Raw genomic sequence first — 930,341 nt, forward strand, 5'->3', positions numbered from 1 at the left:
CAAACGAAATACGTATCGCTACGTCAAAGGTTGTTAAGCTCCGTAACGTTTTATCCGGACGATTACATTTATCCTCGTGACCGTGTATCGACCGTGTAACTTTACGATTGTCCGTACCGAAGTTCATACATTTTTCATCGGTCAGCTAAATTTTAAATATCGTCGATATATTGCGATATATAGCTTGTCTCTCGAACTCAGTAGAAATAAAGTCCTTTCCTGCTGTTCCGTTGCGTTTTCCTGGAACTAGATCCTGGCTTTATCGTCAAGCTGCGACTGTGTACGATGCGACACCTATAGAAACGACAATTCTACGTAGACAGGTAAATTATTTTTCGATGCCGTCTCTGCGAGTACGAAAGTCTTCTCGCGTGAACGGGATCCAATCGTATAGAAACATATAAATCTCGATTCGATTTATCCTCAACTTCGTATCTTCGTAAACTCGAGAAAATATGTTGAAAACAGCTGAAACAGAGATCTCCATTTTGATAAAGTGAAAAGTACGATAAACCGGATGGTGTATTGGCAAAGATGTTTCCTCGAAAGGTTGAAAAATCTTCTAATTGTTTGAACCGATGAAACATTCCTCAAAACAATAGTCGTACAATAAAAATGGTATCTACGCAGAGGCAAAAGCATTTGAGGAGACGAGATGAGTGATCGAAGCGGCGCGAAACGAAGCAACGGAGGAAAAGGAAAACGAAAGCGAGGACTTCCGGTGGGGAGAGAAAGAACGAGGGAGAAGAGAGCAAAGAGAAGGAAGTGTTTGCGAGGCGTGGGAGAGGGCGTCTCCTTTGACGGAGCGAGGCCACGCAGTGGAGAGAGGATTTTACGAAGCAGCCTGTTCGTGCTTCTATCCTCACCGAAAACCCACCCCAACTTTCACCCTCGCAGCACGCCCGGACGACTCGATGCTCAAAGATGGCCGCCTAGCTGGCTAGGAGGTCACCGGGTGCCTCGCTAGACCACGCCCTACACTCGCCAAACCCGACGGCTTTCCATCGGCCGATTTAGCTTCCACAGCCAGTATCAAGGGCGCTTCAAGGACGAATGCCATTCTGCTCCTTGAAGAAAAATCGTAGCTCCCTCGCTGCGATTGTTTCTTCCCGGAAATTGCGCAATCACGCCGTTCGTTAGCGTCTTGGTGTAGTCTTTCTTAATCGGCCTTCCTCGTTTTCCGTTATGTGGCACGTTATTGTCGGGAAACGATGGAAAGTACCACCTTCTATCCATCTTCGTTAAATCTACGAAATTCTCCTTTCCGTCTAGACTTCGTTTCCAAGTTTTCAATTCGAAGCGTTCGCGATTTCTTATCTTTCTTCGATGTTACTTTTGTTTGGAATACGTAGCCTGTGATGTCCGATGTTCGTTATATTTATTAGAATGGAAGAAGATGTTTATCAGCGGTATCGATCTCTCGCCTTTTTTTCACGAGATCCTGTTACAAATATGGGATATGGCAGCCGTTGAAGGAACTCAACGGCCAAACGGATACGTGTGTTACGCGCAACAAACAATTACGGAATTCAAAGGAACACGACTGGCTATGGAAAGAAATACGTGTGCGCAGAGAAGCGGGCTGAGTCACCGAGACGTATCGCGAGCCCCTCCTCCCCCTCCTCTTGTCTAGAACTAAATAGGTTTTTGGAGCGTGAGCTTTTTCGGGACAAAATCGATCGACCTGTTTCACTGGCCTAATTACTGGCCGACGTTCTACCGCCGGAGTTCTCGTTCTCGTACGTGTAAACTTGCCGCCTCTGTACATTTTGATACGCTCTGCAAACTCCACCACAACGGCAAACGTGAGTGTGTCTGTGTGTACCAAGTTCTCCACTCTGACAAAAGAGAACAGGATTTACGTTCGCTAATACTCGAAAGATAAGTAATTGGCAAAGTGTATCGCCAAGTCCGAGTACGAAGATAGTGGCGCCAAACGGAAAGATGCAACGCTCGCGTAATCGATGGTCGGACGAATAATGCTCACGCGATCTAGTGGAACGTAGCCTTGTAAAATTTCACGGCGACTATCTCTCTAAACATCATACGAGGAAATTTCTCGCAGATACGTCTAATTTTAGACAACGTTATTTCCTCTACTAGGTTGCTGGTTCCGCGAAAATGAGACAATAAATGTCAAGCAACTTGATTTCGCGGAATAACGGCACAATTTACTCGCTATAGCCACTAAAATGTTTCCCGATAAACAGTCCCTCCATCTACCATCACGATATGTTAACTGGCTTACAGCGCTATCCGGTATACGCACTACGAGTCGAACGATAAATAATATGTATGGATTCATTCATTCAACTGCAACTAACCGGTGTCCTTTTTTTTTTAATGAACGGCAAAAGAAATTACTGTTTCTGCCTCGCGTAAGTAACAGGTTACAACCATGTTTAATAGCAAGTGTATTTCCACACGTGCAAGTTGCACGTGTACATTCGACGTAGATGATACATTCGTTTCTCTTCTCCTTTTTCAATATCGTCCGAGTTTTTTTCGATATTGCTCCCATGGTACGAGGCGAATATACACGCGCGATATTTTCCAAGTACGATAGTACCCGCGTCATTTATTTCGCAAACAACTTCCCCCGAGCGACGCCGCCGAGATATCCCCTCATTAGCACCCCTACGAGCTGTGCGTCTTCACCTGTCTTTCAATTACATCTCTGGCTTCCCTCGCTGGGATTGCTCGTTATCCTCGGAAACCGAGGCGGGTTACGTAATGCGTGCTATAATGGCGCGATTATCGTGCGTGTGAGATAGAATTTTTAAGAACCGAGAAGTTGGAATAGGAAGAAAAGAAAAATAGCGCTGAACTAACGAGCGGCGCTGCTTCATCGTCGGTAAGCAGAATTTTCAAGGATACTTGAACGCTGTTTTCTAAGATTTTATGAAAAGAAAAGAAAAAAAAAAGTCATTCGCTGATCGATGTAACTAATGAAATAACCGACCGTTTTGGGATCGACGACGCACGAGTATAATATAGTCTTGAATCGAGCGAAAGGAGGTGGAGCAGGAAACGTAAAAGATAGTAAAGGAGAGGGCGCACTAGTGTCGGAGGAGGGACAGAGGTATTTCCGTTGTTGCAGAGTCTATCCATTTGGCAGGTTTATCAAAGGGTATGTGGACGCGCACGCGCGCTCGCATGTGCCCACCTACCTACTTACTTACTTACCTACCTGCATCTTAGTTTGCCTGCTTGCCAGCCAGCCTCTTCTCTAGCTGCTCTCTGGTTGCTCGATTCTCCTGGCCTGCCTGGCTGCTTGCCTGCTAAGCTGCCGGCCTACCGGTTTGCCTTGATCCCTTGAATAGCCAGGAGGTGGGTTGGAAGGTAGGTACGGCTTTCTTACGTAAGCGCTCCACTAGAGAGCGAGTTATCGTGGCAGGGTCGAACAGATGAATCGACACAGAGAAACAGATTTCCAGAGATCCATCGACCGAATTCTTTCTCACCGAGTTTAGACGCTCTTCCGAAAGATCGAAGCGAATCGTTTCGCTGTATCATCTGTGATATTCCAGGCGATCGATTTAACTTTGAAAATTCGAGTCGACTTGATAGATCTGTTTCGAAGGGAAAGCTTGAATTTGTTCATCTACTACGCGTCGGTAGGCAATCCGGTTGATTAGCAGGTCTACCAACGATGAAATGTAACGATGTCTAGTTATTTATTGATCAGCGGCGTGGACGATGAGGCAAACCTAGGGCGATTCATCGTGTACTGTCAAGGCCGAGAACTTCCTCCTTTCGTTCTTCGACTCGATTAATCTTGCGAAGGAAACGCTCAATCCGGAAGAATCGAGGCAGGGACAGCAATATCGAGACGAACGACGCGTATCGTCGATGGTGGAGCATTCCGCCGATGGTCGCGCGGTTCCTAAGCGGGCCAACAACATCGCTATGAATCGTACTCGGCCGGAGTACGGCGCTTGTGCCGTGACACAGATATCACGCCCTCTCTCCAACCCCCTTCGCAATATCCCTTGCTTTCATAGCCGCTGCAAACTGGGCCAGTGCATCTATGAAACGGACGCGTAAATTTACTGGATCAACTTTAACGTTCATCTCCGCAGAGCTAAATATTAGGGTCGCGTTCCTCGCTCCTCGCTAGCCGCGGCGTTTTCTCCGCTACCTTTTTCCTCCTTCTTCTCCTCTCAATGTTCCCATCTGCCGTGCTCTGTATTTTCGAGGCCAAATTCTTCCTTCCACGCGTATTTCTTTACCTTTGACTCTCACGTAATGCACGTAACGAATCTACAAAATACGAAACGAACGAGCATCTCGATGCACGGAAACGCGAGTAATAAAAGAGGAAGAGATCGCCAAGCGTCCCGAAGATCGTTTCGAAGACGAACAGACACATTCATCTGGCCGATCGAGCCATGAAAATTTCAGGGTATGCGGATAGACCTGTTGGGTGTCCGTTGTGGCTAGTGCAGCGTTGCAGCCGTATTTTTCCATAACGAGAGTGCCGTCGCGTCGGATCAGGAGGCGCAATTGTGGAGGTTAGAATCACGCGTGCGCGACCGCTCGCGTTCTCTCGCGTATCCATAATTGCGCCGCTTCCTGCGCGTGAATACCGTTGTCCTACATTTCGGTAAGTACGCCTCCGTCGCGTTATTTTACGAACTAGGTCGAACAACTCGGCCGTCATACCGCGCAAGCCTAATCGTCGCGAGTCTGCTGGCCTACTGCTCGCTTCTTTCTTTTCACCGATCGACCGCCCGCTATTTTATCGCACCCTTATCACCGTGCCTCGCCAATCATAAATGGTACACCGATCTAGCTAGAATATTCTTTCGTTCAACGATGCCACGGCAGTTGGTGCCTGTCATCGAAACTCTTTCTTTTTCTTCTGTTTCTTCTTTCGTTTCTCCTGTGTGTGCGTATCTCTACACAGCTTAAAGGAAACTTCGTCAGAACGCCTGAAACGATACCGTCTGTGGAGATTAGGGTTAGGTTGAGGTTAGGTTTGAGATTCGCTTCGAGCATTGATATCTGACAAAACACCTGCGAGAAATTGGGCGATTACGTTATTGCGTCGAAAACACTTTTAGACCCGCTTGACACGGGACTTGAAATCGTAACGTAGGAAACCTCTCATCGTTATTGCTATCCGGTGTAATTACGGCTCACTCGTACTTCCGAGATCTTCCTCGCAGAAATTGCTGGAAACATTTATTGTTCTCCGCGTTCTGTTGCTAAGACCAGTGTCTTCGGTCTCGATAGAATCTCGTAGCAAAAAACGTAACAACGATTTCTATCTTCTCCAAGATGAAACACATCGGATCGCGTTGAAAGACGTGTCGTTACTTCTGAGTTTCCTAACCTATATAACTGACAGTTTTCATAAAGGCACGGGTTTGCAAGGTAAAAAAGATGCATTGCGTCATCGACTGTGAAAACATTCGCGTGTTCTCCGAGAGAATGGCAGGTGCAGGGATAGGCCGACCCGCGAGCGTTCGTAACGAACGTTCTAAGCTGCGAATCTGCCGCTACACGGAAGCGCGGACCCTTTCAGAGGAAGCGGACTTTCGCCCTAGTGAATCCGCGCACCGGTGGATCATCGTTAATTTTAGAGGGCAGCAGCGGCCTTCGAGCAACGCAGCTCGGTCTCTCTTTTAACGAGCATCGATGGGAACGAATTTCTCTCGCTGCCTATTCCTCGTAATTATTCCACCTTTCGGTTTTTCTTCCTCCGTCCTTCGACCAACTTCCTAGTCGATATTAAACGCGCATCGACTTCGTTAACCCTGCCTCCCCATTACCGCGGCAATTCCGCTAAAAACGCTTATTTCTTGAAACACGCCTGATTCTAGCCGTCTCTTAAATACCGTGTATACGTCGGCATTTCGCTGTTTCACGCGAGGAGGTCTGGTCTTTGGTTTCGCATATTATTCGGCCTGTCTGGGAGGAATCTTCGCCTCGAGTACTCGTCCTTGGTGAAAACTCGTTAAACGATGATTATTCTTGAAAATCTATACTTATCGATAAGGATATTTTGTTTTCTTACAGCAAACAAATATGATACACGTACGTTAGGAACCTGTATCACGCGTTAGCAAAATGACGTGACTCTTAAGTTTTTTAATTTTCAATTTCAATATTTGGAATTCTAAATGTTTCAATAATACGACGCACGTCGTTCATTTGGTTTTTAAAGGTAGGAATTGCGGCGGAGTGACGATGAGCATATCTACGGTGAGTATGTTTACGCAACGAAGATATTTCAACGACCGAGACGCGGTGAAATTTTTGTACGATTTTGCTCCGGCCACGCCGGACCTTTTCGGACTAATTCTCTGCCTGAATGTGAATGCGCACACACATATACACTCGCGTAAATATACACAGGCGGTACTCTCTGGCGATTCTTACGTAATCGCAAGATAGACTTAGCGATATTTCGTTCTTTTAACGCCGCTGTACGCTCGAGCTGTTTTTACGTCGTGATCGGACAAGCGATTCTCAAAATGTTGCGTGTAGCATATAGGTAAGTATACGTGTGTTCGGACGAACTTCCCGTGCGATGAATCGAAAATAACGATGAAATATTACTTACTTGTATAGGTATATTGTCGCTAAATAAATCCAAGTGTATAATTTTACCAGATAAATTTCGCTGTGCTGAGTTGCTAGTTTGTTTTTGAATCGTTCGTCCGATTAGAACTTGCTTAAGCCACTACCTTACTTCGAGCACGATAAGCAAAAAAGATTCTTATCGCGTTGTAACAGGATGCGCGAAGAACATAAGATCAAGATCACCACCGGTTTCTGCTATAAAAAATTTTCCATTCGATCTTCCTGCCGTTTGGGAAGAAAAATTCTAATTTTCTATATTTGTTACTTGTCTCGGCTTACGTATGGGTAATAAATATATCTCGAAACCAAGGAACAAATTATCGACAGAAGAAATTGTTCGCTATTGAAAACGACGGGTGACCCTGGACAGAAAAATAGTCAAATTGTTCGCACAAAGATGTCTTGACGTAGCGCTGCAGCCATGATGCAAGTACATACTTACTACATACCTACTACAAGCACATACCTACATACGCATTAAGTAGATACGAGTTCGTGCGTAAGTACATACATTGGAACGACGAGACCACGCTTACAATTACGTTTGCTGATTTTGTGATCATAAATTAATACGATTCCAAATAGATGCGACACGACTACGCGCGCCGTATTCCATGGGAATATATGTATGTATGTATATTGAATTCGCGTGTATACACCCGCCTCTGAAGGTAGCGTAACACAGTGGTACTCACCGCGAAAATTATCCGTTGCTACTCTACGTCTTAATCCGTCGCGTTAGTAACAGTCAGCGTTTTCTGTGAAATGAGAGACTCGTTGATATTAAAATACGATTTGGCGTTCATGGAAGCGGAACGCAAAGACTTTCACGGTGTGCAATTTCCATTGTCTTCGTATTCAAAATTAGACAGTAAACGTACCGAATAAATAATTAAGTATAACATTTTGAATATTCGTTCGACTAACGACCGTCATTTGAAGTATATACGTAATTTAAAATTCAAGTATGCACATCGGGAAGGCATTGGTTTCGTAGGAAGAATCGACTGAGCGAGAAGGCGTCGTTGCGGAAAGCAATTGGTCGAGCAAGTGGAAATATCCAAGATCCAGCGAGAAAGGCGCGCGCGTACGTTGTCTCGAACGACACCGATTTCCAAGTGGAAAAACCAACTGTTACCAACTGCGGTTAACGCATATTGCGTGCACATTCCATGATCGTTCGTTCGTGCGATCTACACACGGAGGAGAAACGATATTCGAAGAATCCCTTTGACCGTGGCACGAGCAAACTTTCGAGAATTTGATCGGCATGGCAGCGAAAGAGTGAGCATAGCTCGGTGAGTACCACTGTTGTAGGGCGATCATGCGCGCTCTTCCAGCTCTACGGCAACCAACCCCCGCGGCTTGCGTCGCCTATCTAGCCTTCTGTTAGTTGCGTAACGCTGCAGAGTCATGCGATAGGATAGTACTGTCGTGGCGCGACTCACGAACACGGACGAACATGGTCGAACGTGCACGAACGTGGACGGAGAGGAACGAGGAAAAACGAACGGCACAGAGGAAACGAACCGAGCAAGACGAACGGACGTGCGGACGTACCGATAGATCCAGAGAGAGGAAGAAGGAGAGAGAGATGGTGAGCGCGCGAGGTTAGGGGAAAGGAGAAGATGCTTCGTCTTTGGCGAGGACGAAAAGAGTGTAGAACGTAGAACGTAGAGTGTAGGTAGAGTGCAGAGAAGAGATGGTTCAGCCTTGAAACGCGCCGCAAGCGGCTTCGTCGCGAGTTCCGTGCACGAACGCCGACTCGCGGATCGTGTCGAATCGTTTTTTCCGATTTTTTTCCCACGTCTCGGCAGCTCGCCGTTGTTCGTGCCACCTGGTACCGTTACTATTGCCCGTCCTATCAGGATTTTCGTGTTCCCTTGATCGAGCAGCGTTACCTTCTATTTTACACACGTTTTATCTTTTCCCTCGCGCGCCGTTCGACACTTTCGCGACTACGTGAATCGATTTTTAATTCGTATATACCGTGAATTCTATCGTCTGCGATAGTTGCACGAACGAAAGCTATTGGATAAACGGTATTGCTCGGTTTTCGTTTCGATGCGAAACGCGTACGAATTAGAGAGCAAGTTAAAAATTAAACGTGACGTTCCGCTATCCTCGATCAAGTCTTAGATCAAACCGAAAGCAACTTTCTGACAACGGTAACCGTACCCATTAACGTACCTGAAATAACGTAATTTATCGTTGCAGACAGTTTTATCTGGTCCATGGTATCGGGAATGAATAGCCCGCCGGTAAATTTATCGAGGAAACCATGAATCGGCTGAATGCGTATATCATCAATGCGATAAGGAACGTATCGCTTGGGAATCCTCTATAAGCGATCTCTTTCGAGTTTTTCGATTGTCGCGTGCGTTTCGCAATCTTCCAACCTGACTTGTAAGATATTCGCGGTCGCGACTAGGTTTTCTCTGTAGAGCATCGGATGCAAAGTTCCTAGAAGTACCGCGATAGATAAAAATAGATAAAAGCGACGGCATCGGTGGCCCGTTGGCGTTCTGGGAACGCTTTCGTCAATCAGGGTCACGAGTGCACCCATGCGCCTCGTTATGTCTAAAAGCAGTTTCGTGTAACTCCGAGGAAACGAAGGTTTCGTTCAACGAGTGTACGTCTACCGTACTGACCTAAACACGTTCTAGATGACAATGCTTTGATGGAAACGCATTAACCAACCGAATTATCGTGTCAGTTACGTGGTTTCCGCATTGTTCTTTGCTATCTCTACCTTGGTATAATGTTACCGAAGTTAAGGGTATTTCCCATTTGCAATCGATAGGTATATATTTAATCATTTCTGTCCCAGGGAGCGTGTCGCATATTTAATTCGTCGAAATAAGAAAGCTGAACTATCATTTTTAAACGAAAAGAAGAATTCGTAGGTCGCTTGCAAAAGCCTCAATAACCGTCTCTCTTTCTCGCGTATACGTCGATCGAACGAGCTCGACTATCTTTCGTAATGATGAGGTGAAAAGAAAAGACAGAGTGGTCGCGTTGCGTTGGTGGAAAGATAACAGAGCGCGAGTGTGAAAGAAAACAGTGTGCGATCAACGGTATGCATATACGACACTTTTCGCATAAAGTTGCGAAATCGTGCCGCGCGCAAGCAAAAGCAAAAACTAAGCGACTTTTTTTCAATGCTTCGATAGCAGTTTGCTTTGTCGAACGTGCACGACTTATTTCTTAATCCACGATCGAGGGAACCGATGTTGAAACCAAGCTTTGCTAAGGACGTGCCCTATATTGCTGTATGTACGTACAAGTACGTTGTTGTATATCTGCAAATACGGTTCGTCCCGATATTACACCTGGAAAGATAACAAAAAACGATTTGGTATAAATAAAGTGGTCAATCGTCGAACAGTCTTTTCGAAGAAAAAGATTGTAGTGAAAAAGCAAAAGAAAATAGAAAACACTCGTCGAGTAAGATGAGCATGAGCGTAAAGAGGTTAGGTCGAAGAAGTCTGGGAAAGTAGAGCACAGGGAAATTGGAGGAAATGCAGTGAGAGGGAGAAAATAGGAGAAAAAAATTGCGGGAAGAAGGGCTGGGACGACGACAAAGTGGAATGAAAGCGAGCGCGAGGGAGGCGGAAGTCGAAAGGTGAAGGAAGGGGAGAGGAAAAACGCGGGCGTAAAGAAAAGGAAAGGAAACGAAGGGAAACAGAAAGAAACGCATGGCACGAGAAGGGTAGCTGGTTTCGACTTTGTAGTAGGCCTCGATCGATGCTGTTACCATGGTTACAGGGCAGTACCGCGGTGCTCTACTACTGATTATTTATGTCAAGGATCCCTCCCTGCTTCGAAGCTCGGAGCGCAAACTGAAACGCGAATCACCCTAACCGGAGTGGCGATGGTCTTTCGAGTCTCCCTCTCGCAAGATTTCCAACAATTTTTTCACACCGAGTTTACACGTTGCGAACGTTACTCAATTTTCGTTCTAGAAACCCGAATTCGCTTTGTCGAATCAATCTTATTTTCAATTTCATCTTCGAAAATTTCTTACCGACAAATCAGGCGAACGATAAAGTCTCGCACTCAAACTCCAAACTGAATCGAGTACGATGTTATCGAAAACGCAGAATTATTCGTTTAGATGGATCGGTAGCTTAGTGATACTACAACTAAATTAAATGCGAATTCTTATACTATTTATACAATTATTTAGCGTTGCTAACTTTGTGATCTATGTATGTAACTACATATGTATACATGTAGATAGAAAAACGTCTCGCGAAATCTAGCTCGTGAAGCAGAACGGGGTTTCTTCGAGCGATTCAACAGCCACGGGAAACCAATAAAAGTTAATGACTCGATTTAAGTGGTTTCACAGAACTTTTCCTTTCTTTCGTTTTTTTTTTCTTACAGTGAAAAAGCTCTAAGAAAGATGTGAACTAAAACGAACATATGTACTTTATATGGTCTCCAAGATCGATACCTATCAGTTATCAAGCAATTTGTTTCTTTTACGAAATCCCTAAGTTTCCTAAACTTTTGGTAAATCAATTTTCAGTGTTTTAATCGTCCAGATAAATAAAAGGTATACGAGTTTGTACGTCGTAACCCAAGTGATAGGTTATGTCTATTCAGCCATAATTTAAAAGAACTTTAACGTTACAAAAAGTAAAAAAAGACAACATAAAGGAATAGGGGTTCTTGTAAGAAATGAGATAATAAGATTATCGGATCAGAGGATCATAAGCCACCGGTAAATTTTTTAATGAATTGTCTTAAATGCGTTGAAGCGAAGATTAGTTGGCATTTAAATGATGGCTATTATTAATGGCAAGTGACGACTGGAGATGGAGCTTCGGTGCTCTTTTTAGAGCGAGCAGGACGGAGTAGAATACGCAGAGGGAAGTATTCCCGCTGGGAAGGATGCTTTCGACCCAGTTTCACCCTTCCATGGTGGTGGAACCGTCATGAGCAATCGATACTGCGTCAAGAGCCACGACGTCGTGCTCTATCATTATGAAAGATATTGCTCTACCTTGCGCAGAAACGACAATTAAACGCGAGTAAAATGATGTCATCTTTCTCTTTCAACTTCTCTCTGTTCCTTTTTCGACAAGTTCTTTTTCTAACTCCACGGTTGCCAATATAACCTAATTTTTAGAGTGTAATATTCGACTATTAGTTTTAAAAAATAATTTAACTCTAAAATACTGCCTCTTTCTCTTGCGCTCTGTCTTTTCCTTGTCAAGTTGATATACAGTTTATTAAAATTAATTATTCGTTACAATCAGTGATATACTTGTTACCTATAACAAGCATCTTTGCCATTACCGTATAGTTTCTTGGAAGTCGGGTAATTTATAATTTTAGCGTATTAATAAACGTATGATTGGAGAATAATGTAAAAATTTTGTTACTGCTACTTTGAATATGCTGTACCTTCACATGAAAATAATTATTTGGTACATTATATATGTACATTCACAATGTATCTTTTACGTATTCGTCACGGAGTGTTTATAATGTACCACCGTTTGCATTCATTTGAATGCAAAATAACCATATTTTTAAGAATTACGATAAAACCGTCAAAATAGTGCGTCATGAGTTACGACATAAAGACGAATCCGAAGACAGTTTGTTACAAAAAATAATAAAGAAATCGACTTTCCTATGAGTTTGCAATCGTTCTAAATTAAATACGTAATTATATAATCAATGGTATGTAAGGTAAGTATAGTCGTACAATTTCAAAATTATAGTTAAATTATTTCAACTATGATTCAATAATAATGAGATAATTTAATAATTTATTGACTTTGGTAAATTTATTTCAATATTCTTCAAATCTTGAATTAATGTAAATCTACACAAATATGCTATTACCGTCTACAGAAATGAAAGTTTGATATTTGAATTTTACGTTTCACTCTACCGCTGCTATTTCTTGTGCGACGTATTTGTTCGAGCTACATCCGGAATAGTAATTAAGAAACAGAGATTTTTAATGGTTACTTTTACATCTGTATGTTCGATGTAAATTGTGCGTAATGGGGACAATTATTCATTATCGAGAATGTGCAATGTTGATAATACACATAGTGGGCGGATGAGGTCATACATACAATAAATTTAACGAGACGCTACAAGCTGTTCTTCCTATTTATCTTAATTTCTCGAGTTTTGAACAAAATTTATTTCAACTTAAAAATGCACTTTCTTTCCCATTTTATTATAAATTGCATAGAATAATCATGTTTTGAATAAAGAGAAAAAAATTCAAGCAAGTTCTTCGTTCAAGCATTACCTGTATTTTTCTGTGTGAAACTGGTATATTAAACGACCGAGTAAAGAATTTCACAAAGAAAAAATCAATCTTACTAATCGCATATTCATCAGAACACACTCACAACGTAACAGCCACTTTCTTTCGAATTATATTTTTAATCATTTTTTTTTTATTCTATAGGCGTACATCTCAAAGTTTGCTACAGTCAACGTCTTTCGCTACCTCACACATTTCTTTAATCTTAACTTACGCGCTATCAAACTAAAGCAATAACTAACAATTATCTTTTTAATATTTACATGTTTATCTCATTAACCAATTGTATATAATACAACTTGCACTCTTTGCTATCAGCGATTTCTAGCAATAACAGCTTGGTGTGAGTAATTCGCTCCTGAACTTTTTTTTTGTGTTTCAATCTTCTTTTACGAGCCAATCGTATTCGAAGTAAACGACGAATATTACTACAATAGCATAAAAAATAATCAAGGGAACATCTTCGTATCCTCTTAACATTGTCAACAATTCACGTGTCAAAAACCTTCGAAATAAAGAAAACCGAATAAAAATACTAATACCGACTGCATATTTCACGTTAATGATACAAACGTTCATCAGTATACATACAATTGTGTACTTTATACAATGAAAAAAAAAAATTAGTCTTGTACATAATCCCACTCCAATTCAGGCTATATACGATATTACCAGAAAGATGAACAAAAGGTATAAACACCTGACTATAAGAATTATATTATATATATATAAATAAGGTGAAAGATACGATGGCATAACGTAATTATTTTTTATGACTCGTATGATACAATCCACAATTTTTTTTCTTTTTCTGGGACATCAAATGTTTAATTGAACGTACGCGCATAACGTTATCCTATGTAATCTAAGCTCGATGATTTATCATACAAAACAGTAAATACCAGAATAAACGGAATCTATATGAAAATTATATTTTTGTGAAATAGATTATCGACCATCTATTTCAAATGCTATGTTTTCGAAAAAAGGGGGAGAGAAAAACAGATGTGGAATTGAAGTTGTATAGATAAAAACATTCGAGAACAATTCTTAAGATGCAGCTGCTAGTAATTTTTGCATTTCGGTTTTGTCTACTGCTGACACATGATCAGGTTTTTCGCCCCTCGCGAAACGTTCCCACATTTTTTTGTACAGCATTTCCATGCCTACTGCATATAGCTTGCAATTGAATAAAGGACTTTCAGATCTTGCTTTCCATACTTTGGCTCGCGTTGCTTTCAAGCTTAAAAAGAAACAGTTGGTTAATTCATATCAATACTAATGATAATAAAAACTAAAAACAAGGGATAGAAAGAAACAATTTACTTACTATTCCCTGTCAGTACCCAAACGAATTGCAATATCCTGGTATTCTTGTCGTGTTCGTGCAATCAATTCAGGGCATCCCAAAGTATTCAATTGACTAGCAGCAACGCGAGACGCTAACGTTTCACCTGGTAGTGTAACCACCGGAGTTCCGGTCCATAAAACATCCATGCTAGTAGTGTGACCATTGCAAAGCGGTGTGTCCAAGCATACGTCGGCTAACTGTCCTCGTCTAACATGCTCTTCCTTCGCAGCAACATTACTAAACAGGATCCTACCGGGGGCTAAGCCCAACTGTTGAGCTGTTGCTTGTAAGTTTGGTTCACCAACAGCCGGAAAGCGTAGCAGCCATAATACAGAGTTTGGCACATGTTTTAGGATCTGAAATTTAGTATCGGTATATAAATATAAAATATGTAATAATTTTAATGAAATAAGTTCGTTACGAAAAAACGAATGAACTTACATGTGCCCACATATGAAGCGTGAGCGGATCAATTTTATATAACTGATTGAAATTGCAATAAACGACTGCATCTTCTGGTAGACCATACTGTTGCCTCGTTGTGATCATAATATTTTGAGGCACTTCTTCACCCGTAGCTGTTTTATTGTTCACTTGCGTAGTAGCCATACCATTTTGAACTACGACACCATTTACGGACATTTGGCATTGTCCAGAAGCAATCATTGTTTCGATAGGAGTAGTGGTTGGCAGTTCTGCAACTTTCAGCGAAATTTCTACTGGTTTGTTTTCAGCGTCCGGTACAACTACTTCGCGAATTTCTTTGACACATGTATTTTCAATCATTGGAGAAAGATCGGTGGCATTTATTACAGCTACGTTATCTGCTACCTTGCCCTTCATATTCAGTTTGTCCGTTAAGATGAGACGTTCCTTTAAATGTGGGAACATTTGCCTGGAGAAAAAAATATATAAGAGAAAAAAAGATGTTAATTAAATTTCATGTATAGTACGTATTTTCTCCATAATTGATCGAAAGTCGGGACTACTCGGCTGTCCTCAGATGACTTTTCATGTATAGGAGACGATTGAATGTAACAGATACGATCCAGCATTTTACCCAACTTATAAAAAAAGGGCGAATGAAAGAGGAAGAAGTCCGCGAATGGACTTGATAAAAAAAACATATTAGTTGGATAATCGTAACGTAGCAATAACAACGGAACTATTTTATAATTCATTTCATATTGAATAATAAAGCTTTAACCAATGTAATTGTGAGGCTTTCCTGATTAAAACAAAACTAAGCTCGAAATAATTTGAAATATATTTACTTATTTAGTGACATTAACTTATTTTCTTTCTATTATATATACATGTAAATATGATTTGAACTACATCGTGTTTGGTCTTATTTTAATCAAAAAACTCTCACAAATACGTTAGTAAAATTTTAATTAAAAACAAATTAGAGATAAGAATGTTTCATCATTGAATAATTAGTATTGTTTTATAGAACTGGAATTGAATTCGATTAAGTTGCATTACTCAGCTGTCGAACTTTGCGGTATGTTAAACGGAACACTATAGTTTCTTTGAGAGAATTCACTTAGTAGTAGAGATGACGATTGATCAATTATGAGAAACATAGTGGCGATCAATTATAGAGAAAATACTATATATAATCGTATATCTTGTAGACTTACTTATGATCTCCAATAAAATAAGTGTGTGGCATGTAAGCAAGTTTTTCGCTGTATTGATTAGCAAGTTCCAATGGTGATGTAACTTCATCTGTAATTAAATAATCCATGAAACTAGCTCCTGATGTTCCTGGATATCCAAGCCACATCACTTGAACAGGTGCTGGTCTCAGAGCGAATATTTCATTTCTCGCTCCTTTCGTGTATCCATTCATATTTACTAAAATATGAATTCCATCCGCGTTAATACGATCAGCTGCTTTTCCATTGCACGGAATCTGTGATAGATCTACAAAGTGTTCGGCTTCTCTGGCAATCTTTGCTCGGAACGTGGTTCCGTCATCTGCGCTGAGAGCGTAGCAAAAGATTTCAACATTCTGTCTCTCGTGCAGTCCTGGGATTGATTGCATAAGATGACTAGTAGGATGATTTCCAAAATCTGACGAGACATAGCCAATCTTTAAGCGAGCACCAATCTCACGTGGATACTTGTATGGTTGTTTATGTAGAACATGAATCTGTAACAGATATAAAACCGTCGTGAAACAAACGTATTTGCATTTTTATTGCTTCAGATAAACCGTGTACTTAAAAAATATCATTTACCTTCTCGATGCAAAGATTTGCATGCCTAGCAGCAATAGCCTTTCTAAATTCATGAGACAACGGATAGAGCATGGAATGGTGTGGATGTACGCTAGGCAACCTATTCTTGTCCAGTTGTTCAGCAACGATCGAAACTAATTTCTTCATTCGAGCTTCATAATCAGTCCAATCGCAAACGATTTGAAGGCAATGCGCTAAGTTACAATATGCATCAGGGAAGTCAGGCTTTAGCTTTAACGCAGTTCGGTATGATTGAATAGCCTCAGGAATGTTTCCAGAATCCTTATGAATCGAAGCTAAATTGGAATGGGCGTCAGCGAAAGCGGGATTAATTTGAATAGCTCTTGTATAGCATTGAAGAGCTCCTTGTATATCTTGCATTTCTTTCAGAGTATTGCCCATGTTCGAGTACGCATCCGCGAAAGTTGGCTGAATACGAATAGCCTCCTTGTAATGCATTAGTGCTTCATTTAATTTTCCTTGTTGCTGTAATACGGAAGCCAGATTGCTATGAGCTGCGGCAAACTCAGGGAATACTTCAAGCGCTTTCAGATATAATCGAGTTGCTTCTTCGATGTATCCTTGTTCACGTTTTATGTTGGCCTAGAATGCGGAATACATCGAATAACAAAGAGAAGAAATGTAATAATAATAAAAAGTGAAGACAGAAACGCGTTATACATTATTGTCTTGTTCATTAAACTTTCCCACGGAATTTGAATACAAATATAAGTACCAGATTATTAAGGGAATCGGCATGTGAGGGGCAGAGGCGGAGAGCCGTATTATAGCAATCCTCAGCCTCGACCACTTGTCCCTTTTCCTTGAGCGCGTTCGCCAAATTGCAGTAAGCATCTGGGAAATTTGGTTGTAATTCAATAGCACGACGATATGTATCAATCGCCAAATCGATAAGCCTGTAAAACAAAATAAGTTAACGCACGATAAAAAATGAACAAAGTAAATTCCCTCTGATGCTTACCCTTGTTCATAGTAGACACACGCCAGATTTCCATGTACGACTGCATTGTTAGGACTGAGATTCAAAGCACGCAGATAAGCAGCTACAGCTCTGTTACAAACAGAAAATTCGTATGTCGTTAAAATTCATCACACAACGAAAGAAAACATTTAGGTCGTTTTCTGAACGAACGGACGATGAATCACAATTTAATCGATTCCAATTGAATCAATAGAGCCGCATCAAAGTATACGTGGAATTGCGTAGAAAGTTCTTTGTTGGTTTCGGTTTGGTAACGATGGTTGGTGATACCACACCCGACGACACACGGTCTTTGGATAAATTGCACACGTGCCGCGCACACCGCTATACGGTGACGTGTCACGCCGGTAACGCTATACAGAAAATAGTCATAAATTAACCTTTTCACGTTATATTTAATCCACGAGATACATCCACGGGTTGAGGATCGTGAGAGAGCTCGTTCTAATTGCACGCGTAACGAGGGTGCGATCGTGGTCGAAGGCGAGATCACTGTATACACGACAACACACTGGTAGTCCATTCCTTCTCCATTTCCATATCTCAATAAATTAATTTGTCTGCGTGTGTGTGTGTGTGTATATGTGTGCGTGTATGTATCTTTTAAATATCAATAAACAAAATCAACAACTTCCTCGACAGATCGTAGACACGATACCACGAGCAGCTTTCCGCCGTGAAACTCGCCACGAGCTACGCGTTTTTGGCATATCCGTTAAGAACTTATACACCCTCCCACGGAGAATAAAAGGGGTTCTCTCTCTCTCGTGGGGGCGGAGCGATCCTTGAAATCGATAGTTGCCCTCCAGTTTCTCCCGCTATTGTGCGTAACTGGAATTTAGATTCCAAGGATTCCGAACACTCGTAAATAAGAAAATCCAGCTCGTATTCCGGTGGTAATTTCGCATCTGTTGCCAAGCAAGCCCCATTCTCTCTCCGTTAAAAGGCTGTGTGGATATGTACGTATGACAAGAAGGTCGAGATTCTTGGAAGACGAACAGGACATGAATTCGCGACATGTGTAAATTACCTTTATGCTTGTTTATACATCGATTTTACGTATTATCGTTATTTGTTTGTAATTAAATTTTTAAATGTAAATATCTTTCGGTAAGAACCGATGATATCTCAAATATCGTAATAAATACCGAAAATCCAGAATAAATGGATCGTTTTCAAATTTACACATGCTGCATAACATTACCAAAATAATAGAAAATAATGAAAGCCGCTAACACACCTAAGAAATTAGGAATTCACGTAATGCGCGAGTGAAGGTTGCCAGCGGGCATCGCTCTGGAGAAACAAAGGACGATGAACTTCAAAGGACGCTGTATGAATATCGATTCGGTGTTTACACGTCGGCTCATGCGCTTTGCTCGTGAATTCTTGGTAAACGTGTTTGAGAAACGGAAAACGTGTGAAATCTTCCGACCTCGTTCGTCTCTTTTAGCGCGTCAAACGTAAAAATAGAGCACATTTCGTTCGAACACGAAACATTTCCGTACCGAAAATACAGCAAAGAACTTTCGTAAAAACAGCGCCATTATATTGGCAGGAAAATATATTTGTTCGACTTGTGACTCTCCAATTAATGTAACAGTATTGAACATTAAAGGAATAACTATAAGTCAGATTTTTTTAGCACAGACTTTATAAACCGTCGTCTATGAGAAATTGAAGAGACGACGATCGATCATACTGTGCATTTTAAATTATTGTAGGAGCTGATGAAAAACGAAAAGAAGGTTTCATGAGAATCGAACTTAGGGCCTCCGGCCGGTAAGCCGGGACTCTATCCCTGTCGCTAAAACGTATTCTCAGGTTTCTTTTTATCATTATGCATCTTACTGTGAAGTTTTGTATTATTTTGTCATATTATAACAATAAAAGAAAAAAATTTTTATATAATTTTTATATAAATCTACTCGCATATCGAACGATTTTTATTTTCTTGTTGAACATCGGCCGTTTCAAGTACTATCGACCGAGAAGTTAAACGTTTGAATTGCGTGTTTTGAAAATACTAGTATCTTAAAGCAATATCACAAATTATAAAATTATTGTTACTAACGCAGAATTATGAATAAATATACCTTCTCTATGTATTGCCAACAGTTGTTGCATTATTTTGCCGTTTAAACAAGTTCTGTCTAGCATCACGCGCTAGTTCTAAATTCGATCTAATCAACGAATTGTTGTGAAAAATGTCACGTATGTTAATATTCTACTTGAACATGCAAGTATCTACGTTGTTTCAAATAAAATGCCAATTCAAACGTTCTGACGAAATGTACAAATATAGAGCCGTTAGAAATCAATGATTTAATCTCACCTATCAAAGATTCTAGCCTCTTTGAGTACATTGCCAAGATTGATGTAGGCATCCAGGAAATTTGGGTCCAAAGCTACGGCCTTCTCAAAGTGATGGATCGCCAACCAAATCTCGCCTTGAGCGTTGAATACACAGCCAAGATTGCTCCATGCGACTGCAAAGTCTGGACGCGTTTCAATCGCCTTTAGATAGCAAGCCTATAGACATAAACAGAGGATCAGAGAAGATGTTCCCATACTGTCAGAGACGCGCCGCGCGCTTTGCCCGGCCTCTCCTCGCCGCGCCGCAGCTTTCACACATTTCACCACCTTCGAGAAATTTCAGAGAATAAAATTATCTCTTCATACCTTCGTCCTCTCTGTCTTGTTTCATTGCCTCCTTTTTCCTTCTTCTACATCCCTTTACTTCGAACAATTCTTAATGCAAATCATCCGCGCCAAGTATTTTGTTCGTAACGGAGTTGATATAAATATCTTTAAGAATCAATTGTATTCAATTTTACGTGACAAATTTTATCGATTGCGCGATTATTTCTTTATTACATTCTCAATATTCATTATTAGCGATCGATATTCGATGAAAGAATAGAAACTTCGTACGTGATAGAGAAAGATTTGATAAATGCTTGGACGTTCGATAATTTTAAGCGATTTTGTATCTTGGTGCATTTAATGACATGTAAAATGCATAAGCTGACGCTAACGCGAGAGCGATCGATCGATCGAAAGTTAATTAAAAAGAACCTTTCGATTTGTAAGATTTGCTTTAGCTTGGAATATGACTTCTTTCGAAGAAAAACGAGAAAGAATCAGGAACAGAGAGAACGAGACCCATTTTGCAAATCATACAATGTGTAGTGGATTGGAATCTAGTGTGAAAACAGGAGAAAAGGATTTAGGTGCGCGCTAGAAACGTCATCGTAGAAAATAAGCGATACGGGTGTCCTGTCTCGTGTCTATCGATTCTCCGGAATGCGTCCGGTGGACTCGACAGCACGTAGTACGCCCCTCGCCATTGTTACTTCAGTTCTGCTCAATTCACTTGGCCAATTCACCTCCAACATTGTCCATTCTCAGTCGACGAGCTTAAACAAACATTGTTCTTCATTACCCATATGTTCCCTTGATCAACATTTACCATCAATTAAATTTATATTATCGTTTATCCCTAGGAAAATATTTGTCGAAAATCTTCTTTATATGACGACGCTCCTAAGGGTCAAGCAGGGATGTGCATCGCGCGTGCCGAGAGGCGGGCTGCATTGTTATAAAAAACAGAGTAATCCGTACCTAAACAATAAGTAAAAAGGGCATTTACAGTCGGCCGATCTCTATGGGAAGCGGTAAAGAGAGGCTGGATGATAGAAACGAATAGGATTCGTAGCATCGGGATAACTGGATATGGATAGAAACGTTGAAGTTGGATGAGCTTTAACAGAGGATTCTCGTTTCAATGGAGAAACAGAAATGAGTCGTTCATAAGATCTTCATCCGTATTTCCGTGCTTCCGTATCTGCAATCGCATACGAACGTCGTAAACACAGATGCTGCTAAACCTTTCTATCCCGAGTTAAAATGATCCAACTTTCAATCTCTTTCGAAACAGCGGAGCCAATTGGTCTGATGGAATATTCAGAGATCGGCCTTGGGAATTACTTTACCTGCAGTGTACCCTTTGGTAGGTTGACGGTAGGTACGGCTCGCAAGTTCTCATAATAAACTTAGACCGAGAGACAGTGTGTTACTGAATAACCAGATTCAGATTCACCCTTTGACGAAGGAACCCATGGTAACCGACCAATCACATTGCTCCGACTTCCCCTCCTAGAGTTGATCATCCCATCCACAACAACAATACAGCTGCGTTAATGTCTCTTCACTGATACTCTTCGCCTCAACTTTGTCTTTTTAATTTTATCTTTTTTTTATATTTTCTTTTCTTTTTTAAGTACGTATACAGAGGTACCTAGTTATGCGTGCCGCTGAAAGACACGCTTCGCTGAGCTCGTCAGCCACCATATTATAATCGTGCAAATCGTATTCCAGTTCCTTAATATCGATCGTTAACAATTACATGGAAAATAGATTCCCCAATTAGCAAGAAAGAAAGAACAAATTAAATCACCTTATATAAAGTACAACAAACGACTCAATCTCGATCCCAATACATTAACGATGTTTTAAAAAATTATAAAGACCACGAATGAATGTGTACGTCGCTTTTTATAGGTATGAACAAGAAAGATAAATTTGAAAAACCATTTTCCTGTTAAAATCAACTTTCATCTTATAGTCCCATAGACCAGTATTTCGAACCGATATCATTCTGTAAATGTAACATTATTGGTGGCAAAACGTACTAAGCGAAAAACGAACAAGTGAACTAGAGAGCGCTTAAGAACGACAGGAAATTCAACGGAAGGCTTTTCTCTTTGCTGCAGTAAGTTCTGTCGATGAGTTTGATTGCAGAAAGTACAAAATATTAAATAAAGACACCAATGGGTAAACAATGTAGATAAAGCAAAATTGTCAGCAATTTATACTGTCTGCAATTATTTCTACTCGTCGACTATCGCCGCGCCGCGCTGCTATTATGAAGTAGACCACTTGACTTGTTTGTTTTTCTATGTATCATTGGAACGAATGAAACTTGTGGGAGTCGAAAAAGTCCCGTGAGTTTCTAAATTAAAAAATATTTTGATGCACAAATGGCTCACATAGATTCATAAAAAATTATCAATTTTTTATATTAGACATTACGAGATAGGTTTAGAACTGGTCAAGTGACCTCGCGCAATTATCATTGTACACACAACTTGTTTACTTTTAAAATTGGAAAGAGTAGAGATAGTGGAAAAGAAAGGTCGCATTTGTCCACGTATATGTAACGGATCAGTATACCTAAAGTAAATACACATTCAGAATGAGCTGAATCAAATGAGATGAGCTTAAATGCTACATTCGCGCGCTGCTGATCCTATTGTAGCTTGTAAGAAAAAAAATTAATATCTTTTACTTAATCAATAATAAAAAAATATATTGCTGTAATAGGATCGGCAAGTTAAACTTTGCAATAACACCAAGTAAAGAAATTTTGTTGTTACTCTTATCAGTGTTATTCCAAAACGCGCAATGCGAAGAGGGATTCTATATAGTTTTCAGCTAATTTTAAACTTAAACCCTCATACTGCGTTTGATGTCTTGAAAAGAACATTACTTTGCTCCGAGCATCTTTGTTGATTCTCAATAAAAAGGCAAGTAGAAACAAAGACACCAAACGCAGTGATTAGTTAATTAAATGGAAAAACACGCACAATGGGCAATCTACTACCAAAACTTAAATTTTCTGTTCATGTCTTTTTAAAAGCTAATTCTGATAGTAGGCCACCATGCGTCGCGCACATATCTTTTTTTTACCGCAAAGAGAAAGAGCTTTTCGCCTCTAGTATATGGATACCAGTTGTTCCTGGTTATTCTATAAAGCTGCCAACTAGTACTTGTGCACATTTTACGAAATGCATCTGTACCTTGTCAAAAAAAATTGTCAAAATGAGACTGCAAAAGTCAACATCCTAGTATTTGATTGTGGTATTGATGCATCCGAATATGTGCATGTCACGTTAAATTAAATTAATTTACAACAATGTGTAGCAAATAAAGAAAACCTACCTTGGCTTCATCAAGTCTTGCTAATGCTTTCAAAAGATTACCAAGATCGCTTCTCACACAGTAAAGATCCTGTAACATATAAAAACGTAAAATGTATATTGAATAACCCTATAAACAAGCAATAAACAAGCAATCTTTAGAAAATAAGTCAAAATTTGACATAATGTAGTAGCGTTTAAACTATATGTAAAGGACTAGAAAGAAATATGTATTAATAACAGAGTGGATTTCTCACAGGGTTATATTGTAGAGCAGTTACATATGCTTGAACTGCTTGTTCCATATCTCCTGCAGCTACTAATGCAGCTGCTAGATTGATGTAACCATCAATGAAATCTGGTTTCAATCTAACAGCATGTCGATAGTTTTCCAAAGCTTCCTGTAGTTGGCCACGTTCCTTGTAAACATTTCCAAGATTGCTGTAAGCCTCTGCCAATAAAGGATTTTGCTTTATTGCTAAGCTACTGTAATGTGCAGATCTGAAATGCAAGAACAGAAATTTATTAGTGCTGTATTTTATTTAAAAGTTACATAATAAATGGAACAGGTCCCTTACTTTTCTAGCCTTCTACATTGAAAATGAATAGAAGACAATAATAGAAGAACTCCTGTGTTATTTGTTTCTTGCCTCCAGAGTTGCATACAATGTCTTTCCGCATTTTCATAATCTCCTGCCTGATACTCTCTATGAGCAAGTTCCAGTAGCCCTGAAAAAAATTAACTTATGGATATCTAAGCAATCTTAAAAAATATATAAAAATAAAATTTGTCAATATTCACGTAAATATAAAATGTAATAATGTGTAAAATAATACTTTTTACAAAATATAATATTTATCAATTTTTCATGTAAATTTAGTTATTTTTGCACACATTTAAATATACATATATATATATATATATGTATGTATATATCGAACTACAAGTGCTGCTAGTATATCACTACACCAATAAGAAATATGCATATTGTAGATGAATTACATGAAATATTCCTGTTTGAAAAACGTCTGGGTACTTAATACGATCTACTGTATATAAAAAAAATAAACTAATCCCTATTAATTTAATTGTTTTTATGACACTATCTTAACTTCAAAGTGCTTACTTCATATTCTTTTATTTATGTAAACTTCACAAAAGTTTACATAAATAAAATATACCTATATACACGCGCGCAGAATAACATATATCAATTTGTTTAGCCGATTTTTTGGAAACTTAAAATAACATGAGAAAAGAAAGTAGGAATTAAAAAATACGAACAATAGGAGTCAACTGCAACGTTAATGGTTTGATTATCAGTGATTGCAATTAGTTCTTTGCCTTGCGTATCTTGTGTAACAACTAGAAGATTCTGTCCATTTTGCCACTCGACGGTTCCATTACAAACGTCATCCGAACTATTGACTACGTTTCCAATTATGCCGGTCGAATTTTTTATTACGTTTTCTTTCTTCTCTGCCAGTCTTATACTCATTTTGTCCACGAAATTGTTCCAAACGCGTTATTCTCTTCTTCCCAATTCCGATACGCACGCTGTTTTCACACAATCACCTCTGATTCAATTTCGAGACTTTTCCACGTTTCAATATTGGTAATTCAATTTTTTTCTTCGATAGTGTCTGCTAGCTGATTCTAAATTAATTTTATTCTTCAGATTCACTTTCTTTATGCGTACTACTCCTTCGTTATTTCAAACCGTATAATGGTGTCAATTATTTCCTCATTTCTGTACACACCGTGGCCTCTGTGTTTCTATACAAGTTACGCTTTGGCCAGGTTATCCCCGGTCCCCGATAGACCAAGAAGCAACCTGATTGGTCAACTCGTTGACTATGGCGGACTCCTGCATCGCTGGGTAAAATCAGGAGATGGGGGTAAGGAAGACACCCGGCTCAACACCGTAGATATTATGCTCGGTGCCCCACGATTGCCATCTTCTACATTTTGTCTCTTGTGTTTGGTAATTTTGCTTTTTTATCATTACTGATATAACTAATAGACGTTTATAGAGTCAATGTTAAATTAGTTTTAGTAATAAAAACGTAAACTATCTGAACTAACTAATAAATCTATGTTATCGTTATTTTGCTAATTTTATCCTTGTTACAATCTTTCTATTAATGAAAAAATGTATCGAATATATATGAAAATATGGTTACATATAATATACAAAACCTAATAAAAAAAACATGTAATACGTTTCAACTTAAAACATTTTACTTATCAATAATAACAACTAATAATCAGAAAATCAATGTAAAATCTAATAAAGAGCAGAAAATTTGTATTTTCAATTTATGAACGAAGCCAAACATTTTCTTCACATGCAATCAACTTTTATTAAAAATTAATTTCAAAGTGAAAATTATTTTTATAATGACATGGATATAGCCGAATATAAAAACGTAAAAAATTCGGTAACTCCTAAGGCGCGTGTACATAGTACGTGGCTGGGGGCATACAAAGAAATTACAATAGTGGTTCTCAATCTGTATAAATAAAACTGACTTTTGAAGTCGGTTGCCTATTTTTAATATCAAAATTTACATCTCAAAGATCAAAGTAACTATTGTAGTATTGCAATATCGATTCTTAAAACTTCATACAGAAAATTCAACAAAAAGTATAACATATGTTTGTTGAAGTCGAAACATATTATCGCCTAATTTAAGATTTAACATAATATTGATTCTAGAGAGAGGAAGAGAATAGAGATATCATGGAATTTTGATATATGAATTGATACTGCAATCAAACGTTTAATTGCAAAATTATTATACTAACTAGCAAAAAAGAACCACTGGCGCTATACGAAGGGACGGTCATCCCCACTCTTTCGAACGGAAAGCAGATGGTATAGGTACCGATACCGAGTGGAATATTCCACCGTCACTTTGATGAAGCGGAAACAGCGACTAAAGAGTAAGAGGGAAGAGTAGGTAGCTTAAGAAAGAATAAGCTTCTAAACGGGAGAAAACCACACACAAACAACGACAGAATAATAATGCTTCGATTCATAAAGAAAGTAAAATGAATTCTAAAATTACCGAATAATGTTAAATGTAGCAATAATATATACATACATATATCGTAATAAATTTCTGATAGATTTGTAGAAAAGGAGAATATATACCTGCCATAGATTTATTAGGTTCCCACTTATATGACGTTTTCTATTTTTTATTATATACCTATAAATATCATCTGCACATAGTTATGTATATACCTCTGTTTTATGTTATTACGGCACATTGCGATAAATTAAATGATGTATAAAATACATATATCATGCACATAAATTAAACGAAATATTGATGATAATTATGTTTCTCTACTAATATACAATTTTATTCGATAATATCTTTTTTAAATTAAAATTTAATTCCGGTCAGATTATTAAGATTAACCAAATCACGGACATATCGTGGAAAAGCTTACAAATCATATCAATACATTAAATAAATGAATAAATAAAATACATATCAATAAATAAATCTGTATAATCTTTACTTGCCGATATTAATATTTAGCAGAAATTTGTATGATATACTTTTAGTAACACGAATCAGAACATTTCAAAATCAATATCTGCAAACTCATTATCCATCTGATCGGACACCTCGTGAATACAATTTTGATTGTGAAAATGGAATGGTACGTAGTTAAAATCATTTGACTACGTACCAACTGTCGAAAGCTGTTGTATCTCGTTCATCTTGAGAATGACACTGGTGCCTGCGATTTGTTGATGATTCTGCTGCTGTTGCTGCTGTGGCTGCTGCTGTGCTTGCATGATGACGACCACCATAAAAAATGATACATGAACAAGAACGGCGTAAGAAGTTAATAATCAAGGGCCACTGTTCTTGCCAAAATCCAGTATCAAAATCGAAAGTTGTATGTAAATCAAATCTGAAAAGGACTTTTTACTTTCCGAAAAACGGAAATAAAAACAGGTACGTGCGGCACTTACATTGGTATACACTAGCGCGATCTTGTAGCGTGCGCCATTATGGATTTTCAAGCACTTCACTTAAACCGAGAATTACTAGACAATATGCAAATCACATAAGACACAAATTATATAATGGTCAATTATTTTGTCATTCAAAAGTATTTTTTCTATAAGTTTTTATCACGATAGCCGAGTTCTTCACAAACAACGGCTTGTCAATGCTGTAATAACTTGAACCACGAACGTACTACAGTCTGATACGAAAAACCAATCGATGACCGTATTCCGAGTTAGAGTCTCGTTGCGTTCTATGCGCGGGAAATACGTCATATTAATATAACCGATAATCAACTTATGCACACGCGGCTATTGTATTTCACGAACCCTGTAAATTCTTAATGTAAAAATCATTTTTGATTGATAGAACTATTATAATATATGCCTTAAATGTCATACAACGTAAGAAAATTTGATGTATAGCTTAAATTAGGATTAATTAATAATCGCGTGAAATTTTTTAGCATAATAACAGTTCAAATTAAAAATTCTTGTTCGAAAATATAATCAATGAAACAAAATATCGAATATATTTCTTGATTGCATCGATTCTTTTTTCTATCTTTGTGTAACTATTACAATATTTAATCATATTATCGTTTTAAATTACATCCTATTTCACTAATTATAGTATAGTTTAAAATAAAAATATTTGAAGCTAGAAATAATATGTTTATTTTACAGAAATATTATAAAAGATTAAGGGGAACTAAAACATTGAGCAGAAATTACTGTTACCACTCCTGAATGATGATACACGAGCGCCGTACGGTAAGAGTTCGAGAATGGCTTCCCCACCACATTGAAAGAATTCGAATAACCGAAGACCTGATTCTCTCCTTCGTTCTCATTCTTCCGGTGCTGGTGCCGGCGTTATATGGTTTTGTGCTCTGTATTAGTTTTACTTCGTTTATTTTGTAGATTAATAATGGCAGGAAATAAGGAACGTACCTTCCTTATGGTTAAACCCGATGGTGTTCAACGTGGACTCATTGGTAAAATAATTCAACGCTTTGAAGACAGAGGTTTTAAACTTGTAGCGATGAAAATGATACAGGTAAGTTTCTCTACATATGCTTACGTATCCGATTCACTCCAGAAAAATATGCATTTTTTAGTTTCTAACAACCACGTGATTAAAAATTTTCATTTCGTAAGTACCGTATTTTATCGTATCGTATTTTATCGATTGTACAATAAATGATAATTGTCGTGACCTTCATTACTAATCTCTATGACATTATATTATCTTGTGTCAAGATAATTGGTAGAAATACTAGTTTACGAGTCTTGTATTATATTTGTTTTATATACCATTGATGTGCAATAGATTTCGTTATTCGTATTAAAATTATGTTATTATTAAAGTTTCTTCTTTTTCTTTAGGCAAATGAGGATTTATTAAAGAAACATTATGCAGATTTGGCATCCAAACCATTTTTCCCAGGTTTAATTAAATACATGAGCTCAGGACCAGTTGTGCCAATGGTATATAGTTGTTTTTTGTATAATACAATTAAAAGATATTATTTGTATGTTAATTAAATTTAACAATTGTTTTTCAGGTATGGGAAGGTTTAAACATAGTAAAAACTGGCCGTGTTATGTTAGGACAAACAAATCCAGCGGATTCTTCACCTGGAACAATTCGTGGTGATTATTGTATCCACGTTGGACGCAATGTTATTCATGGCTCCGACTCTGTTGAATCTGCCAATAAAGAGATCAAACTCTGGTTTGGAGAAGAAAAGGAAGTTATTGATTGGGCATCTTGGTCAGAAAGCTTGGTATATGAATAAAACATGTGAAATCTTCAATAAAAATATTTATTGCAATACCTATTCTTTCATGTGCTTCAATCTGACTATAACATCAAAGATTTTTTATACATAAGATTGATTGAGAAGCAATAAATCAGACTTATACATAAATGTATGTAATTAAATAATAAAAAGATTTCAGTACATTAATACAAAACTTATTATTGATGGTAGTAGTATAGTCATTTTTAATTTACAATTCTAGATCTTACATTTAAAAAAATTTTCATAAAAATTTATAATATAGATTTTAGTATATTAGTTTATATATATAATATATATAGTATATTTATAATATTAAAATGAACATCTATACTTGTTTAGCAGTCATATTTAAAATAGTGTCTAAATTTACAATTGTGTGCTAAGAAGTATAAAACGAGATATTAATACAATTACAAAATTGATTTAAAGGTTACCTTTCTATAAATTATATTGACAACTTTAAATTTTTAATCATTAAAATTAAATTAAGTTAATTAACCAATTAACTTAAGTTAGAATAAGCATCTACAACCTTATGTAAAATATCTATGTTTTTTGGTCATATTTTCAAGATAATGAACACTTTAAAAAAAAAGTAATTGTATAAAATAAATACGCAAAATATTGTTTATGCCTTATAAAATGTCAGAATAATATATATTATATTTCATATATATATATATATGAAATATTATATATATGTATATATATAAGGAAATGGTTTTGATAATATTACCATAGAATTAATTATTACTTTGTCCTAAATATGATCTACAATTAGGACAATAATGTTTCGTTACCAAACAACTATCCATGCAGTAAGGGCAAGGAACACAACACCAGAACCTAGATATAATTATAAATATAATTAAATCTTGTTCTTTTGAAAAATCAATGGTAAATCATAATTTATAATTACCCTATAACACATAGTCCTAATGCGAAGAGGTGAGTTTTCATGTTTGCTTCCTTTTCAGTTATTGTGAGCACATTTGCGTGACAAGAAGGACATATTATGTGCTGTTGTTCAGGACCAAAATTTAAATTCCTTATGACAATAGGACCTGTAAAATTATATTCTTGAAAAACAATATTCTTTTCAAACAATATTCAATAATCACAAATATTTATATAACAATCAAGATTTATTTTATAATAACATAAAACGTATATAGGTGGAAAATATTAATAAATATTAGAACAACTTTTTATATATCTTAATATTTAATAAATGCTTCAAGAAGCAAACAGCATGGTCTGTAGTACTTTGTATGTATTAGAAATCTATTATATATGGTTAGGGTTTAACTGTCTGCATACCAAGCTTTTACTTTAGGTTGACTTTGTTTATGAAGACATTCTCTCTAGATTCCATTTTCAGAGCAGATGTGCATCACAATTTGCAATGCACACAACATATTGTTCTGAAATTGTTACAAATTGCAACTACTATTTGGAAAGCAGTTTGCTTAGCAGTCTCCAAGTTGTAAAGCAACTAGCAAATTGTCCTAACAAATTTTAGTACATTTTGTTACTGGTAAACCGCAATTTCCATATCAGAGTGGTAGTTGCAGCGGTATTAACGTATACATAAATAGTCAAACACTTCTAAATTTTAGTCATTAAATCACTTTATGCATATTTTTATTTTCTTGGCTTTCAGACTACCTGCTGATGCTATCTAATAATGAAAGTTATTGCATGATCTTATCATTTCAGTACTTATATATTTTTACGTACTTGTCTGTGGTTGCTCATATGACGGTGGTGGGACAGAATGAGATGGCGGTGGTGGTGGGACAAAACCAGGCGGTGGTGGTGGTGGTGGTGGCGACATTGTTATACCTTTTTCCATGACAATATTTTAATTCTTATCTGAAAAACATTGCATTAATCATAAAAATCCATTTTCTTTTAGTTGTTATTCAGGAAATTGATGTGAATTAACTAGAACTGATTCTTTAATAGAATATATTAGAGTTAACTTTATCAATTATAAAAAAACACTATCAGTTGTCCTCGTAGCCAATCAGATTAAAAACTTTTATAAGAAATTAGATATGTCAAATGAGATATTTTGATATTTTAACATTTCGTATATATCTGACCGTATTGATGTTGAAGGAACTAATATAATATAATATAATTTAAAATTAGTTATATAATATAAAATTAAATATATACTTAATATAATATAACGTGCCTGATAAACAGAAAAATATTTACTATATAGTGGCTTTTTATTTTCTCGTTAGAATTATTTAAAATTTCTAAGAATTGTTTAATGACACAACAATTTATATTGTAATAGTTATACAGCAAATACAAAAAGTTTTGTAACCATAATCTAATGTTGCGCAAGTTATTACCGAATGAGTTGCAGTGACTAGAATGCGAGTATTCAAGTCACTTTATTTCATTGTATACGTGTCATATTACAAACAAAAAAAAAAAAAAAAAAAAAAAAAGATTGGATTATCAAACTTGAAGAAATTTCTAAATACCGAAATCGATTAAATTAACTGGGAAAATATATTAAACACGATTTCTAGCAATTTATTTGTAGAACTGCTATACAAATTACATGCCATAAGGCACTGATAAAATAATTAGTTATGAAAACGAGTTTCTATATAAACATCCTCACTATATGTTACAAAGAATGTAATAAAATTGAACCAATGTATTGGTTGATTAAATCACCAAAGAATTAAACTACCGACCGATCGATATTATATATTTACTGTAATAAAAATACACTAAATCATACATAACGATAAAACGACCACTCCAATGTTTTGTAAATATTCATACTCTTAAGATATTGATTTTTTCGTGACGAAATGTTTTATTTCTCGCTAAACTAAGAGCGTGTAGTTACGCTAATTCATTTCTAATTATGTACACACTTACTTACCTCTTGCAACTATTGATATACGCCCAATTTATCACTGATCGATGATCGATATATAACGTTGACACCCAACTACTGAGGTTCAAGTTGGCATTCATAGTCATTAAATTCACATATATATTACCTACCAGAACAGTAAAGGTGGGAGATTCTACGAAAAACGTCAAGAGATACGTAACTTATCTATAGTTTTATCAGAATGATAAGTAAGATACTTTAATTAAAAGTATGTGGTAAAAAAAGATATACTGTTTTCCGGTTTACTAATTTATATTTTTATTTTGTAAAAAACCAAAAAGATTGTAGAAAAAATCGGGTAGTGAAAAAATACACAAGAAAATATATCTTTGCAGTCAATTCATTAAACAGATAATCCTTAAAATTTTTCTATTTTTGTTTCTTATTTATTTAACATATAATTGTTTTTGGTTAACAAACAATTTTATCTATCATTGGTAAAAATTTAAACATGATCAAATCAATTAAAATCATTGATTTGTTAGTTGATGCAAAAATTTTAAGAATTTGAGTGATAAACTGTAAAACTTTAAATTGGCTATAAATATCCTCCTAAAAAGCACTGATTCATCTATCGTTCTTCCATTGAATTAGCATTTTTTAATTTGTCATAAACTTCAACGATTTTTGCATTAACGTAACAATGAATCAAATAACTAATCTTACTTAGTCCGTGAATTTATAAAAAAACTATTAATTGAAATTCATAAATAGCATATAGAAAATATATACAGAATATATGATAACTTCATACAAGCAAAATTTAGAAAGAAATTCAGTAATAGTTGCTATTGAATTATTCGTTTAATAACTAAAATGAAATTTCTAAGAGAAATTTGTTGTTACCCTGAATACGAAGTTGTTACGTGTTTGATAATCGATTATTAATGATATATTATCGGATGTATTTACGTATTATCGATTCCAATCTAATTCATTCAAATGTTGCTATCATGTATACGTTACACAATAGTCTGTAAAAGAAACTCGTTATCCAAGCGAACATTTTTTTGGATTTGATGTATTATTGTATACAAAAACATATTTAATTTCACAAGTGATGTTTTGCTACAAACATCTTGAAAATTTCATTGGTTACTAAAGTGAGTTGCAGATTTAAACATCTGTAATTCTACGAACTAACAAATAAAATTGCGACCGATCGATTTGGATATACGTATGTTATGCATACATATATTTCTATACATATATGTCTACGATATATACGTTCTTTGACTAGCAGAACAACAATCGCCCTAACAATAACAATGTAAGGATGATACAACGCGTCATAAACAATAACATTATTTTACTCGCAATCCAATAAAAAGCAAAATGTCTAGAAATTTCAGACCCAACTCCAATAATCGTAAACAGAGTTCTTTTGTCTAATATCATACGCTTTAGTCGAATTTGATCGATCGTTCGCAATAATAACCGTTGAAATTTCAATTCCTACATAGTGTGACGAGTATTAACAGCCGAAACTTCGGCCAAGGTATATTAGATATGAGAAAGTGAACTACTAGTAAAATGACCGTAACGATCACTTGCGAGGATAAGTTTCTATATCGATATAACTCGAAATTTGTGGTCTTTAATTCGATGTTATTACTAGGAAGAAATCCAGAATTGCATTACTATCAATATGCTGGCAGTATCGAATTGTTTCTTTAATAGTAAACAAATTCGTTTGGAATGTTTTACCGATCAAGCGAACAATCTCGATAGATCAATGACGGAGCTGAAAAAGGGAGGGAGCACTAAATTTCACGGTGATTTCGCACTACGTGTTCGAAGCACGATAACGTGCTTCTCAGTCTTGGCCTTTTCACGAGGAGCGGTCAGGCGTGGCCTTGGTCTTTGGTTTTCGTCCAAGTAACTTGCGAAACGAGGAGGTCCACCTCGATCGACTAAATCCTGTCGTGCTCTGTTCGTCCGGTTCGCTGCAACTAAGCGACTCGCTAATTTTCCTGCTTTTGCCACTGCTACTGCTGGTGCTACTACCCCCATTTTCATAACATCGTGATCTTCGATCTCCGATTTCCGAAGAAAACCTGAACAACGTGAAAATTTATTGCGAATAATGTTTCGCTATTTCTTACGTAACTAGAAGGTACACGAACTTGGTGAAATATCAAGACGAACCCTGAATCGGATGAAAAGGCTCTAGCCGTAGCTGGAGCGCTCGAGTTAGCCGATGAAAGCGATATTTCAGCAACAGGAGTACTCGGATATGCTTCATCGTCGGACGCGCTGTTACTACTTGTGGTACTGCTGCTGCTAGCATTGCTTCCACCGGGGCTACTGTCGACGCTGGAATCGTCGATGAAACTTATTTCTCGATCGGCCAACGGTGAACTGGTCCTCTGTCCACGCGACATCGATGTCGTGGACGTTGTGCTAGGTCGCAACCAGGTACGTAGATCCTGCAGCGGCGCTTGAAGGCACTTGAAAAGATTTCCACTGAAACATTTGGAAATTTGATAAATGTAAAGATAAAAGCCCTTACTTCGTTATCGACTATCGGGGCTGGTCTGTTCGGTCCACTTACTCGTCGCGATAATCATCGATCTCGGCAAAAGTGCGCCTCGCGTATAAACAAACGGAACACCGTCGTCGACGGCGGCAAGACGTAGCGTGTAGAGTCGCTGCACGAAGATGTCTCGCGGCGTGTCTCAACGTAATCGTTTCTCGAGTCAGCGCTGCGACACCTTCCTCTCGTCTTCGCTTTTCCTCTCCCAATTCTCCCTGTTCTATACGCAGCTTCTCTTTTAAAACTTCATTCTAGAGACACAGAACATACACAATATGACATTATAGCATCGATCGTCTTCATCGGAAGAGACGCTGTTGCTCGAATTATCATCACCTCTCTTTCAAGAGCATCACGTTCAGCACGAATAACAGTAGCCTGTTTGACAACGTCCTGGCGAGCTCGTTCAAGAGTTTGCCTAGTAATCTCGTTTTGCGCCAGTTGCATCTGTAGACGGCGCAAAGCTACTTCCCGTTGCCTCTCCAGCCGATCCTTGGCAGCTATGCAACTGTCGCGTTCGGTTTTAGCTCTCTCCACCTCTTCCTCCAGACGAAGGCTTCGTTCCAGTTGCAAAAACAGCTCGTCCTCCTTGCCTCGGAGTTCTGCTTCGCAACCCTCCAGTCGCTTCTCCAACGACCGTCGAGTCTCCTCTAACTTGTCCCTTTCAGCCTGCAATAACCGGACAATTTTGTATTACACGAGTTTCTATCGTAATTCCATCTTTCCAATTCGTTTCAACAGCAATTCGAATTCAACTTCTTTTGATTAAGAACTCGTTCATGAAATCATTCGTTCATATTTACACGATAAGACATCTCGGTAACTCTTATCTTTCGAGTTACATCTTTTTATCGACTGAGTCACGATTGTTTTCGAGTTTGTACAACTAACGTAGATAGATCGGAGAACAATACCAACGAGGTACATTCGTGTAGCAGTGGTTGTCAACCGATAAGGCGAACGAGTCCGCAGGCAAGCGTTAACGGAGATAATAATTCTAATTAAAAAAGAGAATGCAACCGAATGCTTCCAGCACTGCATCTGATTTCACGGTCGCCGCTTTTGGATGCCTCCGTTGCGCCTGCAAACGGCTACATGCAAACATCATCGGTATTTATTACGGAACCAATTTTGCAGCTCCAGATTCGAATCTACCGTGCTCGGAGTAGGATGTACAGATATCGAAAGCGTACATTAGTTCGATAAGACGTGTTTACCGCTAAAATACGACCGAAATGACGTTCGTGTATCAAGGGTACCATCCAGAGAAACGCTATTTATAGATCGAACACCGTACTTAGACTATGCGTTACGTTGCGTTGCTACGCGTGGCAAATCTATTCTCGCCGTTTGGCCGATTGCGTAAGTGCGACTAAATCGTAAATCATCGATCCCCGTGTTGTTTCGCATACGAACGACCAGTTCGTCATTGAACGTTTCGACGTTGCTGGTCGAGCAGAGTGGAAGATCGGTAATTGAGCCGGCGGTATGACGTGATCCGGCCGATAACGCCGCCTCGGCTGCACCTCCCTCCTTCGGTTGAGTCGCATCTAGCATCGCGCTAGATGCCACATTGTAGGTCAGCTTAGGCGGCCAAACTAGACTGTCGATGGTACGAGGTTGATGAACGGTAGTACGAGCCAGCTCAGCTCGGGGCAGGCCGTTTCGCGGCTTCCACTGCAACGAAACTAAACGAGGAAAGGTACGAAAAGAGAGGCTACGGAAAAAACTGGCTGGGAAGAAAGCGAAGAAAGTCAAGAGGAAGGAAGACGAGGGGCGCTGCAGGAACGAGTTGAAAGACAAGATACGAAACCGCAAAGGGAAAAGCGGAGTAACGAAATGTAACCGTTTCTTCTCCACGGCGAACTTTTTGCCATTCGCTCGTCGTTGCTCGGCTTTGTCTCTGCGGTTTTGCCACCGTACGGTTCACCACGGTCAATTTTCTCTGGCGGCCAGTGCATAAGCAGACGTACAAGTTGACGCGCATCCACTGGAAGGCCAAGGGGAAACCAGTGCCCACGGGTGAAATCGACCTAAGTACTACTTACACGGCCTTCCTCCGGCTATCCTGCTCTGCGTCTATATACACGCGACACGACGCCTCCGCTCTTTCCTAGACCTCTTTTCTCCAAAGGCTTCGCGGATTCGTCTCTTCCTTTTACTTTCTTTCCTATCTTTGTTTCCTGCCCGATATTACGGACTGGTTGGATTCTACAGCCGGTCACGGAAAAATCACGCTACGCTGGTTCAGTTTATCGTTTCTTCGCAACTTCTTCTAGAAACGATTTAATCGCAGGTACATATTTAGTCGGACGAAGCCTACATTCCGCTTATTTTTCCTTCGATCGAGGTCAAATCTCGACAGTCAAATTAAACCTTGGCGTGCCAGTTAAGGTTGTAGGCGACGGTTAATTGCAAGTCGATATTTCGAGGAACGCGAATCCGAAGCACGTGATTAGATAAAACGCTGTACGCACGAAAATGGAACGTCCCCCTTCCGTTTCCCGATTGTTCCCGCGAGAAGGTTTCGTCGCAGAGCTGTCGTCAAATTTCTTTGAAAAAACCAAAGAGCGTGCGAGAGCCATAAACGAACGCCAAACGGACACTCGACATGGGAAATCCTGTCTGTCAAGGTCTACGGTTACAGTGACTGACTGACTGGCGTCGGCTATTCAAACAGGATTGAGAACGTGTAAAGAATGGAACGCGTCGAGCTGTACCGCGTACGGTTTTTTCAGATCACGACAATCATACACAAGAACTTTGAAACGGTCGAATATTCCTGAAAAGACACACAGAAAAAAGAAGAAAAAAGAGAAAGAAAAGGAGTTTGAACAGTCATCGCGGACCAAGATATTCGTTGGGAAGTAGAATTTTTATGAACGCAGGAACTCGCGAGAAGAACAGGAAACGAGTCGTTTCTCATTCGAGATGTTTCTCATCCGGCGAACGACGGCAGTGACATCTATCGATACATTTTTGCAAACACTAAATAAGCTGCGTAGTGCAAGAAGACCGTTTTCTCTCGCGCATTTTTAAGCATAATATTGCAACAGGCGAGAGCAAGTTGATTTCACTCGCGGTACAAGCTGCCTGGGGCCACAGATACCATCAAGCACAGACTAACAAGATCGCGGAAGGACTCTGATCTTTGTTGCAACCGTCTCGAGAATTAATTATACGTACGCGTTGCTTATGCCAGAGGCTCTCAAAGCTTACGTCGCGATAGCAGCCCGCTATCGTGCGAAACCATTTTTATTCTCATCGAGATATAGATTGCTACAGAATTAGGAGAAAACGAAGGTTACAGTAAATTTTTCTAGAGTTCCATAATTGTCGAGATTAAGATAAGTAGCGCGAACTCGAATCGAATCTACGAAACTCTGACGTATATTATGCTACGTACGTTCTTTACGCGACAGGGAAAACGATCGATAGCGTTTCTTTGGCTTCGTTACGTTTCATCGGTTACCAGTTCCGCGTATCCGATATTTAATGTGCTACGCGTTAGATTTTAGCGATAAACCGACCTATATATATATACCGTTTTTCGTTACACCCATCTACGATCGTACCGTGTGGAACAACAAATTTGTCTATTGTTCGAATTACAATAACACTAACGATTCCTATCGTTTATCATCAGCTGAATCTGCATTTGACAAGGTTCAATTAATTAAAAATGCTTATCCGACGTACCTTCACCTCGTGATAACGTTCTTCCAAGTAGTAGGCGATACCTTTGGCTTCCTCATATTTCGCCGCCAAAGCAACATATTTATCATAGTGACGCTTGAACAGCACGAACCTGAAAGCAGATAATATATTAAATATTTACTATCTCGAGTACGTTATTTTTCATCATGTTTCGAGGATAATGACGCAAGTGAAAGTAAGTTTAAACAAATAGAAGAAGACAGAAAAATCTCGTGGAAAAATGCTAGCCGTATGATACAATCGCGTGACATCTGCCCGCGATTTTATTCCCATTTATTCGTATCAAACGAAACTCTACATTTCAGACGTTTCACCCAGCTAGTCTGATTCTATCGTCGTCGTGGACGAAGATTCGAATGGCGATTAAGAGCCGACATAATTCACAGGCAGAACAACGATTCTGAGACAAACAGCCTCGTTTCAGTATCACCGAATGCGCGACAATCTTATTGGCCTATCAACCGCAGCGGATTGAGTTCGTCGTCGACGAGATCTCTCGTTAGAGATCTGCCGTTTGGAAACCGGAAGCGTGCTTGGGTCCCACGCGATGGCTGCACGTGTAACGAGCGATACTCGCGGCGACATCGAGAAGCTAGCGAGCAGGAAGCCGACCTTTCGGTCATGGCGTGGCCCGGTCGGGTCTGATGTGACCCGATGCGCTCGTCAGCTGCAAGTTGCCTGCAGTTGCTTCGCTAATCGATTTCTCTCTCTTTCTCTCTCTCTCTCGTTCTCTCTTCTTATTGATCGCTGCGAATCTGTTGCCTTCCACCGAAACTTCCTCTCTCCGGTTCTTTTTATCTTCGACTGGTTCACTCACTGACACTCGCACTGCCGTGTAACGGCTCGTCCATTCTCTCCGAGACTTTCGCTTTCACGATTGCTCGAGACGCGCGGTGCTCCCGCTTCGAGATCCAACAACGATCTTTGCCTATCTTCCGGGTTGCCTGCCTACCAGCCTGCAGCCAGCCTCTACTCTGCTCTTCAAGAGTCCGCCCGTCACGCCTTTCCAGACCGAATCTCCAGCGTCGTGTGAAACTGAAATATCGCAATGTAATTCTAGCCAGGTGTCGAAGGTATCGATCGCAATACGAGCCACCGATTATCTTCGGTTCTGCCTTTCAAACTCACACAGCTTCGAAGGATACCAAGCGGAGGACAAAAGTTCATATTCAGCTGCTGAACTATACGTCAGCTTCCAGAATATTCGGCAAAACGACCACAGTCGCCCATTCGGTCGAAAGTCCGAATATCAAATATCAAAGATAACACACACTGAGGGAACATTGTTTTCGATGATTCTTGGTTTCGTTGGTAGAATCGTGGAACGGCAGTTCGTTTCTCTTTGCTAAACCAGAACCAACAAAATTCGCGGATGTGGCTAAGTAACAACAAGTAACAGTTAAGCTACTGTAAGAGAATTCTGAAAAATGTTAGCGGTAGAAATGATTTTAGAGAAAGTGACTACTGGTGGACCTTTGTCCGACCACAAAATAATCCACGATGGCCGCAGAAATAGAGTAGTAGTAGTAGTAGTAGTAGTAGTAAATAGTAGTCTAGTCGAATGCATATTTTTTCAGAGACAAATTGATAGTAGAAATGTTTTTGTATCATATGATTCTGAATGATGCGCAGTGCAAAATAAGCGACATTTTTCATAAACATTTCATAAACATACATTTCGTTTTATGTCTTGGAAACTATTTGTCATAGGTGAAAAAGTTTCGGTGGAAAATTAATAAAATTTATTATCTGTAAAATGCGACTTGCTACGTTATTATAAGCTCAATCGTTAGGTTGCAAATTAGTAAAACGCGCAAAGAAATCCATTTTTTCTCAGTCGTAAAGCTCCGGTTAGAATTGTGGTACAATGATGCAATCGTACAGTCGCACAAATTGTCGAGGCTCTGTGACAAACGAGTACTACTCATACTAAGACAAACGGAAAATTTTTTATTCGCAATAAAAAGCTTATTTCTCTTATTCAGACGCTAAAATACAACTTTTGCATTTTTCCCTATATCGTAATGGAACTTGTTCTACCGATTTCTGCAGTCATTTTACGTAATTTAAAAAAAAAGCGTTTCTCTAAACTATTAAACATCAAGAAATGAAATAGGTCTGTTTACAGTTTATTGTTTGCGTTACATGTGAGTCTTCTTCGATCGGATGCCCATAAAGGGCAGAAAAACATTTACGAAACTGAAAATTGTAACTTATGGAAAAAGCAGCATTATCTCGGCAACTATAACGCTTAGAAAGACGTTCTTTTTTTTAATTTGGATTACTAAAAACAAAAAAGGAAACGATTGGTAACATCTGTTTTATCGTCGAACATTATTTAAAGTGCGAGTCGATATCATTGTATCGACAATTTTGATTACAGTTGTAAACGATTGAGGAAAAAAGGATTTCTTCGCGTTTGTTACTAATTTACAAGCTAACGATTATGCTTATCATAACGTAACAGGTCTCATTTTACAGATAATAAACTTTATTAGCCATAACTTTCTACTGAAACTTCTGAGATCTTACAGATAGTTTCTGGGACGTAAAACGAAATATAAGAAAAAGTTGTGTTTTTTCGTCTAATCGATATTTTGTTTATGGAACATCGAAGGAAAATTGTTTCAAAGTTGCTTATTTTCTTTCAAATATCGTTCCGAATCGCATTATGCAAAAACATTTGTTCCCGGATTTAACCCTCTCTGAGCTTAATTCGCGTGGACCGTAGTATTAACCAGTTAACCATCTTTGACGAGTATACTCGTCACGAAGAAATGGCAATATTTCGCGTTGATGACGAGCTCTGTCGGTAATAAAATGAAAAAATAAAACAGTCATTTCGTTACAACTTCATTCCATATTCTAACAGCCACACTGTGTTTGACGAGTATACTCGTCATCGCTTACTTTTCCCAACATATTTTGGGTACACACTTTTCAAAGAGGTCGCAACAGCTAACTGGTTAAAGGCCAAGGATCAGTTGGCACACAGTTCAAGACACCTTAGCTCTTGTAACGACCATAGGCGTAAAAATTAAATAAGATTCTCCTGAAATATACCGATCGTAATACGTTTTTCTGTGAACCTTACGACGACGGATGTTTAACACGTTGAATGCCACGCCAGTTTTACAAGGTTTGATCGTGGCGCAACGATGAATTTTTTATTATGCGATACATATGAAATATGTTGAAATATTACCTACAAGAGATACGTTACGGTGTATAATCATCATTAATGAATTTATCTTACCGAGGTCACCGGCGACCCCCATGGCATTCGACGCGTTAACGTGAAATGCCACCAGGTTGCAAAAATATTTTCCCGCGTACCTTCGCATACTCGGTTAGCAAAATTTTTATAGATTTCACGTTTTGATCCGCACGCTCTACGCATTAATTACTGGCAAATGCTGTAACCATCTATTTGATTGCCTTCACACATTGTTGACCGGCAATTTTACTGAGAATTTATCTCATGTCACCGGCTATTATTTTGTAATTGGATGTAGAAGTAAATAAACTTTAATAAATTTTATTTATTATTCAACTTTTAATATTTCTTTTTCGTGCGATAAACAGTGTAACAATTACCTACGTGTAATGGTACACAACAGCTTTTGCAAATATATCTAGTTTCGCTGCGTTTTCATTTTGAAGAGCATACTCTACACGCTATAGTCGGATTTGTTTTTCTGCCAGTGATTATTTTTTCTAAGACGTGGTCTGACGCTGATGCGAAAAAAAGCGCATCACGAGTTTACGCTCGACCATGAAACATAACGTTTGGCCATGACAACACGAGTTAACTCGTGACCGGTCAGCAATGTGTTAATATTAAATGAACTTTCGTACGTTCGCGGGGAGACGCGATCTCGAAGAAGCGCGCCAATGGGAGTCGTAAATTCCTGTTACGATTAGACTAATCGACGCCACGAATCGTTCGATCTCTTATTTCTTGTGGGATAATAAGGACAGTTGATTGAATATAACGCTGTTATTAACAGGTTATTATATATTTTGAATGATCCAACAACTTCAGTGTGATACAAGATTGAGTATTTGAAATGACAACTACGAACGAGTACGACCTAGGACTCCTTTCGTGTTGACGATAATGATGACTGTTTTCGATTTGTAGATTCTTGCTGTTCCTTGCACTGCCCTCTGTGGTCTAGAGCACAAGTCTCGAGGGATCAAGTTACTGCTCTGTCGTGATGAGAACAGCTGAAGTTCGTTCTTATGTGATTACGGAGGAAAGCTCGGTAAGGGTGTGCCCTTTGAAAGAAGAACGTTCGTTGCTCGCACTTTTCGTCAGGAAGATAAGAATGAAGAATCCTCCTATTAACGTGACTTATGGCCGGTATTATTTATGGAAAAAGCTAGCTTTTCCGTTGGACAACTATTCGTTTGTCCTATTAGGTGACTACCAATTTTCTCCGTAATTTGTAAGAACGTGCAATAGATCCAAGGATTGTTTTAAGTGCGAGCTATAAACCGAAAATAATTGCAGGATTAAAGGTTCCTGCAAGCTAACAAGATCTGGTTTATGGTTGGGCCTTAGGTTTATTGAGGGTGTCTAATGTTGCTTGGGCCTTGACGGTCAGACAATGAACGACGTCGCACGGACCATTATATTAAAAAACGAGAAACCCATGAAATACATGGCGACTTTTCTACGAGTACCACCACAGAGATACAGGTGGAAAACCATAATTCTGGAAAGCATGTGCTTAGCTGTTCCGGACGAACTTTCCCTTCCTTTTCTATTCTTCTCTCTTTTCCTTCTGTCGCCGTAGTGACATAGCAAATCTTGGTTCAGTTCTTATCGAAAAGTTCAGTGGCCATTATAAAGAATACTGCTTGCTGTACGAACCTTTGTCTCGTCCATCGATGGATATTGCACGACGTTTTAATTTAGGATCTCGATACATCTTGCAACCAGAGGCTGCTATACAGTTGTAAATTTGGCTCACAGCCCAATGTGCTACACGTCTATTCAAATGGAAACTTTCGTCGATACGCAGCTCACAAAAAGAAGCGAGAAATCTGGACGCGTATTTGCGTGGCGACATTCGGTGCGTTTCGCCGACAAGGGAAATTGCACGTATTGTTGGCGAGTATACGCGTGTTGCATAACACGCGAGTAAGCGAAGAGACGCGGTAAAGCTGGGACAATAAAAAATTTTCGGTTTGCGTCGCTCGTAAATCGGGTCATTCGTCGATGGAGAAATTGGCGTACGAATTAGGCTACCGTTTATCACGAGCAGCGCTTCGAACAGTTTGCATAATAACGATTTTCCAGCGACTTTCTAAGCCAAGTATTCCAGTGAAAGGGTTAACGACGATGTGTATCGTCGCGACCAAAAATGGTGCAGTAACCACAAAAGGGCGTGTTATGCTCGTTTCTTTTCTTTTTTTGCCCCGAGCGGTGTATGTTTTTTGCTAGGAGATCGAATATCTACTCTGCTTCGCGAAGTCCGTTAGCGAAAGAAAGCGAAGAAACGCGTCTTTTCGGAAACTCTGGTGAAATTTGTTTATGAAACAAGCAGAACGAAACATCGTACTATCGTCACGACATTGGTAAAAAGATTTGTTGAAAGATTTGTTCTCGAGTAATTTGTACATCCCCTTTATCGATAGAAATAAAATATAAGAATGGAATTAATAAATAAATAATAAACCATGGAACACGACATTAAACGTTAACGCAGCTCTGTAACGAATTACATTCGTGCCGTTTAATTTCCAACGATTTGTTAATTGCAACTATTCCAATCGTCTATGTGGAACGACTAACTTAACCGGTTAACTGCGTTCGACGTGTATACGCATCAATCCAGAACTTTATTTCGTTGCGGTTGACGTATATACTCGTCGTGTGAAAGAAAAAATTATCATTTACTGTAAGAACTGAAAATTTCGGTGATAAGTAATACAAAGGACATTTAGTGGTATGTTTCCTTTATACCTTCGACAAACTTGTTCTGTATTTATAGAAGAAAAATCATTTGATTATTTTCTTTGGAATATCGGTTATGCTGTGTACAATGTATCGCTTTTTCTAAATTGAGTTGATTGTTTTCCCCAATGTATCCCCATTCGTGTACTTTACTTTATTATTTTTTGGCAATTTTTAAGTTCTTAATAGCGATGCCTTTTTCAACAATGGATCGTTCCTTCGCCAAAACTGATGATAGGAACACTTGCCCTACGTTCGACGTGTGTACTCGTCCTTGTTTGATTTTAACTACGCAACGCGTAAGGGATTTTTGAAATTAAACTCCGTGGTTTAACAGCTTAACTACGAACGGTTAATTATTTAACCGTAGAAATCTATATGGAATTGGTATTAACGCTAGCCAACTCAGCGAGAGAAACACAACAGCAAGACGGAATTATTTTCCGACCGTTACCCGCTAAGACCTAGAAGCTAGCCTCGTTCCTTTAAAATACACTAAACTCTAAATGGTACAGTACATTTTCACGGTATGTACCTATTCTGCAACGAATTAAATAACCACGTATATAGTAGTTAGCTAGCTACGTTTTTTTTTCACGAATAAACAAGTAAATACCGTGATATTAATAAATCTTGCCAAAAGAAAAAGAAAAAAGAAGAAACCGGATTCCAATGCTTCTTTTCGTTAATCTCGAAGTTAACGAGCAAAGTTTCAAAGCAATTCGCCTGTATATAACGATCGCCGTTGGATATCTCGAAAATCTAAATAAAGACAGCCTCACACCGCGTTTCTTTATTTCGCAAGTGACAAGGTTACCCCTTTGCAGCCCACAGGCTAATTTCTTAAGTTGTTCGCTGTGACTTATATATCTTAATTGGTACATTTACAATATAATGACGCAATCGTTTCATCGATGGGAAATTGTAGAGGCGGAGAAAAATGGGTTTGCAAAAGCTCGAGGAAAATGGAATTAGAAAGCGAATGTTTTTACTTTATTCGCTTCTCTGGGACTCGATCCTATTTTTATTGTAATACGCATGTACGTATGTATTTCGGTTGACGTGGATGATACACAATGGAAGGATAACGAAGACGGAGAAACTGCTCTCAAATATATCTCTATCTTTAGCTCTGTTCTTTTCTACACAATGCCTAAAGAGCCAACCGATGGCGCTCGACATCGGAGGGGCACGAGTCAACGGTTACGCATCGGAGAACTCGTTGATCGTCGATTCCGATACCTACATATATTTAGCTGATCGAAACGATACCGGTAGAACTGGAACTCGTGCTTTTTCCATCGATATTGTCAACTCGATGAGGAAGCCTCTCTAATAAAAATACGTGTGAATTTTATGCGATATTACACGTTAATATTACTATTAAAATTGTATCGTTATTTGAGAGGTTAGATCATCGACCAGATATCGATACGACGTGCCAAAGTTTAAAATCATAATGGCTGACAGCTCTTTAATAAAAATACATGTGAATTTTACGTGACATTACACGTTAATATCACTATTAAAATTGTATCGTTATTTGAGAGGTTAGATCATCGACCAGATATCGATGAGACACGCCAAAGATTAAAATCACAATGGCCGACAGTACTGTTTTAGTACGTATACGAATCGTTTAATACGCGAATATATATTCTGTAGCATATACAAATGACGACTGTGATAGGAGGTTAGCATGGGGCGTCGTGTTGCCAAAAATGAAAGTTATTTTTAACCTATTCACGATTCGTATTTTTACCATTGAACGTGCATTGCGCGTGAAATATTCGGTATCTGTTTCCAAGCATCTTTCGAGAGAATAAATTTCTTTCCGAGCGATAAAAAAAGAAATACCTAACGGAAAAGAAAAAAAGAATTCGTGCTTATGATTAATCATCGCAGTTTGTCTTGTAAGTAACGAGGGTAAAAGAAGCGCGGCTATCTCTCTAATTACAGACAAAATTACTGAAGTTGTTGAAACCGAGGCGAGCTGATTAATTGCATTGATTAAATCGTGTTTTAAGTGGACGCCCGCTGGCTCCGGAGTCGTTCGTAATTTCCTTCGAAGCCGTTTTCATTGAGACCGTCTCGCGCTATTCTACGGAAGCCGCTCCTTCTTCATTAAAAATGAAACGCTCCTCGCTTTCCGTTTTTAAACACGCTGCGTGTCTGCTGCGTGTGCACGTCTACGAATCAGATAGCTCGAATAGCTTGTCAATGATTCGACGTCATCGACTAAATCGAACTACATGCGACATGACGCGACGCGACGCAACGATGCGAACCGGAAACGATTTTTCCTCTTCCGCGCGCCTTTACGTGTCGCGTTCCGATCAACGATTTAAGATTTATGCTGTTCGTGATAAATCGAACAAATTCGTCGTCGCCGTCTTTCGTAAAAGCACGTTTGCAAAATTCTCGACAAGTATTTCTGAGTATTTTGATTATTCGCAAAGAGATATGCTTTAATCATTTATGTTGTGAAAACGTCTAACCGTTTTAACTCGTCTTAATCTTGCCTTAACTAATTCTTCCAAATCGAGTAGATTGAAATCGAAAATATTCAACCAAATTAAATCGGTAATCCCGTGTTTCGAGAATTCGACAAAAGAGTATTAATTACGGGTAGTGGAAAATTACTAACGATGTAGAAATCTGTGCGATTAATTATCGGAAAAGAAATTGAATCGCGCAGCTACATATCTTTTTTCAAGTTTTAAACTCTCTCTCGTCTACCGATAAACAGAGCAATAATTTTATAGTCTGCTGGGGTCGAACATCGGCGTTAACAAGAATACGGACGTTACGCATTTAATGTTTTAGGCATCGTTGCGAAGCATAGGAAATCTCGTAAAGCTCGTTTACGTTTATAGTTAACATACATATCTCATAGTCCCGGATCTCGCGCCCGTGGCACTTGCAAATCTAGTAATATCAGCTTCGAAACGAGCTCCTCGGGTCGTAAATTATCGAGAAGCCGGTACGTGAGTATTTCATTGGAATCCTTGATTTCTTCTATTTCGATCGCTTTTATCGGTGCGCTTATTATACGGTTCGAGTATTCGCTCGTACACGACCTCTATCTTTCGGTCGAGGAAAGTAGGAATCGAAGCGACTCGTTTCAGGAAAAGATAGCAAGCTAAAAACATGCGTCCGATGTCGGACCGTTTATTTACGACTTTCGACAAAAACCAATAGCTTAAAGATAAAAATCGATGATATCATTGACTTAAATATACAACGTGTTACGTCAATAGGTAAAGTCGAGAGATCGATGTTCACGAAACGTGTCAATACGTGCGGCATAAAAGTATCGATTGACGAAAAATAAAAGAAAAAAATATGCAAACACCGCACCGGCGAGAATAGCGATATCAAGATACAGAAAGTGTTCAAAGAAAAATTTGCTTGGGAAGGAACCTCGGAAAAAAGTTGCCTCGTCGACTATCGATCGAATCATTCTGAAACGTTTTCTTTTCTTTTCAAGTTACGTAAACGAAACAAAGAATGTTCTAGGAAGCTAGCTCTGCATTAATATAAATTGTCACGCACGATAGCGACCAGCAACCTTACCCGATCTAATTGCACAGAATAAAGGTTCGAAGGAAGAAAAGGAGAAATGTGTACGAACCTGTAGAGATCGTTTTCAGTGACGATGTCTCGGATGGAATCCTCTGGATCGATACGATCCGCTGGAAAACCCGCCGGTCCGGCAACCCTCGAGGACAACAAGGGACACGGTGGTTTTATGGTGGAGTCAGTGGCCTCGTGGAGGGCGCTGGCCGCGATAAGGTCGTCCTCGGAGGCGGTACTAGGCAGAGGCACGTTTGGACTCGGAGATCGCGAGCCGGAAATCACACCGAGTAAATCCTCGCTCCTGGAATGTCTCATTTCCATAGCACCGTATCTTCCGGTGGTTGTCGTCATCTTTCCGAATCACCGTAGCACACTCGATTTTTCCACGACCGCGACCCGGTTAGACGCGGTCGTCCTCTTTTCCTTCGTTCTCGTTGCTACGACGACCTAGACAGCCCGAAGGAACCGACCACGATCTAGTCCTCGCTACTCCCATCCGAACTGGCCTCCTCTTACTACCTTTTAGTCGACTCCCTAGAGAACCGCGATCCACCGATTTTCATCTCCGAGATATTTTCTCTCTTTCGCTCCTGTTTCGCCACCGTTGCTCCTTCCACTTGGCGCGCTTCTCTTCCACTTCCACGAGAGCGCACGTCCTCCGATTCCTTCTTCGTTCGCGGCCAACCAGAATTCCTATCGCCTTCTTTGCGTTCTAGTTCATCGCTCGATCTCTCACACCAAGTGATTTCTCTTCGACGTTTCTTTTTACAATGTTTTCACAAGAGGATAGCATAATCGTCGAAGCAAACGATAACGCTCGTCTAACGTTAAATCGCCGCTACACACTTTCTCAATCTCCAGTATGAACACGCGCACGTCGGCCAAGCATCAAATACCACCGAGGGTAACGGACTTTTGCGTCAACTATCCGTTACGTATATTTGCACGTTGGTACGCGCATTACCGAACATATCACCGATCGCGCCACTTTTTCGGTCTCTTCTCTTCCTTCGATCGACTTCCATTCGAACGTGTTCCTACGAGTTACCAGGTATCACGTCGAAATACCATTAACAGGATCAACAGGACGTATCCTCGTCATGGACGAATCCACGTTTCGATCGTGGTAAGATCTGTCGGTCACGAAACAATCCACAAATCTAATCGCCGATCAGATTCAAGCCGCCATTTTTACTCGATTCTATGAATATTGTTGTACCGTATCTATTGAAAAACACCAGACACGGAGCACACGACGATTATTCTGCTTTTTGTAATTAAAATAATTAGAAAAAGAAGGGTGGTTCTTCTGGACGGACCATGCGCGGTAAACACGATGCACACAAGTACCTGGGAGCGTCCACTTTGCACAACAACAATTTTACTTCACACGATCCTTCCGCACACTGTGTGCCCGTTCGTAGATTTTTCCGCCGTTCCACACCTTTCTTTCACGAGCTTCGACCAAAGTCTGCCGTAACGGGAACCGACGAAGCCGCTTTGTCCTTTCGCAAAGAAGGGGTATACGAGAAAGGATATACCTGCGCTCTTGCGCGTTCGTCGGGGATATACGCTGACGCTGACATTGACCAATAAACGTCCCTCTGATGAAAACGGGTCACATGACGGGTCACAGGTAGAATCCTTCAACCTTCTCCCTTTGATTTTCTTCCGGGTAGATAATTTACGATTTTATAATCATTCTTTTCGAAGATGTCGCGCAATTTCATTAAAGCCATTGAAATGACCACGACATGACGTTTAGTGTTCTTAATCGTTTTAAACGTTCTATTTCTTCGTTTCCCCGCAATTTTGTATATAATATGGCCTTAACGAAAGGGAGGTTAGTCTCTGGTTTAAATATTGCGTATGCTTTGCATTGTCTTGTGAAACATAATATGTTACACTGCGATGAAAATAAAGCATGAGATTGTTGAATCGTTCAATCATTTGTACAAACAATACTGTAACAATATAATACTATGAATGTTCATCATAATCGCGATTATCAAACTTATTAAAAGTTATACAGGTTACAATACTTCGGTCAACGTCCAAAATTTTGATGTTGCTTTACCGACTTCCATGGTTGGCAAAGTTATGCATGTAATTTCCCTATATATGTATTTCCTAGAATAAGCGTTAGCAATTGGTACTTGCAGAGAGGAAATATCTGGTACTTGCACGGGCAGAAGAATCCCCACCGTAAACAGTGGTTTCATGGTAGGGCGATCTATGAACGTAGAAACTCGTAAAAACTACATCAAATACAAAATATCGTACAAATAGCGAAATCTAAAGGTGGAGTAAAGCTTGCTATCTGTTTGTGCTTTTACGAGATCAATACCGTTAAAACAAAAAATATTACATAGACTACACTACGGTTTTACTTACCTACTTACAAGTTGAAAAGTTGACACTAAATTCGAAATTTATGAAAATTCGAAAAGTGAAAAATTCATTAAGGATGTGTGATGGAATATTTTGGTGGTAGATAATCTCTAACTTAAAAACTCTAACTTAATCAAACGATAGTATACATACAAAACTATCATTTTCTTACTACGATTAACAGATATTATTTGCCTACGCCTACATATGTTCTAGATTTTGGAACATTGATTGTATTGTTGCTTATAGCATAGATGGCACCTCGGTGGTGTTTTCAGGTATTATCTTATTCCCGCTATTTCTCGATGAAATAAAGAATAACTTGTGCTGTTATTTTTATTTTTAATTATCTTATATCTCACTAACGCTTTCACATTATGACGAGTTCTGTCAGTACAAATCCATCAACATTATTGCCTTTAGGTAAGATGCGCCTTGTTTACAAATTTATATTTAACCTCACTTTTTTGTTTTGGTTATCATGTTATTAATAATTAATTTTCATTAATCTTCAGAATTAGTTGATAAATGTATCGGTTCTCGGATACATATTATTATGAAAAACGATAAAGAAATTGTCGGCACCTTGTTAGGTTTTGATGATTTTGTAAATATGCTGCTCGAAGATGTGACAGAAAGCGAAGCAACACCCGAGGGACGAAGAGTCACCAAGCTTGATCAAATACTGCTTAACGGAAGCAATATCACAATGGTTAATATATTTTTGTACTTTTAACAATTTAAAATACCTTCTTGAATACAATTATTATTAAAACTATTTATCAGTTTGCTAGTTAGATAACAAACCGTTTTTTTGCAGCTTGTACCTGGTGGAGAAATGCCTGACACGTAAAAAAGTAACTTTTTCTGGTATATTTTGTACAATAAAAATTTGATCTGTAATTTACGCGTATCTACTACAGAATATTAAAAATATCTGTCGATTAAGAATAACAATTCAAATAAATATTAAGAACAAAGTAGCATATCGATCTTGCTTATTACTTCGTTGGTTGTAATTCTATCTGTAGCATTTTGTGACCACATTTGTCTATACAATGTTTTATAGACACCTTGAAATTCATCATCGATATTATCATCTGCCGGGCGATGTCCCTTCACAGAAAGATAAATAATCGTATGACTGTGTAATCCAGCAAATGGCAGTTTTCTAAATAACATTTGCCAAGCTACAATTCCTAAAGAGTAAATATCTGCTGCAGGAGTCAGTTTATTTTCTTTTATTACTTCTGGAGCAGCATATCCTGGTGTACCCTAAGAAAAAAGATCTTTTTCTTAATAAACGATATAAATGATTATATAGTAAAAACATACGTGAAATTTATTAATTCCATTTGACTCTTCTATTAATACGGAACTACCAAAATCTGTAAGCTTTGGTTGACCGTCTGCAGACAGTAATATATTTTTAGGCTTGACATCTGCATGAATAACACCAGCATTATGACAAAATTGCAAAGCACAAGTTATGTCCTTTAATATACAAATTCTTTTGGTTTTAGTTAAGACCGTTTCCTCTATATATTCTTGTAAAGTAGTACCGCATAACTCCATTGTTATTAAAGATAGAGAAGCACCTTGTTCTATCATTAGCACTTTTATGATATTAGAATGTCTTAACAAAGAAGCATGTTCTTCACTCTTCAATATATTGAAACATTTTTCTGTTTGCATTACTTTAGCTGCAACTTGATCACCTATCAAGCATTTAGTATTCAAGTGTGTTTAGTTCTGATAATAATTAATTAGAGAAAAATACTAAAGATATATTTTACCTTTATACAATGCTTTATACACAGTACCAAATCCTCCACTTCCTAGACATGTACCAGTTTTAGCGGGTAGACCATTTTTCAATATTTTTTGTCTGTTGGGAGTATCGATATTAAAAGGAGACAGTTGATTTCTTTTCTCAATACCTTTTCTATACGTCTCTTTTATAGGAGTCTTTGGACTTAGTAAAGTTCTATGATAATGCAACATAAAACGTTTTCTTTAAACAAGTGAATTTAAGCATTATGTTGCTTTAGTATTGTACTACCTTCCATCCACGTTTTTTAATATCTGGGGTGATATGTTACAAAATTTCGTTACTAATTTTTGAGGTGAAGCCATTTTGTACATGAGAATAATATATACTCGCCTAGTTTCTTGATACTTGAGAATACAGTAACAAAAATATATATTTTTTGTTTCCAACGTGTCATGAACTTTAAGTAAACATTAAGAGAATAAACAACAATTAAGTGACAATGAATAAGCATGGAAGTATAGAAATAATGTAGTATCATAACGATTACAAACTTGAATTTGAAATGTAAGGACGTAATCTTAAAAGGCTACAAAATGGAGGGGAAATAAGATGTTTTATTTGTTTGTTTTCTAATATAAGGCATAAACCATCTAATAGGAGCCTATTACTAATTATTACTTTTTAATACTGTATGACAACTAGATTATTTACAATTGTTTTATGAATTCATAACAATTCATTCTTATCATGATAATCTTTCAATATAGGTAATATCAGTAGTATGTATATAATAACATGTTAATGTCTAGACATATCTAATGAAATTCTGTGTTATTTCATGCTAATAGTACATGCTCGTAAGTACTACTACCGTGTGTTTTTACAATTCTGGCCCTCTATCACAATTATGCAGCGCAATGTTATTGTTGATTCGTAGCTTTCGTACTTTTGTATAAACAAATAATAAGTAATGCGATTATATATATTTCTTTTCTTTATGGAAATATTAAGATTAGGTCTGAGTGTTATTTAATAAAGTACTTCAGCGGATTAGCAAAATATTTTAACCGATTAAAATAGAATGTCTTTCTTTTTTTTATAACAGCATCTAAAATATTAATTTTAGTGATTTCTCTTTATTGCATGTATTCAACATACGATGACATTATTATTATTATCATTATCATTATTATTATAGCTTGGTCTTGTTTAAAGTTTAGAAATTATACATTTGCAACGTCAACTATTATTGTAAAATTAACAATCACTATAAAGTAATGGCCAATACTGATCAGTTATGAAATAAAGTATATAAGTAAAGATGAACGTTTAAAGACTTTACCACTGGCGCAGTTAGGTCTCGTCAATGTTAATTTTGCTTATATATTATTTTTAAATAAATATACGACGACAAATTGAAATAAACTCTGTTTGAAATATGTAAAAATGATTTAAAGTCGATCTAAGCTTTTTCAGAAATATGTAGAGCTCTTTTAACCCTACCCTACTAATCAAAATATTCTTTTCCTGAATCTAACAATGTTACACGATGCTTCTCTACATGTGTGTTTGGAGTAGTTGTTTGTTTGCTTAAATAAATTTATGCTATATTTAGAATCAAATATATTCAGCGAACAAAGAATATGAAAAAGATAATAAAAATTTTCAATGTCGTACGACATTATCACTCAAAAATATAATAAAAAAGAATTATAATAGAACTAATCATGCAATACAGACAAATGTACAAATATTTTTTATTCCGTAAAAATCTACTGCCGCATTTTTAATCTTATTTATAATACGAGGGATTGACTTAAAGTGTTGCCAATGGCATACGAATATAACTTCTACTGTCTAAGAAACTACATATTTATGGAAAGATTTTCACGAAAGAAGAAAATTTTCCATGGGAAAAGAATCGATTTGTAATTGGCAGAACAATAAATTTGACGTTTAAGTACATATAGTCGAAATATAATGAAATCTGTCGTTATTTACGTTTGTAACATTGAAGTTCGTTTTTAAGTTATTTATAAAATATTATTTTCATCTAGGAATAGTGATTAATATTGGAGCACATATTTAACGGATATTGCTAAATGATTGTAATTCTTCGCACGTCGTGCTAACGAGATACGGTCCTAAACAAATTGTAATGTAAGACTTTTAACATCGGTCGATGAGAGCAACTAATGACAACTATTCGAACATTTCCTTATAAAAGATTTAGTTTTCATTCGTCTACGTTAGCTCTGCATAGACGGACCAGCACCATTTTGTAATTTATGACCTTTTGATTTGGCACTCTCGCATCTCGTGCCTTTACGCCTAAATTTTCCTGAGCAACGTGTCGTTCATCACCGTCCTGTAGAGGCATTCGGAGGCACCTTTTTTCCCACCAAGTCGAAAAGAAGATGAAACGAATCTTGAAGTTTCCACTACGATTATGTTAGATAGTATGTAGGTATCGAATATCGCTTGCATTTTATTTCCTACTCTATAATAAATGAACATTCTTCGACAACAAACTATACCGATTCTAATTAGTTTGTATCCAACTGAAGCAATGATTCTCGATGGTTGTGATTTGATAAAATTTAGTTGTTCAAGTACCTACACATATCCGACGCAGGCGTGATAACACATCTTTTCGTTTCATCTTGTTCACATCATTCTCGATTATTTACAAATTTTGTAGTACAAAATAATCTTTACGAATTTAACGAGTTAACACCACCGTTGGGAATCAGAACCCTCTTATTTATCTCTTATCTACGTTCCTCTCTTAATTCATTGGTATACATACATATTTGCTCTTTCACGAAAATAGACTCTTTTTTTTTTTCAAGAATTCGCGGTAGTATATCAGAGTCGCTCTGATACGTGACAGGAATTGGAAGTAACAGAAAGCACGAATGGATCCTTTGGACAGAAGGGAGAAGAAGAAAACGATGCGGGCGTGGGGATAGAGGAGGAAAGAGGGGAAGTATCTGTTGGACAAGTCGAATAAGGCACTATCTAACCAGGTAACGGAGCTTCCTCGTAGAAATCTGGCTCGTCCTCGGTACTCTCGTGTTCCGATCCTTTGCTGTCGAGTGCCCTTAGCTCTGCGGCGGTAAAAAAATGCCTCATCTGAGCTCGTAGAGGTATCATGAGAATCAGGAAGAACGGAAGCGCCAAGGCCGCCCTGGTACTTTTCACGATCCACAGTATAGCCAGGCACAGAATTTGTACGAGGGTGAAGATGTGCATCTTGTACGTTTGTACGCGCCGAACGTAATTAGCCGTGCCATGGTGTTTCACCGGCATGAAAAACAATTTCACACGATCGAACAGTTGAACACCGTTCGTCGAGGAGATACCCATGTAGAGAAACACCCCCAAAAGGACGGACATTGGTACGCGTCGTAGAAGCGGCGCCATCAACACGCTTATGCCGATCAACACGGCGACTAATAGGGCGCTCACTCGTTGCTCCTTCACTTCGACGATGTGCGGTTTATCTCCGGGAGCGTGAGTGCGAGACATAACCGTCACCGCCGAGACGTGTGTCAGCGATCGAACCGACGCAGCGCAACACCACGGGGCGCCCATTAAACCACAGCCGACGTTCATTAAGCACACTACCACTATATCCATGTGGTACCCGTTACCTTTCCGTAATTTACGTTCTTTCTTATCGATGATGAGTCTATAAAAAAGAAACAAGAGAGAATATTTAGTAAGGCAAGGGGTTTATAACGGATTTGTTGGAAGAAGACGAAGAGTAGGAAAGATGGATGGTACTTACTCGGAGATTTGAGTCTCCATGAAAACAAGAATATAGACCAGCAATGCCGGTACGATGCAGGCCATGGCCATCCATAGGGGAATAGGTTTATGTATGCCAGCTGGTGACACGATCCAATCCCTATCGGGCATGGTCGGTGTTAAACCTTCCGGAACCAGTAGCTTCTCCGTTTTCACTTTGGCCAGATAATCGATCAACGCGAATACGACAATACTGATGGGCACGCCGAAATCACCGAAAGCTCTTCTAGCACTTCGTCCGAGGTAATGACTGTTGCGGAAGATGCGCAGGTAATAAGCACCGAGGAAAGTACCGAGACACAAAATAGTGCACATCAAGGCCGTGTTTGGTTGGTTCATTAATAAGCCAGCGGCGTTATGCGATGGTATCAGAGTTTGAGGTTTGTCCGATAAAATGCTAATTATTTCGCCGGTCTTTGGAGAAACGACCTTGATCTCTGTTACGTTCAGCTCTCCGTAAAACGTTTCGTTCGTCTCGGGGATGAAACTGTACTCGTCTAGCAGCGGATTCTTCACGAAGTAATTGTACAATTTGATAAACGTTTCAACGATATAAAGAATAGAGATTAAGCCCGTGAAGATCTCTTCGGTGAACCGGGTGAAGAGTCTGACCAGCACGGATCCCTCCACGCAGGCAATCGCCAATGCTATGATGCCCATCCATGCACCGACGTAGACTCTCACGGTCAAGAATTCTAGTCCGTTGGCCAGACAGAAATTGTATAAGCTTTCGTCGAAGAGCAACAAGGGGCCGGTGGTGCCGATGATGACCAGTGGCTGAGTGGAGAACAAAGCCATCACCACCCCGGTCCACGAGCCAGAAATCAATGTCTCGGAGATGCCAATAACGTTGTGCGTCTTGTCGCTCATCAAGCCACCGAACGTGATGGCCGTGCAGAGGGCTGCAAAGTACATGAAGATAGCCGCTGCCAGGCAAGACGAACTCAAGCCATCGGTGAAATCGGACATATAGTAAGGATAGCGTCTCTTGATATCGTTGATGAGGCAACCGAACGGACGTCTGGTTCTTCGAAGCGGATCGTCGTCATCGGGAGGTTTCTTCTCTTCTTCGCCGGCAAGAAGAGCTGTGCAAACGAGACGCAGATAAATCACGCGTGCTTATTCCTTCTCGCTGGATCTCGTTGGTCGAACGTTAAAAAATTCTCTTACCTTTCTTCACAGCCATCTCGTTCTGAATCTGTTTGGTCTTGTCCTCGAGCGCTTTGGCCTTCCGCTTCCTGATGGCTTCGCTCTTCGCCTTCAGCTCGTTAAAAGGTAACAACGCCTGTCTCTCCCAATCTCCAGGAGGCAGAACGATCGAGTCGTCTAGGAATTCATTGATCGCGGACAGAAGCTCGCGTCTCTCGTTTGCTTTGTACGCGACTTTATGGAACGACGTATTGGCCATCAGCGTGGCGATCGATCTACCGATTTCGTGATAATCTAGGTCAGCGTTCCTCGGCCCCAGCAACGTGAACATGAATCTTACTGGTATCGTGACTTCCGTGATCGATGGAATGAACACACCCTCGGCGAGCCTGACGAACGCGATCGTCGGTTGGTCCAGAAAGTCGACCGCGCCGACCAGCACGACCGTCGCCTCGGCGCCAGCCGGGATCCTCTTCAAGATGTAGTCGTTGTGACTCTTTTTCAAGTCCTCGTTGCTGCTCGTGTACGTCAGCTCCTCCTTCATATCGACCACCGTGTGGTTGCTGTCCAAGGCCAAGTTCGACGATACGATCTTTGGTTTCGTGTCGTTCAGGTTCTACATGGAACAGGAATACAAGTTACAATCGTTCGAACAACGTCCCGGCCACTTGCAGTGTATGCATACGATGCGTTTGGACCAGGCAGAGGTTTTCAAAAAAGGATTTCCGTCCCTAATCGGACAAGCGAGAGAGAATTTTCCTCGCGCAGAGGCGGATGACGTGTTCTACGCGATCGTCCTTTCCTTTTCCAATTAACAAAACGATTTGTCGGATCGCGTACCGAGTTCCATTCCCTCCGCCTCTGTTTTAAGCTCGAGGAAAAATCGCAGACACCCTGACAGACAATCCGAGATACATACCGTAGGATAAAATGCTACTTAAAGTTCAAGAGGTATGTATTATACTAAGCGAGAATCCGTACAGAAACGAACAAAATCGTAAAAGGGACCATTAAATAGTTCTACGTAATGCAATGACGACACAAAGGAAACACATACCGAACGAAGAAGGCAAGAATTTAAAAAAAAAAAAAAAAAAAAGAAGACAAAAAGTAAAGAAAAGATTACCAAAGAGGAAGAAAAGAGAATAAAGAGAAACAGCATCGATCTGAAAAGTGAAATATGCCAATGAATGAAAGTGCAATCGGTACGTAACGACCAAGCGTACGATGGTTACACCGTCCTGGCTCTGTGTGTGTGTCAACAGTGTATCCACGTTTGGTATTCGAAATACCAAAAGAAGGATATTGAGAAAGCTCGTTGTGAACGACGAACGTAAGTGTGAAGAAAAAAAAAAAAAAAAAAAGAAAGAGAAAGAATCGCAAGCCAATGGAGGGACGACATATATACCCATGGACTTACAGGTGTTGCGCTAAATACAAATCGTACGGAATAATGGTAGAATTGTACGAGTTAAACGGCGAGATGCCATTCTCCTACGACATCCTTCCTAAAACTAATCGGTTGGTAAACAATACGAAACGCTATTTACCGCGATCGATACTCTGCTATCTATGAAAATGGACATTGACACGATTTCTCCCGCGTAATGTACATGTGCATCCGCGTGTGAGACGTTTTCTCGATGCACATGATCAAACGGGAGAAGATAGGGAAGCGACGAGAAAAAATTGGGAAGACACACTCATTTCCCCTGTAAGTTCATGCCGAAAGATGTTAATGCGTAAATATCGGTACGTAGAATATAAAGTATAGTATATGTATGTATATATATATTATATATATATATGATCGATGGTGGGCAAGCCGTAAACTAGCGATAAAGGTTGAAAATTCTGCGTTTGTAAGTCGGGAAACGAGAGATTTACATGTTGGGTTACATGGTTCTCAGAGGCTTCCCGTTCAGCGTCCTCTTCCTCCAGACAGACGGACTGTGGAAACAACATTAGGGCACACGGTCAGTCAGGCCTGCCGCTTCTACGAATTTCTATTGATTATTTCTCACGATATTAAGTTTCTTTAGCAACGTTCGATTATTTATATAGCGGAAACTTTAGTAATATCACAGCTTAAAGTTCATCGAGCGAACACGTTAATATTGCAACTATCTATTGACTTAGAAACGTTAGAACGCGCGTTCGTACGATAACGTTGCGATTAGTATCTTCTCTTTTTCCTAGTAGCTACGATCGTTCGGGTCTCGATCACGAAACGATACGAACATCGAGAACCGTATACGATATTCGATACTAGAGATACGGCGCACGGTTATTGTTACGTATCGTTTAAGAGCGACCGTGTTCGAGCAGCTCGCACGAGTCTAACGCGAATAGGAGATTCTGGTGGCAAGAACAATTACCTGTAGACTGGTGTAGCTGGAATAGTTGCGTTTGCCGCCAAATCGGAAGCCACGATCGTGATCGTGAACGTGCCTGTGCCTGAGAAGCAGAGCTCTCATCACTACCGGCCTATCCTCCGCTAGAATCAGCTCCTCGATTACCATTTGCTCGACTACCCTATACGCCAGACCGGGCAGATCCTTCTCCTCGAGATCCAGAAGGACCACGCCGGTCTCCAGGCATCTACGTAGATTCAGCAGAGAGTGGAAGCTCAAGGAGGCTACGTGGGGCCTGCCCCATCTGTCAGCGCCTTCCTCGACGTCTTCCTCGTATTTGATCCACCGAGCTGTTTCTCTCCATTCTCTCTCCTCGCCCATTCCGTATAGTTCGTCCAGCTGAACGAACACCTCGTGAGGCGAATGGTCGTACATCTTCTTGAAGGTATCGTGAGGTATGCCGCCTTCCTTTTTGCGGCCGATCTGCACCGTCGAATGGGCAGCCTTGTGCCGCCTCATTCCCCGCGGATCGTCGCTTCTGTGCGACTCCAGGTCGTCGATGTCCAATTCCTGCAGGGTACTCGCCTCTTCCGGTTGCACGCTCACTCTCCTGGTGAACACGCTCGAGCCATCCGGGAGGCCGGCTCCCGATCGCTTCCTCCATTGCGGGTCCTCTTGAAGCGAGTACTTGCGCGACTTGTGATGATGTCTTCTGCAACGTACAATTCAACCGATTTGTTACGTTCTGCCACCATCGATGACGACTGCGTCGCATGTGCGCTACTGTTATATCGCGATCGTCGGTCAGGGTTAGAAGAAATGTGATTTATGTTTCGTCAAGAGACGAGCGCAGCTACGAATAACGTCTATTTCGTTAACTCGGAGTACGCGTGCCAGAACTGTTTTCGTGCTTTGTGCTGGCAGTTGGTCTATCTCGTCATCGACACAAATCAAGAGCAAGCGTTAGTCGCGGGACAAGTATTCATCACCTGATATTTAAAGAGTGGGTGCGTGATTGTGACACGTGTAAACTGCGTTTCTGTAGAGTATTCGAAACGCTGCAAATCTTTAATAGCGCTGCACTATATATATATATATATATATATGTACACATATATATATTGACGAGATTTGACAAGGCAATCGATGAGATGTGCCGAAGTGTTCGCACGCACGTCTATCGTATGTTAACGGAAACTCAAACAAGTACTTTTTCATTCGTTCCATATGACCGATGTGCAGGGTGTAGCGGTCCGGACGATAATCGAAACCCAAGGACATGGCGGAAGAAAGAAGAGATCGTTACATACGTAGCACTGCGGTCACCGTGAGACGGAGACGCGATCGGATTAATTAGAACAGCACGAAGACAGTGGCCTCAAGCAACAGACTGTTGTTGGGCGCTCGCAAAGTCTGCGTGAAACTCTGGCCGAAGGCCATGGCATTAGACAATAATTGCAAATTGGTTCGCGATTCCTTCCGCTAAATATTATGTCATAGAACCGTCTAACGCTGAAAGCGCGCCGAAACGTCCCCACCCTCGCTCGCTTCGCGTCCTCTCTTTCTCGGTACATTAATCAAAGAATCGAATATCCTCTCCTACCAATAGCATTCAACGTCCGGGTTTTTCTCTCGATTTGAAAGACACGTGCGGTACATAGTTAGCGAATATATGCAGCGATTTGCACGCGCCTAGACAACTACGCAACTGTGCCGAAGAATACAGAAATAGGACGGTACGGACGGCGTTTGTTTGGTCGTTGACATCGAGTACATGACACATATGGTCGTTATTAACCGAGTAATCCGAGCTTACAAATGCGATATGAAAATCGTCGCGTTTGCGTTCCGACTAATTTCTTTGGCGGTAACGCGGGACCATCGCGGTTCATGCTTTCGTGTACGTAATTGCTGAAATACGATGTACAGGACGACGTTGAACCGGCTTTCGTGCCGTATGAAAATTAGCCAAGAACGTCCCGGATCGGTTGTTACGAGCAAATTATCGTCGATTCTTTCGACGTTTTAACGGACGATCCCTGTCCATTTTTCTCCGTTCGTCTTTCGACAAAATCCAGCCTTTTTACTTCCCACCAGCCTCTTTTACCTGTGTTACGATTGCGACGTTACAAATTCATCGATACTCCACGCTTACGACTTACTTGTGCTCGTGTTTCTGATGCCTGCGACACTTGCGATCTTCGTCGTGGTTCGCAGCTACACCGACGCTCGGTATCTCGTCCCTTTTGAAGGTAGGCACCTCCTCTTCCTTGATTTTTTCGAATTGTACTCGCGGACTGCCAATGGTGGGACTGTCGCTGATACCGGAAGCAGCCCTCTCCGAGATCGGCGCCTCGCTCTCGCTGCTCGCTACGTTCTCCGTTTCTTCGGTCGTCTCTTCATCCACGTTGTGCACGCTCGACGAGTACAATCCGTTGTCCATCGCGTCCGTTTCTTGTCCACCGCCATTTCCTGTCAACACCTGACCGTTCTCTTCTTCCGGGCCAACTTCCGTCGTGGATCCTTCGCTGTAGACACGAAACACGCGCCATTCCCTTCACTATTCTACTTGGCCATTTAATTGCTATTTTAACTCAAAGCGTAATCGCGAAGCTCGCAATACGATTCGTACGTAAACGTAAGACGCCATCGTTATCAACGAGGCATTTCGATTTCTCTTATCGGAGGATCACTTACGGTGAAAGGTGTCGTCGCATAGACCTGGAATGAAGGCTTTTCAAGGGCATGTGCGGATGGGGATAGCTTCTTTTCCGATGCTCTGCAATAAAACCATCGAACGAATACGCTTTTACGCGAGCAAAGGTGTTGGTTAAGCGATTGCCCTAACATCCCACTGTCGCGTAATCCCCGTAAAATATACGTTTAACATCTTTGATTTACGACACACGTACGAATCAACCGGGAAATAAAATAGGAATAGAAAGACGCAAAAATCTCCTGGCAATATTATGTAAAAGTACAAATAATGTTGCGGTGTAGCAGTATTGTTTTAACCTTGGACCGCGAGAAAAATTGATTTACGTAACTGTTTTCTGTGTGCCGGAATCGGAAACGATGAATTATTGCCATCGCGAGTTACGTGCAAAAGCTACAAAAGCTGCGTACGTTTCGCTGGTGAAATCGTGGCAGCGTGAAGTATTGGCTCGGCGACTAAGTGATTGCGGATTTTGTGATTAGATGGTATTGACAAAATCCGCAACCACTTGGTTGCCAAGCCAATAAATGAGATTTCCACGCGAACGAACATTTCAGAGGATATGGGATCACGTACGGTTGAAGTCGCGATCTCCATATCGCGACGATGGTCCTCGTTCTCGATCTCGATCGGATCCAGCCGATTCGGAGGGTGAACCGAGCAGGGCTACGTCGAACTTCTCTCCGGTGTCCATCGCGAAAACCTTCTCCATTTCCTCGTCGAGCTCCGGTCCCGTTTCCGCGCCATGGCCGTCGACCTGATACAAAAACAACAACAATATTATTTCAAATCCAGCTGTTTCTAATAAATCGTCTGTTCGGCTTTTCACCGTAGCCGAGAAAACACGACCGAGTTCGCTTCGATCCGATTCAACGTCGAACGTGATTTCTATTTGAACGGGTAGACGATCGCATTTCGTCAAATTCCGATCAACTTGCTGCCGACCAACTTTCTTTTTAACGAGTTCGCCACGTTCAACGAACAACCAGCCCATCGTTGCTTTCGTTACAGATAGTTGCATAATATCGATCTATTCGGAAGGTGAGAGCTCGACACCTTCCAGTAACGACGTTTACTCTCAACGAGCTAATACCGTGACAGCTTTGCAACGTTTTTCTCCGTTAAACGTCGTTACAACGTGTACGTACGAGGAAAGAAAGGGACGGAGATCGGCACGTTGGACGGATCCAGCCGGCAAAACGATTCCGAGTTTGCAAAAGGGAAACGAGAGAGACAGAGAGAGAGAGAGAGAGAGACTGTGGTGTGTAGGAACAAACGAGGTGAACAAACGATCGATCAAGTCGAAAAACCGGTTTCAGGCGGAACCGTGAAAACTTTGTTTGAAATTTTTCGAGCGAACGCTTCGATAAACGATGCACTCGAGTTCATCCCTCGTCACCGCTGTTACGAAATCGTTTTGTGTCAAAGACCCTGTGACGCGAGCAAAATTTTGATCGTTTCCCGTCAAAGCCATCGAACCTACGCGCGTCTAAGAAAAGAACCACGTTGACGATCGGATCGGTCCAACCTAATGTCATCGATCTCGTGTCTCGAAACAGGAATCAACCTTTTACTTTCGATGCAAATTCTTTAAAAAAAAAAAAAAAAAAAAAGAAAAGAAAAGAAAAGAAAAGAAAAGACTCGCGTTGTTTCTCGCGCGATTCTTCCAAAGACAACACAGCGTCACATTGTTGGAAAAAGGTTACTCGCGATTACGAAAAGTTTATTCCCGATTACCAGTGAGATACGAAGGAAACTGGTTGGCTGGCGACTCGCGTACCAAGCGATTTACTTTCAGGACGGAACCGAGATATTTGAATGGCAGAGCGAAATTCCCTTTCACTGGTGCACTTGGTTTCCACTCTTCCTCGTCTTCCTTTCGTTTGCTTTATGCTCGAACCCTTTTACGATAATGGGAATTAGAGTGCGAGGAATTAAAGCGGGGAAACGGCGGAATGGCTATTAACGGAGAAACGTGAAATTAATTCCGCCAGCGAGGCAGCGCTCAGCTGTCGTTAACGACCGCCAACATCGGCTAACGTATGGCGAAAAGCCGCAGCTGGCAACGACGTTCGATTCGATGCACGCGTTTCGTGCACTGTGTAAATCACGAAAGCGAAACGGTCGTTTCTGCCGAGGATGCCGCACCGTTTCTGTCCCAGCCTCTGGCCGGGTCTTGCTACGCTCGAATTACGTCGGATTACCTCCGATTATCCGATAATCCAGCAACGCAACGTAAGAAAAGAAACTCGCCACTCGAGAGCACTAAAACATGGTCGGTGGCGGTTGATCGAGTCGTTGCAACACTCGGAACTATGTTCCTTAGAGGACAATTTGCAAGCAGCCCAATTGGTCGAGACACGTCACGGAACAGCTCGATCCGACGATTGCTACATGCTGCAACGATGTTCGGCCAAGCATTGGCATCGGCTAGCTGGACGAGGAAAAAAGATATCGGGCGAACGAGTGCACTTACGACGCGTCAATCTCGCGTTCAAACGAACACGTCTGAAAGGAGGGAACGCCGCGATCGAAAAGGCAAACGATTTCACCGACGAGATCTGGTGTACGCCGAGTGTCGGGGATCAGGTGCACCGGTTGGTTCGCGTCCACACGCAGACACTGGCACGACCGTGCCACAGATATCACCTGATGGCTGGTCCGCAGGGAGCGGCGTAACCAACGGAGAACTTTGCCCGATGCCCGTTGAAGGAACGACTTCCCGGAGGAATTAGCGGCGGCCTCGGGCATGGCATTCCGGGCCGAAGTGACACTCGCTCGCTCGGCTCGTGCTTACAGCTCGAAAATCCAAACTGACGGAGAGGGTAGCGCAACCACCGGCCGTCAGACAGAGAGCTGCACATCCTACGTGGAGGGGATGCCCGCGCTGTTAGGGGTGGGCAGCGGGGAGTATCTCCGCCGGTCGATATCTACCCCATACGTCGCGGCCAGACGACGGATCCTTCCAAAGGTTACCCTTCTCCCTGCGACTCGGATCGCGCGCTGCTCCCGGGACGGGACCACAGCGGCTACAACGATCTCGCGGATCTCGTGATCCTACGTGGAATTCCGACACGCCACGCTGCGAGCCAGTGGCTGCGGGCTGGAAACCGTGTCGTTTCGATCGCCGCTCCAGAACCTTGCGTTAACAAGGTCGTGGTTTCCGCGGTCAAATTTTCTCCGCTTGTTCGTTGCTTAGGGAAGCTACCGTAAAGTTGGTCGGACGATGGACGTTTCGTCGTGCTGACCTTGAGAATGTAGGAACTGTTGGGTTGGCAACCAAGTGATTGCGGATTTTGTCATTAGTTGGTATCGACAAAACCCGCAATCACTTAGTTGCCAACCCAATAGGCCCACCGGCAGGCGGCGGATTTTTCGGCCAGCGTCGGAGAGGAGCGTACGGAAAAACGGCTGGCCATTGGTGGACGCTGTGGATGCAACAAGTGTCAGTCGGCCGTGAAATGTAGCCCTGAAGGGGCTCCTCCGCGAACCGATGAAAGTAGATGGCAAGAAGCAGGAAATTGCGAGAGGGAGGAAGATGGAGGGGTAGCCGAGGAGCGGAGAGCTTCGGCCAATCGGCCGGAGAAAGCAAGAGAGAGAGAGAGAGAAGCTGTCAGCTGGCGGTGCAGCTGGCAGAGACGCGAACCGGACCAGCGCAACTTCGCCGAGGCCTAGGTCGTAGCGGCAGCTTATCGACCAACGGGGCATGTCAGCTCGATCTCGTCTGCCACGAGTTTCCCCGACAACCTGCTTCTGCGTGTCGATTCGAGTCGCCTCGAATGGCGCTTCGATTCGAAAGCATCGTTCGTCGGTCGCGAATCGTCCCAAGTATCGAACAAGTTGCAAGTCGCAAGGAGACTCGACGTTCGTCACGCGCGTCCATGTCGACCACCGAAGCTAACGAAAAGCAGCGGCTGCATTATTGATCGATCTCATCGGCTACACAGCCACGGCCTGATAAATTATCAAGTCGACAGACATCGCGACGTGAATTACGACCGATCAAAGAATCTGCCTCGATGTTACGCCTCGAAAGGTTTCCGTTATTTCCGGAACCAGCCCACGCTTCTGCAGAATCCGTGCATCGAGCGTCAGCGATGAGGAAACTACCGAGCAATAAATCAACATTGATTTCATCGAACGATTTATATTTAACCAGAGAGAATGGCAAAGTGTTGCGCGTACAATACGAATTCTCGTTTCGTATGTAGCGCGAAAAATTGCACGCCTCCGCCACGAACACGTACTAAACAGTAGAAATAATCGGTTGTCCAGTGTTCGTCTACGGAGGGTTGGTCGTAGCGCGTAGACGAGGCGCCGCGAAGCGAAAAACGGGTGGCTGGCATGTGGCCGAGGTGGCGCTGCGCCATCGTCGTCGGGAAAAGTGGAAGGAAAGAGGTTTTCCAGCATCGACCGGGCTTCCTCCTCGTCCACCGCTCGCTACGGCCTGTACTCACGTTCGCACGCACACGTATCTTGGTTCCTGCTGCCGCGACCTTGAACCTGAACCTACAAACTCGCACCACTCCGTCTCCCTCTTCTCTCTGACCTCTCCCCAAGCACAGAGAAAAGCTGCGTGAAAATCGATGCGGTGTTTGTTATTTGTGGCTTCGGGGAACGCGTGTTTCTTCCCCTCCGAAAGACACCGTCGTTCTGCGAGTAGAAACAATTTTTGCCATTTCGAAAGAGTCGACTTCGGGACGACTGAGAAAGCCAGAATCACATCCGAGCCGATAGGATTCGGCGCGAGGATCCGATCGATGGAAAGTTCGAGCGGCGAGTTTAACTCGCTCGGATGATCGAAGCTCGGCTAAAGCGAATTCAATTTCTTGCCAACATCGAGCTACGATCGATAGGCTGCCGTTATCGCGTTCCGATAGGTCAGGTCTGCCGACTGACGTCCTCCACCACGCACTCGATCGTCCACCAGGTTAACCGTGGATGTTACGAGTTACCGATCGTCCACGAGGTTAACCCTGGATATTGCGAGTTACCGATCGTCAACGATTTAAGCCGCGTTAACTATAGCTTCGTGGAGGCGACAGTAGCCGGACGGAGGCGTTTCCTTGCTCGTGGGATGAACGCGAAGGTCGGCCAGAGCAAAGGTACGTTCGGTGGACGTCGATATTTAAAAATAACTAGCGACTCGATTCGAGAGCTCGTTGACCTATGTCACGCCTGCTTCGCGATTGAACGTTCCCTCGGCAACCGTGGCATTCCTTGTATTACGATACGTGGACGAAAGCTCGTACAGTCAGCGTAATTTCATACGTTTACTCGACCGATTCAGCGACCAACGTAACGCGTTAATAATTCTCAGTTGCGGCTAATCTCGCGGCTCAGCTTACTCTTGTTTCCTTTGCGGCGCCTTCCCGACTCTCCTCGTGGTCGTGGACTAGCCGTTTCCTATCGGACACAAAGAGTACGAAAGAGGTGGCTGGAGCAGCAGTTAAAAATAACGTTTCTCCGACCATCCGTGTTCTCATTTATCGACCTGACCTTCTTAACAATCTGTTGTGCTGCACCTTTATTACATACAGTCTGTGGCTCGATTATTGCAATCAGTTTCTCACTGATTTCCCTGACGTAGTCGTAGCAGAACGTATGGAACCTCTTTGCGATAAATTTCTACCAAACTTCTAATAAATAGAATAAAAATAAAATGTACATCTTCTTAGTCTCCTCGTGTTCCGACGGAACAGTGAAACATTCGTCGATTTCAAATTTCCGTAGGAATATTCGATAGCAGGCGAGTATCGTGTTCGCTCGGTTAAGATGACGAGAGGGAAAATATCTGGTAACCGAGAACGTTCGCGGTTTAAAGCGACGAGCCAGCGCAACATATCGAGCTAACCCTTTAAACCGTGGCGATTGGTTGGCTGCAGGCAATTGTGGCGTTTTAAGATACGCCTTTGCGAACGGAATTTGGTCCACACACCTAAATCTATGTACGTAGCCTTTAGACCTTGGACTTTACCAAGGCCTGTGACGATAATAGAAGACCCGCGATGACACCAGGAAACCATTCGCAATCGCAAAGAAACATGCTCGACAAATTAAGCACGATAAATAAATAAATAAATAAATAAACAAAGATGGAAATATCAAAAATATCAAGTGTCAGCGAAATCGACGACTAAAGTCCTTGAAGGACGCGGAAAGGACAGGAGGCGCGAAAACAATAACAGAAGAGACGAAGAAAACCGAACAGTTCGATAGAGATTAGCAGTAGAACTACCGTCAGTTAACACGAAGCTATTTCTACCAAAATTAACCAAAATGACTGGTCTTTAAAAAACACATAATAATAGAATATTTGTATATTTATTAATTTATTACGTTCTAGGAATTCCATGTTACGTGGTACATTTTTGGTATTATTAATCCATCTGGGACCATAATCCTTAAACGAGGATTGACATACTTATAAAATTATAGAATCAGTCACTTTGACTGGTGTATTGCTAGTGTTAGCATCTAGCGATCTAGCGATCGATCCGGAATCTTCCTGATAACTGATATCAGCATATCGAACGATACGCGGTAAAAATTCGGAAAACGTGTAGCAAATTGTACGAGGAATACAAACGAAAAAACTGGTTAATTGGAGTTCGATAAACAGATCGCAGGACCAGTCATTTCGACTGGTATTGATATAAGTAGCTTTGATACAACATTATTTTCAATTTGAATACATAAAAAACAAAATAAAATTCATTGCATCATTGTGGACAAAATATAACATGAAGTAGGAATTTTAAAATAAAATTGTAAAACCAGTCAATTTGACTGGTGCGGTAGTTGTAGCGTTAGACAAAGCGCGAAACCTCGGTACGTTTGCGAACCGTTTCGAATGGCAGGGAAAACGAAGAATAAAAGAGTAGTCACCTTGATGGTTGCGGGAGCTGTTACCATCGAATGGATCTTGCTTCGGCAGACAGATACGCAGCAGCATACTGCCATAAAAGCTGACCACCTTTCCGAGGGACGTTGCCGCGTGATCGACCTTTATGACACTGCGCCTACGATTCACACCGGTCTAGTAATCGAATTTACGGCTTCTGGCCTTGCGTAAGTGCTTCTCGGCACCGATCTATCCATCGAGCAATGCGCGGCCTGAGACTTAAGAGGGAGGGAAAGGGGACGACATGTAACTCGCTCGGTTTATCGTTTACCGCGTTAAAACGATTTTAACGTTCGATCGCCACACTACCACTTATGGAATTTCTTCAGTTTCATCGGCTTATCGGTTGTCCGTTTCTGAAACTTTACACGCGTTTAAATGTCGCGTTTCGTTAAATTCTCTTCTGCTCATCGATTTTCATTTTTCGCTGAAACTACCGACGAAAATCGGCAATCGAAACAGCTCAGAAGCGAGCAAACCTTCGCCACGATTCAATTTCGACTTTCACCGGAAGTCGTTGTCGTAGTTGTTACTGTAATTTGGGAATTATCAAAAAAAAAAAGGAAAAAAGATAGAGCTGTGATTGGTCGCTTGCACGGACCAGTGTGTGCGATCGATCTGTGTTTCGACCATTGCGTAAAAATACAGGCAAACGATGGTTGAACGACGCCTTCCACGCAGTTTGAAACGAAATAAAATGTACATTTTTTATTTTCCTCGTGTTTCGACGTAACAGAGAAACGTTCGTCGACTTGAAATTTCCATAGGAATATCACCAGACCAGCAGGCGAGTGTCGCGTTCGTTCGTTTAAGATGACGAGGGGGATGTTCGTTTGGGTTTGTTGATCGACCGCTGATAAATTCGACAGCTTAGTTGGTATGTAATTGGAGACGGATCGCGTGAAATCGCTACCTGCCAGCGAGCGTTAACGCGAATATCGATTTGCGCCGATGGAATTCTAGCAGAAATTCCAAAGTCGACGTGTCGCATTTCGTCCTTTTTTTCTTTTCCATCGTCGACGGGTGGATTGGTGCGACGTGACACGTCGCAGATGCAAAATAAACCGGCAGAAATTGTTTATCTTAATGCGTTGCAAAACGTTTCTCGGTAGCTACTACGGGCGATCCCATGACTCGGAATTTACGTCCGTGAAACATGGAAATCATCAGCGGAGATGATGAACGCGCGTCTACATTTAAACTCGCCAGCTTACGCAACACATCCAACGAACATGGTGTCTGTCGTTCGCGTCGAACAACACGTTCCAGAGAAATTAGAGATTTCGCGTTGGGCGTGGTTGCGACAGCGAGCAGAGAACCGAGATAGGCGTTTTATTTTCCGAGAAACGACCAAATCGCTGATAACGGACGTCGACGTGTTCGATTGCGAATTCTCGTTTCGTAAGCTCCGACACTTTCCATTCGAAGCGAAGAATAAAGTTCAAGAGTTCGACTCGCACACGATTTTCATAATTCCTAGTGTTTATCTGCACGGAACGGAGGCAGTTCCTTTCAAAATACCATTGGACCGCTACAAACATACGAACGCACAAGATACGAATTTAAACCGATTAGGTTCGGTATCGAAGAGATAGAAGCGCGCGGATTATCGTTTCACCGCGGTTTTACGTTGAACTTCGGCATCGATTGGAAAAGCGGGACAAGCTCGTGCCGGCTGATTGGCCTGATTGCCGACGGTCGCAGGTCAATAACCATTTAACACGAGACGTCGAGCAGTCCGTTGAATCGCACGACACTCGCCTCGAACCGCATGGAAAAACCAAATTTCTCGAAGCGCGCGTTCCAATGCGCCGTATTCGCTACGTTGCTTTACTCCTTCTCTTGGCAAACGCAAAATGCATGTTCGTCCGACGCTCGTCCACTTTGCGACCCGTGCTCGAAACACCATCACATCGGCGGCTACGTTCTTCAAAGAGCCGCGCAACGTTTCAAGGACGACACTTATTGCTCTTTGAAATCGCGCATTTATTTCTGCCGCGAGTCACAAGTGTCGTTTTGTTTTTCCTATTTGACTTGCTCGCTCTTCGCGACGACCTGCTCGCTACCGACAGATGAGACTCGAGGAACGCAGACGACCGCGTGAACGAGCACGTGGAACGACGAAAGAAGCATTCCTCGACGATGATTTCAAGTTTTCGTTACCGTTGATCGCCTAAACGACAGAGAAACAAGGCTATCGTGGGAAATATTAGTCGCAGAGAATAAACTTAACACTTTGTCTGCCACGCCAAAATCACGTGTTTCGCTCAGGACACCACGGGAGTATTTTTATTATTCGAAGCATATAATGGCAAAATAATAATGAATTGATGATGTAGGACAACATTCTTCACCAATGGACCGCTTATCTTATTGGTGATCACGAGTGATCATCGTGGCGCCTTGGTAACAGTCGATAGCGACGTATTATAACAAGGCTTCGTTTATTTCAACAAACCATTCGCATTTGTTATTCCGTCGTAAGCAAAACGTGCGGAATATATCGTTGAAACGTGTACAAGATACTAGTAAACAGTATTGTGATTATTTTTATAATTTCGACGAAACATTCGGCTGAAATGGTAGAGGTCCGGAAAAATATTATGTTTCTGATAAAGCAACGGTAGTGGTAGATTACAACAGAGGAAATTTGCTGCAGATTTATCAGATCGAATGATAGTATATTCTACACCACGTAGAAGAACCCTCGAGTGGTATATAAAATTAGCTTCAGAGTTATAGTTAAATACGTCAATTTCAAACGCGATGATACTCTATGAACAAGCGACAAAAACAAAAATCGAGGTATCAGATTTTAGAATGGCACTCGCAACGCACCTTACACAGTGCCATTCACCAGAGCCGTCAAATATATTTATTCGACAAAGATTGCGACGGGAAACGCAGAAGAATGAAGGGCAAACGTGCCTGACAGGGAAATTTTGCAGAGAATGCTATTAAAAAAATGTTAAACAGTTAGGATGAAAAATTGCTAAGAATCGAACCAAAAAGGTGACCACCCTTCGTCCAGATTGTATCGATGAGCCACATTTACGTTTAAAGTGTTTTAACATAGTTTTTTTTTAACTTTGTTTATTAATTCCAGGTTTTTTACATATTTTTTTTACATGATTTTTTTTTCCAGAATAAACGCTGAATTCTAATTGTAGGGTGGTACAGGCAAAAGTACCGATACGCGACGGTACGACGTACACATGCATTATTTTTTTTTTTTTTTTTTTTTTTTTAAAGATTATTATTGTGCCTTAAATTTAAGCCGCTGTTGCGCTGTGCTTATGTACGATATTTTAATTTATGTCCTGAAAGCCTGGACGCAAAAACAGGACAGTTCGCTAGCCTGAGTGTTTTAACATAGTGCACCGTTAGATGCAACATTTGTTCTCATTTTTTTTATCGATGTTCTAATAAAAATGTTTAATCGTTCAATGGGGCACTTTTCATTTCAAAGTATCTTCTATTTATCTTTTATATTGAAAATGCCCTAACTGTCAATTTTCATTCAATTTTCACAATTGTAAGAAGTTGAAGCGCCTTCGGTTACCAATGACCACCATGGCGTCACAGGAGAAACCGTGGCCGGTCATAATATGACCAACGTGGCAGTCAAAGTGTTAATATCCGCGAGGAGCGGGACACTAAGATCATGGTCTTTCTCTCGAATTAGTATCATCCATAAAATAGTTTTCATGCCGAGAAAAGCTCTCTTGTAGCGGGTATAATTCATAGGCTTAATCTTATCAGCCTTGAAGCTTCAATCCACGGAACTTGGTTCTTTTCCATTGTTTTTCTCGAGAGTTTCCGGCTTATAGTCGTTCCTTTGATCCGAAAATACCGGGATAATACTAGCTGCATTTGACGAATGAAATCGCAGCGTTGTTCTATCGTCTTGTTCTCGGAACTGTTTCTCGTTCGAAGATAGCCGAAGGGTAATTTTGTCTGAATCTAAGTTTAACCGCCTTAACGCTACACAACGCATCCTCTAAGATGAAACGATTAATTTCGACCCACTTTGCACCAGGAAAGTAGTAATTTTCTATTCGGAATTTCGTCGCGTTGTTTTATCTCGAGCGACGTTGACGCACGCGATACAACGTTTAAAAGTCGCCTGTTTGAAAATTTGGACAACATTTGGCGGGAAACGCTCGTCGTAACGCGCCACGTGCCTATCGGCTACGGTCGTACGCGATCGTTCTAATTTTAGATGCTACGAGGAAAATGAAAATCCATCAGGTGTGGACGTGTATCGAGCGAGAGCCGGTTGAACGCGCGATCTCTGCGGCTCGATAACGACCAGTTTAACGACACCGTGAACTTGCACGGTAGGATACGGTGCACGAACGCGTGAGCAATCACGCGCGACGTGTTAATTAATTCCCTTGCGCACGTGGTACGTCGAGTCGCCAGCTTCGTAGCTGTCGTCGGCAACGGCAGACCGCGAGGCGATTGCACCGCGCGATCCTTCGCCAACTTGCGCGCTTCCGTCGCTAAACGCTTAATTCGGAACCTTGAAAAGTCAATTGAAAGTTTGTGATTCTTGCGAGGCAATTTCACCGACCACCGAACTGCCACCGCTGTACCGCGCACGCTGCAACGAGTGGAACGACGCGCGTCAAACTTTTTAATCCATCGAGCAACAATACTCGAAGGAGAGTGAAATCAGAGCTTAACTTTGCAACTGCGCCGCGTGGGAATGAAAAGAACGGTCGAACAACTTTCATCGTTTCGACGAAGCGACGGTTGACATTAAGCGCGACGAAGCAATCTCGTTGCACGTGTCCCGCCAATTTCCTATATTTTGCAGAAACACGTTCCATTTTCCTCTCGCTGGTGCTCGCCAATTTCACCAAAATCCGCGTTCATCTCGCGCGTCGTAGCAACAACGAAAGACGCGCAATTCCGAACGCAAAATTCGTGCGTCTGACGGATCCGACGTTCAGTTGCTCGCAAATGGAAAATTGAACAGCTGTGACGCCAGCAACGAATAATTCGAGCGTCACGCAAAGTCAGGCCGAAGGCGTAGCAGCTTTCACGTCACTGAATTCGCGTTCGTCGAAACGACAGGAACAACCGAATGCAGCGATATTTTTACGGTTGCAACGTTCCATCGTAATCAGATCATGTCTCATTAGGGGAGCGCATTTCAATTGATCGGTGTCAACGATCAATGCGACCAATCGCCATTAATTTAAATCGCAATAGACGTGGTGTAGCGCGTGCTTCAACACGTCGTTGGCACAAACGAGAGAGACGCGCCTGTTTTCACATCATTTTGTCCAACGAGGGAAAATTGGATAAAAGATGGAAACCGGTAATAAATTAACGAGAAATTACAGCGTGTCGGAAGAACGAGAAGCGGCACGACTTTAATCAATAGAAGAGTTGCTTAAGAGCGCGACAAATAATAATTGGATAAATACGGTAAGTGCGTTTCGTGGAACGTGCACAATACGTATATTGTCAAGGACGATGTAGGTATAAAAAAAAAACAAAAAACAAAAAAAAGGAAAAAGAAAAGACGTATTGCAGTATCAACGGATTCCAGCAGCAATCTTTCACGAATGATACGATATTTTTTTATTCGTCGTTTAATAAAATCTGCAGACTCGACGCGCTCTCCGCAATGGCAAAAAAATGCTGTTACTTTCATCCGCTATCTATCATCTGCTATGTTTAGAACGTAGCGAGCTCGATGCTGCTACGTAGAACGACGCATAAAAATCCTAATCGCCGATTTTTCCCACTGATAAACGTTTAGACGCGAAACTTGAAGGCAATACGTTGTATGGAGTTAAAAAACGCGTTATCGGTATGTCCGTATTGTTCCACGTCTATCTATCTATCTATCTGTTTTATCGTGGTCGTGGTTGTTGTTTGTTATTACCGTCGCGTAATCATCGAACGTGCGGAGAATTTGACAAGCGAGTCAACGGCGTTGCTTTTCTCCGATAGTATAGATTTTCCATTCCGTTCGAGTATATAATAGCAGCCTGACGACGTCTAATCGACCATGAATTTGTAAAGGACGTAACACGATCCGATCGCACAGCAAGAACAGCCGTATCGCGTGAAGCAGAATGCAACAACACTTACCGATACCCTTTTACCAAAGCCAAGGAAAGACAGCTTTCTCTTGGTGTTGTCCATGTTTCACCGGTCGCGGTAGCTGCTGCGGCAGCTATCAGCTTAAGGTGTCGTCTTTTTCCTGGGTGCTCGGCCGATCCTGAGTCGGGACGGCGATGTCCACATGTGGAGGAGTCGCTGAGATGGCAGCTCCGTTCTGCTAGCTGTGCAAACACGAATATATCTTTAGCCAGAATGTTACAAATTCCATGTCGGATTATCGGATGTTTTTATCCTGCATTCTAAATAAACGTTGTCGATCGATCATTACGTGCCACGCTTCTCTAACTCATTCGGTCACGCCTTTTTTATAATTCCTACGTCATTTAATATCGTCAGTTTATCGATCAGAAGGTGTCTTCCCTTTCGACCACCATGTCCAAGAGCGATCAAAACGGATTTATTTATACGATCTCCCTTCGTCACGGCGATAAAAATACGGAAATATAGCAACCGGCGAAATTACTACACAACGATGTCGGAGGTATAAAGCAGCAAGATGCGATTAAGAATACAACGAGGAATAGGAGTGAGGATTTTGCTGAATTCCGCTTCCTGCTAAGATCCTCCTGTCGAGAGAGAGAGAGAGAGAGAGAGGGAGAAAAAAAATAAAAGCAAAAAAAAAAAAAAAAAAGAATTGAAGATAAAATGGCGAATGGAAATGTTTCAATTGGATTCCACGAGGGATGGGATTAACCGCTTTCTTAAAGCGAGTTAAAACGTACGCCGAGGAGAATTTAGCGAAGAAACAAGAAAATGGAAAGTTAATACGACGGCAGAGATTACACGGGCGAGAAGATGAAAGGAAAGGAAACGGACGAAGAAGGCAGGAGGATCGTGTACACACCGAGCGAGACGATACGGTGTGGCGTCACGAGGACGGAGATCGCGACGATGATGAGAATCGCGAGCGAACTCGAGAACACTTGTTCGCAAACTAAGGATAGTGGAGATGAGTGGAGCGGACTGAACTACTATCGAGAAGGAGACGTGACTCGACGACAGTGACCGTCCGACTGACTTCGTTTCAGACTGCCACTGCTACCAGCAACGCGACGACCATCCACAGGCAACGATTCTAATATAACTTGACAAATAAGGTGCCAGCATGGCGTAACCTTGCCGGCATAAACAACCAAATAAACCGAAATACGCCTTCTTCTCGATCGTTTAGCTGCTTCCGTATCAACCCTCGTTCGTCGTTGGAACATCTTCCGCAACGTGTGTCGAACAATTTTTACGCTTTTCTTTGCTAGCTAATTTGTTCCGTACTCACCGAGTCGAGACACAGTCGGATAAAAGAAGAAAGAAACGTATAAGCGTGCGACCAACCGCGTTGAATCGATCTTCTTCCTCTCGACGACAATTTAAAGAGCACAGATGGAATTGAAATACGAGGGGCCAGCGTCGCTCGTCACTAATTACCGACTCGCATCCGATAGAATGACGCAACGAAATGCCTGTCGTCTGTTCGATTATCCGCGCGTGATACCTGGTGCCTAGGAAATTTAGTCGCGTGTTCCAACTATATTCCCGGTGTATTCTTCCGCCGAGGATTATCTTCCACGTCTGCCACGGATAATAGAAAATTGGTATTAGCGGCGATTTTACTGGCCGATTCGTCGTGATCGAATTTTTTCTTCGCGTCAACTATCCGATGAATAAAGAAAAAAAAAGTGACTTGGCAAAATCGACTTCTTGCGTTTCTGTCGGACCGTCACCGAGTTACCGATCCTCCTCGGAGTTTCCTACAACGTGCTGCATCGGATTTCAACGAATCTTCATTTCTTCCGGTTAACGACATTACGCGGTTTATAGAGAAAAAGAAAGGTTTCGTTCGGACCGCACTTTCTCAGTTACGCGAGTCGATTTACCACGCGATCCAGTGATTTACGACGCTCTTTAATGAACCGTCGATCCTACTCTTTATCTTTACGCTATTCTAATCCACGCTGTCTATCAGATAAATCTTCACCGGGCAATAAAGTGCCTGCATGCAGAGAACCAGCTTCCATCGCTTTTCGAATAACACGGAGCATTTTTTCTCGTTGGCCGTGCAATTTTTTGTGGCGGTCGTGCCATTGCGTCGCGCGTACGCGTCTCCGGACGAGAGAAATGGCTGATCGCTGCGAAACGTTGCCAGATCGAAGAACGTAATTTTCGGCCCTTAGCGGTAACATCAGCCGAGCGACGCGTTCGCACGCAAGCAAAGCTTGAAAAACGAGTTGAACGGTTTCATTCGTCGTGTTTATCTAACTAAGCGAAGCGACTAGTTGCGACGAAACGTCGGGGAATGTTCTCTTATGACACGAGCAAGTATAGAATTCCTGTACGCCAGGATTACGAGGGAATTTTTAGAAATTGGAAACCAGCAAGTTGAGTAATATAAATACAGTTCGAAGGCAGATAACAGAGAAATCCGATATCGAATGATCGGCATGTTACGCGCGCGTTTCGTTTGCTTCGTAAATCGCTGATGTTTAAACGAACGAAATCTAAAACTACCAGTTGCCAAGGAGAACAGCGAACCAGTCACTCGGAGATTAATTGCAACGGAAACTTTCGATACCTGCTGTCCCATCCACGACTTCTGTTGCACTATTTTAACGTGGTACTTTTTCGATCTTCCACGATCACCGGCATACGCGTCTAATTGTTCTTTTGTCGAATAATTGTTGGCGAGAGACTGCACGACCGCGGAAATATATAGCGCTGATGGTGCGACCGGATCGCACAAGGTAGGAGGTTTCACAATGAAAATTCGTACCTCTCGATTAAACTACTAGGAAAGAAACTAGCCGGCTAGTCGTTTATCGATCTATTCGACGAATACTTGTTCACGGACGAACGTCACGTCATCCGATAGGCAAGTATCTCGAAGCTGTCGGGATAAAAAGATCTCAGGCAAGTCTCCTCCAAGGCTTCGTTCGCGCCTGTTTCACTGTACGACTGTCCTTTGTCATCGAACCATCTGTCGTCGGCAACAACGCGACAATTGGCCTTTTCAAATACCGTGTTCTTATGTTACGGTTTGATAACGCGCGATTCTCGCTTCTGCCAACTCGTCGCAGCATCTCTCGCCACGTTGCCACGCATTCTTATCGTTCTTCAATTCGAAACAGTTTAAAATCACTCAACCAGACTCCTGGCGGCCATTATGTCACGCGCTTTTTCCTTCACCGCCATTGTTGCTGCCTCTTTACGCGCCAGTAAAACCTCGCTATCCTATCTTTCCATGGAAATACGCATCTGGAAATATTCTACGTATTAGGTTGTCCGAAATGTTTCTTTCCTTTTATAAGGAAATAATAGACGTACAATGTTTTTTGTTTTATATTAGTTTATTGAATTATGCACGAACATAATAATAGAAATAGAACGAAATGGATCACACCTAGTTCAATAAAATAATATAAAACAGAAATTCTTGTTCATCTATTATCAACTTATGAAACGAAAGAAACTTTTCAAACAAACTAATACAACGCGCTTTACCGGCTAACAACGAGATATTCGCGTATCACGCGCTTCGCAGCTTCTCCGATGCTCAAGTTTACGAACGTAGCAGTGAAAGTATCTCGCGAGCTGACTAGAGACACGAATCCGCTGCTGACATAATTTAACCTTGTTTACATAGCGTGGCTCGTTGCGAATTGTCGAATCCTTATTTCACGCCACCAAACCTGTTTCCAGGCTATTCGAGTATACATACGACAGGTATAAAACATAACCTCTCTTCCGTTCGCAGTTATAAGAAAGGTGTAATTTGCTTGGAAAGCCTCGTACGCAAACGAGTCTCGAATCGATAATAAATTACGAGGATGATGTGGGAAACGTTAAAGGAAGGTAGGTTGTCAGAATTCACAGACTCTTATATCTCACACGATCGGATATTCTTGTTTATTCTTTGTTCATTTTTTTGGCAAGGTAGAAGACACGATAACCAGACTTTTTCCAACCTCTCCTCTCTCTTACATAACGATATCCATTCCTTGAACCTTGTTTCGTGTGTGTTGCAGTTCTCGTGACAACGATTAAACAGTTAACGCGCGGATATAGCATAATGCGGATCGACGTGCAACCTAATATCTAACGCGATATCTCGTTTAATTTCCTAATGGCAAGAATACGTAGCGTGGAGTTGCCGAGGGAAAGAAAAAGAAAAAGATTCGAAAGAACGACGCGTTACGAAGCAAGTTAAATGTTATACAGTGGATCGGGAGAAATTAGATTTTCATATAAACGAGGGAACTGCGATTACCATTAGATATTAGGAGGAAATTACAACGGGCGTAGGACGATACAATATTCGTAAATAATTCAGCACGTGGATAAATATGACCCAGTAAAGGACGATGAATAAGTAAATTCGTATTACGTAGCGACATGACAGTCGGAGGTATGTTTCGTGCGCATTGTCAACTTTCATGGTTCGACTTGTCTGAAATATTCAAATGTCGCGGAACGAATTGTATAGACACGAATATCAAAATCGAAGCAAAAGTCGCTTGTTTCTTATGGCGAATGTACTTGAAATTTTGTCCGCTAGAATCGCTTCACGTCTCCTCCCTGTGTCCGGCAATCGACTTTCGTCTTATCGCCAACTGTTTATCATCGCTCGTTCGCACGCGATACCGCCTTCTAATCTGAAGATCGAGCCGTTGCGAAGATGAAAAGGCGCTCTTCTCGTTACGGAAGACGCGACGCGCAGTCTTGCCATCGGAGGAGCAAATAATTTCGGTGAACGTTTCTCATTCATTGTGAGTCATTCGTCATTCGCGTGGTTACGAGCTGGCGCTACAAGATTCAACTTGAACGCGCCCACGAATCTCTGGTGTGCTATCGAACCGGCAGTTTGCTCACCAAACAAGGCAAGATAAATACCACGATGCTGTACTATTACGAGGATTAAGCAAGTAATGGTAGTCACCTTTCACACGTTTCAGCGGAAGAAAGAGCGCAAATATTCCGCGTGACGGAGAAGCGTGAGATTTTAAGATGACCGCTAAGCGTTTTGGGACAAAGGATGTGTCCGTGAATTTAGAGCTTATGGTGGTAAAGGCTATGGAAAATTTTCGCGTGACTCATGATAAATCGTCGGTCAACAACGGAGAAACCTGTTTCTCTCCCTCTGTAACGTAAAAGAAGGACAGGAAACAAGAGTCAGAAAAAAGGAGAAGCAAGAAAGAGAGAGAGAAGAAGAGAAAGAGAGAATAAAAAAGATCGCCCGGAGCAGTGCAGCACGTGTACGGAGAAGAAAGGACATACAGACACACACGTTTGCACGATGCGAGATATCGAAGATTTATAGAATCAGGTCGAAAACCTCGAATCTGCCTGCTTCTTGCATAACCTTGTGCCATAAAAGACACGCTAGAGGAGAAACCAACGTGCTCCTTTCTCTCTGACCGACTCGAATAGTTTTCTTTCGACGAGACTTATCGATATCCTGGCGCGTCAGACATTGTACAAAATCGACCTAATCTTTTTCTAGAAGATAAGCGAGGCAGCTGCTTGTGCTTTACGAGAATCTTAACTCGGACCACCATCTATGCGATTACGTTCGACCAACGAACACTGGAGGATCCGGCGTTTCGTCGTAGTTTGTAGTCGTGAAATTTACCAAGCATCGTGCATGGAGACACTGCCCTTTTGACGAAACAGAGAACCAATTCTGAACATACCGTTCGCCTAAATAGACCGCTGCTGCTCCAGCATTTATGGGAAATATATTAACACTTAGCCAATGGAATAGGGAGATCCCTTTTTTTTGACTTTAGCAACGCGTTTTCTTTTTTTTTTGTTGTTGTTATTATCAGTTATTGCCTACCTGAAATTGTTACACTTTTTCCGCTTTTATAAAGTACAGTATATAATAAAATACAGCAATTTAGTGGTGTTAAGACCATAACATTATCGGTTATGACTAAATAAAGTTATAATCGAACGATAGCACACTGTAAAAAAATATTAAAATGCATTATGAATTTTTTATTTCACGTTCGAGTCGTGTTATTTATCTTTAGTCATCTTTAATATTCTTAATTTTACCTATATTTTTTCGTGCTTTTAATATATACATTTAATCTGATGTTTCGTATAAACAAAATGTGAAATCGTTAAATAAAATCATTACCGCAAAATATAATTGACTACTTGAATAATCTTTAGAATTCTTTGTCTATTAAGTAGTGAATATTAGTACTCGATACTTGGAAAATTATGCGGTGGACAGCGTACAGGTTGGCTTGTCCGGGCGCGATGGAAACGTATAGCTCGCGCGGTTGGCTAAGTGTTGACGACATAGTAAAAATATAGGAAATATGCGGATATAAGGAAGAATATTAGTTTGTCTCAAGAGTTTCTCTCCTTTTATAAGCAGATAATAGATGTACAACATTTTCTCCTTTATATTATTTCATTGTCTCATTACTATACTATACTATATTCCATTACGTCTGAATCCAATTTGTAGTAATAGAAGAGAATTATTTCCTTACAAAACGAAAGAAACTTAACTTGAGACAACTTAATACTTGTTGCCGCATTTAAACGGCCAAACAAATCTCTAGTTAGGTTCCGCTTCTTTAATCGTGTTGACAAGTATAGGAACGTGCACGATCACGTCAGCCACCTATCCGTAGGATTAAAAATACTTGAGAAAGAGCGAGTTAGTGTCTGGTCGATAGGAAAATAAGGGAAAATCCGCGCGGCAAACTTCCCACGAGTGCGAAGCGAACGGAAGATCTAACGAGGCTGAAATTTTCGTCGCAGTGAAGAATCGCTTCGACCGAAGCAACGTCAGAACACGAGACTTAATTGGTTCAATTAACTGTACAGCATGGGCGTGATCAACGTCGTTATTAAACCGAATGAATGCGTGTATTAACCGCGGCGAGAAATTCCAGTCACGTGGTCACAAGTCTTTCGCGGTTTTCACCCTCAATTGTCGCGAGCGCACGTGCTGCTTCATCTTCGTCGCCTATGACGCTTAATCGTGTCACATGAGACCGCGTTGTCCTACGATCGAGGGCAAACGCGGTGCGCTGATACACGCGCGTTAAACGGGCGAACAGTGGGAACGTTTAAGACGCCAGACGAAGTGACACGTCGCGTCGTAAACGGAACGCAACGATCGTTTATTGCACGCCTATTCGTCTAAAAATGTTGTCCTGTCGGTCCGCGGCGGTACGACGATCATTTTGGGTTACCCAACAGAAACGAAAACGTAGAGTATGGCCATCTTTTTCTACGCATACAAGAAGGAAAAAGTCGAATATTTTACCTGCGGCGTACAATACGGTTTTCACGGTTTCTTACCCCTTTTCTATTTTCTCGTTCATTGACATTTTGATTTTTTTTTTTTTTTTTTTTTTTGATTTAACAATTATGTTATATGTAGATAATAAACGTTCGTGCAACGGTAAAGTAAATAACCTTGCAGGAAATTTATGAACTCGTGCTTAACGGTTGCCTAAAAGATTCGGGGAAGTTTCATTTGCATAAGCGGTAAATCAGGTGTGTCATCGAGAAGTAAACGTTTACCGCGAAGAATAAACATCTTTGCTCGCAATCGTAACGTCATAAACAACGTAGTATCTCCGTGAAAATTGGATCGCCGGAGACGTGGCGCGTGCATTGCAAATGATAGCGCTTTTGTGTCTTCGATAACGTCCTTGACGCGTCGCGTGTATGCAGGTGTGCCAGCGCGCCGCTTCCAAGGGATCCAGGGACGCGACGCGGCGCGTAACGACGCGCGTAATATCGCGCTCCTACTCTCAACAATTTCCTATGTTTTCAGGTCACGAGTCCGACCTATAACCAGCCAGGCAGTAGAGCAGAAATTTCACGATAAAAATTTCATTCCTAGAACTTGACATTCGTATCGTTCTCTGCATCGTTTGCGTCCAACCTTCTACCTACTCTCCTTTTTCCAATCGTTTCCCGATATAGCGTCCTCGCGTTCTATCAGCTGTGTATATATACTTTCTCGTTGAACGTCATGCATTCCAGTTCTCACGACGTTGTCCGAGAGCCTAGTTATCCGGTAGAAAGTGTGAAAAAGTTGCGTCCATTGCTTTCCACTCTACCCTTCCATTTGTCGTACGTTACTACCCTAGCAGCGAGCCACTTGCGGCTTAAAGCGCGTAAACAATTCGATGCAGACGGAGGAATTGTGCGTGGTAAAAATGTGGGAAACAAGGATTTACGTGAAAAGTGTAAGATGAGAAAGAAAAAGGCGAGATGACGCAGGGATTGCAACGGCGACACAAATAACATCGAGGCACCTAGGTCAGGGCTAATCGGATGATCGTGCACGGTGGCGCTCTGCGAACCAAACAATGCTAAGGGCGCTGACAATGCTAAGGCTACCATCGATCCATCATTGTGCATACACCTTTACTTCCACCTGTCGCTACTCGACCGTTCAACCATTCCCTTCCGACATTGTCTCCACGAGCTTTTCTCTCTATTCTCAGAAACGTTCTCCAGGTAAAAGAAAAGTTTCGAAAGGAAGCAACGTTTCAACGTGATGGAAGAACCGGTGCACCTACCGATAGCGAACCACGCCTCGCTGTTAACGTCTCTTCGAAGATAACCTTACCTTCCTCTCATCGTGGATCATCGATCATAGAATTTTAGACGATCAGCTGATCGGTCGTACGCCATCATAGGAAAAGCGCGTGATCCCGATCACAAGGAAACTACTAAATCGTAAGTTTTACGAAATGTCAGAATGTTTTACCCCGAGGAGTCACGGTTAGACGTGGACGTCTAAAAATATCGACCATCTCTATTCAAGGTTGCTGTTCTCGATATTTAACAATAGCGTCAGCGAATAGGTGGATGAAATAGGAAGATAGGAAAACGAGCACGGTTCGATTCCTCTACCGTAATCCGTAAATATTTCTATGTTAAGAACGTAACGCATGCGCCAAGCTTTTCAACGAAACAACATCCATCGCGTTATCCGGATAATTTTGAACTTGTAGCAAGCGCGCTCTCAATCATCGACCCGCCTCGCGTAACCGATTTAAGTAGCCAAACGACTAGCAGCTTTTTTTTCAGCTTCCGCTTGGACGGTTGTGCTCGAGCAAGTATCGCAAAAAACTATTCGATTACCTTCCCTTTCCACTGGCATTTTCTTCGATCGACCTGACAACGACACGCACGACAATCCCCGCAGTTATTCCACTTCATCCACCGAAATTGTTCGTCGGATGGAACGATCGAGCAATGACAGTCATCGGTAGACCGATAAATCTCCATTAACGCTTTATCGGAAATCGCTTATGGCAATCAGATCGCCACGATTGCACAACCAAGCAATGGCAGGAGCGGCATATATTTGCATTTTTCGTGCGTGCTGGCAGCGCGAGCGCTGGCTAAAAGAAATCTCGCACCGTTTAATAAATCACTGGAGATCCGCTCGGAGAAGTTGCCGTGACGATAAATGTAACCAAACTTTTGCACGCGACGAGAAGCGCCGGCGTTTTCATACATTGAAACGAGACGGTGCACGGGACCGTGATATCGATCGGTGTAATGGCCCCGTCGTGAACGCCAGTCGTGACACGAACAAATTTGCATAAGGCTTTCGCCCCATGTTTCCTAAAAACGCATACGCGTACTTGTTTGCACGACTATCTGGTTTATTCGTTCTATTCGCTTGGCGACTAAGTGTTTGCGGATTTTGTTATTACCACTTAATGACAAAATCCGCAATCACTTAGTTGCCAACCCAATAAAACTGCCCTCCCTTCTTTATCTTCGCTCGAATACCTTGCAATTAAACGAGCCGAACATTTTGTCCATGAAAATCAATTAACGTCTGTTTAACAAATTTTTTCCTATTCCGAAAGTTGCTCGAGAACCGTAAAAGTCGTTTGATCGTCAATCAGGAAATACCTGGTACGTAAACGAATTCATCGACGCTCAACGAACACGTGCTGTTTACCGAGCGAGCCTGCGTTCTATGTAATTTCAATGGGAAACTCAATGGAGAACATACCGGTAATTGCGGATTATAAAATCGTTCGTGCATTGTCGTCGATAGCCGCGCGGCAAATAAAGTACATACAACGTCCGTTTAACGGCAGTCCGTACGAATCGAATATTGCGAAAAGCAATACGAACCACCATACTCGAAATAATAGCTGTTATCGACCGATCGGAGATTCGAATTGCAAATACGTTGCATCGCTAACGCTCGAATAACTGTCACGCGTAACGCTCGCGTCGCTTTTACAATTCCACTCCACTCTTTTCTCGTTCTTTCCATTATGCGTTCGAATGGTAAAAAGTTTGCCGTAAAATGAAACATCGTTCGGTTTAAAGATCCATTACGTTCGATTTCGAATTCGGGTATAAATAGCAGCCGATAATAATTCTCTTTCTTTCGGTACTCGCGCACTGGTCCGCTTTAATCGAAAGCCAAACATTTATTTTCTTTGCAAGCAAACCATTTATCTCATAGGGATGCTCTCACTCTTTGATACAAATACATTTGATAGATTAATCGGCTCGTGATAGGTTCGAAAATTTGTGAAATACGTAATAGACGAAGCAGCGCTGACAATTCGGCATCGTAACGATCTAATTTTAGCTGTCTTTTCTGTTACATCACGCGCCTCTTTTAACGTTTAACGATGTTCGATTCTCATTCTATCGGCTATTTTTCTTCCTTTCGGTTGCCGCCTCTGGCAACCTATAATTATTGCCAATGTCGATAAACACGTACAGACACGCGTGCACTCGCTTTTTTCCACCCAAAAAATAACACATAACTAAATATATACGTAATATGTATTTTTAAATAAATTAGAAAATACGAAGAAAAGCGAAGCGTCTAGTAGCGTAGCTTCGATACGATACGTAGCATGTGATGGTTAAAATAAAATTATTCTCGTGTATACATAGGCTGTGGCCGAATAACACGTAGAAGCAGGTGCCAGGTAATACGTTTACCTTTACGTGAAAAAATAAGAACAAAGTATGGAGTAAAATTGTTTCATTTAATGCTCAGCTTACGAGAAAATTAAGTTTGAAAATTTATCGTGTATACTCGAACTGGACAGGACTAAATATAATAATCGACAGGAGGTCGTTCTAGGTGTGAAAAATAAGTCGAATATTCGAAATAAAAATTGTTCTCAAGAAGCTTCGTTTCCGAGAAAAATAAATTTGAAAATCGATCCAAAAGTTTGCCAACAATATTATCTTGGAAACGAAGCGGCGAACGAAAAAATTCTATTCTACGCTTTCGACCTATCTTTACACGTAGAACAAACTCCTGACAAGTATTTAGTATACCTGACAAATTTTCAAACTCGATTTTCTCCAAGACTAAGCCTTAAATGAGAAAACTTGATCCCACGTTTCCCTCCTATTTCTTCATAAGGAATCACACCTCGTACCCGCCTGTGCGTGTTACTCTGTCGCACCCTCTATATATACGAAAATAACAACTCTCTCTAAACCAAAAGCTTCCAAGTTACGAGTTACAATTTCAAGCTTCGTCGAGTTCGAGATTTCTGACCGATGACCCAAACTGATCTCACAGAATCTGGATCGACCTTTGCCTGTCGAAGTACCAATCTTCGAAGCATATTCGTGCGAGAAAATCAACAGAAAAATCAAAAGTACGGAAGCAGAGAGCGAAAGACGGTGCAGCGAAGCGGACTCGAAAGGATTATCTTTTCAGCGTAGCTCGAGACCGACCCTTGGCTACGTACCTGGGGAGACGCGGCTCTCCGGGTGCGTTTCACTGCTTTTTTCCTGTCCACGGTTCGATGTGTAGACCTGCGCAGGAAGAACGCCAGCGCGTACAGCGGCCAATCTATCGGACCTGATACACGACCTCTTCGTGGATCACACGCAGCCGACTACACGACCCGACTAACACAACGAATGACAGCGCGCGTCAACGACGATGCTTACGGCGACAGCGACGAAACGCGCGGTTGACTCGCGAGTAGAAAGTACTGTTCTCCCCTTCCTCGGATAGTAAATATGTACTTCGGCAGACACTCAGGCCCATTTTACTTCACGGCTGAATCGACTACCTGTGACCAGTCTGCCGATTATTAGTCGCTCGTACAACGATCGAACATCGCTACACCTTTGTGTTTATGCACCAGCCACGCAGTGACTCTCAGCACTCGCCAGTGGTTCTTACCTAAAGCTCGAAGGTCTAGCAATTCCGCTAATGGCTAGGTTCTAGTCTCTGGTCGGCAGATCGATGGTCGAAGAGAAAAGAAGCTTACGGAACAGAGTACGTAATAGCGTTTATGCCGCAGGATTAATTTTAATCGAGTTTCAGTTGCGACGGGGGACAGAATCGATCAATGTCGTGGCGATCAGCGATGTTCATTATTTTGCAATTCGATGATAAGAACGTGTAACCGTCTTGTATGCGTATGAAAGGAAGTTGGCGTTTTTACACGGGCTTGTCCCTTGCGATGATGATAGAGCAGGATCGTTTAGCAAACGGCCGATGAAAGGTGGTTGAAAGGCACGTGCAATTTAAACGGGCTGCCACCTGTGTATACTTACACCGACGTGTATTTGATTAATCGATGCTCTGCTTTCTACCGGCCAACTATTTCGCTGTACGTGGAAAATAGTTCGCCTAAATGAAAACTGTAGAAGAATGCAATATCTTTGCCTTTTTCCTTCGGGCTAACATTAGTCAGTTGACGAAGGTTGCAGAGAACAACGATGTCAAAGGTGCCATGGCTCTGCCCATAATCCCAGTTTACCTCTCTTAGGCCTTGGCAAGAGCCGCAAGTAACAGTGTAGCCGTGTTCCCGTTTCGAAGATAATTTTCACGGAGCTGTTTCTAAATGCACAACGGCCCACTCGCCTTTTACTTTTCGGCAAGCAGGTTGCCCTTGAAACACTGCCTGTCGCGCTTTGGTAATTCTCGTTGAAGAATCGGCGAGTCCTAGCTACAATGGAAATATACGCAGGCTTCGGGGCCACTGTAAACGTCGACAAACGCGAGTCCACTAAATCTTGGCGATCCGGACTTTTAACAACCTGACGAATTAAACGCGTTGCCTCGGCGGTGATTTATTACGCGATTTCCTATTTAACATTCGAACTACCGATAGTCAACACGAAGCTATTTATACCAAAACCAGTAAAAATGACTGGTCTTTAAAAGATACTTTAAATAGAATATTCGTATATTTATCGATTTATTACTTTCTTACAGAAGGAATTCCACGTTATGTAGTACATTTTTGGTATTATTAATCCATGATCCCTGAAACGTTTAATACGTTTATAAAATTGTAGAACCAGTCATTTTCACTGGTGTGGTATTTCTAGTGTTAGCATCTAGCGATATTATAGCGAGTGATCCGGAATCTTCCTGACAACTGATATCAATATATCGAATGATAAGCAGTAAAAATATTAAAAACCTGTGAGAAGTTATACAAAACGAGGAAACTGGTTAATTAGAGTTGTATAAACAGATTGCAAAACTCTTTTATACTACGACAAGCACCAGTCATTTCGACTGGTATTGATATAAGTAGCTTTGATAGAAAATTATTTTAAATTTGAATACATAAAAAAACAAAATAAAATTCATTACATCATTGAGAAAAAAGAAAAATATAAGAGGAAATAGGAATTTTAAAATAAAATTGTAAAACCAGTCAATTTGACCGGTAGTTGTAGTTCTAGTGTCAACAGTTGTCTCCGATCTGTCCGATATTCTACGAAATCCGATGCAAAACAAACAGCCGAAGAAAGAAGCAACAGCATTGGCAATAACATATCTCGTGTATTGGCAATGCAGACATTCCAAGAATGAACTCTTATTCCATTCGTAGTCTTTCGTTATTCCACGTATGATAACGATCTGACAAGGAGGCGAAGTAAATGGCATAATTAAACTGTGAATCAACGGAAACGGAAAAAAGCGTAATCGTTCGAAACGACGTGATTATGTCGTACAAATATTTCATAATCTTCGATGGGAAAACGAGGGTACGTTACTCGTGAAGTTCGTTCGATCGATTCAAGAACCACACGCGCGTTTCGATTTACAAAGAAAATTTATGTCCTACACGCTGTCGAGTTTTATTAATACATCTTACGTGACAAGCATTGGCACCTGATTATACTCTGGGTATACGCGTCCATGTAAATCAGAATGTAAAGAAGAATTTGAAATCGGTTAAATAGGACAAAATTCCGATGTACTCGCTCGTGTCACTCTTCGGCTTCCCGAGTAGTAAGTTCGACGAAGAGATCCGTCGGCGAGATGATAATTAGAACAATAGAAATAACAAGAGCAAATGCCGATCGGTCAGTCCACCGAGACTGAGATTATCGCGAGAAGCCAAGCGCGACAATTTTTCCCCCCTGCGATTATTACAAAATTTGTACGATCGACCGTGTATTATGATAATGATAGATATGCGTACGTAATATCGGCGGTGTAATAAATCCGCGCCGCTATCGGACAGATAAGCGCTCTCATTAAACGCACGGAAACTCCTATAATAACAGGATAAATCAAGTTCACACGTGGTAAAACATCGATCGTGCAAGAAATCAATCAATGTTTCACGAGTTTGAAAGAACTCGATAACGCATTGATTTTTTCGATACGTTTCAAGTTCAGCTCTATCATTACGTTACGGTTACCGTGTCGTTTGATTACCATGTTTACATTTCCAATCACATCTCACGTATATAAAAAGATACACAGTGGGAGGTAGGTCGTTTAATTTGCAATTCAACCGAACGGACGCAATGCTTCTCGACCAAAACGAATTCCAAAGATTCGCTGCGATGATTCATTCGAACGAGATGTCGCGTGTTGACCTGCTCGATTAAGCTCATTGAAAGCGAGTTCGTAACTCGTGACTACGGCCGGCTACGCGAACCTATAAAACTCGAATCAAACAAATTATTGTCGATAATCATTCCCTTGACGCGAACGTTCGCTCCGCTCGTGCCTCGGTCGACAAATTGTCGAGAATCGTCGCGCCTCTTTCAACCGACTCCACTGGCTACTTAAGCGACAGCAAACATTGCGGGACAGCTTACGGTATATGTGTACATACAAGTATGTACAACTACACAGCCGAAATCGGTTCTCGAACTCGCGTGATTTATCGCTGCGTTCCGAGCTAGCGAAATCGCATTAGTCGTAGAAGCTTCTCCATCTTTCTACTCAGATCCAATTGAATTTTTCGGTTTCTGTAAACGATGGAAATCTAATTTGCAGAGAAAAGATCGTCGTCGATGCTCGAAACGTATAGTCATTTCTCCATTGATGATTTCGAGAACGCGTACGAAAATATGAATTTGCTGGCGAAAAGAGAGTAGGATGTCGCTAACCGAAAAGCGATCGGAACGTTCTATTAGCCGTAGTAACTAGGAGAAAATAACGAAATTTCCGGCAATCCGAAGATAATCGAAGTGGTCCGAAGCGCATCGATCGAATACTTCGTTTCGTTCGACGAGATTTGCTCGAAAGAGAAATTTGTATTTACGAACGCTGGCTGCCGTAAATTACTCGACGGTTTCAGGTTCGCGTGCACGTTTGTATTATGGCCACGAATTCGGCGCTTCGCTGTAACTCAAACGAATTACGACGGATGTGTGTCAAAGAGTCGAGGACTCGACCGAATAAAATCATAATAGACATATACGCAACAGTGCACCGCGTTCCGAATAACTTACACGGCATATCGAACGTTATGATTATTCTTTGCCGAACAACGACGATTATAGTTGGTTTAATGTTTCAAGAGAAACGAGGGCTGCCCTTATACTTCTATACTGTCATTAATACATGTTAAACATAGTTCTGTTTTATATCTAACGAAAGCTTTTAAAAGCTTGCAGCAATCCAACATTCCTACGCTACTGCTTGGAGATTTCAATAGCACATCCTGTGAATAGACTTTTGTAAAGACATTCTTCGTTAATTATCTGGCTAATCGTTCCTCCAGCACAGGGAATCTCGGATTTATTGTCGAGAGCAGGTAGAGAACGCAATAAAAGACGGCGGCGGTGAAGCTGCCACCAGCCAATTTGCCCACAAAAACCTACTTAATTGTACGATGGCGTTAGGCCACGTGTACTATTTTGTTTGTGCTCGTGCGACGGAAGTAATCGTCCACCGGTGACTTCTTGATTTTTATATAAACAAGAGACAAAGCGTCTGTGATTAAGCCTCATGCAATCGATTTGAACAATGTTTTTTCCATTGCCAAAGTGCGAACCTTTAACGTTACTTTTTTAACTGCGAGTAACATTTACGCCAACGGATTTTTTCCCAAGGCCATTGGCCACATGGCCAATTTCACTGGCGAAGCATCGATCTAAATCTACCTTAACGCGCGTTCCGGGAATACCGAATGATTTGTCGCAATCGTTTCGTTGCGCGTATCGAATATTCGCCAATAAGCGTGTCATTTATTATTTTTCATTGCGCAGCATGCGAAATGAAAAGGGTACTTTATGGCAGCGGGAAAGATATATTTAACTACCGATTATTTATTGCATTTCCACGTGCATCAACTGCCGGGATAGAAAGATCTCAACAATCGTAAAACTGGAAAACTGTATTTTAATGGACTTGCACACCTGTCGTAGCTAAACTTGTCTAGCGATTAAAGCTCTAAATATTTCAAATGTTTTTGAAGTCTAGCAATCTATGAAATTCGAATTTATTTTGTGCGTGAATTTTGTATTTTATATCTGGAGTTATGAATTTTAAATGTCGCGAAACTTTTGTGCTTGAAAATGTCCAAAATATCAGGCTGGGGAAATTCACAAGAGATTGGACCATTGACATTTTATCGATGGTTACTTGGCAACTGTGATAAAGAAGGAAGTTTCAAATATTTACAATTGCTTCTAGTAGTTGGACGACATATTTTTAGAATTACCATATTACTAGAAAAAAAACGAACATATGTGTGTCTACGTGTAGATTACAATGGCGCACAGTCTCTAGGTTGGATCGTTAGATTACAATAATGCTTGTATTATTTTGTTTAATATTTGTTTGTTATACTACGTCTATTATGTAAATTTGATAAAAAAAATTAGTCGGTATATTTGTCTAAATATCGTAAGTAGCTTGAATTCTAAAATTAAAATGTAAAAATAGAAAGCAAAAAATATTTGATTATACGATTCGTTACGAGACCAGTATACATTTCGATGTTTTCGCGCAGTCGGTGTAGTGTATCATATATAACTGGACGATTCAGCAAATAAAAGTCTTTCACACAGTATTTTGTCCATACAACGTCGATTTAATGATCAATTTCAAATCCTCATGTAGGATAAAATACGTAGATGGAATTTTTTAATATCGTAAGAATGCATTTTGTAACCTAAATGTTCAACAAATTTCTAACAGACGTTAACGACGAATTCGGGATAAAATTTAGGCTTGTAAGCATGGAATATATGTATGTGTATATATATATATATATATATATATATATATATATATATTTATCTAAACGTGTACATATGTTTGTTCGAAGTAATCGTCGCTGTACAGGTTAGTTTTTCACAGCGCAGGTCATTTTATTCGCAACTGTTTAGTCTAGACGTATAAAAGTATAACGAACCAAACCACACATAGCCACATTCGATATACAGAATTGTAAACGTCGCAGAACGGGAAACGCCTGCCGTTTCAACGGTTAGCTTTAAAATACGTACATATTATTATGTAAATTTCAGTACAGTTACCGGCTCTGTCAACAATATGTTAAATCGACCATTCTGCTTATACTTTCTCGTATATATATTGCCGTAGTAAATATGTAATTTGGTGTATCGTTTAATTATGTGTGTATGTTTTTATATGAAAGTGCATATGTTCGTGTGGAAAATGAAAAAAAGTGTAGCATGGAGATTGGATATAGCTGCAGTTATGCACATGTGCACGTCTACATATATTACGGCGTCGGGTAGACATCAGCGCATGTCACGCTTCAAAGTTTGAAAAATAAGCAAAAGAGCGTTGTCTCTCGACGCTTTCCGACATAGCCTTTCGCAAAGAATATGTTTCATAAAGCGAACGCCACAAAAATCTGGCTACAATCGCTCTCTCTTTTTTGGAAAGAAACAACGCGTACAACATCTGTATAACAGTCCTATAACCAACGGAATCAGAGATGCGACAATCAATGAAACCTCGGAAACTGTTAATCGTGCACCGGCATACACATGTTACGTATGTTCGTTCTTAACCGTATTATCGACTAGTAATTTTAAACAATTACACGATACACTCTATAATACGAGATCCCAATCGACAGTTCCTAAAACTAAATGGGAAATGTTTCACAGTAATTAATGTCATCGTACAAATGCAACGAGGTTTGTCAACAGACGAAGCGTCGTTAATGATAAAAACTAAAATGGCCACAGAATTAGTCAGTCACCGATACGTATTATCAAAAGAGATAAAACAACATATTTTAATGAGATTTAAAAATTAGCGACGATGTTGCACGTGAACGGACGACTGCCACCGAAATATCAATGAAATTTTCGGAACTTGAACGAACCCTATATCCGAGAAAAAATACATAATGATCGATCGGGAAAAGAAAAATCGAAATGTTTACATACCCTTGCTCGAGATCGATACACGTCGAGCCGTTCCTAGAGGTAGTGTGGCCGTCTGGCCTCGATCGAGAAAAAAAGACGGTTCGAACGGTTGCCGGTAATTTGCTCGATACTTCTAACCACTGGAACGTGGAGTCATTGTCTTTAGGCGACACCGCGTTGCTAGGAGAGCCAGTAGAGGCTGCGTGTAACAACTTTTTTCAACCGGCGCGCACACGTTTACCAAGCGACTGGTACGATGATCGCGTTCGCGAAACCACCGTCACTGACAGACTGTTCGGAACTGCTCGGTTCGAGGCTCTCTGGACTGAAGTCGTTTACGACTTCCCTGGGGAAACGTTACTCGGTCTTTCTTCAACGCGACGACCGGTGGATGCGGCGAAACCAGAAGAGGGATAGAGAGAAAGAAAGAGAAAGAACGAAACGGAATCAAATTTGTACGCCAACCAATCGCAGCGCTCCGTTATTTATCGCGCGAAAACCTTACAAGTTGTGTAGTTTTAAACACTGCCATTCCTCCAGACTTTGTTACACGTGGTAATTCATACGATTCAGACTACATAGTCCAAATGTATATCTTGATCGATGGAACACGACATAATTATTAGGAGATCGTTATCCGTAATTTTATTTCTGATTTATATTCGTCAGATTTCATTGTACGATGCGTATTATTTGTCCTTGCATGGATGGTCGAATGAATATGTAGTGGTAAATGCTACAGTTCAATCGTAAATACCGAAGCCATTCGGAAGAAACAATTTAAAACTTCGAGTCATCCAATATTGTAGTCAAGCAATATAATTGATGTTCAACTTGGAAATATCGTAAATTGTACACGAAATGAAACCTAAGTGACGTTTAAATTATGTACGAAGTATGTAAATGCATTTAAATTAGACAGTCATAATGCTGTTTGACGCACTGTTAATCTATGATTTTATGTTAGTTTCATGCTCACTGAAATGTGCGTTTATGTCTATATGCAACTGAACAGGTTGGTATGCACTTACCTTTCGCTCGTTACGTAACATTTAACTCGAGAAGTCGATTATCATTAGACAATGATACACGGTGTTTCGATTTAATTTACGAGGTGAGATATTCGCAAGGATTTTCTTTCAATAGGTGAAATTAATGTACAAATAACGCGATAACGTTGTTCTCGAAAAATTTGTACAGATGCGCTATTATGTAAGGCGACAGGTGATTATGCATACGTTAGAGTGTAAAAGACATTGAAGTAAAAAGCATGCGAAAAAATTTCACGCTGGTACGATTGATAAAGAAAATGTAAATATATTCGTCATCGATAAAAACTTACTTAGGTAGTAAGATTTCAATTTTTACGTAAATACTTTTTCTCTGGCCGATTAAATTTCAATAAAATGTAAATAGAGAAAAACGCAACAAAAATAGAACTTTCAAACGTAATAGAATAGGAGTTCTGCTAGAGAATAATACGCGACACTTTTTCAATGTTTATTCTATATAACGAGGAGAGTAATAGGGGCAGCGTAAAACAGTGCGGCTCGTTGCAAAAAAATGTACATTACGTTTATTGATGGTAGCTCGCGAAGCTCCTCGTGAATATCGAATGGATTACAAAGAGGCGCTTGGTTTTAAAGGTTCGAGTAATTTACGATGCAACACGTGGTACGATACACGACCGATTGTGTTGCTTCATTGCTTCCTTTTGTTCCCTCCTTCTTTTCCTTCCTTTTTTTCTCACTTGAAACAAGGAAAAAGTCTGCTACGGATCATAGAGAAATTGCTATGATGTTCCTATAATTCCTGTGCTTCGATTTCTCGCGTTTATCCCGTTTTTTTTTTCTTCTCTTTTCTGTCTTTTTTTTTTTTGTATCAATCCTCCCGCGTCTCGATCGAAGAGACGAGAAGGAATGAAAACGGGCTGGTACTTGATACAAGGGGTGGATACACGAAATATTAATATTCTCGTCCGACTGATACAGGCAAAATGCTACGGCTTGGAAAGGACAGCGACCGTTTATATTATTACTCTGTGTGGTAATATTTATATATATATATATATATATAATATATATATACTTCAACGTACAAACTATATTGTACCTTAGTAACTTCTAAACGCAATGGGTAGAAGGGTAGTATTTACACAGCCTAGGACCATTAAACCAGAGTTTAGGATCTCAGAGAGATCCTAAGATTTCACAATCGATCGACCTATCTTTTTTTTTTTTTTTTTTTTTTTTTTTTGTTTGTTCTGAATCGAACGTGATAATACGCAATCGTTAACGGCGTGACAAGTATCTTCACGTTTCTATCAACTAGTTATCAACATTTATACATAATACAATCGGGTTGCTCGCACGCACGCACTCTCAGCCCCACTCGTAGGATTGCGTAACGTTTCTTCTCTTTTCGTTCGATCCTTCGATGACCTCATTTTGCATGGTCCGTGGATTCGTGTGTATACGCATATCAAACAAATCGGCGCGCGAATCTAGCGCGGTACATACTCGTCAATGAAAATACTTTCTCGATAATGAAACTTTCGTGAAAAAACTCTCAATCGCTCTTTTCCTCTCATTCAGTTATAGTTCGGTAGAAACACTCTGAAGATGTACAGATCTGTACAGATCGTTGAATGGACATTACACAGTAAACGAACGAACCAGTCAAAAGTGAGAATACGATTTCGGTTTGTACTTGGAAATTAGACGAACACATTTTCTAAACAGATAGGATAACAGGAACGAAAAGCGAAAGTATAGCTTCACTGCTATGTAATAAATAAAAAGACGGGGTTCTTTTTTTTCTTCTTTTTTTTTTTTGTGTGTGTGTGTGTGTTTTTAGTCAAACTCGATAAAAATTTCCTGACGCTGCACATTCCTACCGTGATCGGGGTGCACCGCTGTGTTTCCGGATCTTTTACGCACGAAGAAGCAGTTTCGCCGCGCGTATCCTCGTCTGCGCAAACACCACGCACGCTTCTACGTAGCCTAACGTTCCGAGAATTTCGGCGTACAGCTACTATTTAAATAAAATACCGGTGAATTGATATACGATCCTGTAGAACGGCGACGCGCGATTCTTTATTCTTATCATCGATGTCTCTTCGTGCGTAAAAGCGCGAAAGGACGTAAGATGACATGGCACGATACCTTAATCATTAAAAGAGAGAGAGAGAAAAAAAAAGAAAAAGTAATAAAGAGAGGGTCTATAGAACCGTATTTAACACCCTTTACGCTTGAAACGTTTTACATTTTCCTACTGTTGTACGTGTCCGATGATAGTCACTGTTTCGTCGCTACCAACACAAAACAGATGAAACGAACAAGAACTCGTAATTCGATATTCTCGCGTACGATGTATCGCAAACGAACATAAACATTGTATCTAATACGATTACAGCAATCGTGAGAAATGTAAGACGTGTCGAAGAAAAGGACCCTAACTCGCCTGTTTCTATACGTATTTACATTTTGGCGCCTGTAAATTGGCGTCCGGAATATGGGATAACTAATTATTATTATAACTTGCGAATTATGCATGTCGCGTCAACGAGGCTATGGTCGATGATCGGAGTCGTCCCCCGATAGACTGGGCTTCTTCAATTACGAGGCTCGTATTTAACTCTGCTACTTCGTATTTATTATAGACACGCCTTGTGCGATTACTTAGTCTGCTCGTATTCGTTTCACGTATAACGTAAATAGTTTACGTTCTTATACTTCAACGATTCAATATTCTGAATTAGATCAAGATATACGAGTGTTATTGTTGTCGGGTGAAACATTGCGCAAAATATTGTTCCGTTCAAAAATAGGCCTTGATATTCTTTTCTTTCGCGTGAAATTTCATTTTTCTGTGGAAATCGCCAATATTGGTTAGCGTAGGCTACATTTCTGTTGTAAACATAACCAAGTTGTGGAACAGGTTACATCGCACTACCTACGTTCTTACAGTGCGCGATACAAGAGAAAATCACAATATGTAAAGCGACGATAATACGCGCGTCTATTTTCGTACGAAGTTTAATACGAGCCTTCTAACGACGCAAAGAAAAGAGATGAAATTGACAAATCCGCTTCGTTCAAATTGCAACACGTTTCTGGCAGGAGCCGATGCACGGTACCTCGAGGGTCGGTGCACGCCTCATAGTCGTATGCCATTATATTAAAATAAGAATATAAAATTATAAAACTATCAACAAATGTACACATCGATAGAAAACATCTCAAAAATAATAAAACTCCAATAAGAGGAGAAAGGACGCGATCGACCTTCGGGTTTTAATCGTAATTCTTTCCATCTACTTCTTTGCTCTTTTCTCTACTTATCCGCGATTTTTGAGCAATATGGCATAGACAGTATACGTACATACATGCATGAGTAGATCTTTGCGCTTGCAAATAATTATCGATAGGCCAACAATGATCTATACGTTGCCAATATTTCGCTCGTTGTCATTTGAACCTGTTATGGAAATCGATACAATTTTCCAAGTAATCGAACTTTCAGTTACGACGCTCGATCGAAACTCTCGTCGGTTAACAAATAAAACTAAACGTAAATGTAATCGAATGTAAGAATAAGAAAGAAAATAACACGCGAATAAGTGATTTTAACCCGAAAGTCGATTATTGTCGTAGCGTTGTTGATATACGTTGATTGAGCTTTGATCAAAATGACCAATTTCACGAAAAGAACGCATTTGTGCATAAAAAGGTAAGAAGAAAAGGAGAGGAAAGTTGGCGTATATTTAAATTTTTCGCGTATACGTTGACCGATATTTATAGTTCGAGGGTAACTTTTCCATATCGGCTAGAGAGATAAAAACTGCAGGGTCAGACGCATCGGCGCTACTTATTTCGACTACTTTCTTGCTTGAATTCTTTGTGCTATCATATTCCTTGTCTTCCTTTTTAAATGTCATCCAAAAAGAGTTGTTCTAAATAGCTTCTTCCTTTTTTTTATATCATATCATCTGTCATAAATGACCTAAAACCCTGAGATGCAAATTTGCGTTAACGTCGTCTTAGTCTTTCTTTTTTATGGAAAAATTGGCTAAGTGATTCGGCTGATTTTCAAAGTGTACCCTCTCAGCACGCAATAAATCATTTTCATTCAAACTTTACAAACTTAAGAATACATATACACTATTTTGTGTTCATTGTTTCCGTCGAAATTGGAAGAGAGTAAACTTTCAATGGACGTGAGTATAAAAAAAGTACACTTTCGGAACACATGTAACACCGTATACAGGGTTTACTGCGTGCTGTGAAATATAATATAAATACTTTAACGTATAAAAAGAGCGATGTTGTGCGCAACGCAGCTAAATGTAATGAAATCTTTATCGAATTGAAATCACGACCAGTCGGTCGTGTCTCCAAATCGATTCACCTAAAAATCGTTGTGTAAGACACCAACAACGTAGAAACTTTCCCGAACGAAAATTAGATAGTCAGAGCGATAGCGAACTATGTATATATGCCTTTCCAGCAACGATATATTAGAAAAAATGTAGACAGTTAAAACTTTTTACGTTACAATAGTGTGATTACGTTAGCTAACCGTTACTTTATGTAGTAAAAAATTGTCAAGCTACACGAGTCTACGATAAAGTGTATCAAATTCTTTTACTTTTTCTAATAGACATCAGATAATTGTATATACCTGTACGTAGTTCGCGGAACAATCGTCCATTTTTTTTTTTTTTTTAATAAAGTGCGATTTCTCAATGAAACTCACTCGTTAAAGTTACATCTTCGTTAAAATAACTTCTTCCATTTTCCTCTTATAAAAAAGCTCACTACCGTTCTGATGTCGTTGATAAATAATGACTGGTACTATTCGTCACTTTAATATTCAGGTAATACAATGTATAAAAGCATAATTTTAGCAAAAACAGCTGAGTCATGTCTGAGCTGTATATACTTGTCCGTGGCAGTCTCAAGTTCGAAGATGTTCAAGATTAATTTTGCATTTTTTCTTCTTCGCTGCGAGTTGAGAATCGTTGATGCTATACGAATGGTTACGTAAATCTCCTTAACTCTGTAAACATTGATAATGCTTCCAGCATATCCTTCAACATTCTTCATCATTTTAAGTAGAATTCTCGGTCGATTACTTTTTATAAAGTAATCGTTTGTCGACATTTCCTGTCTACAGCGGTTCTTTTATATTCTTCCTGTTTCTCCTTCTCTCCTAACGAGCGTTCACACTTGCTACTTACAACGCAGAAAGTAATGCTTCCCCTCATAAGTAATAAGTATCGATAACCAAGCGGTTGGAAATTTCAAAGTGTGACGAACTTTCTTACTCCTTTTAATACATCGACGAGATAAAAAATTTGAATACACGCGTTATTCTTTCAAAGGAAGGATATAAATTGTTTAGGGACGATGTTCGCTTTAAAAATACGTCGACTCCTCGCAATATATTCCAACTTCTCCGTAGAGAGATCATCTCCTTTAACAAAGGACAAAAATTTGAAATGCAGTTCGCGACTTCGAGTCGAGAATACCTATGCGTCAGCATGATAGTAGGGACATGACTGGAAAGTACGATACCAGTCTCTTGTTGTTCGTTATGTAATGCATTTTCTGCGTTCTCTGATATCGCTCACATGTTATACGCTACGTAAATCGGATCGAGCTGGTCCGCTAGGAAACCATCACGCAAGTGCATTCGTTGCTTCTCGCCACGCGAATTTATTGGAACTACTCCGGGATCTACTACGACTACCACACCGACTACCAGATGATGTTCTTCTAGTACAGCGCTGGTAACTAATGCCACGAGATCTAAAGCTTCGCTTTCACTTCCGTCGAGTTCCACCACTACTACTAGGAGGTTGGTCCATGTGAATACGGCACTGTGAATCGTACAAATAATTTTTATCACAATCGAAAAGAGAACTATATTTGTAAACGTGATGTCTGTTTTCACATTGTTATTCTGCTTACCATTCTGCTATTTTCTTATGACACCTCATTACGCTGTTTTCGATATCGATCGGGTGATATCGCATTCCTCTAAGTAAAATGGCTTCGTCGAGGGCGCCAACCACGAACACAGCATCGTGCAACTCAGAATCACCAGGAACCAGATCCGCCTCGGTAGATGTGTCACCGGGAATGTCACTGATAACCGACTGTTGAACGCTTTCGGTACGTCTTAGGAAACCAAGATAACCAGTTCTGGCGTAAACTTCATTCGTGTTTCCTGTTACGAGGCGAGCGTTAAAATGATCCGCGTAATCGCTCTCGTCGCCGTATATCGTGAAATAGCCGCTGGCATTGTGAGCAGACTGCACCCAAATTTCGCCTAAATGAGAATCTCCGCATTGTCCTTTCGTTTCTGGATTGGCAATGATTACTTTCACTCCTGGTAATAATTTGCCTGATTCCATCAGGCACAAAGAGTGCGGACTACCTCTTTCAACCAGAGATACTCGGTCGTTGCGCAATGCGCGGAGATCAACGTATACCGTAGAAGGTTCTGGGCTCGATGCACCCTGCGTGTCAATCGTATTATTTAACATCCAGTAACAAAAACCTTAGCAAATTGTTAAATAATCTTTGGAAATTTGGAAGCGATCGAACCTGTAAGCAAATAGCGGTGTTTACTCTACATCCGAACGAGGTCGAGACGGCACGGGGACTCAGACCCAAAGCGGAGAAGAGTTTACTGAAGCTCGTAGTAAGTGCGATTCGCGGTCTTTCTTCAGCGACAACGACGCACGTTCTAACACAGGCCAAACTAACGCCTCTCGCTTTTAGAGCATGAACAGAAGAACCGAGACCTTTCGTGCACAATTCCATCACACCGTAAGAACAGAACGTATCTCTTACTCTGGATTGACTAACTGCCGATAGCCACAATGCCGGATTGGCTTCCACCTACAAACAAGAATATCAAAAGCTTCTTTTTCGTTCTCACGTTTACGATATGGAAACGAACCTCCGACGGTGGTATGAGTATGGAATGATGACCGCTGTATATACTGCTCAAACACCAAAGAGCGAATCCTAAACCAGAGTAGGGATCCAAGCATAGAGCGATGTGTCTAGATGGATACAATTCGCAGGCAAGTTTCATGGCACGACAAAGAGACGTCACCGCTGCGTGGGACATTTTAATTCCTGCAAGCATCCCTGTTGTCGAGACGCTGAAGTCCAAATAAGCCAGCATCTCCGCTGTGGGCGCTCGGTACATAACAGGTAGCTTCTTCTTTGGCATGTCGTCCATATCGAGAATCGTCGGCCAACTCTTAATGTCGACAACATTATTCGCTTCCTGTACGATAGCAAGGAAAATGGCCAAATTAATCATTCGCGAGATACATCTTAACACTTTAACCGCTTTAGTAGAAATCCAAGGATAACTCAGGAAGATATTTGTCGAGCAACGGAGGTAGAACGTAAAAGTTAATCGTCAAGATCCGTTCAAGCTGAGCAGTTAAAGGGTTAAACACAAGATACTGATCGTGTTACGTAGAGTACATTAGAATCATAACGTATCGATGTACCTTTGTTTTCAACAGTTTCAGGATATTTTGATTCGTGAGCACGAGCACAGACTTACTGACGTCCACGATCATGCGAACGGTTGGTAAAGTGGTTTGGAGGTTTTGCGGGTGAGGTGGCCTAATCGTAACTGGCACGGCGCCAACATACAGGCAACCATAAAACGCGCATATCAAGTCAGTACCAGGAGGAAATATTAATGCCACGTGATCTCCGGTATTGATCCGTCCACGATCTAACAACAAATTGCCGATCCGCTCGGCTTTCTTGTGCAACTGAGAGCATGACAAGGAAGTTGCTACGGCTCCTTTTGCATTCAGCGACGTGAAAATAACATGGTCAGAGGTACTGACAGCACGCCATCGAAGTATTTCCGAAATAAATTGATACTGCAAATGAATAACATTAGAATGTAAATCGCAAAACGAGGATATAACGTGAAATAAACGGAGAAACTTTAGTAACAATTATCTTTAAAAAGAAGAAACAATTTCTGGCAAAGACCAACCTTTTTAGCATTATCACTATCCTCGTCTAGGACACCCATGTCTCGTCCTTGAGCCGAAGCTAGTCTATTACCCTGAACAATGTTGCCCACCATGACACTGGCCGGACCAACGTCTGCAACAGAATCCCCCGCTACACGCCCCCGCACCATTCCGTTAGTAAACCAACACAAACACTCAACCCAATAATGAGTAGCTCACACACTCTCCCCTGACTGAGGCCGGAAAATCAAAGCTAGGTACGTGAACTGGTTCGTTATTGTCGAAAGGTGATTTACGCGCGTCCTTTATATCGACGTGCTCTGAGCATTCCATGGACTGTACATACTAATCAAACAAAAATCAATTCGGTGTTTCTCGGAAACGTGAACGCCTGGCGAGGTAGCGATGTGAAATTAAAGGAAAGCATCGTGTAAAAAAGAAAAAAAAAACATGGATGCAACCGATCGAAGGTAAAAAGGCAGCTTTTTCTTTTCCTGCACGCGTGAAAGTTCAGAGTACTTGTATATACAGAGAATATCAAGAGGAATCTCACATCGCTAGAAACAATTTGTCTATAGGCTTGGACTACTACTAGGGTGTTCGGAACTCAGCCAAAAGAAAGAAGGGCAAAAATAATAGAATAACATGCTAAGCATTAAATATTTTTAGTGTTGGGTGGGTTAACAATACATGATATGTAGCAAGAGACAGTTATATACTTTGTACATTTGTGCTAAGTTATTGAAGCCTACTGATAACTTTGTAAGAAAGCGTAAGTGTTACGTTCCTTCGCGTTAATGAGAATTTTTGAACAGAGCGATATTGTGACCGCGAATTAATTATAAAAGAACTGCTCATTCATTCTCCCAATTAATCATTCTCGTGTACATTTAAGCGAAACGATCCAACAAATTGGTAAACCTTCTATCGATGCAGCATCGTTATGCGCCGTTAAATGTTCAGCCTATCGAACCTTGTACCAATTTCTTGGGTCTTCGCTTAAATAATAATAGGCAAAGAAAAAACGAAGTAATGTTACAACAAAAAAGAACGTATATACGTCTTTGTACTTGCTGACATTCATGTAATTCATCGAAGGTCCGTAATTTTAATCGACACCTGGTTCGGGGATAGTACTCACAGGTGAATGTGCAATCTCTTACCTGAATGGACTTCGCGTGGTTTGGGTAGATTGGTAACACAAGTGTGCGGACAAAGAAGAACATTAGCCGGGTGCAGAGTACCCTCTAGGAAACGTCGTTTCGTTTCCGACAAATGAATACCGCCCAGCGGTGTTTTCGGAAGGTAATTTGGCGGAACCAACGCCAGACAATATATTCCAACAGCGTGAATGGAATCTACCGCTTGAAGCACTCGGGACATCCATTGGAAACTCTGAGGAAGTAAACGTCGTACAGATGTGTTATCGTGTGGTGCGAATAACGATTCGGGAGTATCGTTAAAAACGTACTTCCTCTTCGCTGCAGTCGGGTCTTTGTTCTGCAACGACGCATATTCGCTCGTCCCTGAGCACGCGTACGCTGAAAACGGCTATTCTTCCACGATAAATGAACTTCATGGGTTCAACGGCTAACACAGTAGCAATGATATCGTCGGCGTTATGTTTCCTTCCCGTGACCGTCATAAGACCATCGCGCGAACCGCAAACGAACACAAGACCACCAGGACCCAGAAAACCCAATAGACCAGAACGGGTGTATTCTACGTCACCCAGCGGACTTCCATCGGCTTGAAGCGGGGAGACTTTAAACGTATTATTCGTCAGTCCCTGTAGTCCCCAATATTGGTTTCCAGTTGCCGAACTATGCACGCAGATCTCGCCTACTTCGTCGGTTTTACAGATGAACGGTTGTCCTTCCATCTTGATCACAACAACGATACCTGAAGAAAAGGAACGTTTCCAATTTCGTTCGCTACGAATCGCTTAAAGTAGAACGGTTTGGAAATGTTGGCATAGAAACGTACTTCCGGGCATCACTTGGCCGCAATCTTGAAGAGTCAAGGAAGTGAGAGAATTCTCTTGATCGACTCTGACAACGCCGTAACTCAGACCAGACATAGAGAGCACGCCTCGTCCAGTGGCGTTTACTCCAGCACGGCCTGGTCTTCTCACCGATACGGTGAGAGCTTCGCTGGAGGACGCGCACGGACACACGGCATCAGGCCGCAGGCCTTTAGATTGAAATACCGAAAGGAATTGGTCGCAGGAAGAAAGTGACCAGGGATTGGCACCGTCCGCGACCAACAACAATCTCAGTGACGACAAGGAAATGTCCTTGTGATCTTTCGTGGCAAGAAGACCCCAGTGCAGGTCTCGCGATTTCACCACAGCCACGCTGGCACGATGCTTGGTGATCATTTGCATCCAGCTCGCGGGATTTACTTTCATCAGAGCGTACGGAATAAAGATCACGTGCATCCCGTTTAGAACGCTGGTGAGGGTGCTGTGCCACAGGCCAACCTCTCGTTTGAAGTCTAAAACGCAGACGGCGTTCTCTCCCTCCGTGTAGCCGCAGGCTTGCGTCAGAGCTCGACAATGTGCCAGCATCGCCGATCTCGTCACCGTCACTCCCATCACCGACCCGTCCTTGTCCGTGGTGTACTCGATGTACGCCGGAGTGTCGTCGGTTAATCGCGGCGGTGGCAGCCAATCTTTCGGCGTTTTGCCCAGATGTTCCGTAACGAACCAGTGAAGCTTTGGCCAACCTTTGAATGCCACTACCTCGCCAGCCGCCGTTTTTGGCAGACCTTTCAGACAAGCTTCGCTGGTTAATGCCACCTAGAAACCATTTCCGATATACTTGGAGAGGAAATTCGATGGAAATAGCAGAGCAAGATCGTTACTTTGCTCGTTGATTCACCTGAATTCCACAGCTGCCCAAAAGAAACCCGATTTGCTGAGAGCCTGCGTCTCGGCGCGTCAAAGGAACTTCGATCGGTACAGGCACAATGCCGGCCTGAAGACAACCGTAAAATGCGCACATGAAGCTAATGGGATCGTTGTTTGGGTAAACCAGGGCGATCCGATCGCCAGGTTTCAAACAACAATCCCCGCCGCGACTTAGAGCCTTGTTCAACAGCGTGTAGGCTATTTTATGAGAACGACTCAGAAGCTTTCCATACGTGAGCGTTACGCAAAGCTTGCCGTTTGGATCGAGAACTGTTGCAACTGGCGCCTTATACGATGCCGAGCCATACCTGTGAAATTTACAAAAACTTACATTTTGTTCAAAATACTCCATCGTCGAATGATCGATGATCCAAGAGAAAGCAAAAGAAAGAAATACAACAAAATTACAACCCTCGTGTCTGACCTGCTTACCTTTGTATGGCGGCCTCGAGCGACCTGGGCAATCCCGCGGCGACCGACAGTGGTTCGCCAACGGCGGAGGTCATAGAGCCGCCTTCCGGTTTCGGAGCGTTCGGATCTTTGGGATTGGCCGCGATTTCCAGCTCGATATCATCGTCCTCGTAGAATTCAGGCAACGGTCGTCGTTTCGGTCGTTTCAAAGTATTCAACAACTGTTGAATCTTAGCGGATACTTTCCAGCGGCCGGTAGTGCCGGTGTTGTTCTGATCCTCGACAACATGGTAACGATTTACTCTATCAGCGCCAGGTCGCCTGGTCGACTGCTGTGCAGCCGGAGTGTTGCTGGTGTGCGTCACGTCCGGCGGCTGGATGTTGCAGTACGCGTGAGGCGTGTATTCCGCGATATCTGTGATATCCGCGCAAGGAGGTCTCCTAGCCGGTGGTCTCGGAGGGGGAGGCGTGTCTCGCGCCGAACCGGTGCTGCTGGTATCCGACAGTCCTGTGCCTAAAATTCGCCCGTGCAATCACTCGGACAGCCATGAGAATCACCTTTTCGTCGTTATTTCTCGATGGTACTAAACTGCTGTACCACGAGTCGCTTGTCTCGAGTATCACAACGGATTTGCATTAACCGTACGGAATGCAAGCGCTGCGTTCAATTAAAAAGTCGCATAACCTGTTCCATCGTTTGCCGTGTGCAAATAGATAAAAGATCGAGCTAGCAATATAGTCAGGAAGATGGAGGCAATTTATCGTAGCGCTAGAAGGAGACAAGCGAAGGACAATAACGATATCTGAGGATATATACCCGTTGGACCACCAGCACCAGGACTCTCCTCGGTGACGACGCTGTCCTCGTCGCTACTGGACTCCCCGCTGTCGCGACGCTCTCGGTCGGGACTCCTAGCCATCACGGACGTTCTTTTCGATGGCATCGGCAACGACGGCTTCGGACGACCCTGCATCGCTGCCAAAGCTTGTTGCACCGCCTCCTGGCGCACCTCTGGGCATTCAGAGTCGATTAATCAACCGAACGAGCTCGCGAACTTTTCATAACGCATCGGCATTAGCTGCTATAATAAAGAAACATCTCGCAACGCTCAACACCATAGCCTAAGTCGGTATGCGGCAAAGCTTTTACGCAACTTGCATAACAGTATGCTTCTTCCTTTTTCTTTTTTCTACGTTCACGCGTGTCCTTTCAATTCCTAACGAGCGTTTGCTCGGTGTATAGATACATCGGCATTTGCATGGAAATTTCGACAATTTTCAAACTCGTTCCACGGCGAAAGAATCCGGTAAATTCGAAGGTTATAAGCTTTCGTAGCTTGCTGCTGGGCTAATCTATCGAGAATTTGTCAAGAACCAAGCGTGTCGAATTATCTTATTTCTAGCGGTACACGAGCCTGCACTCTCACGTGCAATCGCGCAATTGCTCCGCGTAACGAGTTGTGTCCCGACGTTAGAACGTAATAACGATAGAAGCGTAGCTCGGCCGGAAATGCAACGACTCGTCCATCCAATTCACTCGTCTTTATTACGCTTCGTTATGCCTTTCGATAGATTTGAAAAATATCCCTCTTCGATACAATTGGAACAGCGTTGACGCGTCGAAGAATAAACGCGACGGGAATCAAAGACCGAAAATAGTTGCGAAACGGGAAGAGGATGCATAGAGCGACTATTGTGATCTTACGATCCGAGTTTCCGTGTAAATGAGGCGCGCAAATGTTACTCGGATCGACACGGACTTGTGTTGCGCGCTCCAAGTTGGTCCTCTTCGAGCGCTAACGGTGCACCAGCTGCGGCCTGCGGGATGTGCCGGTCAAGCATCTCTCTTCCTCTGTATAAACCAAGTTTCTACACGGAGTTTAACGCACAGAGAACCGTTCGATTTTCGTTCCGTTCCGACGACTACTACCGATATAGATACACGTACGTGTGTATACGTAACAGGCTTCGATTCGCCAACATGCAGAAAGCTCGTTCGATCGACGCTTACTTTCAACGTTAAACGGTTTTTACTTTGCAACGAGTTCGACAAAGGACACTTCCTTTCAACACATTTCCGAACGATCGTACGATACCAGGCTAGTTGCATTGTATAGCGTTACGTAGTAGCTACGGGTTTTACAGTTTGCTTAAAAGTAATTGCCCGCATACACGTTCAGACGCAGCGAATGCTTTGTCAGAGTCGAGACCACTGGCACCGAAAGCGCATTCCTTGCACTCGCCAACCATGTTTCCGTGTATCCAGCTAATCGAGCTTAATGCGCTACGATTCGTTTACACGCAAGTCACGATTTTCAAGCGTGTCCAATGCAGCGGATCTTAATTCTTCGATTAATAATACCGTGCGATCGAGCCACCACGCACCCTCCATCAATACGATCTTCAGCGATAAGACAGAGCAGACGAGGATCGTCTGGAACTGCCGGGGCGTAACACGACGAAACGCCAGCGTAGGATCTTATTGATCGAGAATTCGTCGCGTCCAGTTTCTACGATCGCTGGGTTAACCCTTGCGACGACGGCTAATTCCTTACTAATTCGTCCATTACGTTTGAATACGTCGGAGTGGCTGCGCGGCACCGAGTACAAATTTCAAGATCCGTCGCGTTCCAGCGAAACGACACGAAGCAGGTGTTATCTCCGGAGAAGAAAGGTAACGCCGATTTTAATTACTTCATCGAGACGTAAAAAGCATGGACGAAGGAAGAGGAAGGAGAGACACAGCGAACGAGACGTTTACGATTGGTGGGAAACGCGAAGGAGGAAACGATAGCGGGGAAAAAGGAAGATAAACTAGACGGGAAAGCAAGGTAGGATGAAGCCGGTTTACAAGGGAACGAGTATCGAGGGACGGAGAGAATCGTTCGCCGCTACGCTTTGAATAAATAAACGGTGGCGTATGTATTTCGTATCGCCGTCGTGCGAGGGTTAAGGACTCGTTAACGTTTCTTTTCGTCGCTTTCGATCGTTCAACACTAGAACTACCGATAGTTAACACGAAGTTATTTCTACCAAAGTCAAAATGACTGGTCTTTAAAAAATACCTAATAATAGAATATTTTTATATTTATTGATTTATTACTTTCTTACAGGAGCAATGTTATGTAGCACATTTTTGGTATTTTTAAACCCTTAGAATGCCGAATACTCGCGGCCTCACGATCGCTGAGGGTGGAATACTTTTTCGTTAGACTGAACTCTGTTGATTGACTATTCGAAGCGCAAATCGTAATAAGTTATAGTAATTCTTTTGCACGAGATTAAACGATTCGAGAGCGTTATTTGTTAGTTATTTTTAATTATTTATCATAAACATTGAAATCTACAGTCAACTAGAATTTGGGTAATAAACTAGAAAATAATAATTAGAAAACTAAATTTAGTAAATATAACACAAGTTAATAATTCAGTTGCGCGTGAAAAATTCAGTGCTTGAGAAAACTAAAAAAACCAGATGTAGAGTTTTCTTACAAGCGGTGACCACTTCAACAATAATGCTATTGGCATTTGTTTACTGCTGTAAGGAATGCATTTATATTTATCTCACACAAACGTAATAGTATTACTTCTGCGTAGGTGTTCGGAAAAATTGACAAACGCATATATGCGTCCTTAGTCCACACCGATAGCTTCCTCCAGACGCATATAAGCGCCCATAGCGCTCTAAGGGTTAATTATTTAATATAAACATTGAAATTTACAGTTAACTAGAATTTGGGTAATAAACTAGAAAATAATAATTAGAAAACTAAATTTAGTAAATATAACACAAGTTAATAATTCAGTTGTGCGTGAAAAATTCAGTGCTTGAGAAAACTAAAAAAACCAGATGTAGAGTTTTCTTACAAGCGGTGACCACTTCGACAATAACGAGCCACTATTGGCATTTGTTTACTGCTGTAAGGAATGCATTTATATTTATCTCACACAAACGTAATAGTATTACTTCTGCGTAGGTGTTCGGAAAAATTGACAAACGCATATATGCGTCCTTAGTCCATGCCGGCTGCTTACAGGAAACGCATATATGCGTCCTTTGTCCACACCGATAGCTTCCTCCAGACGCATATACGCGCCCACAGCACTCAAAGGGTTAATTATTTAATATAAACATTGAAATTTACAGTTAACTAGAATTTGGGTAATAAACTAGAAAATAATAATTAGAAAACTAAATTTAGTAAATATAACACAAGTTAATAATTCAGTTATGTGTGAAAAATTTCAAAACAATTATCCATACATAATCCGACATCGCATTTTCTGCATTCTCTTATTTTTCACACAGACAACACATTTTCTTTTTGATAATTAGATGCGACTGTCCGCGAAACAGGTAGACAACTGTTATAACGAGGCATTATTGGCATTTGTTTACTGTCTTTACTAAGCAATGCATTTATATTTATCTCACACAAACGTAATAGTATTACTTCTGCGTAGGTGTTCGGAAAAATTGACAAACGCATATATGCGTCCTTTGTCCACACCGATAGCTTCCTCCAGACGCATATACGCGCCCACAGCACTCAAAGGGTTAATTATTTAATATAAACATTGAAATGTACAGTTAACTAGAATTTGGATAATAAACTAGAAAATAATAAATTAGAAAACTAAATTTAGTAAATATAACACAAGTTAATAATTCAGTTGTGCGTGAAAAATTTCAAAACAATTATCCATACATAATCCGACATCGCATTTTCTGCATTCTCTTATTTTTCACACGGACAACACATTTTCTTCTTGATAATTAGATGCGACTGTCCGCGAAACAGGTAGACAACTGTTATAACGAGGCATTATTAGCATTTGTTTATTGTCTTTACTAAGCAATGCATTTATATTTATCTCACACAAACGTAATAGTATTACTTCTGCGTAGGTGTTCGGAAAAATTGACAAACGCATACATGCGTCCTTAGTCCATGCCGGCCGCTTACAGGAAACGCATATATGCGTCCTTTGTCCACACCGATAGCTTTCGTCAGACGCATATAAGCGCCCATAGCGCTCTAAGGGTCAATAAATCCGGGACCATGGTCTCTAAACGAGAGTTGACACATTTGCGAAATTGTAGAACCAGTCATTTTCACTGCTGTGGTATTTCTAGTGTTACGATCTGGCGATCGATCCGAAATCTTCCTGGTAACTGATATCGAATGATACGCAGCAAAAATTTGAAAAACGTGTGGAAAATTTTAGAAAACGAGGAAACTGGTTAATTGGGGTTCGACAAACAGATTGCGGAACCTTTTTACACTTTGACAAGTACCGGTCATTTTGACTGGTATTGATATAGATAGCCTTGGTACGAAATTATTTTAAATTTTAATTCATAAAAAACAAAATAAAATTCATTATATTATTCTTTTAGTTATCGTTGCGAAAGTCATTACATCATTGAGGAAAAAAGAAAAAATATAAGATGAAATAGGAATTTTAAAATAAAATTGTAAAACCAGTCAATTTGACTGGTGCGGTAGTTCTAGTGATCGTCCAGCTGTGATGTACTCACCGGAATGATAGCGGCTCTCATTGCGCGTGAGTCTGCGATTGCCGCGTCTCGCAGCCGCTGAGTTCGAATTCCCGGTGTTTCCGGTGGAGCCGCCAGATCCCGGGGGACTGGCGATCCCGCCAGGTACTAGCCGGCCTCCTGCATGCAACACAACAACAACAACGCCACATAGACAAAGAAAGGAGATCTACCAGGAATGGCAGGGATCGCTAAATTTCTATCGTATGTCTTCTACCACCGTACCCAGACGAACCACATTTCACCAACGTTCTTTCGTTTTGTACGGCAGGCGTCTCGACAGGGCTGTACTTGGACAGGACGAAACGAATGGACCTTCGCACGCGCTACGTTTGCCTCAAATGTGGCATTTAAATTCCATTTATTTAAATTTATTTATAATTTATTGCGTTGGCAACTAAGTGATTGCGGATTTTGTCGATACCACCCAATGACAAAACCCGCAATCACTTAGTTGCCAACCGAATATCGTCGTCTGCTGTTCGACTTGACCGACGGTAGAGCGCGACGAAACTGGGAAAAGAAAGGGCGGCGTACGAACAAATTCGATCCATTCGTCTCGACGTTATTATTCCATGGTGGGTTTCTCTTCTAAATTGGATGTGATCTGAACGAAGAAACTAGAAAGGGGTTGAAGAGAGTCGTTTGTTCGGGCAGGTTCTAAACGGCGCCGTCGATGATCGGTCGTTCCACCTTCGCAAGCTGCCACGACGACGATTTCACTTTTATCGATTGTTCGCAGCTGTGCAGTGGCGCAGGGAAGTCGGAAGAGGAGGTGGGCTGTGACGCGATTCGATCTCGCCGGCGGGACCACTTCCACGTAACTTGAATTCCAGTTGGCAGCTTTTAAAGACGCTTGGAATGCAACGCGACGACTAAGCACCAGACCAACGTGTTTCACGATTTTACTACCGGCGAATATGCGGATAAATCATATTTGTCTCGTCTCGTCTGACTCGTAGATAGAAATCTTTCAACGTTTGCGAATCGATCGGAAAGGTCTGCGTGCAATTTCACATATTAACAGCTACGATAGCGCTAAATTTTCAACCGACTCTACCATAAATCGATAAAGTAGAGCTTCACACCAGATTCACCATTTTCTTTAAATTGTCTCTTTCCTTCGACCAAAGGCATTAAACAAGGATATTGTACGACTGCTGTGTTTTCTCTCTTCGTTGTTTCTTCTTTATTTTTATCTGCCGCGGAACACAAGTTGCTGTTATTACAAATTGTACAGTTTCTAAGGACATTGATCTGCTCAGAGAAATTAAACAACTCTAAAACGATCGATCATTTTACAACGTCGTTCGGTTAAGTAACAGTCTCTAGAAATTTGCTTCCGTCTGTTTCGTAGGAACAGCGTGTCGGTAACGATTCGATCGAGTTGGTCGCAGCAACTCACAGTCGCATACAACTTAACGGTCTTAGCAACTTTTCTTCGTTATCGATACCGGCGTGTAGGAACTGCTGAACGCGTGTAACAGTGCATTTTAAAGACTTGCTATTAGTTTGATAAAGAAACGCAATCGGAAAAAATAAAAAAAAAAAAAAAGAAAAGATAGAAAGAAGGGAAAAATAGAAGAAAAAAAGAGTAGAAGAGCGTCTCGTAAGCCATCTTTGGAACGTTATCACGAATTTCCGGCATTATCATCCGTTTGAATAAGCAAGTATGCGGAAACGCGGTGTTTCGCGATTGTTTACACGCAAATTGTCAATGCTCGAGCGAGTCGACTAATAGCCGATACAGAAAAATCGAGATGTTGCGGACAGATTCGCGAGTGTGTCGAAGCAAGTCGCAAGAATGCCAACGGATGGCTGGCTGCGATCTCGAGTCACCCGAAGGTGGAACAACCGGTCTCGGCTAAGTCGAATTACAAAGGTATCTAAGGTGTAAAAGCATCTCTGCGCGAATCGGTACGTACGAGGGATTACAAGCAAGCGAGCTACATCAAAGAAAGAACGTGATAACCTCTTCAAGTTCTATACACCTTTAAATCGTTCCTCTGTTCTCCCCTTTTTCTTTTTCTTTGTTAAATCCTACGATCCACTGACTTTACCTGCCCGTTAGGGTCTGGAAAATAGCAATGGATCGAATAGCAGACGGTAAAAAAAGAAAAATTTCTAACAATTGAATTAACATACTTTGGTCGATCGTTGTGGCAATATTTAATGTTATCTAAATTATATACCTTCAGAGAAGAACACGAAGAGGTTGAATCACGCATATGCCTGTGATCACTACTGATGAGAATGATGATTTACGGATTACTAAGATTAATTACGGATGAATCGTGACACGTGAAATGATGATGGCTCGAGCGATGATTCGATCCGGCGATCCTCTGCGACTCGTCTGAGGAGATGCCGCGTAAGAACGAGATCGAAATCATCGGCAAAAAAAAGAAAAAAAAAAAGAGAAAAAGCAAACGTGATCGATTAGATGAGATCAAAGTAACACGGAATGGGCTAAACGTATTCTCCGTTCGATCGATAAAGCACAATTAGACTGTTACTGTACATCATATCTACGTGCGTGGATAAAGATCTAAATCGTGCACACTTACGACAGACCATCAGCGATCGTGTTGCGGAACAACACGGATTCGCTGAAAATAATCTATGTTATCTACACGCGTCGTTGCACGATACTAAACTCGCTAATTCGTTAACACTGGGAAATTTCATATGTACAATACGATCGACTTTACGATATCTTACGATCTGACTTCCAGTTAAATCGACAAGTACGTACTTTGTAACGACGTTTCATTAATCGGCTTGTTTGCACGCGTTCGCGTTACAAATCGACCGAGAACGAAGGGTCTAACGATTAATTCGATCGCGTTCGCGACAACGTGATTTTTTCTACGGTTAGCAATGGCACGGTGCAGAGAGATCGGATTCACGGGAAAAGCCAACGAGTGGTGGAAGCGCAGCCAGTGCCGTGAAGTGCGAAGCCCGAGGGGCTCGTCGCTTAATTAAGACGAGCACCAACGGCATCGCAATTATCCAACGAGTGCTCGACAGCCTGTCAGCTATTCAGCGATCCCTTTCTGATGCTTGCGTTCCTCATAAATTTTTTTCCGCGTATAAAGACAACTCTTTGGAGGATATCGCGATTCTTGTACCTTCACGAACCCTATTCTCCTCTCTTCTTTACGACCCGACAATGCCGCTTTACCAAGCCCTCTGGAAATTTATATCAAAGACCTTGCTTTACGTTATCTAGCGAACAACGTGGCGTTATATATATAAAAAAAAAAAAATAAATAAACAAAGACACACACGGACAAACGCAGACGTGGTTGACGCGCACTTTTACACGTTCGATTAACTTCTTAAAAACAGATCGATAACGTTTTAATTGGAAGTCAGATTTCAATCTTCTTTGTTTTTACCTTACTCCTTCGTATAACGAACAGCACAGCGGTTAAATCAGACAAAGGACCAGATAATCGGACGAAACGAAACACAAGTAGCTAGGGAGGAATTAAGAAAACTATTTGATTAATTAGGTCGGTATCGCTAAGTAAAGACAGACGAGGAAACGAAAAATCGGTGAGGAGAGAAAACTACACGAACAGTCGAAAATGCACATTGATTCGGTGAACGTAACAACATCGGATAACTAATGAAAATAAAGTTTCCTACCGAAACGACAATCCACACATCACTAACAATGTGGTATCTCTAATGACTAAATGCTGCTCCGCCTAGTAGGTAAGTAGATTCCGCACGAGCCGCTGAGCTAAACTCTAATTCTCTAGGCGTAATACGAGATAAAGAAAATATATATATATATATATGTATGTATGTATGCATGTATATAGGTAAATCTATCGTATATGGTATGTATATGTATATACGTTAAATCGTGCAATAGTTGGCGCTACCTGAATGATAGCGCTTCTCGTTGTGCGTGACACGGCGTTGCGTGCGGCGTGCACGTGGCTGTGGTCGGCCACCGACGCCGACGCCGACGCCGACGCCGACGCTCCCACCGACACCAATACCAACACCACCACCACCACCGCCGCTTCCATAACCCGTTCTCTCGACCCCTGCGATACCGAGGACGCCGACACCTCCTCCATCCTTTCCAGCCCCTGTGTGCCACATACACACGTGCATATGCAAAAGCCACCCTCCAGACTCTTCTCTTGTTTTCTCGTTCCGATTCTCAAAGCAGGGGAAACTCGCAGGCTAGTTTTTCACTGCCTCTCTTCTCCACTACACCCTTCTCCATCTTTACCATCTTCGCCACCGTTACCATCGGTTAGACGCGAACGCCTACGCTGTGTATAACACGTTCGAGCGGATTTCAACGACTGAAAAATAATGGGCCGGTCGACAGAAATGTCCACTTTTCTAGAATCCCGTCGCCGTTTGAACGCGTTCCGAGTTTTACGGTTACGGTCACGGTTTCTTCAATTACGATATTCGAGGATGTGAGAGTGGAGGGAACGCTTGCGCGTACAGTCACGCTCCATGGAATTTAATAAGATTCGAGCGAACCGTGACAATATCGTAACCAGCGGTGTAAATCCAGCTCGGATCGTTCGCTGCCGTGTACCATATTTTTCTCTCTAATGGAATCACGCCCATCGATAACCATCGCTGTAAACCAAGGAATCTCCATCCTTCCTTTTTTCCAATTGTTGCGTATTACGGTACCGTGGTCCTGCAGCTTCCAAAAGAGTACGCTCGAGCATCGTTGTGCAAACGCGTTGAATATCGAAAACGAGATGCGGCGACATCTACGAACCTGCGACCCGCCGCGCTACATCGCTACAAGTTATTCGAAAAAGGTTGAACGAGATGTCGCTGTAACCGATGAAGCAGCGAATACAATGGCGTGACAGGATAAGCATTGGTTATACGTAATATGTAGGTATTGTACGTCCTCAGGCAGAAGCTGCCTTTTGTTCGCAGTTGCTGGGATAGTCGTGAATCAAAAGCGACGATAGATCGTTGAATGGAAGGACGAATCGCAACTTGGAAATATTAGGTTGTCCGAAATGTTTCTTTATAAGGAAATAATAGACGCATAATGTTTTTTTGTTTTATATTGGTTTATTGAATTATGCGCGAACATAATGGATCATACCTCAATACATAAAATAATATAAAAATAAATATTCAATAAAATAATATAAAACAGAAACTATTGTTCATCTATTATCACCTTATGAAACGAAAGAAACTTTTCGGACAACCCAATACCTGTTTGCAGACACCTAAATTCCACGAGTTTTACCACGTATCGAAGTTTCCAACGACCAACCACCTTTATTTCCAAAATTTCCCAACTTGTCGATTTTCTAATATTCAAATATCAAATATCGAACTTTATATAAATCCGTGATATTCGAAGGATTGGTACGCGGGAACCTTCCAATCTCCTTTCTATTTTCCCATTTGAAATAACGCAAGGAAGGAAAGACGCGTGACGAAGCGAGTTAAGAAGAAGGCTCGTGCGAAACATCTGCGATAGACACATATTTTATATACTTAGAGACAACGCGGAATTCTTCGTGCCGATTCTTCCGTATAAAACCATAAGTTATTTCAGCTGATCGCCTGTTACTTGCGATTTCGCGTTTCCCTACCGGTATCGAAATTCCCGTGAAGATCTCGTCGATTATCAGCGATTGCTTGCACATCGACACGTTAACTCGCTAAGCGAACTGCTTTCTCTCGTTGCGTACAATTTGTTGGATCTGAACGCGACCAGGCAACGAGCCGCGCAAGAAACTCGCTTCGTCGTGTTCGCCACTGGTACAATGAAAGAGGTTCGCGATAAATGGAATGGATTATAGGCAGCGGTGTGCATCGTGGAGATCGTAATCGAGTTAAAAAACGAAGAAAAAGCGAGAGAGAGAGAAAAAGAAACGACGCCGCTGGCAGACACCTAACGAGTTTCCGCGTGCAGGAAAACGGTTGGGAAATCACGAATCAAACGTGACTCGAAGCAGCGAGAAAATTGTCTTTGCTTGGAAGCCTCGTGCGCGACAATAGCACAAGTACCTACGTCGCGTATAACGAGCGGATAACGCGGAAGTGGCTCTTCCGTATGCAAGTACAGTTAAACAGTATGTACATTGCGGCCGATCGCAGCGGACCGACCGATCGCAGCTGCAGCCACGAGCCATTGCCGAAGGCGCGGCCGAGCTCGTGATCGTGGCCAAGCTTTAACCGGTCCACACGTTGCGATCTCGCTGCTACACCTCAACTGGTCGCTCTTTATTTCGCAATTAAAAAGATGGAAAAGGCGTTATCGATAAGCTTGAAATCGAACTCGTCCGAACACCAAACTCACGTATCCCTTCAACGTGGCATTCCAACCAACTTAATTCCACGTTAATTGTAAACAAGTTTGCTGGCGCGTTACAAGGTCACGCGTTCGATTTTGCAAGAGGCAATTCCACTTAGCTGTTCGTTCGGATGGAAACGAACGAGGCTGGTTGGGTCAGGGCGATTCTCCTATTCGAGAAAATCAGACAAAGTGGAAAGAATGCCGTGGCAAACGCGTTCTTCTATTGCGAAACGCAGATGGCATTGCCGGAAAAACGATACGCTGGTTAAATCGGTGGAAATATCTTTAACACGGGAGTAGAACCAGCACCGGAGACCCTGAGCGCGCGATAAGGGGATTGCGTAAGAGAGGAAAACCGGTAGAAGACGACGGATGGAAAACGGTGGCCGGGGCGAAGAACACGCGGCCCTGTCCGCTTCGTTTCTTCTTTTATTCCCATTGCGATTGCGTGTGCCGGCATTGTGCGCAAAGCAATGCTCGTGTCTCTTGAGAATCGGAACGTGATTAATATTACGAACGACTAGAGAGAGAATGAGAGACTGGTTGCGTATGGATGTGACGCAATAGGCGCGCGCGAGATTATCGCGCGAGCTGACGCGGACCACGAGGACGAGAAGCTTTCGAACGATACCGCCGCGATCCAACGAATCGGAATGTAACAACTGGTACGTAAGAAGTTTCCAGTTAATGTGTGTTATATTTCGACGAGTCCGAACGTGTAACTCGAGAGAAAATAAGCAATTGGTCGCAGCTGCTTTCTTTTCGGACATTCTATCTTATCGGATCGTTAACGATCCTTTCGAAACGTTGAAACAGAGACTTCTCGCGTGTCGCTTAGCGTCTACTCGAGCAACGTAGAACGTGTTGCAAGTAGCGCTGACATGACGCAGCGAGAAAGCGAGATAGAGTGAAGCGGCTGTCGCTGACTCGTATTCGCGTCTTTTAAACGAGTCGATAAACGCACCAGCAGACGATAAATCACTGGTCGTTGTGCACGATAAAAATAAAATGTCGGAGAACTCGGGCTAGGGAACAGCGCGTAAATCCGTACACGGAAGTGACGTAGAAAGGAGCCGCGCGGCTGCGATTCCGTCGCGAGCTTCTCGTCCACGCGTGATGTTCGCTAAGGATGAAACCACGATGACCATGACTTGTTCGCTATGATTTTTTCCGACCAGATGAAACGTCCGACTCACCCAACTGCTTCGACGCATACTGCTGCAGTAGACGCGTCCGTTTCTTTTCGTATCCCTTTTGTGTAATGTCCCCTGAAACAAGAAATCGCAACGATCAGTACAAGTTTGTTTACGAACGATCTCCGCCGATATCGCCGCCTTACGCAAACAGAGCTTCAAACAGCGATTAACACTTTGACCGCCACGCCGAAATCACGTGTTCCGCTGAGGACGCCACGGAAGTATTTTTATTATTCAAAGCATATAATGGCAAAATAATAATAAATTGATGATGCAAGACAACATTCTTCCCCAATGGACCGTTTATCTTATTGGTGGTCACAGGTGGCCACCGTGGTGCCTTGGTAACAGTCGATAGCGACATATTATAACAAGGCTTCGTTTATTTCAACAAACCATTCGCATTCGTTATTTCGTCGTAAGCAAAACGTCCAGAATATATTGTTGAGACGCGTAGAAAATATTAGTAAACGGTCATTCTATATATAATAGTAAGGTATGTGCACACTTCTAACTTCAATTATATGATTATAAAGCAGCATTTACAATTATTTTCTAAGGTGTGTTTATAATAATATTCATAGATTACCCCTCAATGATATGGATGCAAACACCGTTTAGTGCACCGTTAGATGCAAGACTTGTTCTAATTTTTTTTTTATTCATGTTCCAATAAAAATGTTTAATTATTCAATGGGGCACTTTTTATTTCAAAGTACCTTCTATTTATCGGTTATATTCAAAATGCCCTAACTGTCAATTCTCATACAATTTTTACAATTGTAAGAAGTTCAAACGTTCCGATCACTAATGACCACCGTAGCGTCACAGGAGAAACCATGGCCGGTCATATATGACCAACGTGGCAGTCAAAGTGTTAACACTTTACCGACCGCTAGCGATTCAACAGCATACGCACGTCCGACCGGCATCTCAGGCGCAGATTCTTCCTGGCGCCGGCTTTGTTTCGGTTTAGACTCTCCAATACCATTCTTTTCGTTCATCGCGATCGGTACGTTTTTCAAATTGATATAAAACTGTGGGAGCTTACAAAGCAACGCAACTGACGCAACTGAGCAAGGTACCTTAGTACTAAATAACAAATTACTGCCTAAATAATGAGAAAGATTGTCGACGTCAAAAAGTCCCTTAATAGGCTATCGGTCGGTAAGCGTCGGTGACAAAAAACCGATTAATCGACTATCGGTCGGTAAAGTGTTAATATATTGGGTTGGCAACTAAACGATTGCAGATTTTATCAATAGGTAGTATTGTCAATACTTAGTTGCCAATCCAATAATACGGTTAGTGGAATGGAACGAAGTTGGTTCGACGATGCAACGTTCGTCCGTTTGATTACCAATCGCACGTACACGAAAATAGGTAAATAAGAGGATGGCAGATTGCGCGTCGAATCAGCCTACCCTCGAACGAATGGCTAAATAAGAGAGATCAATTTCTCAATGCTCGTTGCATCGAGAGACCGAAAAAGGACGTACTATTTCGATAGCTTGTGGCGCGATCTCGTTTCAGGTAATTTCTTCGTGGCACGCAACCCGTGGAATTTCGAGGACGATCGGTGAATGCGTTCGTTCAAGAAACGGTAGAAATTGGCTGGACAATTCGCGGGGACGAGATGGAAACACGGAGACACCTGGCTGAAAGCGACCTCGCCAAACGAGACCAACGAAATCTATCGAGAAATGGAATTCCTAAAACGCTTCGAACACGCAAATTTTCCAGACCTGTTCTAGAACCACGTTAGCCGATTCACGTGGTGCCGTTCTATCGGCCAACCGTAGCTTAACGTAATTACATAACCTATTGTAAGTTAATGGTTGAGAACTGGTGAACGTAAATCATTTAATTTAGAATTTAACGAAAGATCGTAGGCAATGTAGTTTACTACGTTAAAACAGTTGATAGGTGAGCAGCGAGCCGCTTGAGCGGCGCTAACGGCGCATTGTTTTCAGCGACGACGATTAATTTTATAAGGAAGAAGCGGTCTGACGAGTTTTTTTGTCCGCGAAATTCTAGAAAGGGTACGCGTTGTAAATTTCTGCGTCGCAACACAGCTTGCCCACGTGTCCCGCACGATGCGAAACGAGTTGGCATGCTAGCGTCACGCATCGTAACTCGAGAAAATGCATAGAATCGATCGGCTAACGGCCGAGACACGATTTTTCCAGCTACGAGCACCGACACGAAACCAAACTAGGTCATGCAATATTATCACTGAATTTATTTCAACGACCCCGAGTCTTTCGACAAACCCGCGCCGTTCCATTTTCTACCTAATTACCTGCGTGTTTATGGACTCGCCATATCTCGAAAACACGGGTGCAGCGAACGATCGTTATCGATCCGGGGGAGACTCGATCCGTTTCTCTCGCGAACGTTTCTTCTAATTTCAATCGTGGACGCTCTTTTACGAACGAATCTCGCCTGTACGAAGCGACTCGTTGAAAGTTCACGAAAAATCTTCGAACGATAAAGCGAGCTGTGTTCTGTCGCGTCTAATGAAGAAAATTACACGAAGGAAATTACTCTGCAAGTAATTCGATCGAACGCGTCTTTCAGACATATCGAAATATTCAGTTTCAAATCTGTAATTGGTGTCCAGAGAATGAGCTACAGTGGAAGGAGAAGGAGAAAGTTGGTGGCTTAATGGAAGAGCGATGTTCGTCCGGAATGATAATGGAATGTCTTATTGTATTTTAATGTATATCTTTTCCGGCTATCCAACCGCTAGTTAAAATTATCAGGACGCGGAACGACTGGTCCTTAGGGCAAAGTGTATATTGCGCACGCACCTATAGACGCGAACAGGTCGAAGGGAATTATTGCACGGTCAAGTTATGGTTAGTACGCGGTTCAAGAATTTCTCTGCTGGGGATGCATCCGGCAAATCCTGCGCCTATTAAACACGCACGGCCTGCTTACCCCACGGCTAGAACGTTCACATCGATGATTAACCCTTCAGTCACGATATATACATACATCTATTCGTGTTCGTTTTTTTCTTCTTTTTTTTCTACGCGTATCTAATTAACTTTCAACGCACCCTTTGCCTGTTAATTGCTTAAATATCACTTTAGCTTGAAGCAAAATCGTTCGTACGAAATACTTGGCTCGTTCGCGTATCAAAATTAGAAAACGACGCTTTCTCGATCGATGAGAAAGTAAACGAGAGGAATGGTAAATAAGAAATTTCAGTAGTGTTGACAATGGTAATCCTTCTCGTTGCAGTCAGAATAAATAAATACGTATATGGGCAAGGAGCAATCAAGAGCCGGCCAGCTATCGCGGTCGAAAGATTTCAAGAAAGAAATGGGAAAGAGGCGCGATTAGTGGAACGTACGTGCACGGATTTGGATCGAGTTTAACGGGAGCAAAAACAGCGGTGAAACCAAACTTGAACGGCGATTCTGTTACGTGATTAACGTCGATCACGCGGAATGCCAGACGAAAATAAGACAAACGCTAATCGCTAGCAGCTATCGCCCTAAAGTTAAAGTTAAAGTCGAAGAAAAATGAGCTTGTATCGAACCGTAATTCCGCGCGTGTCATTTTCCAAGCCTATGTCACATCGAATACCCGCGTCGAGATTATGCGGTGTAAGCTTTAAAGCGAATGTCCTAGGAATATCGATGGCGTAGAAGATGGTCGCTACTGGAGCCTTACTGGGTCTTTTCCTCAAGGATGAGCACTTCCGCACGAGAAAGACTGGCTGGCCGGAAGCTTTTCGAAGCTGAGACTTTCGCCTGAGTGGCCTTCTTCTGAGTCCAGATCTTTGCCTCTTCAGGTATTGCTGCCTATGCATCGCGTGAGAGCTTTTCCTGCGCTCAAGACCAACACGATCGGACTCGTCCTCAGTTTCGCTGTCGGTAGACGAGAGACATCTGTAGTCGGCCCTCGTCCTCTCTTTGCCGATTAGGTTGCTCGAACCTTTCGACAGGAAGCTGAGAAACTGATTGCTGGCGAAATAGTTGGAAGTTATGGGTCGCCATGTGGTTCTTCGCGCGAGGACGCCGCTGGTTCGTAGCTCCTCGGAGAACAGTTTGTCTTCGTTGAAATCGCTGATCTTTGGTGCCCGACAAGCCGACGATGAGGAGGATGTTGCTGAGAAGGAACCCAACGAGGACGAGACCAACGAGTTCAAGCCTCCCTCTCGTCTATCGTTAAAGTCCCCTGAAAGCAACAGCTTCAGATCGTCGAACTGATCGTCCGACAGATTCGACGAACAGTCGTCGATTCTTTCGATCACGGGAATCTCGGTCTCGGGGAAGTATCTGATCTCGCGCCACACTCGTCTCTGACGTCTCGAGCGCCGCCTTTCCGGTGGTACGAACCACACGGGGCTGTTCGATCGCACCGGCTGAACCTGAAGCTGAGACTTCTTCGTCCTCTGAGACGTCCGCCTTCCGCGTCGTCGAGAACTGGACCGCCTCGAGCTGTTCGTTCGTTTGAAGTAACCCTCGGCGCTCACGCTTGGCGACGGTTTGCTCGTCCTTCGGTTAAAGAAACCATTCCTCGTAGCCCTGAAGTCAGGCGATTATCGAGTTGCCGTCTACCTCGCAACCTTCGACCGATGAAATTGCCGAAAATCGCTTTGCCAGAAATGTGAAAGGTATCTCGCGTGCGTTCGTCGTAATTTCCGAGCACAAACGCGACACGGCGAAGCTCGAGATACTCGAAGCGGATTACGCGCTAGTCGAAAGCTATGTCTAGTCGTGAAGCTTTGCCGAACGATCAACGAAAATTTGTAAATACGACTCTCGGTTTACTCGGACATCCGCAACCAGGTCGTCATTTTATAGTTGAACTTTCTACGATTCGACTTTCAGGGAAAACTCTGTACTTTCACGTTTCGCAATTTCATCGTCGACGAAGGCCAATTAACAAATACGAGTGATAGTAACCCTGCACGAAAATCGGCCAACTTGGCGATCCTCAGAGAAAATCCGAACGCCGACGAGACGTCTTTGCCAGCCACGCTTTTCTCCGGAGCGGACACCGTTCTCGCTACGGTGGGTTGAGGCTTCCTCTCCTTCAGCGCGCTATCCAACGAGTGGTGTATCGACGAACCCGAGGACGAAGGGAAGGGCATCGGCACCGCGTCCCTCCATATTCGACCGAGATTGATGCTGACGCTGGGTGGTCCTTCGATCGACGGTTCCTGAACCTGCAGGATATCCTGATGACTATTCTTCTCTTGGATCGGCTCGTTGCAGACTCTGAACGGCTTCGAGGGCAACACGGGCGACGCGTCCAACTCGAGAACCTTCAGGTCCTCGGCCACGTGGTCGGCTTCGTTTTGCTTTTGAATCTTGGAAACGTTGTTTCTTGTCGGAGCGTGTTGTTGCTTGTTTTGCTTGTTCTGTTGCTGTTCGCGGTGCACCTCGTCCAGTTTCTCGCGCGAAGACGAGCTAACACCCTGTAGCCATTCGTCGTAGCTGATCGATTCGCGAGTCAACGTGTCGTCCTGTAGCTTTTTCGGTTTCTGCTCCTTTATTATGGTCTGCTTCTCGATCGGCTTCAAGTTGGACTCGATGGCAGTCGGTGCGACAGTCGGCTCCAAGTTTTTCTGAAGCTTGTTACGTCGCTTGCCCCGATCCAAATAACTTTTTCTTATCGATATCCTTTTGAAGGACTCGCTGCGCTTAAAGGACGGCTCGTTACGGTCCTTCTTGCGGCCGACGAGCCTCCTCAGGTTCTCGAAGGACAACGGCCTCATGAGTTCGGCCCTTCGTCCACTCTCCGCTCAAACAGTCGTCTTACGTTTCATCCTCCACTTTCTATTATCCTTTCGCCGTTTCCTCGACGCGTCTGCGAGACTTCTTCTTCGAATACCGCGATCTCATGTGTACAATTGTTCGGAAATTCTCGTTCGTTAGCTATTTAACATGCCTCGTTATCCACCGCGTTGCTTCATACTTTCTCGAATCGCGTCGTCTGCCCTTGGAAAGAAAATCTAACAAAAACGAGACGATCATTCTCCGTTTACGGCCCTACCCTCTCAACGTAGTCGGTTCTTTCCGCTGTTGTTTCTCGGCGAGTTACGATCTCGTGCTGCGAGTCAAATATCCTTTGGAACGAGTGGCCGAAGGATTCCTCGCGAACGGAAGGCTCGTTTTGGTTGCAGGAGCGAACCACGCGCGTCCTCCTCGAGTCCTTACATCCTCACAGCTAGCCAGGGAGAAAGAGAGGAGAGGGGAGAGAGAGAAAGGGAAAAAGACAGAGGTTGCGAGGCTGCACTGGTTCTCCCGTTGTCTCTCTCTTTCATCTGTATCGTCGTGGTTCTTCTCCGTTTGGTCTGTGTCGGTCGCCTCGGCGAACGTGCACGCTTGCGCGTTTCTGCGATCTTAAGGTACAACTCCGAGGTCTTCCAGTCGCGAATCACCGTGGCTTTCCTTTTTCGACCTGCCGTCCCTTCTTCCTCTTTCGCGTCTACCTTCTCTTTCACCCTTTTCGTACGATTGCCCCTCCGTTCGGTGCGGATCCTGCGGCAAAAATCGATTCGGCACTGGCGGACCGCGCGACGCCGTCAGCGAAATAACGTTAAACGGCAGCAGATTAATTCGAGTTAATTCGCGTTGCAGCGTTACCTAGCCAGCGAAACCATCTTCCTGTTACGTTCTGCCTGGAGGAAACTACGCTTCGATAGCGGTAACCGCGATTAATATCGCGAATCAACGTCCGCGCAACGTTTACGCCAAGTTATTCCACGTTTCGAAACAGTAGATTTTTCGAGCTTGGTGAATGCTAGTTGCCGAACACGCGTTCCGTTCACAGCGGTCCAACAGCCGAGATACTGTTCTCCATATATGCGCCTCGTCCGAAAGCATCTACAATCGTTGAAAACACATTGGACGATACTTTCTCCGCCCTCCGACGATTACGACACTGATTTCACCCTTTCCTTCGCTCCACGATCCCGCAGTATTTATTATTTCGTGTCGACGAGCGACGTAAGCGCGCTGCCAGACACCGATTCACTCGTTCGGCCAATCGCGCTCTGCTCGATGTTTCTCCAAAGTCGTTACTTGGTTCGTCGAACGTCCGAAAACTTTCGAGAAATGTGATCGCGGGGAGAAGAACCAAACGACGTAATATGATTCGTCGCACTACGCGCACACACACACTCACACGTACACACGCACACTATAGTCGCGAATCGGTTTCGAGAAAGGCGATCCTTCGATCTTGTTTAGTTGGTAGATCGCACCGGCAACCGTATCACGAATTTCGTGATACGCGTATTTCGCTGGAACGGTAAATCACGGTCACGCACCGGCCTCGAAAATACGCTCGACCGACCGCTATCGCTTTTGCAAATAAGGAAAGCGCGAACACGGTGATTTTTCACTCTTCCTCTCGATTTTCGCTGCAACGACGTGCACGACGCTCATTTCCTTCCCGTTTGCAAGTCCTATCGAACAGCGACTCGCGTTCTTCGGCTAGTTGAGCGCAACGGCCACGTAATCAAACACCGGTAAAAATAAATTACCCGCCAGTTTCGAAAGCAACGACGCAACGAACGATAGCGTGAAAGGAGAGAGACAACTCGAAGAATCGTTATTGTTGTTGTTCGAGGAACCTTGATCCGCCAACGCGTCAACTCTAGATCGTGATACGTATTTAGAAAGATTTAGTTCGTTCGAGCGGAGTTTTAAATAAAAGGCAGACGCCGATCCTATACAATGGCAGTGCCTGCCGGTTTGACGGTTGACAAGTGAATTTTTCTCGGTTGGCTCGTTGGTTAAAACAGTAAGATCAGCCCTACGGGATCAGAGGGAAACTTAGTCGCCTCTGTTACCGGCCAGCTGCTCGCCCACGAGAACCTATTTCACAAGCTTTCCTTCCCTCGACCAGATTCTTTTTACGACACTACGCCGCCGGCAAAAGAACCGCGACGGGTTACGGAATTCATTCTAAGCTGATAGTCTCGCTCGCCTCTGTCCTTCGATTACCCAAGGAAACGGGAAAAAATGATCTGAGAAGAAAACTAATCGACATAGAAGGCGCGTTAATCGTGACGTGTACCACCGTTCACGAACTTGTACCATCGTAACGTCCTCGAAATGCACACGCCGAAAATTTCCTAGTTTTGCGCGGCGAAACGTCTCGTTTATCGCCAGGCGGAGCGAAAACAAAAAGAAATAGAAACGACCGCGAAGCGACAGTCGGTAATAGCGATGACACGTAATGTAGAAACTCCGGCCTGCGATAATACCAATAACGACATAGAAATAGGGGACTACGAGAGAAAAGAGATGGGAAAAAAAGTGGAACAGCGATAGTAGCGGCACTAGTAGTACAAGCAAGAGTAACAGCGTGGCGCGAGTAGAGAAGCAAGGGTAGCGGCCGGTCGTGTTCGTAAAATAATGCGTCGGAGCGTACTCGAGGCGCAGAGCGTCGCGACGCGGGTCCACCCTTATCGCGAAGGGCAGAGGAACGAGCATCGAGAACAGTCCCCCTCGTCTCGCGAGGAGAAAAACTCTCGTAGTGCGCGTAGTTGAAGTCGCGTCGAATCACTGGCATTTCGCGAGCTCTCGACGCTGCACCTCTCCCTGACTCACGAGAGAACCGCCACGGACCCGGAGAAAGAGAAAGAGTGAGCGCGCGCGTGTGTGTGTGTGTGTGTGTGTGTGTGAGAGAAAGAGAGGGACCGCGCGGTGGCCCGACGGAGACAGCGACCTCTGGGAAGCGGGCCCCCTGACAGAGACGGAGAAACGGAGAACATCGAGGGGGGTAAGGAGCGGTAGTGGTGGTATGCCGTCCGTCCACTCTCGTCTGCACACAACTCTGTTCTCTTGCTTCTCTCGCAGCATCCCACTCTCCTTACCCCTTTTCTACCTCCTCTAGCGTGTTCTATCTTCTTCTTTCTCCCTTCGTTCCGAGTCTCCCGCTGCTCTCCTCCTCGCTCCTCCCCCGCGGCAAGACAATCTTTCTCTTTTTCTCTCTCCGCTGCCCCTTTCTGTCCCTTCTTTCCCTTCTTTCGTGTACGCTCGCATCGCGTGTTCCGAGCCCAAGACCACGGCTGCTGCCTTTCTTTCTCATTTTCGTGTTACACGCCGATCCTGCGGTCTCGCTCGTGCCCGCAAGATTTTCTACCTCCACCCATGCGCATTTTCTTAAGGCGGACTCACAAAGATCGCGAATCGGATAGAGAATCCTCGAGCGATGCGAACGATGCAGACTCGCAAGCGGTATCGTAGATTTTTACCACAACTCGTGTACACCTTTGCACAGCGTGGAGAGGAGACCCGTGGCTCGAATGCGAACACGTCGCGATCGAACGCGTTCGATTCGTCACCGATACGTTTCGTATTTGGCCTTCCTGAAACTTGCCGCGATTGTCCGCTCTTGCGAAACGCTTCGCTATTATTAATAGCATCGAAGGGCGATTCCACGAACGCTTATGCCGTCAACGTCAGCTACCTACGCTCCACACCACCCTTTCCTCCTCGGGTTATCCGATCTTCGCCGCCTTCATTTCCATCGAATCTTCCACGTCGATCACTGCTCGTATTATAGCTTACAACTATGCGATCCACGAATACGTTATCGAGAGCAACTTTCATTTCTTCCTTCCTTCTTTCTGATAGCCGCGCTGTTTAAAAGATACGTTGTTGTCAGCGGAAGAATATCAGGGATCAAGGATGCCGCGCCGCTTTCGAGCATGGCGTCGATAGACGTATCGTAATCCGACGTACATGTACAACATTGGATACACAGCCTATTGTAAGTTTCAATTCTAGCGCGTAGCAGGTGAGAAGGTACCGCGGAGTCGAGGTTTAACGTTAGACGCGATCATTACGCGTTCTTACTACGAAGATCGTAGAGGGGCAAGTAACCGGCGTATTTCAAGTTTCTATACATACACATGCATATATGTCTAACATCGCAACTCTGTTCTTAAGAGACTACTCTAATCTTCGCAGAAAATAATCGACGACAAACGAAATATAAAATTATGTTTGTCGTTCCTGCGAATTGAGAATTCACCTTCGATCGCCACGATTAATTAATTTACAATTTTATAAATGTGCCAGCCCTCGTTCAGGAATCATGGTCCTCGATGGGTTGATAATATTAAAAATGTACTATATAAGATGAAATTCCTTTCGTAAGAAAGTAATAAATCAATAAATGGAAAAATATTCTGTTATTGCGTATTTTTTAAAGACCAGTCATTTTTTTCTTTTCTTTTTTGCCACGTCATGATTTTGGTAGAAACAGCTTCGTCTTAATTGTCGTCTGTTTCTTCTAGCATTAAGAAAGTAATATTTATTCCTGTTGCAAGTGCCGGGGGAACTCTTGTCCCTCGATTGGAATGGAAACGTGGTCCCTGCAGAGAATGCAAGCAACGACCATGGCAGAGAACGGGCAATATCGATGTTCGTTTTACGACGAAAAAAGGTTTAAATTGACGGGTTGATTGCTCGGTACTCTCCGACCTCCCACTCTCTAGCGCTAGCAGCGGCCCTTAACTACCAAAGAACCAAGAAGAGCATCGCCGAGCGTTCGTACTTTCCACGAATACAGCTCGAAACACCCACGCTCGATCGTCCTGTGCAAGTAGCACGATCCCGACGAAATCAACGCTTCGTATAGAAAGCATGCAAGTCTTTAAATAAAACTTCGTCGCGTTTCGGCTAGCCGAAACGTTTAATCGCTGTCGCGAAAGGCGTGCCGAGAAAAAAGCAATTGAATTTATGGAATTTACGAAAGGCTGGGAAACGAGGAGACGAGTCGTGAATTTCGTGAAACGCAAACAACAGCTTCGAAGGAGCTAAAATGCGTCGTGTACGACGACGGACGAGGAAATATTAAGCGAATTACGAGAGAATCGCGTTCTCGAACAAAGTCGATAAAGATAAACTTTTATATCGTCGATGACATAGGCCGACTAAACGTCGAATCGACGATACGGAATTATACGATAATTTTCATCGAGCCAGCTATCATACGCTTATCGCCGAGATAACGGCACCCTTTAATATTGCTGTTGGAAACCAATTTTTCGCAATATTGCTCTGTTGTTTTTCACGCTTACGAGTTATCCGATTTAAATTAATTTACGCTTTGTGCCGCTGCGTCTATTTCGATACGTAGAAAACAAAGAGATTTTCAATAAATGGAGATCAAATTTTCCCTATCTCGAAATCCCTAGTAGAGAAGCAACGACTTAAAAAAAACGACTAGAGCGGCGTGCGTTCGACGCAAGAGGCCGCGAGAAACAATAAAGGCGAGTGAAGAAGAAGAGTAGAAAAATAATCGAGCAAATTCGAAACGAGATTCGGATCGATAACCGATAAAGATAATTCGAAGGCCCGGCTTAGCCGATCGATAAAGACGACACGTTGGACACGTAGCTTTCTACGATGCATCGGTATCGTCGGAAGGTGTGGAGGAGGGATATAATAGCCGATAAGCGTGTGATCTTTGGTCGTGGAGTATATGCAACGCGGCTCGGTGCAACGTGCAACTCAAGGCGACTTCAGGACGTTTACCCACGAAACCAGCGACCTTGATCTTACAAACGGTCCACGAACGAGCTGCGACAGCAGCTGCACCGACACCGATGGATGCATTCCACTAGAGTGCAGCCGCACCTGCGCCACCTAACCAGAGCTGCCGTTCTTCGCTCTTGTCTTCTAACAGACAATTCGTTCTTCTTCCCGAGAGTTCCTCTTGTTTACCAATTTCGCTGACCTCTCCGTCTTTTTTCTGGTCCGCGCTCGATACCCGGCAATCTCGTTTTATGGCTTGATTAGCCTCGGGATTAAGTTATCGACAATCGTAGTCGATACGATTCTTGCTCGCGTCTTTCCACCTGAATTTTTTCTCTACAAATTGCACTTTCCTTACGGAGGCAACAACGTTCCTGCTCTCCAATTATCTGTCGTACTTTTATCAGTATTCCGTTGTAATCGTGTTTCTCATATTGCTTTACAATTTTCTCATGCTACCGTTTTAGATACGCACATATCTCGAATTCGCAGACTGGAAATAGTTAGCGCATTATTCACGGGTGTTTTATCAGCGCCGCTGTTACACAGCTGACCGATAACAAGGTCCCACGCGAAACTAATTAGCCGATTAAAAGCGGCAATGTCATAAGATTTGTTTTCATTATGTAATAAGTGAATTCCAAGCTGTACATAAACAAAGATAGCGTGTATCTCTGAGCTTCACGAGCAATAAAGAAAAACACAGTTCCTGTTCTTCCTACAAGCGTAACGTAATCTCGATAACCTTGGTGGCTTGAAAACAATATCTGCGGTAATCCTGTATACCGGTCGTATCTCGTTTGACCCTCGATTGATTTATCGAATATTCGCTCGCGAAACGCTGCTCCAACGATGCAAGACGCGCGTTCGAGATCCTCGTTATCGTGAAACGTTCGTCGGGCCACGAAATACACGGAGACGGGAAAGGGTATCGATGAATCGGCCGTAGCGAACGTTGCCGGTGAACGTTGACCGGAAGTGCGCTGACCTCGGAACTACGAATAGAGGTCGAGGAAATCGCGGCAGAGTGCGAAGTCAGGTTGAACGGGAACATAAATCCTCGTAACGACGTCGTAATCGAGAACTGACGTCAATAGAAAAATCAGAGGGGTGGCTTGATTTGCGCGTACCCTTGTCATTCGCATGAATTCCTGCCGATAGTGTGTCGACTAGTTGTAATCGAGAACCAGTCCGCACGCTCGCAGCGAATCTGACGCGAAATTGGCCTCGACTTCGACCGATACTTCGTTTCTCCGTGTCTGCGCCAGGTATCGATCCTATACGGTGTTCGGTTACGCTACGACTATGCGGTCGATCGACGTCGGAAAAACACCATCGTCTACCAGCAATTAATTCACCGATATCGAAGTTATCTGGCCGATCGAGACGATAAGATCAAAGTTAATTCGAACCGTATAGGATGGGCCGACCGGCTTCCGCGAGATAGGAAATTCCTTTTCGAGCAGGTTGCTCGGCCTCGAGAGGGCGGTGATGCCTTTAAAACGGCTTTTCTCTAGCTAGAAACTGGTTCAAGATTTTAGGCTCACGTTCGCTTTCTTAAGTGGAATTACGATTTCCCAAGAATCTACGGCCGCGGTGGCCCTTCGCGCCGCCGGTTCGATGCCCTCTGGTTCAAGGTCATTCAAGGTCAAACGTCGGACAAATCAAACGATATCTAAAAATAATTTTACGCTCGGTAAATCGAGGGAAGCGTTGAGAAAATTTTTATCGTTCCGTGTATACCGTGCTTTGGGTTAAGATCGGACGAACATCGCGAAAAATCTTGTCGGATTAATTCGCGCAAGTAAATATTAAAGTAAATTGAGAGATTTCGAAAGCATTGGCCCGCGCGTTTACGTTTCATGTAAAAATTACTAGCAAGCGACACGAAGAGAATGTGAGGAGAAGCGGCGATCTAACTTTCAGCCGAAACAACTTGGAGTAGGATTATTAGGTTACTGAACTCGCGTCGTAAAGAACTCCTAAGTAGTTTCATAATCGAGTCATAAATCCAGAAGCTGGTGGTTCCGTACGCGAAGCAACTTTCCGCCATGGTCTTCTAAAAATACAGTTCAAGTTCGATGCGAGATTAAAAATATAGACGCGAAGCAGGTCGTTCGGATTCGTCGATGAAACAACTACAAAAGTGAGCGTTCGAACGATGAAATATCGATCGGCTAGTTTAACCAAAGAGATTCCTCCTTTCCTACGCCAGTCTTTCGCTGCCAATTACACGGAACGTTGATCAGTCGTCGGGGATTCGCATTTCAAGTAATCGGTAAAAACAGTTAAACGCAATTAACCTGGCACGAGCCAACGAATTATTCATAAGGCGCGCGAACGTAACGAGGACTTAATTGCTCGTTACTCGAAAAAACTACCGGATAACCTTCCCAGATAAAAGAAAACTTTTCATTTGCGTTCGCCCGTTTTGGTCAGTTTCCGGATTCATCGGCGATCATGGTTCTATCCACAAAAGGAAGCATTAGTTGCCGGGGCATTGGGCAACCACAGGTGCAACGATCCATGAGGCCATTGAAATCACACAGATAAAGGTCCACCTTACCTTTAACCACGATAATAACATGGTTATTATGAAATTGTAGGTTAAGATCGCTTTCTATTCTATTTACCTGCGTCGAATTAGCTAACGGGTCATTTCGAACACTACTCCTGCTCGTATTCTACTGACTATCTGTCGTTCGAAAGGTTTCCGAATGTATCGACCAAGTATACGTATCGTCGATAATCGAAGAATCAACCGTTTTACGCTACGAGGTTATTCGTGCAATTGGCGTGTCACGAAATCACGCGTTTCCCAGTAAATGGGCATATAACTTCACTTCGTTTACGAGAAACTTTCAAGCAAGCCTATTCCGCAGTAGATTATCGAAGCCTGTAAATAATCGATGAATCGGCAAACGGGAATAACGGGTCCGTTTGTTCTAGAATTCGACGTTTGGACAACGCATTTCTGGTTATTTGCCCACGGATCTTCGGTAAATAAATCCCTATTTCCTAGTGATAAAATTTCTATCTACTATTTATGGAGCGATCGTCGGTAGAACCAGACAGAGTGTTTCGTTTAACTACAACGCGATATCCTTGTCGTTACTGATGGCATAACCGAATAAATAGAAAGGAACGATGCTTCAGCGAAACATTATACCTCTCGAAACGGTCATCGTTCAAAAGATTCTTTTTAAGAGACGATGCTCTATCGATAAGGCAGGCACTCAGCCGGGTAAACTTAAAGGGGATACCCCGTACGATCCCGTAACGCTTTAATATCATTAAAGTCTCGCGATGGCAGAAGAATACACGAGCTGACTTCTCTCGAATCATCGAAATTATCCTACGAATAACCGCTGGGAAACAATTACGGCAATTAAAGTCTAGTTTAAAGGGCTAGTTTAATCGAATCAGGTATTCACGGATCGAGTGATTTTGTAAAGTTTCCGCTATATCGTTTAAGTGGAACGTTATACGTCGTTCATTACATCTATCTAAAGAGGATCCAAAGTTCCGCTAGTTGGCACAGCTGGAGGAAATCATTCGGCAATTTTGCATCATGTACGTCTGGTAGAGAAGTACGTGTTGATCACAAAACTGATTGAAATATTCCACTGACGAACGAAGCGGTGAACGAAGAAAACAATTAGCGGGAATTAGAAAGAGCGTAAGCGCGATTCGTGCATCGTTCGACCGCTAGATAACAGGTGCTGGATACGTGCCGACTAGAGCCGGCTTTAATGACTCATGCAGAAATCCTATCGTGGAATAAATGAGCCAACAACGCCTCGTTACATCATATCCATTATATTAACGCTGTCGATTACAGGCTCGATTAATTTCCCCTGAATGAATCGAGCCGTGATCAACAAACGGGCCGATCGAGATAGATCGCGCTAAACGAACAGACGCGTAGAAGAAGGAAGAAGCAAGACGGAGGAACGTTAACGCTTTAGGAAAGTCAGAAAATCAGGCGCTTGCGATTTTATTGTCAAAGAAGTTTCCATTGCGATTACGTCAATCGAGCAATTATCGGGTGAAGTAACGCCGCTCTTGGTCAAAGCGAAACAACATTCTCTAATAACGTCTCTGCTATGCTACGTATGCTACGAGTATCTACACACTGTGTAGATACAAAAAAAAAAAAAAAAAAGGAAGACTACGAGTGGAACGTGTTTTACTGTGCTTCAAGTGGCCCCACCGTTAATTTGCATGGAATCCGACGCGTGGAAACGATCGGACATCGCGATATTATCTCTAGTACGTAGCGACAATTTTTTCTTTCACGTTAAACGCTTTCTTGCGCCGGTGTATACGTGGCCGTTAATCATAGCAGCAAGAAGTCACGCTTAACTCGAGTCTACCGACCGAGGCTGAATCGCTACCGTAAACGTTGAAATCCAACGACGCGCAGCGCATGATTCTGGAAACGGAATACCTTCTATTTAAACGATACTAATCTACCGAATACGCGAAATGAGAACACGCCTGCAAGCTCGGACGATAAACGGAACCGTGTGAATAAGCCACGAGCCGTAATTCGTTACACGCGATTGCCACCAACTTCACCGAATCCTCTCTTACAATTACATTGCTCGCCAATTTCTAATTTACGTTACGTCGCTATACATCGCGAAAAGATTTTTCCGAAATGATCGAAAAACCACGAACAACTGCGTTTCCAAATAAACTCGATCGACTCGTGGCCGACGATTGATTCAACCTTTATATCTTACTAATCTTAAATAGACTATGGATTATCGATGACTAAGGCAGATTAAACTTCCGAAATGACCAACGCTCGCATGTCCGCGTTTTGAATCGCATACCGAGCGAATGATACGGTCAGGACTAATAGTGTCGAGGATTTCTCTCAAGACGGTCGTATAGTCGTGTTCAATTGAAATACGCACGAACGGGTAATCTGCGCAATTACCTCACATGCAAATAAAGCTTCGCGAAGATGGACGGTGACCCGTCGAGTTGACGTCACGTTGCTACACGAGGACACCGTGTTATAAATGATATTATACGCCCCTAGTCGTACGTTCCGAATATCGTCGGAATAAGATAGACAGGATTCCACGACTGAGACCGTTTCCCATTGAAAAAATATCAACCGATAATTCTCTATAATTAATTTGCCTTTGTCGAATATAAATCATAATCCATGCCCGTATCTCGATGTCGTAAGGAAAAGTGCTCGATTGTCGTAGCTGCCAGCCAATTCCTCCACCGAATTTATCTCATACATTGGCTCTCGCAGTTGATCAATTCCTTAACACGGCGGCTTTGTTCGACTCGACACGACATCGGCCCGCGTTTCGTCAAACCCCAACACGGTACGTTGCAGCGAATTGCGCTAAAAAACTGACGCGAAATCATGCGCGTATTTGCATCCTGTACTTTTCCAACGTGAAATGGCTAAATTCACGGCGCGAGAAAGTGAACGTCCATGAGGCTAAGATCCCTTTAAATATGGGTGACCAACTCGTTTGGTAAAGGGGATGCAAAGAAGACCAGTCACAACGAACACCGCGAAATCTTTCTAACTGCGAACGCAAACAAACCGATGGCCGTAGTTGATCAAAGGGAAGCGCAAAACGGTCGAAACTTCACACCTGTAACGTCGAATCGCGCTGACACTGCCACGAGACACCCGTGCGAACCGTGATCAACTGCTTCCCGACGAATAGCCATGTAAGTAGGTATATACACACATATATATACACTCGTAACAACTTATAAAAGATATATTAAGGAGTCGTCAGTTCGTTTCGAAACATTCCGCTAGCCTGGCCTCGATCTCTAACTACCGTGTCATATTATTTATTCCTACGAAATTTCAGTCAATATCTGATTAGATTGAACGTTAACCTCTGTCGTACGAATAGAAAATCATGGATAGCGAGAGGAATCGATCGAGTACGATTTGTCACCCGTTGGATTCAGATAAACGTAGACTTTGTAGACCCGCTAATTTCTATACATCCGCGTGATGGATAACACGCTATCTTTGTCTGAAACAGTACGCTTTATTCCACGGTTTAGAACGAATAAAAAGGTCATGGAAAATGTCAAAATTCGGCTAAGAGTTTTGCGAAACGAATGTTTGATTTTATACGAATGACCGAATCGTAAAAAGAGAAGCAAGAGATGGCTCATTAAGCGGCGAACACAATGACAGATAAAATGTCAAGTATTCGGGGATGACACGAGAAACCGGTCGATAGCTTGTTATGAAAGACAGAACTTTAGATACAAATAAGCTTACGGGATTGCGTTTGCTTGCCAGATGAAATAGCAGAAAAAAGACCGGACGTGCATCCTCGCAGCTTTTCTTGTAATATCACCGTTCAACGTTGTACGAGGCAACCGCTTTTATCGAGGTTGGAGACGTTTAATCGAACAAGTCGATGGACCATCGAGACATTTTTAAGATATCTAGGAATCCGGATTTTGATACGTGCGCCATGCAAAATGTCAATGACGTGTTTCCTGAATTTCTTCGAAAAGGAGGATATTCTTTTCCGATGAATTCCTCCAGGATTATTCATTTACGTTCTAATATCTTCTTTTCGCGAAAAAGAATATTCGCGATGTGGAATCCTGTTCCGTTGAAATCGACACTGAACTAGGCACGCTTCGAACGGTGTACAAACAGATTTCAGGAGATTCGTTTCAGCGTTTAGGGGAACAGAAGTTTGGATTGTGAGCCAAAAAGTGAAAATAAATAAAAAAAAGGGGTAATGTCGGTCATCGATTGTCCAAAACGAAAACGAAAAGTAAAGGACGTTACATAGAATGAGGCGCGGTCGATAGAGATTCGAGTGTCCATCGCGATTGAAGTAGAAGACTCGCTTCGAGGAATTCCAATCGTCTTTCGATTATTAATGTTTGACAGGATTCGAGAAAAAGCGTAGCTCGAGCGGAAGATGATATTTCGAAAGGTAATGTATGTAGTTACGGGGGAGTAAAATGGCAACAGCAAGGCTATTATCGATTTTATCAACGGGGACTAGGGGATTCTTTCTCTCGTATGCACAGGGTGAGTCAGAGAAAGGGTTTGCGTAGCGGCGGCGCATCGAGAAAAGCTACGTCTACTCACCTTCGGATAACTCGAGATCCAGCTCAGCAAGTTTCTCCCGTACGTCCTCTGGGAGCTTGCCGATGTCGATGTTGAACTCGGCCATCACTAAGCCATCCGCGCCGAGATCACCAATTCTCCAGCCGTACATTCCACGACCACCGCTCGGCCATCTTGCCTTACACTGATATTACAAACTCCCGTCAGCTGGCGACACCGTTCGATTAGACACCTATCGGGAAAACAGTCGATCCGCAATTGGCGATTACCTGCGGTCTATGATAACGCGCTCATCCATTACTTATCACGAAAACACTTGACCGAGTATCGTTTGTCGCATATTTTTGTTAATTTTTTGCAATAAACGTTTATAATCGGATTGTAATATTACGAACATTTTATTCGTGATGAACATTTTATTCATTATATTTGCTTTCCTACATATCAATCTGATTAGATCGTAAAGTATTTCACTCTGTTTATGAAAATAGAGATATTTATTAATTTTCCGAAAGAATATTAATTATTTTTTCTTTCATCGTCAAATAAATGTTGACAGAATAAGTCAGAGATAAGTAGATTGACAGCGGGGCAGCAAGGGAAATACTCCCCTCTTTCACTCCCCGCCAAGCAATATTATGTATATATATATTATCTTATTTGTAGATGTGAAACTTTCGACCAATATGCGTGCTTATTTTTACGCGTGTATTGGTTTTACCAGAAATAACCAATCAGATCCATGTTCCTTCTTCGAGTAGTTCGTCTGATTTAAATACCTACCAGTACCATAGTCTTTTTGTCAGTCACGAATCACGAATTACCGTTATTCTCGACCAGTTGTTCGATTAAGTATCGTAACCATATTTACCTTTGTGAAATGAACGTTTTAATAAAAATGAATTAAAATGTAAACAAGTTACACCAATTACATTTGCCATGTGCTCATTTTGCGAACAATTATCTTGTTTTCGCGATATAATTTCATATTATAGAAATCGTTTAAGCTAACCTATAGTTTTATAAATAATTATAATTTTTTCAATGTTTATGAAAAAATGGAGATACTATCAGACCCAGTGTTTAAAACACAATATCAAAAATATAAAAATCGTGTCAAATTATGGGAAAGTCATTTTACCGCGAAACATGGACGTAAACCGAATAAGGTATTACACTTCATTTTTATAAATCGTGACATAAAATTAATTCAGTTACAATTATTTCCCCGTTACCAAGCTTTAATGATAATTCCTCTATTTTATTTTGTCATCGAAATAATCGCTTTTAGTCAAAGTTTTTCAGGAATAAGGATCCTACTTTCATACATAATATCTATTTTTTTATACGATTTTACAATTTTATATGGTTTTATACGAGTTATGTGATTTTTTTCACAATTAGATTTGAGCATTTGTCTTTATAATTTCTATTTGATGTTTCTCTGGGTACATTTATGAACATATATTATGTAGTTGCTATTGTAACAAATGTTACAAGTATTGTGAATTATAATAGAATAAAATTTTATATGATACTATGATATAAATATATTTTTATTATTATAGGATGATATCAAAGAGGCTGACATGAAAATCAAGGAATCTTATAAAATGTATTGGAAGTTAAAAACACGTGCTTTAGAAGAAACTCTTATAGATATTTCATTTTCTGATGAGGCAGAAGATAATGTTACTAAAACTATAACGTGTGCATCATCTGAAGAAATTAAAGATGATAATAAACCTCTAAGGAATAAAGAGAAACAAGTTTTAGAAATTATAATTGGACAAGACAAAAAAGATTCAGAAAACATAGATGAAAATAATGGAAGAAATACAGATTTAAAAAGTATACAAAATACAGGCAAAATAGATGATGAAGATAGAAATCCAGAAGAATGTCAAAGTCAGCATACAGTTAATAGTTTGGCAGCAGAGGAAAATAAATATAAAAATGTAAAAGGTGTATGGGGTGATCATTTAAGTAAAAGTAATGAGCAAATACCCAAAAAGAAAAAAACATTACCTATAGCCAGAGTATCTTCTTTTCAACTGTCGCAAAATAAATTTACAAGTTCAAACTTTATAAAAAGAAATCCTAGAAAATCCTTGTCTGCAACAAAAGTAAAAAATAAATCTGAAAATTATAATGACGTTAGTATAAATACATTGGGAAAAAACACAAACATAGAACTAAACAGTAAAGATAATTTTGATATTAATGAAGAAACAAAGTCTATATTTGGTAAGTCTATGAAAGTAACTTACGTGGAGTCTAAGCCTGCTACTCAATCAATTGGTACAATACAACAATTAGTCGAAGGACATACTGTTAGTAGAAATTTAAATCCTGGGTGGTTAGACAGGTGTGCCAAACAAAGTAACTTGGTTTACCCAGCAGTTGATTTACAAAGACTTTCTGGAACAAGCGATTCCGGAACTGAATCACTGGACACAAGTATTCATTTATCTAAAGAAACACTTGTGTCTGAATCACAAGAAACTTTCCAGATATCGGACGAAGAAGATTTTGTTTGTAACAGTGATTCAGAAGAAAAACATAGAAACAAACGCATTAGAAATTTCAAAAAAAGGTTCAGTGATCAAGAAAATCATCCTATCAAAAAAATGTGTCATGAAAATTGTACAAATGGCCTAATACCAAGTAAGACAACATTCTATGAAGAAAAATGTAACAACTTAAATATAACTAATATAGATTTAGTTAGAAATAATAGCATAAATGATAATGTAAATATTCAGATAAATTTGTCTAATAATATTGATAAATGTAAGGACAAAATAACAGATGTACTACAGACTGTAGATACAAATACACATAACGAAGAGAATGTAGAAAAATCATCTAAAGAAAAATCAGCAAGTTCTAAAATTCGAAAACAAGTTAAATGTATTTCATCTGATGATTCAGATCCTGATTTCAGTGAAAGTGATGAAAAGAAGAAAATAAGCAAGAAGAAAGTATCAAAAACAAAGAGAACAAGTACAACAAGAAAGAGTAAAGTTACCAAAGGATCAACATCAACAAATAAGATAAAACATGCACCTACAACAAGGAAGTCTTATAGAAAAAAGAAGGATATACAAGATGAAGAAGATGTCTTAGAAATCTCTAATGTAGATCTTGAAAGTACAGAAGATAAGAAAGCTGAAATATATGGAATAGAAACCTTAGAAGCTGTTCCGCGTTTTGCAATGTGCAAAAGTAACCAAGGAGATCTTATTGAACAATTTGCTAAATCTATTTCTTCAAAAGCTGATGATTTAAGTTTTTCTCTTGAACCTAAGGGGACAACTATGAAACTAAAGGGACAATTAACAAGTAGAGAAAAATTGGAAAAGAAAGTAGCAGATGGAAAATTAAATGAAAACTTTGTTAGGATAAATTTAAAGAAAAAAATATTTGTGCGTGGTAAAAAGAATTTTAATTTTTCAAAATATAGGAAGAATCAATGGAAAGAGAAAAAGAAAGAACTTGCATCTAGCGAGGGTAATTTAGTAGTAGCTGATTTTGTAGAAAAGAAAGGTGCATCCAGTTGTTTTAAATGCGGAAATATCGGCCATTCTTCAAGGTATTGTCCAAATACAAAAAGCGATGATTTAATTCCGTTAAATGAGATAGATGAAAGTTCGGAATTTCCAACATTAGAAGAAGCTCAGAAAATGGCCAGTCAAAATGCAATTACAGCACATGCTAATAGAATTGACCGTCTACCGGAGAAACCATCGTACTCTCTTGAAACAGAGTCTGAATTGACAGGAAATGAAATGAAGGATAAAACTGACGATAACGATTTATGGGAACCTATTGAAGACGAAGTATGTTTCTATGTTCTTAATCTTTGTATAACTTCATGATAATTATTTTATGTTGTATAAAATTTGTAGAATATTTTATGTGGGTATAAAATTCCCGAAGATTTGGTACAAAAGTTACTACCACCAGAAATTGGTACAGTACAGCCACTATATAAACTTAAAGAAGATCAGTCGTGCATAGGTAATTAATTTAAGATCTAATTCAATTCATTAATTAATTTTTATACTCATTACATATTATAATTACAGAAACACCATCTGAAGTTTTCAACACCTTGCGAAAATTTGGTCATGAAACATTTAGACCTGGACAAGAAAAAGCTGTAATGAGAATACTTTCTGGTCAATCGACATTGGTAACTTTATCTACTGGTTCTGGAAAGTCTTTATGTTACCAGTTACCTGCATATCTTTATTCTAAATACTCCAATTGTATCACTTTAGTGATATCACCATTGGTCTCCTTAATGGATGACCAAGTAACGGGTGTACCTTCGTTTTTATCCGCAGCTTGTCTGCATACTAATCAAACGCAAAAAGTAAGAGATAATGTTATGGAAATGGTGAAACAAGGAAAAGTGAATATTTTATTAATTTCTCCAGAAGCTGTAGTAGCTGGAGAAAAATCAACTGGATTTGGTGCTTTGTTAAGGCAGCTTCCACCAATTGCTTTTGCATGTATAGACGAAGCTCATTGTATTTCACAATGGTCTCATAATTTTCGTCCATCATATCTTATGGTTTGCCGAGTTCTTAAAGAAAAATTAGGTGTCAAAACAGTATTAGCTCTTACTGCTACTGCAACAAAAGCTACTGCAGAAAGCATAGTAAGCCATTTAGATATAGAAGAAGGAATGGCAGGTGTTATCTCTGATATTCCAATACCTAGAAATCTGCTGTTTACAATTTCTAAAGATGAAAATAGAGATCAGGCTTTAATCAAATTATTATTAAGTGAAAGGTTTAAAAACTGTAGCTCAATTATTATTTATTGTACTCGTCGAGATGAATGTGTAAGAATTGCGAGTTTTCTAAGAATTGCTTTCTCACAGGTATTTTGATTGTTATTTTAATGATTTAGTACCGTTAGCAGTATCGTTAGTAATGTATTATGATACACTCTGCTTTTTAATAGGATGGAAATAATTTCGAGAAACGAAATACCAAACTATCTTTTATCGCGGAAGCATACCATGCTGGTTTATCGGCTCATCGCCGAAAAATTGTTCAGAAAGCATTTATGGGTGGACAAGTCAAGATCATTGTTGCTACTGTAGCTTTTGGTATGGGTCTTAATAAGGCAGATATTCGCGCTGTTATACATTACAACATGCCTGGCACTTTCGAAGGATATATCCAAGAAGTCGGGAGGGCTGGTCGAGATGGACTTCCAGCCCATTGTCATTTATTTTTAAATCCAATGGTACTAAAATCAAATTTACTATGCAACTGATTTGTAATCATGTAAACATTTTTCCCCGTTATAGGAAGATAAGGATAAAGTAGAATTGCGACGGCATATTTATGCAAATGGAATAGACAGGCATACAATCAGACGATTGCTTCAAAAAGTTTTTCTTCCGTGTTCATGTGCAAAATTACGTGAAAACAAAGGAGATCGTAGGTGTCCTGGTCATGAAGTTGCTATTCCGATTGACGATACAGTTGCGGCTTTAGATATTTCAGAGGAAAAGATTTCAACGCTTTTGTGTTATCTCGAATTGCATCCTAAAAGATTTATTACTGTTCTTTCATCTGTATATATCAGGGCTAGAATTTCAAGTTATAACGGTCCTCAAGCGCTAAAGCAAGCTGCTCAGACGGTTAGTATATGTAACACACATTTCCACAGAAATCTACTATACTTATCTAATAAAAGATTTTCATGAATTTTTCAGTCGCCACCACTTGCAATGGCAATAGCATTAGATTTACAAAACGGTATTTCTCATGAAAAGGATAACGTTATTGAGTTTCCGGTTGTGGATGTTGCATCTGCTATTGGTTGGGATAGTGGTGTAGTAAAAGGTCACCTTAAAAATTTAGAATGGAAAGCAGGTTTGTTTTAATCAATAAATTGTAACCCATGTATAAAAATAACATTAAATGTTAATGCACTGTAATATTGTAATACTCTCTGTACTTCTTTAATTGATATTTTTATCTTTTCCTTAGTCAATGGAGTTCCGAAGCGATCAGCTATTTCAGTAAGATATGATAAACTTGGTTTAAGAGTAAAAGCCCCAGGAGACTTGACAGAAGTGGAACTAGATGAAGCACTAGATGCTTTAGTTAGCCGCGCTCAATCTCAAGAAACTTCATCTTTACAACAACTTGAGACAATTAGTGTTATGCTACACAAGTTTAGTGTACCATCTGTAGAAGAGTGTCTTATATTGAACGATGAAATGATTAACAAGTCTGATCAATTAAAAGACGTTATTCGCAATTACTTTGAGGGAAAAGTTCTATTAGATATCGATTTAACACAACAAGTATAAATCTTTTCATAATGTTTAACACCTATATTTTTAAATTAAGTTACATATCTTATAACAGATCTTATGAAAATTCAATATATACATAATTCGTATTTTTTCAGAATGTAATGGAAAATGAAGCGCAAGTAGCCTGCGATGTACGAAATTTGATTGTAAGTTACCGTGACAACAATTTCACTGGACGTGCAGTCGCACGAATCTTTCATGGGATACAAAGTCCAAATTACCCTGCTTATATATGGAATAAATGCCGTTTCTGGAGGGCTCATATTTCATTTGATTTCAATGCTTTATGTCAAATTGCGACAAGAGAAATTTTAGCTTTACGTTAGGATGATTATTTCCAATGATTCAAAGAAATTTTTAATGACTTTTTAAACGTTGCCGTACTATAACTTCTATTCTTATAACGTTAAAAGTTACAAACATCTTATATTATTATCTCTATAGTCCCTGAATGTATGAGGCCTGAGTTATGTATTTATAAGTTCTCCTGTCTGACATTGAGAATTTTATTTTAAAAAACATAAAAGATTAAAGATTATATAACACTTTATTGTTTCCATAACAAATGACAAAATCCATATAGATCATAGTATACAAAATATTTACTCGAACGTGCCTTAAAAGAGTAACTTATTTTTTTTTTATATTTATAGAATAAACTTTAAATACTTTTTAAAAGAAAAGGTAATGCGATAATTATTTCCTTCCATCATTGTTGTAATTTTAACGTGTAACAGTAATAATTATAAATTTGTATGGGTACATTATTAGTTTCAGTATATACTATACATATCTCCAATATAAAACTTTGTTCCTGCACCGTTGTTATATTTAAATTTTTGTATTTTTTGTTAGTAAATTCAATTAATTTACAACAATAAAATCTAAGTGAAAAATCGCAAATAAATTTGTCATCTCTTTAACATAAAAATATAATACGATATGTTCTTGTCAAGGCGGGCTGGAATGTTTTGTTTTTCGCTTTCTTTTTTTCATTTTAAGTTCTATATTCTTCAGTATTCTAAGCCAAAAATTTCACGTTACCACTCTTTTCATATAATTGCATTGTCGCAAAAACTTGTGCATTCGTATTTGCTGCATTTTTCCAACACGATTCATGCACGTTTCATTTTGGCATAGTGCGCAAAATTCAGATGATATTCCGTGAAACGGAGAACGGAAATAAACGTTGGCATCCTTTAACGTTTTATTTTTATGATGAGCCCAAATGTGCAACGACATCTCAAGGAACATTAATACAGGCAAGAACCAGCAGAAACATAGGACAGCAAGGAAGAACAAACAAACTGGGTTTACTTGACCAAACGTTGCTCCAGGAGGAACTGGCTCTAAATCCATTAGATTCTCATTTTTGTTTAAGGTGCGATCCTTAATCGACAACGTTTCCTTCACTTCTTTCGGAATCTAGAGAATTTTTATTAATTAATCTTAATTACATCCTCGGTATCATGCAAGAAGTTTCTAAAATATAATTAAAAATTTCAATTTCAGGTTTTCACAATCTCCTTCGATTATTTACATAATGCATCAAATTATGTAATTTACATTCATAGACTCATTACGATTTCATAATTCTAGCATTTCAGCATGTATTTTATGGTAATCATTTATAATCATTACCTGGAAGCGTATTCTTCGACTTTTAGTAGTTTCTATTCCAACTATGTTGATCTCCGGTTCTCCCGTCTCGGCATTATTTATCGAACTAACGAGTCGTCGAATCTCACAGTCGGAATCTGGAAGACTAATACTCTCACCAGTTTCTTCATCAACGTAGATTCGATCCATTTCCTCGTTAATGTTAGGATATCAAAGAATGCGCGTAAAAACGTATTCGTTGTAGTCCCGTATTTGGTGAGCAGAGTTTAATGTATTCGGATATATGCTCAGGTCTTCGAGGTCACTTCCCGGATACAAAGGTTTGCTCGATTTTTTTATTCTAATGATTAGATAACTTGGTGAAAGTGTTTTCTGAAACAGATTAAATGATCCAATAGCCTGATTAAATGTTTATTATTATTTTTATTAAATAATCCAATTTGATAATAATAATGTATAATATCAATAATTAATATGTCAATTTTATTTTTATTACTACTGTCCAATGACCTTGTTAAACGACGAACAAATAAATTAACAACTTTTTAATTTTTAACGAGAAAAAAGATCACGCGAATACCTATTGAAAGTATCAACTGAAACATACATAAAATCTATTGTTCCACTCTAGTATGCTATAAACTGAATGGATTCTATCCTATTAAACTATATTGATATGTATTCACACTTCGCTACGTTTAGAAACATACAATGGTCAAATCAAATATCATCAATCAATTGAGAAGGTATGAACAGTTTTTCAAAAGATATGTAATATTTCTCAATTATTAAAACAATTTTATTTTGTTATACTTCGAGATAATTGAAATTATGTATATATTACAAGGAATTCTATTCATAAATGTAGTACTAATTATAGATGGAACGTATGATAAATTGTAAGAACAATACCTAATTAATTGCCTTGAGCGCGCGAAGCATAAACTTTGATTCTTATCGTATCTACTGTATTTTCGAAGACATAACATCGCAATTTAATAACACTTGAACAATGAAAACTTTTTTAAAAACTATTTACTACCCTTAAGATATTACACTTATTATTAATCTCAATTTCTCATTGCATCTAAGGACTTAATTAATACGAATAAGTGCTGAATAAAATCATCATTGAGATAGTGAAGGTTAACGACAATAACACGTCACAAAGTGCACGCGAAGTTTGAAATATTACAAGTAACCTTACGGAACACTGAGTTAATCGACGTGCAACAGTTTAAAAGGTAGAATATTGCAGCGATGATAAGCCATGCTTGGAATTTTTGTATAAAATCGAACAGATTATATATTTATATCATGCTATTTTTGTATGTAATAGTAATTATGTACTTGTTCAGGAAGACCAGCTATTAGAGCTGCTGTCGTCGTCCACGTCTTGAAAACATGTACTCCAAGTAAAACCGCATTTTCTACAAGAATTTGCCACAACTGTACAAAAATACTCAAGCATACAGCACATATTGCGATATATTGTATATTACACATATCATTATTATATATTATATCATTATATATATCAAATCTCAAATTTGATCCGCAATTTGTAGGTTAATTATTTTGTCATTTTATTCGAATGAAGTTTTCCAATTAGACAAAAATATCGTTATCAATTGTCTGTTATTTAAAATATTACTTTACATACAATAAAATATCATTTGCACTTTAAATACTACAACGGTAACGAAAAATGTTATGATTAAAGCCAAAAAATAAAATGCCTAAAGCCGTTAAAAATCGAAGCAAACATCTTACATTTCAGTATCTCAAATTTTCGTCAAGGGCTAATCTTCAAATGTAATCTCATGCAATCGCGAATAAAGATTAGACATAGGCTTAAAGACAGGATTTTAATACATTGTATAAAGACTCTTTATAAGACTCGTATCAAATTTCTAGTTTCGTTTAATTTGCGGTAAAATTGTAAAATCTGTAATTAACTCGTAATTTGTTACGAAGTAAGGAATCATTTTATTGTCAAAGGGAAAAAAATCGTGCTTACGAACGAAAAAAACTGTTGGTAACATTGAAAGGTAACACGCAAACCTTTTAGTAACATTGGATTAAAAATACCGAGTGTTTCTTTAGAGAATATTCCAGATATAGAGTATATGGTAGCTGTACATACTAATAGCAGTTATAATTGCATAGAAATTGCCATGCTATATAGTTGGAATTTACGAACAAGTTTTAATTAAATCTTCAAAATTTACATTTAAGCATTGTATTGTTTAACAACAATATAAATTATAGAATGTTATCGTAATCCCACTTATTACTTATAACGATTTGTGAGTGATAATTGTTCCTCAATTAATATTTGTTGTTCATAATAATCTAAAAGTCGACAATATGATTTGTGGATGCTATGATACTGTTAACAACGTATTAACGAGCAAATATATTTTGAATATAAAAAAATGATCAACTGCAAATCGGACACCCAAAGAAATAAACAAAAGCAATAATATAAAAAATGTTTTAAATGTTTGATTAAATTACTAGAAGTGTAGTATTAATGGATTTGATTTATTAATGAATTCATCAAATATAAAGCGTAATAAATGTATATACAAAAACCAAATTATATGTATAGCTTTTTAGATAAATAATAAGGTATTAATCTATATGTACAATTCTATTCAAGTAAATAAAATAGTAAAAAATGTATTCTTGTAAATTACAATTACCAAGAAAAATACATTTTTATTCGCATAAAAAATTAAAAATCCAGAATGTTAAATAATATATCAACCTGAGAAACAGTAATTAAAAATAAAATGAAATTCAGTAACACATACATATATACAGGTGCTACAACGATCGTAAATATGTACATTCGTTGCTAACGTAATAGATACATAATTGACTTACGATTTTGTGAGGATCTACGTTCCGCGGAAGAAATTTTACACTTCGACATTACGTGAATTTGCACTATGTCGGAAAACAAGATTAAAATTTACTTAAAGAGGATTATACTAGCAATAAAATATAACATATTGTAACGATCACAGCACTAACGCACATACAATTCCTCACGCATCTCTGATTCAACTGAAGGTGTTCGCCATACACGATAACCTGTAACTATGTAAATCGAAGATGGCCGTGCTTACCAATCACAGAAGAATCGCTAGCATAATACACATATATTTCAATATTAGTTTTCCATAGTTCTTTTTCATAATAATGAAGTTATGAATTCACGTTTTATTCTGATAATTAACGATATGTTATTTAAAATTCATAGAAAGTTAACATAAATTTGCAGTGACGTAATAAAAAGATGGCAGATCTATACTTGAAGGTTTTAAAGTAAAAAATTTATTGCAGGGTATGCTATATACAGGGTGGGATAGAAATCGTAGTACGACCGGGTAAGAAGTGATTCTGCATAAATAAACAAGAAAATAATTTAATATTACGTTTCTCCATCCGTGGCTCTGTTTACGCGAAGATCGAGATTGAAAATTTGATAAGCATATTTAAATTTGCCTAATTCCGGACTGAACAAGAGTAGACGATCAGAAGTTTAAACTACATGTGAAAATCAAGAAGGTAAAGTAAAATTTTTTCACAGGATACTATATTTTCCTATATTAGGCCAATTCGTAATCAAATATGTTCAAATCTTATTTTCTTGAAAACGAGGCCTTAAGCAAGAAAATATTATTTTACATTTTTGATCGATTTTCGCACGTAGAATATTCTCCTGGTGGTTGTTTCCTCGTATCGAGTCGATTTAAATCAAGTTCAAATGTATTTGACAAATTTTTAAAGTACATTTTCTCAGAAACGAAGTATCGTCATACGAAGAAATTTTGTTTCGTATTTTCGACTTCTTTTTTATGTACTCTTTAAATTTGTTTCGATGAAATGTACGATTTTGTCACTACCTGTGAAAATAACGATACATTTTCGAAGTATTTAACGTATACGTTCGTCCGATATAAAAAATTTGTCAAATATTCATTTTACATTCGTGTAAGAACTATAAATGTAATGTAATGTCAATAATAAGAAGTTCGTAATGTTTATATAGATAAACCTTCGTCACCGTTAATGACAAGCATAGATATAGACCGTGTATCTTACACATATACGATTTTATGTCACGTGAGTTGGAATACTGACCTTGAAAAAATATAGAAATTTTGTTGTATCCTCTAGTATTTATAGCGATAAGTTGGTGCTGTATTTAACGTAACCGCCGACATACTTAACGTAATATAACGTGTTCGCCCAAGTCAATAAGATCAGTAGACGTGAAACGATTCTTTTCCATGACGTTACATTAACGAGAACATATCACATAGTATGAATCATCCATTAATTAAAACTTGATATACTTTTTTATTACATCTTAACGGAAGTAATTAATATTGTCTTTTAAGAAATAATAAAAATAACTTCAGTGTCATCTGTATTAAGAAGAAGGAGGAAAGCCTTGTTAGATTTGTATATTTAATAAATAGCCTATAGTTAATTTATACTTAAGCCCTACTATGTACGATAAATGTAACAGTCAATAAAGCTAATATTTTCTAGTATTGATAAGTTATGATAGCATTACTGCGAAAATATATACGATTGCAACATAAACGTGAAAATAGACGGAGTTGGATATTTCCTCTTATTTAGTTTTCATTGTTTAATCGATACGTGAACGATGAGAAGTCAGACGTTTCAACTATGATTTTTGCTAGCGTGTAAAAATATGGATAGAAACGATAAACGTAAATCAAGCGAAGAAAATATGCGAGATGTTTCCTCGTTTAAGGAATCAGAGAAGAATTCTGGATTGTTTACCGTGCTCCAGTCTACTGCGAATAAGTTACCTTTTAAATTGTGTCGACAACCTCCACGTAGTTACAAAACGTAATGAGTATTATATGAATATTTGAAACTAAACTGAAATTTTATGAGAATTTGTTACTCTATATAATAAGATATATTTTGCGGAAATTTTTATACAGAAGGAAAGATGAAATTCCGTTTTTTATACCACATAAGAAGTTGCTCGAAAAGATCGAGTACAAACCGGAAATCCGAGAACCGCTGGTAAGGATTTATATAAGTCTTTATATTTAGTTGATTGTTATTAGTAAATATTTATGTACAATATTTCTATAGACCGGTTTTAGCGCGCAACAAGAAAAAATTAGGAAACAGATCCACAAACCGCGTATTTCGTTAACAAAAGTAGAAGAGAAGAAGGTACTGACAAAGGACGTCACCTCGGACACAGGCATAAGTTGCATTACAAATTTTATGGCTTGTCTGCTAACTGTATTTTCAACGAATATTTCTATTAATTGGCCATTTTTTGCGAAATAGGCGTCGAATCAAAGGAAAGAATTTCGTGGGCTTTTCAAAAATATAAAAAGCAAACAGATTTTGATGCTCCTAGGTTTATCGATCAGTTAGAGTTAATTCGACAATTACGAGAGGATCCCAAAGTAGGATTTTTTTATATGATTTACGCTGTGGGTCGATCGTCGAAATATTTTACTCCTTACGCTTTAAAGTGAATAGCTCTTTTGCGTTTATGGCGACGGGAAACTTTCAAGAACGCGTGGATAATTCCCGATAATATTTTTTAGGGTTGTTCAGTATAAGGATGTAGGTAAAACTTATATGACCATCAGTGCCAGTGGTGTAACTCAGTATAGTCCAGACGAAATGAGTTTTACTCCTATCGAACATTGGGAAAGGGAATACATCTTTTACTTAAAATTATTGAAAGTATGCGTTTGTCTTCCGAATCTTTTTTATTTGTTCTATAATCGAACGTTTCTCTCATTTTTCGATATTTTTACGATTTATATTTCCAGATAAGGACATTCGTTATGTTTCGAATGTGGAAGGCTTTGTACGTTTGGAAAAAGTCAGTTAGTTATAAGAAATTCGTTATGGCAAAGAATTATTTAAAGGAAAATCTGTTTGTATCGGACTCGATCCTTAGTAAGGCACTGTTAGAAATTAAATCAATGTGCTCGGTTTTCCTTGATTCGAGTTTCTTTGACAACTCTATTCTTGAGAAGATTTTACTTTTTTATTTTGTAGAAAAACAGGTACGTATCGGCCGTTTTAAAAAAAGATTTCTTTAAAAAAAAGTATCATATACACTAGGATGGTATTAGGTATAGATGATTGATTATTTTGAACAGATAAGATTTTATACAGATAGAAAACGTTAATATCGAAGACGAAAGCCATCCTGATATATGTATACGTATGCGTGTATTTGCAATAAATATCGTATAATCTTTAAAATATTTATTTGCAGTTTACAAAACTAGAACTGCTTAGGAATAAGTTAGATGAGTTTAGAAGATTAGCAATAGATATTGTAAATAATGCTTGCCTCAGTGCTTTATTGAAGGCTGGATATACTCCCGATGATTCCAATATAACAATAGAACAAACTGCATATGGAAAACTTGGTAATATTTTGGAAGGAGCATGTAGATGTTTTATTTTTTCTCCCATTACCTAGAATGTATTTTGTAATCTTATATAATTTGCTGGCGTAATAGGTGAATTCGGCGTTGCGAAATTCAAAATGCCGAAAGATGGTATTCTTAAAATGAGTTACATCGAACAAGCACGAAAGAGAGAAAAGTGTTACAGGTTGTCTTGGTAAGACGTTGTTTAAAAATGATATTAAAGTTTTTATGAATATTTTATCCTTCGTACATATATATATGGAAAATAAATTTTGGCGATGACAAAAACTATTTTATTATTCAGCTTCATTCACTTGGTCGATTATATGCAAACAAATATGATGCACAATCTTTTATCAAATACTTATCGAGGATTTATACAACTCCTAAAGATTTATACGGAATTTTTACCGAATGACGAATCGATAGATAACGATATAATTGATCTTCCATTAAAAGAAAATCGCCCACCATCGCATCGTATTCAGGTATAAAACATGATAGTTTATTAAGAGTAATATGTAAGTACTTAAAAAGACTGTTTTTTAGTTGCCATATTGGGTCGTGGATTTGCTTATTTTACCAACTTCAGAAATTATAATGGATCCGTCCGAAAGTATTTTCCTTTTCGTAATAAGAACTATACAAACTATGTGGGAGGAGAACTTATATGCTATTAAACCTTTGCTGTCCGATCCCTTCTTCCATTCTTTCACGAGGTACAAACGCCAACTTTTATAGAAGTAATTTATGAAATAGTTTCATCAAATCGTTTCATATATCGTATTTATATATATTCGTATTTATATTATATTTATATTTATATTTCGTATTATTTATTCGAGGCCCATGATCAATCATAAGATAGAAGAGCGTATCTGCGGTTACCCTCCAGAAGTTCAGAAAGTCTTGGAACAAGATCCGATCACGCTAGCTTTCAAGAGAGAATTGAAGGAAATTTTTGAGAAGAATTTAACCGCGATAAAACGTTATTGCCAACGATTCAATCAGATCAAACAGTTTTATTACGAAGACATGACGTTTGACGAAGATATTATCCGAGACAATCGAGATGTTAAATTATTTCGAGAATGGAGCATTCGTTACAAGAAAGAAGTAGATCTGATCAATAGTGTAGTCGATTTTCAGCCATTCGGTCTCTTTTTCATTCAACTCGAACGATTTAAAGGCGCTGCTGAAACTGCTCCCAGAGGGAAATTAAGCGTTATTGAAGCTGTTATGCCTGGGTAAATGTAAAGAAGATATTTTTACGTCATTGTACAGTATATGGTATTGGTTCTAACAGACGCTATTAGACTAGGAAAAAGTCGAGTTGACGCGTTATTAACGCAAGCGATCGACGCTATCAATTATTTGGAAACAGTTCCTGTGACGACCGAAGAATATGTTGCATACATAAAGTTTGTAGACCAAGCTCAACAAAGTGTAGATGATATGGAATCTCAGTTGGATTACGTGAAAGAGCTGTACGATACAATGGAAGAATTTGCTTTTCCTATACCGTCGATGGACATGGCTAATTATTTGGTAACGGCCAAATGATTTTACAATCCTCTTATAAATATGTAACATTAAGAAGAACTTTGTATTTACGAAAACAGGGTATTGGAAGTCATTTTACTAGTTTGCGATTAGTCGTAGAAAATAGATTAGAAGAGAGGCCAAAGCTAATAAACAAATTCGATGCTCAACTTCAGAAGGATATCACAGCATTGAACGAAGAAATATCAGAAATTCATGATGAAATAATGGTACGATCTGACCAAACATATCTTTCGCAATCTCTGTTTTACCATTATCTATTTTATCGCTTTTACAGCAACCTTGGCTATTGGATTATGAAAGCGACGTTGACGCCTGTTTGAATACTCTGAAAGAACTCGATAAACGATTAGCTGCCTGTGCAACTAAGGCGGAAGAATACCGTGCCCATCAAAGGACATTCAAGGTGCCGCGTCAAGTTACAAAATTTTATTAGCTTCCTGTAGTGGAATACTTTATACAATTGATAATGTTTTATTTTTTTTTTCATCTCAAAAAGCTCGAACAAACGAGGTTCGACAGTTTAGACCAAGTAATGAACGAATTGAAGTTACGTACTTTGTTATGGGAAAGCTTAACTTCTTGGGAATATGCTATTCATGAATGGTATACCGCCGAGTTCGATACCTTAGACGTGGAAGAGATCACTGCGGTTACAATGCGTACCATGAAACACATAATTCAGTTAGAGAGAGGCTTACCACCGAATAAAATTGTACCGAACTTGAAGGAGAATGTTGAATTAATAAGAAATAAGTTACCGATTCTTGGTTACTTGAGAAATCCAGACTTGAAAGATAGACATTGGGAGAAGATTGAGGAAATATTGAACTATACTTTCAAACCCGATGAGAAGAAAACTTGGACTCGAATGAAAGAGCTCGGTGCTTTCTTGAAACCTCAGGAATTAATGGAAATTGCTGCCGCGGCAAGCTCCGAAGCTAACTTAGAAAATATGTTAAAGAAAGTCATAGATACATGGGAAGATCTTAAATTTATTATTGTACCCTACAGAGAGGGAAAAGATGTTTTCATCATAGGTAGTCTCGAAGAAATTCAAACCGCAATGGACGAAAGTAACATTAATTTACAAACTATCAACGCATCTCGTCATGTCGGTCCCATTCGACCTGTGGTCGAAGAATGGGTAGAAAAATTGGATTTATTTATGGTTACCTTGGTACGAATATCTTTTTAAATATGATAGAATTTTCAGGTATCTAGCTAATTCATGAGATATGTTTGCTGTAGGAAGCGTGGCAATACTTGCAACAGCAATGGTTGTATCTGGAAGCAATATTTTCAGCTCCGGACATTCAGCGACAGTTACCCATGGAAGCAAAACTTTTTATCGAGGTTGACAGGTTTTGGAAAGATCTTATGAGACGGACTCATAAGGTTTGCCGCTAATATCATTAATTCGATTGATAACGTTTGATTGCGACATAGAACATTTTAGGCGCCTTTGGCTATGCCAGCTTGCACACAACCAGGATTATTAGAACAATTTGAGGAGAATAACCGAATGTTAGACGAAGTAATGAAATGTTTGGAAGCATATCTTGAGACGAAACGGGTAGCGTTCCCAAGATTCTTCTTCTTATCGAATGACGAACTTTTAGAAATTTTAGCTCAGGTATCGATGAAACGAGGGAAAAGTTAAAAGTATTAATCAACATTATGTTTCACATTGAAACGTTTACTAAACTACCAACTATTGCACGGTAGACAAAGAATCCGCATGCGGTACAAAGACATTTGCAGAAATGCTTTGATGCGATATACAGACTGGAATTTGCAATGAAAGAAAATGAATCCGGTGAAATAGTATTAACGACAGATATAGTTGCTATGATCTCACCGGAAGGTGAAAAAGTTTCTCTTGGAAAAGGTTTGAGAGCAAGAGGTAATGTCGAAGATTGGCTAGGTCGAGTCGAGGAAGCTATGTTTTCGATATTAAGGAGAAGAATGAAAGAGGGAATAAAAGATTTGGCTGAGAAAGGGCGAGAGCAATTCCTGTATATGCATCCTTCTCAGGTTACATGCTTTATTTCTACAGTAATTTACAATAAGTCTTGCTTCGAAATATTTTTTACGACACAAACTTCTTATTGAAAATAAAAGTAAGGCGTAAAATAAAATAAAATATGATTAATAAAATTATGTACTTGTTTTCTTCTTACCTTCCCCAGATAATCCTCGCTGTATGCCAAATATTCTGGACCCGAGATATCCACATTATCTTAGATTCTACCGAGAATGTGATTGAGAAGATGAAAGCGTTCGAACAGAAATGTTTCGCAGTTCAGTATACCTATGTGTCTCTGTAAAATTTATACTAAAAATTTCTACGAGACAACCTTTCCTTTTGCTATATTATAGGATTTAAATGAATTGGCGACAATGGTAAGGAAAGAATTGCCACAATTGATACGCGATGTTATAATTAATTTGATAACGATTGATGTGCACGCCAGAGACATCGTTACGACTTTGGTTGAGAATAGAGTAATGTCAAGGTGAAAATTGGAACGTAACAATTTTTTAATTCAAAGTACCATATGTTAGAACCATTTTCCAAGAACCGATTACTTATATTATAGTACGAGCTTTGATTGGCTAAAAGCGTTACGTTATTACTGGGATGAAGAACTCGACAATTGTTTAACACGTATGAGTAACTCTAAATATCTTTACGGGTATGAATATCTCGGTGCTCAAAAGAGGCTTGTCATAACTCCTCTAACGGATAAATGTTATTTGTGCCTTATGGGCGCTCTTCAGTTAGATTTAGGTATTAATGAATATTAAAGCAGAATTGCACGCTATCTTTTCAAAAAACTGAGCATACGTATTTACAAATATTATTCAATAGGTGGTGCTCCTGCAGGACCTGCAGGTACTGGGAAAACGGAAACGACGAAGGATTTAGCCAAAGCAGTTGCTGTTCAGTGCGTTGTGTTCAATTGTTCGGAAGGACTCGATTACAGAGTACGCCAAATATTATCGCTTATACATTTTCGTGGCAGTCGCTTGAAAATTGATACAACTAAAGACAATTACAACGGGAAAATTGCGTGCCACAGATGATGGGTAGATTCTTTTCTGGTCTGGCAACTTCTGGAGCCTGGTGCTGTTTCGACGAATTTAATAGAATAGATATAGAAGTGCTTTCCGTAATAGCTCAGCAATTAATTACTATCAGAAATGCTAAAATTGCTAGAGCCAACGAGTAAGTTGTTTCAGCTATAATGTTTAAATAAATCTAAATGTCCTTCTACCTTTTAGATTCATGTTCGAAGGGAGAATGATCAAATTGGTGATGTCTTGCGCAACTTTCATCACTATGAATCCAGGATATGCTGGTCGTACGGAATTACCAGACAATTTAAAAGCACTGTTCCGACCATTCGCTATGATGGTTCCAGATTATAGTACGATTATAGTAGTAATATAGTAAACTCCCGTTGATCTAGATATTTTTAAACGATACTAAATTAGTGTCTTTTCGTAGAACTTATCGCTGAAGTTACGCTATATTCAGAAGGATTCGAATCGTCAAAATCGTTATCGCAAAAAATGACTCTGATGTATACACTTAGCAGCGAACAACTTTCCCAGCAGGATCATTATGATTTCGGAATGAGGTATCTATTAATGTTGTTGCAATTTCAATGGCTGTATGATGTTTAGTATCGACTAACATCCAATTATTTCCCCATTTCTAAAGGGCTGTAAAAAGCGTATTGGTAATGGCAGGTAGTCTTAAACGAAATAATCCTGATAAACCAGAGGACGTTGTTTTAATTAGAGCCTTGCGCGAGAGCAATATACCAAAGTTTCTACGCGATGACGCTGAACTGTTCGAAGGTATCGTAGGAGATCTCTTTCCAGGCATTGAAATTCCAGAGGAAGAATACGGTATCCTACGGGACACAGCTATCGAAGTAATTTATAATTAATGATAGTTTTAATCGCATCCATATAACAAGCCCCAAACTACATAACATAATTCTTATAGATAATGAAAGAAGCCGGTTTACAGCCAGAAGCTTGCATTTTGAAGAAAATTACTCAACTGCATGAATGTTTGCAAGTGAGACATGGAGTGATGTTGGTTGGTCCAACTGGCTCTGGAAAAACGACAGTTCTGAGAGTAGGTTGAATAATAGTGCGCTCCTTTATATTGTAAATGGTGTAATTTTTGTCAAGATATTATTTTTATTTCGTTATATTATATATTACTTTTTTAACAAACGCAAGAGCTATTAAATAACAGCTCTTTATTTCAGACTCTTGCAAATACTTACAGTCGACTGTATGAAATGGCTATACCTGGACCGTGTTATCAGCCAGTTCACGTGTATCTGATCAATCCGAAAGCAGTTACGATCGGTGAACTATATGGAAAAGTAGATATAATGACCAACGAATGGCAAGATGGTTTAATCGGCTTTACAGTTCGTCACGCATGTTCCGTTAGTAGGAATCCTGACCCGAGCAAAAGCAAAGCAATGCTTTTACTAAAATTTAACAAATCTCATTTTCATTGTTCAGTTTACCACGGAAGACCATCAATGGATTGTGTGCGATGGACCCGTCGATGCCGTATGGATAGAAAATATGAACACCGTGTTAGATGATAATAAAATGTTGTGTCTGGCTAACTCTGAAAGAATTAAATTCACTCCTTATATGCGTATGTTATTCGAAGTTATGGATCTTGCCCAGGCATCGCCTGCTACCGTCAGTCGTTGTGGTTCGAAGACCAGCATTCTATCATTTATTTAATCAGCGATTTTACGTTTACGTGTTTTAACTTTTAATTCTTATATTTTAAGGGATGGTGTATGTCGATCCTACAGAGTTAAAGTGGATGCCTTACGTGAAATCATGGTTAGACACACTTCCTGATGCCCTCGTAAGAAACGAACATCGATTACAGATCATCGAACTCTTCGGAAAATATTTCGAAGAAGGACTGATATTCTGTAGGAAAAATTGTGTCTGCCCAATTCTACAGGTATACAATTTGTCTCGTCTTACACAACGATCGAGACATAATTTTTCCAACATAATCGTTCCATCTACCAATAGGTTGATATTAGTAAAGCAAGTATGACTTGTTCGATATTGGAATATATTTTAAACGAACCAGATGCGATAGAAAGAACTACGGAAAAGGCGCGAATTAGAACGTTTCTAGCTCAGTCATTCGTCTTTGCCTACCTTTGGGCCGTTGGCGGTAACGTCAACGATGCCTCTCGGGGCGTGTTCGAAGCTTTTGTGAGAAAACAATTTGAAGATGACGAAGATACATTGTACGATCGCAAAATTAAATAGCGTTTGTATTCTTTTGTTTCTGTACATATAATAGCGTACTATTCTCCTGTTTTCTTTCGATATGCAGTTTGCCGTCGATAGATTTATGGGAGATTTATGTAAACGTACAACAACATAGATTGGATTCTTGGACCGATATTATGCCAGAATTTATATACGACAGTGAAGTGCCATTTTTCGATATTCTAGTACCAACTGTCGATACTGTACGATTTGGTTACTTAATGAAGAAATTAGTCGGAATAAATAAACCGGTATTCTTTACCGGAGATACTGGTTAGCAAAATCTAACGACCTTTATACTTTCTCTTTTAGATGATTTGTAACTCTAGTTAAAGAAATAATTTATAGGAGTTGGTAAATCGGTAATAACGAAAGTCGTTTTAAATAATTTGGAAGACAGTCAGCTTTGGGTACCGATCAATTTGATCTTCTCTGCTCAAACCAGCAGTGGCAGAACGCAAGAGATTTTAGAGCTAAAATTGGAAAGAAGGAAAAGAACCGTGCTGGGGGCACCCATTGGAAAAAGAGTGTGTGTATTTGTCGACGATGTCAATATGCCAAAATTAGATACATACGGATCCCAACCACCGATCGAGCTGTTACGGTACTTTAATTATATTAAACGCCAGATACATTTCTTTCGACACAAAATTATTCATAATTGTCGAATGGCATAGACAATTACTAGATTTCCATGGTATGTACGATAAAGAGAAGTTGTTCTGGAAGGATATAGAAGACGTTGTTTTCACTGTTGCGTGTGCTCCTCCTGGAGGAGGGAGAAATCCATTAACACCGAGATTTGTGAGACATTTTGCCATGCTATTTATCCCAGCCCCTATAGAACTTTCACTAAAAGGAATTTTTAAGTAAACCATTCCCAACAGTAAATTCTTCGTATCATATAAAATTGTTTCACGCACGACATAAAACGAATTCCTTTTAGGGCAATTGTGAACGGATTTCTGGAAGATTTTGTAGAATCTGTTAAACAAATCGGCGATCGAATAGTAAACGCAGCAGTCGATGTTTATCAAAGAATCGCAACGGATCTTTTGCCGACGCCAGAAAAAAGCCATTACATCTTTAATTTACGGGATTTGTCGAAATGTATACAAGGTATCATGCAAGTTGACGCGGCGGTCATTAAACAACCCATCGAAATGTACAGGTATAATCGTCACACTGTAACAGCCATGACGTCTGTTAGTATTTTGTAACGAAAAGAAGGGCATAAGAATATTTGTATTCTTTAGGCTTTTTAGTCACGAATGTCTTCGTGTTTTCCACGACCGACTGATCAACGTTCAGGATAAGAGCTATTTCTTTAAACTTCTAAACAACATATGTATCAACGCATTCGGTATGGAAGTGATGCGGCTTCCGGATGAAGAAATTATCGAGAAACCACCGATACTGCTATTTGGTGACTTCATGTCCTTCGGAGCAGCAAGGGAACAACGAATTTACGAAGAGCTTACGGAAATTTCAAAAGTTAGAAGAACTTTGGAGGTAATTACTAATATACTCCGCTCATGCTGATACCAATTTGACTCATATCTTTAAATATATATCATAGGATTACTTGGAAGATTATCGTTTCTCTGTGGGAAAAGACATGAGAATTATTTTCTTCATGGATGCTATAGAACACATCTGCAGGCTTGCAAGAATTCTTCGTTCTGAAAGAGGCAATGGCCTTTTGATCGGTGTCGGTGGAATGGGAAAGCAAAGTCTGACAAGATTAGCATCTCATTTGAATGGTTACAAGTTTGTACCAACATTAACTATTCAATTACACAATTTATCTCTATCGAAACAATATGATCAAAGAGCCTACCACAATTGTCGAATGTTTTAAGATGTTATCAAATAGAAGTTACGCGTACGTACGATAAAAATTCATGGCACGAAGATCTTCGCCGATTTTATTTCGAGCCAGGTACCGAGGCTAAACATACAACGTTTTTATTCACCGACACTCAGATTGTGTTGGAAGAGTTTTTAGAAGACATCAATAATACACTTAATACAGGTATCTTTAATACAGTTCCAAATAATATTATCGTCAAAAAAGTTATTCGATTGTTTGAATAACTTTAATCTGTAATAACCATCGACAGATATTCTTTTCAGGCGAAGTACCAAACTTGTACGAAGCAGATGAACTTGAGAAAGTTATCATAGCTACCAGGCCTGCGGCGAAACAAGCAGGGATTCACGAAGGAAACAGAGACGCAATTTATCAATATTTCATTGGAAGAGTTAGAAATCAACTTCACTTAATGATCTGTATGAGCCCTATAGGCGACTCCTTTAGGTCTGTTCTTTAAAATATCAATTATTCTTTGTATGTATATGATAACAGACCCCTCTCCCCTTTACTTATTACCGAAGCCATTGATTATATTTTATAATCTTTTATCATATAGATTATATTTTATTATCTTCATAGGCGTCGCTGTCGTATGTTTCCTTCATTGGTAAATTGTTGCACCATTGATTGGTTTACTAAGTGGCCGGATGATGCCCTTTTATCGGTAGCAGAAAGTTCTTTGGCCACGATCGTTCCAAAGGATTCAGGAAAGCTTGCTAACCTTAGTATCATGTGCGTCTTGATCCATGAGGTATCGTTTGCCATTATAGTAGACTCGCCATAAAATAACATTGGAAAGTATGAGGTTTGAAAGAAAATCGTGTAAAATTATAGAGCGTAGAAGAAGTAACAGCTCGATTCTTCATAGAAATGCGTCGAAGATATTATACCACACCGAGCAGCTATTTAGAGCTTTTAAAGCTATTTCAAACGACTTTAGAAAGGAAGAAGAAAGAAATAGAGTTGCTGAAAAGTAAAATTGCCAATGGACTCAACGTAAATACTATATAATCCCACATTCCTTCGAATGTTTAAAACGCTTTCTTTGAAAGAATGTAACTTCACTAACATTTATAATACAATTAAGTGGATATTAAATTGATTAATACAATTACTTGGGTAGAAACTGCGAGAAACCAATGAGATGGTTGGCGTGATGAAGGAACAATTGATAATTCTTGCCCCAAAGCTCAAAGCAAGTACCGACGAAGTATCGAACCTGGTGAGAATCCTTGCGAAGCAGCAAGTCGAATGTGACAAAGTGAAGTATGTCGTAATGGCTGAAGAAGAAATAGCAAAAGTACGAGTAACAAATGAAGAAAAGAGAGTTTAACGAATAGATGATCTTATTTATGGAGTACATAATTTTATCTTTATCAGGCGAAAGCCGAAGAAACGGCGGCTTTAGAAGCTGATGCTAGGCAAGACTTGGAAGCAGCAATGCCGGCTTTACTGGAAGCTCAGAAGGCATTAGAAGCTTTAAATAAAAGTGATATTAATGAAATTCGCGTATTTCATAAACCACCTCACCTAGTGCGTTTTGTCATGGAAGCAGTAAATTTACTGTTGGGTGAAAAGTGAGTTTTATAGATTCCTTGTAAGTAATATCACTAGTTACGTTGCATTTTTATCTTAGGACAGATTGGCCAACCGCAAAATTAGTCTTGGGTGACATACATTTTCTCGACCGCTTAATGGCTTATCCTAAGGACGACATAAGCGATAAACTTTTAGAAAAGTTGCAAGAATATGTCCAACATCCAGAATTTCGACCAGATTTAGTGGCTAGACAAAGTAAAGCTTGTAGATCGATGTGCATCTGGGTGAGAGCAATGGATGGATATGCTAAAATCTACAGAGTGGTCGAGCCAAAGCGACAAAGGTAGATTATTTCTTCGTAGTTCTTAAGAAAACAAAATAGATAATTCTCATAGCGCATGGGACACGAGCAATCGTAATAATGATTAATTACACAGATTGCACAAAGCTGAAGAAGAATTGCGACAGATAGAAGAAGTTCTTGCCCTGAAACAGCAAGAACTCTTTACGGTGGAAAATAAGATCAAGGAGTTGCAGAAACAATACGATGCAGCGATAGAAAATTTAAATAAATTAGAAGCTGAAATGGAATTAGCGGAAACAAGATTGAATAGATCCGGACGATTGACATCTGCGTTGGTGGATGAACGAGTTCGATGGGAAGAATCAACGCGCGTACGATAAAATGTTGGATTCAGAAAACACGACATGATGAATTATTATCAATTTCCTTTTCATGTTGTAAATATTCAGGGTTTTGACAAGCAAATTGTCAACTTGACTGGCGACACATTGGTAGCTGCTGGAGCCCTTGCTTACCTAGGTGCTTTTACAAATGAGTACAGAGAGGAATTAATACAAACTTGGTTATCCAGTTGCAAAGACTACGATATTAAAACTACAGAGAACTATAGTCTCATTGCAATATTAGTCGATGCTTATGAAATTCGTCTCTGGAATACGTATGGTTTACCACGAGACAAAGTTAGCACAGAAAATGCGATCTTTGTAACGCAAGCTAGTCGTTGGCCTTTAATGATTGATCCCCAGGAGCAAGTAATTGCAGCAACTTTTCTAATACGTTTTAAGTTATTCGAATCGTTTCCCAGCAATATTCTATTCGCATTAAGGCAAATAGGTGGATACGGAACATGGAACAAGAAAACAATTTAAAAATATGCAAACTGACGGATACACATTTAATGAGGATACTAGAAGCGTCCATAAGGCTTGGAACTCCTGTATTAATTCAAGAAGTAGGAGAAGTATTGGACCCAAGTTTGGAACCTATCCTACTCAAACAAATCTTTATTTTAGTAAATACGAAACATCATCTACTTTAAAATAATTCAGATATCTTTAAATGGTTTAAGTAATACGAGATAACAATTATAATAATATCATTTGATACGATTATGTAGGGTGGTAGGACATTGATACGATTTGGCGATATAGACGTCGAGTATGACAGTAATTTCAAATTATACATTACAACGAAAATAGCGAATCCTCATTATTTACCAGAGATCTGTATTAAAGTAACAATAGTTAACTTCACCGTAACTATGGCAGGCCTCGAAGAACAGATACTTGCGTATGTACACTGTTTTTAGTAGTATTAATCTAAGAACACATATTTAATCGCGTAACACGTATATTCAACCTCAAAATTCCCTACCTCGTTAAACTTTACGCAGAGATGTGGTACGTCTCGAAAGACCAGACTTGGAAACAATGAGGAATGATTTAATAATAAAAATCAATGCGGACAAAGGTCAGTTGCAAAGTATCGAAGACAGAATATTGACTTTGTTGTACGGTGCAGGCGATGATATTTTGGACAATGAAGACTTAATAGAAACCTTAAATGACAGTAAAGAAACTTCTGCAATTATTGCAACCAGATTAATTGAAAGTGAAGCGACTGAGAAAAAGATCACAGTTGCGCGCGAAAAATATCGATCTGTTGCGAATCGTGGATCAGTCTTGTATTTCGTAGTTGCAAACCTCGCGAACATAGATCCCATGTACCAATTTTCGTTAAAGTACTTCAGTCAAGTAATTAACTGCACGATATATTTACGAGTCTGCAAATATATAATTCGATATTGTAACATTCTTCGACATTTTATTAGTTATTTAACACGGTAATTGAAACTACCGAAAAAGAGGCTGATTTGCAGAGGCGTTTGCAGACCTTATTGAATGAAATAACATTAGCTATCTACACAAACGTTTCACGAGGTCTGTTTGAGAAACACAAGTTGATATTTAGTTTCATGCTCAATATCGCAGTACACATAAATGAGCAGATCGTGTCTCAGGCGCAATGGAATTTTATGTTGCGAGGGCCAACACGGATTGTCGTGGTAAGTTATGTCTTGCATGGTTTATTTACGTAACTCGTAACTGATATCTTTCGGTTGATTTGTAAATGTTTCAAATAGGAAGAAATTCCGAATTATCCATCTTTAACACCTAAAATGTGGACTTCGATTAATTATTTAGCTAATACGTTTAAGAAATTTAAAAATGTTTTAAACGACGCATTTAAGAAGATTCCGTTGACTCTTGGATATTTTAAGGAGGTAATATATCATTTTTACATTCTGCTTGTTATTTCCATTATGAATATAGCTTTACTCCTTCTTTTTATAGGAAATTAATATAATCCCTACCAATCAAACAATCGCTACGCAAAATTGGAATGAGACATTAACCGACATTGAAAAATTAATGTTGATAAAATCATTGAAGGAGGAAGTATTAATTTTTGCAATCACAGCCTACGTATCGAACAATTTAGGGCCAAAATTTGTAGAATCACCTATGGCAACATTGCAACTTCTGTACGTATAAAGAAGCTGTATGTTCCACATCGCTTTACAGATTGAATTTTTTATCGAAAATTTTCAGATTTGCAGATACATCAAATAAAATACCATTGATCTTCATACTTACAACTGGATCAGATCCCTTCAGTGCTTTTCAAAAATTCGCACATGATATGGGTTTTTCCGACAGATGTGATTCCATTTCTTTAGGTCAAGGCCAAGGTCCCATTGCAGAAGGACATCTACGAGCAGGCACCATCGAAGGTAGATGGGTGTTTTTACAGAATTGTCATCTAGCTGTATCGTGGATGATCAACATGGAGCAACTTATATTGGACATTGCTGAGGAACCAGAGGGAATAATTCATAATGACTTTCGATTATTTCTGAGTTCGATGCCGAGTGATGCTTTTCCAGTTTCCGTTCTTCAAAATTCCGTAAAAGTTACAAATGAGCCGCCAAAAGGACTGAAGGCCAATATCAAGAGAGCATTACATGAATTGGACGAAGAATATTTTGAACATCATCGTAAGAAAGGGTTCCTTATATTAATATCCGAAACGCAAAATATATATTTGATTCTAATGAATTTCGGATTCCTTCTTTTCGTGTACAGATTTAGGCGAAAGCTGGCGCCGAATTATATTTGGAATTTGCTTTTTCCACGCAATTATTCAGGAACGAAAAAAATTTGGACCCCTAGGATGGAATATTCTGTATGAATTTAACGACAGCGACAGAGAATGTTGTTTGCTAAATTTGAAATTATTTTGTGTCCAAGATCGTATACATTGGAATGCATTAATATACACTACAGGTGTATAAAACATATTTCAAATTTATTTCTTTTGTTAGAAAGGATCAAATACATTAAACATTTACTATATGTTCAATTTAGGTGAAATTACTTATGGGGGTAGGGTTACAGACAGTTGGGACTTAAGATGTATGAAAACAATCTTAGCTATTTTCTTTTCTCCTAAATCTTTGGATATCAGTGAGTAACTTAAAGACAAATTGTAATTAAAAATAACTTACAATATCTATAACTATTAATATATATTGTTATTATAAATGATCACAGATTATGTCTATTCGCCATCTGGGAAGTATTACTGTCCTGTTTACGATACCCTACAAGAGTATCAAGATTTTGTAGAAACTTTTCCTATAATTGATGATCCAGAAATTTTTGGAATGCACGAAAATGCAAATATTGCTTATCAGGTAATCAAAGACAGTCAAGTTAGGAACAGGAAAGGCTTTACATCCTTGTGATAAATTAAAATATTTGTATAATTATATTAGTTAAAAGAAGCACAATTTGTACTAAATACCATTTTGGAAGTACAACCACAAGAATCTATCACAGATCAAGATAAATCTAGTTCAGATGTAGCATATGAAATTGCTGACATGATAAAGGATAGAATTCAATTGCAAATAGATATTACAAAATGCAACCCAGAGCACTTGAAAGTAATCGACAGTTATTCACTTTATACTACTATTAATTATAAAGCAGATATCATTATAAAATTATTACAGAGAGATTCAATGGGAAGACTTCCGTCCTTAAGTACTGTTCTTGTTCACGAGGTTGATAGATATAATATACTTTTAAAGAAGATACATATATCAATAGAAAATTTACAACGTGCCATCAAAGGTTTCGTTGTTATGTCTGAGGAATTAGAAAACGTCTTTGTGGCTCTTGTCAATAATCAGGTTTTATAATAATTTTCGACCTATTAAATTTTTGTCAAAGAATATTTTTAATGGTGTAATTCATATTAATATCTTTAAATTATTTTTATAAATTTTTCTTAATATTATATTATTAATACTTATTATATATTACACAAATTAGGTACCACAAATGTGGCATAATGTAAATGTGTATCCATCATTAAAAACCTTAGGAAGCTGGATAAGGAACTTAGAGCTAAGGATTGACTTCATTCAAGTAAAAAAAAATTGTAAAATATAAAAAATAACTAGTTTAGTAAGTATTATACATTACAGATTTGGTTAATTGATATAAAGCCAATTTCTTTTTGGATTTCGGGTTTATCCTTTCCACAAGGATTTTTAACTGGCATGTTACAAACATGTGCTAGAAAGTATAACATTCCTATAGACCACCTAAAGTTGGATTTTATTGCTACCAAAGTTGTTCTTGATCAAGAAGATATTGAAATAGAGCACAAAAAGGCTGAAAAGGAGGTCTGATCATTATAAATATTTTACCACAATTAAATATTATGCAATAAAAGAATGATTCATTCAGATATCTGATATAATATCTTAGGTAATACAGGTATATAAAAACTTACAAGTACCAGAAGATGGAGTTTTAATACATGGGTTATTTATTGATGCTGGTAGATGGGATTTTGGATCCATGCTTTTAGTAGACGCAAATATAGGTAAAAAATTTGAAAAAAATTTCAGAAAATATTATTCTTTAAATAATATATAATGCACGAAAGGCAAATAAATGATCTATTTTAGGTGAAATGAATCCATCTCTTCCAGTTTTACATATAAATCCAGTATTAGAATTACCAAAAGATGATTCAAGATATGTTTGCCCTTTGTATAAAACAGCAGTTCGAGCAGGTGTATTATCCACAACTGGACATAGTACTAATTTTGTTGTTGCAGTTCTACTCGCTTCTGAAAAAGAACAATCATACTGGATTTTAAAAGGAACGGCTCTTTTGATTGAAATTGTAAATTAAATTTCTTATGTCATAACAGATATACTAATTAATGATTCAGACGTAATAATTAAAAACATAAATTTAAGTAATTCTATATATTTATATTTGTTATATACATACTTTACAATATAAAGCTTTTAAACTAATGTTAAAACGACTGAATATATAACTTAATTGTAATGAACACAAAAGTTGATAAAGCAAACTAGTATGTATAAGTGAAAATCAGAATAACTCTCTTTGTTTTCTCTTCACAAGATTAGCATGATAATTGTAATCTTCCTTATCAATAGTCCACATTAAGGTCATATAAATTGAGAGTATCAAAGCCAATAATAATCGGTCTAATCTATAGAATATTAAAAACCAGTTATTTATCTATTACAAACAGTTTGAGTACTATAATATTGATATCTTGAATATGCCTTACGTCATATGAGGATATACCCATAAAATAATAAGAAATCCTGTAAAACTTGGATGTCTCATGTGTGAGTAATAACGTAACAATTCTTTTGACTTCATTAGCATAGGACTTGGTCTAAATGAAAACTTGTAATATACTTGTTTTATTCCAACTAATTCAGATATATCCATCATCAAACATCCACTATAAATTATTGACCAAGCCAATACATGTAAAGCAGTAAATGTAAACCACAAAACATTATTAAAAGAAATATTAACATTCCATAATGCAATGGATGAAATAGTTTGCCATTTATTAAATAATAAATGAAGAGTCATAGCACTAGTAACGTTATAAATACTTCTTTCCATATAATCCATATGTAATTTGCAAAATAAATGTTTGACAACATTACTTGCCATAAGTGAATGTTGGAACATGAAAATACTTAATAGAGACATGTTTATTATTAGCAACCATAATATAGACTCTGTATCTTCATCTGTAACATAATTTTGTAAAACAAAATATGAATTGCAAACATAAATTGTTATGTACCCTATTGTTTGTTCAATCGACAAAATTAAAATATTACTAATTCTTATTGTTGTTATTATTTACCCTTTTCTGACGAAGTAATCGTTTCTTTATTTTTATTCGGCATATTCGATAAAAAATATGTCAAATTACATAAAATATAAAAGGTGTATAAAAAACAAATAGTACAAACAACAACACTAATACATTTTACAAACATTTTGATAAATAACTAATAATTACTTAAGATAGTGTATAATTATTTTACATTCTAATCATTATAAACTTAACAATTGCACACGAATAATCTATCAATAATATCTTGATCAAAACTTGCACTTGTTTACAAATACATAGAGTTGTAGAAAATTCATAATTATCATTAAATTTATAAAAACTAGATACGAATCTTTGTTCAAACTATCAAAGAGACATCTAGATTGTTTCCTGGCGCGAATTCATATTATTTCAAAATATTTGTTATTTACATTAGACGTGTTATAATATATATGTATGGAATACAGTAAACAGAATAATTTCATAATTATTTTATAAAGTATGATGTTACGATTTTCAAATAATTTTTATTCATTCCATTTTAGTTACTATATCGTAAGTTTTTCTAACTTGATGTAGCTTAAAGTTCGGGCAACGCCTGTCGAGACGAATTGTCATCAATGACCGTGGTGTTTCGTATTATCTGTTTCATCAGTTTGGAATGCAACTTTCCGTTGAAAGGAGAAGTCAGGTTAGCTTTCAATCTTGTGGTTTAGAGATTTGCACCTCAACCAGCTGGATTTTGAAGAAACTTGGATGGTATTTGTCTATATCTAATTTGTAAGTATGTGAGATGTATGTCCTATGCACAAGTATTCTGCAAAGAATGTGAAAGTATGGAGTAAGATATTTTATAATTTTATAACAGTAACTTGTCCCTTTAATTGTTAATGTAATAAGTATATATGAAATTTCTTGCAACATCATTATATCTAGTATCAAAAAATACTTACAAAATACGCTATTAAATTATAATCTTGGATATTTTATGAATATTATTTATATCTACAAAAATAATAAACAGAAGCCTTAACAATAATTTTACAAGTATTCGAATTTTCTATATGTTTAATTTAGATTTTATTGCATAATCCTTGTATTGTTTAAGTATTTGTATATTTACTATAGTTCATAATATATATAATTATGAAGATATAGGTAGTTAGAAATGAAATTGAAAAGATACATATAAAAGTTTTGTCAATAATGTTTGTAATTCAATAAGTTATTTAATGAAAAGGTATACTTTATTAAGAACATGAAGTGTAATACTTTCTGAGAATAAGGTAATTGTTTAAAGATAAGCATAAAATAATTTTGGATTATTTCCTATTATATTTTTACAGCTGGTCCAAGATGTCAAATCCTGCTGAGCGTTTAAACTATGTTCAAGATAGTAGCAGCGATACTGAAACAGATAAAGAAACAGGTGGCAGGGGCAGGCATCGTATTTATAAGAATAGAATGAGGTACTACATAAAAGATACAAATGAGTATCATGTTTGTCATAAAATAAAATAAAAGCTATAGGTATTTTAGATATTTTGATATTTATAAACATTTTTAATATTTTAGATATTTATAGATATGTTAGATATTTTATATTATTAGCTTAATTTCTAGTTTGTTAAAACAAATACTTTAGATGAGCAATAGTATGAAAATTTCACTTGTAATCTATTGTATCCTTGAAACTTAACAGTTACATGTGGCATGTATCAAAGGATGTTATGCAGGATGTCATGCATGTCAGTTAATCTTCTTATCAAAATTTACAAGTTCATACTTCTCTATAATTTTACACTAGATCAATCAATAAGCAGTGTATTAAAAAATAACATAATTCAATCCATATTTCACACTGATATATATCATAAAATTTAATTTATATTATGTAATTATATTTCGTTTTAGAATCATACCACATAGGCTTCCTGCAATCGTATTTGGTTTCATTTGTTTATTTATTTTATATTAAAAAGAATAATGTGTGTGTGTGTGAGTGAGAGAGAGCGCGCACGCGTGTTTGTATGTTGAAACAATAAAAAAGTTAAATAAACAACTAGAAGCCTCCATATTATATTACTTTGACAATAAAATTTGTATTTATATACACTTGTTCATCATTTAAATTATTTATTACATTAGACTCTGTAGATAATACACTATGCTTGTTGTCGAATGCAAACATTAGAAGGGTAATGTTGTTGTTTTGCATGTAGTTGTGGTGGCTCTTCCAAACCAAAATCTTGTTTGGTACAAAGAGATGGAAGCAATGAAAGGCACTGTCATACCTTCAATTCTGGCAGACAAAACACTAATGTTAATCAACAAAGCAGGTAATATTCACAAATGAATAGGAGACAGTAAACACAATAATGTTGTATCTTGTATCCAAAATATTTTATGATTTTAAGTTAATATCTGATAGTATTTATTAAAGTACTTAATTATCGTATGTTTTGCGAGTTGTATTTTTATTTCTTATATTATTGATACAAAAGTCCAGGCATCATTATACAACAGGTAGGTGTTACTTATACGTCGATTTTGTTTCATACATTGTGTTGCGTTTATTCCTTCATCTGAAGATGAACTCTTATAGTCAGATGACTAAAGTACCGATCCTTGCTGGAACTCCATAGATGTCAAGGAATCAAATCAGGCAGACTTTTCTACCAGAGAATTGGGCTGATGATTGGGACCCAGAGCTCCCCGCTGGGCCGCCACAATTGAGTTGGCATCAACGCTAACGTACGAGAGCCTAGAAATCCGGTAGCGAAAAACCGCGTGTACAAGAAACATCTAAGAGGATAGTTGATCCAGCTGAAATGACAGCTGGTGCGGTAAAAGCTTTTAAAGAAGTAATTGTCAATGAACCTATTTGGCAGGATAGCCATTTTTCCAAAACCCACCCCGTGCAAAGAATTTATAGTTAGAATCCCGATTTCTTCACCTTTGCACTACTGTGTGAAAGAGCGTATGCCGATCTGGAAACGGAAAATTTCCGAATCCCCAACGTGAGATGACACTTGCTGCTTTCTAGCACGTAATGACTAATATTTTGAACGTTGTAATCATCGATCACGTTGGAACAATTAATACGAAAGACCCCCATGCATAACATTCCAGAGTGCGCAATTCCCAATCCAAGGATTGAGGCAACTGAGAACGTATCTCAACAGCCAGCTGGTGGATTTGAAGTGTGTGGTGCAATAATCGTAACGCTTATGAATGCTACGTCTCCCCTTTTGTGACATCAAGATTAATAGAGGCGACGGTACAACAGAATGAAGATAAACAGTTTGATTCATGGCACCCACTTCCGGACGGAATGTCTCCACTCCATAGTGTGCTTACTATGAACTTACTTGGCTATCGCCACCACGTGGAACGATTAACTAACGAAGGACTACAGATTCTGCGAAATGTCACATCCCCTGATGGTAGTGACATGCAGTTGCGATTACGGTGAAGTGGCAAACTCGCTGCTCACGTCTCCGGAACACTTCGTGGTATGGAGACAAAATACAAGATGATCATGAGAAAGCCAACGCGAGGAACAAATACCGCTAATACGGTTGGATGAAGGTTGACACAATAGACGGTGGTGCCATGCAGCAAAACCGGCAACGCCTTTCAACAGTTATTGGATCGGTACAGTCATCCGTCGCACTTGGTAGCGCCCAATGTTATACGGTGGCAGTTTTTGCCTTACGTCGTGAGAGAACAAGAACTACTCGGGGGGTTTGCTAAGTGACAGCCCAGGGTGTTGCGCTCCCTGGATTGGTCGATACTATAAATAACAACTTCAATATGATTGCCTAATGGTTGAGAGGGACCTGATGACTTTACGGGATACAAGGCATACGAACACTTCGGCGTCGGATGAGCGTACTTCACTAATAACGACATAGTTGCGATGAAATTATTTAGTTAAGAAAAGCTAGCTACCCTGAAAAAGAATGATTCTCTCCTAAATTTAGTCTAGAAATAGCATTTCAATACATAGCATAGAAATTCATTCCTAGCATAGGAATGAATTTTGTTATCTTAGGTGCCCATTGGAAGTCCGTGGAAGGCCCTCTGCATTAAAGGTGCACCTCTCGCCGTCAGCAGTGCTGAGGGCCATGTTGGCGAGCGAGAGGGGCTGGAGCGCGGTCGTCTCCTTCTGCGAGCAAGTAATGCTCCGTAAGGAGGCGGCCGAGTGAGGCGCAGCTCGCGCTGGTCCCGTCCTCCGGTAAGTCCTAGCCGCTGGCCAGTCCGACACTGCGGGACTGTCAGCTGTCTGGTTGGGGAACCAGATTGCCTTGCACGGCGGCCCCAGGGACAGGCGTGCTATGGCTGCATACTGCGCCATATTCACCCTCCCCTACTTACGGACGGAGATAGCGCCAGGGGGCCTGAGATGCATGCTTTCGCGGTTCCAGGGCGGTTCTTCTTTAGGCGTTAGGGACGGCCACCATGAAGGTTTTGGCCGGTAGAATCCGGCACTGCCCCCACGTCCTCTCCCTCTCTCTAGGGAGAAGGAGAGGACGCGGAGTGCCTATAAAGATTTCCACCACGTAAAAAAAGAAAAAAATAGTGTTATATATTTATTCAATATTCTGCGTTGTTTTATATGTTTATTACCCATAATTCTTTTGTTTTATGTAAGTATTAACATTAAATGATCTTCAGTAGTAACTTAGAACATATTTTTTTTTTCAGACTTTGCTCTGGAGTTAGTGTTGGAAAAAATCAACAAAGTCAAAATAGAGACAATTTACCATCATCAGGATCTATTAATAGTATAAACAATCCACAAGCTAGTGATGAACGCATTACTCTTATTGTTGATAATACTAGGTAAGTATTATACAATACATTTTTTACTATTAATATGATTATATTAAGTTACAAGATAAATTTCTGTTTTAGATTTATTGTTGATCCTGCACTCTTTACTGCACATCCAAACACGATGTTAGGTAGAATGTTTAGTTCTGGTGTTGAATATGCTCAACCAAATGAACGTGGTGAATATGAAGTTGCAGATGGTATATCTGCTATGGTGTTCAGAGCTATTCTTGATTATTATAAAGGTGGCGTAATTCGATGTCCACCGACAGTTGCTGTTCAAGAGTTGCGAGAAGCTTGCGATTATCTTCTTGTACCATTTGACGCTAATACAGTAAAGTGTCAAAATTTAAGTAAGTAAATATAATTGAATTATACTATAATGTTTATAATTCAGTACAAATGAAATTATCAAATATATTTATTATGTTAATGTTGCATAACAAATCGTCCTGGAATTTTTCCAAATTTTTTAATCAGGATCATTTGTTACTATTAGGTCATCCCATAAGTTCGTTCCGTTTTTCGAGCGATTATATATGTTAAGATTGTTTACATACCTTTCAGTTTCATGAAAAAATATAATCCCCCTCTCGTTGTACAACTTCTTCCCATTTTTCAAGTGCATTGGTCCCTTTCGCCGTATGTTTGTAAATCGACACATGAAATGTATACACAAAAGTTGGCACGAACTTATGAGATGACCTAATATATAAAATTATTGACTCGTTTCACAAATAATAGGTCATGACAACTCATAACCATTAAAAAGCACAATGCTTATCTATAATAAATAATAGAAATTCTAAAAATAAGGTGATTTATTTCATAGGAGGGCTATTACATGAATTGTCTAACGAAGGTGCACGATGCCAGTTTGAAGTGTTTCTAGAAGATTTAATACTGCCGTTAATGGTAAACAGCGCACGTAGAGGCGATCGCGAGTGTCACATCGTTGTTTTATTGGAAGATGATATCGTTGATTGGGATGAAGAATATCCACCGCAAATGGGAGAAGAATATTCACAAAGTAAGTAAGCAAAGGATACTGCTTTTTACTTCCGGCTTTTTTTACAATATCAAGCTTCAAAATATGTGACCTTGCTACGGTATATTGGATGTATAAAATAGAAAATCGATAATCATATCGGTCGTAGTCTTGAACATTTTATTGGCTATATTAAAACTCATTGCCTTCAATAAGAAGTTTGTGATTTATTTCACATTAAAGAAAGCATAATGTTAATAGAGTGTCTTTTATTTTCCAACAGCTGTTAACAGTACTGCGATGTATCGGTTCTTCAAATATATCGAAAACAGAGATGTAGCTAAGCAGGTAATGAAGGAACGCGGTTTAAAAAAGATTCGTTTAGGTATCGAAGGATATCCTACTTATAAAGAAAAAATTAAGAAGAGAGCAGGGGGACGTGCTGAAGTGATTTATAATTACGTGCAAAGACCATTTATTCACATGTCCTGGGAGAAAGAAGAAGCGAAAAGTCGACACGTCGATTTTCAATGCGTGAAATCAAAGTCTGTGACAAATCTTGCGGAAGCTACTGCCGATCCGGTATTAGATGCTGGTGGAAATCCGATAGCAATCGCTCTTTTGCAAGCTGAACCAGCGCCTCAACCAGAAGTCGTATTACCAGTCGGTTCGGATGCCGACGTTGATGGTGCCATAGGTTTACCAGCTGATCAAGATCTTGGATCTATACCGCCTGACGAGTTACCATGAATGTCGATTGTAGAAGTTAGAACAAACAGACATGAACTTCGATTACCAAGTATTTATGGACTGCTTTCTTCTTGCGTCAATTTTTAAACCTAGTCAGACTTGCTTACCTCACAATATTCGCTTGCTTAAAAGGTTAAGCTTCAAATTATTGGTTTCCGAAGAATGAATTTCGTCGTGTTTTCCATATTTTTATAAGATAATATCAGGCGAGTAAAATTGCTTGAATATGATTACGCTTCAGATAAAATATGTGTCAAGAAATATGTAAGAAATATGTATTTCTTGTGGATCGAGCAAGTCTGATTTTGACCCAGTCAAAATGATGTATAGTGAAGTTATCGCATCTTGTGGATGTTCAACTAGTTTAAAAATGTCCGCTGTGACTTTTTCAATTTTGTATGTAATGTTAAACGTTTCTTATAATTACATGTCAAATACGAAATACATAATGATTCATTAGGTATGTATTTGCGAAAAGTATTCCCGTTTTATACAATTAATAAAGTTGAATACCGTTTCCGAGACTGTGGTTCTTTGTTTTTGTATGTTATTTCAATGTGTATTTTTACAAATCTTTTCCATGGTGTGAAATTATGCAAAATAAAGTTAACTCAGGCGCTTCGAACAACGTAATAACAAAACTATACACATTATAGCCTAAATGAGAGAAGTTTATTTTTGATCACTGTTTATTGAGTATTTCGTGTACAGCGCCTTCGCATTTTCACGGATCAAATAATTAAAAAATTCGAACTAGATATTGAAATATGTAGTAAAACGAATATGTCGAAAAGGGGGGAATTTCGGTTGATGTCAGTCGATAAAACACACGGAAATTCACATAGAAGAAGATGACGCTTCAAAGTATCGTGCGAGATCGGACACATCGGGAAAAGTCGGAAAAAGGAGAATGAGAAATGCCGAAGATGTAGATCGAGAGAACGCAGGCGCGTATGCGATCAATAAATAGGCTAACTCAGTCGAGGACAGGAGATCAGTAGCGTACGAACACGCAAGCAGTGAGGGTGGTAGCGCGTGGTAATATTGTGTCGGGTGAGGCGTACGAAAACAACAAACACCCCTCCCCGGCGGACGGTGTAAAACGGGCTGCTAGCGGTGAGGCTGCAGAGCAGGCCGCTCGTCCAGCATGCAACCACCACCGAGAAAAGTAAGCCGATAAGCTTGACATCTTCGCTGTCCAATTTTCTTCTATCAACTCCGTACGATCTTTTTTCTCTTGTACCCTCCTCACATCAGATTTTATTTCGTGCAATTGTATGTGCAATGGTATTTCTCCAAGAATAAATAAATCTATTTCCTGTCGTTAAACAAGTTAAAATGATCCAGCGCGATATCGTGAAAGTAGGGTTCATTTCTAAAGTGTCATACGTATCGAAGGAAGTATACGAGAGGGTAACAGTTCTCGATACGATCGAAACGCACGAATTTGACCGCGTATCGATCTTTAGCGATATTTTACGAAAAAATTGACGTAAACGGCGTTCGAACGTTGCCACGATAGGAAAATCGATGCGCACTTCGGTCTTCGCCACGAATCTATACCAAAAGCTGACCTCAAAATCTATAGAACGGGCCAAAGACCCAGGTTAATATCTTCTCAGATCGAAACGAACGTGCATCCTATCGATAATGACTTCTACCCTCCTTCAAATTCCTCGCTTTCACACTGCTACCATTCGGAAATATCATCCTCTTTGCGCAGATCTAAATCTCCTTGTCCCTGAAATTTCCGTCTGTCTCCTTTATTATATAACTGTACACTATGTTCTCGCCGAAATCGATCCCGAATTTTGAATGTAGGACGATTTTTAGGAGGCCATGTTTCTTCTCGAGAAACTTTTCGCAAAATTTATTTCGCCTTGTAATTTAAAGTTTTACCACGAATTAAGATTAAGCAAAGGATAGTATGGTTAAAAAAAAAAAAAAAAAAAAAAGAGAGAAAAGAAAAATGTTTGACTTTTCGTTCGTAATTGCCTTTTACTATAAAATATTTAGTGCAATAATGACTCGAGGAATCGATAAATAATGAATGGCAAAGTACTCTTTTATTGTGGTTACAACTAGTGATTTACATGCACTTGCAATCTTTCCACGCCCTCAAACACGACTAATATGTTGTTCGCAGGATAATAAAATGTCCAGGGCAGACATTGCGTAGTTTTATGATTTTTCTATCATTTTTAATTAACTGGATGGACATAGATGAGAAAATAGTCGAAAGTCTTCCCGTTATTTAGTTAACTCTATTCCTTTAAAGATAATAGGATTCTCCGATCTATTTATCAAGGTAGCGAATCGGGCTTTCGCTTCGCTTCGTGACAATGAAGTTTCGTAGTTAAAGATCGGGAGATTCCTGACCCACTTCCACCTACCGAAAGCCAGTCAAATGATAAGAATCCAGAGTGATTGGCAAGAAGGGAATGCGTGTTTTACGCCTAAGACTGTTTGAAAAGTATACGTCCTTTCGGCGAAATTTGCTGCAGCTCGCTGCGAACGCTCCTCTCTATTTGCTTTTCGCACCGGAAATTTCTCTTCGCGTCTTCCGGACAATTTTATGTTTACCCACTTCTTTGCACTCGACAATTTCCCTTTGACGAGAATAGAGCTAATGGTCAGAGAGCAAGCTTCCTATTTAAAAATTTTAACTACGCTAATTATTTATGAGATCGAAGCAGCATAATTTTACACGACTTCAAGGAATTCTTTCCGTTCTCTCTCCTCCGTTTCAAGAATGTTCGCCGAGTCACTCGATATCTTTTCTAACAATAAATCGCCTTATTAGGAGTCGCGATTACGATTTTCTGACGACCTACGGATGCAGTTTAGAATTCATCCCCGTCTCATTATTATCGTATCCCGTCAGGTACATCTTAGACGGGTTAAAATCTGACCTTTCTGTCTCGCAGGAAGTAAGCTGGATTAGAAGGAACTATAGTTCCCAAGTAATATTAGATAAAGTTCCGTTCTTAGAAAAGACACGGTAATTTACTTGCACGTAAAAAGTGACAAATTGACGGACTTATTGAAAATTCTCCTTTATACTTTGCCTGCAAACGGATTGAAACAAAGCGGAAAGCTCTGTTCTGTCGTTACTTGATATTTCCATTAGCGTGTTTGTCGAATCGCTGGAGCGAAAAAAGACTTGAAAATTTGCATTGTACTCGAACACGATGAAGTAGGTTTTATCGTTTAACGATCTGCGTAACAATGCGTGATATTACTAGTACACACACACACACACATAACTATATATTTGTCCACAAACTATAAGCGTATCTGCTTGATATATTTTTTAAATATTGGTAGGATCGATAAGAAAATCAATAGAATTCCAATGACTAAAGGAAGCTTCATTGCCCCTGGATATTAAATGATTATTCATCAGAGTTCACTAAGTCAATATGAGTCACGATACTTAAAGAAGATATCGATACACCCACTTATACAACAAAATTGAACTTAATTTATAGCAATCTTAACATTAATTAAATCATTAGTCCTGTACGTTTGCCTACCAGGAAATTAGTACCTCGCCAATGTATGAGAAAAGGACAGAAATTTTTACTTTATTTTATTTTTGTATCCGAAGCTACGTGCTTTGTTTGAAACATACTCGATTGAAACTATAAAGGAAAATTTGAGGTATACGAACTATCTTATTTTTATTGAATACTTAACTTTACCAGTATTAAATAGATCCAATAGTCGAAGCCTGTAAAATTTTGTACATGGATGACTCTATCAATACTTGTAACAATATACAAAAATGTACGAACAATCGAGCTACATATTTTTCTTAAAGCGTATGTCCACTATCCTTCTATGTATAGTATTCGTTAATGTTATCGTTGCCAAGTCAATTTTTCGGCGCGACATTCTGGCAAAGAACCAAAGGATACGCCTCCATTTATTACGAAGATCTGTTCGTAACAAAATCGGGATATTACTACAGAAATATCGACGTGATTGTGTTTATTAACTGTTAAATCGGATCGCGTTATAACGTTACATTTTATTACGCATATGATATTAATTAGATGTAACGATAGAAAGAAGAGAAAGTACAGATTGACAATGTGAACATTTGCAGGGAAATTACACGAAATTTCTTAAGAATGTACACGCAGAGCAAGCGGCAAAATTACAAGCGAAAAACCAGCATGAATGCGACCTTCTGGAAGATATACGGTAAGTCTAAAACTTATGTAAAGGAGGATTAGATAAAAGCTCTTTAAACAACCTAAGCTCGGGTCATTTTATATCACCGATCTCGATTTCTTTGACGTTACACTTTCACCTTCAATAAATTTTATCTTATTCCACTCGTATTACAAATGAGTTAACGCCCCTTGATATTTGTTACATATGTATTTTCTGTAGCATAGTGCGTCTAACATGTATCTCATTTTATAATTTTGTATTTGCAAATAAATTTTTTATTTGAAAGCATTCGTTCACAGTGCAAATATATTTTTCAGCAACTTTACAATAAAAAAGTCTGCGATTGAAAAATCATACTCGGAGGTAAGGGAGATATCGTTTTTCGTAGCGAAAACTGTATTTACGAAATCCACGTTATCAAGTTTACCTTGTTACTGACCAATGATCATTTCAGGCACTTCTTAAAATATCCTCAGCATATTTGAATAAAAAGATACCAAACATTCCGGATTTGAAAGTGGAAGGTGGCGAAGAAAAATGGTACACTTTAATATTATGCAGTATATATTAAAATTGTCTTAGCCGAAATTATCCCCGTCCCTGCCCCCAGTCGAAGAAAGTTAAAATATGTTGTAATGTTTTTCTACATCTTGAAACAATTCGGTTGAATTTAAATAATTGTTAATTTCAGGAATATGTGGAACGTTTGGCGAACAGTCTTAGAAGAAAACGAAAAATTGGCTAAAGCGCGACTAGCTGCGGTAGAAGTTTTTCAACAACAAATTGCTGACGATGCAAAGAGTTTAAAGATGCATAAACTACAAATCTCTAAGAAGGCAATCGACCAATTAATGATAGTACAAAAAGAGTTACAATTGTGTGTACAAGATGTAGACAAAACAAAGAAATTGTACTTCGACGAAGAGCATAGTGCCCATGATGTACGCGATAAAGCAAAAGATATCGAAGAGAAGTATGTGTTTACACAGATTTGATTAGTAGACAGTCCAAGTTTTGCAATGAATTGAAGACTTAAAACCTGGTACTGATTAATTACAGACTAAAGAAAAAGAAGGGATCCTTCTTTCAATCGATAACGTCATTGCAGAAAAATAGCGCAAAGGTAGAGAAATGTTAAATAATTAAGGTATTAAATAATTTGTAATAATTCAGATATTTTACGCAAAAAGTTACTGTTTCCAGGTGAGCTCGAAACGCGATGCTTTAGAAGAGAAATCAACAGGAGCTCGAAATGATTATTTACTTAGCCTCGCCGCTGCCAATGCACATCAAAATAGATATTTTGTGGTCGACTTACAAAGCACTATGCAAGTAAGTCACTTTTATTACGATATACATATATATATACATATATGTATATGTAAACTCTTTCTTTCATTTAAAATAAATAAAAAAGCCTTTTTCCTCTGTTAACAGTATTTAGAGCAAGATGTTTACGATAAAGTTGCGGAATATTTAACGCTAATGGGTCGTACAGAACTTTTGACCTGCTTAGCTACGCAAAATAGTTATGGCAAAATTCGTGATCAAGCGCAACAAGTGAGCATAACAATTTTAGACAAATTACCTTAAAAATTAATATAGATAACATAGATAATATAGATAAATTAATGTAAACTGTTTCGTTCGTTTCTTATCTTTTACAGCTCACCAGAGAGTACAATATACAGTGCTGCTGTTTGTATTATCCTGTTTTAAAGCAACATATACAATATGAATTTGAAGCTTGCGACAACGATCCGATAGAGAGGTTTATAAATGATTTATCAGATGGATATACTTTGAAGCGTTAATTTTTATGATACTCTAGAAAACAGATTTGTTGCAGGATAACGGCTGATCATTCTGCTGCAGCTACACTTGGAAAAGAAGCTCGACGCTGGTCGACGAGAATAGCTCGTGAAATAGGCAGCGCTCGAGAAAATAGTAGAAAATTACAAGTTCTTCTACAACTAAAAGAGTCTGGACAAAAGGTTAACGAAAGAAAACAACTAGTCGCTACAGAAGTCTATTAAATTATCTCTTTTACGTTGTATATCCGGAATTGATTTATTAATACTTATACTTAACAATGATTATAGACTGATCCAAACGATCCACAAGGTCCAGATTTAGATACGAAAATCGATGAACTGAAACATATGATACGACGTGCAGAGGTAAGATATGTGGTCAAACGTGATTCACGTCAATTCCCTTCTTTACCTATTTACTTGTTCATTAGACAGCAAAGCTAAAGGCAGAAGCAAGAATAGAATGCCTTCGAAACGGTGGAGGTTTGTTACATATTTATTTTTCTGTTTACTCGAGTGCAATTGTTATAACAAATCGTGAATTAACAATTAGTAATTGTATCGCTTTATATGTGTTATTTTTTTTTTAGTGAATGTTGATGAATGGCTGCAGGAAGCAGAAACTTTAAGTGTCCAAGATATGCCACGTTCAGCTAGCTCTCTTTCTGTTAGAACTGATGCATCGGGAACGGCGGTACTGATATTTAATTTAAAACTTGTCAATCTTTTCTTATATGGAAAATTTTATAAAGTGTCGTAAAAAAATCATGTATATGTTATACAGGAACATCCGTCCTCAGATTCGTTTTATGATAGCGATGGCGATGGTGGAAGCGACTTGACGACTGTCGAACGACCGGGCAGTGCACGAAATGCTTCTCAACAAGAAGAAGAAACAACTAAGGAAAGGCAAAGACATGATAGTGAAGAAGTTGATGGTATATAAGGATTAATAATATATGACATAAATCATAATACAGAACAGAACATTCCATTCAAAATCACATTATTTGTATTCTCAATTGATAGCTTTACTTGAGCAAGAGAAGCAACGAATAGAACAACTTACTGTTGGTTGGGACGATCCGACAACTGTAGATTGGGATAACGAGGAAAAGGAAGAACAAACTGAGATTCGTGAAACATCTGAAATGCCTCCTACGCAGCAAATATACAAGTGTACCGCGCTTTATTCGTATACGGTGTGAACACTATATACTTTATAATTATTACTTATTGTAATAGAATTAACGTTTTAGCAAGAAATATGTATATTAGAGAGACCATTTTTTCTAGGAAAATATTTATATATACCTTACTCTTTTAAGTATCTTTTATTTAAAATACATTTTCTATAGGCGCAAAACCCTGACGAATTATCGATTGTCGAAAGTGAGCAACTGGAAGTCGTTGGTGAGGGTGATGGTGATGGTTGGCTCCGAGCACGAAACTATCGTGGCGAAGAAGGATTTGTTCCCCAGAATTATCTCGATGTTGAAAGGGATACAACATCCGGTCTAACTTCCCAAGGACCAGGTCTAGTACAACAAATATCCTTCTCCTCGGTAGATTACACAATCGATGATCATGATGCAGTAGATCCAGATGCTAATCTACAAGCTAATCTACCAGCATCAGAAACTATTGTACAAAATCATATAGGAGGTAAGTCTACTTTACATGTCTAATGTTAAGTAATTTTTATTTTTTTCAAATACGAAATATTATATTAATTGTATAGCTTATGGCACATAATAATTTATGTAATAAATTAATACACTACACGTATATTTTATAATAATTAACGTTATCAGCATCAAATGCCGGTATTGATCTATTTTTCAGAAGTAGAACAATATTGTATTGCCCTTTATGACTACGATGCCACATGCGATGAAGAACTTAGTTTCCTTGAAGGCGATATTTTAAAGGTTTTAAGAAAAGAACCACACGATGTAGACGATGGATGGTGGGAAGGAGAATTACGTGGACAACGAGGATTATTCCCATCTTTGATTGTAGAACCTTGTGCTGCAGACGGTTCACCTTTGACTCCACAGGTTAAATTTTAATTGATTAAAGATCCTTTCAATTATTAATATATTTATTTTTAACAATCTCTTCTACGTCTTTTATCATTAGGAAAATATAACACCGCCGAGCTCTGCACCACCAGTGTTTACACCACCTGAAGTTCCAGAATTTTTATTAGAAAGTGAAATAACACAAAGTATGATGAAAGGTAACAAGCTTCTTCTAAAAATATTCTTAAAAAAATTATCCTAAAAAAGATGATGCTATTATTATATTGATATGATGTTATATTGTGCTATATTGCATAGAATCACAAGATGGAATATCTAGTAATGCAAACGTTGAACAACAGCATCGACAAGAGGGTTTCATAATAAATCTTTCAAAGGACCAAAAAAGTCAATATGGCTCGCAGTTTGAAGGCGATAAATCCGAAGGGCCTGGTATAGTAGGTAAGTTTCAAATCATTACTGTTATTTATCGCGTTTCTATTTAATTTAAATATCAATATGCACAAAACTGCTGCTTAGTTGTAGAAGTATCGGATGAATCGGGAACAAAGGTAAGCAGTTTATTAAATTGTAGTACAAAAACATTTATTTAATGATTGATTGTTAGGCAAAATCTAACTATGTATTTTCTATTTTTAGGTAGATGATGAGAAAACAAAGCAGCTGAACATTGACCAGTCTAAAGACGATTTCGGACTTGGGGTTGCGCAAATTGTAATTACTGCGGCAACACCAATGGAAGAAATTGAACATCCATTCCCGGAATTAGAAGAAACCGCTGATGACACAGTGAAATCGACGGAAAGTTCTGATGGTGATTTACCTTCAAGCACTACTACCGAAGTAAATGAAAGTGATTGCAAAGAAGCTACTGTAATAATGGATGAAAGAGAAGAACAAGAAATTACAGAAACGACCGAAGATATTGAAGAGAAATCAACAGTTGATGACTTACCAACTGATTCAGCACCATTTCCAATTAGTAGCAGCTCTGGAAGTGAAGGAGACTCAACATCCGGGCCAAGTACAGCAGATAATTCTCAATCTATACCATCTCGTGGTACCGTAATCGAAGTACAAGAAACAGAAGATATTGAGATCGTGCCAGAAAAAATGGTAATAGGAGGAAGGGCAAGTATTCCAGACGAATTACAACCTGACCAACTAGAGAAGCTACAAAATCTGAAAGAATCGAATGCCTAGGAATGACTAGACCTCGGAGATCCTGATTATCCTGCCTTATCAAATAAACTGGCTCTTCCGAAAAATCATCAAAATAAATTCCAGTATTTACTGAAATTTTGGAAATCTCCAGAGGTTATTGCAAAGAAAGACTAATGAATAACGGGACAACTAAACGATTTTTATGTTAATATTATGTACACAACTTTTTTGCTAGATGATACTCTAGTGAACTATTTAAAGAAAGGTGTTGCGACTTTTGCAACCTATTTACAAGACATTAATGTACAGTCATAAGGTAATAAAGAAAATTGTCGATACCTATAATAGATGAAAACTTTTAGTTTCTAAGAGAATTATAATGGAATTATAATGGTGTTGCATGTAAAAAAATCAACGGTTTTATTCATTTTTTATATATTTTTGTCTGATTTTATTTAACTTTTATTTACGATATCCACGTTCTGAAAATCCTTTATCCATGTTCCATGTTCATATAAACAATATAAAGGTATACAAAAAATTGTATTCACGGTTGCATTCTGAGAGCACCATCTAATCTTATCACTTCTCCATTTAAGAGACGATTTTCAACAATATGTTGTGCAAGCTTAGCATATTCATCAGGATTACCCAATCTGCTTGGAAATGGTATTGTTTTCTTTAAATAAAAACGTACTTTCTCTGGTAAACTTCCCAGCATTGGTGTATCAAATAATCCAGGTGCGATTGTAGCAACACGAATACCAATATTAGATAGGTCACGAGCTAGTGGCAAAGTCATACCAACAATCGCACCTTTGCTCGCAGAATATGCTACCTGACCCATTTGTCCTTCAAATGCTGCAACGCTTGCTGTGTTAATTATCACTCCCCGTTGTCCATCTTCGTCTGGTGTATTCTTATATATCAGTGGTACAGATAATCTAATGACATTAAATGTTCCACTAACATTTACTTTCATCAGATTTTCAAAATTCTCAATATCGTGTGGAAGATCTTTATTATGATTATATACTTTGTGGGCACAGGCTATTCCTGCTGCATTTACTATGACATCCAATCTTTTGAACTTCTTACATATTATAGATAAAGCATCGTTTACATCATCTGTTGATGTTACCTGTAAAACAAAGTTGCAAACTATCTATTAATATAAAAATTTCTTTTGCAAAAGTTATATATTTATAATATCAAATTATATACAACAGATATTTAATTAATAAGTAATTTAATAACATTCAATGTCAATTCATAATGGTTACTATTACTATTAATTGCAGTATACAATTAATACTATAAAGTTTTACATTCCTAAGAAATTATTAGTTCTAATATAAATATGTTATAATCTAAGAAAAAATATATTATGTTAATATGTATAATTCTAAATTTCCTTAATTGAGTCTCTTTAATGTATTTTGCTATTAATATACAAACTGAAAAATTTTATTACTATAGATTGTTTATATAATTTTTAATACTATTACTATTAATAGCAATAATAATATTTATGATACTTATTTCATACATACATCCATTGGTGTAAAGACAGCAGACGCTCCAAGTTCATTAGCAATTTCATTTCCTTTAGATTTTGGTAAATCAGCAATAGCTACTTTAGCACCTTCTTTTATAAATCTTCGTACAACACCAAGTCCCAATCCAGATGCACCACCAGTTACAAGAGCAACTAATCCCTAAAATATATACATATAATTATAAATATATAAAAGTTTCTTATTTCTTACATATAAATATTTTCCTCTACCATATAACATTATATGTATAATACATTAATTAATGAATATAAGATATTCATTCAAACAAAAACTAATCATTTTTAAATTAATTATCTTTATTGCATTTTAGGAAATACACGGAATGCTTATTGTAACACATTTTTTAATTATCTAATTTTTCTATCTTTTCAAGATAATAGGCATTATCTTGAAAAGAATAAATTTTATGAAAAAATATAACAAGCTTTTTGAAATTAAACAAAGTCCAGTTTTTATTAATCATAAACAATGACATTAACATTAGTACAAAATAACAAGTATGCAAAACAATTCAACATCGTACGTTAAGCGTTATACAAGTGTTAATACCATAAGAAATGAAAAGATTCCGCATGATTTCTTATGCTACATGAATTTATATTCGTAATAATAATTAATATTAATGTATATAGAGATAATACCATTAATACTTACGTTCATTATTTAGGAAAATGTTAACAAATGTATCACAGAACGATATACGCAACACTTCAATTGTAAATATTAGTTAAGTCTCAACTAATACCCGTTAATAACAGCTAGTACCAGCTAAATGAATTGATACGCGTCATTTGGATCTTGGACTTACAGTTATGAAATAGAAGTGGAAGCAAACAGGATACAAGGATTGAGATAAGATTAAAGTTATAAAACAGAGGGAGCCAACCAAGTTTGGTTTTGTTATTGGCGTAAATTTCGAATAATCATATCAGTATCCCATTCTGCAACTTTTTTATAAGCGACTCAGATAATAATGTATAGATCCTATAAAAACAGAATAAACAATAGAAACCAGTTATTATTTAAAAATATTTCATTGTTATATAAAATATTCATTATAACTACAAAATTTGTACTTAAAGGCATCTAATCAGAAATTAAGAAATTTTATGTATTCAATGTAATCTCTGATGTAATATTATGTTATTTTGAATTACAAATCAACTTTTAATTATGTACCAAACAAATGTGAATTAATACTCTGTTAAATTAACGTTAAATAAAAAATGCTTTTCTCTGTATTTTATGATTTATTATTTTATCTATGTATTTACATACAATTCATTATTAAGAATGACTATAATAATTAAATAGGAAATAAAAGATATAAGTGAATATTTAACAAAATATTTTTTATCATTCATGTCAAAAGTTGATATAGTACAAGTCACGATTGTATAAATATACATATATTTACCATACGATTAGTAAAATTTTATTTTAAGGAGACATGTATATAAGTACATTTAAATTTAATTTAAATCTTTTATAAAAATTTGTAGAAGAAACGTAATAACAAGGGAAATTATTTATACATAATATATACATTAAATAATACATACAACAATTAAAAATTATTTAATTTTCTATTTTTAAAAAAGGATTATTTATTTAATAGTATAATATAATAGCTCATTTGATAAAAAGAAATTAATGAACAGTATCATATTACTGAAAGCTATTAAGAGGAGCTAACCTAATATAAAGCTATTAATTCAAAACAACATAAAAATATCTGAATTTTAAATAAAAATTTACAATAAATCTTATTCTGTAATAAACATAAATCCAATTATATCTAACTAATGACAACCATTAACATTTATGATTACAGTGAATGAATGATTTGATGTTACTTGCATTATTGGTTATGTTTTTTTAAACGTATAAAATAAAAGGAGAAATATATGACATATATTTAATATATAATGAAAGTCATACAATGTAATACTTCATTACACGTTAAGTCCTATTATAAATATTGCTGCAATAAGTTCTCTACTCAACAGTTATCAGGTATTTACATTTTTCATTCATCAAAATGTTAAAAAAAAAGTAATGTCTATATAAAGTTTATCATTACGATGCCTCTTTATAGATTTCCCAAAAACTTTTAATAGTAAAAAGAGTGAACATGAATGGTATCAGATTTGGAAAGACAATAATCATTTTACTATTAAAAATAATGAAAAAGCAGCATTGAAAATGCTTTTACCTCCTCCTAATATAACTGGAACATTGCATTTAGGACATGCATTAACTGTTACAATTCAAGATATATTAGCAAGATGGTATCTTTACAAAAATTATTAATTATTTAAATGTTAAATCAAATAACAATTCAGAAGGTAATTTGCATTTAGGTATAGAATGAAGGGACATCCTGTAATATGGATACCAGGTTTTGATCATGCTGGAATTGCAACACAAATGATGATAGAAAAATATCTTTTTAAAGTAAAGGGTATCAGTAAGTCAGATATAGGAAAAGAACAGTTTCTGTCATTTATTTGGCAGTGGAAAAATGAAAAACAAAATAATATAAAATCTCAATTAGAAGCTTTGGGTGCTAGTTTAGATTGGTCTAAAGAATACTTTACAATGAGTAAGGTATAATAGGAATTTTTCCATAAAAGGTATCTGAAATGTTAAACAAGCAAAGTATTCTTTTATATTTGAAATTTCAGGATCATAATGTTGCTGTGATAGAAGCACTTGTCATATTGAACAATCGAAATTTATTATATAGGAAGAAAGATTTGATAAATTGGTCCCCTACTCTACGTAGTACAATATCGGATATTGAGGTAGAACGCTTATACATTACTAAAAAGACACAGCTCCAAGTTCCAGGATACAAGAAAATGATTACATTTGGTGAAATGGCATATATAGCTTATCCAGTGAAAGATTCAAGTATAATCATTCAAATATAATACTACCATATTGTATGTAATCCATTTGTAAGAAAATTTGTTTCAATTTTTGTTTTCTTAGAAGATAAGATAGTAGTAGCAACTACTAGACCAGAAACTCTTTTTGGAGATGTAGCAATTGCTGTTCATCCAGATGATGAAAGATACACAAAATATATTGGGCATCAAGTTTGGCATACTTTAAGAGAAACATACATTCCTGTTATTTCTGATCCTTTAGTTGACAGACAATATGGCACAGGTAATTACATTTTAATTATTTCAAACTTTTATTAGTCAGAATAGTACATTGTTATAAAAATAATTCTTTTAGGTGCAGTAAAAGTAACACCAGCGCATGATTCTTTAGATTACCAGATTGCAATGAATCATCAATTAGAAATTATTGAAGTTATTGATGAATATGGAAATATAACAGGAATAGGCAAACAATTTAAAGTACATTTATCTTTTATTTAAATAATTGCATTTTTTACAAACTTCGTTTTAATATAGTAAATTCCTTTATTGTAACTCTTTTTTATTACAAATTTTAGGGTTTGCCAAGATTTATTGCTCGAGAGAAAATTTTAAACGAATTGTCAAATAAAGGTATTCTAAACAGTATCAGTGATCACGAGATGTACGTGCCATTGTGTTCACGATCTCATGATGTCATAGAATACTTACTCAAAGAACAATGGTTTATTAAATGTGAAAGTATGGCTCAGAAGGCGCTACAAGCTGTGGAACAGGGGCATTTAAAAATAATACCTAATACTTATGAAAAACTGTGGTATGATTATCTCAATAATAACAGGTATAAAAAAGATATAAACAATATATAGAAAAGATTGATAATATCATTCATTTCTTAATTATATATTCCTTTTAGAGATTGGTGTATTTCAAGACAAATTTGGTGGGGACATTCTATTCCTGCATATTATGTTACAGTTGAAGGTAAAACTGAATGGGTAATTAGTAGAACTGAAAATGATGCAAAAACTATTGTACAAAATAAATATGGACCAGATGTAAAATTACATAAAGATCAGGATGTATTGGATACTTGGTTTTCTTCTGCTATACTTCCGTTTGCGGTAATGGGATGGCCAAAGAAGGTATAAAGCTATAATAATTGAATAATATGTAAAATATGATTATATTAGAAGACATTTTTAGACAGAAGATTTTAAAAGATATTATCCTTTAACATTAATGGAAACGGGAAGTGATATTCTTTTCTTTTGGGTTGCAAGGATGGTAATGCTAGGATTGGAATTGACTAATTGTATACCTTTTAATGTAAGATCTTCTATTCTTTGGCACATATTTCTTTTAACATTGATATATAATCTTATAAGATTCATTTAACATTTTAATAACAATTGTTCATTCAGGAAGTTTTACTGCATGGTCTTGTATGTGATGCTTATGGAAAGAAAATGTCTAAAACAACTGGGAATATTGTTTCTCCAGAAAATATTATCAATGGTATTACCTTAAATGTAAGGATTAATATAGGTGTTTTATTTGAAAAAAACGTATCTTTATTTTAAATATTGTGATGTAAATAGGACCTGATTGCACAAATGAAAGAAAGTTATAATACAGGTTTAATTAGTGAATCTGTTTTAAAACGAATGTTAAATGCAAATAATAAACAGTTTCCTAATGGTATACCAGAACATGGTGCAGACGCGTTACGTATGACATTATGTAGTCACAATATTAAAAGTTAGTACATATCAATTAATAATATTTCCTCTTATTATTATACAGTTTTAATTATAATACATACAAATATCTTTGTTTAAATAGATCAACATATCAAGTTTGATATTATGGAGTGCCAAACAAACAAATTTTTTTTAAATAAGATTTGGCAAGCAGGCAAATATGTTTTACTGATGACAAGCAAACAAGTGTATCAAGAACCTACAAATATGACAATTATTGATCAATGGATTCTAAGCAGATTATCTCTAATGATAAATATAGTCAGTGATTCATTTATGCAACGAGATTTCCATAAAGCTATTGCATCAATGAAGCAATTCCTATATTATGAATTTTGTGATTTTTATTTGGTAATACTATGGTTATTAAAATTTGTAATTACTAATGGAGAAATATAATTTAAAATATAATTAGAGATCTTATTCTATATAGGAAGCAACTAAATGGGGATATAAGAGCAAAGACATAGATGCACATGTAAGTCATACATATAGCTTAAGAAAATGTTTAGAAGTATTTTTACGTATATCTGCACCTATAATTCCATATATATCTGATGATTTGTACAAAAGATTATCAAATGAATTCCCAGAATTTTTATCAGTGCCGTCATTAATGCAAGCACAATATCCAGTACCACAACAGGTGAGATAACATATTGACATTTTAATATGTTTCAAAACAATAAATTTATATACATTGCAGTATAATGAATGGAGAGACGTTTCCTTAGATGAAAAAATAAATGATGTCTTAAATATTATATTAAAAATTAGAAGCATTATCGGTAATGTTAGCAAAAAATTAAATCCAGAAGGTAGTTATTTATAAATTATATACTTTCATGGTGATACATGAAGAAATTAAAAAAGATTTTTATTTACAGTTCACATTGTAACTAGCAAATTTGAAAATCTTAAATTTTATAATGATGTCATAAATTTAATTAAAGGTGGAAGTAAAATTTTTAATATTTTTATATTCTTAAAAGATGATTATACAGAAGATAAAAATAGTGTTTTTTATAATTGTAGTTCTGATTGTACATTATTTATTATCACTGAGGTAATTTAAACAATTATATGTATATATATACTTTACATTTACAATGATTAATATTTATTACTTTTTTTATTTATAGAACTCTTCTATTCTGCAACAATTTAAGGAGAACATCTTGAAAGAAACAATTACACAAAAGAATTAAAACTAAATAATTTAAAAGAAATGTAATTTAAATAAATTACATTAAAAAATATTTTAGGATTAAATTTAGTGATTGAAATCAGATTAAATATTAAAAATAATTTGAAACATAATTTATTTAAGACATTCTATTATACAATACAATGGAATCATTAATTTTCACAAACATCCATCTGCTTGTCTATAGAATCACTCTCATTTTCATCACTATCATCTGTGTGTTCACTGTCTGAACTAGAATCACTGGAATCATACCAAATTTGTGAAGACAAATCATCCCTTAATATTGTATTCCACTCATCTAATTTACGATAATCTATAAAAAGAAACGAATTAGAAACAAATTTTATTTTATAAGTTTCTATTGTATGTACTGTGCGTACTAAAAAGATGATTAGAGTAAGGAATGTGGTTGTGATTGGTTATCTCGTATAGACTCAGCACAATCATAAAGATAAGTACGCGTATTGGCCGAAATGATTAAATATATAAATGTTACATATATAAACAAAACAACATAGCAATGCGTGACGGTGAACGATCCCTGTACTGTTGTGCTGGTCATCTTTTCAGCAATGCACAATATATACAACATTTATCAAATTAATTACGTATGTATAAATTATTACCTAAACTATAAAAGTCGTTGAGTGTATATTGTCTGTTTTCATCCTCAAATAAGCCTCCATATAAATATAAGATATTGTGCTTTACAACTAATCCAGAATTCATTCTTGAGGGTGGAACAAACATATCTTTATATATGTTTTCTTTTGTATCAATAGTAGATATTTGTGTTGATCCTATTGTAACTGTGAAGATTCCATCATCATCAATAACTTTAGATTCAACAGGAGTAGGGAGTGGTTCTTGCGTATCCATATCATTGTCATCTCCCATTTCGATATCATTTTCTTGCCCATCATCTTCCTTCAATTTTCTTCTTCGACGTCGTGTAGTTATATCTCTTTTTCCATTCAGTGTTACTGATGGTAAACAGTACTATATTTATTCTATTATTCTATCAGGAGAAGTTTTATATTAATTAATATATTTACCTATGTGCCATTGAAATTTTTCTAGATCTAAAGCTACTAAGTCATTGTAAAATGTTCCACGAAGTTCCTCTTCATTATCTTCTTCATCAAAAACTCCACCAAATAAGTAAGCCAAATTTGGTTGAACCAAAGTGGCAGGTGTACTACATCGTGGTGATATTTTAACTCCTGATTGTTTTACAGGCACCCACTTCCATTTTAAACCTGACTGATCATTCTCTGTGACATAATATTTAATATTATTTAAAATTTTAATATATGAAACATTTTATATAAAAAGTTGCTTACTCTCAGGAGTCAATAAGAACATGTCACTATGAATGCAGCCTTTATCAACATCTTTTTTTATTCTTTCTTTACTATAACCACCATATACAAGAAGTTTATTGTCAGGTGTTGGTAGCAATATACACCCAGATCTTGGAAATGGTGGAGTACCTGGTTCATACAAGATATGTTAATATAATAATCTGCTTTTAAACTACACTTTTTATTTATTAAGATTTTACCTATTACATCAATTTTGTGCCACACATATGTTTCAAGATTAAATATATGTACATCATTGTAATATTTATAATTCCTTAAGTTATCATGAAATCCACCAAATACTATCAACTGTTTTTTTATATGTGCCATTCTGTGGCCACTTCTGGCTGATGGCCCACCAGAAGATCTTAAAAGGAAATTAAAGGAGATAAGCAACTGAAAATCTTGACTTGCAAAATATTTAAAAAATATGGTCAACATACAAAACTTTTTCCCACTTTTTCTCTCCAAATCGGTAAACCCATAAATCTCTATAGTGATAAAATTGTGATTCCGAAGGACTTGAAAATTCACCACCAAATACCCATAGTTCTCCTTTATTTGCACTTGTAGTTACAGCTTGATGACCACAACGTGGAGGAGGAGCACCAGGTGCTTTAATGATCGTCCACTCATTTTTGTTTATATTATATATAAACATATCTCCATAAACAAACGTCTGCAGATAAATATGAAATATACAAGAGAAGTAGACATCATTATTTATAAAATCTTATATCAACATATAAAACTTTTTAATTTACTGTTCGTCCATCATGAAATTCTCCACCAAGCATAACAAGTTCATCTTTGAAAGGATGTGCTGTTAAAGTAAAGTTTACACGTCTAGATGGTGGATCTACTGTTTTTTCAATAACACGTTGTCTTTTAGTTTCTTCTTTTTCAATTTGAGCAATCACATTCTCTATATCTTCCTGGAATATATGACAATAAATCAATATCATTTCTTCACTATGAATTATGCATTATGAATCACATTTATAATATTTGGATAATAAATTATATTAAGACTATAATTACATGTTAAATAGGGATGACATACAATAAAAATATTTTTCTCTTAAACTAAATCAAATATATTTCGGTGCAAAATCTGACTTTTTTAGAAATGTTTAGAAGCTTTATAAATATGCTATAATTTCTTATATTTATGTATACATTTTCCTAACCTCACCAAGTGTAGCCAATTCTCTTTTTTGTTTAGCATTCAGCTTTTTTTCAGTTTTAAGTGCAGTTTTTGCACCACCACTTATCTTTTTTTTGTTTTTATCTTTTCTACCCATCTTATATGATAAGTTTTTTGAAGAGTAGGAAGCACTTATAGTGACGTACACAACATTAATACACGTGTCTGAACGCCTCAACCTCTACATGCTTTGCACCTCTGCATACATCAAAATACGTATGTATTTGTACAGTACATAACTTGTAGTAGTATTCAAAACTTGTCTAAATTTTGCACCAAGAGGATAGTTAGTTGTTTTTTTATTAGTCAGAAAAATTAATCAGATTTTTCTGAAAATGTGTATTAAAAAATTGTGGCCAATATATATAAGTTAAATTTTACTCTCTTTATAGGCAAATTTTATTTTAGCGGTCCAAAAATTATTGAATTTTTATTTGCAATCTTATAGTTTTCGGCGAGTAGAATCCGACTTGGGTATGTGGAATTTTTTTCAGATTTTCAGATTCTACACATTAAAAACTACAAGATTGCAAATAAAAGAGTCAATAATTCTTAAACCCGAAAAGTAAAGTTTAATTTTATTTTCACATCTATTTTACATATATAAGTACATATATTTATCTAGAATGTCACAAAATCATACATTATTTTTTATTAACATTATTTTATGATTTTTTTAAAATATAATTATTCGATTTTTTACCACCACTGTATTTCTATTGTATATAGATACATGCATATATGTATATAAATATATAAACTTGTCGTGATTGAAATATAATTTATTTATATTCATTAAATTTTCTTTTTTAATATATAAATTTAAAAAAATAATATAGTATCTATTCACAATGGAAACCGCGCTTAAATTTTGTTCATGAAACTAAATGTTCTGAAATGAGTTACGTTTCTTCGGTTAAAAGTCGATCACAAGTATGTGCTTCTGCAGCAAACGTCAAAGTTGAAACAATCCTTAATAAGAATTTTTACTTTTCGAAGAAAAAGTGATATTTTGAAGCTCATATTATTTAAAAAAAAATTCTATTATTGTATTCCTCACAGTGACGCTGTGAGATTGTTGTTGCAATTATTCACAGTATTGTTACCGTTCTAATACGTTCATGCAATGTTAGTTGGCTCTCTGTCCCGCGAAGCATTACATTATTTTTTTAGTGGCCACTTCAATGTTGTGATTATTTTCACATCTGATTAATTGTATCGTGGTCGAGTAAGGCGAGGTACGTGGTCGCATCATGTTTTGGGCAAATAATTACGTGTCATCCCCTAATATCGAGGCTCTTCTTAACAAAGAGGTAAAGAAGTCTTTTTTCAGATAAAACTGTTTTTCATCATGATTTAAATTTTGTACATTAAAAAAAATTTATCGAGAATCCAAGCCACGAATGTAATATACATTTTACTCTTATATTTCTATCTTATTTCATTATTTTACTTAACTCAACATTATGTCTATTATTTATTTTCTTGTATGCTATTATTTCTTTCATGTAGTTTCAGTATTTTTCATTGATAAAAATTTGTAAAATATATTAATAATTTTTCAGAAATGTTGCAAAACATTAAATTTTTTATGACAGTATGTAACATCTGATAAAGGAAATGACTAGTGCTTTCTTAAAAAGCAATATTATGTTTAACAACTGTCATAAGATCTAAATATTTACTATTATGTTGATAGTATTTATATATTTTCTTTTAACCTTGTTTCTTCTGCAATAATTTAGTAAATCATTTCATATAATACTTAAACTATCTTGGTTATGGTTTTGATACTTTTATAGCCTATAAAAGGAATAATGATGTCTTGTAATAATCTACATTTCAGTTTATTAAATATTTATTTTTATGCTAATATTAAAGAAATTAAATTTAATTTTGTCTATAATTTTAGGATGTTACGTTACATGAATTGATGGATGAAGAGGATATACTACAAGAATGTAAAAGCCAAAATAAAAAACTTATAGATTAGTAAGTAAGATTAAAACACATTTCTATAAATATTAAATGATATACATATCGTAATATAATATTATTTATAGTCTTATAAGATCTGATGTAATGGAAGAGCTAATAACAATTACAACTAGAGAACCATCAACAGATATAGAAGAACGATGGCGCTATAAATATCCAAATGTAGCTTGTGAGCTACTAACATGTGATGTTCCAGTCTTAAATGAAAAATTAGCAGGTTTGAATAAACCTATTTGAATAAACTTATAACAATTTAATTTTTCTCCGTGATGTAAGAAATATATAATGTTAAATATCAAAAAGAATTTTCATAAAAATTCATTGTATTTTAGGCAACGAAGCATTGTTGGCAAAACTTTATTCTTTTATTGATACGGACCAACCATTAAATCCTCTTTTGGCATCATTTTTTAGCAAGACTATTGGAGTACTTATTGGTCACAAAACTGTTCAGGTGATTATAAATTAATGTACTAAATTTATTAAAATTGAATATATAAAACAATATAGAAAATAGTTTTACATAATAACACTTTTTGTAATTAAAGTATAATTGCATTATAAGTATTAAATATCAAATTATCTTTCTTTTATTCCTTGATCATAACCTGAACTTTCAAATCCCATATTTCCATCTTCTCCACCAGAACTGGTATTCGTATCAGTTCACTTGTTTGCAGCTTTTAGAGTTTTTGAAAAGTCGTCAAACATGTGTCGATCTGCTTTTGCAACATTTAGAGACATCTGCAATTATGGACTTAATACTGAAACTTGTTAGTCAGGTTGAAGGAAATATGCGGCAAAATATATTAAATGTAAGAAGTTTAAAATTTTTATCTTTAATATTGTAGTTAATTATATGCAAAATTTAAGTATTTTGTTTTGTTTTATTGTATTTGACTATACTGTTGTGTTTAAAATTTTATGTACTTATTTTTTATTGGTTTAACAGTGGTTGGATAGTCAACAATTAGTGCAAAGAGTGGTAAAATTATTGTCCCCAAACTCTGAACCAAGTAAACATGCAAATGCTGCACAATTACTTTGTGATATGATCACTGCTGCAAGAGAATATCAACGTACATCTACAGCACGTACTGGTCCGGATCCTATTTTAAATACTCTTGAGTCGTAAGTATAAATAATGGAGATATGAAGACAATTTAAGATATTTAAATTATATTTTTTATTACAGAGCAGATACAGTAAGCCTGTTACTAGAGACTATTTTAACTGGAGAAAAACTAGAAAGTAGTATTCTTGGTGGAATTCAGGTACTTCTTACACTTTTACCAAAAGCTAACAAGTAAGGATGTAAATTATTTAAAAAAATTTTTAACCTCTTGCAAGAAAGTTTACATATCTTATTAACAGCTATGTTTGAAATTTCAGTGGAAGAAATGAGGATAGTGTTCAAGGAAATGGTATAGAAGATGAGATCACAGACAGTGAAGAACGTATAAAAATATCAAATGCTACTTTGCCTTACCTAGAACAGCTTCATAAACTTCTACTCGATCCACCTTATGTAAATATTATATTAATATTACACGCTTTCTCTAAACAAATGTATATGGCTTATAATATTGTTTAATATTTTTTTAAAAAATAAGTATCTTTGCAATGCATCCAAAAAATTATTTTATTTAATATAATTTTTTACAATCATATCTTTACACTACAGAAACCTCCTGTTAAGACAACTACAGGTGTGTTAGAATGTCCAGTTGGTATTACGCGTTTATATGTTGCAAAGTTGTTTACAACATTAATGGCAACTGAAAATGTAAAGGTTTATGAAGTCTTAGTAGAATTAGGAACATTCCAAACGTTACTTGTAAGTGAATTTAATAATCATTCAAAATTCAATGTTTTATAATATTAAAGATGAATAAGAAATTAATTTTACTCTTTTTAAGGATTTATTTTTTAAATATATGTGGAACAATTTTCTACATACTCAAGTACAATTTTGCTTGGCTTTAGCTATTAATTGTGATTTTAAAGATACAAATGACATTATTTATGTTAATGTAAGTATTGCAATGAATAAGATTCAAAATATTTTTTTTATGATATATTATAAGTATAAATATTTTTGATTAATGTAATTATATTAATTTTTAGATATTTAACAAATGCAGATTGATAGATCGAATTTTGGAAGCATGGGACAAAAATGACAGTAAACAGTATGTTAAATAGTAATTGTAAAAGAATATTGCATAAGTTTATATTTTACAGTAATACGCCAATCTTAATAAAAAACGGGCGTTTTTATGTTTTAGAAATAAAGAAATTGAAAATAAGCAAGGATACATGGGTCATTTAATAAACATTGCAAATAACATTGTTAATCAATGTGAAAAAAATGAAAATTTAGATAAATTCTTGAAAGATAATTTGTCATCCGAGTGTTTTAATAAATGGGATAGTTTTGTGAATGTTGAATTGACAAAAATTAATAAAACACATCAAATTCTTTTGGTACGTATATAAATTATTAGATAAATATCATTTATCTTTCTATTAATATTAGAATTGTCCATCATTGCTTAAATTATAATTCGAATTTCTAGGGTGGAAAACCTCAAGCATCCATGACAAGCTCCGGTGAAAATCCAGACGAATATAGTTCTTATCCCCAAGAAGAATTTCTTCAGGTTCAACGAGTCGAACAGGTTAGTATAACATATTTTTATGTAAAGTAAATATAGACAATGAAAAGAAAGGTTGCAGAAAATGTACATAAAATGAATAGATTATTATAGATTAAGAAAGTTTATTTGTGAGTTATAATATTTTATTATTTTTCATAATATTATACAACATAGTATTATTGTGTATTATACAAATAGTTTTACACCAATTATCTGGGGCAACATATGACATCACAATTTCCTGAAAATTTTGGATTCCACGATAATCAATTTAATGATGGCGATGACGCTCTTCAGTAAGTAAAAATATATACTCTACTACTAACACTTTATTGTTGATAATTATTATAATTGTATTTGTATATATGTTCATGATTACAAAGTTCTATGTTGCAAAATAATTAAAGAAAAATTAGGAAAATAGTACTATAATAAATGAACATAATATGAAGCTATACATATCTTCGCAATATCTCTTCTTTTTTATAAATGTTATTATAGTAATTCAGTTGATCAATTAACAACGATGAGCTTTACTATCAGCGAAGAAGATCTAGACAAAAGGGAAGATATGTTCAATAAGGTATAAGTTACGTTAATAAAATTTGTTCATGAATATTTCAAGCTTTAACTTCTAACGATTTTATATAGATATGTCAGCAAAAGCAAAAGGCCGATCTAGAGGATTGTAACACAGTAGTCGAATGGGGCGATGAAGGAGAACTCACTTTTCAGACGGTTGTAGATAAACGTGACTGGCCAACAAAACAGCAACATGATGATTCTAATTCATCCGATGAAGACGATGAAGATACACGAGACATGCATATGGAAATTGATTCTACAGAGTGTATGAATTAACTTTCATAATTACTTTCAGTTTTTATTTTATTTTACGAAATAAATGTTCAATTCGCCATCAGTTTCAAATACAAAAATTCTCAACACTTAATTTTCAAATTTACGACACTGCTGCATTAACATTTGTTATCTCAGCTTGGGGTTCAACGGAACCATTACCGACCAATACTACACTTCCTGAGGTGAATCCATGGGACGTTGTACCATCAGAACCAGTTGAATCCACTGGTTGGGCAAATTTTGATAACTTTGAAGACACTCTTAACATGGAGAATACTGTGATAATAGATAATAAATTGAGTGATGATGGTAAAAAGGAAACGTCGAATATAACAGTGGAGAATAAAATGGATACTGCATTGGGAAGCAAAGCAACTCTAGAAGCTATTGGAGCAGGTGACATGAAAATTGGAGATTCAGTTGATAGTACCGCTTCATATATAGAAACAAATATAAATCATCAAAGTACAGAGAGTAATTTATATTCTGGTTGTACTGCTGATAAAAATGCAAATCCAAGTGAAATTGTAGATAGCAGGTAAATAAAAAGTATTTATATATTTAAAAGTATTGCATATTTAAAAATATAATGTAAAATATATAACATATATTTACAAACTTTAGAGAAATCAAGTGTGAAGGGAACGTAAAGAATACGGAAGTTGCGACTGCTACGGTACAAAATGAAAAATCTTCAAGCGATTATAAAATCCCATGTAACTTAAAAAATGTATCATCGGAAGCTGTATTATCGTCAACAGATACCAAATGAAAAATTATTTGTTGAGTATGGTATTGCAATAGAACAACAAAAAGTCATATCAAGTATAAATTTGTACGAATGATCAGAATATATATTACGTCCCTATATTTTCATTAGATCACATTAATTGTGCTTCATTGCGTTGGCGCCTGGGTAACAACTCATAGCAGGGTATAAGTATGGATTGAAAAGTAAAAGACTAACCGACGCTCAACTATGAATAGTTTATTACTTGATGTATATGTCTATGTTCTCGGATCGCCAAAGTTCAATTATAAATACAACTTCGTGAAATACAATTTTCCAGATTTTCTTAATGGACATTGTTATTAAAAATTTCTTTAGGTTTTAAAAATTAATTAAATTGTCACACATCCTTCGTGTTGCAAATTTGGTATAATATATTAGCATGATGAAGTAGATAAAGTACAATTTGTACAAAATCGACGAATGCCAAGAAAATCTAACTTGGTCGCCTGATACCTGTTCTCACAAAAGTATTACATGCTGATGTGTGTGTATATATGTAAATGTACATACATACATATACACATACATACATATATTGTAATGTTTTAAGTGATACTGATACGAGGCTGCTTAAAAGGAATCACCGTAAATAATAATATTTAATAAAAAAAACTGGTGCTTTTGCTTCTTCGTTCGATAAGGCAAAGGTACTTACGTGCAGTGCCTATTGTTTGATTAAACGTTTGCTCGTGCAACGATGCGATATAAACAAGAAAGAAAATTATGTATTTTTATTACGTTGATGGTAGTGCTCATCCAATGTATACACATGTAATGTAGTGAACTATTTCAATGACGAATGTACTTTCATTTGCATTCCAGACAAGAAACTTTAGTAAAACTCAGTAACTATAATGTTTTCTCAAAATGATCTTCCAAAAAAATATAGTATTAAATTGCAAGGATCGAAATTTTAAGTAATTTGTATTTTCAATAATATGTATATAATTTTCTGAAACAAAATTTTGTGATCTGTTTTCTAATTGTCTAAGAAATTTTGTTTGCTTTGGAAATTTTTGGGTATAATAATGTGTTTATAGTACCGTACATGAAATATTGTACATAAGTAATAAATATAAGCAGTGTTCAGAATTAAAAAAAGATATTATTATTAATACTTTTGTTTCGTATTATTATGTAATATTATTAGAACTATAAACGTACTCCGTGATGTCATATATATATCATAATTAAAAACATTGATATAATATCTTAATTCATTGATTTATAAATCATAAAATATTTTTATGAAAAATGCTATAACTCAAATGTACTGCAAACATGATCGGGATATTTCTAAATAAGAAAATAAAATCATAAAATTTCTTTATATTTTACCACATACTAAAAAAACGTACAAACAGTATTTTACTTATTTAATTAAATTACATGTTATCATAATCCAATGATAATGCTAAATGCTTGTCATATTTAAATATAGTATTTGAATACAACAAGAAAATATTACAGCTTCTAACTTAATGAATTACAAATAATATTAATAAATATAAGTTCATGTTAACATAAGTTCATATTAATAAAAAGAATTTAAGAAGAAATGACAACGATTTTTATTTTTTAGTTTCTTATATAGAGCATACAACTAAATAGGATCACCTAAATATCTGCTTTATTTATTGTTATATGAAAAGCCTCTCAAGACAAAGTTACACTACCGCATGTAACGATGGAACTAGCTTCTTCTCATGATTATTTCTTTTTTACAAGATTTCAAGTCATCAGTGTTTTCTTAAATAGAGCTCTAGAATTTGAATTTTCTAATTTTGCCACATATCGATTAAACATAATTAAATATTATATATATATATATCTAATGTATATAATATTCAGACGCAATAATTATAATTCAGACTAATTATAATTGAAAAAAATATAATTTCGACGCAAATATCTCAAGATTAAATAACTGTAACAGTATGGTCATTAAGATCGCCGAGTTTGTTTATTCATGCTCTACAAGCATATCGGAAAATAAATATAAGATTCTATTTTAAAAAATTGGTGATGACCTTGAAATTTCGTAGAAAAATGACCATGGAAGAAAGATATTTCCATCGTTACATGTGACCCTTGCAATACTGTAACTTTGTTCTGAGAAGTTTCTTAATTGAACAATAAATAAGGCAGATATTTATGTACAAAACTTGATGTGTAAAGTTCATAAAATCTATATACTAAATTTACTATATAAAATATTCAAAATACAAATAACATTTGCACTCTTTATTTAATTATGGTAAGTAAAACGGTAGTTTATTAATATTTATCTTTCAACAAAGAATTTTCATCGTACATTTAATAACTCAAACACCAATCACTTTCTTTGAGAGAAATATTTTATCTCAATAGAACAGTTTTATTTACATAAATTTCAAAATTGAATAAATTCCCGCAAAATTTCTCATAAGATAATAATCATAATAATGCTAACACAAAGTATGAAATATAAGATAGATTAATAGATTTAATAATTCCATGCATTTTGACATTTTCGTATCACACAATCTCGAGACACTAGAGACCTCTTTCTAAATAGTGCCAATACATTACGTTATGTAAGTTTTTTATAAATTTACAAGAATCTTTGTGCAAGGATTGTTTACATTAGTCACGTAATTTTATGAACAATCTGGTATTATGAAACGGTAATAACGTTTTCTAAAAGCATAATTATTCCTTGAAATTCTATAGAGTCATTAATCTTTTGCGTATTTCATCTGTAATATTAAGTTTGTATTACATCGCAAATGAAGTTGCTGTGTTCATGCTGCTGACATCTTAAAGTATATTTGTAATCTATTAATCATAAGTATATATTTAAAACATTTATTCAACTGATATACTATTACAATTATATACATTTTAAAAAAATATGCTAACATTGATATTTTTTATCGTTAGTAGTGGCTTAGAAGGAAGATTGAAGTCAATACAGTCAGCTGTATTTTACGTGATTACATCATATTAGTGTGCATAGTTGCCAAGCATACATATCAGTCTCCAAAAAGGTAAAAATTTATTATTACTTTTGTGTTCATATTTTATTCTTTTACATTATTCCACACTTGATTTTAATAATGTGTGTAGCGATTTTGGTTTCATCTTTAAAATTCATCATACTTATTAAATTATTCTCAAAACTTGCTTTTTGTTAAGTACTCTTTCTTATTTATTTTTATCATATCATAAGAGATATTATGAATATAATTATGAATATAATTGTATACCTAATGGACAAAATATTATTTTCAATGTTTATCTTTTAGTTTAATGGAGATAGCCAGAGTCTTTCAAGTTCTTAGGAAATACTGGTTTGTAACATTCATCCCATCTTGTACTATACTTGCTATTTGTGCAGATTTGAGACATACATATTTGTGGAAGAAACAATTAGCTGCAGAGGGGAAATTAAAATCAAACATTTAGAATGTCACCATTATCACCATTTGCACAACAAGCTATAGCAACTGTTGCTCTTGTATGTGTAATATTTACTTCTCGCCAACTTTACAACTATGGCTCTGGGTTATTTATGAGTGACTATCGTGATAAATCAGCTTTATTTGGAAGAGAATTAAAACCCGGAGAACCTCCATCTTGGCCATAAACACTCTTATGTTATATTATATATAATATATTAGTTGTCTTCTAAGTACATCTGTATTTTAAAGATAACTATATGTATACAAAATAATAAATTAGTGAGAGGAAATAATAAATCATGTAAGTTATAATGGTTTCATTATTTGCTTATCTATTAAATAATTGATGTACAATTAGTTTCCCTTATCAAATAATTCCTTATATTTTTTGTTCTTATTCTTTTTTATTCCTTTTATAAAGAAAGTATATATAGTCCATATCTGTAGATATTCATTTGCTTAACGTATTTCCCATTTGATTTATCTTTACACATATTTTTCATTAGAAAAGGAAATTAGTTCAATAATTGTTAACATAATGTAATGTATCAATATTTATCTTACCACACACACACATGTACACTCCATTTTATTTAATATTATTTGTAGATCATGTATCATCTATCTTCTAATGAAAACATCTATCTCATATTTTTATTATTTCATTGTACTGAAATAGATATATCTTGTTAAACAAATTTTTGTTCCTAGAATATTTCATGTACTGAATGTATTTATTTACATTAAATTGTGTTTATAGTTATATATAAACATAATAACTAGATCATCTATTCACAGAATTAAATATCAATGAATTTTTATATTTGAAAATAAATCATGATAAAAGGATATCAGATTTCACTAGTGTACTAATTTTTCAACGACATATATGTACTAATATAGGCGTACCTTAATACAAAAATAAAACTAGCAAAGAATATCAAAACGTTTTGAAGTTTTATATTAAAACTGTCCAGTAATTTTAATTAGCAGTAATTTATCTTCTTTAAGGCTATTGGAAAGAGTAAAATAAATTAAATAGAACTTATATAAAATATTGTACTAGATTAATTACTAAGTTCTTGAGAATTTTGTAATTTTTGTAGTTTTTGAACCTATCTCAAAGGTTTCCCCTAATTTAGATATTTTCAATCTGCAAGTCTATTGTAAAGAGGGCGCTATTATTGATTCATTAATTCAGGGCCATCTAGATGGCGTTCTAAAGTCTCCATGTAAAATTACTTTTTATTTAATTTCATATTATTTCATTTTAAACGATATGATTTATACAATAAATATATAAAAAATATTTTATGACTCTTTCTTAAGGTGAAGTGTTTGTATATTTTCTATATTTAACCAAATTTAACGAATTAATATCTTTCCGCCTAATATGGAATACATATCGACATGCGCGCGCATATTGATTTGACCAATGGTTCCGTACATTTTACTGAAACCAGTATCGTAGATAGAAAATGAGCAGCCAATAATATGCTACACGAAGAAGTAAAATAATGTATGATAAAATTAGTAATAAAGTTGTAAATGTAATAAAAAAAAATATATTGGGGAACGTCACATTTAATTATTACAAAATTAAATATATGTTATAGTAATTAATATACATTAAATTATTAAAATAACTATCTCTTATAAGTGAGACAACTTCTTGTTTCTTTACTTTTTTGTCGTTTGAATTCAACGTATTTGAAGTATAATTAATATGTCAATAAAGATGGACGTCGGTTTTGTAATAACAAATACATACATAACAAAAAGTTATTTTAGTCGTACAAGAGTGCATGTTATATGAATTAAAGTAAATATAGTTTAAATATTCACTAGAAACGATCATCGAAATATTTGAAAGACGTAAAATCAAATTTTTATGGTTGAAAGAAAAGAAGAGAGGATGGGGCGCAAGTGAGGTTTATACGGTAGTGTAAGTTGCGTCGTTGGCAGCAAAATGGTGAAGAGCAGAGGGGGTTAGGAGCTTGCATCGTTGCAGCGTTGCAGTTGTCCGCCATTGCTAGGGAGTTAACTTGAATACTAGGCTAGGCGAAGATCTCGGTGCTTACCGCGTGCCCCCTCTCCCTTGCATCGTGGAAAAAACTATTTAGTGATTTCGTGTTACGATTTTGGGTATTTTGAGATCCGGGCGATTTCGAATCGGTCTTCGTTCGGAAGGAATGGAGAAGAGACAACCGACAATGATTACGACCAGTGAGACGGGCTTACACGCCAATCTACTAACGGCGACGGGCCAGCGTCTTACTCCGACAGGCAAAATCAGCCATGCCAAGACGCGTGTCTATACGCAACGGTATCGCAAAGAATGGGAACAAATGCCCGATTTTAAAGGTACTTTTCGTTATTGTTTATTGCTTATTTTGAAATAGCACGTTATCGGTTAAAACGAATACGTTTCTTCAACACTTCAACACATATTTTAACGTATTGTGCCACGGTGAATATCTTCATATGTATTTAATAATCATAGCTCCGTCGGTTCGTCACAGTATTAAGCAATAATGTTTTTGATTAGTAGCGGTTAATTATTTTTAGAGGAAATCATTGTCACGTGCAATAATACAATTGATTTTGTTTCCCTTTGATTTCATCAGCGGTAGATACTTATTACGATTTATAACATCTTCAATTCGCCACAATATTCTTCTTGTATCTTATTTTCTTATTATAGTATACTTAGAAGTGTATATAACTATCGTGTATCACTATTTCGAATTACGCATTCTCAATCTTTGTAAAATTTAAATATAATCGTTTATATATATATAGCATAGCTGGTCAAATTCGTCCATACTTAAATAACTCTCACTTGACGCAAGATTTTTTTGTAAAAATGAGAAAATTCAATGTGTTACGTACATGACTAGTCCATTGAACGAGTCGAATCAATCGAGATAAATAAAACCACGTGATCAAACTCTAGGGGAAACAGGGTCAGTTATACAATATCAATATATTACAAAATAGAAAATTGCTTTTCTAAACATTAATCTTTTAAGTCTTTTCCACGGTCATATAAACAGACCTGGACACTCGCTAGGGGAAATTGCCCATTGAGTGAAGCCTAAAAAATCCTGATAGGATTTAGCTGACAGGAGTAAGGGTCATTTTGCACCCGATCATATAAACAAATCAAGTGTAATTGTAAAATTTCACTTTTGCGTATAAAAGTTATATACTCTTCTCAATAAATATTTCGTTTATAATAGCATTTATTATTTAAGAGAATATTTTTAATATTTTTGTGATAATAATCTCTTTCAATATAAAATTTCTTGCTTATACGTATTTCCTTACTACTATTGTATCGGAGGTTATTACTAAACTTATAATTTTTTATCTTTCTTAATTTAAGAAGTATGTAACATTTCATTTTACAGCTTTTATTGTCTGGGTTTATTATGATTGTTTCAATAACAAAAGAAATGTGAATAAAAGAATACCTACCTAGTCAATTTTAATTATTCAAAATAAACCGTAATTCCTCCCGCATACACAGAACGCGCCTGGCTCTGTCGACCACGTTGATTTTTTAGCGGATAGATGCTTTTGTCTATGCTTTCGATATAGTATAAGATATAGTAGAAGAAAAACTGTCACATCCTCTGCGCATATTTAAATTTTATATCTTTCCTTTAGTTCCTGGAATATTTTTTGGCGCAATTTTATTTTCTTTTAAGAAAATTTAGAGCTCTATAATTTTTGTACTGAGATATATTGGATACGTCAATTTATATAAAACACAATACAAAATAAACAGTGCTTTGATTGTGTATTCTGCAAGATATACAATCCTTTTTGCTACTTTCTAATTCTTTCAGATATCGCTAATTGAAAAAAGCAAATGAAATTATATGAGTTCAAATAGAAAGAACGTTATATGAAATATCTATAAGAAAGAACTAAAGAGTAACAGTATCGAAAGAGTTCTTATAGAGATAGTAAAAATAACTGCATCTACCAGGAGTTACTTACCACGGAAGTTTCTGAAATAAGAATTGAATGATTATATTACCCATTTTTAAGAAGACTACATTTTATAATGTACTAAAAGATGAAATTTAAATGTATGCGAATTGACCACGATAGTTTTCTACATGTTACAGAAGACTTAAGAGTAGTAGCTGTATAAATATAAGAAAGTGATTTTTCATTTTATAATATCTCGAGATTATAAATGCGACGACCCTGTTTTCCCTAGAATGTGTTTATGTAGTTATATTTACCTTGACTGACTCGATTCGTTGAGCGAATCATAGCGTTAATAAGTTACCAGTAAAAGTACCAAGTCAATCTTCGGTTCGATGTTACCATACAGTTAAAATGTGTTTAGTAACACGGCGTATTCGGCGGAATCTTTCGTAGCCTTTCGAAGGAGAGAACAGTGCGCTTAAAATAACAAACAAAGAAATATTTAACATGATATTTTACCATAGGATGGTTGACGTCCGTGCCGTTCCAATCAACACGAGCTTATTGTCTGTATTGCAAGAAAAATCTCCATGCGCACCGACTTTCTTTGTTAAAACATACATGTACGATGAAGCATCAACGATCCGCTTTGTCACACGAAGCGGAAGAAAAGAAGAAGGCTGCAGCTCGAAAGGCAAACGCGATAGAAGAGGTTGAAATAGAAGAAGTCGAGGAAATTGAGGTTTATATTCTTTCCATTTGTAATTAGCTTTATACTGCTTGAATAAATTACATAAAATTAAATTATATTTATGTTATAAAGGGATACATTACGGTAAGCAATATTAAACCAAAATTAATTAAAACATTTTTTTATTAGGCTATTGAACACACTCAAACTGAAGTAGAAGAAAATGAAGATGAGGTGGAATATGTTGTTGAGAGATTAGAAACAGATGATGAGCTGGATGAAGCTCAGATTAAAGATCCAATCGAAGATGTTGGTGCTGAAGCTGAGGATGAAGAAGAAGAGGAAGAAGACGATGTAGAAGATATGCAGATGCAGATGCCTTCTGATGAAGAAGATGTTAAGCATTCGATAAAAAAGATTAAGATAGAGAGGGTGGTGAGTGATTCGTTTATTTGTATGGAATAAACGTTTTATAAATTAAATTCATGAATATTTCACATTATTGTGATCTAATTACATTAATTTAGGAGAACTGCGAGGATTCCTTGACAGAAGCTATGGATCATATGCAGAGTGAATATTTGGAAGAAAGTGATAATCATGAAACTGTACAAATGGAAATAGTTGTAGAATCAGAAGATCAAAGTAATTCAGATATGCAAGTTGTATCGATTCTTCCTGATACTGAAGATTCTAGTAAAGAATCGTCAAAGGAATCACGCGAAAATGGAAGAGCGATTCGACGAGGCGACAATAAATTAGATAGAAAATCTGCAAAATTATTGGTAAATGTATAAAACAATATAAAAGATATATTATAAATGATATTATAACAAAAGGTTCAAGTAAAATATAGTTATAAATGATGTTTTAGCAAGATGAATGCAAACAGCAAGGAGATTCAGGAATAATGGTGGCGTGTCCGTTACCTATTTTAGGTACAGCTTATCAAATTAGTTCCTCGGTCGCACCTAGTACTAACACCATCGGTGTGCTTCAGCCAGTGAATACAATCCCCATTGCACCTGCGCAAAGTAAAACGATTACTTTGACGACGGGTGGAAAAACTCTGACTTTGACAGGTGGTACATTCCAACCTGGTGCTCAGTATGTGCTGAGTAAATTAAAGGGTAAATTTCCTACGTTGGTAATGGCTGATAAAAAAACTACAATTGTAGCTAATCAAGCAGAGGATGCCGCGAAAGGTGCTCAGATAAACAAGGATCAGTTAGATGTAGCAAGTACTAGTTATCAAAGTCCGAAAAGAGTACGTCGATTTTTGGTATTTGCAAATTAATGGCATTTCTTGCCTTATCAATATTTAAACATTATGGTTCTTCTAGCATGTACTTTTAAAAACCGTTAATAGTCCAACAATTAAAAAACCTCGTATTTCAACTCACGTTGTGGACACTAGTAAAGGTTTACCCATTGGAGGTTTGCAAGTTAGCCTTTATAAGTTAATGGATGGGAGGTGGACTTTTTTAAATGAAAGGTATAATACTGAAGTCAAATATTTTTTGCATTTATCACACCTGAGTCTATTAATTCTATAATAAAGTACGCAAAATCTATCTTCCTTTGTTCCAGTAATACGAGCCCGAATGGTCGATGCGTAGACTTGGTGGATAACATGAAAATTAATTTCACAGCTGGACGCTACAAGATTCACTTCGACGTCGATAAATATTTTACGCTAAGAAGGATAGAAACAATGTATCCGTTTATCGAGATTGTTTTTGATGTAAAAAACCCTGCTGGTCACTATCACATACCGGTGCTTCTGAGTCCATTTGGTTACACCACCTACCGTGGTTCCGAAAGATAAACATTAATCGAGTCAGCATGTGTTTATCAAGTATTTTATTTCTTTATAAAGAAATTAAATTTCATAAAAATAAATACGTTTTACGATTTAACGTGCAGATTAGGATTGCACAATAAACGTATTTTTATTATGGTTTATATGGTTGGTCATGCAGAGGAAGCTGTGGCGGCACTCGACATTAACTAACAACGGACACGGTAGCGCAGTTGTTAGCGTCTTAGGTTTCGAACGTTCGGGACCCGGGTTCGATTCCCGGCGCCCGTAGTCCTATTTTTCTTCTACGCATCGAATTAGAAGAATAAATGCGGTACCCCAGCATCGACATATACAGTCGGCAACTACAATCATCACGGACAACATACATACCACCTCAAAACTACTAGGTGTATACGATAATAATACTCGCTAGCTTTACGTTCATAATGTGTATGCGTTGTTAATTTACAGCTATTATTTCCGTATACACCTAACATTTGTAATCTTGCATTCAACGGCGTAATGCAAATTAGAAGAAACAAAATTCAAATTCTTTTATTTATATTTCTATTGCATTTTATCAAAGAAGTTATTAGTTGTATGTGTGTGTATTCGTATTTGTGGAGAGAATGTTATGAAAAAGTGGAAGGCGTATAATCATTGGTAGAGTTGTTAAATTGTAATATCAACATTTGTGAAAAAATATATTTTATTTCTTAGTTTATAAAAGTTTGATATGTTCGAAAATGAATCAACTAGTTTGTCAACTATTTTGCGATTACTGGAATGATAAATCGAGACCGGTACTACTAAATTGCCTTAATAAGGGTACATTCATCGACAAGTTAAACAAATAAAGTTGGAAGAAGCATGCAATTACGATAACCGGATAAAACTTTTATAACAAGAGATCACGATGTTGAACAAAATATATCTTTTATATTAATTATAATATTAATGTATAATATATGTATAATTATAATATAATGTATATAATTATAATATATTATATAATATTAATATTAATATATAATATAATATTAATAATACAAATTTCTATAAATTATATTACAGGGTAATGAGAAAATTTTTTACTGAGATAATATTGGAGCATCGAAGATTTGTTGGTAACGTTTGATCGAAAAAAGTTGTGATGTTTCTCTATTGTGGCGGTAGGTAACTTCTGCCGACGTCTTTCGATGGTGGATAGCCTTTAGATCCGTTCGGTTCCTGACCACCGCCACGTCCATTTTGGCCTCCTGATCCAGAAGTACGACCAGCCGAGGACAAACTGCCACTACTAGCGTCGCCGGTACCAAACTTGAAGCTGGCTCTATTCCCGTTTTCGTCAGCTTCATACCTTCAAACGCGTACGAAAGTAAGGATAAATATTGAAACGAAACAACAAAAATCCGCTACCAAAGAAAAATTGAGAAGTTGCCCCTCACTTGACAGAGATGGGAAGGCCTTCCGGGCTTTGGTAAGAGAAGCTCCCTTTTACAGTTCGCACTAGCTCACCGTCCACCAATTTCAGCATTTCCGTTTCTTCTTTTTGTACGTCATCCACTGGCGCATTTACGTTCAAATTCGGACGATTCCTAGCTTTATTATCCTCGAACGGCGTATTTAAAGCCAGTCCGCCAGAACCACGAGCAAACAAAGGCGCCTTCTGATCGGGAGATAACTTTTCACCGGTGCAACGCCACGTACCGAGAATCATTAGCCAGAGAATCTGGGATCAGAGAGGAATGATGTAAAATTCGATTAACGAGGACGGTTTTGGAAATGATTGGAATCATGAGATTAGCGAAACTCTTTATAAACGTTACACAAATCGCAGTGGCATTTTCAGTTCTTTTCAGATGTGATTGTATTGTGTACGGTTTACGGGAATTAGCCGTTTTTCTCTTCGATATTTAACAAATGGACGCTTACCCGAGGTGAATTCGACTTTCGTGTCGAACGATTCGTGATGACCTCTTGACCGATGGGAACGTATAGTAAAAGTACGACTCTCGATTTTACGATCTGTTATCTCTCTTAATACGTATTACGTATTATATGTGCAACCGTATAAAAAGACACTCTCTATTTAATACTTTTCATCTTAATCGATTTAAATGTAATCTCTTTTATCGAATTCCGTTTATTCGCTTCGAAAGGAAAAATGAAAATCATAAATAGCCGGTGTATTATCCGCGACGCACGTAAATATTTGTTGCGCGGGAATCTCAGATACGCAAGGGGTTAGGATCTCAAATTTCAGATTACTTTTACCATGGTTATATTGAATTGAGTCGAATTGAAAACATACCAGCGATTGAGGCACAATTTTTCGGGTGGTCATCATCACCATAGATTAATCACACTGGTGGCACTTTAAATGGCATCCCCCGAGGCACTCGCGATGATATTGCTGGATTTCAGAAGTCACTAACGTCTGTGCATCTTCGCTCTGTCCGCTTTTATATAGCCGCCACTAGCTCTATGCAAGGACGATGCTTTTTTCCCCCTCTGAGACTATCGATTGTCGCAGGGAACCACAGGGATCACGAATCTCGTTCGCTCGTTCGTCCTTTCAACCAGACTCAGTTTGGTTCTCATATTTTTCTCTTCTCTATAACTTCTATCATATCTCACAGAAATCTAAATCTCCTTCCTTTTCAATCATTCCTCATCAAACTCCTCACCTTTTAATTACGAACTGTTCTTCCATAGATTAGATCCTTTTTAAAGATCTTTTAATTCTTTAAATTCACTCCATCCAAAAGTACGCTGTCTTAGAAACGTGGAGCGTGATTTCGAGATTTTGTCCAATTTCTTTTATGATTGCGATATGGTTTGCAAACAACCAAGTGTCAACATTCTCATCACTTAGCAACGATTAGTTTAATATAATAAATAGATAAGTAAATACAAGGACGAAGCGGTATCAAAAGATGAGAAGAAACGGTGTTTACAAGGAGATACAAGTTACTTGGAAAATTAATCGAGCCTCTAACAGTATTTCGAAACGTAAGCGCCTATTCGACAGGGTGGATGAAGTTTTACAATTTTTCTACGAGAGATTTGTTATCGAATGACGATAATGCATAGTTTCGAGGTGATAGAGGAATCCCACGGAAGGGACGCTTTGCATTGTACATCTCTTAGGATACACGGATTGTTGCACGTTCTTGATGAATTGCTCGCATAAGACATATGCGCTCGCGCGTGAGACTAGCGTATTGGTTTGCGCTTATTTTCTCTCGATCGTGTGGGGACGCGGAGACGGCTGGATTTATCGTCATCCGTTTGCCACGCGATTCAAAGGCCAACGTCGTTACGATGGATGAGATTTCGCTCTTTTAAGGGCACACGGGCAAACAATACGATCTCTGAACCGCTAATAGGATGCGTTTGCTCTTTTGTAGGTAGCAACAGAGTCGCGCTGACATTTTATCCTTTTATTCATTGGTCCTTTCGTACCGAACCCATCGCATTCCGTGTGCCCAGTAGTCAACAGTCGACACGACGTGATCATCATTCCGTTCTTTTCGCGACCGATCTCGATTCCAATCCTCGATCGAAGCGGTATTAAGTTCAAAGATCGTCAGGTTTGCCCTGAATCTTCTCTCTCCTATCCTGCTCATAATCTACGTTACTAAACACGTGGATCGCCATCTCGGTTTCGTTCTTCGAACTCGGATGAACGACAAATCGAACGATATCGAGGGAGGGTCATTGCCCTTTCGTAGTCGATCGCTGGCGAACGGCCAGGTTTCAATCGAGAACCTTGTTTGAAAGTACCCGGAGTTTTTCTAGACTCAACTTGGCTCATCTTATGTACCTCGAAGAGCGTCCCGATGGGACCTTCCGCTCTAATGCGCGACTCTGCACCAATCGTTCGTACCACGTAACGATTTCATAATCTAACAGCTGCTTTTTCTCTGAATGTACGAGAGAGAAAGGACTTTGTCGTGTGTAAATAAGATATACGCGCGCGCATCCACGCGCTATCGTGTAATTCCGCGTACGTTATCGTATGAGAACAGATACCCACGCGCATGTACTTTCTACGATACGACGGATTTATCTCCCGTGATTTACATCTGACTTTTCCGAGTGTTCTTTCATCTTCGAGATTCTTCGTAGCTAACCTCTCGCCCGTTATCTCGCGCGTGTCCGATTAAAATGAGAAACGTAGCTAACGAAAGAACGATCACGCGGCCAAAGTCAATTTCGAGCAACCGTTCGATCGCCAACGGGATTCCAATTCTTTCGACTATTTCGTACAACAACGTAAATAAAATCTCGCCTTTTTATCTACTGTACGATCTTTCATGTTGCGCCGTTAGATCGCTGAACTTGGCTGGAACGTCGCCTTACGTAAACGGACGAAGGCTAGAATCCATATACAGGAAGGGGCTCGTAGAGACGATATCCTTCACCCGTATTTTAATTCTATTCCTCCCGAGTAAAAGAAAAAACATAGAAGTAGGGAACGAATGATAGGTTTGCTGGGTTTTGATATCTTTAGAGATGTTTCTACTCTGTTTTCTTTTTGTTCTTTTTTTTTTTTTTTCTTAACAAGACATTTAATATTCGCTCAGTATCTGTAAGCTCAGCAAAATCAACATTTTGCGTGGGAACAGACGTTAAGAATTTCGGTGGATTCCACTCGTTGGTAACGTCGCATCTTCTCGTGCAACTCGACGACTCGCTCGACTCACCTCGATCGATTCAAAATATTTCGCCAAAGAGATCACCTCGAAGTATACCGCTCGTCTGTAACCAGGCTATTCTTTTTAACATTTATAAAGTGCTATCGGCATAGGTTCAGAGTTTAAAAGAGGCTGACAGGATTTTCGATGAACGCATCCTCGAAATCACGTCGTATCAGGACGATAAAACCCTCGTGTTCGATATTACCCATGGACAACACAGACAGCTATTAACTTGACCCTCTATTACGTAGTAGTACTCACTGAGATGTTTGGAATGATTCATGGCCGCGAGAATAAGATTGCTTTCGATATCACAGGCAGTGTTAAATTTAGATTTGAGTTGAAATTAAAGGTGATCTAACGTAAACAAACGATCGTTGAAATGAAAGAATCGGTCCTCTGTCAACATGACTTCGAACGCGTGTTCGCTTTAGGCTCTGAATCTACCCTTATAGTACTTTTTACAAATTAAAAAGATGCCGTACGTCGAGACGCTAATCGAACAAACTTGTGTACGGCGCCTTACATCTTTTTTATTCTTGAACACGAATGTGTACGAATTACCGTTTGCTCGTTTGTGTCACGTACATATGTATTTCTGTGAGCGCACACGCACCTACATTTTCGTTTAGTAAAATAATACCTTTAATCTTTGTTACTCAGCACCCTTCGTACCTCACTTTCTTCAGCATTACGTATAACTCGTATGATTGAACACCCGATTTCTCTCGATACAAAATATACTTAGGTACTCGATGAAACGCGCTAAGGCTTTCAGAGACCAAAACATTGCCGTACGCGATTCCAATCGATCGCGTCCTTTTGTCCCGTAACGGATATGCCCGTTGCTTCGCTCGGATCGCTCCAATTTCCCTCAGTTTTAACACCGAAATGTTTGTCAAATTAGCCTAATGTTCGTATAGAGTTCTTGTAGATATATATTATGTAAAACGAGTATTAATAGTTTTGACGCGACACGAGCGTAAATCGGTGCGTTTAATCGTGCCAGATATCTCGGAGGAACTACCGGCACAAGAAAACCAAGCTTCGAGTGTTTCATCATCTTTCCGGTGGTGTTAACATGCCGTGTTCGTTCTTTCGAGGCGGATATACGTTTTATCGGCGAGCATGACTCGGAGCATAGAATCGAACGAATCGATAAGAAAATATTTGCATTTTGCGGATAATCGGTTGGTTGCGTGTCCAATCGCGCGAAATCCCTACGCTCTGGGCGCGTCAAGACTATTAACGTTCAAAAGATTTCCAGTGTAAAGTTTGAATATCCACGTAGATTTGATATTATTAGCTCGAGAAACACGAATCGGAGCGAAATTCGCGGAAAGGTCTTCAGAATTGTTCGATGTTTCTCCACGTTTCGTGTGCGTGTGCGTGAGCGTGTACACGCAAGTGTGCAAACGCGTAAATATACATGTATGTTTGTTTTAGAGATATACACATAGTATTTAGTACTCTTCCCGTTTAGATTTCCTTGCTGGTACGTCACTTTCGATTACAATCTGCGAGGACGCGAGTAAATTATTCAGGATCTTCTGTTACTTACAACTTTATATTACACGCTTTGCCATACATACATTGCAACGGCGTACAATGAACGAAAATAAAGGAAATCTTATTCCGCTGGTGTCGGTCTCGTTCTTTCTTTCGCTCCCTATTTCATCATCCTTCACCATAGGATCGCATATTTTTCATAAATATCTTTTGCTCGGACGATCTAGAAAAAATATGCGGATATGTGTATTAAAAAATACAGGCACTCGTGCAGACACACAGCCACGCACACACGTACAACCATTAACGTGAACCAAGCAACGCTCGATACAGGGCGGATCCTTGCGTTCTTTCTGTATCTGTATACGCAATGGTTGGAGAACCGAGCAGTTTTCCACGATCTGGCGTTTTTTCCCTGTTACATTATTATTAATACGCATAAAACCGATCAACGGTTTTCCTTCCAACGAACATCGAAACGTTTTTAGCATATACGTTTCATAAACGTGCCTTTTACTCATTTTAAACGAGTGTCTTTTTAAATCTCTATACTTTCGGAAAGATTCGCTTTGTAAGATACACGTCATACACGTATACATGGTTAAATAAAATGAATGGAACGTAGCGGTGAAAGGACACATCGAAGTAAAAGTAAATAAAACGCATAAAACGAAATAAATAATTTGTAAGACGATCATCGAATCGAACAAGTCCCGAGAAAGAAATCGTTAAGCGTTCATTCGTGCGCCCTATCGTCTACGGTAGTCACCGTAGCATTCTCGACGCTTAATTAATTTGTGCCGCTGCAGCAATCGAGAAATTAGAGTTGGAGCGCGGAGAGCAAGCCACGTCGTCGTCGTCGAATCCGTTCGTCCGCACCAACTCGAATGGAACGTAACGCGTTCTCGCACTCTTCGGATCGCCGACAATCACACTTTGTTTCAAAAAATATCGCGATATTTACACATTTCATGTTTGACGATCCTGAATAGTTACTCACGCGTTTAGACTGGCGAGCGCCAGCTCGCTTAATTACAGCTTTCTCTTTCGATAGGTTTGCGTTTCTTTGATGCGAGGTGTAGAAAAGAATGGCAACAGAATAGAGAAGAAAAGATTGGTGTGTGAAAGTAAAGCGGTTCGATAGACGATATCTTCTTCGCAATAAGAGAAAATACTACGCGTTCTCATGCTTAATCGCGAGAAAAGAAATACGGCCGGCTTGACGTTTCTCTTTTCATCGAGTTGCGTCTCTTTCAACGATCATCGTACGTACAGTTTTCAATGGCGCACATTCTACGCGATGTTAAAAAATTTCGTAAAAGTTCTGCCTATAGAGGTTCTGAGTTTTAGTAAAAACGAGAGTCTATGAATAATCTATGATATTATATCGATGTCCAACGAAGTAATGGCGTTCTTTAAACTCATTAACTTTGAAACATTCTGTGCAACTGCGACTTTTTCTTTCACGCTCGCGTCTCGCCATTTTCACGCGGCAACGCGCGAAAATATTCCCGAAATCACGATAATTTTGACAGTAATTAACCACAATAATAAAAGCATATAAGCTATACAACTACCATTTCTGTATCTACAATATAGTTTTATGTGTATGTATATATATATATATATATAATTTTTTTTTTATTTATTCTCTTCTTTTATATAGTCTGTTACTTTATAGACACTCCACTGTCTTTCTGAAAGGCTATCAAGAGGCTCGGTGCTTTTCTACGCTCGTTCAGGTATCTTCCTCAGTGTCGCGTCATGTCAATTCGCTCGGTATCATCGTTGTTTCAACCGGTATCGGGATTCTCTTCTCGTTCGTATCGATAACCATCGCTCGCATTCTCTGTACGAATCTTCGATCCTACGAGTAGATCGCTTTCGACGATTGACACGACCAACTCGTATCCTCGTCGTAGAAAAATCGTCGATCTCGTTTCGGAAATAGGAATACGACGCGTTCACGCGATCGCACATTTGCCCTGCGTATCTCAGTTCTTCCGTATCTCCGTGAAACTCGTTTCTAGAGTAGGATGCAACGGAAGAAGTTACAATGTTTTCCACGGCACTCGTACAGCGACCATTTCGAAAAACGTGAACCGCAATGTTATCGGCGACCAAGTCCCGATGCACCTTCAACGACGTTGAATCATCCGACTGCTGAGACATCCATGCGGTAGCTTGCTTCCTTTCCATTACTGCAGAAGACAACATTTACATTTAGGCTTCTTCTTTAAGGTGACGTGTTCGACCTGCGAAGCGTCGCCTGGTCCCTGTGCCGTCATTCTGGCCACTTCGACCGTAGCTGCTCTCGATGCGACAACCTGCAACGTTTGATCACATCTCGTTACTCCGTACTCGAACGTCGTTGTGCGTGATTTTTCTCGATAAAAAAATACGTTTACCGATGGCATTCCAGCGAGAACTCTGCCACGATAATATAATTCACCGTTAACGTTTCAGGTGACTGGCAACTTTTACGGAAACCACTCGTTTAACGCTTGAACAGTCCGCGGATTGCGCGACTGTTCGACAAAATGTTCGATTAAAAACGCTAATATATCGTTACCTTATCGTTGACAGATTGCTGGTTGTTGGCGGTTGCAGCTTTCATCGGTGTACCATGGGCGTTTCCATTTTCCTGGCCAGGTTTCGGCGACGAGTTGGCGTGTCGATTCGTCGAGTTCGCCGAGGATTTCAACAGGGGACTGGAACTGGAGTCGTGGTCGACGGTGGTCTGCGCATTGCTGGTAACAGCGTCGCACCCTGGCAACGGAGGAGCGGTTTGTCCAGGGGTCGGTGTGATGGGTTTTCCACCTTTTATCAATTCAACTATCTCGTCTGCTTCCCTCGAAAGATCGCCGTCTGGTCTGAACGGATTATCCCAACCACTGTCCGTACTGAAAATTCATTTTTTCCCATTAAAGTTTTGCCATCGTTCGTAGACGAACGTACGATACCATTAGACGCTAAATTATAGCGAACGACCTCGCGCGGCTAATCGCTGTTACACTAGAAACATCTACCTTGAAGTTTCAATGGTTTGATACTCGTTTCAAGCTCGCCGATAACGACCAAGTTAGGTGTGCACGTATTTTTGTTCGTTAGCCTTCTTATTTCGTGCTTGAAACGTAACCATAAATTAGGCTTAATTATAATTGCCACTCCTGGTTAGCCGTGACATTGACCACGATATCGGATTCCATCTAATTGCAGCCTATCTTCCTCCCCCTCTTTGGTGTTGCACGTGTAACGAGTGTACACGCGATCATTCTCGCCAGCAGTTCGTCTAACGTTCACGATTTTCATTTCATCAATTCGTTGTACTTTCCACATTTTCTATTTACTCGTTCGACGTTCCGAAGAAGATCAGATACAAATATCGGTGTATCTCGTTAAACAACGAAAATAAATCTGCGAATCGTGGATTCTCGTTTGTACGAGTTCGCTGCATCGAAATGTAATCGATAGAAAAGATAGAATGGATGGTAAAGGATGGTACGATGGGAAGAGGAAAACGAGAATAAAAGGAGAGTATTCGATGGGCAGGAAAAGTAACGTTAAATGGTTAGCGTTGGTAGGCTCGGCGGAACCGTTGGACCACAGCCAACGAGACTAATAATGTTCGATATTGCGAAACTAACAACGAGTGCCGACTCTCCCTCACTTTCCCTGCTGCGATTAATCTTCGCAGATTGCATTCCATCGCGTTTGTCCGCAGTTCCGCCATCGTGCACCGACAACAATGGGAGGAGCCGTGGGGATCCGCGCGGCGACAAACCGACCGCCTTTCACATCAACAGGGAACAAGGAAGCGATCGTGTTATTCATATTGTTATCAAGAAGTTGATCAACGACAGGTAAACTGCCAACCATCGACTACTGTAAATCCGCTTTGAGAGAAGAATCTTTTGAAGTTGAACGAGAAAAACTTTTTCTTTCAAGGACATTGGCGTCGAGACTTTCATTTCAGAAAAATCTTTCTCCATATCTCAGAGCTAGAAATATGGTCGAGTGTTTCTTATTTAACCCTTTGCACTGCGAATTTTATTTCAATTTCGTTAGCAGCAGCTACTAACGTCTTTAAGTGTTTTACTTGAAATTTACTTGAACTAAAAAAATAGGACAATTTGAATAAAGAAAGAAATTAAATACCAGTTTTATTCACTCTATTGTTGTATTTTCTAATTTTTAGCAGCAGTTGCCAACGCCTTTAAGTGTTTTATTTGAAATTTACTTGAACCAAAAAATAAGACAATTTGAATAAAGAAAGAAATTAAATACTAGTTTTATTCACTCTATTGTTGTATTTTCTAATTTTTAGCAGCAGCTGCCAACGCCTTTAAGTGTTTTATTTAAAATTTATTTGCACCAAAAAATAAGACAATTTGAATAAAGAAAGAAATTAAATACCAGTTTTATTCACTCTATTGTTGTATTTTCTAATTTTTAGCAGCAGCTGCCAACGTCTTTAAGTGTTTTATTTGAAATTTACTTGCACCAAAAAATAAGACAATTTGAATAAATAAAGAAATTAAATACCAGTTTTATTCACTCTATTGTTTCATTTCCTAATTTTTAGCAGCAGTTGCCAACGCCTTTAAGTGTTTTATTTGAAATTTACTTGAACCAAAAAATAAGACAATTTGAATAAATAAAGGAAGAAAGAAATTAAATACCAGTTTTATTCACTCTATTGTTGTATTTTCTAATTTTTAGCAGCAGCTGCCAACGCCTTTAAGTGTTTTATTTGAAATTTACTTGAACCAAAAAATAAGACAATTTGAATAAATAAAGGAATTAAATACCAGTTTTATTCACTTTATTGTTTCATTTCCTAATTTTTAGCAGCAGTTGCCAACGCCTTTAAGTGTTTTATTTGAAATTTACTTGAACCAAAAAATAAGACAATTTGAATAAATAAAGGAATTAAATAGCAGTTTTATTCACTCTGTTGTTATATTTTCTAATTTTTAGCAGCAGCTGCCAACGCCTTTAAGTGTTTTATTTGAAATTTACTTGAACCAAAAAATAAGACAATTTGAATAAATAAAGGAAGAAAGAAATTAAATACCAGTTTTATTCATTCTATTGTTGTATTTCCTAATTTTTAGCAGCAGCTGCCAACGCCTTTAAGTGTTTTATTTAAAATTTACTTGAACCAAAAAATAAGACAATTTGAATAAATAAAGGAATTAAATACCAGTTTTATTCACTCTATTGTTGTATTTTCTAATTTTTAGCAGCAGTTGCCAACGCCTTTAAGTGTTTTATTTGAAATTTACTTGAACTAAAAAATAAGATAATTTGAATAAATAAAGGAAGAAAGAAATTAAATACCAGTTTTATTCGCTCTATTGTTGTATTTCCTAATTTTTAGCAGCAGCTGCCAACACCTTTAAGTGTTTTATTTGAAATTTACTTGAACCAAAAAATAAGACAATTTGAATAAATAAAGAAATTAAATACCAGTTTTATTCACTCTATTGTTTCATTTCCTAATTTTTAGCAGCAGCTGCCAACGTCTTTAAGTGTTTTATTTGAAATTTACTTGAACCAAAAAATAAGACAATTTGAATAAATAAAGGAATTAAATACCAGTTTTATTCACTCTATTGTTGTATTTTCTAATTTTTAAGTGTACGATATATCTCGAAAGAATTTCCAGGATGCAATCCTGCTTTTCTTTCGCACGTTTCACAAGAAAACGTGGACGTGAAAGAATGTCTGAGATAAAAACTGATGTCGAGTCACACTCGACATAGCAGTGCAAAGGGTTAAAGCGCGCCGTGCGTATTTGCTTTGTACCGAGCGGCTGTAAATCGCGCGGCAAATACGAAACAAGCGAATTTGGGAAAGGAGCGACGAATGGAAAATTTCAAATCGAGAGCTGCCACAAGCCAATGAATTACGAATTTATTTTCGATCTGTCGTTGCGGTATCAGCAACGAACTGTATCTGTGCCAACGTCCGTAATCGTAACGCAATGTACGCAGAAACGAAACAGTTTGCTTTGCGCGCGACCATATTCCTCGCGCTATTATCCTCTTCGACTCTCGATGGTCCACACGGCCGGTAGACTCCAACGAACTCCTGAAAACTCGCGTCTTTCGTTCGATCGGTTTACGCGCGATAGTCGCGTAGTTCCGTTGGACGAGCGAGAGCTCCTCCGGTCGGTTCGTTCCAATTGCGTAAATTTAAGGTGGAAACTAGCGTGGGTGGAACGTGCTGGTCCGCAGCTCGTTTGCTTTTAAGAGGATTACCTTTCATTGCCATCCGTCTCCTTGGGCACCTTGATCACGTAATACACGTGGCCTCCGTGGGTGGTCGTCATTTTGCTCGCGCTCGCGAATCCACGTCGTTCGATATCAACATCGGAGATACGCGACGAGTTTACTCCGCGCTACTTCCTCGAACCAGGCACTTTATTACACCTGGACGTGGTAACGATCGCGATATCGACTCACGGAATTGTCCATTGTGGTTCTTCTCTCGATCGCTCTTCCTTTTCCCCCTCTTTCTCTATCTTTCTCTCTCTCTCTCTCTCTGTCTCTTCTTTTAACCGAACTCGATCTCCTCGTCACTCGTCGACGTTTTGCCTAGCGGTTCAAGCGCTTCCTCGACCCTGTCACCGAGAGAACTCTTCTGTGATTTCGCACGGACCAACTCGAACACCGGCGTAAGACTTTATTTTTAAGCGGATTCGTGGCGGGAGATGTTTGCAACTACCGCTCACTGTCTCTCTCGCACGCCCGCCCCTCCCACCAATCGAGCTTCCACCCCTCTCTTCAACTTCCCCTTTCTCTGTTTATCACGGAACGTCGACGCAACCCGTTATTTCAAGCCACGTCCGCGTTCAACGAAGTATCCTTCGATCTTTTCCAACGTGACTTTCCAAGCTGAACCGCATCCTCGAGCTTTTTTAGACCGCGAGGAGGACGCTCGTTTTCGATATCGCGAACCGCTGGAATTCGATCTCGGAATAAACTCGGGGATGACTCGTCCTCTCGAGAACGGAACTCGAAACCAGAGCGTGTCACCGTACGCTTTTTCGCGGACGAAAAGACGATTCGTGAGAACTCGGCGTTAGTTTGCACACGGATGGCAAATAAAGCGGATGGAAAGCCGGCAGTTTGTTTCCACGTCGATCGTAACGAAACGCATAAGCTGTTCATCGATCCGCCTCGCTCGAAGCTGACCTATTTCCTCAAAGTCCTCGACCTATTTACTCCGATTCCCGTGCTGTCTGTCGCCGTCCACCCCCGCCGCCCCCGTCAACGGGTTTATCCCGTTGCGGCTGCCGCAAAAGAGGCTGCTTTGCCTTTGTCGGTTGATTCCTTTTCGTTGGAAAAATTATCTCGCGAATTCCCCTGGGAACGAGGCAGCAGCTTTCACGGCGGAGAACCACGTCGCGCGGACGGCGACTACCTGGCAGATCAAACGACGACCATAGGTTTCCTTGTATTATTTACTCGCTATTATTTGTGCAACCGGCGTACGAAGGTAGACGCGGCCGGCATCGATCCGATTCTGTTTATAACCGGTGTATCCTACACGTATGGCTTCCAGAGAAGTGAATTCTCAGCGATGCGCGATTCTTACAGACGGCCGCGATAACAAAGTTATCGGTGCTCTGGCGATTCCGTAGTTTCGTTCGATCGAAGCTCGTGAAAACATCTCGTTATCCCTTGATCGGTTTCCATCGGGCGAAATAATCGCTCGGACGATACGTTTGCCCCCTTGGCGTTATAAATAGCCGCGAGTTCGATGCACCGAATTAAATATACAACGATGTTTTGCCTACGAGAGGGAAGATATTGCTCGCACGATGACAAGAAAACGTGCTGACACGCGAAACTCCACACCTACCTCTTCCAGCAATTTCCACGTGCACGACGAGCGTCGAATTGATTTACTTTAGCGGCTAATAGGTAAGACATGCAGCTCACCCTCGGCAAACGACGAGATTACTCGGCCCTTAAGGGGCTGAATGTCTCGCCAGGAGCAATTTGCTCGGCCGAATTCGTTACATATTTCAAGCGATGACATTTTCAAGATCTCGATTAACGAGCGGCACGACCTCGCGCTACGTGTGTGCTACCATCAGGGACGAGCGACTACGTGTGCTGGCTTCTATACACGCGCCATCCTCTCTCCTCGTATTTGTCTGGTCGCTGATGATTTCACCGATGGGGTTGGCTAAGGGTGACGCGACGAGGGTGAGTATATGGGTCATGGCTAGTGGCGTTCTTGCGCGCACTGTTTTCCGCTCGCCATCCACCACTGGCCCACTACCGTCTTTGTCTGTTATTTCGCAACGGATGCGCGTTCCTTTGGTCTTGCAATTTATTGGTGTTGGGGTATATTACAGGTGAGAAAATGAAAGAAATAAATTACAAGGCTGGCGATTTTCGATCAGCCACGAGTAGATACCGTAACGAAAAGTACGGCTAACGAGCGCCAGAATTAGAAAACAGTCTATTTTGCTATATTCGTGGATGCGTTTACACGACGCTGCGATTATTTATGCTAATGAAATATACATTAGCGGAATTGACCAAGGTGAAACATATTACGATAAGCCGTGCCAATGTTTGCGATCGAGCCGAGTCTTTTTTACGTCTTTTAACGCGTGACATTGTTTTAAGGAAATCGAGTCGCTTTCACTCACGTTCCTCGTTACCGGCGTCCCTCTAACGAGCTCCGACTCGACCCATTCTCTCGTTTCATCTTCCGAGATCGTCGCGTCGATCTCGATAGATGCAACGAAAGGGGACTCGTAGGATGGTGCTCGGTGTGAGAGATAATCGCCGAGAAATTCCCAAAATAAAAAACACGCCCACGACCGTTAACGTCTTGGAAAGTGGAGACGTCGGAATTCTTGGTTACTTTAGAATTTAAAAAAGAAAAAAGATGACCAGGACGAGCGCGCGTGATTGCGACGACGAGTGTCCGAGTACATGGGATGCGTACAACTGCGCCATCGCGTAAGGCTGCGGTTGGTTTTTCCGCGACTGCGTCGTATACTCTCGTCGGGCCAGGAAAATTCAGCCGGAGGAAAGGCGAGAAACGCGGACGTTAAACGCGAGCATGAACGAGTCGCCAATAAACAGACATGTAGGCCAGTGTGTTGGTCGCGACGCGACGCCACGCACCAATTGATTTCCTCCGCGGCAACCCACTGACTCGATCACAGACCAACGGCTCGTTATTCCATCCAATTTGCACCATCTATTTCATAAAACTGCGTACTAACACGCTACATGCTCAACTACGCGGTTCCAGCTTATATCTACAACTCCATCGAGTACTCGACTTTTCTGCTCTTACGAACATCGTTGCAAAGCTTACGAACGCTGCAATTTTAGCTGCACGCGATGTAAGCGAACTGGCTGGACGAATGGACCTTCCCGTGACGGTCCTTTCGGCTTCTCCCTTGAGCAACCTTGAGCAACCAGAGAATCTAACGAATTTGCCAGTGTACCGTTCGTTAACTATTTATACTAAGTTCGAACAAAATAGATCGATATAGGTCATGGTTCTCGGGGAACTCTTTCTTCTCTTTATTTTCTATCTTTGGTAGCCACGAAGACGGCGCAACGGTACGCTGGTCGCGGCGTGTTGGTCCGTTTCTATTTTCAAGGAGCCGCAGCTCCGTATTCGCCAGAGCTTCTGGAGCTTACGACTAGCGAAACTATGCGGCCGACCTTTGCTACGAGTCTGTCGGAATTCTAGTTTCGCGCTACAGGAATAGCAAAGGTCGATTTCCATCATTCTCGTCGACTATCCTCCTCGTCGAGGATGAAAAGACGACTGCGAGTGGTACGTGGCGACGATAACAGGACTCTTTTCAAAACAAGCTTTTCAAAATGCTATATCGACGAATGACGAAAGTGATATATCACAACGCACGCGAGGCTGACGAAGTTTTGCGAAGGCGATCGTCGATCGTATTGCGCGATAATTCTGAAACAGTTCGCGTTATTTTCCATGGCCGTGGAATTCCGTGCGCCAGCTATTTTCAAAGGAAACCCGTGACGGCTGAGTTTTGACCGACAGACCTTTTCGAACGTGCAAACAGCGGCTAAAGCGATTTCGTCGCTTCCGCAACGACGAGCAAAGGACGTAATCGAGATCGAACGGTGACACGTTCCGGCGCGGCGATTTTAACGGCTATCGCATCGTCATCGTGCGAAAATCCAACGAACGTTGAAGTGGTGGAGGAAGAAGCTCGCGCGTATCAGCCTGACGGCAATCACCAGGGATCCCCATGGAAGGAGGTCCGATGCATTCGGGCGCACGCCGTACACCGCACACTGCCGACCACGGACAAAGGAAAACGCGGTGCACTGTGAACCAACCGATTGAGAGCACGGCTCTTCGTTGGTGCAGCCGACAGCACAACTGGCGGCTGTCCTACCGCACCTCTGCACATCCACCCACGCTATATCGATCGTTCCTCCTCTCCCTAGCTCTCCTCTACCCACTTCCTTCTCTTCCTCTCTTCTGCCACTGTACTAGTACCTAGTATTCCTCGTGGTGGCGGTACTGTTAATAGTAGCATCGCAGATGCTATTTGTACATTGGCTATTCGGCTACTATCAAGCACCAGCCACGCTTCTAATACGCTGCCTTGGCATCGCCGTGGCCAGACGCACACACGCCCTTTCGCCTTTTCCAACTTGCAGCCTCCGTTACGTCCGATCGCCCTCTTAGCGTTGCAGACGGTTTGGTAGACGATCTAACGCGCCCTCGTCAACGTTTCGTCGGACGACAACAGGTGCGATCGACGTAAAAACCTAGTATTGCAATGGCAACTAAGTGACTGCGGATTTTGTCACTGGGTGGTATCGACAAATCCGCAATCGCTTAGTTGCCAACATAGATAACGATCGTTTTAGACATTGCACGCGATCAGCTCGCCTGCACTTGTGAAAAAGTGGAAATTTTCACTTTCAAATTAACGCTTTACGCATACGCACGTCCGACCGGCAACTCAAGCGCAGACTCTTCGTGGCTCCGGCTCTGTTTCGGTTTCGACTCTTCAATACCATTCTTTTCGTTCATCGCGAACAGTAAGTTTCTCAAATTGGTATAAAACTATGGGAGTTTACAAAGCAACGCAACCGGGCAAGGTACCTTAGTACTAAATAACAAATTATTGCTCAAATAATGAGAAAAATTGTCGGCGACAAAAAGCCGATTAATCGGCTATCGGTCGGTAAAGCGTTAAACTGTCGTTCCACTCGGCAAAAGAATTTCGTTAAGCTCGAACCGGCGATTTGATAAGGGCGAAACGACTTCCGTGTATGCGTCTCGTGAAACTCAGCTTCCTGTTATTGCGATTTTATGGCGATTTAATCGCGCTCTGTGAGGAAAACACGTTTACTCGATTACTGGGAGAAGGAAGGAAGACGAGATTTCGTTAAACCGGTAGGAGAGGAGCAGGACTCGAGAGTTACGTAATTGTACGCGGCGTAGTAGATGGCTGGTGGGACAAGGCGAACAATAGAAAAGGAAACGGCGGATGGAGCGTGGTTCCAAAATGTTTCCTCGTTAGCCGCGCGCTTCGACTCTCGGTACGCAACGCATGTTTTGCAGGTAATACGCGGAACACGTAGTTACGCAACGCTCGTGCAACAAAAAGGAATCTCGTGACGAGAACTAAGAAACGATTGTGTCACTTCGCGCAACTCTGATCACCTTCTCCAACCTTTCGAGTCGTCGGACAAAATTTTTCAGCCATCTACGACTAAATTTGCTGTGCTGCTCGAATTACGAGCGAATAAATCGTAGCAGCAACGGTCGTTTCTAAACGATTCTAGCAAACTCGTTTTTCAAACACTTGTTGCCCAGTTCGTTTAACCGCGATCGAACACGTATCAGCGGAACGAACGGGCAATTGCGATCATCAAATACGTAGATCGAAGTCAAGGCAGCGATCGTAACTTCGTAATGACTTGGTAACTTTCGATACGCTTATTACGCGTGTTCGTCGCTTGCGTAAGAGAATCGTGTTATTTAAAAACGGAATGTTGTGTCGTGCAAAAAGGGTACACGTAAGATACAGCTTCGTAACGCGCGGGTACGTTGCACCCTGAATTATCGATCTTCAGATCCTACCTTCTTTTTCCTTTTTTTTTTTTTTTTTAACCCCTATTTACGTTTTTCTTCTCGGTGCAGCGATCAGCTGTGTATCACTCGAGCAATCATTTTTATCGTGCAAACAGATACGCGACGAGCAGTCTCCGGCGTGAAAATGTACACCGAAACGTAAAACGATACGTTGAAGACGGATTACGATTTAAAATGAAACGAAGTGGCGCGCGAGAGAGAAAGGAAAGAGATAGGGGAGCGAATGATCGGACAGCAAATGATTCATAAAACGATCGCGTCGCAATAAAGGCACGCGTGAATAGCGAATGCGTAACGGTTACTCGATCAACGAGTCTGTTTATAACGAGAGAGCTTCGTTCTGCGTCTGCGTAACAGTCGCAAAGAAACGTAAATTGGTAGCGCGATACCGTTCGATAGAAAAAGATAACGGCAGAAAGACGGAGAAAAGCGGAGAGACCGAGGGGACGGCACGTCACTTCCGGTCCATTAAGAGCAACACCGGGGGGTCACTGGTGTGTTGCTAGCAGGGAGCTAATTATAATTATAAGAAAGGTAGTGGTTCTCATTTGATCGTGTTCATCCAGATTTTTCGATAATTCTTCCAGATGCTTTAACAGCAGGGGCATCGTATTACAAAGAGATACGCCAGTTCCCAATGCGCAGGCAACAAAGCCAACGAACGTACCGTGATCTACGGCACGTCCTCTTTGTTTACGTCTCGTTGCTACCAAGCATTCAGATATATTTATATATTTGCTATTTGTCAATACCAGCTAATGACAAAATCCGCAACCACTTAGTTGCCAATCCAATACATGCAAACTACGCCATGTCTTAAATTCGCTTTCGCAATAGCGTTCGTACACGCGTCCCTCTAAATCAGAGAAAACGATCGCATTCTCGGATGATGATCAAGGTGACTGAACGAATGTAATACAGCGAGGCGATCGATAACTTGAAGACGTAATCGAGAAGGTGCTAGGTACGAAACCGAAGGAAACCAAGCGAAACGAAACGAAAGCAAAGGGAAGAGGAAGAAAGACGAGAGGCTTACCTGATTTGCGTGTGATAGGCGGGAGCTGTGTGTTCGGTGTGCGTAGTCAGCAGTTCGGCCGGAACGGTGTCCATGTCGATCGGTTGAGTCCTCGATATCGCGATAGGCTGCACCTGAAATACGCCGGGCGTTGTCGGTGAAGGTTGTGGACCTAACAACGACACGCGTACCATTTCCCTACCTTCGCTGTAAAAACAAACAGAACGAAAGATCGTTAAAATCGTGTCCAAGCGGATATTCACGTTCGATCATCTTACATTCTAGGGCGAGCTACTCACACAGACGCGGTGCATCCAGCAGAACGCGAAACTTAAAAAAGCAAAACGTAGTCGTACAACGACACAAGTAACGCGAAAGCAATATATGATTTTTATGTCGAAAAGTGCAAGTACATTTGAACGCTACGGATAACTAACGATATTTTGTATTTCATTGTTATCTCCTCAATAACTTTTATTGAACAAATCTCGAAACATTTATAAACTAATAGTACGCATATATAATAATATAGACGTATTTCATAAAAATAGTGGGTTGGCAACTAAGTGATTGCGGGTTTTGTCAATACCACCTAATGACAAGGTCCGCAATCACTTAGTTGCCAACCCAATAACAAATATGGCGAACGCTGTTGCGTTGCTTGTTTCTCTTCGCAATCGATTAAGACGAGCGATTTCTCGACTCAGTTTTTTCAAAGACCACTCGACTCAAACGGTTAAGATGGCGATGCTTCGCAGGATTGGAACATCCAACATTCGCCGTTTCGATTCGATAGCGGCGCGAGGTTCATTTCTTCGGAAGGGAAGAAGACAGAAAATAAGGTTATGTTGAATGAAGAGAACGTTTCAACGAACCGACTGCACAATAGCCGGTATCCATCGAGCGATTCATTATGTATCACTTACGACATGAGAACCGAGTTAGTTAACGGTGATTTATCACGAAATGCTTTCTTCCTTGGTGATAGTTTTTCGGTCGTTAAATATTTCGTTGGGCTCACATGTTGCACGAATGGCATCGTGCCAAAGGATACGCTGACACTTGCCAATTTGTGATATCGCTTGACAATCCAGTATGTAGATATACTAAAACCGGAAACATCAAAATGTCGTTAACTCTGATCGAAAATTGTTGTTTCTCATTAACGTGGCGAATCGCGATCAGATAGAATCGATAAAAGCTTAGCCGAACGATCGAATTCAGCGAAGCCGCTTTTAAAAACGATGCAACGCGTCCTTTGAAAGTAATTCCGTTCTTATCTTGCCATAAATAAAATTACCTACAGGTTATTTCATTTGTCAGGGGAAAAAAGAACGCGTGTAAAATAACGTGGAGCGACCTTGGTTGGAAGACGGTAAAACGAGGAATTTGCCTCGGGACGGATCGTCGCCCCATTCGTTCAATGGCTGTTTGCCACCACCCTGTGGCGTAATTGGTGACCCTCTCACTTTTCAAGGGGCGCCCCACGGATTGCGGAGAAAGTGTTTAATCGATATTTTTCGACGGCGAAACTTCGCACGTTGGAAAATTCTACGCACTGATCGCTTCCGATTATGTCTCGCAACCGCAACTAACCGCTTTCGCTTCCTCTTCTTATTTCATTATCAATCAACTATCACGCCTTATATAGAAACGCAGCGACTGGTCCCTTTACTACGGAAACTCTAGTTTCCATTTATAGATGGCGAACGGAATTAAATATCGACCGAGCGTTTGTGCTCGCGATAAATGAAAACGATTGGAATTAGATAAATTATTAATCACTTAACGATCTGCCGGTAAACATTTTATCGAGCGAAGCTTTACTACAAATGTTTTGAAATACATCGAATGGTTGCTGCGCCAGCTATGACTTTTTTGTTGACATTTATTACGGATTACCACGTTTGCCGGAAGTACGCGGTGTTCGTCAACTATCGCGCCAACACATTGTGTATCGATGCGCGGTTAATCGCGCGGCAATTTGCGTCAGTATACGTTCCGTTGATATAAACAACAATCAACGAATCCGCTCGTTTTCAAATCGTTTCAAAATGAAGCTACGGTAAATGGAACGTGTTCGAATACTATGCATTACAAAAGCACGATTTTATTATCGAAACCACGATAACGCGACGTATATCAAAATGGCTCGATGTTATTGCGGTTACCGACCAACTATACACCCTCTACTGTTATGGCAACAAGACGCGATGGCTCGAAAAAAACCGACCTGTTACCGAGCGTAGCGAGTCATCCTCTTACGCAATCGGTACGTTCTTCCATGTCGACTTTCGCGTCCAAGTGGGGGAGCAACGGGAAAAAAGAAAAAAAGAAAAAAAGGGAAAGGAAGGGAAAGGTAGAAGAAGAGGGTAAAAAAGAACGAAAGCGGAAAAGAAAAGGAAAAGAACAAGAGCAGTTTTACGCAAGGGAAACGAAAGAAATCGAAAGGATGGAGAAGCAAAGCCGAGGTCTGGCTTGGAACCGGTTTTACCATTCCACGGTCACGCGACTTTTCATCCCGATGCAGCCGGTTACGAAGAAATCGATCTTACGACGATAATGCACGAATGTTACGCGCGTTCAACAACGAGAGAAATCGACCTGCGTATATATACGTAGATGCAGGCTATCGAACAGCACGCGCGTACATGCGGCAAATACGATCAGGAAAAAATAGAAATACAGAGACTACGCGTGTTTACGATTATTTCAACGAGAACGTCTCGGCCTGCTATACTTTGGCCTCCCATTCCCCGACACCCACGTTTGTCACGTTCGCTACGTTTCCTACGGTAGCATGCGGTCTGACGTCATGGTGCATTTAAACACCTACGCTATACGATTTAAACTTTAGACCTTGAGTTCGTGATATCATACCGCGCCGATGATGATCTCGGTATGTCGAAATGTTTTTCGTAACTGTCACCAGACTGTACCCGCGAGCAAATACCCTTCGACCGTGCCTTTTATTTCAGTCGATATATCCAACCGGTCGATCGTCACGCCACTATTTAACACGCGTTAATTGGAAGCTCGACGTTCGATTTTCGTAAGCGATATCAACAGTGTTAATGTCATCTAATTCGTACGACCCATGTGCTACTTCAAACCGAAGCTATATCCAAATACGTGTAAATTATATACGTGTAAATTATAATCAAGTAGGTACTTATTAAATTTTAACCCAGTTTCGTAGACGGGCGTCTTCTTGGTCGAAAAACACACTGGAGAGTAATGGCATCGACTATTGTACGAATAAGGGGCGGATGGTCGATGAATGATACGTGGGCGCCACTGCGTCTATAACCCTACGAGGTCGACTTCTCTATACCCGTACTCAAACGAGAGCGTCCAGTGATATCGAAGAAAATTGATATTTCCAGAAAATGAAATCACGGATAGACGCGTTATTTTAACGCAAGAAACTTCTTTTTAAAAGAAGAATCTAAAGAAAGCATGTCGATGGTAAACGGTCGAACACCCCAAGATTTAACAATGATTAGATGAGTAAATATTTTAGATTCGTCACGGGATGTGAATTATCGACTGCTGCTTCGATCGAGATTACCCCGTGTTTTTCATTTTGGGGTACGCCCATTTCGTTTCTACTCAGCGGCATATTTTTAACTCCTTACGCTCGCCAGAATCTATGTAACGACATATAGCACATGCGATTGGTTGTGCGCGATGGACGAGTGTGTGAAAAGTTGTACAGGATCGTCGAAAGAGTTTGTATGACGCGGCACAAACTCCCACATACGCCGCGTCAATTTATATTCATAACTGAGAGGAATTTCTCGTTGGAAACCGGCTTTATTCATCTCGATTTGCGCGTGCTTCCCGCTCAAATTTTCCAAGCGGCACGGATGAACGAACGAAAGACGGATATCACGTCTTAAACGTTTAACCGTTTTAACCGTTTAATCCGTAAAAGGAGACACGCTTGAAACGCGATTCTTCGTCGTGAGCTCGGTGATATACATTACACAGTCTGATCACGCATGACCGACTAGCGTTGAGCTTCGATATAACGCTTAAATCGAAATTGTACATACGAAATAAAAACCAGCAAACAAACGTTCCAATTTTTGTTATAGAAACGAATAATTTTCATCCTACCGCAATAAATTACGAAATCTAACTTTTACGTCGGTCGCCACGCTTTCTTTATTGAGTTCGCTCGTTAGTGAAATCCGGAAAATAAAAGACCGCAAGTTAATCGTTGGAACGAGTGAACAAAACACATGTATACGTATCGTATGTAAAGATATAGAAAAAAATAAACGTTAGAAAAAATAAATGATAGCCAAGCAAAGAGAGATAACGTTATTATCAGAGTGGGCTAAAGATTCGACTGTATGTATTTCAATTTGTATTTCAATTGACGATAACGATTTGAGCATGTTTTACTTTGCGATGTTCTATTTCTTAAACGGAAACTTAAACGAACAAGAAATTTCGTAAGTGAATCGGGCAGCGTATTTCAGAAATCGTTAGACGTTCGATAATTAATCTATCGACGATCATAAAATAAAAATGTGCATTATTGTTAGAGACTATACTTGCAACGCACTTGAACCGTATACGAACTACGCTTCGCCTCTGGCTTCAGCTTTAGAATATAGTAGTGGTCGGGAAGAGGAGGTAGTGTAGTATGTATAAGATGAACATTAAGTGCAAATTACTAGGTTAACGCGAAAACGTTACCTCCCCGAGTGGCGGCACCGGTTTAACAAAAGGAAGATCCAAAGATTCGAAAGAAAGGGTCCGTAGTGTGTCAAGATGGCTCGTCGCCATGGTAACTAGCCAGAGAGTACTCGGTCTCTTTTGCATTTTCACCCTCAGTAACTACCATGTTTCTCCCATCTCCACCTTCCCCTTTTACTACATTGGTTGGTACGGTTTATGGACTTTTCAGAGAGAATCGATTGCACGGTAATACGCGTAATCATCGTCAACGAGTAGATCTAGAAGTGTACGCACAACTAATCTCTATCATTGTGCTTAAAATAGAAACAAATGAGCGATTGCGAGAAAACTATCGAGATATTTTCTTTCGATACGACTGCGTTCGAAGGAATGGTAATTTGAACAGCGATTAATTTTATCGAAGTCACTGCTTCAATTCGTCATGCCCTACCAAGCAAACGAACGATCGTTCTGTTTACCAACGAATAGCCCAGAAAAAAAGAATCATACCTGACAGATGAGAATCCGTCAGCTTCCCGTGGCCGTGGCTCGGGAACAATGACGAGAAGCTCCTGTAAATACTCCTGGCATGCAAGTTCTTTCCCCTGAACTTCGATCAAGCCCAACCGGTATCACTCGGTAATGCTAGACACTCGCGAAAAAGGTACACAGAGCTGTCGACCGATGCCCAGGTACGACACGAACTAAACTTCGTCCTCCGGGAAACGAAGCTACGCGTCGCGAAATCGATCGTAAATCTTCGGCACCACGCCTGCGTTTATAGGCTTCCCTTGCTCCACCTTGTCTGGCTTTACACTGAGAACGACCCACGGCACAAGGCATAACCCGACATCGCGTCGAACAACTGCGACGGTGCTATGCTCTCTCGGCGCTTTCGCGAAACATCCCATTATTCGACGCGCGCTCCCGATCGTTCGATTACGTTCGGACCAGTTTTTTTTTTACAATTTAGTTCTGTTTCTCACATGATAAAAATAACTTGATCTTTTTGAACGTCTGTTTTGAACGTGCATCGACATTAAGGTATCGTAGGTATCATTAACTGCTTTGCTTCGTTAGATGCGTATGTTTCGTTGGCATTCTTCAGATATGCATATACATATTATGCAACATAACATTAGATCCAATACTATTTCAATTGTATAGTTATTCGGATAGATTTATGTGGCATAACAAGATATAACACTTATAGACGCGCATAAATTCGTATTTGTTCATGTGCAAATTCTAAGGATGACATCATGCCTTACCCCAAGGCAGTTGGAGAATATTTTAAAACCTCGCGAATGATGTCAATATCATTACCTTTTATGTTAACCTACTACAGGTTATTTAAGGAATTACTCACCATACAAATATGTTAAGAGAACTTTTTACCGTAATTCGCAATTTGTCAATCGACATCTGTGTATGCATTATTGTGAGAGGTAACTTCAGATGGCATAGAAAATTAGACGTCAAAGATTCTGCGGAAACCTGTTTATTCAGTTTAGAACGAAATTTAATCCCGAACGTAATGTTGTCGAAAACCGACATTAAGTATTCCGTGCGTGAGCTTTGTCGTTTAACCGGATCAAACACGATAATGATCGCACCAGGCAATAAGTAGAAGTCTATTAGGGAGATCGCGCGTGGGTGGAGGTGTCTACATTACCAAACTACGGCTAGTAACGCTTGACTCCAACCTCACCGATGAAATGCAGTCTCAAAGAAAGAAATACGAACTGTTAACTACTTGTAATGACTATGTAGAACGAGAAAGATATGGATTACATAAATCTGTATCGTCGACTTTATATTAATATATACTTAGTATGTATTGTGACGATAAAAGAATTCTAATCGCTAAAAATTATACGCTTATCGGAAGATCTTATGTAAAAAGATAATGTTCCTAAGAACTCTCCATATCGATATTTAATGTTTAACGTATCGGATGACGTGACACATAACGGCACACGACATGTATGTATATATATATATATATATATATATATATATATATATATATACATCGTATATGTGTATATATACATATGTATCCCTAAGTAAGTACAAGTGCAGCAGCACGGAAGGAGAAAGAATATTTCAATTACTTACTCGGTATCAGGTACAGATGCGATCATAGAGGGTATGCGGCCGTTGTGGTCCATAAACCGATTGATCTCCGGCTCTTCTTGAACAGGAGTCTCGTATACCAAAGTTTCTACCATTGATCCTTTACTCGAACCAAAGGAAACTCTAGAAAACCCAAGATACTTTTTTAGTCTCTAATATTTAGAATTATGTTATTCTTATACATGTGACTGCGTGTATTAGCAACAAGATAATGAACATAAACGAGGTAAAACAGCAGAGGAAGAACTATTGACATAAAAAACATTATTAGCCGCGCGGAAAGCCGAAAAAAATAGTTGCCGTAAACCTCAATTTCCTATCGCGTGACAGTACTCGAAGCAAGTGAATCGGACACTCGGCAACCGCAGGAGCAGGCGGTCCGATATCAAAATCGAAATCCCACGATCATGGGATCGAATTACAGGGATCGAGAGCAGTCAGGATTAAAACTGCGAGTGTCTATCTTATACAATGTGCAAAACACGGTGGCATCGAATTTTAAAAATATCATCAGAGGATAATTGCTGTAATTTGTGCACACATATACGTATATCACAGTTCTATCGATTATCGTCGAAACACAAGTATAGAATTTTTGACGACGAAATTTAACATTCTAAACTAAACTAACTAGAAATTAAAATAACCAGTACCTTATCCTGCCTATTTATCTATTATGTATTATACTCCGATTTTATCTTCTTTTGAAACATGGTTGTGATCTAGGCTGGAGCGGTTGTCAGTACGGTGCTGCCACATGACGACAGTTTTGCTCAACGAAACTATAGTCGAGAGGGTAATACAGAGTTACATTGTATAGAAAGATGCTTAAAGTCACATGGTTGCATAGTTGGACAGTAACGTTCTAAATACTATCGTTGTCTGTTCTCTAACGTACGTAGTTCCTTTCTACTTACTACCTTGTCTGTGTCACTAACCCGAATTTTTCTCGATGATGTAACTGACTCGTAATTGCTCGCCCACGCGTTGCTTTCTTACTTTCTTACTCAGAAAACTAAATGCGTTCACCTCAATTTTTTTATACTGTAGCGCATTATAATTGCATTAATTCTTCCTGGAATTCGCAGAAAAAAGGAAATATACGATACGTTACACTACTCGTATTTCAATTTTGTGTACCCACTTTTATATCGTTTTCTAATAGTTCTTTCCGATTATTTTTTTCGTATTCTTTTTTCACGACATTGATGCAAACAATGTAAAAGCTGTAAGTCTAATTGAATAGAAACTTATTCTGTAAACAACCTTCGGTTAAAAATGATTTTATGGCTGTACTAACGGAAAGAGGTTGGTATGTGTTAAAAGTACTGGATAGTTTCAGCAAACACCTAATTAAAAATACTGTTGAGTGGGAGGTTTCCCCTTTTAACGCTGCGTTATCGCGTGATAGTTAAATTTACCATATGTGACTTATCCGTCCATCCATCGTTACTAAATTAAGAAATTTCAGAATTAAACATTTCGATAATACGTTTTTACGTGCTGAAAATCATTGAATTAAAGACGTTATATCGCGGACTAAATGAATAAAAGCAGAAGGGCAAATACATAGGTAGAAAATGTTTTAATGCTATTGTATCTGTAATGTCTGATACAAGGCCTATGTTATACTAAGGTTTGTTCAAACGCGGTCCATGAGACGTGGAACGACCGTGAGCTACCTCAACGTATAAATGTCACAGCAGTTCCAGCGACTCGTTCCGCAAAGCTAGAGTCACGTTTATTCCACTAAGTGGCATTCAATTGATAACGTAAATACCTTAATACCGTATATATGCATACGTCTACACTCGCATGGAAATCCTATCGCGAATTTAATCGCGAAAGAAATAAAAAGCTGCGGTCTTAAGTATCTTTGTGTTTTTCAAAGCGATAGATACAATTTTAACTCGGTCAACACTTCCAAACGTTCCACCTTGACAGTGAACCGACTCGCTGCGATCTCCTTTTCCGTTTGATGGCGAGCGCCATTGAAACAGCGCTCGCGTGAACGTTACAACCGCCGCATCTTCTGCCTGTTGAATTTTTCCTGCAATTCTAACCGATACGTATGTGCTTCGAGTTTTTTGCAATGTGAGAAAACTACATATATCGCGATCGAACAAAAATATCAATGACGCACGACAGATGCTTTCTACCACTATCTCGAACGATAATTTCGATATAATAATAGCGCGTGTTCAAGGGTAAAAAGATAGACAATGACCGTGAATTACCAGAAATAGCAAAGAATTCGGGAGAGTCGATCGCTCGTACTAGTTTTGATACAGCAAAGGAAAGAGGTTAAAGACCGAATGAACCAATTTAGAAAGGTGATCTCGATACGACCTTTGAACTCTCTCTCTCTCTCTCTCTCTCTCTCTCTCTCTCTCTGCATCAACTTTATCTCTATCTCTAGCCTGGATATTCGTCGTGTGTGCTCTTACCTCTTTAGACTAGTGTGCTTGGCTCCGTTGAAAATTTTGTTCTTCCGATCGCTTCCGACCGTACTGGCCTCGCTGTTTATGCTGTACAGGCTGTCATCCTTGGTGACCTTGGACGTGTGCAAAGTCGATTTTTTCACCACGGTGCCATTGTGTTTCGGGCTTTCGGCCGACACTCCGTGTTGCTGCTGCTCGTCCTGCCGGTGATGCTGCTGCTGGTCACCAGCGTGCTCCTCGATCTTCGTCGAAACGATCATTGTTTTTCCCGTATCAACGTACTTTTTCGGAGAAACGGTGATTACTTTGCCTGCCGGCTTCGAAGCGATAGGGGGCCGTTCTCTCAGACTCTTCTGCAACTTACTAGCACGGTAATTGGCCTGATTCGAGTCTCCCGGTGGTGGTTTGTCTTCGGTCGGCAGCATGTACGACAACATTGTCCTTTCTCCGTTCACCTGTGCGAGAAAAAAAAAACCAAGCGATTCTACTTTGCGGAAAAGGGAAACGATGGTAATTGGTAGGACAGATGGCTGGGGCAACCTGGCAACACAAGCGCACAAGTCGATTTCCCTGCGCTGGAAATCATTGGCGTATCCTCATGCTCGTGTCCGGTGCTAATCGAGCCACGAAGGAAAGAGGTTGCGCTTGAATTACCAATTGGAACTAATTACACCATCAGCCGTGAGTTAGTATCCGTTAACGCTTCAACGATCTCTATGAAACGCTTTCTTTTCTCTAACGGATCGACATTGGTGGTATTATAACTGTAGAAACGATGCGATCCGATAGAAACGCTTCTGTCATTGTTGTCGAATCGTAAATGAAAATTTTCGAACCAGCACCGTGGAAAAAGGTGAAACGAACGGTTCTTCGAAATCTATTGGCGGATTAAGATGTTTTTCAGGTTTCCAGTAAGAAGAGGTTTGGAACAAGTTCAAGCGGCGGTTCTTTAACGTGCGGATTTTAAAGTGGAGAGAAAGGTACGGCTGGAACGGAGAAAGAAACGAGAGGATCTCGGGAACCGTGACGGCAATCCAAGACGTTAGATCACGCTTCACCACATTGGATCCCGTTCACTCTCAAAGGATGCGGTGAGCAAGGATATCGTGACTCACCGATTGTCTCTTGTCACTTTAGATTTCCGTATCGTGTATCTTGACGATCATCTCTGGCGAGTTCGTGTATGGATCGATTGGAACGAACAACTATTATTGGCAAAAAGTAAACTATGGTAGCGCACGCGAGTCTATGACCGATGGGTTGGCAACTAAGTGATTGCGGGTTTTGTCAATACCACCTAATGACAAGACCCGCAATCACTTAGTTGCCAATCCAATAATACGTATTACTATACACTTACGTCCGATCGTTTTTGTAACGCTCTTCCGTTTCTAGACGAGAGAAATATACGAAACACGAAGTTCTATGGACGAAAGACGGAAGGAAGAAAAAGGCGCGCTCGTCGAAGAAAACGGATAACGCGAACCGGCCGACAGAACGTTAGAAACCTACGACGACCGAAAGGTTATGGAAGGAACGAGGATGTCGGACAAACCTCTTTGCTCGCGCTTCGTTCAAACTCCATTCCCGCCCCCTTTCCTTCGATTACGTCATCCTGCAATAGCAGGCTCTCCCTCGTCTATATCGGACCGGGCGCCGCCGCTTTTTTCCTATATCGACTGGCTGTTCCGCCAGCGCGAGCCAGGCGCAGCTTGCAAATCGCGTTTCGTTTCATCTTTGCCCGTCGCTTTGCGATGCGCTCCGGGGCTTGCCGATGCATTTCAGTCGACACGTACGCCGTATACTCGATCGTTGCTTTTTCTTTGTCTTTCGCCGATTTCACCGAACTTCGTAGTCGCAATAACGACGAAAAAAAAAGAAGAAAAAAAAACAAGCAGACAGTTAAAATAAAATCAATATCGACGACATTGTTGGAGCGGATTCAATTGACCGAGTAAAAGCCGTATATAGGAGCGCGGTAAATTCGGCGACGATTAGTCGCGGAACATCGTGCGTATTCTCGAACGGTTCTGTCAGGGAATTCGTGGCAGAGAGGAAGTGCATTGGAAAGTAATAAGAAGACATCGGGTAGCATTTCATTCCTAGGATACTTACGCTGTGACCAAGGAGCCTTCGAGTCGGTGACTTTTAAAAGGCTGGCGTGCTGGACTGGCATTTGGGCTACCTGCAACACAAACGCGATATTTCGTGTCAGAACATCGCCTAGAATTTGGACGAGAGGCCTATTTCGAGTGTCGAAGCTCGCGGTATTTTAACGCGAATGGCATGCATTCCAGCGTATCAGCAGCGTGCTCCGCTGGAATTTAAAACTGCGAGGAGAAAGAAATATCAGCGAGGAAATATCAGCAAGAAGCGGCGCTCTGCATTTGCTTTGGCAATTCTAAAAATGCCATTAGTCGCGGAACCTGGAAATCTCTCGGTAGGCTGGGTTAGTTCCAACCCTGGCCGTGGAGGATCGCTCTTTTTCAATGGGCAATGCGTCAACATTGTCAGCAGGCGTGGCACGGGACGAAGCGGGAGCAAGCGATCTCGCTGGCTGAATAGGCACCTGTTTTCGCAGACAGGTGACACAAACGCGCACAACGCGGACTGTATGCAAACGCGTGAGAACCTCGGGATAGACCGAGGGCAATGACTGCTAGAACAGCGCGGGTGCGCCGACAGACGAATGTCTTGAAAAAAAGTACCACCTTCGACCGTCTGCCTGAGCCCTCTCGCTCGAGATTTCCATTGCCAACTGCCACGGACTTGTCTACTCGACAGACAAACCCTCCGGAGAAACCTACCATGTATTCGACGATGCGGGTTTTCCAAGTCGTGCGCGTCTTTCGCTTTTTCCTTTTCACCGTCATTTCCCACGCCGGCCAGAAACATCGTTTTAACAAAGATATGCACCACTGCCTCGCGCGACATCTTTTTGTATGCAACGTATGAACGCGGAGAACGATAAGAGCGGATCGAATTCTATCGTCCGTGGTATTTCGCAGAACGAACGATCTCTGCGACTGCGAGTTTATTTACGTGGGATTATCGGCCTCCGGTAACTGATACTTGCAGGAATGGAGGTGGAAATTTAAACGAATTGTGCCACGCATGGATGCGAGAAGATTCTGAGAGTCGACGATTCGTGAAATATGGATTTACTGGAAACAAATCGAGAAATAAAATTTGCGTACAAACACACCACATATCTGGAAGATGCGGGTTTCGCTCGTGGTGTGTAAACTGATCCAAACGGCATTAGAAAGGAAACTGGACGACGAACTTATCAACCGTTTAAACTAGTTTAAAGCGAGCAAAGCGCAAACGAAGTTACGAATACGTGATTGCGTTTTTATCGTACGATTGGGTCGCGCGTCGTGCGTCGTGATCACGGTGCATGACAACTCACTGTAGTTCGGTGCATCGAGCCACTAAATTGATAAATTTGCATGACCCGCTATTCACGGACAACGTCGTTTTACGACGCAGCAATGATTGCAATCAGGCTCGCCTTTCCAGTTACGACGATCGTACGCGATCCTTTCGTCACAGCGAGCGTTCGCTTTCATCACTAACGTTGAACAATTTAATTGTTGCAAACTAGTCATCCACCGTTGTCAAGGTAAAAGAGAGTCTGCTTTTGTTGGTCGCGAACGTTGCACTATCGCTGTCTGCTTTATCGTCTTTTTTGCAAAAAGCAACTCGCGTGTCATTTCTTCGCTGTAATACGATACCGACTAGTGTCGTAGTAATCGAGTTGCGTGCCTTCCCCAACACTTTCGTTTCGACCAAAGTTTTCTAACATCCTTCGCGCATGAAATTTTGTCAACCAGCGACAGCTATCGATTATGAATCGCATTAACATAACGTTTTCGTTTTACGTTCGGTAAGACGAACACGCGATGCTTACATAATTGCGAGACTCCAATGGAATTGTCGTAAACAGAGGGCTTCGTACTTGTCACCGTTAACGTTAGCGCGCCTACGTTTCATCTCACATGACCGCGTTATTTACAGGCTGGTCGCAATGTATGAATATAAAATGCTTTGGCCAACCGTGGATACTAATCAATTCTGAGGTTTTACTCGCAATGTTGAATTGTAATTAGAATGGTCGGTGATGCGGGAAATTTGCGCAGTCCTGAAATCGGTCATCCCTGTCAACGCGGAACGATCGATAAAGCGTGTATCGTAAATATCCAGGCAAATTCGAATATATATATATATATATACATATCCTAAGGAAAACACGATAACAGTTTCGTAGAAAAGTCTGTACATGAAACGGACGACAGGCGTAACGACACGTTCGATGTTTATTTTAACTATGCTAAAATACACGCATCGTAATCATCGAGCGTAGAAGCTCACGCATCGTTTGCTACTCTTTGACGCCTCCCTCTTACTCCCTTTACGCCAAACGATTATGCTTCGATGATAAAAGCGATTGAAAAATATTTATTTCCGGCCACGAACTTCTAACGTTATATCGTACGAGATTTCCGGTACCGTGACTTCCTGTTGCTAACAGTTCCAGCACCTCTTCAACATTGAAGACGGTCGAGAGGCAGCGAGTGGGAAAATAAAAAGCCGATGCTATTAAATATAGCTTTCACGCTTATACGTATATTAGATAGCAAAGTTTGCGATAGGAAAATCTTGTCACAGTAATTCTTGATTGCACGTTGCTGTGAAGATCAAGCTGAATAATTTGTTCTATATGTAAATCATTTGAAAAAGTATCGGCCTCTGCGGTGATCTCGGTTTATGTTTGCTGTTTAAATTGCACGTGTGTATCATTGTCGCTAAGTTTCGTGTTTCGGCATATTTAGGTAGAATATATTGTACGTACATCGGGGATATAGTCTCTGTACGTTAAACGCGGGCTTGTCGACAACACGGATGCGAAATAAATGATTCTCACGACTTGTGGGAACTTTGTACGTCCGACGCGATTCGCTTGTAAATTCAGCGGAGGATCCAGAAGTCTTTCTTGGGAAGAGCGGCGTATCGGAACGTGGAGAAGTACGTGGGTACACTTTTGAGCCTTCTATGAGATTTAAAATTTGCTGGCAATTTGCATTTTGATATTTCTGTCGGATTTTATTAATTGATGAAATAATTAATTAAATAAATTAATTATATACATAATATTTTCATATCTTACACTATCGTGTAAATTCAGTCTCTGAAGCTCTTCCGCTCTTTAAGTCGACGATAGATTTCACAGTTTCTTGTCGTTTTCTTTTGTTTCTCGACGAAACAACAAATTACACTTTGCGCGAAGAAGATGCGAATTCGCGTCTTACATACTTCACGTGGTATCCTATAAAAATGTTAGCTACCGTTAAGTAAAACAGAAAAAGAAGCAACGAATGCTATAGATAAAATGTTACGAATGTGTTCTTGCATTGCATATTTGAATAATACGAAATCCCAATTATATAACAGTAACATATAATAGGAAAACCTAACCTAACTCTCGGGAAGTTCGTTCCGGCTTTTAAGGAATTTAATAAAATAATACAGTTTATTTAGTACCTCTCCATCGGTAAAATTGTTTCCAAGCATATCACGCTAAAAAACGTTACCAGAAGTATCTTTAATATCCTCATTGATTTCTAATAAAATATTACACTTGTTAAAGGCTGCTTGGTATGTTCGTTCCGATTTTTAAGGAATTCTTAACCTTTTTAAGGAGAATTTTTAAGGAGAGATTCTGGAAGGATGGAATGTTGAAGTTGCGTGAAGACGGAGAAAGGTTGTGTAACAGAACGGCACCTACACAATTCGACAAACGTATATCGAATCGAGATGTAAATCGGAAAAAACTTTCCGATCTTTTCAATCAATCCAAATATACGCGAGAATTGAGGTTATACGCTCGTCAGAGCATACCGCCCTCAAAGTGTTAATAATTTCGTTCCTCCGCCGTTCCCTGTCCAATTTTCGTCCTTTGACGTTTCTCTCTTGCTCCTTTCCTTTAATTTTATCGGTATCGTCGTTCCACTCCACTTATCCTTATTACCGACGCGATTACTTTTAATACGATTCAATCGCTGTCGCTATCGTTATCCATCGATGCGTTTCGAGATCGTGCTCCTCGAACGACCAAACACCTTTTCTCGGGCCAAGTCGTGTCTCAAGAGAGAGTATCAAAGTGTGCATATCTCGACGAGGATGCTCAAAGGGAAAAAGAAGCAGGCTCGAGCCTAGGCTCGTCACGACGCGACGATCCGAATCGTGATGAAGAAAAGAGGAAAAGGTAACGGAACTCGGCCGGTAACATCCGTCCACGCGTGTTGCTTTTAATGGTGTACGCGGTGATCACGGACCAGGAATAGAAGAAGACGATTGGCCAATAAGCTGAACCAGGCTGAGAAGAGCGCGGGAAGTTTGCTCTCCGATAAGGAAGCACGTAATAATCGGTTAAAATATCCGTCCGTTACTCTCCTCTGCTTCGTTTTTCTCATCCTCTTTCTTGGTTCATCGCTTGACCGAACGAGCCAAGCCGAGCCGAGTGTCTCTCTTCTCTCGTTCCTTTTTTTCCTGCTCGACGCGTCTCTGTCACGGGTATTAACGTAACTGTAGTACCGAGCGAACCGTAATACGAGCGCGCGCTTCTTCTCGTATGCGTAAGAATCTTCGGCTACGAGTTAAGTCATCAGGATTACAGATGCCGTGTACATATTTCTTTGCGAATGCGACACACGTCTGTGTTCTGGATGCTCCGCTGGTGTTCGGTGCATGCCTATCTCTACCTACATTCTCCGTATGCACACACGCGCCGCTGTCCGCACGACACGACACTCCGTTCTCAACACAGGTCGGTGAAACGAGTCGTCGGATAATTAGATATCCGATATCGTTCTCCGTGGTTGACTCGCGCGATCTTTTCTTCTCGCCTTGAGCGCTCCAGAGATCGTTCGTGTCTGCGTTTGTTTGTGCGTTTCTGCTTTCTTTGCTCTACCTGATGAATATACAGTACACACGCTACGAAGATACTTAGCTACCACGATTTACATAGTAAACTGATTTCTTTTGCCAAAGACAACGTAGCAACGTAGGAACAATATAACGATGATATCGACAATAGCAGTCGATTTGCTTCGTCATTCCATCAATTATCTTACTTAGTATTGCTTTAAAGTAGTTTCCGCGTGATTGTTGAGTCATAGAGGAAATTCTGTTTTTAGCCTATTAATGTGCAAATTTTTAACATAATGTCTTTTGCCGTATGTACATAAATATCGACCGCTGTATCCACCGAACAGCTTATTAATTATTTCAATATACAAGTTCGTCGCTACGATACTCGCCATATCCTTCTTTTTGTTCACCGTTTCCATCTATATAAACATGTACGTTTCTGCCTCTACATTTTACTCTTGGGTTGGCAACTAAGTGATTGCGGATTTTGTCATTAGGTGGTAATGCAAAATCCGCAATCACTTAGTTGCCAACCCAATATCTCTCTCGATGGACGTTTTACAAACGTACACATTTTCCGGATCCAACGAAACTCTACGTAGGAAGAGAAATACAAGTCACGATAACTTTTAATCTTCGAAATTGTTATTCGGATCGCCAATATGCTCTGCTACTTTCTCCAGCTGGCAGAATTAGCCGACTTAATCCCGGCAGATTTCATAAACGTAGTAGCTTTCAAGCGCCCTTTTATCGCGAAATGCATACAGAAGCGAGAGCGTCGCGCCACCGAGGGAGAGCCGTTTGCTCTTCATCCTCCCTTGTAGCGAATAAGAGAGAAAATGATCGCTAATGTACGTACACGTACTTACACAGAGAGCGATTCATCAAGGGATACAACGGATTCCATGACGCGACGCGATTTTCATTTAATTCCGTGCTCTGCCAAAGAGAGTGCAGTTCTTGTCGTTTACCTTACGTTACGGCACGAACAACGGACTGTTGTTTCGTGGCCGAGGTTTCAACGTTTCCGGAAGCACAGATACGCGAGGCAGAAACGCTTTCTCGCTCAACGACGAACAAAAGGTCTCAACTAAATCGTTCGTGGCGAGGAAAGATCGACCAAGTTTACAGCTACTGGACGCCGTGGATACCGTTCCGAGTTACAAAGTTCAAGATAGAATTACCTGAAAAGTATCGGTAACTCTATATTTCCGTTTGCCGCGTGAAATTCTCCAACAACGAGTCCAATACAAATGAGAAAAATTAAGATACACCGTTGCGAAATCTCGGCTGCCTCGTGGGTCAGCCTGGAACCGCGCTCCGCTTATCTTAACCCGAATACAGTTGATCAGTTGTTATCGCGTTATTAAATAATTCCGGCGATATTCCTTGGCGATATTCGTCGTATCCGCGTCCGACGCACAGCGGCTTCATACTGTCAACATCCTGGTCAATGCCTTACGGCGACTCGTTCGCCGCACGAGTTACAGCATCGAGTTCGACGTTAATCTCCTGGAGCTGAGCAAAGTTGCCCGGCAATTGTGAAATATCCGCGCAGATCGTCTACTCGGCACACTGTACCGTGTTGCGAGGTCGACCTGTACGGATGAACCCGTACGGGTTCTAGCAGCTGGTTGGGTGCCAGCGCCAGCTAACGTCTATGCTTTCCGACGTTGTCCGCTGGTATTATAACCAGGAAGATGCGCGCGCCCGATCGGAGACGTAGTCTCTCTCTCTCTCTCTCCTATCTTATTGTGAAAATCGCTCGAGCCTCGTTACCTCAACCTCTGTCACCTTCCGGCTTATTTTCATTCCTCGGACCAGACTCGGATCGACGATGACGTATCGTATCCTCGTGGAACGTATACGAGCGACCAAGTACGTGCATCGATCATCTTCTCTTTTCCTCTTTTCCCGATTTCCTCGTTGCACAGCAAGTTGCAAGGGTGATTCTCGCGGCTGGCCAGAGGAGCAGCGGTTAAACGTTCGACGCGTGCCTCGCATTCGCGAATGACGTTTTTCCACAGGCATGGCGAGGAACGAAAGAAGAAACAGAGGGACCAAGTGCGAAGCTGGCATGCGAATCGCGATTACATTGGTCGCGATCGTACGTGTACATACACACGTACGCGTATCTGTGTATATCATCGCACAGTATAATGACGCGTGCACGCGATATTCCAGCTGACCCTCGTTCGCGTAATCAAGCCCTCTGCTCTCCTTTTTTTCCCGTGGCAGGCTGTCTTCGTGGCATTTGGTTTTGTCGCCGACTGAAACGCGCCGTTTTACGTATGCGTTCACGCGAGAACGAGGGATCGCTTCGCAGATTTATTCGCCACAAAGGCACAGCTTTTCAATGTCGTTATTTATCTGTGCCGAGTCGCAGGTCGCAAAACGCCCCTCGCTACAGCTCTTCGCTCAACTCGCAGCGAGCTTGCAAGATGCATAAAACGAAGTTACAGAATAAAACACGAAACAAATGCATTGGCTACGACTTTTCAAGTACCGAGCGCGTTTCGCGTCTTGTCGTATTCCAAGCTCATCGTCAACATTTTGTTTGCAGAATAGCCGCTTGTCCGTGGTCGTCCGTGGTATCGTCTCGAACCTACCTTTCCCTTTATTCCTCTCCTCTCGTGCGTATCTGCGATAGAGCTAAACGTGGCAGCGAAAAAGCGATCGAAATTCCGCGCTTCAATTTGCCGTCGCGTGTCTCGCACGTTGTGAGCGCAGCGTTTCGAACAGCTGGATAATTTGGAATGCGGACAAAGTGCGTTACATAGGTAAGGTTCGTGGAATATCGTCGACCGTGGAGGAGCGTAGGCGCGTAAAGAGTCAACCGTTGGAATTGAACGGGTCAAGTTACGACGATGTGCCAAGCGGTGAAGTAATCCAATAAACTCATTGTCAGCTGCCGCGAACCTTGCGTCGAGCTGCTCGCGAAAACCCTTTTCTTATTCGATTAGAACTCTGCTTCCCCTTGGCGGACGTTCGCGCGGCAATTGTCCTGCGCGTTCGTAATTTCCTTCTTTTCTTTCATCCACGAACATTTCGATCGAACAACGGCACATTCAAGCTTCGACTTTTAACGATTATCTTAACGCTAGAACTACCGGCATTTGAGACGTAGCTATCTCTATCAAAGCCAGTCAAAATGACCGGTCTTTAAAAAATACGTAATAGTAGAATATTTGTATATTTATTGATCCATTATTATCTTAGAAAAGGAACTGCGTGTTCTGAGATCGTAAAAACTATATAATAACAACTTTAATAATAAAAATAAGTACAATAATGAAGAACATTCAGCACCAAAATCTTTGGTAACAAGAATATTAAAATAAATTTCCATTGGTAAATATAAGAAGAGTGATACAATAATAAGCGTAATAGAATAAATGAAATAAAAATATACCTTAAATTATTAGGTACAAAATTTATCATCCGTCACATTTCTTACAAACGTAAACTCTCTTTTGCCTGCATTTTCCGCACATATATTTTTCAAAAAGATCGCAAATGGCGATGGTATTATTATTATTACAGTACACTGCTTGACATCATTTGCATGAATAAGGTGAGTTCTTTGATGTACTTTGGATCTCAGATGCTCTATGTTCTACCGTGATTTTTCATTGTCAGCGGCAAGTTCATTTGCTAATTGAAACGTAAAATCTTTTCTAGATATCTGCTCACCTGTGGTTTCCTTATATAAAATCCAGCTAAATCTAAAATATCAAAAAATACTTGAAATGGTCATCTTCCTGATTCTGACTTCACGCTATATTTTTTTGCCATTTGGTCTGCTATATCCACCCCAAATTTTCTTTTATTATAAAATTCGACCGTTTCAGGTAGGCCCTTTTTCCTGAATAGGGAAATCCAATGAATGAAACAAAATTTAAATTTATTATATTATTCCTTTAGCTATTCCTGCGAAAGTCATTGCATCATTGCGGAGAAAAAATTTTCTTTTATTATAAAATTCTACCGTTTCAGGTAGGCCCTTTTTCCTGAATAGGGAAATCCAATGAATAAAACAAAATTTAAATTTATTATATTATTCCTTTAGCAAAAGTCATTGCATCATTGCGGAGGAAAAATTTTCTTTTATTATAAAATTCTACCGTTTCAGGTAGGCCCTTTTTCCTGAATAGGGAAATCCAACGAATAAAACAAAATTTAAATTTATTATATTATTTCTTTAGCTATTCCTGCGAAAGTCATTGCATCATTGCGGAGGAAAAATTTTCTTTTATTATAAAATTTGACCGTTTCAGGTAGGCCCTTTTTCCTGAATAGGGAAATCCAATGAATAAAACAAAATTAAAGTTTATTATATTATTCCATTAGCAAAAGTCATTGCATCATTGCGGAGGAAAAATTTTCTTTTATTATAAAATTCTACCGTTTCAGGTAGGCCCTTTTTCCTGAATAAGGAAATCCAATGAATAAAACAAAATTTAAATTTATTATATTATTCCTTTAGCTATTCCTGCGAAAGTCATTGCATCATTGCGGAGAAAAAATTTTCTTTTATTATAAAATTCTACCGTTTCAGGTAGGCCCTTTTTCCTGATTAGGGAAATCCAATGAATAAAACAAGATTTAATTTTATTATATTATTCCATTAGCAAAAGTCATTGCATCATTGCGGAGGAAAAATTTTCTTTTATTATAAAATTCTACCGTTTCAGGTAGGCCCTTTTTACTGAATAAGGAAATGCAATGAATAAAACAAGATTAAAGTTTATTATATTATTCCTTTATCAAAAGTCATTGCATCATTGCGAAGAAAAAATATAACATAAAGTAGGAATTTTAAAGTAATATTGTCAAACCGGTCATTTTAATTGACGTGGTAATTCTACTGTTAAATAACTTCAACTGAAACGTTTAAAAAAAAAACGTTTGGAAGTTGAACTGCACGGCTCGTGCACAGCTCGGTGTTTACAATGCCCCGAAACGACTGCAGTCACTGAAACGATTAATTAATCGTAGAACGTGGATGGAATAGAGACATCAGGCTACGATGATGTTTCGAACGTGGCGCGTAGCACTCGATCATTCAAGCCAAGGCGTATTCAACGTATCGCGTCCTGTGTTCCACAACTGTCGTACGTGAATTGTGTTTAGAAACGTGGCTTGTAAGAACGTACGTGTGTGTGTGTATGTACACGTGGTTGGATACGTTTCGTATGGAAGATACGTGAACTGAGTCATCGCGTAGTCGGGATAGCAACGCGTAACGGAATAATCGTAAAAAAGGACGCACGAGAACGCCGACCCATTCACACGAGTCGCAGATCGAAAGGAAAGTTTGGAAAACGTTTGCAAAAACTTACGAGCCAGCGTAATTACGTTACGGTGCATCGACGATGCGCTCGTATAAATTGCAGGTTGCGTTCGAAGGGAGGAAACGAACGTTGGAAGATCGCTGCGGCGAATTGTCGATGCTTGAAAAAACGGCCAACTACGAACGAACGTATAGCGAATGTGATAAATAAAAAATCGAGTACGATTCTATGTAGGATTCAAAGGAAGACGCGGCGGTGGTCTATTGGAGGCGAGAATCTCGCAGACAGAAACGTAGAAGAAAGGCTAAAAGAGACAGAGAAATTGTAAAACAACGAAGTAAATTAGTTAAGAGCGATGGCAAAGACAAAGAGGAATTTCGATGTTTCCAGGAAGCTACACGAGGCAAAGTTATTTCTATCCGACTGCAAACGTAGGTCAGCGCACCGAGACAATTTCCTGAACGGTTCATCCTACATACGAGCTATCCTCGTTAACGCGCTCTCGCTTTAACCGCATCTTTAACTTCTTTCGATGGAGCAACACGAAGCATAACCGTGGAAAATGAAATTTATTCAAAGTTTTAAGAACGTCCGGTTGGAATGGCGAAGTCGTCCGGAGCCGACTACCACAGCAATTCCTTCGCCGTGTTCGAAGCAAAAAGAAACGAAAAAGGGGGTGACGAGAGCGAAGCATCGACGATTGTCGGCTTCCTCTCACGCGCTGGTAAAAACGCGCGAGAAAGACGAGAGGCAAGGTTTTTATTTTTCCACTTCTCGAACGATCGTGTCAACAGCAATGTTCGCTCTTCTTTCGATAGCGTCGCTCCCATGCGGCACGACGCATCGAATAACCGAGTTCCAGCGAAAATATGCTTCGCGTGGTTCAGCGATTTAATTCAACTCTCGCGGTGCTTAATTTACGGTTGCGGAAGTGTACGGTACCGCGTGCTTCCCATGGCTACAGTTCTATCTATATACCGTGGATACAGCTCCGTTGCGAGAAAAGGGCCGCGAAATCTCTTTGGAATTGTTTCACGCGACGCGACCGTGTCTTTCCTTTTGAATTCCTAGCCGCAAATACATTTTCGCGTTGGGATAAAAATGAGAAATCAGACGATCGTAGAAAAGTCGCCCTTCGATCCCACCAGCGATACGAAACGAAATGACGCAACGCTGGACGACGAGGAAAGGTTTGTAATTTAGGGTAGGTCGCGATTCGTCCGTTAAACGATGCCAGTTGCATGGCACGTGGCGCGTCGTTTAAACGTTGACCAGGAACCGTGCAACGGAGTTCGCATCTAACGTGCACGCGGCGGATCTCTGGCGTCAAGGGCAAACATTTTGATCGATACAAACGGTACGAGGAAAACGGTGAACGTGGAGGTACGACGCAAAATGGGTACACAACGTGCACCCACGTACCTACACGAATGTAACATACATCGCCGTGGAGTTAAGTCATTCGCCAGAATTAGAACGTACTGGCAAATGATGGACGTCGGTGTTTCAAATTCGATATACATATATGTATAATGTTAGATATACATCGTAGGCTATTTAGCGCTGGTCGACCGTACGACCGGTTGGTCGCGCTGCTTTCAAAACCCACCGCCTGGCCGTACTGATATTTTATTTTCCCTCTGCCTTTCCCTTATTTTCTTTCGAGTTATTAACGAGATACCTTGCACCGCACTCGACTCTCATTTTAACGATGCTACCGTGCGCCTCGAGTGGCATTCTCCCTCCTTCCTTTGTTCTCTTTTATTATCGAGCCATCGAAATCGTTTCGTACGATTACTCGTCTGCGCTCGCTTCCGTCTACGTAGCTTATGTAACGCGCGTCATCCGCGTGCACGTCGCACTACTCGCTTTTCAATCTAATTTTGACCGCAGCCTACGTTCTTCGTTCCGCGAGCTTATTCCACGCGCGAGAATTACGACCAACTGTTCGTCCTTTTCCTTCGAATCTTCTTTCCAATAATCTTCCATGGAACCACGAAGCGGCTAACTTTCTAACAATTCCAAAAGCTGTCCTTTTACGCCTGGTAATATCGAGACTCGGACGAGAAAATAAATTCGAGAGACGAAGCGAGCTTATCGAGAGATCCGAAAGGCTGGTTCACCGCGTGGTGAACCGAGTGGCTGGAGAAAGTTGCTTAAACTAAAATAGCCAATGATTCCATAGCGAGCCGAGGATTACCAGTTAATGAAAGTTAATGAAGAGTAGCGAGCGAGCGAAATAAATCGGCCGATCGCATTGCACGTAGATACCAAGCGGTTGCGTACTCGAGAGCGGCAAAACGGCAGCGGTAACTGCATCAGCGACAAGGATAACGACATATCCAGGTTTAATCTCCGAGACGAGACGAGAGACAGGATGGGCAGGATGCATCGAATTTCAAGCACTTAACACAAAGATCGCCACACTTTCCCTCGGCACGACCCTTCCTTCCACTTCTCTCTCTTCGTCGACTATCCCTGTCCGGCTTTCGGTATTGTCGTAACATCGCTGACCCGTGAACGCACCGATCCAATAGGTACGAGTTATCCGAGACTATCGAATTTCATTGTCACTGCACCCTCGAAAAGCGGTATCCGATCGGCCTACGGACAGGTGCGGCACGATTTACAGCCAATCTAGCCCGATTCGTCCGGTTAACGAACCGGAAGGATATATCGTCGCGAATGCCTTCGGAGAAACAGTTTCCAATTAGCCACCGAGATAATTTAATTATCCAAGTGTATATATATATATATATATATATATATATCGTACGCTTAAGCGTATAATACGATAGGAACGGAAAGGAGATGGACCATAAAGTGGTGCAACCTGGGATGAGACCAGAAATCGTCTCGCTTCGTCTGGCCAGCCATTTACGGTAGTCGTTATCTGTGCGAGTGGAGCAAAAATAAAATAGCCAGAGGCAGGGAATCGCAGAATTCGCGTAGCTGCGTTACAGTCGATGGTATGTTCGATGTATATTCCGCGGAGATTAACATCCCTCGTGATAGTGATCGTCTGTTGATAGAAGAGGAAATGCTCGTAGGGCGGTAGGTCGGCCGTTTTGCGCGACAAAGAGGTAGAGGAGGATGCAAAGGCAAAGGCAAAAGCAAAGGCAAAGGAAGAAATCGATACGACGCCTGCGCGTCGTGGGACCTAACCCCGCTCGAATCGGCGTCGTTCGTCCTACTCGAAGCTACTACGCTTTTCCCATCCTCCCTTACCGCCGAACTTCCCTTCCAACCGCTTTCGTTATCGAAACGGAGGACACCCTCTTGGCCAGTAACTCACCACGTTTTATTGCCATCGAGCGACGGCTGCCGCTTCATGGGGAGGAATCATCGATGCCAGGATATCGCACTGTGTAGATACGTTGTGCGTATATGGGGTGGGGGAGAGGTGAGCTTCTGCTCGGCGGACCGCTGCGATCTTTTGCGTTTGCCTAATGTTGTCTAGACGTCCTCGTGACACAGCAAACTTTAACCCACTCGCTGTGTACAGCGACTGACCCGGATATTTTGGCTCGAGATTAAATCACTGTTAGACGTCCGTTCAAGATGTTTAAGAGATGTTAGCTTAGATCTATAGATGTACGTTCGTTTATGTACACCGAACTGCACTAACGCCGACCATCTGCCAGGCTATCTCGAAGGTTTACACGTGTAACCGTGCGACCATCGTTTTCGCAATAATCGCCACGTCTGTTTGTTTCTTCGCAGCTAAAGAAGCGCGAAAGATACGCAGCGTCGATGGGAACGTCGATTGCCCTTACAAAAGGGTCAATTCGATTTTACGCTGTACAATCGCGTAATCGCGGTGGTCCACGCAGCTACGCACTTGCAATTATTGGGTTGGCAATACTATATACTGGCATTACTATCTAATAACAAAATCCGCAATCGCTTAGTTGCCAACCAAATATAACGAAGTTCGGTAACGAACAGGTACAAATACAAAGGAAAGTATGGCACGCGATCGTCTAATGGCCTACAGCTTCACCGCAACCAACAACGATGTCAAAGCGGTGTGGCTTAAATTCTAACGTAAATCGTGAGCGCTTTAAACGCACGAAGCAACTTAAAAACGATAGATGATTATTTAACCAATGATTATTATTTAAGCGCAGCATCGTCTCCGCGATAGTTTCATACGAACCGAAAGATCGTATCTGGCGAATGAGTAAATACGTCACTCGAGGATCATACTTTTATAGATAACGTAATTATACGTCGTGCGGTGGCGATCGACGGTTCCGATAGAGCATACCGAATAGCATCATCGATCCCAGACTTATTTACCGCTCATCTTGGAACACGTTGGACCGGCTTCCACTCAAGGAGGATGTTCGACGAGTGGTCCTCGTTGTTTGTTCGCGTGTAGACTGACACAGTTACAACACACTATTGCTTCTATTCGACAACTTTACCCACACTATCAACCAGCGATTCTTTTCATCTTTTCGCTTGCAATTTCGCCTACATAGCCAGCAAGTAAATGCTTACTTGGGTGGACCCTGCCTTTCCTACCGAGACTCTACCCCGTGATATTTGCGAATATCAGTCGAAAAGTTTAATCAACGTCGAAGCTTGACGTACGAACGAAGTGAACACACTCGAGGCGATCGAGTAGTTTTATAACAATCGTGGCTGTAGGAAAAACGTGACATTGTATCGTATAAGCTTTCTCGGTATGATCTGGCAAACGCCATCAATTCTGGAAGTTGCAATTTTTACGATTCAACGTCGCCTGATTAGATTTTGCGAAATATTTGATTATACGTATAATTATACGTTTGAGGTTCGATAGAATAATTCTATATAATTACATACAGGTATATTTGCAAATCCGTTTTATAGGGTATTAAGCGCGATGAATTAGGTTATGTTCTGGTCGAACGAACCTGGAAGAATGTTACGCAATAATGTGATCAATTTTGTAAAGCTATTAGCAGTATCGAACAGATGTTGGCTTTAGGTGTCTACCGTAGAAGAACAAGGTGACACGAAAGGAAACGGGGATTCGCGACACAGAACGTGAAATCGCGTAACAGATTTAACGTATTACTTACTAGTGTATCTGGAACAACCTGTTCGAAAAAAACATGGCCGCGGATTAGAGACGTCCCTGACTTGTATGTAATTAGCCTGATCATACCGCTTCCATGTCTGTTCGTTTCAACGGAAACTTGATTTCAGCAAGAACAATCATTTTTATCACTCGATTTTCCAGCACCTCACACACGTCGGTAATATTTTTATTACGCGCGCTAAAACTTTCGCTTCGCATTTGGCTCCCGAAACAGTATAGTATTTCGATACGGTATTTCTACATTTTGTGTTAAAATATCGTTGACGAATATTTCATAGTCGATCGTTTCAAAAGCGACTGTTTCAAAGTAAATTTTTCAAAGTTACCAGCATACGAGTTTTATTTCCTTATTATATAAAATAACCGAGCCGCTAAAACTAGCTCGTGAAAGTTCGTCGTCGTCGAACGAGGCAAATTAAATTCGTTCAATTTCAAGACTCGTTACATTTTTGTATTAATATTCTTATGCAGTCGTAGAAGCACGTTATGCAATATCAAAGTGATATGACCAGTTCGAGCATTGGATCGTATTACACCGAGTATATGCAACGCGCACGGTTCTGTTATATTGTGTTTTTATACGTGGTTTGAGAAAACTCATCGCACCGTTTGCCATTCTCAATCGCTCTCAAGCTGCAGTATTTTACGGATGAAAAGTCAAGTTACCGACGTTCCGAGCCACGAACGAATACCATTGAGTATTGTCTTTTGAAAATTAACGTTTCGAAATAAAGAAGCCCCTTATAATGAGACGCGCGAAGACACCGAGTTTTTCCTTTTGACAGCGCTCTCATCCACGGTCACGTGCTTCGTATGTTTATTGCGACACCGTTTATACCTACATTGTGTCTTTTTTTATTCGCGTTAAAATACGAGCAAATTCGCACTCGGAAGTCGATCACGTTTAATTTGAGATACCATACTTATTCTATTTCAAAGGTAATGTTGCGCGTCATTTAAAATTAAAATTTCTCAGCGACAAAGGAAGAAAGAAGTACGAAGAAGAATTACGTTCCCACGTCGTTCTATGCATATCTGTTGAATATCTAGTTGAAGCTAGGAAATATCGATGTGATTCACGCTCGATTTAATTGACGATCGATGAGCGGTGGTGTCGCAGAGAAATTCGAATTCGCGGTATGTATTCGAAACGAGTAAGAAAACAATTATCCGGATGATTTAGGTGATAACGAAAGGATAACTATTTGAGAAGGAAGCAGACTCACCGAGGGTAGTCGGAGAGGTCGTCCTGGGCAAACAGCTGATCCGGCTGGCTCTGTGGGTGTCGCTTTCGTTCAAGTTTCTTAATCGTGATCGGCTAACCTCCAAAACTAGCTGCGCAATCGAGTGAACGGGGCGGGGATAACTGATCGCATGGAAGGCAGTTGGCGTTTCCTTTTCGCGTGTCTTGCCAGCGAAACTCAAAGTCCTGTTGCAGTTAAAGCGGCACGTAAAGATCACGAGGATCGCGGATACTAACGAAGGGTGGCCGTTGCGTCATATATCGTTGCCAGGCGAACGGGACGTAACCCAATTCGCGGCTGGCAGCTTCAGCTTCTGCTTCTGTCTCTCGTCTCATCTCTCTTGTTGCTGCTTCGATTTCAGGACATTCACTCACAGGGGCGAACTATGATACACGAGACACACCGCGAATCACTCTACATTCACCAAACAGTAAACACTCTGCGTTATACAGTTAGTGAATGATCGGACGATTAATTCAGTCCTTTTCACGAGGAGATCGGCAAAAGCCGATGCCTCCCCGACTACACTGTCAACCACCGCGCATCCAGTAAATTTCGTCTAGGTATTTACTTCAATGGAACAACCACTGAGCAAAGACGCGACAGGAAAGGCCAACGCGAGCGGCAGGGAAGACGAAACCAAGAGACGAAGCGAAACCCGCACTCGCACCAGTGGAAATGATACTGCGGCTTCCTGAGACTTCATTCCGTATATACTGTACATAAACACCAATGCGCAGACGCGGAATAATCGCGCCTGTCATCTACCGAAATCCTTCTCGTCAATTTTACTTTTCCTTTACAGTCGTCACAAATACATCGATGCATGATTTTTTATTTCTCACATTCCTTTCTTCGAAAGTTTTCTATTATTCATTTATCGCATAAAATAAAGTTGATCGAACTTTTAAAATATCTTTGTCTCCCGTCAATTCGAACAAAAGGTCAAATACTTTGTCAATGTTTATTTTTTCCTATCTTGTCTATTAATAGGAGTAGATCATTTTTTTACGTTTCTTGTGCAGTTGTCTGTTTCTATTTAAATAGAATAGCCCTCTTCAATCTTGCATCGAATTGTGTTCAATTGTAGTATCTTAAATATTAAGTGTTATTGTTTATTTTCGCTGGATATGAAAGTCAAATAGAATGGATGTAAAGATAAACGTCATGTTTTTAATGTATAATTCATTATTATATTAAAATATAAATACCAACTCTTTAACAACTATATGTTAATGTAGTATATAATATATATTACATATTGAAATTTTCTATCGATTTTACAGTGATTGTAGTTCGTATTAAGATGCGAATTAGTTTTTTCTGTTCTTTATCTCCGTTCGCGTAGGTTGTATATATGAACATTTTGATTTGAAATGAATATGACAAATGTTCACGTGTTTTGGGACTTGTACATTTAGGACCTAGAGATAAGGCAGTTGTTCGAAAAATAATATAAATCCTAGATTTTCAGTTGTTCTCATTAATAGAGGATATATAAAATACAAGTGATATTTGAAACTTTACAATTCCAACCATATTAAAAAGTGTTACACGCTCAATCAAACAGATATAAAGAACGGGATATTTCAAATTTTTCACTGTTCGTCCTTGTCTTTAGCACCGTGTTTTAAAATTCGGGTAAATTCTATATAATCGAACATCGATCCTTTGATAGGTGCTTCTCGATACATTTCGTCCACGTCGTCATCCGTAAATCTAGATACACAAAAAATGAACTATGAATTTCTTATTTTATTTCAGTAGAATAATTAAGGAATACTACATGCAGAAATAAAAATTACCTGTCTCCCATTGTAGTAAGTAATTCTCGAAGACGTTCTTCGTTTATGTGTCCAGTATTTTCTTCGTCGAAACAACCAAAGGCATTCTTAATTACATCTTCCGGATCTGTGCCTTGAAGCCTTTCGCCGAATAAAGTTAAAAACATTGTAAAATTGATAGGTCCTGGAGCCTCATTCATCATTCCCTCCAAATATTCATCAGTAGGATTTTTACCTGAAACAAAAATCAATTACCTTGTAAAATTTAAGAAATCTTCACGATAAGATAACTACTTGCTTAGCGTCTTACCTAACGAGGCAAGCATGTCGTGAAGATCTTCTTTATCGATGAAACCATCGTGATTTTGGTCGATCATATTGAAAGCTTCCTTAAATTCAGCGATTTGAGCTTGATCAAACATCGCGAAGACGTTTGATGTTGCGCGTTGTGCACGCTTTTTGGTTGTTGCACGGCGTCCGGCTGTTTTACGCGAAGACATGTTCGTATTCCTAAAATTATGAATAAAAAAGACAATTACATCATTTAATTCATATTTTTTGTAAGTATGTATTAGTTATTATTTGCTGTATTTTTATAAATTGCTTAATTCATAGAGATAATATCGCAAAGGGAGTAGAGGTTATGTAAATTTGACTACCAGTTAGTTCCTCATGTTGAATTAGAACAGTGTTAAAAAAAAGATAATAGCCACTAGACGTATTTAAAGGATAGTCTTTATCGAGCTACTATTTATTTTTAGACAATTAATTTAGGATATCACGACGTAACCAAAATCAGGATAAAAATAAGATCGTCTGCGTGACGGTTCAACAAAGAGGACATTACACTCTACATCTATAGAAATCTATATAAAAATACATATCCGTGATACAGTTCAATTTGAATTTTAAACTATAATTTAAATAACAAAATTGGAACACTAGAATCTGCTGCACGCTCGTTTGAACAGGTATTATTTGTAAAGTAATATCACATCTTACGTTTTCAGCTCTTCTCAATGCGCTTACATTGTTAAGTTTTCTTCAATGAAATATCATGCTACAATTTCTATTTTATTACTCTTTGTTTCAGAATTTTCGCTCAGCTATATTCGAACAGGCTATATTTGACTTTTAATAAACATTTATTGGTTATAATTGGAACTCTTATAAAATTGCTATACAAAGAACGTCATTGTTTTTAAAGGACAAAAGCTATAAAAATAACTTCGTTAAGTTACAGAAATTGACAAAAAACGTATGCATATCATACGAAGCGACACAATAACAATGGCCGTTCGTATAAGCAAAGTTGGATAGCTGTAAAATATTTTGTATTTTTCAGATTGTTTTCATATCTGCAAATCAGTCATTGGAAGTTTTCATATTGAAACGTTAAAGTACACAAACGAATTTCTACCAACCTGATTAATAGCAGCTACGAAATGAGAAGAACTCCAAAAAGTGTACAGCACAGATACTCGTGCACCACTGTGACTCACGTTACGCGTCACTCTATGGTTATTCACCACACCCGGGTAAGTAACGCCATCTAGTGAAGGATCATTTATCCATTACACGAGCCTTTTCTAGACATCCAAAAATTAGGCCACATGCAACGAAAAAAAAGAGCATTACGATGACCGATCTTTTCTTCCATATTTAAAATCCGTTAGTGCAATGAATATAATTATTTTAAATTCCACATATAAAAATTCCTATTATAAGAATAATAATCGTTCTTAATTTTTACCTTTGCAAATTACAATGGATGTTATTTGATATTGCTTTGAAAACGGTCGAATTTATTTATATATTTTATAATAACCGACATAATAAATTAATTGCGTGTACTAAAAACGTTGGTTTATCCTCGAAAGGATACGTCATTACAGGTGCCTTAGTTGGAGTAAATCGTTGACGGTGAAATCATTACCTTATAAGGCAATGAAAGAATCCGATATATACACATGTAGTTGACATTCATTTCGTAATCATATTTACAGTATATCTGATAAATAATGATACTGAAACGCATTGATCTGAATTGAAACTATTTACAAAAGCGTTATAACTATATTTTTGGTATGTACTTCCCGTAAAGATATAACAAAATATAAAATAAAACAAGAGAGCATTGGTTTCTTTATTTTCATAACCAATGAACACACGAATTTATGTTACAATTTCATCGCTTGAAACTTACAAATAATTCTAAATTAGGAGAACACGCTATATACATAATAATACATACATGAATTGAATCGTGGAAGTAATGTAATAAAGTTCGTTAATATTACACACTTTCGTCATTGGTATGGAAAAGATCGAAGTATTTTTCTCATAGACACTTCTTCATCATCGCGTTACTTCTCTTTACTTATTTACATACATCGGCGATGCGCCGAATACAATAATATAAATAAAGATAACAAAGCTTCACGTATTTGTATCCTTCTATCTGTACATTGTACATAAATAATACCTGACTTTAAGAAACACACTCGGTTCTAATTGTCGTATTTCAAACTATCGCACGGATACTCCATTAATCGTAATGCCGTTCCTGTTTGAAACTGGTTCTGCTTCATAGTGTCCCGATCTACCGTAATGTCTTCTCATATTGGTGCCGTACCTTCGATTGAATGAAAACAATTGATCATTTTTTCTTTTTTCTACGAGACAAATTCCTAAAGGAGATACTTGTTTCGACTCACCCGTATGTACTGCCACTTAGGCTGTAAGGACTGTCGTAGAGACCGTCCTCCGGAACATTTTCGTACATGGTGTTAGTTGTGCCATCGTTAAGAGTGGCATAAGACATAACAGCAGCATTTTGGTCCTCTTTTCTTTCAGCCGCTTGAACATTTTCCGTGTTCTTTACCGGCGTAGCTTTCCTCCTTAAAAGATTTTGCCATTTTAACAAACTTCTTATTTAAAGATTAATCGTCAACGTTCTCGTAAATTCTACGTACAGTCTTAGATAGACGAGTCCGAGAATAATTAATATAAATATTATAACTCCAGCTCCAATACCAACGCTAGTACCCACGCCTTGTGCTTCAGCTACTTCATTTGGCATAACTATCGAATAACGAATATTTATGAGTGGAAATGTATTTCCCTCTTTTAAATATATCTTTGAATATATTTCTTACATTCGCATTTGGGTTCATCTCCACTCCATGAACCAGTATCTAAACATTTTCTCAAAAACGGCCCCACTCTTTCGTACTGTGGTAAACAGTGATATTCTGCGGTTCCACCATAAGTAGTGCTTGCGTTTACCACTATCACTCTACCATTTTCTATAGGTTCCGGATGTTTGCAATCGACCGCTATAAATGCAGATTTGTATTTTAATGTACTAATGTATTCTAGTTAACTAATTTAAAGTTATCTAAAGAAGATTAAAACGATATGTATAATTACAAAAACAGGCTGGCGTGCTTCCACTCCAGGATCCATTCTGCAAGCATATTCTAGTTTCGTTCCCTTCCATGTAGAATCCACGCGGACAACTGTAATGAGCCACTCCACCTACGCTGTGAGTCGAAACTTGCGTGGATAGCACTCCCTCTTTTTCGGGGTCTTTGCACCTAATTTCTGTGTGTACAAAGTGCAAATGAATGTAACGTAAAAGATGTCCTGGACGTTTTAAAAGATACCTATCACATTCGTTGATAATACAATAAGAACACTATCAACACTTACAACGTACTCGCACGCATCACATTTTCTATTATACAGAAATTACCTCGTATAAGACTTTTTTTAAAACAGCATTTATAATCAGAAATTAAATTCTAGTCTAGACGATTACCCTTACAAACTGGGGTGTCGCTGCTCCAGGTGCCATTCTCAAGACACAGTCTCCTAGCAAATCCATCCAATTCAAAATTACCGTCACACTCGTAAAGAGCAGCAGCTCCATAATAGGTAGCGTTCGACGTTAAAGTATATCTTCCATGTTGAATGTGTTCCGGTTTCCCACAATCGACATCTGAAAGATGTATTTATCGAAACCGAATATTTCGCAGCGGTTTAAATGCTACAATTTTTTCAGTTCCTTACAGACACATCGCGGAACCTCGCCGCTCCATTTTCCGTTGTCCTCGCAAGTGGATAGAGGTTCCCCGACCACCTTGTACCCTCTCTCACAACGATATTTTGCAAGTGCACCGATCTTGTAGGAAGTCGCACCGGTATTAGAATTCTCCGGAGTTCCCGTCCGAATTAGAGTTCTACCGTACATTCGATCATTGCCAGTCACAGAAAGAATTCCGTGCTCCGCATAAATCGGCTCCGGGCAGCGAATTTCTGCGAGAAAGAGGAAAGAGACATTATCCTTATTCAAATGTGAAATAAACTGTAAACCGTGTTTAAATGAAAGATGCAAGCACCTTCGCACTTTGGAGTCGCGTCGCTCCATTGACCGTTGTCTAAGCAGTATCTTCTTGACACTCCATTTAGCCTATAGTTTCTCGTGCAACTGTAGGTGATTTCGCTTCCGAGATGAGTCGTGCCATTCACGTATTCTGCAGCACCATTCAAGACAGGCAAAACTTTCCCGCAGTCCACATCTGCGAAACAGAAAGTCGAGGAGATTGTCATCAGAGACTTTTATCGCGGCGGAATTAATCCAAAGAAATCGAGATTCCTTTGAAGGGAATTCTTAACAAATTTAACAACGGTGAAACTTACACTCGCAGGTCGGTACTTCTCCCGACCATTCACCGTCTCTGCCACAAGTATGTCTCGTTTCTCCTTGAAGTAAGTATCCTGCTTCGCAATGGTATTCAATACCACTGTGAACATTTAAATCGTATCCGACAACGTAGCTTCCAGCTGGTACTTCAGGTTCTTCGCAGGTGATTACTGTATCAATCGAAACAATCGAGACTCTCGAGTTATCTGTCGTTTTATATCGTTTAATGTCGTATGCGTTTTGAGAAAAGATTTAATTTGTTTACATTCGCAGGACGGCGTGTCGTGACTCCATTTCCCTTCTTTCGTGCATTCTTGCTTCGCTTCACCAACCAACCAGTAATCTTCCAGACAAGTATACGCGGCCAAACTCTTAACCGTGGTGCTGCCATTAATTAGGGTCACGGAACCGAACTCAATTTGCGCCGGTGCTCCACAATCGACGAATCTGCATTGGGGCGCTTTACCTGACCATTCGCCGCCGACGCCGCACGTGAGAACCTTCCGAAATTGATTATCGATGTTTAATATTCTGTTCTCTTCGCAGTGTAATCGCTTAAATAAACAACTTGCGCAAATCTTTCGCAACTTCTCTAAATAATAGCGTTGTAATCGCGGTGAAAGATATACATAATAGAATATACGTTCGAAATAGTCGTACGCAGCGAGCATAATAAATGAGAGAAAATCTAGTAGGACAAATTATGCGCAAAGTTAAAAGTCTAAATTGTATTTCAAGTAGCTTACGTTATCTCCGAATAGAATGAAGCCATTTTGGCAAGAATAAGTGGCTGTCGAGCCTGCTCTCTTTCCGGTAGTTGTCACAACTCCACCGTTAATTTGAGGTGGTTCCGGACACCAGTCAACTGCAAAATAACAAACGGTAATCTAAATTATGTCGCTACGATTTATGATAATATCACTGTAAAATTGATCTCGCACATAAACACTGAGGTTGATGTCCACTCCATATACCGCCGTCTCCGCATCTACGCCTCGCATCACCGAGCAACGTGTAGTTTTCTTTACATGCGTAATCAGCAAGCGCTCCGTGAGTCGTTCTTTTATTGACCAACGTGATCGCGCCGTTTTCCAGTTCAGGCAGGGGGCCGCAGTCAACAACTATGAAGCATTTAAAAGATGACGTTGAGTATACGCAAGATGGTTACCGATCACCAGCTGCATCATTATTATCCGAGTAATTATGCAACGCGCGTAGCGACACGCGTGCGATTAAACTCACATTTGCACATGGCCGGCTCGCCACTCCAAAATCCATTTGGTTGACATGTTCTACTCTTCGATCCTATCAACATATATCCATCGGGACAAACGTATTCTATCGTAGATCCTATGGTTCGTTTGGTGCCTATAATTGTTGTGTTTTCGAACTTTTCTGGACTACCGCACGTAGGTGGCCCTGGATAAATAAATAGAAATATATATATATTTATTTATTTATATATGCATTGCAATTTATAACCGAAAGACTTGTGTACATAAATTACATATTTCCATCGTACTCTCCTTTAAACGTTCGACTGAATTTATCGTATAGTTCTCCATGCTTATGCATATCTACGTATCAATCGCTACTCACTGCTTTGGCATATCCAATGCAAATAGTCAAGGTTACAGCCAACGTCATTCCACAGCCAGCTACGACCACCGTCCAGCACTACGCAATTTTGCTCGCCGTTATAATTATTTGGTTGATCTTTTCCCCAGGACGGTTTTTGCACAATCTCGCCTAGAAATAACGGAAATTAAGGCGATATATTCTACACGCCTCGAGGAAACTCGCTTCGCCAAACAGATAAATAAGAAGGTCTTTAACCTCGTCGTAGGAAGATCGGCATCTAAAGCAAGCCTTTCGTCTGTTCGATCCAGACGCAACAAACAATTAACGGAGATTATACGTTGGAACAGACGCTCGCGGGTGTAACTTCCGTTGATTTCCTCATAGCCGTAACTTTCACGTTCTATTTATTAGCACGTGTTATTACGCCGATAATCCCTGTCGAGATGATCTTTGATTTCCGTAGAGCACGATAACTCGTCGAGAGACGAATTTCGGATTAACGAATTCAACTCGTCGACGGAACTATAATTATCGCGTAATTGCGAAGCAAATTGATTGGTTCGTGCCGACGAATCTAACCAGGGTTGCTCAACCTCTCCGACCCGGTTCTCATGGCCGTTGCCGATAAATCGTGAGAATGGAAAGATCTGTTTTGGCTGCGGTCGATGAATAAACGAGACTCGGATACGGATCGAACAGATTAAAGAGCAAAATATTCACCGTCAACCCATCGCCACGTTCTCGCCGTTATCAGCGGTTCCTTCTGAGCACCTATCCAAACTAGTTGCGTCTTCAGTTTGTCCTTCCGCCTTTCGAGATTGTTTAGTATATACACCGAGGCTGCACCCTGTATCGCAACATATACGAAGATTACAGTAGAGATCAGGATTGGAACGCATTCAATAACGAGATATCAGAGAGCCCTTGTTATAGAGACCTGGAAACCATGAACGAGATCACCGCCTCTTGTCCGGCAATAATTTCTGGCCTCTTGAAACGAGCCACCCTTTTTCACGATGAACTCGTAACAGGTGGAATTGAAAGCAGCCAGGTCAGCGTCAGCTGGCGTGCCGGTGTAAGCGCATCTGTCAGTTGAGAATTCTACGGAAAAGCAGGTAGAACTTTTCTACAAAAATTTTCCTCCATAGACCGTCGACAGAAATGCCTACTTCTCAGCTTTCGGCTTACCGTCAACAGCAAATACCTCCACCTCGCACAAACTCAAGCTTCCCTCGACGCCGACCAGCTGCAGAAACACATACTGACCGATCAGGGCTCTGGCGCATACGAAAGTCTTCGTGATTCCCTCCTCTGTAAGAATTAAGCGATCAACCAGAAATACAATTACGATCGTATATTTGAATAAGCAAGCAACTGTTTACCAATCGTGCCAGGGAACCAGGCGCACAGAGGATTGCGTTGCAGCTCTACGCTGCTATTACCAACGCGTATTTCGATATCCTGAAGCGGTTGATGACCTGTTGACAAGGAGGAATTACTCTCATTTTCGATTCGACGTCCGACGGTCGAATAAAAGCATTAAACAAAGTCGACGGATCGTTTCTCCGAAGAAAGTTCTGCACACACGTACAACATTATTTGCTGCAGAAGGAAAGTATTGGGTTTCAATGCGAGTTTTGAAATTTCACAAAACGATATCCACTTTATTCCACTTTCTATATATAATGAAGGTAAACACGTGAGAAATAAGAAGAAACATTTACCGCAGCAGCCTCTGGTCGTTACTCTGACCACTTTTACCGAATACGACTTGAGAAGGTCGACCTTCCACCAAGGGCTAGGCTCGCTTTGAGTCTCGGTGCATCTCTTTCCATCGTGTTCCGTACTTGAATCGCCGTCGTTTCCGTGGCTGGCATCTCCGCCTCGTACGGTGGTCGATTGGTTGGTTGGTTTGCGAAAGGCGACGTTCGTGCCTGCAACAACGCGTATTTCAGCAAACACGACACGGTGACTAACCCGAACAGAGAGCAGCGAATTAAGGAAAAAGGGAAGGGAAAGAGTAAACGAGCGGGTCGAAGCAAACCGTTGCAGAGTAAACCGCTTGGAACCGAACAAAGCCGAGAGACGATGTCACCAACTACGATCGCGTAACAAAACGTCTATTACCGGCAGGATGCGTTTAGTAATAAAGAGAAACGATTACCCGGCGTCGTAGATAGTTTCACCGAATCGTAGATATTTCAGGCTTAGGAATTTTCCGCATTCTCGATCGAAATAATTTCCACGCGACTCTGTTAACCGGGTGGCGCGGTTTAAGGCAACTGTCATCGAATAAATCGCTGGTTGCGTAACGTTCTGCCGATACACGTTTTACCGTGCTGCGCAAACTTTCTTTCCATCGGCGTTTCAAACGGATTTTGCCAGTAAAAGTGAAACGTCGCAGCGAATGAAAAAAGCGAGACCAATATCGGGACCAAGGGTCGACGCATTTTAACGAAGCTGCCTCGCAGCATACGAAAAATCGCTTTCTAACGTACGCTCGTCGGAGTAATACGTCCGTGCTGCATTTTAAGAGGAAAGAGTTGAATTTCGTCGGTCGCTAAGTGCGATCGTCTCTTTTGCGAAACCGTGCCGATATACATATCGAGGAGAAAGCTGCGTACCATCTTGTTGTCAGGAGAAACGCTTAATCGAACGTGGTACGTTTGGTGAAAAATTTCGGATAAGAAGGATCCCGAACGAGGCTATATTTGAGATTAGCAAACTAACGCTTACCGCAGAATGGTAGATCCCCTTGCCATTTTCCACCAGCGTTGCATGTTAGGCTGCCACTGCTGAGCGAGTAATAGTCGAATGAAGTAAATCAGAATTCTCCGTTTCCTTGTAAACAATGCACGGCAAGAAAAGAAAAGGCCAGCACGCGAGCAAATATCGTCAACCATACAAATTATAAGAAAACGGAGAAAGTCCGTAATAAGCGTCGCTATCGGCGGATATCGTACTTACTATACAAACGATCGTTTCACTCGGTCGTAACTCGAACACATTCGTACATATTATGCGAATAAAGTAACGTCCATTCTGGCATTCGTTTCTTCCCAATTTCGTTTTGCCGTGATTCCTTCGCCATGCACTGTTTGCTTTAATTTTCTCTAACGAATTCTTCTAAATTACTCGAGTACGATGCTCGCTGTTTAAAAAGGTGTCCCGAATTAGAATGTTCTAAAACAGCGTCTCCTTGTGATATTTTTTGGAAGGGAAAGGAAGAAACGAAGTTATTGAATTTCGAGGTATGGTTTTATATATATCTTACGAATACAAATAAATTTTGTTTGAAGTAAAAAAAAAATTTGTAACAGATTTCCAAGTCTATTTCATGGGCTGCAGTTTTCAATCGGCGGGAAACATCCACCTCGCAATTCTTGACTGAAACAAAAAACCAAAAAAGGATTAGATTATTGTATATTTTTCTTCTGGGTGAACTGAGCAAAGGCAGAAATTAGGTTTACTTAAATAATCGTTATAGCACCTTAAAGTTTATCTTCTTTTTTTAAGAAACACATTTTTTTTGTTAAACCCCCCAAAATTTCTAATTTCACATTTTTTTCTGCCGTTCTTTAGTTCACCCAGAAGAAAAATATATAACAATTTAATCCTTGTTTGGTTTTTCGTTCCAGTCAAGAATTAGGAGTTGGATCTGCCCCGCCGATTGAAGACTGCAGCATTTTTGTATTCGTTAAATATATATAAAACCATAGCTCAAAATTCAACGACTTCGTTTCTCTCTTTCCCTTCTAAAACAAATCACAAAAACACGCTGTTCTAGAACATTCTAATTCAGGACACCCCCTTAACACATCACGAGATGCGACTACTCGCCAGGCCTCACTTACCCGAACAATTCGTATCCGGCGTCGCAGGTGTACGTTGCCAAAGTGCCTGTTGCTAGGGATTCATCGGACAGTGACACCTTGGCATTCATCGGTACAGCCGGATGTCCGCACTTCAATCCTATATTTAAGAAAATTGGATAGTTCAGCGGTGACGTTTTCAAAGTAGAGTTTTAGTAAATTCGTTGATCATTCGAAGGAGCAACGCGTTGATGTTAACATCAAATCAAATATTAAATAGAAAGTTGATAGTCTGAACGCTATTATTTACGATAGACGCAAGGTAGCTAATTTCTCAGGAAAATAAGACGATTACTATTGGTGAAACTGCAGTCCTCACCACTTTCGGCTATTAAAGAGGAGAACATTCTGTCGAACATCGTTATCGGAACTTTCATACTTTTGCCATGAACTTTACGTACGACAGAATTAAAAGAGACATCGATTATTAGCAGGACAGTGGCAATTAAATTTCAGGAACAGGAAATTTCCAGTATAAGCTGTTCGTATATCTTTGGCTTAAATGCCACGCGGTAATAGAAGAGAGGAATTTCTGATTACGGAATAATTGACACGACTTACTTTCCATTTAACGTGCCGTGATTTTCGTTATGTAAGTATATACCTGTTGTCAATTCGAAAGAACATGTCAAGGACGCATAACGCTCAAGTTTATAAGACCGCCTTAAAGTCTCGCTCTTAAAATATGTCAAACAATAGCTATGACACAGTGATGCAAAGTGAAACTACGATGAAAATCCCACGCGTATCCCATTATTCGAATTCTATGAGCCGGGAAAAAGATTTTCTATCTTCTGCAAAAGGTTATAAAATTAGTAGGACGAACATAAAATAGGCACGGTGCCATAAAGTTATGGACGGTTGGAAACGCGAGGTACGAGCGTATGAGAATCGGCAAAACCGTATGCGGCTTGAGGATTCTTGCGATGTAAAACTCAATAGTTGGAAGCTAACGATGGAAATTAACGCGCGTACATGTACGAACATTCCCCTGAGAATAGAACTTCGATACGTTAACAAAAGCTATCTATGCGCGTATCTCTGCGTTGCACGTTTTCTTGCAAAAGCTTAAACCATTAAAAGAGCATTGTGACAAATGTTCGTAGTAGTCTGCCGGTTGATTTATATGTTTTCGTGTCTAGTATCGGTAGAGGAAGTTAGAACTAGCCGGTTCAACGACAAGACAAGAGTCCGGTCATCGAATCACATGTGCATATTGCGTACGAAGAGACGAATATTCGTGGCCGATAAGACGTTCGATCGTTGCAACATCGACGTAAAAATGCAAAATGTCAGGATGGAAATAAGCAAGGAGAATAACATAAACTGCGCGAACGCTGCTCGTGTATACGAGCGATACAATCGTAAAAGTGATTAAAGAAGCGCAGTCGTGCGACTCATGGAATAAGTTTCCGGTGATATTTCAAGGCTGATCGCGAGAGATGGCCTTAAATCTTCGAATGGAGAATCTTAACGATTCTAATTTACCATCTCCTCGCCTCTGTGCCTTTTTCATTCTTTTCAATCGAGCGCCCGTGGGAATCCGTTAATTTAAATTTCTATCATCGTGTGTACTCGATGGCCGGGTGAAAGCCAGCGTTGTCTCTTTTATTCGGTTCGAACTGCCGGGAACTCGGTGTCTCTCGAGAAACACCGAGTTACCGTTTCGTGCGAACGAGTTAATTAAAGCGAGTACAAACGCGTTCGCGCGTGCTACAGTCCACGATTATTTCGATTTGAAACACAGTGTGTTGAATTCGTACTATGTTGAGTGTATTTTTTAATCCTCGCTTTCTATCTAATTACAGTCATTTCACCAAGATTTGAAGCTAAACTTGTTAATTAGTCACGCAGGAATACCGTATATCAAAAGTCATCGAATGTTTACTCTGAATGGCCGTTATTCCTTTTTAATTAACTTTTGGTATTTCGAATACATCGACTTTTGGTATTTCGAAAATGATCGACGCGCGTACGCGTATGACTCGTTAAAAATTCAGATGTTTTTACAATACCGTTGAATCCAAATATTTGGGCAAATCGTTAAAAATATGCGTACACCTTCGAAGGCTCCCAGATCTTCTTTTCTAAATGTAACTGCGGGTCGCAGGAATTCTGCGAAAGAGCGACGCTCGGTTCAGACCTCGAAGAAACGAAGAGGTCGAGAATTCCCGGTTAATTGTCTGCGTGCATACGTGTAAACACGTCGCTAGCTTTAGCTTGGTCTTTGGCATTCGTTGATCGCTTCATGGGTCTGGGTCACGCGGTAACAAAACTTTGAAGCCGAAATAACGGTACGGCGTGGAGCTACTTCGAATCGAATCGAGTCTACTATCGGTGAAGCGTGTCACGATACAGTTCTTGGTTTACGCATTTTTCTTCATTTTTCTTCAAATGCTCTAACTATCCCGCAGAAATATAACTCGACTCATTCCCCACCTTTACTTCCCTTGCGAGTAATGATCATTCTTAACGAATCTGGTCCATTCTTTTCACTTCCTTTACACACTTCTTTTACAGGTCCCCAAAGTATGATCATACGTTAAATTATCGAATTATGGATGGCGTTGTACGAGACTTCTGCTATACTTGTTTCGATACGCCGTAGAAGAACAAGTACGCAGCTTTTAACTGCATACTTCAAACGTTCTCGTACAATATTGCACGTAAGCGATTGTCAGGAAATGGGAAAGTAGGCGTGGCTGTTTACGTAGTAGTATCTCGTAAAAAAACGAAACATCGATCGCCGGCTATCGAAAGATAAATTTGGTTCGAATCATTCTTCGAAATTTCATTTTGCGTAAGATTTCAAGCTGGTGCTAGATAACAAGCGTATCACCGTCGATGTAATCTGTTCGTCTAGAATTTAAATCTGAAATACAAGGAAATGGTTAACGCATGTTCCAATCGATATTGTCGCGTCTCAGGAAGAAAGACAAAAGTACTTGGTCGTAATAACAGATGTTTTCAGTTATCGCGTTTACGTAAACGGCACATACCGAGAGCGAATTTTACAACTGCCTGGAGGGTATCAGTAGGGCATCGGGAAACCGGTTAACATGGTTATTCGGTTCTACGAAGAAAGATCCACTGGGAGAAACAGATGGTGAGCTGACCACCTTGGAATTCATAGCGCTTAAAACCTCTAATTTCCAGTCGACCAGTAACATGGTAAAAAAGCACGGGTTGTTCGTTCTATTAGTTTCTATCGATACAGAACGATAGAAAGTTCTTTTTCGCGAGTTTCCTAATCTATTGTGCATGGTGGCAGAGCACGTGGCGTATGTGTCATCACGATCGACGGTGACTTGCGACACCTCGCAACGTCAGGAAATGGAAACCTCGCCGCAGACCGTACACTTTCCTATCCTCGTTTCAGCGTTCGCACGCTTACGAATCAGAAATAATTGAAAAGTTTTAGACGCCTGATACAACAGCTCGAGAAGCGTTCTACTAATTAATATAAAATCGTGTTTCGTAGACGCTGCCACCACCAAAATACGCAGAGCCCGCGTCGCGCATGTTGATCACCAGACGGAGAAAACAATTCGTTGTCGTCTGAAATTTCACCTGTATCGGTCGTCGAAGCATGGTGGTGCCCCACCCAGAGAGGTGCGTTTATGGTAGCACGAGTTATCACGAGTTTCGCATGCCTTAGTTCAGCTAAATCGTCGACGGCTAAATGTTACGTCGGTCTCAGCTTAGAATCGTGCAAATGCACGACGTTCGACACGCTTCCTATTTCTCGAGAACGAAAGAAAAGCGATCGCCTAGAATCTCGAGGACGCTTTTACTTCCCCACCTTAGCACGAGCTTCAACGCGCTACATTAGCCACACCGCGGTGCACCGGTTCGCTCCCCTGCAGATCGACCTATTATCCTATACTTTTATCGCTAACGATCTCCACGAGCCTCTCGAATTGGATTGGTCAGAATCGTGCGAACTGGTCTCTCTTAAGTATATTCGCTTTATACGACGTTTTATATTAACTTATACCGATCAATTTGTAGACCATTCTATTTATGAGGTAATCATGGGAAAGGCAGCTTCGTGTAATTTAATACAGTTTTTATGGCTTGTCTCGTTTTAATCGCAGATTTGCTACGCCCGAAGAAAATTCTTAATCGGGAAAGATTTTCGTCGAGGAAACACTTAGAGCGAAGAAACGAGAAAGTGGAAGAAGTCTGTAAGATCGACAAAGATTACGTCCTTCTTATGCGTTTTTGTTTGCGCAAATGAAAGTTCACGTGAACGCTACGAAAGCATTTGTGTTTTAGGTACTTGCCGATGACGTAAAACGGACCGAGCGGCTCAGCATTTACGAGACCTTTGCCGCGTCTAATTCAAGTACAAATTCGAATGGAAAGTGTCTTGGGTGCCTCGTGACGTACAGTAAAATGAAATGACAGAAAGAAGACAGTACGTTAAAAAAGTGCTGGCTGTTAGTACAGGTGTTTCTCGTAGAGCCAATGATATATTACAAGTAGTTCTCGAAAAATTGTCGCGCATAGTGATATTATAGAGCCGTTAATATGCGCACAACAGAGGTGTAATGTCTAGCTACATAGATGTTTCATGTAGGTCAACCAGGAGAATGAGTTACAAAAGGCAAAACTCGCTTCGATCGACTGCCTCCACAACGAGTCCTGTTTCTTACGTTGCGCGACCAGTCTCGTTCACCTTAAATTTAATCGAATCGCGGAGAACACACGTACTTTTAATACGAAATTGCTTGGAATTGGCACGGGGTTGGCCAGACAGGAAAACGAATGCAAATTCATCCTGTTTCCGACCGGCTTGTTCGATGAATATTTTTAAATGGTCCGCTGATTTTACGAATCGCATCTGCTGTTGGGCCGAAGCGTTTCAAGCTGGCATTGTACGCTATTTTTATCGTTAACTATCTGTGGGCAAAGTGACGGCCGTAATTAAAAACCTGTATGAAAAATTCGCAAGGTTTCAAGAAAACAAAACACGACGCGGTAGGAACCTGTACGTTTTATACGAGGCGGATACACCGGGTGACCTCGAGACACCAGAAAATCCGCGTGGACGAGAATCGAGTGGGCGGTACCTGTTTTGTACGCTTGTATTCCTTTCTTTAGTGCCAGGGACAAAACTCGAGAACAGATGGAAAATATCATATAGTCGCTGAATTTCAAATTTTGAGACGACTGATCAGCGCTCCTTTCTTATCGGTTCTTCGTGGTTCAATGAACTTCGAGATACATCGAATCGCACGTCCTACTGCAAAATGTGTTTTTCGGTCAAAAGGAAACGAACGTTTCGTTCCAAATGATTTGAATTAAAAATAACTCGAATAACTAACATCGAAGATTACTTTATGCGGATTAAACAGTCTTTAGACTGGCCATTATACATAAATTGTTATTGAAAAGTCATGTTATAACGTCGATTAACTTATGTTAAAGATACTTGCCTTCTGCGCCCACAACGAGGATTCCCAAAAGGGATAGGAGAATTTCTCGTCCCATCCTCGATATATCGTTTTCTGCTGTGGATAAAAGCCGGGATCACATCGAAAGTGCACTAACTTTGGTCGCGATCATTCACAAGTACCAGTATACGCTACAAGAGAACACTTTATCGTGCACCACGGAAACTTTCACATGAAGTTTCTTTGTTCGATGCGTGGCACCGATGAAAACTAGTTTCGATAACAAAATACGCTTATTCTTTAATTCACAAAAATTAAACGGCAACGCTACTATCGAACTCGCGCCAAAGTATAGTTTAAAGGTGACTCGGAAGATTCTTCCTGTTTTACCGTTCAATAAGCAGGCTTTTAGTCACCGTATGCGATCCGCAGATCAAATAATTCTTCTTCCATGGTTTCGTTGAGTTTGTTTAACTGTTATTCCCACTGCACGGAATTATTCGCCGTATTCCATATTTGGCCATAACTTTATTTTCGATTCTTCATATTCTCGGTATTAGTGTCATTTCTTCAGTTGCCAATACGGGGCGGAAAACGGCGGAAAAACGATTACGTTCGCTGAATACAATTCGAAGATCACACTACGACTTCGGTTCATTCGCGGCAAATTTACGTAACGTTTAACCGAAGACCGTTAAACGCAACTTTTCGACGGCATTTTCGCTGACCGTTTGGTCGAATGACGACCGAGTATGACGATCCGTTCCCTTCACTAGCTGTCCGTCGAGTGCCAGAGACTTCGAGTCTCTTGTACTCCTTCGACATTATGAAAGTACAGTGTACTGTGCTGCATGCACCGTGCATCCAACTGACTACCGTAAAGGAACCTATGCTCTATGGAACTACGTTCCTCTCAACTTTTCGCTTGACAATCCACACCTTGCATATAGCATAAACCTAAGTGTCATACATAGTTTAAATTGTTCATCTTACACGGATAATCCTTGTATGTGCACCTTTCATACTTATTCTTCAAGATCGAGAGGAACACCGGCTTGTCTGCGATTATTAAGTATGTATTTTTATTGGACTGTGTACTTGTACATTTATTCATATCTATAACGTTTCCAAGGTGAAGCAGTAAACGCATGATCGAGCAGCCACAACGACTTTTACCTGCGCGTGATTACAAAAGTTATGTATTAGTGGAATAGTTCCGTAAGAATAACGATTTGATTCAGAAGTAATTACTTCCGTGTGCGTAGCTGGCGCGTGTAGAATCAACATATCGTGATAGTTAACTGCGTCGATATGCGAATCAGATTGTAGAACGACATTTTTTGATGTTGCTCGGGTAAACTCGTACTTTACCAAAATTGGCAAGTGTTACTAGAAATGATCAAACCCTGTCTTAGCTGCCCACGATCTTATGACTCGCTCCTTTCAAGAAACCGTCAACGAGAATTATTAGCGATGAAATGAATCTGAAATTATTGTAAATAGTGACTTTTCATCCTCAAATTGTCGAACAATACTGGACGTATTATTCCTGTTCGTTAATTAGAACTACGTAATTAAAAAATTCACAGGAATATAGAATATGCTTACCTCCCTGTTGATTCTATTGTCTGAATTATGTTTACATTGACACATACAAGCGTTATATACATATAATGTACCATTCATACTTTCTTCCCTCGACTTTTCTCTTTTTATCCTTCCTCCCTCCACACAGCAATGCTGCTGCAAACGTGAACGATGCCATAAAGTAAGAAACCAAAAGTAAAATAATATTAATCCAGAGTTATGTCCAATTTTAGACTAGTCATTTACATATAATGAACGCTTCTTTTAGAAGTAAGATAAATTTACGAGTCCAAAAGCAGGGGTTTTCGGATACGCGTTTAAATGGATTTCATTGTTTCCTAGATTCCATGTTCTATTATTTATCACCGACGGTAGTTCCCATACATTAAGAAACACCCTAGTATAAAGATCGGGAGACCGCAAAAGGGTATTCATTCGAACATCAGGGTAGTAGTAAGGAAAAAAGGATCGAAAAACTCGGCTATAATGTTACACTGTTACACCAACTTTACCGTTAAACCCCTCCCTTCTATCCTTCTTACCACATCACCCTCCCCACCTAAGTCACGATGTCCCTCGCGCGCGATCGCGTTTCCACTCCGATCGGCTTCTCTCCTTGCAACCTTTCTCACCTCTTCCTTTCCTTCTTTCGCCTTCCTTCTGACCCATTGCTCTATCCTTTTCTTTTTTTATCAACGTCTACGTCACCACACGCTCAGGCCCCTTTCACCTCGCCAAGCGTCGTGTCTTCTCTCGATTTCTCAAATAAATGAAAGATATAATGCATAATTTGGATGATCAGTAAGAAAATAAGCAACAGCATTTAGGAAAGTTTACATAGACTTACCTGATGCGATTGAACGTTGAAAAATAATACTCGAGAACCCTTTGACTTTTCCTTTATAAAAATTGTATGCTGCCTTAACTAGCATTTAATATATATATAATTTCAATTCGTGTATTGTTAGGTATTGGCATGTCAAGTAATTAACTTGGTCTATTTCTTTACATTTGTTTAATGATTTATTCAAATTATTTTCGTAATGTAAAAACAAAATAACAGTTTTCTGTTACATATAATGAAAGTTAGTATATTAATAAAAACAGAATACAAAATTAATAAGTATAGAAAGTGTGTGCTAAAAACATGATACTCCCTGTTTGAACTGCCTTGAACCAAGTTTGATTTACGATAGTGGTGTCTAAAAACTTTTCCAGTTAACATCTTAACCAACTATACCAGAATTATCTCATGTCACTATCATGTCAATATTGGTAAAAACTTTTATCTTCTTTTCATAATCATTGTTATTATTTTTATAGAAATGTTTTACTATAACATATAAAAATTCGACATTATTACTTGCAGTATGTTTCATTATTTCAATAGTACATAAATATAACATTTCTTATAAAAAATATATTGTAGGTATACAAATGGGAATAGATGGTAATAAGAATAAAATAACATTACAAAAATGGTTTAAACTTTTCATTAGAAAATTTTGTAGGTTGCGCGTCACTAAATTCACTACGTTCCCTAGGTTTAGGAGGTTGTTCGATCCTTCGTACAGAACGAGTACAAATGGCGGCATCTGGTCAAGTTATTTCGTATTAAATGTTTTGTTGAAAAATACGACTACAGATGAGTGCAACCGTATTTCGGTTTTTGTATCAGTGAATCCAAATGATGAGGTATGCACGAGGCAGCTCACAATGGTGCCGGTAACTGTGTTTCAATACCACCGTCAAATTTGTGATTTCTATTCGTTCTACTAATCTAGTATTGAGAATATATCGTCTAACGAAAAAAGCATGTAAGTGATCGATTTGCGAAACTTTTTGTTGTAAACTCGTTATCGTTTTAATTCTTAAAATGCTTTCTATTACAATAAAATTATCATTTCAAAACATTACTATTACTGTATTTATTATTATTCTATCTCTCATTCTTGTTGAATAATTATTATATTTCGAATATCTTACATCATGTAAACATTAGTTTTTAGTAAGATTTAAAAGATAATATCTAGCAACAAAGATAAAATCATAGATGTTACATTTTATTATATTAATAGGTGATTAAACTTACTAATACAAGTATAAAACTTAATAGGATGTAAGTATGGCAGAAGGTGGAATAGAACCAAAGCACAGTGACAATCAGGTATCTAAATTTCAATTGGAGGTAAATGAGTGTCTTGGTAATTGGCTAGTGTACTTACAGGTTTGTGTATTTTTTATGAGTTTCGTGTTAAAGTATGCAAAAACAAATTACTTTCTTTAATACAGACGCTTAATGGCCTGTGCACAGCGGGTACAAAATTGGCTCAATCATTACAAACACTTTTGTCAGCTCATGATACGTTAACACAATGCAGGTTAACAGGACAGTGTCTTGCCGGTTGGGAGGAGCTTACAAGAGCAACGTGCATAGCCAGCAATACTGTGAAAAATCATATTATTTCTGCATTAAGGGATCATGAAACTCGAGAAAATGAAGGGGATAAGCATGTACATATTTATTTTGAGTTATCTTATCTCATAGAAAATTTGTATGCAACAGATTTTTATATTATCAACATGATTTTCAGGACATACTTAGAGATAATTTATTGTCATTCATAAATCTACAGTATCAATTCTGCGTTGCTTGTTGCGAATGCCTAGGTGAGAATTAAATTAAATCTTATTTAATTTTTCATTTACTTCATTGTGATTTATGAAATTATTTTTCTAGGGGGAATGGCAGAATGCTCCTGTTCTCAGAGTGGTACAACCGAATGTGATATTGCCTCTCTTCAACAATGTTTTGAAAGACTGTACAGTTCACAACCACTAGTATCTTCATCGTCAACGCAACAATCTGTACAAAATTTTCATAGATCACCTTTACCATATCCCTTATTTCCTCTGCAGGTATAAATTTTGCAGCTCTTTTGTGACTTTCTTTTTTCCCTAATATTATATAGTGTTTGTATCGTAACATTTATATAATAGGTTCAGAGGAGATGGTCCGAGACCGCAGCCGCGGAAATGTCGGGTGAAGTATTAGAAAATACTATGAGAAGATGGTCTATGCCATGGGATTGTAGAAACATCACAGACTGGCCGCGACAAGATGTTAGATCGCGATTAAGAATACCTCATCAAAACAGAAGTAGATCTACCACACCAGATACAATATGGAAAGCATCTACGATGGCTAGCCAAGATGGCTTGCAGGAGGCAATTCAATTGTTATCTTGTAAACCAGGTGTGTACAAGAGAAAGAAAACGTTGTCGGTTATAACGATTTATTACAATCTCGAATTATTTTATATTTATATAGGAATTAGGCCACTAAATCAATTAATTGCTTATACAAATCAACATATCCCAGGTGTTACATTAACAACGTGCAATTTTGAGTCAAACTACGATTCTGTTATGTGGCCAGCATCTCGTAAAATAGGTTTTCCAAGGTATTGGCCACGTGGTTCCCATTCAAGTGACCATTCTGATCAATCAGGACATCGCGAAAGTGATCAGAGTGCACATAGTGGAGAACACAGAGATTCGGGTAGAGATTTGATGTATATTAAAATTTATTCGTCATTATTAATTGCAATAAATTATTTATTGTACGCTGTGCAGAACAAAGTGGAACTAGTGGTAGTCACGGAGATAGCAAAGATAGCATTCATTCGCACAGTGATCATAGAGAAGTCGAATTTGGTAAGTATACACGTTAAGTGCAATGAATAAAGTCAATCACGTATAACGTTTGACTTTCTCATTAGGTACCGTAGATACACTACCATTACGTAAGAGCAGTTCTTCGACGGATTCTTGCATATCAGCCTATAGTCGGTCAGGTTCCGAGAGCGCTGGTGGTGGGGTAATGCATGATTACAGTTTAAAACAATTGTTGCTATTATTATTACTTGTGGTTCTTGTATATTAGCTTCGATCGATAAACGATTATCGAGTATTTAATAACATTAATAACATTAATAATTTCAGGAATGCGCGAGATCTCAATTATATTCTATGTGGAGTGGCAGTGATTTGCCTTTCATTAAATTGCCAGAAAGCAATGAAACGCAAGACGAACATCCGCCTGTATAAATACGTGGTATGTAAACATGTTTTGTGTTTTTCTTTCAAATGCTGCAACTTTTGTTGTATTTATAACCGCAATGCAGTAACGCGCGTTAATAATGCGTATATGAATTAATGTATGTGATCGTTGAAAATACGCGTAAAACGCGGCACTTGATGTTCAATATAAAATAGAATTGAATGGGTGTGTTTGTACATTATATTGCGCGATAAATCGGTACATAATCGTTCAAAGAATGAAATATATTCAAAATAGAACTGTTTATAAAAGTTGATTGTAAGATTTTTGATTGTCTGCGCTAGTTTATTTATGGACGATCATTTGATATTGGCTCCGTTTTCCCCGTCTAGTCTATCGATAATTTTCAAGGAAAAATTGCTCATCGGTATCTTTCCAATGTAATTACATTTCCGAGTTCCGCTCTTCGTTCAATATGATAAAACTTTAATGGAATCTCCAATTTTTAGTATCAATATTATGCTAATATGTTGTTATTTATATTACATATAACCACATGAATTGGAAATTGAAAACTTGAACATTTTTTCCTACTCGATCCCTTATACTATCTTAATATCATACATTGGTATAACCAAATGCAGTATTAAACCATATAGTATAAATTACATTTTCTACAATTTAATTATTCGCGTGTGCATAATATCATCAATCGTACAGATCGTCTCTGCTCCTCTAACGTGCGTAACCTCTGTCATTTTGTTAATATCGTATAATTATAGAACTTTTCATCGCCGTAACATTGGTCAAAATTGGCCGTCTTCGCACCTTTAACGCGCGTAACCTCTGTCATCTTGTTAACATCGTATAGTCGTAGAACTTCTTATCGTCATAACATTGGTCAAACATTTTACAATACAAAACCTTTTAAAATACAAACATTTTAAAATATAGAGAAGTAAACATTAGAGGAACATAGACAATAGGTTTTGTTTGAATAATTGACGCATCGGATACGCGTCAATTAATTATGAATGAGTCGATACATGTACAACTTGATTCATATGGCACAGAAAAAATAAAACATTTGACACCGCAGAGTTACTTACATGCATATTTAACACTTAAGAATGAGGAATGAGACTACATGTTATGCCGTTGAAGTCACACCATAAGCCAATCAGTTCGAAACATCGTTAAATTTGTTTGTTGTTTTTTTTTTGCGTTTGCTTAATTAAATCCAAACGCGATACCATTAGATGTATCGACAATCGATTGCTTTCAGCCTTACAGAACATAATGATTTAAATTATATTTACTAACGAACGGATCCCTTTTAAAGGGAACGATGTCCATCACTTATCGCATATTTTGTAGAAAATCGTTCTAAAAGGACGAGACAGTCGTCAGTCGTAAAGTTAATTTTCACATAATGTCGAAACGATGAGTATCACAAACAAGTATTATACAAACGGCGTCACTGTTTGTAATTCAATTCATGAAAGTATCATCGTCACTGAGATTGCACTCACCCATGACATTTGAAATTTTTATACATTTTAATACATACAGTCCACTGAAAGAAACAGGCTGAAGAAAGAACCGATAATATTAATCGATCTCTTCTTCCACCAAATCATCTTCGTCTTGGCCGTAATCGTCGTACTGATCTTTTAAGTCGTCTTCATCTTTGTCCAAAGGACAATGTATGCATCTGGACTCGTTTATACCATAATTAATACAGGTGTCTCCTATACATTCGCAACAACCATCGTGAAACCATCTGTAACTCGTAGCACCCATGCTTTGGCAAGACGCCCGACATTTGTTCCAGGAGTTACATTGAGCCATAAATGCAACGGTGCAATTCACTGTCATTACGTTTGGTTTCAATGGATGTATCTCTTCGTCAGCGGTATCTGAAAGGACCACAAATTCCTTCGTCTGAACGGATTTCATGTAAACGTATCTTTACAACAACAACAAAGAAGGAAAGTATAAATACATACGCATATGGTATTTTATTTCTTTGTCGTGTTTTGGCGTAAATAAAGACATGTCGAAATCCACCGGAAATGTGAATGTGAGCCAACGTTCGTGTGGATCCGGTTCTGCAGTTAGCGCTTGGAACAAGCCTGGCATCGGCTCGCTAAAGTCCTCCACGTGAGACTTCTTGCTTAATGGATTGTCCGTTATGTTTGGTTTTGGACATAGATCTACAGACAACGAGATAAACGATTAAGAAACGCGGATATACTTGTGATTCGTGACGTTCGTTCGCGAACATTGAGAACCGTAGAAAATAGAAGCGACAGCTTACCTACGCATGAACAGCACTCGTCGTAAAGGTAACTAAGACAAGAGAAACACTCCTTGCAGCAGGTACATGTAACGAGATCGCATTTGCAGCTCTGCGTAAGCATACACTTACTGACGACACTGGCGCAAATCGCTTCGTTGCATCCTTCGCAGTGTTTGGTGATTGTCGACAGAAATGAAATTTCAATGATAGCGACGACTAGCGTTCTGCTCCAACTCATCATCGTGTTCTAAAGAAACAGTACATCGGCGAACATTAATATCACACTGGCTCAACTGGTTTCAACGGTAGGCGAAACTTTTCCTTTGCGCTTGGCGGATCTTTGCGTCGATCGAACGAAATAAAACACGTTCCGAGGTCAAACTTCTAATGTACATAGCGATAGGAACAGCGGTATCAAGTTTACATGTACTGTAAGAAGGTTATCGAGATCAATTAAAAAAGCGATAAATTGGCGCCACTTCCTTCTAATGATGTAACATCGCGAAGGAGCAAAAACATACGCATCTACTATCAAGTCTACGGTGGACCGTGAATCGCGTATGTTGATTACGACCATGAAGCTCGATTAAGGTTATTAAGAATATTCATGAACGTGAGTCAGGATGTCATTAAGAGGGGGTCGTGTGCCGAAACAACGAACTTTTAATCTTCTGTGTTTTTGAAACACCTATCCTTCCTTCCAGTAAACGACTAAAATCATCAACGGCAATCCATCGATCGATGTCACCCTATATTCAAGCTTATTTGTATATTTAAAACTGATTTTCTTCCATTCATGAAAATTTATCAATCGATAACTTTCATTCTTAAATATGCAGAGAATGTTAATAATCAAGCGCGTATGGTAATCAATTACACGTTAACGAAAAGTACAGTATACAAAATACGTAAGCAAGACCAAAAAGCTAGCGTATGGAGTACGTGATTCTGCGAGATAGAAGGAGCGAAGGAATGATTGCAAAGACGCAATGCTCGATAATTCGATGCAAAATGATTGCATGCGTAATAATTATAGCTTTCAAAGACCCCAATTAAGTAGCTATTTATATTCTGCATAATCACGTCCTACGATGTTTCGAGTGAATTATTATCGGAAAGGAATTTCATTCCAACGACCTATTACACGCGTGGATCCGAGAAAAATTGCGTTTAATTCGAGAATTACCTGGCTACCGTCTCTGTTTACGAGTTTCCAGTTTCAACGCTTCGCTGATATCTTTATTTACGCGCAAGAAATTCTTCGCAAGCTACGAATTTCCTTGCCGTGTTGACAAACGTATTCGAAAGACACGTTCGATATTACGCGATAGATCTCCTGACGAATTCCTCAGTTTCACTGTATATCCGGACGCGATCCTTCGACGGTGATCGTCTTGGTGAAACGAACTTTAACCGAGTAACAGGATGGATATTAAAGCATTCTTTTTCGTATAGGACCCCCCACTTTAATGTTCGAAAGGTAGCAGTTGTAAATGAATATCGAAAGGAGCGGTTTTATGACGACTCCTTTCGGTTATTTGATCGTTGCTTGACGATTCTGTAACGTCGCACTACTTTTGACAAGTGCCACTTCATTAAAACCTAAACTTTCTTGCACACCGAATGGAATGGCCCGCCGATTCTACAGACTCATAACAAATATATATAGATAGATCTTTCGAGAAATTCCTTTCCTCAGCCTGTCCATTACGAGTTGCCTTTGCGTAAATATTCACTTTGGATGTTGATTGCTTTGCACAACCGTACACATATACGATAGTTAATGCGCAAATACCTGGCGTTCTTGGAATTCGGGAAAGTACATCGTAATGGAATATTGAAATAACGGAAAAGCGCGATTAATTTCGACTTACGTAGCATTCTATCGCCACGGTGAAGAATACGATTAAGAAGTTTGATTAAATTGTTTTAACGAAAGATCGAGTGCCCGCAGCACTCGTCAACGGAGCAACGTGAAATACGTTACAATAGCCTTCGGAAATATTCCGCGTACATTATATCGGAAGAAAAAAATCCTCGTCCTGCTGGTTGCTTCTGCTCGATTGTAAATACACCGATAAACCGTGGAGAAACGACTGCAAATTTTATTCGTCGAAGTGGCTAATTGAAATGCCGTGGATGTCCTATGCAACGAAGGAATCACGATGGAGGCACCGCGCGCATCGCGACTAGAGACTGAACAATTTTAGAAAAATTCCAACTGTATTGAAATGTAAACGTTCGTCATTCAGGGACAGACGTGCTTACAGCCTCGCCTTGTTCTGGCCCGAGGCAATGGAATAACTTCAATAACAAACAGCAATCGCCTTCGTGGAAGGTATCGTAGCGTTCGCATTGCCATTCAAATTTCTATTTCTTCGTATCGTTCTTTATTTCGGTAGAAGTTGTATCGAAATGATCGCGAATGGCGTAGCACGAGCTTCTTCTTTCTCTTTCCTTTCTGCTTCCTTCTCGCTTCTTTCTTTTCGCTCTCCTTGCACCGTTCCTCTCTTTCTTTTGCAGTTCTTTGACTTGTCTGGCGTTGTCGCTGCCGCGAAAACGCATATCCAATAAGAGGCGACGAATAGCATACGGATGCATCGACAATCGATTCAAACTGCGCGAGTATTTCTAGAAAGAAGTATACTTTTTCGTATATTTTAAATACCGTACGTTAATAGCAGTTTCGTTGAAAAATTCACGAACATCTTCGTCTTTATCGGTACAGTTGCTTCGCGTTTTCACGTGTTTCGTCTTTTAGCAGGAATTTCTCGGTTGATTTTTTTTTTTTAGAATCTTGAAGAACGCGCAACGTATGAAAGATCTCATCGGACCAAAGGCTGCTCTGTTCGTATCGATGCTTTTAACCTGTCGTTTCTTCCTCGTTCTAAGAAGCAATAGAAAAGGGGGACTCGATCGATCGTGAAATGGCCGACTATAAATGCGTGCACGCGGCCAAGATAAACGTTTCGCAAGAATCCGATATCGCGTGGCAACGAAATATGTATATAGAATCGAGCATACTCGGTGGAGCAAGCGTCTCGCTAATTTTATAGAATAACGAAACCGCAACAAGATCGACTCGATATCACCGCAACACGTCGGATCATCGAAGCTATTTGAATCATAGTAACTGCGCGAGTAGATCCATGGCGCCAAGTCTCACGGTTACGACAAACAACACGAGCGTCGATACATTTTTCTTTCCGATTTTTCATCGCTGCAAGATCCACAGAAACAGAGATTCGCCAGTATGCTTTTACCTGACAATGCTGAAACGTATTCCAACGAGCAAGCGGTGGGTAGAGCGGTAACCTATGCACGGGTAACTATTTTAAGCACGCGCAACCGGTTCGCGTTGCGACTGGTACGAAACATGTTCTCTCCGTCAAACGTATCCTTCTTAACGTAAGAACAGCGTATTTTCTTGAGCAACTTGCAACTTGCAATGTTTTGGCTTTTCGCGTCGGATCCTCGGTGTTTCCAGAGAACAACACGATCTATCGATCTTATCCGTTCGGACGGCCCACTCTTGCTCGCACTAGCTGACACTTTCTCTCAGCACGATGTTTGTCCGTGGTTGGTCGCGTATTCGCGCGGACCGACCGGTTTCTAATATTCCGATCTCGGAATCGATGCGTCGCAAGAGCTCGAGGCAGCGCGGTACACACTACTGGCGAACCAGACGATTCGACCGAACCGAAGGAAGGTGGAGAAGAAAAAGTATCCTGAAAATGAAGACGAGCGGATCTATGACGGGTGCGACGAATCGAAGAGCGACTCTCATTGGACTGAATTAAGGAAGGACGTGGACCGAGAGAAACAGAGAAGCGGAAAGGGAAAGAGGTGTAGGAGGAGGAGGAGGAAAAGGAGGTGTTGGCGATGGTAGCCAAGCGAGTTGGTAGTGGTGGTGGTGCTGCAGCCGCTGCCGTTGTTACCGTAAGTCGTTGCCGAACACATTGGTGGTGGTGGTTACTGATAGCGATGGTGGTGGAAAAGGAGAAGAGAGCAGCGAGTCCGCTCCCGCAGTCTGCTAGACTCCAAACTACCAACCGACCGAGACTGGTTTCAATTTTTTCCCGACTTTTTGTTTTACCTGTTCCACTGCGTCTCTACCTTTCCCTCCGTCTCTTTTCTTCCTCTTTCGCTTCTTCTTGTCCGTCGCTCTCTTATCCTCCTCCCCTCTCTACTCCTTTCCTACCTTTCTTCTTACTCTCCTTCCTCCTGATCTCCTACATATTACTTTTCTCTCTTCACTCCTTTCTCCCCCCTCCCTACGCTCTTCTCCCCCTTCCGCTCCCTTCTTCGCTATGTGATCATCCCTTACCGCGAATGTCATACTCGAGTAGAAAGGTGGAAAGCACATTCGTTATTTTGTCACTAGTTGATAGTTATCGCTAGGCCCAGGTACCACGATATCGCAGGTATCTCGAGGAAAAAGCATCTGAGAGTGGAGAACACGAAGGAAATGCTACTCGTAACTCTCGTTCCTTTGAATCACCTTAACGGAAACGATTTCTCATAGGAAGCGGAAGCCTCTCGATCGCTTATCCTTTATTTCAGATCCGTCAGAGATACGCTAAATGCTCGTTTACAACACAAGCTGTTCGGTATTTGCTAGTTTGTCGTGTCACGACGTGATTAAAAATTTTCGGACCGATGTTTGGCCACGCAGCCGACGCTAAAGACTCGGAACGTTCGTTTATGTTCTCTTTGTTTACGCTATCCATCGATTCTTAGTTCGCTACTGATGCTATTGCGTTCCCGAAAAAAACGGCTTGAGAGTTTTTTCGGTGAAAAATGATACGCCACGACGGTTAAAGTAGCTCGGTTCACGAGGCTACGGTGAATTAGAGGGAGCGCGAATGAACGAGCCGACGCGAGGTTTCGAGTTGGCAATTGGTTTGCGTTTCGATCGAAAGGAGAATGATCGTTCGTTGGCCGATTCGTGGAAGGACTCGCGTCGTTAGCCGCGGTCGTCTTTGGGAACGCTGGTTGCCGCGACAGATATGAGTCCGTCGTGCAACCTCTCATTTCCCTCCTACTGCAATCAACGGCATTTAAGCCTGCGTTTCGACCGTTTAAGCATTTAGCTGCTTCCGTCATATCTCAACATATAGCGAGAATTTTTTCGCACTCCGAAGACAACGGCTCCTTGCAACCTGCTTCTCTAGCAAAGGAGCACGCTCGTGAAATTGTGTTTCGTCGTGTTCGGCCAACTCGCTAAAACGAACCGTACGTACTTTCGGAGGAGTATCGAGATCCGAAACGATAAAGAGACGTCTGTCGGAGAAAAAGTAAAATATTTGTCGTGACTCTGAAGTTGTGTACTTTAGCAAGGGAGAGACATCAACGCCCACGTAGAGCAGACACGTTCGAAGGAACCAAAAGCCAACGTTGAAATTCCGTATTGACAGGAAATAAATGGTTGCATCTAATGAATGAACGCTGTCAAGCCGAGGCAAAGAAGAACCGTAAAAAGGAGCTGAGCAAGAAATCGAGGATTAGTTCACGGAGTGTTCGCGTAACTGCACGATCTTGCTGATCGTTTCTAGGGGAGGGGAAGGGGGCGGAGAAAAGGCAGAATTGAATAGATAAAGAGGACGAAGGAGAAAGAGAGACGAATGAGGAAAAGGCGGATACGCCAGGTATACCAAGGTCGTTAACTGGAAGAAAAATTAGCCGTTTGTCCAAGTTCCGTCGAAAGATGGGTCAATCAGATACGAAAACACTTGTCCGGCTAGGCATTGTTCCAAAGTAACAGGTCTCTGGACGATCGTAGACACAGGTATACTTTTGTCCTAATGACCGTTCGAGGAATTCAAAAGTTCACGGTTCCTCGAGTGTTCGACGGGGTGGTCACAATCGTTCACGAGCTCTCCTGCTGCCATTTTCCTCTTGAAAGCCCAGCGCGAGATCACGATTACGAGTTACGGTATTTCTGTGGCGTTAACTCTCTTCGATATACCTTTAACTTTATCTTCTGCCTTCTCTCGGTCTCAAGTATATCTTGCTCAACGTTGTCGAATAAATTATAATTTCTGAATCTTGGTACCACGAGCTTGTTCTAAAGCCACTTTCAAGTTTGACCAACCTATTTTATCTGAGTAACAGATACCCAAATGCTATTCCTAACGTTTTTCATCTCGTTCATATACATGCATATATCCAATTTCATGCACTCTTCTTTCTTATACCTCAGTTTTATCTTTATTCTAAAATAATATTTACATATCTCATGGACGAAGATTTACCTTATAAGTGAGTAAGCACCTGCTCTTTCGGTTGATATCGTTACTGTTCTCGTTGTAGCAAGAAAACAATTACCTGCAATTTTCTATTCTTTATATTGTTTTTTATAAAATTTTGTTAAACAAAACGGACTTCGATCGATACCGGGGCGTGGTCATAATCTGTACAAGCATATGCCATTGACTTAGCACAGGGTGGTTTTAATTCAAACCAGTACTATACTGAATCGATAACGTCGCATGTGTTACGAGAATGGTAAGAGGGTCAAGTGACCCCCAAAACGTGAGCATACATTCTGTACCTTGCTGTGCATATATGTACGTATGTACATATTCTATTGCGATGTATGCATTTGATCCTTTCACCGCCTGTTTAGACTGTTCCCACTTGCCAAGGTAAAACTGCTGTAACATCTACTTGATGATAAATTTGTCATTGATAGTATATATAATGTTTGAACATGTTAAATTTATTTGCTACCTGACGTAAAAAAGCTAATATAGATCTGGCTTGTGAAAATTGAAGTCAATTTAGTATACGGTCATTGTGTTGCATATTTAAAGTAACTTTTTCTATTTTTGTTCTATGTATCTATGTATTTTCATTTGTTTCTAATCTCTGTACTTTGATTTTTTATTGTCCATACAATTATTTTTGTTATCCAACGAAAAATTGTCGATATACAATATATGTGTGATGAAATTAGGTTGGCGTTTGATGAATATGACGTATATGATGAATTTACTGAGAATTAACATCAGTTGAAAATCAACAGTAAGTTAAAGAAAAAAAACCATTTATTAGTAATTTTGATGTACGTATGTGTATATATTTGTGAGAACGCGTGATAATGTAATAAAGTAAATTTTTTGTTATATAGCTTCTATCGGTAAAAGCAAGAAAGAAACCCTTGTAACGAAATGGATTCGTGTTGCCATCTACCGCACGAACTGTAAACTTCTACAATGTAATATAATTGTAAACGTATGAGACATCGACGGAAAAAAGATAATCTTGAATAAATCAGTACCTTTCGGTACTGACCGGTATTATCATCGATTGCGTTCGTCTGTCTTTCCTCATCTATGTACTGTATATAATGTATGTTTAAATCTATCTTATAACTGTTGTTGCTTGTTGTTATAACTATCAGTATTGTGTTGAGTTTATATAAGAAGCGAATTTTAGTGCATTTGTATCAGTGACAATCTTGCTATCGAGATCACGTTATTTTTATCCATTTACCCGTCGTTGCAACTACGTACCACGGTAATTTTTGTTATTTGCCAAGATTATTATTGGATTTTCAAATAATCGGTATATATTTCACTTTTATATATGTGTGAAGTATATAATGTTTAATGTGTTCTCACTTTTATCTCACAGCTGATCGTTAATCACACATAATTGTGATTACTTGTAAACGAGGATTCACGATTATTTATTGGTTAAGTTTTAAGTGAGAATAGAAAATCTTCTATTGTGTGACGGGTGAAAATTTACACATTTATACTTTCACCAAGGCGATCAAAGTAACGGTAAACAGCAATATTGAGAAGAATTCTCTGTGTATACACGTTTTTTGTATGTGGTTTCATTTAATTAGTGTGATTTCAAGTTTCTGAATATTCTCACTTTTATATTTCCGAAATTTTCATTTTTATAGCTTTCTTTGTGTATGCAATTATAATATTAAAAATAAAGAGAATATAGTGTTATTTCGAGTAAACATATTGGTTTTTAATTCGTTGAATCAGCTATCCCAATTGTTAGTGATGCAAGTATGTGACTCGACCTAATCAGCATATTTTCCGCGTAAATACCTATTACGACAACTTTCTCATTGAAACATCTGTTGCGCGTATGCTACATTGGTGGTTCATTGTTTTTCAACGAAACGTTTTAAATCGATAACATATTGTTTAATTGACTATACTATAACATTATTTTCAACTAATTCATGTATTATTTTCATTCTTATTTTGTTCAATAAATAATCAATTGGTCAATAGTATTTATCATATTTTCATAATTTTTATTTATGGCCTACAATTCTTTTTGGTAGAAAGATGAAGTACTTCCTGTTATTTCTTCTAATAACTGTGACAGTTCATTGGTCAGTTGCACCACCCGTTAATCAAAAAGGCAAAGATTATGATAATAAAAATGAAGTTGAAGATATAGAACCAATGGTAAGTTTCTTACGATAAAGATAACTTTTTTATTTTATAAACAATATTCATAGCAAAAGTCTTTTACATAGGTAAACATGGAATATCATAGATACCTAATGGAAGTAGTTCAGGTGTTAGAGAGTGATCCTGATTTTCAAAAGAAGTTGGAGAAAGCAGATGAAGCAGATATACGTGTAATTTGAAAGAAATAATATTATATTGCAATTGAATTTAAAGAATACAATTCTTGTTGCTATATGTATTTGTAACTTATTTTTTCATTAGACAGGAAAGATAGCCGATCAACTACAATTTGTGAACCATAATATTAGATCAAGATTAGATGAAATAAAGAGAGATGAACTAGAAAGATTAAGACATCTTGCAACAAAAGAAAATGAATTAAAGAATGGTTTAGATATTGAACATTTAAAAATACCTGAACATTTAGATCATACTAATACACGTACATTTGAGATCCAGGATCTAAAGAAATTAATTGCTAAGGTAATGCAGCATTATACGAGACAAGTTTATCAGATATAAATATACTAATTGTTCTTTTATATAGACTACTGAAGATTTAGCAAAAGCTGATAGGAGGAGACGTGAGGAATTTAAACAACATGAAATGGAGAAGAAATTTGAAGAACAAGAAAAGTTAAAACGTAATTATTATAAATTAAATGTATATTGATTATTTATGATAATAATATATTATTATGTATTCTGTTTTATTATAGATATGAACGACGCAGAAAAAAAGAAGTATGAGCAAGATTTACAAGCAATGAAGGAAAAGCAGAAAATACACGAACCTGTAAGTTGTAAATATAAATGTTTTAATATTCTACTGATATACACGTATTTCTATTGTCTCTTCCATTTTGCACTTTACAGGTACATCATCCAGGAAGTAAACAACAACTAGAGGAAGTATGGGAAAAACAAGATCATATGGAAAGCGAAGACTTTAATCCTAGAACATTTTTTTTCTTTCATGGTATTATATTTTTATTTTATATTTGTCTTTATAGCCTTATAAATTTTGTGTAATTTATAAAAATTACCTATAAAAATACCCTAGATATTGATGGTAATGGAGTATGGGATCAAGATGAAGTTAAAGCTTTATTTTTGAAAGAATTGGATAAACTTTATGCTCAAGGAGCACCTCAAGAGGATTTATTAAAACGAGCTGAGGAGATGGAGAGAATGAGGGAACATGTATTCAATGAGGCCGATCTTAACAAAGACGGTCTTATTAGGTTTGTGTATATATATATATATATACATATATTTTATATGTTTTAAATAACATTAGTTACTTCATGTTATTGCTGTAGTTATGAAGAATTTTTGGAACAAACAAAGAAACCAAATTTTCAACAAGATGAGGGGTGGCAGGGATTAGATGAACAACAAATTTACACTCAGGAAGAATTTGAAGCTTTTGAAAGATACAAGCAAGAGGAATTACAAAAAATGATTTCCCAAGGAATGGTAAGTATAATATAGTAAAAATCATTGTTATGGTTAGCTATCACGTTTTTTTGCAATGATTATGCATATTATGTTGTCAATGCTTATTTATCCTTTTTGATCAACTTGTTTCTTTCTAACATATATCTTCCATTAATACTATGTATGAATTAATGACCTTGGAAAGTTAAAACTAATTTCAAAAGATATTAGATTAGATGGAAAATTTTCGCTTTAAACGAACGTCGTTAAAATTTTTATATATTTTTCTTTAAAATAAGAATTATGTTATATATATATATGTACTTCACCTAATGTGATGCAAGAGCATCTTACATGTTGTATATGTATACATTATGTACATGTATGTAAGTTGTGGCAAAAGAAAAATCACTGGATAGTGAACTGGATCGACTCTTACTTAATTTCGGCACTTAAAGTAATATGATTGCATTGGTGGTGTCGAAAGGCTTAAAAATTATAGGAATGCCAAGGCTATTGTCTTTAGTATATAATGTTACTTAATCATATGCGGATGTCAAAATTGTGCCATTGAAGGTTAGGAGGTGTCATTGAAGCATGATTAAAGCACGGTCCATTGAAGTAATGTCGTTGACAAAAGTCAAAAGTCAATTGGAGGTTGTGGGAGCAGTCGCAATCGAGCTATTTGAATTTCTCACTTGGGAACTTTGAAGTGGCATCAAAGTTATTTCGTTATCGCTTCTACATTTTTATACATATATAGGGTGATCGGCGAAATGATGTGCACGATTTTTGAAGCATTACCGTTAACGAAAAGAATGGTGTAACAAACATTGATTTGTTTCGAATCTTTCTACAAAAAAATGAAGATCAGCTTGATTTTCTTAAGTGGCATAGTATTAAGACGAATACAACAATCTATAATATTATGACCTTTAGATGATCTTGAGTCAGAAATTTTAGATTCATTAATTCATAAGAACATTAACGTGTGAAATTTGGTTTAATAAGGCGCTAGATCAGATGTTTACAGTCACGTTTGTGCTCTTAAAAATTTTTTTATATTTATTTATTATTTATGATTTATTTTTTATATTTAAAATTTTTTTTATAGAAAGAAGCATTTTTTGTCGATTTTAAGTATTGCAATTTATAGCTGATTAAAAACAGATCAATTTGTGTTCGAAATGTTTTATTACATTATCGGAAATGCTTCAAAAACCGTGCATACCATTTCACTAAATACCCTATATATAATTTTTTACTACTCTTCTACATAACATAGTATGTGAAAAAATGTATCTAACGTAAGCAAAGAAGAAAAGTTAATTATATATATTTTTGCTTGATCAGAGTAATGAACTTAGAAGCCGCAGCAGTTTATACGTTGATACTATGACAAATTGTTTATTGTAAAGAAAGCATTATGTAAGCACTTAATCCACGCTTATCTGTAGAAAAACATTTGTATAATGTGTATAATAGTATTTCCGCTTATTATTTTAACTAAATTTACGGATAGGAAGGAGTACATATATACATATACCATAGTGTATTACGTTACCAGTGATTAGGTTTTATTCGCTCATTTAATCTGTCTGTTTTTTAAAAAGCATTGTTTGTAGTGTTTTTGTAATTGATAATAATTAGCTTGTGCACTTTTTGTTGCTGTTATTAGCGACCACCACACCCAGGTAGTATACCGGCACAGTCCGAGCCGGTAAGTATTCTTAGTTTATCAAAAAAGAAAATATATAGTACATATATATATGTTTTATTTAAAGTAAGCATAAAATATGGTTTCAAAGTTTTTCTCTGACGCTTAATGATTTAATATAATAAAAAGAAACCTAAAAAAATATTATTTTAGCATGTACAATTAGTAAAAATGAAAATTAGATAATGTAAATATATTGTAAAAGTAATTTTATTGATATCTTTTAGTTTCCGTCACAATATGAGCAAGGACCAGTTGCTCCTGGATTAGTTCCTCCCCAAGTAGATCCAAATCAAAATATGCTTCATCAACAATTCCAAGACCAAAGTCATCCACAGTATCAACAGCAGCCACAGATTGTAGTTCCTCAGCAACATGGTCAAATACCTCAACAACAGCAACAACAGTTTCAAGGGCAGCTACCATCGAATCAGCAATATCAGGTACCTCAAAATCAAATCCCTGCTCAGCAAGTACACCCTGGAGTGGTACCGGTTCAACAAGGGCAGCAAAATCAGCCTTTAGTTCAACAGCAACCTCAAGCTCCAAATTTTCAACAACAACCTCAAGTTCCAAATTTTCAACAACAACCTCAAGTTCCAAATTTTCAACAACAACCTCAAGTTCCAAATTTTCAACAACAGCAAAACATGATAAATCAAGTACCACAAAATATTCAGACGAACGCCGTGCCACAAAAACATAGTTCAAATCAAGCAGATTCACAACCCGCGCAAGCGCCCGCCCAACAAGAAGTTGATAGAAATAAAATTCCAGTTCACGAGAAAGTATAATTGCGTCCTCAATTCGGCAAGAATATAAGATTTAATTTGACAAAGAATTGAATTTTGTCATTTTAGAGTATTTTTTATATCTTTCGCTGTTATTTTATTCATTGATTGTAATATTTGTATAATCGTACATACATTACGTTCGTCATGGAAGTTGGATAACTCATCGTGAAGTGTAAATAAAATTATTTCCAAGAAAAATAGACGTATTAAAAAAACATTGTTTATTTGCTGCCTTAGTACTTTACGAAGTAATCATTCATTGTCTTTTTGGTGCAGAACCTTCGTTTTTATCAGGAATATGTAATCGTTGGAACATCGCGTGCATCGAAAGATAAAGAATATAGGAGGGGTTGCTGTGCGATTCAGTGAAAAAGATCATATTTAATTTCTCATATTTATTATTGCATACTGTTTATGTTAGTATATTACTTAGATATATGTGCCAAATAGCAACTTAAATATATGATTGCGTGATTCATCTGTTTGTTTCACCCGTCAAGCACGGATAGGTAGGTAGGTGGGTAGGTAGGTAGGTAATGTAACGCTTACTCCACTATATATAAGGTGTATTTATAATTATAGCATATGTTGGTAGAACGTCATCTTACATGCTAATCGGTAATAAATAAAAGAGGAATTCGTAATTGGTGACGGGTTTTGCTTGCATCCGTGACTAAAGAAAACTATTTCCAAAGCCTCGTATCCGAGGTGTTTGGAAGAAAACGGAAACAAACGTCGCTTCGCGATTCGTCACGGGTACACACACATATTTCGGGCGTTTTCTTAAAGACACGCGCGCAACTATTCGTATAGTGTGTCGGTTTAATCAATTCGACTATCTACTGAAAAAGAAATACTTTGTTTTAATGTAAATAGAAACAATAGTAACTACAAACTATCGCCATCTGCAAAGAAACTTGCGCTTGTCGTCGTTCTTGGACAGCGAGCGTCTTCTACTGTAAGCTGCGCGACGATTTCGAACGAATCGATTGAGATTAGAAACTGAAACGAAGACAGTTAGACAATTCGGTTCGCAGAATCAGGCGATCGAAGCTGAAAGGCGATAGAAACGTGTATGTAACAGCCGTTATAACGATTCGGAGACATTCTAAATTTTGAGGTAAGAGCTGGTCGGAAATTGCTACGATCAACTTCGATCGCGAGACCGCATTACCTGATCCTTTTCGATTTCGCTCCTAATTATCGCGAGACACTGGTCACGTGAAGCCATACGCGCTTCACAACTTTATTTGCAGTCGCTTTCAAAAATATTTATCGTACCAAAAGAACGCCTTTCTATCTGTTACTGCATCGACCAATGCCTCGTTAGCGCACTATGGCGGCAAATTCAAATGAAACAGAGGCTCGGATCTTAAATTACATAAAATACCTTTACGACCGGACAAATAAATATATTACAGGTTACGATAATAAAGATGAACTTTGTCGTATAATAATGTTGCATCCTTTCTATTTACAGTGAACGCGCGGTTGTGCATGTTTGTCGCGTAATATACTGTGTGTTCTCCTTTAGTGTACTTGTTCCAAGAATATATTCCTTTGCTTTCAATTTTGTTTTGTCTGTCGCTATTTCTCTTTCGTTCGTACGTTTACATCTTTCTTATACTCTCTTCTCATACTTTCTTCGTCTTTCTTATACCTTCCTTTCTTACTTTCTCTTTATCCTATCATTCGATAACTTAACTCTTTCCGTTTTCCCCCTGTCTACGTTTTCTTAGACTTTTTCTTAGACGTTTTCTTAGACGTGTACGTAGACGTGTATGAGCACATGTACGTGTTTTGTGTCATGTGTGTGCGTGGCCGTGTGTGTGTGTGTGTGTGTGTGTGTGTGTGTGTGTCTGTTTGTGTGCGTGAGCGTGTATGTATGTAAGTGGGTGAAGTGGTGGGGTGCAGTTGTGTTCATGGACGCGTTGTGTCGGATATTGGCTCACGGCCGGGGATGTATACGATTAAATAATCGGATTCCGAAAAATGTGCGGTTTCTATTGTTCGACTAATAGTTTCTGTAAATTAGGATGCCACCTAGTTTAGTCTCGAATGTTTAGCCGTTACCGCAGCGGAGAAACGTGAATCGAACCGGGTCGTTCCTTGGTGTTTCTCGATCGCGTTCCTTCCGCTGTCGTAACGTCCCTCCGGTAAACGCAGTTACGTGTTACATCCTGTAAACTAGTCGTAAATCGCGGATACGGGGATTACTACGCTTCATTATCGTTTTACTCTTACGGTTTGCTTGAATTCTCTTCGGTGTTTCCTTTTTCCTTTCGTGTACAAGTGTGGCGCGTATGTCGGGTCGATCGTTATTATAATAAGACATTACATCTCGAAGCTAAGGCGAAAATAAAGGAAAGATTCGGCGCGTGCGTAATACATTTCAGATCCTGTTTCGCATATTCTTTAATTCTCATGGAACGAACGTTGAAAATTTGTTTTACAACTGCAGCCGAGTATTGGTTGCCTCGCGGCCAAACGCGTCTCGCTCGCCAACTTTTCCACGCTCTCCTCCGTTCTCGAGACTCGCGTGGATCCTCGCTATATAAGTATTTCTACAGATGCGGATCTGCCGCGACTTTCCACCGTTTCGATCGATCTTACTGGCGGTTACATTCTTCCGCACGGATTCGCAAAGCGTACGTTCGCTTAGGAAATCGGGAAACATGTACGCGCAAGACGGATCGAGAAGACGGAAAACTCGGGAGATCGATCGATAAGCGAGTGAAACGTACACAAGCCACGAGGACAAATGGGTGGAGGTTTTTATCGAAAGTAGTATACTAGCGTCACGCCCGTCCGTCCTTATGTTGCCTCGATAAAAATTCTAAGAGCTACTTTGTCTTCGACTCTAAGATCCTTACTTTTGTCTAACTTAATTCTCCCCGTGAACTTTTGTTTCGTCCTCGACGACGTTTGAACGGAAAACTGCATCATCATATCTTCCTTCAACGTAAAACGTATCCAGCAGCAATCTTATAGCGTCAATATATCAATTTATGTATATATATATTTTTTTTTTGTCTCATATATATTTACTTTACTTTGTGTCCTATATCAATAATAGCGTATTAGATGCATTTTTTTTCTTCACTTATACCTTATGTATGTAATATAAGTATCTTTGTTTTTCTTCATCTGTTCACAGATATATCAAAATGCGTAAACGAAAGATTCTCGAAATATCCGTTCCCTCTGATAATTCAGTTACACGCTCTCCCCTCCCCCCTCCCCCTCCCCATCCCCCCCGCTCCCCACTCTCCGTTTAACCATCCATTTCCGTTCTTTCGTACAAGCGAATCGAAAAGAAACGTTTACGAGAATATGCCATTCAGGGTATTACCGGTGGTGGGTTGTTCCAAAACAGAAATTTTGTCGGGTTTGCTTGTAGATTCTGTACATTCGCTCTACACGCACACAAAAGATTCGTAGACACATTGCGTAATCGACAGGAAAAATTTCCGATTCGATTCGATCCGATCCGATCCGATCCGATCCGACCCGATCTGATCCGAACCGATCCGATTCGATCCGAATCAATTTCATCGGTCGGCGTCGATACGAATCGGTCGAGATCGGATCGATCGTACAGTTTAAAAGTAAAAAGACAAATTTTCGCAAAATATTCGAGTTCCTCCTTTGATTCTATCCTCGACTATAACCGTGCTGTTTAATCTTCGCAGAAATCGCGCAGCGTCGCCAAGACTTCGAGACGAGACGAAGAGAATATGTACGTACTAAGAAGAAATGTTTATTTTACGCAACGTCCCCACAAATAATTCCTTGTATCTTTATCATCTGTACTTTGTTTTCCGGTTTTCTTTGTTCCGTCTTTTTTTCTTTTTCTCTTTTGCATTTCTTTTCCACTTCTGTCGCAAATGATTCATTTGGTGATGCGAAATTTCGAATGACTTTTCATCACGTACAAGTGGTCACGGTCTACGGGACACGTTAAATTTTTTTTGTTTGGAAGGCACTTGCTACTTTTTTTTTTTTTATACAATATTAATTTTAATCTTTTCCACATTCTCGCCTGTTCACATGCCCCATCCTTTTCTCTCGCACACTCTCTCCCTAACCCCTCTGTCTTTCGGCTAATTCTTTCTCGCAATTTCGTTCGCGGCTCTTTGAATTATATTTCTTCCTTTCTTCTTCCAATCCCATCTCCTCGCTTTGACTCACGAATTTCTTTTGCTCCGCCCTGCCGCTGGTTTCGTTCAAATTTACCTTCTCGTTGAACACATTAAGCCTAAATCGTAATAAAATCTTTTAAATTCGCGATCCTCTTTTCCTTTTCTTTTTCCGTTTCATTTTTTTCCCCCTGAATCGATCGCTCTCTCGCGCGTCGTTCCGATTTTCACGAAAAATAAAACGCGTCCGATCGCACTTTTTCTCGTCGACCGAGCGCTCGAATATTTTCACCCAAAAATCTTTCGTATCAAGAATAACGCGTTTTAGAGTTTTCCCGAATTAATTTTCTAATCGCCGATAATTAACTTGCTAATCGATTCCTCCCGAAACTTTCGTACGAACCGTTTAAAGCTTTCGTAGGGGAGTGGCGCGAGAACAACGTTTTCCAAAAAGTTGCCTAAACAACGTATAACACGATGGACAGCCTATACGCCCCATTCTCTTTTTTTTCGAGCAAAAGCGAAAAGCGATGGTCTTTTCCTTTTACAGAAGGCCACTTCGAATTTTTTTTTTGTTTTTTTGTTTTGTTTACTTTTTAATACTTACAAAGAGTCACTCCAGAACCAGTGTGCCAACTTTAAAAAATTTGCTTTTTTTCTTGTTTAGAAAGTTTCGTTCTCTCTGTCACACGCGCTCCTTTTTCTTTCTCTCTGTCTCTTCCGTTCCATTCGCTCTCTCATTCTTCCCCATCCTGTCCATTTCTCACTTTCTCTCTGTCTTGCCCCTCTTTCTGTTCCTAGGATGACTAGGTTCGATACGAACTCGCTCGTACTTAGACGTCGCACGAAATCTCTGAACGGCGGTTCGTGGCTAGAACGATCGAGGAGTAGACGCGAATCATTTGTGAAAGAAATTCCGAGCTGAATTGGCTTGACAGCGTGCGATCGACCGGCTAGAATTCGAACGATACCTTAAAGGAATCGGTTCGTTTCGACGACTACTCGACTCGTGTCGTTCTTCGATTGTCGAGGATCGAGGGTGTTCTCGCGAAAAGTCGTACGCGTAACATGTAAAATTTTGAAAAATAGCACGATCTTTCCGAAAAAAACATTCACTCGCGCGTATCACGCTCACACGTTCGATTCGCTCAGTCAGATGCTCGCGTTCGTCCGCTTTCAATGTTTAACACAGGCACACGGCGCTCGCGCGTCTATCCACATTTTCTCTTGTTCCAAATTCAATGAATTTCACGGTAGTGTCGTCGTTAATTTTTCGTTCCCTAATCTCTAAACCTTATAATTTTTATACTTGGCATACCCCAAATATGGCAGGAAGGCAATCATTACACTTAATAAAGTACAGCAATCGGTTTTGTTTTCCCTTTTGCGTGCTAACGCGTACGCACTAGTCGAACAACTTTTGTTTCTCTTTCGTTCCGTAGAGATTTAGAACGTCGACGTTGTCTCGATCGACGAACAGTCGCAAAGCGAATTTTGTACATCTCTTTCGCTTTCGTAAGATTATTCACCATTATTCTTCTCTTTTCCCCTTTTCTTTCTTTCTTTTTTTTTTTCATCTTCTTTTTTCTTTTTTTTTTTCACTTCGGAAGCGCAACGTTTCTCGAATCGATCGTCCGTTTTACGAACAGCTGTAATTCCACCAGTCTCGTCTTGCTTTGCAGCGTTTCGATGCGATCTACATGTGGAACCGCGTTACGAGAAATCCACGGTATTTTCTCAGTCCGTCTGTACGGACGTTGCTTCCAACGTTCGGCGAGTCCCGACGAGCTGTATACGTCGATCCACGCGAATACTGGCTCGTGCCACGAGATCGCTTTCCAATTACTATACATTTGGCATATTAAACGTACGGTTATCGTATATGCATAGATATATAAATCTCGAGTGTAAGCGCGTGTCCGTGCAGCACACTCGCGTCCACGCTTTTGCGCGCAGTCGGATGCTTCGTAACGAGCTCCGATCGAGCAAAGTTAGCTACGGAACGTTTTCTTAAAATAGGCGGCCTTCGAGACTGCGTCGGAATCGGTCGAGCGATCACGATCGATGCTCGAGGTCGGTAGGGAGGATTTGGCTTGAGATTCGAGGATCGAGGATCGAGAATCGAGGATCAAGGGGGATCGAGCATCGATCGTGGCTGCTCCACTCGGTGTCGCATTTCCCGTGGCTCCTACTCTCTCGATCATTTCCCTTTCCCCTTCCCTCCCCTCCCTCCCCGTTTTGATTGTAAAACTCGAACGATCTTCGCGCGAGATCGCTCTATCGGTATACTGCGGTATCGTCGCGAGGACGAATGGTCGGAATACGGACCGTTCGAGGCTGGAAGCACGGCGCTCGATTCGCCGCCGCCGTGTCGATTACGCGATCGCGATCCGACGAATCGATCACCGCGGTTATACTTTCGAATAATCCGTACAGCGAGCGTCGCCTCCTCGCAGATTCGCCTCTGCGAGAAGCGTCGACGAGAAGCCTTTTGTTAGGATCCCGATGGAAGTGAGACGCTGTTCTGCCGATCCAACGGGCAACGATCAGCTCGTTCGATTTCGAGCATGTCGCGCTTACTATTCGCAACGCGAGTCGGTTAGCGGTTCCAGCTTAACGGGAATTTTGTCTTTGTCCTTGAGTCCGTGAGGACTCTTTACGAGATCCGCGATGTCCTCCTGGAAGAGATTCTCCGGTCGTGGGCTGACGAAGCTTCGCGCCGGCTTGTACGTCATACCACTCACGCCGATCCCGACTTCCACGCTGCTAGGTATGTGTCCAGGATCCATCAGAGGGCCGAGAGGACTCGCCAGAGGACTCTCCATCGGGCTCTCTGGTGGGCCGCCGGAGCCTGGACTGGCCAAGCCCAAATTTAGCGGCGAGTTTCCGTTGTTCCCGCCGCCTCCGCCGCTACCGTTGTTACTCCCGATAACCGGTGTACCGCTGTTGTTGCTGTTGTGGTGATGCTGGCTGGCTTGCATCGCTGCCTGTAGATTCGACGAGAGGCTCGTCGACAGATTCGTAGACAGGTTTGTCGCCATCATATCGTGTTGCTGCGAGTGCGCCGCCGCTACCATGCTGCACATTTGATGTCGCAGTCCTACGTCAACCAACAACCCCGAATATTAATTTTCTTTCGTTCTCCTCCTTTCGATAGAAAGCTGCGCCAGCAACACCATTAGAAACATAAATATTCGTTTGTCCGGAAAGCGTCTTTCTTTCGCAAACGATAATGTCTTTTACGATAATCCACCTTCGTACAAACGTGGTACAAACAAGGTGTTTATCTCGACAGAACAAGATCGATCGTACGTAATTCGGCAAAATAATATAAAAGCAAAAACCCTGCGCGTCTATCATGAAACGAAAGAAACTTTTCGGACAACCTAATACATACATATGGTAGTCTATCGTTACCTTGAGCGACCGCAGCAACCGCGGCCGCGGCTGCCGCTCCGGGGCTGACCGCGCCTTCGGGACCGTTGCAAGCCGCGTAATTTGCCAAACTCGGATACATCGAAGTCGGCTCTTCCTTCACCATGTGCGGCGAGTGTCCATCGCGGAACACCACTGCTCGAATCACACCGCGAATGTGCTCGTCGGGCCAAACACCCAACAGAATCCTTTGCGGTCTGCCTCTGCCTTTCGGACGAAGATCTGACCAGGCAAAAAACAAACCAATGTCTATGCCGATGTCTCGTTATTTCCGGACAACGCCTGCTTCATTGCAAACTCTAGTTACGCTGATTTTCAAAAATCAAAATCAATAGTTTCGCCTTGGCGCGTAAAGTGCGACGTGATTCGGTTTTTCAAAGTTTGTCATCCGAGCGAAAGAATCTTAGAGTATCCGACTAATACTAATACTCACCGGCTCCTCCATCAGCACTCGGACCCAGCATATTGTGTACTCGATTCGCGTACAATACGAAGGTCGGGTATGGGATGTCGTATTTCCTGCAACAAAGTATCAGGAAGCGTGTGAGAATGAGAAGAGCCGTTGGATCGGTGGGGTGTAGGATAGAGAGAATGTTCGTAGCTGAAAGCGGCAGCACGGCGAGATCGATCGATTCTCGTAAAGATTATCGGGCTCGTTCCGCGAAACGTTGCTCGATCGGGCAGCACATGTTCGCACAAAGGGAAACAGCCTTTAACGACTACGCGTTATTACGCGCGTGCGATACGCGCCGTTTTACGACTAAGCTGTAAAAGTTCTTAAGTTGATCGCTCGCCGAACCCAACAGCCAATTGTTTTCTCTCTGTTTTAACCCATTTACATGGGACGCGGGTTATCGTTCGATTCTCGCAACTAAATCATTTCCATCGAATCGCTCGAAACTTTCGCCGCGGATTGTTCAGTTGCGACGAAACAAATTGTAACCTTTGTAAATTAATTTCGCTCAACCATTGTCAAAACATCATCTGGAAAAACCGGTAAACCGATACTTTTTGTCCCGAACGATTAAAAGCGAGCGATATCATCGATGGCCCTCGCGAAACCAACCGCGATAATCGCAGCCTGTATAATCGAGTTTATCGAAAATCTGATTAAAAATTCGGCGTTTCGTTAGAACGGTCCGATGAACTTTCTTAGTTTAATTTGTCCCGTCGCGCCACGAATATCCGCCTGATAATGAAATTCTTCTCGCCACTTTCCTCCAGCGAGGAACAGGGCGAACGTCTGACGCAGATGTAATTCGGACCACCCATCTGGTTGAGCAGCGACGCGACGCCATTCTTTATTTGGTTAACGCGAGAAATTTGGTTTCGGTGATGGCCAGACGGAAGGAGAAAACGAACGACCGTGAACGAAATTTCGCGAACCAACGAAAACTTGATATGTATATAGTTTACCTTGCTGCTTGACTCAAGGACAATCCTTCTTTCAACACGCTGAAGATCGCCTCCGCCATGGTTTCTGGTCGCCAGGACTTGAGCGGGCCGCGTTCTCGAAAGCGCAGATTGTGCACCAGGCTCTGATTGGTGTTCCAGCATTTCTGCCACATCGATTGCAGCTGATACTGGTAGCTGTCTGTTTAGTTTACGCCCCCCGTGGAAAAAGAGAAAACAGAAAAAGCACGGCATTAGTAAGTGCGGGGATTTTCACTGGTCGAAGGAAGACGCGCGTAAAGGAAGAAGATGGGTAAATCTGAAGATCGCGAGATCAACCTTTCGATCCATCTCTCTCTCTCTTTCTCTTTTTTATATTTCTTACTTTCACGCATTTTCGTTGCGTCGTTACGGCGCATCGGTTTCGTTAACGGGATCGATCGATCGATCGATCGAAAAGCTGATTCGCTGTCACGCGAGCGTGTAAACGGACGCTCGTCGATTCGCGTGAATCAATGCGAATGCATCGAAAGAATCGAATTGAATGGAATCGTTTCGAATGCGACGATTCGAATTCGACGAAACGATGCAAGCGTACGACATATAAATAGGCTAAATAACCAGACGTAGGTAAGTGGAGCGAAGGTGCGAGTATCGTGTAGTTAGGTTCCTTTGTAGCTGCTTGGGCGAAGCGTACCTGCGAACAAAGTATTGAAAGGCAAGTTGCGGGCGGGGAAAAGTGGGAACGGGGAATAAACGCTGCGTGTCGTGTACGTTAATCGTATCGATTGTATTATCGTTGGCGTACAATCGTTATAGAATAAAAAAGAAAGAAAGAAAGAAAGAAAGAAAGAAAGAGAGAGAGAGAGAGAGAGAGAAAGAAGGTAAGAAAGATAGAAAGAGTTCTTAACGAAACAAGCTCGATCGTCGATAGAAAATATTTTTTTCTTAACTTTAAACGTTAATCGCAGGCTCGCAACCGTTTGCCTTGGAGCGCGCGAGTACCATACGCCTCGAATACCGGCTACGCCACGAACGGTTGGCCTCAATTCGCAACGATTATTTAATAGTTAACTTATTGGGTTTAATTGAGCATCCTCCAATTTGACGATTAATACAATTAATTGGAAAGGAAGGCGCGCGTGCGCGCCTCGGTACACGCGCACGCGTGTCCGATCCAGACCGCGAGTCGTCCGGCTTCGTTTTCAAAAGATGCAGCGAGATCGGCGAACAACGCGGTAACCTTACGGTAACCGCGATTATGCGATTTTACTAGGCGGTATTTTCATCGATTTTCCGAATCGCCGAGTTCCCATCGTTCGTAACGAAGAGACGACGCCGGTCGTGAATCGCGTTAACGTTAACAAAAAATCAATTAACGTTAGGTAACCGACGCAAAACGTAGAAAGGGAGAATGAAAGGAAGATGGTCGTAGCGCTAATAATACGAGCCACGGTTTTTCCTTCAAGTCTCGTCCAGAGAAACGCGCTCTATTCGCCACGAGTATTGTACGAGGATCGGACGACGAGTCCGTGTTGCAAAAGTAATCGGCCGAGATCGATTTAACGCTATTTCCGTCGTAATTAAAGCGAAACGACGCACGAACACCAGGTGGAAAATTAGCGCGACGAGTATATTTACCAACGGAGCCACGGGCTGACCGGGCGTTCCGCGATAAACGTTAAAAGGATGTGCCTCGTGTTACGTTGCGCTGGAAAGTGTCGCTTATTCGCTAATTGCGGCGAATGTTGGTCGAGTGCACAGCGGCTTGAGAATTTCGAACATCTTTTCCGAAAATATCTGTAACTTTCTTAACGCGCGCGCGACAGTTTCGAAAGCATATTTAGAACGTGAAAACACAAGTTGCCCGACGGGCATAAGGTTGCAACGTTCTCGAGTTGCAGTATTTTTCCTATTCTAGCAATTTTTTTGCATACAAAAATATACAACGCAGGCTAAATGTCATCGAACCGCATTTATCGCGCAACGTTCGCTAATCGCGTCGGAATACTTTAGCAGCGCGGTTAACAAATTCGAACGATTTTCAACGTATAAAACAATCGACGACGAGACAGGTGCGAGTCTGTGCTCGAGCAAAGTTGCTCGCTTCCAACGCTAAGCAAATTCGTACTAAGCAAATATCAAGCTGTTATAAAAGTTCCGTCGGACCATAGCCGCTATGCCACTCACATCGGCATCCCAAATGTTTGCTTTGTATTATTAGCAGGTGTTCCACTGCAAACACCATGCTATAGTTACTAATTGTTAAAAAAAAAAAAAAAAATAAAAAATAAAAAGAGGAGGCAAACAATCCGACGTCATCGTCGTTTTTTTTTTTTTTTTCGAAACACCAAAGAAACCAGCTGGAAATTAAAACGACCAGAATGAAATTCCGATCGATGGAACGTAGAACAGAAGCGATGCGAACGTCATGGTCATGGTTTTGCATCGAACGAAACCTCTACGACAGCCTGACGCAATTTCGTCGTAACAAACGCTCTTAACAAATCGTAACGATCAAGTTTCCTGCCTTTACGAATGGAATGATCGCAAGAAATCCGATTGAACGTTCCCACCAAGAGTCTATGATTTACAAGCAAGTTTAATAAAATAACTTTCACGTAAATCTCAACGATAATAAATTCGCTGATATTACGACCGTACAATATATTCGTAGTAACATCTTGCGATTTCTAGGATTAAGAACTCGACGTTTCTATCGATCTATCCGATATTCGTGACGACGAGGCTCGAGTCGCAGCGACTAAAAATAAGAATCGAATTCGTTAAACTACACGGATTGGAAGACGTGGTGCAGAAGGCACTGGATTATCGCTGGAACAATCGTTAGCCGCGATAACGCAATATATTATTATTGCTCTTGCTACGTTCTAAACGTTACCGTTATCGTTAATCCCTATCACTTATTATGGTCCCATCGTAAAGGGTACGCGTCAGTTCGAGAACGCCATGCTTGGAAAGAATTTGGTTCGCGAACGAGAAATGGAATGCGCATGGAATGTGAAAAATATCGATCGAAGGGGAATCGCGGAACGCGATAGGAGTCGCTGTTTCGTTGTTCGAAACGAACGTTGCAGACTATTCTAACATCGTCTGTCGTCCGCGTAACCTGCGAAAAGTCGACTCTCGGGGGAAAAAAGGCACAGTTTTACAAGGCTCGCACGGTTCGCGTTGCTCGCAATGGCGAGACACAGACGCAGAAAGCAGCGCGCTTCTTCGAGGAAGACGGATCATCGTTTACTGATCGTTTTCGTTCTCGTCGTTGAAGTAAAGCGATACTATCGAGTGCTTTTTACAGAAAGCCCACCACCAACGGAAACCAGAGAGACCGTTAAACACAAAGTTAGGGTCGCGTTTTCGCCTCAGCTTTTCCACGAAGTTGAGGATCGCGTTCAGCGACTTTTTCGTCCGACGATTGTACGGACTGACGCTGATGTCGCAGCAGAACTCGAGCACCGCCGTTTCCTCGCTCGAGTTCAGACCCGCTTCCTCCAGGACCATCATTCTCTTCGTCTTTCCCAGGATGTTGTCGTACAATGTGCCTTTCGGTATTCCGTATTTCGTGGACGCCTGGGTGAAGCGCATCTTCTGAGTAACCACAGCCTCGATCGCTTCCTGGAGATCGTGCCGCGTCCACGTGGGCGCCTTCAGCTTCAGCAGGGTGGAATAGTCAGCTAGAAAATAGTCAGGGATTTCGACTTTTTTCGTGATACCCTGTGGCTGCACCTATCCCAGATCGAACGATCTTGGAGGTAGCTGGCCGTCGGACTCGATACATCGTTATATTTTTCGTTTTTTTTTTTTTTCGCTGCTACACTTTCCCGCAAATATCGTCCAAACTTGCCCCTTTCTCGATTCCCCTATTCCCACCCCTACACAGCAAGCATCGCCGTGTCTTGTATTCCTTAGTCGTCTCTGTTTGCTCCGTTTGCGCATTATTCGTCGGCCACGTGATCCTTTCTCTGCGAATTTCCGTGAATTGCGAGAACGTTTCGGCGGAAGATGCGAAGATTTATCGCGCGCGCGACCCGCGAACAACAGTGGCGCGCGACGGGTGGAAAAGAAACGGAGACAAAGCGGCGAAACGATGAGACGCGGCGCGAATCGCCGATAAAACGTTTAATCGCGGCGGACGTTTCGCGAATGCCACCGTTCCACCACACCTTCTACGAAAGCAGAAAAATCGGAACGAGTACCGAGAAGAAGAAGAACAGGCATGAAATATGCTTGTAAAAGCAACGGAAATCGTCTGCTGTGTCGGCTGTGAAATCATTGGAAGATACTAATGGCGAGCGCATAAAACGTTCCGTTGCAACATCGTCGATATCGCGCGAAACTTACCAACGATACTACTAAAAAGACGAGAAGCACATAAACGAAGAGATTAGGTGGAAATAAAAACGGAGGATCCGAACGCGCGTCGGTAACCGTCGATGAACCGAGCAATGGACGCGTTGATTCGCGAGAGAAGAAGATTTTAGCAGACGCAGTTCGGTGAAGGGATACGTAGCACACAAGTGGGAGAACTGGCTGCGAATCGCGAGTACGTTATTGGTGCCATTAACGGCTGGCCCCTTGCTCCTCTATCTAAATTGCTTTCTATAATATATTAAAGTAACGCGGATTCTTGCGCTTTATTATTGCCAAGATAACGACACAGCCTTTTTCTTCCACCGCTATCGCCCTTCTCCTTCGTCCTCTACCCTCCTCCTCGTATTCTCGTTCGCTGCTATACTTCGCGCCCATTCCTTCGTTTATACTTTCGTCGGGCGTTCTCCTTCACCGACGTGTTCCCGATTTCTTCGAGCCGCGCCGTCTCCCACCGTAATTCTCCGCTTTTTCCACTTCCGTTTCTTTCCTCCCTCGTCTTCTCGCCACTTCGTCCAAGTCCATTTCCGTTGTTATCGGCATCCTCACCGTTCCGTTCGTCGACCATCGACCGACGACAAAGATGATCAAGTCGGCAAAGGGGAGGGACCGCGATCGCGAGAATATGGAAACTCGCGGCAAAACGTCATCGCGCGCACCATTTCTTTCTATGTACGTTTTCGTAGAGAATCTCGAAGAACGATCGGTTCGACGTGCAGTTACGCTCGAGTTTCCTGAAATGTGCTGTCGAGACAGCGAGCGGATTAGGTAGACGTGGAATGTGGCGAACAACTTACCTGCTATACTGGACGTGGAGGCTCCGAGCCAAGCGTGGGACGACTCCAACAACTTGGCCTGAAACAGAAGAAACGTATCACGTTAGAATTTTCAGCCATCTTTCGATCCCGATATTTCGATCGCGTTGCGCAAACCAGCGACCATAATTACCGTTTTTCGACCATTCGCGAAGAGACGCGATCGCGACGAAGCGCGTCGATGGGAGTCGTAAATTCCCGTTACGATTAGACAAACGACGCCACGAAATGATCGATCCCCCATTTCGGTTGGGACAATAGAAGTGGTTTAATTAGTATAACGCTTGATTAGCAATTCAAAGATACGTAGCGGCAGTGGACAGTAAACTTTTTTATTTTTTTATTTCGCAGACTTTTTACAATCGATTCTCATTGAGAATTATAAGTAAATTATTTTGACGTGGTACTGTAACTTGGCTTATAAGAGTTTATAGTACGTTTGATTCCAGTTGAATCTAATGCTTCGATCTAAAGGGTCTTTTTAGTCTGCGGATCTGATCCATCGTGTCGAGTAATTGGGTAGCTAATGGGCTTTGGCGGTTATTAACTCTTGTATTATATCTGTTACTGAATTTAAGTAAACTCTCCAACGGTTTCTATCCCGTGGCTCGCTACACAAAGACCCTATTCTCCGGAAGACGATTGCCAGATATCGATACATCCTCAATATTTTCAGGTAGCCTAAGGACCGGCTATAAATCTTGGGATTTATTTAGCTAAGGTTCTCCAAAGGAACAAATAGTCTTCGTCTTAACAGTCCCTAAATCTATCACTTACTGCGGGAAGATACGTGAAATCTGCTTTCCTTACGTACGATACTTAGCAACTTTCTCTCAAAGGCAGTTAGCATCCTTCTCCAACCACCAACACAGAAATTAACCAATTAACAGCAACGCCCATTTCTCTCACTTTCCGAGCCAATGCTTTCCTCAACGAATTCGATGATCTCGTATCCTTAGATACACACTATCATAATTTTCTGCAGCATCATCGTGACGGAAAGTCAGTCGTTAGACGCCTGTCCGAGTCGATAGTTGGTAGTTTTTTTTTTTATTTGGTAGACTTTACAATCGATTCTCATTGAGAATTATAAGTAAATTATTTTGGCGTGGTACTGTAACTTGGGTTATAAGAGTTTATAGTATGTTTGATTCTAGTTGAATCTAATGCTTCCATCTAAAGGGTATTGTCTTTTTAGTCTGCGGATCTGATCCGTCGTGTCGAGTAATTAGGTAACTAATGGGTTTTGGTGGTTGTTAACTCTTATATTATATCTGTTTCTGAATTTGGATATTTCTTCTTTAACTGTGGGTATCTTAAGGTCGCCATGTATTGTTTCGTTGGTAACATACCAAGATGCATCTATTAAGGATCTTAGAGTTTTTGATTGGAATCGTTGGAGAATTTCTATGTTGGAATTACTCGCTGTTCCCCACAGTTGGGTCCCATAGGTCCAAACAGGTTTTAATATGGCTCTATATAGCATTATTTTACTCTGCGTGTTTAAGTTGCAACGTCTGCAATGAGCCAGTAGAATCTATTTAGTTTTCATTTCAGTCCTTTGGATTTATCTACGATGTGCCCTTTCCATGTCATTCTTCTGTCCACGATCATGCCCAGATATCTGACTGTATCGGGTCACCTGTGGGCGGGATTGTTTTCGCAGCCTGAAGGTTATATGACTGGATTTATCTTCATTTATTTTGAAGCGCCATTGATAGTTGTTGGTAGTTAGCAGTAATAATTGATCTGATCGAAGATTTCTCAACATCTTAAGCAATCATCATCCGAACTTGTATCGTGCATCGAAACGCATCGAACAGAAGTCGAACTTGTAATTGCTGTCCTACGCGTAGTGTACACATAGAGTGTATGTTAATAAATATATATTGTTAAATATATTCAAGTATTTCTTCCGTATCTCAGGTATTATACAGGGTGGTTGGTAACTGGTGGTACAAGCGGAAAGGGGGTGATTCTACGCGAAAAAAGAAGTCGAAAATATAGAATAAACATTTTTCGTTTGAGGCTTTGTTTTCGGGAAAATCGACTCTGAATTTTCGCTCGGTACGCGTGCACTTTATCACGTCTCGTTATAACGGATCTCACTGTAGATCGTTGTCTCGATGGATATTATCGCAGTTTAACTTTGTTTTTGCCATAACGGAAAATTAGGAATACATAATGAAGTTTATTATTACAAAAATTGCTGAAAATGTTGCCCACTCTGCCGAACACATAATTCAAAGTCGATTTTCTCGAAAACAAAGCCTCAAACGAAAAATGTTTATTCTATATTTTCGACTTCTTTTTTCGCGTAGAATCACCCCCTTTCCGCTTGTACCACCAGTTACCAACCACCCTGTATAAGTCGGTGATGAAAGGACATCGGGGCCTTTCTTTTGCAATTTTTGGAAAGACCCCAATACTTTGGTCTAGACCTTTCATGATAGCGGTACTTGAATAATAAAACATAGAAGTAGTTGTTTATGATTTAATTCGATTATGTGTGCGCGAGAATTATGACAATAGGCTTGGACTCGAAGTGACACAACCGGTCGCTGAACGTAGCCACGGTCACGGGATGGACGTTTTTACCTAACAGAGGTATAGAGTAATTGTATAACTCTTCTTAAAAATATAGTTGACCCATAGAGTACAGAGAGGTACGGAGAAGAGTACATAAGTGCAGTTCGACTTGGACTGAGGAAGTTAGTTGAGTTCTACTTGTGGACGAGTAAGTTGAGTTGCACTCGAATTGTGGACCAGTGAGTTCAGTTCGACTTGGACTTTGCAAGAAAGCACATTTGCTACCCCGTTGACCGTGGATTTGTTATTGAGCCTAAGATCATTGCCATTAGCATCTCGAGTATATAATTACCACGACTACTTGTCAAATTCCGCAATAATCATATTTGTACTGGTAAATATCTTCTCTATTGCATAACAATAGAGCGTTACACGCATATAACCCTAATGATAACTCGACATATATTTCCAACAACTTTGTAGAGAAGATAGCTACGCTGGTGCGTAGATATAAGTTAAGTAGGTGAATGACTGAATGATTGAAAACCCGGTCAAGAGATGTTGACTGTTCCAAAGTCGACGAACCAGTGAAGTCCGGTGACGATGCTGTCGCAAAGGAAAACTCTTGTTCGGTGGTGATCACCCCACAACCCACGTTTTCCCAATTTTCACCTGATGCAGCAACAGCCATAAGGAACCTCCAGACTCGAAGATGTTTCATGCCACTTAACGGTACATCAACAATCCTCGTTTTATGACAGTCCCTTAGGAATATTGCGATCCGCTTCTTAATTCAATGTGCACAGCTGGTGGCCGCCTCGAACATGAAGAGCCACCGGACGTAACAATTACAGATCGCAAGGTTTGCGAGAGAACGCAGAAGGGTTAACGCGTGGAGGCGGCCGGTGGAGAAAGTGAGACGAGGTCGGAAGATGCTCGGCGGAGACCGAGGGAGCGAACGGGTTCCGTAGAAGCGAAGCCCGCGTCTCTGTCGACAACTTTACTAATATGCGAGTTTTTCCGGGTCTGTATAAAGGGGTTGCGAGACGCGGCAAAAGCGCAAGACACACGCAAAGTTGGCTCATTTGAAAAGTTTCGGTCCGCGATTTCCGCAATACCGAGAGATCGGACGGCGCGGCCTACCGACGCCGGACTTCTCATATACCGAATCACTTGCAGGAGCCACACCACTCGGCTGACTTTCCAAATGAATTTTTAAGGGTCGAAGGGCTTCGCTGCTCGTTTGATACGCGCCTCGATCCTCTATCAAACTCGCAACTCCATCGTCCTTTCTCTCTCTCTCTCTCTCTTTCTACGTCCATCGTGGCTATCGTGGCCGTGTAACGCCGCGAGAATGCTACCGATGAGAGTGAGACTCTAAACTTTAGCCGGCGATAAACCTGCTCTTTTCCGAGACAACGAGCATTCCTTCGAACTATCCGCCGCGTGTTTACCTTGAAGAAAACGAATTTTCGTTGGTACGTTTGCGCGTTCCTCAGCGAACTGACACAATGAAAGCGGAAATAACAACGGCATAATAACGTAACGAGACGACAAAAGGGAAGATAAAGTAGGTTCTATTAAGAGTTCAAATCCGATCTCCGGAGAGACATTGTGTCGAGACGAAACAGTCGGCACAATAATAATAATAATAATAATGCTTATAATAGCGGTAGGTGCGGCTGGGTAGCGACTCGTAACCTTGAACGAGAAGATAAGACCTGCGATTCGTTCAACGTTGCTGCAAGATGACGGTGTCTAATTTATTCAAAGCGATAGGAGCGTTACGACGAAACCCGACTAGACGATGCTCTAACACGTAAATCTATCGTGTCTCGATAGCGCGGCGGATAAATAATTTGAAGATTCGCTGGTGAAACGATATCCAGCGGTTTGGTAATAAAGAAGAGGACAGCCGGTCGTGCACGCGTCTCGAGGAAACCGCAAAACGTGTATCGGTGCGACAGGGAAATCGGGTTTACCACGGGAACAAGTCCATTGCACACTAATGCACACACGCCGCATCCTGTCATGCGTGCATTTTTCATCGTCTCGTGCGGCTGTCGCGGGCTGCGCCTTCAAGAATGCACGTCGCGGTGCACGCGACACGTCGTACCGCACGCTCGACCGCTGCATTAACGAGAAAATTGCTCCTCGCATTCTTCCGACCTTTACTCTTCCTCTCCTCTGCTCGTCTCGTTTGACTCGTAAGACCGAGCCGACCTTCTGCAGCGCAAAGAATCTCTGCTCGAGACTCGTCCGGCTTGTTACGTCCGTCCGAACGCCGGGACGAAGCTTGTTCGCAACGTGCGTTGCAACAATCTACAGCTTAAGAAAGAAAATCCTGCGTCTGAAACGGAGCTTCCGAGGGATAGCTTTGTTCTAGAAGATTTAAGCTCTTGAACCTTGCAACTGGATACGCGTCGCTAATGTCACGACCGGCACACTTCAAAACCGATGGGCTGGTGACGGACGCCCACCAGATATGTCAAGGGAGTGCACGCAGCAGCAGGAGGTCCAGGGCTCAGACCCAACACCCGGGGGTCCTCTCTACGTCATAAGATCACCATTTGTGTAGGGATGCGACCGAGTTGTAAGAGCTTCAGTCTTGGAATGTCACGGCTGGAGTTCGGAACTAAACTGTCGTTAGTGTAATCAAGGTATTAGCAAATAAATTTTCTCGTTTTTCATTTTCATCTTCGATCTCTTTTTTCTTACTTTACGTGACACTAACGTCACAGGCGTCGAAGCTTTCGACGCGTGTACGGCCGATCCGTTACGAGTCGCGTCGCTGTTATTGAAGAACTCGGAAAAAGATTTCATTTTTAGAAAAGCGATGGACTTTCGGTGAAATGGTCCGGTCGAATGCTGGCAACGTGATGCTCAGGATCGCGAAGCGTCACTTCGATTTCCACGCGTTCAGCAGCGCTTACGAGCGCCGATTTGGCTCGACTGAAGATGGATGGCCTAAATCCAAGGGGACAATGATAAACAAAAGCGAGAATAGACGCGGACGAGCGACGGCGGCCTAATTAAGAAAGGCTTCGAATTTCCGGTTTTCCGGGCATCCTCGAGGAAAATCCTGTGAACCTCGCAACGCGAGGGATTTGCCAGCTAGTCGTCTATCGTTGCTAATTCCTGCAAATATTTGCCGGGCAAGGATATAGGCGTGCGCGAAATGAATAGGCGTCGGAAGGACGCGAGGGGAGACCTGATGAGAGAGTATGAAAGAGAGAGAGAGAGAGAGGGAGAGAGAGAAAGAGTGAATGTATGCACGGGGATTTGAGTGAATGCGAAGGGACGAGGACGAGGACGAGGACGAGGACGAGGACGTGAGCAGGCTCGTTCTCTCCTTCACCGGTGCCACAGACGCTCTACAGACGCCCCACCGACGCCGTTGACGTCGTCGAGGCTGCCGTCGACCGGCTGGAGTTTCACGCGGCAGAATGCACCGCGCCACGGCAAATTTCTAATCAGATTAGCGCGGATTAGCAAAGTTCGTTTGTTCTAATGAAATTCGTCTAAATTAACGTCGGAAGAGGGAACGCCGCCTGAGGAGGAACACGCCGAGATCGGGAGAAAAGGGTAGCGAGGGAACGAAGGGGAATCGGTGTACAGACTGCACGTTCAAGAACCATACTTCGATCCTCTCTCCCTTTTTCTCTCTTTCGCTGCTATTCGATTATCGCGCTCGCGTTACCCGTGACATCAATTTCGCACGGATCCTAAAGAAAAATACAATTTCACCTGTAACGGTTGTTGGCTATGCGTTGCGTACGTAGCGAGAAATCCGGGAAAACGCACGTGACGGTACGGCGCGAGCGAGCGCTGGAACAGCGGCACGGGACGACGAGATAAAGAGGAAAAGAAGGAGAGGGAGTGGAGCACGCGCGTTGATTGTCGTGGAAACGCGTTGCGGCTCGCGCGAAAACACGCGGCACCTGTGAATCTGCGCGCACGTAGGCACCACGCGCGTGTAATCTAGGACACGCGAGCCTCTCCTCCTCTTTCGCACGCACGCGCTGATATTTTATTCAGCGATATCGCGCGCAAACTATTCCACCGATAGTCAGCCGGTTGTCGCGCTTAAGTTTCCCTCTCTGTCGCCGGCCGTGCGTAACCGAACGCAAACAACGCGTATTTTATTCATCTGGTAGGTCGGATACGCGAAAAACATCGGAATCGTTGCGCGTCGCGTCGAATTACACGGAAACGCGAAAAACGCGCGTCGACTGCCCATCTTTCTGTCGCAGAGTTGCGCTTCGTGAAAGATCGGCAAGCTTCGCTTTCTTCGGATCGTCAAAAGTGGGAAAGGACGCGGGGAGGGCAGGGACAGACGAGGGCGGAGATCAGGTTCGCTTTCCAACGAGAGACGGGCGGCAGAGAGGTCGAGCGCGTAGTTGGAATTGTTTACAATTTACAGAGGCAATCGAAGCGACTAGGTCGGCGAAGAGAACGGCAGGAGGATGGATGGAGTCCTGTTGACGCATTGACTCGTCATTATCGCTCAACGAATCGTCCACTTCGATCGGAACGACGCTTTTTAGCGAGTGGCTTTATTTGTGTCCGACCCGTGGACAGTCGTCGTTCAACGAGCAAACGTTTCTCCGTCCCTCTCTCTCCCACCTCTCTTCAGTGTGCCAACCCTGCCAGCCGTTTTACTCGTTTTCACGAGTCTCTTGCGCTCTTTGCCGGTCACTGCTTTTTCGTCGTTCCGTTTTATTTCCAGCCAGACTCTACAGGTAGTCACGTACGGGCGACGGTCGATGGAACTGACCGTTCCGATAAATCCTCTCGAATAGTCGCGTGGACGCGGCAAAATATGTTGCCATCCAGCGAAACACCACTCGCTTCCATTCTTCTCCCGCCACCGTACTACGAATTTAACGCCAACTTTCTCCAAATCGTTTGTCCCTCGATCCGCCGCGTATCCAGTTTCTCTCGTCGACTCGACTTATTATTCCGATTCGACGTCGATCGATCTACCCTGACGCTTTTCATCAGCGGGCACAAGATTACAGAACGGAATCCTGTCGTACGTTAAATGCCTTGCAGTATCGGCTAGCCGCCGAGGGAATCACCGGTGATGCGTTGGCGTTCGAACGTGCACAACGTAACCGGCTACCTTTATTTCCGACTGAACGGTGTTCTTGACTTCTCGCCAGCCAAACATAACGTCTGAATCTAGCCGGTTTAAATACGTTTCCTGTGTATATTATCGTAAGGAGGTTGAGTGGCCTGGTGAATCGCGCGGTTCGCGAGAAACGCCGCGTTACCGTTTCCACTGATTGTCGGCGTTCGCTGATGCAGCGCGCGCGAAAGAAACGCCGAAAGTGGGAAAGATCGGCCGCCACAGCATTTCGGCTAATTTCGTCCGCGGCGCGGCTCGTTCGGCAATCCCGCGATAGATCGTTCTCGGCCTTTAACACTTTACCGACCGCAGGCGGTTCAACGGCATACGCACGTCAGGTGCAGATTCTCCCTGGCGCCGGCTCTGTTTCGGTTTAGACTCTTTCTTTTTCGTTCATCGCGAACGGTAAGTTCTACAAATTGGTATAAAACTGCGCGAGCTTACAAAGCGACGCAACTGAGCAAGGTACCTTGGTACTAAATAACAAATTACTGCTCGAATAATAAGAAAGATTGTCGGTGACAAAACGCCGATTGATAGACTACCGGTCGATAAACGACGGCGACAGAAAGCCGATTAATAGGCTATCGGTCGGTAAGCGTCGACGACGAGAAACCTATTAATCGGCTATCGGTCGGTAAAGCGTTAATATATAAGGAATGGATTATGCGTTGAATAATGTGGCGAGCCGTGCTGAGCTGCAAGCAACGTCGGTGGTCGGCGAACGAGCACGCACACGTGCGTCGAGCTGCAATCGCCGTCGACTCACGGCCCCGTGTATGCGTAACCGTGTACACGCGTATAGCGGTATAGGCACGCAATCACGCGTGTTGCGATGAAGCTACCTCTCTTCGGCCGGATCGGGGTGCGTTCGATGCTGCGCCGTTAGGAATAGGGATAGAAACGTGTACCAGCGACGATGGCAAGGGGGATGTGGAACAGTGCAAAGCGGAGTAGATCGGAGTGGAGTAGAATGGCGAAGAGAAAGGAGCGAGAGCGGCGGTAGGCAGCTAGACCGGAGGCAGCAGAAAAGGAGAAACGTAAAGAGAGAGAGAGAGAGAGAGAGAGAGAGAAAGATGGAGAGAGAGAGAGAGACGGAGAAGGGGGCGACGGGGGGAGGAAAGGTAGGTCGAGCTGGCCAGAGAACGGAGTTAGCGCGATGTTAGCTCGCACGTATGTAGATAGAGTACTGAACTATGTATTAGAGTCGTGTACCTTCCACATAGATATACCAGGGTTTGTATAGTACAAGATTTGCCATTGGCGGAGCCGGTCTGAAATCCTGCACAACGGGTGCTCTCGAAATCCGCACGTGTACCTCGCGACATCTAAACGATACTTTACGAGCCGCGAAAGCTGCTCTGTCGCTACGCCGGCTGACTCCTCTCTACACCTATCGGGGATTAACCGATGCCTGGCGATGCTCGTAAATTTCGCAAATTTTCTTGCTTCCGGTTGGAAGTGTGCACCCTCCCTCTGTTTCTCTTTGTCCGCGACGAAAAGTACACAGCGCAGGGACAGCGAACGAACGAACGAACGAACGAATTTATTTCGTCGGCTCGGATAGCCGGTCGGACGAATCTGCGCAAACAGCGATACGGAAACGGATAAATGGCGGAGAACGAGGAGAAAGTACTCGTAAACTAAGTGTGTAGTATGAAAATACGGCGGTAAGGAGCGGAAACAAAGGGAACAAAGGCGAAAGGAATAGAAAGAAAGGAAACGGGTGAATGTAAAGAGCGGTGCTCCGCTAACGCGAGAACCTACCGAGGCGGCGCCGCGTCACTCGGCGACGATCATGCTCCGAAAGACGCTCAAAAAGCAGAACGTTCTTCCTCGAGCGGAAACCGAGGGGAACGTGAAAACCGGCCGAGAGAGAACGAACGAGCAACGGCGGCAGCATCTGATCGACTCGGGACACTGATGGAACGAGGCAAAGCCGAAGAATCCGGGAATCGTAGACGGTTCCAACGATAATTAAGATAAATAAAAGAGAGAGAGAGAGAAAATCGAGGACACAATGGAGGGTTACGCTCGTAACGCAAGAAAAACAAAGGCGGGAAAGAAGAAATAATACGCTCGGTTCCGCGTATCGGGCAAGCCGCGCTACGTTAAGAAAGAGAAAGCAAAGAGGGAGAAGGAAAAAAAAATCACGAGCAGAGAGAACGAGAAGACCCATAGAGACGATAGGAAGGTTGAGAAGGATCGAGAAGCGGAACGGGGAAAAGGGAGGGGAAAAGGAGGGGAGAAGAAGCGAGAACGGCGTAGCGGCGCGAACGACCGTAAACTTTAAATTTACGAAGTGATATACACGCCAAACATCCGGTAGATATTTAAACTCCGGTTTCACTAAACTCAACAATAACGTTCGCGTCTATTTCGGGCATAGCCGGCTCGATCCTCGCCAATCGTGTCATAACCGTTTCAACATTTCAAATATCCTAACCGATTTTAATCGGATCGACGCGTTACACAGGCTCGAGCACAAAAACTTTGACGATCCTTTCGAAAATCCACGTTATATGTCGTCTCGATGGCTGGCCCTTTTTTTTATAGCTTCGCTCGGTCGACCGTTCGCTTTGTTCCGTGTCTATAGTCGGACTTTTTCCCACGGATATCGAGAACGAATCCGCCGCCTGTTACTTTAAACATCTTAAAGCAGCGCAAATTTACTTATCGCGTGGTCGGTAATCCCCTTGGGTTTCGTTTCTTCGGCGAAAGTTGCGCGATAGAAAAAAAAGAAAGGACACATCGAAGCGAGTAAACGACTCGGTCGAATATGCGCACGTCTGCTGCAACTTTTTCTCCACTCGACGATTAGTCGATACTTGGTTGGTCAGCAAACGGGTCACAGACGAGATCTGTTTTTTTATTTACACAAACATATCGCCGAGACGACTGTTTTATAAATTATCATCCTATTTCTATGTGCCTGTGTACGCGGCCACGTCTCCCTCGGTTTCTCGAGTCCCGCGAATCAGATCGTATCGTGCTATGTTGTAATTGCGTTGTAACCCTTTATCCTGTACATTACGTACCGTACTATCACAATCGACGACGCATCGAAATAGACGGCTGAGCGACTAGCAGCATTGTTTATGAAAATTTGAAACTTCATTCTGCTCGCAAGTTCTATAACCGTGTCGCGACGATGTAGATTATTCCGTTCGTTTGGAAATCGATCGAAATGGCTGTGCGGTGCTGATCGACACACAGCTTTTTGCTATCCTTTCTTTCCCAAGTTTTTTTTCTCTTGTTTAGGTTCACTGACCACCGCCATGCGGCGGCAACGGCAATATGTGTAACGGGAAATCGCTGTCGAAAGCGAGGAAAAATTTTTTACATTTCGGAAAAAAGGTGGCGTAAAAAAAACGTAATTTAACAGGCAGCGCAGTTAACTGGCTGAAACGTTCTGAACGAGAAGGAGCCGAACATCGACGACCAGAGAGAAACGATAAACGCGTGGAAAATGCGTAAGATCGCGACGTCCTTGTTCGCAAGTTTCGGTGGCGGCCCGCGAATTCCCAGCCAATTAACGTGCCTGATTCTAATTCGAGCCGATTAAAACCGCGACGCCCCGGCAATATCGTTCGAACGATTTAATTTAATGCGGGGTACCGACTCGATTCAATCGAAATCGATTCCGGTGCCACTCGATTGCATTAATCCGGCCGATTAATTCGACAAAAACTAATTCGTTGGTGGAAATTATTCTAACCTTGTTCTCGGGCCAAGTAACCGTCGTTGCCGACGTCAACGGCCATTGAATTTGATCGCGACGAAACTTTACATTCGCGGTCGACTGTAGCCGGTTTCGAGACGTCGCGGATTCGTCTGGTTCGTCGAGACGACAGATTGTCATTCGAAAACGATAGGTTCGTCGGTTGTTGAAGAGATGCGAAAGAGGCGAAGTAAACGGCACACAGCGAAGACGTGGAAGGAAAAGAGGAAGAAAGGACGAGCGTTTCTCGGTAATTGGGAGCGTGGTTTTGTGCGTAGATTCGCAAAACCGTCGATTCATTATTCATTTCGGCGAGACGGACGCATCTGTTGTACGAACGAGTGGGATCGGAAAGGGCGATGGGTGGAGGGTGGCGAAAAAGGGTAGCGGGCGCGAGGGGTGGATTTCTAAATTCATCAGTGGACGAGGACGTTGCCCTCTGGCGAGTAGCTTTATATATTTTTTAGTGGAGCGAGTACCGCGATTAAAGAGTCGAGAACAAAAGTCACCGTGGAGGCAACGTAATTCCATCCTTATGAATCTTCTATGCTTCTCTTACCGCGTGCCTCGAGCCCAACCGTCATATTCCACGGCTGGGCGCACGATCGATCTCGAATTCTATAAGCCCGCATAATTACGCGCCTATTTTCGAATTCTCTTCGGTACAACCGATACGCATCGTGCTCTCAGCGTTTCCACCGATTTTCGTTCGTTAAAGGGAGAACTGGCGCAAAGGGAAACGCGCACTCGCCTGTACCGACGTGAAGCGAAGCGAAGCGCGACTGTCCGTGACAAGAGGAGAAAAAGGAAAAGGAACGATAGAAGGGAAAAAGGTATCGGAAATGGCGTGACGCGTGCCGAGAAAAGTTGCGAAAGAAAAAGCATGAAACGAAGAAAAGAAAGGGCAGAGAGCGGTGCGCGTCGGTGACGCGGCGACGATGTCTCTGGTCGCGTGCTTTTTTCCTCTAGATCGCGCCAAGTCATCGGAAATAACGCGATTAACTCTCGAGCCCTTGGGGAACAAAACGGGGGAGAGTAGGATTTTTCCCGACCGCGCGTTGTCGTTTCCCGGTGATACCAATCGGTGCCGCATCACTGGCACGGTATTCAAACCCGATTCGCTTATCCCGCTCCATCGACGTTCCAATCGTCCTCGAAGAGCACTCGATGATACCATCCCTTGGAGAAAAGGAGCGCGCGGCGCTCTTCTCCTGCCAACAGTTCGACTCCGACCTATTCGATCCGATTCGATTCGATTCCACTGGATTCGATTTGATCGCGGCCCGCTTTGACCGCATCGCGAGCTCGTTTTCAGTCACGCAAATCAAATTTCTTTGCACGACCATCCACACCGCTCTGCCTTTTCTCCTCCGATAAAGACGCCGATTTTCCATCTTTGCCTGCGCTTTTCATACTTTTCACCTGGCTACGGACGCGTGATCGAGACGCGCGAGACCAATCGTCCGATAAGTCGATCATCGTTCCAACTATTCATTGATCAGCAAAGAACGACTATCGGTCACGAGTTTGTGGCTTGTCCCTTGGAGGATAGTGGCGCGTGCAGGATAAAGCGTATAAAACGCGTCGAAATTGGTTTTCATTGGGCGTGCAAAGGCGGAAGAAAGGTGCAGCGAAGGAAAGTGGAACCGCTTTTCCTAGTTGAACGGGTTGGGCGGCCGAGTTGGCGGAAGAAGCGAGTCAGATTCGGACAGCGAAACGGTTTCGATCGACTTAGCGGTTAGAGGATAGGCTCGAGCATTATTCGTACGTGCCTGTGCCTCGGTTACGCGGGCTATCGATTCCTTGGTCGCTTGCCGGGGGTAGTAACGTTTCCCCTCGAAACACAAACACAGGACCTCGCATGCATGCGCGATGCAACCCCATGGTATGCATTCGATACGCACGTAGGTAGCTACCAAGAGGAAAGAGGTCTCCGCATCGCGCGATCGATGTTTGATTGCACTTTATATCGCGTTCCTCTCTTACCCTGCCCTCCCACTACTTTTCCCTCTCTTCCTGTCGTTTCGTTGCCGTTGCTCTCGCCGACCTCCTCCGTTTTCGTCGATTTCTTTCGATCCCGTTTCCTGCTCGCGATTTCCATCCGCCGCGCGATACGTCGGTCGTCCACGTCCGACAATGACACGCCCAGCATCGAAGATCGTTGAAACGAATGGGGAGCAAAGAGCGCGCAAGAAGCGTGCAAGCAGCGTGGTGGTACGGTTCGATTTCGTTTTGGCCTTTGGCAGCGCGAGAGTCGGTAATTAATTCGATGGCATTAGACGCAGGCCGAGCAACGGTGTCGGTGATCGTGTCGGTGATGCTATCGCACTGGTAGACGCGCTGGAGGTGGCAGCGTCGGCGTCCGCGGCAACGGCAAAATCGTTCTTCTTTTCTTTTCCTTGTTTTTTTTTCGCAGTTTCACCGAGACGGCTGATGGATGATCCTCCATATATTTTGCAGGCCGCAAGAAAGGTAAGACAGACTCGGCATCTATCACGTGCGAGTCTATACCTCGAGCGGTGGTTCGCGGCGAGCATCTGCGGGCTTCGGACGATTCAGAGAGAAGAGGGAAAAGGGAGCAACGATGAGAGAAAGAAAAACGGCTATTAATAGCGAGAGGCGCGTCGGTGGTTGCAGTATGTCGGTAGATGGTGATATTAACGGCAAGGAATGTTTATAACTTTGATAACGTTCCCAATAATCTATTTCCGCGGGTAATACATTACGCGGCTGGATTTTACCTCGGGACACGGGGTGCGCGCTAATGGCAAAGTTCGGTCGCCCCGTTCGCCGATACGGACGCAAAACAATAGTTTGCAGGCGAATTTGGCCGCGCGCGCTGCTTCTAGCTACGCCGATAATCCGTCAGGATGACCGGACGAGTAGTTGGACGCGTCGTCGAATCGCGATCGCCCGTCCTACTACGATTTCACCGTCGCGTCGTCTGGCTGTGTTTTTCAACGAAACAGACCGCTGTTTCGGAATGGATTCGTTGGAAATCGCCTGGCGGTCGGCAACGCCAGGCAAACCAGCAGACATATCGCGCGACACGGACGAGAGGCTGGCGGAAAGGCGGGATTTTCCAGCGAACCGTATAGTCGCAAGGTTGCTCAACGCGGCGGCGTCGTGGTTTAATAAGGAGCTATCTATAGCGGAGCATTATGTTACCTCGATACATCCGTGAGATGAGACGTTGCAATATTAATGCGTCTCATGAAATATTCGTCGCCGTCTTGCCATTCATCTCGCTCGCGCTCCGTACATTATATAGAGGGCGCGGGCGCGGGTACGGGGGTGGCTGGGTAGGAGCGCGGAGGCAGCTGCAGCAGGAGGCTTCGCAGCGAAGGGGCGAGGCAGGGCCCGAGGGGAGAGCGAGGAAAGCGAGCAGAGGCCGACCGAGGGGAGCATCGTCCTCCTCGGTCGCCGCTGCCACCGGCACCGACTCTTTCGCCTCGCGGCTCCCAGAGTTTCGCCAACCGACCGGACCGCGATCGACGCATCTCGTCGACAAACGCTGCGTTTCCAGCGTCTTTCGTAAGTCGTTAGTCGATGGTGAGAAAAGCGCGCTAAGCGAAACCAAGTAGATCCGACAGAACGTCGAGCGCGTCTTGCGAGTTGTCAGGCTGCTGCGTCGGACACGGTGATGCCGCTCGCTGGATCGCGCACTCCGGCACACTGCGTCCCTTTGAAACTGCGCGAAAATCATCGCTTGATCTTTGCGTCTACGGGCGCATGCGTTTCCTTCGCCGACCGGATATTTCGCTTCGTTAAAAGTTTCTGCCACGCGTCGAACGGTTTCCTCGAATCGATTATCCATCGAGAAGTTTCCGCCTTTGTCTCGAAGCGTTTGAAAAATCACCTGGAATATACGCCGGCGACGAACCGGTTGCAGGCGCGAACGACGAATCGATCTTGGAAACGTCGCGATAAATTTTTCATCCGGTTCTTTCGTCGCGTTGTTCCCGTGCGCGTAACTCACGCGTGGTCTGGCAGAAGCTCGCGTCCGAGCAGAGAACGCGGTGTGCAGCCGGCCAATTCGAAAGAAAGAAAAAAAGAGAGAAAGAGAGAGGGAGAGAGAGACTGGACAGCCAAGGGGAAACGGAACAGAAGGAGCGAAAAGAACGCGATGGTAAGGGCTGTCGAGAGGGGGTTGACGGAGACTGTCGACAGCGGGACCCGGTGAGCACGGGGGTGGGCAGGAAGAGCTGGAGGTGGGAGGAGGCTGTGCGAGAGCGACCTAGAGGAACGGCGAAGGGGCGACGGGTGGCACGGCGGAGGCAGAAGGAGGGGACGGGGTGTAGCAGGGGTAGCGCGAGGGCGAATGCTAATATTAAAAGTAATATTTCTCGGGCCGTCCGCGGCGCTGCGCCGCTCGAATCGGGCTCTCGTTCTCCGTGGTTCTATTTATTTTTAATATAAATTAAACAATTTATTTTCCGGCGGCAGCAGAGGGGGTGGGCCGCGGCAACGGCGGCGAGCAGCCGTGTTAGAGCAGAGAGGCACGGGGAACAGGGAACAGGGGAATGGGGGACCAGGGGACGGGGAACGCGCCGGCTACTGAAATAGAGAAATAATGCCGGGACTGCAATATCGAATGAAATATCGTCCGCGATCTCTCTGCTACGGCTAGAAGGAAAATACAAACGTATTCTTTCTGTACGTACGCGGAGGCTGCGTATGCTTGTAATTTCCGTCTTTCCGAGAGAAACGCTATTTACTTATATTCGTAGTCGTCTGTGCGACGACGTTGAAGTGCAGCCGCGAGAAAAGAAGCAAAAGGGGAGCAAAGAGAGAGAGAGAGAGAGAGAGAGAAAAAAAAGAAAAAAGACAGGATGTCGCGCCACGCCAAGTTCGCGTCTCACCGACGATAGCCGCAAAGGAAGAGGCGATTCGCGTCCAGCCGATGCGACCATCTCCGCGCACACAGCCTTTCGAAACTTTCGTTGCGCGAAATTAGCAGTGCTCGAAACTTTGAAAAATCCTGAGTCGTCCAACCGTCTTCGTACTTGATATATCTCGAGCGTCGCGAAAGTCTTGAAACGTTAAAACGTTGCGCGCTACGGCCGAGGTTATATCGCGTTTGAACGTAAGTAATGAAAGTAACGTAATTACCGCTGTATCACGGCGACTCGCACGGAAATTTAACGGGACGACGGATCCGGCTACAACTCTCCACCGGCCGAAACCGTCGCACCTTCCAAACTTCTCTCGTGTCGAAATTCATCGAGTTCCCTACATTTTTGCTCGTCGTATTCGGATCAGCTTTGCCTTTTTAAAGCACCAGTTATCGATTACACGAAATCTTTAGGTTCTCGCCGCGCCCTCACGGTCGCCGCTACTTAAATATATAGACATCTCGCCTTGGCATTGACCCGCTTAAAAGGGAACACGCCTCTAACTCTGTGCAAGTAACGGAGCCGCAAACAATCAGCTCGCTAATTCTTCTTAATTGCTACTGCGTCCGTATCGATGTATAGCACATTCGCGCAAAGTCCGGTAGCCACGGAATCTTCTACCTGTTTCAAGTCGACGAAGCAACGAGCAAAGAAAGAAAGGAGCAGGTCGCAGAAACAATGGACGTGGAGAGCTAGCGTGGAGGTAGTCGAGTCAGGGCGGCGATCTACAAAGCGAACCGTGGCGAGATTGTCCAGTGAAAAGGCTGGCTTGGTAGCAAGGTAGATAGGTTAGCAGTTAGCAGGCAAAGCAGGCGAGCAGAGTAAGCTGGTTGGCAGACAACCAGGCAGGCAACCAGGCAACCAGGCAGGCGGACTGGCAGACAGGAGGAAAGGCAATGCACTTTATGATCGAATATAGCGAACAGCCAAGGGGTAGGGCGGACTTCTATGTATAGCGTGGCTGAATCATAAGCGACGCAGTATAGCCGCTACCTAGCTGACGGGTCCGTGCGCGTATGCGCATATATACGTATGCTTTGGTTTTGTAGGATCGTGCAAACCTCTTTACTTGGCCCTCGTACGCCAAACAACACCATCGTCCGTCTATCGGTCAGCCTTACGTCGATTCGAGCGTTCGACTGCGAGTTAACCGAAGGTATCTCGGTACCCTTTGTTTCACGGTCTCCTCTGTTTGTGCACGGTCGGGCGAATCAGCGAGGCGATTAGTCGGCGAGAAGCGCGAATGGAGTAACGTCGGAGCGCGCGACTCGCGTTCCTCTCGTGAACTCGCTAGGTATAAATTTAACGCATTGCCGCGCGTTCTCTGCCGGTGCACGAATTCGATCATTAGCGGAAGCCTTCGAGCGAGACTCTACAGTCCTAATCTCTTCATTCTCGCGTTCTTTCGCTTCCTTTCGACAATGTTGTTAAGCCGTGTGACTTCTTCTCTCGACCTTCAAAGGCATTTCTTTCAAGCTCACGGCAAAACTTTGTTCACGGACGTAGTTCCGCGATCCTACAAAAGTGTCTGCCGCTTTGTAATTCCGCTTTGAAAATCGCGCAAGCTGTCTTAAACGGTGCGTGCGATAAACGACGAAAGCGTCTATGAAACCGCCGGAGCTTTGACCTTAAAGCGACGTTGTTTTACTCGGCGGCGTAGGGAAGCGAGAAAGATCGATGTTTGGTCGGAGTCGAACAAGTCCGATAGGAATCTAAAAAAATCAACCCGGCTTTTGTCACCTCGTTGGAGGCGCGTGCCACGATCGCGCACCATCGCCAAATGAAAAACGATTTGATCGCGAATCGAGAGCGTGAGCATGCCTTAACGCTTAGCGTGTCGCGTTTCTATTTTTTTCCTCGCCTACCGATAAGCACTCGACGAGCGTGTCGCGGTACACGTCGTAAAAACTCGCCAGGCAAAATACGACGACAGCGTTTTTAACCGGCGCGCTGTATCGCCGAGCGATTAGCGTAACGCGCGTTGCCGCGATCGCTAACCGATAACTTTATCTCGAGCAATTATTTTATTCGCGGATGTTGATCGTTCGTTAATGAGTCACTTCCTCCATTTTACGACTATGCTTGCGAAACAACCAGCAAATCTTCCATCGTTTAACGCGATTCATATTTCTTACGTTCGTCGTTCTATCCTCCTCTCTGCCGTGTCTCTCTCGCTCTCTCCATCTGAACAAATATTCCAACAACCGAATGGCCTAATTATTTACGAAAACCTAACGTTGTAATTTTTCCCATAGAAATGCCGTGCGGAGGGGATGCGGGCGTGCGCGCGCGCGCGCGCGCGCCAACGCACGGTTCAGCTTAATCCGCGTAATTACGATGCGAGAACACGACCCGAGGGGTCGAATCAATTTATCGGCTTAATTCGACTACCGAATCGTTTTCCGCGCGAGATTATACGCGTGGCATTCTTCTACAAGCGGCGTACCACTCGCTTTGCCTTCTCCTCTAGACTCAGCTCTACAGTCAGAGTTCGTCTGTGACTCCCTCTCTCTCTCTCTCTCTCTTTCTCTCGCTTCATCTTTGCTCTCCACCTTCCGCCAGTCTCACTTGTCTCTCCTCTCTGCTCCGCTTCGCTCTCTTCTCGGTCGGTCTACTCTCATGCTAATGGTGTTGTGGCTATTACCGTGACGTGCTCCGCCTTTAATAGGTGTCGAGGCTCGTTTCTGAGCCACGATAATGTCCGCGGGCACCTTTGGCCGTGCGCGCTAATTACTCGACGATCGATCCGTTCCGGGATCGAAGCCAGGATGATCCGACGTTCGGACACGAGCGGCCGGGGATGTGGTCCCGGCGGACGATCGCGCGAACAAGGGAAATTTTATTGTTGTTTATTCGGCGGAATGAAAGAAAAGGAGAGAAAGGAGAAGGGGGAGGAGGACGCGTGCAAAAGTTGCTGGCCGAACGGAAGAATCGCGTGTCTCGTTTCTTCCTCGTCTGCTTCTCTCGCTCGCTCCCTCCATCTTCGTCTTCCTCTATATCTCTCGTATGCCGGGACACTTGGAACCGTTTTTCGCGCTTATTGTTTTTGACTTCCGGCCGATAAAAGTCGATTCCGCCCACTGGGCAGCCCGTGCACCGTGCGTCCCTATCGGCCGCTTGGATCAAAAGCGAGCCGGAGCGTTCGCAATATCCCGTTCCCATCTGGAAACGACGCGGCGCTCCTTCCCGTCTGCTACAACACGCTCCTTGCGCGGTCTCGCGGTCCCTCGCTACTCGAAGAAATATTATTTAAGCGCTTCCTGCCATATAAATACTCCATACGCGATGATAATTAAAGTCTCCCGGGACGCTATCGGGACCGACGATCTATCTGTTCCGGTATACCGATACGCGTAGCCCTGCTCCCTGCTCCTCTGCTTTTACTCCTCCTCCACGGGTGTTCCGCGCGAGCTGCAACTCATTTAAATATCGGCGGTGGTGCGTGCGAGGCGGCGGAGAACAATGCGCGTGCGACCTCCGATCGCGTATCGAGAGACGGACGATCGCTCGGCAGCGACGCGGTGTCGCGACGCAACAAGGATCGAATACGGACGAGATCGATTTTCATGGACTCGTCTGGTTGTCGAATGGTCGGCAACACAGCAGGCTCTCGAAGGGATCGCAGGAGGGTGCGAGCAAGTGGACGCGGCCGAGGGGCGCAGGGCCGAACAGCAGAGAGTGGCAGAACGGAGGGTGCAGGAATGGATCGCTGAATTTCTCGAATAATTAAGTTAGACCTCGGTGAGCTAGAGGTGGTCGCTTACCTACCGACACATACTCCCATACATTATGTACAAGTGGTGGTACATGGCGCGCGCGCGCGCGCGCCCGCCTTCTCTCGTACTCCACTGTACGAGTATAGCGCGGTACGGTAGAGCGTGGGAAGGAAAGAGAAAGGAAGATGAAGAGAGGACGAGAGAGATAAAGCGTGCTGCTGTGCGTCTGTATCCATCGACGCGTGGAAACGGAGTTGAACGCGATTCTCGTGTTCGTGTTCGTGTTCCTGGGCCTAGCTGACGCTTTGGGAAACGCGTACTTACGCGTAGGTAAGCGCGTACGCTGCGACGGGATGTTTGCGCACACTGGCACGACACCACGAACGCCGGTGTATCGGGCTTCGTACGTCCACCCTCTGCGACTCCTCTACTCTCCTCTTCCTACCTCGTCCCCGGCGTGTCGGTGAAGCTCGTGCGCGCTCCACACTCGCCGCTATTGGATATATACTTAATGAAGCGTAAATAATTGAGTAATGTGCTCCAGGCCGTTCGATCGACGTTCCTATTGGTCGGTATTAATCTATTCCGGCGCATTAGCGGCCGGTATCTCCGCGAACCGGCCTAGGACCGCGCCTAAATACTATCCTGGACTAGCCACCGGCACTGTTTCTCCCATCGACCGATCGCCACGTAAACCCGCGTTAAACACCGTCTAAACTAACCGACCATCTCCCTTCGCCCCGGTCTAATCTCGCCTCCTCCGCTTGTCTCCCGCTTTACACTCTTCATCGATTCTTCCTTCGCTTGTCGCCATTTACTCGCCTTCCGATCGTTCACGCGCTCTACGTTTCTTTCTCCATCCTTTGGCCAGCTACGACTCGCGATTCCACAGTGCACGTAGCAAGCAATCGACGTCGTTAAGAACCGTCGCGTTCATCGATGGCGCCTCCCTATCCTTTAATTACGTTCGATCCGCTATATTCGGTGTCTTTATCCCGCCTCGCAGTCGTGTGTTATTCGTAGCGGTGTAACATGGAAATTCGAGCGAATAACTCGGCAAAGATAGATGCCGATAAGGGCGTAAAATATGCTGGCGCTTACTTATTCCGAGGTATTAGGTGGTCTTGAAACTCACCACGAACACCAAGACTTCGTCCGCAAATAGATATCGCGGGCGAAGAAGGCGCGATCGCGAGTCGAAGCAAGGATCTCTATTCTTGCGGATCGAGATTCCGTTATAGGATCCGAGCCAACTATTTTCGAGGGCGAAAGAATTTACGAGACTGTCGGGAAAGGAGACGACGGCGCGACGGGTCGAACAGGTAGCTTGTTGGAAACCGAGAGCGGAGGATGGCGGGTGTTGGGGGTGGTGCGACGAAGAGAGAAACCGAGAGCGAGGAGGATAGCTCTTACTATCTTTGGAAAAGTCGCGCGAATCTAACGAGCGGAGCCACAGGTGTTTTCCCCGTGAATATATATGGAGCTAGCGTCCCTCTCTCGTGGCTCGCTCGTTCCTCCGCTCTTCCCCGCTTCAACTTCGGCGTGCAGGATTTCCGATTCTAGCCGTGGCCCGTGAACAACTTCCATACCGGACAAACTTTCTTTTCTTTTTCTTTTTTTTTTTCTTCCTTGTGTCGATCGAAAGCTCTGAATCCTCGTAAAGACAGCCTCGTAAGGCGGAGCTTTCGTCTCACCGTCTAGACACGCAAAGTAGCTTACTCGCCTGGACAACTTTCAGCGCGACGAACGCGGGCGATCGTCGAACGACGTCGATTATTCCGGGGACGATTAATATTATCACGAGCAAGATTCCGTTTTGTAGAAGAGCGCGGCGATGAGTTATGCAAGAAATGTGGTGGAATTGGCTAGGCGCCAGCGAAAGTAACGATCGTTCGATCCGCACGATGCCAAACGTCGACTGTTCACCTTCGGGTTCGCGTACATTGCCATTCGGCGTAAGATAAAACGCGATCCTGCTGCGCGTCATCGAATACCTTTGATGGGAAATTTCCAGCAGCGATAATATCTGGACGAACGATAACGGCGCAGAGAGAGAGAGAGAGAGAGAGAGGCCCTGCTAACTGCAGGATATGCGGTCGCATCGATACGCTTTATCAGAAGGACAGATATTTTCCAGGTATTCCACGCATCCGGCGATCCTAGATCATTGGCAACTGCAGGTGGAAACAGCGTGGAGAACGAAGGACGGAAGATTGTGGCAGCTACGAGAGCCAGAGGGGCTGCGGTGTGCGAAGGTTCGACGCACAGAGGACAGGGGGACGTCGGTGGAAATGCGCGTAGGCAAATGCGGAATATTAGCCGGTGATTAATTATTAATAGTATCGAGTGCCTGCTAATAGATATAATAATGATATTTCACCGAAATCAGTTGTCCATGGACGAGGAGATCGAACCATGAACAGTATCGATCGAGCTTCTAACCGTTTGAAAATTACGAGCAGCGGTTGGTGCGCGTCTTCCTTCGTTGCTCTCGCGTTTGCATCTCTTCGCCGTCTCCGTCGACGTCGCGTGGATGAACTCATCTCGAGTGCTTATTACGCGAGAAAAAGCAGGCGCGAACAGCCAAGCAACGAAGTTTAGTTCGTAAAGCGGATCCTTGATGACCCGGCGCTGTTTTTCCGGAAGAAACGCCGAATAAACGACGTTACCGGCTCGTTCCGAGCCGAGATACGCTTTCCCTCGAAAACTTTGCTGCTCGGGCTTCGACAAGGTCCCGCGACTTTACGCGTAAATCGCCTCGTTCCCCAGGGAGAGAACGGCAAATCGCATAACGAGACCGCGTTTAAGCGACTCGACGAATTCCGAGATGATTTCCGCTTGTCGTTTCGCTTTGGCCACGCGTTTCGCTCGGCGTATCGATAGCGGGACGACACGCCAACAGCCAAGAAAATATTTGTCCGGCGAATCAAAGGCCGATCGAAAAGTAATTCGCGAAAGTTTTTGGATTCTCCTGGTCGAGAGAAGTTAACCTCGGGTTTTTCTCCCTTGGCGCGTTCCTTCTTTCCGAGCAAACGTCGGAAAGCCGAAAGGAGAGTCTCTCTGGAAAGAAAGTTAGCTGGCTGTGGCGGTATAATACGGAATACCGGTAGGGTTTTGTAGGAAGGTGCAGGAGAACGGGGTGGTGGCGGGTGGTCCCAAGGCACTTTCTTTGAAGCCGGCTGAGCCACTTGGAAAGGGTGGCACGGACTGCCGAGTTTGGGGCAGGTCGCACATCAAAGAGCGAAATACTTGAAGCCGAGATTCCCGCCCCTCCTCTCTCTTCCGTGCCCGTTCCACCGACTCGGCCGCTCCCTCCAGCCCGTGACCCCGTGCCAGCAGCAGCAGCAGCAGCAGCCGCCTTCTCTTTGCCGCCGGTTCTTCCTCGTAGTCGGCCGAGAGCGAGCGCCACCCTCCCGCACCAATGTATCATCCTCTCTGCGTTTCTCACCGATGACCTCCGTTCTATTGTTCGCTCTCGAGCAAAAACGCTCTCTTATTTTTTGCATGCACCGGAAAACGTCACCACACCACCGCCAGTCATTCAGCCGAGAAGGCAATAAGGCAGCCGCCTTAAAGCGACTGCGGCGCGCAACCTTTTTAGCTGGAAGGGTTTGTGCGTCGACTACTTTGCCGGCTAATAGACGTAGCACGTGTGTCGACGCTTTTCTTCTTAGCGGGAAAATCGTTCGTCCAACGATCCGCGTTTCCGTTCAGAGATGCGACTAGTTTCTGTGTAAACGGTCGACGAGGCTGGATAAGTCGATGGCCGCGTGACTCGGTTCGACGACGACGCGACGAGTGGGCGGTGGGTGGACGGCTAGCAGCGCTCGAGAACCGTTTTCCAACGTAATAATAAAGAGACCGCGGTTTGTTTATTATATTATATCGCGTTACGCGAACCGCCGTAACGACCGGTATTATTCCGGCTTATACGATGCTGGAACTTCGCTCGGGCAATTTTTATTATTACGCTCGGTGGTTGCAGCTCGATTCTTTTCAAGCGGCGGCTCGCTCGCTCGTTCGCTCGCTTACGTTCTTTCCGTCCGCGTCCCGTTTCGATTAATAAACTTTTAATTTCGCCGAACGCGCTTTTAAAAGCGGCAGCCTGACGCTTGTGTCGGCGCTCGAATCCGTTTTCGCGATACCAGAGAGCGCGGGCTACACCGGCCGGCCGCCATGGTCCGCCGCTAATTCCAAAGAATAATGTTGTTTTTAAATTCCAATCGGAAACGAGCGAGCTGTACGCCGATGATCACCGGCTGTCTCTATTTTTTTTTCCACCGACCAGGTGCATTAATTCGTAATTGCGCGCCGTTTTTACGCGCCAAGTCCACCGATCGAAAAATAATTGTTTCGAGTTTGCCGATCGCGCGGATTGCCTTGTTTTGCGTTTTAGATGCGGCTACAGTCCGGCAAAAGCTGCAGAGGAAAAGAGTACGCGGACGCGCATTGGAAAACGGCGGGGGAGGGGGACGGTGGCAGTGGTGCGAGGCAGCGGATCGAGAGGGAAAGAGCGAGGACGCAAAAGCTGGCTTTTTCGTGGCTTAAAATTAATATGCATGGAGTCGACAGCGAAACGTTTATCTTGCCGGCTTGATTTCGTTTTGATACGCCGACAAATTGCTCGAGTCCGTTCCTCTGTCTACTCGGTGTAATCTAGTGTGTGGAAAAACGCGCGAAAACCTAACGGTCCCGTTTCGTTTCGAAAAAGAAGAAGGGAGCATCGACGCGAAGGTGAACCGTGCTACCGCTATGCTGAAATTTACACAGCAATCGCGGCACAACCGAAGCGAAGGGCGGAGAGCGTAGCGGACGCGCGAACGGAAGAGAAGACAAAAACGAGGGGCGGCGCGGAGGAGGAGAGTACGCCGGCCGTGGAAAAAATAGAGCGACTCTTTTTTTCGGCGAATTTTCACCGCGAGACAATATTCGACATCTGGACCGAACGGAACGGCGATTAAAAATTAATAACGAATATCAACAGCGGCGGGGCCAGTGGCGCTTCATTACCCGAAATTAAAAATCGTCGTTCGAATCGCGAATAAAAACTGACCGTGGCAGCTTCGGTTCTGTAATTACAAATATCCACATGGCGCCTGTGGAAAAATCGGTAAACAGACTCGTGATCGATGGCTGCTCCCCACCCCCACCCCCTCCCCCTCCCCCTCGTTTCAACCTCCATCGCCATTCGTAGTTTTTTTTTCCACGGTGCCACGAATTACCATTGCAAACGTCCGGTGCCTGTGAAAGTCCCGAAACGTATGGGGTTTCGATATGATTTCCAAAATAAAAAAAACATTCTCTCTCGCTGGGATACTGAAAGGGAAAAAGAGAGAGGTCAATCGAACCGGACCCTATTATATTCATGAATCTCCAGTTAGCCGCATCGACGATTCTACGCTCCTTTTTTTCCACTTTCCCCACCCTCGGTTGCTTCGACCGAACCTGCAGCTGCAACTCCTTCTCGGTCACTTTGTTTCTCGTTGGCGAACGACCGTGACGATACAGCAGCATCGTTTTTCCTTTCGCGGAATCGAAGCAAGGAAAGGATGGAAGAGTAGAAAGGTGCGAAGATGGGAAGCGGATCGGGCCGACGCGCAAATTGTCATTCCACATTTAGCGACACAACCACGCGGATTCAGTGGTTGTCGGTGACACCAATACCGTGGCGCGATATTAAAACGACGGCCGGTGCGAAAATAATTACATTTCATAATTGGCTAAAATATCAGAAATGAAAATTAGTTTATCGAGCGCCGCGTTAATAATTTCGCTTAATCGAAGCGACCGACGGTAGGCAGCCCGCCGGATGATATTCATGGCGCCTGAACGGAATCAGGTGTAACCGGAATAAATCATCTGCGAATCGCCGACTGGCTTCGTCTCGCGATTTTTCTCCCCCTCCCATTTCCCTCTCTCTCTCTCTCTCTCTCTCTCTCTCTCTCTCTCTCTCTCTCTCTCTCTCTCTGTGTGCTCGAACATCGAAGAAAAAGAGGATACTTCGATCTTTATCTCGTTCCATTTCTTTCCTTCTCTAGTCGTGCTGTTCTCTTTCGCTCGTTCTCTGTCGCTGCCAGGTCGTTTCCTGTCCCTTTCCCTGTTGCCCAGATTTCTCCCCTTGCGGACAGACGTTTAAATGTATTTACGAAGATAGGCGGTGAAGCGCGATCGCATAAAACTTGTCATTGCATCGAAACAACGACGCCGCTTCATAGAGAGAGGGGAAAAAAAAAAGGTATTTTTACACAGCCCGGAGCTGTCACGTCGAAAAAGTGTAATTGCGATCTTGCGCGGCTCGCTCTTTCACACGTGTCACCGGCCCTTCGGCTTTTAATCGCGATTATCAATTTCGGTGCAGAAAATAGCGGTCGTTTAATTGGCGTATGACACGCTTACCGATGCGGTAATTTAACGTCAGCCTGGCGTTTACCCGATCCTGCGATCGCTGATCCTACGCTCGATTCGCGGCATGATCAAAGTTTCACGCGTGGTCGCCGTTCACCCAGACCAGATCGTCCCGGTTTAATGAGTTTGTTTAGTAATAATTACCGGCGCATGCCGCGACACGCAACGATCCTGCAATCTAGAGATCGCACCTTTTCAACACGCTCGATTAAATCGTCTCCTTTCTGGAAATCTCGTTTCATTCGTCTTCGCCGTGTTCATCGTCAAATTCATCGCCCATTCTGCCTCTCCTCCGCGTTACCTTTTCTTTCTCTTCTGCGCGCCTTCTTCTCCTTTCTCTTGCCGTTTCTGCCGCTAGGCTTCCGCCCTCCTCCTCTCTTCCTCTCCGTTTCTTTCATTTTTTCCTTTCCAGTTGGATATTCGAACGCGATCGATAACGCCCCGAAGAAGCTTGGAAAATTGTCTTTGAAAATTTATGGGTTTACGGGTATAATACACTTACGGCGGTATATCATTTAACGCGGGTTTTACGAATACAATGGGGTTCATTATTTTTAATTAAATTTAAAATTATATCGCGCACCACCGGCCGAACGGTATTTCGCCAAACATGTAATTTATATTTATGCATCGCTGATTCATTTGCGCGATTTAAGTTGGCAGAATTTTTATTCCGCCCCTTTAATTACTCAAATACCGGCGCGTTTTGTACGCCAAGCAAGGATTTGCAATATAAATTTCCTAAATAAATTAACTTTTATTCCTGAAAATTGAAAATACAACCGCCTCTTAAAACAACTGCGATAATCCGCCGCTTGTTTCCCAGCCTCACCGACCAGTCCCAGTCCACTGTCCCCTCGACGGGGTCTTCCGAAAGAAAAGAGCCGACGTCGAATTAACGAAGCTCTCAGCCGTAAGACTTTCGATGGCCACGAGGAACACGCGAGACTCATACGAGAAAATAGGGGAACCTGGAAGGAAAGCAAGGGCTTGCGGCGACGTTGGCGGCGATGGGGGCTGGGCCGAAAAAAAGCTAACGGTGATCAGGGTAAAAGCATTTTTAACGAGACTCGCGTGAAAATCGTTAGTTATTCAATCGGGCGGGCGCGCGGCCCGTAACGAGCGGATTGATTAAGCCTAAGCGATTCTCGTCCGGCCCGTTCTTCCACCCTCGTTTCTTATTTTCCTTTCCTCCTTTTTTCGTTTCCCGCGCCAATTAAACGCGCATCGAAAGTCATTAGCGTACCCGCGGTAGGTGCCCGAGAGAATTTGATCTCGAGAAGGCTGGCTGTAGGGACCGGAGCAAAGACCCGACACGAGGGATACGTTCTTAATTGGAGTAGCCTTCGATGGATTTTTCGTGAATTTATGCTCGCGCTCCAACGATATATTCCACGTCGTGTTCCTATCTACGTATACACGCGCGACTATACGCTTTGTTAACGGAGGCGCGGCGAAAACGGACCTGCCGGTTTTTCAGATTACCAGAAACATCGGTAGATGGTAATCGGTTGTAACCGTGGCGATACCTTGACGACAGAAAGCTCGCCGTCAACCGTACACGTCCTTTTATACGACACCGTGTACGATCGACCAAGCAATTTCACGTCGCTTCCACGCTACGCAACGAGTCCAGTTTTTCCATTATATCGACGTTTACGAGGCTGCTTTACCGCGCGTGAATTTACATCTTGCGACGTGCTGGCGTTTACCTTTGCAATTCACGTTCGCCTACATGCGAAAATAAGAACCGGTGGTGGTGCGTTTACGGTTAACGGCAGCAACGAGGAGGCGAGCGCGTGCGTTGCGATACGTTGGAAATTCAGGTTTCGAAGTCGCATTGCCCGGTGCAGAGCGCCAAGTAGGCCGAGAGGCGGCGTCTCGCGCTCTCACGAAATAAATTCCGGAAGAATATAGACGGCCTGACAAAAATGCGAAAGTGCCAGGCAATTGGTTGGCGCTGGGGAACGCGCGCGCGCCTACCACGCGCGCTCGCGAGCGCAAATAACGGTCAGTATTTTGCAGTAATATTTCACCGGAGCAGTTGGTATTAATTCGTAATATGTTACCGGCAAACTATACGAAAGCCCACGGCCCACCCCCTTGCTCTCGGCTGCCTCCCCTCCAGCCAGCCCTCCCCTCGTACACCCCTCGGCCACCCCCGGCCACCCTCGCCCGCGATGGACATCGTCCCGCGACCACCCTAATATATGGTCCGGTATTATTGCAATGCAATGGACAGAATACTGTCAAAATTTATCGGCAGCCGTTTTTCATGCGCCGCGTCAAATGAGCCGAGCGATTAAAGCGCGTGAATTAGCCCCGAAATTTTCGAGCGCTGTCGCCCGACAAGGAACAAATGGAAGCGGAGCTCTAATAAACGAGCCAATTCGGAGGATCTCGACCCCTCTCGATCTCAGATAGACGACCCGGCGCGACCTTTCCTGCCTCGTACCGCCGTCGTCCCGCGCGTCTCTCGCCGACTCGTTGCGCGATTCTTCCGTTTAGCAATTTACGTGGACAAAAGTGTTTGACGACTCGAGGATGTTTGACGAGAAGAGAGGACGGCGGGCCGACGATCTCGTACTACTGCAAAATCTAGGAAACACTGGGATTAAAAAGACACTCGATTACAAGTCCACTGTTTTGATTTTCAACGTTTTCATCGTGGAAAGTCGACGACGATGTTCGATACAGAAACTGGCTTACCGTTTATTCTACTTGAAAGTGGGTCTCGCGCGCCGTTCCCAGCGTGGCGAGAGCAACGATAAAGACGGTGAATTAAAATACGCCGTAATCGAGTAAAGCGAATTCAAAGAAACGGGATAGCGTTTAAAAACGGAAGGAGCGGCGATGGCGAGGAAACGGCGCCGATCTTCGTTTCCTCGCCTGTTAGCCTGTCGCCATCGCCGTTTGCCCTTCCTTTCTCTCGCTTTCCGTCCCTCCATTCCTTCTTTCCCTCTTCTCGAGGAGTTTCCCGTCGGTGCAATCTCAGGCTAAATTGCCAATCAACGGGGTATTATTTTCCCGTTAGCCTGCCTGCAGCAAGAGCAACGGTCGGAGGAGCCGGTGGTGGCCGCTGCGAAAGACGAAACGGCCCGTACACAAAACCACCACCGGCTATCGATCTTTCCGTTTTTCCAAATCGCAGCGAGGCTTCTGTCATCGATCCACGCAACGTTCCACACATTTCCATGTTCTTCCGAGACAATTGCGAAGACACTCGACCACGGAACTTTCGCCTAATGTACCGTCACGTAAACTTGCGACTCAGATTACAAAAACGAGAAGATTTGAGCCGTAACACGACTATTAACTTTCTTTTTATTACACTTTATCGTGCACTTGATAATCGCAATTGACTGTACACTGAATTGACGCGTGTAAATTGCGCTTTATTTTAACGACTTTATATAAATTAAGTAGGCGACTGACCTAAGGGTAGAGACCCGGTAAACGGACGCCGACTGTTCGAAAGATGGAAAATCAGTAAAGTTTAGCGACGATGTCGTGGCGGGGGAAAGCTAGTGACGGGTGGGTCTAAGGACACGAAAAGAGCTGATTTGTTAAGGACAAGTTTTCATTAGGAGAGCGAGGGAAACAGACTTCGCTGTCAATTGGCTAATTTTCCAGGTTCTTTGGCTGAGGAAGGGTGCTAACCGCCTCTGAGAGAAAGTTGCTAACGGAAGATACCGAACGTGAGAAAAACTACCTTTTCTTCCTCGTAGTAGAGAAAAATGTAAAAAACACTTGAAATAAACGATGCTTGTTTGGTCCGAAGAATCTTAACCATGAAAATGCCAAGATTTATGGTGGCTTCTTAAGAATATCGAGGGTACGCAGCAAAGATCCGTAGACATCTGGTTGCCATCTTGCCCTCGGTGTGTGGCCTGGTCTCTCATGTGGATTGAGATGTGGTGATGTTACAGTACCATCGATATCCCTACGGCTCTTTCGCCGAATATTCGAGGAATGCATACGCGGCAACTGTCGCGGACATCTAATAAACGCGTGCGTAGTGCGGATGTCGAGGGACAACAAAGAAAAGAAGAAGAAAGTTTGGTTACGAACGAAAGATTCGTTCTGTCCCGAGCTGCGAAACGTTTAGCGTCGTAGCTGCGTTAACCCATTTGCATCATGGCACTACTTAACGCGTTCGTCACCCAGCGTGATTCGGCCAAGTTTCCTGCGGGACCCAAATCCGACCGCCGCTACGCAGAACGTAAATAATTGGCAGATATCTCGGATCTTTCATTTAGTCGAGGAGCATACTTGCGAGACGCACATCGGTGATTTTTTCATCCTCCAAATGTTCAGTAGACGGCGTGAAAATATATTTGATAGCGAGGAGAGTAGTATAGAATAATGGAAAAAATGGTATCGACAGAAGTGACCGGATGGTCTCATATGTCGCTACGATAGGGAAAAGCATCAAGTGGTACCGGAAATCGGCACTACGTTTACTCTTAGGAACAACTATGGTAAATGCTCATATCGTGCAGCAAACAGCCACAAGCAAAGAAATACAGATAAGAAAATTTCGGCAAATTCTCGTTTACCAATGGTCCAGAAAATACTGCGCCCGACGACCATCGGAAGAAAACGAAGAAGGTGTCCCACCATTTGCAGATTCGTAAGAATCAGCAGGGTAAGCCTATAAGAAGCATGTGCACCCTATGTTACGAGAAGAAGAGACAAACTGTCGCGCGCGAAGAAGCGAGAAAAAACGTAAAAGAGACTGAAACATGTTGTTCAAAGTTGCCAAAATCAGCCGAAATGTGTTTGGAATGTTTTAAAAAATACCGTGCGATATAGAATAACGTAATATTTTATGCAGAATATGAATTAATAAAAAGTATGGTATAATGTGTTTTTAATATTTTTATGTTGCATGTCCTATATTTAATTAACTCGTACAAGAAGAGCGTCACCCATACTTTGGTGACGGGTGTTAAGAGGACTGGTTCTTATCACCGCGTCGGTCGTGGGTGCAGTAAATGACATTCGCATTCTTCATGGAGTTTATCGAAAATTTACTGTTCCGAACGATTGGTAGACAATGTTACTTGGCAAACAATCGCATCTTACATTCTTATAACAGAGGAAAAAAGTAAGAATTATTTATTAAAAAAAAAAATTATTTAGATTAAAATGGAAATAACAAAGAGCAGCGAGTAATAATCCGCGCTTGGCGATAAAAGACAGTCGCAGCGCGCGGATTAATCCGCGCTTGGATGCAAATCGATGATCGTTGATACTTAATCTTTAATTGTTGATTGTTAATAGTTTGATAAACCTTTTCCGTTGAACGTCAAAAGTATTTCTTACGGGCAGCTTGGCCAACAACCAGCTCACAGCCAAGGACCAATGCGAAAGAAAATCGTCCAGATGATGGACGATCGGCGCGCAGCCGCTACGAATTTTCACACACGGATTTCAGCTTCTCTCGCCTTAATTAATCGTAATTACGATACTCGGGCTGAATTGCGCGCAATTCATATATCCGAGCGTAGGTAAATTTGCGGCGAGCCTGTGAAGAGTAGGCTGGCAACGGAAGAAGGTTTGACGGACGAAAGAAAGGGTGGAAAAGACGAGAGGGGAACGGTGGAGAGGATGGGACAACGAGAGGGAAAAGGTGAAGCAAAGGTGGAGGAAGAGAGGTGAGCGCGGAACACGAAACGCGAAACACGAAACGCGAAACACGGCAAACGAAGGATACAGAGACGCGCGCGTACGTTTAAGTATACGTACGTGCCTACGCGTCTTTTTATTCTCGTGGCTGCGCGACGGATAGCGGCAGAGGGACAGGACAGGGTAAACCCGCCTCTAGTGGTCTACAGAAGTCAGTACAGCGTGGTCTAGGGGTTTCGCGTTTCAACTACCCTCTTATATACTAATTATCATCGTCGCGCAGTCTCTTGATGTAAATGCCTGAATGCACCGGGCGTACCGAGAGGAACGGGTGTTGCGGGGCGGTTGCGGATACGATGCTGGCGGTGCTGTTGCCGTTGCTGGCGGCGGTGGTGCGAGAAGAGAAGCAAGGGTAGTAGGAAAGGGACTGGCACCGGTATTTTATATAAAAATACAGACGGCCGCTTCGTTGCTTCGAATACGCCAACTGACTCTCTTTACGACCTTGCTGACTACCTTGCTGCAACGCAACCGGCTCGTCTCCTCTTTCCACCGCCCTTTCGTCCTCCAGCAGCGTTTCACCTTTCGCCGCCCCACTGTCACCGTCTTCGCGCGCATCGCCCCTTCGCGTTTTCCTTTCTCGTTGCGCCAACTGCAAGCGGGTTAAGAGAATCCAACACTCGAGGGTTACGCGTTTAAGGCTAAAGAGGATATCGTCGTTTCTCGTCACACGCTGCCGCCCTAAACGAAAACTGATCGTATCTGGATAGGAAAGAACGCATGGGATTCGCAAGCTACGAGGTTAACGCACCGATCACTTGGAGGAAAAAGAAGAACCGGAAGGAGAACGAGATTCGCGGTTCTGCGAAACGAATCGGTGAAATCGAACAGGCATCTGGTATACATAGGCGAGCGAAATAATGGAAACGAAGGCGTCGAGGGATGGTGAGCGGCTGTAAATTACAGCCGATATTAAGATCTCACGATTGCGCGAAATCGTATGCAAAGTAATTCCGCCGGCCACGCACCAACGCTGTATCGCCACGCAACTTTACGGATCACCTCGCGCGTTCCTCACCGTACGCCTCCGGCTTTTGCCGGATACGTCTGCAGAGGATGGCTGGTCGTGTGGTTTAAACGACGAGATCACTCGATATTGAAATCGTTAAATATATTTTAACACTAAAACTAGCACAGCAGTGAAATTGGCTGGTTTTACAATTTTATTTTAAAATTCCTAATTTGTGTTATATTTTTTCCCCGCAATGATGTAACGACTTTCGCAACGATAACTAAAAGAATAATATAACGAATTTTATTTTGATTTTTATGTGTTCAAACTGAAAATAATTTTTTGTCAAGGCTACTTATGTCGAAGTGTAAAAGAGTTCTGCAATCTGTTTATCGATGCCCAATTAACCAGTTTCCTCGTTTTCCACAACTTGCCACGCGTTTTTCAAATTTTTACTGCGTATCATTCGATATGACGATATCGGTTATCAGGAAAATTCCCGATCAGATCGCTAGATCCACCACAGCGGTCGAAATAACTGGTTCTACAATTTTATAAACGCGTCAACCCTCGATTGGGGATGATGGTCCCAGTTGAATTAAAAATACCAAAAATGTGCTACGTAACATGGAATTGCTTCCTTCGTAAGAAGGTCATAAATATAAAAATATTCTATTATTACGTATTTCTTAAAAACCAGTGATTTTCACTGGTCCTAGTGTTAAAATAATTAATAAATACATAGAACGTTGGCTAAGACGCTCGGTACTAATTGATTCGCTAAACACTGTGCATTGATCGCTAATAAAATCGCTGGAGACTGTGCCTGAAAAACTGGTTACCTGACGATCGAAAATTTCAATTTCACTTTGTTTCACGGTTGCACGTAGCGGCGACATTGTTTTGCCCGGAGTTTATTTATTATTACATTATGTATGCCCTAACGATGTTTATACTCCAAGGTAAAATAACAACACGATTCCTCTAGCTCATGTGCCGCTGCACGTCGTCCACGTGACTCCGCCGAGATGTCGTACATTTGGTTTAGGAGGGTCGCGTCGAGTCGAAATTTCGATCCACAGAAGCCGAGAAAGCACGTTATCGTCCAAGGTATAATTTGAATCGAGACAATGGTCGTCACGCTAGCTTCTTCGTATTTCAAATTAACCGTACAAAGTTAGCTGGAAGTCGGCGTTCGCGAGTTGGCCAGTTACGCCGAGTCACGGATATTTCTCGCTGGTTGCACGCGTTTTAAATATAAAAGGTAGAAAATCGGTGGAAAGTTTACCGGTGATTGGGTGTGCGCGCGTGACTACGTTCGAGCTTACGAAACGCTTGATTTTCCCAGTCGGTTACGATTTCCATGCGAAACTCGATCGTACCGTTTGGAGAAGTGGCGAGCAAGTAGAGTCGCTATAAACGCACGGCCAGTTTTATTTTCGCTGGCCGGCAAGTTAAATGACCAAAGATAAAATTATCGTATGTGTAGTACACGCGCTACGTTTTCCCAACGAAATTCTTTTTCGTTTCGCCGCGGAAAGTTGAAATCGCGCGAGACGCGATTCGATTTCGATAAAATCGATAGAGCGACGCGACGGACTTAAAAGCCCGATCGACAAGTACAGTGAGAGCGCACGATCCGGATCGTTAATAATCGGAAAAGTACAGGCGTATCGCGTCGACGGCGATAGTATTTCCAGGTAATTCGATTCCAGAGAAGCCGACGCGGTATAGGTATTTAACCGTTTTCGAAACGATTCGATCGATATGCGCGATCCCGATCGTAATCGACTGCGCGCCCAGTAACGGACATCCAGGTATCCTTCGTAGAATATTTATCGAATGCCGTGCGCGAAATACTTGCGGAAACCAGGCGATCCGAGTTTACAAACGGTGGCCGATTCGGTCTGCTTTTCATCGAATTAACCCAGACCCAGTTCCAATCCGATTCCCATATTTTCTCGTCGTTTTCTCCTAACTTAGTTTGCCTTCGCGTACGCAGTTCACCACCCTGTGCTTCTACGTGAAATCTCAACCTGGCAATAAGTTCGCAGGTACGTCTATTGCGAGTTGCTCGTAGTCCTACTTTCTATCTCCAACGTCCAGCAAACCCAAGTGTTACGTTTGTTTGCGACTGTTTGCATAAAGCAGAATCCATCAACACGGCCACTAGCTGTGCAAATATAATTCATCGGACAGCGATAGTCCTAAGGAACAGTGATAAAACTAAGCATTTTTATTTTACCGCCCTTGATCGTTATAAAAGATCTTCGAGTTTTAAGACGTTGCTTATGGTTATCGTTCGATTAGATAACAAATGGGAAGCTCGGCTTTTCCCATGTTCGATGTGATTGTAGTGGGACGACCCAGCAATGGTTTTACCTCCGCGACAGCATCGTCGTCGAACTTCACTGGTTTCTCGTCCGTTGACAAGCGAACATCTTCACTGGTTTTTCATACTTAGATCAATCATCAGTTTAACCACTTGCGCTACCAATAAACTCAGGTTGCGCGTGCCGTGCGCTACGATATGACGCGCGTCTGCGAGTGCGATCTTTTAAGCAGCGTTAAGTTTTACATAAAGAATTTTACGCGGATGTGAATAAATACTCGGGGCAATACTAGCATTTTGTTTATTAATAATCTGGTAGATTCGAAAACATTTTGGAACAGTAGTTCGACAAACGAACCACCTGATTGTCATTTTTATTCCCGCGACAAATTTCTATCGACGTGATATTCACGTCGCTGACGATTTTGGAACAAAAGCACCTGGCACGTGGTTCCAGCGCAAGTGATTAACTTACCATTAGGTTGTCCGAAAAGTTTCTTTCGTTTCGTAAGGTGATAACAGACGAACAATAATTTCTGTTTTATATTATTTTATTGAATTAGGTGTGATCCATTTCGTTCTATTTCTATTATTATGCTCCTGAATAATTCAGTAAACTAACACAAAACAGAAAACATTGTGCGTCTATTATTTCCTTATAAAACGAAAGAAGCTTTTTCGACAACCTAATATTTACACGTCGCTGAGAATACGCGTACACGCACCACGCGTAAGAGCTGTTGCGATAAAGTGTATATTTTAATTTGTTAACCAAGCGTTAGCATCAGTTCAACCACCTTTGTTATCCTAATCGAAATCTGCGTGGATTTGACTGCCACGCCGAAATTACATGTTTCGCTGAGGACGCCACGGCAGTATTTTTATTATTCGAAGCATATAATGGCAAAATAATAATAAATTGATGATGTAAGACAACCGTTTATCTTATTGGTGGTCACGGGTGACCACCGTGGCGCCTTGGTAACAGTTGATAGCGACATATTGTAACAGGGCTTCGTTTATTTCAACAAAACATTCGCATTCGTTGTTTCGTCGTAAGCAAAACGTGCAGAATATATTGTTGAAACGCGTAGAAGATATTAGTAAACAGTATTATGATTATTTTTATGATTTCGACGAAATATTCGGCTGAAATGGTAGAGGTCCGGAAAAAAATTATGTTTCTGACGAAGCAATGGTAGTGGTAGATTACAAAAGAGGAAAATGTGCCGTAGGTTTATCAGATCGAACGATTGCATATTCTGCACCACATAGAAGAACCCCCGAGTGGTATATAAAATTAGCTTCAGAGTTATCGTTAAATACGTCAATTTCAAACGCGATGATACTCTATAAACAAGCAAGAAAAACAAAAATCGAGGTATCAGATTTTAGAATGGCACCCGCAACGCACCTTGCACAGTGCCGTTCATCAGAGCCGTCAAATCTACTTATTCGACAAAGATCGCGACACGAAACGCGGAAGAAAGAAGGGCAAGCGTACCTGGCGCGAAAATTTTGCAGAGAATGCTATGAGAAAGATGTTAAACAGTTAGGATGAGAAATTGCTAAGAATCGGACCAAAAAGGTGACCACCTATCGTCCGGATCGTATCGATGAGCCACATTTATGTTTAAAGTGTTTCGACACAGTGCACCGTTAGTTGCAACATCTGTTCTCATTTTTTTTATCGATGTTCTAATAAAAACGTTTAATCGTTCAACGGGGCACATTTTATTTCAGAGTATCTTCCATTTATCGGTTATATTCAAAATTCCCCAACTGTTAATTGCCATTGAATTTTTACAATTGTAAGAAGTTGAAGCGCTCCGCTCACCAATGACCACCGTGTCGTCACGGGAGAGACCGTGGTCGGTCAAATATGACCCACGCGGCAGTCAAAGTGTTATCAAATCGTAAAGAGAATTTGGCCCGATCTACCGTCTCTCCGCGAACGGTCGATGAATAACCGGCGATATCTTAGAGACACTCGACCGATTTGTACGTGGCGATCGTGCTGGCCGAGTGTGCGAAACAGCCGAAGGAAACAGCGCAACGCACGCGTCTTAAACAACGAAGAAACTGAAAAGCGGAGGTGGTACGGTTGCTCGGTCGTTATCCAGATGTTATTATCCGCGCTAGACAATAGCCGATACACATCGATCCGACAATGTCGGACGATAGCGGAAAGGGAGGCCGCGCGTAACAGAGCTGTCTCATTAACAACTTGTAATGGAACGGCCGTATCTATTGGTAGGTTTCTGTGCGTTGCAGGAGAAACGGTGCACACGCCGCACCGCCCTTCGTTCTCACGCGTGTTTCACAAAACGAAACGGCAAAGGATAGGGAGAGCAGCGAGCAGAGAAAACAGGAAAGTGGAAGGGGTGAAAGGAAGAGAGCGAGCGGGTGTGGTGTGTGCGAGACGTGGAAAGCGAAGGTAAACCTTCGAGAACAGACGATACGAAAAGCAGCCGAACGACCGAGCGCACGTTGCGATACGAGTGTGCGAGCAGAGACCGGCGAACGAATGCGCGCACGTCCGATGGATGCAACTTCGCCATCCGCGCATCGGCCCGCATTGTACACGCGCCATTGAAAACAACGAAACAATGCGTACAAGCTAGGTTTTGTCCCGTGACTTCTCGCCCGTTTCCAAGCAGACCGCAGCCTGAGAAGGAGCGTGCCGCTACTCACACCACCTGGTTGCGCGCGATACCCCGCCGATTCGTCTAGCCGAGTGTGTCTGCATTAAGCGAAATCCCCAACGACGAAAGCTCCATCGATACGACCATTGTTGCCTCTATCTTCGATCGTCTTTTCAATTTTCATGTTCGGTCACTCCCCTCTGCTCCTTTGCAGCAGCTACCTTCTCCACCGTTGCATCGCGGAGAAAACGACGGCGACGCGAAATCATCAGCCTGACCATCGTCCTATCGTTCGCGAAGCTTTTCCATACGAGACGCTGAACGTACATCTCTGTCTTCCTATTTTTCATCTATTGGCGGATGATTGGCGGATTAGCAGAAGTCGGGGCACGGCGATTTGTCGCGAGCAGGATCGTAGTTGGATAAAACGGCCGGATTATAAGCGGCCGATAAACCTTTTTATTTTGTTCGCGCCTCTCGCACGAAAAACCGAGCGTCGCGCTATTGCTGCGACCGTTTTTTCTCGCCCGGTCGCATTTTATTTATTTCATTGGCCGCGGCGAACCAGCGATTTCGATGGCTATCGAGAGCAGCGTAATTGGTCGTCATTTGCGGCGAATTGGCCGCAAAAAAGGAACGAAGCGAAAGAACGAATATGGCGATACGGGCGCAAGAAACCGAGGGAAACGCGCCAGCCACGAGACACCACTCGCTTCTCGTCCGTCCGTTAAATCGCGCGTGTTTACAAACGCGGCTTCTTCCCTTCGGCCGTTTCTCGCAAAAACGTCGTTTGGACGCGCGTCGAATCGAACAGAGGCAAAGATAATCGTAAGGAACGTCGGCGCGGTACGCGTAACGACTGGCGTAGGTGTGAAAATCGGTGGAAATCCGGTTAATCGAGACTCGAGCGGGATGAAAGGACGAGCGCACGACGACGCGACGCGGCACAGGGTTAACGGCGAATTAACGGCGGCGCGTTATCGTGGCAGCTGTGTACATACGCGCCGGTATATAGACCGGAAGCTTCGGCTCCGACTCGTGACGGCAGAACTCGCAAACGGGCTAAAACGCCAAACTGTTTTACCGCGACAACGTGCTAACGATTAACCCACCCGGCACACGTATCGTCATACCGCGCGCGATACTACGTTGTATACGCGCGTACACGCTCCCTTCTCTCTCTCTCTCTCTCTCTCTCTCTTCCACCTTCTCGTTTTCCCTCGCTTTTTCTCTCCCTCTCTGTTCGCATGTGATCTCTGCCACTGTCCGGCATAAACGCGCTTCGCGTCTCTGTCTATGGCTCGCGCGACCTCACTCTGCCAGACTAGCGCGCGATCGTTCGTTTTCTCTCCTCTGGTTTGCACGCTCGATTTTCGTCTCTCTTCCGTATCTATCGTCTCTTTCGCACCAGCCGAAGCGTGTCGCCCTCGCCCAATCCTCTGTATCTCGCCACTCCTGTGCGCCATCGGTCTCCTCCACCTCCTCCACCAACGCCACCTCATCCTCCTCTTCCTCTCTTCGATTCTCTCTGCCGGCCTCTCTTTCACCCTCCAGCGGACCTCTCTTTCTCTCTCGACGCCCCCGACACCCGATACTCGACACCCGATACCTAATTATGTTAAACGCTTCCGGATTTTGCGGCCGGATTATGCGGCCTCGTTGCCCTCGCGCGGCTCCTCTCTCTCCGCGCTTCTCTTTCTCCATATTCTCTCGCTCTCGCTGCCGTTCGTCACCTCTGCCCGTCATTTTCTCTCGTTCTCGCGCACGCCTGTCTCCAAAAAGGATTTGTAGCTACGAGCGTTCGCGCAAAATCCTCGAAAATCGTCCACTCCGGCTCTGTCGCGCCTCTGATTTCCTTTCCACCGTTTTTCTTGAAAATCGCGAGATTACAACGGACGACGAAAGAAAAAGGGACGGGGAACGAGCGCGTGCTCGCAGAGAGTAGCAGATGGGAAAAATTGGGAGAAAGAAAACGGAGACCCAGGCGATCCCCACGGATCGAGGAGCGTGACGTGGTGTTGCGAAAGAATCCGCGGAAACAAAGGGGTTGGCGCCGGCGTTTTAATTTCTCTGTAATCGCGAGGCAAGTTTGGCGCGTGCCAGATTCCACCCTTTCGACGCGACGCCCGCTCCATTCGTTGGCCCTCGACCGTCGAAACCGACATTCCGCGGAGCTGCGATTTTCCCGCGGAGTTTCCCCACGCATTCCGCGTCCTCGCCGCTCCGGTTCTTCCTTTTCCTCGCATTATCTCCACGAGTCTGCGATTTCCTGCGAACGTCGTATCGCTCGTACGGAAGACCGTTTTCGCTGTATTTTTATTAGCTTCGGAAAGGATCGAGCCATGGGACGAAGGTTGGCCGAAACTTCAGCTATTCCTTTAATGCCGTCGATGTATTCCAATTTCGCAGGCGATGCTTTAAAAATGAATGGAGCTTTAAAGCGCGCCCGTTACATTTTTCCGAGGAAAGATCCGAGATAAATGTTGCAAGAGGTGTTGGCGAGTAAATCGGCCTCGTCCTTGAAAGTAAAATAACGTATTTAACCGAACCAGTTAATAAATAAGATTTTGCCGGCGTGCCATTTATCTACTGCACTGACCTACATCCGTCAGACGTCGATGCAATCAAATTCTTTAATATTGCATCCTCTAGTCGATTCCACTTTTTTCTCCCCTTGCTGTCTATTCGATTATATCGGCTTGGCAACTAAGTGATTGCGGATTGTAGCATTGCCCGGTATCGACAAAATCCGCAACCACTTAGTTGCCAAGCCAATATAAATATTCCTCGTTGCCCGTGTCATTCTTTCGGGATCGTCGTCGCATACGTGGAACGTTGGAAAATTGCGCGAGACATCGTTTCCGAGCCTTTTCGACCAAAGCGGTGGCGGTAATTCGGAAACGTCGATCAAAGTTCGGCGACCCGGCGAAAAGAAAACGATTGCCAAGCGATTGCCAGGACTTATCGACCTTGCAGGATGAAAGGAAAAGAAAGGACTGGCGTGTTGCCGATAACGAATCGAGAATGCTGGCGAATTTACGCTGCGAATTAGATAATTCCATTGACACGTTGCTGTGCAACGATGATACGCGTATACCGCGCGCGACTCGCAGGATTATCGCCACCGTTTCGGTTTAGTTTCGATGCGGCTTGCGATACGTTTAACCGGCTCGCGTTCCCTCTCTTTCTCATTTTGTTCTCTGCTTCTCTACAACCGTCGATCGGAATGGCGACAAATCTGGCGGAAGATTCACGCGTGTGCGCGTGAAAATCACGGATCGAGGGAAACGCGACTGGCAAGGCAGCGGTGGTATGTTTGCAGGCGGTGGCGCGGCCGTACTGCTTTTTTAAATATTTCTTCTCGCGTTCTGTTATTCGCGACTTAACGTCATAAAGCGAGCGGGCAAAAACCCGTCTAGAGTGGCTTGTACTCGCAAAGTGTTGAGGAATAATTAACATTTGTTTTACAGCAGCCGCGTGTAAAAAAGTTCCCCGGCAAACGATTCGTCATCCCGATTTCCACTTATTTATTTACCTGCTTATTTATTTATTTGTTGCTACACACTGCGAACTCTTTCCGGTGAATGAATATGTATTTTACAGTAAGAGGAGCAAATCATGGAATCATATCGCAGAATTGGCCTAAAGAATAAACAATACGGTAACCCGGGGCCGGCTGTATCCTTCAATAATGCACATGTTGTTTGAATAAGTCGCAAGGATCTAAAGGCACGAAAGATTATATTTTTACAGCGCTGGGCAAAATTTAGGTTAACGGAGAAAAGAATTCCAAGATTCTGCATCGAGTTAAGAGACCGTGCAACGGTACTGTCAAGAGAACGATTAAACGTAATTTTCTTTACGACTAAATCTTATAACTTTGCGTCTACCCAAGCTGTGCAATTATTTCTTTACCGAATGCCTACCTTCTTCGCAGTCTAAAGAACCCATTCGCGATTAAAAGATGAGAGCGTGCAAATAGAATGAACGAACGTGTAGATCATCGACGTGTAGCGGAAACTTATCCATACGAATTCAACAGATTGACAAGTTTTGGAAGAACCAGAGACGATTCCGAGGTTGCGAGATCGTCGCGGTGCGATCTGCGAGTAGAACAGAGTCGCGAAGAATCAAACTGTACGAAGCAGTGTGAGACACCTCGACACGATTTTCGGTATTTTTCGTGGTGTTGCAGGGAACTGATCGAGGCGAATGGAAACTCGCGTGCCGGTTGATTGGACCGAGGGAAGCGAGATCCGCGTGGAAAGAACAGGGAAACGGCGATCGGCAGATAGATAGATGTTTGCGGGAAAACGAAAGCGGTCGGTTTGGTCGTTGGCCGGCGGTGGCACGCGCGCGTGTGAACGAGATCCGTCGTTCTTCGGGTTCGTTTTAATTGTCGACGACCGGTCAACGAGGCGTAAACGTTGGCGCAACACGTGTACGGTCGCGTTAATTGCCCGATAAAAATCACAACACGCCAGCCGAGGCAAAGCACCGGCAGCCTAGGTCGCGTGGTCGTAAAATTAAAAATGCCACGCTTCCGTCGAGGATCGTGTTAGTCGACCATTAATTCATTAATTATAAGGGCACGCGTGTGTCGCGACCATGCAACGCCGCTCAAAGCTGAATCGCAAACGGCACTCCCCTTTTCTCGCCTTTCCCTTTTTCCCCCGTATTTTCCATTATTCGACGCCCAGCGCGCGTTCAGCCCAACGCGTTTCGTATCGTCGACAACTTTCTGGAAAAACATCGTCGAACCGATCCGACGTCTTCGACCTTCTGATCCAAATGACGCGCGATTTTAGATCGAACGAGTTTTCATTTCGACTTTGACAGGACGAGCGTGTCCGTTCATTTCCGCGCGAAAGGATCGACCTGGTGGCGATCGTACAACGGGATCGTTCGTCAATTCAACGAATAAAATGAAACGTAGGAGGAGCGTTTGGTTGCGTGGAAGAAACGGCTGGTTCGAAGGTTAAGCGTGAAACGAACGAAGTCGGAACAGCGACGCAGTTTTCTTGGCTGTGTGCGCGTTTCTGGCAACCCTCTCTTTCCCCGTGGATCTTTTCACGGCGGAGGGGACCGAGCCGGGTGGAGGCGTGCAAAGGTAGCTGGGGTGGTTTTACGACGAGCGAAACGCGCCGCTCGTTCCTCACCCTAGCGCCCTGGCGCTCGGCCGCGCTCCTACTACCGAGACATAAACTTTATGGTGTTTATGAATATTTATATTAATCTACATTTTATGCCAGCGTCTACGCGGCTCTGCGAATGGAGTGTGTGCGTGCGAGGCACGAAGAAAAAAGACGAGGAGACAGAGGAAAGCGGGGGAAGAAGGGAGGCTGGGGCGCGGAACGAGGCAGCCTCGCCGGAGAAAAAGGACTAGAGCGAGAGCTCGGGTTTTATCCAAGCGACGAAGAAAGTACCGGCGATGAAAAACTTGGATAATAATTTACATCGACGAGCGGCCGAGCGTCTGCGCTGTAATCGTTTCTTTGTCTTCAGCGACAGACAAACGCCGCTGCTCTCCGCCGTGTCCGAGGAGAAGGCACGCGTTTCTCGAAATTTTCATCGCCACCCGGACGCACTCTCGCTTCCACCGTTCCTCCCCATCTCGCGTTATCCTTTCCGCGATCCTTCGAGCGAAACCGCCACACTCTGCAGCTACGATATCGCGAAGCGAAAGCGAGTAAACGTGCGAGCGCGTTGCGTCGATGTCGGTAACGGTAACGGTAACGTTGACGCAACAACAAGGTGGATCGTGGGGGGCGATAGCGCTAGGGCGAAACGTAGCGACCGATGAGGACCGGCGACGAGGTACCGGGTTCGCGGTGGCCGCCGCCCGCCGCAACAGGAAATCTTCGGTGTTCGGCAACGACGCCAGATCGATATACCTCGAGGAGACTAAGGCTCCGCCAATGGCTATTATCTCACGCGTATATATGCATCGCTCCGTGCATTGCTCGGTACACTGAATTCCCCGTCCACAAATACGTACGTACACGTATGCCTATGCGTTACTTGAGCGCACCGACGCGCATACCTCCGACCCCGCGGCCCCGTCGCCACTCGCTCCTGCACGCCACATCCTCGCGCGCACCTACACGCGTACGAACGCGTACGAACGCGTAGGAGCGCGCGCGTGCACGACGTGAGGACACGCACACCGCGGAAGCGAGTATAACTGGTCGGCCATCTTGGATATTAGCCAACCAGAACAATAGTATACACAATAGTACGCGAGCTAGCGAGCAGTGTTTGGTACCACCCCGACCCTCCGAGTTCTCTCATCCCCTCGTCCTGCCAGCCCCCACCTCCCCCTTCCCCCCCGTCCTCTACCACGTCCCAGCTCCCCCCGACCGCGTCTCCTCGACTATTCTCCACCGCCACCTTCCACCGCTCGCTCCACCGCCGTCCACGATCGCCAGGATCGCCTCTTTCGCAACCCCTACCAGCCTTAACTCGTTGCCTCCTAACCCACTACCCACCTACCTACACCTACCTATCCACTACCCTCTGCCTACCCTGTGTGTCCATGTCCATCCTCTGCCACCCTCTATAACCGCCTCTTATCCACCGCTTAACGCGCTCGGTGAAACACGCGTCGTCTTCCTCCTCTTCGATCGTTCCTTTGTCTTCCCGTGCTCTCGTCTTTTCGCTCATCGATCGTCGCGCTACTCGCGCTCTCTCTCTCTCTCTGTCTGTCTGTCTGTCTGTGTGTGTTTCTTTCTCAAAGTTGAAAGTCGAATCTAGCGTAGGAATCGCAGCAGCGATAACGATCGCACGCTAATCGCGTTAGCTCGCGGCGAAACAAAAGTACGACGAACGGAGAAAAACCGTGACTGCGGCGAAGCAGCCGGCAAGTTGCGGCGCAACCCGCGAAACAACTCGGTTAACGATGGGAAAAACGCGAGCAGGAAAAAGTTGGCGAAAATTGGCGCGTGTTCGTTTCGCCGCGAAACTTGCCACCTCGCTATCGATCGAAGGAAGGCGCATCGTTTCGTCGTCGTCCCACGCTGCCAAGAGATACGCGGGCCGGGCGGCGTCTTCGGCATTTCAGGCTGAAACTCGCGTTTGCATCGGCTTCGTATCGCGACACGCAGACACGCGCGAGCGAAGAAGAAACGAAAGAAAGTAGCAACACGCGATCTCGATATGTTGCACGATCCTCGCGGAGGCGCGAGGATAATTCGAAAACTCCTACTATCGGATCGGCAATCGAGCGATTGCGGATTTTGCCGTTGATCGGTATTGACAAAATCCGCGATCACTTAGTTGCCAATCCGATATCTTCCACCGAACTTGTCAAGTTACAGGTGTTGGTCGTAGACGAAAGAAAGCGGAAACAACGAGACATTGTTTGCGACGGCGGTAAAATTTCTTGGAGAGAGGGAAGAGCCGGAGGTGAGGACGAAGGGCAAAGGGTGGAAGAGGGAGGAGGCGAGACGGAGGACGAGGAGGATGGCGAGGGCGACGACGACGGCAACGACGATGACGGGAACGGCGACGGCGGCGGATGCATTTTGCACCGACTGTACATCCTATTCGCGCACGTGAATATATTAGGGTGGTTCTGCTCCCCCTTGGAACTCAAACACATACAAATTAACGATATTACTCGTACGTACGCGTGCTTACTGTCTACGTAGATCGGAGAGAGACATAAAACGCGGCTGGTATACGGTGTGCCGTATAACGCGCGCAAAGGGGTGGAGCAGCCTACCCGCGCGCGCGACCGCGCGCACACAATCGTACACACTTTACCGGTCGGCACGGTGTGCGTAACCGCGCACCACGGGGATGAAATATTATAATACGTCACTTGGCAACTGTGCCGCGCCATCGAGCGGTGTATACCAAGTTTCAAATACGCTAATTCGAAAGCCACCCCTCGTGCGTTCCCTGCACCGCAATCGGAATCGTGCTTCTTCTTTTTCGTTTAACCCCTTCCCTACCTCAACGACCGCATCGCCCCATTCGTGGTACGGTTACGCGCGTCGCTACAGATCTCCAAGACTTTCGCGTTTCAGCCGGTTGGAAACCGAGCGAACGCTCGAAAGATTTCGCCTGATAAATAAATTCGTCTTGCGAACTTTCGTCGCTTTAAACGGCGAGTTCTCGCCAGGCTAGAGGACCACGGTATTTTACAGCCTCTTCTCTCTCCGCTGTCTGCCACGGCGCTCGAGAGAGCTGGCCAAGGGGGATCGCAACCCTACACGCTAGAACCACTGCGACGAGGAACGCGTGCTAAATTTACCAGCGTGAAGTGCACTAGCGAACAAGTCCGGGGAAAAGCCATTTGATTCGCGACTCGTCTAATTTACTTGGCAATAAGAATCGTTGTGTGCTTTTGTCTCGCCAGCTTCCAGACGATAGACAAATTCAGTTTGCGCGAGGTACGCGTGTACAGCTACTTTATATTCCGCGATAAGAGCGACGATTCCACGTGGAACGTCCAAGTCGACAGGAAATACTTTCCATGAAAGACGCCCGGTATACACGGTGTGCCTATTCGCGAGGGTGTGGTTTGATTAATGACCTATTCGATAGCCCTGCTCTACCCTTCGTGCGAGGATGCCTCGCATCGAGCGTACTATCGAATTCTACGTAAATACACTCGTACGGGAACGTAAGCCTGGCTCGTCGGCGTAAATGCGCCTATCTGCTGGTTCTCGTGCGCTTCGGAGACGGGTGGAGAGGCCGAGAAGGGTCGAACCGAGGCAGCCAGAGCATAGAGGCAGCGAGAGCGAGAGAATTGACCGACCGAGGGAGATCGCGAGAAACGGAACAGTCACGGCGCACTTACGTAGACGGGGCGCGATGCATTAATTTTACAGCGACGAATATTCGCAACTTTGGCAATTTCGCGTGCGTTCGAACGGCGTCGGACGGCGGATTCGCGATCCGCGCCGCAAAACGCTTTGACAAATTTGCCTCGATATCTGTGGAAACTCGGCTGGCAGGCTGCAGCGCGCTCTAATCGAAAGGAAACATGGCGTCGCATATAAATAAGAATTTATAGACGATGAAAAATGCGGACGAAAGTTGGAGTTTCGCTCGAGTTTCCCATCCACCGTCTCGGTCTCCGCCCTCCTCCACGGCAATCTCTCTCTTCCCTCGCTTCCTAGTCCTCCTTCTCCTTTCTCTGGCGCACCCCTCCCGGCCGTTTCGTTTCGTCCTCCCTCGCCGCACACTTTCGTCATCCTTCTTGCCTCGCGCTCTCGCGGCACCAGCCTCGCCGAGAAAGAAAGGCAGAATTTACGGGACGGAGTAAAAGTTTTGCGCGAAAAGCGAAAACTCTCGCTAATGGCTGTTTTTCTTGAGCGGAATACTTAAAAAAAAAAAAAAAAAAGGAGAGAGAAAAAAAGGAAAGAGAAGAAAAGGGGAAGAAAGAGGGGAGAAGGAGGAAGGACGGTCGAAACGGTGGAAATAAAAACGAGAGAGTTACTCGCCGGCAACCGCCCTACCTACCGCTCTTACCCTCTTCTCCGTTCACGGAAAGAGTAAGAAGGCGTAATTTGCCGCTATTAGGCGACACCCTTCCTTTCTTCCTCGTCCTACTTTACGCGTCGTCTGCGTACGGACACTGAAACGTTCGAAATCGGCTCGGCTCTTCCCCCGTTGAAAGCGTTCCGATCGTCGCGTCTTCTGCACGCCGCGTCGACGTTCAAAGAGGAAGAAGAAGAAGAAGAAAAAGAAGAAGAAAAACAAAAATACATGGATGCGCAACGCGAAGAGCCGACCGCTTTGGAAAAAATTATTTGAATCAGAGTGCGCGGCTCGTCGGCGATTCCGCGCCTCTCGTAGACGAACGCGCGAGTATACGCGCGGCCGCGCGTTTGCTCTCGTCGGCCAGCAACTTTAATTATACGGCTACGGAACGAGGAGAGCGGTTCGATGCTCGGCCAGCATATCAAGATAATGGCTTCCATCGGCCGATGGTTCGTATATACCAATCCGCGGTAAGGGGTTGCGCTTGATTTCCATTGCATCGCGTTATCCCTCGCCGGTCGACCAGCCAACCAGTCGACCAGCCGAGCGGAATGTTCTCTGCCGCACTCTGTCTCTCTCTCTCTCTGGCAACCAGCGTCTCTCGTTTTGCCGCTCGGTTCACGCGATAGAAGCTTTTTTCGAATTCTTTGCCATCAGCAGCCAGGCGAATGTTCGTTTCTTTCGAAGAAATTTTACGTTTGCTTGGGAGCATCGCAACGTGAATTTCGACTGGAGAATTGCACGTACGCGAGTTTTACTCGGCTCGATGATTTACGCGCCACCGTCACTTCGAAGCTGCGAAACTGCTACGAACAGCGAGAAAAATCGTGGACGCGAAATACGATCACGATCGCCGCGAAAACAATTACTTTAAATGTAATTTTCCATATTTAATTCCAACGGCATTGCCGCGAAACTTTTATCGTTCCTTTTTTTTAAATCGAAACGAATTAATTTACCGCGATATGATATCGTCGGCACGCGTAGAACAGCAGAAAAATGTAATCGACGAGAAAAACCGAGGATTTTAATTATTTCAACGGTGAATTTTTTAGGGGATCGTTTATAATACGAATGCAAAAGCTTCGGCCATTCTCCGATCATAATTACAAATTCGACATTATTTTAATCGCGCCGCTTTATTCCGATCTGAACCGATCCGACGTCGGCAAAGACGCCGGGTTCCTCTACTTTCGTGATCGGTCTGCGTCGTCACCTGCCGCGCGCAACTTTAAATCTCCGATTCGTTGTGGCACAAGATACACCACGATTATTCTTCGTATAATTTCGACGAACGATAAAGCGATAATGTTTTCCGGCTCGACGTATGATGCCGTTATAACGCGGTCTGTATTAGAACAAAACGCATTCGGTGGGAGGACCAGAGCGGCACGTTGACGTACGTCAATTTGACGCGCATGCAATACGTCAAATTTGCCGCACCGCGTCGGATTCGCTGCTTCAAACGTATTCTCCCTCTCCGTTCTCTCGTCTCTCCCTCGCTCGTTCCCTCTTTCGCCGTGCAACGGTGAAAGCAACGCGTCGCTCGAAAGCGCAATAGGAAATCTTAGAGAGAGAGAGAGAGAGAGAGAGAGAGAGAAAAAAGAAAATAAATTCGTCGTGTATCCGGCCAGGCATTTATTTAATTATATTTAAAAGACGCGCGCGGACGACCGTGCACGGCCGATAAGCGGGTTACCACGTAACCGAAGAAATAAACGCGGCCGCTTCTTCGAGGAGGAAACGGAACGTTTCATTTGCGCGGCGGTTAGCTTCTTTCCGGGGAAAGCCGCTTATAATTCTCGGGAAAATAATTAGAGTTCCAGTCATTAGCCGTTTCCGGCTAAGGATTAAATCGTACGAATTCTGCCACCAAAGACGATTAAACGCGGCTGGAATCTCGATTCAGCGTCGATCGCACATCGCAATCCTTCATTTTTAATCTTATTTTCTATTTTTTCACAGTTACTTCGGTTGCCTTTCTACGAACAAGTAACACGCAGTGCATAGAAAAGAAAGGCGATCCAGCGAAAGAAAGACGAGAAAGGCGAGACGAATCGAAGCTCCGCTAAGCGAAACTAACCGATTACAGAAGTTATTTTCTAACACGGGCCACGGTATTTCCGTCGCGACGGCTAATAATAACTCGAGGGGAAATTTCGTCCGAGTATTTACCCCAGTGGAAGTCTCACTTGCGAATATTCGTTCGCGTCTGCGATCGTTCTCAACCATAAAGAAAAATGTTTCGACGTTGCAAGGTGGCGAATGTGAACGATTGGCAAGATGGTGTAGCACCGTGGTGGAGAATCGAGACAAGCGCGACAAAAAGGAAACGTATCTGGGAGCAGCGGTGGATGGAGACGTACGACGAGTATAACGCACACGAGTGCCACGGCTCTCTACACGACGGAAAGAATCCGTAGTGTAAATAAAGACCCGTTCGCAACGCTGGCGAATGTTTGCCGAATGCATTAAGGCGGTAAGAGCAGTGCCCGGCGGATAGCTCGTGACGCGATGTATCGCGCAACACGCGAGTCGAGGTAACAAGGGGAGGCGAGCAGGGGCTGCGACAGGGTGGCAGAGAAACGGGGCGCAGAGCCGGGCTAAGGGACGGCTGGTTAAAAGGGGCCAGGGGATCGGCGACGATGCGGCTTAAGGCCTGTGTACCGCTGCCAAGCTTAACGTTTCGAGGGGCAAAGGGGTTCAGGACATACAGATGACACGGTCTCGCCTCTGTACACGCGCTTCTATCGAACCTAGCGAACGTAGGCATATCCGAGAAGAGACAGGGGAGAAGTAAAAGAGAGAGAGAGAGAGAGGGAAATATGCTCGGAGCGAAGCTAGTTCTCTCTCTTTCTATCCATCGCTCTCTCCTCCCTTTGTCTATGTCTTAGGGCTTACATATAATTCCGTGTTTGCGGAAAAGATTGGCAACCCGTATCCGACAGAGTACGTTCGCGTGCGGAACAGCGGCGCGCGCGGATTTTTAATATGTCGTGCCGTAGGTGGATAAACGCACGAATACGAGAACGCGACCACGGCCAGCTTCGCGACAGAGTCGCTCCGGTCTTTTCTCCGCCCCAACCCCCATTTCTCCCTTGCGTGCTCATCTACCTGCGCTCCGCTCCCCGCCGGTTGTATCGCGGATCACCGACGAAGCCGGCATAATTAAAAATAGCTCTATTTTAAAATGCTGATCGCCCAACCAACCCTGCCACCCCTCTTCTCCCTCGCCGTTCCTCCGCCTTCGAAATTTCAGCGTAATATAGCAACGTGGTCGCGCCTCTATGCCCTGGCGAATAATTGCGCGCTCCACCAGACACATCCAGCGATGTCGTCTCTTTCGCAACACCAACTCTCTTCATCCTCCGTAGCAGCTGACCGACAGAAAGAGCGCGATTTATAATCGGTTTGTGTTTCCAACGTCTTCGATGTGCAAACGTATATTTGTTAGAATGTGATTGCACGGAGAGAGGCAGGAGAGGAAGAACGAACAGGTAAAGGAAAGAGAAGGAGGAGACGAAGCAGTGGATGCGGCAGCATGGGCGTAGACGAGGTGGCGGAGATGGGGGTGAGTTATAAATTATAAGGCATTAGGGGGCCGGGCTGACTCCGGTGGATGTGCTCGTCGGATGTGTAAGGGGATGATTATGCCTAATGGTGAGATATTACCCGACTGGTATTACTTGGACACGGGCGCGGCCGTGTTCTAATCTTTTCGACAGCATTTCCTACTTTTCCGGCATCCTGCGCTACCTATGCTCCTGCAGACGAGTCGACGGAAAAAATAATTCGTGCACGCGTCGGTGACAACGCCGAGAGCTGGTTGCGTGGTCACAGGTCTGCTTACGAGCATTCCCGAAAGGACAAACCGTGTCTCGGAACAACATGCCTGGCGTCGGCCGATAGTGGCGCGATTCGCCGCTACAAGAATTTTCACGGATTCTCCTCATCTGCCCATTCATTCATCTAGCAGCGCGTGTCGCTTTCGTCTGGAAAGTAGTCGTCGTCCCGTTCGTCCTTTTTTCCTACCATTAGTCGGTGTTGGCGCGCCTGCAACTTTAAAGGTGCCTGGAGGGGACTAGATTCTGGTTTCGCGATTCCGCGGTTTCACGCGTCTGCTCGTTAAACGCGACGCACGACTCCCTTGTTTCTCGGAACAAATTTTCGACGGCCGCGTCGCGCGAACGTCGAAACTACGATCGCGAGAGTTGCGTCGCGCGGATAATTTTCCACGTTACGACGAGCGCGCAGGACAGACGCGAGTGGAAAAAGGGGAGCCTCGTTCGCGGTCAATTTATCGTCGACGTTGAGCGACACCGTAGCTGCTTTTTCAGAGGGTTGTCGGGACACGGTAAACCACCTCGTGTCGTCGCCAACGTTTTCTCGCTCGGTCACGCGAGCCGCTCGTTTCGTCCAAAGCTGAGAAATCGACGATCAATCGACGAGAGATTCCGCGCGAATCGGCCCACGAGGAACATCGCAGGTAGAAAAATAACGACCAAGACTCCGGAGAAGAGGAAAAAAAAAAAAAAAAAATGAACGCAGAGGGCGGAAAAAGGGATGAGATGGCGAAAGAAAAGAGCTCGGCTTGTAGTCGCCGCACCCTAAACGGGGTGCAGGCTCTCGAGAATCGTTTTACACCTATATATCCATAACCGTGGGAGGGCAGTTAGACCCGTTAGCTAATATCTATTTCCTCCAGCGCCATTTTTCTTTCGTTCGTAAAACGCGAGGCTTCGCTCGATGGGTGCGGCTGACACGCGCGTAACACGTAATACGTACTTATCGCCGCTCTGCTCTTTCGTGCAGACGTGTTCGCGTTTGCTTAAGAAGAACGAGCAACGGTCTTCGCGTAACGGTATATGGAGACGCGGCTCTAACCACAGCGGAATTCGGCGTGTTTATTTCAACGATCGCCAATTATTTCGTCGAACAGGCTTCTATACGAAACCGTCTATGTATCTCGTATTGGCCGTAAGAAGCGATTGCTGGACGCTTGGCAGTCGTGTGAAAAGCGCAACGTTTACGATAGCAAACGTTGTTTCTCGAATCGATACGTTGCGCCGCGCCTAAACGATGCTTTCTGTTCCAAATTCGAGCGACCTCTCGATCGATCAACGTTCCGCGCGAGAAAATTCTCAGTCGCTTAATTCGCGAACGAGATTTTCATTTACGAAAATTCGTCCGTGACCGGGGGACACGTCGATCGCTTAAAAGCAGCTTGACAAAATCCGCAATCGCTTAATTGTCGAGCTAATATTTCGAACGCGTACTCGTCGAGGTAGGAGAAGTTGGCTGGCGAAGGAACGGCCATGCGGACGAAAGAAACGGCATGGTAAAAATGTCACGTGATTATCGGGTTCGGTTCTCGCGCCTTCGTGAGAATCGCTTGATCACACAAACTCGAGGTTACCGCGGCAGAAGAACGACGTTATTTATAGGCGAGGCAACGACCACCGCCCGACTCCAAGATACCGATCGACCATTTTCTAAATCAGTTCCGTCGTTTTGTCCTCGTAAATCATGAAGGCCGCCCTACACACCGTACCCTGCCCCCCAGCGAATCTCCGATTATAATTAACGGTTCTCCAACTAACGGAGGACGCGTCACGCGAAATCTCGTGAACGCGACCATTCAACTCGGTAACTCGATTCCTCGCCTCCTACGAAATCGCGAGAACCGCCGAACGCCACTTACCTGGAACGCCGCGCGACGTCCATTCATGGGTCGAGTTGGCAGGATTCTAGCGCGCGTTGGAAATTTCCTCGACCGGTTCAACGATCGTACGCAAATTAGGAAAGAAACCGTGTTCCCACGAAGCTTCAACAACGAGAAAACTTTCGCCGTCTCATTTGACTCGATAAGTTCACCGCGCCGCGGCATATTTTCATCGACTGTTTACGCACCAACGGCCATTCGGCCTTCAACGTGAAATTAACGAACGTAATATTGGCTTGGCAACTAAGCGATTGCGGATTTTGTCATTCGGTCGTATCGACAAAATGCGCAATCAGTTGCCAAGCTAATATATTACGTTGTCCGAAAAGTATCTTTCGTGTTTCTTACGACAGTGCAGCTTCGTACAAACGTGAAACCAATTGTCGCGGTGTTTATCTCAATAGAACAAAATCGATCGTAATTCGACAAAATAATAGAAAAATATTATTAATGATATTATACGCGATCGGTTGAGTGTCCGACAGACGTCACAGACGATGTTTATTAATATTACGACAATTATTTTCCAATTTGCGATCGCTCTATTAAACTCATCGATGACAACGATAAAGAAAAATTCTGAGTATTCTAATCTGGCGCGTATCATCTTAGCCCGAGGCGAACCGAAAACTTTTCATCGGACGTGGCATCGGCTTCTCGGGACGTTCGGCGATTTCGCGGCCGATCGGAATTCCGCCGAAGCGATTTGCTGCGAGTATATCGTAGGAAAGGCGAAAGATCCCGTGATTCGCTTGCTTTTGATTTATCAGAGAGCGAAATAACGCATGGACACATGCGGCGAAAGGAAAAAGAAGGACGCAGCCGACGAAAAAGCGAAACGGCGTAAAATTGGCGAGAAGAGTTGAGGGGTGCGAGAACGAGTCGTGGGAAGGAGTCGCGCGAGTCCTAGGTATTTACGTAGCCTGTGTAGGTGTATTGGCGGCAGGTGAGACAGTGTAGCACAGTGTATACACGATAAAGCGCGTGCACACATGCAGCAGCCACGCATACGCATACACTAGGCGGCGGAACAAACTTCGACATGAATTACTTAGATTAATTTAGTTGGGCGGCAGGGTGGTTGGTTGCCGTTGTTGCTTACTCTCCGACCTTCTCTATATCGCGCCACGATACACCCCCACGACCACCATCGTCGACAACAACACTACCACTAGCGACTGCCTCCTCCTCTGCTTCCACCACCACCACCACCACCATCACCGCCACCACCATCGCCACCCTTACTACCACTAGGTGCTGCTATCGATTCTAGCTCCTGCTTTCGCCTAATTTTAGAAGCCTCGCTCGAAGAATAAATAGAGTTTCTACTTGCAGCGAAAGATTTAAGAGTCGTCCTACGGACCGAGCGTTCCGCCCTCTTTTCGCCTTACCACGCACCCTTCCCTTCTCGCGTCCAACTCGCGCGTTTCTTTCGCAGATCAACGAATCGGCCGATCGAATTTCCATCAGCCACGGAATCTTTATGCGCCCGATTATCGGCAATTTCCTCCACGAGCTTCGAATTCGTCGTCCTTTGGATTCTCCTTTGGATTTTCGTAGCACTCGGTTCTTCCTCTCGACTGATGCAGTTTGCAGGAAAGCGATACCAATGGATCGATGGACGCGGTCGAGGGAGGAATATATTTTCGGAGAAATTCCAACGAACGGAAAAGCGAGATGTACGCGGCGATTCGAGCGCAGAGAAGACCGTGGACGCGGCGCGCGATCAAACTTGCAAGGAGGAAGAAGGGAAGGAGAGAGAAGAGGCCGGACGTTTCGCATGACGCGTCTACTCGGTGTCGCGGAAATAATAGATGAACCGGTTACTCGGACCGGAGCTACCATGGGGCTAAACAATGTTTTTCAGCCACTGAAATCCCCTTGAATTTTTCATCGGCCCCTATGTTTTAACCCTTTCGCCAGGCCGGGAGGAAGGATTTCTCCTGCCGCCTCGTCCCGTTCGTCCGCGCTGGTATGGAGCAGCGCGACGCGTCTCCTTGCTTCGAGCGTGTACACGGTGGTATAGTTGCAGCCAGCGTAGTCTGCAAGTTTTACGCGCGCGTTGACGTCCGTGTCAACGATGCCGTTCGAGCGTCGTGGTCGACGATGAACGTTGCTGCGTGGCGACGCGAAGAAAATTTGACGACGACCGCGCGAAACAGCCGGTACTTTTCAGATAAAACGGAAAGACGTCGGCCGTTAAACGTTTCTCCTCGATTCTCCTTCATCCGGCATTAAAGACTCGCCGAGGGGATGAACGACTTTTCCGATCAACGAGCACCATCGCCTCTAGAAGAATAATGACAGGTTTTTTTTAACGAGAAGGCTGTTTTTTCCCTTTTCCTCTGTTGTTTCCTCCCTCGTGTAAGCAACCGTGCAATATTGATAAACCGCGAGCTACGTATTTCTACCGTTGCACCAAGGAGGGAGAAGGAGGGTGGATGCGTGCGTGCGTGCGTACGTATGTACGTACGTATGTGCGTGCGGCCTTTCTGCCTGCCTGACCGTCAGTCCGCTTAGCTGGCTGTTTGCCTGTCTGCGTATATGCGCGCGTACGCGATCATATAGACGGCTACGGTATAAGGGGGAGGACGAAGCAACAGACAGAAAAGCAAATTCTCGGGGTGGGAGAGAACGAAGAGTAGAGAAGGGTGCACGTAAAACCATTATGTAATTACATCTAGAACGGTGGGTCGAATGGACGAGCTGACGAACGAACGAACGTACGAACGGACGTACGAACGAAGAAACGACGAGCGAAGAGAGATAGAGAGAGAGAGAGAGAGAGAGAGATGGAACGGAAGAACCGCGAAACCGATAGAGAACGTAGCAAACAGCACGGCAAGAGGGTGGAAGAGGGTCGAGTTGAATTTGATTTCAGAGAAAAGGGTTGATATACCGCTAGCTACCGCCTGTTCCGATCGCGTGATCCCAAGCTGCCTTTTGTCGGATACGCGTTACGTATCGTGAGCCGGTAAGACACGCGGCGATACGATGGCCGACTAGCGCGCGCCTCACCACCCTCTACGATTCACCGACCTAAGCGCTCCGCTAAATACTCTTTCGCTGTTTCCCTTGCCCCTGCCTTCTCAACGTATCCCTGGACGCTTGTCGGCTCGCGATCCGTTGGCCCACAGGCTCTTCGACCTACGCTCGGCCGTTTCGACGGAGAAACACCTGTTCCGTTCTCTCGGGCCGCGACTCGAGCGAACGAATCGCGTTTCGCACGGTCGGCGATCGTTTCATCAGCGACACAGATTCGTTCGTTTATCCTCGGCGGCGTTCCGCTGGCGCGTCAAAAGCGGCCGACGATCTTTCCGCGCGATCGAGCTCAATAAGAGGAGAAACGAGGGATGAAGAGAAGAACGGAAAGTGGGGGAGGAAGGGAAGGTTTCGCGTACGAATCGCGTACGGGTCGACGATGCGTCGGATCCCGGTCTTTGATTTCGTCCTGACGTGTAGGCATTACGGGATACGCTTTGGTCAACCTCCCGTGGAAAAGGCACCCTCCTGGTCCTGGATCTCCATTACGGTAGTCATGGCGACCGCAATTGATTCCACGGGGGTGAGGGCGGCCGAAGAGAACGGAGAGAACGGAGAGAACGACCGAGCGAGGCCGAGGGACGCGGCACAAGGGTATTCGAGATGGTGAGAGCGAGCGAGAGAATCCAGTCAACGGACCGAAATAGGGAATCAACGAGGGGAAAGAGGGCGGAAGAGAGAGAGAGAGAGAGAGAGGGAGAGCCAGAGAGTGGAGAGTGGACCAAGAGAAGGACCGAACAGCAGAGTTACAGAGAGGACCAACGGTGAGATCGACAGAGGGCATGGTGTTACTATGGTGGTGCTACACGGTACTCGCTTTATCCGATACAATTCAGACTAAATAGCACCGGTCAGTTCTATGGCGTTGGATTAGAGATACGTCGGTCGTTTGAGGCCAGGTCAGTCCACCCCTTTTCCAGCTTCCCTTTCCATCCACATCCACATCCAAATCCCCCCCTACCCCATCGTCAATGCTCCTGACGCGACTAACTCACCGCCACCGCGATTCACGACTGACCTCTGACCACCGTCACCGCCGCGTCGTCACGTCCGAATTACCTGCGTGCCACTCGCTACTCGCTATTCGCCGCTCGCTGCTGCGGCTCCCATTCTCACGTCAACGATCGGCAATCGATTGGGCGATCGGCTTTCGGAGAACCTGACTCCTCGGTTTCCGTCCACCCATCGTACGTACCACGTTGCCTCTGTTCCTGATTGAAGATCGATCGATAAAGACGCGGCGAAAAATCGCAGCGATTTAGTCGTAGCATACCGTCGCTACGTTGATCGAAACTCTCGTTCGTTAAACGATCGAAAGGTTTGGAATTTGAAAAGAAAGAATCATCGCGTTGGCGGAAAAACGATGAGTTTCGTGGTCGTTAACGCAACCACACCGCTGGTTACCTGTCATCCGAGATATCGGCACGTTGCGCTCGGTCGGGTTTTCCAGTCGCGCGATACACCGCCGGGTATTTAGTAGTCGTTTGTACCGCTCTCGGCAAAGAATGTCTATAGGAAGGAGCAGGCTGGCTGGAAAGACAAGTGGAACTGCAGAGGCGGTAAAGGCACAGGCAGATGCAGAGAGAAGGAGAGACGCAGCTATTGTCCAAAGTGCCAAAGTTACATGGCGCGTCGTAACTTACAACGTATTATGTAGGTACACGCGAAGCCGCCGCATATACCTAAGGTACACGACCGCTTAAGTTTCGTCGAGGCGCCTGCTATCTCCCTCGCGACGAGCACCGTAAACAGAACGACGCGACGCGCAGCCTGGATCAGGCGAAGGAAGAAGATAGAGACGCGCGCTAAAAGTGGAATTGTCATAGCGTGAGATGGCAATAACGACCGGGACAACGGCAACGACGATAACAATGACACCGATGTTGCGCGCAAATAATCGCCCTGCGGCCCTTCTTCCACGACGCGTACGCGTCGAGGGGAGGCGACCGACCGACCGACCGACTATACGCGCTCCTCGTAAAACCGTTTGCTCTGACTCCTCGTCCTTGTCCCGTGTTCTCCATCGACGAGCGATCGAATGGTCGACCGCGGGCAATCGGATTTTCCATCGTTTCGCACGACATCTTTTCTCTCTGTCTGTCGGATGATCGACGCAAGAAACGAACGAACGAACGAACGAACGAACGAACGAACGAACGAACGAACGAACGAACGAACGGACGGACGGACGGACGGACGGACGGACAAAAGGATGTCAGCGTGTCGAAAGAGCGAAAGAGGTTTAAAGGGAAGAGACTCGTAGGGCGGTGGAGTCGGAGGGTGACGAGCGAGCAACGACGAGGGTACGGGGAGAGAACGGCAGAGTAGGAAACAGCGCGGGTCGTGGAGCGAGCGAAACCGTAACGATTGCGTTCGGGTACGCGCGCGCGAGGGAGCAGCCTCGGACGCGCAAGAGGGCAGCCAGTGGCATTTTGTAAATTAAATTTTAAATATTAAAAATAGCCGGCCGCGCGGTCTTTCTCTCTCGCCGCGAACCGCCGCGTGTCCCCTCTTTCTTTCGCCTTCGCCGCTGCGAGCTTTTTCAAACGCCATACATCGCGAGCCGCCCCTCTGGCCCTTCCGCCGTCACGCTCGCAACCCACCTCCTCCTACCCGATAACCTGCAACCCACTTACTCATTCGTCGATAATAATTTTATTCGAGGGTGAAAAATTGGTGTTTCCTCTCGTCCTCTTTCTCCCACTCGGCCATCTCACCCCCCTTTTGCCACCGCCTCCTCCCCCCGCCGCCACCTGCTCTCAACAGCGGACCGCGTAGACAGTCGATCTTTGTCAGTAGTTTTGTCGGCGTTTCTCTCTCGGCAAATATCCTCCTCTTGCTCGCTTTTGCCTCTGGTCTCTCGCGGCACAACCGTGCGCGCTACGACCAAGTACCAAAGGTGGATCGGAATCCCCATGCATACTGCAGAGTGCTTTTGATCGGGCTGGACCCCAACGGAATGAAATATAAAAATCGCAATAAAGCGTCGCTACCGGTGCCGGGATGCTTCGATTCCGTATCCGGGATTCACCGTGCTGCTCTCCTTCTGACACGAGCAAATATACCGACGATTTTATTCTACTATCGCAACTCCAGCCTCCGTTTTTTCCCCTCTCGCGAGTCCTACGATCGACGATTCGAATCTTCTCTCCCCTCTCCGTGCTCCAGTCTTTTTCTTTCCTCTTTTCAAACGGACGTCTCGTTCTACGAAACCTATTGGCTTGGCAACTAAGTGATTGCGGGTTTTGTCATTGAGGGTTGATGACAATATCCGCAATCACTTAGTTGCCAATTCAAGAGATTCTTCTCGCGGACTTCGCGCGCCGATTTCGTCCCATTCGCTGGCGGAGCAAAGCGAAAAGAACGAGTCGATTTCGTTAAAGTCGAGAGAAACGGCGCTTCGTCGTCACAGTGACAAGGTAAAAAGAAACGACGAAAGAGAAGCGGAATCATCGCACGTTGCAGTAATTTCTGCTGTTTGGCGATTACAATAAGCGACACTTTGCTTAAGGTTGGCATGGCTCGCGTTCAATGGCGAATTTCGTCCAGGCACGCGATAAACGTCGCTTCTTAAATTGCCGACGAAAACCTCGACCCGTAAACCTCGGGCTCGTTGCCTCGCTCGAACGGAACAAGTGGAACGCGTAAAAGCTACAACGGCGAAATCTCCGTCGATTTCTTGCGAGCTGTCGTTTTCCGATTTTGATTAAAACGCGACCCGTGCTTCGACGTGGGAAACGCGTGGAAAATCGTCGGCACGCGTGTCGTGTCGATCTTTGTCTCGGGTTTCGAAGGGGAAAAAGGCGAACGCTCGGTTGGTGAATTGCTCGGTAAACGGTACGTACGATCGATGCGAAGAAGATCCGGTCGAATTTCGCGCGAGTGCGAAAGCGCGAAGATAAATATGCAGTTAGAGCGAGGTAAAAAAGCAATTTCTTGGCTGTAGATCGCGCGTCTGAAGAACGCGCGAGTGTGTACGGCCAACACACCGGCATCCACGCCACGCACACCGACCACAGGCGTAGCACACGTACGGCCAGACGCAGCCAGACTGATAAATGATTCATACGATATTTTTCTCCCGCAAACTCTGCCTCGGTCTCGCTATCTCGGCGGGCACAACGCTCGCGAAGAAACTGCCAAGCATTAATATATATTTTGTGTTTTATATTTGTTTCGTTGGCAGGTTGGTACCAGTGTCCGCCTTCATACGCTGCTACGAACTACTTACGTGTACGAGATGCGTTTGTGTTCAGTCGTGGAAATAGCGTCAGGTCGTTGCTCGTCGCTCGGGAAACCGCGTGCGCGATCCACGCACGTTGCTCGAAATTAAAAGCACGAGAAGCTTTGTACTGGCTTGGCAACTAAGTGATTGCGGATTTTGCCGTTAGGTGGTAATGACAAAATCCGCAACCACTTAGTTGCCAACGCAATACTTCGTTTGCCGTGGAAGGAAAAGGGTAGAGGGAAGATGTAGGTTGGATCGCGTGGTTGGGAAGGTTCGGGGTAGGCGCGAAACCGGTGGAAACGAGGACGCGACGAAGGAAAGCGGGTTAATATCGCGGAAAGTTGCTCGCGACCTTTGACCGATAGCGTGGCAAGTATAGCATATTTTAGGATTTTCTACCGCGAATTCGAACGTTTCTCGTGAATACTTTAAAACCGTAAGATACAGAAAAGAACGTGGATTAAATATTGAACCGCTTGAAATTTCTCGGTTGTTTCGGTATCGACCGACCGACAAATCTCTGCCTCTTTGTTATTCATCGTTACGGTTTAAACTGGTCCGCGGACGAATCTAGAGTCCCGCTGACGCCATACGATATCACCTACCTAATCGCTGGAATACGCAAGCCGCGGTCACGTTCTTCGAAACAGGCGACACGCGTTCCGCTTTCCTTGTTGTCAAACCAAAGGTACTCACCTGAAACAGAAAAGAGAAAAACGTTGAATGAACGAGTCGACGAGAGCACGACGCGCGCTATGAAAACGGTGGTTCGTACGTGCTTGGAGTTTCGCGGACCACCTTCGCTATCGTCACCAACGAGAAATATAGAGCGGGTGGTGGGGGACGACATCGCTTTATAACGTTGGCCAAAAGAGATTTAGTAGTTTTAATTTCGCGCTGGTGCCACCCCCACCCGCTGCTCCGCCACCCTTCCCTATCCGACCGACCAGCTATGGAAAAACAAGCATCGGGACAAACGCGCTTTCTCGTTATTCACCGTTATTATTATGTAAGCGGAAGCGTAAGTGGCTGTGGCTTTTAATGGGCTCGCAGTTGGCTTGCGAGCAAAGACTCGGTGATCTCGGCGGTTGCTTTCGGCTCGCGTTTCCATCGAATGCTCGCCACGGCAGCGGCGTTCATTTGCCGCGGAATTTTCCGAAGACTCGCGGCTCCTTCGTCGGAATTTCGAAGGAACCGCCAGACACGCGCGATTAGCGGCAGTTTGCTTTCTCGTTGGGAGAAGTAAATGGGAAAAACTGGAAAGACGACTTGGTAGCGCGACGAGAAAACTTTAAAGATGAATGTTGCAATCACGCAGAGACGGAAGGAACTCGGCTGGCTGAGGGGGTGGCAGCGCACGAGGAACCGGGGAACGGTGATATAGGCGGAGGGAGGAAACCGGGTGGAAAGCGAGACCAGGGGGCGAGAGAAGAAGCGGGGTGCGGTACACGGTAGGCACAAACATACGGGTAAGCGCGCGCGAAGGGTACAGCCGCATACTAGGAGGGAGGCCCGTCATAGGGCATGGCGTTCTGGCATAACTCAGAATTGCCTCGCTGCAAGGGTAGAATTGACAGCATAGCACTAACATTGTATGCACCCGCGTTATGTATTTATGTAAATGCATACTCGCCCATCCCACGCCAGTGCAACACATACACGCGCACCGTTTCCCTTGGCCCCGACTCGCCTCTCGCCGCACGTTCCACTACGAACCCACGACCAGGCCCACGTTCTCTCGTTTGCAACCGGCCGATGGCAAGCTCTTGCACAAACTATACCGCCCGTGGACGCAGATATATTATACGCGTGCACATAGCAATACGTACGAGTACACGTGTACGCTTCTCTCTCTCGTCTCTGCTCTCTCGGTATATAAACGCAGTGCACGTGTGTGTGGAATTTGCGTGAACGTACACGTAGACGCGCGTAAGGCGCGTATAATCGTACGCGCGTACGTCCGACGAGGACAGACGCCGCAGCATCGAACGAAGGACAGAGCGGACAACGACGAATTCGACCGGTAGAGAAAGATGAGAAGAGACGCGCGCGGGCCGAACCAGAGAGAGAGAGAGAGAGAGAGAGAGAGAGTGGAGAGAATGAGGATGAGGGGTATTCATGTAAGCGGTAGCAGAGCCAAAGGATAGAGCAACGAGCCGCCGACGCCGCCGACGCCACCGACGCCGTCGTGCCACGCTACACGGCATATATCATACACTGATCACATTAATCAGAGGTTATTGCGCGCATTCCTAATCATCCGGGCCTCTAACTATTCCCAGATTCTGATTGGTGCATTACTCGGCATTTCCGGTATGATTCTGCATTCCAATTGGCCGGCCGTGCTGCACCGCATCTACGAATTTCAATTTGCCCGCTGCCGTTGACCGAGACGACCCGCTCCACTTGCTCCTCCGTATCGTCGGTCCGACACTCTTTTCTCTCTTCGGCCATTCCCCTGCAACGCACCGGTGCAACTACTCGGCAAGGACGACGCGCGTGCCGCGTATTACACAACGTTGCGTTGGAGCAAACGACCTCGGCTTCTGTAACCCCCAAGCGAAACGAGTAGCCGAGGAAGAAACGCGACCGGTCAACGGGACAGACACGGGGCGATGAGAAGGGGCGATGAGCTGTGTACGTGTATGAATGTAAAGAGGGAGAGAGAGAGAGAGAGTCGAAGAAGGATCGTGAAAGTAATTTCGATTTCTGCAATTTCGGCGCGACTTCGATTCTGCCTGCGATAATCACCGAGTAATTAACAATCCCAGTTTCAATTCGGCCGCCGCGGAAAATAGCAAATTCGTAATATCCTACGATATTGCGGCCCTCGTATGGCCTCCATCTCGTGCCCCCTACCAGCCCCCTCTGCCGCTGGAAACTCGGTGAGCGAGCGAGTATCCGAGTTACACCACCCCCTTTCCACGGATACTACCACCACGTAGGTCGGCCGTGTCTCGCGTACGAGTGCGATCAACCTGTCTCTGTTTCGCAGCCAGTTCACGCCTCTAACCCTTGCCGTTTCGCCTACTCTCTCTCTGGTTCGGCACACGCCACGCGAGAAACCAGTCGTCGCCCATCGCGTGCCTCTCTTTCTCGCTCCAGGTCTCCTCTTTCCGCTCAGGCTGCAGGACCGCGCGCGATTCTGCACATTTTCGAATTTCCTATTTGTAAATAAGCAATCACGGAACGCGAACCGTTCGACCAGGGCCGCCAGAGGTGAGACAATTAATCATTTCAATTAACGGACAATTCGATCTCCAATCGCCGACCGAGAAGAATATTGGAAAGCCGGGGACAAATCGGAAGCTCGCGTACTCCCTCCGCCTCGCTTGTTTCTTCTCCTCTCTGCTCTGCCCCTGTCACCGTTTCGTTTTACCACCCTACACCCTCTACCTATCCCTTGTCGCGCATATTCCCATCGCTCGTTCGTCCAACGTCCTTTCCATCGTAATTTCGTAATGCGTCGTTCGTCGACTCGCGATACGCAACGCTCGCCTAACTTCCATTATCTCCGTAGTCGTTGGTCGACAAGCAGTTGCTTCGTTGACAATTGCCGCGTCCTCGTTCGTTTCGACGATTTCCCTTTCCTGTCTCCACCCACCCTCTATCCGCTCACCGATCAAGCCGCAATTATTCGGTTTCGACGGCCGATCCCACTAATATATGTATAACATTAACTGAAACGCGATGCAATTTCTGCGACACCAGTCGGTTTCATTGCACCGACTGTTTTTTCCCCCTCCAGCGACCTACCTAATCGCCGCTATAAAATCGAAATTGTCGTTGTTCTTGAATTACTTTGCCACTGCCTTTCCTGCACGAGATCACGCAAAACACCGTGCAAGACGTAAGAAATCGGACGCCGTGGCGCGTATCGATTTCGCGCGACTCGCTAAACGCGCTCGAGTGACGTACGAAAACTGGCTAACCACGCTTCTCTCCGTTGCTTGCAGCGGGATCTACCAGGTGGTTGATTTCAAGGACGACGAGACAGGCAGCTTAAAACTGTTTCAAGTTCCGTCGGCGACGGTGGTTGCGACTGGGAACAACGCGGCGAAAGCGTTAGCCGCGTAATCGGTCGGAAAGCAAAGATTCCGTGGAAGGAAAACATTGGCCGTCTAAAGCGTAAGTGGTTTAAGCGAGGAATCGCCGTTGTACGGAGGTTGGCAAGTTGCGCGCCCGACCACCAGCGTTTAACGAGGTTAGCGCCGCGAATTACTTCGCGGTAACGGCCTGATTGAGAAAACTGCCGGCTGGCTTCGACGTACCGACGTCGCCGAGGAGATGGAGCAGCGACGACACTCTCGAAGAAAAAAGAAAGGACAAGGGAAGGCTAGCGCGAGCCAAGAACGAATAAGATGCAGCCGGGGGTGGACGGGGCGGCAGGAGATGGAATAAGTCGAACGACTGAAAAATTATAAAGGTCGACGAAGAAACGAGATAATATAATATTAGCGAAGCTTCGGAGGGTGAGCGTGAAAACGAGGAAAAAGGTAAAAGCGCGAACGAGGAGAACGGCTTGAGGGGTGAGGCTGGACGCCGACCGGTTAAACGATAAAAAGGTTAGCGGCCACAATGAGGGCCGCTTCGCCGCAACGAAGAACCGGATGGGCGAGAGGAAAGAGAAATCAGAGGTGCGAAAGAAAATAGAAACTGTCGGTAATAATTCGACCAGAGTTCTTCGAAATGAGGATAAAAAGGTCAGAGGGTAACGCGTCGTTCGCGTTTGCTTCTCTGTTTCCCGTAAATTATCCGTTTGCCCGGCTTACCATCTCGTTGCGACAAACAACGATACGTCGATCGCTGTTTACAGACCCATCGAGCAATCGAACATCGTTTCTTTCGTCCACGAGGATAGCGAAGAAATCGCGGCAGCCATCTTACAGCCCGCCATTTTGGTTAAAACACGACAAAAGTTAAGATATCGAGGGGTGATCTACGCGTAAGAGGAAGGGGTGGTTCGGCGTCGTGGGGCCAACATGGAAGCAGAGACGAAGGGTGGTAAATAGGAAATAAGTGACTGCCGGAGGGAGCGAGAACGGATTCCGCGGCAATTTCTCGTCTCCGCTCGTCATTGGCGAGAAATTGTCAAATCCCTGCCGCTTCGTCCCGACACGTTCCTTTACCACCCCTGGCTCGCCTAATAAACCCAATCCCTCGATCGCATCGCGTACTCTCCTAGAGTTTATCAATCGGCGAGCAAGCGTGCTTCCTAAAGGTAACGAGCATTCTTGATCGCGGTTCGGAAAATAAAACAGCTGGTTTCTCTCTATTTTCCGTTTTCCTTGCGCGGTCCGTTCCGAAGATAAACACGAAAACATAGGTTCGCGTGTGCGTAGGAAAAAACGTGACGTACACGGGCAGCGATAAAACAAAGCGAAAGAAGAGAAAGAAAAGAAGAAAGAGGAGAGAAGAACGCGAGAGCTCTTTTAACCTCGGACCTCGGATCGGTGATTTTATTTTTTACGCCACCCCCTAACAAATTTTGTAAAATGGAATTTTCAATGCCGCTCCATGACTTTGTAATGGCCCTTTTGGTCGAGACGCTGGCGCGTGTTTGGTCGATTGGTTCGCGCTGAAATAACGACGCTCTGTTTTTCCACTTTGCTAGGCGCTGGTTTCGCAATCGCGGCGCAACGCGCGCCAACTTAACCACGCAATCCGAGCGAATGGAAAAGCGACGGATCGCCACCGGCCCAAGATATTCTCACAGCCGCGAAATACAGCCAAGGAAATGTATACAACGAACGAGTTTCTCCTTAGGTTGCGCAGGAACGGCGTTCGATCGCATTAGCTAAGGGGACGTTCGGCGAGACTCGACGGGGGCGGAAGAGTCGAAACGAAGCGTTCGAGCGGGCCAAAGATATTTATTTTTAGGGAGGATGTTGCCTGGAAGGTACACAGGGGAACACGAGATTGAAAGCGTAATAGGTCGGCCATCTTGATTTTCCAACCCTGCGTCAATTAGTGGCGCGGTAGGAGGGTGCGAAGAAGAGCGATGGCGTCGTTGCGACGAGAGTGGCGACGAGAGGCGAGAAGAGCGAGTGAGAGCCGGCGGAAGCGCGCGAAATCATTGGAGAACGCGAACGGAACGAATGCGTTACCATCGTTCTCCTTCTTCTGCTTCTCGTCCTCGTCTCCGCTGTGCTCAGTAGCTGGGAATTAAAATTCGGTTTCCGCGTCGCCCGGAAATAATGCCACCTTTCGCCGAGCAATCGGGAAATGAAACTCGTATCCTTTCAAGATTCATACTTGACGCGACCCGCCTTCCAAACACTTTTACTTCTCGGTAGCTTTGCGCTTTATTTGCCGGCTGGTCGGACCCTGTCTCATCGCCAAACCATATTACCCGCGTTTGATGCGAAGAACAAGCAGGTTGTTCGCAGCTTTCGCGACTTAAACGAGTCTTTCGTTCGAAACGTGGTTCGAGCTTCGGCTGCGACACACAACAGTGGAAACCGATAGAATAATTAACTCGCTGTTTAACGAGCAAGCGGAATATTTGCGAGTGCAGGTAAACGAGGAATTCGCGGCGAGGAAAAATGAAAAGCGTGCTCGACGTCGTTAGGCTGAACGAAACGAAGCGTGCCACCGTTGCATTTCCAATTGCGCGATTACGCGCCACGAGGTCGCACAGAGTCGTCCTGGAATAAATAACACGCGCGGATGTCTGGACGTGATCCCGTTGCAGCTGATACGAGCAAACAGCCTCGCGGCGCTCTAACGACGCGTTCGCCGAACGGTGACGTCGCCTTCCAGAATCACCGCGCTCCTTCTTCGCACAATGGCGAATACGAGAATGCAATTAAGTGGAAAATATGCGGAGTCATTGCATATTTCCGAGTAACACCGGTCGTTAGCATGACAAAGCGAGCAAACTCTATATGATCGCTGCCGCGATCGTCCCATTCAAATGGATGAGAAGAGTCTTTGGAAATTTATCTCTTGCACGACCTACCCCATAGGCCTAGGGGACCAACGCGACGCATTAATGCGCCATACCGCGACACCCGTTTCGTTATCATTCCCCTTCGGGTTACTTTGGCGCGACGCGACACCATCTTCCCCGCTTTGCACACGTCGCGCCCCCCTTTAATCGAAAGTATCTTGTTTAGTATTCAGAAGATTCGAGGAAACGGCAAAACCGGCGCTGGTCACGCGTTTGTCGTTCGATTCTCTCGCGTTGCCCTGGTCGAGTACGTTGCCGGAACTATCGACTTGGCAACTAAGTTATTGCTGATTTTATCAATAGGTGGTACTGGAAAAATCAGCAATCACTTAGTTGCCAAGCCGATAGTTCGAAAGATTAGGTTTCAATTCGAAGGGCCGCGTCCTTAATCTCAATACGTAAAACGATAATAATTACATTTCGAGGTAGTAGGCTGCAACGACCGCGAACAATAAACGTGGAGCACGAGAGAATGGAAGCATAAATGATAATTAGAAATGTTAATTTGTTTAATAATTAGCAAGATTAATAGGCCACTGCTAATCGATGCGAGAGAACAAGTGGAAGAAACCGTGAAGGTCGACCGCACGTGGGAAGTAGAAAAGCGTTTCCAACTAATCGCAGTGCTGATCGTTCGAACGTTGGATCATTGGACCGTGCAACTACGTGACTTTCGATAGTCGTTGTTGCAGGATACTGGAGAGGAAACGGTGGCGTTATCGGCTTCAAAAATCGTTCAGCGAATACCACGTGGAGTAACGTTTCCCTGGCTGGAAGGCTCGTCTCGCGTTGATAAATCATCGGTTGTAAAGAGAAACGCGGCTTCCGTGGCTGGTGAAAAAAAGCAGGAGAAAAAGACGCGCCTGCGGCCGAACGGTAAGCGAGTGGAATGGACGGCCGGCGGAAGGCGAGCGCGCGTTCGTCAACGGCGTCTTAATTCCGTAAACCTTTGGCACGCGGCGAAGGGGACCAGAACAGAGATTCCATGCAAATACGATTCCTCTCCTTCCCCTTCGTCCTTCCTCCGGGCAACCGGAGTTGCTCTTTTTCCTCTACTCGTGGCCAAGCCATCGTCCGCGGATGGACGGGAAAAAGGAGAAAAACGGCGACTATCGAGGGTGGATGAGTGGCGAGTGCGGCGAGGAAGCGCAGGGAGTCGCGGCCCGGGCTGGGCCAGGCTGAGCCGAGCCAGTAAGACAGAGAAGAAAGAGCCCGCGAGGAGGAAAAGACGGTGCGAACGAGAAAAGAGCGCGAAACTAAGTAGAAGAAAGGTGGAATGGAAGGCGAGGGGTAGGGCAGGGGAAGGAGGAGGACGAAGAGGGCAAAAACCGAGTATCTTATTTATGAATATGTATGGGAGCCTCGAGCAAGCTCGAGAAGCTGACTACGGGCTACTACTACGAACGGTCGAGCATGCCGAAGCCCTTGCAGCGCCGCGCGCACGTTGCCCTAACCTAGAATCAAAGTGACATTAGCTGGAAGGTACTCGTGCCGGGGCTACGTACGTACGCCGCGTGGCTTACCTTCCTTTCGGAATTAATGTCCGCGTGGCACGATATACGACCGCGCGTACGCTCTTTTTCACACGGCTTCCGTCCTACGTCGGAACGCTGGAAACGCTAGGCGGCCACGTTCCTTCCTTTTCTGGCCGACACGTTTCGCTTGGATCTCGTCGATGGGCGAACTTGTTACGATCGAGACATTTTCGAGCTCGCGATCGCACTTTCCCTTTAAACGCGATCCGTTGGGCGGTTGCACGGGTCGCCAACTCCTCCTCTGTCATCATCGTGGTCGGTGTCGCCGTCGCCATAGCTATCGCCATCGTCGCACGACGTTATATTAATATTTTAATATAAATGCAAATCGCATTAGATCGCGCTTACCGATACGGAGAGTTAAGCTCGGCAGGCAGGGGCGGATAGGACTAAGAGTGGCGGCGGTAGGAGAGCCGACGGTGTTGCGAGAACGAGGAGAGGAGGCCGAGGCCGAGGCCGAGGGCGAGAAAGCTTCTCTCGCGTAAATAGCGTCGTAGGACGCGCGATTTACCGCTTGCATTCGCCGCCGCCGCCGCCGCCTCCTCTTTCCACCGATATTAAGGAGCGGTCATAAGATACATAGCTTACGAACCCGCCTTACCAACTTCCCGGAGCAACCCTCTTGTTTCACCGACAAATTCGCGTACCTCGAAACCTGCGCGGCAAACCGGATTAAGGATCCACTCGCGCCCGCGTCCGAAACACGGGACACCTTCGCGATAAATAAACGACAGCGGCTCACAATTCCACCAAGATACCGCCTACCGCGCAACTTTTTCTTCGTTTGCTCAGACTTTTACGCGACAGCAGGAAAATCCCTCTTTTAACAACACGACAACCTGAACTCGAATTTTACTCGCAGCGTTGCGCGTCTCTGCAAGCTTCTCGCTGCGCCAATCGCACTCGAACGTTTGGCTGGTCGACGACAGACGCGTGATCGTAACGCAGCCTCGCGATGATTCTTTATTTGGTTGTGCGAGCGTTAATTTGCTCGGGCGCGATGATTTGCTCGTCCGTATAATTGCGGTCGATAATATAAGAACGAGCGTGAAAGGCGAGGATTTCGCGAGACGCGACAAAAGCGTCTCCCGTGGCGAATCTCGCGGAAACGTAGTCGATTAAAATAGAGTAAACCGTGAAAGCAGGTTGAAGAGGATCCGTGGGTTAACGCGATGCGGAACCGGCGCACGGTTACTCGCGCGAGTTATTAATTCCGGCTTGCGTAGTGAATTCGATGTAGAAATCGCGCGCATCGCCTACGACCTACGACGACGCCGTCATCCCTTCGCTGTGCTCGTCGTCGCAGCCCCGACGACGCTCCATCCGCTGCGTATCGTACACCGCGTCGCTGTTGACGTGCTCGTTGTCGATGCCGCCGTTGTATTCGCGATTGCTGTTGCAGTTGCAACTGCATTCTGCGCGAAACCTTGCAACGCGCCTTCCTATTTACGCGACTCAGCGATGTGCGATGCCATTCACCGGCGAAAATATGAAAACCCCATTATGCGGCAACCCGAGTTGTTGCTTTTTGTAGGCCCCGGACCCTCCTACCGTTAGCGGCTGCTCTACCTCATCGTGCATTCCCACTCTTCTCCGCCTCGAGCACGCGACACCGCGGATACGCGTATGGATTTATCGTATATTTTCGCGTTACTACGTTTACCTAGGTCGCGGCACGCTTCCCCTCGTCCGTCGTTGCACCCTCCGCGGAAACGCGCGTCGTCATAATTTCAACGACTCCGCTGTCTCGCGTGGCAATCGGAGACAGCGCGTGCCAAGAACTCTGTCCTCAGATCGAGACGATCGTCGTTGCCAATCTACGAGAAAACAATTCTAAGCGAAGTTGCGGTTCCTTTGATCGGGCCGAATCTCGTAAACGTAACGAGAAATGAAAGAAACGAAAGAAGATGGCAAGCGGAAGAAAGAGAAAACGGTTAAACGCGCGTATGTAAAGAGCCGGTGGTTGGTTTGGTATTTCGGTGGATTTCTAGCAAAGGATCGCTTCGTCAGGGAGAGCACGTCGTTCCATGTTAAACTGCTGCCGATCGTCGTTCGCGACGGTGCTTTATCATAAATTATAATTAACCGCATAAATATGCATTCGACCGTGGCATAATTCGACCAATAACAGTAAATTACTCACGAGGCGGAGCGACTCGTCGCTGGTGCCGCGGTACCACGATCCCACCCCTAATACAGAGGAGGGTTGCCCTCCGCGGCTGCCACCCTCTTTCCAGTAACGGCAACAGGAACGAGAACAGTAACGACGACGGCGGCAACGCCACCGACAACGGCAACACCGGCAATCCCGACAACGAGGCAATAGACCAGCAACGACTATGTAATACGCCGTCTCTATCCGACGATGCATCGTCCACTCGTCCGAGCTGGCAAACGCGTGTCCTCGCTGTAGCCAGGCGCCCGCGCGCCAGCGTACGATAATGCGATTAATTGGTATTGCTAATCGTCGATAATTAATATAAATAGATGAGTGCAATTATTAGTAGAGCGCGGCCCCGATTCGCCCGCATACAGGTGCAATTCGTACTGCACAGACTCGTCGATCTCGTTCCAATCGCCCTCTGCCCCCGCCATCCTCTCTCGCCGCCACCTCTCGTTGTCCGCAACGGTATACCGTCGAAAAACCACGCGATCTCCACCTCGCACTCGGCGTACTTTGCCGATACACAACGTTGTACTGGGACACAAGGAACGCGACCGAAACCGGCGAACGAAAAGCGACACGACTGTTCTTCTTAGTTTACCGTGTTCTGCCCTCTTCGATCGATCGATCGAATTGAAACGGCGATGCAGCCGCGTCGTCATAAAAATCACGGCGGAATAAGAGAGAAGGTAAAAAGGGTAGAGACGAAGGTGGAGAGCAAAGGAGAGGAACGAGAGAGACGGGACAAAGGGGAAAGGGAAAGAATTAGGTAAACCGCAGGGAGACTGCTTCAGGGGTATAATAATGGAGCGAGCGTTGTATATTTTTTTATATTCGATGCGTCATATTTTCCCAGACTCGAGACGCACAGGCTCGAGATGCACGATATTGCAAAAAAGAGTGCCACTTCTGACGGGTGCGCTCCGACCCCGACAGAGGAGAGGGGCAGCGCGTGTGGGTGGTTGCGGAGAATGGAAGACCGCGGAAGTGGTACGCGGTAGGGTGACTCGCCTCGACTCGCCTCGCCTCGCCTCGCTTCGCGACCCGACTCGACTCGACTCGACTCGACTCGAATCGAGAAACCGAGACAGAGAGAGAGAGAGAGAGAGAGAAACGGTCGGAGAGAGCTACTCTGGTGTATCGGGGGAACGAGGACCAGGAAAAGAGAGTAGAACGGACTGAGAAATCGAGGAGAGGCAGAAGCTGTGGCAGAGAGTCAGAGCAACAACCACGGGGAAAGCAAGAGGGAAAGGAAGAGAAGGAGAGGCCGCCGAGCAACGGGAAACAGGAAACAGAGACGGAGAGAAAGAGAGAAGAGGGTCGCGTTGGCAGACTTCACGCACAATTAATTTTCTGAATAATTCCTAATCGAAGGCGAAACCGAACGAAGCGTGGATAGTGGTAACGTTAGCGATGAGGCGACAGCTGGCACTTCCAACCTCGCTCTACGCCTTTCGTTACCGCGTTTTCCTTGATAATTATGTGTACGTTAATTAATTCACTAATTATTATTCCTACTACGCCGTACGGCAATTTCAAGACTCGCTGCTCCAGACTCGGCCCAACCTGATCACCCATACACGCGAAATGAGAAATTCTCCTTGTCCCTTGTACCATTGCGACTCTTGCAACGGCGACGCGGTCGAAGCTTTCCTTCCTGTCTTTGCTCTCAATCATCGAGGAAAATTCGAAGAATATCCGACTATTAGAGGAAGACGTGGTATTTTTCTATGCCGATGGTTCTTCGTTTCTCGTAGTGCTATTTTTAGAGAACGCGTGGCAAGTAGGATAAAATTGGCGAAAGAAACGCGATATCGTTTCCGCGCGTTTATTCCCCCCCCCCCTTTTGCCTCGTCACAAAGCATTTTTTTCCACGACGTCCTCACTGACTATCCCCCCGTTTGCTTCGTCTCTTGATTCTTCTCGCTCCTCTTTTAACGAACCATGCGCGTATCTATCCAGCAATCTATTCGTCTCGTTTCTTCGTTCGGCCTATCGACGGGTGGACGAGCATCGACGACAACCGCCGCATGCAGCATCCCTTCCCACGACCGGCCTGTCCCCATTGTCATAACCCATAGATGCGACCGTAAATCGACGGGAAAGCTGCAAGAACGTTCGATATATCAATCTACGTCGGCTCCTATTTGCTGGTAATTAATCACGTTCATATCCGAGGGCGTACTTAGCATCCGAGAGGAGGAAGCATCGAGTAGATGCTAAACGCGTACGAGGCATTGGCCCGAAAGATTCCGAGAATGGCGTCGCGTAAACTATGGAGCATCTCCGAGGAATCGGAACCTAGTTGGTACGTCGGGTGTCAGGTGGTATAAGTCGTCGTGATAGGTACTACTGTGCTAGTGTGTAAGATTTTTCTCTTCATGTGGATTGGGGGGGGGGGGATGATTATTTTCTTCCAACCATCCGGACCGATCTCTTTCTTCTCATTTAAAAATCGTAGGAAAAATAGAACTACGAGTGCCGGAGATTCGAACCCGAGTTTTGAACGTTTGTAACTAGTTACGTTAACCACAGCGCTGCCGTCGTCCAGCGAAGGATATGGTCTTTGTGTAGTAAGACATGGGACAGAAATGGTTGGTTAGTTTCGCTGCCGAGTGTCGCTACAGTTGCTTCGCGGCCCGCCTATCGTTTTCTTTTCGCGCCATCATCGTGCACCGATCGTTCGAACGAGTCGCGCTTTCGGTCTAACCTCTTTGTTCTTTTCATCCTCTTGTCACCGTTGCGAACACTGCCGCGTGATCATCTACTCGAAGAAGGAAGCGATATCGGCGCGAGAAACCGCGAAATCCGGGGAAACCGTTTAAACGTCGGTCGTGGAACACAGTGGAAAGGCGTGGAGTGGCGTGGAATACGTCGAATGCGTGGAATCGTGGCTCGTTGCTACGTGCAACCTTATCGACGAGAACCTGTATATATCGTGGAAACGGTCGGAATCGTTTCCATCGATTTCCTCTATAGCTCCGCGCGATTCCTTTTATTTCTCTCGCAGGTATTCTAGCTGTTCGATATCAATTGCACCTTCCACGGTACAACCGACATACTTGTCCGACGCTTTGCACCAATTTCAGCCGCTTTATTTCCACGCGCACCAATTTCAAAATTCCACTTTTATTCATTCATTCGATATAATAAACGGACAGCGCACTTTTTCGACGATGTTAAAGGTAGGATGCGGGTAGAATCTTCTGCTCGTCCAACTAACAGATAGTGTCCACAAGGGAGAATACATTACGAATTGGCTGCGTTAATGTGTGCGTGTGAGCCTACTAGGGCGCTACGAATTCACTGGACGCGACTTGAGCTAACCGCTGAGAAGATTAACACTTTACCGACCGATAACTTGTTAATCGGCTTTTTGTCGTCGACAACCTTTCTCATTATTTGAGCAGCAATTTGTTATTTAGTACTAGGGTACCTTGCTCAGTTGCGTTGCTTTGCAAGCTCCCACAGTTTTATACCAATTTGAAAAACTTATCGTTCACGATGAACGAAAAGGCGCCAGGGAGAATCAACGCCTGATCTGCCGATCGGACGTGCGTATGTTGTTGAACCGCTAGCGGTCGGTAAAGCGTTAAGAGCGCCACGCGAATTAAATAGAAGTCGAGGGAACAGCAGAGCCAACTATCAGGTCGTCTGAAAAGTTTCTTTCGTTTTATAAGGAAATAATGGACGAACGACATTTTTCGTTTTATATTATTTTATCGAATTACGTATGACTCACTCTGTTCTATCAAAATAAAGATCACAACGTTCGACAGATTAGGTTTCATGTTTGTATAAAGGTGCGTTGTTGTAAAAGACGTGTCTGTGAAAGAAAGACGCTTTTTGGACAAGCTAATAAAAAACACATGGGACGTTTAATTTTATCGGTGGGATCAGAGAGAAGATGAAAGCGACTGTGAAATCTGTTGACTGTGTTACAAACCCTGTCGATGGTGTGTAGATGACAGTGTACTGTACGATGACCGTATTTTCGTGCGTACCAGAGCTGATAAAATAAATTCGAATATCCGACAGTCTGACCCGGTACATGTAATTTCCCTCGGATAAGAAGAGCAGGTCAGTCGATCCTATTATTAACGATCTTGTAAAGAAAGATGATCTCAACAGTACGTCTATTGTATAGACTGATATATAGGGAGTGTAGATTGAATCTAGACATTATGCTATTGTAGTCGTGATTATTCCATTGCACGAGTGTATCAATCTGAAATGATAGGAAACGCAAGAAGTTGCATGGAATTTTTGAAAGTAAAGACATATTCCAGACGTGGGAGAACCAGCGAGAAATGATTTTCTCTAGAAAATAAGCAACTCGTTAAACGAAACAAGCAACGCGTTATACTCTGTTCTTTATTCGAAGTCGCCGACACAGTGAGAGTTCCGAGAAGGCGTAAAAAGTTGTAGGAAAGCGAAGAACCGTAAATTTTTCTGTTCGAACCAACAGTGACGTCGTTTAGCAGCAGGCGAATAAAATATGTATAATGCTTTCTCAGTTTAATATCAGCGATCCTAATGTGTTATGTGTTTCTCGGTTGATCATTTTTATGATTTGCCGCTATCTCCAGCCTGCGTGTTTCTTCTTGTCCCGTTCGAGGACAAAGTGAAGCCGAATAGCACAGTCGACTCGTAATAGGCAACTGACCGGTGCCGAGCGTGTTGCTACATTCGTAATGGGACGACTTATTTCCAGACGAAACTATACAGGCGAGGTGTAACGTATTAGCATTTTTAAACGTGAAACAAGCAGGCCCTGGGCGATCCAAATGGCTCAGTGGCTGTGTTAGAGGCACGCGTAACATTCGTATCAAAGGATAATGAGTTATCAATAAATACACAGAGATCAGGAACACACGCTGAGACGGCAACATCGAATAATTTATATGGAAAGAAGGCAGAGTTGTTGCTGCGATGAAAACGTATCGACGGCACTGGCAAATGTTGAGATTCGTTAAATTATTAAGCTACCGGTGCTCGAGTCTAGGAACGTGAAACTGCAGCATCGGAATATACGAAGGGGAAGAGAGACGGATTTCAATGTTTTGAAATTTGTTGATTATATTACAAGCCCCGTCAATGGTGTGCAGATGACAGTGTAGTATACGAATGACCGTATTTTCGTGTGTATGAGAGCCGATAAAATAAATTCGAACGTCCGACAGTCTGACCCGGTACATGTAATTTCCCTCGGATATGACGAGCAGGTCAGTCGATTCTGTTATTGACGATCTTGCGAAGAAAGGACATACTTTTATTAGGTTGTCCGGAAAGTTTCTTTCGTTCTATAAAGAAATAATAGACGCACAATTTCTTTTTGTTTTATATTAGTTTATCGAATTATGCGAATATAATAATAGAAATGGAACGAAATGGATGATACTTAATTCAATAAAATAATATAAAAGAGAAATTGTGGTTTTATTTGTTATCACCTTATGAAACGAAAGAAACTTTTAATATGTCAAATTTTTATTTTTCGATATACTTTTTCTATTTCAACTTTTTCTATTTCATATAGTAATAATGGATGCACAATTTTTGTTGTTTTATATTAGTTTATTAAATTGTGCGAACATAATAATAGAAATAAAACGAAATGGGTGATACCTAATTCAATAAAATAATATAAAACAGAGATTCCTGTTCATCTATTATCGCCTTATGAAACGAAAGAAATTTTTAATGTCAAATTCTTATTTTTGGATATACTTTTTCTATTTCAACGATATAGTAATAATGGATGTACAATTTTTTTTTGTTTTATATTAGTTTATTGAATTATCCGAATATAATAATAGAAATAAAACGAAATGGACGATAGCTAATTCAATAAAATAATATAAAACGGAAATTCTTGTTCATCTATTATCGCCTTATGAAACGAAAGACATTTTTAATTCCAAATTTTTATTTTTGGATATGCTTTTTCTATTTCAACGATATAGTGAAATTATACTTTGGATGAAAGCTTCTGACGATCACTAGTTGAATAACGTATAGTTTAAATTGTTGTTTAAATTACATAATTTAACGACGAACGTAAGACTGTGAGTTTATTATTAATATCGAACTAATAATTCAAAATTTAATGCAAATTCATTATTAATTTCATATTAAGACAGTTGAATCACTAAATTGAATGATATTTAAATTGTTCGATAAAAATATCTAAGAAACTATGTATATGCATATCAACGAGCAGAAGAAGAAATCTTTTTCTAAAAATAAAAGTTTATAATACACGTAACGGAAATAAACATGAGAGTTGTAATAGACCTAAACGAAACTATATTATTAATATATTAACATACTAATACTACAACGTACTTAAAACATAATACAATATTTATATAAAAATATAAATTCAAATTAATAATATTCAATATTATTATTTTATGAAACCCATTAAAATAAAATTAAATAATTATATATTTAAATAAAACTAATTATCTTCTTTCTTACAAATTAAAAAAATACTCATTATATTATAACGAAATAAATAAAAATATATTCAACCCTTCGAGTTATTTCCGAGGTAACACCGATCATTTTTAGATAATTCGTAACAGAATTTAACAGGTTGGACTATGTCTCCAGTCTAGTAAACTCGCCGAAATATCGTAACTAGCAGTGACAGTTTACTCGACGACTACGCGAAAGGAAGAAGATCGATCAGTTTCGAGTCATTCGACTCGCAAGTTAAACGAGAAGCGACCTCCTCGTGAAAAAATCGGGAGAAAAAATTGGACCCAGTGCGATAGAAAGAAAAGAATGGTTGATCGCGGTATTCGAGAGCTTGGGGGTTGAAGGGGGTTGGTGTAGCTGAAAGCCGACAGCCTCGAAAGCGGCAAACGTTTCCTCTGTTGCGGGCGTATCCGTCTCGGCGATGCGACGAATTTTCTCCGACACTTTTTGCGTGCTGTTCTCGGCGATTTGTTCTGCCGCGTTTATCCGGCAGAGCCTAACCCGGTCGAAAACCACTGGCAAAGCGGCAACGGGAAGAGGAAAGGGAGACGCGGCCACAGAGAAAGGGAGGTAGAGCGAACGGTACGGAGGTAGGGAGTCGGAGGTGCGCGTTTAAAATAATGCGAATCCTCCTTTACTGCTATCTCCCCCCACACTGTACAGAGCTCATCCCCCACGATTCCCGCGCCCATGCGGTCTCGATCCAGCCACTTCGTTCTCCTCGCTTCTTTTTTATTTCGCGCTTTCTACCGCGGCCAATGAAAGACCCACTTCGCCTTTTGTCGCGCTTCCACCGCGCCGAGAGTCCTTTCGCACGCGCTTCGAACCACGCGGCAAGCCGTGCTGCCTCTGCTCGGCACGCACCGTGAGTCGTTACGCGCGTCGCGATAGAAACGTACGTTGTGGTCTCGAAGAGCTGGCGGGCTCGTTTGGCAACTAAGTGACTGCGGATTTTGTCATTAGGTGACATCGACAAAACCCGCAATCACTTAGTTGCCGACCTAACAGATTCCTTTTCACGCGTAGAAGAATTTTCTACGACGGAGGATGACAACGAATGGAAGGCTGTGTACGGCGCTATATTTGGCCTGCATAGAGCGTACACCGAGAATCGGCCGCGAATGACCGGCTGATCGAACAATCGAGACGGAAACTAATCGCGGCGATTCGAGGAATTCGAAACATTTTTTGCAGCGTAACCGCGGTTCGCAGAGTAGTATGCGAGGCGATGCGATGCGAAGCGAAGCAGAGTGGAGGAGTGCACGGTGGCGGAAGAGAAGGAGGGACGGCAGGAGAGCAGAGGTGGCGGCGGGGGTGGAGCGGCAGCGCTTTCACGATTTTGAAAAAAAATCCATTTCGCGATAGAGCCGTCGCGGAATAGATACGGGACGCGGCGGCGTAGGCCCTATACCGTGCAGGGTATAGGGTAGCCAGGATTGACGATACGAATCGGCTATCTGCAGGTACGCGGCGGATAGGGGGCGGAGGAGGAGGCAGAGCTCACGTGTGTGCCGCGATGCACGCGTGTAGGAATTCGCGCGGAGGCACACAGGCGAGGATCGCGCGTACGTACGCGCGAGACTGCACGTGCGTGAAGTTACACGTGGCTGGGTGGGTATCTCCGATATTTATGGGCAATATTTCCGATTCAGCTGCCGCTATCGAAGCCCTTACCAGTTCAACATGTCCGCAATAAAAAACTGGATAAAATTATATCCACATCTCGCCACGGTTTCGACTCGCTGAAACTCGTCAAAAGTTATGGAGCGGGGATACGAGGAATTCTATTCTACTCCCTCTCTACCCCTTTTCTCCTTTTTCTCTTTTTTCCGGTTTTTCCTCTTTCTCTCTCTCTCTCTCTCTCTCTCTGAGTCTCTTTTTTTTTTAATATTTCGCGCGAGGCTGCGATGCGCGAATCGATCGATTTCGAGTCGATAAAGCGGCTATTTCTACCCACCGCGAAACCGATTCTCCCCTTGCTCGTTCCAACAGAATCAACAGCAACGAAATAATTCCGCTAGAAGAGAACCGAAAAGGAAGGAAACTTTTCCTTCCGTCACTTTTGTCCGAAGAAATCGCGGCAACTTTATTTCCGCCAACTACGCCGATCGTTTTCAAGCTTCCTGTTCTTAGGAAGAAAGACGCGAGGCAAAAGAGCGACCGCGTCAACGGTCTGGTCCTAATCGCGTCGAACGACGCGCGTACCGACACTCGCGTTGCCTCCATCGCTAGTCTTCGTATTACGGCGAAGCGTTAGGAGTAGAACTAGCACAGCAGTGAAATTGACTGGTTTTAGAATTTTATTTTAAAATTCCTGCTTCGTGTTATATTTCTTCCCGCAATGATGTAATGACATTCGCAACGATAACTAAAAGAATAATATAATGAATTTTATTTTGTCTTTTATGCATTCAAACTGAAAGTAATTTTGTATCAAGGGTTTTTACAATTTTTACTGCGTATCATTCGATAAGACGATATCAGTTATCAGGAAAATTCCCGATCGATCGCTAGATCTACCACAGCGGTCGAAATGACTGGTTCTATAATTTTATAAACGTGTGGACCTTCGTTTAGGGACGATAAATGAATAAATATAAAAATATTCTATCGTCGCGTATTTTTCAAAGACCAGTCGTTTTCACCGGTTTCGATAGAAATAGCTTCGCGTTAACTATCGATAGTTGTAGCGACAACGGGGAACATCGGATCGGTGGAGACGGGTCGTTTACGAAGTCGATGGAGAAGCAAGCGGAACGCGACGATCGAGCGTACAACGTGGCGACCGAGTTTCAAACGTAAAAATTCCAATTTGTTGTGGAAGTGTGCGCGCCGTTAAAGCCACGACGAGCCAGAGAAGCGCGTAATATATTACGAAACTTGGCGGCGAAACTCGGATGTGGAGACCGAACGCTATATTATTCGAAAGTTTTCCACTCTGCGAAAAATTCTTAACTTATGGATTTCGGCCTCCAGAGAAACTACTACGCCTGTTTGCTCGCTTCGCGATACAAAACCGCAGGATGCGCGAACGCGCATCATCTTGCCTCCTCTTCTTCTTCCTGGCCTCGCCTCCGCGTCTTTTTCTATCGTAACCGATCGATTGCACGGGAAATCAGTTTCACGAAACTTCGTAACCTCTTGTTCCGTCCAACGCTGACCATTCGTTTCCTTCTTCGCGCTCCACTAGCCATTTACTCCGAGCGTCCAGTGTACGTCCGTTGTTCTTCTCGGATCCACGACGGATGACAACTATTTGCAAGGCGACGGTTCCGGCCGCGCGCACCTACTCCGATTACCAAGACGAATCGCCGCCAGATACGTGGAAATACGTTAGGAAGCAAACGGAAGGAAGACGGAAGGATGCGCGCGAAGGAGGGCAGAGGTGGTGCACAGGTGAGGAGAATGTAGGGAGAACCGCGGCGCGGGGGTTGCACGAAGAAGACGAGGGGCAGGAGGACGAGAGCGGCGGAAAAACTTTTTAAATTCGAGACAAAATGCTAAAAGTTCCCCGAGGCCATGCATACGAAGCGGGAACCAGCGAGAAAAAGGAGCGAGGACGAGGCGAGTGGAGGGAGGCAGGCAGCGACCATTAACATAAAACAGAATGTGGGAAAAGCAAATATTGTGATAAAAAATAATAATAATAGGAGGCCGAGCGGAGAGTACGGAAGGAAAGAGAAAGAGAGGCAGTGAGTGAGAGAGACAGAGAGAGAGAGAGAGAGAGAGAAAGAGGGAGCACGCGCCCAACCCCTGGGGACGAAGCGGAACGACGGATACTTTGGCTCCGCGAATACCGTCCTTCTCTTTCTCTCCTTCTCCCCCTCCTCCATACTACCTCCTCACCCTCTATGTGCCCTCTTTCTCCGCCCTCCTCCGCTCTGCCGAACCCTCCCGTCTCCGTCTACCTACTCGTATAAATACAAGTATACGCTTGGAGTTTTCCCCGGGCATTTATGAAACTCATTCGGCCAGAACTAACTCTAATAATCGTTGAAACTAATGCTCTCCTTCGAGTACGTGTGCCACCACTACGAATCGCCTCGCTCTCTCGCAACGTCTTCCTCGAGAGGATAGACGCGAGCTTGCAGCCTGCTTCGAGGTGGACTGGTTCGTGAAACCACAACCAATCTTCCGAGTTTTCTCGTCGTTAACCTGCTGCTATCGTTGCTATCGTCACACCGTCGACGCAGCTTTCGACAAACAGAGAGATCGACAAGTTTCGATCGATCGGCCGAATGGAAAAATTAGACGAACAGAGCGAAGAGAGTTTGGATAATTTCGCCAAACCATAACGAATCTTCCGAGCTGTTTCACTGTTTAGTTTAGCCTGTTGGTATCATTGCTGCTGTCAAACACTCGAGAAAATCGCTCAGAAACAGTAATAGAATAGGCTAGACATCCTGCACACCACAGCCATCGAAACAATAACCAAATAGTAACGAAATAGTTGCCTCCGAGATACACCAGACGACAACCCCTCCAGAAGGACTAAAAGCACAGCATAAAAAGCCTGGAAAATAGGCGCTCGAATCAATCAATTAAAATATTCCGACTCGGTCTTTTGTAACACTTTGAATCATTCTGTAAGACTTTGAACCGTAACTCTGTTGGATTTGCATAATAAATTCTATCATCGTATACAAAATTCAATTTCATCGCCTAATTCGCGAAACGTTCGAACTGCGACGCGAGGAGATCACCGGCGATCTATCGGTTTCGTGATTTACTGTGTCTCCGACGTGACACTGTCGTCACACCGGCGACGCAGCTTTCGGCAAACAGAGACAGTGAGAAATCACGGATCGATAAGTTTCGATCGATCGGATGAATGGAAAAATTAGAGGAACAGAGAGCGGAAAGTTTGGATAATTTTGAACGTTGTTGGAATTTGGTTGGGTGGAACCGTAGACGGAACAACGCGAATCCGTGGCGTCAAGATGGAGAGGCAGAGGAGTAAAAAGAAGACGAGGCTGTGGAAAAGAGGGAAGAGACGGGGGAAGATGAGAAGATAGGGAGAAGCAGGAGGAAACACAGCGACGTAAACCGTAACGATAACGATTATAGGCGCAGTTACCCTGGGACGTCGTCCTTTCTTAACGATTACGCCGTTGAAAATTATTACGCGTAATAACGCTCTGTCGTTATTACTGTTATTGTTATTGTTATTGCTATTATTACGAGCGTTATTATTGCCGTTATTATTGCTCCAGCTATTACTATTATTTATATTATTATTATTATTATTATTGTCGTCATTATTATTATTATTATTTTTATCATTATTGCTATTGTTATTATTATTATTCGCAGCGAGCGAGGTAGAAAACGTACGATCGAACGTTTAGAAATTCGCGTGATATTCCCAGCGAGGGAACGAGCGCAACGACTTTCTTGCCTCGCTGTTCGGAATTACTTTTGCTCGTTGCGAACTTAATCGGAGCGGCGGTGGCCATTGCTTTACAAATTGACTTTGCCAGCCGCGGTTCTACGTCAGCAGCCTCGAAATCGAGACAACCAGCGGATCGTTTTAAACGAATTCACGATTTAAATCTGGCGAATCGACAGGCACGCGAGTCTTCGAAGAGGATCTGTCAGTGGGAAGACTGGTACGCGGCGGGGAAATTTTTTGTTTCGCCGATCACCGAAGAGCTTCCACCCGTCGATCTCGCGCAAGGATTTCGCTGGCCGTCGGCTAAACGCGTTGCCCAACGTTTCCGGCTTGCGCGGAAAATACGCGCCGGTTTGAGAGTACTGGCCCCGGTGGCCGGTTATTTTTTAAGAGTTCGATTCGAACGGTACTCGTCTTGTTTCGGCGTTTTCGCGTTTCCCACGTTTGTTCCAGCCAGTTCGGCGAAATTGGAAATATCGATGGAAAAAATCCGCCGAGCCTGGCCGTTCGAAGAGAAACGTCGAGACCGGTCCGAGATGCCGGAAACGCGAGGGGCACGATGCGATACCGCGTCAAAAAGAATAATTAAACGCACGGCCACGTCGATCGCCTCGCCTCGCCTCGCTGCGTTCCTCTTCTCTTTCTCTAATTGAGATTTATCGCTACCTCTACCTAAACCCGTTCATTGTTCTACCTATCCTCGCAAGTTACGTCAAGCTGCGCGTTATCTCGCGATAAAGTGCTCATCGATTATTCGTAAAGTAAACGCGAGTCGCGAGAGAGCATCGACTCACAGCTGCGTTTCTAACAAAAAATGCAGAACCGAGGAAACCGAGAAGTTGAAGTTTCTAATACGTTGACTGCCACGCGTGTTTTCAATGAAATCTCCTTCGGGCCACGCGTACCGCAGTACCGAGCGTTCTCTGATTCGTACTTCCATCGATATTTTAGTAATGCGAGTCGCTCAAAATTTTCGACAAGCTGAAAAGCAAGTATGAAAAAATATTCACGCCTCGAGAACGCGTTGTTATCGACGAAACGTTGATTCCATGGCGCGGAAGACTCATCTTCAAACAATATATAGCAAATAAAGCACACAAATACGCGATCAAATTATTCAAATTATGCTCAAGCACGGCATATACATGGGCAATGAAAATTTATTCCGGTAGATCAGCTGACGGTGTTAGAGAAACAGCATTGGCACACGATGTACGTCTACAGCTTGCAGAGAAACTTTTCTGCCAAGGACGAACATTATACATTGATCATTTTTACACGAGCTATGAATTAGCGATATTATGACTAAACCGCGAGACACACGTAGTGGGAACACTTGGGAATAACAAATTCCTTCCAAAAGATATTCTTCGTTGCAAACTAAGTAAAGGCGAGATGGTGTCCAAAGAAGATGATAACCGGATTGTCGTACTCAAACGGAGAGATACACGGGATGTGAGAATTTCATCGACAAAACGCGCTGCCATCGTGGTACCAAGTAGAAAAGAAATCGCAGCATTCGCGCTGTTTCTCCGAGCCAACAGACATCTGCAACGTTAAAACCACTAGCTGTTGCTGAATATAACGAAGGAAAGTGTGGTATAGATTATTCCGACCAAATGGTTTCTTATGCCACTACAATTAGAAAGGGAATCAAATGGTACGGAAAACTTGGCGTTCAACTCCTTCTGCCAATTCCTGTTGTAAACGCTTTGACGGTTTACAAAATTGCAACAAGGAAGGATATAAATATTAGAATATTTAGAGAATCATTAGCTGCAAAATTATTACGGTTGTCTGAGAATACAAAAAATCCTTGTCTTCCACGGAGTCAGCACAATATCGCCGTTGGGAAAAATGATTCCGAAAGAAGCGTTAGACGCGCGTGCAAACTACGTTATGCAAATAAAAGACGTCGAATGGACCGAGCAGAGACACGAGAGAATTTAAAGAAAACAACAACTTATTGTCCAAATTGTCTCGACCAATCTCAGCTATGCATAGAATGCTTGAAAGTTTTACATTCTAAATAATTTTTTCAATAAACCATTTTCGTATTACTTTCGTAACAATTCTGTTGAAGTGTTCACCACTTCTACGAAAACTCCACATCTGGTCTTTTTAGTTTTCTCAAGCGCTGAAGCCATCGACAGCATGTAGACAAAAGAATAGCAGGAACGCAGACCATAAACAGTAGACAGGCGACGTAGGCTTCGGGGTTTTCAGTTATAAGGTAACACTGCTAGCGTGCGGATCTGGATCAGCTCAAATTGTATTCCTACTTATTATCACACTTCTCTATTAAATTAAATATATATATATTTTGTACCTTACACTTTATCCACGCGTTTTCTCTCTTTATACATCTAATAACCTCAACAAATTCAATAGTTTCATTATTTCCTCTGTAATATCTTTTCAAATTCCTACGACGATCCTTCGCAGGTAGTCAAATAAGCGTCACCCGAATACGGGTGACGCGGTGGTCCTACCGAAAACTTTGCTGTCACCCGAATACGAATGTCGTGGCAGTAAATGTGCCGAGGAAGAGCAGATAACGAGAAAACGCGTATTACAGCAGTTGATAATCGAGTTTTCCCTGATCGTACATGTTACGTATATACTTTCCTCTCGTTGGTCGCGTTCCGTCTTGCGGTCGAACTGGCGTTGATCCTTGTAATCGCGCGATCGCGTGTCAGCTGTATTGTACGTAAAGAAAAAGAGAGAGGGAAAAAGGCAGAGAGATAAAGAAAGGAGAGGAGGAGGAATGACGCGCGGGTCAGTCACACAGCGTTTGGTAATAACGACGAATCTACGGATTTGAGCGAACAAACGAAAAAGCCCCGATACAACGTAATATTTGGGTCGACGTAAAATTACAGATAATTGGTCGACCGGGCCGGCAGATGAGCGTAATTTAAGCGGCCCTACCGCCTCGTGCGGCGACCCGCTAATCGATTACGAAATGTTTCTCGAGATCCCACTCGAGACTTAACGAGATTTACGATCGCTGGATCGGTTGGTCCTCGTCTTTTCTATGCGTCCGTGACAGCGCGCGTCTCAGTATCCGGTGTTTAATACGCTCGTACAACGTTCCGATAATTAATTAGAAACTAATAAATCTGACGAATTGCGGATGGGAAAGATAGAATGGCGAGTAGAAAGGGGAAGGCGAAAGATAAAATGAAAGTGGGAATTTGAGAGCGGAAAAGAGCGACGATCGCGGACGGTTGCCTATTTTCGGCAATTTCCGATTCGTAAATTGCTCGTTCAGAATTGCGAGTGCGCTCGATGTACGCGCGCGAGAAACTAGTTTCGTCGCTGCAATTCGTGTACAGCCAGCCGTCCACTATATTTCATCGGATATGATAATCGTAGCTATTATGGTCTGTAAGCAACGATTTCTTCGTAAGCAGAATCGTCGCGTTATTTCGAGGAAAAGTTGAACGACGCGACTCGTGCATCGATCTCGCTTGACTAGCGCACGGCCGTAAGTTTCTTTAGCGTCGGACGATGATTGGGCGGGCGGTGGCTCTCCACGGGAATACGGTAAATCCGGTAAAACGGGACGTGTTAGGAAACTATTTCGAGATGCGTATCGTGCGTTGAATCTGGTCACGGCAAAAAGATCTCGAGAGAACGATAGTTCTACTCGCGTGACCCGGTCCTTTACAACGTTGAAACGCGTCTAGTTACGCACGCGTTACGCTACGCACGGGCCCCGAGACCAACGTAATTACACGTAAGTTGCTTCGTACGATAAGTGCTTGCACCCTCGTACGTAATTGCGTATAATGCTGGTCGCAACGTTAACACGATAATCGTTTAACAAATATTTGTATGCGGCTAATTGTCGCTGTTTATCGAGCCACGTATCAACGTTTTATATTAGTTAGACCGCGTGCGGCCGGACGTGGAGAAAAATCGGTGCCGAAGTGCGCTGGCTAGTAGTTTCCTATATATCGTAACGTATGTGTGTACAGCGAAGAATGTGTATAGCTAACCAGTTACGCGTCACCAGTTCGCGATTACATGAATATTTATATATTTTGGTGCAATGTCGTAATTTAATGAATCGTAAATGCAACTATCCGGAGCCGTTGTCGCCGCGACGACGAGCCATCGCTGCCTTTATAATCGCGTCGTTCGGTTCGTCGTAAAAATACGACTCGACGCGCAAAACGACACCATGTTAAACAGAATAATTATTATACGAATGTTTACGCACGTGTACCGATATTATTGTTACTCGCTATTTTAATGATACGCAAATGAAACTGTCCGACCAATTTCAGCCGCTCCTTCGCCGCCTTTACTTCACCGTAATTCACCATTACAAAAATATTTATCTTCTTATCGTCTTATCGCGCGATCGCGTATTTATGGAAAGAACGCTACGCTTCTACTCCTTTCGCAATATCAATACAACTACGGTGTACCACTACCAATGCCACACATATTCGCGTACTTGGCTGCAGCGTTCCTCCGTTTTCTCGGTTTCTTTCTCGAACGAGGAAATCGAGGAAAGAGACGCGAGGACTCGTCAGACGATAAAGAGACTAAACAGGAGCATCGGCGGAGGAGCGAGAAGGAGGCTAAGGCTTCTCCGGTCGCGGTCCGCCATCCGGCGAATATCGAATCAATTAGCATAACGTTTTGGGCCAGGCAAAAGGCTGTAATTGTTCGGATGTAAACCGATATCTGCTTTTCGCAGCGCATCACTGCAAATGCATTCTCCCATTCCCGCGCGTACTCGTCTCTGTGTGTGCGCGCGTGTCTCTCCTCCCTTTTCCATGGCATGCAGCGTGTGCACGACAAAGAATACGAGGGTGATTGAGAGAGAGAGAGAATGTATGTATGTTCCAGTTGAGAATATTCCGTAGCAAAGGGGATTCTGCCAGTGGAAAACACAACGAACGCTTAGCGTGTTCTCTCTCGCGCAACAGGGCCACCCCATGCCGCGGCGCGTTTCGAGTTAAAACGGCCGAGTACTCGTGTTTAGATATCGTTAAACCGCATTTTCGACACTACCATTATGTAAAGCACGTGGTGGAGGCCGATAAGTCGAACAATGGGTGTGCGCTCGCGCCAAACGGGACGCGGGTTAGCGACTTTTCGACGCTCGTTCTCTGCTCCCGTTCAAATTCCTCGCTTTCTCTTCCCACCGCAATTTCCGATTTAGTCTTCTCTGTATTCCCGTTTCTCCACGCGTTCGTTCGTTCGTTCGTTTATTTCCTTTTTTCTCCTCTTCTATTTTCTATCTTCTTCGCTACACTTTCTTCCTTTCGCTTGGGGATTAAACTGTCGCTTAGCCATCGACAAGCCGAGAAGGAAAGTTGCCGACGAGGATGACGCGCGATTAAAACGCGTTGCTTTTTAAGGAGATACGTCGATGGAGGCGTGGAGGCGACGATGCAACGAGCCACGCGACTCGCCTCGATTTCTACGTCGTCGTCCTCGACGTCGTCGTCGTCGTTTGGAATAGCCGCGATCCGTTACCTCGTGTCCCCACCGAGCCGTACGGTACAAAATAATACTTTTTACTACCGCGATCTTTACGATCCGCGCTGTATCGAGTATAAAGAAGATAATAAAGGAAGACGCGCGTGGATAATGGCTGGTATCATGCGCGTATTACTTGCTGCATTACCATTTTTATTGCTGACTTTTTTACGATCTACTTCTCTTATGAGTTGGCGCATGCCCGGTTCGCCAACATCGATCAAGGTCGAATTTATTTGCCCGCTAAATACGCACCTTTCGCCGCTGTGTAATCATCTTTCACCGAAGAAGACCTCGCCATTTCAAAACTTCACGTATCCTTCGTCCTTGCCTCGCTGTCGGTCGAGATCCGTCGTTTCATCTTTCCAGCAAACTGTCCGCCTTCTAACGACACGCCGAGTACGAGCTACTCTTCGACCGGATTTTCTCGTTTCAAGGTGCCGGCACGCGCGCAGAACTCGTTTCACACGCGGAATCATTGGAACGTTAACGCGCGGCTAATCATCCTTATCATCGTGTTACCACGTAATTACCGTGTCGTAACGGGCAACGTTCGTCGCTTTCGATTTCGTACGTTCACCCGAAACGTGTTGCTGCTGCACGTCTACCGCGCTACGAACACCTTAGTCGCCAACATCGTCGAGCTTCCACGCTCACTAGGCCACCGCCACCCCACCCACTCGCTGCGATATCGGTCCGCTACCGAAATATCGTAGACACTCGAGGCAACCGATCGACTGGATGCGAAACGCGAGCGAAAGCTTCCTCGTATCGCCGATAGTATCGCCCGATAAAGGAGTCGACCAGCCGGAAGTGACTCTCTCGCGGCGATCCGGCAAAGAAGCATAAGGTGGATCGCGCAGAGACGTACGTCGATATAAATTGTGGCAGAATCGCGCGGACTCGTTACAAGTATAGTAACGATAAATCAGGCGTATCGACGTGCTGCATAGAATTGCAAATGAGAGGCTGCCATCTTTAAAATAAAAAAAGAAAAAAAAAGAAAAAGTTATGACTGTGAGCTCGCGCGCGGCCGCGGTCGTAAGTTTCGACGGTGCGCGTTTAAGCGTGTACATATATATGTATTGGTAGAAGAGTTGGCGGTAGGCGTGCGCGCACGTCCATGAACGCGATCGAGAGAGAAGAGAGTAGACGGAGTCGAAGGAGCCGGAGAAGGAAAAAGAGAGCAGAGGGCACGGGGGAGAAAGGGGGCCGGAAGGGGGTAAAAGGGAGAGAAAGAGGGAGAAAGAGGGAGAGAAAAAGGGAAGGGGAGCGTGAGTGTGCGGGAGCGGCTAGTGTGCGGGTAATACATACGTTCTCCGGACAAGCAAGGAGAAAGAACTTAAAATGAATAATGTATCGTATATTTAATTCTATATATAAGTACACGCGGCGGCGTGCGCGCGCGCGCGCGCGCGCATACGCACTCACACACGGCGAATCGGAGAAGCAAGAACGCGGGGGGGCGCGGCGCGGTGCGACGCGGCCGCGTACGTAGCGGCGTAACCGAAGACGTAGGTGTCCCTCGTTGTCTCCGTCCTTCTTTTTTCTCAGCGATCTGGCCGCGCCTGTGTTCGTTCGCGTATTTGCCTCTGTTTCGCGGTCGTTGTAGATTGTAGAGCCGCGTGTGCGAGTGTAGGGGTGTGTGCATCGTTCTGGCCGCGTGTACGTACACGGACTCCCGCGGAGCGGCTCTCTCGTGCCTGTGTTTCTCCGACGAGAATGAAGTAGCATATTTTCTAAGCGGAGGTCGTGACGAACCGACTTTCCAGTTGGCGACCAGAACGATACGAAAATATTTTAGCCGGGCCACGACACCACACAACTAACAGCCTGACAGAGAATATCTATCGTTAAATTATTATCGATCGATAAGCGCCTCGTTATTGCCGGCCCGACAGTCTCTTTAAGCCACCGGATGAAGTTCTTCGGTGGTGAAAAAGCGTCAGAACTACCAGTCCATCTTTCTTTCTTTTTTATTTACTCGCCGGAAAATTATCCTCGTTAAGACGTTGCCCCGATCGCGTTCACAGCCGACCTTTAATTAGACTCGAATTCGATTGACCGACGACGACGATGACGACGACGACGACGATGGACGACGCGACGCGGTCTCACCACCGACCAGTTCCTGCCAACGGTATGTAACCCTCCTTCCTTCCTCCCACCTCCTTCCTTATTCCTGCCGATACACACTCATAACTCCCTCTATCATCTTACGCCAGCCACCGATCCACCCCTCCTGTCCTTTCACACGCCACCATGCTCCCTCTCTCTCCTCTCTTTCTCTCTCTCTCTCTCTCTCTCTCTCTCTCTCTTGCTCTCTGTGTTTCGCACTCTCAGCGTGGCGCGCTTATGTACAATCGACACCACGGATCGACCATAGTTACCGCAACGAAACACTATACGTTTGTTAAATAATGCCGCACGGTTCGACGTTTTACGAGCGTCGAGGTATACGGCCATTTTCTCGCACGATATTTTTACCTTTCCGCCGAGAAACGAACGGGGACGCGCGTGCTCCTCGATCGTCCCGATAGAGCGACGAGCGTCTTGGCGTTGCTCGATCTATACGCGGTACACGGTTGCTGGAAATCGAGACAGAGAAGGATCGGCAAGCTCGAGAATAAAATGAGAACCGCTTTGTTTCATTCGATAGAGAGAAGAGCGTGTGTCTCGCCATACGGTCGGCTCGAACTGGCACATGACGTAACAATATAAATACGAGCCGCGCATTAACAAATTCCTTTTAATCTTATCGTTTACAATAAATATTGATACGAAACTTTGGTTGCGCTATCGTCTCCGCGCGATACTACACGTAAAATAATATAATTCGCCTAATCTCCGTCTAGCGAGAACGGCCATGAATCGCGAGTCTTATCTCGACGAAATAACTGCGCAATTAGCGTGTGCCGCGGCTCTACCGAAACTCAACGTCCGCCAGCTTCTTCTACACCGTGGCGCCTCGTCTGCTCGTCCACTTTTTACTCCGCTCGGTTGAATTTCGCGAACCGACGGAACCGCCGCGCTGCATCGACAACGCAAGCATCCGATCGCAGCCACAGACGGCCGGTATTATTTTCAAACGTCTCATTATCCGCCAGCGAAATTATGCCACTGCATGGTAATTACATCGGAAGGGAACATAGGCGGCGGAGAGCGAGCGCCGTTTCACGGCCGAGTCACCTTGACGGATATTTTCCGTTGCTGAGTCGTCGCGGTATAACCGATCATAGCTATCGGCTACGCGATTTCGCGCCATTCGATGGTCACACGTTGGAACGCGGATCGTTAGAAGCTTCGCAGCGCAGTGGCTGCCAAAAGTGGTAAAGTGGTGGACGAAAACAGAGCACAGAGCTGCGTTGCAGCCACAACGAAGGAACACAGCGGCAACACGGCGAACGCGTTACACGGAACGAAGAGGCTCGAATTGCAGACAATCTCGGTGGAAGAAGAATCGAACGCGATGTCGCGTCCAATCGCATGAAATCGGAAAGAGCGACGAGCGCGCCAACTATTGTAGCTTTGGCGGTGGCGGTAGGTGGCGGTTGAGCGCCGCTGCATTAATAATATACGATACCCGTAATGGCATCGAGCGCGTATACGAACGTATATATTGTATAATAACTTCCAAGGCCTTATAAACGTTTATTATTTACCGCGTAACGTAATGGCAAACGGGTCCCCACTTCTCAGCGGCCGTTATTAAAAATAATACTGTAACGTTCATGCGCGAGCTTCCCCCGACCTCTCTCGCGTGCTCTCGCGTTCTCGCGTGAAATTATTGCCTGCCGGATTTTCGACGCCAGAGTAATTACCCGCGAGAATGCTTTAGCCTGGACCAACAACCGGAAACGCCTTCTTCTTCTTCGCCGCGTTTCTCGTCCCGCGGAAATCCGTGCTCGAGTCCGCGGACGATGGCCGAACAGATCGAACGAAACAGCTCGTGTTTCTTTCGTCTAACGCGGCTGGCGATTGTGTTGGCTCGGCAAATCGAGCGTGCAACGCAGATCTCGAGACGATCGCTCCCCTCGCATTGGAACGGGAATCGTTGCGAAGGTCGACGACAACGCGCGACATTCCTCGACCGTTTGAATCGGAAGCCGCGCTGAGAAAACGGCACGCGTCAACCGTCGAGAAAGCAAACCAGACGCCCCGTACTCGTTTTGCTCCGCGACGGTAATCGTTTTTTTTCTTTTTTCTACAGAAACAGAAAAGCTAAGCCTGCGACGCGGATTCGGACGCGATCCGACGAACGTGGAACGGCGCGACGTGGCAGCGAAGCAACCGCGAAGCGCATAGCGTGCGATAGAGATTTCTCGTTAGTCCGGATGGTCAAAGTTGGTTGGAGAGGCCGCGGAAGCGGCTCGTCCGTCGCGTATAGAACGTTTGATTTGCAGGAATCAATAAAAATCCGCGAGATAAAAAACTCGCGAATAAAAAATGGTTCGCAGTCGTGGCCAACCGGAAAGCAGAGATCGAGGAGGGGAAGGGAGGGCGCCGCGGCAAGTGGAGGAGGACGAGGAACAGGACGAGCAGGGATAATCTGATTTTCAGCAACTTTATACGTTGCGCTTCGATTAAAATCCAGCCACCGTACAGGGCCAATACAGTTACGCCGCTCGTGCCCTGTTCCGCACCACCTTTTCTGCTTCTCCTCGCGCTATTCTCCCCTCCCCACAACTTTCAATAAAAGACGCATCGCAAACGTTCGCAAACCTCCCCCCCCCCTTTTTTCTTCCTTTCTCCGATCCTTTGTTTCTCGCGAGAAAGTCACCTCGCATATGAAAATCATCGTTCGCCGGTTCCGTGGATCGACGACGTGGCGATTTAAGAAAAGCGTGAAAATCCGTCGCCCGTTTGCGGATGGCACGCGATTCGGTAGACGAGCGAGAGAAGATCCGCGAGTATCCGAACACAGAGATCGAAGCAGCGGTTGTGGAGGCGATGGTGGAGGAAGAGGACCCGGGGGAGGAGGGAAATGGAGCGGAGAAGAGTAGGAGGATCGCGGCGAAGGCGGGCAGAGAGGGGGACAGGGAGCGCGAGAGAGACGAAGACGAGGAAGAAGAAAAGTCTGAACAACGAGTACTACGTACGCGCGTTATTGAAACGCAAATCACGTTGCGCAACTCGCTGCCGTAGCGGGACCCGATCGGAATGTCTCGCATTAATAAAATATCAAGTATAAAAAGTTATTAAAAGGAGTAACGAGAAATTCGATGTTTATTCAAAGGCGAAAGAAAGGGACGGCCGGGTGAATAGGCGGCACGGGCTGCGATTCTCGGCGACCTAAAAATCGCCGATAAAAAGGCGCGCTGAAATCTGTAGGATCGCGGCAACTTTCGATTCCGCCGCCCTTCGCAAAACTCCCTTAGCTGGCTTCCTACTTACGTGGACGATCGGTCGCCGCGTCACTCGCAACCAACACATTCCATCGTAGTGTACTCACCTGCAACAAAAAACATAAATGATCGATCGATTAAACGATTATCGATTGACGGCCGCGACTTATACTACGGGCGTGCCACTGACATACTAGCGGCGAACGTGCTACAGGCTACGAGACGCGATGCAAAACGCGGACAAACGATTCACCGAGTTGTATAGTTTCGCCTACACGATCGGAACTGGACAGTGGCGATCGACCTCGAGGCTAATATACATAAGTATAATATTGCGCAGAAATAATAAATTACGGTGACTCGCGAACAGCCGTAAATATGTATTATCGCAATTATGTGTTACACGCGCTGCATTTCTCAACTAGCAGCAACCAGCGTGCAATCATCGGCACATTGAAATCGTTTTCAACGGCCCTCGAAACGTATTCCGTAATCCCGGCAGAGTTTTTCCTCGCGTCTTTTCCCCCGCGCAACTTTATTACGAGTTTCCTCGATGTTTAAACGCAACGATTAGGAAATCGACAGGCGACCAGTAACATTACAGCAAATTACCCGCAGCCTCTATGAATTCTCGTTTGCGTCGAGTCTCGTCGACGGTGTTCGCTCGATACGCTCGACCGAGAGCTTTCGCCGACGGGAAAGGAGGATCGTCCTAAAATTCCAGGGAACATGATAAAAGGCGCGCGGCGCTCCAAGGCCATCGCGTGGCCGCGATTAATCGACGAAAAACTGACGTCGAACAAACCATAAATTACCGAGCGATCCTTGGCGCCAGCGTTTATTTATAGCCGACCTCCGAGTACCGTGTACTGGATCGAACGAAATTCCGTGATCCGTGCAAATACGAGTGACACCCGAATGCTGAAATCGTAATGACACGATGCTTCCATGCAACGTACGTTGCACGGCACGTTGTCACGGTTCCGGGACAACAGGTTCCGCGGATCTTTCCTATGGCGACTCTCCTTAGTCATCGAAGGATAAATGGAAAATGGAGAATTTTCAGTTGTGTGGGGGAATTTGGGAGAAACGAAGGGACAGTTTGGAAAGGAGAAAAGAAAAAAAAAGAGGCAAATAGCGTTGAATGGAACGAGGACAACGAGCCGGAATAGCTAGACGACGTAGCAGGGTGTAAGAGGTGAAGCGGGTCGCGACGAGCCTATCGAAGTGCGATTAAAATATAAAATGGGTTTCGAGGATTCGGACGGTGTTACGCACCGTTTCAATTATTGTCGCCCGGCAACAACACGCAATTTTTGTTGCACGTCCGATCGCGGCTTTTCGTTCATCTGCACCCCGCTCCACCCGAACTACTCCCAGCCGTCCCTGTCGATCGCGTCTCTTCGCCTATCTCTCGATTTTTTGCGAGCGCCGATTTTTCCGCCTTTTTTACCAGAGCCACAAAACGGCGCAAAAATCCGATACCGTTTTGCGGAGCCCGGATTAGCGGCAGATCGCGCTACCGATTTGCCGGGCACCGGCTACGGCTTCGATGAAAAAATATTTGATTTCTCGTTTCCTTTTTTCACCGCGTTCCTCCACCTCGATTTCCACGTAGCGCCGATATCCTGCGTCGACGAAAGTTTCCTTCGAGAACGACGTTTGAGCGAAACGTGCCTCGTGCACCATGCGAGTTATACACACGGCGGTTCTCGTAAGAACGCGCAAATGCGCACTTTAAAAAATTGACGATGTTCGAAACGGCCGCGTTCGGTCGTCCTGAACGTTGAAAGCGCTGAACGAAGAGGACAGAGCGAGACAACGTTAGGACAGAGAGGCGCGTTACGCGGGATAATTTAGAGGCATCTGAAACATGGAATCCGACATAATCGAATCACGTTTAATTGCTTGTGTAACAGAAATTCCTAAAATACGTCGCCTTTGAGATTGATAAACCGATAGCCAAAACTTGCCACAACCATGAAAATATTCTCAACGCTTCGAATATGACCAATCTCGAACAGCGTAGAACCGTGGCTTATCTGACCTTATTTTTTCAAATCTTCCATCGGTTCGTTGACTGTTCAGAAATTCTTGTATTTTATGTTATAGAATATATAATCGCTATATGATCCTATGATCATTCGAAGGTGGCAACTTGTTCGTATCGCTACATATCGAACTAGCTTAGGTAATTTCGTGGGTAATTATAATGTTATTAATTATAATGTGGGTAATTGTACCGATAGACGTTGTTCAATTGCGAGCATAATCGTCGACTTTCTTTTAGGGATCTGCTACTTCCTTTGAATCATCGACAGCAACTCGTACGAATATTTGCCTATTATGGATATTTATATTGTCATTAGATGATATTGACAAAACCCGCAATCACTTAGTTGCCAACGCAATATAATGATTATGCTCCGATGACTCAAAGTACTTTGCTTCTGTTTCTCTCTAATTTTTCTTTTATCTATTGGGTTGGCAACTACGTGATTGCGGGTTTTGTCATTGAGTGATATTGTCAAGATCCGCAATCACTTAGTTGCCAACCCAATATAATGATTATGCTCCGATGACTCAAAGTACTTTACTTCTGTTTCTCTCTAATTTTTCTTTTATTTATTAGGTTGCGGTTTTTGTCGTTTTACAAGACGCGCAATCACTTAGTTGCCAACGCAATATAATGATTATGCTCCGATGACTCAAAGTACTTTGCTTCTGTCTCTGATTTTTCTTTCATTCATTGGGTTGGCAACTAAGTGATTGCAGGTTTTATCGTTAGGTGGTATTCTCAAGATCCGCAATCACTTAGTTGCCAATCCAATATAATGATTATGCTCCGATGACTCAAAGTACTTTGCTTCTGTCTCTGATTTTTCTTTCATTCATTGGGTTGGCAACTAAGTAATTGCGGATCTTGACAATACCATCTAACGATAAAACCCGCAATCACTTAGTTGCCAACCCAATATAATGATTATGCTCCGATGACTCAGTACTTTACTTCTGTTTCTCTCTAATTTTTCTTTTATTTATTAGGTTGCGGTTTTTGTCGTTTTACAAGATCCGCAATCACTTAGTTGCCAACGCAATATAATGATTATGCTCCGATGACTCAAAGTACTTTGCTTCTGTCTCTGATTTTTCTTTCATTCATAGGGTTGGCAACTAAGTAATTGCGGATCTTGACAATACCATCTAACGATAAAACCCGCAATCACTTAGTTGCCAACCCAATATAATGATTATGCTCCGATGACTCAAAGTACTATACTTCTGTTTCTCTCTAATTTTTCTTTTATTTATTAGGTTGCGGTTTTTGTCGTTTTACAAGATCCGCAATCACTTAGTTGCCAACGCAATATAATGATTATGCTCCGATGACTCAAAGTACTTTGCTTCTGTTTCTCTCTAATTTTTCTTTTATCTATTGGGTTGGCAACTACGTGATTGCGGGTTTTGTCATTGAGTGATATTGTCAAGATCCGCAATCACTTAGTTGCCAACCCAATATAATGATTATGCTCCGATGACTCAAAGTACTTTACTTCTGTTTCTCTCTAATTTTTCTTTTATTTATTAGGTTGCGGTTTTTGTCGTTTTACAAGATCCGCAATCACTTAGTTGCCAACCCAATATAATGATTATGCTCCGATGACTCAAAGTACTTTACTTCTGTTTCTCTCTAATTTTTCTTTTATTTATTAGGTTGCGGTTTTTGTCGTTTTACAAGATCCGCAATCACTTAGTTGCCAACGCAATATAATGATCATGCCCCGGTGACTCAAAGTACTTTGCTTCTGTCTCTCTCTAATTTTTCTTTTATCTATAGGGTTGGCAACTAAGTGATTGCGGGTTTTGTCATTGAGCGATATCGACAAGATCCGCAATCACTTAGTTGCCAACTCAATAATTAACTGTTTTGCGCTTTTTGCTCTTCAGGTGTACAATTACATAATACTCTCGATAATACTACATTATGCTCGTCAGAAGATATTCGTCACTTAGGTGCTTCGTTCTAATCCAATTTATCGTTTTTCAAACATACTACGAGTGTCTTGCTTGTTGCTTGCAGAACTTTGGCTTTTATTAAAACAGAGCATCTACATTTTTTGAGAACGTAAGCGCGTTAAGAATATCGTCTTGTTCTTTATTTCGCTCGCATTTCAGCAGACACACTGTTCAACTTTACCAAAGAAGAAATCGACGGATAATACAATAAAAGAACGGCAACACGTTCAAATCAGCTGGCAAAACTCTCATAGAAAGAAAACCAAAAAGAAAACAGCCCACTGACCTCACTGAAGAAATAAAATAGTCAAACTCGAAGATGGTATCCCACTGGAGATAACCATCCACGTGTTATTTAGCAATTAAGTTAAAAAAATTTACCAAATGTCCAGCTGAACAAATTGTAAAGTACAAATTGAATAATAAAAAATACCGTTCAGCTGTTTGAGCACCGTATCACCGTAACGTACGCACTGAGATAAACAGCGTTCAGCATAAATTCCTACGCATAGCTGTCTATAATATAGGCTGTGTTATGTCAATCTATGATCGCGACTATACGACGATGCTGTCTCGTACTAAACTTATGCCTTTTCAGCATATATATCGTTCACTTTTCGTTTGAATCGAATAGTTCCACCACTGTGACAGTGGAAAACCACTTGTTCCAAAATTCTGTTCTCCGGACTCGTGGCAATCTTGGCCAGCTTTGAGACTATCGAGATATGTGTAATTCTATGTGCAACACTAGATCGGTCGCGTAGTAGTGACACACATATATGAGAATGAGCGTACGGGAGTATGTGCGTGTACAGCGTCTCGTAAAACGGAAGAACGCAACTGTTTCGTTGGTAGTGCGGCAAAGAAGATGGTGAGACAAAGAGAGTGCTGATGTGTATCGACGAATATCTTGCGAATCGCGTATCAAATAAATGTGAAACTATTTTCGTATCAATTCTAAGTGTAATGTAAGTGTTGCTATACATTTATTTCGACGATTAAGATCCACAACAAAGACACAATTAGCTTTTACGCCAGCAACAGCACAGAGCTCTTTATGCCCAGTTTACCTGTTTAAACCGCATATCTATCGATACGAATAATTTCCGCAGGTTTCTCACAATTTTCTCGCTTTTTGCGCAAATTTCCTACGTATCTGCATTTTTTTCTATCCTACAAAAAGTATCTTCTCTTTGATCGTATTCTTCCCGCCGCACTCGAAACAGGTTTAGCCGGTTGGTCTCGGTGATTAGATGATTAAGCCAAATGAAATTGCAATAAATCGTAATTTCAAATCAGTGCTCGCTATTTTCTACCTACTTCGTCCCACGTACTCGGCACACCAAACAGCCTACGTCCGTGAAAAACGTAAACGAATAAATAATCGGAAAGTAGGCAGCTCGTTGAAACAGCGAAACGCGAACAGGGCCACGGGGTGGGAGTTTCGTGGTCGCGCGATTCTCGATTCCGCGTTGGTGAAGTCGAAGAGCGTGGTGCGCGCGCGATACCCGCGGCACTCGCGCGGCCGGATAGAAAGGGAAAGAAAGAGGAGAGGCGAAGGATAGGGATGCAAGCTCGTCGACGCGCGGAAAGAATCTCGAGCGAAAAGCTCACTCGAGATGCCGCGAAAACAATGTCGAGGGTGGCCCGAGATATACCTAATTGTTGAGAGTACAGCCGGCGTAGAAGGAAAAAAAAAAGGTGCCGGAGAAGAGGAAGAGAAAGGCGGAAGAATGAAAATGACACCGACTTCTCTCCAGCCCTTCCTCTACGCCCTCCTGCCCCTTTCCCTGTGGCCACGGGGTCCCTTCCTCCGGTTCTGCCTCTTACCCTTTTCATCGTCTCTCGGTCGCACGCAGCCACCTCGTCTCGTCTCTCCAGCGGCGCCGTCGCCGCTCCACCACCCCGTTCCGTCCCGACCACCGTGGTCCGTCTTCATCGCCCAACCCCCGCTCCCATCCCCGCGCCCCGCCGCCTTGCCGGCACACTTGCTTTTTATCGACGGCGTACTTTAACCCTCGAGCCGCGCGGTGGGTGGGGTGCCAGTGGAGGTCGGACCGCGAGCGGAGAAAGGGCACGAGAGGAAACGATGGAACAGAGGTGGCGACGATAGGGAGGATGAGAACGGATCGCGAGGGAGAACAGAGGACAGAGCCAGGATGGTTGCCGGCTGGTCGAGGGTACGGTCGGGGCATTAAACCCATTTAAATATAACCAATACCAGGGTGCGCCTTCTACCCTCGGTTATGGATGATTTTTACCGTTCATTTGAATAACCCGTAAGCTGGAACGGCCCCGCGCAGACGAACACGCAGCGAACCAACACGGACGCGAGTGCTTCCCTTTAGCCGCTTTTCTCTTTCCCATCGTGCACCAGCGTCTGTTGGCCGGTGATCGCCGATTTCTCGCCACCCACGCCAACCTTTGTCCCGTTCTCTCTCGATGCGTTCGTTTGTTTCGCCGCGTGTAACTCACCGGCGAAGAAGGTCGCGCGTACTACGAGCTACGAGCCAAAGATACGGTTGCTCGATAGCAGAGGATAGAGAGATCGAGAGAGAGAGAGAGAGAGAGCAGGGAAAGCAAGTACTGGTAGTAGCGGAACGGCGGCAGTGGCCGTGGCCGTGGCAGCGTGCACGGCTGTGGCCGCCAGCTGCGACGTAGCAACGCGCTATCGCGTGCGCATCTTCGCGTACAAGTGCGATGACGACGATGACGGCGGATCGAAGGAATACGCGCGGCGATAGTCCGGCGAGATAGAGAAGAGCAGGAAGGTTGAACCGGAGAAAAATGCGTACGCTCAGTGGCGGATCCAACTGGACGGCGAGAATCAACCTGCGGCGGTGCGTGGGTGCGCGCGCGAGAGTACGAGTGGAGTGCAAATATCGGCCGACCGATAATGCGAGGTCGATTCTCTTGCCCCGCGTTCTTTCTCTCCCACCGCATCTTGGCTGTTCAAACCTCTCGACTCGTTCCCTACGGCACGGCGTTACTTGCGATCGACGAGTGATAGACGAACAGCTGGAAATTGGAGCGAAAAGCACGCCGTGTTGGCTCGCGCGCCCTGACTCTCACAAGGAAGTAAAAGCTGGTTAACGGGGACGTTGATCGTTCGGACGTACCCGCCACCGCATATCCTCCGCCTCTTTCTCTGCCGTGCAGTTTTATCGAGAGGACTCGATCGACTATCCGCTGCAGTCCGACCGCTTTTCTCCGCAAAGAAAAGAGAAACGCTGGTTTCTCGTCCCGCTTCGGTTCGAGAAAAAGCGTTTTCCAACGAAATTATGGATCCGGACCGAACCAAAGAAAAACAAAGAGCCGATCGGGCAAGTTCCGCAGGGAAAAAAAAATCCAGCTCGTTGGCCGATCGGATCTCGTCCAAACACGAACGATCGGGTCGGACAGCTACGCGACAAAAGTTTTTCTCTCCGTGCTGACCCTCGTCGATTCTCTGCCATTTCCGAGAGGATCCAGCTGCTGCTCTCGTCCAACGCCTCGTTACCCTAGCGATCGCGCGACCACATTCGTTCGCTTGATTTCTAATTAAGTGCCGCGAGAAGAAAGCTTGCACCAAGCGTCGATCGATATCGAGCTGGACCGCGCGTTATCCACGACGAAGCTCGCTTCTCCGAAACGGTAGATCTCTTTTAGTCCACGCAGACGCGTTCTGTTTCTTCACGCGCGTCCGTACTACGATACCGTGCAAGCGATCTTGCACGACGTATTGGCTTGTCCGGAAAGTGTCTTTCTTTCGTAAACGCGTGTTTTACAACAGTGCAGCTTCGTATACAAGCGTGAAAACAAGCGTGTGAAATGTCGCGATGTTTACCTCAACAGAACAAAATAAATCGTAGAAAATAATATAAAACAAAAAACATCGCGCATCTATTATTTCCTCGTAAAACGAAAAAAACTTGTCAGACAACCTAATATTTGTGCAGAATCGGCGAAAAGTCAAGGCCACGGATATTCTTCTACGCCGCGAGTAAACAGCGTTTCACGCTGCGACCGAGTCCCTTTGACCAAAAACCTACTCCTCGAATGGAATCGTTGCGAGCTCGCAGCGATCGCGAATCGCCGACCGAGGGACGATAACTCTGCGGGTAAAGTGGGTAGGAGGTTTTAAAAGCGGGCGAAGGGCAGGGGAGGCAGGGATCGGAAAAACGGGATATGCGAGTGACCGGTGAAATCGTAATCGTAACCGTAAACGTAAAGGGTGACGTAAACGTAAAGCCGAAATGATAAACGCAACGGGAATACTTAATGGCGCGAGGCGGAATGAGAGCGAGAGGAACGAGCGCGTGCGTTTATCGCGCGGCTCGCGTGTATTTCGTGGCTACGGACGATAGGGACGCGAGAGGGTCGGACGCTATCGTTTCGGCCCTCGACCGTCGCTTCGATGCTCGAATCGTATTTATCATACGCGTTCGATCCATACCGAGTTCGACATTGGATACGGCCATCGGGCATCGAGCGTAGATACCGCGCGGTATGGGTCGCGTACCTCGCGTTACTCGCGCGGAATCGTCACTTTAATTGGCCGTTGCTCATCGACCGTTTTAACGACCGATCTCGTTCACGCGCCTCGATCGTTTATTTTCGATTTCGTCCTCGTTCCTCGGCTTATCGATACCGCGCTCCGATCTTTGTCGCGTCGTTCCCACGCTACGAAAAAAAAGCACGTTCGGCTTTTTCGTTGATTTCATCGGCGGCCGACGGAACTGCGATCGTTAAACGACGATTTGCGATCGTTGGGGACGGGGTTCGCGTCGACGGTTCCGGACAAAAGAAACATCGACGAGCGATCGGAGACAGGGCGAAAGGAAGTCCGTGGTGGGTGCGTAGACGAGTCGGCACAGAGAACGACGCGACCATAGAGAGATCGGTAGCGAGCAGGAAGGATCGTTTTCCGCGGTACGGTGCCGCAATCGATAACGCCCCAAGTCATTCGACAGTCATCAGAGGCTCCCGTTAGCTCGCCAGGGACTGGCACCCTCGCACACCCGTCATCGTCCTCCGCCAGCTCATCCACAACCTCGTCATCGTGCTCGTGCTCGTGCTCGGTGGTCGCGTTTCGCGTCATCGCGCCGCCCTCTCTCTCTCTCTGTATTCGCAACGGTCGTCATCATCGTGATCGCGACCGCGCGATCCCTGAGAACAGCAGCATCGCCAGAACAGCCGCATCCGTGACAGGGGTTGCACGGCACTGGGTACACCGTATGGGTAAGCTGAACGGTAGGATAACTGGGAGGAAGAACTAGGCAGAGGGAACGGAAAGTGTAGAGAGGAGGGTCGGGGACGGTGACGGAAAAGAGGAAGGTGGAGAGGAAGGGAGTGGAATAGGGTGCAGCAAGGGTACAGAGGAGAAGGAGGCGGAGGATGGGGATCGGGGTGAGAGATAGGCGAAGGTTGCAGAGTAGGTGGCGGAGGCGGAGGCAGAGCAGGAGGCAATGGGGGAGGATAAGGGAGGAGGATGGGGGTTTGGCGTTGTAGGGTTCGGTGGATCCCGGTTCTAGAGCCCTCGCCTCTCTCTCGCTTGGCAGGATGTAGGCGTATAACAATGACAAACCGTGAAACAATGCTGGGCGCCACTGGAAAAATTCCAAAAAACGCGAATAATAAAAATGAGAGCTCGCGTGCACCGCGTGTGTGAGTCCCGCGATCGTGGTGGCAGCGGCGGCAGCGGCGGCGGCGGCGGTGGCGGTGACGGCGCGATGCTAGTGCGACGCTGATGCGATGCTGCCAGCGGTAGTGGTGGCGGCGGTGAGACAAAAAAAATGGGTAGAAGGGTGGGCGGGGGGAGGAGGAGGAGGAGGAGGAGGAGGTGGAGGGTGGAAAAAATGTAAAAGCCCCGGCGCGCAGGGCGCTTCGTCGGGGACAATACGCGGCGATGAATGCCTATTATATTTATCTGTAACAGGCGTTCCATAAAGCAAATAACACAGAAGTGTAGCGAGGAAAAAATCGGGCTTTTTTTTCGACGCGGCGCAGTGCCGCGAGGGCTCGCTCGGCGAAAAAAAAAGGAAAAAAAAGAAGCAAAAGCAAGGGCGGAAAAGGGGACAAACGAAAATTCCAGTTCTATTCGAGGTTCGACGATCCACTCAGCTCTCGGTGTTGCGCGTTCCGCGCGGTACCGTCCCCCTCCCCCTTTTCGGCGTTCTCGCCCGGTCGCGCGCCAAGAACCTGCCAAAAGCGCCGCTTTCCATACCCTCCCCTATGGACCTTCGTTTCGCATCCTTTTAGCCCAACGGAGACGCTCCGACCCGCCAAATAACACGGCCCTGCGCGTGTTCTCGATCGTCGCTGGTCCAGTTCGTCTTGCAAACGGATCGAACTTGGCATCCGAAAACGTTTCGATCAACGTGCGCTCTGCGACTCGATCGTGGCACGTTTAACCCCGTAAACGTGAAACTGGTTGGCAACGAGGCGACGATAGTATCACGCGAGAAACACGAAGACGAGCGTGTGGGTAAACGCGACACGAGGAAGGGAAATTCCGTGAGCGGAATAACGCGGAAAAAGAGAGCGAGGAAAGGATGGGAGGAGAGGGAGCGAGAGAAACGGAAGGAAAGGGCGAAGCGACGGTGTGTGCCAAAAACTATAACCTGTTGCACACGGCGTCACGAAGCCCGAAAAACGCCCCTAGCCTCGTCCCTTCAACTCACCCCCTTAACCTTCCGCCCCTGTGTCAAGCCGAACTTTTCGCGGCACCGTGTTAAACCGAAGAATTTCTCGATGTCGGATACTCGATATCCCGATATTCACGATATCGAGCTATCGGCCACGTTCCACCGTACCGGGTTTCGCATTTTCTACTTTTTGCTGGCCGATGCATTTCCCAGATAAAAAGAGCACAACGAAAAAAGCTGAAAAAAACCGAGGTCCGGTGTATCGTTGAAAACGGCCTCCGTGTTTTCGGCGAAACGATCGAATAATCGACGCGACATCCGCGCCGAGCTATTTCTTTCCCAAGTGTCCCGTTTCCTTTCGGCTCTATGGCACACGAAAAAAAAAAAGAAAAAAAAAAAGAAAAAAAGAAAAATCACACGACATTTAGGATACTAGCAATTCGGTAAAATCTGTTAGCGACATTCGTCTCGGTACGCGTCCGAGTTGCAACCGTACGACTCCTTCTCTCTTCCTTCGTCTTTTATCATCCTTTTCTCGCGCGTTCTTCTGTACCGCGCGCGATCCCACTCCACCTACCTATCTCCCCCTCCCTCTCTCTCTTTTTCCGTTTCTCGTAGCATCGTGTCGCCAGAGTGGGGCGAATATTTTTCTCGTAAATCGACCGCTCCTCGATCGGTATTCTTGGCTTCCTCTGTGCGCGAGTCGCACATCCCGTGGGTTGCTTCTCTGCCGGCGGCAGTGTAGAGCGCGCACGCACGCACGCATGCACGCAAGAAAGCACGAAACCAGCTATCCAACCAGCCAGCCAGCCATCCAGCCAGGCATATTCACGTGTATTTTTATGAAATCATTGTTTCGAATGACAATACACCGGGATGAGCAGCGCACAATGACTGCATCGACGGAGATGCAGAGGTGGAGCGTGGTGCGGACCGGAGACGAAGGTGGATAAGCAGCAGAAGGGAAAAAGAGGGCAGGAGAGGGTGCTGGTACGCGTTGCAAGAAATCGGAGGAAGGGGAGGCTCGTACGACCGCGTCTACGCATACGTGGACGCACGCGATATATGCGCTTCGTTGTCACGGATCGCTTCTACGCTCGTTCGTCGATCCGTTCGTCCGTCCATCCGTCCGTTCATACGTTCGTTCGTTCGTTCGTTCGTACGTACGTACGTACGTTGGTTGGTTCGTTCGGTTCTTTGTGATGACTGTCGATGAAACGATGACATATTTTTCCGGCTTTCACTCCCGGCGTGCCCCGCGGCTCTTCCATTCACGCTTCCTCGCTTCGTCCCTCTGTTTCTCGGCCGTGGCCGCACGGATGCACGCACGGACGCACGCGCATTCGCGTTGCCTCGGGTGCAATATCGTCTCCTACCCCGCGCTCCTACCATCCACTGCCTCTTTTCTACCTTTTTTCCTCCGCTTACCGCACGCTCTCCTCTACGTTTCTTTCTCTTGCCGAACCGTTCGACGTTTCCCTCTCGTTCCCTATCTCGTTAAACCGTTCAACGTCCGCCGCTTTTCCCCTTCGTTTTTCCAGCATTCGCGGTGACGCGCGCGATCCCCTCGATCGCCGCACGACGACATCGTGTAGCGTCTGACGATCGAAAGGGAAAAGGAAAGATTCGCGAACGATAGGCGAAAGAGTCGGAAGGAATGGAGCGGTCGGAAAATGAATTCGCGGCGCAGGAAAAGAGGGCGAGAGAGAGAGCGGCGCGCGGTATAAATCGACGTGGCTGGGGTCGACGCGCGTCACCAGATCCCGTAATCTACAGCGAGAAGATTACGTCGCATCGATTTTGCTCTCGGCGGAAGAGCGATTCCATCGATACGCCGGAAAACGAGGGCCATAGGCACGGGCATATATTTTTTTTTATATACGATAAACGAAATAAAACGTCGATCTCGTAAAGCCGGCCGGCTACAATAAAACGGACACGGGAAATCTGGCGGTACGGTTGCACATTCACAGGATACAGTCTCTGCACGTACATCCGAGAATTATATGTCTGTCGCGCTCTATGGCTCAGCCGACCTCTCGCAGCCTCGCGTATTGTATGTCGATTTTTTATCGTCCCATTTATTTGTACCGACCTTTATTAAACGATGAAAACTTTATTGCTAATTGCCGGGGGCGAAAGGGTTTTTATGGATGCTTGCCCGGCCGCGTTTTCATTTCGATTCCAGGAACATTCCGTATAGGCTCTCCGGCTATGGCCACCCCTCGCACCTTGCCTACCTCGCGCCTTCGATCAGCCGCGCTGCCCCCAACCACCGATATCGACCCCAACGATCCTCGATCCTCCATACGTCGCCAACGCCTGCGAATATACGCGAACAACCACCTACCGTTTCGTATCGTCAGCCTGCGTTTAAGCAGACGATGATATATCGGTTTTGCGTGGCGTCCAAGCGGCTTCTGCGCCGAGTCATCCAAGGAACAAGATTGGTCGGTGGAGCGTCGTGAGTTTTCCTCTTTTACCTCGGCACGAGCAAACGTCGTTAATCCGCGCGACGACGTAATCTCGAGACGTCGCTAAGAAAACGCCGCTGATAATTTAACATCGTTTAATTCCGACGGCCGGCAAAGAGAGTTTAATTAAATGAAATCGCCGAAGAATTAATCGTTCGATCGGCTAATTCCACCCAATACCGTAACGACGTTTCCATTAACGGGCGAAGAAACTCGCGAATTCCTGCCCCGTTCCCGCCAGACAACACGGCCCGACACGACCAAATTTACGACCGCGAACGCCAAATATTCCTGCGAAAATAATAATTCTAACAACGCGCCCTTTCCAATCAATTCAAATTCAAATTGAAATCAACCGCGTCCTCGTTGCTGCAAAACTTGCGCCGCTCCTCTCGCCATAGCGTCGCGCGTTTCCGTGTCCTGCGCTTCGCTACGAAGCCACGTAGGATGTTCGTGTAGCGTGCTCGGTCAATGTTTTCGGAACGATGGGAAAACTGGATCCCTGGAGGGATGAAATCTCAGCGGCGAAGGCGCAAACAGGCGGAGAAAACCGAGAAGGGACTTAAATCGCTGGTTCGCACGGACAGCACACTCGAACGAAATCGTTAAACCGCGCGCCTATCTGATACGCGTAGGTACGCGTTTTAATCGCCGTCTCAGTCGTTAAGCGTCTTAAATCTTAAATCCACGAAGCTCGGCCGAAAGAAAGAAGCGCTTCGAGAGAGAATGAAATACGGGGGACGTTGAACCCAATCAAGTGGCTGTCATAAATTTCCATCAAGCCGCACACCCAGTTCTTCGCGCTAATGGTCGATACGAAATTCCGACTACTAAGCACGAAACAACGAGAAAAAGAAGCTGGTCGGGAAAGGCGAGTAAGGTCGTTCGGCATCGTCAAAGAGGTCCGTTGCGTTCGGCGAGCGCGCTGCTCGACCGGACGACGCTTCTTCAAAAAAATTCCAGTCGCTCGTCTTATCGCGTTTCGCACGATCAAATATTTCTGCTCGGTTTTCAACGAGTCGGACGACGCGGAGAACGCGCACCTTGTCCTAGTCGATGATATTTCGTCGGCGAGCGAAGAAGCGGAGTGAGCCTGGAGAGCGCGGAGAGCCGCGAACACAGTTTCGAGGGACGGTCTGCCGTGCGTATTTATATCCAGATGCGCGCGTATCCATGCGCACACGAGGCGGCCAGAATATTTCTATAGAAACGGTTATACACTCGTAGAACATATTGAAACGCGTCGTTGGGGGCAGATGCGTCCGATGATATATTAACGCCAACTGTGCGGCCCATATACGCGCGTGCACGCGCGCGCGCACCATCCAACCTCGTTCGCACGTACACGCATACTACGCGAATAAATTATAGAATTATCGTTTTATCGCCGTGGCTGGTGTATAGATATACCGGTACCGCGTGTATACATTTTCGAGTGCTGCGCGCCAGTTTTCGCCGCTTCCTCCAGCGCTACACCTTCTCTTCCTCCTTTGCCTCGCGAGTCGTTGCTCGTCACCATCCAACTGCCGAGGATCTGCAGCGTCCATTCTCGGGCAAATCGGCGCCGTTCTCTCGGTATTATACGTTCTTTTCTTTTTTTTTTTTCCTTTTTTGCATTCCCTACGATGCCACCGCCACCGCGTAGATAATAAATCGCCAAGGCGGCACGCCAAATTAATATCGTAAATTCGTTACGGACGCGATACCGCTTCCCGAAAGTACGGGGGGTTGGGCGAGCTGAAACATTCGCTACCGCGGTGTAATATTAAAAACAGGCGCGAAATGCGCGCCCGTAGAGGCCGGATGAAAAATAAGCACGGTAATATTCCGCGGGGCCGAGCCCCTTCCTATTCGTTCGCAATTAATTGTTTGCCGCGCGAGCAATCCCACTTCGCGGTACCGAATATAATTACCTACCTAAATCATCGCTCGATCGCGGAATATCTACAACGAGGAGAAGCTGCGCGCGCTTTTCGATCAACAACGCGGCGCAGCTCCGCGCGCTTTCGCCTCTTTGATAACGCGACGAGAGAACGTTTCTCGCGAAAATACGCTGTCTTATTGACCGAACGAGACGATCATTCCGTAGGCAAAAAAAGATTTTACGAATGGAATTATCAGGAGAAAGAAGATTGTTGGAGTTGGTCGGAGGCGGTAGGAGGCGGTACATGGGATAGATTTACGCGCGATATAAATTTAAATAAGTCGTTATAAGTATAATTTGTACGGTTGGCACCGCGACGCTAGAGACGCTAGCGCAACGAGGCTCGTTAAAATATCTACGGCACGCAGCCGGGAATATATTTTAATAATTTCGAATACATTAAAGTTTATCGCCGGCCGGCCAGTGTCGAGTCGTTCCGCTTCTCGAGCGCAAAGTGCCCCAAAACGAGCTGAATTCCAACCGGTGGATCCGAGCGGTTCGCTTGGCTCCCGCAGCTTCGCTCGAATAATTACAAGGACGTGTCTCCATTTCGCGGCCGTGCTTTTCCCTCCACGCAGCCGCGTCTTTCGATCGCATCGATCGTCTACTAAAATCCACAGCAGGGAATCAACGTTGATGTTTGGCTGGTTGAAAGATCCGCGTCCGGCTACGAGCAACCAAGCCAATGAATGGAAATTTCGGGCGTTGCCACGATCCTCGTCGTCGACGAGAAACTTTGCTTAGAAAATTTTCGTTGGTGAATTATACCGCGATCGACAGCGATGTCGCGAGAAAAGCGCGTAGCGGCGTTGCGATGATTTAAAGTCGCGAAATGGAACGAACGTAAAAGGAGTAGGAGGAGTAGGAGGGGGAGGAGGAGGAGGAAGAGCAGAAGGATGGGTGGCCGTGAACGACTAGGAAGTCGAAAGGAAGCCAGAGCGAAAGAGGAAGAGCGAGGGGCCGCGAACGAGAGTCGAAGAAAGACAGCAGCGGAGACAGACACAAAGACGCAGAAGCTTGCTCGACCGAAAAGTTTGCCTAACGGTAAAGCGATGAGTTAACATTAATATATTCCGTCGGAAAGTTTTTATAATATTCCCGGGCATTGTCTGCAGTGGAACAATAAAACCGCTGTTCCCGTTTACGACGGACGATTTTTCAACGAGTCGGAGAAACGAAGCGAGGCGAGGCGAGCCGAGACGAGCCGAGACGAGACGAGACGAGGCACGAGGAGGCGAGAGGAGGCTAGCCAAGGCGACGGCACAGAAAGACAGAGACGCGGTTAGAACGAAGCAGAGGATGGAACGTATCGTGAAACGAGGGTAAAAAAAGTCGTGGCACTCTCTCGGCGTGGCCGGAACACGGAAAAGATCCGACAGAAGGAAGCGAGAACGCAAAGGTAGGACACGTCATTGCACGCGCGTCATTCGTCGCAAGAAACGAACGCACCGAGATACATCATCGAATCTCGTGTACTTGGAATTCTCCGACCCTCGCTCGCAACGAGTATCGGGGAATGAACGGTAACCGCGAGAAGGGACAGAAAGTTGGCGGTTAACCCGACGTTTAACGGATCGAAGTTTCGTTTGATACGTAACACGTCGAACCGAGAAAAGGCTGCAGCAGTAGCGACTGCGCCGCTAGCTGAAGGAATTAAAAGTAAACACGCAGGCTCACGCGTTCCTCCGGGTTAGAGCAATTACGAGCCACGCCAGCTGCCGCGGAGTTTAAATTATAGAAATTACAAAACGCCCTCGCCCCTCCCGGCTCCTTCTTCTCCGCCTCCGCTCGATCCTCGCCCTCTCTCTCTCTCTTTCCTTGCTGCTCTTTCGAAACCTCCGTTTCCCCTCTCGTCACCCCGTAGACCAACATTGGCCGTTTCCTTTTCTCCCTAACGCCTGCCAGCGTTTCGTTCCTACGTACCTCTTTCCAGGAAACGTCGGTCCTTTTTACGCCGCTCTACGTACTTGACTCAGCTCGGTTCGACTCGACTCGACTCGACTCGACAAACCGTGGCGAGACTTTACCGCGGCGATTCGATTAGAACGAACGAAACGATGGATTTCCTGTTGGCCGCGAACACCGGAAAATCGTTTCAAGGGCGAGGGTTAGGATAAGACGCGTCGAGAAGAAAATAACGGAGCGTGGCGATGCGTGGTGGAGTTAAATAGGGAACGGCTGGCCGAGGGGTTGGTGCAGCAGCCCGAGTGGAGAACGAAGTGGCCGCGCAGCGCAGGTGCCCGCGGCACAGAAATATCTCTCGAAGATACGTTTTCAGCCGAATGCAGGCGCAGGTAAGTCAGGTTGCAGGTAACGCAACGGAATAACGCCGTTGGAATTCCTCGAGGCTGCCGCGGCTAATGCCATCGGCCCTCTTTGTCTCGCAATGCCATCATTTTTCTCTGCTAATATATTTTATTGCTATCTCGGTCTTGCTCGCACCATCGCCGACGCTGCCAACGACCGCACCTCCACCCTCGCTTGCACAACACCACCTCCATCTCCACCTTCGCCTCCGCGCTTTTGCGACCACTGGCTTCTCCTCCTTCACCTGTCTCCCGACCGCCGACACTCCTCCTCCCCCTCGCCGTTCCTCGCAAGCGTTTCACCCTGGCCCCTCCGTTTCCTCCACTGCACGCTCGCTCGCTCGCGCGGCATCTACGAACACCTTCGCTCGAAACTCTCCACCACTACGCAACGCGATTCCGCGCTCCCCTCGCCGTTCCTTCGGCTTTATTATACCTTTCTGTCCCTTTTCTTTTCTCTCTTCCCGCCCTGACACCGCCGTTCTCCGATCCCCCCCCCCTCCCCTCCACCTCCTCCTCCTTACCCATTTTCTACTCTATCCTCGTCGTTGCGCGGCCACCGCGTTCCCACCATCGGTATCGCGCTCTCTGTTTCCATCGGATCTTCCGTTTCTTTTGCGCGCACGTATAAACGCGTATCGAATCTCGCCGAGCTCTCCTTCTCCCTCTTAACGCCGCGTCTTCGTTCGATGTTCCGTGTCGTGTTGCACGAGTGGAACGAGGAGAGAGACGAACGTCGAGCAGGATGACCGTCGCAGCTGGGAGCGAGGGAACGAGAGAGACGAGCAATCGGACGGTAGAGACACGGACCGACGGAACGCGACCGAGAAAGAAAAAGGGACGAGGATAGATCGGTTGCGCAGCGAGTGCGACGAGGAGACCGATATAATTGTATCTAAATTATAATATACAAATAATAACAGCCAGACCGGCAGTCTGACGCCAGTACAGTTGCTCGAGAAAGTTTTCGTTCTGGCTGTGCCGTGCAACTCGGATCACCGCACAGAGAAAGCGGCCCCGGCTTCGAATCGCGTTTCGTGACCGAAGCCCGCCAATTCTACATATTCGATTGGTGGAAGACTGCCGCCGCGATCCGCCGCGAGCTCTTTAATAGAGTCGTAAGAGCACGAGTCCGAGGGTTGACCGGAATTCGAGCCGATGGTCGCGTGACGATGTAACGCATACCGCTCGCGCGTCTTTATATTCGTCGTGGTCATTCGATCCTTCGGGCCACTTTAGGTCCAACGAGCAAACAAAACAAACACGACGTCCGAATTTTGTGGAAGGGAGCGAGGCAATACGGATTTTTTTCCAACCACGCGATCCTTGTCCCGTATCCGTTGCATAGGAGAATACCGTACGTTAGCCGCCTCTCTCTCGCATACACGCACACACATTCACGCACAGCATACACTCGCTTCCGTTCTCCGTCCCCCCAATGTGTTACTCCTTCGTTCGTCCTTGTCGTCGAGTCTTGTCTCTTCCTTGACTAGCAGCGGAGGGATCTCGCCTGCCGGCAGCGCGCGTACAAAAAGGGAACGACGAGTTCGGGGTTAAGTTTTTCTTGTCTAAGAAGGCGAACAGATAAAGAGGGAGAGTAGGCAGGAAGAGAAAGGTGGAAGGAGCGGAGAGAGGAGAGGAGAGGAGGCGAGCCAACCATCTGGAATCCAAGTCGGTGGGTAAGAAAAATAAGCTTGGTGGGAGTAATAATAAAGAAATATGTTTCTCTTCGGTCAGAGCCCCACCGCCTGCCTGGTTTCGTTTCTCCCTTTCTTCCTACCACGCGCGCAGCCGGCTCTCTCCACGCCAAACGGACGCGAGTGCACGCTGCGTTAACAGCGTGCGCGCGCGCCTCCTTCAATTCGATCGAAATCGCATCTGAATCGATCTTCTTCTCTGCGGAGGCACGCGTTCCCAGTAACCACGTGGCGTTTATCCGACGAGTAAGAGCAACCGTGCGCCACGGTAATCGCGCCGGTATCATCGTTTCAGGCGGCCCGGCGCGAAATCATTGCCCGCCGGCAACCAGAACCAGTACGAGAGCCGTTAAAAATTTTAAACGAACTAAACTTTGACGAACGCGCGGAAAAATCAACGGCTCGTTCTCACGCGAGCTACGATTGCGATTTTTATCGTTCGCAGCGTGTTTATCGTTGGCGTGGTCGGTTTTCCGTCTGCCAATTCGCCGAGATTATCGCGCACCTCGCCTTCTCCTCGCCTCACCCGACTCATCGAACGCGTCCTCGGATCCTTTCACCCCGATCTTCCTATTCCCCTTGCGAACCAGAAACGCGAATTCTAATCCACGTCCGGCCAATCCCTCCTCGAGAAGAGGGTAAAAGGATGCGGAACAGGTGTAGCCGCGACCGCGTTTTCCAGCGGCTTCGAGAAAAGGGGTCGAGTCGACAGAGTTAACAGGCCGTACGCAAAGACAGAAAGAGACAAAGAGCGGGTGCAGGGAGTCGTAACGACGGTCGAGGGGAAGAAAATTGGTGGATTTGTTGGAAGAAAAGGGCGATCGGAAAAAACAGCAGAGATCTGTACGTTTCGCATAATCTGCGAAGCACGGCCGCTTCTAATGTCAGTGTTCTCCGCTTAGCGTGGAAATCGAGAGGAGGCGCGTCGACGGAGCAGAGTAAGAAACGACGGAGTGGCGCGGTGCGGTGCGACGCGGTGTGGCGCGAGGTACCGCGGAGAGGTCGGGACGGAGGTGGAGACGGAGGCGCAGGCGGAGGCGGAGACAGAGAGGAAAAGGAAGCAAGTTATATTTTATATGACAGCGTGATTGCATTTCCCAGAACAAACATCGCTCTGGCCGAGCGAGCGCAAGAAAACGTCGGCGTTAATCGCAGCTCTCCGTTCTACTCTCGTCCGTCCGTTCCTCGCTCTTTCTTCCCCTTCTTCTCTTTCCCTTTCACTTCGTCGCCGTTACATTCCACCCCATTGCCAACGCACGCTTTCCTTCCCCTCTTTTTTCTCCCACTTTTCCCTTGTACCATCTCCGAGTCGTTCCGCAATTTCTTTCGCAGAACTATCGAGCGGAGAAACCGATTCGTCGAACAATCGCGCGTTTCCTCGTCGCATGAAACAGCGAGTTCGAACATCGTCGATGTCTTTGTCGCGTTTCCCCGTCGTTTTCCTATCCGAAAATGTCTCCACGCTCGCAAAAAAAAAAAAAAAAGAAAAAAAAAGAGAGAGAGAGAATCGGGAGCAAAGGCAGTCTCGACGACCGAGTTGAGAAATAATTAAAAGTCGGCAGAGGAAAGAATATCGCGCGATCTTCTCCCCTCCCCCTCCGCCGTAGCTTTCTTCTTCTTCCGCATGCATAAAAGAAGTTGGTCCGTAAGTAATTTTCACGATTATTCCCCTTTCCGGCTGTGCTCGGCCTTCGCTCGAACCGCCCCGTCGGCCTTCTCCTACCCTACTGCCACGGTCCCGCATTCCTCTTTTTCATTCCCTCCTTCTCCCTCTCTCACTCTCTCTCCCCTCGCTCTGCCCCGTAAAATTCTACGGTCAGGACTATTTGTTCGCGGACTTATCTGTATTTTATTATACCCGAAGTTTTCACGCTCTCCCTTATCTGTTCTCGTGTTTACTATACGATATTTATAGCTGCGCTCGTCTGTACTCGGCGCCGGTTATTACGGAGCCCGCTAGGAGAGGAGGCCGTTGTACGAAATACCGCGGGAACCAGCGAGTTGTTGGCTGCGGCCGACCCGAAGAAAGAAGAAAAGCCCTGCAGGAAGCAGGGAAAAAAGCTACCGGAGATAGATAAATCGTTTACTTTCTTGTTCTTGGAACGAGTTGTCTCTCGCGAGAACCAGCACCAACAGAAATATAAACGAGACGCGAGAGGGAAATATAAACGTGCGCGCGTTACGAACTGGCATCACCGACCAGCTCGACTATACAGGTGTGTCGTATGGATTTCGTCCGCTTTCTTCGTCAGATTCGTAGCCGCGAGAAAGAAAAATAAAGGAGAGGACCGGTGCAACCGAGAACCAAAAAAAAGAAAAAAGAAAAAAAAAGAAGAAGAAAAAAAAAAGGTATGGCAGACGAGGGAAGGTGGAGAAAGAAGGTGGTAGGTCTGGAAATAACTCGTCGTTTCATGGAAATTGCTTAATCCTCGGCCAAAGTTCTCCAACCAGTCGGTTCGTGCCGTTACCTTCTCCAGTATCCGACGGATCCTAATTATCCGCAATGTAACGTCGCCGTTATTATTCGCGAAATGGTTTTCTTTCGTGGAATGGCCCGGCCGGATCGACGTGGACGGGCGACGGCGGCTCGCCTTTCCAAACAAGAAATTTCTTTTTGGTAAACGCAAGGTTGTAGCCAGCGGCCCGTTTATCGACATCGAGAGTGGAAGTTTACCGAGAAACGAAAGAATCGGGACGAATAGCGGGAGAGTAGGTGCGGGTTTCGGTAAACGATGCCGAGTTTCGAGTTCCTTGGCAAGCGTTTTCGGGTTGGCGGATAATTAGCCGGCGACGCAGGGAACTCGCGGAATGCCCGGCTTGCGATTCTCGCGAGCTCTCCTCGGACGCTTGTAGAAGGGGTCGGCGGAGCGAACGTCGAGTCGCATCGCATCCGGGGACGTAACACGCGGATACGTTGCTACGGCAAGCCAATAATTATTGTTTTTACCCGGCAGCAGCGGGCCGCAATTAAAAACTGTTTATTTATTCAGGTCCGGCTTTTTAGCATTCGCCCTCACCCCAGGTGAGGCTAGGAACGCGTGTGTGCGACCACGTACGTGCCTTCACCATCCGGCACGATTTTTCGGCTTGCCAAACCGTTGTTTCCAATTTCCCCCGAACGTGTCATTTTCCAGTCGCCGTTGAGCCGGACGTTGCCGAAAAAATTGCTAGTCGGTTCGATCGTTCGCGAAACAGACATTAAAAAGCATAATGACAGTCTCGTTGGCTGCCGCGCCCCTGCCTCCGCAACTTTTCCGATCGCGATCCATCAAAATCCTCGTTCCAGCGAAAACCATCCTTCTTTTCTTTCGACACTCGGACACAGGCTCCGTGGCCGCTCGACGAGACACGCAACAACGAACGGTCGGTCGTTGGACGTGCGAGTTCCGAGTTGGTCGCGAGCATAGTGTGCGAACGAGATAACGCTAAGCGATTGGGTTTCGGCGAAACGAGAAACGATCGACAGTGACCTAGGCGTGTTTCTCGAAGCGTGAAATTTCCTAGCGAAACTTGGATGCACGGCAGCGAAAGAGACGGACAGAGCCTCGAACGCGTATCGAGAAATCGAGGGACCCGTACACAGTACGTAGTCGTCGGACGCTAACGCGCGCGCTATCTCGCGCCGAGATTTATTATTTAATCTCGCGTCACGATATTTATTATTGCACGTAACCCCGTGGGTCTATAAAAATATCGCGCGTTATCGCGTACCGTCCGGTCAATAACAAGCTGACGATACCTTGCCTGGTGTCGAAATCGTCGCCAACACGCGATTCTTTCACGAATCCAATAGAAAACAGATCGTCGTCTCTAACCAGACTGACGAACGAACGCGACGCGGCATATGTTGCTGATGCTACGTCGAGCTACGTACGTCGAGCTACGCGATGAGCCGAAGCGGACACGGAAGAGGCGAGGAGAGGAACGGCAAAGACAAGAGAACGGAGAAGAGCAAAAGAGAGGAAAGAATGGGGAAGACGAGGGCAGAGTAGAAGAGCGGGGGCAGATGAAAGAAACTCGGTACGATCGAAACGGTTCGTCGCAACGCGAGAAGGACACGGTGCGAGAGAGGCCGAGGTGGGGCTACGAGGAGAAGTTAGAACAAATAAAGCGATAAAATATATAATATTACGTCGTACCGCCGGCTGGTCGACTCGTGCATTCCAGAGTGCATTGCCCTCGCAAATACTCCCCCGGCCTTTCCGACGAGGCACACGTCACGCCGGCCTTAATACGAAATTACTGCTAAAGCGTGGCAGCGCGTACGCTTTTCGCCGCGAATTTCTTTCACGATGTTTCGCGGCTCGCCTCTTCCATCTGTCCTTTCTTTCTTCTCCTGCTCTCTTCTTTCCTTCCTTCCTTCCTTCCTTCCACGTTCGTTCGTTCGTTCGTTCGTTCGTTCGTTCGTACCCTGGCGCTCGCACACCGCCCGTTTCCTGCGTTCGCCGATTTCCTCTCCTTGCAAAGCCCCGGCCGCCGCGTTCGCTTGGCTGGCGTTCGCGTTTCTGTCGGCGCGTTCCGATCTGCGTGGAAAGAGCGACACGATGTTTTGGTGTGTCGGGCTCGGCGCGGAAACACCTCCGAATCCTGTCCTCGTTTCGAAACGAGAACGAGATACGATAAATATGGCGGGAAGGTGAGGCAGGCCAGGTCAAATCCGATGGAAATTTTTTTATGAAACGGGCAACAGCTTGCCGTAGACGGGTAAGCAATCGTAGGAAATCGGAACTTTATAATAAACAAAGGGCCGGGCGTACCGAAAATATCTTCCACGATGGAGAAGACGCGTGTAGCGGAAAGATGAGTTACGAGCGTGGAAACCGTCTACCGTTTGAAAGAAGGCAGCTGCCAAAGGATTTTAGGGCCAATTACGAGCGTCCACTCAGGGACGAGGTCGTAAATAATTTGCCTGGCGAGAAAGAGAGAGGCAAGTCGGTCGTAAATACTTGAAGTATAAAAATCATGCGGCCGCGTAGAGGGACGGTAGAGCGCGTGTGCTACGCAAAACAACCGGAAACGAAAATTGTCGCATTTTATGTATTTTACATATTAAAGTAAAATAAATTCCGTCCCAGTGGATTAAGCCAGGCTTCACCGTCCGTTAACGCATTACGCACGGATCGCGTGTTTTTATGCGTTTCTGGCCAGTGCCGCCGCGTTGAAAGCGATATTGATTTTCATTAAAATTTTTATACATTTCATAACGGATCTTTTATTTCATGAATGCGCGGAAACGCGCGCGCGCGCGCGCCCCCTTCTTTTTCCGCACTTTATAATTGATCGAGTAATTCGCGGAAAATTTGCATTTTAATGCCAATGAGAATTTCTGTTTACGCAGAATTTGAAAATGGCCCGTACGTAATGCGCGTTAATAAAAAGTCGGTAAACGAAGCCACGCGATCAAACCGACACCTCCGCAAGCGCAACAAGCATCGCGCCTCGCTTTACCGTAACAACCACCGGTCCGACGAATTTCGCCTCTCGACCCTTTTCCACCGGCTTAACACGCCGGATCAGATGCGACGCGGCGAATCCGCCACTCCACTCTCCTCTGTTTACTACTTGCGTAAACCACGGTCCGCTTCCACGACGGAGAGCGTCGTGCTCGAGGTCCAGCACGCGCGCTGCTACCTTCGCTCCGGAATCACCGAGTAAGAGGAAAGGAATTCCGATTAATCCCCCCGCCGTTGTCTCTCAATGGGCGGTGGAGCGAACGCCGCGCCGTTGTCCGTTACGTTGAGAAATGTTTTCGTTTGTGTCGCGGTAAATCAACGTTTTCGTAATACCTTCGTTGAATATCGGTCCCTCGGGCGAACGAAATATTTTTCTAGATATTATCGCGTAACGCCGCTATCGATGCCGCGCTCATCGTTCGCAACGACTGACTAGCGCAACGCGCGATTCCGTACGTTGCAACCACGCGCTCCACTATCGTTGGCTCCGTGCGCTCCACTGCCACGGCTAAGGCAAGCGCACTCGATTTCACCGTTCCGCTCTGAAAAACCGCACGGGCGGAATCTCCGTGTGCCACGCGTTCTTTCGGATCCGGAATTCGCGATAGGATCGCGCGATCCGTCCAGACGCAAGAGAAATAAATACGCGAAAGGTAGGAGGGTGCACGGCGAACCTGTAACGAGAAAGGAACGAAAGGGCGAGGAGGAAAAGACGCGATTGCAAAGAGAAGACGAGGACGAGGCCGATGTATGTACACATAATGATATACAAATAAAATATTCGCAATGCCGCGCGAGCTTCGAACACCTACAGTCGATCCTCTACAGTCTACGCTGTACGCGGTGTCGCGAAAGTAGGCGTCCTGGCCTTCGCTTCTTCTCCATCGTTTCTAATCGGCGATGCACCGAATTTGTACCACGTTTATCCAAAATCATATTTTCCGCGATTATTTTTCATAGAAAAATGTCTGTCTTTTAATATTCATTTAACATTAGAACTACCTACCACACCAGTCAAATCGACTAGTCTTACGATTTTATTTTAAAATTCCTACTTTATGTTATATTTTTTCCCGCAATGACTTTCGCAACGATAACTAAAAGAATAATATAATGAATGTATACAAAATGAAAATAATTTCGTATGAAGGCTACTTGTACCAATACCAAATGACTGGTACTTGTCAAAGTGTGAAAGGGTCCTGCAATCTGTTTATCGAACCCCAATTAACCAGTTTCCTCGTTTCGTACAACTTGCCACGCGTTTTTACAATCTTTACTGCGTATCATTTAACACGACGATATCAGTTATCAGGAAAATTCCCGATCGATCGCTGGATCTACCACAGCAGTGGAAACGATTGGTTCTATAATTTTATAAACGTGTGAACCCTCGTTTAGGGATAATGGTCCCAGCTGGATTAAAAATACCAAAAGTGTGCTACGTAACATGGAATTGCTTCCGTAAGAAAGTAACGAATCAATAAATAAACAAATATTCTATTATTACGTATTTTTTAAAGACCAGTCATTTCGGCTGGTTTTGATAGAAATAGCTTCGTGTTGACTATCGGTAGTTCCAGTGTTAAGACTCGCGCACTTTCTCCCAACACGAGGGATTATTTCGTTTAAAAAGTTTCATCGCGATTCGTTCGTCGAACGATCGAATCGGTTTCCACGAAACACGACGCGCAACCTCCTGGAGCTCGTCGAACTCGGCTGACTGCGAATTGAGAAGAAGGGAGGAATGCAAACGAATAAGAAGGGACGAAGAATTCGTTTGGTGGGCGGAAACGCACGATCGGTAGAAACGCTTGTACGCGGGTGACAACGCTGAAAATCGGCGATGATTGAAGCGTACAGTCGATGCGAACGAAAGAAAGTTGTCGCGGAGATGAAAGCAGGAAAGCCGCGCTTTTCGCGTGTCAAAGTAATTCGAGACGAGAATAGTAATGAAAAATGATCGCGTTAATGCCGATGCTTGGGCCGATCGACATCGGCGAGCACGCAATGTCGATCAAACAAAACCGTGGCAAATTACCATTTTAACGTATGAGACGCGGGTTTTTTCATGTCTGACCGAGTTGGCGATAACGTCGTTTCGCTTGCATCGACTATACGTCGGGAAAGGAGAAGCAGCGGCGGATAGCGAAATGGAAAGGAAAGCAAAGGCGAGAAAACGGGAATGGAAATGGAAACGCGTTCCGTTCGTTTTCAACGCGTCGTTCGTTCCTGATCGTTTAGCCGCGACTCGAGAAACAACCCCGCGAACGTCGATTCCGCGACTATTCTACGCATTTTCACTTGTTCCGATCTGTCGCGACGTTGCATCGCGAGTTTGAAAATCTTGGAAACTGCGCACTGGGAATTTCAACGCGGTCGGATAAACGTTGAAACGGCGATGCGTATCGGCGATCGTTATCATCCGTGAAAAATCTGTCGGCCCTAAAACCTGGTCGGTTCGCGGCAACGACCAATAAATCCTGACCAATGCCAATGTCGTTATCAGTCGGTGACAGCGTTTGTCTTTGGTTCACGAGGGAAGAAACATCTCGTATATTTTCCTTGCTTTCCTCTTTCGTTCGTCGATTCGCGACAGGATAAATGGAAATGCGAAAGATGCAAAAGAATCGAAGGGAAACGATGCGACGAGTGCAACGCACCGCGAGAGCACCTCGTAGACGAGGACGAAGACTGCGGCGGCCGCCGCCACCGCCGCCGCTGCCGACGGTGCCGCCATTGTGCGCAGCATAGAATAAATAACGCCGTAGTAAGAATGCCGCGGGAGATATTATACGGCGACTACAGTATGGTGCAGAAGTAGGCCACCATTACAATATTTTATTACAAGGCACTAACGTACAATCTAACGTGCTCGTATGCATTCGTAATGAACGTATATGAGTCGTGTCGAACGTACTCTCTCTCCTTCCCCGGCCGTTCTCTCTCCGACTCTGCCTCTCCGACCGCCCCACCCACCGTCTCTCCTCTGCCGCGCTCTCTACGCACACCGAGTGTTTTATTGAAATTTATGACTACTCGCCTTTGTGTGGCTACGTGTGTGCGTGTGCCTGCGTGCGTACGCGTGTACGAGCGCGTACACTGCTAGGCGGCCGTGCCAGTTGCTGCGTGCGAGCACATATGCGCTCCACACGTACCACACATTTCTTTGCTTCTCCACTTCTACATATTATACGCGCGAATAATATATTATGTATAATCTGCATGCCGTATGCGGCTCTCTGTGCTAAATCCAGAAAGCGAACGCGCACCGTTCGCGGATCCGCGTGTCCGATCGGACACCGCCGCTCTCTCTCTCTCTCTCTCTCTCTATCTATCTTTCGCTTTTCCTTCTGCCTGTTTCTTCTTCCCTCTTCTTTTTCCTTTTTCTTAATCGCACATTCGCGTATATCACGTAGAACGTACGTATGCACGGACGACGGATGAGGTAGGAGGAAGGCGACGCGACTAAAAACTCGACTATTTTCCCCTCGTTTTCTCTTCTCCGTGGCGAGATTTTCACGCGATCGTTGGTCGCGAGACGTCGCGCGTATGGAAAGCGTGGCGAAGAACGCGGCGCGCGAGAGCGCGTTCCGGGCTCGTTTTTCCCCGCTTGTTTATTTTTCGCCAATTCCCCGATCAGAGAGCCACACAGCGTATTCCGAGGAGCGTTCATTCGACGGTCAATGACTTCGGAGAATACATTTGGTGGGAACGAAAGCGATTCGAATCCATCGTGCATATCCGGCCGTGTACGATAGGAATCGCGCAAATTCATCTCGGCGACTGGTCGTATAAATAAAAGTTTATTTAAAGACGTACGCTCGTATACACGATGTAGCGTACGTAACAGTGCGCTCGCGATCGCCAGAGAGAAAAGGGACGGAGACGGGGCAAGGAGCGACGAGAAGGAGGGTGAAAGAGACCGAACCGAGCCGTGTAGCGTAGGTAGTCGCAGGGCTACGCGTTTCATAGGTTAGCGACGCGGTGCGGTGCGGTACACGCCAGCCACACACACACGAGAGAAACAGAAACGCCGAAAGAAACGCGAAAGCTCGACGCGCGTCGAACGAGTGAAAGAGATGGAGGGAAGGGGTTGGCGAGGAGGCTGCGAGAGGTCGACACAAGGGGCCAGGAGAGAGAGATCGCAGCCATGCGGTTTACAGTGAGCTTATAGTTTACGTTATAAATTATTATTATCGTATTTCATACGAAGAATAAGATTTATTAAAACCCTATAGATTACCGTTCGTACCAGGCAATATATTACGCCGCGTGTACCCTGCACCGGTACATTCGTAACCCGAGCTTCGACGCACACGCGTGCACCCACGTACCGTGGCCGCAAGTAACGCACACACGCCGTAACGAATCCGCTGCTGCCTTCGTGTCCCGAGTATTTCCTATCCTCCGCCGATCAATCGCCGCTGTTTCTTCGCGCTAATTTCTTTTCCCGAGAATCTTCGATTATCGAGAGAACGGCGCGAAAACGGATCGCGGAAACGATCGATCTTTTTTTTTTTCTTTTTCGGCCAGCTGATTCCTGATTCCTCGCGTTTTGCTTTGGTCGATCGAAGTTCCGCTGGCAGCGAGATCGGTCGGTTCGTGAAAGTGGCGCGAGAACGCGAAAAACTGTGAACGTTGTAAAGGCCGATTGAAAGGACCAAAGGCGGCCGTTGTCTTTGAAATCGATCGATTCGTTCGCCAGCTATCGTTTCGCCGCTTTCCGCGTTACCCAGCTACTTGCCGATTCCGATAGAATGTAAATTTGCGAGGGCCACGATCCTTGCAGAAGATACGCGCGATCGTTCGCTAGATCCGGCCGTGGAAGGCCGACGTGAAAGAATAAATATAGCGGAGAGAAGCGAACGGCACGGCCGAGACGTAGGTGCCAGAACCTCGATGCTTTCGCGGATATTGGCCCGAGAAAAACTTACGGCTGGCAGCGGATCTTTACAATTGAAATACGATGGATCTTGTTTCCACGAAGCACGGTAGCGCGTCGCTGCTCCGGCCCCCGCCTCTTTCTTCCTGTATATATTACTTTCTGTGCGCGCCATTTCGATTACATCGAAATTTGCCACGGGCATCCGTTAGATTTCTGCATAACCGTCGCTCTTCTCAAGCTTCGCGGAAACTGGCGGCGGGAAAAATTGCGAAACGCAATTTGCGGGCCGCTGGCCGACACATACGCACGGCAACGACGCTGAAAAATAGATCGATCGAGCGGAATGAAAAATATTAGCCAGCGTTTCCAGATTTCCTCGTTTTACGAGTTTAAACGACCGCGGCCCTTTGGGAGAATCGGCTTGACAAATGCGTCGGATTGGTACGCGTCCAATGATTTTTCTTTCATACAATATCTCTTATTTATCGTTTCGGATGCGAACGAATGGACGAACGACGATTTAAAGAGCGTGGATACGCGACGGTAGCGCGAGGAAGTCGGTGATTCGGCCGAATGGCGACAAAACGAGGTCCTTGTCGGTAAGCCGGCAGGCAGGATAAGTCGGAAAGCTGGCTGTGTGTGTGCGCGCAACGAGGGAATTCGTGCGGCACGCACACTCGCGTGAATGCAGACGCGCGCGCCTGCCTGGCCGCCCGGAAACTCGTAGGTGCACAATTCCGACGACGAACGCGCGCTCGCGGAGAAACATCAAAAAAACGCGCGGAGCACAAAGCGACGCGTACAGGGACAAGGAGGATCCGTGACGAGAAGCAGAGGAAGCGAGATGGAGAAGGGCAACGAGGAGACGAAGAGGGAAACTAAGGGACGCGAAAGCTAGGAAGTTGGAATAGAAAGAGGAGGAGGACCGACGAGGGAGAAGGATGAAGAGCGAGGCGTGTAGACAGCCGGTAAGGGCAGTAGGATTATCGTGCAACAGAGACGGTCCTAGAGAGAAGAAGCGGCAGTGGCGAAAGAAATAGGAATAAGAGAGAACGAAAGGAAGAACGCGTGTGGCAGCGGTGGCGGGATGATGTGTAAGTTGGTGCCGAGGGGGGCGCAACGGGCAAAGAGTAAGCGCGAGAGACAGAGACGCAGCCAAAGGGTAGGGAAGAAGGGGAGCGGGGTAAAGGACGGGGCGAAAGACGGAGAAAGAGGGGACGTATGTACATTAAAATATTATTCTCAGATGAAATACCGGGTGGGGCCCGGCGGCACAGCGCGCGTATATTTTTAGACCTTATATAAATACACGAATCATAATGAACGCGCCTCGTTCTCCCTGTGTATGCCCGTCGTTCGCCCGCTCCTCCGCTCCTCCGCTCGACCGCGCTCGTCACGGCCGCGCCTTGCCGCGCTTCGTCTCACCGCGCCACACCGCTCCACCCGCCGACCGCTTCTATCTCGCCGCGTCTTCTTTGTACAGACTTCTTTCCCTTTCTATGGCACCGCCGACTTCTCTTGTGTGCCGCGCGCGTTTCCACGCTTCGACGCGGCTACGTTTCGACCGACGCGCCGCGCCACGCGCGTCTTCCAATTACTCCGAAACCCGGACGAACCACGTCGACGATCAGCAACGAGCATTTCCCTTCCGATTTCGAGCATTTCCGCCGATCGATTTAAAGCGCGAATTTCTCAGCGCGGGCTAAATTACCCGAACAACCATCGACTCGTATTTCGTTAGCGGCTCGTACGCCGACCGCGTGGCAGACGTCGACGCCGGATAAATTTGGACCGACCGCTGACCCTCGCGCTCGAAGAGAAGAAAATCGCCGGTTTTGATTTTACGACTTCGCGGTACCGTCCGACGCCACGCAGGCGATCGGAATTTCACATCGACGAGACGTTATCGAGTAGCTCGGCAGCATCGGTCTACGGTTTACGGGCGAAACGTCGTTTCGCCTACGGAGAAGAGTTTCCACGCTCCGAGCTGGCTTATTCGCGCGCGTCTACGTGACACGCGGAGAGCAAAGTCATCGAGAAAGGGAGAGAAAGGGGGCGTGGGAGAGAGCAGCGTGCGCTCTCTTTTTTGGCCCACGCGATCCGCTCCACCACCCAGCGATTTACGACGAATCGATCGTTCGATCTCCAAAGTGCGCCGTTTGCCACGACAAATCTTCCCTTCGTCTTTCGGTTCGAATTCTGTCCGTCGCGATCTCGCTTCGTCGTCATCGTCCAAGGTCATTGGGATTTCAGCAGCGAACCCGATCCTTTTTTCTAGAAATACACTTGGTATACGTGCGTTAATCTTTACGAACGATCTCGCTTTGATCTCGCGAGCTGCGCACGAGCTGCTCGTCCCGTAATGAGCATCGAGTGCGTGGCAGGCGAAACGGCGCGGGCTACCGACGCGCTTCGACTACTCCACCATCGGTGTGCGGTTTATCAAAAAAAATCGTGACACAATGACCGTATTGTCCAGAGGGAAAGGGCTAATTATACCGGTGAAGCGAGCTCGAGGTAAAGACCCATGGCGGCCCATACGGCGCATGCAACACGCCAGCTTGGAATGGGAAAAATCTACGTTAAAGAGGTCGGCGATGACGTCTCGGGGAAAGACGGATACCGAGCGAAGCTGAATTTCTCTCCATTAAATGACCGTTATGCCAGCAAGCTAATTACAATGAATTACACGTGGCATAGCGCGCGCGTACGTGCGCTTTCCGCCGTGCACGCCCAAACAACGTATCGCGAGTTACCTGACTTCGAACAACCGTATCTCGCTAGCGTTCTCGATTCCAGCGATAAAGAATCGACCGCGCTTTTATCGTATCGTCGCCAGGGAACCCGCAACATTTTTCGTTCGTTGAACCGGATTAGTCGAACTGATCGCTCCGCTCCGGTCTTTTGCCGGCTCGTCGACAGCGCTTGATTTTCTCGCTGATTTTAATCGACGACGCTTATCTCCGACGAAAATTTTAATCGCACGGTTTCTCTGTATGTGAAACCTTGCGGGGGTAATCGTCGAGTTATTGGGTTGGAAACTAAATGATTGCGGATTTTGTCATTTGGTGGTAATGACAAAACCCGCAATTACTTAGTTGCCAACCCAATAGAATATCAACGCGGTGCTCGAAAAAGTTGCCTGTCGCGATCGTAACACCTTTCTACAGTAGCTGCGATATCGAGCAATGATTCACGCTCGGCCATATCTTAAATGGAAGCATCGAGTAGCATCGAGTCGTTGTACACCTCCCATTACATTGCTCGCATTAGCCGGCCTTTGGATTCTCAGGTTTCCGAATGACTGGAACGCGTAATTACCGAGGCTCGGCCGATTTTGTTCCGAACAATCTCGCTATATCGAAATGTGGCGTTGCGCGGTAACGCACGCCAGCGACAATTCGCAACGCGTTGCGTCGTAGGAAAACGAAAGGACCGTCGATCTATACGATCTATCGGTTGGCAACTAAACGATAGGTGGTAATGACTCGGGCTCAGATGCTATGCGCTAGGTCTGCGGTTAGAATATTCAGATTTTTTTTTATTGTGGTCATCGATGAGGTTAATCGTGCGATCGCAAACTGGCCGCAGGATAATTATCATAATCTTAATAAACATCGTCTGTGAAGTCTGTCGGACACTCAACCGATCGCGTATAACCTTACGTTGTCCGAAGTGTTTCTTTCGTTCTGTCGAGATAAACATCGCGATATTTCGCAGATTTGGTTTTTGGGTTTGTACGAACGTGCACTGTTGTAAGAAACACGTTCGCGAGAGAAAGACACTTTTCGGACAGCCTGATACAATACGTTGGGTTGTCCGAAAAGTCTCTTTCGTTTTATGAAGAAATAATAGACGCACAAGGTTTTTTCTTTTTTATTATTTTGTTTTGTCGAGATAAACACTGCGACGTTTCACGCACTTGGTTTTAGGTTTGTACGAAGGTGCACTGTTGTAAGAAACACGTTTGCGAGAGAAAGACACTTTTCGGACAGCCTGATACAATACGTTGGGTTGTCCGAAAAGTCTCTTTCGTTTTATGAAGAAATAATGGACGCACACGATTTTTTGTTTTTTATTATTTCGTCGAATTGCGTACGATCCATTTTCTTTTGTCGAGATAAACTCCGTTTCGCACACTTGGTTTTAGATTTGTACGAAGGTGCACTGTTGTAAGAAACACGTTTGCGAAAGAAGGACAACCTAATACAACGTGCTTGCTCCTGTCTCTCTCTGATTTTTCTTTTATCCATTGGGTTGGCAACTAAGCGATTGCGGATCTTGTCAATATCACCTAATGACAAAATCCGCAATCGCTTAGTTGCCGATCCAATGTAATGATTACGCTCCGATGGCTCGAAGTACTTTGCTTCTGTCTTTCTCGGATTTTTCTTTTATCTATTGGTTTGGCACCTAATGAGGTGGTATTGGCAAAATGCGCAATTACTTAGTTGCCAAGCCACTTACATTACGTTGTCCGGAAAGTTTCTTTCGCTTGATAAGGTGAACTACAATTTCTGTTTTACATTATCTTATCGAATTAAGTCTGATCCATTTCGTTCTATTTCTATTATTATGTTGCTGCATAATTCAATAAGCTAACACAAAACGAAATACATTATGCGTCTGTTATTTCCTTATAAAACGAAAGAAACATTTCGATAACCCGATAGATCGACAGATGCGAGATCGACATTTGCCTATTTTTAGTATCTACCGTAAAATAGTATTCTTACTATCTTAGTTTAGTTTCCGCTCGAGCGACTATGAATCGCGGCATTTGGATCATCCACGTGGTAGTACCGCGTTTTCGTCGCGAATTTGCAAATAGACGCGCGAGAGCAAAGGAAACAGCTAACGTACGTCCGATAAGAATACGACAGACGGATGGATCTCGCTGGTCGAACGCAGAGACGTCGTGTTATTTTTGACAAAAACGCGATGCACCTTGTCCGGCATTGTTAATTTATCCGGCGTATGTATCCGCGGCACGGCTCGTTGCGCGATTTAATAATGATGGAACGAGCGCAGGCGAGTGTACTGGTCGGTGATGGTCGATGGGTGGCAGCGGTGACCACCATCATCCTCGCCCGATCATTCGGCTCTCGAGCAATTTTCATTGGGAAAAAGTGCGAGCAGCGAGGAAGGCGGCAGAGGCGAGAGGCTGGTGGGAGTGTGACACGCGGAGAATGGCAGAGCGACATGCGCGTTTTAGCGCGCGAAACAATATTTACAAAATGATGCGACCGCAGTCATCGCGGCGCTCGCATCGCGGGTAAATACACGAAGGGAAAACGGTAAACAGAGGGAAAATTAAAATAACAAAGTCGGCCGGGGAAATCGCGCGAGGCAAGTTCGGTCGGCAGACGACATCTAAATACATATCACAGGCTGGCGCGGCTTTCGCTAGTCGGACAGGCTGCTGTCGATGCCTGCAGCCGATTGCGAGTCGTCGTCTTGCGGTACGCGCGACCGGCACACGACCGGTAAACGGCTCTAGTGGAATCAGTGATTTCCGCTGGCCGAGTGGAAGGCGGCGCGACGATGAGCGGCGCGCCACGCATCGGCCTGCTTCGTCCCGGTATTTCAAATAAATTAACAAGCAAAAGAAGGAGAGAGCGGCGCGCGACCACCGACTCCGACAAACGGACAATGCAATTCCTCGGCAACGTAAATCGCTCTGACTCGCACCAATTGCGCAATCGTTCCGATTATTTAAACAACAATAATAATCGTAATAACGAGTAAGCTGACTGGTTGCACCGCTGTTATTTTTCCTGGCTACGCGTGGTAAAATAAAAAAAAAAGGGGCAGCAAAAAGAAAGAACAAAAAACGCTCTACAACACCGATGAATATTATCGGCTTCTATTCGTACAAAATATACAAAATGCTGGCACGGGACAAGCAACGTCGTCAGCGAACTGTGCCATTGTGTAAACACATTTCCATCGTTATCGCGCACTTACACTCTACGTTATCGTACGGTTAGCATTTTTTTTTCCTGTTCGTTTTAATCGTCTATCGTACAGCCTCTTCTATTGTTTTTACGCGCAGGCCAGATACGGCTGAGAAATCGGCGATACACTCTTGAAATTGGTTCGCTCCAAGATACAGATACAGAGAAAAAGAGAGAAGAGAGAGAGAGAGAGAGAGAGAGAGAGAGAGAGAGAGAGAGAGAGTAGTCGACAGCGAGTTTGCGAGGTGCGATGGAAACGAGGACGGTTGGGAAAAAATATCGTTGCGCTAGGTCGCGATAAAGCCGAATTTATCTGTTCAGGATGAATAACGTTGACGGATGTTCCGGGGCTTGTCGGGGCTCGCATGCACCCCTAAGTGAGCGCGCCACGCCGCGCCACGCCGCGCCGGCATATTATTCGTTTTACCGTGGCGTGCATATTCCGCGTAACGCGGTCTATAACCGCAGTCATGGAAAAACACGCACACGCGAAGGATAATTACGCGTTAATAGCTCTTAATTTATGAAATAATTTATTATATAACGCGGGACGCGGCCGCGGCCGCGGCCGTCGCGGCCACCGGCCAAGTGCAGAGGAGAGGGAAGCAGAGAAGCGAAGCGCAGAGTGCGCGCAAAGCGGAGACCAGAGAACGGAACGAAATGGGACGGGACACGCCGTTGCTTCGCGGAATTTACCGAGCGTTCGTGAGAGCAAAGGTGGAGACGGGGGCGGAGGAGGCGGCGATGAGAAATCGTCGGAAACGAAAGGTGCAAAACGATCGATGGAATGAAAAGAAAAAAAAAAAAAAAAAAAAAGAAAACAAAACGCACTGTATCCGATGGTATTTCTATTTTTCGAATTGCAAATGTTTTCTAAACTATCGGTGAGCAATAGCCCTGTCGCATCGAGAATAATCTTTCGTCACATCGACGCGTCGTTCCTTTCTTAAGAATATTTTTATACGACGAATTCGAACGCGTTCTCTTATCTCGTCCGCGTTCCAGACAATAAATAATTCCTTGTTTTACCTGCATTTCTCTACGGCCACCACAGCGAATCCTACATCTGGCGCAATAAAATTGATACTGTTACGAATAACACGCGCATTATGTCGAAAGTTTTACGGGCGGACCGCGCGTACACTACAGTTACGAAGGTTACCGTATTATTGCAGCCTTCGCAATCCGCATTGTTGCCTCTCCGCTTTTAATACTCTTTATTGTCTCTTTTATAACCAGAATGACGCGCTTCTTTCAGCACCGGATAAATTACACGCGGCATTGTACCTCTAATTTTAGAGGGAACGAGAAGGGATACCTCTCGGACGCGCTCGTGTCGTTTCACGAGTTTCGCTCGCGATACGCTTCCACCTCTGTTCCTTCTCCATTCAATTCTACCTTGATGCCCGGCTATAGACAGTGTGCGGCTACTGAATAAATAAACGCCGATGGTCGATAACATTTTTTTTATACATCGCGCGCACTTGGTCGGATCCACTCGACGCTCGCTAATTCTCCTTTTCTTTCCTTCTTCTATCGTCGATTCGACAATCCGCTTGATCGAACGAGCCGCGCCGCGCCGCGTCGATGACCAACGCGACCATGCCTATGACTCGGGCTACTACGACCACGGCCAACTCTACTCGGTCGTGTGCACGTATCGAGAAAACGAGAAAAACTGGGAAATTACGCAACGGTTACGAAGACGAGCCGCACAGTCACTCGAGGATGCGATATTGTGCAAAACATAACGTATTCAGCGTAAGCGCTAAGTAACGTTAAGTGGGTCGAATTTACTCTTCGCCTTATTATTTCTACTTTATATGCCAGCTTGCCACTGTGTGTGCGTAGCTGACGAGCCGCGCGTGTTCCAGCCGTGCGTGCGCGGTAGGATGTGACTTATTGCCGCGAATCTAGGTTATATTATTCGCGATGGTAGGAAGTATCTCGACGTATAACCGTCACACCATCGTCCAACCTTTGCCACCTTCCTTCCTTCCTTCGCCAAACCGACAGTCTCTCCTTGTACTTGCGTATTCCTATCGAACCTACCTCTCGCTGTAAGCTCAGCTTCGACGGTTCTACGCATCGTCCGACAACTCGACCTTCGAGAAATCCTTTGAAACTCCTTGCAGGCTACGAGCTCGCCACGTTCGTCGACGTCCCAAAGGACGAACCGGCGCAGGAAATTTGTCGAATCGCCGATATACCGTTCGATCGATTGGACTATATCGATGACTGCGACGATTGGTAAGAAGAAAAGAGCAACCGGAGATGGCGAAGGAGGATCGATCCGGCAGATGCTGGACGAACTAGCGAACGAGAGAAACAGCTAGCTGTACGTACTTATCTACGTATAAAGCAGCACAGGGAAATCTGCATATAATATTGATGCAATTTGCCATTAGAATAGCGACGGCATAGTCTAGGATGTGAGCTCTATTCTGCATGCGGCGGCTGAATGGACCGGTTCAATTAGAGAATCATAAGTTGCCGTGATGGGGCCATCCTGCAGATATTAACTTCGTACGGCCCTGAACCGATACGCGTCGTTTTTATTATCCTCGAGTATCGCACTCGATCAAGTACAATCGACGATTACGTAAAGCAGAAAAATCGATAGGTGTACTCGTGCGCGTAAAACTCAATTTTTATTAATTACGCGAAATTGAACGCATTTAAATTACATAATGCGAGCTTTCGCGTTTTCCATCCACCTTAATCGCTGCTTCGCCACCCTGCTGCTCCGCTACTCTCTTTCTACCCTCGTGTTCCCGTTTCGCCCCGTCTCGTTCTGCATCTTCTCTCGGTCCAAGCGATTCACGTGGCGCGTACTCGTCGTCACACTTTCGCGTCAGGTTGTCCGAAAAGTTTCTTTCGTTCTTGGTTCGACGTTTGTACGAAGGTGCACCGTTACGAGACACGCGAAAGACACTTTTCGGACAAGCCGATGCGACCTGTTGGGTTTGGCAACTAAGTGATTGCGGATTTTGCCAATGCCACCTAATGATACAACCCGCAATCACTTGGTTGCCAAGACAATTATATCGTCCGAAAAGTGTCTTTCGTTTCGTAAAGCGATAACAGATAAACAAGAATTCCTCTTTTGTATTATTTTATCGAACGAGTTGTGATCCATCTCTACCATTATGTTGCTGAATAATTCAATAAACCGATATAAAAGGAAAAACATCGTGCGTTTATCGTGTCCGTATAAAATGAAACTTTTCGGACAACCTAATATTTCGTATTTCTTGCGGCTGGTCGTCGGCGCCGCTTTATTTCGCAATCGACGGTTCTCGGTTCCGTTTCTTCCGTTCGAACGAGCGACGAGGGACGAAGAAGCCGGCTGCGAAACACGTGGCGCGCTAGACGCATGTAGGCTATGATCCGTACAGACCGTAGGATCCTAATAGGATTTATAATCGTGCGCGGAGCTGCGAGTTCGTGCAACAGCAATGTTAGACGACCCACGTTGTGTCACGACGACTCGCATTATGCGGCATTATATGCGTATTACGATAATAATAACGACAGCGACGACATCGCCTGCGACGACGGCACAGACGACGCCGACCCTCGCCTCGCTACGGTAATGAATTTCATTATCGCTTCTCCTCCTCCCGCCACCTCCCCCCCCCCTCTCTCTCTCTCTCTCTCTCTCTGTAGCTCGCGCGCGCGTACACACACGCGTTGAGAAAAGAACGCGCGCTCTTTGCTCTCGCTCTTGCGGCATTCGTGCAACCGCCTGGCGCTCTTTTCCTTTCTAATAACGGTGATAGCCGAGGATGGCAACGGGGTCAGCGAGAATCAGGGTGGACAGCGAGGACCACAGATGCTCCGCCGGCTACTGCGTACGATTCTAATTACTATCGTTATCGCATTTGCAACTTTAACCCATTTAATAAGTCGTAATCACGCTGCCGTTACGTTGGTCGGATACGCGGCCTGCCACAGTCGCGCGCACTGACACCAGCAGCGATTCGCCTGTATCGCGCGTCTTGCGCGACCGCGACCGCGACCGCGACCATGATCGGCAGAAAAGGCGGATGAATGGCCGTGGAAACGGCGCAGGGAAATGCTTGGCCCGGTCGGCCACGTGCCGCCACAGAAAGAAAGGCACTCGGGTTAGATTCGTGCGCGGATCGATTCGTTTCCTCGCGTCCTTCTGCACTCGGCGAGTCGAGGAGCAACGAGTGGACGATTTCTCGCATTACTCGTAACTCGTTCCATTTAGTCCATTAAACGCGCAGCGCGGCGTCATAATTTATTCCCCACCTTGTAATTCGAGTGCAGATTCGTTCGAGAGCGTACTACAATACGCTGGCTCTCCGACGAAGACATAAAATCCGTGCTCTTGTACAAATGGAACGGAGAGCCGGTTAACAGCAGAAAACTGTGCGTACGACCATCACCAAGACGATGATGAAAAGGAAGCAGACGACGCCAGGCAACTCGCATCCCGTCAGCTTTTCCGACCATGGTCTAACGAGGTCCGATATAAATAACGAGAACTGTCGTTAGCATCGTTCGAAAAGTTGCGCGTACCAAGAGCCGAGAGGCGGATGGAGAGCGTCGGCGGAGCTGTCTCGAGGTCGGTAGACTCGCGATCCGTTCGTTCCACCGACCAGTCAACGGAATCCTTCGATCGAGTAATTCACGCGCAGTTATTACACGTTCGAGTGGTCTTGGTCGCCCAACTAAACGCGCTTTCTACCTTTTGCAAAGCACGTGCTTGGAAATGGAAGACGCGGGCGCGCCGACGTCCGATGAATATTCGTCGATACGAGTCAGATCGACGTAACGCGCGGAACAATCGCGACGTACGTGGAGAACGTGGCGGCGAAGACGCAAGGCCGCGACCAGGGTTAACGACAAAATGGAATATTTAAAAGCTGCGTGAAATCGATACAGCGTAAAGCAAAAGTCCAACGTCCCGCCCTGTTCCGCCCCGTGGCATCTCGGCCCGCCCAGCCCCCGTCATCTGTCACCAGTTTTTCATCGTTATTAGATCGCGCTAATTTACGTCATAGACGTATAAAAGGACAGAGCGGTTGATCGGACGAACAACAAAATCCGAGAAGAAATGCGCGATCATCGACCGAGTTAACGACGTATGCGGCGATATTTCATTACCGTTAACGAGCATGTTTTGAAAACGAAAAGGGCAGATAATTGATATTTTGATACGCCAGGTTTCATCGAACCCGGCCAATACCAAATTCCTGCCCGACGTTCAAATTCAATTTCTTCTAATCATATATATTTTTCAGAAGCAAATAAATGTCTGCACGCTCGATCAAAAGTTCACGTACCGAGTGTCCGATGCCGATGCAACGACCAACTTTCAACGAGAATATCGCGCACGTTGTTAGCGGAGGCGGCGAGTCGCCCAACTTAAATTCTCATCGCACCGATCACGTTTCGTTCGATCGAACGGGTCGCTCGTAAACGGCACTGCGAAGAAGACACCGCGGCGGATCGTAAAATCGTCGAGAGTTACGCATCACCGAGTATGTTAAAATAGAACGGTACGTGAGCGTAATGAATAATGAAAGTCGTGGCGCATACGCGTATTTACGCTGTCGTTCGTCTCGCGTTTATACATATTTATCCGCGGACAGCCGACCCGACACGTATCCCGTGTTAAAGGTTACTTTCCCTGTCCATCCTTCTTGCTTTTCCCTCCTCTGTTCTGTTCCCCATTCGAAAATAACCATACTGGACTTTTATCGTATGCAGATGATCCGAAAATCTCTGATGGCATCCGCAACGGTGTATCCAATTAATTTACCATCGTTTTGACAGATTTAAAGAAATATTATTCGGATACGTAGAATTTTATGTGCTAGACAAGGTCAGATGCGCGGTAGCGATACTCGTATGTGAATATCTGTGTGTGCAAGTATGTGTGTGCGCGCGGCGTCTCGAAAACAAATGAACGCGAACTGTTCAGTCGGATGTGGAAGAAAGTGCCGAGACGCGCGCAAGTGTGTATCGATGAATATCTTTGAAATCGTTTATCGAATGAATACAGAATTATTCCAATATGAATTCTAAGTGTAAATTTAGCCTTTCTATACCATTATTTCGGCTATTAAGATGCAAAATTCTCAACAGAGATAATTCACTTTTCGATCGTATAAATGGAACAACGTTGTCCACGTTGAGCAACGAAGAGAATGTCCAAGCGTGAACTTGCAGTTCAATTACGACACGGCGTAACGTCGTCTCTCGTAATCTCTTGACGCTTCGGTTTTCTTATTCCTAAATTATCCGCTGATACCACGCTCTTACGATTGCAGCGCTTCGTTATCCGGCGATTAGGCTATTTCATAATACGAACGTACTGATCTGCTCTGCGTATCATAATTCGTACGCCAACCAAATTCACAGAACACAGTGCCGGCGCTGTGACGTGTAGCGCTAAGTAATCTCAGTCTTCTGGCATCGAACGACGAAAGAATCGTGGACATCGTGTTCGTAGGAAAAACAGCCGATCGTTCGATTGTTCCTTCCCTCCTTACGTTTTTCCTACGTGTCCTACGTGAGAAACTGCTCTTTTCCACACGCGCACCACCTGTCGCCGTTTCAACGCTTCGACTGCCACCACGTTGGCCATTGGTGAGCGTTACGAAAAATTCAATGAAAATTGACAATTAGGGCATTTTCAGGTATAATCGATAAATAGAAGACACTTTGAAGGATTAAACGTTTTCATGGAAGAACAAATCTTGCGTTAAAAGAGCGTGGCGCGCTGAGCGAAACATGTGATTCCGGCGTGGCGGTCAAAGTGTTTTAACCGCGTTAAATCGAATTGCCCATTCGCCGTGACGTCTATTCGTCTGGCCAATTCTTCTGAGAGACGCTCCATGGAACGTGTACTTTAACTTTCACGTATATCGCTCTGTATCTTTTTTTATTTCTTTTCTCTCGTTTTCCTATCAAAAGATTTACGCAAATAATAATAATAATGATAATAATAACGAGAATAGTGGAAGGAGAGCGAGTGGTCGCGTCGTTGGAAACGTCTTGATTGTGGACAGCACCGTGTTCAGTGCTTACATACGCACACACGTAGAACGGCAACCCTCGTTCGATCGATGTCGGCGAACTCCCTGGATTCGCGTTCTCGAGAGTCCGTAACGCGAAGCGAAAAGTCGAACGATATCGACCTCCGGTCGAGTTTCGCCTGCCCCTCTACGCGAAACCCTTTGTTTTCGCGGCGCGACGAAACTGCAATTAAGTGACATCGTTAGGATGGAAATAACGCGAGAAGATGGCACGAAAGTGTTGCCAGGCGAGGTATTTAACGCGTTGGTCGCGCGGCGTAATTCGGCTAAGCTTGCTGCGGGGGCCAAATCCGATCGTGTTCCGAGGCATCTCAGATCTTTCATTTAGTCGAGAAGCGTGCTTCTTGCGAGACGCACATCGGTGATTTTTTCATCCTGCGAATGTTCAGTAGACGGCGTGAAAATATATCTGATAGCGAGGAGAGTAGTATAGAATAATGGAAAAAATGGTATCGACAGAAGTGACCGGATGGTCTCATATGTCGCTACGATAGGGAAGAGCATCAAGTGGTATCGGAAATTAGCACTACGTTTACTCTTAGGAACAACTATAGTAAATGCTAATATCGTGCAGCAAACAGCCACAAGCAGAGAAATACAGATAAGAAAATTTCGGCAAATTCTCGTTTACCAATGGTCCGATGTGTCGTCAGAAAATACTGCGCCCGACGACCATCGGAAGAAAACGAAGAAGGTGTCCCACCATTTGCAGATTCGTAAGAATCAGCAGGGTAAGCCTATAAGAAGCATGTGCACCCTATGTTACGAGAAGAAGAGACAAACTGTCGCGCGTGAAGAAGCGAGAAAAAACGTAAAAGAGACTGAAACATGTTGTTCAAAGTTGCCAAAATCAGCCGAAATGTGTTTGGAATGTTTTAAAAAATACCGTGCGATATAGAATAACGTAATATTTTATGCAGAATATGAATTAATAAAAAGTATGGTATAATGTGTTTTTAATATCTTTATGTTGTATATCCTACATTTAATTAACTGGAAGAAGAAGAGCGTCACGCGTATTAGGGATCCTCCCATGGAAGCATAGCCGTCACACAGATATGGGTGACGCGGCGACCAACGTGTTAAGGCAAGATGAAACGAGACTAAGAAGACGGTAGATGGCCGGCGTTTTTCGGCCGGCTGCGCCGATTCGTTGACGCGGTAGCGGCCTCGCACTGCTTGCTGTTCCTCGTGAAAGCGCAGTCCCGGCCGTTTCTAGCGAGCTAAGCAAACGAGGAGCTGCCTGCATTCTTTACGGCAGACAGGCGCTTCTCGAGAGCGCCACTTTGCCTTTCTTCTTTCTTTCTCCGCCTCGTTCGCTCGCTCGCCTCTTTCCCTCTCTCGAGATGACACGTCGTTGCGTTTGTACAAGTCGGCGCGCGTAGTGGTGAGAGTGGCCGCGCGTCGCCGATAACACCCGACCCTTTGCAACGTGGCGGTGGCTGCAACCCCGTCTCGACGCGGCCCACCACGTTGCCTTCGCCTTTCCCATATATCATATCAGCCACGACTAAACGGAACAAGCCCTTGTTTGCCGATCGTGCGTAAGCCACGTGGCGCGAGGGAATCGCGCCCAGTCTCGAACCATCGAAAGGAAAGCTCCCGAGGGAGAAGTGGAATTTATTCGGTTGGGTTCGCGCCGCTGCAGGATATCCGAACCGTGGTTTATTATGAAAAACGGAAGATGTAGAAGAAGGAGGAAGAGATGGAAAAGGAAGAGCAAGAAGGAACGTAGGGAAAGAGAGAAAAACTCTTGGCGGTGGAGTATCCAGAGACGATGAGAGCTCGCGGCAAGGCGAGAATCGTTTGAAATCGCAGGTGGTAAGCGTAAAAAGTGGAAAAAGGAAAACAAAGAGGGAGGGGAAAAAATGAAAAAGGTAGGAATCGCGGGGGCGTGAGTTACTTGCTCTTCTCCGATTTAAACGGTCGGCCGGACGGTAAGCGATCCGAGAACAAGACGGGAGAGCCCTCGTCGAATCGTTGGTAGGAACAATTTCCGGCATTGTCGCGAGCGAAACAAAGTTTCAATTACGCTCTAGCATCGCCCAGTTGCCTCTTTTTAGTTCAACTCTCCACTCTTTGCCGAGTTTCCACCGTCGCATCTGTAAGCGCGCGCGCGCGCGCTCTCTCTTTCGTCTTCCTTTCTCCTGCGCTGCTTTCCCTTCCGCTTTGCCCTCTACCTTTTCTTAAGCCGCGGCTTCAGTCGTTGCCCCGCGCCGGCAAACTCGGAAGGGAATAAGAAACGACGCCGAGAAAGAGAGCGAGGGATGGTCGCGCGACAGAAAAGAAAGGAGGAAGAAAACCGAGGCGACAAGGACGGAGGACGCGTGTAAACGCCGAACGAAATGTTTTGCAAGCAGTTTGTTACGAGAGCGTGCGCAGCCAGAGTCCCACGCGGACTTCGGCGTCAATTATATCCGCGGAATAACTTAACGGTCCCTTAGAAACGCGTTGAATGGTCTATTCAGCGGTTCGTTGAACGCTCTCCAGTGTTATATAATAAACAGCGTGTTTCGTACGGACATGACGTAAGTCGGAGCTACGAGGTTCGCCAGTTCCTTTCTTCCGATCGGTTTACGCACCAACGTTCGCACTTTTCCACGCTCTAATCAAATACGATAAAACGAAAGTGCCAACCAACTATCCCATCTGCTATCGGTTTCGCGATCGACTAAACTATCGTTTAAACGGGACGATCAGCGAGAAGCTGTTTTAAAAAAAGCTTTTTTACTCGTAGTCTATACTTAGCCAAACATGTGCTGAAATGCGCCATGAAATCATTCGATTATTATTGTTCCGTGGAAGAGCGCGGCAGACAAGCGCTTTCATTTTTCAATTTAGCTACAACGAGCGTTCGTTGGGTCAGCTTGCTGTCGGTTCGTAAGATCGGAAGTAATAAAAAATCCGAGTTTTCTCAAGTCGCGCGACGTAATTCCCTCGTCATCGTGTCACTCCGTTTCGGCGATAGAAGCAAACGTTCGATATGGCGTTGACGAGGGGAAGAGGAGAAGACGGAAGCGACGATGGACGAAACGATGGAAGAACGGCGATTACGAGCTCGTTAACCGAGCGCGATAACCCTGTCGCGTGAATCTAGCGCCGCGCGTCCTAACGGACGTAACATTCGAAATCGACCGTAGTTTCAAGGGCAGGACCTTGCGTCAAGTTGCGCCGATGTCAACGACCACACCACACGACTTTCGTTTCGCGTACATTTCGATAGGAATTTCGTTGCGCTCTATGCTGGAAAATTCGGAGCGGCAAGCGAGAAAAGACGATGACGAAGATTGGCACGCTTGGCGAATAAAAACTGTCGGAACGAGGGTAGCGATTTTCATAGCGGTCAACGATTCTCGGAACGATCGTTCGGCCGAAGGAAAAAAATAACGGAGCATAAAAGCGCGCGTAAAATGCTTTCGCCGGTGCGCGATAATTCGGTCTGCGAAACAATATCGTTTTTATCGTTGCTGCCTGGTAATAATATTTATTTCCAAGGCGCGTTCAGTTTTTCCGGAATGCGTCGGCAAGTCCGAGAAACGGCAACCGGTGGTCCGGCGACGAGCAAACAATCGGTTGGCGTTTGTTCGCGATTCTGCCGACAAGCATCGGTTTCCAACGCCAAGCAGAAACGAAAAATCGTACATAGGGGAAGCCCATATTTCGCTATGGGATCGCGGGAAACACGGACTCTTCGCAGGACTACTCTGACGGAAGGGCGAAAGCGACGACGTGCTGGACGATCGGAAGGCGCCTGGCTGGATGGCGCGCGATCGAGTGAAAAAAAGAGGGGGAAATAAAGAGAAAGAGAGAGAGAGAAAAAAAAAGGAAGAAGGTGGTGAAAAGGAGAAGGAAGAGACGCGAGACAAACTAGAGAAGGCGAAGAGACGATGGAAGGAACGCGCGTATTCCAAGCGTATATGCTTTGCTGGGTTTCCACGAGCGAAGAATATGACGGCGGTGACGTCAGTCTGAATATTTGAAGGGGGCGAGACTTCAAAAGAACACGTGTTACCGTGCTAGGACGCCGTTTAAATAATGCAAAGTCAACTTACTCTCCTCTCGTCCCACTCTACGCGTCTTTCTTTCTCTCTGTGTCTTTCATTGCCTTCTCTTTTTGCTCGTTGCCGTTCTCTCCCTTTGCCCATCCCTCGCACACCTTCTTCCAACTTTCTCGCTCCTTGCTTCGCCGTCTTCGTTTTCGTTTCGTCTTCACCGTCTCCGTCAGCGTCGCCGTCGGTCCTCCCCCGTTCTACACTCCAGCCGGTCCGTGCCACTCACCGCTCCCATTCTCTCTCGTTCTTTCACTGTACGTCTCGACGCGACGATTCGCCGGACCGTCTCTGTCTAACACGGTGTCGGTGTGTTTCTATCACGGACGCGTCATATCTCTTTTCCACGTTCTCCGTTTCCTTCTTCTTCTTCTTCTTCTTCTTCTACGCTTTCTCTTTCTGGCGTATGAGCGCGTCTCTTCGACGCTCGAGTCCGAACTTTGTAACGATCGATGTGCCACCCTGGCGTATGTACCGAGCGCGATGAAACGTTAATGCAGCGAGGATCGGCCGTTCGTGCTAGGAATTTCGGATTTCCCTGCAACTCGTGCGTCGTCGAGCAATCGACGATCCATGGCCACTACCGTTACAAATTAACGGAATCCAACTTTCCTAACTCGATTCTCCTTTTTCTTGGTTAAAGCTCCACCTGTATCGCCGCTGCTTCCCACGCTGTTTCCAAAACGACCAGCAAAGATTTCCAATTCGATTACACCCGGCCTTTTCCCTTTCTACCGCTGCTTTCGCGAAGGGGCCGTAATCTTCGGCGTAAGCAAACGTCGACCGTTGAAAAGGAAACGTTGGACCATGCTGAAAAATCGGCCGATCGATCGAACCCGAAGAAACAGAGTTCGGCGAACGTTAAACATTCGGCGAATGCCATGTAACGGGATGAAATAGCAAAACGCGATACCCTGAGAGCTACAGCGGTCACCGGTCGTCCACGTATAATCGGATCGGGGAAACGACGTAGCGAGAGAATATCGGAGAGAGGAGCGCGAGAATAAGAAAGAGGACAAGAAGAAGAAAACGAAGAAGAAAAAGAAGAAGAAGAAGAAGAGGAAAGATTGGAAGAAGGCGAAACGGCGTAAGGCGAGCCGTGGAAAGCATTCGGAGGGGGGAGGAGGGACGGGTAGCGCAGGGCAGGGCAGAAGAGGGCAGGGACGGGGGGGCGGAAGGAGCGAGAGGGGGAGGGATTGGCGGAGGAATGGGATGGAATAAAATGGGGTGGAGTGGCGGAGGAGAAGGAGGAGCAGGAGGAACAGGAGGAGGAGGAGACGATGAATGAGTCGTGTGTGCAGTCGATGCGATGCACGTGCAGGTGCATCGAGAGTGGGGCGGCAGGAATTCGCGCTGTCGCACCCGCGCATTTACCCCACCTCCGCGTCGCAGGGCGCAGGATTATGGAACCACCCCTGTGTACGAGGCCCTCTGTTTTTAGTCCCGGTTTTTTTCACCGATTGGCCACCCGTCGTGCAGCCGGCGGTGCGCCGTTCGTGGACCGAATTCGCGTGGGCGTTCGTTCGCCGCTCGAAACCATTCCGTTCGGTTCCCTAGCGCGCGGACGATTTGCCAACCAACGAGGGACTGGACCGCGTTCCTCCAGGCTGCTGTCACCGTCCGCGCGAAACAAAAGATGCGCAGCCGATGATTATCGATCAGCCGGTGAGAAATCATGCCACCGATATTAAACTTCTAAATTGCCATTGCCAGTGCTCAGGCCACGCGTTCCAACGCCAAATCCCGTTAATTGTCCGGTCGTGAGTCGCGCATCCGCGATATTAAAAATTCCCTGTGCCGCGAGCGCAGTTTCGTCCGGCGGCAAAGAGATTGATCCGCGAGACGAAACTTCTCTCGGCAGAGACTCGCGAGTACTTTACGTGCCGTTGGTAAGAAGCTCGCGTGCCACGCGACCGTGTCAACCGTGTACGTACGTGGGTTTTACACGTGTACTTGCACGTTTTACGCGCTACGTGGTAAACGCCGCGCAGCACCGCTTTATGCTCCACGACCGAATACATTAACCTCCTGCTGCATCGTCATCGCTGCGGCCTCATCCGCCACCCCCGTGTCTCTTTCGCTTCTTCTCGCTCTCTCCTCGTCTACTTTTCCCAGCTCCCGTCTACGACCAGCGTCGACCACGTTATCTCCTCTCACCTTCGCCAGCGTCTCTATCAACCACCTACGTGCTCCTTTCCTTTTCGTTCGAGGTCTCGCGTGAACGTAACGGACGGATGATCGCTGCGGCTCGTCGCTTCGAGTATTCGTCGAGGATAAACCACCTTTCTTTGCCGCCAAATCGAAACGCGTTTTGAAAATCCCGATGGATAAAGCGACGACGATTTTACTCGCAGCGATCGAAAACGCGTCTTCAGAAACGTTTGTTCGCACGGTACGAGTTTTCGCGCAATTATCAGCATCTCCCGACGCCTTTCCGCTACTCCGGCCCTTTCATCGTCTCTCGCTGTCGCACTCGCGGCTTCCTTGCAGTCGACTCGTCTAGCCCCGCTGCTATCCTCGCGCTCTCGTTTCTCACCCAACGTCTCATCCTCCAACATCGTCTCTTTCTCGCGCCCCAGCTACTGCACTTCTACCACCACGCTGCAAGCTAACAGCGTGGCAGTCGGGTCGTCCCTCCTTCACCGCGGACTCTTCGCGCGCCCACTTCCTTCACCCCTTCTTACACCGTTTTCCTTCTCTTTCTTACCCCGATGATCCTGGCTCTCTAGCCGGCACACTCTCACGAACCTACTTTGCCTCGTACTTTATCTTTATCCGTTTTTCACCCCCTCGTTCAGCCTCGGCTCGGCCCGCTCTCATCCTCCCTCGCCAGCGCGCACGTCATTCCGCATTATTTTCATTTTATCGTCAGCAATCTTGGTTAATGCAATACCCTCCATCGTCCGGGAACCTTTTTTTTTTTTTTATTTTCCAGCTGAATATTCTAACGGGTTACCGGCTCTCGTGGAAAGTCAGTCGGTGGGGGAAGGATAGGACGAGGTCGACGCGCGTCGGTCCGATCGCGTCTCCAGAGAATTTCGAGTTCGACCTTGCCGTACCGTGTTTCCATCGACGTTGAAGGTGCACGGAAGGACGAGGAGCGCGCAAGAAACGACGACGAAAGTGGTTGACGGGACACGTTCGGTGAAGCGGCCCTATCGACTTTCGTCTTCGATCGAGCGTAGGCTTGCTCGCGGCCAACCGATTCCGTAGCTCGTTGTATCGCGCGACATAGCGCGTGGCGTCACGTCACGCCGCATACCATAGCACAGCACTGCACGGCCATTCTATCGACTTTGTTTCCGCGAGTCACCACACCGCGTGTACCCGGCCAAGACGTTGCTACGTATCGATCGCCGGATTAATTTGTAGTCCAGACAATGGGCCGCCATCTCTACAGTTCTAGCCGATATACGCGACAGACACGGAGCATTACGTGGTTTCGTTTACGCTGCACCGGTTCCGCGCTTTCGTCGTGCAAGACGGCGCGAAATTTCGATCGTCGAAAAGCAGAGCGACAGGTGCGAAAAGTCGAAAGGGTCGGCCGACTGCTCGACGGATGTCGACGATCGACGCGCGGTTTTCTCCTTCGAGACGCAATCTCAACGGTACAATGCAACGTGGAATTTTTAACGGCCGGATAGGAATACGAAACGAGGTGCGAGACAATGGGTTTCTCGGGACCGATTCGCTTTTATCTCGACCCGCTATTTTCTTGCAACTCCACTAATCTAGCTTCCGCGAAGAAACTTCCACCGCTGTTAAACGCTTCCTTCTAACCGTCTCAATGTCCTTCGTTATATTCGCTCGACTTTCGAAAATCGATCGCTCGTACAGACGAGTATCCGCTTAACACTAAAACTACCACATCAGTCAAATTGACCGGTTTTACAATTTTATTATGATATTCCTACTTCGTGTTATACCTTTTCCCGCAATGACAGTGACTTGCGCAACGATTACTAAAAGAATAATACGATGAGCTTTCTTTTGTTTCGAGGCTACTTATACCAAATGACTGATATTTGTCGAAGTGTAAAAGGGTCGTGCAATCTGTTTATCGAACCCCGATTAACCAGCTTCCTCGTTTTCTACAACTTCCCACACGTTTTTACAATTTTCATTACGTATCATTTAATACGACGATATCGGTTGTCAGGAAAATTCCCGATCGATCGCTGGATCGCTAGATGCCAAGGCTAGAAATACCACGAATTTACCGGTGTTACAATTTCATTTCAAAATTCCCACTTCGTGTTATATTCTCTTTTACTTTCGCAACGATAACTAAAAGAATAATATGATGAATTTTATTTTGTTTTCTGTGTATTCAAGCTGAAAACAATTTTGTATCGAGGCTACTTATACTAGTCAAAGTGTAAAAGGATCCTGCAGTCTGTTAACCAGCTTCCTCGTTTCGTACAACTTCCCACACGTTTTTACAATTTTCATTACGTATCATTTAATACGACGATATCGGTTGTCAGGAAAATTCCCGATCGATCGCTAGATCTGCCACAGCAGTGGAAACGACTGGTTCTGCAATTTTATAAACGCGTGAACCCTCGTTTAGGGATGATGGTGCCAGCTGGATTAAAAATACCAAAATATTCTATTATTACGTATTTTTTAAAGACCATTTCGACTGCTTTTGGTCGAAATAGCTTCGTGTCAACTATCGGTAATTCCAGTGTGGATCTCTGTCGGATCATCGTTTCGAGGAAATTCACGGTTATTTGAGAAAATCGGTGAACGACCGGTGCAGCCAATCTGCCTAAATATCTTTCGCATGGAACCGGAGTTGCGTTGGAGCAACGAGGGAGCGGCGATCGTACAAATCGGATCGAATGAATCATATTCGCTGCAAGTATCGCGACGTGAGTCATCGACGTAAATGAGATTATATTCTACCTCCTATTAGTGTAACGCTCGGCATTAACCGACTCGCCACGCCGTTCCGACAAACAAATTTGAGCGCGTGACTCAGCCAGCTCCTATGTAATATGTACAAATATACGCGCGTAAGAGATTCACGCGCGTTTCTCCAAACTCCTTTGATCGATTCGCAAGAGCAAAAGCACGATCGAACGTCTCTGCTGTTGCTTCGTATAAACGTACGTTGGCAAGCGGAATACGTCGGTGTTTAGCCGAATTTTCCAGCCTGTCGTTGCTGCTGTTAGACTCGAAAGGACGAACGAAGAAAATAAAGACAACGGCAGGTGAAAATACAAGAAACAAAAAGACGGAACGACAAAGGGAAAGAGGAAAGAAAAGAGGAGAAAGCGTAGGCTGCGGCAATCCGAGAGTACACCGGTGGTGGAATCGACGCGTAAGCGTAGCGAGTTTCGAGGGAGCGGATTTAAACGCTGCTCGGCGATTCAACGTTCGAGGCATTGAAGCGTAAAACAAGCGGTAGGATGCGCGACGCCGGCAGAAGAGGGAGGAAAACTCGACGAAACGTCGCTCGGCTTTCGTGTCAGAATTAAACGGGCGTCATCGCCGCGTGTCTTATTTCTATAGGTCGCGCGTGCCTATTATACGCGATCGAGGGTTTTTTTCGGTTGCACGTCGACGCCGCTGAAAACTCGGATGTGCAGCAACGAACAGCGATCGTTTTATTGGCTAGAGAGGAGGATAGGAGACGAACGGGACGCGAAGAGAGCAGGACGGACAGAAACAGGCGAGGAGAGACAGAGAGAGACAGAGGGAGGGGGAGAGGGAATGTAATCGAATATCCTAGAATTTAATTCTATCGGTTCGTCCCGCGCGTTCGACTTTCATATCGCGCTTTTTTGCGACAGTCATTAAATCTAATTTATCGCGACGCCCGCGTCGCGTTTCAGGGATGTGTACCGGCCGAAACGAGGGAGGCTGGATTTCCACGATTCGATTCAAATCGAAAGACCCACTACTCCTCTCTCTCTCTCTCTCTCTCCCTCTCGCCCTCGTCCACCACCGTTTCCGTTCTTTCGCGAGACGCCACCAGTTTCCCCTTCTGCGTATCCTCGCGCCTCCTGTCTTGCCCGCCGTTTCTCTCCTTTCGATTCGCCGCCGAGTAAAACTTACAAAAAGCGAGTTGTGTAGTAGTGTTAGTGGTATAGTAATTGTGGTGATAGTGCTACTACTCTGCTGATATAGATAGCCGTTGCAAGGTACTACTGCTTTTCTTCCTAATTAGATGCCGTGGAAAGAAAAATCGGAACTACAAGTCGCCGGGATTCGAACCCGGGTCCTGAACGTTTGTAACCTAAGGCGCTAACCACTGCGCTACCGTCGTCCGATCCTAGTTGGTATCAAATGTCGCTACAAAAGCGTCGAAAAACGTTTGCCACGGGCCGGCGAGTAAAAAATGCAAGAAAAAAGGTCTCGCAAAGACGAGACACGATCGATCGATGATCGAGCGGAAGCGGAGGAGCCAGAATGTCCGGGCCCGAGTGGCGTTGCGCGGCAGATAACGACGAGAGGTTATAAATCTGCTTCCGGTCGGAATCGGGAGCGAAGCAATCTGCGGAATGGTCCGGTCATCCGTCCATCAAGTCACGCGTACCGCGACGTACAGTCTACGTATTAATATATCTGCGGGCCGGAGCGGAGATTCGCGCGCGCATGCCGCTCAACACACACGCACACGCGTCGGCTAGGGACGCGCGCCTCCGTCGCAGTCGACGCTGCTTCGGTCGGACCGCGTTGCGGCTGTATCGTGTGTCGTGTATCGTGTATCGTGCACCGTGCATCGTGCGTCGTGTATCGTGTATCGCGTACGATGTATAGTGGACGATACGAATATCGTACGGGGCATAGGGCGGTGCACGGTGCACGGTGCGCGGTATACATCGCGCTATACGTCGCTGATGCCCGACGCGCGATGCACGGTGAACCAGGATGCACGATGCACGATGCGCGGGACGCATCCCTTTCTCTCTCTCTCTCTCTTTCTCGCACTGGTTCTCCTCTGTTTCCAGTGTTTCCTCGTCGCCCGCCGCTTCGTATATTTATGCGCGTTTCGATGGGAAAAGGCAGCGCGCAACTCGGACGCGACGCAAGATAATTTCTGATTTACCGCGGCTTCGTCGGAGCTGTCGCCTGCCGTACATAGCGCCACCAGATCCATCCTGCGTCGCATTTTCAAAATGGAAACGTTCGTTTCTACCCTCCCTTTCGACCCCTCCGCCCATTCGGGTCCGGTCTACTTGCTCACCCTTTCCTCCGACGCTTATCGCCGCTGGCTAACAACCGCAAAGCTGCGCCCCTTTCCGTTCTCCGACGAATTGCTCTCGCCTCGGAATCGGCAATCGTTCGAATCGTCAGACGTCGCGCCAAGTTTCCAGTAGGACGACGGGAAGACGTCCACACGCGGCGCGGTAAAAAATTAATCGCGAGCTTCTTCCGACGATTTTTATGTCCAGATAAACCGTTCGTTCTTGCGCCGTGTTTAACGTTCCACCTTGTTATTACGCGAAACTTCTCAGGAGAATTTGCAGCTTGCGGTTGGCAGCCGCGGACAGGCGTCGCGGCTGAATCTTTCACCTCGGTTTCCCGCACATCGCTGGCGATTACGCGTTTCGACGTTACTTTACGTCCGCGTTTTGCCTCTCGCTTAACCTCGCTTTGATCGTCCTATCAAAGGATCCATCTTTCAGTCAATTCGGTGAATTGAACAGGTGCCCGGATCGTAGTCTCGCGATCTATTTAGTTGGCAACTAAGTGATTGCGGATTTTGTCGGTACCGCCTAATGACAGAATCCGCAATCACTTAGTTGCCAAGCCGATATTTATCAAAAACTGTCGACGAACATCTTGAGAATTCGCAGAAACTCAACGGTTTCGGACGACGTCGTCGATTTGGCGAAACGTAGGGGAACGAAACGAGAGGGAAAACCGATTGACCGAGCAACGGAGCTAAGCGAGAAGGCAGTAACGAGGGGAAGAAATAGCAACGTTAAGCGTATGCGGTTCGGTTAGCCTGAGATTACGTTCCAAGTATTGCCATTATACCGAGAGTTTCCTAGGAAGGCAATTTTTGAAATATTTCAAACACATAGCATTATACCGTCCCTTATTATAAAACAGTGTGTGCGGATGGATGCTACGTAACACAGAACCGACAACGAGTCGAGTCGGCTACTACGCTTCGACTCTGTCTATTTCGACTGGTCCGAGTTTCCAGTCTGTTCGACCGCGTCCCGGTTTCCCTTCATCGGCCTCGCCCCTTTCTTCCTTCCGTCGAGATCGTACGACGAAATTATAACCGTTGGTCACGCACAGGTACCTACCAATTTCTTCAGGTTCATCGTTGCCGCTTTGCTCCGGCGAACGCGCGCTGTCGCCTGCCAATCGCCATCGCCAGAAGCTAGCGAGGACAGGACCATCGTGGAATTTCCGTATCGCGAAGAAGTTGGTGGGCGCCGGTATCGAGAAAAGGCGAACCAAAGTACCTGAACGGGAGTTTCGTAGGACGCGTGTTCGATTTTACGGACGGTTATGCGACAGGACGCGCGTCGGCTTTGGAATTGGACGGACAGCGAAAGGGGCGACTTAAGATGAAAGCGGCGATAGACGAAAACTCTCGATCACTTTTTGACGGGCGGCGTAATCGAGTAGGCGAGAGCGCAGACGGTGAACGCGCGTCGGGGATGGTGCGGCTTTTTTTCTCCACGTTTCGAAGAAGGGGTCGCATTTTAATACATCAAACTTTTCAATTTTGCCGCGGCTCGTATCGCGCGCCACTCTCTGCCCGTCGAAATGACGCTGCTGATATATCGCTTAGCTAGGCCGTTACGCGTTCATCAACGCGGAATCGATACGCGTGCGTACACGTGTACGCGCGTAGACGGTGTCCGCTGCGAAGGTAGACGCGGACGTTGTCGCAGCGCGCGCCGCACGCCCGCGAAAACACAATCAAGACCGTACGGCAAAAACACTAATTTAAACGGAACGAAGGAAATATGTAGTCGCATCCGTTGCGTATCAGGATGAATGGCGCTTGCCCGGTTACTACACGATTCACGATTCACGATTTACCGTTCTGCCACTTTTTTTCCCCACCCATCTTCTCCCTCGTCCTCTCTTTCCGCCGTTCTCTTCGCCTATCCGTCCGTGCGTCTCTCCGTCTCTCGACGCGACAGCGATCGGTCTAACTCTCTCTTACGAACTGCGTGCAACGGACGACGCGAGGAGAAAGAGGAGGGGCGAAGCGGTTATTGCCAAAAAGGATAACGCGAGCAAAGATTAAATTTTTTCCAGCCCGACTTTTCAGCCTTCACCGACCGCGTGATCGTAGTTCGCTGCTTTTCGACGTCGTGTACGCGTTTCTGCCGCCCGTTGCCACGCGTTCCGTGCTTCTTGCCGCGGTAAGCGATAACTCGGGTCGAACGATCGTCTAGCGAAATTCCAACGAAAGATCGGATTGCCTCGTATCGCGGTGCGGTACGCGCACGCTGCCGCCGGCGAATTTCCAACCGATCGGCCAGAGTTAAAAGACAATTTATATTTAAATTTCGTTTCATTAAAGCTCTTAATCCGAAGGAAATCCAGCTGCAACGCTGAGAACGATCCTTTGCGGCGACTAAATCTTTAATAATCCATCCTTGAGTGGCGCGCTTCTCGCCAGGGAGTATTTTTCACCATGTTATATACATCGTTGCCTGGCAAGGCAAGTGCAGACACGAGCGCGCTCGCCCATACACAACCACGCAGATCGTTCGTACGTACGAGAACTGGAGGAAAAGGTAAGCAGGTGTTGGTTTTATCGCGCGTAATTTTCCATGGTCGGTCGTGAACGACCCTTGGACGGATTTTCACGCAGGCCGCGCGCTCTTGTTGCAAACGCACGCATCTCCTATTAGGCGAACCCGCATCAATTAGGCATTTTAATCGGAGAGGCTTCGCGCCGGTATCGCGGAACAGTCGCGATACACTAGCGTATTACGATACGAGCAGGCATGCCCGGAGAATTGGAACGTGGTTGCGTTAACATAATGGAATTCCGCGGAATGTTATAGCCATTATACATAGCCGATTGCGTCACCACACCGATATACGTATAGCCACGATAGAAAAATAATACTCGGCCTCAATTTTCCGCTGTGCTCGACAAACCACGAATCTCCGTCGAAATTTACCGACCATTTTTTTTCCTTCTCTCTATCATCGATCCGTCTGTATTTTCTCGCCAATCGATCGACAAATCGTTGCTTCTTACGACTTTCGTACACTACCAATTGTAACTTCTTGCTTTTACGATATTCCGATTTATTTGTTCGTCGTCGAAGGAGGTAAAAATCTGTTTAACACGTTCACTGCCACACGTGTTTTCAATGAAATCTCCTTCGGGCCACGCGTGCCGCAGTACCGAGCGTTCTCTGATTGGTACTTTAGTAATGCGAGTCGCTCAAAATTTTCGACAAACTGAAAAGCAAGTATGAAAAAATATTCACGCCTCGAGAACGCGTTGTTATCGACGAAACGTTGATTCCATGGCGCGGAAGACTCATCTTCAAACAATATATAGCAAATAAAGCACACAAATACGCGATCAAATTATTCAAATTATGCACAAGCACGGCATATACATGGGCAATGAAAATTTATTCCGGTAGATCAGCTGACGGTGTTAGAGAAACAGCATTGGCACACGATGTACGTCTACAGCTTGCAGAGAAACTTTTCTACCAAGGACGAACATTATACATTGATCATTTTTACACGAGCTATGAATTAGCGATATTATGACTAAACCGCGAGACACACGTAGTGGGAACACTTGGGAATAACAAATTCCTTCCAAAAGATATTCTTCGTTGCAAACTAAGTAAAGGCGAGATGGTGTCCAAAGAAGATGATAACGGGATTGTCGTACTCAAACGGAGAGATACACGGGATGTGAGAATTTCATCGACAAAACGCGCTGCCATCGTGGTACCAAGTAGAAAAGAAATCGCAGCATTCGCGCTGTTTCTCCGAGCCAACAGACATCTGCAACGTTGAAACCACTAGCTGTTGCTGAATATAACGAAGGAAAGTGTGGTATAGATTATTCCGACCAAATGGTTTCTTATGCCACCACAATTAGAAAGGGAATCAAATGGTACGGAAAACTTGGCGTTCAACTCCTTCTGCCAATTCCTATTGTAAACGCTTTGACGGTTTACAAAATTGTAACAAGGAAGGATATAAATATTAGAATATTTAGAGAATCATTAGCTGCAAAATTATTACGGTTGTCTGAGAATACAAAAAATCCTTGTCTTCCACGGAGTCAGCACAATATCGCCGTTGGGAAAAACGATTCCGGAAGAAGCGTTAGACGCGCGTGCAAACTACGTTATGCAAATAAAAGACGTCGAATGGACCGAGCAGAGACACGAGAGAATTTAAGGAAAACAACAACTTATTGTCCAAATTGTCTCGACCAATCTCAGCTATGTATAGAATGCTTGAAAGTTTTACATTCTAAATAAGTTTCTCAATAAACCATTTTCGTATTACTTTCGTAACAATTCAATAGTTTCGTTATTTCCTCCGGGATATCTTTTCAAATTCCTACGACGATCATTCGCGAGTAGTCAAATAAGCGCCACCCGGAAACTTTGCTGTCACCCGAATACGAGTGTCGTGGCAGTGAACGTGTTAGCGCGTTACATCGATAGGAGGTTGAGGTCGTATGGATGGCAAAGATCGATGGAGACGAGCGATTTCATGATCGTGGAAGTTTGCGAAAGGTGGTGGAACGCGGACCTGAACGTTGGAAGCGCGTGGCAGGGTAGACGACACGGACGAGTGGCGAAACGAAGCGCGGCCACTAGCTGTTCGTTTAATAACTTGCGCCGGTGGCGAACGATAAATAATGCAGGAGACACCGTCGTCCCGATGTAATTAACGAGAACAGTCGATACCCGGTGTGTGTCACGTATGCGCGAACGAGCGCGTAGTCAATATTTGTCATTCGTTTTAACAAAAAGAACGTTACAAAACGGTCGAATGCTCCGCGTCCAAATATTGACTATGCTCATTGACGTTCATTGATACTCTCAATTAGTGCACACTGTCGAAGCCGATCGCCGGGTAATTGGACCTCTCCGGCAAAGGCTCGGTCTTCCCGTTAGACGACGTTTCCGGTAAAAACATTCGGCCGTTCGTAATTGGCAGCTTCGTCGACCCTAACCTGCGCGATTCTTCGCTGTGTAGCTGTTGGTCCGTCGAAACACTGCGGACCAACGTCCTCCAATTATAAACACGACGCCTTTTCCTCGGCACTTTGTCCGGTCGGCAAATTCGCCGATTGTCGTTTTTCCAAAGTGGTTTCTCGCGAATTCGCTGGAATGCCACGCGTGCCGACAGTCGGGAAACTTCGCCGCTAAAGCGACGACCGCCGCGAATCTCGTTAACGTGGCAAAACCTAATTAACAACTTTCAAAAACGCTTTCACGTCCCATCGATTTTTTCCCTGGTCCCTCTGTCAGCCCTCGTTTCGAAGATTCGCGCGGAATGTCGCGCGTCCCCTGCAACGTTCCGATCGAGCGTCGATAAAACGGTTCGATCGCGCTCCACAAAATGCCCGTTGTGGACGTTCGTGTGCGTCGAATTTTCGCGCGCTCGCGTTCGATGCGATTCGGCTGTACGCGAACGTAAACGATCGTTGCGAAGAACACGGTGTTCGCGATAGTCGAACGTCGTCGCGTCGACGCGTCGTGGACGCGTTGCGTGGCGAAAGACGAGGAAACGGTAGGCAAGGAAAAATAGCGGAAAAATCGTGTTCACTCACCCTTTCCTCCTCGCGAATCATCTCGGCGATGCCAGGCTTTATCTCGAGATCGTCCCCAGGAGTCGGTTGACCGGCAGCGCCTTGCTGATGGTGTTGCTGTTGTTGCTGCTGCTGCTGTTGTTGCTGTTGCTGTTGTTGCTGCTGAACGGAGAGCTGTTGGCCGTGTACGGTCAGGTGGTTGACGGAGGCGTGGGGACCGGAAGTCACGTGGCCAGGCACGTGGTGAGCGGATATCGAGTGCGAGCTCTGCTGGCCGGGCTGAGGGGGCGGCGGTGGCGGTGGCGGCAGGGGCAGCGATACCGGAAGTTCCTGGAGGTTGATCTGCGGCGTGACAGAGACGTTGGGAGTTCCGGGAGATCCGAGGGATCGCGGAGTCGAGCTGCTGGGCAACATGCCGTGAATGTCAGGTGGTACGATCACGCCTCCGCCGCCTTGGCTCGGATCTTGATCATCGGGGATGCTTCCGGAGGCGACCCGGTCAGGGCTGCAGGCCGGCGGCGGCGATCTCTCGTCCGACGTCCGACGTCGTTTCTTTCTGTGCATCGCTGCCGCGTTCGCCGCTTCCTCCAAGCTCGATCTCGACGTCAGCTCTTGCTCGTTGTTTACGTCGGCCAGGCCGCGGATCTTGAGACTCTCCGCGACCTTCAACAGCGGCCCGATTTGCTCTTGCGACACGTTTATCTCTCCTTTGTACATGAACTCTACGGCGGCCTTCAATTCCGGCCATTTGATGTCCTTCATGATGACGATCGGATGTTGGCAAGGATTGTCGAAGAAAAGCGCCTGAAAGTACGGGCTGCAGGCGGAGAGCACCATCTTGTGAGCTTTCACGCTGTGTCCGTCGCAGGCCAACGTCACGTCGACGAAGCTCTCGCTCTGTAGCAGCTGATCGAACACGTTGGTCAGATTCGTCTGGTAGTTGTTCCACCTGAGGCAAAATTGCTGGGGCGACCCAGCGCCGCTTTGCTGTGTCATGTTTTCCACGAAGGATCTGCTCGTAGCGTCTCGATCGTTTCCTCTTCCGTTTCCGTTCCTCTCCTCCTCCCCTTTCTCCACCTTTTTCTCCTCCGCCTGCACCGCGTCCTCCACCACCGCCACCTCCTCCACCTCCTCCACCTCCTCCTCTTCGTTCTCGCTCTCGTGCTCGTTCTTCTCCACCTCTTCTTTCTTCGCCACTGTCGCTTCCTTCTCCGTCTCCTCTTCTTCTTCTTCTTCTTCTTCTTCCTCCTCCTCCTCCTCCTCCTCCTCCGCCTCCTCTGCCCAACTTTTGGCGCGCTCCTCTACGCCCTTCGCGACTCTGCTCCGTTTTTCGATCAACGAAACTCTGTTCGTCGATGCTTTTACCGATCGGTGGTCGCGAACGAATCAACAGCTAGACCGCATCTGGAACACACACGTACACAAGCACGCGCGCAAAATTACGCGCGAACCACGCGCCTGTTTTTCTCGTGGGAACGCACGCGTCTGTACGTCAAACGTGCGCGGCCGCCGCGATCTTTCTGCCGAGGATCTCCCGATCGAACATCGCCGTTTTCCTTTCGATTCGTTTCACAGTTCTTCTCCGTTTTCCTCACTCTCTCACTCTTTTTCTCTCTCTTTCTTTCTTCTCCTCTTTCCACCGCGTTTCTCGATCGCGATCACGGACAATCGGAATGGATCGCGCGTCGCTACGTTCGAACGCGATCCATCGAACGCATCGTTGCGGAACTCAACGGACCAAAGATTTACGCGTCGCGTCGCGTCGACTCGAATCGAAGAAACGGCTGGCGTGCGCCAGCGCGCGCGTGCACGCGCGCGACTTTCGAAAACAGGGTGACCGTAACGAGTTCCCGCGCGCGCGCGCCACCCAACAAACTCCGCTTAACGTTTCTCGCGTTTACTTCGTTCCGAGTGTCCACTTCCCTCCCCTTTATCGACGGTGTACGCGGTAGCACGCGGCTGTCCTTTGTATTTCGGCTGACAGATCGTCGATGTCACGGCCGGAAGATCGCGATGACAAGAAGAGTACGCAACAACGTTGCGATTCCAAGCACCGGTTTCGCGTACTTTATATTTTCTATCAAGTCTCACCGAGTACACACCAGAAAGCACTGAAAACAATCGACGAAGAAGCACTCGGCAGCCTCGAGCTCGATCACGATGACTCTTTCTCTCTCTTTCTCTCTCTCTCTCTCTCTGTTGAAACGGGGAGGGAAAAACGTGTACGCGCGATAATGCGTGGCCGCGCGCGTTGCGAGGACCGATGGAGCGACACGACGAAGCGCCCACGATCTGCACCCCGTGACGAGCGCGTCGCAACTGAGAGACTCGCGGCGGCGACGGTTCGTTCGAACGGCAGTAGAGAGGTCCGTGAGGCGGCCGAGCGCCGATACCGTGTGTTTGCAGCGGTGCCAGCGCCGACTCGAGGCTCGAGGGGCGAGAGACGATGGACGAGAGACGCGAGACGCGCGGCAGCCACGGGGAGAGTGGCGCGTGGGTGCGACAGAGAGAGAGAGAGAGAGAGAGAGAGACGAGGGCGAAAAGAGAACGGCCAAGGCGGCTGGTCGGAGCGACAGGGACGACCACCGGCGAAACAAAGAACCATCGAGTGGAGCGGCTGGCGAGCGACGAAGAAGGAAGGCGGCGTCGGCGCGAGCGAAACGGTGACGCGGTGCGACGGAGACCGCGTCGAGACCGCGAAGAGAACGGGTGCGGGTGGAGGAAGCAACGTAGCTCGCGCGTCCTCGCGTTCCCCTCGCTCCGCCGTCGCATCGGCCAATCGGGAGGCTCACCTTCCGATCGGACGCGCCGACAGGCGCCGCCCCCGGAGACCGCCTCATACCGCCTCTCCTTCTTTCTTCCTCGCGCGAGCGGCCTCTCGCTTCTCTCGCCGAGAAGAAGAGAAATTCTGCCGCGGCAGATCGGAGAGGAGGCCCACCGCCGCCGCCGCCGATCGGCCTCCCGAAACTCCGATCCACCGATGACGACGAGAGGAGGTCACGCCGCACCGATGCCGCTGGTGGTGGTGGTCGCTATCGCTATCGCTGCCTCTGCCGCTACCGCCGCCGCCGCCGCCGCCGCCGCCGCCGCCGTCGACGCCGTGGCTCGCGTTCCCGTTCCGGTTCGCGTTCGCGCCCGTTCTCGCGGTCCTACCGTGTCCTTCTCTCTTCCCGCATTCTCCTTCTTCCCCCCGATAGCCAATCCTCTTCTCTCTTCTTCCTTTCGCCGTGTCGCGCGCTCCACGTCGATCGCGACGTGGACGTTCGCGTCGATGGCGTGTGCCGCTGCCGATCCTCGCTTTTTCCCACACGTCAGACTCTCTGTGCTTCGTCTTTGGCGGCGGCAACGCGCACGACGAACGGTCGCGATCCCGAGCTGCGGCGATCGCGCGTTTCGCCCCCGACATCCTCTGAGACTTAAACGAGTGGATCGCGCGGTCAAGACGTTGCAAAATTCTATCGCGTCGCTTTCTCGCCCAACATTTCGCGGTCGCGGCAAACGCTTCGTTGCGAGTTTCCGTGTCGAGCGAACGAAACGGATTCGAATGTTTCACGTGGATTTCGTGGATGACGAAAAACCGACAACGACGACGCGTGGAAGAATACGGAGGAAAGAGAATACGCCGGCCTCTCGATCGGTGCGCGCTTGCTAACGGGCTAATTGGATCGCGACAGAGCAGATGATTATTTAACGACAAGGACGCGACGAAACCTGGCATTTCCTCGAGACAAGCAAAAATATTAACGGTCGTATTTAGCGAGTCCTGCTTCCCGATAACGGAGTTACGGTTCGTCGGTAGAAAGGAGAGATGGCCGCTCTAATGAAATTAGAAGGGTACAAAGAGACGGTTCGCGTCTGTCCCTCCGACTCCACCAGACACTCCTAAATGGCTATTAACGCGAATTTTGGGACTATCTCGTCTCTGCCCTTACTTTCCTCCTGAAAATCGCCCGATCGCTACGCAATTTCTTCTTCCGTATTCGTTCAACCCGCCTTTAACGACCAATTTTCCGTCTCCTATTCGTACGAACCTTCGACTCGCCGCTAATAACTTCGATACCAGGTCCTAGCTTCTAGAAAGACAATTTTCCGCCGCTACTTTCGCCCAGGATCGTGCTGTCGATCGCTCGAGTACGACCGCGATATTAAAAGCGTAAACGCGCCTCGCGAACAACGATACTCGCCGCATTGCCAGAGAAGAATATCGTTCGACTTTTACGGTTATGCCGCGGGATTGCGTGGCGATAAAAGCGTAAATACGCGTTACTTCGTCGTAGCTTCCTTTTGCGCCAGCGACGAACACGCGGCTAATCGTCGACGACCGGTCGATCAATTGTCAACGAGGACTCGCCGAGAAAGACGAGATGGACGACGCTGAAATTCGCCGGATGAGAACGAGATATTCGGTAGGAAACGACGAAGCCATTCGAACGAGCGGAGATTTTCGAAAAAACAAAAGGGAACGAGCTGGTTTAGGGTAGTATCCGTTAAGCCGTGGATCATCGTAGGCTGGTAACGCAGGGGTAGCAGCGGCTATAACGCTCGTATTTCTCATATCGTTGATACTTTCAGCCGCGCAAACCGAGAGAGAAAGAGAGAGAGAGGATTGTAAGGGTGTGCGAAGCTGGCTACGGCAAGGGGGCACAGCCATAAATTTTACTACGTAATATTGTTTAACTGCAAACGGTATACCAACGGCCTACGTTCCGGCGGAATGGAAAAATTTCGACTGGAAGAGCGCGAGACGCCAGCGAAGGAAACTCGAATCGTTCGACACGGTTTCCTGTCGATGGGGAACATCGGCCGGAGATTGGCCATCGTGCGTCGTTCGCCAACTTGCGAATCTTCGGGAAAACCGGACGGCGGCCTTGGGAGAGACGGGATCGCGCGATTCGCAACAGCCGACAGTACTTTCGCGACGGCAACACGCACTCTCGCAGGCCAGTTATGAAAAAATACGAGATGAAAAAAACGGGCGGAAACGGGTGAGCCAGGCCGCGGCGTACTACGAAATAAACCCGTAAAGTATCGGTGTTGGGATTTCCGCGGTTTCATTCCCCGTTACCTCGCCAGGGCCTCGCGCCGCGCCGCGTAAAATCATTCGCGCGATCCTTTCCCACCGCCTTTCCACCTTTTCCACCTTTTCGCTCGGCTGCCGCGATCCTCTCCACCGTCGGCGGAACAAGAACGCGATCGCGTTCGATCTGCAATGGCGTTTGACGCGAAAAAGCAGCAAGTATGTGGCGAGTTTTTCCGTGGAAAAGATCGGGACGAGTGGCGCTGCATACAGGGTGACTGGAAGTTAGCCATTCGCAGGGTAGATAATAGTCGCTCGGTAGGTCTCTGGTCGTTTCTCGCGGAATTACAGGGACGGCAGCAGCAGCCTTGTACGTATTGTACAAGAACTGCGAGCAAAGAGAAATATTGATGATGCTACTACCGTGTGGCTAAGCGTGCGAGCGAACGAATGGTCGTGCGTGTGCGAGCGTGTACGCACGTGCAACGTGAAAGGACCGTGCGTACACATTCAGCCGTAGACAAACGAGGAAGAAAGAGGCAGACGGAACGCGAGAAGGTAGGCAACGACGCGACGGATAGACAGAGAAGCGAGTACGAGGGTAATAACGAAGAGAAAGATGGAGGAGGGGTGGTTGACGAAGGGGACGGGTGCACAGGAAGAACCGGCAAGGGGGAAATGACAGAAGGAGAAGAAGACCAGTTAACGGAAGAAGAGAAACAGAGAGAGAAAGAGTTATGTGCTTAATATTTTAGCATTGCGAAATTCTGCCCCTGAATCATTAATCGCCTACCGTTGCGGTGCCTAGCCGAGTCTCGCCTCCTTTTCCTCCTACCCTTTTCATTTTCCTCTCGTTCTCGCTCTTGCCTTTTACTTTCACCACCCTCTTTATTCCCCCGTACCACTTACACACCATCTCTTCTCTCTTCGCGCCTCTCTCTCTCTCCATCTCTTCCTCTTCGCGAGACTAGAAAACCATCCCAACGCTTGGATATTTCGGCTCTTCGCAAGCCTAGTTGTACGCTCGACGACTAAGCTGTAATTAATCAACCGATTAGCTACCGTTTCTCGTTTCTACGATTAAGATCGCGATGTCGTTGATTCAGCTACATTCGACCGTCGCTGGCTTCTTCCTCCAACGAAAGCTTTTCTCTTCCATGCGAAAATCTCAGCGAGTTAAGGTTGCGTGATTGGCGTTTCGAAATTTCCTAGAAGCTCCGTTTTCTTTGGAAAACTGCCTCCGTCGTGTGTCTTCTCAAGCGTTTCGCGCCTGGTCTCTCGCCATATCGATACTTTGCGCAGATTCAACGTCGTTCGCAAAGATCGCAGACACGGCGAACCATTTTTCGATTCGACGCGACGCGGTTCTTCTCGCAAGTTGCTACGTTTCTGCTTCTACTCGCTTCTGCGTACGTCTCCTGCGATCGTCGTATTAACGCTTTGACTGCCACGTTGGTCATTGGTGATCGGAACGCTTCAACTTTTTACAATTGTAAAAATTGAATGGAAATTGACAGTTGGGGCATTTCGAATATAACCGATAAATGGAAGTGCCCCGTTGAACGATTAAACGTTTTTATTAGAACATCGATAAAAAAAATGAGAACAGATGTTGCAACTAACGGTGCACTGTGTCGAAACGCTTTAAACATAAATGTGGCTCGTCGATACGATCCGGACGATAGGTGGTCACCTCTTTGGTCCGATTCTTAGCAATTTTTCATCCTAACTGTTTAACATTTTTCTTATAGCATTCTCTGCAAAATTTTCCCGCCAGGTACGCTTGCCCTTCTTTCTTCCGCGTTTCGCGTCGCGATCTTTGTCGAAGAAGTAGATTTGACGGCTCTGGTGAACGGCACTGTGCGAGGCGCGTTGCTAGTGCCATTCTAAAATCTGATACCTCGATTTTTGTTTTTCTTGCTTGTTTATAGAGTATCATCGCGTTTGAAATTGACGTATTTAACGATAACTCTGAAGCTAATTTTATATACCACTCGAGGGTTCTTCTATGTGGTGCAGAATATGCAATCGTTCGATCTGATAAACCTACGGCACATTTTCCTCTGTCGTAATCTACCACTACCATTGCTTCGTCAGAAACATAATTTTCTTTCCGGACCTGTACCATTTCAGCCGAATGTTTCGTCGAAATCATAAAAACAATCATAATACTGTCCACTAATATCTTCTACGCGTTTCGACGATATATTCTGCAAGTTTCGCTTACGACGAAGCAACGAATGCGATTGGTTCGTTGAAATAAACGAAGCCTTCTTACGATATGTCGCTATCAACCGTTACCAATACGCCACGGCGGTCACCCGTGACCGCCAACGAGATGAACGGTCCATTAGGGAAGAATATTGTCTTGCGTCGTCAATTTATTATTATTCTGCCATTATCTGCTTTGAATAATAAAAATACTCCGGTGGCCTTCTCATCGAAACACGTGATTTAAGCGTGGCAGTGGAAATGTTAAAAGCGAAGCACGTTTCGTTAATACGAAGCGGCAAGTTGCAGGCGGCAGAAAAATACTTTGCACTACGATGGGAGAGAAAAAAGGAGCGCGTGGACGACGCGAACGACGTACGTAAGAAGCAAGAGAACGATACCTGGGCGATAATTGGGCGAGAGACAACGCGTTCTACCAGCAGTTATTAGTCGTAGTCGCGGCAGGGCATACAGGTTGTGGGCGAGGTTAACGTTGCAGAAAGGGGTGGTATAAAAGGGGAGTGGGTGGGTGGTCGGGTGGCTGGCTTGTACCAAACAATGATATCGGGTATTTGATTTGTAACCGACGACAATACCGACTTGCGACCCCGCATTTCATCCCCCGTCTCACTTCTCTCCTCGTTCCCTTCCCTTGCGCCATTCTCTATACCTGTACCGATCCACTATACCTACGCGTCTACGTTCGTTAGGTACGCGTACATAGCCAAACGGCTACACACAGCTATCGATACAAGTACACTTTCGCGCTGTCCAACCAGCCGACCTTTCCTCTCGCGCTTTGCCTGTTCGTTCCAGATACAAACCGCGTTAATACCAAATCGTTGCGCGTGAATTCGCCGAAATGCCAATTTCTCTGGCTTTCCTTCCGGTTTACTTTGCACCGTGCATTCGACGATCATCGACTGACGGATGTTGGCGCGCGACTCGTCCTGCTCGAGAAACCGAAAGAACGAAGGAAAGGTGGAAAAGAGATAAGTGCGGGCTACCATTTTACCAACGCACGTACACGCTCACGCATTTGGCGCAACACGGCACCGGCAGCCAGGTGCGACGGACCTATTGACGTGTTAATTGCGCCTGAATAATTGAAGGCGGTCGCCACTCGACAGCGGTGTTCCGTCCTTTTAAAATGTCTGTCGATCTCGTTAACCCGCTCGGCCGGCGAGCGCAACTCGAACGAATCTTACGCGAATCGAAGCGAACTCGCTGTTGATGTTTCCAGTTTCTTACCCGGTTTCCGCTTTTCTCGCGAAGCTGTAACGCGTAAGAACGCGGCAATGAACAGAGAGAAACGCGACGACGTACGATCGCCGAGTGAAGATCGCCGAGTGAAAGATGACGATCGATGTTTCGGTGGAAAAGCATTGCGACGAGCGGAGGAGTTTCGTCGTGGACGCACGGCTCGCTACACAAATATCGTATATAGTTGTATGCAATCGGAAACAGGGATAATGCTCGAGCCAAAGACTGAATTATTAACGATTTAGCTGTGTATCGCCGGAAGAGAAGGGTTCTCGGTGATCGTAAGAATATCTAACCTCGACGTGGCTGCTTCTATTATTCAGCGGCTGTCATCCCCGTGTCGGGGTGAAACGCGCTACAAGAAAGCTTGAAAGCCCGATCGTATCGCTTATTTCCGATCGCTCGGCCGTCTCTTCTATTCGCGCTGCCTATCCGTCGCTTCGTTTTTTCTCTGTCTTATATCGCCGTGGCAACTAAATGATTGCGGATTTTGCCGATACCGTCTAATGACAAAAGCCAATATCTCGTCACCGCGCGGAGAACAGATTTCCACTTTCGCGCGCCTGCGATGCAACGGAGGCAACGGACGATGACTCGCGCGTCGCTAGGAAACAAGCAAACCGTGTGAGGTTAATACGACGAAAAATACCTAGAGAGATTGGTTGTCAGCGACGGTGGAGACGTAACTGCTTGAACAGGGCCGTTGTCTCTCGGTCGGGACCTTAAATCGTACCCTTTTCCAGCTACACGCTGTTTACTTTTCGTCTGGTCGCCGGTTCCTCGGCCAGCCCTACGCTTACAGGTACAATTACCAGGGATAAGTCGTAGACGTTGGTCTGCAAGCGATCGATAGAAGAGCGGATCGAGGGTCGAAAGCAGCTGACGCGTCGCGTCGTTGAAAAAAGTCGCGCGACTAGGCTCGATATCGAAGGAATTTCGAGATTTCCAGCGACTTTTCATCGACTCGCAAGAAGCACGCACGTCGAAATGGCCATTGATATTTAGTCGTGGCACGGTGCGCGTAAGAGGATTAAGGGTGGTCACGGCGCTGTATCGGACAGCAGCAGCCACGTCCTCGGTGGGACGTGGTGATCCCATCACACGCGACCCAAACCTCGAGACGAAACCTCGAACGTCAAGCGAATATCGTTGCAAATAGCCGAAAGATTCTGTATCGTGCTGTACTCTGAATTTCATTACAGTCAGATCACTGAATCTCGTTCGAAAGGCTGGAAAACGACTACGTATTTATCGTATAATCGTAGCGAGCAGCTGGCGACACTCGTCGAACGGTTTCACCGATAACCGAAAAATCAAAAGTGCAGAGGAAAATGATCGTCGGCTAGGAGATTAAAATAGCAAGCACGCGATTCGAACGGAACGTTTATCTATTTCTGAAACAGGGCCGTGTTTCAGAACCGCCGTTTGCATAGTCGATTTCCACCGTCGTGAAAATAGATCCACGGCAAACCGATCCGCTAGACACAATTCTATACTATATTGATAAATCACCGGCCGTTATGTCGTTATCGTAATAGCGAACATTGTATTCCGAAAGCTAGTAACCGTTCGGTTTCTATTAGAAAGAAGCTCGATGTATCGCGTTGCGTAACCGATATCCAGCGGCCAGAAAGTCGAATTCGATGGAAAATAAAAAGATGGAAAATGAAGAAATTCGCGACGTAGTAACCGGTGTCGCGGCACACGAGCACGGAACTTTCCAACGGCTTCGCGACACAAAGCGCTATATCTTCAAAGCGTAAGGCCGACGCGCCTAACGTAGCATCGATATTTCTATGGTTCTTCCGCCGAATGTTTGGAAGAATGCACGCGCGGCAACCGCCGCGGTACATCTAATAAACGCGTGTGTAGTAGGGATATCGAAGGGCAACTAAGAAAAGAATCCGCTTGGTTTCGAACGAAGAGTCATTCTGCCTCGAGCCGCGAAAGGTTCAGTATCATAGCGACGCGAACACAAGCCGAGATACGCGATTATAAACTCTCTATGGTTAATCGTAAGTGTGAATCGTATGAATTGTTGACTCGTTGATTGTTATAAGTAATAAACTTTTCGTCGAACATCAGAGTATTCCTTCTGCACCTATCACGACATACCACCTCACCGGGATTAGACGATCGGTAGGATCGTTTGGTGTTTTGCCGCGGTATTGCACACGCGTTCTTCAGCTTCGTTGAATCTGTCTGCTGGTATCGGCGTCGCTAACGGAGACACGGGGTGTTAAGGGTTGAGGGCCTACTGGCCTGAACCCCTCCTCCAATCGATAATATACGATCCTGCATGATTCTGCTTCGCGTATCACAATGGCCCTCTGGGCAACCTATTCTACGACCTAGCAACCTCTAGTCTCGTATGTAGCGCCGATCTACCGGTCTCCGAGCTTGCGGTAGATAATGAGTGATTAGGTGATTAGTTGTCCAATATTCGATCCATCCTACTCTGCGAACCTATCTTCCTCTCGCTCGTCCTTGTTTCTCTATGATCTTTGAATGGTTGCGGCGGTGCCGTTTCGGCTCGGCTTTTCGCTCGCCCGTCGAACGTTCGTTTCGTGGAACAAATGAAAAAAAATAGAACGTTCTAAAATTAAAGCGAAACGATAGTCGGGTTTGTTAAGATTCGCGGCAACCGGAGCACGTCGTCGCGAGATTCGCTTCGATCAAAGGCGAACTCGCGGCTACCTTCGCCCTTGCCTGGTATCGAGCGCGCGGCAAAATCGAATAATATTCGTTTCGGCTTGATATCGATCTGTAGAACCGAGGGGTTGCGCGTCCGCTCTTGTCCGAAAAACTGTCGTCGGACCGGTGTCCCTTCCACCGTGCACGCCAAGCCTGGCCCCCTTTATAAATATAACAATAATTAAATACGAGGGTCGCGGCACGACAGAGGCGACAGCGATAGGACAAAGAGGAGATGATCGTGAGAGAAGATGGCACGTAACAGCGCTGTGCCGATCCACGCGAGAATGGCATCCTAAATATCGGGCGAAAGAGAATTGGTCGGGAAAACGCGTTCGAAAGTATTTGTTTACCGCGCGATCGTCGTTTTATAGAGTCGAGTTACGCTTGACGCGAGCAATTTTATTGAAAATTCGAACGTTCGTAACTGTTATCCATCGTTTTATCAGCTTTGTAGCGGCATATGCTTCTTAGGACGTTTCGATACGAAGATGCCTCACATAGTTGTTTCGCCACAGACAATTAACACTTGATGTAATAAACAAACTCTGGACAAAGCAATTTCGCTGCTATGTGCAACCTACAACCGGCGACAAGTTCAAACCTTTCGGTACCCTTCGACCGGTATAAATAGACGATCAAGTTCTGTAGAAGTCAGTCAATATCAGTATCGAGTCATCGAGTCAGTCAGTCGAGCGAATAAGTATAACGAATCAGTACCGCGGTATCATTACGCGAGCAACGCTTGCGATTAACTTTGTATTCTACATTTTAAAATATCCGCAAATATAGTTGGTTAAATTAACTCTCGTCCTTATGAATTTAACCAACAACGCGTCTCAGCGTCCATCACAGGTTGTCCGAAAAGTTGCTTTCGTTTTATAAGAAGGAAGACTAGAGGCACGATATCTTTTCTTTTACTTTATTGAATTAGGTTCGATCCGTTTAATTCTATTGCTAGAAAATCGACGATACATAAATGGAGAAAATGATATAAAACAAAAGCTCCCGCGCGTTTATTAATTCACTCACGAAACTAAAGAAACTTTTGACACAACCTAATACACACGCTACGTAATTCTGTTACTCCGGGAAGCCAGAACCACGTAGAATTTCCACGTCAAGCTATTCGTAATCAACGAAGAAGGCTAAACACGGAGTTTCGCTTTCGAAGACGCCGAGGAGGGGGAAAAAAAAAATAGGCCGAGTCGGATTAGATGAAATGAAATTAAATTGCACGGAGTTAATAAACTAGATTAAATTAGATTAAAGCGAGTCGAATCGGAGGAAGGAGGGGGGGACACGAACGAGGCAGAGAAGAGGAGCGATCGTCGAAGGTGAAGAAGAATGGAGAGCGTAACGTCGATAATGAGAGAAAAGCGAGGAGAAATGTGGGCGAGTGAGTTAATTCGCGAAAGCGGCGAGACGAATTAAACGCGTGCGAGTTAACGCACGACGGAATCGTCGTTCGGGTCGACTCGGTCGGACGGATAGTTGAGCCGGTCGTAACCATTTAAATGCTCGCGGCTGGATAAATTGTTGTATTAGTCACGGCAAGTTTATATCAATATTCCTGGACGTTTGTACCGGCCGATGGCGAATTTACTTCGTTGCCGAGTCATCCACGGGCTACCGTCCGCTTATTATCGTCTGACCGTAGCCGTTTAAACTGTGCTGCGTTGCGCGCACGTTTGCTCGAGGCGAAAGCCTGGAAGAATAACGCGATGGAAACGTGATCGCGATCGTAAAACGGTGGAAAGCGGCGGATGATCGAGCAGAAGGACGCGGATAATCGGTGCGTTTAATCGCGTCACTGCGACAAATCGAGATCGCGTCAGAATCGGAATTGCCACACGTCACGAGAGAACGCACAGCTACGACGCGTGTGCGAACTCGAGTGCGTGCGTATGGGTGTGCGGCGCGCGTTACAGCCGTCTGACGTAATATTTTTATGATCGTTGGCTGCAATTTATCGGTGACAACATTTGCTATTTCGGTCGTCGGCTTTGTATATGCAACGGCCGTTACATCGCGAGCTATGGATATCGAGTAACGTCTTCGTTCGCCGATTTTACGATCGATTTCTCATCGATGCCGAGAATATGCAGATTCTTTCGCCGAAATTGCAACGCACGATCGACTCCGCGACTTACCTGTAGGCGCGTTACGCGATTTCGAGCGTCGTCGATACCGTTGATAGCAGACGTCGCGTTTTCTCCATGACAGGTACATCGCTCTGCTGCAGGTCCATTCGCAGCACGACGCCTTTTCTCGATCACCTGTTCGAACGTGAAACGACCAATCGTTAGTTTTCGTCTACGATAGTTCGCCTTGTTTGGAAAATCGAGCGACGCGAGTTAACGACAGGGTTAAATATAGGAGGGATGAAAGTGAAAAAGCAAGGGTAGCGAGCGCGAAACGCGAATTCAATAACGGCTTTTACGACGGTCGAAGAGAAAGAAGCTGGCTCATAGAGCCGGCGGATGCAATTTCCATCCTTGAATTTTCTCGCATATATTAACCCGGAGAAGGGTCGACCGATCGACGAAGAACGTGAGAATAGAAACGGCTAACTGGAAGGCGCGTTATCGCCGCGTTAACGACGCTCTTAAAGAAGCAGAAGCTGCAACCAACCCTTTTCCATTGTCCGCTGTTTCGCAGATGTCCGATCGTACGGACGCTGAGTAGTCGAAGAAACGCCGGTTGCTCTCTGATCGATCGATTTCCAGCGAGATACAAATATTTGCTGGATAATCTATAGCGATCGCGATCTCGAGAAAGAATCGAGAGAAACGGGCCAGAAGGAACGGAGGACGTTGAGGTTCGAGTTGGCAAGATTTTAGGCTGCAAAGAGAAATCGAAGGGAAGAAAGGAGAAGGAAAGACGGGAGGCAGGAGTTAGCGGAAAGAAAGAAGGAGGTACGGGTAGCAATGGTTACAGCAGAATAAACTCCTCAATAATGAGTTCCGCGAGTGAATTCCCTCGGCACGGAGAGGCTCGAGATAATAAAACAGAGCGACTGGGACGCAACCGAGCGACGGTGGTAGTAACGGTAGTTGCGATAGTATTGGTGGACGAGGGATGGCGAGGGTGCGGGGGTTGCACACCGGCAAGAGTAATAGTAAGAGGCAATAAAATATAATGAAATAACATCCAATCCAGGAGAGATATTGTGAAAATATTATTACTAACTTATTACTTGCTGGGCACGGTGCACCACGCTCTCTACGTTTTTCTCCTTTTTCTCCCCTTTTTTCTCTCCTTTTTTCTCCGCTCGGGTCCTCCCGCTTCGTCGGCCCCTTGCGTACGCATATCCTCTCTTTCCCTCTCTATTTTTCCCCTTTCGCTCTCTTCACCTTGCCGACCGGTTCGTTCTACCCTTCGACCGGCTTTCCTCCTACCGCAGTCTAGATGAAAATTTCCATTGAACGTGGCGGATATCTACACGTACCGCGAAATTTCATACGGCATTATCCTGCCCAATGTTTCTCGGTATTTGCCAGGCGTAAGGGAAACGCGAGGAAAAGCGGCGCGTAATTGCGACCACGCGACCCAACCATCGATCCAAAATAGTCACGCGTGTTCGATGGTTGTGTGGTCGGACGGATGAACAGCCGAAAGAGCGAACGATGGCGATCGACTCGACCGGAGTATTTGAAATGCAAAGTACACGCTAAGCGGATTATCTGACAGGAAAGATCGGCCGACCGGCGGAGGAAAAAACGTGATTACGAAGCGAGATATCTAGGGAGATCGCAGTCGGTGACGACAGACGGTTATATAAAAGATAGAGAAACGTGTACGCGCACGTATACGACGTACCGTGGCGTATCGTAGCGTGTCGTGGCCGTGGCGCACCATGGCGCACCGTAGCGTACCGCGGTAGGCGGTGGTACCGGTATTCGACCAACAGCAACACCAACGAATTGGCGTAAAGGAAGAGCGTATTAGCGGCTAGCGAAAGAGGAAGAGGCGATCGTGAGCGGAAGGGAGATGCGAGCCCGTAACAATCCTATCTGACGGTGTAAATCTCCGGCCGTTGTAACGAAGCGGCAAATCGAAACTAAACGGTAGACCATGAATGGGAAATCAGAAAATAACGTTACGGCGCGCGAGGCCGCGCACTTCCGCCAGGGACAGCTCGTGCACGGGGGGAATGTGCTCGCGAACCGCTCCACCAAGTACTTACATACGCGTTCCACGATGTCGCTCGTGCCTACTGTGTACTATGCGAACCTTCGTCCTACCTTTTCTCTCTCTCTCTTTACTCTCTTTCATCTTCCGCTTCGACGCTTTTCCCCAAAATCTATCGTCGAACGTGTACCCTGAACGTTCGCCGTCTCGTCTTTATTTCGATAATTTGTATGTTCCGTGGCGGAAAATAGCCGCGTGATATAGAAAAGTAGAGGTTTGATCGAACGTAGCGTTAGATAGAAGAGAGGCCGGATCGAAGGAAGAAGAAGAGATGGTTTCGGGAAATTTCGATGCGAGCTACAACGATGGCCATTATTCGCGTTAGCGGTTTACGTTGGCGGTAATTTGCAAGAGTAGAACGATTTGCCGGGACAGCTCCGCTTATATAAATAATATATCGTTATGCGAAAGAGCGCATAAGCGAGCAGCGTGAAGAAGAGAGGAGAGGAGGAGAGATGGGGTTCGTCCGTGTCCGATGCACGTGTCTTTGCAGCGAGTTACGTAAGTGCATCCCGTACACTCTACACGATAACCGATATATACGTAGATGAATACGAGTAGAACGTACACAACTTGGAAGGAAATCGGCACACGATAGCGGTCTCATGATGCAGCCTGTACGAATAGTAAGTATTATAATGTCTTTATCGTTATGGCTGGTATTCCATGCGACGTACGAATTAAATAAGATGGTCTCGTGACGTTTGCCTTCCGTTGTTAAGTAAATCGACGTACGAATCGTTGCGAAAGAGTAATATCTTTATCCGTGGAATGGCGTTTAAACGAAATAAAATTCGCGCGAGGACATTGCATATCCGTTATTAGGAAAATCGGCGCGCGACATTCTCACAATATACATACAATATAACACAGACATAAGAATAGGTTCTATCGACGTAACTACCATTCCTTCGAGCGCATAAATTAACTCTCCTTTTTACGAGGCTACGTTTCCGTCATTAACTCGCCGTTACGCCGCGTTTTGCCATCTTACGCATCGCTTCCAGTATCAATCAAAATTTACATTCCTAAATGTTCGTTGGAAAATGTTCAAGACGCCAATACGAAATTGTAAAGGTGTGTGCGTGCGTGTGAGTGTCGGTAGCTGCGCGTACGTTAGCGCGTGGGTGGGATGTTTCCAACGCACGACGCATCGCCCGTAATTCTTTCACTTCCGCGTATCGCGCTCCTTTCTGCTTATTCGTTTACGCTCTAAGTAAACGATACGCGTCGCCGATTCTCGATCGTCGCTGGACAAACGCGTTTCCAAGTTCCGCCTTATTTTCTATTTCAATCGGCGATCTCGTTGCGCGATTTCGTTTCGCCAACGATCCGTATCGTCCAACATCGATCCCGCAACGGAAACTCTGCATATTTGCAATGGTACGCGGCGAATGTTAGCACGCATAATGCCTTTTAATTCTCACGTGTCTGAAAACGTGATCGCTTGGATTCTCTTTCTGCCGATACGTCGCGGCAGTTACGTTCCCGGTTCTGTCTCCTTTCTCCCTTGTTCCGTCTTTCTGTCCGTTATGGTTTGTCTCCTCAGCTTCGACGCGATTCTCTTTCGATTCGACAGCCAACGTTTAAATTGTAAATGTATCGTTATCCCGTTGGTGGTTGGGCGGAGGTTGGCGCGCGAAAGGAATCGACTGTTAAGCGTAGGCTCGACTATCGCGTGCAAATACGTGCAACTATTTTTCCGCAGGTGGACGAACGTATGAATAAAATACAGTTCCCAGCCGAAGATTTGCCGAGTCGCCGAGTCGTTCTTCGTCGCATTTGCATCCGCATTACGAGACCGTGTATACCGCCGACTTGCGTAATATTATAATCAGCCTCGTGAAAATAAATAACTACGGCGTCTACATGATCACCTCTCTTCGCCCCTCTCACTCTTTTTACCTATTCGCTAGATAACTATCTTTCCGTTTCCTGTTGACGGGTCGCGGTAACTATGCGTATATATCCATGTACATCGTGCCACTGCTACGAGGAACAAAGAATCGAGCAAACGATCCCTAGCCTTTTCCCTAAGACGATCAATCGTTCGTGCGTTTGCGATTTCCGAAAATCCACCTGTTCAAAAATAATTATCCATTCTACGATTGGATTATCTCAGCACGATTTCCGATTTCATTCCACCGACAGGTAACGTCCGTTCGTTCCATTTTTCCTCGTTTGCAGTTTCCTGGTCGACGTTTCTCTATCAAGTTGCAAGGTTCTCGCGAGGACTGTGAACGTGCGTCGAAAAAGTTGGCGACGGATCGTCTAGCGCTACTCGGTTACGCGATTCCGAAGAAGAAGTTTCACGCGCGGCAGCAAAAGTGTCGAAGAATCGGACGATGTTACGGAGAGCGTATATCCTGCGTTTCAGCATTCTAGGCGAGAATTAACGCAAATTATTCGTGCGCGGACGAGCTCGGAAGTCGTAAAAACTGAGAACAGCGATACGGTTCGCGCCCTCGTTCCCGAAAACAAAGTGATCGAGTTCGCGGTCCGACTGGCTGCCAAGCTACTTCCAAGACGTTACACATCGGGAAACCGTTGCGTCGCATCGCGTTGCATTACGTTGCGTAAGGCGTGCGTTTAGAGTACTCGCCGTTCGACTACCGATTTCAGTCCTTTCCATCCGATTCTCCACGGTTCTCTCTTTCTCCTACCCGATACCTGTCTATTCCGTGTTCTTGCACGCACGGTTTCTCGCGCAGAGAAACAGAAAGAGAGAGAAAGAGAAAGAGAGAGAGAGAGAGAAAGAGAGGATCGGCAGGTAGGTACGTACGAACGCGCAAATGACAAAACACGTATTACGTGTAACTGGAGTCCGTGCTAGAGATCAATACACATAATAGAGGGTATCTATAGCGCGCGCAACCCGTGCTCATTTACTTAATTGTGTTCTATTCGGTATAACCGAGGTATGGTGTGCGACTCGTGTAGGTACGCGGCTGCCTACACCCCTCTTACCGTGCCTCGCCGCTTTGGCCACCCTTCGGAGCATTGCTCTCCCCCGCCCCGCCTTGTCCCACCTCGTCCCCCGGACGCCCACCCTCCTCTACCCACGCTTCCCTCTCGTCACCACCCCCCCGCCTCGTACTCCTGGTGGTGCTGCTGCTGCTGCTGCTCCTCCTCCTCCTCCTCCTCCACCTCTTCCTCTTCCTCCTGTTCCCTGCTACCCTAGTCCCACCCGTTGCCCCCTCGCTACCACCCCTGATGTCCATAGGGCCGAGTGTGCGTAATATTCAGACGTATAACGTATAACGTACCGGGGCCACGTAGGTACATTGGCATCAATTTATGGGGTGGGAGGGTGCAGCAGATATATACGATCCGATAGGGTTGAATATCTCGTGCTTTTGTGCCCATCTACACCTCCTCGTTTCCATCTCTGCTCGTCTTTCTCTCAACGAGCCTCCGCCACTCTCGCTTCGTTTCGCCTCGCCTCGCCTCGTCTCGTCTCATCTCGTCACCCCCTTCCCGGCCCTTTCTCCCATTATCTTCTTGCGTATGCTTTCTCTTCCGCGTTTCTCTCCTCCTCTCTTCCCTTCCGTTCTCGTCTTCTTCTGTCTCGCGTTATACCGCTCTCTTCTCTTCTTCAGCGTGCGCCTCGTATCGTTTCGCATCTGGCCGTTCGCCGCGAACCATCTCAAAGAGTGCTTCGACCTCGACCGCGACGCGACGCCAATCCCTCGATCGTTCGATCGAGTCGAGGATCTCTTCGAGCCGAGCGGAAACCTTGCGTTCCGTTGTTACGCGACAAAGGAAATCCTACAACAGGATGGATGGATGTGATCGCGGTGAAATTTCTTTGGGGGAAGGCTGACTCGTATCGTACCGCTACCCTACCGTACCACGATAGGAGGGCAGAGTAGAATTCAAAGAAGAACGCGCGGCCGAAGGCTTCGGATGGCGCGAATAATTCGCGAACGAGCGTAATTCGGCGTAACGAGCCGAAATTCGAGCGTACGACGACCAATGCTAATAAGCGCGCGTGATATCGCAAGAATTTTCGAGCGAGAAAATCCGAAAGCGATCCGCGGGTCAGCCGGCCGACAACTGCGACGAACGACCAACAACAAAATGTCGACCGCAATTATGCTGTAATTAACTTGGAAACGTACACATACAGGCGCGCGTACGGGCGCACGCACAATCCCCTCAGCTACGTCGTGGACAGAGCCGCGGAAACGTGTAACCCGTTGGAGAGCGAGCACGAGCGCGCGGCTGCTCGCTCACACCGACAACAAAAACACACCAACGCCCGGGCAAACGCACACATACCGCCGGCACCGGACGGTGCGGCGTGCTTCACAGGTGGTTGGGGATTTTTGTATTTAGCGGTTGGCACCGTCCGGCGTTCACGCGTTTACACGCGCCGCCTGGCTGCATTATGCATGTTTGCGGTAGCAGAAGAGAATTTAAACCAACTATCTCCGATCTATCCTCTACCGGCTGCTTTTCTCTCCCTCTAATTCCCATTTTCTCGCCACTCTCCTTCCATCCAATCGCCATCTTCCCTGCTCTTATCTTCGTTCGCCGCTATTCCGTTCGCGCGAGCACCAAACGTCTTTGCCACTCTTGGCCATCGAAGAGCAATTCGTTGCATGCTAAACCTCGGTGGAACCGTCTACGCGAAAAGAACACGTTCGCGGCCTGAACAAGAACAAGTTTCACCTTGAACAACATTTATGCGACAAGAAGAAGCGGTGCGTAAAGGAAAAAGGAAGGCGATTTTCACGACAAGAGCATCGATCGGCTGCGGAATAAACATTTAAGCTGCGAAAGATAACGAGAATAACATCGTCTCTGCGTGAAATTACAATTTAAATTAGTATTATTATGACTTGGGCATTGTCACGTAATTACATTATTATTATACGTTTTAATACTTTATTAAATATTTATTGCTTTGTTATTGCATCAAATACGGTATTAACGACCCCCCGGAGACTCACATTTCACCGGATTTCATCGAACGCGGACGTCCTGGCAGGCGATCGCGACCAATGCAGGGCAACTTTCGAAGAGAATAGCACCAAGACGTTTCTCTGCTTTCTCTGCTCTTTCTCCTTTCTCGGTTTTGCGGATTAGACGGAAGAAGGTGAAGGAGAAGAGGGGGGCGGTGCAAGGCCGAACGAGAAAGCGATAAACGAAGGGGTAGCGCAGCGTGGTCGACGATCGAGCGAGTGAACGATCGGCATTCTAACACGATGTGGCATACACACGTCGCAGAGCTGTGTGTTACGCGGATGTACGTCAAATCAAAATGCACAATCCCGGCGAATCATTTCGAATATTTCATAATGGGCGCGAAATATCATTACCTGCCGCCTGTGCGACACCCTCCGCCACTCGAGCCCACCCCACACCCCACGTGTCTCCATCCCTGGTGAATTCGCCGCCGGTGACTCCCCGCATCGCGAATATTACCCGCACAGACAGAAGCAGCGACGAACGAAAAGAGAGAGAGAGAGAGAGAGAGCCGTGAACAGCAACGAGAACCGACCCGCAGAGATGGATGGAAACACGAGGAAGCCTAGAGAAGGAAAGAGACGAATAACCGACCGGTAGATTCGTGTCGCGCGTGTACGTATAGCGAAAAACACATTGGCGAGCTTGCACACGGACGTGTGCGAACACGGTGTACGACGGGCTATGCAACCGGGACTAAATTACGTTCCCCGTAACGCGTTTAGCCGCGAATCGCATTGCGAGCGATCCGTATAACCCGAATATCGGCCGCACGCCAGAGATAGGACAGGACCGTCCGACCAACCGACCGACCGACCGAGGGATTCGTCCAGGAACGATCATTACACCCATCGATGAGAGACTTCGCACTCCATTTTCAACATCGATCTTGCCCTCCCGAGTTCCATCCTATCGAACGTTCGACAAATATTCTTTCGTGCGCAATCGGCAAACTGCGTTTTAACCTCAACGACTGCTGAAAAATATCGCTTTCCGGCGTTTCCTGCCGCTTCTCGATTAGCACTTTTCGTGTTTGCTTGGTTTTCTCGATTCTGAAATTCTGGCACGGTCGATACGCCGGTATACGGGCAGGGTCACCGTCGATCGACGTTCATCGAAGATAGGTCCATGGAACGAACAACGAGACTCATCCTAGAGACCTCGCCAGTCCACTACGACTAGGCTTCGTTCTCTGTGCGAAATATTGGCCACTAGCTGGCCACGGTTAGCAACCGTATCGAAGAGGGAAACGCTGGAGTAGCAACGTCATCGACGGTAGGAGAAGGCCAGCAGTCCAAGCAGCAGCCAGACAACGGACAGGAGCTACGGGCAACTAGGTAGGCCGCTGGACAGGCTGGCAGTCAGGCAAGCGGTAGCAGCAGCAAGGGTGGTAGTAGTAACAGCAACAGCAACATCAGCAGCCTGTAGTTAGTAGCTAGCTGGTAGTAGCTAGACAGCAGTCAAGCACTAGTAACAGTGGCTAGCTCCTCGTCGTTCTCCATTTGCCTTCCCCTATGTCCCCCGACCTATCTAGCCAGCTGTCTAGCTATCTTTCTCGGTTCCTCTCTGGCCCTCGTTTCCTCCCTTCCTTCGTCCCTCTTCATCGACCTTCTCCACCATCGTCGTTGAAATCACCACCACCATCGTCGGTACCATCAGCAGCAGCACCGTATACACGGTACACTCTGGTACTACTCTGGAATCGCATCGCGGCCACTCCAGTTGCATTGCGGCCAACACCGATCCGCACACAACACAGGGTCCGGCTCGTCGACACATGTACCGGAGAAATACGTACGGCGCACGCATATCCATCCAGCCGGAGCAACTCGCCGAACGATGCGTACATACACGCGCATACGCGAGAGCACAGCGGCCTAGCGTTGCCCTCTGCCTCCGGCCAGAGATATCGTTAGCATGCCTTGCTAATCACGGACTCGATAATAATACCGTGATTGATAGGACGAACCCCGTCCCTTCTCTTCGTTCGCCTCCACCTCCACCTCCACCTCCATCTCTACCTTCTCGTACAACCTCCTACAACCTCCCACCCCCACCCCCGCCACCTCTACCCCTCGGACCCTCTAGCGAATCCCTACCTCTTCCTCTTCCTCTTCCTCTTCCTCTACCTCTACCTCTACCTATACCTCTGCTTCTGCCTCTGCCTCTGCCTCTGCCTCTGCCTCTGCCTGTGCCTGTACCTCTGCCTCTGCCTCTACCGCCACCGCCACCGCCACCGCCTCCGCATCCATCTCTGCCAGTGCCTCCTCGAAACCTGGAACGTTCCACCCCTCGAGAGTGCGGCCATTGCGCCCCTCTGACTTTCTCTTGTCCATTCTTCCCCCTCCCCCTCCTGCCCGCCGCCATGCCCTTTCTAACCTCCTTTCGTCTCTTTCGCGATACGTTCCTTTCTCGCGGTTTTTCGCGCTCGCCTTCTTCTCGCGCAGCACCAACGAATCACTCTCGCCTCTTCTTGAAATTCGGTTCGCCCTTTGCCAGCAGAAAGCGTCAATGGGACCAACATTTTTCGCGTCTCGTCTCTCGAGCGCGCCGCATTCTTTTTCCCGGTCGTCAACGAGGCGACTGCGATAAACTTGCCTTCCTTCCGCGTCGTCGCTGTCGTAACTCACGATCGACGTTTCGTTTGTTTCGAACGGAGTCGATTACGATGGCGAAACCGCGGTGAAGCAGAGCTAAAGCGAACCGGAGCGTGTCGCTTTATTTATGTATCTTCTATCGCCTCTCGCAACCAACCAACGAGCGAGCAACAATTAACGCGCAGCGCGATCGTCTAAAGAAAAGAAGACATATATATATATGGAATATATATATATATATGTTGTAACCGAGAAGATGATAAATGCGAAAAAAAGCGACGCCACTTATCCTCTTGGCTGTTACCATTGAAAGGAATCGCAGCCAGAACACGAAATAATGAAGACGCAACATTCGACTGGCTGCCATTTCGCGTTGCATCTAGCAACTGTTCAAGCTCGCTGGCGCATGTGGAAATCCGTGTGTTTGTGTGTGTGTGTGTGTGCGTGTGTGTGTACCGCGCGAAGGAAAGTTGAGCCGAGAGTCAAGATAGGAAAGCCGGGACTGGGCGCATGCACGCGTTTTATATGGGTCGTGCTATCTCTCTTTCTCCCGTTTCCTCTGGAAGCCGGGTGCACGGAATTTGCGTGTGTCCGAGAGTGCGCGCAAGTACGAAACACCTATGCTGGCTATGATACCATTAGCATCAGTGATTAATGTATGCCGCAGCCTGTTCCACGGCAATGCGCGAGGTTCCTGTATACTCCGTGATTGACTCGTAGCCGCGGGAACGGCCGACACTGAAAGAAAACACCGAGGCCGAGATCGACCGGCACAACTTACTTCTTCCTGCCTCTGCTCGATCCACGACAAATTAATCCATCGGCCACGCGTATAAAACGCTGCATGCAAAGCGTAGCCAGCTTCTCGCCGAGCCATTTTATTCGAAGATTTTTCGTCAAATTTGGGACATTTCGAGGGCCGATCGGCTCCTCACATTCGATCGGATAGCAGGTAAAGTCGGAGAAAATCGAATGGAGATTAGTTGGGGTAAGATAGTAAATTTAATACGTTTGGGAAAGCACGGTGACGAGACAAGAGGGCCGTTTGTCCGATCGATTTAATCGCGAAACGAGAATGGTAATCGGTAGCTAATGGCACACCCGGTACGTTCAAATTCGGAGATCGTGGATTACACATCGTGTCTGTGCAAGCGTACGCGCGTTCTGTATTTTAGGCTGTCAGAGACGAAACCTTCGAGGTTCCGGCAATGCGTTCGTAGATCGATACCGCAGCTTCGATTCGCGATGGACGGGAAGATCTTTCGTATCGCGTTGCAGCGCGTTACGTGTCCTCAAATGGCTCGCAGCCGAGAAACGGGAATTAATTATCGAGAAACATGCGTTTACATATCGAGCAGCGTACATGTAACCCACGCAGAAATTAATAGCTGCTGCGTGACGGAGAGAACTAAGGCGGAGCGTCAAGATCGACCGAATGGGCCGAAACCTGTTCGATATTTTTTCTCTGGTTCGGGGAAAATTCGTCGAACGCTTTTCGCTACAACGATCGCGGCGTACTTGGACGAACAACGAAGAAGGGAGAAAAATAGGAAAGAGCGATAGCTGCTGGCGAATCTTCTTCGGACGTGTTTTATCGTTGCGCTATCCAGCTCGTATAACGCAGAAAAAATGTCAATCGATCGAGGGCGACGTTTTTCTTCGTTAGATTATAGCGCACACGATACTCATAGAATATTTATACGGACTTTACATACATTTGTATACTGGAACACAGATTACAGATTTTTTTTTTGTCTAGATACTCATAGTTATAAGGTATACCGATGAATTGATATTCATAGATTAAAATCAGTCGAGTGTTACCGGATAACGGCTGCACGTTTACAAGGTTGACGTTGGTTTAACGCGTGGTGCTAAATTAATTATAATGATTACTATCCACGAGGCTCGTATAGTCTTGCTTACAATGTAGATACTATCGAGAGAATGGATGCTGGCTACATGGGAAGAAAAATGTGAAATTTAAGACTGGGAATAATTCTTTGCACTCCTGTTTGCTTCACCGACAATTTATACCATCGGTATCAACGTTACAGGCAAATTCCTCGTTAACGAGAAGGAACTACGAATTAAAACTGAAAGACGTGCTTTAGCCGCCGGTCTACTCTGTCCAACGCTAGACCTACGTACACGTAGAATTTGTATCGGTGATACGCCTAGCATCGAAAAATCAATGAACCGACTCTAGTAGCGATGGTTTACGGTTTACGGGATAATTTGTCACGAAGAAGTTTGATAGTTCGCGGCGAGAAAAAAGAAAATGGAGAAAAGTGGGAGGCAGAAAGGGAAATCGATTCGAAACGAATCAATATTGATTCTGACGATTAATTTCGCGAAACTTTTTAAGAATCGCTGAATAATAAATAGGGAAATTCGACTAACGCAGAGGAAGCGAATCGAGAAGTTTGAAATCTCGAAGGATTTTGTCGTGCGGTTCGGATACGAATACATCGTGTGGGTGGAGGGGAATATGTAAACTGAGAGTCGCATTAATATTCAGGCTCGCGGAGGTCTTAAGGAAGAAGAAACTCGTGGAAGGCAGGCGGGCAGGCAAGTAGGCAAGCAGGCAGGCAGGCAGGCAGGCAGGCAGGCAGGCAGGCAGGCAGGCAGGCAGGCAGGCAGGTAGGTAGGTAGGTAAGCAGGCAGGCAAGGAAAGAGGGAGCAGGTAGGTAGGCAAGCGGGTGGGCACGGTGCCGCGATCCATAAAAATGTCGGGGCTTCCGAGTGACGGCCGGAAACCAGGAGATGGACAGGGCCAATTGTTTATATTACTCGGTGCAACAATGGAAGTCCAGCGGCGTGTACCGTGTAGTATCGTAATACATGCTACGGTGCTTGCATTCTTTTTCCAGGAATTCGACCGTGCCTCGGTTGTTGCGATAATGCCAACTAATGTTTCTTTTCTTCTTCCATTCGCGCTCGCCTGATTTTTATTGACCCCTCCTTGTTCCGTCGTTACTCGAGACATGGAATTCGTTTGGAAACGGAAACCTTGGCGTGTCTTGCATATTTCCACTTTTTCAGGCGAGATCGTTCGAGGAAGTACGACATCGTTGGCCGAGCTGTTGCAACAGACTTTTCAAACCGCGCGGTTGGCCGTCGCCGCGCGATTCGAATCGTCCTCGGTCGATTCGCCTAGCCGAACGGATTCAGACTGCCAAAAGGTATTGCATGGAAATCGGATTCACGGAACGTCGTCATCGTACGCTGCTGCTTAGATTAACGGGTGACGAAAGACACGCGAAAAGGTCAACGGACAAGCAGCGGGAGACACGCACGGCCGAAATTTCGCTCGTAAAAGTTTTACGACATCGAGAAATCCAACGTTGGGCGAGAAAAGGAGGGAAAAAAAAGGAGGAAACGGCGAAGGAACGACGAAAGGCGAAGCGAAAAGAGACGAGAAACGTGGGAGGCAGAGAGAGGGAGGGAGGAAGGGGAATGGGGATGGGTACGAGGAGCGAAGGGGTGGGTGAACCAGGGGTGAGCAGAGGTGGAAGAGACCGCTACCTTTACAGTAAAGTAAAATCTACAGTGCGCTATGCTACAAAGCAGGTCTGGCCATTAGGTATTTATTAAGTTTAGAAATTTATAGATGCCTCCTGGGCGCGGGCCCCGTCGACCCCCTGCGAGTAGATACGCTCCTGCCCCGTGCCCCTTCCCGCCGCCTCAGCCTCTAGGTTTCACCGTCTCCACGGCGCGGCGGCGGCAGTCTCCACCCCCGGCCAGCCGCCAGCCAGTATTAAAATGAATTATTTAATTTTAAACTTGGTAATTTTTAACCGTATTATATCAGAAATTATTTACACGCCTGCTTCAGCGCTGCTACCCGTTCCCGTCACTCCGCTTTGCCTCTTGCCTGCGCTCTCCCCTATCCGTTTTACCATTAAACTCACCGCCACTTACCTCGTATACCAGCCGCGAACGTTTCTTCTTAGCTTATCGCCCCTAATATCCACCTTATATTTTCTTGGTGGCCGAAAAAATGTAGAATGACTAACCGTACGAGCGTATTGCCGCTCGCTACGCGATCAGCCAGGCGAACGCCAATAGACGAGGACACCAGACGGTTCTTTGCTTCGGGGAAATTCGATTTATTTTCGCGCTGAAGCGAAACGAAAAAAGGCAGTCCGGGTATCCCGATTAATTTTCGCGTAGGTATTTAGTTAACGAGTTGATCGTCGAAATTACAAGGTATAATTTAATACCGACACCGGTCAAATTTACTTCGTAAATAACGGTAAATAAACGGGCCGTTTAGTGCGCGCGCTGCTGCACGTGCCTCTAAAATTTCGCCCTTGCAGACGACCGCGGCCAAATTTGTCAACGTAAATCGGCACGATACGCGCGCATCGTTGAAATCTAATTGAAATCCTAATTGCCGCCACGACTCTTTTTTTCCCTGCACACCGGAAATTTGTTACGATGTTCCGTCGATTTATGCTAATTACCGATGCCTCGCTAATATTAATTAATACCGTGGATAATATTGCAACTTCGTCTAGACAAACGACCAAGTAATACGTAGATGCTGCGCTAGTTGACGAGCGTTGGTCGCGCGGTTCGCCTGAAGCGCGCGCAAGCCATTCGCCCGATAGCGTGCACAAGCCGCTGTAACTTACAAGCCGCGTGCGTGTTTACGCGCGTCAAGAGAACGCGCCGCTACGTACTCGACGCGAATCCGCGGGTCTACGGTAAAAAGTAGAGAAGCGTGCGCGCGATTAGTGCAACGACGATGGATCGGCAAGCGGGAATAGAACAGGAGCAGTGGCAGAAACGCGCTCGCGAGTTCTCATAGATAGGAGTTGAGAGCGTAGTGGTGGCGAGGTATAGTCGTATAACGCGTCTATACCGTCTGGGCACATACGCACGCGATATCGCGTCCAGTCCGCGCGGTATTAATTGTTACGACGAGAAAGGCAAATAATTATTATAATTGTCCGGTATAATAATAGGATTCAGCGCTGGAATACCGCTTATACATCGTTCGTCGTAATAAAGCGGCCATCGATTTCGAGCCGGCGTCCATCGATATCGGTGTAGGCGCGCGGCTATATAACAGGCAAGCGCATGATACGCGTACGCAGCTGGACACGTAGTTCGTACAGGTATTTACGTAGCGGTGTTGTGTGCGTGTACACGGGCAAGTGGTGGGTGTGCGCGTATAACGCATATCGAATGTTTATATTATATGCACACACCTAACGAAAGCCTAAATATACTAGCCACCGTGTGGGATCACGCCTATAGGCGGCTATTTGAGCGATAAACAACCGGGCCCGACGTGTTACGCGGCGAATGGTAAAATGTATGTATACCGGGTGTACGCCTCCATTCTGCCACGTTGTTGGTGTATCAATTGTGATTAGGGACAAAGATCCGACGAATTATTCCCGCTCGGTCTCTAATCTGATAACCGAAGCCAGTACGCGCACACGTCATTGCATCGATTGTTTCTGCATGTGGGAAATCATAAAGGGCAATGAGTGTCCGAGTGTCTTCATTGTGCTCGATAGAACGAAACGCTAATCACTTTTATTGGTACAATCGCGACGTCGGCCGCCGCGCGACTAAACCTGCTCTCGTCGTACGACCTTCCACTGCTTTCGTCGTCTTCTATTCTCAACGGTTTATCACGTACAGGTTACAACGTTGACGAATGCGACGTGTCCGCGGATGGCACGACGGGACGCTGGTCGAAATTCTTGGACCGGTGGCGAAGCGTTTTATGACTTGATCGAACCGTTCCTCCGCTCGCTACCGCAATAATATTCGAGAGTTTGCACTCCCCTTTCGAAAGGCCGCACCCCAAGGACCGAGGGATGAAAAACCGAGGGGTAGTCGGTCGAATCAATTCCAAACAGGGGAGGGTTTCGGCGTTTTCAACGGTGGGTCACGGTACTGGGTTACCGGGTGCGTATACCTCGAATTCGCTCCTTCTTTCCTCCTCTCTCTCTCTCTGTTACTCTTCTCGGCGCGACACTTCTCGGACTACAAATTTAACAGGCAGAATAGAACGTTGGAACGTCGCGGTTGCCTGTTCGCTTCGCGACGATGTTCGCGGCGAGAACTTTTCGGAAATCGCGATTACCTGAATTTCGTTCGTTGTTTGTCGCGCCGCAGCTTCGAAACGACACGGCGATAGAACACGGTCGGAAGCCGGAAACGAAATCCTGGAAGGCAGTTTCGCGGATATCGGGACGGTGGCGCGATAGCGGCACATCGGGATTGTCCATCTTCGAAATATCATTTCGGATGTAAATTTCGGGTGGCCGGCTCGAATACAAAATGCGTACGAGATTCGAGATCGGTGGATTTGCGATAGGAAGAGGAACTTTTGGATTTCCATTTACAGGGCGTAGCCTGATTGGACGAATCGACATCACCGGTCGCTTCGCTATTCTCCCCGCAGGACACGTCACGCACATTGCCACAGACTTATGGGTATAATTCATCGACATTACTCGCAACGGGGGTCGGCGGACCACCCCGGCGCAACCACCGTAACCCAGCACGCGCGTTTTAATCCATGCCGTGCCCTACCATACTTTTACACGCTTCCGTATTTACGAGCTCGCAACCATTTGTTCAGCTCTGCTCCTTCGACTCTCTATCTCCACGGAGAACCTGATTCGTATCGATCAGCGAATCAAAGTCCATCACTCTGATCGACTTCGTGCTGATCGACTACGAGAAACACGATGTTTCTAGTTGCGGGACTAACCGCGGCCAAAGATGCCAGCGAAGCTTTCGAGTCGAAGCTAAGACGAAGAAAGGACACGGCGAAGGGAGTCGTTGGCCGTTGACCGACGAGTGGGTGTCGCGTTGAAAGTGACTACCACCGGGCGAAAATCGAGGCAACGACGCGTAGGAAACTGGCGGAGGGTCGCCAATCACGAGGTGTCAGTCGGGGCGAACCGTCATTACGCGATTACATTTTTTCCTCTTGCTCCATCTGTCTTCGGTTGGCCGTCGTAAATCTCGATTAGGTTTCGATATTCCGAGTAGAACGTCGTGCTGCACACGGGGACAAAAAACTCTCGAGTTCTCGCAGTTGTTTATCGTGGCAGTTGGCAAAAAAGATGGTCGCGACGACGATCATCGGTGGACGTAACGGAGCAACGGCTATTAGCAGGAAAACGACGTATCAGCAGCTACGACCGGACAACCTAGCAATAACAAATAGCGAGCAATTTCAATTTATTCGAAATCGGAAGTTACTCGGCAGTTTATCGATATTAGATGTTCATACATATAATGAACGTGTTTTTAAGTAGTTGATTCACCTTTCCCATCGGGTTGCGACCTCTTGACGTATTTCAACATTTATATCGATGCGTTCGCCGTCGAATTAAATATCAACCAGCACCGTAGCCGTACACAATTTCATCGTTGAAGAAACCTTAGAAAAGCCAAGTTCTCCATCTCAACTTGGCTGTTCGTCCGATCCCGAAAGATTCGTGTGGCGAAATCCGCGTTACGGGTCAGACGATTCTCGCTGTCAGTTTCTAACAGAGTTCTCGTTGCAGAAGCTTTCTCCGTATGGTTGGAGAACGCTAGGCGAATTCATCGGTCGTAAAATCTCGTATGGATAATGAGTTTCCGTCGTTTTGCGGTGCAACGCGAGCAACAGGAATCGAGTCGGACGAAGAGTAAGAAAGGTTAACAGAGGGAAGGTACCACCGATAGTGGAGGAAAGAACCCGAGGGGAAAGGCAAAGGGAGATGAGAAGAAGAGGCAGAAAAAAAGGTGGAAGGAAAGGACGGGACCAGAGGTGGACCACACACACACACATGCAGCGAACGTGACCGAAGCGATCCAAGTCCATATTGTAATGCGGAGGTATCCATCCTGCCGCATTATCGTACAGTCCGCGGCAGCAGCACGATACTTCCGTGATCATGCTTTCCAGCACGAAATCAACTTACCCACGGAAGCAGCTTCGATCCGCACGGCGACAGCCAACGATATACAACGCCAACTTTGTATCTTCGTTTCCACAACGACAGCCACTTTCCGATCTTCGTGTCCGCGATCTTAACCTGTGCGGGACAAACGTACGACGACATTTCTTCGTTTCCACTCTCTTAGCTTCGCCGGTCGATGACGGACGAGCCGATGACGACGAAAAGAGAGGAAAGCAGCGTGGAATGGTAGAAACGTTTGAGAAGACAGTGAAAAGATTGCGTGGATGATGATCGAGACGTAGAGACGCGTCTGGTAGATCGGACGAAACGGCGCGCCGATTCGACCGAACAAGACTGTACGAAGACGAGATAAACGAATCACGTACTATGATAATAGCCAGTTGCTAAATGATTTTTTCCACGACCAACCTTTCTCCTCCCTACTTTCTTCGCCATCCGCTGTTCAACCCGTGTGGCTCGGTCCGTTTCTAGCTACCTCGCCGTTAATGTTTCATTATAACCACGTAATGAAAATAATAAGAACCGTCCTGGTCTTCTGCCTACGCTATCTATCCGACATCTTTCTTCCTTTCTTTGCCTTGCTTCTCTAACCGAAACGATTCGTCCGAAATGCGCGTAGGTATCGCTGTGTTCGCGTAACGCGTGATTATTACTTCTTCGTGGAAGAAAAAGGGGGAGGAGAAAAAGAGGAAGAAAATGGAATCGAGCCGAGGTAACGCGAACAACGCGACGAGGAAAGACTTTCGGTAAGTGAATCTCGCGGTTGATAGCCGGAGAGAATCGAAGGCTTTAGCTAGGACTTTTTCAGTTCGACCAGAGAACCGGACAAAGGGGAAGGTAATCGCAAAGGTTGTCATTTGTTAGGAGAGTGAAACGAAGCAGCAACGACGAGGACCGAGATTCCTGAGTAAGAGCAGCCGGGGGAGAGATGCGAGGCATTTTCATTAGCATAAGATTCTTTTTAGTAATCTCGCGTAATGCCTCCCCCTTCCGCGAGCTGCCCCACTACCCAGAAAGCAGCAGCAGCAGCGCCAGAGCCTATCATTATAGAGAAGGAATCATTGGATGATCTTAATCATGCGAACCGCTCTCCGTGCCTTCGTGCCGGCCAATCGCGTCAGCCGATTTCAAATAATGGTTTCCACCGGCACCGCACTAAACTCGGAAATGCATACTGGCACGGAGCCGCTCGAAGAAACTATAACTGCTTTCGACCAGCGATTCGCTACTCGTTCGTATTCGTGGAATTGACGTTAAATAGAAAATTAAAAGAACCGAGCAGATTGGCCGAGCGTAAAAACGCTGCCAATCTTTCTGCGAGAATTTGAATTACTCGGAGAAAATTGCGAGTCTGGAGCAGATCGTTTGCTCGCAAGAACCATCCATCACGATTTCGTTCGCTTCCGCGAAATCGGTTCGCGTATCGTTCGCATGGTTTCGTTCGCGCGACACGATCGATTCTTCTTCTCGATAAACATAACCTTTTTCGCATCTAACGATTTTCTCTTGGCGTGGAATTTTCCTTTAAGGTGGATGGTTCTATCGACGCTCGGTGATCCCCTGATCGCGAGGTAGGTAGGTCGAGTGCAGAGGCTCGATCGTCGCTCGACCTATCTCAACTCGTGACGCGAACAACGAAGGGACCAAGCGCCGTAAGGGTTTCCACCCTTAAATTCCCGACAGGAGCTCTGTGGTCGTTAAGGGGTGGCATAGGTACAGAGGGGGTGCAAGTGTCGGCGGTTTTGCCGTGGAAGTGGAAGTGGAAGTGGAAGTGGAAGTGGAAGTGGAAGTGGCGTGGGACTCCATCCACCACCGGCCCGTTCCGTTTCATCCCCTGGAAAACCCGTGAAAACCGCCACTTGTTGCATTACCTACCCTCCATACCTCCGCTCAACGAATATATATTTATACCTATACATATTTACATACACAGGCGCGCGCGCGCGCGGTCGCGCACCCACACCAGCCTATTTAATCGTACAAGCGACTGTACAACTCCGCGTCACGGAATTTATATATCCAGAGGCGCGTTTATATCCGAATGTTTTCAAGGTCGCGTGTGAAACGTGCGAATCGTGCGAAACGCGGCCAACCGGACGAAGCGTGCGCGCCGTAAAACAACGGCACGGCACGCTCGATCTCAAATTTCCAAGAGCAAGAGAAACAGCGAGAAGGAAAAAGAAAAGTAGAATTCTTGATCGCAGGTTCGACGATGGCTGAGCAAAAAGTTAATGACTGTGTTACATCCACGTAGCGAGCTACCTATCGCAATGGGATAGATGCGCCAGATTCCAACCTCTATCCAATCCGTGTGTCTGCAGCAGAACGATATCGCATCGTCGCTGCGAGCAAAGAAGAACGCGGCGCGACCATCTCAAACGGATGAGAAGCGCAAGAACGGGGCGCGAGAACGCGCGGCCTAAACCGGCGGACCGACGCGACGCGATGCGACGGCTGAGAAGGAAGACGAGGCCGCTGCTGAGATTTGCATTCGAAACGTGCAATTTCCGACGTTTTCGCCCCTTTTTTCAAGGTTCCGAATTTCTCGACCCAACGATACGTAGCTCCTCGATACTATCCTCCGTCCCCTTATGCTACTCCGCTCTACTCCGCTCTACTGGCGTGTGCAAAGGCACACACCCTGCATTTACTACCGGCTAGACGCAAAAAATGTCGACGTCGACTGTTGGAATAAAACGCGCTCTTTCGCTGTAGCGCGTTGCGATTTTCGATGTAGGCGCTGATCACGGGGCTAGGTAATATCAGTGCCTCGAGGCAACCACCATCCAGACCTTGTGTATAAGCGTTATGCCGATCATGCTACCGGGTACCGAATCACCGAATATCGAAATTACCCCCCTAACCTTCTCCTCTTTGCTCCACGCGCTACTTTCTCTATCTTCCCTTCCATTCTGCTCTTTCTCTTCGTCTTTCATTTACTTCCCCTCCTAGCCCGCCCTCTTACCATTCACCCTTCGTATTGCCATCTCCCTCGTACACTTCGATTCTCTGTCTATTTCTTTCGCTTCTCCTTTCTCCTCTAAAGACCTAAGACTCGATCGATATAATCATCGGTCTCTCACCTGCGGCAACGAATCGATACGCGAGTTCGACGTGGTCGCGGAAAACACGAGGCACGAACGGTGCCCTTTGACGAGGGGTCGACGGAGGGGGAAAGTGATGCTTCGTCCTCGGGATCGCGTACTCTTGCCAGCGATTCGATTCGAAAAGAACGCCCCTTGGATCAAGAACCATCACGGTTCTTTCCACGAAAATTGCCTTCGATTTCGCTTTTGCTAATTCGACGAAGTCGAATCGCGTTCCAACTCGCTGGCGTCCAAAAAATGTTGTTTGCGAATCGTAAACGACGCGTTGGAATCGAGCGAACGAGAACGCGGCAACGCCTAACCCTTTGCACTACACGTCGAGTGTGACTCGACGTCAATTTTGATCTCAGCAGCTTCTTTGTCGAGTGTCAGCCTTTTTCGTGAAATCCTGGAAATTGTTTCAAGATACATCGTACACTTAAAAATTACAATCTACAAAATGCAACTGCTATTTAAGCGAATTTCTTTCTCCCTTTATTTATTTAAATTGTCTCATATTTTGGTTAAAGTAAAATTCCAAATAAAACAGTTGAAAGCTGCTGCTAACGAGATTGAAATAAAATTCACAGTGCAAAGGGTTAAACGGAATAGAAATAGGATCAACGATCGCGCATAGAGTTGGAACGAACGGTTGGATGGAATCGGGTCGATTACGACAACGATGCTTTGATATTGGAGAAAGGAGGGTTTTCGCGAGAGTCGAAACGTTTTCTCGATCGAACGGTGGTTACGGCGAACGAGCAACAGCGTGGACAACCTTAATTGCGATCGGAGGAATTTCGCAAGCTGGTCGACGACGAGGAACATTTGCATGTTGCCGCGATTGCGGCTCGATTCGCGAATGCAGATTTCAATAGACACCGGTAGGAATTCTAGGTCAGTCGAGGCGTATTGTTACTTGTAACAAGACAATTGCGACAACAACGGTAGAGTATTATACGCTGTCGCAGGGCCTTGTATCGGGCCCCGCTTCTCTCTTCCTAACGTAACATCGTTTCATTAAATCCCCGGCCAACTACCTCTTCACCATTTTGTCCACACAAAAAGTCAACCATTAAAATTGCAAATTAACTTTTCGCCCTTTCTCACCCGTCGCTGTGCCAGTAACAAACGAACGGTACGCAAGTGTGTTTTGCGAATCGCGAGACCGCGCCTTTCACCAAACCGTGTTCCGTGGAAATTTCCCGGCTTGTACCTTTAGAAATATCGCGGGGGCCGTGAATTTTACACGACCGTACGGTTTTTTCAACGAAGGAAAACGCCGATTCAACGCGTGTTTAAACGCTCCCGGAATTAATCGGTCCACCGGACGTTCTTTTCACGGTAAATGGTTCGAATGGAAGGAGCGCGGCCGACTATTCCGTAGGTCGGTTGGTTAGTTGGTCGGTGGTGGAGAAAAAAAAAAAAAAGAAAAAAGAAAGAATCGTACGATCGTATTTCTATTCCAAAGAGGAATTTGGAAGTTAGGAGAAAACCGCGTGTTGTTCCGTCACGGTCGATTCTCGATCCGTGAATCGTCGTTCGTCTTCTAGCTGTAAATTCTCGGTGTACGCGCGAGACGATGCGGCACGATGCGAGATGCACGATAATGATACGGTATTTCTAGCATTCCGATAATTTCTTACGATAAATCACGTCTAAACGGTGCCGCGAGATGGCATAAACACACGTTTCGATCGGGCCTCGGGTATACGTTGCCAGTCCGAACGCTCCAAGATTAATGATATTTTATAAATTCGAGCACGGCTTTGGTCGCGCCTCCCGACCAAACCTTTCCCCCTTCTATATGTCTTGGCCGGACACGTTAGACGTCTTCGGAGCTGGAACTCGCTCGTTGCTCGGCCGCGCCGTCCTTCCAGCGATTTCTGCTGGCCGCAGCGTTCGCCGTTACCCTTTTCGCTACGAGTTAACGCAATTTCGATCTACCGAGACCCTTTGAGAACTTGTGCGTTGAGAAGAGGGCAAGAACGGAGCCGTGTGCGAGTGTAGGCGCGCGTCGCAAAGACATCGAGTGCCGACGTCAAAAGTCCCGCATTAAATTACATCGTATTTCCATGGCGAATAGACGAGGGACGCGGTGCATATGCATACCGTTCCTTTGTCCGACGCGCTGCGCCAAAACCGCGTAACGGGTGTCCCATTGCGAACGCGTACTCGCGAATCTACGCTTTGCCTTCTCGTTCGGTCGAACTCGCCCTTCGATTCGCCGTCTTACCGCCGATCTCTTGCCGATCGAATTTCCATTCGCGTGTCTGCGCGATTTCACCGTACCGTTCAGGTGAATCGACGATCGGCTCGCGTACGACGTTACAGATCGTCGTGAAGAAGGTTTGAGACGAGCAGGGAACAACGGAAAGAAAGACGTTCGAATTCACGCGCACCCTATAGACGCGGAGCGTGTCGTGGGAAGACCGGTGCTCACGCACACCAAGCATTTCTCTGGCCACGTGGTAGTTAAATCGAATTCTCTCGCTGTCCCGTCCGGCGGAGACACAAAGCAAAGGTTGCTCGAGTGGATGGTTCGCCCTGGGCGACCATCTAGCAAATTGTGGTATCTAAGTGCCCGCTGGAAACGGGCCGCTTTATCGCTCGGTTCTCGTCCAGAATTTCGAATTTTGGAAAGTCATTTTACGTTCGCTTCGGGCTCTCCACCACCTTCTCTCTCTCTCTCTCTCTCTAACAGTCGGTTCTTCGACGACCGGTCGTTTTCCTAACGTTCGTCACGATAACGCGCATCGCGGAACAGCTTTCGATGATCTCGCGCAACATCGGAGGATTCGTTCGATTCCTTCGAAACTAAACGGCACCGCGGTGGCTCGTGACGAAGGCTCGCGTTCTGCCATTCGCGCGATTACACGTGGCACAGGTAGACGAATTATGGTCGGATGCAATTGGTAAATACGTGGCGATCAATATACGTCGATGAATATATCACGTACGTATATTCATGCACGAAGTATCGGTTGTAGAGAAGAATCGAGTACGCACCGAGGAGACACACCGTGGCGGGACGAACACGGGGACACGAAGATGCGAAGTGGTCGGTCGCCAGTCGAACACGACCAGTTGGACGGAAGAAAGCGCGGGACCCGCGTGCTCTGGTCGCGGCGATGCTTGCATTACGTGGCGATGGCGTTCCACCGGTGCTCGAGTAATTCCAGCCTCGAAACGTTCCATTAAAGATTCAGCATGTAATTGCGTATGATCGTAGTAGAGATCGTTCCCTTGGTCCGCAACCGTCTGTTCTGTCCGTTTCCTTCGTGCGTCCCGCTTCGTGCCGCGCTCTCTACGCTCCGACAGACGTGCCACGCCACACTACCCAAGGGATTATCATCGAAGCAAATGATCGCGCGTAACCGTTGTACGTGAGGCAATCAGGCGACTGCGTGCCGGAAAATCCGTCTTAATGATGCCTCGAGCACCCTGGCCGGTGGTCCGACCCGCGTTTCGTTTCATTCCGTTTCGTATTACCAATGTCGTTTCCATCTCTTCCGTTCTGCTACGCGTTCGCAGAACGCGGTGAACGTCTGCAAATCGACGCGAACCTACGCCAATATTCGCGATTTCGTTTCTATCGGCACGATTCTTGCCGCTTTTCCCTCCTCTATTTTCCTTTCCCAACGAAACGAGTCCTGACGGTATAAACGGTGTAAACGTGATCGTTACTTGGAAATTAGATGTTTCGTGGGACGAAACGACGAGACGAAAGAAAGAATGGAGAAGGTGGAGGGAAAAGTTATCGTAGAAACTCGTGCCGGGGCATCCTTTTTCCAGCTGTATTATTCCACCGCGTTATTCAGAAGATCGGAATGCAGGTACAGTTATGGTTACCAGTAACGCGGTACGTCGCGTCGTCGGCATATGGCCTCGTGGTTGACAATACCGCGAGTTCTCTCCGTGGTCCCCCGAGCGTCTCCTCTTCTTTCGTTCCTTTCTCCGATTCTTTTGCACGCGTGATTCTCTTTTTGTTCAGCCTGCCAGGTACCCCCTTCCCGAAACGCCGACTCGTCGCGAGCGCGTGTCTTTAACCTCGTCGTCTTCATTGTCGGTTCGCGAGTGCGTGTATGCGATACCTGTGCCTGAACCTAGAACTCCACGACAATCGATAACGTCGTCACGATCGCGAAGACACGCACGCTTCTGTCCCCTTATGTTAATCCGTTCTTAATATTCCACGCGCACGCTTTTCTCCTCCTCCGTTCTTGTCGTCTTCGTCTTCGCCTTTTGCTTTTTCCCTTTGCTCGCCGCGCTACTCTTTCTCTCCCTTCCGTCGCTCCCTTTCTACCTGTCCACCGGTCGGTCGCTTTCTTTTTTCACTACGCTCCGATCGACTCGTTTTTCGCAAATAGATCGCACCGCCACAGGTTACGGTGTTTGGTAACGTTGGCCACTGCGAATCTTCGATGGGAAGCAAAGCGTCCGGGCGGCGATGTTACGAGCGACTTCGGTCGACGATCTCTTTATTCGCAAGGTGTCGGTAATCGCGGCGCTGACACGAGTCACGCGTCCTCACACGAGTTTCGCGTCGTAGCGCGTGCACGTTGCCTCGTTCGTTCGTTCGTCGGCCGAAACGTCTTCTCTCGCATTCTGCGTAGCTCGTTCGTTCGCCCAGTTGTATCACGCACACGCTCTCGATGGCTCGCAAATTGCCTTTCGAAGAAGGTTCGGCTTGCGCCGCCTACTTTCCCGTTGGCCCTGGCCCGTGTCGAAAAAACGTTGCGATAGTGAAAAAAACGCGATGCGTCAGCCGATGCCAATAAATAACAGCGAGGAATTACGTGATTGCCTGTTAGCGAGACGTGTGATATATCGAGGATGCACGGCGCCGCGCCGTTTCCTCGGTAAACCGATCTGTAATTGTAATACCGTCTCGAGAACAGGTAAAAGTCGCTTTGATTCGTTCGCGAAAGATATCGCGGCACGAAGCATCGAATGTCTCTCGGATCGATTCCAGGCGATAATCGTCGCTCGTTGCCGCTGCGCGAGGATCGCAGCGGTCCGGTCGGCGAGGGTAGGCGCGACCAGAGCAACTCGCGAGGAAAAAGACACAGGCAACAGGAAGAAACGAAGCGACTCATAGGGGAGAAAAGAAAGCGCAAGGGAGGCGGAACGAGCAGCAAAGTAAGACGCGAGCAAGTACAAGTATGGCTCGATCGGTACCTCGGCTATGTTGGCGCGTTTAAGCCGGTAAGGGACCCGATATCATTAATAATAATTATACAATTACACGTAGGTACGGCGTATCGAGCGTATAGTTTAGTGCCGTGTTATTATCTCGTTCTGTTCGAGTCCCGCGAGAAGCCGTGGTCAAGAACACGTAGTCTGCTCTCCCTATAGCTATATATGTTATTACTTATAATATTTCATCGTCGGAATTGGCGGTTACGCTTTGTTTATGCCATGGGAACGTCACGGGGTTATAACTAAGAGTGGAAAACGAGCCGACCGGAGCGAAGCGGAGCCGAGCTGAGCGTAGTGCGCGACGAGAGCCGCTAATCGCGCGGCTGTAAACACCGCGGACCGTGCGGTTCGCACCTCGCCACGCCTCGCCTCGCCACCGCTCCACTCGTATCTCGCGAACGTACAGTCGCGCTTTGCCACTCTCCTGTTACAGCGAGCCAAAAGGAACCTTTACCTACCTTTACCCTTACCTTTGCGGTGAATTATACCCGGCATTGTAGCCGCCTTTTCAGTCGTTCGCTCGCTCGGAATTTAATTAAAGCTACAGCGCGAGCACCGCCAGTCTCACGCCGGCCGACTGTCTTTTCCGCGTCCAACTTTTGCCCGCGTATATCCCAGCGTTTCCAGGCGTCGAATGTTCGCGCTTTCCGCCGTGCTCGTTGTCGTCACCTTGCCGCGACGTGATAAGGAAACGTGGATCGTACGAGACAAAGTGGACAGAGCGGAGGCTCGCTGTGCACGACGCGTGTAAGCCGGTTCGATCGAGAGACGCGTCATTTGACGAACGAGAAGAGAGAAGGATCGATCGGTCGGCAGAGCCACAGCCAGAGCAGAGAAGGTTCAGGAAAAATTTATAACCCGACTGATCGATTATAGGCAGAGGGATTCCGAGAACTACTATGCCTGATTAGAAAGCCAGGCATGCACACGAGTACGCATCTGCAGCCCCGCCTATTCCTGTTCACGCTCGTTCGCACCCCTTTTACACGTGCACGCGTCTACGCGTCTATATTTCTCTATACAACCGTCAGCCTCTATCTTTCGCAAAGGCTGTAATGGAAAATCATGGTTTTTGCGCTTTCCCGATCCAACTTTGTTTCGCTTGGTGAATTTTCGAAATTGCCTTTCCAGTAACCGGAACGAAACGATCGGCAGGGGAAAATCGGCGACTGTCTGGACGACGGTTTGCCGGCCAAGAAGAATATCGTATAGGAGATCGTTTTGGCGGTTCGATAGAACCTGACGCGATACCAGGTCGTCGGTGGAGAGCGCCACATCGATGGCTTTTCGAGAGGTGGTTTCGGGCGTCGCTCGGCCTGCCAATTTCTATCGGCATGCAAAGGTGAAACGCGACGCGGTGAGGTCGATCGAGGCAAATCTATACGAACGATAGGCCGTGGCTTCGACAACGCCACCAGCAGCGGCATTTAATCGATGCGTAGCGAAGTTTACACGATTCGCACGATGTAAACTAATTACCTCGCACGCCTGTGTCAGCCACGCGCGCACCTACACCGCACACGCGTACGTCTATACACGCACACGCGACGACGCGTTACGGATCTTTTCCCCAAGCCGGACAGACCAAGCTACCTACTTTTACGCGCCTACGCTACTTCCATTCGTCAATCGTGTAATTATTATCGGCCGTTTCTCGTTACTACGCGATTCAACGGGGATCGGCGACGCATGAAATACGAGGTTCGTCCCGTTCGCCATTGTACGCGATACTGATACTCGTAGCAGTTTCGGTCAGCACGAGGATCCTGTTGATGCAGCCAACGGTTTCGGATAAAAGACGGATCAATGTCGATACCGGTAACGGGTTGAGCGGAAAAGATGAAAGGCGGATCGGGTTGCCGGCCTCGCACTTGTAGCCAAAACAGTATCTCGACACAGCTGTCCTTGGGGCTATGGTGGCCGTCGTGCTTGCACCGTGCACGCGTCTATCATACGCACTACGTTCATCGTGGCATCGCTCCAACCAGCCAGTTCATTTCACGCAAGCAATCAGAACCGACGACGGGAATTCTAATCAGCATCAGTTTCGTCTTCCAACGATTCCACGAGTTACTTTGTTTTGTCGTGTCCGTCGAAGCGGCTCCCATTTGGAGGAAAATTTGGGAAAACTAGTCCTCGAAGTCTTTGAGTATCGTTTAGCGCTAGATCTATTTGAGGGGCCTCTCAGTCTCGTAGTTTTCTAGGAACGTGCCTTGCAGAGTACAGACAGGCTAGTTTTTCGTAAATTCGAAACTGTTTCGTAAAGTAACGCTGCCAGCGTGTTTTGTATTAGGTTGTCCGGAAAGTGTCTTTCTTTTACAGACACGTCTTTCACAACGACGCTTCTTTATACAAACACGAGACCTAATCTGTCGAACGTTGTGATCTTTATTTTGATAGAACAATATTCGATAAAATAATATAAAACGGAGAATGCTGTGCATCCATTTCCTTATTAAACGAAAGAAACTTTTCGGACGACCTAATACTTAAACTTAAACTTACTTAAATATGTTTCTATTATACATTCACGCACGCATTTCTTCTCTTTCTGTTACGAGATAAAACCTGAACACGTTGACCGGTGACCGGCACTTAATTTAGCACCGTGGGGGTCACCGATGACCGGCGCACCAAGATTAATAGAAATACATAATTTGAACAAATGTCGATAGTTATAAATTTGTTATTATTATCATCGTTACTGCAATGGTGTGATGAAATTAATGCAGTATAAAACATATTAAAATAGTTTTATTTATACATGAAGTATGGATCTATTATGTGCGTCCCCCACCAATGGCTGTCGAACATGGGAAAAACCCGCTTTTCCCGTGCATTACCTTAACGAACAATAGCCCTAAGCAACGTTTCGACTTGAAAGATGTTTGATAGCAATTAATGGCCTTGACAGTAAAGTAAAAGATGCTAAATCTTATGACGGTTCTTTGGGATTAATGCGGGGGTCGAATAAGTATAACCAAGGGATGGATTATGGTTTATGGTAGGTCTCGGGACGTAACAACATAGGACAATTATTTAGCAACGCGAACAAACAATACGAGATAATTGATAATCGCAAAAAATAAGTAAATCGAGCGAAATTGCAGCAGAGCGCGATAGGGGGTCACCGGTGACCCCGGTGAGATAAATTCGTTAATGATGATTATACGCCGTAACATATCTCTTGTACGTAATATTTCAACATTATATGTATCGCGTAATAAAAAAATCATCGTGGCTAAACCTTGTAAAACCTTGTAACAATATCGCTACTATCGAAAATTTACCCGATTTCAACACAACCATGTCGTTTCTAGAAACTCAAAGAAAAACGTGGTGCTCCCTTCGCCGGTAGGTTCGTGAATGACTTTGGAAACCCTTTTTGCTGATTCGTCGTCAGCCAAGAGGATTTGTATCTCCGGCTCTCGAAAATCAGCTCCGTTCAGCCGCCGTCGCTATCGACGTCTTAACACTAAACTATCGATAGTTAACACGAAGGAATTTCTACGAAAACCAGTGAAAATGACTGGTCTTTAAGAAATACGTAATAATAGAATATTTGTATATGTATTGATTCATTGCTTTCTTACAGAAGCAATTCCATGTTACGTAGCACATTTTTGGTATTTTTTCGGACCATCATCCCTGAACGAGGCTTGACACGTTTATAAAATTGAAGAACCAGTCGTTTCCACTGCTGTGGCAGATCTAGCGATCGATCGGGAATTTTCCTGATAACTGATATCGTCATATTAAATGATACGCAATGAAAATGATAAAAACGTGTGGGAAGTTGTACGAAACGAGGAAACTGGTTAATTGGGGTTCGATAAACAGATTGCAGGACCCTTTTACACTTTGACGAGTATAAGTAGCCTTGATACAAAATTATTTTCAGTTTGAATACGTGAAAAACAAAATAAAATTCATTATATCATTCTTCTAGTTATCGTTGCGAAAGTAAAAGAAAATATGACATGAAGTAGGAGTTTTAAAATAAAATTGTAAAACCGGTCAATTTGACTGGTGTGGTATTTCTAGCGATCTAGCGATCGATCGGGAATTTTCCTGATGACTGATATCGTCATGTTAAATGATACGCAGTAAAAATGATAAAAACGTGTGGCAAGTTGTACGAAACGAGGAAACTGGTTAATTGGGGTTCGATAAACAGATTGCAGGACCCTTTTACACTTTGACGAGTATAAGTAGCCTTGATACAAAATTATTTTCAGTTTGAATACATGAAAAATAAAATAAAATTCATTATACTATTCTTCTAGTTATCGTTGCGAAAGTAAAAGAAAATATAACATGAAGTAGGAATTTTAAAATAAAATTGTAAAACCGGTCAATTTGACTGACGTTAAACTATCCAGTTAGATGAATAATCGTAACAACGCTATTAACACGACTGTTAACATCAAACGAGCCCGCTCGCTCGAGAACGTGGAACCGAGCGTGTGGAAAACGGACGATCGTCTCTTCCACGAATCTTTTGGTCAACGTCGTATTGCAAGCGTGGTCGCGTGGCGTAACACGGCGACCAAGGAGGAGGTGTGTACCTGTACCCTGAAGGTGGGTACCGCGAGACGCGTAGAAGACGCGTAATTGATCGGGGCGAGAGTGGAGCAAGCATGCGGTCTCTTTCCATCGTCTTTGGTTCTGCGTGGAAAGCGAGCCACGCGTACGCCTTTACCAGGCGACGCGGCTGCGGAATTAGGTCAGTTTATCCAGCGGGATAAGCTAATGGGAAATATAAAGTTGTAGACAAATAAGCGGGTAAATTAAATTTAACAACCGCGCTGGCAATAGACGCGATTCGTGGGTGTGTTTGCGCTTCACGCAACGGCGTAAACCGCGCGATAAAATACGGAAGCTCGGTCGAGAGAGGTCGGACCGGACGAGCTTTTCACCGCGGTACGCGTTACGCTACGTCGTGTTGCGTTAATTTACACTTTTGGTCTTTGTGTCTCGTTCGCGCGTCAAAGAGTCGTTGGCGACAAGGGTACGCGGGCACGAGCTCGAGCACGCGAACAAACGAAACAACGATCGTTCGTCTCGTTAACGCCGCAAGCACGCCAGGGAAAGGAGAGTCGAAATCCGCGCGAGCCGCTTATTTAACCGCGTGGGAATTTCACTGGCGACGCAACGCGAGCAACCAAATATTTTACGATAACCGGTGCTTTGCTTCGTCTTCGTTGCTTCGGTCGCGTTCTCGTCGCAAGAGTCGAACGATCCGCAACGACGAATCGTCCGAATAGCGGCACAGTGACGAATCGATTCGCGCGGCTGAACAGGATTCATCGGCTGGGTTATTTACGAATTTGCAGCGGAACGATTTCGGGCAATTTTCCGAATCGCGTCGCGCATGCCGCGAAACGTCGATACCTTATAAATCGTTGCGTAATTATTACGTATCGTGGCGCGATTATTGCCGCACGAACCGAGAACGCGGCCAGGGAACGAGAGGAGACGAAAGGCGGCAGACAAAGACCGGAAACGGAAGAGAGTGGGGTAACAAGCCACAGAGTAGACTCGTTTCGTTCGTTCGGTTAGTCCAGGATTATCGCGATAATCATCGTCGGGGAAGCTCCAAGATATAGAAGGAGACTATGCTCGACGAATAAACTAGGATGTCGGGTAACATTGTCGAGAAGCGGGAGCGAGAGATAACGGCGTTCATCTTTCTCGCGTATAAACCGAGGTAAGTACCGAGGGGTGGGCTGCTGGCGCGTTTGCCCCGTCGTAAATCGCGAATGATTCCGCTAAATTTCCATCTCGTCGAATGCGAAAGGGGATAGTAGTAGCAGGGACCGACCAGCGGTGTATAGGGGTTGGGTCGCCGATGGTGGTGGCGGCGGTGGTGGTACCGTTGGATGGATAATGGCCAGGGTGAATGATAATGCCGCGTGCACATTGTAGCTTCCTGCGCATCGCGTTTCTCTAGAGTCTGTTCGCAACAGCGTGCTCGTTGTCCTTCGTTCCCTTCGTTGTCTTCGTACGTCCGCGCTTACGTTTCGTACGAGATCGTGCGACGATTCGATGCAACTTTAGCCGGAGATCGAACGCGCGTCCTTGATATTCAGATATACGAAATCCGATAACGCGAGCAACAAGAAGCGGCGAGCAAAGACTGGTAGCCAGAATACAGCCGGCCGCTTCTCGAAACCCCAGAATTACGAAAATTATGGACACGATGCACCGGTGGCAGGGAGGCGAGGGGCGTATCGCGCTGTTGCTTCTTTTTTCTCTTTACTCGATCACCCCTTACAGACAGAGTTTAAGGGCCATCGCGTATAAAGAAAAATGAAAGAAAGAAAAGAACCGGCCAGCGGTGTCTCGTTCGCTTCGAAATACGAAACAATGTCGCGTTCTCGATGCGAATGGATGCCGCTGGGAAACTATTGGCTTGGCAACTGAGTGATTGCGGATTTTGTCATTAGGTGATAGTAACAAAATCCGTAATCACTTAATTGCCAAGCCAATAACCGAAGGAAAATCGTGCGCGACTGCGGAGTGGAAGAATCGTTCGGTGGAGTCGACGATACGAAGAGCGGAGACCGGTTCGCTGGCAGAACTTAGTCGGCGCGTCGAGCTCGTTGATCGCTCTACCGTGGCAGAAGAAAATGGACAAGAAAGGGGGGAAAGGGAAAGATCGTGGTACGTGTAAGTACTTGGTCCGTCCTGTGCACCGTATGGTTCTCGCGATGGCGAGTCGGTCACGAATACCTAATCAATAATTATTACCGCGATACTCTCTATTTTTGCGTCCTAGCCCCCTTCGCCAGTTCTGCCGGCGAAACGTTCGTTTGCCGGAGACCGCGAACCCACCGCCGCTCTCTCACCTCCTCCTCCTCCTCCTCCTCCTCCTCCTCCGCCTCCACCCCCTTCTCTGCCTCTCTCCCCTTACACCCCTCCTTCTCCTCCTGCTCCTCGTCCACCCTCCATCTCCTCCTCCGTTTCTTCTCCCTACGTGCACCGTGCCGCCATATTTGCATATTTATAAGGGAATGTAATCGCAGAGCTCGGTTTTCGCCGCTCGTCGCTCGCTACCGTGGAAAGAATTCTCGCAAGATGGCGGAAAGATTCGAGGCAGACATGCGATCCGATTTCCTGTGCTCTCCCTACCGATGCCCTGCCGAACAACAACGTATCATCAGCCCTGTCGATCTAGAAGAAACAATCGTTGTTTGCTGCGCTGCCGCGCGTCCCTTGCCATCGCGGAAACACCGGAAAGCACGATCGGCCAACGAATTCTTTCGAAACTGCAGCAACACCTCGACGGACGCGACGGCGCGTTCTTTCAGCGGACGCTGCTGCGTTCTTTTTCCATCCTCCGCGTTGCACGAGAACCGATCGATCGTAGGCATCGTAGGCATCGTTGGCCGACGAGGCGGCCTCTCAGGTTTGCTTTGCAGTGTGTAAACAGGCAGAAAAAGAGGACAGAGGGGAACATTGCGTTCGCGCTCGAGGGACGAACCGACAGAGACGGAGAAACAGAGAGAAACAGAGAGAGAGAGAGAGCGCGAGTTAGGGAAGAAACGGAAGAAAGGAAACCGGAGAGAAGGGTAATCTGCTTGTTCGCACAGTTCTCCCGCGGCTTCGTTGCGTCTAGATAGCATTAAAACCGTTTCGGTTCTATCGTTCGACCGATTTACCGGCCAACCACTGGATAAGTGGCAGTTGCTGCGCTCGCACAACCATCCAATGCAACTCACCGCATCGCTGCCGCTCGCTCCGCTTGCTATTGCCGTTGCAGTTGCAGTTGCTGCGGCAACAAGCCGCGAATAAGGTGGCGCGTAGCGCGAAAGTGGCGAGTCACGATCGACTCGTTACCGACGATGCTCTCGGTGGTATCGCGAATACCACGAAATCACGAAAATCATCCACCGTCGAAGCGGACCGGTTTCGCGTCTTCCTTTCCCGGTGCTTGCTCTTCGTCGTTTCGCGGGACTCGATCGACGGATCTATCGCGACGTTCGACGAGACGTGGTGCGTCGTTGAAAGGCGGAGAAGCGTGACGATTACAGTGGCAGGATCGGCGGTCCGGCTGGGCGTTTCTCGCCCGGTCGAAGGGGACAACCCCCCGATATTTGCGTTTATTACGCGTACAATGAAATGTACGCGGTTATCTTTGTAAGTTGGTTTGAAAGGAAGAGAAAGCGCGGCGAATGGGGTAGGAACCCCGGGTGGGCAATTTCGCAGATCGGAAATGAAATTTCGATCGATGAAACAGCCTCGTCACCGCCCGCAGAAATCTAACCTACGATTCGCATTAAGCGGCAATTTTTGCGCCACGGGACACCGCACCAACCCGTCGACGAATCCGACGAAACGCACACGGCAAGCAAGCGGTACGTTCGCGAACGCAAACGAAGCAACTAGTTTTCACTTTTGAAAGGCACGTTGTTTCGAGATGAGACGACTGCTCGCGATCGCAGTTGCTATCTACGACTATCGCTACGCGAGTCGCAGCCTCGCTCGCTACTCCACAGAATGAACCTCCCCGGGGAGCAAATCGACGGGTGGTTGGAACCCCGGTGGATAAGAGGAAAACGCGATTATTTGGTTAAGAGATGGATCGCTGGGCCGGTCCTCCAGTCAATCGTCGACTGAAAGCCGAACGAAAGGTTTCGCGTACCACGAAACGAGTATAAATCGGATTGGCGACGCGACAAAGGCAAATGTGTCTCGATTACGCGAGTAATCGGCCGAAAACCAAACTGGTTGCCGTTGCGACACGCGACATCGTGAAAACCGCGTGATCAAGCAAATAAAAGAAAAGCGATGGAATGTTCGTTGTTGCGCATAGCATCCGAATACCTATTACTATTTACATACAATCGAACACAACCGCGCATATATTTACATACTACGTAAATAGGTCGTCTATGAGCAAGGCCAACGAATATGTTATATAAAATATTCGCGCGATCGCTCTCTCTTCGCGCTAAGAGATCGCATAGCGTACAGAGAATCCGCGCAGAGAAGCCAAGCTAATGGAAAATCGACGATAACCGACTCGGACAAGGTCGCTAGGTGGCAAATGAAACTCGTCTACTTTTCCAACGATATCGCTGATCGCCAAACGGCTACGTTTCTGCGTCAAACGAGGGGATAGTTACCCTTAACGTATTCCAAATGTATTTTTGGGTCGTTATCGGTAATTGTTTACAGATCAAAAATAATACTCCTCGGATATTGTTGAAGTTTTAGGATTTTGTCAATACCAATCCTAACTTAGTCGCCAATCTAATAACTGTTTTTTTATTTGCATGAACTTTACGATCGATTCTCATTGAGAATTACAAGTAAAACCTAATAATTACTTCAAGAGAAACTCTACATCTTTTATTTTGCATATCCTTGACCCGGAGACCACTGTTACGAAGAGAATAGAATTTAGCGAAACAAAAAGTTGGAAATAAGGAGAGGTACATATTATTGTGCCGTTGAATGTAAATTTTGTTTTGGATTACAAGGTCTAGAAACAAAAGAACTATAAATAGATTTCTATCGCTGTTTCTTACAGACTTCAACTAGAGCTTCAAGGTTAACTTTTTGGTAATGTCCTTTGCTATAAATATATGAACGTGGTGCCAATCGACCTACTTCTTCTATTGTATTGTAACACCGTAAGAGCGAGGATCTGGATCATCGTACACTATACTTATACTTATTTCAATATATTTTTCTATTATTAGGTTGTCCGAAAAGTTTCTTTCGTTTTATAAGGAGATAATACACGTACAATGTCTTTTGGTTTATATTAGTTTATCGAATTATGCACGAACATAATAATAGAAATATAACGAAATGGATCATACCTAATTCAATAAAATAATATAAAACAGAAATTGTTGTTCATCTATTATCACCTTATGATACGAAAGAAACTTTTCGGACAACCTAATACAAATTCATCCTCTCGTTCCTCTATCAATTAACCTCAACAAATATGAATAGACGAACGCGCTGCCTAGGATAGTGGAATAGTCGAGTAATTAAAAAGTAGAAGAGTTGAATTGCTGTGGGAGTTTCGAGCGGCATACACTGTCCTTGTACTTGTACTTACAGTGATTTTAATATAATTGACTATTACAATTTTATCATTCGTCTCTTTGTTAAATAAACCAACACGTTTAACACTTAACGTTCCAAGCGTGCCTCTCGAGCACCACCGATGTGCGGCGCTCTACTTCAAATGTATTTTTGGGTCGTTATCAATAATTGTTTACAAATAAAAAATAATTCTCCTCAGTGAGTTACAAGCGATCAGTAAAGACAGTCAGATGCGAACCTGTTTTATCGCGAACCCATCTATTTGAATTATGTCGAGAGGAAAAATGAATTATCTTTGTGAGGAAAATATAGATAGTGACGATGACAATTTTGATTTTCGTATTTATAATGATATAGCTGTTGACTTGGATAGCAGTTATAGTGAGAGCGGTGATAGCGATATTCTCGTTGCTGGAAGAAGAAGAAAAATAAGAAAACTTTCATCGAGTGAGCAAAGTGCAGATGACGGAGAACCACAGGAAGAAAATCTAACCAAGAGTATTTGCAACGTAAGATCTTCTGATTGGCAGGAAATTTTTAACGAAGATATCATTCCACAACGACATGAATTTTCGACTGGTAGAAAGACTCCTGGTCCGCGAGTACACAACTTATGCGAACCTATTCAGTACCTTCAATTATTTTTTATTAATGCCGAAAGGGAAAAAGAAAAAGTGTCTCGTTTATTTACCCAAAGCAAATAACGCGGTAAAAAACAAACAGTTTTCTACTGTGAGACCTGTGAACGCAAACCCAGTTTACATCCCAATGAATGTTTTAAAAAATTCCACGCAATACTCAGTTATAACTAATAAAAATATTCTAATCGACATTATATTACTTCTCAGATGAATAAAGATAGTTTTCAATATCTTCGATATTATCGCCGACGCTTAAAAGCTTGCAAGTCCAAGTATGACGAGAACAGGTTGCAGTTGCCGGTGGATATTCTCAATAAAAGATTAAGGGTTGACATTAGGTTTTGCGAAAAGTGTCTTTCGCTTCATAAGGCGATAATAGACGAACGACGATTTCTCTTTTACATTATCCTAATCCATTTCGTTCTATTTCTACTATTATGCTGCTGCATAATTCGATAAACTAATACAAACCAAAAAACATTCTACGTCTATTATTTCCTCCTAAAACAAAAGAAACTTTCCAACCTGATATAATATCGTTGTTGATTTGTAGGGGATCACGGTGGATGCTAAGGACGAGAAAAACTACAAACAACGGATGGGTAAGAGACGGTGGAAACGAGAAACGACGAGGGATGATGAGGCGAACGAAGGGCGAACAGGCGCGACCAGACCTCGTTCTACGTTACGTTACATAGCGACATATCCGAGCGCGACGATTCTAACGCGTGACAGAGAAAAACGAAACGGCAAGCGGAGGAGGAGGAGGAAGAAGCGGAACGGGCACGGGACTGTCGGCACGACAGCGAGCAAGACAGGCGAGAGAGTGCGAGCGAAACGGTGAAAGGATAGTACAGAGGGAGGATGGGCAGACAGGCGAGAAAGAGAGGGTGCGAACGCGTTGCATCTCGAGCGTCGGCAGGTTATCCGGGGGCGAGGGTGGCACCACGGGCATTAAATATACACGCTGATTTGTCGTCCGCGGATTGTCACCTCTGATAGCTTTCATTTTGTTGTATATCGGTGGCGGGCGCGCTCGCCCCGCACGCGCTCCGCGCTTTTCCACGTAATTCGGCCCGCTTGATTGACTTTTGAGCTGGCCTTTATGGCGATATTCGTTGCGCCAACGAATGCGCCAGCGCTCGAATCCGTTCCCCATCCCGCCTCCTCCACCCCCTGCCGCCTCCCTAAACGTCTCTAGTAGATTTATCGGACAGCGAACGCGTGTCCTGGCGATTTTTCGTTCGGTCCGGTCATAGCTCGTCATCGAAACCGTGACGCCTGCCCGTCTACCTTTTCGTCGCGCGATCACAGCCGGAGGCGGCGCGCGGTTCCCGCCAACGCGCGACGTCCTTCTTCCGACAGGTTTTCAGGCGTTTCGAACGCTCGTGTCAACCGTGTGAACGCGACCGACCGAAGGACACGCGCCAATTGCCGCCGATTGACGCGTTTCCATCGCGTCGTAACGTCTAATTTTTGGCAAGTTGAACGGGGTCGATGGCGGAGATCGCTGGTCGCCACTCGTCCAACGAGATGGTCGCCGGCGACGGCGGACTTTGTTCGCGGTTCTCGCCAATCGCGAGCGCCTCTGCGCTGTTTCGTCAACATCGTCCACCTGTCTTTCAATAATCGGTAATCGCGATCGCGTATTTGTTTAAAGTGGCAGGAATTCCGCTCGTATTGTCTGCCGGTGAAAACAAGGCTCGCGCTGGCCGCGCGCCGCTTGTATTCCGAGCACGACTCGTTGCGTCGCGCGGAGAATAAACGTCTTTCTTCGTTTCGCAGAAATTCCGCCCTCTGCGAGCGTAAATGTCACATTTGTCGCGAGAGATCGATCGGCGATCGCGTCATTTCCATCCTATCCGACGTCGTTCGCTGAATTCTCCGCTTCCTTTCCACCTAATCGCCTCGTTCGCGTAACCGTAGTAGCTTCAAATCCGCCGCAACTTGTTTGAACTGGCGATTCCGTCGTTGAGACGAACAAGAGCAGGACGTAAGACTCCTTCGTATCTACATGTGGCTCGTTCCAGTCGAACGTTCAGAGACGATAAAACGTGAAAGAGAGAGACAGAAGTTTCGGTGATCGCGGTGCTGCCGCGAAGAAAGTAGGATCGAAACGAGGGCAACGAGGGAGGAGGACAGAAACGGAGAACGACACAAAAGGGTTCTCCAGGTCTCGCGATAACGTTACGCGGCGGTTATTGGAAATAGTCTGGTCGATCTACCCCACCGTGAAATACACACAGCTCGGCGAGCCTACGTCATACCTTGGCGTATGTACATTATTCATAGCCATCGGTGAAAAGGGCGCCAGCCGCATTACGTATGCCACGGGTTATTATGCCCTCTAAATGTTTAATGTGTTTGCCTTCCTTCTCTCCGGCCACCAACGTGGCTTTATGTTTTACTAACTAAATTACTATTTTTTTCTTTTTTTTTTTTTTGTTATTAGTTCTTCAGCGTTTACGTTGGTTCGGTCGATTCGTCGTCCCTCTCTTACCGTCTCTGCCGTCTTCTTGTTCGCTCCATCTCGTTCTCCTTCCTCTTTCGATAACCTCCGCCTTATTCGATAATCTCCCTCTACTTTCTCGCACGTGCCGACTTCTCTGGATATCGTAAATTTTTATACGCCGCCCCTCGAATATTTAATCGTCGTCTTCCGTTTGCTCTCGTTGCACCGTAATTTGCGTTAAACGTTCCATCTAAGAATATCGCGCGGATGGCGGAATGGTCTGCTCGGCGGATAACTCTAGTCGGTTTGATGCAGTTCGAACGCTCAATGGCGGAGAGGGAGGGAAGAGCTGTCGCGAGCGAGCGTGGCGCGTGAACGAAAATGCTTTCGAAAAAGCAAGCGATTCCGCGAGCGCGGCAAGAAACGTGCTTGTTTACAGGATTAATATCCGACGAGCGTTCCTTGAGCCGGAGGATGCGGGACGAAGGATGGACGAGGTCGTTAAAACCGCGAGTGCTAAAACGCGCAACATGGAAACGCGAAACCCGCTGCAAACTTTGGAATTTACTGCTCGACATATTGGCTGCGAAAGCACACGAAATTAAGGCTAGTAAAACACTTTCCTGACATCTCTTGCACCCCTTGCCCTACCCCCTCCCTACCTACCCCACGGATACTCTACCTCCCTCGCAACCCTCTCTCCGACTACGGCTTGACATTCGACATTCAACTTTCCAACGCATTACATATGACTCGCCAACGATATGCTCCACGGTAACTTTTCTCGTCGATTCGTCCACTTTCGACAACCGCCTAACGTGCTTTTCTTCTGCACGCTCGATTCGCCGATCCGCCAATTCTTTGCTCTCTTCCTCAGTTTCGACGGTTCTTTGTAACTTTACGACGTTTCTTTGTACGAATGTTAAGTATTCTTCCCAGACAAGGTTAGATTAACAGCGCGTCGTTACTTGTGTCGTTAGTCGATATCCTGTTACTTGTCAAAGACGAGACTAACCAGGTTTTCGATCTTCAACCGTATTTGAATTTTGTCGTTCTACTACGCTTTTTATACTAATCCTAGAGTAATTCACGGATATCTGTTGTATTTACACGCTGGAGATATCCCTGAGAAATTTTCTTTTTCGAACTGATTAGATTCGATAAACAGTTCTACGTTTTGTACCGTTCGACATTTTTCTCGAAATTTGCCTAAAAATCACGTATAGCGGAATGCGTTAGAGAGTAACTACTATCGCCACCTATCGTCTCAAATAATGATTGTAATTTCAACAGCAGCCGATAATGCAGGTAACCGGCTAGTGTTTCCTATCGACCATCGTCTATCTTTGTACAAATTAATTGCGTTTTAAAATATACATACATACATATATAATAGCGAACGAAAAATAATAGGGAAAAAATGGGTAAAAAAATAAGAACGAAAAATCAAGGAACTTACCGGAACGATGAATGAAAATAAACAAGGGATACAGAAGTAACTGTAACAAATGAAAAAAAGTGATTCAAATAAAATATAAATGGCAACGTGGATGTGTTTTAATAAATACAACATATTAAATTGTTGTATACAACTTTCTTTATTGCCAACATATTTCGCGTAATTATTTACACATCGTATTGGGAAATAATATTATCGATAAAAACACACTTAATCGACGTGATATACAATTTATTTCTGCAAAGAGTATATTTCAAATTGACCCGAAACTGGTTACAGTTGGCGGTTTCAATGAACGTTACCGAAAATTGGTAAAACTTGGTTTTATTCTACCCAAAAATATTTACAAATTCTCGAATACGTCTTTGTTTATAATACGCTCGTAAATCTACTACAGATTAGGATCGAAATGTACAAACGTATCGGCCAGAATCCAGAAATAATCATCTATCGCTAGGGAATCGACAATAAATTGGTCATCGTCAAATTTGGAAAGATCGAGTTTATGCACAATTCGCGGTACGCAACCACTTGTGGATCGTAGCCACGAGAGATACATGTGTAAACGTCAGCGAACGCGGTTTCGTTGCACTCGCTGCAAACCGATAAACTTTCGACGTTAACGAATATCATCGTGCAACGATACTTGAAAACAAATACTGAATCGAACGATCTTAAATGGTTGTGAATTTTTATAGAAATTTCAACCGAAATCCGTGTGTCAACGCCATGTCAAATTTTTAACTAGTGTTACTTGCGTAAAGTAAAAAGAAATCAACGATCTTACCAAAACTTTTCAAAGAGAGGATTACAGACTGTTTATAGTAATCTTCGATGAAAATTTCACAAGGGTAAAACGACACAAAATTCACAAAATATTCCGAAGCTAGCGGCGAGACGTTTCGTGTGGACAACTGCATGTATACACAGTTGACGGTGCTGCCGCTTTCGGTACGACGCCAACCACCAGAAACAAACTTATGACCGCGCTATTTCGAATCGTTTTACGAATATTTCTATCGAAACTCGATACTATAAATTATAAACGATCGTGTTGTAATTATTTTTCCTCTCAATTGCGTACAACAGCTTTTATAATAACTTGTTTTATAAAAACTTGTTACATTCGCCGTTTTCATTTATTTACTCTATCAAAACGACACCCGTTTCATGTAACTCTCTTGTGATAAAACGTTAAAAATAGAAAATAACTCGTTGGCTAAGATAGAACGGTTAGGATATTTTCTACGTAGCCTCTTTCCTCTCCGCCTCCCTCACCCTATCTCGCTCTTTATGCATTATCTTTTGTCTCTTTTCTGAACATTGTGATGAAGAAGCGAGGAGAGCGAAAAGGAAAGGACTAATAAGGGAAAAATGGAAAAAATAATCGAGAAAAACGTAGAAACGATATCTCGAAAAGCAAAGTATGTACTTGGAAAAACAGGGATGAAAAGGTAGATACACGGTACAATATATAAACTGGAAGGGCGAGGGAGAGGGAGAACCTCTAGGTTGGACGGTGGAAGAAACAGTGCTGCCTTTAAAGATGGCCACCCGACGCAACGCGCCGTGTCGCGTCTATGTCGAAAAATGATCGAAAACCCTTATCGAATTACGAATACTGACTAAATCGAATCGTACGGTGATCAGAAAGACGTTTGGTACGATCGTTCGGTGACTGTCGGGAAAGATGTTTGGTGTCGCAGAGTGTTTGGTCAATTGAAAACCGAAAAGTTGACAAGATGCGAGACGAACGGGTCGGTCTAGCGGTGGTAGTCATCCTACCCCGTGTCGAGTGACAGTGGCTTACGTAACGATTATTCTCGCTATGATAACGATACTCCAGCCGCGAATGCGAAACAAGAAACTGTTTTACCGGGTTATTCGCGGCGCTGCGCACCAATCCGCTAGAAATACGCATCGCGGCTGACCTGATTACTTATTCTCTGTCGTTCTGATATCGTACCACGCGACTGTTCGAGTATATACACCCTGCTACCTTCTAATCCAGCACGCTGGAAAGTAATATTGGATCGCGTTTTGATAAATTATGACAGCGGCGCTCGTCATGGAAAACACAAATTGGGATTCTGGTGAGTAGACTACTTTACGTGTGCTTTGCCACGATCTGCCTGTCCTTTCGTTTATAGTTTATTATCGTTCTCTCTTTTTAGTCTTTAAGCATTGCCTTCTAGAATGTCATGAATTACAATAATCACGATAATATTTGCGATTTCGGGATATACAACTTCACCGGCTTGATAAACGCGATATTTGGGAAAAATAGAATCGTACCGTTTTTGTACCGTTTGCACTACGTCTATTTTTACCTGGCAGCAACTTCTTCGACAAAATGTCCGAGTTGACTTGCTGCTGTGTTGTTAAAACGGTAGATTATCGCATGAAGGTGTTTGCAGAAAATTCATTGATCGATCGGAGAATACACGTCTTGTAAATTCGATACTCGCAGAAAAATATCGAAATACATAGATATAGGTACTGGTCGAAAGATCGTGGCGCGATTTCACGAAAGAAACATCTAAACGTGACATTTTTTGCGCAGGCCCTCATATTTGAATTCTGCAATCTCTTTATGTCACGTCAATAGAAACCTTGCCGGTATTCGTTGAACGATCGTTGTTTCTTCTTTCTTTTTCAGCGTTATCCAAGCTGCTGAATTCTCTACAGGAGAGCAAAAGTGAAATACCAAGTTGTACCGACGAAGAATTCGGATTCTTGAGCGAATTGTTGCAATCGAAGGAATTGAACGCTTTAGTGAATGTTCATAATAAAATTTTGAACAATGTCAAGGACGACAAATTTTTTCCTGTACTCTCCAATTCCATGGATATCGACATCGAAGTTCTCGATCTATTATCAACAAAAACGCACATTTCCAAGGACTGCAAGGAACTTTTCCATTTGCTTCAAAAACCACACATACAGGTAGCGTACTCGCGACGATTAAAAAAGTAGTATAGTCGATCGAAAAGAAATCGAGATATTTTGTCATAGGGCTTGTTGTGCGCTCATGACGCGGTCGCCCAGAAAGACTATTATCCCCGATTACCGGAGATTCCTCTGGAAGTCGACGAAGACGAAGAGACGGTCAAGATCGTACAGTTGGTGAAATCGAATGAACCTCTGGTACGTCAGATAGGTCGCACGTGTTCCGTATTTAATGTTTATATTAAAGTTTTTTGCTCAATTAACACGATAAGAAAAGAGGAAAGCTTGATAACGTAGTTCAAATTGATACTCATATCTAATGGAAAAAGGTTGTGTGTCTCTATATATAGACATACGTATAATTATACAATGTATATGTATAATATTTTGTATATATTATACATATAACTATATTCCTCATTCTCAGTTTCCACATACCGGTATAGGGTGACACATCGTAATATTTTCCCACGAATATCTTTCGCGCTATTCGTTATTTCGCGTAGATGTGCAGTCTATCTCAAGACGAGTGCAATCCTCGTAATACGTTTGCCTTCCAAGAAGGATAGTTCTGTTTTCTCGAAAGTTACCTTGTATTTACTATAGCGAAAGTACTATAATGGGTCACTGCCTGTGTATGCAGAAAACAAAGAATGAGTAAGAACATAACTGTTTTGAAGTAATTACAACGATTTGCATGGGACTTGATCTTGATTAATCCTTTGTATCGACTTAGATACCTCGTGTTCCTGTAACAAGTATCGTAGTATCGAATACGTATCGCTCGCGCGATATTCAATACAGTTTCTTAAGTAATCACGTGTTTCTTTCATCGTCAAACTTGCTTCGAAGTGTGGCGCCGGCGTTGAACCGATCGTGGTAAGTCGACTTCAAGCCGAAACATGTACAGGCCTGTAATGCGTTCCATGCGTATCTAGCGATACGCAAAACGATTTCGTAGTGTTTCGTTTAATCCTGTTTCTTTCGTTTCAACTTATCAGACATCTAGTCGCTAGAAAAATTTTTATTTTCTTACTCTGCGATTTCCCCTCTACAACGAAGTGAACAGAGCTCGTGTAAAAGTGGGCTGTAAATAGAACGCTGTTCATTTTCTTACACACAATTTATTAATTTTGCTTATACCTTACTTTATACACCGTGCGTCCGTTTTAATCCTCGTTGATTTATGTTTTTTTGTTTGTTATTTTTGCTTGTGAATAAAACAATTTCTCTATTATAACAACTGTACCTTGTGTTATTGTCCCGCATGTCCTTGTGTTGAATGTAGAAAATCTCTCGAGATAAAATTCAACGATACGGTGCGTAGCATACCGTTGAAAGATTAATCTGTATTTTTGCATTTCCACGATCGCGAACGATCTTCCGCTGTCGGTTTATCTCGAGATATTTAAAAGACGCAGAGCGCAGCCGTTGAATAACGCTTGAAACGCAGTCATGTACAAGGGACGTACAACGTTATAAGCGTCGACTGCTTCGATCGAATGTGTGTTTATGCCTTCGCGATGAATTCTCTTTGTTTTTATTTATTTTTTTTTAAGAAAAACGAAGGCACTACCTAACACGCTCACCTCGCAACCGCAATCAAAATATTAGTTTACACGTTGACAATAGGGGGCGACCATAAAAACATGCGAGGTCACCGGCAAGATCGTGATAGCGAGAATAATGCATGGCGGTGCGGCCGATAGATCCGGCCTCATTCACGTCGGCGACGAAGTTTGCGAGGTCAACGGCATCAGCGTCGAGGGAAAGACTCCGAATTGTGTTCTTAAAATATTGGTAGGTCGCAGCTTCTATTTTGTTCTCGCGACGTGTACTACTTTGCCGATCGATCTGTACGTTGCAGATTCCTGATCGAGATTTATCGCTCTTACCATTTATATCGCACGAAAGATACATATATGTATAACGTCATGTTCTCTTTCAGCAAAATTCCGAGGGTACGATTACTTTTAAGATAGTGCCTGCCGATAGTAAAGGGGGAATTCGTGAGAGCAAGGTACGTCCTAAAATGTTAGGTTATTCGATCGATAATCGATTCTGATCAAATAGCAAGGAATTTCTGACCGGCGATTTCCTCTTCTAATATCGTTTAATATAGTTGCTGACGATTTTATGTGCGTTTAATATCGTTATGACAATTTTAATAGGTACGAGTTAGAGCGCACTTTTCGTATAAAGCTGCCGAAGATCCGTACATACCTTGCAAGGAGGCTGGACTAGATTTTTCGAAGAACGACGTTCTCCACATCGTCAGTCAGGATGATGCTTATTGGTAGGACTGGAATTCTCGTTCGATCGTGCAGTTGATACTACGGTACATTTAAATTATTTTTTATTGAAATTAGGTGGCAAGCTAGACGAGAGGGTGACCGAAATATGAGAGCTGGCTTGATCCCCAGCAGAGCCTTACAAGAAACACGAATTATACTTGAGAGGCAACAAAAAGAGAAGACCGACGACGACAATATAAGTAAGTGATAGCGTTTGCGACAGAGTATAGACAAAATACAACGCTTTAAAATACGATACTGTCCTTGTTTCCAAAACGCGATCGGATCACGTCATCGATTGCCGATTGTGATCGACGATCCATGTAAACGCTGTACAATCGGTGAAAGCGTTTCGGAAATTCTGACGTACGCTGAGCTACGATCGCCTTCGTAATTTCATTTCATAATCTCTGTCATCTTATTTGCAATTTTTGATATCATCGTCGCGTCTGAAGGTTAAATCTTATTTTGTTACATCGTAATTAAGAGACACGCCATCTGTTGGCAACACGTGTTTGGTAACCCCGTGCGGTGTAAGATGGAGAAAGAACTCGAGACGAGGATAGATTGCAATCTATCGTAGTAGAGCGTTAAATAAGAATCGTGACCTCTAACACGGAAACAATCCATGATGAATTGATCTCGGCTGCTCTTCTTAACGAATGTTGGCCTGACGACCTAACCGTCGGTTAGGCTTGTGTTCTGTTCCAGTGCCTTTGCCCGCATTGTGCCCCCGTCCCAGTACCTCTTTACACGCCTCGTCTACAAAGTGCAACTTGCAGGGAGTAAAAACTAAAAAAATCATGTATGACGCTGCAGAGAACGACGATTTCGACCGGGAAGAAATACTGACCTACGAAGAGGTCGCAAAGCTCTATCCGAGACCGGGCCACTACCGGCCGGTGGTTCTGATCGGGCCACCGGGTGTAGGCAGGAACGAGCTGAAGAGACGGCTTATAGCCACCGATCCCGATAAGTACAAGACACCTGTTCCTTGTAAGTTTCCATTCAGCTTTTCCATTATATCCACGCGTTTCTTGCTTTCCTCGTTTTAAGTTAACTTTACTCAGCAAACGATCAAGTAGCGTTACTTACTTTAATCGTTCGTTCTTTGATGAAATTCTTGTGACTGGCTTCAGATACCTCGAGACCACGGAAACCAGGTGAAATCAACGGTGTGGAGTATCATTTCGTTACTCGAAAAAAGATGGAAGAGTATATCGAGTACGGCAAGCTTATAGAATACGGCGAGTATAAAGGCAACTTGTACGGTACCAGTTCCGAGAGCGTTAGCTCGTTGATAAACGCCGGATACGTGTGTCTATTGAATTCTCACTATCAAGCCCTGAAGATGCTTCGAACTCCGCAGACAAAACCATATGTGATATATATAAAACCGCCAAAGTTCGAGATATTGAAAGAAACGAGGAACGATGTTAGAGCAAGATCGACTTTCGACGAAAGCAACTCTCGGGGCTTTACGGTAAACCAAAAGATCTTATTGGCAATCGTGTACGTCCTACGTTTTCACCGAATCAACGTATGATGATCATTCTATCGTTTGCAGGACGAGGAATTTCACGAAATCTTGTATAACGCTGCGAGAATCGAATTCCTTTACAATCATATGTTCGACGAAGTGATCGTGAATGCCGACCTCTCAATGGCGTTCGAGCAACTGGTGAACGCTGTTCATCGAGTCGAGTCGGAACCGCTTTGGGTACCTGCTTCGTGGGTTCAATAAATTTCGCTTCAATCGATGGTTCACGGAGAAACAGAAGAAATCCTTGGGAACGTTGCACGTTCGATACCACGACGTTCGGCGGATGTTTTTCTTCAAATTTTCCAAGCTGTACTTTTTTAGCGAAGCGCGTCCCCTTCTTCCTCCTCTTCTATAGCATTTCAAATTGACGCGTATTCTCCATGAGACTAATATCGATGCCTTTTTGCCCTTAGATATTTATATACGTGTTTGATACGCGTCGATAGTTGTGAAACTCGGCTCGTCTTGTTTATTACATTGTTTTCTCTTTCCTTTTTCGATCCGGGAATATTACTTGTTCTTCGAATTATACGTACGTATAGATATATGTAGATACACGTCGACCGGTACGTAGCACGTAACTGGAAAGGAGAAAGTCGTTCATATTTTTGCAGCGATCTCGTTTTTAAGCGTTCGAATTAATCATTTTTCCACCTTGTTTTCTAACGTATCATCGGGCACGATGCGCGATCCTAGAATTTTTACTGCCACGAATCGAAAGCATCTCGCGGCGAAGGAGGAAGCATCGCTACGGGGAAATTTGAACGAAGGCTATTGAAGAGAGAAATGGGTGAAACAGTGTTAAAGTTATTACGTAATTTTGGGATCAACGATTATAAATGGTAAACCTCACTGTGACGAGTCGATAAATTCCTTCGAAATTTGGTAAATCGAAACTTTGAAATGTTAAGCAATTGTTGCCACCACTCGTGACCTTTGATCCCAGTTGTTGTTGATTATTGCCAAATAAGTATCGTATACCTAGAACACGATGAGAATCACCTTAAAGTTTTATTGTATTTTCCACCTGATCAGCATTGCCACGATATTGCTATTTTTTTCATAATTAAAGGGCTGCCAGAGCATGAGCAAGATTTATGCACGCTATACTCTACTGGCGTTGCATCAAATAGTTCATCCTCGATGTAAACTCTATATGTTATCGAAATACAGCATTACACTTTCAAGTACGTAGTATCGTCTTTTCCCGATTTTTCACCATTTCCAAGACCATTTTGCGCGTATCTTTCGGTCGATGATGTAACGATGACGTAATATATGTATATTAGCTTGCCTGTTTTATGCGACAGGCAAAAATCAGAGTACCTTTGTGAAGGATGGCTTTGTCTTTAAAATAACGAGTCATGACATCTGTCCGGTATGGAACAACGAAAACAAGAAATCCAGTATCGACATTAAAATCCAGACAAAATCTACGAAATGACGAATTAGGACGCAAACTACGCTTAATAAATTGCATGCGGGTAATTCCTTTCTTTTCGTCGATAAGACGTGGCGTCACAAATATGCAGTCACTCTCCTTTTTGCGCATCGTACTATATAAGCTTCTTTTAAAATGCTGTTTGTTCGTTGGTCATCAGTATCCGCCGGTCAATAGCATAACCCTGTTATGAATATTTATATGCAAACTTTTGCGTTTTTGCGCATCGATCTCTGTCGATTCCTGTTTTTCAGCGCGCTTCGATGTATTGGGTTAGCAACTAAGCGATTGCGGATTTTATCATTAGATGGTAATTAGGAGCCAACCCAATACCTGTCGATAATCTAAAAAATATTAAGACGAAATGTTTTTATCTCGACATTTTAGGACCACGTACTCGATGTACGTATTGCTAGTTTAGCGATTATTTTACATTCGTAGGAAGATATTTGAAAGTGAGCGCGCGCGCGCGCGCGCCTTAACCGGAAAACATCGGTTCGCGACAGACCATTTTGGAATTATATTCGTGTAATACGTAAGGTTTACCGCGAGTCGCCAAACTTCTAATATAGGATATCGTAAATACTATTTTTGGCAGTCTTGGTTTTCTAATTGAACTTGAATCATCCGAAGTTGCGAACACGTGTGTGCGTCCCATCGGATGGCCGCGCGTTACCGTACGTACGAAAATAGATCGAACGAGGAGCTAGGAAACTTTCAACGGACTTTTTTTCCGTTTCATCTTGAAAATTTTGCAGCCAGTAACGCTTGGAGGTGGCGACTAATTAACGAGAGACAGGGAAATATTTGGAAAAAATTATTTCACAATTGGTCCATTATATTTCGTTGATTATTCATCGAGGAGTAACACCTGGCCTAAATCCGCGGCTGCGCGGATCAGGCAACGCGCGATACGACTGCCGTGATACTTTCAGGGTGAGGGTGTGAATTAAACTTTGGCCCAGTATCCAATTAACCCTTATGCGAACAGATTAGTTCGAAAAGTTGTTCGATGGGATTAACGGCGCCGCGGATTATCGTTCTTCTTGTACTTTCCATACGCGATCGACCACTACAAACGCGATACTACTCTACGTTCGCCGAACTTTTTCCAAGAAGATGTGCAAATATTTTTCACGGAGTTTAATAGTGAAGACAAGGTATACGGAGAGGGGCTCGAATTTCAAACAACGAGAAGATCTCCGTTGCTTATATCGTAAATCGATAAGTACGGATGAACACAGGTAGGTGAATATTATTTGAAACGGTTCTTAAAATGGCACAGAGAACCAGTAAATTCGCTGTTATAAGAGCGACGTTAGATAACGCAAGATATAGCGCAGCTGAATGTATTCTTCTCTTACCATCGATAGATACGATCAAAAATTGGGGTATACAAGAATTCAGGAAATCGAAGTTTGCAGAGGATTTACCGATTATACAGTTTACAGTTTATACAGGATTTACCGATCGTACGTTAGAGTTCTGCTGATTTTTGTAAACAGATACCGAAATTATTTGCCGCGAAATAGCTCGTCTATTTACTGCACTTCGTCGTGGACTAAAGATCGGTTAACAAATCACAGTTGCGATATTAAGCAAGAAATTTATCGAATGTCGGCAGTTTGATGTCGACCTGGTTTAAAATTAAACCGAAGCCGGTCAGTAGAGTATGGAAAAGAATGTTGCGTAGAAAGGAAAACTGATGCATGTAAGCGATACGTTAAGACTTGTACAGGAGAGTTGACAAATGTTCGTCAGCGAGGTCATTATCGTCTTTGAAATGTGTCAATGACACAGTGTCGCACGTGAATTATCAACGAAACATGATCATAATTTTTTATTATGTCGCGTGCATGCTGTCGACGTTGACAACCTTCGTCGGTTTGCCGAGTTCTCCTATGAATTTTCATTAGTCGTGCGTTGCACATATTTAGAAAGTTCAATCTTCGACACAGCTGTTTATGAAAAGCACTTAGCTGTTTCTAAAATATCTGATAGGTAGGTCGTAGTAGGACGGAATGTTTCGTTTCACGAATCTTCTGAAATCTTTCGATGAGATGGGCTCGTGTCGTTCTAACATTTATACGTTATATTTTCGTCGGCGAGATTAAATTACCGAAACTGGCAAGCAACGATCGTTACCCGCCGGTGTATTTTGTTCTAATTAGTATGCATTTTCTTATCGTTGTTAGGCATTCACCTAGATCGTGGTATAAAAGAATCGGCTGAATTATTAACACGCAGGCCAGATACGAGCCGTAAATATTCCCTCGATACCATTCCATTTTTCCGATACTTTGTACGTAAAAAAGCCTTGTAATCTGGTACTTGTGCTAAAATAACTTGGCCGCCATATGCGCTCTTTCAAACGGCAGATAGGGCAATAATTTTGTAAAATCGATAAACAGTTCGGAGCCGAGCGATTTTTCGACCATCGGATAATCGATAGATTCTCGTGCATAAGAGAATTCAAAATATTGGCTTAACGCCAGAGGCGACGACGATAAGCCTGTCGGGTAAATGTAACGCCGCCAAAATAAGCACGCGGTCTCCTAGCAAAAGAACCAGTGTACATCTTGCGACTGCGAAAAGTTCGCTCAACGAGAGTGTCGCCGCTTGCCCCTCCGATACAAAACAGCATCTTCAATCGACAGGTTTAAACTTACGAATGCCACTTTCGGAAACGTAAAAAAACGAAACTAACGCGTCGGCGAATAGTTGAAGTTTCCATATCAGTTGTTCTCGAAAATTGTTTGCCCGTAGCTTTTGAGATGTTGTTCTCGTAAATAATATACACGTAAATATAGCAGCTTTCAATACGGAGCATCGTAGCGAGATGTTACGTGGAATCAAAGACCATCGATCGACTTGACGTACCTTCATCGATAACCTGCTTTTACGATGCAGCCTATAACGACGATGACAAAGAACGAAGGAAACAGATCGCCAACGAACAACGCGACTTACTCTGCAAGAGTCTGCCTATCCAGTGGAATGAATTGCATGGTCGGAGACACTATGTTTCATCGTATATCCAATATAGGACGGAACGTCAATCAGGTGAGCGGTTTCTCTTTGTCCTTGCTTCCTTTTTTATGTTTCGCCTTGTTCCACGCAACGAAACTCGAGTGCCATCTAGCATAGGTTTCTGGTGCGTCGGTCTATTCGCACGTCTTCGAAAATCAACCGACTGTAATCAGCGATCGACTGATTTACGAGTCGTTTATAAACGATTGCTCTTTTTTTACGCCCGAATCTTGCCAGACGATTTACGCGAGTTTCGTCCCGAGAGTCATCGTTTCGTTTATACTTTTACACGTTGGAAGTGAACACGAGCGCGACTAAATGCGAAAATATGAAATGCAAACACGTTCGTCCGAGAGATCGCAGCCGGTTAATCGAAGAGAGGAAAAAAGGAGAAGGCGTAATGATGGCCAGAGGCGACAGGTTGACGACATGTGCGCGAACGAACAAAAGTACTACACGCGTATTGCTCTCGCACAGCTTCTTCGATAGTGCGCGTACACGCGTCGACGAGCCACAGACCGACCGACGTAACGACTTAACCGACATATAAATAGCGTTTAGTTGAAACGGACGCGGTAGAACTCGCGTGCACGTCTTACGAGGCGATCCGGAAGGCACGATTCGTTTTTCAAGGAACTTCTCCTACTCCGAGTACTGACACTCGCTGTGCCGTGATCCGCGACACCGTCAGTGATTTCCGAGAGTTTCCGCGGGAACGATCGATTTTCAACACGCCAACTCATTCTCGCCCTCCTTTCTTCCAATGTCGGCTTAAACAGAAACAAAAGTTCTCCATTTTCTCGTAAGTCTTTCAACCTTTCTTATTCTCTCGTTTTCATTCAAACCACTCTCGCTCGCTAGATTTCTCTTTCGGCAAACCACACTTTTTATTTTCACCGTCGCGTTAACGAATTTCTTTGCCGCGAGTATCGTTACGACGTTTACGTACGTTCGTACGTGTATTCGCTTGCCGAACGATATTCGTAGTATCCGATGAACCACGAACGCTAAGTTGGTAATATTATACCCAAACAAATATCGCCACAATCGCGTCAATGTATACGAACGTATACCTACGTATCGACATCGTCGTTGCACATGTTTATGTGCTGGGCACTCGCCTCGTCTCCTCTTCATTTTCTTGTCGTTTTCGTTTACCGGTTAGAACGTGCAGCTAGTCAAGATGAGTTTCAATTTCTTTCCTCGATATATCGCACGTACATGAGTACACTGAATGTTGTATGCTGCGAGCAACGTTCGCGCGGGGTACAAAGACTCGTTTAATGATCGAAATAGGACGTTGGCCGTATATCGGAAGATCACTGGCAGGCAAACGACGTGTAGACCGCGCGGTTAAAGTGCGATTGTTTGCTAAAGGGCAATACCTGTCCTGTGAACAACTACAGCATCGTCGCATCTAGAGGAGAGCTCGCTCGAAATAACTATGCGGTGAGAGAGACATCGTCGGCGCAGTGCATCGTTGTCAAGAGGAACAAGACGGCCGTGAATGTGGGTAGCGAAACTCGCCCCAAACTTCGGGACGACTTGCTCAAAGAACAGTCCTCGGGCAAACAGTTGACCAAGGATATCGCAGGATCCACGGACTTTGGCAAGTCTCAGCGGCCTATTCGCAAATCCTTTTCCGTTCCGGACTATCTCAGAGAAGGTACTTGCGTATCTAATCCATCGGATTTTCTATTTTCTATTATCAATCGGATATTCAGATATCTTAATCCGAGTGTTTAAAAAAGTGTTTGGAAACGCGTGTTTCGAACGATCGATGACGCGCGTATAGTTTCGTTTATTCGAACGTTATTCGCTTGATCGAATCGATAATTGTCGATCGTCATCGAAGGCGTACAAAGTGGGGGAAATTTGTACGACGTTCCTGTCTTTGCAGGTTTTCCAGCGACGCGGCAAATTGATCGGAGGGGAACCGAGGAGAGCATTTTGAAAAGATCTTCCACTTTCCTGTCGAATCTCGCCCATTCTGCGAATAAATTTAGAGAGAGAAAGCTAAGCGGAAACTATCCCGAAGAGCGCACACTTTGTCCAAATAATCATTGCACCGAGAAAAGCTGTTCGGCCAAGCATCCAACTCTGAGGGGATACTTTTCGATTTTAAGTAGAGTCGCCAACGATCTCGATCCTTTCGAACATTCGTCAGCAGTTCAAACGTTGCCGGTGGAACGGAGGAAGAAAGGCGGCGCGCGCGTCAAGAAATCGGTGTCCTTCAGTTCGGATACGAGTTTCGAAGAGAAACGCGAACCTTACAAAAGAGCCGCCATACACGAGGCTAAGGTCTATCACAAGGGTGTTCTGCAAGGTACGCGTCTTTCTCTTCCTTCTCCTCGTCTTGCTCGGTTTACTTTCCTCGAATTTGTTCGCATCCGACCGGTACGACTTTCCGATTTTCCAGTCTTTAGCAGATACGTTCAAAGTTCGAACCTGGTTCGTCGTAACTATCGCTGTTTTCTTTGGGAATTCGTCAAAAAGAACGCGCACACACGCACGATACACTGAATAAACGAAAGGAGAAAACAGAAATGCGGACAATACGATTCGTTGAAAAATACACCGGATATACGCAGAATCATCGATTTGTTATCGGAACTCTACCTACTATGTAAATGATTATGTTAACAACTAACTCTCTGTTTAGCACTGATTTCATGAAAATGTTACCGATATTTTCCACTATAGTTTATTACAAATACGTCTGTCGTGGCTGTAAACTATCGAGGCAACGCTTACCCGACAGCCTATTTATTATCTTTTCTATTTTCACATCTTGCGAAACGAGCCGTTTGTACAAGTTTTTCTTACCAGATGTAAAACGTTCGACTCGTTTCGCAGATCGTAGCGTGGCCGAGGCGAACATCGTCAGAAAAGTGCCGTCCTCGTGGGAAGTAACGTCCGAGGGCGCATCCGCCCTTCTCAGGGCAGCCAGAGATGCCGACGACGCAGCCCTCGATGAAATCGCTGTCCATGTACGAAAATTTGGATTCGGTGACATGGACGTCAATATGACTGATAGCAGCGGCAGGGTAAGTTATCGACAATTACTCGTCTATAATAAAAAGAAAAAAGATTCGTCGGATTTGGCTGGTTAATAATTTACAAAAAAAAGTTAGTGAAAAAAGATTTCAATTATTTGAAAAGCTTCAGGATTTCTACGTCTATTTTCGATCGGTTTCGATCACGCCATTTTTCTAGAAATATTACGAAACAGATGATATTCGTGTAATTAAGTAAACATTTTTTTTTTTTTACCTAGTTACATGCCTACGCTTTTATCAACGTATTATGGTTATCGGTAATAACAATGTATTTACAGAGGCACGATAAAAGTTTCGGCACTTCGTTATCTCGTATATGTTCTTTTCCAAATGGCAGAGACGGGCTCATTGATCGAAGGTCACGGAAAAAAGAGCTTCCTCATTAGATATGTGAGACGTGACGCGTTAGAAAGAAGTGACGCTCGTTGCTCTTAAACATACGTACATATATGTAAATCGTGCGATTTTTTACCATCTCAAGACGTTTAAGTACAACTTGATATACTCGAGTTATGCAGCGCGTTAGATCATAACGAAAATTCAATTTTTCCTTCAGTGGGAATTGCTCGTAGCGAATAGATAGCGAATGAGAGAAGATATCTAACGATGTAAAACGATAGATTTATGCCGTGAAGGCAAAAGCACTTTAAGAACTGTAAAGGACTTGTAGAGGATTGGCTGTTAGGGTAACGAGAACGAATATATTTAAATTAAAATGATATTAAAAACGATCGTTGTATCGAGTTGTGATTGCCAGTGGCGTGAATCACGGATAGCTGCTTTTTGTATTCCGTTAGCAAATAATCAAATGGGCCAGTGTTTAACATCGATCTCGATCGCTATATTTTTAAACTTAGATTTTGATATCGATAGGTATCAAGTTTCTAGTTACCAAATGTTCAACGTCGACGCGCTATTGCTAGCAAAACGAAGCTTCGTATACCACTAAATCGCTACTGTTTTATAAGGAAATATTTTCTGAACGCGCGTGCGGTAAACAGATCGCACTGTTTTCGCCGGCTCGAGGAGCATCGTACGTTCTTTATACGAAAACATGCGCGAGTGCTGCCCCGCACAGTGTTTGCCATGGTGACGCACACGAAGTAATAGGTAACGCGTCAACGTCAGTAACCATTTAATAAATTGACTGTTACCGCACAGTCCTTTGTGCGCCTCTCAGAGGCAAAGAATACCGCGAGTAGGACAGTCGCCGGGCAAATCTCATTTTCTTCCGGAAAGAAGAACAGTTTCGCAATCCTTTTTCTAACGTGAATAACGTTGATAAGCACGTTGCGGAAAACGGAAGCCAATATCGGTGAACGTGCGCGATCAGCGAAAAAAGGGAAAGAATGAAAAGTGTCGGAACGAGACGTCCGGCGCGGCGAGGAAGAATTTTATGTAAACGGCCATTTCGACGACAAGTTCAACTTATTTTTTGGAATAAATCGATCAGTTTCGATTATCTCTTTACCATGCCAGACTGCCATCAGCTACATGGCGGGAAACGGTGCCGCGACGATGTTGGAGCTAGCTCTGTCGTACGAAAGGGTGGATCCGAATACTCCGGACAACGAGGGCAACACGCCTCTACATTTTGCCGCGCAGGCCGGTAAGTAATTTCGTTATACTTTCAAAAACGAGGGAAGATGGTCGCGGTTTTTTATCGCGATGACATTGACTCGTGCGGGAAAATTCAAATTGATCGACGACCGGCTCTCGTTCAGCGATTTCTTCCACGAACGAGGATATTCGAAGAAGATAAAATAAAATCTGTTACGCTGAAATCTTTCAAGGACAGTATCCTGTCTATGCTCGTACTGTACGTAATCGGAAAAATGCGGCCACGTGGTGGACATAAATCTTGTAAATACAACACTTCTCCCATCGTTAAAAAATCTCCGCTACTGTATACGTATATATATATATATATGTATCTACACATAATACAAGTATATACATACATAAACGGACGTCAAATTTTATGCTCGTGATGCCGTAAGCCGTAAGGGTTCCACCGCGTCATCGATACCAGAAATAACCCAGTGTTGGAGTACTTGAAACGCGCGTGGTTTACAGTGACGTACGCCGACGGACGTTTCAAGCCAAAACATGGTCGAACGATACGTTACTCGAAATACGCCAACTCTTGCAACGTCGCGAAGGACGCGAGCTTGTTTCGTATTCGACTTAATACCCGTCTCGTTTCGTTTGATCTAGGGCAAACGGAATGTTTGAACATACTGCTGCAGAGGTGTCCGGACATCGAAGTGGACGCGAGAAACGCATCGGGCTTTACCCCGTTGATGAAGGCAGCGCTTCAAGGAAGAACCAAATGCGCCAAAATTCTCTTATTCGCCGGTAAACAGAGTCTCTTTTTTCTTTTTTTTTTTTTCAAAAGGTGGCGGGTTAAGAAAAGAGCGAACGGGTCGACGCTTGGCTTTCAGGTGCGAATCCGACATTGAGAGACCAAGGGAGAGGATTGAGAGCGGAACAGTGGGCCAGATTTTGTGGAAGGTACGTGTGCGCCGAAGTAATCGAGAGGTTCGCGAGACATCGGCTCCTGGAGAGGTCAACTTCTTGTCGGTGGGGTAGTGAACCCGAACTGGCAGCGAAAGTACTCCAAGGGAAGGTAAAGATACATCTAAGGAAGACGTTTCTTACGATAGTAGTAGGAACACCATGGAGGATAGCGAGAAATGTTGGTTAATGTGCAGGTGATGCCCATTCCGACCGCACCCCTGTCGCCACCATCGTCGGGATTCAAGTCGAAGATAAGAAAAGTTTTCCGCACGACATCCGGCCCAGACCGAAGTTTTTCGTTGGTCTCGCAATTAACTAGCGCCGCCCTTTGCGCAAGTAGTCCAGCTCTACCAAAATCCAGCCAAGTTCCACCTGTGGTTAAAAGTCTCCTTCGACCTTTAAGCGTTCCACAGTTAAGGTGAAGAAGGTTCTTTCCGAATTCCACGTTGCATACGTTGCAAATGACAGACGCATTTATTTCTCGTATTCCGACTGTTTCAGGGTGACCCTAGTTTCGCCGCAAGATATTCTTGAACAATCAAAGGACAAGTATGGGCCCAATTTTACAGAAAAGATCGAGAATATAGTAGGAAAGCCTTCGCGATCGAAGAACAAAAACAAATAGATCTGTAAATCTCGTTTGCCAATCATTTTGCGGATAAAGATCGCGGGCGTCTTCCCTCCTCGAAAAAAAAATACATTTTATTGTATTTTAGATCGTCGTACATCAATAGGATCTTCGATCTTTTTCCACTCATCCACTGGCTACAGTTCCTATCGATCAACGCTCATTCTAATTCTAATACTATCTATACTGTTAAAATCTTACATGACATTCTCGTTTCTATTAGACCAAAATACAAAGTGCAACTTTTTCACCTTGTAAACTTGTTTATAGAAACCGTATTGCGGAAAAGGGATTGCTACCTTTTGTAGATTATACGTATACATATATATCTTTCTTCTTACGTTACTTTCAACTTATTTTTGGCTTACGATCTGGGTAAACGTTACCAGAGTTTGGGAACATGTACGGATAGATCAATTTTTTTTTTAACTGACTGTCACGAACATCAAAAGATCAACAAGAATTATGTACACTTATTCGTCGAATCGATTAGATAATTTTTAAATAATCTTAAATAATCTTATATATAGAGAGAAAGAGAAAGAGAAAGAGCGATGGAAAGATTCACTTTACGGTTTTTGAATTTATAAGATATAAACGTATCGTAAAGCACAAAGTGACATTTTTTTAATTACGCGATGATCGCCGAAAAAATTTATAAATAAATATATTGAATAAAAAGATTTGTACGATATTTTTTCACTATTAAGAGCGAAAACAATCTTTCTTATTAAGGTAAATCAATACAGTACAATAGGTACTTACGTAAGTACATATATGTATGTATACAGTATTCGTATTACAAAGATAGAACATATCGTGCAAAATTTTACCTATACATGTACACGTTATGTGTTTATTTGAACGCGTAGTGCCAAATTCTCCGAATCAGCAATGCCTTGGACAAAAGAGCACGCTGCTATAATAAGAGATAACAAGGTAGAAGGATCGCTTTACAACGCAGGTTTGTATGATCGATAAATACGGTTTGTCTGGTCGTACCTCGTCTTATTGTTGGTGGAATATTGTAAAAAATGTATCTTTTAGAATAAACATTTACGAGGCGCGCAACATTTTCTTAATACGACGAACCTTCGTTTATCGCTAATCTACCAAGTATCAAAATGATTGTTACAATAATTTCAGTTGATTTACAAGGAATCTTCTCGATCTTGAAGTCAAGGTGGACGGTAACGTTAATAAACGGTTCATTCGGATTTTCTATTTCGACGTTGTCTGCGATTCTTAGCTTTTGAAAGAATTTCATACGCTTGCTGTATTTCCATAAATTTCTCTTGAGCTTGTCTCCTTTCCTTGTCAGTGCCCTTTATCTTGTCGGGATGATTGTCCCTCGAGAGAGCTCTCCAACGAGACGTTACCTCTGTTTGCGTAGCCGTTTGGGAAAGGCCTAAAATCTACAAAATTTGCATTCAGATGTAGTACTTCCATATAACGAGCTTCGAGGCGTACCTTGTAGGCGTTTATTTCTCCCCGAGGATCTGTGAGATCTATCAGCTGTGCCCATGTTGCCCAAAAGCCTTGATGTACCGCCTGATTCCAGGTTGCTTCAAGACTGGCCTGGAAAATTTCAAATTTTGCAAAACATCCAATGGCTTGCTTCGATTAAGCACGTTCTACGTGATTTTAATTAACCTTAAGATCGACCCATATAGGAGACGTTAAGAAGTGTTGGATAGCTTCCGATAGTTTAATCTCTTCACCCTCGCTGTCGGTGACAACGGCATTAAAGTATAAGAACGATCCTAGTAAAGACACGTAAATTGCGACAGCTATACCGAGATAAAAGATCCTTTGAACAAGGTGCCTTTTCTTTCTTGGCTTTAATCTCCATTGCTTGCTGAACGTATCGAAGCCTAAGCTAGCAGCAACGACCATCAAAAATATCCACATGCTGTCGTCTCCGATATAGGATAGCGTTGGATATAATAAATATGCAGAACAAAGGGCAATCCATATGGAACCCTGTTCCCTGCCTATATTCCCTACTATCCATACACCTGGTTAAATACAATTTAAATACAATTTTAAATACAATTAAACTGACAGTGAAAAATTGGTTTGATTAGAAAATCATGAACTACCAATATAATATCAAATTCGTAAAATTATTTCGTTCGAGTTTAAACGTGTTTCCAATGTGATACACGCATTCGTAAGAACCTTATCGACTAATTATGCAAAGAAAACAAGGCGAAAAATGTGTGGTGAAAGATAAGTCGAACGAAATTTAGATACACCGCAATAATTTTATGGTTGATGTTCTAAAATATTTCAACCGTTTACCTAAAGCAATGACCAATGGTGTCAGAATTAGTAAATGCCTAAAATTTATTCCAAACACTTCGTCCTCTGGAATCGCATTGCGAAATATTTCCGCCCAAAAATATGCAACCGCATTTTCGGTAGCGAATCGCACCGTTGAGAATGGCGGCTGAAATCAAACGACACGTTGCGTTAATATTATGCTTATACAATCGAACATTTCTTATGCCTCGACTGTTAACAAAAGTATGCATCCTTTTCTGTCCCTACGATTAACCGTACTTCTGAATGCTTATTCGAAGGATCCTTAAAATCGATCGTTTTTAATTCACCTACCTTGCGATTGTTTCGAACTTTCTGCTTAAAATCATTCAGAAAGTTCGGATGATCATTTGCATCTTGGACATACGAGGGAATCTTATAGATATCCCGAAGCCATCCGAGACCAACATATCCTCCCAAAGTGCTAAAATATACGAAAGCCTGCGCGTCTCGTTCTAGGTATATGTGATGCGCACCAACTAAACCACCAAACATCCACAGCACGTACGTCCAAAATACCGACTTCTCTTCTTTCTTTAATTTTTTATTTTTTTCCTCTAAGTGTCCACCATTCTTCAGATCCATTTTTATTCCTTGCATTATAATCTAATTATGCATCGAGTTACACATTATACACGGTATAACGATTAATACACACCGGTATTAAATGAAATAACTGAAAGTTAGATGCACATTGACGAGCCGGGTAACACTACACTACCGGCTTTGAGTTTCACGATCGCACTAACAGCTACGTGTGTATTATTTGCAACGTATCCTGGTATCATCGGCTATCACATACTTCGTCATTATTCTCGCAACATGAATAGCGAATATAGTTAAGATAATAGCGATTTTTTACGCGTTTACTGTGCCTGTCGATAATTAGTTCAACTTAATTGTTTCTTTTGTAAAAATAAAACAATGGGCCGAAGCGTATTTATCGATATCGTTTCGAAAAATGCCACAGGTGGCTTTACTACACCGATGTATACCATTTGTAGTTCAACGCTCTGCCAGATATAACGGTACTTTAACAGGACCGTAGCAATGAAAGCAAACCCGAAACCTTAAATGAATACAATGCGAATTAACAATCGTAACAGATGATCGATCGAAATCGATTAGAAATAGAGTGATTACGAATTCAGATACGTACCAATTTGTAATTATTGATTTATTTTCAGAACGATGCAGCTTTGTCGTTTTGTATAAAGTAAATAATAGAAAAACAAATATATGACATATAAATAAAATGTATTTATTAAATTAGATGAGATTCTTATTTATTGCACATAAGTAAAAGGCTCGATTTGATTAAACGAAAGCTTAATGTATCTCATTTGTTAATATATCTTTTTTGTATTTCTCGTACGTTTCAGGAATATATGTACGATATGTATTTTAATTCATATCGAGAATCCATGATATCAAATGTCTACGGTAAATATTAACAAGGATCGCAAAATAAAATGCAACATATAATTGTACGGTCAACTTTTGATACAGTAAGCTGGAGAGAGAGAATTTCTTTTATTATGTTAACGAACCTTTTATTTATCGACGGATTGAAACAATTTCTTTTAAAAGTGAAAAAATCGATCCAAGATATTACTTTCGATACTAATTCTGCTTGTTAAATGGAATTATACAAATTAAACGAAGATATCTTTTTATACGTGTTCAGTATATTAAGCATACGTCTATATAATTTAGTCTTTTCTGATTATTTACATGTAAAATACTCATTACGTACATTCGTAAAATTCCTTTTGTATATTGGTATAACTTAAATAAAACAATTGAAGAAACGGAGTGTGTAATTCACGAACATTCGTGTTCACAAATAAATTCCACCTTTGAATAAACAAACGTGACCATGACATTGAAATAAAAATCCCTAAGAGAAGTAAATCCCTATGTCAGTAATAAATTTGTTACCAAATGTATACCTAATGTTTAGGAAAAGTTGTTCGAATATTGAGTCGTGAGAACTAAGCATGGAAGACAAGGTTTTCGTTCTGCGCATGTGTAACATACCACGAATGTCTCAGATAGAGACAGACATATTCTACTCATATCTATCTGTCTCGCCCGAACGAGAACTTTGTCGTCGTCCATATTGAATTCTCATGACTCAATTTTCGAACGATTTCCCCTAGCGACTGTCAAGGATTATATGATCTAGTTCACCACACATCAAACTGTAATTTTTTATACGTTCGTTTGTTTAATGTTATTATAATGGTAATATAATGGCCGATACATAAGCGGTGAACTATCTTTTATCAAAAAAGAAATGTTTAATTAGCTTTAGTACAAAATCAAATTATTCTTTCAATTTCATTTATACATATTAAAAATGTTCGCGTCGTCAGTTTATCACTCAATGATGTAAAAGTATTAACAAAAATAGTGTTTTATTATATAATTTCGTGCACTTTCAAAAAATAGGGATAATCCAGATCAAAGCTTCCCGTTCTAAATTTAACATGGCGGCGTGCACGTGTTCTCTGCATTTCTTCATTGAAAACGGTTGTCAAACGCATGACAAATACGTTTCACAACTCCTAAAAATTTGTGATACTGTAATATCACTGGAAGTAACGCGAGTACAATCTCTTGTGGACAATGCATGGTAATGGAAGGAAGTCGTTTAACCAAATATAGTCACAAAGAGTGGCGTAATATAGCAAAAAGGGAACGTCGGAGACGTCTGCGTCGCAAAGCGGCCGCTCAACGAGAAGCGGCCGAGGAACAGCTGAGGGCAGCACTTGAAAAAAGCGCGGAATATTTAAAATGGCTAGAACAGTGTGAAGTTGAGTACAAAGAAAAAGAAGCTCGGGAAAAAGAAGAACACGATCAACGGGAAAAATTATGGTTAGAGGAAGAGGTAAATATATAATAAAAGCGAAAAATACTATTTATGCAATCTTAGTGAATTTCCTTTTTAAAAGTGTACATTCTATTTCTCTTATTTGGTCGTTTTAATTTATGGAATCTATTAGCAAGCAATTGATTAACGAACGTATATGTCGAAATTACTTTGTTTTCGGAATCGATAGCATACGTTCGATTAATTATAAAGTTACTCGCAAGAATTTTCCACATGAGTTATAACCCTGAAAATAATGTTAAAATGTGGATACCAAAGCCTGCTAGTTACTACATGGTTCCTATAAATTAAACAGTCAAGCCTTAACAGTAAATATATAAATAATACGTAACACTATGTTTCATCTCCCTAGGTGAAAGCCCAAGAAGAATGGCAAATTTTGCAGGAGAAAAAGCAAAAAGCTCGACAGTTACAATTGGAGCAAGAGGCGAAAATCCGCCAAGAATTTGAAACGAAACAGGAGGCTATTCGCAAAAAACAGGAAGAGGAGAAACGTAGGAGAGAAGAGGAAATTAAAAGGCGGGAACAGCTACTTAAAGAGATCGACGACTACATTGATAATGGAATCAAAACCCCGGAGACTTTGCGTGAGGTTATCGATAGTCAACCTGGTAAAGAGCTTTGTCCGTTTTTCACGAAGACAGGTGCTTGCAGGTGAGCAAATAAAGCTTAACCTTTCAATCTTTATTGGGTAAGCAGTTAAATAAAAATATGATATCCAACAAGTCATATACGTATATGTTTGCAGATATGGTGACACTTGTTCGAGAAATCATCGCAGGGTATGTTTAAGTAAAGTCATATTAGTACCTGGTTTTTATACGCATTTTTCTCTGGAGAAGAATTCTGCCGAATACGACACTGATATTGCCCTTGAATTCGAAAGCTCGGAAACACGGCAACATTTTCGCGAATTTTACAAAGATGTAGTCCCGGAACTGGAATCGTTTGGAAGAATAAAAACCTTGAAATATTGTTGCAACACCGAAGTTCACTTGCGGGGCAACTTATATGTCGAATATTACACCGAAAGGGAAGCTGCTAGGGCTTTGAGGAGACTGAAAGGTCGATGGTATGCCGGCCGACAGCTTAATTGTGAATTTGTCAACCTGAGATCATGGAGGAGCGCTGTCTGTGGGATGTCGAAATGTCCGAAAGGAAGGGCATGTAATTTTTTACATACTTTTAAAAATCCACACGACGAATATGATATCAAAAGCCCGCCGAGATGGGCGAAACAATCGTCTTCGTCTGCTCAGGAAGTTGCGAGCAATAAAAAGACCGAACATAGGTATTGTTTATAAATGATAGATTATATCGTTATCATATATTATTGATATACATATATATACATTGTTTTGATGTCTTTTGTTTAGAAATAAGTCAAAATGGGAAGATGGTAGCGACGTGGAAGATAATAAAAATTGGAGGTGGTCCGAATCCCCCGAGCCCGAGATAGGTCATCGTTCGAGGAATGCCGAAACTCGCCATCATCATTCCGACGAAAGGGACTTTCGACAGAAATCCACTCGCGACAAACGATACGAACAACTCGATAGAAATAGATCTATCGATCATGAGGATTCGCCGCCGATCAAACGTCATCGAACGAGATCTAGAAAACACATAGATGAGAAGATCAGAGATGATGATGTTTCGAACGATCGCGACTATTCTAGAAGACGCTCGAAGAAATACAAAAAAAGGACAGAAGAGGATGATGATACATCGCCGAGGCGTTCGCACAAAAGACACTTGAAAAGCAGCGATCGAAATTATCGTTCGAGAAGTCATAAGTTCTCGAATAAACATTCTAAAAGAGAAAAAGAGGATGTCGAGAAAGATAGATACAGATTGAATAGTTATAGTGAGCCGTGTCAAGTTTCTTGGGAAAGGAAATCAAAGAGCACGTCCGAAAAGTCGAATACCGAAGAAATCATCGACGCGATAAATCTGCCTTGCGTGAAATCTAAATGGGACAAAGAAAATTCGGAACAAATTGATTCCGAAAGTACGGGTTCTTCCGATTCTGACGTCTCTGGTGTTGCCGAAGACAAAGATGTCGACAAATCGGAAACATCGTGGAAACTTCTTAAAAAAATATCCGACGACGAATGGGCTACGACTGATTCTGAAAATGAAATAAAGATCAAAGAGAATTGATGTAACAGACGTTGAATGTATATAAATTTGTTCTCATCGTGATTTTGTTGAAAATTATATAAGGAAACCAAATATAATTTGAACAATAAGTACTTTTTCATACCAAAATATATTTAATAATAAAACGTTACGTATTTATCGCAATAGGTCCTTTCTATTTTCTTTTCACTCATTAATCGTCGTTGAAAATAATTCTAAAGTTCTTTACTCTCGAATTCGATAGTTACGTAATACGGAGCTGATTTTGGCGTCGTTTCAGAAACTCATTTACGAGATATTCAATAAATAAGATAAATATTATTGGAATCAATCAAGCGGTAGATATTATCTTTCTAGCACTAATATCCGTATTTACAATTTGATATTTTTTAATGTATAGAATGTGTACCTTCCGTGGTGATTAGGGACAATTTCTATCAACTTATCAGATAAATTTGTTTAATTAGATATAGTATTAAGAGAATTCCGTTCTATATCTCGCTATAAAATGTTAAAACAGTCGCAGAAAGCACGTTATGTACCATTGTCTTGCGAATCAATCCAGTCGAATCCGTTGAACAAATGAAACTTAATAGAACTTGTCTATAGTTCCGAAAACCGAATATGATCTTCTTAAGTTTTCTTGTGTTATTATGTTTTACCTGTCGCCTCGGCCATGGCGTTGGTCTCCATGGATTTCATTTTCACGGTTTGGAAGAGCCACGTTCCTTGAGCAAATCGGCTTGTGAAAATATAACCGAACTATGGATCCGACAACCCGTCGATCATTTCAATATCCGCGACAATCGCACTTGGTTGATGGTACGTTGCAAATGGAATGGCGCCGTTTAAAAACACAAAATGCTTATTTACATCTCGATCGTATTGTACATCGTATTATGCACCGTATATTTCGACAGCGTTACTATGAAAATTCAAGATATTTCAAGAAAAACGGACCGATTTTGATTATGATCGGAGGAGAATGGGCAATATCCAAAGGTTTCTTAGAGGCTGGTTTAATGTACGAGCTGGCAACCACTTACAACGCGATCATGTACTACACCGAACATCGCTATTACGGCAAAAGTAAACCGACCGAGTAAGTTAATTTCTTCTCAAGCGCTAGTATATTTTTACTTTTGTTTGCCACAGCCTTGTCAAATTTTCTATTACCTTTCGAATCCTTTAGAGACACTAGTTCAAGAAACTTGCAATATCTAAGCGTAGATCAAGCACTGGCAGACTTGGCATATTTCATCGAAACGAGGAAAAAGGACGAGAATCTTCGGAATAGTAAAGTGATTGTTTTCGGTGGATCTTATGCTGGAAATGTGGCAACATGGGTTAGATTGAAATATCCTCATCTCGTTCAGGGTGCACTAGCTAGTAGCGCGCCAGTTCTCGCCAAAGTCGATTTCTATGGTGAAGAATAAACTCTTTCGCAATTCCATGTAATTCCTATTAATTTAAAAAAAAAAAAATAGATAAATAGAAAAGGAAGCTTCTTTTTTAGAGTATTACGAAGTCGTGACGGAATCGCTCCGTAGACACAGTCAAAAATGCGTGAACGAAGTTAAAGCTGCTTTTGACGAGGTTGAAGAATTATTAGCAATTAAAGGAGGCGCACAGAAGTTAAAAAAGTATTTCAAGTAATTATCGTTCGTAGGAAATTAACATAATTTCGTTGTGTATAATATTTGTTTAAGTTACACTTGAAACTGTCGTAGTTTGTGCGATGTGCCCGATGTACATTCCTTCAAGGATCTGGGTCATTTCGGTAACCTTCTAGCAGAGGTATAGTTTTTCAAAAAATACGCTTCTTGAATAAAAGATAAATAACTGTTTCTAATCATAGTGATCAATATCTTTCTAATCAGGAATTTGCTGGCATCGTTCAATACGATAAAGTGGAGAATAATCGAACAAAAATCGCCGCTTGCTGCGAAAACATGACTGCTATGTATCTGGGTAGTCCTCTCCAGAGATTGGCGCATCTGGTGTCGGACAAAGATAAATGTTTGAAAAATAATTACAAAAAGTTTGTCGAAGTTTACAGAAATGAAACATGGGACTCGCAACCTGATATCAGTACGTTTTCTACTTGCGCCAATTAAAAGAAGGTTTCACGCTTGTAAATTATTTATTATTAATCTTCACATATCGGTGTTTCCAGCGAGACTATGGTTCTACCAGACATGCACAGAATACGGTTATTATCAAACAACAAACTCAAGGAGGTCGGTTTTTGGAACCTTGTTCCCGTTGCCTTATTTTACAGGTCTTTGTACCGACTTGTACGGATACTAGTACGTGTTATAAAATGTATTGTTCGATATTTTCTCGAGAAATAGTACACAGACTCTAAATAGACTCTATCGTTTGTCCTACAGCTACGGTAACAGATTCTTGTATACCAGAATTGGAAGAACGAACACAATGTACGGTGGTTTACGACCAGATTTGCAAAACGTCATTTTTACTAACGGGGATGTAGATCCGTGGCATACTCTCTCTGTTCTTAAGGACTTAAATGCATTCTCTCCCGCCATACTCATCAAAGGTATTGTTAAAACAATCGGAGATTGACAAACGTCGACCGATCTAACAAATCCACATTTTCCCCAGGGTCATCGCACTGTCGTGATCTGTACAGCGATTTGGATACGGACGCTGAAGATCTTATTCGAGCTAGAGCAAGAGTACGTAAAATTATTGGGACTTGGATTTCTTCTTAATCGTTTGTTATCTTGTTACTAAATAAAATATGCGTAAGAAAATATTTATTTCCAATAATATGATCTTATTTACAAATTACGAAAATGAAACGATATATAACTTATACTTTATCGAACGTAAGCCTAAGGTTTGGCGACTACAATTACTTCATTTATATATTGAACTTTGAGATTCATCGAGCACAAAACTTAGTCGCGACGATCGAGATCGAAATTTCATTGCTGTGTCTTTTACATTTCTAAATAATATCTTAATAAGCTCTTACAGCTACAATAATCGCTAGGATAACGTATCTTGTTGTAACTCTGATAATTTGCTACAAAAAAAGTATCGATGACTTTATCCTATCGATATGGTAAACATTGGTTATGAAGTTTATTATTATGAATAACACGGCTTAATCAATCGACTTCGAGCTTTCTGAAAGAACCCGTGATACCGTACATGGTGGAATCACTGGAACCGATGTCGGAACAACCAAAGCCTTGTTTCAAGGCCGATACCGCACCTTCCCGAGCCTTCTCCGAGTATAAATCCAAACACACTCTCATCTTATCGTGGCTTAATAACGTCGGTCTTATTTCTAGCAGCTCTTTCTTCCATAGTTCTGCGCAAATAAAAGTTTATTTTCTTCGTTTCGCGGTATAAGCGCGTGTCAGTTTCATTTAGTTGGAGATAGTCGATTTGTACGTTAAAAGGAACATTGTTATTTAATTTGGAACACGTTTAATTTCTCAATTTATCAAATTGTACTTACCAATCATTTCTTTCATAGGCATCGTACCGCCATACTCTTTAGGTAACATACTCGTATCCATTTTATGGTTGATAGCGTCTTCTAGACTGGTGTAGATCTTGACGCGTTTTTTTATCTTTTCGGAGATCAATGACATACCAAAGTCAAGCGCGAATTTCAAAGAAGGATGTGTGTTAATCGCGTGAACTTCCTTATGCCGCATGGGTATAGTTCGCTAAAACCATCGTTTCGCTGGTTTACTATGCGGCATATTAAATTTCGGATATATTATATCATTTTGAGAACATTCTCGGAATTACGAAATATAAGAAATTGTCCGACTGTTTCGTAAGAAGTTTCATATCGTTACGAGTCAAATGTCATCCAACTTGTTGGGGAACGCATATATAATTAGAATTTATTAATAATTTGGAAAAAATAAAGATAGTTGCAGCCTTCTGTCTCGCTTGAAGCTGTTGCGACTTGTTATTATTTTTGAATGAGAAACATCGCGTAAGAATATTCAACGAATGTGAGAGAAACAGTCGTGAGATTTTCTACGTTCTCGAACAACTTAAGATTATGGAAAAACATAGGGTTTATAAGACTCGTACCTCGCCGTTCTTCACGATACGAACTGCCTCCTTCGGTGTAAAAAGCGTCAAGTGGGGGAAACTGACACCGGCTCCATCGGCGAAATGAACGAAACCCCGTACTTGACTTTCCTCGTCTTCCATCAGACTCTCGTATGTTATCGCGTGAATTCTACACATGTCGGCATTGGTATACTTATGGGGATCAAAGACGCCTGAAAGTGCACGTTCCATGCAGTTATAGAAAGTAAATATACATTCGTAAACATTTAAACAAACATTCGTAAGATTACGGTTACACGTTTCAGCAACTACTTTTCAAAACCGTATAATAACAGTTGCAACGAAACGACGTGCATGCTGTCTGAAATTGCTCTGAAAGTAGAAACAACGATTTAATAGCGGAATGAAATTGCACGAAATGACAGGTAATCAACACATCCGTTGTAATTGTTTGGATTTGTTAAGTTCGCGTGGAAACATTTGAAACGGGCAGAGATAGCTGTTATTATGCGCGTATTTTCACAAATTATCCACGTTCAGATATATAATCAAGTTTCGCAATGACAATCGGCAACGCTGAAATTGACACGTTCGCCGTATCGCCTGAACGACGCTACGGGACACACGCGGTACCCCGCGTCAACAGCTATGTTCAGGGTACGTGAATAATATCGGTTCGAATGAGTGGCGCAAATCAAAAATTGCGAAACTGTGAAAGATATTTCACAATATTTCGTATAAGGCACGTATGAAAATTATTGTCCAGCATATAGTACAGCAGATAATGAAACTCGACTGAGTCAATCAACGGGTTAGCCCTTAACGCTCCAAGTGTGCCTTCAAGCACCACCGATATGCGGCGCTATACTCAAAAAGTATTTTTCGGCCGTTATCGGTATTGTTTACAAATAAAAAATAATACTCCTCAGTGAGTACTGTAAGACCTGTGTATATTACATTACTCAATTATAATTAATATAAATATTATAATCAAAATTATATTACTTCTCAGATGAATAAAGATTGTTTTCAATGACTTTAATATTATTATTTGCACGTCATTGTAGCATTTTAAATCTGACACTTAAAAACTTGCAAGTCCAAGTATGATAAGAATAAGTTGCCGGTCGATATTCACAATTAAAAGTCAGAGCGTTAAGGGTAAACCGACATTAATTTACCTGGTCTGGCAATTATAACACGGCGGCCTTTGGCGTCACGTCCAGGTGCAGCGAATATATATCTGGAAAAGCAGAAGTTATGCGATCGTTATATCAGGTCGTATCACGCGTAGTTTACACTTTGTTTAATCTCACCCCAAAGATAATAGCTCATCCATAGTTGGCTCGGTAATGTCCAAGTTATTGAACGCGGGGTGGTAAACTTGGCGCAGCAGCAAATACCTTTCGATCGCTTCTTCCGCCATCGGAACGTTGAATTTTTTACATCTTAGGAATCTTAATAAAAACTGCGCATCTGTCGAACGAGATCGTGTGTCAGTAGCATCGAAGCGCGATAGTCTCGCGTGTGACTATACCTACATGTACGTATGTATGTACTAACTGTGTAAACACTACTCGAAAATAAAATTTCTCACCGAGGCGACAGTTTTGTATACGCGGATTCAGTTTTATCCAATTACGTATTTGCTCGAGAGCTTGGTCTCTCGTATTTTTATCTTCTCTGAGTTCCTCCTTCGCCAGTTTCTGCGTTTCCGTCGACAGGCTGCATTCGTAGTCATCCCCCTCGGTTACCCATTCGATCGCTCCCATTTCGTTACTTTGATTTGTCTCCAACAACAAGCAGCTTTAAATTTTCGATATCCAAAGTATAACGGATCGGTGGAAATTCTAAAAAATCATTTGTTCCTCTTTACCAACGATCCATCTATCGTCCAATTTCTATCTTACGTTCCCCAACCGGTAAATATATCGCGATAGTTACAGGTTTGACGCGCGATATTCGAAATAAGTTTGATCGCGATCTTTGTTTTCAGTGAAACAGCTTTCTTTTGCATTCACATTTTCGATGGTCGAGCGATTCGTTTCTTTAGCGGACCGCTGACACAGTTCCCCAATATCGTTCAAAGTCACGGCGTGAATGAAAGCATCGTGGTGAGAAAGAACACGCCTGAAACACTTTCTTCCGATCGCGTAACGCCACGTCTTGCGTAATTTCGTAAGAACTTAACCAATTATAAGCTAACAGTGATTTTATGACATAACAATTTCGTCGTTTTATGATATAATATTTGACCAAGTATGAATACCGCCAAGTATTACGTGTTCCGTGATAGCAACATGTGCCGTGTTGTGAGCGAGTGACTTGTTTCGCAATCACTTTCTCCGATTACGTAATCGACCAGCTTGTGCGCCCATCTTTGCTCTGGGATTTTGTACGACCGACTAACATCGTTCGCGTTATATCTCACTATCATCACCGTAAACAATCATTTTTGTCTGTCAGCTTTCTAACGGTCTACTCGATTCCATATTCTAAAGTGGATTATTTCTATCAAACATTTATCGTTCATCATCCTCTTACAGCCTTACGCGTAAAAGGATTCTGCTGTTATTTGATCTATGTGGAGTTTGTAACGATCGTTAGTAACGATCGTTGGAAAACAGAACAAGCCTGAAATGCTATACTTTTATTTTATCGCTTTTAGTGAATCAGCAGGTTTGAAACATGAAACTCGGATAGAAAGGGACGAAACAAAGATAAGTCATTTGAATCATTTAAATCGCCACATTTTTGCCGATTATGAATATTCAACGTCTCTTCGTTGTACTAGCTATAACGTGTTGTTCTTATTGGTTGGAAAATTTCAACAGTCAAGGCAGATTTATGGATGCAGAAGGTTTCTTTTACGTCTACGTTAACGTGAACGAGCATAATACGAATGGGGTTATCGAGCAACCGGCGGAATAAACCACGTAACTATCTTCCGTGTAGAAAGTGCCACTTATCGTCTTATTATTACTCAAGTTCTTTCTCGAATATCAACTGCCGTTCACCCTATATCTAGAAATCTAAGTATTTTTGTTACAAAGCATTACGTCAGTTATGTCGACAGATTCGTCCGCGTCCTCTTCTTTCTTTTTCCCCTATATCGTTCTCCTCTTATAGTTACGTTTTTATGTTTCACGCGACTTCACGTATCGAAAACTAGACTTCGTATCGAACAGTACCTACGACATATTGGGTTGGTAACTAAGTGGTTCCGGATTTTGTCATTAGGTGGTAATGCTGTAAGAGGAGAACGATAAAGGGAAAAAAGGAAGATGATTGCGAATTTTGTCATTACCATTAGGTGGTAACCACCTAATCACTTAGTTGCCAACCCAATAAATTGTCAAAGATAAACAGTCTGTGTAATCGAATATAGACAGAAGAATTATCAAATCGAGTAAAGTGTACAGTTTATTCTACCCTAATGCGTGTCAACTAAACACTGTTTCGAATATTAATTCGATTGCACGCAACATTATTGGCTATTGGTTTCTGTTGATCAAAGTCAGATGACATTGAATTGTAGTAAAAAAAAAAAAGAGAAAAAATATATCGCGTTTAGATATTTACGCTTCTACACATTAAAAATCACATTAAATCAGTTGTATGCGAGGCCTTGGCCTCCAAAATTCCTGACCTCTGAGAACAAGGTTGGGATACAATTATTGGTACTTAGTATTCGCCTGATATCGGCCCGGTGAAGTACAATGAGAAGAACAATGTAAGTTCCTTCAGACGCGACTAAAATTTATAATAAGTTTGGTGAATTGTCGTACAAACAAGGAGATCCATTTGAAGGTATCCGGAATGAGTTATTGGTATACTGTTGCTACGAGATAAACTAATGCGACGAAAAAGATCGATATATTTGGGGAGATAGTAAAATTGTGATAAACTAATAAAGTTTCTAATTTTCTAGAATTTAAAAACCAAGTCGATCGTATTAAAATGTTTCTTAAGAAATTAATATAATATGAAATTTAAGCAATACGTGATAATGCGATTGATACAATTTGTTTAAAGACATTTATTTTCAAGAACTGTCAACTTCTCAGTGATATGATTCTGACTTTAGCCAATGGCACACGTTACTCAATTTTTCAACGTTATTTCAAATTTTGATTCTTACTAAATAAATTCTTGCGTCTCCAAACGAAATTTTATTAATAACTTATGGAATTAATGGAAAGCCATGTAACATACCCGAGTTGTAGTTGCGCAGGTGAACACTTGGAGGAGACTGTTTCCTCTTGGCTTGCGACCGCTCTTTTATAATTTCCACTTGCACCTTTCTTCTACCTCCGCCTTCGGTACTCACGCGGTAGCTTATGGGCCTTATGGCTTGTGCCAGCAGACTCAAAGCAAAGGAACAAAGTGTCTTTCAGGGACGAATCTCGCCTTTTTTAAATACTTTTCTTAGTTAAATCGATCGAATAAATTGCCTAACGAAAGATACGTAAAAAACTGTTCTGTCACTTTGCAGCAAACCATCGAATACCATGGTTCACCTAATTGCTCGTCTTTTATAGGTACGTCGGTTGATATCATCGTACACTTAAACTTAAACGATGCACTGTGGTAGTACATTTCGTAACAACTTTTTCTTTTTTTTTTTTTTTCTCTATACTATCTTACTTTTCTACGATTCTTACAAAACGTCCCGAAAATTGTGGCTCCATATAGAAATGAAAGTTCTATATATTCTCCCTTACAGTTCCTATCTTAAATTTAATAATTCATCAAATGATAATTATACTACAAGTCTGCGGTCAATATAAATACATAAGTTAGAGGAAATTAATTAATTCTTAATTTTTGTTGCTCTTAAATCTAACTGGATAATCAATGATTTAACATCAGTAAAGCAAACACGATGACATCGTGTAATATTTCAAAGAAAAATTGTATTATTAATCGGTAATATTCTTCAAACTTATTAAAAATATATAATCATATCTTATTTTCTAATCAATCAGCGTATTCCAGGTAACTGTTTCTATCTTACATCACCGATCTACGTAACAAATAATTAGGAAATTTCTTTTTTTCCTACTTTTAATCTCGAATAAGTCTTACAGTTACGCATCGAGATTTATTATATATATATTTTTAAAAAACGAGGACATCAGATTACGAATTATATTGAACGCTATGCTACGTTAGTATTACCCACTGACAATTAACAAACGCTACACTTGTCAATCTTATTTTGTCATTTTGTCAAACTTGAGAAAGCTAATTTACAATTTTAAACAATTCTTAAATATGTAGATATTCGTATAGCAATTAGGAAAAATGAAAATATATTAGAAATGTATAGCGAGTTACATGGATTGTTATGGTTTTGCATAACGCTAGCGATCGTACTCACATAAGTGTACGTAATAGTTGTTTCGATGCTGTTTACTTACCAAGCTATGACATGCAATGGTTCGAGCACTTACTATCAGGAAGTGAAATGTGATCATACGTGAAGAAGCGTTCTGATATAGAAAATATAGCGCAGGCATAACATCTTATGGGATATCGTGTCACGTAAAGTGTAAAGTACCGATCTTGGAGAAAAAGTCCAAGGTTTTGTCGTGCTCTTCGCGATTTAGGATAAGTTTAAGCATTATATCACAAACGATATAACAGGCGTAAACATATTATGTAATTTCATAAGAGAAAAGAGTAAAATTGTAAAATGTAATAACTAGACTGACGCACATAGAATTTTCATTCTCTAATTACTTCTGTATGAATTACCATCAAACATTTTATTTGTACACTTTCGTGATACACTTAAATCAACGTTATATTATCTCAAAAAGACATGAATTCCCGTTAGCTATCGTATATTAAGATTTAAGCAATAATTAAACGGTATTATCTGCAGCGTCAAGTTATGAAAAAAATAAACAATATTTTATATCATACTATGTACAATATATGTAATGTACAAATTTCTAGAAAATAAAACACCTATTGATTAATGAATGAAAAAAGGAACGAATAAAGCATATCTTTAAAATCACAAATTCTCATCTTATTAACACATATTATATTCGTCTTCTTATTTTTAATGTCAGTTTCTTATTGGCAATGGTTGTGGCAAAGGAATAAACAATTCTTTTAACGAAGCAAGGGAGAGGAAAGTGTAAGAAGGAAATGCATTGAACAAAATCAAGATGATATTTAAATAAAATAAATAACAGCTTTAGCTAGCAGTTTAAACTGTGCAAACTTGGTGTTTCTGTTGAATGTATTTTGAAAACTAAGACATGTATATGTGTAATAGAAAGTGATTAGGATTATGATATATCGAATGCTTGTCCTGTAGTTTGCCAAAAAATGTAATTTCTGAAAAGCAGTATCCCAATGAAGAATACAATAAAAATGTTACTATTTAAATTTACCATACTTACAATTCATTTCAAGTTGTTTTGGATTTATGGGAATTTATAGTGATACGATAATGTTAGTTTTAAAATAGAAAGAAGACACAGATTATGATGGATTAATTGTTTATTTTTATAAAATGAAAAACTATTGTCGACATAAACTTTAAGTAATTCTTCCGCGAGAGAATTAAGGGAATCGAGGGTATTTACTATGATTTATTATATACGAATGTATGAAGTATTAAAAAATGTTATAATAAAATATAATGATAAAAATGGCAGTTTATTAAAAGTATAAAATGTTTAAATTTGTCCCTGCTTTTCAAATAAAATTGTTCGTATAACATACGTATATTTATGCTACAATTTATAATATTATAGTTACTTTGACGCTCTTTTATTATATTATTTTAATTGTTGATTTAACATATTTGTATTTAGTGTAGCAAAATAAATATTTCTTATGCAATTCGTATAGTATTTCCTCTTTCCAATCAACCATTATAGGTGTGATAACGCTACACTTTGTATAAAATACTAGCGAAAATAGTTGACATAAATATCACTGATCATATAATAATTAGTTTAAAAAAGTTAATATCTTAATAACATCTGTAATACTTAAGACTAAATCCAAGATCACATTGAAATCTATAATAAGCTTTTAAGATAATATAATTTTGTACATTTATTTTTTCTGAGCAATTAACGCTATTATTTTAGTCTTAAAAATTTTCTATATTTTAAAGAAAAAGGAACACACATGTAATGATAAATAAATTATTACATTAAATTTAATGTCTACCAACAACTTGTACCTTAGCATATGCCCCTTTACAGCCACTGCCAAAAAGTAATAAATTTTGTTTGACTTCATTTATTTGATCCAATGTAAGTGTCAAACCACTGTTTGTTGCCGCCTCAACTATGCACATTTGTAATGTTTCTTCGTTTAAAGGCTCATAAGGAACAATTAAACTATCAATCTTTTTATGGACCAGTGCTTCGCGAATCGTATTTATGCTTTGTGTTAAATCTATTTTTCGTTCTAGATTATCGTTCACTTCTTCTATGTTGAAAATTGCTATTACGGTGACACATTTTGGTTTTGTTTGATTTAATATATCTATCATATTAGAAAAAATATCTAAATTCTGTATTTTTAAATTTTCCAGTATAATTAATTGATATAAATCAAGTGATTTTGACAAGTATGCGTCAGTATGATGGTTCAACAATATATCATATATAAAAATTTTCTCTTTCAGAGGAAAATGTTTTGCTATGATTTGAGCAGTGTAAGATTTCCCAACACCTGTTCCACCTATAAGACATAAAACTTTTAAATAGAAAATATCCTGATTTAAATGAGTTGTAATTTGTGACATTGCATTTCTTTGTCCATTTATCTTTTGCTGTAACTCTTCAGTAGCATTTAAGAAAAATATTTCACGATTACAAACTGTAGGTATATTCAAATTTAAAAACATTGCAATTATTACTGTAATTATTGGTAATATGCTCAAAGTTAAACAACTACAGTAACACATATTTATCTTCTTTTTTGGAGAAATTTTGTTTTTTAATACTAGTGGCCTAAATTTATTTTTTATGTCCTGATATGTCTTTTTATTTACAATTTTTGTATCACTGTTTGGTTTAATTTCAGCAATTGTTTTCTCACAATTTCTCAGCTGCGCAGAAGGAAAATGATCTTGATTTATTGTATTTGCATTTGTTGTTGGGCAATGCAATGAAAATCGGGATTCATTTGTAGGATTTACATTTTCAACTTTATCGGATAGTATCTCATTTAAAGGTTTGTTTGGTATAAATTTTGGTGCTTGTAGTATATTGCTATTTTTGCAGAATTGTCTATTAAAAGATGTAAACGAGTCGTAATAGGGTTCTGTTATCATCTGATACTCGTTAGAATTTTTATTGTCTGTTCGCTCAATTTCGGACGTTTCCACTGGTCTGAAATTAAAAAAATAATTATTCGTGTTGTCATCAAATCTACACAATAATATCTACCTTGTAGTTACATGTTCATTAAAAATGTGGTCGCAACTGTATTGTCTAATCAAGTTAGGCTGAATTTCAGATTGATATATCTGTTTTATGGAGATTCGTTGAGAAGATGGTGTTTGCGAATAATTAACATCTTCTGTTATTTTCCAATCAGTGTCCGAATCTAATAATCTTAATGATGCAAAATGTTTTTCCATACCAATACTTATAACTCAATTCACGCTATACAATATCATTGGCAAATGAAACATAACCTGAAATTCAAAACATGTCCGCTAAAGGAACGTAAACAAATTAATACAATTTATGTATTACACTACGATTTTGAGATTGTCTACTTCGTCGATAATCTTAAATCGTTGTTAATCATTATTTTAAAAATAAATTACATGGAAATTATAAACGTTGATAAACTTATATTTGTTATAGATTACATTACTAAGAAAGAAAATAATTTATTTGAGTTTAAGTGATATAAACGACATATATATACATATATTCATATGTATATTATGTTTGTTATAATAATAAAACAATAATCTTACTTCTTCTTTAAAGATGCATAAAGAAGGTTTAAAAAATCGCGCGTAGTTCAATTCATCCGTTCCGTCTATCACGTTGATACTCCTGTTGTTCCAGCTCAGTTTCTGCTCGTGTATCGATGACCACAAGTTGTGCGTTACGGATATGATTATTTTGTATTTTCGTGATGTGATATTTTTCTGGTGAAAAGCAGCAAAGATGCAATCGACGCAATTAGTGATACGATGTTTTTGGGCTATGTCAATATTCGTATTAGCAGCGGGTAGAATTCACAAACTCGAAATACGGGTTAGTTGAAGGAATCTTCAGTTATAACGCGTGTAGTGTATATCTGTGTATCTACCCATTATTTTATTAGAATTCCTTTGCTACATCAATCACATTTCAACCGGCCACTAAAATTAACTTTGTTATTTGGTTTATACATATAAAGTGGTAATCACATTAAACTGAGATAAAATAAATTAATTATGTAAACGAACGATATATTATATACGATAATATCGTAGTAACATTTACGTTCAAAGTTACGATTATCTAAATGGTTGCAAACATTGTAAACAATATAAGAGATTCCCGCAAAGACTGTATTAAAAAGTTGCAGCATATAGGTTATGGTCAGTTAGGTTAATTGTATGAATTATTGTCTTTAGAGAACACTTTCCTTTTGTCGATTAGTCATAGGTTACGGAATTTTGTTATGATTATACATGTGTACTTGTAATATTGTATGTTACAGAAAGACGTGCGGCGACACATTGCGTTAACTACCTTTGGTTTCTACAAAGGAGGTATTCTCGATATAAATTTAACAAATTTTAAAGCTGACCCATTTGACGAGAATGCCGTGGTAAGTAATCACACTGTGAATATATTCACGCGTCATTCATTCACAAACACCTGTTTCCATTTCCGTTATTCTCATTGCTGCACTGCCATCAGTGCTTTATTCATAACGGAGAAAGCTTCGCATGTAACTGTCAATAAAAATGCGCACATGTGTGATACGCACTTCATCTAATCAATCAGTTGGTGCGTCGCGATATATGGTATAGGGTCATATCGGCTAATTCGTCGAATGTTAGGTTGCCGTCGCATAACATTTAAATGCATAGCCATAATCAGACAGCAAAATGTGAACGTTTGTAATATGTACATCTTTTCATAAATATTTGGTTAAACCCGGTAAACTCAAGCCTTTTAACACAGCAGCGCTTATTAACGTGTTTTCAGTCTGTTTTATAAAGATTACCATTTCTAATTACAAAATGTTTTTTCGAAAAACTCCAAAGCCTGTTTTTCTTCTTATAATTGTGTATTCTATACTTTTATGGTTTAGTTTGGATTCACTTTGGATCGTACCCTAAGCAAAGCGATGAATCCATATTTAGGCAATCGCCAGGAAGAATGTGTACTCCTAGATATTTCGAACATCAATCCCGATTTCGATGAAAGAAATAACAGCGGCATAATATATTTTACAATGGACCTCAAGAACAACTTGTAAGTATCGATACTTTACATTTGTTTCGAAAATTCGATAACATAAATGAGTATGATAAAACGTGTTTTAGGTTGAAGATAAACTGTAGTCAAAACTTACACGTCGCACATATTTACCAAGATTTCAGTAACATGTTTCTAATTCGGGAAAGGAGAAATTCTTTTCCACCCAGGTTCAGCGATAACGTTCTTCCGGGTGAGTTCAAATTTTCCAATTATTTTAATTTTATCGATTAATTTATAATAGAATTTTATTGCAATAAATACTGCTTTTACAACCGTTGTAACCATTGCAGCCGTTAATCCAGTATTTTGTCAAACAAAACACTAAGATATTATATTTGAATAAAAAACAGAATGTCAAGTTATATTTAACTATGTTAAAAGAATATTTAAAATAACATTGTAGTTAAAAGTTCAAGTTCTTGGAACTATTCCTCCTATCAAACAAATCTTTCTTTCTTCGGTTTGGGGAAATTAACAAAATTTCGTTGATTTCTTGAAGAAACTTTTATTTTTTTTTTTTTACTTCTCTTCGGAAAAGAGAGGTGCATTGTTTTAAAAATGAATAGCGTTCAAAAGTGGATAAATGGATTTAATATGTCGATCTTGTAGTACACTGTTATTTTTGGCAAGCATCCAAACGTAAGTATGTATGTTTATAGTAGTTGCGGGAAAGATCCCATTGAATGGATGAAGTATTACTTCGTAGTATGTGACAATTTTCGCAAATTTCATATTGCAATTTATTAATTTGCGTTTTGTTTTCTTATCCGATCGATAAAGTATTTGTGTTTAACTTTAATTATGAATCTCACATAATTATCTAAAGATTTTAATTTTACAATAAGTATGACGATTCCTTTTATTATTCATTTAAAGATATTTAATTAAAAAATCGTTACATATTAATGAAAGGAAGGATCTAAATTTCTGAATAATCTTAAACAACGTCAACCCACGAGCTTAAATAGTATATTATTTTTGTCACAAGTTATTTTCGACACAGTTTGCTACTAATATTAGGAACTTGATTCAATCGTAACGCAAACTAACAGGTGGAAAGTAACAAGTTGGCATGAATTGCATTGATCGCGACCTTAGAATATGCATGTATATATGTATGTAACATTTCTTGTACAAAGAAATTTTTATCGATGTATACGATATATAAATATTTCGTGTGTATCGCATAATTTTATTTATACTGCAGCTTGTAGTTGTAACGATCATAATAACCTACATTATTGCGGTAATTTATGATTGACGTAAATCGAATGCCATCTGCTATTAATTGCTGTGTTTTTTATTCTTGTTATTTGAATTTTTGTTATACTGTTTGCATATAATGTACGCATACATTCTCTTGATACCAACATAAGTTCACTCTACATTTTAGCCCGCTAGATCATTCGCCCCTGTGTATACACGTTTACTCATACCGCATACTATATATGTATGTATTGTATGTGTACATATTTAACCAACTAACGGTAAGATGGCACTACGAATCATCAGATATTTTCATTCATTTGTATTGATACATGTTTAACATTGGACTTGCGTATCTATCTTGTCTGACACTTAACATGTTTAATTGGTTGTTCAAATTGATTCTACGAATTGATCGCTCGATGACGATAACGAAATATAACAGCACTTTGTAACGTTTCAATCTTAGATTGATTTCGATCTTAACAAGAGACTTCTGCTTCTTACTCATTATAAGAATTGATAAATAAAAATGTAGATACGAAATTTGAACTTGCATTGCTATTAATAGCGAAAATAACAACAAAGATGTTTGTTTCATACGAAACTTTTCTGTAGTAACTTAGTTTCGCATGGTCGTAGAACTAAAAACGAATGTGATCGATATATTATGGAATGTGGACCTGAAGCGACATCGGTGATCGAACACCACTAAGATGAGAGTTGCTATAATTAACGTGACTCGTCCTCAATGTTATAAATACCTCGAAACTCAAGTATTTTTGAGGGTTTGGTTAGGTAACTGTCTTCTAGAGTATTACATTTCATGCCAATAATATTTCAACTGGATTATACCAAACTTACGACTAATATTAAATTAAACCGTTTTAATGGATTTCCAAATAAAATAACAATTCCGTTCATATATTCTTCCTTCTGGTAGTCTCTGAAACTATTACGTATCACTTATAGCGTAATTTTTCCACAGGTAACGAAGAAACTAATATCGAAGATGAATCTGAGACGGGGTCAGATGATAACGTTTGTTCTGGTCAAGCGACCTCGTTCGCGATGACCGTACAGACTGTGAAAGGAGAAAAATATTACAATACAAGCTTTTCTATGTATATTGCCAGTGCGGGAGAACAAGGTCTCTATAATCTGTATTTCCATAATTGTCAAAATTATAAATATGATTCCCAGGTAGCATTGGATTTCACGGTAAGAATTTGTTTCTTTCTTTTTTTTTTTGTAGCAAACATAATTTACTGAATCTGACGTTGTGATAAATTTACAGGTACAAATATCGGAAATTAACAATGGAAATTTCCTCAGCGCAGGTGAAATGCCTTTACCAGCTCTATATTTCATGATGGCACTTTTATTCTTTCTGTCAGGTTGTTTCTGGGTATTTATTCTTAAGAAGACCAAGTAAGAGTTTTGTTTACATTTGTACGGCAGAGGTTCACCAATATGAGAATGTCCTTCTCTCCTTTGAAACTCATTGATGTTTCTTTTTTAGGCACCCTGTTTTTAAGATACATTACTTAATGGCGATTTTAGTGTACCTGAAATCTTTGTCATTGCTCTTCCATGGGATTAATTACCATTTTATTCAAACAAAGGGGGAGCATGTTGCTGCTTGGGCAATTCTATATTATATCACACATTTATTGAAAGGAGCCGTACTTTTTATCACCATTGTATTAATTGGCACTGGATGGACATTTATTAAACATATTTTAGCTGATAAAGAGAAGAAGCTCTTTATGATAGCAATACCGTTACAGGTTAGTATTTTTATACGAGATACAGGGAGAAAAAGAGAATCGATATAGATAGATACATTGTGACATATTGTCATTTGTCAGGTATTGGCAAACGTGGCAGAAATAATAATCGAAGAAAGCGAAGAAGGAGATATCGAGTATAGAATGTGGCGAGATGTTTTTATTCTCGTGGACTTGCTTTGTTGCGGTGCTATTATATTTCCAGTAGTTTGGAGTATTAAGCACGTAGAGCAAGCTGCACACATAGATGGCAAGGCAGCTATCAACTTACGCAAGCTCAAGCTTTTTAAGCATTTCTATATTATGATATTTTGTTACATTTACTTTACCAGAATCATAGTGTACTTACTTAAGGTATAGCTTTCGTTACATTACACTATTTTGACCACTTTGTACAAAAGGGATTTCACTTCTGTTATTCTATTTTATAGATTACAGTACATTTCCAATACGAATGGTTAGATGAAATGTTCCGAGAAATGTCTACATACATCTTTTTTGTTCTTACCGGGTATAAGTTCCGAGCAGCATCTGCGAATCCGTATTTTACATTATCTAACGATGAAATACCTCAACCTGACAACGACGACGACGACGACGACTACTACGACGACGAGGAGATGGATGTCGTGTGAGTATTCACGTATTTGATATTTTTCTCCTACTTATGGAAAATCTTACCATCATATCAAAGAAACTATTTTCATTCGTTATTTTCAAATATTTTTAGCAGTTTTTACTCTATTAATTATTTTATACTTTGGCCAGTTCTAATGTGACGATCTCAGTCTTTTTTCCAGTGTTTCCGGAGGTAGCGGTATCACCGAAGGTCTCAGTAAAGTGAGCAAGATGCCGAAAGTTATGAGGCCCATTACTTCGGATGTTTCAGCCACTCAGGAAGAAAGAGACTGTTTGTTTAATAAGACAGAACCTTCTCACAACTATAACTGAACTATCTACAATGTAATAGAGTTGGTCGCAATGCAACGATAATTCAGTATGAACGAACGTAAAAGACTAGTCTTCTGTCGTGTGATACTTCAAAGGAGTGCCAGCAGTCAACAATAACACTTGTCGTGAACAACATTTGAAAGCTGTCGAACGAAAACAAAAATATGTAGTTAAAGGTAGCATCCTATTTTTTGTTCCATATATTTTTTTGTATAGCAGAAAAGCCGATATTTTATTTATCAAATGGTTACACATTTTATTCCTCTGTGTCCTAGATTTGCAGAATATACATTTAATTCATTTTAATTTGTATTTAATATTACACGAGAATCTATGAGTTCAACAGTTAACGAAAAATTTTCTCTTATTCGTCTTTTTTGTTTATTTAACACGTAATAGAATTTGTTGCGCGTATACGCAAGTATATACATTATCTATTTTCCAATATGTAACTTCGAATCGGACTTTAAAATTTAACGTAATTTACAAATACTGGTAGAGAAGTATTATAGATATTGGACAGAGCTAATCTAGGTGGTTTTAAAAGTTTAATGTTTTCGATACGTGATGTAATGTGGTTATACGTTTAGTACCATACTTGAATGCAAGCTCAATGAGAATAAATTCGTGTTTTGATATGCGTCTTGTTGTAGCTAATTTTTCTTAGGCATTTAGCAAAATGGGAAACATTTCCATTTATGTTTCCCACAATAAACTTAGTTTTCTTCGAAAGAAGGAGTCGCGCTTCGACGCTTTAGCAATCTTGTGATAATTGATGCATCAAACTCGGTGTATCATGATCCATTTTTGTAAAGCACTTGATAACCTTTTATATAGAAATAATTATTGTGTCAAAAAAAATGTCATATGTTTTAAAACATTTATCGTGTCCCATTATGAAATACTGTGGTTATTATTACTATTCTTCGTATTGTGTATTGTAGTAATTATCGTTATGTCTGTTACTATTAATACTTTATTATATGTAACAAAAGGGACACGTAAGAAACCAGATTTGAGAAATAAAATGGATATTTTTATGAAATGTCTCGTTTCTCTTGATATTATTACATTTTTCCCTATTATTATGCAATAGTTTAATTTAAATGGTATTTTTAGACCCAGAGAGGCATAAAATAATTATTCCATGAAATGGTTCATTAGGTTCTTTTCTATATATATATATATACATATACCATACAAATTTGTGATTTTGTGATTTTTAAGGTTCTATACTACTCTGCGTTCTGTTTCGAGTAGTATTTATAAGAACTAGTAAATACGTACTGTTCTAAAAGTTCTAGCGTAATCTTAGTAAGCAAATATTAGTATACTTCAGTGACGGGCATAGGATTCTCAAAAAATCGGTCAATATGTTCGTATTTCAAGCAGGAAATTATACTACCGTGAGTTTAATTCAAAGAAAAAAGAACACGGAATTAGAAAGTAATTTAAGCAGCAGCAACTAACAAAGCTGAAACTTGATAGTTTATTTCGAATTTTGTAACAACGCGAATATAGTGAATGTTCACGATGAATGTAATATCTTAATGCCGTAATTTTAAGCTATGGATAGCAGCGACACGGGCTATCACGCGTCATACAATATCGAACAATTACACGCGCATGGATGTGCCCGATTTACAGAGTAGAACACTGTGGGTTGACGGATTATGACAAGAGATGCATTTACTCCTACGATATCGACCTTAAATTGAATAATAAATTAATTAATGGCATCGAGCCAGTAACATCGACGACTTACTGTGGAACATTTTTCCCGATAACATTAAATCTTTATATAACGTTTTTTTACGTTTATAAATTTTGATTATCTTGAACGAGCAAACAAATGATCCTCCACCAACAATGCGTCTACTACATTGTCGTTAAAAAACGTTAAACAACGTTGTTTAACCATAAAATCACGCCGTATCAGTCTTCAACACAGACGATTCAAAGTTACGCATGTACAAAAATAGATAACGATAAATACTTTATTAAAAATTCATGATAACAAACGCACGAAACAAAGTATCGTTTAGTGCGTTAAAAGTGCTATTACCTAAGCGAACGATAAGAAAGTGCGACGAGTAAGTATTCAACTTTGCGGTAATAGTAGTTAGGGTTAGGATCAAATGCGAAGGAAAACCAAATAATCTCGATATATTTTTGCCGTAACCTTCGAATACCATTTTAGACGATAGTGTTAAAATGTTTAAAGAAATATGTTAGTCTACGATAGCTTTTTCTTTGATATAAATATCCTTGTATTACATCGACGAAAGTATATCGAATGGATAAGTGATAATTACAAATAAAGATGTGGATGTCTAAAACAAAGTTGTGTTTATTGTAACAACTTTTCGGATAATTCGGCTACTGGACGTACACGTTGCGTTAACTAATCGGGTTGTTAATCTTGAATTACTAAAATGCCATTAAATCACAAATTAATCCAAGTAAGAGTGAGAATAATAAATTGCTCGACATAGCCATTGTCCTAGCACAGTGTGGCGCGATGGGAGGATATCTGGAAGATGCGATGGGACTCTCAACGATCTCTAGTTTCTCCGAGTCGCAAAGTGCATCCGTATCATTGAATATTCCTGCGTTTACTCCCACTGGTATCGTTTACCCGATCTTCTTTACGAAGATATTTCTCAAGTACGCGAGACAACATATCCGACAATAACTGTCTGATTCGCCTGAAAATATTTACTCAACGTTGCAGAAAAACATTTCTCCTTTAACTTATCTTAACCTTTAAGAACAATTCGAGGATTTTAGTCGAGTCGCATAGTTCGATAGAACTTCACGCTTTCCTTGAAATCGATCGTGTTAACGAGCTTGATGTTTATTAAATTTCTCGTATTTTTCTAAAGTACATCCGTTTCGTCGCGAACGATATCCTGGAGCATGCGTCGCCCCGACTCAGCGCAGCGCGGCGCGGCGTCCCGGCATCCAAGCGACGTGCCTACGAAACTCGTCGCGGAACTCTTCAGTCAGCGTCGCGACGCGCTGCAAACGTCTTTTCGTTCGTTCGACTGGAAATCGGTACAAGATCGACAACTTGCACAACTTTCAATGCGCGTACATTTTTACTTGTAACTGTGCCGTTAACGATTGTTTCCGATCACGTGCTGTTAAAGCGTGCTATTAAATGTGTCTCCGAAGGTACGTACGATCATATTACAAACGTAACGTGCGATCGTTCGCTATAATCGTTTGTTACGTACAACCTTATTTATTTACCTCTACGATATCAGGTCGTTTTACATCGCACGTTCCACCCGCCTTCATATTAATATCAAAAGCGGAGAGAATATTAAACGGGAATATTAAGAATGCAGAGGCTGCAGTTCTACGACGAACAAATACCGGCTACCGTTGATCCGCGCTAACGTATATCGCTAACGTGCTTCGTTATCCTGCGTTTATCTGTTCTAACACACTCTCTCGCAAGTGGATGTCAAACGCCATACAAATACCTTAGCTACTTTCGGCGAGAAGCATTTGCTCGGTTATGAATCCGCTAGAAATTACATTTTTCAAGCATATTTGCGAACGTCTGTCAACCATATCTGCCTTAGTGTCTAGGATTAGGAAGTTTGGATTTATTTCGCTGATGTAATCGAACAAATATATATTTAACATATAACAAATAAATATATATACAATATGTATATGTTAGGTTGGCAACTACGTGATTGAAGATTTTATCATTAGGTGGTAATGACGAAATCCATAATCACTTAGTTGCCAACCCAATATATATAAATACGAATCGGTAACTATGAATCGTTAATTGACGTAGATTTGCTAAAGTTAGGACGTTGATGAGAGCAAACGGATTGAAGAACGTTGACGGTAGAAGGAAGATGACGTTATAATTTCATTGTAATTGAGATTAGCGACTGTGTATGCGTGTCACGAGGGAATAAAAATTGACGCCGTCGTGTAACTACCGCGTTGCGATATTTCTAATTTTGTCCGACACGCTGTCGTGTTTTCTATTATACAGAATGGGGAGAACAGGACCCGCGTTTACTGTTTCCGGGCACGATTCTTCCCTGATCCTCCTGCAATTGTCTGTAAACCCTGTCTCTGAATCCCGTGTTTCTGATCTTCCGAGGAGTAGAACGTTTAGCCATTGCGAAGAGCAGGTCACGGTACCGGCAACTGTAGTGACGCGAGTGAAATTTCGATTTTAATATTCATACGTTATCGACGACGTTCTTTCATTCGATGAAACGACGTGATCTTGTTGCGGCACCGTTATTACCGATGCGTCTCGATCCCATTTGAAATCCATTCACGAGTAACGTGCCTGAGGAAAAACAGTACGGGCACTCGTCGAACTTAAATTAAAAATGTTGCAGGCGCGCGACGTGCAGCGAATAATCCTAATCCAAACGAATCAGACCGTCTACAATGGAAATAACCAGTGAGTAGCGAACTTACGATATCTCGAACATCGCTGACTAGATTACAGTTAATATTTATGGCTACACGAGCACAAAGACAGGCGGAACTTGACAAAACTCGATGCACGCCCGGCCAACTTGCAAACGCATTGGCCAAAGAAATCGAGTAAAAAAGGCTGCATTCTACTGGAAGAGAATTTGCAGTGTAGCTTCGTAAAACTTTCTCCGTGAAGCTTTCTCATCGTACATATACAGTACATAGCTATAATATAAGCAATATTTGTCTGTTGTTGATAACATCTATCAACATTAATTCAACGACGATTTAGTGGAACAAACGTTTTTCCAAACGCAGTGAATATTATCGTGTCTATAACCCGAAAATATTGCCAAGTATGGAAATTCAAAATTGTACTGTTTCTTGCAAAAGCGAAGAGTTTGTATGCTACTTCGAAAGTTGGAAAAGTTGGAATTTCAGATGATCAACCAGATCGGTAACCGCGTTAGACTTTAGCCCGATACTGTTCGATTTGACTGTTCGTTTTCTCTGGAAAATCTGGATGGAAAATAAGAACAGACGACAGAGCTGTATTAATCTTCTTGCAGTCGGTGCCTGGAAGGAAATTCGCTCGCAATATGGCTGATACGGTTGGTAGAACGTGAACGTGCTAATTCGAAACGACCGCGTTCAAAGATCAAATTCAGATGCCGGATGGTCCTGGCGAATCCTTTCATCGGCTATTTCATTCGAATTGCCGCGATCTCTCGCTAGTTTTGCAGAGAATCAACTCGTCCGCCGAGATTCTCGCCACGATTATTCCAGCAACGTCTAACATACTGTGACACGTTTCATCCAGGCAAAAAAAACAGTTTTTTTTTTTATTACATAATTTGTACTTTACAATTTGTCCAGCTGGACATTTGGTAAATTTTTCTAACTTAATCGCTAAATAACACGTGGATGGTTACCCCCAGCGGGATACCATCTTCGAGTTTAACTATTTTATTTCTTTAGTGAGGTTAGTGGGGTGTTTTCTTTTTAGTTCTTTTTCTATGACAGTTTTGCTCGCTTCAGCAGCCAGCTGGTTTGGATGTGTTGCCGTTCTTTCCTTGTATTTTTCTGCGTACCTGCTGATTTCTTCATTGACTGTTGGTATTTTTAAGTTTTTGCGTATATCCTCGTTTCTGACATACCATGGGGCGTTGACTACTGTTCTTAGTATCTTCGATTGTAGCGCCTCTAGTTTATTTATGTGGCTCATTGCTGCTGTCCCCCATAGTGGTATTCCGTACGTCCAAATTGGTTTTATTATCGTTCTCTAGATTTTTAGTTTATTTTCTATGCTGAGTTTAGAGTCTCGACTAGTTAGTCAGTACATCTGTCTTTATTTAATCCGTATTTTATCTATAATTGATTTAGTATGTTGTTTCCATGTAAGTTGCGTGTCTAAGTGGAGTCCTAGGTATTTAACTTGCCTTGTTTGTGTTATGCGCGTGCCATTCAATTGGATATTTGATGGTTTCCGTTTTCTTAGTGAAAAGAAGCAGTTCAACCGCCGTAACCAGATTCGAATTTATTTCTCAACGCTCTACGAGCGGCAAATTACCTTGCAAAATGAGATCTCGTACGATTTGCGTATCCGTTTCAAAGCGACACGAAGGAGACGCAGCCTTCTAAATTCCAAAGAGATCAGGAAGATCCCGCCACGTTTGATTTCATCGCTTTAATATCATCCACCAACGATATCTTGCCTCCTTTTTACAGGCTGCACATTTCTCACGTCTCGTTCTTTATCGCTTTGTTTCAATCTCGTTCCTCCTTTAATTAATTTCTCTGCCTCGTTGAATCTCAACGTCGCGTTTTTCAACGCATAAATCTAAATGAAAGGCAGAGCCATTGACAAAAGATGAAACTCGTGCCATAGCTAACCGCCACACGCATCGCAGAGCAAATCTTCAACAATTAATCGGTCTTTGAGATCGTGACGCGCTAAGGATTGGAAAAGCCGAACTGGAAACAGTCGCTGGATATGGAAGCTTCCTCGCGGTAGTCGCGTTTCATTAGCCACGATCTTGAAAGTAATTTCCTGGGCTGCTTTTCTCGGCTGAACGTCGTTCTTTTTTTTTTCGTTTGCTTTTGAAAGCACCCAAGAAGCGTCGAGTGTAAAAAGAAAAGTGACAAATAGGACTTCGAATCTGTTAGAAACCAGCTTTCAAATGTTTCAAATGTAGCATGTGTTTGAAGACACAGGTAAGTCTATTGGGTTGGCAACTAAGTGATTGCGAATTTTGTCATTGGGTGGTATTGATAAAATCCGCAATCACTTAGTTGCCAACCCAATATAACGATTATGCTCCGATGACTCGAAGTACTTTGCTGTTCTTCCTTTCTCGTGAAGTAACTTGTACTCACTTATTTATCCTGGTTTCTTGGAAATTACGCTGAAATTGATCCTTAACGAATCTACTCCATTTTTATCTCGATTTTACCACGGACACCGCCTTTCCTTTGTTCGTTCATTCGCAGTTTCTTTGGATTAACGCTTGTACGAACTGGCGAGAACTGTACGCGTTTCATTTATTTTTGAAAATAAACTCGTTTTATCTTTAGACCAGGAAGAAATTTCTAACCGTTCGAACAACTTAAAAAGAAATCTTCGACGGTTTACGTTAAGTTCGTGGTATTTCCGCTGTGCAAACGCGATGCGAATACCATCATCGGTAGGACGCACTTTTGCAATCATTTTATCACTGAAGCGTCGCGTTCGTTTCGACGTTGCGTCCTCGATAATGTAAAGAGCCTAAGACGAAGTCGTAAATATTTGCTAAATGCATCTGGGACGTGGATGAAAGACAAATGTACGGTGACCAGTGGCGTGGCATCGTCCAAGGGAAGCATTTCCACTTTTAAAGCTGCCACATACGTTTCCTCAAGTTTCTACGTTCCAGAAATCCTTTCGATATCTACTCGCGATTCCAACGACCGACGCCGTACAAAGTGCACTAAAAAACGTAGAGACAATCTCTAAATCGCGATGATCGTGGCGCACAGTACACAGTACAGTAAACTGCTGTTTCGCTAATATATGACGCGCAAGGATGTTGAGAGAGAAAGGAGAAGTAGCTAGCGATATACCGAAGCTTTCAAGGCGAATACTACGAACGTTGGTTTATCGTGGTCGAAGGAATTTACGAGAAATTTCTTCAATTTGATCGGATTAAAATCAAGTACCGCGCATTTCGTATTGCGACCCGCGCACGTTCCACTACTACAAACGAACGCGTGTGGTGTTAGTCTACAGAACGAGATTTATTTGGGAAATTACGTGCACGTTACTAAACCTTCCCTTTTCGTCCAGTCACATTGAATAAACGTTGCGGTTGTATTGAATAAACGTACGAGATGTCGATTATTACATAGATTTTGCGTTTCGATAAATCCTCGAAAGGGATAGGAATGTATAATGCAGGGTCGGCATTAAGTCACACAGCTGTTGGCTAGACGCAGAAGAAGCGAGATTTGTGGAGAAAACTCGTAAGAATTCGTTAGAGTTTCGGTAGGCATGTTGCACGTGGCTGCAAACTTTCTTTCCTTACTTTCCACGGTGTATCAATTTTTAGCGGCTGGCCTCTATAATCGATCAAAGTTGCCGACTCGTTGCAGCGTAATTAAGTAACGTGGATATTTCGCCTTTAAATCGAGAGAAATCTTACCGACAGTATGAGAAATATTACGACCAAGTGGTCGCGTCGCGAAACTAATCAAAATGTAATTCATTCGGTCATGGCGTCTCCGACAAAATCAAAGCGGAGCCATAAGCAATGGAAAAGAGGTACGCGCGCCTTACGATATTTCCACATCTGTACAAACTGTTTCTCATACTATTCCGATGATAGACAAACGTTCACGATACTACGGTAATAACTTAACACTTTGACTGCCACGTTGATCATATATGACCGGCCACGGTTTCTCCTGTGATGCCACGGTGCTCATTGGTGACCGGAGCGCATCAACTTCTTACAATTGTAAAAATTGAATGAAAGTTGACAGTTGGGGCATTTTGAATATAACCGATAAATAGAAGACACTTTGAAATAAAAAGTGCCCCATTGAACAATTTAACATTTTTATTAGAACGGCAATAAAAAAAAAAAAAAAAAAAAGAACAAATGTTGCATCTAACGGTGCACTGTGTTAAAACACTTTAAACATAAATGTGGCTCACCAATACAATCTGGACTATAGGCGATCACCTTTCTGGTCTTATTTTTAGCAATTTTTCATCCTAACTGTTTAATATTTTTCTTTATAGCATGCTCTGCAAAATTTTCGTGCTAGGTACGCTTGCCCTTCTTTCTTCCGCGTTTCGTGTCGCAATTTTTGTCGAATAAATATATTTGACGGCTCTGGTGAACGGCACTGTGTAAGGTGCGAGTGCCATTCTAAAATCTGATACCTCGATTTTTGTTTTTGTTGCTTATTTATAGAGTATCATCGCGTTGGAAATTGATCTATTTAACAATAACTCTAAAGGTAATTTTATATACCATTTGGGGGTTCTTCTATGTAATGTAGAATATGTTATCATTCGATCTGATAAACCTACAGCACATTTTCCTCTGTTGTAATCTACCACCACCATTGGTTTATCACAAACATAATTTTTTTCCGGGGCTCTACTATTTCAGCCGAATGTTTCGTCAAAATCATAAAAATAATCATAGTACTGTTTACTAATACCTTCTACACGTTTCAACGATATATTCTGCACGTTTTGCTTACGACGAAATAACGAATGCGAATGGTGTTACGACCGTTCACGGAGAGACGCGATCGCGAGGAAACGCGTCAGCGAGAGGCGTAAATTCTCGCTACGATTCTGATAATCGACGCCGCGAATCAATCGTTGCCCTGTTTCGATTAGGATAACAGAGGCAGTTCAAATGATTGTAACACTGAATTAACAGGATTAATATAATCTTGTATTTTTAACAATATTTAAAATTAGAATTAACACGTTACAAACGATTTAACGATGATACAGTTAGTTTGTTATTATAATCCGACTCGACTTTATGATATTCCTTGACGAATTGGTTTGACTAAGCGACCTTGATTTTATTTCTCTGAACCTCTCGATGCATTCGGTTTGAATCCTCAAATGATACTGACTGCCCTTTGATTTTTTCCTTCGTCTTCTCTGGAAGACGACCCCCACCACGCTCGGCTCTCGCAACCGTTCTCGCCTATGATCACGTATGTCACCTTCTTTGTGTAGATAAAATAACGGACCGAAGGCGAGTCGATGTTTCTAGGACTCACTGCTTGACGACAACTATGTGTTTATCGCTACTTTGTGTATATCTCGACGGTCATGTAAGACGATCTGTCTGCGACACTGTAGTAATAAGGGAGACGGTTGGGAACACGGCCTATAGTGAGCCTCAGGGCGTAACAAATGGTTTGTTGAAATAAACAAAGCCTTGTTATATATGTCGCTATCAACAATTACCAAGGCGCCACGGTGGTCGCCCGTGACCACCAATAATATAAACGGTCCATTGGAGAAAAATGTTATCTTACATGATCAATTTATTATTATTTTGCCATTATATGCTTTGAATAATAAAAATACTCCCGTGGCGTCCTCAGCGAAACATGTGATTTCGGCGTGGCAGTCAAAGTGTGGATAACCGTGGATAACAATCTATGGAACACGCATGATCGACGACAGTCGGTTCGTAAGAAAAGCCATGTATTTTACTTTCTCGAAAATTCGTCTATTACGTTACGTATACGTCGTACGTTACGTTACATTACGCTATGTTCCTCTTCCAGACAGCTTTATTTTTCCACGTCGTATAATATCGCTATTATCGTCCACTTACCACACTTTTTCTCTTCTGCTCTTCCCTCGGTTAACGATCGTGCGAGATCGGCTCAAAGGAAACATTACCCAACACAGCGGCCGGACGAACTTTCATCGGAATCCCTCTGAAAATTGCGCATTCACCAGGGAAAAACGTATCGATGGCACGGAGATTATTAATGTGGTGCTCGTATATTCAGTTCGATAGAAGCGATTAGATTTCAGGGCATTGGTAAATAAATTATTAGGGTAATTTTACGAACCTAGGGAATGGAGCAAGTGGAGGGGATGCGAGCGTTTACGGTGGCGCAAAGAGAGAAGCGGAGATCTTGTTCAAACGAGAATCTTTATGAAATCTACGAAAGACGGTTGCTCGTAAAGTTACGGTTGCCTCGTTGCTTTTCATATTTTATCTTTCTAACTCTTTCTACCGTCACGATACATCTCGCGCTTCGCTCGGTTTCTTAGAATCGTTTCTCGCGGAAAATCTCCGCGTTGCAAGGAAAGTTTGTCGACTTACTTGCGTAAACATACTCGTGAAATATTTTTATAACGCGTTGCTCTCTGCATCCGAATCGAACGATCGCACACGCGAACAGATATCAAAATTCCCGCCATGTAGAAATGTCTTCAAGCGTAAAGAAAGAACAGCAATAGCGGCACACGTCCTCGTACAGAATACATTTAACTATTTTCCCAGAGTTCGTTTAACCCCTTGCACTCGAGGACTTTTTCGGTCGGACGTAGCGACTACTCCGGGTGATTTAGCGTATACGCGACACGTGTCTTACAGCTACTGTGAAATGCTTTTATATGCAAATTAACTTACCAAAACATTATATTCTAATAATTTATCTATATTTACATCTTTGAAAATAGAATTTTGTAATATTAATTTCTGTATTTTTGTTGTAAAATAATTTATAAAACATTCACCAAGATACATTCTTGAATATAATTGATCTCATTTTTCAACAGTTTAAAATTAAGTTCATCTTCATTTCAGCTAATTTCACTTGCAAAAATCATTTTCTTAGGGTTTCTAAACTATAACACTTTTGCCATGATCGTCGAATCCGAATTAACGTTGGAGACATTTTAACACTTTACCAACCGAATAGGGAGATCTCCCTTTTTGACTTTAGCAACGCGTTTTCTTTTTTCTTACCTGATATTGTTGCCAAATGATTGTGCTACTTTTACTGCATTTACGAAGTACAGTATATAATAAAATACACCAATTTAGTGGTGTTAAAATTAATGGAGAAGTTATATTATAAATAAAGTTATAATCGAATGATACCACATTGTAAAAAAATATTAACATGCGTTATGAATTTTGAATTTCACGTTCAAGTCGTGTTATGTATCTTTAGTCATCTTTAACCCCTTGCACTCCTATGTCGAGTGCGGCTCGACATCAGTTTTTATCTCAGGAGCTCCTTTGTCGAGTCCCACTCGACGTTCTTTCATGTCCACCTTTTTTAGTGAAACGTGCGAAAGAAAAGCAGGACTACATCCTGGAAATTGTTTCAAGATATATCATACATTTAAAAATTACCAAATACAACAATAGTGTGAATAAAACTGCTATTTAAGCGAATTTCTTTCTTCCTTTATTTATTTAAATTGTCTTACTTTTTAGTTCAAGTAAATTTCAAATAAAACACTTAAAAGCGTTGGGAAAAGTTGCTGGTAACGAAATCGAAATAAAATTCGGAGTGCAAAGGGTTAATATTTTTAATTTTACCTATATTTCTTTATACTTTTAATTTGATGTTTCGTACAAACAATATATGAAATCGTTAAATAAAATCATTACCGCAAATATAATTAACCACTTAAACGATTTTTAGACTTCTCTGTTTTTTCAAGTAGCGAATATTAGTCCTCGATATTTGAAAAATTGCGCGGTGGAAAGGTATAGCTCGCTGTGGCGCGCGCGGTTGGCTAAATGTTAAAGTCTAACACTTTACACTTCCTAACAAAGAACACAAAGAGCTAAGGAACCAATTTACGAACCAATGTTGCACTCTTATCAATTGGACATGTCAAAATCTAACATAAACAGGGAGAGTCGCCTCTCAAGTGGAAAGAGTTCAAACTTGAAATTGATAGCGTGCGGATCGCAGGATGACGGACGTAGCTGCTTGTAAACCTACACCGCTGCAAACGTACAATTCCCAGTCGAGATACGAAGTCACCTGATCTTTTCTTACGCACAGCTTCGTCATACGACGAAGCGTGAATTGTATCCGTTTGCATGTGGCGTGGCCGTTTCTTCTCCCTTTTCTATTACGTCATTACCCGTTTTCACGAGCGCCACTCGTGACGTTCCTTTTGCCGCGGCAGGGAACCACCGTCAGACCTTTTCCGGCATCTCATTCCACCACCGTTGGTCCACTCTTCCCCTCGTTTCCGATTAAGTTGGTGAGAAAATAGACGTTGCATCTAATAAAGCAGGAAATATCCCACTGTACAATGATTCTTTGTTTTTAGGTGAGAAGATGAGAGAATTCGGCGGCGGATAGAAAATGGCTGCGTACAAATTGTCCGGAAGAGCACGTTCGGATTCCTCGGTGAAATAAAGAAGAGAGAGAATTATCGTAGGTGCGAGCAGTGACTAATCACGCGTCCGGATTCCTCCAATGTCCAAGTGCTTATTCGTAATGAATCGCGAGTCACCGTTGTACCTGTTGCATCGCCAACTATTTTCTACGTAATCCAGTTGCGCGATAGTTGGCTTGAGATTTGCGAACCCGCAGGAGGGAGAACACCCGATGAGACACACGGAAGCCGCGACCAAGCCGGCTGACACGTGCAATGCTCGATGTTCGACGTCGATTCACCAGATGTAAGATGAAATGAACGATTTGGTTCGAAGTTGGGGCAGCTGTAAATGCGAGAAACAGCGAGGAAAAGAGTGCATGGCAGAGAGGGGCAGAAGCAAAATGATGGATACAGTGAACGTAACAGACGCGGGGACACGAATATGCCTAGTGGAAGATCTCGAAGTATCGGAGGATCCTCGAACTCCATCTTTGAGACGAATCAGCTACGGCATTATCCTGCCTACCATCTGTTGCTTTGGAATCGTCGGCAATATTTTAAACTTGGTAGTGCTTACCAGACGCAATATGCGAGGAACCGCTTACATCTACATGAGAGGTAAGTCATTGTCCGTGGATGCTCTAACGCTTTGTATTTACGTTTTTACGGCTCGTGTTGGCGTGCAAGAGAGAAAAAAAAAAGAAAAAAAAAACAGAAGATGATTTATACTTTTGCACGAACGTTTCGAGGAATAATGTGTAAGAGGAGTGTAATTATCGTGGATCGTGACCAAGTTTCAACAGGATAAAGAAAAAGCGCAGAGAAGTAAGATCATTAGCGAACCGAGACGCGATATCTTGAAATAAAGTTATTCCATGTTTACGTAATATTGGGGCGAAAGGTACGGCCACGTCGATCTTCGAACGCCTAGTCGACGGCAACCATTCGTACACGTGCGTCACTGTTAAACGAGATCTACGATTTACCTTCTATGCAATATCTTCCGTTGCTCGCGTTCTATCGTAAAGAAACACGTGGCCCGAACATTTGGCGAAATGAATACGATTACCTAATTAAATAACGAAATAACTCGCGGACGTTTAACTAGCTTGATAAAGGACGCCAGACCTTTGCCAAGTGGAACGCCCGGCTTTATCATCTTGATACTAGGCCAAAATAACAGCGACTGTGATAATTCTCGAACAACTTGTAAACTAAATTCTCCGTCGGACATTCGTTTAGCAATTGGCGCGCGATAGAAAACAAGGGAGAAATAGAGCAGAGACAGACTCGCGTACGATTTTCCTACAGTAATTTCATTAATTTTTCTCGTTACAGGCTACAGCTGTAGATAAGAGACCGACTGTCGCGACGTTCTTTCGGAGGAATCCCGCAAAGGGGAATCATAATCGTTTGTTTTATCGAAGACTTTGTGCCATGACCCATGACTGTGCGACTTGATGCCACTGTGACTCATCGGCCACACAGGTCGTCATTTTTCAAGAAGTGTCCTATTTCGTTCGACGACGCATCGCAAGATCTGTTTATCGTTTCTCGTTATATTCGCCGGCCGTCTTAGGGCTAACGTTCGCTTCGTAAAGCTGAAAACATGTTTGCATTAGTAGCTTATCGACTGGATCCAGCCTCGGTCGTTAAGTTTCTTGCTAAAATTTATTCACGATCGTATCTCGAATCGACGATAGAAGTGGAACAAGTCGTTGATCGTCGTGTAAGTTCGTCTAGAGAAAGAATTTCGTATCGAAGGTTTCGGTGGTTTGCAACGTGTATCCTTCGAGTAGACGCTCGTTTCCGATCAGGCGAGGTCGATACATTAGAAGGAAATTACAGGACAATTCAATTTCGATATTTTCCTCGTTTCTCCGGCACTCTGTCCTTTCGGCCACGCTCGAATTCACCAAGCTCCGCGGGACACTACCATCTATTCCCGGCAAGCCTCTTTCTTAATCTCTAGATATATAGTTGCGCGTATATTTGCGAAATACATTGAGGTGGTTTATTAACACTTAACCCTTTGCACTCCCATGTCGAGCGTGACTCGACATTAGTTTTTATCTCAGGAGCTCCTTTGTCGATTCCCACTCGATATTCTTTCATGTGCACATTTTTTTGTGAAACGTGCGAAAGGAAAGCAAGGTTGCATCCGGGAAATTGTTTCAAGATATATCATACACTTAAAAATTACAAAATACAACAATAGTGTGAATAAAACTGCTATTTAAGTGAATTTCTTTCTTCCTTTATTTATTTAGATCGTCTTATTTTTTAGTTGAAGTAGATTTCAAATAAAACACTTAAAAGCGTTGGGAACTGCTGGTAACGAAATTGAAATAAAATTCGGAATGCAAAGGGTTAACGCTCCGATTTTTAATTGTGAATATCGATCGGCAACTTCAACTTATTCTCATCATACTTGGATTTGCAAGTTTTTAAGTGTCAGATTTGAAATGCTACAATGACATTAATTATAATATTAAAGTTATTGAAAACAATCTTTATTCATCTGAGAAGAGATTATAATTGAGTAATGTGTGGAATTTTTTAAAACATTCATTGGGATGTAAACTGGGTTTGCGTTCACAGGTCTCACAGTAAAAAACTGTTTGTTTTTTACCGCGTTATTTGCTTTGGGTAAATAAACGAGACACTTTTTCTTTTTCCCTTTCGGCATTAGTAAAAAATAATTGAAAGTACTGAATAGGTTCGCATAAGTTGTGTACCCGCGGACCAGGAGTCTTTCTACCAGTCGAAAATTCATGTCGTTGTGGAATGATATCTTCGTTAAAAATTTCCTGCCAATCAGAAGATCTTACGTTGCAAATACTCTTGGTTAGATTTTCTTCCTGTGGTCCTCCATCATTTGCACTTTCCTCACTCGATGAAAGTTTTCTTATTTTTCTTCTTCTTCCAGCAACAAGAATATCACTATCACTGCTCTCACTATAACTGTTATCCAAGTCAACAGCTACATCATTATAAATACGAAAATCAAAATTATCATCGTCACAATCTATATTTTCCTCACAAAGATAATTCATTTTTCTTCTCGACATAATTCAAATAGATGGGTTTGCGATAAAACAGATTCACATCTGACTGTCTTTACTGATCGCTTGTAACTCACTGAGGAGAATTATTTTTTATTTGTAAACAATTATTGATAACGACCCAAAAATACATTTGAAGTAAAGCGCCGCACATCGGTGGTGCTCGAGAGGCACGCTTGAAGCGTTAAGTGTTAAACATGTTGGTTTATTTAACAAAGAGACGAATGATAAAATTGTAATAGTCAATTATATTAAAATCACTGTAAGTACAAGTACAAAGACAGTGTATGCCGCTCGAAACTCCCACAACAATTCAACTCTTCTACTTTTTAATTACTCGACTATTCCACTATCCTAGGCAGCGCGTTCGTCTATTCATATTTGTTGAGGTTAACTGATAGAGGAACGAGAGGATGAATTTGTATTAGGTTGTCCGAAAAGTTTCTTTCGTATCATAAGGTGATAATAGATGAACAACAATTTCTGTTTTATATTATTTTATTGAATTAGGTATGATCCATTTCGTTATATTTCTATTATTATGTTCGTGCATAATTCGATAAACTAATATAAACCAAAAGACATTGTACGTGTATTATCTCCTTATAAAACGAAAGAAACTTTTCGGACAACCTAATAATAGAAAAATATATTGAAATAAGTATAAGTATAGTGTACGATGATCCAGATCCTCACTCTTACAGTGTTGCAATACAATAAAAGAAGAGGATTGATTGGCACCACGTTCATATATTTATAGCAAAAGACATTACCAAAAAGTTAACCTTGAAGCTCTAGCTGAAGGTTGTAAGAAACAGCGATAGAAATCTATTTATAGCTCTTTTGTTTCGAGACCTTGTAATCCAAAACAAAATTTATATTCAACGGCACAATAATATGGACCTCTCCTTATTTCCAACTTTTTGTTTCACTAAATTCTATTCTCTTCGTAACAGTAGTCTCCAGGTCACGGATATGCAAAATAAAATATGTAGAGTTTTTCTTGAAGTAGTTATTGGGTTGGCAACTAAGTGATTGGGGATTTTGTCGTTAGGTGGTATTAACAAAATCCGCAATCACTTAGTTGCTAACCTAAAACTTCACCAATATCAACAGGTGTTATAAAAAGTTCGAATGCAATTCCGATTGACGATTACAAATAATGGCAAGAATATTTTGTCCGCAGTTCGTTTATTTTAAGATCTAGCAAACCGAAACAACGTTGATATTCCAAGGTACAATAATGTCAGTCTCTCCGAATTCGAACCTTCTGTTGACTCATGTGTCGCTGCGATATTACCAACGATTTGGTACGCGATTGAACGGAATATCTTCGAATACATACTATAGAGATATACTCGTAGTATCAGAAAGGTAGCCGTGGCAAGTTTACGCTTTGCTTTTACATGTTGACGAATCATTAATTTGCGTCATGTTTACGGAAAGTCGAGCAAACAAGCGTTCGCGACGGATCAATTACCGTGGCTGTATGAACGCGCGACCATCTGCAATTCCTCCAATTTACGCTACTCGGAAAATTTGTACGGTGAACGTAGCTTTTGCAAGTTTAATCACCAGATCGAACTTGAATCCAATACCGCGGCGAGAAGCGTGTTTAGCTGCCACTAGAACTTTAGGCGCCGCGAGAAATTATCTTGCTTGTTCCTCGAGAACACGTGCAAGTCAGCCGGAAATCGAGTAAATCAGCAAGAGAGGACCACCAATCAGACGCGCGACATCGACACCCGCTGGGAGGAACGTCTGCTGCGCTGCTTCCGGATGTGAAAAATTCTATCGAGATTCCTTCGAGGTTTACTCGGTTTCCTCGAGACGCTGAAACCACGCGCATCGCTTTAACCCAACTGCGAAAAGCAGCAAAGTAGAAAAGAAGAGCCGCGCGTCCAGCGTCCTCGATTTATAGCTTTCGCTACCGTTCCATTTCGAAAAAAGCTGCTCTCTCGTCTTATTTTCCTCCCATTCTCGTTCTGTTCTTCATCACCAATGTCTATTTTCTTATTTGATTTCTGCTTCCCCAGCTTCCAAGTTTCGATAACCAGATGCGGTTAACGAGCGGTTACCTTCGGCTTTCTCCCCTTTTTCTCGTCGCTAAACGATTACGCCCTTGCTGTTCGTAATCGCCTTCTCAGCCTGCCGTTTTCTCATTTATCATTTTTTCCTTGTGCGCATTCATTTTTCATATTCTACTTGTTTCCTCGTCTCCGTACCCTTTCGCGAGTATCTTTCCTTTCCTCGTCCGGACCACCTTGTCTTTTCGAAGCTTCGTGGCGGCTTGATCGATCCATCGGCATCCATCGACAAGTTTGCTTCGATCCGTCTTTCCGTTAAGGCGACTAAATTGTCGACTGATTTGTCCGCGAAAAGAACGACCTCACGTTCCACGTCTACCTTCGTCGGACGCGAGTAATCAACGCGAAACTGCTCGCAAACCTTTTTTTCTTCTCTTCTCTTCTTATTCTCGTTAAGTCGGAGGATATTGAAAAAAGCTTCTCTTTCGATTCGTTTGAAAGAGCAGAGAAAAGTTGGAAAGTATATCGACTGCATATTGCGATGCAGCGCGACGCGCGACCAGACGTGCGATTAAACGGTAGGAATCGGTTAAAGGGCAGAAAGGCAGAGGATGGAGCGAGCAAGAGATTGTGGAATGGGTGGCAGGTGAGAAGGAAAGAGGGAAAGGAAGGTGCGGCGGTGGCGCATGGCGCGCATCGCACCAACTCTCGCAAGTCTATCGATATGCACGATGTGGAACACGCGGTGGGTGAGATCGAGGATTAGGATGAGGTCGGACTAAAAGGACGTGCCTTTGAGCGTGGAAATATTGCGAATCCTAGGGTATTGGGGCGCAAGAATTTGTGCGTAAGGAAATGCAATTTGAGACGTGCTCGGAAACGACGAAAGCTACGGCCCAACGCCGTGTATACATATGTAAAACAGACTCGAATACATATCTAGATGGCATATTCGCGTGTACAAAGATACGCGTCCTACCTTCCACCGATCTTTATCCATCGCTCGACTGAATTTCTATCTGCAACGTTCGCCTCGGCGACCATCTCACGCCAATTCTCTGTTTCTGTTTCGCTACCTGTAACCGTATTTTATGTTACTTCTTTGTACATTTAATTTCATTTATGTTATGTTTTGCACTCGACTAGCAGCAACTCGAGGTGATTTGTATGTAATGTCTTGTATGTCTTGTATGTAATGTAAAACGATTTTATACAAAGATTAACTTTAAAAAAGTTATATATATTATAGGATTCTTTATTTTATTTATCCTATATAATAAGTTTATTGATCGATAGATCTATTTACAATGGATTAGGCAGGAAACGATGGTTACTTAACGTGAACTAAATACAATAATGTGCTATAACTAAATAGTTAATTCACAACTCGCAACTAATAGTTTATAACTCATAACAACTCGGCAACTCAACTCTCAACTCACGACTACTCAACTCCTCACACCTCGACTCTCCACTCACGACTATTCAACTTCTCTCACCTCGACTCTAAACTCACAACTAACTCAACTCGACTTCTCACTACTCGACTCCCCGGTAAAACTGCCAGGCCTTTTTAGCTTAAGGGCACTTAGGCCTTCCCGCAATATTGTTTATAATTCACCCGATATTTCTTAGGCCATTTGTCCACCATACTACAATATTACATCTTTGAACATATCGTTTTTTAATATTTTTCTGTACTTTTACGATAATTTGTAAAACATCTGGCAAGATGCATTCTTGGCTTGTCGGCACAAGTATCGCAATAATAAGTTATTTCGTGTCTTTCTCCTGCTTTGTTTCGGTAAGAACACACCTTACAATCCTTTTCTCTTCCTGTTAAAATTACATACAGCTTTCCATTTAACCGAATTTCTCTTCTCAACTGGTATACTTTTGGAAAAAAAGGTTTTATAACTCGCAGGTGGTTAAGTGGCCCTTCGTTCTTTTGCTTTTTTACAGGATATATGAATTAATTAAACAAATTTCCAAATCCATTTTTTGGAGCTTTTAAATTTACGAAACTATAATACTCGTATCACGGTCGTCGAATCTGAATTAACGTTTACAGAACCATAGTTTCGGCAGAATTTGAGCATAAATATTTCACCTGCATCTTAAACTGTAACGCTTCACACTTCATAACAAACAATATAAAGAGCTAAGGAATCTATTTATGAACCAATACTGCGCTCTCGTAAACAGGGACTGTCGCCTCTCATTCTCCTCTCGATTTGCCACACGGTTACGACGTGGCGACTGAGAATCGCCCCTCGAGTGCAAAGGGTTAAATTCTTTTTCAATTTAATTAAATCGACGAGTCAAAAACCCTTTAGCGTATAAACTGCTTACGATCATCGGCGATGTGTGTTTCGATGCAAAGTGCGGATAAGACAGCGCCTAAAAATGGTACGTCGAAACAATCGAGATCTTCGCATAATTCTTCACTTACGTATCTTATGATTATGTAATCTGTGCTGTAACAAAAGATTTGTTAGAATAGTAACAATAACAAGTTGTTCTACTCTTATCATTAAACAAACCGTCACACGTTTCGACGAATTCGTCGGACGTGAGTCTTTCAACGATAAAAATCCACGTACCTACATCATGCGCTGCTACGTCGTGGCAAAATCTCGGCAACTCCACTGTCGATCACAAATTATCGTTAATCGTGTTGGAAGTTCGTTTTCCACGATCCGGCTTTCAAAAGGACAGCTAAATTGCTTCCTTGGCCATTCTACCCGAACACCTGTATATCAGAGCGATAGATCGAGTTAGCGTCTGCGACAGAGAAAAAGTTGTACGCTGGCTGTATGCAGCCTGCGCGATTTCATCGAAAGAGAATCGAAATGGGAAACGGGCTTCGGTTTTATGCAAATTAGACTAACTCGTAGATAATCTCGGTTATACGGGACGGCGTGATCTTCGATTTCGATTTCGATTGCGACTCGTCGCGCGATATATAGAAAGCGATCGTATTGAGAACAGCGAACCACTGGAGGATCGAATTTTCAGTCAACGTTTTTATCGCTGCACGTCCTACCAACACGATAAATCAGACGAAGATTATTCCATCGTCACTTTGCTTCGAACGCTAGCCTCCTCAAACATGTCACTGCTTCGTCATCACACCTGTCGTCAACACCATTAGCCACCATTACGAAACTATCGACAACTTGCTCTTAATTTAAAAGGTCGACCAGGTATTATGGCATCGTTCGGTGGACACAACTGTTCAATCATTTCGCCATCTACAGTGAAAGTAGGATAATAGCACAACTACCACACCAGTCAAATTGACTGATTTTACTATTTTATTTTAAAATTCCTACTTCGTGTTATGTAATATAATGAAATGTACAATATAATGAATTTTATTTTGTTTTTTATGTACTCAAACTGAAAATAATTTTGTATCAAGGCTACTTATATCAATACCAGTCAAAATGTAAAACTTGTCAAAGTACTTGTACTTGTACTTGTACTTGTCAAAGTGTAAAAGGGTCCTGCAATCTGTTTATCGAACCCTAATTAACCAGTTTCCTCGTTTTATACAACTTCCCACATGTTTTTACAATTTTTACTGCGTATCATTCGATATAACGATATCAGCTATCGGGAAAATTCCGGATTGATCGCTAGATCGCTATATATTTACACTAGAAATACCACATCAGTCAAAATGACTGATTCTACAATTTTATAAATGTGTCAACCCTCATTTAGGGATCATGGTTCCAGATGGATTAATAATACCAAAAATATACTACATAACATGGAATTCCTTCTGTAAGAAAGTAATGAATCAATAAATATACAAATATTCTATTATTACATATTTTTTCAAGACCAGTCATTTTGACTGGTTTTGGTAGAAATAGCTTCGTGTTAACTATCGGTAGTTCTAATAAAGGAATAGTCGAAACTTGGTCAAAGTTCGAGCATATTCGAGTCACAGTTAAAATGGACATCGTCTTCTGGCAGCATCTGGCAAGCATTCGGGACAGTCGGTTCCTTGACCCAAGGTGGTCGCTTGCACATGACGGTTCAATTGGGCTTGCGAACCAGTGAATTACGATTGTCAGACAGCTTCTTTTAGCTTGGCCCAACTTACTGCTAGATGGAACTGCGAAACATGTTCGGACGATAAGCTATTCCGGCTAACTTTAGCAGGTGGCACATTATCACGTGGACTAGGACCGAGCGGTGAACCAAAGAAATTGCGAGGACACTACGTGCGCAATTGGATATCTGTGTAATTACTCGCGGTCGATGAAAATCTTGCGCGAAGAACATCAACGATCCGAACATTTGGAAAAATCGGAAGCAGCGAGTGCGCGCTTAATCGAATTTGCCACCGTCTCGAAACGTCTGCGTCTCGAACATGAGCAACTTGATGCCAGGGCACGCGGTAGATTTAACGATCTACTCGCTCTCCTATGTAGCTCGTGGTTACGTACAACCGTCCAAGCCAAGACTGAGTAACACGTCGCGGATAATATCGACCCTTACTCCTGAATTTGAGTCTCGAAAATTCTGCGGCGGCTGTCTTTATATATTTTCTTTTCTTTTTTTTTTTTTTTATGTCACGATAACAGAACAATCTGGTTCTTCGACCAACGTACGAAATTTGCAGAAGAAGACGGAAATATGTGAATTGGCAAACATTCGTTCCAATTACCAGTCAATTATTCTTGTTGCTATTTAATCGAATTTGGTATAGCGTCTGCCGGTTTATTAGAACATTACGGATAAATATTCATGAAGGTCGTTCGAGACTCCTGCGTTATTTTGTCGTCGTTCTAAGAAACCGGCTGAGCCTCGTATCCACCGCCACAGTTGGTGTTGGTTATTTTCTCTATAGAATGAAACTCGAATTTGCAAAGGCGGTTGTCGTCTCTCGAGGCGATAGGTGCCAGGCAAGAAACGACCCTACGTAACACGTTGTTTATCGAAGCTGCTCGAAAAGTTGTTTACTCCGTAGCGTCCGTTTCAGCGACGTATTTTTATCGCGCTAGATTTCTTACCGGTATTTACGTATTACAAATAGAGGCGATTTTCGAGTATCTTGACAGATGTACTCGTCTGCCTATCGCGAAAAGCAAAGCGAGCGGAAGGACCAAATGATCTGGGTGGCGCATAGCTGTGGCGAGAAGATCGTTCGAAAGGCACGAAAACCGCCAGATATCGAAAGCAGTTCGCATTACCAAAGCATTCTCGATCATAAAGGAGCCGCCTCCTGCGCAACTTTGCCGCCAGAAAGTGAGAACGAACGCGCTTAGAATCTCCTCTGCCTTGTTCAGTGACGTTGCTGCCCCGTTACTTCGCGTCGCATCGTGTCTCTACGCTTTGCGACGCGATTCCTCCCTTTCCTCCAATCGACCAGAAAAAGTCGCTTTTAAAGCGTAACGTCGCACCGCTCGTAACCACGAATTATCCATTCGAATATTTCTATCCGGTTTTCTCGTAGTATACGTGGAATTAAGGTCGGCTACTTGGGAAACGTGCGCTACGATAAAACGCAAAGAGCTTGGATAGTACGATAAAAGGATGTGGTCCCTAGTCGGCAGTCTGGGAAGCGTCGTTCGATAGTTGGCCGTATCCGAATTGCAGGAGAAATTGGTCGTATGATTTTATAGTAATAGGAATCAGGTGGCCATTGCGATAGTTTGAAAAAGTAGGTCGACTGTCCCGAGCTTGTCCCGCGGTGACATTTTGTCACCGGTTTCGCTGATGTTTTCGAAACGAATAATTTTCCGTATTCGCGAACCAAGTTGTCATCGGGTTGTCGAAGGTGTCGTTGTTGATGCAAACGCGAACAACGACGCCCGAAATCGATCATCGACCCCTTCTCGTCTCGGAATGTCCTTCTCGCAATAACAAACATATGCGATATATTCTATCGATACATCTCGATAACGTGGCGCGACGCTCGAAATATTTAAATACACCTGTCTATACGTACAATTGATTGGCGGCGAAAGAAAATCGCGAATAAACGGACAAGCAAAACCGTGGTTTGCAGCGTTTTCGCCGGATGCAATGGATGTTCATCAGGAGCATGAAGCGGAATTTGCATGACACCGAGAAGGAAGAGGGCGAGACGCAAAGCGGCAGGCGAGAGGAACGAAAGGAGCGAAGGCGGGGCCGTCGTCGTTGCGTTTCCCTTGGTAGCTAAGCAGATTCAGTGGCCCCGATCTTAAGTTTCGTCCTTGGTATCGGAGGATAACGAGAAGAACGTCTCTGCGATTCATCTTCTTTTTCTGCCTTTTCTTATCATCCTCGGTCACCTCTTTTGTCCGAATTATTTCGTTCCTCGTGAATTTCCGATTCTTCTACCTGCGCATACGACACCTTTGGATTTTCGCTATCGAATCTCCACCGAGCACAGCTATTGTCCTGCTGCGTTTTCCTCGAAACGGTTCGATTTCCTACGGATATATGGCACCATGTTAAAGGTGAAAAGTCACGGAGGTCGGAGCTACCGGTTTACCTGTTCGTCACGAAGTCCGTCGTCTAAAGCGCGCGTTTGCCCCCGAACCTCGAACACCGTTGTCAATAACTCGGCGAATAACATTCTCACAGTGAATTCGAGTAAGTACGACAAATGGGCGAAACGAGTCGTAAAGAAAGACACGCGACGTTCCGGTTCGTTGCTGCCTCGACTACCGCCAGAATCTTAAACGCTGCTGGCAAATTCTCTCTTCCTCTCTCTCTCTCTCTCTCTCTCTCATTCTCCGTCTGTCCTTTGACAAGTATCCTTCCTAACGCTCGATATGTACGAGCGTCGAATCTAGTCGTCCCGGTTCTATTATCTATAGGATTTGCTAGAGTTTGCCTTCTATTACTCGCTATAGTCTTCTTCTTTTTACTAGTCATTGTACTTGTGTCATCATCTGTATCCTCAATGTTGTATCTAAAATTTTATTACAAAATTCATAAGCTTAACCATTATCTCAAATAATGCATAAGCATATAAGAATGCACGAACCTTTCATTGGAAGAATAATTGAGTGAAGGTAAAATTACAAATTGAAAGTATTCCATGTTTACTAATATTATTACATTACGACATTTAAATCAAAGATAATAGAAAAATTGAATGAAACAAGTGATTTAAAGAAACATTGAGATATTGCAAAGATACTAAATAATAATATTAAATAGTAAATAATTGCAAAAATACAATAAAATAAAAGTACCTGGCAGCCAATGAATGTCGTGACTTTGTACCGCCTCGAATTTCCATGAGATTTTTTAGCTTCTTTAAGAGAATCTTTCTAGTGGTTTGTGTTACCGGGCACACTGGATATCCGTACTTTATCAGTTTGCTACGCAATTCCGCATCGCTCAGGGCATCCACCGACATTTTGTTTACAGTCAAAAAGCGGCTTTTCTCGAAAGAACCCGATAGAAAATGTTACCTCGTGCGCAAAGTTCTTGTTAGCTACTTCTATGAAGCGTAGTGACGAGTTTTGTCCAAAGGCAGTCGTGCAATTGGAAGATTCACACTATCACTAAACCACACATGTCCCAGGATATCATGAATGTTTCACCATGATACCAAAAAATGTTAAAAAATGATCTTACTTACAATTAAAAAATGGCGCAATTTTCTAACGGTTATGATCACGCGCATAATCGTTCAACACCATTTCACGCTACTCAACGCTGTCATCCATAGTCATAGAGTAAAGTTTATCAAGATAACCTCACTCGAAACTCACGGTTTGGTATAACTTTTTTCGTTCGAATTTCTCTCGTTGAAAATCAATTTAAAGTTAAAGCTCTTTCTTTTTGCAGTTTATAGTATAATTATTTTAAATAATAATGTAATGATTTAGTTTTCTATTCACACGATTAATGGACAAAATATTGAAAATTTATCAATTCAGTAAAATTTTTCAATGATTTGCATACACACCATTGATTTGTGATTTTTGGAACAGCATATTTCGGAATGTCAATGCTCATACGCTAATTATAGAACGCACATGTAATCGTGAATTACGCATAGTCTTTATTATGACAAAAGAAAATAATACTATAAATAAATATTAATTTATGTTTATGAAATTTCGTACTTTTAGAAATGTTACCAGGGAAATGAAACTTAAATAGGGCTCTTTATTTCGCCTACTAAATCTGTGGTCAGCAAGTGAAAGAATATAAGTCAGAATCATTAGTTTTGCAAAAGTGCACTTAAAATATCCAAAGTGCGATGTAAGATCAACTCTTGGATTTTGAATATATTATTAGAACCATATTATTAACTGTGTTATTAGAACCGCAAGCAAAAGAAAACAATGTAGAATATATAAGTGTACTTTGTCTTGACAAAAATTTGACACATATTTTTTTGTGTGAGAAATAACAAGTATTTTCTTTGGGCATTTCGTATATTTTTGTATCTTTGATATATTGGCTTGGCAACTCAATATATCCCAGGGAACATTCTTGCGATCTATGTATTTTCCCTTTTTTCTATCCACCCCCTATAGTTCACTTTTTGTCACGGGAAACATGGTCCGGAAGACCGGACAATGGAAATTCGGAATCTTCCCTGTCTTTCGCTTTTTATCTGACTTTCCTCTTTCTCGCCGTTATCCTATTTTTCGACGTTCAATCGAGTCGATTGAATCAATCGCGGCCGATTAAAGAAACGAGATCTTGGACAAACCTGTGGACGATGGCGCAGACGAGATCTGTCGAATCGAAATGTTCGAATGACCATGATTTTTATGACGTGATTCTCTTTCATTTTCCAAGGCGAAATTCGTTTCGTGCGAATCCACGTAATCGACCATTCTGGTTTGTCTAACAACTGCAAACGAAACCAATTGGCTGAAACGACACGATTACAGCTCCATTCAGATTTGTATAGTGTACGTCGTAGAAATTTTCTCGGTAAATGAAATATGAAAATTGCTAGATAGATAGGAAGTTTCAATATTTTTCCTGTTGCTCGGCGAAAGACTCGAGGACGTACGCGAACAAGCGATTTCCTGGAGAAGTCAAGTGTTCTAGCAAATATTTTCATAGCAAACATGCCGTATGCTATATACGGTGATTCTAAAACGCGATATATACAATGCTTGAAATGCGTTGACTTCCTTTGAACGAATTAGGCAGAAATAATAATTGTCAGTAGAACAATTCTGTTAATTATTCTTAGCGAATAATTGTTATTTCTATATCTGGTTTCAGTGATCGATATACAGTGTACGTATAATACTTTTTTATCACAGTGCTTTTTAAATAATTTGCAACTGCGTGTATATCTCAAATCAAATAATGTATCTATGGAAATGTACGTTGTAGGTACATATACCTACATATGTATGTATGTCATGTATTTCCTCGTTCACCGCTTTAAATCATAGAGGGCATAAGAAAAGCTTTGGTGTTTTTGAACGATCGGTATTTCAGAACGTCGGACGCTAAGTTCCGTAGGGTAATAAATTCATCGCGTATCTTGGCTGTGACGATGTTCATAGATTATCTGACGCAGTGCGTGCGTAGAATGTGCAGGATATGAAGTAATAACGCACATAGATGATAGTCTATCCTTACTTCCGGCTATCGTACTTGTTTACTTTGTAAAGACGTTGTTACTCTTTTGTTGCAGGTTATTCAGCAGCCGCGCTTCTCGCAATTTTGTTCTGCATCCCTTTCGCACTCAGGGTCCTTATTCACAAAGAAACAGGCCGATGGAGAAATTGGACTCAAGCTTTCTATCATACTCATCTCGAACTTTTCTTAGGGAACGGCTGTTTAGGTAAGAACTTGTAACGTTTTAAATGCTTCGTTGCAGCGATCTAGATCGATGTACACATAGTAGATCTATAAACGAATACGATATATACGTAATATCTATAAGCGAAACACGTTGGTGTTTGAAAAAATCGATCGAGTTACCGACAACATATCATTCGATGGTAAACGAAAAAAGTCTTATCGCTAAACGCTCGGTTATGAATCGATCTTTCTTCCAGGGGTTGGAGTGATGATGCTGCTAGCACTGACGGTGGAACGTTACGTTAGCGTTTGTCGGCCTGGTCAGCACACTCGTCCGCTCTGTGGGCCTCCGCATTTAACGGTGGTTCTCATTCCCCTTGCAACGTTTCTGGTTTATCTTCCGAGTGTGTTTCGCGAAGAAATTACCACTTGTCTTCTAGCACCGGATGGTCCGCTTATTTATCAAAAGAGGGAAAATCAGTCGTATCTCGACTCGATGTTTTATCAGGTATTTAACACTCGCGTAATTTGGGCCATCGCTATCGTAACCTTTCCTAATTTTGTCCATCGACGTTTCTGCGCAGGTGTACAAGGTAATTTTGGAGATCGTTTTCAAAGTAGCGCCGACGATACTTTTGGCTGGCTTCAATCTTCGAATAATGATAGTCTATCGGCGATCCTGCGAACGTCGTCGGCGAATGACACTGTCCAGGACAGCGAGCAACGACGAAGATCCGAGAACATTCGCGGAAGAGAGAAGGCTCGTGCTTCTTCTAGGCAGTACCAGCATATTGTTTCTGGTCTGCGTTAGTCCTATGGTAATTCTGAATGTCACATTGAGGGAGAGCAATCTCAATCACTATCCTTACCAGGTAATTGTTCCAGGCTACGCTCGCTAGCCGTTCACGGTTCCATTCACCTCGCTCGGAAACCGATGCCCATTTTTATTGCAATCCCGTCTTCCAGGTGTTTCGCGCGCTGGCCAATTTGCTAGAGGTAATCAATTACTCGATTACCTTCTACATCTACTGCATGTTCTCGGAGGATTTCCGAAACACCTTGATCCGCACTCTGCAGTGGCCCTGGAGGAAAACCAGCCACGAGGGACGAGGACTTCCGATGAAACGTTCCTCCATACCGAGACCGACCACCACCACCACTACCACTACTACCACCACCACCACCACACTACCGACAACCGCTGTTGCGACTCATGGTCATTTAACGCGTGCCAGCGTTTACTGGCGTTTAGTCTCTCTCTTCCTATCCTATCCGCACCAAAGTCGTCCGAAAGGAGAGAAACCGCGCGAAACTGAATTTTCCCAACCGCAAAACTTCGACGCGGTATATCAGTCTACTTCCTCCGGCAGTGCTTTAACAAGCATCCCGCGGCTGTTAAATATCGTAACGCGATATCGGATACATCGGCAGATATTAGTATATCGCGACTCGCTTTTCACTTATGGAACGAACTCGAACCAACGCGATATCGAGCTATCGTTTCTCCCGTCGAAGCTCTCCAACGAGAAGATTCACCGATTTTTCACTGTGATGCATTCCACCCTTATCGGTTCGGCGACCGAACCACAAATTTACAGTTCCGACCGATATTTCCACGATCTTGTCAATCGCTAGCGAGATCGGCTCGTGCTAATATCGACGCGGAACGAAAGGAAACGGAACGAAACAGAACGAGACGGAACGAAACGGAACGAAACGGAGCGGAGATATCGCGTTGGTTACAACCGTTGCCTTTCCGAAATATATTGGATTGGCAAATAAGTGATTGCGGATTTTGCCATTAGGTGGTATTGACAAAATCCGCAATCACTTAGTTGCCAACCTAATATATGCACGTGCTACCGATTCATAGACTAAAATTTTGGCGGCCATCTTTTGTCACTGAGATTTCCCCGCATTTCCGAGGAGACTTTTCTACGCTCTGTTACGAAAGCAAACCTATTTTGTCGAGATTCAAATCAAATTTCGTTCCGATCGTTCTACGAAGAAGGCGCGAACGATTCTGCGCTTCTATATCTTGTTTTCTATACGCAACACGATCGAAAGTGAGACAACACGCGAAGTGAGACAAGCAAGCTCGATACTTCCGCGATAGAACAGTTCTGAACACACAGCGATGCGTCAAGAATGTAACGGAAATGTATTCGAAATGTAAGAGAATGGATTTAATAAAAGATATTTGCGAACGTTCCGAAAATATCGAAGACACCGATTTATTTTAAAATAAGAGCGGAATCGATCCTCCCTATTTCAGCGACAGCTCGAATTAAACGCGTGCATTGGTTCCACCTTTAGTTCCCTCGAAGGCTGACTAAAACTCGTCTTCCCTGTTCTCGCGTTTCCTAACACTAACGTGTTCACAATCTTTATGCCTTTTGTTATATCGAGAACGTGACTCGGATTTGTCTGTGCCGCGTGGGTAAAGTCGAGCGTACGAAGGCTTCGCGTTGATAAATTCGCTTGATAATTTCGAATGTCGGTAAGTTGCGTGACCAAGGATCGAGATATCGCGTCTCTGCTTAGCGAGTCAGCAGATAATTAACGATAAAAGTCAGTCGACGTTACAGGAGAAAAACAGACAAAATAAAAAAAGAGACGACACTAGTCCGTTTCTCATCTCGTTCAACGAGCAGCGAACAACTGTCGTTGTGGTTATCGTAGAAGACAAAAGCGCTCGAGAAGCTAATGGAAGAGAAGAAAGAGGCGGAAGAGGAGCAGCCATTTTTTTAACCTAGCAAAACACGAAAAAATGCGTACAAAGCTGCAAACATGGCTGTCGAGGACTCGCTGGTTACCACGGAACCTGTGTATTGTCGAAGTCGAAGCTACAGAAAGCATGGCGAAAGATTAATTCACGAATGGATTCTACGACCGTAAATAAAAGTATTTGTATATTTCCACTGGAATTGGCTCAGAGAATATACTGAGAAAATAAATCACGCGTTCTTAAGAATGTGCCATATCATCGCGTCAACCTACGCGACGCGGAAGAGCGCCAAACTCGTTCGGTGGACTCGTCCTCGTCGCGACGAAACGATTACTTCCAGCTAAATAATACATCTTGTTATTTGCCAGGTATTCGTTTCGTGCCTATTCAAGTCATTCCAATCTTTTATTTGCCACCTTCTATTTGCTGTTTTGCCTTTGAATCGACCAACAGAAAAAGCGTCCAAACAGAGAACACGTGTCTGTTTGCTACCTTTTCATCCGTCCTATTAGGATGATCATGGACCTTAGAATGGATTTCGTTGAAACTGTACGACGAATATACGCAGACGCTAAATTCCGATCGGAAAGCGCACCTCGTTTTAAACGAAATAGCGCGGTCGCGTTTTCCGCGTAAATCTCCTGACTCGCTGGTCTCCTAAACGCTCATCATCCAGCGTTTCGACGACTTTTCGGCGGAGTCGATACTCGACGCGTCACGTCCCACGTCCACATCCAACAAACCGTCCCTTTCGAGCTGTTTGCGACGTGGGGCGGACGGACGGACGCATCCTGTCCGAAGTCTCTTTTGTCCGCAGTCGATCAAATTTGGATGGTCCAAGAAGCCGACTGAAAGAGAAGGGAGTGGAGAGCGAGAAAGGACATCGTGCACCGCGTCGAGAAATTTTTGGAGGACGCGAGATGGCAGCGAGCGATAGTAGACAGGGTCATCCATGGTGGGGGTTACTGTTTGGGTGGGCGTTGCTGGGTCGATACAGGGTGGCTTCGTCGTCGCCGCTCGCAAGGAAAGCGCAACGGGCCGGTGACGGGACCAGCAACGAATACTCGTTCGCCGTTTCTCATTCGCCTTTCCCAAAATTCCGCCAGTCTCGCTGCGTAAAAATTAAGCATGGTATCGGCGATCAGCGAGACGGATGAGAGAATAGTCATCACGTTCTCACGGCGCGCGAGCTCCGGATGAATGAAATCGTTGCAGATTTAAACGTTCGAATGTTTCGATTTTCGCGTCGCGGAACATACTCAGCCGATCAATGACGAGCTACGCGCTCTCATTTCGAATAACGTGAAAGGCACGGTCGTCTGAAACGAATCAGCGTTCCATTGAGAAATCGATGATCTTAAAGCGATCCAGTCGGATGTAATTTCACTTTACGAACGTCGAGTCGCAAAGTCAGTTGCCAGCGTTTATTTGAGCTCGTGGCGGCGAGCGGAAAACGAACAGCGGAAAGCGAAAAGTGGAAAGCACCTTCTGGCATTGCTTTACCGATATTCTCCAGCGATGCTGTGTTCGACGTAACGGGACACGACGAATGGAACTGACTGCGCCCTTCGTTGCTCCTCCTCTTTAATTTATCGCGCTAACTACTCGCACTACTGACGCATTTGGGACTATGCGACAAGCGTGCGGTCGATTATCGGTAAACGTTAATTACTCCGATACCATTGTCTCGTTTTATTCGCGTTCATCCCAATAGATTAGCGACGAAATAACGCGCGGTGCTCGTTAACATCGTTTGCCGTCCGTTTTGTTCGTCGGTCCCTCGCCGGCTCCGATAATCCTTCCCGACAGAAATATGTAAATAAGTACATACTTTAAGGATAAAGAAGTATCGGGCCCCTACGTTACATTCGCGACATTTTAATTTAAACATAGCATCGCTTAAGATACCGCGAACGAACAAGGCGTCGCATGTGGTGTGCCATTGTTTTGTTCGTAGTATCTTAAGCGATGCCATAAATTGTGCGGCAATTGTCGAATCGTTTGGACTCCTTGCAGAGTCTGTAGATCCCATTCGTGGTTTCTGTGCAACAATACGGTACCTCTTAGGGGAAATTTAATCCTATTAACCGAATGTGTATATCGGTCAACATGTTCGATAATGCAATTGATATTTTTCATTCGTAACAGCCTCCAAGCGAGCCATCCCTGGCGCTTGTTAATTGTAGTAAGACAATTAGCTTCGTCAAATATTAGTTTCCTTATCTCGTTCTATTATCTACGTTCTCCGCCTGCTCTCTTCGTCCCGTGTTCTTCGTATTTAACGTACTGAAGCCTGTTCCTCGTTAACAAACGTTTACGATACTTGCAACGTTTAAGACTCGCGTGATTCGATCGCGTCGACGGATAACGATCGTTACTATCCCCAACTCGTCGAGGAAGATTAAACTGCGAAACGTTCGAGTGTAAGCACGTACTCGGAGTTAGCAGTGTTCCGTACTTGCGAGGATGGAGGCCAAATTGGTCGCCTGTTACGACCCTGGATCGCAGTCTTGTCCGCTCGGTTTTCAGTCGTTCAGACGTTCGTCGAAAGTCCAGAGCAGACGGTAGGAAGCGCTTCAGCTTTTTGGGGGAAAACGCTGCGGCAGAAAGCTCGAGCCGAGTCCGATTAGAACCACCGGAACACAGGGACAAGTACGTTTTTTTCAAGGCGACAGACTCGTTGGAACTTGAGAGGAGAACGCGCGATGTGTTTCCATCGGAGATATCGCTGCAAGCTCGTTAGAAAATCCGTGGAACATGGCGAGTCGACGTCGTTTGCACAACGTTTCAACGACTCTCGGCCTGTGCTTGAGACGAGCACGCGGTGGTTACGAGCGCAGCGAGCAACGCGAGTTTAAGTGCAACGACGAAAGACGTAATTTTCCGCGGACACCGCGTCTAACTGTCTGCTGGGAAGAACGGAGGAGCTTGTGCGTTCCTTCGCTCGTAATTTCCTCGATAACGACAGGCATCGCGTGAAACAGCAAATTATTGCCTTTCCGGCGAATTTTATTCCGGCGAATAGCTGTTCACGTTACGGCAGAGCCACCGTGCATTTTTTCAAATCCTGCGCACCACAATTGCCGCTATCCAACTTCACGGACCGTGTCCTTCCTTTGGCCTCTTCTATCGCTTACCCCGCACACTTCTTTTACGGCTAATTACGTACTCGCAACGTCGGCCAGGACGTCTGGTTTATCCGCAATCGAATCTACAAGATGGATATTTTTCTGTAGGCTTAGAAATTGGAACAGCAACGCGTGACACGCCAAATATTTTAATCGAATCTCGAAGCACGTTGACTGTGTTCCATTTGGTCGATCTGTAGTATCCTCGAAACACTTCCTACCACGTACGCGCTATTATTTATTCGTAGCTTATCCTCGCTAGACTGTATCGTTCTGCCTTTTTCACAAGCGAATATACCGCGTTCTTTCCTCTCACGTTGTATTTCCCTATACCAAAGGGTCCGAGCACTGATAAATAACACCAAATCGAATTTTTCGTCGCTTCGTCCAAGCAATCGATCGCGCTCGCGTGCCAGTTTAAGCATTTACAGCGGCGATAAAAAATGAAGCACGTTTCCCTTTTCCATTTGGCGAGGGTCGAACGCACTCCATAATCACAATCAACCGTTGAAAAAGTTGCCGATGTGAGTCATAGGTAGGTAGCGATTTCGTGGTAAACTACGGACAACTGGACAGACATCGTAATTTGTACGACGGAATACGTGCAACGCCAAGGTACCAGACGATTCTTCCTTGTTACTAATTCATCGAACATGGGAAAATGCACGAGGAACGTGTATACTGCTGTTGCGTGTCCGTATGTTCTGCTCTATCGTCGTTCTAATTTACCGAAAGAAACTTCGCTCGTTCTTTTTTTCGCAATATCTTTTCGATATCCTTTCGAGAAACAAGGAATACGCGCGATGGAAGGAGACGAAGCAATGCGGAAGGAAAATTTCGACGCGAATCTATGTGGCTGGTTTTCGCGTTACGAACGCCGCTGAATAGATTATGTTCTTTACACGTTGGTCGCCATGTCACCCATATCTGTGTGACGGGTATGCTTCCGTGGTGTGACGCTCTTCTTGTTCGAATTAATTAAACATGGGATATACAACATAAAAATATTAAAAACACATTGTACCATACTTTTGATTAATTTATATTCTGGATAAAATATCGCGTTGTGCTATGTCGCATGGTTGAAACATTCCAAACACGTTTCGGCTGATTTCGGACACTCCGAACAATATGTTTCAGTCTCTTTTACGTTTTTTCTCGCTTCTTCGCGCGCGACAGTTTGACTCTTCTTCTCGTAACATACGGTGCACATGCTTCTTATAGGCTTACCCTGCTGATTCTTACGAATCTGCAAATGGCGGGACACCTTCTTCGTTTTCTTCCGATGATCGTCGGGCGCAGTATTTTCTGACGACACATCGGACCATTGGTAAACGAGAATTTGCCGAAATTTTCTTATCTGTATTTTTTTGCTTGTGGCTGTTTGCCACACGATATGAGCATTTACTATAGCTGTTCCTAAGAGGAAATGTAGTGCTAATTTCGGACACCACTTGATGCTTTTCCCTATCGTAGTGACATATGAGACCATCCGGTCACTTCTGTCGATACCAGTTTTTCCATTATTCTATACTACTCTCCTCACTTTCAAATATATTTTCACGCTGTCTACTGAACATCTGGAGGATGAAAAAATCACCGATGTGCGTCTCGCAAGAAGCACGCTTCTCGACTAAATGAAAGATCTGGGATATCTGCCGTGAGATCCCTCGGAGTACGATGGAATTTGGGCCCCGCAGGAAACTTAGCCGAATTGCACCAACGTGTTGATTAATTAATTTATTTATTAATCGAGCGACACTGCAACGCGAGTGCGCGAAGAGCGTGCAAAATAGAAAAAGCGTATCGAAAGTGGAACACGTGGCGATCCGAGTCTGACGCGATATCGATCGCGCTACTTGATCTTTCACCGACTCGAAAATCTTTCATCTTGCTGCGCGGCCGTACAGCGTAATTTGCATATGGTTAAAGCAGGGCCGGATTTTCTAGCGACTGTTGGCGTCGTTTCCTTCGCCGCGATTCTTGCCGCTTTAACGCAAACAGATTTGCTGTCGTTAGAATAACCGAACGCGAACAGCGAAAATCCATTGAACGTAAAATGGGAAAAATCAATTCGGCTGGTAACGCGAGTTCGGTGTGAGCACACCGTGCGAATAAATCATTCGTTCGGTGTCGCCACCGACAGAAATACGCGGTATTTTTATCAATGCCGTTTCTCCTGTACCAACCACGGAATTCCAAATGTGCCGTCAGATTTTCTCGCCGCCTGTACACACGAGACGTGGAAACCACGTTGACTATTCCCCGACAAGGTTACAGGCAAAGGTTCGTTTCAAAGAAACGCGCGCGCTACATTCGATTATCCGTTTACGAAACAGGAAACGAGATAGACGGAGCATTCGCTGCGCGATAGAAACATCGTTCGGCCGATAAGGAAAAATACAAGGGGCCAGCAACACGAGTATCGATATAACGAGAATTGCAAACGACTTCGTAAATACACGTTTGCTAGAACCATTGCATTGGCAACTAAGTGATTGCGGATTCTGTCAATATCACCTAATGACAAAACCCGCAATCGCTTAGTTGCCAAGCGAATAAGTAAGAGAAAGATCGGACGGACAGGAGCAGAGTGAGAGACGAGACGAGATATCTGCGGATTCGGATAGACGCAACGTTTGACTGAACTTGACAGTGGAAAATCGTAGATTAGACGGAAAATAAGGAAGCCAAGTGTTCCGCGATAAACGGCGACGGTATTTCGACCGAGAGAAAAGGAAAAGGAAAATACAGCGACAGACGAGAGGAGAGGAAGCAGCAGGGAGGAGGAGGAATACAGAGAGGTGAACAGATCTGGCGATATTCTATCGTGGCTAGAGAAATGAAAGCAAAGAGCGAAGGTGGTATATCTGGGATGAGAAGCAGAGGAAGAGAGGAGTTGGAGAAGGAGATGTGGAAGGAAGTGGGAGCAGCGCGAAGGGTTGCGAGGGGAACGAGATGGAAAATGAAACGAGATGGAACGAACGGAGCAGCTCGGAAGGAAAGAAAGAGGGGAACATGGAGAATTCTCCGGTCTGAGCGGTGGCTCGCGCTTGCGCGAATCAGTAGCAACGCACTGGTACGTAATGCCATCGGCGAGCCAGTCTGACGCCAGGCACCGCGACGCTATGACGTCACTGGACCGCGTTTTTCCACCGATCGTTTCACCACAGCGGTGAGAATTCATGAATGAAAACCGCTAACTTGGAGGCTTCCGTCGAACCTCGCGTGCATCCACGAGCCTGTCGTACGTGGAATTGCCAGGGAAATCGCGGTCCGCTCGTGCCACCGACGATCAACCGCGTCGATCGATTTCTCGATTCGTTGCACGAGAGACCAGATACGCGAAATGGAACGGACCCAGTGCTGCGACCAGTTAAATCTCCGCAACGCCTGCTTCACCGGCCAGCACCTGTGCGGCTGCCAGCCTTTTCGTTAACTTGCCACTTGTTCGTCCTTCCACGCGAGTTTCCACTTCGATCATATACGCGTCGTTCTCTTTACGTTCTCTCTTTCTCTCTCTCCCTCTGTCTGTCTTTCTGCGGGAAAACGTCGAGGAAACTTCCGATCGCCTCTCCTTCCTTTTTATCTCTGTCTTCTCCGCGACAGCTTGGCCGACTGACACAGTCTGCTCTTCGAAACTTCTTCAAACGAGAGACCGCTTAGTTTCTCGCGCTCGGTATCGCAAATGCGGTAGTACGCGTCTAGCAATTTCGCGTCTTGCACCGCAGTTTCCAGCGACGATGGTGCGCGACGGAGCTGGTTTTCGATAGATCGGTGTGATCGGCGCAAGAATACTCTTTTCGTTGGATTACGCGCGCGTTGGCTTGTCTTTCGTTCCGTAGATAATCATCGCGCGACAATGATAATCGAGATTTTAGCAAACGAAAGATTCCTGGTGTCTGTCAGATTCTTCGTACTGTGGTTTCGACCGCGTACCGACAGCAACCAACCGCGAACGCCATGAACCACGTTCTTCCGTTCTCCGCTGGTCATCTCATTAGCAGAAACGCGACACTCGATACTCATCGATTAAAATTGGTCGACGATATCGGCGAAACTGGCAACACAACGTCGTCCGACGTGGTGGAAACAATGCGTGGAGAGCGCGCAGCTAACGTCGCGTCGACTACTTCTGGCAATACACGGTGATTCGATAACGCTGCAGTCCCGGTGCCGGATCGTTCCAATTTATCAATTTATCTTTTTTTCCATTTTCTTCGCGCACGTTCCTTCTCTTCGATCAGTCGTCCCCTCGGCCAATTTAATTTTCCTAACGCGTCTGCGACTGGTTTTTTGCATCGTAACCGTGCGACCCTTTGCACGCCGGATGCCACTCGTATGCAAATATAACTTTTACGATCCACAGCGGGCGGAAAATTCAGCCGTTTAAATTCCAGGCGAATAGTTGGTCGGCCATCGTATTATCATCGATTCTTTGCAAAAATATATCGCGTCGGAGAAGCAGCCCGCGAGATATCTCGTCCGCGCTTAAGGAAATTAGTCGGCCACTTGATAGAGATTCGCAAATTTAACGATAAACTACGAACCGTAGGCGCCACGCTGTTGTCCGATAATCGGATTTCTTGCTCGCAAGAGTATCGTTACGCTTTCATCGAAAGGAAAATTCATTTTCCGATATGAATGGGCTTTGCTCGTGATACGCGAAGCCTTCGTTTATTTCGTTGGACCGGCGCGTTCGTCCAACGTCGACTTCTGCCTTCCAATGTTTGCTCGAATAATACACTTCGATCTTTGTGATTTCTCATTTACTTTCCAACAAAATCGAAAGTTACGACTTCCTCGATGCTTCGCGATAAGCGACTGGTGTGTAGGAAACGAGAGAAAAGCACGCATTCCGAGTATTGTTCGCGACCACAGAACGGAGTGAGCTAAGGCCAAGGGTAGTCGCCGGGTCTCGGTTGACCCTGCAGGTTGAGCTGAATAATTGAAGGCGGCACGGCTATACTTTAAACTCGATAAGCAGGCATGCTCGCTTCTGAAAACGTTTCCTAGCGTTTACGTCGACACGGTGGCGCCTAATTGTCACGATACGGCGAAACATCGTGTTCCGCGATCACGAACAACCGTTGCCCCTGCGTCGAGCAACGCTTTTTCTTCTTCGTTGAGATTGCGGTATCGATGACTGGAAATAGATCGGTCGTTAGTCGAATCATGCTAATTATCCGGGGATTATAACTTACGTAACATCGCAATTCTGTTATCCTTTACCTCAGGAAACGTTGCTGAATAATGCAACAAACAACGAAGCAATTATTCTCACATAGGATAACGCAATAACGGAAAGCGAATAGCAAAACAACAGTCTGTGTGCGAGCTGGGAATTACGTTGCTCGACGGAACGCATTTGCCGATTCGACGAACTTCGATCGAAATTCATTCGCTCGGTGCTTCTCGAACGAACAGAAAAATGGAAAATTGCTGCGTAGAATCTCGGAACGATGCGACGATCGGGTCGACGATCTACCGAACGCATTAAGCGATCGCCGTGCGATTTAATCGTTTCGTTCGATTCGCAAATCACCGTGAACGTCGTTTAACAACCGCGATCGTTTCTCGCTATTTTTCCTATCGTTTCATACGACTTGCGGCTATAAACAGCCGCTCGGATCATTCCACTTTCAACACGTACTTTCTACTTGCACCAGGCACAGTGATTTCATCGCAGCGTTAAGCGAAGATCTTCTCGCTGTACTTCGTCCAAGCAGTTTAAAAACCATTTTCCTATTTTCATCGCTCTCTTCTCTTCGCCATTTCTGGGTCACGTACGTATTTTCGACGATCTGCGAGAGAAAAAAAACGCGGCCTCGTATTTCCTCTAACGAGTAGGTTAACAAGTTTGCGGATTTCCCAACATTTCGATCGGTAGATAAATTCTCGATAGCTCGTTGTAACTGAAAAGAAAATCCACCAAAGAAAATCGCCGGTTGTCCCGACGCGACGCGAAAGGGCCAGAAATCCATTTCGCTGGTCTACTCTGTTTTGTCCGCGAAGTAAATTTTTCAAGGACGAACGTAGGAGTCCCTGGCGATTCGCGTCTCGCTTCGAAGAGATGCGACGGCGCGGCGCGGCGGAAGAAAACGAATATGTAGAACGATATCGCATCGAACCGTTGTCTGCAACGCTACCAACGGAAACCGACTTTTCCAGACATCTACCGGAGCTGGTGTGACGCGCGAGTTTCTTCGGCCAACCGAATATAAACCAAGAGCCTTTCAACGCGAGACAGAGTCTCGTCCGTGGTGTTCGCTTGCCAACGAATCTGAGCGACTATCAGCTGCTACATTTTCAAAGAGAAAAATCATACGAGCGCGAGCCGGCAAACTCGAAGCGACCTCGAGACAACGTGCAGGATTTCCCACGAGACCGTTGGTTGTCTGATCCGCAAAAGAGAAAGTGGACAAAGGGACGGACATTCTCGCGCTTTCTTTCCTTTCTATAGACACGTTTCAATTATTTTGGAATAAACTCGGCCGGTCGACCTTCGAAGAACGCGAAAGATGCAAAACGGCCGGTGAGACGGTTTTGGTGTTGGAAGATACAGAGGAAAATTAGAAAGCTACAGCGCGGGCAAGGTTGATCGTCGCGAAGCGAAAGAAGTGTGCGGAGAAACATGGGGAAGAAGAACAGCAAGCTGAAACAGGATACCATCGATCGACTCACCAATGACACGTATTGTGAGTATCGTTGTTACTTTTTCGTTGCAAAGACAGTCTGTGGCCGCTTATACCATGCTTTTTACAAAATTACCCGTCACGGTTCCCCCTTCGACGTTTCGTTTCCGCCACGTCGTTTCTCTTTCGACGTCGCGTCCTTTGCATATTTACACGCCCCGAGCACGCCGCCGAGTTGACAGCCGCAGCCCTTTCTAGCGACGCCACGCCACGTATCCACCTGTTTAACGAGAAACGCGATGTTTCATCGCCGCAGGAGACGACGATTTATCGGATTCGAACGTCATTCGTACCGAGTCACTCGAGCTGTCCTCGGAGTTACGAACAACTTGCCAGCTTAGGTCTACGTACGTTTTCATAATTCGATGATTTAATAATTCTACGTTGCTGAAAGCCGAGGCCGTTCTGCATGCTTTCGTTTGATCCCGTTTAAGCGGGTAGCGATTATCGGAAAAATGAAAAGTCACGTAATCGACGAATCCTTATATCTTCGGGAAACAGTCGTTTCATCGGCCGAACGTTTTTTCGTCAAAGCACGGCTTCGCTTAAATCGTTAAGAAGCATTCTCTGCTAGATCGTTAAGGAATCTTAATAAAACGAGCGATCAAAGAATGGAGGTTCGTTGATCGCAACGAGCTTTCGATCAACGACGATCAGCAACGTTAGAATAGATATGCAAATTGGCCTGCCGATGCAAGGACGACCTCTGAATAAAGGAAATCCTTGATGGAAGTTTCGCTGCTCCGTTGGAATTATCAGCGGACAATGAGAACGATCAGACTGTTGGTGTCGCGTTCCATTTAATGATCCGAGATCGGAGATAATTTCGATCGGAGAAATCGTATTTCGAAAGGGACAACGATAAGATGCACGCGATTAAATGCCTAGAGTTCGTTTGCGAAGCTTTCGCTTGGCTTTTATTCCCTCCCTTCCTCCCTCCCTCCTCAAAAAATACACAGGATAAATTATCGATGAGATTGAAGATTTCGACGTTTGATCAACGATTAAAGTTTCAACGGGTCTGGCCCGGTCGTTAAATTGTACTTTTACGAGGCGAAGAAATCTTCTTGGCGATGGAACATCCGAATAAAACACTCGTTGGCGCACTCATGTGAAAAACAATCGCGATTACAGCATTTAACAGCATAGGTATTATTATTATTATATTATTATCAGTATCGTGGGATTACAGTGTAAGCTATCCTTGATATAATAATAATATTTAGGAGGATAAAATAATTTTGCGGATGGGACGATCGCAGAAATACCGCTACGTAGCAGGACTATGACAGAGACGTAATCCAACGACGACGAATTTCACGTATATACCGTGGACGTGAAAATCCAACGTCAGCTTTCTTATTGTTACCGAGACAACGTTCCTAGTTAGGTTCGTTCGTAACAGATACCACACGATCTTCTCCTACTCCGGTTTGCTCGAGTATATCCAGCTTTTTTTTATATCATTAACACTTTGACTGCCACGTTGGCTTGAACTTCTTACAAGTGTAAAAATTGAATGGAAATTGACAGTTGGGGCATTTTGAATATAACCGATAAATAGAAGATACTTTGAAATAGAAAGTGCACCGTTGAACGATTAAACGTTTCTATTAGAACATCGATAAAAAGATGAGAACGAATGTTGCATCTAACGGTGCTCCCCACCCCCTCCCCACCCCTCCCCGCCAGTCCCAGTCCATCCCCTCCCAGCCCCTCCCTAATAGGCTAGCGAACTGTCCTGTTTTTGCGTCCAGGCTTTCAGGACATAAATTAAAATATCGTACATAAGCACAGCGCAACAGCGGCTTAATTTTATTTTATTTAACAATAACAATAATAATCTTAAAAAAAAAAAGAGAAAAGAATGTAATAATGCATGGCTACGTAATACCGTCGCGTATCGGTACTTTTGCCTGTACCACCCTACAATTAGAATTCAGCGTTTATTCTGGAAAAAAAATCATGTAAAAAAAAAAAATATGTAAAACCTGGAATTAATAAACAAAGTTAAAAAAAAAGCATCTAACGGTGCACTGTGTCGAAACACTTTAAACATAAATGTGGCTCATCGATACAATCCGGACGATGGGTGGTCACCTCTTTGGTCCGATTCTTAGCAATTTTTCATCCTAACTGTTTAACATTTTTCTTGTAGCATTCTCTGCAAAATTTTCCCGCCAGGTACGCTTGCCCTTCTTTCTTCCGCGTTTCGTGTCGCGATCTTTGTCGAATAAATATATTTGACGGCTCTGGTGAACGGCACTGTGCAAGGTGCGTTGCTGGTGCCATTCTAAAATCTGATACCTCGATTTTTGTTTTTCTTGCTTGTTTATAGAGTATCATCGCGTTGGAAATTGATCTATTTAACAATAACTCTAAAGGTAATTTTATATACCACTCGAGGGTTCTTCTATGCGGTGTAGAATATGCTATCATTCGATCTGATAAATCTACAGCACATTTTCCTCTGTTGTAATCTACCACCACCATTGGTTTATCACAAACATGACTTTTTTCCGGACCTCTACCATTTCGGCCGAATGTTTCATCGAAATTATAAAAATAATCATAGTACTGTTTACTAATATCTTCTACACGTTTCAACAATATGTTCTGCACGTCTTACGACAAAATAACCAATGCGAATGGTTTATTGAAATATGTATGTTATAAATATGTCGCCATCAACAGTTACCAAGGCGCCGGTCACGGTGGTCACCCGTGGCCACCAATGAGATAAACGGTCCATTGGGGAAGAATGTCGTCTTACATCATCAATTTATTATTATTTCACCATTATATGCTTTGAATAATAAAATTACCCCCGTGGCGTCCTGAGCGAAACATCCGATTTCGGCGTGGCGGTTAAAGTGTTTGAAAACAAGCAGCGCGATCGCACTGTTTAGATTTTATGTGGAAAAGTGCGAGTACATTTGAACGCTGCGGACGACTCACGGTATTTTATATTTCATTATTATCATCTCAATAATTTTTATCGAACAAAACTCGAAATATTTATAAACTGATAGTACGCATACATAATGACATGGATGTTCTTCGTAGAAATAACAAATATGACGAATATGGCAATAAGCTGTTGCACCGCTTGTTTCTCTGCGCAATCGATTAACACAAGCGCTATCGTACTGTTCGCGATTTGTCGACCCTGTTTTTCCAAACACCCCTGCGACTCAAACTACGAGTGCGAGTATCGAGGTAGATCATGCTGGTTCGATAAATAGAGTTCTCGTAAGATTTCATCAATCGGGAGCGTGTATCATCGCGCAACGCGAGTCCGGGAAACTTTCGAAAAGAAAAGGTCCTGTTAACGGCACCGTTGCAAAAATCGATACCGTTGGCCCAGAATGTTGTCGCCACTAAAAGTCGTCTACTTCCGTTCGAGTGTCGTTAGAAATATCGACGTTTCGAATAGAAAACGGCGTCGCGATAAACCGATCGGTCCGCTGAACAAGTCGCAAAGTATTTTCGGTGATTCGTTGGAAAACTCTAAAACGTGGAAATAAGCGTAAAAGTATAAAATCGAACGAGCGAGCTGGAAGAAAAACAGAACCGTTCTGATTGATGGATGATGCCCCATACGCCGAGAACAAGAAGATTTGTAGAATCGGTTACGTGGTAGCAATTGATCGCGCGATTTCACGATAAACGTCCATCTGATAGATAGTTGCTCGTACAACTATCTTGCTGGGTAAATCGCGGCGCGTAATTAATGTCGTAGCGTATCGCATGGTTTATCAATTTTTGCATATCGAGGCTTCGATACGCATCACCGCAAGAAATCAAGTTAGCTGCTTTCTTTTCTTGCATCTACGAAACGTAAAATGATTTACGAACGTTACCGCGACGTAATTATCGTTCGCCATTAACGAGAACGTTATCTATCAGCGCCGTTTTTACGACTTCGTTATCGCCACGAATTGCCTCGAACTTTCCTTTAGTTTAGTATTATTCGATCCTGAGCTCGTTATAACGCGTAGGCTTGTTTAATAAAGAAACGAGTGGATGAATTCGTAATAATCCGATGTATTAAAATCAGTATAAGTACAAGAGATAGTGTACGTCGATTATAATCGTCGCTCGCTCAATGCCATTATACTAATCGAAGAAAGAATAATAATACTATAATTGCTCGTAGGCAACACGTTCATAAATTTATATCGACGGACGTTAACGCAAAAGGTTAACCTTCTTATGTTGAAGATTACGAGAAACGGTAATAACAATCTGTCCAGAGTTCATTTGCCATGCAAACCAAACAATTTAATTTAGTTAGTATTCAAAGGCACAATAATACGAGTCTCTCGCAGATTTGAATTTTCGTTTCAACTTTTTCTACGGCCATGAGCCGCTACGATCTTTACGAAAATTATTTAATTTGTACTTTACAATTTGTCCAATTGGACATTCGATAAATTTTTCTAGTTTAATCGCTAAATAACATGTGGGTGGTTATCTCCAATGGAATACCATCTTCGAGTTTAACTATTTTATTTCTTTAGTGAGGTTAGTGGGGTGTTTTCTTTTTAGTCTTCTTTCTATGAGAGTTTTGCTCGCTTCAGCAGCCAGCTGGTTTGGATGTGTTGCCGTTCTTTCCTTGTATTTTTCTGCGTACCTGTCGGTTTCTTCTTGACCGTTGGTATTTTTAAGTCTTTGAGTATATCCTCGTTTCTGACATACCATGGGGCGTTGATTGTTCTCAGTATCTTCGATCGTAGCGCCTCTAGTTTATTTATGTGGTTTATTGCTGCTGTCCCCCACAGTGGCATTCCGTACGTCCAAATTGGTTTTATTATCATTTTCTAGATTTTTAGTTTATTTTCTATGCTGAGTTTAGAGTCTCGACTAGTTAGTCAGTACATATGTCTTCATTTTATCCGTATTTTGTCTATAATTGATTTAGTATGTCGTTTTCATGTAAGTTGTGTGTCTAAGTGGAGTCCTAGGTATTTAACTTGCCTTGTTTGTGTTATGCGCGTGCCATTCAATTGGATATTTGGTGGTTTCCGTTTTCGTAGAGTAAATCTAATATGGTTGCATTTACTGGGCTTTGCTTGCCTTTCGAAATGTACGTAAAATACAAGTGCCTTCGGGAGAAACAAGTTTGGAATTATCGTTGTCGAGGCTCGCAAGGAAATGGCGCTCTGATCGCTGCTTTCTTTCGGACCCATGGAAACGTGTATTTTTCAAGACTACGTTGCTGCTAGCTGCCCGAACATTCAACGTACTCGGTGTGAATTGCGATTATTCGAACGTGGAAACGCATAAGTACAACACGAGGTAATCGAACCACGTTGTATCAACTTCTCCGCGCTATATTCACCGTAACTCGTGTACACATTACTAAAGCCAATATTTATCCATTTCGTGGCCGATTCTCTGCTCTAACTAAAGGGAACAGTGGAAATTAAAACGAAACAGAACAGTGAAAATCAAAACGATGTAGAGATAGTTAATTGTAATTGGATCGCCAGTGTTTCATCTTTCATTTAAAGTCTAGTATGCCTTTTTTCACACGGTATATCAATTCGCAAAAATGCAAATCCGCGGTTGGTTCCTGCATTTTGTCGACTGGCATTTTTCCATTACAAGAGTGTAACGGTGCGTTTACACAGCAGGAAAATTGCTCTTCGCTGATATCGTCAATATCAACGACGTGCAACGTTGAACGCGATTTTTAAGCCGCACGGACGTGCACATAATCAGTGGAAATAAAGTAAATTGCATTATCTCTACGCGCGTATCACGTCGGAGACACGGGAAATGGTGAAATTAAGAAAATCACTGGTCGTTTCCTCGTTTAAACGTTTCACGAGCAAGGTAAGAAGAAAAATCAGACTTTAGATATACTGGCAGAGTTTATTATGTGAATCCAACAGAGTGACAGTTAAGAATGTTAGAAAAGAGAATCTCGAGAGCTGATTTTAGGAGGGTTGGGTTTGCCTTCTATGGAGGGTGTCGCCGGGGATGTCGCCGGAGATGTCGCCGTGGCCCAGGTCAAAGGTGCCGTACTATTACTGTTTTCTTTTCTTCTTTTTTTTTTTTTTTTTTTTTTTTTTTTTATTTAGAAGTAGTTTACAATCAATTCTCATTGAGAATTATAAGTAAATTTTCTGCCAATGAGCCAGTAGAATTTTTTTAATTTTAATTTAAGCTGCTTGGATTTATCCACCATGTGTCGTTTCCATGTCATTCTTCTGTCCAGAATCATGCCCAAATATCTGACTGAATCTTTGTTTGGAATTGGAATATTGTTTATGGTCACCTGTGGGCAGGATTATTTTCGCAGCGTGAAGGTTATTTGACTGAATTTATTTTCGTTACTTTGAATTTGTTTTCTGGCACTGGAACACTCTCTACGTTGTCGTTTGGGTGTCCATTAAACCCTCTTGGTTTTTCTATCGCTAATTTATGGTTCGGTGACACGCGTATAGATAATCCTTATTGTACAAAATAGTCGATAAACGTTGTTTAAAGTCAGCGAAACATTCGCAGGAATACGCTACGAGATCATTCGCTCGTTCTTTCCGCGACGAGAATTGTCGAAGCATTTTCGAAGCATCCAAGAACGCTCGGTGTAATATCTGCGAACGTCCGCGCGCCTACGTACTGAAGCCACCAACTGATGTACGTGCGTATATTCATTTTTTAATTTTACCATGTTGAAGTGGGTTTCGCTTCAAGGAAAACTCTACATCTCCTCTATTGTTTAGTTTTTGGCACAACGATTCTCTTTACAACAGCTTCTTTCGTCTCTGTTATATTGGGTTGGTAACTAAGTGATTGCGGACTTTGTCAATGCCACCTAATGACGAAATCCACAATCACTTAGTTGCCAACCCAATCGACGATAAAGCGCAAACGCCGACGAGTCGAAAGGATCGAAAACTTGAATAGGCCTAACGGCCATCAATATATTTCGACACCGCAGCCGCTGGTCTTCAGTTAGCCAGAGTGAAGAGTGAAGACTCGTTAATCGAAAGTTGTGATATCACATTACTGTATTAAGTTCAAGTTAAATAATCATAGCTTTTCTGTTTAATCCATTATAATAAATCAACACATTATCACATAGGTTAGAAACCAATGGAAATCCTAATTTCTAACATTTCTGAATAAAGAATTTCTATAATACATTTATCCACGCATTTGCTCTCTCTCTATTCTGAGATAGAACTTTAATATACCAGAACTTTAATATACCAAATGCACCGTAAGAGGAATCATTCGTTTGATCATCGACATTGGACGCGGTGTCGCGTCGCGCGCTCTACGTTGTAGGTCCGATCGATTTCGATGCTTTTCCGCTTCCCGCATTTCGCCTTTTTTCTCCTTCTTTTTTTTTCTTTGGCCGCTATACGCACACTTACCGAAACGCTCCGCCACGCTTTGCGCGTATTTTCTCCCGGTTGGCAACTCTTCCGCCATTCCTCTCATTCCGATTCTATCTGTCAGCGCCCTCGCGATACGATCTACGTTACTCGGGCTATAGTCTCGTGTGATCTATCGTTTGCACGAGGAGTAACTTTTCATTAGACAAACAAACTCGCGAGAATTATCTTTCGATGATATCCGGCGAGATTTTCTCACCGACGATGTACATCGGTTTCAGCGACACGAGTCCATTGGTGCAACGTTTAACGCGATTTCTAGGCCAGTGACCTGCAGTTTACTAACGTAAGAAGGTTACTATCGTCGATCAATTTATTCTCGTATAACCTAAGCGAGATTATCCACGAGACACGGAGCACGACAATTGGCGTCGAGCATCGTCGATCGTTCGTCGCTGAGACGGGACAGACGGTGTAAAAGTAAATTCGAAAAAATAACAGAGCGATCGTCGTAACGCGATAACGTTGCCAGCTTATCGATGGGATTTCATGGAAGTTGGAATCGGTGGAAGTTATCGATAGAGTTATTAGCGTTCGGTTTATCCGCCACGAATCAACGAGATCGGAATTTGCGGGAATTTCGATGCGGTCTGCGCTTGAAAAACATCTCCGTCCTATTTCCCGTGACTGGAGCAAGCGAAATCTCGAAATTCAAAGGGATTAGCGGGCATACGGGACCGTGGAATCGCATTTCCTCGTTTCGTTGGTGGCTGTCCTATTAAACGCGCCGCTCCACACACACACACACACAAGCGTTCGATATCCGCCGTTTCCGTCGCGACACCACGCGTCGATACAGCTACCTGCTGTACATATAGCACAAGGAAATCGTTAAAATTCACCAAGCAAAGATTTTATCTTCGCGGTGCGCCCTTCGTCTCGACATCGCATTTACCGATCGAACGAAAGTTTCCGTGACACGCGGAACCAGCCGATTGCTTATTCAGAAATCTCCGTTTCGAGGGTACCGTGACACGCAACGCGTTCGAGTAACGTTCACAATCAATTTCCCGGCCCAAATTTCTCACAGTCACGATATCGAAATAACGACAGTAACGGCAATAACCGTCGAAAAATCGCGCATATCTTTGCTTGCGACGCGTCCAAGAACTCGTAGCGCTACGATCATCGTCGGTAACGCGCGACAATTATCGATCGACGATCGACACAGCAACGACGACCGAAAAAGGTTCTAGTCGTCGATGCCACGTATCGTTCGATCATGGAGAGGGCTGACCCGTAAATTCAACGATGTTCTCAATCTCCTCGCCTCGCTATACGAATATCGATTGGAAGTAAGATGGCAATTATCCCGGAGAAAATGAAATATCCGTAGCACGAGGTAACGAGGAGATGCGGACAAGTTGTAAATAGGCGAGCGGAACAAATTAACGAAACACGGCTGGGATGCGCGCATCGTCGAAACTGCAAAACTGTCGGGTCGATTAATCGACGCTCGATCCGGTTAATGGGCTTTAATTGACTCGAGCAATCGGATTTTCGACATTTTCCATGATCAAATTCTCCTCACTCTCTGCCCCGTTTCCTCGTCGTTTCCTACTTCTCTTCTGCACGCGATTACGATCTTTCGATTCGACCGAGTAAGCGACGCTCGCTTTAATTTCCCTTCCCACCCTTTGCCCTCGGCATCGAGACGCTGACATATCGAACGAATAAATTCGTCCAGAATGCTAAATTTTCTACCACTCTCCGGCAAACTGTCCCATCGTTTACGAGATTTACGAAGATATTTGCGCCATCTCTCGGCATTGTTTTTCGCTTCGAAACTGTTCACGCGGTTGATGGACGCGGTCACCGGAACACCGACGACTCTTTCGCTCGCTCGAATTGCGCCGCAGAATGTGCGCGTTTTAAGGACTGTGGGAAGTCGCTGAAGGCTCAAGTCATGCAACGTGAAAAATAACTCACAGTTGTGTCCTTGTGCAATCTACGATCATTCGAGTCAAGCTGACTTGCTTTTCCTTTATAAGCTTATCGATAGCGTTGCTTTTTGCCCACCACTCCTTCAACTTATAAATTTTTATGCCTCGGCCATGTCGTCTAGATTCACGAGGTCTTTTCTCCTACACCGTTACGGATCCTTCTTTGTGAACTCGAACATAATAAATTGCGTATGCGATACAGCCAACTCTTATCGCACCTTCTCCGATTTCCTCGTTGGCATCGATGGTTTCAGAGATTCGCTGCGCGGTATTTTGTAACGGTCGTTACATGTAATGGCCCGTTGTAAGTGTAGGTTTGCCACGTGTTCTACGTAGCTTCTTTGGTTCCAGCATCGTACATTATCAATGGAAATTTATCCCATTTATCGCTAAATAAATAATCGCGATGGGGATAATCTCCAACGATGGTGTGGCAGGATTTATTGTTCGCGAAGAACGCGACCAGCATAACTTGCAGGTAATCGCGTTACAACGACGTTAAAGTCGGTCGATTAATTCAATGCAGTGGTACAAAGATCGGTGTGACATGTGAGCGAGGGCATCCGGTTTTCCGCTGAAGCACAACCACCGAAACCTGAGGACCAACCTTCTCCTTCCATTTACACCGCAACGCAATTACGCTCATAGAAACTAACGCGAGCGAATGCTAATTCCCACTAACCAAAAGTTTACTCTGCCAACCGAATTTCCGTTCCACGCGCTTGCTTTTGCTCCTTTCCGTGCCATTTCAAGCCAATCGCTCCGCGTTCGTCTTTGTCCCCGTCCCTCTGATTCCAGCGAATCACTGAAAATTCATTTCGATAGATGGCCACATTATTGTGGCGTTTGGCTACAAACGCGAAAATTTATTACTCGATGATATCCTTTTAACACTTAGCCAACCGAATAGGGAGATCTCCCCTCTGTGAAGAACATCGTTGCGTGACCCAAAGGGGAGGTCTCCCTTTTTGACTTTCGCAACGCGTTTCCTTTTTTCTCTCTCTCTCTTTTTTTTTTTTTTTTTTTTGTTGTTACTATCAATTATTACTTACCTGGCATCATTTTTTCTGCTTCTTTAAAGTACAATATATCGTACTTCACTTAGTTGCCAAGCCAATAAAATAAAATACACCAATTTAGTGATGTTGAAATTAATTGAAAGGCTACGCTAATAGTTACGATTAAATAAAGTTATAATCGAGCGATATCAGACTGTAAAAAAGTATTAAAACGCATTATGAATTTTTAATTTCACGTTCAAGTCGTGTCATTTATCTTTAGTCATCTTGTTTACCTGGAATTGTTGGCAATTAATCGCGCCACGTTTTCTGCTTTTATAAAGTACAGTATATTCGGTTAGCAACTAAGTGATTGCGAATTTTGTCAATATCACCTAATGATAATGTAACTTTTTCATTAATTTTAACACCACTAAATTGCATTTTATTCTATTGGGTTGGCAACTACCACCTAGTGACAAAATCCGCAATCACTTAGTTGCCAACCCAATAGAATAAAATACACCAATTCAATGGTGCTAAAATTAATGAAAAAGTTACACCATCAGTTATGACTGAATGAAGTTATAATCGAACGACAGCACACTGTAAAAAAATATTAAAATGTATTATAAATTTGTAATTTCACGTTCAAGTCGTGTTATTTATTATTAGTCACCTTTAATGTTTTTAATTTTACCTATACTTTTATATACTTTCAATTTGATGTTTTGTATAAACAATATGTGAAATTGTTAAGTAAAATCATTACCGCAGGATATAATTAATCTTAAATAATTTTTGGACTTGTTTGTTTGTTGTGGGCAGCGTATAGTTCGCCAAAGCGAACTGAGTATGCGGCTCATTCACGCGGAAAGGGTACAGTAGAGTCTCGATTTCGCAACGCGATGCGGACCGAAGCTATCTCGAGTAATCCGATAGTTGGCTGCTAATAAATGGTGCAGTAAAATAGTAAAAAACATTTTGATAATACCGTACGCGCACTTCGGTGTAATTCGAAAAATTAGTCGAAAGTTCGAGCAACTGTTACCTGACTATTTACATTTTACTATTTTTCCTGCCCTTTCATATTAAATTTTGCAAAGTCTAAACTACCTCGGATAATACGGAACTTCGGTTAAGCTGTAGTCGGATAGCCAAGACTTCTCTGTGTTACAGACAAAAATATAGTAAAATAAGAGAGGCATTTTCGACGTATCGTGCAATACGAGAGAACGTGTGCAATAGTAAACAGAAGAAGGAGAGCGACGCTGGTTAGGAGCAAATAACCGTCGGAAGCTTTCAAAGGCAAAAAAGCTTGGCGAAAATTCTCATCGCCGTTGAAGAAGTTGTAATACTCGTGCGCGTGTTTTGTCTAATGCGATGCGCAAGAAACGCAGCAACGCGATCAAGCGCAACCCACACATTCTTATTAGCAACTCTCGCCATATTATTGATTAAATTATTATTAATTATATATTATTATATTTTAATATATACTATATATAATTATATATTAATTATATTATTATTAATTAAATCGCCAAGTAGCGACGTCGATCGATGCGCGGACATTCGGTTTGCTAAAGCGTCGTCGCTACTGTTGCATCGTCGATACCGTTTTTCCAATTCTCGTTCTTTCGCGTAAAATTCAATCGCGTTCGCTCGATTTTACCGACAAGATGGGAAAAAGGCGGTAGAATTCTTTGGCCGCGTAAAGTGGATCGATTTTCGCTAAATCGCGTTTCATCGAAAGCGGTGAGTCGCCGCGCGTTTCGTGACCACCGTGTTTCCCACGTAATCTTCCGGTAGCGTGCAGGCGCGCCCTCCTAATTGTAAATTATTATAAGCGTAATTGTAAATTGTAATTGGACTACCGAGAAGCTACGGTGAGAAGAGGAAATAGGAACGGGCAGAGTAACACGCGCCTCGTCTTCACCGGATACGGCGTTATAAATCGACGATATATCCGAGGCATGTCGGCACTCGAAGATTAAACGACTGCTTACTCACTCGCCATCGTTCGATGCAACCGGTTGGTTCCAGTGCATACGATGCCGATATACGTAAATACATAAATACATGGAGAAACAAGGCGCTTTCGAGGGGAAAGCAATTTCACGTTGTATCGAATCTGCTGCTACTTCATTTTCCAATCCATCTTCTCATGTGTAGCGAACCGCGGAAAATGGAAATAATTTGATTATCAGCCATATATCGACGTTATCGACGAAACTGTACGGCCCTATTTATCGATACATCGATACGACGCGTTACATCGCAGTAATCACTGGTACAGCGACTACTGCGATTGACCAGCGTTCCGATAAACGACGCTTCCGTGATACCATCTGATCGAAAATACTCGGTTGTTGCAGCGGATAATTAACATCGCTGCATTCAGTCAGTTTGAACGATTTGTCCTTTTAAACGGGCCAGACTTTTTTCGCTGAAAGGTATTGTTGAGCGAGGAAATATCGTGCCAGTGTTGAAGTAGCCCGCACGACTCAAACTTCTCTGCAAAACTCTCCACTTTGCTGCTCTTTCTCCCGGGGCGGTGGAAAATTTCGAAGCGCCGCTCGATAAGTTTTCTCGAGCGTTCGTAATCGTTGGCAAAATTTCAGTGCAAATCGTTCGTAGGAATCACATTGTTCCACTGGAATTACCACACAGACCACGTCCGAAAATCCGGAACGCGGCCAATCGGGTTTACGCGTCCACGTTTGTCGTCGTTTCATTTCGGACCCTGTTATTATCGATTAATTAGTATAATGAACAACGTCTGAACAACGTGTAAAATTACGGTGAGATTCCTTGCGGAAAAATGACAAACGCACGTGGAATAAAATTTGCTCGTTCTCGGCGCGGTTTTCGAGAAGATCGAGTTTCGAAATTTGTATTGGTTGGCAACTAAGTGATTGCGGATTTTGTCAGTATCACCTATTGACAAAATCCGCAATCACTTAGTTGCCAAGCCAATAGCACGTCAGGTAGATTTGAAAATAGTCGATTCCGGGCTGGACGGGATCAAATGATCGTCAGGAGGTGGTTCTACGTGTGAAAATAAGTCAACGATGTAGAATAACGTCTTTTCACAAGTCGCTTTGTCCGCGAGCAAAGTAAATTTGGTTTATCTTGTGTAGTTAGTCCATTCTTAACCGAAGAGCGCTCGTAGAAAACGCTGTAAATACCAGGACACAAGTTCCTAGGGAGGAAAAGGGAAGATACGCGTTAATGTAGTCCAAATGGATGAGAAAAAAGAGCGTACCTGTAGGGAAGCCTGTACGGGTCGCCCCTTAGTCGAAACGAAAACTGTTCCATTTCTTTAGATGGATGATGCAGATAAGAACCAAAGGATAATTAATGATGTTTGTTGGAAGTTATATTTTTTTCTATGGAAATGACGTTGACGATAATGCCAGTCATCGTCTGACGTTATTAGAAACTATCTAGAAGGTAAAGTTGCGCTTAAATTCTATGCTACAAGATTCTCGTCGGTACGTAGAACGTTTGCCAACGAAAGTTCAAAGTTTTCCAATTTTGGCGTTTTCTATACGACCAGTCTTCAACTAAACGCATTTAAACTCCATTTTCTTGAAAATGAAGCCCTAAGCGGAAAAATTCTATTCTAGGTTTTCCACTTATTTTCACACGTACAGCAACTTCCGGTCGGTTATTTAGTTCCGTTTACTCCGGAACTAGCCACGTTCAAGTACACCTCGTACGTTCTCAAACTCGATTTTCTCGAAAACTAAGCCGAGAACGAACAAATTTTACTGCATATCATTTCCTCCATTTTCCACAAGGATTTACGTCGAGGCCGCTTTCATATTTTACTCGGTCTGATTCTGTAGAAGTTCACCTACTCAACGTGGTGTGTTAATTTCACACTGCGTAGAACCTGCAGCATATATTAGGTTGTATAAGTTTCTTTCGTTTTATGAGCGAATAATAGACGCACCACGTTTTTTTGTTTTTTTATTATTTTGTCGAATTACGTACGATCCATTTTGTTCTGTTGAGATAAACACCGCGACATTTCACAAACTTGGTTTCACGTTTGTATGAAGGTGTATTGTTGTAAAAAACACGTTTGCGAAAGAAAGACACTTTCCGGACAACCTAATATATTGGGTTGACAACTAAGTGATTGCGGATTTTGTTATTAGGTGGTATTGACAAAATCCGCGATCATTTAGTTGCCAGTTCAATACATATATATACAGGGTGGTTGGTAGCTGGTGGTACAAGCGAAAAGGGGGTGATTCTATGCGAAAAAAGAAGTGGAAAATATAGAATAAAAATTTTTCGTTTGAGGCTTTGTTTTCGAGAAAATCGACTTTGAATTTTCGCTCGGTACGCGTGCACTTTATTGTAGCCTTTCATACTTTAAAACAATCGAATACGTTAGAAAGTGTTCATAGAAATTTAGTTAGAAGAGCAGAAGTATGCGTTCGACAGAATGAGCAACATTTTCATTATGTATTCCTAATTTTCCGTTACGGCAAAAACAAACTTAAACTGCGATAATATCCATCGAGACAACGATCTACAGTGAGATCCGTTATAACGAGACGTGATAAAATGCACGCGTACCGAGCGAAAATTCAAAGTCGATTTTCTCGAAAACAAAACCTCAAACGAAAAATGTTTATTCTATATTTTCGACTTCTTTTTTCGCGTAGAATCACCCCCTTTCCGCTTGTACCACCATTTACCAATCACCCTGTGTATATATATATATATATGTCGAGTTATCGTTAGGTTTAGGAGTGTGTAACGAATCTTCATTTGGACTAGCCATCGTTGTTGTACAACAGAGATTACATTTACTGGTATAAATATAATTTTTACAGAGTTTGACAAATAACCGTGGTGATTAGATACTCGAGATGTTAATGACGATGTTCTTAGGTTTAATAACGAATCCACGGTCAACGGGGTAACTCTTTGTTAAACGTAGAATATATTTTGAAGCACAAAGTAACGTTCGCTGTGACGCTCGGTATATACTGCACGTAAAGACGATGTGTAACCTTCCAAGGAGATCGCAAGAATAAAAGATTGATGACTTTTCTCTCCTTACGATCGCGTTCGTTTCTAGTATATTGGTCGGGGATACCAACAAAATTCCTGCCGCCGTTGCTAAGCAGTCCCGCGTAGTTACGACGTTGTTTCTGCCCGGGGTTTGATTGTTAATACAACGTGTGTTCCATAATATTGGCACTTGTCTGTTAGGTAAAAACGTCCATCCCGTGACGGTGGCTACGTTCAGCGACCAGTTGTGTCACTTCGAGCCCAAGCTTACTGTCACAAATCTCGGGCGAACATAATCGGATTGAATCATAACAATTACTTCTAAGTTTTATTATTTAAGTACAGCTATAATAAATAGTCTAGACTAAAGTATTGGGGATCTTCTCAAAAATTTCAAAAGAAAGGCCCCGATGTCATTTCATCTCTGATATATATATATGTAATAACGTAAATCCTTGGGGGGAGATGTAACAATCGATTCTGGAAAATCGAGTTTATTTTGGGAATAAATTAAATTCTATAAAATAACAATTAACACGTTGAATGCCACGCCAGTTTTACAAAATTCGGCCGTGGCGCCACGATGAATTTTTTATTATGCGATACATATAATGTTGAAATATTACCTGCAAGAGATATGTTGCGGTGTATAATCATCATTAATGAATTTATCTCACTGGGGTCACCGGTGACCCCCATCGCGCTGTACTGCAATTTCGCTCGATTCACTTATTTTTTGCGATTATCAATTATCTCATATTGTTTGTTCGCGTTGGTAAATAATTGCCCTATGTTGTTACGTCCCGAGACCTTCCATAAACCATAATCCATCCATCGATCATACTTATTCGGACCCGCAATAATTCCAAAGAACCGTCACAAGATTCAGCATTTTTTACTTTACCGTCAAAGCCATTAATTATCATCAAACATCTTTCAAGCCGAAACGTTGCTTAGTGTTATTGTTCGTTAAGGTAAAACACGGGAAAAGCGGGTTTTTTCCCATGTTCGACAGCCACTGGTGGGGGGTGCACATAATAGATCTATATTTCATGTATAAATAAAACTATTTTTATATGTTTTATACTGCATTAATTTCGTCACACTATTGTAGTAACGATGGTAATAATAACAAATTTATAACTATTGACATTTGTTCAAATTATGTATTTTTACTAATCTTGTTGCGCGGGTCATCGGTGACCCCCACGGCGAATGCTGGTCACCAGTCAATCCCATGGCATTCAACGTGTTAATAACAAATCAACTAGAAATTTTACCTGGAAAATCGATTCTCGATTTTCCAAGTCCTAAATAACCGTTCTTCTCTCGTGATCTTATCTATCCAGTAAAATGGCTGCCGGTAAAACAAAGCGAAAGTAAAAATGTCGGTTGGTGGGTAGTTTGAATTCTGTAGAATTTACATATATATATGTGTCGAGCCCGCACTGAGGTTAGGGGCGTTTAACGAACCTTCATTTGGATTAGCCATTTTGTATTATATCATATAGATAGTTAATGATACAAATATGATTATTACAGAATAAAGTTCACTAGCAATAATCCATTTCACTACACAGTAATAACTTCTCACTAAAGACTTATAATAACAATGATTACTTAGTCACTCAATGAATATAATAATAAATTCACAAGGTGACTATACGACTATTACAGAATTTGACAATTAACCGTAACGATTAGATACTCGAGATGCTAATGACAATAATCTTAGGTTCAATAACGAATACATAGTCAACAGGATAGCAAATGCGTTCACTTACTTGTCCAAAGTCGAAATCAAAACTGAACTATCTTTCTCAGGAGAGCTATACAACTACGTCGTACCTCTTTCTGGCAAAAACGTTCATCTCGTGACCGTGGCTACGTTTAGCGACCAGATGTGTCGCTTAGAGTCCAAGCCTACTGTCATAAATCTCGGGCACGCATAATCGGATTAAATGATAAACAACTACTTCTAAATTTTATTATTTAACCATACACGCCATCTGTCGATCGCGCGAGCCATAGTAAGCAAGAAGTTCGATCGCGCGCCGTGCCATCTATTCGGTTGTGTGCCCGAACTGGCGCAAGATGTATACTTCTTATGACATGTATATTTAGAGACTACAAAAAGAATTGTGAAATAATAAACAACGTTTGAGGGTAAATAGCGTTTTTAAGACGTCTAGGGCGTAATCATGATCAATTGATCGGTTAACAAAAACTATTTATTATTTCAAAATGGATAATGAATCACTAGCAACTTGTAAATTAATACTTAGTTAATTTAATGAAAATTAGTAGTCTTCAACTGTATGGTATCTTTCAAAACAATTAGATACATGTAACATCATTACTTGTCCTTTTCTCTAAAACCCATTTTAGTTACTACATATGTATTATATTATATGTATTATGCCCGAGATTTGTGACAGTGGGTTTGGGCTCGAGGTGACACAACTGGTCGCTGAACGTAGCCACGGTCACGGGATGGACGTTTTTACCTAACAGAGAAGTGCCAATATTTTTTATGCCAAGAATTTTGTTGGTATCCCCGACCAATATACTAGAAACGAACGCGATCGTAAGGAGAGGAAAGTCATCAATCTTTTATTCTTGCGATCTCCTTGGAGAGTTACACATCGTCTTTACGTGCAGTATATACCGAGCGTTACTATGTGCTTCAAAATATATTCTACGTTTAACAAAGAGTTACGCCGTTGACCGTGGATTCGTTATTGAACCTAAGAACATTGTCATTAACATCTCGAATGTGTAAACATCACGGTTATTTGTCAAACTCTGTAAAAATCGTATTTATACCAGTAAATGTAATTTCTATTATACAACAACGATGGCTAGTTTGAATGAAGATTCGTTACATTCCCCTAAACTTAACGATAACTCGACATATATATGATGTTTTGCGCGATGCAGCAAAGAAAAGCTGGACGACGCGATCGTCTTTACCAACGTCATTGTGCTGGGCGTCGCGTGTCGTTCCACTTGCATTTTCCAACTTTAGCGCGCGTATTGTTCGACCGTACGCGCTCAACTTTTCCCAGCTATAACCATATTTTCACGAACGTGCGCCTGTCTCGGATTCCTCGCTGTTGGCTTCGAAACAGCGCTGCTAAATTGGCCGTAGTCGTTACGCTGTACTCCGCGAAACACGACACTGCGAGCCTTTAAATCTTGCGCCGAGAAATTCGCTCGCATAACGTTACTACGTTACGATCTCCAGTTCGCGATAAATATCGCGTTCGACGTTTCGATGGCTCTAGCTTTTGAAACTTTCGTTCCGTTGCCGCGTCGGCAAACAATGACCTTCGAAAAGAGGCGAACCGCGTTCGTGCACGAGCGCGTTAACGACACATTTAAACGTTGCAGGTTGCACGGCGACGACTACAATACTCGTGGAGTTCGCACGGTTCTCGCGATTGCGTATTCCCCTCGAGGAATTTACCTCATTTCCCCCTCGGCTGCTGCATACAGCCTGAAGAACCGCGTATTATTTCTTCCTTCCATGCTCGTGCGCTGCATTTCCGGTTAGGAATTTTTCCGAAAGCTGCAGTCACATCGGCCGTTTTCGATGACGTCCGGTCGGATTTTCGAGCGACCCGGAATTCTTTCGTGGTACTTTGCAGATCGATAGACCTTCCACGCGACGATTTTTCATGCCCCGTCCGTTTTACATCTTACGATGGCGATCGCATCGCTTGCAGTCGAACGAACTAGTCGTTTTTCTCCTTTTTTCAAGGTTACACCGCGTGTGCCGAGCCCTGGAAAAACGAGACGAGTTTAGAGACTATTTCCAGTCGCCTTTAGCTGCGATCGATGAAATTTCCCAAATTACTCTAATCAATGACCAATCAGCTGCCGCGTTTCTGCCTCGAAATGTCCCGAAAACTCGCAGTGCTCAAAGAACGTTTCAAACGTCACATCGTGCGTCGCATCTAAATCGAATGCAATTTATCGAAAGTTTCGTTCTTTCGAACGCCGGCGATCCTCTCGATCAAACACAAAAGAACAAAATAAAAAGGTAAAATCGCATTCGTTTGATGGTCTATTTGGTCTATGGTTTATGGTTTGATGGTTTATTCTTCATCCAAGATGCTCATTGTATTTTGAAAATTATTCCACGACGCTGGAAAACGGAGAAAGACGGTGTTATACCAGTGACGGCAATATCGGTGAATATTCCAAGCGATCCTCTTCATCTTAGACGGCTTTTTGAGAAAAACCCTTGCCAGCAACGCCGCTTCTTCGTCTTCTTTGCCTCTTGAACAAGCCGAGGCGAGGATTAGAGAAGCCGGTGCTTCTAGTGGCACGGCGTTTGCTCCTCAAACCCAGAGATTTCCAACTTTATTACCGGAACGACGACGGGATATATACCGTGTCCAACAGCCCTACAAAGCAACACCAACAAAACATTACCAAATGTAAATAACGAAACGAATACGTCGCGAAACGACGCGTTTCGCAAAACAAAGAGAAGTCCTTTTAATGAGATAACTCGACTCTTGTAATATAAATGTGACACGTATACACTTGTCACGTCGAAGACACAGCGAGTGGTGTAATTAAGAAATCACTGGTCGTTCGAATGATTTCGCGTAAGTTTAAAGCCAAAAAACATACTTTAGATATACTGACAGAGTTTATTATGAGAATCCAACAGAATGACGTTTAACAACTAACCAACCAAATAGGGAGATCTGCCTGCCCTCTGTGAAGAACATCGTTGCGTGACCGAACAGGGAGATCTCCCTTTTTCACTTTTTGTTTTTCTTTTTTGTTGTTGTTATTATCAGTTATTGTTTACCTGGAATTGTTGGCAATTAATCGCGCCACTTTTTCTGCTTTTATAAAGTACAGTATATTCGGTTAGCAACTAAGTGATTGCGGATTTTGTCATTAGGTGGTAGTTGCCAACCCAATAGAATAAAATGCACCAATTTAGTGGTGTTAAAATTAATGAAAAAGTTACACCATCAGTTATGACTAAATGAAGTTATAATCGAACGACAGCACACTGTAAAAAAATATTAAAATGTATTATGAATTTTTAATTTCACGTTCAAGTCGTGTTATTTATCATTAGTCACCTTTAATGTTTTTAATTTTACCTATATTTTTGTATACTTTTAATTTAATGTTGTGTATAAACAATATGTGAAATCGTTAAATAAAATAATTAAATAAACTAATTAACAGCTTAAATAATTTTTAGACTTCTTTGTTTTTTGTTTTCTCACACTAGGACGCTGTATACGTTGTTGTTTCGATGACTCGCGGGATGTTCGTTACGCCCCCTTGGTTTTTCTATTGCTAATTTATGGCTCTGTGACACGCTCATGTGTTCTTGTAAAATATCAAAGAATGTTAAATTTTTAAGGCAAATCTTAAGATTTACCGCCATCGTTGATATAAATCTGGAATATTATAAAATCAATATTTATTTCCTGCTTTAATGAAATTAATTGGTAAATCTTAACGTTTGCTACTGAGCTACGCTAAATGTCAGAAGTTTCACGTACAAAAGTATAAGAGACACGGACAAAGTGCTTTCGTTTCAACTTGCACGTTGTCGTCGCTCTTTTCTGCTATTATCGACACAAAATGAGTGTAAAGAAAGCATTCTAAACTATATATTGTACTATATGCAGCGCGCTTGTACTATTTTTGTCCGTACGTGTGCAACATTGACACGACACACGTCCATACGCGTGGCTCGCATGAAAAAATCTAGCCCAAATCGATACCAATCCCACACGTGAGTAAAGCTATAAAAACAATGTTTTCACCGAAAGTCGCCACCCCCCCCCCCTGGAATTTCTATTGGTTTCGACTGTTTCTTTGAGCGAACGACACGGCCGATTCCTTTTACTCGCTCCTATTCAACAGCGTGAAATTTGCTGTTTTTAGTTTGCACTGACTCGAATGGTAATTCATAGAATCTTTACGCTCGTTCTATTTCGATAATAGCAGAAAAGAACAGCGATAATGTGCAAGTCGAAACAGAAAAACTTGTGATACGGTGCGGGTGCGAGTACGGGTCCCTGTGAAACTTATGACATTTACCGCAGCTTAGTAGCAAACGTTAAAACTTGCCAATCAATTTCCGTAAAAGCAGGAAATATTGATTGCATAATATCTCCGACTTACACCGATATTGGCCGATAAATCTGACGATTTGCCGGGTAAACCAAACATTTTCATGTACTTGATCAGTCGAGACACACTCTGTGTGTGGTATACTTTTGGCAAGCGCTTTTATTATATTTTATTCAGATACCGTAACAGTTATATCAGACAAATTTTAAAATTTTTAATATACGAGTTAATATTTTTCATTAAAAACTTTTGGTTTCGGACGATCATATAAATGATTAAAATTTGTTTGATCATCGATATAGCCATTATCGACGAGGGGAATTTTATTTCGCTTGCGAATAAGCAGTATCGACGAGGCAAGTTTAATTTTGGTTAATAGTAAGCGATATAAACGTCCGGAATTTCTTTTGGTTACCAATAAATATTATCGATAGTCCGAATTTTATTTTAGCTATCGACGATTATTCGTTGACAAATATCTTTCCTGGTTACCTTCGATTATTGATAGTTGTTATCAACATTATCGGTAATTAGTATATGTTCATTGACAACATGAAGAAAATGGATTGTGAAACGTATATTTTATTAAGCAAAAGGAAACGCCATAAGAATATATGAAAGAAAGAATAAAATAAAAGATATTGTAGCACGATAAATTAATGAAACTGTTACAATATCGTTTGTTCTATCCTTCCTTTGATATAACGTATTTCTATATCATTTTTTAGCAAAGAATGATAGAACGTACAAGTGTCATAAGTAATGAAATTCTTTCATGTTTCCAATGAATACTAATCACGAGTAACGTTAGTAACAGTTGATAATAATAGAATGCAACCAGAGAAAATTCTTGTCGCCGATATTAGTTAGAAATAAGCAAAAAGAAGGTTTTGACCATCGATAATAATTATCGGTAACGAAAATAAAATTCTGGCTGTCGATAATAATGCTCACTAACTAAATTATTTTATTGGTTACTGGTAGCGAAAATGAAATTTCCGTTAGCAATAATGATTACCGATAGCGAAAAAGAAAAATATAGTAATTACTCATATCGTGGTTATTCGTAGTCCGAACAATACAAAAATTGATATCTTTTAATCATTTCATTTTCGGACAAATTTCCTTCAAATTCGTCGATAACCGCCTTCCATTTAAATTGAGATGATTATAACGTGTATGCGTATTTAATAAAGTAACGAGTGAATGAATTTCTAATAGTCAGACGTATAAAAATACGTACAAACACAAGTACAGAGATAGCATATGCCGGTTTTAATCATCGCTCGCGCAATGCTACTATACCAACCGAAGAAAGAATATTAATACTAATGTTATAGGCAGCACCTTCGTGCATTTATATCGACGGACGTTACGACAAAAAGTTAACCTTCTTCTGTAACTCTGGCTGAAGATTCCAAGAAACAGCAATAATAATCTATTCAAAGTTCTTTTGCTTCTAGACCTTGTAACCGAAAACAACGTTAGTATTCGAAGTCACAATAATATGGGTCTCTCCTAGATTTGAATTTTCCGTTTCAAACTTTTCCTACGGCCATGTGGCGCTACAAAATGAATATTAATTTTTACTCAATGAATCTTTTCCAAAAATTGTTCGAAATAACTGTTACTCTGAATCTCCGATATTGTTACGTTACATTTCATACACATCGTATTGTCTCGCGCGCTACGCGAAGAAAGAAGAGACGCGAAAGGCCAGTCGAACCGTTGCCAAAAGCTTCAAGGAAATTCGCTCGAAATAATGTAACCAAATGGATAGGATAAAATGCCGGATATGAGATGAGCGAACGTCGGAGAAAATCGGCAGACGGTTGGAGAATCGAAGAATTCGAGCAGAGGAACGAACGCGATATTAAAGAAAGAGAGAGAATTGCGAAGACCCTGGGAAATATTCGCGAACGCGATTGTTCGAAAAGCAAAGGCGAAAAATACGGGAAACGACGAACGCAGGGAAAATGAACATTTAATTGAATTTAATGTAATATACGGAAATAAAGATCGTTGGAGATGATGGAAGGGAAGGGAAGAAGGGGACGTGGGAAAGGGAAACAAATGGACGCGAAGTTTCTAATTAAGGCTTCTTGGCCTCGAACCAATTACGAAGCCTGGCAGATACGCCGTGAGATACACGACGTATCGGCTGGATCGCAACGAAAACCGCCAAGTCTTAACGGTTAGCGTGAAACTTCCTCCGAGCATTGTGAAAATTGTTCGCTAAAACGATCGAACTAATAAGCTAATTAGGCATTTGGTTCGAGGCTGTTTTCGTCAATGCGTTATCTACGAAACCATTATGCTACTCCTCTCTCGGATAAATATTTGACGTTGCGGATTCGATAAACAACGCGCGTAGTCGTGCAAACTCGGCCAACAGAAACTCGGCAACAGTCACGTTTGTCATCCTTTCTCTTCCTCGCCAACGGTCTTCCAATTTCCGACGCGTATTTATTTATTCTACGTAATCGACCAATTTTTGTAGATTCTACAGATTCTTCCTTCGTTTCCAACCCGATAAAATCACGTGGACCAAAGAATCCATCGACCGATCGAAATATCGAATAGCGGAGATTAGAAATGGTCGCGTCGAGCAGCGATAACGCGAGCCATCTGCGATGACAACTGCACTGAAATTTCGAGAATATTTCACACAGAAGGATCCGAATAAATAGGAGGGAAATCGTAGTAGAGCCGAGCAGCAGGCGATTCTACGTGAGAAAATAAAAACAAAATTTGAAGAAAACATGTTTTCTTCTGAGGCTTCGTTCCCCAAAAAATCGACCTGCAAGTTTGACAAGTAAACGTAAATTCGGCTAATTCCAGACCGAACGAGAGTGAATAATCAACAGAGGTTTAAACTACACAAGAAAACAAGCGAAAAATGTAGAACGAAATTTTCTCATAAGATGCTTCGTTTCCGAGAAAACTAAATTTGAAATTGTTTCACGTGCACGGCAGACCAGTTCGTTTTCAATGAAACGCGTTCAAAGTTTGTATCTTTGAAAGCGTGGCCTTCACTGAAAAAGTTCTATTGCACATTTTTCACTCACATTCACATTTCACATTTTTCTGCCTGTATAACAACCTGCTGCCGATTGTTTATTCATACCTGGTCGATAATCAGCCAAGTTGAAATATACTTGACGAATTTTCAGATCCGATTTTCTCAGCAACCAAGCGTGATATACAAAAATGTTATTCCACGTTTTCGACATATTTTTTCACGTAGAATCATCCTCCACCCGACTGTGCTGCGATTACTTTTACCCAACCGTGTACAGTTGAACAGCGTATGCACTAAAATTGTTAAAAAAAGAGTCAAGCGGATAAACACGCGAACAACATTCGGTGGAAAGCTAGTTGGAAGTTGACCGACACTGTCGCGTATACGTGGTGGTATAAATTATTCGTTCGGTGTGACGACGCGGTGTACATCGTCGAGCAATAAAGTGGCAACCACGTGGCTGAAATTATCGTTAGCTCGTAATATCTTTCCCATGCTTTATTCTCCAGCCGCTGGCGTTTTTGTAGGTGACGTTAGCTCGTCGTATCATCTTTTGCACAGGGATAATCCCTTTTTTTATTCCATACGTCGCGTCGTCGACGTAACTGTTACTTTCCCAATGAATTATGGCCTATCATTTCCTCTGTCGACGAGAGAACTCGACGAGCCGGCCTCTTTTTGCTCTAGTTTTTCTTCAATCAGCCGCGAAATCGTATTCCGCAACAAATGCGCCTTTCTTTGTCGATGAAATTTTACCTCGAAACAGCCGCGATGATACACCTTATTACATCAACGTTATACACTGTGAGACGATTCATGACGCGCGTAATTCACTTTCTCTTCGCCTCATTACACGCTGGTGAGGTTGGAACAGCGCTGTTAAAACGTTCAACGTCCTTTTGCTAAAGGCTTTGGTGGTTTTACGCGTCTTAAAAAGCGTTTCAAGCTTCGCCGGACGTTTTCTTCGTAATTAGCTGTCAAGCTGTGCACGCGTCATAATTAATAGTCAACAGGCAAGAAATACGTGCCGCGCCATCTTGCGACAGGAAGTTCCGTAATATTAAATCTTCTTCTAAAACAATTTTTCTCACTTGTGCTTCGTCGTAAGATGTCAGCGGAGAAATAAAATTTCCATTTCTCTCGAATTCAACGTCGAATCGTAGTCGGCTAATTTCTGCTACCCGTCAGCCGGTCGTCCAGAAAATCGATAGATTTCGTAGCGTTTCCAACAACGAGTCTTCTGCGCCGGCTGATTACATTCTTTTTCAATCTTTGTTTATTCGTGTATTTTTTTATTTATCTAAAGATAAATAGAAACAGGATGAACAAACGATAAATCGCCGTTCACGTGCGGTGTTAGAACCAAAAGAGCTACGTAGAGTGCATAGGAAAGATACAAATAAAGTACAAAAGATATGTAACAGAATGTAACCTCAAAAAATTACACGAAGCGAATTTCTAAAGCTACCGATGCCAACGCCAAAAACATCGACACACATGCAGTAAGAGTCGTAGTGGATCCTGAGTAGATTTACTGGATGTGAATTCACAAGTAAGGAGTAACGGCGGTAGAAAAGATCTGGCGAACCTAAACCATCTAAACGATCTGTTGGTGGCATCAAAATTTATAAGTTGAAGGAGTCGGGGACAAAGAACAACATTACTGTTAAGTTTGTAAAGGAAAAACAAACCAGACTCGACCGTTCTCTTCTCAAGCGATCGTAGATCCGATAAGAACATAATGGGTCCGCAGGATCGAATTTTCTCCGCTGTAGCTATTAAGTTGGTAACTAAGTGATTACGGATTTTGTCATTAGATGGCATTGACAAAATCCCCAATTACTTAGTTGCCAACCTTAAATACCGTTCGAACGTGCTGTTACTGCAGAACAGCAGCGCCCCGCTTTGTAAACTCGTTCGTTTTTCAGTCTGTGCTTGCTTGCTTTGCTTGTCGCGTGTTCCGTTCACGGAACAAATTTCATGTCCATTTGGAAAATCTGCAGATAGACGAATTTGCAAAAGAGAGAAGTTTGCGAGAGGGAAAAGACGTTGTTCTTCGACTGGTAGAACGTACTATACTCGTGCATTCGGTTCTCAGAGTTTCAATCGCTTTTTCCCTTGCCTTGTCATTACTTTCCACGCGTAACCAGATTTTACGATGTCGAAACTCAACAGGTTTCGATCGTTTCCTATTCACCGTGAAGATGCAAATTTTCGACGCGTGCCTTCTCCGTACATTTCTATCGTATTCGAGGATACAGCAACAGGCAAACGCGATCACGCATCTAATCGCTGCCAGCGATCAAGATCGTCACAGCGATAGCGAAACAACGAAATGAAAAATATATTACCTGCATTTTCCCCTCTCGTTACTCCATTTCCTCGTCGATGGACATCGAGCGCATCGGCGAATCACGAAACCACGAAATAGGACGATAATTCATTTCGCGACCAGAAGCAACCGTATCTCGAATTTATTTGATTCGCGTAGCTTGCGTCGATGATATTCACATACGCTCGACCCTCTTACGACACGGTACACTGAAGACTAACGCGATATTCTTATACAACACGGTTTCGTTGCAACGCCAATTTGCAACCAATTAACCGTGTTATGCGAGGGTCGACTGTATTTGCAGTTCGTCGAACTTTACAGAGCAGATCGATTCTGGAAAATGGAACGGAACGCGTACATTGGCGGACGATAATGACGACAGGCGAACATTTTGTAATCGGATACCGAAACGTCAACGCGCTTCTCCTACCGCGTAATTTGTCAATTACGGCTGTTTTAAGCCACGTTCTCGTCGCTTTCGGTCAGATCACCCGGTATGTAACAACTCAGTACTAGCGCTTGGTATGTACGATACGGTGCAACGAAAGGGCATTGCAGCACGAAAGCACCGAAATGAAAGTATTTCTCGAGCTACGTTGCAGGCAACACTCCTTTCCAGTCTTGTGGAAAGATCTCGGCAGTGAGAGGGACGATAGGAATGAAATTCGAGTAATAAATTGCAGGGATCGAGCGAAACTCAAAGGACTAGAACGAAATAAAATTGCGTAGGTGGCGTTCCGAGCATAATTGCGAGGCAATTCGTTATACGGTATGGAGAGAAGCGAAGAAAAGGTGGAACGCGAGCCGTGTACGAAAACGTGGGTTGGCCTTGTCTCGGTCACTGCGTGCTACCTCGAAAACCATGCGCAAATTTATCGAAGGTTATAAAAGTCAGTTGCGACCAAACCGGCCTGCTAGAAACATTATGTATGCGCGATTTATCAAAAGGAAACTTAAATAGTTATCGAAGAAATCGACGATTTTCGTATGGTACGTTGAGCTAGCCTAGGCCTTCACAAAATTATGTATATCTTTTTTGCAAACGAATCGACAACCTTCTTTTTTCCCCTGACGATTGCAACACGCATGAACTACGAGAAATGGTAAAGAGCATCGTGTCACGTTAAGCTGTTTGACTAAATCCGACCGAAAATTGGGAAAACGTCATCCTTTTTCGGGTCATCGATCGTCTTTTAACGCGACAGAAATTTCTCTGAGCCATTGCTGTAACGTACGTGCATCCGATAATGTCCATCCTCAAATCTAGGTTAGTTTTTCGGCGGCCTACAAACGAAATAAACGGGCCACGCATTCAACTTAACCTTCTCCTTTGAGGCACGTTCATTTTCCTTGAAACAGCGAATCCGATTTACTTGTCTTTTATTTCTGCTTCTCCTTCGATCCGACCGGCTTCCTTCGATTCGTCTCATCCATAAGAATTTTCATCTATTGGATTATCGATCGAACGATCGAACTCTCCGCTGTATCTGAATTCTTCCAATTCGTCGAGCTCGAAACGTGGACGTTCCCTTCCCTTCGTGTTGCGCTGGCCCGGGCACGTTATTTGCAGATACTTCGGCCTTTTATCTCTTAAATGCGGTTGAATTTTGTGCGGGGCTGTTTCTCCGTAGAGTTTGACGCGAATTATGCGTGAACGATACAGCACTGCGATGTTATTCTCTACGCAAATACATTGTGTTTCTCGACCGTTCGCGGAGAGACCCGAACTCAAAAAAGTACGTCAATGTGAGTCGTAAATTCTCGTAATATCTCGTTATAATTCTCGTTCACGAATAGGTTAGAAGGCTAAAAAGGAAGCGCCCAGCAGACCTCACAAAGGATATTATTTTTTCTTTTTATTTGTTAGAATATTTACAATCAATTCTCGTTGAGAATTTTCAGTAACTTCATTTGGCGCGATACAATGATGTTGGTTCTAGTAGGATCTAAGGATTTAATCTAAAGGGTATTTTCTTGTTAGTCTACGGATCTGGTCCGTCGTGTCAAGCAGTTGGATAACTAATGGGTTGTGGTGGTTGTTGACTCTTGCGTTATATCTGCTTCTGGACTTGTATATTTCATCTTTGACTGTGGGTATTTTGAGGTCGCGGTGGATTGTTTCGTTAGTAACATATCAGGGTGCATTTATTAAGAATCTTAGCGTTTTCGATTGCAAGCATTGGAGTATTTCAATGTTGGAATTGCTTGCTGTTCCCCATAGTTGGATTCCGTAGGTCCAGACAGGTTATATTACGGTCTTATACAGTGTAATTTTGTTACAAAGGATATAACCTAGCAAACGCGAGGATGGTACCCCGCTGGGGGTAGCCGCCTACATGATAATATAACTGCTAAAAAATTCGACCTAATGTCCAAAATGGACAAATTGTGAATATTAAGAAATAAATAAAAAAAAAAAAAATGAATAGGTTAGGATAATAAGGGTGGTTGAGTGAGTATGACGCTGCGATTAACAGGTTATAAAATATATCGGAGATGAAAGGACCTCGGGGCCTTTCTTTTGGAATTTTTGTACAAATGTACAAGCTAGTCCAAATGAAATTGCCGTAAACGGAACCGAGTGGGAAGGAATTCAAGAAGGGTCAGCTTCTGGGAGATTACCCTTGCACAATATATTCAAAGACACATCCGGCCCACAGAACATGCAATAAAAGTATCATGAAAGATAAAGTAATTAGCGCATTTTCCTTACTGATCGACAGCCATATTTTGCAACGTATACCTTTTTTTTTTTTATCTGGTAGAATAATTAGAATCAATTCTCATTGAGAATTATAAGTAAATTCTGGTACTGTAACTTAGATTATAATAGTTTATAATATGTTTGATTCTAATTGAATCTAATGTTTCAATCTAAAGGGACGTATATCCTACACCGAATCAGAAGCCTCTCGAGTTTTGGGTAAAAAATGGATCCTTGAACAACAAAATTGAAGAAACAAAATTGAAAGCATTTTTCAGAATATTGTACGGAGAGCATACGAAGCGAAAAATTTGAAACTTTCATATTTGTGGAATACAAAATGGAGACCAAGCTTCTTTTCCAGCACAATGTGTCGGAATGAGTTTGTTGAAATATTGACATTTATTCGATTTGACAAAAAAGATGATAGAAGTAGAAGAAAAATAACAAATTTGCACTAATATCATCCGTATGGGATAAGTTTATTGAAAACAGCCAGGATTGCTATAAACCTGCTGCAAACATTACAATAGACGAGCTACTTTTCACAACCAAAGCCAGATGCAGGTATACGCAAAAATTCTTCCAAATGTCCAAATTGGACAAATTGAGAATGTAAAGAATTAAATAAAAAAAAAAAAGAAAAGAAAAGAAATGTATACACAACATTTACGAATTTACCCCGATAAATTCGGAATTAAACTTTGGCTGGCATCTGATGTTGAAACAAAGCATGTTGCAAATGTGTATAAAATGGCTTTCCCCATTGTATAATTACCGGTTTTTCTCATTATATAATTATTATTATAAAGACCTAAGGACTTTATAAGTACTTGTTATAAACCGAGAATACTTGCAGGATTAACGGTTCCTGTAGGATTATAAGACTCGGTTTATGGTGAGACGATAGATTTATGGAGTGTCTTTCTATTGGTGCTTGGCTTTAACGGTCAGACAGTGAAGAACGTCGCATGAACCTTTTCACGCGACGTGACAACTGGCTTTGGTAGAGATAGCTACGTCTCAAATTCCGGTACTTCTAGTGTCAATAAATGAGGAGCTTATTAACTTATTATAAATAATTAGCCATGTCACTGCGCCACGCCAGGGAAACTTACTCAAAATTCTCATAATAAATAAAAAGTATTAAATAAAATAATAAATAGTAAATAAAATCTCATAATAAATAAAAAAATAAATGACGATAGGAGAAGGGAGTCTCCTGACAACGTAGCTCGTGGGTGTCATTGTTTATGGGAAAAAGTTGCTTCTCCATTAGACAAATATCCACTTTGTCCGTAATTTGTAAGAGCGTGCAATAAATCTAAGGATTGTTCTAAGGATCGATTCATAAACCGAAAATAGTTGCAGGATTAGAGACTATGTTAAAAGATTCAGTTTATAATGTAGCCTTAGGTTTATTGGAGTCTTAATAACGGCACACGAACCCTTGGCAGCCAGAAAATGAGGAACGGATCACGGACCATTTCACGCGCCGTAAAATATTAGAACGAAGTTTTCGATAATTAAATTTATAACAGATATACAGGGTGATTGATAACTGGTGGTACAAGCGGAAAGGGCGTGATTCTACGTGAAAAAAGAAGTCGAAAATACAGAATAAAAATTTTTCGTTTGAGGCTTTGTTTTCGAGAAAATCGACTTTGAATTTTCGCTGGAACAGTAGCTTGGCCACCACGCTCTCCTAACTTAACTATATTTGACTTTTATTTATGGAGCCATATCAAATCAATTATCTATTCTAAAGAAGTCGCAAGTTGCGAGCAATTGAAAGAAAAGATTATTGTAGCCTTTCATACATTAAAACAATCGAATACGTTAGAAAATGTTCATAGAAATTTAATTAGAAGAGCAGAAGTATGTGTACGGCAGAATGGACATTTTCAGCAATTTTTGTAATAATAAACTTTATGACTACTTTATATTATTTCATTATGCATTCCTAATTTTCCGTTACGGCAAAAATAAACTTAAACTGCGATAATATCCATCGAGACAACGATCTACAGTGAGATCCGTTATAACGAGACGTGATAAAGTGCACGCGTACCCAGCGAAATTTAAAGTCGATTTTCTCGAAAACAAAGCCTCAAACGAAAAATTCTTATTAAATATTTTCGACTTCTTTTTTCGCGTAGAATCACTCCTTTTCCGCTTGTACCACCAGTTACCAACCACCCTGTATATAAGATAATAAAAAATATAATTTTTCTTAAAGATAGAACGCATATACTCGAATTTGAATAATTTACTTTAATAATTAATAATACAATTGAGTGTGATATATTTTAAAACACGCGACGACACATAGGCCCACGTCACAATTTTCACACTCGTAGCGCGACAGTGTTTTTCAAATTGCTCTTCGATTTCTATTTTCAAGCGACATTTTCATCAGCTTGAAGACTCTAAAAAATTAGAGGAATACGGATCGGCATGTTAAAGAGAGCATCTAATAATGGTATATTTATTTTAATAAAAGGCAACAATTGATATCTGATACTGGTGTATTAAAAACAAAAACTATATATTCTGTTTTTATACCGTTAACACTGTCATAAAACGGTAGGACAAAATAAATATGAAGCATGACTAATGAAACAGCTCGTTTAGTTCAAACGGTAAGCAAATGAGTAGGAGAATGGGTCATTGCATCCCTACTTTTCTCGCAATAGACGAGCCCGTATATAAGGACGGACCGAGTTCCGACAAATTCAAAGTGTCGTCTCGGCTCGAGGAGAGAGTAAGGTACTCACAGTAGTCAAAAAGTTATATCTGAAATTTTCGAAGACACTTGCAGAAGATGGACATTTTACAACGAACGCACCCAGCATTTCAAGAAGGGGTTTGTGTCAAAATTATACGATTCGAGACGCCTAGTACCGTTTGGGTCCGAATAGATGAATGCCCCGAAATAACGACGCAGATTAATTCTGATATAGTGGAGAATCCCTCGCTGTACATACCGGAGCCGAACAGTTTGACCTCAGGGATGTTAGTCGTTGTGCTAGTAACTGTTGGAACATATAGTCTGTGGGACAGAGCTATTCTTTTGACAAAAACGACGACGGGTTACCACGTTTTTTTAATCGATTGGGGGCTAAGAATCCACCAAACCATCGATATGATCCGGTTGTTACCACACAAATTCAGATCGGAGGCACCATGGGCCAGGAGGATTCGCGTGCAAGGCGTGCGGGACCAACCTCGTCGAACGTTAAAACACCGTCTGGCAGAATATATTATGTCGGGGAAACAGTTCGGAAGCCTACACAACATCAACCCTTCTCCAGGAAATGCAATGTCTGCAACGCTGATGTTGAATTGGAGATATGGAGAACCGCCGAAAGACGTGGCAGAATATTTGTTGCGGCTGGGAGTAGTCGATCCTGAATAATCGCTACACGTGTGAAACTCTTTTTTTGTGTGTTATGAGTATGTTATTGTAGTAGTATCTTCAAAGTCTAATCAAGCTTATTTTTACGATACGTTATTTTGTGTATGTATTTTCATTTTTATATATGTGTTAGTATTATCATTAAATATAAACTAATAAAATCTTCAGTGACCTGTAAACGTTGACTTATTTTTTCCTTCCTATTCATTCAAGTCTTACAATATTAAATTTAAAATATCTTTTAAACTAATCATTTTTCGAAACAGGTAGTTGTATACTATTCTGTAGAGAATTAAAAACTGTATCGAATGATGTCTAAAAAAATGTATCATACCATTTAGAAAAACAAAAATCACCCTCCAGTTTCGGAGGTGCATCCACCTAGATAAGATTAGCAACCGCCACCAGACGTCCCTCTCGAAATAGGACAAGATCTATCTGAAACACTTTCTTTCGAATAATGTAGAGTTTGTATTTTACGATATTATTTATCGCAGTTCCATGTTATTTGCATACCATGTTATTTTATATTTAAATGTATAATATAACATATATATAATTTAAAATGTAATATAATTATAATATAATTTAATATATACATAATTTAAAATGTAAAATATAAAGCTATTAAGATCCGGATTTCGATTAATGAAAAAATCATTTTCGATTGTTATCGAGTAGTTAATTGTTTGCGACGAGTAAATTCAAACAGATTCATAGCTTTTCATTCAGGCTTTTCCAACGACCATTCGCGTAATTTATTGCTCGCTGATTAACATGTGACTGCCACGCGTGTTTTCAAAGAAATCTTCGTCAGTACCAAGCACGATCAGCACCTTAAATATGGAAAGAAGGCTAAAATAACCTAGCAAACGCGAGGATGGTACCCCGCTGGGGGTAGCCGCCTACATGATAATATAACTGCTAAAAAATTCGACCTAATGTCCAAAATGGACAAATTGTGAATATTAAGAAATAAATAAAAAAAAAAAAAAAAATGAATAGGTTAGGATAATAAGGGTGGTTGAGTGAGTATGACGCTGCGATTAACAGGTTATAAAATATATCGGAGATGAAAGGACCTCGGGGCCTTTCTTTTGGAATTTTTGTACAAATGTACAAGCTAGTCCAAATGAAATTACCGCAAACGGAACCGAGTGGAAAGGAATTCAAGAAGGGTCAGCTTCTGGGAGATGACCCTTGCACAATATATTCAAAGACACATCCGGCCCACAGAACATGCAATAAAAGTATCATGAAAGATAAAGTAATTAGCGCATTTTCCTTACTGATCGACAGCCATATTTTGCAACGTATACCTTTTTTTTTTATCTGGTAGAATAATTAGAATCAATTCTCATTGAGAATTATAAGTAAATTCTGGTACTGTAACTTAGATTATAATGATTTATAATATGTTTGATTCTAATTGAATCTAATGTTTCAATCTAAAGGGGCGTATATCCTACACCGAATCAGAAGCCTCTCGAGTTTTGGGTAAAAAATGGATCCTTGAACAACAAAATTGAAGAAACAAAATTGAAAGCATTTTTCAGAATATTGTACGGAGAGCATACGAAGCGAAAAATTTGAAACTTTCATATTTGTGGAATACAAAATGGAGACCAAGCTTCTTTTCCAGCACAATGTGTCGGGATGAGTTTGTTGAAATATTGACATTTATTCGATTTGACAAAAAAGATGATAGAAGTAGAAGAAAAATAACAAATTTGCACTAATATCATCCGTATGGGATAAGTTTATTGAAAACAGCCAGGATTGCTATAAACCTGCTGTAAACATTACAATAGACGAGCTACTTTTCCCATCCAAAGCCAGATGCAGGTATACGCAAAAATTCTTCCAAATGTCCAAATTGGACAAATTGAGAATGTAAAGAATTAAATAAAAAAAAAAAAAAAAAAGAAGGGAAAGGTATACACAACATTTACGAATTTACCCCGATAAATTCGGAATTAAACTTTGGCTGGCATCTGATGTTGAAACAAAGCATGTTGCAAATGTGTATAAAATGGCTTTCCCCATTGTATAATTACCGGTTTTTCTCATTATATAATTATTATTATAAAGACCTAAGGACTTTATAAGTACCTGTTATAAACCGAGAATACTTGCAGGATTAACGGTTCCTGTAGGATTATAAGACTCGGTTTATGGTGAGACGATAGATTTATGGAGTGTCTTTCTATTGGTGCTTGGCTTTAACGTTCAGACAGTGAAGAACGTCGCATGAACCTTTTCACGCGACGTGACAACTGGCTTTGGTAGAGATAGCTACGTCTCAAATTCCGGTACTTCTAGTGTCAATAAATGAAGAGCTTATTAACTTATTATAAATAATTAGCCATGTCACTGCGCCACGCCAGGGAAACTTACTCAAAATTCTCATAATAAATAAAAAGTATTAAATAAAATAATAAATAGTAAATAAAATCTCATAGTAAATAAAAAAATGACGATAGGAGAAGGGAGTCTCCTGCCAACGTAGCTCGTGGGTGTCATTGTTTATGGGAAAAAGTTGCTTCTCCATTAGACAAATATCCACTTTGTCCGTAATTTGTAAGAGCGTGCAATAAATCTAAGGATTGTTCTAAGGATCCATTCATAAACCGAAAATAGTTGCAGGATTAGAGATTATGTTAAAAGATTCAGTTTATAATGTAGCCTTAGGTTTATTGGAATCTTAATAACGGCACACGAACCCTTGGCAGCCAGAAAATGAGGAACGGATCACGGACCATTTCACGCGCCGTAAAATATTAGAACGAAGTTTTCGATAATTAAATTTATAACATATATACAGGGTGATTGATAACTGGTGGTACAAGCGGAAAGGGGGTGATTCTACGCGAAAAAAGAAGTCGAAAATATAGAATGAAAATTTTTCGTTTGAGGCTTTGTTTTCGAGAAAATCGACTTTGAATTTTCGCTGGAACAGTAGCTTGGCCACCACGCTCTCCTAACTTAACTCCATTGGACTTTTATTTATGGAGCCATATCAAATCAATTATCTATTCTAAAGAAATCGCAAGTTGCGAGCAATTGAAAGAAAAGATTATTGTAGCCTTTCATACATTAAAACAATCGAATACGTTAGAAAATGTTCATAGAAATTTAATTAGAAGAGCAGAAGTATGTGTACGGCAGAATGGACATTTTCAGCAATTTTTGTAATAATAAACTTTATGACTACTTTATATTATTTCATTATGCATTCCTAATTTTCCGTTACGGCAAAAATAAACTTAAACTGCGATAATATCCATCGAGACAACGATCTACAGTGAGATCCGTTATAACGAGACGTGATAAAGTGCACGCGTACCCAGCGAAATTTAAAGTCGATTTTCTCGAAAACAAAGCCTCAAACGAAAAATTCTTATTAAATATTTTCGACTTCTTTTTTCGCGTATAATCACTCCTTTTCCGCTTGTACCACCAGTTACCAACCACCCTGTATATAAGATAATAAAAAATATAATTTTTCTTAAAGATATAACGCATATACTCGAATTTGAATAATTTACTTTAATAATTAATAATACAATTGAGTGTGATATATTTTAAAACACGCGACGACACATAGGCCCACGTCACAATTTTCACACTCGTAGCGCGACAGTGTTTTTCAAATTGCTCTTCGATTTCTATTTTCAAGCGACATTTTCATCAGCTTGAAGACTAAAAAATTAGAGGAATACGGATCGGCAGTTCCGCCTGGGCAGGCGACCTAAACGGACGTGCGAAACAGTGCTCCAGTGAAAGTGCGGCAAGAGAGAAGAGATAGGGACAAAGTTAAAGCCAAAAATAGACAAAACGTGGAATCATGCAGATTCCACCAATAAAAATAATTAACTCCGGTGAAACATTTTTCATAAATAAAGCTACAGACTCTACATATGTAGAGAAAAATGATGATATTATGGAAACAACACAATCCGACGAAGAGCAAAACATACCAATACACCAGGAAGAAAGCTGGACGGTGGCAACCTCCAGCAAAAAACGGAAGGTAACCCCGCTCGCAAGCGCGAGGAAAATTGATACATATGAAAAAAAACAATGGCTACAAGATATCAAACTGCACAATCCATTCAGCGCACTGCCAGAAGAGGCAGCAACGGACCCAACGGAAAGTCCGACAAACCGTACACCCAAACCACCACCAATATACGTAGACGCAAAAATAATTGACCCCCTCATCGAACTGCTAAACAACATCGCAGGGAAAGACAACTACATCATCAAACAGATAAAAATAGACCAGGTTAAAGTACAAACCAACACCCCAGAAACATTCAGAAAAATTACAAGATCACTAAAGGAAAAAAATGCAGCATATCACACTTTTCAGCTCAAAACAGACAAAAGCTACAAAGCAGTAATCAGGGGACTACACCCAAAAACAAATACTGGAAAAATAAGTGAAGAACTGGCAAAAATCGGACACCAAGTAAGGTCAAAACAAATACGATACCAAACAACCACTACCGCTATTCCTAGTTGAACTAGAACCTAAAAACAACAATAAGGAAATATACGATATAGAAAAATTACTAAACACAATAGTAAAAGTGGAGCCACCCAGACATAAAAAAGAAATCCCACAATGCATAAGATGCCAACAATACGGACACACCAAAAACTATTGTAATAGAACCCCGGCATGCGTTAAATGCGCAAAAAATCATCTCACGACACACTGCCCATTCACGGGAAAAATTGAGGAGGTTAAATGCTACAACTGTAACGGAAACCACCCAGCCAGCTATAAAGGATGTGAAGTAAGAAAACAATTACAACGTAAACTGTTCCCGCCCCTACGAAGCAGAACAATCACTAACACACAAGCCCAACAGGACAGCACAAATCCTGAAATAATTCCAAGTACAGAGCAAGCAACAAACACCAAACCTATCAGCACCAACACCATTGGTGGTCTAAGCTATGCTCAAATAACCAGCCAATCAACACATACACACAACCAATACCACAGCAATAGTAACAATGACACTGCAGAAATCAAAGAACTACTCAAACAATCCATAAAGAACACCGAAATGCTAACCAGAATGATAAGCGAACAAAATGCAGTACTAAAACAGCAAACTCAACAAATCACAGTCATGCTACAACTAATTACAAACGTGCTAAGCAAAAAATAAAAACGGACACTCTAAAAATAGCAGCCTGGAACTCAAATGGCCTGCAACAACGGGCCCTCGAAATTAAAACATTCATATACAATAACAATATAGACATACTACTTGTCTCAGAAACACACTTCACTACAAAAAGCTACTTAAAAATATCATACTACACCATATATGATACCAAACACCCCTCAGGAAAAGCTCACGGAGGGACAGCAGTGATAGTCAGAAACGATATCAAACATTATCTACACAGCCAAGTTAACAAAGAATATTTACAAGCAACCACTGTTACAGTTCAAACTAGCAGCAACTACTTCCAGTTGTCAGCAGTATATGTGCCTCCGCGACACAAAATAACAACACAAATGTGGGAAGAATACTTCCAGGACCTAGGGGACAAGTACATCGCAGCGGGAGACTACAACTCAAAGCACACGCTTTGGTCAAGAAACATTACACCTCGAGGTAGAACACTGGAAAAATACATAAGAAATAATAACCTCAATATATTATCCACAGGAACACCGACACATTGGCCGACTGACCTGAACAAAAAACCAGATCTTCTGGACTTTGCAGTTACAAGGGGACTAAACACAAATAAACTAAAAATAACACCCAACCTCGAGCTCAGCTCCGATCATACACCCATAATAATTGAATACAGAAACAAACCAATTCACTATAGCAAACCAGAAACACTATGCAACAAAACCACCAAATGGCAAACCTTCAAAGAAATAATAGAAAGCAAAATAAACTGCAACATCCCGTTAAAAACTCCTGAACACATAGAACAGGCAGTAGCAACATTGACAGCAACTATTCAGGAAGCAGCAAGGACAACCACTACTCCCGAACCAACCAGCAGACAAACAATAACAATCCCGCAAGAAATACTCGACAAAATCAAAGAAAAAAGAAAAGCAAAAGCAAAATGGCAAAAATACAGAACCCGAGAAAACAAAAAACACTTAAACAAACTTGCAAAGGAAATAAAAAACAAAATAAAGGAGCACAACGATAACGAATTCGCAAAGTTCATAGGGACACTCTCCACACACGAGAACACCAACTACTCACTATGGAAAGCCACGAAAAAAATAAGGAAGCCAATAATACCCGTCCCGGCAATCAGAAAAGCAGATAACACATGGGCAAGAAGCAACGAAGAACAAGCCGAAGAATTCTCCAACCACCTCTGCAACACATTCACACCACACATTATCAACAACAGCAACCTCAAAAGTCATACGGAGGAGGATCCACAAACCACTACTACCACAGCCGACAAGGAATACACCATACCTAAAACATCGGCACAAGAAATTAGAAACATAATTGATAAAACAAAAAACAACAAAGCGCCAGGAATCGATCTAATCAATGGTAAAATCTTGAAAAACCTTCCGCCAAAAGCAATAAGACTAATTACAATAATATTCAATGCAATTCTAAGAATTCAATACTTCCCCAAACCATGGAAATTAGCACAAATCAAAATGTTACATAAACCAGGCAAAGACCCGCACCAAACTGCATCTTACAGACCAATATCACTGCTCCCAGTATTTTCCAAAATACTGGAAAAGATAATATACGACCGCATAAAACCAATAATAGAGACAAAAAAACTAATACCGGATCACCAATTTGGTTTCAGAAACAAACACTCCACGATAGAGCAAATGCACAGGCTTATAAACGAAATAATAGTAGCACTAGAAAACAAGGAATACTGCACAGCCCTCTTTATAGACATAGAGAAAGCATTCGATAAAATTAACCATGAAAGTCTACTACAAACAATTAGGAAACAATTCCCGGAGCAAATACACCACTTAATAAAATCCTACCTAAGCAGCAGAACCTTCGTAATAAAAATCAGGGACACATACTCTGAAGTTAAAGACATCAAGGCAGGGGTTTCGCAAGGAAGCGTCTTAGGACCAATACTATACACATTATACAGGGCCAACATACCAACAACTATCAATAGCAAAATACTGACATTCGCGGACGACACAGCTATACTAGCCAGGCATACTAACCCAGAAACGGCAGTCAAAATACTACAAGAACATATCGTAAAAATAGAAAATTGGCTACAAGAAAAACAATTAAAAGCAAACCCCAATAAATGCAACCATATTACATTCACGCTACGGAAAAAGATACCACCAAACATCCTATTGAACGGTACGCATATAACGCAAACAAAGCATGTCAAATACCTAGGACTCCACTTAGATCAAAAACTTACCTGGAAACTACTCATCAAATCAATAGTAGAAAAAATACAGAAAACAAGGAGACAAATGTATTGGCTAACAAGCCGAAAATCCAAACTAAACACAGAAAATAAAGTAAAAATATATAAAACGATCATAAAACCAATCTGGACGTACGGAATACCACTATGGGGGACGGCAGCAATGAGCCATATAAACAAAATAGAGGTAATACAGGCTAAAATACTCAGAACAATAGTAAACGGACCTTGGTACGTCAGAAACGAAGATATACGAAGGGACCTGGGAATGCCAACGGTCAAGGAAGAAATCAGCAGACACTCCGAGAAATACAAATCAAGAATAGCAACACACATAAACCGGCTAGCTGCGGAAACATACAAAATCACAAATATGGACAGAAGACTAAAAAGGAAGCACCCAGCAGACCTTATAAAGGACATAACCGAACAAACACGAGGATGGTACCCCGCTGGGGGTAGCCACCAACATGCTAATGTAACCGCTAAAAAATTCCACCAAATGTCCAAATTAGACAAATAGTGAATTTAAATAAATAAATAAAAAAAAAAAACGGATCGGCATGTTAAAGAGAGCATCTAATAATGGTATATTTATTTTAATAAAAGGCAACAATTGATATCTGATACTGGTGTATTAAAAACAAAACCTATATATTCTGTTTTTATACCGTTTATACCGTTTTATACCGTTTATACCGTTTTATACCGTTATGTCATAAAACGGTAGGACAAAATAAATATGAAACATGACTAATGAAAAAGCTCGTTTAGTTCAAACGGTAAGCAAATGAGTAGGAGAATGGGTCATTGCATCCCCACTTTTCTCGCAATAGACGAGCCCGTATGTAAGGACGGACCGAGTTACGACAAATTCAAAGTGTCGTCTCGGCTCGAGGAGAGAGTAAGGTACTCACAGTAGTCAAAAAGTTATATTTGAAATTTTCGAAGACACTTGCAGAAGATGGACATTTTACAACAAACGCACCCAGCATTTCAAGAAGGAGTTCGTGTCAAAATTATACGATTCGAGACGCCTAGTACCGTTTGGGTCCGAATAAATGAATGGCCCAGAATAACGGCGCAGATTAATTCTGATATAGTGGAGAATCCCTGGATTTACATACCGGATCCGAACAGATTGACCTCAGGGATGTTCGTCGCTGCGCTAATAACTGTTAGAACACTTAATTTTTGGGACAGAGCTATTATTTCGAAAAGAACGAGGAGAGGTTTCTACGTTTTTTTTATCGATTGGGGGCTAAGAATCCACCAAACCTTCGAAACGATCCGTTTGTTACCAGACAAATTCAGATTGGAGGCACCATGGGCCAGGAAGATTCACTTGCAAGGCGTGCAGGACCAACCACATCAAACGATAAGACACCATCTGGCAAAATTTATTATGTCGGGGAGACAGTTCGGAAGCCTATACAACATCAACCCTTCTCCAGGAGAAACAATGTCCGCAACGTTGATGTTGGATTGGAGAGCGGGAGAACCGCCCAGAGACGTGGCAGAATATATGCTGATGTTGAGATTAGTCGATCGTGAATAATCGCTACATGTGTGAAACTCTTTTTTTCTACGTTATGTGTATGTTATTGTAGTATCTTCAAAGTCTAATCAAGCTTATTTTTACGATACGTTATTTTGTGTATATATTTTCATTTTTATATATGTGTTAGTATTATCATTAAATATAAACTAATAAAATCTTCAGTGACTTGTAAACGTTGACTTATTTTTCCTTCCTATTCATTCAAGTCTTACAATATTAAATTTAAAATATCTTTTAAACTAATCATTTTTCGAAACAGGTACTTGTATACTATTCTGTAGAGAATTAAAAACCGTATCGAATGATGTCTAAAAAAGTGTATCATACCATTTAGGAAAACAAAAACCACCATCCAGTTTCGGAGGTGCATCCACCTAGATAAGATTTGCAACCGCCACCAGATGTCCCTCTCGAAATAGGACAAGATCTATCTGAAACACTTTCTTTCGAATAATGTAGAGTTTGTATTTTACGATATTATTTATTGCAGTTCCATGTTATTTCCATACCATGTTATTTTATATTTAAATGTATAATATAACATATATATAATTTAAAATGTAATATAATTATAATATAATTTAATATATACATAATTTAAAATGTAAAATATAAAGCTATTAAGATCCGGATTTCGATTAATGAAAAAATCTTTTTCGATTGTTATCGAGTAGTTAATTGTTTGCGACGAGTAAATTCAAACAGATTCATAGCTTTTCATTCAAGCTTTTCCAACGACCATTCGCGTAATTTATTGCTCGCTGATTAGCATGTTGACTGCCAAGCGTGTTTTCAAAGAAATCTTCGTCAGTACCAAGCACGATCAGCACCTTAAATATGGAAAGAAGGCTAAAATAACCTAGCAAACGCGAGGATGGTACCCCGCTGGAGGTAGCCACCGACATGTTAATATAACTGTTAAAAAATTCTACCAAATGTCCAAATTGGACAAATTGTGAATATGAAGAAATAAATAAAAAAAAAAGTGCCAAGCGTTCTCTGCTAGCTGCTCCCATCGATATTTTAGTAATGCGAGTCGCTCAAATGGTGGTTTCTCGTTTCGTTTGTTCGCAACATTAAAACCACTAGCTGTTGTTGAATATAACGAAGGAAAGTGTAGTATAGATTATTCCGACCAAGTGGTTTCTTATGCCACCACAATTACAAAAGGAATCAAATGATGCAGAAAACTTGGCATTCAACTCCTTCTGGCAATTTCTGTTGTAAACGCTTTGACGGTTTACAAAATTGCAACAAGGAAGAATATATAATGTAAACTCCCTAAAAAAACATTCAAACGCGGATAAACAAAGGGACTTTCTCTGCTTAACGGATAATGTGACCTTATTTGTCGTGCTAGTAACTACCGATTTGCCAAACATTTCATAGACGGACGGTTAGAGAAGAAGAAGGATTTCGAGCGTTAGAAACAGACACGATCATAAGTATGGCGGCACACGGCAACAAATATCGCCACTCCACATTAACTCGCAACAGACACGGCAGCGCAGTTGTTAGCGCCTGTCCTGTTTTTGCGACCAGGCTTTCAGGACAGAAATGGAAATATCGTACATAAGCACAGCGCAACAGCGGCTTAAATTTAAGTTAAAAAAGTAATCTTAAAAAAAAAAAAAAGAATGTAATATTGCATGGCTATGTCGTACTTCTCGAATTCATCGTTTATTATGGAAAATACAACTATGTAATACATAAAATCTGGTAACAATAAACAAATATAAAAAAAAAAGCAGTTGTTAGCGCGCCTTAGGTTTCGAACGTTCGGGACCCGGGTTCGATTCGCCTTGGGAAAAATGATTCCGGAAGAAGCATTAAACGCGCATGCAAACTACGTTATGCAAATAAAAGACGTCGAATGGACCGAGCAAAGACACGAGAGAATTTAAAGAAAACAACAACTTGTTGTCCAAATTGTCTCGACCAACCTCACCTATGTATAGAACGCTCTAAAGTTTTACATTCTAAATAATTTGTTTAATAAACCATTTTCGTATTACTTTTCTAACAATTCAACAGTTTTATTATTATGGAATATTTTTTCAAATACCTACGACACATCACAGACAAATCGAAGCAACTCAGGGACAAACTCAAAAAATTTTATTGGCTCATTAGCCGTCGCTCCAACCTAAGCACTATGGGGAACAGCAAGTAATTCCAACATTGAAATACTCCAACGCTTCCAATCGAAAACGCTAAGATCCCTAATAAATGCACCCTGGTATGTTACCAACGAAACAATCCACCGCGACCTCAAGATACCCACAGTCAAAGATGAAATATACAAGTCCAGAAGCAGATATAACGCAAGAGTCAACAACCACCACAACCCATTAGTCATCCAACTATTTGACGCGACGGATCAGATCCGCAGACTAAAAAGAAAATACAATTTAGATTAAATCCTTAGATTCTACTAGAACCAACGATATAAACTATTATAAACCATTGTCATTGTATCTGTTGAGAATTGTGGATCTTGATGGCCGAAATATTGTTATGGAAACATTAAATTTACACTGGGTATTACTATTAACGTAGACAAATATTATTTATTTTATAAACGATTTCTAGGATATTCATCGATACACACTTGCACGCGTCTCGACACTTTCTTCCATACCCGACCTTTTGTAGACTGTTAACCGACTGAGCTGTTTACATTCGTTTGTTTCTCAGTCGCCGCACACACACATATCTCTACACACTGATATCCGCATACAAACATCTCCACTACGCATTCGACCTAGTCCAGCACAAAAATTATACATATCTCAATAGTATCACGCCAAATGAAGTTACTGAAAATTCTCAACAAGAATTGATTGTAAATATTTAAAAAAAAAAAAAAAAAAAAAAAAACCCTAGGACGATCCTTCGCAAGTAGTCAAATAAGCGACACCCGAATATGGGTTACGCGGCCCGTCTAGAAACTTTGCTGACACTCGAACATGGGTGTCGTGGCAGTTGTCACGTAAAATAAAAAGCAGGAGGCTCGAACGAAAAGAAAAAATTAAGATAACAAAAAAAACGAGAGAATTTATTTCTGAATTTACACTGACTGCGATTTTGTTCTGAGCTCCAGCCGTGACTTTCCAAGACTGAAACTCTTACAATTTGACTTTCGGTAACATCTGTTTCTTCTTTGTTTGTCATCCCTCAATATCCCCACTACTCTGTAGGCGTACGTGACCGTTGTCACACTTCTAGGACATTCGGTGGAAGGACCGTTAGGATACAGATGACTCATTAGGCACTTCGGCGATATACATTGTCGCCAAGGCCGCCACATCTCTATCTCCATCATCGGTCCATCGGATTTGAAGTATGCCGGTCGTGACACAGTCAACGTGTTGTAGAGGTGGTATATGTTGTGATTGCACAACACACAAGAAATACTCTTGATTTTTAACAATAACGTTTATTGACTTTTGACAACTGACAACAAATAACAATTAACAACAGACAACGATTGACAACAGTTAACGATCAACAACGCTTGATAACTACTAACGCTTAATACTGGCTATCAGAAGTCAACTACTCGTCTCTCTATGTTTGCTTCACGTAATCCTTCGCACTTCGCAGCTTTGGGCAGACTGAATCTCTTTGATTCAAAAGCCACGCCGATTCTTTTCTTTGTTGGCCATCGATATCGCCATCGATTTTGTTAGAAGTCCGCGACGGTTGCCGCGTATGCGTTCTCCCGAAGATTCGACGAAAGAGCCGTAGGGATATCGATGGCACATTAGGCTTGTCGGCATAGCGCTTTAAAGATAAAGCGCTTTGTGCCGCGAAACCGTTGGAAATTTCCGAGATCGAGTGCCGCCACAGTGTTAATATGTTAATTTTTATCATTCGAAAAAATATGAAGCCACTGTCGTGAAACGGTGTTTATTCGGGAAGTTTTCTTTCTCTATTTATTTATTTATTCGTACGTTCACGCCCTATAGCACCCATACGGATGGTTACAAAGGAAGTAAAAGCTCATCTCGAAAAAACAGAAACCAAACTGCGCCCGAAGGTGTACGAAGTACGGAAAAAGTGACTTTCTTCGCAATAAAGATTCACGTTTACGATCAGCCGGCTTATACCCAGTTACGTTGGCCATGCAAAGTGCAGCGCTGTTGCCGTTTCAGAAAAGGGCGACATCTAACAGAGGGTCGAGATGTGCTTTAAGTTAAATAAGCTACAAAACATCGCAGCTTACAATGCCATTGAAACATCAATAATAAATATTTCATTGAACCTAACAAACAGATAAATAATAATTAGCCAACTAACTGTATTCAAATTTCCCGCTATCAAAGATCCTGAGGATTTTTCTAACAGCAAGTTAACCGAGTGCGCATCTGTAACGAGAGTAACGAACGTTGCTGCGAAATTCCTCTCGCTTCGACTTCCTTAGTTTCCAATTTCCACTCGAGCTTTAGCCATTCTGTTTGCCGAACACTTTCCACCAACCTTTGCTCCTCGTTACTGCCTGTAGCCCGCACTCGATTAAAAGCGTTTTCGCTCGTTTCTGTTTCAGTTACCGAGAAGGAGATTCGACAATGGTGAGTCACCGACGATCAAGCGTTTCGACCGGAATCTCGGATCGAACCAGTTCGTCCCGTCGAGACGCTCTATGGAAATCGACGTCACGACGAGTCAATATGTATAAAACCGCGAAGCTCTCGAGGCGCGACAAGCACGTACAACGGACAATGAGAAGGAAAGATTACACGTACACGTTGCGTTCGGTGGTTTACGAAGCTTTCGAAAATTTCTAGTAAATTTCCTCGTCTCCGTTCGATTATGTTTTGCACGTGTTCGAAGATAATTTTCAATAATTGCGAATTTTGTCATTTCGTCATTAGACAAAATCGAAATTAGCAATCGCTTAGTAGCCAACCAAATAGAACGCGTAGTTAGATAGTGAGAAAATCGGAGTAACGTTACGTTGGTCGGATACGTGGCTTCGTCTATCCGGCTCTCGCGGTAATGTTTTATCAATTTGCTGGTTCGTTCGTGGAACAGAAAAGTGAGAAAAGTGAGCGAGTAAACGTACATTCGATAACTTTGACGATTGTTTGTTTAGGCACAAAGGATTCCTGAAAGACTGTCCCGATGGCCTGCTGACGGAACAGGTATGACCTGGTTTCAGCTGGCACGTTAATTAAACGAAAATCAATATGTACGCCAAGATAAGAGAAAGTTTGAAGATAAGAGTGCCTGTTGCGTGATTTCAGGGTTTCATAAAGATCTACAAGCAGTTCTTTCCACAAGGCGATCCATCGAAATTTGCCACGCTGGTTTTCAGAGTGTTCGACGAGAACAACGTAAGTTCCGCAACGCCTTTTTAATCCGCGCGCTTTAACGTATTCGTTCGAGTGCTATCGGTAACTCTACTCTTCCACGAACCCTACTCTGACCACGAGAATCACAAGCGAGAAAGAAGCAAAAACTTATCGTCTCCATTCGAATATATCGCTAGACGAGCCGAGTTCATTTTTCTCAAGCATTTGTGAAATATCGATTTTCTATAAATGGTTTTGACCTATGCACGGTTCCCGTTTCTCGCTGTTAAATCAGAATAACTAAACTCGGCCTTAAAAGAGAAGCGAGCAAGAAATTTCGAACAAAGAATATCCATTAATCATTGGTTTATCGATTGATGGTAATTCGTTTTCTTTTTAGATTTCACTTCTTAAATATTCTCGTTGTTTTAGATTTACCGTTAGCCAAATTTCCATGTTTATCATTTCCATACTAAACGACAGCACGCGACCGTTGTTTCCTTAATTTTGCGCTTGTACTACTTCCCGACGCTACGATCTCGCTTTCTCCGAGGTGAACGTCGCTCCGAAACGACAAACGCGATCGACCAGATTTCACACGCAAGCAGTCGCCTCCACGATTTGGGTAACTCCGTGATAAATTCGCTATATACAGCGTACACGTGGCTACGAAATTTGTTCAACGATCGAAAGCCGAACCAACGTGTCCCGCTTCCGATCCGCTGTAACGCAAATTGCACGAACGATTGTTTTTCAGGACGGCACGATAGAGTTCGAAGAGTTTATAAGGGCGCTGTCGGTAACGTCGCGCGGCAATCTGGACGAGAAACTTCATTGTAAGTAAACACAGCCAATTGGCATCTGAAAAAACTTGACGAATACAATGATAGGCAGCTTCGAAATAAAAGCTTCGAGATCGACGTTTTGAATAACTTGCACGACCATGGCAATGATCTATGGCTGAAATGTCTCTCGGAAAATCTTTGAAAATTTCAAAATTCCAGTCGTAGGCACTCGAAACGTTGCAATCGCTGCAACAAATAATCTCGCGGCAGTTACCATATAAGTTTTGTTTCTTATTTTCAGGGGCGTTTCGGTTGTACGACGTGGACAACGACGGTTTCATCACGAGGGAGGAGATGTACAATATCGTCGATGCGATGTACGAGATGGTGGTAGGTACATCACTGTCGCTTTATACCTTCTCGAAGCAGATATTTGCGCGTTGTGTTATCTTCGCCATCTAGAAAGACGTACCTGGATCGAGCTGCAAATATTTCCCGTAACGATCGTCGACTATAAAAATTTATTTCTTCGCCGCATGCGTTGCGAACGTGAACGTTTGATGTGGTTCCGGCCAAGAATCGCACTGCTTAAACGCAACGTCGTTTATTACGGGCAACAATTGTTTCGGTTGATTTTACTGCAAGTAGAATACGCGTTACATCAAATATAAATTAAATTTCGTAATTATCGCGCCATTCCTTGTTTGATCAAATAAACATAGTCGATAATTATCCGTTGCGCTAACGCGTTGCGTTGTACGAGCGTAGTCGTCGATCGTATACGCGCGGTCGAATAATTACGACGTTAGAATCGCCGACGCAACGCGCTTTCAACGTGCAAACGCGTGAAACGTCCGCTGAGAAGTTCCACCCATTGGACAGATTGAAGGAGCATATTTTTCTGGCCCGATCCGCGAAACACGATTAATCGTACGATTAGCTGATCGAAGCTGGTGGAAAATATTGGCCGATCGATAGCCGAATTTACTCGCGGAACGCCGACGCCGGCGATGCGACGCCAACCACTCGACGTTATCGATAACGTCGGCTTCGCATTGGCGGCAGTAAAGCGGGAAAATTGCAGCCGCGACGGGGATTACGTCGATCGAGAAAGTCATTTCAGCACGCTTCATCGATCATCAAATTGGGAGGCAGAGATCGTCTCTCGCTTTCTTTGAATTCTGCAAATTCATAATATCCAGAATTGTTATATTCTTATTACATATTTTATAATATTATTTCATGAAGACAGGTATTTTTTCGCACCTTCAGAAAACAGGTATCGTTACGCTTATAATCAAATCTGTTGATAGAAACGCCATCTCTAATTGCGGATCAATCTGTGTTCATCGTCGTGGGCAAAATTTCAGGAAAGTTAACCTCTCAGGTTCGGTTGAATTGCACCAATCGCATTGGAACGAAGTGTTTGATATCTAAATTGTAATTTTTCTTAAAGATATGATGCATCTACTTGAACTTGAATAATTTACTTTAATAATTAATAATACGAGTGTGATATATTTTAAAGCATGGTACGACACAGACCACGTCACAATTTTCACATTCATAGAGCGACAGTGTTTTTCAAATTGTTCTTCGTTTTCTATTTTCAAGCGACATTTTGAGGCTGAAGATTCTAAAAAATTATAAGGATACAGATCGGCATGCTAAAAAGAACGTCTAATGATGGTATATTTATATTAACGAAAAGTAACAATTGATACCTGACACTGGCGTAAACAAAAACAAAGACTATATGTTCTGTCTGTATATTGTTAACACTGTTATGTGGTGGACAGTGAGACGTGTTGTTGGTTAAATTAATAACGAGACGAGTTGATTTCGTCAAATGTATTTATAAATATATTTAAACGTAAAATAGAGAGCTAGCCGTAAACGTTGCTCGCTCGATGCAATTCGTTACAAGAATATTCGATACTACTCGCTATGCTGATTCGTTAGACTGATCCGCTATACCTATTCGCTCGACGGTTGACGATTGCACGTAGCAGCGATATTACTTTGTCTAGAGTTTGTTTACTATATTTTGTGCATCGTACTTATCCTCTGTGGCAAAACAACTACATGAGGCATCTTCGAATCGAAATGTCCTATGACACATGTGCCGCTACAGCTATAAAACGTTGTGAGGGCAAAAGAAGTGTGAAGCAAGACAACTGAAAAAGATCATTTAGTTGAAACGGTGAGCGAATGAGTTAGTACAGTGAGTCACTATAGAGGCGCGTCGTAATCTAAGATAACATCCGCGAAAGCCACTATAGTGGCGCATCGTATTCAAAAGGTTAATACGTAGATCAAATTTCCTCGTTTCCCCATTGAAAATTACATTATAGCAAACTGAGCAAAGTGGTTTCGTTTCAGGAAGATCCGCCGTGACAAATCTCCTGATGTATCGTCGCTATTTATCATAGGAGCTTAACAATGGTTACCAGGTTGATTCGGTGTATACCAAAAGGCTTGCGACTGAATAAACCATGGTATTCTAATTCGTAAACTGAGAGTTATAGGCTTCGCCGGAAGCATCGCCTGGATAGCTAGCTATCTCTCGGGTCGTCAAACCTGGTTGTTAAATTCTATTATCATTCCTTTAAATCATTTAAGGTTAAGTTGGTAATTTACGAGAATCCCACTTTGGCCCTCTTCTCTTTATTCTTTTTGTCAATAATATGGTAGTGTTATCTCGGATTATCTCCTCGTTATAAATCTCACATCAAAGATAAACATAATTTTTAAATAACATTTAAAACATTGCGGTAGTTTTACATCGTTTAATTGCCACAATTATCATTAGGAGATTGAATGTTCAAACTCTACTCGATTACTACACTATACTACATGAAACTCGAATACTACATTCGTACATGAAATTCTTAGAAATTCCATAACTTGTCCCTCGACCGTACGCTTGGGTCGGTGACGATGAAACTGTCCTAAGTCAAGAATGTAGTAAAAACGAGTGTACCTCTTATTTGACGTTGCGTCTATTCAAATTGTAACAACCTGAAACCATGTTTGCAAAGTACGGTACAAGTTTAATGATTGGATTAAGTTGACCGTTGCGTAGTTAACACAGAATTTAGCTAAGGCGACTGTAAATATTTCGAAACGAAAAATATAATAAAGTAAATATAATAACGTAAATGTAATCTCCAGAAGAATGCGAAATTACTTGCTGTTCTACGACTGTAACCGTTTACGACTGTCGTAACTGTTTTAACAGGACGATGAATTTCACTGACTCTGTCCACCACAAAATTGATGTATTTTAATCAATCTATGGAATCTCCAAGATTCTCTTCAGGACGGATTTTATAACTTTCTTATTTTAATCCTTAATTTTATACTCTTTAGCTTCTTCTTCCTAATTGTTACTTGTTATCTTTTTTTTTATTTTTATTATTGCTAAAGTAATCATATATAAGGTTTTATTAAATACAAAATTTATATATAACAGAATAACTGTTTTATATGTAACATAACAAACTGAAGTATTAACGAACACCGCTCTATTCTCTTATACATCTCAAACAGAAATGAATTTGTTTTATTGCATATTCATTCATTCGACACATACGCGATGCACTTGTCACGTAAAATAAAAAGAAATTTAAAAGAAAGAAGAAAACTTTATTTTTTCCTCGTTTATACACTTATAAGACACTTCTGAGCTCTAGCCGTGACCGTTCGAGACTGAGGCTCTTACAATATTTTTACTTTCGGTGACATCTGTTCCTTCTTTGTTTGTCATCCCTCATTATCCCCACTACCCTGTAGGCGTACGTGACCGTTGTTACGCTTCTAGAACATTTGATGGAAGGACCGTTAGGACATAGATGAACCTTTAGGCACTTCGGCGATATACATTGTCGCCAAGGCCGCCATGTGTCTCCATCATCGGTCCATCGGGTTCGAAGTATGCCGATCGTGACACCATCCTGCCCGCGGTGTGTGTGTGTCCTGGCTCTGACGTGATTTACGTTACACACTCGTCTCATGGCGTTTTCCTTTTGTCTTCCTCTTTTTCATTGCTCGCTCGTACAACACAGATATACACACATCTATTTTATAACAATTATCCTGCGTTTTACTATCTTTCCTTTTTCGCTAAAGGGATTTCTCTTCCCCGTGAAACTAGTAACAAAGATAAAATATCGAAAGTTTTTGCGTCACGGTAACCTCTTTATCGTTTATTCTTATGATTAAAAAACTCGTAACAGGATGAACTTGTTGAGAATTGTGGATCTTAATCGCCGAAATAAATATACAGGAACACTTAGATTGCACTTAGAATTGATATTAAAATAGTTTCAGATTTATTTAATATATGATTTACAAGATATTCATCGATACATATTTGCACGTTCGCAGCACTCTCTTCGTCTCGCCATCTTCTATACCACATTACCAACGGAACATTCATCTGTTTTACGAGACACTGTACATGCACCTCCGAAACTGGATGGTGGTTTTTGTTTTCCTAAATGGTATGATACACTTTTTTAGACATCATTCGATACAGTTTTTAATTCTCTACAGAATAGTATACAAGTACCTGTTTCGAAAAATGATTAGTTTAAAAGATATTTTAAATTTAATATTGTAAGACTTGAATGAATAGGAAGGAAAAATAAGTCAACGTTTACAAGTCACTGAAGATTTTATTAGTTTATATTTAATAATAATACTAACAAATATATAAAAATGAAAATACATACACAAAATAACGTATCGTAAAAATAAGCTTGATTAGACTTTGAAGATACTACTACAATAACATACACATAACACACAAAAATAGAGTTTCACACGTGTAGCGATTATTCAGGATCGACTACTCCCAGCCGCAACAAATATTCTGCCACGTTTTTCGGCGGTTCTCCATATTTCCAAATCAACATCAGCGTTGCAGACATTGCTTCTCCTGGAGAAGGGTTGATATTCGATAGGTTTCCGAACAGTTTCCTCGACATAATAAATTTTGCCAGACGGTGTCTTATCGTTTGACGTGGTTGGTCCCGCACGCCTTGCAGGCGAATCTTCCTGGCCCATGGTGCCTCCGATCTGAATTTGTCTGGTAACAAACGGATCATCTCGATGGATTGGTGGATTTTTACCCCCCAATCGATTAAAAAAACGTAGTAACCCGTCGTCGTTTTTTTCAAAAGAATAGCTCTGTCCCACAAACTAAGTGTTCCAACAGTTATTAGCGCAGCGACTAACATCCCTGAGGTCAAACTGTCCGGCTCCGGTATGTACAGCGAGGGATTCTCCACTATATCATAATTAAGCTGTATCGTTATTTCGGGAAATTGATGTATTCGGACCCAAACGGTACTAGGCGTCTCGAATCGTATAATTTTGACACCAACCCCTTCTTGAAATGCTGGGTGCGTTTGTTGTAAAATGTCCATCTTCTGCAAGTGTCTTCGAAAATTTCAAATATAACTTTTTGACTACTGTGAGTACCTTACTCTCTCCTCGAGCCGAGACGACACTTTGAATTTGTCGGAACTCGGTCCGTCCTTACATACGGGCTCGTCTATTGCGAGAAAAGTGGGGATGCAATGACCCATTCTCCTACTCATTTGCTTACCGTTTGAACTAAACGAGCTGTTTCATTAGTCATGCTTCATATTTATTTTGTCCTACCGTTTTATGACAGTGTTAACGGTATAAAAACAGAATATATAGTTTTTGTTTTTAATACACCAGTATCAGATATCAATTGTTGCCTTTTATTAAAATAAATATACCATTATTAGATGCTCTCTTTAACATGCCGATCCGTATTCCTCTAATTTTTTAGAGTCTTCAAGCTGATGAAAATGTCGCTTGAAAATAGAAATCGAAGAGCAATTTGAAAAACACTGTCGCGCTACGAGTGTGAAAATTGTGACGTGGGCCTATGTGTCGTCGCGTGTTTTAAAATATATCACACTCAATTGTATTATTAATTATTAAAGTAAATTATTCAAATTCGAGTATATGCGTTATATCTTTAAGAAAAATTATATTTTTTATTATCTTATATACAGGGTGGTTGGTAACTGGTGGTACAAGCGGAAAAGGAGTGATTATACGCGAAAAAAGAAGTCGAAAATATTTAATAAGAATTTTTCGTTTGAGGCTTTGTTTTCGAGAAAATCGACTTTAAATTTCGCTGGGTACGCGTGCACTTTATCACGTCTCGTTATAACGGATCTCACTGTAGATCGTTGTCTCGATGGATATTATCGCAGTTTAAGTTTATTTTTGCCGTAACGGAAAATTAGGAATGCATAATGAAATAATATAAAGTAGTCATAAAGTTTATTATTACAAAAATTGCTGAAAATGTCCATTCTGCCGTACACATACTTCTGCTCTTCTAATTAAATTTCTATGAACATTTTCTAACGTATTCGATTGTTTTAATGTATGAAAGGCTACAATAATCTTTTCTTTCAATTGCTCGCAACTTGCGATTTCTTTAGAATAGATAATTGATTTGATATGGCTCCATAAATAAAAGTCCAATGGAGTTAAGTTAGGAGAGCGTGGTGGCCAAGCTACTGTTCCAGCGAAAATTCAAAGTCGATTTTCTCGAAAACAAAGCCTCAAACGAAAAATTTTCATTCTATATTTTCGACTTCTTTTTTCGCGTAGAATCACCCCCTTTCCGCTTGTACCACCAGTTATCAATCACCCTGTATATCTGTTATAAATTTAATTATCGAAAACTTCGTTCTAATATTTTACGGCGCGTGAAATGGTCCGTGATCCGTTCCTCATTTTCTGGCTGCCAAGGGTTCGTGTGCCGTTATTAAGATTCCAATAAACCTAAGGCTACATTATAAACTGAATCTTTTAACATAATCTCTAATCCTGCAACTATTTTCGGTTTATGAATGGATCCTTAGAACAATCCTTAGATTTATTGCACGCTCTTACAAATTACGGACAAAGTGGATATTTGTCTAATGGAGAAGCAACTTTTTCCCATAAACAATGACACCCACGAGCTACGTTGGCAGGAGACTCCCTTCTCCTATCGTCATTTATTTTTTTATTTACTATGAGATTTTATTTACTATTTATTATTTTATTTAATACTTTTTATTTATTATGAGAATTTTGAGTAAGTTTCCCTGGCGTGGCGCAGTGACATGGCTAATTATTTATAATAAGTTAATAAGCTCTTCATTTATTGACACTAGAAGTACCGGAATTTGAGACGTAGCTATCTCTACCAAAGCCAGTTGTCACGTCGCGTGAAAAGGTTCATGCGACGTTCTTCACTGTCTGAACGTTAAAGCCAAGCACCAATAGAAAGACACTCCATAAATCTATCGTCTCACCATAAACCGAGTCTTATAATCCTACAGGAACCGTTAATCCTGCAAGTATTCTCGGTTTATAACAGGTACTTATAAAGTCCTTAGGTCTTTATAATAATAATTATATAATGAGAAAAACCGGTAATTAAACAATGGGGAAAGCCATTTTATACACATTTGCAACATGCTTTGTTTCAACATCAGATGCCAGCCAAAGTTTAATTCCGAATTTATCGGGGTAAATTCGTAAATGTTGTGTATACCTCTCTCTTCTTTTTTTTTTTTTTTTTATTTAATTCTTTACATTCTCAATTTGTCCAATTTGGACATTTGGAAGAATTTTTGCGTATACCTGCATCTGGCTTTGGTTGGGAAAAGTAGCTCGTCTATTGTAATGTTTACAGCAGGTTTATAGCAATCCTGGCTGTTTTCAATAAACTTATCCCATACGGATGATATTAGTGCAAATTTGTTATTTTTCTTCTACTTCTATCATCTTTTTTGTCAAATCGAATAAATGTCAATATTTCGACAAACTCATTCCGACACATTGTGCTGGAAAAGAAGCTTGGTCTCCATTTTGTATTCCACAAATATGAAAGTTTCAAATTTTTCGCTTCGTATGCTCTCCGTACAGTATTGTGAAAAATGCTTTCAATTTTGTTTCTTCAATTTTGTTGTTCAAGGATCCATTTTTTACCCAAAACTCGAGAGGCTTCGGATTCGGTGCAGGATATACGTCCCTTTAGATTGAAACATTAGATTCAATTAGAATCAAACATATTATAAACCATTATAATCTAAGTTACAGAACCAGAATTTACTTATAATTCTCAATGAGAATTGATTCTAATTATTCTACCAGATAAAAAAAAAGGTATACGTTGCAAAATATGGCTGTCGATCAGTAAGGAAAATGCGCTAATTACTTTATCTTTCATGATACTTTTATTGCATGTTCTGTGTGCCGGATGTGTCTTTGAATATATTGTGCAAGGGTAATCTCCCAGAAGCTGACCCTTCTTGAATTCCTTTCCACTCGGTTCCGTTTACGGCAATTTCATTTGGACTAGCTTGTACATTTGTACAAAAATTCCAAAAGAAAGGCCCCGAGGTCCTTTCATCTCCGATATATTTTATAACCTGTTAATCGCAGCGTCATACTCACTCAACCACCCTTATTATCCTAACCTATTCATTTTTTTTTTTTTTTTTTTTATTTCTTAATATTCACAATTTGTCCATTTTGGACATTAGGTCGAATTTTTTAGCAGTTATATTATCATGTAGGCGGCTACCCCCAGCGGGGTATCATCCTCGCGTTTGCTAGGTTATTTTAGCCTTCTTTCCATATTTAAGGTGCTGATCGTGCTTGGTACTGACGAAGATTTCTTTGAAAACACGCGTGGCAGTCACATGTTAATCAGCGAGCAATAAATTACGCGAATGGTCGTTGGAAAAGCTTGAATGAAAAGCTATGAATCTGTTTGAATTTACTCGTCGCAAACAATTAACTACTCGATAACAATCGAAAAAGATTTTTTCATTAATCGAAATCCGGATCTTAATAGCTTTATATTTTACATTTTAAATTATGTATATATTAAATTATATTATAATTATATTACATTTTAAATTATATATGTTATATTTTACATTTAAATATAAAATAACATGGTATGGAAATAACATGGAACTGCGATAAATAATATCGTAAAATACAAACTCTACATTATTCGAAAGAAAGTGTTTCAGATAGAACTTGTCCTATTTCGAGAGGGACATCTGGTGGCGGTTGCAAATCTTATCTAGGTGGATGCACCTCCGAAACTGGATGGTGGTTTTTGTTTTTCTAAATGGTATGATACATTTTTTTAGACATCATTCGATACAGTTTTTAATTCTCTACAGAATAGTATACAAGTACCTGTTTCGAAAAATGATTAGTTTAAAAGATATTTTAAATTTAATATTGTAAGACTTGAATGAATAGGAAGGAAAAATAAGTCAACGTTTACAAGTCACTGAAGATTTTATTAGTTTATATTTAATGATAATACTAACACATATATAAAAATGAAAATACATACACAAAATAACGTATCGTAAAAATAAGCTTGATTAGACTTTGAAGATACTACTACAATAACATACACATAACACACAAAAAAAGAGTTTCACACGTGTAGCGATTATTCAGGATCGACTACTCCCAGCCGCAACAAATATTCTGCCACGTCTTTCGGCGGTTCTCCATATCTCCAATCCAACATCAGCGTTGCAGACATTGCATTTCCTGGAGAAGGGTTGATGTTGTGTAGGCTTCCGAAGTGTTTCTCCGACATAATATATTCTGCCAGACGGTGTTTTAACGTTCGACGAGGTTGGTCCCGCACGCCTTGCACGCGAATCCTCCTGGCCCATGGTGCCTCCGATCTGAATTTGTGTGGTAACAACCGGATCATATCGATGGTTTGGTGGATTTTTACCCCCCAATCGATTAAAAAAACGTGGTAACCCGTCGTCGTTTTTGTCAAAAGAATAGCTCTGTCCCACAAACTATATGTTCCAACAGTTATTAGCACAACGACTAACATCCCTGAGGTCAAACTGTTCGGCTCCGGTATGTACAGCGAGGGATTCTCCACTATATCAGAATTAATCTGCGTCGTTATTTCGGGGCATTCATCTATTCGGACCCAAACGATACTAGGCGTCTCGAATCGTATAATTTTGACACGAACCCCTTCTTGAAATGCTGGGTGCGTGCGTTCTAAAATGTCCATCTTCTGCAAGTGTCTTCGAAAATTTCAAATATAACTTTTTGACTACTGTGAGTACCTTACTCTCTCCTCGAGCCGAGACGACACTTTGAATTTGTCGGAACTCGGTCCGTTCTTATATACGGGCTCGTCTATTGCGAGAAAAGTGGGGATGCAATGACCCATTCTCCTACTCATTTGCTTACCGTTTGAACTAAACGAGATGTTTCATTAGTCATGCTTCATATTTATTTTGTCCTACCGTTTTATGACAGTGTTAACGGTATAAAAACAGAATATATAGTTTTTGTTTTTAATACACCAGTATCAGATATCAATTGTTGCCTTTTATTAAAATAAATATACCATTATTAGATGCTCTCTTTAACATGCCGATCCGTATTCCTCTAATTTTTTAGAGTCTTCAAGCTGATGAAAATGTCGCTTGAAAATAGAAATCGAAGAGCAATTTGAAAAACACTGTCGCGCTACGAGTGTGAAAATTGTGACGTGGGCCTATGTGTCGTCGCGTGTTTTAAAATATATCACACTCAATTGTATTATTAATTATTAAAGTAAATTATTCAAATTCGAGTATATGCGTTATATCTTTAAGAAAAATTATATTTTTTATTATCTTATATACAGGGTGGTTGGTAACTGGTGGTACAAGCGGAAAAGGAGTGATTCTACGCGAAAAAAGAAGTCGAAAGTATTTAATAAGAATTTTTCGTTTGAGGCTTTGTTTTCGAGAAAATCGACTTTAAATTTCGCTGGGTACGCGTGCACTTTATCACGTCTCGTTATAACGGATCTCACTGTAGATCGTTGTCTCGATGGATATTATCGCAGTATAAGTTTATTTTTGCCGTAACGGAAAATTAAGAATGCATAATGAAATAATATAAAGTAGTCATAAAGTTTATTATTACAAAAATTGCTGAAAATGCCCATTCTGCCGAACGCATACTTCTGCTCTTCTAATTGAATTTCTATGAACACTTTCCAACGTATTCGATTGTTTTAAAGTATGAAAGGCTACAATAATCTTTTCTTTCAATTGCTCGCAACTTGCGATTTCTTTAGAATAGATAATTGATTTGATATGGCTCCATAAATAAAAGTCAAATGGAGTTAAGTTAGGAGAGCGTGGTGGCCAAGCTATTGTTCCAGCGAAAATTCAAAGTCGATTTTCTCGATAACAAAGCCTCAAACGAAAAATTTTTATTCCATATTTTCGATTCCTTTTTTCGCGTAGAATCACCCCCTTTCCGCTTGTTACCAATCCACCAGTTACCAATCACTCTGTATATTTACTACCATATACTCTATGTGTACACTATGCGTAGGACTCGCGATTACAAGTTCAACTTCTGGTCGATACGTTATGATGTACGATACAAGTGTGGGTGACGATTGCTTGAGATAAGAAACTCGGTTCAATTATTACTGCTAACTTCCAATTATCGATTCGTTGAGGAAAGCCCTGGTTCGGAAAGTGAGGTAAGTGGACGTTGCTGTTAATTGGTTAATTTCTCTTTGGTGGTTGGAGAAGGATTCTAACCGCCCTCGAAAGAAAGTTATTAGTGGGAAGCATTGCACGTGAACAAAGCAGATTTCTCGTATTTTCCCGTAGTTAGATTTAGAGACTGTTAAGACGAAGACTATTTGTTCCTTTGGAGAACCTTAGCTAAATAAATCCTAAGATTTACGGCGGGTCCTGAAGATATTCTGAGAGGATGTGTCATCAGCTGGCAATTACTTTGTCCGAAAAATCGGGTCTTTGTGTAGTGAGCCACCTGACAGAAACCGTTAGTAAATAATTAAATAGATAACTAAGTATTAAATAATAAATAACAAGTAGTAATAAATAAGTAATAAATAATTGAAGATTTCTTGTAGACAAGACTGTAAATCCCAAACGTCACATATTTAGGAGGCGGAAAAGCTGCTCCGCCTTAAAATTATTTTTGAAACTTCCTTTCCGTTATAAGATGCTAAGTGTACAATAATTCAAATGCGGCATAACATTTTCTATCTTCTGCACTAATACGGTTAATATTCATCGAAAAATGAATTATATTTTTAGAAAATCTTGTATGTGTCATCTCTTAATTGTAGAGAAGCAATTGTAGAGAGAATTGTAGAGAAAGCATTGCGAATATCAATTCTGTTTCTCCCTAAGTAAATCGTATAAAAACAGAAAATATATTTTTCCATAATGTTCTTTTCACTTTTATTACAAAAGTGTATTTTACAATACTCAGAGTAAGAATTGTTTTATAAGTGATGATATTTAATATCCATACATTCGCTTGGATATTATATAATTATATATGTCGGAGATGAAAGAACACCGGAACCTTCCCTTTGGAACTTTGGGAAGACCCCTAGTATTGTAATTTAGATTTCACCATAGCCGTATTAAGAAACTGTTGTCATTCGATCCGACTGTATTTATTTGAGATTTATGATAGTGAGCTCGAGGCGACAACCGGTCACCGAACGTAGCCGCGGTCAAGGGATGAACGTTTTGTCTAACAAGGGCATGAAGTAATTCTATAACTCTCCTTAAAAGAAATACTTGGGACAGGGCACGACGGTAAACGTTTCAATGGTTTCTGCCCCGTGGCTCGCCACACGCAGACTTTGTCCTTCGGGTAAGATGATTGCCAGATGCCAACGCATCTTCACAGTATATGTTTAGCTGGGCGAGGACCCGCTACGAATATTAAGTTTCAATTATACAAAGTCTTTCAAATAGACAAATAGCCTGTGCCCCAACTACGGGAAGATAAGAGAAATCTATCCTTCCACGAACGACGCTTCCCGCTAGCAACTTTTCCCAAGGACAGCTAATATCTTTCTCTAACAACCAACATGGAAATTGACCAATTAACAGCAACGTCAATTTCCCTCACCCTTCGAACGAAGACTTTTCTCCGCGAATCCGATGATCTCGTGCCCTTAGGCACACCCATCATAGTTTTCTTCGACAGCGTCACCGCGACGGAGAGTCACTCTCTCTAGTGCGATCTCATCCGCAATCGAACGGTCTTTCGTATACGTAATAATTGCCCCTTTCTCTAACCTACAGTGTAACTTAAACGCTAACGAAGGGTAAAGTTCGTCATTCCGTTGACCGCGGATTCGTTATTGAGCCTAGGATCATTGTCATTAGCTTCTCGAGTATCTAATTATCGCGATTACTTGTCCAATTCCATCATAGTCATATTTGCACTAGTAAATATCTCCTCTATTGCATAATGATCACGTCTAGCGCCAATAGGGATTCGTTTCACGCCTTTAACCCTAACTCTAATCTTAACGCCAACCCGACATATATATAAACGTTGGACGTACCAGTATTATCATTATTTAACGCCAGTAGTAATTTTTTACGAACGAAAATTATTCTCAAATTTTATACTGTTCTATTCCATTGTAACTTTTATTCTATCATATTATTGCTACGTAGGACACAGTACGATAAAAAAGTACATTTTTTCATTTTTTCATTTCAAGTATTGTCTACAAGAATACTGCAATTAGCCTGCGAGACAATCGTCGATGAACACTCGTCGCTTACGAATCGATTAATATTTGGATCAGTCGATTCTTGTTCGAGAACTGATCGAGAATTTTCGACGACCATTTGAGCTAAATTTTTTTCGCACGGGCGAGATACAAAAGGCGAGGTCGATACAGGCAATCGTTAGCAGACAATAAAATAAAAAGGAAGGAAAAGCGTACTATGCCCACTGACCACTGCTATTTTTCTTATCAGAGATATCGAGCATACGGCCGGCCATTATTCACCTTTTATTTCAACCCCAGCTTTAAATTATGCGAGTGGTATCCGTATGCTAAGGGCACGTAGCGAGTAAAAACGCCTGCGTACGGCAACCTGGTCATTTTGAACAAAATCGCGTCTGGCATTTGCTAGGCGCCCAACTCCGTGCTTTCGACCCTATCTCGAGCATTTTTGTCGCGAGTCTACGTTAATCACCCTATGTTTCATGGCCGAATTTTATCATTAAACCACCGAAAGTTCACCAGCAGTAATATTTCACGCATTAATTATTATTAATAACTAATATTAGTAAAGATTAATAACTAGTCGCCTGGAGCGTATGCAACCGGAACAACAGCTGTGCCGCGCGTGAAAGCATCCCCTATCGGTGATCAACAAAACTCGTGGAATTTTTATCGCGTCGAATCTTAGCTTGCGCTTGTGTTTAGCGCGCCAACCATTTCGCCAACATTTCCGCCCAACTAACTCGATTCGTTGCGAGTTGATTTTACGAAAGACGGCAGGCAAGCGGACGAACGAAAGTCTCTGGTTTACGTGACACGGAATGCATGGAGCGATTTATTAAAACGCGATTATATCTAGGAAACGACGGAAACAAACGAAGTTGAGCGTTCGATAAGCGAGTTACGCACGTCGACGAAAGACTATGCACTGCGACCGGCGTAATTTTCATTCGCGTTAAACGGAACGGCGAGCTCGAGTCCTCCGCAAGGCGGACGCCCGCGAGCTCGAACTCCGCGAAGAAACTGGGACACCGACAACAAAGAAACATTTTAATCCGATGATTTCTCTTAGCCGACGCGCAACACTGTGTACTATAGACCAGAAATAAACGTTCAGCGCGATACGTTGCGTTTTCTCGTAAAGCACGTTAAATGGCTGCTACGTTAAACTGCTACGGTTAACGTAAATGGTACACGGATCGTTGCAAAGCACGCATTTTTCTTCGTCGGGGCAATGTAACGCGAGATCCGAGATAGGTTTGCTTGCAGAATACGTAATGCGTGCATTGTTGTGCAAGCGTTTACCGCTATCGCGATCGGCGCATGAAAAATTTAGCGGAAAAATTTCCACGATCGTCGATGCTACAGCCAACGCGGTTCAAAAAATTCAGTCATCGACAAGTATCGCTTTACAAGCTTCTCGTCGTTCGCGCTTTTTCTTCTTTTGGCTCGCCAACGTCGTACGACGTACGTTAATCGTACGCGTCGCTTTGCCCTTTTCTTTCTTCGTTACCCGTTTGAGTCGCAAGCAGCGCGAACGCGTTGTTTAGATTTCGCGTGGAGAAGTGCCAGTACATTTGAACGCCACGGACGACTCACGGTATTTTGTATTGGGTTGGCAACTAAGTGATTACGGGTTTTGTCATTAGGTGGTAATGGCAAAATCCGCAATCACTTAGTTGTCAACTCAATATTACATTATTATCTTCTCAATTATTTTTATCGAATAAAATTCGAAATATTTATAAACTTATAGTACGCATATATAATAATATAGATATATTTCATAAAAATAAGAAATGCGACGAGCGCTGCTGCGCTGCTTGTTTCTCTTCGCTCTGTTGGGGATTCTTCGAACACCCCTGCGACTCAAACGGTTGCAGATTACGCACGTGCGATATGAAAAAGACGAACTTGCGAGCGACTGTGGAAAAACGTAAGGGAAAGTACACCGAGTTCGTACGTTTCCTAGAAAATATTAAAATGAAAAAAGGACGCGACGCTATAGAAACTCGGTGGAGGCAGAGGAAGAGGGAAAAAATCGACCGACTCTATCTGCGTTAAATCCACCGCTTTTTCCAAACGCTTTATCTGAAAACTCGCCGACACGAGAAACTCGAATTAAGCGCCCTTCCGTGACTTTATCTTTCCTCCATTTCCGAGATAAACGCTCGTGCACAACTTGAACTTGCAACAATACTCTTACGACTTGGTAACGTGATACGACGCGCGTTAATCGTACGCCAGTTCCTTTCTTCGTAATCCTACGCTGCGTATACGCGCGATAGGAAGCGCGTTGCTTTCAGAGCTCGCGCAACCTGAACATTCTAACGATTCTGCGGAAAGTTTCGCGGTGGAAGCTGGCAGATTCGGAGGAGGCGATGTGCGGCAGAAATGTCGAGCTTGTTTCTAATAAATCGGTCGCCTGGTGTTTCAGGGGCAACAGCCGCAGGCGGAAGACGAGAACACGCCACAAAAGAGGGTGGACAAGATCTTCGATCAAATGGACAAAAACCACGACGACAAATTAACCCTGGAAGAGTTCCGGGAGGGTAGCAAAGCCGATCCTAGAATCGTGCAAGCGTTGTCATTAGGCGGCGAGTAACCTCGAGCCCCGTCGAGACCGCACCGTGCGTCGTCGATCGTTTCAAGCCGGACGATCGTCTCGTCACTTCGGTCCGGTCGTCGAAACGGATAGAGAGAGAAATCGATCGCTCGAACAGATAAGGAAAACGGGCGGCTCGATAACCATAAGTAAGCAGTCCGGCGTACACGCATACGTAGGTAGCATATAATGCGAATCGACATGACGCGATCCTCTCTCTCCCTTCCTCTCTGCACTTTGTTTGTGCGAACGACAACAGGGACGGATGACAAAATCAGGAAAAATCGAGTCCTCGGGAAATTGACTTTAACACGTTGACTGCCGCGCGTGTTTTCAATGAAATCTCCTTCAGGCCACGAGTGTGGTATAGATTACTCTGACCAAATGGTTTTTTATGCCACCACAATTAGAAAGGGAATCAAATGGTACGGAAAACTTGGCGTTCAACTTCTTCTGGCAATTTCTGTTGTATAAGCTTTGACGGTTTACAAAATTGCAACAAGGAAGAATATAAATATTGGAAGATTTAGAGAATTGTTAACTGCAAAATTATTACGGTTGTCTCAGAATACGAAAAATCATTGTCTTCGACGGAGTCAGCACAATATCGCCGTTCGGAAAAATGATTCCGGAAGAATCATTAGACGCGCGTGCGAACTATGTTACGCAGATAAAAGACGTCGAACGGATCGATCAAAGACACGAGAGAATTTAAAGAAAACAATAACTTATTGTTCAAATTGACCCGACAACCTCAGTTTAGTGTAGAATACTTTAAAGTTTTACGTTCTAAATAATTTTCTTAATAAACCATTTCCGTATTACTTTTATAACAATTCAATAGTTTTATTACTTCCTGTGGAGTATCTTTTCAAATACCCACGACGATCCTTCGCAAGTAGTCAAATAAGCGTCACCCAAGTACGGGTGACACCGCTCCGTTAGAAATTTTGGCGTTATCCGAACACGAGTGACACGGTCCCGCGAGAAACTTATGGTGTCACCCGAATGTGGGTGACGCGCCTCTGCAGGAAGCTTTGGTGTCATCCGAATACAGGCGGCGCGGTTCTATTGGAAACCTTGCCGTCACCCGAATATGGGTGACACGGCTGTACCCTTAGAGTGCTGAATACTCGCGGCCTATGCGGTCCGTACGGACGGCGCACGGCTAGCGCTGACGATCGCTGTGGACGGAATACTTTTTCGTTAGACTGAACTCTGTTGATTGACTATTCAAAGCGCAAATCGTAATAAGTTATAGTAATTCTTTTGCACAAGATTAAATGATTCAAGAGCGTTATTTTTTAGTATTAATTATTTATTATAAACATTGAAATTTACAATAAACTAGAAAACAATAAACTAAGAAACTAAATTTAGTAAATATAACACAAGTTAATAATTCAGTTGTCCGTGAAAAATTTCAAAACAATTATGGATACATAATCCCACATCGCATTTTCTGCATTCTCTTATTTTTCACACAAACAACACATTTCCTTCTTGATAATTAGATGCGACTGTCCGCGAAACAGGTAGATAACTGTTATAACGAGGCATTATTGGCATTTGTTTACTGCCGTTACTAAGCAATATATTTATATTTATCTCACACAAACGTAATAGTATTACTTCTGCATAGGTGTTCGGAAAAATTGACAAACGCATATATGCGTCCTTAGTCCACACCGATAGCTTTCGCCAGACGCGTATATGCGCCCATAGCACTCAAAGGGTTAAAAATTTTGGCGTTATCCGAACACGAGTGACACGGTCCCGCGAGAAACTTTTGGTGCCATCCGCGTATGGGTGACACGACTCTGCCGGAAGCTTTGGTGTCGCCCGAATACGGGCTATTGAAAACCTTGCTGTCATCCGAATATGAGTGACACGGCAGTCAACGTGTTAAACGCGGAGATCCGACATCGCCGAGATGCTTCGATCGGTGTACGCTCGACGGAACGCAAAAAGAAAACTAATTTTCCCGTAGACACTGGCTTTTTTCTCGGCGTGGAACCTACCACGACAGTAGAAACATTGTGGCCACACGCTGCCAAGCGTATGGTGAACGAGCGAATGATCAATGGAGCAAAGAATACGCGTAGAACGAAGGCGACGATATTCGTGGAAGGTTTCGACATTCGCGAACGCGCAGTTTACGTGGCACGAACGAAACGAGAATTCGATGGATTTGTAAACGCGGGGGCGTGGAGAATTTTGCGATACTGTGGAATTGTCGGTTCGATACCGCGGCAAGCGAGCGTCGAGTGGAAAGCAACCGGAGAAAAAGGAAGGAAAGGTGAAAGAGAGCGGGCAGGAAATGATTAAAATAAGAGGAAAGCGGAAAGGACGAGCGTTTTATCGACTGGCCGCATTTCCTCGTCAAAGCGATTTCTCGTTTCAATTTTCAAACGCGGTCGGTAGAACGACGCCGCGGAACAGTTCGCTCGGGTTCTCCGATTCTAACGAACCTTCGATCCCTTTCGCTCGTCCGACAATTTCGGATCGTTGAAATTGCTTGACAGAAAATTTCGCTTACAGGAATTCCACTCAGACAGACAAACGAAAAAGTACGATAAATAAAAAGCATTAATTAAGAAAGAGAGCAGAATGTAGGCCGAGACAAGTTCTCGCGTCGTTTCGAGAAACCAGCTGCGATCTAATTGGAACGAAGAATTCGTGAATGTCGGGTCGATATGTTTCTGAAAAAGTCGAAGCAATGGCATGCGACACACGCGACACGACGAAGCGTGAAACGAAGTCTGAAGCACGCTGCTCGTTAGCACGCGTCGACCCTCGTCGTCGAGGTTCGTTACTCTTTACCCTGGAGCCTCGCTAAACACCTGACCCGTTTCAACGTCGTTTCCACGTTAAACGTCCGCCTTCGTGTTTCGACTTGGACGAGCGAACTGGACGCGACCGACGATGAGCGATGATCATTAGAATCAATTTTCTTCGCTGTGTTTCACTGAAATTGACGACGTTGATCGCGGATAGCTGGTTCGCGACCCGCTGCTTACCTTATTTTTCTATTAACCCTTTGCACTCTTATGTCGAGTGCTACTCGACACGAGTTTTCATCTCAGGAGCTGCTTTGTCGAGTCCCACCTTCTTTTGTGAAACGTGCAAAAGAAAAGCAGGATTGGATCCTGGAAATTGTTTCAAGATATATCGTACACTTAAAAATTATAAAATACAACAATAGTGCGACCAAAACTGGTATTTAAGCGAATTTCTTTCTTCCTTTATTTATTTAAATTGTCTTATTTTTTAATTAAAATAAATTTCAAATAAAACTCTTAAAAGCGTTGGGAGCTGCTGGCAACGAAATTGAAATAAAATTCGGAGTGCAAAGGGTTAACAAGCGACCTTACGCAACAACGCCGTATGCGAATTCACTCGATGAATCATATTTATTTTTAACATAAATTTACATAAACCGGTAGCCCTGACCTTTCTCGTTTCTTGAAACTCTGCAGCGACGAATTTTAATAAGCTTCGCCTGAAGTTGCGTATTTCGTTTCACTTTCTTCCAGACGTCTTACGACTATCGTTTCGGCATAAACGCGCGTACAAATCGCCAGATCTCCCTACGTTTGCCTAAACGTTGTGCGATCGATCGTTCATGGGTTACAGATCGATGCGTCGGTGATAAACGTGAACGCAAAACATGCAAAACTTTCCCGAGAATGAAAATACTCGTTCCACTATGCCTAACATCTGACGAGTGGCGTCGCGACGCCACGATCTTACATCCTTCGTTTCGTGCTGTTACATAAATTATATCGACGCTATCGTCGCCGTCCCGGCGCTTATACTCACACACATATCTACATATACGTACACATATAGCAGCAGCAAAAATTATACGACCGACTAAACGACCACGCCTCTGTACGCGCCCCCAGGATTAAGGTCGTCGAGGAGGTTCGGAGACAAACAACTTCGAAAATAAATCCAAGCGAGTTCCTCTCACGCCTAATTCGCTCGTCTACTTAAGTTACGCGTGTTTTTCTCGTTCGACGATTCCATTGATCTACTTTGGTCGGATTAACTTGCCCTATTTCCTTCTTTTTCCTATTGGCTATTATCTTACATTATTGTTACATTATTATTGTAATTACATTGTTATATTATGTTTGGTAATTTGGTATTTCGCTGTACACCGTAGTTTGGTCGAGCGATAGATTACTATGCTACGACGTTAACAGATTAATACTTTACCGACCTATAGCCGATTAATCGGCTTCTTGTCGCCGACGCTTACCGACTGACACCCTATTAATCCCCTTTTTGTCTCCGACACTTACCGACCGATAGCCTGCTAATCAGCTTTCTGTCATCGACAATCTTTCTCATTATTTGAGCAACAATTTGTTATTTAGTACTAAGGTACCTTGCTCAGTTGCGTTGCTTTGCAAGCTCCCACAGTTTTATACCAATTTGAAGAACTTACCGTTCGCGATGAACGAAAAGAATGGTATTGGAGAGTCTAAACCGAAACAGAGCCGGTGCCAGAGAAAATCTGCACTTGAGCTACCGATCGGACGTGCGTATGCTATTGAATCGCTAGCGGTCGGTAAAGTGTTAACCGAATGTGTTAGCGACGCGCGTCGCATACGTTTTAAAAGACGTTGGCGCGCGATATATATAACGCACGGTTTGTTCTTTTTTACCTACGTCGATCGTGTTATATTTCTATGGGGAAACACTAGTCGTTCGAGTGTAACAAATATTTCGCAACGAAACTCTCTCGTGAATAAATACGCGCGACCTACGCGCGATCTTCGATGCCGCCTTCGTTCGAGGGTCAATGAGAAGTCTCTGCCAAATTGTGCGTCGACATAATCACCAATTCGATGCTCTTTTCTCCCGTTGTTACGTACGCTGCTTGGCTTAAAAACCTTTCCAATTTGCGCAGTTAACCGACATAAAACCAGGAGGCGAACGAGTAGCAGGAGGATAGCAGGGGAAGCGCGCTGCTTCTTCTCGCTTGCGCCAAAAATTCGAAACTCTCCCGTAGATCGGCTCCTTCCCTTGCAAACCTACGAGCTGCGTCTGTCGATGGGAAGAGCGGCGAGCGTGCAAGATGGGAAATATTTTGCGAGCGTCTGTCGCGTTTCAAAGACGTGCGTGATGCAACGTATACGACGTACGTAGCTGGTATTTGCCAAAAAGTCCAATAGCCGTGACATTTAACAGGCTTTTTTCTAGTTGTCGTGCAGCAACTGCCAGGCTACGAGAACGTCGAAAACAGGTAAATCAAAGCGGCAATGACCGTCCCGTTTGTCGTTCGTATTACCAAAGTTGTTCTTGTTAGAAGCTAACCTTCTCATCTACTTTACTTACGATCCGTAGCGAGAAAGAAAGTTTAAACGATTTTAGATAGAATTAGCGTTTACTCTTGTTCCTTGGAAATTACACGCAATGCATCGTACCGGTTGCACGTGCGATGCACAAGAACAACGGTTTACATTTATAACGAAAACCGGTAGATCGTAGAACGTGGATTCGCGCATGCGACGACTACGCGATATACCTTGTATGCGTGCTACGTTCGGCAACTCGTCGACCACCTTTTCTTTTTAATCGAAACTACGATTCGATCGATGACAGCGCGAATCTCAGCTGATCGCCGAGTTTCTCCGATCGAAGGTTCCAAAGGTTCGATCGTTGGACGAACGATCGGAGGAAACGCGCGAGAAAACGAACGGAGGTTGTTGAACGAACTCGTCGAACCTTGTCAAACGGTAGCAATAATCGAACAACTATGTTAGCGCTGTCGACAAGAGATTTTTTAACCGACGAATAAATGTAAACAGCAGCAGCTGTAAAATTCGCAGCAGCGCTCGCTGTACCGGCAGATCGGTACAGTTTCGAGTTTCAACGCTACTTCGGCGATCCTCGCGTTATTCCATCGACTTTAAAACAAGCAGAAGCTTATAAGGAGCGATAAATCTTCGCAAGCAGAGATTTATCGAATCGAGGTACACCGAGGTGCACCGAACAGGGGAACCACCGGCTCTGTGCTATCATATCGTACGTATACGCCGATCGATCGTTGGCAAGTTAACTCGTGCTGTGTCGTCGGCTCAACTATATCAATTCGATGATTGCGAAACGTTTGCGTTCTTTCATCCGTATGATTGATCCGGATATCCTCGTTGCTCGCGTCGACCGAACGTTAACCATCTTTCTTATCGGAGATTGTTAGCCTGTTCGATCGGATCGGACAGAAATCGACGACGCGTATACTCGAAAGTCCTGTCGCGATTTAACCGACGCTTCGTTCTTCGTATTATTCGTGTACTTCGTTCAGCGACAATTTCTTATTCCTCGAAATATTCTCCGGTTTGTTTCGTTTCGCTTTTCCCAAGCTTTTCCGATCAACCGTTCCACCGACGTGCTACACAGTCGTAGAACGTGAAGATCCGGCGACGTTGATAGCCGACGTACAAGCAAAGAATAAGAACCGGCAAATTCGTTTCGCATGTTTGCCGGTTACTCGAAATGCATTGTCGAAGCCGCGGCTGTAACAGCGCGTGCATCGGAGAAGTGGCTCGACAGGACGGCGACTTGTTCGTGTACCGGCGAATCATGCACTGGTAATTGGCTTGATCGAGTAATTTTTACATTTCCAAAAGACCTTATAGGAAAAGGATTTTTGCTTAGCTGAGACTTGTAGATGCTTTCCGTGTAAAGTTCGTGTAGCGAAGCTTCGTCGAGCTACAGTCTCCTCCTTTTAACTTGCCAGTGGTACGAAACGAGTGATACGACGAAACTTGAGAAAAATGAGGAAGAGAGAGAGAGAGAGAGGGGGGGGGGAGAGGAAGAAGCACAAGGAAGCGAGTGGAAAAGAGGAAGTAAAAATACGTGGTAACGCGCGTTGAAACATCTTCTTCGAAGTTTCGCATTCCTCCGTAAGATATATCTACTACTACTACTACTACTACTACTTTTCGCGCGTTTATCGTCGCGAAAGCTCGTTTTTATAAATATTTTACGAATTAGTAAATCCGCAGAGAGAAAAAGAGAGAAAAAGAGAGAGAGAGAGAGAGAGAAGGAGAGTTCTCCGGCTTCTTGAACAGAACATTTCACGTGGCTATTGAAAATTGCGATGAACGCGATGGAAACACGGTCGTGTTCGTTCGTGTCGTAGGACGCGGACCAGCTGTTAGGATATCGAGTTCGAATTCCATTCGACGGGCAACTTTATCGCGACAATCAAAACGGCTTTATAAGGTTTACAACGTTCTGCCCTTGGTTTGGGAAACGACAAGTTTTTCCGACCAGTTGTATCGAGCCAAAGGAAAAATCACTTTTCCAACGTTCGATGATTCGCAAAAATAGGATAAAATACGAGAGAGTTGAACTATCGATCGGTTCCTCTCCCCTCCTCTCTCTCTCTCTCTCTCTTTTTCTTTCTCTCGCTCGCTCGCTCGTTCGATGACTCGAATGAGAAGAAAATCAATTTCTTCGCGCGTACGATTAAAAAGAATTATTCTACTATAGCGTTACTCGATATTTTGAAATGCTGCAAAGTTTAAAGGGCTATTCTAATGCGTGCCACTATACTTGTATCGCTATTATCGCTAGTTATATACTAAACGCTAATCTACTGTTACTCTACTCTACTTACTCAGCAACGTGACAAACTTCTCCGTCTAGAACGCGTACGGTATACTCTCTCGTTCGGCGAGCAAACGCGAATGAAAGGAAGGAAGGAAGGAAGGAAGGAAGGAAGACAGAAAGAAAAGGGAAGAAACTACGCGGCGGAAAGGAAGAATGCGAAAAAGAAACGATTCTCGATGGGTACATAATACACGGGCACACGTGACATTCACACGAGAACACGAAACACACAGCAGAGACACGCGTACACGCCGACATACGTCAAGGTCATTGTTTTACGAACTTTCTGTGATAATTATTAACAATCACTAAATACGAGGAAAATCGTTAGTTACGAGGTGGCAGGGAACGAACGGACATGCTTGTAAATTGTAAATAAACGCGACGGCGGGTTTGCGATAATCGCGACTGCGGTGAGTAGAGAAACACAGAAAAGGGGGCAGACAGTTACGATCGGATCGGAAGAAATGTTGTTGTTACGCGATAACACGTTATCCGTGTTCCGTGGTTGATCGAGGATCCACGGCTGGTTCGTCGACGATACGGACGGTCGTACGACGGATGGACGACGGAAGCAACCGAGACGAACATCCTGACCTCGATATATATAGCTAGGTTGCTCGGTTACCACGAAAATCTAAGCGCATTGTTATTTTGTATGGTCCCAGGCGTTTTTTCTAAATAACCACGACATCGTAACACACGATAATGATGGTGATTAATAAAAATAATTTGAAGCACACGCGAACCCACCACCTTTTCTTGTCTTTTCAGCAATGCCGCGCGGGTTCGGCTACTCGAACGTTTGCCGATTTCCAGCTGCTGTGCGCGCCAGACGCAACCGATGCAACTCCTCCGTGCGTCGCATATCCTCGCTCAATGCTTTTATCCTAAGCTGCACCTCTTGAATGGCCATTTCCGCGATTTTGATCTTCAACCGTTTCTCCTCCGCCTGCAACCAACCGAACCGACAAACGTCTTGTCCCGCTAACGCTGTTCCTGCGACCAATTTCCTCGGTTAAAATTTCCATCAACGTACTTCGAGCTGTTGCAGAAGCAACCGGTGCTTCAATCGACTGCGATAATCCGTGAGGAACACGTAGCCCTTTCCGAAGCTCTGGTCCCTTCGAGCTGTCGAGTTTCTCGCGCGGACACCACCGACCTCGTTCTCGTCGCTCTCCGTCGCGATCACGTCGCCATCTTCCTTCGACGATTTTTCCATTTTCTTATCGCGCGATGAATCGTCGTTCGCGTTGCATTCCAACGAACCGTATACCTCGCTGTCTGCAAAAATATCTCGTTTTCATCGGACCCGCGACTATCGACGATCTACGCACCGATTCCCCTTCTCTCTGTCTTACTTGCACTCGTTTCCTTCGAACGCGTTCGATCGTTTTTACTTTCCGCTAAATTGTGGTGATAGCCGAATGGCATGGCGCGTGCACCGTCGTTCGCGGCGCGCGTTTTCCTCGAATTTAACCAGTCGCCTTGCTGCGCCTGCTGTTCGTCCCACACAGCGTCCGCTGAAATGCGAAAAACGTGTTGGCCGTTGTTTCCAAGTAACAAACAACGATCCTTTTGCTTTTTACCTGTCCGCCTGGAAGACACAGATGCCTGCACCGTGCCGTCGATCGCGTTTGTGGGAAAGTACGAGTGGTCGTTCTCGGGATAAATCACCGACACGGTGACGCTGTTGTTGGAAATACGCGCGTTGGACACCACGATCCGATTCATAGTTTTGCATTCCGTCGCGTTACTCGATAGCAACGACGACGACGACGACGACGACGACGACGACGATGAGGACAACGACGACGATGTGGATACTACCAGACGATCCTCGTTCCCAAGGATCTCCTTTCTCTCCTCCAAATTGATGTCCTCCTTAAGGCTGACATTCTCCAACGCGTTCGTGCCTTCCGCCTTGGAATCGTCGGACGCTTGGTCGTCGTTCCGCTCCACTTTGACTCGCGACAGATCTTAAAATGGCCAACCGTTTATTTCTCCATCGTTTCCTCGACAAACTTCGATCGCCGTTTTAAACAACTCGAACGAGGGACCATGCAAGTGCGAGGACTTTGCACGGGCCGCGATATTAGACGAACGATAAACGGGCAGATGGACAGCTACCGAGGCAAGAGGTAAAAGTATGAGAAGAATACCAATAAAATCATCCAGGTTGTTGGAATGGTGAGCGGTGGCTGCGTTGTCTTCGTATTTCTCACGAAACCGGCCACCTGATTTCGTCGGCGACCTCTGCAAATGATCGGCCAACGATCGAACAACGTCAGGAATTTGCGAAAACTTAGCCGGCGACCGATTCTCTACGAAAACTTGGTATCTGTTCCACTCGAGGCACTCGGTCATCTCCGATTCTACGCACTTCTTACTTTCCTACAATGTGTCCATTATATGTGAGAGCTGTTTCAGGAGGAGAAGAAGGTACGCGAAGCTACGGAAAGAAGGCGACAGCGTAAGTGCGAGGATTGGCGCGGACCTTCGATCTCGTCGAAACGTCGAACGATGGGGTTTCCGTAACTGGCACGTTTTAACACGAATTCGATGGATAAAGGGAAAACCTGAAGAGAATACCTTGCCAAACGCCATAGCCTTCTTGCAGTGATACTTGTAGTTTTGCCAATATTTCTTCAATTGAGCGGACGTCTTGCGAGTAAAGCCGGCCTTCTTAAACTCGTCCTCGATGGTCGTCCAAATCTTTTTACGGGCCAAGGTAGAAGCGCTCTTGTCCAACAGAGGCGCGTACTGCTTCATTATAGCCAATAGATGAACTCGTTCTTCCTTGTCGAATTGATTCTTCTTTCTGTCGGCTTCCGACAAATTGCGCGGCATTCTCGGCTGTAGCAACTGTATGGGAAACCGATACGGTGCGGCGTCGATCGATCGCGATGTATCGTTTGCCGGGGCGCGGGGGGCTCGCCGATTGGATCGCTGTTGCTCGAGAACGAACGCTTAAAGACGTAAGAACGTAGGATCGCAAGAACGCGTACGATCGTAAGAAAGCGTTTAGAGAAACGCAGACTATCTTGGCAGAAGTGCGATCGCTTTTGTTTCGACAAAACAGATCGCCGCGATTCGTCGTTCTTTTCGCGGTGCGTACAATCCTTAGTAGTTTTGCACGTTGTTTTCTCCGCTTGCTCGCCACGAGAAACATCGCACTCTCGGCTCCTACTCTGCGCTGTCCTCTTCTCCGTTCCACCTTCTTTCGCCGCAATTCCTTTTAATTCATTTCAAATTACACGCAACCGCGCCCTTTTAACGTAACATCGATCGTAGCGAAAATCGCGCGAAACTCTTCCGTCGATGGAACGGACGTACTCACGCGACCTTAGGCTTCGAATAAATTTTTCACAGCGGACCGACGGCGATTGGACGCGTTACATTTTCCACGCGACGCGATGACCTTCGTTGGGATTGCAGACTCCGCGGCCTTCTATTGTCTCGACTTACTTGTATTATTTTATTACTGTTATTATGATACAGCTTCTAATTAATTTTTATCGCGTTAGAAATATCGTGAAAAAAAGGCCTGAAGGGAAAAGAAATAAAATATCGCGCGTGGCACTGGTTGCGCTTCTTCTCCTACGTGTACAAACCGCGGACGTGTCTACAGGTACATACAGATACATACGTGTACAGATTCTTATTCGGTATATACATTCGTAATGCACGTGTAAACCATTTAACTTTCTATCGTTTAAATTTTGTCGCGCTTGTTTCGCGATTAGCCGTCGGCTATACTTGCGCAATATTTACGAGCGGCAACCCGCGCCAGCCGAGTTTGCGCAATTTACGCGAACCATCCATGCCGAGATGGAGAACAAGATTCGCTTTGTTTACTCGAAACTAAGCAAATATTTCAGCTCGCGGATTAAGACTTCGTCGATGGGAAATTAAGCGCCCTGTCGGATCGCTTGCCGACACGAGAAGGAAACAAATTGCAAGCGCACGTTCGCTATCGCCACTAATTGTAAGAATTTCCAAGTCAACGAACCAAACCACTTCTCCTGGAGACGGCCCGTATTCGCGCACGGGAGCATTTCACTTTTACGCGTGGAGAGAAACGCTGGCGACGAGTGGTCAGTGATAGTAGGTAGCAGGCCTTTCTTTCAAATATTTACTTATGGCAGGAAACGAGATCTGGTATCCGTATCCGCGAACGCAGTCGATAACTATGGCCTTTGGATCTGAGGAAAATTCTCTCTTCTATGGTTTCACGTGAAACCACACGCGACTGTCGAGTAAAATCCCTAAACTCGATAGAAGCGAGGACCGATTCGCTCTCGAGATTGCCAGCTGCCAGCCGCAAGATTATGCAAACTCCAGTCAAGTACCGCGAAGAGAAAATACGTAATTAATCAACGAATGTGCTGGTTACAGTTGGAACAACGCAAACGCATTTTACAACCTTTGCTGCTGCACGAACAGCGCCGCCGCTTTCTCACGATGCTTTTCATAACGAAACGTAAACACGCCTGCACACTGGCTGTTCCGCTTCAACAACGTTATGTTGCGAATATATGTTACGAGCGAGGCTGTTCTTCGCCGAACACCCTCGAAACGAACAAAGCGAAGCTCGTTTCGCGAGGCCAGTCGAATCGTCGTCTACGTAGCCAGAGGATCTTCGTTATTTTGGCTAACCGAGTCGTATAAATCATGCGAGCAACATTCACATAGGAAACACGTTCAAAGATATTTTCATTTATATTTGTCAAGGTAAAGACGCGATCAAACAGACACACCAACGGCGATATTAATATTAATACAAACGAACAAATTTTCTGATGATCTATGTACATTTCCTACGAACGTATTCTTCGTGCTTCTCTTTAATTACAATTTAGCAAAGTAACCTTATTTGTCTCTTTCTACGCTACATTTTGTTCGTATCTTCTTTTAAAGTAATAATAAAACATTCGTCAATTTTTATTTTATTTATTTACGTTATATAATATACGTTTTGATGGACGGCAAACGCGATAAACGAAGTAGCGCCGTTTGTTAGTACGTGGAGCTGAAATAAAAAGTCACAGAAAGTGTTGAAGCATGAAACGCATAGATGTGATTTCCGCTTTGACCGATATATCCGCAACTCGTGAACGAGAGATAACTTGGAGTCTCGTATGGGACATGGCTACGCTATCTCGTCGATCTACATACTCTTTTTCTGTCTTTTCTTTCCCTCCCCCCATATTCGCCTCGTATTCGATACGATTCAATTATATCGATAGTCAATGTAGGAGATTCCACCTATACCGTTAGTTTCGTTCGATGCGACGAATATCACGAGAGAGAAAGAAAAACAATACTGGTGTTTCAGGATTCATACAAAACGATCGAGTTTTCGCGCTCGAACTTCAAGACGCGCGAAATACACAAAGAAACGTAGAAAGCTGCTTGTTCGCCGGACACCGAATACATAAAACAGTCGTTAAACGAAAAGTACTGAAAAATTATGACAAATGAGATTTCCGGAAGAGAAAGAAGGTTATTGGAATCTGTAGATACGGTTACGGTAAAAGTTATCTGTAAGCGAATCTAATTACGCGTGATTTTCGCTGCGTGTTACTAACTTTGCACCAGATCGCTACAACTCCACTTTTAACCGAGTAATTTCGCCGCTGAATACCTGTCATCTGTGTTTTACTCGCTACCGCTTTGCGCAATCTCGTTGAACTGTTCGATTTCTGTTTACAACACTGCGCTATTCGCAACAAATTTCCCAAAAGACCGAGAGTATTCATACATACAAATGCGATATATATGTGTGCGCGCGTGTATGTGTGCACATACATTTTCAAATGAGCGAATCGAAAGAAGAGAACGTCGAATCAATCGGTTGCAGCTTAATGGAAATACTTGGTTTATGATATCTTCTGCGAAGATGGCACCGGTGTTCCCAAGATCGAAGAAACCGACGGTAAGTCCACGAACGTCAATAAGGTAGGATACCACCTTTACCAACTATTGTGTAAACAGCCGCACTGCCTTCTATCACAGCTTGCTACGTTCAAATCGTTCCAACTGCTAATTATATACTTTTGTGTCCTTCTTGCCTGTTAAATTTTCATTCCTTTCTTATCAATCGTTCCTAGCACTTTTTGTCTCGTAATGTGCGCCCAAAGCGCGTTACAGTTTACTATTCAAGGTGCTGTTGCGTTGCAAAACTTTCTCCTTCGTTATCCTTTTGTATTTGCATAAAAAATAGTTCGTTCTGAAACTTGGTCACTCTTTTATGATGCATACCATCCGTTGCTTTAGTCAACAACGAATTTGCATTCTTCGTTGCGTAACGGACAAACTAAAGAAGTATCAAACGGGTCAGTCTGGGTTCGAACATTAAGAGAACCTTTCGCTCGTCCATTCATTCTTACGTTTGCCTCGATGATACAAACGTTCCAAGGCGGGGAATATATGTAATCGTAGTTCTTCGGTGCGTCTAAACCAAATAGCTATATAACTAAGAAACGTCGAACTATATATCTTCCATTTAATCCCAAAATTAATTCGGATCGTAATTAATTATATTGGTAACAGCAACAACAAGAACAATAATAATAATAATAAGAATAATAATAATAGTAATAAAAAGGAGAAGAAAAAGGGAAATTAACTATGGCGTAAGTCGTAAAAATAACGACAGACCGTAACCGTAGATATAAAGCTGAAATTTAAGTTGAAAAGCAGTAAATCGCATCGCTCTTGTCCGTTGTTTTCATGCACCGCACGACGTAACAGATTTAATAGCCTGAAATTTTCTCATCGATTCGGCTAATACGACTAACACAGCTAATACGACTAATCCAGCTAATACGGCTCACAGCTGCCATCAAATTATCGTTGCGCTTAAAATATTTACCGCGCAATCCCCTCGATCTAAATGTCTGTCACTGATCATGCAATTGAACATATCGCGAAATATATCGAAAAATCGTTGCAGTTTCTCATACGCGCCTCGTACAAAAGGACGATTTTCAATATCCTGACTACTTTTTTTCCATCAAACAGTTATATCGATACAGATTAATTAATCATCGCTGATATTCGGAAACTTGACTTTCTTCCGCTTCCTTCTCTTTGCTTCGTCTTTAAACGTGTTTTTAAACAAAGATACTCACGTTGGAAGGAGTACGACATCGATAGACTTTTTGAAAGCTCGCCCCTATCCATCCCGTTTTCGGTGCTATAATCGTTATCGATAGGTTTGACGTTCTTCGATTATCGCTTCGCCTTACGGTTGTGATGTAACTCATCTAATAAATCATAAAAGATTTGAGACGATAAAATTCTTACGAGCACCGGTAGAAAGCTGGTAATAAAAATAACGCGATTACAGCGATCTTTTAAACACGAAAAACTCGGCAAATACAGTATCTCTTTTTGTTAAACTTTCGCCATTACGCAGCGTATTTTCGTATTTTTCGAAATTGAACGTTGGTACTTTTGACAAGTTTTCTTCATTTTCCATAATTTTGCCCGCGGTTAGCCTCGATCGTATTTAACAAAAATATTTCCTTTCGTTGGTAATATCGACGGATGCGGTATGCGTGTATCGGCTACGACAAAGTTACCGTCTGTTCACGCGGGCCATTGTTTATAGATTTGCCCGACATCGACAAGAGTCGGCGAGATAAACACGCGTAAGTGCGTATACGCGTGCCGTGAACCCAGAAAACGTGACTCTCGCGAATTGCCGGCGAACGTTTGCCAGGCAACCGTAATTCCTTCGATTCGATTTAACCGGAGTACCAGTGGAAACGAGGCGACCAACATTTTTGCCGCTCTATGTGAGGTTAGCGTCGCGAGAAGTGGCCAATGTAATTGTTCGTTGCGTAATAAAAGGGAAACACGTGAGACAGAGCATGACGATAATCGATCATTCGACAACCGATTTTACGATTTTAGAAGGAGAAACTTGAATCGTCGCACGCACTCTAACAAAGACAGCGTAATCGGCGAGCGTTCCAGAGATAAAAGAAAAACTGTTTCGACGAATGTATTGGCTTGGCAACTAAGTGATTGCGGGTTTTGCCAATACTATCCAATGACAAAATCCGCAATCACATAGTTGTCAACCCAATAGAACTGCGGACGATGAAACTTGGAAAGACCGGATGAACAAGCTTCGCACCTCGTTCAGTTATTAAAACGAATCCTGAAAATTGGAGGAATTTTCGCATAACGCAATTTCGTTGATGTATTTTTCTGATTCGTCGCTGCTCCTGTTGACGATACAATTACGCTAGGCTACGGCGATGGCACGCTCTTTCTACAAACCGGCTAGGAAAGGGGGTACAATACCTATATAAAGCTTGAATGAAGATGCTCCCAGCTATTCACTCTCACCTTTCTCACAAGCGTGTGCACGACGCAAATCTTCCGCACGAATCACGAGGGAAGATCGGCTTCGTGTTCGTCTCCCGTCAAAAGGATTTCGCTGCGAGGTGAGTGTCTGAACTTTGCTCGCATTTCGTTTCCGTCCATTTCTTTACAATTTCCTATTTTTATCTTTCTTTATTTTTCTTTTCTTTTTTTTTCTTTTCTCACGGAAAATTTCAACCCGATCATCCGCGGTTAGCGCCACCACGAGCAAACTCTGGGGAGAAAGCATCGTGGTGACAAACGCACGGAGCATCGTCCGCGATATTCGCAAACTCCTCTCGATAGCAATCGCTCGAATCGATCGATGTTTCCGCTAGAACGAAAACCAGCGAATGTAGCGACGTTTACGAGCACGCGTCGCATTTTCACACGGTAGAAAACGCATGGAACTTGGAAGGAGAGATACAAATTCATTGCACCGCGAAGAAGAAAGCCACGTTTCGTGTGCGGAATGACCGATGTTGCCCGTGACTGTAGTCTACACCGAGCGAGACTATTTACGTTTAAACTTGCACGCAACTTTAAACAAAACGCGAGTATATCGATTCGTATTTCTTCCTTTTAACGGCTATGTCGTTCGTACAAATTCGACGTCGATGTAATGAAAAACGGTGGGAAAGTTACAAGTCGTAGCACGAGGAAACTCGCAGAGGCTGAGATCGAATTCGGTTCGATACTGCGTGACCTCCACGTTCGCCACGCGTGGAGCGGTTGCTTTATTTTACAAAAGGAAATTCGTGACGCGTGCACACGATATAAACATACCTTTGAGAATGTGCAAAATTTAGGTTCCGCCAAGACCGATATTCACCGAACGAAAGAAAGCGGTGCCGATAACGATAAACAAACGCGAGGATCTGGCAGACGAGCGAACGCGAGAACGAAAGTGAGAGTAAGAGCGAGAGCGAAAGCGTGAGCGAGAGACAAAACGAAGACGGTTGATTTTGGTAGCCGCATCCCGAAGAAAGCGCACTGTCTGCATACTTGCGCTATACATCCACGATGTATCCGCGACTCCACGATAATCGTTAGATCAGTGGTACTCAGGCTTTTTCTCTTTCGCCGACCCTTGGCATCTCTCGTTCGAATCTAGGTCGAAGGTAGCAAAACACACATGAAAAATTCCTTCACGCGTTCTTTGATCAATAAAATGATGTAACTTCATTGGCTGTAGAAAGAACTCGAGACGTAGATGCTGCAATCTTCGTTTAACGTTTCTCGTCGCCGAGAGCGAGTCCCAAGTCCTAAGTGTCCGCACCTATAGAGAAAGTCATATATCATCGGGAAGAAGCGGAAAGGGAAAGTTTTCCGAAAACGATACGAAGGAGCATGAGATCTTTCGAAATATTTGGGTAATCGAGTGGTGATTTTGTCGGATCGCAGTCGCATGGATGATCGTCGCCTTCTAACGTGGCCGATGCTTTTGACGAGTCGAATCCTCTCGGCTTTCTCCGTGGCGAAGGTCGCGAGAAGGCCGATTTCTCGGTACTTTTTCCACGTAAAAATCAATGTTCCTCGATATGAGCGATACTCGCGGAGAACAATTAAATTCTTCGCGTATAATCGGAACGTATTTTCTGTTTTACTAGATTCCATTATATCATCTTTCGTTGGTTTCACGGTACGTCATCTTTTGCCGGTAAGAACCAACGGAAGGTAATTACCCTAATTAGCCGGCAATACCTCGTTTCAACGATTCAACGATTTGACCGTTGTAACACGGCGAACGTGAGACGGTAAAGTTCCCTCTGAAAATCACAGACAATCTTCGAATTGTGAAACACGATTCGAACGTTGTCGCAACTCGGCGAGAAAATTGTTATCGATCGAGAAACCACGGAGCCTATGCTTCCGTAGATCACCAAAACAGTTTCCCTAGTTCCGCTTGACGCCTAACCTATGTTACGTTTTAAACATTTGTCATTTCTAAAGAGACTCACTCGGTAAGACATCTCGAAAATCTTCTTTACGACATTCGATTAACGCTCCAACTTGCCACAGCGTTTCCGAATTCTATCGAATTAGACGATAGTCACACCGGAGCTAGAGACGAATACACCTTCGCGTACCGATTTTAGAAAAAGGTTCGAACCGGCTGTTCGACGCGACCTCGTCGTCGATCCGCCTCCGGCTGACATTGCGAAGTAGAAACCACGAGGAACAATTTGCGCGCGCGCGTGCACACAAAGACCCGCGCGCATCGGGTTTCACGACTCGTAAGGCAATCGATGTCCTCGTAACCCAGACCTATCGGACGTAACTGCCAGTTTTCACTAGCAGATCTCTCGCAACTCGAACCACCTCCAAACGCTCTTCAACTCTCCGCTCTTGTCCCTTCTCGTTAGCATGATTAACGTCCGATAGCGCTACAATAATTTTTTTTCTATAGCTTGTCTAGATAATCTTCGAAACGTCGTAGCTCGCTTTCACCGCTTGTTTTCGAGGCGCCGATGATTTCCACTTAGGCGTGCAAACTAAAGCGTTCGGGCATTTTGAAAAGAAGGCTGCTCGGCTTAACGCAACAGGAAGTTGGAGGATTCGCTTTCGAGGATAATTCGGCGGTCTCCGTGCACTGTGCGTCGATCAGCTGTATCTTTAACGCGTAAGAAACGGTCGTTGGGTCGATCTCGGTCGGCGCAGCCTGTGTCTAGCGCGAGGCTTGTTACGAAATGCGGATAATGAACGAGCAACGTTCCGTCATCTTATTAAGCTGGCGCATCCAGTCGAAAAGTGGAGGCGCAGAAGCGAAACCACAGCATCTCAAGTGCACGTTACACTTGCTCAATCGCGCTGCCGCAAATGACCACTTTAGCCCCTACCAACTTTGCAAACTCTACAAACCGCTGTTTACAAACCTGACAAATTTCCCTATGATAATCGCGCTGCTGCGTTACCAACGTGAACCGCTGCTCGCAATTACCGCACGCCGCACACCCTGCAGGCTTCTCCGAGTTTCTCGAGCGAGACGAGTTTAGGATTGGACGAATCAGCTTCCGAACGTCAGCTGCGTTGCTCGCGTATCGCTCGTACCGTATATGGCGTCTGAACGATATTGCTAAATTATTTACACACATGCGGAGGATGTGTATGTAAACAGTCGACGCATCGTCATCGATTTTAATCGTTCGCGATAATACGATATTAAGTTTGCACGTTAAAAGAGAAAGGCCGATCAAATATCCCATTACCTTGCTAATAGGTATGACATAAAAGAATCATCAGGCGAGTGTGTACGAGTTTCGTGACGGGTGATGGCGGTCGTAATATCCTGAAATATTTTGCCTGGGAAACGTGATACCCAGATTGTCCGAATCCGGTAACGAGATCCATTAGCCGAATTCTCCATCATCTTGGATGAAAAAAAAAAGAGAATATCAGAAAAACTTTCTCCGATCGTCTTCTTGATCCTTTTATTTTCAATGTCAGCGGAACGGGACAAAAACTACCCGAGGATCGAGAAAATGATAGAAATTTCGCTGGACAGCGTTGTCAGATGTATTTATATCGGAGATATAAGAATACCGGGCAATCGCATCTGCATTTTCTGTATCGCTATCGCGCTCGCTATCGATCAGAGCTAGTCACGGAATAACGCGCCGCTCTGTTCTAATATAATCGCAATCTCATTTGTGCAACACGCTCTTCTTTTAATTTCTATATGAATATTTACAAATTGGAACGTTCCCACACATATCATTACCATATATTTTTCATTTCTTTCCACTCGGCCGCTCTAGCTTTAGCACGCGATGCTGTACAATTATGCGTTTGATATACAGGGTGTCTCAGTGAATCTGTTACAAAGCGATATCTCTGTAATTATTAATAACACGAAAAAATGATGCAGAGACAAGTTGATTGGTTCTGTGGGACGCTTATTACGGTTTTTTTGTTCTTCTCGTATGTTTTGAGATTTCCTTACTTTCGTAATTTCTTTTTCTTTTGATCGAACCTTATACTTTTATTTCGATATCCTTTTAAAGCTTAAAAAACAAATTCACGGACTTTGTTAACCTAACGAACCGATCGTTTAACTCGCAGTTATTTCGATCGACGTACGTATTTCGAACGTACCAAAATCGTATTAATCTTCGAGTGGATTTATTCAAATGCCGGGGACATTATTCCCACACAGCAAACGAATTACAGAGAAATAATTATTGTTCGAAATATGTCAACGACTTAACGAAGCCAATGAATTTGCCTTTTTAAGATCTAAAAGGATATCGGACAAAAATCATCACAAAAAAAAAAAAAAAGGATGAGGAAGCGAATCAGACCAGGAATTAAATAATTTATCCACCTGTCGTTTCCTCTATTATTTTCCAATATATTGGTTATATTAATAACAATCTCCAAGACATCGTTTCGTAAGAAAATGACTGAAAAACCTCGTACAATACGGCCGGTTCAAAGTCGATCAACCACGTGTTTTAACGATTCGTAAACACGGTTGGCTCATCGTTTAGCGCGATTACTAATTTCGCGTTATGCGACTAATCGTCGGTACAGTCTGTTGTCTCGACTCATCGTTTAGCGAACTTTCAGCGCAATTCCTAACACGTCGTTGAGTCCCCTCCATGTTGTTCCCACGCGGATTGTATTTTAATGAATAGGACGCGGACAAGGCACTGTTTGTACGCGCTACGTCTCCACGCGTACGTACACACCGCGTTCCACCAATGCGGCAGCCGAGTGGATTGCTCGACGGTCGATGAAAATTGAAATAGAAAATCTGATTTCATCGACGAAAATGGAAGGAAGAAACGGCGCGCGTATCGCATTAACGCGACGCCGTACGACGACCACGCGGACTGTGCAGAAGCATCAGCGGCGTGTTCTATCCTGGAGGCTAGCGCGACTTTCACCTTTCACCTCGGCGAAGCACGACGACTCGCCGCGCGCCGGTTCGCTTCTCGAACCTTTGCCCGAACGAGAAACGGGAAACGACGAAGAAGGAACGGCGAGCAACGAACGGTGGACAACGTGCGGGTGTTTCTGAGGGAAGAACAGCGCGTCGTGATCGGAACACGTCCGCTATCAGCGTGACGAGCGCACGATCGATCGGCCGAGTATGCACGGCACCGTCACGATTCGGTTTCACCGTCGTGCCGCGACGAATCGAATCCGCATCCGAGAGATATCGATGGAAAGCATCCGGGGATGCAGCCGGGTATTCCTCTCGTAACTCGTGAAAAGCGACAGTGTTTCGAATTTTCCTAGCGAGTACGGACTTGTATTAGTACGATCGAGTCGATTCGAGTCACGAGGAGAAAACGAAACGTCCCGTTAATCTTAATGGTTTCGTTTCTTTCGAGATTTCCGGCATACGGAAGCTGTGAACGTCCTCTCTTCGTCACCTTGGCGATCGTAACACGTGCGCGTAATACGGTTCCTGATTTTCTCACGAAAACGTTCCTATCCGAACCGATTGTGCTTACTTTCTCTGCGTCGTTGAATACCGTCCAAAATAAGAAAAAAGAGAAAACAGACCTTTTTCAAACGCCGAAATAGGCGAAGTTACGTAGAATCGTTTGACTGGGCAAAACACTGCGTCAGAGTATTGAGATATACCCGGAGGCGGATGGAATAAAGAAGCTTCTTCTCTTCGTATAAAAGCTTCTCCTTTGCGTGCAAACGACAGCGTATTAGCCACGGGTCGAGTCGTATTCGTGTTCCGACCGAATTTCTCGAATTACAGCACGGATAGGAGATTAGGAGATTGCCGGTTCCTCGTAATCTGATCTGACGAAACGTCGCAAGACCGGCACACGTACGTGGGAAGAGCAAAACAATGGTGGAAACGGCCTTTCTCGGGACCAGAAAACTGTTTAACGATTGTACCTTGCGAGATGCTCTCGTTAAGCTTTCTGTCGAAACGATGATTTATGTGGAAACGAGCCGAGATACCGTCGATACGACCAAACAGCATCAGACAAAATTATCGTTCACGTGACGTCGTATCTGCGAAAGTCCTAGGCTTCGCGCGATATTTCGCGATAAAATGTTACGTATTGTAAATTAGGGCGGCGCTCGTTAGCCTTTCGCGTCACAAAGGCAAGCGAACTGGATAACAACCGGTTGCACCCTCCATTGTCTTTACTCGTATGGCAGGAAACGAGTTAGCGGCCTTGAAACGTACACGCGAAAGACATAAGATTTCCTATCTTCGTTAACTTCTTTAACCGACTTCGTTCGATGTTTCTTCGATCGACGAATCGCTATCGACTATACTTGTTCCTACTGAAATATTTCCACGAACGATTTAGATAAGAATCGAGTCGTCAAAGAAATGGTTACAGGTTACAGGTAAAGAGGATGAAGAAGATCGCAGCGTTGCTGACCGTTGCTGGTCTCGTGGCCGTAGCCGTGTGCCAGGAATACATGCCAGGGGGACATGCGTTGTTCGTGAGAACGTCATCATCCGCAGTCGGTAAGAAAGATACAGATGGAATCGTCGAGTCTGCCTCGATTACGATCGAGATCGGGAGGGAAGAAAGCGATAACGTAGGATAACAAGTTTGCGAATGTTTTGATCAAAGTAATCGTTTAAAATCCATCAGCACACTCGAGAATCCAGCGAGCTGCCCCGGTATCGGCCGCAGACGTGATGGCGCAAAATATCCTAGAGTGGATTCAAGGGATCTACCGACAGGGCGCACGTAAACGTACGTTCTCCACAAGGAGCAGCTTACCCTCTTGAGAGGCAAACGCTAGAACACAAAGAATGCAATTTCCAAAGCAATGCGTCCTCCAGTAGTCTTTATCCTTTCACCGATCCTCTTTCGACCTCTTCAGTCTTCTGATACGCCAATCATGCTTTTTACCTCCGCGAGGAATCAACTCTACGATTTTGTTAATCGTCGACGATAATTAGGTCACTTTGTTACGGAAACCTGCGACATACGTATGCATGCGTAAAAGTAGAGAGACGCTGAAGACGTTAAAGCTGCGTTTAAGGGTGAACGAAAACGGTGCTGATATTTGGACGAGTCAGTGACCCGGAAGCTCTGAAGACATTTGCGAAACTTTCGACGATCGTAGTAAGATCGTTCGGAAGAATAACCGTCATTTTGAAAATGCAATTAACCACATTTTAACGTGGATCCGCACTAATGCACGCTTATTAGCCGTTTCACAGCATATTACCGATAGAATCACACGGCAAAACTCACATCTAATAGAGGCATTTCAATCGAATTTTCAATATAACGAGCAGCGTTGCGCTCGTAAGCACGTGTAACGACGCATCTAGAATTAGGGAATAGACGGGTGTTACGAGAGGCTAAACGCAGATATCGAGGAACTTTCATACAGCAACTCGTACCATTTGAACTTAAAGGTTGTCGTTGGGCGTCGAATCGCGAGGCTTTTCAAATGCTATGCGCGATGCACTGATGTGTCAAGAATTGTCACAGCCGAGATCGTTCGTTTTGCAGCTCGTCAGCAATCGGATCCTCCAGGATATCTACCGCCGTATAGCACACAAAGACCACCGGAGAAACCTCGACCTTTCCAAGCGCCCTCGACCAGCCAGCAACCAGCTTATACGACTCCTACTCAGAACCAGGCGACGAATTATCCTTACCAGAGACCGTCACCGAACGTCGGTTCATCATCCGGCCAGTCGACCGTACAACCATCGCAGTTCTCCACCCAAAGATCGACGTATCTTCCACCGAACAACCAATCACCCTACGTACCATCCTCTTACAATCCTCGTCCTACCACGACACCGTCCTATTCGAACACTGGCTCTTCCGCTTTCCCGCCGTATAGCTCCACTCCTCAACAACCCTCCGCTGGAATCTCGACCAGTTACGGTTACTCGACACCAGGTCTCACCACCAGTGCACCCGGTAGATTCTCCACGCCATCCGGTTTCTCCACTACTTATGGCTATTCGACTCAAAGGCCGAGTCCTACCTACGTGCCATCCGCGCAAGGATCAGCTTTTAACGATGGATATACCATAACCAACGGTTATCCGACCGCTGGCGCCGGGGCCAATTCCTACGATCAAAGTGGCGCGGCTGGATATCCTTCCTCGCCGAGTAGCTACCCTTCCTCTACTCCTGGTGGAGCGTTCCCTCCTCAAAATACCGGCAGTGCAACCGGCGGAACCAATGTCGTGAAACCCCCTGGAACCTCCTCGACCGGAGTTGCAACCGGCCCTGGCGGAGAAGGTGAGCTTCTTTTCTTCGGGTTAGCTTTGCCTGTTGCTTTCTCCTCTCGATGAAACTTCAGAGGCGAGAGCGAAACGTCGAGAGTCACGGAATAACGCGAGCGTAATCGAATTTCATTCGCTGTCGTAGAATCGATCGCTTCTGGAACAGCCGAGGGAAACGCGGAAGACGATGACTTGAAACACCCGCCGCATATTCACGCTCTCGATGTCGAGTGCAGCAAGACTATGATGACTATCAACATCGAGTTCAATCGCGTTTTTGACGGAGTCATTTATTCGAAGGTGAGCAACGTATGGCTAACTGTAAACTGTAAACAACGGGACGCCTGATATTCATCGTTATGTACGTTTGCAGGGATTCTTTACGAACCCAGATTGCAGGTACGTGGCACAGAATTCCGGACAAACTCGATATTCGTTCACGTTGAGTCTAAATTCCTGCGGCACCCAATTCATCAACGATTTCGCGGGACAAGCTGGCCAAGCATACTTGGAGAACGTACTCGTCTTACAGGTAGATCCGTTTCGTGCGACTACAAAACGACGCGAAGCTTCCTTATCATCGTTTCGATGACGTTCCTGTCACTTACGTTTCCTTCGATGTTTCTTTCTTCGTTTTGTTCCGTTCAGAACGAACCAGGTATACAAGAAGTCTGGGACACGGTACGCAGAGTTCGTTGCCTCTGGGAAGGAAACATCAATAAAGCCCTGACGGTTAACTTCTCCGTGGACATGTTGAATCAAGAAATAGTAACATTCAGCGGTGACACAGCGAGCGCTAAGTTGGATATACAAGTGGGAAGGGGACCGTTCGCGCCTACTGCCGATGGCCTCGTTAAGATCGGAGAGACCATGACTTTGGTCGTTTCCGTAGAAGGAGATCCCGCCTTCGATCTTCAGGTACCGACCAGCTTTTGTAATGCGAACGAAAACGCTTTCTGTTTTTATCGTTCTTAATCGTACTGATGGATCTGTATGCTTTAAGGTTCGTGATTGTATTGCTCGCGACGAATCTTCCACCAATACGTTACAACTGACGGACGAAATGGGATGTATATTGAAACCTAAATTATTCGGTGCATTCCAAAAGACGAACGATACCGGAAATACGGGGGCATCGATCATCGCGTACGCGTATTTTCAAGCTTTTAAATTCCCCGATGTGATGGACCTGCTCATCGAATGCAACGTGGAATTGTGCAAGACCGATTGCGAACCATGTTCAAATACCAATCAGGTAATCCCATTAAAATGTAATCGTAATAATCAAACGTAATAATCGGTTATGTATATTCTCGTAACTTACCTATTTCAGTTATCAGTTTAAATCAAAACGTTATACTGCTTGGTCTTTTCAGCAAATCGAACCGGGTAGACGGCGACGATCGATAATGTCGACATCGACAAATGCGACATCGAACAGTTCGGCCGTGTCACTCTCGGATCCGATACGCGTCGCTCGTGGCTTCAAAGTAATCATGGTGGAAGACTTGAGCAAAGCTAGCAACCAAGTTTTGGAACAGCTCGAAGAAACTGTCGTTGAGGAAGTTGCAAGAAGCTTGAACGTTTGCATGACACACAGTGGCTTTTATACCGCGATCTCGTTTTTCTTGACTACCATTCTCGTCACTACTACCAGTGCAGTTACGCTTTACGTCAAGTTACAACGAGTATACGGATCGAAAGTCGTCTATTCGTAGAAATTTCACTCGGTGTCGACAAATGATCACGGCTGATCGACTGACGTTACGATCACGACTATCCGTTAGCGTTCGTATCTTTCGTTACAAGCTATCGGCTTCCTAACGTGCCTGTCTTTCGTATTAGGTTTCATCTTCATCGCTCGTAATCTAGAATGACAAGCTGCACACAAGAGAGAATCGATGACGCGAAAAACACTTTATGATCGCAGTATAGCATTCTTGCGACATTTCTCGGGGGGTAACAACCACGTATTTTCGCTTTATTTATGTCGGTTATATCACGTAGTTTCGTTTTAATACTGGTAATATCAATTTCACGTCATATTTCTCTTGTGCCGAAGTTTTTAGATGTCCAACTGCCGTACTTCAACAAAACTAAAATTAAGTTTTTTATTTGAAACACGAAGCGACGGCAAATTTTCAACATAGTACTTGTAAATTGTCAAATGTGCCTGTTATTTACAACGGTGTTTTGACGATAAACGCCGTTCGACAATGGTACGCAAATACATAAGTATATATATAACAATAACGAGAAAATCGTCGTACGCTTATAGTATTTTTTGTTTGTTTTTAATGTTTCGCTGAACTGTCGTTTTCCTTCGCATTGTTAGAGATACGACCGATCGTTAACAAGTACAACAAACATTACGATTAAGAATAACTTTACAATGTGGCAAGTATAATATATGTATACAAATTATACGTAGTAACAAATAATTCTCTCACTTTATGTTTACATCTTTATCGTCTGTTTAGATTTTAGTTCTTAACCGACGAGTTATATTCATACTTTATAAATTTGTACAAAATTTCATCAATCATGCGTTTTATGTGTCATATAATTATCGACCGTATGAAATAAAAAATGGAACAACGAAAAATGAAACGCTCTTTAACCACATCTTTCGTTAAAGAAATTTCCTTAATCAATCAGGTACAAACATATACACAAACAAGATATACATATATACACATATACTGCTATTTTATTTTCGTAAAACTTAATATATACAGATGCTCTCCCCTGATTTTTCTTTCTGCTACTATCTTGCCTACCATGTTCAAATCCATAAATGTACGTAAAATGTTTTCGGGATCGTTCTCTTTAATAACTAACAGATAAAATATTCCAGTGTTCGATAGAATATCAGGAATTTTAGGAAACACTCGTTCCATAACTTTTCTACCATTTGTACCACCTGCCCAAGCTTTGAACAAAATCTGCTCGTTAGAAATTTCATCGTCGCTGGTCACCACATACGGTGGATTAAATATCACGATATCAAAAACGCTGTCGCTACGTATGCAGTTTAATAAATCCATCTGTACGACATCTACCTCTACCAAATTTTCGGCAGCAGTTTTCTTTGAAATTTTACACGCATCGATATTGATATCGATCGCAAGATGGTAAGACTGGCAGTGTTTCTTCAGTGCCATTGCCAGAGCAGTAATTACAATACCAGATCCACTACCTATCTCTAAACACATCACAGGTTTTGTAGCTTTTAGGGCCTCTAAATCAGCTTCTAAGGCATCTATCAAGAGGAAGGAATCCTCTGAAGGTTCATAAACTGATTCTAAATCTTTATCCGATAATCTAACTATCGGTGTATTCATGATACATGGAAAATATATAGAAGAATTTTTGTACAATTTGTTCCTTTCTTAGATATTTCTAAATTAAAGACAAAGCTAAAGAGGGACGTATCACAATTATTTTACACGTACTATTGTGCTTCATTCATATTCTTTAGAAACGTTAGCCCCTTTTTCTGTTTCCACTTGTTCTTCTGTACTTAAAATGTTAGAGGCATTACCATATGGAGAGCTACGATCCAGTAAAGCTTTCCTTTTTACTGTATTTTTCTCCACTGCTTGGTGAATTTTATTCAATCGCTCTTGCGTACTTTGTAAAATGTTACTAACAATTGTGATTTTATGTTTAGCGTTAATCAACTTTTTAACATAAGAATCTGTTTCCAGTGGACACTGCAATACTTCGTTGATCCTCTGCAATTCTTCCGTCAACGATTCAATTCGTTGTTTTAATTCTATTTGACATATTCTGTGGAAATCAATGAATTTCAAAATAAGTAAAAAGTCAAAAGGTCGTACACGCCGATGCAGTACTCAAGTATTTCGAAAAACTTTGAAACGTTATATCAATAACATGTCGAATGTTTACATCTATACCGCAATACATATTTAAGAAAAATACGTTACATACCTTGTGGCACGAATTCTTTCGTCTAATTGATCCACTGTAGGTTTCAAAAGACTCATAAGACCTTCTGTTAGAGCATCTCTCGTTGGATTCTCACAAAAATCGTCTATCTTGTCATCGATGGACGTATTATCACTCGCTGTATCCACATCCATGTTTTACTTCTTTCTATAATACGATACTTTCTAATCTTTCTACCGTTTTTCAGATGGCGCCACCTGCCACATTAGGTCTCTCATCGATTAGATTCTACGAGTTTTTCGTCCAGCAACTAACTAGAAATCTAGGGGAAATTTGCAATGCGCTTTCAAATGTTCCCAAATGAGAAATATACGTCTCTTGCTAGGGCTTTCATATTTTATTTATACAGATATGGTCATATTGAGTGGTATCGTACCTTATTACCTTTATCACGTTCCGAGCATCGAGTTTCGTATCAAATATAGGTTAGAATCGAATCGAATAACACATCAAAAATTTCAACCAAAAGGTTTGTTTATCGATGATACAATTTACACAGTTGTATTACGCAGATTGATGTAAATTTCACATAATATATCTTTGTGGAAGATTCGTTTTGACTTGCGCATTATTTAAACGTTGTTTGTGGAAAAAAAAAACAAACAGTTATTCTATGCATGCAAATGAAAAAATGAATTTATGTATATGCTGCAAGAAATAGATGCTTATCAAGTGTAGTGGTATATACATACCTCCGCCGCAAAATAATTTTTTACATCATTGTCTATTACATACTTTATGAAAAAGCTGCGATGAAATTCTTAATCGTAACAGACTTTGAATATGATAATGAATATAAATGCGGATAATTAAACGCGTTTATTTGCGATAATATAATACGTATATATCGTGATATATTTAAATTACACAACACACAAATTACAGCGATTTACAAACATTATGAACAAAATTCTAGGAAATCGTGTAGGAAAATGCGTGAAATTTCGTCACAACAGCCTTGAATTTTCTATTTCGGTAAATGAGGTATATCTGTGTTAAGATTAATGTTGGCCTAGCAAACGGATTGATCGAAGATCAGACATGGAAGAAGAGTGCCGAAAAAATGAGGTAATGCGGGTTAAAAGGTCGCGAAGCAGATTTAACCCTTTATCTCGAAGAGTGTTAGCATAATTAATAGCATAGATTCGTGAATATTCATATACGTTTGTGAATTTGTTGTTTCTCAAATAGTACTTTCGAATATAAGAGGAAGGCAAAATTGCCTATCGGAAGTAATTGGAAACCGAAACGTGACATTTTTAAGTTAAACGCAAACATTTATAGTTGTTTCCGTAGCAGAAAACGGTAAATCATAGAATAATTGTTATAATACGTACGTTTTTGTAACTAGTTGTGCGTTAGCCTTTCACATTTCGCTTAGGATAGCCGAATAAGAAGAAAGAAAGGAAGGATGGAAAAAAGAAAAGAATAAAGAGATCAAAAAAAACACGACGAGGAACAAAAGGGAAGATATTACATTGCTTCGCGAAAATCTCTTTTTTTCGTTTTTAACTCACGATTAAGGAAAATCGTAGTTTTGTTATCTATCGTATCTATGTATGTATATATTACGCGTACCATTTTTCGCGAATGTAAATAAGATAAAATCGCAGAATCGACGCGAAAGTTACCGGTTCAAATATTTAAATCGCATATTATACAGATAATATTACACTAACTACATACGTATTGGATATGCATCGCTTTTTTACACGTATACACACATAAAAGTGCATAGACCTTTCAGCCGCAAAGAATGCGGCGTGACAGTTTTCGACGATTATACGTATATTTATATTTATATGCATACACATGTGTATACGTACATACTTATACACGTATACAATATACATATACATACATATAATATACACATATACGTAGACGAAACGTACCTAAACGAATTTGTACATAAGGCATCACTATAATAAGTCGACTCTTCTCGCGTAAGTCGTATCGAGAGCATGGTTATGGATCTAGCGATCGTTCGACAAAACCTAGATTGACTCTCCTCGTTGCGGAACGGTGGGGATTCGATGCAAACGAATGCGAGCGACGGAAAATCGCGATAAAAAGATCACCAGTGAACAAACCACTTCTCAACTTAACTCGTTATAGACATATCCTCATTATGTACACAAACAAATAAATTAACGCTTTCTTCGGAGCGGAGAATTTTCTATGCGCATTCTTATCGACGTTCGCGTCCTCTTGCAATCGGCTCCCTCGCTACTGTGGTTAGCTTAGTACAAAATAGATGCCATTATACTGCTGGCAGCAGCCGTTCTCGCAAAAAATTTAGCCTTTCTCACGTCTGATTGCTCCGTGTTCGAACGTTTGCTCGATTTACTTGTTCGCCTCGCACGAACGAAATAGACGGAATTTTAATATTTATCACCGACGAACATTCTAACGATACAGTTGCTCAAAATTATTCACATTCTCGAAAAATTACGTTTCTGCTGCAATGTCGTCTCGTCGGTTGAACGACGCGCGTTCAGTTGACCTTTGCACGAACATCGGATTTCAAGAAGAAGATATTTTACACGTCAACGAGTCCTGTAAATTGTAAATTATACGGCCGAAAGTAGAACGATCTACATAAATATATCGTAGTAAATCGGAACGTGCACGTTAGCGACAGGTGGAATTGTCGAAAACTTTCAACCATAGAACGCAGGCCGAATTAAAATTAGACGATTTTATTCACGAGTCGTCCACACCAATGAACATTATCAATTAAAGATTTACCTTGCATTTCAAGAGAATTTGAGACAAAAATGTTCGCTCTAACGTCGATAGATATAGGAATCTGCAAATTACGTACCTGACATTTCGTTTGTTTTTATTACGTCTATGGCGTAGTTCGGGCAACGAACGAAACTTCGCAATGCGACGAAACTTTCGAAACCTAAAGTCTCAGCGCTAAATGCAATTTATATTTATCGTTAACATTTATTTAAAAACGACTATCTTGAAACAGCAGAAAACACGTAGTAGAGCGGTAGTGGTCCAGCCACTACGATCGTAACTGCGTGTATGCCTTTCATCGTATCGGGCGAACAAACACGGTAACGTATTCGTAATCACGAGCGGTAAATAAGCTATTATCTCGACGATTATCGTGTATCGAGACAAGCGATTAAGATTCGTAAAAAGCAGCGATCGAAACTATCGAAACCCTTCTCGTCGTCTCACGCATCGTTCAAGTCAGCGAAAGATTCAATCAAAGATTCTTCGTTAGCCAGGACACTCGTTTGTTTGTTTATGATTACTTTCCAATCACTGTCCACGAGAATGTAACAGAAAATAACGATGACGATTCGGAATATCGCGAAATCAGTTCGAACGAAAATATAATTAGAAATAAGAGAAACGCGCATAGAGACTCTCCAAGGATTTTCGGCCCAATACTCGAATTCGAGCTGGATTAAAAGAAAGAGTTAAGTTTGCAAATTTCTTCCTGGTAATCTGGGAGAGGCTCGAAGAGATCGGCATAGTTAGGAACGCGTACACTCGAAGAGTCGTTCGACGAAGACGAAGACGAAGACGGAGACGGAGACGGAGATGGAATCTCGGAAGAGCGGTATGGTCACTTGGCGTGCTGCTTCGGAAGATGCCGTTTCATGTGGAGTGCTAGGTGATCGCTCCTGGCGAAGGAACGCTCGCACACGGCACACTTGAAGGGCTTCGCACCGGTGTGCTTTCGATAGTGACGAGTTAATTCGTCGCTTCTGGCGAATCGCCATTCGCACTCTGGCCACTGACACTGGTACGGTTTTTCACCTGCAACAAAAACGGATACAATGCGTATCGATGCTTCGTAACTTTTGCTAGAGGCGTAGTCTAAGGGATTTTTTGCGTTTGCGTTTGTAACGCGGCACAAAACGACCTTCTATACCGTTGGGCGAATGACCGATTAAAATTCGCTAGATTAACGCGATCAGATTCGAACACTGGACCCTTTAATATGCGAATATCGCGTATGTAATTGGTTAGGTTAGCGTAACTTTCCGGGTTAACGGGGCGAAGCGGGATTTCGTTCGAAGGAAAGCGCGGTTTTCGCGCTGGAGAAAAGTTAACTGGACTCGAAGCGTATGCATCTTGGGACCGTTGCCTCGGTTGCAACCAAGCGAAGCTAGGTGAGGTGAGATAGAACGAACTGTAGCTAGGCGAGGCCAGATGAAGAGAGGTGAAGACAGTTGGGACAGGGCGGGGCGCGGCGCGGCGGTGAGGTGAGGTGAGGAGAGGCGCGGCGCGATGAGGCGAGGCGAGGTGAGGCGCGGTGAGGTGAGGTGAGGCGAGGCGCGGTGTGGCGAGGTGAGGCGCGGTGAGGCGAGGCGAGGCGAGGTGGGACGAGACGAGGCGAAGAGCAAAAGCAGGAGCAGGAGCAGAAGCAGGATCGGCGCGGCGCAGCGAGAACGCGAACGGATTGCGCTAGAATACAGGTGAGCGTATTGCGGCATGCGGGTACAGTTAAAGGTCAACGCGGCATCTCTCGTAGCCTAAGGTACTTCGTACATCTATCGCCGTCGCAAAGAGCACCGCTTTGTTCTTTAATAGGTCCCTTTCCTTGGCCCAACTACCGACGAATCGTGCACCACCGCTGCTGTCTCGACCCCTTACCTCGCGCTTCCTCTCTCCGAATCTCTGGAATTCTCTTCGCCGTGCGCTTGCAACCCATCGCGTCGTCTCCCTTTCGCCCCCTTTTCTTCTTTTCTTTCAATCGATACCATTCAACGCGCCACGCTTCCTCCTTCGTGTCCTCTTTCACGTACGCCCTACCCTTACTTGCCTTTTCTACATACGATTCTACATTTAATCATCGATCGATTACTTTTTGCCCGATAGTCGTCGAAACGGAAAGAAAGCAAACGAATCCGTCGAGTAAATTGTAAACGTGTAAATACCGATTGGACGACCGATAATCATTCTATTTATTCGCATTCCAATTACCCGTACTAATTAACTTGGCGGAACGTGTCCTTTCGCGGCTGACGCGGGAAACGCTATTTAGACGAGTTTCTCCGAGCCGCGTCTGTTGTCAACAAACAGGTATGTGCTCGGAACTCGCAGACAAGGATCCCACGATCGCTCTTGGTCGCTCGAGTATTTTACAGCTTTCGCGCATTCCGGTGATAGTTCTCGCGAGCTATGCCGAACGTTCACGAATTCGGAATTCGACGTTGATAAGTGGACCAAAGAAAAAACCAAACAGGATTGGACGAAAGGCGATAAAAGGGATTTTGGTAAGGCCGTATTGAAAGTGGTCGGAGACACGTGGAATCTCGCCACGGAATCGAGAAAATCGTTTGGGGCGGCAATAGAAGTAAGCATCGGAAAATAACGAGCGAGAAGACTCGATAGCTGAGAAATACGCCCACGCATGCCGGTGACTCGTTCTGCCGTATGGAACACAGCTCGGTCTCGCTATGGAGACGACCCCAACCGGTCTTAGCCACACGCACGACTCCCATACAATAATCGGTATTACCACCACGAACGGCATCCATTCACGGTATTGCTCGTTCATGAGAATTCCGCGGCGATTTCTTCGAGACATCGTGTCCGCCGTCGGCTGTGCCGAAGAGAAAAGGCCCGAACCAGCTTTCCGGTAATAGGTTTTTTCTCTCGTCGTCTAATCGTGTCTGTCGCGTGCCGTGTCTTCGTATCGTAGCATCTTCGGAAATACGAGTCTCGTTGCGAGATTCGTGGCAATCGATTTATCGTTTGGCCCTGCGTTCGCGCGTTCATCCTTCGAATGGAGAATTAATCGTACCGTTGAAAATGTACTGGCGATCGAGAGGAACGAAATAGAGCGATCGAAGGACGATGACAACGACGATGACAAGGACGATACACGTTGCACGCGTGTCGTCATCTAATCGACAAGTTACTCGTATTAAGTCATTCGATCAATTACTCTCGGATCGTGGTTGGGACTGAGTCCAGTTTTTCACGCTTTCAGCGAATAACACGAGTTTAACGCCAATTCCGTTTTTGCCCGACGACCGTGTTTTTCCCAACGATGTTCAACGAGACGTGTTCCCGCCTCACGGCATGAGCTCCATCTCGAGAGCAGATACTCGTCGCGTTACTTTATGCGTCTTTTTGCAGCATCGTTGCCGCGACTTTCTACGAAACAAAATGGAAATAGGAAACGAAACAGCGACCGTCTCGAGACTCGATCGGTTCATCGTATCCGTGTGCCTGCCCGGTCGGTACGAATTTTTACGATGTTGATAACGTTCCAGATGGAAGGTATCGTTGAATCGCGTGTGCCCGTTGGCTCGACGACGCCTACGAACCTCGAGGCGTCCCCGTTAATTTCGGATCACTTTCACCGCGGTACGGTGTCTGGCATTCGCAGCGTCTCACGATCCCCAACGGTCTCGTTCTCGAAACTCGTACGGTATAACCCGTATATATCCGCGCAGCGGTTCTGCTTCTCTTTCTCTTTATCGTTTCCTCGTAAGTTCGATTTTCGTCGATCGCTCGTTCACGATCGAGAAACACCGTTAGAAGCGGCGATCGCGAACATTTCGCTGCAAGAGGCCGATCGTCGGGTTTTAGAAGCGGCGAAACGACAGCGGACAAACACGCAGGCTAGAAGGTTGCCAAAGTTGAAAGCATGGATGAGGCAGGAATGTTGCTCGCCTCGTGTTCGCGCACCCTACACCGTGAGACTTAGCCTCGCATACGTGCCAATCGGTTGTCTCTACATACGCGTGAGTGCTTCTACCGTCCACGTATTGGTACTTGGTCGGTAAGTATGTATACAGGCGCGTAAAGTCGCGTCGCGTTGCCTTGCGTTGGCTTGCGTGTTCCTTCCACGATTCGACGTGCAACCAACACTCTGACCTCCAGCGAACGTATCCACGCGTATAAGTGCAGCGCGCGTCCATATCATTTCGAATATCGTCACACTCTTCTCCAATTTCCTAGCTAAGAAGATGACCGCTTTTGTCGGCAAACTAGGAAATTAACCTTTATCTAACAGATATAACCGATGAGAACGTTATACGAGTAGAATGATCGGCTGGGAATATCGCGGGGAACGGTACGCGCACGTTTCATCCCACGTACTTACTTACGTGTGGCTCGTCTTACGAGAGTTTCTCGAACCTTCCAGAGTTTATGCATGCCTCGTCCAATGAGACTAGAATTTTCGTTGCGACAGTTGGTATTTTCAAAGAGGGCGATCGAATCGTTTCAGAACGACTTTGAGAACACCTTTGAGAACGTCTCGTTCGCTCGTTCTATAGCGATACAAAACACTGTAATTTTGATAACACATATTGCAAACGAACGAGAACGAACAATTGTTCAAGGTTGTCTCGCGCGAAACCCTGAAATCGGTGAACGAGCACGAAATTTTCCTATTAACAAGCACGCAACGTGTACAGCTTACACGCGGTATAACGCATTCGAATACATTAGTAGAATACTAATATCGTAATACCTTCGCGTTGATCGAAGAATCGGACGCGACGCGACGCGCTGTTCGTTCACGACCGGTCGAACAATCCTCGAATATAGACGTTCCATCGTGGACGGTATATAATTTACGAGCGATCGGCCGATATTCTTTTCTGGACGCACGGGATAGCACGGGACCAGACGCCACGGGACGAGATGAGACGGTAACGGGACGGGACGGGACGGGACGGGACGAGAGAACGCATACGCACGTGTACGCGTATTTACACGCGCGTGTGTGTCGAGGTGCATCGGACCAGAGGACAAGCGCCCGTGAAAGCCAGGCTTGCCGAGACCTATGCGCGAGCGGTTCGACGTTGCGTTCGTTCATTCAAGACGAGAGCCACGTGCCCGAGGCTCCCGATCCGACAACTACGCCACTGCTTTACCCCTTGCGATTCACCTTTCGGATTTCAGCGACCGATCGCGTTCGCGCCTTTCCTTTCTTCTGCCTCGTCTCGCGATCTGTTTTTTCTTCCTCCGAATTTCAAGCTACCTTTTCCTCCGCTATGCGATCATCGCGATTTCTATGAAATCTCTGTTCTACCAATCGCAAGATCGACGAACGAACGTCAAGATATACGCGCGGCATTTCGTCGAAAGTAAACCAGGATAACCGTACCTACTCTCTGGAGTCTGTCGGGAAAATTGACGCTGTGACGGCACTCGACAGTAACTCGCAACGGACACGGCAGCGCAGTTGTTAGCGCGATAAACAAATATTATACTAATCCCACAGAACACCCCTCCCCACCCCTCCCAGTCCATCCCCCCCCATCCCCTCCCTAATAGGCTAGCGAACTGTCCTGTTTTTGCGTCCAGGCTTTCAGGACATAAATTAAAATATCGTACATAAGCACAGCGCAACAGCGGCTTAAATTTAAGGCACAATAATAATCTTAAAAAAAAAAAAAAAGAAAAAATGTAATAATGCATGGCTACGTCGTACCGTCGCGTATCGGTACTTTTGCCTGTACCACCCTACAATTAGAATTCAGTGTTTATTCTGGAAAAAAAAATCATATAAAAAAAAAAATATGTAGAAAACCTGGAATTAATAAACAAAGATAAAAAAAAAACGGCAGCGCAGTTGTTAGCGTCTTAGGTTTCGGTCGTTCAGGACCCGGGTTCGATTCCCGGCGCCCGTGATTCGATTTTTCTTCCACGCATCAAAATAGAAGAATAATTAGCAGTGACACCTACAGCCGGCAACTACTACTATCACGGACAATATATAATATCACCTCTACAACGCGTTACAAAAAATTCGTCAGGCGGCCGAGGGAGAGAGGGGGAAGGGGAAGGTTGAAGTAACCGCGTACTCGGATCGATTTTGATCGGGCCGAGATTGTCGAAATTTCGCTGCGTTGGTCGAGTTCCGTGGTTGGAAACGCAATTGAAAGATTCGCGTACTCGATGACGAGTTACCGCAAAACCTCGACGTATCAATTGGAAAGTGGTACATCGTGGTTCGAACGCCTTTGGCAGGCATTCCGCGATAGCTTGTCGAGCAGGCACGCGTGCATTCGTCGTCTCTCTCTCGTCCTTCCTTCTTCGCTCGAGTCTATACGCGTCTCTGTACGCGCGTACATTCGTCCGCTTTCGCGTTCGTGTTTACACAGAAGACGAACGTACCTCGAATTCGCGCGCCAATTTTCCCGCTTCGAACCGATCTTACGTACATACGCGCCGAGATTTGGACTATCTACTGGTCGAGCAAAACGTATTCGAAATTTATCCATTACCATTTTTCTAACATTAAATCGGCATTTCTCGACAAATCGTTACGTTGGAACGTCGATTTCTCGGAATTCGCTAATTTAGGAGTCCCTCGATACTCTGATCGATGGTTTCGTTCGCGAAAAGTCGTGTTAACGGAGAAACGATGTAGATGAAGAAGGATGAAGATTTGAACATTTGGGTCGCAAACAACGCGATCGCGTTGTTTAAATTTTGTGTGGAAAAGTCCGAGTATATTTGAACGGACGACTCACGATTGTTATGTTCTCAATAATTTTTATCGAACAAAACTCGAATATTTATAAACTAATAGCACGCATATATAATAACATAGATGTATTTCATAAAACTAACAAATATGACGAGCGCTGTTGCGCCGTTTCTTTCTCTTCGCTATCGCGCTGTCGATATTTCGACTCTGTTTTTTCAAACAACGACTGCGACTCAGACGGTTAAGGGCAAACGTTACGAAGAAAGAAGCTTCCGGGAAAGTGAAACGCGTGCAGATTTCGCTTACAAAACGGACGAGATTCGTCGAGCTGTTTTACTTCTCTATACATGTGCTTTTTCGTCGATACGCGATAAAACAGTTGGACAAACAGACGCGACGTGACGCGACGGTGATGCAGAAACATCGATGCCCGATCAAGCGACGACGACGGAAGAACGCGCAACAACAGCTCTGGAGAAGATCGCGCGTGGCGTGGCTTTAGCAGACAGCCAGAAACCCCTTTCATGCTCGACCGTGTACAAATACACGTAGGTGTAGGTACGAGCGCGTTAGCGAGCAGTGTGTTTGGATACGGACAGGATGTGGGTCGCTAGCTCGAGTCTACGAAACGGAGTGTAGCATACCACGCTTCGTGCGTTCCTTATACGTTTACATATGATAGAGATTCCTTTGCGCGACACCGCGCGCACGCACAGAAAGATCGGAGACTCTGCGAAAGCGAATATGTGTACTGTGTACGAGAATATGATAGATAAGGTAAAACAGAGGGGACAAGAGAGACGAACGAAGACGAAGGTTAAAGGAAGAAAGAGGCTGGAAAGAAGGAGAGGCTGCGAGAACCGCGCCCTGCCCACGCCGAGCGCTCGACCTCGCGCGCTTTCAAACGTTTCGTTTCGCTCCGCGTGGATGAGCTACATATCTAATTTCCACGCTCGTTCCTTTTTTCCATCGGCATGCCGTTTTCCCCTAAAACGCAGCTCGAACCGTTATCCGGCAAGCTCGCACGTTCAGCGAAAGCAGTCGACTTACCTGTGTGTATCCGCTGATGCGCCTTTAAATGCGAACTCTTCGTGTAGACCTTTGTACAACCTGCAAAACGAAATAGTTACCAATACCGTGAGCGTTGCTACCGTTTCTCTGACAATGAAAGCATCGCGTCATCCGATCGTACCCGTAGCTCGCACGCTCGGCGCGTTTACACTTCTCACAACTATGATATTATACACGTACGCTATGTACCGTATGTGTGCCATTAAGCGCCTTTAGGAGTCGGTTACCAATACATCTGCTGCGGATAAAAAGACTCGACGAAGCGTATACAAGTACGTTGACGATTACCAAAGCAACGCAACACTTACCTATGAAATCACAGTGATGAACGCGTCTCTTTTCCAGCTCGGGATTGTTTCGCCTGTTGAATTTCGTGGTGATGCTCGGGGCCTGAATCCTATGAGGAGCATTCATAATGGACGGCTGTGGATAGGGTGGAGGCGGTGTCCGCCTCGGTGGAGCCCCTATCGGAGATCCAGGATCGGAAATCGGCGGCGTGAGCGGGGAAATGTACATTAACCTAGTCATCGAGCCGTAGAGCGGCGACGTCGCGCTGCCACCGATCTGATTCCCGCCTCCGTGGTGAGTCGTCGTCGAGTCGTTGTTGTTGTTATTGTTGTTGCTGTTCCCGGTACCGTTGTTGTTGCTGTTGTTGCTGTTACCGTTCGCATTGGCGTTGTTGTTGCTGTTGTTGTTACCGTTGCCATTGGCGTTGTTGGCGACACCGGTGCTGTTGTTATTGGCGCTCGTGCTGTTGTTGTTGTTGTTGTTGTTATTGTTGTTGTTGTTGTTAGGGGGAAAAGTCTTGAAAGCGGCAGGCGCGGTCCGGTGATGAACGACTTGCGGGCCGGTTGGAGGGTTCGGATGACCGTTCGCGTAGCCCGACACCGAGTTCGAAGCGGGTCCTTCGAGGAGGTGCAAGGTCGGTGGCGGAGGTAGCGGTTCGGTTTTGATCTCGACAGGCGACAATACCGGCGACGAGACGTCGTCGGTCTCCATTTTGACGTGCGACTGCGAGCCCAGCATGTCGGCGTTCTCCGGGTCCAGTTTTTGTATACTCGAGGTAATATCCTCCCAGAGCGGAGGCCTGAGGAACACGTCGTCGTCGTTTCCCGCGGGTTGACTCCTCGACGAGACGAAACTCGCCTGCGGTCGACACACCGGCCCACCAACCTCGAAGAAGTCCTCCATCTGCACCGAGGACTCCCTCGGCTCCTTCTCCGGGTCATCTTCGTCGAGCTTCTGCAGTCGGTCGAGATCCTGTCTACATAGCAAAGTGTCCAGGTCCGATGTCTGCTGGAAATAGAAGACGGACAAAGTCGAGAATACGAGTGGAGAGTTTGAGTTGCGTTTGCGCGCGATTTTGCACCATCACGATGCTCCGTCTTCGCCTGGCAATGTCGAATCGTCGCTCGTGCGAATCGAAAGCCGAACGAGCAAATGGCGCGATGGGTCGGAAAGCACGATATTCGGGGCTAGTCGGAGCCGGTGTAGCTTAAGCAAGCAGCAAACAGGTAAACAAGCGGGTGACTTGCGATATGCTGATTCACGAAAGCGCATGCGGCACGTTGTTCTCGGTTAATATGCAACGACCGCATCGAGGGCTGTGCAGCATGAGGTCTCCCACACTGCACGCCTTCGTATGCCAGTTCTATGATGCATATAACGACTGTATAGCACAGCCGAAGGGAGAGAAGAGGAGACGAAAAGAAAGAAAGGGGAGTAGAGACAGCACAGTTTCGTCTCGAAGATGGGAGGGAGCGGGCCAATGCCGCGTCATTCTTTGCATGATTTGTACACGCGCAACGCGCGCCGCCCTCGTGCGCCGTTCTGTGCGGGCCATGCTGTGCCTCGACTTGCCTTTGCCTTCCCTTGCCTTCCCATGCCTTCCCTTGCCTTCCCTTGCTCTCCACGCTTTCGACGACTGTTCGTACTCTGCTCGCTCAGACCGCATAACATTCCGAATATTTTAATGCGTCGCTATACAATCGCTATATGTAACGCCCCTTTCGCGCCCCCTCTCTTTCTCTCTTTCTCCTCTTCCTTTCACCTGGATGCGTGCACGAGCAGTGGCTTTATCATTTTCACGCCGGTTCGATAAAATACGACGCCTCGGAAAGTGGACGAAGGACGAGGCACAAGGTAGCTAGGTACTTACCTACGTGTTTCCACAAGCATAGAAACGAGATCAGGCTGGCGTACACTTTGAAAGTTCAGCCCGAAGAATCTCGAAGCACCTCGTCAGGCTCCGTTACGACGCGGATCGAAAGAAACGGTATGGAATACGTAAGGTGAATTTTTAAGCGTCATCCTCGTGGGTCGGATTTGTTATCGAGGCGTAAAGAATTCCTATTGCATAGCGTTCGCGGTACACCGATGCGAGATCGCAGATAAAACAGGTTGAACTTGCCCCCGATTCTACCACTTTACCGCGATTAAGTAATTACGAAGAGCGACGCAGAACCGGAAAGATTCGTCGCAAATGACAGAGTATCGCGCGCGCTAGACACACAAGAAAAGTATCAACGAGATACGAATTGGCAAATATCGCGAATAAGCGGGAAACTGTCGTTTGGCAAATTGGTAAATTTTGCGTGTTTCACGCGTTTGCGCCAACGAAGCAAGATGTATGGCGAAGTTGACACGATAAACAGCCGCAGCCCTTTTAGGACAGTATCGAAGGTAGAAGATAAAAGAAGATCTCGATGATGGAAGAATGGATGAAAAAAAAATCTCATTGGAAATTTTTGAACGATTCTGGCTCACCGTCCGGCAAGCTTATATAGTGATTTATGAATTATTTACACAATGAATTATTCATCGTCGGAAGATTGGTATACTCGCAACACTCGATCGTACCTGATATGCAATTTGAAAAGGAGTTTGTAGCGAGGTACGATATGCGCGCTTGCGCGCGAAACATTATATTTAAATGCCATATCGTCTCGACCAGGATGGATGCGGGCTCTCGTGCGCGTTCATCGATAAAATAACCAGCAACGATCGCAAACTGCTGCTTTCGTCGTCGTATTGTTATATCGCGTGTAGAAGGAAACGACGGCGAAAACGATAGAAAAGAGAACAAAAAGAGAGAAGGGAAACTGGTCAAACGGAAGTCGACGGATCCTCGTCAAATTTCCTTCGTGTCTCGCCTTCTTCGTCGTCTTTGCCTGTACCTAACGAGGCGCGCGCAGTTATGGAAAACGTCGGATACAAATTTTGCAGAATCTTCGACGGATTGAGACACGATTCGATCGACTATTAGGAGGAATTCGATAGTCGTCGATATCGTTTTTCAAGTGCCGCCCTTCTGCACTCACGGTTTTCTCGTCTTTTTCTCTGGTGGTTCAGGTCGCTGCGAGCGTGTCTCTTGATCCACGCCGTCGCGTCGCGTCGGTCTCTTTTTCGCGTTGCGATAATGATAGTGCGGAGCGTGAGCAAAGTTCGTCCATCCGGCTATTAATGCGCGTAATCATAGAGTCAGGGCCGTCGGTGTTAATAATGCGTTTTCGAATCTGTCAGAGCGAGAACGAACACCCACGCAGTCGATAGATAGCGCGTCGTCATCGTAGCTGGCGTGTAAGATGAAAAACCTTTGCATCCGTGTTGGTTCGCTCGTGCCGCCTAGTATTTTTTATTCCGACCAATCGCAGCTTCGCGGCCTCGCGACTCGCAAAGGAAGGCGCAAGCGCACGCGCGCCTTCTGCCCCCATTTACCGCGATTCCACGATTAATTATCCCATTCGCGCACTCTCTGTCCCGAGTCTTGTTCGCGGAGTAACGACTAACTAAATCCAAACGACTGCTCTCGAATCGAAGCGCATTAACGTCCATCTTGCGACATTTTACGCGTTCGCGAGCAGAAACGAGATTTTGCAGGATCGGCGCGGTTCCAGGGATCGAAGACGCAAAGATGCATCGGCTTGGCAACTAAGTGATTGCGGGCTTTGTCAATATCGCCTATTGACAAAGCCCGCAATCACTTAGTTGCCAAACCACGAGATCCGACGAAGGCGCGAACGTTGCCAAAGCGAACGAGGGAAACGCGCGGTTTTCCGGTTTCTCGCGTCGTATATTCTAATTATGGGAAACGAACGATAGAACGAGATCGGCAACGGTGTATCGACAGGTTTATCGTTCGGTGTATTTATCGAGTGCCGAGGCAAATGGAAGGCGAAAGATGAATGAAAAGCCGTGAGCAGGAAAGCGGCCATAGCGTTGGCGGTAACGAAGCGTAGCGCGCAGAAGCGAGCTCGCCGAATCAATCTGGCGAGGCCACACCCTCTGACCTAAAGCCGTATTATCGCGATAAATGTGCGGGCAAATGTCAGCCGTGCGCGCTGTCGGCCATTTTTCTCCAGAGCTTTCGACGAACGACCTGCCAAAATCGTTGCATCGACCTCGCGACACCGTCCTCGCGTCCTCGACTATCGCCACGCGGATTACTCGCTCGCTCGCTCGCTCCGCTGTCTCGTCACTTTCTTGGGATTCGAAACAGCGAACGAGCAACGCGATAGTCGACCGGCGCTTAATGGCGCTACGAGCCGAACTCGAGGAAGCTTCGTTTAGGAGCCAACACGATGGAAATTAAGAGACGCGTGAATGTCTGACTTTACAGGGGAAATCCATGCACGTGGATGCTATTACGTTCGACTGGAACAGCTCGTCTGTGACTTGGCTCCGCAGCGAACTTGCCGCCAAGATCGCGTCACCAGGACTCGAGAAAGAGGAATGCGTGTGCAAGTTGTACGAAAATAATGGTGACCGTACAACAGTGTCCTTTCTCGTACGGCAAGCCGGTAATTTAGTTAAATGATGGCGCGAGATGGGCGACGCCTGTGGCCCGAACAACCTACCATTCGAGTAAGAAGAAGAAGAAGAAGAAGAAGAGGAGAAAGAAAGTTTTGGGACCAAGGCGAAAAGAAAGAAACTGAGGGGGCGTGGCACAATCAAGGATTAAGTTCAGATGCAAATTTACGTTTCTCGAGAATGCCACTTGCCACGGCTCCTCCCTCGAAAATCGATCAATCCCTTGGCTCCGGTTCGCCAACTTTGCAGTTTCGACAAGCTGCCCGCGTCCTTCTTTCGTCCATCACGCGCCCAGATTTCATACGTAGCAGCGCACGAGTCAATGCAAGATTCGGATCGGCAGAGAATCATATTCTTGTGCCTTGCAGTGTCGACGTTGTTCCGATTTGCTACGTTTGAAGGTAAACAAAGTCCGGACAAAACATTATCGCCGTTATTTCTAATCGTCAACCGGAGTTACTCCAAGTACGGGGAACAGCAAGTAATTCCAACATAGGAATTCTTCGACGTTTCCAATGGAAAACTCTAAGATGCACCTTGGTATGTTACCAACGAAACAGTACATCGCGACATCAAGATACCCACAGTCGAAGACGAAATATGCAAATGCAGTAACAGATATAACATAAGAGTTAACATCCACTAGTTACTCAATTACTTGACACGTCGGATCAGATCCGCAGGCTAAAAAGATAATGATTCAACTAGAATCACACACACTATAAACTCTTATCAACCCTTTGACCTACAACCACGGGCATAGCCCGTAGTACGATGATCTGGCCAAACGTAAATATCACGAGCATAGCCCATGGTACGATAATCGGGACAAACGTAAATATCACGGACATAGCCCGTAGCAGATGATCGTGGCAGACGTAAATGTCACGGGCATAGCCCATAGTACGATAATCGGGCCAAACGTAAATATCACGAGCATAGCTCATAGTACGATAATCGGGACAAACGTAAATATCACGGACATAGCCCGTAGCAGACGATCGGACAAAAGTAAATATCACGGGCATAGCCCGTAGTAGATGGTCGGACCAAACGTAAATATCACGAGCATATCCCATAGTACGATGATCGGACGGAACGTAAATGTCACGGGCATAGCCCGTAGTACGCACTACACAAGTGGTGCGAATGGCTCGAAGGGTACGCGAGCTTGTTTACGTTTTCGGGGCAAAATTCTCGAACGTAAATCGTAGGTTAAGGGGTTAAACACGACATAGTAGCACGTGAGAAAAATTTACTAATAATTCTCGATGAGAATCGATCGTAAAATTGATGCATATAAAAAGAGAAGAAAAACGCGAGTTACATTTGAACTTACGACCGACTATCACAATTTTATCACTCGTCCCTTTAATAAACCAACGCGTATAATAATCCACCCGAGATATCGTCGCGCGCGATATCGAGACAAGGCGACGTCCATTCGGAAGATAAGCAAAGGTCGCGACCGTAGGAAAGAACAGGAAGCTGCCAGCCAGACCGACGACCTACATATCGAGTAGCCAATTGCTTATTTCGCAAGTTTGAGTAGTTGGAACACGGGAAACGCGAATTTGCTGCGTGCTACGGACAAAGGAGCGGAGTCTGCGCGTACAAAGTCGTAAAGGAAGACAGCTACGTCGTTGGAGCGATGGCGGAGCTAGGCGAGGCAAGGTGAGGATTTATCTAAACGACGAAAGAGGAGAAACGATAGCGGTCGACGAGGAACGGTATCGCGAAACGCGGAACAACGGCTAGAGAAGGCTACTACGTTTGGCAAAGAGAGAAGGAAAGTACCATTCATTCGCCTATGTAGGAATTTTCGGATTCGATGTTCGTGCAAAAGGGAAGCGTCTCTCGCCTGGTCTCATCCTGGCTCTCTCCTCTTCTTCTCTTTCCTCTTGGCGTTCGGTGTTCGAGGGGGCTGTACTGCCGCGGACACGTAGATTCTATCTTGCCATTCAACCGCCTAGGTAATAAAACTCTCGCGTCCATTATTTACTTGCATTATCGTTACTTTACGCCCACGTGGACGCGCCACGTATTTATGGTGAAATTATTCAGCATTATTCCGCGGATATGAATAACGCGAGAGATACGACCCACCGATAGGCGGTATAATTCGCTAAATTTTCAAAAGTTCAGCAACAAGAGAAAGAAAGTTGTTCTTTTTTTCTGCAACGCTTTCGCTCGAGTTCGACGCGATCGCTGGAAACCACGAAGAGACGTACGGACGACAACTGGAAGGAGACGGCGCGCGAGCGAACGAATTGCTTTCCACGAGGGTATCATTGTTCCCCATACATATTTCGTAACTAGATTGGCATTTCTGATGCAAGTCGAGCTACACTGACCTTTAAACAACTTTCTTTAGGCTACGCGTGACTTGATCTCAGAACTCGGCTTCTCGGTTGCCTCGTTCACCTACTTGATACTACGTGTTACGTGTTAGGTGGTGTACGCGCCTGTCTACACGCTCTGTGTTCCAAGTGTAAGAGCATTAAGGCCTGGAACTGCGCGATTTCCGATACCTGCCGATCGACAAATCACCTTCGAATCGAGTTATTCTTTCTTTCCTAGAACCTGCGCCGCCTCAAGATATCGCGTCTCGACAAATCGTCGTCACGCTATCGAAGGCTCCGACTATCTCGCGTGTACGATCCTCGCGGACGCGACTCCACCAGGCGAACGAAGTTTCCGTTCGCTCGTTGCGATAAACGGCCGAAGCTCTTTCGGAACGAATCACAACGCACGATACAGAAACGAATTGCTTCGCTCGACGAGAAGCACAAGTGGCTAGTTCGCAAGGCAGCGCACTTGCATCGTGCACGTTACGCGTACATTACGCAAGTTAAACGTTAGCGTATCGGCGGGCCCGCTGTGACGGCGAATTAATACGTCGGTTAAAATACATCGAGGCGGAGTGAAATTAGCGCGGAAAGCGATACGTGGGATATTTAACTTCACCGACAGTATCGCGGCAAAAGATCAAAATGATTGCGCAAATCCGCGTTGCAAATTCTACCAACGGTGTCTGTGTGGTCGCATTTAGACGTATAGGAGGGTTGATAAATTAGGTTGAAGCGGTCGCGACGATGGTAGATCTGTTAATCCCGTCGGTTGGAATTTTGCAAAAGAACCTGATTTCCGGAAAAATGCGCCTCTTGTTGGAAGAATGCAAAGGAAATTCGAAATACGCGCGTTTCGCAGATCGAACTAGCCCGGTTACCACGCCCCGTAACGCTGACCTGGCGTATACGTGGCGTTACCGTTAGGCCGCCGACAAATTGCCGTGGTCGAAATTATTCGCCGGTGTTTTTGCTTTGAACGGCGCGAGACAATCGCGTTGAAGAAAATCACGCGACACGACGCGCCGCGTCTCGACGCGCTCGCTCACGATTTCACCGTAACCACAGGGCAGGAAAATTTATGCGCGCAGACCCAGTGCGCTCTCCTGCCGTTAAACGTATCATAAATATGAAACAGAGGAAACGAAAGGACGTTCGGGCGACAATGCGCCGGACGAAATAATACGTCGCACCGACCGATGTCTCTGGCTACTTCTCAGCCTGCACGCTCCGCATACCGCACGAATATTCGCGTTATTAGAGAGACGAAGGGAGGAAAACTGGAGGGAGGAAAAGCGAAGCGGATCGCGATATCCTTGACGTCGGATACGAAACGACGACGATGGTCGACCGCGGACAGTGACTTTCAGACCAGAAAATTACTTAATGAATATGGACATGCAACGCATTATGGGATATTAAAAGGCACGTGCGCACGTGCGCGCGTGGGCACATCTTCGTTGTTTCGTGCCCTCCCATCGCGCTGCTTGACAGCCGACAGTTTGCGTTGCGTTAGTGAACGCGCGACAAACCAACGCACCCCTCTCTTCCCTTAACCTTTGCATGGGGCGATGAAGGGTAGCGCGCAAGCCTAACCGCGCAACACAAGATACCATTTCACGCTGTTTACCTACGAGAAAAGGGGGACCACGTTTGGAATCGACGACGGCCGTCGATACCTGCCTCACAGCCTATCGTTCGAACGTAATCAAATTCTCGTCGAATTTTCTCCCCTTCCGGCTCGATCGGTCAACTATCCCGCCCCGATTCTCGTTGACGCCTTCTGGTCGTAGGAAACACCCAAATTAAATTGGCCCGGCTTTACGGTTCTTTCAGCCTGGAACGTGTACAGGCTGCTTCTTTTTAAGAACGTAGCCCGATCGATGTGGAACGTTTCTATCGATAATTTGCGCGAGTCGCGTGGCTGATCTCCGGTTGGATATATCGTTAGGGCTTACGGCACGGCTGGTAGGCCGGTTGGCTCGCCTGCCGCTTCATCATCGATCTCATTGTGTTAGACGGTCGTCTCACGCGATTCGCGCATCCCGTGAATCCACTCCCCTCGTTAGGAACCACGCGTCGTATATTACACGAACATGCCGCATACTCGGCAACGCATAAATCTACGCGCAAGGACAAATTGCCATTAAATCGAACCATTAAATCGAAGCGACCAGCTTTCCTCGCTCGGCCGCCAAACCTCGCCGCTGCTAAGAAAAACTCGTCTCGTTCCTTTCGAATCTTCGATCGGTTTTTCTTTCGGCGACTTACGCGCGCCGTAGTAGCAACCAAAGGATCGGTTCGAGTTGAAGGGGTTGCGCAGAATCAGCCGGCATTACGCCGATAATTCCGTGGCGATTAAACGGCCGGCATCGTGCGTTTTAAGCGAGTGTGCTTTTTGCGCTGACCGTTTCATTATCGTACCTTATTAAATTTCCAGGTGCAGCGGTCGGATGATTCGCCGTCTCGCTCGTCCCTTGTGATCACGATCGCCGCTGCTCCACGCGCACGATGATCGACGATCATGGTCGCTCGGAGGAGGAAGATTATCGTTATCGAGCCGGAGCAGTTACGCAATGACGCGCATGAGTCACTGAAAAGTCGTTGCAGGGTGATCCCTGTGGCAAAACCGGGATCACTCTTGGCAACGACGTGCCGCATTAGCGTGATTACACGCTTCGCTCGCGGACGAGTCAGCTGGTAGCGCGTTCAACTTCCGTGCTACCTGGCCATCCCCCTTGTAATTTGCACCTGGTGCTTTGATTCTATCTACTCTGTGCGCCGTAATCCCGATAATACCACCCCCGCTTCGAAGTTGTTAACACACAGGGACGCAAGCGGTCGCCAACTTTTTCCATAGTCGCTGTTCCATTCGCTTTACACGATCCCTGTAGCTTCCATCGTTCGGTGGAAACAGAAGGAAACGCGTTGGCCGACCAGCCCCATACGGCTGATGCTATAAATCAAAAAATGGAAGAAACCGTTTAATCATCTTGTCGGCTCGCGGTTCGTTCGTATACGTTACAAGGATCGACTATTACGAAGGCGTTGTTGCGTTGACGAAGGCTATATCGCGGCTTTCCGCTTAGAACATCGTTACGGTCTCTCTCTTTTTACTTTTCTCTCTGTCGCTCGCTCGCTCGTTCGCTCGCTCTGTGTGGAGAAACTCACGTAAACTCGGCTGCTAACCCCCGCCGCTAATGCACTTTTAATTAATTAAACGAGCCAATGGGGCGGCCCCTGTTCCTTCGTAGTCTCGTGCCGACCTCGCGTGTCGACTGTCCGCTCTAGGTGCAAACTCATCCCTCCGGAGAGAACTCCCTTTCCCACCCTCTTGCCCCATTGATCCGTCCTTTTTCACTCTCTTTCAAACTGTCCTCGCGCTTCCGTTACTGCCCGATATAACCCTAGCTTAAAAGCTTTTAGCCGACAAACGAGCCGCGCGATCCTCTTCCCAATCACGTGGATCCTTTTCTTTCCCAGCTCGTGTTCGATTTGAACGCGCGTATCAATATCAATTTCAATCCTCGTTTCTTCGAATTGACTGGGAAAAAGAAAGAGAGAAAGAAAAAGGGAAAGAAAAGAAGGGTACAGGTATAGCGATATTTTTTAACGGTAGAACTATCACATCGGTCGAATCGACTGGTTTTACAATTTTATTTTTAAATTCCTACTTCATGTTGTATCTTTTTCCCGCAATGATGTAATCACTTTCGCAACGATTACTGAAAGAATAATATAATGAATTTTATTTTGGTTTTTACGTATTCGAGCTGAAAATAATTTTGCATCAAGGCTATTTATACCAATACCAGGCAAAATGACTGGTACTTGTCGAAATGTAAAAGGGTACTGTGATCTGTTTATCGAACCCCGAGTAACCAGTTTCTTCGTTTTGTACAACTTCCCACGCGTTTTTTCAATTTTTATTGCGTATCGTTCGATACGACGATATCGGCTATCAGGAAAATTCCGGATCGATCGCTAGATCGCTAGATGCTAACGCTAGAAATACGACGGCAGTCAAAACGACTGGTTCTACAATTTTATAAATGTGTCAACCCTCGTTAAAAATGTACTGCATAACATGGAATCCCGTCTGTAAGAAAATAATAAATCAATGAATACAATACAATTGTAAATACAAAATACAATAGAATAATAAAATACAAATATTTTATTATTACGTATTTTTTAAAGACCAGTCATTTCGATTGGTTTTGGTAGAAACAGCTTCGTGTAAACACTTTGACTGCTACGTTGGTCATTGGTGCAATTGGTTACAATTGTGAAAATTGTATGAAAATTGACAGTTGGGGTATTTTGAATATAACCGATAAATAGAAGATACTTTGAAATAAAAAGTGCCCCATTGGACGATTAAACATTTTTATTAGAACGTCAATAAAAAAAAAAAAAAAAATGAGAACAAATGTTGCATCTAACGGTGCACTGTGTTAAAACACTTTAAATAAATGTGGCTCATCTATGCAATTTGGACGATAGGTGGTCACCTCTTTGGTCCGATTCTTAGCAATTTTTCATCCTAACTGTTTAACATTTTTCTTATAGCATTCTCTGCAAAATTTTCCTGCCAGGTACGCTTGCCCTTCTTTCTTTCGCGTTTCATGTCGCGATCTTTGTCGAATAAGTATATTTAACGGCTCTGGTGAACGAAACTATGTAAGGTGCGATGCGAGCGCCATTCTAAAATCTGATACCTCGATCGTTGTTTTTCTTGCTTGTTTATAGAGTATCGTCGCGTTTGAAATTCATGTATTTAACGATAACTCTAAAGCTAATTTTATATACCACACGAGGTTTCTTCTATGTGGTGTAAAATATACTATCATTTGATCTGATAAATCTACAGCACATTTTCCTCTCTTGTAATCTACCACTACCATTGGTTTATCAGAAACATAATCTTCCTTGCGGACCTCTACCATTTCGACCGAATGTTTTCTCGAAATCATAAAAATAATCGTAATACTGTTTACTAATATCTTCTACACGTTTCAACAATATATTCTGCACGTTTTGCTTACGAAATAACGAATGGTTTGTTGAAATAAACGAAGCCTTGTTACAATATGTCGCTATCAACTGTTAGCAAGGCGCCACGGTGGTCACCCGTGAACACCAATGAGATAAACGGTCCATTGGGAAGAAATGTTGTTCTACGTCATCGATTTATTATTTTGCCATTATATGCTTTGTATAATAAAAATACTCCCGTGGCGCCCTCTGCGAAACATGTAGTTTCGGCGTGGCTGTCAAAGTGTTACTATCGGTAGTTCTAGTGTTAACCTATACAACCTCTGTTAACGCGATCTTACGTTCAAATATCGATCGTTATCCACCTTATGCCTAGTTTACGAGCACCGCGATCGCCGCTATTACGATCATTGCCAGTTTAAGGCTATAAACCGGTTATTAAAGTTAATTACATGTATTTCAAGCTGAATTAAACGATGCGATTTAATCCGTTTCGTAGGCCGGTCTCTGCTCTTAACACGATTCGCCAACCATCCTTCCTTTTCCCAACGATTTTCCTCGCTATTTACAAGCCTACTCCACCCACACCACGTTCCAACCGGAAAGACTCGCGGCTGTTAGCCACGACCGTTCACGAAGAAATTGCGTCTTCTTCTTGGAACGAAGGAAACGATGGCGCGACGAACAATCGACAAAGTAGGTATCGAAATCGAAAGACACGACGATATTTACGAGGCTAGAGAACGCCTCAGAGAGAGAGAGAGAGAGGGGGAGGGAGGGAGAGGTGACCGTTACAGTCTCGTTAATTAAATGGTTTATAAGCTTGACTAAATATTCGAATCTTTGCATTCAATTAGTTACGGGTCGCCGAGGGCGATGTCTCGAAAAGCGCGACTATACACGGTAGATAGGGTTGCTCGGGGCTGCGAGATGCAAGACGATTAGAATGAATGGCCGCCATAAATCAGGTTGCTCGTTGGAACGGACGCGACGCGACGCGGCTCGGCGCGACGCAAGGGGATGTAAGGAGGTGCAAGGAGGCGCGGAATACGTGGACTCGGGTTAGCTCGTCCTACCGCTACCTGGGACCACCGATCCCGTGGACCTCCGCATCCCGTGCATCGTTTCACCATCACAGCTCTCCCTTTCGCCGGTTCTCTCCGATGTGCTCGCGAGCCTCGTTTGCCCCGTTTTCTCCTTTAACCGTGGCTAATCTAAAACCTACTGCTCACGGTCGCGACATCGGCCTATCCGAATAATGCTGATCCAGCGGCCGCTTCTTCGTTCGGTTCGTGTTCCTTCGGCCGTGCACGCGCTTGTGCTCGTGCCCGATCCCGCTCGTCGACCCGTGCCGTGCTGCGGCTTTGTTCGTGTCCACCGAAAATAAACGAGCCACGAGCTGACACGGTTCGAACGAGCCTGCTTTTTTCCTCTACCTTTTTGCCCTCCCCCTTCCTCCAGCTCGTCGTCCCTTTTTCTCTCTGCCTGTCTGCCCTTGCACCGCTTTCAGACGGATCTAATTATCGCAGTCGCTTTTATTGATTCGCCTAAGAATTTATTAGCCTGTGACCTCCGCATTCGCGGCCTTCGTTTTGTTCGCCACGACACGACTAACGACACCGGCCCATGAAACTTCATTCGCTCGACTCTCGATACGGGGAAACTACGTGGCTTCGCATCGGCGAAACGACATCGATTCCGACCGATCGAATCGCGTGCTGTTTTCGATCATTCGCCACTTTGCAGGCAGCTGCGTGTTCGTCGAATGGCGCGATCGAGTTCGAATACGGCAGTTCCTGGATTCGTAGTTTCGTGGAAAACGACACCGTATCTCGTATCTCGGCGGAACGTTTGCAAAGCCGCGCGCACGCGCGTCTCTCAAGCTGCCCCGTAGCCGTAACGGATGACACACTTTTCGCGGAAATTCGCAACGCGAGCGAAATGCGTAGAACGAAGAAAGCCGGTGAAAGCTGGAACATAGTGATTTTCATTGGCCACGGGAAATCGCCACCCCTGATTCGCTACTCGTTTAGCTGGCGACCCAGGGAGCCAGCCATCTGCAGGATCAACATCTCGTTCGAGGCGGTAGCGATCGGAAAGTTTTAATACTACGAAGAATCCGATGATATCTCGGTAAGGCGAAGACGGTGTCGCATCACAATACGTGGAACGTGATCCTTGCGTCAAGCAGCGTATTCATCGATATAAACTGCTCGTTCGTTTCATCCCCCTAACGATTCTGCCGTCGATCATACTACAAGTTTCCAATATCCAGGTCGTAAACGAAAGCGGTGTATTTCGTGGAAACTTGTCTATTGAAAAACGTCGATAAAGATGATCGATGGAATGCAGGTAAGATACCAGCAGCGAAATTCTATCTTTCGGCCAATTGCTCGGTGGAATTTTTAGTTCACGCAACGGCCGTTTTCGCCGATTTCGCAGATCGTACGACGTTCGACTCGTATTCGTCGTAACGACGTTTGCTGCGCATGAATTCGTTGCTATTAATGGTTCCTAACGAGCGGATAGCAATTCCATTACGATTAGCCTGACGCGCTTTGTGCGGCTGGAATGTTTGAGCAAGTGCGTGGGCGTGAAACGTGGTCGGGGATGACGATTGTTCGGAGGCAGCAAGGTATATCCACGTGCGTGTGTAGGGACGCGCGTGTGTGCGCCGGTAAGCGCATACACGAGCGATGGACGAGACGAAAACTCGGCTCCTCCACTACTCCACTCAGCGGTGAGCATGTTTCCTGATGGGGTCATCAGCGCGAATTAACATACTGGGTGGACTCGTATGACACGCACACGTGCGCTTCTTTACCAACCTTTCCATCTGACTCAGTCAGCCTTTCTCTTTCTCGTCTTTGCCCTCTTCCTCTTCCCTTTCCTTTTCGTTTCGTCCCGTCACCCTCCCCCGTTTTCTTTCAATTTTCTTTGCTTTGTCCCTTGTGATCTGGTCGCGTCTTGTATCCTCTCGCCCTTTTCTCATTTCCTGGCTTCGTAGATCCGTCGCTCTGTCGTTCCTCTCACCTTTCCCCCTCTGTTTCTTCAATGTTCGCACCGGCGAAAAAGGGAAAACAGAGAGACTCAAACGGTTTTAGACGGCGGATCTATCGGTTTAGACGCGATATGACAGAGCACGCGAAAATGCAAAGCATAGCTACGTATGTTATATTGGGTTAACAACTAAGTGATTGCGGAGTTTGTCATTAGGTGGCATTGACGTAACTACTTTTTCTTTTAGCGGAGATAACCAGCTATTGGGTTGGCAACTAAGTGATTGGGGATTTTGTCATTAGATGGCATTGACAAAATCCGCAATCATTTAGTTGCCAACCCAATAGCTGGTTATCTCCGCTAAAAAAATAGTTACGTACCAGAGGAAAAAGCGGCAAATAGAGGATTTTTGCAACGTACAAACAACGTGTTTACGGTGTTTGTCTTACTTCGTTATGGCGTTTGGTCGCCTGCTATTCGAATAATTATCGGCAAGCTTCTCACTTTGCCAAGAAATTATATCGCGTCTGGTGGTTGTTTTCTTGGGAAAAGCAAAAATTGACTCGCTTCGCCTAATAGAAATTCGTCGGCAGATCGATCTCTCCCTGGCTTAACCGAATACAATGAGACAATTACGGGCAGAAGATAAAGGAAAAGATAGGAAACGGATTAGACGACAGCCCACCGGTAGGTCGGCAGGTTCCAATCAGCGTTTACTCGCAAACGAATATCCAAGGTATTCATCATGGACAGCATTTTGTCGTCCTTCCATTTCATTTTCTCATCCAACGGTGTAGAAGGAGAAAGGCCGAGCAGTGCGTCAAAATACGTCAAATCGAATCTCTCGCTCTTCCTCGCTGTCTTTCCAAGATTTCACGATATTTTTATCTGCGACAGACTTTACGTCGAATTCGTTGCCGAGCGCTTTACACTCTGCATAGCAAATATATTTCTATTATTTATTTCTAATATACGTAAATCGTATCATAGTATCGCAATGCATACGGTTCGTACGTTGTTCGGTTCGCGTGAAACGAAGTAAAAGGCGAAGCGAAGGGACACGTAAAGAAAAATTGTGTGCATTCGACGCCAATGGGCAACGAATTTTGTCGATGCGTCCCATCGGCAGTCACAGAAATTTGACGCGATGCGTGGCGAGACGAGGCAAGACGAAACGAGCAGGAAGAATGGAATCTCAGCAGGACATTAATATCCAAGACTCGTGTTCTCTCGATAAAACGGCCGATTCCTCGCGCGCTTCTGCCGAATCTCACGGTATAGATTAGTCGTTGATAAGATCGACAGAGCAGGTAAAAGAAGCGAGTTCTTTAAAAGGAAATATTCTCGTCACTGCGTGTCACCGCCGCAAAGAACCGCGCGATCCCTACGCGAATCTATACGTTTCGCTTGATTTCTCCTTTAATTCTCTCTCAAACCAATGTTCGCCCGATCGAAGAACCACGCGTGATCGATCTTATCGGATCAGACGCTACGACGAAGCGACAAGTATCGTATCGGCAATGGCGACAATGGCAAAGATCGAGGAACGCTGTGTTACAAAAAGCTTGCTCTCGGTTAATTTATCAATGTACAATGTGCTCGATAAAATTATCGTCAGACTGCGTGTTCTGTGCGCGCTACTCGGAATATCCCTTTCGCGAAATTCTCGCAAGGACGAATCTTTGCCGCATGGAAAGTACGCGCGCCGATACCTCGTCTTTGTGTCATTGAGATGTCGTTCAACCGGGCGTTTTTGCAAAGCCGATACACATTTCACCGCGTCGTTGATTCTGGAAACAGCAAGGCGATATTTTATAGCGCCACTATTTTCCAATCCACTTCGTACCACGCCGCATCCAGCAGAGATGCAAAAACTTGTCCGAATTCCAGCGCAATCTAAACGCGCGCCTCGGAACCTCAACATTCCGGTTAACGTTCAACTTTGGCTTTTCGGCTGGCGAAACACTGGCGAGAAGTTCGCCGCAGTAAAATCGACTGCCGTCGAACGTCAAATCGTCGCGTCGCCAAACCATCTACGACGCGATGCGTGTCGAACCACCGTCGCAGATTTAGCCGCGGATCGGTCGTTCTTTAGGCGCGAAACAATCGTGAAATGTCAGAATTTCATAGCCATAACCTTTTCTTTCAAGAATACGCGAGCCGGTTTCACGAACGCTGTCATCGTATACTTACGTACGTCACTGAATCTCGTACGGATGCATGTGCGTCAAGTCGCATGCCAACCACATTGCGCAACTATCGCGCCGCCAGGTCGCCAGAATCCTTCGCCGAGGATTTTAGCAACGCCGGGTTTCATTGCTCGTCGTAGCTTTCCAATCTGCCGTGTTTACACGCCAGTCGAGAAAAGAGCGCATCGAAATAGGAAAGGTCAGAATTTCGGAAGGATCAAATTCCTACGCTCTACCAAACGCGCACCATGCTGCACAATGGCGGTGGTTGATTTGTGACCACTAATTTTCTGTTCGGACACCGGCGCAACCTCGGCCCACCCCGCCTCGACGCCATTAGACGGTCATTCGGAAAACCAGCGACCCGTATCCTGTGATATATCGCGTTTGCCCACCTATCCATAGATGCTGCCTATTCTTCGCGCTTAACACGCTTCTTCCTCGGAATAACCAGCTTTTCAGCTTCACCAGCGTTTACCGAAAATCTGTCCGCCCGATCCGCCTCCCTTCGTTCGCTCTGCCCACTTGCATCGTCTTCTATCTCCACTGCAACCATCCTGTCCACTAGATCTATTCCGTGCGACGTATTTTTAACGTAAACGGCGTTTACGAGACGCGAACGAACGATTAATTTGTACGGCGAGAGGTTGGTAACCGTTGGACGGTAAAAATGCTTCAGTCAAGCGAGTCACTTTTAACGAAAGGTTTCAGCGTCGATTTTTAGCGGCGTACGTTCAACGTATGTCATTAAATAATTATCGTAGCGTCACCACTATTACCGTATTATCGTCATTGTCGTATCATCGCTATTGCGAGACGAGAAAGGAAAGAACGAAGGTGCCCTCGCCCGCACGCTTTGCGTATTCTATCGCGAATAATTATTTCCTCGCCGACGCTCACGCGCTAATTCTATCGTTTAAGAACTTGCGAATGATTGGAATAATGCGAAGCGAAGATGGCGAACGCGAAACGAAAGCGAAATTTGATATATCAATGCGCCATCGGTAATCGGCATCTTGACAAACATCGTTTTATCATCGATTGGTAAAACGTTGCGTGTTTAGGATCGTAATTATTTTACAACTTCCGAAAGAATTCAACACGCTTCGCAAGCAGCGGATCGCACGGACCCATGAGCGGAACGTGCCATGATTATTCATCGATAACGTTATTGCTTGATCTAAAGTCTCTGGATGAACGTAGATTCGTCGCTGATACGTGTTTGCTAGGTAAAATAAGCAGTGGCCATACAAACGGTTCGCGTGTTTTTACATCGATGGATTTTAACGTACCACTTGCTGGGAGATGACGGGAACTGCGGAATCTCGAATGATTCGAAGTTGATGGTAAAACAGCCCCAGAAGGATTTGAGCGCATGGTTCTTTGTTTTCGAGAAATTAATGGAGAAATTACTGTCTTGGTGAAGCAACCTCTTGCGTTTCGAATGTTTTGATTGCTATCTCGATTCACAAACTTGTAAAAACATGTAGCGGTAGTGTAATAAGTAAAAATAATCAAAAATTTATGAAAATAAACTGTAAAAATGTAATGTTAAAAGGAACGCAATATTAATTAATTGATTAAAGGAATTTGTAAAGTAAAGTATAAAAAATACTTATTAGTTTCTCGAAAATAAGGGACCATGCGCTCAAATATATTTGGGGTTGCTTTACCATCGATCTAAAGCATCGAACGTACATACAACCAATTTATTCGAGATTTCGCAGTTCTTGTCATCGCTTTGTTAAATCTTTAAGAAAACCGTTACCATTTCACTGTCACGCTTGTAAACCTAAATATTCCTATCTTGATACCCTGAATCGTATTTGCTATCTAGCTAACAGTTTTTCCGGCCGCGTACATTTCTTCTCCGTGAGTGATGCGTCGTTCAAGCGTGCGATTATGAGGCGTTATCTCGATCCTAGCTTTACTGTTCAACCATATCTTTTCATCCGTGTTGCGCAAAATTTTCATTCAAAATTTCTTTTTCTTTTCTCTTCTTTCTACCCCTCTGCGTCCGATAACTACATTCCATAAATAAATAAATAAATAAAAGAGTAAAAGACTGTTTAAGTGGAAATAAATCTTTCGTAAAGGTAGAATATTAGCGGTTCTTATTATGTGGTTTCTAATATGTATATAAATATATGCGTGCTACGTCGCGATCGGTAATCGCGTTATCCCGATATCTCGATCTTCCGAAGCTTCCTTTTGTCCTGGAATTTTGGCAGGTGGCCCACCTGTCGACCGATTCATGCATTTCTACCGGACCTGCGATGCTCATGCTTCTAGGAAGAGAATACCATTTCCTTCGAGTGGAACCTAGGGTCGAGGTTGGCCCAAAGGGATCAGCCGATTATCGTTTTCCTATCGGTAAACTGGTAGTTCTTTAACGACGATCGGTCAATCTTTGACACTTGTTCCTTGCTTGGGTTACGTAAGTTAACGCAGTGGCTTAAGAGGTCGTATGGAAACGTTGGTCACATCGACCAGAAAGTATACAACGTGCAATAAAGGGCTGTTCAACCGACTTTTCCACCGATGTTTCAAAGGTGCCACTGTCGCGTACAATGTTCTTCGTGGAACATAACGACGGCTAGACGATTGAATAGAATTGTATAGAACTTGTTCAAACGTTAGACGGAGAGGCAACGTAAACAACGCGTGATTCGGACGAGTGGTGTCCTAAGAAAGATAAGGATTTTGTGTATGTGTGTGTGTGTGTGTATGTGCGTTTAAGAGAGAGGGATGAGAAAGAAATGGTGGCGAGGCAAAGAAAGAGAAGGAAAATAAGGAAGAGTGAGAGGAGTGGTATGGAGAGCGCTCACATCACATTCTAGGCTATTCCGCATTCTGTTCCCCCACTTTCCATCGTCCACAAGCCACCGGCTCACCTCTACGCCTCCGTGACTGCTGGAAAAGTTGTATAACGAACACGTACGCGTGTACCTGACACGTACATTCGCCTCATCGCAGTGTTTCGCGTCTAGATGTATACGTACGTCGCGGACCTCTATACGAACACGGCTACCTATGACATGGGGACTCACCTGCGTGAACACGTTCGCTCGTGTGGCTGTGCGCTGCACCGCTGCAAATTCACCAGCAGCACGGCCACTGGACAAACGACGAAGAACACGCGCACGCTCGGGGAAACACGCGTTCAAAGTTCCTTCTTGCTTGGCGCTGTTGCCAATTCCTTTTCCGATTTTCCTCGCCGATCCGTCGCACCAGGGTACATCTTCTCTTGCCTTCCCCTTTTCTTGCATTCTCACAAAACGTTGTTTCATTCCTTCCACCACGTACGAGCCGTTTAATGCAAAAGTGGTGTAAGTCGAAAAAGTTGATTACTCGTTAACGAAGGATAAACTAAAAATTCCGTAAGAGGTCGAGTGGCCGATTCTCGCTTATCACGCTATTATCAGCGACCAACTAATGAAGATATATTTACACGGTTGCCGCGGAAAACGGAAGAACGAAGCTTATGCTTTCGAGATGCACGGCTCGAGTAAATAGGCAAAAAGTTGACTTACACCACTTTTGCATTAAACGACTTGTATATTTTTCTTTTTTTCTTTCCCGTAACGGGACGATTTACCTCGCGCAGTTTCGCCAACGTCCTTTCAAACGTCCCATGCCAACGATCACGTTTTCTTTCGTTTTTTCCTCGCATACCACCTTTCGGGTCGACGCGACCACAGGACGCGACGCTATGCGATAACGTAGTATCGTTTAAAGTCAACTTCACGATCGGCAAACCTCTTGCGGACAAGGAGCTTACGCGAAACCGAGAAAGAGAAAGAACGAGCAAAAAAGGCGGGGGAAATGGCGGAGACACATATTCGAGTAGAGTGGCTGTTGCTGTAGAGAACCACAGCAGAACGTACGAAGATTCCATTACCTTACCTATTTTCCTACGGTTCTTTCTCAATTGCTATAAGAAGCGTGCAAAGTCGTGTCTACATGTATGTTAAAAGGAGCCTCCCTCCTCTTAAAACGATCATGTTCAACCTTTCCTCTCGAACGCGCCTCCGCCTTCTAAAAATGTATCGCGCGGAAGACCATCAGTTGAACGTATGAATACTTGAACGTACATACGTATACTTGGACGTCCGTATATATGCTTGAATATACGTACATATATTTGGACGTCCGTATATATGCTTGAACGTACGTACGTGTGCTTGAACGCACGTACGTATACTTGGACGCCCGTATATATGCTTGAATATACGTACATATATTTGGACGTTTGTATGTATGCTTGAACGTACGTACGTGTACTTGAACGCACGTGCGTATACTTGGACGCCCGTATATATGCTTGAACGTACGTGCGTATACTTGGACGTCAGTATATGTGCTTGCACGTATGTATGTATACTTGAACGTCCGTATATATGCTTGAATGTACGTACACATATTTGGACGTCCGTATATATGCTTGAACTTACCTACATACATTTGGACGTCCGTATATATGCTTGAACGTACGTACATATATTTGGACGTCCGTATATATGCTTGAACGTATATACATATACTTGGGCGTATCTTATTGCAGTATTATCGGAGAATGCGAACGTATTTTGAGTCACAGAACGAAGGAATAACAGAAACGTGTTTACTGAGTATTTCGTCTTGCAAGGAGCAGCGAACAGCAATGCGCTGGCTTGATCGCATGTTATCGCATGAAGACATCTTTGGATGGTAATGAGAGTGACAGCGCGCGGATCTGTACGCACGCGACTGTACGAGCGCTATGTTCAAATCGATTCGACGAGTTTCGTAGAACGAAGCAACACGACTCAACTTGTAATCGAAAACGAATAATTGACGGCGATTTATGAGCGCGGTGAGTCATAGGGAAGAAGGTAGATGTCGTAGGAAGATAGAATATGATATCTCTAATACTAATAATGATAATAAGATACTCTGTAATGCTAATATCTCGTACAATGAGCGTGACAAATTCGACAGTATCCGCGTCGAGATCGTAAATTTGGCAACCACGCAATTTTGACAATGTACCGGACATTTTCATAGAACGATACAAGTTTCTATGATCCGTCGAATGCCATCTGCGCGGGACAGGAATCGCGGCTTTCTCTTCGACGGATATTTCGAATTCCAATAAAACAAAATGGGTCATACGCGATTCAGTAAAATAACGTAAAGCAAAAAATATTGTGCGTCTGTTATCTCCGTATGAAACGAAAGAAACTTTTGGCACAATCTAATACGATAAGCGACACGTATACGTGTTCCCGTAAATCACGACCTTGAAACCGAGCATCTATGTAATGTAAATGTATCGGGTTGTAACGTAAATAAGTTCGACAAGATAAAAGAAATATGCAGTTCAACCGAACTTACGTAACAACCGAATACAATTTGCGCTGCACTTGGTTCGTGCGACTGCATCAACCGCTACGTGTCTCTTTGCTTCTTCGCGTCTAAACGTCAGGATAACCATTTCGCTCTCGATGCTGTGACGAACAGCGTCGATGGCCGGTGGAACCGAACGCGTGTTCTCCAGGAAGCACGCGGGAACGTTGGGATACACGCGAGAGCCAAGGCCGTACGCGCAATTTCGTAGTCGCCGTTTTCTTCCCTCCGAGAACGATTCTACGGAGAACAAAGCAAAAGCATTGCTCCTAATCGAAGAAACGGATTTAAAAAATAAGCCGGCGATTCGACTCGTCTAAGGCAAACCGCAAAACCGTAAAAGGAAACCGGCGGTAAATCGTGGCAACTATCGTTACAGTTATAAGCGCTGTCGGCGCAACAGTGATCAACCTTGACCAACCGCGGCAAGCGTGCAGAGCGTGCGTTCCAAAAATATTCGGCCCAGAAAAGGTACGATAGATCGGACGTCGGCGACAGTGGTGGCCTAAACGTAGCCAAGCGGCGAGCAACATCCACGTTCTTCTCGCTGGCTGTGAAACCGGCGTGGCGCGGCGGTTGGTTCTGCCGGAGGTGGCGCGGCGTGCGCCACGCGCCATGCGCCACGCGCCACGCGCGAATAGCGACAGTGAAAACAGCCGCTCGCAGTCAGACGACATTCTCGATTTCAATGCCACGCCACGTTCGTCGCGTCGTCCTGCGCCGCTCGGACGCCTCCCTGTTCCGTTTATCCTGATTTTCCTCCCTCTCGCTCGTATTTCCTCGACTACGAGAAATCTGCATCGTCCCCGGGGATAGAACTATAACCTCTAAACACGACGATAATCCGCTCTAACGCATCGTCTGGCAAATTTGTATAAACCGTTGCGCCAAAGAAATCACGAGCGGCCGCGCCTGCTCCACCAGCTGCTCGTCCAATTTGTTGCACACCCGATATATGTCTCTTCTTCGACGCGGATCGCGTGTCCTTCGAGAATTTTGCCAACCGATTAATCGTAATGGTGAACGCTTAGGGTTTTGTTTGCCTGGAATGTTCACCTTGAAATCGTATGTTTCGATCGTCGTTTGAAGGGCAGCGTCGATTAGTTTCGAAGTTTCGCACCATCAAATTCGAGGAGACGTTACGCACGTTGCGTAAGAAGATGCTCGGTTCGTTCGAAAGCCGATGCCGTTCGATTTTCGAGACGACTGGTGATAACGACAGGAAAGGATAATCCGTGTAAATACGAAAAGCAAGTAATTGCAAACAATCTAATCTCAATGTGACATTGGCCGCAGTGCCGATCTAACCTGCAACGATGTGTACCTTTTATAAGAATGTGTTTACCAGTGATAAGACGCTCGACGAGCAACGAGGGAAACAGAAAACCAACGCAGCCCAGTCAACCGCGTATTTCATAATTCACGCTTCTATATTCGCGGACGCTCCACTCTCCGTAAACGAACGCCGATCATTTCCTACCTTCTTCGTTCCGACCTACTCTCATTGCCTGACAACGATTCGCGACACCCAAATACCATACGTCGTTCTTCGATTTCACTCTGTTTCCCCATTGCTGTATCATTCTTTGATCGATTGTCGTTTTCTCCTCTTATTATTATTATTATTATTATTTATGTAATCGCGATCTCACCAGCTTAGAAACAGATTTGCTCTACGATTCTTTTCGTTCGTTCCGCCATATTTGTCATAGCTAGCTTGCTACCGCTCTACCAGTCAACTAATTGCTTATTTACGTGAGCTATTCTACTCTGTTTCTACCTTATTACTATCCAACCCGTCGTTTCATTGTATTTCGTATTTAACTTTGACGCTGTATGAGCGACGCGTCATTTTTTCACACGCAAATTTGTACGGCTCTACGTACTTGGTTGCGGATCGTCGCGGTATGCGTTCGTCGGCTTTTGCCTGCGCGCAGAATCGCGAAATATCGCAGCTTGTGCGAAAACCGTGAGAAAAGGAATACAAACCGGTATTCGCGGAGGAAGATAACGGCTACGTTAAACGCCGTATCGGTGTCGAAGCGGTTCGCAAACGTCATCGGAAGTCAAACACGGATCAAGCCAAAAAAAAAGGAGAGAAAAAATGAAAAAGGCCGAGCAAATATCGCGTCCGTTTGCTTTTCAGGTGTCGTTCTCACATTTGCGTCTGCGTCGTTCTAATCGATGCACGCGATCATTTCACCGCAAATAGATATCCACGTTCCGTTCCTCTATCTAAAGATACGGCTTGTATGTTCGTTTAAGAATCCGTCAAAAACTTCTTATCGAAAATAAATTGCCCCACATCGACGATTTCTCTGAATATTACGTAACCAGCCATTAAATTTCCACCTAATAGCTAACGCGTGTTCACTAACGTACAAGACGACGGATTACAGCGCCTTTGCGAAAAACGTAAATCGCGGAAGACGGGTCGTAACCTTTGCCAACGCTCGGCCAATAATTTTATCGATTTGTTATACCTTGCGTAATAAGAACGGTCTTCGATCGACTGTTGCAACTATCTTTCCTAACTATCGAACGTTCTTCGGATAGTGTCACGGTTATAACGTACATAGATCTGGCCAAGCTAAGCTTGATATTCCAGATTCTTTTAAAAAAGCCAGCTCCTTTGATAAGGATCCTTGCCGAATTACCGGCCGAGCATCGCGTCGCATCCAATACGTCGTTCTAATGCTATCGCTTTATAAGAGACTGGGAACGGAATGGAATGGAATAGAATGGAACACTATCGCGAAAGTCTCGGTGCTCTCTCCGAACGGCGGCGTTACAAACCGAACGGAGACCGCGGTTTATGCTTGCACGTCGTGCTCCGCAGATACTAATCTTGTTTCTTGACCTATATCCGCCTTTGCGGCGTTGCGCAATACGTTGGAAAGGTGTCTTCGAAAATGCAACGTCTTTGAACGAAAGGCGGCGAACTTTTTACTCGTCGCCACGTTCCATGTTCCTTGTATCCATCTTCTTCCTTGCGTGGTTGGAAAGGTGTGATTCGTTAGCAAAAAGAAGCGGGCGATCGCGTTCGAAAATTCGGTCGAATGTTGGCTGAAAGTAGTAGCGTGGTACCTACTGGTTCGAAAGTACTCTAGCGAACGTGCGTTACATCGACTTTTGTCCCCTGACTGTGCAAAGAGAGGATTTACATGCGTTTCACGGTTCCCGGCATTGCTGACACGATTGCCACGCAGCCGAGAGACACGTAGAATGCGTGTCGGTACGCATCTTAAAAGTCACTGCTGTTCACCGGTCTTCCTGCAGGCCGCACAGTACGCGCCGAAGGCTAAAGACCTCCTTCGGAACTTTTCTACTAGCGAGAAACGCCCCTGGAGCACGCGACTCTTCTATTACGTATCCATCTATGTATCGTCCACTAAACGATTTTCGTCGGTTCGTTCGAACGGCCGCTACTATTTTCGAATCGGCCGACTCGCGACACGCTGCGCTCCCCCTTTCGGAACTTCTTAATAACGTATATCACGTATATCACGAATCGACAGACCTTGCGAGCAGCTAGCTTTTCTCGCTAAAACCCTGCCTAGAATGTCAATTCCTGTGTTTTATCCTGCCGCTTCCTCGCCATTCCTTCGGATATATCCAGTGCTCGGTTTACGCGATCGCCAATATCAACGATATCGTTGATATTCCGCGCCAACACCGAAATCTCCCTGAATACTGTGACAGACGGTTGAGAGAGAAACGATTAAAAGCTTCACGCGTCGTGGCATACACGAGAGCTATCGTTTCGTATTCAACGCTGCAAGTGACGCACAATTATAGGTTTATATCGATAAACATCGTTAATACTTCATATTTCATAACGGATTCACTACCGACTCGACCTAAGCGTTGTTGGTTGGTGTTGGTGTTGGTTGCGATGCACGATGCGTGCAAACGACGACGTAGAGATATACCTACGTTTCCCTGATCTTCAGTACCGCGTAGGTCAACGTTCAGAAAGGATTCCAGTCAGACTCATCATCCAGCGCTCCTCTTTCCTTGTCCTGCCTCTTTCTCTCATTCTCTCTTTCTCCATATATATATATATATGTCTGTCTCTTTCTTTCCCTCTGTTTCTCTTGCCAACATGCGACTATACTATGCACGCGATCGGTACCAATGAGAGCGCACGCTCGCGTCAACGCGATTCAACTTTCTATTCCAATTGGATAGCGAACCGCGATCGAATCCTGTCCTTGAACGAAGACGCGCGAACCTTGAGTCACGATGGTATCCTTTTTGTTAACGCGATCTCGATTTCAATTCGGCCGATGGGTCGCAAATTCGACTACGCTGCGAACGACGCGACACCACAGCTAGACGAGGTGGGACGTTTCGCGGTTTTATCGAAGCGACACGCTCGCGAAAACGAAGCAGCGCGAAACGTTCGGACGGCCGGCAACCTTTACGTAATGACCGACTCGAGAAAGTAGCCCAAAGTCTGCCGGCTATAAATCAGCCGTTCAACAACAGCGCCAATGCGCTTCTTTCTTTCCACCGATCCGATCTTTTAATTTTGACTTGTGACGATACTATGCAAATAAGCTAAACTTTTCTATTGCCCACCCCTTTTTCTTTTTTTTTTTTTTTTTTCATTCCCGATCACATCCAACGACGATTTGTTCGACGAATTTTGAAAAAATAACTAACACGACATAGTTAAAATTACACCGATGTGTCAACGATGAATCAACCGCATATATATATGTGTATGTGCATATGTGTGTTTACATATCGTTCTATTATTCGAAATTTGGTTGTACCGGGTAGAAATCTGTTTCCGCGTACGGTGATTAATCGGGTAGCTGGATAGGGCATGGCAGTGCAGGGCAAGACAGGCCAAGCTAGGCCAGAGTGAGATCCTGAGAAGAGAAGAGAAGGGAGAAGATAAGGATAAGGTAAAGTATAGTGAGGTAAAGCAAGGCAGAGAAGAGCAGAGTAGACAGGAGAAAGAAAGGAGGAAAGGAGGAAAGAAGGGATCTTGGAGGCCCCGGGCGCCGCAAGTATAACGGTACTTGGCGAGAGAGCGCAACAGAAACGGATAATCAACTAGCATCCGCCCAACCGAAAACGATTCGCGTCTCTTTCGTCTGCCTTGTCCCTCCTCCTCTGTTTCACCCTCTGTCGATTGTTTTCCCCGTTAAAACTAACTAGCCGTCGATAACGTCACGAGACGTTGGCGTAACGAGACGATTTTTTAAGATACATCGCGATCGAATCGATCGATAACGTTGTCATCACGACGTTGTCAAATGAGATTGCATAAAATATGCGGCCAAGAAAGTACGAAGGAACACGAAAGTGACAACAGCTACTCCATTCTCGACTAGAAAAGTCAAATTTTTGCACGCGCTTGAAGTAGGAAGACACGGTCGTGTGTCGAGCCATTAAAATCCATCTCATTGGTATGAGGAGCGCAAAGTCATTTCACAGTTATTACAGCAGATACACCGTTGCTTTACAATCCGTCTCCCGTGTTAGTTCGTAATGCTAATGTGTTATATAGTCGAGACTTCCGTACCAGCTACAAAGAGCTTGTTCGCGAACATCAGGTATGCAATGCCACGAGGTTACCTTCTATGAGGTCTTCGTTGCTTCTTACTTACAACACCCTTATTGTACTGCCATCGGCCGATCCGCCACACTCTATACGCTCTATCCTATTCCCCTCCTCTTGACGCGTTCCATTCTAATCGATCATTCTCGCATCTTCGATTATCCGTTTTCGTGGATAACCGATCGTCGGTATGGCGGTCGAAGTTCCTCCATTCTTTCGTCGTTCGATCAACGATATTTTTAAAGCGTTGAAACGAACACGCTGTTCGAACTTATCGTTCCGACCGTCCTCACGAATGACGTGTCGTGCAGAGACATTCGCGGCTTACGAACTACGATACTCGAACGTAGATACGAGCGAGGATCCTCGTCGATCCTCTTCGCGCCATCTCCCTCTCTCTTTCCAACGATCTCGTAAAACGTAATTCGCCTGCAACCGCGAGCGGACTAAACGGTAGCATGTCAATCGCGGCAGTGAAAGAAAATGATTCTATTTGTGAATTATCATCGAAGCGTTTCGACAGGTAGTAACGGGAAATTTGTTGGTTTCGTGTTGCTTCTAGGGAGTAAATTACCAGAGCGTATGTCGAACGAATAACGGTGTAGCAAGTTTATATTCCTTTTCCACGTGGTCGATGAAACAGCCGGTAAGTGCGAAGCACCTCGGACCTCTCGTAGCGCGTATCGGTAGAAAATCGAACGATTCGCGATACGATTCGCGGCGACTGGCGCGATACGGCTCGTGACGAACCGTACCGGAATACCAGCACCGGCCAGCCAAGCAGCGCCTTCTCGATCGACCTGTTGCCCTCTCGATCCTCTCGACTGGAACGCGTCTCTACGCGGAAACGCCACGCCGCGCCACGCCGCCGCGCCGTCGCCTTCGGCCTACCGCACCGTACACCGCGCCGATCACTGCCGAGTGTATCAACAAATATACGTCCCTCTCTTGCAGTTATACCAATCGCTAATTCCTATCTCTCCTAGAAATGATTTTTCTCGGTCGTCTGTTATTTTCGTCACAACACGTCGGTCGCCGACATGGTCATCGTCGTAATTTTAAGAGAAGGTCCACGAGACATTTCCTCGCCTGGATCTCCGCGACGAAACTAGAAGTTTCGCGTGAAAATACGCTCGGTGTCGCCACGTTCGATCGAGATTAACCATCGTCGTCGATAAATTCCCAGAAAAGCTGCAACGTTATCGTACGAGTGATCAAACGGCACGTAAATCGTCGGCCGATTGTTCCCACCATTCGGGTTATATGTATCCATTTACGCAGGGATACGTATATCCACGTGCATTTGAACGTAATCGTTGGGTGCGTTCGAGCTTTTCACGCTTCGCGACGCGCGTCATATCTGTTTCCTGGCGATCGTAGCCCGTGACTTGGAGCTACCGAAACGGTGAAACGATATTACGAACGATAGCGAGAAGGAAGACGTTTGTTCGTCGAACGCGAATCGATTCGTTAAGACCTTCTTTTCTCGTCCTGTACGGCTGGTTTTCTTTATAGTTTCTTTATAGTTGACGCGAAAGAATTGGAAGAAAAAAAGGGAGGGGGAAACGCGAACGGACGTGCAGCCTACGATTCGTGGTGTATGCGTTCGAATGTATTATGGTAACTCGCGAACAATAACTCTTCCTCCACTCTCGGCGTTTAATGGCCGTCCATCTATTTAACGTGAAGGAAGAGGAAGTGACTGATGGGTAGATAGGTCGAGCGTTTTGTAACTAATTTCGCGAGTAAATTGTCCGTAACATTGGTTTGGTGCAGTTCAAACGTAACTAAATATAACGACGACGAATCGAGGTTGCCAAACGGAGGAAGCCAATGTTCCTGACAATGCGTAAATCTCGGCGGTCCAACGAACGAAACGCGACTGTCCCCATAACCAGAGGATGATGCCCCTTTCTTTCTGGCTGGCTATTTCTCGCTAATTATACGCGGAAATAAAAAGAAACGTGGCAAGGGAGGCGTTTGTTAGGGAAAAAAGAAAAACGTTTCTCATCCGACCGTAATCCTGTATAGATACATCTAACGCATACGACGCGAGTAACCGCACGGCCACCCACTCGCGCATTCGTCCGCGATTCGCCGTGACTCACTGCGAGCTGCGAACTGCGAACTACCAGTGGAAGAGAACAGAGCGACTCGACGCTCGTCCGATACCTACTCGCGGTTCGCGATACATCCGATATCGGACGCGTTTCCCTCTTCCTCTGTTTATTTTCGAACGTGTCCCGACGTTCGACCGTTCAAACGTTCAGCCGTGTTTCTATAAATCTTTTCCACGTAGAGATGTGTCGTGATTGGGCGACGTGCGAGCGAACTACGTAGCCTACGAAAAGTAATAACGCAGACACGTTGAAGCGTACGATCGGTGAAGGATTGGAACTTCCGTAACCGCCCACGTGTACACGAGTGAAAAAGTACAAGCGAACGAACAATCGGTTCGGTAACGTTAAACGCGTGAGAGAGTTTCCCTTCGAGCAAACACGATCGTCCACATACTACATTTTAGCTGGAGTCGAGCGATCTTCGAGCCTAATGTTAATTGCGTTTGTTTTCTACTCGAACATCGAACAAAATAATCGCTGGAACGATAATCATACGCAGAACTGAAACGAAGGGCGGTGAACCGTGGAAATGGTTCGTCCGGTGCTCGTCGTCGGGATGCCCTTTCTGCCTGACCACGATAATCGTGGATTTCCGTCCGCTTATTATCTTACGCGCGTCACAATACGTTTAGATTGCGTTCCGGTGATGGCTAATTAGAAACGTACAGTCACCCATTCTCTGCACCCGCGACTCTTTACCACGCTCCGGTCGTTTTTACAGTTTCTTTTCTCCTTGTTTACTCTGTCTCTGTTTCGAGATCGAACCGTACAATCCGAAGAATATGTACGATACTGATACGCAGAGGTTGCCAATCAGCGGATATGCGGCAGACCGACCTGTGCACGATCGACGAACGATTGGTCGGTGCAAATTTCGCTTACCAAAACTTGGTATCGATAACGGTACGAAGAACCGGTTTCCTACTGTAGTCAGGACGCGTATCTATTCTCGTCGTCGCGTAGAAAAAGTGAGGAACGTTTGGCGCTCGAAAGTCAGTCGAAAAAACCGACTTGCTTCCGATCGGTCTTCGTCCCTCTTCTCTACGACCGAAAAGAAAAAGCTCCCGAATTTTAATTAGCTTCGTATAGCCTTATTCTAGTCTTATTCGAGCACCAAACACCATCGACGAGCCGTTTCGAAACGAAATCGCCAAATGGTGCAACCCGATCCGGACTCGACCGCCGTTTGTCATTTTATTCTTCGATCGCTCGAATTCCTTTGCCTTGGAAGGTGGACGTTACGTTGGAAACGTAAGTAACGCGCAGCTGGAACGTCACTGAAAACGTCTGCTCGCTTGCCGAGAATCTGTACGCGGTACGAACAAGCGAGAACGGTTTGCGATCGAACCGCGTCGAATCGAATGGAATCGAATCTAGGCAGGCCGAGCCAATCCCAACGTAGAAATTAATGAGATAGACTAATTCGCGAAACAAGTCGAACCGTAGGTTTATGTAAATAGAGCAGTGAGACGAAGGTCGAAGCGAAGAGCCGGGGAGGGAGCACTCGTACAGTCATCGAGTTCGTCGGTAAGGTGGAAAGGCGTGCGACGCGTGTCCCAGACGGACGGCATATCAAAGGATATTTGCCCTGTCAACAACGCGCGCGGCTTTATGTGGAAACACCGCTCTGCGTCTAAAAGGGAAAAACGATTACTCGGGCCAAGATAATAGTAATGGCCGTTATTACTTCGCTCTATTATTTTACGATCTAACGCTGGCTCGGAATCGATACGCTATCTCGTACTCCTTCTCCGACACGATCGATCTGCAAACACGCGTCCACGTATTCTTTTACGAGGCAACGCAGCCTGGCGTTCGGTGAAACACATCGAAAAAACTGTATTCCACGAAAATATCCGATCGCGGTATCCTCATCGTCACAGTCACATCGCGATGTTGCTTTCTTCGTTAATCACGGACGAGATCAACTCCGCGAGATTCGTCCTCGTTTGTTGGCAGTTTTTAACAACGAACGGTTACGATCGCCGCGAGTCGGTCATCGATACCATGACTCATCGTCTCGAGGAGATAAGGATCGTTAAGCCCTGCGTTTCTTTCAAACGGTCGACGAAATAGATCCAGAGAAAAAGAGCTACGAAGCGAATTGTAAACAACGCGGGTGATCGAGTAAGAAGCTAGAAAATGATAAAATTGTGAGCCGCGTGGCGATGAAAACAAAGCATAGCAAAGCGAAGCAAAGGGAAAGAACGAAAAGGAAAGGAAAGGAGAGGGGAAAAAATGATCGTCTCACCTGCATCTGCAACCAGGAGTAATCGATATAGGTGGTGGTGGTGGTGGTGGCGGCGGCAGCGGTGACAGCACCAACGACGTTCGAAGCGGAGGAGATCTGCTGCCAGTTATCCTGACCGGTACAACCGAGTACCGGCAATCCGTCGGGTTGACCCCGATCCGGTACTATCTGATCGGCATATTGATAGGGTGGTTGAATCGTCGGCTGTCCGCCGGAAGGCAAACTCGCTGGATGAGGGTGCTGGGCCCCCGAGCCGGCACTGGCGGGCAAACAGCACACGCTCACGTCCATTCGTGGTGGCGGAGAATCGTAGAAACGTTGCTGCTCCTGCTCTGACTCTAATTCTGACTCTGACTCTGACTCTGAAACTCTGACTCAAGCTTCGTCTCTTCCTGTGGCTTTGGCTCCGACTCTGGTCCCGGTTCTGGTTCCAGACTGTGTCTGTTCCTGAATTGGCGACCTACCGAGGTTTAACCATCCACCTCGTGATCAACGTCCTTTTTCCACTTCTTACTCGTTTTCTCGCTTCCGACAAACACCAACTATTGTCACGCCACGCTTCCCTCGCTATCAGTCGATTTTCCTTTCTTTCTATCGAAGACAACGACGTTGATTATTCGATGCCCTCGACACTGTACCGAATCAACGAACCTCTCGCCCTGACGATCGCGCGGCTTTGCGCCCTGATTCGATCCAACATAGAGAGGAACAGCCACGGGAACAAACCGTCGTGTATGCGCCGGTCAAACGCCTCGTTTCTTTCCTTTGTGCTGATTCCTCGCGTCCGATAACGAACAGCCGATCAACGAAACGTCGCGACTCGCTCTTCTCGTTTATCCCGCAACGTTCCGATTTCTCGACAGAGTTCCTCGTCAGACGTCGTCGACGATGCTTGGAAACTTTTGAAATGCGTTAGCGTAGTTAACCTTGCGTCTTCCTCCTGGACGATCATGCTCCGCGATTAATCTCGGATCGCCTTTCGGTTCACCCTCGATTGCTATGCACGCGTGAATCGCGTCTATTCCTACGAAATGCAAACGCAACTCGCACCGCTATTCGAGTCGCATCGGTTCTACATCGAAAACGATCATCCGTTTCTCACTTCTGTCGCGAATCCAACAGTTAGACGATCGTTTCGAGTAATCACACGCAACGTCATTTTTCGCGGTACCCTTGGCGAGATCGTGTCCAGTCTATCGTGTTTCTCGATCAACGTCGACTTCAACGTTCCCAAAGAATCATCTCCTTCGTCTTTGTAACCTTTTTTAATTAAAGACAGCGAAGGTATTAATCTTATTTGATTTGAAAGTAGAGAGCAAAAGCGGCGCGTTCCAGGAGCAACGAGTAATCGTGTCGAGTTGTCCAAAGGAATTCCATGTTTTCGCCGATTGTTTCCTTCGAATTAACTAAACGCAACTAATCCCACTTGCTTTCTTTCTCTTCCTTCTGGTTTCTCCGGTCGTAGGTACGGCCTGACCTTTCGTTCTGCTATCGTGTGAACTATGTTGACGAATCGATTCGGCTCGAGTTTCCACAGTTTGCTATATAATATGGCATCATGCTCTCCGAAAGAAACTCAAACGAAAACGACGACGACCTGCCGCTGCTTTTTCCAACGTTAAAGTACAGCGGCAGGTTTCGCGACGACAGCAAAACATCGAACGGCAGTGCACTCGTGGTTCCTCCACTAACTCTCGCTAATATTCTTACGATCGTTCGCTGTAACGCGTTCACGCTGAAACATCGATCAACACCAGCCAGTTGTCTTTTCCTTTTCGATCGAAATACACCAAAATTTGACGTCACAGTCACAATTACGGTTACAGTCACGGTCCCGGTCCCGGTCCCGCTCTCGGTCACGGTCACCATACATCAACAGCCGAATCGATCACCCAGGGGTGTCTTCTCACTTTTCGATTTTCCCTTGCTTCCTTCTCAAACCACCTTTTCTCCGTCTTAGTTTTCCGATTCTTCCTATCGCTGTGACAGCGACACACTCGATCGTTGGTCGAAATTTGAGGTACGTACGATGAACGATCGGACGAAAGCGTTGCACGAAACGATAAATAGAGCATCGACGTTGCGAATCGATCGGGCAACGCTCGTAGAGTAAATTTCTACGCTGCTTGTCCCGCGAACCAGTCGACTAGCAGAAACTATCGGAGAATTTGCCTGGTGAAAAATTTCACGGTCTCACCGTAAAATCACTGAAATCAAGCGGTTTGATACGAAAGAGTCGACGCAAACCGTGAGCAAACAGAACGTTGACGAGTCGATCACGGATTATCGACAAGAACGGTCCGATACGGTCGCGCCTTATCAGAAGCACCGTCGACGCATGACAGCCAGCCGCTCGTAGTAAGGGTATGCGCGAACCGCGCAGAAGGAACAGGAAGAGGTGGAGAATGCGATAGAATAGGAGAGGGAAAATCGGCAGGAGGAGGAAATGGAGGTGGAGATGAAGCTGGAGGTGGTAGTAGCGGAGGTGGTGATGGTGGTGGAAATGGTGGAGGTGACGGAAGTGGTGGTAACGACGAAGGTGGTGGTAGTGGTGGCGGCGACGCAGCTGGGGAAGGAGAAAACGGTGAAATGGAGGAATCGAAGGTCGAACTATGCAATCACCGGAAGGTAGAGGGTAATCTCGAAATGGAACAGTAGGTACCTAGTAGCTTCTAAACTATCCGTGTCGAACTTTTCAAAGGAAACGCAACGACTAACGCGACGACGGTGCGGCGTAATAAGACACCCATAGACATGTGTAAACAATCTTCTCTGTTCTGAACGGTACGCATACCCTTCGGTTAATACGAATACAGGGTGCTCTCCCTTCGAGTAATATCTTTCTTTGCTCGTGCAATTACAAGAAAAAAGAACGCTAACGTTGAAAGAGGCTGAGAATGAGAATAGGAAAATCGTAGAATATCGCTGAATGAAACGATCACGGAAGATGCGAATGATAACGAGAAAGATAACAAGAGATCGGGAAACGACGATAACAGCATCAAAAGTGGCAACCTGTAACGCGGTAGAGTGGTGCCAGTGGTGGTAGAGGTGGTGGCGACGCGATGGTGGGTGGTGGTAGCAACAGTAACAACGATGACAACGGAAGGAAGAACAATGGCAGCGGGCAAGACAACGAGCAATGGTTGCGAGACACTAGCGGTGTAACGGATAATATGGTAGCGGTGGTTCCAGCGGGCCGGGCGATAACAACAGAGGTGGAGAAAAGTTTGTAATAGCGAGGAAAGTGAGGGTGGCGAACGCAACTGGTGCTCGTGACGCGATCGTGGTGCACCCGTAGCGTTGCATACGCGCATGCGCGGATGCGTGTCGTCAAGGCAACGGTTCCGGAGTAACTGCCCGGTGAACGCAGCCCTCCACAGTCCACAGACCATGCTCCTGGCTCTCTCCTCCTCTCGCTCACGCTCTCTATCTCTACCCCACCCCGCTCCGGCACCAACGTCGCTCGATCTCTGTTTTCCTCGTCAACTCGCTCGCTCGCTCGTTTTCCCTGTTTCTTTACCCTCGTATCAACCTCTCTGCCTTTTGCTTATGACTGGCTCACGCCCAAAGCGCGACTGATCCCAGCTGTCTAGCTTAGCTCACTGACTCTCTACACTCTACATCCTTACACGTAACCGCCCTCTTTGCTGTTTCGCGTTTTCTCTCATTCTTCGGTTCGCGCAAAAAATCGCGCGCGCTCTCGTTCTCCGTGTCACCTTGATCAAACGGTACGATTTATTACCAAGAAGTAGCGGAAAACTTCTACTTTCAACGATTTTGATAATCCTTATCTCGGCGACGACGCGTCGGGACGTTCGATTATGATATATATGTATATAGTATTCTGATAATATACGAAACGAGACGGAATCAGATTCATTTGTCTTGATTGTAATTGATATTTTCGTACCGATTTGATATCGTGACGCTTGCATTTAATCGCCGGTACCTATATAAATTCTGATTCTTCAGCCTGATTCTTCGTCGAGGATCTCCGTGTCTTGTTCGGACGCGACTTCGATTTCAAAGTTGGGACAATGCTAGGTCTTTAAGTCGACGCGGATACATGACAAAGAAATTGTTCTTTTATTTGTTCGAGTCCCGTTGCGCTGGTAGTCGCGCGATCCTTCGTCGTCTCCATCTCCTTCTCTCGATCTTCCTCGTTAGAGAACGGGAACGGCCATAGCCATTCCGCCAACGCTCGTCTGACGTCATCGTATTACGACTACTAACGTGTCTCGACGCGACGCGTCGTGTCTCGTCTCTACGTCTATATATTATCCGACGTATATTATCCGTCGCCCGTAAATACACGGATAATAGATAATCTCCGCCAAACACCATCTCTGCAAAAAATACATATGATTCCGAATCTGATGAATTTCACAACGAACAAAGATGAGAAACGTTGTTTCCCTATCGACCGGCCTGATCCATTCGTTTCTTGGAGAAAAGAATATCTATGTACCGACATTTTCGGCAATAAAAAGTATCGATCGGTTGGGGGTAATGAAGAAAAATGTCGTATGTTCGACCGGTAAACTTGCAACTCTATCGATTTTGATGAAGAGGACAAGGCGAGATATGTCTGTAGGTGATACTTATATGCAACAACAGGCATCTCGAATCTCTCCCCTCCCACGGAACCAGAGATTCCCTTTCTCTTTAGATTGTGAAACGATTTTCTATCGTGGCGCTTTAGCTTTGCGGATTTATTATATATGCAACGGGTTACGCAAATTACGACAAAGTGCAAATATTTCACATGACCTGCACCTGCATGACTCCCCTTTCTACGCGCGATCATTTAAACCGAGCAGACACGTGAATCACAACCGGGAACCGCGTCTCCTCTGTATCGTAATTCCTTCGTTTTTAAGTCACAACGACTAGGTAATGTACGAAATCGAACATTCGGTTCGGCTCAACCAACGTGCGACAGAATCTTAGCAAATGAAATTTCTCCTTGCCTTTTTTTCGATAATGTCGGTATTATTTCTCTTGTATATAATACGTATATGTCAGCGCTCTATGTATTCTTGTTAATCGCAAATTAACTTCCGTCCCGTTGTTCGTGTTTCATCCCGTTCTTCGTTCTTTCTCCGGTCCTCGACGATTTATACACTAGTTGATGAAACGCGTGAACTCTACACGAAACGAACAAGTAAATGGATCGCAGATATGTAAAACAAAGGTATAACTTTTGCGTAGAAATATGTTTCGATGACCTTTCCACGATCTTTCTATTCTATTCAATTGCTCTGATCTTCCAACAAATCATAACGATTCACGGCCATCGTTACATGAGTCTGGTATAGTTTTGTCGAAGACAAACTAGCGAGATCCTGCCAAAATAGCTGTTGAAAACGACAAAGTACTTGGGTAAGTGAGTATGTAAGTACGTGTATACTTGCTTATGGAGTAAGAAATGTGGCAGCAGGAGAAAAGAAAATATGGTAGGATGAAGGAACGAGCGAGTCGAGAGTCGGGAGAGTCAAGGGTCAGTCCGCAGGATCATGGAAGCAGCTACGTACTACGTATATTTATACATGTAAGTATGTACATATACAAACAGCTAGAATTCGTATTGCATCACAGACAAGACCCCCTACTATCAGGAGTATCAGGACGGAAGCGACGCTACTTATGAATGGGAGTACTCGCCCATTGGTCGCCTTCGATAGCCAATGGCTGGCTGTACGCGCGGCCCTCTTTGCGCGATTCCCCGTGGATTTCTGCAACTTCTCGGTCAGATTAACGCGTATCAAGCGACTACCGATAAACGTTTCAATTCATTGACCCTCACCTATAACGTCTTACGATTTATATCGAAATCTCGAAAGACGATTTTTCTTACTTCGTTGGACAAATATTTTCCACATTTCTTCGAAAAAACATCTTTCTTTCTTTTCCGATTATCGTATCTGCTGAGACGCTCGATGACAACGTTATCCATTATCGCGCGATAATATATTTAACTTCTGGTAATTAACCGTGTCCTTACTGCTAGAAAAATAGCAGTTAGTTATTGTAATATAATCGCTTTATTCCTTATTGCTTGTATCGAGTATTGCAAACTATAAATCTACGCTTATGGTAAATGTAATTAATTAACGTAAATAACATATGACAAAAGGATCTGATACAATTATCTATATTCTGCCATTTAGTTCTTACCATGTATTAAAGATTTCCTATCGGGTGCTTAACCTCTTGCGAACAAATGCAAGGATCCTAATTTTAGCAACAAATTTTTAAGTCGAATAACCCTTCGACATTACAGATCGAATATATTTAAAAATGTCTCATTTTTTTCTTCAACTTCATAACGCAAATGTATTGCCACTTATAAACCGTACATATGAGAAAGAATTAGTACTAACAGTAAGGATAAGGACGAGATTTCAATTCGTTTATTCGATCGGTCGTTTATTGTTCGTCTGATAGAGCACATATACTATCATTATATGTAATAATCAAGTATATTCTATGCATTTCACAATAACAAGGGATAAATATCGTAGATTCGATAATCACTTTACCGTTGTTCGTTTCTGCAACTATGCTGATTATATTGAAATTGTCATTTATTATGACGTGACCGTCAAATGATTTCATACTATCTTCTACTTCGTTCTTGTATTTATCTTTCGTCTTGTTTACATCAATTGTCTCGATATGCAAAGGCAACCTACAAAATTTCCAGCTACAGGCGTGGAAAGCGTGATATCCACACTTTATGCCAGGTAATGTTATATTATATATATATTGAATATACTGTATATAGGAATAATATTGCTTTATAATTATATAATTATATAATAATATACAAAGCAATATTATTCCTAAATTCCCATGCATTATATTTATCTTAGTCAAACACATCGTATGTATTCAATGATCATCTTCTGGCATAAAAGAACAATAAACATGTTTTACCTACATTTATCGGGATAATCCAAATACAATTCATCATCCGTTACTTATTCTCTTTAATTTCTTTATGCTGTCGGGAAAAATGAAGTTTGGTAATAGAACAGAAAGCTATAAGTGAATGACAGGTAGTACATGCATAACGTGTACATAATATATGTATGTGTACATTCAAGTGTCAGAATATCGTTCTCTTCCGGACCGTAAATATTGCGATCTTTGAAGCTAAAACTCATAACAAATGAATAATTCTAGCTAGGAATACGAACGTGTTAAAATTAAAATATTCATATTTTTATATATATGTATGCAACAATGCGCTCACAGAGGTATTAATACACTATAATGGAAAGGAAAAGAACTTATGCATGCAGGAAAGTGTAAATGTGATAGGTTTGGTGTCAGTCATTGTCGATAAAAAAAGTAGTAACATCGCGGACAAAATACTAGTAAATATTGTATCAAATCCAGTAACGTTAAATGTAAAGAGAGATAACAATAATTTACCAAAAAGATAAGAAAATCATCACGAAATTGTATTGTTGCGGCCTTCAGAAATGCGCATGAAACACTTTTCTACTTTCATTAAATTAAGTACTTATATTACTTATATTTATACATAGTACTTTTCACATAACATCATATTTCAAGTATATTTCTATAGCAGATACTATCATATTTTAAGCTTGCAATATCTTATTCGATTCTCCATATAATCGCTTTACATTGTTTTAATAAATTGTAAGTATTTATTTTAATCCTATACATCACTTTTTAATACCCAAAAAAGGAAAGCGTGCATGATATATTTAAAAAATATTAGCATTCTAAGAATTTCAACATTTATAATTTTATTGCTATCTTTATTACTATCAAAATTTCTTATTATGTGACAATTGCCCATAATCATATGTATTCGAAAATACGCTTCAATTCTTGGCTTCAATTCCACGTTTCTTTCTCATCGAATTCTGTTTCAGGAACTACTGATTTTTGTGGAAGCCTCGTCTGTTGCCTTTGAACTGGCTCTCTCCTTGCATTATTTGTGGAGAAATAACTGTAAATGAAATTATATTCCATAAAATGAAACAGTTATTTTTTTATAAAATTGAAGAGAAGTTTATGTATATAGAACCTAAATTTAATGGCTACTAAATAAAGAAAGTTTATTTTTCTACAGAATTGCTAAAAAATTAATTTATACTTTTGAATATCACTAAACTGGCTCTTCATTTGTTGTTCTCTGTGCTGCATCCATAAGTCCTCGTATGTCACACGCTTTTTTTCTTCTTGTACATTTGTTGACTCTTCTTGTAAATTACCACTTATATCATCGAATTCATTTGCTTGAAACATAATTCATAAACTTAATTTAACCATCGAAAGATTATCAATTATTCCCTTAACAAACTTACGATAGCTCTCAAATTGGGTATCAATATTATCCCAGACTGGTTCTTTTTCCTGTAAATTATCAGCGGAAGATACAAGATATTTACTCTGTTGTTCTTGTCGATTAACATTACCATCTTGGTGTAATTGCTTCCTAAATATAGTTTATATAACTAGTTTTACTGACCCATTATGAAAAGCCAATATATTATATAATTCTACACAAAACAAAAAAAGGCAACACCTTATAAATGGTTCCATGTTACCACCAAATGCTTTTTGATAACATTTTGGTGTATAAAATAGTTTTCCAACAAAAGACATTGTTACACCTATAACAGTTACTGCAACAGGTTTTAGCATTCCTGGTGTCTTAGGAATCAGCAAATGTGCTGCTGCTGCAGATAGAATTCCATAAGGAAGTCCAGCGTTATATAAAGCATCTGTTTTCATGCAGTCTCGAAAAATTCGCAATGATTCTGGTGTGGCATTAGGAATCTACAATTTATAAATATTTATCCTGATTTTATATAAAAATTATTAAATTTCTCCTAATAAAATATAATCTTATCATAAATATTATTTCTAAACAGCAACTAGAAATATAGAATAATAATTAGATATAATGATTAATAGCTATGTAATTTTTAAACTTGAGTACTTACCAATTCTTGTAATATTTTTAAATCTTCCTTCTCGCTTCGTGGAGACATTATCATAACTTATGCCGAACTACGTATCATTAATAAAATTAATAAATTATTTGTATACTTTCCGTATAACCTAACTGAAGAGTCTAAAAATCATACACAATAAAGTAAATGAGTAACCAGGGAAAAGCTTTCATATATTATGTTAACATTAATGACTAATTGCCTGTCCAACAATAGTTGATACTATTTAATACAATAAGACAACAATAGACTACTTTCAAACATTATACACCATTCCTTATATACAATTTTGTTTAACTGCGTGGGTAATATTTTTCCGGTAAATTAAACACAACGTGCTTTCACCATTTTAGTATATCATAAGTAGCGGGTAATTTTAAATGATACTGTTTCAAATTCACTAAACGAATACAACAATGTGATGTTCAGAGGAAATATGTATGGAAGTGGATTTAAATTATAATAACTGCTTACTAATATCAGAAAGGAAATTTCTTCTAATAAAATTTCCTCTAATAAAGAAAATTTTCGCTAATATCTATGTATATACCTAATTCTAAATGTCTAAAATTCATTATTTAACTTGTTTATCTAATAATTGCCAGTTTTTATATTTTTTTTATCTATGGCAAGTTAACTGATTAGTTTAATAATGTCAAATCTGAAAAATAAACGCCTAATAAAAATTAATTATGTACATGAGCATTTAATTATTTCATTAAAAGTTATGATTCTTTTTGTAATATATTTATTTTCATTACTTCTATTTTAAAGATATGTAATATGTTAGAAAATTGAAACATAATCAACATGCATAAATGTAATTCGAAATCTGTATATCGATTTTTTCTTCTATGACAAAATAAATTACAAAGATATCTGGAATATTACTTTGTATTTTATATAAAGCATTTACAAAATGTGATATTTTTAGATGAAACGCCTTTGATTATTTTTATTTATTTATTTCGGCCTCGCCTGCTGTGAAATGAACTTGGTTTATATTATACAAATTCACGCATTCCACATTCCACTTATTCCTACAACACCTCCGCCTTTCTTTCAATAAAATTTTCTTTTTCTTTTTGTCTCTTCTACTCTAAGTAGAAATTCATCCCTTTTTCTAATTAAATACTTTGATATATTTCTAAAAGCAAAGAACAGCTAAATATATTTTTTAAATACTGAATAATATTACCACATAATGAGTACACATTTATCATCATTTATATCTGAATTTGAATAAATCTGAATATTAAAAATTGAGTCTACAATGAAATAAATACTAGAAATTCTACTTTAATTTTATACTTTATTATTTTTAAACACATTTATTTCTTTGACAATTCAAATATGTATCTATAATATGCACTGCATAAAGCACTTTATTTACATCCAAGTGTTAATTTAATAAGTATGGAAACTTACATTACATTGCGACTTGCTACAAGAATATTCCATATGCTTTGTTCTATCCACATACAATAAATAATCGTTTAATATAATTATGAATATAAAAATAATTTTTTTTATAATATATGTTAAAAAGATAATATATTGAATTAATATTAAAAATTAATAACTAAATGGTAATATAATTGCTAAAAATATATTTTTCATCATTCACACAAGAAGTCCATAACTTGTACAGATACTACATTTTTAAATATTTAATTAGATTATTATAATTGATAATTTGTATATAAATTTGTCTTATAGTCTACCCTGTAAAGTAATAGTTTTATGATTTTATTTAAATTGATCCTTGTTTTCCATTTATTTTCAAATACACAAATACTAAATATCTGTTATATCCCATGTACATACATGTATATGGTTCAAGTACACGATTTATGAGGAATTTTGTCTTACAAATTTTCCACTCTTACTTATGAACAAGATGAAAATATATATCATGACGTATCTTGTAGTCATAACTTTAGTAGAGGGGGTGGTGCTAACAAGACTCTAACATTCACTATAAAAGTTCTTGCTCGAAATACGAAGGTGCTGTTAAAAATGTTGTGTAACAGTGAAACTGATCGAGGCTCTAAAACTTCCCAAATATTGTACTTATCATTGTTTTTATTTTGTATATCTGTACAGTTAACGTCATGTGTGTCTGATACGAGTTATAATGCAACAACTACTATGTTAACGAATAATACATCAAATAATTCAGTTGGTGATGACTTGTAAGAATATTTTATGTATAATATTAAAAATTCTTTGCGTGTATTTATACTTATTTGTTTAATTTTTACTTATTCTCTTTCTTTTATTCTTATACCATAGATATGTCATAAAAGCAATGGTATATGAAATTGGTATATTAACAGATGCGGATAATGCAACTAATGATACTACCGAAAGGTAATATCAAAATGAATACTGGTAGTTCTTAATCTTAAAAGGTCTGAATTAACATCTTAAACCTTGAAAAATGATACAAAACAGGATTATCCTATTATATTAATTTTAAATTTAATACTATGCATCTATAATATAGTACTATACATTAATTCTTCTTTTTATTTAACCTACAAAGAACATGCATTTATGTTATTTTGTTTTATTCGTAGGCAAGAAGTTAAACTCTCATTTTATAACTCTCCTGTCGAGGACAATGGATCATCATAGAAGAATATTATCTATCAATGATATAAGTTATCTATTGTTATCTATTGTTCATGTATTTTAAAAGTTTAAACTGATATTACATCACATTTGAATGAAATTTATATCAAAGAATATAATTGTTGTAGGAAAATTTAATTATTAATAAAGTTTTACTTTAATATATGTAATGAAGTATAATAAATAAATACTTTTAAAAAGATTACATTTTAATTGTAATTGATTTCACATGTAACATATTTTTCTTTGTTTGATTTAGTATAGGATATTTGAAAAGAAACTAATAACTTAATTCATAAATGTAAAACAAACTTCCTCCTCTTATATATCATAGAATTCTGTACACCGTTACGCGCATTTCATTGCAATAAATAATTTAATGTTAAAGAAATATAATAGGCTTTTACATTCCTAATAGCATATTCAATAAAACAATATTCTACCACAGAATAAAGTATGTATAAGAAATACACTCTTTGTAATTAGCTAAATATAGTTTAGAATTATTTAACACTGAAAAGGAGACACAAATGTACGCACGCGCAGAAACATACCTCCCCAGAAAGGCACGCACACGCATACGCAACAAGAAAGTAAAGTACTTCAAATATCAAACTAAGTATTTCAGATATTAACACGTAATGCATATCCTAATACGAGTAGTAGCAAAGGGTAGAAAAAATGTATACATATATATGCATATATATTAAAATACATTTTCCTGTTAATGATCATCATACAGTGATAAATAAAAATATAACAATCATAAACATAGTTGTCAGATCTTATATTATCTGAACTGAGACAAATTAGAGGTTTGTTACGTTCTTTGTGAATTCAAACAATGATTTTATACATATTTTATATATATTTTATACATATATGCAGTATTCAATCCTTTTTCATAGACATTTCGTTTGATGCCCATTAGATGTCTCTGCATGTTTCAGTAAGCACGTGCATCGCATATTGTCATGGAATAAACAACAAATTCATAAATGTATGCAATTTTACATATACGAGAGCATATATAACCATTAAAAAATCAAATACAGATAGAAAATTAAATAAAACAAAAAAATATTAATGTAAAAATATACTAATGTTATATTTAGAAAATATTAAATATTTTATATTTCTCTCTCTCTTTTATAATCAGAGTTTAAATTTATGTTATTCAAATGACCAAGAAATTTCATACATTTTTTACAATCAAAATTTCAAGTTATAAATTTTTATTAATATTGACAATTACATAAAATAATTTGTATGATTAATTTTGTTCTTGACAAATATAAATTATAAATTTTATGCACAGATAGACATAATACAAAAAGCAACTAGTTGATATAAGTTTTACTTTCTATTTGAGGAAATGCTTAGTAAACAGTTAGTTTTGTACATTTAAAATGCTTAAGTTATTGCGCACTTGTACTATAAAAAGGCAATATATTAAATATTACAATAAGCAGCATTTGCATATAAACAGTGGAAACTCTTTATTGCGTATGTCTGTATCACAGTTAAAGCACTTTCTCAAGCAACAATGTTCAAATATTATAGAAGGATACGCATGCATTATAACGGACTGTCCTATATGTAGTAATGTGAAAAAAAAGTCAAAGCTTTATATAAATAAAACAACAGGTATGTGAATTTTAAAATTATGAAACTAATTTTGTGGTAAAATTCCAAGTATGTAGTTAACAAATTTTTATCATAGGTCTTTTTATGTGTGACAAGTGTAAATCTATGGGTTCTTGGGATTTATTGGAGAAATGTTTATCAATACAAAAGTCAGATGAAAAGCTCGATGAATTCAATATGTTAAAAAATAGATGTCGTATGAAAGAAAATTTTCAACAGATTTGGAAAGATGTGATAAATGATTGCCAAAGCATTAAATATTTATCTGCTGAAGAATATAAAACTGTTCTCGACAATTTTTCATTTCCTGTAATAAAATAAAATAAATTACCAAATATTCTTAGTTATAACGATATTTTAAATAACTTTTTTGTAGCACATTTCACAAGAAGTCCTGTCTCAGCTAAACTGTTTCTACAACAAGACCAGGAATGTATTATATTTTCCATTAGTAGGCTTAAACAATTCTATAGTTGGATATAAATCATTTTCAACCAATCCACGAAAAGAAGAAACATTTCCTGCCTTTGGTATTAGTGGATGTATAGAATACAAGCAATACCATAGTAAAAATGATAATAGTGCTGTAGTTGTAGGAATGCTAGATGATATGCTAGCTTTAATATCAAAGAAATCTGCAAATTTAATTATATGTCTCCCATATAATTTAAGGAATCTACCTCAACAATTATTACCATACATGGAATCTTTTAAAAAATTAATTTTATGGTTTGGGAATGATGAAATTAGTTGGTATACTGCTAAACAGTTCGCAAAAAAATTTAATGAGAAGCGATGTTATTTCATTAGACCAACAGACTCACAACCTCGACCAAAATTGGCTGCTGAAATGAATTATAATCTCAACCATATTCTTGAAAATGCTCAACCTCTATGGCACAAAAGTATAATTACCTTTCAAGATCTTAAAGAAGAAATTTTAAGCGATTTGCAAAACAATGATAAAGTACAAGGAGTAAAATGGAAGCGATATCCAATTTTAAATCGTATATTGAAAGGTCATAGAAGAGGTGAATTCACTGTATTGACTGGTCCAACTGGTAATACATGTATAATGTAATATTTATAAATCCAATCTTTACTGTAATATTTTTGTATAAGTGAATGTTTTGTTCCTATCAGGCTGTGGTAAGACAACCTTTATGAGCGAATATTCCTTAGATTTGGCAATGCAAGGTGTTAATACTTTATGGGGCAGTTTCGAAATAAGAAATGCACGATTAGCAAGAACAATGCTACAACAAATGGCAGGAGTACCTTTAGATCAAAACCTCGAAAATTTTGATTCATATGCAAATGAGTTTGGAAAATTACCGATTTATTTTATGACATTTCATGGCCAACAAAATATCAAAGTAGTAATGGATGTGAGTATAAATATAATTGTACAAATTGATTTTCTTTATCCAAATTGGAAGTTATGATATTTTTTTATTATAGGCAGTTGAACATGCAACATACATACACGACATAGCCCACGTCGTAATTGATAACGTTCAGTTTATGATGGGAACAAGTAATGATTTAAATAAATACGTGGACAGGTATTATAGAATAACATCCATGTAAGACATGTTTTTCATTCATTTAAAATAATAAGGTTGTACTCTAGGTTTTGGAAACAAGATGAAATAATAGCAAAATTTAGAAATTTCGCTACCATGTACAATTGTCATGTAACCATAATAATACATCCGCGAAAAGAACGTTCCGACGAAGAATTAACAACTTCATCGATTTTTGGGAGTGCAAAAGCAAGTCAAGAGGCAGATAACGTGCTTATTATTCAAGATAATAGACTCAGCAGTCTTCGAGGCAAAAAATATTTGCAAGTATGTATATAAAAGCAAAATATGTATAACAAAGAACATTAATTATCTAAAGGTGTATATATATTTGTAGATAGCTAAAAATAGATATAGTGGTGATTTAGGTATTATGATATTAGATTTTGATAGATTAAAGCTTAGTTATACATCAAGATTAAAAAGTAAGGAAAAAAGTGATGACAAAAGTGATGAAAAAAGTAATGAAAAAAGTAATGAAAAAAGTAATGAAAATAGTAATGAAAAAAGTAATGAAAAAAGTAATGAAAAAAGTAATGAAAAAAGTAATGAAAAAAGTAATGAAAAAAGTAATAAAAAAATAAGATAATAAAAATAAGAATAAATAATAATGTAAAATATCTGTCAACAAAGGGAACAGTAAATAAAGATTATTTTGGAAGATGTTTTCGTGTATATGTTTATCAAACATCGACGTTTGATTTAGTATGTCCGTTGAAAATGTTTTTATTGTTTTTAATTATATAGCAAAATTATTAAAGAAAAAATTGTGAGTTTTAATATGGTTAGAAATAATCTCTACTGCAAATAAATTTCTTGGCTTATATAAAAAACATCTCTCTCAATCTTTTGTTTACGATACATACGTGAATGTTGCAGTTAAAGTTTTAGATCAAATTAATGTTTGCCATCATATCATATCGATATTGATGATTTTGAAATATGTTATAGAAATCAATATTTTTAACAACTTTTTCTTATTTTGTTCAACCTTAGTTTCTGAGATATTCGCAAAATACTGTCGATATCACTATAGTGTATTTCTACCTATAGTTGTGCGTCTGTGCAGTGTATGCGCCAGTTAGGTTGCCGGCTGCTGACTGCTTATATTATATGTAAGTCGGGCGAACTTAAAGGCTCCGTGCACGATTGCATATAAGAGGCTGCAAGAAATGTCTGTTACAATTCAATTAAATATGAATACCATCAATGTATTGGGTTTGGGTTTATGTTAATTTTTTCAATCCGGCCGCCTGATGGCAACGCTTGCATTAAATAATAAGTTAATTAAAAGAATAGAAGGCCATTGAATAATTGATATTATTTTACGTAAAGAATAATTGTTATCGTTTCACGCAAGCGTTGCCACGATGAAAAAATTAACCCAAAACTAGACCAAATATATTGATGATATTTATTTTTAATTGAGTTATAAGTTATAATAGACATTTCTTGCAATCTCGCATATGATAATTGTCACGGGGCCTTTAAGCTTGCCGGACTCTCGTTTATAAACAAAAGATAAGCCGGCAACCGGCAATCTAACTGGCGCATACACTGCCACAGATGCACAACTATAGGCAGACACACTATAATGATATCGGTAGTATTTTGAAAATACCTCGGAAACTAAAGCCGACCATCGGTTATATGTATAGAAAAAAATTGTTCAAAATGTTGAGCTTTACAACATATTTACAAATCATTGGATCGAAGTAGGTTTTCTACAAATTCTCCCACAAATTAATTTGTACATACTTTCTGTATTCCTACTTGTAAATTCAAAGTATCGTAAACACGTCTAAGCAATTATATGTATTTGCTATATTTGTCTTTTACGGATAATCGGATGTGTATAAAAATACAGCAACTCACTGCTTTGCCGACTACATGTTTTTCACGTGGGCACATGTGGGTAGTAAAATTATATCAGAAGAGATGAACTAATCTAATGAATAACATGGTGAAGACGACGCTTTTAGGAACTGTATCTTTTATTGTATATGTTATCGTGAATAACTAAACAATCAAAGGTAAAAGATATTAATAAATTTCGAAACGGAGATGAAATTAGTGAATTTTTTTCGTGTTATCTTAGTATGTTTTATCGTGTTTATTGAAATTTCTGAGCAAAATTTTAAAAATCCGACAGTTTTAATAACAATTTTAGTACGTAACAAAGCACATACATTACCATATTTCTTAACCTTCTTGGAACAACTGACTTACCCTAAAGAACGAATACATCTGTGGTAAGTATACATATATTCTAACCTTATTATTCCAGCAAAATTGTTAAACGACAATTGTAGAAATCACAATGTATAATTACATACATAAGGAGAGTAGAATTATATCTTTGATTGACTAAATGAGCAAAATTGAAAGTAAATGCAATTTTTTACAATACCAAAACAGTAATAAAGAATAATTTTTAGTTTCAGTAAGAAATAAATCTATATTTATTATATTATCTTCGAGTATAAAGCATTTCAGTTGGATTAAATTTTAAATTAATGGGCAAATACTGCTTAATAGTAATAATGCGTTTGAATGTTATAAACATTTTTAATATCTTTTGATCACTTTATGTAAAATATGTTAATGCAGAAGCAATAATTGAAGTTGAAACATACCAATATATCATATTTAAATTCTTTTTAAATATTATAGATGCTTTACTTATTTAATATATATATATTTCTCAATACTTTTGAATTATTTTTAAGCTGTAACAACTAAGATTACATACTTTGTTGAAGGATATGTAGTGATAATAATATCGATAACTCAATCGAAATATTATCAGCATGGCTAAAAAATGAAAGGAGCAAGTATCATGGAGTTGAAATAAATTTTGATGAAAAATCGAACGGATTCGAGGACGAAAATGAAATTGCCCATTGGTCACCACAAAGATTTTTACATGTGATAAATTTACGCGAAGAGGCACTTCATGCTGGAAGAAATATTTGGGCAGATTTCATTTGGGTAAAAACTCATTTTTTCATGTTTATTAAATTTTGATAAGGTTTTACAATTTTCAATTATTGAGTAACGCTTTTAAAAAAATTATCTTTTTGATTGTCTAGTATGAATCTCTCTCTCCCTCTCTTTATATTCAATTTTAGATGCTCGATGCAGATGTTTTTCTAACAAACCCGAATACTCTTAACGAATTAATCTTGAAAAACGAAACTGTAGTTGCTCCGTTATTGAAGTCTGATGGCTTATATAGCAATTTTTGGGCTGGAGTGACCAGTGATTTCTACTATTTACGAACAGAAAAGTATGAACCCATTTTATTTCGGGAAATAAAAGGATGTTTCAACGTGCCTATGATTCATAGCGCCGTCCTTATAGATTTAAGAAAACATATTTCGGATCTTTTAACATATGATCCAAAAAATTTGAATCAGTACAGCGGTCCTATCGACGACATTATAACTTTTGCCGTCGGTGCTAATAATTCTGGTAAACTAATGCTTAAGTTTTTATAAAATTTTCTCATTTTTGGGCGCTTTCCATAAGTAATCTTTTCTTCCTCCTATTTATACTAGATATACCATTATCTATTTGTAATGATAATATTTATGGCTTCATCATGGTTCCGTTGGAAGAAAAAGAAACGGTCACTGAAGATCTACAAAGATTAACCAATATTAAGACAGAAATATTATGTAAGTTAAACCAATCGTGAAAAAGGAAACTGAATTATACCTTACATCATGAAATTTTGATTTTTTCTCAGCCGACAATAATTACCTTCCATTATCAATGCATCTCGAGCGATTTGTACAATATCCTACCGAGGATACGTTGCAAGTGGACAACATTTATATGATAAATCTTTTAAGAAGACCAGAAAGGCGCGAGCGAATGCACAAACTTTTTAAAGAACTTGGAATTCGAGTAGAAACACATGATGCTGTTGATGGTAGGTAAGTCGTGAACACGTTAGTAAATCTACATATTTGTATATTTCTTTCATTTTTATGTTAAAATATTCTTGTTAATAATGATTGAAAGTCGTCAGTTTTCAATACCATTATAAATAACTTTATATTATAATTTACACGTTTGTCTATTCAGGATATTAAACCAGTCTGCTCTTGAGAAATTGGGAATAGAGATAATGGCAGGATACACTGATCCTTATCATAATCGGTAAGTTACAATGAAAAATAAAGTATTAAAAATACCTTGAAATTAACATAAACAATTAATGATAAGGAAAATAATTATAGACCAATGACTATGGGTGAAATTGGTTGTTTTTTAAGCCATTACAATATCTGGAATAAGGTAATTGTACACCAAATTTGTGTAATCAAGTTATTAAATTAGTACACTAAAATTATATTGAACAATTGGAAAATTATATTAGGTAATAGAAAATGGCTTTAAAAGTATTATTGTCTTAGAAGACGACGTTCGTTTTGAACCGTTCTTCCGTCAAAAAGTAAATTACATTTTAAAAGAATTGAAAGATCTTCAATTTGAGTGGGATTTGGTGTAAGTATTTAATATATAGAAAATTTCTTTAATACCAAACTTAACTATAAAATTTGATTTGATTAAATATGAAATTCTATTTTGTTATATATTAGTTATCTGGGAAGAAAAAGATTAGCAGAAAATGCTGAATCTTGGATCGATGGATCAAAATATTTGGTACATGCTGGTTACAGTTACTGGACATTAGGATATATTTTATCTAGAAGTGGTGCAAAGAAACTAATAGAAGCAATGCCGTTAAAACAGTTATTACCCGTCGATGAATATCTTCCTATATTATCTGATGTTCATCCTAGGTAAAAGAAGGGAAACTTAATAAAATATTTTCTCATGCTCCTTTCTTAAATAAGTCTTTTGTAATACTTTAATCGTATTTTACTATCATTATTCTTTCTATATATAGGGATGATTGGAAAGTACATTATACAAAACGAAATTTAATATTACTTTCCGCAAATCCTTTATTAATTTATCCGACTCATTACACTGGTGAACAAGGATACATCAGCGATACAGAAAATTCTACGACTATATTTAACGACCAAGATATAAATAAATCGAAACGCGAAGATCTATAAATACCATAAACATTGCCATAATAGATATAAGAAATATTTAAGTAGCCTCTTCTGCTTTAGCAAAAGCATTTTTACTACATTGCATTTATACTACATTTGCATTTATACTACAAGAATATCACTTTCAGAAAGTGATACATATAATGTAAGATTCAAATAATATTTTGTATTTCTTTTTTATGTAATTTTCTTGTATTTATATATTGATACTACATATATGTTATAATACATAGTGTATATGTATATTTCAGTGTATGTATTCACACACACATTTTCTTTTTTTACATCCAATTCCTCTTTTTCCAGCAATAAATATTCTTCTTTATCTGCAATATTAAATAAGAATGGGCGATTCTTTCAATTGTATTACATTGCAATTTATCATTAACTGAATGAAATTATCATTATGTAACAATTAGCCATTCAATATAACCACTAATATTGAAAGTATATGTCTATTTAATATCTGTCTAAATAATTATTGTGGATTTGGAGCCTATGATAAACATATGTACACACATTATACCATACATGTAAATATGCAAACTGTATGAACTCTATCCATTTGGAATATCTATTTGGAATATCTTTGTTGTTTCAAACAATAAATAAAAATGTTTCTAATAAAAATTATAGAATTTCGAGGAATACATAATATGATAATCGCGGTTTCTTGACAAATGGATGCGTAGAGGAGACACGAAGGTTATTTTTGTTTTTTTGCATGGAATCATATATTTTTTAATATGTTAATCAATCCATCAAAAAGTATTAATCTATCTCGAAAAACTATTAGTTTAAGATATTTTAATTTGTCATATTTAACACAATTTAATTTGTCATATTTAAGACAAGAAAACACATGAAAACTAATAGTTTTTCAACATATGTAAATAGGTTAGTAATTTTTTGTAAACACCGAGATCGGTCAATTAACGTATTAAAAAACATGATTCTATTTAAAAAAACAAAAATGACTTTTGACCTGTATACATCCACTTATCAAGAAACCGCTAACTACCATTATATTATATATTCCTTTAAATCCTATATTTTTATATTTTTGCGAACTGTTTGCAATAACGAAGATATTTGAAATAGACAGAATTCGTGGGCACATTGTATATACACACATCGATCGTTTAAAATTTCTCCTGAGGTCAAGAGGTGGAGTGTGCAGGGGTTAATTGTCCCTTATTTTATCCAACGGAAAGGTCTTTTCGGAATTTCGTCATCTTCTTTTTTCTCATTTTCAAATTTTCTCTTTTTCCATCCTCATTCTCTCTTATTCGTACCAACACCACACGGTCACCCACTACGAGCCAGTTAACTTGTGCCCAAACCGCAGGCTTGCTTTGACTTTGCTGTTAGTTCTTATGGGTATCACCCGGTAGTTCCTGCGTGGCTAAGCCCATTGGCGAATAAAGTTAATTATATATTACAATATGTAATAAATCCTTTAAAAAGACCGGTGCACCCGCCGAGAATCGAATCCGGAACCTTTTGGTAGTAACCGGCTAGACTGCGTACTTTGATACCAGTTCGCCAATATATAATACATTATTTCGTTAAGTATACAAGATCTTTTGTTAATTATAATATTCGATTGTCTTTAAAAAACAAATTTAAAACAAGATATATGTAATAAACTTTACGATAAAACCGGTTATTTGTAGATATTGTGATGATCTTCCCTATAAATTCCCATTTTTGACAATCTATCAAAGAAAATTTCGCTCAATGAACACGCCGCTTAAAGTGCACTTCTGCTTTATCTGTAAAGCGAGGTGTGGTTAATTGGAACGGATGAGTGTTCAGTTTGTATTGTAGTGAAGATATTTTTCTTTCGAATAAAAGCAAAAACCGATCAAAACGAAAAGGGCACAATGCTTGGTCGTCTACCTGCATGTGTAATCGATGTGGGTACGGGGTATGTAATTTAAAAAATTAATCTCAACTAAAATAAATGAGCTGAAGCGTGACTTGATGACACATGTCATTCTACGTATTAAATAAATTATACTAAAAAAAAAAATGTAACATAATTAACTATTCCTTTTTCTGTCTTATCAATTGATAGTTAATTGTTAGAAACATAGCTGCTAATATTCGTTATTTACATTCAATAATAACAAGCTACAAATTTACATTAGTAAAGCTACTATTTCTAACAAAATTTGAATTCAATATGTATGTACATATATAGTAGTTAATGAAACAAATATGTACTAGTAGTAGAGTAATTATATATTTTGTTTATTTATTCTATCAAAAAGAAAAAAATATCTTCTCATTATTATTTGTAACTTTACAGATATACAAAGCTAGGCTTTGCAGGCAATAAGGAACCTCAGCTTATAATTCCTTCTGCAATTGCTATTAAAGAAACTGCAAAGGTTGGAGATAATAATGCCAGAAGGGTTACTAAAGGAGTCGAAGATTTGGATGCTTATATTGGAGATGAAGCTTTTGAAGCGACTGGTTATTCTGTGAAAGTATGTAGATACATCAGTATGCGGTTATATTTTTATTGAAATACATATTTTTCAAATTATCTTATAATTTATGCTCAATTTTGTTTAGTATCCAGTTAGACATGGATTAGTGGAAGACTGGGATTTAATGGAAAAATTCCTACAGCAATGTATTTTCAAATATCTTAGGGCAGAACCTGAAGATCATTACTTTTTACTCACAGAACCACCATTAAATACTCCAGAGAATCGGGAATATACAGCAGAGATAATGTTTGAATCATTTAATGTGCCAGGTCTTTATATTGCTGTACAAGCAGTATTAGCATTAGCTGCCTCTTGGACAGCTAAAACAATAGAGGATAGGACATTAACGGGTGTTGTTGTCGATAGTGGAGATGGCGTAACTCACGTAATACCAGTGGTATGTATAAAAGGAGAAGAATATAAAATTATAAAATGAACATACAACATAGACTATAACCTGTTGCAATTAACAAATTTATTTTGTCATTTAGGCAGAAGGTTTCGTTATAGGAAGTTGTATAAAACACATTCCTATTGCCGGTCGTGATATTACATATTTCATTCAAAGTTTGTTACGAGAACGTGAAATTGGAATTCCACCTGAACAATCATTAGAAACAGCTAAAGCAATAAAAGAAAAGTATTGCTATATATGTCCCGATATTTCAAAAGAATTTGCTAAATACGATAGTGATCCTACTAAAATAAAAAAATATGAAGGTGTCAATAGTATTACAAAGCAACCATTTGTAGTAGATGTTGGATATGAAAGGTTTCTTGGACCAGAGATATTCTTTCATCCTGAGGTATGTCCATTTAAATTTAAGCATATAAATTCAGTTATAAAACATGAAAGGTTTGTTACATATACATTTTATTTTATTATCACATTTTTAGTTCTCTAATCCAGATTTCACGACACCACTAAGCGAAATTGTAGATGATGTAATTCAAAATTGTCCAATAGACGTTAGAAGACCATTATATAGTAATATTGTATTATCGGGTGGTTCTACGATGTTCAAGGACTTTGGTAGACGATTACAACGTGATATAAAACGAATTGTCGATGCACGTCTCAAACTTAGCGAAACATTAAGTGGAAGTCTTATTACGGTAATATATATTTTTATATATTTCAATATGAAAAAAGAAGAAGAGTAGCCTAGTATTTATGTTTAATTTTATTTTAGCCAAAACCTATAGATGTTCATGTTATATCGCATCACAAACAACGTTGGGCAGTATGGTACGGAGGTGCGTTATTAGCTAGCGATCCAGAATTTTATACAGTTTGTCATACCAAAAAAGCTTATCAAGAATATGGACCTGGAATTTGTCGTTATAATCCCGTATTCCATAGTATGGTATAAAATAAATAAGAATACAAGTGGCATTAAAAGGAATTACATTATTATGGACCAATGGTCCCTCTAAACGCTAATTGATCTATCAACAATTTGATGAATTTCTAATTTTTTATCTTAAATGATGATGTATTTGATTAGATGGAATGGGTGTTTTTATTATATAATTGCTAACTGAAATAATTACAGAGGAACTAGTAAACGCCCAGTATTGCACTAGTAAACGCACACAAAAAAGTTTTTATGCTCATTAATTATTACAATAATATATGACGATATTTATATGTAATAAAGATACAGGGAAAATCTCTCAAAAAGATGAAGGTAACACTGCATTAGAAACAATGACTAGGAATAGTCAATAAAAATGATAATACAAGATAATTGTATAGATCTGTACATAACATAAGACAACTTGAAAATAATAATTCTTTTTTAATGAATTACATTCACAGAGTATATGCTTTACATTATCCTATATATAATGAACTCATGTATCAACAAAATATAAATGATAATTGACAAATAACACTTTGATACAAGTATTTCAACAATATAATTTATTTATTAATATATGTGTATATATACGTATGTATATGTGTATGTATATATATATATATTTATTCTTTTTTATTATTTAAAACTTCGCAAAAATTGGGTATGTAATAATTGCATCAAAAGTTCCAAAAAATTACAATAGAGCATACAGGATCATACAATGTATACAACCTCATACTACGTATGAATATATAAATATAATCAGAGTATATCAAGCTTCAAGTACATATAATAAAATATTATACAACTATGATAGTAATAATGATGATGATGAAAGTAGTTATAATAATAGAAAAGGACTATAATTTTTGCAGTGTTCATTACTAAATATTATATATATTACCTGCCATGAAATGTATGTTATTTTCATAAAAATAGCTGTTGTTTGAAAAATATTTATACACATATTAACTTCATTTTTATGTTATTTAATTGAAAGCAAACTTCCTGAACTCTGACTTGTTATTCCACGATATAATCAGTAATTAATAGTTGAATCAATTTTATGTTTCTTCATCATTATCATAGCTAAAAATTTTACACAACATTATATATTGTAATAATTATCCGCTTATGTTAATTTAAACATTATTACTGTTGTCGTTGATGTTGTTGTTGTTAGTTCTATTGCTATCACCATTACTAAAACTGATACTATTAGATACTTACGATAAATTTGTATTTTCAAGAACTTCCGCAACATTTCTACCAATATCCCTGGATAAATACGAAAGAAAGAGAGATAAAAAACCAGCATTATTTCTGTTTGACCTTGTACTTGTGGCAGGACGTTTGTAAATATCAATACTATCCACAGGTGGTAGAGGATCATGTGAAAGAATGGAACCATCAATTTGTACCTAGTATTTCATACAAGAATGTAGTACAGATGAAAAAATTTGAAAATTACAACATAAAAGTGCTTATACCTCTTGAAAGTTCACACTGATATTTCTTATATCAGACAATATAATATGTCGCAAAATATTCTTTGGTAATCTCCCTTGGTAACGTTTTCTCCGTTTTACCTCACAATACTTTACATAATCATCTTTTGAATCAACACGACATAGTACAGTGTGCACATTTTCACGTAGCCATGGTAAAAGATCTACATCTTTCCATAGGCGAAAGTTACGATCAACGTATAAATTTTGTAGCTTCTCTAGAGGTGGTGAAGTTGAAAGTACTGCTTTAGTGTTAAAGAAATCATAGGATCGTACCTGCAAAACAATTTCGTACAATAGGTTCTAATTTTTCTTTAATTTCAAATAAAAATTTATTGAAACATTTGCTTATCACTATAATAATATGAAAATACCATTTCATCAGATTGTATCCCACATTCTTCTAGTAACTGCATCAATACACCCGGGAACATTATTAAAGCATTTTGTAACAATTCGTTAGCAGTACTTATGTTGCCTAAATAAAAATGGGCTAAAGCTAAACTGTATGCTATATTTGGCAACTGTGTTAGGTTTCTTGTACTATCCCAAAGATTGCAAAATTCTATAAACCATTCGTATTCCTTTGCTCTTAAAGCATAGAAATCAAGACAAAGAACCACAGCTAATGGATCACCTTCTGGATCAAGTGACAAAAGTAATTTACAAAATTCCAAGCTTGTTCTGAAATATAAATAAGTTTAGAGAAAATTAAAGAAAGCGTTATTAGAGGTTTAAAGAAGTTCTGTCTTTTTACCTGTAACATGCACGTCCACCAACAAAATTAATATGTTTAAATAAAGTTATAAATAAAGCACGATTTTGTTGTTTCCTGTAATCTAGTCTGCAAAGAGCAGTTGTATAATTAAACAGTGGGTGAAAAGCACATTCTAAGCAGTACAAAGCCCGTTCCGTCAATTGTGCAGCCATTGCTAAATCATCATTGTGTTTACACAGTTCGGCTAATTGTAATAATGCATCTACATGATAAGAATGCATGTTGATTATACTCTAAAAGAAGACATTATGAAAATTTGATTTATTTCAAGTACTTTTTATGTATTCATAATAAATATAGTATTTAAATTGAAACATAACATACAAGAATACTTTCATGATTTGAGCTTTCAACAGCTTCTAAAAATTTTAATTGTACTTGTCTGTATGATGGACTGTGATCATACACAAAGTATTGAACATTATTGGTTGTTTGTATAGTATGATCCAAAGACATTGAAAGGCCAAATTTATTAATTGGTGGCCAATTATCTCTAGCAGAAACCAACCAGGTTTTCTTTAAATGGCCCATACGTCCTCTACTTCTTCTATTGCTGTTGAAAGTAATTATTTATGGTACGAGGTCTAATTACACTATTTATCTCATATCTATTTACATAACACACATTTCATTAAAAACATACTTTTGTTCCGCTTGCACTGTTTTGCTACCAAAAATTCTCTTAAGTTCATTATACGGATTTAAGTGCTTATGTTGCACTAACAAAGTATCCTCTTTAGACTTTTGTTGGCTCCACTGAAAATTATCTGTACTTTGAGAGCTACAACCTGGAAGTGGTTCCCCAAGTAATTTATTCACTTCTCTCACTGTTCTTTCAATTTCATCTATACTTTCTTCTTTTGATTCAACAATTTGGGCTTTAGAACCTTCTAATTTTCTTCGTCTTTTCTTTTTTTTCTTGCGCTTAGCTTCATCAATACTATTTTCATCCACTGCTTGTTCTTCTTCATTTTCTTCCTCATTAATTTCAGAATTTTGATTCAACTAAAAGAAAGGAAAATAAATTTCATAGTAACATTAAATAATAAATATTCAAAAAATTAGGAAAAAATTTGATTACAATATTATTTAAATGGTAATGATACAAAATGGAAGTCCTAAACAGAAAGATACTTATTAAAATATTTGGACACATACTACATCAAAGAAGTTGAATGTCTTTGGTTTAACGTTGCCAATTATCGAGTTTTCTATCTCACTCTCATTTTCACTATCCTTCTCGAATAATACATCACTTCCATATACTTTTTTCATATACCGTGTAGACATTTTGAATAGAATTAATTTTTAACCTAAAAGTAGACAAATCGAGATAAAAGCTGTTCACACTAAATCAGAATTTCTGTGAATCTTAAGAATCAAGTAAATCGTGATTGTTAATTCCCCCTTGCCTGCCAAAAATTCTCGTTACAATCTGAATTTGTCCTGACTCCTCACTTAACAATTTTTCCTTTCAAGTATAAGCATAACTGCTATAAATGTATAGAAACGAATTCATTACCATTACTGCAAGCTTGTAAGACGCGTCACGTTATGCGTCACGTTATGCGTCACGTTACGTTTATGATACTTCTAAATTCACTATAATCGCTAACAAGTACTGCCAACAGTCGTTTGATTTTAAAAGTTACTGAATTGTTAGATAGAAGTCGAAAATTGAAAATGACATATGCGTGGTGATTTTGTATTGGTCTTCATTAGCCACGTGTGTGCAAACATATTTATTAAAAATTTGTTCATTACTAATAATATAAAATTTTGTATCATTCAGTTGACAGATCGAAAAATATTTTACCGTTTTAATATGTGATATTAAATCTCCTCAACTTTGTGTCAATATGTTCTTTACCAGAAGGTGACGCCATAAAAAATCACAAATACCAGACGTTTGTGTGTGATTAATTTTTGTTCAGTACCAAAATGAATTTAAAGAAAGTTAAAAGTAGATTAAAAGACGAAAAGCTAGATCTTAGTTTATGCGACCTTAAAGAAGTGCCTATTCGAGAAATTGTACGTTCAAAAACTTATACATACATATTTTACCTAATCTGACAAATGTCAGATAAATTATTAAATCTCATTCATATATTTTATTTGATAACTTTATATCGTTTTATGTTGTAAAACGTACACCACTGTATACATTAAAGTATTAAAATGTGTGTCTTATATTTCTCAGGCAACTATTAAAAAAGCAACACATTTGGATTTATCAAATAATCTTTTAACTTCTTTATCTGTAAGTCTTTTAATTTTGTTACTTTCATTTAGTGTAATATTACTTTTTAAAAGTAATTTTATTAATAATTTATTTCAGAATACTTTTGTCGAACTTAAGCAAATAGTCATACTAGATCTTAGTAGAAACATGTTGACAGAAATCCCTGAAAATTTTGGAGAACTGAGACGATTGAAACATTTAGATCTTTATGCAAATCAAGTAAATACAAAATATTACATTATAAATTTTTTAAATAAATTTAGATCATGTAAATAATAAGAGATTTGAGGCTTTCACAGCCTGAATTGTCACACTTGAGACTGTTCCTTATATATTGTTTGAAGCTTTTGCATAAAAGCAGTGACAAAAGAAATTTCTTTCTCTGAAACTCAGTTTCAGTTTTTAGACACCGGAGAAACTAACTGCGATGCTATCAAAACATCGGAAAGAAATTCCTTTAGGACATGACTTTTATCTGAAAGACTGGAACAGTATTAAACTGTGTTACAACAATGTTAAGCATGTAAATAATAGTAGAATGATCTTACAGATAAGCAGATTACCGCTTAGTTTAAGCGAATTAAAAAGTTTAAGATGGTTAGATTTAAAGGAAAATCCTTTAACTCCTGCTGTGGCTAGTGTTGCTGGCCCTTGTAGTAATTTGAGTGAATGCCAAGCTTGTGCTCGTAACATTGTCACTTATTTATCAAATGTGAAACTTACTATCGCAGAAGAAAAATTACGGAGATTAAATGCCATTACAGGTAATATCCAAAATTAAAATATACCAGTCTCTTAAAATAGCTCCTACATATTAGACACTGTTAACACATTTATTTATAGCAGATATGGAAACAGGTACTGTTTCGACAAAAAAAGGAGGAAGGAAAAAGAAGAAGAAATTGGATAAGAATAATAAGCAAAATTTAGATGGAAATGGATCTATTCAATCGAGCGAGGTATCGCTAATAGATGAAGACAAAACAGAACCTCTGATAACCACGCACAATAGAAACCAAGCTAATAAAAATGAAACTAAAGGTAATGTACCAAAATGTGTTGTACTGAACAATTTAGAAATGCAAATAGTATTTTATAATATTTTGATTGATGTTCTAGGAAATGCACATCGATTTTTTATGTCCATGATCTCATGGCTTTTTCTGTTTGGTTTAGCACTCACACTGATAATTGTGATTCTTCCATTGTATTCGAAACAGTCGGAATTGTTTATAAATTACATAGAATCTAAGACAGGTATACATTTAAAAGCATTTCAGAAATATAGTATCGATGTATTTGACTCTTCTATACAAGCAGTGATTAATATTTGCGATAATTTATACCACGCGTATGAGAAAAATTTTAAAACAGAGATGGACATTCCAGCGAATAAATAAGCGTTTTATAGGATAAAACGATACGATCAAATGTATTGGACATAATTACTTTTTGAAGTACAACTTATAAATAACGAATGAAATCTATCATCGTTGAAACTTATAAATTCGATCGTGTATCCGTATTGGGATCACATATTGGGATTACATATGCAAGTTAAAGAATGTTATTTATTTTAAAAAATAAAAGATTATTAATACAGATATATTGAAATATACTACTTACTTTTAAATATACTAACGTATTATTTCTTTGGTCATATATTTGAATACGTGAACTGTGAATACACGTTTCTTTTCGAATTATTATTTATGCTACACATATTTTGTGAGATTTGTTTTATTTAATAATATTGACGATGTTGTCCTAGAGGGTGCTTTGCCAAGAGAGTTTTCCATTCTACTAATCAATTTTTGAAAGGTATTCATTCTCGAAGAATTGTGTTGTTCGCCAAAGTCATCCGATGAATCCTCTGTCTCGTTCAAAACTCGGCCATTCGTTTCGGTAACCATTGAATCAACCGTTTTTGATCTTTTCCCGCTAACAAATCGATTCCACGACTTTTTTTCGGGGCTGATTTGCGATCTTGTTGCGTTCTCGTTATCTCTGTTATGTAGAACTTCCTTTTGTCGTGCCGTAAACTCTGCGAGTATAGCAACGTCGTCATACAAATCGTCAACTTGTTGATCAACAGGAAGACATCTAGGATAATGCGATTCGGGTCGTGGCATTTTATAATGCTCGTTATCTTCGAATGATTGTTGCGAGACGTCTAAGTTCTCGCAGAAAGCAGGCCGATCAGCATCCGTGCGAACGAGATTGTGAAAGAGATTTGATTTCTTTGTAATTTGCTGTAAATTCATTGAACATGTCTTTAAAAATAATGCTATCGAAGCAAGCGACATCAAAGGAGAAAAAATAAAACGGAAAGATTAAGAGATAGAGAATTCTTACTTGATGTGATTTATCGCGATACGCAACGTCATCATAAAATTCATCCGCATCGGTTACATTTTCGATTATCGGTGGTTTCACATAGATCGGCCTGGGAGGAGGTGGACAAGTATACTCTGATTGTTCTTCCTCCAAACGGTTAATTTCTTGCTCAACATTTATCAACTCGGATACGTCATCATAGTAACTCGATGATTCCTGATTGTTTGCCAATGACGATGAAAGTTGTGAGAGCGGCGCCGGCGGCCGCGACGGAGAGGTGGCAGTTTTATACTTGGTCTTTTTTTCAATTTTTCTCGGAGATTCCTTTTTACTTCTCACTCTGTCCAAAAACGATTTCTTTTGCGGTGACTTTGCCGACTCCTCCACTTTCTCCGTTGTTCGAACCTTGATCGATTTTGAGTTGCGAATTACAGTCTGTATACGGAAGATGATGTAATTATGAAATGCATACATAAATATAATATAAAAATGTAGATGATAGAGTAAGAAAAAAAAAAGAACGAGTAACAGAGCAGGTAAGAATAAAAGAACGAATAAAGAAATAAATGTGTGCGAAATTTACTATAATCACCTCGCCATGATCGTACGATAGAAATTTACTTTGTTCATTTACAACTTTATCTTTCAACGCTGTAATGTTATCGGTGGTATCGTCATACGTTAATTCTTTTCGCGAGCCAATTGATTTTTTCGTAACAATTTCGAAATTTCCTTTTTTCCCTTTTTCATCAGATTCATGTTTGTTTCTGACGTTTGCGTATTGTATCGTCTCTCTAAAATCTTCGATCTTATGGTAAATATCGTCTTCCTCTTCGTCAGGAAGTTCGTAAGACGAACGCTGAGGGGACGGCATCGGTAATTTTCGGGAGATTCGAGCTGGTAACGGAGGAGGAGTCGAGGAACGTGGATGAGAAGAAATAGAAACAATAGCTTCGGAAGGGCTAGTGGCAGGCGAAGGAATAGAAATATTGGCCGATTCTTGAGAATCATCTAGTCCTCTTCCTTCATTAGTATCTTCATTGGATCGATCAACGATTGGATCGGTCGAAGATTTATCGGCAAGCTCTTGCCTGCAATTCGAGTCTTCTTGGTCATTCGGTTGCTTGGTAGCACCATTTGCGACGATGTTCGTGTCCATTTGTTTCGTTGTCTCTTTATAATCGTTCTTCTCGCCTCCTAATTCACAAATTTTCGTTACCCATTGTTCCATATCCTTCCGAGTTTTTGCAGAAAACTGAAATAACGTTGAACTTTACATTCAATTTATTAACCTTTTCATTTATTTCCATTTCTATATCTATAGTATATTTTATGAGAAATATTTGAGTACCTGGAAAGTTCTATTACCAGGACGGAAAATCTCAAAAGTAGATTCGCTTCGACGTTGGTCTCGAGGAATTGCATTTGGAGCAGGTCGTGCCATGTAGCCCTGAATTGGCAAAATCGTGCACGGCCGATTGTCACGATCGTTCCCGTAAATTAATAGATGCAATCCAACCAAACCTATCGCATTTGCATAGAAATTGCTCCGTTACATGCAGTGTTTTGATCACATCGATATCGATCATCGAGAGAATTCAACTTACCAACCCAACAGGCTCGATATTGTTCGAAAACGAACAATTTCTTTCCTTCCTTCCTATAAAGAGGGCCACACATCTTACATTTACTTTTCGTTTCCGTTGCTGAGAAATTCGCGTAAATGTCCATCAGCGTATTTTTAACCTCTTCTTCTTTATTTTGAATATTATCGATCGTTTCATGAGTCGAGAGTACAATAGTATTATTCGTCGATTCGACACCCTGAAAGGTCTCGTAATAATCCTGCTGTTGCTGTGGCTTTTGCATCTCATGGTATTCCTCTGCTCCTACGTATTCTTGAAGCTCGGTTTCCGTTTTCAGTGTAGCTGCCGTCAAACCTTTCGATCCGGTTGCGTTCATATTTAAATACGGTTCTGGAGATGCCGGTCTTCCGATTCTCTCTATTACGAACATCGTTAGCGTATCTTTCGAACGTACCAATAAATTGTCTCGAATGTTCTCTAATTTCATTGGGAGTTTTACATCGTGGAGACATTCCAAAAATTGCACTACATCTATCGTGAATAAATATACGTATGTAGTTTCATGTCAATCCGATCGATGTTAAGTAAAACGATTACAGTAATAAATATATATATATATATACATAATATATATGTGACGTCTGTTAACATTTTATTTACCTCGAAGAATAGCAGTAACCTCCGCGTTGAGCCCCATCGTAATTTCGTTCCTTATTCGATTTTCCTCTTTTTCTCGATCGTTGATCTCTCGGATAAAAAAATATGTTTCCTAGCAACGATTTCGTATATATAATAGTTATCGTACCATCACTCCTACTGAAATTCATCAGGAAATGTGGTTAAATAAGATAAGCGATAAGAAAGGAAGAATGAATAATAATTTTGTGTCATGTTCAACGGAATTTGCTTTCATTAATTATGATTTCGAGTTTGACACTTTTGGACATGACAGCATAGGACTTCTGATCGATTCGATCTGATTCGATATGATTTACCGTACCTTCTCCCTTTTAAAGGACTAGTGACGTTAATCCCAATGTCATTGATCGAGCAAACGAAACAACATCGTTCAATGACGTTTTTAAACATTTACGTTTGTTCTAACATTCGAATAAAATACAAATGATAAGCAAATCCTGAGTCGTGATTATCGTATGACGGAATCGATGGTCAAACAATCTCACCTGTAAGTTCTTTGCTGTGTCTACTGTCGTATTTTAAATCGTTTCAAATCGTCGTATCGAGGGACAGTTGATATTTATCTGATTTTGCTTCATTTTTCGCGATAAACATTGCGCATGATTCTCTTAAGTTTTGTCACTTGTGCTGCTCGACTCGATCGCTATTATCAATCGATGACTTTATTGTCCAAACGAAATCTTTTTAAAGAATATCTTTTGGACGCAGAAAACGTACAATTACCTTTCGATGTAAGCTCGTTAAGATTCAACGAGCTGAACTGCACGTGGGAGCAACCGAAGGCGGCTCCCGCAAAGACTGTCTCGTTGACTGTCGCTGTCGTTCGTTAACGCTACTCGCTGGAATCTTTCCTCCCTCTCTTTCTTTTACTCTCGTTCTGTCATACATATATACATACAATGTTCCTCTGAACGATTGACTCACTCTATTTCAACCGTTCCCTTTTGCTGTAATAACCTTCTGTCTTCGTCACGTTTTATTCTCCTTGCTTCATGCTTTCCTTTTCTCGATCGTGACTTGACGCAGCGCGATATGTTTTAATTGATCATTCCAATTGGCGGAGTAAGAAAACCAGTGAGAAACAAACATAGCCACTCGCATAGCATACTCTACGACGTGTTCTTTTCTTTCTCTATAAATTTCGACCAATTTCGTGACGTAAAATACTTCGATTCGATATTACTTTATTTTACTGATAAATCTAGAATCAGTACAAAGAAGGGTATGGAGGAAAAATTTGATTCCGTTTTTAATGAGTTTCCCAAGGTGCTTTGCCGCGCGTTTTTTCCAATGGTTTCACGTAAACATCCGTTGCGATTTCCGACATCTCCGGGTATGGGTCGGCTTTAGCTTGTTCCATTTCCTCATCCACTGCTTTGTACGTGTTTTTCCTAATTTCCTAATGCACAGGGAGCGGGTTGGGATCAAGCGAGAGTGAAAAGAAGAGGAAAGAGTAACGGACGGAAGGTGAGACGGACACGCGTGTGCGGTCTTACAAGAATTTCCGCTTCGGTTTTCACACCATTCTCCACGAGCAGTTTGGTCAATAACTCGATAGGATCTCGTTCAGCTTGTATTTTCTTCACTTCGTCTCTGGTACGATAAGAGGTGCCAGGATCGCTCATGCTGTGACCAAAGTACCGATAGGTGACCATCTCAAGAAGAATCGGACCGTTCCTAAGAGCGTAGTCTCTAGCAAATTTCACAGCTTCGCGAACATCCATCACTCTCATGCCATCTACCTGAAATAAGAAAAACACGGGGAAGAAACGAACGCGTTGCCCTTCTTTGTTCTCCACTCTTCCTTACCTTCACCCCTGGAATTAGATCTCCTCGCGTGTAGAAGTTGGTGTTAGCCGAATGTCTCTGCACTACCGTTCCCATCGCGTACTTATTATTTTCGCATACAAATACTACAGGCAGATTCCATAATTTCGACATGTTGTATGCTTCGTAGATTTGGCCCTGAGATGCAGCACCATCCCCATAAAATGCCCAAGCAACTCCACCCGTGCCATTGTATTTTTGAGCGAATCCCAACCCAGCGCCAACCGGTATCTATCAAGTAGAAGCTAATTTGCCGATCAAGAAGGACAATTGTTACACTTCTCTACCTGACCGCCGACGATCCCGTCGCCTCCGAAAAATTGATTCCCGTACATGTGCATAGATCCACCTTTTCCTTTCGAAATTCCAGTCTTACGACCCATCAGCTCGGCGAATATTTCTCGTGCCGATATACCGAATACCACTGCGAAACCATGACATCGGTAAGCTGTGATCAAACTGTCCTTTTTCATTATCGACATCTTTGTACCAACGGCTACTGCTTCCTGCGCAAATACATAGTTTTCTTTTTTACAGATGGTTCCTCTCTTTCCTCTCTTTCGCTCTCTTCTTCTTTCTGTTCCTGTTATCGTCGCTCTCGCGATGACGCGACGTCCGGTTAATCCGGCTAATCGTAAATTCTACCTGACCAGAATATAAATGAAGGAAACCGTTGATCAAGCGCAATCTATATAATTCCGCCGCCTTGTTTTCCATTCGTCTGATGTAGATCATCGTTTTCAATGCGTAAGTTGCTTCTTCTTCGTTCATTGTCATTTTCTCCGAGGGTCCGCTCTCCAAACGATACAATTCATATTTCTAAGCAACACAAGAAAAGCACGTGTTCGTTCCATTGTTGTCTGAACCGGTGTCTAAATGAAGATCTTTCTTATCGGTTAAAGAAAAAAAAAAGAATAATTATTGAAAAAGACGCAACAACAAAAGGATCAACTCGAAAGTATTACCGTCATTTTTATACAATTTTTGCAGATCGAATCAGCGCTGCTGTTTGCCAACTAACCAAACCCCAATCAGAGCACAGAAATTCACCGGAATTCACCAGAATTACTTTTACTTTCATTTATTACTTTGGGTTCCCTTGGACAAACCGTAATATTGTCAATATTCCAATGTTCTCAACGAAGATGTGGTCTGTCAATAAATATTGACAATATCGTATTGACGATACATATTGATTCGTCTTCTAATTGAGAACATTGAAATATTGACAATATATATTGATAGCCAGACGGCACCTTTATACTATATATATACTATATACTATATATATTAAGTAATATATGGACATGTAAGGTATGGACATGTAAGTTTGGTAAGTTTTCTTTTAATCGCTTGTATGCATGTACATTATCTGACGAATAAAATCAAACGAATGTTATTGTCTTAGGAGAAGTGGAAAACGAGGAGGCCTCAGTAATTCCATCAAATCATCCTAGTTGCTGTCTCGTTATGGGCGTTATTCAAAAGTATAGAAACTACAAATTGCGATTTTTTACCGTTTCCGACACCACATTTTTAGTTACTTTTCTTCGTTGAGAAAAAAAGAGATATCGAAGATTCAGACGACTTCTCAATAATCTCAAAAGATACATTCTTCTTCTATTTAGCTACCATTCAGTTATAACGTCTCGTTGTTTCATATGCCGAAGGTTTAATTCGAGATTCATTATTTTTGTTGTTCATCGATTTACATTAAGATTGCCGTCCGATGTTTCCTGTGTTAAACATCGACGAAAGTTTCAAGCGATGATTTCGTAATTTTCTCAAACATTAATCAAAATTGCAATTTTCGTATCATCGTAAATATCGTTCTACGGATCGAAGAAAATTGGAAACAAATGCGAAACGTAATTGTAACTTTTCCTTTTATTGGTACTTCTTCTGTTTCAGTTTCATTTTTCCAAACAGGTTACTTTCGAAATCACATTTGCAACACCTTTTCAGCCGTATTCGACGCTAGAAGACTATTCACTGGTGGCAATTTCCTTCTCGCATCCAAACGTACAAATGCATAGTTCATATATCCACATTTACGTCCTTCATTTCCATTCCCATAGATTTCATAAATACCATGAATCTCATAGCAACCAACATTACATATGTCATTTATACATTATATCGTATGTATAAATTATGCGCTAACAGACTCCGAACGAAAACGAAACTCTGTCTGCTGTCAACTTTCTCTCCTTTCTCGTCATTCGTGTAACAGCACGCCGCACGCTATTCTTCTAACTTCTTTTATTTCCATACTGCGAAATTTTCCATTTGATTTCTCATATTCAGAATATCTAAAGAGATTATCGTCACCGATAAATATAATACGTATAATATACGGAACCATTACTTTATTAAACTTTCAATACTGCGAATAATTGATTTATTTTGTATGTTTGACCGCAACCGGTCTTCTTTGAACATTTCATGTTGGATATTTTCGTACAATCTTGATTTTAAATAGCTAGAAATTCGAAAAAAGATCGGGAACGATATATCTTCGAGCGAACAACGCCTCGAACATAGGTAAGTGTAATTATTTTAAACGATATCAAAGAGCGAGCTGTACGCATTGGATGGTGAACCGACAGGATGTAATAGACGAGACGTCTTCCTCGATGCCCAGTATCGGTGGCCTGTCTTTGATCGCGTCTGCTTCTTCTCTTCCTCGTAATTCTCGCTATCGATGGAATCCTCCAGACGAATAAGACGCGCCGCTCTAGCAACAATCGGTGACCTCAAAATCGACGAAGTAGCACGGCTCCATTCCTCGCTATATGTCGATAAGTATAAAACAATTTAATGAGAATAACGAAAGCATTTAGGCGATTCACGAAAAGGAAAAGAAATCGATTTAAAGAGGAAGAAATCGAATTAACGAGATGAGAATTACCGGGGCAGAGATTCGATGTTGAGCGAATTGGTCAATGTGGACGAAGATCTCTTTTGCTTCGGCTCTGTATGCAACGTGGACGCTTTGAATTCGGATTGCGGTGAAAAGATCGAGCGTATCGCTTCTAATTCCTGGACGTTTCAAAACAGCGATCATATGTATCGTAATGTAAAATTACAAATATTTATATTAATACTTATAATAGTTACCTACCTTTTTCCGTGACGAAGTTGCGTACAGAGGTGTGCTCGAAGGATTCACGCTATTCTTTTGCTTTCGCCACGTTTTAACGTCCAACTTTGCATTTTCGAATACCTGTAGATATATGAAGTTAAAGTATCGGCCAACGATAAAATCAGGATGTGAAATTGCGTATTAAGCAAAAAGAGTCAACGGAAGATGAATAGCTGTACATTTAAATAAATTGAGCATATTGAAAAATTGAAATTTCTCCTTCCACCAATACGCGATTAATACTGCAAACTCGTGCGTGGTTAAAACGTAAACGTTTCTGTTTCTATCCATCATTGTGGATGGAGCATGCTTGCTCTACCTGCAATCCAGTCGCTTCCTCCCAGCTGGCGCATCGTTTGTGCCGTGGACAAATCTGATTTTCTTGTACGCTTTTCGATAATGAGGAGTACGTATGTGCCATTATACGCTCGATCTCCACCTACAAGTAGAGAAGAGAGACCAAAAGCGCGTGAAGTATTTTTCCAATTCAAATGTTAATAAGTTCATACGCACGGTTCATTGTATACGTATATTTATTGCAATGGAGAAAAGGAAGATATAGTAAGATACAGTAATCGAGTTGAAAATATTTAAAACGGCGAAACCAACCTTGACACGCTTTGCTCGTTTCTGTGCGCCTGATTGCAAGGATTGTCGAATCGACTGATCGATGACGGATTCCTGTTTCGATGGCTGTTGCGTTTTCGGATCGCCGAACAAACCCTTCGATTCTGCTACTTTGATCATAAACAGCGAGTCGAATTGCACCATTTCTTTTCGTTTTATTACCACGAGAAAGCATCCTGGATTTAACATATCACTAACGTTCTCTCCGTAAATATCGTCGATGCTGCTCACTTCGAACAGATCGCTGTCTGGGATCTTATATTTTAAGAAAAATCTTTTAACGAGCTTACGAAAGAAAGCGCGGATAGAACCTATCGTACTGCTATATTACATCAAGGTAAACCTTACGGTAATGTTCGCGGACAGTGTCGAAGCATGATCGTCTTTGCGCATTTCCTCGTCCATCTTGACCGATTTCGACGATTCCTTCTGCGCTTTCCTCTGCGATAAATAACGAAGCACGTTATAACCGATACGAACTAAAAGCAATGAATTTATGCATATCTTACCGGATGTTCGCGAATGTACTTCTCCATGGCCATCCGATTAACGCAGTCTACCACCTGCCGAACCATCTCCGTTGTCTCTGAGGGTAAAATCGTGTGCACTTCGTATACGACAAATTGTACATTCGGCCTGGTCAAAGTATATTTCAAAGTGGACATTTGATCGGTCAAGAAAGTACGCCACTGTTCATGATCGTTATAATTCTTTTGGTCCTCGCAATTGTCATCCTGTCGTTCGTAGTCGTCGTCAATGTCGTCGCGAAGGCTGTTAGTGTAGCCATCTGTTAACGATTCCAGAAGATCCACGTCTCCACCTCGTGCCACTGCGAGATCGACGATATCTCTGACCCCTGTGTAGGTACACGATGGCACCACTAACACTACGGTGGCTCTCTCTGATTCGCTCGTCGTCGGATGAGACGCGTACCTAACGAAATATAAGTCACTCGTGGCTTAAAATGTTTCGTTTAACAGATCCAATGCGAAGTTTTATACATCGACGAAACGCGTGTATTTGAGCCACGTCCGCACTCAACGAGATAATCGAAAATATCGAGTCTACGAATCAATAAAAACATACTTTTAATAAAACTCATACTCGGTAAAAAGAAATTGGAAAGATACCTTTCGGAGAAGACGCGACACCGTTGCCAGGTGATGCCGATGTTTTTCAGGTAAGTCTCGTACTCGCAACGACGATCGCCAGCTCCAAAGGCCAGCAGTTTACCAGCGTGCTCGATATCGGCCAAAAGCCCAGCCAGATATCCAGTGTGTCGAGGCGCAAGGGAATGCGTTAAAATGACCGGGCCGTAGACCCGACCGACGCGAATCGCCTGTACCAACGCTGCCGCGCCAATACACAATGATCTTTCCTGTTCGTTCGAACGAGCCATCGTTAAAGATAAAGCATCTTTTTGGTTTTCTCCGATTTCTCGGCTACCTACCAGAAATACGAAACGGTGATCACGAACGATACTGGAAACAGCCAGCGTTTCCCGCATGCTTTCGTGCAAATGAACCATCTTCGGGCAAATCGGATCGAACGCATACTCATTCTCTTCGAGTTCTACCTTCGCTCCTTTGCTTTCGCAATAGGTCAATTTCAATGCCGACATTTCCTCCAGGAATTCTGTCTTGTTGACGATTTTCATGCTGTTTATCCATCCGGAAGCGATCCTAGCTTGTACACCCCAAGCGACGCCTTCGATGACGCGCAATCGGCTCGGCAATAATTCATCTTTCAGATTTGGAATATAACAGCAATAATAAATATATACGTAGACGCCGTTTTCTTTAGCTAGATACTCATTGTCAGTCTCTACCAAAGTTCTATCACGTCGGAGGAAAAATATTCACCGAGGTTGAGGGCAGAGCCGCGGATCCGTAGCCTGGAAATACTTGCCGCGAGACGAGTCTTCACATTCAGAAGAGCGTTCTCGACATCCGCTAAGCCAGCAGCCTGATACGTACAATTTCAAGGTGTCGAATACATTTTCAATATACGCGAACATATGCAAGCATGGAGATCGGTAGACAGAGAGACAAGTAGAGTAAAAGGTGAAAAAGGAGTGGGGGAATGAAACGAAGCAAAAGGAGGAAAAAAGGAACGATGAAATCCTACCTCAAAGATCTCCTCGCGTTCTTCGGAATTGGCGATCTCGAACTGTGGCTTCGCAAATTTTCTTCCTTGTAAATCGTACAGCAACAACCAAACGATCTTTTCTCGATCCTTGATCGCGTTGTTGTGCTGCCAAAATCCTATATCCTCCAAGGCACGAACGAATATCTTTTTGTCTAAATTATACGAAAGAACAGAAAATTATGGAATGCGACGAGAAGAAAATTCGAACGTGGAATTCGTAATCGAATGAGAACGCGTGGACTCGTTCCTCCACTTACATCTGAGAACGTCGTAGACGAGTCCAAACACACGACGCATCTCAGCCTCGTCCGAGTATATAGGAGAAGGTTGAACCTTCCGAAGAACTTTCGCGGCTAACAGAATATCGTTAACGCGCCAACCTGGTTGAACGCATGTTTCTATCATCGAACCACTGATCCTATCGACGCTCATCAACGATCCTCCCTTCGATTCTTCGCTTCCATATTTTCTAGGCTCAACTATCGTCAAACTGTGTCCAAGCTTCTTTGGCTCCCATTCCCAATCGTTCTTCTTTCGATCCCTCTCCGCTTCCAACTTCGTTTCCACTTCCGTGCCCAATCCGGTTTCCTCGACCCTTCGGTTTCATTACTACTTATGTATACACCATTCCCTTATTGTCACTGAATTAGGTTCACGACAGGGTTTCGCGGAACGCGTCTTACTTACTTCTCCATTATTTGTAGTTTTCGTTTGTTTGTACTTTTGTACAAAGATCAAAACGTACTATCGACATGGTCCGATTAATTCGAATCTCTCTACAGTTTCAGCCATACGGAACGAACATGAGCGTGCCAAGATTAATGGTTAAAAAGGAAAATCAAATCGGATGCGCACAGTCCAAAATTAAATCGACAAAATATAGAAACAGATCGATCGATATTGAACGAATTCAGGTTGGAAAAGAAAAGCGACATTCGTATCGTTATTTGAATTTGCAAAGCGCAGGTTACGTATCCAAGGCCATAAAATAATTAGCAAACTATTTATAAGCAGAAGCAACTTCTTCGAGTAAGAGTAACTCTGATCGATGTGCACGCGTTTTTCACGATCCTTTCTCATTCGTAAATTCATCGTTTACGGCCGTAAAGATAGGTTCATTACCTTCTTTTTATAAAATCGTCGCATTCTCTTTGCAGTTCAACCAGTCGATAATAGACTCGGTAACGCCACTCTTCGTTGCTCGGTAAAATCAGGTCTTCTAAGTTTTCGTTAAATTCATCGTTGCGAAGTTGACTGTAATTTTCTTTCCAATTTGCTAATAAGATACGAAAGATCTTAGAGTATTCCTCGAACATGTTCCTTTTGCCAGAACAGACGTTTAGCTTTAAACAACCTTCTAATTTCGCATCTTCATCGTCCTCTTTATTATTCATACTGTACGAGTCTCTCGTCTTCGTTAGAAACGATCTTTTCCTTTTAACGAGAAAATCTAAACGATGAAAATTAAATCACTTTTTCATGCGAAATATCCCTGCTTTCTTAAGCCTTCGCAGTCTCAAACTATAATACTTAGAAGTAAAAGGTAAATATGTAATACGTGAGGAATTAAAAAAAGGACCAATAGTTTAAAGGGAAAAGATATAAAAATAGTTAGCAGAGAGAGAGATAGAGAAGGAATAATAATGACGATTGTAAAAGAGAATAAAACATACATAAAGTAATATAACGCAATTGACAGATTGAAAAATAGAAATAAAGATAATAATAATAACGTCAATTAACTTACCGAAAGATGGAAAAAATATAAGGCGAAAAAGAGCAGAAAATGCAGGTTAGGTGTAGAACGAGAGATATGGTATGGCGGGCACGCGGTCGAATATCACAGACCTTAAAGAGGAGAACAAAGAAAATACAAGAACGTCCCGCGCCGCAACGTCGCGTGATTCGGTAATATCTTTCTCGATATCGCGTCTATCAGTTTACACGAGTATAAACGAAAATCGCAATTCGCAATGAGCCGATCACGATAAGTCGACCTCCTCGGCAATTCTTCTCAGCCTGTTTCGTGTCTCTTCCGTGCATCACCCCATTTATTCCTTACATTCTCTATCAAATATTCATGTATACTTAGATATATACTATAAACGTGTATGCACATATATGTATGTAGATAACCGATTGGATAACTGGAGCGTCGCACAACATGTCACAAAGAGACCAATAAATGTCAAAACGGTACGTACTTGTTGGTACGAACTTGAACCTATCCTTGCAGATTTCTAGAACGATAATCATAAAGGTGAAATTTGTTGATCATTACGAAAAGAGAGAAAGAAAAAGCGGAGAAGGAGAAAAGGAAGATAACAAGAAAGAAAGAAAGCAGGCAACGAAATGGAAAAGAAAATATTTTTACTTATTATCTTAATCCATTTAGAATATAAAAAATGGATTAGGTTTGATTGTAAACTTTCAAAGAATAGACTACAAACTCGAAATATATTTGTAATACGTATCATCTTGCTTTTATTTGCCATCTACCAAGAGAGAAGAGAAAAAACAGCGTTGACTTGGTACCTTGCTGTTGCTCTACCTATGATTGGGCAAATACACAATTCGTACAAATCATTTTGCAGCTTGAAAATCGTCGAAAACTGCATTTTACAAAGCTATTATGCCTTTTCTTTTCGATATCTTTTTCCCCTATTATTATCATCGTAATCATCATTATTAGGTACTCTTACTACCGTAATACTATATCAGTACCAGTTTCATTTATATTATTTATCCTTATCAATGGTTTCTAACAAGAAATAGTAGGATACTGCGGTATTCAAAACCTGGAAATATACACGAGACAGGTGTATTGAAAATGATTAAATCGAAAGATAGATTACCTTAACAAAAAGATCCAATGAAACTTGCATCAAATCACACGCTTTCAGAACGATCGATCTCTGTGCTAATATCAGCGTAAAGCCTTTTGCGAAACTAATATCCTTGTGTTTGTACCAATCGCTAAAATAAACCTTGCGACGAAAACGATCGCTCTACGAAGGAAACGAAGATTAAAGGAGGCTGATCGCAAGTCCACGTATAATATAATTGATTATCCATTCGTTCGGTCGTTCGCTAGTTCAAAGAACAATTTGAGATCACGGTAACTCGAGACGACAACAAGCAGATACATCTACGAACCTCGGTAAGAATTACGTCTGCAGGCCAGGCGTACAGGAACGTTTGTAATAATTTCATAAAAATGAAAACAATACAAATTATGATTTTATCGATGATTTGTCCTCTGACCTGTCAAACAACCAACCGGTTAAGTAATCGTTTTAGATATTATAGATATTTACGCATACATAGAAGCAAGGCCGAATGATAATCGATAGAATCTCAAATTTAACTGAACTTAAATGTGTAAATAGTAAACAGATGTTGTGTAAAGTATTTTCTCAATTATGTTTATCGGGACTCTCACCTGCAAAACCTGAAATATTAAAGTACATAGACTCGTTGCGCTCGTTATTGTTGTTAATAGTATGACGGGTCCGTAAGCTTCTTGAACGATGTCTCGACATTTCAGTAACAGAGCGTGCTTGTTGACGCATTCTTGAAAGATCCGTTTACGATTCTCCTCATACTCTTTATTCGCCTTATCCTTCTCGTCAGTTGAAAATCTCATCTCGAACTCAAAACCCAACAAACGTAACATTACCGATATACGAAATAAGCAAAAGCTGAAAAATCCATCTACGCCGGTAGATACAGAGATTATATTCCAAACAATATTCAAATCAAAGAGATAATGCAATTGCCAGACTAACATTGAATCAATCGTCCAAGGATAACTTGCAGGAAAGGGTAAAGGATACTGTAGATTTGTTGTATTGTTCGCGTCGTAAAGTATTCTCGTAATCAACGGTTTAAATGCGTGTATAGTGCTGTTGATTGTCATTAACGTAAACTGTAGATAAATCAATCGATAAAACGTTCGAACCCAGGAAAAAGCTATTGATCTTATATCTGTTTCGCTTAGTGCTTGTTCCAACATAGAACTGAGTATATCATTTGCTTGTTGTAGTTTATTTTGATAGATAAAAAAGCAGCAAGCCTAAAAAAGCAAAAGGTATCTTGTTGTAAAATGTCGATAAGTTTCGATCGTTCATGTTTCAATTACAAAAAATGAATCACGTATCTTGAATATCTTTGTTTGCCTAGGATTCGGATTCGTTGAATTTGAAGGCAGGATACGTATAACACATTTAAATGTTAGAAGTGACAATTCGATTATATGAATGAAATGGATTCTTTTAAAATATATGTAGATAAACTTACAAACCTTCGTAGTTGTATTCAATATGGCACAGAAGAGGGAAAACGAAGCGGTAAGCAAAGCGATATTCTGAACATTCTGTGAGCAAAAATTTCCTACGACACAGAGTGAAATGAAAGAGGAAAATATCGACCAAATTGATATGCACCGATAAAATACATCCCGCTCCTTCGTAATCGGACACATCCCACTAAGGAGGAGAAAACGTTTTACGAAACTAGCATACTTTCGATATATTTTTAGTTCTTTCGACATCGTTGAAATTGCGACGGCAATTCTACCTGAATCAATGCATAAGCATCATTCCCAAGACAAGTTACATCTGAATAACGATCGATCGATACATATTACGCTATTCTGCTTTGCCATTATATATCAATCGACCGCTTGATAACAATGAATAATTTATTTTCTTAAGTTGGTAAATTGCTTGAAATTGATCAGCAATGTTAAATATTTTATCCAACGGTTTATGCGCTTGTTCTTTCGCATCCTCTGTCGCGTAAAGCATAGCTAAATTAAACGTTACGAAAGCAATTTTGAAAATGTGCGTTGAAACTTGTAAAATTTCTAAGAATCATTTCCTTGTACGCCGATGAAAACAATTTATCAGGGATAAAGAACTATCAGGGATAAAAAATATCAGATAGATTTAAAAAGTAAAATTTTTATATTTCTTAGAATCTTCATAAGAATGTATAAAATTCGTACAACTATATTTAACTTGAATAAATTTGAATAATAACATAAGGATTATAATTTTGAAGAAATATTAGATTTTAAAGACATGACAATATCCTTTCTATTTCGCTTCTACTACATCTATTATTCCTCACTTTTTTTGTCCGTTCTCCATTATCATATGCAAAAGTACATTGCTCGCGTACCAATTATGAAAACCATATTCTTTGGTTAGTAATGTTAGTAACATTAGTAACACTAATTAACTCTCATTAATTTGTTCAAATCTTATTATATTTATCTTCCTTTAAATTATTTATTAACTTAATTCATGCTTTTATATTTTGTGAATAGATTGTACAATACTCGTAGAGTTGATTTTAGATCCAAATTTACAATATCTGCAAACAAAATATAATGTCACCAGTCACATTCATTTAATTCTGATATTTCATAAGTATTACAGTTAAGAACAATACCAACCTTCTGGGCGAGCCTTGGGTTTTGGTAGACCAATATCTTGCATAATATCAAATGCAAATGAAACATTATGTACCTTATGATCATGTGTTTTAGGTGTCAAATGAAAACTACCTAAAGGTACGAAAAAACCTTCGAGAAGTCCAAGTAGAAGAGTTAAAAAAACACCATCATGAAATTGCGTATCTAAATCTGTCACCTCCAAATGAACTTTACTCAAGTGTTTATTGACGAAAGAAATCAACGACTAGAAAATAAAACTATGTATTGCATTGTAGAGAGCATATAATTTTTTATAACTCAAACGAACAACATACCTTTTTAACTACAGCTAATTTATCAGCCGGATGATCGAAAAGACTATCGAAAGCGTCTCGTTCGCAACGCATTCCCAAATCATCGTACGTCGATGTAATTTCTTCTCTAACCGTTCTGTGTATTAGCTGGCCATCCTTTTTACGCACAACGACAACCTGAGCAGCTACTCTTTCTGGCAATCTAACAGGCGCTCGAAATTGCCTTGCCAAACCAACCAATAAATGTAAAATGGCAACAATGTTTTTCGAATGAACAGATTCTACGTTCCATTTGTAAGGAGGATGGCGTCCTAATACTTGATTAGCAGCTGACAACACAACTGCTAATTTCTGTTTCTGACCTTCTTCTGATTGAGTCACTTCAGGAACATCTAACTTCTTTCCTGTCAACTTTTCTAAAATTAATAAAAAAAATATGCCTACTTAGACTCCATGTATTAGAAGAATTCTATTCAATTTTACTATTATATAACATACCCAATAGTTTCTGTAGTACCTGTCCATCATACAAATCTTCTGCAATATCTTTAACAATAATCCGCTGGTCTGCTAATTCATCGTTGATCCATTCAATGAGGACAAATATTAATTCTTTAAGTTTAGAATCTTCCAAAGACCTAGGTTCTATCATTGAACGTTCCTCATTTTCATCTAACGCATATTCTTCTGGTGGCATCTCTGGATTGGCTGCAAATCCTGGTGAATCAATTGCATATTTCCCTTCCTCCTGTACCTCTTGCACTATATCAAACAAATTCAAAATAAACATAAACAGTAACTTTAAGAACAAACATTTAAAAAATACAAATCGAACATCGACATTACCAACAATATCGTTTTAAAGTTTGTAACTACTCGGACCATATAAGGAAATATATCCTGTAAATTCTCGTAAAAGAAGCATAAGCAAAGTTAACTTGTCACAACCTAATGTAAACGCAGTGTGATACCTTCTTTGATACGCTTTTTTCGACCCAAGGTCCCAATCTTATCCCAGAAACTTTCTTCTTTTTCATCCTTCCTCGTCGAAATAGGAGGTCGTGGAGATTTTGGACGTGGAGACGACATGTTCAACACCAACGTTCATCAAAAATTAATCCGAAGGATGAAGGATGTCATCTCTCGAAATACCAACCTTTAACCACATTTACAAACATCGATTGTATATGCATACATTATATTATATGTATGCGTACTCCAGATCTTTTTTGAGCATCTATATTGAAGCGAACTTTACAAGTACCAGTTTTTAAGTACATTTACTTTTTTTATCGTTGCTTAAATTACATTGATTCATAATTATCAACTTTTGTAATCTTTAATTATTTTACACATATCCTTAAAATTAAAACTATTTCGAAAAACATGCTAACATCTTAATTCATAGAAATCATATAGTACCATCTATTGTAGCATATACATACATTTCAATCACGGTTTTCTTTAGAAATGTTTTAATTCATTTAAAATATGTCATACTTCCTCGGATATTCTTCAGAACTTCAGATCATATAAAAAAAAAGATATATGTAAAGATTATATGTAAATAAAGGAAGATTATTTGTTACAGAGTAGATTATCATTCACACAAAAATGTCGTTTACATTTACTTAAACGGATTTTGTATCTGAAGTTAAATAAAAAATAAATAAAATTAAAGTTCTATCTAATTATGTATTATATTACAACAACATTCGTTATACAGTTAAAAATATGCACATGCGTATATATGTTTATACAGAAATGAGTCGTGTAGGAACTACTTACTTAGGTAGGTCTCTGCGCTGTGTAAACCGTAAAACGTAATTTAAGGTTATTAACAAAATATCAAGAAATAATTGTTAAAATGTTATCGCTAATAAGACGTTACGAAACCCAAAATATTATAACGGCATTAAAAATTATGAAACTTTCGTCATCATCTTCTGCGAGCATCGATGATGATATAGGTATTATAACGTTCTTCTAACCAAACTTCCTATTAAATATAATTTTTTACAAAAATATAAACATATTTTTATTATGTAATGCTCGTGCGTATTTTTAATTTATATATACTTTCTTTCATAGAATTTCGGGTATTGGAATTAATGCCAAGTGGACAGAAAGCTACAAAAAAAAGGTCACAAACAAAGGTAAATTTAATGAATAAAACTAGAAATGAAGTGTTAACTAATCAAGATTGGCAGGCAATTTGGCCTGCTGCACGAACATTTCATCCTGATATCGTACCATTTACTTTACAACAAGGATATAAAAATAAGAAAGGTATACATCCTGATAAATATGCAAATGCAGAGTTATTGAAAATTCCGAACTTCTTACACCTTACTCCACCTGTTATTGAAAGACATTGCAGAGCAATAAAAAAATTTTGTACGAAATGGCCAAAAGAATTGAAAACAGATGAAACATGTGCAAAATACTTTCCTGTTGAAATCATTACATCTGATTATTGTTATTCTTCTCCTACAATAAGAGAACCTCTTGCTAGAATAGTTAATTTGAGAGTAAGACTATCCTCTTTGCATTTAGATGCTCACGCTAAAGATAAAATACTTAGGTTACTGGGTAATAGGTATAATCCTAACACAGATATAATAACGATAACTGCAGACAGATGTCCAAGTAGAAAACAGAATTTAGATTATGTAAATTACCTACTAACTGCATTGTTTCATGTATCTTGGGTAAGTCATTTCCTATTAATTATATCAATTTTCTGATACATATAGAATACAAGCAAAGCAAATCAAACAAGAATTGTTTTTAGCGTTTTGAACCATGGGAGACAGAAAAATCTGAAGTAGATATGGAATATTATGACTGGGATAAAAGTAAAAGCAGAAAATCTTTAACGTCCATGTATAGTTGGCCAAAAATGCCAACTGATTCCAACTATGAATACATCCCACATGCAACAGAATATAAAATTGCAGTTTCTGATTTAATAAATAAAGGAGAAGATCAATTTTCAATCAATAAATACAAACAAGCTGTTAGAAATGTGTTAAACCTAAAATCTTATGATTTTAAAAATAAGTAAAGAAAAGTTAAGAACAAATAAATAAAAATATTGAGTTTGTAATGTTTGTCATTCCTAATTTAACTGTATTAACTGTTATAGAACATTTATGTAAAAAAAAAAAAACATAAAACTGTGATAATGTGATATAATGTAATTGAAAAGGTAAGTTTTTATTAAAAATTAAAGGATTATGGAAGTAGTTGTACAATAATTCTTTATCTCGACAAAATTGTTTACCGCCGGACACTGACTATGGTATATAAAGACATATCGTTAAGCGCTATACCATATATTTGGAGTACAGGTTGCATTATGCAATACAAAAAAGAAAAAAATATATTTAGGATGTTTACAAATGACAACCTAAAATTTAAGTTCAATTTCGTTTATTTTATTTAAATTAAACTTAACTTAAAAAGCAATTAAGTTCATAAATTACAGCATATCTCATTTCTGACCTATGATAGTTGTGTATTAAACGTACCATAACTAAGAGGCAAACAATTTTCATTTGTAATATTTCTTGATGTAACCATACATTCTTATCCAACAATGTTCCACAAATTAGTTTTTCTCCTGAAGGTGTTTCTGACTATTGCACCACAATATGAAACATTAAGTAAATGCTACCTTATAAGATAAATATAAATTGATGTTATTTTACTTTCTTGTGTTCTTTTTTCGATATTCAGTCTATAAATGATGATTTATTAAAATATCATTAAAAAGTAACATAAATCCACAAATACTTTTACTAAACAAATATAAATGGAAGATACATTTGCACCTTTATAACATTGCATAATTTTATATAATTTCAATTTTATAACTAACATCTTCAAGATTTTATGATTATTATTTTTCTTATTACAATGTCATTTCTATGCTTATTATAATGTTACTTTATGCTATAAATTTTTTGTACTTATATGTCACTAAAAATATAAAATATTTAATCAGACCTCCATCTATCGTCTTTCTGGATCCAACATAAAAAATTACATATACATTTGTTTGTTGTTAAATTACTTTTCATATTATTACTATTGCTATCATGGAATTTGTGACGAAGGTAGAACTGGACAGAATCTGCAACAATGTCATAATTTTTATTCCAAATGAAAAATATTGAATTACTTGTAAAAATTTGGAAATTTATTTCTTTTAACAATGTCAAAAATTTTTTGTTTTAATAATTTAGGACCATTGTCATTATAGCCTAATATACTAACTTAGTAAGGCTTACCGAGTCTTTTTTGTTAAACAATGCCAATAATTGTATTGCAATTTATTAAAACCTGCACTTACTTTTGTTTTTCTTTCGGTTTTTGATAGGGATGCGTTGACATTAATCTTTTTCTTTCTTTTTCCCTTACTGCTTTTAATCCTCTATTTGATGTATTTATATCAAGATTTTCTTTCTTAAGTTTATCTGCTTTTAACTTATTTAATATGGTTATACTTCTAGCGCTCATTGTTACATGTGGCTTTTGCGTATATTTTTTATTTTCTTTATCTTTGATTCCTATTGTACAGATTGTAATATCCTTACGTTTAGGGGATATCTTCCTTGCCTGTTTGATAGGAGTCCTTGTTATATTCATATTATTTTTATCTGAAAGGACACGCTTTTTAACTTTTTCTTGTATACAATTTACATTTTGTCCTTCTTCTGTACTTTGCTTTATTACTTTCATATCAGTATTACAATCCATGGTTGATTCTTCTTCCAATGTGACAGTTACATTCTGTGTATCAAACACTTCTTTTTCAGAATAAGATGTATTGAAAGTTGCATCCAATGCATTTTGATCATTTAAAGGTTGTAACACATATATAGGTATCTTACTATTAAGGGGATCCATTAAATGGGGTACACTAAGGCATGTCAAGTTATAAAAGCACTCCTCATGTTTAGTTGTTTCCATATCTGACCATTTTATATTTCTTACTCCTTCTAATAATTTGATCAGCTGTTTAAATTCTTCCTTCATTGTATCTGTCATGGTTCCATATCCTCTCATCATGTTATAATAATTTTGTAATGTTGTACTCATCATTTTAATCATTGAATAATGAGACTCTATTTCACATTGTTGAAGATTACTTACTTTTTTTGCATGTTCACACTGTTGTTGCAATCTAGAATTTTCTATTTCACTAGTTTGTAGTGCAAACATATCTTCTAATTTTGCAAGTTTCTTTAACTTTGCTTCTGCATACAGTTTTTGTATTTCTGTTTCTACTGAACACAATTCCTCCCATGCTGCTTCCATCTGTATCTTTAAAGAATCTCTTTGTCGTTCAAAGTAATGCAGTGATTTATTAACTCTTGATTTACCACTTGCATTTTGTTCTTCAAGCGTCAAAGTATCAACAGCTGCTGTTAGATTATGCAATCTTTCATCTGCTGCTTTCTTATATTGAATTCTACAGCATAATATCTTGTCTGCGCTTTCTAATGAAAGGACTTTTTCATTCAGAATTTTCTTTTTTTGAAGTAATTCAATTAATTTATTGCTATCAATTAGTGCAGCTTTATCTATTTCCTCATTAATGTTATTATCTTGACCTTGTGGTAATACATGCAACGAACTATTTTCAAATGCTAATAGCTTTTGTTTTAGATAATTTATTTCTTTCTTTTGTTCTTCAACCATTTTTATATATGCAGTTACATGCATTTCACAGGATATAATATTTTTCTTTATATGAGATTTGATCTTCTTTGCTCTATTTGCATATCTCAATGTATTGTATGTATCCTCATAACTAAAGCTAGAAGGTGCTATGTTAGCTATCATAACTGTCTGACAATTTCCACCTAATGAGTCTTTTAAGAGACGAGTCAATTTAGAATCTCTGTATGTTATATGTTTTGCACCATCTGCTAACTTATTAATGCAGTTGCCTAGAGCCAATAAAGATTTATTAATATTTGCACCTTCTTTAAACCTTGCCCCTTTACAACCTGTAGCAGAAGCTCTTTCAGAACCAGCTAAATCAATCATAGACAGTTTAACTTGTCGTACTTGACCATCCATTTTGTTGGTGATATTGATATAAACTTGAAAAACAGCGTGACTTCTACTACTTTCCTCATTTGCATCCGTAGGATGTTGAGTGCGATTTTTATTGCCTTTTGCTAAAAGTGTCAATAATTCTTCAGCATTCTGAATAGCAATTATTTTAAGACCAGCAACAACTACTCCATATCTACCATCATCTCTTAAATGCAAAGGACCAGATTTATGTAAAAGATCTTGCACATTTTCATTATAAATTTCTAAATACGTTACACCTAAATTAAATTCACGTTGATCACTCTGCTGTTCTATTTGAGAAAATAATTCTGCGACTGTCCTGTATGTAATACCAGGATCATTGCTACTACCAAGCATAGTATGAGTTTTTCCAGCACCAGTTGCTCCGTATGCAAATACAGAACAATTATAACCATCCAAAAGATTGCAAATCAAATCTTTCGTACTTCCTTCAAATACATCACTATTATTCGACGTCATGTCAAATATTTTGTCAAAAATGAATTGTAGTTCTTTATTTTGTTTCTTAAGCAAATCACGACCTTTCTGAGCAACACCATGATAAAAAAATGGATTCTCCTCTTCTTTAGGATCGAAAATTAGCATTCTATCGTCAACAATTTTCAAAACAGTTTTACAATTGCTCTGCTGTTCATGCTCATTTTGCGGTCGTATTCTTACGATTACTTTAATACTCGTCTGCGAACCAGATTCAGTTTGTATCGATAAACTTGGGCTTTCACTTGTGCTTGGTTTTGTTGAATTGTTTGAAATTCGTTTCTTTGGCAACTTTTTAACTTTGTTTGGCGAAAATGCTTTCGCCAAATCTCTTTTATTAAACACCATAGTAAACTTTACTAATTTACATGCGAACATCCATCACTGGCCGTTGAATGTAAACTAAGTCTTCAAATTTAAATTTCTGCATCCTGAACTCTTCAAAGACAGTTTTGACAATAGTAAACACCTTTATAGTGACATTTTAGGGAATTTTTCCAAACAGAAATTCAACTTTGAGTTTGTTTTATTTTTCTTTCAGTATTAGTTATATTACTCACTTATAAACTGATGATATTATCGAATAATTAGATCAAAATCGAATAATAATTATTTTGATTTTTGTCCACTTCATGTCTCATTATGGGCCGTGCTGAAATCTGCCAATCAAACGTGCCCGAAAATTGGGTCATGAAAAAGCAACATGGAAGGCAACGAAGTTTTCATTATTGTTCAAACAGGGACAAATAGAGAGTTTCTTAGCTCTGTCTGATAAATTCAGTACATATTATGCATGGATAGAACGATACTTCTTATCTACTATGTCGATTTTTCACGACTCAATTATCGGACGATTTTTTCTATGCTTTCGGTATATTAGTGTTAAGACCTATTTATGTGGCTGTGTTCAGTATATTAGTGTTAATTTCCCATAAATATCTATCTATCTACAATAATATTACACCAAAAAAAAAATTCAACTTTGAATTGTTATGTTACGTTTGTGGTTTTGGGGAAAAATGGTGAGTGAATTGAAGCGTGGAGCTCTGAACCGCCCTGCTCGCCAGAGTGCGCGAAAATTGAAAAAACTTCTATTTTAAAGCTAAGATTTACTCAGAAGTTAGCTTGTCAAAAATACAAGAAAATTATCTCTCAAAAGATAAAATTAGATAAAATTAATCTGCTCAAAAAAACTCATCTTCGATCGCAATTTCGATGCTTGTTCACTCTTCTCTATTCTCGGATTTCCTTCCTTGCTTACCCTGACGGTTGAAATTGCGCGCCGCTCGTTGAAATACTATCTTTGAGATTCATCCATTCTTGAGTTCATGGACATGGAAGACACTTAACTTAGAAAAGTTTACATGAATTGGTAAAAAGAAAAGATCTCGAGAAAATCTAGATTTTTCCAAAGATTCTAGTGACTTGTCCCACAGCTGCTAATTCGATACGGCCCTTAACGGAACGTTACTTGATGCAGTGCTTTCTGTCTATGTGCTATTTTCCACTTGTATTATATATGTCTTATAACGAAAAACACTAAAAAGTGTAAAATTTGTTAAGTTAATAATTAAAACTTGTTCGTTAAACTAATTGTAAATTGTCTAAGAAAGAGAAATTGTTTACTATACATATATGTGATGGATACTAATGATACTTTCCGTCTTACAGAAAATGAAATTGTATTTGGTGAATTAATTTCACATGAATATATTTCAGGAAAACTATTGTTGTAAAAAAATTAAATATATTGCTTATGCTTTCATTGTTGTTTATGCACAGAGTACCATTTGTACATATAATATGCACCACCACACTTAACTACACGAAAGATACATATATACGTTTCTTATTCTACCCAAAGTATTATCTTGTTTATAAACTACAGTCGTTCGGTTATTTTATAAGTTTTGTAGATGTGTGTGTGGCGTTGTGTTGTCGTCGGTGATAGTAGTAGTTGCCGGCTGTAGATGTCGTTGCTGGGGCACTGTTAATTATTCTTTTATTTTGATGCGTGGCAGAAAAATAGGATCACAGGCGCCGGGAATCGAACCCGGGTCCCGAACGTTCGAAACCTAGAGCGCTAATCACTTTTTTTTTTTTTTTTAACTTTGTTTATTAATTCCAGGTTTTACATATTTTTTTTTTTTTTTACATGATTTTTTTTTCCAGAATAAACGCTGAATTCTAATTGTAGGGTGGTACAGGCAAAAGTACCGATACGCGACGGTACGACGTAGCCATGCATTATTACATTCTTTTCTCTTTTTTTTTTTAAGATTATTATTGTTATTGTTAAATAAAATAAAATTAAGCCGCTGTTGCGCTGTGCTTATGTACGATATTTTAATTTATGTCCTGAAAGCCTGGACGCAAAAACAGGACAGTTCGCTAGCCTGTTAGGGAGGGGCTGGGAGGGGATGGACTGGGACTGGCGGGGAGGGGTGGGGAGGGGGTGGGGAGGGGTGTTCTGTGGGATTAGTATAATATTTGTTTATCTATTTACATATTTACATATTTACATATTTACACTTTTATTCGGTGAGCGTTGCTGTTCTGTGGCTCTTTATCTTGTTGTTTTTTGTTATGGGTTCCGTATCCACCAATATTTTTTTGTGTTTTTTCTGTGTTTGTCTTCTGTATCCTTTTGGGGGAGGGCCATGTTGTATCTCCACCTAGTGTCTGCCGTGCGGCCATCTAGGTTTTCCTCGTATTGAATAGATTTCATTCCTATTTTCCTTTGCATATGATAAATTATGGGGATGTTGTTTTGGTCTTGGAGATAGTTTCTTTCGTCTAGGTATAGGAAGGCTTCGGGGGGGATGTAGCCTGTTAACAGAGTGTTTTTGAAGTATGCGTCGTTTGGGTATAAGCAGCCGAAGATTAGGCTGTTTTCTTTGATCTTCGCGGCTTGCGAGAAGTGATTTCTCGTTAGTTTTAGGATGTGACAGTCGATGCGGTGGATGTTGGCTAAGTCGTATATTTTTTTGTTTTTTATGTATTTTCTGTATCCGCTGTGTTCTGATCTGTAAATGCTCAGGCAAGCTCTGATGCATTTTCTTTCAAATATGCGAATTTTTTCCATTATTGACGCTGGTATGTTGTACCATATTGGGCAGCCGTAGGTTATAATGGGTCTTATTAGCGATTGGTAGCACATGATTTTTACTTTGCTATCGAGAATTCTGGAGTAAAACAGCCTTTTTGTATTTCAAAAAGCTTTGCTGGCTTTGGAGAGTTGGATTTCGATGTGTTGCTTATAGTTTAGTTTTTCATCTATATTTATTCCTAGGTATTTTACGCAATTTTTGTGCGGTATGAGGTTCTCTTCGTTTGCTTTTTCTTTTAGGCGGAATTTCCTGACTTGTTCCCTTTCTGCTGGGCCGATTTTGCTTGTCATGGGTCTGAATAGTATGGTTTCGCATTTGCTTGCGTTAATTTTTAGTTTCCATGTATGATAGTAATCGCTGATTTTGTTAAAGAGTTCTTGGAGTTCTGTTCTTATCGTTTTGGTTTTGCGGCCTGTTACGTAGATGATTAGGTCATCCGCGAAGGCTATGGAGCGTTTGTGTGTGGATGTGTTGAGGTTAAAGAGGTTTAGTAAGTCGTTATTGTAGATGCTGAAGAGTAGCGGGGAATTTACTGTTCCTTGTTGCAGGCCGTTCTCTATGGAGAATTCTTTGCTTGAGGTGTGCGAGCCGTCGGTCATTATGAAAGTTTTGTTTGTTATCATGTCCCATACTATTTTGATTAGGTATTCGGGGAAGTTCTTTTTAGTCATTTTATAAATGAGTCCTGGGATCCAGACGGTGTCGAAGGCTTTTTCGATGTCTATTAGGCAGGCGGCTACTCGCTGATTTGCGTTAAGTGCCCAGCAGATATCCGACGTAAGTTTATTTATTGCGTGGATTGTGGAGTGTTTGTGGCGGAAGCCGAATTGGTTTTCCGGGATTATCTTATTTTTTGAGCAGAAGGCTGCTAGGGGGTTGTTTATGATCATTTCGTATACTTTGCTTATGTTGGGGAGGAGGCTTATGGGTCGTAGGTTTGCAGGTGATGAGCCGTCTTTATTTTTTTTTGTAATGGCTATGAGTTTGGCTTTTTTCCATTTTTTGGGGAAGTACGTGTTATTTAGTGCATTATTAAACAGTACTGTGTAGTACCATTTTATTTTGTTTGGTAGGCGTTTGAGCGCGATGTTTGGGATGCCATCGAAGCCGGCGGATTTTTTGTTGTTTAGCGTGGAGAAGATTGTACTTAGTTGGTTGAAGTTTGTAAAGTAGTTTATTTCTGGGTCGGGCTGTTTGGGGTCGTCCGATGTGTTTTCGTTTGAGAATGTGCAGACTGTTTTGTTTAGCGCTATGTCTTGTTTTATTTTATTTTTTAGTATGTTTGTTTCGGCGATGATAATTCTGTTTAGTTGTTCTCGGCCCATGTGTTCGTTTTGTGTGTGAGTTTTGACGAAGTGGGTACCGATAATGTCTAGTTTTTCCGTTGTTTTTGATATTATGAAGTTGCCCTCTGTGTCTTTGTTGGTGTTTTGTATCTCGATGCAGAGCGCTAATCACTTCGCTACCGTGTCCGTTGCTTAGTTAGTTAGTCCGTTGTCGAGTGCCGCTACAGTTTCAATTTTTATTCTCTTTGGCAATGCTGAAAATACATTTGTCTTATTGTTAAATTTATGAGATTAACTGCTATTATTAAATTAACCGTTTTAGCGCCACGCAGCGCGATCGCGTTGTTCGCGTATTGTGGTGAAATGTGTCGCGACGTTTAGTCATGATCGTCAATTCGCAACACGCTCGGTTCCGAATGTAGCTCGTTGCGACTCACAACAGAGTTTCCTCTCGTAATTACTTTTTTGTTCAAATAATCGTAAACCACCTGCATAAATAAATAAACTGTTTTGAATTTACTTTTATTTACTTATTTACTTCTGCATAGTACAAATATGTTGTCAATATGTTTGAAAATATGAAAAAACTATATAATATTTTATTTATAATAGATATAGAACTAGATTACTAATGTTCATTGTCATGTTTAGAAGTAAGTCTTTTATTTAGTTCACCCATTGCCCTTGTTTCTTTATATCTTCTTATGCTTTTAGGATGATAAACGAAAAAAATAAACAAGACATATATTAAATCAAAACACAAAGGTGTAAACACACAAAGGCATTAAAATTATAGCCATGGTTTTACAGGATCCTGACATTCATTGTTTTTAAAATAGACATGTTTATGAAGACAAAATGGATGAAGCCCTTTTTTGCACTGCACACAAATTAAATTCAATCGTTTTATACCGTTAATTTTACTGCTACAAACTACGCACTGTCTTAATTTTTTGCCTGGTAGTTTCATTAAGCCAAATATTCTGTCATTATCATTTACCATATGTTGTTTTTTGACTTGCATCCATTCATGCTCTATTTCAGATATAATACTCGGTGTAAATTCCAATCGAGTCATTGACTTCTTTTTGCTAACTTTCTTATAAAATAGATAGGAATTTAATACCATACGGGCAATGATGTGAAACGTAATTTTTTTTCCAATATTTACCGTGCGGCGTTTATCAAGATAGACGTATAACATTTTGTCCGATTTGTCAACTCCCCTCATATAACTATTATAACCGTCAACCATGCATGGTTTTATTCTACTTCTTTCGTTTCCATTTCGTTTTTTAATTACGATGGTATTGTCATTTGAAGCATGCGTCGAAATTAATTTGGATAGCCTATTCGCGTATTCAACTATTGGCATAAATTTTACGCATGGGTCGTACTTTTCATGGCCTGGTGGGAAACATTCTTTATTACCGACTAAGTGAAAACATTGATAAATAAGCTGGAATCTATTTCGCGAAAACATTTTTGAAAACCAGGGTATGCTCCTTGAATTTTCGGTCCAATAAGAAAATATTGTTGGTCGCTTCGTTATCCCCATTTCCAATAAAACTGCTATAAACGCCTTTATTTCGGGCAAAGTAACTGGTTTCCATAGTTTCTTTAGAGATTTTTGGGTGATTTCACGTGACTTTATTAATTGTTTGGGTAATTTATTCGTTTCGCGAACCATTAATGTTAGCAGGAATGAATCGACGAACAGATTAAAATAATCGATAAGTTTAGATTCGTTAGTTAGCGATGACTGTGGCCCAGTGCCTTCAGTAAAGGAAAATAAATTCTTTTGTTCACCTATATCATTAATAGAAGTACTTGCAGATGTAGCAGAATAGATAAAATTGCATGGAATACTATCTTCGCTACTAGATGTATCAAAAATGTCTATTCTCCTTCTTTTTGAAACTGGAACGATCTTACTACTGCTATCGTCAGATTCAGAAGTTGAATTAGGTCTCTAACTTGACTTCGTTCTTTTCTTTTTCGTATCCATTGCCCTCGATCGAGATGACCACCAGTTGTCAAGACATATCAACTCTGGCCCATAATAATACTAAGGAACCGCGATAAAATTTAGCATTTTTTACAGTCCATTGTTATAAACATTTTAAAAGTCGTTTCTTAGAGTTATTGTTCATTGCGATAAAACAAGGGAAAAGCGGGTTTTTCTCAACCCCACCCTCGAGTAACCGTTGGTGGAGAACGGCCAATATTCATCAATATTTTCATATAAATATCGCCGTCACAGATCATATTCTTAGTTGCTATCGTCCTTTCGACCAGAATACATCTGTTTGTTAGTCAATCAGTCGACATCTAAACTTGTTATCTCTAAAACTCAAACAGAAAGCATCTCAGAGCATTTTGTGCAAAGTTATTATAATGGGAAAAGTAAAGCATATCAAATTTGACAATAATTTTGTATTCCGTACATAGCGTTATTCTGTGATAAATGTTTATCCTAAAAATGTCAAGACTTCTCAAAATAAAATTATAAAAAGAATAACAGACATAGAAGACTGTTCAGTGTGCGATGAACAAGGAACTTCAGCAACTGAAAACAGCATGGAAACACATGGAAAGCTATTTACAACCGAATCAGAGTTGAGTATTATTTATAAATAAGCGTTCATGTCCAGAGAAAAGAGGAAAGAAATTATCGTTAACAGCAAAGAGCGAGACTGATGTAAAGAACCAACGTATCAAAAATGGACCCGATGGGATAGTTTGGAGAGAAATAGATGCAAGTCCCAAATCTGGCAGGACATCAGTTCATAACATTTTTAGGGATATTTTAAACGGCATATAATGAAAGGATAAGTAAAGATGGCATTTTATCTTGTCATCGATCACCGTATATATCTGGAGTATTGGAGGTTAAGAGGAAGCTAGATGCAACAAAATATGTAACTTTGGGTTACAAGGTCTAGAAACAAAAGAGCTATAAGTAGATTTTTATTGCTGTTTTTTGTAACTTTCAGCTAAAGTTACACACCAAGGTTAATTTTTTAGTAATGTCGTTTGTTGTAATGTGACACTGCTAGAATGAGGATTTAGATCAGCATACACTTATACTTATGCTTACTTCAATATATATATTTCTGTTATAAATTCATCCACGCGTTCCTCTATCAGATAACCTCAACATACATTGATACAGTGTAGTTCTCCCATAGACTAATACAGATAGATAGCGTGTTCTTACAGGTAAGCTGAAGATTATGTTGAAGGACAGAAATAATGCCATACGAGATACGACTATGGTGCCGAGTGTCGAGGTATCGCGCTCTTTCTCAAATTGTGCAAAAAGTGAGGAGAATACAAATAGTGGGGCGATCCGCTGTACTCCATCTACTACACAAGCTCCTCCTCTCTTTTCTCTTTTCTTCCCCCCACTAAAACACTCATTAGAGAGAAAAGAGGATAACCTGAATATAACACTTTCACTCTTGTGTTATCTTTACTACTTCTTACGCCTGGGAACGCGCACTCTACCTGTATTAGTTATAATCACCTCTGGGTTCTTGATACCGCAAATATTGACCATAAAGACACATATAAATATAAAATGTGTAAGCAAGCTGAGAAAGCGATATATGTAAAAACAGAAAGAAAACGCTGCATAGAGATCTCATATATCCTTGTCTATTAACGTATGCAGATTCATATACAAATACATACATATAAAATAAGCGTAATACTGATTTCGGCTAAATTTTATTTTAAGAAACCAAACATTATTGGCTTTTTCTTGCAATTTTGTAGTTTTCGACGTGTAGAATCCAAAAATAGAAGTTTTAAGACGGGGAATCTATTGGTTCAAAAGTTATGATGTTATGAAGTTATGAAATTAAAAAATTACAATTAATCAGAGTCGCGAAGAAAATACTGAAGGGTCGCTTTTTACAATCTTTTTATCTAGGCATATAACTAACATAAATTTAAAAAACATACTTTTTTAATTTTTATTGCAGCCTCAAGTAATAAAATTGTAAAGAGTGACCTTCACTATTTTCTTCGCAATTCCGAACTGCAATTTTAGAAAAACTTCTTTCATCTAAATAAATTAATCCTTCTAACTTCTTAAAAAAATCCAAGTCGTTTGGTTCCATTTTAAAAAAGTTATTCTGTTTTAAAGAGTGTACTAATACTTTTGTTCATGACCGTATTTGACGCGTGCGCATATATCGTATATGTGGCTGCTATAACAACAATTATTCTTAGAAAGACATTGCAAAAGATAGGAGCTTAACATAACCTGCGAGTGCGAAGCAGACAAAATGTGCTGTAGAAGTAAAAGCACGAAAATGTGCTAGTACAAATATACTGCAAAACCGCAGAAATAGAATGGTTTTACAAAACGTTGGCAGTAATTTAATTAAAACTGTCAGTAATGTATGCATTAGACATAATGAATGGAGTAGTAACAAATGTGCTCACAGATTATATATGGCATTGCCACGGCTTACACCACAAGAGGTAATATAATCTTATCAAACTCTTTCCAAGCTCTCTTTTTTATAAATATGTTATAGGTTACAGCAATTTTGCAAGCTAATGAATATACCAAAGAATTTGATGGTGAAAACTCTATAAAATATTACGATTCAAATCAGTTGGCATCCAATAATCCTATGGAAGATACTCGATCAGAGGCTCAATGTTTACTTACAAAAGGTACAGAAGTTGTATAAAACATTGGAAACAACTTATATATACACAAATTATTTGATATACCTTTATATTTTTACAATTAATGACACGACAAATTTCATATTATGTACAGCAAAAGCACAAATTTATTTTAGGAATATTGTTAGGTGTGTTTGATGGTCATGGAGGTCGTACATGTGCACAAATTATCTCAAAGAGACTTTTTCATTATATATCAGCATGTTTGTTGCCCACAAAATTACTAAAACAGTATCTCAACACAGTTAACTCCAGCAATAAATTAGAACTTCTTCAAATGTTCAATGATAAAGTGGAATTTGTTTCTGAAATTAGAGATCTTTATCAAGCAAGTTTTTTAGCTTTTGTCAAGGACTTAATAGAAGTGGGATGTACAAAAGAATTTCAAATGGAAACAGCTTTAGAGAATGCATTTCTCAGATTAGATAATGATTTGTCGAACGAAGCACTTTTAAATTTAGGTAAAAGCAGTGCTGCTATAACTCTTGATGTTGCAACGTCTGGTGCTGTAGCAGCTGTTGCACACATAGATGGTCCACATCTTCATGTCACTGGAGTGGGTGATTGCCAAGCAGTACTCGGCATACTTTCTGGTATGAGATGTAATTATCAGACTTTGTAATTTTATGAAAAATGAATATACAGTTTTCTTATTGTTGTCATTACTACTTAATATCTGCATCATTATCATCACTGTTATTAGTATTACTATCTTACATTATAGAAAATAATGATTGGTCTGCAAAATTAATGACCGTCGAACATAATACCGACAATCGTGCAGAAGTCGAAAGAATTCTATCAGAGCATCCATTGAACGAAAAATCAACTGTAATTAAATTGGAACGACTACTTGGACAATTAGCGCCCCTTCGTTCGTTAGGTGATTTTCGCTACAAATGGAGCAAACAAATCTTAGAGAAAGTAGTGGTGCCACATTTCGGTGAAACAGCAATTCCACCGAATTATTATACTCCTCCATACTTGACGGCGAAACCAGAAGTTAGATATCATAGATTAACACCAAGAGATAAATTTCTTATAATAGCTAGCGATGGTCTATGGGATTTAATGTCACCCTTACAAGCTGTACGTTTAGTAGGTGAGCATATGAGTGGAAAAGTAACATTAAATCCATTGAAGCTGCCCCGTAAAAATATGAAATTATCAGAAATACATAAAATGTTGTTGCAACGTAAAGAAGGCTTGAAAAAGAAACCTCTCGATAGTAATGCAGCGACACATTTATTGAGAAACGCACTCGGTGGTACGGAATACGGAATCGATCATGTTAAATTGTCACAATTATTGACACTACCAGGGGAAGTTGTACGAATATTTCGCGACGATATTACAATAACAGTGGTTTATATGAACTCTGAATTTTTAAGACACTGCCCTCCGTGAATCAGTAGAAAACTTTCTTGTTACATTTATAAAATCTTTCACAATTCTTATTATTTCTAGGCTTCTTGAAGGAAAAACTAAAATTCTATTGTGTACAGCTTGTTATTTATTTAATTAACAATAAAAACAATTTACACATGGAAATGGTATTTTGCTTATTTGATATACGTACACATATGTATATCACATACTACATGTAATCGCATTCACGTAATTTAACGAATCATTTCAAATTGATTATTAATATAATTTATACTTACTGGGGAAAATGAATGCAAATTTCATTGATAACGTGTCGCTGATGTTTAAGCAAAATCAAAATTACAAAACATACAAATGAATTGCTAATCTACAATCATAAACATTGTTCAGAAATACTTATTAATCCTACATATGTATTGTACAATTAATTTGTTAGGTACAAGTATAGCAATAATTATATAAGTTAAAAACGCACAGAATTCGTTACATATTACGTTATGGATCGGTAGCATTTTAACTTTTTCTCGCGCTTTTGAATAAAAAATAGTCTATTGTTTTTTTTTTTTTTTGCAGATTAAAATGTAACTAATTTTCATCACAAAATATATATCGTTCATTCTGCGATTTTTATATTTTAACAAACAGTACTTATGAATAAGCATCAAGCTCGCAATGTTGGCATTGCTATCGTGTAATGACTGTTGAGGAAAAGAAAGTTTGAAAATAAAAGCCTGAGTCAATGTATGTTTGAACTTTTTGTATAAATATTACGTATCGCAATGTCGATAATCAAACAAGACATAAGGCAAGTGCATGTATAACAGAAAGATACTTTTGGAAGTATATAGCAACTTGATTAAAAAAATTTGAGTATCAACCTTCTTGACCAAAATCTTCTTTAAATTTTTCTAATTTAGCCATATCTTCTTCATTCACTGTGGGACGGGTAGTCGCTAATGATTTTAACATGTCTTTCTAAATATGAAAAGTAAATTATACCATATAATAGATTACAATTAAAAATTTTATAAAATAAGACTGAAATAATTCAATGGAAATAAAAAACATTCTATATTTACCATAGTTACAGGTGGTTCATACAATTTATCACCCTCAACTTCCATCCAGTTCATTTCAATAGCGGCTGGATCTCCCGGTGAACATGGTGTCAATAAATCATCCACAATAATAGAAGGATCTTTTGGTGATGGTCCTCTTACACGCTTGAAATGTGTTGCAGTTTGAACTAGTCTAACTGGCTGCATAAGAGCATCTCGTACGATAATACTTATATCAGCTCCAGAATAACCATCAGTGGCAGCTGCTAATTTTTTAAAGTTTTCTTCTGTTAGACAATGAGAAGTACTTCCTAAATGAAGTTTGAACATTATAACACGAGCTTGTTCATCTGGTAAGGCAATGTAAATCCTCTTCTCAAATCTTCTTCTAATAGCAGAATCTAACACCCATGGTATATTAGTAGCTCCCAATACTAGTATACCGTCATTATCTGATCCGACACCTAATGAATCATTTACCATGTCATATTTTATTTGCGTACATAACAACGTGTATCCGGAAAAATTAGTACATATGTCAATATATGTACAAATCAACAATTTATTCGAACATTTCGCTTACCTTGCATCTGAACTAAAAATTCTGTTTTTATTCTTCTTGCAGATTCGGATTCATTGTCGGAACGTGACGAGCAGAGTGAATCCACCTCGTCGATAAATATGATACTGGGTTTGTGTTGACGAGCTAATTCAAACAAATTTTTGACAAGTTTTTCAGATTCTCCAAGCCATTTGCTTACCAAGTCCGAGGATGACACAGAGAAGAACGTTGAATTATTGGCTTCAGTTGCAACAGCCTTTGCTAGATAGGATTTACCCGTACCTGGTGGCTGAAAATATCTTGAAATTACTTGAAGAAAATGATTGTAAATTACTTAGACAAAATTGCAAAACCTTTCTGCTGATAAATCATGTTTTATAGTTAATTTTTACCTAAAAGTTATTTTGTACTTATGTAAAAGTTACCCCAAATAATAAGATACCCTTCCATGGTATCCGTTTTCCAGTAAACAGATGGGGAAAACGTATTGGCAAAATAACAGCTTCCTTTAAAGCTTCCTTGGCTCCATCAAGACCAGCAACATCGCTCCACTTAACATCTGGTTTTTCAATAATTATCGCACCTTCCAGTTTGCTTTGAAGTTTCTTCTTTTCAGGATCACTATCTGTATCACTGTCTCCACTATCGCTCTTCTTATCCTCAGTTTTAGAATTATCTTCACCAGCTTTTACAGGTTTCTTCTTACTTTTTTTCAAATATGCCTTTAATTTTTCAGCTCTTTCCAAATACTGCGTACATTTCGCTCTTATACTCTCCTTAGCTCTGTCACCTTGTGCTTCATCTAGAAAATAAAAACAATAGCATAACTTTACATTCATTCCTATCATAATACTATCATAAAAAAGGGAAAAAACAAAAATGATATTATAAATGAAACCTGATAACAATCGTACATTCAATGATATTAAATGATATTATAAAAGAAATCTGATAACAATCATACATTTAATAGAATGTAGAAAATATTCAACAGCATGTTCGTACAACCTAAGTGCTTCCTCATAATTTTTATTACGATCTTCTTCAGTAGCTCTAGTCACCAGATCTATAGCTTTCTATAACACACCAAATACATTTGTAATTACAATTGCTAACTTAGTAATAAAACAAAAACGATGAAAGTAACATGTTTAAATAGCTCACCTGCAATATTGTACTTGAAGCCATTCTAATATTACTTTAAGCTGTATCTAACCTTTGCTACACGGTAGTTCACCGTCACGATGGGACGCAGCGTCTCAATAAAGAAAAAAGAAACAGCGATCGAGACGGCGACCTACCGCATCAAAAAGATATTCTATTTCGTTTGATAACCTTCAAAATTCGGTTGTCCAACGTCACTGCTTGACATATCACATATCTCACTAACACATTTTTAAACAAATTCTTCAAGGTAGACTTCTACACTCCACACCGTTTAAACCGTCGCACTCTTAATCATACAGAACATTAAATAATGTCCCGTTCACAGAATGTTCTACCGAATCAATTAAAGATATAGTTACGTTACTACATAAAATACAATATACGAAACAATATGCTTATGTACTTACCTAAGTACATATGTATATATGTAAAATATACAAATAATATTATAGAGATTGTTATAAATATCTTCAAACGAATTTTTACGAATTGTTTTGTATAGATATATGAAAGTTTTATAAACGAAAAATAAAAGGCCAGTAATTCAAAATAAATAAGTATTTGACTTGACTATTGTTTTGAATTTGAAAGTGCTTTCCTTGATCATTGAAGATTCTGAAGACGAGAGGAGAATGTACCGGGATTGATTGTTAATTTTACTGTCTAGATTCTGGATTTTTATGTTTGCGAAAAATATGGTATAATTCATACGTATCACAGGACAGCAATGAATATGCGGCTTATAAACGGGAACGCATGTGCAACAGCTACCTGTCTACGAAGCACCGAGTCCGAAGAGATAAAAACCTCGGAGCTACCGAGAGCTACCGATGGATCTTTTTCTGTGTTTATACCTATTACTTATTTTTGTTTCAACATTTGTGTTGGCCTAAATCTTTAGCCCAAAAAATAACTTTATTCTATTCTAACCTATCAAAATACCGACATACGAAAAATGCGTACCGCCACCATATGATAGAAACAGTAATCGAAACTAAGAAACTTGGATCATCGTCGTATAGTAGTTTTACAATAAGGAAGCCACTGAGGAAAAACGTTTGATCTAAGTATGAATTGTTTGTTCAACCCTAACATTCTATTTTATTTATTTGCTTCTTGTGAAAATCTAATGAAAATTAAGGGTGTGGCTAACCGGTCCTTCCTTTTATTATTCTAGGCTATGTTCCAAATGTAACTTGGTTTTAGGATTCGTCTAAGGTTAGGAGTTTTGCATACTTTCGAATATTATTTTTTTTTCTCCGTGAACATAATTGATAGTAAAATGCTATTAATACTTTGTTTAAATTTCTTCTTCAATTAAAAAATCTTATGAAAAAGACATTAAAATACCAATCCAGTTTCCATTTAATTTCTCTTCTCCCAAGTTCTGTAATTTATAATTTCTTGGTAATTTTATATTTCAAATTTACATTCATTTATATTAGACAATAGATAAAATGTCAATTATAAAGTAACATATACTTAGATATATACTGAGACAATCTTTTATTACAAAAATTAATCAATTTTCAGGCTGCTCAAATTCACAGGTCATAATCTATTAAATGGAAATATTTAACATAACTCCTTATACATATAAAGTATTAAAAATATAATTTGAGATACTACATACAAGAAAATCATTTTTTATGAAAATACAGATACCACAAATCTTAAGCTATATGCATAATTTGTTTCCATAAATTTTTATATTATACATAATTGATTTTAAATTATTATGTACATTAGAAGTAATACAATTACTTCTGTTATAAAAAGAAGATAAAACAATTTTTTTTATATCCAGATAATATATATTGGACATAAGCCAGTGATGTCTGTCCCTTCTTCATCGTCTAATAAAATAAATGATAATAAACCAGGTGGTACAAGTCCAAGTCCTATAGAGGGCATTGAAGGTGTTCCAGGACCTAGTTCTTTAGAACCTATGCATTCTCTATTAGCACAAGATGAAGAATCAGAGGATTACGGGGAAGATGCTGAAGAAGATGAAGATGACAGTAGTGAAGAAGAAAGTGAAGTGAGTTATTTTTATGTGAACTATGCCACATTATAAAAGATTTACACCTCAATACAGCCAGGTTAATTTAATTTTAGATCAGTGATACAGGAATATTTTGCGATGCAGAATGTGAACCTGACCTTGGTAGTAATACATGTTCGCTTTCATCGTCTCAACCACAATCATTTTCACAACGAGTACATAGTCCCATTTTACATACCTGCGTTCCTTTGGATGTTGTTCAGCCACAAAGGAAGCGCAAAAGTGATACTGAATCTAGTTTACCTTGTAAAAAACTTAATCCAGAGGACAAATCCCATTCGATGTAAGTATAATTTAAAAAAAAGCATTGAGAAATGCAATTTGAATTCAAAAGGAAATAGCTTGTGGTACATGAGTTTTTTTATTTGCAGGATTGTTAAGAAATTGGATGATAAAAGTAAACATATGAGATGTGTTATTCCAACGAAAGATAATCCTCCGCCAGAAATGAGTAATTGGCTTCTTCAGTTTCAGGTATAAGAAACTTAAGTAGTTTGATCAAAAAAATTCTTTTTTCTTTTTTTTAATTGTTTAAACACTAAAGATATTGCTTCTAACTTCAGAGATGGTCAAATGCAGAGAGAATGCTTGCTATAGATGAATTAATTGAACGGTGTGAACCAACACAGGTACGACATATGATGCAGGTTATTGAACCTCAATTTCAAAGGGACTTTATATCGTTGTTGCCAAAAGAGTTGGCTTTGTCGGTATTAGCTTTCCTAGAACCCAGGGATCTCTTACGTGCCGCTCAAACATGCCGTAATTGGCGATTTCTTGCGGACGATAATCTACTATGGAAAGAGAAATGCAGAGCAGCTGGTATAGAAGATTTGAAGGATCTGCCTCAAGTAAAACGTAAAAATGGTAGAAATTCCGGTAATTGTTCATCCCCATGGAAACAGGCATATATGAGACAACATAATATAAAAATGAATTGGAGAACGAAACCTATTCGTACACCAAAGGTTTTAAAAGGACACGATGATCATGTCATTACTTGTCTTCAGTTCTCTGGTAATCGTATAGTAAGTGGTTCTGATGACAATACTCTTAAAGTATGGTCCGCCGTTACAGGCAAAGTAAGTTAAAGAATATAATTATGGAAATAAGATAGAAAATCCTCATATAACATTTTTTTGTAATTTATATTTCTTTCACAGTGTTTAAGAACATTAGTTGGACATACTGGTGGTGTATGGTCTTCTCAAATGTCCGGTACTACTGTAATTAGTGGTAGTACAGATCGTACTTTGAAAGTATGGAATGCCGAAACTGGTCTGTGCATTCATACTTTATATGGACATACATCAACGGTGAGGTGTATGCATCTACATGGTAATAAAGTAGTCAGTGGTAGTAGAGATGCGACTTTAAGGGTGTGGCAAGTGGATACTGGCGAATGTTTACACGTGCTTGTGGGCCATTTGGCAGCTGTTAGATGTGTGCAATATGATGGAAAATTAGTAGTCAGTGGAGCCTACGATTATATGGTTAAGGTTTGGAATCCGGAACGCGAGGAGTGCCTTCATACTTTACAAGGACATACAAATCGTGTTTATTCTCTCCAAGTAAGCGTTAATTAAACTGTATATACGAATTATACAAAAGTAATACATGGACTAATGCGATACAATATATAATGTATGTTAGGTTGTCCGAAAAGTTTCTTTCATTTCATAAGGTGATAATAGATGAACGACAATTTCTGTTTTATACTATTTTATTGAATTGAATGTTCGTGAATAATTGAATAAACTAATATAAAACAAAAAAACATTGTGCGTCTATTATTTCCTTATAAAACGAAAGAAACTTTTCGGGCAATCTAATATTAAGAAAAATATGTAATTTATAATATTTTTTAAACTGATGCTGTTCACAATTGAAATAATTATTTGTAATAAAATTTTGGCTCTCTTTACATATTGTCATTTCATTGGACAAACAGTTCTACATCTACAAAACTTCAAGACATACCTTGGACAGCACTAAATTTGTTTACACATAGATATTATATATCAAGAAGTGTTAATGCACTCTTTTCTTTCTTTCTTCTTATTAGTTTGATGGTGTACATGTTGTTAGCGGTTCTCTGGATACAAGCATAAGAGTATGGGAAGTTGAAACTGGTGCATGTAGACATACATTAATGGGACATCAGTCGCTCACTTCTGGAATGGAATTGCGCAATAATATCTTAGTATCTGGAAATGCAGATTCAACTGTTAAAGTATGGGATATTGTTAGTGGTCACTGCCTTCAAACCTTGTCTGGTCCAAATAAGCATCAGTCTGCTGTCACTTGCCTTCAGTTCAACAGCCATTTTGTAATTACTTCATCGGATGATGGTACAGTTAAACTGTGGGATGTTAAAACTGGTGCGTTTTTCCTTACTGCATTACTGCCTTTCTCTTCTTTATTTTTTCCTGAATTCCTTTGACGAATTCCTAAGGTTTTTATCGTGTGTTTAGGGGATTTTATAAGAAACTTGGTCGCTCTGGAAAGCGGCGGAAGTGGTGGTGTTGTGTGGAGGATACGTGCAAGTGATACAAAACTGGTGTGTGCAGTAGGTAGCCGTAACGGAACGGAGGAGACCAAACTTCTCGTTCTCGATTTTGATGTAGAGGTAAAATAGTGCACTTTTCAGTGGATAAAACTGCCCTCTTCTACGACCTCTGTACATACTCTAACTAGGTAGCATAACCAATCTACTGTACAATGATACATGTATTACATGGTGTGATTGTGATAAGAATGTATGTCGAAAATTTGAAGAGAGATCGTAAAAAGTCAGACACTGAATCGGTAGTTGTTATAAATGATCTCCAAAGTGGTAGAACATTTAAACCGAAGGCATTAATTATATTAATTATGGAGTGTATTAATCGTGGTGTACAAATATGAGATTTTAAAGACTCAACAAATTACGGAGAACGAGGAGCTTATAAATGTATTACTGTATTACTGCTGTTATAAAATTTAAAAGAAATCGCTAGTAATTTACATGGGAGATAGCCCACTATGAACATTAACTCCACATAACGATTTGTATGGGCGTTTAGGAAAGTATTTTTAAATTACAGAAAAAGAAAAATTTCGTACCATATTTGTCAAGCTTATAGACAAAAAAATTGCTTAAAGAATCTCACATTTTGAAAAAAAAGAAACAGAAAAGGAAGAAAAAAATAAATAAAAGATCTAAATAAAAGGAATGAAAAGATGAGAGAAAAAGAAAAGAAAATAATGGTAAAAATATCCTTTGTACAATAAGTTCTTCTTTGCTGTACTTTATATAGCTTATTTAAATTTTCCATTTATGTTAATTAAATTAATCATGGGAATTGTGCATAATTTATTGGATGATATAATCAATATTTAATGACTTTTTATCGAAATGAACGCTGTTGCTTTTTATTCACTTTGTTTTATTTGTATCAGTTTTTATTCTATCATCTAAATTGTTCGTACAAAATTATACAAATATATAAATCACGATTAATTTTTTAACTCAAAAATATGTTTTGGAGGAATCATAGCGATTTCTACTACATTATTAATAATAATGTTATATTACATTGGAACTTGGACCAATTTCTTATGTTACTGGTTAATTAGAATATCAGGGAACGTGTTACGTAGAGGAAAGAACTATTCATGTTTTAACTTCAGGTATAAAAGAAAATTTCAGTAATTAGTTATGTTTTACACGTTACAAGGGTCCTTAAATTGTAAAACATAAAATAGAGATTTCTTAAAGATACACGCAGAATATGTTGCATCTCTCTCTCTCTTTCTCTCTCTTTTGAATCTTATAAATACAACTACATATACGTTGCAAGAAGAAAATAATATATAATTTGTTCATAATGTATAAAGCATACATGCAAGATGAAATTATTGTATAGAAAAATTTTATTAAACTTTTTTTTAGTTATTCTATATTGTAAAACAATATAGATGTTTTGTTATTTCTATAGTCATTCTACAAATATAATTATGAAGAATGATTATATAAATATAATAATACAAAAAAGTTTATGCGCTTATATCTGCTCATTGTCAAATACTTACCATTATAGTATTTGATTAATTTTCCATGCGTAACATGTTCAAAAGTCATTCGCTATTTATTGTTTGCCGATTAAACAACCAGGGTTAATCGAATATTCGTGATAGTAATTTAATTGGATTGTCTATATTTAAATAAAAGATTGATTTCGACATTAGTAACAAGTCTGGTTTTGCCATGGTGCAATAATAAGAGTTGCAAATTTATCCTGTGCAATATGCACGAATCAACTGAATAACATAAAATCAGTTATCATGCAAGAATAAACATAATTAAATTACAAATTTTTCCAAAGTAAGAAATATTAAGAAATATGTAATAAGTTACAAATTTATAGATTTTTATAGTAAATTAATTTTTTATACAAACTCTATCATTACAGAAATTACATAAGCTATACAAACAGTTAATTCTGATTGACAATAAGTCTTGTAAATTCAATTATTAATGCAAGACACGATTTATGTAAATGCAATTTTTATTATTGAACCTAGGATATTTTAAGGATCGTGTTTTTATTTGTATATTGCTCAATAGTTTATATTTGTAATGATGTGTTATCTGTTGTATCATTTTTTATAAGAAATAGAAAATGTTGCTGCATTTTAAATTACATGTTTTTCACCTTGTGTCTGTCCTAATGTCAATGGCTGTTACATACAAGTATTATGTTTCAATGATAGAAAAAAAAGTACACTCCGAACAAGGAACGTGTATCATCTGATTTTTCTTTTGAATTTGTTGCTTCTCGATACAATATAACCCCCCACATCTGCATTGATAAAACAACATATCTTTATTATTATCCATTTCTTCCAATTCATTCGCCCATATTTTTGCATATATTAAAATATTTTCCAAATCTAATTCTTCTTGCTTTAGTATGGCATCATACTCTTCTTTCAACTTTGGATCGCGCAGAACATGCCAAGCTTTTAACACATATTGAAATTTTATACTATCATTTGCATCAGTTGCATTTTTATCTGGATGAAACTTCAAAGCTAATGCACGATATGCACATTTTATGTCTTCAAATGTTGATTCCTTGGTACAACCAAGTATATCATAATAATTCATTAAATCCATCATTTCGGATTATAGCGTCACATATGTATGCACATAAGACATCATCATTGCTGGAGACAATCAAGTACAAAGGACAAATATGAGTAGATTACATAACCTAAAAACATTAAGTTACTTACTTGTCTTCAAGACGATAATCTCAAATAATATTTATGTTTTGTTAATTCTATGTACATATATAAAGGTTATTCACTTAGATCAAAACCTGCGCTGGCGAGACTTAGGAAATGGCCACATACATGTACACTTCATACCACGATCATATACAAGTCTGGAAACTCCGGGATGGGGATAAAGCTCTTAGTAACCGGATGATATTGGTTGATTTGTCTGCAGCAAAGCGCTTCAATTGAAAAGGTAGGATTCGTAGTCATCATGTAAAAATAGTCCGGACCTTATTGTTTCTGTCTCTTTTTCTCTTTCCTTAATGATGTCGTAAACTGCACTCATGGCGGACCAAGTACCAGCACTAATGGAAGGAAGAAACGGCGGTCTATATGATTATCTTAATTATATTATTATTATTTTGTATCTAACTATTGTCTAATGAATATTATATAATACAAAATCTTTCTCCTTATTAAAAATCTTTGTAAACTCTAAAATTATACAGTAATTTTGCTTTTTCAATAAAAAATTTAATTATATTGAAATGTTTCAATCATGAATAATATTTTGATGATGACATTATTTACATATATTATAGATAGTGTTAATAGTTACACAATTTTTTTAATCCTTTAAAAAATATAGAAAAACAAGTTTACTTTCCAATATACGCGTCAAATGTATGTGCATACGATTTATTTGGAAGCTGTAATTTTGTTAAACGTTTTTGTTGGAAATAATAATATATATTTTATAATAAAATAATTCATAATTAATATTTATTTAAACAACATTTTTCTATATCAAATGAAATACTGTGGATGTACATACTTACTTTAAATAGATGGTAAAAGATAGATGAAAATTAGTTTAGTTTAGTCATTGAGTATGTTTAAGGGCTTATTTTAAATTTCTTAAATTCCTTCAATAATTTCACAGGAAGATGGCATTACATACGGAATCCTAACTTCTCAAAGCAGCGTTCTATGGTGGCCGATTTGTAAAGCACAACGCTTGACATTAGTAATCTTACCCCTTCCACTGTAGTTTCCAAACATGTGTATAAGACTGTACTTCGTAAACTTATTATTCCAATCAAAACATGATACGCGCTATCTATAAGTTGCGGCTAGAACTAGAATTAGTTATAGACAAGAACATAGCGGGAGTTTGGTGTCATTGGTCATTATGACACATGTTTACTCGTAAAATCTGTCTACAATCGGGGTATAAGCTAGAATAAACCCATAACCTTTAAATTGAATAAAAAAAAAAAAAATATACGAACAATGTCACTACTTGCATTTTTACAAACATCATGACCTCTTTCTACTTCGTTCGGTATTTTCCATTTTTAACCATTTTGACATTTTCTTTTACGTTGTAATTTAAAATTTGTTAACTTTGTACAAATTGATTGCTACAGAGAGGAAATTTCCTCTCCGATTGTTATTATCTGACTGATCGATCTGCTATAAATTTGTCAAGAATGGAAAACAAAGAAGCAAGTGAGATATAGCAAGTCGCATTATGAAATTTATTTAGAAGTTATTCACACAGCTAAATTTTAAAATATTTAAATGCACCCTGGTATGTCACCAATGAAGCAGTACATTGCGACCTCAAGATACCCACAGTCAAAGAAGAAATATCAAAATATAGCAATAGATATAGCAAAAGAGTCATCAAACATCGAAACCCTCTAATTACTAAATTACTTAACACGTCGGATCAGATCCGCAGGCTAAAAAACACTACCCGTTAGACCTAAGCACAAGATTTAAGTAGATATTTACATTAAGCAATATTTACTTATTTATAATAATTATTTATAAATTATACTTTTCTATAATAAGTATTAACTTATTATAAATAATTAGCCATGTCCCTGCGCCACGTCAGAGTAAATTACTTATAATTCTCAATGCGAGAATTGATAGTAAAATAAAAAGTAAATAAAAAAGAACTTCTATCGTTTGAAAAAAAGATTGTTCTTTGAGCAAAGTATTTTCACTGACTTATCAGATACAATTTTGCGATCGCTATACCGAGTGATCCTACATAAAAACTCTGTTAATTTTGAGATGATGTGAATGATGGTGTGATTTTGAGATCTTGATGAGAATACTCATCGAGATAATATGTTGTAAGTATATGTTATTTATTGCATTATTTGTTTTATATATATATAAGAAATTAACAAGGCACTTTTGTGTCTATTATACTCATTTTATACAAATTCCGTCGAAAAAGTGGCACAGTATCCGAAATTCATAAATATGCTCCTGACTTAGTTATTTTCGTTGAACAAAGTATAGCCAGCACAAAATTTTTTTAAATAAACGAATTTGTCCCTTCAAATGGATATGAGCTATTTCTATTATTTTATGGAATTGATCGCTGGAAACATTTTCCGATGTTTATGATATGTCCCGGCAATCACACAATGATTGATAAATAAAGAAGGGAAAAATAATTTTTTGCAACTAGGAAGAAGAAAAATAAAGTTTCTATATTTTTTACTTTATTGCTATGAGATTGTTTTAATTGGATTGTTGAGATTCTTACGATCAAAATGATACTGAATATGACAATATTTAAAATAAATTCTATTTTTTAAACTTGTGGTAAATTGTATCTTACTTGTTTCTCATTCTTGATACATAATAAAACAATCCAAAATCGGATAATAGCGGTTAATTTGTACAAAATAATTATTAACAAATTTTAAACACAACTTGCAACGTAGAAGAAAATGTCCGAGTTGTAAAGAATACCGAAGGAAGTAGAAAAAGTGTCATGATGTTTTTAAAAATGTGAATAGTAACATTATACATATTTTTTTCAAGTAAAAATCATGCGCTATAGTGGTCAGTGATACCAAACTCCCTCTGCGTTCTCTTCTATAATTAATTATAGTTTTAACAACAACGTGTTTGATTGTTAATAAGCGTACATGTGACCATGTTGTCATTTTTGAAGGTTCCAAGTTATGTTGATGATACTGTACATACATATGCACTTATGCACATATACATGTATGCACTTATATACATACGGTTTAGTGCACGCTAAAGAGAATAAGAGATTTTATCAATAAGACCCAATTGAAATGAAAGCTTAGATAAATTGTGTAATTATTATTTAAATTCAATTTTTAGCGATATATATATAAGCAATTTCGCTGAAATTATAATATTTTTATACATTTACTTGGCACCAATATTGCACTTTATAATTTTTTAAATATAAATACCTTGATTTTTATAAGTTATATAAATGTAGTTTATTTGTTTTAATAAAATACCATTTTCGATAAAATGCTTTACAATTAATCATTTACCTACTAAATTGAAAGTATGATTACTGTTCATATGTGTACATCGAAAGTATTTGAAAATATGTACATAAATAATTGATTTTTAAATAATTTGAAAATCAAGAGATAAAAAATAGTAAAAAAATAATTTGTTTGGTAATAAGTAGAGCCTTATTTCACTTAAGGATAAATTTAATAAAATTAATATTTAATAGGAAACTAACCATTTTTCGTCTTATTTGCGTTAATTGTAAAAATTATACTTGAAAACTCAACATAAAACTTTAGTTTCCTAAATTTTTATATTTTTATTGTTATTTTAAATTAATACCACTTGAGGTAAGATTAATTCGAATTTCATTTTACGTCAATGATATATTCATTTTTATGAATCTTTTTATAAGAAATCCGAAATCAATTTTTATATTATTAAGTAATATGTTGCTATTAAGCTTTAAAACAAAAATACAGTCATTTTCTTTTAGATTGTTTGAAATTGCTTAATTTTATTTACAAGTGTTTTGCTTAAGGACGACATTGCGAAGTAAAGTCTCGCTACAAGAATTATAAGTATCACAATGAAAATTAACATGACAAGACACCATAACATGATATTACAAAATCCTTTAATAGATATCTTATTAATTTTCTCAAAGATAATCATTGATACATATGAATCAGTGATTACGGTAAACATTAAAACCTGAAAATTGCCAACGCCTTTCCATGTTTGCTCCGATTCCGAATAAGTCCTGTTTAAAGACTTGAGGAAATCGTTGCATCAGTGCTTCTACTTCATTGGGTTTAATACCTGGTTCCAATTTTTGTAAATAGGACCATAAATAATCTACACTTGCACCAAATGGATGAATATGTAAAAAGGTTGCTATTAATCCTATAATCATAAAAAATGTATTTATCAAATAAATAATATTTGAAATAGTTGGAAATTCATAGAATGATTCATGGAAACTACCTATCAGCTTGGCATCCTTCTGGGTAATTTGTACGAAGTTAGACGTTAAGACTAATTGCTTTGGAGTTCGGGGCTCCTCACTGACGTCATCATCTTTATCTAACGTTATAATCTCGCTCTCACGAGGTTCTTCTTTTTTCGTGGCATTCAGTTTCACAGTTAAATCTTTAATTTTCTGGTCATCTTGTGCTTGCTGTTTCCTTGATTGCATCAATTGTTCCTGCATGCCTTTTAAAGTTTGTTGCAACATCTTCATTTGTTTATCCTTCGCATCTATTTCACTTTTTGTTTCGGATTTTAGCAAATCTACCTACAAAATAAAATAAAAATGTATTCTTGTTTGTTTTACTGTTTCTCTTTCTTTATAACGATTTTCTCGCATTACAACTTAAACATTAAATCAAAGTCATCACATACTTCATTTTTATATGCCTCTAATTGACACCGAAGACTATCATTCTCCTCCTTTAATACTTGTAATCTTTCAATATCATCATGTGCATCCGATTGATTGCGTGTTTTTTTGCGTTGTGGTTCCTCTTCTGAGTCAGAAACTTCCATTTCTCCTTCACCTTCCATTAGAGATTCTTCCAGTTGTACTGCTTTAATCTCCTATTGCAATGAAAAATCATCACTGAGTTCATCCCTATTCAAATTTATCAATAAAGACAACATCAAAAAACATGCCTATACATACATATGTATGTGTGTGTGTGTATATATATAGATATATATATTTATATATATGTACACATACATATGTATGTATATATCTGTTTTTTTTTTTAATATCACTATAGGTAAAAAGTTGATAGAATGTAGTTTTAACTTTAACCATTTCTCATAATCTAATGTATTTCAAAAAATGCATTTCTATAATGTAAAAGTCAGTTTAAATATTATGCATATAAGATAATTCTTATAATGGATGACGACAGTTTACTTCTTAAATAAAAATTGATGTTTTCAGAAATCACCCAAAAGATGCTTACCTGAATAAAATTTCATAGAATAGTTTACATAAATAAAGAAGTAAACAAACTAAAGAACAAACTAATAAGGAAACAAGTATAGTAAGGCATATATGATATGCCTTTGTGTATACGTGTGTAAGGGTTGTATGTGTCTCGATCAAGCATACCTATCTTTAAAATACAAAAATGAATAGATTTATTTCTTAACTATATATCTATGTCCTTGTTCTCACATTTTCATTTGTATTAGCGTAAGATGAGAAATCCGCTTAATAAAAGTGAAAATTATATTTTAGATTAGAAATTGTTGTTGGTTCGATTGTTACCTGTTTAAACTCCAGTCAATGGTACCTGGCCAATTCAAATGAAAAAGTCTATTCTTTACCTTTCATGTTCCATAATTCCCAAAAAGTTTAAACATCAATTATACATTGTTTGTATAGAGTATGTCTGACAAGACGCAACAAAGTCATTCATACTCTTTGATCACTACTTACCTTCCTTTTTGAAAAAATGTGTTTGCAAAACGCGTGTGCCTGGCGTATGGATGAACGTGCATTCGCATAAAGAAGCGCTTTGTGACTCGTAAGACTTTGTCGATGATTACTGTTGTCTAATTGTAAAAAAAGTAACATACTGGACACGGGCTACTAACATGGGAATGCAAATACATACCGAGGATTGTTTCTTCCACATTTCGATGTTCTTCCGTTGAGCCTTTGTGAAGTGATCCCAGACCTTCTTGTGGCTGGCCGCAGTAAAGACGCGTTCAATCTGACTGACTGTTGATGACATGGTCGCATGTTGCATACAAAAACACAACAAATCTTCTGTTGTATACCCTGCTTTAAACTCTACATTCGTGTTGATCTAATACGTAACTCTCGTTAAAATCATCTAGTGTATATACGCGTGTGTCATGTAATTTATACACATTTTTAACATATTCTTTGCAATATTCAGTCACAGTATCGCAAGTGTTATCTGTACCCCCTTCAACAATTTTTCTATATCTTTTAAATTCGAACGTTTCTTTTCAAAATATATTTGTGATTTTAATGTTATTTGAATATTTATTATCTCTCACTTTTTTTGTCTTTAGAAAAATCTTCTATATAGCAAATAAAGCAATAGAAAATAATCATGGAATTACTTATCCAAGTATAATATTTTCAAAAACTGCTTTCACCGTCGATCAGGGATCCTTATCAGAGGTGTTGCAATTCGGCTGCCAATCAGTCTTTTCAATGGATCACGATTAGTGCTTGTTTTCTTTAAGAAAATCTGCACTATTTTCCTAACAACTTACAACATGTAGAGGCTTCCGACGTTAAAACGATGATCTTACGCTACGATTCCACATGTCTTATTTTGCACTAAATAATACACTAAGCTATTTCTCGACTACTTGTATTATAATCGTATTCATATAAAATTGCTACATCAGGTTAACTGATAGATTAATATACCATATTGAGAATCATAGCATAATGTCATCTCCGCAACGAATATTTAGCCCATCACCCTTAATCCTTAGCATTGCAAGCATGCAATTTTTAGGTACACTATGTTTCTATAAAATGAATTTTTGTAGTATTTGTGCTCTTTTGTTCAATCATCAGAGCCTAGAATCAGAAGACAGGATATCTTCACCCACCTTATTTTCTCCTACTGTCTTTGATCCTTCTATCGAGTTGTCCCGATCGTGCATTGACCACAATACACTCGTTACATAATAAATTTCTTACAATACATCTGATGTTCTGATCTTAATAAGAATGAAATTTTTCCACAATTGAGATTCGATACAAAACGATCGACGATGTAACTTTCAAAGTTAAAAATTTTATTTAATTTCATGTATTTGCCATTGAAAATGTCAGAATCTTTAATATCAAAAGTGACGTACTTTTACGATTATTATAACAATAAATTCTGCATTTATTACATATGTATGTGTAGTCTAATTTAGCCAATAGGTAGTAGCTAAGAATTAACTAGATATACAAGAACAGAAAGTACGCACTTCTGTTATTACAAGATAAGCGAAATTCTGACGCAACCGCATTTTGTCATTTCTCGTATCGAATACTTAAAGAATTTTAGGACCCTTACTTTATGGTAAAAAAACTTACCAGGTAAAGCAATATGTATGTAGATTTGCTCTTGTGTACATAAATAATGTACAGTGGTACAGAGCCATGTTATAGAAAAAAATATATATATATAAACATGTATATAGTTTATAAAAACGTACATTGTATTAAGAGTCCTTGCATCCTTCCTTTCATAAGTTCCTTTGCCTTCTGAAGTTCCTCTTCGTATGCGACTTTTTCTGTGAGTAACCTTCGAACGTGAGAATTCGTTGACTGAATCATCGAATAAAAAGTGTTAGCGTTGCGTTTGGTGCAGTCTCCACGCTCGAGCCATGTTACGACAACCTGGAATGATTTAATGCGCTTGTTTTGTAACGTGACAGAACGCGTTTTCTGGAATTCAAAAGTTTTAGTCTGCAGAAATGCTTAACAACGCTTAAAATATTTTACATAATAAATACGTTCACAGTGATAATTACTTACTTGCACCGCTTTCATAAATGTATCGTCCTGCTTAATTTTCTCGCAAATATTTGATGCTTCATGATCTGTATAATGTACTACTGGAGGAGGACTGGATGGTGCCCTCTGTCTTTCTTTTTCAACTCTTTCTCTGTGGCGTTGTTCTCTCTGTAGTTGACGTTGTCTACATTCCCATTCATATTGGTCATCCCTAGCCTATATTTTTTATCACGGTATAAGTAAATAAACTAGTATTTATGTATTTACTTAATTTTTTATATATTAAAAGATACTGAGCACTATGTACAAACCTGAGCAAAATCTACATGAAGCCTGCCTGTGTTTGTAGGGTCACCACTGGATCCTATTCTAACTCTATATCCAGATAAATAAATTGCAGCATCAACACTACTCTCCAGTACGAAACGTATATGACAAAAGTTTTTTTTAGAAAGTCGTAAAGTGGTTATTTCTCCGCATCGCTCAAATATTTCTTGAATAATCGTTTCCGTGATATTTTCCGGCAAACCTACGCGATATTTACAAGAAGTTATTAGTTTTATATTAATTTTGAGTTTGTGTACAATATATAAATGGAATAAATTGAAAATACCTCCGACAAAAATTGTTCTGCATCCTGGAGGCCTTTCACGGGTTGTTGGAGGTGGAGCATTTGGATTTGGTGGAAACAGTGTACAACTTTTACAATGTATAATTTCTTTGGTACCTTGTGGTGTTGTAGGTGGAGGAGGTAAGGCACCACTCATAATTTGGGCAGCATCGTTCATTATTTGTTCTGGTCCTAATATTTGTGCACCTATCATACTACCATCGTGTGACATCATTCCCATACTCATAGGTCCATAACTATGAGTATGTCCCATATGTGGCCCAAGTGTCATTTCACTCATCATAGGTCCCATTGGACCCATTGGACCCATTCCCATCACTGGATACCCTACTCCCATTCCCCAAACTCCTGTTGCTTGTTCCATTTGTGTTCCCAAATTCGGAGTACTACCAGTATTTGATGATGATGGAATTTCATTACTATTCGAATTACTAGTATGACTGTTATTGTTACTGGTAGAATTTATACTGTTTCGATCATCTGGTCTTCGTTCTTCTCTTCTATCTCTTTCGCTTCTTTCTTCCCTTCTTTCTCTGTCACGCTCCCTTCGATCGCTTCGATCACTTCTAGATCTACTTCAAAAACATTGTATAATATAATATGCGCACAAAAAAATGCATAATATGATTATGATGTTAACACAATTCTACAACTTAATTATGTGAAACAGTAAGCAAGAAAACAACCTTCTATTGTCTCGATTATCTCTATTGTCTCGGTTTTCTCTTTCACGTCGAATGTCACTCTTTTCATTTCTTTTATCACTATTATCTTCAGAAGCTTCTCTAACTACCGGTGGTTGGTTTTTATTTGTACTAAATTCTAATGGAGAATCATTCATTCCTGGCAGTGGTATCGGTGGAGGTAAAGGAGGAAATCCTTGGCCTGCCAACTCCATAAAACTTTGTGGACCTGCGATTGGAGCAAGAGGTCCCATCGGTCCTATACCTAAAGACATACATGGTATCCATAAGTACGAGCATTTTTTTAATTATAATAAGATAAATGTAACTTTAAATACAGTAATAAAGAATACGTGTTCCGACAAATGTAAGTGTATTATAATGTAAAGTATATGGTTATGACTTTCAAGCATACCCATTGGTGGCATAGCGGCCGCTGGTACACCCGGAAAATTGTAAGCCATTTTCTATTAAACTTTTCACAGTGCTGCAATTATTCTTTGACAAATTACAAATAGTAAAAGAGATTGAAGAAAATAAGTTTACTTTTTCGAAATTCTAGATCATATCGTTGCAAGCTCTGCATCCAATATGGCAGGAGAGCGAATGTAACCTCTTTAGTTTTAAATTTCTCAATCGGCTCATTTCTTCGATAATTTTGATGTTAATTAATCTTGTGCCATGAGGGACAACGAGTGTACTAAAATTATCGGGTCGAATGTAATTTTAGTACCGTATAAGAAGAAGCACGTTGAAAGGTATCGTTTACCTGTTATCGATTGTCGACATCAATTTACGCTAGCAAAAATATCCGCCATTTTTAAATCGTTCCTTATGTTTCTTTGAAATAGTTGGCAAATTAATATAATTTATTCTTCAATAATTATTTAATATTACTGACATTTTGTATTATATTAGTTTATTTTCAGGTATCATGAATGGATGAAGTCTGCAGAATTACGATATTTTACTGGTTCAGAGATGTTAACATTGGAAGAAGAATTTCAAATGCAAAAGCGATGGCATCAGGATCAAGACAGTAAGTAACTTTATTTTTAAACTACATATGCATGTGATGATATATTTTTATTTGTTTTAGAATGTACTTTTATCATTTTGGAAAAAACTGCTTTTACTACATCTGGAAACGAGATAGGTACATAAAACTATATTCTATGTTTAACGCTATTCTTTTCATTATATACCAATATCAATGAATTTTTTAGAAGCTATGATTGGAGATACAAATTTATTTTTTAACGAATCAGATCAGCCAAATACTGCAGAAGTTGAAATTATGATAGCAAATGTTACTTATAGGAGAAAAAAAAGAGGTTGGGAAGCTATGATTCTAATGCTTCTTTATGGTATATGTTTTATATTATCTCTTTTTTCTATCATTTATGCGTCTTTTTTTATTTTAATAAAAATTAAAATACTTTTCTAAAATTAGGAATCAGCGTATTAAATGTCACTAAATACATTGCAAAAATTAAATTTGACAATGAAAGGAGTATAAAAATGTTCGAAAAATTAGGATTTCACAAGGTAACCTGTTTCTTAAAGTATTCATTTAATAGGAATAATACTTTATTGTCAAAATATATATGATTTATATTGTAAAATAGGTAGAAAGAAGCCAAGTTTTCCAAGAATATACTTTTGAAAAAATAGTAAATCAAGATTGGATAGACTGGTTATATTCTAACACTAATATGGATATAATTACTTATGAAGAGTATGATAAAGAGAGAGAGAGAGAGAGAGAGAATAACCCTGTCCATGATTTGTAATATATTTATAACAGAATCAATAGTATTAAATGTTTTTTCATAATTTTCTTATGTCACGAATTATTAAATTATGGAATTCTAAAAATGTTCAAATATTTGTAACTAATATGTTATATTATTTTATGATATTAAATAATTTTCCATAGCGCAGTTAGTTACAATTGACATAACTAAGCCGTGATTGCTTTTGATTGTCTCTAAGTGATCATAGTTGACTACACGTGTGTGGTGTACGCAACTTCGACGAAGAGCTGTTTTGAACGTAAAGCTTTTTTACGTGTTCAGTTAATTGAAAATATATTTAATAGTATATTCGATGTAATCCAAAATATACGTAAGTAATTAACTTTATTTACATTTTATTCTTTTTTCGTTTGCTTACATTAAGTTTGATTTTATCGATAATGTAGAAAAAGTTTGTCCAAAAATAACGGAAAAATAGACTTAAACTGAATGAATCCTGTTGTCATGTCGATTTGTCATTATGGAGTGGCTCGAAAACTTATGGATTATTTAAGATAAAAGATTTATTACAGCACGAATGTTTATGTTATCTAAATTATAATATAAATTGAAATTTACATGCATCTGTCTTTGTACATCTTCGTCTTATAACTTTATACAAATATAGAAAAATAATAGTGTTATATAATATATTTAATTTATATTATTTATATATATATAATTATTGTTAATCGAGAACTATTACAAAAATCTGCAAATGTTACTCAATATGTAAATAAATATTGGCAATAACAATGAAAGTGATAGAAGTTAAAGATATTCTTTCAATTTTATAAGTTCTTTTCTCTGATACGTGCATTTATGTAATTATTTCGGAATATGTACTTTCTAATCATTGTAAAATAAAAAAGTGTATAATATTCTAAAAAGATCGTAGGTAGGTTAAGCGATAATTTGAAACAGAAACGGATTAGAAAATGTGTACCGAAGGACGACAGTTATCTACTATTATTCAACACGTACACAGAGATATGTATTATATTTCAATGCGTATACAGATTTGAAAGAGGGTATTGATCCAAAAAAACTACGAAACCTCTAAATTTAAAACAGTTAACTTTTGCATTCCTCTTACAAGATATCTATGAATTATTCGCCAGATTTCTACATTAGTATTGCGTTTATGAAAACTCGGAAAAACTTTTCCTATTTTATTACCTGTAAGAATATACCGCATTGCGGCACCGTTTTGCCTTATTCGCCTTATTCTACCTACATCTTTCAATGTATCTCTTGCAATTATATTTAGATAGTGAAGAGCTTAAATAATAATTTAACTACGTATTAATTACTTGCTGATTTACTTTTTTGGAAAAAAGAGCGAAATTTCAGTGATCGATAATAATAAATTTCGTTACACAATGAGCACGGTGAGTTTACAAAGAAGAAAATAATTCTGATAATATTGCAATGTATAGTAGATACATATTTCTAGTTCCAATTAATTATACCATATTCGTTACAATCAAATTTTAGAATTTTTAGAATTCTTAATAATATTCGTTGCTTCAAACTCTTTGAATATCTATATTAAAAAATCTTATCATTTTTATGTATGTAACATAACGCATCAATTTTCAGATAATAAAGCAGAAGATAAATTGAAATTGGAAACCCGTGGAAAACTTTTCACAATCATGTCTCTATTTAAAGTATTCCAAAAGTTGAAAAGTTCCGCGCAGAAAAGACCATTACTCTTCAATTCAATGATATACGGTTCTTTTTACACCGGTGCTGAATTCGCACAACAAACTTATAATAAAATATTCAAGGTAATATCTCTTTTTGTACGATCAAGGTATACGATTGAAAGGATCAAAATTTCGGGGAAAATATTCTAACTAAAAATAATATTACGTAAAAAATAAACAATATATACAGAACAAGCATATAATGAATACATATATAAAGAAAGTTAACAGAATAACAAACAAATTTCTTCAATAAAAATGAAAGACAAAGCAGCTACGAAAGGTATAGTAGTATAATATATACTACTGGTATAATATATACTACTATACCATCAAAATATATTATTATATAATATTTGTTAATGTTTTTAATTGATTAATTGTTGCGATTGTAGTTTTCGTTATCACCGGTATCAACAAACATTGAAGAGACGAACACATTTGAAATTAAGAAGCCACTATCTCTTTGGATAAGAAACTTTAATCAAAAGTTGGGTTTATTGGATGAGAATAACTCGGCGCAATCGAGAAGTTACAATTGGGCTCAACTTAAACGATATGCTATTTATGGTTGTTTCATTGCAGGACCTATACTACATGGATGGTACCACGTATCACTTTATCTTTTTATACAACGCTTTATGCTATTTATCTATTTTTATCACTTATCATCTATCACATTATGCTTTCTTGGTTACATAGTAAGGCACTTTATGTACTAGGCGCATGCATATGCATACGTGCTTATATATGTGCCTATACATATATATGCAATTGTGTTTGTAACAAATGGAACACGAAAGTTATTGAAAATGTCTAATCTAATAATTACAATATCATCAAACGACTAAATTTTTTTTGATCATACAAATATATTTTTTCTTTAAATAGAAATTGAATATTTAAAATAAATTAGAATATAAATAATAACAATAACAACAACAATAACGACGATGATATTAAAAATTAAAGCACTTGATATTGATATTAGAAAGTTAAAAAAGGAATTATATATATATATCAATCCTATATTGATATATAAAAAAAGTTGTCAAGTAATTGGTTGGTTTTATTTGATTTTGATAACGTTGATCTTTCATAGACACTTGTTATTATAAATATCAACGTGAAATAAATTGTCTGTCCACTGGATGACGATCGCACGATTGCATTCATCGGCACGCTGGTCTTCTGTCGACTTGTCACCTTCGGTGAGCTTATTCTATTTTGTGATTTGCATTAGTACAAAATTTGCTTGTATTGTATTTGTTAATGCCAATGTTATCATGAATTATCATGATAAAATAATGAACATTAAAAATTACTGTATCTTACTATCAATCGATCGAAATCATATTTTTCCATAATATTTATTAATTTTAAATTAACATTTAAGCTAACGTTTAAGAATCGACTAAAAATTAATTAAATTATTCAATATTGTGTTTTCATCAGGTACAAATGGTTGGATATATTTTATAAAGGCCAAACTATAAAAATTGTCCTCACAAAACTTTTGGTCGATCAATTTATTCTTACACCGCCATTGATTACGCTGTTTTTCATCAGTTTGTATTCAACTTCTCTGTATCACATATATATATATTAATTTTATATATAGTATTATTATATATAGTATTATCATATTTCTTAATGTTTTAGGTATGAGTTTGATGGAGGGTAAATCGAATCCACTGGATGAATGTAAAACAAAATTTTTGCAAACGTTCAAGGTAATTTAAATTATTTTATTTTTAACATTTAATTGATTCTAGTTTTCAATCTAGTTGGATTTCTTTTTTATTTTTAGACTTCCTGCATGTACTGGTTACCAGTTCAATTTTTAAATTTTCTACTAGTACCGTCAGCACTACGAGTCTCTTTCGTTAGTATCGCGGCCTTTTGTTGGGTAAACATACTCTGTTATTTGAAAAGTATACCTGTACCCGAATGTAATAATAATCAAATAAAATATTGATTTCCTGCATTAATATCTTTGTTTCTGCATGTTAAAGTTCACTAAAAACTTAGTATAACAATGAACATGACATTTAAATAATTGTAATTTAGTTTAGTTTAATATATATATCAGGTAAACTTAAGTATTTGTCAAATAGCATTAAGTACAAGAAAATTGGATTCAACACAAATTTTTATGTAATAATTGAAATATTTTTAATTTCTTTCATGTAGGTTTCATAAAAAATTCATTAGGTTAATATTAGAAAGTGGCAGAATAATTTGAAATGTAAAAGTATAGCGCGTTTATATTTTTAATATGTATTGTAGTAAATATAATGTTACATTCGAAAATGGAAAGCTACAATCAAATATATTGCACTATGATAAGTAATTTAATGGAATATTCTGTTGCAATGTTATAAATTTTTATGAAGAGAAATTAAAGATTACCTTATGATATAATTATTATATTCCAAACCATTAAAAATACAAATTTCCAACTTTAATTTATATAAACCAATCAAAAACTTGATAAAACTGTGAAATAAATAAGTCACCTGTATGTACATACTAAATTTAGTGTATATACAGTATATCAACATTAAATATATAATGTATATAAGTTATACACATGCATAGTAGAATATTGCTATATTTAGGAAAATATTTTCACAGAAAATGTATACCCTCAAACTGATATTTAATCTAATAGATAAGTAATACTCTGAATAGTATTATCAAGAAAATATTCTGAAACAAGGAAGGGAGGAAATCACATTATTTCGATATAACAATACGATTTCTATTAGTAAACAAATAATATTCCAATATTACTTTGAACTGTTAAATAGAATTAAACTTGAAATACAGAAAGAGATATATCACGTTAGAGAAAAATGTCATACTATTATTATCATTGAAATGTGTTTTCAATAATACAATGCACTAGTATGAAAATATTACCTTCCATTTTTGAAACAAATAAAATATTTTTATTATTCTTAATTTGCATGTATCTTCATGACACATATACGTATGTAAAATGAACTAGTCTCTTCATTTGACACAGTTTTATGAAAAAGATTTGATCATTGTACAAACATGTATTTTATAAGAAAAAGCTTATTTCATGTTCAAGGCAATGAAAGATTATATGCATTTCACGTTTCTATAATAAATATTGTTCATATAAATGTTATAATATATTAATTATATAATACATATATTTGTAGCAACACAATATGTATGTATGTACCATTATGTATGTAGAATCTGACTGACTTAGCTTACATTATACCTACTGTGATTGTATAAAAGAATGCATAAAAGGATAGGCCATGGAAGTTTACTACTTCCATATAGAATATCGCACTATTTATGGTTTTACACTTATTTTGGAAATCTAAGTGATTGATAATCATCACAGAATAAAAATACTGCAAATAACGTTGAATTCAAGTATTGAATAAAATTTAAACACTTAGACATTCATTCAGTATGCTCTACTTTCATTACTTCTTTTTTCCACACATTACATTACTATACAATACTTAGTTTAAATTTCCAAAAAGGATATTATGTATTTTGTTAGAATTTTGTACGTTTCCATTAATCAGCAAATAAATATTACATAGTAATATTATTAAGTAAAAATTGTTCATAATGTAATATATAATACTGTCACCTTGATTTGACAGTAAGCAAAAAGCATTTCAAGATAAAAGTATCTTCAAAGAGTATATCAACTTTGTTATATTTATTTCATTTTCATATTATGTTATCAGAAAGAATCACTTATTCGATATATGTATTTAGATCAATTGAATTTACTACTTGACCATATTAAACTTTCTAAATTTGTTGATAATGATCATACAAGAATATTAAAAATTACGTCGTGTTTACTTAAAAGGTATTTTTTATAACGTTATATGTATGTATAAGATATAACGTGTATTTTTATGAATAAATATGCTTACGGCATTCGATAGCATTGTGCGATTACAAAACATTATCTATTCGCTATCGGATCGATTGATCTACTTCCTCAACAGTCTTAATAAAACGGCTTAATTGGTTCATCTAATATTCACTTGTAACAATTAGGAAAGGCACCTAAGAGGGATCCAGCCCTACCTTGTAGATGAAAATATATTCATTGTTCCACTGGCTGTGCGTTTTCTTATAAGACGTGCTGCCACTGTAAACGTTTAATTAAAAACAACATTATTCAACGTTTTTAACTTTCCTTTTTTTGAATTTTTCTCTTTATTTTCGTAAGACTTACCAGTTGCATCTTGTGGAGTAAGTGGTTTATCTATCACTTTTTGAATTACACTTATCCATTGTGATCTATCATCATCACTTTGAGCAGAAAGGAGATAGGTTCTATCTGGTGTTTCAAGAGTAAATGAAAACCCTTGATCCCTTGCACCTGGGGGTACTCCCGTTTTTACTGCAAAACCATCTGAACTGTGACCCAAGAAGATTTCACCTTTTGGATGTGCATCCTTCAAATTGACACAAAACAAACTTATCAATTATCTTTCAATAGTAATAATATACTTGTATCTAGTAAATAAGTATGTGCAGACCATGGGATCATCATGATACATTAATTTTCGTCCGTCTAATGTGAACCATCTTTTCTTGTAAGCATCCGTATACCTAGGTCCAGTTTTCCATAAAAACCCTTCACGTGGGAAGTCTCTAGTAAGTTGTGAAAGTAATTCAGCTTCGGTTGCTCCTGGATATGCAACTTGCAGACGATGTAACTTAGCGCATCGTATTGCCAAATACCAATTTGTAATTACTTCTGGATCTTCATGGTATACATAGATATGTCTTGTGGTTCCATCTTTCATAAATGATATTTGTAGACTGTTTTGATTACAAGTTTTAGGAGGAGCAAAAGCCACGTTTAACTCCGATATTCTAAGGACAGCTTTAGGTTCCTTAAAACATAATAAAACTGGTAAGAATAGAAATAGTACATACCAAATATTAAATAAATATTTATAATTAATGTTCATAAACCTTATTTTCTTTAACATGATACTTGAGAGTATCATCTGCCTCACAAAGAACAAATTTTCGAGGATGATATCGCGAATCTTCTTTACCGCGTTTCATTAAAAATCCTTCCATAAATCCTGACACATAATGATTTTGCCTCTCTGGATGACAAAATTCTTCTCTTTCATATTTTGCTCTTATCCATTGCTCTACCAATACTCTGTTAATCGAAAAAGATGATTTTTAGAATATATTTGTTTCTAACTTATTGTTACAAATACATATATAACAACGTACTGTGGTGCATCTGGATTTGGTCTGCGATAACATGGAGGTACACGTTCTTCATAATGAAGCCTAGCTGCGATATTACCAACTTCTCTAATCCTATTTACTTGAGAATCTTCCCACCTGTCCAGTTTTAAATGCTTAACTTTAGAAATATGTGCACCCATTGATCTATGTATACCTGCACACCTTGTGCATACAAATATTCCTATGTTATAAGAAGCCCATTCTGGATCTGGAATTTAATTCCAATTAACCTTATGAAAATATTTTATTGTCTGATTTTCTGACATAGCTATAATTTATTCAAATATAGATAAACATAAACATATATGACTGTAAAAAAGATTTCAGTAAATAAAGAAATATGATATGCATTATTTTTAAAATGACAAAACAAACTAGCTACTCATTTTAAAAGAATAACACATAATGCTATACATCATTCCAGAAAGATTATAGCAAGAGAGGTAAATAAACGTAAGAAGTAACACAATCTAGATGCATGAAATCTCTTTATTACTATATACAATTATAAACTGAACTGGTACCAAATATTATAGCGACACTTTTAAATTCCTTACATAAAAAGCATTCCAAATGAAACAATTTCAAGATTCTTTAAAACAAATACAATATTGCCTATTTTAAATATAATTCATACAAAAATTTGTAATCACACAACATCAGAAGCCTTATACTATAAGATATGTATAAACGTAAACTAATTGCTGAATTAATAATATCACTTCAGAACAACGATGCTGTACAAAGCAAATTTTTTCAGTTAGTTGTAACAAAGTAAAGGCAAATAAAAATAACAGTTTCAACATTATCCTTTCTAATACTAGAGTTATAATTAAATTATTTTGGGATTTATCCTGAATAAAGTTAGGAAAACAAGATTTCGTATTCAACCAGTGAATAGTTTGTAATATAATAGAATAAAATAAATCCCCGTTAATGTCTTCTACATTACGATACGGTAATGCTTCTTAGAAAACCCACTCACTCTTTGCCCCACAATCCGCACATACATTATTTCCAGGTTTTTTGAGGAGTTCTGCTAACAACTTCTCGTTTAAGTCCGCCATCTTAAAACACTGACAAACAGCAATAAGTGTATATGCAAAATGCAAAGATTATTCGATACGAAGAAGGTTAACTCACTTAAAAGATTCTCTACGATAAACATAAAAAATATGTCGCCTAAAATATTATATTGTATATTATATTAATTTGTCATCTAATGGAATAGAAATTCTTATCTTTAATTTTAATTTTACTTTTGGATAACGTTTTGTCTTTAATATGTGCTTAATCATGACCAATTACTCCTGCCATTCTTCTCTGTCACTTATCATTTAGGACAGTAAACATACAAATTTGTAGAAACCAAGCTATTAATTTTCAAACTTTAATATGTTAAATTAAAGAAGAAATCAAATTTAGAGTTATACTATTCCTAAAGTGATGTTTTTCCACAAAAAAATTACTTCGTTAAAAAGATATGTCAACAATTATATATATTTAATATATATTAAATATATATATATATAATATTTAATTATATATATATATATATTAATTTTATTACTATTTGTTAAATTATTTAAAATCATTATATTCTTCTGTTAAAAGAACCTGAGTAATATTAAGAGAAAATAACATTTTACAAGAAAATAGAAGTGTGTCAAATTTAATTTCCTAACTTTATTTAAATATTATGTTTTATATACGTACATATATTTCTAATTACAAAACTAAATAATAATAAAATGATATCATTAGTCATATTATATTTTGAAGAAATAAGAATGTAATGATAATGTAAATAATTTCACCAACTTGTTTTCACAATTATTCAACAGATTCAATCATTTTTTACTATCAATGCAGTAAGAAAGACCAGATCTATAATCCGTACTTTGTGCAGTATTAAATAAATATCATTAACTGATTTGTATCATTGATTACATATTGAACATTTTTATACGATTGATTTAATGGTATTGTATTGAATATTGTATCTTTATCATCCTATTTCATGGTTTTTAGGAACTGTTAAGACATACTTTGTTTAATCATCACAATACAATAACTTGGTATCGTATATTCATGTATATACGTAAATATCATTATCGTTGGGAATTTTCAATATTGAAAATTAACATTTAATTATACATTATATTTTTTTTATTTACATATAACATTTATTTATAATTAACATTTATTATACATTATATTTCTTAAAGTTATCTAGTACAAGCATAAAAATATGTTAAAACAACGTTAAATTGATTAATCGAAATTTCTCGAATTATTTAGATATGTAAAAGCGCGTGTAGACCGAACCTTGTTTATATGTTATTAATTCGATTAATTGTAAATAATGAATGTTACAGAAATTAAAAATATTACAAATCTATATATCTACTTTAATAGTCAGTAGTAACATCATAATACATATGTACTTATGTATATATATAATACATATGTATGTACACAGCATTAATACTTAACTTTCATAATAACTAATTTTTATTGAAATAATTAAGATGAAGCATACATGCATATATATTTAATGGAATGTTAGATTACAAACATTTTTGTAATATTTATTATTGTACTGGGTATATTGCATGATATGTAGATATGTAAATAATTAAATATCAAAAACATAAAAAAACAAAAGATGAAAGCAAAGTTGGGAAAGGAGGATAACAGTGATTCTAGTGATGGAGTAATTTATCGTTTGTACAGGGCCACCGAGTGTAATAAGCGACGCGTTCTGCCACTAGCTAACCAATTTTGATTCATTAATAGGTCGACCTGTATGACCTAAAGTGTCGGAGACTGCTAAACGAATTAATTTATCCACATTCTTTTAGTGCGAATACGCAATATGTGTGCCTTTCTTACACAGAAACAAAATTTTGTTTATTCTCAATTGTGATTATTTTTATCCGTGAGTTATCTCTATCAGTTGCATACATAACATTGTTCTACATCGAATGGAAAACAATACAACTTAAAAATTACTTCGCAATGTAGAAGGATTTTTTGCCAGTTTTATTATAAAACTGTGCAAGATGAAGGTAACTGAAATTTGAATAAAAAATACATTTTTTTCAAATTTTTACTCGATATTAGTAATTTAAGTGTAAATCCTATGCCTTATCCATATGCATATATACATATATATATGTGTGTGTGTACATAATAAGTAATTTTTTCAATTCTTTCTCAGTGAAACACGGCAATGTATGTTCGAGCTATGTTCGAGAGTAAGTTTCGATATTAGTTTTTATCCTTTGTTAAAATTATTACTGTTGCCTTAACTGTATCCAAAATTTATTATAATAACGAATAAATTATATAATATACATATTTTTCAAAAAGTTTTCTTTTCAATATGTTGTATGACCGTATGTGTATATATGTATACTTTATATCTGCTTATAAACATGGTTAAACCATGAAAATGAAGTTTCTACTTACAAAAACTTGAAATGCTTACAGTTTATTTCGTAGTTATTTTTAAATCCGTATGACGTTACAGCATTAATATTTTTAGTTAAAGTAAAATTATAGGAATACACTATTTTATCAATTAATTATTAGGAATACAATCCTTTTTTAAAAATACAATTATAATATTGTTTCCAATTAATTTTTGCGAAAACTAGAGATAGATTTTCAAAAGATAGATTTTTATTTTACAACATATAGTTTTTTAAGTTATAGGTTTTTCGTCTTATTTGCAATTCTTATTTTTAATTATACAAATTCATAAGCCCATATGTGAATAAATATAGTATACGAATATTTTGCGAAAAGAAAATTAATTTTCTATCTTTTCACGAAGATATGTAACATTTCACATAGAATCCAATTAAAACGACATTACATTAATTAAATTATTATTATATATATATATATATATATATAAATGTGTAAAGTTATATATATATAAAATGTGTTAAATTTTGTACTGTTTCAATACCCCTATTATGATTAGCTTTTATTAAAATAAGAAATCAGAGGCAACAGAAAAATAATACAAACTATTTTTATAATTAGATAAATAATTGTTAGCATTAAGTTCAATTGTAAGTAAAGTAATAACAACTTTTATATGAAATTTTTATGAAAACTTTCTCTTTTTATTTGTAAGCTAAGTAATATTTGGGCGTTCAATCCCTGTTTATCACTTGAGAAATGTTGCTAATATTAATATTATTAGACAACAAAGTATTATGACAATTGAATTACTAATTTTAACAATACATGTATCATGAAATGTTCATGATTTTGTATGATAAAAAATTTTGTTTTAAGTTTAATTTAATATATTGTCACAGTGGAAGTATTTGTGCTAGTTTTATAATGAAAAATTTGCATTTTATTTGCATATTGAAATAACTGTGTAAAGTATAAAGTTATTAATTAATTAATATTTTTTTTAAAAGGATCAATTGGATTTGCAGATGCAGTGGTTTGCCATAATGATGTGTTTATATGCTGGTGTAGCAAGTGCAAGGACAGAAGAAGATCAACAAACATCCTCTTCAACTTCGATTATTGGGATATCTGATGGTCTTTTAGAACAATGCTTTTATCGGCAATCCAGTGAATGTCCTGATGTTAAGACAACTCGATGTTCTTGTAAGAAAATTGTTCTAGCCCATAATAATCCTGAGGGCAATGCTGTACTTTGTTGCAACTTGGATGTTCAGAACTTTGATTCGGAACTTTCCTGTGCAGGTTATTATAAAATTATATTATTGACAAGTGAAATACGATTATTTTATTGATACATTACATACACAAGTATTTGACATATGTTTCAAGGTTTATTGCAAGTATTCTAATAACATTTTGATCATTACAGGATTTCCATCAAACATATCATACATACATATAAGAAATGCAACATTGGATATATTCAATGTAAGTGAAATTCGGTGGAGAAGGCTAAAGTCACTTGCAATTACCGATGGTAAAATTAATAGAGTGAAGGGACAGTTTCGAATGATGACACCAACAGTTTGCTTGAATCTTTCAAACAATGCTCTCATCGAAGTAGAGAATAATTCACTTACTCGATTAGCTCAACTCACTACTTTGGATTTGTCTTATAATAATCTCACACATTTACCAGCCTTAAATACAATGAATGGCCGAGAATTTTGGCTTGATATTTCAGGTAAGTAGGAACTAGTGATAGATTTCAATATCAACATTGTACAGATTGTTTAAGATATAACATAGCTTTTATGTTTAGGAACAAATACACTTTGGTGTCATGACATTTACCAATATATTAATAAAACAGGAGAAAAGCAAATTAATTTCAATCATGAAAATGAAACTGTATGTTCAGCTAGTAAGACTTGGCATTGGTTCAACACTACAGAACAAGTTCCATTGAAACAAGTTCGATATCTTAGTTTGGTAATAGTTTAAAAACAAAAATTATATTTTTAGAGACCAGCATTATGCGATATAAGTAGCAATTCAATTAACGTTCTAATGTGATATTTATTATCTAATTTTATTTCATGGATCGATAGTTGCAAACAGAATGTCCAAAAGGTGATACATGGCAATGTCAATGCAACTTCAGAAGATTGGATATTGTCGAAGGTAAACCACCGACTTTAGTGGTAAATGTAGATTGTAGCGGAATTCAAATTACCGAATTACCTGAAAAATTACCTCGCAATACTATAGCCCTGAATGTATCATGTAATAATGTACGTAAATATTATATTTTTTTACGTTGTCTAAATCAATAAAGTATGTTAATTTACTTGATTGCTATTTGTTGATGCTTATCTCATTGATAAAAATTAAAGATTAATTATATAAAAATATAATACGAAAATAATATTTTTATCATTTTTATTATATCATTAAGTGATATGTTATTATTAATTGTTATAGATCACTGCATTAGATGATCTGAGTACCAATCCATCTTATGAAGATATAAGAGAGTTTTATGCAGACTACAATCATATATCGTCTATAAATAAATTAGAAGGGTCCAAATTTTTAGATAATTATGCTTTACTTAGTTTACGATACAATAAAATTAAATCTGTAAGTAGAATTCAAAGAAGTTTGGTAAGTAGTAAATAAGAATATTTCAATAATATGCATGATATTTTAAATGCGCAGCTTCCAACATACATTTTAAGTCCTAATACTCATGACAAAAGTTTTATCAGTTCGCGATTAGTAAAGCTTGGAGGAAATGAATTACATTGTGATTGTAACACGGCCAAGTACCTAAAGGTAATATTTTAACAATAATTTAATATTGATCTGCATTATTTCTAATGTTTAATGTTATATATTATAACTCAGGTATGGTTACAAACTCGCATATTAGATTCCGATGAAGTATTGTGCGAAAATGTAAAGGAAAAAGTTGTTGACTTAGAACCTTCAAAAATGTGCGTTTATCCTGGTGATTGGACAGATTATATTTATTATATTATTGCTACAGAAGTCGTGCTATTGATAAGCTTGATAGCTAAAGTATCTTATGATTATTGGATTTTTAAAACGGCAGGTTACCTTCCATGGCCAGCAAATAAAATGCCTAAACTACCTTGTGATTGGCTATGTGAAACCTAATAATATATTTTTTATATTTCATTTGTACCATATGTTTTACTGAAAGAAAATGAATTTTAATATTTCCATAAAATTAAAAAACATGTATGTTTTTATATATATGTAAAATATACACAAATAGGGTATGAAATGTTTTAACTGATGTGTATATTAACTTATGTGTATATTGTACAAAAATATATAATTACTTAAACGATAAATACATAGTAGTCAAATACAATTATTCAGATTTTAAAATTTTAAATAAAAGAAATGAGCTAGTGCCATGATTTTTAAGTATCGTTTTGTGATTAATATTCAAAAGTACAAAATAAAATTTATGTATGTTCAAGTTTATAACATCATAATTGTAACATAATTCTTAAAAAGGTAATGATAACTTTCTTATTAAAAGCAATTTATTTTAATGAATACCATAATAATCAATGTTCATCTAATACAACTATCTTATAATGTGTGTTCATATAAATTGATCTATATAGGCTAATACATATCAGATATACAAATTTAATATATTGCCATGTGTAATAATGATGTGATATTTTGTATTAAATATTGTATTCAATATCTCAATTACTATTTCATAATTAAAATATACTAATTAAGAATATAATATTGTTAATAATATATTTTTAAATATATAATATTTTTATATGATACGTATGAGTATGCAAGTGTACATATAAAATCAATAATTATCCTATTATACAAACAATATAATATAGTATTGTAATAAACCATATCAGGCCATACAAATATATTTAACATACTTACTTAATAGTTTATCTCTTGATGATGATTGATGGATATATACAACATATATTTATATATACGTAAGCGTTTATACATATGTATTTAAAATATTTTATCGTTTATACAATACATTTACTTCACATGTAATATAATTATAAATTTTTTACTAGTTTACAATATGTATCGGTTAATATACACGATATTAAGAATATATAAGACTATTTCTTTTATTCACGTTTTATTCAGAAACTTTTTAAGTCATTCTTCTTTCTTTTTTAAATTGTATGTTGTTTATCTATTTCTCTTTTTTTAAATGTTTTGTATTTATTTTTTTATCTTTATTCTCTTTACTTTCTAATTCATTTTTCTTTTTGGAATCGTTTATAGCAACTTTTCTGTAACATGCAAATAAGGAATAGTAATTTTAAGAAATAATATTCTAATTACTAGATATTTACTAGAAGCAAGTATAACTACATATATCATACCTTTTTTTAAATGTTTCTACGCGTTTGAATGTAGGTACAGTTGATATCCTTTCTCTAATAGGAGCCTTGCGTTCATGTTTCCGTCTTTCCCTTTTACTATGTTTTTTCATGGCTAACATATAATCAGGAACATTACAACCAGATTCACGCATGATAGTAGCTATACTAAAATATTAAAAACTATTTGTAGATATTTACATAAAATAATTTTATCATATCTACATATTTTAATATAATGCTTCAACAACATTTACCTCCTCAAATTTGTAGTATCTTGTACAGTAAAAAAAGTAATTGCTTTTCCTTTATGTCCAGCTCTACCAGTGCGACCTATTTAAAACAATACATATTGAGAGTTTTGAAATATTTAATTTTTTCATCAAATTTGGAAATACATACCAATTCTATGAACATAAGAAATAGCAGATGGTGGAAAATCGTAATTAATAACAAGATTTACACCTTTGAAATCAATACCTCTTGCCATTAATTCTGTACATATTAGTACCCATATTTTTCCTTCTCTAAAACAACGAACGACATTGTCTCGCTGAAAAGAAGAGAGGTGTATTATATTTAATATTATTTGGTTAATAAGTTATCATCTATGTAAAATATACCTGCGTTTGTGTTCTATCAGCGTGAATAACATCAACATTGACTCCATCATATATAAGTTCGTTAAATAATTCTTGTGCTCTTTCCTTGCTTTGCACAAATACTAGTACAGGTGGTAATACTCCCTTTATCAAATGCAATTATTCACGTAACAATTTATTAACATAGATTTCACAAATGTATTGACAAATAAAAGTGATACCTTTTGAATAATATTTCTAAGTGCCACAAGTTTTCCTCTCTCTGCCCCAACAAATAACAATTCTTGTTCTACTAAGTCTGTTGCAGCATTTCTATGATGGATGTAATACCAATAATCACTTATGTAAAGAAACAGTATATAATTTGTTAAACATATAAAAAAAGAAAATTAAACCTGTGTCCAACAGTAACTGTTATAAGACCTTTCAGATTACGTCTACACCATTTGGTCACTATAGGAGTATTGGTTGCACTAAACATTGCTTTATGTAAGTTTTCATTTGTACATGACTTTGAAATTGTTTCTAGCTGGTCTCTGAAGCACCTTGTCCCATCCTCAAAGAGTTTATCTACTTCATCCACAATTAACCATTCAACACTATAAAATTTTTAATTTTTCATGCATTATATATAACTTTGATAAGATTAAGATATAACAAAATATATATATTATTACTTGCTAAAGGAAATAGCTGGTGGATCCTGATTCAACAGGTATATTATTCTTTTTGGTGTAGTGATTAATATATCTACAATAAATAAAAATACAATTGTATATCATATTACTTTGATGTATAATTTTCCATACAATTTATACCAACCAAATTTCTGTGAACTTTTAAGTCCATATTTGTTTAATGCTTGATTCACTTTACTTATAATATGAACTCTAAAATTATATCCTTCGCTAAGACGCAAACATTCTCTATATGTTTGTTTTGCTAATTCTCTTGTTGGGCTTAATATAACAGCTCTAAATCCTTTCTTTTCTGGTCCACCTAAATAATGAATTATAGGTAACAGAAATGCAGCTGTTTTTCCAGATCCAGTTGGGGCACAAGCTAGTACATTTCTACCCTATTTTAATCATAATTATAAAAACATCAATGTTTTATTTTTAGCTAAAGGCAGTAATATAAATGAAATCTCAGTAATAAATATAGTAATCTTACTTGCAGCATGACAGGTATAGCCTGCATTTGAATTGGAGTCGGACATTTATAACCACAATTTGTAATATTATGTATTAATTTTTTAGATATATTGTAAGTTGTTGATAGTTCATCAAATTCTGAGATAGGTTTAGGTATACAATTGCCTGTGACACTTATGTGATGATGATTACGAAATTGATTAATCTAAATGAAGAAATGTAGTATTTTAAAATAATTATTGTCTCTTACATTAATTCATATTAATAAAATATTGCAAACCTTTTCTTTTTCTAACTTTAACCGTTTTTCTTCAGTTAAGGCTACTTTACACTTCTTATTTTTATTTTGAGGAATAGACATTCCATCAAGTAATATCAAGTCATTAATGTTTTCAGTTTCTTTCTCGACCTCATCATATTTTCTTTTCTCACATAATGTTGAATGATTTATATTATCAAAGGCTTTAATGTTCATTTTATCATCATTATCTCCATTTTCAGATTGTTTGTTGACAAGCTGTATCAAATAAGACAATTACTATATCTCTATGAAATGTATTTAAAATATATTTGCATCTTCAAATGTAATGTTTTATTTTCAAAGAATACCTGAAATCTTTCTGCATCAACTTGAAAACGCTTTTTATCAAATTTTACACCAGTAGAAAGTTTTCGAAATAGTTCATATGCATCCATTGTTTCTAATCGTATTTAATAAGATTTCTATAATCACACACAAACTTCGTTACTAGGCAAAATCAAAAGTAAATTAAACAATATTAGAAATGCATTTACTAAATTCATACAGTACATACATCATTAGAAATAGTAGCGTTTTGTAGGTTATTGAGAAAATAGTGGCTCCATCTGTTAAATCATTAACGAAATAGCTCATCTATAATTACATATGTATGTACTTTCAAAGAGGAAATTTCCTCCCTGTTTATACTATACTATATTATACATTATCAATTTGATACTATACATTCACTAACCTACTAAAACATAGCGCACTGTGGCTAACAGCTGATTTGTAAAGCACACCTTATTATCAGAGAGGAAATGTGAGTGCTCACACTTGTGATTCCGGTTGTTTCTGGACTATTGCTGCTCCCAGCGGCCAAGTTCTGAACGTGTTCTACGTTAGCATATACAAGAACCTATGTACAAGATCTCATTTCATTGTACGATTCTACGAAAAAGCTACTTTTCTATTCGAAACAGACAAGTATGAGAATAGTAAAATCGCACAATAATTAAAATTAGTTGCTTTAGAAAGAAAAATTAATTGCTCATTATATCTTTTTTAGAGAAGAAAAGAGAATCGTTTCCTTCAAACGGTAATGGATTAATGAAATGATGCAATAATTTTAATATATTCTCTATAAACGATAACTTTTTAGATTTAATACAAAATTTACTTTCCTCGCGATAATGTTTTTGTTATAATAAAATCTAAATTTCATTTTATTAGTAATTTCAATAGTTTACTGCAATAGATAGACTGCAAATAATATTCCTGACGTTATATATCTGCAGAAAAAGAATCTCTCGCTAATTGCATGGTCGTCATCTCCTTCACAGGGGAGTTATGCCCCTCGACGTTTCGTGAAGTTTGACAGCCCGCCGCAGTTGAGTAGTATAACATAATTCAATGTCAAATATCGCTGAGACAATGTATGTAGGTACTCATTTAAAAATGAAATTTTTTTATTTTTAACTCTTTCTAAATTAAATTTCTACTAACATATTTGTGAGAGCTTTCTGAATAAAATGAGATCAAATACGATATATTTTGAATTACAGTTACTTATTGATATGTATTTAATTATTATTTATTAAATAAGCAAATATGTTCCAAATTATATCGTGTTTAGTCCCTTTTATTTAAAAAATGTAATAAGTATATTGGTACGAATTTCATTCATCACTGTTTATTGCCCGTGGTTGATCGAATGTTGTGATCGTTTGGGGTTGGTTGGCGTTTGCACATGGTGTGCTGACTAATAAATCTAATTATAAATCGCGTCCGTAGCGCGATACACTCTTGAACTGGGGTAAAGGAGTAAATCGCTGGTTAACAGCGGGTTGGTAACAGGGTGACTCCTGTAAGTCAAGAGCTAGAATTACAAAATGCCCGAAATGAATAATCTTAATAATTTTACTATTTACTATTTTAATAATTTTATTAACAAACAAACGTTCGTTAAGTGCCGTATGTGAGCTGCAGGCTGGTTTGTTAAGGAAATTTGCTGAACAGTGAACTAGAAATACACGATGCTTCTCTGTATCATAAAACCATCATCCCATTGCATTTTCTAGTAATCACAAATCAAAAGAAAAGAAAGTTTGAATTTTGAATTAAAGGTCTTAGCTTGTCGTAAACAATTACGTGTTACCGAACGCTTTGACTCTCAGTCCCTCTGTCTCTTTCGTTTTCATTGTTCTTCTCTAAATTCGGCACGTCTAAGATCTCAGTTTCCAGAAATAGAATCGTTTCTACATCTGTATAATTGCAAAACTTTGAATTGCATTTTCGTATATTTTCGTATCTCGGAAAGTAAGAGAAACCGCCGGTTACACACATGTATAGAAAAAAGTTGTTCAAACTCATACCTCTCCCCCCGTCACATACTGAGAAATTAACAACTAAGTTTAATTATTGCGCGATTTTGTTATTCTTATACTTGTTTATATTGAATAGGAAAGTATTCCGCAGAATCGTACAATGAAATGGGTTCTTGTAACGTGGAACTAAACAAGGCAGATGCCTAACTTTGTAGGTTCTTGTATAGATTAGCGTGGAATACCTTCAGCACTTGACCGCGTGGTGCAGTATCATCTGTATTATGTGTGTGAACTCTCTCATTTCTCCTCTACTATTGCATTAAAAGCCTTATCCCTACCATGGGAGTTACCAGACCGCTGATGTATACACGACTTTCTCGTGAACGTAGCAAATAGAAATATATTCCTATAATATAAATATATATGATATTATATAAAGGATACATAAACATGTAGAATGTATGATAGAAATTATAATGCGTACATTCTTTTTTATTCTTTTTCATTTTTAATTCAAAATTTTTTAAATTCAAATATATCCCCTAGATTCTAGGGAATAAAAACATTATGAGAATGGTACGCATGAATCATACCATGTGACACACGATATAACGCGGTTTTCTTTTCTTCCATTTAATACGAATATATTTTATCATGCGTGTTACATAAATTGTCTTTATTTTCTTTTTATATAGAATATAAAACGAATATAGAATACAATACATTTCCAAATATATATTTTGCTTGAATATTTGATTATAGTAGCAAAGAGAAAAATTTTATATTTGTATGATATAATGCACAAATTGCATTTAATTACCGAACAACTTTTGAGCATGAAATTTGCATTTTACGTATGTATATGTAAATATTCTTTGATGCTTTATAATTGAGGTAATATTAATGAAATTTTACAAGTAGCAGTTATCTAACTATCCCACTTGATGAAAAATTATAAAATTATAAAGAATCTAATTATTGTGCAAAAAGGTCCAGATAAACAAAAAATCAAGATGCATAGGACCATCAAAAAAATTTAACATCGATAAATTAAATACTCTAGCAGGTATAATTATAATGTCCAATTATAATTTAAAAAAATCACAAAAACATCCAATTATTAAAGGCGCCATCTAAGCAGGTCACAGTATATGAATAATAAATAGAAAAAAGACTACTTCACCTTGAATATTTCTTATATTTCTATATATTAATGCATTTTTGGTATTTTTGCACTTACACATTTTTCCTAAATGCAAAAAATCTCCAGTCTACTTATTAGATTAAATTGTAAAAAGTAAACTGCATCGATCCTTTGTTAAGGAAATAAATACCGATAAAAAATTAATGAAATAATTAATCTATTTATTTCAATTTGCAGGAGCAAATTTGAATGTGAGCTTAAGCTATTAATCACTAGCTATGATTCAAACTCGGCTCTATCTTGTATTCGTACCGCAATGTAGGATATCCCCTCCAGGAGGCAAATACGTTGGAGAAGTCAAACTGTCGGTGCGTTTCTCTGCCACCTGACCACCAGTTGTGATTTCAAATTATCCAGGACGAGGTGTGAGCTTTTTTTTCGTCGCGCGTGTTTCCATGACGACGTGATGTATTCTCGCGGTGCGTTGCTGTTACTTTGTTGCTTGTTCTTGATACTGGCTGGTCACTGTCACGAGGAAAATGTCAGCACCGTCACGGAGGAGAACGCGCTAGCAAAATTGGTTAAAATGTTCTCCAAGCCTGGAGCGTTTAAACGAGTAAGATTTAAACATTAAAACTTTAATAATTTAATTTTATCTGTCTTCATAAAACAATGTAATAATAATAATAGAGGCGATGTATAGTAGATTACATTATTTCATATCATAATAACTAAATTCTTCATTATTTTCTTTTTTTGTTTTTGATAGGTAATTTTTAAAAAATTGGATAATCTCGAGTGACAGACGCGGTGATGTTGTTTGTCGAGTGATTATTTTTCTCTCCCTTTCTTTTTTTAGAGAAAGTAAAATTAAAAATTCAGATTTGGAAATATTTTTGAATCTTGACTTTTGCACTCTAATTAGCAAAAATACGCATGCGCATTGAATAAACACGGTAAGGACGAGGCTGATAAAAGTGCCGGCACTTCTCGGCATTTTTCGTTGCGTAACGAAAATCGTAATCGAAGAATATTTATGTACTCACGATTACATGTTTCCGAATTGCAATAATCACAAGGATGTCATGCAGAAATCAATAGACATTGTTCTAACAAATATTTTATCTAACTCTTTTTTCAACACAAAACTGTAAACATTTAAAAGTGAAAACAAGAAATTGTATCATTATTCTATTATTTTAAATTGAATAATAATTATATAGAATTAGATCATTATATTATATATTTCAAATAGCATAAATAATTACACGTTAAATCTTCCTCGATATTTTCTAGAATTCAGAATTAAAAAAGAAAACGCGCATTGGTAGTTTTGCGGATGCGATAAAACTATCCGATTAACTTTCAGATTAACGCAATATTCGGTGAAAATTCGATCGAGGAGCTGTACACGTCTTGCCCGAAAGGCGAGGAGGGTCTCGAATGCAGAAGAGCCGAGGCCAGACGATCCGTTGACTGTCCTGAAGGTAACCGACCAAGGATTCCAAAATTTTATGCACGTACACTCGTAAACACACATACAGCATACAGTTGCTCATGAAAGTATTTGAACTTACTAATCTGAAATGTATATAAAAGTTACAAAGCATTTATTGCAAGTATATTTGGGCTAAAAAATTAATATGTACCTATAAAGCATGCATAGCCATCTTAAATAAATAATAAGTGTTAAAGATGGCCCCACAAAATTTTGTAACATGTTAGTAGATTGTGAATGTTTAAGCATTTATAGTATAGTATATGATAGTCAAAAATATATAAAATATCCAGAATAAACAACATAATATTTAGTTGGTGAAGACAATCTCTACCTATTTTACGTCCGTTTAATTAGATTCACAAAGATATGAATTTGTATAAATATTTGCAATTTACTGATTAGTGGATGACTGACTGTTTAAATACATTTATGATCTTCGCGAAATGTTCACTGGTACTGAATATCTTGTAGCTTCTATGTATGTACATTTTCAGATTTGTTTCAAATTTTACCGATGTAATCATAACCTGTAATCTGTAATCGAATCTCATTTCAGTGGTAACGAAATTTCAATATATGATATATTCATAAATGCTTTCTACAAATGTCTGAATACTTTCTTGGGCCACTGTACACACACGCATGTAAAATCGATACATGGATACATCTTTGCATTCCAACAAAGCCGGCGGAATCACTGTTATGGAAAACATATACCACTATGCGCGATGTATAATAGAGATTCTGACCTTGACATAGCCACTCCCAGACATTGTTTGCCCACGTTAAATGCACACGAACGCGCGAGAGCGTTAATCTACGAATTAGATCCGGCGCAGCGTTGGATCGAACGTTGTGTCTCGATTTTTTTCGCATTCAACCGTATTCATCGTGGCGCAATAAATCACTTTCCCAGGAATGATGCTCGTACCGGTTAGGAAACATTTCTGCTTTTACTTTGAGAACGTGAGCGTATATAGGTTTATGGTGATTTGGGGGTCACACGGGTTAACGAAAAAAGTAAAATAATTTTTTTAGTAAATTTCTGTCTTAAGGAAAGTTTAATGACTGACGGAAATGAAGAATGTGTTTGAGACGTAAATTAATCTTTTGTTGTGCAACCATGTGCATTCTTGTAATTGAAAAATGCAGGTGCATCATTTTGATGCGATTCTAAATAAATGAAATATCTCTTTATTCTCTGTTCATTGTTTTTAATAGGCTAGTTGTTTTGTGTAAATAGTACAATTGCACTGTTGCATATGTACACTAATGTAAAAAGACATAATGTATAATATAATAATGTATAATATAATATATATATATGTATTATATAATAATAACTAAGAATAATAATGTAAAATAATAATTTGTTTTTTTTAACTAACCAGCTTATAAAAAATGTTCTATATAGTATATCATTGTTCCTAATTTTCTTTATAAAAGCATTCCCCTAACTGATGCTCTAATTATTTTGAGCAATGTAACATTAACCCTTCGCGGTTGAAGGCTTGGATACCGGCCTGGCAGCACACTTTCACTAACAACAACTTTAACACCACTTGTATAATTTACTTAGCAAGGTTTTATTAAACGTAATCGAAACGTATATTACTGCCACTCCTAGACGCACATTGTTTGCATATTATTATTGCTCGGGAACATTCTTCGTGAATCGGATGGACACCACTGGATTGCAGTGAATCGAATAGAAAGCGATTGAGATTCGATGAAATTCAGTTCCTACACCGATGGTGATTCACTGAGACGCGATAAATCACTTTCCGCGGAGTGATGTTAAAGTACTTTGAAAACGTTTCTACTTTTGCTTCAAAGATGTGGGCATAATATTAACCCTCATGACGAAAAAGGATAGTCGTTTGAAAGTTTGAAGATGTACTTTCACTAATCTGTCATCACTATAAAATTACTTTACTTATATATTATGAATTTTTCTGCTAAAAATTATTTACAATTTTGTAGAAATTATGATCATTACAATCTAACGTGAAATTGACTTTAGGAAATATTAACAGTCTGCAAAAAGTAAATTCTTTTCTGAAGAATGTAGGACTTCATCTAAAAGAAATATTTGTAGACTACAGAATTTACGTAAATTCATATTTTATACGTATAATTTAAAAAATAGTATTTATGTAGAAAAATTGTACTTAATAGATATTGTAAAGAGTATATCTATACCTTAGATACTTAATATATTTTTGCATATGATATGCACTCTGTATATTTTTGCATCTTTAAAATTTCTCATAAATGCACAAAAATCAAAATTGCTTGTACAACAAAGAATCAATTTCTTTAATCGTATTCTACTGAATTAAAACACGTGTCTAATTCATCGATGATGAATAACATTCTGCAATCAAATAAACTCGCGCGAATGTGGGATCAATTTTAATAAATTTCAATTTGCTCTTTAGTTATACTTAGAATTATCTCTAGACCAAGGAAATTCCAATTTCATAGAACTAGCAGACAGTGTAAAAATAGAAAATCAGGAGAAACGTTTACTTTTACCACACGTGTCCTTGCGATTCTTTTCCAAGAGGAAACCTCGTTTAACCTCTGCGATAATTTATATCGGCCGAGCATTTGTGCCATCTCGCGTCCCTCCTTTCACCGTTCGACAATCAGAGCAACAATGATTTAACCTTCTAATCATCTCAGTTAGAATGTACATAACTGCGTAAAATTAACAACATGCTCGTTTTCTTTGAATATAAAGTTTTTCCTCTTTTCTTTCCTATTCTGTATTCTTTTTTAATGATGAAAAGAAGCACACATAGGTGACACTGTAACACACTTTTCGCTGCTTTTGAGGAAGATGTAAACCGAGAGATTAAAATTGAGATCTAAATCTGCATATATCTAGAACTGATCCAGAATCTTGATATAATCAGAGAGGGAATTTTTCTGATATTATATAACTATAATTTAAGTTGTTAGCTTATATTACGACACAGCAAATTATATCAATACGACTGAAAAACCACTCCAACAACCTGGCCACAAATCTGCTGGATTCCTACGAAGTACGTGAAAGACTGAAGAGATTTCATTTTCTGCATAACAGTTAAACAATGTTATTGTGGTATACCATTGTGTGTATTTACATTTAAGTCAACCTAAACCTAAACATTTAAGTCATAATCACGTTCATTACCATTGAATGGTAAATTGTATATATGCAAATATTAAAAAAAACTTACTTTCATAAAATTGGTCTTAATTTTAATTACCTAGTGCAGATAAAAGTATAAATCCTTTAGTTAAAAATTAGTCTAGTATAGAATTTTTACTAACCTAAAAATGGAAAATTAATCGAAGATAGGATTACTACTGATGACAGTATACCTTGAATTTCCTCACTAAAGTTTGCATTCATATATAAATGTATCAAACCTCTTTAATTTTTCCGCATATATATCTATATTCATTTTTTTTAATTTATTTGAATTATTTGTTACTATAAATAATGATTAGAAATTATATTATTTTAGAAAATAGGCAATGCAGATTGTAAAAATGTAGGAAGTTGAATCATAAACTAATACTATTATGACAGAATAAAAAGCAATGTTCTGTTATCGAACTAATCGTATCTAAAAGAACAGAGATTTGTCTCAATTCTGAACCAGTTACTACATGAAAAATACACACGTGCGGCATATATGATACGCGATACGCTTTGCTTCTGTTCCTCTGTTCCCCCTTTCGCGTTACGCTTATTTAACGTAAAGAGTCAAGTGTCTCATGATGCAAGTGCGTTGCGTAGTTAATGGAATTGCAATTGAGATGAAGACGTAGATAGAAAAGTCGAAATATACATGTTTCAATCGAGAAGTCACTCTGGAAGAAGAAAATCATAGAAAAACAAACTACTGTGATAAGATACTCAATAACTATCAAGAAGGGTCTATTTCAAAATATTAAAACATTATGTAGTATCATTTTTGATAGTGATATGTAAAATTAATAAATGTAAAATTAAGTAACGTGTAATAGATGAATGTAATAAATCATAGTGGTATTAGTCAGTATTAGTCGTTATTAATTTTAAGGTCATGAAAATATGTCGTAGCAGAGAAAAAGGTTATAACTCACTTAATTATGAAAGTGTAGATGAACTGCAGTAATGATAAGTTGAAATACGTGATTATATTTAAATTCTCAAAATGTTGACTTACTCTACTATGATTTTCCCATCATATTAAGAAATCTAGATAAAGGATGTCGAATAATTAAATTTTCCAATGATTCAATTGGATCAGATTGTCAAAAAGTAAACATAATCAGAGTTACCATTTTACGCTATCCATGGAGTTTGAATCTAAAGCATCATGATCTGGAGTTCATTGCCATTATCGGTAATTCACGCAATTACTAATTTGTTTAATAGTTTATAGCTTATTTTCGTATAATTTATTAGATCGATAAGAGTACCGACTATAAATAAACAATTCGCAAATTTCATCTATGGGTCAATTAATTCTTTTTACGTTTTCCAGGTGACTGTTACTGCTACAATTGCGCCGCAGCTGGTCCTGAGTTATGGGCATCTTGTTGTCGTGAAAGCTTGCGATGCTGTTCACATCTCGCGGCGGCCTGTCGAACCTGCGACCATCCGACGTTGTATCCGTTTTGCTCAAAACACTTTAAAAAATGTCTGGTCGAGTTCAATGAAGAGAAGCAAAATTAATATTTGTTTCTCTATATCTTGATGAATTCTAGTTTCTCACATTTCAATTGAAACAAAATGATGATTCTACGAAATATAAGAAAACAGGATAAATCATTATACAGTGGCTCATGAAAACAATTGAACACTTATAGAGACTCTTCATGAATACATTATGCGCGTAATACAAAAGAATTTGAAATTTCATTAGCACTGTAATGAATAGGATGCGAATTTGTATTCATTTATAGAAAATTTAAAACTGCAAAAACTCACAAGTTGCATATGACATGCAACATATTCAAAGTATAGTTATTATAAAACTATCAATTGGTTAGTATAGTTACTATAAAACAAAGCATACTTATTATAATATACAATAATTGAAAGAAGAAAATTCCTACTTAAATATCATTTCTTTAATTAGATTTGTAAAAATACGGATCTGTATAAAAATCCGTAGTCTAATAATCAGATGGTACGACAATTATGATTATATTGGTAAAATTTGGAATTGAAAAATGTATATAGAAGTTAGAGATATACCAAAGTAATTAAACAATCTATTATTCATAATATTAGTCAGAAAATCAGCAAAAATAGGGATCATATTTTTCCTTTCCTGAAATGTTAAACATAATCCTACAAAATATTGTAACTTAATAATATAATAAATAACTAATTGTTTAATTATTTTGGTAAGTTCTATATACATTTTCAAATTAATTCTAAATTTTACCAATAAATTCACAATAATCATATCTCATTACAGTGCTACCAGTTTTGACAAATTTCGTATAACGCACCTAATATATCCATAAAAATTTTTCATGACAACTATTGTAATACTTTTGCCAACCATTGTACGTAAATGGCGATACTTTCTAAACTTTGAACCAGAAATAAGAGAGAAAGAGAGAGATTGTGACAAACGAAGATACATCTCTCTGCAGCGATATGTACTATATACCGTGACTAAATATATACTATAATCACACTAGGATACAAAGCAGGAAATGGAATTCGTAGAAAATAGTAACGCAACAGGAAAGAAGGCAAGTTCGCGTAGGCTAACTAAATCGGTATCGTATTCTTGCATAAGTTGAAAGTTTTACGCCGAGTTTCTAAATATAGCGCTTATCTTTCGACTTGCTAAACTGGTCCCCAGTTTCAATTTTTTGCCACGTTACATTTCGTACCGGCCAGGGCAGCGCGAGAAACGAGACGCAGCGATAAAATCGTACCTGAACTCGTGCTAGAACATGGCTAAAAAACGCATGCTTCGTTTTCATTTGCGGGACGGCGTATGAAGAGGAAAAGCAACATAGCGGATTCGTTGCAGAGGAAAGTGTAACAACGAAAAGGGAACCATTATATCATCCGATATCTTTGTACTAAGGCTCAACGATGAGAAAACGTGTCCGTGTACAGAGAAAAAAGAATCAATAAAAAGAAAAAGATAATAAGAACAAAAGGAGTATTAGAGTTTGTAATGACGAAATTCTTGAGCGTTCATAGGTCAATGTACAAACATAGTAAAAAATTAATGGTACCTCCTAAAGACTAAACGATCGCAGGCCATTTAATCCGCCGCTTTATAGATATCTTAACGATTATCGAAAACGTGTTCGAGTTACGCGAGTTACTGTCCAAGCGATAGACAAGAAGTAACACAGACGGTTCGATAAGTTACACATTTACAAAAGTGTCTCGTCGAGATTCGAAACGCACGAAAATGACACAAACACTTGCTTCGAGAAAATTCTTCTCTTCGACGGATTTGTTTTCACTTTGTTTTTTTTTTCATTCATTTTTTTCTTTTACATGTAACATTAAAAGCTGACAACATTTTTCGAGAATACAAATAATAAACCATCACTCGAGATACAATCATTGATAAGCTTTATTCGTGTAGTCTCCAGAGTATTCGGTAATCTGTACTTTTTTTTTTTTGTTAAAACTACTAATCCTATAAATTGTGGGGGCAGAGATTCTTGTCAGGTAGTCAGACTTAAAAGATACAATGATCTGAATTCAGTTTCATTTCTCTTTTTTTTTTTTTTCTATCTTTAGACGTAATAAATTTAATAATGTGCCTAACAAACCATTTTGTACATTCTTAATTTGTATTTTCCGTTTCCACATATTCTTTTTCGAATCATTTCAGCGTGTTTTCTGTGTCCCCACGAAATATCGGACCTCGTTTTCGTTTACACATTTTATTTTCTGTTCCAAATACCTTATATAGAATACTATTCCGCGATGTTCGAAGTTCTATATTGCTTTACCTATATATCAGATCGAAACTTGGATTCGTTTCGTTTTCTTTGTTGTTCCTTATTCCATATATTTTACACTACCGCCCTGCGAATGCAGTATAAGTGTTTTTTTCCTTCATTTGCTTTTTTGTATTCTTCTCGAAGCGAAAAAAATTTGTTTCCATTTTTTCCTCATTTTTTCCATTTTCTTTTTTCCTGTTCAGAATATAAAATTATACTTTCGTACTACAGAGTACTTTCAATTCTTAAATCAGCACCACACAGAGGTGAAAGACAAGACTAGAAAGGAAGATAGGAAGAAACGTATTAGTTGCTTTTTCTTTTTCATTTCTGTTCTTTTGTTGTTTGCGTTATTCGTTCTTTTCTTTTCGAACACTCGTTTCGCGTTACCATGTGAAAAAATGCAATGTAATTATTTTGAACGTTCTCCCATTATCGCGTAAAATTCAATGCAATCGTGATCAACGATCAATCTGACAAATCGTCGATCACGCGAAACATCTTACGCGATTTCGGCAGTCATGAGATTGAAGATGCAGCAAGCATCTTCACTTTTTCTTTTATTCTGTTTCTTTTTTTTCTTTTAATGGAACAATTATACATTTGTTGAAGAAAGGGAGGTTGGTAACAAAACGCAGATATCTGGTGTATACATAATAGCAATAAATTTGGAAATAACCCGTCACATACAAATATCGTTTGGTCAAAGGATTTAAGATAGATTATTAAATTTTAATGTAATCAATTTCCTTTTATACTTTGCATCTTGTGCGATAAACCGATTATATTTATCACGCAATATACAGAATATAAACAAAAGCAAACATACTATAGAATAAAATACCTTACAAATAATATAATAAAGTATTTTGAAGTTAAATAACTTAACTCAAAATCTTTTCGTTACAGGTTACCCAAAATAAGGCTTAACGATACCAGTTTGAGGTTAAAATATTCTCACTATTTTTATCTTAATGTAAAATTTATAAAATTAAGAAGGTGAAAACATAGATGTATATTACAAATGATTAATAAGATATAATAATTAAATTAAGATATATCGATTATATATCATTCTTGTGCGTTAAGATACCATGCACTCCCTTGCTTCATATGTGTGATCGTGACGATGAAATACTCCGCTTTTTTTCGTTTCTACATTTCTCTTTCATTTTTTTTTTTTTTTTTGTCTATTTTTTCTTTTGTTTACGATCAGGAGGATGACAGCGGTAGCGTCCTGGCAAAAATGACAATTGACAACAATGACATTACTTCGATTCTTCTTACACAAAAAACACAGATCTTGATCTATTATGCGATCGATAGACTTATTACGGTGTACATGTATATCAAGTATGAGTTCAAAATCTATCACGTAGTACAAAGAGAGATTGATTATGCTATTTTTAGTTTATTAACTTGTATCATATACCGAGAAATATCAAGACTACAGTTAACTATATATTTAGTGATTCGGAAATTGTGACCAAGATCGGTTAATTAGCCGGTAATCAATGAAAAATCAGATTATTTAAAAGTGGAAGTGGTAATAAGTATTGCTTGGGATGTGTGCCGGAGAGATTTTGCTTTGTTAAACTCGTTCTTTCTTTCTTTTTTCTTTTTCTCTTTTTAATGTGCAGATAAACTTTTTTTTTCGTTTTGTTCTTTTTTTCAGAAGAGAGGATTTCATAAAAATTCGGCGATCAGCCACATAAATCGTTTTTCTTTTGTTTCTTCCTTCAGGAAAAACTTCGGATACATACGATCTGTTTAGATTCATTAAATACTTTTACATCAACGTGACACATGAAATCAATCGCGCTATCATTATTAATTTACATCTTAATCGATAGATATTCTTTCTTTCTTTTCTCCCTTTTTTTTTATATATATTCTTCTTCATTCCATGTATTTTTTTTTTTTTTACTTTTTTACTTTTCCTTTTTTAAATACATCTTGCATCAGAATGAGTCTGGAAAAGTCTTATCACGAAATTCCTACGATTTGTGCGCGAATGACATTCGTGTCACTCTATCTATTCTTTTAAACATGTTGAATACTCATTCTCTGTTCTTCCGTAATAACGACAAAAAAAAAAAGAAAAATAAAAAAAAAGAAAAAAACGGAAAACATCGCTATCACACCCACATTCGTTTTTTTCACTGTATCAGTGACACACATTTGTTTATAAAGATCGTTTGTTTTTCTCTCATCAGTAACCTACAACTTTCTCTCTCATTCGCTCTTGCTCTCGCACTTTTTTCTTTCGCAATTATTATAATTGTCTTAAAAATACTCACAGTTTGAAGAAAATAAAGATATACACATAGCACAGGTACCGCTGATGGTTAAAAAAATTATTCAAACCAGCGACAAAGGTTGGCTTAACTATAATATATCAAGGGTCTAAAAAAGATCCCATTTTCTTCTGAATTTTATTTTACCTCACGTACTTATACGTGTTCACTTTCTCATTCTCACTTTCTTTCTTTCCCTCTCTCGCTCGTTCGTTCGCTCTCTTCCTCTCCGATTATGTCTACTATTGTGAATTAACCAATTCTTTTTATGATCATGTAACACTTAGTACTGTCTTTAGTGCCTTATAAATGTCCACTTGGTTCTTTATGTAGATACAATATATATAATGTAATAATTGAAGCAATTATATTCATTTATGTGCGTCCAAGTTATTATGCACTTACTCCAATTGATTGACATTCACCTATGATTCTTTTGCAATATTATTAGTACCTACATAATGTAACACGAAAAGCAAAATACCAGATATTACTCTTAGAAGAAACCAATTAGAGAATTTTTTAATTGTCGGCCTTTGAGTTAAACGTGTACATTTAATTCCCTCTCTCCCTTTGAAAATCACTAAGGGAATTATGCTAATTATCATTTGTATATTATTAACTGAAAGTTTAGATTTGTTCGAGACGACAAAACATCGAACCTTCCGGGTAACAATCAAAACTCACACTCACACGTCAATGCATATTCACAAAATGATTGTTAAAATTCTTCCATTTTCACAATAATACAGGAAGTGTCTTGTTCCATTGTTCCAAGTTTGAGCTTCATATTGTAAATAAAGATACCAATCGTACACAGATTGGCACATTATTCTAGAACTGTCATGAAAGTGTAACAATTACACTCCATTGAAAAATTTCCATTTAGTACATTATCATGGAAAAAGAATATGAGTATCCTTATTTCTCAATATTCTCTAACACAGTTCTGCACAGTTTCATTTATTTGTGTTTAATGGTCGATCTTTAAATGCGTCCGGTTACGTTTTCCAATTATGTGGATGGGCTCGAGGTGGTGCCTGGTTGCCCTGTGCTTGAGATGCTTGTGATGGAATCATATCAAGCAAATATTGACGTTGCAAGTCTGCCGCTTGTCGTTGTAATTCTGCGAGACCTTTTCCGCCAGCTTGCGCCATCGCTATTTGGTAGGGATATAATATCGAGGTAAATGGTGGCATCATGTGAGCAGGAAGAGGTTGATGAGGTGGCAGGCCTGGTACTGGATTTTTTGCCAGTTCTGAAAATAGGGTCGACCACATTTTTATTTTTAACACGTGACATGTAAATTTTTCAACAGGAAATTACCTCTGAGCAACTGTTGTTGTAAGGCAGCCGCAGCAGCGTGATGTGGGCTGAATTTTCCGCTTTCTGCCAATTTAACAAGAGGATGCTCTTGTAACTTGGGTGTTGGTGGAGTTTGTGCTAGTGTCGGTGCCGGTGGAACTTGTGGTGGAGGGGCTGGTGGTGTTGCTACTCTTCTCGTAGGAGTAGCAGCTTTAGGAACTGGTTTAGGAGCTGGTGGGTCTGGGCTAGGGCACGCTGCTTGCGCCAACCTTTGCTCTATTTCTTGTTCCTGCTGCAGTGCTTTTACAAATGCTGTTTTTAACCTTTAAATACATACATCATGTTAATCATCTTAATAAGATATATCATTAAATTTCTATTTTGTAAATTCAAAGTTTACCAACCGATTAGTATGCTCTGCTTTAAGAGCCTTTTTAACATTGGTCGTTACACAATGTTCGCATATAACTCGAGGATCACGACCTGCTGGAGGTCTTTGGAAAGTTGCATGTTGCCCTCTTGGACCTTCCTTTTTACCACCAGTTACAGGCTTTTCCCATTTCCACACTGGTGTGAAATCCGTTTTACATTGAGTACACTCAAACGGTTCTGGAGGTGGTGGAATAGCTGGTTCTTTAGTGATAAAATCAACTACATGCTCCAGACCCACCAAGTATATAAATTCCGTATTAGACGGATTTGGCACGAAGTGCATCTCCGGTGGCGGAGGTTTCGGAGGCGGTATTTGTAACAAGGTCTTTTCAAGTTGTTTTCTTAAAGCCAATTTAGCAGCAGCCTGACGTTGTGCAGGTGTCTGATTATCATCCCTTGGTCTTTCCTGTGGTTTTAAAAATAAACATTAGATTTATAGAAAAAGACAAGGTCTTTAATAAATTCGATTGTAAATTCTCTATAAAATAAAATATTAATGTTACAAGAAATACAGAAACAAAAAGAAAAGAAGAGACAGGAAGGAAAATGGAAGTGTAAGTGGATTAAATATAGAAACACAAAATGCTGTGGCTGTTAGGAAGACAAAAGAAAGTCGACACGACATTTAATAAAAAGTTAGATTGACAAGAGACTAAACATATACTTTGACTAGTGGATATACCTGCTCTGAAATCACAGGTGTGCTTAAGGATGCGGTGGTTTTATTTTCTTGAGGTCCAACAAGCAGCTTTGTGTTTACAAAAACACAATTATGGTTATTTACATAGTTCACAAATAATGTAAACAAGTATTTGTAAAATATAATATATACATATAAAGTATAACACTTTGAATATTTATTCATAAAAATTCTATATATATATAAAATAACAAATGATATTTAGTACCTTACTTACTTGATGTGCTGGAGTGGGTGTTGGATCTTTCGTGGACCTCTCAGTTCTGTCTGCAGGTGCATGATAATTTGACACATTTGGTGTCGCACTAGGTGGCCTGCCTCTAGGATGAGGTGGTTGTGGTATGACCATGTTAGGTGGCATTCCAGTACTAGAAGTAGAACTTCGTCCAACTGTGGGAGGTAATAACATTCCAGGTGGTGGTGCATGTAAACTACTGCTTCTACTGGGTGCAGGTTGTCCTCTAAGCAAAGGTGGTGGTGCCTTGCCTGTCCTATGACTGGAAACAGGTACGTTACTTCGATAATCGGACGTAAACATATGTTTTATTATACATGTATGCAACAAAATTCAAGTAGAATATTACCTATGAGGAGCTGGTTGTACTGTAACTGGTGGAGGTAATTTACTTGGTACTTTAGGGACAGCAGCAATGTTTTCTTTCAGTTGCTGAGATTGCCTTAATTTCTTCAGTAATACCAATTTCATTTCCTCAGATCTAAGTTCCTCCCTTAACTTTCTAAGCGTTCTCTCACGTTCAGCCAACTCATCCGATGATAATTCTTTTATTGGAGGCAAAGGAGGCATATCACCTAATAGATAGAAGTTTTTAATGTTATTATGTATACTTATGTAAGAAAGGAATATATTTAGGCATAGTACTGAAATTATAAATAATTATACTATTTTTCTAATTAACCTTCATCGCTGTCTGCATTTCCATTTACATAACCATTTATTCTACGTTCATCAGGAGTTTCTGCATAACTTATTTCAATTCTAGGTCTAAGATTACGGCGAGTTTTCCTATCATCTCCAGACTTGGGAGCCAAAATGCCTCTTGCTGCATTCTGAATATTACGTGCTTCTGGCATGTTGTTGTCCACATTAGGACTCGAAGAAAAGTGAACACCTAAATCTAATGGAACTCCTACATCACCAGAGTTAACAGTTATCGATGGAGAATTTCTCCTGCTACTGCTGCTGAAAACACACATTACTTAGTGACAAAACTGATATCATGACAAATTTTATAATGTAATAAAAAAAGATAAAATAAAACTATATACATCAAATAAAGTGTGAGGACTGCAAAGAATTTCATTTGAAAAAAGAATAATCTACTTTTATGTAAGAACTTCTATTTGACATTAGTGATAAGAACTTGTTTTCTTTAAAAGGTACGTTATCATAAAATATTGCAATGCATTATTAACATCCAGTTTTCACAACTATAATGTAAAACAGTAGCCTCATTCTGTAATCAGAATGACGTAAACAACAGCAACTTAATACTGACATAGTTCTCAACCCTGTATCAATATACAACATTATAATCAACCAACACAAAATTTAAAAAAAAGAGAGGGAAAAAGTCGAAGTTTCTTTCAATTTACCTAACACTCAAGTCAACAACCGCATCCCCGTCCAAATCCATGGCTTCCATTCTTTCAAATTCAGCAACTCTACAAAAACACACAAGTGCTTATTTATAACACGATTTATGTGGTTCGTTTCGATTCGATCGATTCTGTAACAATAACGACACACACGACGAATGCGTATACACTTACAAAGTACTAGAAAAAAAGAATAAGAAAAAAAACATTATAAAGAACAAGATGAGACTACGAAAGTAATGAGACAGAGCGTTTCATGATGCCGAAATGATTTCAAAGCTCATAGAAAAAGATTCACAGCGCGGAATAAAAATAACTGGGTTACCAAAAATTTCCGTTCGACCATTCCGTTTCATATGCACCGGAGCATCGTGGTTCTCTGCTCTTCCCTCTTTTTATTTCAAAGGTAAGTTGCGTCTCCGCTTGTAAAGGACGCAATCACAACACCACAGTAGAGCACCACCGGTAACGCGATTAACTTCCCGGTACTTAAAACGGTTGATAAAAAGATCGTGTTCGGTTTGCAAGGCGATCGGCCGATATCCACGGAAGCAAATGTCCTAACCTAACCTCTCGTGGTATTCAAAGACGTTCAAAGAAGGGAATATATCGGTGGTTCGAGATCGTGCACGAGGATATTGGCGCGCTTTGCTGAGGCTGCCGGCAGCACTATACACTCCGTGCCCTTGCCTTTCAATCTTTCTTTATCGAAAACTTGTATCTCGGAAGGAAGAATTCGATGGCGGTGACGAAAATCGAAGAATTGAATTTGATGCTTCGGAAGTGGCGTCTCGGCACAATGGCAGCTAAGCGTAGCGGTACAAGACTGTAGAAGGGGGAGAAGGGTGCCCAGTACTGCGAGGGGAGAGGTACGGTCGCACATTAATTATTTCTCTCCTCACCCCCCGTAGCCGGGTCTCTCTACCCCCTACCACACGAGTCAGCCACTCACCCACACGAACGGCATCGGGAACGGGCTAGAAACCAATCTCTCTTTCTCTTTTCCTCCGTACTCCCTTCCCTACAAATATCTCTCTCTCTCTCACTCGTTCCTCTCTCTCTGCGGATTTTCCCGAATTTCGTCTCCGTACTTCTCTCCCTTTCCCTCACTCCTCCCTCGCACCCTTATGCCCTACGGGAAATCGATTTTTCGACGGAGTCCCCACTGCCGGCCTTGCCGACCAGAGGGACGAAGGAGTTGCAATGTTTTTGCAACGTATTTCATATCGTCCACGCATCTCGTAATTACTATTGTATCAAGAAACCAAGCGCGACCTCTAGGTAATACGATCTATTATCTATATGTTTTATTCCACAGTTTTTGATGTGGTTCTAAACGGAGAGATATTTGATGATTGCTTCTATAAATAGGAAGGTTTTTTTTAAATGGTTGTATCTTATGCGAATGTGATTTTAGATTATCTTAATGACCAAAGAATTAACTAGTTCACGGAGTTTCTCTCGGATCTCCCGCCTTGCACACTTTCCAGATCACGTGACGGTGTAAGGATCTCTAAACTCGAGAATTTATGTCAACATGTTTCATTTACGTTTTATGACATTACTGTTTTACTAATGGGGAAATAATAAATGAAAAATAAGTAATGTATAATTGCATTGAAATTTGATTTTTGTCGACAAATGTAATATAATTATATATTTTTTTTAATTTCCAGTTATGAATCATTATAAAAATTGTCCATATTCTTTTCAATTGTATTTTGTTTTCATATGTTGTAATTGAAAACTATAAAACAAGTGTAATGTGTGAATTTTAAAGCGACCTACGACAATCTTTGACTTTCTTCGACTTAACCTAATAAATGTATTCCACCGTTATAATATATCGGCACACTAATTTTATTTTCGAGTAAATTACTTGAAAACGAACTAAATTACAACAGGAACTATACTTTATCGCTTGTATTTAACCAAGCTCACGTGCAAACAATTAAAAAAGTAACCGTAAAAATAGAAAAAGCTACATGATCATGTAACAGTACTTCGATGTCCCATGTTTCTATTCTGAATATATTATTCTAACATTATGTTATCAATAAAAATATTGGAATTCATTATTCCAAGGAAAAAAGTTTGAATCATTCAATAATAGTTAACGCTAGAAACACCACAGTTGTCAAAATTCGGAATTCTTTGTAAATTTTATAAATTTATAATAGTGCATTTTTAGAAACTTCTTGTAATTTTTAATAAAGTATATGGGGATGCATTTTTTTATTTCCGTTACACTCTTTACTTTGATTGCATAATTTCGCTTTAATTTTCTTTGGTAGAAATTTTTGGTAGTATTTTAATCGTCGGTAGTTCTAGCGTTAATCAGGCGTGCAGTTGAAAATATCGGTGGCTGAGTGTCGAACGAGGCATGCACGAACGCTGACTGGCGACGTGTGACGCCAGCTCGCACGACAACGGCGACACGCGACTCTTTATATTTCCGCGTGCACAACATATTTGCTACTACATTGATAATCGCACCTTCTCCGAAGGAACGAATGCACGGAGTATTTTGACCCCCACACATACGCCTACGCCTCCCGCGTTCAGGAAGGCACCAACGTACCTGAGAGGAGGTCAATGAAAAGGTTGATCCGAATTTGTGTAAATCGACTTGACATGCAAAGTCAGTCGACTCTTGGATATAAAACGGACGTACAAATGGGGCACAATCAGACAGGTAGAGGCTAGTGTAGATAGGCAGCAGGCAAAGACGACAACCAAGAGAAGCAGCAGGTAGAGAGGCACGCTGTTAGGTAGACAGTTAGGCAGGCAAGGCGGTCTGGTCGCTTTCCACTCCACTTCACTCCACTCCACTACGATATATTACTCTATACTATCGCTTACGTACAATGACATGGCGCACACGACATACCGCAGTCAGTGTACGCATACACTTCACTTCTCTTGAGTGTCCCTCCCTATCACGAGCACACTTCACCGCCTCGCGATCATACACGCGCGATTTCCGCATGTTTTCGTGAATCTTTTTCGTCTGGCGTACCCGCGCATTGTTTTAACCATGTCCCTCGCGGCTTCCTCTAAACTGTGGCTGAACCAGCTCCGTGTTGTAACAAACACGAAAACAAAATATGTACGTATACACAGTGAAAGAGAGGAAGAGAGTCTGATTAAATGGACAGGGGATGACGCGTGCTAGCAGTAACCGCGAAAACGTTCGTGACGATACGCGAATCCCAGACACCAACCTTGAGCTGCTACCTTCCGCGCAAGGAGAAAAAATTCACACCGCCTCTGCGCAAAAATTAACGAGAGTGATTCAATATGGCGGCCTTGTCCGCCGTTGATGTCTTCCCCTCCTCCATCGCTCGTTTCGCCGGGCATCGTCGCCGTCGTCACTCCCCTGCCCCTGTCGCTGTCTCTGTCTCTGCATCGGAGGTGTAATGCCGTCGTGTGTGGGTAAAGAGGGGACCCAGGGGTAGAGGGACGGTGGTACGGTTGGGCGGGAAGAATGGGAGAGAGAAGGGAGGTAGACAGTGGATCTTGTCGCCCCCGTTGGCCCCCGGTATCGTTTATCGGGAAAGCGCCGCCAGCTACGGGGCTTACCGGAAGCACCCCACGGACTTTGTAAATGCGCTACGAAAGGGGCTTGACAGTCGTCTAAACAAATCCACGTGCTTCTGCGCATTCCCTTCTCTTTCGAACTTACACCGGTAACCGCCAATCGAGCCACAGCTACCAAGTATTGGAGGGCATTTCAAATCGAACTGAGTTCAACTTAATACGCCGCCGACCGTGTGAATTAAGCCTCGCTATGTATGATGATCATCACGCTTGTTTGTTTTATAAACGACGTGTGATTGTATTCTTGTTAAATCTAGGCAGCTATGAAGTATACACATTTTCAAATAATAAGATAATTCTTATCTTGTATTTTGTGTAATTGTACAAGACGTATGAAATAAATGTGTGATAAAATTCAAAACAAAAACTAGATGATTTGACAAAACAAAAATTGTAAAAATAAATATACAGAATGTATCCTTTCTTTTGGATAACAATGGATATTTTATGCCTATTATAAAGATATGTTTTTATTACCAAGAAGAATTGGAACAAATTTATGAATAAATTTAATCTTAAAATGACTATAACCATTGTTACTATAAATATAATATTTTTCGAAAACTTCCAATTTGATTCAGACCTTCACAATAATATGACTAATTAATGATTCATGATGATAATGCACGATGCAAATTTATTTTTCGATACTATTATCAAGAATAAGTTTCGTATATTCAAGAATAATAAGTATAATTCAGTTCAGTATATTTAAGGATAATAATATTTATATAAATTCTCATAATTATGTACTTCGAACTTGAGAAAAAAGGGTTGACTACAATGTTTCTGTTTACTTGGAATTTGACATTGGAACACCTAATAATAGATAAGTGGTAATCGGATTAACTATCATAAGAAGTTAAAAGTAACGCTGTAAAGCTTACATTCTCATTAGGACAAACTTTCCAGAAAAAATAAATTTCACAAAAGGTTATTATAAACAAATGGTATTAATCATAAGTAAAATGCTATTTAAATACAAATTTTTAATTCTAACTTTACCTTTCCTTATCAATTATCGATAGATATCAACAGGTACAGAGACAAACACAACACAAGTCGCTTTATGCCATGCATAATTTATTAATCGATCGATACATTTTTAAAAATTGATTGATACTTGCGAAAACATTTGATTTCTATAATCAAAGAAGTAGTGTATAAATCATAGACCGGCGTACAATTCTACGGGATGTTGAAGTTGAAAGAATACTGATATTTGTTTGTTTCCTTTTCTTTTACGCGACGATATTAACGGTTTTGCGTGTTACAAATGCTTGTTCGGAGGTTATGTAGTCCACGTACGAAAGAAAAAGACGGGTAGAACACAAATGGGTAGTCGTTAATGATCGTGGACAATTACAGCTGCGTTACAAATGATCGATTCTCAAATCGTTCGTGACAAATGTTCCAACGACCAGTTCCTGTTCTTCTCCTCGAAATATACCTTTTCAGTGAAAGAAAGGTACACTTTCAGAAACATGAAGATGGGAACTCTTCTGTCACGAATGATAGGAAAAGTTGGCGTTGTAGCTTGATCGGAAGGACAACAGGCGCAATACACGAGTATTTACAAATACACATACTTCGCTGCAACAGATTACAAAACGGATCGAGGAATAAAAGTACGTATTTTCAAAAAGGAACGTACCGTATGCGAATTACTTTATCATCATTCTATGTCGCTCAACAGGAGTGGGACAGACATACAGGCAAGCGGAGAATTCGACAAAAATCGGAATCTTTCACCATTTTAATGATATTATAAAAAATGTTGAATATCTAAAAAAGAAATTTTCTTCAAAAAGAAAATATTTCTCAAGTAAAGATATACATATAAATTTATATTTATATAGTTGATATTTCGATATTTGTTTATTGCCCGGCTTCCCTAATTCGTATGCATCTTTGAAGTGGTTTTACCGGAATACGTAAATGGAAAAACAGATAATACGGTGAACACATATGCGCGTACGCGCGCGCGCGCGCGCGCGTGTGTGTGTGTGATATCTACATATATGTAGTTCGTGTGCGGGTATCTCTACATATAATATAATATAATATGTATATGCTTATAATAGTTCACTTGTAGAAACCTTTTGTGAATACGTTATATATGTATGAAGTATTCTGAAATTTCATTACTGTAACGAGGTCCGATTACCATGACCATATTGATAAAGCATAAAACAAATCTGAAAATGTGCACAAAACCTACAAGTATATACATATTTCGTAAAGGTCATAAGGTACTTAAACAACCAATTTCAGTATTATTTTGGTAATATTTAATGTATTATTTAAATTAATGGATATTTTGTAACTTCTATAAGCATTTTCATATTGATTTCAATAATTTTACCAATACAATCATGACAGTTGTGTTTCATTACAGTGACAATGAAATTTGAAAATGTTTTATGTAACAGACATAGCATGTACATAAAAGTTTTCTATACTAAATGTTCAAATATGGTATGCTACTGTATACATGTCGAGATGTGTGTCGACTTTTCCGTTGTCCAATAATAATCCCGCCTACTTTGCCACTAAGTTGATCGCACGAAGAAGAGAATGTTACAAAATCAGGTACCACGTTGAATACCGACGAATGTATAGTCGGCTTCGCGAACGTTCCGCGGCTACATATATATATTTATATACACATCGATAGTCGGAATACATGTACCTGGGTATTAATTACTCCAAACAAGCGTGCCTATCCTATACACTTTCCTTCTATATTACGCTCGTAAGGTAACCGTGAGGCACGATGGGTTTTCGTCTTGTTTTCCTTTTTCTGTTTCTCACATTGCCATGTGAACTACAGCGGAAACGAGTTTTTCACGTGCAAAAAACAGAGAAGTAGGACCGCGAAAGGTCGAGGACAGCGAACTTCATTTTGCAACGTTTATACGATATCAACAACAAAATGTTGCAATGAAAAATTCTTTTCCTATTTATGTGACTCGTGTCTCACGAATAATGGCGCATCGAACAAGTTCAATGCACTATCCGTTAAAAATGCTTTGTTGACTGGATTAACACGTTGACTACCATGCGAATTTTATATTGTATTTTAAGTTGGGAGCTGCAACACACCATAATTACACCTATATACAACATAATTGTGAATTTTTATGCGTTTACCTATAAGAAATTTGAAAGTTCAAAACTGCACAAAATGTACATAACATGAAAAAATATATAAAATGTCCAAAGTATAGTGTTTTCTATAATACTTTGTAGGTAAAACAATTTTCTACCGAGCTTTTACTTTTTTAATTCTATTCTCAAAAATATAAATTTGCATAAAAATCCGGTCTAATCATAACATTCAATTTTTGAAAAATATTACATACATTTTAATTGTGTACCTTTTTCTGATAATGTTATCTAAATCATTCACATTGTTGAAAATTTGCTAATCCATCTTATCTTATCTTAATCATTCTAAAAAGTTTAGTAAAACGTGAATCACCGATGACCACCGTGGCAGTTAACGTGTTAAGATCGACTTTGAGTTACACAGCTCTTTTGCATCTTCCACTATTCGTATCGATTCACTTTCCACGGCGTTCCATTAGGTTCATAGACTCTCTCAGTGCCGAAACGCGCGTTCTCGTAACGGTTCGCGGGAGGCAAGAATTTCGAGCCGATCGGCGCGTGCAGTAAACGCCCATTGGCGTTTGGTAGATATGGACAACGAATACAATAATGTCTCTTGCATCGAGACACGTCCAATCGTTTTGTACCTTACATATATATTATAACGCCAAAAGAATTGAGTCTCTCGTTACGATACAGCTCCCTGAGTATCGTTTGACATATTTTGTAATATTTTTTCGACTACAAAAAATAATTACATACTGACAAATAGATTGCGGATGTTTGTGCACTCATAGAAAGTTTGGAGATGTCAAAATGCATATAATTCATGTGATATGTAAAAATACATAAGGCATCCAAAGTATAATTAATCGTCATATCTAATACTTAGTGAGCGAAACAAATTTCTGTCAAACATCTATTATTTTAATTTTTCATAAACTTCCATGAAAATCCGCATTCTATTGAGAAGATGTTGGAAACTAAATAACCTCTTTATGGTTTACTGTATTAGTCGAATTCGTGACATGAGCTTAGTTTGAACACTGGACGCTCGGCAGCGAAAGTTTAACTGTACGAAGCGTAAATAACATCTATTGTTCAATGCATAGAAAAACGTATTAAGACAAACGTAATGGAACTCCGTTTCATTTTCATTTTTAATCCGATATACAAGTTTCCTTTTCTTCTTTTCCAAATTTTAAAAACGTCGTTTAATAAATAATAGACGACTTTAATAATAGAGACACACCGATGTTTACGATACCACTCGTTCGCGGCGCTACGAGTTTCGATTACACACGGAAAACACGAGCGTAAACGCAAAGTCGGTTTTGTAATCGATTTGCCGAGTTAAATTCAAGCAACGACCTTGAGGACTCGAAAGAAACGTCTCGTAAGCATCGTTCACACACGCACGCACACATACACATTTTCTTTGTTAGCTTCGTATCATCAAATAAAATAACTTGGAAAAAGAAAAACAATGGCGATTATAAGTATATATATATATATATATATTAATACGTAGAGATACATATTACATGGAGATTGGTTCCTTTTTAGACAACATTTCGCGACGAATCGCAAGTAACAGTAAAAGGAGACTTCCTTTGATTTTCTTTCTCCCACCCTTGCCCCTGTTTAAACCTTCATTGGATTTTTACCGCGTCAGCAAAAAATAAAGTTGTTCGCGTTACATTTGATTTATTTCTGCGAATCACACGTTGATACACTCTACGAATTCTTTAAATGTTATCTAAATTCGATGTTGAATCGATATCATGAAAGAAAGATTCGTTAGAAGAACCAAAAACAGTAGGACGCCATATAAAGTGATAAAAAAAATGCTACCGCCCTTGTATAACATAACTTAGAAAATAACAATGAAAGCGAAATGAAATACTTTTTAAGGAAAGAGTACCAGAAAAAACGTTTACAATAAAGAAAATACAAATACTGACATTAAAGAAAATTTAACCGACGAAAAAGCTACTAATATTCAAAAAGTGATGTCGAAATTAATTTTAAGTGATTCCGAGAGTGATAAAATTTTAACTTCACTTACACTTTTATTTTAAGTTACGTTCTATACATATAGTGAAGAAAACTTCACTGCTTCAAAATAAACTAAAAGACATATTACCTTCTATTATATTAAACAAAAAACTTTTTATTTAATTTTAACCTTTTACGCTTTGAGTCTCATATAACACAGAACGTATCTTCCGTGTTATAGGGGGTCCTACTGTACTTGGAAAATAAAAGAGAAACGAATAATTCGAATATAAAGTTGAAATACCAAAGAAGAAATAAGCGTGTCGTATTGTATTACGCGTGTCATTATCTTTCTTCCGAGATATCTTGAAGACATAAGAACCGTCGAAATACGAGTTAGAAATCAATGACTTGAGATTGGAGAATGCCATCAACAACGCGGAAGAAAATAATGGAACAGGTGCACTAGACAGGGCTCGCTTGACGCGTTTAGATATCGCACGTTCAGTCTCGAAAACAGCAAGTCCAAACACCGTTGCATTCATCTTTCTAACGCGATACAACATCGAGTCACTGTTTTTACGCATTTAACTCGATCGAAACGTTATTCAACTACACACATATATGTCGTTACTATTATATGTATAAACATTAACCTCTGAAACACCGAGATTACGAAAAAATCAATGCTCGACCGGAGAACGAATTCTTCGCTCGAGGTATATGTATATATTCAACTTCATTTTGCTTTCTTCTTTTGTTGAACATATTTGGAGAGAACATTTACAAAGTTATACGTAGTTTTTTTTTTCTTTTACAATAGTGTATCGAATTCTACGTGAGAAACTTCCAAGTGCACTAAATGGGTTCGAAACACGTTGTTGTGCCTACGACGACTAAAAAAGTGTGACAGAGGCCACGATTTTATCCGTGGCATTCAACATGGTAACCATCGTGTTTTTTCGGTCTATCTCTCCCTTTGTCTGAAATCACGCGAAGAGAATGTCCGATTTAACACTTTAACTCGCACGCGGTGGACGTGTAGCACGCGTACATTGCACTGTTAAAAAACCGCGGCGAAACCGATTAAACTATTAACCGTAATGGAATCGTACAATATACGCCGTTAAACGCGTCCTTATAAGGAAGAATTAGATAGACTTACACCCGAAGTACGCAATAGAAGCGATATTCCTATGGACATGCCCCCCGCGGAACGTAGTGAAATTAACCGATTAAGAACCAAGCAGAAAAATAATGTGTTGAAATTGTGTAAACCAATATTATTGCAAAGCACAAATAAGGTAAACTATTCTCCCCACTAAGGGAATTTCTACAATTTGAACAAAATAATTTATCATATAGTAATATAAAATACTTTACTTTCTTTAAATCTTACAAAATTATAGGATTTACGTATATATATGGAAGAAAAAATGGCAACGAAAAAAATATCGAGCAAATTCACGAAACTTCTTTTTATAATTGCAATATGCATTGGATGAAATTTAATAATGTAAGTTGCCTAAATAGAAGTTACAAATATAAGACATTACGTTAACCCAACTTTGGTCCTTAATAGGTTAAGTATTAACCGGACGAAAAATAGATCAAATCCCTGAATATAATTGAAAATGCAAATTTTTATATCGACGCGATATTGCACGAGAGAATCGATCTATATCTCAACAGAGAGATTAAACTAAACGCTATCTCGCAACGCACTACTAAACTATACATTATTTTGTCTCGTTAAATATGGAACGCTGACGCGACACCGATGCAAGCTCGCTTCGATGAGAACGAAACCGATTGAGCACTGTTTTACGTTGAAAAGTATATTTGGATCATCAATACGAAACGATCTCGAATTTCTTTTTTTTCTCGGAATAAAACATCAGCGAGCGGTGAATTCCGGAGGCGCTATGGCATCGAGAGCCAGGGAAATATGTTCATATGACGCGAAGCGATAATTCTATACTCCGCTGAAAAATTTTTCGAGCGTTACGCGGTTAATAACGTGTCAAACGCGTCAAGATAACGTTATCCCACCGGCGAACGATCTTTTATGTGCATTCTTGTAAGTATTTTAGCACATGGGATATTGTTAATTGTAACTGAAAAAATGCAACAACGATTTTGAGTTTCGTACTTTCTCGACTATTATCGACGGGGAGAATGACCCGACACATCGTAAAACGTAGAAACTAAATTGTATTTAAACGATCTGGCATCAGGGCGATCGTTGTTCGGCGTGAGACGCGTCATTTAAAGCCCTGTCTCCACTGAAGCGACAACGATGAACTTTACATTGCTGTCCCTGTCTCTTGAGAAAGTCGCTGCTTGTTGTTGAATATTGCTTCAGTGTGAACAAAATATTTTTGTAATGTTGCTGTTCATTGAAAATATTTTCGAACATGCAGTAACAAAGGACAAAAGAATTCCTCTTTCTCGCCTCAGTGCAGACAGAGCTTAACTTTATTCAGTTTCGAAATTCCAATTTAGCAAACACGATGACCGTGATTAAAAATCCTTAATCACATCGTATGTGTTTTTCTTTTCCTCTTTCCTTCTTTCGTACAAATTTTTTCTTTTCTTTTTTGTACATATGCATGCGTCTATAGAGCTAGGACTTCAATTAATTCACGAACAAATATAACACGGCAACGTTTACTTTGGGCCCGCTCGTGTTTGTTTTTTTTTTCTAATTTCTTCATTTTTTTTACTTCGCAAATGTTTCTCTCTTCTTTTATTCTCATGGAAGATACTTTATCGGCGGAGTTCGTTCCGCCTTATCTCGCGATCCAACGATAAAAAATAGCTTGCTCGCGTTTTGTTACCTCAGCCCTTATTAACTTATATACAAATATCTAACGCTGCGTTTTGGTAAATATCCTTCTAAGCACTTGTTACGTATCGAATGAGGAGTTACGGAATATCGTTTCTCTCTCCTTGTCGTCTATGTCGGTTGTTGCACAGTGCGGATTCTCGAACAAACCTCAAGACGATTCAACTTTTATAGTGAAATAGACGGCGGTAATAAAATAACCGAGAATATATATATATATAGTAACGTTACGTAAAATTATTAACCCGCGTTTTTCATGTTATCTATCGAGTTTATCGGTCTACATGTGTCGCTCATTGTTTATCTATATATATATATGTGTGTGTGTGTGTATATATATATACACACACACGACGTTTGAACGATACCATTTACACACATACTATAATATTTCCTTGCCTTTCGCGAAAGTTTTATCCTGTTTAGTTTTTTCATCCAATGCGAAACCATCCTTTCCAATTTTTACATTTTTACCGTTACGTTCCATAACGCCCGCCTCGTTCGATTGGAATGGATTATACACGTACTTGTAAGTTACATATAATATATACCTATATATCTATATATCTATATAACTATATGTAACTATATATATATTATATTATATATATATATATTATATTATATATATATATATTATATATATATATGTTATATATATAATATATATATTATATTATATAGATATCTGTGTATGTATATATATTATATAGATAGATAGAGAGATAGGTGTATATATATATATATATATATGTATATGTAAAAAAAAGACAAGAAAAGAAAAACGTTACTGGTGCTGTGTTTGAAAAGCGTTTTACAATCCCATAAAACAGAACGAATCATCTAACGAACTACATACATTGAACCGAATGCCTTGAACACCTTGTTCGTGTGAGATGAGTTATTCGTAATGCCGGCTTCGTTCTATCGTACTTAAGCAGTGTAAAATATTTTTTTTCTTTTCTTTAGGAACTTATAATACTACTCGTGGTGTACGACGTCCTGACTTTATGCCGAGTTATCATGTGGGCATGATGAAGGCGGGTTTTTTTAGTTCTTAGTATAGTTCCACGATCTTTGCGTAGCTTCGAATACAATTGATGGAAATACACGTATATATGTGTACGTCGATTGCGGACAGATCGTTAGATCTTTTTACAGAATCAACGCAACAACGACTATTCTTTGCTTGAAATTAATCATAGTACTAAATTAACTATACATATGTATATATATGTATATATACTACAGCGTTGCGATACTATATAACCGACAGTAGCGTGGAATGTCTGGTTCGCTTAAGTAACGTTCTATATAGTTGAGTATGGTATGGCTTTCCTTATTACTCGAAGAATCGCAAACATCAAGAACCCTTCATTAGTTTTCCCCATCGGTCGAATGTTTCTCGTTGAGATAATAGCGCGAGCGTTCATCGAAACCCACATGACGATCGAATGCGTTCGCTCCTTAAACAAGGATACGACAAGACGGGGTAACCACTACAATAGTTAGACCGGGCTATCTCATCGAAAGACAGTCTCCATCTGTCGATTAGTCATACGCACGACGAATATTATTATTTTCGCACAATAGATCTAAAAGCACTTCTATACACATTTTGTTTTTCTTTTGTAGGAATTGTATGTCTTGCGTATCATTTCCCTAATACACGTAGGGTTCCGTCTTTTACCTATATTATTCCCGCCTATTGTGTTGCATTTTGTTTGAACGTTTTTTCCTACTTTAGGTTTTCTTATATCATTTAACGCGCGCTTGTTTTTTCTTACTTCCTCTCTTTCTCCACCTTTTCTCTCTCTCTCTCTCTCTCTCTCTTTCTCTCGAGCACCCTTTCTAAGATTTTATGTTTTATCACAGATGTTTTGTTCTCGATTTATCGCCACCCCTTTTGTATCTATAGCCCACTCGGTAATAATGCTAGCAGGAGAACATTCGCCTCATTATCTCTCTCTTTATGCTTTTCCGTGAACGCGTAATCACCGCGTTACTTCTGTTATTTTCTTCTCGTATTCCTCTTTTATTTTCCCCCTTCAATTTTTTTGTCTTTGTATGTTCTCTCGCTAAGCCGAAATGATATTATGATCACAGCTCTCGCCTTGCCATAACGCGCAAGAATACACAATTCACACTAAGGCCTGCCTTAGTACAAAAATATACATTCGCTTCTTAAAAAATAGATCTTAGCATTCTGTACTGGCTAGCGTTCGTTTGATATTTTACAGTATTTTGATTCTTGGCAGGCTGTCTTATAGGTTAGTATTTATCGGCTACGAGAACCATCCTCGAGTGAGCTTTCGTTATTTCTTCCTCTCTTTTTCTCTTCAATGAGGCGCTTATCCGATCTAAACACTAGCTGATGCACCATCCCTTTGTTTCTTTTTTTACTTTTTAATTATTTTTTTTAACGACTCGCATATTCATAAATTGATGTCCGCGTGGGTCAATCAGGGGGCGAATCGACGAGGGCCACGAGCTAAGACGGAAAGCTAAGAGACCTAAGAAAGGAAAGACGAGCAACAATCATCGAGACAAGCGTTATCGACAATAGGTAAAATCGATGTGAACAAATTCGTTCCGACGCGATTCGCGAACGATGCTTTCCGTTTAGTCGGGATCGTCCTTGTTTTATGAATATGAGGTCGGACGTTGGCTAAACGTGCGGCCAGCCTAACTGTGGTTATACCTTTCCCAGTAGGTTCAGTCTTATGCTTGGTTTGTCATTCGCGTTTATATCGATATATATGCGTATAGTTGGGTTGTGTCCATTTGGTTAAGCGACCGCACGAATACCGAATTGTCTTCTTCTTCTATATGACTTTGTACACAGGATTCGCAGAGATGGTACTACGTATCACCTGACATTTGTTTGTTTGCTTGCTATTTTTACTCATTTGGATAACTTTCGTTCTTACATCCGAACGCATATCTCATCTTTTCTCATTTAAATTTCGTTCGCTTTCATACGTTATCATTATTTTCGCAACGTCATATGTTCTTTCACACTGTTCTCTTTCTCTCTCTCTCTCTCTCTCTCTCTCGCTCGCTCTCTCTCTCTCTCTCTCGACTCACACGTCGGGCACCGCGCCCGCGAGTATACTGTTTATGCGGGACTTCGTTTGATTAAAAAACAAAAAGAAAATAATATTAATAATAATAATAGTAATAGTAATAAAAACGACAAAAATATATACGAGGAATAAAAAAAAGAAAAGAGAAAAAAGACTTCGTAAATAATATCTGGCCCGTCCGCACAACGTCAATGGTCGTCGAACAATAATGAGTTCGCGAGAATGTTTTTTCTATATATAGATAATGAATAACCGTCGATTCACCGTTTTGTAAAAATTTGCTGACTTCAAAAAATATACGCACACGGAATACGAAATGAAAGGGCATGAGTTATACCTTAACTTGTCAGTCATTTTTTGGCGAGAAACAAGCAGGTGTTCCAGCAAATCGCCCAAAAATGTCCATTAAGGTGACTATAATTAATATTCTTCAGTGGTGGCTGTCGCGTGTCAAATTTTTTTCGGCAGATTTATCCTTACCGCGACTCAGGTACATGCGATACATGTTAACCCTCGTTTGGCGGTTGCTGGATCATTTCTGACTCGAGCATCAAATATTTACTTTTTTAATGACAAAACAAAATGGTGAAAAGAGCAAACAAACGCTCGTTAACCTAATGTTAACACCATTTGCTTCGTAGTGAGATGACGTGCTATAAGATACTTTCATAATCTATATTCTTTAGTTATAATTTATTATAATTATATCATAATTATTATTTTTATTATTATAGTCAACCATTTCTTGAGTTTTCTTTTAATTTGGAAACACAAATGGTAAGATCTAGCTGTTTTGTTTGTATAGAAAATAATAATAATAATAATAACAACAATAACAATGATAATAATAATAACAATAACAACAATAATAATAATAATAATAATGAAACTGAATTGCATGGATCAGAATTTATCTAGCTACCGCCGTTCGCGAGTTCGAGGGTTAAGGCCCGTTCATTTTGTATAACAGTTTTAAATTGTTTAAAGAAATAGTTTTCTCGTTATTTGTGCCTAGCTCTTAATCGATTCATTTTTGTCCTTTTCTCTTTCTCTCAGATAATCCGCTATATATTGCTTTTCCCTTTATCTCACTCTTCTTTCTTTCTTTCTTTCTTTCCTTTTTTTTCCTTGCATTAAATTCGGGCGCAACTCCGCGATTTCTGCGCGTGTCCAATATTTTAAACGCATGGATGTATATGTACAGAACCACATATAAAAAGCAATAGTACACGTGACTACAAGTACACGACGATATAATAATTATACAAGGACTCGAAAAAAGTAAATAATCCTTCAGAATAATAAACTGTATAAGAGTGCTATTTTGGTATTGTTCTTTGTGTTTGTGAATCGTTTTCTTTCATTTTCATGTTTCTTTTAAATCTTCAAAATCGTCATTATTAATCGCACGACAGAAATAGATGCATGTGGCATCTGAATATTAACGTTTAAAGTTCGATAGATAATACAGATATACATACATATACACATACACAATTAGCAGCTAATTCCTCTGATTTGTTTTTTTTATAGATAAACCTATAATTGTGTTCGTTTTCAGCGGTCGCTAAGAGCACGGTGAAAAGACGGTACTTGGAGGTCGCACAGTTCTTCGTTAATATCATCGATATCCTCTTTCTTTCTTTTTTTTTTTTTACTAAAGCGACACGCATAAGTTGTATGTTTGTTGCGTGTCTAACTGTCTGTACCACCAAATCAACCGCACTCTTCTCGGCACACATTCATTTAATATTTGTACAAGAGCGTCCGATTGGTTTTGGTATTAAAAATAACCTCGGATCGCTGTTCGACTTCTTATACTTCTGAGTGCATCTTTTGTTTTATCGCAACTCAATCGCAAACTCTCTTTTTACGAAGTCCAACATATTTTATTTTTTTTTCGTTTAGTTACTTTTTCTTACACTGCATGCTCTTGGCGCTCGCTTCGATCTAAATTTCCCATAGAATTGGAAAAATATTTGTTAACATATTTCTACTTACATACATTTGGAATTTCGTTACGCTTTCCAGTGGAACATCGTGAGATCGGTTCTTTCTCTCATCTAGTCTTGTTCTTCTTGTTTCGCGTTGATTTTAATTGGTAGTATTCCCCTTCACACACATTCGAAATTATTTTCCCGTGATATTAACAGGTATACGTCACATCGAAGGTCCGTTTAGGTGAGACCTTGATCGTCTTGTAATGCTTTCATTCTTAATATCTATCAAGGATATTATTACACTCGTATATTACATATGCTTTGTTTCTCACTAATATTCATCGATGAGAGGAACGATCACTAATTGTTATTATCTCTCTTATTTTGATCGTTTTGGGATCACCACTGTTAGCAATAAAACGTGATTGCACCACAAATGATTTTTCGTAGGAATAACCAACGAAATACTTTGATATTCGTTTCGATAAACAAAAATAGGGGGTGATACGTACTTAATTTAGGTACCTCATCGCGGACTCAAGAAAGACATATTTTAACTATAGCTTATCATATCCTCATAAGAACTAATAAAATCATTATAAAGGAGAACTTGTGTGCGTTTTTACCCTCGCTGTTTACACACTGGAACTGTGTGATCCTTACCTGATAGGCAACATATCCATCAACTACTGATTTTAAACTACGAATTTACACATGTCCACCGTTTGATGTTACATCCATAGTTCTCGTAAAAACAATTCTTATAGAAAAATAAAGGATATAACTTTATAACTTTACTTCTGAGAGTGTAGCCCGCCCAGAAATTGTTGATGATGTCGATTAGTAATGTATGGTATCGGGGAGTAATATTTCCTTGGTGCAAATAAAAATTTACTTTTGGTCTTGGAGGACCAAAGGCATGATAACTTCCCTGCTATCACCTTCGAAAGGATTTTTAACAACTGCAGGTAAATCTTCATCGCTCAATGGTTTCCACTGGCTCCCCATTATTTCTTTTATTTCCTATATAATTAAAAACCAGTTAAAAAGAATAATTTGTAAAATAATTTAGTAATAGTTTTGTTAAATCAAAATCTATATTTAGAAATATCAATATTGAAGATAGAGACTTACATGTGTAATAGTTTCAGCCTTATGCCAAGATTCAACATCAGTTGCAATGAATCTCTGTGCAAATACTAACGACTTAAGCGAATCTCCGCGTAGGCGTGCAATAGCCAACAAATTTTCTTGGTGATATCTGTGGCCTATGAATACAATCTCCATAAGTTTGGTACACTTCCATGCAACTAATACTAGTGGATCAGGGCTGCAGCAGAGTATTAAATTTATACATTAATAAAAAAGTTAAAGAGTAAAATTATAACATAAAATAATGCATCTTACCTATGAGGATCATTTGGGTCATATGTTGCTGGTAAGCTTTTTGCTAAAGGTTGTACTGAATCAATCCATATTAAAGATTTTAAAGTAAGTGAATACCACCTGGATAATCGATGCAATGCTCTAATATTAACATTTTCACAAAATAGTACTTTTAAATGTGTAAGTGGCATGGAAGGACGAAGTATATTTGTATCTAATTTTTCAATACCAACATAAGAATGTAGAAGATTTAGTCGCAGCTCGCATCTCGGACTAAAATTGAAGAAACGTAATAAGTAATTTTTCATTGCATTAAAACAATGATAAATTAACTATACTAATACTTACTTCTTTTGAACAAAACTTTGCCAACCACTATCAGTTGTTCCCGAAAATTGATAATGCCAACCATGCACATGAATTACAAGCCTTTCCATCGTACCACTATCCAATGCCTTTAGCAAAGTATTGGTTAGGAACTCATAATCCAATGTTAAAATACATAATCTAGCAAATGAATCAAACAGATATCCATAACCAGAATTGTAAACGTTAAAATCATCAGGATCATCCTTGACAGATGCCAAAGCAAGAGTTGTCAAGTGCTTTGCCTGGTAGTTACGCAGATGTACCACAATTTGTCTGGCACTTCCTGTTAAATCTTCCATGCATCCCAGACTTAGAGCTTCTAAACGATTGGATTTCTTTATAATGCTTATAAGAGAGGAAATCAATGCTTTAGTACATTTTGTATCATCTTCATATTCGAATGTACTATTGATAGGTTCCAAAAACAATTTACGAAGTTGCCTATTATATCTCAACTTCTTCAAGAGGGCTAACGTTTCTTTCGCACAATAATTTGATATATCACAGATGATTGTAACTTCTTGCACACTAAGTTCGAAATTGCTTGCCAGGCATCTAAAAAAAAAAAAAATAAAGTAAAAAGTAGAATTTAAATGTTTAACAATTTTACACATATATAGAAAACTTTACATACTTAGTCCATGATACACTCTCTTCATCTTTCAGAACAAATGTGATCTTTTTCCAAAAATGAGGATGAAATAGAGCACATCTCCAATTTTTGCACACCTATGCAAATCAATTTGAATAAATCATTTCTATTAAACAAATCTATAAAATCTGTGATATCCAAACACATATGATATGATATATGATATGATAAATAAATGATAAATATGTAGCACATATATTTTAAAAGTACCACAGTTCAAAACAATTCAGTCTTATATTAAAATATAAAAACCATTAAAGGATGATTTCAGAGGCTAAGAATGAAAACATACGAAATTAATATTTAACTACTGTTTGATAACTAATTTTTTGTAAGTTTCTAAATAGTTTCTCACTTGTCCTTTTTCTTAATTTGACTGTATAAAACAATAGAACTATCAAATAAAATGAATACTTAAAATTAATATTGAGAGTATATAATAAACAGAACAGAGTGAGAGAGGGGAGGAGAGAAAGAAAGAGAGAGAAAATAAACTTCAACACAGAGAGTGGTTTAATTACCCACTGTGTTGGTCAGAATTTAAACGGCCTTGAGGGGAAAAAAATTGAAGATTACCTGGGAGGCTCGTAACCGGCAGTTGTATGGTAAATATGAGAATATTTCCTGTAGAATGATGCTGGGAAGGTTATTCCAGCACAGATTATTGTCCTCTTGCGCCATTTCTATCGAACGATTTGCATCTTTGTAGGACGAACAGCTGTTTGCATTTATCGAAGACAGCTGCTCCTCGCACTTTTTTGACACTGCCTCCTCTGTCGCGTCGCTCTCCATTGGATTTTTTAACTGTTCCAAATATACATCCCCATTTTCAGCATGTATCATGTTTAATCTTATTATTATCAAACCTATAATCCTTCACTTATTTTCCTGGCAAATCCTTCGGACTCAGCCACCCGTTTCTTCGAGGTGAGCCCCCTCCACGAATCAAAATAAGAGCCCTGACGTGTATTGCGCTCTACTCGTTAACTTCCAACCACTCCAACTGCCGTTCGCGTACGTATGCTTGTACGCATGGTACGCGTCAAATTCTTTCTTCTGATTGGCCAACGACTACGCATGTCAACTGTGTACTCTTTTCGTGATGTGTAATGTTTGTGTTTGACACACAGTCATTTGACATTATACATAAAGCCTGGTTCCATGTTACAGATAACTTTTTATTTAACATCTTTTACTAGACCAGAGTGGTCCTCATAAACAATCTTTAATTTTTCAGAGAAGTTCTATATAAATAATTTAAAATTAAATTTTATAGATTTATATTTTTAGGAATTCGAATGAAAAGTACAAATTATTTTGTAATGATTTTTTTGTACAGTTTATATGAATAAAATTTACGTTTTCATATACATTTTTAAAGAAAAATTATACAAATTTCAGGTTAACTATACCAGTTATCAATGAAATGAAAAATATGTAATTTGTATAAGTTGGATAGAGATAACTAACGTTAAAATTGCACGCTGCCTTATATTACCGTTTTGATATTTGATGACAGTTCTTATCGATTACATTAACGATACTATATCATATTAAAAATGTAAACTGTAGCATTATAAACAAAATAATAATATTATAAATAAATATAACTGTATAGAATATAGTGCAATTTAAAAATTATAATTTTAGAAAAATTTTGGTACCAGAAGTAGAACTTACAATTAATTAGTAGACTCTAACATATCTTTACTTGTACTAAAAGTATATTTTACATAAACTGGTATAATCAGAGAAGAAATTTTCTTTCTGGTATAATAAATCTATTTCTTCCGATCTTTTTTTTATATCTACTCGAATAATTCGATTTCGAGCGAATATTGAAAATATCAAGAAACTGCTTTCGAATAGAACGGAAAATAAACTTAAATAAACATACAATAATTCACAAAGGTATTCGGATACTTCTAAGAAATTTTCATGCATATATTATACCAAATATTTTGGAATTTCATAAGTACTGTAACGCGACACGAATATCGTGATTGTGTTGGAAAAATTTGAAGTAGATCTAAAAATGTAATATAGAAATTACAAGATATTTATTTGTAGCATACATTTCGCAAATATTATTAAAATATTTGTATAGTCAATTATTTATTATATCAATAAGCCACAATATTTAGTGAGACCATTTCTAGTACTAACTGTACATTTAAGATTATTATTCATGCTATATACTATAATTGTTTATTAAGTGTATATTTTCAACAAATTTTTTGTAATTTCTACATACATTTTCGAATTGGTTTCAAATTGTATTATTATAATAATAATAGTTGAATCTTATTACAGTGCTGACGAAATTTCAAAAAGTTTCGTAGAATATGCATAATATATTCGTAAAAAAATTCTATAGGTGTTCGAATACTTTCGTAAATCTCTGTATATGTCCGTATAAATACGTGTCGTGACGCTCTATAATCTGTATTTAAATCATCTTGCTGGAATACTGTCCATAGTAATATATGTATGTATGTTTGGCATATGTGCCGATGATTATGAAAATGACTTAAGCCAAGAATCTAAAAAAAATGAGTTTATCACTTATTTTGCGATGCGTTTATTTACGTAACAATAATTTGAAACCATATTTGCGAAGTACCATTGAATTGAGTCGATCGTTGTGTCGTTAAACAAAATTCAATTCATGCGTCAAGCACAAAACTTTAAATATGTATCTCGAAATGTATCGAAAAAAATATATGACTTAGGCCACTTTCATAACCACCGGCACATATACGAGTGTACCGCGAAACAGCGATTGAAGTTAAAACGAGAGTTGAAACGTTAGTATTATAAGCCGGGTCAACATGGAACCCGTGATTAAACGTCAACGTATAGTGCTGCGCTGTTTTCCTTCTTAGAATTTCGTTTTTACAAATGACACAGAACAATGACACGCTCAAAGATCCAGATGATAGAAGTTTTTATATTTCTGTTGATCTTCCTATTAGAACGGAGCGCAGTATGCGATGGAAGTTTTAGGATAAACAGGACTGTATCTGAATCAACGTCGGTAGATAAAGATTTTGTAATTCCGAAAAAAAATAACGCACAGACTTCTGTAAATGAAGAAAAACATCAACAAAATGCAGTCTTACCTGGTAGCACACCAATTCTCGAGGTTAACAAAACTGTGAATAATATAACCTCAAAACAGTCAGATGGTAATAAAACTGCACATATTACAGAAACAACGAAAGAGGTTAGTGTTTGAAGTTGAACAACATTGAACAACAAAAATATAAACATTTCCTTGGAGTGATGTTTCTTTTAGTTTCTATCACTGTCTTTTGAATTTTGCAGTATATCTAACCAAAATGGGTTTGATTTCATGTACCTAGACATTTAAAAAAATAATTACAAAAGCTCTACTACTAAATCATTAATAATGTGAATTTTCAACAGCATGTGGGTGAAGGACATGCAACTTCTTTAAATGCTGGAGCTCTGAAGCGTGGTTTTTTTGTGTTTGTGGGGCTAAGTGTTCTTGTCTTGGCCTATATCGTGTTCCGTAACTTTAGGTATATAGCATTTATTATGAGATTGAATTTGTCTTTTGATAATTAAATCTTAGATGCTTTAGAATCAATAGTTACTGTTTTCAGCCTAAGTTGATGACTTAATTTTTGATTAAATATTTTCTTCGTATGTTATTTCATAGGTTAAATAAAACACGTGCCCAAATGGTCAGAAAATATGGTATTCTTGCACATAGACAAGATGTTGAAATGCGACCTTTGCCATTAGATGAGGAAGATGATGAGGATACTACTGTTTTTGATGCCAGTAATATTTTAACAAATAATGTTCAGCATCAAAATTTATAAAAATAATCAGCATAAGGTATGCTGATTATTTTGTCACACAAATTTACAGTTTATGTAAAGATACTTTTCCTAAATGTGATGTTATTTAACAATCAAAATATACATCACGAATTTCTAGTATTCTTTCATATAAAATTGCTTGCTTTTGTGAAATTCTAACATGAAATATTCATTCATAGATATACTCATAGTTGTGAATTATATTTTCTGGCAATAGATGTTCTTTTATAAATGAAAACGAAACGACCTTATAAAACTTTCTTGATTTCTTAACCTAAATAAATGATAAGAAAAGAATTTTAAAACACTCATTATTCATAAAAGAATGAATAATGAATATCTATATCTACTCTTATACAAACTATATTTTACTTAAACTGTGTTGTTATAATTGAAATTATACAAATACAGATTGTCTATATTTTATTTAATGCTACACATTTAATAAATATTATGTATAAAATATACTTGTTTGTATGATTTAGAAAAATCCTTTTTCAACAGCATGTACAACAATATTTGCCAGTTTAAGCCTGCCATCTTTTGTTTTAATGTATGATAATGTCCATACATCAGCTATATCTATTCCATTATCATCTTTTATAAGATCTAAGTCAAATGCCTCATCCAGTAAAGCCATTGGAATTATTTCCATTGCAAATATCATACCAAATACAAATTGTTCTTTTACCTATAATTAATTGATTTACGTGTTATTACTGAAAATTGTCACATTTACTGAGAAATATGAACACAATTTACCTCATTCATAAACATGTCCCACGAATATATGTTTCTAGGATTAGATCCAAGTAAAGTGATGGTATTGAATAGTTCGTTGTAATAAAATTGTAATAATACGTCAAATTTTTCATCCCAAAGTGCTTTATCAGTGCAAGAATAAAAAGTAGTTGAGAGATCTAAGACTGGGCTGACACATCTTGCCAGTTGGAAATCAAGTATTAACGCTTCATGTTCAGTTATTTTCCGGATCATATAATTTGGAATCCATGAATCACCTTGACTGACAACAGATGTTGAATGATATTTACGATTGCATAACTCAATTGCTTTTTGATATAAGTCTTGAACTTTATAAGACTTCAATCTTTTTTCCGCTTCACTATCAGGATATTCTATAGCTAAGGCATTTTTAGTAATGTCTACTATCTTCTCCTGAAAATAATTAATTAACATTGTAATATTCTGCAATGCTTAAACATTGAAAATTATAAGATTAATAATCTTACATGGAATCTCTTGTACCAATTCCAATGTTCATTACTATAGTATGTTTCATGCAAATACTCTACAACTTCCCTAAATTCATGTGGATTTTGATCTTTGAATGCAAAAGAAACTGCATGAAATCTTGCCATACTTTTTAAAATTATCTTGAATTGCTCTTCATCTAGAGAATTTTGTCTACCTATTGTTTTATATCCCAAAAAAGTAACATCCTCCAATGCTATAAAATCATTTTCACCATCCATAACAGAAGCAAAATAACGTGGAATGCATAATGCTTGAGGTTGATTTTTTTCTTTTACAAACATCTCGAATTTTGGAATTATCTAAAAAATATCTTAAATGAATGAATTTTATGAATGAATGAACTAATTATCTTTTTACCTTTGTATAAAATAGAATTTCATTGCTAAAAAATTCTGCACTTCTGTATGTCTTTCTTCTACCTTCATTTTTTGGTAGAGCTTTAACCACCAAATCAACTTGCACTTTTTTTCCATCTACTGCACCAGTGACTTTAATCTTATAAATTGTTGATAAATAATTGTCCCCAGTGGCACTTGATCCAGTAAATTCCCAACTCAATACATTCACTTCTTTTCCATTATGCACGGTATATAATATATCTTTTAATGTTTTCTCAGTAAAACAAGCACTTACTTCCTTTAATTTTGCGTGATCTTTATTGGTATTTGCCATAATTTTTTAAATTGTTGCAAAGAATATTCTTTTGGAATCTTCTCGTATAAATCTGAGTTGATATCAAAGTCTCTTTAATAAGTAGTTCTACAGTGGTAGTCTTATCTGGTGGTATCAATAATTTTCCCTTTACTTCTCTTGCACGTGATGATAAGCAATTTAACAAAATTTATCTTATCACAAGAGTACTTACAGTTCCAGTATTTCTGATTCAGCTGTATTATTTCTTTCTGTATGATATTATAAATTTATTTAAATTGTTATTTATTTAAATTGTTGCTTCATATGGAGAGAAAAAAATATGCTCTTTTAATATCTTCTTCTGTAATATGAATAGAACATAAGGAGGTCAATAAAAGGATTACTAAGATAATTGAAAATTATGATAGACAAGATATATTCAATTCTTTTAATATATAACCAATGTACAATACAGAAGTCAATTTTACTTTTGTATTAAAAGTTGATAACTTAAAAATATATCTTACATTCTTCGAATTTAGAAAGTTTTCTACATATGTATATACTAGTTTATATGACCTTGTCTATAAAAATCTAGTGCATTGATCAAAATTAATTTGGAAATATACCTTAAAAAATTCCTTATTGTAAATAGATATTAAAAACAGATTACATATTTCTCAAATAAATTAATGATTTTATTTGAATCAAAAATTTATATCGTGTATATATTTATAAGCGTATGTATAATTTATATATTATGTAATATTTTTTATGAAATACTAATTTATGAATTACAATAAAAAAGTAATTTATGTAATTATGATAAATTAAAAAAAATCGATGAGGAATTTTAGCTCCTTCTTATTTTGTATGAGTTGACTATAGATATAACTTATAGATAACATTTAGTATATCAAAGAAGAAGTGTTGTTACAAATTTACTATATACATAGGTACATCTTTTACTCTACAAAATTTGTAAGTTCGTGAAAACTCTTCTATTATTATATTTATTTCCTTAACTATACTTCAATACCTTTCTACACGAGTGAATATAAACAATTTAATTATACAAATTTACATATAATAAATTAAATACTTTTGGGCTGTTTTTATGGAAAGCTCACTATCATTGAATAATGTTCGAGCTTAAACGCATCAACATGTTAATTCAATCCACTAATCGACTAGTCTATTACTAAAATGCCATAATTTTAATCATCATGCTATAGAAATCTTTTAATATCTTAATTTATTACATCATACCAGAGAGGAAATATTATACCTACAATACCAATATCAATAGCGTATGAGTCATTTTGTCAATACAGATTTGTACACCTATAATTTAAATTCCTTCCAGTAAACCATCTCATTTCCTAAAATTGAACATATCATAACAGCAATCTTACTATATACTATATAAAGAAAAATATCTATGTAATTCAAAAACTAAATTTTATTCTTTGTCATTAGCACATAAAATCGTAATATAAACTGTGCCTAAAAAATCTGGAGGTATCTATATTTTTTAGATGGAGATGTAGCACGCATGCGCGCGCGAGTCTTATTGGATAGCTATAGAGGACGTGCGTGAGCAGTGTACGTCGGAGAGCGAAAAGGAGGGAACAACGATCGAGAAAGTAAGAGCGAAGTCCGCGCAGAAAATTAAAGCAGAAGACAGTGGGCAGCCATTTTTCTCTGACACTGCTGTTTCTGCAGTTCTGTAGTGCTAATTGTCGAATTCCTTAACGATTTCGAGTTCGAGACTCGAGATCCGGTAGGAATAACAGGAGGAAATAGGTGCTGTAAGACTGAGAGAATTTCGGTGTTGTTTTGTGCACACACCGACATAAAAAAATAATAACCGTGCGAAGAGATAACGATAAGAGGAGTTGAGACGTCAATGATACGGCGTGGTGACGAGTGCGTGTGTAAATGATCGGCATAGAGTAGTGGGGCTTCATCGTAGTTGGCTGAGAGTGGACAGCCGAAAAGGAGAAGCTGTCTACAACAGGAAGGGTGTTGTAGGAAGACGACAGTGACGGCGACGGTGACGACCAAGACAACGACGACAACGGCTAAGATACAACAACCACGGCAGCGATCACGAAAACGAAGATACGGCAGACCTACATAGGTGTCATTATTCTGTGATTCGTCTAGGGATCCCTAGAAACTCGCCTTGTATCGAATCGTTAAGTATCGCAAAGTGCACACAGTCACGCGCCACCGCGTACATTAGCGCCACGAGATGGAGAGGCGAGCTGCTTTTGTGCTGCTGGGGATGCTATATTTAGCGGGCACCCTCGTCATGGTCCAGGCAGGTGAGATTTATCCTCTCTTTCGGATTGCCTACTATTCTGCCATTCATTTAGTTCATTTTACCATTTATTGTTTCTTATTCCTTTCCACCGTTGTCTTTTAGCGTTTGTTGTACACCCCCGTCACATTGTCAAGTCGTATTCGGAAACTATTCTTCGAACTTCCTTCTGTTTTAAGAAGATAGTACCTTCTTCCAGAAGTATTTGAACGGAATGAGGTATTTCTCGAGTTGGAAAATCTTACGCGTTTTATAATCTTCGGTTATAGTGGGTGCGTGATCTGACAAAGTGTCGTTCTGACGAATAAAACCTCCGAGACACAATGTAAGACTGCTAGTAAGGATCTATGTATATATTTGATTATTCTAAAGGTGCCTTCAGACAATCAATAACATTGTCAATATTTCAAGGTTCTTAACATCATTGTATAATATTGATAATATATATTGATAGTCTGAGGGCACGTTAACGTATTTGTTGAATTAGTTCCTTAAAAAACGTATTTACTGTATCCATAGACTATATGTGTGACTATAAAAAATTGACGTACAGAGGTTACTAGCGATTGATGTTACTAGCGAAGAATAAAGAATGTCAATCGAATCTTGTTTCTGGGAAAAATGTTCCTTCTAACAGACACTTCTCAGTTTTTCTCTCGTTTCTTGAAAATTTTCTGTAACAACAAATTTTTCTCTCCTCGCTTCAACATAATCATTACAATTATTGACATGTATTTTGATTATAATCTGACGAGTTTAAAAAATTCATTGGTACTATGACGTACATGTCACATGGTGTCTAAAACGCTTCCTTATCGTACGTGCTAATTGCAAGCAATGTTTTCATTAAGTTGAATATAGTTACACATTTTACATACTCCATATACAAAAATTACCGTTTTAAATTAAAAATATTTGTTTGAAACATAATTTCCGCGAATATTTTGCGTTAATGCAGGCGACATGTCTTCTTAGATTATGAAATCCTATTTTTAGTTTTGATTATACCGCATTGCGTTAGAAATGCGAGTATCCCAACGCGGCATTGAATACGTGATGCCATCAACTCATCTTCAACCACGACTCTTTCTATGAATTATACGAATATTTGAACGACTTTCATCACCAAATTACATGAAGTGACTTTAAAACAGAATTTAGATATGGGATAACAATATTTCATAGTTCTCTATTCTTTCTCAGTAGCACTCACGCGTGTCTTAATCAACCGCCTTACTTCCATGTATAGGTAAGATTACTTTTAGAATCGTTTCCATATCGATATTTGAAATTTTGTTCGAATATGATACATATCGGTGTGGTGATGTTTGGTAGTGTTCGTGCAGAAATTAATTCCAACTGTATCGAAGTTTATTGGCAATGGTACATAATTTCTTGATGCTATTACATATATATAAAAATACATGTAAATGTATATACATATATTTTTTAATAATATAATATATACATATTTTTTTAAGTTAAATAGTGCGCTCTACATATTTAATTTAAACAGTGAAATATATATATATATATATATATATATATATATATATATATATATCTTTTAATTTAAGTAATAAAGTATATATATTTCTTTTTTAATAGTACAATAATATAATGTATTTTTATGTTGTTCAATATGTCACATAAAAGAGTGTAGGCAAAAATTTAAGTATGTAAGTTTGAAATATAATCCGGTAATCGGGTAGAGTAATGTATCGACTAAATTTTGACCTTTGCGGTCATTCGAGTTGCGCACCTCTAGTTATACCGACGCAAGACACCGGGATTCGGTCGCATTCGATGCAGCTACATTCCGAGAGACGTACGCAAAGTACCCACGCCAAGCAACTTTTGTTGCGTAACAATTGACCCTATTTTACTAATCCACCCAGAAAACTTTACTTACTTTTAGCGATCGTTACACGAAAGTTAATGTTTGGCCGGTAATTACGTAAACCGCGAGATTTTCCATCATGATAGTACGGCCAGTTAAGTTTCGTTGATAAATACGCTATTGTGCGTGAGAACACGTTTTCAGCTATTATTTCCTAACTTTTATAACTACTTTTATTACGATGTGTGCAAGAAGTACACGTATAACCGTTCTTTATATTCAAAATCAATAGTTTCATTCATTTATCATACATTTATCATCTATATCATAAGAAAAGAACACCAAAATCTTCAATCTTATTTAAAAACTACAGGAGAAAAACAGGATGAGTGAGGTTTTTCGTTTTATCAAGACTATACTTTTTTTTCAGTCGATTTTGGAAATGAATACCTTTCTTCTTCTTTTTTATAAAACTAGATGAATTTATATAATATCTTGTTCCTTTCAAGGTCATATTAGAATGTTCCTACTAAGTAATATGAAATTCAGAAGATCTTGTTCCTTTCAAGGTCATATTAGAATGTTTCTACTAAGTAATATGAAATTCAGAAGATAAAAAGATGGTTATCAGGATTTTTCTATGAAATATTCATTTATTAAATTGGAAGAAGACGTTCACAGAGCTGTGAAAATGTGTCGCGTGAAAAGTTTTCAAGCGTTCGTCAGAATACTTATATTTAGACCAGAGTCTACGAATATAATTTCCATTTTGTCTGCGTCGTGTTATGGGATGGGCAAGCCTAACGTTTCTTACGTATGATATATTTCACCGCAAAATTAAACAGATTTTGTTTTTGTTTTGATATAAGTTCGAATTCTTACATGTTTATATTTGCTATTTTGTAAGATTGATATTCAGATTATCATAGATTGGCCGTTTATATTCTTAGTCCGCGTGTCTTGTTTATTGAAATGTAAACTTAACCTCTATTCTCTAGCACGGTGAATGTTTTCATCCGCTCTGTTTTGCCATTGCTTGCAAACCAGACGAGAAGAATGCTTACGTCTAACCCTGGGAGCGCCTGTCTATTTTTGACTCTTTAAGATGTACCATAGGATAATGCATCGGTAACAACGGCATGCAAACTTCAAACTCCACCGAACATATTTCTCAAATAATTTTCTGTGGTCCGTGAATCATTGTATTCCTAGAAAAAAGAGAAAAATGAATTTATATGAAATTCAAATTTATCTTATATCAGAATCGATTCTCTTTATTCACAAAATTTTCTTTATCGCGAGATCAGTATCTACTGCTTTAAATGAAAAAGAACACATAATACAGATATTGACTTGGTTGTTTGTATTTTATATAATGGAACCTGTTATATATCATTCGTATGATAAATAAAATTTAAGAAGTAACAACATCGACTGTAAATAGTATTTTGTATAAGTTATAAAAATATGAGTTTGTGGATGTTCGTGCATTTATAGAAAACTAAGAAAAGGAAAAGTACAAAATTTGCAGAATGCATATAATATGAAAAAGTATAAAATATCCAAAGGTGTTATGAGATTTACTAGGTGAGAGAAATTCCTATTTAGGTTTCATTTTTTTAATCATTTTGATAAAAATCTAAATTTACATAAATATTCACAGTTTATAAATGACTTAAAAAGTGTTTCTAATTTTTCATCAAAAGGATCAGAGAAAATATCTTGATATCTGTCCATTATTCATGGTAGTGGGCACGAGTTCGCCGATCGATTCCGAATGTAAACGTTTTTTGCCGAGCTCACTATTCTATACTCTGTCCGTAGAACGCGAAGGCACGAACAATTTCGTGCGCTTCAATCGATCGCTTTCTTACATGTTATTCTATCGATAAGTAAGCAGGCAGTACTACCCAGGCAACTAGAGTGACTAGCGACCCTCGTTTAACTAACTAGGGCGACGTTTTTGGTTTACTTGTTCCGCCATATATTCCCACATCAAGGATTGCTTTATGCGTCACCAAAATAAATCCATTAGAGTATCTTTAGTTTATTACATAACTGTTACTCGATTGAACTGACTGAAAACTTTTGTCTTTCTGTATTCTAGGTCTGGGTTAGGTCTAGGTTAGAACTGATCTCGAATGCTAGTCACTACCTGTATATAGATAATCCATGACGATTGATTAAAAGGATTCATTAAAAGTTTTATTTGAACTTATTGATTTTATCAGGCTTATTACTAATCTTTAAACTAAGAATGTTGAATAAATTGTTTTTTTGTTTTTCCATTTGACTTGATTTTAAAAGATTGTCTTTTCAAATAATTACAATTCTATTGACGTTTTATTCTTCATCAGTTTCGGCTGAAAAGGAAGAGTTATGAATTGTCATTAATGTATTATCCGTTTGTGGAACGACAAGCTAATAATCTAATTATCGGCGACTTAAGAATATATTATTTCTTAATGATAGTGTGAAGTGTAATGAGTCGTTATGGTGAATCATAATTCTTAGCCGATGCCCGACCTTTGTTACAGCTGCTGGCAAATACCACTATGATGTATACGGATTCGTATGCAGTGTTGTAGCTTATTTATAATTTTACCGATTCGTCATCGAAATGGTAGGTCGTGTGACCTCGCGTACCCATTGCTGCTTTGTAGCTTACATCTGTCGAGAATTAGGTAGGTTTATTCAATTAATTTAAAATGCCCGTAATCGTTCCGGGGAGTTACATTATATTACCATCAAATAATTAACCTAAAGCGGATTATGTATAAAATTAATATAAGTTATGGTCAGCTATTGATATGAAAAGTATTGGCTGAAAAGTAGAAAGAGTGAGTATTCTTTTATCCATATTACTTACCGATAATTCAAATAACATTTCTTTTGAGTTACGTTGAATCATCATAGAATTCTCATGCATGTTGACTTTCTATACAATATTATTCGTGTAAGGCGAAATTTGTTCGCAACAGGCATCCTTACGAATTCCAATGGTGTGTAATTATGTGTAATTTTTGGACTGTAATTAGGTGCCAAAAAAATGCATTTTAATGTACACGTAGGGAGCACGTAGTTGAATCGTTTGATATTATTTAACATCACGATGCAAAACAGTGTTGTACGAAATTGTTACAGAAATCCATGAAAACACCTGACCCGAAATAATCGCTCGAATCGAGATGAAGCACTGTGTAGCCTACTTTATTTTTGTTTAACTAACCTTTTCAAATAACTCAAAAAACTCATCCTCTTCGAATTTTAATTTTTTTTACTTCACTTGTAGGATTAAATTGTTTTGTTATTATGAATGTGTTAAGTTTGTTCCAACATAGGTAGGGATAACCCTAGTGATTTTCCAAGAAAATTGTTAATGGGCTCATCTGATGTGGTTACTATGGAAACTCGAAGACGAAAAAAGATGGCGGAAGAATTTCTCTTGTTCTGTACTTGTCATTCAATCAATGAATTTGCTCCATCTTCGAAGATCTTACCCGCTCATTTTCTTTGTATGTGTTAGGTCGGAAGGTGTATTCCCATCAGAATTGCATGCGATCAAGTTAGATACTATTTCAGGCGGCAACCTGAATTTTGTTACGTCATTGAATTAGTCGAATTAAGTATGAAAATTACGGTCTTTGTAAAAGAGTAACCAAAGACTAAAAAATTTTTTTTTTTATCAAAGTTTCCCTTATTCATTGAAGTTACGTGATAAAGGAGTCGTTTTGTATAGGTTGGGAAGTTTCATTATGTTTTTCACGTCTATCTGATGAAAGCCATTTAGAGAAGATTAAGTTGACAACTTTGTTGAAAAAGGTATTTTTATCTTCTATTATAGACTACAAATCTTATTCACCTTTACAAATATTGGTATCTTCTGAACGTTTATGTTTGTTTAGCTACTGGCCTTTCCGATATCGGATTTCAAGCGCTGCATGTCTCGTTTAGCTCGAGATAATATCGAAACTCGAGGACAAGACAGAAGGTTATGCTAGAGGAAAAATCACTTAAGTAACTCGTGTACGGAATTGGTTTTTGTTGGTTACGGTTAACAGATTTGGATATTTGTTGGTCTTGTTAAATGACTAACTTTCTGTTAATTCTAAGTCAATTGATAATTTCTGTTAATTCTAAGTCGATTGATAACTTCTTTCCAATGCTTATGGGACTCATCGATATTGTTCATTTTGTAGGTCAAACCTTTTAATCTGAATAATATTTGATTTAGTCACTCAGAATAATTTCTTGTAAACATTTTATATCACTAAAACCGAACAATTTGTATATTACGTGCTTTTATATATTCGTGTATACGTACTTTTTCCAAGAATTATAAAACATGTACGAAGTTATTCAATTCCTCAGTAGTTTCACTTATCTGCTGGACTTATTGGAGCAGAAAAATTGTAATGTATTCCTATTGGAAAAACTCTCTAGCTCTACTCTCTTACATCAGGCTGATGAGTTTATCAGAAGATGCAACGACTGTCTTTTAAGCGACCCATATTTGAAATTCATTTATCTTCTAAGCTTGTTGGTTAGCATGCGAGTGAATTAATGTGACAAAATTGGATGGACATAGAAACTTCATGTGCAAATTGAGTTCGTGATAAATATGCTTGGTTATTATGTGAAAAATTTGGTCATTTATTCAGCCTGCTAACTTCATTCTTATTTAGAATCTGAAATGAAAAATAATAATATATAAGTTGAATAAAACATAATAAATAAGATGAATAACTCATTTTTGAAACTTGAATTAACATTGCTTTAACTCTTTAATTGCACGAATCATATGCTTATTTTTTCTTTGAACGAGTTCAGTGGTTTCAACTTTATAATGGTTAGAAATTTTCGACCTTTGACACTGTCAGAATGGTAGAACGTCTTTATGTGCATTGGCTATCTTACGTTTGTGCTTTATCTCGCGAGTATGTGCAAGTCCAATTTGCCAAATTGCGTCCTAGATCACGGAGCGTTCCAATTCCTGCGTCCTCCATCGTGTTCTTTATATTTTTGCATAAAGAGACGTCCGAAGATTTTCCGACTCCTCTCGCATGAGTTCCTGTGAGCGTTCCACATGGAACTCAGTATCTCCAGGCCAAACAAAAAACAATACTGCGTAGTTCCAGTTCGGTCCAGTTGGAGGCAGTTCGTTGTGCGAATACAATAAGTCCTCTTCTGCCGGAATATTTTTACTTCGAATTAAATGTACATTTAAGTTTATTTCTAAAACAGATAAGTTATGGGAAAGCATTAGCTACCATTACAATTCTTTTGTTTAAAATTATAAATTATAAACCTTTAATATTTTTGTGATAATATTTAGGTTAGGTTTTCCAACAATCATTTCTAGGGAAAAATAAATGAAGTCAACTATGATGTTAATAAAATTAAGGAAATATAATCTAAAGGGTTATTCAATTTCGAAGTCATTTGGTCATTTTTGGTAGAATTCCAAAGGTCGAGTTTGCTAACGTTATTAAAACCGTCAAAGATCGATTCTGCGTCAGTGGTGCCATTAGAAGTCGCATGGTCGGTCACGCGGTAACAGTTTGAATTACGAATGAACGCCAGGTTTCCAACTCCCTCTTACAACCGCGCCTAGATAGAGCCACATAATTCTGCAATATAGTCACTTCTGATGCTTAGGGTTATACGGCACGTGTTCTTCGTGTTATCGATCCCTTTTCCATCCTACTCTGCGTTCTAGTACACCTCCGACTTTGTAAACAGAGTGGCTCGTCTTGTTCTTTATCTTATCCGTTTTCTCTATAAACTTCTGACGCTTCACATCTTTCTCTTTGTTCTTTCTATCTCTCTTATAAAATTTCGTAATTAAAAACTTACATTATAAATTCGCTAAACAACTGGCGATGATCTTCAATCTAGAAATAACTGTTGAAATAAAGGTCATTAGATTATATTCCTAATATAATTGCTTTACGTAAATGTTTAAATTGCAAACAATCATCGATTCTTATAGGCGTCTCTTGGTCGCGGTATATTCTTAAATCGGTTAACAAGGAAGGCAGAAGCCAGTAAAGCCACTTTATAGGTCAGCCCGATGTGTTCGTGATTATCAGTCTCTTTTCCCTGAGCCTGCATGCATTATAATTTCATCTGGTCGAGTTGGTGTCTACGAGGACGACGGGGTGTTGTAAAAGAATAAATCGCTAAAAATAAATAGGAATTGCCGAGCGTGTATGTCCTCTGCCCCGTGGAACCGGATCAACGTGTTCGTTACCGATGTTCCTGCATTCTTGCCGCTGCACTGTCGTAATTGACTTTTTGGCGCCGGCCGGTTCCGACTCGCCGTTGCGAGTCCATCGACTAAAGTGCTATTTTCTACCGAATCTGAAGTGAAGAAAGCCATGTTCGATGCATAGCAGGAAAATTCCTTCTTTAGCCTCTTTTATTTATTATTATTTAGCTTATTTCCTTTCTGAATTCCGTATACTATGCAAAATTACTCCGTATACTCAAGCAAAAATAACCAGGAAGAATCTAGGGACATTTTGAAGAAATTTTAGAAAGCGATTATACGTATATATAATGAAGATTTAGTAATTATTCGTTTACGATTAAGAATATAAAATAAACATAAAAGTACTTAAACACTTACTATTAATGGAACTTTAATGAATTTAAAATTTAAAATATTTATATTTTAATTTTTAATATTTATATTTATATTTTAATAAAATTTAAAATATTTATATTTTAAATTTAAAATATTTTTAAATTTTATTAGCACTGTACTGAGACAAGACTCATGTTATTGGGAAAATTCGAAACGAGTCTGAAACATATTTTGAATAATTCAAAAAATTTTCTATGCTAAGTGTCTGAATACTATCATGAGCCACTGTAAGTAATATAAATTGTTTTCTTAAAGAAGGAAATATTTATAAAAAAAATACAACGTTAGAATAACACTACTATAAGCCGATTTCAAAGTTCTACAAGGAAAAGTTATCATATAGTATAATACATTATGCAGCACCATGATGTGCTTAATAACTAGGAAACCTTAAAATTAAATCTCGATTGATCACGTGCGATCCGACCTTATGTTGAAAAAGCCTGCCATAGACTTAGCAAAAGAATGACTATATCTCTTCAAGAACAGCACACTCGTGATCCGTTCCTCGTAGAAACCAGATGCTCGTACAAGTCATTATCTCCTGATGGTTGTTGTCGTACATCCCTTGATGTGTGCTCGTATGTTCTTCCCGATAAAGTAACCTACAAGGGAGCATCGGTCGTGCACGAGAATCAACCTTGGTCGATCGAGTGTAGCGACTTGAAGCCGGACGATATGATCAGATGGACCAGAAACGGACAATCGTTGGAACCAGAGCTGGCTAGTGGTCAGCTGACGGTTCAATCGCCGGTGGGAACAGGAAGCAGCACTCTGCGAGCAATGCATGCCACGGATAGCCATCATGGGGACTATAAATGCACGCAAGACAGCGACGAGTTATTCCATCTGTGGATAAATTTTGGTTCGTATATGTCGAGCGCCCTTCGCTTATAAATTTTAGACTGTGGATTTTAATGCGTTTTTAGGGAATTTGGAAGTGTAGAATTCACAGAATGCGCATAATATGAATAATGTATGAAATATCCAATGCATATAGTGTTTCTATAATATTTGGCAGGCGAAACAATTTTTATTTTTTTTAATTATATTTTTAAAAATATGAATTTGTATAAAAATCGGCAGTCTATTTATATTTTGCTATAATATTACGCTATTTATACTTATATTCTGCTGTAATGTTGTATATTTATTTACATGCGATACTGCCCGCATAAACGTCTAAATGTTTGTTCGTCTTGAGTCTTTATCTTCATTAGGGGCCTGTTCCACAATTTCTGGATCAGTTTACACACGTTCCAACATATTTCAGTGTGTATAGGTTGCTTAATCTACATTTGTTTTCGCGCATTGTAGTTCTCAGAATATATACGCGACGGATACGGTATCGCCACGTAGATTTATTCAACTATCTCATGGAATTGTCTCTTTTCTTATGCATTTATGGGAAATCTGAAGGTGCAAAAATTCACTCAATGCATATAATATACAAAAATGTATAAAATATCCAGAGTAGATATTATTATATCTGGTAGATGAAATAAATTTCTATTTACGTTTTATTTCTTCCGTTATGTTTATAAAAATACAATAATGCATAAAAATCCGTAGTCTATCCATATAAAATAAATATGTGTGTCAAACACGATGAAGAGAGATACTAGGGATTTTTAAAAATTGCTTTTCGATAACTGGCCAACTTAATGAAGCACTATCATAATTATGTATCCAGGTACGATCCGTAAATGTTTATTCGGGCAGTATTGTAACTATTTTTTAAATATTTACGTACCTTGATTGCATTTTGTGCTTGTCTGTGTATGCATTTTGAATAATACTTGTTTGTCTCTCCTGTATGTAAATGTAACATAATAAATGCTTATATAATTCTTATTGCACACCAGGATGTGGAATGTTAATTTTAAGAGTAATTGAAGGTGTAACAGAAGATTACAGTCTGTTTGAAATCAACTGGAAGTCGCTTTAACACTGTATGCCCGCAACATGTGTATAATTTGAGAAGCTTTCTCCATTCTTCAACTGTTATTATGGGATACAACACGAATATTGCGTTAATTTGCACAAACCAGATTCATATTAATGAATGTATTGACATAACTTATACAATTATTATATAAAACTATTTTCATTGTTCAAGTATTATTGGACAAACTATAGCAAAAGCGTGATTTTGAAGGATCTTCTTATTTTTGTTTAAGTATCAAGCATATTCTTTTTTCAAGTCTCAGTATTTTAAGATAGCCTTATAGAGCAATATACCGCAGGCGGTTGTTTCTAAATAGGTACTTGTCCGAGTTTCAGGTGTCATCACTGTCCTAGATTCGAGTTTGTTGAAATTGCGATACCTGTAAATTTCTCGAATCGATGAAGAGTCATATCGCTAATGACTATCCACCGACTGTCATCGATCAATCCTTCATTCATTAACCCATACGAAAGTTCAGAGTTCACTCTGGGATTAGGATTATGAATCTAATGATGTTCGCCCGTTGTTCGAGCTTCTAAGTATATTTGTTTATGTGAATGATAATTAGTAATAGTAATAATAATTATTATTATACTCAGTATACATAGTAATAATAATTATATACAGTATACATATATAATATATAGTAATAATACATATATAGTATACATAGTAATAATACATATATTATACATAGTAATAATAATTATTTGAGATACTCAGTCTTTTTCACACGTTATCACATGGTGAAACGTATTTTATGACTTGTACAATTAACGTGGAGCTCTATACTATTGTACTCTTTTCTGATGACGCATGGTTTTATGACTATGTAGTGGTACAAACGTAAATGATAATTAATCGCGACTAATAACCATCCTTGGCTTGTTAGTGCTTGTTACTGCTTTTATTGACTGTATCATATGAGATGGAACAATGGTCCAGAGAGTACAACTGCTGGTGGAAATTGCTGTGACTAAACAGAGTGCGTTTCTTATAATCGTATATGTACAGCTTATCCATTTCGAGGATACAGTAGTATTCAAACTACGAAGTATTAAAACACATTTAGAAACCTTGTATGAATATATAATGGAATATATATATATATATGTAAAATGTATTTGTACACCACTATATTTATTTTTGTATTTATATACCTACTGGTTAATTAATTACACTGTAAGAAATTTCATATCATTTGATAATGCTTTCATATAATTCAAAATTTGATATTACTGAAATATAATGTAGAACCTAATAAAAAAACGTGTCATGGGAAAATAAGGGTGTGCACAGATATATGTACATGATGTACAAATACTTTTTCTAGCCACTGTATTATGTGTTATATAAAACATTTTGAAATAACATTAACACTGTAAAGAAATACGACTATCATGGGTGTATTGGTAAAGGTTGAAGCAAATGTAAAAATGTACATAGAAACTACAAAATATTTAGTCAAACTACACATATATTTCCCAGAGAGCACAAAAATATTTAAACGATCAATTATTCGTTATATTAATAAGCCACAATATCCAGTGGGACTATCTTTAACGCTTACTATATGTTTAGCATTGTATATACTAATTTTTTGCTAAATATATATTTGCAGTAAACGTCTTAAACCTTCAATATACATTATCAAATTGCTTTCAAATTTAACCGATATAATCATCTCATTCATATCAACTATAGTGTTAATGATATTTCAAAATATTTCATATAACACATACATTATGTAGATAAATATAATTCTTTATAGTAAATGTTCAAGTACTTTCATCAATTGATATATATATATATAATCTTCAGATATCTGTTCTATATACCAGTTTCATGATGTAATTCAAACGTTACAGTGTTTTGCTATCCATTTATACTACTGCTACTGTTTGTTTGCAATTCTTATCGTAGCGAGGCGTTTATTGTCCCGCGAGTGGAGGAGCTTCGAAAGCCTTGAGTACATTATTTCATTCTTGCAGCTGCCAGTATCTAACCGTACATGTATTTCCAATTATTTCTTAATATGATAATATTCGTGCCAATTTCGAATTTAATGACGCTTGAAGATTCTTAGAACTTGAAGATTATTAGAAGGATAAAGATGCAATTAGATTTATCTCTGTGTAAAACTGTTCTGCTAATAAAACATTAGCTGACTGTGTTAAGGAAATTGCTGTGTAAAGAAAATCTTTCAAATGCGTACCTTGTATGGAATAAACAATACATTAAGAATCTCTTTATTTTTATTTGTTTAATTAGTGGACTCATAAGGTATTTGAGCGAAGCATAGATTTTGTACTTTTTGGTAAATAATATCAAACAATATATGTATTTTGAAACTGCTAGTATATTAAAATACTGTATTAAAGAAGATATAAGAAGATATAAGATATAAAGATCTACAGATTGTTTTATCCGGGAGTAAATCGATTGTCATGTTGTTTCTGTTAAAAATTCGAAAGATAACGATGGTCTGGACTGTTCTGATAAGAAATACTATTAAAGATAAGAAACGTAGGATCTTGAATACCTTGAGAAATTTTGAAAAATATGTTATATAATTCGCATTACGAGTTCAAATTGATGTTCTAAACTCGGAGAAACAACTGAAGTTATTTCTGTTTTACTAAACAAAAATTGTGAAATTAACAAGCGTATGAACTGATGTTGCTTTGTGCTATGCAAATAGCATAGCAAGATTGTTATTTAATGTCATCTTATGTGAAGAAGAATAAATAACTTTTGATATGAAGTAACAATTTGGTTTCTTTATGAGACAGATAAGAAGATCAGAATACTTACATCCACGGATGTTCCAATGACATTAGAATGCGCAAACAAAAGTGCAGGAGAAAAGCTGCAATGGTTTAAGCAAGATGTTCCCATCCATAAAGCATTAGCTGGTAACGAAGATTTAATTAAACTGGATAACGAAACAGGTACCTTGGAAGTTTTGAAGATCTCAGAAGCTGTGTACGGAAATTATACTTGTAAAGGAACCAATTATACCACAAAGTACGGGATCGTACGTAAGTATAACCTTAAAATCCTTATTCTTAAGGGTTTCAATCCTTTGTACAATATAAAACCTGCCTTCCTTCTTCTTTTTAGTTTTTAAATTTAATTTTAGTCGAATATTTATTATTTTCATTTTATTTTGTTTTTTTTATAACAATATTGTTAAATATTATATCATCTTTGAAAAATAATCTTTTACAGAGACTCCAGAATTTTGATATATCTTTTACTATATTTAATTTTTCTATTAATTTGTTTACAATATTAAGAATCTTGTTTATTTGCAGCAAAACCTACTGCATACCTTCCTGATTCAACAAGTGTGGTGGAAGGAGAGAAGTTGCATTTAACATGTGCCGGTAAACAGAGTCCTGGTATTAAGGTATCATGGACATTTGGAAACCAGAATTACACGCGCAGCGCTGGTCGCGTTAAACTCGGATGGGACCATGAAAGAAATATCTACGGAGCCGTCTTAATGGTTGAGAATATCGAGATGGACGATCGTGGTAACGTTTCCTGTAGGGTATCCTATAACTGGTCCGATACTGCTGAATCTCACGTGGCAGAGGCCCAAACATTCCTCAGGGTCAAAGACAAGCTCGCCGCACTCTGGCCCTTCTTAGGCATTTGCGCAGAGGTTATTGTTCTGTGCGCTATTATCCTAGTCTATGAGAAGAAACGAAACAAGGCTGAACTTGAGGAATCTGATACTGATCAGAGTCCTGACACGTATGTATATTCTTCACTTTTACTTGTTTCTTATTCAGTCTTAGATAATTATGGCAGTATAGTGTTTTCTCAATTTTGATTATTTCATTCTAGCCCATCTTGTAAAAGAAGCCTTCTTTATTTCATTACTAAAACAAGCAATCTTAATAATCTTAATAATAAAATCTAATATACTTTTTATTATTTCGTTAGGAAACCATTAAATTTAAAAACTTCTTTTTTAAAAAAAGCTGGAGTCAAATAGTCTAAGTTGAAAAAGTTGATATACTGCAGAGTTACTAAGATTCAAACTTGAAAGTCTGTTTGAAATTTATTTATTAATATATACAGGGATCCGGGTACAAGCACAGGAGACGATAGACTAGAATACTATGTACCACTGCGCGGACCTCTTCCACCCTCTAAACTTCCTGTCGATTCCCCTGACACGTCACCGACGCCGAAAATCCCAGGTCACAGGACGATCCAGTTGAATTCCTTCCCCAAAAAACCACGCCGTTTGTCTGCACCGGCGCGGTTGTATCCCTCCCGCTATTACTTTAAATCTTTCCCTCTGAAGTCGTGCCATCGCTTTCAGCTTTACTGGCGCTTACTCAGAAAATTGAAAGTAAAGATATATGAACGCAAAAATTTTTATTTAAAGAGTACGAAGCGTACAGTTAAATATTCTTTAAACTATGCTTGAAACTTCTTTATATAGATAGATTATTTCATAAGTAGGTGGTCGAATATTTAGATTACATCAATATGGAATTATCTCAGAAATATTCCTATAACTATTTTCATATTTTTTAAAGCAAATAAGTTAAATATTTAAATTTTCTTATAGTGTTACCAATTCTTAAAAAATCTTGTACAAAATAATACGTTACCACATATTGATTAGCGTATCCATGTCCCGTCTCATCCGTGTATGACTCATTCTCGTGACCAGTTTCACCTTCGAATAGTATTAACTGTTTAATAATTGGTTTTATCTCGTCCCGTAGCAAGCCAACACCCAACAAGGATTCTGACGTTAGGCAAAGAAAATGAAGGAAGAAATAAAAAGCGGCGAACGAACGAGAGTGATGCAGGATAGTGGAGCGGATGTGAGGGAATAATCGTGTGGCATATGCCGAAGTGACAATATAGATAATTGTTGCAAGGATGAGAGACAGCAGGGTAGGACAAGAGAAACCAAATAAGCAAGCAGACAATTTTATAACAAGAGAAAGGTGTCATCTAGAAGAGCATACACAAGTATAGAGAATAAAAAACGAAATAATAAAGAAAAGAAACGATAATAACGTTTTCAGTGGACTGGCTAAGCTCAGGAAGTGAAGCCCCGGGTCCCCGGTTGTTCGAGCGTATACCTGCGTGGAAACAGGCTTGCCTGTACACAGAGAATGTTAGCGCGTGCGGAATTACAATTTACTAACAGATTTAAATTAAGCCTTATTATCGTGTTCACTCCATTTATCAAATGTTCGCCTGTCCGTACTCTCTTACTACACTGCTTTGATCGACGATCGAGAAGAAATAAAAAAAAGAAAAACGATAAAAAAATATATTGAAGAAAAAACAATGTACTGCTGATCTTACGCGTCGTATGTATCTATAAAAAGATGGGAGTGCGCGAGAGCGTAGAAGATGGTATATAGAAAAAGAAGAGAAAAGAGAGTAAGGTTAGGAAGAAGAGAGAATGAGAGAAAAAGATCGAGAGGGCGTGAAAGAAATGTTTTAAGTTTGTGTGTGTCTATGTGTGCTTGCATACGCTTGAATGAAAGAATGCAATAGCGACGAACAGAAGTAAAAAAAAAAAAAAAAACAAAAAAAAACAAAAAAAACAAAAAAAAAACAAAAAAAGAGAAAAAAAAGAAAAAAGAACGAACTAGTCGAAACGGTGCATACTCGCCAAAAGCAAACGTGCACGAGAATGAAACAAGAAATTCGTTTTTATTATATTTCCTGCTTGTACGAATAAATAAATAAATACATACATGCATATATACATACATACATACATACATACATACATACATACATATATATACCACATTCAAAGCGCATTTATTCGTTAAGATACTTTCTACAAAGAGTACTTGTTTCCCATACTCTTTAAGGATAAAAGTATAAATTCACTGTTCTGTTCATGCTTTTTGGCGGGTATGTCTGGTACGTGATTCAAAGCGTGTAGGCACTTGTTTCTCATACTTGATGGAAGAAACGAAAGAATAATTTTATGGCAGGACCGAAATTATGTACTCGATACTAGTTATATAATAAATAGGATCGAGGAAGGCAATGCGTGCTATAATTAGCTTCCGAATATATCAGACTTTCGAAGGAAGTAAAAAACAGCTTACCTGGTGGTGTCGCCTTATAATTATAATAATTATTATTATTATTGTTATTATTATTATTATTATTAATATTATTATATTATTATTATTAATTATATTAATCTTAAATATTCCATCGTTCATGGAGAACACGTCGGAAGTCATAGTTTTGCGCGCAACGCCGTTGTTAACGACGTTAATGTAATATTAATTCTGTAATATTATTGCCATCGTTATTACTGCTGCTATTATCGTTATTATGATTATTACAAGTATTATCGTTAATTTTATCACTATTGTAATAATTTATGATCCGTACCAATACGATTGTCTTATCGACAGTATCGTCATTGTAAGTATTACTGTTTCTATAATGATCCATTTAAGAACTAGCAAAAGTGCAATTTAGGTACTCGGTGAGAAATTTCTATTTGCGGGTGCTACTTGTTACGTCTTTTATGTACTTCTATCATTGTCTCTAATGTTGCCATTATTATTATCAGCACTATTGTTGATATTAATAGGAGAATTACTACAGCCATGAATTCGCTCTTTTCGTTTACCTAATATTTTTAATATTTCATTATGCGAGTCACAAATTAAAAGTCATTCGTAGAACGTTTTCACTTTGACGTTTTATGGATGATGATATATACATTTGTGTCACATCTGCCCCGCTTTTGTTTTAGAACACATGCGATTGCATTTTACAGAAGGAATTTTATCTTTAAGAAGAAAGTCCAAACTTCAATCACAACTCTATTTTATAAAATAACTAAACAACAGAGATAATGAAAAAAAAAACATTATGAATTTCACAGCTGAACGTGACAAACAAAATTCTGTTTCTGTTTGTTCTTTCAAAATGAGGTACTTCGACGAAACTTTATCCTTGAGAAGAGAAGCATGTATTCGATTAAAAAAGAATGTACAAACATTTTATTGCTCAAACATCCATGCTTGCTCGTAAGTACATGTAAAATGTTGCTGTAATAACGCACGGGTTACGGGGTCCGGACTCCGGACACCGGACACGATCCACGCGTATCTTGTTACGCATCGAGAGTTACAATGATATTTATGCTGTGTATTTCTCCACGCGCTTTTGTACAGAACCGCGCATTGAGCGCGCCTTATCGATAACTCTTTGGTCGTAAGCGCTACTTCTGCGTAATTCAGTTAGATGAAACCGTGCGTGTTGCCCCCGATCGACGCTCGCAAGCGATCGAGCAAAAACGGGAAAGGAAAAGGTAGTAGAAAGGACTGTCAAATAAGAAAAGACAGAAAAAGAAGATAATGAGAAAAGCATCGGAGGAAGTTCTCGTTTCGAAGTCTCGTTTCCTCCAGGTCCACTAAACGTGTTTTATGTACAGTATCGCTTCACTGAAGCGAAGTATATTTAATTGTCCGCTTTGGGTTCATGAACGAGGGAAAGCTGAGAAGAGGGCAGCACAGTCATTGACGCTGATTTTTCTTATCGTTCGTTGGAATCCCAATTCCCAATATGCTTCCTTACTTTGGCGCCTGACTTCCGTAATCCACATACACGCGCACGACCTCACCACTGTATTTACGCTGACTGGGCATGAAATAAAAGTCAGGTTGATTCGGTTGTGTGGACACGCCACCGCCTGCCGGATTATGCATATTGTTCTTTGATCGCTGATAATGTTCCCTGCGATCTTGGGTATAGTAACCAGGTTGGATGGCGGCTGTGTGCCTCGAACCCGGTGCACGCGGCAAACTGTACGTTGCTCGTGGTCCTACTATCCTATTTGGACCCTCTACGGTATCAGTACCGAGTCCGTTTGCGGTCATCTCTCTGTGACGAGGTAGACTGGAAACTGGTGGTGGCGGAGCTTTCTCCTCTGTCTCGAAGGCTTCGAAAGCAAAATTTGTGTTTGCACCTGAGGCGTAGTCCTTCCAAGCGTTACTGGCGATCAGACGATCCTGAAACAAGTTATCATTATTGTTATTGCAGTGAAAGTTATATCTAATAGGAAGATTATATAAAATAACATCGAACATACTAACTTCATATAATTTTGTTTAATTTTGTCTATGAAGCTATCTAGCGAAGATCATTTGAATATTATATGTTTATATTCAATAGAATTTTTTTAGACTTCTTAGAGTCTTTTTTTAGACTTGCTACTATTTGTGACCTTTCTTTGGATACATACACAATAAAAGAGATTACATAAATAGAAGAAGAGAAAGAAAAGAGAAAGCAAGAGAAAAGTACCACTGTAGAAATACCTGGATTAGTGAGCAAACGAGCGTAGGACGAATAATAATTAGCGCGCCGATTGTATACAGAGGGTGAAGTTCTACCAGCTGGGATTAGGACGATGCATATCGTACGGAGCGTGTTGGTGATGATGCCGAAGATGGTGGTGGTGGTGATGATGATGGTGATCGCCGTTTTGTCGATGATACCGCGTCGCGTTCGTGCGATGAATCGGGTTGGGCGCGTCACAAGAAGCCAGAGGCAGCGAGTACACCCTCTTTACACCGTGATGGTCGCGAAGAGCGCGGATCATGCAACACAAGCGAAGCAGAAGATCGATTCGAGCTCATAAGAGTGGAGCAATAGTAGTGAAAGTTGAGTCTGAAGTGACACGAGTGTCTATTTCTGTATGTCTCAATTATAATGAGATAGAAAAAGACACTTCTTTTCTTATTGAAGTATTCATGCGTTTCTAGTCACTCAAACATGGAGCTTCCATATTACTTTCACGGAGTGTGTCTACATTTAAGGAGAAGGTTACAGAGAGACCTTGTTGCTATCTCAAGTAAAAGCATCATTTTGCATTGGTTAATTTCAATGGGCACATAACATATTCGGAGAGCATATCTATTTCCCAACTATGTACTTGGCAGAATTCTAAGGAATAAATGACCTTTACTGTAAGTGAAATTCTGTAAGATTCTACCAATAGGTCCAAGATTGAAGCGGGTTACTTCTAATAGACACACATAAGTTGAGAATCAGCATTGCTCTAGACCATACCACAGCGCTAAGATGTTTATAACAAGAGTTAGATGCACACACAATACGAAAGGAAAGGTAATTAGGTTGCGAACAGAAAACAGAGAAACGAGGAAATTACGTAAAAAAAAAAAAAAAAAAAAAAAACAGGTGGAGAAAACGTATGAATATATAAAATGGTAGGTAATGTCGTACCTTCGTCGCTCGCCTCCTCGATGATCTGTAAAGAGTACAGCTTGCTTGTAGTAGAGCAAGAGCAAGTAAGGCAGCAACGCATCCGACAACAATATATAGCTTCGTTGCGTCGAGGAACAGATCCGACGTAAATGACGTCTCTTCATCCGCATCTCCTCCACCTAAGTCATTTACTGGCGACCAAAACAGAATAAAATGTCCAAGTTGAATGGATGCCTTATATATTACTTAATAGGTTTAACAATATGATCATACTATATGAAGCTAGAAATATGAACAGGCTAGCTTGTTACGAATAATAAACACGTTTTGTTAAGTTTGTTGTAATGATAACGCTTTCCTCGATGGAGGAAAAAGATATGATATAGAATTAAATACTATATTGCAGAAAAACTTAATCGGTTGTAAATTATTGTTTTAAGCCGAGTATTTTTAGAATTTAAATGTTTAATGGCTTAATTGAATTTTTTTGACCGACAGTTAACGGTGATTCTTGAAAATCTTATTAAAGAGAAGAGACCATAACTATATGTTTTTATTCTGAAGGTTAATAATAGCAAAAAATTTCACATTACCTCGAGGAGCTCTAATGATCAAATACTGTGGATCCACACTTAATGCACCGACTTTTCCTGTGACAAGAGCTTCTTTTAATGCCTTTTCCGCAGCTGCACCGGTATCTATAGGTTTCAATGATCTGCCTTTTACTTCGTTTTTGTCTAAGATCAGATCCATGCGGGCAATAACACCGTTTTGCTCATCATTCCTAAATGTAATAGTATATTTAATATTAAATAATAAATTCGGAAGTAAAATAGCACATATTGTAAGGATACTGACTTTTGTAATTCACTGAGACGAATTTGATAATAGCCTGGTAATTTGTCAAGAAGTGGAGTAAAGCTGTCAGATATCCTGTTTGAAATAAGTTCGAAATCTGGACTGCCGGGAGTAGGTGCCATGAAACCGTCACCCAAATTTATGAGCTTCACCTCCACGGTGTAATGCAGTCTTGGTGGAGCTGGCGTTGTAAGATCCTCGAGTTCTAAAAAAGTGAGACAAGTATTTAAATAATGCTGTTGAGGAAGCTTTCTGGAATTTGAGTTATTCAATCATTTAGAATTTATTTGTATACAACAAGCAAGAACTTCTCAAGGATGTTATAAAGAATATAATACTAATACTACTAATTAGTGATTATAGCATGTATATAATCAAAAACAAAAACCAACAACAACCTTCGAGACCACAAGATCTTATGCATATCCTTTCAGCGGATACAACGGGCACGGCATCGTGTTTACGTATTTTCTTGTTGACAGCATTAAAAATACCACCCTTGACTGGATACATCATATACAAGCAATGATCGTCCGTGAAAGAAAGATCTCTATTGTCCTTTGTTATCCGTTTTCTCGAGAACTTGAGTGTCGTTATACCATCCACTTTACTGCCGCCTGTGTTATAGATATCTTGAGATGGATCAAGCAACGGAGCATTATATCCGCTGATCCAAGTATCCATGAGAAAAGCTCGACCTGATTTCTCGTCGACCCAGCCCAACACCGCATCTGTTTGCGACTAATAACGAAGAGAGAAGTATCGATTTTAAATTTAGGGTTTAAGGATAAAATTCATTGTTGTAGAATGGAAGGAGTATTATAATGTAGTAATGAAAAGTTTGATAATATTAAGTGGCCAAATAATTTTTATTAGAACATAGTGCAAGGAACTTATGGTCTCAATGCATACCATTTTTTCGTCATCAGAGAATCCAACGCCGGTCCAAGTATTCGTGTTAGCAGTGGAAATAACAAACGATAATTGATCCTATAAGAAAATCATTAATGAACTATACGATGAAATCATAACTAAGAGAATTTATCTTTATTATAGGAAAATACCTTTCGTCCTTTGTAAGTCCACTGAATAGAGTATTCACAGGTACCATTTGCAGGAGAGCAATGTCTTGGATAATGCCACTCACCGCTGCAATTTGAAGTTGGCGCTAATGCATCACCATCACTAGCCATTTCTTGTTTCTTTTTTTCATCTAAGGATATTTATAAATCACTAATCAATACTATATTTAATTCGAAATTAACTATATAATGTCATCAACAATGTTGTAATACAACGTCGCTAATGCATGTAAAGGATATATTTTCTTTAACCTACCAAAGAAATTAAAAGTTACTGTTCCTCTCTGTGCTCCATGACCATGATACTTAAGTTCATCAGCCTTATAAAAGTCCTTCACACTGACCTTGGCTTTTTCAATGCCACTGGGTGGGTGATGAACATATTTTCCAGGTTCTTGTCCTTTAGCCCATATCACTTGCATATTACCATCAATAATTTCGTGGTCGGTTAGTTCATTAGCTACCAATTTTCTTCTGAAAAGTATGGTCGTAACCCCATCACGTTCAAAGCCCATAGCAGCAGTCAAAGTGTCTCTTCCGCCCCAATATTCGTCTTTCTTTGGCGTAGACCTGTCTCTAGTGTAATAGTCGCCAATCCTGTGACTGTTGCCTCGTGCTGATCCTATTATAATGTCTGTGCAGTCCATAGGGTTGAAATCGTGTTTCGGCGTGTATTTGTGCACTGCAGGTAGGATAGCTTTGATCATAAAACATTAGATTAGATTAAAATCATCTATAAACTTCATTGATTATATGATCAACTTAAAATAATGATTAATAATTTATGACTGTGATGGAAAGGGTTCCCTGTTGCAACATTGAAATATCTATCACAAGATGTACAGCTATTAATAAAAAATTCATTTTACAGTATTTTCTCAAGTGCAAATGCACTTACATAGGAGTTATTGGGGTATTATGCGAAAGCAACAAGGAAAGCTTGTACCAAAAAATAAGTACAAATTAAAAGTATGAATATTATCTCTACTATATGTTTTATTTAGATATGTATATGTTAGTATCAATGCTACTGATTATATGAATACGTTACATTAACTTAATCTAAATTATCTTTTTATGTGTTACAAAATCTACTATTTTGTTAAATATTTTTTATATTATATTTTTCTGTACTATTATGTCTAACCAACAATTCTAATTTTTGTCAATTAAGTTGATGGAATTTTACACCCATTTAGAAGTATCTAAAATTAAGGGGCAAATTTTGAAGATTAGTTCAGACAATGAAAAATACAAAATTAAAAAGTATTCCTAGATATGAATCAACGTTAACTAATTACAATATAAAGCCCGTGCAGTATGTACGAGGAGAGACAAGCGGTTGTAATGCCTTATCAGCTTGTTTTACCTTTCGTTGCACTCGACTTAAGACCTAAGATCGGTTCCGGCTCCGAGGTTGGTTCTGACTTTGGCTCCGGCTCTGACTTGGGTTCCGGTTCAGACTTTGGCTCTGTTTCGGAACTGGGTTCCGGTTCGGACTTTGGTTCTGGTTCAGATTTCGGCTCCGGCTCTGGTTCGGATTTGGGTTCGGGTTTAGAGCTGGGTTCTGGCTCGGATTTCGGTTCTGGTTCAGAGTTTGGCTCTGGCTCAGACTTGGGTTCTGGTTCAGAGCTTGGCTCTGGTTCAGACTTGGGTTCAGGTTCAGGTTCAGAATTGGACTCTGGTTCGGGTTTTAATTCCATTCGGGATCTCGATTTAACTTGAGAAATAGGCTCTGGATGAGATATTGACTTGTGTTCATATTGTGTTTCAGAAGTTAAAATAGCCTCTGCCTTTGTTCTTGGTTCAGCGTTCGTTAAGTTTGATTGGGATTTTGATTTTGGTCTTGAGCTTGGTTCTGGTTCAGATTTTGGCTCAGGTTCTGGGCTGGGTTCTGGTTCTGAGCTAGGTTCAGGTTTGGATTTGGTTTCTGGTTCTGGTCTTGGTTCGGGCTCGGATATAGGTTCTGGTTCGGATTTTGGTTCTGATACGGGTTCGGGCGTGGTGTTGGTGCTGTCGACAGTGCTCGGCTCGGCGACGGGCTCCCCTGTGCAAGAAAGCATCGATCGTCGTGCCAACTACCTACTGCTTATTGTTTACAGACCACCACCTTGTGCGTAGTGTCTCAAATATAAAAAAGGGACGCCAAATGCTCTACTACTCATTGGGAAGCATACTACATGTTGTTACTATGTAAATACGGAAAGCAGGGGTCTCTTGTTCTATATCTGAGTTAAGTATTGATACATACCATTCACAGAAATTCCTATAGACTCCGGTGATCTCTTTTTGCGTCCTATATGAAGATAAAGTATATCATTTAACATTATTTGTATATAAATTCAAGAAACTGAAGTATACAAGTATAAATTAACTCGAATCTCACCTTGTTTCGTGCTGACGCGATATGTCACACTAGTTTGCACCGTCACATCGACGTCAGATCGAGGAGTTGAAGCCAATGAAGTCACATCATGAGCTTTAGCCGATCGTCTCTTGGTACCTGACCTTTCAGTTCCAGATTCAGGTTCAGGTTCGGGTTCGGGTTCAGGCTCCGGTTTGGGTACGGCTTTCGGTTCTGACTCTGGTTCCGGCTCTGATTTTGGTTCTGGTTGTGGAAGCGGTTCATCCTTTGGACGTTCCTGAATTTCAGGAAAGGCGCGACACATCGGTGTCAGGTCATTTGGTCGCCATCCAACAGCAACCCAGCTAGTACCATTTACCACCATAATACCCTCGAGTTCTTTGCTTTCCTTTAATATCCGCCAATAGAAGGTAAAATTGTCAGAGAACTTTTTCATTGTATATGCGTCCAATTCTACGTCGATGGTTTTGATCGGAGATTCTAGAAAGTATCATTATATTTACTTCTTGCTTGAAATTTATTTATCTTTTATATCTCAAGAATTAATATTGTATATTGTATTCTATTTTTATTTTTTAACAGGTAAGTCACAAATAATACAAATATAATAATTTGGAAACTATAGTACAAGAAAGTAACTCCAATCTGAATGACTTCTGGAGAAGGTACCAAATTGTGGTTTAATAAAACTTACTCTTCGCGCAACCCGGTCCAAACCAACCAATATTGCAATAGCAGTGCTTGGTGGGTGCGGTCGTGCCGCCATTGTCAATGCACGTGCCCTGAATACCGCAATCCGAGTCATCCAGGCATTCTTCCTTAAATTCACACCTTGTACCGTGATACAGTCGATCACACCTGCATCGACCTACCAGATATCGACCGTGACCGCTGCAATCCTCTCTGTAAGACTTTCTGTCGATGATCTAACGGGTATAAATTATAAGGTATCAGCGACCGTGATGTAGGTAACCGGAAAAATTGTTTTACAAATTTCGTTCTACCATTTGCTGTTATTACTTAATACTTCTATATATTTATTGATAGTTAAACATTCTATTATTTGTTATATTTTGGTTATTATTCTTACATTGATATCGGCGCAAGACCAAAATCTATAATTCGTGCCCCATTCTTCAGCTTCTCGGAGAAGCCGAATCGTGCAGTCTGTACAGGTGAAATTCTGAGGTAATTGTACGGCATAACTCTGTGCCCTAAAAAACAATAATTTATTTCTTAAGTACCAAAAGTATTATCAAAGCGGAAAAGAAAAGATCGGATAACAATGTTCACTTACGTGGCATCGTCTTCTACGAACTCGCTATTTTTTGTCACAGGAGTTAGATCAATCAATGGCCTGTCAAGGGCATCCAGTATTTGCAGTCGAAATCCACCCTAAAATCAATAATTATAATATTTCAAATGTGTGATGGTAGATATTCAAGATATGAAAATCTTAAAAATGACGATCTTAAGATAATAAATAATAAAAATGTACAATATAGATTTGAGTAAATAACAAATAACAAAACATTATAATAACAGACTTAAATACAGAGGTTAGTAACAAAAATTTCAAATAATTAGGTTAATCTCGTTTAATTTACGTTTGGTAACGTAGGTATATAATAAGCAATATTATTTCAGTTCCAATGCATGAACTTCCGGACAGTTTCTTTCGCTATGACCGTGTCGGAAGCGAGAAACGGTCAAGAGGACGTTGAGACATCGATCGTACGCGCGGATAGCGGTATCGAACGAGCTTATCACAGATCCGTGACATAGAAACCGGCCTTCTATTCCATTGGTCATGTCCAAAAAATAAAAAGTAAAAAATATTATTAACAGCTTTAGTTAACGCTTTCTTAGTGTAGCTGGCAACGTCACCGTTATAAAACCGGCCGTTTCATGAAAACGGCCACCGAATTGGAAATAGGAAGAGAGAGAGAGAGAGAGAGAGAGAGAGAGAGAGAGAGAGAGACGTCGCCGCAGGAGATCATCGTTTCACAGTGGGTAACGACGTAATGACACGAGCATTAATTTAATGATTGCCGATGTCAATCTGACACCTGTATAAAGATACAAGGAGGCAAAGAACCGTTATTAGTCAACTCTTACCTAAGAACAACATTGCGTTTTCTTCTACGTGCCACGTTTTCTAATTATTAACCGCATTCTTTGCATCGTCATAGCATGAAAATTCAGTCGATAATTTTTCAGCAATATCGGTCGCTAGTCTTATAAACCCCGTTTTCATGAAATTTGATACAAAGACAAATTGGTCGACTCTAATCTTTAAAAACTTCTCGAGTTTGCTACTCATGATCAGTATTCTTTTATTTTTTTTTTTTTTAATTTCTGTAATTCGGACTTTCGTTGGTAAATTAACAAAATGTCCTGTAGAACTTATTGTTTTCTGCTCTATTCTAAATTCAAATATCGATTAATGCTGTTTCCTAACGATGAAGTCTAGGATTTGAATCATATAATAATTTCATGATACGATGATAAAGTATTTGGAATAGGATATTTAATTTTGTAAAACTTAGGAAAATATATTAATGAAGTCGATTAGTAGAATGTGGATTTTTATATATTTATAGGAAATTTGGAAATGGAATGCATGTGTAAAAATATAGAAAAAACCCAAAGTAGAATATTTGTTATAACATTTAGTAGATGACAAATGCATTTAATAAAAAGCAGATTTCTATTTCTTCAACTACGTTCATAGAAGTATAAAAATGCATAGAAATCCGCAGTTTATTTATTAGTATGACTTTCATATGACTCATTTATGTTTCTCCCTGTTTTTACAAATTTCTTCACACATTCTAATATGTTATCATTTAAAATTTTAAATATTGTAAAGTTTGGAATGTTTTTGCCGGCGGATAGAATATCCGTTCACAAGAGATGCTTGTCACTTTTGATGAAAGTTTCTTTGAATATCTACACTGAAGAGTTTGAAATGTTTTCCAACAGCGCGCGATTATGCCAGCACTCGAAAGGAGAAGTAGAAAGGGAAGAGACAGCTTTGCGAAGTGGTACTGCTTCGCACGGTACACACCTGCAGCGGTTGCAACGTTATTGTCGAATTTTTCTCGTACCACGGATATTTTCACGGATAGAATTTGCGAGGCATTTAAGTTTATGGCTGCTCCATCTAAAACCAGTTGTTCAGAAAAAGAAATCACAACGATGATTGTATAGGAAATATGCGTACGTATTTATATTGGTATGAAGTTGATTACGATTGCGAGAGATCCGATATACGATACGAAAGGCAGTTTTAAAATACGTAATTTTCGAGATAAGTTTGAAATTACGTTACTTCGAAATTATTTAAGTATGAAATCCAGATATTCCTTTCAGATGTTCGTAAAGATATTTTAACAGATATATCATATAGACGTAAACTTAAAAAATGTGGTATACCTAACCTTGAAGTTTCTACAAGAAAACAATTAACACGTATTCGGGTGGTACATATTAAATATCTTTCCAAATCAAATTTTAATACCAGATAGTACTAAAGTAATTAAGGTAATGTCTGTATTTCTAATGATTAGTTACGTAGTTTCATTATCCTAAATTTATAGAAATACACGTGATTTATAACGAATCATTTCCTTTTTGAGATAATTGATAATTGACGACAAGACAATATTTAGTTTCTGATATTTGTCCGCCAAATTCAATCATTTCATATACAACCTAATACATATAATGAATTAAATCTACCAATCCACATACATAGTATACGTGTACGTACATACAGTATAATATAATAGAGTGAAAATATTAAGGTCAGTATGAAAGGACTTTATGCATAAATGATTCATTATTTTGAACTTGAAAGAAGCCTAACGGGACGGCACAGGGGCAAAGGAAGTACTGTTCCTTAACGCTCACCGTCAGTTACGTCTTGCCATATTGTTTTATGTGACACTTTCGGTCAATACACGTGTTTATCTTTACGTTGCTGTTTTGTGCTGAGTCTACAAAGAAATAACCAATCAGACCCACATTCCTTTGCTTGTCATCTTTTCAGCTCTCTATTATACATTTCCCAGTCATAATGCAGCGTTTGATTTATGTAAAAGCCAATGCGATGGTCCACGGTTCAACTGCTTTTCCAGCAACGGATCTGAGAGCTTTGGCTTCGATCCGAGTCATTGGCGACAGTCGAGTTACGGTACCCGACATACCGATGTGTTCCACCGAGCACAAGCTACTCTCTCGCGTACATGTTCACATGCAAAGCGATTTATATCCCATACCACCTTCTTTCCGACCTATCTATCTACGTAAGGTATACACGAACCACGTCGGACGTATACGAAGCTTCGCTTGTGAATTATTCAACGAGCGTCACCTTGAGCGACGACGTGCAAGCGTAGGCTGCCCTCTGTCTCTGTCTTTTCTTTCCCTTTCGTATAGACCACGTGCGGACAAATTCGTGATGTCTTTTACGATGACTTAGGTAGTGCGACGCGTCGTGAAGAATATGAATTTCCAACTGCGCCAGTCGGCCATTGTGCCTGGCTTATGAACGTGCCTTAAGTTTCGTCTATTACTGTGCCTTCTCTTATTCGAAGTTCAGAAAACTTTGATTTGTCGTTGATCGAATATTTATGTCGATATACAGTTGGGGACAAAAATAAGTGGAGAGATAAGTGTCAATGCAGTTTAATGGATATCATTAGCACCTAATGACAAAATCCGCAATCACTTAGTTGCTAACCTAATAATATCAGTTCTATATACTTAAGTTTTATTTACGTATTTCTTTTAGTATATAGATTATTTAACAAATAACTGAAGTTAATATTTACATTCTTGTGTAAACAAATCGTATTTAACAAAACTTCATTGATACCTGCTTTCGCTACGTGTCTGCTTATTTTTGTATCCGACTGTATATAGACGGGAAATAAGAGTTTCATACGAAGAGCGACAGTAGAATAAAAATGTCGCTGATTGGTTGATTAGTGACGTCTCAAGCGACGTCAATCGCACAAGGATGATCATTTTTGGTCGTCCAGGAATCACGGAACTCTTCTCAAGTAGTTTATGAAGCATTATAATCCTGTAATCTTTCAGTATATCACTACTTAACAGTATAAAGGGAATCACGATACGAAATGTTATATAATTTTTCTCATGTGCTTTCCATAGGAATGAATCATAATCGCGTCTTCACAATTATAAAGTTTATTGAGTGCTCTAATTGCAGCAATATCGTCAATGACTCATTGGTGGTGAAGGGCTATAATCAGTTAAATAACAGGCAATCAGATTGATCAAATACGTGCAAATTCCTCCCAATCACGGCACGTGAACAATCAAGACCGTAACCAGGCCAATTGAAAGATGGATGCAGAAAGTTTCCATATTGGAGAAAGTTCATGTAATATGAATTATAATAAACTATGGTATGATTTTATTCAACTCTCGCGTAACTGTTCATACATCTTTCTTTTTTTCTTTGAACAGCTGTTAATGCTTATGTGTTTCTTAGGCTTTTGCTGCGCGGTCACGGATAGTACGAGATATTAAGCGCCATAAATCCATACATGCAGAAATTACCGACTGGTCTCGCGGCAACAGTTTTTACCGTTGGTTAATAAAATTCAATTATTATCGGGGTAAAAGTTGTTTTAAAGCGCAACGAACGAAGAGCTGATTATATAGGAAATATTGTTGCTATTATAATCTTTTTCTCCTTGCTATATATAATTAACCAAGTTAAGTTATAATAATTTTTTTCTACTTACTCGATGAGGATAAGCCAGATGCCACGTGACGTTAAAGTTACTCCCAGACAGTAAAGTAGTTTTAATATCGCCTGCAACATAAAATGAGCGCATTATGCAACATTTCGCGCGCTATTCTATACAAATTTTCACGATCGCTCGCCGCGCGTTAAATTACGTCGAGATACGGAAACTTGTAATTTCTCAGGCTCATCGATTTAGACGAGAGACCTTACGAACAATGAAAAGTTAATATTCATTAGAGTAACGAGACACGATAATTCATTACAATCACCGGAAACATGCATGGATACAAGTTCAGCGAAATCTTGCGTGTGAATATCCTTATCCACGCCCAGATAGAAAATAAAAAAAAGAAACAGAAAAATCACATTTCTTATTATTTTATGGTGTAATAAATATCTAAGTATGGATGAAGGACTTTATAATACATTCAGGTATATTCTTAAATTGTTTCTCCTTTTCAATATATAATACAAATTTAACATATAGTTAAAGTATGGTTAACATTTTAGGGATTCGTTTTATTTAATTACAGTACGTACTCCATGTAAGCAATTTGTTTTCGTAAATCATTTTTATCATCAAAAGATTGCAAAAGATCAATTATAAGGCGGGAAAGGAAACTAACACGAAGGCGAATATCCGTTTATATCAGTAATTGTATCGGTTGTTATGAAAATGAATTTCAACTCAACCAGCGATTTCACATTTTCAGTTTGCTCGAAGCTAAGATGCTAATCTACGGTAGTATCGTATCGTATCGAGACTGGGTTTCCGGAAATAATCGAGAGTGGCACGATGTACAATTAATTTCCGGAAGCGGACGGGCAGCAGCTCGCGTTCCGCGACCGATCCTTCCTTTTATGGAGTACTACTTTTTTTCCCTACCTGCCACCGAAAAGAAAGCTCACGTTCCTCTTGTTGAGAACTAACAGTCAAGTGATTAAATTGTGGAACGACATCGACGCAGCTATGTCGGATTTGGTGGGATATACAAAAATTAATACCCGTGACAGCGTTCACGACACTGTTACGCGTTTATATGCATTCACGTAGGAGTTTGGAAGTACTGTCGATCCGAATTAGCACAGATAACTGTTTAGAGAAGAACGAAATGTTCAAATTTATGCAGGAATAATTTATATGTTGGATGATGTAAAAGTATTGTTAGCATATACTGTGATATTTGTTTAGACTACGATGCGTGGGAAAATTATGAAATAACATACTTACAAACAATAGTGCTTTGCTATCTGACCACATATCAATGAAGTATATTTCTAAGAAATCCTAAATACGTATCTCTTTCCTCTGTTAAATGTACATGTATATCTAACGCATTTCTTCCTTTTAAAGATTCATTTTAGAAAATCAGTTCCAAAAACTGATGAAAGTGGTAACTGTCAGTTAACGAAGTAAAATTCCAACCAATTAATAAAGTATTGCTGATAGTAGATGGTTAATAGAATAGTGTTCTCAGTAGGAATAATAAACCGAAATCCTTATGATCAGCGCTTTCTACTTTTTTACAACCGAAGCAATTACATAATTTGAATGTCGAATAGAACGATCGATGGTAGAAAGTTGAATAATAAGACCTGCTTCATTTTTCAGATACAACACGTAATTTGAAATGAACCGGAAGATTGAGTACTATACATATATGCCATCTACAATACCGTAATCAATAGATCAAACCAGACATTAAGGATCTTTCTACATTTAGAATTCGATAGAAAGACTACCGATAATTTTCTCAAGCCTAGATATACCCCTTTTCCAGCAGTCCTTCTATCCGATACGACGCGTGCATTTAAAGTTCACGTATTCCCCGCGACTAAGAAGAAAAAAAGGTACGTGTACGTGCGACTGCAGCGTAGAGGCAAGACGTGGAAGGTAATGGCCGAGGTTCGAGTTCCCTTCGTTGCGAGTCGGTGAAAGTCGCTTCGAATCAGACTAGCGGGCTATCCCCACCGGGACGTATCATCGTCGTTAATGTCGTTTTCCCATAGAACCCTCTTACCACTTCTACCCATCCCTCCTAACTATATCGTCATATTTCATATTGTCGACTGACGACGTCATCGTCCTTGCATTGACCGCGAAAATTTCATGCATGCCTTTTTCTGGTCCGTGGATCGTGTGACGCACAGCCGGGCCACAGCATCCGGACAACTCGCTTCGTCAGTAATACTATCGAATTACCACATTCGTCGTCGTTATTTTTCTACGCAGCACGACACGATGCGCTGCACAGTTTCAGATTTCACGAACTTGCTTTCTCTATACGTTGGGGTGCGATTTGTTTCTCCTCGGTTTGTTTGTTTGTTACAGCGGACAGGTCAAAGTTTCAAAGAAAGGGACACTGTGTGTTTCCAATGATACCCTACGATTCTCTTTTTTTGCAGTTGTCTGCCGTTTCGAGCCTTTGTCAGGAGATCAGAATCTTTGGTCGGGTTACACGTTTCCTGGCTAGACAGGATTAACTTCTTTTTGAAGTGTTATATTGCAAAATGATATATTATTAAGCCATTCAGTAATTTGTGTCATAAACTGATAATTGTACTCTTCGCGTAATAGGTAATTCTCTTATAAATACTGAGATCACTTCCTTAGGTATGATATAAAATATGATACTGTTTTATTTTATTGCATAGTTACCTAAACAAAGATTACACGACTGTATTTAAACTCAATCGTGAAAATACTTTTAAATAACTCTAATTGGCTAATTAATTTCAGAATCTTAACAAGCTGCTATCAGTCTACCAACTGTTACACCATTCTAATGATACACCAATTTAACTTCGCAATAAACTAATATCTCCACTATAACTAATCCAAGAAGGTAAACCAATCTGTCATATTATATTTCATACCACAAAAATACACCTTCACGTTATTCTCTTCTTGTTAGTATAGCCATAAATTGCAGGTATCTACATACTTCACAAATTCAGTTATTCATTTGCAGGCTATCACTATATGATAATTGTGCAACGAAAGGAAATACTCACCACGAGGCATTCCACAAGGACCAGGTGTCCTGGCATTGTCCAGAAAATCCAAGTCATATTTCCTCGCCTGTGGAAAAGTCAAGGCGACGTGTCCTTGCACTTCTCTGAATGATACCACTGCTAATACCAGTAGAATCAGTCCTGACATAATCACGGAACACGTATTCGATGACATTTTCAAGATTAAACGTGCCGGTACGCTCACAACCTCGACGTTTTCCTTGAATTCCACGCGGCTGGTCCCTCTGAGAATTTTCCTCTCGCACTCCTAAGACCCTCCAGCTGATTTTTCCTGACGCTCGGCATGGGCACCCCTCGTTGATTAACTCCTTCCGCCTCGGTGAGGCCAATAATCTGAAAACAGAGAGTAATTTCTTGGTTTGTTTGTCGATTTTGTTAAACATTTCACTTTTATCAACAAGTACGAGTACGGAAGTTTCAACAACGTAATTTTTTTCATCGGTTGTTTATTGCTTTATAACGCTAGGCTACGTTAAAAGTTAGAGCCCCTTATGGGTATATCAGTATATGCGAAGTCAAGGCCAGTTTTTGAAGCTCGTGCAAACTTGTTCCTCGACAGCTTGATAGGCCAATATCGAATAAATTACTACGCGATACTGCATTCCATGTAAATTAACTACTATCACAGAAAGTACCAATATCAAAATTTTTGTTGTCCAAATGTGTATTTTTAGAAATGGTAATTTCATATTAATTAATGGTTTCAGTAAATAGTTTTTAAGAAGATACTTGTAGATAACAAGATTTACGTAATTACTTCGTTTGAAAGGTAAGTGGAATATCGAGACAAGCGGTTTTTGGAAGTTTACATTAAAAATCAGTAATTTCTTTTAAAAGAAATGGTAATTATATTCCCACTTATTAAAAACATATATGTGAGCTTTCTGAAGCGTGCAATCACCGAAAGGTTAAATTTTATTGAGCTAATCTTATAATTAATATAACTTTAGAAGATTAAATTTTATCAATCTTTCGTTTCCTAAATAAAAGTTTGTAAATTATAATTTTTTAATTCAGTTATTATATTAATCTTTGTTTCTAATATGAATAGTAGGAAGTGTTATTTTTCTAAAATAAAGATAGATATAATTTGTATACTATGCTTTATATTGAAACTACTGCTTTTTCAGAACAAACCTAAGCCAACGAGAGAGTTAATTTGTTGTCGTAAATTACACGATCATAAACCAGGAACATAAATTCCGACGATTTGATGATCGGTACCGTGGTAGGATATTTATCTTTCGCGCATTCATCATCACGTAGGAATGTGTTAACCTTTGCCTCTATCTCAAATGATATAATAACAAGACTCAACGAGGAACCGGTAGATCGAATTGCAACGTGTCAAATGGAACGTGTCATTTTCTCTGTTTGTGCTTCCTTTTTTCGAAAACATCGTGATTAAGTGGAAAACCGCAAATAACCCATGATTGTTACAGAAAAGAATAACGGTTCCCGATTGGAAGAACGAATCGTGAATTCGCACGCAAAATCTTTCTCTCTTTCTATCTCTATCGCTCTAATGGGAAAGGACATAAGCGTGTAAGATAGACAAGGACAGAAGATATGAGCGCGCTCAGACGATAAAAAATGGCGGCACAAGTTCCTGCAGGCAGAACAAACCAGGGACAAAGAATAACAGTTTTTAAATTTTTACGAAAAATTTCAATGAAATAGAATTAGACTATTGTTTAAGTTAGTGTTATTTGTATTGAGGACAGTGATCACTAAATTTTAAAGAGATTTTTCAAGAAATTAGATGATCAAAAGGTATTAATTTTTAAATGTCTGGTTACGAATACGTAACCATTATATATGACTAAAACTTTTGTTTGGTTAATCATTATCGATATTGAAAATTAATTCAATATTACCAACGGTAAAAGAAATTATTGGTTAATGGCAATTAATATTGGTAAAGTATAGTTTTTGATTAGTATCAATCACTATTATCGATGTTGAAAAATTCTTTTTGGTTACTTTCGATCATGAACAATTTTTATTAACATTACTGATAATTAGAATCTAAGATTAATGGGAAAATTGATTAGTCGAAAGTAATAAAAGAAAATTTCTTCGACGTCGATAATGGTTATTTATAATCAAGGAAATAGTGTAATTACCTATAATGATTTTTATAATTGAAATTATTTAAAATAAAATATGAAATCCTATATAATAATCTTTTTAATTCAAGTTACAGCAGCGATAGTTCCTGGAATAAATATAGAAGTATCTCGAGGTTCCTTCGAATATAAGGAAAAGAAATATAAGAAATCTCGAGGAACAAAGGAGGAAGCGTGAACTCGAATAGCCAGTTGTGAGAAACGAAGGGACAAAGACGAAGGACACGTGCACATTGCGCATCGAGATAAATGGAAGAAACAATTATAAGGAGCTGTCGAGCGAGGTGTACGAAACTTAACGAGCCGAGGACATAACCTTGTCGAAAAATTGAGCCACAAAGAGATATCATTTCCCTAGACTAATTTTGTAACAAGATAATAACAAGACAATAAAATGAAGATAAAAATATTTGTATGCAGATGATGAAAATTTTTAGCAACGACGCAATAAATGGTAATCGCAGCTATAACCAAATTATGTTGGGCAATAACATTTTGTTTAATGCGTTTCCTGCCATTTTTAGGTTTCAAAGTGAGTATGTAAATCATTCTAGTGAAACGAACTAGACATAGATGAATCATCATTAACAATCGATTGTCGATTGATGAGAGATCAAAGCATATTAAGTACTTAATTGAATTTCAATTTAGAATGTCTCGAATATATAACCCATTTTTTATTATATATTTATATTATAATCTTTGAACTTTAAAAATAGTGTTTTTTAATTCTACTTGTCAAAAACTCAAATAAAAAATCGCAAATTCGGTACGTCTTAAATCCGAGTTCATAAATTACGATAAAAAAGTATAGTTGAAACATGTACTAAGAAGTATGTATTACGAAAAACACCATAAAAAGATAAACTATCGAGCACCTGTAAGCTAATGAAAATCAATATATTCGTTAAGGATTACGACAACCGTTTCTACGCACATTGCAACACTCGGGAGCGGATCTCCTTCTGAGGAATCTCAATGTAGCCTCAGCGTGGCCTCAGAATGGCCTCAGGATGGCCTCACCGGCGAAGTACGCAGCTCCTACTTGGAAGGTGCAATTCACTCACAGAGATGAGCGCTGCTAGTGGGAGGATACGACATTGGAGAAGGGAAGAGGAAGGAGGGTTCAAAAGGAATGGGAGGAAACCGACTTGCAAAACTCGCGTATAGGATATTTTTTTCTCGCCTCGTGGAAACCTGACATTCTGCGGAATCTCGATCTCCAACGCGACATGCTTTTTCATTTGTTTTTAAACGATTCGCGGCCGTTATGCAATCGCGAATAGCGTAAGGTATACGCGTCTCGTTGTTCAATGGAACCCACCTTTATTTTCTGTTTCAGATCCGGAGTCTACGAATTCCGACATTGGCAAAAATAGAAATTATCTCATCACAGGTAGAGCTCACGGGTTGCTTTCGAAATTTGTTGATCATTAATTCCGAGAAACCAACGGTTCTTGGGATCTTCGGAACATGCTAATGGTGACTTGTATGACTCGGCATTCCATTCGTGTTTTCGTAAACATGAATGCTATTTGACGAGCTGAGGATCATGGTGATGTTTCAAAAGAATTTGTATTTAGTCACACATCTTGACTCTATAAAGTATTATCCTACTATATTTAGTTCTAGAATTAACGAAGGTACAATTTTATTCTTTGTCGCAATACGTTTTCATAATATGAACAAATATAACATGAATCTTTGTATTGATAAAAGCAGAGCAGAATTTTATAAAAGAGACAATGAACTGACTTACACCACTATGTTCCTCTATAACCAACCATTTTATAATATTAATGTAATATATATAAATATTACAACTTATTATACTTAAATGTTTATGTTGGAAGGCGAAATTGATTATTGATACATCGAGTTACTGAAAATGTAATCTTTTTAGGTACATATTTAGTCATGATGAAGGAAGGATTGATTAACGTTCCAGTTGATGGTACGGTGATCTCAATCGGTGCCGATGAACAGCTCACTTGTGCGTAAAGTTTTGACTTGTGTAGCCATCGAATGCAGGAAGGTGAGGTAAGAACGGAATCATGAAACCAGAAGACTCATGAAGGGAAAGGAGGCAGATACGTAGGGAAAACGATCCATGGACGGCTCGTGGAAAACGAGTTGACATTCCAGTGAACACCGATGACGTTGTCCTTAACTATGATGTAGTCTCTCTTTTACTGGTTTGCGATCTAAATGCCGTCGATCGATCTCATGTGCTCTTGAGAAATTTTTTTTAGCTCTTTGGAAAAACTTACGAATTGATGAGAAAATATTGAATATACCTTAATTGGTATGTAATCATGATAAAAAAATCTGGTATAAAGGAGATTAAAACAAATTTTGTTTCAAATTCCCAAGTAAACGAAAACATAAATTAAAAATGTTATAAATTATGGATGATAATTAATATGGCAATTGAAAGAGGAATTTTTATCGAGGCTAGCTGGAACGTTTCGGAATTCTAAAACATATACAGTAGATTTTTCGCTAACAAGAACTGTAAACACTATATTTTTCTAGCGAGGTAACTGCGTAGTCAACAATTTGCGCAGCTAAACTTTCTCAAATTCCTGTGTTTACATTCTGCGATCCTACGTGATCTCACGGCTGCATATTGTTTCGCTAGTCTCTTCTTAAGACCGTGGAAGCAGTGGAGAAAATTGTGTGACGTGCAAGCGATAAATGCTCTGACAGCTACAAAACTAAATTGTACTTGAATGCAAGTGTATACCTATTTAATTGCTTCAAATTAATCTTCCAAGAAATCACTCACAATTCTGTTTACAATCGTACAAAACTATACATAAGTAAGAAAAAAAGAAATAGTTGAAAGAAGAATCAAATATGGATGGTTGTAAAACTTTTATGTACAAAATTTTGATAAACCATGGAATGCCAAAACAGGTCAAGCGAAACAAAAAAACAATAGCAATAACAGGAGAAGAAATATTTCTCGGATTACTCCAGAGAAAATGGTAGCGTTTCTAAGTATGTACGTTGCAGTGACTGATCGTTCTCATTGATGCGAGATCTCTCGAGAGAGAGCAAGAAAAGAAAATTCATGGCGCGATCGCGGGAGTAAGCGAAACTACGGAGTTATAAAGAGTACACCATCGCGCCATTCTCCTTGACGTGCCTTAGAAAACAAGCTACGGTTCCAGCGGACACTCATTCAGTTTTTGTTTCGTTCTCACTGTCTAGTCGCGTTTTCACCTGGGAAGATATTACGCGATCCGACAGTATTATGTCGCACGATAGAGACGATATGATGAGGTGGAATGACGAATTTCGAAAAAGGAATGCAATGACCAAGGAAAAGACTTTCATCGAGTACCAAGAATCCGTGAAGAAATACATAAACACGACAGATAATAATAATGGGTTATGTCGACAATGCTGCCTCAAAAACAGGTTAGAACGAAGCGAATGCGCATAATCAGGATGTAGGAGGATAAATGAACGAGCTTACAATGCAGAATTATGCAGATGAGAGAGGCGCAATTTCTTCAGGCATAATTAAGAAAAACGAAGAGGCGAGGTACGCCGATGACGTTGCTGCCATTAAACTTCCTCTCACTAGCATTCTATGTATAATGAGCTGTTACGCCATACACACGATATTACCGTAGAATACACAGGGAGGAATACAAATACAGTGTGGTGGATGGTGCAGGAAGAGCGCGACGATAAAAAAAGAACAAAACAAAATGTCCTTCGCGGTGGATTGATTGAACGATTATCGATAGCTCTTCAAGCTAAATGTTATTACTGGATCAAATTCCCTCGAAATTATCCTAAACATTATATTGACTTATTCTCTTTGAACCAATTTAATTTTCACCTAATTCTCCACAAGCATGCACACACTTTCGATTTCTTTTAACGATCACATCAATAACTTACAGGCTAATCTCAGGTTTGTAAACTATCAATATAACTTTATATGTATAACATAATAGTTGACGAAATAATATTTCAGAGACAAAATTGGAAAGATCCGTACACGAATCGCGCAATCGCTTCACTGAGCCGTCAAAAAAGATTCGACAATACAATCTCCCTACCTGTTGAATTGTCCGGGAAATTTCCAGCTGATGCTTCGGTCACGCACACACAAAATCACTGCACCAAGAAGTCCGTAAATCTCAGACGACGCATCTCTGAGGCGGCGTCATCGTCGTTCAAGGAAAGAAACAACAAGATCGTATGAGTGATTCCACTCTAGCTATTGCCGAGACGCAAGAAAAGTAAACGTCTGTCCGCGCGATCGGTGAACCACGATGATTCACTGGATAGTTGGAAGACGTGACTTTAGGACGTAGCCATTTCGATATTGGGCGGTCAATTGCGACGATGTACGATAAGATCGTACAATTTCGACAGGTGGTAGCTATACACACAAAGATACCACAGCGGTCGAGAAGGATGCGACGGGGCCACGTCCCAGACTGACTCCAAGAAGCTTGGCTAGGCTCTGTTCGACTCGACTCACCTCAACTGCCTGGCATTGCAAAGCAGCCGCGAGCGAAAACTCACTTTACGCTCTCGCACGGCCCCTTACGTTTACCCCCCGCCATATTACCGACTGCCTGCTTTCTTAAGGCTGCCTGCGAGTTCGCCTGAATACCTGCTTCTATACCCCTTCTCTTGGTGCATCGCGGCACTGTACCTCAGGCGCGCGCGGCGCCGCTGCCTGATGTTTCTTCCTGCGCTCTCTGGCTCCCTCTGACAGGGAGACTGCATGACATTCAGGTCACCAATTTGTCTCGAATTCTGTGGACATGATTGAGACAACTAAAAATGAGTTCGAGTTTTTAATCGCTCATTTTATGTAAGGATGGATCTGGGGAAGGATTAAGTAAATGGACAGGTATCGTAATGTAGCATTATATTGGGAATATTTTGATAGTATTATTGTGTTTACATTACATGTTTGTAAATAATCTTAGATAGAAGAGAATAGAACATATTTGTACAGTTATGAATATTTTTCTGTGCTATTATGCCTGATTAATTTTTGGCTACTCAATGTTTTTATTAATTGATTATTATCTAAATGATAACATGGTCTATAATCTCGCGTACCAATTGGAATATCTAGATAAATCTTCTAGTTCACATCGGTATGAATATAATCTCTGTAATGACCTTGATCTATATGTCGCATGCTCAAATTTGGAAGTCGTACTTGTTGTCACCAAGGTTACCAACTCATCTCACAGACCGTCCAAATCCTTTTACCCGATTCTACAACATGATATTAACAAAAATGATATTAAAATATTTTTCAAAACTATCATCTATCTCTGATAACAAGATTGTATTATTAAAAATAATATATCCATTCGCCATTAGGATGCAGAAGACACAAGACGCTTACGACGATTATGGAAAAGCAACGTGAGTTCGGCCGATGAAGTAAAAGAAGGCAACGATCAGCCGCGAAACTCTACTTGCTCAACGAGTTTGCGTTTCTGATCGCGAAAAATTTATGCAATTCAGCCTTCGAGGCAAATCAGTATTCTGATATCGTCGATCCATCGGCAGAAGTATCCTTCGAACGAAAACTAAATTTCATTCAACTTCGCTTACTCGCGTAGTAAACGTGCCCGTCAAGCGCAAATTAGATCTGCTGTTTATACCAGAGCCTGTACATTTTAACTTGTAACAGCAAGAGCAAAACCTCTCTATCGGAATGGAAAGCGAGCTGTTCAGGCACGCGGCGGTCTACAGCTTGATCGAGTGGTGTTCATTCGCGCCTTAGGCTGCGTACAGACTGGCAAACAGGTCTTGCGCTCTATGCCTGGTAAAAGTTTGTTACCAAATGGTATCGACGTTTTGAGGAGTTATAAATTCTTTCTAGGAAATCGGAATTTGAGAAAATTCTAAGAACCAGAATAAATAGTCTAAAATTCGAAATATTCGAAAGTGTAGGTACCCTAATTCCAGGTTTAAAGGGGAAAAAGAAATAAATAGCCTAAAGATCCAAAAGCTCAAAAAATCAAAAATCGAAGAAATTCAAAGTATATAATCCTAGAGTGAAATATTTCAAAGATATCAGGATTCAAGAATCCAGGAGTCAAATAATAAGAGATACATAACAACTCTTTTTGTTCAGTATCTAACTAAATTACCGACCAAATTATTCGTCCGCATGTGTGTACGGTATCATGTCGCAGTATGTAGTTGATCTCTAATCGAAACGCTCTACGCGTGGATAATTTTTCGCTAGTTATCGCTCTGGAAATGCTTAATTACTGAGTCACCAGCGAGGTAACATTTTGCAATCTAAGATTATTGGAGTATCAGTTGCACATATTTCTACACAGTCCCTGATTTCAATTATAAAAAACTACTTTACTTCTGATAGACCACAGCTCATAACAAATGCTCAGTGAATTATAAAATTCATTTCTTTTTAGATTTTCTAATATTTCATCATCTCTAAACAAACATGAAAGTTGGAAGTAGATAATTTTTAGTCCATTGAACGTTAAATTTAATCAGAAGCTTCTTCGGAATTTCAATTTCAAAATTTCCAAACACTTATCATTTCGGGATAGAATTAAGAATAATAAATAGAATGAGTGCAAGAATTAAATAATTTTTAATTAATAGAAAAAAAACTTCATCATCAAACACTTTCTCAGACTTTCAGTCCTTTAGTCAGACACTTGTTATCCAGAAAATTGTACAAAATCCAACACACGTGCGGCGTAAGGTCTGTTTACATTGAACTGTTGATAGGTTAGAAATATGAACTTTTCCAACTATATTTCGAGAAAGAAGTAACCGGTATCCGATTTTCCGGCATGTAGCCATGGGGAAACTAGAATCAGTAAAGAGCGAACCTGGAAGCCGACGTACACCTCCATGGCTATCCTCGAAGCAAGTCAGAGAGCCGGTCAGAGGGAGAGGCCGCATTCCAATCCACGGAGAAAGCCTCTCGCGCATTTAACCACGAGATGACCGCCCAGAGGTCGCGTAAACGAGCTCCATGGACCCGTTAGTTCGATTCGTATTCGTGTATATCTAACCTAAAATTATTCCATTCCATTGGCTTTTTTCATTTATTTTCTTCAATAGATCATTGGTTGTCTATCCAAATTGCTTCTATGCAAGTTGAAATATTCATCTGAGGTACATTTAGGACGATTAATGTAATACTTCTGTGCTACATTGGACGATTATAATTTATGGTAATAGTATACAGATAAGCATTCATCACTAGGATGCAAAAGGTGTCATCATATAAGATTGTGAAAAAGCAAGCTGATTCTGACTGATGAAATAAAAGAAGATGAACCGTGAAATTAGATATATGTATTCTTATAGGTTTATTATTAGTATTATAATGTAGTTTTGTTGTTGTTATATTGTAGTTTATTATTGTAATTTAGTTTATGTTGTTATGATGTAGGGGATTGTATCGTGTTATACAGGAGAAGTGTGGAGTTAAGTGTGAATAGGCAGTAAAAAATATTTGACCGTTCAAGGCCACTAACCCCACTATTCGTCGTAGTAGTCTTTCATTGAAAGCTATATAACGTGTCAATCTCTCTCTGTTTATGCCGTATTCTTTTATATGGGTGCATTCATAAAGATATGAACTTGCATAACTATGCACAGTTCATTAATTAAGGATGAATATCCAATCACTTATTTCTTTTAATATCAAAAACCTCTAAAAATCAGATATCAAACAATAATCAATGTTTCAGTGCTTCAATGATATAACGAAGGAAGACCAATCCCAAAACGACTGGTTCAACCAGATCCCGTTGCTGCCACTTGCCGCAACGAAGACGCATTTGAATTCAAATGGGGGAAAGTAGGAGGTTGAAATGTTTGAGGACGTTCGGTACACCGTACACCTGCCACAAGGTGACTGCATTCCACAGCGAGGCGGAACGTAAGTAGCCGGGATCCGTGCTGGAATGTATGTCGGATTTGCTGGAATACTTCACGAGCCGCTAGCAATACGCTGGCCAATTATATGTATCGCACGCGGCGCGGCCGCGTGCGCATATCGTTTGTTTTTGCCCAGGTCGGCCTACTTGCGTCGCGTATGATTAACTCGCGCAATTCAGTCTCTGGTACGCTCTTGCTATCCGTGAAATTGACCATTGCTGGTCAGGTGAAATTTTCGATGCATCTTCGCGCAACGAACAGTACCGTCGTTTCTCTTCTTCGATCTTTTGGTCTGTCTTGGTTTCTGTTCCTGGCACAGAAATAGGTTAGCTTCTTTCTTTTAAGGTTATGATTGTAACATTTTGTTATTAGATATTGATATTATATTTCTCATTATCTTATCATGTACAGTTTCAAAGGGTTGGGTTTTTTTTTATTTGTGATCTTGCAGGATTTTACCATTATTTTAGTGACTTTCTATACTCTTTATGTTCTTTTAGCCACCCTTTTTAGTTCTCTCTACTGTTGGTGCATTATGAGCTACACTGCATTCTTCAATATTTTCTCTTTCTATTCATACTGTTAAATCTATGGTCTCACCAACTACTAAATCTTCTATATAGCATAGACTAATTTCATATTATTCTAACTTAAAAATTAATCTATATAGGATATTTTTATGTTTTCCAGTTCAATAATCACTTATTAATATAAACTGTTTTAATGTTCCACAGGGTAATAATTTCTTGCTAATGGTTTCATCATTTATGAATTAAATTAATGAATCAAGGTCGTCAAGGATCAACGCTATAACATTCCTCCAATTTTATAAGCCTAGTAAACTAATCTTATAGATGAATTTTTTTGTTATTAATTCCAGCTCAGACTGTCACCACCTCACAGCAAAAAGTCCGATACGCGTGACGCTATATAACTTCGCATATCCAACGATCACCCATCTGGATCTCGTAAGAATTTCCTTACAAAAGCCCGTGTACTCAATAATAGGCGCAACACGAGTACCGGAGGCGCGATTGAATACTGAATTCTTTGCATTCGCGTTTCCCGTAGCCGGATAAGAGGGTTCCTTCGTTTCGCGACACCAATGTTTGCTCGTTGATTCTCTCTATTTGGAATGTTATTTGGACGTATCTACAAAGTGTCCAGCATCCAGAATGGCCGAAGATACGGTGGATAGAGGCGGCTAGAGAAGAATGCGTTCTCTTTCCACACCGATCGGCGTGATTCGCGCATGAATCAGATTCCATGTAACGGGAAAACGAGATTTCATTCAGTCCCGTGATTTAAATGAGACGAAACGCACAAGGAGCGGTCAAGATTCGTTCTGGATAACAGAAACTTTGCCGAGTTTTACCTGAAATAATGTATCCAGTCCTCAATATAATCTTCATCTTTCTTACACTTAACATTGTTACACTGTGCAGTATTATATTAGATTATCAGACAAGTCTTGAAGCTTTTCTAGTATGAATTATACTTCATTTGAACACTTTGTAATAATATAATTCAATCAAATATGCATTAGTTTATTCAATAATATTCTGCCACCTATTGAATAATTCCATTATGCCATTCATACAGAATTTTTCTTGTTTCTGAGCAAAAATGTAACCTCTAAAAGGTTTAAGATTTATCTGGCAATCTAATATTTAATACTGCTACGTTTAACGCTGTTGGGGTTTCCGGGTGAGAGCCGGGTGAAAAGATTCCCGTCGTCTCACCAACATTCTGTATACATACATAGTTAACTTCAAGGGGTCAGGAAACGCATCGAACAGTGTTAAAGCAGTATTAAGTATAATACTGCACAATGTAACAATGTAGTAGTAACAAAGTGTGACAATTTAAACCGTGCAAAGAATATTAAAGCTTTCATCTTTTTTTTTTGCAAAATAGAGACGTTATTCGTTTGTTAAATGTAAATTATAATGGTTTCACCTTATTTCAATGAGTTCAACATATTCGAAGTTAAGAATCTTTTAGTATCAAACATAGTCAACTTTTTAATATTACATAAGTTGACGTGATAACATGTTACGGGTGGCTGTAAGGAATGCCTCCGCGGTCTACCGTGAAGAAAGGGCGGAAGGGCTCCATGATTCTGCCTGCAGAATAAGTTTCCATGACAGTGTCGTCATTAAAACATCGACGAAGGCGCTAAGAGTATATGGAATGGCAAGCAGTTGCGTGTGCGTAGCTCAATATTATGGCCAGTGGGTCTGCCATTCCTTCCATGGCCATTCTTTCCTACATTCCACGGCGCACGAACACCTTGCACGCCTCGCATGTACTCGAGGTGCCTTTTTTGGTGGGTTTAGGTTAGGAGATAAGCAAAATGGAAATCTTGTATGGTGGTCGTTTAGGTTTACCTAGGTGGAGGGTATAAATAAAACATTAGTGGAGAGTTTTGGATTTAGTGGAATTTATCAAAAGATAGTAAAGAATCTTAATTAATAATAAATATATGTTTGAAAAATAACAATAATATCATAATTTCTATCTATGAATAGAAAGAATTATTATGTTCGTTTGTACCTATTACATTCTTATCTTTTTATTATTAAACAATGTTATTTTTATTTTAAAAAGTTCAAATAGATCATTAGAAACGTGTGAATAATAATTAATAGCTTCTGTTTTCATAGAGTCTATTCATATACACAAAATTATTGTATGCCTATTATTTTAAAACATAGACATTTTTTTTTTATTATTATTACTACTAAAGAATGTTATCTGTAATGAAACAAATCAACTTGAAAACTCAAAGTCATTGAAAATTCGAACAAATTTTATGTACTACTGAAAATAGGACTGATGTCAAGATTTAAGGTTAGCTTTCATACCAAACTCGATGAGTGGGGTCATAGGTGAATGTGCTGAAAGAAACACTCGTGTATCGCAAATAGATCCATGGAAATAATACAATGGCAAAGTTCCATAACATGGCATTATGGCCCGTGTTACGCGTTCGAGGAGGATTCCGTAAAAAGAAGCATCTACGCGAGAATGCGTTCTCCTTCAAGCACATACAGTTGCTACGAGTCACTTATGTGTATAGTTGCGCAATCTCGGCCTAGTTTATACACTATATAACTCTATAATCTTAAACATAGAGTTTGTGTTTGTGGAAATATGTAATTTAATGAGAATGTAGATTAATTCTAATTTGTCCCACTATACGAATTCAATCAATTGGAATTTTTTCATCATTTTTATGTGAAATAACTAAACATTATTTTTTACTGTTTTCTTTTCATATTGTTTAAAAATTATGAAGGAAAATTAAAATTCGATTAATATTTTTGATAGTTTGTTAGGAGTCTTATTGTTTATAAATTTAATTGAAATTTTTGTCATTTGTTTTGAAATGTTTTTTATTGTAAATAATTAATTATACATGTTTATATTTTTTACCAATAATGGCAACCAGCGAAGTGTACAATGAATGCAAGAAAAATGCTTCTCGAGAAACATCCATGCGTCAATTTGCGTAATTGTCCAGTAAAACTGTTCCAAACACGCGATTTACAACGAGGATTTCACTCCAAGCGTTTTAAAGCATGGATAGTAAAATCGCATAAAACGAAAGAAAAAATACTTTTTAAAATTGTTATGGACCTGCGTTTCAGTCTTCGCCAAAAAAAAAAAAAAAAAAAAAAAACAAACTGTTAAAAATAAAAAAGTAATAATCCAAAAACACATAGATACCATCTTAGCCTATCTGAATATTAAAACTCTCTTATCACTTTTTAAATTAAATTGAAGATCTTTTCCACTATTTGCTAATACCCAAATATCAAATAACATAAAATTACACCTGTTTCAACACTATAGCAAATTAAGTCAGCGTTACAAAACCCAACTAAAACACTATAACAATTTATCATACAATTCTCTATAGATCCCCAGCAGGTCACGAAATCTCCCAAGCAGTTTCATAATTCCGTGTACTTGTTGTTCCTCGGGATTACCATGACATAATCGTATAGTTTCATTTGGGCACGCACCTGTTTGAAACCTTCGATTACGTCGATATGCGGGACATGGATAATAGATGTACGCCATATGCTAATAATCTTTCGCAACATGAGGATCCTTGATCGGAAACGTGCACGTTAGTAGATGATAAATTGGC

General features: G+C 41.0%; 75 protein-coding genes and 24 long non-coding RNA genes across 256 annotated transcripts; 48 read left to right on the plus strand and 51 right to left on the minus strand.

Annotated features, from left to right (window-relative positions):
- Positions 1 to 1,441: 1,441 nt before the first annotated feature.
- On the minus strand, positions 1,442 to 3,315 carry LOC126922914 (uncharacterized). Its single transcript, XR_007712996.1, has 2 exons — positions 3,191 to 3,315; positions 1,442 to 1,838 (listed from the first exon to the last, which is right to left on the minus strand). It is a non-coding gene; the product is annotated as an uncharacterized LOC126922914 (long non-coding RNA).
- Positions 3,316 to 4,559: 1,244 nt separating this feature from the next.
- On the plus strand, positions 4,560 to 12,244 carry LOC126922806 (uncharacterized). Its single transcript, XR_007712943.1, has 2 exons — positions 4,560 to 4,606; positions 6,173 to 12,244. It is a non-coding gene; the product is annotated as an uncharacterized LOC126922806 (long non-coding RNA).
- Positions 12,245 to 12,368: 124 nt separating this feature from the next.
- LOC126922184 (UDP-N-acetylglucosamine--peptide N-acetylglucosaminyltransferase 110 kDa subunit) lies at positions 12,369 to 27,781 on the minus strand. Of its 4 annotated transcripts, XM_050734553.1 has the most exons (14): positions 27,475 to 27,781; positions 27,186 to 27,413; positions 26,635 to 26,692; positions 24,055 to 24,205; positions 23,734 to 23,977; positions 23,499 to 23,567; positions 19,831 to 20,027; positions 17,475 to 17,564; positions 17,229 to 17,409; positions 16,493 to 17,095; positions 15,890 to 16,404; positions 14,685 to 15,138; positions 14,223 to 14,599; positions 12,369 to 14,135 (listed from the first exon to the last, which is right to left on the minus strand). In XM_050734553.1, the coding sequence occupies exons 3-14, from the start codon at positions 26,639 to 26,641 to the stop codon at positions 13,943 to 13,945; spliced, it is 3,081 nt and encodes a 1,026-aa protein (XP_050590510.1). In that variant the 5' UTR covers positions 26,642 to 26,692; positions 27,186 to 27,413; positions 27,475 to 27,781; the 3' UTR covers positions 12,369 to 13,942. The 4 variants fall into 4 exon arrangements, with proteins under 4 accessions (XP_050590510.1, XP_050590503.1, XP_050590493.1 ...); XM_050734546.1 differs by lacking the exon at positions 26,635 to 26,692 and having other exon boundaries at positions 27,186 to 27,361; XM_050734536.1 differs by lacking the exon at positions 26,635 to 26,692.
- Positions 27,782 to 28,287: 506 nt separating this feature from the next.
- On the plus strand, positions 28,288 to 29,354 carry LOC126922690 (nucleoside diphosphate kinase). Its single transcript, XM_050735501.1, has 3 exons — positions 28,288 to 28,570; positions 28,900 to 29,001; positions 29,079 to 29,354. The coding sequence occupies exons 1-3, from the start codon at positions 28,391 to 28,393 to the stop codon at positions 29,310 to 29,312; spliced, it is 516 nt and encodes a 171-aa protein (XP_050591458.1). The 5' UTR covers positions 28,288 to 28,390; the 3' UTR covers positions 29,313 to 29,354.
- On the minus strand, positions 29,313 to 32,385 carry LOC126922701 (lipopolysaccharide-induced tumor necrosis factor-alpha factor homolog). The gene is made up of 4 exons (XM_050735528.1): positions 32,236 to 32,385; positions 31,059 to 31,193; positions 30,238 to 30,382; positions 29,313 to 30,164 (listed from the first exon to the last, which is right to left on the minus strand). Exons 2-4 carry the CDS (start codon positions 31,171 to 31,173, stop codon positions 30,062 to 30,064), a joined length of 363 nt encoding a protein of 120 aa, XP_050591485.1. The 5' UTR covers positions 31,174 to 31,193; positions 32,236 to 32,385; the 3' UTR covers positions 29,313 to 30,061.
- A 189-nt stretch (positions 32,386 to 32,574) lies between these two features.
- On the minus strand, positions 32,575 to 50,552 carry LOC126922469 (myosin-7B-like). Of its 4 annotated transcripts, none has more exons than XM_050735033.1 (7): positions 50,442 to 50,552; positions 48,103 to 50,280; positions 38,486 to 38,594; positions 35,123 to 35,455; positions 34,805 to 35,037; positions 34,399 to 34,716; positions 32,575 to 34,307 (listed from the first exon to the last, which is right to left on the minus strand). In XM_050735033.1, exons 2-7 carry the CDS (start codon positions 48,396 to 48,398, stop codon positions 34,082 to 34,084), a joined length of 1,515 nt encoding a protein of 504 aa, XP_050590990.1. In that variant the 5' UTR covers positions 48,399 to 50,280; positions 50,442 to 50,552; the 3' UTR covers positions 32,575 to 34,081. The 4 variants fall into 4 exon arrangements, with proteins under 4 accessions (XP_050590990.1, XP_050591006.1, XP_050591012.1 ...); XM_050735041.1 differs by having other exon boundaries at positions 34,071 to 34,307; positions 34,377 to 34,716; XM_050735049.1 differs by lacking the exons at positions 48,103 to 50,280; positions 50,442 to 50,552 and adding an exon at positions 39,116 to 39,449.
- Positions 42,165 to 44,575, plus strand: LOC126922852 (uncharacterized). The gene is made up of 2 exons (XR_007712956.1): positions 42,165 to 42,513; positions 42,648 to 44,575. It is a non-coding gene; the product is annotated as an uncharacterized LOC126922852 (long non-coding RNA).
- A 159-nt stretch (positions 50,553 to 50,711) lies between the features above and the next one.
- Positions 50,712 to 51,421, plus strand: LOC126922710 (U6 snRNA-associated Sm-like protein LSm5). The gene is made up of 3 exons (XM_050735556.1): positions 50,712 to 50,861; positions 50,954 to 51,150; positions 51,259 to 51,421. The coding sequence occupies exons 1-3, from the start codon at positions 50,816 to 50,818 to the stop codon at positions 51,289 to 51,291; spliced, it is 276 nt and encodes a 91-aa protein (XP_050591513.1). The 5' UTR covers positions 50,712 to 50,815; the 3' UTR covers positions 51,292 to 51,421.
- Positions 51,297 to 52,666, minus strand: LOC126922586 (serine/threonine-protein kinase mos). The gene is made up of 4 exons (XM_050735337.1): positions 52,501 to 52,666; positions 52,235 to 52,425; positions 51,774 to 52,156; positions 51,297 to 51,713 (listed from the first exon to the last, which is right to left on the minus strand). The coding sequence occupies exons 1-4, from the start codon at positions 52,581 to 52,583 to the stop codon at positions 51,408 to 51,410; spliced, it is 963 nt and encodes a 320-aa protein (XP_050591294.1). The 5' UTR covers positions 52,584 to 52,666; the 3' UTR covers positions 51,297 to 51,407.
- Positions 52,667 to 52,806: 140 nt separating this feature from the next.
- LOC126922129 (anion exchange protein 2) lies at positions 52,807 to 94,286 on the minus strand. 10 transcript variants are annotated; one of them, XM_050734416.1, is made up of 10 exons: positions 93,923 to 94,286; positions 75,260 to 75,453; positions 62,821 to 63,001; positions 62,226 to 62,307; positions 61,691 to 62,056; positions 59,553 to 60,240; positions 59,062 to 59,124; positions 57,196 to 57,790; positions 56,006 to 57,110; positions 52,807 to 55,906 (listed from the first exon to the last, which is right to left on the minus strand). In XM_050734416.1, exons 2-10 carry the CDS (start codon positions 75,311 to 75,313, stop codon positions 55,234 to 55,236), a joined length of 3,807 nt encoding a protein of 1,268 aa, XP_050590373.1. In that variant the 5' UTR covers positions 75,314 to 75,453; positions 93,923 to 94,286; the 3' UTR covers positions 52,807 to 55,233. The 10 variants fall into 10 exon arrangements, with proteins under 10 accessions (XP_050590373.1, XP_050590392.1, XP_050590401.1 ...); XM_050734435.1 differs by lacking the exon at positions 93,923 to 94,286 and adding an exon at positions 87,025 to 87,177; XM_050734444.1 differs by lacking the exon at positions 93,923 to 94,286 and adding an exon at positions 77,859 to 77,876.
- Positions 78,748 to 81,437, plus strand: LOC126922804 (uncharacterized). The gene is made up of 2 exons (XR_007712942.1): positions 78,748 to 79,135; positions 79,309 to 81,437. It is a non-coding gene; the product is annotated as an uncharacterized LOC126922804 (long non-coding RNA).
- A 1,165-nt stretch (positions 94,287 to 95,451) lies between the features above and the next one.
- On the minus strand, positions 95,452 to 138,292 carry LOC126922068 (disco-interacting protein 2). 11 transcript variants are annotated; one of them, XM_050734279.1, is made up of 18 exons: positions 127,727 to 127,905; positions 124,246 to 126,590; positions 123,008 to 123,864; positions 119,324 to 119,395; positions 115,705 to 115,917; positions 111,791 to 111,928; positions 107,066 to 107,260; positions 106,270 to 106,762; positions 105,809 to 106,145; positions 104,913 to 105,726; positions 104,398 to 104,828; positions 104,090 to 104,321; positions 102,947 to 103,077; positions 102,441 to 102,827; positions 101,873 to 102,208; positions 101,515 to 101,811; positions 100,876 to 101,426; positions 95,452 to 100,784 (listed from the first exon to the last, which is right to left on the minus strand). In XM_050734279.1, the coding sequence occupies exons 2-18, from the start codon at positions 125,058 to 125,060 to the stop codon at positions 100,532 to 100,534; spliced, it is 6,552 nt and encodes a 2,183-aa protein (XP_050590236.1). In that variant the 5' UTR covers positions 125,061 to 126,590; positions 127,727 to 127,905; the 3' UTR covers positions 95,452 to 100,531. The 11 variants fall into 11 exon arrangements, with proteins under 11 accessions (XP_050590236.1, XP_050590244.1, XP_050590229.1 ...); XM_050734287.1 differs by having other exon boundaries at positions 102,947 to 103,059; positions 124,246 to 127,905; XM_050734272.1 differs by having other exon boundaries at positions 124,246 to 127,905.
- Positions 134,772 to 145,351, plus strand: LOC126922105 (ATP-dependent DNA helicase Q4). 4 transcript variants are annotated; one of them, XM_050734397.1, is made up of 10 exons: positions 134,772 to 135,114; positions 136,359 to 136,554; positions 139,510 to 141,783; positions 141,853 to 141,964; positions 142,033 to 142,835; positions 142,919 to 143,206; positions 143,271 to 143,606; positions 143,682 to 143,841; positions 143,959 to 144,278; positions 144,386 to 145,351. In XM_050734397.1, exons 3-10 carry the CDS (start codon positions 139,531 to 139,533, stop codon positions 144,614 to 144,616), a joined length of 4,503 nt encoding a protein of 1,500 aa, XP_050590354.1. In that variant the 5' UTR covers positions 134,772 to 135,114; positions 136,359 to 136,554; positions 139,510 to 139,530; the 3' UTR covers positions 144,617 to 145,351. The 4 variants fall into 4 exon arrangements, with proteins under 4 accessions (XP_050590354.1, XP_050590339.1, XP_050590348.1 ...); XM_050734382.1 differs by lacking the exon at positions 136,359 to 136,554; XM_050734391.1 differs by lacking the exon at positions 134,772 to 135,114 and having other exon boundaries at positions 136,018 to 136,554.
- LOC126922659 (uncharacterized) lies at positions 144,819 to 150,084 on the minus strand. 3 transcript variants are annotated; one of them, XM_050735451.1, is made up of 4 exons: positions 148,803 to 149,014; positions 147,261 to 147,340; positions 145,932 to 146,282; positions 144,819 to 145,715 (listed from the first exon to the last, which is right to left on the minus strand). In XM_050735451.1, the coding sequence occupies exons 3-4, from the start codon at positions 146,097 to 146,099 to the stop codon at positions 145,326 to 145,328; spliced, it is 558 nt and encodes a 185-aa protein (XP_050591408.1). In that variant the 5' UTR covers positions 146,100 to 146,282; positions 147,261 to 147,340; positions 148,803 to 149,014; the 3' UTR covers positions 144,819 to 145,325. The 3 variants fall into 3 exon arrangements, with proteins under 3 accessions (XP_050591408.1, XP_050591418.1, XP_050591402.1); XM_050735461.1 differs by lacking the exons at positions 147,261 to 147,340; positions 148,803 to 149,014 and adding an exon at positions 150,066 to 150,084; XM_050735445.1 differs by lacking the exon at positions 147,261 to 147,340 and having other exon boundaries at positions 148,803 to 149,013.
- Positions 150,085 to 150,236: 152 nt separating this feature from the next.
- Positions 150,237 to 168,410, plus strand: LOC126922728 (dynein axonemal heavy chain 6). Its single transcript, XM_050735593.1, has 62 exons — positions 150,237 to 150,809; positions 150,908 to 150,992; positions 151,065 to 151,179; positions 151,269 to 151,458; positions 151,535 to 151,676; positions 151,766 to 152,005; positions 152,221 to 152,377; positions 152,471 to 152,573; positions 152,685 to 152,868; positions 152,930 to 153,099; positions 153,226 to 153,627; positions 153,697 to 153,928; positions 154,003 to 154,152; positions 154,221 to 154,349; positions 154,443 to 155,123; positions 155,195 to 155,341; positions 155,403 to 155,579; positions 155,672 to 155,980; positions 156,136 to 156,246; positions 156,326 to 156,462; positions 156,547 to 156,737; positions 156,819 to 156,934; positions 157,030 to 157,175; positions 157,232 to 157,377; positions 157,458 to 157,590; positions 157,674 to 157,890; positions 157,965 to 158,099; positions 158,236 to 158,421; positions 158,501 to 158,702; positions 158,785 to 158,966; positions 159,041 to 159,264; positions 159,354 to 159,562; positions 159,638 to 159,893; positions 159,967 to 160,158; positions 160,236 to 160,460; positions 160,546 to 160,801; positions 160,869 to 161,059; positions 161,152 to 161,324; positions 161,426 to 161,609; positions 161,745 to 161,916; positions 162,000 to 162,161; positions 162,289 to 162,465; positions 162,546 to 162,742; positions 162,802 to 163,047; positions 163,142 to 163,379; positions 163,458 to 163,760; positions 163,835 to 164,020; positions 164,126 to 164,298; positions 164,402 to 164,762; positions 164,840 to 165,073; positions 165,152 to 165,292; positions 165,363 to 165,553; positions 165,621 to 166,066; positions 166,155 to 166,355; positions 166,437 to 166,535; positions 166,623 to 166,765; positions 166,847 to 167,017; positions 167,087 to 167,266; positions 167,409 to 167,504; positions 167,564 to 167,764; positions 167,850 to 167,967; positions 168,053 to 168,410. Exons 1-62 carry the CDS (start codon positions 150,649 to 150,651, stop codon positions 168,280 to 168,282), a joined length of 12,252 nt encoding a protein of 4,083 aa, XP_050591550.1. The 5' UTR covers positions 150,237 to 150,648; the 3' UTR covers positions 168,283 to 168,410.
- On the minus strand, positions 167,524 to 169,447 carry LOC126922589 (nurim homolog). 3 transcript variants are annotated; one of them, XM_050735382.1, is made up of 5 exons: positions 169,295 to 169,447; positions 168,695 to 169,175; positions 168,385 to 168,613; positions 168,107 to 168,217; positions 167,524 to 167,753 (listed from the first exon to the last, which is right to left on the minus strand). In XM_050735382.1, the coding sequence occupies exons 1-3, from the start codon at positions 169,428 to 169,430 to the stop codon at positions 168,490 to 168,492; spliced, it is 741 nt and encodes a 246-aa protein (XP_050591339.1). In that variant the 5' UTR covers positions 169,431 to 169,447; the 3' UTR covers positions 167,524 to 167,753; positions 168,107 to 168,217; positions 168,385 to 168,489. The 3 variants fall into 3 exon arrangements, with proteins under 3 accessions (XP_050591339.1, XP_050591330.1, XP_050591322.1); XM_050735373.1 differs by having other exon boundaries at positions 167,875 to 168,217; XM_050735365.1 differs by having other exon boundaries at positions 167,524 to 168,217.
- Positions 169,448 to 169,842: 395 nt separating this feature from the next.
- Positions 169,843 to 176,368, plus strand: LOC126922507 (BTB/POZ domain-containing protein 10). 4 transcript variants are annotated; one of them, XM_050735102.1, is made up of 7 exons: positions 169,843 to 170,026; positions 170,614 to 170,736; positions 171,490 to 171,606; positions 173,978 to 174,115; positions 174,188 to 174,459; positions 174,939 to 175,136; positions 175,378 to 176,368. In XM_050735102.1, exons 1-7 carry the CDS (start codon positions 169,929 to 169,931, stop codon positions 175,842 to 175,844), a joined length of 1,413 nt encoding a protein of 470 aa, XP_050591059.1. In that variant the 5' UTR covers positions 169,843 to 169,928; the 3' UTR covers positions 175,845 to 176,368. The 4 variants fall into 4 exon arrangements, with proteins under 4 accessions (XP_050591059.1, XP_050591049.1, XP_050591071.1 ...); XM_050735092.1 differs by having other exon boundaries at positions 169,846 to 170,047; XM_050735124.1 differs by lacking the exon at positions 169,843 to 170,026 and adding an exon at positions 170,403 to 170,553.
- On the plus strand, positions 171,613 to 172,880 carry LOC126922905 (uncharacterized). The gene is made up of 2 exons (XR_007712993.1): positions 171,613 to 172,316; positions 172,400 to 172,880. It is a non-coding gene; the product is annotated as an uncharacterized LOC126922905 (long non-coding RNA).
- Positions 176,369 to 176,821: 453 nt separating the features above from the next.
- LOC126922198 (protein nervous wreck) lies at positions 176,822 to 185,394 on the plus strand. The gene is made up of 21 exons (XM_050734567.1): positions 176,822 to 177,012; positions 179,956 to 180,053; positions 180,344 to 180,389; positions 180,481 to 180,566; positions 180,718 to 180,999; positions 181,086 to 181,149; positions 181,230 to 181,358; positions 181,464 to 181,586; positions 181,694 to 181,797; positions 181,876 to 182,020; positions 182,129 to 182,206; positions 182,272 to 182,323; positions 182,431 to 182,534; positions 182,625 to 182,778; positions 182,870 to 183,042; positions 183,199 to 183,505; positions 183,686 to 183,900; positions 183,983 to 184,082; positions 184,183 to 184,326; positions 184,405 to 184,436; positions 184,525 to 185,394. The coding sequence occupies exons 1-21, from the start codon at positions 176,992 to 176,994 to the stop codon at positions 185,086 to 185,088; spliced, it is 3,021 nt and encodes a 1,006-aa protein (XP_050590524.1). The 5' UTR covers positions 176,822 to 176,991; the 3' UTR covers positions 185,089 to 185,394.
- A 51-nt stretch (positions 185,395 to 185,445) lies between these two features.
- Positions 185,446 to 187,662, minus strand: LOC126922587 (3-hydroxyacyl-CoA dehydrogenase type-2). The gene is made up of 3 exons (XM_050735353.1): positions 187,284 to 187,662; positions 186,603 to 186,767; positions 185,446 to 186,190 (listed from the first exon to the last, which is right to left on the minus strand). The coding sequence occupies exons 1-3, from the start codon at positions 187,287 to 187,289 to the stop codon at positions 185,597 to 185,599; spliced, it is 765 nt and encodes a 254-aa protein (XP_050591310.1). The 5' UTR covers positions 187,290 to 187,662; the 3' UTR covers positions 185,446 to 185,596.
- Positions 187,663 to 188,257: 595 nt separating this feature from the next.
- LOC126922206 (valine--tRNA ligase, mitochondrial) lies at positions 188,258 to 192,545 on the plus strand. 3 transcript variants are annotated; one of them, XM_050734583.1, is made up of 17 exons: positions 188,259 to 188,645; positions 188,728 to 188,920; positions 188,993 to 189,239; positions 189,317 to 189,545; positions 189,627 to 189,806; positions 189,879 to 190,003; positions 190,102 to 190,364; positions 190,440 to 190,668; positions 190,730 to 190,852; positions 190,948 to 191,055; positions 191,125 to 191,284; positions 191,369 to 191,637; positions 191,720 to 191,932; positions 191,993 to 192,104; positions 192,174 to 192,239; positions 192,322 to 192,352; positions 192,429 to 192,545. In XM_050734583.1, the coding sequence occupies exons 1-17, from the start codon at positions 188,558 to 188,560 to the stop codon at positions 192,466 to 192,468; spliced, it is 2,676 nt and encodes an 891-aa protein (XP_050590540.1). In that variant the 5' UTR covers positions 188,259 to 188,557; the 3' UTR covers positions 192,469 to 192,545. The 3 variants fall into 3 exon arrangements, with proteins under 3 accessions (XP_050590531.1, XP_050590540.1, XP_050590550.1); XM_050734574.1 differs by having other exon boundaries at positions 188,258 to 188,645; positions 192,174 to 192,352; XM_050734593.1 differs by lacking the exons at positions 192,174 to 192,239; positions 192,322 to 192,352; positions 192,429 to 192,545 and having other exon boundaries at positions 188,260 to 188,645; positions 191,720 to 191,764; positions 191,880 to 191,932.
- Positions 192,546 to 192,591: 46 nt separating this feature from the next.
- LOC126922413 (kelch domain-containing protein 4-like) lies at positions 192,592 to 195,264 on the minus strand. 3 transcript variants are annotated; one of them, XM_050734986.1, is made up of 8 exons: positions 195,051 to 195,264; positions 194,625 to 194,795; positions 194,304 to 194,539; positions 194,061 to 194,227; positions 193,840 to 193,989; positions 193,552 to 193,770; positions 193,123 to 193,479; positions 192,592 to 192,809 (listed from the first exon to the last, which is right to left on the minus strand). In XM_050734986.1, the coding sequence occupies exons 1-8, from the start codon at positions 195,162 to 195,164 to the stop codon at positions 192,646 to 192,648; spliced, it is 1,578 nt and encodes a 525-aa protein (XP_050590943.1). In that variant the 5' UTR covers positions 195,165 to 195,264; the 3' UTR covers positions 192,592 to 192,645. The 3 variants fall into 3 exon arrangements, with proteins under 3 accessions (XP_050590943.1, XP_050590958.1, XP_050590952.1); XM_050735001.1 differs by having other exon boundaries at positions 195,214 to 195,234; XM_050734995.1 differs by lacking the exon at positions 195,051 to 195,264 and adding an exon at positions 194,902 to 195,044.
- A 704-nt stretch (positions 195,265 to 195,968) lies between these two features.
- Positions 195,969 to 201,666, plus strand: LOC126922217 (serine/threonine-protein phosphatase 6 regulatory subunit 3). Of its 4 annotated transcripts, none has more exons than XM_050734615.1 (19): positions 195,969 to 196,380; positions 196,980 to 197,059; positions 197,131 to 197,282; positions 197,398 to 197,519; positions 197,713 to 197,880; positions 198,018 to 198,196; positions 198,261 to 198,371; positions 198,458 to 198,593; positions 198,750 to 198,902; positions 198,985 to 199,098; positions 199,193 to 199,257; positions 199,354 to 199,552; positions 199,645 to 199,746; positions 199,924 to 200,021; positions 200,227 to 200,308; positions 200,377 to 200,575; positions 200,722 to 201,124; positions 201,211 to 201,378; positions 201,467 to 201,666. In XM_050734615.1, the coding sequence occupies exons 1-18, from the start codon at positions 196,321 to 196,323 to the stop codon at positions 201,356 to 201,358; spliced, it is 2,571 nt and encodes an 856-aa protein (XP_050590572.1). In that variant the 5' UTR covers positions 195,969 to 196,320; the 3' UTR covers positions 201,359 to 201,378; positions 201,467 to 201,666. The 4 variants fall into 4 exon arrangements, with proteins under 4 accessions (XP_050590572.1, XP_050590583.1, XP_050590593.1 ...); XM_050734626.1 differs by having other exon boundaries at positions 201,211 to 201,373; XM_050734636.1 differs by having other exon boundaries at positions 201,211 to 201,368.
- A 1,951-nt stretch (positions 201,667 to 203,617) lies between these two features.
- On the plus strand, positions 203,618 to 205,008 carry LOC126922713 (uncharacterized). Its single transcript, XM_050735569.1, has 3 exons — positions 203,618 to 203,636; positions 204,305 to 204,408; positions 204,667 to 205,008. Exons 1-3 carry the CDS (start codon positions 203,634 to 203,636, stop codon positions 204,824 to 204,826), a joined length of 267 nt encoding a protein of 88 aa, XP_050591526.1. The 5' UTR covers positions 203,618 to 203,633; the 3' UTR covers positions 204,827 to 205,008.
- A 1,808-nt stretch (positions 205,009 to 206,816) lies between these two features.
- LOC126922382 (uncharacterized) lies at positions 206,817 to 211,991 on the plus strand. 3 transcript variants are annotated; one of them, XM_050734947.1, is made up of 8 exons: positions 206,817 to 207,186; positions 209,292 to 209,509; positions 209,648 to 209,893; positions 209,986 to 210,243; positions 210,333 to 210,725; positions 210,802 to 210,953; positions 211,049 to 211,297; positions 211,441 to 211,991. In XM_050734947.1, exons 1-7 carry the CDS (start codon positions 207,015 to 207,017, stop codon positions 211,284 to 211,286), a joined length of 1,677 nt encoding a protein of 558 aa, XP_050590904.1. In that variant the 5' UTR covers positions 206,817 to 207,014; the 3' UTR covers positions 211,287 to 211,297; positions 211,441 to 211,991. The 3 variants fall into 3 exon arrangements, with proteins under 3 accessions (XP_050590904.1, XP_050590913.1, XP_050590895.1); XM_050734956.1 differs by lacking the exon at positions 211,441 to 211,991 and having other exon boundaries at positions 210,333 to 210,540; positions 210,637 to 210,725; positions 211,049 to 211,377; XM_050734938.1 differs by lacking the exon at positions 211,441 to 211,991 and having other exon boundaries at positions 211,049 to 211,377.
- Positions 208,552 to 209,294, minus strand: LOC126922855 (uncharacterized). Its single transcript, XR_007712957.1, has 2 exons — positions 209,082 to 209,294; positions 208,552 to 208,841 (listed from the first exon to the last, which is right to left on the minus strand). It is a non-coding gene; the product is annotated as an uncharacterized LOC126922855 (long non-coding RNA).
- A 190-nt stretch (positions 211,992 to 212,181) lies between the features above and the next one.
- On the minus strand, positions 212,182 to 217,360 carry LOC126922685 (uncharacterized). The gene is made up of 3 exons (XM_050735487.1): positions 213,577 to 217,360; positions 212,711 to 212,994; positions 212,182 to 212,622 (listed from the first exon to the last, which is right to left on the minus strand). The coding sequence occupies exons 1-3, from the start codon at positions 213,616 to 213,618 to the stop codon at positions 212,424 to 212,426; spliced, it is 525 nt and encodes a 174-aa protein (XP_050591444.1). The 5' UTR covers positions 213,619 to 217,360; the 3' UTR covers positions 212,182 to 212,423.
- Positions 217,361 to 217,516: 156 nt separating this feature from the next.
- On the minus strand, positions 217,517 to 259,147 carry LOC126922528 (uncharacterized). The gene is made up of 7 exons (XM_050735197.1): positions 258,448 to 259,147; positions 242,018 to 242,087; positions 239,909 to 240,357; positions 237,444 to 237,584; positions 230,652 to 230,837; positions 220,050 to 220,380; positions 217,517 to 219,804 (listed from the first exon to the last, which is right to left on the minus strand). Exons 3-7 carry the CDS (start codon positions 240,337 to 240,339, stop codon positions 219,676 to 219,678), a joined length of 1,218 nt encoding a protein of 405 aa, XP_050591154.1. The 5' UTR covers positions 240,340 to 240,357; positions 242,018 to 242,087; positions 258,448 to 259,147; the 3' UTR covers positions 217,517 to 219,675.
- Positions 224,006 to 230,645, minus strand: LOC126922760 (uncharacterized). The gene is made up of 2 exons (XR_007712925.1): positions 227,689 to 230,645; positions 224,006 to 224,444 (listed from the first exon to the last, which is right to left on the minus strand). It is a non-coding gene; the product is annotated as an uncharacterized LOC126922760 (long non-coding RNA).
- A 781-nt stretch (positions 259,148 to 259,928) lies between the features above and the next one.
- On the minus strand, positions 259,929 to 261,797 carry LOC126922677 (myosin regulatory light chain sqh). The gene is made up of 4 exons (XM_050735473.1): positions 261,674 to 261,797; positions 260,560 to 260,759; positions 260,271 to 260,484; positions 259,929 to 260,184 (listed from the first exon to the last, which is right to left on the minus strand). The coding sequence occupies exons 2-4, from the start codon at positions 260,747 to 260,749 to the stop codon at positions 260,064 to 260,066; spliced, it is 525 nt and encodes a 174-aa protein (XP_050591430.1). The 5' UTR covers positions 260,750 to 260,759; positions 261,674 to 261,797; the 3' UTR covers positions 259,929 to 260,063.
- Positions 260,688 to 261,458, plus strand: LOC126922834 (uncharacterized). Its single transcript, XR_007712951.1, has 3 exons — positions 260,688 to 260,809; positions 261,011 to 261,220; positions 261,343 to 261,458. It is a non-coding gene; the product is annotated as an uncharacterized LOC126922834 (long non-coding RNA).
- LOC126922892 (uncharacterized) lies at positions 261,661 to 262,381 on the plus strand. The gene is made up of 2 exons (XR_007712990.1): positions 261,661 to 261,787; positions 262,130 to 262,381. It is a non-coding gene; the product is annotated as an uncharacterized LOC126922892 (long non-coding RNA).
- Positions 262,372 to 277,610, minus strand: LOC126922166 (sushi, von Willebrand factor type A, EGF and pentraxin domain-containing protein 1). Of its 3 annotated transcripts, none has more exons than XM_050734511.1 (24): positions 277,418 to 277,610; positions 277,061 to 277,293; positions 275,852 to 276,985; positions 270,393 to 270,510; positions 269,275 to 269,330; positions 268,263 to 268,472; positions 267,921 to 268,016; positions 267,727 to 267,849; positions 267,476 to 267,639; positions 267,259 to 267,385; positions 266,557 to 266,706; positions 266,200 to 266,376; positions 265,899 to 266,078; positions 265,704 to 265,822; positions 265,223 to 265,457; positions 264,954 to 265,127; positions 264,653 to 264,832; positions 264,324 to 264,569; positions 264,073 to 264,252; positions 263,682 to 263,855; positions 263,408 to 263,587; positions 263,225 to 263,333; positions 262,967 to 263,149; positions 262,372 to 262,884 (listed from the first exon to the last, which is right to left on the minus strand). In XM_050734511.1, the coding sequence occupies exons 3-24, from the start codon at positions 275,904 to 275,906 to the stop codon at positions 262,779 to 262,781; spliced, it is 3,342 nt and encodes a 1,113-aa protein (XP_050590468.1). In that variant the 5' UTR covers positions 275,907 to 276,985; positions 277,061 to 277,293; positions 277,418 to 277,610; the 3' UTR covers positions 262,372 to 262,778. The 3 variants fall into 3 exon arrangements, with proteins under 3 accessions (XP_050590468.1, XP_050590460.1, XP_050590472.1); XM_050734503.1 differs by having other exon boundaries at positions 269,275 to 269,333; XM_050734515.1 differs by lacking the exons at positions 267,259 to 267,385; positions 267,476 to 267,639; positions 267,727 to 267,849; ... (5 more) ...; positions 277,061 to 277,293; positions 277,418 to 277,610 and adding an exon at positions 266,794 to 267,247.
- Positions 277,611 to 278,958: 1,348 nt separating this feature from the next.
- Positions 278,959 to 284,428, plus strand: LOC126922522 (uncharacterized). 2 transcript variants are annotated; one of them, XR_007712822.1, is made up of 12 exons: positions 278,959 to 279,213; positions 279,513 to 279,623; positions 279,689 to 279,910; positions 279,991 to 280,066; positions 280,137 to 280,315; positions 280,397 to 280,652; positions 280,728 to 280,958; positions 281,033 to 281,113; positions 281,179 to 281,276; positions 281,402 to 281,513; positions 283,294 to 283,807; positions 283,869 to 284,428. XR_007712822.1 is itself a non-coding variant. In XM_050735163.1 (10 exons), exons 2-10 carry the CDS (start codon positions 279,522 to 279,524, stop codon positions 281,504 to 281,506), a joined length of 1,350 nt encoding a protein of 449 aa, XP_050591120.1. In that variant the 5' UTR covers positions 279,041 to 279,213; positions 279,513 to 279,521; the 3' UTR covers positions 281,507 to 282,034. The 2 variants fall into 2 exon arrangements, 1 of the variants encoding a protein (XP_050591120.1); XM_050735163.1 differs by lacking the exons at positions 283,294 to 283,807; positions 283,869 to 284,428 and having other exon boundaries at positions 279,041 to 279,213; positions 281,402 to 282,034.
- On the minus strand, positions 280,966 to 284,002 carry LOC126922606 (twisted gastrulation protein homolog 1-B-like). Its single transcript, XM_050735394.1, has 3 exons — positions 283,780 to 284,002; positions 283,469 to 283,675; positions 280,966 to 283,378 (listed from the first exon to the last, which is right to left on the minus strand). Exons 1-3 carry the CDS (start codon positions 284,000 to 284,002, stop codon positions 283,071 to 283,073), a joined length of 738 nt encoding a protein of 245 aa, XP_050591351.1. The 3' UTR covers positions 280,966 to 283,070.
- A 6,650-nt stretch (positions 284,429 to 291,078) lies between the features above and the next one.
- On the plus strand, positions 291,079 to 296,806 carry LOC126922400 (nucleobindin-2). The gene is made up of 12 exons (XM_050734964.1): positions 291,079 to 291,282; positions 291,400 to 291,551; positions 292,079 to 292,205; positions 292,277 to 292,381; positions 292,473 to 292,694; positions 292,759 to 292,855; positions 292,931 to 293,007; positions 293,088 to 293,190; positions 293,275 to 293,455; positions 293,534 to 293,690; positions 295,330 to 295,371; positions 295,596 to 296,806. Exons 3-12 carry the CDS (start codon positions 292,083 to 292,085, stop codon positions 296,160 to 296,162), a joined length of 1,674 nt encoding a protein of 557 aa, XP_050590921.1. The 5' UTR covers positions 291,079 to 291,282; positions 291,400 to 291,551; positions 292,079 to 292,082; the 3' UTR covers positions 296,163 to 296,806.
- Positions 296,712 to 518,154, minus strand: LOC126922250 (protein bric-a-brac 1-like). 8 transcript variants are annotated; one of them, XM_050734698.1, is made up of 9 exons: positions 518,004 to 518,154; positions 517,217 to 517,256; positions 476,754 to 476,879; positions 463,437 to 464,819; positions 310,315 to 310,372; positions 305,153 to 305,330; positions 304,170 to 304,255; positions 303,719 to 303,958; positions 296,712 to 303,401 (listed from the first exon to the last, which is right to left on the minus strand). In XM_050734698.1, exons 4-9 carry the CDS (start codon positions 464,409 to 464,411, stop codon positions 302,881 to 302,883), a joined length of 2,058 nt encoding a protein of 685 aa, XP_050590655.1. In that variant the 5' UTR covers positions 464,412 to 464,819; positions 476,754 to 476,879; positions 517,217 to 517,256; positions 518,004 to 518,154; the 3' UTR covers positions 296,712 to 302,880. The 8 variants fall into 8 exon arrangements, with proteins under 8 accessions (XP_050590655.1, XP_050590674.1, XP_050590682.1 ...); XM_050734717.1 differs by lacking the exons at positions 296,712 to 303,401; positions 476,754 to 476,879; positions 517,217 to 517,256; positions 518,004 to 518,154 and adding an exon at positions 371,439 to 371,529 and having other exon boundaries at positions 303,810 to 303,958; positions 463,437 to 466,265; XM_050734725.1 differs by lacking the exons at positions 296,712 to 303,401; positions 476,754 to 476,879; positions 517,217 to 517,256; positions 518,004 to 518,154 and adding an exon at positions 404,259 to 404,316 and having other exon boundaries at positions 303,810 to 303,958; positions 463,437 to 466,264.
- LOC126922846 (uncharacterized) lies at positions 404,323 to 407,585 on the minus strand. The gene is made up of 3 exons (XR_007712954.1): positions 407,490 to 407,585; positions 407,220 to 407,346; positions 404,323 to 406,659 (listed from the first exon to the last, which is right to left on the minus strand). It is a non-coding gene; the product is annotated as an uncharacterized LOC126922846 (long non-coding RNA).
- LOC126922910 (uncharacterized) lies at positions 406,739 to 407,345 on the plus strand. The gene is made up of 2 exons (XR_007712995.1): positions 406,739 to 406,841; positions 407,255 to 407,345. It is a non-coding gene; the product is annotated as an uncharacterized LOC126922910 (long non-coding RNA).
- Positions 437,390 to 437,863, plus strand: LOC126922923 (uncharacterized). The gene is made up of 2 exons (XR_007712998.1): positions 437,390 to 437,538; positions 437,757 to 437,863. It is a non-coding gene; the product is annotated as an uncharacterized LOC126922923 (long non-coding RNA).
- Positions 518,155 to 518,574: 420 nt separating the features above from the next.
- Positions 518,575 to 525,189, plus strand: LOC126922342 (MAGUK p55 subfamily member 7). Of its 4 annotated transcripts, none has more exons than XM_050734837.1 (11): positions 518,576 to 519,309; positions 519,876 to 520,162; positions 520,232 to 520,363; positions 521,018 to 521,044; positions 521,798 to 521,965; positions 522,114 to 522,185; positions 522,337 to 522,461; positions 522,535 to 522,659; positions 523,153 to 523,455; positions 523,599 to 523,942; positions 524,027 to 525,189. In XM_050734837.1, the coding sequence occupies exons 1-11, from the start codon at positions 519,267 to 519,269 to the stop codon at positions 524,201 to 524,203; spliced, it is 1,803 nt and encodes a 600-aa protein (XP_050590794.1). In that variant the 5' UTR covers positions 518,576 to 519,266; the 3' UTR covers positions 524,204 to 525,189. The 4 variants fall into 4 exon arrangements, with proteins under 4 accessions (XP_050590800.1, XP_050590794.1, XP_050590818.1 ...); XM_050734851.1 differs by having other exon boundaries at positions 518,579 to 519,309; positions 523,279 to 523,455; XM_050734843.1 differs by lacking the exon at positions 521,018 to 521,044 and having other exon boundaries at positions 518,575 to 519,309.
- A 1,195-nt stretch (positions 525,190 to 526,384) lies between these two features.
- LOC126922316 (uncharacterized) lies at positions 526,385 to 535,751 on the plus strand. Of its 4 annotated transcripts, XM_050734822.1 has the most exons (11): positions 526,385 to 526,687; positions 528,254 to 528,506; positions 529,851 to 530,139; positions 530,374 to 530,799; positions 531,330 to 531,520; positions 533,012 to 533,141; positions 533,750 to 533,890; positions 533,977 to 534,161; positions 534,247 to 534,470; positions 534,554 to 534,681; positions 534,769 to 535,751. In XM_050734822.1, exons 2-10 carry the CDS (start codon positions 528,348 to 528,350, stop codon positions 534,675 to 534,677), a joined length of 1,869 nt encoding a protein of 622 aa, XP_050590779.1. In that variant the 5' UTR covers positions 526,385 to 526,687; positions 528,254 to 528,347; the 3' UTR covers positions 534,678 to 534,681; positions 534,769 to 535,751. The 4 variants fall into 4 exon arrangements, with proteins under 4 accessions (XP_050590779.1, XP_050590765.1, XP_050590758.1 ...); XM_050734808.1 differs by having other exon boundaries at positions 526,386 to 526,687; positions 528,257 to 528,506; positions 534,554 to 535,751; XM_050734801.1 differs by having other exon boundaries at positions 526,387 to 526,687; positions 534,554 to 535,751.
- On the minus strand, positions 535,363 to 538,162 carry LOC126922535 (dnaJ homolog subfamily C member 22). The gene is made up of 5 exons (XM_050735211.1): positions 537,300 to 538,162; positions 536,985 to 537,132; positions 536,334 to 536,698; positions 536,151 to 536,258; positions 535,363 to 536,095 (listed from the first exon to the last, which is right to left on the minus strand). Exons 1-5 carry the CDS (start codon positions 537,603 to 537,605, stop codon positions 535,889 to 535,891), a joined length of 1,134 nt encoding a protein of 377 aa, XP_050591168.1. The 5' UTR covers positions 537,606 to 538,162; the 3' UTR covers positions 535,363 to 535,888.
- A 1,169-nt stretch (positions 538,163 to 539,331) lies between these two features.
- Positions 539,332 to 542,210, plus strand: LOC126922305 (U2 small nuclear ribonucleoprotein auxiliary factor 35 kDa subunit-related protein 1). The gene is made up of 4 exons (XM_050734799.1): positions 539,332 to 539,898; positions 540,254 to 540,555; positions 540,650 to 541,192; positions 541,278 to 542,210. The coding sequence occupies exons 1-4, from the start codon at positions 539,641 to 539,643 to the stop codon at positions 542,062 to 542,064; spliced, it is 1,890 nt and encodes a 629-aa protein (XP_050590756.1). The 5' UTR covers positions 539,332 to 539,640; the 3' UTR covers positions 542,065 to 542,210.
- Positions 541,428 to 543,341, minus strand: LOC126922827 (uncharacterized). Of its 2 annotated transcripts, none has more exons than XR_007712949.1 (2): positions 543,220 to 543,341; positions 541,428 to 541,516 (listed from the first exon to the last, which is right to left on the minus strand). It is a non-coding gene; the product is annotated as an uncharacterized LOC126922827 (long non-coding RNA). The 2 variants fall into 2 exon arrangements; XR_007712950.1 differs by lacking the exon at positions 543,220 to 543,341 and adding an exon at positions 542,706 to 542,817.
- Positions 542,550 to 544,825, plus strand: LOC126922497 (putative serine protease K12H4.7). The gene is made up of 9 exons (XM_050735087.1): positions 542,550 to 542,865; positions 542,964 to 543,145; positions 543,236 to 543,468; positions 543,560 to 543,695; positions 543,774 to 543,840; positions 543,924 to 544,134; positions 544,220 to 544,352; positions 544,437 to 544,606; positions 544,672 to 544,825. Exons 1-9 carry the CDS (start codon positions 542,668 to 542,670, stop codon positions 544,779 to 544,781), a joined length of 1,440 nt encoding a protein of 479 aa, XP_050591044.1. The 5' UTR covers positions 542,550 to 542,667; the 3' UTR covers positions 544,782 to 544,825.
- LOC126922540 (clavesin-2-like) lies at positions 544,810 to 550,595 on the minus strand. Its single transcript, XM_050735226.1, has 7 exons — positions 550,330 to 550,595; positions 547,712 to 547,964; positions 547,431 to 547,590; positions 547,296 to 547,357; positions 546,133 to 546,326; positions 545,540 to 545,753; positions 544,810 to 545,389 (listed from the first exon to the last, which is right to left on the minus strand). Exons 2-7 carry the CDS (start codon positions 547,884 to 547,886, stop codon positions 545,184 to 545,186), a joined length of 1,011 nt encoding a protein of 336 aa, XP_050591183.1. The 5' UTR covers positions 547,887 to 547,964; positions 550,330 to 550,595; the 3' UTR covers positions 544,810 to 545,183.
- A 2,020-nt stretch (positions 550,596 to 552,615) lies between these two features.
- Positions 552,616 to 555,213, minus strand: LOC126922517 (uncharacterized). 2 transcript variants are annotated; one of them, XM_050735139.1, is made up of 3 exons: positions 555,086 to 555,213; positions 554,544 to 554,794; positions 552,616 to 554,486 (listed from the first exon to the last, which is right to left on the minus strand). In XM_050735139.1, the coding sequence occupies exons 2-3, from the start codon at positions 554,735 to 554,737 to the stop codon at positions 553,304 to 553,306; spliced, it is 1,377 nt and encodes a 458-aa protein (XP_050591096.1). In that variant the 5' UTR covers positions 554,738 to 554,794; positions 555,086 to 555,213; the 3' UTR covers positions 552,616 to 553,303. The 2 variants fall into 2 exon arrangements, with proteins under 2 accessions (XP_050591096.1, XP_050591105.1); XM_050735148.1 differs by lacking the exon at positions 555,086 to 555,213 and having other exon boundaries at positions 554,555 to 554,696.
- A 9-nt stretch (positions 555,214 to 555,222) lies between these two features.
- Positions 555,223 to 560,804, plus strand: LOC126922360 (protein GPR107). 4 transcript variants are annotated; one of them, XM_050734876.1, is made up of 10 exons: positions 555,223 to 555,371; positions 555,823 to 555,933; positions 556,423 to 556,586; positions 556,658 to 556,782; positions 558,787 to 559,019; positions 559,096 to 559,229; positions 559,321 to 559,588; positions 559,670 to 559,942; positions 560,020 to 560,219; positions 560,377 to 560,804. In XM_050734876.1, exons 1-10 carry the CDS (start codon positions 555,282 to 555,284, stop codon positions 560,537 to 560,539), a joined length of 1,761 nt encoding a protein of 586 aa, XP_050590833.1. In that variant the 5' UTR covers positions 555,223 to 555,281; the 3' UTR covers positions 560,540 to 560,804. The 4 variants fall into 4 exon arrangements, with proteins under 4 accessions (XP_050590833.1, XP_050590843.1, XP_050590852.1 ...); XM_050734886.1 differs by having other exon boundaries at positions 560,389 to 560,804; XM_050734895.1 differs by lacking the exon at positions 555,223 to 555,371 and adding an exon at positions 555,677 to 555,700.
- A 12,899-nt stretch (positions 560,805 to 573,703) lies between these two features.
- LOC126922408 (probable G-protein coupled receptor B0563.6) lies at positions 573,704 to 590,440 on the plus strand. The gene is made up of 5 exons (XM_050734975.1): positions 573,704 to 574,007; positions 588,113 to 588,262; positions 588,480 to 588,730; positions 588,807 to 589,094; positions 589,189 to 590,440. Exons 1-5 carry the CDS (start codon positions 573,704 to 573,706, stop codon positions 589,855 to 589,857), a joined length of 1,662 nt encoding a protein of 553 aa, XP_050590932.1. The 3' UTR covers positions 589,858 to 590,440.
- Positions 579,716 to 627,899, minus strand: LOC126922765 (uncharacterized). 13 transcript variants are annotated; one of them, XR_007712928.1, is made up of 5 exons: positions 620,023 to 620,981; positions 618,012 to 619,948; positions 581,085 to 581,233; positions 580,005 to 580,958; positions 579,716 to 579,948 (listed from the first exon to the last, which is right to left on the minus strand). It is a non-coding gene; the product is annotated as an uncharacterized LOC126922765 (long non-coding RNA). The 13 variants fall into 13 exon arrangements; XR_007712926.1 differs by having other exon boundaries at positions 579,716 to 580,958; XR_007712937.1 differs by lacking the exons at positions 579,716 to 579,948; positions 580,005 to 580,958; positions 581,085 to 581,233 and adding exons at positions 626,397 to 626,605; positions 626,997 to 627,091 and having other exon boundaries at positions 615,345 to 619,948; positions 620,023 to 620,575.
- LOC126922638 (frequenin-1) lies at positions 597,166 to 669,709 on the plus strand. 2 transcript variants are annotated; one of them, XM_050735442.1, is made up of 8 exons: positions 597,166 to 597,253; positions 600,250 to 600,776; positions 647,322 to 647,346; positions 647,871 to 647,919; positions 648,022 to 648,111; positions 648,827 to 648,905; positions 649,156 to 649,244; positions 664,928 to 669,709. In XM_050735442.1, exons 2-8 carry the CDS (start codon positions 600,713 to 600,715, stop codon positions 665,093 to 665,095), a joined length of 564 nt encoding a protein of 187 aa, XP_050591399.1. In that variant the 5' UTR covers positions 597,166 to 597,253; positions 600,250 to 600,712; the 3' UTR covers positions 665,096 to 669,709. The 2 variants fall into 2 exon arrangements, with proteins under 2 accessions (XP_050591399.1, XP_050591398.1); XM_050735441.1 differs by lacking the exon at positions 597,166 to 597,253 and adding an exon at positions 597,520 to 599,864.
- On the plus strand, positions 649,252 to 652,374 carry LOC126922896 (uncharacterized). The gene is made up of 2 exons (XR_007712991.1): positions 649,252 to 651,156; positions 651,237 to 652,374. It is a non-coding gene; the product is annotated as an uncharacterized LOC126922896 (long non-coding RNA).
- Positions 669,710 to 671,409: 1,700 nt separating the features above from the next.
- LOC126922487 (uncharacterized protein DDB_G0271670-like) lies at positions 671,410 to 676,228 on the minus strand. Of its 2 annotated transcripts, XM_050735074.1 has the most exons (6): positions 675,320 to 676,228; positions 674,890 to 675,121; positions 674,317 to 674,706; positions 674,089 to 674,250; positions 673,767 to 674,011; positions 671,410 to 673,679 (listed from the first exon to the last, which is right to left on the minus strand). In XM_050735074.1, the coding sequence occupies exons 1-6, from the start codon at positions 675,575 to 675,577 to the stop codon at positions 673,521 to 673,523; spliced, it is 1,446 nt and encodes a 481-aa protein (XP_050591031.1). In that variant the 5' UTR covers positions 675,578 to 676,228; the 3' UTR covers positions 671,410 to 673,520. The 2 variants fall into 2 exon arrangements, with proteins under 2 accessions (XP_050591031.1, XP_050591021.1); XM_050735064.1 differs by having other exon boundaries at positions 674,089 to 674,706.
- Positions 676,229 to 679,218: 2,990 nt separating this feature from the next.
- Positions 679,219 to 683,430, minus strand: LOC126922861 (uncharacterized). The gene is made up of 2 exons (XR_007712965.1): positions 683,068 to 683,430; positions 679,219 to 682,385 (listed from the first exon to the last, which is right to left on the minus strand). It is a non-coding gene; the product is annotated as an uncharacterized LOC126922861 (long non-coding RNA).
- Positions 680,311 to 691,907, plus strand: LOC126922231 (uncharacterized). Of its 5 annotated transcripts, none has more exons than XM_050734650.1 (10): positions 680,311 to 680,562; positions 680,651 to 681,189; positions 687,430 to 687,560; positions 687,691 to 687,795; positions 688,567 to 689,313; positions 689,443 to 689,597; positions 689,671 to 689,829; positions 689,946 to 690,215; positions 690,301 to 690,552; positions 690,674 to 691,907. In XM_050734650.1, the coding sequence occupies exons 2-10, from the start codon at positions 681,062 to 681,064 to the stop codon at positions 691,013 to 691,015; spliced, it is 2,289 nt and encodes a 762-aa protein (XP_050590607.1). In that variant the 5' UTR covers positions 680,311 to 680,562; positions 680,651 to 681,061; the 3' UTR covers positions 691,016 to 691,907. The 5 variants fall into 5 exon arrangements, with proteins under 5 accessions (XP_050590607.1, XP_050590615.1, XP_050590625.1 ...); XM_050734658.1 differs by having other exon boundaries at positions 680,311 to 680,537; XM_050734685.1 differs by lacking the exons at positions 680,311 to 680,562; positions 680,651 to 681,189 and adding an exon at positions 683,668 to 683,729.
- A 74-nt stretch (positions 691,908 to 691,981) lies between these two features.
- LOC126922633 (methyltransferase N6AMT1) lies at positions 691,982 to 692,641 on the minus strand. The gene has a single exon (XM_050735434.1). It carries the CDS (start codon positions 692,639 to 692,641, stop codon positions 692,003 to 692,005), a length of 639 nt encoding a protein of 212 aa, XP_050591391.1. The 3' UTR covers positions 691,982 to 692,002.
- Positions 692,642 to 692,761: 120 nt separating this feature from the next.
- Positions 692,762 to 693,787, minus strand: LOC126922694 (SNAPIN protein homolog). The gene is made up of 3 exons (XM_050735515.1): positions 693,646 to 693,787; positions 693,252 to 693,531; positions 692,762 to 693,089 (listed from the first exon to the last, which is right to left on the minus strand). Exons 2-3 carry the CDS (start codon positions 693,401 to 693,403, stop codon positions 692,762 to 692,764), a joined length of 480 nt encoding a protein of 159 aa, XP_050591472.1. The 5' UTR covers positions 693,404 to 693,531; positions 693,646 to 693,787.
- LOC126922425 (putative uncharacterized protein DDB_G0277255) lies at positions 693,726 to 739,791 on the minus strand. Of its 3 annotated transcripts, XM_050735005.1 has the most exons (5): positions 736,449 to 739,791; positions 704,079 to 705,066; positions 703,750 to 703,809; positions 693,962 to 697,055; positions 693,726 to 693,807 (listed from the first exon to the last, which is right to left on the minus strand). In XM_050735005.1, the coding sequence occupies exons 1-4, from the start codon at positions 736,737 to 736,739 to the stop codon at positions 696,862 to 696,864; spliced, it is 1,533 nt and encodes a 510-aa protein (XP_050590962.1). In that variant the 5' UTR covers positions 736,740 to 739,791; the 3' UTR covers positions 693,726 to 693,807; positions 693,962 to 696,861. The 3 variants fall into 3 exon arrangements, with proteins under 3 accessions (XP_050590962.1, XP_050590963.1, XP_050590964.1); XM_050735006.1 differs by lacking the exon at positions 693,726 to 693,807 and having other exon boundaries at positions 694,070 to 697,055; positions 704,079 to 705,063; XM_050735007.1 differs by lacking the exons at positions 693,726 to 693,807; positions 703,750 to 703,809 and having other exon boundaries at positions 694,070 to 697,055.
- On the plus strand, positions 738,007 to 739,684 carry LOC126919865 (uncharacterized). The gene is made up of 3 exons (XM_050729516.1): positions 738,007 to 738,071; positions 738,794 to 739,076; positions 739,478 to 739,684. Exons 1-3 carry the CDS (start codon positions 738,007 to 738,009, stop codon positions 739,682 to 739,684), a joined length of 555 nt encoding a protein of 184 aa, XP_050585473.1.
- A 4,427-nt stretch (positions 739,792 to 744,218) lies between the features above and the next one.
- On the minus strand, positions 744,219 to 745,891 carry LOC126922614 (uncharacterized). 3 transcript variants are annotated; one of them, XM_050735414.1, is made up of 6 exons: positions 745,653 to 745,880; positions 745,442 to 745,572; positions 745,021 to 745,274; positions 744,800 to 744,930; positions 744,589 to 744,730; positions 744,219 to 744,441 (listed from the first exon to the last, which is right to left on the minus strand). In XM_050735414.1, exons 2-6 carry the CDS (start codon positions 745,493 to 745,495, stop codon positions 744,327 to 744,329), a joined length of 696 nt encoding a protein of 231 aa, XP_050591371.1. In that variant the 5' UTR covers positions 745,496 to 745,572; positions 745,653 to 745,880; the 3' UTR covers positions 744,219 to 744,326. The 3 variants fall into 3 exon arrangements, with proteins under 3 accessions (XP_050591371.1, XP_050591380.1, XP_050591363.1); XM_050735423.1 differs by having other exon boundaries at positions 744,607 to 744,730; positions 745,442 to 745,891; XM_050735406.1 differs by having other exon boundaries at positions 745,442 to 745,879.
- Positions 745,892 to 747,414: 1,523 nt separating this feature from the next.
- On the plus strand, positions 747,415 to 748,292 carry LOC126922704 (uncharacterized). Its single transcript, XM_050735543.1, has 3 exons — positions 747,415 to 747,645; positions 747,746 to 747,823; positions 748,033 to 748,292. Exons 1-3 carry the CDS (start codon positions 747,470 to 747,472, stop codon positions 748,088 to 748,090), a joined length of 312 nt encoding a protein of 103 aa, XP_050591500.1. The 5' UTR covers positions 747,415 to 747,469; the 3' UTR covers positions 748,091 to 748,292.
- Positions 748,293 to 748,564: 272 nt separating this feature from the next.
- On the plus strand, positions 748,565 to 751,985 carry LOC126922284 (mitochondrial DNA helicase). 3 transcript variants are annotated; one of them, XM_050734787.1, is made up of 8 exons: positions 748,565 to 748,680; positions 749,406 to 749,734; positions 749,811 to 750,043; positions 750,111 to 750,795; positions 750,878 to 751,122; positions 751,196 to 751,299; positions 751,368 to 751,587; positions 751,658 to 751,985. In XM_050734787.1, the coding sequence occupies exons 2-8, from the start codon at positions 749,497 to 749,499 to the stop codon at positions 751,907 to 751,909; spliced, it is 1,977 nt and encodes a 658-aa protein (XP_050590744.1). In that variant the 5' UTR covers positions 748,565 to 748,680; positions 749,406 to 749,496; the 3' UTR covers positions 751,910 to 751,985. The 3 variants fall into 3 exon arrangements, with proteins under 3 accessions (XP_050590744.1, XP_050590728.1, XP_050590736.1); XM_050734771.1 differs by having other exon boundaries at positions 748,627 to 748,902; XM_050734779.1 differs by lacking the exon at positions 748,565 to 748,680 and adding an exon at positions 748,996 to 749,087.
- A 266-nt stretch (positions 751,986 to 752,251) lies between these two features.
- Positions 752,252 to 756,661, plus strand: LOC126922372 (glycosyltransferase 25 family member). 2 transcript variants are annotated; one of them, XM_050734916.1, is made up of 10 exons: positions 752,252 to 753,572; positions 754,083 to 754,311; positions 754,452 to 754,794; positions 754,881 to 755,000; positions 755,072 to 755,261; positions 755,413 to 755,487; positions 755,568 to 755,625; positions 755,708 to 755,835; positions 755,931 to 756,134; positions 756,242 to 756,661. In XM_050734916.1, the coding sequence occupies exons 1-10, from the start codon at positions 753,385 to 753,387 to the stop codon at positions 756,414 to 756,416; spliced, it is 1,710 nt and encodes a 569-aa protein (XP_050590873.1). In that variant the 5' UTR covers positions 752,252 to 753,384; the 3' UTR covers positions 756,417 to 756,661. The 2 variants fall into 2 exon arrangements, with proteins under 2 accessions (XP_050590873.1, XP_050590882.1); XM_050734925.1 differs by lacking the exon at positions 752,252 to 753,572 and adding an exon at positions 753,589 to 753,707.
- Positions 756,662 to 757,390: 729 nt separating this feature from the next.
- LOC126918513 (actin-related protein 3) lies at positions 757,391 to 760,732 on the plus strand. Of its 2 annotated transcripts, XM_050726502.1 has the most exons (7): positions 757,391 to 757,983; positions 758,093 to 758,346; positions 758,731 to 758,911; positions 759,000 to 759,314; positions 759,409 to 759,723; positions 759,815 to 760,033; positions 760,111 to 760,732. In XM_050726502.1, exons 2-7 carry the CDS (start codon positions 758,303 to 758,305, stop codon positions 760,288 to 760,290), a joined length of 1,254 nt encoding a protein of 417 aa, XP_050582459.1. In that variant the 5' UTR covers positions 757,391 to 757,983; positions 758,093 to 758,302; the 3' UTR covers positions 760,291 to 760,732. The 2 variants fall into 2 exon arrangements, with proteins under 2 accessions (XP_050582459.1, XP_050582449.1); XM_050726492.1 differs by having other exon boundaries at positions 757,391 to 758,346.
- LOC126918505 (transcription factor 25) lies at positions 760,084 to 764,170 on the minus strand. Of its 2 annotated transcripts, none has more exons than XM_050726482.1 (9): positions 764,090 to 764,170; positions 763,726 to 763,880; positions 763,211 to 763,572; positions 762,892 to 763,120; positions 762,547 to 762,800; positions 762,164 to 762,473; positions 761,772 to 762,065; positions 761,512 to 761,702; positions 760,084 to 761,370 (listed from the first exon to the last, which is right to left on the minus strand). In XM_050726482.1, the coding sequence occupies exons 2-9, from the start codon at positions 763,855 to 763,857 to the stop codon at positions 761,346 to 761,348; spliced, it is 1,797 nt and encodes a 598-aa protein (XP_050582439.1). In that variant the 5' UTR covers positions 763,858 to 763,880; positions 764,090 to 764,170; the 3' UTR covers positions 760,084 to 761,345. The 2 variants fall into 2 exon arrangements, with proteins under 2 accessions (XP_050582439.1, XP_050582428.1); XM_050726471.1 differs by having other exon boundaries at positions 763,980 to 764,145.
- A 61-nt stretch (positions 764,171 to 764,231) lies between these two features.
- On the plus strand, positions 764,232 to 766,446 carry LOC126918554 (leucine-rich repeat-containing protein 59). 3 transcript variants are annotated; one of them, XM_050726601.1, is made up of 6 exons: positions 764,232 to 764,598; positions 764,768 to 764,827; positions 764,906 to 765,028; positions 765,360 to 765,573; positions 765,668 to 765,850; positions 765,929 to 766,446. In XM_050726601.1, the coding sequence occupies exons 1-6, from the start codon at positions 764,509 to 764,511 to the stop codon at positions 766,207 to 766,209; spliced, it is 951 nt and encodes a 316-aa protein (XP_050582558.1). In that variant the 5' UTR covers positions 764,232 to 764,508; the 3' UTR covers positions 766,210 to 766,446. The 3 variants fall into 3 exon arrangements, with proteins under 3 accessions (XP_050582558.1, XP_050582554.1, XP_050582567.1); XM_050726597.1 differs by having other exon boundaries at positions 764,234 to 764,598; positions 765,656 to 765,850; XM_050726610.1 differs by having other exon boundaries at positions 764,243 to 764,293; positions 765,656 to 765,850.
- LOC126918474 (uncharacterized) lies at positions 766,361 to 770,294 on the minus strand. Of its 8 annotated transcripts, none has more exons than XM_050726424.1 (8): positions 770,155 to 770,291; positions 769,917 to 770,074; positions 769,393 to 769,548; positions 768,754 to 769,263; positions 768,498 to 768,670; positions 767,739 to 768,401; positions 767,165 to 767,581; positions 766,361 to 767,082 (listed from the first exon to the last, which is right to left on the minus strand). In XM_050726424.1, the coding sequence occupies exons 3-8, from the start codon at positions 769,427 to 769,429 to the stop codon at positions 766,525 to 766,527; spliced, it is 2,358 nt and encodes a 785-aa protein (XP_050582381.1). In that variant the 5' UTR covers positions 769,430 to 769,548; positions 769,917 to 770,074; positions 770,155 to 770,291; the 3' UTR covers positions 766,361 to 766,524. The 8 variants fall into 8 exon arrangements, with proteins under 8 accessions (XP_050582381.1, XP_050582389.1, XP_050582397.1 ...); XM_050726432.1 differs by having other exon boundaries at positions 770,149 to 770,287; XM_050726440.1 differs by lacking the exon at positions 769,917 to 770,074 and having other exon boundaries at positions 769,393 to 769,477; positions 770,155 to 770,294.
- Positions 769,917 to 772,077, minus strand: LOC126918567 (uncharacterized). Its single transcript, XM_050726624.1, has 5 exons — positions 771,904 to 772,077; positions 771,546 to 771,764; positions 771,241 to 771,489; positions 770,928 to 771,173; positions 769,917 to 770,830 (listed from the first exon to the last, which is right to left on the minus strand). Exons 1-5 carry the CDS (start codon positions 772,033 to 772,035, stop codon positions 770,681 to 770,683), a joined length of 996 nt encoding a protein of 331 aa, XP_050582581.1. The 5' UTR covers positions 772,036 to 772,077; the 3' UTR covers positions 769,917 to 770,680.
- Positions 772,078 to 773,127: 1,050 nt separating this feature from the next.
- Positions 773,128 to 779,849, minus strand: LOC126918450 (uncharacterized). 3 transcript variants are annotated; one of them, XM_050726365.1, is made up of 14 exons: positions 779,714 to 779,849; positions 778,301 to 779,418; positions 777,436 to 777,773; positions 777,158 to 777,330; positions 776,893 to 776,995; positions 776,481 to 776,773; positions 776,161 to 776,408; positions 775,540 to 775,963; positions 775,379 to 775,471; positions 775,013 to 775,285; positions 774,723 to 774,842; positions 774,383 to 774,484; positions 774,170 to 774,300; positions 773,128 to 774,049 (listed from the first exon to the last, which is right to left on the minus strand). In XM_050726365.1, the coding sequence occupies exons 2-14, from the start codon at positions 778,570 to 778,572 to the stop codon at positions 773,818 to 773,820; spliced, it is 2,802 nt and encodes a 933-aa protein (XP_050582322.1). In that variant the 5' UTR covers positions 778,573 to 779,418; positions 779,714 to 779,849; the 3' UTR covers positions 773,128 to 773,817. The 3 variants fall into 3 exon arrangements, with proteins under 3 accessions (XP_050582322.1, XP_050582330.1, XP_050582314.1); XM_050726373.1 differs by lacking the exon at positions 779,714 to 779,849 and having other exon boundaries at positions 778,301 to 778,498; positions 778,926 to 779,509; XM_050726357.1 differs by lacking the exon at positions 779,714 to 779,849 and having other exon boundaries at positions 778,301 to 778,628; positions 778,926 to 779,509.
- On the minus strand, positions 779,635 to 782,089 carry LOC126918521 (odorant receptor 24a-like). Of its 3 annotated transcripts, none has more exons than XR_007711354.1 (5): positions 781,482 to 781,969; positions 780,621 to 781,253; positions 780,335 to 780,442; positions 780,034 to 780,268; positions 779,635 to 779,976 (listed from the first exon to the last, which is right to left on the minus strand). XR_007711354.1 is itself a non-coding variant. In XM_050726517.1 (5 exons), the coding sequence occupies exons 1-5, from the start codon at positions 781,728 to 781,730 to the stop codon at positions 779,917 to 779,919; spliced, it is 1,203 nt and encodes a 400-aa protein (XP_050582474.1). In that variant the 5' UTR covers positions 781,731 to 782,089; the 3' UTR covers positions 779,635 to 779,916. The 3 variants fall into 3 exon arrangements, 2 of the variants coding, with proteins under 2 accessions (XP_050582474.1, XP_050582488.1); XM_050726517.1 differs by having other exon boundaries at positions 780,034 to 780,186; positions 781,482 to 782,089; XM_050726531.1 differs by lacking the exon at positions 781,482 to 781,969 and having other exon boundaries at positions 780,034 to 780,186; positions 780,621 to 780,892; positions 780,967 to 781,108.
- A 37-nt stretch (positions 782,090 to 782,126) lies between these two features.
- Positions 782,127 to 784,868, minus strand: LOC126918529 (beta-parvin). 3 transcript variants are annotated; one of them, XM_050726551.1, is made up of 6 exons: positions 784,721 to 784,868; positions 783,904 to 784,088; positions 783,431 to 783,694; positions 782,954 to 783,348; positions 782,640 to 782,883; positions 782,127 to 782,557 (listed from the first exon to the last, which is right to left on the minus strand). In XM_050726551.1, the coding sequence occupies exons 2-6, from the start codon at positions 784,019 to 784,021 to the stop codon at positions 782,481 to 782,483; spliced, it is 1,098 nt and encodes a 365-aa protein (XP_050582508.1). In that variant the 5' UTR covers positions 784,022 to 784,088; positions 784,721 to 784,868; the 3' UTR covers positions 782,127 to 782,480. The 3 variants fall into 3 exon arrangements, with proteins under 3 accessions (XP_050582508.1, XP_050582500.1, XP_050582516.1); XM_050726543.1 differs by lacking the exon at positions 784,721 to 784,868 and adding an exon at positions 784,378 to 784,459; XM_050726559.1 differs by lacking the exons at positions 783,904 to 784,088; positions 784,721 to 784,868 and adding an exon at positions 783,779 to 783,895.
- Positions 784,483 to 786,041, plus strand: LOC126918546 (28S ribosomal protein S35, mitochondrial). Of its 2 annotated transcripts, none has more exons than XM_050726582.1 (3): positions 784,483 to 784,724; positions 785,024 to 785,643; positions 785,727 to 786,041. In XM_050726582.1, exons 1-3 carry the CDS (start codon positions 784,667 to 784,669, stop codon positions 785,997 to 785,999), a joined length of 951 nt encoding a protein of 316 aa, XP_050582539.1. In that variant the 5' UTR covers positions 784,483 to 784,666; the 3' UTR covers positions 786,000 to 786,041. The 2 variants fall into 2 exon arrangements, with proteins under 2 accessions (XP_050582539.1, XP_050582530.1); XM_050726573.1 differs by lacking the exon at positions 784,483 to 784,724 and adding an exon at positions 784,760 to 784,902.
- Positions 786,042 to 786,350: 309 nt separating this feature from the next.
- Positions 786,351 to 790,026, minus strand: LOC126918466 (kinesin-like protein KIF18A). Its single transcript, XM_050726386.1, has 2 exons — positions 787,290 to 790,026; positions 786,351 to 787,070 (listed from the first exon to the last, which is right to left on the minus strand). Exons 1-2 carry the CDS (start codon positions 789,899 to 789,901, stop codon positions 787,034 to 787,036), a joined length of 2,649 nt encoding a protein of 882 aa, XP_050582343.1. The 5' UTR covers positions 789,902 to 790,026; the 3' UTR covers positions 786,351 to 787,033.
- Positions 790,027 to 794,077: 4,051 nt separating this feature from the next.
- Positions 794,078 to 797,156, minus strand: LOC126918635 (uncharacterized). 2 transcript variants are annotated; one of them, XM_050726745.1, is made up of 3 exons: positions 797,020 to 797,112; positions 795,091 to 795,987; positions 794,568 to 795,018 (listed from the first exon to the last, which is right to left on the minus strand). In XM_050726745.1, exons 2-3 carry the CDS (start codon positions 795,607 to 795,609, stop codon positions 794,710 to 794,712), a joined length of 828 nt encoding a protein of 275 aa, XP_050582702.1. In that variant the 5' UTR covers positions 795,610 to 795,987; positions 797,020 to 797,112; the 3' UTR covers positions 794,568 to 794,709. The 2 variants fall into 2 exon arrangements, 1 of the variants encoding a protein (XP_050582702.1); XR_007711384.1 differs by lacking the exons at positions 794,568 to 795,018; positions 795,091 to 795,987 and adding an exon at positions 794,078 to 794,173 and having other exon boundaries at positions 797,020 to 797,156.
- A 441-nt stretch (positions 797,157 to 797,597) lies between these two features.
- LOC126918612 (pyruvate dehydrogenase [acetyl-transferring]-phosphatase 1, mitochondrial) lies at positions 797,598 to 800,177 on the plus strand. The gene is made up of 4 exons (XM_050726706.1): positions 797,598 to 798,413; positions 798,470 to 798,611; positions 798,743 to 799,219; positions 799,351 to 800,177. Exons 1-4 carry the CDS (start codon positions 798,282 to 798,284, stop codon positions 800,031 to 800,033), a joined length of 1,434 nt encoding a protein of 477 aa, XP_050582663.1. The 5' UTR covers positions 797,598 to 798,281; the 3' UTR covers positions 800,034 to 800,177.
- LOC126918620 (vacuolar protein sorting-associated protein 4) lies at positions 800,117 to 803,117 on the minus strand. Its single transcript, XM_050726717.1, has 6 exons — positions 802,800 to 803,117; positions 802,600 to 802,711; positions 802,061 to 802,437; positions 801,657 to 801,924; positions 801,095 to 801,537; positions 800,117 to 800,990 (listed from the first exon to the last, which is right to left on the minus strand). Exons 1-6 carry the CDS (start codon positions 802,821 to 802,823, stop codon positions 800,889 to 800,891), a joined length of 1,326 nt encoding a protein of 441 aa, XP_050582674.1. The 5' UTR covers positions 802,824 to 803,117; the 3' UTR covers positions 800,117 to 800,888.
- A 335-nt stretch (positions 803,118 to 803,452) lies between these two features.
- LOC126918599 (F-box/WD repeat-containing protein 7) lies at positions 803,453 to 809,549 on the plus strand. 4 transcript variants are annotated; one of them, XM_050726676.1, is made up of 9 exons: positions 803,453 to 803,869; positions 803,980 to 804,020; positions 804,610 to 804,843; positions 804,921 to 805,150; positions 805,239 to 805,341; positions 805,431 to 805,949; positions 806,031 to 806,438; positions 806,933 to 807,248; positions 807,342 to 809,549. In XM_050726676.1, exons 3-9 carry the CDS (start codon positions 804,637 to 804,639, stop codon positions 807,503 to 807,505), a joined length of 1,947 nt encoding a protein of 648 aa, XP_050582633.1. In that variant the 5' UTR covers positions 803,453 to 803,869; positions 803,980 to 804,020; positions 804,610 to 804,636; the 3' UTR covers positions 807,506 to 809,549. The 4 variants fall into 4 exon arrangements, with proteins under 4 accessions (XP_050582633.1, XP_050582623.1, XP_050582639.1 ...); XM_050726682.1 differs by having other exon boundaries at positions 803,454 to 803,869; positions 804,686 to 804,843; XM_050726666.1 differs by lacking the exon at positions 803,980 to 804,020.
- On the minus strand, positions 809,046 to 810,518 carry LOC126918667 (dnaJ homolog subfamily C member 24-like). Its single transcript, XM_050726827.1, has 2 exons — positions 810,148 to 810,518; positions 809,046 to 810,078 (listed from the first exon to the last, which is right to left on the minus strand). The coding sequence occupies exon 2, from the start codon at positions 810,029 to 810,031 to the stop codon at positions 809,606 to 809,608; it is 426 nt and encodes a 141-aa protein (XP_050582784.1). The 5' UTR covers positions 810,032 to 810,078; positions 810,148 to 810,518; the 3' UTR covers positions 809,046 to 809,605.
- A 3,546-nt stretch (positions 810,519 to 814,064) lies between these two features.
- LOC126918586 (ecto-NOX disulfide-thiol exchanger 2) lies at positions 814,065 to 819,841 on the minus strand. 2 transcript variants are annotated; one of them, XM_050726656.1, is made up of 10 exons: positions 819,693 to 819,841; positions 819,281 to 819,542; positions 818,577 to 819,166; positions 818,275 to 818,492; positions 817,985 to 818,179; positions 817,663 to 817,846; positions 816,081 to 816,187; positions 814,849 to 815,043; positions 814,432 to 814,741; positions 814,065 to 814,350 (listed from the first exon to the last, which is right to left on the minus strand). In XM_050726656.1, the coding sequence occupies exons 1-10, from the start codon at positions 819,739 to 819,741 to the stop codon at positions 814,133 to 814,135; spliced, it is 2,328 nt and encodes a 775-aa protein (XP_050582613.1). In that variant the 5' UTR covers positions 819,742 to 819,841; the 3' UTR covers positions 814,065 to 814,132. The 2 variants fall into 2 exon arrangements, with proteins under 2 accessions (XP_050582613.1, XP_050582605.1); XM_050726648.1 differs by having other exon boundaries at positions 817,663 to 817,894.
- Positions 819,661 to 824,776, plus strand: LOC126918641 (N-acetyltransferase 9-like protein). 8 transcript variants are annotated; one of them, XM_050726803.1, is made up of 7 exons: positions 819,661 to 819,732; positions 820,196 to 820,316; positions 820,377 to 820,433; positions 820,504 to 820,644; positions 820,731 to 820,825; positions 820,906 to 821,066; positions 822,676 to 822,783. In XM_050726803.1, the coding sequence occupies exons 1-7, from the start codon at positions 819,670 to 819,672 to the stop codon at positions 822,677 to 822,679; spliced, it is 642 nt and encodes a 213-aa protein (XP_050582760.1). In that variant the 5' UTR covers positions 819,661 to 819,669; the 3' UTR covers positions 822,680 to 822,783. The 8 variants fall into 8 exon arrangements, 7 of the variants coding, with proteins under 7 accessions (XP_050582760.1, XP_050582754.1, XP_050582748.1 ...); XR_007711397.1 differs by lacking the exon at positions 819,661 to 819,732 and adding an exon at positions 819,887 to 820,035 and having other exon boundaries at positions 820,207 to 820,316; positions 820,910 to 821,066; XM_050726797.1 differs by lacking the exon at positions 819,661 to 819,732 and adding an exon at positions 819,887 to 820,035 and having other exon boundaries at positions 820,207 to 820,316; positions 820,906 to 821,092.
- Positions 824,777 to 825,896: 1,120 nt separating this feature from the next.
- Positions 825,897 to 829,417, minus strand: LOC126918628 (arf-GAP with dual PH domain-containing protein 1-like). The gene is made up of 7 exons (XM_050726732.1): positions 829,221 to 829,417; positions 829,063 to 829,153; positions 828,060 to 828,285; positions 827,784 to 827,982; positions 827,342 to 827,701; positions 827,035 to 827,257; positions 825,897 to 826,947 (listed from the first exon to the last, which is right to left on the minus strand). Exons 2-7 carry the CDS (start codon positions 829,142 to 829,144, stop codon positions 826,880 to 826,882), a joined length of 1,158 nt encoding a protein of 385 aa, XP_050582689.1. The 5' UTR covers positions 829,145 to 829,153; positions 829,221 to 829,417; the 3' UTR covers positions 825,897 to 826,879.
- A 1,298-nt stretch (positions 829,418 to 830,715) lies between these two features.
- Positions 830,716 to 835,311, plus strand: LOC126919219 (protein halfway). Of its 6 annotated transcripts, none has more exons than XM_050728117.1 (9): positions 830,716 to 831,148; positions 831,301 to 831,337; positions 832,523 to 832,817; positions 832,945 to 833,259; positions 833,338 to 833,507; positions 833,627 to 833,809; positions 834,000 to 834,158; positions 834,237 to 834,353; positions 834,426 to 835,311. In XM_050728117.1, exons 2-9 carry the CDS (start codon positions 831,317 to 831,319, stop codon positions 834,696 to 834,698), a joined length of 1,533 nt encoding a protein of 510 aa, XP_050584074.1. In that variant the 5' UTR covers positions 830,716 to 831,148; positions 831,301 to 831,316; the 3' UTR covers positions 834,699 to 835,311. The 6 variants fall into 6 exon arrangements, with proteins under 6 accessions (XP_050584074.1, XP_050584092.1, XP_050584083.1 ...); XM_050728135.1 differs by having other exon boundaries at positions 830,717 to 831,148; positions 832,541 to 832,817; XM_050728126.1 differs by lacking the exon at positions 831,301 to 831,337 and having other exon boundaries at positions 830,718 to 831,148.
- A 237-nt stretch (positions 835,312 to 835,548) lies between these two features.
- Positions 835,549 to 840,548, minus strand: LOC126919212 (probable ATP-dependent RNA helicase DDX52). 3 transcript variants are annotated; one of them, XM_050728083.1, is made up of 14 exons: positions 840,420 to 840,548; positions 838,707 to 838,852; positions 838,302 to 838,432; positions 837,973 to 838,209; positions 837,712 to 837,897; positions 837,361 to 837,616; positions 837,216 to 837,288; positions 836,934 to 837,137; positions 836,760 to 836,850; positions 836,560 to 836,682; positions 836,339 to 836,489; positions 836,194 to 836,269; positions 835,940 to 836,104; positions 835,549 to 835,846 (listed from the first exon to the last, which is right to left on the minus strand). In XM_050728083.1, the coding sequence occupies exons 3-14, from the start codon at positions 838,386 to 838,388 to the stop codon at positions 835,747 to 835,749; spliced, it is 1,749 nt and encodes a 582-aa protein (XP_050584040.1). In that variant the 5' UTR covers positions 838,389 to 838,432; positions 838,707 to 838,852; positions 840,420 to 840,548; the 3' UTR covers positions 835,549 to 835,746. The 3 variants fall into 3 exon arrangements, with proteins under 3 accessions (XP_050584040.1, XP_050584050.1, XP_050584060.1); XM_050728093.1 differs by lacking the exons at positions 838,707 to 838,852; positions 840,420 to 840,548 and adding an exon at positions 838,504 to 838,684 and having other exon boundaries at positions 838,302 to 838,415; XM_050728103.1 differs by lacking the exons at positions 835,549 to 835,846; positions 840,420 to 840,548 and having other exon boundaries at positions 835,974 to 836,119.
- A 1,180-nt stretch (positions 840,549 to 841,728) lies between these two features.
- On the plus strand, positions 841,729 to 849,494 carry LOC126919273 (uncharacterized). Its single transcript, XM_050728250.1, has 3 exons — positions 841,729 to 842,020; positions 842,774 to 842,891; positions 847,435 to 849,494. Exons 1-3 carry the CDS (start codon positions 841,871 to 841,873, stop codon positions 847,623 to 847,625), a joined length of 459 nt encoding a protein of 152 aa, XP_050584207.1. The 5' UTR covers positions 841,729 to 841,870; the 3' UTR covers positions 847,626 to 849,494.
- A 1,555-nt stretch (positions 849,495 to 851,049) lies between these two features.
- On the minus strand, positions 851,050 to 859,989 carry LOC126919158 (transcriptional repressor p66-beta). Of its 19 annotated transcripts, none has more exons than XM_050727984.1 (10): positions 859,459 to 859,989; positions 856,560 to 857,040; positions 856,232 to 856,300; positions 855,535 to 855,818; positions 855,202 to 855,427; positions 854,826 to 855,132; positions 854,600 to 854,665; positions 853,890 to 854,323; positions 853,507 to 853,808; positions 851,050 to 853,438 (listed from the first exon to the last, which is right to left on the minus strand). In XM_050727984.1, the coding sequence occupies exons 3-10, from the start codon at positions 856,279 to 856,281 to the stop codon at positions 853,182 to 853,184; spliced, it is 1,926 nt and encodes a 641-aa protein (XP_050583941.1). In that variant the 5' UTR covers positions 856,282 to 856,300; positions 856,560 to 857,040; positions 859,459 to 859,989; the 3' UTR covers positions 851,050 to 853,181. The 19 variants fall into 19 exon arrangements, with proteins under 19 accessions (XP_050583941.1, XP_050583920.1, XP_050583902.1 ...); XM_050727963.1 differs by having other exon boundaries at positions 858,816 to 859,989; XM_050727945.1 differs by having other exon boundaries at positions 856,560 to 857,089; positions 858,816 to 859,989.
- On the plus strand, positions 857,367 to 858,297 carry LOC126919318 (uncharacterized). Its single transcript, XR_007711554.1, has 2 exons — positions 857,367 to 857,515; positions 857,652 to 858,297. It is a non-coding gene; the product is annotated as an uncharacterized LOC126919318 (long non-coding RNA).
- Positions 859,990 to 860,896: 907 nt separating the features above from the next.
- On the minus strand, positions 860,897 to 876,249 carry LOC126919242 (F-box only protein 33). The gene is made up of 6 exons (XM_050728178.1): positions 875,801 to 876,249; positions 875,207 to 875,301; positions 874,552 to 875,127; positions 874,225 to 874,476; positions 873,952 to 874,147; positions 860,897 to 873,840 (listed from the first exon to the last, which is right to left on the minus strand). Exons 1-6 carry the CDS (start codon positions 876,065 to 876,067, stop codon positions 873,709 to 873,711), a joined length of 1,518 nt encoding a protein of 505 aa, XP_050584135.1. The 5' UTR covers positions 876,068 to 876,249; the 3' UTR covers positions 860,897 to 873,708.
- Positions 876,250 to 877,780: 1,531 nt separating this feature from the next.
- LOC126919267 (uncharacterized) lies at positions 877,781 to 879,542 on the plus strand. Its single transcript, XM_050728237.1, has 3 exons — positions 877,781 to 878,450; positions 878,654 to 878,769; positions 878,910 to 879,542. Exons 1-3 carry the CDS (start codon positions 878,139 to 878,141, stop codon positions 879,073 to 879,075), a joined length of 594 nt encoding a protein of 197 aa, XP_050584194.1. The 5' UTR covers positions 877,781 to 878,138; the 3' UTR covers positions 879,076 to 879,542.
- On the minus strand, positions 879,482 to 882,404 carry LOC126919250 (uncharacterized). 3 transcript variants are annotated; one of them, XM_050728201.1, is made up of 6 exons: positions 882,276 to 882,404; positions 881,216 to 881,344; positions 880,708 to 881,074; positions 880,326 to 880,649; positions 879,838 to 880,251; positions 879,482 to 879,766 (listed from the first exon to the last, which is right to left on the minus strand). In XM_050728201.1, exons 3-6 carry the CDS (start codon positions 881,020 to 881,022, stop codon positions 879,557 to 879,559), a joined length of 1,263 nt encoding a protein of 420 aa, XP_050584158.1. In that variant the 5' UTR covers positions 881,023 to 881,074; positions 881,216 to 881,344; positions 882,276 to 882,404; the 3' UTR covers positions 879,482 to 879,556. The 3 variants fall into 3 exon arrangements, with proteins under 3 accessions (XP_050584158.1, XP_050584166.1, XP_050584147.1); XM_050728209.1 differs by lacking the exon at positions 882,276 to 882,404 and having other exon boundaries at positions 881,216 to 881,389; XM_050728190.1 differs by lacking the exons at positions 881,216 to 881,344; positions 882,276 to 882,404 and having other exon boundaries at positions 880,708 to 881,134.
- Positions 882,405 to 882,563: 159 nt separating this feature from the next.
- LOC126919259 (basigin) lies at positions 882,564 to 899,377 on the plus strand. Its single transcript, XM_050728223.1, has 5 exons — positions 882,564 to 883,313; positions 892,400 to 892,663; positions 896,539 to 896,787; positions 897,064 to 897,508; positions 898,498 to 899,377. The coding sequence occupies exons 1-5, from the start codon at positions 883,241 to 883,243 to the stop codon at positions 898,541 to 898,543; spliced, it is 1,077 nt and encodes a 358-aa protein (XP_050584180.1). The 5' UTR covers positions 882,564 to 883,240; the 3' UTR covers positions 898,544 to 899,377.
- On the minus strand, positions 885,543 to 890,835 carry LOC126919287 (uncharacterized). Of its 6 annotated transcripts, none has more exons than XR_007711543.1 (4): positions 890,458 to 890,835; positions 890,067 to 890,384; positions 887,676 to 889,837; positions 885,543 to 886,357 (listed from the first exon to the last, which is right to left on the minus strand). It is a non-coding gene; the product is annotated as an uncharacterized LOC126919287 (long non-coding RNA). The 6 variants fall into 6 exon arrangements; XR_007711545.1 differs by lacking the exon at positions 885,543 to 886,357 and adding an exon at positions 886,858 to 887,512; XR_007711531.1 differs by lacking the exon at positions 885,543 to 886,357 and having other exon boundaries at positions 886,858 to 887,909; positions 888,019 to 889,837; positions 890,458 to 890,834.
- Positions 898,981 to 923,061, minus strand: LOC126919139 (uncharacterized). Of its 4 annotated transcripts, XR_007711515.1 has the most exons (18): positions 922,336 to 923,061; positions 916,107 to 916,460; positions 913,087 to 913,157; positions 908,604 to 908,701; positions 908,397 to 908,520; positions 908,001 to 908,232; positions 907,328 to 907,786; positions 907,193 to 907,237; positions 906,311 to 906,988; positions 905,198 to 905,638; positions 904,924 to 905,072; positions 904,772 to 904,849; positions 904,258 to 904,600; positions 903,860 to 904,064; positions 903,595 to 903,785; positions 903,020 to 903,192; positions 902,092 to 902,339; positions 901,643 to 901,782 (listed from the first exon to the last, which is right to left on the minus strand). XR_007711515.1 is itself a non-coding variant. In XM_050727864.1 (17 exons), exons 2-17 carry the CDS (start codon positions 916,279 to 916,281, stop codon positions 901,345 to 901,347), a joined length of 3,900 nt encoding a protein of 1,299 aa, XP_050583821.1. In that variant the 5' UTR covers positions 916,282 to 916,460; positions 922,336 to 923,056; the 3' UTR covers positions 898,981 to 901,344. The 4 variants fall into 4 exon arrangements, 3 of the variants coding, with proteins under 3 accessions (XP_050583821.1, XP_050583840.1, XP_050583830.1); XM_050727864.1 differs by lacking the exon at positions 902,092 to 902,339 and having other exon boundaries at positions 898,981 to 901,782; positions 922,336 to 923,056; XM_050727873.1 differs by lacking the exon at positions 901,643 to 901,782 and having other exon boundaries at positions 901,932 to 902,339.
- Positions 908,695 to 909,963, plus strand: LOC126919323 (uncharacterized). Its single transcript, XR_007711557.1, has 2 exons — positions 908,695 to 908,865; positions 908,954 to 909,963. It is a non-coding gene; the product is annotated as an uncharacterized LOC126919323 (long non-coding RNA).
- LOC126919279 (uncharacterized) lies at positions 910,140 to 913,456 on the plus strand. Of its 2 annotated transcripts, XR_007711529.1 has the most exons (5): positions 910,140 to 910,528; positions 910,682 to 910,852; positions 910,948 to 912,400; positions 912,488 to 912,744; positions 912,831 to 913,456. It is a non-coding gene; the product is annotated as an uncharacterized LOC126919279 (long non-coding RNA). The 2 variants fall into 2 exon arrangements; XR_007711528.1 differs by having other exon boundaries at positions 910,948 to 912,744.
- LOC126919312 (uncharacterized) lies at positions 913,533 to 916,189 on the plus strand. Its single transcript, XR_007711552.1, has 3 exons — positions 913,533 to 915,669; positions 915,832 to 915,937; positions 916,064 to 916,189. It is a non-coding gene; the product is annotated as an uncharacterized LOC126919312 (long non-coding RNA).
- On the plus strand, positions 916,457 to 923,252 carry LOC126919304 (uncharacterized). 2 transcript variants are annotated; one of them, XR_007711548.1, is made up of 5 exons: positions 916,457 to 917,900; positions 918,328 to 919,420; positions 919,599 to 919,652; positions 920,160 to 922,187; positions 922,251 to 923,252. It is a non-coding gene; the product is annotated as an uncharacterized LOC126919304 (long non-coding RNA). The 2 variants fall into 2 exon arrangements; XR_007711549.1 differs by having other exon boundaries at positions 920,160 to 923,252.
- On the minus strand, positions 923,145 to 925,250 carry LOC126919321 (uncharacterized). Its single transcript, XR_007711556.1, has 2 exons — positions 925,123 to 925,250; positions 923,145 to 923,518 (listed from the first exon to the last, which is right to left on the minus strand). It is a non-coding gene; the product is annotated as an uncharacterized LOC126919321 (long non-coding RNA).
- Positions 925,251 to 926,613: 1,363 nt separating this feature from the next.
- Positions 926,614 to 929,262, minus strand: LOC126919301 (uncharacterized). The gene is made up of 3 exons (XR_007711546.1): positions 929,050 to 929,262; positions 928,142 to 928,572; positions 926,614 to 927,557 (listed from the first exon to the last, which is right to left on the minus strand). It is a non-coding gene; the product is annotated as an uncharacterized LOC126919301 (long non-coding RNA).
- Positions 929,263 to 930,341: the final 1,079 nt, after the last annotated feature.

The sequence above is a fragment of the Bombus affinis genome, chromosome 1 (genome assembly GCF_024516045.1).
Source record: "Bombus affinis isolate iyBomAffi1 chromosome 1, iyBomAffi1.2, whole genome shotgun sequence".
NCBI lineage: Eukaryota > Metazoa > Arthropoda > Insecta > Hymenoptera > Apidae > Bombus > Bombus affinis.

Bases quoted from the DNA above. Each gene is read 5' to 3' on its own strand.
- LOC126918513 (XM_050726492.1), top strand. From the start codon at position 758,303: ATGCTTGGTCGTCTACCTGCATGTGTAATCGATGTGGGTACGGG. The intron at 758,347-758,730 runs GTATGTAATTTA...GTAACTTTACAG, and splicing joins GTAATCGATGTGGGTACGGG to ATATACAAAGCTAGGCTTTG. The intron at 758,912-758,999 runs GTATGTAGATAC...AATTTTGTTTAG, and splicing joins CGACTGGTTATTCTGTGAAA to TATCCAGTTAGACATGGATT.
- LOC126918529 (XM_050726551.1), bottom strand. From the start codon at position 784,021: ATGTCGTCTCCACGTCCAAAATCTCCACGACCTCCTATTTCGACGAGG. The intron at 783,695-783,903 runs GTATCACACTGC...TGTTTGATATAG, and splicing joins AAAAAAGCGTATCAAAGAAG to TGCAAGAGGTACAGGAGGAA. The intron at 783,349-783,430 runs GTATGTTATATA...TATTAATTTTAG, and splicing joins GGTACTACAGAAACTATTGG to AAAAGTTGACAGGAAAGAAG.
- LOC126918474 (XM_050726440.1), bottom strand. From the start codon at position 769,429: ATGGGGCTCAACGCGGAGGTTACTGCTATTCTTCGAG. The intron at 769,264-769,392 runs GTAAATAAAATG...TATTCACGATAG, and splicing joins GGTTACTGCTATTCTTCGAG to ATGTAGTGCAATTTTTGGAA. The intron at 767,582-767,738 runs GTGATTATAGTA...TTCCGTATACAG, and splicing joins TATCGTACGATCATGGCGAG to ACTGTAATTCGCAACTCAAA.
- LOC126922677 (XM_050735473.1), bottom strand. From the start codon at position 260,749: ATGTCTTCGCGTAAAACAGCCGGACGCCGTGCAACAACCAAAAAGCGT. The intron at 260,485-260,559 runs GTAAGACGCTAA...TTTTTGTTTCAG, and splicing joins CGACATGCTTGCCTCGTTAG to GTAAAAATCCTACTGATGAA. The intron at 260,185-260,270 runs GTAATTTTTATT...TTGTGTATCTAG, and splicing joins CTTACTACAATGGGAGACAG to ATTTACGGATGACGACGTGG.
- LOC126918620 (XM_050726717.1), bottom strand. From the start codon at position 802,823: ATGGCTTCAAGTACAATATTGCAG. The intron at 802,438-802,599 runs GTATGATTGTTA...TTTATTTTCTAG, and splicing joins TTTTCTACATTCTATTAAAT to ATGAAGCACAAGGTGACAGA. The intron at 801,925-802,060 runs GTAACTTTTACA...AGATATTTTCAG, and splicing joins AGGGTATCTTATTATTTGGG to CCACCAGGTACGGGTAAATC.
- LOC126922382 (XM_050734947.1), top strand. From the start codon at position 207,015: ATGGAGAAGAGACAACCGACAATGATTACGACCAGTGAGACGGGCTTA. The intron at 209,894-209,985 runs GTGAGTGATTCG...ACATTAATTTAG, and splicing joins AGATTAAGATAGAGAGGGTG to GAGAACTGCGAGGATTCCTT. The intron at 210,726-210,801 runs GTACGTCGATTT...TGGTTCTTCTAG, and splicing joins GTTATCAAAGTCCGAAAAGA to CATGTACTTTTAAAAACCGT.
- LOC126922728 (XM_050735593.1), top strand. From the start codon at position 150,649: ATGGATAGAAACGATAAACGTAAATCAAGCGAAGAAAATATGCGAGAT. The intron at 157,891-157,964 runs GTAATTTATAAT...TAATTCTTATAG, and splicing joins TACGGGACACAGCTATCGAA to ATAATGAAAGAAGCCGGTTT. The intron at 166,356-166,436 runs GTGTATAAAACA...TGTTCAATTTAG, and splicing joins TGCATTAATATACACTACAG to GTGAAATTACTTATGGGGGT.
- LOC126922372 (XM_050734916.1), top strand. From the start codon at position 753,385: ATGAAATTAGTGAATTTTTTTCGTGTTATCTTAGTATGTTTTATCGTG. The intron at 753,573-754,082 runs GTAAGTATACAT...ACTTTGTTGAAG, and splicing joins AAAGAACGAATACATCTGTG to GATATGTAGTGATAATAATA. The intron at 755,836-755,930 runs GTAAGTATTTAA...GTTATATATTAG, and splicing joins CAATTTGAGTGGGATTTGGT to TTATCTGGGAAGAAAAAGAT.
- LOC126922614 (XM_050735414.1), bottom strand. From the start codon at position 745,495: ATGATAATGTCTCCACGAAGCGAGAAGGAAGATTTAAAAATATTACAA. The intron at 744,931-745,020 runs GTGTTGCCTTTT...AACTATATTTAG, and splicing joins AACATGGAACCATTTATAAG to GAAGCAATTACACCAAGATG. The intron at 744,731-744,799 runs GTAAGTTTGTTA...TTATGTTTCAAG, and splicing joins TACCCAATTTGAGAGCTATC to CAAATGAATTCGATGATATA.
- LOC126919212 (XM_050728083.1), bottom strand. From the start codon at position 838,388: ATGGATGCATATGAACTATTTCGAAAACTTTCTACTGGTGTAAAATTT. The intron at 837,617-837,711 runs GTAAGATTACTA...TGATTAAAATAG, and splicing joins CTATACCTGTCATGCTGCAA to GGTAGAAATGTACTAGCTTG. The intron at 836,105-836,193 runs GTAAATGTTGTT...TTAATATTTTAG, and splicing joins GATACTACAAATTTGAGGAG to TATAGCTACTATCATGCGTG.
- LOC126922129 (XM_050734406.1), bottom strand. From the start codon at position 64,995: ATGCCCGAGGCCGCCGCTAATTCCTCCGGGAAGTCGTTCCTTCAACGG. The intron at 62,057-62,225 runs GTAAGTGATCCT...TCGTGTCTACAG, and splicing joins ATGCGACGACACCTTTCACC to CGAAGGATCCACGACGGAAG. The intron at 57,111-57,195 runs GTAAGAGAATTT...TCGTTTGCACAG, and splicing joins CGAGATGGCTGTGAAGAAAG to CTCTTCTTGCCGGCGAAGAA.
- LOC126918505 (XM_050726482.1), bottom strand. From the start codon at position 763,857: ATGTCTACACGGTATATGAAAAAAGTATATGGAAGTGATGTATTATTC. The intron at 763,573-763,725 runs GTATGTGTCCAA...CCTTTCTTTTAG, and splicing joins CATTCAACTTCTTTGATGTA to TTGAATCAAAATTCTGAAAT. The intron at 762,474-762,546 runs GTAAAAAGACAG...TTTATATTTCAG, and splicing joins GGTGGACGTGCATGTTACAG to AACAAGCTTGGAATTTTGTA.
- LOC126922400 (XM_050734964.1), top strand. From the start codon at position 292,083: ATGAAGTACTTCCTGTTATTTCTTCTAATAACTGTGACAGTTCATTGG. The intron at 292,695-292,758 runs GTAATGCAGCAT...TCTTTTATATAG, and splicing joins TAAAGAAATTAATTGCTAAG to ACTACTGAAGATTTAGCAAA. The intron at 293,008-293,087 runs GTAAGTTGTAAA...TGCACTTTACAG, and splicing joins AGCAGAAAATACACGAACCT to GTACATCATCCAGGAAGTAA.
- LOC126922540 (XM_050735226.1), bottom strand. From the start codon at position 547,886: ATGGGAGCGATCGAATGGGTAACCGAGGGGGATGACTACGAATGCAGC. The intron at 547,358-547,430 runs GTGAGATTAAAC...CTGCTTTTCCAG, and splicing joins GATGAGCTATTATCTTTGGG to ATATATATTCGCTGCACCTG. The intron at 545,754-546,132 runs GTACGAGTCTTA...CGATGGTTTTAG, and splicing joins GTATCGTGAAGAACGGCGAG to CGAACTATACCCATGCGGCA.
- LOC126922166 (XM_050734503.1), bottom strand. From the start codon at position 275,906: ATGGGACGAGAAATTCTCCTATCCCTTTTGGGAATCCTCGTTGTGGGC. The intron at 265,458-265,703 runs GTAAGCTACTTG...CAATTTCGGAAG, and splicing joins TCATTCTATTCGGAGATAAC to GTTCTCACGTGCGGCGTCGG. The intron at 263,856-264,072 runs GTAATCGTCTAG...TTGTACACACAG, and splicing joins CGACACCCCAGTTTGTAAGG to AAATTAGGTGCAAAGACCCC.
- LOC126922704 (XM_050735543.1), top strand. From the start codon at position 747,470: ATGTTGTGTAACAGTGAAACTGATCGAGGCTCTAAAACTTCCCAAATA. The intron at 747,646-747,745 runs GTAAGAATATTT...CTTATACCATAG, and splicing joins AATTCAGTTGGTGATGACTT to ATATGTCATAAAAGCAATGG. The intron at 747,824-748,032 runs GTAATATCAAAA...TTTTATTCGTAG, and splicing joins ACTAATGATACTACCGAAAG to GCAAGAAGTTAAACTCTCAT.
- LOC126922316 (XM_050734822.1), top strand. From the start codon at position 528,348: ATGCAGCCTATAACGACGATGACAAAGAACGAAGGAAACAGATCGCCA. The intron at 530,140-530,373 runs GTACTTGCGTAT...CTGTCTTTGCAG, and splicing joins TCCGGACTATCTCAGAGAAG to GTTTTCCAGCGACGCGGCAA. The intron at 531,521-533,011 runs GTAAGTTATCGA...TTACCATGCCAG, and splicing joins TGACTGATAGCAGCGGCAGG to ACTGCCATCAGCTACATGGC.
- LOC126922360 (XM_050734876.1), top strand. From the start codon at position 555,282: ATGCAATCGACGCAATTAGTGATACGATGTTTTTGGGCTATGTCAATA. The intron at 555,934-556,422 runs GTAAGTAATCAC...TTTATGGTTTAG, and splicing joins CATTTGACGAGAATGCCGTG to TTTGGATTCACTTTGGATCG. The intron at 559,230-559,320 runs GTAAGAGTTTTG...TTTCTTTTTTAG, and splicing joins TTTATTCTTAAGAAGACCAA to GCACCCTGTTTTTAAGATAC.
- LOC126919158 (XM_050727897.1), bottom strand. The intron at 855,428-855,534 runs GTTAATTAGAAA...TCTATCTATTAG, and splicing joins AAATGCAGACAGCGATGAAG to GTGATATGCCTCCTTTGCCT. The intron at 854,324-854,599 runs GTATATCCACTA...TTAAAACCACAG, and splicing joins CACCTGTGATTTCAGAGCAG to GAAAGACCAAGGGATGATAA.
- LOC126918567 (XM_050726624.1), bottom strand. From the start codon at position 772,035: ATGACAATGAACGAAGAAGAAGCAACTTACGCATTGAAAACGATGATC. The intron at 771,490-771,545 runs GTAGAGAAGTGT...TCTACTTGATAG, and splicing joins ACGGGATCGTCGGCGGTCAG to ATACCGGTTGGCGCTGGGTT. The intron at 770,831-770,927 runs GTAAGACCGCAC...CCTGTGCATTAG, and splicing joins AAACCGAAGCGGAAATTCTT to GAAATTAGGAAAAACACGTA.
- LOC126922231 (XM_050734650.1), top strand. From the start codon at position 681,062: ATGAAGATGCTCCCAGCTATTCACTCTCACCTTTCTCACAAGCGTGTG. The intron at 689,314-689,442 runs GTGAGCTTCTTT...TCGCTGTCGTAG, and splicing joins AACCGGCCCTGGCGGAGAAG to AATCGATCGCTTCTGGAACA. The intron at 690,216-690,300 runs GTACCGACCAGC...GTATGCTTTAAG, and splicing joins ATCCCGCCTTCGATCTTCAG to GTTCGTGATTGTATTGCTCG.
- LOC126922425 (XM_050735005.1), bottom strand. From the start codon at position 736,739: ATGGACGTGAGCGTGTGCTGTTTGCCCGCCAGTGCCGGCTCGGGGGCC. The intron at 705,067-736,448 runs GTGAGACGATCA...TTCTATTTCCAG, and splicing joins ACTCCTGGTTGCAGATGCAG to CAGACATCGGACCTGGACAC. The intron at 703,810-704,078 runs GTAAGTGTTGCG...TTCGTTTTGCAG, and splicing joins TCATCACTGTGATTTCATAG to GTTGTACAAAGGTCTACACG.
- LOC126922659 (XM_050735461.1), bottom strand. From the start codon at position 146,099: ATGGATCGAATCTACGTTGATGAAGAAACTGGTGAGAGTATTAGTCTT. The intron at 145,716-145,931 runs GTAATGATTATA...AAAATTCTCTAG, and splicing joins GTCGAAGAATACGCTTCCAG to ATTCCGAAAGAAGTGAAGGA.
- LOC126919139 (XM_050727864.1), bottom strand. From the start codon at position 916,281: ATGTCATCGAATACGTGTTCCGTGATTATGTCAGGACTGATTCTACTG. The intron at 913,158-916,106 runs GTGAGTATTTCC...TTTATGTTGCAG, and splicing joins TCCTTGTGGAATGCCTCGTG to GCGATATTAAAACTACTTTA. The intron at 908,233-908,396 runs GTAAGAATAATA...TATACCCGTTAG, and splicing joins GGTCTTGCGCCGATATCAAT to ATCATCGACAGAAAGTCTTA.
- LOC126922497 (XM_050735087.1), top strand. From the start codon at position 542,668: ATGATCTTCTTAAGTTTTCTTGTGTTATTATGTTTTACCTGTCGCCTC. The intron at 543,841-543,923 runs GTATAGTTTTTC...CTTTCTAATCAG, and splicing joins TCGGTAACCTTCTAGCAGAG to GAATTTGCTGGCATCGTTCA. The intron at 544,607-544,671 runs GTATTGTTAAAA...CATTTTCCCCAG, and splicing joins TCCCGCCATACTCATCAAAG to GGTCATCGCACTGTCGTGAT.
- LOC126922105 (XM_050734373.1), top strand. From the start codon at position 139,000: ATGGAGATACTATCAGACCCAGTGTTTAAAACACAATATCAAAAATAT. The intron at 143,842-143,958 runs GTTTGTTTTAAT...TCTTTTCCTTAG, and splicing joins AAATTTAGAATGGAAAGCAG to TCAATGGAGTTCCGAAGCGA. The intron at 144,279-144,385 runs GTATAAATCTTT...GTATTTTTTCAG, and splicing joins ATATCGATTTAACACAACAA to AATGTAATGGAAAATGAAGC.
- LOC126922701 (XM_050735528.1), bottom strand. From the start codon at position 31,173: ATGGAAAAAGGTATAACAATGTCGCCACCACCACCACCACCACCGCCT. The intron at 30,383-31,058 runs GTACGTAAAAAT...ATAATTTTACAG, and splicing joins ATATGAGCAACCACAGACAA to GTCCTATTGTCATAAGGAAT. The intron at 30,165-30,237 runs GTAATTATAAAT...AATTATATCTAG, and splicing joins TTAGGACTATGTGTTATAGG to GTTCTGGTGTTGTGTTCCTT.
- LOC126922250 (XM_050734698.1), bottom strand. From the start codon at position 464,411: ATGACACAGCAAAGCGGCGCTGGGTCGCCCCAGCAATTTTGCCTCAGG. The intron at 305,331-310,314 runs GTAAGTTGTTCG...TAAACTAAACAG, and splicing joins CTCCACGTCCAGTATAGCAG to ACAGCTACCAGTATCAGCTG. The intron at 303,402-303,718 runs GTAACGATAGAC...TGGTTGACGTAG, and splicing joins GGTTGCTGCGGTCGCTCAAG to GACTGCGACATCAAATGTGC.
- LOC126922690 (XM_050735501.1), top strand. From the start codon at position 28,391: ATGGTTTTGTGCTCTGTATTAGTTTTACTTCGTTTATTTTGTAGATTA. The intron at 28,571-28,899 runs GTAAGTTTCTCT...CTTTTTCTTTAG, and splicing joins TAGCGATGAAAATGATACAG to GCAAATGAGGATTTATTAAA. The intron at 29,002-29,078 runs GTATATAGTTGT...ATTGTTTTTCAG, and splicing joins CAGGACCAGTTGTGCCAATG to GTATGGGAAGGTTTAAACAT.
- LOC126922638 (XM_050735442.1), top strand. From the start codon at position 600,713: ATGGGGAAGAAGAACAGCAAGCTGAAACAGGATACCATCGATCGACTC. The intron at 600,777-647,321 runs GTGAGTATCGTT...TTTCTGTTTCAG, and splicing joins ACTCACCAATGACACGTATT to TTACCGAGAAGGAGATTCGA. The intron at 647,347-647,870 runs GTGAGTCACCGA...TTGTTTGTTTAG, and splicing joins GAGAAGGAGATTCGACAATG to GCACAAAGGATTCCTGAAAG.
- LOC126918641 (XM_050726784.1), top strand. From the start codon at position 822,732: ATGTCTCTATTTAAAGTATTCCAAAAGTTGAAAAGTTCCGCGCAGAAA. The intron at 824,354-824,447 runs GTTTGTATTCAA...TTAATGTTTTAG, and splicing joins GATTACGCTGTTTTTCATCA to GTATGAGTTTGATGGAGGGT. The intron at 824,519-824,595 runs GTAATTTAAATT...TTTTATTTTTAG, and splicing joins AATTTTTGCAAACGTTCAAG to ACTTCCTGCATGTACTGGTT.
- LOC126922487 (XM_050735064.1), bottom strand. From the start codon at position 675,577: ATGCCGCGCAATTTGTCGGAAGCCGACAGAAAGAAGAATCAATTCGAC. The intron at 675,122-675,319 runs GTATTCTCTTCA...GACACATTGTAG, and splicing joins AGGCTATGGCGTTTGGCAAG to GAAAGTAAGAAGTGCGTAGA. The intron at 674,012-674,088 runs GTAAGACAGAGA...ATATTTTTGCAG, and splicing joins TTCGAAGGAAACGAGTGCAA to ACAGCGAGGTATACGGTTCG.
- LOC126922587 (XM_050735353.1), bottom strand. The intron at 186,191-186,602 runs GTATGTATGAAA...TTTGTTTTACAG, and splicing joins CTGTCTTTACACCAATGGAT to GTAACATCAACAGATGATGT.
- LOC126918554 (XM_050726597.1), top strand. From the start codon at position 764,509: ATGAATTTAAAGAAAGTTAAAAGTAGATTAAAAGACGAAAAGCTAGAT. The intron at 765,029-765,359 runs GTAAATACAAAA...ATGATCTTACAG, and splicing joins TAGATCTTTATGCAAATCAA to ATAAGCAGATTACCGCTTAG. The intron at 765,574-765,655 runs GTAATATCCAAA...TATTTATAGCAG, and splicing joins GAGATTAAATGCCATTACAG to ATATGGAAACAGGTACTGTT.
- LOC126918612 (XM_050726706.1), top strand. From the start codon at position 798,282: ATGGTTTTACAAAACGTTGGCAGTAATTTAATTAAAACTGTCAGTAAT. The intron at 798,414-798,469 runs GTAATATAATCT...AATATGTTATAG, and splicing joins CACGGCTTACACCACAAGAG to GTTACAGCAATTTTGCAAGC. The intron at 799,220-799,350 runs GTATGAGATGTA...CTTACATTATAG, and splicing joins AGTACTCGGCATACTTTCTG to AAAATAATGATTGGTCTGCA.
- LOC126918586 (XM_050726648.1), bottom strand. From the start codon at position 819,741: ATGGCTTACAATTTTCCGGGTGTACCAGCGGCCGCTATGCCACCAATG. The intron at 819,167-819,280 runs GTTGTTTTCTTG...TTTTTGAAGTAG, and splicing joins GATAATCGAGACAATAGAAG to ATCTAGAAGTGATCGAAGCG. The intron at 818,180-818,274 runs GTTTGTACATAG...TAAAAAATATAG, and splicing joins TTCATGTAGATTTTGCTCAG to GCTAGGGATGACCAATATGA.
- LOC126919219 (XM_050728117.1), top strand. From the start codon at position 831,317: ATGTTCGAGCTATGTTCGAGA. The intron at 832,818-832,944 runs GTTATTATAAAA...TGATCATTACAG, and splicing joins TTCGGAACTTTCCTGTGCAG to GATTTCCATCAAACATATCA. The intron at 834,354-834,425 runs GTAATATTTTAA...ATTATAACTCAG, and splicing joins ACACGGCCAAGTACCTAAAG to GTATGGTTACAAACTCGCAT.
- LOC126919267 (XM_050728237.1), top strand. From the start codon at position 878,139: ATGACACGCTCAAAGATCCAGATGATAGAAGTTTTTATATTTCTGTTG. The intron at 878,451-878,653 runs GTTAGTGTTTGA...AATTTTCAACAG, and splicing joins TTACAGAAACAACGAAAGAG to CATGTGGGTGAAGGACATGC. The intron at 878,770-878,909 runs GTATATAGCATT...GTTATTTCATAG, and splicing joins ATCGTGTTCCGTAACTTTAG to GTTAAATAAAACACGTGCCC.
- LOC126922068 (XM_050734279.1), bottom strand. From the start codon at position 125,060: ATGAGGCCGTTGTCCTTCGAGAACCTGAGGAGGCTCGTCGGCCGCAAG. The intron at 115,918-119,323 runs GTGAGTCGGACG...TGTGGCACACAG, and splicing joins GTATGCGTCGAAGCAGTTGG to GGGCTGGAAAGGATGGAGGA. The intron at 111,929-115,704 runs GTAGCGCCAACT...TGTTGCATGCAG, and splicing joins CGAGAAGCGCTATCATTCAG to GAGGCCGGCTAGTACCTGGC.
- LOC126922589 (XM_050735382.1), bottom strand. From the start codon at position 169,430: ATGTTTGTAAAATGTATTAGTGTTGTTGTTTGTACTATTTGTTTTTTA. The intron at 169,176-169,294 runs GTAAATAATAAC...ATTATGTTACAG, and splicing joins GATTACTTCGTCAGAAAAGG to ATGAAGATACAGAGTCTATA. The intron at 168,614-168,694 runs GTAAGGCATATT...AATATTCTATAG, and splicing joins TGGGTATATCCTCATATGAC to ATTAGACCGATTATTATTGG.
- LOC126922284 (XM_050734787.1), top strand. From the start codon at position 749,497: ATGCTTAAGTTATTGCGCACTTGTACTATAAAAAGGCAATATATTAAA. The intron at 750,044-750,110 runs GTAATAAAATAA...ACTTTTTTGTAG, and splicing joins TCGACAATTTTTCATTTCCT to CACATTTCACAAGAAGTCCT. The intron at 750,796-750,877 runs GTAATACATGTA...TGTTCCTATCAG, and splicing joins TGTATTGACTGGTCCAACTG to GCTGTGGTAAGACAACCTTT.
- LOC126918599 (XM_050726676.1), top strand. From the start codon at position 804,637: ATGTCTGTCCCTTCTTCATCGTCTAATAAAATAAATGATAATAAACCA. The intron at 805,151-805,238 runs GTAAGTATAATT...TTTTATTTGCAG, and splicing joins GAGGACAAATCCCATTCGAT to GATTGTTAAGAAATTGGATG. The intron at 807,249-807,341 runs GTGCGTTTTTCC...TCGTGTGTTTAG, and splicing joins ACTGTGGGATGTTAAAACTG to GGGATTTTATAAGAAACTTG.
- LOC126918635 (XM_050726745.1), bottom strand. From the start codon at position 795,609: ATGGTTCGCGAAACGAATAAATTACCCAAACAATTAATAAAGTCACGT. The intron at 795,019-795,090 runs GTAAATATTGGA...CTATTTTATAAG, and splicing joins ATCTTGATAAACGCCGCACG to AAAGTTAGCAAAAAGAAGTC.
- LOC126919259 (XM_050728223.1), top strand. From the start codon at position 883,241: ATGGAGAGGCGAGCTGCTTTTGTGCTGCTGGGGATGCTATATTTAGCG. The intron at 892,664-896,538 runs GTTCGTATATGT...TTTATGAGACAG, and splicing joins CCATCTGTGGATAAATTTTG to ATAAGAAGATCAGAATACTT. The intron at 896,788-897,063 runs GTAAGTATAACC...GTTTATTTGCAG, and splicing joins CACAAAGTACGGGATCGTAC to CAAAACCTACTGCATACCTT.
- LOC126922633 (XM_050735434.1), bottom strand. From the start codon at position 692,641: ATGAATACACCGATAGTTAGATTATCGGATAAAGATTTAGAATCAGTT.
- LOC126918450 (XM_050726365.1), bottom strand. From the start codon at position 778,572: ATGAATAATAAAGAGGACGATGAAGATGCGAAATTAGAAGGTTGTTTA. The intron at 776,774-776,892 runs GTGAATATTTTT...CAAATCTGAAAG, and splicing joins CGGCTCTGCCCTCAACCTCG to ATGAATTATTGCCGAGCCGA. The intron at 774,050-774,169 runs GTAATTCTCATC...ATCGACATATAG, and splicing joins AACATCGAATCTCTGCCCCG to CGAGGAATGGAGCCGTGCTA.
- LOC126918521 (XM_050726517.1), bottom strand. From the start codon at position 781,730: ATGTCGAAAGAACTAAAAATATATCGAAAGTATGCTAGTTTCGTAAAA. The intron at 781,254-781,481 runs GTTTGTAAGTTT...TTGCTTTTTTAG, and splicing joins TATTGAATACAACTACGAAG to GCTTGCTGCTTTTTTATCTA. The intron at 780,187-780,334 runs GTTCGTAGATGT...TTTCCTTCGTAG, and splicing joins CAGACGTAATTCTTACCGAG to AGCGATCGTTTTCGTCGCAA.
- LOC126922217 (XM_050734615.1), top strand. From the start codon at position 196,321: ATGTTTTGGGCAAATAATTACGTGTCATCCCCTAATATCGAGGCTCTT. The intron at 198,594-198,749 runs GTAAATATTATA...TTTACACTACAG, and splicing joins TTCTACTCGATCCACCTTAT to AAACCTCCTGTTAAGACAAC. The intron at 199,099-199,192 runs GTAAGTATTGCA...ATTAATTTTTAG, and splicing joins ATGACATTATTTATGTTAAT to ATATTTAACAAATGCAGATT.
- LOC126922606 (XM_050735394.1), bottom strand. From the start codon at position 284,002: ATGATGAGTTGGAGCAGAACGCTAGTCGTCGCTATCATTGAAATTTCA. The intron at 283,676-283,779 runs GTAAGCTGTCGC...CGTTGTCTGTAG, and splicing joins CGAGTGCTGTTCATGCGTAG to ATCTATGTCCAAAACCAAAC. The intron at 283,379-283,468 runs GTATGTATTTAT...TGGTCCTTTCAG, and splicing joins AGAAATAAAATACCATATGC to ATACCGCTGACGAAGAGATA.
- LOC126922586 (XM_050735337.1), bottom strand. From the start codon at position 52,583: ATGTACAAAATGGCTTCACCTCAAAAATTAGTAACGAAATTTTGTAAC. The intron at 52,426-52,500 runs GTAGTACAATAC...GCATTATCATAG, and splicing joins TTAAAAAACGTGGATGGAAG to AACTTTACTAAGTCCAAAGA. The intron at 52,157-52,234 runs GTAAAATATATC...AATGCTTGATAG, and splicing joins GTATAAAGCATTGTATAAAG to GTGATCAAGTTGCAGCTAAA.
- LOC126922469 (XM_050735033.1), bottom strand. From the start codon at position 48,398: ATGACGACAACCACCGGAAGATACGGTGCTATGGAAATGAGACATTCC. The intron at 38,595-48,102 runs GTTCGTACACAT...ATCTGCTTTCAG, and splicing joins ACTGAAAACGATCTCTACAG to GTTCGTGCTGTTCAAGCGTC. The intron at 35,456-38,485 runs GTACGTCGGATA...CGGTTATTGCAG, and splicing joins AACGTTATCACGAGGTGAAG to GCTGAAAGGGACAAGTTAGA.
- LOC126922198 (XM_050734567.1), top strand. From the start codon at position 176,992: ATGCAACCACCACCGAGAAAA. The intron at 181,150-181,229 runs GTAGAGAAATGT...TACTGTTTCCAG, and splicing joins TGCAGAAAAATAGCGCAAAG to GTGAGCTCGAAACGCGATGC. The intron at 184,327-184,404 runs GTAAGTTTCAAA...ACTGCTGCTTAG, and splicing joins CGAAGGGCCTGGTATAGTAG to TTGTAGAAGTATCGGATGAA.
- LOC126922710 (XM_050735556.1), top strand. From the start codon at position 50,816: ATGACGAGTTCTGTCAGTACAAATCCATCAACATTATTGCCTTTAG. The intron at 50,862-50,953 runs GTAAGATGCGCC...ATTAATCTTCAG, and splicing joins ATCAACATTATTGCCTTTAG to AATTAGTTGATAAATGTATC. The intron at 51,151-51,258 runs GTTAATATATTT...GTTTTTTTGCAG, and splicing joins ACGGAAGCAATATCACAATG to CTTGTACCTGGTGGAGAAAT.
- LOC126919273 (XM_050728250.1), top strand. From the start codon at position 841,871: ATGTATTCTCGCGGTGCGTTGCTGTTACTTTGTTGCTTGTTCTTGATA. The intron at 842,021-842,773 runs GTAAGATTTAAA...ATTAACTTTCAG, and splicing joins AGCCTGGAGCGTTTAAACGA to ATTAACGCAATATTCGGTGA. The intron at 842,892-847,434 runs GTAACCGACCAA...TACGTTTTCCAG, and splicing joins ATCCGTTGACTGTCCTGAAG to GTGACTGTTACTGCTACAAT.
- LOC126918546 (XM_050726573.1), top strand. From the start codon at position 784,800: ATGTTATCGCTAATAAGACGTTACGAAACCCAAAATATTATAACGGCA. The intron at 784,903-785,023 runs GTATTATAACGT...TTTCTTTCATAG, and splicing joins GAGCATCGATGATGATATAG to AATTTCGGGTATTGGAATTA. The intron at 785,644-785,726 runs GTAAGTCATTTC...AATTGTTTTTAG, and splicing joins CATTGTTTCATGTATCTTGG to CGTTTTGAACCATGGGAGAC.
- LOC126922184 (XM_050734529.1), bottom strand. From the start codon at position 24,975: ATGAGTATAAGACTGGCAGAGAAGAAAGAAAACGTAATAAAAAATTCG. The intron at 24,206-24,761 runs GTTCGTATTTTT...AATTTTTTTCAG, and splicing joins CGTTGCAGTTGACTCCTATT to GGCTACTGGAACTTGCTCAT. The intron at 23,568-23,733 runs GTGAGAAATCCA...TATATGTTACAG, and splicing joins CTGCTCTACAATATAACCCT to GATCTTTACTGTGTGAGAAG.
- LOC126922206 (XM_050734574.1), top strand. From the start codon at position 188,558: ATGAAAGTCATACAATGTAATACTTCATTACACGTTAAGTCCTATTAT. The intron at 190,669-190,729 runs GTATAAAGCTAT...AGACATTTTTAG, and splicing joins TAATGGGATGGCCAAAGAAG to ACAGAAGATTTTAAAAGATA. The intron at 192,105-192,173 runs GTAGTTATTTAT...TTTTATTTACAG, and splicing joins CAAAAAATTAAATCCAGAAG to TTCACATTGTAACTAGCAAA.
- LOC126922305 (XM_050734799.1), top strand. From the start codon at position 539,641: ATGGTAATGGAAGGAAGTCGTTTAACCAAATATAGTCACAAAGAGTGG. The intron at 540,556-540,649 runs GTGAGCAAATAA...ATATGTTTGCAG, and splicing joins ACGAAGACAGGTGCTTGCAG to ATATGGTGACACTTGTTCGA. The intron at 541,193-541,277 runs GTATTGTTTATA...TCTTTTGTTTAG, and splicing joins AATAAAAAGACCGAACATAG to AAATAAGTCAAAATGGGAAG.
- LOC126922535 (XM_050735211.1), bottom strand. From the start codon at position 537,605: ATGCAAGGAATAAAAATGGATCTGAAGAATGGTGGACACTTAGAGGAA. The intron at 537,133-537,299 runs GTAGGTGAATTA...GTTTGATTTCAG, and splicing joins AAGTTCGAAACAATCGCAAG to CCGCCATTCTCAACGGTGCG. The intron at 536,699-536,984 runs GTAAACGGTTGA...GTATTTAACCAG, and splicing joins ACCATTGGTCATTGCTTTAG to GTGTATGGATAGTAGGGAAT.
- LOC126919250 (XM_050728201.1), bottom strand. From the start codon at position 881,022: ATGGCAAATACCAATAAAGATCACGCAAAATTAAAGGAAGTAAGTGCT. The intron at 880,650-880,707 runs GTAAAAAGATAA...GATATTTTTTAG, and splicing joins AAATTCTATTTTATACAAAG to ATAATTCCAAAATTCGAGAT. The intron at 880,252-880,325 runs GTAAGATTATTA...AATTATTTTCAG, and splicing joins ATTGGTACAAGAGATTCCAT to GAGAAGATAGTAGACATTAC.
- LOC126918466 (XM_050726386.1), bottom strand. From the start codon at position 789,901: ATGTTCGCATGTAAATTAGTAAAGTTTACTATGGTGTTTAATAAAAGA. The intron at 787,071-787,289 runs GTAAGTGCAGGT...ACATTGTTGCAG, and splicing joins AAACCGAAAGAAAAACAAAA to ATTCTGTCCAGTTCTACCTT.
- LOC126922507 (XM_050735092.1), top strand. From the start codon at position 169,929: ATGCAACTTTCCGTTGAAAGGAGAAGTCAGGTTAGCTTTCAATCTTGT. The intron at 170,048-170,613 runs GTAAGTATGTGA...ATATTTTTACAG, and splicing joins TATTTGTCTATATCTAATTT to CTGGTCCAAGATGTCAAATC. The intron at 174,116-174,187 runs GTAAGTATTATA...TTTCTGTTTTAG, and splicing joins CTTATTGTTGATAATACTAG to ATTTATTGTTGATCCTGCAC.
- LOC126922408 (XM_050734975.1), top strand. From the start codon at position 573,704: ATGAACGATTTGGTTCGAAGTTGGGGCAGCTGTAAATGCGAGAAACAG. The intron at 588,263-588,479 runs GTAAGAACTTGT...TCTTTCTTCCAG, and splicing joins CTTAGGGAACGGCTGTTTAG to GGGTTGGAGTGATGATGCTG. The intron at 589,095-589,188 runs GTAATTGTTCCA...CCCGTCTTCCAG, and splicing joins TCAATCACTATCCTTACCAG to GTGTTTCGCGCGCTGGCCAA.
- LOC126919242 (XM_050728178.1), bottom strand. From the start codon at position 876,067: ATGATACATGCTGAAAATGGGGATGTATATTTGGAACAGTTAAAAAAT. The intron at 875,302-875,800 runs GTAATCTTCAAT...TGATTTGCATAG, and splicing joins GCCGGTTACGAGCCTCCCAG to GTGTGCAAAAATTGGAGATG. The intron at 874,148-874,224 runs GTAAGATGCATT...ACTCTGCTGCAG, and splicing joins GACCCAAATGATCCTCATAG to CCCTGATCCACTAGTATTAG.
- LOC126919865 (XM_050729516.1), top strand. From the start codon at position 738,007: ATGCTCTCCGAAAGAAACTCAAACGAAAACGACGACGACCTGCCGCTG. The intron at 738,072-738,793 runs GTACAGCGGCAG...GACGCATGACAG, and splicing joins CTGCTTTTTCCAACGTTAAA to CCAGCCGCTCGTAGTAAGGG. The intron at 739,077-739,477 runs GTAGAGGGTAAT...GTAACGCGGTAG, and splicing joins AACTATGCAATCACCGGAAG to AGTGGTGCCAGTGGTGGTAG.
- LOC126922517 (XM_050735139.1), bottom strand. From the start codon at position 554,737: ATGGAAAAACATTTTGCATCATTAAGATTATTAGATTCGGACACTGAT. The intron at 554,487-554,543 runs GTAGATATTATT...TTTTAATTTCAG, and splicing joins AATGAACATGTAACTACAAG to ACCAGTGGAAACGTCCGAAA.
- LOC126918667 (XM_050726827.1), bottom strand. From the start codon at position 810,031: ATGATGGATTTAATGAATTATTATGATATACTTGGTTGTACCAAGGAA.
- LOC126922522 (XM_050735163.1), top strand. From the start codon at position 279,522: ATGGCAGAAGGTGGAATAGAACCAAAGCACAGTGACAATCAGGTATCT. The intron at 279,911-279,990 runs GTACATATTTAT...CATGATTTTCAG, and splicing joins AAAATGAAGGGGATAAGCAT to GACATACTTAGAGATAATTT. The intron at 280,316-280,396 runs GTATAAATTTTG...TTTATATAATAG, and splicing joins ATCCCTTATTTCCTCTGCAG to GTTCAGAGGAGATGGTCCGA.
- LOC126922528 (XM_050735197.1), bottom strand. From the start codon at position 240,339: ATGTTGTCGTACATGCTGCCGACCGAAGACAAACCACCACCGGGAGAC. The intron at 237,585-239,908 runs GTAAGAGCACAC...TGGGTTTTCTAG, and splicing joins AAGCACACTAGTCTAAAGAG to AGTTTCCTTTGGTTCGAGTA. The intron at 230,838-237,443 runs GTAAGTAATTGA...TTGTTTTTACAG, and splicing joins GCATCTGTACCTGATACCGA to CGAAGGTAGGGAAATGGTAC.
- LOC126922342 (XM_050734837.1), top strand. From the start codon at position 519,267: ATGACAGCGGCGCTCGTCATGGAAAACACAAATTGGGATTCTG. The intron at 520,364-521,017 runs GTACGTCAGATA...CTTGCTTCGAAG, and splicing joins TGAAATCGAATGAACCTCTG to TGTGGCGCCGGCGTTGAACC. The intron at 523,943-524,026 runs GTAAACCAAAAG...TATCGTTTGCAG, and splicing joins GCAACTCTCGGGGCTTTACG to GACGAGGAATTTCACGAAAT.
- LOC126918628 (XM_050726732.1), bottom strand. From the start codon at position 829,144: ATGGCGGACTTAAACGAGAAGTTGTTAGCAGAACTCCTCAAAAAACCT. The intron at 827,702-827,783 runs GTTTATGAACAT...TTATGTTTTAAG, and splicing joins ATCATGTTAAAGAAAATAAG to GAACCTAAAGCTGTCCTTAG. The intron at 826,948-827,034 runs GTAAGTCTTACG...AAACGTTTACAG, and splicing joins TACTCCACAAGATGCAACTG to TGGCAGCACGTCTTATAAGA.
- LOC126922713 (XM_050735569.1), top strand. The intron at 204,409-204,666 runs GTAAAAATTTAT...TTTATCTTTTAG, and splicing joins ACATATCAGTCTCCAAAAAG to TTTAATGGAGATAGCCAGAG.
- LOC126922685 (XM_050735487.1), bottom strand. From the start codon at position 213,618: ATGGTGATGATGACCACCCGAAAAATTGTGCCTCAATCGCTG. The intron at 212,995-213,576 runs GTATGTTTTCAA...CTCTGATCCCAG, and splicing joins AAATTGTGCCTCAATCGCTG to ATTCTCTGGCTAATGATTCT. The intron at 212,623-212,710 runs GTGAGGGGCAAC...ACGCGTTTGAAG, and splicing joins GGCCTTCCCATCTCTGTCAA to GTATGAAGCTGACGAAAACG.
- LOC126922694 (XM_050735515.1), bottom strand. From the start codon at position 693,403: ATGGATGTGGATACAGCGAGTGATAATACGTCCATCGATGACAAGATA. The intron at 693,090-693,251 runs GTATGTAACGTA...TGATTTCCACAG, and splicing joins GAAAGAATTCGTGCCACAAG to AATATGTCAAATAGAATTAA.
- LOC126922413 (XM_050734986.1), bottom strand. From the start codon at position 195,164: ATGGGTAGAAAAGATAAAAACAAAAAAAAGATAAGTGGTGGTGCAAAA. The intron at 194,796-195,050 runs GTTAGGAAAATG...CATATATTCCAG, and splicing joins AATTGGCTACACTTGGTGAG to GAAGATATAGAGAATGTGAT. The intron at 194,540-194,624 runs GTAAATTAAAAA...ATTTATCTGCAG, and splicing joins AATTTCATGATGGACGAACA to ACGTTTGTTTATGGAGATAT.